The sequence below is a fragment of the Aquila chrysaetos genome, chromosome 8, assembly GCF_900496995.4.
Source record: "Aquila chrysaetos chrysaetos chromosome 8, bAquChr1.4, whole genome shotgun sequence".
In the NCBI taxonomy this organism is placed as follows: domain Eukaryota; kingdom Metazoa; phylum Chordata; class Aves; order Accipitriformes; family Accipitridae; genus Aquila; species Aquila chrysaetos.
In genome coordinates, this window is record NC_044011.1 from 14,585,941 (window position 1) to 15,739,373 (window position 1,153,433).

At 39.4% G+C, this 1,153,433-nt stretch overlaps 13 protein-coding genes and 4 long non-coding RNA genes across 52 annotated transcripts; 10 read left to right on the forward strand and 7 right to left on the reverse strand.

Moving 5' to 3' along the window:
* Positions 1-23,882: 23,882 nt before the first annotated feature.
* Positions 23,883-55,831, forward strand: AKAP12 (A-kinase anchoring protein 12). 2 transcript variants are annotated; one of them, XM_030021303.2, is made up of 5 exons: positions 23,883-24,207; positions 33,825-34,011; positions 45,918-49,726; positions 50,572-52,515; positions 53,164-55,831. In XM_030021303.2, exons 1-5 carry the CDS (start codon positions 24,070-24,072, stop codon positions 53,170-53,172), a joined length of 6,087 nt encoding a protein of 2,028 aa, XP_029877163.1. In that variant the 5' UTR covers positions 23,883-24,069; the 3' UTR covers positions 53,173-55,831. The 2 variants fall into 2 exon arrangements, with proteins under 2 accessions (XP_029877163.1, XP_029877164.1); XM_030021304.1 differs by lacking the exons at positions 23,883-24,207; positions 33,825-34,011 and adding an exon at positions 37,041-37,133.
* A 12,435-nt stretch (positions 55,832-68,266) lies between these two features.
* Positions 68,267-75,108, forward strand: LOC121233466 (translation initiation factor IF-2-like). Its single transcript, XM_041125108.1, has 2 exons — positions 68,267-68,786; positions 74,303-75,108. The coding sequence occupies exons 1-2, from the start codon at positions 68,281-68,283 to the stop codon at positions 74,412-74,414; spliced, it is 618 nt and encodes a 205-aa protein (XP_040981042.1). The 5' UTR covers positions 68,267-68,280; the 3' UTR covers positions 74,415-75,108.
* A 350-nt stretch (positions 75,109-75,458) lies between these two features.
* On the reverse strand, positions 75,459-84,899 carry ZBTB2 (zinc finger and BTB domain containing 2). Of its 3 annotated transcripts, none has more exons than XM_030021305.2 (3): positions 84,640-84,899; positions 80,472-80,655; positions 75,459-78,527 (listed from the first exon to the last, which is right to left on the reverse strand). In XM_030021305.2, the coding sequence occupies exons 2-3, from the start codon at positions 80,642-80,644 to the stop codon at positions 77,165-77,167; spliced, it is 1,536 nt and encodes a 511-aa protein (XP_029877165.1). In that variant the 5' UTR covers positions 80,645-80,655; positions 84,640-84,899; the 3' UTR covers positions 75,459-77,164. The 3 variants fall into 3 exon arrangements, with proteins under 3 accessions (XP_029877165.1, XP_040981041.1, XP_040981040.1); XM_041125107.1 differs by lacking the exon at positions 84,640-84,899 and adding an exon at positions 83,103-83,564; XM_041125106.1 differs by lacking the exon at positions 84,640-84,899 and adding an exon at positions 83,127-83,147.
* A 9,948-nt stretch (positions 84,900-94,847) lies between these two features.
* On the reverse strand, positions 94,848-116,986 carry RMND1 (required for meiotic nuclear division 1 homolog). 4 transcript variants are annotated; one of them, XM_041125154.1, is made up of 12 exons: positions 114,231-114,415; positions 113,254-113,771; positions 108,538-108,646; positions 105,521-105,596; positions 105,127-105,166; positions 101,560-101,660; positions 100,457-100,563; positions 98,317-98,381; positions 97,351-97,427; positions 96,076-96,196; positions 95,166-95,282; positions 94,848-94,917 (listed from the first exon to the last, which is right to left on the reverse strand). In XM_041125154.1, the coding sequence occupies exons 2-12, from the start codon at positions 113,755-113,757 to the stop codon at positions 94,885-94,887; spliced, it is 1,350 nt and encodes a 449-aa protein (XP_040981088.1). In that variant the 5' UTR covers positions 113,758-113,771; positions 114,231-114,415; the 3' UTR covers positions 94,848-94,884. The 4 variants fall into 4 exon arrangements, with proteins under 4 accessions (XP_040981088.1, XP_029877616.1, XP_029877617.1 ...); XM_030021756.2 differs by lacking the exon at positions 114,231-114,415 and adding an exon at positions 116,867-116,986 and having other exon boundaries at positions 94,848-95,282; XM_030021757.2 differs by having other exon boundaries at positions 94,848-95,282; positions 114,231-114,431.
* ARMT1 (acidic residue methyltransferase 1) lies at positions 116,898-123,577 on the forward strand. 2 transcript variants are annotated; one of them, XM_030021762.1, is made up of 5 exons: positions 116,898-116,983; positions 118,637-118,742; positions 119,254-119,540; positions 121,049-121,214; positions 122,186-123,577. In XM_030021762.1, the coding sequence occupies exons 3-5, from the start codon at positions 119,260-119,262 to the stop codon at positions 122,951-122,953; spliced, it is 1,215 nt and encodes a 404-aa protein (XP_029877622.1). In that variant the 5' UTR covers positions 116,898-116,983; positions 118,637-118,742; positions 119,254-119,259; the 3' UTR covers positions 122,954-123,577. The 2 variants fall into 2 exon arrangements, with proteins under 2 accessions (XP_029877622.1, XP_029877621.1); XM_030021761.1 differs by having other exon boundaries at positions 119,299-119,540.
* A 13,791-nt stretch (positions 123,578-137,368) lies between these two features.
* On the forward strand, positions 137,369-184,922 carry CCDC170 (coiled-coil domain containing 170). 3 transcript variants are annotated; one of them, XM_030023611.1, is made up of 11 exons: positions 137,369-137,469; positions 142,963-143,094; positions 146,406-146,662; positions 150,995-151,139; positions 152,942-153,127; positions 164,046-164,363; positions 172,858-173,058; positions 174,835-175,008; positions 176,186-176,428; positions 177,349-177,585; positions 183,766-184,922. In XM_030023611.1, exons 1-11 carry the CDS (start codon positions 137,377-137,379, stop codon positions 183,964-183,966), a joined length of 2,187 nt encoding a protein of 728 aa, XP_029879471.1. In that variant the 5' UTR covers positions 137,369-137,376; the 3' UTR covers positions 183,967-184,922. The 3 variants fall into 3 exon arrangements, with proteins under 3 accessions (XP_029879471.1, XP_029879474.1, XP_029879473.1); XM_030023614.2 differs by lacking the exon at positions 137,369-137,469 and adding an exon at positions 138,723-139,252; XM_030023613.2 differs by lacking the exons at positions 137,369-137,469; positions 142,963-143,094 and adding an exon at positions 145,006-145,260.
* Positions 184,923-190,501: 5,579 nt separating this feature from the next.
* LOC115344243 lies at positions 190,502-191,131 on the forward strand. Its single transcript, XR_003924485.2, has 2 exons — positions 190,502-190,652; positions 190,985-191,131. It is a non-coding gene; the product is annotated as an uncharacterized LOC115344243 (long non-coding RNA).
* A 42,854-nt stretch (positions 191,132-233,985) lies between these two features.
* Positions 233,986-396,736, forward strand: ESR1 (estrogen receptor 1). Of its 2 annotated transcripts, XM_030022700.2 has the most exons (10): positions 233,986-234,026; positions 235,070-235,129; positions 241,543-241,775; positions 275,968-276,472; positions 306,703-306,893; positions 320,753-320,869; positions 338,320-338,655; positions 364,348-364,486; positions 383,066-383,199; positions 389,838-390,025. In XM_030022700.2, exons 4-10 carry the CDS (start codon positions 276,045-276,047, stop codon positions 390,023-390,025), a joined length of 1,533 nt encoding a protein of 510 aa, XP_029878560.1. In that variant the 5' UTR covers positions 233,986-234,026; positions 235,070-235,129; positions 241,543-241,775; positions 275,968-276,044. The 2 variants fall into 2 exon arrangements, with proteins under 2 accessions (XP_029878560.1, XP_029878561.1); XM_030022701.1 differs by lacking the exons at positions 233,986-234,026; positions 235,070-235,129; positions 241,543-241,775 and adding exons at positions 241,988-242,039; positions 391,419-396,736 and having other exon boundaries at positions 389,838-390,021.
* Positions 271,984-274,230, reverse strand: LOC115344771. Its single transcript, XR_003924651.1, has 2 exons — positions 274,025-274,230; positions 271,984-272,083 (listed from the first exon to the last, which is right to left on the reverse strand). It is a non-coding gene; the product is annotated as an uncharacterized LOC115344771 (long non-coding RNA).
* An 8,353-nt stretch (positions 396,737-405,089) lies between the features above and the next one.
* SYNE1 (spectrin repeat containing nuclear envelope protein 1) lies at positions 405,090-725,269 on the reverse strand. Of its 19 annotated transcripts, XM_030022683.2 has the most exons (147): positions 725,083-725,269; positions 716,148-716,412; positions 667,417-667,478; positions 656,785-656,880; positions 654,857-654,940; positions 651,734-651,754; positions 651,360-651,452; positions 649,500-649,678; positions 647,302-647,498; positions 647,051-647,160; positions 641,869-641,916; positions 636,782-636,889; positions 635,852-635,989; positions 634,512-634,676; positions 631,283-631,395; positions 630,563-630,731; positions 626,790-626,886; positions 625,037-625,239; positions 621,107-621,271; positions 619,459-619,611; positions 618,904-619,047; positions 618,396-618,569; positions 616,509-616,667; positions 614,440-614,604; positions 613,715-613,849; positions 612,663-612,821; positions 612,211-612,419; positions 611,846-611,954; positions 609,850-610,014; positions 607,750-607,917; positions 605,723-605,899; positions 604,264-604,404; positions 603,069-603,229; positions 600,036-600,186; positions 596,468-596,695; positions 595,837-595,935; positions 593,921-594,108; positions 593,687-593,810; positions 592,554-592,720; positions 591,129-591,282; positions 590,209-590,837; positions 589,348-589,527; positions 586,322-586,472; positions 584,509-584,667; positions 583,577-583,759; positions 581,626-581,727; positions 579,659-579,862; positions 578,495-578,702; positions 577,658-577,770; positions 576,768-576,973; positions 575,557-575,712; positions 574,060-574,351; positions 573,187-573,359; positions 570,852-571,161; positions 568,050-568,214; positions 566,234-566,590; positions 562,149-562,285; positions 561,040-561,217; positions 558,856-559,038; positions 556,576-556,719; positions 556,087-556,242; positions 554,530-554,694; positions 553,207-553,379; positions 552,192-552,345; positions 551,905-552,048; positions 549,599-549,763; positions 547,946-548,263; positions 547,065-547,220; positions 546,198-546,368; positions 545,106-545,432; positions 543,639-543,791; positions 542,160-542,327; positions 540,962-541,138; positions 539,932-540,078; positions 538,517-538,642; positions 536,808-536,984; positions 534,739-535,004; positions 531,807-533,967; positions 531,078-531,415; positions 530,266-530,410; positions 529,041-529,259; positions 527,850-528,112; positions 526,064-526,229; positions 525,295-525,450; positions 524,929-525,081; positions 522,538-522,720; positions 520,893-521,030; positions 519,377-519,562; positions 516,211-516,333; positions 513,923-514,105; positions 512,490-512,633; positions 508,894-509,088; positions 507,678-507,818; positions 502,330-502,497; positions 501,395-501,556; positions 499,907-500,101; positions 496,596-496,769; positions 494,484-494,675; positions 489,933-490,067; positions 489,117-489,223; positions 487,553-487,703; positions 486,582-486,713; positions 486,264-486,419; positions 485,127-485,336; positions 483,489-483,590; positions 481,783-481,902; positions 479,753-479,953; positions 478,919-479,092; positions 478,341-478,472; positions 475,341-475,537; positions 474,233-474,365; positions 473,652-473,834; positions 472,244-472,393; positions 471,049-471,225; positions 468,331-468,486; positions 464,522-464,677; positions 463,609-463,779; positions 461,986-462,119; positions 460,354-460,558; positions 458,953-459,135; positions 457,804-457,950; positions 456,602-456,756; positions 456,091-456,238; positions 452,082-452,176; positions 450,839-451,073; positions 449,970-450,164; positions 449,387-449,512; positions 448,461-448,616; positions 446,343-446,501; positions 445,654-445,820; positions 438,349-438,511; positions 433,798-433,985; positions 431,487-431,637; positions 428,191-428,373; positions 427,629-427,766; positions 426,722-426,913; positions 424,915-425,248; positions 424,003-424,071; positions 421,872-422,014; positions 420,941-421,067; positions 419,590-419,801; positions 417,868-418,068; positions 417,396-417,524; positions 416,814-417,026; positions 415,720-415,812; positions 413,818-413,876; positions 405,090-406,889 (listed from the first exon to the last, which is right to left on the reverse strand). In XM_030022683.2, the coding sequence occupies exons 2-147, from the start codon at positions 716,209-716,211 to the stop codon at positions 406,649-406,651; spliced, it is 26,484 nt and encodes an 8,827-aa protein (XP_029878543.1). In that variant the 5' UTR covers positions 716,212-716,412; positions 725,083-725,269; the 3' UTR covers positions 405,090-406,648. The 19 variants fall into 19 exon arrangements, with proteins under 19 accessions (XP_029878543.1, XP_029878545.1, XP_029878541.1 ...); XM_030022685.2 differs by lacking the exons at positions 716,148-716,412; positions 725,083-725,269 and adding an exon at positions 670,002-670,095 and having other exon boundaries at positions 502,330-502,461; XM_030022681.2 differs by lacking the exons at positions 716,148-716,412; positions 725,083-725,269 and adding an exon at positions 670,002-670,095 and having other exon boundaries at positions 489,933-490,064.
* On the forward strand, positions 517,795-523,482 carry LOC115344772. The gene is made up of 2 exons (XR_003924652.2): positions 517,795-518,057; positions 522,291-523,482. It is a non-coding gene; the product is annotated as an uncharacterized LOC115344772 (long non-coding RNA).
* LOC121233484 lies at positions 568,083-569,843 on the forward strand. The gene is made up of 2 exons (XR_005933012.1): positions 568,083-568,166; positions 568,499-569,843. It is a non-coding gene; the product is annotated as an uncharacterized LOC121233484 (long non-coding RNA).
* Positions 725,270-742,660: 17,391 nt separating the features above from the next.
* Positions 742,661-767,840, forward strand: MYCT1 (MYC target 1). 3 transcript variants are annotated; one of them, XR_005933011.1, is made up of 3 exons: positions 742,661-742,910; positions 764,834-765,502; positions 767,046-767,840. XR_005933011.1 is itself a non-coding variant. In XM_030023357.2 (2 exons), the coding sequence occupies exons 1-2, from the start codon at positions 742,661-742,663 to the stop codon at positions 765,364-765,366; spliced, it is 783 nt and encodes a 260-aa protein (XP_029879217.2). In that variant the 3' UTR covers positions 765,367-767,840. The 3 variants fall into 3 exon arrangements, 2 of the variants coding, with proteins under 2 accessions (XP_029879217.2, XP_040981371.1); XM_030023357.2 differs by having other exon boundaries at positions 764,834-767,840; XM_041125437.1 differs by lacking the exon at positions 742,661-742,910 and adding an exon at positions 759,020-759,041 and having other exon boundaries at positions 764,834-767,840.
* Positions 767,841-781,495: 13,655 nt separating this feature from the next.
* On the forward strand, positions 781,496-788,590 carry LOC115345200 (vasoactive intestinal peptide). Of its 2 annotated transcripts, XM_030023621.2 has the most exons (7): positions 781,496-781,733; positions 782,193-782,314; positions 783,685-783,825; positions 784,210-784,314; positions 785,866-785,985; positions 786,656-786,764; positions 788,302-788,590. In XM_030023621.2, exons 2-7 carry the CDS (start codon positions 782,202-782,204, stop codon positions 788,308-788,310), a joined length of 597 nt encoding a protein of 198 aa, XP_029879481.1. In that variant the 5' UTR covers positions 781,496-781,733; positions 782,193-782,201; the 3' UTR covers positions 788,311-788,590. The 2 variants fall into 2 exon arrangements, with proteins under 2 accessions (XP_029879481.1, XP_029879482.1); XM_030023622.2 differs by lacking the exon at positions 784,210-784,314 and having other exon boundaries at positions 781,508-781,733.
* Positions 788,591-909,693: 121,103 nt separating this feature from the next.
* FBXO5 (F-box protein 5) lies at positions 909,694-919,232 on the reverse strand. 2 transcript variants are annotated; one of them, XM_030021896.1, is made up of 5 exons: positions 919,132-919,232; positions 913,817-914,553; positions 913,588-913,678; positions 912,210-912,371; positions 909,694-910,685 (listed from the first exon to the last, which is right to left on the reverse strand). In XM_030021896.1, the coding sequence occupies exons 2-5, from the start codon at positions 914,536-914,538 to the stop codon at positions 910,434-910,436; spliced, it is 1,227 nt and encodes a 408-aa protein (XP_029877756.1). In that variant the 5' UTR covers positions 914,539-914,553; positions 919,132-919,232; the 3' UTR covers positions 909,694-910,433. The 2 variants fall into 2 exon arrangements, with proteins under 2 accessions (XP_029877756.1, XP_029877757.1); XM_030021897.2 differs by lacking the exon at positions 919,132-919,232 and adding an exon at positions 916,453-916,572.
* Positions 917,987-935,785, reverse strand: MTRF1L (mitochondrial translation release factor 1 like). The gene is made up of 7 exons (XM_030021898.2): positions 935,247-935,785; positions 932,185-932,264; positions 930,797-930,980; positions 923,673-923,836; positions 922,602-922,719; positions 920,085-920,221; positions 917,987-919,632 (listed from the first exon to the last, which is right to left on the reverse strand). The coding sequence occupies exons 1-7, from the start codon at positions 935,548-935,550 to the stop codon at positions 919,417-919,419; spliced, it is 1,203 nt and encodes a 400-aa protein (XP_029877758.1). The 5' UTR covers positions 935,551-935,785; the 3' UTR covers positions 917,987-919,416.
* Positions 935,786-938,850: 3,065 nt separating this feature from the next.
* On the reverse strand, positions 938,851-1,015,071 carry RGS17 (regulator of G protein signaling 17). Of its 4 annotated transcripts, none has more exons than XM_030021900.2 (5): positions 1,014,836-1,015,071; positions 970,474-970,617; positions 948,003-948,092; positions 945,849-946,083; positions 938,851-942,361 (listed from the first exon to the last, which is right to left on the reverse strand). In XM_030021900.2, the coding sequence occupies exons 2-5, from the start codon at positions 970,590-970,592 to the stop codon at positions 942,173-942,175; spliced, it is 633 nt and encodes a 210-aa protein (XP_029877760.1). In that variant the 5' UTR covers positions 970,593-970,617; positions 1,014,836-1,015,071; the 3' UTR covers positions 938,851-942,172. The 4 variants fall into 4 exon arrangements, with proteins under 4 accessions (XP_029877760.1, XP_029877759.1, XP_029877762.1 ...); XM_030021899.2 differs by having other exon boundaries at positions 1,014,840-1,014,948; XM_030021902.2 differs by lacking the exon at positions 1,014,836-1,015,071 and adding an exon at positions 982,605-982,726.
* Positions 1,015,072-1,153,433: the final 138,362 nt, after the last annotated feature.

The window sequence follows — 1,153,433 nt, forward strand, 5'->3', positions numbered from 1 at the left end:
ATTTAAATTAAATATTGCTAACTAAGCCTAGGGATGCTACTGGTTTTAAACACGAAACCTGAAGACCTAAGAAAAGCCAGGCTTGCGGGACAGGTATCTTTATCCGATCAGCTGCAACATCTGGAAATAAAAGGATCTCAGCTCTGTAATTTGGCCTCTTCCTCAGCCGTATCAGCTGGAAAAACAAACCTTGCTCCTGACTAAGGCACCTCAGCTATACACTGTCCAGTGCAAAAGCTATCACTTGGTTTTACAGGCTGCAAAGTATCTAACATTTCCCACTGGGCGGGCTGGCAGGATCACTTCTTATCTCGCAAGAAACAAAGGAAGGAAGGACCTTTCTTCTGAAGACAGTTAATCGGTATTGATAGCAGGGACTTCACGCAAAGATGCGTGGTCAGGGAAGGGGGAGAACAAAGCAGAGGGCAGCACTCTCTCATCCTGTCTCAAAACTGACAGAAATGGGCAGAATTTCCCCCTCCATTTCTCCCCAGGCCAGCTGGAGTTTGCTGACAAACTGAGCATTTGTTTCACTTTGCCCAGTCAGGGTCAGGAGGAATGGCATGAGGGGATCTGTCAGTGGGCAGCTGCTCCATCTCCTGCTATATTTGGGCTCTAGGCACCAACCCCTATGTGGTTTAATGCTCTATACCTCCGCAGGACCACACTCACCCTTCAAGCAGGGGAGGAGAACTCCAAATGCTGGGATGTCATCTAATTTTCCCTCAAGCCTTCACAATCCTTTAACAATGCTGGCATTTCTGGAGCAGTTTAAATCTTATCCTCTCAGAGCACCTCACAAACAGTGTTTTGTTTGACAGTACATCTAAGACCAAAAAACCCCATATTCCCTTTTTGCTGTGGCAGCATGTAAGAACAAAAGGTAAAAGTGCTTTGCTTATGGCTGTGCAAGTCCATCACCAGCTGAGAATCAATAACGCCACCTCTTATTTAGCTCTACAACCAAATCTCCTGCCTCCACACAGCAAAGATAGGTGACCATCTCACTTACTTCAGTGAGAGCAAAGCTGCAACCAGGTCAGCTCTCTTCTTCCTTTCCAAGCCAGCGGTGCTTGCTTGCTTGCTTGCTGGATCGTGTGAAGTGATGAGCCTGTTCTGCATCATCTCAGGATATGAAAAAAATGGTTACGTTAGTGCTCTGTCATCTAAGGTAGCTATGCTGCCTGTACAAATCCACAGCATTCCCATCTACTGCTGTTAGCAGTATAGATCTCTGCAACATAGCCTCTGTAAAATACACACAATACCCTAATAAAACACAGGCATAGGTGTAAGTAGACACAAAGGACCATATTTTCAAAATGCAGGAATCTTGATTTGCACCAATAAAAGCCACAGGACACTGCATTTACAGGAAACTGTACATGCATAATTCATACCAGTGAATGTAAATGAATGCTTGCATATGTATATACCTGTTTGCATATGCCTTTACCAATACACTGGAGTAATCACTTGTCTATATATGCACATGCATCTTCAGATACGAGATTAGAACATGTCCCCTGGAGTCTCTACATATATTTCTGTTTCTTCTCCCTGCTCTCTCCATAATGCCTTATAAGAAGTCCTCATAAATCTCCACCTTTCTGCTGCCTTCTTTCCTCCCACTGCTCTTTTTATAACCAGTCTCACAGATCTTTATTATTCTTTGTGGCATTTCCTACACCGTTTTCTGCAGAGTGACCTCACACTTTGCTACTTTTAAATAAGTGTAGATGTGGTTATCACTTAATCTGCTGGTCCTGAGCCGTATTCTGACCACCGTGTGCTATTCCACCAGGACAAACCACCCCCACGCTTGGTGCCTACAGCTCCTAGAGAGCTTCCCTTGACTCAGGCTCCTTGAGTTTGACCCCCTTATGCGGGTAGGGCTGCAGCTAGAGGCATGAAGATGAGCAGGGGCATTGTAGGTCTGTGTGAGTCACAGTAACAGCGGCCTTAGGGACTGCAGGAGTGGTAAAGTCACTTTTGTGGTGCCTTCCCTTCATGCATCTCTGGCCAGAGATACAGATATGTTCTTTCATATTCTTTTTGTACATCCTTTAACATTAACTTGTGCTTGCTTTTAAATGCAAAAAGTCAAAAGAAACATATCTCATTATTGAAAAGGTTTTGTTTTGGGTAACGATCCATATTTCCATAGCAATGCAGCCAAATACAAGATAGGAATCTATTTAGTATTTTCTCAGCTTGGCTTTGTACTCCATTTAACAGGGCAATTTCAAACCTCAAGTTGTTGTAAACAACCCAAGCCGTGGTGGATCTGGCTGATAAGAGTGCTGCAGACCGATAGTACCGCAGGCTGTGAAAGGGAGTGGGTATGTCAGTGACTGCATCAGAGTATTCACAAGGGGTGAAGGACTCTGTACAATGGCTATCATCTTGTTATAATCTGCATATTGCAGACCTAGGGTAAATGTTGCCAGACTGTGGACACAATCCTCCTTTGCCAATAGCTGAGTGAAGGAAGAAATGACCCTCTGCTTTGCTCCAGGATTCTGGTGTGGTCTCTAACCAGAGACACCCGTGCCCTGGGTTCTTGAAGCCAGGCAGAACACGGACCAACAGCCATACAGTCATTACCTCCCTGCACCATCAGGTCACCTGGAAGCACAGACTTTATTCGGATCACATTTCTGTCAAATTAGTCAGAGCAGACTGTGTTTATGCTGGGTTTGGCTCTCCGTCAGCTCCTAGAGGCAATGTGCCATCCGGCAAAAAGCCCACTCGCCATCCCTTGGAGAAGCTTTTGGAGAAAGTGGAGCTGGCAGCGCCAACAGGCACCGCTTCGCTGCTCTGCACCATGAGACCGTTGGGTTTTTGGCCCAGCACCACGTGTCCTAAAACTAGGTTAACCGCCTGATGAAGCCGTGGCGTTAGGTCTCTGCTAGCCCAGCACAGTTTGACAGAAGCAGGTAGAGGGGTGCCCAGGGGTGGCAAGCCTCGGTGGGCCTCCCACCAGCCTGGAGGAGCTGGAGAGGACTTGGGCTGGGTGATGCATCTCCACTATTTTATCTTTTTATTCCCCCTGTATGTGCATACGTACACAGGTGCATGTGCGTGTGTGTGAGAATACAGGCAGAACGGGCACTGTAACAGCAGGGAAGAAGGCAGAATGATTTTCAGCCCTTAGGTGACTCCTCATCCACCAGCTTTTGGAAGTGGCCGAGCGCTCGTAGCTCCTCTTGACACAGAGTTTAAAGAAAGTTTTTACACAGCATGCTGCGTCCGCGGTGGTGGGTGGCTGTGATACAGGCTGAGGGAATGAAAGCCGAGGAAAACAAGGAAATCCTCTGGTCTCCAGTACAGATGCTGAGGAATGTGTACCATAAACCAAATCCAGATGGCCTGAATGATGAGTAAGCGCTATCTTTACCTCTTATCTTTCCAGCTTTGTGTTTCACCATCACGCTAAGTGCCCCCTATCTTTGCAACTAGCCTAATGATTACTTTCTCCAAAGGGTTTAAGTGTGATTCAGAAACAGAAAGGTGACTCCTCACACCAGATTGAGTTACCGGTCTGTGTCACACACACACACACACACTCACACCTTAGAAATGCGGCTGCCAGCATTGCTAGCAGGGGGTGAGCCCCTGGAGCTGCCTAGGGATGGGGGCACCCCAGAGCCACCGCAGCCACTGCCATGCCACCAGCCCACAAGTGCGTGCCCAGCACCCCTGCGGATCGAAAGCAGCCTCTGACTATAGGGATTATGGCCTGAATTTAAATTGTTTTCCTTCAGAACTATAGCTTTGTGGATTTTTTTTTTATATATAAAAATGTGACACTTTAAAATGCTATAAAAGAGTAACGCTTTTATGTAGAAATGTTAGACATCTTCACTACGCACATCAAAAAGCAGTACCGTGTCAAAGCCGAGCAGGTTGTGCGGAGAACTATTAAAGTGCCACCATTTCATGTACGTGCAGACAGTTAGTCAAGAGAGAGAAATTGGAAATGTCAGGAGGGATGAGTGATCCGGGCTGCTGGCACCCAGCAGAGCCCCAGCCACAGCCGCAATGTGGGTAGGGGAGGAAAGGAGTGTTTGCCACTGATTTGTCTGTACTAATGTAGTCCCCATGATGAATGTAAAATGAGAAAAACTGGAGATATTTGGACTAGGACATCACCTTGGCTCCCATAGCATAGCAGGTAGAAATGTTTCAGCGTAGCTAATATTTGTGAAACCTTTCAAAGACATTCACAAGATGCTAAATAGGTTTCTTAGCACTGCTCCCTCAGGATGCAATAACTTAGGCGTTTACAGGCTTTGTCACTCACACATGGCACCTCTGAGCAGCTGATCCCTGCTGCGATAACACTGTTGTCCTGCCAAGGGCCCAGATGTACCCCCCTCAAAAGGGAGGCTTACCTGGGCAGCATGGACATCCCCCCACCAGAGGACCCTGCATCCACCCAGACAAGCCCAGCCAGCCCAGAGAGTGCTCCCGCCTGTGTCTGGATTGAGGACTTCATCACTGGAAGTGCCCAAAGTCTGCGAGACCCATGGACGTGGCCCTCCTGTGCCCTGAGTGGAGGAATCCCCCACCCTCCCATCAGCAGCAGCTCCACGGCAGCTAGGGCATCCCTGCACGGATGTCACAGAGCTGCCAGAAATTCACGCCTCAGTGGTATATGGGGGTGGTCAGGTAGCCATAACTCTGCTTGGGGATATTGCCATCTATGGTGGCACTAGCAAAATACATATGGAGTTAATTATGTTTTGGAGAATGATATTTTCTAGCTACTTTATTTGAAAAATGTAACTTATCTGTATCCTCTCTCTCTTACACACACACTGCACACGTGTGTATACACTCACACGCACATACAAAGGCGATCTTTCCAGAACAGGGGAGAAAATAGGGCAGACTACATGAATAATGAAAATGATGGCATTCCCCAGGGCCATATTCTTATACAGCTGTGATCATGGTGCCTTCATTATGAAAGTATCACCTTCTGAATTCAGAAATTTTGAAACTCTTTCTTTGTAATTGAACTGCAGATTTATGTTTAAAGCAAATGTTACTGCTATTTCAATTGTAAAAATAGAGTCGTGTCATTAGGTTGGACTTTCATCCCTGAATCAGGGGGATCCCCACGTCTCCTGCTAAGAAGACTGCTGACTCTGTAGCACTCTTCTGTTACTCTCTCCTCTTGCTATCCTGTGATCCAGGAACCTGCTCTGCTGACAAGAGGAGACTGACAAGGCCAAGAGGCAGACATGCCACACGGCCCCTTCTCTGGATGAACAAAAATTCAGCTGAAGAAATATTTTATAAAGCTTCTCCTTCTTTTTTTTATTTCCAGTGGGGAGTACTGGCTGGTGTGGCAGCAGGGTTGCTCTGAGGTCAAGACGGAGAGATCAAAGGCAGATGCTCTGGGCTGTAGCTCCTGGCTGTCCTGTGGGTCTCCGGGATGCTGCCAGGAGCGGGGCAGGCCCCCAGGAAAGCTCCCGTGGAAGAAGAGGGGTGCGCCTGCCTTCCCGCGCTCCACTCAGGCACTCAGTACCAAATGGACTGTCCTTTCCCACCACTTGGTTGCAGTGAGAAGGGAGGAAGGAAAGGGATGTCACACAGGAATTTCATGTTTTGCCTGTGGTAGAGAATTAACCTTGCTTATTTGCTCCATAAACAGTGAGACTTCATTTCTTTGATGTAGTGGGCAGCTCCTAGGAAAGCAGTTGCCGCTGCTGGGAGGGACACTGCTCCTCTGAGCTTGGCCACCTTTTGTCCTGGGCATCACTGTGAGTAATACTGTGATGGTTTCAAAAGCAGCATGCAAATAATAACAGGAGCAGCAATGCATAACAGCGTAGGCTAACACAGGTGAGTATGTCTCACTCTGGGAATGAATTGCATCCAACCTAGAGATATCAGACTCCTCCTCGCTAAGAGTTCACGCTGCCAATAATGCTCTTAAGAGGGGAGTGATTATGGGTCCTGTGTCTCAGCCATGACACAGCTGTGAGTGAGCTAAAATCACACGCTAAATCAATTTAAGTAGATCAATGCTAACTTGTGTGAGCACATGCACTGGACTTCTGTATATACTGACATTTTTCCAATAGTAGTGCTTTGCCAGCACAGGAATATTTTAAATCCTTGGCAGCCATGTCTCTCTGTGTAAATGCAGCTTCACTACCAAAACTGCTTTGGTTTTGATTTTTTTTTTAAATGCTACAGTACATTGTGGGTAAACCCCCCCCACCGCCAAGATGAAGAAGCTACCACAGTAAATACAATGATCTGGCAGCGTGGCTTGTCTGTCTGAGATGCTTCTGCTGACACAGGGACGTTGATGTGGGTTCACAGCTTCTCACACCCCGGGCTGCCGCAGCCATCACCCTCGACGTCTGGAGGGCAGATGGAAATTTTGCAGGGCCAGATGCAGCTGAGCGTGAACACTGGGGATGAGATTGCTCCTTTACCAGTTTATAGGGACACTCCACATGGTAAGAGGGCTGGGGGCAGTGGCAGGGCACTGCACATCCCACACCTCCCTTAGCCTTCCCTTCTTGCTTCAGTAAATCCGGACCTGGCCACTGTACTGGCACCGTCAGAGTAGGTCGATGGCTCTGCCAGGGACTGTGTTTGCAGTGTGTAGAGGAGTCTTTGATTAGTACGGTGACCATCACAAGTGTGCCATGATGGGTATGCTTATGTCTGCAAGAAAGCTTGTATTAAAACAGGTATTTTAGCAAAAGTGAAATCAAACTCCAAGCCTAACTAACCAAAGCAGTTATATTGTTATGAAGCCCATGTGAAATCAGGTAAGAATGACTTATTTCCCTTCAGCTTAAACCAATGCCTACCTGAGTCTGGCCAAATCAAGTAAGTTTGGTTCAAATGAGTGATCACAGTGATTTTGCACTAGCTTGATTTAGTGGTTTCAGGTCAAACTGACAGTTAAATCAATGCAAGGTGTCAGTTAGGCACGAGAATATTATAATCATATACATGTAAGAAACAGAGGCAAATATTTTAGCTAGATAACATGGTCTGTGTAATAGGCTATATTGCAAAGTATAACAATTATTAGAGCTGAAGAGAAACATTTAATTGTAAATGGTGTTTTAATTTAAAAAAATCATGTAGCTCTGAAGAGGACCTTGTATGATGAAAAACTTGCTTATTTTTTCTCCAGTAGCATTTGTTAGTCTAATGAAAATGTACTTTCTCTACAATCCACAGTTTGCTTAAATTCTTAAGGCTGTCATGGCTATAAGAGAACAACTACTACATAGCACACAAGAGTATAATAATGTATATGGAATAATAGTATAAGAGACAAGCTAATAAAATTAAACTGACCCATAGGCAGATGTTTATGATCTGGAAAGGCAGGGCCGAAGGGTGTCTACAAAAACATATAATAATTCTCCTCAGACATCTCAAATATTGCCTGAAACTAGCTGTAGAAAGACTCATGTGCCCTTCATTCCCCTAGAATGTTTTCTCACCAGTTTTGCCACCTGATGGCCTCTTTCCCACCCTCTTCCAGAGCCAGGCAAGCTTTTCAAGAAGGTCCCAACATCCTGAAGGAGGTGGGAAACCCATAGGAGCTTCTCACAGGAAAACGTTCTTCTAGCATTTAGTTTGGAAAGGTCATCCTGAACTGTTTGCTTTCAGAACATATTTTAAAAGTGGGGAGATCCTGCTGTTAAAAACTGTCATTAAGTGCTGGTGATCTGAATTATGCGTACCCTAATACAGACAAGACAATTTATCCTTTCTCTTGGTGTACCAGATTTCTATTCCCCCTGCAAGATGCAGGCATTAAAAAAGAGTCTTTTTTTTTCTTCCCAGATCTCTAATACTGTTTCAGACAAGCTCTGTTAATCTCTTCTGAAGAGAATTTTTTTTTTTTTGTGAACTACAGGTGATTATATTGAAGTTTGTACAAAAGGTAACTCCCTCACACCAAGATGTAAAGCCTAACATTTCCAGCTTCACAAGATAGTCACGCTTTGCCTGGAATGCCAGATTTATCTCATGTAAGTCATATTTCAGATATCTTCAAACATCTCCCCTGCTTTGGTTAAGCTATTGACACATGTAATGCTTTTCTGCGTTTCTGGATTGCAGCAGAACATTCCTGAGTAGAGGAGGTGCCAGATTAAAAAGTCCATTTTAAAAAATACTTTATATTATTGGACTATTAAAAGTGAATGAATCCAACAGTTTAACTGCTATTTCATAATACTCTGTGTTTACTTTTTGTATTTTGCCTAGATTATGTAAACAGACATCAGGTTAGCTTTTATTTGTAGCTGAACTTTTTGCAGTCACTGCCAATTCTGGCTCCCTTGCGCCAACACTGTATGTCAGTGTGAGCATTTGCAAGCATAACAAAGGTTGTTAAAACCTAAACAGAATTAAATAAATTAAAAAAAAAAAAAAAAGGAAAAGAAAAGGAGAGAAATACATTTCCACTTTTTTTGTTGAAAGCTTATAACATATATGACACTAAATTTTACGTGGCGCTTCATTACCATGTTTGATTACACAAGACAGTAAGATCAGTAAGAAAGCCCCCAGAAACTAATGGTCACTCAAGAAAAATTATGCAGAGCAATATTTATTCTGTGCATTCAGAGTTTAATTTTCTGCTTTGGCTTCTGTAACAATAGGATCAGAGCTTATGAAAGGTTTTTTTTCTCTGAAAAATGGGTGGCATTATAAAATCAGAGCTCCTCCAGACACTAAACAAATCCTTGCATTGAAGGCTAACTGCATCTGTAGTATACCCACATTATCTCGTGTCTCTACTGTCTCCAGAGATCTCATCCCACATCATTGGAAATACTTAAAAAAAAAAATATTGATGATGTTTATAATGACCAGGGAGGGTAAATATCAAGAGCCTGACAATTTAAGAGGATTAAGATTGCTTTTGCAGAGACCCTACTGAACAATGCCTTTTATTCACATTACATATTTCAGCAGAGCATTATCATTTGCTGGAATTCCTGTTGGCTGCATATTCTTATCTAATGGAATGCTCCAAAGTATTTCCTCCCTGGATAGATACCATGGGACATTACACTGGGACATTACGCTGTAACTGAGGATGCCCCATGAAAAACAGGGTACTTAGCCATTCAGCCTTTCTCCATTTTACTTGCATCTTGCATCGGGTTTCAATAACCAATAACTAAAGTATTTGCTTCATGTGCTCAAGTGCAGAGCCATGGATTCTCCTTTTGAGTGTAGACATGCTGGCAAATTGGTGCAAACTGAGTAAAGATTTGCTGAATCCACACTGCTTTCCATCTCGTATAACCCAGTGGCTGAAAAATGAAGGGCTATCAAAATAAACATTTACATTAGCCCATCCATTACGTTCTGTTTAACGTCTTTGTAGGTGACATGGACAGTGCGATTGAGTGTACCCTCGGCAAGTTTGCCGACGACACTAAGCTGTGTGGTGTGGTCGACACGCTGGAGGGAAGGGATTCCGTCCAGAGGGACTTTGACAGGCTTGAGAGGTGGGCCCATGAGAACCTCATGAAGTTCAACAAGGCCAAGTGCAAGGTCCTGCACGTGGGTTGGGGCAATCCCAAGCACAAATGCAGGCGGGGCAATGAGCAGAATATTGAGAGCAGCCCTGCAGAGAAGGACTTGGGGGTGCTGTTGATGAGAAGTTAAACATGACCTGGCAATGCGCGTTTGCAGCCCAGAAAGCCAACTGTATCCTAGGTTGCATCAAAAGAAGTGTGGCCAGCAGGTTGAGGGAGGTGACTCTGCCCCTCTACTCTGCTCTCGTGAGACCCCACCTGGAGTACTGTGTTCAGCTCTGGGGGCCCCAGCATAAGAAGGACATGGACCTGTTGGAGCGAATCCAGAGGAGGGCCTCAAAGATGATCAGAGGGCTGGAGCACCTCTCCTATGAAGACAGGCTGAGAGTTGGGGTTGTTCAGCCTGGAGAAGAGAAGGCTCCGGGGAGACCTTACAGCAGCCTTCCAGTACCCAAAGGGGGCCTATAGGAAAGATGGGGAGGGACTTTTTACAAGGACATGTAGTGATAGGACAAGGGGCGATGGCTTTAGACTGAAAGAGGGTAGATTTAGATTAGGTGTAAGGAAGTTCTTCACTGTGAGGGTGGTGAGGCACTGGAACAGGTTGCCCAGAGAGGCTGCGGATGCCCCATCCCTGGAAGTGTTCACGGCCAGGCTGGATGGGGCTTTGAGCAGCCTGGTCTAGTGGAAGGTGTCCCTGTCCATGCTGGGGGGGGATTGGAACTAGATGATCTTTAAGGTCCCTTCCAACCCAAACCATTCTATGATTCTATGATTCTTTCACATGAGCAACTTCACTAGCTATACCATGGTTGTTAATCAGAAGAGCAGGGATATGCCTAATAGTTAGGTTCTTGGAATATTTGCTTTCAAACAGAAAATTTTGTAGTATTAAAAAAAAAAAATTCATAGAAGCTTTATTCTTTGAGAAAACTCCTCCTAAACCATATTAGTTTCTGGCCAAGGATAGACAAATGTCTCTGATACAGGATACCAGGAAAACTGGCAAGGGAGACATTGTACAACAATGTTTGGACCTGAACCATGATGACATTGAAAGTAAAACCAGCAAAGAGAAAATAATTTTTACTTCACAATTTGATGTGACCTTGTGTACCACGTTAGCAACACAATGTTCTCTCAGTTTGGATAAGAAAATTGTGTGTGATTCACAATGAAACATTCTGAGCATAGCTGTGCTCATTAGTCTCCATATTGATGGATCTGTCAACTCTTCCACTGTAAACATCGATGCTGAGGACCAGATCTGTGCTGCAAAACGCTGCTGCAGAACAAAACATCACCAAAAAGCAACACAGGCAGGGCTTGAGGGCGGTACTCCTCCTCTCTTTCCTAAAACTGTGTAAGTTAGTTCAGCTTTTTTTTAAGGTTATGCAAAGTAAAATAGAAAGGGAAAAAATAGCAAATTCAGGTACTAAAAAACATCTCAATGATTTTGAGTTGCTATGATCAAAGTTAATTTAAGGTATATTTAATAATGGGTTGCTTCATGACATGGACCATCATCTTTTGTAAAAAGTATCTGAAATGGTTTTATCGAGGCTGAGGCTCAGGCTGTCCTGTGCTTGAGAAAGGAGTCCATGAAGCGTAAGTGAAGGGTGATTTTTGGAAGACTGGGATTAAGTGTAACAGTATCTCTGGAATATCCCAACTAAGACCAGTTGCTGTTAGCTAACTGGTGAGAAATGTGAGTTAGAGTCCCCTTCAATGACCATTTCCCCTGGCAGCAAACCCAGTGAAACCACCCTGACCTTCCCTCTCCTGGACAGCAGTCCCCACCTCTGCTCCAGTCCACCACCCCACCAGTACCGTTTGCCACTGGCCAGGGGAACTGCTCAGTTTTTCCTAATGCAGATGGCCTCAGGGATCCACTTCACGTCACGGTCCCACCAGCGGAGGGGGAGCAGCAAACCATAACGTTGGGTGGCAGGCAGAAGAGGTCAGGGAAAAGGGAGAGGGGATGCTGTGCACGAGAGTGGTGCTGCAGAGAAACGTAACTTTGAAGCACAGCCCGAGAGCTGTGAACCTTTCTTCTCCCTTTCTCTAAAGCTCTCCACAGGCTCCAGGGCAGACCCCTGGCCTCCCGCAGAGGCAGGTACGCACCAGGCTCCACCGCTGGGCGAGAAGGGATTATTTCAGGAAGCTGAAATGTTTCCATCACTGGAGGTTGTCTTTGAGAACAGGATGGATGAGCAGCAGTCAAGAATAGCTCAGTTACAGCTGATCCTCCCATTGGCCAGAGAGGTGAAATTGATGATTTTATATGATTTTTTCCACTCCTATGATTCTGTGGTATAAGCAGGGCCATGGTTCAACTGGGGCCTTAGATCACATCCTCATTAACAAACACTGTACATATAGTTAACCATCTTACGCATCTCAGTCAGTGGTTTACATTTACTATTTCATGCAGTATTATCCTACATCTACAAAGTTATCAGACAACTGAACTTCTCTTATATCATAAAAATATCAGCTCTTTTAAAAGCTAGGGGCACTGCTTCCCCCCATAAAATTTCCCAGAGCTAAAAACCAAAAAAAAGGTATAGCTGAGTGCGATGCAGCGGGCAGATGCTCCCAAGCCTCACAAGGACAATACAAGAAACACAGTCATATGAGAATACTTTAATATTGAAAGTGTCACTGATGCTGTATTTAGTCCTGTGCTGGAGAATGGGAGCACAAGAGATGGGAATCCTTTCCCCAGCACCACCCTGCCTGCAGGGAATTTCTGCCTCTGCACCACCATGCACTCCTGGAAAAAAATATTCTTAGAGCTGATGGATGGGAAGCCCACAGCAGCTATGTAAAGGTAATTAACTCCTACAGCATTTCTGACCCTCAGAGGGGAAGAGACCTCTTGCCTTTAGGGGAATCTGCAGAAATATGGCTCTGGGCAGCCTCACATTGCCTTTTGGATTGATGCATACACACCATTTGTTTGAAAGGGGTCAGATAATCATGTGATAAACCCCCTGGGGCAGAGGAGCAATCTGACTATCTGTTTGACGCTGCAGCGTGGATGTCTAGACAGAAAAAAATTACTAATCGGCTGGCTTACACCCATGTCTCACATTACTTTTGGGTATGGCAGGTAGTCACATTATTACATGCTTTGGGTAAATGGCATAGATTTGAAATTAAGGTAATGCGCAAAGTAGTTCAATCAGATTTAGTGCTCACTGAAATAGAGATTAAAATGACAAAATCATAACATTAGATGGAGGGTGGTTAAAACCTTAGAAGATGTTCTCGCTTTTTCCATTGCCAGGTTTATTTCCTGACATCACAAAAACACAATCTGGGGTAGTTTCCAAATATATTTATTGTTTCTGGAAATCAGATTTAAAATATGCAGTAAGGGAGATAAAAAATAAGAGCAACACTTTATTCCTCAAGAAATCTGTCAGCCACTACTTAACACAGCTTAGCAAAAACATAACCTATGAAATAGAAAGCAAGTTCACAAGCATTCATCAAGATCTTTCCCCTGTAATAATCTGGTATGGAACAGTATCAATATCACACCGCTGAGCTAAACGGACTTTAGTCTGACCCAGCAGGACAGTGCCTCTGCTCTCATCACTTCTGACCTCTGAGTCACAAGTTGACAGAGGTTGGTCTTAACCTATAATTTTCGTCACACTGGTTGATCCCTGTCTATAGCTCTATGGGCGGTACGCAGTTGCACAGAGGCTCATAGGCATCTTTTGCAGGGCTCAGGCCATGCACAGACCACGTCTCTAATGTAAGCTGAGAGTCCTCTGGGAACGCTCCTGTCCCACAGCTGGCTTTTCTGGGAGCAGATTTAGGTCAGTACTGACTACTTTTCAGAGTAAACTTTGGTAAAGTCCACTTTAGTTTTGTTATCATGTAGTAGTGGCCGCATTAACCGCTCGTACTCTTAATGCAGCGGTTTGCAGGTTGCCAGATACAGCGGCCAAAGGGATTTACTGAACTTCTGCATTCCGCCACTTAAATCTGAGGACAGGTCTGAAAATCAGGAGGAGAGTTATACAAAATGACTGGTTTTAAGCTTTGCCACAGGGTTCATATTGTGCTGGAAAGATTTTTTTTATGCCACCATCACAGGATGAGTCTCAAACATGTACTGACAAATGCAGCGATGATTTATGACTGCTAATTCAAGAAGAAATAAGCTACAGGGTAGCATCCATGCTGGTACGAAGTCTTGCTTTCCTCAGAGGGCTGCTGCCATGCCTGGAGCATGCAGCACTTCTCTGCAGAAGAGGTATTGCTCTGAGATATCTCTGGTCCCCAAGTCACTCCCCTCCCCAGCCTCAGATGGAAGTTATTTACGAACCATTCGAACGCCAAAGTCCCCCTCTGCCTCCTAGTCTGGGCTTTTGCCAGCACCCGCTCCCCCATGGGGCCAGAGAAATGCGGCCGATGCTCCTCTCCACGGCCTGACAGACACACATGTGCTTTTTGAGTCCAAGACTATGTGTTTTGAGAGACCTTGACTCCTTCTAGGATAAACCCTGTGAGCTCCAATTTGTCTTGCTGGTCCTTGGAAGGATATCTTGAAATTGTTAATTGCATTTTTGGAAGGCCTGTCACCTTTAACAAGATGAGTATCTTCAGCTTGCCTAGCCTTGTAGCCAGAGTCAGGCCAGATAAAGAGGGACTAATTTCTGTCAGCATTATCTGCATCCCCTCCCTACCACCGCACACAGGCACAGGCTGAGTGAGGAGTCAGCCCACCGACCTGACGAAGGGCTATGGACACACAGGCGAGGCAACAACTCCTGATTTCGGCCTGAAAGGGCTTGTTGATACGACATCAGCACCAGCATAGGGTAAACCTCTTGTGATTATTTTGCATTCATTTTTCAAGCCAAACACGATATTTTTGAAAAATTCTGCTTCCTTTCCCTTCATTCCTTTATCCTCATTGCTACCTCTGGGCTCTCACTAATTTTCTTCACCTCCTTCCTGCCTGCCCTTTGCTTCCTCTGTCTTTGGAGTCCTTAACCGTCATCCCGACTTCTCCGCTGATTTCTGCCATTCCCCACTTCTTTGCCTCTCTTTCCTCCTTGCTTTCTCTTATAGCTTCCCCTTCTCAACTTCCCTTTCCTTCCCTGTTTGTGAGACGCACAAAGATTGATTTCCAGCTGAGTGAGGCATCCCACACAGGGAAGGTAAACCAGGGAAAGCTTTCTTCTGTTTTATCCTGAGTAGGTGCTCTCACTGCTGTAGACTATCACTACGGATGATAGTGCAACCTGTGACATGTAAAATGGCATATGGGAAGTCCAGTGGCCAAATGGAAAACTCTGGTTCACGTTGATCTTCAGTGCTTTGTGGTCACCTGCTGAGTACTACCATCTTCTTCCTGTTCTGATACGGTACATCTTCCTCAAACATCTTCCTCAGCAAATCCTCTTACTTTACCAGTCTGCTCTAAAATAAAGACTTTTTATAAAATTGTCTCCCCTTTGCTTTCACATTGCATTTCCTCAGCACTGTGTTATTTAGATCTGTACTGGGAAAAAAACTCTAGCTGTTCTGCATTCTGGCATCCAATTACTAATTCTGGTGGAGCTAGACATTTTTATAAACAGGACTGGACTATGGATGCTGTGCTTTGTTCAGGCTCCTTCATGACCTCTGGCATGCCACTCAGCCCATGTGCCTCGGACTCATCACATCAGGATTTTCAGACTTCCCTTTCTTACTTTTTATTTGAGGGAACCAGAGTTTTAAAAGACAAGGGGGGAATACAGTATTATTATTTTTATCCTTTGCCTGCCCCTCTGTTTTTCCTGCTGCCTAGCTTCCATGCAGCTGTTGAACATTTAAGAAAAACATGTCTCCCACTGAGCAAGTTCCCTACAAATGTGAATTGAGCTTCAGGCAAGAGGAAATGTGAGTCCTGAGGTCACTCTTGAAATCAAGCCCTCGCCTGGCTGCACATAATTCTGCTGTTGTGTTTTAAGGGTGATTTAGAAAAAAATATTATATATTTCCCACAAACAGCATAAAAAGAAACGAATGCTGGTGATCATGAGATGATCATATGATCTTTCAAATCTTGCTATGTTTTCCTGGTATTTTCAGTCGTGCTTTTTGAGTCTGCTGCTCAGATCCAAACAGAGAGGGGGAGGATGTGGGCTTACGGAGAGAAGACGACCCGCTGGTGCCAATCGGAGTTAATACTGGGAGGCCTCCGTGCACTCCACACCACTGGTTGGAGAAGACTGAACTTTTCTTTCCACTTAAAGACGCTGGAGCTACCCCTCCACCCCCCACCCCGTTCACTGGGGAGTAGTATTTCTGTCAGATATGAAAGCGGCTTCTAATCTGCTCTGACCTTCATGAGAAATTCAAGTCCAAATGTAGTAACATAGATGCTGACAGGTCAGCCTGAAGAATTTGAAGTGGGGGAGGCTTCCTTGCCCTCTTTCTTTCTGTCTTTCTCTCCTTCTTCCACTTGAAATCTTATCAAGGATCACTTCAAGTGCAGTGGCAGCCTGGCCAGCCTTAGGAATGACACCAGCTGTGTCATTGTCCCTGCTGTTACAATGGAGGCACAGAGAGCATTTGCTGGCTGGACCGATTACATGCTACTATTATAAATTCTTAAAGGTGGAGACCCATGAAGAAAAGCTTTTTACCTTTTCATGTCTTAAAACTGCAAAAGTTGATCTAAATTTTACATCTGTACGTGATGCTTTACAGAAAGACTTCTGTCTCCACCCCAGAGGCTCTCTGTTTTTTCTTTTCCAAGACTAATACACAGACCCACACAAAGGTTGTAGACAGTTCTCGCCGCTGCTGAAGGTTTCTGCCTTTCAGGTGTCTTAGTGCCCTCTTCTACAATGACTAAGACAAAACCTGGACTATAGAAATGATCTATGCTCGCTCTACTTCTTGCTTCCTTCCCGCATCAGTAATCTTTTTTATGTGCCTTGACAACAAAGGGGCTAAAAATGCTTTGAGCTCAAGTCCCAGGTCAGGAATTATTTAGAAGTCTGAAAGATGATGGTTATCTTTCTGGCTCTCTTCTGGTTATTTTTCTGGAAGTGAGCTTATTTTTGATCATGTTGACAGAAGGTTAAAAGCTTCTGGTTAAAAGTTTGGGTGCTGCTTTGTAGTTTGTCAGTCAAGCAACCAGCCTAAAATTTCTATTGATTGCTCACAACAAAAATTATAAATTATGAATAGCTAAGGCCTACTTACTGTTTGTATTACTGCAGAAACAGGCACGGCGAGTCACAGACAGACACCCCCCCCCCCCTCCATATTCGGCATTATATCGGGCAGAACAAAAGTGTTTTCCTTGCATCGGAGAATTTACAATCTCATTACAAAGCAGCGGAAACAGCAGATCTCACGGCTTCCCCCAATTCAGTGGCCTTGTGCACCGGTCCAGGAAAGGGAGGAGGGCATCACCCACCCAGGGACCACCCGACGGCCCTGCGTCCCCAGGCACGGGGGCTCGCCAGCGAAAGCCAGCCACTGACGGGGGACACGGGACCCCTCTGCACCTGGACCCCCCTGCCAGCCTGGGACTGACGGAAACCGTGCAGGCAGGGGGTCGGAGCAAAGGGGTGACACTCAGAGGCGAAACCTGATGTGTCTGCAATAGATACGGGTGGCCAGATGGAGAGACACAGGGAAATAAGGAAATAATGTTGCTGAGTAATCAGTAATCATAGGTCAGCCACATCGCTACCTAACTGCTGTCCCATTTTCTGTAGATGACATGTCAAAGGCATGATTTAATGAAGGTTTTGAAGGACGTTGCCTCCAGGCGTCAGGAGCAGCATAAGACAAAGCACAGAGGCTCCTGTTTGAAAACCTCAAAAGCAAATGAAGGAGGTGGGTAGCTGTGACCATCATCAATACTGAAAGACAGATTATAAATACGGTGGGGTTAGATGAGGAAGCCAAAGACAAGTACATCGTGCTTGATGGAGAGCCAGAGGAATGCTGCAAAGAGACAGATCAAGGTAACGGGCTAGGGAAATTATCCTTGCAGCATCATTCTGGGTGGGCAATAGCAGAGCAGGATGGTGCTTGCTCAGGCCAGAGGAAGAATGTGACAGTACTGAGACACAATCCTGGTGGGTCTCTGTGTTTCCTTTTAAATTTGTTTTCCTGCTCTGTTTGCTGGCGTTGTGATCCAAAAAACATTTTGCCATTTCCTACGTGTGGCTATAGAGGTTTCCCAGGTTGATGGACCCTGCTTGGGGAGTGCATCACGGGAGGAAGGATTACATGGCCTATGCAGCTTCCATACTGCAAATGTCTCCTGGCTCGGCCAGGAGCCACAGAACATGATGAGAAACTGCCAGGGGCGCAGGTAGTCTGGGGGGGGCGGGTAGGAGGGGTGCACAGAGCAGCTTCACATCCCACTTCCCATTGATGGGACGGGGCTCCTGAGAGGGGACGCGGCTGTGCGGGTGGGGGGCAGAGCCGGGTGCCTGTCGAGGCGGCAGCGGTGGTCTCCCCTCGGGACCTACAGCTTCCTCGTGGCCCCAAGCCTTCGGGAGGGGAGATGGGGAGACACAGGCTTGGCAGAGACTGCTGGGGTGACTGGCAAAGGGTGGGCATCTCGGGGCGACACCTGAGCTTGTGGAGGATGGGGGTCCCTCCGCAGTGGAGGCTGGAAACGTATTGCTGCCGGCAACAGAGGGAAGGTGTTTTCTTCACCTACTGATGTGCATGTACGGGGCAGCTGCTGGCAAGAGGCGGGGAGGAGAAAGAACTCACTTGAAGAAAGCCCTGAGCAACCTCATCTAAGGTTGAAGCTCACCCTGTTCTGAGCAAGAGTTTGGATTAGATGACCTCCTGAGGTCCCCTCCAACCTAAATTTATTCTCTGAGTCTGCTCCAGATTCAAATTTAATTTTCAGAGTGGTGTTTTAGCACCTGCTGCCTCTGAAGTCTGCCATTCTTGATAACATCAGTAATGCCAAGGCATTTCTAAACAGTCAGTGCTCTCTGTCCCAAGCCACAGGGATTTCCTCCTGAAGACAAAACAGCCTCGCTCACCTGCTGCAGGGACAATGGGGTAATGGCATTACAGGGACCTTCTGTGCCTCTTTATCTCTCTCCTCTGGGCATTCCTTCCTTGACGAGGAATTTCCTCAGAGCACTGCCTGAAAGGCTTTTTGGGTGAGATGCATTTATCTGTGCAGCAGATAAAACACTGCAGCAGAGGTCACATTCTTCCATCTTTGCCGCTGTCACTAAGCTCGCCTGTTAAGCTGGTGTCCATGCTGGCCATCTACTGCCCTTGCACCTGCACACCACACTATTTATTCTCCTATTACACTGCATGACTACCAAACTAACAGCATGAAAATAAACTACAGCCTGAGTGTAGCTTTCCCCTCCTTAGCAGGACAGCAGAGCACTTGGCATTATAGGGGAATGATGAAACGGAGTCCTTTGCATTTCTTCCTTCTCTGAAAAGAAAAGTCATATAGCATACGTCTTTTTTTCTTCTTTACAAAGCCAAATTTAGGGTTTTTTTCCCACTGAAGAAAAAAATTTCAGCCACTTTTAAGCTTGAACACCAAAACATTGCCTCCTGGAAATGCCAATATTTTGATATGGACAGATCAGGGGCTCTCCAGCAAACAGAGCTCTTACAGGGCTGAGACAGCATCATTTGGGCAGTGACCAGGCCATGCTGTGCATCTCTTCAGCCAAGCTCCCAATGGGATGGACCTTTGCAGTCTCTTGCCCTGTCCCACACCCCTGTGAAGAACTGCCCGTGAGCAGGTGACGACAGTTGGACTACTGAATCTTAACGTATTTGTCCAACACCTCCTGGGAAGAGCAGGGTAAGTGAGGAAGTGGTGAGGAGAGAAACTGTTCTACAAGCTGGGTCTGCCTCTCCTGAAACGGCTCCAGGATGTCCAACAGTGGTCTCTGGGTCCTGCAGTAATGTGCAGCTATGCACTGGATGACACACTATGCAACTGTATGGCCTTTACTGAAATAATCGTCAAATCCAAGACTGAAAGTCAATTTCTGCTACTAACATTATTTTTTAAATTGCACAGATATGTGTCTTTATCCATGAATAGGTCTTTTCTGATGCAGATCACCTCTGTGAACATATTGGATTTAGAAGTTCTGTTCGTTTTGTTTATCAGTGTGATTTTTCTGGGGTATGTTATCTCCTGCGAAGTAAAGAAAGGGTTTTCTAAATTTGCAAAATTTATTCCTTTCTCATTTTTTCTTCCTATGGCCTTATCAATGCTGCTTGCAAGCAAACTATTTTTACATGGCTATTTTTGTCATTTTCTTCCTTTTACACTCATCAGTATTTTGTTAGGCTGATACATATTGGCTCCTTAGGCATATGCATCTATTTCTAACAGTGTCCTGGGATTTCCTATCCCAGCTGGACAAAAGAGGGGGGAAAAAAGCTGAAGATAGCTGGTAAATACAGCTGAGGTGAAGTCAGAGCACTGTATTCTCTATGCAGGTCTAAGGTATGTTCCTGAGAGCTTCCCATTTCAAGAACACTTATATGATATGTTTCCACTCAGCTTTTATGCCAAAAATATCCCAGTGCAGCTCCGCCACTGATAAAAGCAGCAGGACTGTTCGTGTAAACAGGGCTTCAGGCAGCTGCCAGTGCTCCCAGTCACCGTCTTGCACAAACCTGTGAACAGCCGGCCTGGATCAGATACGGGGAGCCCCTGGCACACAGGCTGGGCAGGCAGCCCTGTTCTCCATCACAGATGCAGGGGACCAGCCCTGCCATCCCCACTTTGCCAGGCGCAGCCAGACCAGGCAGCAGCAACGAAGCTTGTGGTCCCTTGCAGGGACCGAGGGAGTCAAGGCTGCAAGGATCAGATGGCAGAAATCATGAACGGGGCAAAAGACGGCAGGAAAATAGTTCACCAACACAGGCTGAGACATGTAGTTCATCTCTTCTTTACAAATGCGTCAGCACCAGTAGCATCAATTATAAAAGCTTTTGGAAAAGTAGCAATTTTTAAAAGTAAGTAAATTATGCCCTGTCCACAGAGTCTGCATTTTAAATCTCATTATGAAAGTTACCCAGATTTCAGGGAAGTTTAAAGCAGTCATATGCTAGCTGCAGTGCTAAAAGATTGTCCTGCCATTCGGAAGGTTTGCGCTTGGACCTCTTAGTAGAGGTTTCCTTAAAGATGTTTCACTGGAAATAGGTCTAGGTAACATGCCAGTAGGGCTTTAATTTTTATCTTTTTGCCTTCCTTGGTTTCATCCTAAAAAGTGTGCATGCATGCTTCTGTCAATAGCTCGAATATTCTTGCCTCAGTGCTGACACTTGGTGACTTAGGAAGAGGATCATCTGAAGCATATGTGACTCCACTTCACTGGAAAGACTGTGAAGAGAAACAGACTTTGTGCCTGAAAAACACTTCGATATAGCAAGAGGCAGTTGCAGCGTTCAGGGCAAAGGGCTGGACAATAACCGCTCGAACACACAGGCAGAAGATAGAGAAGCACAGGCCGACACATGCCAGAGTCAGGCCTGTCATTCATTGCAATTCCTTCTGTACAGGTGGGTTACAGAGCATCGTGAAAGGCTAAAAGAGAACCGTCCGGCCTCTGGGCAACAGTAGAGATGTTGGATATGTCTCTTCAAGTCCGTATGCTATATTTACTCCAGGAAAGAAAACAAAAGCAGGTAAATAAATAACTGCAAAAGGAAAGGAGGCAGAAGCTGTGCCCATACTAGTGATTGAACATGGCTGGGACACTGGCCCATGACTGCCTGCACCACAAGTTTGCAGAGATGTGATGGTTCGGAGGGGGGAGAAGTTAGGCATGTACAGGCAAGCCATGCTGCGCTGCTCAACCTTAAAACTGGAAAGCAGTCCCCAGCACATTTTAATTCACTGTATAGGTGTAGCCAAAGAGTTCCAGCAGAAAGAAAGGAATCTGCATTCAGAAAATGACCAGTGGATGGGGATTGAGGGGGGTCTCGCTCAGCTGCAGTGTTTGCAGCAGCTGTGCTCTGAGACCCCTGGGCACGGAGCAGGTGGTGCTGGGCGCGCGCAAACAGACTAAAGAGCAAGTTTAGATGGGAGGAAGGAGTCTGTGTTCTAGCTGCTTGCAAAGAAAGCATTTTGTGGTCAATGAGCAGTAAAACGAGAAATGATATGGCACAGACCTTGAATTACATCACATTTCCCTTCTTGAGAAACTCCTTGGCAAATCCCTGATCTCCCCTCCCGCTGCAGGCGCCGTTCCTGGCTGCTCCGTCTGCCACTGAGCCCCACGGCTGGCCCTCCCCTCGCCAAAACCCAGGAGAGCTCTGTGTCTGCACCCAGGGTCCATGGCTGAAGGGGAACCCAAGATGGCCCTGCATGCAGCAGCTGGGCTGGCCTCAGCGCTCAGCGGCGCCTGGAAAGGAGCAGCTGAAGGCAAAGAGAAAAGCAGATTCAGCGGGGAATGGAGGTGGTGCTGGCTATTCCTCTACCAGAGATGTGGGCATCAAAGGATGACGGTCAGGAAAGGCTGGGAAAGGGCTCCTCGCTCCCCTGTCACGGGCGCTGGCTGATGCGTTATCCAGGAGCATTAGGTGGCTATGGGGAAGTTCTTCTGCAGAGGCTTCGTTAGACACTCCTGAAAGCTTAGACCTGTGGCTCTTCTCCCTGGAGGTGCTGGGCGCCTCAAGTGCTCTGTGTCTCTGGCCTCAAAGGCTGCAGGGAGGCCAGAGCATATTAGATATTGCTGCTGCAGCAAGGACCGGATCACTCTGCTCTTCGGTGTGCAGCTCCCCGGCAGCTCCGGCCTGGCAAAGCTTAGGGTTAACCACCACTTTCGGTGGGTTCCCTTTCCACCTCCCTGAACCGGGTGACCACACAACTGATTCTCACTCCCTTCTTACTTTTGCTGCTCTCTTGTAAAATAAGTGCCCCAATACTGACTTCCCAGAGACGAGGAACAAATAATGAAATATTAAGAAAACTGTTGAGCAGATAAGTGGCTTTAGGACAACGTGCTCCTGCTGCGACATACACACGCATGTATAAGAAAAAAGGCTGATCTGAAAATGAGCGAGACTAGGCAGAAAGGGGGAGACGTTGATTCCATCTGTGTGATCCACGACAGCAGTTTTGTTCTGCTGAACACCGACGACTCCGGTAGGTTCTCGTATTGGCGAAGGGGCGTTGCTGCAGGGGCTTTTTCAGTCATTGACTTGATATGGCTTGATTTTTTTAGGGAAAACATTGACCAGTGTGCAGACATCAGGCAATCTGTAGAATGGAATTTTAAAAGGATGCTTTTTTCTGAATGAACCGGTGTTCTGGTGGGTGAGGACCAGTTTAACTGTTCTGAAGGAAATTGTACATGCTTCTATAGCATATACTATGAAATCTTCAGATCGTACCTGGTTTTAACCATGAACCCCAGAGAGGCTGGATAGATTTATGTGTTTAGAAAAAAAGATTTTATACTGACGGTGAGGAACAGTGAATGGATCCGTTTGCTACCCATTTGGCACATTGTGGTCGGTTTATTTTAATGTGTGTGCTATTTCCCTGCTGATACTTTTGGGAAGTGCTGGATAAGAGCATGCCTACGTACACGTCGGTCCTGCTTTTGTGGCATGGGAAAAGCAGCTTTGTGCGTTCTGGGCTAGGAGAGAAACTACCGTGTTTGTTGCTTTACTTGCTTATGCCATGTCATCGGGCATGAATTAATAGATGGGAACCTGTCCTGCGTGACCAAAAAAAAGCAGGTTTGTTTTTTTTTTTTCCTCCAAAGTTGCCCAAGCCATAGGACCCTACTTTGCTGCATCAGCTGAAATCTGGACGTCCTTCTCGCAGACAGGCCCAGCGCGGCCGAGGTCTGCAAGCCCACGGCGCTGAAGGCTCGGAGCCCCGGCGCCGAACCCTCGGGACAGGAGCTGGCAGAAGTCCCCCGGGGGGGGGGGGCAAGGGCAGCGCGGCCGGGCGGGCGCAGCCCCCGGGCCGGAGCCCCCCCGAGGGTGCTGGCGGGCGGCGGCTGGCCCCGGCCCCGGCCCCGGCCCCGGTCCTAGTCCCGGTCCCGGCGAGGGGGCTGAAACGCTGAGTCAGCGCGGCGGTGCCGCCGGGGAGGGCCGGGGGCCGGGCGGCGCCCCCCAGCACCGGGGGTGCCCGCGAGGGGAGCGGCCCCCGGCCGACGGGGCGGCGGGCTGGGCGCTGCCCCCCTTGGCCGCTCCTTATCAGCCCGGTTTGATGCTGCAAGGCGTGTCCGGGGCTCTGCTCATGTGATGGAGCAAGAGGCAGGCGGGCGGGGGGACCAGGGGAGGAGGTGATTTTCCTCGCTGGCTCTCGCTCGCTCTTTTTTTTTTTTTTTCTTCTTCCCCTCTTTTTTTTCCTTTTTTTTTTTTCTTTTCCCTCTCCCCTCCTCTCGCTCCCTAAAGGAGTTTGCGGAGAGCCGGGCTCCTTCATTCCCGGCTGCGCCGCCGCCGCCCTCCGCCCACCGCCAGCCCCCCCTCCGCCCGCGGCTCCTCCGCACGGCCGCGGGGCAGCGCCATGGGCGCCGGCAGCTCCGCCGAGCCGCCCGCCCCGCAGGACGGGGACGGGGCCGCCGCCGGGACCCCCCGCACCCCCCCGGAGCTGCCGCCGGCAGAAGAAGCGGCGGCGCCCCGGCCGGCGGCGGAGCCCGCCAAGGTAAGGCAGGGGCGGCGGGGAGCCGGGAGGAGGGAAGGGGGGGGGCCGGGGGGAAACGCGGGGCGGCGGCTCCCGCCGCACCCCCGGCCCGGGGAAACTTTCCCGCCGCGGCGGCGGGCACCTGCCGCGGCCGACGACCACCACCCCCCCCCCCGGGCCGGGCGCGGAGCCGGGGCGCGGCGGTGGCCGCTGCGGGGCCGGGACTGCGCCATGGCCAGCGCCGCAGTCATAAAACTCCCGCCGGCGGCGGGGGGGGGGGGGGGGGGGAAAGGGCGGGGGCGGCAGCGGGGGGGGGGGCCGCCGCTTTTGTGTGCGGCCGTGGCGGGGGGGAGAAGGGCCGCACCCACCCGCGGCGGGGTCTGCGCCAAGAAACCTCCTGACTGCGGTCCTGCAGCCGGCTCGCAGCGGTACCCAGGGCTCCGCAGCCCCCCCCGCCCCCCCTCCTCTCCCGAGGGTGCAGGTGGGAGGCGCGTCGGGGCGCGGCCAGCCCGCCGGTTTTGCGGTGTCTTCAGCTGGGCGCCAGCCCCGGGGGTGGCGTGGGGGTGTCCCCGCACCCCGCTCCCCCAGCCCCAGGCTCACCTGAGCCGCAGCCCCCCGCCCCGGGTGGGCTGTAGCCGTGGCTTTCGTGCTCCCTGGTGTCATACCGATTTGGGGGGGGGGGAAGGGGAGTGACTGGCTAACTCTCAGCCAGTAGGGAGTAAAGGAGCTGTAGGTATGTGTTATTTTTAATAAAGCCGTTGAAGAATTGAAAGAAATTCTTTTAAAACATGTCTGGTGTTTAAAAATAGATTATGAATGAAGCCATTTATCCCTCTGGAATAGGCGCGTTTAGGGGATTCTGGGACTGAAAGGGAGGTTATGTGCATCTACGTGTTGACATAGCGTTGCTTTGGGGTTAGGCGTTAGTTTGTTAGGAGAGCAATAATACCACGTTATACCGAGATCCCCTTCTGTAGGCTCTTCAGAGTTTGGGTCCTCAGAGCAGGGACACTCAGAAGTTTCTGTAGCTGGTGCGTGGGTGTGTTAGAGCTTGAGAACTGGTTATGACTTTGTTTCTTTGACCTTGTGGTTCAGATTTAACTTTCAAGTTGAATTTCCCATAGTTCCTGGCTGCCACTAGACCTCCTTGTGCATGTTTTGACAGATTTGAAAACCACGTTGAGAATGAACTTTGAATTAACTGAGATTTATTTTATTTTCTTTTTAACCAAATAAGCATCAGGGATTGTTGTTGGTTAACAAAACGTTTAGCAGTTGTGTTGGGCAATCGTAGAATTCAGATGCTGAAATTTAGACGCGAGTAAATTTATAGGGGGCAAGCATTTGGCTACTGTGGTTGTTTAAAAATGAAGATAATGTGGCTTTGAAGAAGGGGCATAACATTCATAGCCCTATTTATCCAGTCATGGGAACTAAACCCAAAAAAAAGAGAATGCCATTAATGCTGTTCTCAAATATAGATTATTATTACTAATACTGTGTTTTATGTCTTTTATGCTTTAGGAAAAATGTTTTCTAATAGATTTTTACCTTGTAGAACCGTTAAAGGTGTGGGGAATTTCTGTTATCATTTTACTGCTGTAAGAACTTTTATTACTACTGTTCTTCTAAACCGGCTATTTTTGCCTTCCATTACACTAAATAAAAAGAGAAACAAATTTTTAATGAAGCTTGATCATACTTTTTTTGTATCTCGTTTAGTCCGTTCTTACTACAGTAAGGTAATTTCATGCAGATTTGTGACACGATTTTTCATCATTATTACTTTCAGCCCTTTGAATTTGAAAATTACCAGATCCTGCAATGCCCCAGGAGAAATCTGCCAAAGAGCTAATTTGTTTGCAGAAGGGGGACATTTTGAAGGATGGTCTTCTTTCTTGCATCTTTTCAAACTAAAACGCTTATCACAACCCCCTTCTTCTAGAAGAAAAACTTTGAAAACTGACTTTAATGGAATCCAACTTGAGTGAGCCTTGGCAAGTCAATCACAGACAAATTGTCTAGGCAACTAGTCCAACATAGGTTATAAAATCTCACAGCAGTTGTGCTTTTTTGTCACTTGAAATTCCTTGAAATATTTAATCAAGTTTCTTTCATGATATATTTGTATTTTGTACAAGCCAAAAAACCTCTTTGCCTTTTCTTCTAGAAAGGGCCAAATTTTTAGTCTTTAAGCTGTTCTGTGATTCATATGTGACTCTTTGGCCAGATACCAGCTTCTGAGGTGTCCCAGTTACTGGAAGGGGGAGGGCATGTTTCAGTGTTTCTCACTTCCACAGCCCAGGAGATGCGAGTGACCCTTTAAAAGCACTTGGTCTACAGTGCGAGAGATCCTAGGAGCCTTTGGGGGCTGGCTCACAAGCACCGCAGGTGAAATGCGGGCTCAGCGGGTTGGGACCTCGGCTGTGAGGACCTCACCCCATCCTTTCACAGGTTGCTGGTGAATTACACGTAAAGCAGCTTCAGAGTTTCCAGCCCAGCATGTTACTGGGACTTGAAAGTGGTGGGGGTTTTTACTGTAGCAGACAAGGCTTAAACCCTGGCAGTGGAGGAGCTGCTCCTGATCTTGCATAGGCACCCCGCTGCTGCAGGAAGCCCCTCTGCTGGGGAGGGTGCTGGAGGCACCCATCCCTTTGCATGCCTGAACTGGATTCATGGGATTTGTGAATCGACACCCAAAGTCCTGCTGAAATCAAGGGACAGGGTGTGGTCCCACAGAAGGCTGATCTGTCTGATGGGGTTATCTCCTTGCTGTTTGAGCAGCAATACTCTTTTCCCCTCCTTTTCTTCCTCCCCTATGCCTCTTCCCTGTCTTGCCCTGGATGATGCAGTCCCACCTCACACTGTGTCTGGTCCTCGCCTTGCCTTCCTGTAAGCAGGTTAAACTCACTAACCCTTCAGGAAACACTGGATATTTTTTTTTTTTTTTTTTCCAGGTCAGTTCCCCGATGTATTAGTGAGTTCATTTGACTCCTATGACGCCCAGGTGAGATGCAGACCCAGAGCCAGGACAAGGCAAGCATCTGCAGCAGGGCAGGAAGGGAAATGTAAAATACTTTCCCTGCTGGTGGCAGTGAGCTGGTAGACCCTGTCTGTTTGTGAAAGCTCCTTGTCAGACTGCCCTGAGCAGCACAGAGGCCTCGAAGCTTGGCCTGAGCAGGATTTAGCAGATTTCAATAATAATAGTGCTAGAAGTAGGAACGAGATCTTTTTTGCCTCACAGAGGAGACCAGACAAACCTCGGGCGTGCCAGACTGACAAAAGCTTTGAGGTGTCTGATGGGAATGGGTCCTGTGCTCCTGCCTCCTCCCTGGGGCACCTGCAGCTTGCCCTTGTCCACTTTTGGCACCGGGCGAGCTCCTTGAAGGAGCTAACCCCCTCCTAGAAAGCTGTTCAGCTTCTTTGGCAAGGTCATTCTCTGCTGATTTAGCAAGATGTATGGCTTCTGGGGCTTGGACAGCAGAAGCAGCAGGTGCAGGGGAGCGTGCAGGACCTTGTGACCGGGATTGGGCAGGGAGCTGGGTGACATTACTGTTGGTGGCAGCACATGGCGAGATTGGCTCGGGCACCTCCATCTTGTGAGCTCCTTCTCTGTTCGTGGCAGTGACACGCTTCCCGTTTGGATGCTGCGCATCAGGGAGAGCTGGAAAAAGATGCCAGCGCACTTCCCCTCGCAGCGGTGCCCTCCGAGGTCCCGTGGGGCGGAAAGCAGCTACGAGCCACGCGGGTGATGCAAGGAGAGCTGCGTCATCCTGCCGACATCTTGGCTAAAGCAATTGCGATCACCCCACCCCGCTTTTATTTTATTTAGAAGCTCAAGGTGCCAGTTTTAATACAGGTTTCTTTTTGTGGCCCTGCTGAAGGAGCAGAGCTGTGTTGGAACAGCTACCTGAAACAAAGTAGGGAAACTTTTAAAAGAGAGAATCCAGAAAAATACTGGCATGCTAATAAGCTATGCTTGCAGCAAAATCTAGGTTTGGCAGCGAGAATCTTTTATGGGAATTGATGGCTTTAAAATGTCGTGCGGTGAATTCCTGGCTTGCTGGCATGCAAGGGCCCCTGCTCAAGAGCAGTGAGTCGTTCAAATGGTGTTTTCAGGATGGTTCCCATTTCTGCATAGTAATTTGATTATGCTACCTGCGTTGTAATGAGAGCAAGTGTCTGCTAGACAGTAAATATTTGGAACTGTCTCTTCTAAAGAGGTTACCAGCTGAGATGTCAGAATGTCTTATTGTCCGAGTGCCTGACAAATAACAGCTGGGACAGACTTACATCTGCTGTTTAAACAACTGTGTTCGGGTGAGGGAGCTGAGTCAGCCTGAAAATACTACATTAGCAATGGTAAAACTAAGCTTAATCAAGTACCAGAAGGAAGTCTCTAGGCTGCGTCTCTAAGAGCTCCAGTTTGAGGGGTTTGGTCTGAATGATGAGGCTGCAGGGTTCTCCTGGTTCAGCAGGGTCCGATTCCCTTTACGTACTTCCCTTCCAACTGGGAAGGAAGAGACTGGTGTAGTTAGGTGGTGAGATTTGGAGGTCTGCCCATGCCTGTGGGGTGGCTGGGGAGAAAACATAAAAATGCTTAATTCAAAAAATGCACAATGGAAACTGGTGTCATGGATCCACCAAAAGTGTGAAATAACCCCCTAATGGATCCAACAAAAGTGTGAAATAACCCCCTAATCGTACAGGAGATGAGAGGAAGATGGTAGAGGGAGTGCCTGGGCACTTTGAAAGCCAAGGTAATTAGCTTGTGTTTGATGTGATAGAGGCTAACGAGATGCAAAGAGGAGTGTCCTTGAGAAGCCTTCTGGATGGAAATGCAAGCCCTGGTTGCAGTTACTGAAAGGGGAGTAACTTGCTTTGTGCTCCCTCCTTGTTCTACCTGATCCTTAGCGTCTGGGTGAGTTGTACCTATGTGAATGGTGAGGTTAGGTGGTGTCCGAGGACTGCTGTGCAGAAAGCGCTGAAAGGTGGGAGACCTGAGAAGGAGCTCGGGTTGGATCAGGCTTAAGGTGTGGAGCAGAATGACAGGTTGGGAGTAATGCTTCCTTCACAGGTTGCAAAAAGAGATCACCGAGATGATTTGGGAGCAAAATCTGTCAGGTTTGGTTTAGCCATGTGGATTTTGAAGGTAGTCGTCCATAACGAGGTGACACAACGAAGCCAGGCTGAGAGTTGGGACAGAAGAGGATAGATCTGAGGGACTGAAAGGTAAGGAGAAGGCTCTTGGCTTTGTCTGCAGGAGATGTTACCCAGAAATAAGGTACTGAAATTAAGTGTGCTGTTATGTGCCTTGTAGAGTAAGGGCCTTACGTTTTCTCCACCTGGAATTTGCAACGTCCCACAAACCTCTGATGCCTTAGCTAATGCAACACAAGACAAACTGCTGTGAACAAAGAGTTGGAATGACCTAAATGCAAGGTTTTTTCCAAATGTTGGTGTTTGAAGATCTTTTTAATGAAGCAGTGTGTGTTAAGAGCAGACCCCCTGAGCAGACCAACAGTGCTGCAAGCTTTCCCAAAGTTTCAACATTAAACTTCAGGAAAAATATCAGAGACCATTATGTTCGTTTGCTCAGTTGTTCAGACAGCTGGATCTGGCTATTTTAGTAATCTAATGTAGAATCAGTGTAGCAGGATTAACAGAATGAGGCAAAATTAACTCTGGTGTGTTTGGGCCTGGTGCGAGGAATCCCTGGAATGATTTGGGTCTGGTACGAGGAATGTTGGGAATGGTGGTGGTTGCTGCTGGGGGAAGAAGCTGGGTGCTGCTAGCCCCTCCAGGATAGCGCATGAATGAAGCGTGCGCTAACGTACAAGGAGAGATCGGGGACCTGCTGTTCATCCGTATCTCATGTAATTCTCTGTGTTAGTTTTCTTTATACTTTTTTAATTTTGTATGCATTTAGTGGGGTCCAATAGTTGCACCTAACGCTATACGCAAAATGGAGCAGAAGCTGCTGATGGTTAGAGTGACGTGGGCAACAAGCCCTGTGCATTTTAGTCTCATTAGCTGTGTGTCTGCCCTTTGCTTCCACCTTTGTGGTGGATATGAAGGAAATCTTTAAAAAAAATACATGTATGATGTATAGTAGTGGCATGACAGAAGTTGAAGTGTTGTTTCACTGATGGCCCTTTGTTTTGGGAATGAAGAAGCTGAAGGATCAGTGATCCGGATAACCAGTTCCCCTTGGTTTCTCCTGCATTTATGAGACAACACATTCATAAATTAATTAATAATCAAAGGAGAGGGATGAATGTGTGCCGCAGAAACCTGATAAATGTTGAGAAACCTGCCAACTGTAATGTCTTATTACCTGGAGATAAATACACAGAGCTGAATAACGAGATTCCTAATACTGTTAATTTTTTCTTTAAGGTTTTCACCCATCTCTTTAAACTGTGACTTTATATTTGTGTAAGCTTTACAGCTATTCGCAATGGAATTAAGACAACAGCTCACTAAATTAGCCATAATTGGACTAAACTGCGGGTTAAATCCCTTCAGAGAAATGAAGCAGTTAATGTGAGTGAAAATTGAAATTAGTTTCTTTTGAGGACTAATGCAGTGGGAGAGACCACTGACCCTCATAGAGAGCCTGAGCAACTTTTCTTAGAAGAGAAAGCTTTTTTTTTTAAAAAAAAAAACCAAAACTAATGATGCTATTGTGTCTCTGTTCATATTACAATCCCCCCAAAGATGCATATTTTCTTCTACTTTGCACGCATTTTAATTTGTGAAAAATACTATTGTTTTATTAGTTTTGATTATTCAATTACTTAAAGCAGAACACTTGATTTGAAAATCTAACTTTGCCTTCCTATGGCCAAGAATCTCATTAAACGCTTTCCCAAGAGACTGGGGTAAAAAGGTCCCTATTCCCTGGCAGGGTAGGGTTATACTGCAGGTCTGGTCAAATTTTGAAAATACTGAGGTTTTTCATGTATTTACATTTTCACTCAGTTGTGACTGATGGGTCCTGCTTTCAAAACTCAATTTATGTACAGAGTGAACAGGGATTGTAATTATACTAGCTGGTAATAAAAACTGCTTATAGTCTTACATGTAGTAATGTTTTTACATTTAATTCTGTTCTTTGTACTAGAAGATATCGCAGCATTTTAGAGATCCAAAGGGTTATCTGCTAGATCCAGTGACTTTTGAATTTTGGTCACAAGTCTTTGGGATGATATATAGTCACTGTTTTCCTGAATGCATGATGACTGTAGAAATAAATTCAGAGCTGGGGAAATGTTACCATAGTTAATATTTTGTCATAACATTCAGGGCTCAATTTGAAAAGGAGACGAATTGTACTGCATTGGGGTACCCAGTCCCTTTGTACCCTGATTCCTTGCAGAGTCCACACGTCCATATTAGACACTTCGGCAAATGGTAGACTTTACGTGTCTATACATGTATGTCTATATGTGTGACTCTAGCTTTAAAATGGTTTGCTGACTGGGGGAGGTTTGGAAAGAAAGGCAAGGAGATCTTTGAATAAGGTGAGGAGTGCTAAGATATTCAGTGCTGTTGCCTTTCTTGTGACTTCAAAGAATTGTTGGTGCTAATTCTGAGGGTGTCATCTTGAAATCCATCCATGGATTTGTCTTCAGATAGCCAAGTGCCCTTAGAGCCAGTAAAGTTAAGGTTGTTCTTGTGTTTGCAGGACTAGCAGTTGTCTTACAAGAAGGAATGAGTAAAATTTACTATTAAAAAAAAATTTGTCCTTTAATAAATCTGTATTGAAGAATCTGAAAGCTCTTTAAGAAGTAGGTTGTTATTTTCTGTGTCTATTTGTTGCTAGTCTTTAATCGGTTACTACCATTCAGTTAACGCTGTGTGCAACTGCAGAAGAGCTTCCCAGAGTGTACATGCCTTTGTTCGGTGGTGTGGCATTTTTATTCCTCCTGAGTTCCTGTGTTTTAGATTTATGAGGAGGATGATGTGAGAAGCGGGAATGTAATCTGAGTGTTGAGCCATTCCGTATTTCTTCTATTTAATATCTGGTCTCAGCATGTGAAAACTCTGAAGCCAAATTATTCCATCTGTGGTATTGGCAGTAGAGCCGAATGGGGTCTTTTTTCGTGAGGTGGATTATGTGGCTGTGAAAGGCAGCTTTGAGGAGCACAGCAATGCCAGGTGGAAACAATTTGGCTTAATTAAGGGCTTCTGAGCTGAAAACTGGCAACCCAAATGCGCGCTTCGTTGCCTGTGGAAGGGGGTGGGGGGGGGTAGGTGCTTCTCTCCGATCCCGCCTGGTGCATGAAAAGGGGGTTGAATGATAAGAGGAAAGCTGTTTGCCTGGCACTTTGTATGTTGATTGAAATTCCATTGCAGCGGGCTAATTGCTAATAAAAATAAATAAATGGATCTCCTCATTCAGAAGCTTCTTTTAGTGGGTTTTGGAAGAGAATCGTCAGGAATGTGGCACCTTTCTGATCCCAGTTTGGCGCTTCAAGCGTTTGGATGTTGCATTACACTGAAAGATGGGATGTATCTGTGGTTCTTTCGCTTAATTAACAGGGCTTTGATGGCAGTATTTGGGGAGTACAGCTGAGTAATAAGACAATGATATGTAATTAAGGTTTGCTGTTCTACCAGAGGAAATTTAAACCTACACTTCAGGAATAGAGATTTAAGACGTGGTTAATTAGCTGAAATGGCTTCTCTTGGAAGGTAATACAATCGGTTGGAAAGCTAGTTAATTAAACAAATAATTAAAGGGTAGGGAGGTATTCTTTTAATGATAACAACACATTTCATACTTCCAGAAGGATATTTTTATTTAAAAAGCATCTTACTTGTTATATGGCAAGCCAATACAAATTCTGAAAATAATTAACATGTATCAAAAGTGGAAGCTGAAAAAGAGATTTTTTTTTTTTACACATTAGCAAATCTAGAAAAAATATTTAAAGTATTATAGTGCAGAGTCTCAAAGAATTGCCAAGCTTTTTCCCCCCCTGTAAGAATAATCTCTGCCTAATAACTGAGGCCCAAAAATTCTAGTTTTAACCCCAGTTTCACTGGCTTTCCTCATGGGATTTATATATATATATATATATTTATATATATTCCGCTTTCTGTCTTGAATAGTTCAGTTTCTTTGAAGTTGTATTGTTTATGATGATAAGATAAGCACATCAGCAGAGGAGTGATACCAAAAGCTGTAATGTGGACAGGATTCATGCATACATCAGAGCAATTGTGTCAGACATTTTGAAGAATGAAAAACAGCTTTCCATCGGCTAGATTCGCGTTATCCTGGAGTTTTCCTTCATGCTAGAAACCAATTTCTGCACAAGGTTATAGGCTATTTTCTGTAAAACTTGCTGCTTCTGCATATTTCATGCAGGAGAACAATAAAATAAATAGTCCCAGATTATGTCTTGGGTTTTCTTCTCACAGAATTACTTTGATTTATTAAAGTTAATAATTTTGAAAAGGAGGAATACCGCACAGAAGTATTTGTTTCCCAAAATGCTTGCATGTATATATGCAAAATAAGAATGAAAGAACAATATCCTGTGGGGGAAAAAAACCTGGCCTAATACTGATCTTCCTTTTTTTTTTTTCTCTTTCTCCTTCCCTACCGTCCTTCAACCAATACGCAGATTTTAGATGCAAGTTTACCAGTACCTGATGTTAATGGAGACGCTTCGGAGCATGATGCCCCACCGCAGGAACTGCAGCAGCCAGGAGCTGTTACAGCACCTCAGGAGCTGGACGGGCAGCAGCCGGAGGTGGCTTCGCCCCACCAAGAACCACCCGGAGAGCAAGCAGAGGCTGCTGGAACAAATGGTAAGTAAAAACCTGTGTTCAATGGACAGAGCCTAGAGGCCTGCGTGCTAAATGGAGTGAGAAGTTGAAATGGGGCTCAACTAGCTGTCTCCTAGGGAACAGGTCATTATTCAAGTGATCTCTTGGTTGCTCAAGTGCTTCTTCTAGGGTGTTGTTTTGCTGGGACATGTTTTCTCTATAGCAGAGGTCCAATGACAAATGGGTTGTGGAGTGAAGCTGCCAGTGTTGGTGGTGGGGGATGCTACCCATTCCCCCTTAGGGTGGTCCTCCGCTCTCAGCGCACCCTGCGGTCACTCTGCTTGCCTGCTGTCAGTCTCTCGACCATTCACCTGAAGGAACAGCTCAGTTTCCGCTTCTTATGTTAGGAGTTTCTGCTGCGTAGGCCTGTCCCTTCCTTCATAGGGCAGAAATCCTTTTATGTTCATTCATTAGTGATATTAATGATAATAAACATATTTTGAACTCAGAGGAAGGGACAGGCCGCTGATCTGTTGGCTCTACCTTGATTAAAGTTCCCTTTCCTACTGCTTTTATTCCAATTTGCATTTTCACCACAAAACCTTCCTCATCGTAGGCACCCCTGTCTGCTCTGCCCTGGGAATCTCTTTCTTGCCTTGCGGCACAGTCAGAAACGTGCTGCTCCTTCTGCTCTGCAAGCTGGCAGCCCACCTCTCCCGCCCTCGTCAGCCTCTTGTTGCTGTCCCCTTTCCTCTGCTCCCCTTCGCAGCTGCGGGGTGAGAGATCCGCTTCGGCCATCACCCAGCACGCTGCCCTTTTTGGCAGAGGTGGCAAGGGGGAGGGAGTCAGAGCAGGCGACTGATGCTGGTGTGAGAGAGCAGGGGAGGGATGGGGAAAGGGTAGGATGGAGCACGTTCCTCAGTGCCAGCCTGTAGAGCAGCTTAAGGCATTTGTGTAGCCCTTGGTGTACTTTGGGCTTTGAATTCTAGTAAAGGCAATTCTTTGCCACGTCTTCAGATTAATTGCCGTAATGCTGTTAGCCCAATAGAAGGTTACTGTATTTTATGCTGAGCTTTTGTGCTCTTTTTTTTTTTTTAATCATATTGGTAGAGGCTTTTGACACTGTAAAAATGGGATGCAACGTTTTATCTTTCACTCATGATAAACACTGCTTCTCTTTAAAATTTTACTCTCAAGTGGATAGGGGTCGAGAGAGGATACTCATTAAACACAGTCATGAAGGAAGAGGAAATACCTGATGACTTGAAGTGGTGTCAGAAGATTTCATGTTGGTATTCAACTTCTGGATCAAGTAACAGAGGAGGCCTTTAAAGGGCATGAATTTCAAGTTGATAGTCAAAGATTATAGTTCTTGTTGAATAATTCTGGGTTGTAGCTTCAGTTGTACAGAAATTGCATTCCCAGGATGTGTAATGAAGAAGAGGTGAGAAGCTCCCTTTGAATGCAGACAGTTACATGTGACCAAATGCATGGTGTGTTGTGGATGTAGTTAGGATTAGGAATTTGTATGCGAGTAGACCGCCTGAAAAGTCTTTGCTTTCTTTGATAGTCATCTCTCATGTGGTTGTGTGATGTTGTTGTTTTAATTGGGATTCATTTTATGGTTGTCAGTGGAACCAAGCCTATGTGGTAGCATAATTTATGCGAAAGGGAAAATAATTCTACGGGTTTGCTCTCAAAGTAAAAAAGCCCTTTATGGAGGCGATGCAACATGTACTTTCTGGTAACAATAGCTGAAAATGACATCATCCATAGAGACAGATAAAACCTGACTGGTCAAGCATTGAAAAGATAGTTCTTCAAGTAAAGACTACATTCAGACATTCATAACTGTTTATATCCACCCTTCTGGACCTTATAGAGTCTGGTCCACATGCCTTTAGGCAGATGAATAAGGGTGGGGAAGAGGTATCTCTTAAACACTCTATGCAGGGGTATCTCTCCACATAGAGATATATATCATTTTAGCTCTACACTTTTTCACGTTCCCCACTCATTCTTTATTTCATCTTGTTTGCAAAGTCTATAAAATCAGAAATAAAGCATCATGATGCTGAGGACTGAGGCCAGCACGGGTAATTGCCTACAGTAAAGGAATGTTTATCACTGAAGGTTTTTTGGGTCGGGTGGTTTGTTCTTGTTGTCATTATTTGAATCTCACTTTCAGAAGACCATGTGAGAAATGATCCAGACTTGTCAAAGTTGCCACTATCAGATTGAATTAACTGGGAAGTCTGGTAAATTAACAGGGAAGTTGGTGCTGGCAATCAGAGCCACAGGCAAAGGCTGTGAACGGCTGGCCCAGGTATCTGTGTATCTTCAGCACTTTGGAGATACCCAACATAATCCACAGAAGTATCGTTGCTATAACGGGAGGTCACCTATGTCAGATACTGATCCTTTACATTTTATTTTATCATACTGCGTCCCTGTTTACTAGCAGTAAGAGCTGCTGGAGCATTACATCACTACACCGCAAGTATTGAGAGCGATACCTTTCTGAAACCCTGGACAGAAGAAGTTGCAACAATTTGTAATTGTTGTAGCCTTGTAGAGAATTCCAATTCAAAAACCCCAAGCCCGAAGTGGCTGTTAATAGGCAAAGGAGCAACTGTTTCAGTATGGAGAAACAAAAGTGTTTCAGATGGGTTTTTTGTTGTTGTTTATGAGGGGTAAACTACTTGGGGCTTTTAGCCGGCCTCTGTTGAGGTTTGGGCTGGATACCGTGTGGCAAACGCCTGGAGACGGCGTTACAGAAGCAGGACTGAAGCGGTCCCTCGCTGAGAGAGCGGCCGTTCCTTGCTGCAGAGCCGCAATCTCCTCTGTTCGTGGCGGGGGCGGGGGGGGGGACCCAATAAATACTTGCAGCGAAAGTTTCAAGACGGGTACTTCGAGGCGCAGTGATTTTAATTGCCAGCCGCCCGTGCCGCGGGGGGGGGGGAGAAGAGCCGGGCGGGCGAGGGGCGGGGCGGGGCGGGGCCGGGCACCACCCCGGGGCGGGGCCGGGCGGGGCGGGGCCAGGCGCCGCCCCCTCCCGCCCCGGCGTCCCCCGCCACGCACGTTGGAGGAATCTCAGACCGTGGGGAGGACGTTTCTCGTGATCAGCGTAAGGCCAGAAATGCTGGGGACCGTAACGATGACGGGTAAGGCGGCGTGGCGTGGCGAAGGTTAGCGCCCGGGTTTGGGTGCGTGACGTCTGGGGACGTCACGCTGCGTGGCGTGCCGTGGCGCGCGTGCCGGAGCGCGCCTTGCACTCTGCGAAGCAGTGTTTGACTTCACTGGAGATGTCCTGGCAGTGCGCGCAGCGGGGCTTCAACGGCCTGGCTTACAGACTTTTGTCACAGCCAGAACCGTTGCCGAGCGAAGGCTGCCGAAATTGTAAAACTTCGTGTCGCTTCGGTTGGACGTTTGATGCGGTGCTTGTATTAGAAGGCTTTTGTAAATTTGAGGAGGCTCACTAGGTTGTTTTCTGCAGTACCAGAATATGACATAGTATCTGAAATTGAGGAACAGAAGGAAAAGATGGTGACTGCGTTGCTGATGCTATTTTATGTTAGTCGAGCAATAAGGCAGTAAAATATCTTAAGAGCTAAACTTGAAGGAAAATGCAGAAGTTAGCATCGTTTATATGTTGTAAAAATATTTGCATGAAAGAAATGAAGCTGTTGCTCTATAGCTGTTTTAATTTTAATGAAGCAAAAGCCAGAGGAGATTAACACCGTGGCGGGGGGTGGGGTGGGGGTGCGTATACATGCATGGGTGGCAGCAAGGTCCCAGCCTGTGATACCGAAAACTCGACGCTGTGTGCACCGAATTATGTACATCTTATTTAAGAAAGTAGTGCATGAGCTACTGCAGTGCGAGAGCTAATACTGTAAACTAATTGAGCTGTCTGAAAAGAGAATAGTGTTTGGAGGAGCAAAGAATTAAAATGGAAAAAACATTATCTTGTGCCACTGGTTTTGTGCAAACTTGTGTCTTTCTCTGGGAAACAAAGTGGCATTATGAAATTTAAATAAACAAACCCCACTTTTTTTTTTCCCTAAAGATAACTAATTTGCATCAGAATTTCTCTCAGATTGATGATGTATGTCTTTAGCAATCTAGGAAATCTTTTTTATTTCATTGTATTAATAATTATTTACTTGCTTATATTTTATTTACTAGAGCTAGTGAATGAATTCAACAAATAGTGGGGTTTATTCATGCAAAATGCTTTAGCTTTACAATACATATTGACAACAAAGCCTGTAGAAGTCCGGCTCCGTTTGGAGCTGACCTGGGGGAGGACTGAACGTGATTTGAATCAGTTAGTAGGAGAGGAGATATCCTACCCCTGTTTACAATAGGGTTTTCAATAAACTTGATGTTTAATGAGCTTATCACATGCTGAGTCTTTTTCCTCAAGGGTTCTCTATTTTTTGTTTTTTATTTCCTTTTATTGTTAGTAATTAAAGGTTAAACTGTTTTTCAAAAGCAATCTCTTTATAAGGTTGCATAGTTTGATCGTTTGAGGTTTTCCTTATTTAATAGCTCTTGTGGAAACTTGGTTTTTCACTGCAGCACAACTGCTTCTATAGTGCGTTTTGCAAGAACAGCATCTAGCTTGTAGTACAAATCACCGTTTCTTTGAAGGGACAGAGTACCTCTCCGTATTGGTATGCGGGAGAGTCTTAAGCTATCGTGTCTAATTCGCCCAAGATGCAGCTACATCTCCTTTGTGGTGAGTTTGTCTATGATGTTTGTGTTACTCTGTATGCAGTCGTTCTGATAAAGAAAATTTTCAATCTGTTTCTCATTGTGCATCTTCATTAATCATTAGGGGTTCTCAAAAACATCCCGATGTTTACTGACCTGCATTGCTTATCCCATCCTTGTTCCTAGCGGAGCAGATTTTTTTGTGTGTTTGTTTTTTCCCCTCCCTCAAATACCCAAGTGCTAGTGTTGCATCTATCTTATGCTTGGTGAATACATTTTATTTTAAAAAGCGGAATCAATTCACTGAATGTGAGACATGGACAGCATGGGTAACCATAAAATTTCATAAATATTTGTAGCATGCCGGTTTGGTTCCCAAGCGGAACAGCTGGACTGGTTTGAGAGCAGTTTACTATTGTGAGGTCATTTAATGAAGAATCTTTAACTACAGTAACTGTATATCCAAGCCATGGGTAATGACCCTTCTGGTTTAAAGACAAACCAACCAACCAATTTTAGAACTTCACTGTTTTTTTATTTTTAGTGCTATTTCTTGAAACATTGAAATGAAAGAAGAAATATCTTAAAATCTTGAATGAATGAAATATATAACTTCCCTCGCTGGAATTTGAGAAGTTGGTCTCTAGGTTGGAGCGGACATGCACAGCTAAAGCAAAATCTTCTAAAAATAAAGGTTTGCGAGGAATGTTATAGCATCACAGCGGAAATGATTGTGCTTTCCTTTAAGTTAATTTCATATGAGATTATGTACAGTGTCCTTTTCTGGGGATGTTGCTTTTGCTTTCTGAAGGAGTTCTAAGTCATGGAAAATTACAGTTATTTTGCAACTTCTTCCTTTTTTTCCGTTTTTAAAAATGGACACAAAAGTATGTGAGACTTTAAACATAACTCTTCAGTTGCCACCCAAGTATGAGAGAACTGAAGAGTGAACTTAATGTTTGTTTCTAAAGCTTTGAAAGAACAACATGATTAGAAAGCTCATTAATTGCATGTATGCAGTGTGAAATTTAGCATGCAAAAATCTCTGTAAATCCTCCCTCATTATTTAATTATTCTGAAAGAACTCCCTCCCCACAATTAACATGGCGAGTCAGTCCTTAGAAATAATTGAGTGACTAGAATGGGGAAGGAAGTAGCATGTGCTTTCCATGAAAGAACTATTTGTACATTGAAGTGGAAACAAATATTGTGAATAGTGGGGAAAGGAGGGAAGAATTTGTGAAATATATTGTCGAGAAGCAGCAGTGTCAGACTTTAAACCTTGTAGTTAAAAAAAAAAAAAAAAAGTTGTTAGAAGGGTAACACCTGGACATATTTCTGTGTTATTTTGTTACTGCAAAGTGGGTGGTGTGTTTGTTTGATTTATTAAACTGAACCACCTGAAACTTGTGGTTAAATGAATCAGGATTTGTGGTATAATGTCCAGTTCTTACCCTCTGCAATGAAAACCTAAAAGCACAGCTTGCCTTTTTTTTTTTTTTCTTTTAATTGCTAAAGTATTCAATTTCACTGATAATTCCAAATGGCTATTTTATTCTAAATAAATCTGTTCAGGGCAAGTTTTCGTAGATACTGTAATTTCGATCTGTGTTTTGTTTTCTAATTACTGCTTCTCCATCCTTATCAGTTTTTACCCTTTCTTGACTTTGTCTTTAAATGTTTCTCATAATAATTAGAAGAATTGTGTAGTTAAGGAAAAACTGCATTTACAAATAAAAGCTTGGTGTATCATGGACACTCGGTTCAAATTATTTTTTTTAATTGCCTTGTCCTGTTTCCGTGTCATGTGAGTTTTAGAGCAGTAGGTGTTTTTTTACAAGTCCTATTCATAGCAAACCTAGGTACAACAGAAGCAAACGATTGTAAAATACCCCTTCAGCCTTATGGCTTTGTCATTCATTTACACTCATGGAAACCTACTGAGAATATTGTGTATGTGACCAAAAGGACGATTTGACCCTAAATACTTAAACGTTGAATAAATGAAAACAGCACAAAGTACTCTGGAGCCTTTCGATGGCCAGTGGAGTTTGCGAGGCGGGCGCTGTGTGTGTGTGACATCCATCTGAGAGATTGAGAATGTAGGGAATTCATGGAAAAAATCCAGTGCCGTGCTGCAAATCCTTAGGGGGAAAAGTCAACCAGCTCCAGATGTTGACATGGTTGACTGCGAGCACATGAAGTGCTGTGGATTTAACTCTTGCAGTTGGAGTGCTTTTTTTTTTCTTTTTTTTTTTTTAACTGTCTGGCAGCTACCAGGGGAGAAACACATTTTCACTTCTAGAGGCAGGTGAGATGGTGGGAGCAGCTGAGTTGCACTGCCAACAGTGTCTGTCAGCCTACTAAAGGAGAAGCGTTATTTTTTCATTTCATTTTTAATGGCATGAGACAGGAATTCAGTCATTCTGAAAATACTAATTTTCCAACATCTGATCAGTATACTTCTGATAAAACAGAAATAAATTCTTGCCTTGGACTAAGCTACCTATGAAATGGTGAAATCAAGCACTTCTGATTCCCTAAGACTGTCAATCTCATGTGTTTCTTTCATAATAAAAAAAACACTTGCAGTTATTAAAACACAAGCAGCACCTTGATTCAATTAAAAATGTTTGAAAGCTTAACTGGTACGTAAGCAGTTAAAATAGAATTTCAGCGTTAGTTCTTAGCCACAGTGGACTTAAGTAGCAAAGTGAATCAATTTTATGATATCACCTTTGATTTTTATCACTGCCTCTGGATATATTTTTATTGTATTGTTTTTCTTGACCAGCACATAGCTGGTGAAGTGCAGCCCTGCTCAGGACACACCTAAAGAAATTGTATTCATAGCAGTGTTTTACTAGATTTATTTTTCTTCCCCGGTAGGTATTTTGATGAGGCTTTCCTGTGTTTCTTAAAGATGCTTTCAAATTCAATGACTTAATTCAGAAAGTGCCAGTTGTCTTGCCAAAATACCTGTGGTAGTGACATACTACAGTACTCTTAACAACAATACCTTGTGTAAATGACTTCCAAGTCTCTCCAAGTGGAATTAGTCACTGTTTGCTTTGCATTCAGAAGTGTGCTAACAATGTTTGGGCACCAAGAATGTCATTAATAAAAATGTCATTAAAGAATCCGACTGCTAAATATAAAGTTCAGCGTGTACAGTTGACTTCTCGGGTCTTCTGTTTCTTTTGTGCCCCACTGGATATAAAAATGCTCTTTGGGGTATATCTTCTGAAAATATGACTTGCATATATATTGCACTGCAGGCTTGTCACACAACAGTGGCAGCCTGCTGGCAGCATGCAGGCAGATGTCCTGAATGGCATCTCTCTCCAAAAATGCTGAGGAAGGGCATCAGAAATTCAGTTTAAAAGACTATTCCAGGGATTTAAATGTGAAGGAAGTGGACAAAGTAGAGACTGGGAGCAACAGCAGCAGGTCACTTAACAGCTGACATCCAAGCTCTGTGTTACCTTGGGGATGAAATACCTTCTGGACAGGTTATATGGTTTTTTTTGTTGGTTTTTTTTTTGTGTGTGGAATTGAAGGGGTAGTGCTTGGACTAAGTCTACAAGTATACCTACCCTGTGCTATGAGGGAGTGATGGAAGTGTGACATGTGTAGCATAGTTGCAGCTTTTCAGATTGATATTAAAAGTACATGTTCAGTCAGTTAATATTTTTTTTTGTTAGTTTTCCTTTTGCAATTTATTCAATGAAGTATTGCAAGGTAGCATGTTTGCTGGACTCAGGAGGAAGACCTAATTACTGTCAGCCTGATTTAACAGTTTTGAAAGCTTATCACCGTGCCTCTAAACTCTGTCTTACCTATTTTTATGATTGCATTTGCTATCTTAATACATACCCATACCTGCAGATTTTGTAATAGTTACTCAGCTCTTTTCACCTGCAAAGCATTTTACAAAGACATAGTCTTTATCTTAGGGTGTTATGAACACATCATTTTATAAATAGAATAAGCAAAAATCCTTTGAATGCTTATCATGAATATGAAGAGATGCCTTTATACATTAGTCTTGCATCTTATCTCTGACTTTGAAAATAGAATACCTCATGCATTCATATTCTATATATTCCGCTCTTACAGTAATCCTGTTTACCTATAAAACCTTGAAACTCCTCTTAAACACTAAATTTGTGTTCTAGGAATAAATAAAAAAAGCAATGCAGCCTCAACTGCAACTAAAAACTTTCTACAATTTTTTTGAAACCTCAAGATTTTCAACATGGTAGGTCTGCGTTCGCCCACCAGTTGCCTGCGCGAGCCATGAGTGCCTTTTGGCTTCTCCTCTGCTCCTACTGCCTTCCAGCTCCTGATCTTTCCCACTTAGACCCAGCATTCCCCACTGGCTCTCAGCCCCATTTTTTGTTCTACCTTTATCTAAGCCATGTCAGATGGAGATGCATATTTCCGTATGTCTAAGGGTAAGCACATTGGCATTAATGCAGGACCGAGGAAGAACAGAAGGGAGACTCTACAGACCTTTTTTCCACCAGAGGCGTTAAAAGGTCTTGCTCATGAACAAGTTGTTATTTAATGTTAAATGATCAGTGTTTAAATTCATAGCTGGTTCAGCCACAAAAATTACTTTCAGCGTAGACAAACTGAAGAATGTATTGAAGTACCTGTTACTAAATAATTATAGAATACGTGATATGTACCCTAGTGTTTGAAGAAATGGCTCTAACTTTGTGAGCTCCCGTTAAGCCGTGATAAGCTTTCTGTTAAATTACATAGTTTGATAGAAATGACAAGGAATTTATTTCTGGACCTAGGAATAAATGAACACAGATACAAAAGCAGTTCCTTGCCTTTATCCTTGTATAGTTTCAGCACACAACTACATAATGTTTGATTCATAAGACTCCAAAAATAGTAATAAAATAAGCACATCAGTTTTTCTTTAGTAACCTTTTTAAAATGAAAAGTGAGTTCAAATGTGTTATTGCTGCTTCTAGTTGTGCTAACAATCTTATTTCCCTTCCCCACCCTGCCACAGCCTGAAGTGTTCTCACAGCAAGTTATTTTTGCTCATGGAGTGTTGTGGTGTTTGCAAGAGGTATATTACCAATGCAGTAATAATCCTGGCTTCTTCAGAAAAATGTCCATTTCTTCTTACCCTGCTCCCTCACAAATTACTCAGTTTGAACATCTGTGTTTTAAAATGTTCAGGGAGCTAGAGTGTTATCAGAGGTCAGACTTTTAAGTGAATTAGGAGTTAACAACTGAAGTAAATAATTTTAAACTGTTAGAGAAAAACAAAAAGCTTTGCCTATGTCAACTGAGAAACAACAACCAGTAGGCTGCTGATAGTGAATATAAACATAATTTGCCCTCTACGTAGCTATTAGAAGCCAGTATACTTGTAGAATTAGTTTTGCTTATTATTTAGTTATGTTTCAGCCTTACCTAGATTGCATTGTCTATGTGCTTATAAAGATGCAGTTCTTCCTAAAGGGGACCTAGGCAAGCAGAATCGAGGAAGCGTCTAGGCTGGAAGGGACCTCTAGAGATTAAGTGGTCCAGCCCCTGCACAAAGCAGGGCCAACTGCAGAGTTAGATCCAATTTAAAGATGGACCAAATAAAAACTAAATCACTTTGGGGAATTCAATGATGCATGTACTTTTGAAAGCTGTCTCCTGCATGTCTGTGGGCATTGAAGTAGCACGTGTACAACTTAAAAGAAAGGGGCCATGTCTTCTCCCAGGATGTGGCTGTTTAACATTGATTATTTTTTAAATTTTTTTAAATTTTATTTTGTCACCATAGCATTCCAACAAGTTTGGTCAGAGAGAAGAGTACACTCCCTCATGGCCTTGTACTTTCACCTGTTGCACAAAATCAAGGGTAAAGAACAACGTTAAACTGAAACCCTGGCAGTATTCAAGCCCAAGAATCTTTTGGTGTCTTGAACATGCTGTAGATTTTATCTTCACATGTTGTCCTGTTTGTCATCGTGCATGTTCATCACACAGTTATTACTATTATTAAAATTCTTATCATAGGCAACAGCAGTTTTACCTGCTCATTTTTGTGTTTAAATGACAGAACTTAAAGGCTTGGTGTCCTTGTTCCTTTTCCACCTTTGCCCTCCAAAGTTACTTATTTGGGGCACGGGGAGCTTGCAGTTTTGTGCTCTAAACTGGATGTGTGCTGGCTTCTTAACTGCTGCATTTCAGGGGGTTTAATTTATATGCCAGCCTGTGAATTTAGGCAGCTCATGGCCAGAGTGCAGGATAATACTTAAATTGTCCCAGCAAGACTGAGAGGGTGGTTGCTAGCGTCCTGAAGGAAAAACTCAAATGGTGCTCAAGAAAGAGATAAAGCAAACAAAGACTTGTGAGCAGTGGAGGGTAGGATTTTACCTGCTTGCATAGTAACAACCTCATTCATTTTAAGCAATGTGGAATTGCTGTAGATGAGGTTTCTGTCTGGCTGTAGTGGTGATGTGATGTATGGGAGAAGTCCAAGATTCATGGTCTTTAAAACAACTATGTTGTAATGTAACTGTTTTGGGGATTACAAGTTTTCAGAAAAACACGAAATTTCCCATGGGCATTTTCATATCTTACTATTCTTTTGGGACAGAGCTGTAAAATGAGCTTTTCTTTTCTTGTCATCGTTTTAGGTCACGCAGTTTTTTGTTTTGGGTTTTTTTTTTTCCTTTCCTTTTCCCTCAGAGGTCTCTCTCTGTGTGGAAAGGATACTGAGCTTTGCTTCAAGAATAATTACATATATTCTGTATATTCTTTGAGTAATGATAGGATAGAAATATTTTTTTTTCCTCACATAGTTTACCTTAAAGTAAAAAAAAAAACAAAACAAAAACAAAACCAACAAAAAAACCCAACAACAAACACCAACACCCCCCCCCCAAAAAAAAAAAACCAAAAACCCACCCAACCCCACACCTGCAAAAGAAGGAAAGAGAATGAGATAATATAAGCTTGAAAGGTACATTTGCAAATAAACTTTGGAAAGACCCATACGCTGATATGAGGAAGGAAAGGAATTATAGTAATCTTAGAACAAAAACTGGTCCTTAAAAAAGTTAATAGCACGTAGAAGAGGCACACATAATAGAACAAGTATGTTTAGGCAAGTTTGATAAAAATGAAAAAAAAGAAAAGTTATAGTGTAACATTACATTGAGAAGTAAACTAACTGGGGTTTTTTTTGTTGTTGTTTTAAACAGTTGGACAAACAGAACATTCCAGTGTAACTTTGAAGGAAGACACCGAAACTATGGAGACAAGTCCATCTGACTCAAGCACCAAGGATGGTGTAGTTGCTGAGAAAGAGGATGCTCATACAGTTCAACAGTTGCCGTCTTTGGAAGAAGACGCAGAAGACCACGCATCTGAGCCACAGTCTTATGATCTGGGGTTTAAAAAGGTTTTTAAATTTGTTGGGTTCAGATTCACAGTGAAGAAGGAAAAGACGGGAAAATCGGAACCAGTTCAACTGCTTACTGTAAAAAAGGAAACACAAGTCCCTGAAGGAGCTGATGATCAAAAAGAAGTCAGCTCAGAAGAAATAGTGATGCCTGAGGATGCACCCTCTGCAGAAGACAACACCAAAGACACAATGAAAAATGAAAAAACAGAAGATGAATCTCCTCAAACACCGGAAGCAAATGAGTCAGCTGCCTTAGCCACTGATACTGCATCGCCATTAAGAAAGTTTTTTACTCAGGGATGGACTGGATTTAGAAAAAAGAAGAGTTTTAGGAAACCTAAAGAAGATGAACTACAGTCTCCTACAAAAGAAGGGGAGCAAGACAAAGAGGGGGCAACATTAACAACTGAAACCAGTGAAAAGGAGGAGAAATCTGAGTTTGAGAAGCAAGATGAAGAGAGGAATGTGACAGCAGTAACTATTGAAGCACATGAGAAGGAGCAAACTGAAGGTGAAAAGCAGGAGTCAGAAAAGACTGTGGCAGCCACAGGAGTTGAAGCAAGTGAGAAGGAAGAGCTAATCAGGCATGATGAGCAGGGACAAAAGGAAGATGTAGCAGCAGCAGCAGAAAGTGTGAAGGAGAAAAAAGCTGAAGATGATCAAGAAAGGAAACTGGTGGAAGTCTCAGAAGATCTTGGTAAAAAGGAAGAAAAAACTGAAGAAGGAGAGAAGGAAAGTGAGGTGACAGAAAAACCACTACAAACAAGGTCAGTGGTATCTGTTGTCATTGATAGTGTGAATGGAGAATTGAAAACATCCTCAGAAGTCCTACCTGTGGGAGAAAAACTGGGGTCAACAGAGAAGTGTGAAGTAGATGACAGAACTGAAATACCCTCTGAAGAGAAACTTGAAGCAGGATCTTTGGCAATTGAAATTTCTAGTGAACAGCTTAAAAAATCTGAAGGAAGAGAAGAAGGAAGTAAACCTGCTCCACTGGGGAAAGAAACATTTGATGAAAAAACGGCGGAAGCAGAATTGAAAATGTCACCCACAGCAGAAGACATCACGCAAGGAGAAGCTCTGGAGAGAACCACAGAGAAGAAAGAAAGCGAAGAACATGAGCCAAAACTGACTCTGGGTGCTCCTGGATTGAAGTCCTTTTCTAATTCTGAACATTCGGTTGACACAGAGGATGATCAACAGTCAATCAAACCCACTGATGAAGGACTACAGGGAAAAACTGGCATAGTTATGACTGATGCTATCAAACCAGCTGAAATAACCACAGAAATAACTCCTGAAGAGGCAGCTGGAAAGAGGCCTCCAGAAGGTATCACAAATGAAGCTGAACTGCTGTCTTCTCAAGAAAAAAATAAACTACAAGGCAGCCCTTTGAAGAAACTCTTTACGGGTACTGGATTAAAAAAACTGTCTGGAAAGAAGCATAAAGGCAGAAGAGAAGAATCTAAGTTAGGGGAACATGGTGAACCAATGCAGCATTTATCAGATTCTGCAGATAGCCCAGAGGAACAAAAGGGGGAGAGTTCTGCTTCTTCTCCTGAGGAGATGAATGAAATTCCTTCTTTGGAAAAATCTGTAGATGGAATGCAGGTCACTGAAAATGAAGATGCTGCAATTTCAGACGTGGAGCGAAAAAGAGAAAGTGTGACACCCTGGGCTTCATTTAAAAAGATGGTAACTCCCAAGAAACGTGTCAGAAGACCTTCTGAAAGTGATAAAGAAGAAGAAACTGATAAGACAAAGAGTGTTGTGGTGTCTGCAACTGAAAACGCTGTTGATGAAAATCAGGGAGAATTAAAAGAAAATGGGATGGACCAGAAACCAGAGAAGACCATGGAAGAGCCCAAAAGAAAGGTTGACACCTCTGTGTCCTGGGAAGCTTTTATATGTGTAGGCTCCTCAAAGAAGAGAGCCAGGAAATCATCATCATCTGATGAAGAAACTGAACATAAGCTTGGTCAAGAAAGCCAAAAAATAGAAGAGCCTGGACAGAGCAAAGAAACGGCAACAGATGCAATTCTTACTAGTTCTCAGGAGAGCGATCCAGGACAAGGGAATTCTTCCCCAGAACAAGCTGGAAGCCCATCCGAAGGTGAAGGTATTTCAACATGGGAATCATTTAAAAGGTTAGTCACTCCAAGAAGGAGATCCAAAACCAGAATGGAAGAGAGAACTGAAGACTCTGTTGTGGGATCTAGCCTGGAGCATTCAACATCGGATGGTGAGCCTGGAAGAGACGAATCGTGGGTTCCATTTAGAAAACTGATGCCTGGGCGCAGGAAGAAGAAGTCAGATGGAAAGCCAGAACCAACTCATCTTAAACAAGCAAGAGAAGACATGGCAGAAACAACTGAAGAAGATTCAGATATACCAGCTGTTGTTCCTTTATCTGAATACGAAGCAGCAGAGCAGGAGAAAATTGAAGCCCAAAAAGCGAAAGATGCTGAAGCGATGAGAGAACAGACCTCAGTGGAAGAAAGAGCAGAAAAATTAGAGGAGACCCTAAGAATTGAGCAAGCACATGAAGGGCTGGTACATGCAGTTACTGTTACTGTTGTGGAAGGGGAAAGGGCAGTTACTAGTATTGAAGAAAGGTCACCATCTTGGATATCTGCTGCTCTGACAGAGTGCATTGAGCAGGTGAGAGAAGAGGAAGAGAAAGAAACTGAGAAAACGTTTGAATCGGATGTTATTGTGGAAGAAGCAGTGGTAGCTGCTAAGACAGTGCCAGAGACGAGAAAGGATGTAAGTGATGACACCACAGCAAGTGAGCTAGAGCTAACCTCAGAAGCAGTGACAGCTCTGGAGGAGACAGCAGAAGCTTCCTGCGCTGAAGAAACAATGGCAGTGTCCCTTGCTGAGGAGACAACTGAGATGGTTTCTGCTGTTTCACAGTTGTTAGAAACCCCAGATACTACAGAGGAAGTTACACCTGTACAAGAAGTAGAGGCCACTGAACAAAATTTGAAAGAATTAGACAAACAGACGCAAAAAGTTCTTCATGAAGTTGCTGAAAGAGTAAAGTCAGCAGATGTAGCACAGCTGGTTAGTGAAAGAACCATGACAGCAACTATAATTACAACAGTACAAGGAATGGAGTCAGAAGTGAAAGATGATGCTAAAGATGGGAACGTCGTAGGCCAGGAAACTGTTCTGCTTGAACAGTCCTTGGAAAAAGGAGAACACAAGGAGGATGGCCTCCAGCCCCAGGGAAGTGCAGGGAGCGTTCAAGGCCAAAATGGAGTTGAAGAGAGTGTTCTACACGAAGGTTCTGAGAGAAATGAAATATCTGCTGCAATAAAAGAAAGCACAGAAGGATGTGAAAATATGGGTGTATTGAGAGATGAAAGCCAGTGGCAGACATGTGAAGAAGCAGTTGTAGAAGACCGTGAAGAAATACCTGATGTGCAGAAGACAGTAGAGGAACCTTCATCACACGACAGAGAGTTTCACAGCATCAAAGCAGTGACTCCCAAGGAAGAGCCGTTTGCAAAGCAGGAGCCTTCAGAACAAGAGAAACTGCCCGCAACAGAGTTGACAGTAGATGAGACAAGAGATGAACATAAACCAGAAGTACAGATTGCAGTAAGTATTACATATAACACAAAGGTTGATTTGTCAAAGAAAAAAACCAGCAAGTTTTAGATATTATACCTAATTTAGAACCAGGTTGTGGCAATGTTACTGTCGAGGACCTTTCTTGTGCAGCCTAAGGCAACTGAAGTTCATTTCCAGTGAGACACATACACAGATGTCCAGACACAGCAGCCACTGAGGCTTCTGTGCAGAGTGAGGTAGATGCGATTCCTACAGAAATGGAGTGGGAGATGGTGTGCATGGATCCGAAGGCACTGAAACAATTGCCATTGTGGCTCCTGCACAGTGCAATGTGACTGAAGGTATTATATGAACACCTGAGATACATATGTGATCCATATGGTACCATACATAGTGGATGGTATCTTCAGTTGTAGGCAGAGATACAATTGTAGCTGAGGTGCCTCTGCAAAGGAAGGAAAGGAAATGACACCACTATCTCCAGCTTTAAACACGCAGGAGTTACTGTGGATGATGTATTCCTACCTTCTTCCCTACCCCTGCCCCCGCCTCCATCTTCCTGGCTTAGTCTTTGTTTCAAGTGCTGTCCGCTGTCCCTTGCTTTAGACTGCCCTTTATTTAATGAGCTGTGTGTCCTGAGAAGCTGAACACAAACTGTGTTGTGAACAAATCCTACACCTGTGTGAACACATCCTGTGTTGTGAACAACACCACAAACTAGTGGTGACCCACTAGTCTCAGTGTCATCACCTCATGCTCTTCCCATAACCCTCCTCCTTTTGGTCATTCCTTCTGGTGCTTTTTTACCCAGGACATTCCTGATGAGTCCCTGCTCGTACCCTTTTTCACAGGTCTGTTGCAATTCTCCGCAGGTGCAGGACAAGACAGAGGATGAAACTTCGTCCTTGGGGCTTACAGCTGAAGAGCCTGTGCAGCTTGAAGGAGGGGGCAAAACCCTTACTGTGGGACCAGAGTGCACAGAAGCAGTTGTCACTGTGGTCCCTGTTAAACCTGAAAGACAACATGAAATTCCTGACTTAGAAGAGCAAGCTTGTACTGAAGGAGTTCCTAGCGGGGCACCTGCCCACAGAGAGGAAGAGGAAGATGATGCTGTGCTCCTTGGAGTAAAAAGCACAGAAGTCACTGTTACTGAGGTTCCACTGCAGAATGAGGTTAAAATCTCTGCCCTTCCTTCAGAAACAATTGGCTCAGAAGGAGCAGCAGATGCTGAGCAGAGTGTGAGGGATGGGGCTGGCGAGCACATAACAGCAAAAGATTCTATGCCCATCCTAGAGCCACCATGCAGAGAAAAAACAAGTGAACCCCCCTCTCAGAGCGATGAAACTGAAGGTGGCAAAATGGAAGATGCTATGCTTGAAACTGAAACACACTTAGAGAGTGATACCACTGTCACTGAGGCTCCCACGCAGATTGAACCAGACAGCGTATCTAATTTAGCATCAACGTGCCCAGATATCACTGAAAATGGAAGCACTGTCCTTGCTGACTTAAGCCCTGAGAAATGTGAAACACCAAGCAGCTTAGCTGAAGAAGAGACTGTGGAGAAAGAACAAGAACTTGTAGAAACCTCAAACTGTCAAGACTTTCAGAAAGAAGATAACAAAAATGAGCAATTGATGGCAAGGGCCAAAGAAGTAGTTGAATCTGGAAAACGGGAAGCTGTGAGAGGTGATGAATGTTCAACTGCTGTCCAGCAAGAAGTTTTAACTGTGCGAGAGGAAGGCTCTGACTCAGCCCTCCTACAAGCTGAAAGCTTGGAGGCTCTGAAAATGCCTGTGCCTGTAGCAGCTGCAGCAGTTGAAGACCATGTAATGGCAGAAACCGTAACGCCTGCAGACACGACAGCCGAAACTTTACAGCCCTTGGCAACCACACCAGAGCAAACGGCTTCTCAAGAGGTTCCAGTTACTACTGTTGACCCTTCAGGCAGTGGGACTGCAGAGCTTGGTAGTGCAGAAGCACCTGAGTCTCAGGTACCTCCTGCTTCCATGAATGGAGTATCAGAGGAGCAAGAGAGGCCCCAGAGTGCAGGGCAACCTGAACAAAATGGTATTCCTCTAAGTGACAGTCTGTCTCTCACCCACACGGAATTTGAGGAGGATGTTGTTCAGTCTGTGACTATAGAGTCCCAGAGTACGAAAATTGTATTGAATGCCATCCAGACGGCTGTTCACAAACTTGCAGAAACAGAAGAGTCAGCTGCCTTTGAGTCAGAGCAGCGCATTAAGTCCATAGGGAAAAGCCCATCAGATACAAATGTACCTGAACTTCTGGAAAGTATGCAGGTGGATCATCAACTTCCATTAAAAGAGGAAGAGATAGGGAGTAAAGAACAAGAGCTTCAGCAATCAGGAATAGTGAAAACTGCTACTTTAACAAAGTCTGCAGAAATTCATGCAACTGTAGAAAAAACAAAAGATAGGCTGTTAACTTCCGAGATGCTGAAAGATGGACAAAGTCAGAATTCTTTAACAATTGTGACTAGCCCTGAAGATGTTTCAAGGGAAAGTGTGGGACTTCAGAAATCAACACTAGAACTAAGTGCTTCAGAAGATTCAACCAAAGACCCCCTAGACATACACCCACCAAAATTAAGGGAAAAAGAGGTTGGGCAGATTATGGAAATCCCAGACCAGCATACAGGTCAGCAAACATGCAGAGAAAGTGAGGAAGAACAACATCACCTGCCAGTGGAAGATGGGAAAACACAGACATGGGAGGATGACAGATGCAAAGAAGGAACATCTTGTGATAGTCCACAAAGCCAGAACTCAGTGGCTCCTGAGGCCTTGAATGTAAGTAGCATTTTTAGCCAGCAATTTCTTTCTTTTTCCAAAATAGTTTTGGGGGTGTCTAAAACTGTTGCGTCTCTAACTTTTTTTTATTCTGGTGAAAGGCAGCTGCTCCCTGGTTTAACCAACAGGCCACAGATTTTTTTTTTTTTTTTTCTCCTTGTCATTTTACTGCCTCTCTCTCTGGCTACTCAACACCTTATTTATTTTCTGTACAGCTACCCTCACTTTAATGGCCTTTGACTTGGCCTGTCATTCAGGGTGATATTTCTGGGAGGTAGAAAATGTAGTTTCCAGTTTTCCTAGATACACAGTCATATGGCATGTGTGTTAATGTATAGGATTTAATCCACAAACATGCTTCTTCTCCAGCAAAGCTCTTTTTAAAATCTTAAAGAATGTGAGTGAATCCTAAAGATGTGAGTGTTGCCTTCCCTGGTAAACCTGAAGTGCCTCATGTACCAAAGCTCTCTGCACTTCAGTGAAATCTGAATCAGAAATTATAGGTACAGTCTCTCCCTAGGATGTTTGCTGCACTTGCTTCACTAAGTCATGAGACCTTTATCTTCAAGAACTGCTTGGGAAAATAAGAGATTCTTGAGAGAGTAAGTTATCGTTAATAAAGCTTTTTTACTGTTGTCTTTCTTTCAGATGTGCTAAGCATCCATGTGGCATTTGGAGAGATGCCAGTCCTAGAGAACAACTGACAATCCTGTGATAGAACCAGGAGCTTTATTCACTACCCTTTATTCTTGGATGTTAACATCTGCTCTTTTGAAGACCTCACCTTTTTTGTCATTTCTATTAAAAAAACAATGCCTTTAACGTTGGCTATATCCACACGTGTTCCATTTGAAGGTCATTTGCCTCTGCCCCAAATATACCATTTAGACTGGAGATGCACAACTGAGCGAATGGACAGACCACTAAAATTTGTGCCACAATTATTGCTGTCCCCTCACTTAATGTGTGTCCTGTCTGTCCCATCTCCTAGAATCCCTTCACTCATCCCTGAACCCCCCTCCCAACTTTCTGCAGTCTCCCTTACCCCCCACATCTTCCGTAGCTGCCTTGATTTGACCTATGAGTGGCTGTAGATGCTGCTAGAATTGTGTGTGAGGGGGAAGAGGAGGGCTAACTGATGAGAACACATGAGACTTCTGGCTGAGTAGCAGATGTGTCTTTATCAAACAGCAGGAACTGGATCACGCACAAATTCTTGAACACGATGCTCAAGATTGCTGCCTTTCAGTCCCATTCAGGTATCTCTATCCATCCTTCAGTTGTATTTGTGCAGGCCTGATTTAGTCAGAAATTACTTCCACAGTGTAGCTTGCAAGGAGATTGAGAATACCCTTCTTCTGTTGTTCCAGACTTCAGGTCTCAGGACTGGACTGTAATGTGTTGAATATTTATATGTATGTCTTAAACCCAGTTCTGATTTTAATGTAGAGCTCTAATACTTCTGTACTATTTAGGCATACCCTTAAATGAATTTTGTAGAGTAGCCTGGAGAGGAAATTGATACCATTGGAGTGGAAATTGATAACATGTGGTTTCCTATTTATTGTTCCAGGTTTTTCCCCTTGTAAAATCTCTCAAAAACTTGGCTGTCTTGCTTTGAATATTTATATGTGTATCCTAAACCCAGTTCTGATTTTAATGTAGAGCTATGGTATTTCTAAAGACAAAAGGAGAGCCCTGACCTGTGTCAGATCCACCAATCACTTCTACTTGCAGTCCTCCCTGGTTTCTGAGAACCTTCCAGACTTACCATTTTACTGTCGTCTTGCTCGTGTAGCAGCCCCAGTGGTACCACAACCCTCAAATCACACCCTTCTCATTGCAGAGTCTGCTCATTTTTGGTCGCTGACCCTCTAACCCCAAGCCTTTCCCCACAGCTACACCATCTAACATCCTTCCTGCATAAAAGTTTCCTCCTTCCCAACCCCTGCCTGAACCTCTTTCCCACCACAGCATTTCCTGATATCCTCCCCGCTCCTATTGATTCCCTATCTTCCCTGAGGGGGGGAGTAGGAAGGAGGGTAAGGTCTTGGTGATGAATTCTGCCTTGGAGTGCAAAAAGCTGATGAGACCTTTGGGGTGCTGAGATGTTTAAAAACCTTCGTGTAAGGTGGATTGGACTGACAACAGCTGTAGACCAGAATGAGCAGAGTGATTTAAAGATGGAAAGAAGCCCCAAGACCTAGAGTCCTGGGATGCCTGTCCCCAACAGGAGTTGGTCCTCTCTTTTGTTGTTTACATTAAAATCAAACACGGGGTACAAGTCAGTACTTTCAGCTCTGATTTCTAAAGTGAAGGTTACAGATCGCACTTTGTAAAACCGATGCCCATCAAGTTGAACAATAGCTCACTATCCTACCTGTATAGTAATTTATTTTAAAATCAACTTTTAGTGTACAAATGCTCTTGTTATGGCAAGTGCTTGCCTCTCCTTGAGGCTGCACGCACAGCAAGCAATGTGACTGATTGCACTGGTGTGATTGCACCATCTGGTGCTGCCCTGTGTGGAAGCATCAAAAGATTTTTCCTTACCTCAGAGCAAATTATATAAATATTTAAAGCCGAACAATGTGGTTTCAAACAATCCAGTCTATCTCTGTCCATCGTTAGCGGCAGCTTTCCCCCTTAGCTTTGGGCAATTCCAACAACCTTGGTTGGTTTCCACAGGTTTAAGTTGGCTTGCAAGTTAATCATGCTTTTAACAACACCTTACAAGTGCAAACTTGGCTGAATTTGTACAAATTGTATACCTATGTACGTTAAGCCATATTGCAATAACTACAGCAGGTAAAATGAAATAACAGTAGCATGACCTGTGTAATCCTGATTCGTATGTTTGTAGCTCCAAAGCTGTTAATAATATGTAAAGTTAATTCTTGTCTGAACCTCATTTAAATAAAGCTAGCTTTACCACAATGTAAATTGTCTGTTGGTAGTAATTGGACAGGCAAGTGCTTTAATTTGCCTGTTTTCTCCATTAATCCAGGGCCTAGGTAAGCAATGCAACAAACTTAACTATAAAACAAATGCAAAAGCTTCTTCTTATAACTGACAGCTAAAACAATACTGCACCTGAAACCACGCTAATGGTGCAAGGAGTATGCCTCCACATAAAGATACTACTTTGTTCCGGCGTATTGCTTTGGCCTCTGAAACTCTCATTTGAGACTGTGACTTCTGGCTTGTGCTTAAAAGCTTGAAGCTTTCTCCAATCCAATGTATTGGGTTACCAAATTTGATTTTGTGTTTTTAAGGTAGATTTTCATTGATTAAATAAAATACAACTACAACTTTGTTCTAACGTGTGTATGTGGTGTTTTTTTCAGCTTGCTTAGTGTAAATTATTTTCTGATGGTTGCTTCATCTTCAGAGAGTTTGATTTGCTCCTGACAATTCATTTGTTGTTTACTGACGTTCCGCTTTTGATGTGAATTAGAGGAACCAATTACAGAATTAAACTGCGAGTTGGTTTTAAGTTTCTATAAAATATGCATACTTCAGAAGACTGTGAAGAAAAAACCCCCTCCATTAAATTCAAGGTAGATAACAGTATTCAGTGAGCCAGAATGAAAAATTAGTAAATTATGTGCCTTGCTGGTGTAACTGAAGTATAAAAAAAACCAACAAAGCAACAACATGAATGTCCACAAAAAATTTGGCATAGAGTAGTAGATTAAGGACCTTAGGCCCATAACTGATTTCTTTAGGCTGCCCCACTTCTGCGTAGCTGGGGTGTATTCCTCATGGCACTGAAAATCCAGAGGTGCTTGTGATTTATGTTCACAGACCTTGGACTTCAGACATGAAATTTTTCCAGCTGTCTATGTTCTATGGCTAAGGATGTTGAGCAGCATTTGTATCTCAAAAGACTTGCATAGATTCACATCTGAACTCATTTTGTAAAGCTATATGTTTACCTTCCTATCTCAGCTAAGATGCTAAATCCAGTATCTGCAAATACTTACCTGCACTGGTCACAGAAAACGCAGGGATGTCAAAACTGCAGGATGCCTGTCCCTCTTCCTGCTTTCATATTGCATCAGGGGGCTCATACTGCAGGCACCTGATCTCACTGTCCAGCTCTGGCATCCAGAGGTGTAGCTCAAACCAGCATCTTCCACTACAGTTTGTGCTGAGGGCACACAATCTCTGCCAGTCCTTTTGCAAGGTTTATGCATTTATACTACCCTGTTACTGGTTAACAGGAAGTCCCCAAACAGGCATTATAGCAGGGATTGGAGACCAAGCCTCTTGCATTCCAGGGAGGTTTGTGTGCCGTTTTCTCTTTTGTAAGGCTGTTTTATTGGCAATATCTCAAGTATCCTGCCTGTTAGCTCAAGCTATGGAAGGGGATCTGGCTTTCCCATTCAGATCCAGAGCATATGGGAGGCAGCTGTGCTCGTTGAGGAACCTGCACAGCTTGGCTACAGCAAGTGCCTGGGGATGGGCAGGCGGCTTGCCAAAGCACAGAGGATTCCTGAGATGGTCATGTCTGGATGCCGAACGCTGGATGTTTGACATTCACACTGTCACATGGGAGTGGAGCAGGCCTCAGGAGGCTGATGGCCATGCAGGGAAGGCCGTGGTTTGGAATGAGGAGCAATGTGGAGCAGAAGGCCAGTGGGATTGGCAGCACAGGGTTTGCAGTCCTGTTTTGGGGGAGATGGATGAGATGTGGTAAAAGAGGGTGAACATTTTAAGATGCTGCTAACAAGATGGAAGCTTAGCCATCACAATACTAATATCTAATTTAGGGCTGATGTAATTTCTAGTTGGACATTAAATTTAGTCTTTACAAAAGTAAGAATGAAAGCTAAGGGTGTAGTAAAGGCCTGTGTCTGTTCTGCTCCAACATCCTTTTGAAAAAAATAGTATCAACTCTTTAAAATAGGAAGAACAGTTTTAAGGAGTGTCTCCTATTCTTTCTTGAAAATTACATCTGTTTCCAGAGCTTGAGAAACTCACATATCTCAGTTCTTGGTGCAACAACTGATGATATGATGAAGTGAGGAAAGCAGAAGTCCAATACTCCATGGGAGCTGCTTCCTGGGGATGGTCTCTGTGTAAAGTCCTGTGGCACCTTGACCCTGCCCTCATCATCTAGCTTACAGATACGTCTCTGTCCCTTCTACAAAGGCACCAGACTAGAAAGAATAACCAGCAAGATGCCTTTTCCTCTAAGCAGCTAGACAGGAGGGAATTGTAAAAAATGGCAAGGCATTTACAAGCCAGCCGCTGTCCTGGAAGGCAGACATCCCAAGAAGCCTTCGGGAAGCAGCCTGACAGCAATTCCTGCCTCTTCCCCAGTGCAACTGTCCCCTTGTCACGGTCTTCTGTGGCCCCTTGGCCTTGCAGTGCTACAGCCTCCTTGCCCCTGCTTGAGCTGTCTGTCTCTCTGCTTAGCAAGCAGGTTCCTTGTGAACTTTTAAACTAATTTCTAGGAGTTTTTCAGCAGACAGTCTCAGGGTCAGCGTGACATAGTCAGAGGTGCCTGTCATTTCCCACAGAAATGTCTGTATGAAGCGGAAAACCTGACACACAACCGCCTGTACTAACACTTCTCCCTTTCACCTTTCCAGTGGTAGCCATGAGGCTCACAGACTAAAGACAGAGAGAGGTGATGCTCAGCCAGTATTTGAGAGTAGTTACCTGCGTAGTACATGCCCGGGGCTTCAGGGTGCCCAGATCCAAGGCAATCCAGCGTTCTGGGCCACGTCCATTCCATACAGCATCAGGAATGAGTGTGAGTTTTGCACACTTGTAACCACCTCTTGTGCCTGCTGAGACCCTCTGGCAAGACATCAAGGGAGGAGAGGAGGCTGACCGTGGGATTTGAATTTCACTTGCTTTTGTAGTTGAAGAAGTGGCCAAAAAAAGTAAAGTTTTCAAGGCTGGCTCACTACAGCAAAGGAGGCTGGAGGCTTAATTACAGCTCTGAGGGCAGGCTGTGCTTGGGGAAGATAGAGCAAGGGGGAAGTGTCAGCCAAACTGTTTGAGATGCTGACTGGCAAGGTAACCTTCCCACAGTCCCTGGCGGCAATGTGGGTGTTTGCTCAGAGGAAACTTTTCTTAGCCAAAATACATTTGGTTTTTTTTTTTTTCTCCCAGATGGTGTTTTCACTGGCATTTCATGAGAGCAATTAAGAATTACAAAGACAAGTATGACCTGCCCATTATTCTCAAGCTGATACGAACTCTTCTAAACTAGATTTGCTGAACAATCTTGAAAATAGCATTATTCTCTTTGGCATAAGTGTCCCTGCTGGGGAAATGCTTTTATTGGATTTTTGCATAATCTGTCTTGATCCTGCAATTGGATTCAGGCTCATACATCCTCTCTCCTCCCCACAGTAGAGCCAGTTAATGCCTTGCAGATGCAGGGCAGGAACCTGCATCAGTGTGAGTGGTGTGGCAAAGGCTGGGTGTATTGCTTACAGTTCTTCATACAAAAGTATATTTAATTTAAAAAAACCCAGGCAAACCCTTTAAGCCAGTATCGATATTGATAGGTAGAAGTAGGCTCATATTCACTGTGGCAGCATATTGACTATGTTGAAATTACTGTTTTCTTTCACTCATAACCAATAGCTGCTTATGGAAAGAACAGATACAATATTTCTTTCTGTAATAATTTCTTGATGTGTCTCAAGGGTCTGGACATTCCTGTTATTTATTAGTTATTTATTTTTCCAATAAAAGAGACATCATGTTTTGTTTTTGCTTTTCTATTAAGAGCTTGGGTCACTGGGGAGCATCAAACCTTACAATCTAAGCAGTAGAGATGATTTTGCTTAAAACCTCAAACACTCCTATTTTTGGTTGTGCCTAATGTACAGGAGCACAGTGATGATGTGCTATGGCAAACCAACCTGTGACACTTCTATATCATACTGTAGAAACAAGGAACCTTGGCACATCACTGAAAAATAATGTAATGCCTCTTGAATTTTGAGTTGTAAACTATGATGTAAGGTATTGATTAATTGTCCCCATGGAGTGGCAAGGTACAACTAGCAGGAAAGTGGCAGAGAGTGGTACTGACAACATGCAGGGAAGCAGAAGAGGACAGCTGGAAGACTGCAGGAGCAGGGGCAAACATGCATCATGGGATGTAAGATTGCTGTTACTGGAACCAAAACTTTATTATGACAAACTTGGCATTAGAAGAAAATCAGAGAGGCTCCACAATCTGTTGCAAAACCAGAAAAAGATTGAAATGAGTTGGAAAAAAGTGAGTGCTTTTATTGAACGTTAATTTGTGACCTGTTTGCGGCAACACAAGAAAGTAAAACAGCTCATCCAGAGCAGCTGGGGGAAGCAGGATGGCATGCAAAAAATGAGAGCTTCCTGGGGGCTGCAGACCCCACTCTGCACAGATCAGTGGGAAATGGAAGTGGTAAGGTGGGATCTTGTTTCTTTATTCCCTACCTTTTGTCCTGTAGCCAGGAAATACACTGTACTGGCTACGGAGCTTACGTTTTATGTGCTGGACTCTTACACTCTCTGTCCTCAAGCTAACTGCATTTTAACCCAATATACTTTTCCAGAACTTGAGCCTGCTGTGACCATAGGCTGCTCCTCCAGGCAGAAATGTTCTGAACCGCTCATTGCTATGCGCAAGCCCCCATCATTAAAAAAAAACACACCCACCTCCCCAAAACCCCACACAAAACAAAACAAAAAAACCCTGACAAACAACAGAAACCCCAAATGAAGTGAGTTCTATTTGAACATAGTGGAGAGAAAACTAGCTTTGTAACAAATAAAGAAGTCCATAAATAAATACTTCACTGCAGCAGATAAAGGCTTTATGGCCACAGTGGCATCTCTATGATGATGTCCTTTTTAAAGAATATGTTCATACATACATATGAACATTTGAAGTAAGAATACCTTCACTTTAAAGATAAGTTCCTATCTTTAAAGTAACACTTAGCAATGAACCAGAGATGCTGTGAAGCTAGTGCTTTCCCTTTCTGCAGGAGGAAAGGGGGGGGGTAAGATTTTTTAAAATTTGCTAAAACCAAAAAATAGGGAAGTATCTGGACAATTAATTATGATCTGCGAAGTGTAAAGTTCAGTGTAGCTCAGTTTCCCCCTCATTACCTATTTTCTTAATAGAAAGGGAGACACCAAAATGATCTAACTGGCTCTTACTCTAGATATAAGACACAGACCAAAGTTTAGAAGGTTATGTTTGAATTTTAAATGAAATAGACTGAAATATTAATGATTCTTCAGCTCAGAAGAGCTTAAAATAGACTGTTGCATGAGCACTGATGAGGTTAGCCTGTTTTAATGTTCCAGAGAAAAATCTACACTTCTTTTTGATTCTGTTGTGAACTTGAAATGTAAGAAAACTATGGGAACAGTGTCCCTAAAGGGAGAAGATACTCTGGGTTTTTAAGCAGAGAAAATTAAATAGAGGGGGTAGTAGTGCTGATGCTTGGAGAATTCACATTTCTCACCCCCCCCTTGGAAGGCGGCACTCTGAGCTGGAGGAGCAACTGGACATTTGTGTACTCTGTGTGTGTGCATATGTGTACACTCCCACTGGCGGGACATGCTCAGGTTCTCTCTCCTCTCTGGACCTGGGGACAGGGAACTGCAGCAGCCACACTGAAGCCCAAACAGTTACTTCCCCTTGGCCTTGCACTTCCCTTTCCGCCCCACTGAAGTTTCTCTGCCACCTGCTGACCAGCTCATGGCTCGTGGCAGCCCTGCCAGCAGAGTGCGGGGGACACAAAACACCCCCCTTGAGGCTCATTTCCCCTTCCCGACCTCTTTTCCTCACTCAGGGCCAGGGGGACCTGTCATGCCTGGGCATCCTAGGGGCTGCTCACTGAGGACGCTGTTCTTTGCTGCTCTCCAAAAATCTTCTTCTGCCTCCACTGTGTCTTCCTGCAGGAAGTGGATGCTCAGACCCAGAGAAATACTTCCCTTTCTCCACAATGGCAAAAATGTCAAGAACAGTGATGCATCCTGGAGTTTAGGAAACTGTCTGGCTCTGTGTCCCACCCTTCAGGACATCTATTCCCATATGTATTCCTATCTATCTATCTATCTATCTATCTATCATTACCTCAAAGTGCTTACGGTGGGAAAGCCAGATGCTCATCCGAGGTCCTCACACAGGCATTCCCATAGCACAGAGTGTGCTTGCCAAGATGCTGAGGACAAAGGCAGGTCAGTGGCAGTGAAACTGTTTCTCCTGCCTTCTGAATGGTTCAGTGACACCAAGGCACCAGCCTCGTCCTGGTCAGCCCTGAATGGCAGGTAGGACAGTATAAGGAAATTTTTTTCTCATCAGTGAAGACGTGAAAAGATCCCCCCACCTTATGTACCTGCCGCTGCAAGCCTCGGGACTTTGTGCTGTTGAGTGCTCTGCGGCCCACCCTGCAAAGGGCTCTGCTCTCTGGAGCAAGCCTGCTGCAAGGCAGGGCTGCGAGAGTCCTTTCTGCCCGCTTTGGCTTTGCAGTGCAGCCTCTCGGTAAGAGGATTGCTGTCACAGAGATGCTCTTTGGGCTGCTGTGCAGTGCCTGCCCCTGTGAAGGGCTGCCGGCCAGCCAGCCAGGACGCCTGGGTGGTTGCGCTGGTGTGACTGCACCATCTAGTGCTGTCTTCTGCAAACTCACCGCTTGTCTTAGAGCCAAAAGGAGGCGCAACTGGTTGCTCACCGGTCGACAGGGATTGCACCTCAAATGCGCGTAGAACCATACTTCCTGTTTCATAACGCCCCAAAAGCGGGAGAAATTGATGTGGCAAAGGCAGCAGCTTCTTCTAGCCACTGTCTTCCCTGTCAGGTGAGCTTCCATCCAGCTTGGACAGCCATTAGAGAGGAAGAAGCATGGCACAGCGCTGGCTTGCATCAGTGATACATGTGCACAAAATGCACGTGTGAAATAATAAGCTGCTTCAGTGGGCTCTGAAGGGAAAACGCAGGTTCAGTTCTAAATTGCTAGCTGTATTCAGTGCCAGTCTGAATCCAGTCGGGAAACGATAAGGCAACAGCAGAAATAAGGCCCAGACCCACAGCGGCTGCTCACTCTGCTCCTGCTCAGGTGCTGCCCTAAGGCACAGCTCCTGCGAAGGCCTGATGCGTGCGGAGAGCAGCGTCTTTCGGCTGCAGAAGGAGCGGCACGTACGCTGGATGCTGAGGCCAGAAAGAGATAAGGTCTGCTGCCTCTGCAGCCTTGCCGAAGTAACTGTTTGGTAGTTTCTGATAAGCCTGGAAGTCTTCAGAACTTATTGCAACAAGCCACAGGAAAGGTGTCGACCAGACTTCTGAGCTGGAAGGCACGAATATGCTAGCTTATCCCAAAAGGCGTTTGGAAGCACATCCATCAGCAGCTGGGCTGCTGAGTCTCTCCTGCTTCCTTGGGTGATAGAGGGGACACCTGCAGCGTGATGGAAAGGAAGCAGAGGGAGCATTGGAATCATTACCCTTAGCCAGGGTTAAGTGCTCCAAGAGGTCTTCCAGCATATGTTAACACATATACCAGTATATTCCACAAATGATAAAAAACAGAGGAGAGCCTCAGCTAAAGTAAATATAATGGAACAGAGCTAGCCTGTCTCTGCAAAAATGAGAAAGCAAAATGGGGAAACAGAGGAGCACACTCAGTCTCCACTGAGCATAAGTGGTTATGGAAAAAGTGTTTAGAAAAAGAGCAATCTCCAAGTGAATTAAATGTGCTAACACCTGTTTTACAGCAATTGGCTGAGTTTGCCTATCAACTCTTCATGATAGTCCTCTGGGATCCATACCCAGGGATGGTGGTGACACAATGCAACTTAAGAAAGTAATGACTACAGCAGAGGATTTTAGGGATGTGACCTCTGGGATACCCATATCTATCAGCACTGACCCTTGACCATGAATATGCAGGAAACCAAGGTCTGGGCTTGATCCTGTGGCAGTCCAAGCAGCTGCTACTTGCCCTGCTGAGGATTCAAGTACTGAGGTGGTGGTGGCAGTTAATGACCACTGCTTTATGACATTCCCCCTGGACACAGGAGCCCAAATGTAGATGGTAGATAAGGGCACTTAGTAAGGACAGCCTTCGCTTTTTGCAGAAAATTAGTTTCAATTGTAGGCGTCCATGGGCAAGTTGCTACCCACCGCTGGCCAGGGCTAAATTAATTCTGTCTAATGGACCAGCAGTCCACCCAACCTTACTCTTAAATCCTCATGATAGGTGCCTTTTAGGTACAGATTTACTGAAGGGTTGGTAAAGGGGTGGACCCATGGGAGAAATAGTAAACAAGGATGACCACCCCCTTTACTGCAGTTTGCCTTATATCGATGCACCCCATTAGCCTGTTACAAACAGATGCCACCTTAGCCCATAGCAAGCTAGTTAGCACTCCACATTGCAAGTTCCCTCCTGATGCCATCTATCCTCTTATTGAATTGACAAAACAGGTGAAAGAACAGGGAATCATTGGCAAGTCTCAGCCTCCTACACGTCTCCTGTATGGCCTCGAAAGAAGCCTAACGGCAAGTGGCAACTAACAGCACATTATGCAGGCCTGACCGCTGCTGCCAAACCACTCACTGAGGCTGTTCCCAATATAGCTGATATAGTCGGTCCTCTTAATGATGGATGGCAACTATCGATGTGAAAGATATGTTTTTTATGATCCCAGCACTGGAGGCAGATAAGATGAGCTTTGCTTTCATCTGGCAGGGACTCCAGTGTACATTTAGTCACCTATGGTAAGACTTAAACCATAGTCCCACCATACGTGTAGCTCATGCTACATTGGCTAAAGAGCTGGAAATGTGAAAAAATTTCCACAAGAGGTCACTGTGGGGCAGCGCGTCGGTGATTTCTTAAGAGGTGGCCGCTTCGCAGAACTTGTGTACAGGCTACGGACACTTGCTACAACACACCCACAGCCAACTCGGGTAGAGATATCACAAGAACAGAAACAAGGGCCCAGTCACGCATTCATCCTTTGGGGAGTCAGATGGATAGGTGGGAGAAAAACAGCCCCCGATGAGGTGCTACAACGAATCCAATAGTTACCCCTGCATCAGAATAAGAAAGGAGTTATGTGTCGCGCTAGGGACTTTAGGATCTCAGAGGGCACGTATTCTAGGGTTTAGTAGAATATACTTACCACTCCATAATTTACTAAAGAAAAATGCAATCTGGGAATGGATCCCACAACATAACAAGGCCCCCAGAGCTGTTAAAGAAAACTATAAATGTGTATCAGTCACTGGGACTCATCCACCCTACATGGCCCCTCTCACTATACATCCAGGTGGGAGAGAAGGGATATTGGTGGGGACTAGAGCAATAGGGGCTGCCTGGATCCATGCCACATTGCATCACTTTGGGCTCCAAATCGCAGCAGAATTTCATGTAAGAATGCAGTCATATATAACAATAAGACTACTATCAGAGAATTATGAAAAGAAACCCTAATTTTGAATAGAAAACCAGAGATTATGTCTTTACAGAAGGAGTGTGAAGCTGGGCAGTGGGGTCATCATGAGGGCAAATACACTTCCACTCCAGTAAAGCTTTTGGAAAATCCAAAAGAGCATGAGTGGTTTTTTTCCATGGTAAGCATGGAGTACCTCACTCCCAACGCTTTTTGTACTTCAGTGAAATCTGACTCAGAAAAGACAATAGGTATAGTCTCTCCCTAGGCTATTTACTGTACTTGCTTAACTGAGACCTTCGTTATCTCCATCTCTGAGACCTGCTTGGGAAAATAAGATGGTCTTGAGAGAGTAAGTTGTCATTAATAAAGCTTTTTTAATTGTCTTCTTTCTGTCAGATGTGCTGAGCATTCATGTGACATTTGGAGAGATGCCAGTCTTAGAGAACAACTGGCAAGGCTGTGGCAGAGCCAGGAGATTTATCCACAAGGCTTAACTTAGGGATGCTAACGCGCTCTTTTGAAGACATCACCTTTTTGTCATGATCATTAAAAAGCAATGCCTTTAATGGCCAGTATAGCTACACGTGTTCTACATGCAAAGGTCTGCACAACTGACCCAAGATCCTGGCAGATATCTCAACCCACTCCCCTCATGGCAGGCAGCAAGGACTCCCCCGCCTCCTTCTCCCCTTTCCTATGAGGAGACAGGGCCAGAAACAGGGGCATCTTCTGCACATGCTCTCCGGTGAAAGGGAAAACTGAAGCTGAAGTTAAGGAAGAAAAGACAGAGAAAGAAGGGGACATTTAGTGCTGCAATGCTTCAAATACTCGTTTGGTGTCATTCTAGCTGAACAGGCAGCATCCTGTGCCTGCACTCTCCACCAGTTTTTACGCAGACTTTGCAGCTTCCCCTTTCCTCCAGCAGCTCCTTCACAGCTTCCAGTGAGAAGCTCCTGCTTTGTTTCTCTCCCAGTCCTAACCCTAATCCTAAACCTATACCCTGGTTGCAAGCTGAGCCTTGTCCAAAACACCCAGCCCTGGCGCAAAGGTGAAAAACGCTTTGGGAGGGCAGAGTGTGGCCCCTCAGTCACATTTAGAAGACTGTTTCCGGGTTGCGGCTTTTCCCCATCAAAACTGCAGTCTGAGAGCGCTGGGGTTGTGGCCTTCTTGACAGGTCCAGTGTGGCTGGCTGCAGCACAAACCTTTGCCACAAACGGCCCTGTCACCTGGAGAGGCAGTGCCATTCCTGGACCTAACTGTCTCTGCAGCAGGTGCTAGACTTGCTCTAGTTATACCCTAGAGTCTCTCTTGGGTTTCTGAGTAGCTGGAGCAACTTGCTTGTATAATCTTAATACAATTCTAACTGCAGCATGATACCAAGAAATGCACTCTCTTGGTCCCATCAGATATTAAGGAAGGATTTTGCCACTCAGCTGGTAGGTTTTAAAGACAAACTGAGGAACTGCCCTCTTCTATAGTGCTTGCAAGCTGGCACTTCTGCAAAACTGCCTGCTTCACTTCAGCCAGAGCAATTCAATGCTATCCAGGAGACAGCTTACAGCCTGGAGTGTTACTCTTTTGCAAATGACCTCTCTCCCTTACGCTCAGTGGCAGACATCAGTGCTAAGTGCCAGTGGTATTGCATCCCTATTTCTCAGTTCTCAGAGCTATGTTTAATTGTGTTCCTTGATGGCAATAGGAAATAAACGTGCTCATTTCTCATGTAGGAGTCACTACTGAGGTGTGGCACTGCAAGTGAGTACTGCTACTGGCAGCTACGTGCCAGAGCAAATAAATTCTCTTGGCAGCAGCAGCTGCACTTGTTTCCTCTCACCACGCAAAACCTCAGCTCCTGTAAGCACTCTGGAGAAGACCGTCAGCAGGGCATGGCCAGAGGTGGAGTAAGCCATCACCTCACACTCCCTTGCAGGAGTATCAGAAGCAGGAAAATGTTTTATATGACATTGCAATACTAGGTGACATTCTCATGGGTCTACCAAGGACTTGTGCTGAGACACAAATACAGGTCTTGAGAACTTTTAATTTCTGTATGACAACTTCTTTCTGGAGCAGAATGCAACTCCTTTAGGAGCAAGAGGATCTCTCTCACAGTTTCTGAAGGGGGAAAAAGCATCAATACAACCGTCATCTCCAAATTGCTAGTACGCTCTTCTCTTTAAGACACAGATACAAATCCTGTGCCAAGAGATTTCTGACCGTCGAGCTACTGAGAACTGAAGGTGGTGCTCCCATTCTCTGGGGCAAGTATACTGTGCTTGGTAGCACCTTCTCTTGCCCAGCTGGCAGTGGCAAGGGGAAAGCACCAGCCCTAAGAGGAGCACTATCATCAGAGCACTGCTGCCCCTACGTTGGCAGAGCAGAAGCCATGTGTTCTCAATTCTGTCTGTGAAAGACATTGAAAGGCAGAAGCCCCTGCTTCCACTCTTGCTCTAAGATGGGGGCATGGTCTGACTGCATAGTGAAAAACTGTTGTCATTGCAAGCTGCCCAAGTGACATACGTGCCTTACAAAGTTATTGCAGCAACCTCTGCAATGTCAAAATCCTCTATAACTGTAAAAGACCTCGACGTTACTTCTGTGCCCTGTATGTTCCCACTCTCTTTAGAGCAAACAGTTATTAGAATGTAAAAAAACCCAAACCAAAACAAAAAACCAAACCCCACCCCAAAACAGGAAAGGTGGTGTCTTTAGAGGCATGGTCACAGTTTTACAGTTTAGGTGGCTGCTTCCTGAGTCTCTGCTTAGTTGTCTTTCAGACCCTAGACTCTCCCGGTTCAGCCCGAGCTGCTGTTTCACCACGCATCAGCTCTCCACTCCGCATGGCACAGCTCTGCATGCCGATGAAAGCTGATTCCAGATTTCTGCCGATTCCTTCAGCTGATTTTCGCATTTGTTTCGCTTTCAGCAGATGGAGCTCAGGAAAGACGCGTGGCATTGTGGCCCCTTGCTCTGGGACACACCTTTACCCACGGAGACTCCCCAGGGCAGCAATACTCTGGCCTGTGGGACAGGCCACACATTGCCCCAGTCGGTCCAGTTTCAAGTAAAACTGTGGTGTTACCAAACCCACTGGGAGGACTCCATTTCTGCTGCCCACGCCAGCAGCGGGCTTCGGGTGGGGCAAAGCCCACGAAGCTCCTCAGACACCCAGCACCGGGGCGGGGACGGCGACACGTCCCCGCCCTCACGCAACCTGCCACACCGGCGGGCGGCGGAAACCCGCCTCAGGCGGGACGGGGGCTGACGGCCTCCCGCCGCCGGCGCCCTGCCGCCCCGCGCATGCGCGGCCCTCACCGCCCCCTCCGCTGGCGCGCTGCCCCGGAGATGGCCGCCACGGCGCTGAGGGTCCTTTCCGCTCCCCCGCGGAGCCGCCCGGCCGCTGCGGGCCGGAGCCGCCCCCATCGGTCCCTACGGCTACTGCAGCGGCCCCACGCCCTGCCCTGCCCTGCCCTGCCCTGCCCTGCCCTGCCCGCGCGAAGTACCGAGCGCCGCCTGACGCCGCCGAGCCGTGAGTGCCAGCCTCCGGCGGGCCTGCGCGCCCGGCCCCGCCGCTGCCCGCCAGGGCCAACCCCCTGCGGCGGTCCTCGCTGCCCTGCCCGGGCGAGGGGAGGCCCCGCCGGCAGGTGGGACGCGCCGCCGGACCTCGGCGTTACTTGGGGTGCACTTGGCGGGCCCTGGCCTCTCGGAGCCGGGGTGGGGGCTGCTGCTCCGTCGCCACAGCTACGGGTGCTTGGCGTTGTGGGGAGGAGGAACGTGCTCGTTACGCCGACCTGGCGTGTGACGGGAGAGTGGTGCAGGGCGACGCTTGCACCCTTTGAGTCATACCTGTGGTATGTCTTTTTTTTAAACGCAGGTCCTACTACAGCTCTACCGAAAAATAATCAAGTAGGGCAGGAAAACTTTGAACTTTAATAAACTCGGCGAACGGGTGAAGTTTGTCGGAAGGTTCTTCTTCAGTTCTTGTACGCAAATCAGGGCTTGTCCTGGGTCTCTTTCCTGTATCAGTATTGCCAAAGATGTCTCACGTAAGCCTCAAGTTGAGATTTTAAAAAGAAAAATCTGCATAAGAGTGCAGTCATACAAAAGAATGAGATTATTATTGAACAATTATGACTCAGCATTCTGTGTACATGTCTCTGTGTGGAGGCTTGCGTGCCAGCAACTGGAGCAGTGGTGGTTTGGTGATGGGGCATCACCTTCCTTTCCTCAGCAGTGCATGCAAATCACATGCTTTGAGTGACTATTTCACTTCATGTCCTCCCAAGTACTGCTGTTGGGGTGGAAGGACCTGACCCAGAGTGTGTGTAGCCCTCCCTGTTTTCCAGGCTTTACCCTTTTGTGGGCAGTCGGGAAAGACCTGCTCCTGCTAAGGTGGGAAGCTCACGCTAGCAGTTTAACACCAGCACAGAGGCTGTGACCAGTGTCAATGCTCAGGGCTGCCCAAAAGCATGTGCTTGTCCTCGTCTAGGGCTGCACTTGCAGGGGCTGACTAACTGCGCCACCATGAAATTGACCCAGTTTGGAGTCAACTCCTTTTGAGGGGAAATGGTCTTGGTCAGTCCTGAATGGCAGATATGACAGTATAATACATATATATATATATAAAATAACATCTAATAATATTTAAAATTACGTATTTTCTCATCAGTGAAGACGTGAAAAGATCCCCCCACCTTATGTACCTGCCGCTGCAAGCCTCGGGACTTTGTGCTGTTGAGTGCTCTGCGGCCCACCCTGCAAAGGGCTCTGCTCTCTGGAGCAAGCCTGCTGCAAGGCAGGGCTGCGAGAGTCCTTTCTGCCCGCTTTGGCTTTGCAGTGCAGCCTCTCGGTAAGAGGATTGCTGTCACAGAGATGCTCTTTGGGCTGCTGTGCAGTGCCTGCCCCTGTGAAGGGCTGCCGGCCAGCCAGCCAGGACGCCTGGGTGGTTGCGCTGGTGTGACTGCACCATCTAGTGCTGTCTTCTGCAAACTCACCGCTTGTCTTAGAGCCAAAAGGAGGCGCAACTGGTTGCTCACCGGTCGACAGGGATTGCACCTCAAATGCGCGTAGAACCATACTTCCTGTTTCATAACGCCCCAAAAGCGGGAGAAATTGATGTGGCAAAGGCAGCAGCTTCTTCTAGCCACTGTCTTCCCTGTCAGGTGAGCTTCCATCCAGCTTGGACAGCCATTAGAGAGGAAGAAGCATGGCACAGCGCTGGCTTGCATCAGTGATGCATGTGCACAAAATGCACGTGTGAAATAATAAGCTGCTTCAGTGGGCTCTGAAGGGAAAACGCAGGTTCAGTTCTAAATTGCTAGCTGTATTCAGTGCCAGTCTGAATCCAGTCGGGAAACGATAAGGCAACAGCAGAAATAAGGCCCAGACCCACAGCGGCTGCTCACTCTGCTCCTGCTCAGGTGCTGCCCTAAGGCACAGCTCCTGCGAAGGCCTGATGCGTGCGGAGAGCAGCGTCTTTCGGCTGCAGAAGGAGCGGCACGTACGCTGGATGCTGAGGCCAGAAAGAGATAAGGTCTGCTGCCTCTGCAGCCTTGCCGAAGTAACTGTTTGGTAGTTTCTGATAAGCCTGGAAGTCTTCAGAACTTATTGCAACAAGCCACAGGAAAGGTGTCGACCAGACTTCTGAGCTGGAAGGCACGAATATGCTAGCTTATCCCAAAAGGCGTTTGGAAGCACATCCATCAGCAGCTGGGCTGCTGAGTCTCTCCTGCTTCCTTGGGTGATAGAGGGGACACCTGCAGCGTGATGCAGGAGGAAGGATAAGCACCCCACCCCTTAGCCAGGCAACTCTTTTGCTCATAAGCATGTGTGTTAGTGACTTCATGAGTTAATGAGCGTGTTTATTGTTGAAGCAATAAATCAGAGAATTGAGAATCTAGACTAGTTTGTCAAAAGGGGATTGAGCGTTTGTTTGATTTTTACCTAATGAGCTCATGAAATAAAGTTTGATTCACAGACTAGTACATTGCTCTGTGAATTTGAGAGACCCAAATGAACCATGACAATCCACAAAATAATTCACTGCTGAAACTGCAATTACACAATACAGTAGTAACAAAATGGAAAATGCTTCAACCATGTGGTTGAGAGATTAAGGAACAGGATTGAAGGAAACATGGATTTATCAGGAAGCTCCCTTAGTGTATTGGGTTTGCGTGGCAAGGTTTTGGTAGCGAGGGGGCTACAGGGGTGGCTTCTGTGAGAAGGTGCTAGAAGCTTCCCCTATGTCAGACAGAGCCAATGCCAGCCGGCTCCAAGACAGACCTGCTGCTGGCCAAGGCCAAGCCCATCAGTGATGGTGGTAGCATGTCTGCGATAACATATTTAAGAAGGGGCAGGGGGGAGAACAAATGGCAACTTCAGCTAGAGAGAGGAGTGAGAACATGTAAGAGAAAACAACCCTGCGGACACCAAAGTCAGTGCAGAAGGAGGGGGAGGAGGTGCTCCGGGTGCCGGAGCAGAGATTCCCCTGCAGCCCGTGGTGAAGACTGTGGTGAGGCAGGCTGTCCCCCTGCAGCCCAGGGAGGCCCGTGGTGGAGCAGATATCCACCTGCAGCCTGGGGAGGACCCCATGTTGGAGCAGGTGGGTGCCCGAAGGAGGCTGTGACCCTGCGGGAAGCCTGCGCTGGAGCAGGCTGCTGGCAGGACCTGTGGCCCTGTGGAGAGAGGAGCCCACGGAGCAAGTTTTCTGGCAGGACTTGTGACCCCGTGGGGGACCCATGCTGGAGCAGTCTGCGCCTGAAGGACTGCAGCCTGTGGAAGGGACCCACGCTGGAGCAGTTTGTGAAGAACTGCAGCGCGTGGGAAGGACTCATGCTGGAGAAGTTCACGGACTGTCTCCTGTGGGAGGGACCCCACACCCACACTGGAGCAGGGGGAGTGGGGAGCCCTGCCCCTGAGGAGGAAGGAGCGGCCCAGAATGTGTGATGAACTGACTGCAACCCCCCCATTCCCCATCACCCTGCGCTGCTGGGGGGGGGGAGGTAGAGAAAATTGGGAGTGGAGTTGAGCCTGGGAAGAAGGGAGGGGTGGGGGGAAGGTGTTATAAGATTTGCTTTTATTTCTCATTATCCTACTCTGATTTGATTGGTAATAAATTAAATTAATTTTCCCCAAGCTGAGTCTGTTTTGCCCGTGATGGTAATTGGTGAGTGATCTCTCCCTGTCCTTATCTTGACCCACGAGCCTTTTGTTTTATTTTCTCTCCCCTGTCTAGCTGAGTGGGGGAGTGATAGAGTGGCTTTGGTGGGCACCTGGCCTTCAGCCAGGGTCAACCCACCGCACTTAGAAAGCGTAGGGCCTGCTTCAAAACTGAGCCTGACACAGTCAGCAGATTGGAGAGAGGCTGTGGATCTGTGCTGAGGCACGCTGGAATGGTGGGGTACCTCCTCCACACTCTACAGAGCAGTACAGAAAGTGTACATTAGTGTTAACTTGCATTGTGTGGCTCTGCTTCTCTCTTCTCCGAGTAGATTTCCTAAGGTTCCGGGAAAGCTTTGCTTTTGGCCAAGGCAACAGACATGGACTGAATATGAGGAAGTCCTGCTGGCAGCTCCATTGGCACAAGGGCTGAAATACCGGCACTGCAAGGAGTGGCAACAGTTACTGACAGCTGCTCAGGGACCTGAGCTGAGCTCTGCATCTTGGTACACGTGATCTGTTCAAAAGCATGGATGCATGGACAGCATGGCAGCAAGGCTGTACTACAGAGGAAGTGTGCTTCATGGTTTTGGCTAAATTTCATTAAAATATGTCCTTTCTAATGGCAGGCTCGATAGAAGCCCATACTTAAGGACAGTCAGTTTCTCTTACTTGTAGAGATGATCATGGATCATTTGGCAAATATACATTAACGAAGCGTGCTGCAAAAGACTTCTTGCTTCTTTCTGCGTTTTGTTCTGGTTTTGGTACGAGTGGGATTTCATTGTCCGATGACAACAACAGGCATTTTTACAAACAAAACCAAATGAACAAAACAAGAGCTGTAGAAATGGAAACATACTGGCTCAGGTAGGACGAACAGCCAGCCTTTATCACCACTGGTAGTACATCTAGATTTCATTACGAAGGTACGCTGCTGTAACTAACAGCATAATACTTACAGTGTTGAAGTAGGAATGTTAAGTGGAATTTGTTTTCTTTAAGTAGCCTAGCTACTCCTGATCGTTCATAGCTATGAAGTATCTTGCCACATTAAAACATTTGTTGACTTTTAGGAAGCAATAAATAACGGAGTCAATGACAGAACTCCAAAATGAACTCTCCCTTAGTTGTGTTTACTTTTTAAGATTAAAAGGTGTGGAAATACAATCAAGGAAAAGTACTTAACCTGGTTAAGAATGAATCATTTTGCAATGTTGAAGAAGTTATTTAAAGCAAACAGAAAGAAATCTACTTTTTTTTTTTTTTCTTTTTTTCTTGTGACTGACTACCGCTTGTGACTGGAGCTATTATTTTATGGGATTTGGAGCTGAACAGCCAGAAAGCAGATTTTTTAAACATCAAGATAGCAACTTAAGGCCCTGCAGTGTAAACAGGAGCACAGTTTAAACTATTCAATGTTTGTAACACTAGTATCTTCTAAGAAATTCTCCCCCTGCAGAAGCAGAATGATTATCAGACCAGTGACCAAGAAGATACTTGATACAAAGCTGACAAAAAATATTGATTGATTGCAGAGGACTGCAAACTTCGCTTTCAGAAGTGATAATCATCTGTTCTTTCTATTGAGCAGATGATAGATTTGTAGGTGTTTGGTACTTCTGAAGTCAAGGCAGAGGTGTCTTGCCAAGTAACTTTGAAATTACTCCTTCGGAAATACACAGGGGCTGAAGGACCAGCCCACAGTCTTGAATGACAGCAGATTTTCACTGATTATTCAGTGGTTCCTGCAAAGCTGTCCTCTTTTGTTTGGTAGAAAATTCACAACTTCAGCAGGTGGGCAGACTGAATGAGTAATGAGCAACTCGGTCACAAATTTCTGAGTTAAAAGATAAAACCTGAAGTTATCTCTAGCTGTAATAATAATTCAGATGGGGTTTAACAAAGAAGCTTGAACAAAACTATAGTTGTGCTGTAATTACTCAAATTCTTGATGGAACCGTTAAAAACCCGAATATACTGTTCCACTGCTCAAGCAGTGAGAGGCAGTGAGTTTAACATCACTATGGAGCATCAGACAATAAAGGGTATTTCAAATAAACCATTATCATAGCTGAACACATATAAAAATAATCTCTTTATTGTGATTTTTTTTTTCTCTTTACCTGACAGTGGTATTTCTTAAGCATAAATATTAACATGAAAAAGTATCTCTGCTGAGCCTGCAATTTCATGTTTCTTGCAGCAGCAGTGCTGTCATAACCAACTTCTTCCCCGGCTGCTTGTTCCCTGCCCTACACTGCCCCTTCTTTCTGGGCAGTACACCAGCGTGCGAGGCCACACTGCCCACCAAATGAGGGACCTGACCAAGTGGAGTCACCGCTTCCCACCCTCTTCACCCTGGATGTTGCCAGCAGCAACACTGGCTTCAGTAAGCCTCCTTCCTTTGCCCTTGCACAATCCGTGAGTCGTCTGAAATGCTCTGCAGAGCTGAAATAGAGAACAGATTTGACAGAAAAATAGCATTTTTTAAGACTGGTTGTTTTTCAATGGGATCAGTTCAGTTGAGCCCATTCAACCTGTAACTAACTGAGCAAACACCATGTTCTCCAAACAGTGGAGAAGGAGAGGTGAGAGCAGGAATAAGGTAAGGACCCAGGGCTGTTGAATGTCTCAAAAAATGGTGCATCCGTGTGTACCCTTCTGATACAACCAGCCACCTGGGGAGTTGAGCTAAACTGTTGTACTCTGCACTGGAGCAGAGCTGGAGTGCTGTAAAAAAAGAGCATCTGACTAAGCAGTAACTAATAGCCGAGGCGGCAGCACCTTTAGCAGCTGTAGTCATTTTGGAAATGAACTTGTGACTATCCCCTAAACCACAGCTACCTCAATAGCCGACCTTACCCTGAATTAGGAAAGATTTATTCTTCTGTTTTCCTACTCTGAGAGCATTTCAGACTAAGTGAGATGAAATAAAAACACATTTAAAGAAATTATATTGGTAGATGAAGACTCTAAAGTAAAGTTTTAAAATGGGCAACACTAAAATAATTCTGTACGATGTCATCTTTTTTACCTCAAAACGCTTGTATACTTTGAAGTAAAATCAATTGATTTTAAATCTATTACTCTAATACAAGAGAGATAATAAACTCAACACCACTTACAATAAACTTTACAATAATTGTCACGTTATAATAAACTGGAAAAAATTAATATGCAGTGACTTTTTGTGCTAAATCCACTGTTTTAAGCTTTAGTGAGCTATTTGTTCATCTGTGTGATGGAGGTTTTAGTCCTATAGACAACACATCGCTTGGCTTTTAAACCAATTCAGTAAGAGCTCTTTCAGGAAGATCAAAAACCAACAACCTTTCACCTTCAACTCAATAAATCATATCCCATTTAATTCGGTTTTTATTCAATGAAATGATGTATAAAAACTTACAAATCTGAGAACTTAACTATACACAAAAAGATGATATTCAGTTTAAACGTATACACAGAGAAGAGCTGTGGTTTGTGACTTGCCCTCTCCCACCCCTCCCCCCAAAACACACACTGTCTCCATTTACGATGGGGCAATTATTCTGTCCGCTTATGCCTTCTGTTGGCCCAGTTATTGCTCGGTGGGCTTCATTGCTGCTGTCAGTTTAGGTTTTTAGGCTACCAGCAAAAAATCTGGGCATCTATATAAAATAATAAGAATCAACAACTTGATTTTTAACACAAAGATGCAGTGCTACCATCAGCAGTAACTAAAACTACAGAATTCACCCTTTCAATTTTTCCAGACTTTGTCTTGGCTTTGAAAATAATGGGACTCTCACAGAGCAGAATTTGCCAGCCAGCACTACAGATTCACTTCAAAACAACCATGATCCCCTGTTGCTAGAACGTCTCTGCACCACTTTTTCTTCCTCTTAACTCATGCCATTAGACCAAATGAAATCATGGACATTCCTTGCTTGAGTAAGGCAATAAAGCTTTTCTCTCTCCTTTCATCCAGAATGACTCAAACCTATAGCTAACACCACATGCATGTGCTGCACTAATGATGGTACAGTGCTCACCAGTATTGTCACTTCTCTAGTTTCCTTTGTAGCTTGGGTGCCAACACTTACCTATTAGCTTCTCTTCAACAGGCCAATAAAAATGCACACAGCTCAGGACGTTTTAAATTTGATTAAAAATAACCTGTGCAATGACTAGTTTTGTCAAACAACTAAAAGACTTTCTGGGCTGAATCTGAGAGTAGACGGCCAGTTACTTAAAAAGGATGTGTGCATTTATTTACCTGTACCAAATATACACACAAACACTTTCTATATATATATATATATAAATCTTTATACATATACAGTATTTTATATATATATAAAGATTGCCATCACATTATTATTACAGCTACTTAAGTCAAAATTTGACTAAGTAACTACTTTGCTTGACTTGATGCATCTGAAACAGATACCCAAAGGCATACTTGAAAGAAAACGTAAGGCTAAAAGAAACCCAACACCCTCAGCTCTTTTTAACTCAATGAACAGAGATTTTTGCATTTGTTGCAAAAAGTTCTGAGGGTTTTAAGTTATAACCTTAATCAGCTTGCATGTGGACTTCTAAAAAGCATGGTGTTTAATTTGCCAGATCTTCCCGAAATGCCTTTTACCAGGGAAAGTAATATACATATATATATATATATATATATATATTCTTTGCTTACCAAACTGATACTCTGTTTCTCATTACAGTCATCATTGTATCTAAATACACTTTTAAGCAATCTAAATTTTGTTTAAAATCTATTAAATTTGGATTAACTAATACTATCAACATAGTTAGCTGGATTATTTTTTCACACGTTCCTTTGTATTAAAATCAATTATGTTGTGGTTTGATGCAAGAGCTTTTTGTTTGTTTTGGTGGGAGAGGCAAAGTCCAATTTCCTAACGTGCCAGTACAGTTCTGGTTGCTGAAGACAAAGGGTGGGAAGAAGGCTGGTGGAAAAGATGGCAGGGGTAAGTGAGGTAAGAGGCGGGGGGAGGGAAAAATTGATTTAATAAAAAATGAGTAAAGAAATTTTAAAAAATTGATATAAGTTTCACATTCAGTCTAACAACACTGCTTCCTGCTCCTTTTTGATGGAGGCTAACACTGCATTATCAGTCTCTGTGGCTTCTGTGTCCCCACCACCTAGCAGAATGGAGCGATCTTCTTCTAGTGTAAAGACAGAGTTTTGATTTTGGCACGAATGTTTGACTACTTCATTGGGAGTTGAAAATGTTTTGTCACACAAGTTACATTTGTAGGGCTTGTTGGTCTGTACTAGCATGTTGTCCATTTGACTGCCTTCCTCAAAAGTACAGAGTTCCAGAGTCTGTTTGTCCACCATCGTGTACGTGTCCATGCTCTGGTTTAGGCACACGTGTCTGGCAGCCTGGTTAGCCCTACAAAAGCTTTTGTCACAAGTGCTGCACTTGAAGGGCTTGCCAGTGTGTATGTACATGTGCTCCCTCCAGTGGCTTTTCTGAATAAATTTGCGACCACAGATGGAACATTCGTATTTCCGTCTTTTTACTTCCCTCTCTTGGTCTGCCTGCTCCAAGTTGTCTATGTCTGCAATATCAGAAGGGGGCGGTGTCTCTGACTGCTGCTGCCCATCAATTATTGGGGAGTCTGAGATCTGCTGCAGCTCGCTGTCACTAATCATCCCTGCTTCAGGCACTTCCACGGCATCTTTATCAGCTGTGTTGTTACAGAGAGACAAAGAAATATTACTTTCTCCCTGCTGGCTAGACGTGAAGGGAACTCCCGTGTGGATCTGCAGGTGCTCACGCAAACTACTTCGCAAATTGAACCGGCGACCGCAGAGGTGGCAGGCATAGTATTTTGGGAAACTTCCGTTCCTTTTCATAATGCTTGGCTTGACATGTGCTATTGTGAGTGAGGCAGGCTGTTCATCTGAAGAAGATGCTTCCATGTTGGCCTCTTCTCCTGCAGGTGAATTATTACCAGCAGCAGATACCAATTCTGGAGATAAAGAAGATGGCAATGGGTCAGAAGTGGACATATTTGTCCGGGTCACTTGTGGCAGAGTTGTAGCTAACTGTGAGAGCTGTGAGCCTTCAGAAACCTGCTCTTGGTTCATCCGTGATGTCTGTGGCCTTGGTTCTCGCCCGAGTTTGTCAGTCGCTGATGTAACCTTAGTGGGATGTCTTATCTGGTGATCTGCGATCTGAATGCCATATAATGAAGATGCTAATGGAAAAACTTGATCCGGGTGAGAAAAAGTTCCCTGACTTGCAAGGCTGGCCTCTTGAATTAGTGGATATGCATGCAGAAACTTTATTCCCTGTTCTAGTCGAACTGGGTCAATGAGCTGCGGTGCCATCTTCCCAGTGTACATCAAATGCAAGAGATAACTGAAGATGTCTGGCTGTATGTCAGTTGCTTTCAAACGGACACATTCACTGAAAGGTGAAACAAAATGATCAATAAGAGATAAGGAAAATCTTTTTTACCAGATCTAGGTTATTCAAGCATTGATAAAAATCAGAGGCATCTACTTAAATTCAAAAGACAGAATCTGCAATGAATATAGAGAAACGCTTTAATGTGAAAGAGCTAATCTTATTGGCCACTTGAAAGATGACATTTTTTTCCTCAGGGAGGTAACTGGCTTGAAAGACAAAGCTGTCCCATTGCAATCTACACCCTTCTAAATTGCTGTTACATTACAGATTTGTTGTCACATGTTAATGTATTTTGTAAATTGCAAAGACATTTTTTCCCCTTTTTTGGTTGGATTCAAACCCATCTGTAGCTGAATTTAAACCTGCTAGCACCGGACTCTAAATTCACAATCCATTAAACTTTTCTGAGTACTTAGCCCTGAAAACACCTAAAACTCATCTGGCACTTGCCTGATTGGCTTCCATGTCTTACCACTGTCTACAGCTACAGTTCTGCAAATGTGTGGTATCACCTTGTCTCAACTGCATTACCATCCAGAAACCATGCAGGACAAGGTGTGAATCCCCTGAGGATCTGATGCAACAGGTGTAGCCTGAGCACATCTAACCAGTGCAGGCCAGGCTCCTTACAAAGCAGAACAGTAGCTTCTTTCCTTGAATAGGGAGGAAGAAACGGTAGCACCAGGGTACGCCTGGTCAGCCTAAGGCCAGTCCCTTGGTTAGAGTGCTCAATGAGGGGAGACGCTTTGGCTGTGATGCCCTCTTCAGCCTAACAGGACTGAAACCAACACCATCCTCTAGCTGAGAGCATGCCCTATGCATGAACCGTTAGGATACTCTGGACTGAAACACCCACCACTCCTCCGGTTGAAGTGGGATCTCTGTGCAGAAAGAGAGGCAAGGTTCACAGAAGAAGAAAGAAAATCAGGAACATCTTGGTTAGGCCAGTTAGCTACCAGGAAAGGATCTGGGATTCTAATAATTTTTCAGAGTTATTTGTAGCTCTTGTATTAAACAAACATTAAATAAGAGAAATCCAGAAATGGACATGACTGCACGCTGTGTTCTGAATGCTTTAACCACAGTAGGCTACCAAGCTGAGGAGGAAATTATAGCCAATTCTTCCATTTCTTAAGGTGCACCCTTCTTGAGCTCTCTCTCTGACTGCTTTTGAAGTCAGATATATTACTCAAAAGTAAACTTTGCAATGGTGTCTTTCAGAGATGACTGTGCGCTCTTGATGGAGCATCAAGACCGATACATCGGCCTGCAGTCCTGTCTCAGAAAGGCAAATGCACTTCTGTCCTTGATGTTTACTTTTGGCTAAGGACTCTTAAGAATTTCACTCACTCAATATAAACTTCTTGAGATAGTTCAAATAACTGGGAAAAAGAAAAGACAAAAAAATCTTTAAAAGTTTTACACTTTTTTTATCTTTTCAATGCCCTCCATGTAACGCTGCCCGCCAAAAAAAAAAAAAAGAAACAAAAACCCCCTTATACTTTGGTAAACTAAAAAAAACCAAAAAGAAACATATTAACCTCTTCTGTAAGTCCATTTCTCAAAATCTCCTAGCAAATACTTATTGGGTTGTATATAAGTTACAGAAATGTCAAGAATAGTGCCAAGACAGAGTAGAGGATAGTGAGTGGGGGAAGGAAAGTACAAGAGTGGAGATGGGATCCTTTAAGTATTCAATTCTAGGAATTCTATGCTTTTTTAAGGATAAAGAACTTGTGCTAAATTATAACATTAGTGTTAATGAATCACAGTTTAACGTGTTTTAAAGTAAGATTCTAGTTTGCAGGTAAGACTAGATTCCCATATTCCTTAGGTCATAGCAAGAAGCAAAAAGAACATTTTCAGGTTTCAAAGTGTTGCTGGACCTCCTTAGCTTAGCTAACTGAACAACATTTAAACAGTGAGCCTTTTTATAGTTACCTGGTTTGATGAACAAACAACATCTTGAAGTAGTTGGAGAAAGAAGCAAGGACCGATTTGTGTGCCTTGAAGTAGACATCACCAATGGCGACTGTGCAGTCACACAGGAAACCGAACTCTCTCTGAGCATTTAGTTGCTGCAGCAGAATAAGTCCATGGTTGGCCAAATCCATTTTTTTACACTCTGAAAAGCAAATGACTTCCATGTAAAACTTAACAGTAGGTGCACAGATGCAACAGTAGCTGTCTCTAAAGAGATATTTTCCTTTAATATCCATATGTCATGCTTTAGTAACACCTCTTAATCCCATGCTGATATCCTACATGTAGGCAAGGATCTCTGTTTCACGATGGGCAATGCAATTCACAAAGGTGCAAGTGATTTGCTAAGGCTTAAAGAGCAAAGGAGAGCCAGGACTAAAGAGTCCTGAAAAGGCATGGGGGACACACACGTGGATACAGAAAGATAAATAGCTAAAGGAGAGGAAGAAGTACTAATAAGTAGTAAAAACACCTATTTGTAATGGGAAGAACAAAGTATTTTAGCTGCCACTCGTCTGTTCAAACAGGAAAGATAAATCTCCCTTCTGATACCAGTCACCCTCACCTAAGTGGGTGAGAGAGACAAGAGCAGAACCCAACAGAAGGTAAGTTAGATACTTTGAACTTGAATTTTCAGTGCCTCTGTGTATCTTTTACCTAAAACTTATGTGTCCATCCAGCTGAATCCAAACCCAATATTAAATAATTAAGCATTTCTGATGGTTACACCCTCTCCTGGGAAATACCAGATACATACCTGAGCCTCCCCAGGCTGAAACAATGAATTAATTCTAGGCATTGGCAAGCCCTCTGGACTACCAGAACAGGAGGGGCCAATCCTTTCACCCAACAACTATTATTTATCAAGATCAGCTACAACAGCATTTTGTGAGAAGCCTGCGTGCTGGAGTGCCTCACGCTTGCCTAGCAAATCAAGAAACCCGAGGGGCGAGAGGTGCAGTTCCGTCCATCACTGGCCGTTGGCACAACGTAGGACAACTAACGGTGAAACGTGGCACCAACCTGAGGCCCCCTAAACCAGGGCCTAAACCTACACCCCCCCCCCCCCCACCCCGCATGATTCAAGGGCAGCCTCAGAAGCAAGAATTGATAACGCTGGGAAAAAAACAGTAAGGGAAACACATTAGGACAGTTGCATATGGTTGGATGGATGAATATGGGGCTAGTAAGATCAACAAGTGGGTACAGACTTAACCAAAACAAATAAAGCTTTGAGCAGAAAAAGTGAAAGTATGAAGTAACGTAGGTCTCTATGTAGCCATGTAAAACAGCAAGAAAAGTCAACAAAATTCCTGGGCACGTTATGCCCAGAACAGTGCAGATGCTCTACGAACAGAAAAGAAAGAGAAGGTGAAACCAGGAGAAGTGGATCAAAAGCAGTAAATTTATAAAAAGCCTTGGGTTTTTTCCCTCTGAAAATTCAACAGGCGGTTATCGAAATTTTCTGTAAGGTACAAATGGCTTGTTTCTTCTGTACAGTAAGAACGTGGCTTTTGGGGAAAGAGAATAAAAGTGTGTTCCACATATGCCAATATGTTTAGTCATTGGAGAAACAAATATTTCTACTTGCTGGACAGTGCAGAATGCCCTCGTATTTAAACCAATAACCAGGCTGACCAAATGCATTCCTTTGTATTCACATGAGATCAGAACTCGTTTGAGTCAGGGGTGTAAGGGCAAAGAAAGAAACACAACTTAAGATACAGTTGATTATTTTCTTACAGTTAATAAGAGAAAAAAAATCAGGTTTCAACTTTCTTCAGGTCCATCCTCTCCTAAGTTACTGTTTGGATAATTACGTTTGTACAAACAACGTGCTAAAATCTTCTCCCTCTCTCCAAAAGAGGGAATACTTGCTGTCAGCAGTAACAAAAATCACGTTGATGGCTATTTAATCCTGCAAGGTGCTCCATGCAGGTAGACTCTGTGATGTTATGGAAAACACGCTAGGTTTTTTTTTTTTTTTTGGTAGCTTTAATTTAGATTATTCTGTGTGCTACATTTTTTAATTCATCAGTGCAGAGTCTGGTTTGTACTTGGAGAGCAAAACTGGTCAGGCAGAGCTAACCATCGATGTGAGAGAACCCCAAGCCAGAAAGGCATTCTTTCCAGTTATTATCACCCCCAAGTTTGGTTAGCTTATAGTTTCAACCTTATCCAAGCAGCAGTCACTGTGCCAGTTGAAGCTGTTACCCTTCATCAGAGACCTGAATTAATCTTTTCACAAAATGATACGGCGTTCGTGCACGTGCACGACGCTACGTTTTTGTGTATATCTGAAAGATATTTAAATGCTTTGAACTCAAAGCACTAGAAGAATTACACTCTGAAGAAATTATAACGACAGAGGAAAAGAGTGAGGAAAGCACTGTGTCCCTCATATAGAGAGGGGTACGTTACAGGTATGCGTGCGTTCAGGAGCTTTACCCTTAGCTAAATAAGATGACGATTAACACCAGCAGGGCCGTATTTTAGTGTTGACCGACTGCGTACAATACATCCCGTGCCCTGACACCCTACAGGGGACAGTCCTTCCGTTGTAGGGTTGACAGGACTGGCCTGGCTCACCTTTACCACAACTTTTGAAATTACCTAATTTGCTCAACGGCGGGTGAAAAACCACGCGAGGCCGAGTCCTTTCGGAAAGCGTGCGTTTATTTCGGAGACCGCGAAGGGAAAAGCGGTGGGCGCAGGCCGAGGCCGAGGCGGTATCGCGCCGCGGAAGAGGAGGAATAGGCCGAGGAGGAAAAGGCCGCCCGCGACGGGGCAGGAGGCGGGAGCACGGCCCCGCAGCCGTTCGGGCGGGGGAAGCCGGCCGCCCTGACAGGAAACAGCTGCCGGCCCGCCCCAAGCACAGCCCGGCGCTTCCCGCTCTGCCCTCGGGCACCTCGGCGCACACCAAACCTCCCGCCGAGACCCCGCCGCTCCTTCCGCTCCGGCGGCAGAGGGGCGCCAGCCCGGCCCCCGGCTCCACACACGAACCACGGCCTGCCGGTGCCCGCGCCTCCGGGAGCCACCCCCGAGCCGGACGGGCCCCGCCCGGCTGCAACGGGCCCGCGCGCGCACCAGCGGGGGGGAAGGGGCGGGGGGGCGCGCGCCGCTCGGGCGCTCCCGCCGCCGCCTGCCGGCGCCGTAGCGCGCGGCGGGCGGGGGGGGGGGAAGGCGTGGCCTACCGCCCGCCCTCTCCCCCGCCCCCCTCGTCCCCGGAGTCACGCTCGGCCTCTGTGGCACAGGTGGCGGCGCCCTCCCATTGGCCGCCGGGGCGGAAGGCCGGGTGGCCGCGCGCCGCTCTCACTGGCTGCGCCCCGCCCCTCTCCCCCATCCCCACCCACCTCTCCCCCTCCTCCCTCCATCCCTCCCTCCCACCCCCCCACCCCCCCCGCGCACGCCACGCGCGCACGGACGGACGGAGACGGCGCGAGACGCAGCGCGAGCGGAGCCGCCAGGGCGCGCGAGACGGGAACCGCCGCCGCCGCCGCCGCCGCCAGGGCCGCCCAGCCTGCCGAGGAGAGACAGGCGGGGCCGCCCCCTCCCGCTCCGCGCGGCGCCCTCCTCCCCCGCCCTTCCCTGCGCCGGATGCCGCCCGAGGGGGGGGGGGCGCCCCGCTGCGGGCGGGAGGGAGGGCGGGCGCGCGGGCCCCAACCGGCCGAGCCGAGCCCGGCGCCGGGCGACACCGGCCCCCCCCCCCGCCCCCTCCCCCCTCCCTTCCTCCCTCCCTCCCTCTCTCCCCCGGCGCGGCCCGGCCCTCCCCTCCCCTCCCCTCGGCGCGGGCCCATCCCCCCCCCGGGCTGTGTCCCGGATGGAGCCGCCCGGCCCGGCCCGGCCCGGCCCGGCGGGGGTTTGTCAGGAGGCCAGGCAGCCCCAGCGGCGCCAGGCGCGGCCCTCCTCCTCCTCCGCGTCCCCCTCGGCCCGCCGCGGCGCGGCCGGACCCCGCGGCCGGGCGCCCCCTCGCACACAATGAGGAGGTAGGGCCGAGCAGGCCCCGCCGCGCCCGCCCGCCCGCCGCCGCCGCCTCAGCCCGGGCCGCGGCCGGTGCGGCGGGGCCGGGCGCACGTGCGGGCGGCGCCGGGATCCCCCGCGGGCGCGCGGCGCGGCCGGTGCTCACCTGAGGGGCGCGGGCCGCCGAGGCGCCTGGTGCCGCGCGGGCCGCCGCCGTCTCCGCGCCCAGCAGCAGCAGCAGCAACAACGGAGTCAGCGCGGCGGCGGCGGCGGCGGCGGCTTTTCCTGTCCGGTTACGTTAGGGTCACATGACCGAGAGCGGAGCACAGAGGCTGCAGCGAGGAGCCCCCGCCGGGGGGGAGGGGAGGCGGCGAGCGCTGTGGCGGCGGCAGCAGCAGCAGCAGCAGGAGCCACCCAGCCCCCGCCCGCCCCTCCCTCCCCCGCCCGCCGCGCGCAGCGCGGGCCGCACCGGCGGCACCGGGACCGGGACCGGCCTCGCCGCCGCCGCCTCGCTCCTGCCGGGCGCCCCCCGGCCGAAAGCCTCGCTCCCCGGCGGAGCGGGGCGCGGGTCCTGCGGCGGGCGCGCTGCCCCTTTAAAACTCCCGGGGTGGTGGTGGTGGGGGGGGCGGTGCAGCCCCCCGCACCCCCCCCCCCCCCCCCGCGCCTCTCGGGCTGCGGAATAACGGGCCGGGCCGCTGCCGGCTCCCCGGCGGGGCTGGGGCTGGGGCTGGGGCTGGGGCTGGGGCTGGGGTTGGGGTTGGGGCTGCGCTGCCCTGCCCTGCGCTGGCCGCCGCCTTCCCGGCGCCCTGCCCGCCCCGCCGCGGCGGCAGAGGCTGCCCGCCGGCAGCGCGCCCGGTGCCGCCGGGGGCGCCCGGCCTCGACGCCGGCGGGGTTGGCGGGGCGGCACCGGGTGGCTCCTGCCGGGCGGCGCTGCGCGACCGAGCGAGGCTGGGGGCGGCGGGCGCGGGGAGCCTTCGGGTCCTCCCGCCGCCACCACCCCCGCTCTCCCGGGGAGGAGTGGCGGGCGCAGGTGCGTCCCTCCGCTCCGCCACCCGCGGGCACCCGGCGGTGGGGGAGACGGGGACGAACCGGCGGGAGCGGAGCGGGGCGGGTGGGACGCGGTGTCCCGGGGCTCTCGAGCACGAAGTTTGCGAGCGGGAGTCCGCGTCCCCCCCCGGCTCCTCTCCCGGCGTCGGTTACAGCAAGGTCCGCCGGCCTCCGGTGCCCCGGCAGGCACGGGGAGGCGGCGGGGCCTCGGAGGGCCGGCCGGGTGAAGCTGTCCTGGGCGCGCGTCAGTTGAACCGGCAGGTGGGAGGTGACAAGTTCCCTTGTCAAAAAGAGCGGCTTCGGAGCGCGACAGTGGGAAGCTTGGGTTTGCTTTTGGTCCGTTCAGGCGGATGAGTTGTTCGAACTGGGTATTTTGAACTCACGCACGGCGGTCTTCCGTGAAAATCACATCCGCAGCTTTGCGTGGCGGCAGATTCAGTTGCGGTGGAGTGCGGAGGGAAGGCGGCTGTAGCCAGGCCTCGTTTTACCCAAATCTAAGGTGTGCTATAGAATTTGTGGGCGCATAAATAAATGCACCAAGGGACGCTGCGATACATGTAAAAGTTGTCGGTCTTGCAAAAGTTATTAGCTCGGAGTCGTTAGTGTGGAGCAGGGAGGCCGTCTTCTGCAAGAGGCCGGGAAGTCCCTGAAGAAATGGAAGGGTGAGCGAGCCCTGCGTTGGGCTTGAGCGTGGTTTCCCTGAGTCAGAGCATGGGTCCGGGCACGGCCCGGATCTGCACCTTGTTGTACGGTGACACTGCTAAGCGGAGCAGTGGCACGGACAAAACCGTTTTCAGAGAGAAACTGATGTTGTTGCAAACCTTGTGGGAGGATATTTGGTGAGCAATAGTTGAAGAGGGTTCCTTTGCACCCCCTGCCCCAGGGGCCTGCTCCTGCTATGTTAAATACACTTTCTGTTGTTTGTTAGGAACAGCATACACTACAATGCCCACGATTTGAGTTAGGCCCATATTATTATTACCTTTTTTAAGGTACTTAACTAAGCAAGCTTTTGGGGGGCTAGCTGTAGCTGGGATGATGTTTCCACAGTGATTAAGTAAGATGTGCTGTGGAAAAAAGGCCCAAACCCCTTTTATTTAGTGTCTTGACAGCAGGTGTGCTGATGGGGGTGTGAGGGGGAGGAGGAGTATGGTATCTGGTCTGGTTTGTAGGTGGACAGATGATTGCAGTCATCCCGGGCTATTGTTATTTGTACAGGATCTAAACTGGTCAAGGACTAGACCAGTTTTATGTGAGTCTGACTCTGCTGTCTCCCACTGAAGTTAACGGAAGTCTTGATAGACACAGCTTGCGTTTGTTTGCATGACATAGCTCATGAATATTCATTTATTTATACAAGTTAAGCTGCACTTGAAAACTAACTAGTTAAGTCCTAAAAAAAAAAAAACCAAACCACCAACCCCCAAACCCAACAACTTATTTTTAATTTTAGCAGAGCTGAAAGCTGATAGTCTGTTTGCTGCTCTTGCAGTATTTTGAATAAAGCAGCTGAACAGAACTGCGTCTTTAGGACCCGCCTCGAGTACCTGTGATGTGCTGAACTACAAGGGACGTGTTTTTAACAGCTCTCCGAGTTCTGCTATGTGAGTGCATGGCAGAAGTTCATAGAGCGTGTTTCACCAGTCTACTTGGCAAATTTTTTCCCTGTATGTTTCCCTTGCATTTCAGCTCTGCAAACTAAATACAAAGTAAAGAGAGTAGATGGCCATTTGAACTCAAGTCGCTTAGTAGTGATTTGTCTCATTCTCATGGAAGATGGTAAAAGTGATATAATTTTTAATTAAATTGAGTGGGCTACTTAGGAAAACCATCGTGTTTCTGGCAGGTATCTGGCAGGCCTTGTGGCCTGTTCTTTCTACTCTCTCTTGCACTTGAGTACTTCTGTGTTGGCATTTGTGTGCAATTCTCCTCTGTGCTATCTCTGAAACTGGAGAAAAATTAACTTAGTTACCTTTTTTTTATTAATAGCTCATAATCCAACTTTAAAGCACCTGTATTTGGACCGCAGTACTTCAATCCAGCCATAATGCAATTCTTAATTTAAAAGCTTCCTGTCTGATTCAATGCCCATTGAAATCTGTAGAAAGATTTCTGTGTTGAGTTTAATGCTGCCGAACTTCACACCTTTGGTGCTGACTTACACCTGAGACATGTCATCTGTGTTGCAGGGAGCGATAAGCAGTTCATCTGTTGCATCTTGGACACCGGACTTAAGATGTGAATCTAAAATTTTACTTCCATCTCATCTTTTGAGGTTTTTTTTTTAACAGTTACAATCCATGCAGCTGAAATTGTTACTAGAATTTATCCTTGGCTCATTAAGTGGTATTATTGTGCTTTTAGTTTCTCTATGCTGATCCCCCCCGCCCCGAGTTTCTTAAGGTACTTGTTTAGGATTGCTTTCCTAGTTTTATGACGTTTTAAAAGGACTGTTCAGACTGATTCAGATACTGCTACTCACCTGAGAGCTTTCTTAGTTGTGTTGCTGTTGATGATAGGATAAGTCCCTAGGTTTTTGGTTTTGCTTTGGTCTGCACATACCCAGATTAAAGGCAGAATTTTGTCTGGTAAGATCATATTTTGCATTGTAAATGAGCATACTGCTGATGATTTAAGTGTTAATAGGATGACGAAAGTGTCTGCTAATCTGAGTGAAAATTCACTTGAGCAGTGGGAGGAACTTGATCCAGACCCAAGTCCTATAAGTGTGTCTTTTCGGTAGCGTTCAGTTGAAATCTGGAGTGGAATAGCAGATTTTTTGTCATTATAGTCAAAACCTTAACAGCTCTAGCGACATTAATCAGGCTCAAACTGCTAAGATTTTTGATGAGTTTTCAAATTTCTCAGCGTTTTTGAAAAACAAAGAGAGCAGAGTCCCTGTTCTGAAGAGCTCTTTGCTCGCTGCTGTCTGCAGCACTGCTGACCCACTCCCCCAGGACCGTCGCTGGCTCTGCCGAAGCTCTGGGGATCTGGGAGTTGCATGTCCTAGGCAATGGGCGGGAACCCTTCCCTGGAGGTGTGGGGCACCGCTTCCACCTTGGTACAGCTGTAGTAAAACATGTGTTTATATCAATGCTGTAAATCTGTTTTATTAGCACAGCTGCCATTTCTAACACTTCCACTTCTGATTTATGTTGGTGAGAAGGCTTGGTGGGAAGCGCGACAGCTGCAGTAGCTTCTTGCTAGATGAGTAAATGTTGTACCTCTGATAGTCTCCAACCTTTTCATCTGGGCCTATGTTCTCCCTCCCTGTTAGACTTTTTCACACACTCGCTCCAAACCTCACTTGTATCGGAAGCACGAAGTAAAAGCGATCCCCAGGGAAAAACACGGACGTAAGGGTACAGCAGCAGTTGTGGAACGGCTCTGCTTTTCCCCTCCTTGGCTTCCTTGCCGTGGGGAGGCTGTTGGGGTGCACTCATGACAGGTGAGGGGTCAGCCCCCGAGGAGGTCTGAGCTTTCACGTTTTTGTGGCGAGTAGGTCAGTCTCGTTGTCTTAGAGGTGAGGGAGAACTATGGTGTGTAAGCCACTTTTTGCATAGGCTGATAAGGTGAAAAAATGAAGAAATAGACTTTGCCAATCTGTAGGCTAAGCTGTTTTTCTGGTATCGATATGTTAATTAGGACTTGTTTCTATACCCAGTGAACAAAGCTTTATCAACACCTAGTGAGTAGCTGCAATTTAGATGGGGGGGGGGGGGGGGGGGGGGGGCGGAATCCTTTTGTTAGTACAATATATGTCATCTGAGGAAATGGTTTAACTGTCTGTATAGAATTTTTCTTGTTGGGAGTCTCATCTCTGTCAGGAATTGTTAGTGTAACCGAACTGATACAGCTTCTGCAGCGCAGGTTAGCCCTCTACTTTCTGGCTTTGCCTTAGTCCCAGATTAACCTGTTACATGGGCTCTGCCTGCTTTTAACTGGAAAAGTTCAAACTTGACTTTGCATTCTTGGCTGGAGTGACGTTTTTAGTGGAGCATGACTATGAAGTTACAGTAATTGCATGGTTTGTTTTCCTTAGAAAAAAGGATTCAAACTGCAACTGTAGTGAGTGCATGTGCAGGTGAGGTATTCTGTAGGGAAAGGGGCTCTAAGTGAAATAGCGTTGATACTATGTTCACCTTGCTATGTAATATCATCCAAATGGTGACTTTAAGCTCATGAGCTACTTAATAAACAGTTTGAATAAATAGAGAGTTCATCAGCATTGACTCAAGCTTGGGGAAGTGTTTAAAAGTATTTGGGGGGAGGGGCCAATAGTAAATAGTGGCTACCATCGTTTAGTAGTCATATTTCACCAGTTTGGAAAATGTATTTCTTGCGTGGCTGGAGCTTGAAGATGGACGTAAAGGGGCAGACTGAACACAGAGAGAAACGGTGATAGTAGCTGTAGCTGCCATGCCTTCAACAGTTGAAAATAGAGTGAGGGAAAAAAAATGCTTGTCCTTGTTCTAAGTTTGTTTCATAAAGTTTGTTAAAAGAATCAGAAATGGGGGTGGTTGTCATGCTACGTGTGTGGGGAGAGGGGATTTTTTGTTCTGTTTCTCCAATGTGATTAGGTCTGTCCAACTCTTACTCTGTCAAAACCTTGGGAGGACCCCAGACTGTTGGAATTGCTTAGTTTTCTCACATTCAGCCGCCTGGGTTTTATGTGTAGTAGAGAGTATACAGGTGATGTCAAGAAGTATGTCACTGGCAGGCACTTGGGGGATTGGGAGAAACAGGCTACCTTATACAATGTGTAGCTACGGCAAAATAATTTTCTAAGGCTGACAAAGATCTTTGCTTTCCTGCTGATTGTAAAGAATTACAGTCTCTTAAAAATCCTTTTCTCAGCTGGGGCTATGATACATTTCAGGACACTTTTTCCCCCTCCTAGATAGTTAAGACAGACAGTTAAGCTTCCTTTTTGCCCCCCAAGACAATGAATGTTTTGGGCAGTGGTTTTGGCTTTTAAACCCCGTGCATATCACTTACTGTATCTGGCTACCTCAGACTCTGCATTTCTTTTTGGTAGTTGTCATGCTAGTATCATGAACCAGTCTGTAGACAAGGATAATAAGACTCCTGGCAGATGTTAAATGCCGTCCGGTGAAGGAAGGTAGTGCATGACAGATCAGTAGTTTCCAGCCTGCAGACTTTCCTTCGACTGTATCTTGATGGTCTGGGGAAAGTGACTGAGAAAAGTAAGCTGACAAGCTCAATACACCAGTGCCTTTTGCCGTTTCTAAATTGCTCTATGCAAGAAGGGTCTGTAACTTGGAAAAGGTTCACCACAACCATTATCAGTAGTACCAAGGACATCCATCTGTGCCTTGTCCTAATGTCTGGTACATTCCTTTATAAGGCAACTTTGTTGCTTACCTGTCAGTAAACTAACTTATTTAGGTGGGCACAAAGTATCTGGCTTTTTTCCCCCCTTACTAAAGTTTGAGCTGAAGTTCATTCAGTGCCCAGAACGAAGGTAGGACGGGGAAGGAGAGGCTCTTTCTTACCTGTATTAGTGTTTCTGTATTTTTGTTTCAGGTGGGTGCTTGAAGTTGGGGAGAATGCTGTCCTTCCCATCGAAGCTCCTATGTATTGGCTGGACTGAATATACATTATTTTTGCCAAGAGCTCTAGGGAGGTGTTGTGTATGTGCAGCTGCTCATCCAGCCAGTGGGGCTGATGTGCTGAACAGCACAATCGAGAACAGGGACTGATGCTGTAGTCAGTAGAGCTATTACCCCACAAAAGTGGGACTGGAAGTCAGGAGTCCCAACTCTCTCAGCATTCTTTGCTGTTTTACAAATAGTCTTATGACAACTTTCTAGCAGATCTGCCAAAGAAAATAATCTGTAAGTTGTCCTTTACCTCATCTGATGGAAGAAAGCACAGATAGAACCAGCCTGCACAGTTGGAATCCTTATAAAGGATAGTCTAACAAGGTTCCATATAAACAGAATTTTGCCCATCAGTCTTGATGGTTTTTAAAAAGGTTAAAATTTTAGAGTTCTGGATATACCAGGATTCCTCTCTGGTTGTCCTTGTATATTCAGTATTTATTGTTATTGCATCTTTCACCACGCTCCCCCCCCCCCCCCCCGCCCCCCCCCCTCCCGCCCCGTGACCCTTACTGGTTAGAATAGACCCATTTTTGTGAAGACTCGAACTGTGTGGTGAAGATGGTTCTTTTCAGTTACACTGTGAAGGTGTGCGGTGGGTGAGGCAGACGAAAGAGAGGTGTGTTCTCACGGCTAAGGCAGTTGTGTGTTGCTTCTAGAACTGGTCTCATCTTGCCTCTGCCATAAAACTTCCTCCTGGTCAGGCCATGCATATACTTGTACAGGGTCCCCAGAGATCTCCAGCTTGAAGCAGAAACGATGACTGCAGGCGGGGAGAGTTTCCCAAGTACTGTCTGGTTGCAGGAGGGGTCTGCTTTCTGTGTATATTGTGCTGTGAAAGTGCACGTTGGGTTCTTGGTGTGCTCAACTTTGCAGCTTGGTCTTGGTCCTCTATGTGTATACAGCGAGAATATTCTCACTTAGTAAGAGATTGTATGGTTAGTTGCTAAAACAAAAACCCCTCCTACTTTGATGCAGCTGCCAATGGGTACGTTGTGAAAAAGATAGATACGAAGTTTTAATGTAAAGTTAAGGCTTAACTGAAGCTGCAAAACTGTGAATAGCCACCTGTCCTGGTTTCGGCTGGGATGGAGTTAATTCTCTTTCTAGTAGCTGGTATAGTGCTGTGTTTTGGATTCAGTATGAGAAGAATGTTGATAACACACTGATGTTTTCATTGTTGCTAAGTCATGTTTAGACTAAGTCAAGGAATTTTCAGTTTCCCATGCCCAGCCAGCAAGAAGGCTGGAGGGGCACAAGAAGTGGGGAGGGGACACAGCCAGGGCAGCTGACCCAGACTGGCGAAAGGGTTATTCCATACCATGTGATGCCATGTCTAGTATATAAACTGGGGGGAGTTGGCCTGGGTGGATCGCTGCTTGGGAAGTAACCGGGCATCGGTCAGCAAGTGGTGAGCAATTGCGTTGTGCATCACCTGTTTTGTATATTCCAATTCTTTTGTTATTGTTATTGTCATTTTATTATTAGTTTCTTCCTTTCTGTTCTATTAAACTGTTCTTGTCTCAACTCCTGAGTTTTTACTTTTTTTTTGTTCCGATTCTCTCCCCCATCCCACTGGGTGGGGGGGGGGAAGTGAGTGAGCGGCTGTGTGGGGCTTAGTTGCTGGCTGGGGTTAAGCCACGACATCACCCAACACAGTAAATGGGGTTGGGGGCTTGGCGGGAAGAAGAGAGTGTGATTTTTATGGCTACAATTTTACGTGCTGATATAAACTGATTGAAGGTTTCAAAAGTAACCGTGCTTCTCTTGTTTTCAGGTGTTTGACTTCGGTAACTCTTAAATACAGAGAGTTCAAGACAGAACACTTGAGATAATTGAGCCTAGGCACTTTATGCTTTTAAAGAGCATCCAGGAGTCCTCAAATGACTTTGTTAAAACCACTTTTCCTGATAGATGCAGTTGGCCTGCAAATTTACATTTTAGCAATTTAGCTGAAATACTGAAACACTAAGCATGAGATGAATGGGAACTTATGTTCTTGAGCATACTACACTCAATTAGGGCAAAAAAGCACCTACTTGTCTAAAGGGGTGCAAAAACGTTTGCTACAAAAATTGCAATTAAAATGTAACCTAATTCTCTGTTACTGGACTTAAGTGGTGCGTGGCAAGTTTTTCTGCTGTGCAAAGAATCTGATGGACTATTTCCATAACCCTGTGTAAGGTGGGAGGTCGGTGCTGAGGAGCTGTTCCACAGTGTGCTCCTAGACTCTGTCACCAAGCTGTTCTGCTGACCAAGTCACTTTCCTGAGTGGGGCTGATGGTTCAGACCTTCTCAGCAGCCCGGAGAAGTGGTAGCTGAGCTGTTCCAGAACCAGGGTCTCCAGGTGTGACCTTTTCTGATTCCAAGGAACAAGCCTACTCTTAAGAGCAGCTGCTGCTGCTTAAGAGACTCCCATGGCACTGGTAACATAATTTATGGCAAAAGGATGGCTTTGTAGTCAGATGTTTTTCATAGCTCTGCCTGACTTTATTCCCCCATCATGTATGCATGTAATGTATTCAACAGGAGCCTAGTATCGCACTCGGAAATACTGTTTTCAGGTGAAGAGAGAGCAGTAAGCTACTGCAAATGTGGTTGCGATTCTAGCCTGAACTTAAGTCATCATGGCTTGCTAATGATGTTTCAGGAGCTTTTAACAAAATTCTTGGGTTATGTTCCTGAAGCAATACACTGGACTGACCTGACTTTGAAAAAGGTGATAAAATAGTGGCTGTATAGTAGTTCCTGAAAACACATTTAGAAAGAGAAGTTGCTGGGGAAAAAAAAAATCCCCTCATCCTCTCATAAGAGTAAGTGGTAACATTCTGGAGATAGCCATCTACAGACCTGTAGAGTAGGAATAGATTTAAAAAAAAAAAAAAGCAACCCACACTTTTACCTTAGAGGATAATTAAGACATCTCACCCTATGCTAATTCACTGCTTGCAACTTGTACTGATAAGAATCAGGTAAGATGATAAGGTGGACAGTCTAGTAATAGAGAAATTTTGTGACTCTTACATTAGTTTATCATTCTGCTACAGCTTCCTGTGACCTCAGATAAAGTTCAACTAGTTCCCCTTTCATATAAATACCTTCTAAATAAATGTATTCTTGTACAAGTATGTAAATACCCTTTTGTGATGGGGTAGAACATAACATTAAATATACCTGCTGGGTATATTAAAATCATGCCAGTAACTTGAGAAGAACACATAGTAGTGCTGTTTCCAAGCTTGGGACAGTGTCACAGCTATCCAAGAAGGAGCTGAGGAAAATTTCATCATCAGTCAGAAATGCACGAAGTAGCTAAGTACTCAGTGTCTTTTTAACTGTGAGGGCAACAAGGCAGTAGGGTCCTTCACCACGTACATACAGTCAGCACAGAAAGGATCCAGCCTTCTGTCCTTGCTTATTAAGAAGAAAAAGCTAAATCTCTGCGTGCATCCAGGCCTACTCACTAGAAAACTTCCCCTGCAAACATGTCATTAGTATCTCAGCTTTACACTACCACATCCATAGATTAAGACTTCTCTAACATCACTAGTACAGCAGTTGGGAATAATGTTCAGAGACAGATTTTTTTTTTTTTTTTTTTAATTTGAGTAGAAGATGTACATATTTATCAAGAGACACAATTCCTCTATTTTCCAGAAGCATAAGGTAGACAGGAATTTTCCAGGCCATGTGGTCTTTATGGTTTTGTCAGTTTTCTTCTTCCTCAGTTTCTTCTGTCATCAGAAAACTACCCTTGCAAGTTCAAACAGAACCTGTGGAATAGCAAACATGTTGATAGGAATTTTTATTTGATTTAATGATCCTTAAAACAGCTTACACTGTAAACGAGTAATCTGAAAAATAACTATAGCTGCAATTCACAAGTTACTTGCAAAGAACTGAAGACTAATCCACTTGTACAGTACATTAATAAAATAATCTTGATTCTCAAATTATGAGATATAAAAATTGAACTTGTTATTACATTTTCAGTGTGATAGTGGAAAAAAACCCCACCAACCTCTATGGTGATGAGTATTACTATCATCCACTCGAGGCGTAGAGTGTGCTTTTCATTCAGGTGATTTCGCATTAGGTCTGTCAGCTCCATGCAGTGCTGAAGCTTTTCATTCATTACCTGCAAGAGATTCCAAATATATGGCAAATCTGGATTCCGTAAGCGGAACAAGATCACTAAATAAAGGAACACAATCCACAGAAGGGTTCGCTGAGCAGAACTAGGGAGGTGTTAACACTTGTCTGCGAAAGAAAAGAACAGAAAGTCCTGTAAGGCAACATGTGCAAGCGACAGAAGTTTCAATATAAATGAGTCTCTTTTTTCAATAGGTTCACAAAAATAATTGAAATTTAGATAATGCATCTGCAGGTATTAAACTGCTGCTGGGTGCTATCTACTTATGAAAACAGGCACAAGAAAAAGAATTTGCAGCTTACTGGAATGCCTCAAAAGTAACTAAATATTGAAGGTTGCTGAACCACCAGAAAGAGGTAGTTTTTGTGCTCCTCATTCTGGTTCAGCAGCAAGCATTATGTCCCCCTTCAATGAACTGACCTGACTGGTCATGTCAGTAAGAAGACTGCTTCACATCTCAGTTTTTAACTTGTTTTCTTGCACACATTTCAGAACAAGAATTAAACATCCTCTTCTTACAACCATGTAACGCCTAATTTAGTGGCTCAGGAAATACACAATCCATTGATTTGAGGCAGGGTTGTTAACCTAAACTGGGTAAAACATGTGAGTGGGTTACGAACACATGGAAAAGGGGATATCGTATAGGATCCTATTATTCTTTAATCAGTTTCTACAATTAAAACAAGACATTCATGGAGCAGTCTGTAACCCTGCTGAGCCAAAGAAAGACAGCTGATCTGAGCGTGGAAAATTCTCCTAACAGTAAGACACATACCTTAACTCTGCGATTAATGTTAAGAAACTGACAAGTCTTGTCATAAAGCTCTTCCAGTTTTTCTCTATCCCAGTAGAAGTCAGGTGTTATTAGCAGGTCTGAACTCAGATTTATACGGTGCCTAAAAAGAATGGGTACTACAGTAGTCAAACTTACTTTTGGTGAATACAGGAGCAAATATTTACATAGCATTTAAAAGAAACAGGAAAATTTTCCTGTAATTTTAAGTAAAATATGAAAAGAATCTCCTTTCATAGTAAAAATACAATTGTAGTGATTGTTTAAAATCGGTCACATCTCCTGAAACTTTTCTGAGAATACTGTACTGTGGAACAGTTTTGAGCATAAATTACTTTTGCCTTATGGCAACACTGCCTCCTCGACTTGTCACCTTAACTTTTGATATCTGCAGAGAAGTCCTTGACTATGCTAGTAGCTCACTGAAGTGGTACGTGGATTAAAGTTACTGAGGAGCTCCTTAACAGCTTGTTTATATCTCAGAACTCTTAAGTGTGACTGGTACTGACACTGACATGGTGGGTATGTGAGCACAGCACACCTTGCTGAACCAGGCTATTGCCTCAACATTATAAAGGCTAAGAGCTAAAATCTCCTGCCCTCCACCTACTGCTCATATAAATCTTTGGACACTTAGAACATCATTGTTCATTACTGAACAGTCCTTCAAGTAGGGATATAAAATCCAATGTTTCAAATAGAAATTGCTTTTTTAATTTACCTCTTCACTGATTTTGAGGTTTTTTTGTAAAAGAGTGTGTAATGCTCTGTATTCTCAATGGCCAAATCTCACTTCAGAGGGGAAAAAAACTCATTAAATTCTTACAATGTAGCAGTGGTTTCTAAGTCAGGGGAAGAACAGAACTTACAGAAAAGTTTTACTAACTCTAGGCCGTAGTTAACAGTTCTACCTACCCCTGTCCTTCCTCCTGGGGTCCTCTGCACACTCTAGTATCTACTATAATTACTGGTTATGAGACCTGCGTTGCTGGACCCAGGGAGGGGAAAGGGTATGGAATTTGGGCATTTACAATATGCTGCTTAATGCCTGTCTATAGTTGAGATGCCGTAGTGAGTGGTGAGCCAGCGGGTCCTCTAACATAAACAGCACACGCAGTCTCCAGCCAAAAGAAGGTTGAAGGAATTCCCCCACCCCACCCCACTGTGTTTCGTGTGTATTCTGGTCTTTGTATTGCGCAGAACTTAATTTTCAAGTTCTGTGTAACACAATGTCTTGGGTGTAACCAAAAAAGTTACCTTAATGCGAAGAGTTCTCCAATTTTCTGCATTACATCTGCATGAGACAGTTTTACCTTCCTTCGTGACTTCAGTATCTGCAAAGTAACAAGTTGTTCACCGCTTGATCAAGTAGCATGTACTAGTACTTAAGAAGTCTGGAGTTTTACAGCCTGAAGTACGTCTATGAGTTAAAATCTGAATGCATATCATACTTATTAACATTTGAGTTTTGTTTGCTTAGTGCCTTGCTTATCTAGCTTTGTAAGAATATCACCATGCAACTCTTCATCCAGGTTTTTTCAATAAATCACTGAGTATGACATCAGTATCTGTACAAAATCCTGGAGCATTTTCTATGAATGATTTCCTGAACAAGAGATCATTTGTTTTTTCTTCCTACTATTGTTATTTTTAAGTCATGACAGTGTTCTTTTACCTTGCCACTACTTAGCCTTTTTATAGACTTTTTACTTACAACAAACAATGTATTACCATTTATTTCCTTCATAAAAAAATACTAAAAATTATGTTTTCTTTTTTGAACCCTAGGAATTTCATTTTTGTGTGACATCATATGCGCTTTGTACTTTAATTAAGTCTCATGAAAAACTGTGGTTTAAGTAACTCACCCAAACTCTTCATTATAGTCAAGTTAAAGCACATTACTTTCAGCCCAAGCTACCACACACTGTGGCAGGTTTTTAAATGCCGCTTGTCCTGTTACGTGTACACATTCAACAGTGGCAGGTGACAGTGGCACAACATGGGAAACATTCCAAGACAGAACCCCACTCCCAACCCTTTAAAGACTGACGATTTCTTGTCCCACCGCTTTGCGGATGTTCTGAGCTTCTCTACGTTGATGGCTTTACCATCAAACATTTTAAGCATTCAATTGCTTTTTGCATATCCTCAGCTGTATCTGGCCTGATCTTTTACAAAGCACAGGAGAAAAGGAGGGGAGAGGTAAAAACAAGACCTCACCTCAGGAATTGACTGGATAGATTCCACGAAGTTATCCAATAATGATTCCCAAATAGCCAGCTTTACTGCAACACAGAGGCGACAGAGCAGGACACTGTGAGACGTATATATGCTTTCTAGTAATCGTAACTTTAAATCTGCCAACATGCTGCTTCAAGACATGTTGATACATACAAACATTATTTGCAGCAAGTTACCGTTAGTATTATACCATCAATGTTCATACACCTACGGACAAATCTGGGTTGGGCACTGACACAACTCTGCATGCAGAGCCACCTTGAGCGCAGCTCTCTTCTCCAAATGATCAGTTCAGATCCAGGAGAGTTTTTGCTTCAGCTCAGAAGTTGTGTGAGTGCTCTACTGTATGTACGAAGCCTTTGCGAGCTACCTTCCAAGGAGACTGGAGATAACGAGCTGTGCTGGAGTCAGGCTGACTTCATGTGGTGCTGCTCAAGAGTCTCCACTGCATTTCTAGCACCCTGCAGAACTCTCATTCTCCATTTGTCCAGTATTTGATGCAGCACACTCAAAGCATGGAGAGTTAGCTTGCACAGACACACCACTTGTACTTGTTGAAGCTAAATTCAAACTTAAGCAATCTCCCATTTTGTTTTTAGGTGAATATACTGTTCACTGAAGATATAACTTCTCTTCTATGGAAGCTGTTCAGCACAGGCAATGGCAACACAAATTCTATGATGCCTCAGCTTGAGCCTGGAAAGATGTTTCTACAGGAAGATGACAAAAGTCACGCCTTTGTTCTTTAGTCCGCAGATTCCCCAACAAGAATGAAGTAACAACAGATCAAAAATTAACCCTATTTACTCCAAAGAATTAATCAGGGAAGATGTAATTGTCAAAATGAACTCTTTCATGGTAGTAACTGATAGTATCATATAGGCAGGACGCTGACAGTAAATCCAATGCCGAGCATCGTTCACACTCATCTTTTGAACACAGAGGCCTAATCCAAGTCAGTGACTTAAATGACATTTAATTTAGCCCCTGAAAAAAAGCCAATAGGCATTTCAGCTATTACCGATTATTTGACAGAGGTTGGTTTCTGCTGTGTCATAAATTTGACTTGGACTATACTTGCATCCTTCATTTTTATTAAACATTATTGAACTGTTTTCCTTTATGATGTGCATGTCTCCCACTAACATAAATTGGTACCAATTATGTCCTGGGAATAAATCGCTTGCTCCATTATATGTGGCACTGCGCTTCCATGCAGTGGCTTTATGAATAGGAAAACTACAGGGAACGAAAGGCTTTTTCCTCAATAGTTCTTCCTTTAACAGTCAAGAGCCATTTAGTTATGCTGTACTCTTCATCAAATTGTATATCACTTCAAAAACATGCATCCTGTTTCTTGATGTCTCTTCTGTTTGAAGGTGCAATTCCCCAAATACTACAGGAATCCTGTAATTTACCCTAAAAGCAGTAGGGGTAGACAGACCAGACGTCCTTTAAAGGTCTTTTTGAGGACGGCCTTACTGCTGCTAGCTTCTACTCCCACTTCCTACCTCATTCGAGGTCTGAAGCAGCAGAGAGGTGTATTTCCTCAAGCAGCAGCAGCACTGCTGAGCCTGACTTCTTCCCAGTGCCTCCTGCTGTCTCCTGCCATGGCTAATAAGCCTGGAAAACGTTATCTGTGACTCTGGTCTGCACCTTTGATACTGGTACACCTTCCCAGCTGGAAATCACTGCTCTACATTACTTCTTTAGCTGGCATCTAGCTTTTTTTGTTAGAGGAAATGATGTCAGGATGAATTACCTAAGATTACTGACAGGTTTCTAATACTGGACTCTACACTCGTTGCTATCCTAGAATAGTTCTCAAGGGTGGGGAACAGGATGCTCAGTAGAATGTGTATCTTTTGCAAAGTATGTTTCTTAATGTGCTTTGTTAATCTTTGGGATGATTTACATTGAATGAGGTAATTCAAATTCACAGAAAACAAGGTAAAAGCTTTGAAAACGAATCCACCCACTGAAGCACAATCAATCTTTACACAGTTTGCCTAAACCAGACACTGAGTCTTCTCCAACCTGTCACTGTACAGGTCCCACTTATAATGACATTTCACAAAATCTGTAGCATAGGCTGAAATTACAAACAATATTAACTTACCAGAAAGACAAAGGGCATTTGAAAAAGCAAATTTCTGCAGAACAACTTCATCACTATCCAGCTCAGAATTTAACAAGATTTCTCCTTTATGAAGCTTTGACTGACCTCTGTTAAAACAGGATTGAAGCATCTTCATTGACTAAGCCACCAGCAAAGGTTATTTATATAAAGCATACCATATCTATATGGACATCATCCCTGTCCTTACATTTTACTCATGTCCAACCTGACAATAACCAAAACAAATCACTGAAAATTAGTTCCTCAGTCTAAGACTAATATTATGACCAAATTTTCTAGGTTTAAATGAAACTGCAGCAAGAAATGATGGTAACTACAGCATTACTATATACACATAGATAGTTCAGAGTAAGCAGGATGCTGGCCTCTCTGCTGCTCACTATCTCCTGTATTATCCATTTCTGTTTTTCTTTTCTTCTTCTATCAACATCACTCCCTCCCTGCTATGATGTTACTTTCCCTGAACCCTCTATTGCATAGGGGGCCAGGAGCAAAGAAAAGGGGGCATGAGAGTTGTTTAATTTATCGTGTCAATCTCACTATGAAACTTGCATAAGCACAATGGAATATGTCTGGAATCACAAATTACACAACTGGATAGTACATGCAGTTTTCAAATGGCTAGGAAAAAAAAAACAAAAACGAAAACCTGTCCTCTTACCAGGTTACCTTAAATAAGCTCAACCTCATTAGCTCAGCTCCTAGTGTTACAGTGTCCTGTCTAGGAGTTGTTTTTTGGTGCTGCTGGAAAACTACAGATAATTTATATAATCATTTACTTGGAGAAATACTTCCATAGAGATCACGATGGTTTCTGTTCGGGATTGCTGAAGAACATAGTCAGTTGTGTGGGCATGGACCTTCATAATTTACAAAATCTACTGCATAACGAAGTCACAAAGGCCATTACTTGCAAGTTTAGCAATGCAGCAAAATTTGTCAATTTCAATTTACTGTTTTCTCCTTTATTTTACTCATTTGAAAAAAGAGTAAGGACAAGTATATTTTTACTAGTTGCTTTTGCTTGAATTTGTTTTAGGTATCTATTAGCTTTTATATAAAGAGTGCTTGAAGATACTTACTCTCCTATTCTATAGTTCATCTCTTCATTCTCCCAATGGACTAGTGCAACTTCATATGGCTGAATTTCATGCTGTTCTAACACTCGCATGACATTCTTCATCTAAGAAAAAGACAATTGCACACACAGGAACAGTTACCATGCAGTATACTATCACTCTACAAAGATCTCGCATATAATAGGTTGATGAATGCAACTTTCATGCTGAAGTTATTTAAGTAACAATGAACAGGTGGGCTAAGTAATGAAGTGATTATTAACACAGTTTACTTCTGAAGCTATCTGTAGCTGTGTGGAAGAATTTATGGCTATGAACAACTGCAAGGAATCTGTGAAGACTAAAATGTCACTTAATGTCTGCATATATAAAACAGGGTAAGGATTAACCACAGCAGCAGTAAAGACAGTGCGGATATATTCAGTATTAAACAATGTGCTGTACAAGATTTTGGCAGATGTCTGAGTGTGGGAATGAATCTTTAGGATAAGTACATCAGGTGGCTGTTTCTGCCGAAATTACTAGTTTGCTGCTAAAATCAATAGTTTTGTTTTGGCTACCAGAGGTTGAGTTATATTACAGAAATCCTTTATCACTACAGAAATCTGTAAAAATGGTTTCAGCTGCCCACATTCAACTCTGTAAACAGTTAAATGTGCAATTTTACTTGCAGAAGTAATCTCATTGTCATTTTATTCTCAAGCACACTAAAACCTGATGCAGGAAGAAAGAGCCCTTTTCTCTCACAAAACTTTCTCCTCTGACATCTGCCTTAGAAAGGAACAAGGATGAGGGATCCTACGTGCTACAAGGCTCCCCTCATAAAAATCATTCTGCAATTAGAACAAATTCTGAACTAAAAAACCCACTCACCTACAGGTTTTTAAAAGGCATTTAGCTACACAACAGCCAATAAAAAAAACCCAATACACTTTTGATGCCTAAATTCTTTAGAGGTAAATCTTCCACTAAGTGGACCACATACTTAAAACACTCTCTTCAAAATAACAGTTAACCTTTTAGTGCAAAACTGTATGCTAGTAAATAAAAAAATCTGTTGGATCACCTGCAAGAGGGATTTTCTTTGCAGTGCTAGCTTTCTTCATTGCTTTCAAGAATTTTGGTGAAAGTATCTATGTAAGACATGATAACATTTTTCACTAAAAAGCCCCCAACCCTACAGCTACAACTGCTTGTTTCATAATCCTGAATTTAGTATTAGCATGACTAGTACTTGCCATATATTCCAAGTCTTGTGGTAAAAAAGGGTATGAAAAATTATTTTCATTTTTTAAGCAAGGAATTGTCTGCTGTTAGGCCAGTCAGCTCAGCCAACCAGCTATGGTGTGTCCAGGGACAGTACAGCAAGGCAAATGCTGCTAAACAATGCCAGACGTAATAGCCAGTCCATAATGTAGCATGCCAGACTTCAAGAGTGTGTTCACTTGCATCCAAGTGCTCTAGCTGGCTTTGTGAAGTCATTAGTAATACAGTAATAATTATGTTGTTAATAGACTAACAGTCCCTTCCAGAACTACAACCAGCTCAGGCTTCCCAGGGCCAGTACAGAGCAAGATTTAACAAAGCTTTACAGACAATAGCCGATTCTGTGAAATTCATAGGTCTTGTAATGTGCATACTTCCAAAGTTCTTCCATTGCTCTGGATAATGAGAAACTGTATTTCAGTGGCAGCTTTCTTTTATGTAGTCAGAGTAATACAAAGGCTTCCACTGACTGATGTGAGTTTCTTCTAAGCCCAGACTAATTTTATGGAAGGGACTACCTGTGACACAGTAGATTTAATGAGAAGAGATGTTCTGGATTCACTAAATGCAAACTCTTGCCATTACAGGCAATCACGTCACACAATTTCCTTTTAAAAAAACAGATGAGACTCCACCTCAAAGCTAGTTTTGCTTTTTGCCCTTGCTATTTTTGGTGGTGAAGCTGTTGCACGACCTCCCTACTCAGGTACTTGAAAACGGTATTTAACATTTTAAATTTCTATTCATGATCAGTCTGTAGTTATTACTTCTTAAGTGTACATTAGTTTTAAATAGTTTTTCTTCTCCTAATAGTCATTCTGGAGTACTTTTAAAAAGCAATTTTGTCCATTCACAGTGATTCCCTACGTTCTGTTTTACTGAATTACTTTCAGTTTCTGTTCTACAGACCAGTTTGTTTTTTGTATGTTTGTTTGTTTCAGTTCATTAAACACGTGCATAAAAATACCTCCTCTATTTGAGCAAGTTGTTTGGAAGTTAAAACTTTTACTATGATTTCAATAAGCAGAAAGAGGCAGTCTTCCTCTTCTTTTATACATAAAGCTAGCAAGGGACCAACTAAAGTTACTAGTACTGACAAGAAAAACGTGGTATCAATTTTTCAAAGGTACTTAAGCATGTACAACAAAACCAGATTTTTCACAGTACTCCAGTGGGTAGTGATGCCCAACTCATAAAAATCAACAGGAGTTAGTCAGCTAGTCTTCAGTAATACCTGTGAATCAGTAGCGTAGTTACAGCCATAGCATCCTAAGTGTGCTACAGGCAAGGTTTGAAGGGAGAACTAGTATCTTTTTGTAGGCCAGCTGATATACTGAACCCCCCCAAACCAGACAGGAAATCAGGAACATTTCAGGTCTGAAACAGAAAAAGTGAACTTGAATCCAGAAATTGTTCACATCTGGAAACAACTGCTCTGTGTTTTCATTTACCTTGAAAAACCTCCTGTGATCTTCTGTGCATCTCAGACTCATCTATTTAATACACCATTTAATTTCACATACTCTGCCTACAGGTAAGATCGATACTTTTCCTCTGTATCTAGAATAGAGTTTTATTTAACTACAGTAATAAAAACCAATATATTATATTAAAAAAATTCAAATAACTATAAATTTATTCATAAAAATAGATATGCCTGTGGCATACCCCTCTTGGTCAGCAAAGAGCACCAAATTATCATAAGGGACATGTCATTCCAATATCAACGTATTTTAACAATTATACCAGCCAATAAAAATCTTCCTTCAGGAAAATTGCTAACTGGTAGAAACACAAAACAATACTAAAAAGTTGCTTACAAATTTTGTCTCTTTCAAAGTTATCCAAACATAAGTTTTGAATAGTTTTAACTTAAATAGAATAGAATAGAATGATCCTTTTCTTCTAACACATTTTCTGTTACATTAGTGCCTTTCAAACAACCATTCACAGATTGATTTTTCTGATCTACTTCAGGACGTAGAGCTGAAAGAATTTTCTTTTTGTCAATCTCACTAGATTAAGGTTTCAGATTTCTGGCTTTAAGCAGAAAATGTTATCCACTTTGTATGCTACACATATATTTGCTCATTTTGTGCAGAAAGTCAAGTTTCAAAGGTGATCTATCAGCAACCCACACACTTCAGGGCAGCAGGAGGCAAGCACCTGCACTCATTAGAAGATCAGTCCTTTTCCTTCATGGAAAGATCCAAGCTCCCAAACAACGCCCAAGCACGCTGAGCTTTGTGGGACTGACAAAACATCTGCTTATGAAGTCTTAACAAACAGTTTTGCTTTACTTACACTTTTCTCTTCCACATTCCAAAACACAACAGCCCCTTCCCTGTGAATTCAAGGAAAAACTGAAGTGTAATTATACTGTTTAAATGTATTTCAACGCAATACTCAAATTGTACAGTGGCAATTTTTGTCATTGTGAATCAAGAAACTTAATACTATCTTCACAAAACCTACATAATAGTTGCTTTTTAGCCATACTTTAGACAAAAAACATGAGAAAGTAAGTTATTTTTTAACCATTTAAATAATTCTGATTTTTTTTTTTAATGATTCTGATTGAACATTTATTCCTTGAGTTTCATGAGATAATATGATGCAACGATCTAGGAAGCTGCACTACTTCTGTCACACTGTTGCTATTAATACAATAATGTTTTGGGCATGATTTATAGCTTACCTGAAGAAAAAAATCATGCCAGGATCATCCTCTTTTGCAGATTTCTCAGTACCAATCACCAAAACGTTTGCAGCATCTAGTTTGAAATAAATGAAAAAAGTTGAAGAATTAGTCAAACTTCTACACGATAGCTATAAGCATATAATTCCAGTTTAACAGTTACATGCTAACACATCAGCCAGTCCCGTATTTTATTTTTCTGATGGAAATGCTTGTCAGGAAACAACGACAGTATCAAACTACACTGCTTCTCTGAAACATCACGCTCCAGAGAGACTCAGCCACTATGCTGAACTTCACTGGAATCTTTAGTTAATGAAATATAACAGTTTTGAAGAACAAAAGACTTAAGGGAAAACTGATGCAGGGCATAGTAAATAACCAGGAACAGATTATAGACATGGACACGTAAAGTGACTGAAGTTGCCCACAACTGCAGAGAAATTACCATTTAAATCTGCTTGCCCATAATATCTTTCTCTTTTCTATATAGCAAGGGACTGATCTGCACTCAAATTGCACTGACTGCTTTGACAGTCAGAAACTTGAAAGAGCATACCCCCAAGAAAGGAAAGGGTACACCTGCATCTTCCTTTTGGATCAGAATCATGCTTTTGAAACAAATCTTCCAGCCACCCTCATCTACCACGCTTCTGATGTGCACTGCAGAACAGTGTCAGAGTACACAAACTGCTTTTTTTTTTTTTTTTTTTGCATTAAATTAAAGTCAAAGAGGAGCTCCAAGAATGCACCTGTGGTACTCCAACCACTAACGGGCATTTGTTACAAAGGACCAGACTTGAGCTAGTGTAAGTAGAATGCCCCAAAACTTATAAAATGTGAATGCTGGGTTGTCAGAACAGCGTTTTGCTTTTTTCCCCTACAGGTCTGCTCCACTGTACTACTACTCGCTAATATAGATAAAGTTTTAGAAGTCCTGATGTGGTTTTAACAAAAAAAAGGTTACTTTCCAGCATGACTCATTTTGTTGAACTAGTGGAAGCTAGATCAGCAAAACCCCCTACTTCTACTATAAAGTGAGACTCTACAAAGAGGAATTTGCAGGGCCTAACACCTAAGCCTTAAAAAGTTCAACCCTGTGGTGGTGCAAAAAGATCACAAGTCAAGTGACAAGGCATCAGTTTCAGCCTGTGTACAAATTCCACTCTCTGCTTTACTGCTCAAGCCACAGAGGCCAGGTAGACTAAGGCAGCAGAGAGAGATGAATCGGATATACTTTTGCTAATACCCAAATTGAGACCACACGGATCTGTATGAACTCTTTAAAGACTTTTCTTTAACTTGCTATTCCAGTTCAGAAACACATGATTTGCTGAATCACTAGAGCAAGTTTTAGGTGTGAAGTTTGAGTTCACCACGGAAGAAACATTTGTTTGCATTTTCTCATTTGCCTTTTCAAATATCACCCTTATCTTTATCCACTCCAGCCAAAACATACACAATTGAAGAGAATCTGGTCCATTGTAAGTGGAGGTACAGGATCTACCTCTAAAATGTTTTTAAAGAGGTCAAAACCAAGAATAATGCTTAGGAAGAACACTACAAAGCAAAAAATCCACACAATAATTGCTGATTTAGATTTCTATGTGCTAATATTTTTTGATTTTCCAAGAGTCGATGTTTTGAGTTGGTAACCAACCACTGCTACATGTACAAGCCAACCACCAGAAGACATCAAATCTACTGGCACAATCCAACATCCTTTCATCATTACTTCCTCCAAACTTTTGATAAACAGTGTATTTATTGTGGGGAGTCAAAAACACACCATGAAGAAATGAAAGAACTGGGAAAACCCACACTCCCAGGGTAAAACACCAGCACCAGCAACATTTGCCTTACGATAATTCACAGTCGTGTTGGAGATTGTTTGTACAAAGTTTCTATCCCAAAGCTGTGAAACCAGTGTTGGTTTTAATACAAAGAAACTACAAAGGAACATGAAGCCTATACTCTACAGCACCTTGTCCTTCCATGTTCATCTTTCTGAGCAAGACAATCATAGTAAATCTCGTGTTTGAAAGAGACCCACTGGAGTATTGTTGCACTTGGATTACTAAGTGTTTGAGAGGCAGCCAGGTATTTGATAACCTCTACTGAAATGCTCATAAACGCTATCTGTCATTCTCTTAGCTTCATCTAATCTGTTCATTCAAAGAAAGAAAAAAAAAAAAAGCATTCTACTGCCAACATATGAAAATCACAGCTGTTCTAGGGCATAAGGTTCCTTAAGCTATAAAAAGCTCCATTTGTTTTTCTCTTGTAGTATACTGCAGCTATTTCCAAGCCATACTTTCCCAAGTCTTCAGAGATAACTGTATGGAAACCAGAAGCAATTACTTTGCTGAAGCCTAGCTAAGTGAAGCATTCAACAATTGCTAGCATATATTTGGCCCAATGAAAAAAAAGTATCAGCTGCATTCTCTTTACTAGAACTAGGCATTTATGTGTGTATCTTTTTCATTTCACTTAGTCAGCAAGATACTCTCTTGCATGCCTTCCTCTCCAACCCTCAGTGATTTACATTAATAGAAATGTGGGTATGGGAAGAAGATGCAACACTCCAAATTACAAAATTGTTTTGACAGCTGAAGCATTACGGTATCACATTACTGAAAGATTAATTAAAATAAAGAAAACTTTCAAAATTTTTTCAGTTAGCAAATTCCTATAGAAATTCTTTGTATCAGAAAATTTTCAAATTTACTTTTCCTGCATGCATCTAATTTTTCAATACTTTTAGTGTAATTGTAATTTTGGGAAAATTACCATAGGGTAACAGCAAGTGCTGGTTATATTGCTATTCTGAAAGGTTTAGTTGTGGCTTTTTTAGGCACATGGTATTTTAAAGCAAAGCAATATTTTTTATAGGCAGTATGATATATTCCAGGGTATTAACCAGAATAAGAATACATAAAGTTATAAAAATTATATACCTCACCCATATTTCATTTCCCAAAGTATAACATTGCTTTTAATACGTTTCAAAAATCTACCTCTAGGCAAACTTGTTATTTCAACATATCCATGTGAAGTCAGGTCATGACACAGATTACCAAGATGATATTCATCTGCTGTTGCAAAGGCTGTGCACTGCATCAGATTCTGTGCCAAAGGAATAAAGATTTGAGTTAGGGTAAGGCTGAAGCAAGATGTTCGTATGACAATTGTTTGCCTCAAATTTATCATGAGAGTGACATTTATTCTCTCTTTTCTATGATATCATTGCCATGCTGTCCACCTGGTGTACAAATACTAACGAGATTACTTGCTCACTGTTAAGTGGGAAAGCAAATCACAGACTGAGATCAAACCAGGTGACATAAGTAAGTCGCACCAAAAAACTCTGTGATAGAGCCACAAAGCGAACCCTTCTTCCCTGAATGCCAATCAAATGCTTTAACAGTAGAACCACACTTGCTACTGCTCTCCCATCCTACAGCTTATGACATACTCGGCTGACCGTTGAAATCAAAAGCAAGACACCCCCAATATCAGCTTTAACATCTATATTTTAAAGGTAAATGGAGTTCAACTATCCCAGCCTGCTTATCAAACAGAAGCTCTAACTGCAAACATCATGTTCTTCCATGCACAAAGCTCACTGCCCAGGTAACTCCCAGGGTATGAGCCACTGCAACACCGCAGCACAGAAAGTTGCAGATCTTCTGGGCCTGTTGTAGGTGCTGCAGATCTACAGTGTCCCCCTGAGCTGAATCTTGCACTAACAACATGGTCTCAACTGACACGACAGTTGAACAGTATAAAACAGCCAGAGTTTGTCTCACTATTCCACAATCTTAAATAACTAAAATGCCATATTCAAACAAATAACTGGAAAAATAATACTGAATTGCAATGAGACTGACTCGTGTGGCAAAGAAATCAGAAAATCATCTCTGTTAAGATTTTCTTGATGAATCAAACAAGTCACAGTAAACCGATTTACAAATTCTACTACTCATTTTAAGTGGATTTCTTTGTTCTGATACCATATGTGTCCCGTGATAATGTTTTTCAGTACAATGTAGCGGAAGATATCCAGAAAGCAATGTGTCTCATTACGGATCAGTCACTTCCCAGCTTTTTGTAACTAATACAAATGGGGATGTAACCAACAACAAATGAACAAAAGAACTGTACTCATCTGCAAGCATTTATACCCACACTATACTTCAACTTAAAATCCAAATTATATTCTTGCAGCACTCATATGCTATCAAACAGCAAGGCTTAAAAAGGTGTTGTACTCCTTGGGGGGCCTGTTACCAGTCATCAGAATCACAATCACACATTTAAACTTCTTTTCTTTTTTGATGTTAACATTCTGTTATCACTTCCAAAGCTATGCTTATACATCATCTTATTTCAGTGATCACTAACAGAAAATAAACTTTAAAAGTAATGACAATATTCAGTGTGCAATTTTGTAGGCATATTTCCACAACCATGCTACGAGGCTGAGTTAACAGTGGAACAGAACTGCATTTTCAATTTCCTTGCTGCAGTACCTTTGCAAAGTTGCATTATCATGATTTCATCTGAATAAATCCATTCTCAATCTCTAAACTGCCAATGCAAATTATATATTTCAGATTCTTCCAGAAAGCTCTGGTTATTACAAGTACACATGCTCTGCCATGAAACCCTTGTGTCAAGAGTTAAGGGAACAAATTCTTTTCTTCCAGCTAGTATATAATCTGAAAATCTCTACCCCGCTCTATGCTTCCCATAGTTTATTACTTGTGCTATTGTTCATTTCAAGGCAGATGCACTACAGGACAGACTTTCTGTCTTACTGCTGCAATTTTAGTTTCAACATAAAGACTTTACATTTAGTTAGAGCCAGAAGTTTTCTGCTAAGACTACATGCCTGAAATAGCATTTTGGATATGCACTAGTTTGTTTGGGTTTTTTTTACAATGTACTGTTTCACTTAAATTTTTACTAAAATCTTGTTTGATGGGGAACATTCGGATTGGGTGTAATTTGAGATTAAGACACCTAAAATACATGTGTCCACAGGCACTCTAGATGTCTAAGCTCCCATGATAGTTGGTGGAGATATAGCCAAAACATCTATACTCTAATGAGCAATTCAGCTAATCCTAAAACAGACACATTAACTGGCCGATCAACCTTTCTGCCATGCTTTCTGCTATGTCACTTTCACCTGCAAACTTCAAAAAACCAGAATACAAAATCTGTACTGGTGCTAGAAAGAAACTCCAGCTACTCACCACCCTCCTCCTTTCTGCCTACAGCCAGGGCTTCATTGGGATTCTATTCAGAGTACCACAACAGCTAGCCTTAGAAGTAGCCATCCTAAGTACCTCAACAACTCATTTTCCATGTCATCGCACCCCCAACAACTGTACAGGCTCATGGAACCATAATTCTCCTTAGCCCACCCCTTCCACTTCAAGCATACAAAAATTTTTAAGAAAGAAAACCTGTAGAATGAACTTAAATCCTCACGTCACCATAGGAATCAGTCTTTATCTTACGTGTAGTAAATACTACATCTTTACTTTAATTTCAAGCTTTTTCTATACTATATGGCTATAGCATTAAAAATTAGCTCAAAGGCTTTTCATGCAGTCAGACCTTAGGAGGTTAACTAAACTGACTAGGGGTACTACTCACTGATGGACTGACTAAACCAGTTAACTGCTTTCAAGTAACTCCTCCATCTATCCTGAAAAACTGGTCTTACAACCATTTATCACTGCTGCTGCTCAGCACTCTGCCTGTAAACAACACATGAAGACCAGTGCAGGGGAGGGGTGGGAAGGACCCACATGGACTGTTCTGCAAAAGAAAGGTGCCAACTGCCAGGCCCTCCCAGACAGAAAACACCAGAGATCCTCGGGGTTCATCTGAGAAACTTAGGAGTGGACCTAGAGCTACTGCCTCAAGGGGCAGACCAGGTAGGAGAGGACTCAGCGGCCTGCCCCCAGGTAACTGCCCTGGCAATAGGGCCTGCGTTACCAGAGGGCTGTTGGTTGCCTCCACATGGTGCAGGCAAGAGCAGCTTTTTCAGGACACCAGGATTTAGAGAAAACCAATGGCACGCTGAAAAAAAACCTTGAGGATTCTCCATTTGTGCTACTTCTGTTAGTTATCTTGCAGAAATTGGCCACATCTTTAAGTTATTTCTCTATACTACATATCTATAAGGAAATACACAAACAGGTAAAAAAAATGCTTATTGCAAAGTACTGTCAGCCTGCAGACAAGGTGGCAGCCTGTCCATACCCCTGTAGATGGGGCTACATATCTGACAAAACCATATGGGGTTTATTCAAAAATAGAAGATGTTTCTGTTAGGTCTGAGTTTGTGTGATTTCTGGCACAGCATTTGGCCATGTGGAAGCTTCCTCAGACAGTATATTATTATTTCAGTGTATCAGGAGTATTTTCTCCATTTCTTCACAATGGAAGAAAGTAAAAATAGCAGCGCATATTACTTGCATACACATATATGAACATGTCAAACAAAGAAACTGTTTGCATTCTATGCTGCCATCTAAAAGCCTTAAGAATCTAAAAAAATTGTCACTTCAATTCACCCAACAACAAAAAGAAGCAATCTCTGAATGTATTGTCATAGCATGAATAACAAGCTTGAAACATTACATGGTGTTTCAGGACTAATATTCTTCACTTTCTTTTTTCAAAGCAACAGGAAAATAAAAGTGGGAACTAAAGTGTCTGTAATGGAGCCTTTATGTTACATTAAAGCATACTCCTGCTCATCACACAAAATATTAAACAGAAGCTTAGAGACAAGAAGGCAAGCATTAAAACTTCTGTTTCTGTGCTCATGTTCATTAGATCATGTAATAGACATATGTGAAGGCAATGTGGAAGCTATTTCTGAAAGCACAATACTTGTTTCAGTCTCATCAATAATACTACTTTATTAACAATACCCTGGAACTCAGTGGTTGTAGCTTGAGGAGTAACACTTCTGACACCAGAATCTTCGTTGGAGATCTTATATTCAAGTATGCTTAAGGTCTGCCTTGGCTAGTACTAAGGCTTGCAAAGAACTATCTTAAGGAGAAACAGCCACAAGTATGCACTGTTTCACTTAATCATATCTCATTTTATCCAAAACAGTTTGTTGCTGCAATTACCCTGTAGACCTAGGAGTCTGGAGGTCAAGGTGCTATTTCTACACAAGGAATAATCTTCCTCAAGTAACACAGGCTACATCTGCACCTCTGTTTCCCATCTGAAACTTAATCTGAATATAAACTTTATATTATTTACATTCACCTTGATTTCTGCTTGAGTGAAGCCTTAAAACTGGGTAGAACTGGACAAGCAAGGATACCTAGGGAAAGTTAAATTATTCTGAAAGCTAGACTTTGTTTCTCAATATTAAATGTGATTTGAGAGCACTGGTTAAAGTTGTTAATAATGGATTTCATCTTTCCACTTATCTTCCCTCCACTTCTGTTCACACATTGCTAGTAAGTCTCTATTTTATCTTCAAAATACCAGACAAACTAGTTTCTATCAAGCTTGTTTCGGTTTGCAGAGCTCCAACCTCTCTGTGACTACACTAGGATAAATAATGAAATCCTCCTCACCAAAAAACCCCATGTTAATTTCATTAAAATGCTTATCTAAACCCAAATCAATCTAAATTAAATTGGTGAAGTTCCCTTAATGTTATACAGACTGTAAATTTTCTACTTTACCTCCATGTCTGACAGTAGTGGCTGGTTAGTTCTGGATGGCTGCTTGGTCCTTGGTGCCTTTGGTGGCCTCTTAACTGGCTGGTTACTGTGTTTTGGAATAATTTTACCAGCTGATACAACCGAGTAAAACCTTGAAGAGATGTTCCTAAGCTTTTTAATATGCTCTGTATTGAGCTTGTAGTTTTCCGTTGTCACCACACCAAAATATTTCCAGAATGGAAAAAAACCCTCCCCACTCTGATAGTAAACATTTTTTCCCAAAGCCGATACATTTCCTTGGAGCAACTGCCAATTCTTGACTTGCACACATCGGCTTGTCAAAAAAGAGGAAGCAGTTTTCAGAGCGTACAAATTCCAAGACTTTGCTGTTCTGTGAGCTGTTCTGTCAACTTCATTATCCAGCTTTGATAGTGGACGTCCAGTTTTATCGAAGCTTTGGCACTGGCAGATCGTTGTTAAAGCGTGGAAAGACCTAATCTGAAGGCGCGGAAGTTTCAGTCTCATTGCTTCCCTCAGAACTGTATTTAAAAGAAACAAAATCATCCATCAACCCTTTGGAAAGAAAGAATGTGATTTTCCCCTTATCTAAAAGGTGACCCGTACTCCTTTTGCATGTGTTAGTACTTTTAAGCACATAAACATTGGTGGGATTAAACAGCTTTTTTTCAACGCTATGGAAATACTCTAAGATCAAAACACATTATTGAGCTGTGTGCTTGCAACACATGGTGAAAAAGTAGAATTGGTTGCTATGTCAATATGTAAGCAGGCATCTTTTCCCTCTGTTGCTCATTCTGTGTAGCAGTCTGCACTCTCAGTAGAAATGAGATGAAATTTCATGGATGAAATTACTCATGAGCCAGCACACACACCTTGAAGAGGACATCAGACTCTGTGAAGCATTATTTTACACATAATAAAAACAACAATTAGATTACTATGGGGTTGTATGGGAATGTCACCTATGGAATACACACACTGATCAGCATCAGCTGAAACTGCTGTATTGCAAACAGCCAAGCACGGATCCAGCTCCGTTTATCTGTCTTGACTAGAGCGAGAGCCGAGTCAGTCAGGTTACGGTCTTGATCCTGCTAGTACATACTGGTGCAAGAGGGACCACAAGGCCTGCTTGCAGATCTACCTGTGCTGATGGAAACACGATACTGTCCTTGTTCTGTTATTCCAGACTAAGAGCAAGCTCATTATATTCATGCTACGTTGTATGAGCTGATCAAATAAACTTTAAAAGTATTGACAGGCAGTAGACTGAATACCTCAGTGGGTGTGTTTCACTTGCTGAAAAATTGCAGTGTCAAGTCCCTGCCCCCATTTGCTTTTATTAAGCAAGAACATTTCCCTCATGACACAAAATCCATCTTCAGCAAGTTATTAATAAAAAAAAAAGTCATTAAGTTGTATAGTTTGAAAAAACTGCCAATTTCAGACTATTTTTCAAAAACTGTGTAAAGAAGGATCTTCAATACCACCCATGCATTTAAGGTGATAGTTCAAATAAGCATTTTCTTGTGGGAACAAATCGCATGCCTACTGGAACAAGCCCTCCATCCTGACAAGGATACCTAGATGCTAGCACAATGCACACACAACTTGAAATAAAACAAACCTCACCCTGACATAACTTAACGCAAGGGGAGCACACTAATTCTGGTGAAAGCAGCACGCAATACTACAAAAAAAAAGACGACATTAAACACCTTTAGGCTATCACACAATAAGTAATTGATATTGGGCATAATTTTATATGCTCTTCACTTGTAGCTTTTTGCCCGATTTGTAAGCCTGTTATTTGCATACTTCTTACAATAAACTAACTATTATTTTCATTTTAAACTTGTCTTGTATTTAAAAAGCGACCCAGAAGACTCTGCCCAGGGCAAGGCACGTTTACCTTTTTAAAGGCCCGTTACCTCTGGATAATCAAGAGAGCTGAAAAACTCAGCAACTGCAACCCAAGGTAGTAGAGAGCCAGGGCAAGGGGAGAAGTCTCCGGAAGCGTGGGGTAACTGGCAGAAAGAGGCTCACAAAGGCCAGGCAGATCCGTATTTTCCTAGCCAACAAAACCTTGCCTCAAATCACGGTGGTCCCAGGGGTGATTTTTCAATCGTACGGGCTTACAGCAAGTTACAAGGAAGCAGTGATCCTAGAGACTAAATTCCATGGCGGAGCCTTAACGCCAGGTTTGCCGCAGCAGAGGCACCTAGCCAGGAAGCGCGGAACAGAGCGATCCCAGAAAGAAGCGGGACAACGAGCTACCACAGCAAGACAGCGGGCGCCATCTCCGAGCAGCAGAAACAAATCGACCCTTTATTTTCCAACGCCTCTTTAATACAAGACACGCTTTATTCACGCCCGTTGCCTTTCCGGCCGGCAGTCCAAGCTTACTGCGGCAGAGCCAGCAAGATGTACGAGTAAGCCGGGCCCACCCCGCCCCCGCCGGGTGCTGGGGGCCACGCCAGCAGGGCGCTGCTCTCCTGCGCCTCGCTGACGGCACACTCCGCTCCCGCCCAGCCCCCGCCCGGCCGCGGCGGGGCCCCTCGCCCTCCCTTCCCCTGAGGGAAACAATGGCGGCGGCAGCCCCGCCCCCGGGAGCGCCTCCTCAGGTATGCGCGGGGAGAGGGGAGCGGCCGCCCTCCCATTGGCTGTCTGCCGGGGAGGGCGGGAAACGGGCCGACGGGGGGCCAATCGGGCGGAGAAGGCGCCCCGCCTCCGCAGGAAGAACGAGGCCAGCTCCGCCCCCGCCCGAGGCGGCAGCCGAGGCGCTCGGGCCCCCGCCCGGCGGCGGCGCGCGGCTGTCGGGCGCCCCTGGCGGGCGCGCGGGGAGGCGCCACCGCCCGGCCCAGCGTCACCGCGCGGGGCGGGGGCCGGCCCCCCGCCCCCGTCCCGTAACGCTCGGCCTCCGCCGCGGCTGCGCCACCCCCGGGGAGCGCCCGGCGGAGCAGCCGCCGGCGGCAGTGCCCGAGTACGGGGGGGGGGGGTGTGTGGGGGGAGCAGCCCGGCAGCCTTCCTGCCCCGGCAGCCTTCCTGCCCCGGCTGCGGCAGGGGCAGTCCAGGGGCGGAGGAAGGGACGGGGCAGGGAATCGCCCCCCTCCCTCCCGCGGGCAGGGCTCTTCCTCACCCCTGAAACCACCTCCCCTCACTCGGCCTACGGCCCTGCCTCGGGGGGGGGGGGGGGGCGCGGGGCCCTCCCACTCGCGTCAGGGTCAGAGCCGGCGGGAAGGGCAGGAGAGGCCGCCCCGGCGTCCGTGCCGCCGTCCTTTCCGCCGGGGGGGGGGGGGGGTGCTACACAGCCCCCCCTCCCTCAGCAGAAGGTCCCGTCGCAGCTCCGACCGGCGGCGGGGAGCCCTCAAGGGCAGCCGCCCCGCCTCCCCTCCCCTCCCCCTCCGCCCGCCGCCGCCGCCGCCGCGGGAGGGGCGAGGCGGTTCCCGCCGCGCGCCAGCACTGACCTGGGGGAGGGGGCGAGCCGCTCTCCGCCGCGCGAGCCGCGGCCCCGCCCACCGCCCGCCGAGCTCCGCCAGGGCGCGCGGGCCGGCAGGCCCCGCCCGCCCGTCCGTCGCCGTGCCGCGCCGCGCGGCGGGCGCGGCTGACTCACCAATAACGTCCGGCTGCCTCGCCCCACTTCCGGGGGGCGGTCCGCCGGCTAGCGGGGGCGGAGCAAGATGGCGGCGGTAGCGGCGCTACCGGTCTCCCTGTCGGGCAGGTTTAAGGGGTCCGTGGCGGCCTGGCGCGCTGGTTGCCGGCAGCGGGGTGGGCGGGTGGCAGGAGAGAGCTGAGGGACCGGCTGGTGCCCCCCTCCCTCCCCGCCGCCGCTCCGGCCGGGGAGCGGCCGCCTCGGGGCGCCGGACCCCTCGGTCGGGGCCTCCGGCCTAGCGGCGGGCGCCGGGCGGGGCCGGCTCTCGGCCTACTCCTGCGGGCGGGGGCAGCGCCGTGGACGGTCAGGCTCGGCCGGGGGCGGCCTGGCCGGGAGGCGGCGCTGTGGGCGCTGCGTTGCCGACTCCGCGGGGGCGGGCGCCTCCCGGGGCCGGCGTTTCCTCGCCTCGGCCCCCTCTGTCCGCGGCGGTTGTCCGTGGCTGTTGCTGACGGGAATAGGCCTTAGAGGGTGCGAGCGGTGCCTGAGTTTTTCCCAGGTGTCCTTGGGTTCGCCGTTGGGCGGTGGGTAACGGCTCAGTTCCGAGTCCCTGAGAGCGGGGCTCCTGCCGGCGGGTTAGAGCCCTTCGGATCAAAGTCGTTCCTGGGGCCGGGTTCGGCTCTCCGCAGGGCAGATCGCGTCTTGCTCGTTGTCCTTCTCGCCTACCGACAGCGTCTGGGGAAGGTGTCAGTCAAGCACAGAGTGGAGAGCAAGTAGTGTGGATTTTCTCGTGGATACAAGATACGCTTTAAAAGAATCTCTGTGCTTTTAATTTTAAATTTCCTTGGGGGGGGGTCACATCTGGGTAACTGAGCAATTAGAGAATGCCTTTTAGCCTGGAATTAACTGCAGTTTTCACTCTTCTGGCAGGGCTGGTCATTTAGCATTTTCTTCCCTGAAAAGACTGCTGTTTATATTTTTCTTCAAAAGCAGACCTAAGAACCTGACCAATTTGAGATTTTTGTTTGGTTTTTATTGGTGTCCACTGTTTTAAAGGCACATAAAATCACTTTTAAGACTGTCGTGGTTCAACCCCAGCTGGCAACTAAGCACCACGCAGCTGCTTGCTCACTGCACCCTTCCCCCCCTCCGCCCTCGGTGGGATGGGGGAGAGAATTGGAAGGGTGAAAGTGAGAAAACTCATGGGTTGAGATAAGAACAGCGTAATAATTGAAATAAAATAGTAATAATAATAATAAATTGTAATGAAAAGGAAAATAACAAGAGAGAGAAATAAAACCCAAGACAAACAAGTGATGCAAATGAAAACAATCGCTCACCACCAACCAAATGATGCCCAGCCAGTCCCTGAGCAGCAGACCACCCACCCCCCCACTCCAACCTTCTCCCAGCTTTATATGCTGAGCGCATGACATCATATGGTCTGGAATATCCCTTGGGTCAGTTGGGGTCAGCTGTCCCAGCTGTGTCCCCTCCCAACTTCTTGTGCCCTCCCCCCCCCGCCTGCTTGCTGGTGGGGTGGGGTGGGGTGGGGTGAGGAGCAGAAGAGGCTTTGATGCTGTGTAAGCACTGCTCAGCAGTAACAAAAACATCCCTGAGCTATCAACACTGTTTTCAGCGCAAATCCAAAACACAGCCCCATGCCAGCTAATATGAAGAAAATTAACTCTATCCCAGCCAAAACCAGGACAAAGACCTTGCATTTATTTAAAAAAATAGAAGGTATTTCATCATTTTCTCTCAGTAATAACGTTTTGATTCTCTCCTTTTTAGATCCTTTGCATATTTTACAATTAAGGACAGACTGCCCCAAATCCTCACAAGAGTTATTGATACTCTGCATCGACATAAAAATGAATTCTTTGAAGAACATGGTGAGGTAAGAGTAAGATCTCTTTCTGCCTGAGATTTCCCCCCCCCCCAACCCTTGAGAGCCCTTCTCTGCCTTGTTTGTACTCGTTTCTTAGTACGCTCATTACCTGTCTGTCTTAATCTTTTCATCTGCTGTTTTTTTTTTTCTTTATCATCTCTTTCTTATAGCTATTTTTCATTAATTTTGTAACTCACCTTTCTGTCTAACCTTTTTCTGATCTATCTGTTCTGCAGCGGCTTCACTTTCTCAGGTTTTTGTGTTGATGCAGTGTTTAATAGACCATGGCATCTTCTGAACGTGGCAGTGTTTAAATACTCTGTTGCCCTCTAATAAGCAAAAAGTCCAATCTAAAAAGAAGTCCCGTGCGCCATTCATTTTAGAATGTTAGGTGTAAAATGAGTTTCATTCACGAAAATGTGTTTGGTTGAATCAAGCTCTGATTTGTCGGGGACTCGTATTTAGCAATTAAAACTTACCGCTTGCATCTTTCATGAAAAACTGATCTGTGTCTCTACAGGAATAAATGTTCAGAATAGGAACTTTTGTTCTCCACTTATTTCAGAAGGGTGTTGAAGCAGAGAAGAGAGCTATATCTTTCCTTTCCAAACTGCGGAATGAACTGCAAACAGACAAACCAGTGACCCCTTTAGAAGATGAGCTGCCTGATGCTGCACTGTGGAACCAATACCTAGACTACCAACGAAATTTATCAAATGGAAATGGAGAACCGAGTTGGTTTCAGTCCCCTTGGTTATATGTAGAGTGTTATATGTATCGAAGAATTCATGCAGCATTAGCACAGAAGTAAGTATTTACTAGCTTGGTATACCACTCTGCAAAACATTTTTCTTTCCGATTTTTATTTTAGGAGAAGGGAAGACAGCTGGGGAGTAAGATAAAGGAAAATCTTAAGCTTTTACCATATTCCTTTTCCCTCATCTCACACCTCAGATTTTAAATTAATCCTTTTTCTTCCATGCAGCAGAATTTGAAGTTTATTGGGTTTTTTTATGCTTCGGTTTCTGTGACTTGGTCTACACGAAAACTCTTAAGCTTGACTGTATAGCTTGACCTTGCAGACTAATGTGCATTGAGGTATGAAAGTTATTTAGCATTTCTAAAAGGTTTGTTAGTCTAGAATTATCTCTTAAGATATACGTTAGCATAAAACAAACACACAATGCGAGAGCCGCTAATCTGTTGCGCGTTCTAACTTGTTTTGCTGCTCGAAATCTGAAGTTACTGTTTGAGAACTGTTTCTTATAGCAGTAGACCCAGCTTAAGCAGCCCCTGTTGTTCATTCTACACCATTTTCTTAGTTACAGCAGTGTTTGCAGACCATATGTTGCATCGAACTTTGGGAGCTGATCCTGGTTAAAAATAACTTGGCAGGAAAAACTTGTGCTGGTACTGTGGAGAGGTGCCAGTACAATGTAATGGGGTAGGAATGAGCAGTCCAAGTTCCCACTGCTGCCAAAAAAAATTGAAAGCTCCATGTGTACTGGATTTGCCCTTAGTATTACAGAGATGCAAACACAGTAATGGGACTCTGTTTCTACTGGTATATTGCGTAATTTGAACTCTCGCAGCAAAAAATTCAAATATGAGATGGATCTGCTGGATTGCACTTAAAAAACTGAGCAGATACTTCTCATTAGTAAGCTTTAAGTTTCTTTATCTCCATTATTTAGCTGCTCTGAAGCATATGCTTGGATGGATGTTCAGTCATTTGTCAAAAGGTGTACGTGCAAATATGTCTCATAATAGATGAGTCTATATTTCTTATACGTTACAAGAACTGAATTGTTTTGTCATCTTTGTCATGCTAATTTTCTAAAGTCCTACTTAAAAACTTTCATAAGAATAACTTCATATCACTGTAAGAGACTTCGGTATGGGCAACACACTTCAGCACACACAAACACGCTTAAAATTGGGCCAGCAATTCACATCATTAGTTCGCTTGCACATTACAGTTTTAATTCTCTGTGTCTGAAGACTGGAGTTTAAAACTGTCACTGTATGTGCAGTTCCCAGAACTGTTGTGACTGAACACTTGTTTGCTTTCAGAATATATTGCTAGAAATAAAAGATGTCTTGTATACTGTCTCTTTCAGTGAGATACGATATCAGGCTGTTATTGAGATGTGTGAAAATATAGTATGACAAATGAGAAGTGGAAAATCTAACTAGGGCCCATAGTATGGCCTAAAAAAGCTGAGCTTCGAGCTTGCGTTTTCAGGTGTGTTTCATGTGCTGTCATGGAAAATGTGGCAAGTGTGCTGATATATTTGTTCTCCTTCTATTTTTAGCCCACCTATTGATAACTTTGATGTATTTAAGGAAGGAAAGGCTCAAAATTTCTTTGAATCCCAAGAAGCTGTTATTGCCTTATGCACTTATTTTCAGGAACTTCTTAAAAACATCAAGGACCTAGATGAAAAACAACTTCAGGAGGAACTTTTTAAGCTATTGCAGGTAAACTAGTAGTGCTTAACATAAGAATTTAAAATATCTCTCCTATGCAACAAAAAAACCCTTGAGGTTATAAAATCTGAACTTCGTATGGAAATTAAAAGATAGCTCTTTTGTTTGTAAAAATGCGGTGAAATCCTGACAGCCATACTGTATTGCTGCTACTCTGGAAATATTTAAGTTTTGGTTACTTGTATTAAATGTGACATTTTCATTATACTGAGGGTCTTTTCTGTGTATTTGAAAACGCAGCTTATTCTTCCTCAAAACGAGTATCTTTAAAGCATTGGAAGTCAAGTGCCAGATGGCCTTTTTATTATTTAACTATAAAATTATAAAACAGTTCATTTTATTGACACTCTAAACATTTTTAGACTTCTTTGGAAAAAAAGTTAGAAGTCAATCTGGGCCAGAAGTGGTTTAGAAGCTTTATAACTGCATTATTCTTGGAAAATAATGCCTTTGGGTAGAGTACAAAATATCACAGGATTACAAATAAGTCCATTAGCTGGCAACAGTGCACACCAGGTATTTGATGAATCTTTAAAAAGACCTCATTACTGTGTGCTTAAAATACAAGTTCTCTACTTGGCTGCATGTAATAAAAAAATAAACTTGCTTTTATTACTCCTTCTTCTGTGTTCCCACTGATATTTCCTGGAATTACAGTATGGAGAGTGTGTTTTAAGCTTTGTGATCAGTGTATTTATGTTGATCTAAATCTTCCATCTTTGTCACTTCTAATGCATGTTTCTGATGCCTGCATAAATACAGAGCATTGTTTGGTTTCTTCCACAAAATCTTGTCTATATTAAGGTTTCTGTACAAGAAGTTGAATTTTATTAAAGCTTGGAGGGAAATGTGGAGTTAAATGTCCCTAAAATAAGAACAAACAAAATCTTTAGTGTATGTGAAGTTTAGAATGTAACTACAGTGAGACTTAGCAAATGTTTTTTGTTTTTTCTTCCTTCTAGGTATCATTGTGGGGCAATAAGTGTGACCTTTCTTTTTCAGCTGGTGAAGACAGCTCTCAGAAATCTAGTCCTTTACAATCCCTGGAAAACATGATACCTTACATCTTAGTGAATGATATGGAAAAACTTTGGTCACTACTTGTAAACGCCAAAAAAAGAAAGACAGAAAAAAATAATGTTAGAGTTGACATAATCCTGGATAATGCTGGATTTGAACTTGTAAGTGATCTTGTGTTGGCTGACTTCCTGTTATCGTCAAAGCTAGCTGATGAAGTCCATTTTCATGGAAAAAGTATTCCATGGTATGTGTCAGATACCACAAAGCATGATTTTAACTGGACTATTAAACAACTGCAGTCGGCTAATCATATGTGGATGTCTAGATGTGGGATAAACTGGGAGGGCAATTTGAAAAAGGGAGTTTGGGTTTACCGTGATCACATGTTTTGGACTTTGCCGCATGACTTTTCCAGTATGGCTGAAGTTGCTCCTGACTTGTATGCTGATCTACAGAAGTCAAACTTGCTTCTTTTCAAAGGTGATCTAAACTATAGAAAATTAACAGGAGATAGAAAATGGGAATATACTGTTCCGTTTCATCAAGCCTTGAACAAGTTTCATCCTGCACCTCTCTGTAGCTTGAGAACACTGAAATCTGACACTCAGGCTGGCCTAAAACCTGGACAAGGTGAACAAATTCAGGCTTCTGAACCTGAATGGATGGTAAATGGAAAATATGGGGTAGTTCAGTTTGATGCTGCTCTCTAGTTAAATGGTTCCTAATATTCTGAAAGAGAGATTCAGTCTGAGTTTTAACTACTTTCTCTGTTCCATGCTTGGCTTCAGCAAAGATTCTTTCTTGTTTGCACTTTTTCCTCCCAAGTGATTTGTTGGTTTTGTTCCACAAAAGAGTTGTAATGTTGTGCAAAAGTTTACAAACTGTCTTTGTATACAAAAACCTATCTGCATTTCAATGTATTTTGTTTTTCTGATGTCCCATGTCAGGAGATGTTTAAGATGAATATTTAGTTGTCCATAATATTTTTTTCTTCATCAGTGGGTATGAGAGTTTATTGCTAACAAGTGAAAAATCTGCTTCAGAAACCATTTCCTCAGTCCCACATTAGCATATGTTTACTTATTTCAGGATTTGTGCTCCATGCCATGCATTGCATGAAACTTGATGTTTTAGAGAATGCACAAATTAATTCCAGATAGCTTCTTTGCAACCCATTGCACGATCGTATTTTAAAACTGTTGAAAATTGAGTTGACTTCTACCAAGACTTTATTATATAAATTGTTTTTTACTTGCTTCTTGTGTCCATGGACAAATAACTTTTGATGTTTTGAGTATCGTTCACTGTACATTAAAAGAAGAGTTCTTGCGTGATACCTTGCAAATACTAATTTAGAATTTGAAAATGAAATTTTAATTTTAAAATACAAGTGGATGTTGCTAGCCAGTTTGCCTGTAGGAGAGGAGTTGTCCCATCTGGTAGGAAGATGAGTGGGAGAACGGACAATCTCATTTTAAGAGTATGGAAAATACTTGTTTATCTAAGAACCTCTACCAAGAAAAAGCACACAACTCCCCCTCTCTTCCCCCCCCCCCCCCCCCCCCCCCCAACAAACCGGCCAACCCAACCAGTTACATTAATTGGATTTTAGATTTAATACAGATTTGAATTAAAGGTGGCCTGTCAGCAGTGTTGGTGGTTCAAGCACTGCTGCCTCTTTCCATTGTGATAATTCTCTTTATTTGTCAAATGTATTTGGTTTTTTTAAGAAGGATGCCATCATTTTCAGGGGGGAAATACAACCCCAGTTGCATTGTGAAGTATATGCTAGAGAAGCATACGCCATACAGGTTGCTGCTAACTGGAGTTGTTAGATGCCCATTTCTTCTCTTCTACCCTGGTCTCAAATTACTCAGATTTTTTTGAAAAATTTAGGGATAGTTTAGTGTTTTTTCAGAGTGAAGTGAAATGAAAGTGGGAATGCATTATCCATTTATAAAGGAAAAATTAAAAATAGATTCTCTCAAGTCTTAAAGTACTTCCCTGGTTTGAATTAGGGCCTTTGATAGGGGACTGATGTAATGCCAGTGATAGCCACAGGTTTGTTAGAAAATGGTGGCAGAATTACCCATAGAGTCTGACTGGGTTATGCTCTTGTCTAGGGCTGCTAAAATGAGATGAATTTGCCCCTGGTAGACAAGGTAGCTATGTTAGAGAGAACAAGAGTAGACAGTAGGGAAACTTCCTTTTCTATTTTACATACATTTTACACAGTGAAAAGGAGGGCACAAAAGCGGCCTTATCTGAGTACGTTCTGGAAATGGTGCTGCGGCAAGGGAATTAGAATGACTGTGTGGTAGAAAGTGGATTTAGAAAGACTTTTGCACTTACGGTTAACCTAAGACAAGGGTAAGCTTTGGCAGGCCTAAAGAAGTGGGAGGAGGAAGATGGGGCGGTATTTTGTACCTATTTCAGGCTTTGAAAATTAAGCTGGATTCTCCTTCTGGTCAGTGAAACCACTGGCAAAGCATGTCTTCTGAAGTGGAGAGAATCAGCTGGTGCTTATTCATAGAATCGTAGAATGGTTTGGGTTGGAAGGGGCCTTAAAGGTCATCTAGTTCCAACCCCCCTGCTATGGGCAGGGACACCTTCCACTAGACCATGTTGCTCAAAGCCCCATCCAACGTGGCCTTAAACACTGCCAGGGATGGGGCATCCGCAGCCTCTCTGGGCAACCTGTTCCAGTGCCTCACCACCCTCACAGTGAAGAACTGCTTCCTCACATCTAATCTAAATCTACCCTCTTTCAGTTTAAAGCCATCACCCCTTGTCCTATCACTACACGCACTTGTAAAAAGTCCCTCTCCAGCCCTTTTGTAGGCCCCCTTTAGGTACTGGAAGGCTGCTGTAAGGTCTCCCTGGAGCCTTCTCTTCTCCAGGCTGAACAACCCCAACTCTCTCAGCCTGTCTTCATAGGAGAGGTGCTCCAGCCCTCTGATCATCTTCAGGCCCTCCTCTGGACTTGCTCCAACAGGTCCATGTCCTTCTTATGCTGGGGGCCCCAGAGCTGAACACAGTACTCCAGGTGGGGTCTCACGAGAGCAGAGTAGAGGGGCAGAGTCAACCTCCCTCGACCTGCTGGTCACCCTTCTTTTGATACAGCCCAGGATATGGTTGGCTTTGTGGGCTGCAAGCGCACATTGCCAGGTCATGTTGAACTTCTCGTCAACAACACCCCCAACTCCTCCGCAGGGCTGCTCTCAATATTCTGTTCATACAACAAAGATCTGTACAGTGGATAAATATGCTCCCACTGCTGATGACTTTGATTATTTGTGTTTGTGTTCCTCTTACATCTTAAAGTATATTAATATTTTAAAGTTGCAAGATCAAGTATTCAAAAACTAAGATGCTAGGAATTTCAGGAGGCAATGTGATATTGTAAGTAGGGTTATACTTCTGAGACCTGGGTTTGGTCTTCTTATCTCCTTTGTATCTCTGGCTGAGTACTCCTAAAGGATGAATTTGTGCTCATCCTTAGGCACCTGATTAAACTGCATAAATTAGAAATCCAGTCCAAGAGAGCTGAAGGTCAGACTGCTGGAGGTCTCTGACTGGAGAGAGCTCAGGGGAACTCCAGCTTTGGTCCTTTGATCAAATACACATAAATGACATGATGAATTTAACTTGTTTCAAATGCACTTTGAAGCAACAACTTTGGGTCAAGAAGCACTTAGGGGATCAGGCCCAGGCAGCATGGGTTTATGAGAGGCAGATCCTGCTTGACCAACCTGATCTCCTTCTATGACCAGCTGACCCGCCTAGTGGATGAGGGAAAGGCTGTAGATGTTGTCTAGCTGGACTCAGCAAGGCCTTTGACACTGTCTCTCATGGCATAGTCCTTGAGAAGCTGGCATCTCATGGCTTAGACAAGTGTACTCTTTGCTGGGTGAAAAACTGGCTGGCTGGACAAGCCCAACGGGTTGTGGTGAATGGAGTTAAATCCAGTTGGTGGTGGGTCACAAGTGGTGTTCCCTAGGGGTCGGTGTTTGGGCCAGTTCTGTTTAATATCTTTATCAATGATCTGGACGAGGGGATCGAGTGCACCCTCAGCAAGTTTGCAGATGACACCAAGTTGGTCGGGAGTGTTGATCTGCTCGAGGATAGGAAGGCTCTACAGAGGGATCTGGACAGGCTGGATCGATGGGCCGAGGCCAGTTGTATGAGGTTCAACAAGGCCAAGTGCCATGTCCTGCTCTTGGGTCACAACAACCCCATACAGAGCTACAGGCTTGGGGAAGAGTGGCTGGAAAGCTGCCTGGTGGAAAAGCACCTGGGGGTGTTGGTCAACAGCCACCTGAATATGAGCCAGCAGTGTGCCCAGGTGGCCAAGAAGGCCAATGGCATCCTGGCTTGTGTCAGAAATCGTGTGGCCAGCAGGAGCAGGGAGGTGATTGTTCCCCTGTACTCGGCACTGGTGAGGCCGCACCTCGAGTGCTGTGTTCAGTTTTGGGCCCCTCACTACAGGAGAGACATTGAGGTGCTGGAGTGCATCCAAAGAGGAGCAACAAAGCTGGTGAAGGGCCTGGAGCACAAGTCTTATGAGGAGCAGCTGAGGGAACTGGGGTTGTTTATCCTGGAGAAAAGGAGCCTGAGGGAAGACCTTAACACTTTCTACAACTACCTGAAAGTAGGTTGTAGTGAGGTGCGGGTCGGTCTCTTCTCCCAAGTAACAAGCGACAGGACAAGAGGAAACGGCCTCAAGTTGCACCAGGGGAGGTTTAGGTTGGATATTAGGAAAAATTTCTTCACGGAAAGGGTTCTCAAGCACTGGAACAGGCTGCCCAGGGAAGTGGTTGAGTCACCATCCCTGCAGGTATTCAAAAAGCACATAGACAAGGCACTTCAGAACATGGTTTAGTGGGCATGGTTGATGGTTGGACTTGATGATCTTGAAGGTCTTTTCCAACCTAAATGATTCTATGATAAGAACAGAGGGATTGAAGTTGTAGAATACCTGCAGTGAAAACTTTCCACCTTGTTCAGAGAGGCAAAATGATTAGGGGAAGAAATCTGCTTTGCCTGTGGACAGATTGTTTGTAAGGTGCTGACTTAATGTGCTGGAGAGGTTAAAAAGTGTGTAATGGACTAGAAGAGAAAGGATTGTTTCACTTTTGAGGCCACCCTTTTAAGAATAGATTTGCCTCTTACATAGTCCTTACCCATGCTGAGAAACTTGGTTTCATTTTTCACTGGTTGTTAATGTGTCTCTCTGTGCCCATGTTGCTTTCAGGCTGTTACTTCTGGGAACTCACAATGCAAATCAGTGAAAATTAATATTCTGAAGTTATGATAAATATAATCCTACAAAGTGCTAAATCACTTAGGTGATGCAGCAATAATCATTCAGTATTACTGAATCGTCTCATTGGAGATTGTTGCATTAATATTTGTGAGGAAGTAGGGTGGTGATTTCATGAGTACTGTAAAACATGTAATTCTTAGATTAGCATTTGAATGGTAATGTAAGGCATGATGTCATGCTGGGGGAAAAAAAAATTAAATTAGTTCTGTTCTCCAGTTTAGTAAGTGAGCACTTTTCATCTTTTGCCTGTCACAAAGAGAAGTTTATATGGTAATATACAGTGTGACTACATAGTTACGTGAGGAAGGCACAGCTGTAACTTCCAAATCCTTAATTGCTTGACTTCTCTAGCTGTAATTGCAAAGTGCTGTCTGTAGACAAGACTGAATATGCAGCATAGTTTTCTGTTTATTGGTTGGCTATATTTTTGTAAAATTTGGATTGATTCTATGAAAAAAAAAAAGAGTGGTGCTGTAATGCCAGAGTTATATTCTTCCATGGCACACAGAATTAGTGAAGACAGATTCCGATGAGGCACTGTGCTCTGCTGTTGGGTTAGCTACAGTTTAGTTGAAAATAGAAAATGCTTTTGTAGATACTCAGCGTTAATTACTTGTGTATGAAATGGCAGCATGTGCCTAATGCATTTAGGTGGAATTTACTGTTACACGACATAAAGTGTATGTTATAGCCATGGCATATGCTGTAATATAGCATAATTTTTTTTCTTAAGTATTCAAGAAAGTTGTTTCTGTACATCTGTTACAACTGATTGCCCAAAATGCTTGTACAGCATAACTCAGGAGCTACTGATTTGTATACCCAAATTCTTGAGATTTTAATTTCATGTGCCACTTGAATATTTAGAGAAAACAAGGCCATTTTCAGTAATTCTGAGGACCACAACAGACCAACATCTTTTGATTTCTATTTTTTTTATACTACCTTTTGAGCAACTGTATTTGTAAATCAGTTTTTGATAGCGATGATGTTCATTTGTGATGAAACATGAGGAAAAGTAATGTCACAGGCACAGTGAAAGCCAGTACACGCATCTGTCTGAATACTTGATAATTCATTAGATAAGTTATATACAATAATTCCGTAGGTATATAAGGCTTCTTAGAAAAAAAACTGATGTGGAAAATAAGTTGATTGTATGACTGGAAACTGTTGCAAGAATATTGAAATAAATTATATGATTTTGTGCAAAAGTCAAACATCTTTATATTATTTCAGTGGCTGGGAAAGCCAGCTTAAAATAATTCAGGTCTTAGTTCCTGAAGTTTTTTTCTCTGAAACAGATTTTATGCAAAAAACAGTAAAGCATATTTATCCAATGAGGTTTTGAAAGATACAGATGCAAGAGATGGGTATCATAAAATGTTCCTCTTCATTGAGACAGGGCAGTATTAGGGAAGTTTCTACCTTGTTACTCTACCAATAATATTCTTGTTCAAATTTCAAAACCTTAAAAAGCATTGAGAATCTCTTAAAATGTATCTGGCAATTACTTATTAAGGTTGGTGCAGCTGATGGAGTCATTATCACGATCACTTCCCAAACTGATAGGTGCTCCATGTGTTCTCAGCGAAAATGGAAATATTTCCATAGTGTTACACTTGCTGTAACTAAAATATTTCCAAATCACTTTGTTTTACACACCTTACTGATGTCCCCTAAACCCTAAGTAACGTTGTTGAAATAGTTCCTTTAAAGTTCATAGTGTATTTGCATTCATGGTTGAACTACTTAACTACTGGTTGCATGTGAAGTGTCAGACAGCATAGGAAAAATGTTCACTCTATTGCATGAAAATTACCACATGAAATGTTTTTAATCTAAAAAACACTAAATCATGTCTAAAATACAAATTCCAAAATGTAGTTTTGTACAGAACTGTTAGTTTTTTTCATTATACAGTTTGTTTGCTTACAAGTCTTCTGTTTACCCAAAATTACAGAACAAAAGTTTGGGATGATTTTTATTTTAAGCAAAAATATAAGTTCAAAATCACTTAAGACTTACCTAAGGATTTTAAAATAAAACTGTGAAAATGTGCTGGTTAAAATGGTCTTTTTATTTCTTTCCAATATGGCAGCAGCAGAAAGCATGTGGGGAAAAAATTTCCTATACCATGGACTATTTATGTTTTCTTGTTTGGTTGTGTTGTTTTTTCCAAAACAGGTTTTCAAAACTTCTGTGAATTTTTATTCTAGCTGATACAGACAGATTTCTATTTCTGTCAGCCCTGGAAATAAAAAGGCCATTTAAATAAATTTACATAGATGAATTAATCCACATTCTGTCTCAGCTTTACAGTTGTGAATTCTGCAGATACATTGTGAGAAGGGTTTTTATTTACACTTCTTTTTGAGGTTTGGCTCATTTGGCTTTGTTTCCAATGGGAAAGAAATATGAAATGTCATATTATGATCATATACAATGAATAAACATATTCAGTACTGGTATGCTGCTTTTGTTTTATCACTTTTCAGTAAGCTAAATAATCATAGTCTTTCAAACTTCCCGTGAAGAAAAATTTTCATGCTTGTAAGAATTTCTTTTATCTTTCCTGGGATTCCACTTACTTCTTCCAAGTCTTTAATGAAGTAAAAGATTAAGAGCTGAGCAGACTAAGGTAAGCTATATCAAGGTATATATTATGGGCTTTTTCATTTCCTTCCTTAATGTTAACCGATTGATTACTCTCATACTATCATGGTAAAGCTGATGCTTTCTAAGTGACTATAATTGATAAAGGGCTTGACGATACAGTTAGTTGCATCTTTCAATGTGTAATCCACACTGAGTTTTGCCTGCAGCTGTGGTATTTCACTTGGGGATTAATTTTAAAGGACTTGGTTGTTAACCAAATGCAGAGATGCATCCAAATAGATGATAGAGGCAGAAGGCATCCAGGCTTCTATTCCGTGTATGGAAATGGCTGTACAGAAACCCTGTGTATTCAGTGCAATGCTGCTTAACACTGACACAAGGTACAGGAACATCTCCAGGCTCTCACCCCTGAAGTTCAGGCACCTGCAGGGAAAGGCTTGCTGCCCCCTTACCTCTTAACATACAGAATACTGTGCTGGAGGTAATCACATAGAGTTTTCTTGAAATAGTTGAGCAAGGCTCAATCTTTAAAATGCTTGTGTATACTACAATGCAGTAGAGAAGGACCTGCAAGCTGGTAAATCTGTGCTTTCCTTCAGCAGTGGTGTGTATAGAAAGGTTGTTCAGGAGTGCTTCCTCAAGCTGGCTGAAGGATCCCTTCACCTGCTCTTCCTTCCGTCCAGTGACACTTGTGTTACCTGCATAACGGCCGTATTTCGACCCAGGGAGTATGTGTACCCATGGCCGAAGGTTAGGGAATTAGGAGATGTAAAAAGTTCAAATTCCTCCAGGCAGAGAAGGGCCTACAACTTGCTGCGAGGGCTCTAGTATCTTTATGTGAACAAAAAGTATCACTATTTCTCTGTAATTGGCTGTGTTCTTGATTTCAAGCAATCCTGAATTAGAGCTACACTTGAATGCCTTTGGGATGTGTTTGACGTGCAGCTTTGACTGCGTCAGTGGTGTTGGATTTGCCCCTTAGCAGTTTTGCTGCTACTTTTCTGGATCGCGTTGGAGCATTAGCAGGAGCTAGTTGCCCAGTGCAAATCAGGGAGTTTCCATACATATGTGGAAACCTAAGTTCTATGTACAGAGTTTAGACTTTCTAAGACTTTATATCTGGTTTAATTTTCCCAAACTGAAAATGACCTAATATGTCAGCAGCAGCTTTCAAAGAAGAAACTCTTACATTTTCAAAGAATTCTTTTAAATTGTCCTGACTTTTTTTTTTTTTTTAACCATACTTGTGTTTCAATAGCTGCAAGTATCGTTTAATGAAATTTTTTACCTTTGCTTTCACTTAACATTGTGCACTTACTGCTGATGTCCTGAGCTGGAAAGCAGCTGTGCAATGTGTTTTGTTCTGTGTCCTGTCTCTCCTATGCCTCCATACATAAATATACAGAGATATGTTAGTCTGTGCATAAAGTATTTTTAACCAAATATTTGCTTACATGGACATTATCTTAGTACACCTCTTGTTTCTCCTTCACTAAAACATAGCTTGTATTTGGGACATAACGCTTGCATTTACAAGTAAAAAAGTTCAACTGTAATTTCCAAAACCTCAGAATATATTCTTTGAGAAGTGTAAATACAGTGTTTGTTACACCGTGAAGCTTTGCATTTTCATTATTGCTGTTTGCCTTGTGTTTCAGAATTAACTTTTTGTTTTCAGTCCATGGTTATTCTGCCCTTACAAGATAAGAAGGCGTCTAGTAATGCTATCATAAAAATGTTTGGTTACTGTTTTGTCATTCAAAGATTATTTAATATCTGCTCATGGGCAGGCTAAACTGTTTTATTGCCACATAGGAGATCTTTAGGAAAACGTCTCCAGAAGTGATTTCTTTTTCCCTGATGGTTCTGGGAAATGACTTGCTCAAACCTGAAGTATATGGGGAGGGTGGGAAATCATAGAATGAATCATAGAATGGTTTGGGTTGGAAGGGACTTTAAAGATCATCTAGTTCCAACCCCCCTGCCATGGGCAGGGACACCTTCCACTAGACCAGGTTGCTCAAAGCCCCATCCAACTTGGCCTTGAACAGATTCTGTGTTAAAATCTCACTTCTTTCCCAAGTACAATTAGCTCCCCCATAGGCATATTGCATTTTCACCACCCTGCTTTGTCCCACTGGGAGAGTCCAGGGTTGTAAAACCAGCTGGCTTATTTCCTTCAGAAGACATACTGACCCCACAAGATGTCTTCATCAGTTTAGCTGAGCTTTGCAAATTTACATGGGACGAGGACAGCATTAAACTCAATGTTTCAGGGGGAAAAAAAGGACTTCCATTTTGGTTAGGGAGACGAAGAGCTAGACTTAATCAGACTAGTTAATCCTTAAGCTTGTCCACTATCAGATTTACAATAGTAACTAGCATCAGACACAATTTACACACACACCTTAACCATATTAGTGATATTGTCTCTCCACTTTCCCGTATAAGCCTGTTTTTTCCTGATAATATAATTGCATTAATACCTTTTCCACCTTGAAGTCTGTAAACGTGTTATGAAATTACCTCCAGGGAGACAGTATCCCCCTTTGTAAACTGAAGTTGTATTTTCAAGCATATGTTTAGGATCTCTACATCAAATCGTCTGTCAATGGTCGTGAGCCAGACTTCTGCATCAGCTGACAAAAAAGAAATGGGAATTAGTCCTGTCTTGATTTCCTAATTGTTTTTTGAAGTAGTTAAGCTGAGGATAAGGCACTCCTCAACAAAACTTTCTCTACTACAGGATGTGATACTAGTGATTTGAGGGGGCGGAGGAGGAGTGCAGCTTAGTGTTGGGACATACACTGTCTTTTGGAGTTGATACCTTTTGGAAGGCAAGCAAATGAGAACCTTGGCAATTCATGCCCATGAATTTCATGCCAAGTATTTGTGAAAATGTGGCTGGTTTAGTTATTCTAGCTAAATTTGTAGGTAATAAAGTCCTGTGGACTCAATTTCCCCTGAATCTCTTTTGGAGAAATACATTTAATTTTCTTTTTTAATGTTTCTAGTGTACAATTCTTTTCTACCTCAGCTATAGCTGCTTTTAGGTTACAAGTTTCTGAAATGTGTATATGCATTCAGGAAATCATTTGGAATTTGTGTGCATGATAAAACACAAACACTTCACCTTCTCAGTATGGTGTTGATGTCGATGGCTTGAGGCTAATAACAAAGCTTTTTTTTAATAGTGTTAGTAAAAAAAGAAATTTTGTTTTCAAAACTAATATTAAATGTTTTAATTCAGTCTTTTAATCAATTGTTGTGATTTATTTAAATTATAAGACCTGTGAATGGTAGTATTAATGAAGCAAAACTTTCTTTTCCCCCTAGATTCTGTCCCATGGGTACCTGAAGACCTGGTAGTTTGCCTCACTTCCTGATGGGGCATTTGAAAACAAAACAAAATAAACCAAACCCAAAATCAAACGAACAACCAAACTTCAGTACAGATTGTAATAATACACAGAAGTGTACTGCAGGCTTTCCATACAGTTGGGGCATCTCAGTGTTCATTCTGTGCTTGGCTGTCTGTGTTTCACAATATTTGCAGGAAATTAAGCATTATTCTGACTTAACCTCTGCCAGATTTATTTGAGATTTGTCAAGGACTTGGAAAAAAAATGTTTAAGAAGTGTGTGTCTGCATGCTTAAATACTGTGATTGCACTTGGTTCTTTTGAAATCAGTTAAAAATTCAATGCCAAAAGATGCATTTTTTCATAGTGCTTTTGATTTTAATTAGTTAAAATATTTAAAAGCAATTCAAATAATAAAAATAAGATCTCACCTTTCATTAAGGAGTTAATCATTCCATTCTTAAGAATAGGTTTGGCTCCGAGGACTTTGTGAATTCTTTCTTGAAGAAATAGTGTTTTAGGGACCTCTTTCCTAGATCAGGTCTATTTATTACAATGTCCGTGCATCTGTATGGATCACTCTTGCAGTGTTCCTGCAGGCTCCAGTAAGCTGCTTTTTTTTTTTTTTGCCTTTTTTTTTTTTTTGCCTTTTTTTTTTTTTCCAAGTGGGGCTCTTATTTTATGTTACTCATTTCAGTTTTCTTTTTATTAAATTCTTGGAAGTCTGCAGACTGATTTGTTAGCAAAATACAGAGATTGATACAGAAATGTCATTTTAGCCTGTGGCATACTGAGCACTTTGAAAAGCAATCTAAGCTCATTTGTGTCACCTGCTAGGGAATTTCTGGTTCAAGTGTCCAGAAACATGGAACTGCTGGGGTACTTGGAACAATTGCTCTCCATCCATCCACGCCCCACAAGATACAAAGGATGTCTTTTTCATCGAGTGAGGGGTAAGGTATCCACATAATCACGTGACTTTTAGCTTTGAAATTATTCTGATACGTCCATTCTCATTTACTTAGAGAAAATTCAACTAGGAGCAGATATTTAGGAACCTGCAGAACTCTCTCAGTTGTTAGATTTTTGAGTGTACTGGCTCCTGGAATTGGGGTTTCATATCCCAGACCAGTTTTAGCATCTTTCCTCAACACTAAGCTCTTTCATGGAAGGGAAGAATTGTAGTAATTTTTTTATTATTATTTTCTGTTTTAAAAATTAGAGTGACTTTATTAAGCACATACATTCAAGAGATTCTACATCATTCTTTGCTCAGAAATGCTGAGAACATCCTGCCCGTGTATTTTCTGTAACACAACATGAAGAATCATATTCATGAAAATGATTCCTTGAAATTATTTTTAACTAAAAATCCTGAAGTAACGCTTCCTAAATCGTTACTTCCTGCCCCTGTTAAGGGAAAAGAAACATGGAGTCCTCTTGAGAACTACCTATAGTATTCAGCAAACAAGCCTAAAGCATTTTAAAGTGAGCACCCTGTAATAAGATATTTTTTTCTTAGTCAAATGGCTTGAAGAGTGGGTATTGCACACCCTCAAACGGCCCCCTTCTTTTTCAGAGTGTTATATGAAATTTCTGCCTTTCTTTATCCTTTTTTTCTTGCCTCTTGTTGTTACTCTCACTACAATTCAACAGATGCAGCGTTTTTTTTAAAGCCGAATGACTTTATAGATCTACAGTAAGATACAGCTGTATAAGCATTCTTTCCCCATCACCAAGGGTGTAGAAGTGGCTGAAGTATAGCTCTTGAACCAGCTGTGGCACTGCAGGACTAGCAATGGGGAAGTGTGCTCAAGCACATGCTTGAGAAAGTTAGGACAAAGTTTCACAATCATTTAATCCTGCATCTGCACGCTGCTCTGGTAGTGGGACAGATTAGGCTGTAGTCAAACGCTGGGCACATCCAGGATGATATTTTTGTCCAGATTTGCTGAGGACATTAAAACTTGTGCCAGGTATATGCTGGTTTTATGTAAGACCACCAGTACAAATCTAACCTGTCAAAAATACTTAATAGATTAGAATTGCAGAATGAGTTTACGCTAGATCAGCATTTTGCACCATGCAGCGGTAGCAGCTTTGATCCACCACATTTGAAATTATAAAAACTTTTGGTTGGGCTCCCTAGCCAGCAGCATAATATTTTAGGTACCTCACATAACAGAACAATCGCAGACATAGAAGAGGAAAAAAAAAAAAGGTCAGGAGCATTATCCTCACGAAAGTATTAAGGCTTTGTGTTAATTGAGATTTATATCACTTTGGGATAAATTTTGGCTCAGGAACCGAATGCAATTTAACTGGGAACTAGGGATTGCCTGGGCGTTTCTCTCTGAGCTGTATGGAGACAGCCTGGCCGCACTGTTCCCTTCTGGCCAAGGTCCCTGCTCTTCTCTGGCTGCTTTCTCGCCTGGCTCCTTTTGAGAGTTCAGCACCACAAAACTAGGGTCCCTCCTCCCAGGCAGCAGTCGCTGCGTTCAGGGGGTGTCTCCCTTCAGAGAGGGGAGATGCAGCTCGCATCTACCTTCTCTGCACCCCCGTCCGCTCTGTCAGCACTGGCTAATTTTGATTCAGACAGCCCTACTGGTTTCACTCCTCTACTACAGCAACAGTAAGAGCATTTGTGTAGACAATCCTCAAGAACAATGGTTTCCATTTTTATATCCCTCATGCGTCCTGTGTTGCTGTTAGCTCACCCTCCGCCTGTGAGGACAAACTGGGAACGTGCCACCAGGGAGCTGTCATCACCTCACACACTGATGGCGATTGCATCTTTCCCCAGACGCTCCTAGAGATGGAGTCTGGTGGTCCTGTCACTCCCGCCGCCCGGCCTCAGCCCCGCACGGGTCTCCCATTTCCCCTGATCTGTTCCCAGCACTTTAAGTGATTTTTCTCCTTTCCTTTATGAGTTTAGTGGCAGATTCCAGCCAAGCTATGGCACTGTCTAGCTCTGTGCTTTCGGTGATGTAGCTTTTTAAATAGGGTGATGATCCACACTGGCACCCCTCTGCTTGGGCAGGGGTCTTCTCTGTCCTTGGCAGCGGCAGTGAAATGGCATCAGGCACATAGAGAGGAGGACAGAAAAAAAGAAAAAATCAGTACTATCCCTAGCTTTTCCATTTTCTTCTCTGGAAAACTTGAATAAGTCAGTGTTCCTAGGAAAGATGAGATACTTTTTGACTTCTGAGTACAGAAATGGTGCAAGATCGCACCATCCCCAGGCACTGGGGCAGGCCTGATTAAGCAGCTCACAGGGTCCCCGAAGCAAACGATGTGCAGCACCGATACACCTGAGGGTTTAATTTTCTTTTACTGCTAGCTGCAGTTTCTCTCTTCCTGTGTTTATCTACTTTATTTCAGCTGGAGGCATTTTAGCAGTGATCAAGGCAGGCTGCTTTGCTTTCCCCGGGACTGCTGCGGGAGGTGCTCAGGGAGGAGAGAAGGAAGAGCATGCTGCTGTTTAAATTTCATCTGCTTGGCTTGCCTCTGTTTTGACTTTTTTGAGGAAAATGTTGAGGTAATTTTCTCAGGTTTATGAAGTTTTGGTGTGTAATGTCTTTTTGAAGTGGAAAAAACGTTTCTGTGAGCCTCCCCTTGTAAAGACTGTTCACCTTCAGGCACCGAGCACTGGGTCGTTCCTCGCCACCCCCCCCTCCGCCTGCCCTAACCAGGGGACCCCACTGCGACCCCCGCGCTGGCAGCCCCGCGGCCTGCCCGCCACGGCCCCGCCGCCCGGGCGGAGGAGGGCGCAGGCCGCGCCGCCCGCTTCGCGTTGCCGGGGGAACGGCGGCACGGCGGCGGCCGCCATGAGCGGCGCCAGGGCCGGCAGCGGCGCGTCCCGCGTGGCCTCCGCCGCCCCTCGGCTGGCTGACAGGGTCCGCAGCGCGGCGGCGGCGGAGGTACCGCGCCGCGGGGCGCCGGGGAGCGGCCCGGCCGGGCTCGGCCCCGTCTGCGGGCGCGGCGGTGGTTTCTGCGGGCGGGAAGCTGCGGCTCGCCCTGGCACCGCGTCCCCGGGGAAGAAGGAGGGGGAAGGCAGCCTCGGCGGCCGGGCCTGGAGGGCTGCCGTCGGCTGGGCCGGGCCGGGCCGGGCCGCTGCAAGGCGCCCGCGGGCTCCTGTGAGAGGCTGGCGTGCCCCGCCGTCCGGCACAGGGCAAAGCTGGGCGGTAGCAGGGGGACGGAGGGGAAGACAGAAAGGGTAGAGGGTTTGTTTTTTGTTTTGGTTTGGTTTTTTTTTTTTTTTTTCGGTTCCTATGTTAGAGAATAAAGCCCTCATTTTGGGCCCCTCCCCTCGGTCTTCAATAGCTTTCTGTCTGCTGTTTCTGTGGAGGGTGGCTGACATTGAGGCTGGTTGTAATCCCTTCCCCCTTGCAAGTTATCTCTTCAATTTTAAATTTAATTTTGCGTTTTTTTAAAAAAAAACAACCCAGCTTCTACAGCTGCAGAGCTGTACCCTGTGGTAGACTTGCACTTCAGTTGTAGCTCAGTGAACTTCAGCTGATCGTTATAGCTTATCTTTACAAATTCAAGGTCAAAAGTTTTTTCTTATTAAGTCTTGCAGAAGGGAGTGTCTTTCACAGAGTAGGAATTTATAGTTATCTAAGAATTTCTTCTTTGCATTTCTTCTTCCTTTGAAACTGGTTTGCTGGCTTTGATGTGAATTTAAAGGGGATGCTCAAAGATATTGCTTAGAAGGATCAAACTATTGTACTAAAGATATAGTAGAAAACTTGTAACGGTTTTGTATTCCAAAGGATAAACAATTTATTAGTGTGTGAACAGCTCAGTATCTCCTTAATAGTTGAACATCAATTTTGTAATTATGCTATATTATTCTGAGACAAAAAATGCAAAATGTTGGTTGTTTGTCATGGCAAAATCAACTGCCATTATATTAAATACAAATGTTTTGACCCGATTACAAAGTTTTTGTTATCACTGCTTAGTTACAGAGTTGGTGGTAACCTGCTCCGAATCCTACGGACCTGAAGTCAAATAGTTTGTGAATGTTACTTTTGTGACTCAGAAACACATTAGAAACTATGTATTTACGAAATGTGGGTTACAAATGGTAAATCGAACTACAGCACTGATCAGTCTTAATTGTGTATATACCAACACACTTAAATATATCTAAAATATTTGCCTCTCATTGACTGTAGTAGAGTAGGCATTGTAGGAAATTTGCAAGAGTGTTGGCATTGCACAATGGTCTGTTTTTTAAAATTTCTCATTTAAGCTATTCTCTTACAAGTTATTTAACTCTGTTCGCACTGATAAAGTAAAAACAGTAAAACAAGTGGTTTGCAAAAATCCCTGCATAAGCACTTAATTTTGTCACATTTTTCTCCTAAATTTTTTCTTAGCAACTACCCTTTTTATTATTTTGAGACTAAACACAGCACCTCCTTCTTGTTATTCATTTTGGATAAGCTGTGAGACACAAAGTGTCAGGGAAGATCCAAATTCCTTAATTTAGCCATACAGGCAAAGAATGAAGTCAAGCAAAGAACATTTTAAGTAGTTTTTACAGTAGGTGATGTGTCTCTGTAATTGCCTTGAGATGACTGCTGTCTTTCATCATATTAAATGCATTTATTATGTTTAGATGCAAAGTCACCTCATTCTAACAGAGAGGAAACTGAAATATGAAAATGCTTTAACTGCTGCTTGTAGTAGTAAAGGGTAAGACTAACATTTAAATTGTCATGAAACTTTCATTTGGGCCCATTAATCAAGCTTGAAATTGGCCTCTTCAGTGGATGAACACCACCAGAGTGTGATTTTTATCTTTCAGTAATACCTTTCAATGATTACTGCAAAGGGAGGAAGGTAGAGCTAAGCAGTACCCTGCTGAAAGGAATTTAGAAAATCTCTTTGGTAATTTATTTGAGCTGTTGGGAACACTTTACTTAGTTTTATGTGTTTCTGGAACAGTAATGCATAAAAACTCCACAAGCATATAACAACAACAACAACAAAAGAACTTTTCAGAATTGCACGCACAGACTGTGAGCAATGATTTGGGCCTAGTTACAGGCAGAAATGAGAGAGGGGAAAGAGGACTTCACTGGGTGGGAAGTGATCAAAAGTAATTGGGTGTTTGGCATTTTATAATGGGAAAGAGAAACTGACAGAACTGAAATGGTTTTGAAATGTTACTTGCAAATTTTGATTTATGTTAATAAAACATTATAATGCAAACATTTTGAGATCTCTGATAGGCAAATTGGGCAAAGTATTATCTAGAAAGAATTCAACTTTACCCAAAATATACATAAAAGATGGTTAATTTGTGAACAGTGTTTTTTTCCCCCCTGAGTGACTCTGATTCATTTTAGTCTGTTTTCGCATGCGTTAACAAAATCTGACTCGCTGTGTAATAGTGGCTAATGCTTCTCATGCTCATTGGTGTCTGTAGCTGCTGTGGCTATTCTGAAGCAATGAGCATGCTGGCTGGCTGGCTAGCTGCTGCTACCAAGAAAAATCTGCAATAGCCAATTGCTACCTGCCTTCCCTCCATTTGACTTGGAAATGAATCTCTAAAAACTGCCTGGTGCCTGATTTTCATGTAACTTACAGTTATATAAGATTTGCTTTTTATCCTGCAGATTTCATGAATAGAAAAATATTCTGAAACTTGTCTGTCTTTATGCTAGGATAGATAATTTTACAAAATAAAATAGAAATTTAATATTCCCTGCATGCTGAATTAGAATTTGTTTTCTTTTTAAATCAATTTATACAAGACAGTTTTGAAAATGGCTTTGTTAGAACATGTTTTGATTGTTTTAATTAGAAAATTAAGCTAGTTAGGTTGTGGATGGCAACAAACTTTTAATATTAGGTTTCTAGCTGTAGTTAGAATAGTTACAATAAAAACATAATGTTTAAGCTCCCTTTTCCAGCAGTTCAGCCCATACACAATGAATTCCTCTTGATCCCCGTTGTCCTGAAGGGCACCTTAGCCTCCCACAGATCCAATAGCAAGTTTGGGGGCTAACATTTCCTTGTGATTTCTGAGGGAGATAATATCAGAGTGTTGTATATAGAGCGTTGTAAATACAGGTTTAGCTTCTGTTTAGTATTTGAAGTGAAATGAAAACTTCATTTTCTTGCAGGCAAGTGGAAAGGGATCAAAAAAATTAACAATGTGAATAGGAGAAACACGCAAAAGCTGGACTATTTAGAGCTGATTGATAATATATTAAGGCTTCTCCTGTCTACTGCCTCTTACTCTTTTAACACTTCATTCATTCTATTCTTTTAACAGCAATCAGTGTAAACTACATAGTACTCATGAGACATTACAAATCTGAAATTTTCTGGAGACACAAGAGTACCACATCTGCATTACAAATTTTTCTCCTATAGTAGAGTCATGCCCAATTGATTTCATTGTTATAGGTATGATTAATGATCAGACTTGTGAATGGCTGCTGGCAAAACATAGAAAACTATTTACTTAAATATTAAAGCATGTACATTCCCTGCCAAAAGTATGATAATCATACCAACTTTCCTAGCATGGAGTCACCATGTATGATTAGCTTTGTATTTACTAAGGCACAGGAGGATGCAGGAATCTGCTTCTGTAAATCTCACTAAGACTGTAAATGGGTGAAATGGTAATTCCCATTGACTTTTGCACCTGGCTTCATTTAAACCTTTCTTAAATCCTTTTGGATGTGTATCTGCATCTTTAAAGTGCTCATAATTTTAGAATCTAGATTTGTATGACAAATGGAAGTTTCCGAAGTTCCAGATGTAAAGGGTTTTCTTATGTTGATTATTGCTGCTAAACAGGGGGGTTCTTTCTTCAGCTATGCTCTGAAATGTTTTTATTTCATCAGTTTTGAGATGCATTCCTTCTTTCTGTAGAGTCAGAATTGGTTTTGTTTGTTTAGGGAAGAAAAAAACCATACATCTATATAGTAATATAAATATTACAGCATATATAAATAACATACACGGTGATACGCTTTGCAAGTTCCAGCCATGGTTTTGGAGGCCTAATACATTACAGAATGAAAAAAACCCTCTCTACATCAAAGAATTTCATGTGATTGTACAATGTGAAACAAGTGGAATAAAGCAAAAATGAAGACAAAGTAGCAAAGAGATGGCACATGCCTTCCCTCACTCCCTCAGAATGGTGATAAAGTCTTGCGAAAATTAGCAGCTTTTTTATCTCAGAGATTGTGTGCTATGTTGTACATGGCTGTGAGCTGTACTACATGTATCAGTCTGGCCTGATGAGAGTGGCAACTCCTTTGTGAAAGAGCACAGCTGAGTGTCTTTGAGGGAGATGAATGTGATTGAACTTGATGAATCTAATGTGGTATGTACTAGAGTATTGAAGAAAGATTAAAGAAAAGAAATGACAATATTATAGAAACTAATCCAAGGTAATTTATCTTCTGCTATAGTCCAAACCAGTAGTTTTGCCTTATCCCCCAGGGATTTCTCTGTGCGTTTTTTGGTAGAGGCTTATTTTACTAGATGTTCACCTATTTAGAAAGCTATTCATTATTTTCTATTTAGAATGGGCAGGAGCTGAACTAAAAGAGTTGTACAAGTGGGGTGAAGGAGACTGCTAGAAGCTCAGAGCCAGTGCTTGCCATCTGTCAGAAGGGCTTGAAAAAGGGTGAAAGGAAGTCAGTATGGTGATTGCAGGGGATGAGAAAGCATCATTCAGAAAGCTGAAGTTATGTCCAAGTGACAGAGTTCAAAAGGACCTTTAGCCTTGGCAGATTAGAAGTAAAAGCACAAATGGGCAAGCCAAAAAGTGACTTTGAGGAGCAGGTAGGAGTGCCTGAGTAGGCATGGACTCTTCAACCTGGTAGAGAGACTGAAGGCGAGATATGATAGAAATCTGCAAAATCATGAATGGCACAGAGAAGATTGATAGCCATTGCTTTTTTTCACCATTTCTTCCAACATCAAAACGAGGGGGTGTGCAATGTAACTGAAGTCTAAAAACCAAAGTGCATAAGAGACACCTGAGGACTCCCTTTGTGTTAAAGTTTATGTGGGCTGAAGGAGTGACTGGATAAATTTGTAGAAGAGGGACCTTTTGGATGTTGCTAAATACATAGAAACTGCAGGAAATAACCTGAGCTGAAAATAGTGGGAGGCCATGGGATTGTTGAGAGGGAATATCTGACATGCTGATATATTTTAGTACTGATGTTTGTGGCTGAACTTGCAGATGAAAGTGGCAACCAGTAGAAAAGTAACTGTTTATCCTATTTTCAGTAAGGGTCAGTTACTCTGGGAATAACATATTTGGAATAAATGCCCTTGAGTAGCTTAATCAAACAAAAAAGCACTGAAGCAAAAATGTTTAAAAAATGTGATGTGTAGTGGTTTTTGTTTTCATGCTGTCTTCCCAGGAATCTCATGATCACGTTCTTCTGGATATTCCTATTGCTAGAGAGCAAATGAATCACTATCGAGCTGCAGCTGAAACTGCTCAAAGTGAACTTGCAGCACTTTCAGTGAAGTATGATTGTGCCCAGTCAGAGGTACATTTAAAAATACTTCCAAATCCTTCTCCAAACTTGAGCATTCTCTACAGTCCCTTTCTGCAGAGAATAGAAAGCTTGCACAAAGTCCAAAACCTCTTGCTTTTAATACAGAACTTTTGTTTCTTGTAACATTCTTCTTTTTAGAATTTCTGTACGATTTTTACTCTGCTTGCTTCTGTGTTCAAGAAGTGATTATGAGTTTATATTTGAAAGATTTGAAGCAGTCTAGCTTATCATCATCATCATCTAAATGCAACCTTTTTTAATTAAACCTGAAAGTTAGGATTTCTAAATTGTGGTTGTATAAAAGTTCTGATGTCTTCCTGTTGTGCTGGTGAGTTAAGATATAATTGCCCATTCTTACCCACTTATCCACTTTATTCAGGTTACAGCTCCACAAATTTGCTTTGCTTTCATCGCCAGTGAAGTTGCGTTTGAGCTAATGAGGTTGATTGTAACTAGAGAGGCTGCAGAACACACACACATCCTTTTCTGCTGCTTTGATGGTACTTCTCAGGACAGAGGATTTATTAGAGGGGATAATTTTTAGAATTTCTGTATTTTCACGTGTAATTTTTTTCTTTAACACATGAGTGACTAAGGTTGGTTTGATCCAATTCAGCAATGAGGGTAGTGGTCAGTTGTAAAATGGAGTTGAATTTGCCTTTAGGAGACATGAAATGCTTACATTTATTTACATACATAGATTTAGGTGTATATATTCATAAATATGTATAGATACATAAAGTGCAATAGAAACTTGTGAACATTCATCCAACTAGTTGTTTAAACACTTGTAAAATGTACAAATGTGTATTTCTATTGCACATTGTAAAGTGTTTTGTGATATACTTGCATAGCACTTGAACATTAAAAAAGGCTCTATCAATGAAATAAAATTTCTTTAATTGTGGATAGCTGAATAGGGGGAACAGCAAAAACATGTAATACTATAGGAGAATGAATTGTTAATACAATATCCAGCCAGAACTACAGGGATAAGTGTCCATCGGCTGAGCTTGAATTTGACCAGTTGATCCTGAAATTACTGCAGAGTTCCCCTACATTTAATGGCTATCCAGGATCAGTACTTTAAATTTCAATTTTAAAAAGCCATACAGAATCTCATGTTCTCATAGAAAGAATTTATTACTGGAAATGTTGAATGGCTTTATTGCCAGCATGACTGACTGATTTATAGATTCTTTCAGCACTGTGCTTGCAAAAGCAAAAGAATAGTCAAGAAAGCAGCTGTTCGTGCTCTTGTTAATAAAGACCTTCATGACCCAGCTGAGGTCAGAGCACTGTTCTGCTGAGTACTCTGCAAAACTCATGATATGGGATTATTCTTGCTTTTTCTGCTATTGGAACTGACCACAGAGACAATGGACAGAGGAAAAAATATCACATTTTGCAGATGGGGAGTTGAACCACAGAGAAATTTTAAGGTTATGAACACTTTAAGCTACCATAGCTTGGTCCAGCTGCCAAGCAAAGCAATCCTATTGTTCCTTCAGCTGCTCATTTCCTTCCCCACACTGCCCCATCCCTTGTGCTGGCACAGATATATGTGTAGTTTTACCATGCACTGTTTTGTTGGGGAACTGATGCAATTGAAAAATAAAGCCTTTCCTTCTGAGTTGTTTTTTAGCCAGATCAGTTTCCCAATCTTACTTCACCTTGTAGCCATGTAAGTGCTTCTGCTAGCACAGAGAAGAGGGTGGAGTGTGGAAATGAAGCCAGTGAACCCGGGAAAAGGCAGAGCTGCTTTTCTCAAAATCAGTGCGGCTTTATGTCAGCTCCAAAGTGTCTGATAAACCAGCGCTTGCAGGTGAAGCATAAGCTCGTCGGAGACTATGCTGCTGCTGGAAGAGTGATCCTCATACAGTGTTAGCCTTTTATCTGTGATGTGGCCAGCTCCCCTTCCTCTTCCTCTGTAGAAAGCGAATTCACTTCTATGAGCTGCGTTAGTTAAGTTGTTTGTGGAGGAGTCAGATAAATACCAGAGCCGGTGCGAGGGAGAGGACAGGCATGCGTGGCCGGGAGCAGGAGAAGCAGGCCCTCTCTTTTCCAAGGCAGTTGCCGTGCAGTCGGCTCACCAGCCTCCTGGAATTCCTCCGAGTAGCTTGGGTCTTGGTCACACTGGAAGCCTCTGGCAGAGCAGTAATTTCCTGATGTCCTGAATTGCAGCTTAATGTCTTAAATATTTATTGCCTCAAAACGTTTGCCACAAGTTAAAAGCCCTAGCACATGTCATAAAGAGCAGTTAATGTGGCTTAATTATTTGCCTATTAATTTTACGTAGTAGGAGATAAATGCTTTGGAATGCATCTTGCTGCTTATAATTGGAATTGTCAGGAAAGCTGGAACATGCCTTAACACTTCTTGTGACAAAAAAAATCCACTTTAAATTACTTGTTCCTTTTAACAAAATAAAACACACTGAAATTTTATGTGCCTGGTGTTGTCTGCCTCAAGCTCAGTCTTTTAGAGAAGCTTGTAGCAGAAATAATTCAAAGGAAACTGGTATTTTTAGTTAAAAGAGAGGGGAAAGTAAAGAAAAACAACTGAACTCCATGAACTGTTGGGAAGCTCTAGCATCATTTCTGGACCAGGTCCTTGACATTTGGCGGTGATGTGCCTTCTCCCACCCTTAAAAGTCTCTTTTGCTGTTTCTGTGTAAATCCAGCTACACTTGATTGGATTATCAGACCAAAAAATAACATCTTGCATAAGATGAGACGAGGTTGCCTACAGCACAACTCTCCAAAAATTTCTTTGCTTCTGAATATGCTGTAAATCATCAAAAGGCTCCACCCTCATACAACAGGATACTTTGCTGTCACAACTCCCTGCAGCTATAGAATATCTGTGGAATTGTGCACCAGAATTGAGGGCAGGGAGGAGGCAGGCAAAAAAGAGGGAATAGTGGTGTTAATAACTGTATTGTGATGCAGATGCATATGGGAGGTCAGCTAAGATTGCGCAGCAGAACTTAAGGTGAAGTTTTCCTAAATTCTGAATTTGTAAATAAATTTATCTTCCTGTAAGAGATTATCTTGAAAAGTTGTATTGCATTACACAACAGTAGCTTTTGTTTCTACAAATCTCTTCTATTGCTTTTTCCTAGTTATATGAAAATAAAGTTGTATCCCTCCACTCGGTCTTATAGTGACAGAAAACTCTGGGTCTTTTGTTCCAAAACGTGTTTCTTGTCACGTTACTAAACTTGTAGTGCAGTCACATATTTCAGCCTGGGCAAAGTTATTCTTCCTTTTTTAATGAATTTACTCCTTTTCTATCTATAGCTTCTTGAACTCAGGTCCAGAATGGTCTCTAAAGAAGCCTCTTTTCAAGAGCTGAAGGCTGAAGCTGAAAGTTACAAGGAAAACAATGCTAGACAGATGTGTCGTCTCCTCTCTTTGCAAACCCGAATTCAGGAGATGGAGGAAGAGGTGTGTGTGCTCACCACTTCTAAAAACCAGGCTGAGCTGACAGCTCAGGTGGCATTCAAGGAAAACTGGGAGCTGAAGGAGGAGCTTCATGAGCAAAATGCCAAACTTAAGTAAGATTCATGCGAGATGAGAATTTTTGTTTGGGATGACAGAATGATGCAGTTGTCAATGCAAAAAAATATTTTGGTGGACAGACTTATTGCAGATCTGAATTCTGTTACAATGCTTTGTACAGCCATTGTACCCGAGTGTGTGGAAGGTATTGACATTTGAATTTTGTTTTGAGTTGTTAGCCCATAAATGGGGTTTTGAGAGTCTTGTCCTTCAGAGGAGAAATGATGCTATGAGTCACCTTTGTGTGTAACCTCATTGTTTACAGAAAATGAGCACAGAGGGCTGTTTGTCTGAACACAGTAGAAATGATAGGTATGGTTTCCTCATTCAAGTATTTCCATGTATGGCACCGAGGCAAACTTCATGCCTTTCATAGCACGCTTGTGATGGGCAGTACCTGCAACTACAGTCTAGTGCTCTGATCTATCCTTATCACATGGCATCTTTTGCAGACATTTACCTGTCACTTGACATGCTGCATGGGCTGTGCAGTGGTGAGTGACTGTGCTGCTGCACCACTTGTCTCTTTTCCCCTCTTCTGTGTCACAGCTGGAACTGGAACAGTGTCAAGTGAAATTCAGTCTGTTAGGAGCAGTGTAATAAAGAAAATATGGTATAATTCCTAGTTAGTAGCATCCTGAAGGAAGCATGTTAATGTTTGGTTAATGTTTGTTCAGTTTTCAGTAATGTTAGCTTTCTCTGACTTTTCTTTGGCTTTCTTCTGGACATTGCTGTGGAGGGGAGTTTTGGTGGGTTTTTTTTTATGTTTTTTTTTTTAATGTGCATATTGATTGGATAAAACTTTTAATAAAAGATAGTGTCCTTAACTATACTGTTCTCAGCATAGTGTGTCAGACCACTGATCTGTCAGTTCTGCGTAACTGCTAATATTTCAGGTCTGTGGGATGGAGGCTAATAGCAATGTTGATCACAAGTAAAATTGATTGGTGTGAAAATATTCTGAACTTTAAAATTCCAAAATCAGTGTCAGTCATATTATATTAATAGGCACCTTGTAGACTTTTATAATGGATTTTTTCCCACCATTACAAGGCTAATATCCATGTCTCTCTCAATACTGTCTAGTTAAGAGCAAGGTGAGTGTTTACCAGATGTCTGTATTTCCCAAATCAGTATTTTGCACAGCTCTTCCAGGCTTTGTGCATTAGAAATGGATAATTAAGTTATTTTAAAATCTAGAGAAATCCATTGCAGGGCATTTGTCTATTACCAGCTGATTTCCCAGAAGGCCTGCCTGGAGAGTGTTAATGTTGATCACCAAAGATTTTGGATATGATCCAAATATAAGTGAGGAGATAGTTAAGCCAAGAAGTGTATTATGCATCCTAGCAACATAGAAAACATCAGCCTCTGACATAATGGTTGTTAAGATTCTTTAAAGTGCTACTTCTGGGGGAGAAAATAAAAGGAAAAAACCCCTCTTATCCTGTTTGCCTGACTCACTGGGAAAAAAACTGCCAAAATACTGTGTAACAATGTTAGTATGATACAATGATATGATCAATTTTATGTGGCATAAATCTGTACTGTGACTCCCAGTGCGGTCCTGGCTGCTCTGTTTTGCCCATGACACTTGTGTCAGCACTTCTGTTTGCATTGCTGCATGGTGACTGGGACCAGCGAACTGCTCCAAGAGAGAAGTGAGCAAAATAAAAAGCTTAATTTCTGGCTCTACCAATCCCAGGTCTGGTTCACTGTGCACCTGGAGTGTACCACTACAGTGCTGGCAAAAGGGAAGGGACAAAGGGAGGGTGTCTGCTCTTTTGGAAGGAACAAATGTGTTGGATTGTTCGTGAATCTACAGTGTATGTTTTCAAAGTTTTTTTTCTCATCCTCAGCTAATGGTTACCTGTGCCACTAAATACTAGTCAATGTATTGACTTAATGAGCTTTAGCTGCTTAGTCTGGCCACCTTAGTAGTACATGGCACATGATTAGTCCTAATTAGGTATTCAAGAAGGATTTTCACTGAAAACAACTAATAAAAGGGAAGAGCAAGCCAGTAGGCATGAAATGCACATTTACATTCTATACCTAGGGATGTAGTAAAAAATGTTTAATGAATTCTGTGATTGGCTTCCAAGATGTACACCTCTCCTATTGCAAATGCTGCTTTTCTACTCAACAGGTCTATTGCCAAGGTATTTTTAGAGCCTGAACTGTGAAAAGCTTTTTTTTTTTCCTCCTCCTTTTTCCTCCTCTTCTCTTTGCTCATTAGTTCTGAAGAGCTAGCAAAACTGTGCAAGAGCTGTGTTCTACTTTTTTGTATGTGATTGCCTATTTCCTAGGTGCTCACACCTTTATGGCCTTACTAGGTAATTGGGTTATTCACAGAGTTGTCAAGTATGTGCTTTGTACTTCAGATTGTTTATTTTTAGAAGCAGGCACAGGTTTGTGTGTGATGTGCCTTGATTTTTCAGAGCCACAGAACAGTTTGAGGGGTTGGTGGTCAATCTCATACAATATTCTAACATACAGGAATGCATGTATGACATGTCTGGAGCCTTATACCTTTTCATTTCTGACATACCCCTCCTCAGGACAGCAGTTTAGCGACCATCTCACAGTTTAGTTTTGCTGGGGCTATAGAGGAGATGAAGGTGCCCAGAGGTGAGGAAGCTGTGAGGCACTTGTTTTCTGAGGGCCAGTGCCTGCTGCAGAAGGCAGACCTCTTTTGGCTCATGGCGTGTGCTGTGCAATAGTACATAGAACTATCCTCATCCTGTCCAGAGCATTAATTAATATTTTCCATTCTCTGTTATTGTTCCTATCTCTTCCACTTCGCAGCATTGATAACAACTGCGCAGATCTCCTTCCTAAGGCAACATCTTGAAGTTTTTCATGGACCATCTCTTTTGCTTAGTGATTTATAACCATTTAACGTAGTGTATTTGCACTCACTGTGTGTTTCCTATAGGAATCTCATGCTGCTTTTTGATTATGGACTGATGCTCTGTTTCCTGTTTGATTGGCAACCTAGAGAGGAAGAGATCAGAAATGGAAAAGAATGAGTCCAGAAACGACTAGCATGCCGACATTAAAAACTGAGAGTAGTGCTATGCTTTGATAAGCAAATGAGTTTCAATAAAGTATTTGCTCTAGACAGCTGTTTGGTGATACCTTACATCTGGTTTTATTCTAGTGTTCAAATCCTTGTGAGGACCTTGCTTTAGAAAGTACCTTGTTTCTCAACTGAAAGCCTAATAGTTTTGTCTCTTGCACTCTACCACTGAGTACCTCTCTCATGGGTATTATCTGAGAGGTATTGGAGTTGATATTTGGATTACACTAATGGCCATTTTGAGCTTTTTTTGGTTGCCTATTTCTGTTAATCTCTTTCTTTGTAGTTTTTCAGAAGTGGTGCTCAGCGTTGCAACATCGTGAGCAAGATTTGAATCTATATGTTTGCTACCTATGCAGACTGTGGCAGTGCTTATTTGCTGGACTTGTCTTTGTCCCTGGCAACAGGAAGGATGTTACCACATTTATGCCAATGAGTTAAACTGACCGCTCTATTATTTGGTTGTTCATTCTTATAGAGTGTTTACAAACTGATACCTGCTGTTAAGGCTGATAATAGATGTTTTGTGTGGAATATGTATCCACATGATAGGCACCTTTTGAGAGTGATGAAACTGATGAAAAAAAGCTGCCTTTTCTTCATACTTTTGTGGTAGTCCCTTGATATTTTCTTTTTTAATTGATCCCTTTCATGGGTAGTGTTACACTGCAGAAGTCTGTATGTACAGCAAAGTAGTGTCTCCCATCTCTGTTTGCTTCTGCTGGTAAACTTCCCTTCACAGGTACTCTGGGTGTCCTACACTTCCATTAGTCCAGAAGGGCTTCTCTTTCCCCAGAGTTTGTTGATCAGCACTGTCATCTTTGTTAGAGAGGGGATATGAAGTGCTTTTAGCATATTTTTACTATAATTTCATCACTCTCTTCCCCCTTACTTTTTCTAAGCTTTTGCTTGCAGCCTCCATTTCTAGTATCTTGAGGGCACTGTTTATTGATGTCACCTGGTTCTTGTGTTTTACTGAAATCTTGTGCTGAGAATGAGATTGGGATCATAGAAGATCCTTTGAAGTGCTAATCAAAAGCAAAGATGAAGAAATGTTTACACATAAGGCAACAATGAAAGTTATATGTATTAAATAACAGATCTAGAGAATTATATGTAACTTTTAAAATGAATTTTGTGGTATGCAGAAGCTAGCAATAATCTTGGGATAATGTCTTTAGCCTAGAATTCTGTTTCAGAGAACATTCATCCTGATGTCTGTATTATTTTTTTTCTGTCTGATTAGTAAATATTTGAATGAGTGTGAAGAAAGCATGAGTCAAGCTTCTAAAATCAGCAGAAAGTATGAAGAGTTCCTTACAGAGCTTTCTGGATTCTTGGACACAAACATCAGAGAAAAAGAGAAACCACAAGAGCATTTAACATCAAAGGTGATTATGTGTAGGCAATGGTTTCTGTATAGTGATTTAACAGAAGAATATTTGGTTGTCAAAGAAATAAAGCAAGTGATGAAGACAGGAATCTTTGTGTTAAGTAATGATTTGCAGACAGTGCTATCATTTAAGACAGATTTCTCTTCCATATTGGGCTGATGTTCAAAGATGCTGAACACTAATAGACCTCAGTGAACTCAGTCTGCTCTTATCTGCATAAACATTTTATCAGCCTGTAGTTCCCAAGTACAGCCCTGGTTAGATAGTTGGTTGTAAGCTTTCCTGAAAACATTAACACTGGGAGTCACTAGGTGATGTGTAAACAGTACCACTAGATCTTAACATTTATTTTGAGCCAACATACCATTAAATAGAAACATCTGAAATGGCATACCCTAGAACAACCTTAACTATGCCCAGTAACAAAATGCTGTGAATAACTGTGTGGTGTTTTTCAGACTTAATCATAAAACTGTTATTTCTCTTCAGAATACTTCTGAAGTTCCAAGAACTAAGCTTCCATTTAGGAAAGGAAAATTGTTTGTATACTCTTTTAAACTTTATTGATGATGCTGAAGGGCAATTTATCCTAATTTTGTGCATTTTTCTCATGTTCTGCCTGGTCTTTGCTATCCCTATTTTTCCTCACTTGGGAGCATACTAGGTATTTTGGGAAATTATGTTTCATCATTTTCATATTATTATAAGAGTTCTGGCTATAAGGAATACTTAATAAATTAAGATTATCTAGGTACATATCACAGTGATTTCTTAAAGTCCTTGCCTTCATAATATTACAAGCACATTGAAACTGTAATAGATACTTTAAGAAAATTTGGCTAGTTGTTATTAGAGGCAAAGATGTTTGTATTAAGCTGTAACTCTTACATACTTTAAGTTAAGGAAGTAACTGAAGTTTAAAAAGGTATATATTGATGTCTTGTTTTAACAATGTAATAATAAATCTAGTTGGGAAATCTGATTTGTGCTGAAAACTGTGTGCATTACGAAAACTTAGCGACTCATTTTTCTGTTTGGGGTCATGGCATGTCTATTTAGCTTCTTTTCCACGTTAGGGTTTTGTTTAAGACAGAATTGACCTGGCTTAGTCCTAACAAACGTCTTGCCAGTAAGAGTCAGGGTACATTTTTTTTACCTTATGCACTCTTTGAAGTGCCCACATTCATCTGTTCCACTTCTTGGAAAAAGCGTAATGTACCAAAACGAGAATCCTCTTGGAAACGACTCCTTTTTCCAAGGTGTTGGCTGCTCAGAACAGCAGCCCACCAGGTATTTGGCCCTGCCCTTGAATATGCTTATGAGCTGTTACTAACTCAGCTCTTCCCCACACCTAAAAAGTTTCAAGCATAAAATGCAGCTTTCAGTTTCTTGTTCCAAATGAGAAGCATAAATCTTAACAAGCCAAACTGAAACGGTTTGTTTTTCACATGAAGTTAGCTATATGATCTGTTTTCATTTTCTGACCTGCTTCATGTCAAGCGCAGATATGCAGCAACAGTAGCTCTCCACTTGTTTAATAGATCATAGAGATTGTGTGGGAGTAAATCTGAACCACGTTACACTAAGGTGTGGGTTTCTAATGGGAATATGGTTCTCATTTTAATTGTCTTTCTACTCTTTATAGAAAGGAACAGTAGAATGCAATTATAAATCTGACCCAGGGGTCACCAGAAAAGCCATGCCTTTATTGGGATGATTAGGAGCAGGTATACTGGGATGAATATATGTCATTGTTAAGTGCTTTAAAAAAGTTACTAATATTTGAATTATTTCTCTAGGTGTCTGAAATATGTAAAGAAAATTTGACATTAAAAGACCAGGTTGCTGCTCTTCAAGAAGCTATCAGTGTCCATGAGATGGAGTCCAAAGCTAGTAGAGAAACTATCACAAGGCTTGTTTCAGAAGTGACCAAGGAGCAGAAAAAGGCAGCAGGATACTATCAAGACATGGAAAAATTTAGTAAGGTACATAATTGTATGACATGTATGTTTGTCTAGTTTTCAAATGTTTTCTCAAAATTTCAATTTTCAATAGGAGTTGTATGAGAAAAAAATGCTTCTGAAAGACTTTTGGTGATTAGGATCTTTCCTAAAAAGGACATTTCTCTAAGGTTATTCTCAACTTTCTGAAAGCTTCAGAACATATGGAGATTAAACAATCTTCCCCGCTCCTCTGGCATTCCTTTTTTCCTGAATAGAAGACCACCACCATACACTTTAAAGGATATAGTGTTCTGATTTGGTTGTAGGCAAAATACTTAGAAAATGAGAAATAGATGACAGTGTGCTCTGGAGAAGAAAGAATTTGTTGTAGGGAAGATAAATATTAAGTACCACAAGGGTCATAAATTTTACTTACTGCTGAAAATACTTCTTACAAAGCTGTGTAAACTTTTCTAAGACTCAAATGGGACTGAGAGAGAACCTGCACCAAAAACTTAAACAGGTCCTTTTTGAAAACATTTTGTTCGCATACTTTACTTCAAACACAGGTGTGTGAGTAAGAGCAGAGTGTAGTTTACTCACTAAGCAAGCCAGAATCAGGAGATGTTTGAAACCAAGATGAGGGCTTCATTTGTGACTTGTTTTGCAAGTGTGCTCTGACTGCCAAAACATTTCCAAAGTTGAGCTAGTTTTACGAAAAATACTTTCCTGTCATTATTGTGCATGTGCCAAATACATAATTTATTTAACCCATTTTACAGAAATGTCTTGCTAAATTATTAGCATTGCCTTTCAAATCAAGTGTGTGCCATCAGGGCTTATCTAGAGGCTGCAGACTCCTCCAGCGTTCTTTCAGTTTAGCTACTTAAATTTGCAGATACTGAGTAAATTTGTTAAGAAGGTTTTGTGTTCACAAAAGTGTATTAAGAAATTCAGTATTGAAAAAATAAGTAAAAAACCAGAAATGCTTTAAATCCACATATCTACAGGAGGATGTATGGCATTCCCTGTTCCCCTGATAGGTCTCTTATTAGGTTACAGGAAGGGCATCAGTGGTATGAAGTCAGTTTGACTTTGTCATATACTACGCTGCACAGTTTAAGCACATGAACAGAGTTGCACATGTTGTGACATTCCCCTGTGAAGATGAAAAGCAGAAATCCATACTGTTCCTGTGCCAGAAGACACACACATGGTGGTTTGTTTCTGGACTGTTTTCTGAGCTTTAATTAATGGAATTGCCTGTAGCAGAGTTTACCCAGCACAGACTGAGTACAAGTGACTTTTGTCTGTGTTTGCCTGAAGCTCCCAGGGCCAGACGTATTTGCTATCTTCTGTATTACAGATTGAGATGGTGACCTGTTTCCCCCAATTTTCTCTCAAAATTCTTCATGAGTGTATAGAGGCCATCACACTGTTCTGTCAGTCTTCTCCAGCAAGCCTCAGCTACAACACTGTTCCTTGCCACCCCTCTGAATTGCTGCCAGTTTTTCTTGCCAGGTAGTTCTTCATTCCTGCTCCTTGGAATTTCTATGAACTCCCTCTCTTGACCAGGTGTCTTTCTTCATGTCCCAGGAGGAGGCAGCTATCTTTCTAATGTTCAATTAAACAGATTGTAGATTCTGAAATTCTTGATGAAGAAAATGAAAGCCAGTTGGTTACATTTTAAGGTTAATATGTGAGAGTGATTCAGAATGTTCTTTAGTTTATTTGATGCTCAAGTATTTCTTGCAGTTAGCTGGTTTTCATTTGAGGACCATTAACAAGTGAATGATAATTTTATCTGTTCCCCTGTCAGCCTCACTGCATCACAATAGCAAACAGCAAACAACAGAAACTGACAGGGTCTCGGAACTAATATAAGTAACAAAAGCAAGCCACCATTTTGTTGTAATGTATTACTTTTCTTTTAGAATTCTGAACTTCTCACATTTCTGATCAAATATTGCAAGAGCTTGCTCCTGGAGTTCTGTAACTATTGTGCATATCTTTATTCTGGCAGTGCTGGATATCAAATTTGGATTTGATGGAAAATAACTTTTAAATACTGCCCAGATTTCTAGACTGAGAATCAGAATACCTGTTTGTTCTTTCTGTATGTCCAGACAGTGATTATTGATTATGATAATCATAATTACAGAACTGTAACATTCTTTGAGAATGTCTGTAGGTCCTTGAAAAATGTCTTATTTGCTCTAACCAAGTTTCTTTCTAGTATTTAATAAATTCCTATATGGCATTTATTTAAGGTATAGAAGAAGATGCATATATTCTTCTTCCAGATGAATTTGCCTTTTGTACAGCATTGCCATTGATGAACCACAAGAACCAGTAAACTGGTTTGTTCTGTGTCACATCTTCGCTGATGATTCAACCTGGAAATATTTGTGATTCCCTCTGAAGTGTTAATTAAAACACCTGTTTTGCAAAGATGTGCACCATGCAATGTCTTTAAAGAACATAATTAAAATTGCTTGATTGTATTTCAAATAATACAAATATATCTGCTGCAAACTGATGCAAAATTAACCAAGAAAATACTCTTCAGTATGCAATACTGACTTGTATTAAATTGTTATTAATGAATACAATTTATGTAAGTAGCATTTAATCAGTATAAATTTATTAAAATAATTGATTGTATGAAAACATAGTTAATTAAAATATAAACTTATTATTTAAGGAAATTGATTAAACTTGAGAAACATGCCTATGTTTTGAATACACCTAAATACTTTGTAGGAGACACAACCAAATGATTTTAGGTTTTTCTTGTCCCAATAGATACATGAAGTAATGAGTTTCTTAGAACCTGGATTTTTTTGTTTGTTTGTTTTGTTTTGTTTTGTTTATAAGATGTCAGTAAGAAAACACATATTAGGGACAGGTTTCGGGAAGCATCACAAATATTTCCAGGTTGAATTATAAGACAAGATGGGAGATAAGACGAAGCTAGTTCACAGTCCTTGTGGTATGACAGTGGTAACTGGAGTTGTGGCTGGTGTAAGAACTCATCTGGAAGATAACTGCATTCTGTTTTATACCTTATTATTACTGTTAATTTAATGTGGGGCTTTTTGTATATGTATGTGTAATTGACTTGGTATATTGAGACCCTGGTGCTGATTGAGGTGCCAGTATTAATAGAATCATAGAATCATTTAGGTTGGAAAAGACCTTTAAGATCATCAAGTCCAACCGTTAACCTCGTGCTGCCAAGTCCACCACTAAACCGTGTCCTTAAGTGTCACATCTACATGTCTTTTAAATACTGCCAGGGATGGTGACTCAACCACTTCCCTGGGCAGCCTGTTCCAGTGCTTGAGAACCCTTTCCGTGAAGAAATTTTTCCTAACATCCGATCTGAACCTCCCCTGGTGCAACTTGAGGCTGTTTCCTCTTGTTCTATCGCTTGTTACTTGGGAGAAGAGACCGACCCGCACCTCACTACAACAACCTCCTTTCAGGTAGTTGTAGAAAGTGTTAAGGTCTTCCCTCAGGCTCCTTTTCTCCAGGATAAACAACCCCAGTTCCCTCAGCTGCTTCTCATAAGACTTGTGCTCCAGGCCCTTCACCAGCTTTGTTGCTCCTCTTTGGATGCACTCCAGCACCTCAATGTCTCTCCTGTAGTGAGGGGCCCAAAACTGAACACAGAACTCGAGGTGCAGCCTCACCAGTGCCGAGCACAGGGGGACGATCACTTCCCCGGTCCTGCTGGCCACACTATTTCTGACACAAGCCAGGATGCCATTGGCCTTCTTGGCCACCTGGGCACACTGCTGGCTCATATTCAGGTGGCTGTTGACCAACACCCCCAGGTGCTTTTCCACCAGGCAGCTTTCCAGCCACTCTTCCCCAAGCCTGTAGCTCTGTATGGGGTTGTTGTGACCCAAGAGCAGGACATGGCACTTGGCCTTGTTGAACCTCATACAACTGGCCTCGGCCCATCGATCCAGCCTGTCCAGATCCCTCTGTAGAGCCTTCCTATCCTCGAGCAGATCAACACTCCCGACCAACTTGGTGTCATCTGCAAACTTGCTGAGGGTGCACTCGATCCCCTCGTCCAGATCATTGATAAAGATATTAAACAGAACTGGCCCAAACACCGAGCCCTGGGGAACACCACTTGTGACCCACCACCAACTGGATTTAACTCCATTCACCACAACCCGTTGGGCTCGTCCAGCCAGCCAGTTTTTCACCCAGTGAAGAGTACACCTGTCCAAGCTATGAGCAGCCAGTTTCTCCAGGAGAATGCTATGGGAAATGGTGTCCAAGGCTTTATTAAAGTCTAGGTAAACAACATCCACAGGCTTTCCTGCATCCACTAAGCAGGTCACCTTGTCATAGAAGGAGATCATGTTAGTCAAGCAGGACCTGCCTTTCATAAACCCATGCTGACTGGGCCTGATCACCTGCTTGTCCTGTACATGCTGCATGATGGCACTCAAGATGATCTGCTCCATAACCTTTGCCGGCACTGAGGTCAGACTGACAGGCCTGTAGTTCCCTGGATCCTCCTTCTGACCCTTCCTGTAGATGGACGTCGCATTTGGTAACCTCCAGTCCACTGGGAGCTGCCCTTTTAGCCAGGACTGCTGATAAATGAAGGAAAGTGGCTTGGTGAGCACTTCCACCAGATCCCTCAGTGGATGCCATCCGGCCCCATAGACTTGTGTGTGTTTAAGCAGTGTAGCAGGTCACTAACCATTTTCCCCTTGTATTATGGGGGCTTCATTCTGCTCCCCGTCCCTGTCTTCCAGCTCAGGGGGCTGCGTACCCTGAGAACAAGTGGTCTTACTATTAAAGACTGAGGCAAAGGCGGCCTCAGCCTTTTCCTCATCCTTTGTCACTGTTTCCCCTCTCATCCAATAATGGATTATGATGCAAGTTCAAATGCTCTTCTCTGGTCTAAAACCCCTCTCAAATTATTTAACCTAAATACTCTGCTCTTCAAAATAGTTGAAAGCCCCAAAGCCCAGAGTTTCCTCTAGAAGGGTAACAAGGGCCTAGGTTAACGCATGGCTGCTCCAAGAAATAAAAGGGAGGAGATGGTTGTGACAGGGGTTGTAGAGTGATAGATGTTGGTGGAGGACAGCAATTATGTAGGAATCTGCTATGTCAAGCCAAACAACTGTTGTCTAAGCTGTGTGAGTGGCCAGTAGCTGATGTGTGGGCAAGCATACAGAAATACTTTTGGCCATACATCCTCTCAGCTTCCATCAGTCTGGGACTTCCTGATTCAAAGGCTGCATCTCCATGTTAGCAGCTGATGCTGCTACTATATGATACAGTATGAATGTTTCACATAAAATCTCACGAAAGCCCTTTAGAAAATGGCCCTGTCATTATCAGTGAATTTTGACCAAAAATAATCAGAAATTCCTCCAGTTCTGTACATGGGACAGCTATATTGCCAACATCCAGGTAAGGCTCTGGACGCTGTCTCTGTGTGTCTGTTGCTGTTAAAGGTCTGAATTCTCCAGGCAGAGCCTCAGCTGTCTCATGAGATTTCAAGTCAGTGTCCACCTTCTTACAGTGTTGCATTTCTCTTTATCTCATTGGAAGTGAAAAACTGGTGTTTCATTTCTCTGCTAAGTTTTTTGCTTTTCCTGTAGCAAGTCTTCATTTTCATGTTTCCATAAATTCTTGATTGAACTTACTATAAAGTTCTAACTATTTTTAAATCTGAGAAATAACGTGTATTTACAGTAAGCATAACAATGTCATTGTTACTAAAATTGTCTTTGAATCTCTTCTCTTCTCAACAGTGGGTTCTTGACTCGACAGAAGTCAGTGAAACTTTTGTCACCAATTTAGGTGGGGTTGGGATTTCCCCTAAAATATCTTAGGTGCAAAGCTGATATCAAGTATGAAAATAGCTTTCATAAGAGTAATCTTTCTTACAGTTTTTCTGTGAAAATAATAATTTTGTTTGACATTTAAAAAAATTGCATGCAGCGGGCATAATTGATACAATATATTTTAATAACAGAACTTAAATATCATTGTAATTTTGATGGATAACTAATTAAGGAAGGGCTATAGAGGCTTGCCTAGTTGATTACCTCTTCTGTGAAAAATTTTACAACAGCTTACATTAAATCAGGAGAGAATGAGTTCTTCTAACATCTTTGCAGCTGTCCGTTGCTTTCGCCACGGCTGAGATAATTAATGGGGTTCAGGAGGAGTATGTCCGCATAGTTTGTCCATAGGGCTGCTGGGTAATACAGACTGTGTGATTAGGTGGCTGTGGTCTGTGCAGTCTGTGGGGATACCTCTCCATTTTAACCTGAACAGCAAATGATGATTCAGTTTCCTTTCCAGTGAGAAATTGTTTTAGGAGCTACTGCATGTGTAGGAACAGTGAAAGACAGAAATGAATGCCAATCGTTCCTGAAAGATTGTTAATTAAAGCTTCACAGCTCTTCAGAGGGCTCAGTGGAAAGGGAAGCCTTCATGCCATCCTCTCTTCTGCAGGTGTTTTGTGGGAAGACCTTTGCAGAGTTTCTGAAATTAAACGTTGCCAAACTTGCAAGCACCTGAGCTTGATTCCAACATGTAAATGGATAAGAAAATGTGGTTGGACACTTTTTAGTATTGGAAGCCCACAGGTTTTAAAAACTCATGTAAATAAAAATAAATTTGCTCACCAGTTTAAAATTGAACAAAGCCATTCCTAGAGCCAAAAATTTCAGTACAAAAAGAGAGTTTTTGTACATTCTTTGCTATTTTTTTTTTCTTTAGAAGTTAAGATGAAAGGTGGTGCTGGAGATAAAAATTGGTATTATCGTAACGTCATCTGCAAAGCCACAATAGTGGCTTTTTTAATAGGGTGTGGCATGCTTCTGTAATGTCATACATGCATTAGAGAAAAACCATTTTCACAGCCTGCTTTAATTTATTGGATTAGATGAAAGTAAAGATTTCATTTTTGTAGTGTATCGTTAGATAAATGAGCAATGAAATTTGTGTTTACTTACAACCATAATAAAATGCTACAGTGCTTTTGGGATGGGGACCTGTTGTATTTTCTCTGAATGTGCTTCAGTTGTGCTGGTGGGGTTGGTTGGGTTTTTTTTGTTTTGTTTTGTTTTTTGTTTGTTTGTTTGTTTTTTGTTTGTTTTGTTTTGTTTTTTGTTTGTTTGTTTGTTTGTTTTTGCTTTAGGAAGGGAGAACTAGAGGAGGTAATTTAAAGCTCTGGAAAACTGAGTTTGACCACCTGAATCACTCTGGAGTAGGTAGTGTCCACTCAGATGTTCTAAAGAAATTAAAAGTTGAAATAGATTAATTATTAGTTATAGTATGTAATCTGACACTTAAAAGTGCCTCAGAAATAGTGATTAATTTGACTAGTATCCACTTTTAAGAAAATGATTATTGGATGAACTGACAGACCAACAGACCTTATATGTGTATAGGACATGCTAGTTGAAATTTTGAGAAATATGAAAGAATACAGTATATTAAGGTAGATTTATCACAGCTTTAAAAAAATGCATAGTAGATATTGAGATCAACAGAGTGAGGATATGTATTATTACTTAAAAGACCTTCTCCCTTCTTGTTTCCTCTCTTTCATTTGTCTGCCTCTTTAATGTGATCATATCTCCCTCATTTTGTTTTGCAGTGTTAAATACAGCTCTTCTAGCCATTCCTTATAAAAGAGCCTTATAAAAATGGCTCTTTCTCTGCTTAAAAGACAGCAGTAATTTTCCCCACCTGTTACAGCTTGAACACATTTTCTGTAAACGCAGCTGAGCTAATATTGAACACATGATTTCTCATGAGGGAGGCCTTGCAGTTTTGTGCAATGGTCTGGGTAGTCTTACATCTTCTCTAGTCTGGTGCAGGTAGGGTGCCAGCAGGTGAGCGTGGGTAGACTGCGTCCCAGCCTGAGTGGGTAACTTTAAGTATGGCACTATGCCATATGAGCCCTTTTGCTCTGGTCTCAGATAGTTGAAGAACCTTTGGTGCTGCTTTCTACATCCACAGGTGAGCATTGCCGTGGTAGATCTGCATCTCTGGTGTCTAACACCCATGTCATTGACACGGTCTACCCCGGGTAAATCCACCTAATGTCTAATTCTGTTTTCTTTGAACATCAATTTTCATAATTATTCCTGTTTTCAAAATCGGTTGTGTGTCAGTGTTGGGTACCTTTTTTGACCCTACAAGCTGCACACTGAAACCTTCATATAATTCAGAGCCATGGGACATTAACCATAAGTGTTGAAGAGCCAAAGAGAAAACATGAACTGTTGCAGTTCTATCCTTTCAGTCTTCTGTGGTGGAAATTGTTTTATCCGCCTGCACTGATCACTTAGGCTCTTAGGGGTTTTCTTCTAGTTGGGATATCACCTTTACGCGTCACAGTCTCTGAATTTCCGGATACTGTTCAACGCTTAGGCTGACCTTGCTGCAGCTAGCCAGTGTAAACGCTCTCCATTCAAGAGAGGTTTCAAGGAGAATTGTTAAGAATTTTAATGTTTTGATGTTTATGGCTTTTCATTCTGTAAATTGCTTGTTATTTTTTTTTTTTAAATGTTTGGGCATCGACAGGCTTGCAGTTCCTTATTTTATACCTTGATCTTTTGATTCGACTGTGTTTGTTTGCAGATGTTCACAATTTGAAACAAGATTGTAATTAGGTAAGCTTCTGGTACTGGCAAACTACTTTTGCACTGCCTTTCTGAAAGGAAAAATACACACTGCTGAAAACTGTAATTGAAATAAACCATTCTTTATTCTTTGCTGTAATTACCATAATGTAATTCTGAGCACAGGTGGGAATTTTCTATTAATAGAACTTGTTTAGAATAAAAAAGAGAAAATAACAGGGAATCATGCCAACATTTGTTTCCAAGAGAGTTCTACAATTACTTTAGAAAGGGGTACTAACAAATAATTTCCTAAATGACAGGGTTTGTTTTGGTTTGTCTTCATTTATGTGTTTGCATGTTTGACGTTTGGAAGCTATTTAAAAATTTTAGTTTTTTTAGTATCGTAGGTTTCTATTTTATTTCCAAGGGTGCCTCCCAATCTCCTTTTTTGTCCATCCTCACTGCTGATCTACATAAATACTCCTGGATTTATTACATGATTGGCGTGTATTCTAATAATACAAATGACTTACTATGACTATGCAGCAAGCACACATAGACCCTGAGAGACCCCCAAGTGGTCACCGTATTCACAGCTGCTCTGGGAACAATTCTTTAACTCCAATGTACACAATCTTCATACCAATCCACTTACTGAGCCTCTGCTAAACAACTGAAATTTCCAGAGAAATTCAACCACTCTCTATAAATATGCCATCCTCTGGCATGATTTTGTCTTGTGTGATGTAATATTCTCTCCCATTTGTTCCTATCAATCAGATAATACCCTGAGGAATGAAGGCTTAGTCTTTGCTATACTTTTAGTTGGTTTCACTGCAAATTTTATTCTTGTATATGAGTGTGTAAGCACTCTTAATATTGGTATTGTGGGGAAAGGAAAGAGGTTCACAAGCTGACTGAATGAGAGAGGTGATTTTTTTTCTTTATGTTTAGATGGGTTATTTTTCTTTCATTTTTCTGTCATCATTTGCTTTTGTGTCATGGGTCAGGATACACAGTTCTGTCTGTCTGCTCTGCCCTGTTGGGTCAATATTTTATAAACAACAGATGTAGGTATATATGTACTAGCTATTTTTTCTTCTTTCCAAACCAAGTCTTGATTCATCAGAAGGTAAAGGGAAAATAACTTTTAAAAGCGCTGGTCTTAGAAAGGATCATGGGTGTCAGAGGCTGAATGAGAACCATGACAAAATGCCAAAGATATGAGGATGTCCCTGAGCAGTAAATTCTATGGGCTATTCACCAGGTAGCCTTATCTTACAGTACCCTGTCTCCCTACCAAAGACAACATTATCTTTGAGTGTATTACTTCTGAAATGCAAGGGACTGACTTCTTAAAAAAAACCAAAAACAAAACCAAAAAAAACTTACAAGGATACTAGATAGAACTGCTATTCCATTAGTCCTTCCCCAGTCATGCTTCTGCACACTGACAGCCCAGCTGAGCAGCAGATGGGGGCACTTGTAGGCTCTGTGGAAGGACGCATAGCTCTTCATTGACTTTCTTTTACTCCTCAGGCAAATTTGACCTTATGGTAATAGGAATTTTGCTTTCTTCAGAAAATGACGTAGCTCAGAATAATTCCCTTTTTGAAAATTTTTCTAAGTGGTTCGCAATCTAAAGATTTCTTCTTTGGGATGAAATTGGTATTTGAGCATTTGTACCTTCTTTTATGCTGTCTTAACGTCATCAACTTTTTCTGTTTGGCCCCTCACTCCCCATTTCTGTGTATAAATAATCTCAGGAATTTTTGTCACATTCAGGTAAATTGATCTCAGAGATCACCTCTAATTCTGCTCTTAACACTATATTCAAAGAGTTCATGTGTATTCTTTTGGTCAGCTCTGAACTGGTCAGGCAGTTGGACTAGATGATCGTTGTAGGTCCCTTCCAGCTGAAATACTTCATTCCATTCCATTCTTTCCCCTCTAAGGTGTGGTACTTTGGCTTTATTTGTGTTACATCTTGTTCACCGTTTGTTTTCTAAGTTGTATTATCTGAATGAAAAAATAAGATAGCAATAGTTTTACAATTAAAAATTGCTTTTTGTTTACCTGCAAATTTTATTCATGTATTACTTCTTGCAGCCCACTGCAAGAGGTTAGTCTATAGTGTGATTACAGCAGGCTTTGGGCTTTCACCAATTTCAGTGGGAGTTCTCCCATGAAGCCCTGATGTTGAGCCCATATGAGCAATATGGGTCCTAATTTCTCTATCTGCAGGACCTGCTTCTGAGTTATTCCCTGCTTTGTGTGTGGAGTGGAGGGGTTATAACAAATTTTAAAAGCCTGGTTTAATCTTTCATGTATTTTAGGATCTGGACAGTGCTATAACAGGGAGACAGAATTTGGAGATGGAAATTAGAAACCTCCAAGATAAACTGACTGCTAACCAGAAAGCTTTGGATGCCTCAAAGCAGGAACTGCACAATCTGAAGAAATCTTCCAGTGAGCTGGATAGAAGCTTGAAGAGCAGCAGAGAAGAGGTCAGGACTGCTCAGACCTCTTTAGTGGCTTTTAAAGAGCAAATTGCTACTCTACTCAGCGGTAGATCTGCAATAGTTAAACCTTCTGAGAAGGCCATTTTGGAGAGGATCCAAGAAATAAACTGCGAAGAGAAGAGTAAAGAAATAGTAAGTCAGCAACTACTGCACTTGCCCAATGTGTGTGTTTATTCTCTTTGGATCCTTTTTCATTTTATTAATCTGTTAGAATGTTGGTTCCTTCTGCTTAGGTTTTGAAATTATAGAAACCTTTAATTTTGTTGTCTATTGATTTGAGATAATAGGTGAAAAGCATCTATGTTTTATTAAGTAGGAAGAGGTCAGAAATGAAATTAATAATAGAAGCTGTTAACAAGAAAAGACATGGAATGGTCTTTCAGTTAAAACATTGAAATTTGGTTTTGGTTTTGCTTAGCAGACATCAGAAGTGGCCGTGTGGTTGCTATGATTTAGTAGAACATGTGAACAAGTATGGATTTGCTGCTACAGTAGTGACTTCAAGGACTGACTTGCTTCTCAAAGCAGACATAATTGATGAGTTGTCCCAGGAAATTTCCTTCTTTCCCTCCAACCTCAAAACCTGCACCTAAAAAAGAAAAAAGTATTTTTACACTTAGAGATAAACATTGTTGAAACTCTAACTGTTCACCATCCAGGAGAAAGGCAATAAGAAGGCAGCTGGGTATTCTAATCCTCTGGGTCAAGGTGTTTTGACTGGTAGTGTTTGCAAAGGTGTGTTTGCATGTACAGGTAGAGAAGGGACAGCTGAGGAGGAAGGTGAGCCAGAATACAGTCTGACCAATGTCGGTATCCCAACGCTGCACTGAAGTTTCTCACTTGCTTACATGGGCATATATTAATTTTGTCAGTGAGGACTACTGTATAATTAAAAGTCACACACTAAAGCAAAAGCTGTTTTCACTGAGCCACCGAAAAACAACTTCTGTGTCCTTGCCAGATTTTAAGATTCTAGCATCTCCTGCTGATGTAATAGGTTTTTATGTTAGCAAATATTTTTGTATTTTGTCCAAGATTGGAAATAGCTCTTGAAAATATCCTTGTGAATTTTGATTAAATATTTTGTTAAAAAACACAAACCAGCTCCCCTATACCTTAGTTTGAGAGTCAGTGTGCCAAATTTCAATTAAAACAAGCTTTGCAAAAATTATTAACATTTGAAAGTGATCCACCGAAGTGGAAGTGTGGCAGCAACTTTTTCATATAGAGGCACTTTACAGTTTTGCTATATGTCATGGAGTGTTGTTTCCATAAGCAAAATACTTTCAAATTGAAATCTAATGAGAATTTTATGTGCACGTGTGTTTGTACTGTTTAGTGTTTTGGCATACAGTACACTCTGTTGAGTGTTGATTATTTTGAGAACTGCTGAGAGAGGGAAATTTAGGTTGACTGTTAGCTATTGAGTAAAAAGGTTTTGCTCCTGGGAGTGCTTTCAGGGGACCTGCTGCTTTTCTAAGATTCAGTTGCGGCTAAGTCCATTTGTATAGTACATTGAGCAGCTGTTAGTCTCTTTGTGGATATACTACACTACATGTATAGTGTGTGCTACTTGTTTCAGTTCTTATTGTTCCTGATTTTATTCCTTAGTATTAGGTTTACATGCTGGGTTGCCCACTTGATCATCCTGCAGACTGGTAGTATCAGGGAAGATTCAAACTTAGTCTATATTTTGTTGCAGATATGAACTTTTCCAGCTGCTGGACGGGAATGTGGCTGGTTCTTCAAATAACAGTATTGATGTGAGAAGTTATGTTCTGTTAGAGAACTACTGTAAAATATACAATAATCAACTATTCTTTTTCTAAACAGCTGTGATTATTCTTATGTTAGAGGTAAAGAAACTCATGTTCAGAAAAACAGGTATTTTCCCATAACTATGTTAAAATTAATTTATTTGGATGCTGTGCTCTAACTTCCCTGCCCCACCCCCTGAAACACCTGTTGACTTTTGCAATGGAAAATAAAGTCCCTTTTTTGGGGGGGTGTCTGAGGATGGAGACAGATTTGTTTTTCAGTATTATTGCTATAAAAATTAAATATATGTGCTAAAAGGAAGCCTTTGTTACTAAGAGCAGGTATCAACTCCAATCTGTCACTGCCTAAATCTGTGCTTTGGAACTAAGATGCTGGTCTTACAGTTGCCAGCTTTTGTTGGTTTATTTTTATACAGTAGAGGAGCTATGTCAGGTATGTCTAGCATAGCATTCTGCCTCTGCTAGCAAATACAGCAATTGCTTACTATACTTCTAGCAATACTCCCCCAAAATGCTAGTTCTTTCTAAAAAAAAAAATAAATTGTGGCTCAGTTTTCTGAACCATAAAAATTAGCTTTAAATTTAATATTGCTTGGTGAATTTGGTCGTTGTAGTTGAATGATGAAGTTTGTAGATCATTGTATTTACTAAGTATGTTAAGGGATGAAGCTTTAATGTTTTACTGCTATGCCTCATTTGGAAAAATTTATTTGCATGGCCCCAAAGTGAACTATGTTATTAAAGCAGTGCTTTAATCTATTCTCAGAAGAGTTTCTGCGTTAAGATTGGGGGCTTTGAAATAACTAAGCTAAAATGCCAATATTATGTACCTGTGAAGCTGTTTCTAATAGAACACAGACTTTGTAATCAAAAAATTGTTTTACAGTGAACTGCTTTTCTTTCTGTAAATCAGAATTAAAAGAACATTTTCTAAGGTTGCATTTGTAAGGAATATACATGTTGGTATGTCTGTGTTGATCAGATTCCTATTGCATTTCTGGGTGAATTTCTTTCTAGGATTTGGATATAACATCAGTATTAGGATACGTATGCTTTACTATCAGTCAATCAGGAAAAAGGTTAATTGTCTTCAGATAGGATTTCTTACAGACCTCTCAGTGAACTGTCCAGCCTTAAGTAAAAGACCCACAAAAGTGAGTCATTAAACTTCTTGGCAGGGTAAATTAGCCTGTAGCGTTGCGGTGCCCTAGCTAGCTTGTTTCCAAACAGTCCCTTTGTGGCTGCAATCCAGCAGCAATGCCAGGACAGCTAGGGGTATGAATCCAGCAGCTGAGTACCTTGCTGCTGGAAATTAAAAATGTGCTAATGAATGCACTGACGTATGACAGGAGGAGGATTACTATTAGATCTTTCCTTTCCCTGAGTAAAGCTTGTTTCATTTCTGTCAGGACATTGCTGCAAGCAACTTGCCTTTGCAAATTAGATTAGTGGGACAAGGAAAAGACAACGCAAGAATTTGGGAGAAAGAGGACCCTCTCTGAGTGTTTTGATGCCTCCGCTGAACAGATTTTGGGTTTTCATTTTTAAATCATCACTACAGCTCCTCTGGGAGTTTTGTGTATGGGATTGTATACACTAGATGAACTGGCAAAATGTTCATCTTTACATCCAAGCCCAGTCAGCTATGTGTGGCTTACCTCTGCATATGCACCTGGCAAACAGAACTGTGAAAAGTTTAAATTTTAAAAGACCTGCAACTGCTATAGTCAGACTTTCTGTGAAATCTGAAATGCTTTTGAAGATTATGTCTCCTAATTATGGTGATTTTGGTATCTGAAGGGCATCTGAGTTAGTCATAGTCTGTATACCAGCCCTTAGCATTAACATTAGCAAAAATTGTAATTTCATTAAAAAAAAAAAAAATCACCGTATACTCTGACAATGTCCAGTGATATTCTATTGCAGGATTAAGAAACTGCTTTGAATCAGTGTCCTAATGATCTTTTCAGCAGTTATAGTAAGATGTGTATCATCTGAATATGTTTGCACAGCTCTTCAGTGTTTTTGTCATTTATTATTTGTAACATACCGGAGGGGTTCATGGGCACCTGGAGTCCAAGGCAAGCAAATGTTCTCAGTTCATACAGAGCTCAGCCCTGGTTACGAGGTCTCTGGGTTCAGATCCTTTCTGTTTGACAAGTTTTGTTGCAGATCTGTTGCAGCAAATTAAATTCATATGGCCAAAACTGTTTCTCTTGAATACCCACAGCAGATCTGATTGTAGATTATCTTAATTTTATCAGTTTTTGTCATTGCATATTGATATACAGACTCTTAAATGCCAAAATTGATTAGGCTCTACTACTGCTCCCATTAAAATCTCCTGCTGTTCTCGTTTCATAATGATTTTTATGGCAATGTCATAAATGCATATTAACTTTTAGGGATTTATCCACTTTATCCTTCAAACAAAAGAATTGAGTGGAAAATAATTTGGGAAATTAAAGGAAACATTGATAAAGGCAGAGTAATATATGTACTGACTTAGGGCTGACCAAGAAAACCCCAACCAACTAGAATGTGAGAAATTATTAGGAAAAAAGTTGAGAAGAAAATGAAAACCATAATTATGCCACTGTATAAATCCATGGCTGCTGCATTCTGAGTAGCACACACAGTTATGATCACTTCATTCAAAAAAAGGGCCCTCAAAAAGTACCGGAAGGGCCTTGAGAGTATCTAGAGGCTTCCATGCAAGGAAAGGCTCAACAGACAAGAACTTTCCAGCTTGGGATGGTGAGTGCAATGCAGTAAAGCAAAGTACAAGTCGTAAGTACCATGATAAGAGATGTGGCAGCTCTAATGCTTTTCAGCTGGTAGGGGTCTTAAAAAAAATATTGTAATAGGTGCATGTGTGCGTGTATGGTTACATATAAATCAGTGGAAGTTTAAGATAACATCTTACCAAACCAGAACAGTATAGCTTATTAGTTGTCAAGATAATACTAAGAAGATGAGAATATTTAGTTGTTATGTTGGAAAAGAGGAAAAAAAATTGCCACTGTGATGTGAAGGACCTTGTAACTTCATCCTACATGCTGCTTTTTTGCACTCATCCTAAGTCCACCATGTGCCTGTCTGTGACTTTTGGGCTGTTGAGGGAAATGTCCTACCGACTGCATAGCTGTAGCCTGCTTTCTGTTCTGATGTGGTGTGGGGCTGGGCCTGCTGCTTGCACATGCCCTCTTAGCACAAGAAGAAGTAAAAGCTTAGCGCAAGAGAAAAAATAAAGTTCAGGAAGATTTTAACTGAGGGTTATTTAGTTGCAGCAGTGATGAACCCTGCTGTCCCCAAGGTAGGAGGTGCCTCTGGAAATGAGTATTTGCAACTTCTTTTGACACAAGAAATAAAAGGTCTTCATTTGAAGTTATCAGCTAGCCACATTAAAACAAAAAGCAGGAATTGTTTTTTTGCAGGCTGGCTGATGAAGCTGCACAAGTCATTGGCACAGGAAATTGTGGAGGTCAGAACTGCAGGACCAAAAATGCAGCCTTTGTAGAGTTGCTGGGTAGAGGCATGGGTGGGTAATAAGGGTGCAACTATATTTTAGGAAACCCTTAAGTTGTTGATTGTCCCTAAGCCAAAGATGAAGGTTACTCCAGGACGCTCTGGAAGATAAAGCGACAACTTGGTGGTTTCGTGGTCTCACCTTCTGTGGTATGATCCCTCACCTTCTCCTGTTTATGGACCTTTGAAGCCTGTAAAAGCCCTACACAGCTGGACTGTGCCCAGCGCCGCTCTGCAGCCCGATAAAGGGGCTCTGCATTTCTCTGGCAGCAGTGCATCTCTGTGGGCACAAGTTACTGAAAGCTTTATTATTTTCATACTGAGTGATATGTGATGCAGAAAAGCATAAAATGTGTGTGGGGGGGTCTTGCAGTGTTATTATTGTTTAGTGTTTTCTGCCACTGTTAGGAGCAACAGTAATTTCTCAGTGTTTTTTTAGGCAGGCTGGGTGTGAACTATTGTTTGTATTCAATTGCAGTCTAAGTTGGAAACCTTTCCGTGCCATTAAAATTAATGGGAGTTTTGTGTGCTTATTGTTCATTTTATTAACAGGAGGCAAACAGATGCTTAAAATGAAGAGACTGTTTGGAGATGGGTGCCTGAACACTGACTTACAAATGCAACATAATTAATTATGTAACCAAATAATTATATGACAATAAGAAGAGGAGAGAGGGAAAGAGGGAAGCAAGCAACTTTTTGGATAGAACTGTCTTTCAGTATTTGGCAGTACTGTAATCAAATGCTTTCAAGCATTTAATTTATAAGTAGTTTACAACTTCCACTGTATGTAGGTGTTGCAAAGTTAACAGTGTAGAGCTAGAAGTGTTTTCAGAATTGTTAGTCTAATTTATTGTTATGAAATTCTATCCTTTTAGCCTTGGGCTTTGGCTGGATTACAGAAATTATTATTATCTTTTTTTTTTTTTTAGCAGAATCTTTTAGTTGAACACCCTTTAAGAGTTAATAATTTGGAAGCAGTCCTCTGAGACTTACTTATCCATATCACATTTGCAGAGAGGAAATTAGAAAGGCAAAAGCTCAGCTAGAACTCAATCTGGCCACTATTGTAAGAGACAACAAAAAATGTTTTTACAAATATGTTAACAATAAAAAGACAGCCAAGGAGAATATCTATCCTTTAATGGATACAGAAGGCAACACTGCCACCAGAGATGAGGAAAAGGCTTAATGCCTTCTTTGTCTCAGTCTTTAATAGAGAGACCAGTTATCCTCAGGATACTCTGCCCCCTGAGCTGGAAGGCAAGGACGAAGAGCAGAATATCTCCCCCTTAATCCAGGAGGAAACAGTTAGTGACCTGCTATGCCATCTGGACACTCACAAATCTATGGGACCAGATGGGATCCATCCGATAGTACTGAGGGAACTGGCAGATGTGCTTCCGAAGCCACTTTCCATCATTTATCAGCAATCCTGGTCAACGGGGGAGGTCCCAGAGGACTGGAGGCTTGCCAATGTGATGCCCATTTATAAGAAGGGTTGGAGGGAGGATCCGGGGAACTACAGACCTGTCAGTTTGACCTTGGTACTGGGGAAGATTATGGAACAGTTTGTCTTGATTGCGCTCACATGGCACGTGCAAGACAACCAGGGGATCAGGCCCAGTCAGCATGGGTTTATGAAAGGCAGGTCCTGCTTGACCAACCTGATCTCCTTCTATGACCAGCTGACCCGCCTAGTGGACGAGGGAAAGGCTGTGGATGTTGTCTAGCTGGACTTCAGCAAGGCCTTTGACACTGTCTCTCATGGCATAGTCCTTGAGAAGCTGGCATCTCATGGCTTAGACAAGCGTACTCTTTGCTGGGTGAAAAACTGGCTGGCTGGACGAGCCCAACGGGTTGTGGTGAATGGAGTTAAATCCAGTTGGTGGTGGGTCACAAGTGGTGTTCCCCAGGGCTCGGTGTTTGGGCCAGTTCTGTTTAATATCTTTATCAATGATCTGGACGAGGGGATCGAGTGCACCCTCAGCAAGTTTGCAGATGACACCAAGTTGGTCGGGAGTGTTGATCTGCTCGAGGATAGGAAGGCTCTACAGAGGGATCTGGACAGGCTGGATCGATGGGCCGAGGCCAGTTGTATGAGGTTCAACAAGGCCAAGTGCCGGGTCCTGCTCTTGGGTCACAACACCCCCATACAGAGCTACAGGCTTGGGGAAGAGTGGCTGGAAAGCTGCCTGGTGGAAAAGCACCTGGGGGTGTTGGTCAACAGCCACCTGAATATGAGCCAGCAGTGTGCCCAGGTGGCCAAGAAGGCCAATGGCATCCTGGCTTGTGTCAGAAATCGTGTGGCCAGCAGGAGCAGGGAGGTGATCGTCCCCCTGTACTCGGCACTGGTGAGGCCGCACCTTGAGTTCTGTGTTCAGTTTTGGGCCCCTCGCTACAGGAAAGACATTGAGGTGCTGGAACGTGTCCAGAGAGGGGCAACCAAATTGTTGAGGGGCCTGGAGCACAAGTCTCATGAGGAGCAGCTGAGGGAACTGGGGCTGTTTAGTGTAGAGAAGAGGAGGCTGAGGGGAGACCTTATCGCTCTCTACAACTACCTGAAGGGGGTTGTAGTGAGGTGGGTGCTGGTCTCTTCTGTCAGGTGGCTGGAGATAGGACGAGAGGAAATAGCCTCAAGTTGCAGCAAGGGAGGTTTAGGTTGGTTATTAGAAAAAATTTCTTCACTGAAAGGGTTGTCAAGCACTGGAACAGGCTGCCCAGGGAAGTGGTTGAGTCACCATCCCTGCAGGTATTCAAAAAGCACATAGACAAGGCTCTTCAGAACATGGTTTAGTGGGCAAGGTTGATGGTTGGACTCGATGATCTTGAAGGTCTTTTTCAACCTAAATGATTCTATGATTCTGTATCTACATTCTCACTTACATGCTGCATGTATTTTCTAAATCACTTGATCTATTTTTTTCCACTCAGCTCCTTGGTAGACTACTGATTTTTATTGGCTTATTTTAAAGAATGGTAGTTGACTGCCAGGTGTTGCTGGTTTGCTAACATCTTTGGAAAGTTTGTGTCTAAATTAGTTTGTACTAAGTTTTTATAGATGTTAGCCCCTTTTAGTTTACTTATCTTAAATACAGTTTCTGCTGTTCACTTTTGGGTGTCTCACATGTCACCATTTCTGCCATTTTCTCCTGGTGGTTACAGCAGATTTTTCTCTTTTTGTCCTTTAAATGTATATATATATTAAAGATAGGTATTTTACTCTCTTTTTAATAATTTGAGGATGCATCTTTCATATCTTTCTAACATTTCCATACTCACCTAACTCCATATGTTTCGTTGGTTTGTTTGCTCCCTAGATGGTATCTCAGCTTGAAAGCCAAATAGCTAAATTGACTGAAGCTTTGGAAAATCAGACCAGATTGTACCAAGAAGCTCTGGAGAGGAGCAGGAAAGCTGAAAAATGTTCTGAGACTTTCCAGGATCAACTGAAACACTTGGAAGAGGAATTACTGTCTGTAGATCTGATGCAAGATGGTTTGAAGCTTGAGAACCAAAAAGTAGGTGCATGCATTATTTTCTTTTGCATAAAAGTCACTAAAGACAGAGATACAGCTAATTATATTGCATTGATCAGCTGGAGTATTACTCACAGTACTGTAAGTAATGCAAATTAGCAAAGTCAGGCATCATGTAGGGAGTGCTAATATCTTTTCTTTGACCAACAATTTTAGTTGGAAAAAGTAGTTAAGCTTTTGAGTTCAAAATCCATTTAATGTGGAAAAAACCCCCAGATTAAAAGAAGTCTCTGTAAATACATCTGAGGTCCTTCAAGGATTCTCTGATCTCAAAGCTTTCTCTGATCTCTCGCTCTTTCTCTAATACATCATCTGGTCTGCAGTCTCTCAAGATCTTGCAGTCCTTGATTCTTTTATATCCTTAGACCATCATGGCTACCAGGATTTTTTTATTAATTGTATGAATGAACACACTGTTAGCCTATAACACATCTGCATACTAAGATTTTGAAACATGACATGGTACCTGGAAAGCTAAACCAGCCATCCAATACAGCTAAGAAAGACAAAGTTGTAGCATGTTAGCAGGCCAAGACCAATGCTTAGAAACTTGAATTTGCAAAGAATCAACAATTTGGCGCTGTCTGTTTTGCATTAATCTATGAGAGAATAACTTTTATGCATGAAGCATCCACCACATTGGGAGTAAACCACAAAATGGAGCTGTTCCTTCCCCTCTGCTTCCTCTGTGAAGAACATGTGGCCCTAGTTTCTTAATTTCTCTCTAGATTTTGCTGCAATAAAGAGATTTTTGTTGTGATTTTTTTCTGTTAATCAACAACTTCAGTGCTTTCTTCTGCTGGTTTTAATTTTTTGAACCAGAAGCATCATGAAACAAAAAGAGATTCTTGCTATGTTTTATCATCTTGGGCTCAAGCAACAGTTATGGAACTGTTTGGGTTTTTTTTTTCCCCCCTTTGTTGTTTCTTTGCAAAGATTATGACCTGCAACAGAAGTGAGAGAAAACAAAGGCAAACATAGTTCTTAGTGAGGAGGAGAGCTTTGGATTTTGCAAGAGAGGCTAATTGAGACTAGGGAACTAATGCAATTTTTAAAGAGCTAGCAGGATAGGACAAAAGAAGGAAAAAACAGATTAAATAATACTTGACATCTGTATGTGTTCACATCAGTAAACCAGATGGAGATGCAATGAAAATAGTCTTTAAAGCAATTTGTAAACCAATAACTGTTATCTCTAAAACTTGCTGTTCCAAAGAAGGGCAAAAGACTGACCATGTTAACATTCCTGCATCTCCTCAGACTACATTGGATCTTGCCCATGGCATCCCTGGTACCAGTTTTACCTGTTTTATTTCTTACAGCAATGGGCAATCACAGCACTTGAAAATAGTTGGGATGTAGCTGTCCTTTCTAACTTCTCCTTGTCAATGCATGGTCGTGTAAAGCAGCAGAGCCACAGACAGGAACTGGAGTCAGAAGCAGACACACATACCTAGTGCTCTTCTTCCTACAGAGGAGCAAAAACCAATCTCATCTTGCTAAGAAGATAAATGCAGTAGGTCCAGGGATTTATGAACAAAATAAATATTGACTAAAAAAGGACAAATGGAGAATTTGCAATTGTGTCAGGAGTGTGTACTGTAAAGGTACCCTTTCAATACATTATTTCTTGTGGATAGTGGACTTGGCTATATATAGTTGGTTGCTGGTGTAGGGGGAATTGCTTTTAAATTGTACTTTAGGACTTTTGATGAAGTTCTTTTATTCTTTTACCCACTTTTCCACATCTTATCTTAGTATCTGAAATTTCTGGAGCAACTTAATGAGAAGATGAAGTTGGATAGCCTAGCAGCAGAGGTTGGATTTGATATGAATGCGGATGCAATCGTAGCCCGGGTAGAGCAGTTGGTGAAACTGGAAGGTGATGCAGTGATTGAAAACAAGACTATGGCATATAGCCTAAGAAGGAAGGTAGGCAAAAAAGACATACCGTTACTGTTTGTTTCAAAGATAAACATTATGGCTATACTTCTGTAGTGGCTTGCTAAAGGCAGCAGATTGCAGCTTCGTGTATGTGCAAGGAATTTCAAAGATGTCCATTACATAAAAAGAAGATAGTAAACGTTTGCAAACTGTTCAAACTGACTGCAAATTAAAACAACTAAAATCACCAGTTGGTTAAATACATGATACTGCTTTTCACAACTTCTTAAATAAATGTATGAAGTTATGTATGTTTATATGTGTATATATGTCTACTTTTTAAATCTAAAAGGATCTGCTGGGAAGGGGGACATCTTACACAACCTTCTTTAGAAACTAGTAGGATGTTGGTTGTACTTCACCAAGAATTTCAACATTTCCAACAAGAACTGTGCTCCTTTAGGAGCAAATCTGTTCAAATTTGGTCAGACACCCCTCCATCATCCTGTTATAACAGAGTACAATCTTCTGGTTTTAGGATTATCAGAACAGTTCAGAGCTTAGAATTAGGTCTGTTTAAAACAACACTGTATTTTTTCTGGAAGCAACTGCCTCTCTATCAGGGAGTATAGTATGTATGTTAATATTCCTTAGATGTTCCAGAGTAAAGCCTGGCAGCTCAGCTCAGGTAAACTGAAAACAGGTAGCTCCCTGAGCACCAAAATTACAAAATGAAGCTGCTGGACCTTGTATTGGTGCAGTGAATGAAAGCTTTCTTATTTCTGTATATTGATTCTCCTTCTTGCACAATAGCTTTAATTAAATGATTAAAGATGGAAATATCTTAAACTACCACCACTGAAACCACTGTTTCCTTAATGAATCCCTCTTACCTCTTGCATTTGACCAGAGTCTTATACTTCAGACAATCTCAGATGTTACGAATGATGCACAAGTATTTATGTCCAAATTGGGTGCAGTCTATATGTAAATTCATTCTAAAAGGTAGTGCACAAATTCAGGGATGGAGAAGCACAAAGAATTGGTAATATAAAAGGTATCAGGTTAGTGTATATATGTTTATACTGCTTTAGAGGGTTTTCAAGAGAGGAATAGGACTTCAGGTTAAATACGCAACACAGGGATTAAATTTGCAAAACTGTCTGTGTAGTACCATTGTCTTTCACATATATTTTTTCAAATATCCTTGTGTTTGGAAAACTAGTTGAAGACTCAGAAAGAAAAACTTGAAAGCAAAGAGCTGCACATGAACCTTCTGCGACAGAAAATAACCCAGCTAGAAGAAGAGAAGCAAGTAAGGACCACCTTAGCTGTGGAGAGGGATGAGGCCAATCTTGCTGTCAGAAAGTTACATAAGATGATAGAGAGGTTACAGAAGCAGCTTGATCTGGCGAGGGAAATGAATACTGATCTTAAAGCCAAGCTGTCTGAAACCAATGAACTTAAGGTGAGTTAAAAGGTTACATTTGTGCTTCTCTCCAAAAAGGTTACATTTGTGCTTCTGTCCATTTTTCTATTCCAGTTGGATACAGCTGGAGTTCATTTACAATAAATGTGTTCATGGAGAATTGCTCAAATCCATCTAGGTGGGGAAAACAATTATAATATTACAATGTTTTGGGTATTTTGCAATTTGTCTGGATATACTAAGTAGCATCTGTAAAGCACAATGTAAATTTTCAGGCTACTGTAAGAAAAATATGATATATGCATCCCTTTCTTTCCTGTTGATATGGCTGTAATCTTGTATTTTCCTATACATTGCTCACAGAAGATCTATTCTGATAGGTATGGGGAAAAAAGCGGTTTTTTTCCACATAAAGCAGGCAAGATGCTGAATTTTCATTGTTCCTGTGTTTTATTACATTGCAGTAGTAATAAATTACCTGCTTTAACTCAGGTGAATACAGGTAGTGTGCAGTCATTGATAGCTTGCCACCGCTGGAAGAAAGGAAGAGGGATTTTATGTGAGTTTTTGTCCTGCGGCTGATGGAGTGAAATAGATAAGTAGGGGCATGCTCCAGCTGAACAATTTTTACCAACAAAACATTTGGCAACTCTTTTTCATACTATTTTTCCAGGGGCTAGCAGAAAGTGAACTCTCACTGTGGGTTTTTGTCTGTCCAGTTACCTCTTTTCACAAAACCTTTAGAGAATTAACTGTCTTTGAAACAAAAATCTTTTTGTTAATTGAGTTGAAATTAGCCAGCCTCCTGAACTTTTCAGTTCACATGTGCATGTAATTTCATCAAGAACCCATAAGAAACCACATTAAAGTGCTTACTCAAGATTACTCCTGATATTTTTTATTATTTGTTTGTGTTAGGTGAACAAGTATGACAAATTTAACATTTTATGTTATTGCAGATCAAAACTTTGGAGCAGAACAGAACGATAGAAGAACTCAGTAAGTCTCAAGGCAAATTGGAAAGAATGAAAGAAAAGGCTGAGAAACAACTTACCTCTGTCAAATCAGAACTCCTTTTAAAGGAGCATAAAGCTACTGAAGATAAAGAAAAAAACAAAACTATGTTAGAAGCAGTTACCAATGAGATGAAGGTGCTTGAAACAGCCCTTGCAGAATTAGCAAGAAGAGAGAGACAGGTATGTGTATAGGTATTTGAGAAGTGCTAGCTGTCACGTGGAATATAAGAATGTGATATAGGTGGAGCAGCTATCCAGCTGTGTTGAAAACTTTTGTGAACGTTATTAAACAAGGAAATTTTAGCTGACACTTGTGAGCCAGAGTAGCAGTTGTGATTCTGAGAGGCAAAGCTATTTTTCAAGTTATATATGCAAGAGAATGAATAATGAATACAGGCATTGTTTTCTTTGTTCATTGCAAAATATTATATCACCTTTTGGAGAAGTATAAAAATGCTTTAAAATCCTGGTATCTTTTTAAGGTATGTTTTCTCCATATATTTTAGGTATAAAACTTACCAACTTCTCCTCATCCATTTCCTTATGTTTCTCCTCATCCGTCTCTTGCACTTTCTCCTTGCCAATTGTATGAGATTCAACAAGGCTAAGTGATAGGACAAGAGGAAACAGCCTCAAGTTGCGCCAGGAGAGGTTTAGATTGGATATTAGGAAAAATTTCTTCACTGAAAGGGTTGTCAAACATTGGAACAGGCTGCCCAGGGAAGTGGTTGAGTCACCATCCCTGGAGGTATTTAAAAGATGTGTTGATGTGACCCTCAGGGACATGGTTTAGTGGTGGACTTGGCAGTGCTAGGTTTACAGTTGGACTTGATGTTCTTAAAGGTCTTTTCCAACCTAAATGATTCCCTAATTCTATGTTATCATGTATAGGCCATAAATTCAAAGAATGTTGGAAAAGATCAGAAAATAAAACCAAACCAAACCAAAACAGACTTAATATTGAATGTAACTGTTTTGGATCTATTTGTGACATATAACTTTGTTAAAGTTTAGGTTAGAAAATTTTTTGTGGTAACTCACCTTGAGGAGAGTGTAAGGAGTTTGTGGGAAACACATTAGTAAATGTGTTTCATTCTAATTTCAAATAACTGTGAAGTACCTGCATGTTGTGTTTTGTATGAACTTTATAGATGGCATAATTGTTGAAAGCTAGTGTGATGCTGCTTTAAAGTAGAAAAATGTGTAATTTTAAATTCCTTATTCCAACTGCTTAGAACTTTGTTAGTTTTCCCAGCTAAAATTTTTACGCTATATGTTGGCCTTAGCAATGACTCTGGATGAAGTTTAAGAATGCTGTTTCAAAAAAAGAGTCCAGAAAAATATTTTTTTTCCTCACATGGAGGAAAGACCAACAACCTGGGGATCTTTCTTCCTGGAAAGCTTTAGCACTGTTTTGTTTTATACTGAAGGTTAGAAATTTGTCAGGAAAATTTAATTTCTTTTTATGTCTCATGAGGAAACTAAGCATCCTGCACATAGAAGAAGGTATGACTTATATTCAGGAAATTATTACATGGAGTCATACATTGAGTACTTGCTAAAAACACACAAATGTTGAGTTTGTACTGTCCAAACGAAAGGCATTTCAAGCCACTTGAATACTGTTGCAGTATTCTTTGGCTGAATTTGAAGAACATGGGAAAAGTGAGGTAAGTGGGCTACGAAGTGCAGAATGGTCAAGGACAGCATAGCACTAGTTCTCAAGCTTTCTGGGTTAGTGAAAGAAAAATGTCAACTTATAATTCACCAGCATCCACAATCATCTGCATCACAGAAACATTTTGAATACATGCAGGTAGAACTATACTGCTAAACTAGGAGCAAAGCTGTTTGCAAAACCAATGCCTGGTACTTGTGCAGTGCTGATTAGCAGTAATGGCATTTTGAGAATATAAGAATTGCCAGTAATATTCATAGCATACTCTCGTGTATCTTACCAGTTTACTTAGCTAAAATCTGTCCTTAATATAAAGCTACTGTTGCTAAATCAGATAATTCATTCTAAACTCTCTCTCTCACTAATTAACACGTGAGGTTTTTTTCCTGACTTCTCTGGAACCATTACCCAAGGAGAATTCCTTCCTTATCCTCAATCCTGTGTAGTTTTTTGCCTGCTTCGGACTCACTTGTTTTTCCTTCTTGGGGAAGCTAAACAAGACCAGACTTCTCTCACTCTCTGTAAAAGGTAGCGAATGCAGATGTTAAATACTTCTCTGAGCATGTGTGTATATATTTAATCTGAATATAAGCACAGCCATGTCATCTGTGTCTGTATGCATGTCAAGAAAACTACTAGAAACTGAAATTGCTGTTACCTGAAGGAGTTGTTGATCTGGCCAGGTTGACAGCTTGTACATGCATTTGCATGTTTTCTTCAGGTGTACTCTGCTTTTCACTCACTATGTGTAATGTTAAATAACATCGTAATATTGCATGGCTATTTTCCATGCTGTCAAAATTAAAAGTATGCAGAACTGAACTACTGCCAACTGGTTAAGATATTGATTTGTCTTGTGATCATAAAAAAAAGGCAGAACATACCCAAGTGAAGTCAGAAATCAAGATCGGATTCCAATAATTTAAAATTAACTCATAATTGGGATTTAACACAGTGTTTCTGATTGTTCTTTGCTCTTTAGACTATTAATTCCTACTAAGTTTAAGAGGAAAATTTAGCTTTGGCATTTCAGTGTTTTGTTCCTTTTTTTTCTTTATTTCTTTTTTTTTTTCAGAGAATGCACAGAATCAAAGCATCTGAACTGTTAGAAGTGAAGTCCTGTAAGCAGGGTGTAATAACACTGCCAATCTGCTTTAGGATTAACAGTCAGCTTTGGTGGCTGTAGCAAATAACAGCAAATTGTGCATATTCTTGGGTAGACATATAAAACCATTTAAAAAAATGGTGCTCAAAGCATTATTAAATCATACTGCAGAGTAAAAGCCATACAGAGGTGAAGCTATATGTGAAGAGTCAAAAAAGTAGAGATTACTAGAATGGATATATAGTGGAGAATTAGTCGGATATATTGAAATTTCACAAGAGTAAGTGTAAGTTTACAGATATCCATACTGGATTTCTTCTGTCTGTGGGGTGAACAGAAAAACTTCCTGACTTCATATATCATTATTGCATATTTCTGAATATAAATAGCTATCAGCATAGCCGACATTCATTTTAATAAGACTAGATAAAGAGTATGCATAATGACTGATGAAAAAATGATGTTCACAGGGACTGATAACATCAGTATATGACCACTGCAGTCAACTACAGATTAAAATCTGAATATATTTTATTTTTATATCTATTTAACTCAAGTCCTTATTTGCAGTAGTACTTGGAGTAAGAATATAAATGTAAATGTTTTGGTTGAGTTTTTGGTGGTTTTGTTATAAGGATTTTTTCCAGTCCTGGTTTCCCCCCGCCCCCTTCTTTTCTTTCTATTGGAATAAGACCCCTTCTACTTTCCTGTAGGTACAGCATGAAAACAAAATGTAGTGGTTTTTACTTCTGCTCCCCCCTCCTAATAAATGCTCTCAATTTTATTAATTTCCTTTCTTTTACTTCAGATAATTTTACTCACTGGATGGAAGGTGCAAAGAAAATTTATCATGAGTGCTTACTGCTGTAGCAGACTTTTGGTTTTGAGTCTTTAGTGATGTTTATCTTTCTACTATTTCTCTCCTTTACTTCAAATTGTGTCTATCTTAGAAATATTAACTGCTATTGAAGAAAGCCTTAAATAGAGTTAGGTGGTACTTCTATTAGCTTCTAGTATTTCAGCAGAACTGTTGTGTTCTTCCTACCTCTGTTGCGTTGTTTTTAAAGCTGAAATATGTTTCTCATCTAATTTTTTTTTCTAGCTCTTACATGTTTTAGTGCAAGATTTTAAAAAGTTGTTCATAATGTGCTTACAGCACTGTATCCACTTAAGAGTATAAACATGCATCTTGCTCCATGTGAGACATGGAACAGCTTTCTAAAGGTCATCCAGTGTGTATTGTCTGTTGCTTTTGTTTGGAGTTTTTAAAATTCAGATTGATGTCCTCTGTTGGGGCATTTTTGCATCCAAGAGTGATGGTTCTTTTTGTCAGTTTATGTGGAGAATTTCTCTGTCGTCAACCCTTTTCCTGCGTTTTCACTGAACTACAGCTTTGTCTGCGCTGTACATTATATGCCACAATATAATAATCAGAAAAATTGTTTTTTGTCTAAGTGTTATTCCATTAAAGTGGAAAAAAATCCTCAATTTAAAATTCACATAAATGAATGGCTTAAAGGATTTCTTTTAAGGGCTCTATGTGCTTTCCAGTTTAGGTTATTTGCTGATGAAAATTATTGAATTCTTAACATAGCTATACTGAATGGACAATAAATATGACCTCCTTTTCCCATCAGAAATAAAGAGTGAGATGATTGTGTATACCTTTTAATTTTCATCTATTCCCTCTGGCAAAATCCTGCCGCACCAATAATCTGCATCAGTGCATCAAATTTATTTTGATTGCATTTGACACATGGTTGTATTGCAATTTTGTTTACTCACAGTTGCTGTAATTAAGTTGAACAGCATGCAATAGCAAAGATATGAGAACAAGAAATTTGGTGTAAAACGCAGACCCTGATGTGCTCCCATGGGATCAGCTGGGTTTGCTGTATAGACGTCTTGTGGGGGTTTAATTCATCCAAAGACTGGATCTTTGTAGAGGACTGCCTTGATCTTTTAACATAAAGTCTGTATGGAAACAAATTCCAGCTCTGCTGCCTGCTCATTCTGTCTGTGATCCAGATGTTTAAAAGAATATTTAGCTTCTGCTAAATTGTACTTGCCTAGCACACTGCCAGAGCCCCACATCAGTGACCTCCTGACTTGGTGTTGAAAAGAATATATGGGGACTTGGGCGTTTTTGGTGTTAAATTGTTCCTACGTTTCATCCAAGGCATTGCACTGCCTTGGTAAGACAAGATAGCTGGGACTGAATTCTTAAATCCTTCTGCCCTATACTGTCTTAGTTTCCATATTTGTTTTTCTGAACTGATGGCAGCTCCTTGGGGTTTGTTCTGGGATGAAACAAACTGTCTTTGGCAAAGTCTTGGAACTGAGACCTTGTTTTCAGAGTTTTTGCAGTTTGCATCACAGATGTTATAAGTGCTTTAGAGTTCTGCACAGTATTCTTGGGGGTGGACACGTATTTCGAGAGTGCTGTTATCTCCATTTCAGGAGCGCATTTATCTCCTCCTTACCATTAGCCGTCAGCATGATTGTTGGTGTGAGAGTGCTGCCACACCAGAGCACCAGTCTGGCTTCTTGATGGTTTTGACATTTCTGTGACACTTTGAGTCTCTGTCATGCTTGGGAATGGGGATCTTGATGTTCAAATAGATAGCAAGACAAGCATATTTTCTCAAATAGGAACATTTTCCTTTTTTAATTGTGTGTTAACGATAAGGGGTATTAAGACATTGGTCATTTGGGCTGTGTAATGCATTGTCCATTGAAGAGGCATTGAAGTTTGACTTATAATGATCTATATTGTGAGTTGAGAAGAGTAAATCAGCATTCATGTTCATCTGATCTTAAGTTTTTAATCTAGTTGCTGGCGGGGGCACTGGTGATGACAGTTACTTGTGGATATCTGCCCATTTGGAACTGCAGAGAGAAAGCTGGTTTCTTTAATTACTTTGCCAAATACTCTTCCTATGATATATTTTCAGCAGCTATGGACAGAAGAAAAACGAGCATTTCCCAGGCTGCATCTTGCATTTTGGCTGCATCCTGATTCCAAGTCAAAGTCAGACTGAAGGATGTGCCAAACCTCCACCTTTCTTCTAACTTCCTCCTTTCTGTTGTGGTTTCCACAAGAAAGTGCAGGGTAGAGGGGAGCAGTGGCAGGCAGTGGTCAGGAGCTTAAGGTCAGGACCAGCACCTTAGTCTGTGCTGTGGGATGCGCCCACCAGAGTTTCCAGTTGTCTGTATAGTTTGCAGTCATCTAGGTCAAATACAACTCCTCTTCCCGTGTTTTGCTCAGTTTTCCCTGTTGACTCAGCAGGGAAGATGTGCCTGTGAGGGATACTAAAGAACACTTGAAACTGTGTTTTGTTTTCAAGATCCTTAGCACCTCAGCTGTTTACATGTTTTGGTATTTGAGGTACACTCCAAAAGGCTGTTTCCATCCTCTTCAGCTCTCTGTATTGAGCAACAGCAGAAATTCCTACATTTTGCACTGCTAATACAAATCCTTGTGTTTTTATGTGTGCATATACGTATATGTTTTTCCAGGCATCTCCTTTGATTGGTATTTGATTTATTAGTAATTCCTTTCTGTTTGCTCTTGCAGCTGGCAGATTTCCGAGAGGTGGTATCACGGATGCTGGGCCTCAACATTGCCAGCTTGGCTCTTCCTGACTATGAAATTATTACACGTCTTGAAGGGTTGATTCACTCTCATCAGCACCACTGCTTCCCCTGTGTCTGCCTCAAAGACGTGGCAAGGGCACCAGAGGAACACTCACAAAGAAACATAGAGCTTCTTCACTGAAACACGTTTTTTAAGGAGACAGAACAAAGTAAAATTTTCCTTTTTGCTTCCCTACCTGCTAGTTGTGCATACAAAACAGACATTTCTGTTCCCTACTCTACAAATACCAACTTGGGCTGCTTTTTAGTGTTTCAGTAGGGAGACTGAGCCAAATGGATAGAGTAAAGCCAGCAAGCTAGAGATAGCAAACAGAAAATCCCTGGGCAGCATAATACTTCAGTTATGAAAATGATAGGCAATATGTGAACAATGTATAGCTCTTCAGTTGCAGAGGCATTGAAGGCATGGGCCACCAGAGGTCAGTTCATGGTTTTGGGAAGTGCTAATGACATGCTAATGAATGTCAGCTTCAGTGACATTCCTTGTGCTTTACCTCTGGGTGACAGGGATGAAATAAAGTGGGGGTTGTCCCGCTGCTGTTCCTCTTGCAAAATGGGACCTCTCTCTGCATTTTTACGCATAAGGACTTTAGCTTCAAGACAGTTAGCTGCAAGTTAGACAAAGGACTATCAATTTTGGAACAAGGGATTTTCTTCTGTTGTTTTCCTTAGTCTGCTCTTGTGCCAAAACAAAAAGTTACGCTTTTTCGGCAAAGGCTCTTTCACCGGGTGCAGTCATGTGTCTGACGTAGATAGATTTGATAAAATTGCATGCTGCTCCTGGTCATGATGCCTTGAAAATTTTTCTTCTAGCTGCTGTATTCCTTGGACAATTAATCCATAGGCCAAATAAGAGGCAGTTCTTCTGAGTTAATAAAGAGTTATTTTAAAATGCTTATCCACTACAGTAAATAGTTGAATTACTAAAGTCTTTATTTTCAGAAAAGCAATGTTGAGGTGTCCAGAACTACCTCTTAATCATAAAAGCTGCTTGTCTATCACCCTTTCTGAGTGTTAAACTTCATGATTTTTTTAAAGAAATTTGAACAATAAATCTGTTTTAATAGCACACTGAAACATGATTCTGTGTTTTTAGTTGTCTCTTCCCATTATGTATTTTGTGTGGATGTGTAGAACAGTAAAGAAGACTTACCTATTCATGTCTGACCATTTGTGGACTTTCTACAGTATCTCAGCAAATGATAACCCACTCACTAAAACTGAGCGCACACTTTTAAGAAAAATGAGACTTTTTCAAGTAAGTGTGGTAAATTTGGTATCTGGCTAGGGACTCGATAGGTTGCTTTTATTTCACTTGCCTCTGAAGAATCATTTCTCAGCAACTTGTTAGTAAAAAACTAACAAACACCCAAGCTTTTGCAAAATCAGTCATTTGAGGAGATATGGTAAATCATATATTCTTATGCTCCTGTGGCTACCTGGATTAAAATCAATTTCCTTTCTTGTTTTATAATGTAACATTGTTTTTCAGGTAAAGTTTAATAAATGCAATAAAGGAAAAAGCTAATATTAAATTATATAATCTTAGGAAAGCACGACAGTTTCAAAGTAAAGTAAAAGATTGAAATGTAAATATTCTTAGGCATGATATGTTTGTTTGGAATTTAGAGGGTGGAAAAGGACGTCATAATTTTCTAATTCTTCATCAGACAATACAAATAGTTTCAGCTTGTGTTTTGCTGGTTCTATAGACACTTCTGCTTGAGTTATTACTAAATGACAAAACCTGTTTTTTTCATCCATGTTAATAAAGATTGTACAAAGCATATTTTACCATATTTTGCAAGTTAAACCGCATTACAAAATTAGGTCCACTCAGCCCAGGTAGTACATTCATAACTTTAAGAAACAGTCTCTGAGAGTGCCAATCATAAAGTAAGTATGCATATTTGGCTGTGTTTTATGGTAGTGAGGTGATTTCCTAATGTCTGCCAGGAGACTTTAAAATCTGCCATGCTCAGCAGTCCTGTATCCTGCCGCCCCATGACCAGCCATGGCACCAACAGGGAAGTTCCAGCCCCACAGAAGCCACCAGCAAAGTTCTCCGAATAACTTCAGTGGAGGCAGGTTTTCACATGAAGTTGATAGCAAAGCTTAATTACTGTTTTGCATGTTAAGCCAACAGAAAGTAGAACAAAGGTTTTCTAATGCCCCCCCCCCCTTTTTTTTTTACACAGTGGATCTGTATTTTTTGAAATATTAATGCTAATGTTTATCAAGGAATATGACCTCTTAGCTGACTATTAATATTCCCTGTATTTGCTTTACTTTTGGAAGAGTACTGACATCTTTGTTCATTTAGCCAAAGCAAATAAATTAAAAAAAAAAGTAAAGTAGTAATTTGACATGAACAAAGTTCAGGTGATTTTTGACCCATGTGATTTAATTAACCCCTGAACAAAGTTTAAACTGACTTGCAATATTTTTTTAAGTTTTGTTTAATACAGCATTGAATTTAGTCTTCTGTTTGGAAAAAAAAATGAGAACAGGCTTATGAATGTTTTCAACATTTGTTTCAAATATTTTCTCCTTTTTTAAATCCAGATGCATTCAACACAAGACAGATCTGATAGAAACCTGAAAGTGTGTATTAAGGCTGTGTCAGCAGACACCCCTCTTTCAGTAGATTATTTTTACTAGGTTTGTATTAATAAAAGGTATGGGATTAAGAGTTTGCTTCTGTTCATAATTACTCTTTTATTGTGGTAAAAGATTCTTGATTTAACAACAGAATACATATTAAAAAAAAGTAATATGTGTGAAATCACAGGATGGTACAGTTAGAGAGCTAGATTTTTTTCTCCACATGCTAACTGAACCAACTCCAGTGAAGACAACTTCATTATTTCAGATTGGCAGTGTTAAAAAAAGGCAAAACTCAACAAATTAAATTGTTGCATTGTAGATATTGAAATGAAATAATTTACATTCCATAAACATTGTAATAATAAAATCACAATGCAAATAGAAAAATGAGTGTTATAATGTTATGAGAGTATTAAAATATACGCAACTGAATTTTTGCCTACACAGCATATTGTTGATAATACATTCTTTGAAACACAGTAGAACCATGCATTAGAACATTAAAGTAGTAGAAGCATGATTCCTCAAAGAAATTAATTGCAAAAGCATTTAAATGCTTTGCTGAATTAGAATTAGGAAGCATAAAGACAGAGCACATTGACTTCTGTTGCTCTAGAATTTATTATTACCGTTTAAAGCAGTTTGCTTGCTTTTCCACATTTTCTTTCTGTGGATATGTGCACCATCCACACTTTCCTAGGGCTGTTCAGTTACTGGATTATTTTGTACATTATGATGGTTCAGGGGAAGGGAAATATGGATGACCCAAGCCATAATAGATTTAAAAAAAAATAAAAATAAAGCAGGTGGAGAATCAGGCACATTTCTAGAGAAAAAAGGCTGCTGGATCATGTATTCTCCGAAACTTTTTCGTATGAAATAGAAGTATTTGTTAAGACTACAGATGCTGACCATTTCTCTTGACCATCAAAAAGAAAAAGGGGGAGGAATGGAACAAAATGAAGTTAAATTCTCTATGAATTTGGAGAAAAGGGATCTCTGATATTACCGAAACACAAAAACCAAAATTAGTTAACTATGTGGAAAATAAAAAAATGATAGTTTGCCAGAATAGAAATTGGAAAGAATGTTCAAACATAATCCTTTTCAAATGGAAGATTTCAGATTGCTTTGTTCTTCTGTCAAAACAAATATGAATCCTCTATAGCAATGCTTTTATTTCTGGAAGAAAAGGAGGATGAGTTTGTTAGACTGTACTCATAATTAGTCAGGAATAACTGAGTCAGAAATGAAAGAGCTACAAAACAAGACAATTTGCTTGAACAAAATAGATGACTTTTCTGACAGTTTTAAAGTCAGCTAATGAGCCACGAGACAAAGAGGAACACTCCTTTTCAGGAGGGAATAAATAAGACAGTTGAGATATGTTGTCTTATTTTTTTCCCTGTGATTACTTACACTTTTGGTAAGTAGGAGAAACAAGAAAAAGAAGATTGCAGTGTGAGCAAATGGGGTCCCAAACTGTTAACTTCCAAGAGGCCCCAGATAGAGAAACCAACTGTCAGACGGCATTTGGTAATGCTGGGGATGGGGCTGGAGAGCAGGAAGTCTAACCAAGGTGGGAGCTGAATAGGGTTAGGCCCCTGGATATGTGTATGTACTCGGGTGTTTTTATAAAGTGATGATTTGGGCTTTTTTTTTGGAAATGGAATGTGTGTTGCTTGGGGAAGATGTGTGCTTGGTTATAAACCAAACATTCAATTTACAATTAATACTATTTTTAAATAGGCCACTGAATGCAACTTAATCTGAAAAAAAGAACCTTGATCTACAAAATGTTCACGTTACCACACCTTAGTAGTGACAAATGCTCTTTAGGGCGCTGATTGGGAGGCTGGAGGGCAATCGTTCCTGCCAGGCGGTGCAGCCACCCTCTGCCCGCGCCCTGCAAGCAGCCTTGTGGGCAGCAGAGCCCACCGCCGAGGGCTGCCTGGGTCTGGGCAGCCCGCCTGGGTGTAATCACACTGGTGCGTGCCGCCTGTCTCCCCATCGGCCGCCAAGTCCCCTCCTCATGCGTGACCCTGGCTGGCCGGGATGCTGTACTGCTTGTCAGGCCATGTGCTGGGAGCTCTGATTACAAAACAAATATGCGGTGGCAGCTGTGGGACAACTGGAGGACCTTCCCCAGTGTTGCTATGAAGGCAGCAACATGCCAGCAGAGCTGACTCAGCCCTTTCCCCTTCTGGTCATGTTTTTGTACTGTGAGGAAGAGCACGACCACAGCGGCTCTGTGGGCTGTGGCGGGGTGTTAAGGAGAGCTTTGCAAATGGGGCTGTAAATCTGGGTGGATTGAAGAGCCACCTCTGGTCCCAACAGAGAGTGTCTGCAGTCTCTAACCTGCACTTTGATTGATGGCCAGATTCCTCTTGGGCTCAAGCTGGCCCAGTGAAGAAGTAAGAAGCACTAAGACAAGTATTTCAAAGCATTTCTTCTGTGTATCCTTCGTACTGCAGTAACCGTGTAAAAATATGCATTATAAAGTAGCAGTATAAATTGATATGGGCAGCCATTCTGGCTGGCTTCTTGCCCTTAGGGGTGATCAGAGACTCACAATTAACCCAACCTTCATCCCAAAGGACAAGCAGAAATACGGTACTGGCAGACAACTCTCAGACCTTTCCCTGAAATAATTTGTTGTTTTTTCTTAGCCTCCATGCGCTCTGTTAAATTTGCCGTCATTAACAATATTTTTCTCACCTTGATCTTTCACAGATCACTTAATCTGCTGCGAAATCTCTGTGGCCAGCCCTGTTCTTCATCCAGCGAGGTTTCCAGTCCATCGTTCCCTGCAGGGTTGTGTAGGGCTGCTAGAGATATCTGTCCACCCTCTTGCTCTTCTTCCACTTTCTGTCCCTCAGCCCTGGCAGCCTCCTCCTGCACTATGCACCTCACCTCTAGCCGGGGTGCGACTGGACCTTTGCAGCGTTGCGTGGGGTTCAGCAGACACCAAGATACAGTTCACTTTCTTGTGTAAGACTGTGGAGTCCTTTAGACTGCTGCAGACACCTGAAGATGCTTCATGCCCCTTTTAGGTGGTTTTATGGAGCTGCCGGGGTGGGTGCAGTAAGTATGCTCTTGTGTGGGGAGGAGAAAGAGCAGAAAGGTTTTGGTCAACCTGAAGGGATCCTATGAAATAGCAAGCCTATATCAGGCACAAGGGGACAGATATCTGCTGCTGGTTCATGGTAGGGGAGGTGGAGCTGCAAGAGGAAGGAATAATATGAGGGCAAAATGGTGGCAGCAGACAAACCAGACAGGTGCAGATGTTTGTGAAGCAGACTGCAATCATTTTTATAGCAGAAGTACTATGGTCATCAGTGCAGATGAAGGAATCCTGCAGGTTATGGCATAAAAGTCCCTTAGAGCTTTCCTTGGAGATCAGTCCAAGCCAGGCTGCACAGAAAAGTGCTAGACTAGTGCAGACTAGTGCTGAGATTATCACAATAATATCAATGTCTAATCATTTTGGTATTGTTTGGTATTAGAGACATTTAGAATAATACTTCTATGGTGTCACTTCAGCGTGTGACACCACTAGCTAGGTCTGGCTGTCTTTGAGAATATGAATTGAGAACAGTTGAACAGAGGATAGACAATAGTGTTGGGGAGTGTACAGCAGGAATGGAGAAATCGTGTGGCTCATATAACATTTAGGCATCCAAATCTCAGCATGTATTGATGACATTTAGCTGCCTGAGGGTTTGTGGAAGGAGGTGGGGCCAGAGAGTATTTAAGATGCATCTCACAAAGTCACAGAGCTAAAAGGGATTGATTCAAATGGCTAAATATATGCTTGAAGATGACTTCCCTTTTTTACTCTTAGTGACTCTTAACCTCAACAGTTCAATACAGCAGGCCATGGAGGGCATAGGAATCGAAAAAGAATAAATATTTGAAAAAGCAACCAGTAAACAGAGATGGATTTAGACTAATGACCTAACCAGAAAATAATGTCATGGGTTCAAAGCTCTGCAGACTAATTCTCTGGTGATAAATCTAACTGCAAGGCTTTATAAACTTCCCCTGACTTGTGGATGAGCTTCAGGATAGAAACAAGAGGAGCTAGTTGCCCTTGGAATTCTGCCCGTGATGTAGAGGTAAAAAGGGAAGCTGGAGCAGGAGGAAGGGCTGATGAAGTGCCTGAGGACTGCTGCCCAGCTGGTTTTCAAATGGAAGTAGGTAAGCTTCCCTTCACTCTCATGAAGCTCGACGAACGGCAGTGCCTGCGCCAGCAAGTGACAGAGATCCAAAATCCCCCCAGTTAGGATAACTGTTTTTTATAACAGCTTTTTTTATTCTTAAGCAGTGTGCTTTCAAATACTTCTAATATAGTTCTTTATAGCGGCTTCCTGGCCCGAAAGTCAAAGAAGAGATTGTATTTCTCAAAAAATATTCCCTCTGTGGTTTTCCTAAGAAATTCTTGACTGGTTTGGGAGTTTAGTTTATATATGTGTCTGTAGCACTAGTATCATTGCCGGTAATGTAATGTGATGCTTTGCTTTTATTTACAGGAGGAGTGAAGTCTTCCATGCCAGCTGACAGAATTTATTCATTTGAAAATTCAAGCCAAAATGGTTCAGTCCTTCCTAAGAACAAGACTAATGGAAAACCCATAATTTGCCTATATCCATAAATAAAAATCTGGCAATTTGGAGCAATTCAGGCCAGAGTAAAAAATGACCTTCTTTATAACAAGTGTTCCTGGCTGCTCTGGGCTGGAGCAAAGGGTGACACATCTCTCTGCTCCCAGTGCTCTTTCCACTAGAGACAAGTGGGAGTGGAAGGAATGGTCCGACTCAAAGTCACAAGGGAAAAGAGGCAGACTCGGGAAGGAGCTAGTTATGGAGGGTTTCACAGGGAAGGGAAGAGAAAGGAAGTTTCATGGGAGAGATACAGGAAAGGTGGGCTGTGAGAAAAAAAAAGCGAGAGGTGCGAGTAGCTGGGTAGGGAAGTGGGAATGAGCATTCGGGAGAGCTGAAGCTTGGGAAGCCAACAGTGGGTAGCAGTGAGGATGGGAGCAGTTCAGAGCTTTCTAGTCATAGACCAGGATGAAGGTCGGGGGGAAGCCAAGGGAGGGAGACTGAGCCTGAGACTGTTGGGTGCAGTAAGGGGAAAACCCAGGAATGGTATGAGAAAATCAGCATTCACATGTCTGAAAGAAGGAGAAAGAGTGGGAGGAAACAAGGTGACATAGGATGGAAAAAACTATGCAAAACAGTGTTTTGTTGTGCAGGGACTCTCTTGCTTTATGTGCATCACTGCGGTCTCTACAAGTGCCTTCTAGCAGTGATGCATGCCACCGGACTACTGTTTGGCAAGTGCTGTTTGCTTCCTTGTCCACCTCTCACAGGACTGTCTTGAGTCAAGTCTGTTTGCACGACCAGCACTACTCCCAGCATTTCACACCAGCAGGAGGCTGCAGTCTCTGTGAAGTTCTTCCACTGTGTTTATGTACATGTGTTCTGCATATGGGAAGGGCTTTAATATCTGGGTTTTGGAGGTGCAGAGAACGCAGAGTGGCTATTAAAGATCAGTTGGAGTTATGAGGGTGAATATCCTCTGAAACTCAGGGACACAACTTTGAAAACCAGATACAACCAAAACTAAAATAATCTGCTTCCTGCCTCTGGCAGACTTCAGCAATATTGTTAAAATGAGGGGGAAAAAAAGTATGAAGAAAAAGTTGGTTTGAAAATGGTCTAAATGCAAGGGTGAAGAATAAGTTTTTGAAATGTAGGAATTCCTAAGACAGAAATAATTCTGTTTCTCTCACCTAGCACTTTTCAGCTTCATGCTTACTGTAATGGCAACTGCTGTTTCATTTTGAGAAAGTGAGAAATCAATGGGAAATCCCTCCCATTTCTCACTGTCACCATCAGAAGCCTTTCATCCATTAATACTAAACAGATGACTAAGCTACAGTTTCACCTCATGGTAGCAGGGTGCTGTGGCTTGACTCGCCCCAGCAAGGCTTTCGGTCCCCGCCTGCCCTCCACTGCTTGGCCCTTGCAGGAGATGAGTCTCCCAAGGTAACAGCTAAAATACCAATGAATCTATTTGGAAAACTGCAAAATGTTCAGAAGGTGGCCTTTTCCATGAAGAAGAGTTATCATGAAGAAAAGTCACTTTTCCCATTGGCAGAGTTTCCGGCCCTTCCCTGTTCCAGTGGCAGGAGAAGGTGGGGAGAAGCGAGAGTAGAAGGACGTCACTTTTGACTTGTGGCTGGTGTTTTGGTGAGTTTGCCTAACTTTGGCTGGATAAAACACTTCATCGAAGGATCTCTGTTTGGTATGTTATTAAACTCAGAAGGTTGGAGGGACTGCAGCTTTGGATAGCAGCTGACAATCCTGTCTCTCCTCCATATGACAGAGAAATTTGTTTTATAGTTTCTAAACGAAACAGGATTTTTAAAGTATTTTCTATGTGTATTCAGTGAAAGATAATTATAGTTGTACCACCACAAAGACTCTACTGAACAAAACAAACTAGTAAATTTAATAAATTAATGCTTCTTACAGGAAGAAAAAATTGCTGGTGATTACCACACGTCCTTAATGGCATCAGTGGTGTAGTTCATACAATATATAATTACTGTTTGCACTGCTGTTTTGGAAAGGAACGTTTCATGAATGTCAAGTATTTTATTGTTCCATTTTACAAATCCCAGTGCTCTAGTAACTAGATATGTCCCCTTTGCCATCCCAAATCCTGCAAGTTTGCCAGCTATTTAGTTACAAAAATGTTTTATGACTTAGCACTTGTATAAATCAGATTCTGCAAAGCTCTGTGAATATCAGAATTACTTTACATTTTAGAATGTGTAAGAGTATGTTTGGGTTTTTTTTTATGTACTCTGGCCTTTATCTCTGTCATAGTTAAACGCCCAAAATACATTTGCAAGCTATTTTTTTGCCAGAGAAAAATGTATTTTTTTTATAATAGGAGGACGTTCCTGTCTGCTTTATGGTCCAAGGCTCCAGTTCTGGAAGGGTTAAGCACTGAAGTTTTTATTCTCTGTTTAAAAGGAAGGTAGTTACAGTTGCCCACCCACCTTTAGAAAGTTCTTTAAAATTTTCGTAGATGAAGCACTAGAGTATTGCGATTTTATATTTGGTTACATAAAAGACTCCCTATAATTTGTTGAATTTTTTCTTTAGAAAAATTTAGGAATATCATTCTATGTTATTTGCTTCTAGTTTTGCTTTTAGCTTACAATAAACTGTAATGACATTTATTTCTAGAGATGGATTGTGATTTTCACATCCCCCAAATTGCAATCTTTTAATGTTAAAAGAATCCTCGCTTAATCTGTTCTGAAAAGCCTCTTACAGATGACCACATACTTTCAGTGGCAAATTGAGCTACCTTGGAGAATAAATTTCTCAACACAGTGCACTTTAAATAAATATTTCACAAATAAGAATATGCCGGTCTTAGGATTGTAGTCAGAAGTTAACACTTCCTTGGTTTTACCACTCTGCTGTTTCTCAGCTAGGCACATGTTAGTGACCTCGTTATTCAATGTTAAATGGAAAAAGCTTTCTCATTATAACATTCATATGTTAACATGTGAGTGAAACGTGAGAATGTGTTCATATGATATCATGTGGGTGAAAAATTGCAGCAGCGGTGCAGCTGCCCAAACCTCTGCCATTCCTTCATGTGCTTTGGGGAGCTGGAATTGTGTTCCTGGAGAAGAATAAAGGTTTACAAGGGACTTGGGTATGACACTAACCAATATTTCCTTTTAACCACCTTGATTACTTTTTGAGAACCTACTGCAAGAGCAACTCTAACTAATGAACACCATGGTAATGCACTCCCTTAATCAGTGCCTATCCGGCAGACCTTAAGTGCAGGTTTAGCACCATTGCCCATATGTAAATTAAATTAACATTATAAAGAAAAGTGTCAGAATACAAAAATACTATGACGTGATGAACAGAAAATACACACTGTTGTCCACCAAATAATAGTAATATTGATGATGATAACAAAATGATAATGCTGACTTATTTCTAATAAACACCGGTCTTTACAAATGTTTTAACAATAACTTACTAATAGGTACAAATATAATTAGACTATATTAAATTGCAGTAAAATAAATCATTAATAATTACTTGTTATTTATTAATTATTAATAATAAGACTATGCTCTGACATAGTACTTTCTATGGCAGGATCTCAAAGTGCTTGACAAAGGACTGCTGGCCCATTGTTTCTGTCTTTACAGACAGAGAAACTACAACAACGTGAAGTAACTTGCTGAAAAATGCAGCAAAGTGCAAGGCAGACGGATCGCTGCATCCTCTGATTCTGTCCTGGTGCCGAGCCACACATCTGTGCTGCATCTGGACCTGACACTTCACTGCTTTTCCTGGCTTCCTTTTTCAGCTGCATTTCCCAATATGAAGTTATTACAGGGCACAGATCTTCCTGCAGTACAATAAAACTTTCAATTTAACAAGTGCTAAAGGAACTACATGTTTGCTTCACTGAAACAAGACGCATTTCTTGATGAAACATATGAAAAGCAGTTCAGCTCAGTTGCAGTCTGAATGCCATCACTTAAACTGCAGTCTGTTTGGTAGACCATGTAGCAAGGGGACTGGAATTATGCAGGGATTGCATTTAGCAATTTTAATATTGCTTTCACCCTCCCTTGTAAAATATCTGAATATCATTGTCACAAATCTTTGTAAATAATCTTAAATAGAGGGTGTTTATTGACATCAGTAGGCCCAGAAGAATTAGAAATATAAGCAGGAGATATGATAAAATCCAGTTTATAAAAAAAATGGTATTTATGTTTCTAAGAGAAGAAAACTGAAACAGGATTCACAGTTTAGTGAAAAGAGTTGTTTTTTTTTTTTTTTTTTGTCACAGGCAAGAAAGTTGGAGAACAAATGATAGACAAATATAATGTCTAAAAAAGCAAATATGTACTGGTGAGTTCCATACCATGTAAAAAGTGACTCAGTAAGCATTTGTAAGTGTAAAGAGTCTGCAATACATCTGAAACTAGTACAAGCTTATATAAGGAGTTATCAGATGAATACCAGGAAAAAAATTACAGGCATTCTTAAATCAGAAAATAGTCTTCAGAAAATTTTGGAAAGCTTCATATTTATAGGTGGAAGTGCCCTTGGGGAAAGCAGAAACAAATTTACATTTCATAGTGGAGTTTACAGGCAATGTCCAGCAAAGAAGGGGTTAATCCAGACAGCAATTAATGACCAGATGCTAATGGGTCAAGGAGCCCTGTATAAAAGAACCAGAAGAGGAGAGTGAGGGAATAAAAGCAAAATGCATTAGGGGAGATGAAAGGCAAGGGGACCCGATCTTCGGCGAGAAGGGAAAGATGCTCTGGGCTGTAAGGAGGGCAGCGCAGGTGAGCGCAGCCTTGCAGCGCAGGTGAGCCTTGCTCCCACGCCAGGATGTGGCCACTTCGGCAGCCAGTGCTACTGCATGACACGCTGGGAGCGAAGAGAAAACTCCCCTGTGTGGGACGGTCTTAGCTGGAGCAACCTGCTTATAACCTACATCAGGGGACTTTGAGTTTCTAATCAAGAGTAGTCAAAATATCAAAATCCCAAATCTTCTGATTACCTCAGAGCATACTTGGTTTTGTCTCTCCTGGAAGCTTATCGTAATTTTCCAGCTGGGCATGTTCCTTTTCACAGTTCCACATGAAAAACAACATAATTTTAATACATGAGCTCTGAAAAAAATGCAAAAGGCCCAACATCTTCCATTTAAAGAAGGGGTTACATCTTTCACCACAAAATATGCCTATAAAAAAAGGAAGAGTTGTAAAAGCCCCGAAGTATCAGCAAGCCGGAGGTAAGTGAATACTGGTTCCTCTAGGAAGGGCTGTGGGTGGGTGAGAACGGTTGGCCTGAGGGATCAGGACGCTGGTGGCTTAAAGGTGTGCAGTGAGGGAGTGGGACCAGGTTGCAAAGTGATGCTGGTGTAGAAGACCCACCCAAATTACTGAAGTCTCCACACGGATATAATGTCTATTCCTTACATACATCCAGTCACGTGATGGTCATTGTTTTCTAATATGTAACAATTCCCAGTCGTGAGACTGAGGTGTGTGCTTATCACATAGGATAAGGTGATGTTTGCCATATCAAACTCAGTTATAGTCAATTCACATGTAAAATCAACTATATGGTGGTTTATTATTCTTGAAATCCAGATGAAATGCCTGCTTGAAACAAAGGACATTTGTCAGTAATTTGTGGTGCCTTAAAATGCTTTCATCCTCCCACTGCAGGCAATTCATTTGGTAATATTCAATTCTTGTTTCTCTTCAAAAGACTAGTAGTAGAGGAATGGTAACAGCTTGCAAAAAGATTGGTAAAGAGCATACTGGTAGGCCAGTAACAAACAGGCAGAAAAGGAGGGGCTTATTTACCGAAATGGTCACTTGGCTGGGAAAATCTCTCACATGAATTCGTGGTAGTGGCTGTGATCAAGATGTGACAGGACTATCAGTGGGACAGATGTGTACACGCCTGGAGAGAATCTGATCATTCCTGTCACAAGAAGGAGACTGGAGTAGATGGATTTCATTTTTTTTCCATCCAGAATACATAATTATGTATTAGAGGTCTGTCTAAGGTTGGTGATATTTTAAAAAATATAAATAGCTACGGCAGTATTTTGCCATATTGTTTCTATCCTCAGCTTTGCAGTTAGAAGCTATGGTTCCATATTTTATTTATAGTTATTTTTAAAATCTTACCCATAACAGAGTAATACTTCAGCTTTTTAAAGAGCCCCCAAACAAGCTGACAAATTAAAAATGAAGGAAATTATATTCTAGCAATAAGTTAAATACTTTGGCTATTGTGGAATTTCTTATTTAACTGCTTCTAAGTGTTCTTTCCTCTGCTCAGAAGTCTAGGTAGTCCAAAATAAGTGAAATACAAAATCCCTTAAATTTTCAAGTGTGGTTTCTTTAACATATTACATTATATGTGTACTTGTACGTTTTAGTCTGTTACTAAATACTAGCAGGAAACTAAAAGAGGTACTTACTGCAGTTGTTATATTTTACTGGCTAGGCTAGCATGAAAAGCTATTGTGAAACAGGGAAACGTGCTACTAATGTAAGAAATAATGTAGGAAGATGAGTGCCGGTGCATAATACAATTTAGGAGTTGGCTGTGTAGGAAAAAGCCTGAGAACTCTTTTACCTGATATGTTTTCAGAGATGATGCACACATTTGTGGGAATATTCAGCTCCAATAAACCAGCTAACAGGTATGAAGTCAGCACGATGCTATTATTTAGGAAGCAGGCAGCAGCTGTCAGTGACACCATGCAAATTCAGAACAACTGATGGGAAAATACTGACAGTATAAATAAAGAACAGCCAAAGGAATCGGGAGACAAAACGCTACCGGTGCTGTTGCTCTCACGCAGTGAGACTTGGAGGCTGTTGCCTAACAGTCTCGTGTCGGTACTCCTGAGGATGCTCAGTCGGCGCTTCAAAAGGTTGCTGAACTAATTCAGTCAGTTGGTTGCTATCACAGAACTACAGGATCAACGTGTTTTACATGGTATATCAACTAGGCTGCTTTTTCCACTGCCATTTGGTTTAGATCATCTGTCGGATGCAAAGAAGCAAGTCCAGCATCATTAGCCAGCAGTGGCTGGCCACTTAGTGCATGTACCTCTGGAAAGAGCAACATCCTGAAGAACTGAAGGCATTCAATCCCAAGGATATCAGAATTTGCCCTGTTTAAGGCCAGGTGAGTTTAACCTGATGAAAACATTCAACCATGTTACGTATCAATGTAGGCACTGCAAAGCGTTCAGTTGTAGAGTCTTGTCCTTTGTGCTAAGAAATTAATTAATAAGGATAGCCCAGTTATTAGTGGAGTAGAAATTTTCTTTGAGTAGCCTGCATTTTTTAGTCCCTGTTGGAAATAGCCTATAGTACTGGGTTGTATTTATAGCGTTGGTATAAATTTTCTGAAGGCAATTATTGATTTAAATTTACTTTAATTTCATTGCTAGTAATTTAGCTAAGTACCAAGATAAAGAAACTTGATTCTAGCAATAACAACAACAAAAGGGTATTGAACTCAAACAGGGCCTGATATACTCTTAACCAATTAACGTTTTTATTCTGGGGCCAAGAAATACACATTTGCCTTTAACAGAATGACCGACAAAATTACTGTCAGTCAGCCAATCTGATAAAGGTCAACTATTGAAAACCCAGTCTGTCAGTACACAAACTAAGTGATGTGGGCAGTCATAAGTTCACTACTTGTTTTGAAAGGAAAATACGCTATTTTCATAGGTGCATCTGTTGTGCATCAATTACAAAACCTTTAATGAAATTTTATGGCAGAAATATTAATATCACCTTTCCTAGTGATACTTCTTGTTCATCGGGGGTTCTTTGGGTATCTTGACAGCACAGACTTGGTTTAAATAAAATGATATGTTTTAACCCCTTTAAAATGTTGTTTACTTTTACTTTAGTCAAACAACTCTTCCCAAGAGTTAAACTGACTGAATAAAACTGACTGGGGCAGAAAAGAGGAGTATGGAGACTATTCCTAAGACAGGCAATTATTTTATGTAGAGATTTACATTTCATGGTGTAGAAGAAAACTTTAACTACTTCTTGTTTACCTAAATTTGAAAAGCTTTTAGAGTGGTTTAACTCTCTATAGAGGACTGGCCTAGAAAACATCACTGTGGGATGATCGATAACTCCTCATGGCTGGTGCTTACCAAAGGAAAGGGCCAGTGCTGAGTGCCACAGGCGGGGGACAGTTGTTAGAGTAACTTTCCTAAGCGAGGAAGTTTGCGCAGGAATAACTTACCAGTACAAAGAAACTCCCTCATGTTCTTGGTTAGGAGTTGATTTATTTATCACGGTCTTGCTTATATCCCTTTTAAGAAAAGAATTAAAACAAAGTCATCCTCTAAATGTGATTGCCTGCGATGCGATACCATCAGCTGGACACATGTTTAACTCCAGAATCAGCTTGAATGGTTGCATCACCATGCTGATCTAAATCTCTCCATGCCATGTCTGCCCTGAGGGAGTATTTTGTGTCTGTTGCAGCATTCCTCATACCAGGGAACAAATAGTATTTCAAGATGTATGTAGCTCTTGCTTTTGTAGAAGTTTCAGGAACCCACAGCTCCCAGTAAAACTATCACGCAAACTAGAGGTTCTGTCTTAATAGGTAAATTATGTATTTATTCTTTTAACATCCATTTTTCTTTTATAAAGTACCAGAAATGTACATTCTTTATCTGAAAGAGTGAAGCTGCGCTCCCTGCTAAGCTGTGGGTGTCTTTAGCCATGTCTTTTTTCCTCTCGCTTTCCACAGTTCCGGCATCCGTTATCTGCAGTTGCTTCTCTTGTAAGGATTATTTTTTTTATATCCATGCTCTGCCTTTCAAATAAAAGCGAAAATCACTGTCATGATTTTACAGAGATGTTTAAGGATTGAAGATTTACTCTGTCTTTAAGATAGGATATAATCATCTTTTAATAGAGATGGGAATTTCATGTCTGGCTTCACAGAATAAATTATATAAATGCAGTGTGAAAGCACTGCACAATAATCCTCAGTAATAATGCTGAATATATGTGCTTACATGATTCCTGTAAATAAATATGATTACTGAAAATGCCTGCTAATTCTTCTATTGCTCAAATGGTGCCAGCTTCAGCAGCTTGAAAATACAAGTTTATTGTCATTTGTTAAATCCCGATTTTATGCTTGTTTTGTTTTCTACTTCTGTTCCCACATTAAGCTGGAGACCAACAGAAGTATTTCTGGTTTATCTGCTTGCTTGTGAGCAGAATCATCACTAATGTCAGCATTACTGTCTAGAAGATGTTGATACCTGTAGGCTGCCAAACAAGCAAGGTGGTATTTTTCCCATTTATATAGTGACACTGTGCTATGAATGCATACATGAATATATACGCACATATTGGCTGTACTTGTATACATATATGTGGCACTGAGAACAGTGTGTGGGAAGGTACAGTTTCATCTAAGGAGATGTCAGCTTCTCGAAAGTGGTTTGAGAGGAGTCAAGCTGGCAGTATTTTGGGGCCTAAAGCCTACAGTTTTAGCCAGCACATCAATCTCTTCGTTTCAACGTCCGAGGAGGAGACAGAGGACATGTTTGTCTGGCAGCTTGCTTTAGCCCAGTTTTCCACTGCCTGATAGACCTTTGGGGTTTTGTGCCATCTTTCTTCCTTTCTTTCCCATGTTTGTCCTTAGTGTCACCAAGGGCATGTGGGGAGAGAAGCTGAATGTGGGCACCCTGATTCCTGTCCCATGAGGACTCATCCCACGCGGCTGCGAAGGAAGGGCTTGGTCACCCTGGTCCACCTAGAAGAAGTTGGGTCCTCGGACTAATGCGTCTTCCCAATTGCAGTCGTATCTCCTGTGCCAACCCTGGAGTTTCAGGAACAAAAAATCCTGAAGTGAAAAAGAAAAAATAGCAACAGTGCAGAAGCTCCTAATGACACATTTTTTTAGCCCAATTTCTGATTTCCTTCTGAGTGCATGGGTGTGTGTAAGAGTGGTGATGGCTGTTGCACACTTTCCTGAATCTAGAAAGGGACAAGAAACAAACAATTTTGGCCAGGCCTCAGAAAATATTGTTGCCTGCTGATGGTATGGAGTATGGTCATTTACAAACCCTGGACTTCACTCCTGGTTTTCTGTTTCATGGCCCCCATATCTTTTGTGCCTATATTCTGAGCAGTTTTAAAATGTGTTTTCCATAGCTGACCTATACTTCAATGTAGTTAGATATGTTAGTCTTCAGTCAGGGTGCTGTTGTTGAAGAGCAGAAAGAACTACAGAAACAATCTGAAAGAGAAGAAACATAAAAAAGATACCGCTATACCATGTTTGTCTGTGTCCTGCCTACTTGGAGAATATGTATATGTATGTATATGTATATGTGTATGTATATGTATATGTATATGTGAAACCATAGAGCAGGAAGACTGATTATCAGCTGCCTGCATGGTGTAGTCACAGTTGAAATGAGTCGGGTCTGGATATGCTTACCCATGATGCAAAAAACCAATGAATTTGGGAAAGATTAGAGTTTGACAAATATGGCTATCAGCTGTGACTTGGGGCAAGGGGGATGAAAATTTCTGAAAACATTTGAGAAATGTGGTTTGAGGACTTTCCTACACTTTGAGGAAAATGAAGGTCACTCATAGTGAGGATGTGAAATCAACATATAATTGAAAGCATGCAGCAATTCTTTATGATTTAAGTTGGTTTGAATTGTGTGAATACAATTTCTGAGTCAGAAGTATCTAAGAGAAGAATAACTGCTCAGACAACAGAATCAGAAGAAATGGGACGATACTAAAATTGGAAAATGCGTTTTGTGTATTGAAACAGTTCATGACAATAGGGAGTCTGACAAGTGCTGACAGTGCTTCTCCAAGAAATGGATGGTTTTTAAGGTGGCTTTAGAAGTGATTACACAGTAGAGAGAAATCTGAGGTGGAGAAAATTTCTGAGGAGAAGGTGGCGATAGCTTTAAATCCAGTTTGATGCTATGGAACTGCACAAGTTTGATAAAAGATATGGAATACTTGAAATTATCTGATCCAAAAAATCTATTTAAAAAAAATTGGCCTGTGCTTTCTTGTTTTTTTTTTCTTTGTGTCTTTATATAAACAATATAAATATTTTTCTGTGTCCTTTTGTGTATCTAGTGCGAAGGCCTCAATTTGTGCACATCAAAGTGGTTTCTGTTAATTTCCGTAGGGTTATGCTGGGTAACACCAGCCAAATAGGAGGCCATAATTAATAGTTCTCTTTAAAGAACTCTTTTCTCATCTTTGTTCTGCATCACCTAACATGCACTTATTTTACGTCTCAATTCTATCTATTATAAAAATAAATGTAGATGATGCTTTCTTAACCCAAGTAAATTGAGGCTCTGACAGTAAGAAATTGTTTGTTTAGGGATCTTCAGATGCTGGAGAATTGGGATCCACACTGGTACGTGGCTCTTAGCCCACCCGGTAGCTTCAGGTATCTGTTCTTTGAAGCTTTTGGATGATAAAAGTGTACTCTTTGTGGAAGGACTTGGCAGAGGAAGAAGTTAAACTACAGATCTGCAACAATAATCTTGGGGTGGTGAGCCTAGTCTAAATAGTTTTCAGGAAAGAGTTAAAAAGTGGTGGAAGATATAATTTAGTTTTTCTTCCTCATCCCCTTCTGAACTTACCTTGCATTGAGCAGATATCAGATAATATTGTTATGAGGTGGAATAGCTATTTCCTGCTCTTTATCCTTTTGACAGATCTAAATCTAATGAAAATCTTTATTTTATTTTAATAAGGAAAGGAGGAACCGGAGTAAGGAATTAAAAATTTAACTTCAAAAACTTTGTAAAAGGGGCATTTACTAGGTCATTTGGGCCAACAGTAATGTCTTGATAACAGAAAAGTTTATCAACATATTACTGCAATAGCAAAGTTTCTATTAATTTTGTAAAACCATAGTAATTGTAGAGCTGTTTTTGTCCCCCATTAAAGCATTTCCCCTCCACAGTAGTTTTTCCTTGAAACAGTGAAAGGTTTAATGCATCCAGTTTTATGAGCTGATTTGGTGGTTGTCACCTATAACAGCTACATCTGTTGCTCAAGAGGAGCAAAATGAAACTACCAGACAGCAGAGAAGGCAGAAGCAAATTAGATTTTAGAAGACTATATCAATTTTTATCTCATTTGCACTTTGCAATACAGGTGTCGAAATCTGCTTCTTAACAAGTAACATTTAAAATCAGACTGTGTTCCTTTAAATTGCTTAAATAGGATCTGTGCTCCTTTTCTGCTTCACAGATCTCCTCTTTCTTAGAAGCAAACTTAAATTGCTTCAGGAAACAGGAGGCAGAAATGGAAACATCATGTGACAGCAGGGAAGGGCCCCACTGGCGGAGGACAGCTCATCCCTTCCAGGGTCTCCTTGCAGAAACCCCGTATTTCTTAGTGTTGGGAAGGCAAGGGGCAACAATGAGATATGTGTTTTCCAGTGGCATAGTAATTGTTGTAAACTGTTTCAGTCCACCTCTGCCAGCCACTGTATGTTCACTTCCAGTACATGGTTAGCTCTCAGTAAGATTTTTGTTTAACTCAAATAACTAATCCTGCCTCCCCCCACCCCCCCGTATGAAACTGTTTCTACACATGAAGATTTATAGTGCTGGGAATAAAAATCATCATCTGGACTTCATTAAAATTTTCCTGGCAAGTAATTAATGCTGAAAACATGTTTTGATGAAGCATCTCCAATAGCAGCAATGGTAAGTGAGTTAAAAGTAGCTAGCATTATAGAAATAGGTCTACATGGTCTCTTAAAGTTTCTGCTAGTTTTTCCAGCCCTCAGCAAATGGTGGTGCTAGTACCTCATTTTTCATTCACTGTGTTTCCTCATTTCATGGTCATATCAGCCTCTTGGTGACTGCCAATAAGCGGATCTCATCATAGCTGAAAATTCAGGAACATGTGCAAAGAAGCCACCCAAATGGGCAAGAAATTTGAATATTCTCTCTCCTGGCTTTAAAATGAGAAGACTGCAGGTATGAATCTGTCAAAGTAGGTAATTAATTTTTTGTTTGGTTTTTTTTCTAGTTTGATTCATATTGTTGTGACTTAATTGCATGTCTATATTTCTATGTATAGTAAGCTGATGTATGTTTTTCTGTGCTGCACCTATTGTGCATTTGTGTTCTAGACTTTGAGAGCAGGACTCTGTCTCAGCCTGCTTTTGGGAGAATTGGCTTCTGGAACAATAATCAGTACGATTATTGTCGGGTGCCCTTTTCCCAACGCAGCAATGACAGCCTATCTACTGTACTCCAAGCAAAATACATTGTGCACAGCTCCCTGTGAAGTTCCATGTTGCAGAAATGAAGAAATGCCCATTGGCATCAAAATAGTCTTTTACATTGTGCACTGGATTGGGGAAGTACTATGAGCTAACTTTGCCCTTAGTAATGCATAATAACTATTGTCTAGATTCAAAGTGTGTTTATTGAGTATATCAGAAAATTTCTACCAGCTACACGTTTAGGTTTGGAGAAATTTCCAGAAATTACTGATGACTTAGAACATTTAATGTAGTAGCAAGTGTACAACTACTGTGAATTTCACCCATTGAAAATCACAAGCTGGAAAAGCCGTTATGAGTTGTTTTGAGAGGCTCATGTTTTATCATCAGCTTGAAATTGTGCTTCTGGCTGTTAGTCAGTGGGCTGCCAAAATTCAAGTGTCTTGAAGTGTGGGAGCTACTGGATCTGCAGGGCAATAACGGGAAGGAGGTTATTTTACGGCTGATCTCCCTGCATATGTAGTGTGTTTCCCGATGATAAAGTGGTTGTATCAGCCCCACCTATTATTAAAGTTGCCTGACACTTCCCATTATGGACTTTGTTTTCAGATGCTTATAATGTAGTCAAACTATAACTGTCCGAGTTGAAATCTGACTTCTCCTTATGTTGGGGTGCATGACTAACACAAGTCTTTTGGAAAAATTCTAGCTGAAATGCTTGATGTAGAAATGAATCAAAATTAGTCCCCCAACTTTTTTTTTTTTACTAAGACCAGAGAAATTGTTTTGCACAGTGAAGATATTATCTTCTTTGTGGAACTCTAAATGTAGCTGTGGGATCTTTGATCTGCAGGTCATCGTTTCATGATCTCATTAGTGGGAGGAGAGTCAGTGTAGGCTTTGTATTAATGTAGAAAATGTGGACCCTGATGGATTTTTTCACGTATACTGTGTGGGCTGCCAAAGGTATTTTCAAGTCCTGCTTGGCCCTCATTAAAGGAAAATTTCTTGCCTGAGTGCATCTGTGCTTTCTGAGAGGAGACTTGACACTTGGAAGAGAAGTGGCCATTGGCTAAAGGACAGCTTTTATCTCTGTGAAATCAGCCCAAATCTGGCAAAGCTGTAAGCTGCTTAAAGAATGCATAATTCAAAAATGCTCATGCTTGCTAGATGTTTTCAGCGTTATTCCCTAAAGTTTATCTCTGTGTGCCCAGGCTGGGACAGTGCAGGGCTGAGCAGACCTCTGCTGTAACCGAAGTTCTGGAGTGCTGCTGGCTACGCTGGCTCTGGACATTACTATGAAGACCACGGGCTCTTTCTCTTCATTGCCTATGTTTTATAAAATGATAATCTAAAAATTATAAAATTGGAAAGAACAACAGAGGAGAGCCTGACCTTGGCCCAGGGACCAAGACAAGAGACTGGGACAAGGGATCTGGTTGTAGAAGACCATGAAATACAGGGACTGGAGGCTTATGGGGCAGTGGAAACTGGATATTGGGGTTACTTGACTGGGTAAAACCCCCAGGACTTAGCAGGCAGAATCAGCTGGACAAAGGGATTAGGGTAAGGAATGAGGAAGGGAGTTAAGGCGTAGATAGCCAGAGGCTGTTTTACAAGGCTTGAACAGAAGAAATGGGACTGGTGGGCCATATAGCCTAAGCAGGTGTTTCCTGCGGGAGGGACTGAAAAGGTGAAAAAAATGTTCCACTCTAGTGTCTATGAGAAGATGAACTCTGATATCAGACGGCTAAGCAGTAAAGACCAAAACTGGCTAAGAAAAGCAAAATGGGAAGAGTTATGCGTGAGGAAGCCCCAGCCTGAGAAAGTCTGTAAGAGAAGGGACAGAAGATGGTTTTGTGGTGGATCTGCAGTTCTGAGTTCATCACATGAATTGAGGGTGTCAGAAAGCAGCACATAATTGAGTTTTGCAAAAGGAAGGATATTAGTTTGTTTTTCAAACCAAAAAAACCCTGCACACAACATCCACTTTAAATGCATTAGCAATTCTGCAGTGTCAGAAACTCAGAATGAGTAGATTCCAGAGACAAAATGTCCTGTGCAGCCTTAATTCTGGGCTTGTTTATTTACATCCTGAAAATATTCTCGTTGCCTAACACATGCACAAAATAGGGGGATTGAATATTCTGTGAAAGTTCATGTCACAGTTCTTTTAAAGTTATCGTATGACCAACAGCAAAAGATTTTAATAAATATATCACACTGGGTGGTACTTTCGCTAGAGAATTACCAAATAGGACACCTATATTTAAAACAGGTGGAGGGGAGAAGGTGACAAAAAGCCTCTTGTTCTGAACTAAATATTATGTTGGATTTTAGAACAGACTATGAAAGAAACAATTTTTAAAACTGAGCTATTCGGTTGGAACCAAGAGGAAAATGAAGTTGATGTTAAGATGTATGCAGCAAAGTGGCAATGCAAATGTCTAAATGGAAGCAATAAAGACAACTGGTTCTAGCTTTGATGCTCCTTTACTTTGAATGTCTGACTTTGCAACTCTGATAATGTTCTTTTAATTCTTGTCTTGGAGGAAGTTAGTAGGTTTTCTCCAGAAGACAGTCCAGCAATGTTATAGTATGTATACAGAGTGGATGACAGTGGATCAGCACCCAAGAGTGAAACTGGCAGTCACTAAACTGTCCCTGTAGACACTACCTAAAGGTGTGTAAAAGCTGTGTATAGCTACCATGTGAATTTGAATGGTGTCTGATCAGTACTTTTTAACCACAAGATCAGTATTTAATTAAAGCACATTAAAATATGGAATATGGAAATATGGAATATGGTGCTTTTTTTTTTTCCTCACAATATTGTCAGGTGTGCATATAGTTTTATTTTACTTCTTGAATCTGCTTGGAAGAATGAAACATTTTGTGTATCTAATTTTTTACAAGTGTTTACCTAGATCTTTATTCTTATTGTTTGTTACTAGGTGGTTTACATCTGTTTCCATTAGAAGGTTTTGCCTAATTAATGAGCAGAAAATGAGCTCCCTGGCAGAACAAAATCCTCACATATTATAATATTCTTTACCTGATGCTGGCATCTTGCACCCAAAGGGAAGGTTCATGCTTTTAAAGTAAAGCACCTAACTTGGGTGCCTGTTAGGAATGGTCTCTGGTTGTCTGCTCAGTGGAAAGGGTTTAGTTTGTAGTTTAGGACCCACCGTTTTTCACTAATTATATAGGAACCTAAAATGAGACCTGCATTTCAAGAATAAAGTTACATTTAAAGTCAAAGTTTACCAGTGTAATATCTTTCGGTAGTCATGTGTTAGTATCTGGTGAGACAGTCTTGTTCACACTTATCACTGCAGAGCTGTCATGAGAAGGCCTTAATGATGAGCCTTGTTTTCATTAGATGCAGCAGCCAGTGCTCATATACTTTTGCTTGCGAAATCAGAGCAAATTCTGCCACAAATGGAAGGTGTGTGATTTTATAATTTATGAAGAAGTGCAATGGTTATAATTTGGAGAATATGCTGAAGCTTGAGTTGCCATTAGATCATGGTAATTGTAATGGTAAGCAGAGAGAAACAACAACCCCAAAATATGTTTTAATTGGAACAAAGTTGCGATTATGCCTATTCCCAAGAGCAAATTCTCTTTGCACTGTGCTGAGACCCCCTTGATGCACTTAGCAATTTGGAAATTTTGAATTCAGAATAAGGGCTTTAATTATGTTATTTCCGCAGTTTGTATGCCTTAAACAGACAGAATCAGCAAAAAGTGAATAGGCAAGTTTTAATTTTTTTCAAACCAAGTAACGTACAAATAAAGCCATATGACTACAAACAATAGCTCTTGTGTCCTGTTCCTGCTATTTGCAGGTCCATATATTAGTCCTTTGGCTAGCTACCAGAACTCATAAAATGCTTTTAGGCAGCTGTGTCCCATTAAAGCCACATGTTACATCAATAAGAAACCATAGATGTGCGGAGCTGACAGGGATTTTAGAAGATCAGTTACTTATCTCCATAGACTGGGAAAGGATCAAGCATGCCACCCTGGAAGATATTATAAGCCCTCAGGGGAGGAGATTCCAGATCTCTTTAGATAGAGGAGGGAAATGCCAGAATAGTCTATCAGACAGCTCTTCGTAATATCCAGTCCAAGTTACTTTGCAAATTTTCTTTCTCATGGTGGACATTGTAAGCTATTGATTACTGTCCTTTTATAGCGCTCTATTACTTAATGTAACATCGTTGTTGTATCTGTTCCCAGCCTCCGCTTCTTCAGAGAAAAGAAACCCAATTAGTACAGTCTTTTTTATCTTTTCATCACTTCTTCTGTTGAAATCCTCTAGTACTGTTAGAGTCCTCTGGATTCTGATTTGTCTACATTTTTCTTGAAATTGGATGAAACTAGTTCTGCATCGGAGAATCCATCAGTGACAAATATAGCAAATTATTGGCTTCTATGGATACATGGGATGCTTTGATTGCCTAGCCCAATAATCTCTGTCTTGTGTTTGTGCATTTGATTATATTCTATAACTTAGTACTTCATAATTTAGTTTTCCTTAATGTAAAATGAATATAGAACATAGAAATGAATATCTGCCCCTTGGCTGTGGTTTAAATAAAAGGAACTGTAGAACAAACAGGTCTGACTATTAAAAGAATCATCTTTTGTTAACAACATTTTCTTAGAAAATAGAATTATGCATCTGCAGGGAGGAACTTTGTTAACAGTGCCTCTTAAGAGGCACAAATTTCTCAGTTTTGTTCATGCTCTGAGATAAAAATGGGAAATAATTAAGTAGGTTAAGACTTATCACCCTGAAAATAGGTGAATTAGGGGGTATTTGACAGAAATCTGCAAAGTTGTGAGTGACATTGACTGTTTATCATTTCTTTCAGTACACCAAAGCTAACAGAAACCAGGTTCAAAACAAACAGAAGATTTTTTTTTTTTTTTTTTCTTCTTTTTTTTTTTTTTTTTTTTTTTTTTTTTTTTTTTAATGCAGCAGTTGATAGACTTTGGAAGTTCGTGTCAAAGCATGTTGTGGATAATTCATATGTGTGATAGTTTACATATATTCAAGGGCAAGTGGATAAGTATGTGGAAAAGATTATGTACATGGTTAATAAGTGGATAAACCAAGGTCAGTAAATGGATAAACCAGATCCATTTCAGGAAATACCCCAAGATGAGAATAGTTGCAGGGTAATAATGTGCTCAGAAGTAGCACATGTACTTGTTCCCTGAGCATCTGCTCCTGATCAATGCTGGAGATGAGACACTAGAAGAAACGGACCCTCTGTCTGAACCAATGGACCAGTTCCAATGCTGTCATACTACCAGAAACCAAAGCAGTTTCCTAACAACATTGCCTTTTCACCAAAGTTTGGAGGTAAATTTTTTTCTTTTTCACTTGAGAGAAATACTATCTCCCTTCCAGTGGGACCTCCATACATTATCTTGTCAGGCTTTTTTAGCCTTCTTCAGAGATATTGCAGGGTGAAAGTGTTTGGGCAAACTATAAGTGGCACAGAATGAAATCAAGTATATTAAATACCATTATGATTTAGTGGAACAGGAAAGAAAATGGTCCCTCCTTCAGAAATAGGGTTAGTATTGCAGTTTAAGTGCTAACAAGAAGTATACACTAAAAATTAAGAGAAACTAAAAAGGACAAACCCCCAAACATATCAGTTTATTCTGTGCAAGCTTTATTCAAACAAAGAACACCATTTCAGAGTTAGGTGTAGCTGTGATATACATATCACACATGTAGGTCCTAATCTGTTCTCCCAAATTTTCCCTGCAAAATACAGATACAATGACAAGGGAAGGGAAGGGAAAGAAGTTTCTGCTTGAATCAGAAAACTTAGAAAGATTCAAAACTGAAAAGAAAAATTAAATTAATGTTTCCCCCTTCACTAGTTAAGATCCTTTATAATCCGACAAGTGGCTGTATCTTTGTGTACAAATCACTTGTTGAAAAGTGAAACAATATTAAGATAAACTCTCTAAATGAAGGCCGGGAATTGAAACTATCTTCTTAAAAAACTCACCAAAAAACCCCCTTTACCTAGCAAATCATGTCTGGATGGCACACCAATGGAAGACATCAAATTTGCAGTGAGCTCAATGGCATGCACCATTACAAAAAAGAGACATCTGTGTTTCAGACCTTGGAAAACAGATGGCACTTTAAAGCATTTGTCTGTGCTTGTTAAGATTGTTCATGGGTATGGAGGAGTTGCATACAAAGTTTCTTTAAAAAAATCCAAAGAAACTAATTTTTTTTGTCAGTGAAAGCTCAGGTAGGGCAGTAAATCATTCAAAGGCACAGCCTTTTTTTCTGTCTGGCATGAAAGACTAACGGATTGGGCCTGCCATGCAGCACAAGGTAGAATATTCAGACAGAATTTGTGGAAAAGAGTATATTTTTAAATTCAGGACAGAAGGCAGAGCTCAGGATGGCTATTTCTTGGCAATCAGATAAGAGGAAGATTGTTCATGGTTATAGGGAGGTTGTGGGAGTTTTCAAATTTAGAACTTGAGGTCCTAGAAATAGCAAAGCTGCTCTACAGAGCTTCAGTGCAAGTTATATTTTAATCCTGCCTACAACAGCATTCAAACTATTTAAATTAATAATAAAAGTTGTTCCTAGGCCACTGTTTGGTTAAGGAGTAATGTAGTACTGTTTTGAACAAAACAAAAAGGTAAGAGATGAAAAACTATTTCAGATGGTTTTAAGTATCTTTAGGCATAGTTTCCATAGGTTTGATTGTTTTTAAGTGTTGGATTGTTTTAAGTGTTGGAAATCCCAGGACATTAGCTGAGGACTGCTTTGGAAGACTTCTTCAGAGTCAGGAATATTTCATTAATTCATAAAGATTATTCCTACATTTTCCTTTTAATTTCACGCCACACTTTATATTCATGCTTCTTTTCATGATGTTAAATATGTTTTCTTCCTTGGTACCATTTAAATTTCTGAAGACCACTGAAGTGGTCTTAAACATCACTTAGCCAAAATAGATTATGTGACCTTTTTATATCTTTCCTTGCAGGTCACCCATGCCAGCACCTTTTTTTTTTTTTTTTTTTTCTTCCACTGGGGACTTTTCCTTGTCAACATCTTTATGGCAAAATGGGTTCCCCCAAATTCATGTAATGTCTTGATGTCCCAAAGCTCGTAAGAGAATACTGTCCCACTGCAGATGTCTGCAATATAATGCAGCATTTCTTCAGTTTGTTGCTACGTGTTTCAAAAGATCGAATCCTTCCCCCTACAAGCTCACAGTTCATCAGACGAGCAATGTTTGAGCTGAACAGAAGGCAGCTCAGACCATGCAGTGAAAGCATCTCTTTACTATCTGCCTCTTGATTTAGCAATTCTTGGGTTAGCTAATTTCTTATAGGTGCCACAGTAGCATGGACTTTCAGTGGACATTATTCAGCTGGTCCAAAAGGTGTACTCTCACCAAGGTATTCCAATTATGCCTCAGTGGCCAGTTCTTCCCTCCTCCCATCCCTCTGTGTGCCAGGGCACCCCACGCCGGGTGCAGCCAGTGCTGTCAGGCACACGCTGTCCCCTCCAGAGGTAGTACAGGATGCTGTCCTGGTTTTTTTTTCTTTTTTCTTTTCCTCCTCTGTTGTTTTCACTGCGAACGTTGACGGAGTTTGTGGCGAGCAGGTGGTAACCATGGACAAGCTGGGCTGAATCATCTTTAAACCAAAGGCAAACGGAAGGTGACTGGAGAATTCAAGATATTTTTGCCAGCAAGAGGTTAGTATGTCAAGAGGTTAGGGCACGGCTCGTGGGTCCAATGATGAACACCACTATGCAGTGGGAAAACTGCAGTGTGCAATTGAGCTATGTCCATTCACACAGGGTTTAAAGAAAAATGGTTTTTTTATAAGGTTGGAAGGGCATTAATGCCATAATTAAGCAAGTATGCTGTCTTCTCCGTCTTGTGGATAAGTAAGACATGTCTTAAAAGTTACCCTATTACAGATTGCATTCTCTGTTCTTTGCAAACGTTAAATGGTCATAACAATGTAACTATAGACAACTTCACTGAATTTGGCAATGTTGCTATCCAGGTCAGCTGGAATTAATTTTTAAGTTATGATTTTTATAATACATCAAATGCCTTTCTCACTGTCACATAGTAATTCACTCCTTTCACTAATTTCATAATTGTTTTTTTGGAAAGAGTCATGGATTTCTGAAGAGCTTTTTCTTTTATAATTTAATACTGTTTGATTCACACAGCCTATTGCTAGCCAGTAAATATTTTTTTAGTATTTGTTCCATTTGTTGTTTAGCAATAAAGATAAATTTACAGAAAGATTGCCAGAAACACTCTCTTGCTTTTTTCCTTTTTTTGGAAAGGAGTACTTTACGTCTTTTTATTCTTTTTTTTTTTTTTTTTTCCAGTATCTCCCAAGAAATTAATAACTTTTTGAAAAGATTGGCAGCTCTTCTCTACAAGATAATTCTCAGAATTTGCTATGGGGTTCATTGTCTGCACTCATGTACAGATGTTATAAAATTTCCACTTACCTCCTACTTTCCAGCAGGCCTTTCTTTCTAATTGTACAACCAGAGAACCAAAGAGTCTGTGGTCTTGGGGAAAAAATGGTCCTGTGCTCTTGGGGAAGCTGAGATCCAGTGTGAGTTTTAGGATCGATGCAGCCAATTACTGCAGTGTCAGCTGCTTTGCTGGGTGCTGGGTAGAGGGTCGTTATCCCCGAGGTTGTAGCTAAAAGACCAGAAGCATATGTAGTGTATTCAGGGTGTTCAGATGGGGTGAGTTGAAGAGCAAGCTTGGCTACAATAGTGGACTCTTTAATACCAGGTGCTTAAGTATGGCTGGTGACAGAAGTTATGCAGAGTGGCTTGAACCTTTTTGGAGTCATTATTTTACAGGGTAAAGCCCCTCCAACCACAATTGACCTACATTCCTAGATACTTTGCATTGGCTTTCAATAAGGCTAAAGTACTAACATCTGTGAAGTGATCCAAATCTGTGTATAATGACCAATCTTTAAATCCCCTGCAAATGTTCTCCGAGACTTTACTTCCCCATCTCTGATGAATAGGTGTGATCAGGTCACTGTGATGTGCACGGATCACTGTGGAAATTCTCTGAGAAGTGGCAAGAAATGCCAAGTGTCTCTTGGAACTGCTCTGCTGCTACATTAGCAAGCCAAAGATTGCTTTGGCTGGCTCAAACAGTGCCCTAGGGTACAATCTATCAAGTGTTTATCTCTAATAGTTGTTGTTTAATGTTATCCTCAGTGACTAATGGATTTGAAAATTCTTTGTTGTTACCAGTTATGCAAGCATATCATTCTGCTTTTTCTTTTAAGCTGTTCTTTTCTTCCTAATTATCAATTTTATCATCTGCAATTACATTTGGAAAGCAAACAAAAAGAATGTCCTTAAATCTGGCAGTAACCCATAGGTTTTCCCCTGAAGTCTTCAACTTTTTTTAGCACTTCTCTGCACTTTCCTCTCCACACAATTAATTCTTTCCTCTTTGTCACTATCTTCTAGTGCTCCTGAGAGGAGCGGAAGGAAGGGGAGGAGCACAAAACCAGCACTGATTTTTTTTTTTTTTCCCATTTCAGCTCTTTCTCCTTTCCGCTTAATCTAAAATCCCGGCACATTTCTCACAGATGTTTGACCATTAGTTTAAAGTAAACAGAATTCTTTTCATCCCTTTCATTCTTCTTCCTTTTCCTCTTCCTGGTCCCTGTGTCACCCTTCTTTTTTTGATCACAGTGGAGAAAACTCTCATCTTTCATTTTTCTCAGGCCTGGGTGTCAACTTTGGTTTGGACATCCCTGCTGATGTGCAGTCTACCTCTGAATCACTAATTAAAATTAAATCCTTTAACTAAAATTAAATTAAAATTAATTAAAAATAATTAAGTATACTTAAATTAATCTCTAATCTTATCTAGGCTCTTATACTAGACAGTACTGCACACTTACTAGATTTTCAAGCAGATGATGGTTTGTGCTTTCTCCCCACTGAGGGCATCCCTCCCATGCAGGAGTTCCTTGTTCCCAGTGAAATCCAGAAAAGCGCTCTGCTGCAGTGCTTTGGGATCTGCCTTGAAAAGCCCTCTCCTCTGGGACATTAATCCAAATGTGACAGCAAGCAAGTGCTGACTCGCTGTCTGCATTGTCCAGGAATGAGAAGACAAAGCTTCTGGTGGGCATCATGGGTGCAAGGGGTCTGGGCTGTCTGTGTTGCCAAGGGGCCAGGATCATAGAATCATGGAATCACTAAGGTTGGAAAAGACCTTTAAGATCATCAAGTCCAACCGTTAACCTAATGCTACCAAGTCCACCACTAAACCATGTCCCTAAGCACCACGTCAACATGTCTTTTACATACTGCCAGGGATGGTGACTCAACCACTTCCCTGGGCAGCCTGTTCCAGTGCTTGAGAACCCTTTTGGTGAAGAAATTTTTCCTAATATCCAATGTAAACCTCCCCTGGTGCAACTTGAGGCTGTTTCCTCTTGTCCTGCCGCTTGTTACTTGGGAGAAGAGACCGACCCGCACCTCACTACAACAACCTCCTTTCAGGTAGTTGTAGAAAGTGTTAAGGTCTTCCCTCAGGCTCCTTTTCTCCAGGATAAACAACCCCAGTTCCCTCAGCTGCTTCTCATAAGACTTGTGCTCCAGGCCCTTCACCAGCTTTGTTGCTCCTCTTTGGATGCACTCCAGCACCTCAATGTCTCTCCTGTAGTGAGGGGCCCAAAACTGAACACAGAACTCGAGGTGCAGCCTCACCAGTGTCGAGCACAGGGGGACGATCACTTCCCCGGTCCTGCTGGCCACACTATTTCTGACACAAGCCAGGATGCCATTGGCCTTCTTGGCCACCTGGGCACACTGCTGGCTCATATTCAGGTGGCTGTTGACCAACACCCCCAGGTGCTTTTCCACCAGGCAGCTTTCCAGCCACTCTTCCCCAAGCCTGTAGCTCTGTATGGGGTTGTTGTGACCCAAGAGCAGGACATGGCACTTGGCCTTGTTGAACCTCATACAACTGGCCTCGGCCCATCGATGCAGCCTGTCCAGATCCCTCTGTAGAGCCTTCCTATCCTCGAGCAGATCAACACTCCCGACCAACTTGGTGTCATCTGCAAACTTGCTGAGGGTGCACTCGATCCCCCCGTCCAGATCATTGATAAAGATATTAAACAGAACTGGCCCAAACACCGAGCCCTGGGGAACACCACTTGTGACCCACCACCAACTGGATTTAACTCCATTCACCACAACCCGTTGGGCTCGTCCAGCCAGCCAGTTTTTCACCCAGTGAAGAGTACACGTGTCCAATCCATGAGCAGCCAGTTTCTCCAGGAGAATGCTATGGGAAATGGTGTCCAAGGCTTTATTAAAGTCTAGGTAAACAACATCCACAGGCTTTCCTGCATCCACTAAGCAGGTCACCTCGTCATAGAGGGAGATCATGTTAGTCAAGCAGGACCTGCCTTTCATAAACCCATGCTGACTGGGCCTGATCACCTGCTTGTCCTGTACATGCTGCATGATGGCACTCAAGATGATCTGCTCCATAATGATCCTGGATGTGCCAGGGATGGCCTCTGTCCTCAGTAAGTCTGCGGGTGAGGGGTGGCAGAGGGCTGGGAGGATTTGGGGATGCTGGTCTGCAGGGAGCAGGCAGACATATGAGCCCTGGAGGCAGAGGACAAGGAATTACTGCGTGTGCTTTGTCCCCTCTTGGATGGGGAAGGAGACAGCTCCGGTCAGGAGAGAAGTGCAAGGAGCGAAGTCTGGCCAATTCTCCAGACTGCTGATTCTGGAGAAAAATTGAGCAAGGGTATGGGTTGGAAGGAAATGAAGAGACAGTATTAGAAAGGTGAGAAAGAGGAGAACAAGCGGATGAGTGTCTTGAGAAGTGCAATTTGGGAATGAGTTTAAGATGGGTTGGGGAGGGACTGGAAGGAGGATAGGACTTCTGGCAAGTGGCAGACTTGGAGGGTGTGCTCTGTGGTGAGCTACCTCAGGCTTTTATTGTGGGTTACACAATATGGGAACTTTGTTAATTAAAAAAAAGGCAGTCATGTGATTACATTACGTTCCTCCCTTCTTTAAGATGAGCTTCTGTTCTTCATGAATGCAGAGATAAGTTAGAAAATTTTGCCCAAAATGTAAAAAAAAGTGAAGATAAGTAAAAAAAAAACCCTAAACAACACCCCCAAACATAGGCCATACCTTTTTTGAAATAAGACATGACTTCAGATATTTAGGATTAGCAGTCATGTGGAATGACACTTCTGTGGGAAAAACACCCAAAGACTGGGAACATGCAAGAATGAGGAGTTTGTTTTAAGGTAAGAAATATGCTTGAAGGGAAGGAAACAGGGCATAAGGACAGAGTTTGGTCGTCTAACTGTGTTTGCTGAGATGCATGCATCTTGCTCTTTGTTTAGCTCTTTGGCCTGTCTGACATAAAGTATGGTAGTACTGGAGAAAGGCTATTACTACTACACTAATTAAGATTTCAAAGGCAGTATTTCTAAATTCTGTATGAGTTAGATCACAAGGCTGGGCAGCTTGCTATCTGTAGAGTAACAGTTTGTCTAAATAAGTAAGTCAGGAGCTCTGAGTTTATGTCCCAGTAACTGCAGCCTGCCTGAACGCTATACCTGACTTTAACCCATAAGGTCACACTTAAAAAAATTTACATTAGGGCTGACTTAACAGTTCCCTTTTCTCCTGTTTCTCAGTTTTCCTGTGAGTTTAATTTTTAGCCCTTTCCTACCTTCTAGGTAACATTTAGCCATAGATTTCAGCGCAGATCTGCAATGGCAAAAGTGTATCACACTACTTGTTTTGCCAGTGCCAGAGTCCTGCAAAGGCAGGGCAGCTGCTGCAGGTACCACAGCCACCCGCCCATGACCGAGGGAATATCTGAGTGGGCAGAGGCTATTGCTGGAGGAGATCTTGCAGCTGGTGCTGACCAGGCTCACCTGGCTCTTTTGGCAGCCAAGGAGCAGCAAGGCTGGTTATTTAGGGCTCTAGTCAGACTCTCTGCCTTATCCCTCCCTCTCCCTGCACTTCTGCTCACACGCTTACCCTCCCTCTTGCAGAGCTCACTTGCCTGTGTTTCTGAGAAGCCTTCAGACAATTTTGTTACAGGGTTAGGTGTGAAAAGCAGATAACTGAATTTGAGGAAAAAAGATATAAATGAAAGGGCAATGTTATGTTTGAAGTGGCATGCCATCAAAGGATTCACTACCTGTGAGAGATTCCTATGTAAGGATAAATGTGTCAGCGTTGCTGTTGATTAAGTAAACTTGCCCGAGTTGTGCTTCATTGGATCAGTTTATCACTCAGCAGCCTGGTGGGATTGCTGCATGGACGGAGATGTGTAACAAACCCAGAGCAAGGTGGCTATTACGTTCATGTAGTGTGAATTAACCTATTAGTGTTTAATAAGCTTAATACACTGCCCCCCCGCCTTCAATTTGCCTTTATTTCAGACACAGAAGTACAAATGAAGAACAAGGATTGCTTCTTTTCCATCAGCAATGACTTCTTAGGACACAAGATTCAAAGAATGTTCTTGGCTTGCGTGTTAAAGAAGCATTCATTGCTTTGTTGCAGTGACCGCTTCTTACCGCTTAAAGAGTGCACAGTCCCACAAATTTAGAAATCAGTTTGCATGTCCTTGTAAATTTGTCAGTATGTTACAGTCTCAAAAATTGGGGTTTTTTGATTCATATTTTTATGGAATCTGAAAATGAGAAGATGGTATTTTTTTTTTTCAAAAAAAGAGCAATATTAAAAACTAAAAGCAGTTCCTTTTCTTATATCCTGTTTTATATATATGGATGTGTCAGATTTTTTTTCCCATTGTTACTAGAAAAAATGGTTTAAAGATATATTAAAATATAGAGTGCTTTTAAGGAGAAATTTGCTGTTAGTTTCTGCCAAATTGTTCTGCAAAGTAGGATTGAGAACAGGACAGAAGACTCTTGTTTTATTTATCTTTCTTGTTTCTCTCTTAGGTTTTGGGTTTTTTGTAGATTTTCTCAAGCGTATGTTTACTGAAAATACAGCATGTTAAGCTAGAGCTAAGAGGGAAGTCCTTGGTTTCCTGTTCTTTTTCCTTGAATAACCTTTCCCAAAGACATACACATATTCTGCCTGTGATTTACAGAAGCTGCATCTGGCTCAGGAAGCCTCCATAGATAAAAATAGCTGGAGATTGGCCAAGTATGGGGAGAAATGTCATGGGTGCTTACCTGTTCCTACTCTTCCCTAGACATCTGCTTATGGATGGTGTTGGAGACTTGCTACTGGGCAGTTGTCTGACCCAGCATGGCCTTCCCTATTTACTGCCTGATGGCCTTTATTTCTCTGAATACAGAGGACAGGGTTTGCTCTCCAGCACTGCTTCTAGAGGTGACTTACGTGTGAGGGTTGCTGCAATGGCATGTTCTCTTCCATCAGCAGTGACTGCTTAGCGCACAAGATTCAAGGAATGTCCTTGGCTTGTGTGTTAAAGAAGCATTCATTGCTTCGTTGCAGTGACTGCTTCCTACTGCTGGTGTCCAACTAGAAACCCACTGTCTTGGGAGCCAGACACCAAGGGGTGTGTGTGTAAGGCTCACTTGTTGGCAATTAATTTCATCTGATCTTCAAAGGGAAAATGAATTAAATAACTTCAGTCAGTAGCTATGATAGCTTTACTCTGTCAAGAGGAAGGGTATGACAGAAGTGTTTAACGGCATCATCTGACTGCCAGTATACCGGCCAAATCTAATCATTACAAATAGGGTTTGGCTCAAGCAATGAGAGCATACTCTTAGGAGTTTATTCTGCAGTCTTCAACTGGCTACAGAGAAGCCTGACCTCTTGTGCTTTTAGTTTTTCTCACCTGTGTCCCAAAGGTTCAGATATTGTTTGATACCCAGGGCACAGTGTGCTGGTCCTGTGGAAGCTACAGGTAGAGACTAAGAGCTTTATTTATGTTCATGGTTGCCTGTGCTAATGAACAGATGTGGTACAGCTGAAGCTGGCAATGCTGTGTTGTCTGAAGATTCACAAATGTGGATGTTTTCTGGTTCCTGGCGACTGATGCGCCTTTGGCTCCTCATCCCACTTAGGAGAAAGGTTGTTGCCTCAGCTGTGTTTCTAAGTGATGGTGTATATTTCCTCTTTTTCCTCACAGAAGTCACAGGAATCTCTGTGTTCAGGCATAGGGTGGAGTTTGGTTGTTTGGCTTGGCAAGTCACAGATTAATCTGTGTGCTGTGCATATGTGTGTGAGTGTGCATCACAGCTCATCCCCTTCATTTGAAGAGGACATAAGCAAGTAGTGAGAGGCAACAAAAATTTATCAGCTGGTCAAATTTACATTCAGCAAATATGAACAAGGTTTTGGAAGAAGAAGAGGAACAAGATGAAGGATGGGAGCTTTCCTTTTTCATTGTTTTCTCAGTTCCTTCATTGCAAACTCAGACGCTGCATTTTTTTCCCATGAATTCTCTTACTGTTCTTTATCTGCAGATGCTCTCTTCTCCTTTAACACCCTTCTTCTATAATATAAAAATAATAGAGCTGAAAAGGGTGTTGATCCGAAGTGGAAGAGGGAGTACCTGCCTCACACCAGTGCAAGGAGGCATGGGTTGCTGTTGAAAACTCAGCTGCCCCAGGAACAGAGAAAGGGCCCAGGTGGGTGAGGTGTCCGTCCTGCTGAGTATCCCAGCTGCTGCACCCATCCTGCCCTGACTGTAAGGGTAGAAGAGCTGTAGCACTACCAGTAATGCTGGGAAAGAAATACAAGAGTTTGGGGACTCCCATACAACCCATAAGTAGGCAAATAAATGTTTTATAAATGCCTATAGTTCTGTGACAATCAAAAGAATTAAATCCAAAGTTTTTTTCTGCTACGTGTTGAAGGCTATGCTATGTGTTAGAGGTTGTGCTGTGTGTTGGTGTATTTGTTTTGATCAAATTATTTTGGAACCTCAAACTATTGTTCATTTTAAACAGAACCTGTCCTCTAAATATTGATGCTGTAGAGGATTAAATAATGATAAGAATAATAGAGTAATAGAAATTTCTTTTGACCTAACTGTTCATATTAATGACTAGTAACAATTTCCTTTTCCTAAATATGCAAGCTGAGTCAAATGCGCTTTACTACTAACGTGCTGCTGTATTTCTGGAGTAATTTGTGTTTATTTTCTAACTCTGCAAGATAGGCTACTTCTGCAAGGATCACCTTCTTGATGTACATTGTTCTGGGTTAACTTCATGTGTGTTGGAATAGTGTGTGTGTAGTATGAAATGCTGTAATTCTGTGCCTCATTTACAGTCTCATTGTACCTAGAATTAGCTAGGTAGTACATTTAGAGAGGGGTGAAATTCATGGCAAAAAAGCCCATTGTACTTCTGAAAAAATATTTATAAAATTCATCCCATTTCCACCAATTTTTTTCCAGTTAAAATTAAAACATGAAAAAAATTATGAAAAATCATTAACTTTCTGTTTTGTTATTTTAAAGATAAAATGTTTTGATGTTTTGATAGAAAATCAGCTTTCATTCTGAAATTTCTATAATGATATTTAACAGTAAATGCTTTCCTTTTTCAAATATTTGACAGTAGCCACTTCCTTTCTGTCAAACAAAATGGTTTTTATAATCTGTTGATAGTTTCTTCTTGCACCCTAACATTTTCAGCATTTCCATGTGGTGGTCGTATTTAAATGAAAAGTTGGAAGAATGAGGGCAGAAGAGAGAAGGGATGTTACTTTTGCTTTTCTCTACATTTCTCCTGCCAAACATAGGCCGTACCTTTTCCATCTCTCTTGATCTTCCCTCTTCTCTTTCTTTTTTTTATTCACCTCAATCCCACAACAAATCTTAAAAAGAAATAATTATTTGTACAGATCTGTTTTCCCTTGACTTCACTAAGCCCTTTTCAAGCAGTAGCTACAAAATTGAAACTAACTCTGTTATTATATTGTGCTATTAATATAAAAGGGCAGGTAATCAAACGTGATGGTTATTTGAATTTCAGCAGAATAATACTTGTGTTAACAACAAACCTTGGTTTTCCCTTACTAATTCAGTGGCTTGTGTGGATTAGTATCCCTATTGTTTAACTGGGAATTCTGATGCCTACTTTAATTAAGATTTGTTATTATATCTCTTATAACATCTTTTTATCATTTTCTTATAATTTTTCAAACCTTTCATCTTTTAGGCTATAATTTCCTCTATTTGATCCCTCAGAACAGATGACTTTTCTATATTCTTTCTTCCTTTCTTGTGAGAAAATTAGAGGAAAAATATATTTGTTAATTGTATTTTGTTATGACAGCCAAAAAATGTATACTTTAATCATAATAAATAAGCCTTCAAATTTTTCCTGCTGTGTCTGAGGAAGAAATTTTTTAAGGTAAAAGATTAAGATCTAGTCTCTGCCAGTGATATTCTTTGCATATTCTTTGCAAATTGGCTTTGCTTAGGTTATCTGATAGATGTTAGAAAATTGCACAGTTGCATACGTTGGATTTTCCATGGGGGTCTTTCTGTAAAGCTCTTTAAATTCTTCACTAAAGATGAATAATCTGTGTGAGTGAGTAGCTTGCTTAGGATGCTTCTGCACTGTACGGGAAGTTGGGATTGCAGACTATGTTGATATATTTGAACTAATTTTAAACTGCTGGACCACATGCAGCCATGGTAGCACATAGCCTACTTGGAATTACATATCTAGTGTATATCCAGACCCCAGAGCAGATTTTGTAATTTGTGTTGAATGTCTTTTGTTACTGTGTCTACACTTCTATCAACACCTGACCTGAACAGTACTATTTTGAGCACGTCTACACAGCTGTAGTGACCATCAGGAAAACAGCTTTGCATAGGTAATAATATAAGAAACATAAAGACTACCAGAATACAGTAGCTTTTTAAAACATCCCTGTGAACTTTTATCTATTCCTTTTTTTCTCTCCTTACATTTTACCATCTTCCAAGATTTTTTGTTTATATATGTTTTCCAGCTGTACACATGCAACTTAATATCTGTGTTCTTTAATGTCTGCCAATTCCTTTATTCTATCTACCTGCAAATGTCTGAAAAATGTTCTTTTGATTAGAGGTGACCCATATTAACATGGAGGTATTGAAACAGCTGAAGTGGCCTCAACTTATTACTAGGCTGTCACTCATAACAGTATCTGGTTTTGGCAGAAGGTCAACAATGCAGGTTTGAGCTTCATGACTTCAGAGAGTTCCTAATATTAGAAAGACAGATGTACACAAAGATGGTAGAGAATTTAATGGAGGTGTATCATCTTTGTCTGAAATTTTAAACTAGTCTTTTTTCCTGCAATGTTATGCAGCTTTTTAGTAACACATTCTCTAATTTTTTGTTGTTGTTGTTGTTAAATATATTTTATTAATGGAGGAATTACCTGTTAAATCACAGATTTTGTGAATGTTAATGAAGCCCTAACTCTCTTCTGTAATGTGTATTTCCAGTGTAACATTTTGCGTGCTCAGCTTTGTAGACTTTCCCTCTGGTATCCCTTCCGAAGGTTGTATGTTTATAACTGTATGAAAACAAGATCTATTTAATATGATTGTGTACTCAAATTTTGAAGTACTAAAAATCACAAGTGTCTAGCATCTAACTCGGTAGGCCTCTGGGATTTTTTCATTAGTGATAAAGTGATTTCTAGATTCACTAAATCAGTTAGGACTGTATTTACTGCAACATCAGTTTAATGCTAGGAAAAGTTTTCACAGTTTATGCCTAGTCAAGTTTCTGTGGAAGGCAATGAAGTTGATTCTGGTTTGAATTAAATTCTTGCCACTAAGGAAAAAAATACGCTGTAGCTGGATACTTCAGAAGTGAAACCCATACAATGTAAATCTTGCTGATTCACCTACTTCATATACAATTGGCTAAAACCAATACATATTTCGGATTTGCTGTTAGGCACTCACAATCTTAGTGTTAGGGGGCAGAAGAACTTGTGTAAAGAGCTTCTGGGTACACTTGAGGCCATTGTAAAGCCCATTGAAGGAGAAGGAAATCTGCCTACTGACTTGAATGGACTTTGTCTCTCTTAATGCTCAACAGCTGTAACAAGGAAATTAATTTGTTTAACCTTTTGATTTAAACCATTTCTAATATTATGTTTCTAGGAATTAATTTGTTCATATAAATCCTGACCTTTCTTGAACAGATGGTGATAATGATGACAATGAGATTGGTATTGAATGGCATATGGGAAATGTGAGGCCCAAATAATATATTTGATTGCTGTTGATCAAGCAAGAACCTAATTTGATCACAAGGATGTTTTATTTGAATAAAACTATTGCAGCCTGAAGTTTTCTGTAGAAGTTTCAATGCTCTTGACCCTGATTAGGCTCTTAGATATGTAGTTGCTTGGTGCATACTCTTTCGATAATACTTTCCTGAACATAGGTTTTTAGGGCTGTATTAAAGGCTAAATTCCAGTTGTACAAATTCTAAATTGATTAGTAATATTAGGTGACAGAAAAGAAGTGGGTAAGGACGTTCCTTATTAAAGAGACTGAATTTGCATGAGTCATTACAGCAAAAGACCTCATGGAATTGCATAGTATCAAAATAACCCAAAGTTAAAGCCTCAGTTACATTTAAAATACTTATGGCATGTGCATCTTTTTAGGTTTTTTTAATTTGTTTATATTGAAAAATAACCTGGTAGCAATCTTAAAAAAATAATATGAATTGTAGATCTCTAGTCTTTGCAACAATTTGGTGGAACAGATTGTAGTTGTGACATACTGATGCCTGACACAGCAGGCAGAGGATAATACTATATAACCTGAAATTTCCCAGCTTTTTGCTATTTCTCTTAGCAGAAATACAAACTGCATAAACCTGGCTTGTCTGTTGAGAATACTAACTGAAAGGTGGTGGCAAAGCTATTGTCTTCGATGTGTGAAGTATTATTCTGTATGTAAACAGATTAAGAAATGTCTCTTATTTCCATTCTCTTTTTATTTACAGCACAAAATTACACAATTAGTGTTTGTGTTTCTATTAGGGATTGTTTTATCTGGTAGGGATGAGAATTTATAAAGAATTTTACAAGGAGAAAAAAGCCTTTAGTAGAACCAGTCATCCCTAGAGTAGGAGGGTAAGGTTTTACTATTCCATTAGAACAGATTGGATAATTTTTTTCCAGGAGGGAGGGGATATGATCTTTTAGTTTTAGATTGCTACTTGGTATCTTCAACCACAGAAGGTCACTAAATGGGTTTAAATTCTTACATGAGGATGGTGTTTTCCAGGAGAACAGTTTGTGAGTAACATATGTATGTTAGTGTTCAGATCAGATGTATCACCAGATACTAGTAAATTTGCAGAGATATGTGTGGTGAAATTAAATAAATTAGGGGGGCCATCTGTTACAGAGGATTATCTTTAGGTTCTTAAGGGACAATTTTAGCACCAGGATTACTACAGTTTGTTCAAACGGCTGTGGATTACAGTTATACACAGGAGAGATTAAAAAAGAGTGATATAATTTACTCCTGTTTTTATCTTAGTTAAGACTAAAATGTATAGTAGATTTTTGCTCTTTTTAAAAAAAAAACCAAAAAAACTCAAAAAACCAAACTCCTACCAGCTCTAAACTAAGTGCATAAGGAAGGATGGACTTGTTATTAATCTATTTCTGTATATTTGTACTGAAATTTCCCACTATATGGAAAACTGTCCCTTTAGGACATATGGGAACTTGGTGATAGCAGTAAGATTTACATTTTTTGGGGGTGGTGAAGAAAACTTGTTTGAGGATGTATTAGTATTGTGAATAGAAAAGAGTCTAAATACTGTGTTTAAAAATGGATGTGGAATGATCTGCTGGCGCTGCTATTTTGCTTGTTAAGTATTCTATTCATTTATCGGAAAATTAGTTCAATCTAGGCCTACCTCTGGGACATAAGTGAGCCCACAGCTTGAAAAAAATGACTTGGTTTCTTCTGGCTCAAGAATTAAGCTACCTACCAAGAAAGTAAAATAGGGATACATATTTCTAGTAACTTAAATTGGTAAAACTGTTCTGCACACTACTTTTAATAGTATTCTTTAACTATCTGTGAATTGATTTTTTTTGAAAATCATAATGTACTATCAGGGCAGGTCAACATATTAATGTTTGTCCCTAGTATACTTTCAATAGAAATGTTATAAAATAATAGATGTATATTGGACTGTATTTGAGAAAATAAGTTGCACATTGAAATGCAGTATTTGTCAAATTGCTCATCTGATGAATGCCTGTATAAGCAACGCACTACTAAGTGCCGGGTCCTGCTCTTGGGTCACAACAACCCCATGCAGAGCTACAGGCTTGGGGAAGAGTGGCTGGAAAGCTGCCCGGCAGAGAAAGACCTGGGGGTGCTGGTTGACAGCCGGCTGAATATGAGCCAGCAGTGTGCCCAGGTGGCCAAGAAGGCCAACGGCATCCTGGCTTGTGTCAGAAATCGTGTGGCCAGCAGGAGCAGGGAGGTGATTGTTCCCCTGTGCTCGACACTGGTGAGGCCGCACCTCGAGTACTGTGTTCAGTTTTGGGCCCCTCACTACAGGAAAGACATTGAGGTGCTGGAGTGCATCCAAAGAGGAGCAACCAAGCTGGTGAGGGGCCTGGAGCACAAGTCTTATGAGGAGCAGCTGAGGGAACTGGGGTTGTTTAGCCTGGAGAAAAGGAGGCTGAGGGGAGACCTTATCGCTCTCTGCAACTACCTGAAAGTAGGCTGTAGTGAGGTGCGGGTTGGTCTTCTCCCAAGTAACAAGTGATAGGACAAGAGGAAACAGCCTCAAGTTGCGCCAGGGGAGGTTCAGATCGGATGTTAGGAAAAATTTCTTCACGGAAAGGGTTCTCAAGCACTGGAACAGGCTGCCCAGGGAAGTGGTTGAGTCACCATCCCTGGAGGTATTTAAAAGATGTGTTGATGTGACCCTCAGGGACATGGTTTAGTGGTGGACTTGGCAGTGTTAGGTTTACAGTTGGACTCTCTGATCTTAAAGGTCTTTTCCAGCCTAAATAATTCTATGATTCTACATACATCAGTGTTAAGAAAAATGGGGGAAGCAGCCATGCAGAATAACACAGACCTGATGCCCTGTTTCCAGTGGTGTAAACAGATGTTCTACTCTGTTCCAACTATTTCTCATTCTGTATTAAACCCCAGGATTTATCGACACTCTCTCTGTTTTTACTCAAGTGTCTTTACTCTGTCTGGTAGATGGTGTACTTCCTCCTTGCCGTGCTTTTTACCCGCAAGGGTGCATTTCTTTCCGTACTTACCATTCCTCTAGCCGTTTGATTCACTGTCTTTGCCTGTAGGTTTGTTTTCCATATGATTACATTTCCATCCCATTGAGATATCTACGGTGGAATATTGTAGCATAGCCCCCACCCTGTGTGTTTTTCAGCTTTCATAATTTCAAACTGAAAAACAAAATGTGGGAAAATATGACACAAAATGTATAAAATAAGCCCTGTGTTCAGCCACAGAGGGGTTGCTGATACGATTTGCAGCATGTTTGGCGTGTGCAGCGAGAATACTCTGAGAAAGGTATTAGCACTTATCTAGGCCTTCCCTGAAATATGGTGAAGCATGCCATTTTTACATTTAAAATTGGTCCAATAGGTGATTTTTCACCCCGGCTTCTTAAATCAATGAACAAGATGTAGCTGAAGCCAATTTTCTTTAGCCATTCTTTTAAGAGCTATGACCGAATCCACTGTTTTGTGTACTTATTTCAGTGCCCCAGTATGTCTCTTACCATGATCAATGGGAAGCTTCTATTGGCTTCAGTTCTGCCACATTATCTGCAAAATGGCACAATTTAAGTGATGCAAAGCTTTTCCTAAGAACACAGTGATAAAAATTGTATACCTTGTAGAACATTTGGAGGTATGTAAATAGTAATATACACTATGGATCTCAAAATCTATTTTTTTTTTCTGGGAAAAAATAATAAGCTCCAAATATTTCAGGTTTAGTCATTCTGGAAAGATTTCCTTTATAGTTAAATAATCAATGGCAACCTCGAAATCAGGCTATATTTTATTGTTGTAGAGAACTTGCATTTGGTCACTAATTCATCTGTTCACCTTTTATCTTGGATTCTTTGAACCTTCTCTTTATTTATAATTGCAGATTTACAGTGCATGTTTTACTAGTGTATAGATCTGCAACCATATTTTTTACTTGTGAAAGAATTTAAAGCGATCTTCAAAATGTAAGTGTTTACAACTCTCCCAATTATCTTAACAGCATATGCTTTAAAAAAAAAATTGCTTCCTCTCTAGAAACAAACTACTAAAAACCTTAGCCTGAAGATGAAAATTGTTCCAGCAGTGGGAGTTTATTTTTAAACTGTAACAGATTTATTTTTAAATTTAATAAATCCTATTTTCTTTTAAGGTCTGGTAATTTCTTGAGATTTATTAGAGCAGTTACCAGGTTTAGTTACGTACAGACACGGACTAAGATTTATAGCAGAGAACATTTCCCGTGTGTCAAAAAGGTGGCTGATGCTGGGTTACGAGGTTCAAGGCATTGCCCGTTTTTCAGTACAGCCTAGGTTCCCATCTAAATTTATCACCTTTTGTTGCTAGGGGCATGTTATTGTGCCCGTGATACGTCTTTTCTTGTAAATGTGCTTCTGGTTCAGCTTCCTTGCTCCCGAGATTTTTCTATTTTGGTTCCCTGTGTCATGTGATCCCCCTGGCCAGTGAGAGCCCCGCAGAGGGAATGGCAACAGCCTGCTGGGATCAATGTAAGTCAGAAAAAACTCTTGGTTTTTTGCAGTTTCTGTCCCTCACACTTAATTTTAACTGCTGCTTTTACCCCGAACCTTTGCTGGGTGCACCTAGTAATACCTATGGAAATGCTTAGAAGTTAGTTTTTTTTTGTTTTGATTTATTTTTTACTCTTTCTAACGTTACTTTTCTTACTATGTTCCTTTTTTCCTGTCTCCTGCAGGGTAGTTGAGAAGCCTAAAAAGCAACAGAAAACAAACCAAATGCATTACAAGTGTTGCGTAAAGTATGTTTTAAGTTTAATAAGGAATATTTCAGGTGTAGTAATACTTTGTTTAATGTGTGCTGTAAACTGTGTCAAAAATCCTACACTGCAGTTGAGAAAGAATGATGTGACCCCCCCGCCCCCGTCCCTTAGCCAAAATCGATCATTTAGGTAGAAGGACAACAGTAAACAAAATGATCTGAAATCACATGCTGGTGCCTTGGCCAATTGGCTGAACATAAAGGTTAAAGGACTTAATTCAATTAAAGGGCAGTCATGTAGGTGAGGCAGTGCATAGTGCATAATTTTTCTGGTATGAATGAAGTGAAATACTGTATTTTGCTCTCAGCTGATGCTGAGCAATACTTACGCTATGTGATATTGAAATCGTGCGTTTGGTGAGATTTGTCATTTTATTGTAAAGGCTTTTCTTGGTGCAAGGTGAGAGTCTTGTCTTTCTATTTTTTAAGACAGGCTCTAAACTCAGTAGGTGAAATTTGCCTCATAATTACTACTGAGTAGTGGTTTTGTCTAATTTAACTATATATATATTTTTTTTCTTGGATAAATATGATTTTCCAAAAATCCTTCTCTCCCATAGTAGGATATAGGTATGTTTTACTTCTTTTCTATTGAATTGGATTTTTTGTTTTTTGTTTTGATTTGGTTTAGTTTTCTTGTATTTTTCTTTCTTCCAAATTACATGTGCTTTCTTTGGAGTTTACTTTTAAGTTTCAAAGACTTATTTTAAATTAGGATTCCTAAGTGATATGCCTTGATATCATATAAAAGTTTGAGAATGAGAGTTTGTGAAAAAGACATAACGAAATAAGCTGGAATCTCCTGATATCCCTTCATGCCCTGTAGCCCAGACCCCGTATTGCATCACTTGGAAGTGCAGAGGCCGTTACTGCGCATTTCTTTATTTTCTCTGTGTTGCTGATCTATACCCTAATGACCAGGCATTAGATGAAGGACTGTTTGAAAAATTTTTTTTTTTTCCCTCCCCTAAAAATCCATTTTGAACAGAGAAATTTCACTTAATTATTACACTGAAGTACAAAGAGCAGTGGTGACGTGTGTTAGTTTTTCAATCCAGTTCCTCTCATTGTCATAGGCGCTGAAAAAAAAATTATGATGTTCCACATTCTGTGTTGGTTGAATTGCTGCACCGTCAGAAGTGCAAGAGCATCTATGTGTAAATACCTGACTCAGAAACTGAAAACAATTAGAAAAAGCTGTCCTCGTTATGCAAACTGGATGAAACATAGGACCCAATCTTACAGACTTCTTTGTTTAAAAGTTTGCATTGTTGGGTTTGTTGATAAAGTGAAGCATGTGCAGGAGAGAAGCTTGTTTATACTGCTTTATAAAAAAATGTATTTCTTCATTGGATGATAAAGCAAGTACTAACCCAATGTTGCTTATTTGCGTTTGCTTCATGATTTTGCACAATACCGACATGCACATAATGGGAATTTTGAGACCTTGCCTCAGGGCTGGACTCCCTGTTGCTTCCCATAACTCAATGCTAAGGCTTGTGAACATGAGTCCCCAGCTTAAGAAATGTGCCCATCTCTGTGGTAACCAGAGACACTGCAACTGGTAAAATACAATGAGTTAGATTAGAGGGTCTGTGTTATTACTTCTTTTTTTTTTTTTTTTTTTTTTTTTTGCTTACTGGTTTATTTAGTTAACTTCATACGTGTTCATCTGTCGTCTTTGTTTGTGAAAAGGAACATAAAAAAATATTAAGAAAATGAAAAGAGGGAATAGAAAAAAGCTTTTTTTTACTGTGAGAGCAGTCAAACAGTGGCACACGTTGCCCAGAGAGGTTGTGGAGACTCTGTCCTTGGAGATACTCAGAACCCAACTGGACACAGCCCCGAGCGACCTGCTGTGGGTGACCCTGCCTGAGCAGGGGGTTGCGCTAGATGACGGGTACCCTGAGGTCCTTCCCAGCCGCAGAGGTCCTGTGAGTCTCTGAGAATCTCCCCCCCTCAATTTGGAGAGGTAGACAGCACTGTTAGTTTGGGGGGGGGATCAGAAGTCACGTGTGGATTTTAATCTTAGACTGTCACTCTCATATTTTAGACCTTATCATTTTCGCTGCCTCCGTTCGGTCATTAATCATTCATTTGGAGTGATGGCCGTGCATGTCTTGCTGGCACTGCCTAATGCATGCCCCCTGAGATGTCACTGACGAGCAAGCGGCTTGCGGGCAGCGAGCAGGGTTTCTCGTTCAGCTCTTCCTCGCAGCTATTCCAAGTGACTTCTGGCAGCGGTCTCTAATCCCATGTCTTTTGCGCTGCCTCCTCAGGCACCACAAGTGTAGCACAGCGGTGGGGGGAGACACCAATGGAAAGAGAATGAGAGAATTAAGAGGAAAATTAAGGAGAGTCCTGTGGGAAAAGCGTAAGCGGAAAGTGAAGGGACAGAGCCAACGTGGACTGGGTTCCTATGCGTGTCTTGCTGCTCTACTCGAGTCTCACCGTGGAATCTCCAGCAGCTGAGGAAGGGGTACAGGAGCTTGCAAAGGCCACGCCAGGGTGTGTGGAAGGAAGGGAGGAAGAAGCAAGCCTCACGGGAGCCCTTGGAGGCTATGGAAAAAAATTAAGCCCCAGTCCCATATATGGTATGTGGAGTTGTACTCTAGAGGCCTGGTGAGTGGTGCAGGGAAACATGAGATCATTTGGTAGTAAATGAAAGTACAAAAATAGTGAAAACAGAAGTTCAGATTTTTTTTTAATATATATATATATACATATAAACACAAAATGCACTTGCCAAACATTAAAGTGTAGAGAGTTCATTTAATACCTTTCACACTAACATACGAATATATGTTAAATACATTTTAAATAAAAATGGCAAAAGGTAGTAACTTGACTTGTGTCTAAGAAAGATGATTTTAAATCTTTCTGCCATAATGCTGTAGGTGATGATTTTGCTTAAATATTGTTTATCGTGATGAGAGGTGAATACTTGTCCTGAAAGCTATTGCCGACACAAAACCAAACAGGTACAACTGTGAATAAATTCAGACTGGAGCTGGAAATGCAGATGGGTTCAGCTTTCCAGGGGAGGGGGAGGCTAGGACATGTCCCTGTTTATAAGAGGCACAGTGAGTCGGCTGCAGGAGGTGAAGGCTCGGTAGTAAGGATTACACTCAGTGACTCAGAAGGCCATTTCCATTTCTGGCTAAATAGGTTAATTGGAATTTAAACACAGTACTTTTTCCTGAAGAAGACAGTTTAAAAATATGACCATATATTTTCTCACCAAATTATTCTTCCCCGCCCCCCTGTTTTGGAGGGCAACACTGCAGATGAATGTGGAGGAAATTTGTGCAGTGCTTTCTTGTAGATGGATATGAGCATTTGACTTTGCAAGAGTAAAATAATCCTCTTTATTAGTTTTAGGAAAAAATGCCACATTCCAAGGAGCCAGTAGCTGTGGCAGCTCAGTCTGGCAGCATTCAGCTGGTGCTTGGTAACTAGGCTGAGAAAGAAGAGAAAAGATTTTTAAATAAGTACCTGATATTAAACAATTTGCTAGCTCTACAAGTAATATTTATTTCTTTTGCTTTTTTGGTGGCTAGCATTTGTGTGTTATAGCTTTTGGAATTTGCAGTTCTCTCTAATCTGAAAAAAGTCCTTTTTCTTATCAGATGTTAAAAGTAATTTTATTTATAATTTCCCAGACCTATAATTTGGGTTGTCTCTGCTATTTGTTTTTTCTTTTTTAATTCTTTCTGTTGTTACCATTGCTTACTGCAGAAGGTAGATTAACAGACAAAAGGACAGAATTTTGTCAGTTCGCCTTTTAAGTATGTTCTAGAGTCTAAATTATAAAACTTGGTTATTTTTTTAAAGTGAAAATAATCTTTGGTTTTGAAAATATCTTTTTGTGGGATTTTTCTATATTTTTATTAATATGCAAATATAACTAATTGTTTTAGTGGAAAGTCCTAGAGGTAATAAAAATACCATTTGTCTTGTGTTCAATTATCTCAAAAAAATGGAATAGTTAAAGGAGAATAATCTACAAAGAAATAAGTCTGGAATTATGCAGATACGTTTCAAATATTTTGTTTTTTAAGAGTCCAATTACATTTCTATATAGAGCTACTAGTTTTGTGTGTATTCAGTTCTAAATAGCTTTCATTCACAATTTTTATGGCTTTCAATAGCACAGTTCTTACAGGTTAGATCTGCTAAGATAGCTTGTGGACTATTGTAACTGTCTATTCAGTCTTTAATGTCATCTATGGCAGCTAAATATAAACACTGTGAAGCCAAAATTGGCCAGTCTTGAATTTTGGCAATTTTTTCAAAGCACTTGGTTTGAAATCCAAACCAACAGAGAACTAGAATCTTCTTTAGATTTTGTTTGTTCTCTGAAAGTTTGTGGGTAACTTTAGTGTAACTGCTTATAATTTTGCCTTGTATGCTCTTGAAGTGCTGATAAACAGGTTGTGTCTTTACAAATAAGATAATTGAGATTTTGGTTTGCAGTGATACACTAGGAAGCATTTCATAGCCGTGTCTCATTTTATTGGCATCACCGATTTTGAGTTAATGGACTTGAATGATATTTGTGGGCTCATCTTGCTATATTGTTATAAATCAATAACCTGCTTATTCATTCCAAAATACCATTAATCTTAGACTGTGCTGCTGCCCAGTATGCAAATATATCTGCAACTGATGCCAAGCTGTGTCCCCACCTTCCCAAGAAATCACTCACTTTCTGCTTGTAATGACTACTTCTGGCTTTGTCTGAAGGGCACTTTCTGTACAGGCATTGATATCTTGCCTGGATGCTTTTGGATATGAAAGCAACCATGAACTCTTGATTTCATGTGGTCATTAGAGAGCTGATAGCACATTTCACAAAAGTAAGGGGTGATAATATTTTTGTCTTGGCCAATGCGACTGTTCTGTTTTGTCAACCTAAACTCTTCCTGTAACTTAAACTGGGCATATTTCTTACGGATTTGCTTCTTGTCCTGATCTGTCACATATGTCATTACGTCCTGTTAGGCAGCTGCTTTGCACCAAACGTGACTGCATTTCAGTGACATTTCTGTGTTATGTTGGTGTACTAGACACGCAAGAGCTTGCCCATGCGTACACATGCACACACTTTAAAGCAGGAGGACATCAAAGGCACCACTTAAATGAAATTTTGTAATTTTATGACATATGAATTGCATGAGTTCATAATGATTTCCTTAACACCTTGCTTTCTTGGGTAGTCTTCCTCTTAACAAAACATTTGCTGTTGCTTACTGGCACAGTTTTGTATGCAAAGTGTCCATCACAAACAATGAAAAAGTAAGTTACGGGAAAAAGGAAGGCTGGCACATATGTAACAGAAGATTACTTTCATAATTCCTTTTGGACTTTTGACAAAGAACTGTCTTCTTTAAAAAATATTGATTTGTTTTCTTCCTTTATTTCTTTTCTCTTGAAACCTAGCAACATGAAGGATGTACTTGTAGAAATGCCTTTAAAAATAAAACAGAAAAAGCTACAGAAAGCTGAGTCAAGAGAGACTCAAGGAAATTTATGAATTAGATGGTGAGTCAGTTATGATATTCTTTTTTTTTTAAAGGAGGAATAGGCACAAGCAACTAATCTTTCTTCTCTCAGGGATTAAACTGAGGCAAGTAAGACAAACCATTCAGCAAATTTGTTCTTTAGTAACTTAAATGATTGAAAACTAGACCAAACATTGGACAACTCATCATATTCAAGGTAAAATTTTTGTGCTGGGGAAATGTGTACATTATGAAGTGAGCTCATATCAGCTGCCTGGTGTTATACAACCCTTCAACCCAACCTGTTGCCATTGTAAATCAACCAGGGTCTTCTAGTTCTAGTAAGTGCTGGTCTGGTTTATGTCCTCTCACTTGGGTGTCAGGGTTGGGGTAGGACAATGCCCGCTGTGCCCTGCTCTCCTGGCATGGGCTTCCTGGTAGGTTTCCAGCCATTGGTGTCCATCCCTGGGAATGTCTGGCAGTGCTGCGGTGGGACAGTGAGGGCCTGATGTCCCAGGTGGCACATAATGCCAGGCACATGGTTTGAAACTGCCCAAAGAACCAGTCTTGTGTTCAGACCCTAATGTCCCCATGAGGGACATTTTTGTACACCCCAGCTGCTCTGCAAACCAAGGCAATGCAAGGTTTGGGGAAATCACTTCAAAACCTCACTACTGCTGTGAATAAAACCAATAACATAGGTACAGCTTATTTTTATTAACTAATTGCCTTCCCTGTAACAGCTAACTAACCTATCACTAATTTGTCTCAGCACTGGATCTGCTCTGGCAAGTCAAATAACTGCTTGCAAAAGACTGGACCTTCATACTTAAAGCTACCTCTGCTGTCACAGAAACATAATCAAAGGGAAAAGCAGACAGTCTGGATAAAAGTGGAACATTCTTTCTCTCTCAAAAATACTTTAAATCTAATTATGTGTCTAGTGATAGAAGTCTTGTGCATGTGACTGAATTACTGTTAGTTGCCTTGAAGGCTTCTTGCACGCAAAGCAACTCACCTCTCTTGATCTAAAGAGAAGCAGAAACATACAACGGCATTAAGCAGAAACTTATTTCTGCATAGGTAACACACTAGGACCTGCTTCTGCGTAGACACAAGTCATAGTGCATCTGCTACGTGCTGGTAAGTTTTTGCTTTAGTTTCATTTATTGAATCCAGCCTAAGTTGGATGGCTAACTCAGTACTGAGCTGTCATAGCAACCAGCTTGTGTAATTTGTTCACAGTGCTTATCCACATTTATCTTAAAGCCCCGTTAGGCTGTTTTTCCTCTTGTGGACAGGCTGATCTAGAGCTTCACCCCTCTGGCAGCTGAGAAGCTTGTAACTTCCATACCAAACTAGTTTGCAGTGCCAGCTTGCTTTCTTTGGCTTAAATACCTTTTAGGACTTGATGTTTATGCCTGATGTTGTATTTACAGAGAGTAGTCAGATTTCCTCTCATCTTTGGGTTTTTTTTAGTCTAAATAAGCCAAATTTTTAGCCATCATTTAATATACTCTTCAACCTCCAGATCTTTACTGAATTCCAGCTGCCATTTCATCACTTTATGTTGTGAAGTCCTTTTCCAACTCCTTGCAGTTGGCCCTCACCCTTACTACCCTAACATAGTATCATCAGCAAACTTAGTTACATCACTATTCACCCTCTTTTCCAGGTCTCTTCTTGAAATATTAAATAACAGGGGCACTAATAGAAAGACTTCTCTTGTGACCTCCCTCCACTGAAAAAACCTAACCATTAGTATTTGGTTTTGTGTCCTACCTTTCAGCCAATTATTTAGCGCCATGGGGCCTGTCTGTAGCATCTCAGTTTCTCTGAGAGCTCTTGGAGACAGAGCTTTTTGAATGACTTAATTTAATTTCTTTTCACATTTGTATTGACTCCAGAATAAAAATTCTTTTAAGGAAGCTCCCATGATGACACTTCTCCAAATATTGTATTTATGGATGCTCTCTAAAAGTGTTCCTTCTAGCAATTTCTGTTAATTTATCCAGTAGAGATGTCTGGCCACCTGTTCTCAGCTACCTTAGGTTTACTTCTACTCTTCCTCCTTTCCCAAATCCTTTTAAGATTTGACATCCCATTTTGTCTTTTTTCTGTCCTTTGATACTGAGAACTTCACCCTTGAATTCCTTTAAAACTCACCAGCTGGTCCTGGTGACTTCTTATTGTTCTCCCTGTGGATTTTTCTATAACCTGTTTTACTGACACTTTCAGACAGATCCTTCAGCAACCTCCCCTTAAGAAAGGTTCTGTTATTTGAATTTCTCTTAAGGTCCTTGCTATGAGCATGGATGCAAACCCTTCATTTAGTTTTTCTGTTATAGCCTTTTTTTCTCTCAGTGCTCTTTTACATCGTTATGTTTCAGACCTCTGGATACTCTGGCAAGCTTCCTGATCTTGATGTACTTAAAAAAAAAAAAAAAAAAAAAAAAAACCAACCAAGAAACAAAACCCAAAAAACAAACAAGACAAACCCACAAAAACCCTTGCAAGATATTTCTCAAACCTTTTTGGCTTGTCTTATTGCATTTTTACATTTAGTCTGGCAGAGTTTTATTTTCTTTTTTATTGTCCTCATTAAGACACCAACTTCAGTTTTTTTGAAGAGCTGCTTCAAATAGCCTCTTACATTGGTAGTTAGCTGTGTTGGTTTTCCATACGTTTGCTCTGCATCACTCAATATATTCTGTGCACTACCTATAAATATTTTGCTCTTCTATTTGTCCACTTGTTAGTTCCTTTATAGCAACTTCTCTATGCCTATGCAATTCTTACTTTTCCAATAAAGCAGTATTTTAGGGGATTTTTTTGGCTTTCCTTGCTCCTATGTAGATGCTTAATTTAATTTAAGGGTTCTATAACTGCTATTACAAATTGCGTCTTTGGTAGCAAAATTCCTACATATGGGGCTCTGTCAAATTATTTGCTTATCTTGTGGGTTATGCATAGGTTTTGTTTTACATTCATGCACAACCTTGATATTTACTTGATTGTATGGGAGCATTTTCTGTCTACCGACATGGTTCATCTTGTCTCTGAGGTTTTTTAGAATATATAGCCAGTCACCAGCCACAGCATAGTTGGAGAAATCAGTAATAGTAAAAGCATACTGTGTGTTCCCTTTCATGTTCCTCTCAGTGCAGGTTTGTTTTAATTCTCTAGCTTTTTAAGAGTACCATCAGTAAGTTTTCCCTCTTCCCCCTGCTTCCCCCCCACCAAATAGTGTCATGCAGCTGAATATCTACTAAGGATGTTTTTTTAACAGCTACATTTTGTTTCTTGCTTTTCATTCTAAATGTGTCTTCAGAAGTTGTGCTGTATCATGCATCTCCTGTGTTACCTTCTTTTTAATACATTAGGTTCTAAAATATACCAGCTAAATATGCCCTAGTGACTTTATTAATTGCTGATAGGTTACTAGCTCAGATGTTCCCCCTCCCCCCCCCCCCCCAACTGACAACATCTTTCTGATTTACGTGGTGACCAAGTTACTGAATCTGATATACTGGGATGGAGTTTCTGCATAGTTGAAGAGACTGTAGTCAAAATAGTCACCTTCTTGCACTTGCAGCCATCTTTAGGAGTTGGAAAAGCCTCAGCAAAGGTAGGCAGCTCTGAGCAGCAGTGCTGCTAAGGTTTTCACATCACCGTGTCTTGCAGTCTGTCATGTTGTTCTCCTCTTGGGTCTGATTGCTTTTGGCATCTGGATGCTGTACGGATTTGTGAGGGGAACCTCGGGGAACACATCTCTCTGCTGTAGCATTTGCCTTATGGACAATTCCCTCAGTACGAGCATAGGGCTTTTACAGTCCTGTTTTCAGAGCTTGTGTGGCTGAAAAGATCTGCCCTGAGCATCCTGGCTGACTTGCTGTGTAGCACAACCTATAGGAGCTCTTGGAGTTATTTTCTTTTCGAAATTTTAGAGAGTTTAGGAGAGCAACTCTTTGCTTCATTGTAAGATTACTTTCAATCAGTCTGGGCAAGCAGAGAGTAGTTTTCTGATGGGTAATTATCTGTACTGTTAAAAAGTGCCATTTATTTCTGGCCTTTATATGTGTTATCCCAGTAGATGGTGTGACAGTGACAAACAGAGGCAAATGTGACTCCTTCCTATTCCATTTTTCCCTACTGAGCTATATTACATGAGGATGACTCTAACCCTATGGGCACAGGGTGATATTGACAGCTCCTGTTCAGCCGTCTGCTAGTACTCCAAATCTTTGTCCATTGCTTCTGCTCAGGACAGAGCACTATGTCTAGCAAATGGCTTGCTTCTCCCCCAGTACATGCTTTTATGTTTAGTTATAATGGAAATGATGTTGTTTCCGTGAAGGGAAGTTATAAAACACTCCATGTTGTTTCTCTTCATTTAAAGTAGTATTTTTTTATTTATTATTCTTCCAAATATTGTATTTTTCTGCACATCTGGTCAGTAATGCTATTATTCTTGCATTCATGACCCTGAGGAAAATACAAAATAGTACAGCTGCCAAACAGAATCTACAAATTGCAGTAGGACATGCTTGGTTGTTGATGTTCCTCCAGTCACCATTGCATTTTTTAAAGTCTAATAAACACTTTTCTTTCATTTTAATATATGACAATTTGTTTTGTTTCATACTTTTACCTTATTCAAATTGTCAGACTATTGTAGCAAATGTCTTATAGTAGGCAAAATACATTACACAATACTATTGTTCTCATTGGTGAAATATCTTGTATTTATAGTTATTCAGTTAGAGAGGAATCACTGTATACTTACCTATAATATACTTATATAACCTTAACGGTTTATATTATTATATTAGTCTCTAATTCTTAATTGTAACCTTGATTTCCCAAACCGGAACAGACTTACTGAATGCTGCTGTGGGTTTTTTTGCATTACTTTTATTGAGAATACCAATGTTTCATTTTAAGAATTGTGTGATGCCAACATTAGGATTCTTTTTTGTTCCCTAAATATTTTAGAAAACTGCCTTCCTTGCCTGAAGTGCTGCCTTATTTTTGTGTCCCTTTGTTTCGATTATTAATTTTCTAGAACTCTTGAAATGATGTCTTACATCTGTTTTCACTTTACAAATATATTCTCTGCACATATTTAAGTTTGCCATAGTGGTTTGAGAATCTAAAGTTTTATTATCCCAGACTATTATTAAATTTATAATTTTTCACTTGTTCATCTTCTAAACCAAAGATGAACCAAATTTTATTTTCCTTTTTATTTTTTGAACTATGGTATTTTGATGAATTATAGCTTTTCCCAGCAGCCAGTAAAGTATGCTTAAAAAGTTTTCAAATACTGCTCATATTTTCTAGGCAAATGTTTGCTCTCAACTGATTTTAGTCCTTGTTGCTTTCGTATCTGTGAAACTGTCCCTTTAAAATTAGAAAGGGACTGTGTGTGTGTATATATATATATATGACTGATTTGGACTTGATGCTATTTTTACCTTGTTGCAGTCAAATTGTTATCATCAGTTGCATCTATGTGATTGTAAACTTTTTTGCTAAATGATTATCTCTTCTTCTTTTGTCAAATGATATGTAATTTCCCCATGTTGGATCCAGCAATTTTTGATTTGAGAAATTACGGTGTATGATTTTTAGGCTATGCAAAGATTCTTTAACATTGAAAACTCATAAGAAAGCCTCCTTTGCTAAGGATGGCTCACATTCTGTGTTTAGTTTCACTCTAGTCTTCTGCTGACCTTTTTTCTTCTTTCTTTAGATATTATTGCTCTTTGATTTGTTACTTTTCTTTCCTTGATTGTTAATTCCTCTGTCTTGCAAAATATATCATTAACTTTATTTGTAGTGTGCTTCATATATTTAATAACATACTTGAAGTTAAGAACATAAGAGCTTTTCTGGATCTAGGCCCTAGTCTCTGTTGCTTTCTTTTTTATGACCACTTTTATCTCGCTTTTCACTTTCTTATCACTCATTCTTCTTTTTATATTATTTCCTTACCTTGTCTACACATCCCACATCTCTCATGCAATTTCCTTTCTTGGCTGCTCTTCCCCCCAGCACTCCTTTTTCAGTCCTTTCCATCTGTCCCCATGGTTTATGGCTTTGAAGAATGACTTACATTATCAAAGTTACCATTCTTGGCACTATTTTCATTTACAGTGTCATATTAGTATTAAAATGGCCTACCTTGAGAAAATATCTGTACTTTTGAAGTGATATGTACATCTAGAAATATTAGGAATGCAATCATTAACACCCAATTTTTTTTCTTTTCCTTATTTCTAGTACAACTTTGGGGATATAATATTGGAATTAAGAAAACTCTGTGGATACAGTGAATGATAATGTTTTCGTGACATGTTCCCTTTCCCTTCATGGAACTGTTGATACTGCCATCCTAAAAAAGCAGTCAGTGGGGACATGAAGGAATACTATGGGTGAAATGAAGAGCTAATACAAAATGCATTCACTGTTCTGCATTGTCAGAGTTCATAGATTCTTGCAAATTCATTGAGACTCATGAACTCTAAGCCATGAACCTTGCCCCTATTTGGTAAATGAGAACATTGACATTATTTCCTACTTGATGACAGCTTCTTTTCATTCCATTTCTCCTTCTCTTCTTCCTCCCTTTCCTCTTGCTCCCCCATCCCTGCTTCTTCCCTCCCTTCCTCATAACAGAGCTGTTCTGTTCATACTAGAATGGCTGTTAAATTGAAATAGCAAAATAAGTCAGCTCTCTAAGTTACTTGCTAGGTTTGGAGGATGTTAGCCTGTTCTGGGAGTCCTTAATTAAAATAAAATATTAATAAAAGAACATGGTTGTTTGCTTTCAGCGATTTTCTTCACTTTTGCTTGGCAACGAGAACAGGAAAGTTGATTTTCCATTCTGTTGATGGTATGTATTTGAACCAACAACTTTGTTGTCTTAGTTGATCCAGATGTTTCAGCCTGTGAGGTAAAGAAACCTCCCCTGTCTGTGTTATGTTTTGTTTTGGTTTTGACCTGTGGGTCAGTTTATAAGGCAATGTGATGCAAAGCCTAAACAAGACACACAGGACTCCTCCATCCCAGTGAAGGATTTCTTGCAGTCTTCTGGCAAGCCTGTCCTTTCTGCAGAATGCAACATAGCAAATGCTCGTAAAGAGAACTTGAAGCAATGTTGCCCATCTTTGTAGCCTTCTTTTTCCTGGAAGCAGGGGCAAGTGGAGGAAGAATTCACCACCGACTCAGCTGAACTGCTCCCAGCGCTGCTGTAAAGTTCCCCTGGTGGGATGCACTCTGGCCTGGCTTAGGCTGGAGGGCGTATTCAGCTTTGCTGATGCAAGTTGTAATGCACGGGCTGAAGCATTGTTAGTTGTGTGTTTTCAGACTATTTCTCTCCAACAACACAAGGTTGCAGTTACCAGTCGCTGCCTCGTTCAGGAGGAAACTCTTTAGTCCCTTTGCTGATGAACTTTCTGCTGGCTGATAGTCACCACTTTTTCCCTCTTGCTTATTTCCTTCTCGTTGTCACCATCTGTTTTATTTTTCGCTCTCTGTCTTCTTTCCTCCAGGCTTTAGCCTCTGCGCTGCCCCTCCATTCTCACTGCACCTTCTCAGCTGGTGACACTGCTGAACAAGACTTCACTGTCTGCCCCGTGTGGTAGCTCTCTGCCTGCGTGCTGCTCCCTGATTCCTTCACGGATGGCCCTCGCTCCTCTCGACGACAGGGTCTGCTGAAGGCAAAGACCGTTTGGAGGTCTCCCTAGAGCCCGCAGCTACCAGCTCCATCACCTCTGCAACTGATGTGAGCGGCAGGAAGGTTTGCACATGTTGTCTTGAGCAGGGAGGAGAAACGTAGCCAGAATAGTGAAATGTTCAAACAGCTCAGTTTGAGAAAAAAGTCAGAAACTTCTTCAACGTCTTGAATGGATCAGGAAATTTTGATTAATTTCATGGTTCAAAGATGGTCTTGGTTGCAAAAGTGTTTTCAGACAGTACAAAGAAGTCGAAAGGAAAATTAAGCTAAATTTAACAGCCTTCAATTTCTCCACCTTATTCTTACTTCAAAGTAAGTCTAACTGCCACAAAGTCTGTGTTAAAGAAGTGAATCACAAAGCTGCAATTTTTATAAATACCTCTGAAGGAACTTTTTTTTTCTTTGGAGAACAGCTGCTTCCTTCTCTGAGTCTGAACAGGTATTGTGAAAGACTTAGGCTTCATTGTATAATGAATATATTCATATATATACACACATGTATATATATACGTATGTGTGTGTGTTAATTTAGGCAGGGCTAGCGCTAGGTGGCTGTGGTATGCCTTTAATTAATGAATATCGACAGATTTCTTGAAAACTTCATGCTGGTGGTGCTATAGTAATGTGAAGTCTTGTCTGAGTATTACTGGGCACAGCTGTTTGTCACAGACACATCTTTGAAGTTTTTATCATTATGTCTTCAGTTTATTTTTATCTTTATAAGGCTCTCTACTTTTTAAAAGATTTCTAGTTGTTTGGAAAACAGCTTCTATATCAAACTCCTCCTCGGATGAAAGCACCCTCTATACACCTTGTGAATTTCTTTTATTTCCAGCCATCCTTGCTTGGTTTTTTTTTCTTCCTCTCTTCTCTTGCCTGTTCGTTTGTCTGGGTACCCTTAGCAACATCTTTTACTAATGGAAAAATAGCAATGCTTTCTGTAGTCTCACTGTGATTGAATCAGAAACAGAATTTACTTCACAAAGCATTTAGGTTTTCAATCCCACTGTTCCTTCTATCATCCTGAACATTTAATATTGTGTATCAGGGAGATCTACAGATTCTTAATTTGTCTTTTTTATAGTTGTTATTGCAACCTTACCTGTAATTAAGGAGTGGAAAAACAGTCAACTGTGCATAGTAGGATCTCTGTCTCTGGATTGGATGAAGAAGTCTTCCCCTTTATATTTTGTAGAATTGCATATTATGGATTGCAATCTCCAGAGAAATCACTTTGCAGAGTTCCTCTATAGAGACAAAAGGGTCACACAATGAAAATTCACTGTTCTCTCATTTTGGTCCTGAGAATTCTTTGTAAGAATTGGAGTCTCAATTTTTGCATCAACTCCCTTAATTCTGGAGGCCAGGGGGTGCTATAGGTATATGCATTATAATCTATGTAGGTTTAGTAGTCAATATAGAGGGCTTGTGAAACCTGTTGTATTTTTTATTTTCTTGCTGTTCTGAATTCTGAGTGTTTAATTTCTTAAAGAAATTATTTTAGTGGCAGAAGGTGTGTGTATGTATGCATGTCCTGATTTGGCTTTAGGCAGGTCCTTGGATCTCTAGTACAATTTGTATGTATATGGATCTTATCTGAGTGAGGGAATGGATAAATGGGGCTCAGGCCTGGGAGTTCAGCCCTGGGAAATGATGAACCTTATACTGATCATACGATTTCTTTTGTTAAGGGGAGAGAACTTGCAGCATGGAATGAAATGGGAGAGAAATATTTTATTTCCCAGGTAAACCCCACATATATAAGTATATTAAAGAAAAAAATATATATGCTTATGTGTGTTTTTTACATTGTTTTCACAGTGGGGAGATCTCGAAAAAAATAATTTCCTTAATCAAATCTTTACTATTTGAAAATAAATTTTATTACATTTAAATATTAGGCAAGACTAATTTATTTGAATTACATGTTCTCAAAAGCAGTTAGTTAATCAAACACCTGTTATTCCTTTTCTCCTGCACTAACCATTCAGATGTGTAAGCAGCAAGGAAGTGTATGAGTCTAATCAGTTTTTTATAAAGTGATAATATAGTGTACATGAATGTTCGTATAGCCTGAGTGCAAAGGAGACTTCAGTAAATTCACACAGAGCCTATCATATCTGTTTTTGTTTGTGTGTTAGAGTCTCTGATGAACTAATAATTGATTAGACAGATGGTTTGTAGGTAGTAAGACCTGGGCCAAATTCTTTTCAAAACCACGTTTTCCCAGAAGTGGTTATCTGAGAATGCACAAATTAAGTCCTGGACCTTTAGGTTTTAATTACCCTTTTATCATAATTTCTGATTTCCTGTTCTAATATGCCACATTATTTTACTGACTGCTGGAAAGTAATACAACTGATTTGAAAAGGCAGCCATTAAAATAATAATTTCTTTATTTCCCATTGCCAACAGTGCAGGATTAAATGCATATATCGTTCCTGTCTTCAAGGTAGTAGACAAGCATGTTCTCCAGACATGTATAATGCCTGCTAGCTTTGTGTGCATACAGTTGTGCATGTATGTATGTATTTACACAGAGGTTTTTGCAATGTTTTGGTTTTGTTTTCCAAAGGTTCTTGACAGACTTGCATGTCTGTAATAAAAATAATAATTAGTTGCTAATATCCTTTCACATACTAAAATTAATTTACCTGTTTTAAAATGAATGGACTACAACCAGAAAGGCTATGGGCACAGCACATGAATGTTGACATTGCACAAAAAAAGTAAGGCAGTGGTTTCACACTATGAAGAGTTTGTTAGCAATACTGACTTCAGATATTCCTGCCCTCCTGCTGGTGATTCTCAGAGTTACCGTGCCACCCCTTCTGTAGAGCAGGCTCCACAGTCTACTGAACTGTACTGTAATCCCGATCAGGGAACAGAGCTAAAAAAGTGAGTTAAAGTTTGTGAAGTGTGTGCATGTGTTCATTTTAGTCTTGGATCAGAGAACCATGCAACCGACCAACAGTTCTGGTCCTACTGAAGTAGTGGCTTAGGTTTAGGAAGGAGCTACCAGAAAATGGAAGGCCAAGAACCCTGTAAATCAGAAAATAAGCATGAGGAAAAGGAAACACATTGTCAAAATCCCACCTTCTGCTCGGGGTCAGATGGGCAACCTAAAGGCCCATTGAAGACAGTGTGCCTCTCAGCACGTTGGAAAGTGCTGACCATGGCATTGCAGGTTTAAAATAGGTAGCAAGAATGATATGGTCAGTGTTGCATGCTGGGCTTGTAAGTCTAATACATGTATTTTCTTTGCATAAGGGTTTACCTTTAGTCTTCTTTTTTCTTTTTTAACCTTTCAAAGGAAAAACAAAGGCATGATACTTCGATAAGTAGAGTCCTAGGCTGATGACTGTAGCAATGACTGGAGAAATGGTTATGGAAGGGGTTTGTCATGAAGCCATTACCTAAGATTAGATAGATTTTCTCTCTTGATCTTTATAGAAATGATTTGTGTCTGACTTTGCTCGTTGTATTGGCATAAAAAGGGTTTCTAGTGTGCAAACCCTGACCTGTGATGATTGTGCATGTCCTTTTCCCCTGAATGCAAACAGTATTAGCTACATTCAGTGTCACAATTTAAGTGTCTTTAGTCTGAATGCAAGTTGCTTCTTATAGGTCCTTTGTTAGACAAAATATATTATTGTTATTATATCCAAAATGATTTTTCTTTGAAGGGTCAATTTTAAGTCACCACCAGATTATCTAAAAGCTGATGTTTTCTGTTATTGGTTACCATATGTATCTGAACATGGTATAAATGCATTACTTTCCTGGAGAACTGAACTGCCTCATCTGGGTATCTTAGTGTTTTGGGGGCTTTTTTTTCCTCCTGGTTTGACCCAGGAATAGAAGAGGGAAACTAGAGAGCGGTTTGAAATAAATTCTTTGTAGTTTTTTTCAACTCCAAGTCAAGAGGAAATTTTGAGGACATTTTTAAAGAATAGTGTGCCTGTTGTGGTTATTCTATATATATTGCTTGCCTTCCTCTTTCCATTTAATTTTGGAGTGCTGTTTTGTATGAGAATAAGGAAAGATTTTTTTTTTTTTTTTTTTTTGGTCATCCAATGTGATATTTAATGGCAGATATCACAACACTCCTTAGTCTGTTGGCACATGTTCCAGCACATTGCCTGGGAAACAATGTGTTTTCTCCATTGACATTAAAGTATTCTCTCAGCTGTGAAACTGTATTTTAGGAAATCAAAAGCAAAGTAAGCGTAGATGCTTATACTTGATGTCCTCAAGTAGCCACTTCTAAGGATTTAATTCTCAGCTCTCCCTGTGGGTTTTTAATGTGACTCTTTATTTTATGTCCTTTTGAGGCTGATGACAATTGTGGGGGATATTTAGATTTTCATACCTCTGCAAAGATGTTGAATCTAGGCATGCTATGCTTGCTGTTATAGAAGGGCTCTTCCACTCTGCAATATTTTTGAACCAAGTCATGCACTACATCTCTTATTGTGGACTATCTAACTATTTGCTCCATGCAGCAATAATTAAGGATATCTTTTATTTGGTCATTGTATTATATCCTGATACATTTTATTTACCTACATAGAGATAGCTAAAATCTGACATTATTATCACATTTTCTGCACATGTTGCCTCATGTCCCTAAGCAATCAGAAACTATGTCGTCATTCCAGTTGGTAGACTCAGACTCATCCCTTCCTGCTTAGGCCTGATATTTCCATCCCTGTAGCGTCTATGCTACTTTTTGAGGTACTTAGCTCATCTGTTTGTTTTGATTAGGCTCTCTTTACCATACAGAGGTACTCTATCTGTTTCTGATGGAGTTGGTTGCTCTACTTTTTCCTGTATATTTTGCATGCTAGCATCACGGGTGATTCACTAAGTTTCCGATACTCCCAGGATGTCCATGCCTTCATTTAGGGCTAGATATTGCAGTTCCATCATATTTCTTACGCCTTCCAGCATTCATGTGGAAGCACATGTACCAACTCTTTTATTCTCTTAGCACTCTGTTGAAAGTCACAGATTGTTTGCTGTTGCCTGCTTGACTGCTTCCATCCACTGATACTGATTGTGCTGAATTTTCTTATCTTCATCTGTAACAGACGTGTTACCTTGTATGGTGTAGTATCTTTTTCCATATTGGTCTTTTCTTACTTTTTTGTTTAAAAGCTTACTCATAATCTTCTTTCTTAGTTTTAAGCATCAGCAGCTTGTTTCCTGTTTTCTTCAGCTGAAGACTCCTTTTTGAAGGAAGCAGCCCTAATTGCTAATGAATCTGAATCTCGTTCTTTTAGCCATATTCTGAAGTAGGTATAAATCTTGGTAGTCCACCTCTCTTTCTGATTCTGAGCAGAATACTGTGAGCATTCAGGGAATGCCACCATTGAAATCCTGGTCCTCAACTTGTTTCATAGGAACTTATATTTTATCTCTGTCTCAGTTCAGCTATTCCTCTTTCTTAGGATCATGCATTATCTGCATTTTTCAGACAATATGAAAATATATATATGACATTCAATGAATTTAATCAGGTCAGAGATTAAAAATGGGTCAAAATGTGAGAAAAGTTCACCTGCTCTTAAAGCTGGTATTATCTTGGGCATTGTGATCTGGTGAAATGGCATTTCATCATATTGCATGTGGAAATTGATAAGGGGAAAAAGAAAGGATCAAATGCAGTTAATTTCTCAGGCACTTAAAGAGAATGATATTTAAGTGCATAAAAATATATGCGAGTGTTTCCTAACCACCCTGTGTCTCAGAAATACTGCTCTGAATTTCCATGGACCCCTGGCTTAGGAGACATGTTTTAAGAAAAAAACAAAACCAAAACAAAATCCTTCTCCCCCCGCCTCCTATGCTTTTCTAACATGCAGAGACAGCAAAACTCCAGTCACCTTTTTGTGTCTTGCAGGAAAGTGATAACATGCTATTCAGCATGGGTCTTCTTATTCTGAAATTATCTCTTCTTTTCCTACCTCTATAGGCTTAGAAACTTCTTGTTAGTAACATCATCCTATTGCTGCACCGATGTCTGAGATTTTACTACAGTTCACAAAGGATTATAATAACTTAGGAAAGAGAAGAAGCTGGCAAAGGGCCTGAAGGATAAAAGGAAAGCTTGCTACTCAGGCAAACAAGGTCAGAAGAACACCTACAGAGAGAAAATGGAATTACATTACCAAAAGCTAACTTGATTCCTCTTTAACTTCTCTTATTTCTTTAATTAATCTTGATCCATTTAAAATATAGAAATAAAAATACAACTCTCTTGCCTTTGATAAACTTTAGTAACCAAATAGTGACCGTAATCCTATCAAGTTTCTTCCCAATATTACCAGTACTGCCTACAGTCTATTCATCTTAATGCTTCATTACCTCCTGATGCACACTGACTGTCATCTTTTTTCATGACTCTTAGATGTCACATATGAAAATAATTTGCCCAAGCTTCTTTCTGACTTCCAGCCAGTTATACAACTAGGTATTCTGCATTGGTAGACGGAAAGATGGATATATTTTTAGCTCCATTTCCACCACTGTGTCTTACTCATGCAAATAACACCTGTGCATTCCTGGTTTTAGGGTAATCTGTAGGATTTGCTGAGTAATGGGGAGGAATCCATGTGGGTTCATTTTGTAAGAACCTGTGGGATAATGGAAAGTTTGCCGTGTGCTGCTGGGTGCCCTAAGGAGTTATCCCCCAGGAGGGGTATCTGTGGTCTGGCATTTTTCTCAATCCAATCCCTCTTTGCTTTCATTTAAGTGATGCAGTTACTTCCTATTTTCCAGGGAGAAGGTATAACTCTTCTACTAATCCTTATCCTTTACTCCTTTCCCCCTTTTTTATTGTGGGTGAGGAACATACTGCTGAATGCTTGGGAAAAAAGTAATGTGGAAGACAGTTATCAGACACAAGAAGAGAAATTTAGGACAGAGAATGGGAGAGAGAAGTAAAATATGGCTTGGGTCAGCATGGACATTTTAAAAGATGTCCAGACATCACGGTAGTGAATATAACATAAACACTTATCTAAATAAGTCAAAAAGGACAAGTAAGTGTGGATTTTGCCAGAGCTTTTGTGGGCTAGATCAGCCCTTTTAGTTGTGAGGTGTTTGTGCTCCTGTCCTATGGTATGTTCATGGCTGAGGAGCCCCCAGTTTGGATCTGTGTCTGTCCTGTTAGCTGTATAAAGGGAACGCTTATGATGGGTTGCCATTTTGCTTTCCTGTGCTCAAGGGCTCATATAGCTGTGTATTGTTATGCCCCTGATTTCACTTCTCTTAACTTAGCACTTGCCCTTGTTTAATTTTAATCATAGTGTTCAGCACTGTTTGCAAACATGAAGCAGTTATGTCTTCTGTCCTCTTGAATGTGAGAATGTCATTATGACCGTGGGTCACTTTGGGCTGCCTGTCACCTGTAGCTGTGGAAATGAGTTACTGTAATCAAGACTGGGTTTAGCTAGGCTCTCAGAAATTGAGTCTGTATTGAGCGATACTCTTGCTTTTGTGGCATTGTTTCTGCCCTTTATGATTGCATGCAAGTTTTGCAAAACTTTTTAGCTCCTGGTAATAATCACTTGGAAGTAGTTTGCAGCTTTTAAATGTTTCCGGAAGAATTTCTTTACACTTGCTTTAGAGAAGATTCTCTCCAGGAATTGGCTCAGGACCTTGTGCGAACATGTCTGGTTTCTACAAAATATTCAGCTAGAGGGAAGACTCTTCCTGTGCTCCAAGGTGAACAGTGGTTACAAGGGTATATCTGCAAGACTGAATTCTGTGGATGATACAGAGACTTCATGGCATGTTTCCCCTCTAGTTTGAGATTTCTCTGGTTTTGATAAACTAGTTAAAAATACATCATATAAGCTTGCTAATTCTTGCCCATATACTTGGCTTTTTAAAAATGCTGTTCTCCTATGTGTTTTCATCAATGGATGTAGAACGTTTCTGAACTACTTTTCTCACATATGTAAGATGCAGTCTGCTTAGACCTTGCTGTCCTATAATCCACGAGATCAAAGACATTTGATTTCATCTCTGAAACAGAAGTTAAGTAGTATATTAGGCTAAGCAAACAGTTTGATTCGAATGAACTCCAAGAACAAAAGAATGGCTACACTGGGTCAGATCAAATGTTTATGTAGCACGATGTCCTGTCTCCAGCAGTGGTAAAAGTGGATGCATATTTAAGGATATAAGAACAGAATCAATTTATGATAATATTTCCCCAAGAATACTCCTCCAGTATCCAGCAATTTGCAGCTCAGAGGCTTCCTGAGTTAGTGGCAGTATCTATCTTTTCCTATGTATCACTAGCAGTGTGAATAAGGGGTGACCTGGAAGACAAATAGGGTAACAAAGAGCTGGATTGCCAAGTTTTAGTGACTAGTAGTCAAGGAAGGTAGAAAATGGTAGAACCTCCTAATTTTGAAATGAAGGAAAACAAGTCAGTACACTGCTGCTCAAAACATGGTTGCAAGAGAAACAAGTCATGCTGTCAGACTAGACTTCTCTCTGTCTAAGCTTCATAACACCATTCTTAAAACAATTTGAAATGCTAGAGCTTTGCAAATAAGAATAATAGTATTGTTGTGGAAAGGGTGCTATAGGCAGACATCTGCAAGTAAGGTACATGTTATTTATTTATTTATTTATTTATTCTCCTGCCTTAATGAACCACACTCGTGAACTATGAGAATGAAGGTGGCCTCTTGTTTCAGAGGACGGAAGTTCCAGGGTCTCCCACGGCAATTTCTACCTCAGAGACTTTATTTGTCAGAGGCCAGTTAAGGTAGTACACTTGTGCCAATTATCTTTCTCTTAAGAGCCATGGATGGCTACCCTATTTCCATCTAAAACCATAAGGTCGACATTACTGTTAACAACAGTTATTACTACTGTGCTCCAGAATTCAGACGTTTATTTCCATTAAAGAAGCAGTTTCAAAATGGTGTTCACTGGTAAAAAAGACCCTTCCAAGTGATATTATACATAATGTTAATTCAGTGTTGTCATTGGGCAGAAGTATCTGCCAAAACCCATTGAAAGTGTTGAGTGAGAAAAAAGTATAGGCTTCAGTCTGTTTCGGACCAACAGTCATCTAATGCAGAAAACACAAAGCTTTCTGATCTCATTGCTCACTCAACAGCTCAAAATCTGTACAAATTCTTACTTTTCATTCCTCTTTTCGTCTCAGACTCTTGGCTCATATCCAAATATGTTGGCTGACTACCCTCCTTTATGAGGTCTACTTTTTATGCTTGTTAATATTTGTTTTCTCTTTTGGAAGCACTGGAAAAGGGTACATTATACAATGTATTTACTAAGGGTTTTTTACTTCAAATTTGCTGTCGCTTCAGACCAATATTCTTAGAGGTTGAAATTTATTTATTCTGTATGTAGGAGGTTCCTTTTACAAACCAGACTTGTGGTTAATAAGTGATTATCTATTACTTACCCCCTCCCTGCCCTGTCCAAATGAAAGTTAACATCCATTATTGTTAGAATATACGACTGGCAGAGCCATAGCAATTAGTTTGATAGCTAAGTCCTGAAATGATTTCTCAAATTTTGTAACAATTTCTGTCCTTACATTGATTTTAAAAAACATCTTTACAACATTCAGATTTCCTGCAACACACTGTGATAACAATATCCTACAACTAAATACTCCAAGACAGCTTTTCCAGTGGTGAAATCAAAGGTAAGCACAGGTGATTTACATCTACCTATTCCTAATTTGGACAGCTGCCCATTTTCCTATACGAAATAACTCATCTTATGGCTTTTTTTTTTTTAATTTATAACTCTACTGCTCCAGGGCATACCACTTTCTGCTTCATTGCTTTCCTGCAGTGGATCACCCACAGAACACTCTACTATGTTGTATTTTCTGCAAATTTGACTACACTAGGAAAGCTAACTGAAATAGTTGTCATCGTTCATTTCATTAAAGCTTTTTAATGGGTGATCTTCCCCACTTAATTCCTGCCCACCCTAGTAAAATTACCTTATTCTGATTTGGCTTAAATAACATGGGATTTTATCCTAGAACAACTGTTCTACATTTATTCTGAGTGGATAAATGTGTCTAAGGGGTTTTATTGTTTCTTTGGTTTTTGTTTTGGTTGTTTTTCCCCCTGAATTTGTACTTCAAATGGTAGTGGTGATGACGTATATTCAGTGAGTGCCAGCTGTTATACAAATTCCTCCCTTTTGCAGTTTTTCTAGAGAATGTTCTTTTTCTCATTCAAATGGACTACTTTTATAACCAAGATTACTAGTTCCTGAGTTGTTTCCTAGTCTTCATTTTAAGGTCTTAAAAAGTTCTAATTTAAGTTTGAAGCCAAACTACTACTGTCTTCAAAGGGATCAGAATGAATTAGCTTAAAGCAATGTGCTGTTTCACATATGCTTTCCATTCTCAACATTGACTTTTACCACTAGTCATAATGCTCTGTCATAAATGCTGATTCCAGGGGCACTGTAGCAGTAATACACTACTTTGGCTGCTGAAAGCATAAACTCTGGGCAAATTTTTGCATGTCTCAATTCTCTCTTAGTCATTGAGGTATCATTGTGACAATAATATTTTAGTATTGTCTTCAAAGTAAAAGCCTGCAAACCCTTCAGAGAGTTAGTGACATAGGCCAGGAAAGGAGTATGATAATCAATTTGCCTATCTACAGTGACTCATAGTGAAGGAGAAGCAAACATATTTGTAGAGAAGTTTGTTCAATCTGATTGCGAATGCTCTTTTAATCCCCTTTTCACTAGGCTTTAATTAGCATGCAAGAAACTCTTCATTCACCTAGATGTTTTGGAGTAGCAGCAGTATTTCTCCATGTAAAATTGTTTATTTGTACTGGACTGTACAATGATCCATCTGAGTAAATGAAAGTAGATAAGCCCTTAGTTTGTTCTCATATTATCTTTGTGGACCATACCAATGAACTAACTCAAAGTTAGCCTTCTCTAGAGTGGCTGCTTGCATCCATACCACATAGTGCTGGGACTCCTGCCACCCACGCGGCACTGAGGCACAATTCTTAATATATTTTATGTCCTGGATAATGAGAGTTGTACCAGTGCACCTGAGTGATAAGATGTGCATTTTTGTGCCTGATTGCAGGTGAACAAGATGCAAGTCCTTCTGGGTTCAGGGTAACAGTGCTGCTCTGGAAGGGGAAAACTAAACTGAGTATGTGTACATGCTGTCTATCTAAAGGGAACCCTACAACAAATGGGGCTGTCAGCTGTGCTTGTGTTTCCTGGGAAACAGCAGATTTTGCAGTCCTTGCCCTGAGCTAGTTGGACCACTCCAGCAGTGATTCCGGGAATGAGATTAGAAGTACTTCACTGCAGCCCATCAGGGAAGCAGGACCTTGAGCGTGAATCATAGAATAAGCCAAGCGAATGTTGTATCTGCACATTTATTATAATCTTATTCTGTGTCTCAGGAAACAATGGTTCTGGAAAGAGTATTGAGGGAACCAAGCAACCGTGATCTGCCTGTGCAATATTGTGACAAAAAGAGCTAATATAATCCTGGGATGTTGAAACAGGGAAACAGCATGAAGGATTGAGAAGAGGGCTCGAAGTATACCAGCACAGAAAATACTGTTTCATTTGTCTATGATTTTAGAAAATGTTGAAAAGTTGAAAAACAGAGACAAAAAATTACTTGAAATCTGGGAAGTCTAAGAGAGTGCAGGATCTCTGTTTTATCAAAGTTTCAAACCTTGATAACAGCTTTAAAGAGTTTTCACAGAAGCTTATGCACATGCTTAAAGATTTTGCTAAACTGTGTTCATAGTCATTACACAGTAGCAATACACCTTTCTTTTTTTCTGCACCCCTTCTTGTATTTATCAGATACCGATCTTTACAGGACATGATTTACTCTTGTGGATATGAATATTCCAATCAATCTTCCAACAGGGTAAGAGAGGAAGAGAGAACAGATGGAGTTTAAACAGTACAGCCAGATTTTAATTAGCAACTTTGAGTAACCACAATGCTACTAAATTATAATGAACTAGAAATGGATTTTATCTTGCAATATGTATATTTAGATGATGAAGTGGTATGGTTCTGTCTACATTAAGTTTTCTAAACATTCAATTCTTGTTCCCAAAGTACTATTGCTCCTGCTATCCTTAGACACACTAGGGAAGGCAAATGTCCAATATTTTTGATGTTGAATCACTTATTCCAACTAGGATGGTAGAAAATGTTATCTGAAATGGTTGCAGAGCTATTGAACTGCATGGTGGCTCCCAAAGTGGCTGAATGCTGTGGCAAGGGATGATGTCAGTGATTTGCAGTTTTTTAGAATTTCTTTTTTTTATATATTGAGAAAAGCCAATTATGATTAATAAGTTAAAATTGTGGCTGGAGTATAGGCAAAAGTTATTTTGTAACATTGCCAAACAACAAAGTGTTATTTTGAACTCAGTACTTTTTTTTTTTTTCTTTTTTCTTTTTTCCACTTGTGCATTCAGAATAAAGAATATTGTATATGGTAGTTGCCTGGGGCTCTTTCAGTGTACCGGGAGGATTCCTGTATGGAAAATGACTGCTGTTGCTAAGTAGCCACAAGAAGAAAATTGCACAATTGGAAAATATGTCTTAGGGGAAAATATTTTTTATTTTATTATTAAACCACTTAGAGTGGCTCTCAGACTATTTTGACTAATCCTACCACTTCTCAGTGTAGTTTCATATGGTTCAGCTGCAGATCCTCCAGTGAAATGCTGAGACAGATGACTGGGTTATAGTACAGTGGTATCTTCTCCTATGCTTTCATTTCTGTTTAACAGGAAGCATTTCTATTGATATTTACCACCTCTGAGCAGCAAAGATAAGATTGCAGAGTTGGCTGGCAGGAATATCTATTGAATAGTTTTTGGTTTTCAGAAGTTGTCTTTTTTCAGCTCCAAATTTCTTAGTTTTGTTAGAATTTCAGATCCTGCAAAATTACATTGTATGTAGTAGTGGCCTTTGAGTCATACACTTTATTGATGGATGATATTCAATGAGGAAACCCACATAGATCAAGAAAGTAGAAACCATTATCTCTTTTCTGTTTCAGCCTGCTCTGTTACTAAATCGGTATGTGTTGGACAAACCCTGCAACTTCCCTGTGTTGTATAACGAAAAATATTCCTGACATTTAGTGTTTATAAACAGTTCCAAGTACTGTTTAATGCTAGCATATAAATTGTACTGTGAGATTGAATGGGGTATTATGCACATACAGGATGTATACGAGATTGGGACATAGGGAAGTGAAAAATTTTGGTTGTGTCACGCACAAAAGGGTCATGCATGAAAGTTTTTTATGAATTACTGCAGCCTACTTTTAGTGAGGATAAGTAAACAAACTAACAGCAAGCTAGCCATTGTTTTTCAAAGTATTACAGTACTGGAGTACTGCTTTTATGATATATCAACCAAGGTCTGCAATTACATGTACAAATATAAAACTAAGGTAAGCTCTTAGTGATGTGGCAGATTTGCTTGAGAATTCCTTTGTTTTTATCGCTCACCAAAATATTAAAGTTATCCTGGTAGTTTAAGCATAAAAATAACCATTAGTTGAAAATTTGGCAGGAAGCTAGTCATTAGTGAGGGTAAATATTCTGGTGAAAAATAGTTTCTGTTTTTCAGTTGGAGAACTGTAATTCATTTAAATGCAATACCTTAACCCCTTTGCCCGGAAAATATGAGAACACTTTGTAATTGCCTTCCTATGTTTTGCACGGAAGAGTTGCATGTGTTAGTATCATTGTCATCTAGGACCATAACGAGAATGCGGAAACTCTTTGTTTGACCTCACACTTAGATATGTGTTCAAGGAAGGATGGGTCCAGAGAGGGTTATCAGAAGTATAAATCTTGTTTTGTATCTAATGATTTTGATCTAGTCATCTAATGAGCTTTTTTCCAGATGCTGTCTCTTTCACAGGCAGAAACTTTGCCTTAATGCTGGCAAGGGATGGCTATGTACCCTGTCCCCAGTAGGGTTCTGAGCTTGTTTTTCTCTCTTGGTGCTATGGACTCTCCATAGCATGTATACTTTGCATGAAGCTGTTTGAGCTTAAATAGACCCCAAGAGAAATCATTAGTCTTTATTCCTGAGGTTGCACATTGAAGTGTTCATCTAAAACTTATTTTGTGATCTTTATATGAAAGCAGACTTTGAGTAAAGCACAAATAGTTCTGGGAGCAGGACCAAAATGCAAGTTTTTATTTTCCCCAGTGAAATTTCTAACCACCAGGCTACAGTCTTGTTTCTACTCATACTTTCATCACTTAAAAATAAAATAAAATCAAATAAGCAACTAACTTTTGTTAAGCTTCCTTTTAGTGTATTGCTGTAAGTGTTAGACATGCTCAGAGCAATCCTTGCAAATTGTCCATAGAGAATTTTAATGCTGTTCTGCCTCTTTTTCATATCCCAGCCTGCCTTAGTCATGGAAATGGGCACCCAGCTGCGAAGGGAGGACAGCTTCAGTGTTGTACCAAAGGAGAAAAGCAATCATAGCCAGGACTTTCAGATAAAGCAGGGAGATAGATGTTTAATTACTCTAGATTCCTCTAGGGGTCTTCAGAGTTGGTTTGATGGGTCTTTTTGGATCCCAGTTTTGGACTTAATGAAGAAAAAGATAGGGACTGAGTGTTAAGTAGTTTTTCCAAAAAGACAATGACCCTTAGACCATGCAGTGAAGCTTCAAGAAACCAGATTCAGAACAAGCAAAAGGAGGTAATTTCTGACACAGTAGGGATTTGTGAGATTCCCTGACAAAGGTTGTTATGGATCCAAACAGTTTGTACAGGTTCAAGGGAGAATTAAAACAACGTGGAAGATAGTTCCATTGAGGTTTGTTGAATAGATAACTGGATTAGGCTCAGCAAATTCTGTGAGCAGAAAACAGAAGCTAGGAGAATATATAGGAGAAATATCATATTTACTTGTCCTGTTCTTTCTCTTCACTGAGCATCCATTTGTAGCCGCTGCTGCTGAAGACAGGATTACAGGGCTACAGGGATCCTGGGTCTGAGCCAATGTGGCTATTAGATATTTCACATCTCCTCCAGTCCACTTCCAGTCACCTCAGTCTGTTCCGTTTCAGCTAGTTGTGCTCTTGTAATTAGTTCTGCAGGCCCATTTAGACATTATTGAGTAAAGGTTTCAAAGTTAGGTATCAGTTTTCAACTAGTCAGCGTTTTACTTTTCCACAAAGCGCTACCTTTATATATCAGATATTCACATGCCTTCATATACTGAATTTGAATCATGTAAGGTTAGTAGATCTGAGCCTCCTTGGTGTCTCCAACACTATGCTTGTATTAATTTTGGAGAACTGGTAGAGTGATTAAACTTTCTTGTAGTTTGGTTTGAATATCAGATCTTTCAGTCAGTTGTAGACAATCAGGAAGTCTCCAAAGAAAATATGAATCAGTGTGAATAATTCAATGCAAAACATTGACAGTAGCCTGGAAAAGGAAAAGTAATGCTTTTATTCTGCCTTTGATTTGTGAAATGAAAAGTCCACAGAAGAGAGCTCTATGCCAAATTTCAATCTGAACATTATCAAAATTTGCTATTTTTAAAGTAAAATGTGTTGATAATACAAGAAGAATACAAGTTCTCTTTGGAAAGTTAATAGTCGATATATCTCTTTCAGAAACCAAAGCATTCTTGAAAATACTTAAGTGTTACTATCCTTTTTTTTTAAAGGTGGATAGGTACTATGATCAATTCATGTTTACAAAAGCTGTCTTTAATTTATATGGGGTAGAAGTTAAATATGAATAACATATTTGAAATTTATTTGTAGTTCCCTATAGGAAGTGGTAATAAAGCATATACTAGAAGAAAGACCTTAATGCCAAATGGAAACACAATCTACATTGCCTATATCAGTCTCTGAACACAGCAGGTCACACTTCACCTGAAAGATATACATAATGAAAGATATACGTAATGAAAGATAAAGGAAAGCCTTTTATCATGCTGGTAGAGAGATTCTTAAAGTGAGTGAACTTCTATAATAAATAACACTTTTGCCTACATTTATGGATAAGCTATACTGGCAAATTATTTTGACTCATCTTTTGCTGTTTGTTTTATAAATGTAAAAAGGGCATGAGTAGAAAATTTATAGCTTATGTCCCCCAAAACAGACCTCTTAGAGGTATACACACATATGTGTGTATAAATATGGGTCATTGTGCAACTACTGATATGAACATATATACACATACATATACACATGCATATATATACATATATACACACACACACACGTATATATATATATAAAACAATAGAAGCGCAATGACAGACACATAGCTGCTTCAGAGATCATAGGTCTCCTCTAACTACTTGGTTATATATGCCAGCCTCATGTAGTGCCTTGGGTATCCTAGAGTGACCCAAATGACATGAAATGGCTACATTTTAGCTACTGAATAGTGCTCAAAAGGACTGTTAAGTGTTAGGTATAACAGGTTGTTAACTGTATGGTTTGTATGGTTTTTTTTCATGGGTCTGAAGGAAATTCTGTAGTCCCAAAAGCAAGGACTACTAACTTGACCTGGTATTATACCCAGGGAAGGATACAATTTTGAAGTTTTTGCAAGAATATTTGGAAGTCAGTAAAACAAAGGTATTACAGATTGGCTTAACTATTACTTTAAGTAGTGCTGAGGAAGCCACACATGCAGGCTGGCTCTCCTCACTTATTTCTTCAGACTTCTTGTCAGTACAAGACAGTGATGTAACAAAGCCAAAAATTTGTAGATTCGGAAGTCTATCTTTGGCGTTATAAGGTGATCCAGAATTTTGAAGAAAAAAAAAATTTGTTTGTGAACATTTAGATATGGAAATCTAAGACTATTGAATAACATTTTAACATGTTCAAAGTGGTCTAAATCTGTTACACATACAAAAGTTTTGTGGTTACACATACAAAAATTTTGCAATGTTTTGTGACTCTGTTCACATCTAAAAGTGCTGACTTCTTCTGGTTTCCCTTAAAATGTGGGTTATTCAATTGATTAATTTTTCTATCAGCATTGTATGTAATTACCTAGTGACAGGCTGTCAATGGAGCAAGACCTGAGTATGTAGCTAGAATTAAAAAAGGAGTTCATGTGTAATTCAAAGATTCTGCAAAGCAAATGAGATGATGCAGGGACAGGCATTACTAGCCACTTAGCTGCAGATACACATCTTTCTGCTCATTTGAAGAGATGATAACTTTGATAGTGTTTTCAAGCCTTCAGCTTCTGGGAGATGATCAGGCCTCAATTCTGATCAAAATTAATGTTCCTACCATTTCTGTCTTGAAGGCAGTAACCTCTTCTTCTGGAGGCTGGTTTCTGTGATGCTACCTGTGCTTCCATATCTCTGAGATAAGATTATAATATCTAAAGTTTCATACTGGGATTGTTCATACTGTTCTCTTCTAATTGGTTCTTTCCACGTTATGTGTTTAAGAAATGTGAACCCGTGAAACTTTACCTGCGAAAATACTTCACACTTCAAGTTCGTCGTGTGGTAGTTTCAGTCAGGAAGGATGTCTTGATGAAGCTGCTTTGCCTTAGGAGAAAGGAAGCTGGTGACATGAAGCTATTAAGTAACTTACCTAAGATATGAAGTAAATGGCTCAGCTGCTTGGATCTCGTGCCCTCATATCTGTCCTGTGTAGGCCAGATGTATTGACTTGCAAACGCTATTGCAAGATCAGCATGTTTGGGTGTTTTTAGAAAGGCTGAAAAAAATAGTACTTTAGAAGGCTTTGGCTATTTTCAGGATTTTTGTAGAGTGCTAACTGAGCTTCAGGCCCTGTTTTACTTATTACAACATTTGTAGCTGTAAATTTCTTTTAAGTACTCAACTCCCTGTTGATGGTTTTTAACACACTTAGGTAGAAATAAATAACATACTATAGGATCAGGTAGTTGCTGCCTCTAAATCTTTTCTTGAAATATGATGGGCTTTGATAGAAAGCCTGTTTTATTTTTGCCAAATATGATTTAAAATTTGCTGTATCTATTAAAGGAAGAGAGCGTAAAGTGCAAATGGGTACATTTTGTGGCTGCTCTGTAAAATGAACAAGTTTATCTAGAATGTGTTTAAAATGGTAAGGATATTCTCTTTTCCTTCATGGACTTCCATCCACGAGAGTGAAAAAAGTCAAACGTTCTTGGATAGAGGTGTTATAGCATATCCCTAGCCTTTACTGACAATGTATGGGAGGTTAAAATAAATGACAGTTCCTTCAAAGCAGAAAAACTGAGCACTTGAAAAAATAAAAATCATTCAACTTTGCTGGAGTTCAGACATTGCTGCTACATGATCTTTTAGGGTGTGTTTTGCTTAGATTTGTAGAATGTAAGCAATCAATGAGAGATTCTCGTCACAAAATTAGTTGTTAATTCTGTCAGTGAGGCTCTGTAACAGCATTTGCTCCTGTATTTCCTCAGAATCAACATTTCAAAGCAGAAATAGGATAAAGTGATATTACCTACCAGTGGATTTTTTTTTTCTTTTAATAAGAAGGGTCATATTATGTTAACATAGCACTGTTGAAAATGTATTCCTGGATAATCCTATTAACTTTACAGGGATTATTTATTAATTGATTTAAGTGAGGACACAGTCATGCTCACCATGCAAATTTGTCAGTTACTTCTTAAGTTTATCTAAAGTCCCTTCACTTTTATCAAGGGCAGTTTTCTGCAGTTTGAATACCTCAGGTAAAATAAGTAACCATCTGCATTCAGCATACATTTCTGTTTTGTCACAGAGCAGAAGTAGATTTTTAATAGTGCTTTTATTTTTCACGTAAGAGTATGTTTTATGTTATTTGATCATGAACAATGAACAGCAAGTTAAAGAATACTACATGGGGAAGAGTGGGTTGAACTGCCTGGGAAAATAAGCTGTGTCTGAAATCGTGAAACAAGAATTTCCACCAGTAAAATTATATGCTGGATATTTTTGGAGCATGGATCCCACACAGTGAAGTTGGTGATATCTTTACAAGTCATCAGTGTTCAACATATATTGTGGACTGATAAGCAACCATTTTTGGGTATCGCCCAAAATACAACCTGACAACCATTGCAGTCTCTGAGTATACATAGCATCTACACTTGACTTAAAACTGCTGTAATATTGTTAAGCGTAGTGAAATTACATAATGTGAACGAGTTTAACTCATGTCTCATTTCTAAAACTGATAAAACTGATTTATGGTATAAGCTCAAGAAAAACACCTATTCAGGTAAATATCAGGTACGTGCCCTAAAATCCTTCTCTCAGTAAATATATTTCAGAACCACACACAGACATTCAGTGGATCAGTCTCTCAAAAATAGTTCACTGAAACATTTGTAAAAGAATACAAACTAACTTTCATCCAAACTAGAACTGTGAATACTGGAGGATAAAATTTTGCATGGAAAGAGTAACTTTTTCATCTGCTTCCAAATGATTTATTGATGTATACTATGGGTCAGGACCCAGACTACATAAGAAAAGACATTCTAGCAGTTTTTAATATCTAAAAGACTGAAATGTGGGGATTTTTGTTGGGGTACATTTTAGCGCACAAACTGTTATTTAGGTAGAATTAGAATGCTATGTAATACTCATTCTGTTATTTGGAATGCTAAAATATATTGCAGGGATTGCTGGTAAAAGCATAGAAGTGGTCCTCAGTGAGTAGTCAGGGGTATTATGCGTGTGCTTTCTGGGTAGCGCAGATTTTGCAGACTGGAGTTCATACGACATCTTTGGAGCTCTTTTGGTTAATAAGCAGTGACTGTATGATGGTGGAAAGCAAGGACAAGTATTTTTCTCCTTCAGTAGCAGATGCAGGCTTTCAATGGTAGTATGATAATGAATATTCTTATAATTTGATCTACTCATATTCAATCTTTCTCTGAAAAAACAGAAATATAGGCATACAGGAATTACTGCTATATTAGAGCAAAGTGTTGATCTGTCAGCTGTAGTATTTTGTTTCCAACAGCCTTTTAAATCCTATGTGGAACTACCTTTAACTCTGAAGAAAAAAATGTCTTAATATTCTTAATATTTTGGATGAACAATTTTTGATCTTTCTGTCACTCAACCTGTAATTTTTAGTTATTGAAATCAACAATATACTTTATTTCACTTTTTAAAATTGAATAGTAGATATTCTAGATATATTTCTCTTCTAGTGAAAAAAAATCAGGACTCAGTGTCACTGTGGAATTGAGTCAAATAATTTTAGTAGTAATTATGTATATTATTCTTTGTCAACGTTGGCCAATTAAAAATATTTAGACGTCCCATTTAAAAGTGGTTTACGTTGCTGCTTGTTTTTTTGCATAGAAATGTGGAAAAAAATGAACTGAACATCCTCATAAAAACTTGTGAAAAGCAAAATACTTCTTGATCCTTAAGGAGGGACCATCTTTTCTTTTACAAACATTGAATCTTTAGATAAACCAAAATTGTTTGTTAAGGACACCATAGTATAATACAGATAATAGAAAATAAATAAGCCCTGTAACAGGTGTATGTAATCCATGGTGTATTTGATTCAATTTCTTCATGACCAGTCTGAACGTGTGGTGGACAGATGGCCCTTTGGCAGTTTGAATCCTTTCTGCTTTGGCTTGTTCTCTTTGAGTTCACTTTTACATTAATCTAAGGGTTAGCTGCTGCTGAACAAGGCGGTCTCCCTCTTCACTCTGGCCATGTGCTCTTGCAGCTTCTCCAGAGCTGGCTCAAGAGCTGCACCGGTACGATACTTACCTTTCAGAAAACAACCAAAGCTTTTTGTTAATGTCAGTCTCCAGACAGGAAGCATGGAAAGAGGTGGGAATGCAAAGGCAGGAGGAGGGATACCACCACTTTCGTCAACAGTTCACTGCTAAATCACTTGCGCTGTATTGCAAAACTATTCTTTTTAAAACCCCGACAAGCATGAAAGATTGACTTTCCAGGCTGGCTTTCAGGAAGTTGAATTCCCTGAACACTGAAACAGGGATCTGTTTCCTCTGTGCCTTGCAAATGGTCCCTTGACCATTTCAGGTCAGAAGTGCCCAGTGACTCACTGTGCATGCTTAAGTCAGGCTGACACTGCTGGGAGTGAGGCATGCCCAGGCTTTAACAGTCTGCATTGCTCTTGAACTTTGGCACCTAACAAGCAGGTTGCAAACCAATCTTTTGGTTGAAACTTAAAAGCCAGGGGCTTTAGCTATCAACATAAATCAAATACACCCAAGATTATTCCCAGGCAGCTGGACCAATTGTCCTGGAATAGTTTGCATCAGTGCTAATAGCTTCCATGAAGTGGTGGATGGATGCAAACTAAATAATGAGAATGGTCCTGTATTTTTTTAATGTCTCAAGCTCAGGAATAGTTTGGAGTAGTGCTGTTTGGCACATGCCAAACCTATTCCAGGGAGTATTGCAACAGTTAATAGTACAACTGCAGAAAGTCTGCAGGTATGTCTTATTTTCACTAGAATAGAAGCAGCCTGGAGTTTCATCTACCTGTAGCTTACTAAAGGCAGTACTTCGCTGAGGAAGATGCTTTCAGCATCTTCTTTGTCACCTCTTTATTGCTCAGCAACCTCTGATAAGGGTGGCTGACACTGGCCTCTGCATGTTCACCTCCTTGTAGGGGTTCCAGCCTTCCTGGTTGCCATTAGCCATGTCAACACATTGGTTCTGGGCTGTAGGGTGTCACCAGTCCATATAGCTCTAATGATACCAGGACTATTTGTACTCAGGGGAGGAGAATCAATACAGTGGAGAGTCTACACTACTGAGCATTTTTGTTCCCTGTCAAGAGGCCTTCCAAGCATACCTATCCTATTTGAAGAAGTGTAGTAGAAAGAATCGTGCAATATTACTGCCTGAATTAGTTCATGTATTACAAAGTACAGAGACAGTAACTTGATATACAAAGCAATGTAACCATACTGGTGTTATGCCATCTGTGAGACAGGGGATGGTCATCCAGAGCATGGGACCATGCTAGCAGCACTCTTTCTTCACATTTCAGCGCTCAGACATGTAAAGATAGCTTGGGAGTCTATGTATCAGTTGACTTTACATAGTACAGATCTGCCTTTTCTCTCTGTTATGTTGCACAAGTGATGCATTGCTGAGGTTTTGATTATGGCAAGATCTCATTTAGGAATTATTAGGAATAACCCTATCCCTTAGTTACACAATAAGGACTCAAATTTCTTGATATTTTCCAGGAAAAAAAATTACTTAAAAAATTTAAATTAATTTACCACAAGTGTAAGAGTCTGTGATAGCAGTGTTTGCAGCTGTAACCTCACTGCCTTCGAAAAATGGTAACTAGTTAATACTAACTCTGGTTTTCCTATAGTTTCAAATCAAGTCAAATATCAATATTCTTATATTGGACATCTCTCATGCCAATGATTGCTGTTCATTCTTTCTGTTTTTCTCATTCATTACTAATAGCTAATAACTTTTTCTGTGGCTTATAGACCATTGTGCTAAATGAGTATGTGAAACTGTGTATTTCACACACCCTTAGGAATAGGAAACCTATTGCTCTCATGGGTTTCTGAACTTATAGGAAAGCCTGTATTGCAAAAGAACCATTGCATTAAATTATTGACTGCTCTGTTTCAGGAAGACCTCCATCTTGTTGCACAAAACAATGAAAATGGTGGAAGAACAAATAAAGATAGGGGAATGCTGAAATAATAAATAACTTTGACCTTTTTTTTTTCTTTTTTTTTTTTCTTTTCCTTTTTTTCTGTTGGCATCCAGTTACTTCCTTTGATCTTCCCTGCCTTAAACAAGCTAATATCTGCCAAGAGAGTGCAACTGTTACTGAATCACTAAGGTCCTATTTGTTCCGCTTGACAGATGACAATGCATTTTTGTCTTTCTTCAAAAGCATAGAAGTGACTTTGAAAGCTTTCACCAACCAGAAGCCGAGGTTTTTTCCTATCCTGCTTTCCCCCCCTTTTTTTTTTCTTGGGTGCGTTTTTTTTCTCATGTCCTTGAGACAGACTACTGCAGATGGTTGTGACACCATTTTCTGTTTGATGCTGGTTAGACAACACTGAAGTTGTATGATTTGGTTGTTGCTCATGATTGTTCTGGCAAGACCTGAAGTCTTCAGCAGCAGTAACATATATTGCTGCTTCAGTTACATTGTGGCTAGTTTGTGAGTGTCCTTTGCAATTGCCTACTTTGTAACTCCCTGATTTTTTGAACAACTGCTGTTGGCGCTCATTCTTTAGTTCTGTATAGGTTTTTTGTATTTGCAGTTGTTGAATTGTTTGATAGCTTGATCAAAAGGTTTTATATTTAGAGTTTAGAAAACAGACGTCAGTTTTATTAAACAATGTAACCTCATAATGGAAGCAAGAGATACATCTATATTTGAATTTTGTGAAGAAATGGAGAAGCTCTTTCTCTAAGGGTGCTATTGTCAGCCACTAGTATAAGCCTGGATATTTAAATCTGGGCTACTAAGTAAACATTCTTTGTTCTAAGTATACATTGTACCTAGCACAACAAGAACCTAATTTCTGATGGTGATCTTGGGTGCTCCTGAGTACAAAAAATAATCACTATAGAACTGAGTGTTTCGCATTGCTTTTTGGTTCAGATTCCATTGGCCATGCTTGTAGGTTTGTTAGGTCAGTTTTAAAATTGGACTTCTTCTCTGGAGTAAGGAGGATATGTTATATCACAGAAACAGAATTTTGGAAAGCTTGCAACTTATTCCCAAAGAATGAGATATAACCTCTGTGGCTGTTAATTTTGGGCTTCTCTGATGGTCGGAAATGATGGGTGTGTGAGGATCAGAGACTTAGGCCCTGATCCAGAAAAGCACTTAAACTAATTTTTAACTTAGTTCATCATGATCAGTTCTACTGAAGACAGTGACTGATTCATGTTATCATAGAAGATACAGTGCAACCTTATTTAGAACTATATATTTAATACAATCCCTATCATTTTTTTTCAAATAAAAAATGTAAAAGTATCGGAAAATGTCTTATAAGGATTCGTTTCAAGATCTTCCTGGTCCTGCATGTCTTCACTATAACTGTTACAGAAGAAGTTGCTAATTAGCTGCAAAATGCATCTTTTAATATAGATGGTACATTTCTGGTACTTAAATGGAATCATATCTTCTGAGGGAACCTTTTTACTGAGACTTCTCTTCTAGAAGGGCTGAATTTTTGTTAGAATTAAGAAATATTTTGTTAATTTGTGATTGAGAATTTTAAAAAGTATACCAGAACAGAAGACACAGCTCCCAGTTACAAAGGCCTGATAAATTATTCACTCATGACATCTTTCCCTACAACATCTACCACAGTTTTTCTATCTAGAACATTGAATTTGCTGTTTCACTCAGGGTCTGCACAGGATGACTGCAGCCAGTACCTTCCCTGCTGGACATGATAAATTTTATTGAACGTTTGCTGTCTGACTGCTTTTCTAGAGTATGTTCCAGATAGATGACCAGTGGCAGCAATGAGCCACTCAGATGTGGCTGTAGTTGTTGCTGGACCGGTGGTGGCAATAAAAAGCCAGTTCTTGACATCAAGGAGAGAATACAGAAAAACGTATAGCAACACTGATTAGTTCAACAACTGACATCCATTGTGGACTTTTCCTTTTGGACTTGAGGTTTGTGAGAATAGGCCCAGAGGTAAATTGACACACCTTCCTTGTGTGGCACTGGCAACAGTCCAATGGCTCTGGGATAATGTCTAATTGGGTAGAGAGAAGCTAAAGTACACAAAAGGACTTGATGTGCTGGCTGCAGATTATTCACAGATACATATAGCCGTGCTTGCAATAGCAGAGAAGATTGATTGTGGAATAACTAAAGCAAATCCAATTCTGTGAAGATGCCCAGAAAATGAGGGACTTCTGCTACCAGCAGCTGGTAGACAAGAACGGGATGCTGAAGCACCAAGACTTTTCCAAGCCATTTGGGTGAAGAGTTATCTTGGCCTCATGGTCACAGTAAGTATAACTTCTTGAGGTGATAGGTTTAGTCTCACCACAAGGACCTTTCAGTTGGAGGATCAGCTTCTAGGGAGGAAATATGAATGTGTGAGATGTTAAAACCGAACGTAATATATTTGAATACCATTACTGGAGAGAAATAGAGGGAAGAAACTAGATCATGCCATAATATTGATTCTACCCTGTCTTCTGGTTTGGGGTTAGGCTCTACCTTCTAAATGCTTGCACCTTGGACACTCTGGTCACTTTGCTGTACATGTCCCTGCATCATATGTATGTATGGAAAAACATTGATGGGGGAATTAGACCCATGGAATGACGTTTCAGTATGAGTCTTTTGATGAAGATGGTCATTTCCATCAAAAGAGGCAGCTGGTTTTGTTTTGTGGAAGCCACAAAAGATGGCTTAGTCTTGGTGGGTGTTCAAACATATGTGTGCCATTGATTACTGAGAACAGGTAGGTCCATTACTGGGGCAATGGGCAGCAAAGGTATTTTGGATAAGGACTGGAGCAGTTTACAGAAATGCTGAGAAGGTACAGTAAGGCTAATAGATTCCGCCCCCCCCGCCCAACTCAGATTATGATAAGGAACTGAGACTCTAATACATTGATCAGGCCAGTGAGTAGATGAATTGAGGGAAAGGGTAAATTTGTCCATGGAGATTCCTTAATTCCTATCTAATCTAGGGAAAATAGCAGACCAATTAAAAAAGGCAAATGACTTGATGAAAGAGCAGCAGAAGGGTTGAAATCATGAAATGGGATCTTGAAATCAGGCATCTGTAGTGAATGGGAAAATAGGCCATCGTTGAAGTAATTAATATCTTCTGAGTATTTTGTTGCAGATCTGTGTATTAGATGCATAGAATCATAAAATAAATTAGAAGGGATGTTAAGATGTCACCTAGTCCAAACCCCTGCTCAAAGAAGATATTTTTAGATTAGGTTGCTCAGGGACTTGTCCAATTGAGTATTGGACTCAAAGTTGAGTCTCATCCTCAAAGGACAGGGAGTTCCCAGCATCTCTGGACAGCCTGTTCCAGTATTTGACCACTCTCATGGTAAAAATTTATACTTAATATCTAATCTGAATTTCCCATAGTCCAACTTGTGTCCTATTGCCTCTTGGACTGTCGCTGTGCACCTCCAAGAAAAGTCTGGCTCTGTATTTTCTGTATTCTCTGATCAGATGGTTTTAGACAGCAATAAGGTCTCCCCGAGCCTTTTTTCCTACAATTTGAGCAGGCTCTGCTACCTGAGGCTGTCATATATCCTGACCAGCTTGGGGCCTCTGGACCCATTTCTTGTACTGGGAGACCCAAAAGGGAGTAAGGGTAACAGGAAGCCACACATTGATAGGCCTGATTTGAGGCCTCTTCTTTAAGTGTGGAGATTATAAAATGGCCAAGCACTTGTGGTTCTCTTTAGTTCTTCTGTTAGCAAATGTGTCTTGTGAAAAAAATGGAGCTGGACCTGTTTTAGGTATCAGTTGCAGTGTAACTTGAAACTAGAGCAAGAGATATGAAAAAAGTAGTCTTATAGTGCAGTATTTGAGAGGAGAGAGCTGAGAGAGTTTACCTGAGGAGAACATCATCATGCATATTTTGCATGCCCATGGGTGCACTTGCACAACAGCACCTGCATGCACACATTTAAACCTGAAGTCTGAGAGGCTCTTGTTGCTCAGTACACAGTCAAGAATTTGGCAGGAAAATGAGTCTTGAGAAATAATACTGTGAGTGAGGCCAATTAATTATGAAATATGACTGATTAGCAAGTGGAGCTGACATCCACTAAGCAAACTTGCTGAAACAATGGAAGATGCTGGGGGAAGGGGTGGGGCAAAGGCAGGGGGAAGAAAAATGTTTGTATGTGTTCCACATGCTCTACCATTCTTCCATGTCAAACCCATGATATTTTTTTAATTAATTCTGATATCTGGAAGATGTTTTTTCCACATAGATTCCTGTATTACTAACATTCAAATTGGTCTGTGTAGTTCAACAGAGGTACAAACCATCTTTTAAGTGATCTGAAGAGCTGTGTTATACTGTATATTATACTAATGGTACTTCATCAGTTTAAAGATCTACTCTTCTGTAGGGGTGGAGTACTGGAGTGTGTGCCAGTTAGCCTGAGATCACTCAGGGGGCCTTCAAGGTTAAACTAAATAAAGAATTTACAAGTGTGGAATACAGGTTTCACAGTTACAAGTTTATAATGGTATCTGAGAGGCTTCTTCATGCTTTCATGCCTTGAATCTCATAAACAAAACTTGTCAGTTTTGTTAATATTGCCACACAAATGGGATTAAGCATATGTCTCATTTCTGACCATTTTTGGGAGCCCAGACATGGTAATATTTGTTCATTTTGAAGATGTATCACCCTTAAGCCAATCTCAATAGATACAAAGTTGTCTTCCTTCTGAAGATTTTCAAAGTTTTCTTGCTAGGCTGTTTCCAGAATGCTAACTCATGGGGATCAGTCACTCCATTCAATTTGTCTTTGATATAAACAGAACAAATGAATATGAACATGGGATACTAAGCTCCAGTTTTGCATGTTGGAGCTCATTCTTGTTTTTAGATGAAACTAGATCCATGAAAAATAGTCTGTTAAGATGTTGTGTTTGTGATTAAGCAGGGAATGTTGCTTAATGTGAAATCACAGTACTGTTGCTTTTCTACCAGTGAATATCTTTGTTCAGAAGTGGTTAACCTTTTGTGTAGGAAAGTAGAGAAATGTCTTTTTTTCTTCTGTTTTGCTGCCTTTGCGAAAACATCTGCTAACTCTCTGAAACATCAGTATTTGCTAATAACTTTTGAGTTTGTCCAGAGTGCTCAGGTATTTTGGCCCATTTTATGTATGTAGTAAGTCATTTATTCTGAGTTGGGCACAATTATTTAGTCTTATCCTCTCCCATCTTTCTTAGGTACAAAAAACTGAAGAAATGCACAAGCCAGTTATATTACAGCATGCTTTCTACTCCTTTAGGAAAGGGTATGTTTCTACATATTGTTTTCTAATGCTGAATTGAAAAGGCAGATGGTGCCCCATTTTGGTGTCCGGAAATTCAGTCTGTACATCTGGGACTGAAATTCAGTTTTATAACTGACACAATAATCTGCATTTAAGCCCAGACTCTTACTCTGCCCCAGAAGAGTAATGAAAGGGGAAAACTTTCTGTATCTATACCAGTCTGGACGGTAGCATTTCGTTCACTCTTTTGGGAAGTTTTGTGCCCAGTCTAATCAGGACTAGGATCTGAGAGAGAAGAGAGCAGGCTTAGTCAGGAGAGAACTTTTAGAAATCTTAACTCTTAAAAACTTGCAATTTTTCAAGGACTGAAAAATTGGCCAAATGTGGATGGACTTTCAGAGGAATAGTAAAAGGCAGTTTTGTGACACAGTTTCAGCTCCCTGCCAGATTCAAAGTTCCTGCTCCAAACCCCTCATCTGCTACAGCAGAAAGGGTTTCTCATTTCAGAAAAGGGTTTCTAGAAATCTTTAAGGAGGGAAAAGCAAAAAAATTTCTTTCCAGTTGGTTCAGATACTTCCAAATTATTCTCTCTGAGCTCATCACTGACATGTAAAATTTCCACCTGAATGGCTAAAATCTGATAGTATCATAAATAGCTGTAAAGAAAGTCTTAAAATTTAAAGCATCAGAATACTTTACCAAAAGGCTATGCTGACATCCCAGCATAATTTTTCTCTTGATTACACAGCTAATTTCAAAGTATGTAACAGATCTTTTCACACAAAGTATAGGTAAAACTGAAGTTATATTTAAATGTTGTAACTTATTAAACATATGTGTGGAACAATTGTATTCCACAGTTCCCTGTTTGGAATAAGAACTATTTTGAGCAAATGTTCTCAGATTCTCTACTTGCATTTGACATGTGAAAGCAGAAGGTCCCCTTTCAACAGTAAAACCAACCTAAAACATAAATTTAGAATGAAAAATCTTGGGTCCAGCCTTTCAGTGCCATGGCTGGTTTTGGAAAATTATTTGGGGGTAGGGGAAAAAAAAGGTATACATCTTTGTATCAACTTATAAAACTTTAAATGTTAAAAACTCCCAATAACTTGGGTGAAGCACTTATCTCTACTAAGAGCCTAAGGAATTTTTAAACATACCTCTTGCTTTGCCTAGTGGTATCAAGGGCTTTAATTTTTTTTTTTTTTTTTTTTTTTTTCCCAGAGAAGATTTATAAAGCAGTGGGGTAGATGGTGCTGTTCTCCAGCTGTCTATCTTGAGGAGTTTCCTCACTGGACTAAACACAACATAATTTCTCTGTAATGTTACAGTGGAATCTTGGAAAAACATAATGTTCCTCCTGTTATGTGCAATAGATTCTTCTTTAATTGCAGCAGCTAAAAAAAGCTCCTATCTTTATAGCTGTGTAACCAAAGTGATGAAGTTTATGGTCTCTCACTGTCAGCAGGTTTATGGAAAATTTATAGTATATGTTCTAAGTTCTAAGTTTGCCATTTTTTGTTGGAATACTTACTAAAACTAGTGCTGAAAAAGCCCAAGATAGGATTAAGAGTTTTGCAATCTTTAAAGATTCCTATAATTTGAATAGTCTTTGTGTAGTGTTTTTACTTTCATCTCCTTTTCCCTCAAACTGTTATTTTATCTTGTCCAGAATCAAGAATCTGTTCAGGCCGTTTCTTCCTCCTTTTCTTTTTCTTTTTTTTTTTTCCTCCCTATAAACTGAACGTATTTTGTTACCATTCCCTGACTGACTTTCAGGACTTCTAGTTAACTGATGGCACTGGAAATCCCCAAACCTTCTTTTGGTTATTTATATAAGTTAGACTACTATATTTGTTTTTAGTTTTTAGCTGTTTTACAGTTTTGAAGTGAAAATATGTTCATGTTGTCTGTTATGGTAAGAATCCTGAATATGATTCAGTAACCTGCTGTTTGTAGCTGGTAAGGGTGTTGGACTGATGGTCCAGTTGAGCCAAACTGCACTATGCATGCCTCTGCTAGCTTAATCTGATCACTCTAGTCATTTGTTAACAGCAACAAAGAAAAAGAAGAAGAGAAAAAAGACAGAAATGTAAAAACTAGAAGCAAACTGTTCAATGAATTGAAATGAGCAGAATTTGCCTTTAGAAACATATCTAAATATTCTTCAGCTGTAAATGATGCTAATTTAATCACAGAGCCACAGATATGTGATTTAGTTTTAATGTTACTACATTTGGTATTTTATTAGTGTAATTTAGCGTAAATTCCTCGCTCTGGAAAATCTGAGTTGGGTACTGGAACTCTGACATATCTAGAAAAGGAAAATAGAAAGTTTGACATTTTAAAAAGGGGAACACAGGATTTCATCAGTCACTTCTATTCATTTAATCAATTCATTTCTTATTTCCAGCTCATGTCTGAATCCTCACTCTTTCAAAAACTCATTTCTTGACTCAGTCTCACTAAAAATCACAGTGTATGGAGATGCAATTTCTGCTTTGACCTTCCTTGCCAGCATGTCCGTAGTGCTCCTTAGCCACAGTGGCCTGTCCCCTCCTGTTTCTTCAGTATTCCTTAATTGCTATTCTCTTTCCTTCTTGTTTCTTCCCTATTTTAACATATGCATACATACCGTGTATGCATATATCTGGATGGATCAAAGCCAGCATTAACTTTATTTGTATATTCCCAAACTTCAGAAATATAGCAAAAACCCAATCTATATCTGACATAAATTTAGCAAATCTTCAGATTTTTGTAGAACCAGTTTCCCTCTATTTATTATGGGTGTCTGAGGAAGACTGGGATAGACGATTTTCTCCTGTAGAGTGTGCTTGGTAACTCCAAACCAGTTTTGGGCCTTCATTTAGGTGAGAGAAATACATAGGGCAGCTTGGCTGCAGTTGAATATACATTAGTGGAGAAATTACTAAATCTGAAAAGGTAGATTTACCATTGACTATTTTTTGAACACTTCTGTCTAGCTCTGGAAATGAAGATGCTGCAGCCAATTCATGTTTTTTTTAATTCTCTGTCGTACCTACACGTGATTTTTTAAAAAAATACACAGTGAATGCGGCAAGCCTTTCTGTATGAGATCTGCATATTTTTAAAAGCATACATGAAGTGGGATTTAGTGAAACCAAATTTTTGCATAAACTTCATGTCCAGTGGTAGTAAAAAGTACCAAATATTATATTCTGTACACATTTCCATATTGTGCTCGTAACATGTAAAACGTGACATCTAATAGATCAGAGTGATTAAACTGGGTGGTGGAGTAAGTCCTGGCCTTTAAGCACAGAGTTCAGGTTTTAGAAACTTAGCTCTCGTTTTTCTGGGGGGTGGCCCCATAAGCAGATGCATCTAATGCCATCTCTAAAGCAGGGTGAATTAGCAGCATGTGTTAATTTGGAGCAAGCAGGATAGTCATCACCATGCAGGACAAGAAAAATACCACCCTCTGATAATCTGTTGCATTTCATAGCTTTTTTATATCTAAAAATCCCATATATAATATGCAGAATCAAAACCTGATTTTTTGCAGTATACACAAATAAAAATTTCAACTTCTTCATGGGATTTGGCTTGACTAACCCCCCCACCTCACCCTCGCCCTTTCTTGCTCTCTCGCTCTTCTTCCACAGAAAAAGTAAGCCAAACCTTACAGGATGCTACCACAGGGATTCCAAGCCAGCCCCTAAGATCTTGTTGGTGGCACTCACATTTTTTTTCTTCTGAGATGTGTACCAGGCTGTGTGCTGCACGGATACTGCAGCTATCTATTGCTGAGCACTTTTAGGGGACAGGACTGTAACTTTCCACACTGGCAGTGTCTTTTAATGCTGTTTGCATATGGTGGAAATTTTAAGTATTTGTCTCTCTGAAAACACACAACCCTCCCAAAATAATTAAATGCGTTTTAAAAAACTGCATGCAAGGAGCACTGAGGTTGCACAGGACGTACTCAGAAGTCAACTGTCCGTGTGCACGCTTATATCTTCTGTCTTCTGCATAGCTATAATGCTGGAGCATATTATTGCATGTCAATATAGTAATTCTAACATAGCATACATGTTGGATAATGCTTTAAATAAAAAATTTAAAGTCCATTTTGTAAAACAGTATAGAAGTGGGTATTTCTTATGGCAGGCAGCTTTACTTTCATTCTCAGATTATGCAGTTTAATATGAGATAATGCTTTTTCTATGTATTGCCGAAGCTTGAAATGAAATCTATAAGAGTGACTGACCTTAAATCGTAACTGCCATTCATTTCAGTCTGTGTAGTCCAGCAGACTGGCTGCTGAGAGCTGTGCTTGCTTGCTGTTTTGTGATTCTCTGCAGATGCACATTTGCCCACTCTATGCAAACATGCACACACTCTTTTTTTTGTCTCACACTGTCTGGCATATTTTCAGAATAACTCTTCGAAGACTTTCTGAACTGCTGGGTATGATCGTCTGATTATTATTTTTTTAACTGGTAACATGTTTAGTCCAGTGTTGTTTAAACAAGCTTATCTCTTTGATCAAAGTCTACAATCTGAAATTTGAACAGGGTAGGGAGGGTGGCTGGGTGGGTGAGGAAATCTATCAAGTACATATTTACGTGCGTGCTGCTGTCTTAGCTGTGTGCCTGTGGAGGTAAAAATGTATATTGCTTCGGAATAATCTTGCATATATAAATAACTTTGGCTATTTTAGTAGAAGTTCTGAAAGCATAGTATTATTACTAAAATAAACCCAGTTTTAGTAAACTTTCCTTGAAGCTATTAGTGACCTGCATATTCAGTTTTTTGGTTTCTTGGGTTTTTTGAAGGTTATGCCGAATAACTGTGGAGTTGTTTAAGTATAGCATAGACTTTGCTAGTATTCAAAGCATACTAACTGGAGCCCATATATTAATGTGTTTAAGGTTGGCATTAGCCTATTTCACTGACTGAACCACAGACCACAGCAATAAAGCTAGAGAGCTTGAAACAGTTTCTGGAGGTTTTCATTTAGCTAGTTCAGGAGAACTGGTTTGTGCAAAGTTAAAATTATATGGAATGAGATTGCAAGATGAAGCATGCATGCCACACCTTTTCATTATGTTCTCCCTCTTCCCTTTTTTTTTTTTTTCTAAATATAACTTTGAGAGGCATTTCAGTTTATTTTAAAGCTGATCCTATTTGATTATTTTAGATTACTTGATTTTCTAGTCTGATTTCAAAATTCAAGTTTGTTGAGCTTTTGTTTGCAGGAGTAGGAAAAAGAATTTCCTGTATTCAATTCATGTGTCATGCAATCAAATAATTTTTTCCTAACTTTTAGGATCTTCCTGGGCAAAGTCTGAATGATGCTTTATTTCATCATTTTACAGCCTAAAAAGAAGCAGACAGAAATTTCTAGGCTAATCTAAAGCTTTTCCTTGCTTTTTAATGTTACCATTACACCCTAATAACTTCAAGTTTCTATTACTGATGGAACTATATTGTAAATCTTTTCTTCTACATAGATATCATACACGCGTTAAATTTGTTAGCTGGTTTTATTGACTGAGGCTTGTTACACACACACACATACACACACACACACAGAGGCGCACACGCTTGCACACGCACATTCTGCTTTGCCCTGTCTCAGTTACAGCACAGTCCTACTCAGGGTCATTACAATGTACACATTACATATTTCTAGCAAACATGAAAATGAATCAAACAAGAGGAGAGATAAGCACAGATAGATTGGAGCCTGCTGAGGAAATAAAAGGCAGTAATCTGCCTGACCACTGGACTACTCTTCCTGGTTGGATTTAAGCGTTCTTTCCCGTTAGTTGCCGTGGAGCGCTGGCTGCCCCGAAGTGAAAAATTAAACGACTAGTAAGAATGAAGTAACATTTAGTGGGACAATTATTTGGTATAACTCCAAAACTAATTGTTTCTGAAGTGATGTTTGAACCAACGTCGGCACAAGGCAAGAGCTCCTGGCTCACAGCCAGCACCTTGTAATGCATATTAGTGCAGATGAGGAGTTCCTAAAAGTTAGAGAGAGGGAGAGGGAGGGAGGGAGAGAGAGAGAGAATGTGCGTTTTCAGTGCTTGCTCTGCATTTATTTGTATCCTCCTCCTCGCCGAGATTAGAGGGATACCTGTGTAGTGCTGCTTTATAATGATTTCTGCTGAGCCTCAGAATAGGTTGTGGTATTTTTTTTAGGTGGACTGCCAGCTGCCGATCTCGCTGTTGACAGTAAAAGCAGATATGTTCCTTGCTCACTGCCATTAGCACTGACCATGACTCTTCACACCAAAACCTCTGGAGTTACCCTGCTGCACCAGATTCAAGGCACTGAACTGGAGACACTGAGCAGACCTCAGCTGAAGATTCCCCTGGAAAGATCGCTCAGCGACATGTACGTGGAGAGCAACAAGACAGGAGTTTTTAACTACCCTGAAGGGGCCACTTACGATTTTGGTACTACAGCTCCAGTGTACAGCTCTACTACTCTCAGTTATGCCCCTACTTCTGAATCTTTTGGGTCCAGCAGCCTGGCAGGATTTCACTCATTGAACAATGTCCCACCAAGCCCAGTGGTGTTCTTGCAAACAGCGCCTCAGCTCTCACCCTTCATCCATCATCATAGCCAACAGGTACCCTATTACCTTGAGAATGAACAGGGCAGCTTTGGGATGAGGGAAGCTGCTCCTCCGGCCTTCTACAGGTAAATGCTACAGATAATTTTTCTTTCTTCTTTAAGCAGACGAACAGAGAAAATTAGAATGTGGAAATAGGTATGCCCTAATCTTTTCTTTTTTGTGTAAAGGACCATGTGGTTTAATTGAATCATCCACGGTATCTAGACTATAAAAGAATACCGTAGAATAAAACAAAACTGTAATTCACAGCCCACTGTGACTGCAAGCTGTAAATTTTGAAAACTGTACATAAATGAGAAACAAACTGGATGATGAGCATAAATGTTTCCTGGGAAAACATGAAATCATGATTAAAGAACGGCAAACCACCTCCCTGTTGTAATATATTAGAATTACTGTCTGAAGTATACTAAAAAGACTTCCACTGTCACACTTCTGGAGGTGAGTGGTTGTTTGTTCAGCTCTTAGCTGGTAGTAAGAGTATTTTTCTCCTCTGGCTTCCTTTACAGTGTGAGAAGTGGCTTATATAGGAAGTAATTCAGAAGCACAATATCCTTCCTAATCAAACTGTTAAAGTTGACTCAGTGACAGTATTTCAGTCAGTAACCACCTTCATCAGCTATCCTAAGAGCTGTGTACATATTAACCTGCATTTTTCATTGGAGGGTGATATATATTAACCATAAATCTGGCATGTTGCATTTCAAAAGATAAGATTTTGGGGGTTTTTGTATTTTTGTCCCTGAATAGAAGGGTTATTGTTTTTGTCTGGAATAGAAAGATAAAAGTATCTTTGAAGGGGCGGGGGGGAGGGAATAATTTTCCTTGGTTTAAATATTTATTGTCAGTTGTGAAAACATTTATGTAATATTTGAAGTAAGTGATAGAAAGTGATAGAACTGTAGCTTCCAAGAAAATATAGTCATACACACCAAGACCCACAGTGGTAATGTGTGTGCAATGTTAATAGCATAATTTTGCATCAGCCTGTTATACTGGGCTTCAGTGAAGCAAAGTGAAGAGTTAGGTGTATTTTTTCTTCCCTAAACTCTGTCTGTATCTGTTTATTGGAGAGATACAGGTGAGTTTGCTAGAAATGGAATGCCTCTGAAAAAATAAAAGCAAGTTGTTTTTTCCCTGCTGAGGGTCAGACTCTGCCAGACTTACTTGCACAATATAACACGTTACTGTGAACTGCAACGTATGCTCTTAAAGACAGTTTAAGTCAGCCGACTAAATCTGGTAGCAGAATCTGGTCAAAAAACCCAGATGATAGTTCACTTTTTGCAAACGATTTATTAGTTTTGGGGAGCAGATGGAGTTAAGACTGGTGAAATGGTAGATAACAGTTATGTCAGACTGTCCAATACAGTGATCTGTTAACTGAATTGGTTCAAAGAAAATGCATTTTAGAGCAACCAAATACAATACCTCTAGGGAGACTGAATACATGTCAGAGCATAAAGATCTTGAATGATTACTAGTGACTTGAGAGTGAAACTGCACTTTGCATTAGATTAAAGGGTTTTTTTTACACGAATGTCCCATGCAAACCTATGGTGAAAAGTGTGTAAGTGACCTCAGATATGTAAACAGTGAAGTAGTGAGTTTGTGAAGTTGAAATACACAGACAGAAAATGTACTATAGTCGGGGTATTTTACTTGAGGAGGAATCAAAACCAAGAATCACCTGGAAATATAAGTTGAACTATGGAAATAATGTCCTTTTATTTTTAAACAGTGAATTGAGGTGAGACACTTCAAAATAAAATTAACGTACTTTATTAGTTTAACTACTGGAGCAAATGTTTAAGGCCAGTGCTGGATTCCCCATTTCCTGACACTTGTGATGAAGGATGGGCATCTCCCTTGAAGATGTGTTTTAGCCATATGCAGTTGATGAGGCTTAATGCAGCAGTAATTAGGTGAATTTATGATCTTGGATATGAAGGTGGTTTATCTACCTATGGTGTTATACAAGTGATTTAATGGCCCCTTCCAGCCATAATTCTGTAAAGCGCATCTTATGTGGTAATAAGAAATGTATATCAAAGTGCTTGCTGTGATTATCTTTTGTTAACAGGCATAGTACTGTTGGAATTAAATTGATAAAATCTTTGCCTTTTTTCCTTTTCATTTTTGCAAGATTGTATTTACAAAGTTATCATCCTCACAACATTAAATATTAGGTCTTTATTCTTGTGTTTTGGCACAAATCCAATCACCAATAGGCCGTTAAAAATAATTTGAATAGATGCTCAGTGTTTGGGAAATATTTATATATCTAATCATGGGGTTTAAGAACAAATTCTTTGAAAAATATTGTAATGCATGAATTTCCAATTTGCTTTATTCATTTGGCTAATCTCATTGGTTTCAACTGGGTTAGGGCAGAAAAGGGAGTATGGGGCAGTGTAATCTGGCAATGAATAAATTGATGCTGGAGATTGGAAGATGTCTAACTACCAAAATGGTGAGTTTCTGGAACAACCTATCACCAGGATTGGTAAAGGCAAAAATTCTCAAACCAAAGGCCCTAACAAAATTTAAAAAGGATCATGATCCGTTTATGATATGGCTGCCTGCTTCTATAGTAAGTAATGTAACCTAAGACCCAGAAGACTCCTCTGCAATTCTCATTTAACTTGCTGTGTGACAGAATTGTGCTGTTTGGCATGTAAGACAGAAATATTTGCATTGCATCATCCTGTTTTATTCTGGATTTGAGATGCAAATGCTACATTCAGTGATGCAAGTGGCTAGGACAATAGATAATCATTGTAGGTTGGAGCTGAAATTATATTTTGTTAATACTTGGATAAAATGTTAAAAATCTTCAGTCACAAAACTCAAAACTTACTGCATGTGATAAGGAAAACTTTTAATGTCATTTGATTTTGTTAATAAGTATTCAAAATCATGCTGCCTATAGACATGTGTAGCTACATGTGTATTAATTCTGAAGTTACATTTTATTTCTTTCAGATAATGTTTCCTTTTCCAAAAGGCTTTGTCTCTTATTGCAAAATAATGACAGGCTTCTATATCTCGCTGAAGAACGTAATGATACATAAAGAAAATAATGACTTTGTAAAGAATACAAAAACCATACCAATCTCCTCATTTCTGGAGTCTCCAAATCATGGGACATCAGAATTTGAGAAAAAAGAAGGGGCTTAATTAGTTCAAATTGTGTTGTCTTTAACTTGACCCCTTTTACGTCTGACTGTGTGGCTGTTTTTATAGGCAGCCAAACTAAAATACCTTTCCCTTATCTTACAATGTCTGTATCTTCCAGTAAAAGGAAGAAGACATAGCACCAGTTATGTTTTAAATTCTCTTCAAATCTCACTTATATTTTATTTTCTCGATCATTTTTATAGTAGGGTTTTTTTTTAATTATTAAATGCTGACTAGTAGTTGATTATTATTACAGGAAATCTTGTAGTCATGGATATTACAGTAAATTAATTGAAAGATTTCTTTTGTTCTTTACTACTGAATTTGAGTTCTGGTCTTTTCTTGGCAGGTTTTTGTTCATTCAGGGAAACATCAAGAAGCCTTTCAGTAGCTAATTTACCTCAGTAAATTCCTACAAGCAACAGCAAAGATGAATCCTTTTTGTTCTGCCAGTGTGTGATGTTCCTGTGTCATCCCACTGACTCTGCACTTCTCAGATCTGAAGTAAAATCGTGCCTGTATTTCAGGCTCTCTGTAGCCTGTGTTTGGTGCTGCTTCCAAATTTGGCCAAAAACCATGTAAAAGTGGACTGCACCTACCAGCTACCTGATGAGGGAGTTGTCTGGCAGTCTGTAGTGAGTGACAGAGGCAGGGCAAATCAGTGTACAAACAGAAATACTAGATGAAAAATCATTCATCGCTCCCTCACTTTTGGTGGCTAGTTTGTGAGTGTCTTCTAGTACCACAGGCTCTAGGTTTAGATTAATATAATAAAGTATTTATTTAGCTTTAGTCCCAATTATCATACTGAAATTGACTCTGAATAATTTTAAACCTGCTGTTCCAATCAATATGATCACAGCTTTAATTTTTAATGCTTGCTAAAATTGAGAAAGATCACAACTGTAGGTTGATCCCTCTTCTGCTGTAATTCATATATCCATCAGTCTGGAAAACAGTTACTTATCCTAATATGTGTTGGTTTTTTTACCTTGCCTGATTCATTATGAATCTTTCTAGCTGCTCATGTTGAGTTCTAAACAGGAAGGATTTTTTCAAATTTTAAAATTAAAAGAAAGTTACAATGAATGCAAAATGCAAAGACAATTTATCTTTTTTTTTATGTAGTATGAGGTATTCCAGAACATGGAGTACCATGTAATGTAGTGTTTTGTTTTTTGTTTTGTTTATTTTTCTCTAAAGCATCAATCTGTTCTCAGGGTCCTCTCTTGAACAGTTCAAGTGTTCAGGCAGTTTCTTGAACACTCAGAGCATTCCTGTTTTCAGAGCTTGTACTGATATGTCTGACAATTTTACAGCAATAGATGACTATAATGAAAGAGACAGGAAAGCATTGAGTTATCCCATTTCATGGAAATGTTGTAAAGATAAACGTGTTAAATGTTCTGAGATACTCACACATTACAATTATGAGGGACTTGTACAAACCAACTTTGCTGTTTCTGCAGCTCTTCTTAGAGAACGTACTGATGTGGATCCTGCTGCAAGTGTGCTTGCACCATAAAGTTGCCAACCCATATTGTTGAGGTGCCTCTACATGTGTTCTGTGCCTCCTTGTGCCCCTGAATAAGGCTGAGAAGCGGTGGAAAGGGGTAAAGGAGCTGTTATGCCTCCTCATTATCTTCCTTTCTGCCAAGGCATGGAGATGGATCTTACCTGCTCTCTCTGACCTTCCCTTTCAAAGTTTTCTTCTTACTGAAGAAAACTTTCTTCACTTCTGTATTTTTTGCATAAACCACAGACTCAGGAAGTGGTCCATATACCAAGTCCTTTACATGTGGATTTACAACTTGTGGCTAAAACCCATGGTTGTTCAGGCAGCTCATGTGGATGGGGTTCATCTGATTAAAGGTAAACACCTGGGTCTTTATTCAATTTTCCACTCCTTAGGCATCTGGTGCCGTTTGAGAGCCCATAAGATCAGATGGAGCTAGCAGATATGACACAGGACCTACTGTATAGCTATACCTTTCTGGAGTAGGAGGTGAGTGTCCGCGAGGGTCATCACCTAGAACACCTCAAATGGCGTGCGGCAGGGACAACAGCATCAAACATTCACATGGACTGCCGCCTTAGTCTGTGGGGACACAGAGAGAAAGAGGCACTGTGAACACACACATCGTCTCTTTCTAAGGTACCTGATTATAACAGACCAGGTGCATTAGGCTTTAAAAGTGCAAGTTTCTCTTTCTATAATATAAAAGATGGCTCAAGTGACTCATTCTAGTACCGATATCTACTGGATGAAGATGGATGCCCAGTGATGTCCAAAGTTATGTGAAATTAATCCCACCTGTACGTCTCCTGTTTCTAAAGAGTCAAAGTGGTCACCATCTGTAACGTCCCTTCAGCCAGACACTGAAATATGTCCCTTGAGAGGAAGACGGGGAATTGACTCTGTGTCATTGGCCTTGATCCCTCTTGGTCTGAGGCTATTGAAACAACAAACACTGCTGGCCGTATCTGCTCTGATAGGGAAAGCATTAGTTGCTGGCACCAGTTCCTTCAGCAATTGCAAAGTGAACATCAAATGCCAGCATTTTTTATTAAACCAACAAGAAAGGCCAACCAGAGCTAAGGCATAGCTCCAAACAAACACAGAGGAGAAGAGTCCTGCAACTGAAGTGCATCCAGTTCTTCTAAGAAATTGAGATTTGGTAAGTTTGGTAATTTGATATTGTTGACAATGAAACACTGAAACTAATCATGAGCTCCCTGGTCTGTCTGCAGGGAGTTTTCTGTTATCTATTCAGCCATCAGAACTGAAATTAGAGCAGAGATGCTGTTCTTCAACATTCTCATTTAAAGTGCTGCTTTCATTGCATTTATTACAGGTGCTGTTTGTAAAATTTGCTGTACAGAGGGAAGTCACATCTGAGGTCGTACACTATCCCTATGTATTTGGGTGGCCTTTCCAGTGAAGGTCATAATTTACCACAGCTCATTAGGAACCCTGATCAATGTGTCACTGGGCAAGGCATTTCTGCTTTTCTGCCGAGCTCAGATTCCAGTTTCTGGGAGGGTTCTTACATCATCTGACTCAAGATATTTCTTCTTCTGGTGCAAGACTATGAACGTGTGAGATACTGCTTGATGTATTTAACCTAGCACATACTCAGAGTGATACCTGTTAGAGACAAGAAGATCACAAATCTGCAGGATAATTTTCTTCTTTGACAAGATATTGATAACAATATTGGATTCAGGAGTGATCTGGGCATTTTATTTTAATCTTTTACTAGAAAAAGGAAATATGGTCCTCAGAAAACACAGAGCTTAAATATGACCGTCCTTACCATAAATCCTATTTGATAGATGTACATAACAATTGCAGTGGTTTTCCAACAATTGTAGTGACAGTTGTAACTTATGACACAACAGCCAGCATCTCTATAAATGAGAAAAGATGCCTTCCTTTTCCTCACTGCATGGAAGCCATTAGTAAAAGTAAAAAATAACAGTAAAGGTTGAAAGTCAGAAGTAACTAAAAGGACTTCTTAAACAAGCAGTTGGTGACTAATCGTGAACAGCCATGCATGTAACCACGTCTAGTGGGTGGAATTTCAGCCTACAATGACTGTTCAAGAGTGCAGTCCATCTCATATCAGACAACATGGCTGGAATATGTTGCATTCTGTTTCCACGTGCTGCTTCTCACAACGCTGCCAGCTCTCGAAACCTACCTACCCAGGACCCAGGCAGCAACATCTGTGCAGAGTAACTGTTGGATGCTACAGGGGACAGCCTTCTTCTCCCTTTGAGGATGACACACCAGTGAGCATCTAGGTAGCATTGGGCTGCATTTAATGCCCATGCATTTCACTTCCCATTTGTAAGCTATGTGAGTAAGTAGTGTATTTATCCATCTTGATCATCATATTCAAATAATGAAACTGCTTTTAATTGATTTTCTAGGGAAAAGCTGTATTTCTCCTTTGAAGATTTTTTTCAGTGTCTCATCAATCTGTGGTGCAAATGTCCAATTCGATTGCTACTTCCAGTCTTCCCTCCCTCTTATTTTATTCTTTGTTATCATGCAGAAACACTGCTTTGATGACCGCAGCATACTTCAGTACTGATTTGTGCTGCTAAGACATGACTATGGAAAACTTTCTAGGATGCTACAAAGGGGGTGTCAAAGCTAGGAAGAAATGGGAAGAGAAATTTGCTGCAACACAGGAAAAGTCTCAGCTCATGCTAGATAAAAATAGTTAGGAAGAGGCTGTGCGGAAAGCAGCAGCTGCAGAAGAAGACACAGCATAAAATTTAGACTCCAAATCTTAAATCACAGGACTGGGAAACTCATAATATGCTTTCCAGATAGCCCCCACTGCAGTTTTTACATAAAGTCCTGTTAAAATTGGAATATATACTGCCTACTGCTTTCTTTCTATTTCCCTTTTTGGTTTAGTTTTTTTTTTTTTTTTTTTTCACTTTAAATGTAATTCAGGTTTGTGAGACAAGATCTATTAACTCATAAATCCATGAAAAATAGTCCAGTCTTTAGAAACTTACTTTTTTTTCTTCTTCAAGTTGATCTGTAAACAGATGGAAGCTTAGAAGGTGCTAAGTCTAAAAATTGTCATTTAATTTTACTATTGAAAACAAGTACTGTAAAATCTGATCTTTGGCAAAACTAAAATGTCACATAATACCTTGTCATCTGTGTTTTTGGTTTATAAAGCTAGTAAGCATTCTTAAAATATTTTTTTTTGCTGAGCTATCTTGATCAAACAGTATCTAGTGATTATTCTGTAACTTGTATCAGCTGGTGTCTAAAGAAAGTTAATACAAATAAGTGTTCCCTACTTTGGTTATTAGTTACAACTTGAACTTGACAGTAAGATCCCTGTTTCAAATTACACATCACAGAATCCTTGTATCCAGGAAACCATAGTGGTGGCAAAGAATACTATGGTTGAGAGTGTGCACCAAATCTAGGTATCTTTGGGGAGCTAATATGTCAAAGAACAGCTTTGTCTGTTTGCTTCCATTTTGCAGTAAAATGATACCGCTCCCTCAGACAAATTGATAAACACAAGCAAAGAAAAAGGTGTATGTTGCCAATATATGAGCTGCTGTAGCACATTCATTACCTTGCAACAGGATTTTGGATTTTGGATTATTTAGAACGTATGGGTTGAAAAGTATTTATAGCTTTGTCTTGCCATGCTATGAGAAACGTAATCCTAATTTTCATCTACAGGGGTATCAATAAGAGATAAAGCTGGCAAATCCTGGAAATGGTGGTTCAGCTGAATATTAAATATCTGAGAGCATTCTAATTAGGTTCATGGAGAAAGGTAGTGAGATAGAAACCCATATAAAAAAACATAGCTGAAAGTTTTAATGGCAACAGTATCAGAACCAGTACAATTGTAAGAGGCATGTATTAAGAATCTGCCAGGCATATCTTCTTGATCCAAGCAATAAAAAACCACAACCAAAGTTGAAATAAATTTGATTCTGCAGAGAAATTTTTAAACACCCAGGAGCAAAACGCCACTTTATTTACGCAGTTCTAGTAACACTGCTTATTATTAAGTCTGCCTAGGTTCCTCTCTTTTTTGGTTACTTATGTTGTCCAGCTTTGGCTCATATTTTCAGTGTTAGATGGTTGTCTCAGGTAAATTTTTTTTTTTCCTAACATTTTGACAAAAAAGGGCTCAACTTTCTAAGCATCATGAAGGGAAAAGAAAATTTTGCTATACTCATGCACCTGCCCTCCCCTTTTTCATTGGACAGCCTAGACACCTTTGTATTATAGATATAGCTCTGATATTTGGTAGTGTGGGGATGCTGTCTAATCAGGGTTATTTTTGTTTGATTTTTCCCCAGAAAACCTACTCAAATTTAAACTACAAACTCTTGAAGCACCTCACTATTCACAGTGGGATTTTTTTTGCATTTGATAGCTAAATTATATGAAATTTAATGTGTCATGCATGCTCCATCCTCTCTCAGTGATTATATATTGACTTGATTGCAAAAGCCTCCTTCTCTGACAAAATGTGCGAGGTTACTTCATTGTGCAGCTGCCCGGCTTGCGAACAGGACTTTCTCTGCAATTACTACTGTGGGCTGAGGTGAGTTACTAGGAGATGAGAATCACAGAGTAATGTAAGTTTGAAGGGGCCTCTGGAGATTATCTGGTCAACACCCTGCTCAAAGCAAGGCTAACTTCAAAGTTAGATCAAGCTACTCAGGCCCTTATCCAGCTGAGTTTTGTAGATACCCGGGAACGGAGACTCCACGTCCACACAGGACAATCCGTTACAGTGCCGAGCCACTCTTGCTGTGAAAAACTTTTTCTTAATGTACAATCACAATATGCTTTGCCCAAAGTTGTGTCAGGTGTCTCTTGTCCTTTCACTGTGTGCCTCCAAGAAGAGTCTGGTTCTGTCTCCTTTGAAGTCTTCCATTATATAGTTGAAGACAAGAAAATCCTGCCTTAGCCTTCTCTTCAGAAGACCAACCAAATTCAGTTCTCTCAGCATCTTCTCATATGTCATTTGTTCCAGCCCCCTCCTCATCTTGGTGGCTGTCCACTGGACTTGCTCAGGTTTGTCAAAGACTGTCTTCAGCTTGGAAGCCCTGAACTGGAAGCAGTCTTGCAAGTGCCAAGAAAAGGGGAACAAGCTCTGCTCTCAGTCTCTTGTCTATGTTTATATTAGTACAGCCCAGGAGGTGTTTGGCTTTCCTTGCTGCCAGGGCACACTGCTGACTCCTGTTCAACTTGTGCACCAGCACCCACAGGTCATTCTCTGCAGAGCTGCTTTCCAGCCCCTTCTGTATTTTCTGCAGGGGATGATTCCATCCCAGGTGCATGGCTCTGCAGTTTCCAGTGCTGAACTTACATGAGATTCCTGTTGGGCCATTTCTCCAGCCTGTTGAGGTCCTTCTGATTGGCAGCTTTGCTTTGCAGCATATCCACAGCTCTGCTTCCCCCCTCCCCTTCAGTTTGGTATCAGTCATTAACTTGCTAGGGTTGTAATTTAATTTCTCCCTTCATCCCTGTTGTTAATGAAATATTCACCTCAGTATTGATTGAACAGGAATGCTACTAGTACCTGGCCAAATTTGAACTGCTGATAATAAACCGCTGAGACTAGCAGTCCAGCCATTTTACACCTACATTATAGTTCATCTGTACAGCCCATATCTCCCTACATTGGGAATGAGAAAAATGGTCTCTCTTCTGCTTTCACTGTCCTGCTTCGTCTGTGTTAGTTCTAAAGAGTTTGGCAAAAGTCACAGCAGCAAAATGCAGTAAAAACCTAAGCTTGCAGGATGGGAAGATGGGATGAGGAGTAAATAAAGGTGGTCTCGTCAAAGAACACAATGGGGCCAGTGAAGAAATCTGGTGGATCTGGTAAGACAGAAACTTTGAATCTCTGGTGAGGTGCTGTGGCAGGCTGTTGTGAACTGGCAACAACATGGATGAAGAAAAGAGGGAGTGCTCTAGTAGGAGAAATTAGATATTGTATAAGGACCTGGAAGAGTTTGGGGTGGACCAGAAAAAGAGTTGAAGGAGAAACTCCAGAAGACTGAGCTGGAGGTAATGAGTGGAATTTAATGCTACTTAAGGACTGAGACGTGGACTGGGGACAGGGGCTATGAACAGGACTGAAACAGAACAAGTGCTTGTTGCAGAGCATAGGGAAATAAAAAGGCTGACAGGGAGAAACAGGGAATATGAAACTGGGCCTGTGTAGAACTATCTTCCTCCCAACAGGTATGTGCAACTCTTGCATTTTATTCCTGTCTATTACAGATTTACCCAGAAGGTAATGGATTAGCTGGGCTGTGGGTTCATTCAGTAGCCCAAGTTGCAGAGGTCGATGTTGTAGATATGAGCTTCCATCACTCCTGAAACTCCAATTGCCACTCAGAAGGACTCAGTGAGATCCTGTTTTGGGTGTTGATTGTTTAATTTCTTTAAAGCCTTGGTATTTCTCATGCGTATAAAGTTATGTCAATAAGACTGTAACATCAGCCTTCCTAAAGCTGAAACATGCCAGAACTAAATTTGTGTGCATATATCTTTCTCTGACTCATGTCCTAACATGTGAAATGAAGATACTACTGCTTTTCCACACAGGACCCCTATAAATAAACATTCATTGGTGACTGTGAAGTGACCAACTGTTATAACAAAGAGTGCTATTGAAAATCACATGCGGAAAAACGACAAGAATGTTTTCAGAGCAGGCTTGAATAAGAAAGAAGACATGAGGCTACATGTGAGCAAGGGTGAAAACATCCAAAGTATTGAGTAGGTGTTCAGTCAGTGAGTATGATTTTGGGAACTAACAATTGTATTACTACATACAGTATCTGAAATGGAAAAAAAATCGTTTCCAGGCTTGTTAAACACGCATACCCAGCATTTTTCTCAGAAAAAATACAGCATAAATATATTTCCATTTCAGTCCTTATATGGAATTGTATGTTCAGCTACCTTGTATTTATTTATTTCATAGGTAGGTAAGGGATGACTGCACAGAAGCAAGGAGTTAATGTACCAGTTTTTCATGTTCTCTAATTTGCTTCTGACATGAGCTCTGAGACATGACCCTCAGTTCGTTGTATTCCTTACTTAAGATGAAGGATTTTGCTGGTTTCATTTCAGCAAAGTACTGAAGGTCTTACTCTTCAGAGGGAGAGGTGCATTTCAGTACAAAAATCAGTACATAAGCAACTGTTAAATGCTGTCTGTACCACTTTTTTTTCAAAACCATTTAAGAAAATTACCTAGGCCAAGACCGCCTTTTTAAGAAGATCTAAAATGTCGCTGTGTGGCTAGCACCAGCTTCTTTATTATTTATTAAATGGCAGCATTAGGTATTAATAGCTTCAAGCTGTTTTCATGTATGACCCATTTTCTGACTCAGACATGCCTTGTTTCCTCTCTCTCTAATTTACTTTATTGTCAACAAATGTGGATCTGTCTGGAAATGGCAAGCAACCTGAAAGCTTCATTGCATAAGAGACTGGCCCTGCTTCTGCGCTGTCCCTCCAGGTTGTTCCAGAACTAAAACCCAGGAGAGCAGAGCAAAATGAGTTGTCTTGTTTATTACAGGGGAGATTCGGTAAGAAATAAGCGAGAACAGGTCTCCAGTACCTCCATTTCATGACTTCTGATGAGAACCATGTTTAAGTCATGTAGCAGCCTAAAATGAATGGAGTGTGGAGGTGATCTTTGTAGGGTAGACTTGATACCAGATTACTTGGGGAAAGTCTCCTTGTCCCAGAGAAATTCCTCAGGTCTGTGTCTGCCAACAACTTGGTCCTTTTCTGATGACATCAAGGGGCAGATTTTAAAAAAGTAAGGACAAGGTTTGTGTCCTATGGCCAATTCTGAATCCCAGATTCAAAATCAGAATTTTCATTGCAACTTTATCTATCTGAGTGTGAGAGACATTCAAGACTGCTTTTGTGAGAACTGAGACTCCTTAAAAAGTGTAATGCTAGACATAAGATAGTCCAAGTAAAATATGCCAAGTAGAAATAAAAAAAAAGAAATATGGATCTAATGGAAAGGAAGTATTTCAGTGCTTAATAAATCTGAAATCACTAGCTTTACTGTACACGTCAGTCATCTCAGCATAGTCAAGGAATGGAGGTTTTATTTACTGCACACTGTGAATCATTATGTGAGAATCACTACAGAAATGTTTAGAACAGGTATTTCTGCAACTGGGAAATGAACAGAGTGTGCTGTCCAGGTTTTATGCTAAAATTGTCATGGGGAACAATTAATTGAAGCTACTTTTATTCCTTAGATTCCCATTTTGGTACAATCAGCAGTCTCAAGCTATTTTTTTTTGCCTGTTTAATCCTTGGATGTTCTGAGGATGTGAGGTGCTATGTTTCTACCATTAGACATGTGCGCAGCTGCTCTGTAGAAGGAAGGAGTCTTGTACAAGATGGTGCAGTAAAAAAGTTAATATATACTTGCAGTCAGAGGTTCTGAGGTAACTTTGAAGTTCAGTACAGATTCAGATACACAGAAGATCACATATTAATCCTCATATTGTTAGCTGAAGTCTGATACTGAACTGAATTAACACTCCATTAGAGTAATTCCTATTGAATATGATTTTGCATAGATCTGATTTATAAGACCATTTCAACCGTACTTCCTGACCAAATGAATTTGTAATGATGAGAGCATACTGCATCCATAAAAAATATTGAAATATTATGATTCATTAATTTAGCAATGCTACCTTATTACGTCCTTGTAGATACTGCAGAGTATTTCTGAGGGGAATTGGTGGATTTTTAAAGCAGAAATAAAATATTGCATTAGGAATCTTGCTGTTAAACTTGAAATTACCATTTTTAAATTATCATTTTATTTTTTTTTGTCAGGATAGTAACAGCAATTGCTTAAGCTCTTAGGACAGAACTTGAGCCAGTTCAATTTCTTGTCTGAGAATATGCCCTTTTGGTTTTTACATCTGCACATTTATATCAAGGAGTTTAGCTGAATTCCATCTGACAAGTTCAGAAAAATATCTCCTGTCTCCCTAAACAAAACAGAACCCAAACCATTTGTGAGAAGGTGCTTTGAATATGAATCAAATCTAAACCAAAACCTACCTTCAGGTACCTATTCATACATTGTAAGTTCAACAAAGAGTTGATGCCTGTTGTATCTGGTGGATATTTGTGGGTCTGCAGTGCTGCATCATATCAAGGGTGGGATGCTCTTTGTCTCTCTTTTCCTATGTCTTTTTCTCATCTCCTGACTCACTAGCATGTGCAGCAGCAAGCCTTCTCTTATGCACCATGATGCAGAGTTACGTGTACTTACCTTTTCAGAGCCTGCTGCTGTGCGTACACTTGCACTGCTGTTCAGTTCCTATGGAATGTGTGCTCCAGAGTGTGGAGCTGGAGAGGAGCTGAGCTCTTGGGTAGGAATGCAAAGGGTTCTCCACATTTTATCAGCAAGTGAAAAAAGGAATCAAGAAAATGTCTTGTGACAGTTCCCACTGGGATTTGTGGAGCAGTGCTGAGGCTGGAGAATGAAGACACAATAAAGAAATCTTCAGTCAGAATCTCTGCACTTGTTCTCTTATCTTTCCATTTTATGTGTTATATTTTCCAAGGTAACCTGGTTGAAACTGGTTTTGGATTCTGGATTTGGAAACAGACTGTTATGGGTTAGAATTATTTAGCTTGGTGATCTGTAAATCTATATAAATATGTATGTGAAATCAAGTGACTATGGTTTCAAGCAGGGATACTAATGCTACATGCTTGAATTAAAAAATAAGTACCTGAGATGCTAGATGGAGCCATATGAAGAAAGACAGTAGACTTTTAAAACTGTTATTGACATTTCAAAATATTTTTATTAAGGTTAGAACAAAATTAAAACCAAACCAGAAGTAAATCAAAGAATAGAGGCCTTTGGGCAATAATTCAAATATTGACCTATTTACCTTACAGGATACTTTTGATATACTTTTGAATACATGGGCTGTTTGAAACTCAAACAACCTGGTGTTGTGGCCTGACCTGCTGCTCATTCAGATCATTTTCTGGAAGAGTAATGTCTGAAATATAGAGTGTTGGCGACTTTGGGGACCTCTTTGGTGTGAGGAAATGCAAAATCTGTTAGGTTGTTTTGAAAAAAGATGAGTCGTAGCTGCTGGCTAATGCCATGAGGGGCTGAGTGGCTGTGAGTGGATCCTGCCAGCCTTCCCAGAGCAGCGGTGAGGAGGGATGTGCTGCAGTCAGCCGCCAGCCTCAGCCCCACAGAGCTGCTGCTTCCCTGGCGGGGCTTGGGCTGGACCACGGTGGATTAATAGGTTTGTCATGCCAAGCTCAGTGTAACATCCACTTCCAACGCTCAGCTGTATGCAACAGAGAATGTTTTGGCTAGAAATGAGTAAATAGATGCTTTTTCTGCCTTAGGTAGCCATTAAAGAATATTATGCAACAAATGGAACTTGAAACCTGGGTGGGGTTTTTTTTCACTTTCATTTATGAGAAGCGTGCATATCTGGAAAAGAAAAAAAAAGGTAAGATTCAGCAGGAGTTCCTTGTCTAGTACACTGGTATTATGTGTGTCTCATGTGGACAGGTAATAATATGCTTTTAAATGTCATGACGGAAGTGCAGTTGCTGTGTCCGTAATACTGTACATTTAATTCTGCGTGAGTTTGTCTAACTGATAGACTTTTTCCTTCCTTTGTAATTTATAGGGCAGGGAGTAATTACTGTCTACCAACAATAAAAGTGAGAAGATTAATGAGGTGCTATATCATGGCTCCTCTGAAGCATTTAAACTTATTTTCTGTTGCTGTGAGGAATGAGAAATGACACAAATAGATGACATGGACTTGCCAAAACAAAATGCAACTTCTTAATGTTTGAAACAAAATTACCACCAACACAAAAGGCAAGTGCATGGATTTCTCACAGACATAATTTCTCACACATTGCTGCATAAGTTACCCCCAAAATATGTCAACAAGCAGTTTTGCAAACACATATTATGTGCAGTTGGCTACATGAATGTATTTCCTACCTTTCATGAGCCATGTTCTCTATGCTTACTACTGATTGCCTAATCAGCATATGCAAATTTATCTGTGAACATTATTTGAATGAATAATTTAGCCACTTTGGGATAATTTAGACAATGTAGATATGTAAAACTTACTATTTACTGTTTGATCAGTACTGATGATTGAGACACCTGCACATGAAGACAGAAAGATCTGCAGTCTACAAGCAGAAAAGAGAAGATACAGAGGAATGAGGAAAAGAACAGTGCAGTTTTTCAGTCTGCTATTTTAATACTTTATACTGTTGTAATTTAACCATTAGTCTGATCAACTGAAAGCTTCCACTGCAAGAGTTTTTCCCCTGCCACATTTCTGGTCACAATTCCTGTGGCTGCATTAGTAAGCCCATGTGACTACACAGCTGGGATCCTTCCTTCTTCACCCTGCATTTTCTGGCCTCCTCCCTTGCTTCAGTTCTTGTGGACTGTGTGTTGAACAGCATTAATTTGCTACTCTGGGCCTAAGTGTCTATCGCCAGAAATGAAGGGAGCGCAAGACTGCCCAGTCTGGCAGCTGTTTGCAGTTACTACTTGGACATAAAGACAAACAACAGCCTTTGTAGCCTTTAACAGTAAATTTTCAGAAGTGATGTCTAGGGGTTACTTAGAGAGGTGCCGAGGACCCATGACTCTCCTTGAAGGGAAGGAGAGCTGTAGGATCTGAGAAATTTAAAATCAGTTTGAAAATCAGTTTGGCAGGGGTGTCTCAAATTGTATCCTCTATGTAACAATCAGTTCAGGTTCTATTTCTTAATAATGTTATTTGCTCTTTCTTACACTTTCAACTACATTTTTAGCATATGTAATTTTCTGTTTCTGGAGATCCTCTGTGACAAATGTAATAGATGATTTATATTTTATTTCACTGTGTGTCAACAGCGCATGGCCTTATAAAGCTAGCACACACCAAACAACTAGGCTACATGGCATTGCCAGACTTCACTGCTCTGTTTCAAACTCTAATGTGTCTATCACATAGTTTAGTGTTCACTAATATTCAAAGAATGAATGGGCATGCAAAGCTGAATTCAGCACTTTCCAGAGGACAAGTGTGAGTCAAGTACCTCAGCTGGAGCAATGTTTCCCCACAAACTATCCAGATTTTGTGAGGCATCATATTTCTGTGTATCTGACTTGCCTCTATTTTGACTGAAAGGACAAACTAAAGCATGCTACTTTGAGGTTTGCGTCATCCCTGCTAGGGTCCAGACCTCTCAAGACTGAAACTTGACATAATTTGTCATTAATTTTTTGTAACAGAGGAAGAAGAGTATATAACAAGGTACAAAGCATGTGTATTCTGTTGTCGTGACAGCACTAAAGTGCTGTGAACACTTTTAGCAGCCCAAATCTGCAGGTGGAATGTGGCCCTTCTTGTATGCAGTGACTGGTCGGTATGAAGTGTTTTCAGACCAGCTATTTGTTTGCCTTCTGTCATGCTTTTGCCACCTGTCCTTTGGTGGGTAACACTCAGCCATGTGCTTTTGTCCCATGTGCTACACTTGTTATGCTTTCAAGAGTATGACTTTTGAGTCATATTTGAATTTCTGGGATGCATATTCCTTGTACATGGGCATCAGCTAGGACTGGTGCCTTTGTCTTTTCAGCTGTCAATCACGTGTCACAGCACAACATGCGGTGTACCAGTCTTGGACTGGCTTTTGTCTGCTGCTGATACTGCAGGCTAGCCGTGGCCTGCAAGGAAGTTAATCTGCTCGTGTTACTGGGATTGTGTGGGTCCCATGTACTAGTAGTTTGGTTTGATGAAACTGGTCTAAGCCCAAATGGGTCCTTATGTTTAGGAACTCTTTTTTATTTTCACCGGGCTCTAGACTGTGCACTGTTACTGCAAGGACTGCAAAGGCTCTCTTCCTAGGGTTTACTGTTTTGGGGCAAGAAAAAGGAGCTGTGGATAAACCACATCTTCTGGGGCAAGTCCACAAGCTTTTTTACATGCAGGTGTCAGATTTTCCCAAGTGCCTAGTTCCTTCCCTGCTGCCCATATCCTGTCTTTGGGCTTGGCACCTCTGCGTAGTCTTTTTCTTGTATTCTTGCTAGCAACTGGCAGAGTGGCTTGTGGATGGCCTGGGTGGTAAACTCTTTGGGAAAAGCTTTTGTCTCTTCTCTCTGCTTTATACCAGTTGGTTCAAGAGGTCTGCATGCACTTTGATGAACTTAAAGGCACTACTTTAAGTAGTCTTTTATTTCACCAGGGTTTATTATCCTGTGGCCTAGAGCCCTCTGATTTCTTTGTTGGGACCATATGTGGCTGTACCAGTGTTTTGTTTCAAAAGTTTGCTTTCAAATGCAGCATACCCCTTAAAGTTACATCTTCAGTTTAAAATGTCATTTTAAAGAAAAATAGCCATTTGAAATGATAGATTGGTTTAGATTGGAATTTTGGAAACAACGTTATCTAAATTGTAATGTTGTGTTATACAATCTGCATTCCTATTTAATATATTTTTTTGAGGTTGGTGTAAAAGAGAACATTTATGTCTTTCAAGCATTTTTCTTTAAAAATGTCTTGTTTAATGGTGGTCATTGAAAGATTTTCCAAGGAATTTAATGAAGCTTTGGGTAATTGGTTAAACTGCAGTCTTAATGTGTGCATCTGAAATATTTGGATAGAGGGCTTGCCCAAGAAGAAAAGAAACACATGAACCCATAAAAGTCCTATAAAGGCACGCTAAAGGAAGATTTATGACTGTTTCCTGTATTTTTGCTGGCATTTACCTTTGAAATAGTCTGGAGGTAAGTTTAAGGATCTGACAGTACTTCCTGAAACACCCTTTTCTAAACTATTAAGTGCATTTAACCTTTTCTTTTCAGATAGTAGGATTGTGCTTGTTTATCTGAGTGTTAGAAAAGAAAAAAAATAAATAGCCTAATGACTGAGTAATTCTGAAGAAAGTTTGCTAGGAACAGTGAAACCTGGAGAAAAGACTTCTTCTGGATATGTTATATTCTTATATGAAAGGCTGAACTTCAGCTTTTTCACAAAAGCCGTATTTTAATTCTAAGACTCATGTAAGAAATGCAGTGGTACAACTTTTCAGCTTAGTCTTTGAGGCTTAGCATAACTTTAATGGAGACAAGGGCAACTAGATATTTCTAAAAGTGTGAAAACTGTGGAGGATATACACCAGAGACTGTCAGCTGAAGCCGGCCTTTTGGTTTTTTTTTTCATGCTTCCAGCTTTTCGAACATATTTTATTCTTCAGATTGTTTACACTAAAGTGAGATGCCCTGTGTCCAAGCTTCCAGAGTGTTTGCCTGCCAGGCCCTCCACTTTGACACACTTGTGGGCACAGCTGTTGCCACACTCAGGCCCCTGTTGCTTCTGTCCCCAGAGCCACATGGCCACACACCAACTTGGTATTGCTGCCAGAAAATCATATCTATGTGGTGCCTGGAGACACTTTGTCTATCAGCAGCTTTTTCATCAAATTTGGCACACTTTTAGATAGTGGATTAAGGTTTTTTCCTCAGGTGAGATGACTCTTCATACACCAGAGTCTGTGGGATTGCCTAACTGAATGCGAGAGCTGGTGTCAGAGGCAGATTGTGCCCAGGCAAAACTGTGAGCGGCAGGAGGTTGAAATGGGCAAAGAAACCCTGAGCAAGTTGATTGGTCATTATTTTGGATCCTGGGGAATTGGATCAAAATATTTATTTCACTTGATGTTGTTCCTTAAAGAGTAAGAGGATCATTGGGTGATCAGGGATTGCAGAGACACATCAAAAAAATAATTTGCAGAGATTTTACTCCAAAGATAAAATAGTACCATTAATTTTTAAATAAGCAAATGGTATCTGCCAGTTGTTAAAAGCAGCAGAGATCTGTAAATGGGCCACTTGAAATGTAAGTATGTAAGACAATGTTTTTCTAGTGCTGCTTACCACAACAGAATCTGAAACTTTAAATATTTCTCAAATTCACTAAGGGTCAGTGCAGTGCCCAGCCTTTGGGAAAGAGAAATCTAATGCACAAGCACAATAACTAGGGAATTACTAAGTAGGGAAAAGGGCTGCAGAATAAAAAATAATCTAAGGGGTAGAGAAGCTCATAAGCTAAATATAAGTCAACAGAGTAATCTTTTGCAGAAAAGGCAAATTTTATTCTGTGAGCAGAAAAAGAGATTAACAGATCAACATGCTGTTTTAGGAGAGACTGGCAAGGCCTCTTTCAGAGTTTTATGCCCACTAAGGGGCAAGCAAAGTCCTTATGAGAGCAGCAAGAGGATGGGAGGATGAGAGAGGAGACTGGAAGGAAGGCTAGAGGCTGAGAGGTGGCATAGCAGGACCCTTACAAAGGGAAAATATATACTAAGAGGGCAGCAGCTGGATTGTTCTCCAGGCTAACTGGAAATAGCTAAGAACAAATGAGCTTAATTTCCAGCAGAGAGGATTTAGGCTGGACATTAGGTAGTGAAGCAGCAAACAGACCACAGAGAGAGGCTTAATTACTGGAAATGTAAGGGCAAGTTAAAACAAGTTCCCGTGCGGCAGGTCTAGGTATATAGTCTCTTAGGTGATACTCTGTCCTTGCTTTACTGAATGCTAATATATAGTGATTGCAGAGTATGTAATTTCTGTAGGTCTGTTTATGGCACTTTCACATTGAGACTGCAAGGCAGTTTGACTACTGGTAGTTAGCAGCAACTTCAGCTTCTGCTTAACACTGCAGAACTGTACCTATGGATGTGTCTGTAGATTCTTTTTATTATATACATATTTATTTCTTTGTAAATGTGCATTGCAGGAAAAGAAATATTTTGGTGTTTGAATATCTTTCTTTCAAAACTTTTTAAAATCAGGATTTCTGCAAAATGAAAATCCACAGAAAATTTTTTTTCCTTGAAAACTAAAAAAGAGGAATTTTTATTTGCAGAATCTAGATTTCTATGCTGATTTCAATAGCCTTCCAAATATTAATAAGAGGACAGTGTTTTTTCTTATTTCAGAAGTGAAATTTTGGCAAGAAATATTACAGCATTTATCACATATTATAGCGTGCATGGCATCTCTCAATTGGTTCTTCAAAGATGTGTTTCTGGCCCCCATTTTATCTCATGGGCAAAGCATCCTGGCACACAGAACCTCAGGGCTCCAATGGGAGTGGTTACTGTGATGAAGGCTTGCCTTATAAGAGGTACAGTCCCAGTCCAGAGGAGAAAAGATGGAAGAGCAAATCATATAAGGCAAGGCCCTATACATAAATGAAATTTCATAACTTTGAAGGTATTATAAAAAAATATTTGTAGTGGTGGTTTTTTTTTGTTTGGTTGGTTTTTTTTGTTTTTTAAACTTTAAAATTTTTTAATTCTGTTTGGGCTGACTTGAAACATCATAGTTTTTCTTGTTGATAGTCCATAGCACTTACAGTAAGCACCACAGAATTTCAGAAATTTTAAGTTCAGCCTTGGTAAAAAATATAGAATTTTGTCCTTTTATGATTAATGAGTTACACATGGTCAATAAATGGCAATACTAAGGTCCCTCAATCCTTCTTTAGTTACAAATCTCAGTATGTGCTTGTGGAGCTGGTGGGGCAGGTCAAAGGAAAGTAGGACTATATATTAACAGGAGCTAAGTCATCATGGCAGACTGGGTTACAAGGGTACAGAGAGAGGCAGAAGAACAGAACCTTCCTGCCCAGGACACAAGGAAAATAAGTAGTGATGGAGAGAGAAGGAGAGCTTTGGATGAGGTGTCTGTGGGGAGTCTGGGCATGGGAGAAGTAGCCAGGCAGAGTCAAGCCAGGCACTGGAGGAGGCGACTTGGTCCTTTCTGGACAGGGAGACTGAGACTGGAAGGAAAAGCCCAAAGGTGGAGGTCAGTGTAAGAATGGAAGAAGAGGAGCTGGGTGGGTCAAGTGAGAGCACTTGACAAAGAACAGCGGTGGAAGGACAGAGCAGACATTCCCACTGACAGCAGTGGCAGCAGCTTCTCTGTATTTACCAGTTATTACTTCTTCTCCTAAACTAGAGTAGAATAAAGGACTTGTAGTGTCACTATTTGCAGCTGATAGCAGGTAGCACTCACATCTTTCCTCTGCTGCTCAGGAACGAGAGATCTGCCATTGCCTGCTGCATTAAGGCAAGTGAGAAGTGCATTAACTTGTCCCAGCCCTGCTCTCTGTGACTATAAATATGAGGCAGAAGGATAATATTTTTGTTTTTCTAGATGTCCTTTTTAGAACACGAGAAGTTACATGCAGAAAAAATGTTATTTGTAAACTTGAATTTTTAATAAGCCCAAATTAAGGTGACCTGTGCAAAGCTTATTTGGTCCCTTTGTTTCTCTGTGATTATTATTATAATAATTATTTTCATAATTATAAGGTAATCATAAGTGGACTGCTGTTTCAATATGTGAAAAGGATCGACTCTGGAACGTGTCATGCTCATACAATGAAATGTCTGTTGTAAATTCTCTACTCATTTCTCACAAAGACTGGTAACTAAAAAAAGGAATGAGGCAAAAATTTCAAGAAGTATTATGTGAAGGCAGCTGATTGCTGGCCTGAAGACCTAAATTCTGTCTAATTCTGCCACAAATGTTTCTATGAAGTTCAGAAATAATTTAAATCAAACTCCTCACAAGTAGTCTCATGTTGTATTGTAATTTTCTTTGTGCTGAATGGAAGTCCCTGCAGTCTGATTTATGTAAGTGTTTAACATTCACCCTTGCAATTGCAGACAAGGGAAGTAGCACTCTGAACATTCATATTTAATGGTGGGTACTTAAAAAACTCAGGTTGCACATAATTCAGTATATACTTTTAACCTTAATCTCTCTCAGCCTTATTTTTTTATACTTGCCACTCACAAAAGTATCGGAAGAATACATTCATTAGCACCTGTCAACTGCTAAAATGCTATAGTGGCATGGAAATACTGCAAAGAAATTAATTCTGATGCTATAGCTGAATTTAGATAGTGTGCTGACAGTAAGGCATCAGACACTGAACAGTCAGGAAAGAACTCTCTGAAGACAGAATAGCTACTCATCTAATAAATTCTTTTTATTCTACACACTGATGAGCTGTTGCCCTGTGAAAAGTGTGGTCATATAATTAAAGATAACACACACGTGCACACTAGGGATAAATGAAGGTTTCAGTTGCATTTGTAAGGTACAGTTCAGCCATGTGCTATATTTAAAATCTTAATCTTCTTTTAATGTATATTCATATAAAGCATGTGTGTAGGTGTTTCTGCATTCACCTTATATACAGAAAGGAATTATTAACTTTCTGTGCATAAGAAAAAAACCCAGAAAATTGCCATAGCTTCAGAACTGTTTGAATTCTTGGCTACACCATGAGGTACAGCTACACCACCACTCTTCCCTTAAGACTGATAGAAAGGACCCTGTAAGTGAGTTGTAGTTTAGATTCCAACAGCACTAAGAAATAGAATGAAACAGGACCAATTTCTAAGTATTTATTCCAAAGTTTTTTTTTGTACGAGTTTAAATTTCAGACCTGTTGAACTGACAAATAGATTGAGCTCTTTCCTTTTTTAAACCCACCCCCTATGCCCTGCCATCCCCCAAAAAAGCTTCCACATTTTTCAGAATGTTGGGCAAACTTCTATGTTGTCAAGGGAATCAGCTGCAAAATGATTAGCTCACATTTATAAACCATAGAAAACTGATCCCAGGAGTGGAAGTACGGGAGAGGGAAATATTGAAAACATCCAAATTCAGGTATCAAGCACGTGAATGGATGAGAAGCCTGGGCTCCCTTCCCCTCCCGCCAATAGAACCCCCAGGAAATATGGCTGGAGATTCCATGGACCGCACAGTGACTGTGCATAGACACACCTCTCTAGACTTTAATCCAGGCTGCAAATATTAGTGACAGATCTGAGGAAAAAAAATTAAATTTGTAAAAAATGAAATTTTAAGGGACTGAGATGTGCAAATTTATACTGACTTTAGCAAATAGCTTTAGAGGAGATTTTTCTTCACACATGGCATGGTTTAATTTTGGCACATACAAAAGTAGTATTTCAATCACTCATTTTAAAATTAACCAGAGTTAAAGATGAAGGAAGATGATAAAACTAATGCCAAAGGAAATGTTTTATTTCACGTTGAATAAGAAGTTTTGGTGACCTAAGAAGACATGCTTTTGTTTTCATGTTGACAGAGCCTGTCCTCAACACTACCATTTCTTTGTCAATATTGAGCTATTTTTCCTAAGTTATTTTACTCTAGTTACCAAATGAAATTGTATTTTATTCTAGTTCTAAAGAAAACATTCCAGTCTTCTGACGATAAAATACATTTTCTGATATGTTGTGAAATACTGTCAATATTTTAAGATTATTTTGTTGTTCAACTTTCATATAACTTCATTTATTTTAAGGTTTTTTTTCTTAAATTTCTCTCCTGTTAGTTATCTTCTTTTCTTTTTCCTGCACTGAGCCCTGTCCTGTTTTCAGCTGGTTTCCTTGCCATTTTTTTTCTTAGTTGGCCTTCACATATATATCCTGTTATTTTTAAAGTAGTTCTTCATATTGTCTCTCCTCGTTCCCTTATGTCAACTGTTTCTTCATCTTGTCCATTCACTACACTAGCTTAGGATCTTCTACACAGGTAGTCCTGTTAGGTGTCCCTGCACTCACCCTGAAGAAGAAGAGGAGATATGAGCCAAATCCATGAAATGAATGAGATGAAGTGACCAGAGGAGCATTTCTCCAGCATGAAGGTCTCCTCCTGTATTGTTGTCACAGGTGGCAAGGGAGCTGCTGGGCGGCTCTGCTCTGGTGGCCGCCTTGGTTGCACTCTGTATTTCCCTTGGTGGAAAACTTGTGAAGGCACAGGGAGCAGTGCAATGCTGCGGGAGAGGGAAGAGAAGGGGCTGGCCATGCAGTCAATATAGAAGTCTGAATTCCAGGCAGCTCATTCTCATCCTACAGTTTATTTTCACCCAGGAGTGTCAAACTTTCACAGCTGTGTTTACCCCATATAGAAATTGTGGATGAACTTAAATGTCGTGTTTAGTGAGGTAGGCACTAAGCTGGAAGTGACATCGTCATTGTCTAAGGGAAATGCTTATTACTCTCATTTTTGATGCTGCAGCCAGAAACATTAACTTGCTGATGATCAGGGAATAAACTGAGGATAGTGAAGCAAGAAAGGCCTGCATATATATTAGTTACCTAAACAAGGCCAGGGCATGGGTGCAAACATCAGCACAATGGCTCTCATGGCTCAATAGCTTCACACTCCCAGGCATGGTTTGGCCTGGCTGAGTAATCCCTCCCGGGGCATGGTTCAGGCAGAAGCTATGCAAGGGTCCTTCTCCCTTGGTAGCATAGACAAAACCGTCCTGTTTTGGGGAGGAAGAGAGGTTCGCTGTGTGAGTGAAACGTGCTCAGAGCCAGGAATTGGGAATCACTTGCAATCAGGCCCCAGGGTGAGCCCCAGCTGATCTTCATCATCGTGGAGGATCAGCCAAGGAGCGATGCCAGCTTCCAGTCCCGTTGCTGGAACCCACCCTCACTGCTGTAGCCCATCTTGTGCCAACACTGACTCAGTATGGGGCTACCTTTTGAGGTCCCATGTATTCTAAAATACCCTGTGATTCTGTTTGTTTGATATACAACTCCGTGCAAGATTTTCTCTCTCCACCCTCAAGCTGTATTTAGCTTAATTACCACCCTAGGCATTTTGGGATATTTGTTTTAAGCCAACATTTTCATTTGGATGGCATGTGATTTTTTTTTTTTTTTCAGATTCTTTGGAGCTACTTTCTGAGAGTACGGTTTTGAGGGACTTAATGTACTTAGCAATTTTCTGTTTATTTGTATACTTAGTCATTCCTACCACAGTACTTCTCCTTGAGATGTCTTTTAAGTATTTTTAAGCACTTAATTCTGTTCAAATAATCTTTCATAAATTTTTTGCCCCATATGGAATTTCGCATTGTAACAGCAAGTTAATTAATTTCATATTGAATAGCAGAATGGTGTTATAATAAGTAAGTCCAATGTGTGGAAAGGCATTCATGCTAGACCTTGACTGCATTTGAAATGGCCGTTGGTTTTGAGGCTTTTTACACTAGGAACTTCCATCCATTCTGGTAAGAAAGATTTAGCAGCTGCAGATTAAAGTTTCTTGTATGAAATCAAATTCAGAAAACTAGAATTTCTTAAGGTGTCTCCTTTAACTGTTTAAATAACTTTTCCCTTAAGCCCTCCTACCTATGAAATCTCTTTATTTCAGATAAAGCTGTGGTTATGGATAAATTGGGCCTTATGTCGCTGTTGGGTGGATTGTGGACTGTGGGTTATCCTAAATTCATCCTGCCTGCCAGTCAGATTACCATGATGTAAAAAACTGAGTTTACATTACAAAACTGTAATGCCCTCATGTACACATTTTTTTTACCTTACAGTCAATATGGGGTTAATGATCTCTTGGTTGATTCAGAGTTGCAGGTGATGAGTGAATGTTTAAAAGAAGAGTCTTGTTTGCTAACACATTTATTGAAGAGCAGACTCAGCACGACACAGGTGGCAAAACATGAAAGTGAGTGTGGAAGACAAGTTTGTCCTGCTCTGTAGGTTCCAAAACGCTTTCCATTTTATGTCTGCTGTGTTATTACATTTGGAAAAGAGCAGTAAATTCTGAGTATTTTTGCATTCTAATCTGTTCTGTTTTGGCGGGGGCCTTGGAGGGAGGGCTTTATCTGGGATTTTCTTTCTTTTTTGATTTGTGTTTCTCTTTGGTAAACATAGTTGACAAGAACTTTTGGTCTTTTTTTTGTGTGTTATTGTTTGCATAGATTACAAAGGAAAGTGTTGAAAAGGTTCTGCTGTTGTATTTTGAGAATGATGATCTTGCCAAAGTTATTAAAGTAGGGTTAGGTTGTTGCACTATGTTCTCCAGAAGGCTAACCCTTGAAACCTAACTGAAAACTGGATGAAAAGCAGACTTATTTTTTGTCAAGACACAGCATCAGTGGTCTGTGATGTGCACTAACTAGCAGCTGATTTCTGGATGAAATTTGAGATGTTATTTTGATTTAGCAAGCTCTGTGTTATCGGGATACTCTTTTCTCCAAAAGATTTCTTCCTCACCTCCTAGAGGTGAGGTACTAGAGTTTATTTATTACCAGCTTTCACTTCCACTGTATAAATGGAAAGGGGTGGCAGGTTGTTATTTCTGGGGAGGATGGGGCTAGGAGTATTTTAGTGTGCGTCCCACTGTGGTTCACAAGAGCCTGAATGTGATGACTCTACAAGGCCAGTTTGCAAAACCTTGCTCAAGTGGTGTCCTAGTGGCACCGATTTTGGGGGTGGGAAGCCAGCAAGGCCATCTTTAGATTCATTTTGCTTTGCGAAGGTCTGCGTTAACAGATTTATAGTGCTCTTTCAATGTAACGTGTCTGCGTGCACGAAGGCAATGGAGGACTAAGTCAAATATGAAATGCCTGGGCATTATGGGCGGGCGTGAGCAGTGGCATTGCTCCCCTGTCTGTCTGCGATCCCTTCCGTCTCGGATTCTGTGTGTGCTTACAGGGAGCAGGACGTTGTCTCATTCCTTCTGCCTGCAGCCTCCCTCTGAAAAAGTGGCCTCGTTGTGTGACTGAGGATGGACAGAACCTGTGGGACAGACTCCCCGCAAGCAGCATGGCAAAATATGTCTGTCTTTACTGCATCTTCCTTGGTAGTGTTTATGCATCTTATTTTCTTTGGAGTGTACGTTTTTAATGAGATTTCTTATCTGTTCTAGATAGAAAAAAAAAAAAAAAGCTTCCCTCCCCAGATATTTTTCAGTCATTTTTTATTATTCTTAAATATAATTTTAATAAAAATATATTTGTGAACCTAGTCTTGATCTGAGTAAAGATAAATATTCTGAAAAGATGAAAACTTAAATTATCTCGGCTGAGTGATGACTGATACTTTTTGGTATTTCTTTACTCTGTTTTGGTTTTACCTATTAGTTGAAGCGTTTTCCTTTGTATCCAACTAGGAAACTAGGATTGCTTTAGTAAGCGCGTGTGTGTGTGTGTGTGTGTGGTGTTGGAAAATTACTACACACCTGCAAATATATGTAGTTGTTTTGGAACTTGAAATTTTTTTCATTTGACTGTTTTTTAAAGTGCTTTTTCTAAAAGATAACTTAAAAATTAGACTTTATAAAATTGTAATTTATTTGTACTTCTTATTAATATGAAAATAATTTCGGGAACCTTATCTTGTATAACATGCATATTTGTAACATTTTTGAAAAAAATAAGATAAAAAATTATTAATATCTATCAGGTGGTCATGTATACCTAACAGACTAGTTTATCGCTGTTAAAATTATATTGACAGTTATTTGATTTCTTCCTGTTTTACTTCAAATATTTAAAACATTCTTGTAGTTATATACACCTAAAAGTCTATTTTTGAAACAAGCCATATTGTAGTTTAATTTAAAGTTATACTGAGGATGGATTAGGTGATCTAGCTGCAGGCAGGGGAGAATGGGATGGAGAAGACAAGAAACTACAGCTTTGATCAGTGCTCAGTAGAAAATAAAGAAGTCAATTAAATGAGGCACTGGGATGAAGCAAATTCAAAGGAAGTTTCAGAACCTGGAGAAGAGTAAAAAAAACTATCTAGGTTTGGTGGGCTGGAAAAGGTAGTTACATGAACAATGTATGCGTTTTATCCATAACAATTTATTAATGATATTGTTTTCACCTTTTAACATCTAAAATATGCAAGGAATTTTTTTTTCCCTGCCTAGTTTGTTAAACTTATGTTGTCAGAATTGTGACATTCTCCAGTTTTCCCATCTCACTAAAAAGCCAGAGTTGTGCCATGTCAGCACTTCACCATTTGAAGTTTCTTGGGTCTTGCACAAGTCTCAAGGAAACAAAAGTTATTTAAATAATTGTTCAAAATTAGCTGGTATATAAGGCTTGGTAAAGAACTTTGGGTTTAAAAAATGCAGTTTTCCTGAATTATGCCAGTAGCAGTTTCTGCCATCTAACATGGCAAATCCTCATGTTTCTCTAATAACTGATATTCATTCAAAGTTGTTCAATGAAAATATATCGTATTCAGGGACAGAAATTATATATAAAAAGTCTCAAGGGGATGGCTGGCAGCACGTGTGAGAGCGTCCAGGTGGCTTTGGCTGGCAGAAAGCTTTTGGGCATTGAGATGGACTGTGGCAGATGATGTCAGGGAAATTTGGCTAGATGGTAGTTGAACATACGTAGAGTAATCAGAAAGCTGCTGGGGAGTATTGGTTTGGAGTAGGGAGGTACTGTTGGTGCCAGATGCCTTGGTTCATCAAAACAAAGGAAGTTTTGCTGCCCTGAAGAAGGGAATAAGGTAAAATTAGGTATGTAGGAAGAAATCTGAAAGAGAGAGCCCCCAGTCTCCTAGGCTCAAACCCAGGATATGTTTGTTTGAGAAAATGTTGGGACTCTGGGGAGATAAGAGCCACTCATTTACTAACCAGCAATTAAAACATGCATGGTAAGTGGTTAATTACTGTAAACAGTAGGATTCTTCATGCTTTAGCTTGTCTGATGCTGTCACATCCAATTGCACTTGTCTGCTGGACAATTTGTAGTGCAGACTGTTACTGCAAAACATGTTTTGCAAGAGCTGTTTGCCTTCCAGGAGCAATCCCAGAGTTCATTGCTAGTTCCCTTGGTAATTTCACATCCTCTCATCTTCTTGAATATTGTTTACCATGCCTGCAGCAGCTACCCATAGTAACCTCTTACCAGATTCACTAGATGTGAATTCATTGTCATTTACACTATAGATTTGTTTGGTTTTCATTCAACAGCATACTGCACATGTGGGCCAGGTGTATGTTGAGTATGTCTAGTACATGTCCACTAACATGTACATTACTAGAACAAAAATTCTTTGTCAACAATTCTTAATATCTTCTGACTTTTCTTGTGCTAAAACCACTTCTTAATTTTTATGAAAGTGATGTTGTAATGAGAAGAGAGACTGGTTTATGCAGTATTATATCTTTGACAATGTAAGGAAAGTTTGCATCTCTAATTGGGGAAAAATACTTGAAAATTGCCTGGTTAATAATTCAAGTGACTTGCAAATTCAGATACAAACATTAAGTGATTTTTGCCTCAGATTCTGAAACTACCTTCTGATACTGCAGTCATGCTGAACCCTTTGGACAGGAGCAGGTACACAAAAAAAAATGCTGATTTTTTTTTTTATTATTCCTTTGTGATGTCTCGAGAAAAATGGATTAATTTATCAAATAGCTTTTTAATTTTTCAAGGTAAAATGCCTAACAATATCAGGTTGATTTCTGAGAAATTATTCTCTATCTTACTGGTTCTATACCTTTCCAACTAGAACAGGGCAGAGGGCGATGAAAGATTATTTTTTTTGTCCACCTGTCATTTCAAAACTAGATTTGCTCTTCTTTCTTACAATCTGCAGGAGTGGATGAGACTTAACCTCGCTGAAAGAATTATGCTTGTTTTTTTGCTATGAACAGGCCAAGCTCTGATAACAGGCGCCACAGCATCCGGGAGAGGATGTCCAGTACCAGTGATAAAGGGAGCCTGTCCATGGAGTCCACCAAGGAGACCCGGTACTGTGCTGTCTGCAACGACTACGCTTCAGGCTACCATTATGGGGTCTGGTCTTGTGAGGGCTGCAAAGCTTTTTTCAAAAGGAGTATTCAAGGTAATAAACTGTTCAAGTGAATCACTTTTACTCTTTACTCTTGAGGAAACTGTGAAGCTACTTCAGATTGCAGCCTGAGCTCAGGACAATGACATATATAGGGTTTTCCTTAGCAGCTGCTGTGCGCTCTCATACATTTTTAGCTCCGTGTTTGGTGAATGCTTCTAGCAGGTATATAATATGCTGTTATTCAGTCCAAGATTAATGAGGGAAAGAAAAGCTTCTGTATGCTCTCTTTGGTTTAGGTAAGTCTGACCATGGAGGCAGTGAGAAATCTAATTTAAAAATCCATATTGGATCAAGATGACCACTCTTTCAGGCTATGTATATCTCTTTTAAGATTAAGTTCTTATCAAAACCAATTTTTTTTTTTTTGAGAATTCCCTGTCAGATGAAGATTAATTCATGTCGATTGATTTATTATTCTTAATATAGTGCTCCATTAGCAAAATGATTCAATCCAAATCTCAGCTCCTTGAAGATGTGAGATGTCTTTTGAGAAGCAGTGTTGAAAAGGAATGTCTCCTTGATGAAATAGCATTTGTATCTGTCAGCAAAGCAGGGCTTTGAACTGTACTCAGAATTGTTTAGTTCTCAGTCTTGTCATGGCTAAAACCATACTGCGCAAGGTGTCCAGTGGAGTAAAGGGCACCTAAGAGAAACAGTGTTAATTACTGTGACCGAGATAATTCTTGATTTAAATGCCTGTCAGCCTCTGGAATGGAAACTTTTTTGCGTTGTTCAACATCTCCTAAACTGAGTAAGAAGCAAGTATGACTCTACTGAAAATATGGGCACTGTTCAGTATCTAAGTCTTATTCTGGAGGAGAAAATAAAACAGATTTCTTCCTTTCCAAACAGAAAACTAGTAAAGTACTATGCGTTAGTTTTTTAAATCTCCATGTGATATATAGGCACAAAAATTCCTTGCTCCTTTTTTGAAGTAAACACAGTGAGGAACAGTTTTCACCTCATATCACACGGTCTGATTATTGCCTGTTTTGTTGCATGACTACCACTGAGGTGAGTTCAATAAGACTTCCAGCATTCAGCTCAGAATTTTCCCTGCCTTAAAGAAAAAAGTGAAAAATTGGCTGTGGGGTTGACATTGATGAAATGATTTGAATGTCAGTGTTACTTGTATTTCTGCTTTTCCAGACTCATCAAAATGATTTTTAGAAAAGGTTACAGCCAGAGGTCAACAATAAGCAACACTGGAAGGAGAAAGAGTAAAATGCTTTTCTTTTAACATCAGAATCATTTACTTAAACTTGTGATGTAGGGAGAACAGCTCCCTTTTTTAAGTGTTTTTCGTTATTTTTTGTTTTGAGTTCCCCTGACCAAATCAGAATTATTCTTAAAATTTTGAAATTCTGTCCTTGTACTCGAACTGAACTAAGTCAGTAACAAAGTGAAAACTGAAATATTCTTAAGCAAAAATAAGAGTTAGTTATCAAGTAGTTGTACAGCACAGATCTTCAGCTTTTGACCATTATGGAGGAAGAAATGAATCTGACTGTTTCATTGAGTTCCATGGTTCTATGTCAGCCTTTGGGTGGTTTTGCCCTAGTCTCCACGTAGACAAATGTTGTGGTCCTCCACAATGTGTCTGTTATCCATTTGTGCTACAGTACATGCTAATTAGTAAATTTAGTTCTTACTACATTTGTATACTTAACATAATTTTTAAGTAAGTAAGCTTTAAAAATTAAAAAGCTTAAGTTTCCAGTGTCCTGTAAAATGCTTTTCTTGATCTTTAAGTCATGTTTGCTCTAATTTAAGGCAATTGCTTCTTGCCCTATCCCTTGTGGGGATGAAGAAGGCTTGTTACAACAACCTTTTACACAGTTGAAGACTGTTATCATATCTTTCCTCAGTCTTTTCTTTTTTAGACTAAACAAACCCACTTCTTTCAGTAGAACATGTTTTCTAGACTTCTGATCCTGTTTGTTAAACTCGTCTGTACTTTCTTCAGTTGATCCACCTCTTCTGTAGTTAACAGCTATCACAAAAGATGACATCCACTAATATCAAGAAAGTAATTCAAGAATATGAGTACTTTTGAGACAATTGTGATCACTTTATCACAGATGGTATGAAAAGTCCTCTAAAGAACTTTTAAAGTCATAGGTACCCAGTCTTGATGAACTAAAGGATTTTTTTAATTTCCTACTGGATCTGGAAAAGATCTCTACCTCAGCATTTATATGTTCTCGTTAGACATGTGTCCAATTTATGAAAATGACAGTAAATTTTAGATTGAGAATACATGAGAAAACATGCCATTTACCTTGCAGATGGTAATAATTTTAAATAGGTTGTGATCAGATATCTAGGAATGAATACTACTAATGTGTAGGTGTATGTATAGAAGAATATGTGGACTAAATATTATTATATTTGTATTGTATATATGATATGCATTCCTAAAAAAGGGACAAAAATTTCCTGGGAATCATGTGATTAAACTCTGTTGAGGTACACAGGACTTGCCTGTATTAACAAAGTAACACAGAATGCTTTCAGCAAAGATTTTTGTTGCTGCATATAGTGTGTTTTTCTTTAAATGTTTTGCTGTGCTGTATTTCTCAGTACATACATAGATGCAGAGATGGTTGGTCATTTTTAGACTTCTCGCCAGAGATTTCATAGCAGAATTGCTATAGTGAAGTTTGATGTTCTTAATGGACTGTAGTCAAACATTCTTAATAGAACCACAGGAAAAAGTGAGCACAGACATGACCAATGAACAATCTGTATGGGGTAATCCGTTTCCTCCCTGTGTATCTGTTATCCTCAGTGATATCTGAGATACCTATGCTTACTTGCATAAGTATATATTTAAATTTTGTGAAAACTCACATCTGCATTGGACCTTACCCGAGGTGGAGATGGATAGCTTTATTTTTTCCCAGGGGAGATGGAATGGTTCTGGAAATACTTTGTAAATTTTAAATGCTAAGTTCATTTTCTTTGCTGCCAAACAGTTAAAACTTAAAAGGCAACCTAAATTAGTAACTGTATCTCAATATGTGCAACTGCTCAATTTTGTTTAAACAACAGACGTTTGGTGGAAAATCTCAACTGCCTCCTGAAACTGCCCATGTCAGTCTATTTTGTTAGTTTTTGTCCCAAAAGTGATTTGGGACCTTGTTTTGAGAAAACTCTGTGCAGACTGATATTAATGCCTAATGTTTCATGGGAGAGGAAAATCATTTGACACCAAGAGCACTGTGTTGCCTGGTGATAGAAGAGTGCTTTATTCTTCGCCCAGTATATGTAACCTTCAGGAGTGTGCTTGGTCAACTGACTTGAATCCAGAAGCATAACAAGCAGTCACATCACAGCATTCTCTACTTCTCTACTAAAATATTTATGGATTTTAAGACCAAGAAGGGCCATTAGATCATTAAGTCTGATCTTCTCTCAAGATAAACTTTATATGCTGTCTGTGTACAAAGCCCGATAAGTTGATGGAGGTAAAACTTTTTGAAGATGCCCAGCCTTCATCTGTGGGGTCAAGAGCTTTCTTAAAATGATTGTTTATTCTAATGATTTTTCCTCCCATCTGCTAAAAAATTACCTTTCTAATTTGAATTACTTTGGCTTTTACGTCACTTCCACGAACCAGACTTAGTATCCAGTATCTCTCTCCTGTGGGAAGTTCTTATAACTTAAGTTGTTACAATCAAATCACCTCGATATTTGAAGTGAACTAAAATGTTTCAGTCTCCTGCTGTGTATATTTCTATCTTCTGAGTCCTTTTTCTTTGCACCTTTTCTAGTCCCCCCACATCCATAATAGCCTCTTTAAAATTTAGATGTCAGAACTGGATGAAGTATTACAACATCAGCCTTACAAGTGCCATTTACAAGTTAAAAATCCCCTTGTGACTCACACATTCTTTCTCCCTCCTTCTAATTCTCTTGGTATTTTGGATAACCACCAAAGGGTATGGGACAGGAAGGAATTGCTCTTACCATCTCTGGCAAGCATCCAACAAATGCCTACATATGGGGGGCTAAGAACCCCCAATGGGAGCACAAGGAATTCAGAACAAATGAGGGATAACTCCTTACACTGGAGGGTATCTTGATCTCAGAATTGCTGAAGTATTTTAGAACTCCCCAGTTCTATTTCCCTGCCTCCTTCATATACCCTTCTGATGTTTTTCAGGTGCACCTTCTCTGCTTTTTCTCACAGCTGTATACTCAGAAAAAAATCTGGGATATTTCACAAATATTCAGTTAAGAATTACTGCATGATGGGAGGCAGTACCAGTCCAGCAAGAACTGGCTGGCATCTGAGAATGGATGAATAGCCATGCTGAGGGATTTCAGAGGCCTGCCATTAAGGTCTTGATCACGGAGATATCATGGTCTCTGGAGTGCAGGAATTCTTGAAGCTGGGAAGTATTTTAGTTGTGTGGCTTGAACATGGATTTTATTTAACAGTTATGCCTTCTGACCATCAAGTAGGAGAGTTTTGGCAGTAGACTTTGAGTGTTATCAATTGTTTTAACTTCACAGCGATAGAGCTGTACTTTGTTGAAAGTATGTAGTTCGAACTTTAATGCTAGGAGTCGTGGTAATATATACATATTTTTGTCTGAGTTGGAGAGAAATTAACTGGTAAAACATGCCTAATAAGTGGGTGTTTAGGTAATGCTGCAGTGCAGCAATTGCAATATTGTTGATCTGGGAGGTTTCTGAGATCTTCCCTTTAACTTTCCATTATTTCTTCTGTTTTCATGGTATTTTTGTAATCTGTTTGATAACAGCTGCAAATGCTGCACAGATTCTGCAGCCAAGAAAACAGAAACTCCCTAATAAGACTGCTTGTGCACTGATTCTCTGATTGTCAGCAGAAAGAGCAAAACTACAAAACATGAACCTAAGTGAGACTAGCAGAGGTGATCACAGCCAATAAACAGGGGCCTGCAGACCGGTATATAGTCTCAGGGTGGAAAACACATGGTTCCAGTTTGAGAGGTAGCTAACTGTTGGAAGTTTGAAGGTTAGAAAATGTGTGTTTGGAAAGTCCACCAGGGTTTATCCATCATTGGGACTGCTCTAACAGCCTGTGGTCAGCCAGGTTCTTATTTTGATTTATTTTTGTGTTTTTAGTAGTTTTCCTCTAGAGCCCCTTGAGTTAAACACATGCTCTGATCGTTGTCCCCTAATGTGCATTTTTAATATCAGCAGTCTAATTGACAGTAATCTTGTTTCAGAAACTTGGATGTTATTGAAAGGCAAGAGTCAATACCTCTTTTTTCCTAGTAAGGCAATTTTGAATGTGATACTCTTCCAGTGATTTTGAAGTGCTGCATTCAGCATGAATGTGGCAGTGACTTAAGATGTTCGTATCCAAGATAATTCCTTATTTTTCATGGTCTAAGCAATTCATAGGGCTGCAGTGGACCTTGAACCCTAGTGCATCTGTCTGTCCTGTGACAGGATCAACTGTAGCCAATTACTTACATATGTTTATTGAACTGCTACTTAAAAACCTGTAGCCTGATCCAATGTTTCATTCTCTTTATCCCTGAAGGTTACTATGAAGTTTGAATCTGCCTTCCTGCAGGTTAAGCTCATCACATATTTTCCTGTCTATCATGCCACAGAAAAAAAGTTGTTCTCTTTCCTTCTGCAACAGCCTTTAAAGCTGGAAGATTGCTATCACAGTTTAAAAAAAGAAATTATTCTGTTTTACCTAACCTGAAGAAACAGTTTATTCAACCTTTTCTCATCGGTATTGTTTTCTAGACTTCTTATCTTCTAGTTGCTCTACTTTGGAGATTCTCCATTTTGTCCCATTTTCTTTTTTTCTTGAAGCATGATTTCCTTCTATATGATGCTTTATGAATACTGAACAGAGCAATAGGATTAACTTAAAAGCCAGCTGGTGGTATTTGTCTACATCCATCACACTGTAAGGTTTGCCTTATTTACAAAAACCTGACACTGTTCAGTCATAATCAGTGTGTGATGCATAATAAACCCAAGCATACTTTTCTAGAGGACAAACCACTTCTTTCCCATCTTGTTTTGTGCATCTGATTATTCCTGTTTTAATGTAGTGATTTGTTCTGGTCCTTACTTTTGTGCTGTTTTTTCCCATGTGCTATCTCCAGTTTGCCAAGATAATTTAGAATTCTTGTCCTGTAGACTCCTGCCATTTATTTCAGATTTATTTCTGTCTGACTAGCAGAGTAGTCTGGTCTTTTCTCTGCTCTTCTAACACGTATAAATGTCATCTACAAATGAATAACATTTAATAAAATAAATACTCTAGTCCATTGGCCATCAGTGAGGAAAATACAGTATAGAACTGGATCCAGGGCAGACACTATGGAGCCTCATTCAATATCGGCTTCCATTGTAACAGTGAATTCTGACAGTTTTCTGAAATAATCTAAACTATATTTTCATAGCTGACATATTAAATGTCACGCCAGGCAATGTTGAAAGCCTTTCTGAAGCTGGGCAACACACTTTACCAGAAAGTAGAGAACACTCACCGGTTGTTATCTGATTTTATAAATGGTCACTGGTTCTTCCTCTGCCAAGTCCAAAGCTTTTCCCACCTCCTAGACAAAATTCCTAGCCCTTAGAAGCTGTACTTAATGTATCCTGTATTATTAGCTTTAATGGTGTTTTACTTCCTTTGGAATATGATTATTGTGCCATATCAAGCAACAAAAAAAATTTAAGCATTTTTCTTGTTGCAAGTATTTAATGAATATTTCATTTGGAAACTCACATTATTTCTAGCTTAGGGCTGAGCCTGTTGGGGGGGGGGGGGGGGGGCAGTGGGGGGAAGAGCTTTACGTTTACAAATTGCAGGAGAACATATTTGTTTGTCCAGCAGGAAAGTGCTTAACTGTTCCACTTGGGTTTAGAGAGTGTGAAGGAAAATACATTTCTGTAACCTCATTTACCTCAAGTGGCTTTATTGATCTAAAGGGGCTCCATAAGTTTCACTCCCATGAACTTTCAGACTTTGTGTAGGTTGTCTTTTACAGTCACTTTTGAAAAGTGGAAATCGTACTAGAGAGAACTGTGTAAGATGACTAAAACGATAAATGTACTGGAAGTGCATGAAGTGATCTTTGACATAATTTATTTCCAAAAGGAGGCTATTAACAAACTTTATTGAAGTATGTGTACTAGTTCAGAGTTACTGTAAAAGAAGTAGTGTGGCAATTAACTGCTGGTATAATTTAGTAACAAATGTAATAAATATCTCATTGTCTGAATTCTTTGAATAAGATTATGTATTTCTTTCAAACATTTGATTTAATTTAGTCACAAATTGTTGAAATAGTTGGACTTCCTTTGTTATAAGCAACACAGTTATTCCCCACTCTCAGATGTGGCTAGAGATATGCAGGACAACAGACTAAGTTATTTTTGTTGATCCTTCTGATTACAAAATGGACGAATCTTAGAGCACAGATGATGTTAGGGTATAAGTGAGCAAACCAAGGAGCACAGATAGATATCAGTAAATAAAAGAAGAGCATAACTAGGTTTTATTTTACATGAGAAAGTAGTACATAGGCAGAAAAGGGGCTTTTTATCAAAATACTGATGTTAAAGATTAGTATAATAATTTAACAAACCAGGAGCTGACTGTACTGCAGTTTCAGTTTCACAGACTTCAATGCAGAAAACTCACTGTGCTTAGAAATGCCCACATCCACTGCATGCTCTCTGCAGTGACAATCCCGTGCCCTGCCATCACCCCAGTAAAATACAAATACCAGCACTTTCTTTACAGGCATAATATGAGGATAAATACATTACAGCTCCTTGCAAATTTTATGATACCAAGAATGACTCAGGTACCAAAGATTCAAATATAAAATACGACTAGCTAAACTTATTCAATAGGTCCCATCACAATCCAAAACCTGATGTTATACCTGGAATAAAAATGGAGTTATATTAATTTTCTTATTGCTAACAATTGATTGGATGTTAAGTGCATGAGTGATGTGCGATATTTTTAACTTTTTGGCCTCTTTATATTAGTTGTGGGAGTTTTCTGTAGTAGAATTCCACCCCTTCCCATTTTAGCTCATATAAACTGGGAAGCTAAAAACACAAGGCATTTCATTCAAAGTTTGTGGGAATAAGATAGCCATGTCTTGCCTACGACTCTCTCTGAAAATGCTCTTTGTCTTTGGAGGGATCATAATGAGATGATTGTGAGTAATACATTGTGGGAGTTTTTCCTTTAACACAGTTGTCGGTTTAATCATGTGCCAACGATTTAAAACAATTGTGATTTATCAGATAGGGAAACAGAAACTAGATGTCACACTCCTTGCCAGATTTTGTAGAGATTGGGATCTGGATTGGTGTCTTTTTTTATTTGTCATGAGGAAAAAAAAATACTTCCTATTTTGTTACCTTGTCTAAAATTAAAAAAAGGTGGGAATGGAAAGAGTAGATGAAACACCAATTGAAATTTTAGGACTAAGGTCAATAATAAAAACTTTGAAATTATCTGCTGGAGTAGAAGATATAATTTTGTATTTATATATCTATAAAATTAATAGTGTTTTACTTTTTGTATGTCACTCTTTCTCAATGTATATGTTCATACATTATTAAACCGGTGAGATGGCAGCAGGTTTGGTATCCTCATGCAATGCCCATTCTCATTCTTCTTTCTTCATTTTTCCTGTTAGCTGAAATAGTATATTGAAAGGTTAAAGGAAAGGTCGGTATCATAATCATTTGGCTTGAATTAACTGCTCATGTGAACAGTGCTATACCTATGTGAAGGCAAGAAGATTCCACTAGAAGGTGAACAGTCAGTGTGGGAGCTACATGACACAGCTGAAGGATGTAATACAGGGTATATAGATTTTAAGCTTTCCTTCTTTCTCATTCTTCAGTGGTTCGGTGATCTTTCTTTCTGAGGTATGCGTAGAAGGAGAACTTCCTCACTGGATGCAAAGGAAGTACGTTTTACAATCTAGGCCCTTTTCCTTACTGTCACATGTAGTAATGCCTTGCTAGTTTAAAAACAGAAAATGATTAATCTTCTCAGCAGCATTGGGTAGTTGCTAAGAGAACCCAAATTCCAAATCCAAAGACCTTATCTGAGGGTAATTAAGCTGTGAATTTGAGTGTCTGTGCTTATAAAGGAATTAGACATAACCACCTGTTCTTTTGTGAAACCTGTTAGGAAAGAGTGAGATTTTAAAATCAATCAGTGCAGTTTTATTGGGTCACTTTAACTTAACATTGGTATAACTTTTTATTTTACATTCAACATTTGTTCATATTGGGTTAGCATGTGCAATGTCCAGGTGCTATTTTTTTTTTCTTTTTGCTCTTTATGAAAACTTTCCACGTGCTGTTGAGGCTATTCTTTCCAAGGCTTTGTTTTTCATCTGCAGTATTCCTGCTTGTCACTTGCTTGGCACCTAAGGTGTAGATAAAGTCTATACTCTAGCCTTCCCTTCACCTACATATATGAAATTCTGCTAATTTCACTGTCAGAATAAGATCATACAAGGACCTGGTGCTTCCACAGGTAAAGGCTAACCTGGCAGATGCCTTATGCAATAGATAAAGAGTGGTTTAAGAAATATGTGTGACATGAAGATTGAAAATAAAAGAATAATTAAAGGAAAAGCACGTATTAGTAAAAGGATAATTATTACTGGCTTGCTTTGAAATGTATAATGAGTCAATTCAACTACATCAGTTTAGGTGTCATACAAAATTCACCTGACAACAATGTTCCTTTATTGGCTTTGTAGAATTGACATTAAGCATTCTTAAGCTGGCATGGCAACATGTTGGTTTCTTTAGTTAATTTTGTTGTACAACTTTCGTACTGCTTAAACTAATCATTCCCTCAGGTTAATCTTGATGGTTAGTGGAATATAATATGGCAACTGTTTGCACATTTATGAAAAAAAATATTTCTGTGTTGTGTTAATTGCTCTTGATATATTAATTTTCATCCTTGCTGGTCAAGGACAAAATGAACTCAGCTCTTCAAAGGTGCAATTCAGTGAAATACTCAAGCATGTGCTTAACTTTAACCATATATACTGTGCTGGGACTACTTTCTAGAAGTACACAGATGCTTAAATGTTCTGCTGAATGTAGTAACACTTAAATTTAAAGAAATATGGAGTATTTTGCTGACTGAAGCCCTCACAGATAAATCATCCACCCACTCTGAATGTATGCTGTTGCGTACACCACGGTTATTTTGAGAACCCTTAGATGGACAGTGATGAGTCTCTGAACATAAATACTAACCACATGACTCATGGTGACAAGAGAAAGTCAGACTGCATGTGCAGTAGGAAAAAGCTCTGATTATGATAGGCTGGGTTAGAATAAACTAAAAATCATCCACTCATCCTAATTTCAGCCATTATCTTCTTGTTGACACTTTGCTTCCTCATCCTCCCCCCCTCCACTGTTGGTTGTTATCATACAGATTGTCACATCTAAAATTAGCGCTTTGAGAAAAGAGCCAGATCTTTGTAGCCTGTTCTGGAAAGACCTTAGCATATAATAAAGTGCTATAAAACCACTTAATGTTATTTTTACTGTTTTAAAATGTACAATGTGTGAGATATCATAAGAAAAACAGACCACCCCTCCTCAAGCTCCTCCAATAGCTCCCTTAAACTCTTCCTCTGTAGCTCATGACAGTACTAGTCATATATACAGGGGGATTAAAACTAGGGGCTCTACCCTATTAAACTCACTGCCTTTAATTTTGTGCAGGTTATCTGATAATTTACTTACTTAACCCCCCCCCCCTCCAAAAACCACAATAAGACCATAAAGTCCAAGTGGCATGTGCTTCCCTTTACAAGTATCAGTGATCACTGATTACATTTTTTCCTCTCGGTATTCCTGTAATACCAACTATCCAAATGGCCTAATTAGCCTCTCTTTTAGCATGTATTACTCTTTTTAGATATCATGAAAATGAAGTGCAGGGCACCTGGGCGCCTGTTGATATGTCCCACTTTCATGTTGCTGATTCCCACCAGACGGATTGCTCAGAATCAACTTTGCCGAGAGATGAGCTTTAAGGATAAAACAAAAGGCAGAACAGTTAAAAGACAATTCACTTCACAGAAGAGTTATTGAGTTATACTCAATATATATTACATATATAACATAATTATACTATTTCATTGTAAAATAAAACTTGTCTTTGTGTGTTACCTATTACTTAGTTGTGTTGCTCTACCTTTTTCCCTTCCATGCCACTCCAAGCTAGACTGCCCTGGTCTGTGTCTGTGCCTTGCAAAGGAAACTTCCTTCCTCACTTCCTGTGACTGGATACTGGAAATCAGGTTCCTGTCTTCCTTCTTCCCTTTCTTTCTTTCTTTCTTCTTCCCTGATTAATCTGATAATAATTTCTGCTGTGTACTCTAATTATCAAACATTTTCTTCTTGTTGCTTTTCTAGTCTCCTGAAGGCATGTTAAACTAAACCAAAAATTATAAGAAATATTAAATGCATTATCTTATTCCTAGATTACAGCAAATATGAAGTCTAAATAATGACATTACTATGGAACTCATAATCTGAAGCATGTCCCTCACACACAGATCCTTCTTTTTTTTGCCTTCAAAACTTTACAGGTTTTATTCTATGAAGTCTGTCAAGCACTTTGAAAGAAGGGTGGATTGCATACGTTGCAGGTCATGCGCATGAAAGCAGACTAATTATGCTAACCTTTAAAGCGTATATTTAAGATAAAACTTTTCAATGTGAAAATATGATAATATTAATCATGTTAATTTCAGTAGGAACTGTAGATCTATCATAAATAGGATTATTTTATGTGCTATTCTACAAACCAAATGCCTATTCCCAAACGCTTACAGTTTGCATAAGGAAATCTAGGCTTAAAGGAAAAGAAAAAACTGTCACCTACATAAGCACTGTGAAAAAGGATGGCTGCCCTGCTGATACTGATACCACTTGATTTTTTATTTTTGCGTACTGTCATTTTTTTTTTTTTTTGAGAGTTGAACCTTATGAGCATCAGCCAGTCCAGCAAAGGTGGTAAGCACGTGTTCAGCTTTGACCTAAGTGGGAACATTTATCTGCTTATTTTACAGACAACTAAACGGTGTTCTGAATTTATTTGTGGAATTCAGAGCCTGTGCTTGCTGCCCTTGTCAATTTACCCTTTAACTTCACTAGGAGGAAGATCAGATACTTTGTCAAAGTCTTTCTTTGTTTTTTAAAAGAGTAATTAAAGTTTTCTGTCTTTCTCTCATGCTATTTCAGAGCTTGGCTTATAAAACAGGGCTGGTGATTGAGTTCAGGTGTTACAATCTTTTGCTGCTGTTTAGCGTGACCTACTAAAAGTGCATTTTCTTAGAAACATGGCTTTCCCTTTTTGCTTCTTTTCCCTGTAGATATTACATTTTTGTATGGTTGAGGCTGGTTTCTTTGACTCAATTTTTTTTTTTTTCCTTACATGTGAAATGTTTTGAATCAGATATAGAACAGTCTGTGTCCTACCAGAGGAACTGAAAATTAAAATGGTCTTTCATGCTGACGTTGAGGTAGTGTTTCTGTTTTACTTTTTTGCTTCAGTCCTGGTGCAAAGCCTGTGGATTCAGATTTTTCCAGTATTATACTGTTCTGACAAGTAGAGCTAAAAAATAATAATTCTGTCTATCTGAGACAGTGTGTAGTCAGCTGTCACCATATTAACAAGTTTACAGTTTGGCTGCTTATTTTGATTGGATCCCAGTTACGTAGCATTAGAAAGCAGATGTTCCTGGTGTAATCTGATAGTAATTTTTACTCTGTTTTCTAATTTCTAATCAAGGATAGATGATTTGATGAGACCAAGGCCTCTGTCAAACCTGCACCCTACTCAACCTTAAGCTGATCCCTTGACCTGAAAGAAAGAACAAACAGTTCTGCAGTAAAATTGTTTCATTGTGTGCTGTACCTTAGTTGTGTTTAGATGAATACAGAGAACCAAGGGGATCATTTTGGATAGTCTTTTTTGTCCTTGCTAAGCTTTATCTATGGTCAGAAAATAATTTTATAGCAGGTTTAAGCACACATTTTTAAGAGAAAATTGTAATAGAGGCTTGTTGGCAGTAACGATTATGGTAGGCTGAAAATGTTTGTAATGAGAATTGAGATGTAGAGGGTAATAAATGAGGAAGTGGAGCTCTGAAGGAAAAGGTACCAGTACCAAACTCAGTTGCAACACATGGTAATTTAAGAATTTGTCATGACAAAAGGTTTTTGCATAGATCAGTAGACGTGCAATTGGAATTAGAGACTGATTTATCCCTGAGGTACAATAAATCAATGGTTGTTCCTTCTTTTTTATGTTGTTGATGTTTGTTTCTTAAGTGCCCCAGATTGTGGTAGATATCAGAAAATGTTCTGTGCATAGGCCTTTTTAATTCTATAAACCTCTAACCATTTTGTGCAGTCTATTGGTTAAACATCAACACAGGCACATGGACCAGATGGCATTGTATTTCTCAGGCTAAAAGCAAGGAAGTTAAGGGGCTTGTTCATGCTAATCTATCCTCTTTTGTGATTGCTTTAATTGTTCGTTATTTTAATTATTCTACAGAAGTTGTAATTCGTGGTTTTAAGAGTAGTCTTAAAGAACTTGTGAATAAATGTATTGTGAATAGATGTTAGTTTCACTATCCGTATCAATACTTTTATGATAGGTTATGATGGTAAGTAACCCTGCCTTCTCCCCGAGATGTTAGATGCTGTACTAAATACTCAATGAAAATAAAAGTGTTATCGGCAGTTTTGTTATGTCTGTGTCTAACTGTGTCCTTACTTTCCCTCTGGTTTTACAGGGCACAATGACTACATGTGTCCTGCTACTAACCAGTGCACCATCGACAAGAACAGAAGAAAGAGTTGCCAGGCTTGCCGACTAAGAAAATGCTATGAAGTGGGAATGATGAAAGGTGGTATGTACACAGCAATCAACAAATCCTCATTGGTGTCTGCCTTCCTGTCTTTTAACTTCATTGGACAGCTGATATGGTTCCTAAAGGAGGAAGCAACTAGTTTTATTGAGCTGAAGAGTATTAAATCAAAGAGCGATTAAATAAAAAATAAAAAACTCCCAAATACCATGTTATTAATCTTACCGAAATCTGCACCAAAATTAATAGGAACATTGACTTCGATGGAGTTAGGATTCTTCTGTTAATATTTTTACTTCTTTTTTTTTTGGTCTTTCATGGTAGACTCCAGATCATGATGAATGAAACTTAACCCAAGATTTTGCAACATTTTGCAATTCAATGTCTCAGATCAGTACATATTCATTAAAATAAACTTCTGAATATGTAATACTTGTTCTGTGAATTCTGGAAGGGAAAGTCAATTCCTCTATTCCAGTACTGTACATGCATTTTATATGTGAATTAATTTCACCCAACAATATGAAAGTTTCAATTTATAAAAACTGAGATAAATGCCACTTTCTTGGAACATACTTACGTAATAGTGATGTCAGAAAAGAAGAATCAGACACTGAATGCTTAGGCTGAAGTGGAATACCACTAAATTACTTTATTTAGATACACAGTGTTTAACTTTTGGAGGCAAAATTAGAAATACATGACAATATCAAAAAATTGCTAAGGTGTGTTCTTAGATGGCAGAGTTCTTTTGTAACAGTTTTGGAACAATCATGATACCTGCCTTTCTCCTCTATGTTACAGTACCTTATGTTTGTCAAAAGCAGACAGTTAGTTAGTTATTTTTAATCCTTTTGAAAATGCCATGCTCCTACGAATTAAGAATATTTAAGAACAGGAAATCATAAAGTTTCATATTCGCTCTAAAGCAGAAGAAAACCTTGTTGTAGCCTGTAAATGTAAAAATTTCAGACTGCTTTTATTAATGAAAAGCAATCACTAGCTTTATTGAAACCTACCTCTATAGGAAAATTTAACAAACTAGTAAGTGGTCAGAAGAGAAAGGATTAGAACCCATGACTTATATGTGAAAGGGGCTAATTGTTAAATTACAGTTTGGTTCTCCCTTTCTCTGGCACACCTAATGCTTACTTATTCCACAAAAAATGTGGGGCTAGAGGGAGGAGTAGCTCATCATGTTTATCCTCCCTGCAGCAAAGGATTGTTTGCAAGTCCAGTCTGTGCAGTCAAGGTAGGCAAAGTCTGGAAGTCTTGGGAGAAAGAGTAAAGGGGAAAGAGTAATGGAAAACTAGTCTGTTGCTGCACTTTGAGGCTGAATCTGCATTTTTCTCAACTCAAGGATTAAGCAAGAGCTGAGACTGATTTTGTTAATCTCAGTTTTGGGATGCAAGCAGGAGGAAGGTGTCAAATCTCTTTTTAGTTCTAACACTTAAGACAGTAGATGATTTTCTTCATAAGATTTAGTTTATGGATCCAGAGTTTTCTTGTTTCTGTCTTAACATCCTGGTGTATATGGCTAGAAATCTTTAAAGTAAAATGTATATAGTTAGTATCACAGCCATGGTCCGGAGAAGTTAAAGTTTGAGATAAGGCAAACTAAAATCAGAAAATCCCATACATAAATTTGCCATGCAGATTTCACTTTGACCTTTGTACATATGGTAGATCATAGTTAAAATATATCATTATGTTTTATGTTGATGATATTACATCTTTCCTTTGGCACGTTTCCATCCATTTATACTCATACGTATTTAATTAATGTTCCACTGTACCAGTCTGATGTTTTTCATACCTCTTCTCTAAGATACATGATGTAATAGGTTTTTCACTGTTCCATACAGAATTGTTTCAATCACATAAAAATGGCACAGAATTCTCAGCTAGCATTCTGTAGATTAATGAAGTCTAAATAAAGGCTCCAATTTTGTCCAAATTTTATTTCTAATATAGATGTTCTGGAATTTTCATTTCATACAGTGGCCCTCACCTGACCAAAGTCCTGTGGATTTCATCCTTTCCTTTTACAATGCTGTAAGATTTCTATAGTCACTACAGCAACTGGTAGTTCAAAAATAGTCGATGTTGTATTTGTGTTTTTTTTTTTTTTTTTTTTTTTTTTAAGCTTAGCTCACAATTTACAAACAAGATCAGATGCATAAATTCTGCCTGCTCCTATGGGGCCACTAATAATGCACTGAAGTCCACCACTGGATCATAGGCAAGAGTTTAAGAATATTTATTTTATGAAGTCTGAGTAAGATTTCTCGAGATCCCTCAGTTGCAGGTTATAAATCTAGCATGCCTGCAGATGAAGTATACAAGAAAGGTAAATTTAATGTAGGATAAAGTAAAGCGTTCAATGTTCTGCTGAATTCATTACCTGTCCCGTATTGTCCACATAGCTGTGGGAGAAAGAAAACCTTTTCTTTAAGTAGTACCTGATAATTGTCACATTTCTCTCAGGTGAAGATAAAGATTAAGTAAATGTTCACGGTATGCCATCTGGTTAACTTCTAAAGTGTTAACTTTTAAATGTTTTTAAATATTTTTGGTTGTTTTTTTGTTTTCTCTAAGGAGATCTCTTAAGCTTTTCTGTTTTAATAGATCTCTTATAACAACACTTTCCTTCAACATACTTGAATCACGTAGTGCTGTGGTTAACTCACGGTCCACATTTTTCTCTAGTAATTTATAGTTCTCTTGATTGAATCTTTTAATTTAAATAATCTCCTTTTGTTCATATTGAAGGATTTGCCTTGTTTGAAGGCATTAATTTTATCATACATTTGAAAAATATTCAGTTGTGTCATGTCTCAATTGAGAGAGACACAATTTGCTTATGATGATGTACCTTTTAGACATAGTGGAAAACAGCCATAATCTTTCTTTTCTCTAAAGGTAATATCAGTTTTCCTTCTGCACTAAATTAGCTGAGGTTGCTTAATAAATTGTGAAAGCTGCTAATTTGTGCCTTTTATCCGTCATTTAACTTCTGGGCAATAGCTGATAGTAATTATTGAGTTTCAGTAAATATGGAGGAAGCTAGATAAAATCTTGATTAAATGCCTCCGGTTAATTTTAAACATAGGTTATAAGCTATGGTTGCTGAGGTTTTTCTCATAGGATGTCACTTAATGCAGCACAAAAAAGTTCATATATATTATTTTTAACAGAGTGGACACAACTGAAATATGGTTTTGGGGCTTCATTCAGAAAAAAATGCAGGCTTCAAGTAGCTCTTGAGCTATGCTGTAGGAACAGTTATTTATGAGTTTCTGTGGAAATTTTATCATTTTTTTTCCCCACTGTTCTTTCATCTTTTAAAAACTTCTTTCAGTACTGCAGAATTATTTTCTTTCTCTCCTCTTATGTTTGCAAGTGTTTCCTTCTGCATCTGTTACTGTGCTGCTGCTTCAAGAGACAATTAGACTGCCAGAATCTCTGCTGATGTAGTCAGAATCTGAGGCAGAATTTATAGCTGCTACATTTTGTCCAAATGCTTCACTCTCTCTTTCTGAATAAGTCAAAAAGACCTTAAAATTGTATTTATTTAGTCTGTGCACCCCTTTTGTATGTGAGGATAAAGCTGTCAGATTGAATAAGCTCCTTGTCACGTCCCTTTCTTCTGGTAGGGTAGCACGGAAGAGCCTTGTTTTTTTGTTTGTGAGCCACTGAAGCTTTCTTGAAGATTGTTTCTGTTCTGGTTTGGAGAAGTATATTCCAACTTACTATTTCACATGATGGGGAGTGCCAGCTTCCAAATGGAGTTTTTACAGCAGCTGCAATCTTGAAGCTCTAACCATATCTATGGTCCAGGTGATCTCTGCTCCAATACAGATCCAGTTTTCCATTTCTTCATTGTTTTAATGGCTTTCTGATGACTTGGCTCTGAAGGGTCTTATTCTTTGAAATCAAAAGCAGACTATTTTTATTGTTAGTTATTAATTATTTTTATAGTGTGTTAAATGCAAGGGGATTTCTAGTTACTAGCATGCTACATTCTTCCTCGCCTTTCATGTGTGACAAGGCAGATTTAACATCAAGTACTCAGTAGGATCAAAGCAACAGAGTGCCAGTGGACAAAAATTTGCCATAATGTTAAATGGTGGATCCTTAATGAAAAATCAGTTATTGACCTGGTAGCCCATTTTTAGCCACCCTAAGACCTACATAATTCTGATAATTGTCGAATGCTGATGGTTTCCCAACCTCAAGTTCTATGAAATGTGGCAATCAAGGATTTGAGTGCTCGTGTGTTAGATCCAGATGGAGATCATGTATACGACCAGGGGTTTTTACTGTCTTTGAACAGTCTAAAATTTCGTGTTGTAGAGAGAAGATTCTGAGTGCTGTTTCTAAGATTCTGAGTGTTGTTTCTTGTGATAAAGAAATTACAGCTTTACAGCACATTTGAAGCCTACAACCTTCAGTGTTGCCCTCACAAAGTATCTGAGAACCCTCCAGAGATTACTGTGGTACAGCCTAGGGAATAAAAGTCTGTGTTTGCCATAACAGTGTGCTATAACCACATGCCAGGTGCCTGTAGAAACGTTCATTAAATTCTAGAGATTGGAGTCCAGAGACTGGAGGCTTTCAGTTTTTCTCTTACATTCTCTTGAAATAGTTACCCACCTGTAACGACATGGGAATTCAGGCTGGTTCAGTGTGACAGTGTTGGTGAAGTTTAAGATAAATTTTTACAGGGAAAAGAAAAAAACATTTGGCAAATTTGACATCCTCCCAGAAAAGAACCTTGTTGAGTTTTGTCTTTAAATGGAGAGTGCTATGCTTCCTTGCTGAATGCTATATTTGTTCCTGCTAAAAGGCTAGAGAGTTATTAAAATCATTCTCAAAAGCAGAGGTAAATCGATTTCTGATGCAACCGCTGGAAGGGCTCCAGACATTCTAGTTTTCCATGTAATTATCTTTTAATGAATAATTATATTAAAAATAGAAATTAATGAATGAAGGAAGATGGATTAACAATGTAAAGCTATTTTGGTTTGTCTGAGGAGAACCTTTATGGTTATTTATTAGACATACTGTTCTGTACTCAGCCAAATAACTGTGTAGGTGGCGCCTGACAAATGTATGAGGGAATGTACATTTTTAAGATGTAATTGATGGGCTGAAAGCATGTACTTAAGCAGCATTTGAAGCAAAGTTTTGCAAGTTTAGAACAGCCTCCTGGAAAAGAAGATGGATTTGAAACCAGTTTTTTTAGTGAAAAGTTTCTTTTCCCCCTTTGCACACATGAAAAGTAGATTGCTGCCATTGAATTGTCCCAAAATGTAATATTCCACTGTTCTTCCCCCAAAATAAGAAAGAGAGACCATTGTTGTAAACACGTTTCGCAAAAATACTTTATCTTCCTACTCCACAGAATGATCTGAGCTAGAAGGAACTCCAGGAGGTCTCTTGTCAGGCCACCTGCTCAAAGCAGGTTCAACACTGAATTTAGTCAAGGGTTGTTTAAGACCTTTTACAGCCAGGTGGAAATGGGATAACCTGTCTTATGCTTATTTATATGCTATAGCTAGTTATGTAAAAAAACTTTAACACTGCAGAATTTTTGATGTTTTACTCCTGAACACTTGTTTGAGATTGTAAAGCTAATTATAGCTGCATATTTGTTTATATTTGGTTTTTTGGCCTATACATACTTAAAAATTCCTAATTAGGAATTATTTTAGTTGTGATATTACTTGGGAACAGATATAGCAATGAGATATTCCCCATTTAAATTGCTGATTAATTTGAAATGAAGTCTAAGATCCTTGCTGCGTCTCCACCTCTGTCTGTCACTTGTTCATACCACATGTACCTCGGGGTGTCACTGTGCATTCACTGGCTTTCAGCAAGCCTATGCAGGTCAGAACAGCTGTTGTCTTCTCCTTGCTGAGCTTGAGAAATTCCTAGAGTACTAGAGCTTCTGGTTCTTCGCTTGCTTAGGCATTTACAGTTCAAGTCTAGCACTATCAGTACTGATATATCAGGCCAAATAGCTTCAATATCCTAATTATCCAATTTCTAAAATGTAGTAGTTACAATGTCTTGCTGTCTGAGAATTATACTAATGGAGTCATACTCCTAAAACTACTTGGCTTTTCCAAATCATGATTGATGTATAGTTCCTGTAAAGGCTTTATTGTGACCCCTGAAATGTCTATGGCTTCACTGTAAATGTTGTCTAGAAATGGGGCTGTTGCTATACTTACTGTAGCCAAAACTTAGTATGATTTGCACAGGAGTGTCAGCACTGAAGGAGATTCAGCTGAATGATGGATTAATTGAACTTCTCTTGCTTCTCTTCTACATGTCCTCTGATGCTCTTTAAAACATGTGCTATGAATGCCAAAAATTGAATGCCAAAATACAGATTAGGATGAACCATGTCTTGCACCCTCATCTGTAATTAGCAGATCATTGGTTCTCAAACTGTGAATTATAAATAGTCATTAGAGACCCCAAATTACATTTGCCTGCTTGTTAACAGCATTTTTTGTCACCAGGTCTTTAAAAACTTTTACACGGAAGACCAGTTTTATGATCTGCATTGTAGCTGACAGGGATACTGGGTCTCTGTGATATGTAATGTGACTTGATCACGGAGCAAACCAGTGGCAGAGCTGGGAGTTGAACCAGAATATCTGAAGGCAAGCCCTAGGCCCTGCATCCTCCTCCTGTGGCTTCTCTCCCTGCCTCCCCCCACCCCTTTTAATAGAAGGTAGTCCTGATTATAGAGGAGAAAAAATCTCCAGCTTGGAAAAGGATGAGAGATATTTTTTGAAAAAAACAACCACATAAACAGACATACAGCATTCATCAACCACTCAGGAGTAGAAAAAATTGCAACATTCAGGTGCACAGACCAAACTCAAATCTGTTATTCATTTATACTACTGAGTGTCTAGATTTCCTTGTCAGAAACCAGGCTATTAAGCACTGTCACTTGAGGCAGGCCTGCCTGTTCAATATTAGACATTTAATTCTGATTAATTTTTTTTTTAAGATTTTAGACAATGTTTTTCATTTAAAGTAATTGTCAACCCACCTGGGTTTTCAGCACAATTTACATTTCTGTTTAATTTTCTAAAAGAGAAATGGATATGAAATAAGGGGGCTGATTGTCTGAATCATATTCAAAAGAAGTAATTTATTAAGCCTATAAAATTTGAATTTGGAAAGTGGTGTTACTTTCCTGTGACCAAATAATGTATTTATGTAGAGACAACCAAACAGAAAAGCTCTCAAAACCTCAAAGCTCCAAAATCACCTTGGGAGGACCATCATGCCAAGATACATTACAATATTAGGACCTACATTGCAGTCATAGCTTCAGCAGTCTCTATCTGTTACAAATCTATCAAGAATGTAATTACAGTCCTGACCTCTACTTATGTACAGCTTTTAGGGGAAGCTGTAGGATTTTATTTTATTTCCAATGAAGCATCAAAAAACTATTGAATTCAGCGCAGCTGTGCCTAATGAGCTCTATCTGCAAAGCAAAATTACTGTAAGAGGTCATTAGGAGACAGCTACCTTGCTTGCATCTACCTTTTAGACTCTAAAACCAGTTGTGCTTAGATGACACTCAGGTTTGTGCCCATAAGAGAACTGTTGGCTTGCTCACCCTGTTTTCCTTTTGCAATCACTTGCTTTTGCCAACAGCAGCAATGACACCAAAGTGAGTCTGGACTGAGTTGCAGAGTTCTTCTCAAGCAGTTTAGTAAATCCCTCCTGTATTAGGTTATTTGAGAGAGGCTTTTGGATTTCTAGCCTCTTCAACTCTCACTTCAGTTTCAGAAAGGTTCCCCTACTCCCCATATAAAGGGTTTCTGGCATAGAAAAATCTGGTTTCTTTCTTTGTGAATACTGGTATAAAGGATTTGTGTGGCTTCTCTGCCATGGCCTGTTCTTCTCTGCATGCTCCTTTAATACTCTGATCATCAACTGGGCTATAGACTCTCTGGCTTTCTGAAGGATGCCTTCTTACTTATAATCTCTTTTACTTACCACATACATTTAGTCTTTTATTCTCAAGCAGGGTTTGTTTTACAAAACACCAGATAATCCTTCTCTCCAGCAATTTTCAACATAATTCTGATGAGATAGATCAGTCTTGAAGAGTAACAAAATTGTTTAGAAGAGGCGGTGTTTCCAAGCACTATTGAAATACTCCTTGGACAAACTGACAAAATTCTAGGCTGTTAACGCTGCAAGGCTGTGCGTGTATATAGAAGTGTCAAATGTCTCTTATCATCTGGGGTCTGCTGACGAGGAGCAGAACTGTGGACAAAGAGACTCAGGTTCAAAGGTTGCTCCAGACTGGCAGGTTAGCTGGTAAACCATTTACCGATCACTGTTTCCAAAAACAGTCCCAGATCCATCTTTTTGTTGTCCTCTTAGGAAAAAAAACCAAAAGCCGTTCCTTCCTGCCATGTTTTTTTTTCCCCTCAGAATGCGGCCACAAACTGTTGATTGCACAGTTCCCACACCATCCTCACACTCACTATCCCCACTCTGACCTTTTTCCTCAAATTTAATTATGGGCCAAATGTCTTAATTTTGTAGTCCTGTTTAGCCTAGGTGTTGCAGCCTTCTCCTGTGCATAAGGCTGTCCTTTCCCATAATGTTCCCACCAGCCCTGTTCTGCACCTCTTTCTCCTAGGAGCCACAGCAGCTGTGTTGCTGAAATGGAAAGGAAGCAGTAAAAGGAAAAGTCTGCATTACTAGGAAGCCACAAATAGGGAGGAAAGTCTTCGAAGCTAAAAACTCATTTCTGAGCAAACAGTTTTTAAGTAGGAGCTTCTTCCCTGGGTTAAAAGTTACTTATTTTGCAAAATAGTTCCAGGAAGACGTGAACAACGCTAATACGAATGAGGAGCTATTGCTTACGTGCTTGCTGCCTAGAAACTCAGCTCTGGTTCTCCAGTTCTGGCACTTAGCTTGCCTTTATGTTTTGACTTGTCAAGTTTCCAAATCTACTTTGTTTCCACCAGTTCAAGTGCTTGAAATGCTATCCAAATGTCTGTCAAGTATAAAGCTAATTCGTAGCGTACTGACTATTGCGAGGATTTGCAGAGTGCTGCCCATGTACCGTTAGTGGTACAGCTCAGTTATGTGCCAATGACTTGAGCAGTAATTGCATTCTTGTGCCCATGGCTGGGGCAGTGACTGATGCTGTTATCGCCACCTGGCACTGGTAGTAATGGAAATATAGTGAACAGTAGTGAAACATTTTCAGTGTCACCAGTGGGGTTTCTAAGCAGTTAGGGGACAAAAAAAAGCCAGTTATTGTGATAGAGATTATTTTTGTCTATGATTTGAAATATTCTGGCTAATTAATATTTAGTCCAACAGCATGCTGTTTCTCTGATGATACTTTGACAAAAAGGGGGCACAGGATTTAACAGTTCATGGATTTGTTATTTCCCTGGACTTCCCCTCTAAACCTGCTGTCTTCTGGTAACCTAAGGAAGTAGAGAATGTAAAATGCAATTGGAGTGAATATAAGTTTTCCCTGCAGCAGTAGAAAACTACTGTGCCGTTACTCAAATTGTGACTGTATGTAAACACACCACTATTAAAACCATCTTCTGTTATTTCGTTAAAAAGCCTTTCTATTGTCACTGAATCACAATGTGGAAGCCAAGACTGCATCTACAGATAACCCGTTTGTTTGCATGCATCAGGGCTAGCACATGCTTGAAAAAAAAACAACACCTTTTTGTGTGCCTAAAGTTTTAGACCGAAATGTTTGTTAAGTAATACTTGCATACCAACATGAGATAGGTAAGGCTTACCAGTGGTGATTGAGGTGTTGCTTTTAATCTTCTTGCTTGCTCGCTGTGTGATTTTAAGTCTTCGTACATTGATTTTAATGTTTTGGGTTTTTGAGAAGTTAAAACAATTATGAATAAAAGAACCCTGAGATCTTCAGGTGAAAGACATTAACATGTCTTCTAATAACAGAGTACCTGAGATCTCATGGCTTTATCATGGCTACAACCTATAACCATGTCCTAGTTTCAGCTGGGATAGAGTTAACTGTCTTCCTAGTAGCTGGTACAGTGCTATGTTTTGAGTTCAGTATGCGAAGAATGTTGATAACACCGATGTTTTCAGTTGTTGCTAAGTAGTGTTTAGACTAAAGTCAAGGATTTTTCAGCTTCTCATGCCCAGCCAGCGAGAAAGCTGGAGGGGCACAAGAAGTTGGCACAGGACACAGCCAGGGCAGCTGACCCAAACTGGCCAACGGGGTATTCCATACCATGGGACGCCACATCTAGTGTATAAACTGGGGGGAGTGGGGGCGGGGAATCACCGCTCGGGGACTAGCTGGGTGTCGATCGGTGGGTGGCGAGCAATTGCACTGCGCATCATTTGTACATTCCAATCCTTTCATTATTGCTGTTGTCATTTTATTAGTCTTATCATTATCATTATTAGTTTCTTCTTTTCTGTTCTATTAAACCGTTCTTATCTCAACCTGCGGGTTTTGCTTCTTTTTCCCGATTTTCTCCCCCATCCCACTGGGTGGGGGGGGAGTGAGTGAGCGGCTGCATGGTGCTTAGTTGCTGGCTGGGGTTAAACCACGACAAACCAGTTACATGTTTTTCTACTCATATGATGTTTATGATTATATATGTTATGACAACTACAGAATCTACTAAAAGCAGAATTTTACTGTAGCTCAATGAAAAATTATATGAATTTTACTGTAGATTATAAGAAAAAAAAAAAAGCCCCAAATAAACAATACGCCCCTAATCTGTGTTTCTATAGAGAGAGACAAGTGACTAGTTCTTTCTGTCAAGGCATTGCCCATGAAAGGAGGTAAGGATTAGGAAGTTATTCTTTTAGTTCTTTAAAAATCTGTAGTGCAGTATAAACTCAGCAAGTGCAAGGAGAGGTTGCAGTTAAAATTTTTGGATGGAAAAGGCACATGGATATACTGACTGCTATATCCTAAAGCAAGTATTTTATGAAGATAGACTTATTTGTTTCAGTCATTGCATAACGAGAAAAGACAATATCATGACATCCTTCTGAAATGAGAAAGATACACTGGAAAAACAAGGTATTAGTAATTAACCTGAATGGAGTGTATCACCTCTGCAAGTGTATAAAATGATGAAAAATTATGGAGGCAGCAATTAGAATTACTTGCCAATCCAGTAATTATGTCCCGGTAATTAAATATATCCTAGAAGCATTAATTAATCCTATTCCCTATATCAGTTTGGTTGTCTTCCCCCCTTCAGATCTCCATCAATTCTCTTTCTGGCTGTTTCAGTTTTTCTTTGTATCTGTTCTGCTTTTCCTGTAAATTCTTAGGTGCTACAGCCCTATCTTCCAGGGCTAGAAGGAGAAGTGGCAGAGCAGTTACTTCAAAGCTGAGTATTAAAATAAGGAAGAGTAACAAGTATTTTTCTTCTTCTCCCTCATTTTCCTGCAAATATCAGCTCCTGAGTTGGAATGAGAGCTCTCACCAGTCACCTTTTCCCAAATATTTCCTCAGGAGGCAAAACAAAATCTTACTTAATTATACACATAGAAAGCTTATGGAATAACAGGTAAAATTCTTTGTTTATAAAATGTGAAATAAAACCTTGTATTCCCAATAGATGTTATATAGCAGTTTCTAGGACAAAATACTGTCTCATCCCACTGTATGGACCTAGAATTCTGAAGTCAAATGTGCCACCACTTCTGGTTGTGCAGCATGGGCTTCCTGCACCCATTCTGGAGATTGCTCTGCTCTTGCACCTTTATTGACAGAGAGTTAAAAAAAGGAATTGCTTCAGAAGTGAATATATTTTTGTGGTCCAGCTACAAAATGATAATGAACTTCTAGATTTCTTGAAAGAAGGTAGTGATTTTAAATTATCTTAGTTTCACGTTGCTGTAGTGTTCTTCTAAGATAAACAGCATTGGACTAAGCCAGTTTTACTGAAGGGGATATTCTGAGAAAAATACCGCAGCTGCAACAACCATATCACTTATCGCAAGACAAGAGATATTGTTCCTGCTTAAATTCACAATTTGTGTAATTGCATTCTGCCTACTTACGTTTTTCTATACAATAAAATAGGTATGTCCTCTCCCAAACTAGAACAGTGTTGTCAGGTGATTTGTGTGTGTCATGCAATGACAGCTACAATTAAATTGGTGGAAAATAAATCTCTGTGTATGATATGTACAGTCATAATGTATATTACTTAAGTATATTAATGGTTGATTAAAGCTGCAAAGTGGAATTCTCAAATGTTAGAAAATACAGAAATTATCGGTATGACCTACACTGAACCACCTTATTGTATGTTCTTATTAGTATCCTTTGCCCTCCAGAAAATTGCAAAACTTCATTTCTGTTGCCACTGTTAAATATGTATCGTGATACTCGTAACCATTTTTGCAGATTGTTTGCAAGGTGAAGCAGAGAGATGTATTTGAAACAGAAACTAAAGAAAGTCCAAAGATTTTAGGTTGTGGACATTCCTCAGGGCTGATGTCTCACCCTTTCTGAGGTGACCCAGGAGATCGCAGCTCAAGGAGACTTTGTGGTTGTGGGACTGGGCTCCACAGGTAAAGCGCCTGGAGCCTTCTCAATGATTGATGACCACTAATACAGATAGTCAAAAAATGATTTGCTGAAAATCTGTATACTAAAATGCGGTTAGAGGACTAGACCTCTGAAGACTTTTGGGATAGGTTTCATTCCAAAAATATTGGGGAATGGGGTTTTTTTCTGCATTTGCAGGTAAACAAGATAAGGTTAAACATACAATCGACCTGAGAGTTTTAACCTTCAAAGAAAGATACTCTTCGTAGAAAATAACTTTATTGTAGTTTTTGCTTGCAGCTACTGGAAAGTGGTTCAGAACTCCAGCAAAACTGAAATGGAACATGAAGAGATGGGTTAATAAATAGGCTGCAAGTGCATAGACTTTACAATGACAGGCAGATGCAGTTTCCATATTAATATCCACCCCTTGTGTGAACAAGCAGAGTGAATGCTGTGCATATGGGGGAAAGAGAGGATGAAGGTCTTTTGCATTTTTTGTATCATGTTAATGAAAATGGCACAGTAAGTATTCCAGATAGCAGGTGGGTGTTGCAAACAAGACAAAAAGCAATAGCTGTTCTGTTTAGGATTTCCAGAATACTGAACAATAGGAAGGACATAAAAATATCTTGGCTGTTTCACTTTTATCAAATAACCAGGGTTTTTTCAGCCTTAGTGCCAAGAAAAGTTTATTGGGTTTTATCAAATCTGTTCCTATTTATTGCAAATAATAAGCATTCTTTACTTGACAAATATTCCTACAAAATTTCTAATAATAAAGAAGTTGAAGAATATTATACAAAGGAGTTCATAGGAAATATATTTAAGTAGAATAGAATTTGAGTTTGTACATATATCTTTAAATCTAAAATGCATAATTCTGTGGCCAACACAGAGCAAAGCAAATTTTATACTACTTGTTCTCCTCCTCTTCTTCCTATAAATATTCTTGAGTATTTTATATAATACTGAAGATATAAAGGTATTTTGTTCTTAGCAATAGGTAGGAAGAAGCTGGCTGTTGGATGGCTGAGATTCAATGTTCATCCACTACATTCCTAATCTAGGATTTTTTTTTTAATAATCTGGAATTTATTTTTTGTTTTGTTTTAATCACACGTTAGAAAACACTAGTGAAGTATTTCATTTGGTTAACGTTGCCTCCACAGTCCATATGCAATTTTATTGATGATCAAGTTCTACTGACTGGAGTATATAATTACTCAGCAGTTTTGAAACCTGCTTCTGTATCCAAAATGACTGAATTTACATATAAAGCTTTATAAAACTGCCTTTGAAAATCTTGGCTCTTGTAGCTTTAAAACTTAAGTGGAAATTGTTTCAGAGCTTTTGCAAGATACATAGTACTTCCATTTTTGGTAGAATGTTGTTTTTCTTAACTTTTGGCAATTCAGGTTCCTTTATTGGCTGAACTGTGGAATCAAAATTAATGCATTTGTATATTTTAAAAAACTTACAGGATCATTGCACTTTTGGCAATGAAATTGTATCTTGATAGAGTTGTGTTTTTTTGGAATTAGTGACTGCATCACTATTATCTCTTTTTAACAGAGATAAAATTTGATTAAGCTGAAGGAGATTTGGAGGCACTTGCATTTTTCAGAGAGATACTAACTCTTATTTGGTCCAAGAAAATCAATAATAAAATCACTATGTTGCTTGTCCATCTAGGGGTTAGGTGAAGAGTTAGTAATAATTTCTATAAATCTCTGATGAGCATGATGCTTGTACAGAGTCAAAGACCTTGCTGTCTGTGATCATAAAAGCTGCTGATGTGATGCAGAAGGAATGCATACTCTTACTGACTTTTTTTTCAGATCTGGTCTCTACAAAATCCAGTCTAGGCTTACCATTCTTGGTTGGTTGATTAACTGATTTTTTTAAATCCCGAAATAAAAATGTAAAAATAAATTTGTGTGGGGCATGTCCTCCAAACTGGTTATGTTCAACTTTGCTCAATGCACCACGTTTTTTTCAAGGTGAAGTAAAGCCAGTGGGAAGCTTGCAGGCAAGTTAAAAATAAAACTAGTGCTCTTATTTAGAAACTAGTTGATTTGTAAGCACCTAAATGTGGTTACATTTGCCACCTTCCCTCTCTTATGTCAAATTCTCATCACATCCTTGTTTTACTTAAGAAAGCAAGCCTGGAATAAATAAAAAAGCAAAACCAAAAGAATCCTCTCTGATCGCCCAGTAATCTATGCTATGCAGACTTAAGCCAAAGGTGCCATATTTGTGTTTATTAACCCTTAATGGATTCTTTTCTCCATCAAATTTGACCTACAGCTTTCTAACATATACTAACTTCTAATGTATTCACACTTTCAGCTTTGTTTCTACATGGTGTGAAAGAGAACATCTTCTTGTCTATTCTGAAACTTGGACGGGGTAGTTTTGTTTGATACCGTCTTGCATTAGAGGTGTCACTGTTCGTACTTATTCATCTTCTTGCTACTTCTATTTTTGTAGTCTTGTATGTGGCGTGCAGGCCAAGCAGACGTAGTCAATTTAACTGTTTCTTGCACCAAACTTGTTTCACACTTCGGATTATCTTGTCTTTCTCTTATTCCTTTTTCATTTCTTTTATATCTCTTTTTAAAATGGGAAGAACAGAACTGCACACAGTATTCATTGTAGTGTGCCTCATGAGTTAATAAAATCTGTGATTTATGAAGTCACTCTGTCCTCCCTTCCTCTCCTAGTAATTTCTAGCCTTCTATTTACTTTCTAAACTAACTTATCTGATGTTTTTATAGTATTATTCTAACCCCAGGATCTTTTTTCTGAATTATGTCAGTTCTGAGTCCATCTATTTATGAGTATGTTGAACAGTACAGGCCCCAAGTATACTTTTAACTCTTCAAAAGAAAATTCCTAGATAAGCAGCTGTAGAATTTGGGATGTGAGGACATTAACAAATGCTTTAGTGTGTATGAACCGTGTAGTTTTGTTCACATGATTATGTCTGCATGTTTCACAGGGCAATTTTAATTAAAAAACGTCACATTGATATAAAGCATACAACAAATCTGTTACAGATAGAGCATGCATACTATTGAGTACTGCAATGAAGTAAGCTACCAATGAAAATAACTCCAGAATGACGTTTTGCCAAAATAAGTCTTTTTCTTAATAGCAGGAATCTCACCCTCCTCTCCTAAGTAAATACTCCTGTCCTAAATAGAAACAGTTTAGTGGTAGGAAAAATTGGTATTGCTGAAAGAAAAATGGGAGCAGCAATGCACTTGAGACTTTTGGCTTACAACTAGTTTAATGAATGGGAAAATGTAGAGAGATTAAGTAGTAAGAGTGATGAAAGATTTATTGAACTTGCTTTATCTGGAAAGATTAATAGAAGAGAATCAGGAAGCCTACTAGATTTTGAATGAATTGGATGTAAAGTGCTTAATCTTCAAGTACTAATTCAGTGAAAATATCACCATAGTCTAAGACAGAGGCAAACAGATCTAAGGATCCTCTCTGTTCCTTTGGGATTGGGAAAGGACACCTGCTGATATGATCCAACATTTATGTGAAGGAATATTGGATGTAAGATGAAGATGTTGCTAACAAAGACTAGGAACCTAAGGGTTTAAATTTTTGTGGTGTGGAAAAAGCTGACCAAAGATTGTGTTTCCCACTCCCCCATGCATCAGAAAGACCCGTATTGATCACTTGCAAGTGACAGCAGTTCTCAAACCTTTTTTGTTTTTTTAAAATTGTTTTCTCTGTTTCTTGAATAGGTTGCCTCCTTCTTTTCTATAGATACGTCTTCTTCTTTTGATTTTCAAACTGGGACTAGTGCTGCTTTTCCATATTGCATGAGAACTCCAGAACAAGCCCCATCATAAGCTGCCTTCCCCTCATAGCTCAATTCCTTGTGTGCTTTCCTTACTACTTGTTTGTCCCTCACCCCCATTTGATGATTGATTTAAGTTTTTAACTCGGCCTCAGAATGCCTGTGCCTCCTCCACTCAGAGCCAGACTTAATCTTCCCTTTATGGCTGGAGTCCACGTGGGTGTCATCATTATATTTTTCTTGTAACCTTTCACAAAGGGAGATTTTGTTCCACTTTAAGGTCTCATGTTGTTGTTCTAATTGGTATGGCTGACTTGATATTATCCCAAGGTTCAGGGTCATACAGTGCTAAGCACACTGCAGAAATGTGCAGTAATGACAAAGACAGTTTCTGTTGCAGTTATTACAGCCTTTTGACAGTATGTCTCCCACATTAGATTCTGAGGTTGCAATTATCTTTCCTTTTCTTAATTCCATTTATTGACTTATACGGCATTCTTTATTGCTGTGTAAGCTTATCTTATAATGGGAATTTGTTTGGATGGTTTTTATGTAATTATGAAGATCACAGGCTCAGTAATAGGATGATGTTTAGTTAAAACAATTGGTGAACTTGAGGAAAACTTTCTTGGATAGTTTTTGAAAGCTACTTCTGTGATCCATCTGGCCCAACCAAATCATTAAGTTATTGATCTTTTATAGAATAATAGTCTGCTACAGGTTGGGACATACATTGAAGTTTGTGCTGTAAAGAAATATTTATTTATTCCCAATTACTGACTTCCTTTTGTGGAGCTAAGGCAGCTATACAGTGTCACTAGTCTAGAGTCCTGTGTAAGCCCAAATGATCTGAATTTTAGGAAGGAGTGCACTATTCCTGACACTATACTTTTAAAAATAGTTTTGCTCTCCAACTACTGACGTAAGATTCCATATATAGAAAGAAGTCTTCAGAAAATAAATCAAGAGTTAATGCTACCTGGATCTATCAACAGCAGCTGCTGATTGGCTGAAGCTATGTGTATGTAATACATATGTTCAAGTAAAGGAGTTCATTATGTTCTTGTGTGCCTCTAGGAATCCGGAAAGACCGCAGAGGTGGGCGAATGATGAAACAAAAACGTCAAAGAGAGGAGCAGGATTCCAGGAATGGGGAGGCTTCTTCTACAGATCTGCGAGCTCCCACCCTTTGGACAAGTCCACTGGTCGTCAAACATAACAAGAAGAACAGTCCAGCCCTGTCCCTGACAGCAGAACAGATGGTCAGTGCCTTGCTGGAAGCTGAGCCACCCATAGTTTATTCTGAATATGACCCAAATAGACCATTCAACGAAGCCTCTATGATGACCCTGTTGACCAACCTTGCAGACAGAGAATTAGTGCACATGATCAACTGGGCAAAGAGAGTTCCAGGTAAGCAAAAAAAAGCCCCAGTGGACTATAAAAGCTTCTACATGACAAACCAATAGAAAAAAGACATACCAGTTTTCACACTACATATTCTAATTTCATGCAAATTGTTCACTTAAGTATAAATACATACAAAATCACAAATTTTATATTGATAAAAAACTATAGCGCAATGTAAGTGACTTTCTTCAAAAGATTTATTCCAGAAAAGATATTTCCCCACTTTATAGAATGTTGGACAGTTTTTTGATTGTAAATCCTTTTTTCCAGATAAAACCCAGCAAAATTAAAGATAAAAATAGATTACTCAAAGCCAAATCGAATCAATTTTATCTAATCAAGTTATGTTAATTACGTAGATCCCTTTTGAAAAAAAGGGTTGCTCTCATGTCTCTAATGTAAGCCATAAATTCAGCATCACTACTGAGCCTATAAGTATTAGTATTATTTATTTAATTGCCAGTTTATCTTTTTGACCATAAATTACAGATCTTTGGGTCTGAAAATAGAGCCAGAATAGTAATTTTTGTACAAATTTTTTTCCTACTGCAACTAGACATTTTTATCATTTTGGTGCATCATGGTTGCTGAGCTATGACCCCTCTTTTCTGAAAGGGAATTACAGAATTGTGGCAACTATGTAACATTTTTGGTGAATATATGTTACACATTCATTCATGTTGTTTAATTAATTTATATCAATGAAATGAGAGAGTAGTTTTGTAATTAAAGTTCTACAAGACTACTTTTCATAAGTTAACATTTGAATATTTATTCAAAATTTATTGCACATGCTGTACTTTTGGCTTTGTAAAAATACCAGCATACACGGTAATTTATAGTTTATAATTCACTGGGATTCTGATCTCTTAAATTTTTACTGGAGTCATTTATTTCATTAAAGTTACGTAGCTGCTTTATGAAGGGATGTTAGAGAACACTGCCACAGCTCTCACTCACATAGTGCATTACCTCAAAAGCATTACACCCAGGTTATGCCATTTTTCTGTTTTCCTTCATTTAAACTTGGCAAGACTCTTCCTGGTAAATCAATAACCCATAAAATCTGAGTCTTTTCCAGCCCTCATGGGTTCCCTTTTTACCACTTTTCACATGTCACTTTGTGGGCTCAAGCTATGATCAATGAGAACGTGTGTGTGTTTCATTTCTCATCATATCTTATAAGAAATCACCTGAGAATTTTATTCTTGACAAACTCACAGTGGTTAAGGCCTGATCCACAGTCTGTTCAAGTCAAGGGCGGGTTCTCCTGTTAATTTAGGTATGCTTTGGATCATGCCTTTACAAAATGCTTTTGAAAAATGAACATATGTCCACAGTGTTAAAACTATTCACTATCAGAACAGCTAGATTCAAATGACTTTTCTACTGATTTTGGAGGTATAATTAGTCCAAATCTGTTAAATCCATTAATTTGCCTTCAACATGAATATACCACATTTTAAATTCATTATGTTGTCCAACTGGAAACATTTGTCTTCTATGACATTTGATTTTGATAGTTAATGTAATTAATGAAAATGTGTTTAAACACAAAGCAACACTGTTAGGGAACTCAGATCTGTTTTTTATTCAAAAATCTCTCTAAAACTTGTCACAAGATGATTACAGCTGGTAAAGATAAAAAAACCTGCCTGGTTTACCAAATATATCTTTTATTTCCTAAGCAAGCTTCTGAAATTGGAAAATGAAGTGTATAAGGTTATCAACTATTTATGTATATCCAATGTATTTTACATTTAAATAAATGTGCCTGTCAAATGCCAAAATAGCTCCTAGGGAGAAACTAAGCCAAATGACTCTATGTATATGCATTAATAAGTACTCTAACAGGTGAGGTTTGATTTAAAACTGGTGAGCTTTGGTTAAAAAAAAAAAAACCAAATCCCTTGCCAGTCAGAGTTTGTTCTCTTAGGCACTGTACAAACAATCATACCAAAGGGAAGTCCTAAAGCAGGAGAGAGAATATGAATAGTTTGGGGATTCTGAAAGTGCTGGACACCTAGCTGGTTCTTGGTGTTGTGGCTTGGAGGACGGTATGCATGATCTAAAGCAGAAATTAAAGTATTTGAGCAAGTTGATTTAAAGGAATTCAGGCCCAATTTTTTATCTACCTCTCAAATTGGGTCCTCTGAGAGTAGGAATTTTGGAGCTAGGTGCTTAAATCTTTTTTTTTTTTTTTTTTTTTTTTTTTGGATCTCTCATTTGGTCCCTAGAAAAGGTTTGAGTGTTCTTAGTTGCTGACATTAAATCTTAAAGTACTGATCACTCCAAAGATAGGGCCTTTGCTTGGACTGTTTGCCTAAGTTTCCTTCTGCTGGAATGTACTGGCAATAAATGTACATTAAGAGAAATGTGTCTGGCAATGTAAGTCGTATTTTCACCTCCACCTTTGAATACTCCATTATTACTAGTAATTATGCAATACCGCTTAATTAGAGAGGATTTTCATATACTTTATGCATAAACAGTAGAACTGAATAACTTTTTTCTGTTAGGTGAAATATTTTGTGCAACAGCATTGTGGGATTCCACTCAGTTATTTTCTCAGCTAATTTACTAAGGTTTCAGGCTTCAGAATCAAGGGTAAAAACCATCTTTTTCTAAAAAGCCAGTGTGCTTTTTACCAGTAGAAAAAAGCAGTTGCAGGAAACAGCCTCTCCTGTGCACACCTCTCAAGCCTTGGAAGCATTGCACAAGTTCTTTTAGCTACATGCAGGCACTTAGTTGATGGAAAGCAAGGAGCAAAGTCAATACAAGTGACTGGGTTGAAAGCATTTTTGTTGAGGAAGGAAGAAATTGATATTAACAGAGCAGAAATGCAATGAATATACAGCTTACAAATAAGTGTAAGGAGTTTCAGAGACATGTTTGGAGTTTATTTTGCTGTGTAGGCTTTAAAGAAGAGGGAATGTGTCAAAGCAACTAGTAAAGACATTGGTTTGGTCAGCCAGTCTCTTTCTGATGATGTAAATAGATGGGCGTGGAAGAAGAAATTGCTAATTAGAAGGTGTACTGGATAGAAGTGAATTTATGTGACAAAAAGGAGTAAGTCCAAAATGAGGTGAATATCTTAGCAAACATGCCCTGATTGGGACAGTGAGAACTGGTCTAAATCTTTTATTGCAACTTGTTCAGCATTAGTTCAAACTTGCTTAAACTGACTCTGCAATCTTGGTGGTGTTAACAAATTGCTGGGGAAAAGAGAACTTGTAACAAATTCTTGTGCATGACCTTAAAGAATGATCTTCAATATTTAAGGATAGCATGATTGTTAGCTGAGGTCATAACAAAGTTCTCCCATGACAATGCAATTCATAATATGCCAAGCGCATAAAAGCTCGTTTTAATTTTTCTTTGAAACTTTGGCCACTGATACAAATGGGTCTGCCAGATTACATGAACAAAAATCTTGTACAGTGTCCTATGACGTATACAAAAAATTCAGCATGCCCCACAGGACTTGTTCTTTACATGGCCTAATGGGGATTTTGGCTTAAGTCCTCCCAGATGGCCGCTGTAAGGCACCAGTGGTGCCTTCTGATTACCCCAGCCAGCTGGAATAGCAAGCAGCTGCACGTAAGGCGGGTGCAAACAGATTGTCATGGGCTAGACTTTACATACACATGTAAGTTGAGCCTTTTACCATTTAATTGGGACAAATCACTAAAAATCACATGTAGGCAAGGTATCAGCATAGATGAATAAATGTTCTGCTCATTTCTGAATCACATATTCCTGAAAGATATGGCTTTCTCTTTTCTTCTTGGTTTACATTACATCTTGGGGATATAGTACCACCTTCAGTCTCATAGAACAAGGCATTTTAGTTTAGTGAATTTTCATCATGGTCTTAGATGCATTGAGCAAAACCATTATTTGCTTTTCTACAGAAATGCTGATAAGTCAAAGGAATTAACTTATTGTATTTCATTATTTACTTACTGTGTATATCATTTAATATCTATATTTGGAGTACTGTATTCTCTAAAGGAAGCTGGTATTTTCAATGTAATCATCAACATTTTTTTTGTGCAGAAGCTCTTGAGATGGTAAGAGACATTACAAGCTCATACAGTGAGCTCATGGTAAAGTGTGTAGCTTTAAGGAAATTTTGTTGCAAGGGTGAAATCTTTGGCACTGCTGCTACAATCTTGTATAACTATTTACTACCAGTACAGTAGCTGTACAACTTAATAGCCCTAAAATGGTACGCTGGGCATACAAGCTTTGAAGTTCTGAGATGATTCACGGTGCTGTACTTATTTTATGGCTTCATGAACCGAGGAGATAAACATTTTGGCACAGATTTTTTTATTTCAAAGCCACAGAAGTTGCTATTTTCTTAAGATATTGTTTTCCTATTTGACCTTCTAAACTGCTCTGTTTGTTAAATTAGGAACAGTGTGTAAAGAGGCCAACAATAGCCACAATTTTACACTGCACTTCAGTGACACCAAACCTTGGAAAAAAGAAAAAAAAAAATCAGCTTGCATTGGAAGGAAAGAAGTCTTATACAAGAGTGGTGTGTGTTAATAACCCTTTAGGTGCAGGACAGTTTACAGAGCTTCTAAGTATAGTGATCCTCCTGGCAATAATTTCCATTTAGCTTAAAAAAGTGAATGGCTTGCAATTCCTATAATAATTTTTAATAAACCTTCCAAAATATCTGCTTTATAGTCTCTTCTCCTTTGACTAATGGGCTTGCTGTGGAGATTTGTAAAATGTTATTAAAAAAATGACGCCTCTGCTCATCTGTTTAATCTGTTGAAGTGATACTCTAACTGTTCCCCTGACTTCATAGGGGGAAAAAAAGAGGAAGCAAATAGGTCTGTAAGCAAAAGAGAAATGGTAACAAGCATCTGGATCTTACTTTCTGGCTGCTTTTTGCTAATTTAATTTTTGTGAAGTTTCAATTCATTACCATGAACGTAAGCGATAAGAATCAATCCTTATAGTGAAATAAGGTAATCACTTACCATTTGAATTTGAGCATCAGACTGAGGTATCATGCAATAGCATGATTATGCAGAGCAGAAGAATTAAAACTGTTGAATATGAAATAAAAGCTTTCCATTCTTGTGTTTTCTTAGTCTGGGAAGCATCTTTAGTCTTTCATGTCTACATTGTGTAAAACCAAACTCCCCTTTCCATCCTCCTCCCGAGCTTCTGGATGCTGTATGAGACAAACCCACTCTTGCAAGTAGCTTTTATTTTTATTATCTATAGGATTGTCTTTTCATGCTTTTGAAGCACAGTGAGGTGTATTTTCTCCTGTAACGAAATTTAAATGAGAGAAAAGGACGAGACCATGTGACACAATGGTTTGCCAGTGAGAGACTGAGAGGAAGACATTGATTCTAAAGGACAGGGAGACATCTGACAGAGTTATGCACACCGGGAGCTTGTGTTGGACAGGGAAAAGCCAAAGCCAAGAAAGAACAGTTCAGCAGAAGTGCTTGGAAAGGAACATAAACCTTGGCTGCAGGTATCCATGGGAACAAAGATGCAGGCAGTGCTTTCACTAGTTGGAGACTGGAAGAAAATGATAGCAGGAGAAAAAAGGATCAGGGTCTGAATAACAACTGTGATACTGGAAAATTAAGAGGTATCCTAATACAATGGTTTTCAAACCCTAGGGAGTCCCTAGAGTTAGGGATATAGAAGTGGAGATAAATGCATCAGGACTAGGGTTAGCAAGCTGACCAGCATCAAGGAGACTCCAACTGGGAGGAAATGTAGAGACAACATGCAAGATGACCAGAGGAAGAAGATACTGGGAATCAGCCAGATGAGCCAACAGCTCAGCAGCTCGGTCCTGGGCTTCTTACTCATTCCTAGGGCTCCTGCTGGAGGACAGTAATTTGTTCAGGGGCTCTTTGAAGCAGAAGGGTCTGGCTGTTGTCTGTTCCCACTGCCACAGAAAGAGCCTTGGGATGTTGTCTACTAACTATCCCTGTCCCGTTTCCTCTTCCAAGCCATAGTCTTTGAGCTTCACGCCCCACTCTTTCCCCAGGAGTTTCCTGGCAGTGGCGTTATACAAGAACATATTCAAACTGGGTCACTTCATTTGCATAAATTTTCAATTGAGGGAAACAGAATTAGGAAAGGAAAAGTAGTTTGAGAACCACTTTGAATCTTTAAAGAATGTTTCAGTGAGCTCAGAAGTATATCCTTGAAGGTTTTCTAACACATATCTTGCAATATTTCATGATTTTTTTGTTTACTTTTACTAGATTTTTTTTACAAACTCTGAAAGCTAATTCTGTAGTTTTACACATTTTATTTCTTTGTCTGGAAGAAGAGATTCTGAAGAATAAGTCAGGTGTTGATGCTGTTATGCGAGTGCATCTGCTTGTATCCCTTTTAGTAATATTCTGTGGCCACAATTAAAAGCTCTACTTCATATGTGAGGTGATATTTCATTCAAAAGCATGATAAATGTCAGTAATACTTTCTAATATTACAAAAATCCAATGTTAGAGTAATTCATAGACAGTGCTATATTGTTCTCTCATTCACAGACGCAATTACTTTGCGTAGAGAAGTGACTGCCAAAAGCTATTGAATCAAGCATGTTATCCAACCTTCTAGCCTCCTTGAGTTTAGGAAAGCTGTAATAAGATATGAGTTTATAAACAGATATAGAATGAAAGTGACTGTCTTTTACTTATGTTGCATAACTGTAGTTCTCTGTGCGCAGGACCAAAAAAATGTCTGTGGCCTTTCTTTTAAGTAAATGAGTTTCTGTTAAGATGGAGGTGAATGTGTGTAACATGCTGTGAAAATTCACTTTTTTTTTTTTCCAGATAATGTGTGCTTCATATATTTAGAAAAAGGAAATATAGCTAACAACATTCTTCATAACATTTGTCCAATAAATCAATAATGGTTGGAACCCCAGTATTTCTTTTAAAATGCTATAATATTTGTTTTCTTAGAGGTGTCTTAGTTCCCTTCTTTGTTTGTGGAAGTGAATAGTTTGAAAAACACTACAGGCATCCAAAGCCATCTATTCATTAGCTCAGCACAATAATTGTGTTCTACTCTAGGTCATTTTTTTAAAACCAGCCTTCGTTAGAGTGGTGAATGTCAAATACACCTCTCCATCTAAATATCCCTGAATGGATTATGTGCTGTAATTTAAATTTAAATCTGAAGACAAACTTAGCCTGTAAATCTCTGTTTCTACAAGTATGCACATATCCAAATACGTTTATTAAGATCATGGAACTACTCCACATATGTAAACTTCCTTATGTACACAGTGGCTTTAAAATCAAGACCTAAATACTATTGCAAGGCTGACTGTTCAGAACCTTCCAGTTTAAGAAATATTTGAATTCCAAAATTTTGAATTTTGGGACTTCCCAACAAGCTGTCTCAAAGAACAAATATCTGCAGTACCCAAAATTGAATTCCTGTAAGTAATCTTGTTTACCTGTTTGTCTTATACTGGCAGATGAGAAATAACACCCAACAGGTAAGAAGGAGCCAACATTCTTTTAAGAAGAACTACTTACATATTGGAGTTCATTGGGCATTCAGAAACATACAAGTTCATTTGATAATAAATGTTTGAAGATGAAATTCTATTAGCCTTGGCAAACAAAGAGGCAAAAATGAGCATCTATGGTAATAATTTTTGTATTTTTAGCCAAAACTTAAGGAAATTAAATACTTAAACTGTAATATTTAATTTCTAAAAGAAATGTTCCTTTTATAAAAACATTTCCTGCTATTTTTCTTTAGCTGATAAGTAATTTACACTCTTGGATGAACATATCTATCTTAGAGTCTTCAGCTATGCTGAACCCTGGAGCTTTCCAAGAAACGCTTGTTAATTTCCACTCTAAGTAAACAGTAAGTAATGATCCTTCCTGATTTATTTATTTCTTAAAATAATTTACGAAAAGAATATGCGATTGTTGGAAAGCACTGATGCGATATGTATGTGCATGCACACATATCCATTGTTCCCTGTTCACATAATTCACATAAATTGGCCCTTTTTACTTGATGTTTAATAACTTCAGCCTAATTCTTTTAGTTTCTCTCCAGTACTACATCTCTGAGCACAATCAGCTGTAATTCCAGTTTAGAGGTTATTTTAATATCATCTGTATTAGTTTTCTGTTCAAGTGAGTCATTCACTAAAATCTCACATCGGATAAATAGGAGTTTTTAAGATACATAGAAATAATTAGGAAAGATTTATTACAGACTTCTTCTGGATAGGCTCTTACCATGTCTGTATGCTGCAATGGTGCATTATATGACACATCTGTTACGCAACTCATTTATTTTCTTTTATTATCTCTCCAGGAAATGAACTATGTGTGTAAAGAGTATGTTGTTTTGTCTGCGTGCTAGTTATGGACTGCTGCAAATTTAAGCTAGTGAAAGCAAGTTAAAGCATATCCCACAGTGGAATGGGGAATGAGAAATCTGCGATTGCCTTGTTCCTCTGGGAGTTTGTTCTCAGCTAAAAGTGCCCATAAGAAAATATTGCCTTCCCTCTTCCTTATGGAAAGTTTTATTCCTTCTAAGAAACATAGCTGTCCACCACAGTCCTCAGCGGGGAGATGGAGATGAATTATTTATCGCTGCAGTTAGCCTCTGGGTCTAGACCTAAAGCTTCTTAAGCCTCTTGAAAAGACAAGTCCTGGAAGCAGGAGGAAGGAATCAAGATCTTGTCTTTGACTCAGTGTCCTGCTCCCTTTCCGCACCTGAGACGGGCACTGCTCAGGATGTCGGGGGTACCCAGCGATTCTCCCACATATCTGGTATTCTTTGTGAGTAGGCTGACCTCAGAAAAAGAAAATGCACGTTGGCAGAAATGTCAGTGATTTTTGTCTCTGCAGCTTGAGATTTTTGGTTTGGAGTTTTTTCAGTTAATCCAGTAGGAAGTCATGAGACGCAGAATCAGGGCTAAGACACAGACAAGAGGAAAAGTACCATTCAAAATCTCACTTAGACTCTAGACAAAATGTGTTGTGTTCCCTGCCAAATTACATTCTGGGGTGTTTGAGGTGATTGAGAAAATTAAAATTCAAAAAATCTCATTTTACTTGATTCACAAAGATAGGCAATGTGGCATACTAGGTTAATTAGAAAATTTCCAGAGAATATTAAATCTTATCAATAGCCTAATAATGAAGCATCTTCTGCAACAGCTGCTGTCCCTCAGAAAACATGGCTGCAAATAAAGGAGTGGCTATACAGGCTGCTGGCAAGTGAGCCAAGTGTTTACTAAAACATTGAACAGTCTCTAACTGGGTATGTTCATTGTATTAGAAACAACTGACCAGCATAAAGCTAAAATTGTAATATTGCCATACTAATATAAATGAATATAGTAGTATTGCTTGTCTGACCTATTTGAGAAATCTCCATTGATTGCTACAAAGGTAGTATTTTTTATGAGTTTCACATTTGTAGGATGTACTTTGTGGGACTGTAGTTTCACAAGTATTTCTTCCAGTTGCAACGCCAGCTAGAGTGGTTCCTACCTTTGTGCTTCCCACTGCGTTGGGGCAGCTGTGCAATTAGCAGGATTGATCTGGGTTGAAAATAAACCTTTTGTGTGTGTGGTTTGGGTTGCCTATAACTTGTGTGAGTTCCCCAGTCCAGTTCATCGCAAAATAATTGAGCTAGTTGTAACGGGAGGGTGACAGTATACTGGGAATGAACAAGCAAGTATTAATATAAGCATGTTGGAAAGAAATGTTTCTGTATCTGTACTGTCAATAGTAACATACAGCTCTAACTCAAGCCTTTTTCGAATTTAATTTCTCTATATTTCCACTTCAACACAGAGGTCTTTTCCCATCTCTCCTGTACAAAGGGCAAGAATCTTCTAGTTACTGGCACCATTTACAGCCTTTATCCTGTTTGCTGAAGTAGATGTTGTAGAGCTTCTACTTTGCATATTTCTGCTTGATCTGTAATATGTTCTGTAATGCTCTGCCAGAGCTGTGAGGGGCTGGAGAGTCAAAGGGAAGGGGAAGCATGGTAATTTCCCCCTCACCCAAGATGCATCTTAGTTCATAGAAGGTCTTCAGTTTGCATCCATCCTCGGGGTACAAGAAACTTTACTTCCCAGAAGGCAAAGACTGGTTGTTCACTTACCCGTGCTATTTGGAAGATAGATGAACCTTGGGGCTTTCTTTTCGCTGAGTTACCTTGTGGTTGGTTGCCCTTTCTAGTGCATATTTTTTGGAAGTTGTTCTCCTGTCTTTGCCTTCCAGGAAGGCAGCAAATTCTTCCGGAAGTTCTTTGGGCTAAGTTTGCACTGTACAGGTAGTAGTGACCCGAAGCATGTGGCAGAATTTTTGGAATCAGCAGTTGATTTTTATTCTTCTTCTGCAGGGTGGGATTTTGCAAGCTCTGTGGAAAAGGAAAGCTCTAGTATATTTTATTCAGTGATGGTAGAATTAACCACTGGTATTAATTGGTTAATGCGTCACACATTTTAAAAGCAGTGTACATAGGCAGGTTCTCAGCTGACAGAGAAGAGCTGCCCATGACAACCTAGCATATTTATCAGTGCTACTTGTGACTTCATTTTTTTTTTTCCCAGTTGGTATTCATATAAACACAGTTATGGAGAATCATTGACTCTGATATGAATACCAAATGCACTTCCCCCCCAGGTATACACATAGAGTTATGTTCTTTTACACTGGGCCTTTTGGGAAGAATGTTGCTTTACCAGTGGTAAACGCTAATTTTGCTCCTGGATGTGCCAATGCCTCCCTGTGTTAGTTTTGTTTAACTCTCTTATAATGTGCCACAGTGTATCCATCCCTAAATTCTTATCTCAAGACTTTATCTGCTGCATGGGAAAGGTGTGAAGCATGCTAAATATCCCTGTTGTGAAACAAAAAAGCCCTAATTTGAAGATTCTTGGCCTACAGGTATAAATAGGAATTAAATCAGCTTTTTTTTAATATTACACTCGTTATGCTCCTGTTTTATGTCTCACCTGTATGTCTTTCTTCCCCAAAATGTGGCTTATATCTTGCAGAAGTTTTATATGCTACTTTATCTAGGTGTTACGCAAAGCTATCCTGAAAAGTGATCTTTGATACCACTAAGTATATCTAAGGAAAAATTAATTATAACTAAGCCTGAAATAATGTAGTATGTTAAAATATGTAGTTTATTTGAAATCAGTTATGTTTCTCAGCTCTCTTTCTTCTTTGTTTTTGTACCTTGTTCCACTCCATGCATTTTTTTTTTTTTTTTTTTAATGTGGCCACTTCTAATCAAGTGTTTGAGAAAGATCCTGACATTAGAATGAGACACCGCCAAGCAACATAAATACATTTCCCTTACTGTCTTATTTCAGCAGACTGTTCAGTCAGTGTGCTCTTTTCTTTAAACTCCAGATGAGGCTTTTTGTACCTTCTTTATCAGTAGTTGGGTTTCTGAGAGATTTTGGTAAAACTCCATCACTGCAGTCTGATGAATTCAGATCTGCTCTTCTTCAGCTGACAGTGAATAACTGTTACCAGATTTCCTAGGAGATATTTTATTTACAAGTAATGTTGTGGAGTAACTTTTAAGGGCTGATTTCAAGTAGGTGGGAGACAGGTATTAGCCTGTCAGAAACTGCTCTGAAAAAATTCATTAATGGGATGTCAGAAGTAGTTCAGTATAATGCCAATGAGCTGGTTTCCCCCTTCCTAATAAGCTGCCAGCTTGGCACTGTGTCTCTCGGCTTCCAAGTCTCTGAGCAGATTGATAACACTTGATGTTTATAGGGGTAGGACTTTACTTAAGTGTGTTTGTAGATGCCTATAAACATATATGAGCTGTAGAAGTATGTAACAAGAACCCAAGAACCTTCCGGATATCATCAAATGTGGGCAACATCATTTAGGTAGCAATCAAATGGTCTTTGTTGCCTCAGGGCTCCTACACCAAACACAGTTGTTCTGCCTCTGAGGACAGGAGCCTTTGGCCTGAAAAAGTCCTCTATATATGAACCAAATTGTGCCTTGAGGGCCAGTATGGTGATGCTATTCATAAAATGGTCTCCTAGTCTGTCTGAACTGTGTGAAGTGGCTCTATTTCCTGATCCAAGCTAAAGGTTTTATTCTCATCCATGAGGAGTTCTGTCAAACTCACATTCCGTATGCAGGTAAAAGAAAAAAGAAAAACAAACTAATCAAATTTTCTCTCTAAATGAGAAACATGAAATCTACTATTTCTTTACCCGTTTGAAAAAAATATCAAATTATAATTCCAGCAGAACTTGCTGAATTTTAAATTACACATTTTTCTTCTGATCTTTAATTTCTGCTGTTGTATTTATTATAAGATATTGCTGTGATTTTTTTAATGTAACAGAATTCCATGCAACTTTCCAGTCCTGACAAAGGATGACAAATAGGGTTTATAGGTTCACTTACTTTGGATGAGCTTGTACACTGTTCCAAAGCTTTTCCAGATGTCTCCATCAAAGTTGTGCGAATAATTAATTTCTTTGTTTTGTGGCAGACCCAAACAATAAAAAAAGAATCATTTTCACTTAATACAAAATGACATTTTTTGACATTTTTGCTTTTTCAGGTGAAATGAAACATTTTATTCAGTATGAAAGAATAGAGTTCATTAAGATTTCAAATATTTTAGTCACCTGTTTTAAATGAAGTGGAGACAATTTTGGAAAAAAGGGTCCTAGATTTCCTAGAAGTTTCGGTACCTTTCACAATGCTGAGTAGGAATAGGCGGCTGGTGGAGTGCTGAAAACTAAGATGAGGTAGCTGAGAGGGACACTCTGTTCTCCCTGATAGAAGCCAGCCTGGTTTTATTTGTTTATTTTCATTTTGTGAAATCTGACATGTTCTCCAGGGTGTTTTAAACTCATCAACCTGGCACTTTCCAATGTAAAATGCTCTGTCAGATGCTTCCAACCAGCTCTAGCTTCAGCATATGTCTCAGCGAGCAGTATAGGAGCTTGAGTACAAGGTGGTCGTTCTCCAGGTGCAACACTTGTGTTTTGTATGCACACCCAAGCCTGGTCCATGGAACATGCAACAGTTTCCTAAGGTTACCTGAGGCTTTGCAGTGCTGAAATGTGCCTTGGATCTGTTACCCATTGAAGGAGAGTGTGCAAGAAAAGGGGCTTAAGTGAATGATGTGTTTTCTGGAAACATGCTGTTTGCTAACTCACTAGGTTTCCCTGGACAAGAAAATGAATATAAACGGCCAGCTGCATTCCAGTGTCTTGCTTTCCCTGTAATGTATTCCTTTGCTCTGTCATATGATGACACTCCCACACAGCTGCTAAAATGCTCTTGTTGTTGTAGTGGTTAAAGGAAATTGCTGCAATTAATTTTGCTGTCTTTCTTCTCTTTGATGTGTCATTACAATTTCTTGGATAATTTTTAAGAGATTGGGTTCTGTTCAAAACCAGTCATTTAGGGGTGAAAAGAATAGGAGGGAAAATAAACGTTTGAGCCTTATGTATATATGCTTGTGTTTCTGTTTTGGTGTGGGTACCAGCCAATGTAATGAACATGAAACAATACATATACATACATAGTTTCCGTTACTCATGCACACAAGTGCAATAGACAAAAAAAAGACTTATCCAAAAGTGAACAATCTGAAGAAATAAAATGGATGCAGGTGCCTTAGTCAAACTAGTTTTATTTCCTAATGACTATAAAGAATGACCAGACCATGAACTCTGAGGTTATGCTTTATTTCTTGGGTACAGCACATTGTGTTCTGAGCAATTTCTATTTGTAGTCTTGAAGCAGTTTTAATCTTCCTGTTCACTACAGACTTGACAGTTTTTCCCTCTTTTCCTTGGGTTGCAAAATAATCCTCCTTTCTGCTAGTTCCAGATGCTGCTGCAATGAATGTTAATTGGTTCAGTGGTGAGTACAGTAGATCCTGGGATGGCATAGACAGTGAAGCAGAAAGCCTAGTGCTTTGTTCACTGGATTTTATGAATGAAAAAGGGCAGAGGGTAGCCCTCCCAAGTTCATCCCGTGAAAGTCATTGTAGTCAAAAAAAGTGTTAAATTCAAAAGGGACATTTCTCAAGCTTCCAGGCATGGGTGGAGATATAAATTGACATGGTGAACCTTTAATTCTTAAAGACTTAAACAAAATTATTGAAAATAATCAAAAGTATAAAACCAGGATTTTAGGGACATTCAGAAAGAATAGGGTTAATAATCATTAATTTCAGCTTCTAATTTCTTCAATAAAAAAATAATGTTAGTTTAGAAGTGTGGCTGAAGCTGATCATTGTTTGTGTTACCTTGCAAAGGTAATTTTATCTCTTTTCCAAAATGTTCTTGCGTGTGTTATGATGACCTTCAGGTCTTTCATGTAGCTCTCATACTTAATGGAACAAAAAAGATGAAAAATGGAACAATGGAGATATTTTTATACTCCATTTGTGGCAAAAATGTGGTGCAGAGATGTAGAAGTGTGCTGCCTCTGGTAGAGTAGGTCTCCAGGCTCACTTTAACCGAGTTTTGTTCACTTGCCACCCCTATCCTGCCACCCATATGACAGTTAGACCGTGCAACATACCTGCGTTGCCTTTGTTCACCCTGAGGTTTTTCAGAGCCCTCTTCCTCTAGCAAGGTCCGTCTCCCGGGGCCACAGCGGGCATCAGCGTGTGATGCTGCCCGAGCCAGCTGGGAGCGGGGCTGCAGAGCCCCGCGCGGAACACCGCCCGCCTTGCTGCTCTCGCTGATTCTGCTAAAGTCCTGCCCGATCCAAAGTGCCTTTGCCAACTCAAGTGCTTATGAAATTAGTAAAAGCATGTAGGTGCACTCTGTAAAAGAGGAAAACAACTGGGAAGTCACACAGTTTGATCTTTGGTTTTAAAATTCTCCCCTGGTAAGTGTGTATTGAAGTGATCACTTGAAACCTCACAGAGGCATGCTGGGGTAGTTTAAAAAGCTGTGAAAGACTCTACTTCAGTCTACTTCCTCCTCCTCCTCCTCGTCCTGCTTAAAAACTGTGATTGCTTAAAGAGATTGCTTCAAGAATGATTGCTTAAAGAGACCTTTTGCCTCAAGTGATTTTTCTTGACAGCCACAAAACCATCACTTATTTACACACGATTTGGGTTGTGACTGGAGCACAGCCTGGAACTTTAGTGAGGAGGTCAAACAAATGCTGAGAAACCTCATGCTCTCTTGGATGCAGCTGAACATACAAAAAAACCCCAAGCCATGCTGGACATGACCTCAAGTCTCGGGACAGGTTTACACAATACGTAAACCATCCGAGGTGGTTGGTGCTCCCTAGCTGCCTGTCGCTCAGCTTTCACGCTCCTCCTTCTTGCCGGGTTATTTCATCAGTTGGCTGAACACTTAAACCAGCAGAACAGACCAGAAGAGTAGCAGCCCTGGTGGGGCGGGGAGGGGGATGAGGGGGAAGAATGAGGTAGAGAGGACAGCTTGTATTTATGAGTGTGACTTTTGAGTTCGTAAAAGTCTGGCAAGAATGCTTAATCAGTACCATGAATGATTTTAGCTTGATCTGCTTTTGATGGAAAACATTTTGCATAGCAGTGACCTCTTACAAAAATGACAAATTAACCCCCCCCCCCCCTCCAAACCTACTTGCAATTGGCCTGAGTACTGGTATAAATATAACTTAATGCAATTAACTGTTGCAGAGACAATAAAGAAAAGATGTATTACTTCATACTGTGTAGTTTAGTCAGCAGCTAATAAATTTTGCATAGTATCCTTCCTCACCTGTGCAGGGAAAGATTCAGATGACACCCTTCAAAACAAAAGCCTTCACATGCAGCTGATGGTCTGTTCCTACACTTAAAATCACTGGGAAGGGCTGCCGTTGTCCATTCTCAGTATGCAGACAATGTCCTGTGCATTTATTTGCAAGCCTCAACTCCCTGAGAAATAGCAGAGCTCTCAGTGGTAAAACAACCATCAAGTAGCATCTTACTGTTGTCAAAGCTCAGCCTGAGTCTCAGACGTCTGGATCACAGTCCAGGGATGAATGATAATTAACTTGCTTTAAATAACTGCTATATAGTGCTGCAGGAATTTGGTGTGTAATAATGAATATTGCTTTTTGTTGGTCATTTAAAGTGCTTGGGTTTTGTACAGAAAATATACATATGTCTCCTTTCTTGCTTTATAAAAACAGTATGATAAATTTTCAGTAGCTAACTGGCAGGTAGACTTCACTAGCAATAATCTTATATGGTAGTTGTTGTTGTAATTATTATTAGTAGTAAGATTTGTTGTTATTTTAATAACTTTCAAAACTGCTTGTTTAGAGGGAAAAGCAAGCTTAGGCCTGGGATTTTTGTATATAGGCAGTTACCTTACCTAGATTAGTGAGTGTTTTAAAACCAATTAAGAACTAATGCTTGCTTAGTTCCCTTCATCCAGGTTTCCTCCTCACACTCTAAACAATTTCCCCTCCCAACTCTAACTTGGTAAGTCTTTCTCTCCTCTTTCTCTTTGAGATGAGTTCAGTTGCTTCTGGTTTTTTTTTTTTGGTTTTTTTTTTTTTTTTACCTTTTACTGATTTGCAAGAAAGAGAGCTTGCACTTGAGTTCAAGGAGACTTCTCCACCCCAAAGACTTTTGTGGCTGAAAGGACTAGAGAGTGTGCTGAGAGCCTGCCACATCTCCATCCTAATCCTGCCTCCTCCTGGATGGGGCACTTAACCTCCCTGTGTTCTGTCTATAAAATACATTTAATAATACTTAATGGCTTTACTGCCCTTTGAAAATGTAAAGTGCTATGTGAGTGCCAATTAGTTTTATTATGTTCCCTGATGGAAGGCCTCAACATATTTGTGTTAACTGGTACTGCTAATGCACTTTCTGGAATAATCTTTGCTTAACAAAGTGAAACACTTGCAAAATAAAAACTGTGTTTTAGTCAAGGCAGACACAGTGACACATGCAAGGAAAGTCAGGACATGAAAGCACTCAGCTTCACTGGGTATGTCTGTGCTGTGTGTCAGCCATAGGCTTGAGCTACAATGCAACCCAGCTTGTGTTCATTCCAAGATGCGTCTGTGCCAGGGAGAGCACAGCGAGGAAGAAACATCGAGCTTTGGACACACGGCCTGACCATCCACCAGCATAAGACAGATTTTCCCAGGCAATCAAATACTGTGGAATAACGTGCTCGGGCTGCTGTTCAGTGAGAACTTGCTGTCCCCCAAGCTCACAGGAGCACTCCAAAGCTCGGGGCTGGCTCCGAGGCTGGGCCTTCCCACCACCCCCCCGGGCCAGCACGTGGCCCATCTCCCCAGGAGCAGTGCCAGCCAAGCTGTGCTGTGCTGTGGACTTCCGATGCTCCTCTCGGGCAAGACAGCAGTATTTCATAAAAGTGTGGCAAGGGTTTGTCAGGAGAAGAGAATGTATGTCTGACCAGCGGCTATTATCTGTCGCTACCCTGAAGTGTTTCCACGGTCCTAAATCCAGATTGTGCTTGGTGCAAAGTATTGACTTTGAGTCAATCAACTTCCACTTGGCTAACTTCTTTACAAGCTCACTTTGGCATAGGAAATTTGAAAGACGACAGTATCTATTAGATCCGATGTATGCAGGGTACATTCAGTCGTAGTTTAGACTGGTGTCTGAAGAGGGAGACTGGTACCTGAAGAGGGAAGGAGAGATTCCTGCCCTGAATGAGGCATTGGCTATATGGACCAGGAGTGGCCTCAGGAGCAGTTTAGTCTCCTCATCCTGAAAAGATATGGACTGGACAGGCCTGAAAAAAAAAAAAAAAGTATGCACTTTTTGTGTAAGCAGAAAGTATTGAGTCAAGTCATGATAACTTTATGCATTCCTGGAAAACAGTTGAAACGGTTCCCATTTATCCGAGAAATGCATTTTGGAATTGTCACGGTGCAGCTTTTAGGTGGAAGCAGAACAGACCAGCTCCTAGAAATGGGATTTGAAATAAAAGCGACAAACGTGACATCCCTGCAGCATCCCATGCTGGGGACAGCATCAGGTGGGGAGTTTGGCTGGGGTGGTACACCAATCAAACTGTAAGACAGGTCTCCTAAGGTGAGCTCAGGGAGGACGGAAACCTCCCGCGGAGGAGAAGAGCAAAAGCTTGCTTGATCTTGACTTTCAGTACAAATACAGAATGTGAAAGCAGGGCCTCATGATCCTTCTGACTTTTTGGGTTTTGCCCAAAACCCCAAACATTCCTAACTCATATGTTTATGCCTGTAAATTGTAATTGTTATTTTTCAGAAAGAGGTTTAGAACCATTAGAGCTGAAAATGGCAAATGTGAAATAAAATTTTGAAAAAGAAATTAACAGTAATTAAGAGCAGATGCTGTTCTCTCTGATCTCATTTCATTTCTAACAGACTGTTTAGGCTTAGAGGAGACAGCGTATAAATTTGGATTGGTGTTCTGCTATATTATAATTATACAGGCAGTGAAAATAGAGAGTGCTGAAAGAGCAGACAAAGTATTTAGAGGCTCTTACAATTGTGCCACTTGCTCTGTGTTTGCCTTTCTGACTTTCCTCCCTGGAACTCAGCAAATTCTAGTTAAATTTTTTCTGACCTCACTTACAGAAACAAAAGTAATGACCCTTTAAAAAAAATTCAAATAATGAAACTACTTTTTTTTAGCAGAATATTTGGATTGAAAATATTGGATTTTAGACATTTTTGATCTTCAGCCTTCATAATAGGTCTTGATTTAAAACACTGGAGTTTTGTAAACAATTAAGCCAATATACCCATGTCGTACTTTAAGTGCCCTCAGGAGGGAAAACTTAATAAAGGTTTCTTATAATTTTGGTCTGAAGATCTGTGGAAAGAAGTAGCAATAAGTAGCATTATAGAAATAGCTGTGTGAATACTGAGACTCATGGAAAACAGTGTTTGTGATTCTCTGATGCCCTTATCCTTGGACTCTGGTTTGCCCTGCTGTTGCTGTGTACAGACAAGGCTATAGTCAAGGTGTGAGTTTTAGCCACTTTTTAGCTTTTAGCCACCTCTTAACTAAGAGGTTTCAGGGCTCAGCCTTAAGGGCTGAAGAGGCTGAGTGATCCATGCATATTCAGACCAACATGTCATCTTATGTGCTAGGTAGACATGTAGATGTGGTCTCACCTTTCTGCGTGAAGTGGAGATGTTGGGAACCGAGCTCCTGGCACTAGAGCAAGCACAGATTTTGCATCTTGATCAAACAGTGGTGACTGAGCTATTGGTCCTCCAATGTGCTTTAGGATAGGAGAAACAGGTGCTGCTTCTCCTCTTCCTAGTTGTTTCTTGAGAACAGAACTTGCTGTAGGAATTATTTTTCTGTTTGTCTGTTTTATCTACTTAGATATTTTTGTCTATATAAACCTCTCTTAATTTGGTTGCTTTATTGAATGGTTGCTAGCTATTAGGTTGCAGCACTCACCACTACTTCCCTGCTGTCTTTGCCAACCTAATTAGTGTTTTTTCCAAATGCGGCCTATTACATGACCGTTGCATAGCTGAGATAGATACTGTATTGAGTTGTAAATAACAGCCTTTTTCTGTGGTTGTTGCCCCTTTTCAAAACACCGCATTAAGACAGAAAAAAAATAGTGGTTCCTCTGTGCGAATTCAAGACACACGATGTGGGAATGTTCTGATTTCCCACAATGTTTTTTGTATAATATAGCATCCCAGATTTTTTGCTATAGGAGATATTAGAAAAATTCCTGTTGCTATCAAGTTAAAGGCTTTCCAGACAAGCAGGCAGGACGTTTAGGAAAGAGATAAGCTTTGAGTTCAATAGTTAGGCCTATGTTGTTCAGCATATTCATAAGTTAGCTGGAAAAAAAGGCACGAATAACAGTGATAAAAATGGGGATGACATTAAGTTGACTAAGGTCACGAAGACAAGGGCAGATTGAAAAACGGTGCGTAGTCTCACTGTCTCTGAAACAATATAGTTGAACTGGAAAATGGTCCAAGAAGGACAAGATGAGTTCAAAGGTGAACAGGATAACTTTCATGTGAGCAATGACTGAATATACTAAAAATGTTTGGAAAAGAGAAGATTAGCAGTGAGATGATGACCTAGGGAATGATGGTATCTTCCAATAAAATAACTAGATGCATTAAATGAAAGTAAGAGATTTTTATTCCAGAACAATAGGAGACTATTATTTTCCTAATGTTAACTCAGAGCGTGAAACTTCTTACTGGAGAGTACTATTTCCAGAGTATATAAAAAATCTGAAGTGGATTAAATGCCTAAATGGGTTCAAAAAGCATCTGGACAAATTTGGAGGAAAAAATGTTAGGGGACATTAAGCACGAAAAGACCATCTTTGCCTCTGGAAATCCCTGAGCCGCATACCATGGGAGCCTGAGAAAGCTTTCTGTAGAAGCATATGTTTGTCCTGCTGTACGTTTTGCCATAAGCATCTGGTATCAGTTGCTGTTGTAAATGGGATACTTTGGTAGATGGACCTTTGATATTGCTTTTAAAACTTTTTACTGCTTTTGCTTTACTTTCCTTCAAAGCACCTGGGGACAGAGTCATTCTTTATTGTATAAAGTTGTTTATTGTCTTGCAAAAATTAGCTGAAATTTATATTTCAGGTACCATGGTAATTAAGACATATGGTATAAACATATAGGATTACAGCTGGATCAGATGAAAAAAGAAGATTGCCTTATCATTTGTTGTGGGAAGAGGAATAGTCTGGACACCTTGTAGCTGTGTCTTAATATTAGTAGAAGCTGCAAAATGATGATAATTAAATGATCCCCAAATGATAGTAAGTATCCACTGGAGGACTTACGGTTGTAGGATTGAATCTGCAATGACACTGGATATTGGGTCTCAGAGAATGTTAATTGCTAGAGAAATTGTTTTTGATGAAATAGAAAGCTACTTAGTAGGTCAAAAGTCTCTAAGGCAAATTATAAGTTTATTAGTTTCAAAATATCTGATAGGTTAAATTTTTTATATATATATGTTGTTGTTGATTATTTCAGAGGACTGCGGGGTTCACAATGTGTGTTACAGTAGCAATAAATTAAAACCATCTGAGCTTTATGTTGTTCCTTACTGCAGCCCAACAATCTTGTCCATAAACCATTTCTCTGTTGCTGTCAGGGGTATATGTTTTACCTAATACTAATTCCAGCAGTCCTTGTGTTCTTTCATGGCAACCCTTCCCTTTTTGCAACTGCCCAAACTCCCAGTTTACAAAGAGATTTGCTCATACCTGTTGCAGATAGTTGCTGCCTTCCTTTTTTAGGATGGTCATACAGTTTTGGATTCCCAAGTCTAATGTCACCTCTAGAGAGTCATGCTTGCCAAGACAGGGCTTTTTATAGATTTTCCTCCATGGACCCACTGCTGCTTCAGGGTGTCTTATTGTCTGGAAGAGAGAGATTTTTATCATATTGTCACTGATGTGGCACATAGTGCTGTTTTATATTAGAAAGGATAATCAGCTTAATTTGAACATTATTGTTTTGTGTTCTACACATAACATAAATTTATTTGTCACCTACTCTTAGCTGAGTGCTCAGAAGACCTTTCTGGCTTTTCAGAAGTTCAGATTTCCATACTTATACAAGAGTTTGTGGAACAGTTATTGTGTTCTGTGTCGGCAATCACTCAAAAATACTGTTAATTTATCTGTATATGAAAAAGGGATGGTCCAGCTATGGCTTGTATTCTGTAAGTGTCTTTCTCCTGCCAAGCACATGATATATGAATAGCTTAATGGCAGTCTAGGTCTTGTAGGTTTTGGCCACACAAGGATTTTGATATGTCTTATAAGGTCATGCAATTGTTCAGTCTGGTGTATGGCATCAGATGTAGGTCATATCCATAAGCTGCAATTCATTAATTAATTTATTAACAGTGAAGGTTTTTATTTTTCCTTAAAGCACAGTAACCAAAAATTTAAAATTCAAAAATACTTCTTTCAAAACTTGCCAGCATTAAAAGAACCCTAATATTTGAGAATGCAGTGCACATCTACACATAATTTCAGCGACATTAAAATGCAGCATGTTCTGAGTGATGAAGTGACTAATGGTTTATTCATCATTTAATTTAACCTTCTGTAACATTACTCTGAATTAGTTTGCTTGAACAAGAGTATGTCTTAAAAATAATAATTAAAACTTGATTAATGTTTCTAATGATAGCAAATGCATGGAAACTTAGTAAGTTGCTTAGAAAATAACTACTTCTGTTGTTAACAATGGCCTCTCATTTGTAGTCTGACTTGGAGCAGGTTTAGCTTCCAGCATGGGCTTCTGTATGTTATGCCGTTACCTTTTGCAATGCTGTTCTCTTTTTCTTTAGATATTTACCCATTGCAGTCCTTTAGCCCCTTTAGCTTCACAAAGAGTAACTAAATTCCTCTTATTCCTCACTAGAGGGCATGTTTTTCAATGCTTTATTCATGTTGATGTTTCTTTATCATTCTGTCCAACTTCTCATCCCACTTGAAGACTAGTTACCAGATTCAGGTAACACAGAGGTAATTTAACTTCCTTACTCTCTCAGAGTTTCCCTGGCTTTTTATAAAGTTCATTGTCTTTATTAGATGTAACTTCCCACTGGAAGCTCAAACTGGGCTGATTTGTCTCCACCATTTCCAAGTCCTCTTCATAGCTGCTACTGTTTCCATCCTGTATATAAGCTTAACGTTCTTGGTTTTAAACATATGTCTGTATTTTTTATGATTAAGCTAGTGAGTGATTATATTGCTTACACCATCAACCTGCTTTTTGCATCATTTTCCACATGCCATTATGACATCTGAATCATGATTTCTGTTTTTTCCATGTCACCATCAAAAAAATTGTCTTGGGTAAAGAAGTAAATGGTATGGCATTCCTCTAGAAACACTTCAGTTCAGTTCAGGTCATTACCCTTTTGCCATTACATACTGAGATGTGGCATTGAAAATATTTTAATTCAGTTAATCTGTTGCATGTTTTTACAAAATCAAATGTCTCATAGAAGTCTGTTTCATCAAAACTATTATTTTTCTCAACTAAACTTATAATGTCACCTAAAAAGCCATCAAGGTAATTTGATCAGGTTTTTTTATGAATTACAGTTGATGTGGATTATTATATTAAAAACTTTTAAACCTCCATTAATCAGAGTTTGTGTTAGCTGTTTTGTTATAGAACCCAATGTAGATGTCAGGCTGACAGATCATTTAATGCTTTAAACTATGGACTCACAGTCAGTTTTCTTTTTTCATCCTAGTTTTTTGAAACTTCCTTAGCTTCACTGAAATCAGAGTTAATATTCCGTACCAATAATACTGTTGGCCAATCCTTTTAGGACTCTGTAATGCAAAGTACTCACATTTAGGTACTTTAAAAGATGTAGCATTCTTGGGCAGTATATTTCTATTCTCAGAGCAGGCTGACAAAATATCCCTCCTCTACAATACTAGTGAGCTAATGTATTAGGTTTCTTTCCTTCTTTCTCTTTAGTTTTTGTGCAGATTACTTAGCTTCAGTGCAATCTGAAATTTCATATGTGGGAATGGGGAAAAATAGAGCTACTAAAAAGATAGGGCTTAAAAAGTGTTTGAGAACAGGTGTAATAAAAATAGAGACCAAGACAGTGTGAACAAAGCAAAGCATTTTGGCATCCAGAATATTGTAGAATAAGCAGAGTTTTACAGAAAAGTGAATTGCCACAGTTGTAACAAGCTCAGTTTTTCTGCAACAATTGAAGCCATCTGCTGCAGAATAGCGTGTAGCCACGTGAAATGATGGCAATATAACTGACTTGTAATGCACTGATTGCAAACTTCAGACACCACATGGGGACTTGGGTCCCTGCATTGCTGTGGTACTCTTCAAGCATGGATAAAACCACTATATTATTATGTGTTGTCATACTAAGGCAATACTTAATAGGAAACATGGTGTTTGTTGTTTGTTCTCCATATATAGACAGCGGTTTCTTTCTGCCAATTTCATTCTTGAGTGCTGTAATCAATGCTTTGTAGTTAAGAATGTTGCTCTTAAGCTTCAGCTCTACTGTTTCAGGCTATTTGGTGACTCAGGCAAATGCCATTCCATCAGCCTGTGACGTCTGAAAGTCATTTTTGCATTTGCTAATAAAGGAAGAATACAGGAAAAGAAAACTTTTTTTTTTTACAGTAGTAACCACTTTCATAAAAATAGCAGGTACTACAACTGTCTAAATTCACTCCTAGTGATTCACAGATGAGTTGTTTTATTTCAGACATGTCAAAGCTGTTTCCTTTTTTTTGAGTGGTTCTTTATGAGTAGACTGATTAGCGCTCTCAGATGTTTTCATTAAAAATAATTATATCAACAACTGTTTTGCAGAACATAACAATATTTTCTAAGTTATTGTGAACTATATTTTGTTCCTTCTCTTCCTCTTTGTTATTTGAAAAATATATTTCATAGCACAACATTTAACTTTAAAAATATGAGCCCTTTTTATTTTTTCCCTTTTTTTTCAAGATAGTACTCAAGAGTATGTCAGGTGTATTCCTCGAAACTGACTCAGAATATACCTCTAGTGAGGACACAACACAGAAGCAAAATCACTGCCATTTATTGGGCTGGTAAGGTAGTTTACCCTGTAATTTGTAGTCTGAAGACCAATATGAATCAAATACAATTAAAAAAAACAAAGGAAGGTTGAATAATGTGTTTCACTCATATCACTGAGTAAAAGATAAATAAGATCTGTTTTAAGGGAACTTCTACACATTTCACTTTAGCAAGTTCATGCTAATTTTAAAGAATAAATTATGCTAGGATCTAATAAATTATATTATGCAATCTCCCCTTTGCTTATATCTTTGGATTGAACGTAACGTTCATGAAAAGTGAGAATCTCAAATAGAGAACAATACAACCTGTTCCATGAAATGCACACAGGAATGACCACTGTCATTATGCTTTCATACCTACCTTCATCATTATTCTTTCATATTCATATTTTAGTATTGCTATAAGCAACCTCTTCATTTTGCTTTCATTGTTTCTAGCGTTGTTTAAATATGGAGTAGGAGAGGTCACCTCCTTCCTGCAGGTGCTATAGTCCAATAGAAATATAAGCAAGCAGTTCATCACCGAATTCTGATCGTGTAGTGATCAGCATTTGCTCCCTAGTTTATTCAAAATGCTGTATTGTGTCCTCTTCCACAGAGATACAGCACTTGCAGTATGGTGAATTGTTCACGAGTCTGTAAAACAGCATTCCACCAGGAAACATGGCCTGGGGTTAGCTGATCAGAGCTATCATTTCATTTTATAACAGGCACTTTTCCATTTTCCCTCTGTCATGCCACGGGCAGCAAGGCGCTGGAGCAGACGGCGGCTGCCCCTTTCTGCAGCATGCGCCCGGCTTCCCAGGCCACTACAACAGGCGTGGGGATGGAGATGCTCACCTGGCTCTTGCCCTGCTCTTGGGGCAGGGGATGGGCAGTACACAACCAGGGGGCTAGAAAGTGCTGACAGTTCTGTAGGGTGGAGCCATGGTGGACGTAAGAATAGACAAAACTCAGCCCAAAATGTAAAGAGAACAAATGTCTGGTTTATTGCTTTTTCTTTTTGCTTATCCAGCTCCAATACACTTTTTAACCTGACTCTCTGAATAATGTTGTTCCACTTACAAAACTGGGGTGGTTTTACTGTCTCCTATTTATTCTTTCAGGATTTGTGGATTTAACACTCCATGATCAGGTCCATCTACTGGAATGTGCCTGGTTAGAGATACTGATGATTGGCTTAGTCTGGCGCTCCATGGAACACCCAGGAAAGCTTTTATTTGCACCTAACCTATTATTGGACAGGTCAGTCTGCATGTTGCTGTGAATTATTGAAGTTAATTTACTTCTACTGCAATGAGATTAATTTTTAGCTCCTAGTCATCTCACTGATACTACCATTTGACAGTACTTCATAAGTTAGAGCAGGGCTATAGTAGGTGAGACTGGAAAAGCGACTCTAGAAACCCTAGAAATGCTCTGGAATGTGATGCTGGTCATTTATTAGACAAGTAACACGTCTGAAATTTACCTGCTGCTGGAAATACTTTCAAAGGCAGCAAAAAAGTTCCCATATAATCTGTACTGTTTGTTGCAAAACTAATTTAAATTAAAATTAAATACTGAACCCTAATCACTTTAATTCAGATAATTATTTCTGCTTATTTAAAATCCTCTTAGTTATTCTTAGTTAGAATGGGTTTATCCAAGCAGCCAGCCAAAAGTTTGGAAGAAAATCCTGGTAGAGTCTCAACTGCCATCTTATTTATTTGTAGAGAATACATTAAGGTGTGGGTTTGGTTGGTTTTTTTTTTCCCCTCCTGAAAGCTGGAGTCAGATATGTAAAACACACACCTGCTTGCTGCCCTAAGCCTTTTTTAGCCAGTCTTGCTAATATGTTGTATGTGTTTCTAAGTGAGAGAGAAAAATATGTTTCTCTGCCATACAACAATATCCTGGATTTTAGCTGGCAGTCTTCACAAATAGAAGCAAGAAGGTTGATAGCTAGAATATATGTTAAAAAATCTACCTTAATGCAAGCTCAAGTTCTCTTTTTTCCCAGTCATGAAAAATTTCAGCCTTGGGAAAGAATGTTAAAAGAGAATAACCACTGAGCGGGGTTTTTGGCAAATGACTGGCAAATCTAGAAAAAGTGAGTTAGGATAGAGTCATCCTAGCTATTGGTAGTTCTCTTCAGTTGAAGACAACCGCCCACGTAGCAGAGTTGGCAGGAGAGAGATTATACGTGCACAGTAGTCACTTCAGTGCCGAGTCTGGCGTCTTGGTCTAAATTGAAGTGAAGGAAGAGCTGAACTGAGTAAGTGGCGAGGCAACTAGGAGCTGGGCAAGCTTCTGATCTCATCATGGAACTGCAGGGGCGGTGAGCTACAGCAGAGGCATGGCAACAAAAAGTCAAGGGCAGTGCCTTCAGCTACTGCAACCATTAGCTGGCTGAATGAATCAAAACTCTTATTAGCAGAAAAACATCTTTTGAGCAGCTTGCTCTGTTAACTGTGGGGTACTGAGTTTTCATGTTTGCATTTGTACACTGTCAATCCTTTGATTCCCCTGCCCTCTATTTGCAAAAAAATAGGGTTTACTTTTTGTATTTTAGTAAAATATAAATGATAATGCCTAACAGCAAAAAATGTAATATTTCATAGGAATAGAGAAGTATTTATTGCCTTGGGAAAAACCTTATTCCACCTGTGTAAGCACATGATCTGTGAGCTATGGAACTAGATATGTATAAAACACATTCTCATTTTGTGTACAGAAAATATCTGCTTGCCTAAATGAAAGTATAGCCTTCTCAAGAAAACACAACAGTTTTAAAATAATTCTTAGTGCACATCATAAGAAGTAAAATTTACTCCTGTAGGAAAGTAAGTACAGTATATTATTGAAAACTACTATAAGTTGCAATATAGCTTGCAAAGACCAACCCATCTGTTCCACGTTCCGTAATACAGGTTGTAAGAAAAAATTGAAAACTGAAAAGCAGAGCCAGAGTACCATTTTTCCTCCTCTTAGCTAAGAAAAACAGCTAGGAAAACATTTGAAACTTTGGTTTTCCTCAACTAAAAATCCCCATGCTCTGAATAAAATGGAGTCTGAGCAGTTTAAGCCAACTCTGCTGGATTAAAGAAAACAATTGCATGCAACTGGAACCACATTTTTTTACTTTAAGGCTCAAAACCCATTTAACTTCATAATCAAAACAGGCTCTTTGTTTTCTGACTTTCAAACATGACAGCTTCTAAAAATTTAGGTCTATTACATCTTCTCATTTTCAAATAATAAGAAACATGTTTCTAAGGCATCATATACTTGCCTCACTCTACTTGGTAGGGATATTTGCTGAAACTAAAATAATAAATTATTTGACTCTGGGGAGCAGTGATATGCTAATTAGTTAAAACCCTGTTGGTTTACTAGTTAATTAGTGCTAGCAATAGTTTGATGTGATAATTTGATTTAGGCAAGTTGCCTTTTGAGAATGTTATAGGGCAAAAGTGTATTGTTTGTCAGATTTGAGATGGCAGGACAGAGACTGATTCAAAGCCTGTTTAACTCAATGGAGTCCTTCCACTGCATCAAGTATTTGGGCAAATGCTACAAGAGTGCAAAAATTGTTTGATGTATTATTGTTGTTGATCTAAATAATGAAAGCATTTGATTGAATGGCTAAAATAATGGAAAAGATGGATGTTGTACAATTTCCTTTCATCTGTTCTTCACTCCTTACCCTTCAGCATGTTCTTTACAGGATACTCCTTTTCAGTGTTTTCATCCACAGCATTCTGTCCTGAACCCCCATCACACTTTCCCTGTTACCTGATCTATGGGGATAACAGCATCTGCGAATATTAATTTAGCTACTGTCTATAATCCAGAGTCACCAACTACAGATGGTAAAACCTAGATCTGCCTCTAACCTGTGTTTTTCTGGACTTACTGCAAATTCGGTATTGTTAATTTGTTCACCACATTTTGCATATGCCTCTACCTCTCTCTGATCATTCTGTGGCAGACAGCCTCTCTGATTTGCACATCCCTTTCATTTTTTACATTCAGTCTTCTCCTGTCTCTAACAGATTCTTTCTGTCTAGAATCTTGGAGATAGATAGTAATTTGTATACATCTCTACATAAAGCTCAGGTCACTTCAAGTTTTATTATGCAGCTTTTTTATCTTTTGGCTAGATAAATACAGTCTTTTCTTGTTCCTATCTGTCTGAAATGCCATAAAAATAACGTTCCAACTTTGCTCTTTTTTTGAACAAATCTGACTTTTCTTCTCCCAGCTCACTCCTCCTACTTGGGTCATATTAAACATGAGCTTGTCTTGTCTCTGAAGATCTTTTAGAGACTGTCTTTTCTCATTCTGTGAGAGTCAACTTGTTACATTTTCAAATAAATACCTCTATAATTTTGCAATGCAACAATTCACACTTGGAAGACTCCTTGAAAATATCTGTAAAGCAGCCCTTTGTTATTCATTTTAAGTTCCTTCTTAAAATTTTGCTTTGCCTAAAAGAAATATTATACAACAATTAAGCTGCCAGTATGTGTAGACTACTGCCTTCTGTATGGATGAATATCATCACATTATGCCTTTCTATTCTCACTCTGCCTTGTAATTAGATAGGGTATTCTGTGGGGTAATGCACCCTTTCTTATTCTGTTAATGCACTATCTAAACACTTCAGTCTTGGTTCAAAATCAGGACTTTTAGCAGTCTGCACATTACATATAACTAGTACATTTTTACAGTGTACAACTGATGCTATTAAAAAAGCTCAAATGAAAATAATTGTAGATTAGAAAAATAGGCCCAATCAGGAAATACAATGGCACACTCACAGTGCTTGCAATTAATGCACACTACCTGATACAATCAAAGAAAGCCCAGGATAAATGCAAATCTTTTATATTCTGTTTCTGAAAATTAATATCCTGTATAAGGCAAATCTAGAAGTAAAGGCTTAGGTCTCTAATGGGACAAACCAGATGTTTCCTGTCTGGAGGGTTCCCAAGAAACTAGACTTTAAAAATGTCGTTAGACCAGGGCTGAAATTTGTCAGGCCTGACGATAGGCTGTTTATAATTTTGAAGAAAATGTAACATTTCTTCAGGAATAAGGGAAGTCATATTTTATTATGTTTTACAGGATTTGTTATATTCAAATATCACGCAGATCAGAGGTTACTCAAATGTTTGAAACATAACTGTAAAGAAACTCATGGTAGAAATAGCTGATTTGCTAAGGTGGATGACTTCTCACCTGAAACATCCTCAGTATCAGCAAAATGGGAAACCTAGTGCTGCGTTTTAAAAAGGTGGGTGAAACTTCTGCCCAGTAAGCCTGGTGACCATTGTAAAGAAACTGAGGTTGAGGTGTGAATAAACATTCCATAGTGGTAAAGAGTCATCGTGCATTTCGTAAGGGGAAACCGTGTGCCATGAATACATTGGCATTCTTTGAAGAAATTAACAGGCAGGTGGATGAGGGAGATCTTGTTTGATTTCCAAAAAGTATTAAACAAGATCCAAATTTGATGTAGACAAATGTGAACTGTTGCATATAGGAGAAGAATAATCCTATTCTTCATAAATTGCATCCTAAGTTGATTTTACCATCTCACTGTTAACAGCATTCAGTTCTGTGGAACCAGCAGTTCTTTGCTTGCTAGCAGTCAAAAAGTAAATAGACTTCAGCTTTCCCCCCAAGAATCATTACAACAGGAAAAAGAAATAGTACAGATCATTGTTATTCCACTGTTTAAATCTGTGCTGCATCTGTGCTTGGAAAACCTTACCTTTCTGATTTTCCTTATCTTAACAGGAATATTGAAAAAACAGGAAAGGTACTCAGGGGGCTTACATAGGCAATCAAAGAGGGAGATGAGCTTTGGTACAAAGAATAACTGAATAGACTGACTTCTCTGCCTGTGGTGCTCAATAGAAGAAAGGAAACAAAACAGAGATGGTAGGAATTGCATAAAGTCATGAGCACATTGGGAAGATGCATGGCAATCCACAAGTTAATTTCTTTTCTGATCTAGCACTAGAAGTAATCACTTGAAATCAGAAGATGTAAATGCCTATAGGTTTAGCCCAGGGCTAAATATACCTTTGATATGAGCCAGTATGGCTGTTGTCATGTTACCTTCTAATGTTATTTTTTATCATAATTGCAAGAAATGTCTAGCAGCAAAAAATCAGTCTAGGAACTTATAAAATTTCAGTTAAATTTAGTCAGTATTTCCATGTTTCTACCAGGTTATTTCCTTCTTTCTATGGAGAAATCTAGTCTGCTGTTCATTTTTTTGTTTATTTGGAAACTCTTGTTCACTTCCTCTTCCAGTGCTTGATAGAGCTTTTTCATTCTTTCAGAAGAAGAATTTTGCCTTTACTGACTTTCATATTGAGCAATGACAGGAGGCCAAGGATCTCTTTAAACTGCAGCTAGCATGAATATCATAAAGACTTACAGTATTCACTGTAATTATTCAGCTGAATAATTTAATGTTTTCATGGCTTTGGTCTGAAAGTTTCTCACCACATCTGAAAAGAATCTTTAAGTTTTCTGTGCAGATAGTGCTTTCCAATGTTTTGATAGACAGAAGATTAGATACAATAGAAGAGCATCAGGATGAAATCTGAATATGTTTTGCTAGTCCCTCACCTTGTAAAATGTTTCAAATGCCTGAAGACATCACACTTCTCTGTCACTTGAGTAAATGCACAACATTCTTTTTTGGCACTGTGTAACTGTGGATGCATTAATTACCATTGACTTATTAGACAAATGGAGGCAAAGTGGTCACAGGTGCTTGATTCAGAATGCTCCATTAACGACCTGCTGCTCTTACTTATTTCAAAGGGAAAAAGCCCATAGACAACAAGTATATCCAAATCCGCACTTCAAAATAAATCTGAAAAACAATTGTACATCTCATTTTCTTCCCGTCCTTAATAGCAATAGATTCTGTGCTGGAAACCCAACTTACTTACACAATCATCCTGTCATCAGGCTACTTACCTGATAGAGCTGAATGGATCAACTTGTAAAGAGTTACGGAATCTCTTGAAATAATTAAATTTCTCTTTCATCTTTCACTTTATTGTTGGATTTTGAGATGTATTATTATACTGTAGGTCCCAGAGAATGAAAAAAATATTACAAGAGACAGAATTATATATCTTAAAACAATGCCAAATGAATGATTTCTCGTTATTATAAATCAGTCTTCACTGTGCCTTGGAGCAAAATTCAAAGACTACCTGATTTTGTAATTCAAACAACCTAAACGTAAATCAGGAGGACCCTTCCAGAGTTTGGTGAGGTGCTGGACAATGCTTAAAGTGATGAACTCTTAAAAAAAAAAAAAAAAAAAAAGAAAGAAAAACCCCTCTCATGATCTTTCCAATTTTCAGCTCTTAGAAAAAGAGGTTCCCTGTGTGGGTTTGTAGGCACAGAACAGAAGTTTTCAGAGAGAATGAAATAATTTCTGGATTCAAGAATGCCCCTACACAAATTCTAAGATTGCTTGTTCATCTAGTCACTCTGACCTTGGAACTCAGGCCCCAGTTCTAGGTCATGTTGAATTGTGATGCTGATCTTTCAAAAATTAAACTTTCTTTGCATTTCTGATATGAAGAGAATTTTGAAATATTTTTGGCTTTAAGGTGATTCATACTGAATGTAAATTAAACTGCAAAAGGCCTTCCTGTCAACAAGAATAAATTTTTCAGCCAATTATTGTAACTTTATTATTCCCAAATGGAGAGCCTTCATATAATTTTCTAATCTAAATCTCAAATGCGACAAAAAATAATCAGTGTTCTTAGAATTATTATAGCAACATTTTAGAGATTTTTCCCTGACATATTTATGGTTCCATTTCACATCATATTTTACCAAAGATAATTAGAAAGGTACCTAGTAGTTAATTGTCTGTATGTTTCAGACCTGATTCACCACTGCTGAAATGTATAGTGTACTCTTACTTTATCTGCCTAGGTAGATGATCCTTTGTTGATCTAGTCAGGAAAGACACTTAGTCATGACTACATGGCTGTAAGGGCAGAGTGATCAAGGGCATGGGAGCCCAGGTGGTCAATCCACTGGGGCGGCTGAGGAGAAAGGTCTTGAAGAGTGGACAGATCCTGCAGGTCACCAACTGGTTGCATAGCTGGTGTCAACAACAGGGATTCAACTTTTATGATCATGGAACCTGCTCTGAGGATCGAGGACGGCTAGGAAGAGATGGGATCAACCTCATCAAGTGGGACGAAAGCATAATTTCCACAGGCTGGCTAACCTGGTGAGGGAGCTTTAAACCAGGAATGACAGGGAAGGGAGATGATGACCCACAATCAAGTGAGGAAGGTGGTAGACTGGGCTGGCAAGAAAAGAGTTCAGGGGGGATGCAGATAGGAGAGAAGTTGTAATCAACACAACGTAGCAGTAGGAGACACCCCCTAAGCGTGTGTATGCACATAGATACAGAAGTGCCTACAGGACAGAGTGATGGGGAGAGCTACATACATTTTCTGGGAAATCAGTACAACTGGGTGCTCTCTGTGCCACCAATGCTCCCTCATGGCAAAGAAAGCCAATAGCCTCCTGGGCTGCATTAGGAAAAGCATTAGTGGCAGCTAGAGGTAGGTGATCCTTCCTCACTGCTCAGCCATGCTGAAGCAAATCTGAAGTGCTGTGTCCAGTTCTGAGCTCCCCAGTACAAGACAGAAATGTACATACTGGAGTGCGTCCAGCAAAGGGCCTTAAGGATGACTAATAGTCTGGAGCATCTCTCATACGAGGAGAGGCTGAGAAGACCCAGATCTGATCAATGTGTTTAAATATCTGATGGTGGGGGAAAGTAAAAAAGGCAGAGCAAGATTCTTCTCAGTCACAGGACAAGAGGTTGTGGAGTCTCAATCCTTGGAGATACTGAAAACACAACAAGATATGGTCCTGAGCAAGCTGCTGTAGGTGGCCCTGCTCTGAGCAGGGGCATTGAACTAGATGATCTCCAGACAGCCTACCCAACTTCAGCAATTCTGGTATTCTGTGAGTAACTGTGGCTGAAAACCACTTTAAACTAGATTTTTGGGGTTTTGTTTTGGTTTGGTTTGGTTTTTTTTAATTTATATCTGTCCTACTCTGTATTTATTGCAAATATTTGACAATGATGACTTTTAAATCTTGAACTTACTTTAAAACTTTTGAATACATTTTAGCCAGCAATTGATCCAAACCTCTGCTCTAACACGCTTATATCAAAAAAAGAAACAAAGGGCTCTTTATAGTACACTCCAGGAACAGCAAGATGTAATACTACCCATCGACGGCAGTCTATAAAGTTCTTCAGGGTGTGTCATTTGAAAGCCAGTGTTCAGAGAGAAATGGGATGAGTAAAAGATGTTGCTACCTCTGAATTACTTTGCTACCATCCTTAGTAATTAAGGCTCACAAACAAGTCAATTTAAAAAAAAAAAAGCACACAGAAAACAACACAACAGAACCACTAGAGAACAAGCCTTGTATCTTTAATTTCTCTGTTTCTGAAGCTCTCACCTTCACGCCCACCTACTGCTTACTGATTGGTGTGACCCTACAAGCCTAACTATTGTGATCAAATCAGCCATTTTTTAAAGCAAAATGCTATTTAACCTCATAAGTACTGACACAGAACAATAAATAAGCTAGGCATTTCTCTTCATCAGCAGGCCTTGCATTTGATAGTGTGGTTTAGTTCACTTGTAATAGTCTCTGCTTTTCTCTTTGCTTCCTGTTCTTTGGAGATTGCTGTTTTGCTCTAGAGCTTTGGTGGCTAATTTTTTTTCAGATTTTATTTTTTTTCTGCTTACTTTTCCTCTAACCTTTTCCACAATCTCCACAGTTACTGGTTAAATGCAGGATGGTCTGAAGTAAAATTTCACTGCTAATAACCATTTCCTCATCTTTTAATTATTGATAAAGCATAGCATTGTAGAAAAGGGGAAATCCTCAGTTAAAGTAGCCCTCCAATGCCTACCTGGAAGTCTTTAAGACATCCTAATGGATGGTCTTGATTTGGTCTTAAAACCTTGGAGATGGAGCTTTCCTGACACCCTGCTTCCTTAAGCTGTTCTAGTGCATCACTTTAAATAGGAGTAGAAAGCGTTTATCAATGTCTGTTAATAGAACTAATGTATATACAACACATTAATGTATATAAAAATCACCTCTTGTCTTGAAGACAGGCACCACCTATGCATAAAGCCTGCAATAATATTCTAATGGATAGAACATAAAAAAATGTTAAATAGTTTGACAATTCTTTAGCGCTTCAGAAATAGCAGAGGATATAATGGTTCTGCTCTGTCTTTTACCTATCCCCAGTCTTCCTGAATTTCCTCTCTTATTTGGCTTTATTTTAACATCTCTCATTTGTTGTGTGAATTAGCTACCACTTTTGGTTCAGAGCTAGCTCAAGGAGCAACCAAAAGAGACATCAGAAAAGATTAGCAAACCTTAGGATGGTGGACTGGTAGTTTTGTCAGTACTGGAAGAGGTAGGAATTACCTATTTGAGCCTCAGGCTCGATCCTCATTTTTGCTTTGTTGCCATAGAAGAGAGCGAGATGTGCTGCGTGGAAACTGCTGCTGTGCATGGGCAACCACTTTTTTCAACCTGTTTTGGGGAAGTGATGATGCCAACAGAGTAACTCAAAGGGCAGGTTATGTGAAAAGGTATAAACATAACTGCCCAGCTCAGCGGAGGAAAAGAGCGCCTTGCTCTTAGAGGTCCCTTCTGCTCCTGCCTCTTTTCCTCCCTCAAAACTATGTTTGGAACTGATATTTCAGTTTTATTTCTTATTTGACAAATGTTTGTTTCAAGAAACTCTTGAAGGGAAAAAAGCTTGATTCCATGTTGAATTATGCTAATTCCAGTCCAGTACTTCTCCAATTGCCCAGCTGTGAGTGATTCTCAGACTGTGATTCATGCATTGACACTAATGGCACATATTTTTGAGTAAGTAGCCAAAAATATTCGATTTGTTTAAACAACAATTACTGCAACAGTGTTGTAAATCAATTGAAAAAGATTTTAGTGAACTACCCCCCAGCCCCCGAAAAGAAACAAAAAACAGAAAGCAAAATTAATACTTCAAGGTAACTTTCTGAAAAATACACATGCTCTCACTTTAGGTTTCCTCACTCTGAATTTGTGTCATTGTCTCTGGATGGTTAGGCATTCTTCCTTGCCTATGCCATGACTGAATAAGCTAATGAATTAGAAATAAATCCTAACCAAATATAATAGAAGTATGAGAATGAGATGTAAGGAAGATAAAATGCCAAGAAGATATGCATTGAGAATGAATATACTATAATGAATAGAAAAGATTGTACTCCTTCCAAACCTTTCCCCAAAATACAATCCAAGCTTAAACCGATGAAGAGATTTTGAACTATGAGAAACTTAGGTTAACTTTTAAATTTTATTTTTGCTTCTCTATTTTATCTTCTGTGCCAGATTTATGCATAAACTGAAGCCAAAGGGCTGTAATATGGTGATGGAATTTTTTTACTGCTGCATTAGTACATCAAACCTTATTTGTATGATTTAAGGATTGCTTTTATTCTTCACTCAGGTGCTGACTGCATGTTTGGATTCTTGCTTAAAAAGCTCCACACCAGTAATAAATCCTTGCATCTAATTGTACCCTCTGAAACTAAACTCTTTCAGGAACTTCTCCAAGAATTTACTTTAGAAACAAAAATTTTGGTTGCAGATCATTTTGTCCAACCTGCTTCTTGAAGCAAGACCATTGCCAACACCAGCTTAGGCCAGCTGTGACTTTGTCTAGCTTTCTTGAAAGTCTCTAAGGATGGAGACCACAGCCTTTCTCAGTACCCATTTCAGGGTTGCGCCACCTTCCGACAATCCAGCCCGAACATTCCAAGCTGTAGTTTACAGCAGTTCCTTTTTGATTTACCATTCACTGGTGAGAAGACCTTGGTTTTACCCTGTTTGTAATGTCCCTTCAAGCAGTTGTAGACTGCAGTTTTGTCTGTCCCCTCCCCTGCATACTTTGCTTCCTTCTCACCAGACTGAACAGATCCAGTCACTCAACCCCTCCTTGCAGGCCATGTGCTGCTTGCCTCTGATCATCTCCACAGCAGGAGGAGGCATCCAACATCCTTCTTGAGCTGAGGGGGATGAAACTGGACACAGGCACAGCCTCAGCAGGACCAAGTAGAGGTGGGGGGAAAGTAATTTCTCTTGTTGCTCTGGACACATTCTTCCTAACATAATTTGTATGCAATTTGCCTTATCCACAAAGCGAGAATGCTTTTGGCTTGTATTTTATTTGGTTTCATTTTCCAGGAGGGCTGCTGCTCAGCCCAGTGTTTTTCCAACCTGTACTGATGCACAGGTTTATTTGGCCCTGGGTGCAGAATTTTGTACTTGTTGAACTTTGTGAGGCTTCTGTTGGTTTACTCCTCCAGGGTCCCTCTAGCACTGAGGTGGTTCTATGTAGTGTATCAACCTCCCTCCAGCCCCAGCTTAGTATCATCCACAAATTTGAAGATGAACCTTTTATCACCATCCAGATTATTGATAAATATATTAAACAGCATTGGCTTCAGAGTCAACCTCTGGAGTACTTACTACCTACCACAAACTAGGCATTGAGCCATTACTGCTACACTTGGGGTCTGGTGATCCAGCCTATCTAAGTGATAGATAGTAGCCTAATGAATACATTGACCAACTACTTCAGCACCTTGCAGTGAACCTCATTGGCTACAAAGATTGGAATTACTCTCCAGAGTAATTACTAATTCTCCAAGTAATTCCCTAACCTGTCAGTATGCTTCTGTTGGCTTTATCAGTGAAATATAACACACACAAAAAAGAAAAGCTGTTGAGTGTTTCAGTCTATTCTATTTAGTCAGTCACCAGGTTTTCTCTCCCATTTGTCATCTCTTCGTTCTCACTGAAATTCCATTTGTTGCTGCTATACTTGTAAAATCCCTTCTTGTTACCCTCTACTAGTTACACCCTCACTAGTTTCAGGTGTAAATGCTCAAACAGTGCTTTGGCACTCTTCCTTTGCTGCCTACTTTCATTTCTATTTATTATATCAACCTTGCCTTTTAGTTCATTAAGGGGCTCCTTGCATAGCCAAGTGGATCTTCTGTTGAAATACTTGGTCTTCCTCTACAATGGGATGGGCTTGTTCCTGAGCTCTCAATAAGTTTTCCTTAATACATTGTCTAGTTCCCTTGACACTTTTCCCCACCATGTCACCAAGAATAATCTGCCTAGTAATTCCCTAAATAAACTGCAGTCTGTTCTTCTGAAACCCAGAGTCATAGTTCCCTTGTTTGCATTCCCAGCCTACCTCTGGATCCTGACCTCAATCACATCTCATGGTTGCTGCAGCCAAATTTCCTACCTGTGGCCACATTCACGAACAATTTCTTATTGTTTGTGAGGAGCGGGTCAATACAGCATTGCCTTTGGTTGGCCGCTGTGCTGTTTGTATTGGGAAGTTATCATCAACACAGTCCAGAAACTCCCTGGATTACTTGCATAATGCTATGTTGACCTTCCAGACAATGATTGTAGTCTATCCTTATAGAAATCCTCCACAAGACTGTAGACCAGTGATTGGGAGACTTCAATGAGTTGTTTAGAGAAACATTTATCCACTTTATACTCTTGGTCAGACAGTTTGTAACAATCCCCACCCCACCCCCAGTCATCAGTGTTAATTTCTCCTCTGACCTATACACAGAGTCTCCTGACATATGTAGTTCTGGTTTTTTATGGTCTGTGCAATCAAGGTCTCCCTTTATGTAGAGCTCAAGTTCTTATCCTTTTCTTCCATACTTGTCCTTTCTAATCAAGTTGTACCCATCCATGACCATTATCCAATCATATGTGCTATCTGATCTGATCTGCACACTATCCTACCAAGCCTCTGTGTTTTCAGTCTCATCACAGCTGGCTGACTGACTTCCAGTTCTCCTTCTGTGTTAGAGCACAGGCATTTGAGTTAAGTCTGTGAATACCCTCCCTTCTAAATGGGGATATGAAAGTTGTCCCTGCAGCTTTCTCTCAATCATGCCTCCCCTGTTTCCTAACCTACCTTTGGGCTTATGAACACAAGACAAGCCTTGTTTAGAGGCTTCCTCACCAACTTACTAAGTCCATTTGTGAAGATGACCTTCCCTCTCCTAGTCTGGTGGATCCCATCTGTTCTTGGCACTACCTTGTCATCAAATGAAGTACTGTGATCAAAGAAGCCAGAGAGACAACAAATACATAGTCAGGCTTTGCTTTGATGGGTGCATCTGTGCCTAATTGGGCTTTTCCTTTTGAATGGAAAGTTTGATGAAAACATCCTGAGTCCCTGTTCCCCTCACCTAAACACTCTTCACTGGTAATGTTTACTTGTCTGTCGTTTGATCCTGTGTTTCTGTAAAAGACACTCCTGATATCTAGGGTTTTCCCAAGACTTAAATAAAATCTAGGTTCTTATTCCTACGTAGAGCGTTCAAGGAGGAGAGGACTGAGTTAGTAAAAGAGGACTGAGTCATGAATCACTTGTCACATACAAGTCCATGGGATGGGCTGCATCCAAGAGTGTTGGATGATGTCATTGCAAGGCTGTTCTCTATCATCTTTAAAAGGCTGTGGAGACCAGGAGAGGTCCTCAATTACTGGCGAAAGGCGTATGTTGCACCCACCTCCAAAAGAAGAAAGACAGTCTGGGAACTACAGGTTGGCCAGTCAGCATCACTTCTATCATGAGGAAAATCATAGAGCGAGTTCTCTTGGAAGTTGTTTATGTGAACAGGAAGGAGAAGATGGTGAGTGTGAATTAGCATAGATTTAGGGTATATTGTGCTTGACGAACCTAATTGCCTTCTATGATAAAATGACTAGGTCTCTTGTTAATGATTCACACTCTACGTTGATACTAGTTACAGTTGGAGTTCCTCAGGGGTCTATCCTAGGACATGTCCTGTTAAATGTTTTTGTCCATGACCTGGAGGAGGAGATGGAGCACACTGTCTTCAGATCTGCAGATGACACCAGAGTAGGGGGTGCAGTTGTTATGTTCAAGGGCAGAGCTGCCATACAGGTGGAACTAGACAGGCTGGAGGAATGGGCTGACAGGAACCTCATGAAATTCAGCCAGGAGAAATGCAAAGTCCTGCACCTGTGATGGACTTAAGCCACTGCTACTCTTCAAGCTGGGGCCTAACTAGCTGGGGAACAGCTCTGCTGGAAAGGACCTGGGATGCCGGTGAACAGCAATCTGTGCATGCGCCAGTACTGCAACATGACAGCAATGAAGGTCAACAGTATCTGGGGCTGTATCAGTGGTAGTGTAGGCAGTAGAGCAAGGGAAGTGATTATTCCACTTTTATCTGGTACTCATTAGACCATACCTGGAATACCACATCCAGCTTTGTGCCCCTCATTACAGGAAAGATATTAATAAACTTCAGTAAACCTAATGGAGAGCCACCAAGGTGGGAGCACATGCCTTGTGGCTGAGAGAAGTGGATTTGTTCAGCCTGGAGAAGAGATGGCTTTTGAGCATGCCTAACCTAAATTCTGCAAGGAGATTATCAAGGCTCTTTATTAAGATGCCCAATGGGAGGCTGAGAACAAGAGTCATAAATTGAAGCAGAGGAGGTTCTGACTGGATATAGGGGGGAAGAAAACACGATGATGAAAATAATTAAGCTGAGAGAGGTTGTGCAGTCTCCATCCTTGGAGGTTTTCAAGACCAGACTTGTATAAAGCCTTGAGTGAGCTGATCTGGCTTTGAGTGGGAGGTTGGACTAAACATATCCTGAGTTGCCTTCCAGCCTGGATGATGCTGTGATTCTGTAGACTCAGTGAAATTAATGCACATAGTACTTTTATGCAGTAACTTAAGACCTTTAATTCGCATGCTTTAACTTTCCTAAACATTTCCCAATAACCAAGCATTAAGGATTCTTCTGAGAATATACTCTGATGCTTTGCAGTAAACAAGCTTTTATTGTTTTGTTTTCAGTAAGCTGACAGTACACAGAGACAACAGCATGATGGTGGGATAAGGATAATTTTCAAAACTATTGCTTAATTTGTCCTCCAGGAAAGTTATCTAGGCCTTCCTAGACAGGCCTTCCTATCAACTGGGCATATAGCTGTGAAGATGTGATAATACTATCAGCTTATGTTAGAAAGTTAGAAGGCAATTCAGGAGAACTGGAGATTCCTGTTGCAGATAGATAGTTTTTGTTGGTTAACAAAGAAAATCAGTATCGTAGCCTAGATAATAACAAGATTTGATTAGAAGCCTGCAGTTCAAAGATACTAAGCTCCCGCAGTTCCCACTGATTTCAGTGGAGATGGATCTGCTGCCTAACTCTGAAAATAAAGCAGAAATTTCTAAATTGTTGCTTGCACACATGAATATCTAGAGCTAGGTATCTAACTTCATCTGAAGTACTTAACTCTACCTAAAGAGATACCCTTCTTTTTCTTATGGAATAGCCTAGTATTTCACATCAGCAGGTAGGAAAGCAAATGAGATTAGAAAGTATCTAGAATCTCTTAATTAATTTACATAATTTTTATTTATCATCTACCATACAAGTTCAGTTGGTGGGAAATAGACACACATGGAGGTTTAGGCACATGGACTATGTATGTATTGCAGGACTAGAGATTTTTGTCCAGAGGTTGTACTTGTCAGCAAAAGGATCTTGTTTGGAATATTGATCTTGTAAGCTACAGTCCATTGAACTATTTTTGTAAAAACTACTACCTGGGAATTATTCTTACTTGCTACCAAAATGTCTTTTCCATCTTATGAGTCTCCACAAAGCATTTTAAAAGGTCTCGTTTTACAAATAACTTACTATTTCTTTTTAAATTGTGGTCTCGGCTATGCAAATTTTGCAATTTGTTCAGACTGTGTAATATTTTGAATTGTTTTGAATACTGGCTGGCAGTAGTTTGATGTGTTTTAGGAAGCAAGTAAATGTCTTAGCTAGACATGAAGATGTGGGTTTTTTTAAAAACACGTCATTTGCCATATGATCCACTGAAACTTTTTCTTTCTGTGTAATCCTGGAATTATAAATACTTAAACTAAACTTTATTGGGGTACTATTTAAGCTAATGCAAAACTGTTAAAAGCTTTTAGTCCTCTGAAACTGTGCTTAACTCTCTATATACAAACTTGATCTTTCTCTAGTTACAGGCAAAAGTATTGTATCAGAAGCAGTGGAACTTGTCCCACTGTAAAAATTCATGTTTGTTTTACTTCCATAGGATTTAAATTTTAGCACACTGAACAGATTTTGAGGTAATAGTAATAGTTCATATTCTCATGCCTTGTTTTGAATGCCTGATTTTTGTTTGGTTTTTATTTGACAGTGGTGCTACTAAATACTACTTTGCCTTCCTTTATTTCATTGATGTCCAAACAGAGGAGGAATATACTTGGATCCAACCAGTTCAGTTTTTCAGCTTTATTTTGCCTAAGCAGGATTCATCAGGGCAGTAAGGTGGTTGTTGCTGAAGAGCTCTCTGCATCCAGCACTGAACAGTGTAACTGATTGGTCATCAAATCATTGAAAACTCCCCGTCTGAGTTCAGATTCAGCCTTCAGGCAAAAGAGACAGAACTGTGAATTTTAGTAAAGCCATGTTCAGATATACCAGGCTGAGATCAGTCCTTTAGTTCAGCTCATTGGTCAGGGCATTGTAAATGAGGGTGCAAAAGGCATCACACACTTTACGTGGAACATATAGCATTGAGTCTGCTTGCCTGCTAATCTTAAGACTTAGACTTTTGCCCATGACCTTTTACATTGCACTTGTTACCACTGTCTGTGGGAACCTAATATGTGAAATTATCAATGGTGCTGGTCATGCCCGAAAAGCTGCTATAGTTTAAACCACCATTTCTTCAGCAAAATTTTTAAAAGCCAGCAAAAGCCATAAAAGTTGCATTGCCAAATGTTGCAGCTTGTGACCGGGTGCCCGCCATGCAATGGAAATCAAGTTCTGAGTTAAGTGTTAGTGAAATGCATGGGGAGAATTAGGCACTTCTCAGGAGTGCTCAGCATGCAGCTGCCTGGTAGCCCATAGGGACCTGAGGTGAGAAGGAGCAACCCATCCTCCTTGTTAAACATATCTTTCCACTGTTTCCATTCCCAAGGCTGGATCATCTCTTTCTCACAGAAAAGTCAGAGGATGTGTGCTGTTGTAAAAGTGACTGGAAAGCTTGCTTAGGACCCCACGTTTTCAAATATTACTGTATTTTAACCAAGACCCTACTGGCTGTTTTAAGGGAGTATCTCTCATTTTGTTTTCTTGATATTGTCCTGCTTTGTTTAAATATCTCTGAAAGCAGATGAAATATCTTCTGTCATATGCTATAGTCACTGGCTCGTAGGCACTGGGCTAGGAAAACGGGGATGTAGATTTAAGTTCAAGCCCCAGATTTAACTGAATAGGGATTTGAACTTGAAAGGAGATCGGTGTACAAATGCTCACAGATACACTCTCTCCTTCTTTGACTCAGTTTTAGGTTTAGACATGATTGAGAACTGCAAAGAATTTGCTCAAGCTGTAGTCAAAAAGGAAGATAACTGTTTTGTCTGAGGGTCTGGTGTGGGTTTAGACAGTAGCTACAGGGTCTCAACAGCATGGCTGCATCAGGACTGAGGCAGAGGTGTCTGTACTGGTAGTCAGCATTGTTTTTGTCACAATGAGATTAGGAGAAGCTCAATCTGTGTTCACTTTACAAGTTACATCTGATCATTTGAAATTTCTTTTGTATTTTCCTGTGGCAATGATCTTCAAAATTTTGTTCATAAAAGCCATATCTAAAAATTAGTATATTTTTAAATGGCAGATCTGATCACTCAAGTCTTACATGTTAAAATTTCACTCAGGAAGTCCTAATAAAAATAAAGGAGGTAGTTTTTGGTAAAAAGTAGCAATGTAAATTATTTAAAATTCCATACCCAGAAAATCTGCAGACTAAATTTTCATTAAAAATAATTACAGTCTGCATTAATCCTTGAGCTGCAGGTTGGGTGTGCAAGATGAAAATTACTGAGTGGGAATACCTAGTGTTGTGAGCAGAGGGAGGTGGTTAATTGCCATTACTAATGAACACTTTGAGATTTCCCAAATTTTAGCTTTGTTTAATGCTGTAATGTAAAAAGTTATCTGCTTTGTGGAATGAAGTGATAGTTTTAATCAAAACTCAGTCATACAGACAAGATTTTGGCCTCATAAGTCCCTCCTGAGCTCATGAATAAGCTTATTCTTTAAGGAGACTTTAAGCTGATATAAGAAAAATGGGAGAAGTGTGTTGGAACACTACAGACTGCAAGGCCAGGTAGAAACAAGTACAAAACGTTAGGGAGGGATAAATGCAAAGAACTGGCACTATTTCAGTTAAAGGGAAAAAAAGGAAGAGGAAAGTAACACAAAGAGAACACACAAAAAAACCCCAATCAAAATGTACTTTTAAACAAATCTTTTCCTCAATGTAAAGCTTTGGTTGAGTCAATCTCCTAGGTTCCACCACAGTAATGCCTTGGTGATGAGTTTATGAAATTGACATTTTGGGGAGAATATAGTATTTAATTATTTATTCGTTTTATATGGGATACTGAGAACTGTGCTTTTGTAATCACACATACACCAAACGAGCATAAAGTAGAAAGTCATGTGCTAGCTAGTGAACCGATGAACTCAAACTGGAGGGGAGTGATCCAGGGGGATGAAAAGCTCATGCTGCCATCAGGTTAAAGCTGTGAATATCTCCCCCTTGATGGTATTCACACAGGAATCAAGGGAAATGTGTAGAGGGCATGGTGGAAATCTTTGACATGCTGCTGGCTACTGCTGCTCGGTTTCGCATGATGAACCTTCAAGGGGAGGAATTTGTGTGCCTTAAGTCCATCATCCTGCTCAATTCTGGTAAGTGGTGTGCTTTGCTGTCACTTGGGTAATTGTGGTTGCTTCTGCACGTGACTGAATGCTGCTTGTTGTCGCTAATGACGTTTTCATTTTGAGACAGCAGCAATCGAAAGGGGGCTGTCAACATAGATGCAGGCAGAACCGCCAAGCAGGGATGGAAGCAGGCAAACCTGTTCAGTGGTGTAGGTGGCACCCAGCAAATTAATGGAGTAAAGTAGTTGATTCACTGTGTACAGCTGATGTGAAGGGCGACCAGAGCAGTGTTTTGAACTAGGTGCTGGCAGCTCTTAAACCTCAGATTACAAGACACTGAAGTAGCTGGAGCCACGCTTAGGGCATCCAAAGGCAATGCTTAGTTGTAAATCTACACCTTCCTTTTTTGATGATGGCAAAATAAAGGGAAATAATGGCAAAAATGTGTCTGAGTTTATCAAGGTTTAGTTTATATCCAAATACAGGCATCTAAAACTGATGTCATCACCTTCCACTTCCTTCATAGTTGATAAGTATTTTTGGGCTGTAAATCTCATTCTGAAGTACACTTCAAAAATAAGTGACTAGATAACAAGTGTAGGTATGGATATAAATATGTAAAGTTAGCTCACTTGAATTCTGCATGAGATTATTGAAATAAGCAAATTCAAGTTGAGGCATGTGACAGAAAATTTCTGTTGCAGACCAGGAGATCGTTTTCTGTTTGAGATGAGAAAAAACTCCAGACAATTTATTTTTAAATGCAGAAATGAGGTCCCTGGCACTCTCACGGAAATGATAGAGGTCTAAAATAATAATGTAGGCACCAAAATCAGCATTTTAGACCCAATCTCCGCTAAGTTGTTACCTAATCACTAAAGATGCCAGAGTTTCCCAACCTTGAGAATTTACTCACTTGTTCTCCCCTTTTTCTGTTGGGTTTGAACTCGTAGATGGTATCAAACTTTAGACAAAACACATGTGGAGAGCTGTATGTCCTTTTTATCTGGTAGTCTAACATATCACTTGCCCAAGTTGCATGAAATATGAATTCAGGTAATTCCCACCAAAAGCTAACTCAAAATACAGCAGACTTTGCTTTATTGATCAGGCACTTCTTCCTTTATGGAAACTTGGACCTGGTCTATGCAAAAAAAAAAAAAAAAAATTCAAGCAAAATTATATATTTATACAATCAAATATAAAATATTTCATTTATGTTCTGTGAGATATTGATGTGGCTCAGGTTTTGTTCTGATCGTCACCAGTTACCAAAATGTGACATCTGAGGCAAGCACCTGACATATTAGGAATGAAAGGCTATTGTTTTTATCTTGAATGCCAGGGTATGACAATTGTAATTACTCTTTGACATTATATGTTCCTTTTATTGTCCTGGTAATTATAACAGAATATTTCTTAGAGATTAAAGTTCTTCCGAAAAGTGATGCTTCTCCAGTTTTTTAGCTAATAAGTTCAAATGTAGTTATTCTCTTAAATAAATCTACAATATGTAATTGGTTTATAGAAATATTGAATTAGAAAAAAAAAAAAATCGGAAGTTTGAATAAAACACATTAGATGTTCATGTCTTGAATGTGAAGACTTCAAGTCATGCTGCTGAGAGTTATTGTGCCACTACTGTGTTTAATATTTGATCCAGAAAACTATAGTTTTTATTTAGACAAAGCTCTGCCAGACATCACCAGCTATCCTTCATAAGCACGTCTTACTTCATTAATGGGATTTTTTGTTTCAAGCTTTCCCTAAGGAAAAATTGTGAAAAAAAAAAAAAAAGAAGCCAGTGAAGTCAGTAATGAGAGATGGACCACTGAGTGAGGCTAAGAGGTATTAGATCTTCATTCCTTCAAGGTTTATATTCAGCAGGTTCAAATCAGTGGTGGTCTGTGTGGTAGAAGGTCAGAGTTGTTCTGATGATCTGATGAGTGTTCTGAATTGGGGTGTGGATTTTGTTTTTACATTAAATGAAAGTTTATAGCTGCTCAGAAGTCTGGCATTTTTACGAGTCTTGACAATGATAGATCAGAGGGGATCGTTCGGGTTGAGCTGTTACGGGTTCGTAATGGATGCAATTTATACCATTGTTATGCAAAGTGTCATTTATTACTCTGGCTTGCATACTGCACTTACTGCAGTACACTGAGTACACTGTAAACTGAATGTGTATGTATATATGGCCGCAGAATGTATGTCTGTACTGCTTGTAATTGCCTTTATGCATAAAGGTAATTAATTTTACATTTCAGGTTTTGCATTCCTATAACCAACTAATTTTATAACTGTCTGAGCAGTTAACTACTAGGTGGTGGGAATGTAGACATGAGTTTCTGACTGTCAGACCCTTTAGATGCCCCAATTAGGAAACTAGACTGCATTACAGAAATAAGTAGCATACTTTGGGGTATGTGTAATAATTGTGTAAGTGTTCTTTGTCATAGATACTCTAAAAAGTCTTCTGGAGATGCTTTTCTTCACAGAATATAGCCAGCCTCCTTGGGCAAAGTGTTGGACGCACTTGAAATATTAGGTGCTCTGAAGCCCATGGAGTACATGATGTATGAGAAGAGGCTGAGAGAGCTGGGTTTGTTCCTCCTGGAAAAGGGAAGGCTAAGGGAAGGTCTAACCGCAGTCCTCAGATAGCTGATGAACAGGTTATGCAGAAGCCAGGGCCAGACTCTTCTCAGAGGTGCAAGAGGAAAGGACAAGCTGCATTGGAGACAAACCACAGCAAGGGGCATTCTGACTAGATGAACAGAACAAAAAATCTTCCCAGTAAGAGGTTAAGCACTGGAACAGGTTGGCCAGAAAGATGGTAGGGTCTCCATCCTCAGAGATACTCAAAACTCAGCTGGACAAAGCTCTAGGCAGCTTGTCCCAGCCCTGAAGTTACTGGTATTTGAGCAGGAGGTTGAACTAGATGACCTCCAAGCCTCCCTTAACCCGATTTTTTTCTGAGCTTGCACATGTAAATATACACAAAGAAACAGCAGATAAACACACAATGAATTTTTGGCCCTTTTGCTATTTGTATTATATATGCATACGATTAAATTAGCTGATCTCAAAATGATTTAAACAAGTGGGCTAATTAAACAAATTGGACTAATTATGCTACATTTTATATTTAAAAGCAGTCTGCATTTGCATTCTAAAGCTTTGTGTGGGTTTAATTCACTGAGTGTACACAAACATTTCTTTATTAAATCCTTGGACATCTGTTAGTCTCTTCACATGAGGTAGAGCAGTTTATTGCTTTTGTTGAACATTTATTTTCTCTTTTTTTTGCAACATCTTTCAAGGCTGTTTAATATCTTTACAATCCTTTTCCATGTGGTCTTGGGCAAAACGCAAGCGGTTTTTTTTTTAGTTTCACTCAGTGCATGTGGAAAAGATAGAAGGTTTTGTTTACAAAGCAAAATATACGTTTACTCTACTTCCAAATTTTTCCTGAGATATCAAGGCGACAGCATGTCTGTAACAAGGATGGCATCGTCTCTAGCTATATAACACACAAGACGGTGCCCCTCCAAAGCTCCAGCAATAAATCTTTTGACTAAAAACAAAATTGTATTTTTGAAAAACACGTTCAGCTCAATAATAAAGGGCTGTTTCTTAACACTGGAAAATAAGTATTAGAGACATGAAAGGGCAACATGGTGCCAGACGTTTTACTTTTAAGTGTATCTGAAAAGAGGAGTGGTGCTATGTAGCAAAGCAACAGGCTTTCATTTTGGAGATGAAGATGTAGGTCATGTCTGCCTTAGCAGCTGATTTACCTAATTAATTAGCTAGTTAGTCCATAGAGATGGAAAGATGTAGCTGATTTTATGCATCCTGCAGACCTCCTGATGCATCATTCCATGTGACTGTTTGTTATTCTTTTCTCCTGATTTTTTCAGCTCCTGTTAAATTGTGCTTTTTTTTAATTTATTTATTTTGGGGGCTGGATGATTACATGAGTGCATGGTACAGAGCTGAATTTGCTCATAGCTCAGCCTGGCTTGCTACAGATCCAGAGCAATGGGGCACGGTGGAAGAGGAAGAAGAGCCTTGGGTATTGTTTTGTGAGCCTGAACTCTAAATGTAAAGATATTTTAAACTGGGTTTATTGTGACAGAAAAGATGTAGAGGGCATTCTCCTCTACAGTAATATGCAAAAATATATCACTATATGTAGTGACATGTATAAAATTATATCCCTATATGCCAACAGCTGGCACGTTAGCACTGCAGTCCCCAAGGGACTCTGTTCTGTGCATAGCTTTGTGCTATGGGCACAGACAAATAGGCTTTACTAGTTAGCAGGGTGGTGCTTTCTCTGTTCTTGCTCCTATTATGTTTTACAATACCGACCTACAGAAAGAGCTGAAAAACCACCTGGTAGCTATTCAATTTAGGCTTGCTTTCAGCTTCAGAGCTTGGAAGGACCTTTGAGACTGTTAAATTTAATTTTGCTGAGACAATTTTCTGCACTCTTGTTCCAAAGCTCTGCTTGTGTGTGTATGTGTGTGATGGATAGCTGGCATTTCTTTTAGGGAAATTTCTGGTCATTGGCCTGGGTCAGGAGCAATCACTGGGGGGCAAGAAAGGAAAACCAAATGTCATTTTTCTTGGCAGTTATTGACTGGAAATTGCCTGAAGTCTTTAGATTTTGGGGGAGTGCTTTTTTGATTTATACTTTTTAATAGCTTCTGGACTAGACCTAGGCGAGAAACAACTCCTCTTAACAGTTTTTTTGTTTTCTTTTTCTGGTTTCAAAGTTATGAAGCTAAGGGGTACTGCTACAAGGGCACAGTAGCATCCTCTGGCTGAAGTAAGCTGCTCTGGAGGCACAGTGGGTTTATGAGGCTAATGTTTCCTTCTAATGGACTGTGATTTGTCAGTAATATTTAAGAATCTTGCCCCTACAGCTACCTGCTAAGCTATAAGGCCTGGTAGTGTCAGTAGGCATATGTGAGGGTAGTTAAGAGTCATTCAGCTGGAAAAAACCCAAGGAGCTCTTTCTCTTTGGTGAATTCATTTCAGTAAAAATAATAATAATCATAAAAAGCTTTGTCAGAAAAGAGGGCATTGTACTATCTATCTATATCAAATTTGAAGCAATATTCATTACCAAAATTAAGGGCTCTGACTGACAGTTTTCAGAAGTTGTGCTGTGTTTGAGTTATTCTTTTGCTTTTTTAAAAGCAGTCTCTCTCACTCGTGCTCTCTCTCAGAGACACTCATTCACAAATATTCACAAACACAAATTTGCATTTCTTTTTAGTACAGAAGACCCAAAGTCATAAAACCTACTTGTAGGTTACAAATCCAATGGTATAGCCCCCCAGGCTGCAAACAGTACAAACAAGCTAGAGTATGTCTGTGTACGTATGTGTGTGTGTCTTTTTTCCTTCGTATCACTAACTGTATTGCATATTGTGCTATATATGACACTTTAAAGAAAAACAAAATGAAAAGTAAGTCTAGAAACCAATTTTTTCCAAGGACAAAATCCAAATTTCTTCTTGTGTCTGTGAGCTGATGCAGAAGGGCCAAAGCACAGGATTTGTCAAGTAGCTTATAGACACAGGGCAGTGAACACACCATGATCAAGCCGGTTTGATTGTATTACCGTACATCCATCTTAAGCTTTTGCTGCCTCAGGACTGGATTAGAGTAATACGACCTGTTTAGAGTTATTGGCTCAAACCAGAAGATTAACTGGTGCCGAATGCAACAGCTGCCTTTTGGCAGCACCGTGCTGTTGTGACCTGACTCACATTGGCTGTGTGTTGTCGTCCAGAACAAATTCAAGATAAAACTGTGCAAAATAGTTTAGAATTTCCCATTTAGAAAGCTGATGTGCTTCATGCACCCCAAAATTACTACTGGCAAAAGCTCTTATGCCTGAGTTAGAGTGATTTATAGGAGATGTAGAGGGGCTGTTTGTTAGAGGGGAGGTTCAAAAGTTCCTTCTGGTCCAAAGCCTGAGGCTGCTCACTTCCAGCAGTAAGAAATGTAAGATGGCTGAATTTACACAGGTTGCTTTGGACATGGATTTTAAAGGAGAGTCGGGTTTGCAGGTGAAGCAGCACACCTTTCAAGACTCTTGCTTGGTTGGGAGGGTTTTTTTGAGGCGAGTGTGCGTAAACAAACCCCGATTTTGTTTACATGATTTGTGGTAACATATTATTCAGTTCTAGACTGACTAGCAAATCACCAAAAATCAAACATTAAACAGCAGAGAAAATGGCAAAAACTGCCAAAGGCCTGGGCTGGTCACTAAGTATTGCAGAGCTCTCAAGGGGCAACAGCATCTCCTCAAGGTTTCAGAGCCGAGGAAGAGGGGAGTGCAGCCTGAAGGTAGGTCCAGCTGCTGGCTGTGGGTGTCATCCACCACCTGGCCCAGACCTGGGATGGACCCAGGCAGCGAAGAGGCATCGTCTTCCTCCTCCTGCTTTGCCCACAGGGACCAAATCCAAGCTCCAGGGTCATTCAAAGCAGTGACCTGGCTGGCAAGCAGGAGGGTTAGCACACAGTCAGCTCCCGCGGTTTAACACAGCTGAAGAGGTCAGCCACGAGGCGTAACTTGGGCGAGTCTGACTCCATCAAAGTAATTTTTGTCTGTGGTTTGTTTGTTTTCTTTCCCCTTCCTACTCCAGGTGTGTACACTTTTCTTTCCAGCACCTTGAAATCTCTGGAAGAGAGAGACTATATCCACCGTGTTCTGGACAAAATCACAGACACTCTGATACACTTAATGGCTAAGTCGGGTCTTTCTCTGCAGCAGCAGCACAGGCGACTGGCTCAGCTCCTCCTCATCCTCTCTCACATCAGACACATGAGGTGAGAGCAAGCATGCAGTCAGCCCTCCTGCACCGGTCCCATGCAAGGGAAGTTTCACAAATGCACACACACGCTTTTCCTTCACAGGTGCAAACTGTGTAGAGCTGTTACAAAAACAAACAAACAGAAGTCAACTTTCCATAAGGATGTATGAAATGTGTGCAAAACAGTACATTGGATTATGGTGTGAAAGGAGTAAACTTTTTCACCATCTGTTTCTTCTAGTTTTCTTTTCCCTTGCTTCTTGTTTTGATAGCACTGTAAGCAGTATCTACTTGTAATGTTACGTGCATCTGGTATTCTGTTTGAAAAGTACCAAGCAGAACACTAACATAGCAGTAGCCTAGTTCTGCAAACTTTAGTTGTCTCCTATAAGATAAGGTTTAATAAAACTATCAATGTTATGTAGCCCCTTTTCACAAGTGGCTTGATTGCAAATCACTTTAGAAAAGAGATTAGGATCATTATGTGTATTTTATGAGTGAAGATAAATTCAGATCTACTGAATCCCAATCTAGAGGACTGTGCCCTTTGCTAATTAGAGGTGAGGTGTCTGAGGTGCTCTGTTAGCCACAGCAATGGTTCTCCCAAACGTAATTACCTCTTAAGGTAGCTGCTCAGTGGCTAGAGTGTTTACAACATGACAAGTCTATACAAAGATACAGTATAGATTTTATTTTTATGAAGGGACAAGAGATGTTGTTACAAGATTTTAATTTTCATTATTTCAGTTAATAAAATTACAATTAGGGTAAGCACAACATCATAGCTACTAAAGCTGAAACGTGCAGATTTTACCTCCTGGGCTGATATACAGGTCTTCAGGAAAAAGTCAAGGGGTGTGTTAGTGTGGGTTTTTTACTTGTGTCTTTTTGTGGAGTTTTTTTGTCTTCATGTTAATCATCCTTTTTTTTTCCCCAAGAAGAATTTGTACAATTATGGAAGTTCCAGATGCACAGTGAAGTTACTTATTGTCTCCATAGTTTTGTGAATGGATCCTATTACAAGTGAGCATTTACTAACAAAGTGGCTGAGGCTATTTTCTAGGAAAAGAATCTGATATTTTAGGCCTTATTATGGGAAAGCCAAGATTCATCTCATCCACTTATTCACAGTGCCTAAATTAGGAGTCCATGTGCTCTACGTTACCTTTCAGGCAAAGGAAAGCAAAAGAGCCACCTTTAGAAGGCACCTTGCTCATGGGCAGGCTGAAGTGTTCTTTGAAAGTGCCGCCTTCTGCTAACTGTAGCAGGAGTGTACAGCAACTGCACTGTTAAGTAAGTTAGTTGTTTTGTACAAGGTGGAACTTATATGAACCTAACAAATATTATTAGCCGATAGCTTTTTCTTCCTATATCATATTTGTAAAGTAACTGTTGTTTTGTTACAACCCACAGCAACAAAGGAATGGAGCACCTGTACAATATGAAGTGTAAAAACGTAGTTCCACTCTATGATCTCTTGCTGGAGATGCTGGACGCTCACCGACTGCATGCCCCAGCAGCCAGGAGTGCTGCACCAGTGGAAGAGGAGAACCGGAGCCAGATGACAACTGCATCAGCTTCATCTCATTCCTTGCAGTCTTTTTATATAAACGGCAAAGAAGAGGAGAATGTGCAGAATACAATATAAACAGAAGTCAGCATATACAATGGTATGAGAAACCCAGCAGCGTACTACCTAGCTCGTGCTTCATTTCATCTGTAGTGCCACCTAGGTAAACACTCCAATGACAACAGTCACCTGCATTTTCCATTTGAGTGTTTGTCAAGTGCTTGCCTAAATTGATTGCTTATCCTAAATGGAAGACATTTCATTGCTATGGACAGTCAGCAAGGATTGTCAGGCTAACTTGATTTAAAATTTGCAGTGTTTTTATTTAATTTTGCATGTAAATTGGGTAAGTCCTAATCTAAACCAAACATTCATTTTACTATAAATTAATAGGCCATACCACCCATGCATATTGGTATCTCCATGAGTGGTAGCCTTTGTTGATATTAACCTGAAATTCTGAGCTCGCTTAATCCTTTACTTGCTTGAAACTTTGAAGAAGTTTGGTAGAGATTCTGGGTTACCTTTTTTTTTTTTTTTTTTTGGGGGGGGGTGGGTGGTAAATGGAAACTTGGTTGGCATTTTAGTGTGCCACAGTGAAACCGTACTGTTAGTGACCGCCTTGGTAGTTTAGGAAGATTCCTGCCTCTCTTCTCCCTACAGTAGAAAGGAACCCCTGTGAGAATAATACTGTTTTACCTTGCTGGTTTACATCAGCAGACAACTCCCTCTCAAGATCATACTGACCAAACTTTTAGGTCCCCTTACCACATCCTCTAGCTGAATTGCATTGCGTGCATCCTATCTTGTCTGATCCTACAAAGCTAAATAGTTCTGTTGCTTGGCAGTGTGTAAATCAAGGGCAACATGGAAAACAGTGATAACATAGATAATTATTCTTAAATCAGACCAGATGATTAAAAAAATCATCAGGTCTTAAAAAACAAAACCAAAAACCAAAACCCAAACAAACAAACAAACAAAAGTCTGCACACACATACATGATCCAGCACTATTTTATAAAAACCCACCGCTGTTCTTTGCTTTGTTGTGCTACAAACCAAGGGGTGAGGATGCCAGTGCAAGACTGGCACAGCAGGGTGGGATGGTCCCATCCCACTTAGCAGAGTGTGGCCTAGCCATGCATGGGAGGGCTGGCATCACAGAGCAATAGGCTTTGCATTGCCTTGGCTTTCTTTGGCTCTCATTGGGGCATACTCAGAAATCACTGTTAAAAACCAGCTCACCTGTGACACCAGAACTGGGCAATGAGCCTCAGACATGGTGAAGACTCTGGGACTGAATGGCTGGGAAGATAAATCTGGCTTTCTCCATGCATGTGTGTAACTGTTTTTCATAAGGATGAGTCAGATTCTTCAGATCAACTGTAAATATACAAGAGGTCCACTGACATCAAGAGTTTCAGCAAGACATGAAGCAGAGACTGAAGAAATCCATACTATGAGCTATTCAAAGCAGGAGTTGGTGCTGCTCTTTGACTGCCTCTATGCTAGAAAATTAAACGTGTCAGGGAACGTTGCTGGGTACTGGAGTGCAATTATTACACATGCCAGGGATATTTTATTAGTCTAATGATAAACTTTGCCTGTGCTATCTGTACTTCTGGTTTACAGGTGCAGTTTGGGAGTTAGCACAGACCAGGGACTATTCCAAAAGCTGGTTGGAAGTGACCACCCTGCCAGTAAGGACGTTTCATAGTATGTGCGTGGGCTGCTCCAGAGCAGCTGGCCACAGTGCTAGAGAAGGGTTCAGGGATGCTTCTTTTACTGCTATAGTTGAAACCTTTATGTTAGACGATGTTGATTGGAATATCCTGTAGTAACTAAATATAGGAAATAGTGCAACTATTGCCATACAGGAGTGCCTATGTCTGATTACAGTCCCTGTCACTCAAGCAGAGTCTGTGCGCAGTGAGATCAAGTTACGTAGCAATTGTGAAGGCAGCAGGGCATAAGACAAGTTTGTGCTCCAAGTCAAGGATTCGATTCTTTTGTGAATGCACATAATGTTGTCTATAACAGTTTCATGTACATATCTGAGGATACACACAGTTTAAAAGTCTAAAGCTAGATGCTACTTATGGTTGAGAAGATTCCTCGAAAACCATGGAAGCCTAAACACGTGCAGCAGTCACTGTAAGTTAATAGGCCTTTTATTGATGCATATTATAGTGTGATTTTTTTCTGAATGTGCTGAAGGATTTGTCTTTTTGTGTATTCAGTAAGAGTGTGTGTGCGTGCATGTGTGTGTGCAAATTTGGTACCTAAGGGCTTTTGGAGGGCTCTTAAATGCCTTGAAAGAAAATGCACATTTTGTTTTGTTTAGTAGTTGGTTTTCAAATGTGTTAGAGAAATCATGAACGCCCTGAAATGAGTGCAGGCTAAGATCTGAATGGAGCACAGGAATCCCTGTTGTTACTTGTGTGCTTACACCATCATCATTCACTCGTAGCCCAGTGCGCATTAGAGCTGCTCTTTAAATACTGTATGTGGAACTTGGTGTTCTCTACGACAGCACACACAGATCAAGCTCATAAACTGCAAGGCAAATTGATTTAAATGAATGCCTCCCTTTCTACAGCCCAGAACAGTTCATTACATCGATTCAAGTGTAAATTTGGCCTAGAGGAAAAAAAAAATAGTTCGTGGAGAGCAATTCACAACAGAGGGTCAGATTCTGATGCTACTTACATAGGGCAAGTACCACTATACTCTACAGATTTTCCCGGTGAAGCTGGATAAGCATGATTTGAAGTGGTATGCAGCAGACAGAAGGGTATCATAACGTATCTTAGACCATAAGGAATAATCAGTCAGCTCACAATCTTAATTATGAATGCTTTCCTATGCTCAGCCCTTGCAAGGAAGTAATTTAGATTCAACCATGTTTAAATTCCTCCCATGTTTGTGGTGACAACAGTGAAGGGCACCCAAAAAGGAAAATCAGTGATTCCCAGTAATACATTCATTTACCTTGGAGCAGTTTCAGGATCTGTGTCATTAACTTGTTCATGAGATTTTAATTGAAGCAGCACCTTAATGAATATAGTAACCTTCCCCTAGTTATCTATAGAGATGATTGTCCACATATCAGACAGCTGAATGTAGCTATTCAATTGATTAAACAAAGTCTATGATACAAAAATGGCAACTTTTTTCATATGTAATTCTGAATTATGCTCTCGTGTATGCAAACAATTGTGCCTGACATTTCGTAATTGTTATTTCACAGGATGATATTTTATGTGTGTGTATATATATACATATATACTTTGTATTTGCAGCTGACAAACCAGTACTACCTGAATACCTGGTGCTGGATATTAAATAAAAATATACAGCATGTAAAAAAAAAAGGATTTGAAAGAAAACTATTCAAGGCAGCTAATTATGCTTTTACTAAAACATTCATAGTGATGTCTCTGGACAGCTAATGAAAGAATTATTTTATAATGTTTATACATGGATTTAAAAAAAAAAAAAAAAAAAAAAAAAACCACAATGTCAAAAAACCAAAAAAACCCCTAGAAACGTAGGCAATGTAATACCAGCACAAGCCAAACAGAAATAGACCAGATGAACTTGCTTTGCTTGAGAATATGGCTGTTACTGAATTATTACAAAAAGCTTGGGAGGCAGGAGAGGAGATAAGGTGATGTGTAGAACTTAGTAGTGTCTGAGTTTCCAACAATATGTGAAAGCTACTCTGGTTTTAGTGGTTCGAGCCATGTCTCAGTGTTGCAGAATTTGTCTCAGGTAAAACTCCTAGTTGGGGCAGTAGGATTTGTACTGGGGTAAAATAATTTAATGAGAGTTTCTTGGTGTGTTTTTGTGGTAAAATTGCTATTAAGTTTCAGTGACATCTCTTGATTTTTCTTCTGTACACTGAGGGGTTTAATAATTTAAAAATATAATTAAAGAAATAATCTGAACTGAGGTCACAAGGATATTGCAAGGGCTGTCAGCAGGTCACTGGACTTTAAATTGAAAAAAAAGAAAACCTAAACCACCACCTGCATCCAAGCCAGGGTTTGTATTGGAGCCTCCATCCATTCCAATTGATGCTGACTGATTCATTAAGAGTTGTGCCAAATGTTTAAAATGAAACAAACTATCAGCAAAGTAAAAATTCTGCCTCACTAGGGCCTTAGTCTTATCATAGGCTTTGGTAGGAACACAGCAAGCCTCTCTTGTGTATATAATATCCTGCTTTAAAATTAGAATGCAACCCAGCCTAAATCTAATGGGATTTTGTATATAAGGTATTCTCAGCTGAACTTATGTGAGGTGCATTTCTTACTTTGAATAAAGAGATGGCTATTTTCAATGCTATCTATAACCATAATATAGCTTTACAGATAGCAATTCAATACATGTAAAAAAAGGGTCATGTTAACGATGGTATTGTACTACAAACCAGTCTTTGCTGTCACCTGCAACTATAGCATAATCTCAAATTGATCTGATAATTTTAATTTAATATTTCCCTAATATTAATGTCCTACCCTTTCTACTTGCAATTCCCTTTCATCTCTCAAATGTAGATATCCTTATATCCTGAAAGTTGTTTTCAAAATGATTGTTGCCCATAAGGGTATTTGGTTTTGCACTGTGTTAAAAAAAAAAAAAAAAACTGAAAAAAAACTTTTGCATTCAAATGTGCCTAAACAAACAAACAAACAAAAAATTTAAAAAATGTATATGTTGCCATCTTGCAAATTAGTATGCTCTGTAGTCCTGTGTGCCTATAATCAGAAGACTGTTTCTCCAGAAAGCGCCCATCGGAAAATGAAGGGATAGACTGCTGGTCATGAGACTTGCATTAACAAGCCACTTTATGAATCACCTTATTGTATATACCATAAAACTAATGCTTTTGTATGCACTATGTAGTCTGTCAATGGAAAGTCCTTTCTTTGGTATAGGCTCAGCTGCCATAATGTATTTGTTCAAGTATTCTGTTCTTTCACTGATGCATATAAAATTATTGATGTCTGTCTTTGTTTTGGTGAGGTTTTTTTTCCTTTGTTTTACACTTAAAAAAGCTCTAAAAAAGTCTAAATGAAAAATATGGTATGCTACTTGATTGGTGCAAGATTTTTGTCAATGCATTTGATGTTGAAAATAAAGAATTAATGAGAGCACTTTGTTTCCTTAGTTATCTTTTGCATAGTTTTAAAAATATGCTTCTCTGCTTATTGTTTTCCAGTAGCCAGCGAAATGGCACACTATTTTTTAGAGAAACAGAATGTGCCTGTTTCTGTGCATCTAGGTGAAAACTGTTTCTTAATTAGTTTCTTCACCTTTCCCCAAATGCAACAGATAGTGGCCATATCTAGAGTCGACAATGTGTTAGGTCTAGTGCCTAGTATTCCTAATGACACCAGGGAAGTCACCTAAGTACTTAGTACTTTATATGCTTTAATGTGCTTAGTATTTTATATACTTTACATTCCTTTTTTGGCTTGTGAAACAGATTATGGTGTAAGAGACAGATTGTATGAAATTAGCCTTTTGTAGCTGACTGCCACTTACCATGAGTTAGCTAATATCAAGTAAAATAGCACTTCTTTCCCAAGTGAAAGCTAGTCCTCAGGAAAAAAAATTGTCTTGACTAAGCTGTCAGGAAAGGGTTGAAAAGAAATGAAAGATACTTTTATTGACATAAAACCACTTTGAACTTAACCCTATCCTGTAAAATACTCTCAAAATTATATTTGGTCTTTGCAAAGAATCAAACCAGTAATCTATAGCATCTACATACATATGTAGGTATTTCAATATTTGTCAATATATATCTATCAGTAATGTAGAGAGAATGTAGTCCCTATATTGATTTTTTTCATCTATTTTCTGTGCTGGTTCCGAGTGGGACTATTGGCTCATAGGTTCTTCTCTTTTCCTGCCCAAATATATACGTAAAAGCTCTTTGTTTTTATGTGATGTTTCACTGTACATAACTGATAAGAAAAAAATCGTATTATTATTACCTTAATTCTATGATCTCAATGATTAAGACAAGACATGCAATATACTTTGTCCATGTAAAACCTCACCCTATAGCTTGTCAAACAAGAAAGCAAATAACCTATTCAGACTCCAAAAGAAAGTTGGGGACTGTTGGGATTTGTAAGTGCCGAGCAGAACTGAACAATGGTTCCAAATCATATGACCATTTTGTAACATGCTTTCATGAGAAAGCCTGACTAAGAATTGCTACTTTGGCCACGAAGGGTGGAGCAGAGTAATATGAACTAATTGCACATGTGCATGTGCTCAAAATAATAAAATCATTTTCAATGGTGACTCAAAATTTGACAACATTCAATGGCTTTATACAATTTTTTATCCACAGGACCAAATGAGCACTGAGGTCAAATGCTCTTACGCTTCCTGGAGAACTGGCTTAAGATGACAGCTGCTACGTGTTACTGAACTCACAGGCTTAATCCAAAAAAGCAGCTGGACAGCAGAATACTCCTGAAAAATCAAAAAGACCTGAAACTCCTAAATTAACAAACAAACAGCTGAAGTCTGAGCATACTTACATCTGCAAAAATTGTAACAATTTGAATGGGCAAAGGATTGCTCAATACCTGAGATTAGGCAGTCTTTTGCCCATCTCTTTCTGGAGCACAACGCGACCACAGAGTATTATGGTACGGCTGAGCTGGGAAGGCACCTCTGTAGATTGTCTAGTCCAGTTCCTGGCTCAGAGCTGGGTCACCTACAGAACATTGCTCAGGGCCATGTCCAGTCGGGTTTTGAATAGCCACAAAAGGAGACTCTACTACCTCTCTGGGCAACCTGTTCCAGTGTTTGACCACTCTTACACTAAAAAATGTTTTCTTGTGCTCAGACGGAATTTCACGTGGTTTAATTTGTGCCTATTGCCTCTTGCCCTGTCAGTGGGCACAACTGAAAAGAGTCTGTCTCCCTCTTCTTCATTCCCTTCCATTATGTGTCTTCTGTGATGGGAGAAGGTGGATGAGATGTCACCTTGCACAGAACCCCAGAGGAGGAACCCACCAGGAAAAGGGCCTCTGCAGCCAGGCACTGGGCACATTTCCACAGCCAGGAGCCAGCTGGGACTCCAGCTTCATTCCCAATTTCTTACATCTGTTGGCTGAAGTAATTTGAGAAATATCTTTCTATTTCACTGCAGAGCTCTTGCAGCTGAAACTCCTGGCTCACCTTTAATGGGCCCATCACTCTCACTTCCCTCACTACATCCACATCGCCTTGCAGAGCAGCTGCCTGCTCCCTGGAGGGAGCCCATATACATGTACACAGCCGTATGCATTGAGCTCCCACCACCCCTCTGCTTTCTCTCTTTCCTAACATGTAAGTGATGCATGTCTTATTCCAGCATATTTTATTCCATTCAACTAATTAGAAAGCTATGACATAGTTAAGGCATCATCGAAGAACATATCTGACTGCTTTTACTTTTCTGTTAATTAAGGCAAACCCCTTGTTATGCAAGGACAACAGCTTCTTCATGGGCTAAAACTTGGTGTTCTCAGTCAGTGAGGCACCCGCCCTCTTTAGAAGCCTTGTGGCCATGCTTATTCTTCAAAATTAAATGATGGAATTTTTTCTTTTTTTATCCAAGTACTGCCACATTCAAAGCCCCATGAAGCAGCTGTTTCTTAGGCTGGAAAAGTCTTACATCTCTTTCTTTCCTTTGCATTACACTGCTTTCTCCACCACCCAGGCAGTGAAGAGGAGAGGAAAATCCAAACATGTAAAATAACACTCATCAGCAGGCTCACAGAGAAAGAATGCCCATGGAAGGGCGCTGAGTACATGTTTTTTTCTTATCCCCAGCCAGGCTCCAATTACGACCATTCACCATGGCATCCTGCAGACGCAGAGGCTCAAGTATAAAAATGTTCATGAAGGAAAATTGACCATCAAAGTAATAACATTTGGCACTTATCTCAGCAGTAGCAAGGCTAACTAGCTCTCATGTTCCTGTAAGATCTGTGTGTTGCAGTATTTAGGTGTCACTCTGCTAATGTCTTCATTTCTGCAGGCATAGAGGTGACATACAATTTATCTCCCATTGTTTTCCATTCCTACATATTTGCGCACCTCTCCAGTATGTTACCATTTTAAACAGCTGAAAAATGTGCATATGAGGAAAAGTTGTGCTTTCAAGATTATTTTTTTTTTGCCAGATTTTGCAACATATGCTTGGGACTGTAAGATGTTTTGCTCCTCTGCACACAAAGACTCAGTGCTTCTTTCTAAGACAGAAAGATTTGCTTCTTGTCAGATGTCTTTTTCATTTTCCACTCACCTCTTGAGAACCTGTGTCGTTCATGGAAAGCTGAAACAAGTATGTTATACTGTAGAGGTAAGGAAAAAGTGCTACCCGCTTTGCAGTGAGTCACAGCAGGGCACATAAAAGCTTAAAAGTTTAGGCATTTGTACAAAAGCGGAAAAGTTTGAGTACTAGTCTGCCTTTGCAGGATTATTTTTTGCTTATGTTAAATCTGAAAATAGGAAAAGAAACTTCAGGTCCAAAATGTCGTCTTTGTATCTATCTATCTATCTATCTATCTATCTATCTATCTCATCCAAAATGCTACAGGATCATACTTTCTTCCAGTATTTTTTTTCCCCTTGCCCCCATGGTCTGCACACCTGGCTGCACAATGATTCTAGTTTAGCAAAGGAGTCAAAATTGCAACCATGTGTTTTAACCTGCAGCCCAATGGTCACGCGAGCCTCTCAGACAATGTTTGAATTATTTATAAAGAGAATACTACAGGCATGAATGTCCCACTTCTTGGATAGGCTGGTGAGCACTTACATGAAAAAGTGGACTCTGGTAGCTTTCCTTCCAGCTGTTTTTTAAAACATCCTTTCTAAAAACAATGGAATGAAAAACCCCACAATTACATCAATAATAGCAGTCTCCCAGGAATTATGACGCGCCTGGAAATGCAAAGAGCCTGACCTGGGAAACCTTTGTGCAAACTACATCCGCATCTGCTTTATTCCTGACGCAGAAGAGCTCAGCGGCTCACCTCTCCTTCCCCAAGGCCACCTCTAATACAAGAAACAGACAATACTTTCCTAAAGTCTCTTCTCCCAAAAATTAAACATCCCATTGTTTTATGCAGGCTTAATTGTGATCAAATCCATTTGCTATGTCTCAGGTCTTTAAATAGATTTTTACTGAACCAAGCAGTTTTGACCAGTTCATTTTTTGAATGATATATTAAGTGGCACCAAACAATAGAAGTCACAGCTTTCAGTTCCTGTCTGCTTTTAGAGCAATCATTTAATATAATTCAGATTTCTATCATGTAACCAGGCCTTAGTCTATGACAAGTCTTCAGGGCTTAAGCTTGCAATTATTCATTTCCTTTTATCTTGTTTCACAGATCTGTATCTACTGCTTTTTGGGAAGGCAAATTAATTCTCTAAATCATTCCTATTTATTTCTTTACTGTGGAATATTGTTACAATATTCCACTGTTCTTAATATTATTAAAACAAGCATAACTTCTACTAAATATAGGTATCGCATCTATGTCCCTCTAGGTCTAACTATGGCCAGATAGTGCAACAACAATAGAATTCAGTTGGCTATAGTGCATTTCACAATATTGCTGCCAAGGTTAAAAACAGCCAGCCAGTACCTAGACTAGTTCCCTTGTGCAGGGAACTCTGTGAATATGACACACATTCTTCCCCCAAAGCCAAAAGACAAATGACCCCCTCCCTCCAGCTCCCCCCTGCCTCAACTTAAGCAAACACTGGTTTAGATGGATTCTGCAATTAACTGCTGCAAGGGTTGAACAATTCTATAGCCAGACCACCCAGCTTAAACAGAAACCTCACTATGGCTTTTCCTTTCCACAATCCATTGCTTTAAACATCAAATAAAATACAGGAAGTGCAAGTAAGTGAGAAGATCAATGCTCTCTTCTTCTCTTGCTTAAAAATCTGCATTTCTTCTCCTCAACTCTGCTCTTATTTCCTAGAATCCTCCTACATTTGCTGAATCCTGATAGCATCTGCAGTTTGAAGACTGTGAGCAACCAGTTTCTGTTAAGCCTTTGAACATGCACACAGATGCACTCAGATGCACATGATGATGATGAGCATGTTGAGAGATGCTATCAGTTGTAAACAGATTTCTCAACCATAAATAGCACAAGACTCTTGAGGGCCAGAGATGACTGTTCATAAGACAATCCTAGCAGTTTTGTCCTTCTTCAATAACCAGCTGCAGGAGAAAGTTCCAAGGAAGGAGAAAGCAAGACTGCAGATGTTCACAGCATTTGCAGCGGAGCTGGAAGGGTGGCAAACCAGTGGCAAGAACACATCGATCTGTTGCAGAATGAAGCTGTTATCCCTGCTGGAACAGGGTGGGGGATAGTCAATGGGTATCATCGTGCTCACAGCTGTGAGGAATAAGGGCACACTATTTCTGTCAACTTCAGATCATTTGTCAGACCTCTCTAAATAATACTTCAGATTTTGTAAAGCATGGTCCACAAACAGACAAAGTAAGTTCAGGGGAAATGGTGCTCATTATTTTGCACTATTATCATTAGTACCTTGATATTACCTCAGTCTGGAGTCGCTGAGCAACCAGTCTCCATTGTGCCTTTAAACACTCACTAGTTACGAGGCGACTACAGGCCAGTAAGCAGGGTTCAGAGTTGCAAGATGCCTCAAGCTGCAGGGATGATTACACCTCTACAACAGCTACTGCACCTACCTACAGTAGAAAATGGGGAAAAATATAATGCAGTAATGACTGGAGTTCCCCAAGATGCAGAGTCTACTTTCTCTATGCTTGAACACGTGCCTTCAACACAGACCTAGAGTTCTGCAGCTCCTGTACTGCCTCTCCTCATGCCTTGCAGCCAAGGCTCAAGGCATATTACCAGAAATCAGTTCCTCATATTTGCAGAGCCCAAGTAGGTGAGGTACTTCAGAAAGAGGGGAGATGACAGGTTGCAGGCTCAGCACAGAGGCAGGGCATTTCAGACTCTAACTTGTGCATTTCTTAAAAATGAAGAGGACACCCAAGTCCTCTGTGACAGCATCCCAACAAGGCTGAGGTAGACAGAGAGAGCAGTTTGACATTATCAGGATAAGAAAGATGTCCAGGTTGCAAAGCCAGCTAGTGCCACTGGCTGCAATGCTTGACAGCTTCCTGGGTGTGTTTTTTCCCTCTACAGTTGCCCCATTTAATTCATGCTGTGGCAATCAATGCATATGTTGATGTCTCATTAGGGTTTGCAACTCAAGCTAGACCTTCAAGTCACTGGTGCTCTTGGGATGGAGCTTGCTTTAACAGCATCCTGTGAAGTGCCTGACCATTTGTTTCCATTTTGACTTCTTTGTGCCAGTTTTTAGGATCAAGATCCAGTTCTGCAAGATCACATTTGAAGTCATAACGGAATTGGTTCAGGGCCTGGAAAGTCTTTTTGGAGGAGCCTATTGCTCAAACCACTTTAACGGGTCAGATGCTGATTTTATCCAGAGTTGAGATTGAAAGTCCCAAAAGTAAGAAATCTGAACTGGCACTCAAGGGATCCTCTAACCTGCTGGCACAAACTGGCTGTGATTTCCTTGAGACATCAGTTTAGACTGACATTCGTATCCTTGAAGGTATGGGAGATTCAGGATTGACAAACAGGCATTTTTCCTGCCTATGACATTTTCCTAACACGTGTCTATCACTGTCTGGGACTGCCTTATTCACAGGTATTGTAGAGAGTTTGCTCTTTACTGGGAGGATTGCTCTGTGTGAGCAGATCATTTGGGGTCAAAAGAACGTTCGCTATATCTAACTTCTCTTTCAAATTAACAGGCAATACATTAAAACTACAGTTAGCTCTATGGCTAGAGCTCAGAGCTTGAGGCTATGAACAGAAACAGTTTTACTTTGAAACGTCTGAAAGGAAGCAAGGCATAGCAGATGCACTCTGCCCTCCAGTTCATCAGCAAGGCAGAGGTGAGACAGAGCATGTCTGCCTTGGAGGTAATCATCAGCCAAAAATGCGCTGAAATCGAAAGGGCTACTGACACTTGATGATGTGACCTTCCAAATTCTTTACTTCCTTTAATTATCATCACTTCTTTCCCCCCTCAGCCCTAACTCTGTTTAAGGAATTAATTATGAAAAGTTCCTACGATTTCAGATCAGTTTTCCGCTGCCTATTTAACCAGTTTCACCTCCACTCCTCTAGCAGTTCATCACTTTCTCATACTTCCTAGTCTGAACATTTCAAGAGGTGAGAGAAAATAAAAGGGCACGACCATCATGAACAAGATGGAACCATTCCCCACCGCCACTTCATTTTAGTGACTACTCCTCAAAACTCCTCTGGGAGCTTGAGTGAGGTGTACAAATTCTGCTTTCCTTCTGCAGAAAGCATGCCGTTCTTCCTTAGGCATCATGGAAGTGGGGGAAGGCACTCAAACAACCAATGGAAGCAGGGGCTACAGAGTGGCAAAACAGCTGGCAAAATTCAAACGTCAGGTTGCAATTCAAAGCATGCCAGGTGCTACCCTGTATATTTTTGATAAAGTACTTTATCAATTGTATCTGACATAATTCAAACTGAAATCTCTTCCTTGCATGCCCCCCTCCCTCCTAACCAACTCCTTTCAAACCTCCCTGCCTCTCCCTCAGTTTTTAAATACTGTAAGAAATGAACACAAGTCTCACCTGTGACTTTTTGCCTGGTTCCTCCAACAGACTGCTCTTCCATAGGTTGATACTCACAGGCTATCTACTACCCTTTAGATAACATCTACTTCCATGAGATCACCAATAGTTGGCTGGAAAATAGGAGACAAAGTCAGGCTGAGATCCTTATTTCTCACTAAATTAGTTGTTTTACTCTTTACAGTGTTTGCTTTTAAAAGATAACAAAAATAGCTTTCAACAAAAAAGTAACCACCAAAACCAGGGACTGGCTGATGAAAAGATGTCTAAAGCATGCAGAGATCCAGACTAACATGTCTGAGCAAACTACCAAATTATTCACGTAGGTGCACTGATTAACATTGACTAAATTATGTCACCAAAGAGAATGATACCAGAAAAGAGAGGAGGGGTCAATTTTACAGAATTGGTCAGGCCTGTTGCAAGTAACAGCTCATCCTTGTACCCCAAAAATGCGTTCCTTATCTTTGTCTGCTCAGAATCAGTGATTATGGATACTAATCCAGCCTAGCATATCTTCTGAATACCAATGAAGGAAACTAAGCCTTGAAAAGAATACATACTTGTGTCAGTCCAAGTCTGGGTCTCCAACATTGAAGATACTTTGTTGACTTACAAAATCCCTTTCAGGAAAATGTTAACCTTACACTTACCTGGAAAAGAAGCTTTATTTTGGCTCCTCCAAATGCTGGAGTTCAGCTTGCGGTACTCTACCTCTGACCACCTTCCCCCCATACCAGTTCAAATGATGACATCCCAGAAAAGTAATCCTACATCACAGCAATTAATATGCTTTCATTTTCTTCTGGCTTTTTTATTTCTGTTATGTAGGTCAATATATTCTAAGTAAAAACATTTAACCCACAGGAAAAATTCACATTGTGTGTCATGGCTTGAAAAAACCTAAACTTATTAAAGAGCAGTAACTTAGAGCCATGCTCTGTATTTTTTCAAAATTGAAAAGAATTCTCTTTTGGTCGAGTTCTGATAAGCTGGCCAAAGTGTCTGCCACTGCTCAGACTGCAAGTTTTCTGCAGTATGCCTGTAAAATTTATGAGTTTTCAATTTGTTCTGTTTTTTCTGCTATTTATTCTTACATTTTGGGCATATTCCACTAGACTAACTATTGGTAAAGCATAAACATCAGTCTCAGTATTAAGCTGCTATGGAGAATACTAAGAAATTTCCAGTACACCCACAGGAAAAGATCTGCTTCAGTGTGGACTGGTACAATGTCAATTGCCAAAGGTTGCATGAGTGCAAACATAAACACACACAGAAACAACACATGGGTGAGAATGAACTTCAAGAAGCAGCTTGACAAAAAAACCCTGAAATGACCAATCATTAATTCAAAATACGGACAGCTTCAATATTAGCATAACTTCTAACGTGATACTTCCCCATGTATTTTACCATTTGTCAAGTTTTCCAGATCTCATTCAAACATATACCTAATACCGTTAATTTGTTACAGCATTTTAAAATTCTTTTTAGAAGTGCAGCATACGTACGTTTTCTAATTTTCTTATACCATACATATCTCATTCTAAACTTAGAGGTTTCCATATTTGTCATTAAAAAGCACGTAGACAAAATATTTTATGGTATCTATAATAAATGCAAAGAAATCAATACAAATAAAACTTGGCTTAGCAAACTGTACATACATAAATATGTTCTTTGTTTTTCGACTTGACATTCAACATTTTTCCTCATAAAACCTTTTATGATCTTATTTATTACATCCATTTTTTTAAACCTTAAAAAAAGTGCTTCTCAGATTTACACCTTGTGCATTCAAAGCAAAAGTTAGAACACCATGCCCAAAACAGAAACCACGGGGAATAATACATTGCCATACAAGATCCTTTAAAATTGTGTTACAAATGCTCTAAAATTTCTTTAGCATTGGTTATTTTGTATACTGTAGATACTGAGAGGGTATTTAACAAAGACTGGCTAATGGCTCATTTAGAGCAGCACACAGGAAAGGATCTACAGTATCAAGTCCTTGGCTATGCATAGTACAGGGCAACAACCTGGATATAAAGTGGCTAAAAGATCCAGAATGCTGGTCAGAAGGACATTTCCCTCACACACGTCACATCCTCCTTAGTACCCAGGATGCGAGTATTGAAACGAAGCTACTCAGGTAATATGTTGTGCAGTTTGATACTGATATACTGATGAGTTACTAGCTGAGTGCCAGCAGAGAATGATATGGACACAGTGGTGGCCACAGCAGGTAGCTAAAGGTGCCACACTGAATCCCGTCACTCTTTAAAACCATCCTGCCTCCCAGCTAGCACTCCAGCAAGGTCACCTGCTGTCTCACGGGTCTCCTTCATAATGGAGGTGGACCATTCATGTATTTTAGCATGGGGTGGAAAGAGCGGGCAAAGTTGTTGGCCATAGTACAGCTGTAGTCCTCCTCGGTCATCGGCACTAGGCAAGCCAGCCCGATCAGGAGCAGCAAGAGGAGCTGAAGTGGCAGAGCAGCTCTGAGGACTCTGAGGAAGAACGATGGGTGCCGCCATGCTGGCCCAGCCTCAGAAGGGGAGGAACCTGAGCCACCTCTTATGGACCTGAGAAAAGAGGACGGACAGGTGAATAGACTAAAACATTACTGCAGCAGAGGTTGCCCTCAGGCACTCAGCTTTCCCTAAAGGCTTGTTTACAATTTGTACACACTTTGATTGACAACTGCAAAGGTATTTTTCACTGAACATGCTGTTTCCCTAACACTCTTAAGAGACCCCATATTTCTAGACTGGGTAGGAAAACACCAAATGATCACGATAGAATGGGCTTTGTGACCCCACAGCCCCTTCGTCAATTATGGGAAAGACTCTCCACTTAAAGAACTGTGCTTTAGAGAAGGGGAAAATAAAAAGTGGGCCATACCTGTCACGTGTTCAGTGCACACTGTCTAAAAAGGAAGCCTCCTCATTTAAAATGGCAGTTGCATTTGGTTTGCAGAAGTTTCTACATTCATTTCTATGTATAGCATCCGCAAGGGTATAACGTGTTAAGATTCAGTTACATCAATCTTCAGTTAATTAATACACCAATATGCAGGCAATGGGGACTCATTTTCTACAAAGTACATTGTATTTTGAATCTTGCACTGAATCAGCAGTTAAAATCTATTTGCTCAGCTGACTTGACACCATCCCCTTCTAAGTGATTTTCTCCCTTGTGCCTATGGATCTGACTTGAAATGGCACGTATCTATTGCATGTCTATGGGAGAGGCAAGACCTAATGCAAACATTTCCAAAGGGACGCTTCAAATTAAGCACAAAAACCCAATCTACTTTTTAAATGAAGGATAGAGACATAGTTTTCACATTTTCCTTTTTGAGTGAAACTGTCAGAGCTCTAACATCCAGATGACAGGTTTTGAGCTAGGTGGACGACTGAAAGGAGTGATTATACAAGTTAAAATCTGATGGTCTCAGTGTGCTAATTAAATGGCATGGGAAAGTATTGTATTTTAGCACTAGCGAAAAATAAGAACTTGGAGCCTTCAAATAAATTTGCTTCAAGAACTCCTCCATTAAGACATTAGGTCATGAATTATGTCTTAGACATGTTGCTATAAAACATCCATGTGGCTGCTATGATTATGAAGCCCCAGAAAATCTATGGTTTGCTAGGGTTTAAGAGATAAAAACACTCATAAGGATGGCTTTAGTCTCAACTTGAAGGTGTGGGAGATCAGGCTTGCTGGCTGACGTAAAATGCTCCCCAATAAAGCAAGCAGGGGGGGATGGTTCCTTACTGTCTCCTTGCCTTCCCTTCGTCCTTTTGATCCTGTCTCCCAGATAAATCTGAATCTGTGTGAGAAAGCATGCAAAAACCAAAATATCACCTTCAAAACTATGCCAGGCTTGGCAAGGGTCCCCTTCCCACATGTTCAGAAAGTAATTCTTTCTATGCTTCAGTTTATTTTTATTGTCTTGTTCATATGTGTGTATCATCCCACTATGAAGACTTCAAGAAAGCCAGACAGATTTGGTAAAGTTTAGATGACCAACAGATACATAAAGACCCAGGTACGCTAAATAATTAACTTGACCTAAATATCCCAGGAAGGAGCGATGATCAAAACATTAGATCGCGTGTTGTTTGAATGCGTGTCATTGTAGCCCGGATGGAAAGCTGCTTATCGCATAATGTAAGATCGCATATTATAAAGAACATATTGAAAGGATATGGCACATTTAACAGCATCAGAGCATTCCATATTAAAGTTCAATTAGATCAGGACTTCTACTGTCCAAGAATGCCAAGACAGAAAGTTAATGGACTGAGGTAGGAACAAAGGGAACAAGGAGTGCTTAATTACTTTCCAAGCATTTGATTGCACAGTCTACCTATTTACAAGGCTCTCATTGTACAATGTTGTTAATCCCAATCAAAAAAGGCCACATTTCTGCAGTTGGTAACTGCTGTTTGATAATAAGCAAAGTCTGAATTTTCTTTATTGACTCAGAGTTACTCTGGGGCAACACTGGGTGTCACAAGGGGAATTTCCAAAAAATGGAATTAAAAGGGAGCAGGCAAAGTTAGCATCTAATTTTTCTTTTCTTTTCTTATGGCTTTAGCAGCACAATCCAGCACTTTCTGGTTTGTGTTTTACCAAAAAAAAAAAGAAGAAAAACAGTGGCATGTGTAAGCTGCATGGCTGATCTCAACAAGGAACATAAACATTTCTTCAAAAATGAAAACAGTTCATGGCAAAGTTTTTCAAAACACTGTTTCTGCAGTGAAGTAGGGTGTTGAAGAATAGTTTCTAATACTGCATGGAAACAATTAAACAAGCAAATAGTGAAACATTATGAAAACATCTTCAGAGGGGGAGTTCTAAAAAGTTCAAGTGCTGTACTGCCTGTGTTCATTGCAGGCATGCCTCTGTAATCTACATAATTGGCTGGAAAATGGAATGGCTCAGCTTAGAGTGTTTAATGGATTTGGTAAGGAGAGATGGTTAAAAATATACATTGTTAATAAAAAAGGCTCACTGTTCCTAAGGGCCAGAACTCCTGTTTACTCCAGCAGGAGAAGGGAAAGCTGAAGAAATATATGCCACTTTGGAGAAAAATGTAATTTCTTTTTCTTGAGCTTGCATCTTTAGCTGTCTGTCTTCTGACTGCTCTGTCATTTGTCACACTGGCCCCTGCTTGAGGAGGGAAGGAAGGAAGGCCATCTGCTACTCGCTCCATATGCAATTCCTACTAACTAAATAAAAGGGGGAGCACAGCTGCAGACCTGGTCAACAGTAACCTTTTTCATGTCAATCAATCTCATAAATTCACCTAAGAAGTGCGGGCAATGGTTATCCTTACTTTGGAAGTTTGTAATGTCAGTGAAATTGGAACTCTTTCCTAAGCATTTCAAGAGAGGAGAAGCTAATTTACCAGGCTATAGATTGGATGGGCCGTGAACTCTAATTTCAGCTCAGATGAATACCTTCTTTTAAAGATGACTGATTTTTTTTTTTTCCCCCAAGGAAAATATGGTTGAAGTAATCTATCTGTATTGCAGTAAACATCTTAAAGATTATAACAGAAGAATTTATCATTCAAGCGAAGCTGATAGGAATAAATAAAGCCAGTTTAATGAGGAAGTGACTAATGGAATGCAGACAACAGGCTTACATTGAAAGAGGCACTGCTGGGCTAGTAGAATGTTATTACTGGAGTTAATCAAGGATGAGTATTGATTTAATATCTTTATGAAAAGGCTATGGCACAAAATATAAGAACAGCAAATTTCATCTGTATGATGACAGAACTTGGAATTCTTTGCAAATACAAAATAGGATTGGCTTCTTGCACAGAAAAAAGTGGGTGAATCCAACAGGTTCAAGAAGTAGCTCGAGGAGTTTAAGATTTTAGTACATAAGGTAGAAATAAAAACTTCTACTATAAATTTGGAAGTTCACACTCTGAAGATAATGAAGAGAATCTTGAGCTGTTTGACACAGGATAGCCACAAACCAATAATGTGGCTTGTGAATAGCTGTGAAAAGGGACAAGAGAAATTTTAAAATATATTTCAGTTCAAGATTTCCAGAAGAGGAAAGGGGTTGTCTTAATGATGTTCTATAAGGCACTAGTCCACTCTCACCTAGAGCAGTTTGTGTCATTTTGGTTAACATACTTCTGGAAGACGAATTCAAACTTACACAAGGCTTAAAGGAGTCAAAAAAATTGCAGTTTCTCCTATGAAGAAATAAAGTCCTGAGCTTACCAACATAAAACCTGGGAGATACTAAAACTACCCTTTATAAGATAGTGCAGAACAGACAGAAAGAAGTTGTTAAAATAAAGGAAGGGATAAAGTTGGCACAAAACCAAATTACTACATCTAACCATGGATATATTCAAGGTGGAAATTATTGTATTTCCAGATAATCAGAGAAATTAAATTTGATAATGACCTTCTAATAGACTTTTTGTTACCACTGATTCTATTTTTTTTAAGATGGAGGCTGCTAGAGTTATGGAGGAAAAATATGATGCTCTGCCCACAAGAGCAGGCAATGACTCCTCTTGCTGGCCCAAGAGACGCTCTAGGAGTGACCTTGTTTGGCCATGTTCTGACTTCAGGTCTCTCCCTAGCTCTCAGCATCACATCACCCCAACCTCAGATTTGGCTTACCCTGTAAAGAAGATGAATATGTCCATTTCAAAGGCAGTTAAATATGAAGTTTAAGTAACAAGCTCTAAGTGAGAGTGCAGGAGATAACTGGGAGAAGAACCATGGCAAGCCAAGCCCAAAGCTTGTGTTTGAGCTACTGTATGGCGATGACTGCCATTTTGTGGCCAAAGGCACAGAGAGTCCTGTGGCCTGGTCTGCTCCAGGAACAGCAAGCTATCTTTAAAGATCCACTAGTCATTTGGGGAGGCTTCGGGAGAGCAGGAAATGGAGGTTGGCACTGTGGCACCAGGACTTGAATAGAGCCGCTCAAGAGAGACAATGTAAACACCCCTGAGGAAATTGAACCACTATTTTAATCTTATTAACATTTTTATCACTTCAAAAAAATCCACAGGCAGAGATCCAGGTGTGCATTTATGACAGCTATATTAAACTGATGAAGAAAGAAGAGTTGCTTCTTGGATTTTCTTTTCCCACTTAGCACACCTCTTGAATGAGCCTTTAGTTAAATCCACAATGTAACGTCTAGTTTAAGCTTGTACCTTGCTTAGCATCACACTATATATGCTTGTCTTTTTCCTGTGCTAATAGGGAAGGCAAAGTGATATCACACTTGTTATACACAAAACACAGCCCCTCTAATTTTTAAATGAACTTTCCTTCACAACCTCCTATGCGATAAACCTTTTAAAATTGACTTTAGTTCTCCTGTATACTAAACTCTAACAGGGTTTGCTGATCCAGTGCAAGATCAAACACAAAGTACTCTGATCAGAGGCATGTCAAAATATTAAAGAACACAGTGACAGCTTGTACTGCTTTATCAGTTAAAACCACATTATACATCAACCACAACCTGTCTGGCTTGCGCATTTGATTAAGTTTCCTATTCAGCAGTGACTCATTCGTATTCCATGCTTGTCTGAATGACAAATTGAATATTGTGTTGTACTGCTACAAGACGTGTTAATAAACAGTGCTGGAAAGACTTGATCTGAAAGATGCCGCACCAATGGTACTGCTGGAATAGAGGTTGATCTCAAAGCTGCAAAGCACTGCTAGCTGCTCTTTGAGCCAGCAGCTCGCACCTACAACCAGAAACCTTCTCAAAAGGTTGGCAGAAGTGGTCTGACTATACAGCAGAGCAGAAGAGTGCACACAGTATGCTTCTTGAGTACAACGTTGCTAGTGCAAGCATGCTGATCTGCCGAAGACATCCTCCATTCCTCCTAGCTGTTAATGGCTGCAGAGTAAAGCCCCACTCCTCCCTTTTCCCACTCCCTATAAGAAACAAAATGCCAAGCTTCATAGCAGACTGGAGTCGGAAAAATTAATTCTCTTTCTTCATCAGGCAGAAAGGTGGAGTGTACATATGTCACCTATTTTCTATTTGGTTTCCTTGTGTTTCAAAGAAAAAAAAAAAATCCCTAAAAATAAGGCAGCTTGTTAGTGCCAGTGGAAGCAGTGAAAGATACTCTACCTGTTCTATACGTTATGCTGTGTGGTTTTGCAACTACATCACAGTCACTAACTACAGATATAAAGCAAACTTTTTTTTTGAGAATTGTTTATGTAAATTTCTACATGGTAAGTAGTTTTGTTCTTTATTTCATTTATATTTGAGAATAATTTTGCTGAAAAAAGCCTTGATTTTGCTCATGAAAAAAAATAATACTCTTAAGGTATTTTTTGTCTGCTTGGTTATTGCTCAATCACTGTATTAAATCTAGTGTTGCCTTCTCTCCAACATCAAATCTTTCACTTTAACAGGACTTATTTTAAAAATGAATTAGTTAATTTTCAATATATAGAGAATAAATGAGATTTAGGACTCAGCTATAAGAACAAATGTATTTTCATCATACTTTGTGATTATTTTAGCTGTTGCAATGCCTAAGATGCCGAAATAGCAAAAGACATCTTCTTTATACATATTGGCCTGCTCATTTCCGTGTTGGGTTTTTTTTTTAACTTCATAACTCTAGAGGCTAGTGAACTGATCAGTGAAAGAGTGAAGGTACACACACCACACTGACAACAACAAAGAATGCATAAGCACTGTTAGCTGCAGAGATGACAGACTGCTGGAGACAAGGTGGAAAGCAAAAAGCTGTAGCTGCAAGCCTGCTCTCTACTGGTCAGACAGAGATGGGGCAGTGCTGCTCCCAGAGCAAACACCACATGGATGCAAGCACTGGGCAAGAGTCATGGCAATGTTAGCACGTTATAGCGCAGTCATCTTAGGAGGGGAGAGAAAATGACCCCAAATCTCAAACCCCTCAAATTCTGACTTTTAATTTTGAGTCTTAAGTACTGAAAACCCACAAACTGAACAAAACATTTCAGGGGAAAAAAAAAAAAAGAAAAAAAAAGGATGTTAGTATGTCTCATCCAGATCTGTGGGTTTTGTGAATTCTAGAATATGGTATTGACCTATTACCTGCCTTAATTTAATATCTAGAAGTAAAGAGGATGATAAAAAGTGTTTGCCATGAACCTACTGGCATTGCTGTTAAATCATGCCAAAATAAAATAATCATTAAATATCATGAGTGTAAACACACACTCACCCTGATCAGGCATATGAAAAATAAATGTTGATTACAGGCCATTCCTGGGAAGCAAAAGCCATAGATGTTCAAAGATTAGCCAGTATTGCTATTTAACAAAGAATTTGAAGTAATTGAGAGCCTCTTTTGCCAAACTATTAGCAAAAGGTAAGTTTTCACTTGTTTAAGTCCTGGTCACCTGACGGAGTCGGTGTGGACGGAAAGGAATCACGGCCAATTTCCATCATCCTCTTGGGGTTCTAGAACAGAGTGCGGAAACCAGGAGAATAAGGTACCTGCTATGTGGACTGCTGACAGAGGGTCCAGGCTGTGAGAGACTACATTTGCCCCGTGGCTGTTTGCAATGAACAGGGGGTAAAGAAAGAAGAATGTTCAGTCCAGGCAAATAAAGACAAGCTACTGATGAAACTAAATTAAAAGTGCAGCAAAGGAAACATAAAAAAAAAAAAAAAAATCAAATGAAGTGACCAATACCCATGAACCAAGGAAACTGGCTTTTCTTTGCATCTAGCTGAGTATGGAAATGATTGGAACATACACAGTGAACTCAAAAATAACAGTTTAGTCATTACATTTATGAACAGTAGCTCTGGATTAAAAAAAAAAATCACTAGAAATTTAGCTCAAATAATTTATAATATGAAATAGAAAAAATGTATTGAGTTGAATATGGGCAAATATAGATATTTCAAAATGCAAATGCAGCAAAATTAATATTCTCAAGGAAAAAAGGAAAAAATGTCCAAGGGCCTCCTTTGACGAGTCTGGCCTCTTGTCCACCCCCATGCCCCCCACAATTTTGAAGGCCAAATAACTGTAGGTGCATTCCTGCACTCACAACTATTTGCTGGAATATTTAATGCAGTTAGATAATTATAATTCTGATTGTATTTTTAGTATTAGTATTTATTTATTTAGCATCAGTATATCTGGCACTGAAATTCTAAACAACATCACTTCAGTCTCCAAAACTGTGGGTGCAAAAACCAGAAGTTTGAAAACCAGACTCCAAGGAACCATACAACTTAGCTATACATTATGGACAAAAATGAAAAAAAAGTAGTCACATACATAAACACTAACAAATTAGAGATAGACAAATGCTGATTAAAATGTTAAGATGAAACCTATTATAATTCTACATACTCTTTAGACAAAGATTTTATGGTAAAATACTTCTCCATTTCCTGTAATGGTCAGGCATCATCCAGTTACATCCGTGATATCAGAGCTTTTGCTAATTATTTAAGTTTAAATTTAAAAGATAAAAACATTGACCTCTGAAATAAAATGTTAAGGTCTATATTCTTTTATTCTTTCTCCTTTTGAAAAGCCAGTATTCCTTTACATTCTCACACTAGCATCTAAAAGGAAACTAGTGAATGTAAAAAAACAAAAAAAAAAAAAAATCAATTTCAAGAGCTGTAAAATTTATCAAGACAGAACCCGGAGGCTTTAAGAAAAGTGCAAATGGAATACAAAAATCAAAACCAACTTGATTGTTTTAAGAACTAAGGAAAAAAGCAAAGTAATCAACCAATAGAATTGCAGAAAAAGACAAAATAATTGCAGTTCCATTTTGGGCTCAGAGTATGGAAGTGTTAAGTACTAGGCATGTATTGCTATATATCTTGAATTTTGTGCCAGCGATGTAAATAGACAACTCCAGAGTTGCCATCATGGCCATTAATTAGGTCCTGTGCAACTAGCTGTTTTGAATAATGTTTTATGCCCTTCAGCTCTACTTAGCCATTCATCCAAAGTCTCAATAAGACCATCGGCAAGATTCATCAGAAACAACAAAAAAACCTTATTGAGATTCTTGACGAAGCGGCTCTGAAGAGAAGGCCAAACAGAAATGGAGGACTGATTATACCAGACAAGACCAGACTTTGGGTTGCTGCCATCACTAGAGCAAAATACAAGAGACACGACATGCCGTACCATGGTAAACCAACCACACTGACAGCCCTGCTTTTAGATAGTGTTTACCACTTCTGAGTTCATGCAGGATGGGATATGCAGCAGGGCTGGGGAAAGCAGCTGTGTTTTGCTCTTGGTTTATGTCATTTCCTTTCCTATCAAGTGACAAGGGGGCCTTCCAGCTGGCTAGAGCTACTGCAGACATCCAGAGTTCCCACCCAGGAGGTGGCAGAAAATGTACGACATGAAATTACCGTTCTCTGTCTGCTTGGAGTGCTTCTTCCAGATACAGGACTCACTGAGCCTGACGTGTCCAATTCATCAGCAGAGGACCATGAGGACAATTCCTAAAGTTCAGAAGGAATGGAGTTCAGAAATACAGCAACTAGCTGTTCAGGTAAACAAACTAAAAAAAGCCCGAGTGAAATCCCAGCAGAGTTATTTCCAAAACAAATAAAATAAAGTAGTTAAATTTTGTTACCAAATTATAAGACTAAGGCATTACATGTTTTCTCTGTTAGCCCTGATGGAAAAGAAAAGCAAACAGGTAGTTAAAACTTAATTGCTTAAGGTGACACATTTTCCGCCAAAGTCGATACAGGGAAAAAACCAGTTGCTCTTTATTGGCCTTTAATTACAAGGAGAGGTTGGTACCACCAAGATTTTACTTAAACAGGCAGAAATTCACTAGAAGGAGAGAAGAGCTGAGTTCTCATGCCTTACGTACTCTGCTAATCCAAGACTTTAAAAAAAGTTAACTAGAGGAGAACTTTGAAATCTTTACTTTATACCTGCCACTGTTGGCGAAGACATATGCATAACTTCCTCTCAAATACCCTGAGATACATAATTTGAAAAGTTTTGGAGTACAGCTCAAAGCTCAGAAGACACTATGAGAGATTTGTTAGCCTATTACAGAATTTATTTTATGCTTTTTTTCCCTCTCTCTTTGACAGAGGGAGCATTATCTTCCTTTCCAGTGACAACTGAGACACTATAATTTTCAGTGTGTATAATTTTCATGCAACTAGAATAATTATCTCATATACTTTGCCAGTTGACTGAATCAGTAATGGCAGGATAAACAAATCAAGATGTTCAATACTTATTGCTACACCAAGTAACAAAAAATTACTGGATTAAAAAACCCCACCATATGACAAAAGAGATGTTTACATCATGAAGTGTAAGATTACTTTATGTTATTCAAGATTACGTGTATACCATCTTGATAAGTATTGCAAACAACAGAAACAGTGCAGCCAACAGCACTGACCAGAGAAAGATAGTCAAAACAGTGGGAAATGTGTGCCCAACAAACAGCAAGGAATAAAAAGATGTGACTTACCAGTTGACTACTTGAAATGTCTAGAATTTTCTCTAGGTCTTTAATATGACGTGTGACCTCTTTCAAGAGGAGCTTCAGTCTGTTTCCAATGACATGCACCTTTTCTTTGGCTTCAAGACAGTCCTTGCCTTCAGCATTGACTAGCAATTGGCAGGACATATCTTGCAGTGACGCCACCTTCAGCTGAGACTCCAGTAGTTCACGTCTGATTTGCTGTTGCCAAGGCAAGCATCAGATTTTTTTTAATGCAAGTTTTTTTAAAAAAAAAAAAAAAAAAAAAAAAAGGAAAAAAGCTAGAACTCACAAAACTGGACATTTGAAATTAATGAGAAGCGATAAAAATTTCTAATCTGACAGGAAGACAGACAGCAGACTAGTGGTTGACTGAGATTTTAAATCATGAGTTATGCTACTAACGGAAGTGAGTAAGTAATGTTCACTACCAAAGTAAGGTTAGTTCCTGACATTGGTACACATGCAACGTACAATACTAACCCTCAAGAGAAAAATAAATCTGATTAGGTGTTTTTCTGATGATGTGTTTTGGGAGAGAAAGGGATGATTATAACCCTACCACCCTACCATTAGAAGTCTGTGATGATCCTGCAGGGTTTCTGAGTCCAGGTTTGGATTGATGGGCACAATCTCATTTTTCCTTCTGTCAATATTCTCTAACCAAAGCAGCAAACCATGGCTCATTTCATGGAAATCCTGAAAGTGATGAGTGATGATTTTAATAGCGTAGCAGAAAATTGCAGTCAAACTGAGGTTTTTAGTTTATGCGATGATAGGTACTACTGGCTAAATAACGTAACTTACAAGGAAGTGTAGAACAGTATATTAGAATACTATTCAAGAGATGACAAATTTAGAAAATCTTGGGCTGGAAATACATGCTTCGGGTAGTGCAGGTGAATCAGAAAACACATGCCGAAGCTGTATTTTGGCTTGCACAGGCAAGTTTCAGACTGAATAACAAGCACACCAGATAACGATATGGTTTACATTTTTTGTATGTGGGATGCTGACAATTTAAAATAAGTGCAATACAGACCTGGCACTGCATTAATGCATCCTGCAACGAGGAGCGCCACTCTTCGATCATATTGCATACGTGGTCCCAGTGCACATTCATCTGAGACAGGCGCTCTTGAAGCTTCTTGCTCTCTTCACTGTCAGACTGAGTGAACTCTGAGCTGCACAGATTGATGGATAAGATGATGGCTTTGCGGTTATCAATTGCTTTCTGCAGCTCCTTGATGATAAGACAAAGTGGGATGGGAGAAAGAAAGGATGGAAATCGGTAAAACATGACTTTCAGAAGAACCAAGTAGAGAAGGCAACACAAGAATGCAATGATTTGCCATCAGCAACTGCGGAGTGGTACCTTACTGTAACAGTCTCTTTACTCTGGATATGAGATTTCTGTGCTCACTCTGTGACTCTGCAAATGTTCACTCTTTAACATCTACTAAAATTTTACTGTAAGCATAAACAAGAACAAGCCAATTAAACTTGTAAAGTCTTAAAAGTCTGACGTCATAGTTGAATTTTAAAGATCTGGCTCATGCTTTGGATATTTTAAAGACAGAGCAGGCCCAAGGAAATTTAAAGAGATGTAGGACAGTTGTACTTTAGCTCACAATAAAACTTTTGCCCTCACTTCTCAGTTTTGCTGGTAAACATGAAAACCAACATGTTTTCAAGTGGAAAGTGCTGCCAACAGTATTTTAAAATAAAAGCTTTTACTGAGGGAAAAGAAAACATACAAAGAGTATAAACAACCTACTCCAATTTATAGAAGCAGGACATGTATAAAAACTCTGATTTGTTTACATTGGAAGCCACAAAAGAAACCCCATGTCTTTTGGTTTGGAGGGCACTAATGGGCTTTGCAAGAGTGGGTGAGATAAGAACTGGATTCTTGTGAAATGCCCCTTTTTCCACCTACTTTATAGCATTTACTTAAAAGCCCCATGTCACAATGACCTTTGTAGTGCTTATGGAAGCTATATTTGGATTATAGTGAAGATCAGCATTAATATGCTTTAGATGGATCGCTGTCGGAAACAGTCTTTGCTATCTGTCCACCTCATTCCCAGCATGGAGCACAGTACATTTTGACATTGGCTCCCCCATTTTTGTGCCCAAGCTGATAAGATGCTAGTAACTGAATGTGAAGTTGTGGACCATCACATTTGCAGATCTTTACAGCTGTAAAATATCCAGGAGAGATCACAAAGGCAGCATTCCAATCCGGATGCATCTGAGATGACAGAAGAAGAAATAGGAATGTTGCAAAGTGACACCAAATTTTTCCTATGTTGTACTGGTGACAGCAGTGTGTAGGCTACAACCCCTTTTGGGCACTCTCTCCTTCTTCCACACAAAGTAATATGCCCCAGTGAGGCATTTCTTTTAAAGTAGCTATTTTGTTACCAGTTTGACTAGAAGAGATTTGATTTAACTTGGCTTTTTTTTTTTTCCATCAGCTTGGCTGACATCAGGAATTACCTGTACATTCTGGAATTAAAGAATTACCACAGAATTACTATTCCAAAAATTCATTTGGATTATATAGTAAATGCCAGTGGTACATTTTTTGGCCAAAAGGTGATTCATAACATCACTTTCCCTGTTACTTCAGTTATCAGCAGTAGCCTGCTATGTACAGAACGGAGAAAACCAGCTGCACCTATTGACAACCTCTTCAACGTACCTGTTGCACTCAGGTCTGTTTACAATGTAACTCATGGAAAAGAGAACTAAAACTCACTTTCAGTTTTTTAATTCTGAGCTCAATAGTTTGTATGTCAGTGCTGAGATCAAGGCGGCGGAGCGTCTCCAGTTCCTCTTCAGTTTCTCCCAGCCAAGCCCAAATGCTATTAAGGTCAGAGTTAAACTGCTGCCATTGCTGAAGGTTTTGCTTCATCCTCAGCTCCTTGCTTAGAGCTTGAGCCTGAATTAATTCCCACCGGTCAATTACACCTGGAATGATAAACACGAAATTCAACAAAAGCAAAAAACCACCAGCCACACACAATTGCATCAGTTGAATCCCGTGCAGGACAAAATAATGCTCCATAAAACCCAAAAAACACTAGCCCACGAAACACCACACTGAAAACTAAGTTAGATTGAAGAATGTGATGTTGGACAGAAAGAATGAAGAATCTGGATGATTCCAGGCAGCAGGCAATGTTACCACTTTCTATTGTCAGACTTCTATGAACAGAATTAAGTTTATACATGCAGCTCTCTCAAACAGGTTATGCTGGTATAAAGACATCATAAATTAGCATAAATGAAAACTGGACAAGGAATCTGAATATGTCTAACTAGTCACATATTTATTATTATTTTCATTGGTATTTGTACCTACTGCAGTTTAACACACACACCTCACTACATTTGCCTAAGCTACTGCTGATGCATTGGATAAATACCTCCACTAAAAAGAAATAAATTAGAGGCTATTTCTTCTTGTTAGTTATCTTGAAATACTATGGCAGAAGGACAAGTTGTATCATTCCATCAACTTAAAAAAAAAATCAAAATAAAATCAACTGCATGGGTAGCATATCTTGCCAAGCTAAGAATGGAGACATTGCCTTTACAGTCTCTGGAGCAAATCCATGTTTTTACAATGCCATACCTCCTGTTCTACAGCTGATGTTTAAAATTAGTCAGGTGAATACTTCTACTCTATGAATATAGATTTCTGTACTGTAGATGGATAATATTAAAAGTGAAAGCTAATATTAGAAGAAATGAATGGTGACTTATGTGTTTTGTACAGCAATATAAGCAATCTTTTTTCATCAGAAAACATTCAACAAAAATGCATTGCATCCACAGTGACGTTCAGAATGGCTTAGGGTTGTGTCTCATGCTATGAAGGGGTTCTTCAAATGCACTTGTGTGCCTAATCTCTTTATAGGGCATATACAAGGAATACTTACTTTTCCTTACTATTCCTATTAAGAGATGTTAAACAGAACATGGTAACAGACACAGTCATGTAAATATGTATGTCAGTAAATAATTCCAAGTATTTATTCAGAAAAATTTTGTAAGTTTGTTACTTTTCACAACTGCTTTCCATGAAAGAACTAAATGTTACTTACCAGCTGTTTGTGTTTCAGTACTGTTCAGGTTAATAAGTCCAGATAATTTTTCTTCTTCCTCTTTCAGTTTATATCCAAGCCTTTTTACTGAGTCTATGCTTCCACTGCACTCCCCTAGTAGCTTCATCTGTGTTAACAAACACAAAATCCCCTCTCAATACACACTGTACAGGACTAATTGCATGGAAAATACAAATTACAATGCAACCTCCAAAATTTTCTAAAAGTAAGTCTAAGTGTGAGGATAAAAATCTATTACTTTAACAATCTGTCCTGATACTATGAAAGAAATTTATATGGAGACAATAAGGCTTAAAACATAAGTTCAGATTAAATAGAAATAACTCAGTGCCACTGTGCCAAATCGCGCTGGATGGTTTAGGTGTCATTTGTTCTAAATGTTAAGTGTGAAATATTACTATGCATCCAAGCAGCTAATCTTTTAATTCTGTCAGTAATAAAATTATTTGAATGAATTAGGGAGAGATTTTTCTTCCAGAAAACCTCTCTGAGAAAGCTTTTTAATCATGGATTCCATATAAGCAACCTTGCTTACATGATGCGTGTTTATAAATCATCAGCAAGATGAATACTGTGCATGAAACTATAAAACCTGCTTTTAAAAGCAGAGGAATTTTAAACAAGGATATCATCATTAGATGGATAAAAACACATGTGAGAAACTACTTTTGGACATCTGCAAAAATGTAACAGGAAAATAAATTCCTTAGAATCATGTTCCTGTAATCTTATGCTATTGTAAACACACTAATAACATAAACAACAATAGCATGTGTTTAAGGGTAGCAACCATATAAGTAAGTCTGAGGAACAGTAATATCTAATTGCTTTATTGAAACAGCTATATTGCTTTCAATAGCAAAGCTAAGCTTGGAGTGCTGATTCGACTTGTGGTCCAAAACACACGCACATATCCTTTGTAACTGGAATCCAGCTCTGGTCCTGTAGGTGTTTTGCTGCGGATGATGTTTTCTGTTTGCTGTATTTGGAAACGACTGGTGTCTAAGGCCTTGTCCAGCTGTCGGATATGTTCTTCCAGGGCACCAGGTTCTGCTGTACCAAAACAAAAAAAAGTGACTGTCACTCAAGTTTTCCCAAAGTTGTTTTTTAATCTTTTTCCCTGGCAGAATAAATATCAGGAATACTATCTAGATTAGACAGTAAAGGAGAAAAGTGACTCCAGCGGTATGAGTGGTACAATGTCAAAGCAAATTGATAACTAGTTACATTAGAGGATGTTAGCAACCTTCAGAGGACAGATGACCATACCAAGGAACATGCTTGCCATAAGCACACTATCAGAGAGTCCACAGTTTAAAGCAGGCTTGCAAACTATTCTGGAGTGCCTTTTTCCCTCAGAGAATTCCTCCCCTCTCTGAAGGGGAAAGTTCTTGGCAAAGCGTGCTCTAACCTCACTGATTTTGGAGAACTCCTTGCTCCCTTTCACAGACACTCTCAAATAAAACCTTCTATCCCAAACTCCTCATCCAAATCTGTGTTAAAATTTGATTTCTCCTCATTTCTCTTTGTATTACTTCTCTCCATTAAAAAATAGTGGAATTTCGATCTACATGAAAGGATCCTATCTGTATACAATTTTGAAGATTAAAAGCGGTATACAAACGCTAAGTGATATTGTTATATTCTCAAGGTCCATAGATGACTGGACATCTTGAAGGCCCACAGCAAGTAGTCCAGAAGTGATTTAGGCAACCACACTAAGCAGCAAAATTTATAGTAATTTTCCAATTAGGCATTTGACAAAAATTATGCTTAATATATCAGCAAGGTGGTATTATTCAACCAAGCCGTTTGGAACTCATACCAACATTTTTGAAGCAGGACAACTTGTATTTTCCTTATAGAGGTCAGGTGAATTCTGTGATATGAATTAGCTACAGCCAATTCTAATCCGAAGCAGGCTGCAGCCTAGAGAACCACATGAGATCCCCCTTATCCATATTCTATCACTGTGCCTGATTTCCATCTGTTTACAAAGGTAGTTTGAATTTATTCATAAAGACACAATTAAAAACATGCATAGAGAAGGGGAGCCTTCTGTCCACCTAATTACAGAAAATGGAGCCTCTTGGATGGTTAATCTTTTTTCATACAAAACACTGCCTCACCCCAAATGGACAGAACAGTGTTCAGTATTGCTTTTACCTCACTACTTTCAAAATTCTCACATGTCAGAAAATAGACGCATTTTTCTATATGTACTGCTATTATTTATACTCTTAATCAATCATGATATTATTTCACTGATTTGGGGAAAAATAAAAATGGACAGTGAAACTGAGGTCTGTGCCACAGATGCTGGGATTTTAAAGATTTCGTATTTCAAATATGCAACGAAGTCATTATTTCAAAAGAGAAAAAACTGTGAAATCATGAGAGAAGGTATTTGTAAGTGCATCTAATCCCTCCAAGAGAGTCATCTAACAAATGAAACAGTAGTTTTAATGTTGTGTAAAAATGCTACGTGAAAAAAAATTCATCTTCCAATCTAAAAGACCAAAATAAAGACACTGGACTACAGTACCTCACCTTGGCATTGTTATCACATGAAACAACAACTAACCTAGAAGTTTATATCTAGGTAATAATCCAAGCTGTGGCTGTGTTAAAAAAATAAGTGCAAACCCAAACAATTAGGTTTTGCTCTGTATCTTTTCCTTCTGCCTTAATCTTTGTAGAAACCACTCTTCTCTCAGCGACATAACAAAGTATTAAGTCCTGCTGAGGGACTCGAGAGAATAAAGACCAATCAGGGTAACCTACTGATCAGTTTAGTCTAGTTAGCTGAGGCAGGAGGGCCAATACTTCAAACATCATTGTTTTATCCATGCACTAATAATACCTTTAAGCGCAGTAGTAAAGCAAGATACTTCTACATTAACATGCCAATGCTGCCACGTAAGAAATCTTTATCTTGTAAGTTGTGAAAAGTATAGCAGATGCTAAGAGAAGAGGAAGAAGCTATGTTTGCGCACTGTGGTATTTGCATCTGGCTATGCTTAGTCTTTTTTGATGCCTACCAGAGATATTTTTGAGTGCGTTTTCTGTGAGTGTTACATAGGCCTCAAGAGTTTCAGGGATCTCTACATCTGAAAAAATAAAAGCACAGTCTAAATTGACAGCTCAGCAATGGCTGTCTCCTTACAGCAGGAGTCCTTTTCATGGGATGGAATATATAAACGGTTCCAATAGCAAACATCCTTTCTGGAGAAGGAAGAAAGATGAAGACTGAAACACGGGGAGCCTGCTACTAAGTCTCTTAATATCCAGGCAAACCTGACTCTTTTCAGAGCAATGACCTGGGAAGCAAAAGACAGCCACAAGATCAGAGTATAATATACCAGTATTTCTTCCCCCACAACTAGCTGTATTTGGGCACTTTCACTCAGTAAGATTTATTATGCAAAGCACACACACTTAGAAAGGATTTCCAGCTTCACTGGAGAGCAAGACCCAAGTTCGCACCTCAGGCTAAACACTCAGTTGCTGGAGTCTTGCCTGGGTAAGGACTGAGTTTAGGTTTACTTAAGCACTTGATGATTTTGTCTGCAGATCTCTCCCACAGCATTTCTTCATCAGTTTGTTCTGCACTTCTTGCCATATCCAGTATAATTTCTTCTAGTTAGAATAACTTATGATGCATTGCTGTTACAGATGACATATCCCATCTGGCGGGCCACAAGCATAGACACACAGCCAATTCCCTGTCATATCATATATGCCTTTGCAATTTTCCAAGGCTGTAGTCATCCAGGAATCTCCATCGCTGTGTCTAAGGCCAGAAGGCCACTGGGATCACTTAGGCAAAGCTATTTAAAATCTTCAGGGGCTATTTAAAATACTTTTCCATGAGCATCTTGGCCAAGCAATCACAAACATAACATTTGCTTCTTTTTACTAGGAGAAAACTGGACACACAATCGCTACCATACCTGCTATACCAGCTGCTCCTCTCAGGTAGAAGCCCTTCTCTTGTCCTCCGTCTTCTTCCTCAGAGTGCAGTGCCTGTGAAACGGCTGTCTCCAGGTCTCTGCTTAGGTCGTAGTCATGATCCCACTCCAGGGGAATGGAGTCCACGCTTGCAGGGGTATCTCGCCCTGATCGCTCGCTTCTCACCGGCTGGGAAAGAGGCAGCGAAAGGTTGGAAGAGGGGTGCGGGGAGAGAACGCTGTCCGCAGATTTGTCATGCCAGTGTATGTCAGAGAGATCTGCTGATTCATCCAGATCCACCTCCCTGTCAGAGAGGTCGTGTTCATCATCTGTCAGCTAGAAGCATAATGCAAACAGAACCGATCAATGAAACGTGCAGAGGCACTGCATGGTCAGCCTGGGTCAGTGAAATAAAGCAGCATTAGGCAACAGTCACACTGATGGGGTTTCCATTTTGCATTCTTTTGCACTTCCCCTTCATTATTTTAAGGTGCACTAAAAACCCAAAGCAACAAAAAAGTTCATAATGCCAGCTCATTTTAATTACTTAAGGCACCACACAGTCTCACGTCAAGCAAACGTCTCCAGACTTCTTACTGATGCCACTGCAATGCAGACATCAAGTTAAAGAAAACTCTGGAATCAAGTCATAGGAAGCATAAGTGACCTTTATCATGACTACTGCTCTCATTATATTCTTTCATATTCTGAAAAGTCTGGATTTTGTTCCTTTCCTTCAGTAGGACTTGAGCTGCAAAAAATCATTTTGCTCTCACTTATTCAGCTATGTGTTCAGTACTGGAGACAAATTTCTGTCTCTTCTGATGGGGACAATAACTTCATCGTTTTTTAGACAGAACTCAATAACCTGCCAATGATGCTATCTGACAGAGCAGGGAGATGTTCTTATTACCAGTACCACACTGCTACCCCTATCAATAAAGTTTTATAAATCTCCAATTTGCATGGATTTTCACGATGATTTACAAAAATTCCAGATCTGGTGAGTTTGCTCTCTGAACAGGACATAAATAGCATATGATGAAGGGAGGCAGATGGTCAGGGTTGTAACAAAATTAAACCACAGGATTTTTGGAAAGTTACAGAAGTTTCATGTTAGTTCATTTCAACAGCTTTCTCTCTCCTCATTCTCACACTTGTAAAATGGCAACAAACCAAACAAATATGTATGTATGTGTCCTCGTTTCAGCTGGGATGGAGTTAATTTTCTTCCTAGTAGCTGGTACAGTGCTGTGTTTTGGATTTAGTATGAGAATAAAGTTGGTAACACACTGATGTTTTAGTTGTTGCTAAGTAGCACTTATCCTAAGTCAAGGCTTTTTCAGTTTCCTATGCTCTGCCAGCGAGGAGGGGCACAAGAAGCTGGGAGGGAGCATGGCCGGGGCAGCTGACCCGAACTAGCCAAAGGGATATTCCATACCATGGGACATCATGCTCAGTATATAAACTAGGGGGAGTTGGCCAGTAGGTGCCAATCATTGCTCGGGCACTGGCTGGGCATCGGTCAGCGGGTGGTGAGCAATTGCATTGTGCATCACTTGTCTTTCTGGAGTTTTATTAGTCTCTTTTTTTGTTATCTTCCTTTTCATTGCAATTATTAATTATTATTATTATTATATTTTATTTCAATTATTAACTGTTCTTATCTCAACCCACAAGTTTTACTTTTTTTTCTTTTCTGATTCTGCTCCCCATCCCAGTGGGGTGGTGGGGAGGAGTAAGTGAGCAGCTGTGTGGTGCTTAGTTGCCAGCTAGGGTTAAACCATGACAGTATGTAAGTATACACACAGGAAGGCGGATGAGTTTCTTGTGATAGCGTTCCACACGTCCAAAGACCTCTTGACAGTAACGACGCAGCTCATCTAATTCTTCTTCAATGACAGCTGCATCCATGGGCTCGCTTTTCTCAATGAGTTGCTCACCCTGCACAATTATCTGCTCAATTTTGTTGTTGTTCAGTGAAATTTCTTGCTGGAAAGCCTGTATAAAAGAAAATCCCATGCTTTATCAATGAAATCAACATCACAACCACCTAAGTTATTAAGGATGCAAGTCTTAGAGTTTTTCAGCAAGAATGGTGTGGGTAACAAATGGGGATCATTCCAAATATTCTGGCATGAGCAACAATGAGCAATTAAATTTAGCATTCCACAGCCTTTCTAGCCAAAAACAGTGATACTTCATGGTTTACCATCTCATTCCTCACTTCTTGTATTTGGAAAGAAAGCTCTTCTCTAAACAAGCCATGCCCATGACCAAATGTCTAGAATGAACACAGATGCTAAAGCTAACACACTGGAATTTTGCATAACATGACATTTGATATTTTTCTCTCCAGGTAATGATTTTTCTGGTGCAGAAATGGTTGACAAATGTAGTAATTCTTAGGTGTCGGTAATGGAGACTTGACATTAATAATTTTTATTGATATTTCCTCTTTTGATTAGGGAATGGAGACTATCACACTTGTTTTTTTTCAAAATTTTTTGCAGCACAAAGATCTTCTGCTGTGACAGAAAAGTACGTATTGAAACCTGGCATAGCCCATAACTTCCGAGGCTGAATACTCAGCCTGCAAATACGTGACTGCATCAGGCTGCATTTTTGCATAATGTTTTTTAAATTCTTTTCCCACCATGAATGTTTTTATCCCTTCTCTCATCCCTCTTCCTGTTACCATTCAATCATTCTTTACCTTAAGTTGCTTTATCTTTGCTTGGACATCACACTCTGAGAAATGTTCAATGTTGGTCAGCTGCAGGTCCATCTCTGTTAGCCATACCAGGATGCTATCACGCGCTGTCTCAAACTCCTCACGCTGGCCAATAAAATGCTGGGGGGTGGAAAATGGAGTGGCATGAAATGACCAAACAACCCAAAACCCCCTGGCAATAGTGGTTCTCCAAAGAAATGGCTTCCATGCCCTTCAAACCTAACCTAAACTCAGTACCCCTTCTTTCATTTCCTACATGCTTTCTACAGTTCCCTTTTCAGTAGTATCATCTACAGCTGCAATTAGCTGACTTATGAAGGTTATCTTCTATGAAGGAGGTGGTGTTTGAGGTCTCCAAGCATTTCCCTACAGGCTTCATGCCTTGGTTACCTCAGACAAAGTGAGCTGATAAGCTCCCTCCTCTTCCAAAGGTAAAAATCCCCTGAAAAACACTGTGCAAATGCATTAAACTGGAAACTTCTGGACTACCCCTGATTCATAGGTATAGTAGTAAAACTGAAGGGCTTAAAAATGGAAAAAATACTTTTAGCCTGCGCAAGATGGAGGTAACTCTCTTTTGTAAGTTGTCCCATCTCTGGTTCCCCTCATGAACCATCTGCTTGAGGCTGCAGTCAGAGTCAGTGCGGTTCTCTCGGGCCAGACGGCGATACTGTTTATTGATCAGTTCCAGCTGAGTCAGACTTTCATGCACTTGTCTCTGGAAGGCCTAAAGCAATACAAACAAAAGACACCATCAGTTTTTTTAATTATTGAAATCAGGATACATATATAAGCGTCTCCCTTTATTTTGACCCTAATTCTACACTTTGACCTGTGTTAGCTGATAGATTTCACTATGGATGCGGACATCTCCTGAGGGCTATCTTATTGAGAGGCTGCCTTCTGATTACAATGAGCAATAAAAAAAGAAAAAATTTTACAAAACTGACATAGTTCACTGAATAAGAAATTGCAACATGAATACTCATTACAATGGCAAAATCAGCACAAAAAAATTAGACTCAACTTCTACTCAATCATATGCCTTTGTATTTGAGAACAGAAACACAAACAATGAATATGAAACTTTTTTTTTTTTAAATAATGAACAGAAGTCCAAGATTCCTGTGGCTTCATCAGATTTCCTTACACACGCTGAATTTGCTGAAGTGCAAACATTGAAGAGATTTGAGCAATTGTTTATTCTGAGTTTTACCAAAAATAGTAAATAATGGCACTGAAGGAATCATCTTATGTTCTGTATAGTGGTATACAAGTAAGTTTTGACTTAAAATTTTCATGGAAAGCAAATTTTGTGAACATCCATACCAACTTATGGCTGGGCAAGTGTCTGCACCATGTACTTTCAGTGCTTCTTCTACCGTTACAAAAGCCTCAGTCACCCAGCTGGGGAGCAGAAACAGTAGGTGACTTTACCCATGAGTTTCATGTTGTGACTAGCAATCACAAAGCAAGGTGGAGAAAGCACCTTGTAAGGAGCTGAGGGAATTAAACCCTTCAAGAAAAAAAAAAAAAAAAAAAAACAAAAAACCAAAAAAAAACCCCACCCTACTCATTTTTATGTTGTCACAGAAAGAGAAAAGCGATCAAAGGAAGACTTAAAAACATAGACTACACCAGCTCTCTTGAATACAAGTAGGTTGTGAGTCCCATTGTAGTTCTACAAACTTGCTCTCTGATAGTGCTCACAATGCAAATAAACAGTCAATCTCTCCCAAAACATCACCCTTACTAAGGACTGGAGAAGTGTGATAGCTAATATACTTCTGTACAGAAATTTTAATTAAAATTAGCTAACAAATGAGATTTCTGCATAAACAATCTATACTCTTCATATTGTACCAATCAAAGCTAAAACTGAAATAAGCACATTTCTGCTGTAATACCAGAGACAAAAGTAAAGACGCTGGTTTGAAAAAAGAAAAATTATAAAAGTCCATAGAATCCTCTCAATGTAACTATTCCTTTCAATAAATGGCCATCAAATTGGGTAGGGGACAACCAAAAAGGAGCAAATGTTCTTGCAACTGGAGCGAAATGCTCAGAACTGAAGTCACTTAAAATTGCACAAGGAGGCAATTCTCATATCAGAGGCACAAATCTGACTATATTTACCAGGACCAAGAAATCTAAAAGTGTGCAGTTGTTGTTTCACCTGTTACCAAGCCTTGTTCAGCAAAAGAACAGCTGTGTATTTGTCTTCCATTTTTTCAGCTCAGCTACACAAGAATTCATCTGTTGCATTCCTTCTTATAACCTCTTTTCATTGCTCCATAAACTACTGGAAAGGAAGGAGTTGGATTTTGTACAGTGAAGTCAGCGAGAGCTGTCTCTGACCTCTGTGCTCAGGAACTGAAATGTTCTTACATAGTCTGCTGGGCTCTTTTTTTTTTTAAATTCAACTGCAGATATGGAGGGGAAAATAAAATTGGAAAAAAAATGTCTAGTTAAAGCAGAAACCTGGCTGTTATACTGACTTCACAGTTGCTGAATTCCGCTGAATTTGAACACCACAACTTTTGTCACTTGCGTTCCTGCTTTTTGGTAGGTGTAGAAGCAGATGCTCAGAAAAAAAAGAAGAAAAAAAGAGAAGGAACCAAACTGCAAGGAAAGCAGGCTTCTGGAGAGGCTACTAAACCGTTCTCTTCACAGCTAGTTCCTGCTGACACTGTGCAGACAGTAAAAATTCCACAAGTCTGCAGGAGAGGGAAGGTCACCATCAAGGCTGAGGTTCAATGAAACAGACATTGGGCAAAGTCAGATGAGCTGTAAAAATCAAAGACAGCCAAGATATTTTTGGTACTGTTTCTCATACAGAGACTTGCCAAATTAGAGATTTAGATCCTGATCACTGAATAAAGGGACAATGGAAAGGAGGTCTGAGACAAAGTACTTGTGTCCAGGAAGCAAACATTTTTATACTATGGCAACCTACCTCACCATAATGACGTCTGGCAGTGTCTAACAACAAAACCTGGCCAGTACATTCAGAAATGTGAATGTTAGTTATAAAACTTGAATCAGAACTTCACAGTTTATGGTTTTGAATTAATTGTTAAACCAAAAAGTATTAACTGGTCTTAGATGTTATTTAAAATTTGCATTTCTTCTTCACAGCAAGTACTTGTCAGCACCTGACTGTTTACAGAATTGCCTAAACAATTTGTTCTCTTTCTTCAGAATTATTTTTCTCTCTCATCTTGATATACTCCTTGCAAATATGAAACTAAGCAAAAGATTTTCAGCTGTGACTAGCCATATGACACGTGTGTGTGTGCTTTACGCATGGGTATACACTCCATTGTAATTATAAGACAAGCCACCACATTGTAATAGACACAATGGAGTTACGTAACAAGCTCTTAAGCATTGACTGAAGTGACAGCTTGTCAGTCTTGAAGCATGCACTTAACTTTTAAGTCACGGGGGACACCATGTGGACATATAACAATACTTGCACAAACATGAATTTCAGGTATAAGGATCTAAAAATGGGGATATTGTACCTTGTGCGAAACAGGAAAAGAGTTCAGAGGGCTGGTTTCAGAGAGTTATGGAAAGAAGAGGAGGGATAAAATCAAAGCAAAATCTAAAACATGCAGCATGCATTTGAAGAGGTACTTGGTGAAGGGACATTTATGAACACTCTGGAGCACCTACTGACTGGGCATATTAAAAAGTTGCAGAAATTAAAAAGGTGAACTCCACTATATTAATACAGTGTGTCTCTGCTGAGTGACTTGTACATGGGAAGGAAGAACACCAGCTGGCAGCTGTAATGTGATCGGTAGATATTAAATTTCAACTATTATAAATCACCTCAAATTTCTTCAGTTCTTCCTTAGCAACCGTGTAAAGCACACCAGAGGAGCTTGGGAAAGCAGCTGTCCTCTCAGAGATTTTTAGCCAGTCTTCAAATCTAGAGTAGTCATCCAAAAACTTTTGCCATAGCCGCCATGTCTCTTCAATTCTGCAATAGATAATGGAAAAATTAGGGAATGCTCAGACTGAAGGCCAGCTAACCTACAGAACCTTAACTAATCATCTACAACTGCAAACTAGCACTGCACCAGACAATAACCAGCTCTTAATCTAACTCAGACAGCCAGGCTGATAAACAAACCACAGGGAAGGCTGGCTCATTCCAGACTGAGCTAGAATAAGATGATGGCAATTTTTTTTAATGCATCTAATTTTGGAATCTGACCACATGCTAAATAACTTCTGAAATACAGTCCCTGTGTAGGTACCTAAGCCAGTATTTTAGAGATTAGAAATTCCACACTACCTTCAACTACAGAACTTTTTCTTACAGAATGCTGAAGATGTTGCAGCATATATTTTAAAGATCTCAGTCAATATTCTGCGTTGCAAAGAGACATGAACACTTTTTTTTGCATTCACCAACAAGTGGTAAAATGCTATCTCTCAATATACACTGTAAACATGTTTTTATTTAAAGAACACAAAATTAGAAGTTACTCAAAGTTTAAAAAAACCAATTTGACTTCAACTGAATATGTAAGAATAGTGGCTGACTTTTGATCCTGAGATCAAATTGGCTTAATACTGAGACTATAAAATCCTACGAACTTCAACACCACTTGATTCAAAATAACAAGATCTTTTTTGGGACAAGTTGTATTACAGCAGAACTTTGTCTGGTTCTACATACAGAATACATCTTTCCCAAATCTTAGATGCACAGGTCTGATATGGACCTGATCCATGCAGAATTTATGTTTTGTTGATGATATGTTGTTTAACCTGAAGTTTGACATCCGGAAAGTTGCTTTTTAATATGAATAACTGTTTCTAGTACAATAAAGATCCTAAATACTGATAGCTCAGTTAACTTACTGGTACAAATCTACTAATAGCATAATGTGTACATTGCAAAAAAGTACAAGAGAGTTCAATGCATTGTTCCACATTAACTTAAAATAGTTCTGAGTTAATTTGCTGGACACAAAAGTATGAAGAGCCTGTATATTTTCAAGACAGACTGTGCTAAAGACAGAACTCATAAGCTGTATTTTTATATATATACTATACAAGAATTACCACTGCAATAGTATAAAATGACTTAAAGATAGCAATCTGTGGATATAGAGCAGCACAACTTAAAGGCAACTTTTTTTTGCATAAAATAAAGAAAACCTTTACTAAATACCTTAAGAATATACCACAAAACCAAAGATCATATAAAGTTCAATTCAGCATTTTAAAAAGTCATAAACTTCACCTAGAGTTCTTGATATGACTGTGTAAACATCACAGAAATCAGATTCATGACTTTAAAAGATACAGAAAAGATCTTCATAAATACAGGAGTTCAAACAGTTAAACATATCTTATTACCGGTCAGCACAGAGTACATAGCATTGGCACAATCTAACCTACATCATTATGGCTATCAAAATCACTCATGCTATCCTAGCTGGGAATAGAAAACAATGAATCTTCTGCACATCACGGGCATGCAGTGTACAGACGGTCTAAGCATGTGCAGTAAACCAGACCACAGCCAAGAAGCACGGGCGCCGTGGACGGCCCGCACTTGCTCCGCAAAGCTACGGTGGGCAGACGAGGAAATTACAGATGAGTGTTCAGTCCTAAAATTCTTCCAAATGAACAAAATCAGATGTAAGAGAAACTTCTGAGGAACATAAAGTGCATGAAAACCCTAACGCCTGGAATAACATTCCACCTATTTGATAACTAGTTTCCCTATCAGTCTCAGCAGTTCTAGGGTAAACTTAAGTGTTACAACTCTCCCTTTTAGGTCATGTTTTCTAAATCTCTTGGAGTCACTGCTATAATCTAAGCTTTCTCTAGATTCTCTCTCATCATTTCTATGAAGCGTGGGAAATAAAACATCATTCCATCAAAGGCCTTGTGAACAAGATTTGATAATTGATATCTGTACCTTGTATAAAGGCACATACAAACGCAACCCAAAATCTCTTTTTTTCCCCGCAGCATAACAGCTATTGGCTTTTATCCAGTGTATGAACTTTTTCTGACCCCTACACCCTTTTCTTCAGTACTGCAACCCTATAAACATACATCCCATCCTGTATTTTTGCCTGTGGAAGGAAATACTAATTTGTAGGTATTTTAGACTTACTTAAGTCGCCTTTCCATTGACATTGCACAAATGTTCCTCCACCTTCTGTCCAGATTGCGTGTAGCCTGCTGGATAGAGTCACACTCTGCTTCCGTGGCACAAGCATCACAGTCATGAAGCAGCACTTCACACAGATTGAGAACCGATGCCACTCCAGTGCTGTGTTTCTCTATGTCCCTCTGAAGTTCCTGTAGGTGAAGAAATTAATTCTTAAGAGAAATTGCAAAACATGCATAAATACAAATGCACTTCTCTTCTACTTATTAAAAAGAAAATTTAATAAGCTTGCAAACAGGAGAAAACCATCCAGTGAATACCTATTAAGAGACTGCATCTGCGCAAGTGGTGTTGCAATGTTATCAATGAGGCCGGGAGAACGCGGCAGCATGCACAGCTTTCCCAGGGACTATGAACACCAAACCGTCACCTGGGACAAACTGCCAGAGCTCTGCATGCTCAGCTGAGCATCTTTCACATACATTTAATCAACATCACCAATAAGTGGTGGAATTATTCCCAATCCTTTCCCATTATCACCGAGAATGTAAAGCAGAAGTTAGTAAGGGAAGTGTGACAAGAAAATATGTTCTTATCTACTGAGAGGGTTTAGTGGAGGAACGCTTTGTGAACCTACTCTTCCCCAGATGAGCTAGCTGCAAAGTGGCATGTTTGACATGGAGACCGGCAGCAACACATGTTGAACAGTGCATCTCTAGGAGGACATTTTTCTTCTATGTTGGTTTTTGCTGGGATAGAGTTAATTTTCTTCATAGTAGCTGGTGTGGGGCTGTGATTTGGATTTGTGCTGAAAACAGTGTTGGTAACTCAGGGATGTTTTCATTACTGCTGAGCAGTGCTTACACAGAGCCAAGGCCTTTGCTGCTTCTCAACCCACCCCACCAGCGAGCAGGCTGGAGGGGCACAAGGAGCTGGGAGGGGACACAGCCGGGACAGCTGACCCCAACTGACCCAAGGGATATCCCAGACCACACGACGTCATGCTCAGCCTATAAAGCTGGGGGAAGAAGAAGGAAGGGAGGGATGTTTGGAGTTATGGTGTCTGTCTTCCCAAGTACCCATTACGCGTGATGGAGCCCTGCTTTCCTGGAGATGGCTGAACACCTGCCTGCCCATGGGAAGTGGGGAATGAATTCCTTTGCTTGCGTGCGCGGCTTTTGCTTTACCTATTAAACTGTTTTTATCTCAACCCATGAGTTTTCTCACTTTTACCTTTCTAATTCTCTTCCCCACCCCACCAGAGGGGAGTGAGCAAGCAGCTGCATGGTGCTTACTTGCGGGCTGGGGTTAAAGCATGACATCTTCCTTCAGCTTTCCAATTCTATAGCATTTTCATTAGAAATGGAAAAGGAAAATTCAGAACATCTAAAGAAAATGCACTTACAGTGTCTTAGCACTTATTATATGTGATCAGTATTACTTCTCCTGACGGTTTCTTGGTTGCAACAGCTTGTTCTACGCTGATAATAACGTTTCATCTTGAAGCAACGTTTCAGCTTCACTTTTGAACTACAGGTTTAAGTTAAAACAAGCCACAAAAGTAACTGGCTATTGCTCTTGGATCGGTGCAAGGAAACAAAACCCTGTTTAACTCCTGCCTACATTTCCAATGAATCATCAGAATATTAAGATGGAAAAATCAGGAAGAACAGTAACAAAGCCAAGACAATATAATTCCAATAGTGACAAAGAAGTACTAATGTGACCACACCAAGAAGTGATAGATTGCCTCTAGAATACTATGTTCACTTCTGATTCAGATGAAGAAAAGAACTATTAGGACAATTAGAGGTGTGGAAGTTTATTTAGGAGAACAAGAACTTAGCAGCCTGAGGATGAGTAGAGATAAACTGCTCTTTATAATTTTGCTAGTGAAGTAAACTATAACATGCAAAGGGAAATAGTGTCAACATATTGTGTCTACGTACATTTAAAGTCTAACTAGAGGAACTTTTCTTACAACTAGCAATATGATGTTCTGAAAATGCCTTCCAGCAGGAAATGAGATCTAAACGTAGAATCTAAAAACCTCAGCAAATTTGAAATGGAGCAAGTTCAACTTGTATCAAGCATTTGATTTCGTTGTTTGTGATAACTGAGGTTGGACTCAGTGAAGTAATCTATTTCCTCTTCTCATCTATGAAACAGAAGGCTATTTTGTGAACATCTCCATGAGATCATCAAGTGGAAAATCACAATGTTTTCTTCCTCAGCACTGACCCTTTCACTTGCCTGGAAAACACTCTTTCATTGTGATGTCCAAGTGCTTATTCTTCTTTCTATCCATCCTGAAATGTCATATAACAGTGGATACTATAAACAGATACAATACTCTATGAAACACATACTCCAGACAGCTATGAGACTTGAGGTTAAGCAAGTTCAGGTAACACAATCTCCTCTCTGCTGTTTTGGAGTAGAGCAACAGTGAGAACTGCCAGTTGGTGGTCCTGAGGATTCCTAAGGATTAAACTTTTTTCATTCACCTACAGAACCTTTCTACAAGCAAAGTCTACACTGTTTTTTCTCCATAGCCTTATATTTCTTTCCCATATTTAAAAATTTTATTAGACAACATTTAGCCTTTGGGTTAGTTCAGAAAGGAGCATCACTTTTATGCACTGCTGTCACCCCCACACAGCTTTTTTTCCTTTACCAACCCAGAAGCGAACACCTTTTTTTCCACATTTCAAGTGGTAGCAGATTGAGAAAGTAAACAAACAAGTAATCCTTGAAATGCAGTTTGCGACCCTAGGAAAATACTGCAGTGAAGTTACCCTACCTTCCCCAGGATATCCAGCTTCAATTGTATCTTTAATTTCACTACAGAGACCAGCAATTTGCAAAGCTGATTCTTGGCTGAAGTAGATGCTGAGAAGTAGATAATGAAGTTACAGAAATAGGATTTGGTCCTCCTCTTTCACAGCATAATATTTTTAACGTAATTTTGTATATGAACAACTGGTAGCAGTACGAGCAGGGAAGATAACATGACCTCAGTGGAAGATCAAACATGGAAAAGAACGTAAGATCACTAACGGAAGAATAAAGAGGGATGAAATACTTGAGAAGGTGGTCAACATACTGGCATTCTGAGATGCGGTGGATAGTGATATAGCCTCTGACTGATAAAAATACTGGTTGCCATACACAGAAGGTGGGTGGGGTTTTTTTAATTATTATTATAACCATGGCTTGCAGTGTTATCAAATCAAATCATCATCAAGTTTCCAAGCATGGCATCCTCCCAGGATAAGATTCACCTCTATTTCTCCCCTTTGGAGTTCAAATTAAACCACTCACACTTCTACAGAATATCACTGCACACTGTCACTGTGTTGGGATCACCACAAGGACACAGCAGAAGACAGAAGTACCAGTCTCTGTGCCCAGAATAAGTACCATAAGAAGTGGTTGTAACAAACTGTGGGATGCCTCCATAGGGATGCTAGTAAAAAATCTCAGGTATCTACTTTGTTGATAGCAATGTTAAGTCCTGCCCAGCACTTTATTGTCTCAGAAACTCCACTCATTAGTGACGCCTGTGTGTTATAAGTTATTATCCCTATGTAAATTTCATATAGAATATTAATAAATAATTCTGCACAGCCATGTAGCAAATCAGCTGGGGAGTCAGCAAAAACTCTGAGCAAATTCTTGAGTCTCAGTCCCACACTCAGGTTAAAAGAGCAAAATGCCAGTTTGTACACTTCAGAAATTAATTATCCCCTAAACATTCTGGCACTCCTCTTCCCACGCATTTCTTTCTTCTCTGCAGAAACAAGTCAGGAGAGCATCTAACTCATCTCCAGTGAGGCACCAGAAAGGTTTTTTTGCCAATAAATAACTAACAGGAACACAACAGAACAACAGTCCTTCCCAGCAATATGCTTCGAGGTAAAACTGCACTGGGCAGTGAAGTGGAACAGGAAAGAGAAAATATAGTAAATCTTCTTAGGAGTAACATTAGTTGTAATGCCAAAAACTGGTTGACTTAACATTTTTCTGCCCATTGCAGTGTTGACAATTTGGTTCTAGCACTGCATAAAGGCTTTGTGTGCTATAAACCAACCAATTTTAACTTCACATGTACAGCTCATGCATCTTTGCGTGCAAAGTGATTCTCAAACAAGCTGCAAAATAAAACTAAGTTAGAAGGTTGCTAAAAAAGTCATTTTCAAGCATGTGCAAAATTTGCAAGGTCTAATAGGTGTCAGTTTTGCCTCTGGGAACAGACAATTCAAACAAACACAAACCACAAACCCCAAAGGAAAAACAATTGCAATAACTCGTTCAGGCTACATCTCTTGGTGCCTTACCTTTCTTGGAAAGGTCAATCAGCTCCTGGTGGATTCGATGTCAAAGCCAGCAGAAGGCTCTATAAGTGACACAGTAAGTACCACTTGCCTTGATATTTAAACACTTCTTTGCCTCATGCCCTCTCAGCATTGAGTCGGGTACAGGCAGCCCAAGGACACTCTACTTTGGTTCTCCCCATGCCGTCATGCACCTGATAAGCGTGTTGTATTTTACCTGCTGTTCATTTAGCTTCCTTTGTATCTCCTCAGAGTCACAAGTTTCATAGACGATAGGTTTGGACAGCTCTGACTCAATGTGGGCAAGCCAAGATCTCAGGCTACTCATGTTTTTATCCAGCTGCTGCACTGCAACGAGGGTCTCCTTCAACTTCTTTACCCTGTAAAGAAAAAGAAACAGCAGCATAAGAACACACTGAAGGAGAATTTCCACAGCATGTGTTTCAGGAAGTTTTCAGAGAAACTTAAGTTAGATGGCAAGTTCTGTTCTGAAGTCTTCCTTTATTATGTTACAGAAGTATCTTATATGTGCAAATGGTCCTGCATTCACACGGTCTGGTTAAGAAAAATTAAGAGCTTGCTAATGCCAGACAACATTTTCAAAGCTTCTGTACCTTTACCAGTTGAGTTAAACATTTGTTAAGAAAGGAATTTTTTTTTTTTTTTTAATGAACTCACACACACCAAAACCCCAAAACAATCTAAGTAATTTAGTTCTGTATTTGACCAACAGATGACAAAAGTTCTTAGACTACAAATAACTTATCCATTTAACCAGTACTGGTGTTGGAGTGCAGAGTGAACAGGTCTTTTTCACTCAGGTGATTTCTAAACATTGAACTACATATCATAGAATGGTTTGGGTTGGAAGGGACCTTTAAAGGTCATCTAGTCCAACCCCCCTGCCATGGGCAGGGACATCTTCAACTAGATCAGGTTGCTCGAAGCCCCGTCCAACCTGTCCTTGAATGTTTCCAGGGACAGGGCACCTACCACCTCTCTGGGCAACCTGTGCCAGTGTGATGGCTTGTCCTTGAATAAATACGTTTTAGAGAGAGAAATCCAGCTGAGAACTTAGTGAGAATTCCTGAATCCCAAGGGCTGCTTTAAGTTGTTCTTGGTCTTAATGGACTACTTCAGATTTAAATAGATGAAATTGGAATGTAACTGCATGGTGATTTCTAAGTAGTATTTTTCTTGAGACCCTGACCCTGCAACAGCAATGGCCAGGAAAAATTAAATAGTGGTGTTTTGCATTTTTTTTTTTATTCAAGGGAACATTAAGCTTAGAGAGTGAGAAAAATTTGATGAAACCTTCATCCTATCTTGATATTTTTTCCTTCAGACTGTTTCAATTGCAAAAATGTCTGTCAGTAATTCCCTCTTTCCTGTCCCCATGTTACAAAACATACATTAGTGGATTCTGAAATTGTTTCTAAGCTTTCTTCTTTTTTTTTTTCCCCTTTATGTAGTAATACAAACAATTTTGAGTAACATTCCCTTTTATGCTTCTATTGCTCTTCCACTTAAGCGTTTCAATATCAGAAAGCTTTAAGAGATGAGTGCAGCTGGCAATAGACTGACTAAACTGGGTTGAAAAATACAAGATTGCCAGATTCGTCAAACAAACAAAATGTCACCCGACTATCCTATAATTTAAACAGGGCAATTCATATTTTTTCCATAGTACTAACCAGCAAATTTATCAAGTGTTTCCATATTTAAAGCAGCAGTTGCAGCTGACCATTAAGACTCTAATATGGCTGTCCTTTTCTTACCGCAGAGAAATGCAGAGATCTTAACATCAACTTAAAAGTTAAATCTTTCAAATTTTTGTCTCTTTCTAGCCCTCTTTTTAGATCACAGATGGCCAAACTGTGGCTCTTTAGCACCAAACATGCTTAAGAACAGTATCTTCCTTGCCAGAGTCTCATGACCGACAGCTGAAGGGCTGTGATCTGAAAAAAATCTCAGTAATTGGAAAAAATCTGCGTAACCTGAAAATCTGGCCATGAAGGGACTGAAATGAACACAATCATGCTGAAAGACTGCTCCAGTCCCCATCATCAGGTTATCCTGAAACACAGCTATATATTTAGCTTTGGAGAGGTACTAGGAGAACAACCAATGTTTGGGGGACCATCTCCTTGTCACCTATGATCATACATACAGTGCTTTGTGGGTTTGAACCAACTGAAATTTGCTCATAGGGTGAGCAAGAAGGTTGGCTATCAGTCTTCTGGAACTCACATACAGCTTTTCTGTCTCTGATATTAATTAAGAGGAGTGAAACCATGCCCATTTTCTGCTTAGATTTTCAAGGCTGGATACCGCTGATCCTTTGCAGGCACACTGGAGTAGCAAAGGGAACAACGAGTCATGTCAGCCCTATGTAGAAGTAATGTCACTCTATCATTTGCAAGCCCAAGCTGTGGACCAGGCTTTTCTTGTTTGCAACTGTATAGTACCCTAACCTTGGTGCAGGATTTTATGTACATTTTGCCTGCAACATTTGATAAAGGGCCTGTCATTTAGAAAGTGCCCTGCTTGCCTCAGGCAGACTGCATGGGAGTACATCCCTGCCAGAGCAAAATACAACCCCAGCCCAAATAGAGCTATTTTCAGTCAAATGACCTAAGTTACTCAAGAGAGAAAGAGAAAAAAAGCACAACATACTAAAAGAACACTCCAACTAAAACCAAAACCTACTGCTAAACCTGCCCTCCCATCAAAATGTTGCAATTCAGTCCCTGCACCTAAATTCCAAAAGTTAAAAAAAAAAAAAAAAGAAAAATTAAAAAAAAGGACAACTCCCTGCCCCTCACTACATTCCCTGCCCCTCGCTACATTTACTGTTAACACTGTTCTTTTTTGTACTGAGTCTAACATAACAGGTTTGTTGCCCATGGTACAAATAGAAGCAAATGAACAAGTGCTTCTTGGAGTATGCTGGGTTTACTTTTTTTGACTGAACTGCAATACAGTGTTGTGCCTTTAGCCACTCTGCAAACATATCTGTGAACAAATAATAGATGTAATCCATCATGTCTAAGAGTTTTCCTTCAGAATTTTAGCAGGCAAGATGCCTACGCTCTTCACCTCACTGAATACTGTGACTGTGTACAAATAATTACATAATATGTGTCCAACAGAAATACCTCTCTTTTAAAAATATAACAGCTCAAAATCTTATCTTTCCATGCTAATGGCAGGGCCTGAAAGCTAATGAAACTAAAAGCTCTGCTTAGAGACAAAGGTCAAATTATAAACCATTCAAGTATGTGGGATCCCTAGTCAACTGTAATTTTGACCTTTTGAGATTTCATTTACAAGATTATGTTTAAACAGTTAATTAGTCTAATAATCACTTCATGCTTTTGTGGCAGCACTATGCATGTTTCTGCAAGCGAATTGAGATAACTTCTCTCCCTGATAATGAAGATTCCCCATTGAAATCAAAGGTTTGGACCCATGACATGGTTGTTTTAAAGGTTGTTTTTATATAACACACACACATCAGTCTTGTTAACATTTTACAAATACTTACGACTCTCAGAAAGGAAAATACTGCAGAATTCAATTGTTTGTTTTTATGGTTTATTGATGAAAACTCATGTGAAAATTTGAATGGGCTTATGATGTTTACGTTTACGTGTTCCAATTACTGTATCTCAGTTTCCCCAAGAAAGTAAAAACTTTTAAATGTCTATTTTACATTAAGAAAAGGCAGTGGGAGAACAACTTGGAGCTGAAATTAAGCATAAATACCATTAATTCAACTAGTACTAAATTAAACAGCCTTAGATTCCACTTAAACCTAAACAGGAAACAACCCTGTAAATACATAATGCATCATATAGAAGTCATGGCCACTGTGTTAGTCATTTAGACAGCTGGTTACTAATATTAAACTTTAAAAGCAACATGAAAAAGGTCAGTAAGAGCATGTTAGCTAAATCTGTACAAAGCCAGTAGAAAGCAGAAAAGTTTTGTTTTGTTTTGTTTTAAATCTACTTGGAACTGGAGACAAAGTTTCAAGAAACACTCTATGAAATAGTGAAAAATATTACACTATTAAAATCAGGCTTTTAAAAATAATCTTTTATGATTAAAAAAGATTTATTGTCCAAAGTACAGTACTACTGAGTACCAGGACACTAGTACCTCCAGTTATACTTGCTCTTCAGATCACAGTTTCCCTTTCAAAGAGTAAATTTCTAGAACTCTGAACAACAGCAAAACCTCTGGAAAAGATAATGTGAAGAGCGAAAAAGAGAAGCTGAATAAAAAATCCAAGATGGTGTAGGCTGAGTTCAAGTATTACATGCAGTTACAAAACAGTCATTAATATATACAGGACACACCAGCTTCAATAAGTTAAGTCTGAAATACTTTCTTTACAGGCTCTCTCCTTCTCTGCCTTTCACTTGTAGCCATGCCCCTTTGATGACACAAACAGTGAGCAGACAAATGCAAAGTCTGCTTTCTCGCATGTGTGTACATGTTCTTGTATTTAAAAACAGCACATGTTCTTGTATTTAAAAACAGCAGTAAAAACAGTCTACAGTTTCTTTCAGACAGCCAAGAGATTTTACTCGTACTTAGTCTGCATCAGTAACAAAAAATTATTCTGGGATCCAAAAATACCAGCTGTAAAACAAAGTATGCTGTTATCACTGTCAACTATTTTTAAACTGAGCAAACCCCAGTAATTTCTAGCTAAGGTAGTGATTTCTACATATCAATATTTCTATTAGTTTCCCAGCAAGCCAAGACTTCAGAAAGAACCATATAAATCAAAAGCAAACAAAAATAGCTGCCTGCCTTGTGATATCACAATTACAGTCTGGGAGATCTGAATCCACACTGCCGTCCTCCGCCATCCTCACAGCATGCAAGTCCTCTGCCACCACCATGAAATTTTCCAGCATTAAAAAGAAGAACTTCCACTCCAAAAGCCTGCAAACACTGTGCTTTGGGCGGGGGGAGGAAAGGGGACACACTTCTCTTTGCTGGTGAGTACTGTACAGAAAACGTTGCATGCCAAACAAATGTTAGCAGCCGTTGCTTGATAACATGAGACTGAATGGTGACAAGTGGTCATGTTTCTAAATAAAACTTGCATTCATCAACATGTGCCAGACTTGATCTCCAAGAATGTGGACCGTGAGTGCTAGGGGAGGGGATGAAAACACATACAACAAAGCCTTCTTTGCAAAGCCCGAGCAGTTGCAGCAATAGCACTGCTTCCTGGCTGTAAACATCTGTAATGTTTTTTGCACCAGGCTGACATATTAGAAAAATTCATCTGAAAGGATGAAAGTGTTCTAGAAGGACAGAAAGAGAAGTCTCTGATGCAGAGACACAGCTACCTTTCTGTAGCTGTCTCTTCTGCAGTTACAGACCTCCTCAGAATGGAGAGGCAAATAAAAAAGGTGGGTAAGAAAACAGATTGTGAGAGACAAAGAAAGAGGCTTTTACACGTGAATGGAGAAGTTCCATTGCGCAGCATAAAATCAGACTGGACGCGTATTGCCATACTATATTACTAAAGCATTTTCATAGAGCACTTTCTACTCGTTCACAGCTGTAGGAAGCAAACCACTAAGAAAAATTCTCTAGGCAAGGGATGACTGTAGCTTTGCAGAAAAGCACGCAGGCTATAATAATTTATTAATTCTGTCAGGGATCCAGAATATGAAAAGATGCATTTTATTCTCAACACCAGAACAATTAGTCTGCATTTACTAGCTGAGTGCAGCCAAAATCATGTTCTATGATACATTCCAAACTCCAAAATATCGTAACAGGAACACACCCTGATATATAACAACATATTCTAAAGAGCTTCTGGAGCTTTCTAAAAATTATCTTGGGGGTTGCAAACCCTTTTGTCCAGTGGGAATTAGACATCACAACAAGTACTTTGTACATACATTAATCAACAACTTGGGCTTTAACTGCTATCAGCCTAAGCTACAGCTGAACTAGCAAGATTTCCCCAACCTAGCATCAAACATCTCCACCATTTACTTCCCAACTTCAGCAATGCAACATTCAAACTTTGCAGTGGTTTTTTTTTCACTTCAGTAAGTACTAGAATGGAAAGGATTATATGTTTAATTGCATACTATAGTACTGAGCATGCTAGTTGAGAAGGCTAAGTTGAAATAAATAAATAAAATAAATACTGGAAATAAAAGTAAATAAATATTTTACATAATTTTGTTTAGAACTAGGATTTGACACCCTGCTTCTTGATAACAGAATGAGAAAGTGTAAGTGTGCAACATTGCAGTTTGTATCTCCCCACCCCAAGAATGATACAGAATCCTGAACCCTTACCTGCCCCTATAGAGGGCCCTAAACTCTAATACTGAACAGACAATACAGATCTTCTAAAGATATGTTTTGCATTTTCTGAATGCACTTTTCACTAGAAACTTCCTGAAGGTATTATTTGAACATTTGTCTGAGCAGGTGTTTCGAAAAAGAACACAAAAATACAGCAAATATACTTTATGTTCAACAACTAGTGATGTATCACATCCTCTGAAACCAGCAGGCTCCTCAACCGTAATGCACCACTTCCTGACTTAATTGGTCTGTAAGAAATATACAGTGTTCATTACTTTAAAATGAACCACTATAAAAGGAGCTGGAGCCATCAGAATGCTTCTGCTTGCATAAAATTTACTGCTCCCGTGCTTACAGATTTCAGAACAGGAATGCAGTAAAACCATATGAAAAATGAACGGATGAAGAAAGACGAAACTAAGCAAGCCCTTTTGCTACTAACAGGACTAAAGTATTACTAATTCATATGTCCTTGCATCACAGAACTGTAAAACATGAAGTATATGTACATTTTATGAAGCGCAAAATTGTGACAAAATTATTGTCAGCAATGGGAGGGAGCATGTAGCATGACTCAACAGAAAGTATTGGAACAAATAAACCAGTTTCTTCACATTTCAAACAACAATCCTGTCTTTCTTTAAGTTATGAAAATTGCTGTCATATTTTTGACCTTGAGTAAAAAGAATCTTTAATCCCAATGGGCATACATCTACCTGCAGTTACTCTTCCCCGTCAGTGAAAAAATAATCAGGCAGAAAAACTAAGACTTTGTTTTGGAACTGCTCTTCTCGAAATCCAAAACTATAAATGCACTCTTTTGATTCCTCTGCTAAGAATTTTTTAGAAAAACTACATTTTCACCCAGTTTTAAGCACTTATTTGAAGTAAAATGGTACTGGAGCAAGTCTCACTAAATCTGACTGCAACTGATCTATGTCGTTCTAGCAGACAATGTTTTGAATTGACTCTTCTTGAAGAAATGATATCAAGTACTGTAAAGTAAAACAGGAAGTTGAATTTCACAGAAATGTGTTGATGGTTAAGAATAAACTCATTTCAAAGTTAGTGCTGAAAAGGCAGACAATAACAAGATTTTAAATTCATGACGATCAGCATATTAATCTGTCCCATGCAGCACTTAGAAACAAAACAACTGTTTTACCTGGCTGCAATAAGATCTAGAAGATGTTGCCACCTGTCATTAATCTTGCCGAGTTTATACTCAATCTCTAATGCCTTACTCTCATGGCTGGCTTTAGCAAGTCGCTCTCCCATTTGCTGGAGCTGGATTTTGTTCTTCTGAGCTACAGCAATTTCCTCTTGATAATCCTGGACAATAAAGAGCAGTCAGAAGTCAGAGTACTTATTTTGAATACACTTTGCTCTGCACTACTAAAGGAACCATACAAAAATACAGTGAATGTTCTTTTTTTGGTGATTGGTACAGTGGAGAGACAACCTCTTAAATATTAGAGGTATAACCATGAACAACTTTATCAGAAGAATGGAAAAAAAAAAAACCAAACCCAAAACAAAACACAATGCCTTCTAAAATTGTAGCTGCTCTAGTTAAACTCACTACAGGCAATTCTGATTGGATATTTAATAAAGCATTCAGATGCCTTTGACTTTGCATTCACTTCATTTTCTGGTATCCTGGGAGGTCCTACCTCAGGAAAGACAGGAAAATGCTGCATAGCGAGAGAACATAAACCACAGAGTCTTACTGGAATTTACAAATATCAGTGTAAGGCAAAACCTCCATTTCAGCTAATTCAGTATCCTCTTTGCAACACAAAACAAGTAAGCAGTTAAAGAACAGTATGTAAGTGTACATGCCCTGCACTATACCTTTTTAAGTTTCTCAATCATTTCTTCTATGAGGATGTCGCCATTTTGAGAAACCTTACTTTCCATTTGTGTCAGCCACTCACAGAGCTCCTTGTTCTTCTCACTGAAGACAGCCCACTCATTCAGTCTCTCACTAACTTGTTGTCGACGTAAGGAGACCTTAAAACATTTGCGGAGAGTGAATAAAAACATAATAGTAGACGTATTTAAGAGATGCTTGAAACACTTTGTGCTTCGATGTGAACTCCTCTGGACATGCAAAAGTGTTCTAGCCACTTACTTGCCATTGAAACAAATTGGAGTTGTACTGCAAAAACTGTGTGTGACTCTCTGTGAGTTTAGAGGTAAGCGTTAATCTCAGGTTTCCTGTTAGCTACATCCTATGCGTAGACAGAGGCATCCAAGCGTTATGCTTAGTAGCCTGTCAATATCTTGTTTTATAATGCCTCTAACCCAAACGTTTCATTAGAAGATAAAAAATAAATTTTCTTACAATTTTTGCTCACTTATACAATGTTATAAAGTATATTAATAGTTTCTTTTTAGTCTAAGAGATTAAATAAAAAAAGAAGATATAAATGCTTGACCAAAGCAAAAAAAATAGATATGTACATAGCATAGGCCAAACTCCAAAAGACTGTAATTTGTTCATAAGCATGATTTGTAAGTAGAAAGCTAAATCAAAGATACGGTAAATTTTGCATAAACAATTTTCTGCATGAGTCCCAATACACTCATTTCATAGACAACTCTTTCTCCTGAATAGGCATGACACCTTGAGAGATCCAAAGGACTGAGGTGTGCCCTGACAAGAAAGAATAGGCTTAAAACATCAAGCAGGCAAATGCTGTAGTTCATACAGGAGGAAGGAAAACATTGCTATGTTTAAGAAATTGCTATAGCAGTGGTACCATCTCAGACTATGAATAGTAATAGACAAAGAAGGACATTGAAATCAAAATAGCAGCAGAGGGTGAGCAGCACAGTCATCTCTCCAGTGTCAGACCTTTGTACAACTACTTACTTCCTCCCCATTGTAATCTGCATTGTTTCTGAGTTTACATCAGCATTTCAGCTGAGAAGATGAAGACTGCATCTGCTTTTTCATAAACAGAAGTGATGCGTTCTTTAAGTACCTTGTTAGGTTTAACAGGGGCATACACATGATCTCACATTTCCTTTTTGCGGTTCTAAACTTGACGGCAGCTTTCCGGAAATAAGCAAAAGTTGAACAGAGTGTTGCACTAGGTTACATCCTGAAACATTCAGTATGCACAAAACTAAGACAAAACTTCTTTACTTGGCTCCCTCCTTTACCATAAACATACATGCAGTGACTACACTGTAGTTTAGATGTATCTACATTGACTCATTCAAATGCAACTAACTGATAACAAGTTCTGTGCTGTTAACTGTGAAGCATTTTTCCTACTTTGGGGATGTTTTTGAAGCCTTCACAGGTAAATTACATGAGGTAATCATTTCAAAGTTAGTCCCAGTATATCTGGACTGCAATCTCTGCTGAACCACAAAAATAACATTAAGATAATCTGAAAAGCTGGGTGAGGGAGACCCCATTACCTGGATTTCTAAGTGCAAAATGGAGGCTAGAAACACACTAATAGCATGATGCACCCAAAAAATCAAACAGTACTCGTCAGCTCATTTCGCAGCCAAGCAAGTCACCATCAGACTAAGAGAAATGCAGACACCAATGTCTGAAGAAGCAGAAGCTATCAGCAGAACTGAGGGTACAATACAGTAATGTTGAGCGGGGAGGAGACATCCTTTCTGAGCACAGCTCCTCCACCAAAGCACAGTAAACTGTATTACTTTTGTGTTTTACCCAGCCAGCCACAGCCCCACAGCACACAGTGTAACTTTTTTGTTGTTTTTTTCAAGGCTGCTTAAATATGACCTCATGGCCATGACAAAGTTCTAGAAACGCTAGCAGAAGGAAGCATTTCAATGGATGTTTTCCCTGATTCAGCAAGAGTTCAGGTCTGAATCTGAGTGTGCCTACATGCATCTTTTCTAAAAGCTGCCACTTGCACTCAATTTTTCTCCCAACACTTCAGTAGCCTGCATACTCACACCAGTGCTCAGTACTCTACTTGCCTGGTGGCACAGCTCCTCCCACTGTCTGTGCAGAAGCTCTATGCGCTCACTGAGGATTGAGATATCATCTGCACTGATATATATAGACAGGGTCTCCTTCAGCAGAGAGAGGTGTGTGAGGTCATCTGTCCATCCTTCAACAGCATTCTCTAACTCCTTAAAAGAAGTGCACAAGGAAAAAGGACCAGTTTGCTGACAAATAAAAATTTGAATGCGTTGATGAAGCATGAAGACAAGCATTGTCATCCCACTGAATTAAAGTCATATCTGAGCAGACCCACCATTTCAAGTGGACTGTTTCAGCCCTGTTTAAAAGAAAAAGAAAACACCAACCCCATATGTACTGGTATTTTCAGGGTTATGAGAGGTAACTCCCCAATAGAGAATGATACGTCAGTCTTGTAATAAGTAGTCACAAACTAATATACTACTCAAATCTCTCCAAAGTTCAAAGGTATTTGAAAATTCCAAGTATTGCTTTGGACTTCTCTGTATTGAAAATATTTTCAAGTTGTAATCCATTTCTAAATTGCAAAGAATATAGCACAAAAGTGTTATCTAAGATCCCCCACAGTAATCTCACCTCAAATAAAAAGCACTAAACCAACAGTTTAGATACCATGAGTTTAAATTTGAAGTTAGAATTTCTATAATTAAAACACACCACTATTTAGTGCTTCTACAGTACTTTTCAGATCCTGTTCTGATCTCACTTTGTTCAGATCTATATTTATCCTGCAGGATTTGCATTATAGTGAGATCACTCAGGTATTATGCTGTCCAAATGTTACATGGATAGTTTCTTGTCACAGGGATGGCCAACAGTTTGCACAGTCAGTAACGTGAAGCCTGTTAACAGTGGAAGAGGTTACTGCACAAAGGCAGGCAAAGATGATACAAGAGTCAACAGAGAACAAGTGCTTTACCTTGCAACGAATCTGCTCAGCGTGCAACTCATCATGGTGTTCTGGCAAAGGCTGAGAAAGGTTTTTTTTGAATGACCTTAGCTTCTCCAGGGAGTCTCCTATGCCCTTTTCGGATTTTTCCCAGTCCTGAAGGCAGAATGTTTATTAGACTTCAATTCAGATTTGGATTATACTTATATCAGTTGATTTGCCTAACTAACTACTAAACAGTGAAAACTTTTTCATAACAATAACATGCCCTGAAATCCCCCTCTAAATAATACTCATAGCCTCAGAGCTCGAGTCATATATACAACTGTGTCAAATTTTTTGTGTGTAGGTCTCTGCTGTTAGAAATACAAAAGCCAAAGCTTCCTGTTATTACTATGTTGTCTAGATCCAGCTCCATCCTTTCAGAAAGCCTCTCCCTGCCAAAATTATTTTCCACTTCCTTTCTTTAATGCCTGTATTAAACACGCCACTGTTCTCTGACAAAAGCTCAATTCAGGTGCATTAATCTCCAGAAAAAAAAGTGGTTGGGAATACCGCAAACTCAGGTCAGATTGAAGTACCTGCAGAAGTACAGAAGAAATCACACACTTACTTTCAGTAGTAAAGCAAGCTCTTTCTTTTGTTGCTCCAGTTGGGTGCTAACTATCTTCCAGCGCTCCTGAATTTCGGTAAGCTCTGTCTGGAGGGCTGCCTCAGCTCCACTGTCAGCAGAGAGCAGCAGTTGCTTCCCAGCTTCCACAGTGAGGATATAACTCCCTTGCTGCCTTAGGAGAACTTTTTCTTTAAGCTGAAAATATTAACAGTTTTCTGTCAGCTTTGCCTTTTTAGTTACAATTAGCAATTCAGTACAATTCATTCTTAAGCCCGTACTTGAATTGATTGCATACCTTGGTTTAAGCATGAGCTACTGCGCAAATGCTTTATCCTAACATTTTCACAATCATTTACTGCAGCAGACTGTTACAAAATTTCTCCAAGGAAACAGAGACATGAAAGACTTCTTTCTCCCCATATATAGCAGTATCTCAATTGCTCTTAAAGAGAAAAGTTCCCCTAGACCCTATTACGTTTATAAGCTTTATTATTATATGTATCTTCCACCCAAAAATCTTGACGACACTAAGCTGCTAGATACTGTTAACCTCACATGAAGATGGATTGTTTTTTTCAAGACAGTTTCAGTGTGATGTTAGCTACAAAGCAAAAATAGAAGCAAACAAGGCTCGAGAGAGAGGGCCCAGTAAGTTCTCCGCTGCGTGTTCTTTATGAACTCTAACTTCGTTTCCATCACACTGCTGCTTCTGAGGCTATGCCAGTTCCAAAGAAGAACTAACATCCAGTATTGCTTTCTGCAAAGCAGATAGTCTGAATCCAATACATTTTAAAAGAATGTTTTGAATGATGAAGGCTATAAAAAAGATGGGGATTTTTTTTCTCTTTCTTCAAATACACTGGACATACCTGCACTTCATCTAATAGCGCTCTGGCTTGCTGCAATGGGATAGGAGCATTGCCCAGCCCACTCACTGCCTGAAAAGATATTTCCACCAGCCACTTGCGCAGCTTCTCTGCCATCTCCCTGTAGCGTTGCCACTGATGAATCTGGCTGTCAATTATCCCCCTCCTCTGCTGTGCCCGGCGAATTACTCCTTGCCATTGATTACTTAGAAGAGTCAGCTTCAGATTAAATTCATCCCTATTATAAATAGATAAATAAGTAAAATACATAGTAACCTTCATACTTTGATTTATTTGTTTAACAAAATAAACTGAAGGGAAAGGGAAGATGTTTTCTGGCTGTCAGTTATGAAACACTAGGAGAAAAGCACTGAAGTCTCATGATAGCTGACTAAGGATGAGAGCTTCACACTTCATGTACTGGCAGGATCAAAGGGCTCCAATTATTGAGACCTTAAAACCCCCAAACCTTTAACACACAAAACTCTTCTACCTTCTCCCCAGAAATATACAAAGAAAACCCACAAGTTTTGCCAGTTTGGATTAGTCAAATTCATGGTAAATCATGGAGATTTCACAGTTCACCCTCAGATTTACTACTGACCTCAAAGCAGGCATAAGATAGACATAGCATTAATGAAATTCTCACATTCCAATAAACAGTTCATCCTAGGACCATGATACCCTTAGCAAAGTCAATGCATATGCACAAGTGTGAAGCCATTGGTGTTTCACTGATTCTCATTCATTTGATGAAAAGCGTTTAAAATAAAATCTCAGACAGCAATGAACTCCTATTCCATCCCATTTAGGTTGCAGGTCTTCTTAAATGGTAGTAGGGAATCCTCTTGGTAGAGGCAAATCACCAGCTGGCATAAATCAAGTGTAACTCACTAAATTTGTCACTGCAGGCTCCTTGGTGAAAGTGACATTTTGAAAGTACATCAAAATAGACATATACATAACATGCTTGATAATCCAAGACAAATCTTTGTCAGAGAAGCAGCCTCAAGGCTGTTGTATTCCCAAATGCATTCACACATTCACATACCCCATAGCATCCTAAAGAACACTGTCTTATTTAAGAACTGGCTAATTAATAACTTAACCACAGTGATAGTAACTCCTACCTCAGAAGAGCATGATCTGAACACTGACATCTGCTACTTTCTCTGTTCAGAAGTCCCCCACTAGTCTAAGTATTACTTCACATAACCACCAGCAGCAACAACACAGGAATGTCTACCTGTCATCCACCTGTCCTTGTTCTAGGAGGTGCTGCCCATCAGAGATAATCGAATGCAAAATCTGCTGGCGGCTGAACATCTCTGCCTGGAATAGCTGTTGTACAGGAGACAAGGATGTTAAAACAAGATCTTACGTTTTAATTCTATCTGTATGCACTGGTAAAAATGAATTTTTGTGTATTTAATCTCATTTCAAATTAATCCAATGGGAGTTTTGTCATGAACTTAAATAGAAACACATTTTAAAATCTCATTGTGGAGCTACTTCATGCTTCTAGTGATTATTATTAGTTCCTTGAGATTTAAAAAAAAGAAAAAAACCTATTAAAAAGCTAAATAATATGAATAGGAGCTAGGTTTTATGTTTCTGAGTACAATTGTGTGATTGGCACTATAATTTACAACAGAATCCAGATAGGGTATTTATTGCATGGACAGAAAGGTCACTGTTTATTTTCTGACATGTTTAAGAACATTATAGTCCTTTGCCTTGTTAAACTGAACTTATGCATAGATTGTGTGATACACAACTTTTAATACAATTTTACACTGCCAACAGAACTTTAAAAGAAATGGTCAGCCATGTGTAGGAGCTAGAAATTAATTCTCCACTTCCAGTTTTTTCCGATTTATTTTTCAATTTTCCCCATCAGTCACAATAAACTTTTACAATACTTTTAAAACTCCCTTATTACTTAAATATTACTTAAGACAAAAAATTACCTAAGTACTACTTAAGCAAAGATGACTTAAATATATCCTACTTAAATTTATTTTTAAAATCATCTTTTCATTTAGTAATGGACCACGTCTCTAGATGAAGTTGTTCAGGAATATTCTTATGTTGATGAAAATACACCCAGGCATCAGCTCAGGACTGGACCCACTCCATGTTCAAGAAGTTTTCAGAGAGATTTAAAGAGAAAGTATACTGGTACGAAGCTTGAGATTTTGGGTGCTTTTTCTTTTGCTAGCGATGGCATTTGCAGTTGATAGAAGTTCACCCTTACCTGAACTGAGAGCCACTGTTCCCCAAATCTGGATTACACCCCTGCTATATGGCTTCCCATGAGCTCAAATTGTGATGTACCAATTCCTGCATCTGCAACTGCCAGCAAAATACCCACTGGCACCTGCACAGTTAAATCTCTCAAGCACATTATATGTACCTTATGACTTCTAGGTGATGACTAATTTTTTAAAATCAGATTTTGCCTCTCTGAATCACTGAGTTAATTTTGAAAATGTTACCCAGGTCATAAATTTTCGCAGAGAAAGGAACAGTGTTGTCTAATTTCCTTGCAGAAGTATTTGACAGTGTTCTTTGAATACCTAGGCTCTTACGAACGACTGAGCCTGAACCAGAGGGAAACTAATTGCTCTATTATCTCATGAACAAAACCACAATACTGTGGGGTTGGGAATTTCAGAAAGCTGACCAAGAAAGCAGAAATTTTACTTCCTGTCATATCTACTTCTGTCAAGTTAGGGGGGCATGGGTGAAGCACAGGAGGCAAACAGCATCTACCAGCATTATTGACAGATTGAGAGTAAACAGAGCACAACTGGTTAAAAAACCCCACTGAAACCCAACAAAACCAACCCCCCCAAAAGTGACAATTTTAATATTTTTTTAAGAGGACAGGTGAAACAAAAGTTTATCAAGCATGAGGAACTCTGCTTAGAGTGGAGGTGTTCAAGCCCTACCCCAAAGCAGAGACATTTCTGTCAAATTCCACTGGCTCCCTGCATGTACACTGTCTCTGTACACAAGAGGAATACTCTGTTATGTGGGACCACTTGCCTCCCCAATTTCTTCTCATAGGTAGATCACTATGAATCACAGAAATAGGAATTCAAAGGAGGAGGAAAGGAGGGCAGATGTTGGAATGCACAATACCAGCACACTGGAAAAAACTTCAGTAATTGAGTTGGCAAGGAACTTCCCCTTCCCCTGCCAGCACTTTCTCAAATGCTTGTCTTGGTGCATTCCCACTGCACGGGAGTCCCAAGCAATGTACCAGGCTTGCAAATGGATATCTGGAGAATTGCACAAGAATGACTGCAAGATCTTCCTGACAGACTGATGCAGATGCCAGTGTTAGTGCATGATATTTGAAAAAGCCATCACCTCCATGTTGCTGGTTTGTAAAATTTCACTGGGAAGTTATTTCTAAATAAGGCCACTGAGGTAGCTAGCGTCCTCTTTGAATAAACACCAGCAAAATTATGAGTCAGCACTGGAAAGCTGGTAACAGAGCTGGCGGCATTTCAATATCCATTCTGGGAATGCATGTGGAAACAAAATATTTTCTCATTATCTTCAAAAATACAAAGCCAAACAATCTGGAAATTCATCTCAAGAAGTTTAGATTTGACCCTTTCATTTGCGAGGAGTGGAAAGAAAATTCTTCATAAGTATCAGGAGGCACTGCAAAGAACATTGAGTACTGAATACATATAGATTATATAAAATGCCAGAAAGCTTTAGGTAAAAAAAAGATATAGTTTACAACATTTAGAAAATCAGATATTAGTTGTCTAAATTCTGAGAGATGACTTCATAGCTGTAATAAAAACAGCTTCAACAGAGTGCCTGAGTAATACTCATCTGAGCTAACTGCTCAGACCAAGGTTTCAGGTGAGAATTAAGCTGAGATCTCACGACAATTGAATTCAAGAAGATTGTCGTTAACCCATTTCAAAAAATTGTACGTATGACTGGACGCAACAACAGTAGGAAATTATCCATTTAGTAATGATTTCTGGACATTCAAATCTCAAAGACCTGAGATGTCTCAACTTACAAAGACACTGTCCAGTTAATGCTGGCAGCACCAAGAGGACATGAAATGGATGACATTTGTAAAGGCAAAGGCAGTTAAGTGGTAAAGCAAATGTATGCTAAAGCAAGCAAAACCAGTTGTGATTACGTTCTGCTATCAGACATTCATCCAAACTCTGTGCTGTGAGATATAAGGCAAGAGCAGGGGGAAGACATGACTCTCCCTATGATCTGGCCTGAATCTCTGGGTAGGTCAGTTGAAAAAGTTGTGGGAACTGAAACTACTGTGGCCACATGGGAGCTTTGGTATGAAAATTGACTTGTCTTACTTGATCTTTACCAGGATTCTTGGCAATAACAATATGGGTGGAGAAAAAATGTGCAACACTTGACTTCACTGAAGAATCATAAAGGCATCCTTTAGTAAAAACTCTGAATCATTTTTTCCCTGCACCAAAAGCTGGGCTAGTTCTTGATTTGTTACAGACAAAGGACCCCAGCATACAGCAAAGATCAAATCAGTTTGTTCTCCAAGGAAATGTTACCAAATGGAGGTCCCATGACGAGTTATATAACTCGGTATTTGACAGAAAAGTCTTCCTTTAACATGCTCTTCAGATGCTGTATATGTTGGCAATTTAATAACAAACAAACAAAATCAGAATAAACTGAAAGAACAGAGATTTTGTCCAGTTAGGACTGAAGACAAAGGGCCAAACTGCATGAGAATAGTTAGGTTCTACAGGAAGACATTGGAACGGGCTGCCCAGGGAAGTGGTTCAGTCACCATCCCTGGAGATATTCAAAAAGCGAGTGGACAGGGTACTTCAGGACATGGTTTAGTGGGCTTGGTTAATGGTTGGACTCGATGATCTTGAAGGTCTTTTCCAACCTAATGATTCTATGATTCTATAAGACCAATAAAACCTTTGATTTTCTTCGTACAAACCAATCTGAAGTAGACTAAATGCAGGAGACAAGCAGTCATAAGCATACTGATACATTATACACAAATGCAGACAGATACTCAAGTCCTCCCCAAACTGGGTGTTACTGACATATTTGCATGCTTCTGTTTTTAAGTTAAGATATCTTCAGACAGTGCAGGCAAATGTAGTTCAATTCAAGGCATATTATTTTATTACTCCACAAAAGAATGTGCATTCCATTTATGTATAAATATTATGTGTTGTAGGTATGTATAAATACACATGATGACTTGCCTCATGTGCCCTCTGTTGCTCTAAAAGGCTCTGGTAATTTCCTGAAATCTCTGCCGCCAGCTTCTGCTCAGTCTGAACTAATAAATCCATCCAAGTCTCACATTTCTCCAAAAAGGTCTGCTGCTGCAGCAAGAAAGACTGCAGCTTACTGAAAGAAAGACAGATGCATTCAGGTAAGGTCTCCTCCTCTCACACACAGTGTTAAGAGTCTTGCAATAACTTTCCAGCAGAATTCCAAAACAGATGGTAACACTTTTCCCACTCAGCTGCCTCATTCAATTTATTTAGTCAATACTTTGAAAAGTGGCAGTCTTCCTCATTTCAAATTCTGTTCATCTGAGGCAAAACCAACATCTCAACTCACTGGCTTCGCTCTTTAGTTATAAGTACACCAAAGAAGAGGGGCTTTGGTTAATGAAATATCTAAAATGTTTTTTATATTCTGCAAAAGGTATACTTTCTAGTTGTTGTAATCTAAGAAAACTATAAAACAATTTTAAACTATCCCCACCTGAATCTCTCCGTAGTCTGAGATGAGATCAGAGACCAATGTCTGTTCAGGTTCTGCATCCTTTTGATTTCTTTATCATTCAGAGGAAGCCTGTAACCCAGCTCATTAAGACGGTCCAAATCCGGGGCCATGCTGCTGAACTTCAACATCTGACTCTGCAACAAACAATAACAGTGATAACTAGGATGTTCAGTAATTACACTATTACAGACTGCAAAACTACGAACTAGCACTCAGTTAAATTGGGAACGGTCTTGGTTGCCACCAAGTGGCAAGCAATCCCTATGCCAGGGAAAACTTCATTTCATTTTCAGCATCTGGTCCCAGAGCAGGAGAATATTTATGCTCATGTTTAAACATGCACAGAGAAGTAAACTCAAATTGCACTGAAGTATTTTGCTGAATTGGGGATTTACCACTCAGAGCTGCAAAAGTAGGCTAGTGTTTGAAACTATATGTATATATTGTCAGAAAAGTGAGCCTTTTTCCTTGTTTCTTAGCCTGAATGTTAGGCTGGCACATTCCCATTGAACTTATTCAACTTTTTATTTTTAGTTTTTTGTTTTGCAGTACAGAAATATCCAATTCACTACGTTAGGAAAATGTCCTGGTTTTTAGCATGCCCAAAGTGGAATTATGTGTATAACTAATCCTGATAGAAAAATAATTGAAGATTAAAATGACAAAACCAGCCCAGATGGCAAAGTTCATCAACTTCCTGTCAGGACCTCTGAAAGAAGGGGGGAAAAAAAAGCCCTCGCAAAAAGAAAGAGTGAAAGAGCTCAAATGGAGATCACACAGTACACAGTATGAATGTTTCTTCAGTATATGAGGATACCCAAAATGAATAGATAACTTCATCCCTAGACTAAATACCACTGAGACACAAATTGCATAAATTCAAAAAAAGTCGAGAGGAAACAAGATGAAGGAAATCTCCAAAAACTGCTAAAATTTCCATTCTCATTTTGATTTGATTTCTAAACAGTTTGGCTTTCCTTCTCTTCTTTATTCAGGGGCAAAGTAACACGGACAATCACGCCTTGACAGCCATTAAAACTCTAAATTCTCACTCTTACACTTTGTATGAGTGACAGTTCTTTAATTCGTACAGAATGCATGTATGATATTTGTGCATACCCTGTATTACAAATAACAAGGCCAACAGAAAAAATTCAACACTTTCTGGGTTTATTAGTCACCTTGAGTTCCTCCATTCTACTCCGTATTGCTGAGAGATCAGATAAGTGACTGGGATCCTGTCCCTTCAATATTTCTTCTGCTTCTGTTATCCAGGCCTCAAGGACTTGCAGGCTCTTGGCAAAGGTTTGATAGTCCAGCACTCCAGCCTTGAATAGAAACCCACAGTTTAAGAACTTTGGCCTGTAGCATCCATATTGATGTTACACTCCTGGTTATTCTCATTAGAGATCTGCAAACAGCCGTACAGGCTAGGAGCAATTGTAACTGCTGCTTTGCTCACAGACTGTGAAATTATTGGGGTTTTTTTTTAGGTTAGAACAGAGGATTTTTGATCATAGCAAAAAGGCAACACTTCAACAAAATGCAGAAATATCTCCTTGCCTTGAAATAGATAACCTTATCTACCTTTCTTTTATGAAACTAACTCCTCTGTTTAATTTATTGTCAGCAGAGAGAACCACTAGTTGCTATTATTGCAATTTTAAATTAAAAACTCCTCTTACGTTTTGTCTCCTCAGAGCACAGTGATGTTATAAGCACATTCTAGACAATGCTGGATTTCTTGGGTAAATCCTCTTGCCACCCAAACAGAACCCACTAACTTTGTTGCTTTCTCACCCATATACTTTCCTATGGAACACATTCTGCCACTTCTTTGTTGCTCTTTAGTTCCTGGTTACACAAGCAATTAGCATCATCTACTGAAGAGGGTTTGACACAAATGGTAGGTGTCAGTCTGGTCGCTAACATTAATAGGAACTGTAAAAATCAATTCTACACAATTATTCAGAACCTCTCATTTGTTTTACTGCTAAAGAACTAGCTGGGAAGAGAGGTTGTCTTCTGGGGAGCAGTAGCTCTGGATCCAGCTGTTAGCACTATTGCTGTCTGAAGAAAGCATGGTGCCCTTGGCATTCCAGATAGACACTTTCCTCCGTGAGGTCTGCTATCCTTTCCCCAGAATTTGGACCTTCTTATGCTGGACTTGAGTGTATTTTCTACTCTCAGCTTTGGCTTGCAGGGAAGTCTAGGAAATGCTGACGAACAGGTAACACCACCCTCTTTTCCCAGGCAGTTTTAGCTAATTTATGTGTTTTCAGGTACCACAGGATGATCAGATTCAAGGACTGAAAACACTCTCTACACACCTGAAGTACAGCCTGTTGCTTGCGGAGAGCCTGTTCCAGGGTTGACAGATTCTGGTTCAGAGAAAGGTGATCAGACTGTATGGCGGCTGCTGCTGAAGCCTCCACCTGGCTTTTTAGCTCTTCTCCCAGTTCTTGAAGAACAACCAGTGACTCCTGTGCTGTCTTCAAATCTGTGAGTACATCCTGTGGCAACAAATTGAATAAAGATACGAATAGTTAACCTGACACTCTACTGATGTCATCCTCCCCTGATTTAAAGGAGGAATGAAATGACCGAACTCCACCACTGTATAAAAACTTTACATTTACTACTGTATTTCAATGCCAAAGTGTCCACTCACACTGTATGAAAAGGAAGTGATGAGCAGAATAAAAAAAATGTGTCAAAGTACCTGTGCACAGAGGAACAGAAAAGAAGTGACTGCTCAGCTACCTCTGAGCAAGCCTGAGTTAATGATGAGGCAATACTTGTTGAAACAAACGTTTTGAATCTACTGACATGCTGGTCCTAAGCAGTGGCAGCCCTCACTGTGGGTTGATTCAGGTCTGACGAGACCTCCCTTTTTTTCCTGCTATGAATTACCGGGAGGGATGAAAAAATAACTTTTGTAAATGGCCTAACATAATGGTTAAAGAATGGGACATCAGGAAATGAAGAAATTATTTGAACTGAACAATTTGAATTGCCAATCCAGATGACTATGGCAGCAAATGCTCAAAAAGCTCATTAATGTATTAATTTTTCTCCTTGCAATTGTTTTGCTCACACTAAGACAACTAACTTTTTATGTCAATGACACTTAATGTTAACTTAAGCTCCAAAGAAGCAAAATGTAACCACAGATAGGAGATAAACTATCCTGCTGCCTTGAGATACACTCTTGAAAAAGGAAGAATCTCGAAGTTTCAGAGTGAATGGTGTCCTTCCATAATGAAGGATAAAGACATCCCCAGAACATACACGGTCTCTTTTCATTCAGAATTGAACAGCCTTGACTGGTGGGAATACAGTCAAAGGATCCTGCGTTCCTTTCTATTCTAAGGAACTCAATAGATTTGGTAGAGATATTTTCCCAAGCAAGAATCCCTTCCATAAGCAGGGACTTAATAATGAATCAAATTATATAAATTATCCACCTTCTCCAGGGAGATGACTTCAGATACAAGCTTCCGAAACAACGCCACAAGTAACGGAGGGATCACAGGAACAGTATGAGAAACTCATGAGATTTGGGTAGCAGACATAAAGCTGTCTCTCCTGTGCCTGAGATGCATCACTAAAAAGAAATGTGTTTGTATGCAAGTTTCCAATAGACCAAGTATAGAGTTTAGTAATGGAGAGCCTCTTGCGATTTTTAGCCCACAGAGCCGTGAAAAACTGCGAAGCTTAACTGAACATACATTGCAGTCCTGAATCCAAGTAGTAACTTCATCATCAGCAATGTCTTTGCCGGTGGCAGTCTTCAGGAGTTCATTGGCTTGGTCTTCCCGCTGACGGACAGTGGAAGAGCATTGCTGGTAACAGTCCTTGTACCTCTGCCACAGCTGAAGGAGGCCCTTACTGGCACGCAGCCGCTCTGCAATCTCCTGCAGAAGGTTGTTCCACCTGGTGAAGAGATTGGAGGAATGATCAAAGCCTTGGAGTCCACAAGAACTATCCCTGCCCTTCTTCCTCTCTGCCATTTCCCATGGCCTTTTGGCCTTTAAGAAATTTGGTAATAAGATCCAGACATTTGGGGAAAAAAACAAGGAATCCAAGATATATGCTGACAGGCTGTTCTGACCTGTCACAGCAGGTCTGATCTGTGATACATCCTGGATGCTGTATATTAATGCTTGAGGTCAGAGCTGGAGTGCACCTTGTGAAGTGAACCTCCTGCTATTTCCACTAAGCACACTTTGGTTCACTGCACAGAGCATCCACGACTGATGATGAACTACCAGTATGAGATTCCTGCAAGGTCCTAAGAGGTCCAAACCAGATGTAACCAAGAAACTATTTCTTCTGCTGTAATTTCCTCCCAAACCCTGACAGAATATTTAAAGTCATAAAGCTCTGCATAACTCCCTTCTAAAAAACTCCCAGACCTATTAAAACTCTTTATATTTTTATTATCCAAATAAATATCTAATTTATTAGATATTTAGAAAAATATAGAAAGATATAGAAAAATCTAAATACCTTTGAATTCTCAGCTCTAATGGCAACCAGAAATATGTACTTTCTCAAATGTGCTGGTATTTATCAAATTGCCTCATTATTTCTGTACTAAAGGAAATCACAATATTTTTCAATTATTATTATATTATAAAAATGGTGAAGTGAAAATTCTGTCAGTCATCATTGAAAATGTTAAATCCTACAGTATCTTTTTTGAAATGGGGCGAATAATCCCTTCTTCCACTTCTAGATTCTAGGACAGGATGGACCACAGATTAAAAGAAATTTGGCATGATTGTGTTTTCAAAAAAACGTCCAACTTCCACCAAACTAGTTTTTGCTTTTGTATCCTGCCTTTCTGTAGCTTCTCTGAGTAAACCCTTACACTAGTTCTGGCCTGGATTCAAAGCTGGGGAAGCTGTTTGCCAAGCTACTGGTGAAGGCTTAGACCTTCTTGCCTATCATTCCCTTCCTACAACTAGAAATAGCAACCTAAAATCTGGGGAACCTGGTGCATGCATAGCAAACAAAATTTTCAGACAGGATTCTCGCATTTTAAGTGCAGTATTATCTTCCAGCATGGTATTTATGAATCTTGGTTGGCAGCCATGCATGGAGCGAAACTACTGACAGTAATGTCCAAATACTTTGCTGGAGAAAATGATGTTTCATTTATCATTAGTAGTAAATGAGACAGTTCTGCTCCAGCCCTCGGCAAAATTAATAACCCTGCCCACCCTCACAAGCCCCCCAACCCTCCAAAACCATAAAATAATAAATCATAACAAAAATAGAAACGATGGACAACTGGGTCAATGGATAAATGCAAATTTACCACTGAGAGTAAAGTTCAATACACAGATGTTTTCTACCTCATATTCACTTCTTTCAAAGTGTTGGTAAGTGTTTCAGTCACTGGTGGGTGACATTCTTTCAACAATTGATTGGTCACAGAACCAAATTTCTGTAAGCTATTTTCTTGCTTTTCCAATTCATCTTGTAGGCTCTAAGACAAAATAATAATAATAAAAAGATACATGAGGTATTACAATCATATGATGTAGAAACATTTTGAAATAGTGTGTATCAATTACATCATGTACGTTATGAACGCAAAACTTGATTTCACATGTTTCATCTAAACAGAAGTGTGTTTAATATAAAGACTGTTGTTAGATTCATTTGATTCAATATCGTAGTGTAGGAAAAAGTAAGTTTTAACCTAATATGTTCACAAAATGTAAAAATCTTGTAAAAGAAATTATTCTATTCAATTATTATATTCTTATTCAATTATTCTTGCACAGGAGGAGTAAGTGCATGGAACTGCTTCATAAATAAAAAGTTAACTCATGGAAGAAAATAAATTAAATAACATTTTCCTGTTTAGAATGAGATGAAAAAAGTAACAGCATAAAAAAAACCTTTATTCTGAAAATAAGGTTCTTGCTCTTTCATTTATCAGTCTGAAGTACCGCTGGCACAGAAAATGCTCCTGTTTTTTTAAACCTTAAATATTTGTATGCGTATTGTTACAGTTTGAACAGGCCAGCAAATCTCAACCCGATTAAATAGTATAGTCGAAATCTTAATAAGCAAAAAAGTCATTTTCTGTACTTACTGGTTTACTGATGATTCCTCTCTGACACATAAAAAGTGAAAACCTAGAAAAGTGGCTGTTAAGTGTATTGATGGATGCTCTTTAAATCTTGGTTTGAAAAGTGCTGTTCATGCTTAGGGAATTTGGCTTCATATATGTCTGGACTTCAAATCACACAAAATATTTAAACAATAATGTAAACTTAAATTTGCTGGCAAATACCAACAACACAAGTTCTTGTTACTTTAAGCATCTGGAAATGTTTGCATAATTATTTTTTATTCCAAAGACAACAACTTTGTTTGAAATAAAAGGTTATTCTATGTAATAGAACAATAATTTTAATAATTTTAATTTAAGTATTTAAATTAATTTATTTCAATTAATATTAATTTATAATTTATAATTCTAGACAGGAGTCTCATATTTTACGCTTTTCTTACAGTGGAAATTCACTTGAACATGTGAGTGTCTTAGCTTTTGGAACATTATTTTCTTTATCTTCAATCTACTGCAACCACAGGGTTGGGGGCGGGGGGGCATTTAAAATGTGATCTCAACATGCACCAGTAGCTCAGAAGCATGATGAAGCAGAGTGAGAAACTTTAGTTTTAATGGTCAGTAGCATGATTTAAAAACTTTTAATGATGTGACAGTACAGCTCAAAATTTAAAGAGAAAACAACTAACACCATTTTATTTTTCTGCTAAATGAAAAATGCAATGGCTATTTGATAAAGTGTTCTTTTAATGTCATGTGATTTTACTGTGCCAGTATGTCTGTACTTCCATTTGTTATGAACCAAAACGTATAGTTATCTGCACCCATGCAATGAGAACAAAATTAATCCTTGAATCCATCCTTAGTATGTCAAGAGGCATGGTATTCTTTTCACCTGAAGGTTATCAACTTGGACTTTCACAGCTTCCAAAGAACCAGTAAGAAGATAAAACCGGGACAAAGAATATCTGGCTTCTGTCAGGTAACTATTCAGTTCTTCATAAGTCACTTTGTAAATGCTCCACTGATCAAGAACAGATTGCAGCAGCATCTTCAGTTGGCTAACCTAGGAGGAGGGAGGCAGAAAAAAAAAAAAAAAAGGTAAATGAAAAGCATTCAAGATATTTCAGTTTTCTTTAAATTATTTCCTTCCTTTTGATCTCAGATATTACTTGTTCTACATGCCTAATCTCACACCTGTTGGAGAACAAAGATTTTGCACAACCATCAGCTGGGCTTACACTGGGTATAGCATAAACTTCTGCTTGATTTTATGAAGCTATGATGGCAGGGACTGAGAACATATCAAGTCCATTCTAGTTTGGTCCAAAGCAGGATCAAGAGAAATTGCTTAAGACTATGAAACACATGTCCCTAAGGCAGGCAAATCACCCTATGAAAGTCAGCAGAGAGGCTAGCACTAACACACTGCATTCCTCCTGAGAAGGTGGACTGATGTTGATCAAGCTTTGGATGATGACAATTAATGTTGGTCTCTTACTTATTCTGCGAGACCTGTGTGCTTGAAAATGTTCCTTACAGATCATTTGGTACCTTTCCACTAAATATCAAGAAGCATCTAAAAAGCTTCAATTACAAGAATTAAAAGCATCCTTGAAATAGGAAATAATACACCCATTTTATGTGGAGTGTACACACAAACTTGGGGATGGATGGAAACTGGGACATAATTCAGAATCTCTTCCCCTACAATACAGAAGAAATCCACCAGCTGCAAACTGCTAATTCTCCCTCTCCTCTGTTCCCTATTCCTGGAACTATAATTTGCCCCTTGATGGTTCTTTTACCATGTGATCCAAATTGGCCCAGGAATGGTTAATTTCTTGCAGCGTATTCATAACAGCAGAAGAGACTTCTTCCTTCTTGTTCTGTATCAAAGAAAGACCACTCTGTTCTACATTTTCTACTTCTTTTTCCTTTGTTCTTATTGCTTCTTCTAATTCCTGAAAAGAAAAAGAAGATACCTGAGTCTGTTTGTTTGTTTAATTGGCTAGATAATGCCTTGAGATAGAAAAAATGCCCATAAGCTCCTTAGTTTAAAAAATGGGAGTCACACTTGCATACTCTGACTTTGTATTCTCAAGAGAATCATAACTTATCAGCAATTTTATATAATATTTTATGTTCCCTTTAAAGCATAGTTGTTTGTCTTTAATTTAACTAGAAGCATGTCCTCTAGATTAAACTTCTGTGTAATCTTCTGCTCTCATGTAAGAGTCCAAAACTCATTAAAAATAGGACACCAGTTTGAATACATGGGAAAATTTTTGTGTGTATTAGTTTGTCCTAGAACACTGACAGGGCTTTTTAATTAGTCCAAAGCTGGCTCAAGCTTCTGGAAAAAACTGAATTTTGCCACCCAAGGAAAAGGACAAAATGACTTCCTAGGGAAAGATGTCAATTTGCCATGCCTCCCCACATGAAGTGGAGTCTTTATTCCTTTGCCAGGTCCCAGCAAAGCCCCTCGCCTGAGGACAGTGAGCCTTCCCCTTTTCTAGATGACAAGTTCATTGGAGTCCAGCCAATGACAGCAAGCAACAGACTGCAGGAATTTTCCTTATTGCCTCCTCAAGGTTGCATGCCATTGGGAAGCATTAATGAGCTCAATAGCATTTTGCTCTGCTCAGCGTTCCCACACACTAACCCAAGAAAATGGGAAGAAAATAAACGGTTGGCGTGAAAACAAGTGAAGACGACAGGGCTGAGTACATGAGCACTGAGGCCATGACAACTTGTTAGTGGCTTGTTTTGCTGCTTCAGGCAAGTGCTGACTGTGTTGTTGACTTAAGATGACCCTAGATTGGCCGTGGAAATGCTGATTCAAAGTTTGCCAGTTTTATCACATTTTATCAACAAGTGAAGTGCGGAAGCTCTGGTATGTAACATTCGCTAGTCACAAAGCCTGTGATCTCCCTCATGCCTCAATAGCATGAGAATGAAGTTACAAAATGAAGGAGAGAGGACAAGAAGACTTGGTGAGCAATTGTGAGTCGTATAGCATGCTCCCATAAGCTCATTCGTAGCAAGGAAACTACCTATATCATTTCATGGCACTGTGCTGGGAGATCCAAGGGTCTCCTGCAATGTTCTGACTCATATGGAAGCTGTGGAGCTTCAGCTAGTGCAAACATTGAGTCTGAGCAGAGGAGGGAAGTATGGCTTCTAGCCTTCAGGCCAGCACAAATTTACCTGTCTGGAGATAAAGTAGTCAGCATGATATGGAAAGCAGACAGAGAGGTGAGAGCAATCTTGTGATGCCCCTACATTAATTAGTACATCTTGCGGTCTCAGGTTATATTTTAATTTTCTGCAACCATTTCCTTACTGAGCGGGATGGATCATCAGGGAAAGAAAACAACACACCAAAACTCCGGGCAAACTGAAAAGCCATGTCTTTCAATAAATTACTCTGCCTATAAATCCAAAAAAACCCCACAACACCAAGTGAACCATTGCCGTAACAGAATTTACATTTTAGGTAGTGGGGAGAGTATATAGAACAAAATTGTGCCCAGTCTTCGAAACGCTTTCTATTAACAGAATTTGTTGCTGCACACATACAACACACTTCTGTCTATATACATATATATGAGAGCATTTTTCCTGTACTGTTTATTCTTAGTTTTTTCTTCTCTATTATTTTACATTTCTTCAAACTTGTAGGCATGACCTTGTTCCAGACTACAGTCTTGGAATAATACATCTTTTTTTTTTACCAGCTGACAACAAAGCAAATACTTCTAAGTTGTACCTAGTAAATCTGACTTTTCAAAAAGTGGATTTTAACACTAAAAAAGGCATTTAAGTTTGTACAAGGTTGCTCCAAAATTCAGAATGTAAAATGGGCAAAAGTTTCAAACACCAAGAATAGCAAATATTTCTGGTTCTCTGTGAAAAGGCGTTTCTTATTCATCATTTTAAACTCATAACTGAATTAAAGACACATTACTGTTCCTGATCTGTGATGGGAAAAAATGGTTGCCTTCACTGATTAATATGACGCTAGGCAGCAACTAACATTGGTTAATAAGTAAACTGCAGCTTTTGTACTAGTTGAACTGGATACCTGGGAGTGTCTGATACAGTTATTTCTTAAACAATTTGTTTCTCTGCTGATCAAAGTCTTGTCATTCATAACTGACTCCCCAAGTGTATTTGCTAACTTCCCTGACCAAAAGGAACCATAAAGCTGATAAATCAGGTTCAGCTTTGAACTCCAGCCAAGCACAGCATGCTGATTATATCAGGCTATGCTAAATTACCCTTGCTTTAGTCGTATGGGTTTATTGTGCTGAAACCATAAAGATACCTGAATTGAAACTAAGCACTGCAACCAGTTTGAAAACTTAGGTCAAGAATTTCAGAAAAAAAACCTGACTTCTATCATATCTAGCCTAACCGACTATTTGCCTTTACAGAAACAAAGATGGGTTTAATACACTGAATATAGATTAAATTCTCTTATGCATTTCATTTGAATAGATTTCCAGCTGTTCTGTTTGTGAAGACTTAAAAGCTAGATCATATTCATCCCATTCATTAAATGCATGCAGGAAAGACAGCCACACCAAGATAAACACACTTCCTTACTCCGTTTTAAGGGGATGAGAACACCAAGATTTTGGGCATACAGTTGTCTTGACAGGGTTTAATTACACATTTGATCTGGTGTGAAATTTATTATTTGGTGTCTGGTAGAACAAAATATTTTTGAGCAAAAATTATCTAATGCTTGATACCATGTAGAGGCCTTGTTTATAAATTCAGAAATATTTGTTTTGCCTATACACCTATAAGCTTGAAGTCTAGCCTGACAGGTCCAGAAGCAAGCTTCTAACTATTTAAATACGTGCTATTCTGAGTAAGATACTCAGAGTCAGCTATGATACCCTATTCACTGCTGTGTAGTTCTTCTATGAATTTCACACACAAAACTGAGGTGGTTCTGAATGTATGTGCACTATGTATAGATGCGCTTTGCCTCATCCTGTCTTTGCCCATCGTAATCATGATTCTCCTTCAATCTTCTGAAAGCGAAAGGGAATCCAGCACTATTTACTTCTCTGGATAGTTCAATATTTGAAAAAAATTGATTCCTAACACATATTGAATAAAAGCATAAAACCTTCCTGGATTCTAGCATTTTTCTTTGAATAGTCATGTGGAAAAAGAATGAAAAAAAAAAAAAGGCAAGGGGCACGGAGGAAAGGTGTTGGTAAGGCAGAAAAACCAAGTTTCCAAATAGTCAAGCATGGTGTTCATGACATCAGGTTCCATAAGACTGGCTAAAGATGAATGGGAACATATTCCTTTGATGGCCTTCTAGTTCAGTACGCCTGGCATGCTTGGAAATGCCCATGCTTTAATACACAATGCAAAAAGAACAAGGACTTTGGTTGCTTTTAAATATCTTTGGGACATTATTGTTCCTTCCTCCTTTCTTATTGCTTGCACTTTAGGAAAGAAATCTCTACCTCACTGAATGAAAGAGGTGTTCTGTCACTGAATTTACTGATATGAAGATTTCATATGGCTTTATCAAGTGTTGTTTCTAACTGTTGGAAAGACAATATTGTTATTTATAAGGGGCCATTACCTGACAGTCTTTCAAAGCATTCTGTACTGAAGCCTGGTCTCCGATTTTCTGTTGTTGTTTCAGCTTCTTCTCTTGGGTTTCAAACCAAGATTTTAGGCACTGCACGTTATTTTCATATTCCGTCCAGGATTCCTGCAGACTTTCCAACAGCTGGATCTGCAAATAAATATGAGTATATATCTTCTCATACAATTACCTTTATTGTTGGGTCAATTAAATAAATCAGTGAAGACCAATGCTGATCAGTGCCTTCTCAGAATTTAATTCTTTCAGAATTTAAAAACAGTATATGCATTCAATTTTAAATATATCTGCTATTTGTAAAAAAGATCATAATAAAAAACATGCTTTATCCAGAAATAATTATATAGCTATAACATATTAAAATATTATGACACACTGAAAGAAGCTAACACTATACCAGAACATTTTTATAAAGTGGAATTCTTTTCAGAGATCAAGGACCTCAGGTTTTCCCAAATAAAACTAAGCATGCAAACATACATTTTATATTCCTTGCATATAACTGCAGGAAAGCAGATGAGGGTTTGTATTACCTCCTTTGTCAACTGACTGCTTTAAAGTTACTTAGATTTTTCTGATTGTTCTAGGCATTATTCAAAGGCAAATAAGATAGCACTTCTATTCTTAACAAAAAAAAAAAGAAAAAAAAAAAAGAAAAGAAATAACAAAGCAGAATTTGAAAGCAGCAGCATTGCCATAAAAAGCATTCACATTACTTAAGACAAACTCCACTCTAGGGAATGAGCCATCTTACTTTTAGTTAGAACTGGGGAAGGATGTGATGGTCAACAGCAGCCTTGGCCACAGTGACAATGAGAGAGTTGTGAGTGAAGTAAGGAAAGCAAGTAGCAGACTAAAGATCCTTAGAATAACAGACTTTGGTTTGTTCAGGTCCCATGGGAAGTTGTACTGAAGAACAAAGGAGTCCAGGAAGCTGGTTGATCTTCAAGGACAAATCCTCTAGTCACGAAAGCGACAAGTCCACAGCAAGTGGATTACAAAGAATGGGCCTACAAGCATGGTCTGGCCATGCAGCGCTGATGTTAGAAAAGCAAAATCTTGGCTGGAACTAACTAGTGAGGGACAGAAGCCCTTCTTGTTACTCTTCACAAGTACATCAGCAACTAATGGGAAACCACAGAATAGTCTGAGGTACACAGTGTCTTCTTTGCTCTGGTCTTACTGACAAGGTCTCCTCTCATGCCTCCCAGGTCTTCATGCCAATTAACAAATTTTGTCATACAGAGGTACTAGTCATGGTAGAGGAGGAAAGAGTTAGGGGCTACTTAAGTAAACTGGACATACAAAAGTCCATGGAACCAAACAGGATGTATCTGAAGGTGTCAATGCCATTTCAAGGTTGCCATCTACCACCTTTAAAAGGTCGTGATGGTTGGAGGAAGTTGCTGGTGACTGGCTTACCACAAATCCTGCCAGAAGCCATTTCCACACGCATAAAGAACAACAAGGAACAAGCATGGTCTTACCAAGGGCAATTTGTGCCTGGCCTAACTGATTGTTTCTGCTATGATGATATGACTGTCCCTGTGGACAAGTGAAGAGTAGTAGATACTGTTTACCTTGGCTTTTTCAAGACTTTTGATATGGTATCCCGTAGGGTAGCAAAACTGAGGAGACATGGGCTGGATGGGAGGTCTACAGATGAATGAACTGACCAGAGTCATCAGGCTTAAAGGTTAGTGGTAAATATTTCAACGTCTATCTGACAGTTATTTACAAGATGCATGTTCAGAGTCAGGCCTGGGGTTGATATTTCATACTGTCACTAATAAATTGAATGACATGATAGACTGTGCTTTCAGCAGATTCATAGATTACACTGATTTGGGAGAAGTAGTTGATACGCTGGTGAGTAGGGCTGCCATTCAGAGAAACCTCAACAAGATGAAGGAATAGGTTCATCAATCCTCGTGAAATTCAGCAGAGACAAATATACAGTCCTGCACCTGGGACAAAACAACCTCGTGCAACAACAGAGGCTGGTAGCAGGCTGGATAGAAGAAAAGGACCTAGGGGCTATGGTGGGCAATAACTTGAACATAATAAATCAGCAGTGTGCATTTGTGCTGATGAAGGCCAACCGCAGCCTGGGTTAGATTATTGAGAGTGCACCCAGTAGGTCAAGAGAAGCAGTTCTTTCCTTCTCTTGACACTTGTGACCCATTTTGGGCCCTCCAGTGCAAGGGAGAGATTGACTGAATGGGCATTAAGGTCGTTAGGGGGCTGGAGCACATGACATGCCAGGAGAGGCTGGCTTCATTCAGCCTGGGGAAAGAAGGCGCAGGAAGCATCTCACTGTGCTGTCCACTCCTTATGGGGAGGTATGGGGAAGATGGAGGCAGACTATTCTTGGAGATGTGCGGTAAAAGGAGAAGAGATAACGGTCATAGGTTGCAACAAGGGAAATTCTGATTGGGAGCAAGGCAAAAACTTGTCCCCCACAAAAGTGGTTAAGCACAGGAACGAGCTGTCCAGAGAAGTTGTGGAATCTGTCCTTGGAGATTTTCAAACTCAGCTAAGCAAGTCCCTGTGCAATCTGATCTAACTGTAAAGTTAGCTCTGTCTGAGCAGGAGGTTGGACTAGATGACCTGCAGAGGCTTCCAACCATTATAATCTTATAGTTCTATGTATTTTGAAAGTTTGCTACAGAGCAGTTAGGTTTTTTTCTTTACCTTTTCTGTTATCAGGCCTTGCAGGATCTGCCAACGTCTGTTCATTGCTCCGAGTTGTTCAGCAAAATCAGTTTTGTCGCTACGTTTACTTTCAACATCCTGGCTGCTAATTTGTAGCACTGATTGGTTCACAAAGTCTACTGTCAATTGTTTGCAATTTAAATCTATCTTGAAACCCTAGTAGAAAAGAACGGAATAAAAAACCCCAAACATAAGTACCATAATTTCTCACCTTCCTCCAAAGGAGAGGAAAAATGTTCACAAATTACAGCTTTACCACAATTTAGCTAAAAGGGTTTTTAGCAACTGGCCAGCAATTAAAAATATTGTTAATTTTTCCTAAATATTGAGAAATAAAGCAGCAACACACTGCCTTTGGAATAAATAATCTGCCGCCCCCCCGCAAAAAAAACAAACCCAAAAAACAAAAAACCCAACATCTGTAAACGTATTGATATTGGTCTCAAGGATCAGATTTAAGAAAAACTGGCTATATATTATTTTTTTCACTTTATTTAGTCTCACAATTTTTAATACAAAACCAGATAAGATGGAAAATATTCTTATACACAAAGAAGAATAATAGCCAAGAAGTAAAATGATTTTTCAGGAGGCTAGTGAAACAAATCTGACATTGAGAAGAAAGTCACTGTGTGTAGATCTATTACAAGAGTGATACTGATATAGTTAAAGAAGTGAAATTGTTATATCTATACTCCTTAATAGTTATCTCAATATATAGCATCTCACCTTTTTGCTTCAGATACCAATCAAAATTATCTTGGATCTGTAAACCACTGGCCACCTTCCATTCAAGAACAGGAAACACTTTGAGGAGAAGGTGATACTATGCAAAGTATTCATAAAACAACTTATATAATTTGCAAAGTGCTTTGTGGTTTTGGGTAAAAGACAGATCTAATAAGGTTTAATCATGCATATTGGTTTGGATTTACCTGGAAATTACGGTAAGCATATTAAAAATTATATTCCTGCCATAAACAAACAGCAGAGTAAAAGTAATTTGGGCTTCTTTTCCACAGTATCAAATATTAACCAATTATAACTTGTGTACAATTCTAACCACTCCATAACGTAAGGGTTTTTTTTCCTTAAATCACTTATACTTTACATATGTATATATATTGAATGGGGGTAATTCAAAAGGGAAATAAGTAACATTTCCACTCAGTACCTTGTACTTCTGGACGTAATCCTGAATGACTTTCTGCCCTACTACATTTCTTATGTTCTCTTCATCCTGCTGAATGACATTTTCCATCAGGGAAATCCAGCTCATAACTTCAGTGATAGCATGGCGAGAGGGAATTTTGTCCATCTGGAGCTGTAGAGATAACAGACTTAAAATGCATGTTGTGAAGAAAATGGACAAGAATTCCTTGCTTTGCATTACCATAGTACATTTCCTTTACCTGCTCTTATTATCATGTTATTCTACATTCATAACATATCACTGAAGTTTATAAAAAAAAAAAAGAAAGGTTTTAACAGGCGACACATTGTATAACTGCATGCATCCTTATAAGAAAATATTATATTAAAGGCTTTTTATTTCCACTCTTATTTGTACAAAGAAACTGGACAAACACAAAGATTCCATTTCTGACTTCCTAAAGGTTCTGCATTCTCATTCCAAAATTCTGTATTGGGCTTATGTAGAAGATCAACTGTAACCTACGCTTTTCCTGTCCTTGTAAATGGCTAATGAATAGACCCATGGAAAATAATTTTATACTACTCTTCTTGTGTGGTGATTTCTAAATGGGCTGATTTTGAGTAGCACCTGTTTTTTTCTTAAAAGACTCACTTTCAACATTTGATACAGTAGCGCTTGCTTACATTTAGTTACTCAGAAACGTTTTCTATGACATTTTTAGATAGACATATATATTCTGCATTACAAGACAATTCAGAGAACTACTGAATGACATTTTTTTTTTAATATAATAGACTCAGTTAACATGTGTTACCCTTCCTCTCTCCCCCTAAATCGCAATGATATTACTAACTCTGAGAGCATTCCAAGTTATAAACTGAAGTGATGGCTTACACTGATAACATGCTAGCAGCTAAATACTAAACCAACTTTTAGACCAGTATAATTCTTTAACTTCAGTATTATAGCATTAAACTCCCCCCTCAAAACTACACAACCAAAACCCTCCTGCTCCTACACACACTAGCAGGAACCTTGCACAATGTTTTTAGATTTATCTTGTCTTGCAACAGACTTGAACCCAGTCTATTCAATTTGAACAAAACCACCATCCAAACCTGGCAGGGCACAGGGATGTGAACTTCCTTTTTCCAAAAGACATACCAACATGTTGAAAAAACCCTCATCTGTTTGGTTAAAATTTAAGAAATGTAACTGTGAAAGTCTGAAATTAACATCAATTGGTGTTAGACAGTATGGGTACAGGATTTGGACATAAGTGTAAGCTTTCCCACATTAAAACAGGAGTAACTTTGTTCCTATCTTGCCTCACATGGATAAATTGAGCAGCTATCTCTCAAAGGCAGTGCCAACCATACGGTCTGAATTTTCTGGAATATGAGAGGCCATCACTGGCCTTCCTTACCTGGTGCAATTTCTCTTGTACTGCTGGGATTTGTGTGAGCAGCTCTGTCCACTGACTGTCAATGTGGGACAACCCTGCACGCAGTGCTGCTGTATCCACCTTCTTCAGCCTGAGGAGCTGGTTCCCAGTACTCAGGACAGAAGATTTCTGTGATGATTTAGCATCCACTTCTTTTGAAAACTCCTGTAAGCAGAACCATTTTTGTGGAAATAATCAACTATTTGTTTGTTGTACTTAAAGCTTTACCTCAGAAAACTAAGAGTATCCTCCCTTCCCTTTAAAAATGTGTACTTTAGTGTTTACCAGCTACACTTCAGACCAATTGAGAACAAAAATTGTTTACTGTCATAAAACCATTTTCTGTTTTCAGAATCATCAAGCTTTACAATCATTGCATATAGCAAAGGAGTACTTAATGTGCATACGTATCAGGTTTTTGAAGGACAGCTCACCTACGGAAGTGGATTTTTTTTTTGCATAGTCACTACTTCAACGATGAGAAAAAGTATAACCATATGATTGCTTGACTATTTATTTGTAATTGGAGAGAAAAAGGTGTCCTAGGTCCATGAATGACTTACCAAAAAGGAGTTCAGGTGGTCTCGGACTGTTTCCAGTTCCTGAGGAACTGTCAAAGACTGCTGGCTCCAAAACTCAAGTCGCTCCTTTGCAGATTGCAACCAATGTGTCAATTCATTTGATTCACTCTGATACCTGTAAAGATGTTTAAAGAAAACTAAAACAGTCATCGCTGCTTCTCACCTCCAACTGAGCAGTCTCTCCCCCAATTTTAAAAAAACATGATTTAATTTTAAAGACTGGCATGGTATGAGGAAGCTATTATTTTAGCCATTACACCCATAATTCCTAACAGTGCCTTTGTTTTGCCTCTTAAGAAAAACTAAGTTTAGTGAAGGACTAGTAACTGGGTTACAAATCTGTTTGGGCAAGCTGTAACAGCACCCCACCCCCCACACATAAACAGATTTTTGCTTTCCATTAGCAGGCTCAATCTTCCAAAAAGCTTTACCACAAGGTCTCTCAGAGCAGAAATTTAATTTTTTTTTTTCAGAAACTATGTCCATATCATTTCATATGCCAAGCAAGTAACGAGATGTCAGAATAAGAGTGTCTCCACATAACCTTTATACATACAAACCCTTTATGTATCTCTCTTGAAAGGCTAGTGAGCCAACAAACGAGGGATACTATGAATAATAGACAAAACTTGTATAGCACTTAGAGAATTCATTTCAAAAGTAGCATATAAACATATAGTAAAGGCAGCTAAAAGCTTCCTTCCATATATGCAATAGCACAGACCCACAAGAACCCAGCAGTGGTAATGCCCCTACAAAAACATGCTGAAGCTACTCATGCTACCTAGCAAAGCACACACCCTTTCTCATCAACCTGTATGCACATGGAGCTTCTAAATTAGTCATCTAAATAAGATATCTTCTGACTTCCTCCCACCAGCTGTTATCTGGTACATGTTTTATTGCAAATGAGAGAGTATGATAGCACTTCTATGGAAAAGAAGTAGGATATTGTAGAGTAGTCAAACCATCGTATGCATCTCAAAGTACTTTCTTTTAAATGTCGAATCTAATAGTTCTGAGTTCAGAATGACTTTGACCTGAACAGTGCAGGTGAAGAAGTTTATACTGTCCATTACATCAGCATTACCTTGTCCAGTGCTTCAGTATTGTCTCCAGCCTGTGAAGCTCCTTGGTAACCTTGCTGGTGTTACTTAACCAGTGTTCTCCTAGTTGGTTCAGTTGACTTTCAAGATCTGAACAGCTAACAGAGAAAAGGAGCCTTTTCCCATCATCTAGCACTTGGTATAATTTAGGTTGGTATTCAGTGAGGTTAGATCTCAGATGCTGTAATGACAGAGGAGATGGTTAGATAGCTCTGCAGGTCTCTGGTACCACACTTTCTCAACATTTAGTTTTCTTTTATTCTATTTTGTAGCATATCCAATGTCACCACGGCACATCACATTTTTTGCCCTCTGCTCCAGGTCTAGAACTCCCTGAGAACCATCATAGAGGTAACCTGCTCAAAATCTGAACATGCTGTCACAGAACCCCTCACTTCAATATGTCTATTGATACCTCCTTATGATGAACTCCTCCTTGGTGTAGATATTTTACACTTGAAAAGAATATTTTCAAAAGAATCTTCATGGAGCAACACCATTTCTGAGAGAAATTGATTAAAATGTCAGAACTTAGTCTACCATCTGCTGAAAACTTTACTTCAATGAAAGTTAAAGGTGTCCAATACCTATTTATTAACAGTGGCCACTCTTCAGCCCTTTCAATGCCTACCTTCAGCTCTCTGGTCATCCAACTCTTCTTTTACTGATCTACCCTCCTGCTATCCATGGCTACAAAAGAGATGATCACCCCACCTATCCAAATCCCTGAACACAGAAACCAATTGTTATGGCACAAGAAAGCAAAAAAGGTACTGAAAAGGAAAGGCTGTTGATACTCTTACTCTGAATCCAACCTGGAGCAGAGACAGATTTCATTTAAATGGTGACTTATGGATGGGTAAAGAATTTGTATATGTGGGCAAATCTACCTGCCAAATTCCACTATCGTTACACAAATAGTACGGATTTTAAAAAAATATGTATCTTTGACTAAGCTTGAGCACAAAATGTACATGCATTCCCATTTTTCAGTTCTGCTGAAACTAAAGTGTGCAAAACTACCAGTCTCATGGTGAGTACATAAAATTTCTATCACTCTTCTTATTTTCTCTTTCACATAAATAGAGCTCTAATAACAGAATATTATATGTGTGTGTGTCTATGTAGATACTTACGTACAACATATATACACAAATAAATATAACTCCTACAGAGTAGCATAAAAAATTCTAAGACAGTCATAAATTAATTATGATGGATTTTTAATCTAAATGTGGCCACAGGGAGAGAAAAAACAAAGTATTAAAAGTTATGCCACAGCAGAGTCTGAGAATCTGGATTTGAATCACCTAATTTATGTAACTGACAAGAGAAACAAAAGAGGAAAACTAATCTAGGGTCAGGACCAAAACAATCAATGCCTAGCATTAAACAAAACCAAAATAAAACCCACGCACAATAGATTGCTTAAGTTCTCCTCATACCATTGCAAAAGCAGAAAGCTGTCTGGTAAAAGAACAATATACATAAAAAATTCAGAGTAGACAAGAAGTCAACTTGCAAGAAAAATTTGGCAGACATTTTTCTGTAAAACCAAACAAGAAAACAAAAAAACCCCAACCAAAGTGTCTGGTGTATAATGAGACAAAACACTAGACCAGAAGTCTCATTTTGAGAACAGACTGAAAAAACAGGATGTGGTAGAAAACCTATATTTAAACTACTAGTTCTTGTTGCATTTGAGAAGGAAGGCAACTTGGGGAACCACTGGTTGTTCAGCCCCACCTTGCTCTCTGGAAAGATCATGGAGCACATCCTCTTGGAATCCATTTTCAAAGGACCAAAAGGTTATCAGGAATATTCAGCTTGGATTCACTAACTTGACAACATTTTATGACAAAATTACTGTCTCTGTTGATAAGACTGAATTCAGCATTGCCTTTGATACTCTCTCCCACAGGACCCTCCTCTGGAAGTGGAGAGAATGGGGACTGGATAAATGGACTGTTACATGGGTTGAAAACTAGCTGCATTACCAGTCTCAAACACTAGTGATCAAAGGCTTGATGTCTGGCTGGCAGACTGTAATGGGCAGAGTACTCCAGAGACTGTTGATATTTGAGCCCAAACATCTTTAACATCTTCATAATGGCATGGATGATGACAGAGAGCAGTCCCTCAGTAAATTTGTGGATGACACTAACATATGGAGAGTGGTTGAGACAAAAAAATGGCAGACCTAGTCCAGAGACACTTTGATAAACTTGAGGTTGGAGGCAGCAGAAACCTCAGGAGGCTCAACAAGAAGTGCAAATTCTGTGCCTTGGGCAGACTAACCCCATTTTCTCAGTACAGGCTAGGAAGGGAATGGCTAGTGTATTTAACCTGGCATCTTCCATAACCAAGACATCATGAATAAGGCAAGCCACAGCACTGGCCTACATTAGGACTGTGAACAACCGACTTCAGTTATTTTATAATCTTCATCTACATAGTGCTGATGAGGCCACATCTTGTGTATCTGATTCTGCTCTGTCCCCACCTCCCACCAAGTTCAAGAAGAAGGTAGTAGTCAGGGCTGGTGTAGAGCTATTAAGATGTTTAGGGACCTAGAGCACATGGCCTTTAAAAAGAGGCTGAGGGAGGTTTGCTTGGTTTAGATTCATAAACAGGAGGATAAGGGCCAGTCTAACAATGGGCTACACTATTTGGACTAGAATCAAAAAGATGACAGAGGTAAATGCTCCTCAGTAGTGCCACACAATATAAAAAAGACAATGGTGACAAGCTGAAAGTTGAAGATTTAGATTGGGCGTTATAGAAAACCTTTTCAGTAGGAGGTGGTGCAGCACTGCAACTGGTCCCCAGCTCGCCTGTGGGATCTCCATCTTCTGAGGTTTCCAAAGTCATTGCTGATGCAGCCCATGGCAACTGTCCTGCTTCAAGTGGGAGGCTGGACTAGATGACCTTCAGAGGTTCCTTTCATCCAACTTTTGCATAAAGAATGCCTAAAAAGCACCAACCTGAAAAAGTGTAATCCGGTCTGTAAGCCTGTCCTCCGTCTCTTCCACCAAACCAACAGTGGGGATGCTACCTTCAACGGACTCCAGCTGTCTGCTAAGTTCTTGGTAATCTTCATCCAGATGCATCCAGGTCTGCAAACACAAATTATCCATGTATATGGTGAATATTGAATCTGCATGTCTAGAAGTTTTATTACTTGCTTTCTCGATCTGAAATCCTATAGCTGCATAGTTGTGATTGTATAGAAATAACAGTACAAATGTCCAGTGAACCTATAATAAGACACCATCTCTGTGTCAAGCACAACTTTTAGTTAGAACACATGGATAAAGCTGTCATGTTCTCCTTGTCAGCTAAAGCTAAGTAGCTCTTCTAAATTTAGAGGAACACAGCTTGTGTCACCTAAAGGTCACAACAGCTAAATAGCAAAGATTACACATAGTCTATCAGTGTCTTGTGTGTATGACAAAAGGGACTGATGTCCATCAATTCTATCCAATCACAGGAAATCAACATTATAGAATAACCTGGTGGTTGATCACAATGGCAGTACAGAAAAGGCCACAGAAATTCTCACCTCTAGAATGTATTCCAGCTCCACACCTCGTTTATGAGCCAGCTTTAATACAGCTGAAGCTTGTGTCATTAGCTCTGAATGTGACCGAGTTTCCTTCAAGAGAGCAAAGCTACTCATCTTTCTAAAGAGTGTTTCTGTCAGGATCATGTGAGACTCCAACCCCTGAAAATATTCCTGAGAAATTTGGGTGTGAGGGAGAGGGTAAAGAGACAATAGAAAAGAGAAAGTGCAATTGTTACTCAATTCATTACCACTAAACCAACATTTTAAGACAACAGCAGTACAATCAAGTATCTGTAGACATAGAATCAGGTAAACTTTTCACTCCAACACACAATTTAAAAAGGACAACAGCCTTTTAAAGAAAGAAAGAGGTCATCCTTTCCCTGCAAATTGCATCCCAACTCTCATTCCATAAACAAAAATAGCTTAAATCAGATATACACCACCAAAAATTCTGCCTAATAAAAAAATGTGGAAAATTCTTCTTATAGTTTGTAGGTGCTATTAGCAAACACAAATTTCTCTTGGGAAAAATGGAGTGGTGGATGAAATTGCTATGTAGCATGACAGGACAAGAACAGGAACTTTTATTAGAACAAGGAAGAAGATGCAATTTGCCCCGGGGTCACCTTCAACAGAGCATTTGAAAATCATTCAGCCAGAACAGTTCATTGATTCCAATTTAAAATACAGTAAGTTTTAATATATCCTGATTTAATACTGGCCCACCATTCTGAAAAGCTCCTGAACCTTTAAGAACAGAAGGTTAGCAATTTGCTGTGTACAAGCTTACAGTCATGATTAGTCCAGAAATATGTCACAGTTTCTTACCTTATGTTTGTCAAGTAGCAATCGAACCTCTTCCTTAGAAGCAACAATCATTTTCTGGCCATCAGACATCTTTTCTTGGCCTGTTTCTACCAGGTCAGCCAGGTCCTGCAAAGCCCGTTCATACTGCCTCTTAAGAGCCAGATTCTGATTCAGGTCACTCCGTCTGGATCCAATGATCATCATGAGCTCATCATACTTATCCTTGGGGGCAAAGAGCAGCAATGATGATCCTTATTTCACACCTTACACGTCTTCCTAGAAGCAACCTTACTGTCCCTGTATTCTTCTGTGAATACTAGCAGAATAACATCTATTCCCTGCTCAAAAAGACTATGCAGATATACTGTCTTCATTGATAAATTAACAAGTCACGATTTAAAGAGAGAAAAAATTAAGCAAGACCTGCAACTCTTTCAAGTGCATACATTTGGCAACAAAGTTAGCAGAGTCCCAAAGGCTTGCTTTAAGTAGCAAAGGAGTAGGGTGATTGGGCTTAAGTCATCCAAAACCAGATTACTGTGTGGCTACTGCACACTGCAGATGCTGTTTACATTTGGCTTCTTATATGGCAGAGGGTTGGATGGACTCCATCATGGCTACAGACTATAGGCATCTCAAAGCCAGATGTTTCCCTCTCCAGTCCCAGTAGCTTACTGGTAGCAAGCAAGATACATACAACCTGTAAAAACCAAACCAGGCCTAGAATAGCAGTATACTTTATATAGAACAGTAAAGTCCAGAAAAAGTGCAGTGTGTACTTCACAGTGTGCCCATACGGCCAAATGACAAAGTGAACCAAAAGGAAAAATCTCATCCATTTCCATGTGTTATTACTCATCTTGCATACCTCAACCATGAAAATGAGGAAAAACCCACAGATGCTTTTCTTCACCTGAACAGGACTACCTTCTTGTTTTGGTTTTGAGAATTGTATTCTCAGAACATATGTCTGACTGTGAGGATAAGCCCATACTTTTGATCAAGACAAGACATCCAGAAACTAATAAACCAAACTATCTCTGTGAGCATCCAGTGTAACAGCAAAGTACCTACCCTCAGACTGCAGCTGGCTGTCCTAGCTTTAAAGAGAAAACTGTGAGAAATGCAACTGTCAAAAAAGCAAAAGGAAGGCTTTTCTAAAAACTGAAATCAAGGGCGGGGGAGGATATCTATACACATAATCTGACAGAAAAAAAAAAAAAAAAAGCGGGAGGCTCTAAGACCAAAAGGATAAAGAACTGGGCAAAAGACACATTTGCACAAACTTTTGTCATTCATTTTAAATCGAGATCACTGTTTTGTTGGCTTAATAAATTTATGGTCCAGTTTCATCTGTTTTCTTTGCTTCCAATTTATTACTATGTCATTATAAAGGGTAAAATTCAGTGATAAACCTTCTCCTTGATCCTTCCTCAAGCATTGCCCTGCCTCAGCACCAAACTGCTCACAGAGGAGTTTCAACAGCCTTATAGAAGTTCTGGATCAGTTACCCACATGTATCTACTTCAGAGAGCCTTAAGATAAAAGTCCTGCTACTTAGGTGTGTTCAAAACCAAATCTAACTGAAAGCATGCAGGAACATGACAGCTGTTCTAGTAAAAGCAGAACATTTCCAGTTTCAGGTCACACTTAGCTATCTATCTCCTTTCATCCCCCTCGGTGTTTTTTAATGACAGATGTGAGAACTAAACCCCAGATCATGAGACACTGGTGAGAACAGGGATCAACCTTCAGCAGACATTTACGTTTACATGCTTAACTTTATCTGTTTGAACAGGGAGTCAAGAAGAGCTGAAAGAAAACATGTTTTTCTGTGTTTTTATGATTAATACTGCTAATAATAGAGATGTTTGAAAATCTGAAAATGCAAAAGTAGAAAAACTAGGTGAATCAGAGAGAAAATATTCTTTTATACACACAGAAATGCTTTTAAATACACTTTCCTGAACTGCCTTATGGACAATAAAAAGGAGCATATTAATATCTTTGATCTCACCAGACAGATCTAGGATGGAACTTACGAACCATACCTGGATCTTAGACAGTTCTTGCACAGAAGATTGGTCAATTTGTAGCTTGTCTACACGCTTCTTTAATTCATTGATTCCAGCGTCTAGTTCCTTCAAACCTTCTTCTGCCTGCAGTATGACCTGTATTTGAAAATTACATCATTTAGTTTGAAGGTTTAATAACAATACTGTAGCTGCCATACATATTCTCTTTTCTGCCTGAAGTATTAATCAGTCCTTCAATCTGCTGAAATTTTAAAGGATACTGTAAAGAAAAAGTATTAATTCAAAGTTGGTAGAGCCTGGCTTGCTTCTTAAAGTTAAATACAATACAGCATTATTATTTTTCTAATAACAAGCTGTTTTAGTATCATACACTATTTTATACCAAACCTTGCTGTGAAGTTCCATGCTTTTAATTATATAGCACAGGCACAAAAGGACTATTATTTTTTCTAACACCTTCTAAAGCATTCTTTTTATTAACACTCATTCCTGTCATATCTGAGTACCAATCAAACAACCATCACAGCAGAAGACACGATAGTGAAGAGCTGTACATAGTTCCCTTTCAGGACCAGAACAGGGCCAAAATTACTGTCAAGGAAAAGGACCTGTACATGCCCTTTTGCACTTGGAAAACTACAACTTAAGAACACAGGTTGGTATTTGCAAGTGTATGCAGGTGATAACTTGACTTTTTTCAATGGAAGCTACAAGCTTTCCTAAGTCTTTCAACCTAGGAGTCTGCTGAAGTAATGCATGAAAGCTATAACAATTTTAAAAGCACAAAGAAGACTCCTGTAGTTAAAGTCCTTTGTTAAGGCCCTTTCTTGGAAACCGCCTATCCGAATATGCTTAAACTATATATGTGAGCAGAACTCCTGACTCCCAGTAATGCAGAAGATGCACAATACAGTCACTAAACTTAAACTTCATGCAGCTAAGTTACCTGGCTGTTTAAGGGCCTTATCTCTACCTCCCCAATCACATCTTAAACAAACAGCAATGCTTTTAAATTTGAATGTTTTATCAGCCAAGGTAGATGTTCAGAAACAAATCAATTCAGTTGCTTTTGTTACCACGTTTTTTTCCTATTTGGTTGTTAAATTAATGACACAGGAGATAAATTTTTGCCAGTCTTTTGCATCATGGAAGATAGAAAAGAAAGACACAGAATGCCAGCTCTCTTACTCATACAGAAGACTTAAAATTCCTTCAAAATTTGATTATCAGGTATATAAAAAGACCACTATTTCTGTTTAGCTGAAAGATAAGCCTCTTCGTTGCAGTCACCTGCTGGCACCAGACATCAGTAGCTCTTGGGTAACAAAAAACATCTGTAGAAAGTAGCCCTTAGCACACTTCATTCACTCTTCTCATTGGCAAAACAGAAACAAGGAAATGGTATATATTTTGTCATATTAATAATTAATTATTCATCAGTTCATTGAAGTTTTCTTTCTTTCAAATACTGCCCAGTGTATGCAAAACTAGGTCAGCTGGGGAGACAAGAAAGACACTTTGTGTCGGTTTGTTTTGTTTTGGTTTGTTTTTTTTAAATTTATAAACACTGTAGTACTCTCTTGGAAGAACTCATTTTCACATATTTTATGTGAACACATACATTCTCCCATAAAAAGCAACTGTTCTCCAGAATCTATTTATACTTTGAATAGAAACTTTACCTTTTCCCCCCTCCCCAAGTAATAGAGATTTGGTAATACCTGCATTTGTTCTGTTTCTGGTCTCTCAACTGCCTCTGCTAGTTTCTGTAGAACTAAATATTTGTTATCAGCCAGTGATGTAAACAGGAGCTTCAGATCATTCTACAGGAGACAGCAACAACAACAAATTGTAAGCAATCACAGCACAAACCAACTGAAAAATATTTCATGTTCTAAAAAGTTTAAAGCATTACACTGTTACAATGTCAGCACTAAGGCATAAAATCTATCCAAAATTGGAAGCATCACTATTAGACAATGCAAAACATTTAACATCGCTGAAAATCTGTAACTGGACATATATGAGCTAAAAGCTAAAGCAATCCCTCTTCAAAACATAACCTGTGAACACACTTCTGCTTCTGCCTTCTAATTTGATAATTAATTAGCAAGGGTCATTAGCTTCATTTAACAAAAATATGTTGTTCTTGTGAATGTATTTTATCCAACCACATTAACTTGTAAACAAGCAAGGTTTTACTTTTTAAGACAAGCTTTTTTCATTACAAACTTGAGCAAATATAACAAAGAAGTAAACAAGGCTTCAACACATTACAGGGCTAACTACACATTACAACTTTTAGAGTACCTTATCAGACTAGGCACACAAATATTAGTTAGCAATTTTGCTAATTTTAATTAAGTAATTGCTACAATTACTCTCTTTTTCATGCATTCATCCCAACAGAAAATTATCAGCACATTTTTCTAAGATTTTCAACATTATATAAGGGGTGCGTTACAGATTATTTTTTTTTCCATGCAGTAATCCTTTTAAATTCTAAATATCTCTGGTATATTAATAATGCACAGGATTCTAATTAATTTGTCTGCTTTCTTCAGCAAATGCAGGCCTTTCATTGAAAAATGTGGAAATTTTTTTCCTACCTACTGCAGAGGAAAGGTTATGGAGTTTGGAACAAAATGCTGTAGTAACGACCTATGGAACAATGATCCTAATCTAAAGACAACAGGAATCTATTTTCCATTTTTTTGGTTGTAATTTTTTTTTTTTTCATTAAAACTAAACCATACTGGAGGCTTTATATGGTAATAATAGGAGAGAAGGTAGACACCAAGTAAGAACTGAAAGCATTTCTGAATTCTGTTTGAAAAGATTTCTAAAAGCACACGGTTCTCCATTTTTTCTGCTTTGCTCACTACAAACAGCTTGAGATACAAGCTCTTAGAGAGTAATGGGATGGCTTAAAGATGGTCAGAAAGGTGGGAATCAGTGTTATGTTTTCTACCTTATCTCAGCTAATAAAAACAGTGTACTCTATCATTTGTCAAATTATAGAATGTATAGAGTGGAACTCTAAAGTTGCTTTTTCTCCTTTGAGAACAGTAGTCAACAACTTCCTTTTATGTAATGCCAGCAGGGTAAGAAAACATGGGATGAATGATCACTTTACAATAATTGGATGAGTTGCAGAAGGCTTCTAGCAGAGAGTTCAAATTTTGAATCATGATTTGGGTGCCAAGTTTTGCACAGCCTAAGGAGTTTGATTTTTCCATAAAATCCTGTGACAACCTTGTTCTTTTGATTTGGTACCAAAAATTCTCATTTCTTTGAGAATTGCACCCTTTATATCCCCATTTGATATGTACCCCTGTTCCTTCAGGTGGACATCATACCTTGAAAGTCACTATTTGCTGGAGTCGTCCTTTCATCTGATGGCATCTCTGGTTTACTGCTGACTCCAGTAAGGTCAGTCTTCTCAGGAGACAATCCAAAGTGTCTTCTATAATATCCCTATTATCACCATTCTCAGGAAATACCTGAGCAAATAAATTCTTGTTCTTATCCATTTCTTCTGTTACATCTTTGATTTCTTTGACAAGTGACTGATTTTATAGAAAACAAAACAAAGTGACAATCAGACATTCCATAAAGCAGGCAAACATATTGCCATAACCATTGTCTAATTTTGCAGCGATGCAGTGACTTTTTTACATTGTTAATATAGACACGCTAGACAAAGTTATGCAGCTACAGTATCTCTGACAGTAAGAATACCCCAGACTGCTCTGAGGAAAACAAGCCCTGAAACAAAATGATGTAGAATCATAGAGTCATAGAATGGTTTGGGTTGGAAGGGACCTTTAAAGGTCACCCAGTCCAACCACCCCTGCAATGAGCAGGGATGTCTTCAACTAGATCAGGTTGCTCAAAGACCCGTCCAACCTGACCTTGAGTGTTTCCAGGGATGGGGCATCTACCACCTCCCTGAGCAACCTGTTCTGGTGTTTCACCACCCTCAGCATAAAAAATTTCTTCCTCGCATCTAGTCTGAATCTACCCTCTTTTAGTTTAAAACCATTACCCCTTATCCTATCATCCCTCTCTCTCTCTTTCTCCCTCTCCCCTGCTCCCTCCCTTCCACACCGCTCCCCTCCCCTTCTTCCCCCTGCCCCATTTAATGTTGATGAATTTGTAGTGTTTCTATATCCCAGAGTATTCCTCCCTCTTTTTCACTTAATGTCAGTTTTAACAATGTAGTGGTTGCTAATGCTTAGCAAAGAAGTTAAACAGAAGAAAGACTCTATGCTTAATTCTCTTCTGACCAGGCAAAATTTGGGTCAAGTGCTGCTTTCTGCAACATTCTCCACACGGTCAATAAAGTTACTTCTACCACTAGAATACTGCAATTACATAGAGATTATGACAGTGACATGTCACTTATCCAGGATTTTAATATTTTCTTTCTAAACACTACACAAAATGTATCCTTACTGGCAATTTAAAGAAAGTCCTATTCATGGATTCCTTACCTCTTGCTTGCAGAGGTATGTTTCTGTTTCTTCCTCTGGCAACAGAGCTGTAGCAACAAAGACCTGTTCTTCCACACCATCTAGCCACAACGAGGTGGCTGTGACACCATTATACAGCTTCTGTTCAAGATGCAGGCTCTCCTCCACCCGTCCAGCCTGGGCAAAAGGAGCCAGAGAAGTCCAGAGCAGAAGTACAAGATACTCTTTCTAACATCTAATATTTGGGCAAGGGCTGGATTTCCAGGTGGGAGCTAGAGGAGTTTTCATTGTAAATGTGGCTCTGCTGGAGAATAGGTGTAAAGACAATTGAAATGTTACCTCAGATGACACATCTTCAAAGGCCTGATTCAGTTCAACCAACACTGGTGACACTGATTTGTCTTCATCCTGTCCTTCCTCCTTATACAAAGGCATTCCAGGTATCAGTCTGTTTGGTCTGCTACAAAGCTGCTGAGAGAGAAATACTAATTAGGATGCTTCTACCATATATAGGGCACAAAATTCAGCTATACAGATTCTACTGCTGACTGAGGATATCACCAAATAATGCTCACGGTCCTCCCACGACTGTTCCGTGTCGTGATTATCTTGAATAAGAGGTTGCTCAACAGGAGGTTCACTAGAAGTGCAGAATAATTACTTGTGGCCAGAATTAGCAATGACTTATTTTTACCAAAAAATTAATTAACTACTGTTGAATGAATACAAGATATTTAGAATTTTGGAAGCTGATTTTAATGTAGTGTTATATAAAGAATAGCGGGCCTGTGTCTATTAACAATAAAATGGAGGATGTATGTTAATAGAGATCTTGGTTTGTCCCCGGTTTAGTTGATTAATCCCTGTTTCTTTCAGTAAAAATTCTGTGGCTGAAATCACTTGCTTCTTTGTCACATACCCACTAAGGTCAAGAATTGAATGCAACCAATAAATTCAAACTGAAAATACCAGTTTTTTCCTCTATGTTGTCGCCAGAGTACTGGTCAATTCCAGAAGGATGATTTGTTACAGAATTATCGTGGGTTAGGTAAGTAGATCAGAATTTTGCCTGAGCCCTTTCTTCCTTTCTAGTTTATTCACCTGAATGGTAGTGCAGTTCAAATCACTTTGAACAAGAGCAGTGCTACTGCCAATATTTAATAGTTTTTAAAGATGCCATAAAAATAAATTGTTCCATATTCTTTGCATTAACTACATCACATCAATGCATCTGTTATGCACATACTGTATCTCATGTTGTGACAACTGCTTTCATAGAGAAAATGCAAAGAGAAATTAAAAATAGCTACCAGCTGTTCTTGTTCCAAAGTTTTCTGGAGCAGTCTCTGCTTGGTATTGAATTCCTGGTTCAGGCTTTCCCATTTCACCTTCATCTGTTCTTCAGGTGATGGCTTCTCACCTTCCAAGCCTAATTCCTCAGAGAGTGTATCTGGCTTCTCACTGAATGGGAAGATGCATAAAGGTTTAACAAATACAAAAGGTATTACTATATAACGTGTTTATTTCCTCTTTCAATTAGGAAATTCTACATTTAAATCAAGTGCTACTTTTTAAAGCTTTGACTTTTTTTTTTTTCAGATAGTAAGACAAGGCTGGTTTGTAACAGCTAGAAGTTCTTGCCTGATGGGATAAAATGTACTTTCTGAGAAACTGTTTAGAGCTGCAAGTTTCCATATTAAGTAAAAAAACCCAAATCAGACTGAATATATACTATATTGAAATGTAACCTTTAAAGAAGCTTTACTTCAAAGCATGAAATAATTAATAAAAAAAAAAAATTATCTGACTCCTTCCTCACCTCCTTTCTCAAAATGCCAGACATACCCTGATATTTCAATGCAGGACAAGTGTATGAGTTTAGCTTTGGTAAACAGTGAATGAAGTTCAGCATTTTGCGTTTGATTTTTTTGTTGGTTTCTATAGTATAACATCATGTGACAGAAGTAAGCCTCAGACAGAAGGAGATAAGTACTTTCTGGCATTATAATAAAAAAAACACATTGAATTAACACAAATGCTGAGGAAAAGAGGTTACTGAGTACAGTTTATATTCCTTATGCAAGAGTCTTGGTTCTGCTGTCCCATGAACTATGCTCATGTTCTAGACTTTGGCATGCTGGAGGAGCCACAAAGGTGCTCACTACTATTGAGATACCTCAAGGAAGTATTTTAACTGAAGGGTTGACTGCTCCTTGATTCTTAAACTGATAATGTTCACCCTTGTTTCCTCTTCCCAAGACCTTGCCCTTTCTGCTCCCTGAAGGTGTACATAGGCAGTAGTTTTCTTCTGCCTTCTCTACGGCAGAAGTCTCAGTCAGAGCCAAGGCTTTTACAGACATCTACTTCTACCCAAAATGGGCAAGTGTGCAAGAAAATACACACCAGAGATGAAATTTGAAATATACAAGGCTTCAAAAAGAAAAATATTTACTAACTGCAGGAAAAATAAAATTAAGCAATGAGTATCCCATCTGGGAAGATCTGGTATCAATGGCAGACTACAATGTTTTAGAGATCAGCTATGATTCACACACCAATGCTGGACCATAAAGCTATAGTAACTGATCACTGCTTGTCTAATGAATCCCGCCAGTTTGTAATTTTAGTGTGATGCTTGATAATAAGAATAAAAGGAATATCTAACTGCTGAAGATAATCTAATAGCACAAAACGGTTTGTGTAACTATATTATCAGACCCCTGAATTATAAACAAGGACTCCAGTATCTTAGGTGCTGTATAAAAATGATAAAACAAAAATTAGAGGATTATATGCAGAAGAGGGATGTAAACATAAGGATGACAAAGCCCAGTCAAAGAAATTCACTTTGCAGAAGACCAGATGAAAGCACACCTTATACATAGGCCTTCTGGAGCACCTTTCTGTGTTAGGATTTCTTCTCCACGGCATGCTACTGACCGAAGCAGATTCTTCTGCTCTTCTAGCTCTTGTTCCAGCTCCTAGAATAGCAAGTTACAAAACCAAAAACAAACCTCAGACAGAGTTTTTGCCTTGGAAGGATATATCTACATTGCATAACTGTCACGCAAAGATCATAGAATCATAGAATCATTTAGGTTGGAAAAGACCTTCAAGATCATTGAGTCCAACCATCATCCATGCCCACTAAACCATGTTCTGGAAAGATAGCTGAGCTATTTCTCATATGGCTTGCTTGAACACCAAAAGCAGTGCAAAATCTCCACCCAGGAATGCAGAAAAATTGGGTACATAAACCAGATTGTTGAACTAATTAACTAATGCAATGCAGTTGCTGGAACCTAACTTGGTGAGGATGTCTGTGTATCATGCAACACAGTATAAGTTGTAATGTGTGTATCTTTGTTTCTATAATGACAATGTTGACTGCTATTTTGAGCAAATACCATCTTCTCCTTAGAGTAACTTTAAGGGTTCATTCAATTTAATTTTACTAATGGACAATGGAAGTATAGAGTGATTAAGTGAGTTGACCATGGTCACCCAGGGTTTCTAGTCTGCCTGGCTCTTACAGATCTAAAATAGTGACCTCAGATGCATCATTACAAATGCACTGAGTAAGAAACAGTGTAAATATGAAAATTTCAGTGGAAATATTAAAAAGAATGGTTCATCTACAGTGTCAAGCACAATCTAAAGATGGGGGGAAAAGAAATGCAAAACACCAACTTTCTGTTGCTGCAGGGTACTCTGCTGTTGCTGTGAGCGAGTGGTTCTTGCTTGTGCCAGCCATTCTTGGACACTGGGGCTTTGTGAGGAAACAAAGTCCAGATCGCTCTCCTCCTTTTCTTGTAATGATCCCTGCTTTAAGAGAAAGAAATAAAGATTTTACAAAATCTCTTATATTGCTAGAGAGCTGGCAGGTCCAGCTCATCAACTTAAAAACACATGTAGTGCCACCTTTCACCTCTCAAGCTGCTGGCTCACATAAATTTTGAAGTGAGCAATGGCCTTAGATTTCTGACTTCTGCTGGTCATTGGTTACTAGCAAGAAAGCATCCCTAAAAATGTAAAAATAAACATGCACCACTGCACTTAGCAGAGTCAGAGACCAGAGACCATGGACTGATGTGTTTCTGAAGACCGTCGCGCTTCTCCTAAAAACCATCACTGATCTGTGATGAAGGGTGCAGATATAACTCACAATGCAGGGAATCAATTGGTTGTTTCTGCCAGATTTTTAGTCTAATTAAAGCCAATTTTTTGTCTAACTAAAAATGAGAGAATGCTAGTTGTCATTCTGGTCAAAATTTACTTATCAGTAAGTACATAACTCTATCTGTGGTTGGCAGAAACACAGTCAGTTAATAGCAGATTATATGATACGAACAGTAAAGACAATAAGAAAGACCAAACCACAGAATGTTATAACAGAACAGCAAAAGCAACAGTTCCTTCACTTCATACTTCTATCATTATGTTTTTCCGACATGAGTGATTAGACAGGCTTTCTGTGTAAACAAAGCAAAAAAGAGCAAATGCCTTAACAGTTCCAAAAAATGCTTTATCAACTTCTTGACTTTTGAAATCCATGTTGGCTGTAAATTTAAATTATTTTAGCAGCCAATGTATGCAAATGTAGGGATTTTAACACACTAGGCCTAATGTTAAAGACAGACTTGTAGGTCTGGCTACTTAGCTCTATCTACACACCTCTCTGGATTTATTTAATTTTACTTGCAGGCATGCAATGACTGTAGAGATAGTGCTGCTTTTTTTTTTTTTTTTTTTTTTTTTTTAATTTAAGCTTCTAGAGCTAAAGCTGGGGCTTAATTCCTCTTCCATTTTGTCTACATATCTCATTTTTGTAGGATTCATATTTTGCCTATTACTCAGCTCTTATTCTAAATAGACTAAGAGCACCAAACGGTTCAGGCATTACAGCAGGGTCTCCAAAACAAAAACATGTTCCACCTTCCAGAGAGCCTTTGTGTCAAATCAGGCAGGGACCAGCAGGGCCAAAGGTGGCTGAGGAAACCCCTCTTGCCTCAACTGGTGCTCCTTATACTAACAACTGGGATAGACCTCTGTGACCAGCGTCCCTGGCACCAGGCACTGAAACAGCAGTGTTTTGCTAAATAGTAGAAGTTAGGTGTAAGATTTCAATTTTGAGGGATGACAAGTATACTGGAGTTGAAAGAACTGATTAGTGTTAGAGGATATAAACTGTAAGAGGAGCAAAACAGGCAGGCAGGTACCTAGAGCTGGAAAGAACCATTAGCTCTTGCTCTATGAAATAGCTTTGTTTCACTAAGGATTCAGTCTGCAGGTAAACTGTGGTACTTTACTTTGTAGGAAAAAGTTTCTAGAAAAGCTGATGTGGTTGGAGTGTGAACAATGTCATTATAGGATATCAGATTAGGCAAAGAAAATATTATGTGATGGATAAAGAGGGTCTGGAATCTGAATTTTTCTACTAAAAATGAGAAAAAAGACAATCTCTGTAAACTGTAAAAAAAAAAAAACCAACTGCTTCATTTTATATGCTCTAGGGACAATAGCCGTTCGACTTGTGAATTCCTTTAGTGAATAGTAACTAGTTCTTCATTGCATTTGGGCAGACTGATTGATTTCAGTTAGATTTTGAGTCTCCTCTTCTCTGGGAAGAGGATTGAGAAGCTTCAGTTTTGGAGTTATACTAAGACAAATAAATAGTAGTCCCACAGTTCCTGCAACAGCAAATAGTGTAAAAGGGATTGTGGCATTTGTGGATGCATTGAGGTTTTGCAAATATGTTACTGTGCATACTTTTAAAATCAAAACCATTTGTGAACCAGATTTTATCATTCTTAAATCACAGAATATAAGTTTTAAAAAACACACTTGCATTCTCATTTGAATTCTGTCTGAAGGTACTGTATTACATTTCCTTTAAATAGCCAGGGAAATAAGTGCTTGAAGCTGTCATTCCCGGGGACTGTCCACTCCAGCACAGAAATAACTGGAAAATCCCTTAACAAAATGGTGACAAAAAATTGACTTTTCAAAGGATTCAGAATTGTACAAACTTATATCATGCATATTTGTCTTGTACAACTGAAGTCATTCCTCCCACAAATACACTTTGTAATAAAAATTAAAGAAGCACTATCTGTTTTTTTTTTTTACTGCAGAATCCATTTTACTTCTTTGTTTTATAAGTTGTCTATTTATTTTTATTGCCCCTAAGTCACAGAATTTAGTAGATAACAGTAATAAGGCAATGTTTTGTATATCTTTCAAAGTGCTTGAAAAATGCTACATTTGGAATCAATGTAGTCTGGAACTCTCCTGCTCCAGCATGTTTCTGATTAGTTTCACTGCTTTATTTTATGAATAAAGGAGTTGGTCTCCAAATCATTTTTTCTATATCATTAATCAATTAAAGTTAGAAGGAAAACTGAAATTGCTGCAAGGAAGTCACAGAATCTCACACTGGCTCCTAAAATCCTTGTGCCACAGGAATAACAGATACGCTGAAATACTGCTTTAACGAAAATATAGCTCATTCTTTACAATGCTCTTGGTCTTGCAGTGCAACTTGGGCGGATCCTTCCTTTTCTTAGTGCAGGTTGGTCTGTGCCTCTGGGCAACTACAAGGTTATCGGTACACCTACAGACATGTGTAAGTCTGAGTTTCTTACATGCATGAGCAACAGTGCTCTTAGCATGTAATGTATCTCAGGGTTAATAATGGCAGTGGATAAAGTTAGTGCTTTTTAGAGCATCTGATGCTCTGAGCTTCAGTCCATAAGAAATACTTTATGCCTGATTGTTTGAAAAAGGACATTATAGAATTTCTCATTTGAAAAAAAATTGCTCAATGAAAATTTGAAGATGTTATACTGCCTCTATCTATTTTCTTCCATGATTCATAACTGCAGTCCGAAAAAGGCTTGCAATTCATAAAGAAACTTAAGTCTTGCATGCATGCAGCATCTTAAATGAGTCATATTTTACATCTGGAAACTATTTTGTTGTTATTTTTAATATTAGAAATATTAGAAAAGCATCCAAAAATCTGTTTTAGAACTTCAAGTAAACTAAATCACACCACTGTATTTTAAAATGCAGCAAATTTTAAAATGCAGCATGAGTATTTTAAAATTAAGCAAAAAAGTCTGCGATGCCTTTTCACTTCACAAGTAATATATCAGAATATAGTATTATATGTCTACATGCTGTTGATAACAATTTTCATTTGCCTAATCATGAGGTTTAATATGCAAGAATAACATTAAAGTTACTTCATCTTAGAGGCAATAGGAATAAATACCTGGGTTTTTTCCTTCCCTGCCTTTTTTTTTTTTTTGGTGGTTGTTTTGGTGTTTTGGTTTTTTTGTTTTTGTTATTGGTTTTTTTTGTGACGCTACGGTAAGTTTTATAGTTATGCGGTTGCTTTGGTCTAAAAATAGTTCTTAGCACGTCAAATGACTTTTCAAGCTAACCTCTCAGTAGACTTTAATCCACATTACAAGCTAGAAATCTTTGAAGCTTATCATGTTTGCACAGCAAATCCCAGAAAAGAAGTAAAAGAAAAGGGAGGGAGGGAGTCACAACAGGGCAAGAAAATTCAAAACCAGTCAGTCACATTACATGGTTGGGTTTCTTGTATGTATTCGGTTCTTCACATGTTAGTTTAACCTAAAGAATGACCAAAACCAACCGTTAAATAAAATAAACTAGTGGCAATAAGCAGACTAATGTTGCTAGGAATAGAAACCTAGAACAAAACTGAGGTTAAATGTATCTTTGTTTATATAATATTTTGTTTAGTGTAATGATGCCACTAAGTATTAGCAATATTTAAAAATGTTTCATTATCTTGATGTTATCTGTTCATTGCATTGTGCACGCTGTATGGAGGAAACCATGTATTTAGGATTGTTCTTTTGTTGTGGGAGAGGTCCTGCCCCAGAGCACACACAATCTAAAGGGACTGGGAACAGGAACAGAGTATATCCAGACCAAGCTAATCATCGCTCTACTTTATTATTGTCCTTTCAGTGAAGATAGTGAGGTTAGGATTGTTTCACCACGAAGTGGTTAACTTGAAAATGATAAGCTAAAACTTGCTAGGCAGTTCTTTATTTTGGAGTGTAATTCCATTTACTATGTAAAGATGAATAGCTCAAACTAAATCAGTAAAATACTTTTAGTCATTTTCCTAGTTGCACAAAACTGCTATGAAATCCCGCAACCTCCTGCCCATCGTGAAGCCAGTTAGAAAGAGCCACTTACCTGAATGTTGATCTGTTTGTCGTGGAGCACTCTCTGCAGCTCCAGGAGACTGCCCTTGAGCGTCCTGAGCTTCACAGCCAGCTGCTCTGCCTCGTCCTTGGTGTGAGCCTTCCCCTCCATGAGCAAGTTCTCGTTGTGCACAGACAACTCTGACAAGGCTACCACCTTCTGCTCTATTTCAACCAGCATGTTCTGCAGCAGCAAAAACAAAGAACCAAATTCATACATTTTCCAGCATCTGTCACGCTTTCTGGCAAGACGGCCTGTGGCCTACCTCACCCGTCGCCAAGCTAAGGGCAGGTCAGGTTATCATTGCCTTGCCTTCCAGTCCCTTTCAGAGTCCTTTGGAATATGCTTGCAAATGTTTGTATTTGCCATTTCTGTTTGCAACCCTTTTCAAAACAGGAAATTAAAAAATTATTTGAAACAAAGGATTTGTTGTAGAGGAGATGCTCTTTATTTGCACATTAAAGGTAAGGGTGGCTGAGATGCTAGACTGACATCCATAATGACAAGAAATAGAGCACGCAGCTAGAGTTACTTCTTCTCTCTTCTTTCATGTACATTTAGTGAAATGCTTCCTACCTCCTCCTATGTGTTGCTCTGGCTGCTTTGATAAGCTTGTCTTCTCACTATTTGCTCTTTCTGATTGGTGCATGATGGACTTAAGGATTTCTCTATAATCCTCTTTAGTCTAAAGAGAGTCTTAGAGTGACAAATCTCTGGCATGTTTATTCTCAAAAGCTACTTTCCTGACGTTCCATTAACCATTCATGTATTACAGACATAGTGCATATTTTGATCTTCCAAACTCAAAGCTCATACAATTCTTGCTCAAAAACCTAGCCCGACATCAAATGTTTTTGTTTCCATAGCAACCATCAAGTATAAACTTAACAAATATTTCTCCTGAAGGAATGTGTGCAGGATAAGAAGGGCACAGTCTCTAAAAAGTGGAAAAAATGCAGGACTTTATATAAACTTACTGTATTGAGATTTTAAGAACCAGCAAAAGAACAGCAGGATTAACTTTTCCACAAAGTTAACTGTTCTTTTTAATTTTGAGCTTCCTACAGATTATATTTAAAAAAAATTACTGCTTTCTTTAAGTTCACAGGGTTTGTCTATATATAACAAACAGCTCCCAAAGACGGGTGATGAAAGAACACTTGAGACTGAGCACACTGAAAATTCCAATGATGAAGTCGTGTCAGTGGAAATTTAACTAGACGTTTAATTCATCGGACTTACATGAAACTTAACTCATTTATCCTAAAATAGTTGAGATCCTCATTCTTTAATATGAAAAGGGATCTTTTGTCCATCTGTCTCTTGTCTATCTTGTAATTCTAATTATAAAGATCATACAGTTCTAAGCTCTCATTTAAAAATGGAAATCTCAAAGATAATTTGAGAACCTGGATTATTATGACTGATCCAAGTCTTGTTAATAAAAGTATATGCAATTACTCCTATTGCAGCAAAATGTTTTTCGTCGGTTGTTTTGGTATTCTGGGGTGATTAATATTAAATTCATAAAAATAGTAACTACTGATGATTATACTTTACTGCTGAATGTGGGTAGGGATAACTCCTGAAGGAAACACAACACTGTCCCACTCACCACTGCTACTGCAAGTGTGTTCTTCAGCTGGAAAGGGAGGAGTAGGAAAGTACACTGCAGGTGTGTTCATACCTATCAAGTGAGCTGTTCAACAACTCTAGCTTGAGCCGAGCAAAAACAGTAAGTGAAGTGAATACAAGGCCTTTAAAGCAAAACAAAATGCCCTCTGAAAGTTGTAGAGCTTCCGATGTTCTTGCAGCCAGGATATCTTTTTTGCCTACCGCTGTGTTTATATGTGCTTTCTAAAGCATTGTTTTCAGTCTCTAATAAGAAATGAAGAACAAGCTATATTTTATTTCACAAATCATTGATGAAGCCAACTGAGCATATCTGAGGTGCTAAGGGGCTCAGAAACTTCTTCCCCACTAAAATGGTGGCTCGTCCCACTCAATAATGGTCTTAACATTAATGCTCCATATTTGCCTCTTCATTCAGATAAAGCTATATCCATCCTGTTCATCTAAACATTACAGGACAGATAATTTTACCTGACAGTCTACCAGCTGTGCTTCCATGTCCATAGGTTCCTCAGCAGTAACCAGAGCGGTGTCCAGCGTTGCTCGGGTATTGAGTAGCCAGTGGTCAAGCTCATCAGCTTCACAACGGTACCTTTGAAGAGCCTGCTCTTGCCGCTGTTCTTCCAGCTGCTCGTTCAGTTTTTCCTAGAAGTACAAATTATATTTTCCTTTCTAAAAGAAATAAACCATGACAGTCACTTTTAAACAATTTCCCTCTCTGTCTTGCACAATTTCTATATAGTATTTTAAAGCCCTAATAAGCCCTTTCATCCATAAGTTGGAAATCTTTACAAAATATTATTGCTTTCAATCGATGAGCAAGCTTTTCTGGTGACTGAAATTCTGTTTCAGTTCAGTCACTGTATTTCTACTTCCTTCAGTAGATCTCTGCTATTACAGCCTTCTAAAGGTGAGGTCTTTTCTGCCTCCTCTTGCTGCTCTCCTTTGGGTTTCCCCCACATTGACTCAGTTTGCTCAACTAGCACAGAACTGTTTGCTTAGGGGGACAGATGCATGGGGACAGAGAGCTGGCAGTTTGCTGCAGGGAAAAGAGAGCAGCTTTGCCATTTTTGGCAGCGGCAGGCTGTTAGATAGCCTTGTTGTCTCTCAAGAGAGGCATGAGAGGGGTATTTCAAGGACCCAACAGAGTACTGGTGCGCTTTGGTGTAGCCATTGTGGGTAAAGAGAAGACTGAAGAGCTGTCTACCTTGTCCGGCCTCTCGGAGGATCCGTGTGCTGAGGGGTGTGGAAGGACGTTAAGCTCCAATGGCTGCTGCAGCAACAGCATCGCAGCAACACGGACTCCCTGGCACCAAGCTGGAAAGCAGCTTGGCAGAAGAGGACCTGGGGGTCCTGATGGACACCATGTTGACCACAAGCCAGCAATGGGGCCTTGGGGCAAAGAAGGCTAATGGCATCCTGGGCTGCATTAGGAGGAGCGTTGCCAGCAGGTTGACAGAGATGATCCTTCCCCTCTACTTAACACTGGTGAATCCACAGCTGGAGTACTGTGTCCAGTTCTGCGCTCCCCAGTACAAAAGAGATACAGAGCTCTGGAGAGAGTAGAGGGATTTCAGGAATAAGGAGCAGATAGAATGGGATGGTCAGAGGATACGTAGATGCATCAGATAATGTGGAACCCGAGCATGCTGCAAATGGTATGGAACAAGAGGGGATTTTACTGGATCTGGCTGAGATGGAGTTAACCTCACTGCAGCCTCTACGGTGCTGTGCTTTGCAACTGTGGCTAAAACTGTGCTGGTAACATAGCAATGTTTTGGCTATTGCTGAACAGTGCTTGCACAGCATTAAGGCTTTCTTTCGAACGGCCCCTCACAAAGGCCAGTAGGCTGGGGGTGGGCAAAAGGTTGGGAGAGGACACAGCAGGACAGCTGACCTGAGCTGACCAAAGGGATATTCCATACCATATGAGATCATGCTCCGCAATAAAAGCTCAGGGGAAGGAGGGGGGGTGTGTGGAATTTGTGGTTATGGTGTTTGCCTTCCCAAGCAACTGTTAACACCTGCTGAGACCCTGCTTTCCAGGAAAGTGGCTAAACATCTGCCTGCTGATGGGGGAGTAGTGAATAAGTTCCTCATTTTCCTTTCCTTGCACGAACAGCTTTTCCTTACCCTGTTAAGCTGTCATTATCTCAATCCGTGAGTCTTTTTGCCTGCCTTCTATTTTTTCCTCATCCCACGGGAGAGGGGAGTGAGGGTGGGTGTTTGGCTGCTGGCCAGGGTCAACCTACCACACTTCTGTAAGGAAATTCAGACCTGTATGTGCAGGGCAAATCCCTCACACAGGGGAGTGTTCGCACAGCTTTTCTGAATGCTTAATTTTAATGAGAAATTAATAATTGCATGTTAGAATAATTTAAAGAATAACGATAGTTGTTAAGTGTCTCAAATAATCCAGAGCTGAACAGTTCTCAAGGTCTAGTTATTTAAATTAGGTGCACAGAAAGAACAATATTACTAATCCACACCCTCAACAGCAAAATGTTTTCATTACCTGTTCTATCCGTATTTCTACATTTATATCCCTGTAGTATCCTGGAAGATTTTATCTGTGAAACCAGATCTATAAAATGCACAGGTTAAATTACTGAATATTGTCTACATACCATACATATTTCTAAGCCAGGATTATTGGGGGATATTTATACTATTGTATCAAAGTAACTGTCAGAATCCTAACCATAGTTAAGAGTAGTATATTTGACTCATGCTTTATCTTGAAATTATTAGTTAGCATCTCCGTCTAAGTATGATCAAGGAGTTTGTAAGATCCTGTATGGGGTACAAGTTATAAACAGTAAGACCCCTATTCTACTTCCAGCCTCTTATATTTACGTAAGTCATTTTACTTCTGAGAAGGAAAAAACTAGTGCAATTTTTTAAGAATAACAAAGATATTTTCTAAGGACCTGTTCACTGTTTCAGGTAACTGCACAGAACTAATGCAGTCGATGCACCCTGTAACCCACGTAGATCCACAGAGCCAATTCTCACTCAGTCGATTGCTGCTGGAAATTATGAAGGCAGCAGTTGCTGTGTTTGTGAATTCACTGCTGCAGTTTTTAGCAGTACAGCAGTAAAGCTGCCCTGCAGTGTTCAAAGTAGCCATACCATAGCCAGCTTTAGTATGACAGCATTTTCTCACCTATATAATATACACAGCAACATTCTTACATGTAAAGGACTTTTTAAAAATCACCTTAGTATTAAAGGAGTTTTGGTAAAGCTGGTAGGCAAAGAAATAAAGGGGTGCATCTTCCATAATAAAAGGTTGTATGAAAATCACTGGGAAGATGAGCATAGACAACAATGCAACGGTTTGGAAGAGGTGTTATTTCTTCTTTTAAGCTTTCCTCCTTCTCTCGTTTCCCAGTTTGGACAGGTGACTCCTCAAAAGTTTACTGTAAATAATGTGACTTTTAATACCTGCGCTTCGTTAATTCTCCTGTGGAGAAAATGTCAAAGTGGATATTAAAAAAAAATAATTTATATATATATATAATATGACTCCTGTAGTGTGTTTCCAAGTTCCTTCTGGTTACTTATCACCTAGCATTAAGATGAGGGGCTTGCTAAAGAGGAACGATAATTTATTACTGAAAGGAATTGTGAGAAATGAGCAGAAGTGAAAATGACTTTTTAAATTATCAGCATTCAGCGGTGACTAGAGAACATTGTGGAATGTACAGGTCTACCAAAAGGGGCTCTCAAAATGTGGAATGTGATCCAAAAGACCCAATCCTAGAGGTTTTTTCTTATACCTCTAATAGTTGTCGTTTTCCTGATGCCTTCATTCGAATCGTGGCCATCCGTTCTGCCAAGACTGTGAGAGTGGACTGCAATGCCAGCTGATCGGCAGCTTCTGCATCCAGTGGTTCTGAAACCAGCTCCTGGGCTAATGATGTCTGAAGCTCAGTGATTTCTTCTTGTAACATTAAAATCTCATCCATCAAAGCCTATTTAGAAATGAGAGCAGAGAAAGTATTTGCTTCATTTGTCACTGAGAAGAAAGAATCTCAGGAGGCATAGGCTTAATATAAAATTCAAGATGACTGTCCCAAGGGAGCATGAGGAACACAGAGTAGTGTAATATGTCACTGCTAGTTTGGTAGAGTCAGAATTCAGGACTGAGTCCTGCTTTTAGATGCTTAAGCTAGGGTCATGCATCTGATAACTGAAATATGGATTTAATTACTTATCTTCAATTTCAAACATATCACAAGAAGGAATTATTTTGGAAATATTATACATACAGATTTATTCTTCCAACCAATTTTCTGCAGGGAATTCCAGTAGATACAGTGAAGATAATGAACAAGTGAGTGAGTGTGTGTTTGTAAGAGAAAAATAGGGGTATGAGTTAGCCTCCAGCCTGAAACCTACTAACTGGACAAAGAACATCCAGCAATATATGTAAACATCCAGATATCAACTCCATGGTGTAAAAGAAGTTCTTACTATCATTCTTATTCTATAAATCAGTTTCCAAGATACCCACAAAAGGATGTTGCCTTACCAATACCTTAGAGCAGATACTTTACTTTCCTGTCTGATAGTATACACACATTGGATGCACAAGACATCACACAGTGCTACAAAAGCCAAATGTTATCCTTTTCAGGTCATGGAGTTCCCACTGAAATGAGAACCGGCCCCACCAGATAGTTTCAAGCTATCACGTGGAAGGCTTAGATGATTACAACTTGAGCATATGTCAGATTGATTACTTGATAAAGTATTCTCTTATTATTGAGAGCATCGTTTCCCAAGACTTCCCTTGGGAGGGAATTTTTTGTGTGCTTTGCCTTGTCTGTTTTGTTTAACAAGGCGAAGATTGTATTTAGGTCAATTTACAATGCATCAGTATTGGTTATGATCTTAGTAAATTTGGAAACATTATAAATAGTCCTATATATGCTCATAGCACTTATGCCGAAGAACAGTATGTGTAGGTGTCACTGAACACAATCTTTGACAAAAGATTTTGCTGAAAATTTTGATTGGACACCCTGTTATGATCTATTCTACTTCTTAAAAAGGCTCCTTATCAAAAGAATCACCATTACACCATCTTTAGAACAGCAGGAAGTCCAAAAAGGCAAGACATACGGTTAACAGAGAAGGTTCATACAACTAATGGATGTTTTTGAGGCATCCAGCCATGAAGAATGCTACTATCTAAAAAAAGGGAACTAAAGGTATACAGGTAATGCATGTTCTCCCTCTATTTCTCACATATAAGTTTTTACCTGATGTTCAGCCATCTGGCTCTCCGGGCTTTTGGCTGGTTCCAGACTCTCATTTAGTTTGACCTCAATGGTCTCCATTTTTGTGGATATAGACTGGAGTGTGTCCTGATATTTCTGTTGACGCTCAAGAGCTTCATAGAGGGTGCGCTGCTTTTCACTGATCTGAAGAGGAATGGAAGGTATAAATTCTGTCCTCTGATACAGGATTTGCTCTTTCTTCTGCTTCATACGTCCCTAGGCTTACAAGACTAAAACCAAAAACTTGCAGCAATTTTTCAGAAGTATAAATTATAAAGCAAAACATCCATATTAAAGATATTTATCTGTTTAAACATCATCAGTCAAACTCTAGATTGTGACTGAAAAAAATGGACTTTAATAAGCAGGGAAAACCTAGGCACATTCTCATGCTTATTTTAGATTTTATGCACTCAAACATGCAGATGTGCACTATTTGCTAGATGCGTAATTCTTAATACCCCATAATAGCTACTGTGTCTCTGTAAAGAATTAAAACTTATACCATGTGATCAAAACTTTGATCATTTTCATACACCACTGAATGATTTTGCTGCATTACCATGTAGAAACTTGTTACGTTGACTCAGTATTTGGAGAAACTGGATTCTTAAGCCTTTTTTGCCAGCTCATCCAGCATGAGTGGATTCCCCTGTTAGGTTATGGAATATAGTCTGACAATAGCCAGTATTTCTGAAGGCAACTATCGGCCTTAATAACTTTTATCGTTTCTTTATAGAAGTCCATCCTGCACAGGCTTTCAAACAGAAAAAAGATAATATAATATCACAACTAACAATTCCTGTTATCACCTGAAAACCAAGAATTGCAGAGAAGAATATTAGCTGAACCAGTTCTTTGCATTTTATTCCTTACAAGCTAGCAGATTATTTTGAACCCTCCAGATGAAGACTTACCACATTTTTCAGTGTTTCCCAAGAACGCTGCAAATCATCCAATTTGGCACTAGCGGCCGATTCTAAGCCTGGTTCGTAAAACTCCTGGGTGGCTGAAGTGCTGGGTTGAATTTTAGCAGCTTCTGTCTGCAACTGTTCAGCAGATAAGGCTTGGTAATAAGCAATGTCCTACAAGCACGAAGCATATTATTGCACTTTCAAAATGAAAGATACTGCATATTATCCCCCCACATACTGCCCCATTGCATGTGTCCATTAAAATAAAACAAAACCCACAAAGCCAAAGCCACCAGGAAACCTCTGAGCAACACAGTAAATAAATATTTAATAGTAGTACACTTAGTATGGTTTGGAGCTTCACTGTGATGAAGATTGTGGATGCAGCTTGGAAGTGCAGGAGGCAACTGTGGACAGACATGGAAAGGCTGGGAGTGCTACAAGTGGGAGTGTTGTTCTAGCACCATCACAACTACACATGGGGAAAACCCATCACAACAGACAGTGGGTTCCGGTACTATAGGTGGCAAAGAATATCACCCTAATGAACACTAGCACAGAGAAGGCAACAGAAGAACCAAAAAGGAATATGCTGTAGGACTAGTCAATGATGTAAGAAAGAGTTTGAAGCACTAGCTTATAGTAAGACTTCGAACAAACAGGTACTCTCAATTAACTTATAAAAGATAGTGGGAAAAGGGACCAAAAGAACTAAGGAAACTGGGCAAATGTTCAAATTACCATTGAAAATTCAGGGTGGAACTGTTTCTCACCAGAACTTCTATACTTAGTGTATGGGCATTTCTTCAGCTATTGCAGGTGACAATTAAAAAGATCTACAGAAAATGTAAAATTAAGGAAACATGCACAGTATCTATATTTAAGTCAGGAAAGCAGACTTGATGACAAGGATTATTTAAAACTGAAATCATGTATAACAGTTACCACATCTATTTGGAAGGTGAGAAATGCTGCAACCTTCCTTCTTCTCACTCAGTAGCCCCGCTTAGTGAACTATGCTCCAGACGATGTGACACAGAAGCTGTTGTCCAGTTTCCTCAATCATTTTGAATTTGTAAATGCCCCAGTGAAAACTTTAAGACACAGTTTTGCTGCCAGCAAAATCAGTAAGAGATTTTCCACTGAATTCTGTTAGGTTGGACCAAATCTTCTTTCAGGCAGCTCTCAAGACTTATCACAATACTTGCATAAAAAGTTGCTCAAGATCTACTGAAAAGTGTACTTGGAAAATCCTCCTCCAATGATTGCAAATTTCTCAAATTTCTTCTTTCCTGACCCTGTATGATGAGGAGGAAAATTCAGCATGTCAAGCCATGTGACTGAGAGAAGACTAAGTGCCTTTCACTTGGCAGCTTACAGAACTGTGTCTACCAAATAGGCCACAGACCATTTGCTGTACAGCAAATGTAAGAGTGTAAATGTGTATAAATACAAATTCCCAAAGAATGGTGGTGAAGGGAGGCAAATCCAGTCGCTGGCCAGTCACAAGTGGTGTTCCCCAGGGCTCAGAATTGGGGCCAGTTCTCTTTAATATCTTTATCAATGATCTGGACAAGTGATCGAGTGCACCCTCAGCCAGTTTGCAGATGACACCAAGTTGGTCGGGAGTGTTGATCTGCTCGAGGATAGGAAGGCTCTACAGAGGGATCTGGACAGGCTGCATCGATGGGCCGAGGCCAATTGTATGACGTTCAACAAGGCCAAGTGCCGGGTCCTGCTCTTGGGTCACAACAACCCCATACAGAGCTACAGGCTTGGGGAAGAGTGGCTGGAAAGCTGCCTGGTGGAAAAGGACCTGGGGGTGCTGGTTGACAGCCGGCTGAATATGAGCCAGCAGTGTGCCCAGGTGGCCAAGAAGGCCAATGGCATCCTGGCTTGTGTCAGAAATCGTGTGGCCAGCAGGAGCAGGGAAGTGATCATCCCCCTGTTTGTCCCCTGATTTGGAGCAGAATCTTTATTTCCCAATGTCATTTCAGTATGTTATCTAACACAGTATGTGAACAAAACCAAACAAGCTCTGGAAGAGCATAGAAACCAGGTCACTCCCACCAAATTGTCCAAAAGTGTCAGATGAGGTACTTCTACAAAGGCAATAATTGGGAAACAGAATTTTTTTACTCTGACCACAAGTGATCTTCCCAAGTCACGGTGAAAAATTGCACCAGTGCAGGCAACTTCTCATTTTGCCTTGTCTGCAGCTACTCTCCAGCCCTTAGCTAGTCTCTCTCAAGGCAAATAGAAAAGTTGTGCTTCTGAGACTTCTTAATCATGGTTTCCAGAATAAAGGGCTTGCTTTTACAGAGAGGGAAAAGCAATCCCTTTCCCCATCTTTTCAACTACTCTCTGGAGTATACAACATGGCAGTTTCTTTTTGGCAGAGCTTTCACATGATGGTAGTGTGAATCCAGACGTTTTTACAAGTAACAGATTTTGTTGCCCCTGTAAAAGCCGTAATATCTCATGCCCACTTTTATGAAAAGTAGCCAATGAACAGTAGTCAAGCTTTGTTGTTAGGATGTAGGGTCAAAGGGTGTGTTTAGATTTCAAAAGACATTTAACAAGGGCTGTTGCACCCTAGATGAGTTTTCATAAGGGAAGGAGAAAGAATAATTAAGTAGGCTGTGTACAAGGAGATAGACATTTAACAGTGACCCAGCGCTGAAGGCTTGAAGCACAGGATCAGCTGTGGCCTCCAAGGCTTTGTGATAACACTTCAGCTTTTTCAGTTCAATTGCTCTGCATTGTGTATCTGGAAAACAAGTTTTAAAAAATGTGCAAAATTTTAATCAACTACATCTTTGGGTAAGTGTGAGAATTTTTAGCCCCAAAGGATTCTCATTCAGTACTGCAGCACAGATGAAGTTTCAGAACATGGTTTAGTGGGCATGGTTGATGGTTGAACTCGATGATCACGAAGATCTTTTCCAACCTAAATGATTCTATGATTCTAAGTGTCTGGTTTTGCTATACATCACAATAAACTGCATTAAAGAACTTTTAGCTATTACTGAAATATAATATACTATGAAATTCCTGAACCTTTTCAAAGTTAACATTTTTATAGTTCCCCCCTAATCCATTGTTTTTAGAGGAGTTTCAGTATGAAACAAACAACCTGGGCAACTGTTACCTTATAGCAGTGCTAGATCTGTTACTTTCTTGTATTTATGGTCTTTTTTTAATGTATTTCAATATGTAGAACCAGTCTTTCCACTAATACACAGTTGGCACTTGTTTTACATTTTCATTACTTGTTAGTAATGTAAAAATAGTGCATAGATGTCTGAATTCAGACTAGCTACATTTCACCATTAAGAAATGTTAAGAAACCCTGATGAAAGACTGTAGAGAGATTATTAGGGATGAATTTAACAACAGTCTTAACACCCACCTTTCCCGTCCCCAACCCGACTTCATAAGAGCTTTTAATTTTTTTCCAAAGACTAAATTAATGTAATTCTTTACTTTCTAGAGTTCCTGTTCACATGGGGGTTTTTTGTATTTTGCAGGTGATATTCCTGTGAGAAATTATTTCACTTAACACTGGCTACTTTTTAAAACAAAACATTTCCAAATTAGTTTTGCTGAGTCTTAGTGAATACAAAATATTTTTAACTTACATTTAAGCTCCTAATTCACTAATATCTAGAATTATTTTTTTTAAACCAACCTTCTTTCCTGAAGTCTCCCTGGGCATTCATCATGATCAGCACTGGCAGTTTCATAGCTTCTTTAGTTTTAATCTCATGTGAGTGTGAACCTAAGCATTTTGTAAGTAAACCACTGCATTTTGGAATGTTCTTCCACTTATTGCTTAGTCTGTGCAGTTCATTTCAACATTAACCACACTGAAGAAACCTTCGCCTATAAGTTTTTTAGACTATTATAACACCATCGATTTTATCTCTTTCAAAGATCTTCTGTTAAATGAAAGACATCATCTTTTTGTTCAATTTTGTCCTAGTAAATCACAGCTTCTAAAACTTACATTTTGGTGTCACAGCTCATAGTGCAACAGCATCTTCAATGGGTTTTCCTTACTACTTGAGTTACCGGAGCTGTTAGCCTGGTTTTACATTTTCAGAGAAATGTAATGAACTGACATCGGCTTTGTTTATTAGGAAGCAAGCTGCTCTTGGTCCTTTAACTTTTTCACTGATTAACACTGTCATAAGATTTTTGTGTTGAAATATATAGCTGCCTTTCTACTGTAAGTAAACTTTACTAGGAAATTTGTGATTATCTGAAATAACAGAACACTAGAAAAATCCTTCTCATTCACTACGTGACTTTTTTTATTATGCTGCTGAAGATTTTGTCACCATTCTTACTATCTTACCTTAGTATTCTTTCTCACGTCAGTTCATGAAAACAAATCATTTATATTTAGCAACTTCTATAGCACCATATGCATCTTTGAAATTAGTGGAAGGAATCAATGGGCATCTTGCTCAAACTTCTCTAATTCTACTCAGCAATGCAACACAACACACTCTACCCTTTAAGTCTGCAGTGGTCATTTTGGAAGCAGTCACAAATGCAAAATGAAACAACCAACCACAAAACCCACAACATGATGAATTCAGTGAGGTAGTGACTGCTCCTAAGGCTCGCTCCTAAACTTCTAAAGCTTAACATTTTACATGTGCCTTCATGGGTGTGAAGCTCAATGTGCTGGTTCATTGCTTGCATTTTAATCAATGCTGTTGTACACTCGTTCCTATTAGAAGTGTGAGAGGCCTCAGTTTTGATTTAAAATCTAACTTCAGTGATTTCACTGATCTGCCTCATTAGCACTTAAAATAGACTGTCATGGAAAGTATGGAATGAACAATACATGAAAAAAATACATGAAACTTAATACTTGAAATGGTATGAAGTGGAAAATATCAGACTGTGACTTCAATGTTACAATGCCAATGTACAGCAAGATAGATGTATATGGACATAATGCAATGTTTTATTATGGGGAGTACAAAATTGCATTTTTTCTCAGGATGCAAGTTTCCATTAAGTGCTACTGAGAAAATAAAACTTAGGTTATAAATAGAAAATAGAAGTGACATGGAAGAGCTTTGTAATTGTCATTTAAAATTTATTTTTTAAAATAGTGAATAGCTGTAACACCAGATTTATACATTTTAAACTCAGAAGTCAATATCTGTATCCATTTTGAACTAGAACCTGAAGGTTCAGTTAGGTTAGAGGTTAAAGACTCAGTTCCTTAGAGCTATGGGTAAATATTATTTCAGAGAATTAAATAAACCACCTGTGGAATGGAACCATGCATGTCTGAGATAAAAGCCGAATGAATGCCAAGAGGGAGGTACCTGGTTAACAGAAGCATCTGTATTAGCCACAGGTGAGGGAGAGCGACAGACGGGTGGAGAAGAAATCTCACTGTTGGTTCCCTCCTCCCCAGACTCCTCAGTGACAGGGGAGAGCAGCGTGTGACAGCGACCAGCAGTCATCTGCCACAGGAAAAGCAACCCCAGAGCACAGGAAGAAAGTCAGTTACCTCAACTTCAGTTTGACTTAGGTTGAGATCAAAACAAGAAAAACAACACATGGCCAGAATCACCATGACATTATTTAGTCATACTTTATGCTCTTACATTTACCAGTCTAAAATCTGGTTGAATTAATAGTCTCATTTACTTGTCATACTTCAGTATGAACATGCTCTCCTGTACCCTAATGAATTTAAAAGAAAATGTATAGCGAGCAGCTCAATCGTAACAAATTAGGGTTTGCCTAAGCGTCTTCTAATACAATCACTGCCACATATGGGAATACTATGGAGAGCTACAGAATGATGTAGTATTGGCCTCAGTATCCAGGCCTGGTTAGAACAAGGAACAGACTTGAAATATAAAATACACACAATCCAGTAGCAACATATTCTTCCTGCTTCCCCAACACTGTTACACAGTGATAAATCTGGAAATCCGCACTCTGTTTTCACTCAGACAAAAATCTCCATAGCATCAGCAGTTATATTTGTAATGAGACCCAATTAGAAACAAACAAAAGCAGAGTAATTCAAAGATGAGGCTTATGGCAATATTTAGCCAGCTTTCATTTCCAACACACTCATCTGAGAATATAGCAGCATATTGTCAATTATCACATCAACATTTTAAGACAAGAGCTTTAAAAATATGGTGTGTAAAACCTATACACTGCAACATGTTATGAAATAATATTTATTCTGTTTTTATCTTATTCCTGCAATTCAGTAGTTTCTTAGCATTTGCTCTTGCACGCTGACAGCTACGAAAAAGCACTATATTTGCATCTTATTACAGACAACTTCCGCCGGTATCTGTCTGTTAAATAACTGCATCCTTTATGAACAAGTCTTGAAAACCCATATAAAGCAAAATTGAGTAAGGGGAATCTGCAACTTGTTTGGTTTGCCACACTCCGGCCATTTCAAAAGCAAAACGTAGATGTGAGCTGCGGCAATCTGCTACACGGTAGTGTTGCAACGATGCGAAAGCAAGCAGCTCAGATAAACGGTACTGACACCAATGCATTCCTTACCATAACCACCGAGGGATGAGTGGGGTGTGCTGGGAGCAGGTCTGAATCCAGCTCCTCCATTCCGTCTGAAAGCCCCTCCACTTCTGTCACTGTCAGCAGCATGGTAGCATGTTTTGCTTTCATTGTCAGCATCTTGCACTTCGAATTCAAAGCAGCAATTTGCTCCTGGTATCCTTTGATCTTCTGAGCCAGCTCCTGAGGAAACATTTTTTTTCCCTAATGCAGAGGCAGCCAATAAAGGCCACAGGGCCAGCAGCATTTCGGCTTCCGTGGTGAAGGCAAGCTCTCTCCTCCAAGCCCAGCCAATAACATCCTAGCGCTGCCTCTCAGAAACCCCACATAAGCCTCTGCACTAGCTGACGAGCAGGATGTTGACAGTGGAGGGAACAAGTCAGGCTGCGTCTGGCTGCACAGCTAAACCACAGAGCCGAGAGCTTTGAAGCGAAGCCGGAAAAGTGCTGCAAAAGGCACTGTGTGCATGATAGTCACAGAGGGGAGGGAGGGAGGGAGGGAGACCTCACGCTTGCATCCAGCCTGAACCTGACACGACGTCTATAAGTGTCCAACCGCAGCAAAGGGGAACACCTCTCCCTCTTCCTGTCCTATTTTTTCCCCCATTCTATTTCCATTTGTCTGAGGAAGATGAAGCTTCTCCACACAGTGCATGCCATGGAAATGAGGTCATGTTGTGACCACAACTGTACAAAATGCCCCATTCAGATCTCGCCAGAAAGAAAGAATTGTTCAAACAATAACTCACAGGGTCTAACAAGATCAAATGTGATAGGAACAATCAGTCACATAATAAGATTAAATGCAGACTGGATCGCTTTTTCCCAGTGTTTGGATAAGCTATACTTTAATCTTCTTTTGGTTTTGTGTAAGTCTTCAGAGTTAAAAGCTGAGCTGCGCAGAGTACTAACTTTTCCTTAAAAAGAGCTGGGGAATCTGGCCTAAAGCAGAGTCTATTTTAAAATATTGGTTTTTATGGCTATGAAATGGTCTATCTGCATGGCCAAACACCATCGTAAGTTTAAGTTTAGTCAGAGAAGACGGAAATGAATAGCCTTCGAAACTGACTCGTCTTCTCTCCTACCCTGTACTGCTGCCCAGTTCAGTGTCCAGTTTTAACGCTTTCAATTAATACACTTAAAATAAAAAATGGTGGAAGATTCACATTTCTGCCAAAGCTATTGTTCCTGTCTCCCTAGAGGCTCAGTAACATGATAGAATTTTGATCTATAAAGTGAAAACAACATTTGTATAAGCTTGCCTGCTAAATCGGTGATTATTCATTCAAATACATATTTCTGCTTTATTTTTATAACTGCTTTTCTTTCTTCAACAAACACAAGTTTTCAAGGAAAAATAGCAACAGAAGTTGCAAGATCTAGCAGGTATATTCATAAATAATTACAATATCTTTTGAAAAGTAAATAAGATTACTGCTTCAGGCTGGTAAAATTAAAAGATTTTTTTGGTTGTATAACATTTTCAGGAAACCATTTCCTCAAAATCACAGTGCAGAACAGTCACAGCAAGAAATACAGAGTTAGAAATGGAAGCAGCACAAAGACTGAGAATGACACTTTACTGCCTGGGTTTCAGTGGTACCTGGTCACTGCCTGTCACTTTAGCAAAAAAAGGAGCTCTCTTGGAGCTCCAAGGCTTACCTTGGAGACTAAGCAATGTCTTGAGTGTAAAACATCAACTAGATCAATCAAAAACCAAACTGTAATCAAATCAAGCCATAACTTTAATGTCTAGCAGGTGGAATAGTTACCTGCTCTGTTTGGCAAGTACCAGTCATTCACTAATGCTCAATGAATGACATCTCTGGGGCTCAGTAGGAAATTATTGTCATTCAATATACTTAACTCCATCTATATTACTGAAATGCAATAATGTTTGTGGCATTAATGTCCAATGCACTGAGTATCTAACATACCTCTCTCAACTGGAAACAAAGAAAAGGAAAAGGAGGCAAAAATGTGATTGTGGAAAAAATAAAGCCGCTTATAAAAGCAATGTCCTATGAGGTACTGTATTGTCCATTAAAATAATTCACAAGTATGGAGATACTCTCCCACATTTTTATCGGAAAGAAACACAGTTCAGTAAACGTAGTTCTAGAATGTAACTAGTTACGTACATGCATAGTAATACAAGCTTCCTACAAATCAGGGTGTACTTTCCTGCTGCTTTCTTCCTCTTATTTTAATTCTAAATATAGCAATACAAATGTCCCTTTAAGTTCTTGTTCCTGCAGGCTTCAGCAAGGAATCTGGTAACTGATGTCTTCTTAAATTAATAACACAACTAACAAGCATCTTGACAGACTTGCTTTTTGAAGTAGTGTAATAATATAGGGTTTGGTATATCCCCTTTATGCTATGCTTTTCCACAGGTATTTAGCAGACAAAATATGAGCCAAAAATATGCATATCTCAGTCTTTCGAAACTCCTTATCCCTAAATGTGGAAAGCTTGCAAGTATGAAACCTGTCCACTCTGGTTGATCTCAACATGTGCAATAGAGTAAAGCTGCCGTCTTCCTGGAGATGTTTAGAAGGACTCCTAGCTACTGAGCTTGTTCAAATGTAGATGAAACTGAAGCTGCCCCATTTTTAATTCCTTCCCCTGCAGCATCATTCCTTCCTCCAGCAATATTACCCTGTATTGCTGAAGCCACTCTCCTGCATTTGCTGTTCCAGAACATTTGAACAGAGAATAGTAGCATTTTTAATTCAGTACTAAAAAACCAGTAGTGTTTCTTTTAGGCAACTTGCTCTGTGTTTATACTGACTTTTGTAACAACTGGATAGAAAATGAGCAACACGTATAACATTAGGTTATATTACATAATAGCACAGATAGCTTTAATTCAAAGGTAAAGAAATGGTGCCATCTGGTGCTAAAAGTGACACACAGAGATCAGTGGTGCATCGTCTATCCCAAGAAATACACAAGAGACAGGCGAAGGGGAAAGGGGCTCAAGAGCTCCCATGCCAGTACAGCGAGACGGCTGCACAGGGACTGTCCCAACTTATTCGAGTGCTGACGATCAATCAGTTTGAAGGCAGGACCTGTAACTCCACAGGGCAAAACTCTTCCCAAAAATTACTTTAAAAGAAGCCTTTGGAGTGCATGTTGCAGAGTTTTGCTCCAAATCTACTGTGGTTTTCCTGTGATTCAACTCTCTTGGTGTTCTTTTACAGAACAGTACTAGGATGGAAATGAGTAAGTACTTCAGGATATATCTATAAAAAATGATCACTGAACTAGCAGTGATCACCTGACTATCTGCTCACATTGACTTCCAGGACACTCCTACGTTAACTGTCCCTTAATTATGCAATGCTTTTGTTCGTCGTACTGTTGCCTTGAGATTAGCACACATTGAACTGAATAAACAAATGAAAACTCCATACTGTACCAATAGCATGAGTTTCCTATCTGGTATTAAGTCTATCTGTTCAACTAGCCTGGAGCAAGTCTGAGAAGCTACTCAGCTAATCTATGACGATTGCTTATGAAAAGTTTTTTGGGTCGATGAACTGCCATTGAGCCCATGTGTTTGCATTTTGGCTCTCCTACCTCATGACGTGAAATCTGGACCTGGAGTTCCTGAATGTTGCTGGTTGCTATTGGCTTGTCTTGGATCTCATGATGGGCACTCTCTATCATTTGCTGCAAATGTTTCATTTCTTGCTCGTATTGCTCATACTGAACCACTGCTTCCTAGAGAGGAAAAAAAAATATTGAGTGTCCACATGAAAATAAATATTTACTTAGTCCAAGCATGACTGATCTCCTTTCTGAAGTGGAGGAAACTTACATCTATCCGGCACTCACATCTGGATAAGCAAAGCAGGAATATAGTCAGGAAAAAGTTCCTTCAGAAATATTGTGAACTGCAATGAATTCAATGGTTTCATTTATTTAACTATTTCCAAAAAAACAGTTCACATAACATGGTGTTTTAGGTATCCAATATAAGGAACTAGAACTTCTGCTTCCAACAAGTACCTGCACCAAACATACCCACCAAAAGATAGTATTGCCTAATCTCATGGTTTTACTATAAAGCATTTTCATCTGCTTTTTCACTTCAAGCCTCCATTTATGAAGTGGAAAGACTATATAAGAAAGTTAGATTTTACAGAAAGTACAACTGGGAGAGAATTATGAAGATTGATGCAGATCATTATCCTACCAGCCTAGTATCAATTCTTTCTATCATAGATTCACCACCAGTTTGTCTAACCTGTTTTTAAAACATTTGAGTTTGACATTGTATCCTTCCTTGTACTTAAGTATCATTAAGCATCCTTAATGATCTAAAGTCTCTTCTGTTACCTAACTTGAAGCTCAGTAGTTGTATAGCTCACTATGTATTTTTCTATCACTAAATAGCAAGAAAGTAAAAGGTTATTCTCTTAATCTTTGGAAATACATTTTACATGTTCAATTATGAATTCAAACAATCAAACAAATCCTAGTTTTCTTGCATTTAGCAAAACTTGAAAATGCAAATTTAATAGATGCTGAATGACTCCAAAATCAGAAAGAACATATATATAAATTTTAAATAAAGAGAAAATAAAATAATTATTTTTATCCTAGAAAACTATTTAATTAAGCCAATAGTTTTTATGCAATCACTCTAAGCAGTTGATGTTATAATGACATATTAATTTCATTAACTGATTACATATATTATAAAATTAGCCTGCATACAATTGTATATTAGCTACTTGTCTAGTTAATCCTAACATCATTACGAAAAACATAGCAAGATAGAGGAGAGAACTGAGATGAGAGTCTGATTAAATCAACAGTTAACATGATCATGAATGTTAAAACCCCCAAAGACATGGAGTCAGAAAGGACTGAAACTTAGTGGGCATCTTCCTAGTGGTACTACATGGAAAAGAGGAATGCAGAGAGATAGGAAATTCTCTGTTTTCCTCACAATTTGTATGGCACTGCTCGAGTTTGAGTAATTTACGGGACGGGGTTACACTCGCCTGCATGATGTTGCACTGCTGAATGGCAGTATGCTGCAGGCGGCTGGCCTCCTCCTGGAGCCGGAGAGCACTGTGGCACATTGGCAGGCCGGTGACCACCTCTTCGGGAATCCTCAGGGCACTCTGGCAGACTTGTACGGCGTGAACTTTTGGCTTCAGCGACTCCATTTCAGACAACAGATGCTAGAAACAAAGTCAGTGCCACAGTAAGCCAGTTTTGCAGAACTCCCAGAGCGTTTCACGCAGCACAAGAAAAATACTGACGAGCTCAAGCACTAAACCAAACAAATTTGATTATCTATTTTCTAAATTGAATATAATCAGGACACACTTTGTCTGGAGTTGCTCATCCTGAAATGAGCATTCTTTTAAATATCAAAAAGCCCATATAATAGGAATAAAAATAATTCATTAAAAAGCCTAGTAGTACCTATTTCTAAGTGTCTAAGTATGAAAATATTTCTGTTAACATATTTGAAAAAAAATATCTTTACAAAATCCACAAATCAAAGCAGCATAGGAGTCATTTATGTATACACATATTTTAATGTTAAAATCTGAGTGAACTCCCTGCTGGGACACAGAAGCACATTTTCAAACCAGCAAATAAATCCCATTGTGTTCACAGCGTTCCTTTGAAAATACAAACCACAGCTGAAAATGTTGCTTAAAATTTAAACGGCAATCAAACAGAAAGAAACACAGCTACACAGAAATCCTTTCCTTTGAATAATCATGCGCTGGATGCCTTTGTTAATAGTCTCTGTTCCGTTCACAATGTCCATTCAAGCTGTCTGTTCATATGTATGAGAAGGGTCTAAGTGCAATGACTGGAGAATAGATTCGATCAGCATTCTTTTTATCTTCATTGGGTAGTTTAATGTATTCACAGATAGAAAAAGAAAAACAATTTAAAAAAAAAGAAAAAGGCAAAGTTGATGAAAAGGGCCTTAGCACATTAGAATAATATTTTAAGTTCAATAGGTATAAATCAGCTAGACAATGTGTATGGCAAATAGGGATAAAGAGACTGGTTGTCTCCCTTCCCCTATACCATGTGATGAAAGATAGCTAAATGGGTCTGAAGTGCATACTGACGTGAATATTGTGGTTTGCTCTTTATTTCTGTGCCCTCATGACTATTGGTGGATAAACTAACCAGAGATTTGGTATGACGACCTATTCCTCAGACATCACTGGTGTGGCCTTTCCTCTGGTAGGCCCCATACTGCTGGCAAAGGGTGCCTTTATTGTGCAATTGGCACCCAGAGGTACCCTGGGGGCTGCATGCCAGCCAAGAACTCTCCAAGACCCCCTCTCTGGTCTGGTGAAACAGGTGGGCAGGGGCTACAGCCCCCTTCTGTACAAAAGAAAGTCATACTGTGAGACCTGCTAGAGCCAGGACGAAGAATACACATCAACAGCAACGTAAAATCTGTATTCCTTTAGTCTTACGGCGGGTTATGTGTTTCACTTACACTCTTCAATGCCGTATTCTGAAATTTGGCTGCAAGTGCCTAGAATAAAGACTGCATATTTTAATCAAAAGGGAAAGCTCTGCAAATTTACCTTTCATCCATATGTTTTTCTGCAGATTTTAATCCTGAAGTGGACCTGCTGACATTTAGTTTTCACTGGCAGACTAAGACAGTTAGTTCTGCATATTAGCTTACAGCAAGAAACATTTCTTAAGCAACTCAGAAAGCTATAACTTGGGTTATTTTTCTTGTCATGAGACTGAGACCAAAAATAACAAATTGACAAATCTCTATAGTAGGCCAAGTGCAATACAGAAAGTAGCAATATCTTACAGAGGTAATTCAACTACAAAAATGTAACTAGGCTTAAGGAAAACTGAATTTTCTCTTAGCTTTCCAATTGACTATTGGGGGAGCTAGCAACACACTATCTCACTGCATGTCTATCTGTAAAATGGTGATAACAATCTAGACTTCCTTTTGAAGTACTTTAAGAACCTGTTGATGAAAAGCACTGGATAAGAACTGAGCTTTATTGTTAATATTAATATGGATTAAACTTGGGTTGGATGCACATTTCTCAGAATTGCATCAACCTAAGAACAGACTCAAAGGATTATATTTCAACCATTCCCTTTGAGGGAATGATTTTTCCCATTCCGTCTCTTATTCCCTTGGCAGTAATTTGGGGCTAGACTCTGAAAAAATGACCCACCTAAGAAACACCACAATCGTTCTCAACAAACATTCATTATTCTTTGTGTAAGCTGACACTACTCAAGTGCTTATTTTGAGGTCCTGGCCTTTTACCTGTCTGTGAGAAAGTTGCTCTTTCAAGCTCAAATGCCCAAGCTCTGGAGAGGTCAGTGTGGCTTGGGCTTGCTCCAGAGCAGCCTGCAGGGCTCTAAGCTCAACTTCAAATTTCTTCATGTCCTGTAACACAACAGATTCAGGGTTAAATAAGAAAAAAAGAAAAAAAAAATCACTATAAATATATCTGTCTGGATTTTGTGGCTACATCCCTTATATACAGTGCTAAAACTAATTCATAGTTTTAACAATGAATTTTAAATCTTTAAAATATTGGATAAAAATACCAGTCATATGACAGTCTAGAAAAAGAGGTCTCAAAGTGTGCTGGTTTTGACTGGGATAGAGTTAATTTTCTTCATAGTAGCTGGTATGGGGCTGTGATTTGGATTTGTGCTGAAAACAGTGTTGGTAACTCAGGGATGTTTTCGTTACTGCTGAGCAGTGCTTACACAGAGCCAAGGTCTTTGCTGCTTCTCACCCCACCCCACCAGCGAGCAGGCTGGGGGGGCACAAGGAGCTGGGAGGGGACACAGCCGGGACAGCTGACCCCAACTGACCCAAGGGATATCCCAGACCACACGATGTCATGCTCAGCCTATAAAGCTGGGGGAAGAAGAAGGAAGGGAGGGATGTTTGGAGTTACGGTGTCTGTCTTCCCAAGTACCCGTTACGCGTGATGAAGCCCTGCTTTCCTGGAGATGGCTGAACACCTGCCTGCCCATGGGATGTGGGGAATGAATCCCTTGGTTTGCTTTGCTTGCATGCATGGCTTTTGCTTTACCTATGAAACTGTCTTTATCTCAACCCGCGAGTTTTCTCACTTTTACCCTTCTGATTCTCTCCCTCATCCTACTGTGAGGGAGGTGAGTGAGCGGCTGGGTGGGGCTTAGTTGCAAGCTGGGGTTAAACCATGACACAAAGCCAGAGTTGTTATTTTAAGTACTTCCTCAATCTCAAATACAGCATGTACTCTATAAAGCTAATTTCATAACGTTTGAGGCCTAGATGTCCTCTAGTAATCTTCCTGTAATAAGACAGGACATAATTGTCTTATCTTTACAGGCCATTCTTAAAGGCCACTAACAGTGGAGTCCCACTTACCTCTACAGACAACATATTCCACTATGTCAGTACTCTTTTTTTGTAGAAAGTTTTTTCTGATGGTCTGACATAAAGTTATCTTTTGGTGTAATTTCAATCCTCTACTTACTATCCCGTTAACAACAGACATGAACAACAAATTATTTTTATTCTCTCTGAATACATCATATGTTAGGATAATCCTTTTTCATGCATCTTGTCTACAAATTCACACGCATATCACAATCATCACTACCCTCTGTTCCTTCTCCAGTTGGTCCACATCTTTTTTTCAACTGCAAAACTGGTCACAGCTGAAACCTCGCTAGTGACCAACAGGTAGAACAAAAGGACTTACTTCACATACCTTACAATTATATACTTTATTTTCTGCATGGCGTTTGGATTTTTAAAACAATGTGGCATTGTTCACTCATTTTTCCATGATCCACATTATTAAACTTAAGACCTTTAAACAGGGTGTGTCAAGCCAGTAGTTCCTCATTCAGAGGAGCATATGCCTGGTTCTTCCTGTCTAAAAGTAACAATTTGCCCCTGTCTCTGTTGACTAGCAGCTTAATTTTTTCAGGTAGTCCCAGCATATTTGGTGTTGTGTAAGCATCCCAAAAGCCATGATCTCTAAACCATCATCCAACTCATTAATGAAAATTTTGAATAGTACCAGATCCAAGGGAGAAGCCTGCAAAACCCTACTTGATGTAGCCCTCCTTTTGGGCTGTGAACCATCGACAACTACACACCAGGTAAGTTTTCTAGCCAGCTTTACACATACCTATTGTATTTTCAACCAGATAAGCTTATTAACTGTGTTAATAACAATATCATGTGAAATATTATTAAAGTCAAGATATATCACATATTGTACATTTATATAAAAGTCTATCTATTACTTTCACATTAAATTGGTTACTTTTGATATGATTTTTTTCCTTTGTAAATTTCTGTTGGCTTCTATTCATCTCCATGTTTTCTTATAACAATTTACAAATAGTTTATTCAACTGTTCCAGTATTTCTCTGAGAACTGAAGCTAGTAAGTTTCACTTCTACTATGCTTACTTGTACGTAAATCTCTGGTTTGTTCTATGAAAAATAAATTAAAAAATAATAAAAGCCTTCAGCTCATAAACTGCAGTTTACTGATTTGTGCTTTTGTAATGGAAAGAAGTCTTCTTCAAAACCTCTCTGTTACACTGTTATGGCTGCTGCAGCTGCAGCATTTCTCCTATGTCCTATAAATGTTGTAAAGTAAGAGTCAAATGTGGAGAAGGACCACTTTATCCTTAGCTGATAAGCCTATTCTCTTAGTTGTCTTTAAGTATTTTCCTATTTAGTAGTGTGTAATTGTAGCAGGTTACAGCAGAAGAACCCCTATAAATATACTAATTATACCATTCCAATATTAATTTTTTCCTGAATTATTGTATTAATTAAAAGAAAAAAAAGGTAAAATTTCTTGCCCTGAAGGTAAGAGCAGGTAGAAAAGACTTCTATGCTTTTCCCTGTGTCTTGCACCAGTTTACCATGCCCTCAGGCACTGCATAGGCATAACACACATTTACATTAACACTAAACCCATATGGAAGAGCTGCACTGAAATGTCAGGGACATGAAAAAGCATGTTCATTCTTTTCATGGCATTCCCTTGTAGAGGTAGGTCTTACGTTATGGCATTCTGATCTGGTCCACTACTGATCTGAATTAATAGATAGCAGGCTTTAGATATCTTTTAAGAGAAAAATAAAGGAAATGGCACTGTATAAGCACCAACACAGACGCTTTTCAAGTATCTAAACACAGGTGCTCAGTGCCAATTGAGACACACCATTATCCCCAATACATCCATCCAGAATGGGCAGATATGAGGAGCTGCAGGAATCTTGTCCCCATCTGGTATAGCACCTGAAGGCAGTATCTTAAACAGCACAAGATATCTAACTTTAGACAACACAATCATGCCCGTTATAGACCACAGATAATCTGCAGTGCTACATGTCTCAGAAACATGATGCACACACGACCCTAAGCTGTCAGCTAGCATTAGAAAAACTGCTTTCATATACCTTGGCAGCATCTTGGAGATTTGGTAGCCGCACTTTGATAACTTGCTGTAATTCCTCTGTCCGCCGCCCCAGTTCCAGCACTTGCTGTGACATTCCTTCAGTACAGTATACACTTGCCAGATACTCAATCCTCTCACTCATGGCCTCGAGATCACCATGAATCTCTCCGGACTCATCAAGCATAGTCTAGATGGAGATATGAACAAACTGAATGCCAGAGTTGATCTTCAGATTAAACATATCTTTAAGTATATTCCTGTTCTGCAAACTCCTCAATTAGTACACATCTGTAAGCATATGATTAAGTTCTACTGATTTCCTGTAAGGCTTCGGCAATATGCTTAGTTCTCAGCGTATGCTGAAGTGCTTCAGCTTATGGAGACTGGGAAACGGAAGAGTAAGTCATGAAGCTTCAGCAGCTGTACTTACCAACACATTCATTTTAGTGTTTTGCTATACACACTTGCCTGTAAAAATATAATATAGACAATCTGTGGATAGGATTTGTTCTGGAAGCCTGGTGTACCTAATAGGAAGCAGCAGAAAGCACTTGGGTGCCATAGTCATTAATGCTGCCTAAAAAATGGCTACCAAAGTGTTCTGTGGGATGGCATTGGTTAAGCCCGTATCCTCATTGCTTTTTGAACCAGGGAAAAAGCCATAGTAAAACCAAACCAGAAATGCTATCTCCCAGCTATCCTCAAGATAAATTGCCTGGAGGTTCCTATTCAGAATAAGAAAGCGTGACATACTGTGTTGTCCCAATGTAAGTGAATGCAGCTGACAATTAACTAATGTATATTTAAAAAACATAACTAATGCAGTCTTATTTTGGCATTAGTGAGACATGGTCATTTTACGATGCTTTGATTTGTTTCATGTGGTCATGTAACACTGGGCAAGCTTGAACGTTATCAAACTGCTCCACTGATACCACACTTACACATTGCACACACAGAAAAAATTGCACTGTCACAGGGACAGCAGATCACTCTGATGTGAGATGTTCAGGAAGAAACTGGAAGAAACTCATCCATTGGGTATCAGTCTGAGAACATTTGGTGTTAAACTCATCAGATGAGGACAAAGGCTATTCCAATTTAGTGTAAAGGAGAAAGAAAAAAAAAACCAAACGGAAAATAATGTTTGGTTAACTAAAATTCTAGAGGAATATTAGCTGCAATGAGGTACTCTGTGTGATAGAATCACAGCGTATAGACACAGTACTCAGTCAAAAGCTACTATGAATCCAATGTACTTGAGTAAACTTGGAGATCAACTTGGAATCACGTAGCTTTATTCAGCAATATATCTTAATTTCAGTCTTCAAAACATTTGTCCAAAACTAATTAATCATCTTTCAAGACTTGAGGAAACAGTAAAAGAAACCCAGCATTTTAAGACTTTTTTTCCTCAAGGAAAGGAGGCAAAAAAGGTGTAGGAAATAAAACTTCACTGCTTAGAAAATAACTTCTTTTATACACTGCCCTTTAATTTTCATAGCTCATATAATCACCTGGTAGGCTTTAAACTGATCACGAAGCTGAGAGGAAGAATTCCATGTTATACTACCGTGCACTAGGATATTTGCTTTCTCGATCCATTTCAATATGAACTCCAGCATTTCATTGTATTCTTCCAAGTGTGAAGCAGCCTGGATATAAAAGAAAAATCAACTTAAGCCTAAAATGTAATTCTGTACAGTTCTTCGAGAATGATAAAATTAATTTTATTTCTTTTACTGTTTTTAACTTGGGGAAAAGTTTTAACAACTTTTCCTTACTGTTGAATATAATTTAATTACTTCTGTATTTATGGAGTTAAAATAGGTCTACTTCAAGTAACAAGTATATCTATTTCAGGGAAAAAAAAGCACTATAGGAATGTAGGTCACACAGGGAGAGTGCATTGATGATCAAATATATCCCCACAGGGTACACTTCCTGCACATTTCAGCCTCACACATAAGTTCCAAAATACCTTCTTGCTCGGTTTGTGGCTCACTGCAAGCCTCCTTTACATCATTCCTTATTTTTCTTTGGGGATGACATGAAAAGGGACAAAATGACCTTTTTTTAAAACCTGCTTTGTCCACTCACTCTGCCATATTTCCAAAAAGAGAAATATTGCACTTATTTCAAAATCTCCACTTTCTGATTCATCCAATTTCTATTTAGCAAAGTACTCTTTAGTTCAAATTTTCTTCTCACTTAGCAGGAATAATTTCACTGATTTTCATGCATTTGTCCTGTATGAAGGATGGATCAAATCCTAGGTGACTGAACTGTATTTGCATGCAGTTTGCCTTACCTATCATTTTTTATGATAGGAAGTGGATTTCTTGGTGCTGAACAAAAATATCCTAATGGTTAAATCCCTTCTCCAAGTACCTTTGACTGAACTCTTACTTTGATAGTAATTTTCTGTCTCTTTTTGAAAACAATTTTTCAGAGGAAACTGAAGAGTACCATGAAATAGTTATCTTTTTCAAGCCTTACAGAAGCTTCTTTATGCATGCAGAAAAGAGAACTCATAATTTATCAGGGTATTGATGGCAGAACCATAGAAAATCCATTTCTTTGCTTTTAGCTAGACTTTTTTGGGATAACGATTAGCAAAAAAAATACATAAGAAAGAGTTTCAGGGACCTTGAACTGCAGGGTAAGCATCTTTATGAATGCTGAAACATTGCATAAACATTATGCATTATCAGGGTCAGTGTATCTAGGCTTTTCTATTGAATCTACAAATTATATTCACCATCTATAGATTGTGACTAGAGCAAAATAATTTTTTTTTTTTTTGTAATGCTGCAAATACAGGTAACAGTGATAAGAGAGAGTCCCTGAAAAGTACAATGAAATACTATTTCCTGGCATGCTACTGTTTGTGAGAAGGTCTCTAATCCTTTCAGGGCACCAGAGGAACCAACCAGCAGATGATTCATGAAAGAGGATGTTAAAGCAGCATCACAGAATTATTCCACGCTCCTGATCTGACCCGTCTGTGCCTCTCTTTGAGGTGTGATGCAAGCCCTGACTAACAATAGCCAGATGTGCCAAGGAATGCTCCTTCTTGCATAACTACAGGAAAATAAATGGGAAGTGTGTATGCTCCTTCTGCTTCTGAAAGGAAACAGCAGAAAGGATTTGAGATCATACCTGACTGAGCTTCGCTGCTCTGTACTCAGCCTGCCGTATGGTCTGTTGGTGCAATGCAGTGAGTTTCCCTATCCTGTTAGCCAGCTGCTTAGCCAGCAGTGCATTCTGCTCTGCGAAGTCCTGGACTGATGCATCCAATTCCAACAGCTTTATATTGCAGCTGTCCAACTCTTCACCGAGGATCTAGACAGAAAAGGAAGAAAATCAGTGATCCAGGAAATGTTAGCTTTCTAGTTGATTATTTCTAGTCCAACTTGCAACTTTATACGCTGTCCAAAGTCTCCATAGTTTGTTCCATTTTTATTCTGGCTGGAAACCAACAATACTTCTCTAAGCAGGAAAGCAGAACAGCAGGATGTTTGGTCATCTCTTAAATGTGTGTCACTACTCTTTCTTCTCTGACTTCCTGGCTGAAACAGATAACTGTTTTCCCTACCATAGGAAAAGACTGAGTCACTTCAGACTGACATTAACTGTTCTTGGCCATCTTTCTGTTTGTTTTTGAAATGAATAGTCAGCACACATTGCCATGACAAGGATTTTTATTTATTGGAAAGGGGTTTTGTTTTGTTGCTGTCTTAAAACACACCTTTACAAACCCAGAAATATGTAATTATTCATTAATACATTATGAAAACTTTTATTTTCATCTGAAACTTGCATTTGCATAGCTTGATCTTGACACAGGAGTAGTCTGGATCATGTTAGACTGTTTCAACAGAAACAGATTTTAAAATCAAATTTTCTTACCATAGTTACAAAGTTTCTGAAAAGTTTAAAAAGGAAACCTAAAAGGTTTTCCATGTTTCTTATAGACTGATAACACACTTATGCGCTACAGTTTCTTGGGGAGGGGGTATTGGGTTTTTTCTGTATTTGGTTTTTATACCCAAGCTGTTAACAATTCCTTGGTTTTGTAATATAAATATAATAAGTCTCATCAAACACTCTAGCCCCTTTCCAATTATTTTTAGAAATTTAAATTGCAATCATCAAACAAAAATTGATTCAGAACACTGCTGTAGCTACAGGTGTTTCAAGAAATTACTTCAAGCTCTTCAGGGCTGTCCTGGCAGACACACCATAGAGTGTAAGTTATGATCAATTGTTATGATAAACAAATATTATTCCATGAACTTAGTGACATAACTGTCTACATGTAGACATAAAGACAGATGTTGAACTACTCATCTAAAGACAAAGACACACATATTTCAGGCAGGCATAAATAAATGTCTCCACTATAGAAATGATGCAGAATTTATATGCTGCTTAAAAGTGAGGGAAGGATCCATTTGACTTGGGTTACAGGGATTTAAAACAGATTTTTATTTTATTTTTCACAATCAGTTTCAATGTTAATATAAAAATATTTACTGCTGTAATCAAAGCCAAGCCAATCGCAGGAGTATCAGCTGAGCACTGGCATAAATGCAGTTGAGGGAACATTACTAAATCTCCAGTGACAGAGAGTTTTTGTCTATGCAACACTGGAAAGCACATTTCACTGGCATTCTGCTTAATTACTGGAATCAAGGAGATGCACCAAATTTAACAGGATATATTTCAGTGACACCTGCTGCAAAGTAAATGCTATTTTGGAGCATACTGAGAGCAACTCATGAAAATAAACAGGTAATTTTTTACATACCAGACATGCCAAATCTTCTCCTATGCTTTGCTTACTTTCAGACAGTAACTTGGTCAAGTTTATCTTTGACTAGTTAAAAAACTAAACCAAAGCCCCCAAACTTCCACCTTCAACTAACCCTTCCCCCATCTTTCCACCCCCCAAAAGGCCCTACTCCCATATGATGATCTTAACTTAGACATTACACTCAGTACAGATGAGCTTTTCTGAGTGTGCAACATACCTAAGGTTAAGAAAACCCACAAAAAAAAAATCCAAGAGTCCTTTGCATTACCCTTAACCGCATCAGTAGCACTTTACCTCATTATTGCACCAAATGATACGAGATGGACTATTGGCTAAGTAAATTCTATTTTTTGCAAGTAAAAGTCTACTGTAAAGAATGGTCTTTTCAATACAGACTGGGTGAAGGAGCAGTTTGGGAGCCTCTTAGGCTTTCCCAAATTGCAGTCATACTCATTATTTAGAAGAAATAGCCTAACTTTGTCCATCTGACTTGCTTTTACTCTCAGCTACTTCCTCCAAGTCCTGTTACTCACTCAAGTCCCTGTATGGGCTAGTTTGCAAAGAATATAATTAAAAAATCTCATCAGTCAACCCTTATTTCTGTCCATTCTTCTGTTGAACTACATTAAAAAAATGTGTCATGTAAGTCTTCACAAATACAGCTTTGGTATGAAGTGAGCGTCCCAGTTCAGAAGAATTTATGGTGTAATCAAATCAGGGAAGCCTTGTCTTACCTTCTGTTCAAGTTTAGCTTGTGCTATATCGTTTGTTTTCTTTTTCAGTTTGGAAAGAATGGCATTTAGTTCATTTGCTATCCCCTGGATTTTCTGACCAAACTCTTGATTCAGTGTTTTGATCTGCTGAGTTTCTCTTTCTTTGGTTTGAATCTGTCAACAATAAGAATACAATTCAGTAACCAGAAATCTCTCCTTCCGAAAGGAAATTAACTTTCATTTAACTTACTTTAATTTGAACGAAGAAGGTAATAAAACTACTCTATGTTGTCATAGTTTGACCACACTTGGATACTGTATTTCACTAAGTTATAAAGTCTAAAGAAGGGCTATAGATCTGTAACACATTTATCTGCTATGCTTTACCTGATCCTGTACAGTTACAAGGGCCAGCCCAACTTCTGCTAGGTGAAGAGAGAGTTCAGAAGGCAAAATGGTATACAGCCCCAAGTACTTATTCTGTTGCTGTTCAGCCATTTTTTCAACAGCCTGGCGATGAGTAGTTACTTCACCAAGGAGAGACTAATGACAGAGAAACAGTATTGTTAAGAACAATGGGAAAAAACATGCCTCTATAAACTTAGCAAATGCAGATGTTACATGCAGCTTGCAACAAAGCTAATTGCTTTCAAATTTTTAATTAGTTCATTAAAAAGAATTTTATCTTCAGATTCCCTGGATTCTCGTTTATGACTGTCTGTCCAGTTCTCTGTTCCTGTGTGACCACACGTATATGGAATATGTCAAGTTTTCAACACCTCCAGTGAAATGAGATGATTTTATTTTGTTGCTTCCCTCCCCGCCCCAAACTGCCAAGATCAAAATGTCACATTCTGTCCATTCACATTCTACAGTTCCCCTATATTTTAGACGAGAGGAGAAAAATTACTAAACAATATGCTAGCATGTAAAATTGCATAAACACAAATACGTGAATATATCTTAAATATCTTTAAATTTAGGTATGACAGCCCATCAGCTACTTCATGCTTTATGAATTTGTCTAGCGGCTTACTCAAAAACTAATGAATATCGTCTAATCTGAATACACGGTGGTTTTGAGCTGATTAACACTCACCAGCAGATTACAATGAAGATAAATATTGTAATTTAGAAATTGACAGATTTGATATACCTGCAACTCCTGAAGTTGAGTATCCACTTCTGTATCAGGGCTTAATAAATATTCTTTTGTTTCCTGGATCCAGGACTTCACAATATTAATCTCTGCTTCAACCTCCTCACGCTCCTTCAGCTCCTGTTTCACCATCTTCACACCTTTTTTCACTTTCTGTTGCATACTTCAGAAACAAAGAAACAATAACTATTTGTGAAGAATTAAGCAAAGTCTAAAAGCTTTGCTTGTCAAAAAGTGAATAATAAAGATAGCAACTGATAGCCCCACATCCAGAGTAATAAAAAGTGGGGCAATGTTGCAACAGACTACCAAAGCAGCACACTTAAATTTCTCATGTTCATTCTTCAGTTCATTCCTTCTCATTAGCAGTTTTACATATTTTGACATCAAGCACATAATTCTTTTGAAGAAATGCAAATGTTTACAATACAGACACCTACATCTGAGCTCATCACCACAGACTGCCCTTATTGTCAGTGGGGGAAGCAAGCAATTCTAGGGCATGATTTAGGATGATTCATCATCATTCTAAAAGAAACTTCTAAAATAGGTCAAAAAACTGCATCTTAGACCTGCCTATTTCTCTCCACTAATTAGAGATCAAGAATTAACCATTTCAGATGCGGATATCTATAGTCTAAAATAAAGTGAGACAAATTCTACCCCTATTGATATGATTTGCATTGGCAGAATACCTAGGATAAGGCATGGATCAAACACCTGAACACCATTTTTGATCCAGGGACCTATTTCCACACTTTCACTAAGACAGAATTTCCACACTTTCCTTAAGAACTTGGATCTCCTGTAAAAAATAGAATCTTTTTCAGACGAGAGCTCTGTGAAAGATCTACAGGACTTCTTGTAGCTCTTATGTATGTGACATGGATAGTACTTTGATATTCCCATATTTGACTTATGTTTGTATAACATTTCATAGCTGAATCATGCCTTATTTACATGAGCGCGAGATCATCACAGACTCTACTTCTTAGAAACCAATTCTAAGTGAAGAATGGAATTGCAGAAGTGCTAATATCTACACATTTTCTACAGGGTTGCTATTCTACTGGAATCAGTTACACATGCACATAATGAAGTTTGCACAGGCTACGTGCAGGGTTTATAGATTATTAATTCTCTGTCTCTCTCCCTCTTCTCACTGTGGAGATCCAGTTAATGGCATCTTAGTGCAGTTATGAGGTGGATATGAGTCCTGAAACTTAGCCATAAAACTTCCTGGTTTACACATGACAGGGAAACATTTTAGATTTAGATAAACATTCATATAACCACAGATTGAAATGTTAAGGTATATTTCAGTTGCATATGCACTAAATTCCCCTGTAAATTTCATAGGATACCTACTTTTGGTACCTAAGTGCTTCCAACACAGGAAACAAAGTGATAAACTAATCCAAACTTAGGATACAAAAAGATAAAAGGTCACTCTTAATGGCAAGATGCAATGGAAGTGTTTAAAATCAGTTATAACTTCAATGTAATTTATAGAACTCTTACGTAACTTACTATTATTATGCAAGGCAAGAAGTACATATGCTAAAATGCATACTCCTGCTGATGGGAATAAAAAATGGTAAAAATGTATTTCAAAATTAATTAAAGATAATTTAAAATTAAAGCGACGCTTACTTTAAATATAACAACTCATATTTATTTTAAGCACGGTAATTGTTAATGATTACAAAAATGATACGTGCACTCTTATTAATGAATTGTAAGGTACCATTTTTCTAGTGAATCTTTTAAAATATTGCCTTACTTGTGGCATCGATCTTGCATTGCTTTGATTTCTTGCATGACTGGTAGTTCCTCCTGAGATGGAAGTTTTACTTCCACATCCTGAAGCATGCTGACAGTGTGCTGTTTGAGCAGGCCCAATGACGACAGCTGGTGCTCCACCTCTAGGAGGAAACTGCTGTGGTAATCCAGGAGTTCCAGGAGCTCTGTCTTGGATGCCTTTTCCACTGAACTTTCTGGTAAGCGACCTTGTAGCTGATCTATTGCTATGGTGGCTTTCTGAATCTATGGAAAGAGATGCAGTCTTGGCAATAATGAAATTAAAAAGAAACTATTACAACTGATACCAAAAGGTGCTAAACCCAGTGCTGTACATTCAGATGCTGTAAAACAGTTGTGGCATAGGGCTTGTGCAGCAGTCTCTATAGCAGATATAAATCGATGCTCCAATGTGCTAGATCTAGCTAGCTGGCACTAGCTCTTCACAGTGGACTAGGACTTGCTAAGGGATTTTTTTGTCAAGTGATAACTGGCTCCTCATGTTTTTTTAACATTTATTATTTTTATTGCAGTAAGACCAGAACTCTATACCAGGGCAGACCTGTATTTGACACAAGTCATACATTTAACAAAAAGATTATCCCCATTCCCAGAGAACCTGCAATCTGAGCATAAAATAATGGACAACAACAGAAAAAAAGAGTCAGGTAGGATATAAGGGAAAAAAGAGACACATGATTGGTGAGCATTGACAGGTTATAATATCACTGTATAAACTTAGAAATAGCAACTTCATACTCCTCAGGGGAAAAAACAAAAGCGGGGAAAAAAAAGGAAAAAAAGAAAAAAAGGGGAAAAAAAGGAAAAAAAAAAAAGAGGTTGACAATCTAGAATAGACCATCTGGGGAAGTGAAACATAGAGGAGAAGATTCTGAAGAAACACCAGAAACCAAAATAACTGTGTATTTACTATACTTAACCAAAATATCTCTGTATTTACTATACTTGTATGCATATAGAAGAACAGTGCAAACCTTGGAGGCAGTGTTTCTAAACCTACATCTTCCATAGCTGTTTTTTAATATAACCTGAGAAAAATCACTGTTATTCCTGCTATCAGCTTTCTCTACCATAAGATGATTAATAAGGCAGTATAATGAGTGAAAACATATGCACAGTTAACAAAGGAGGATTTACCAAGACCAGAAGTTACCTTATCATTAAAGCCCTTCCATTCTTGTACTGCCTCTTCCAAAATTTTCTCTTGTTCTTGGGCTACATTCCGGAGCCGTGTCCAGCGCTGCCAAACTGTTGTCATGGATCTACTTATAGTTGCCTTACTGGCATCATTGCTAACTTTTTCCAGCTGTGAAGCCTTTTCTTCTAGGGCTGTGATCTTCTCATGGAAAGAATTCACTACAGACACAAGAGTCTGAAAAAGCAAAAATAAGCACTGTTTTCCTCTTTTACAACACAACTCATAACTATTCAACACACTTGCAGGCAGATGAGCCACTTTCATCCACTGCAAACAAAGAGCAGGTTGCTGAGTGAGGTTGTTAGGTCTCACTGTATTTTTCATACGCAATATATTAGCTAAAGCTACTTGAAGGACGTGGTCCAAAATGCAACTCTATGGAGGCAGCAGAAATCTGGTGTAATCAGTTTTTCTTTCCCCTGCTAGCCCCTCAAAATGGATGGAAATGAGTATTCAGGACCCTTCTCATAGCAAAGACTGACTTCTATTAAAGTCTAAAAATGAAAGAAGCAATTCAGGTGTTTAAGCATACATTTATGTCATGTTTATCTTTACTGCCATTTTAGAGGTCCAAGCATATTAGGATGTTCTCATGAAGCTGGCAGACATGACATTACTCTTAGGGGAGATTCCTGCCTCCACAGAGACACAGCTGGACACCAGGCAGGATGTCTGAAGTGTCACTAACTGCCTATATTAAGGCAGCTGATTAGCACCCTAAATACTAGAGGAGAAAGTAATTCTTTTAAGTTACATTTCTTTCTTTTAGATTAAACAAGAGTTAATATTAAACTCCAACCCTTCCTGTCCTAGCAACACTATTCCATGTGATCTGAAGTAGATGGATGTTTCCATTGATCTGATTTTCTTGTAGGGTACACAGTTTGGGGGCTTATGCACCCAAGGCTTTTAGGAACCTCCTGGTTCCTTCCAGTTCTCTACAGTCATAGGCACATAGATAGACATTAAGCTGAAAAGTGATTAAAAACATCTCAGTCACCCCACAAATAAAATGCGTGTTCTGCACAACACAAAATACCTCTTGGTGTCCTACGACACAGTTAAGTGCTACAGGAAAAGATCTAAAAACTCAAATTCAGGTTGCACAGGTAGGGACCTACATAACGTACATTTATTTTCACTGAAGGAAAAGGATTACATATAATTTTCAGTACCTTACCTTATGTGTTAGCAATTTCTCTTCTGCTTCATGAGAAGAAGTAGCTTTAGCTACTGAGAATTCAGATAATTTTTTCTCAGCCTCATTCATCACTTCTATAACCTTCTGTCTTGCTGTCTGGTACTCCTGCCACTCAGAAGCACACCTTAAACAAATACAGTTCCAGAAAGAACAATTTAATGCAATACAAAACCATTTGAAAACCAGGAATATTGTTGCCCCTGGTTTTCAATGTAACTGCTTAGTTTTGCTGTTACACAGTATTTTCCAAGAAAAAGAAATATTATTGGGAAAGAGCATACACAGAAGCATATACTCCTGATTTTGAGCTGTACCTTAAAGACACAGCTGGGCATTTAATACCCTTTGTTTGACTTTTCCTCAGTGACTTTGCCTAGGTTGTGTTTTAAGACCAATCAAACTTTTGGAAACCAGAAAATTCAGGAATAATAAGTAACATAGTTATGCTGGTTAAAAAGGTATTTCCTTTTAGTTCAAAATGTCTGCTTCAATTTAATTTGTTTCTGCATAAGTCTTATGCCAGGTGAAATAAGGGACAATCATTCCCTATTCTTCTTCTCGGTGCTGTTCCAAGCTTTATATAATTTTATCATAGCTTCCTTAGGATCACACATCTAGTCAGTCAGTGGCAGAGGAGAAAACAGAATCCAAGAGCTCTGAATCCCAATATTCACTTCTCTCATCAGTAGCACAAACATTTTACAAAACTCTGATTAATGCTGTGATCTCTTTCTTTCATCACCAACAAGGTGATCTTAAAATGAAAGGAAAAAAAAAAAAGATTAATATACCTTTGCAACTGCTCTTGCTGGGTTTTGGCTTCTTGCTTTGTCCCTTTGGCCTTTTCCTCCAATGTAGCTACATTCTGCATCAGCTGCTCTCTTGCTGTGGCTTGGATAAAGGGCTCTATCTCAGACACAAGGCCCTGCAACTCCTTCATATGATTAGTGCACTGACTTTCTGTGCTGAAAAATTCAATGTGGTTCCTTAGGTTCTCCTCAGAGTTCTCAACATCAAGACCATTTCTTGCTAAAAGGAGAAATTCCTGAGCATCTTCAAGCCAGTCATTTGCTATCTGCACCACTTGGTAGTATCTTTGGCAGAGGCTATATAATTTATTCAAGGTAGCCTGAAATAAAAGGGAAAATTATACAGAGGGTCACAGACATAAAATTCACAGCAGCAACAAAAATATCCTCTGCTGAGAATGTGGATTTTGCCCATGCTTACTTTCTTTTCCCTTTATTATATCTAAAATACAGGTCCGGAGGGACTACATGGAAGTAGGTTTTGAGTGAGTTTGCACTTCTACATGCAGGTATAAACGCATATTAAGGAAGACTTTTCTCCCTTCCCCCCCAGTCATCCATGACAACAGGCCACAACCTACGTCATTAAAAAAACCCAAACAACAGGATTATTAAAATCAATCTTTTCATGATGATTACAAACATAAGGCCACAGAGAGATCTTTCTCAGCTTCATGAGAAAGAAACTAATGACACTTCGGGTGCACTAACCTGTCTCACGTGTATAGCTTCTTGAACTTCACCATCTAATTCTGTCAGCTCAGCAAGAGTGTTTTCCAGGTCAGCAGGTATCAACTCCTTTGCTTTCATATATCTCTCTTTCTCTTTATTGCTCAGTGCATTCATTATTCTCAGGCTTGACTGCACTTCTTCCTGATGTATCTGAACCTTTCGGATTTCTTCTTGGATGCTTCGCAGTTTGAGGTCCAAACTTAATGTTCCATTAAGTTCTGTTTTCACCCACCTCAACCAGTCGAGTGAGCGGCAGATTTCTGTCTGGAAGTCTATGCTTTGCACAAGTCTGTTCTCGCACTCCATCACGGTGTCACCAATGGCCGCATGCAAAGACTTTAGTTTCTCTTGCCAAGACTGAACTTGGTGATTTGTTGTCTCACGTGCAGATGAGTCAAGCTGAGGAGAAAGGGCTTCTAGATGTTCAGTTATTCGCTTCAGAATACTCCCCGAGTCTTGCAAGCTGCCCACCAGAGAATGGTATATTTTCAACTTTTCTTCTATTGGGAGCGTTTCTTCATTTACCTTAATCTGCTCCTTCTTCACTGTCTCTAGTTGTGCCTCAAACTGCATACACATTTTCTCATGCTCCTGGCATGCTTCTATCGTGTCTTCCAACAGGCTGATTTTCTGTTCTATTTGCCTTTTCAACTTGTGATACAGCGTGACAAGTTTTAACATCTCATCTGGTTGCCATGGCTGACCAGTGCTTCGAAAGGCCTCCTTCTTCTGGTTTAGTTCATCCACTGCTGCACCAAGGCTCACCACTTCACCTAAGAGATCTCTGTAGGCCTGCTGGAGTGACACAGCTTCTTTGGCTAAAACAGCACCTGGAGCTTTGGCCATGTTAATAAACTGATCTTCTAGCTCAGTCAGAGCTTTACTTGTCAACTCAATCAAAGAAGCATACTCTTTTCTGGCATAAATTGCTTCCTGAACCTTATATAATTTTTCTTTTGCCAGAGCAGTGACAATATTGAATTGCTGAGGGAGAATGTTAAGTTTTTCATCCAGATAAGAATGATCCACTTCATTAAGTGATGGTAGGATTTCTTGGCCATCTCTTTGCAGTGCAAGTAACAGATTTTCATATTCTGGAGATTGCTCAAGAATCTGTTGATATTTTGCCAGTTGGCTGTATAGTTCAGAGTTAGAATTCATTACATTGACTTCTGGGAATGTGACAATATCAGCTTGTTTTAGCCAATGGCAAGCTTTATCCAAGTCTTCTTTGAAATATTTCCTGGAAACTATATTTTTCTCCAGTTCTAACAATCTCTGGTTACACTTTTGTAAAACAGTGTCATACACATTCTGTAGTTCTTGCAGTTTACCTAACACTTCGCTCTTTTCTTGTTCTGTTGCTTCTTTCATTAAATCCCTTCCTTGAGCCCACAACCCTGTGACTTCATTTTGATAGGCCTTCAGGTTAGCCTGGGCATTCTTACAAGTCCTGATCTGTTTGTTCACATCTTCTGGCAACAGACAAATGTGTTCCGGAAACGTTACCTTCTTCTCATGCTGGTGAATTTGGTTTGTAGCCTGAAAGACTGCCATGAGAAACTGGGTCTTTTCAGACAGTGCTTTGTTCAGGTGCTTTCTCCTCTGGCCGACCAGATCGCTGAGACAATCTACATGGTGCTGTGCATCAGAAAGTGCTTTCTGCAGCTCCTGCCTTTCATTGAGCCCTAGGTTGGCCATCACCCTGTCAGCATCCTTCACAAGTGTCTTCAGAACAAGCTGTTTGGCTTCAAGCTCACTGCAAATGGTAAGATGATCCATGAGAAGACTCTGAGCCAAATCTGGAGGAGGACTTTGTTTAAGAGCCTCTGAGATACTGGGTTGCTGCTCCTCTGCCCATTCCATTAGTTCCTGAAATTTGGAATGCACCAAACTGAGTTCTTCTAAGGTTGAAACAGAAACTTGAATTTTCCTTTTGACAAGGTCCTCCAGCTGAGTCCAGCGTTGCTCAAAATGACCCAGTTGCTCCTTTACTAATTCTTTGTCATCAAGATTCAGATGTTCCATCATCTTCTGCTTCTGATCTTTCAAATCTTCCAGAGCAAATCTCCTTTCCTGTAGTGCCAGTGCCAATTTTTGCAAAGCTTCAAGGTGCACATTTGTACTTTCAGCATCAGATCTGTTATCAAAATGGACAGGGCAGAAATGGATTATTAGATACTCTCTCAGGACAGACTTTCAAAAGAGGTCAGGATGAATTATAAGCCCACTATATACTGAAATCAACATGATACAAATACCTACCGTTTTCAGATTCTTTTGAGGGTACCAGTCTTGAATGTTAATTTAAAAGTTTAACATTTTTATTCCTCTCCCTTTCATCTGCAATATGGTCATCAGGCTGACCATACAAATTAATATGAATACTAGAGCATACTGGTTATATTACACGTATGAACAACAACATGTACTGAGGTTGAAGTGAATCTTGTTCCATGACAGTGATAGCAGCAGTAATAGACTCTTACAATTTTATATACAGCTGGTGTGTTTATGCTATACAAAGCAGCTGCAATCATTTAGCAGCAGCAACTAAGCTTTAATGTAATAGTCTAATAAATACAATATCACAATGAAAAACACACATGAAACACAGTAAACACAAATGAAAGAGTTCAAACAAAATAGTCAAAATTCTTGAAATATCAGAAAATGCTATACCCTGAGATGGGATCAATCAGTACTTGCCTTAAAGACAAACACTGAAGATCTGGCTTCTCAAACTCTCTATTTCAATACAAGTATTTGACCTATAATTAATAAGGCAGGCTTGCTTTAATTAAGCATGGAAAAAGGGATTTTTTGTGGATCCAACTTAGGGACACTCTGTAAATAGCTCTTTCAGGGTATATGCACTAAGTCAGCTTTGCACATGCTACTCCTTTTTTACCTAGCCAGGTTGTCCCACTCCTTTGTGAGCTTTTCCAAGAAAACTTCAACTACATTCATGCGATCATGGTAATCTGCTGTCCTCTGCAGATCCTCCTCCCTCTGTATGAGCAAACTGTGTGCCTGAAGGCAGAGGTCCAGCCACTGGTTGCTCAGTTCTCCTATTTCCTTGTGTTCAGGTGATTCCTGTCCTTGGGTTAGTTTGTTCATCTTCTCAGTCACAGAGGTAAGAGCTGACTGTTTAGACTGCAACTTCTGACTGAATTCCTGAAAAAGATACAAGTCAAAACCAATATGGTGACACCTTCTCAAAATTATAAGATGGAATTTAGATAAAAACTCTGAAATAAATAAATTGTGTAAGGACTCATTATCTGCCGAGGCAAATGCTGCGCAGATTTAAATAGGAAGAAGTGCCTTCTCCCCTCCCCTAACCTCCCTTCTCATCTTCTCAGGTGAGGACAGGTTGGTTATAGATGTGAAAGCAAACCAGAGCAGCTTCCAAGTGCCAGTGATAAACAGAAATCATGATCAAGTCACACCTTGTTGTCCAGGCTTCTGTACTAGCACAGCTCCTACCATACACTAAAACACGCGAGATAGTCTGGGTGTCACGAGAATTCATTTTACCAGTATTGTTTCTAGATCATTTTTTCCTTTTCCTTTTTCATTAGAGACTGAAAATAAGAAGCAGAGTCCTTGAGTCAGTGAGCCCCCACATCCATACTTTGTTTTGTTCCTACTTCTATAATAGCAGCCATTATCACTATCATTATTGAAACAAAGAATGATTATATAGGTATGATTGCTATTGGAGCTTTAAATTCCAGTAAATAAGAGTCCATCTGCATACACATTTCTTACTGAATAAGAAGTCACAGAGAACCCCCAAAAAAGAATATACAATATACTGACAACTAAAACTAACCAAATATTTTTCAACACTTACTCACTGTCCAGGGTAAATATAATCTTTTCCCAAACTCTAGTTCCAATAACTGTAACTAAACAGCCATGCCCAGCTCCAGCACTTTCCTGGGATGATGCATTTTCACTGAGGGCTGGTAGGGGTTCTGCAGAAGAGATGTTACTGCCCAGCTCTGCCTCATTCCTCTTTGTGACTGCTTCAAATGGAGCTAGGCATCTTCCTTTACCAGGGCAAATTCAAGGAAAAAATACACATTGTGCCACATCTGACAGTACAGCAGGTGCCTGCCTTTCCTAATAATCCAAAGTTCCTGACTGAAATAGTGAAGAAATACAGACTCCTGCTTCTTCCTGGACTGTAATGATACCTAGTGTAACAGCTTTCAGTCCACATTGTGCTGAGGAATCTTCAAGGGCTATGACTTTGTTAAAACACTTGTGTAGAACAGACATGAAGAGGAAGTGCTGTTTACTTTTCACCTAACTCCTGGCATATCAGGAAAAGAATACAAGCGAAGTCTAGACCAAAAATGCAAACCCCAAGCATTTCATCATTTAATAAAGAAAAAAATCTGTTTTCCTATTTCTTCTTGTTACTTTACTGATGTTTGTGATGTGTGCAGAATAACCATAAAAATTCTCTCTTCTGCAATGAGTAAGAATGAGTGAAGATCTGAAGGCACTTCTCTCATTATTTAGGGTAAATTAAATTGGGTTCCTATCATACCTATTCTCCAGTAGTTTTCAGAGTCCAGCAACACTGAATAGTTTCCTAGACTAATTTTGAAATAGATCTAAATAATTTAGAAGTATTGAAATCAAAGAACTTAAGCACAAGTTGCAGATCTTATCTTCAGGTCCACTGTGATCAGCAATTAGCCTATTAAAAGTGAAGACAAATCAGAACAGTAGGCTTAAAATTGTCTACTGTTAAAAACACAAAGCCAGAAAAATATTAAAGTACAGTGTTTTGCTTTCTGTGTCACCCTGTAGCATCATTAAGGGAACACTTTGTCCTCTGTCTTCTCTGCTCTTACTTTGAATATATTACCAATTGTATGCAATATGTGCATATAATATGAATTATCAGCCAAAGGATGAACTTCTTCCTTACCTTCTGTTCTTAATCCAAAGTCTCCTTACCTTAACCTGGAGTACCATATTCTGGGCAATGTTCAGCTCCAACTCTGCCCGTCTCCTTTTCAAATTCTGTAGTTGCTGATCTGCATCCTGGAAATATATCCAGAGCTCAGCCTTCATTTGTTTGATCTCTTCCCAACCTTGAGCCAAATACTGTGAGTGCATTATCTGTTGCTCAATCTAGAAGAAAAGAAATGAAAAGGAGTAGGAATGCTTTAATGCATCTATTTTTGGAGAATGGAGGATGAATACCATTCTTCATCTGAGAACAATACTGTACTAAAGCAAATTTGTGCACTAGATTCTGAAGGGGCTAATAATATCCATAAAAAGAGTCTTAACCTTCAAAAGTCATAAAAATCAGACCTATCAAAGGAAAGCTGTGGAGAAAAAAAAAAAAAAGAATTATCGTTCACCCTTGAGAGAAGCAAGTATATTTATGAGTGTGTGTATTTCAAAGTGTTCTCGGTCTTCTGTTAAAGCTTAAATTAACTGTATAATTAAGTCTATTGCATGCTAAGAATATTGCTGGACTATGCCCTACATGCCTTCACAATGACCAAATAAAAGCTTAAACTAAACACTTTCATTTAATTTGCTTAGCCCAGTTATTTTGCTTACATGCCTTTAGTAAAATGCCAATAAGAAGAATGCTTACCGGATCTGAGCCCATCAGTCACCTTAAACCAATAGACACACAGCTTCTTTTGCTCCAAATACAGTAGCAGGGCACCTTTAAGGTTTAGACACTCAACCAGCTTAATATATCTCAGCACTGTACTGTCTGTGATCTCTTAAAAATGTTTCACTGCTTTATATATAAAAGGAGAATCTTATTCTGATGTTTGGGATGCTTTTTAGCTATTCAATATTTGGACTGCCATTTGTTTATGGATTACTTGGATTTATAGAATTTGCTTCTCTGGTATGGAATACTGTTACTATATATATTAGATTTTTACTCTTGGTAGAAGTAGTTTCAGAAGTTTGGTTGTGTGTGTACGTGAAACTAAGTTTTTCATGTTCACAACAACAGGAATGTTCATAATGTTTCTTTTCTAATAACTTATGTTTATAATTTTATTCTAAAACCAAGCATTAAGCTACTTTAAAATTTTAAATTGAGGTACACTTCTATAAATAAATATGCTGAAATAGATGCACTCTGATTTATGAAATGAATCATCATAAAAATATGATGATTATAATTAATATATTAGTATACCCTAATAAGAACATGAGTCTACTGTTGAATAAATAATAACAGCAAAATATGTCTAAGCTTTAATAAAATACAGAGAAGAACAGATTGAATTGTATTTTATGAAAACAAGTAATTTGGATCAGGTTTTCTTCCACAGAACGTTATTTGTGTGGCTTTAGACCAACATCTTGTAACATTGCCTAAGTACCTTTAACAACCTTTCTCATGTGTATTTGCATTACTACCAGGATGGCAATGTGTTGATTTAATAAAAAATAAAATAAAAAATAATAATAATAATAATAAAAAAAAACCAAAACCAAAACAAAAACAAAACCCCAAAACCAAACCAGAAAGAGAAAACTATTTCTAAAGGAAATACTTAAGATGAAAGTAAGAAGACATTTCTTTAAACCATTACCCAATATGACCTTTTCAAAAGAGGACAAATCAAGGCAGTTAAAGCTCTAAATAGGATTAAAAGCAGGTTGTTGTGGTTATCTCGTACCGTATGTTTTGTTTGTTGAATATCTGTTGCTGTACTCTTCACTGTGGCATCCGACAGATCACACATGGAGCACAGAAGATCCAGGTATGTATTGGCCTGCTCCTGCAGAGCCCGGAAATGTTTTACCTGAGGGAAGACAATCCTCAAATAAACTCTGAGAATGTGGAAATAATCTCTTATTTTATTACAATCTTGCATTTTAGAATTTTTACTTTAACTTATTATTTCCAAAAGATGAAACACAGAGATACACTATTTTATTAGGTAAGTCTGCTCTGTCATAGTTATGGAAAAGAGTAACTCTTAAAAACTTGATTATCATCCAATTATCAAAGCACTTAGTGACATATGCATTACCTAGATTATTTCTTTATAAATAAAGCATTGGATGGATACACACAGTTTCAACAAGGTGACTTACTTTCCCAAGGTGAATGGGAAGCAGGGCTTTATCCAATTATTAATGCGTCATGTCCCTATACCTATAAAATTCTCCAGTGTCTGACAGATCATGGGGAATCCAGCCCAGTGGCACAACACACTTTCCAACACATTCCGAAACCCTTCCAATGTCCCGAATATCTATGACTGCCAAGATCAGACAACATGATGCTGTTGAGGGTTCTTGCTCTCCACATTGCCCGTAGGAGCTCACCTCTCCCTATGAATTTTCCTCATCCCAAAAGAAAATGAGGACTCTGCTCTCCTCACCTGTGTGCTGCAGTTCTGCATGTCACTGGGAAGGTGCTGCCCTGCTGGCCCCACAGTCACCCCCCGCTCCCCCCGCCCCTGCAGAGCTGCCATCTGTAGTATTTCAAGGTCTCTACTAAGCCACATGGTGGATGAGGCAGTCCTGAATTCCAGCTTTTTTAGTAGGATACCAGTTTAATTTGAAATCAAGGTACAAATCCAATGTAAAATACATTAAGTTACTAAGAATAATCAAGAAGCAGGGAAACCATTCTTAATGGCTAATGTGGGCTAGAGGCAGTTCTATGCTCTCAGGCTGAAAAATTGTTTTAATTGCCCGCTAACAGACTCTGTGTCCATGGTACTATGAAACCAGGTCTCATATAGGAACATTAGTAGACAGATGGGCAGTTGGACAAGCAGAAAGACACAACCTCTCTGTTAAACACATCTGTGGAGTATCTGAGCAGTTTTATCTAATTAGCCAACTTTTTTCAGGTAACATATTTCTAAGCATTAAGCAGAGCTAGCAAAAGCCCTGTGTGATTTTTCACCTATGGTTATTTTTCACTCAAGATATTCCTTTCGGAGCTGGGAATAAACAATGAGGCTACACAGCCCTCTGAGAAGGTCACACAGAGTATCTAATTTCTATTAATATAAAGCTCTTGCCTGAACTCACCTTATTAAGGATAACTGAGCATTTTCAAGTGCTGAACTTTTACCTGTTTAACTGCATCTGCCAGGCTGAAAGGCAGCCAGGTAGTTGGCTTTAGCTCTGACTGCACCGTAGATAGCCAAGTCTGGCACTGTTGTAGGGTATCCTGATGATTAACATGCTTCTGGAGTTCATGTTCCAAACTCTGGTACACCTAAAATAAACATTTTGTAAGGTCATCACATTTTCAAACACCACTATTGGCTCTCTTCTCCCACCTTGAAAACTGCAAATAAAACAAATTATTAAAATTGTGGTTATTTTAGCCCTTGTACATAAAAGTACCAAGGGTTGAAAGCTCCTTAAGCTCTCACTGCATCTTGCTAATTTGTGGAGAAGATGGACAATATCTAAGGCAGAGCTTCTGGAAAGAAAAAATAAAGATGCAAATGAAGAGTATTGTCTCTTATTTCTGTATTCTTGTTCAACATTTTGCCAGTGACCTAGTATGAGGTTTTACCTACCTCTACAAATCTTACTGACTATGAAGTCTACTTGGGGGCAGGGGGGGTGGGGTGTCAGAGGGGGGTGTTTTGTTTGGGTTTTGGGGGGTTTGGGGGTTGTTGGGGTTTTTTTGGTTTGTTTTGGTTTTGGTTTTTTTTTAGACTATGCTGGCTTGATCTCCTAATTGGATTAACAGAATGACCCAGCTAGGCCTTCTTAACTGTATATTCTGGTTTTACTAAGAGAGATAGTATTTCCTAGCACATAATTAAGACCCTTTATGTACGTATGCAAACTACTGACACCAAGAGTGCAATTTGCTCCCTAGTTTTTTAAGTAGGAATAGTTCTAGTTTCTTTCCTGCAGTTGCTCAGAAGCTAGCATAACATGAAAGTAGTGAGGGTGTGGAGAGATTAACGTACGAACTGATAGGCAGCTAGTTTTACTGGCTGCAAGGCAACATTTGAATCACAAGGAATTCAACTCTAGCACAGTAATGATGAAATGCTACATTAGTTACCTGTAACCTCAATTTAGATGGAAACAGTAGAGAGAGTTAAATGGCATAAAAACATTTTTGAAACAGGACTTACTCTTTGGGCTGTGCTACATATGGCAGAATAGCTGTCCTTCGTCCCCTGAAGATGGCTTTGTATGTTTTGCTTAAATTTTGCTTGAAGATGTTCTGTGCATTGATTGATCAAGTAATCGCCTTTACTCTTAAGGCTGTTCAAACGATCTTCAAATCCTGCAATTTCTTCCATGATAGCCTAAGAAATAGATAAAATACTTTTGAAGAAATATTTTAAACTTAAAACATGTTCTGCATCACAGCTTTTTAAATCAGCTTCGCCCCCGCAACACACTTCGACTTCAGATTTGGAAAAAAGTTTTCAGACAACATGTATTGTTATAGTCAAGCTATTAGAGTGTATATTCATTCTAAAACCATTGTCAAAAGTCTGTGCATAGATATCCCACAGAAATATCAGTAGCACTCTCATAATGTGTAAACATTACATGGTTATGCCCCAGGACCACCCTTAATCTTCCTTTGTCACATGCTCTCCAGGGCTCCACCAACTTGTGTCTAGTAATGAGGATTAAATCTGATGCTGAATTGTACCTTATTCCATAAGCTCTTCCACTGTAGACAGTTCTTTCCATTGACTTTGGTGGAGCCAAATTTTTATCTAAGGAGGTTACTTAAACAGTATCACACCAATCACATTGAGTCAAAAGATTTCAATATGTGCCCTTGGGAACTCAGTTTCAGGGAGTGGTAGGGAGGGTTGGATTTTGCTTTCTTTTATCTTCCAGAAAGCATCAACTATCGAAGTGGTGAATGATTATCATTAATAGCAACCATAACAATACCTTGAATAAAGGCAATGGAGGAAATGTTACAAACTAATGGGGGGGGGGGGAATTGAAAATTAATTTTTTTTTTTTAATCCTTAAAAGTGCCAGAGCAAGAAATGCCTTAGCAGTAAAATGACCCTAATCTGCTTTTTGTGGCCTATTTCCTGGGACATTTCAGCAAAAACCTGACACACAATTCAGACCAGCGTACAACAAAGCACTTGTGCAGATGCAGTATCATCCAAAACCAGTGCTAACAACAAGGCAGATTTGTTAACTACATTAATGACACTGATGCTTATTTACATAGCAGTAAGAGGAATAAAACAGGTGAATGAAAAAACTAGAGCTCTGGAGTGGAGACAGAGAAGCAAAGAAGAAAAATTCTATTTTACCAGACAAAGGAAGTTTACCCAATAGCAAACCCACCTTGTGGTTAGCTAGTTGCTGAGTGATTACTTCAAGATTGTTACTCTCCATGAGGTCAGGGCTGACCAACCTGCTGGACATATGTAATAACCATTTCTCCCCTTCTTGCAAATCACTATTGTAATCCTCATGTTCTTTTACTCTCACCTCTAAGGTTTCAACGTATGCCTGCAGGTCCACAATAACCAAGATTAAATATTCAGGTAATTACAAGAATAAAAAAAAACCCACCCACCCACCCAACCAACCAAAAACAAACACCAAACCAAAAACCACCAAGAGTTTGAAAGCATAGTAAGAGAGTTATCTTCTAAATTTATATTCCTGTGAGGGACTCTCACATGATTAGACTGCTAAGGAAGACATCAAAGGGATTAGTTGTGTGAATAAACTCTGTGGTACTGAGCAGTACTTTCACTCCAGATGAAATGCCATACTTTGAAGACTGAGGAAAACACTGAGGATCTCCTTACTTTAAGAAAAGGAACATTGTCAACTTGACATTAAATTCACTTAAGAAGTTATTACATGCTCTCTGAGAGACTGCACATGACCTACCAAATGTTATGGTTGGGTCCCTGCTGCTTATAGCCTTTGCACGTACGTATTGCCTGTGATTGTGGTAGGCAAATTAAGAATGTACATATGGAGTTAAAATGTATTTATTCTTTTTAAGAAAGATTTTTCATAACCTTCTCTACATTTAAGTCATCAACATTACAAGTAGTGCAACAGATACCAGTTTTGTGGTACAGATCAGAGAAATGTCTGTAAATTAGAAATCAACTGTGAAAAAAAATAAAATCATCTGCTATTGGTGGATGGATTGGCAATTAAATGTACTTAGGTCAAACATGTACTAACATGGTTTGCAGAGCTTATCCTTGTTAGGAGTATAACCTATTAAAAGCTTTAGGAATAATCATACTTTAGGACACATTTAGAAGTATTAGATCTTTCAAAGTACTACAGACATGTGGACTAATGAATCAATGTTAATTAATAATGCCCTTGCTGAATTAAATTATATCTATCTTGCAGTTCATTTTCTCCAGCAACTTCCATTTAACAACTCAACTAGATTAAACAGGGTTTGTGCAAGATCTAGCAGAAACAAGAGACAAAATGGTATCATTTAAGGGCATCTGTCCTTTCAAGAAATAATGTATTTAGCAATCTATTCAAAGAAATTAAAAATAGTAGCAATAGTACAAACTAGTCACTGATATATTATTTCCCCTCAGTGCTACAAAGACTTCACCTGCCACACTCAAAATTCATTTCAGCTACTCTTGTTAGATGTATTTACGTAGAAATTCTTCCCATATTCAAGAATATTCCCCACCCCCAAGAAATTAAATCTAACTGGCTCTGTGTACAGGGTGTGACAGGACAACATGAAACAAACAGCAGCTTCTTAAAGAGGGGAAAAAATAAAGCAAATTGAAAGAACCTAGAGTTTTCTTCCCAACTTTTTACCTTAGTTGTGCTGCAGAGTTCCTGATAACTCCTCTGAAGGTCTTGAATGTTTTTCTTCAGAGTCATGTCATTCACCAGATCAAAAAGTGCTTCTCCCTTTTCAATCACTGATTTTATTGAAGGCTCATGGGACAGAACAGTCTGCTGTATGGACTACAACACAAGCAAGAATTAAAATAAGTCTACTGAACACTGAAGATCTATTTCACTAACTTCTCTTTGGTCTGAAGTACAGGCTTCTATCATGGTATATATCATCCTTTCCAGATGAGAAGAGCTTTGCTACCAGTACAGGACAATGTTTGTCAGCCATGCCCTGAGACAACAACTTTGCAGGCACCTAAAGGCAATTGCTCCTTTAGTGAGTGGCTAGTAGCATGGCTAATAATCTGGAGCTGGTGAAGGAAAGAGAGTTAATATGTGTCAAGGGGCAAGTGCTAGGGGTAAAACTTGCTCAGAGGAACAAATTCTGCAAATAGGTGGGAAAGTATCACCAAAGCCATCCCCTTAATGGGATAGTATGCAGACAAGTGTATACCACTGTACTCTCATGAGTATACTGATCTGCTATGTCAGTGTGCTCCAACAGCATGGCACATGCCAGCATCTATCAAATGATGGTGAGATACCAGCTCCCCAAATGTGTAGAAAGCAAGCACACAGCTATGACATATGACTTTGAGTACTGAAGCTGATGAGGGGTAGTGGGCAGTTTCAGAGAGAAAGCTTGGATGCTCTGCAGGTACTGCTCAGCAATAGCCAGAACGTTGGTTTGTTAGCAACACTTTTAGCCACAAATGTAAAGCACAGCGTTATATGGGTTGCTATGAGGAGATTTAGCTCCATCACAGCCAGACCCAGTACATATCTAATGAAACACCTGTAATCCTGGAGTATTTTACAAAAACATCATTAAGAGAAGCAATGGGGTTTGTTGTCAATTTTTTCTACTCATTTTTACAACTGGGAAAAAAAAAACAAACCAACCATGACTTCATTAAAATCCTAACTAAAAACAGAGGAGGCCATAGCAGCTGACTGTCTTAGATGTTAGTTGAGCTGGGATATCCAGCTTTAACCAGAAAGCTGATTAAGCCAATGCAAACAGAGGCAATGTCTGCAGTGAAGACCAACTGATTTCTATCCTTGCTTAAACAGCAGTAAACTCTGTTGATATCAATGGAATTACTCATATGTGTACTCATAAAAGAGTTTTGCTCCATAACAGGAAATTTTCAGATGCGGAAGCCTTATTAGGACATCTACATTTCAAATCCAGGTGCCCATTCTGTTTCATCAATGGAGGTACCATGCATGTTTTCACTTTGATGCTGATTTGGACATCCAGGCCAGAGACATCTCACACATCTATTGGGGAAACTTGAACAAACGCCTGGATCAGAGGATTTATTGCGAGTCACTAGGTCAAAATTGACTTGATAGTACAATGATATAACCCCTTTTTACCTTGTATTTCGTCAACTGGGCCTTCTTCTCATAGAGCTCGCTCTTTGGCTCCGCTGGAGCACGTAACATGGCTTGGTACTCTGTGACCCACTGAGTCTGTGTCTTGTACTTGTCTGAGAACTCCTTTGCCAGCTGAAGGCACTTCTCTGAAGTCATGTGCTCTTTCCTGATGGAGCCAGCCAGCTCTTCAAGCTGCTCCACATGATCTCCAATTTCTTTTCTTAACTGATCAACTTCATTTTCTTCCATGTACTTTATGGCTCGCTCCCCCTTCTCACGGGCGGATTTCAGTAAACTGTGCCCTATGTCCATATCACTCAGTAGCAGCTGTGAAGGAAGTGTTGGTTAACAGAAAACATATGCAAGCTCTCGCCTTTTTTTTTTTTTTCAGTCATTATAGTTCTATTATCAGTAAGAGGCTAACGAATTTTTTTTATTTATTTTGCTAAGGACACAGAAGGAATTGCTAGGGAAATTGAATGGACTTTCCATTAAAAAATTGCCCAGACTTAAGGTGTGGTAAACTAGAAGGAAGCAGAAAAAGCAAATACTTCTGTTCTGCACTGGGCTTGTGAAGATAAACACAGAAACTGAGGACTATCAGGAGCGGATTCATACTCCAAATTCTGAAATAGATGAAAGTTTTCCCTTAGTGTATTATGTTTAAGCTGCAGGACATAAGAAGAACCCATCTATAACTCTGAGATGAAATGTGAGTTTTACTACTGAGTTATTTCAATGAAGAGAAATAAGCACTTCTTGCCACAGTGCACACTGGTGTAAAATATACATGGCAGGATGCCTTGCAAGGGGAATTTATTTTAAGTTTTAACCTAAAGCAAAACACATACAAACATGCCTTATGGAAGGACAGGATTATATTATTTAGGACTATTGATAACCTTAAGAACCAAACTGTCATCTAATGTGTATATGACATGAGAACAGAAAGTTTTATACTGGGTGATCTTTATCCTATTAGCTTCTCTGGACAAGGTGAAGTCAGAATTTTGAGCAGCTATTAAGATGCGTGTTAAAATATAACCTCTTTTTGGTGAACAGAAACAAAAACTGCATTAAAGAAAGCTGTACCTCTAGTTTCTGCACTTTTTTCTCCATTGCTGTTTTATCAACCACGTCAAACTTGGTGATCACATTTCTGAAGTTCTTGTTAGTAGCTCCGTACCAATCTGTGTAAGCACTAAAAGCCAATTCTGACTCCTCCATACAGCGCATTTCTTCTTCCAGAAACTTTATTTGCTCCTTCAAACAAATATGGAGGGTAGGGGGAAGAAACAAGAACCACCCGGATGTTTATCATTGCTTTTGGCTAAAGATAGCAATAAATTGCTATTTATTAATAAAACCTGATGTACTAAGATTAAACACATAGGTTTCAAGTGCTTTCATATCTGGTGGATAATTCTCACTGGGGTCTTGTCAGGGTGTGCATATAGTAATCACTAATGTTAAAACTGAGTTAATACTAAACACTGAAAAGGTACTTACATTTTGAAATTTGAATTGTGACTTGTGATTATGGTACTATGAGACACTTACTACTTAAAGTGACCTGAACACTGTACCTTATCAATTCAAAATTTTCCTGTATCTATGTGTTTCAGGTAACCTGAAAACATTTCTCTAGAGGTCGTTCAGCATTCAAACATACTGAATTCTGAATTTCTCTCCTGCAACTGCCAAAAAAGACAGCAACAACATCTGATTAATACTGAATATTTTTGAAAGGGCATTATCCCAATTATGGTTCTCTAATACATTTAGTCCAATGAAATCTGCACGTATGTTTGTGTATATATATGAATATATGTGAATATTATATTACTGAGTCTACAGTAATGAATAAACTCCGATAAAGTCTAATTACGAAAGTCTGTTTATATTTGCTTCTTAACTGACAATTTATGATGTTACAATGAATTAATTTTCAGTACCTACCAAGACACGAAGAAGAAGAGTTTGGTAGCGAGATGTAAGCTGCGTAGCCTGGCTTCCCGTTCTACTTGCAGTGAGACTTTCCTCTAGTATTTGCTGAGCCAATACCCCAACTTCCTCCACATCATCTTTGTAGACCGTAATTTCTTCATGCCACTTCTGTGACAAAGACATTATCCAGCTTATATGACTGATTCAAACATCTTAAACACAACAGGAATTTATTTGTAACTAAGTCAGGAAATCATTGAAAAGGAAAACAAGTACATGGTTGTAAACATGGATTTACAACAGGAAAATGAAACAGAATCTGATGAAGGTTAATGTAATGAACATGCTGAAAGTTCTATCATACCATATGGACTGCATTTCGTTACAATAGAGTCAATAGTTTGTGCCCGCCCCCCAAATAATAATAGAAATGCAACCTGGAATTTCTATAGAATTTGCCTGAAGTTTTAAAGGTGACTGTAAAGCGTAACCTTGAATCTCTTCAAATCTGCTTCCTGTGTTTAGTCAGAACCATGTCTTCTCCTTGCAGTGACTAAAGGAGAATTATTACATCAACACAGCAGAGACTTCACAACACAGCTGGTCACATTTTACTGCTGTTACCACATTAACACTTTCCCACTCCAGGACCACAGGGCATACGAATTCCAAATCTCCCTATGAGATTTCAACACTGATATAGCCATACCTCTACCAGTAAAATGGGTGAAAGCTGGACCCAGAGGGCAGGAAGCTGTCTTGGATCCATCACTCTAGGCACCGCCTCAGAATAAATTGCAATGCTTCCTGTCATTTTCACAGTGCAACCAGGAACTGATGTGAAAACCTCACATGGTATTTTGTTTAAGGAATGCTTTAACTATATTCTTTACCTTCATTTGTTGAAGCTGCATCTCCTTTGTTGCTCTACCAGACTGCCTCCCAGTCCTGATAGCAACTTTCTCCTCTAGGTCTGTTAGCCAGTCATTAACCTTCTGAAATTTTTTCTCCATTAACCTCATCCGGCTCACAGTGGCATTTAATTGGCTTCTTGCTTCAGAAAGCCTGTGCTGATAAACTTGCCAGTCCTGCCGTAAGGATTCCAGGGCTCGGTCTTCTATCTGGGGAATGCCCCATGGAATCACCTCCTCTCTGGCATGGACAGCAGCATTCAGTAACGCTTGTCCTTCTGTACAGTGGACCTGCAGCTCCTGTAAAGGCAGAGGTATGGATACATACCCTACATTAACAGCTTTCATTCATACATAGCAAACAAAGTCCTGGTTGTACTTAAGACAAACTCACATTATCTAGACATTCCCTTTAGTTATCTATGTTTGAACACATATTACACTATCTCTAAGAACACCTATGATGGCATACTCATTTACAAAGCAAACCGAAGATCACTATTATTGACAAGTGAATTGGAGAAAATTATTGCCAAAGCATGCACTAAATTCTTTCTCCTCCTGCTAAGTTTATCATCAGTTCTGAAACATTAGCTGCCTGAGCTGGCATGAGATGGATGCAATCCATTCAGCACAGCCTTAAATTCAAAACTTCCCAGCTGTGGCAAGCAGATTGTAAGACTGATTCTAAAACTGAATCTGTTTAAAAACAAGGAACAAGGTGAGGCTTCAATCTTTTAAAATAAACAAACCTCTTTATTTTTACATATGTTTGAGATATCATTCTAAAATAATTCTCGATACCCTTTTCTGGACATGTGTGGCGTTTTCATGCTTATTAGAACTTGATTAGAAAGTATGAAGAGATTCAATATGATTAGAAAACATAACCAGGAAATTACCTTAACAAAATACAGTTGTGTGTCATCTTAGTTTATATTTGAGATATATATTCAGATTTTCAAAATGGATTCAGATTTTGTAAAGTAAACTATAATAACAAGACATAATAGATGCAGAATCCCTGATCAAACAAAGACCTTCTCAGTATCCTGAATAAAGTAATAAATATTTCATAACTCAAGTACAAACCTTTTGCTAATTCAACAACAGTTATGACAGTACTTTAAGGCAGCTTAAGATCATAACTGGGAAATTACTGAAGTGCTATAGGTTCACCCTTCACTGCTACTTAAGTGATCCAATAATCATTTTCCCACCTCACCATGGGAGCTAGCCTACATGACTGGAACTGCCTGAAAGTAGATGCATCTGCACTGAGAGCAATAAAAGATGAAAACCCAATGAAAAGAATACTTCTGATACTTTATGAAACACAGGAAAAAGAAGAGGTAGGCCAACATCTAAAACAAATTCAGTACTTGCAAGAAAACATTAGTATGCCTGGAGATTTCATTCAAGCCCTAAGACTTCTTTCTGGAAATGAGTGACAATGTTTTCACTGACTTTACTGGAACCACTTTGATCAGCAAAGTACTTACATATAATGTGATTCCAAGCTGTTCTCCAGACAAGAAAAAGGAGGCAATTTTTGTCTTGCAATTAATATTATTCTGTTATTTTACAAGTAGGATTTTTTTTTTTTTTTTACTTAGGGTGTCACACATTACGTACCTGTAATTCTCGGAGTGTTGCCTCCTGTTTCTGGGCATCACCATCAAGATGTGATAAACAGTCAAGTTTTTCCTGTTCCTTCTCCAGCCATACTTCAAAGGCCTTCAGATTTCTTTGGTACTCTTGATGTAAGTTAAGCAGTCCTTCAGCTTTTGTTACTGCCTCCTGCTTGTTAAAATATTTACATATATGTGTATATAACTTAGTGTATCACCAAACCAAGAAAACATAAAACCCAGACTTCCATCAAGGGGAAAAGTTTCTATCTGATGCTGAGCTTTCCTAGAATTCAAGAGTACTTGGATTCTGAGGATAATTTAATCAATTACAGGGGAAGAGGGGGCAAATGTGGGGATACACATACTTATCCTAGAAGATTCTTCATGTAAGTTTGCGACTTCTAGGATTTGAAGTTTTGATCTGGAATCACTTTTAAATAACACCTTAGTGTCTAATAACAAAAGACCTTCTTAATTTTTATACCAATTTAAATTAACTTTACTGAAGTGATTAGTAAGAGTTTAAGCTTAAAAATTGCACAATTTTCTTCTCATGATTTTTTTTTTCCAATAGAATAATAATCTTCTATTAAGAGTATCTAATATCTTTAGGTTTGAAGACTATCCAAGCCCTTTGCAAGACTAGTCTTTCTGAGCACAAGAAAAGTATACTACATGTAATTCACATCCTCTCAGAAATTATGGGAAGAGGGAATCAAGTTCAGATGGAGGCAGGACAGGCTGCATTCCAGGGCAGCAGGCTACATAAGAAAAACACTTTCATAAACAGCAGCCATGAACCTACTGTCTGCTTTACCTATTTCTGACAGGTCTGGGTAGTGGGAGGAAGGAAGAAAAGAGGAGTGTTATCAATCTTTTACAAGGCCTGTCCCTGCCCAGTAGTGGGAAGAAGGAAAGAGAGACTAGTTCTCTTGCCCTTTGACAACAGCTGCAGGGAATTACAGGTTTTTGCCTGCTCAGGCTTGGGTCACAAACCCTTGGGGAAGCATGTCAGGTTTTCCCATGACCAAAGGATTATTAAAGGATTTGATCATTCCTTACTTTCCAGCTATTAGCTTTGAACTTTGAATTTCTTTCTACGAGTTGAGTGTACTCTTGACACTTAACATCATCACCACAGTTGGGAGTGGGGAAAACCAAAGTCATATGGGGTATTAGGTTGGAAGAGAAAGAAGGGATGCTTCTTGTTACGTGAAGAAAGAGGTACAGAGCTTTTGCCTCTGTGAACTACCATCCATTTCTCACTCTTCCCATGCTGTTCCTCAAGCTGAGCCAATACAGGCAGTCTGTATAGCTTTGCACAAGAGAAAAAGGTAAAGATTAGAGGATCCCCATGCTAACAGGAATACTAGGTATTCAGTAGCACTTCCCAGGACTTGCTCATCTTTCTGGCAAACCTGAGTGAGTTTATTCACAGAAGGTCCAAAGAAAGACAGTGCACTGCATTCTTTGCAGTTGCAGAAGAGAGTACCACAAAACAGTGACACACTAATGTGTTTGAAAAACTGAATTTTGGCCCTTTCCACAAGACAAAGACATCATTGAGACAATAAAATTCACTTTTACTACACTGCTGTCATGAAGAAAATTTGCGTCTCTGAGCATACATAAAGCATTATTTACTTACCACAGAAGAATGTGGGTTAACAGGAGATAATCAGCTAGCTTTAAATGTATCACCAGGTCTTTTATTATTTCTTCTTTATCTTATATCTTACATTAAAATCCATCTTGATCGTTATCTGTCTATGCCCTAATCATTTCCAGATCTACAATATTAACACTTATCAGTAAATGTAGTACTTACCATACTGGGTCTTTTGACATTAGAGTCAGTTTACTTGCTAATAAGGTTTGTGTTCAATAGTAAGCTTCTGCAGTTGTCAACCATTTGTGAATTACCTGGTTGACTGGTTGCATTTATTGCAAAACATACATTTATGCAAATCACAGATTCAGAGCTGCTTCCAACTTTTCAGTCACAATGGGTAAAATCATATCTGTGCTGAAGCCAATATGATTTTTGACATGGAATTCCTCAGACTATTCACCTGATGATTTTTTCAGATTCAGATTTTTAGAACCTTTCTGAAAAGATCTGAAGCACAGTAGTACAGGAAGACAGATTGATAAATCACCCTAATAACCTTCTGTTACATTAAGTTACAGCTGTCTCCAAAACTTTTAATCCTCATTTAACTGTAAAATAAATGATCAATGAAAAGACTTTCTCTTTTTCCTTGTTGCCAACAAAACAAGAGGGAGCGCTATTAAGAAAAACTGTACCCTTGTTCTGTCTTTGAGGAACTTATACCGCTCCTGAAGGTCCTGGAGTTCAAGCTGAGTGACATAATGCTCAGCCATCCCACTTCCTTTCACTTCAATCGTCTCCAACAGGCTGCTGTGACTTAACACCTCTTCACTGAGTAGCTGCAAAACAGAAAGAGAAGAACATGTTTATGAATGGGCAGCATTAAAACAAGACCACAGATTAATCTTGCAGTTATTCAGCCTTTTTTGTTGCTTATAAGGTGATATGGGCTTGTTGCTCACTTGTTGTATAGCAAACACACCTTTGCTTTGCTGAGGGCAGCTGTTTTTTCCCTCAGTTCAGCATATTGCCTTTCAGAAGCATTCATACTTGCTTCTACTTTATCCATCCAGCTGGAAAACTGACGAACATCATCCTGGTAACTCGTCCATTTGGAGAGAGCTCCTTCCAGTTGACTGTAATTTAAAAATACATATTTGTTGTGATAGTGGAGGTTCTCACGCTATTTAAGCAGTGAGATATAGTCATATACAGTTATTCTAGACTCTGTTTATAAGAAAGATACATCACAAGCTAAGCAGTCTGAGACAGAGCTGTTAAAACCCTACAGGTTTTAACTAGGAACACTGTTTGGCTGATAAAGAGAAATTAAGTTTTCCAAACTTGGAATAGTAAGGATGTCCGTAAGTTACGTAGCTAGCTGACATGTTCTAGCTTTAGTAAATAAAACACAACTGAAAGCATAAGATCCAGAATCAGAAATATTCTGTCCCGATGCATATATTCAAATGTTGCTGCATTCTAATGTTTAATTACCTTTCTTGTTTTAAATTGAAATATTTGCAACTGGTGATACTCCACCAAAAAAGGCTGCATTTTTTCCCCTGTATTTCTTTATTCTGTCACTTTGAGCATCACTGTTGGACACTGTAATTACAGTACCTTCTGTGAAATGCTAGCAAGTGGAAAACCAGACAGGATCTTGACAGAGCAACCATTAATGTCCATAACAAGATCTTCTAATTTCCGAGAACAGTGCAAGGCATCAAGTGCAACTCGAAGTAAAATTTACAAGATTATGAACATGGAATCCACTTTTAAGAGTATATTGACAATAAGTGTTAACAAAGCTTAGGTCCCTCACAGTTTCCTCCCCTTTTTCTACTTCAAATGAATATGTCACTTAAGGCCTCTAGACCTGCAATGTTAGGCACATGCAGTCATTTTATGCAAATTCAATGCTTGTAATTAACTTTTCAAAAATTTTGACAATGCTTTGTTGCTAAGCATCATTCTGCACCTCATACCCTTTTTACCTCTTGCACTGGATACAAGCAGACAGAAGAGAAGCCCAGCTGTCCTTCAGGGTTTGCAACTGCCGTTCAATTGCTGGTACTCCCTCCAGAGAAGTATTTTGCAGAACAGATTCTCCTCTTGTCAGAACCATTTTCATTTGGATTTCTTTTTCTTGTTTCACTGCTAGCAGTCCCTAAAAAGTGAGCAGATATTATTTTACTTTTATCATTATCTGGGCAAGAATATACCAACTGGCTTTACTGGAAGATGAGCTGATCAAATTTAGCAGCTTGTACAAACAGTCAATTGGACGAGGGACAGCGGGGTTCACAGCTGGGCTTCACAAGGAAAAAGTGACTTTGAAAGGGTAGGTTTAGGCCATTAAAAAAAAAAATCTTAGTTAACAGGGAAGTTTTCATGGAATCTGTGCAAGTACTTACAGCATATCAGAGAAGGTACTGTTGGGTGGAAAAGCTGACATTCCAAAAGGAATGTCATTTAGATGGAAAACAGGAGGATTCATTCATAGGGAAAACAAGATGGGATGACAAAGCTCTTCTAAAGGGCTGAAATACAGTTCTACAGCTCTAGGATCTATTTGCAACACAAAGGTACCAACATATAAACTCAGCAGACTATCAGCAACCACAACTTAGAGACTTCAGCTCGTGGAGTTGCACAGTTGCAAACTAACAGCTTCTTAACACTATGCAAAGTCATGAAAAGCCTGAAAGCATGAACCTGAAAGATTCAACAAACAAAAGGCAAAACGTAATTTTAAATCTCTTGCTTTTTGACATATCCTTATAATTTTGTGGACTTGTCCATATTTTGGCCACGGCTCAAAATCCGAGACATCAATAATACAAAAAGTATTGTTTTCTGAGTACTGCTCCTCAATATCTTTTGTGCAGTGGTATCAATAGATGCTATTTTCTTAACTATAGTCACCATTTTTAAAGCAAACAAGTATAGGAAAAGCTGTTCCAAATCATTCATATCACCTGGATGATCCAGGAAATAACACATTAAACTAACAGGCGTGAATATCCTACTTCTTCCATTTAACCTTCAGCAGCCACACAACACCTTTTGAGTTTTTTAAGCATTTGTATATATGCAGTTTTCCATGTCATAAAGATCCTTATATCCTTCTTAGAGAAAACTTCTCATAATGAGCTCTTGCCTCTATAAAAAGAGTTATTTTTGAGTAAATTGAAAATCAGTGTCTGAATAACAACAGTCGTTACACTAATATGCAATGACTAATGTAAAGTATCCTATATTTGCATTCTTCTTGCAGATCTAAAAAGAGCAGGTTTTGGAGTCTGTTATTTCCATACCTCTAGCTTTAACATCCGGCTGTCCAGAACACTCTTGTCTGCAGTGGGATGACAGTAAGAATCCAGCATGTGAACTGCATCAGTCACCCAGTCCTGGAGGTCTTTGACACTGTGCGAGAACTGCTGGTGCTCTGTTACGACCCTATCCATTCTCGAAACCTTCTCCTGCAATTCATACAGCAATTAGCACCAGCAGCTGTTCAAAGGATAGCTTATTCCCCATACCTACTTGTGGACTTTGGAATGATTTTCATAAACCATACTCAGAAATTCTCTTCACACATTGATAATTACAAGTATACTTACTTCAGCATGGAATGAATTTTGCATACACACACATGAATGAGTTGTCCAAACATAATATACAAATGAAAATTTCAGAAATGCCTTTTTTTGTTTTCTAAATGTAAAGCTTCATCTAATTGTCTCCCCTCATCCAAAGTAGATGAGAGTTTTCTGGTTTCACTTTTTCTTAAACATCTGGTAAATCACACCTGAACTCCATTTCAGTGTTGCAACTGAAGATAACTTGTGAAATCTGTCAATGCACAAGCCTGTGAAGCTATGCCACTGCAGCAATGTTACTTTGCTGATACTTGGAAAAGACAGACCTGTTTTCCTCAATGACTCCCACTGGCATAACCATTCTTCTGAAAAATCACTGGCAGTCACACGACTCAAAAATAAATGCTCAAGTTACATTGCTAAAAGGCCTGAGGTGAACAGGAATCCAGAGCAGAGTGTATTTCACACAGTGACAGAGAACTAAAGTCAAGCCAGTGAAACAGGCTTAGGAAGTTACTGAGAGGGATCTTTCTCAAGCGTCCATGGCTATCCAAAGAATTTCAGGATTTCTTTCATAGGCTGGATCATATGTATCCTCCGCCTCAAATTCCTTCTTCTCATCCTGACATCTCCTACAAGTTCTGTCCACATAAGCCAATCTTAAGTAACTCATGCATCTTTCCCTTTCTCATTTTCCAGTCATGAAAATCTATTATTGCCATGCATACAATCATTTTCAGTAAGTCATACAGCTCTAGATATGCTTCATAATTTTTATTTCCACAGAAAAATTAGAAATTAACAAACTAGCAATTGCTCAAACATAAATACTTTCTGAATTGAATTGTTACCCTATAACACACTTCCTATATCCTAAGTTATTCTCATTACTGTAGTAACTATAAGCCTAATTCAATATCAAGCCTCCTCCAAGACAGGAACTTTGTCAAAAATAACAGTCCTAATACGAAGACCTTCAATGCTTGAAATAATCAAAATCAAACCTGATTATTGTATAATCAGGTGGGGTTTACTTTTTAATCAAAACACATTAAAAAAAAATAAATCACAATTTCATTTTACTGACTGTCCACGGAATTATCCAGGTCCTTACTTCCCACTTTTTAAAGCCAGTGTGAAAGACAAGATAGCTCAGACATACCACAGAGCAGACAAGCAAGACAACTGCAGTGTTTCACATTTCAGTCTTTCTGTTTTTTCCCCACATACATCAAATGAACTGCTTAAAAGCACATACACCAGGTGCATTACCTTTGTCAGATTGCTTAGCGTAAGATATTGAGAAGACAACTGAGACACTCTGCGCATAAAGCTTTTGCTGACAGCTTGCTCCTCCCACAGCTGCTGAGCTTTCTCTTTTAACCTGTTGAGCTGATGCTCGTGGCAGCTTACTTCCTCAAGGACAGACTGTAAAGCACAAGCACATTAATAATAAGAGTGGGTGCAAGAAAGCAGGAAATAGAGAAGCATGAAGGCCCCATGAAAAATAGAAGTGACTTATGGCAAGCTTGCTGAGAAAGGCACACCATACAGCTACAGCAATGAAGCAGCATGTCATAAGAAATGTGGAGACGCAAAACCTGATGGAACAGAATCATCAACAGCAATCCTTGAAAACAGTTTTCATCTTATTCAGAGGTCAGGATGCTAGAATGATCAAGCTTTTGTAAGGAATCAATGAGGCCAGGAGGATAGGACAGGAAAGTCTAACTGTGTTAAAAAGGCTTGTTAAGAAGTCACCTGTAACTTTTGCTGTTCTCTCCTCTTGGAAGGAAGATCATGGAGCCGACTGTTACTTCCTTGTACCATCTTCTCAGTTGTGGTCAGCCACTCCTGCAGAGGCTCAGCAGTTGCTTCAAAGTCCTTCATCTGGATCTTTAAGTTCTGGGAAGACATACACAATTCTATGAACAGTCCTACTGCACTGAGCATAACTATAATGCAGAACATGCAGATCAAGCACACAAAAAAGATGTACAATTGCAGTCAAATTTTACATAGTTCTTCAAATAAATTTCACCAGCTCTGCTCCTTCCCATCCCGCAAACAGACACTGAAAGAAAAGTCTGAGAGAGCACCTCTTTAAGAGGCAAAATTAAGGCAACAATGTAGGATATGTCTACACAGTTGAGCAGAGGCTGAAGCAAATTTCCTCTGAACTGAAAGCTTTAGAGATCTTATGAGCTTTGACTCAATGTAAGTGTCACACAGCTAAGGCAGTCTGAAGAAAGGCTAGTTTGGAATAAGAGTTACCTAACATCTGACTGCAGTCATTCATACTGACCCCTTGTCCTGGTTTTGGGTGGGATAGAGTTAATTTTCTTCCTAGTAGCTGGTACAGTGCTGTGTTTTGGATTTAATTTGAGAATAGTGTTGATAGCAACAACTAAAACATCAGTATGTTAAGTAGTGTTTATTGTAAGTCAAGGCTTTTTCAGTCTCCCATGCTCTGCCAGCGAGGAGGGGCACAAGAAGCTGGGAGGGAGCATGGCCAGGACAGCTGACCCGAACTAGCCAAAGGGGTATTCCATACCATAGGACGTCATGGTCAGTATATAAACTGGGGGGAGTTGGCCAGGAAGTGCTGATTGTTGCTCGGGCACTGGCTGGGCATCCATCAGTGGGTGGTGAGCAATTGCATTGTGCCTCACTTGTTTTTCTTGGGTTTTATTCCTCTCTTTTTTTTTTGTTATCTTCCTTTTCATTACTATTATTGTTATTATAATATTTTATTTTATTTCAATTGTTTATGTTATTTCAACTGTTCTTATCTCAACCCATGAGTTTTACGTTTTTTTGATTCTCCTCCCCATCCCACTCGGGGAGGGAGGGGGGAGGAGCGAGCGGCTGCATGATATAGTTGCCGGCACTCCTCCTTAAATGGGCTGCCACTATTCCTAGGTGATGTATGACTAAGTTCAACCCAATCCTGAGGATCATTTCTGATTATATTCTTTTTTAACGTAAAATTTTGGTTATAAAAACATGTGCATATAGGCATATGTAGGCATTCCTTCAGTGCCTGCATATTTTTTCTTGTAGGCTTATTCTGCATGATTAAAAAAAAAGAGCATCTGAAATAATTCACATGGAATAGAAACCTGAACAGCATAGTTCCTGTGCCCTAGTTATTTTTATTCAACCACCCCCCACCTGATTTAGTTTTCTTTTTAGCTATAGCCTTACCACTTAAATTAAACATCAGAATGAAAAACGAAGCCTATGAGACTGAAAAATGCTTGGCTCAAAAAGATTAACCTCTAAGAACATCCTCTTTCCATGGCAACCCTGACACGAAGAAAGGTAAGTCCTTGCTACCTGAGAATTTTCTTTGAAAGGCTTTCCTACGCAATGTATTAAATGTATTTAAACTTCTCCTCAGCTGGCTAGGCAGCATTGGTTTGAAACAGGAATGCCTAGGAACTTTAATTTTCCTAGGCTATGCAGGGAATTCCAGCTAAGACCTTTTGACCTTAAAACCTATGACCTTAAAAGAGATTATGTTTTTAAGATATTCCCCTTAGATGCTGGTTGAATTATGAGTTCTGAACAGAGAAAGACACTGGGGTTTATTTCAAAAGTTGCTCAAATAAATCATTACATTCCACCAGTTTGCAACGAGAGAGACAACATTCACCCACTGTACTGGGACTATTCAATCAGCAACAGTGTCAGAAATCTATGTTAAAAGAGTCCTTAAAAAAGAAAATGTGTTTTAATAATCCAGTACATTTGATGAGACTCATGTTAATGAATTTGACTAACTGCTGTCAAACTCTGAACAACACCCTTCTGCATGAAACACCCCACTTAAATCAAAGTGGAATCAGGTAGTAAGGATTAAGTAAACAAAAGTAAAATGTAAGTGGAAGACTGAGACTTCTTGAAAACAGCTATTTATTAGTTCTGTCATATCATAAACACTTACAGCTATATACAAAATCTAAACTGTGCTGTTTGAAATAAAAAGCAAAGAGGAAATTTAGATCCAATCTTTCCCCACTGTGACTGGTTCAATACCTCCAATGCAGATTCCTTCTGGTGAAGGGTGGTGATAAAATTTTTCCAATCTTCTTTAGCGGTAGCAGATTTGTCCCGGATAACTTTAGCCTTTTCCTTTGGTAAAATAGAGCACAGCAGTTCTCCTTTGGATGCAACCAGGTTTAGTTTTTGTTGCCCATTCTCACTTTCTGACAAGAATTCCTAAAAATAGTAATAAAAGAAGCTAATTGGTGAACTTTGGGTCCCAGCAAAGGTCAATGGCAAGCTCCCAGAAAATTTAACAGGGATAAGAGCTTATTGTTTCTGCTCAGTAACATGCTAATGCATTTTCCATTTTGATATCATTCATATTTATGGGATTTAGGGACAACAGAAGTGCCACACATCTAAATAATATATATATTAAGACTCTAGGATTACCTGTTAGTTCTGCATTTCCTGAAACAATTATTGGTCATTTAGTTGGGTATTACACTTCTTTAAATCTCCATGGTACAGAAAGCGGTAACAGTTTTATTTCAGGGAACCACTCTGAGCTGGGGCCCACTCTGAGGCACACAAAGCTGGAATTCCAATGGGCGCAGAGGGGTGTGGGCTGACACTTAGACCGTGAGCAACATCTAAGCTGTGTGATTTATCCCTCTGCATCCTTAATTTACCTTCCCTGTCTGAAAGTATTTTTCTTCACAGAAATCTTGCACAATGCTGGTGTGCAAGAAGCATATGGAAAAACACATGTGCAGGAATTATACAGAAATGTAAGGAAAGAGCCAGATTTTTAAATTCAGTGTATTGGGATAACATCTTATAACTTGTAATTATTAAAAGATCTTGTGAATATTTAGAACTCAAAGGAATTTAGCTGTCTTAAATACCAATATTTTAAACTGTTACTATCATGATTATGTGATACACAAATAGTTTTATATCCATAACCATAAGGTTACATGCATGTTCAGAAGTAACAGGCTTGATGATACAAAAATTACTAAGACAGATTCTGATTCTGTATTACACTAGAGGTCTCAGGAGAGAATGCAAAGGGTCTGTTAGCTTTGAGATACTTGGTTCAAGTTCCAGCTGTATCAAAATCAGAGATATAATTGCCTTGTGACTTAATGATGTCAAATGTGCTAACAGACAGAACATTAACTTTTAACAAAAATAAAATTTTAAGTTTATACAGGTTACCAAGGCATCTCTAGAAGTCCTAAGCAGTTACTCCATGTCAAAAAAAAGTTTATTTCATCTAAGGCAGTTTTCAGGGACAAGGAGAACAAAGTAAGGTCTTATGCTATGGAGGGGCTGTGGTGATAAAAGACAAAAAAAATCTTACCACTTTTGAAAAAAACAAACAAACCCTTGCTAAAACTCTTATATTTAATGTCAAAAACTACTAGGATTTTTCCCCTGATAGTTCCTCTAAACATATTCTCATTTTGGGGTAGTCAAAGATTTGATATATTAATACAGTATTGTTTACACTTTTAAGTAAAACATTTAAGCAAGGGAAAGTGAAATTGCCAAAATAAGGAGGAGGCGATTTGGGTTTTGGTATTTTCTGAGAAACTGATAGGAATTTCTTCTGTTATACTATCTAACTGAAGTTTTAATAGTCTCATTATGTAATTCTCCTTTTGCTATTTTCAGCTAAAATTAAAGTTATATTCTATTCATAAAAGTATTTCTTTCACTTGCTTTAATAAAATACACGTTTAATCGGCATTAATTTCCACAGAGTTGTTGGGGCTTGTTTTAGCTTGATGCGAAAAATACGCTTTTTAAATGCCTGCTCACACTGCATACATTTTAAGTCTGTTCTTGCACTATAAGGGCTCTATTTTCATATATGAGGAAGAATATTTACATAACTTTGAAATAATTCCAGGTACTAAGTCCTGATTCTGATATCATTCTGATTATACGGTACTCTCCTACTTTAAAAACATGTATTTTTCCTATTGTAAAAAAGAAATAAACAAGGAAATCTACTGTGGTAGAGACAATCTGTAGCACAAAAATTAACTACACAAACCAGACTAAAAAAGAAAAAAAGTGTTTATTTCCTTGCAATTAGTCACCTTTAGTGTTGACAATAACAACATTAACAAAAATTAGTAATTAACCAAACAATTCAATCTGAGCTTTATATGAAACTGACTGGGTCTCCCTTAGACTAATATTTTACTGCTCTAGAGTTACCTGTATTTTCTGCAGACTTGCTGAAGCTTCACTGATATTCTGAGGCACGTCAAAGCATTTGGCTGTGGTGACTCTTGCATTGACCAGCCACTGCTGGAAGTCCCTGAAAGCCGTCCGAAATCTTTGCTGCAAGATCTGCTCTTTGCTCTGACATCCTTTTGAAGCTTGCAGGCAGAGGCTGGGTTTATCACATCAGGGAAGCAGAAGAGAGCAAGGGAGGGAGGAAAGGCAGGACTCTGTTAGATGACAATGCTATTACTTAGTTCTCCGAAATACAATGGTAAGTTTAGGTTAACCTGGATTCCTCCCACCAAATTTAAGCACTTCACTGAGGCACCAGGAAATCCATTAGAAGCTTTCAGTTCCTTAAAAGCGAAGCATGTAAATTGGGACATAACTGTCACAGATACGACAGGTATAAGTGTTTCCAGAGAGTGACTCGGCGCACCTAGGCACAGTTTCTGCAAGCCCCTCTCTCTCTCTGGGCATGGAACTACAGTGATTACAATTCTAACTTTTGTGGCTCAGTTAAGTTCGTAATGTTAGAAGGGATCGATCTGGGTCATCACACCCTTCTTCTGCAGCTAGAGAAGCCAAAAGCTATAACCCCCTGCAAGAAACAACAGACTCTTGCGTCTGAAATGGAGGTGTCACGCTCCCAAGTAAATCAGCTAGGGTGACCTGAGAGAAAGCAAGAAAGCAAGCAAATACTAGCTCTCCTGTTTCAAGGAACCAGCTAGTCAAAGAAGAGTAAACTGAAGAACAAAATTAAGAAAAAGATCTTAAATAGCTGATACAGCTTGTTCCTCCTTCAGACAAATAAGCCATAGTGCTACCTCACAGTTTCTTACCAGGATTCCTCCTGTAATGGGTCAGGTGTGGATATACAGTAGTTTCAGATGCGTTTAGTGGCAGAGCCTGGCTTTTATAAAAAAAACCCAGATTGCTACTTTTTTACAACCTCTATTTACACCAAAATCAAAATAATGATTCTAATCATTGTATAGCTCTGTTTCTACTTCTAAAATTCTAATTAATCATTCCCTAAAAGACAGCTCACGCCCCCACACACATTGGATTGATTAACTATAAACAAGATGAACATGTACCTGTTATACTCCTTAATCAACCCCGAAACCTTTGAAGAATGAGTACTCAAATCTCTGGAAAATCTACAAAGATCATTTAACTGAGTTTTGATCTCATCTGTCATATGTTCAGACTTTACCAGAGCATCCAATGTTTCCTGTTAAAACAAAACAAATGAACAATATTGGTGAGTAAATTAAAAAATAAATAAATAAATCTTTTGAATCAAAATTTATCAGAATTTAAATTCAACTTCATTTATGATCCATGCACATTCACTTTCAAGAGTATTTTAGCAGTCAAACCCACAGAAGCTTGTTTGAAATTATGAGCTTCTAGAGACCAAATTTCTGGAAGCCTCAACTTTCTTAGCTCAAAATGTTCTCAAAGAACCATTTAAGATATAAATTTCATTTTAATAAATGAGCTATGGTATTGTCAGTTAGCTGTATACATATAAAAGTACACACAATTAGGGAATAGCAAATAATATATGTTTGTCTAAATGTAATTAGCCTGTTGGCTTGAGCTTAGCACGTTCAATAAAAACTGTTTTGAGCTGTATCCAAAAAATTAATTTACGCACAAGGCTTTTAACAGCTTCAACTCTTTCACAGAGGGCTTCATGATGTAAAAGTACAGCTGCTCACAATCCTGTGAGAGTAAATGGGTTACTGCCTGTCATTGCTGCACTGGAAAGACTCTTGCTTTGGAGACAGCTAAGCCAACAAAAAAAATGCTTTTGTTGGCTTATCTTACATCACTGGGAGAGGTGTGATAACCACTCCAACAAAAACAGTCCTTGTTGACGTCTACAGCACCTCCACTGCAGAATCCTGCCAGCTACTCCAGCATAATGAACAGTGCAGACTTGGCTCCTCATCTCACTAGAAACTAAATTCTTCGGGCATTCCTCTTAAACTACCAGGGAGAAAAGACAATCTTCTAGCTAGTTACATTTACGACGGCAGAGGTTCTGCAGCGCAGGCAGGCCAGAGTGTTTGGCACGCATAGATTAGTTTGGTTAAACCTAAGTGCCAATCTGGAAGAAATGTATGATATAAACTTAAGAAACAGGTCATATGAAAGTGAAGACAGATTTGAACAGGAGTGTGGAAGTGGGACAAGAAAGTCCTCAAATCATGTTTCTGAAGATATAAAAAAATGATGATTGAAAATATACATAGTAAACAGTTTCTAATAATCTATCAGCACAAAATTGAATGTTCAGGAAAGGTACAAATGGTGTACATGAAAATATATGCAGAAGGTTTACAAAATCTCACAATCTATGTTACGGAGATAAAAATGCTCACTGAGTAGACGTTTCACTGTAAAGTATTAACTAATTCTGCAATAAACAGATGTCCCTTTATGTAAGTCAAAAATAAAAAGAAACATTAGCAAGGGTCTAGCAAGCCAATTAAATCAACAGACTTGGTAAGAACAGCAAATGGCCAAAAGCCAGGGATTCAGCTTCTGCGTCTGCTGCCCACAAGGAACTTTGTGCTTGCTTCATATCCCTTTTCCTGAAAAAGTCTGCAGAACTGTGAAATCAATTTTTTAAGACCCATATCATGCATTTCTGAGCAAGTAAAAAAAAAAAAAAAAAAAAAAGAGAAAGAGATATTGCTGCTTTGTAGTATCTGAACTGCTAGGAAGAAAAAACACAACAATCCATTTTGAGAAGAATAAAACTACAAACATGCGTCGGCTGTGAATAACAGTGGTTTAGGTCATAACCACAGCTTGATTATATTAACATTACCGAAATCTGTCAGCATTTATAGATCACAGAGAAGCCCTGTAAAATTAAGTCTAGAGACATTTCAGATGTGTTATGTGTACAAACTTTCATGTGTTCTTGCGACTATGAAAAAATATTTTGCTACAGCAGATTTTCAGGACTCCTCTCATTTACATTATTCATGCTTGTATGGACTTTTTCTGCTTTAGGTTACTCATACACCAGAAATCTGTTCAAGTGTAATTAAAAGATACTTGAAATAGTCACACTGCCAGTTTGTTTCGGTGCCACATAAAGTAGCTTTTGAATTAAGTAATTATATGATAACAATGTTGCATAGAAAAAAATGTAAACTAACTACTTTTTCTTTATCTTACTTTATGTTAAACTACACACAGGCCTTTTTTTGAAAGCATTAGGAATAACACCACAATGGCCATTACTTAAACACAGGATGTCACAAATTGTGGAGGGCAGGAATCACCATAATGAAATACTAACAGCTTTTTTGGGGGTAAAGAAAACATGTCCTAAGAGTAGCACAGGGTTAGAATTGCCTGTTTTCAATGACGTTTTTTCAGTTGCAAATAACCTACCTCAATAACTACTAAAAGATCATTCTGATGACATAGAGCCTTAGGCATAACCTATTAACAAACAGGAACATTAACTTGCAAAACAGGGTACATTTAACTATGGCATTTTTCCATACAGAAACACTGATAGAACTGTGGCAGCCACTTGGATTTAATTTTGAATCTGACAATTACCAAAATAATTTGCTGAATTCCAAGTGCAGGATCTGTTGCTCTTATGTTGCACATAGCTAAAGGAACAGAGCTTGAGTATAACAGAATAACAGAATTAGCTTGCTAATTCCGAGAATTAGGAAATACGTTTTTAATTTGTGGCCTTGGCTTACATGGCTACAGAATCACTGTGAGACAATGGAAATGGAAAGCTGCAGTGCTATTTTTTGTTCACAATAAGACCTATCCCTGGGGTCCAGAAATGGAAGGATTACTGTCACATTTCCTCTAACTATAAGTAAAATTACATAGTAGGGTTGTGCATAGTAAGTCTCGAGATTCCTCTGCATTTTCCTCATTAGCCAATGTTTACAACTGCCTAATCTGAATAAAGTTTGTTACATAGAGCTACAGTACATACACAGTATATATACTATTAATAAAAGCAATATCCTTTGAATTTAGTACTTCTCCATTTGTAAATTAAAGATGTCTGGTAATTGTTGCTGTATGTTGGTGACAATTCCATGACTTCTTTTCCTTTTTAAAAACATAGAAACGTGGAAAACTTTGCATATTTGTACCATTATTTGCTCCAATGTATTGTCAGCTTTGCTACTCCTACAGATACATACTGGCACTCAAGCAAGCAGGTTCCATCAATCTGTGTCAGGGAATTTTGTGAAAGGGGAAGCCACAGAAATAACTTGGCACAGACACTGGAGGAAGAGATTTATAACCTCAGTTCAAAGAGAAGGTGTTCTGGGGTTTTTTTGAATACTTCTTCAGTCAAGGGGTCAGAAAGCAAACATCACATGCCTCTCTTCCTTTACTGAAAGTGATTTATTGCAACACTACCCTGAAAGGGACATACTCTGTATCTTTTCTTGACATCTGTGACTCTCAGTAGCTGAGATACATACAAACATGTATCTTGATTGATGCGAATGCATATATGTATATTTATATATAATGTATGTGTGTGATACATGAATGTGGATTTTTTTTGCCAGAAGACAATTGGGAACAGAAACCACCTCTCTATTTCTCTAAATTCCATTGCATTCCATAGCAAAGCAATTAGCAAGTATACTGGTTCTAGTATAACTTCTCTGAGTATCGGAGAAGATCTCAACGTGCGTAATGTGAAGGACGTTTCCAGAAATGGAATATCTAAGCTCAATACGCTCCTGACAAATTATAAGTAAGAAATGGCTCCAGCTGCTACTTGGCTTTTAGGAAATGCTTCACATTTCCCTGACCAAGCGCTACTCCAGCCTGAAACGCTGAGCAACTTGGAAGAGAAGTTCAGAGCTGGTGTGCTAGCTCCTTCACTTTCTCGGAGGCAAGCCCGGTTTTTAACATCCAAGACCCAGGCAGCATTCGCTAAGCCTTGTGCAGCAGAGGGGAGAAACGTGTTCCGTAAACGCCGCTCGCGGCGATTACAGTTACAAAAACAAGTTTGGAAAGTCGGGATTCCATAGAAATATTTTGCACAAATGCATTGTATCGTTTTCTACTTGACAGTCCCTCTCGACAGAAGCTTTCCGCCCCCGGTAACCGTACGTTCGCAACCGAAAAGCCGCTAGGAAAAGAGCCGTGACCTTACTTTCTCCCTGCGCCAGCTTTCCACGACCTCGCCGTCGGTGTGCCGGCCGTCGAGGGGGGCCAGGCTCCGCGACCAGCCGGCCAGCAGCCCGCCGAACCGCCGCGCGGCCTCCTCCAGCTGCTCCACCCGCCCCGCGAACTCCCGCTCCGACAGGGCCATCCGGCTCAGCGCATCCCGCAGGCTGCTTTGGCTCCGGAAGGCGTTCTCTTCCCACTCCTTCCAGTCCGACCGCAGGGCCTGCATCTCGGCCGCCAGCAGCTGGCACCCGCCGGCCGTCGTGCTGCGCTTCGCGGCGGGAGCCAGCGTCTCCACTCGGCCCAGGCGGCCCGCGCCGGTCTGGCGGGACTCTACCAGCTCCTGCAAGGCGACATGGCCGTGGTAACCCGCCGCGCTGCCGTCGCCGGCGGTGGGAAGGGGCGGGGGGGGACGGACGGGGGGACGGGGACCGGCAGCGGCTTCGGCGGCGGCGGCGGCAGCAGCAGCGCTTTTCGGGGCAGCCAGGCTGCGAGCAGCGAGCTGCCGGAGGGCGGGCGACAAAGCAAAGTCGGGTCAGAGGGCTTTACTTTGAACCAGCAGCCGTCCTGGCGCTTTCATACGCTTAGGGGAGAAAGCGCTCCTTTTGGAAACTGAAAATAGTGATCAGGTGAAGGTGCGGAAAATAGGAACTTTGTCGCGATCTTTTAGGTCAGGAACACTGGTGGCATGCGTAGCTACTCACGGCAGTTCTGAAAACACAACTGTGCTGCTCAGGAACAGCCTTTTACAGCCTACCCGTGATCTGTGATGTGCCATAATTGGTTGCACATGTCTTCTTTCTTTTTTGGTTTTTTTGGGGTTTGTTTTTTTTTCAGAAGTGAATTCTTTCTACAGTGTCCTATTTCAATCTCACACAGGCTACAAGGGAATTTGGGGAGTTTTCAGCTTAAGAAGCTGGAGAATATAAATATCATCCCAAACACTGCATGCCAGAGTAATGCTATTTGTTCTCTTGTTAGTCTTACGAGCTAAAAACTGCTACCTCCTCCCTTCCCTGTTTTATACATGGGGAGTTTGAGCACAAAGGAGACTAAAAACTACCCAAGAGTGTACAACAAATCTGTAATTTGATCTCGGGTACCCTGAATCCTCACCTAGTAGCCTGTTCCCTGGCCCACTCTCTCATGTTTAGGAGCAGAGTAAAATGCTGCTCACATGAGTATCTGAAAGAGTAAAATGCTGCTAACATGAGTATCTGAACGTAAACATCAGGCATGAGCAAAACATGCAGTCAGCCTGCTTTAATGTTGCATTCAGGAACACAGAACTTGCTTAGGCACTCAAATGCCTAGGAATGGATGCCAGGGTAAGGAGAGTATACACTGGGAGGCAACCCATACATTTCTACTGTGTTTGGGGAGAACAATCCTTGCATTGCTTTATGCATCTCCATTTCACGCTAATCAGGAAAGGTTGTTTCTGACTTTGATTCAGACAACTCTGCTCATGGAGAAAGCATGTGCAGGAATGAGGACAGAGCAGTATTCGTTAATCAGCTAAGCCACATCCTTCTGCGATGCCACTGGGCTTCTGCTCTTACAAATTGTTTCCATGTGTGCTGTGGCTAACTCAGGTCTGATTGTACTTTTACTCCATCAGTTTAACATGGGAAGGGAGGCAAAAATGGAACATAGCTTAGAAAGCTTGCTTTCAGCTCACTGAAACGTAATCACCATTTCAAATACACAAAGAGCAAGATCCCACAACTTTTTGGCTCTGACCTATTTTAGAGCATAGGGTGTGAATTGCAGATGAAATCAGCAAAGCTAACTTATCTTACATTGATTTTGGCCAGCTTTTTCTGTATGGTTGATGTATCTCCAGATGAATCTGACCAGCGGTGCAGCTCTTCCTTTGCAGAATGGAGCCAGTCTGTGAATTCATGCACAGCATCAAGGTATAGCAAATGATCCTTCACAATATCTTCCACTTTCCTCATTTTCTCCTATCATTCAGGTGAAAAAAAAAGACCATTAAAGTGCTTACATACTGTCCTGGCTTTAAGCATGCAGTGGCATAGAGCGCTGGTCTGACTCTATAGCGTCCATTTGAATGCTGAATAGAGCACAGCTTATAGCAGCAGAACACAGGACTACGCTGCACAAGGTTTGGTTTAGGTTGGTCCAGACAGGCATGTTCTGCTGGAGCAAAAGATGAAGAAGCCTTCTGAAAATGTATGCAAAAATGTACTTTAACACATCCTTTAACACAAAATGTATTGTTTAATAGATGTCAAAGCTGCAGCTGCGCAACTCTGGCACGCTTTTCCCAATACACCCTGGAGAGCGTCTTAGAGATCACCCATGAGTCTTCCCAGGGAGCAGCATGCTGCTGGAAACACAGCTCTTATTTAGAAGCACCAAGTCTCTATAAATGCTAAGCAGTGTCACAGAGATGTCCCATACGAAGAGCACAAAAGAGGACTTCTGCTGTTCAAAAGTGCAAAAGGTTCTTATGGGGCTGAGTCCTATTTTAACCATGACATCAGAAGTGGTGGCCGTCCCCAGCTACCTGCCTTGCAGCCCTGGAGGATGCTTTCCCTGACACAGACAAACAACAGCTTCGTGGCTCCATCTTAGGTTTTTAATGTAAGCTTCAAGTAGGGGCAGTTTACGTTACTACAAACAGGTGAAATAGTGTACTGGTCTAGATTTGCCTTTGGTTTGACTGAGTAGATTTGTTCGTATATTCTTGTGAGCTAACACTCAGGAATGTTTATCAAAACTAACCAAAAGTGAACTGAGCTAATCAAATGACTTTTTACTCCTGTGTGGATACCCTAGATCCAAGTGTCCTTAAATCAATTTCAAACTAAACCACTTACTTATGAACTGAACTCCAGTTATTTTTAATTTTTAATAACTCAACATTCAACTAATGCTTTTAAAGATTAAGTTAGATTAATAAACCCTACTGTTTCCTCCGAAAATAATCATTGTAATTTCTCGGAATCTGTTGACCAACTAGACAATGGATGGTTACCAGCTAAACAAAGACGACAAAGTAAATCCTCAAACTTTTCACATCTTAATGCATTTTATGCAAAAACAGAGTAAGAAAATGTCTACGTGTGCCTCACTCTAAACAAAATAGATAGCTCCCTAGGGAAGGAAAAGATCCCCCAAGAAAGGCAACCACGCACCTCTGTTTACTTTGCTCACACCAAAATATAGCACCAATAGAGGGGGAGAGTGGAGGCAAAGTGCAGCTTTGGTTGGTCTCTTCTGGTAGCAATGACTTCTACCAGTTCCTGTCAGTGCTGTTCTCTCCCAAGGGGAAGACTGCAAAACTGTCTTTCTTGCTTAAGAAATTAAATGTATTGATGTGTATTGATTTTAGGAGAACACTGCCATGCTCACTTATGATGCTCTTTTCACACAAGTTTAAAAGCATTGTATTTAGTCAGTGATCTTGGCTCCAGATTTAATGCCACTGAAAGAAGTGGAGTTATATGAGGATGAAACTGCACTGATTCTCTAGAAACCAGATTAATAGCTTACTATTTTCAGTAAAAAAAGAGAGCAAAAGTACATCATAAAACCAGAAGAGTGCATGACTTGATGGTAATTACAGACTAGATATATCTGAGATGGCTCTAATATCTATGGTCTATGTTTAAAGCAATAAAACAATGACAATAATAGTATATATTATCCCCCAAATTAAAAAAAAAAACAAATCCAAAACCAAGTTACATGATTCCACATAATGACTTTCCTTCATCAAGTTTAGTAAGAAAAATGCAGATTTTTACTAAAGAAGTAAATTCATATGCCCTAGATTTAACATTTTTCCTAAGACATGATTTGTTAGATCTTCCACTATTTTTTTTACTCTGGTACTATTTTTATATAGACTATATATTAATTACCTACAAGCCATCAGCACTATCTTCAATACATGAAAACCTGAATCACACTTCCATCAGATTACTGTAAATTTATATACAGTGTTTACTTCAGTCTCACATTAGCCTGTTATTACACGACCTCTTCGTGATGTAAACTTTCCCATTAGCTGAGAACGTGGCGATTGTAACTCAGAGCTAGTGTCACTCTCATGATCTGGTTGGCAGAAGGTCTCAGTGAGCTCATGTATCTTTCCTCAGAAACCAAAGAGAATACCTGTATAGCACATGCAGTGCTTAGTGGCTTGAAACACCACAAAATATGGGCATATATCTTTCTCACAATAGGATTTCTCTGTCTGACAATATGTTTTCTGCTCAGAGGGGCATTTCATTCTTCCCATTCTAGGGAAAAAAAAGAGTTCTAGGAATGAATATAAAAGAATTAGATGAAAATAAATCTGGAAGAATGTCAGAAATATTGTATAAATGAAACTAGGAATAAAATATATGCCCTCCACTTTTCAAAAACCATAACCATACCAATTTCAACTCCCAATACCTATTTTGCATTCAAGTGAATTTTAGTAAAGTATGTCCAACTTTTTTCTAGACTCAGTTGTAACAGTCAGTCCTTTAGTTACTGAAACATTATGAAAGTCAAAATTTTAGCCTCATATACAAAAGTTTAAACATTTTACTTACTTGAAATTGAGACCTTTGCCTTTATCTTACCTTGGCTACAGTTGTGATGTCATTAAACTGTGTTTTTAGTTCTTCTTGAGCTGCTTCTCCCAAAGAATCATCCTTTGTCTTTTCATACAGTTCCACAGCTTTTTCAATGAGTTGCTGTAAATCACCAGAGTGATCCTCTATCTCAGAAACAATAGCCTGGAAGTGGTCCAGCTGAGCAAACTTCTCCTTCAGACCAATCTGTGGTTCTAAAGGCTGTTCCACTTCGTGATCCAATTTCTCTAACCACTGTTCCAGCTGTTTTTTCCTTTCCAGATATTCATTCCACTTGCTAATGACAGACTCTAGGCAGCTTATGTTAAAAGAAACATATACAGTACAGATGAGAACTTTTGAAAGGTCTGAAAAAAAGTCTGCTTATACCTTAATTGTTACACTGTCTGTAGCCATGTATAATATGTTTAGAATATGCTTTTTCCTCCATCTTGCTTTAGTTTTCCATGTCAACTTACAGCCAAGCTATTTTAGAATTTCTGTGTTCTTTGGGCTACTGCATATAACCTGATACAACTGCTTCCCTGTTACAGGTTACGTGAGCAATCTGTCTGTCTCAGACTAATGAAAAACACATTTCAATGTCTGACCAGCAAAGTAAAATAGAGAGCATTACTGGAGTTCTTTATGATCAGAGTAATAAAATGTACAGCAGCCTGTGAAATTACTGACAATTAAGAGATATTCTGGCAAGTTTTGGAAGAAAAAATCCATTATAGATAGTCCCATTTACAATTTATAAGAAATACTTTCTTCCGTTATATATTGCTCCTCCTAGCAGATCACCAGATTGCTCTGGGATTTGTGTTGAGGAATGTCGTTCTCATTCCACTGGACTTTGTGATAGACATGAGTGTGGTAAGGATTTCATTCAAAATGTAATGGTCTAGCCTAATCTAAATATTTTTTAATGACAAAAATTGGGTGAAATTAGAGTGAGATCTTAAAGGCACCCCATGATAGTTTTCTACATGTAATTGTATAATAATTTTGGAATATGTAAGAAAGTGGTACCACTTTCAGTTGAAAAACTCCAATTCACCTATATCATGGCTCCCACCTTTGATAGTTTATATTTAGGACCCAGATACCCTAGCACTCAGATTATCTACAACACAGATCTTTGACCTTTCTGATGTGATCTGTGAGTTTTCTGATGCAAGGAAAACTTTGTTTTCATTAGAGAACTAAGGAAGTAGGATCATGGAGAAGTTCACCAAGGGCCCATTTCTATCTGGTAATGGCTGGGATGATGGAACAGGGAGTGCTTGTAAAACCCATAGATGAAAGCAACCAGGGAATGGCTGCAGCTAGCTGGATGGCAGGATTTAAATTTCAGATGTTGTTAAAAAAAATTTTAAAAAGATGGAATTTGATGATTAAAATAATGCATTACTTAGGAAGGAGAAATCAGATCTACAAATACAAAATTGGAGATAACTCCCTAGGCTTAGTACTGTGGAAAAGGGTTTGGAGATACCAGAAGATAAAGTTGTTAACAAAATTCAACAATATGATACTGTTGGAAATAAAGGAAAATCTCATTCTGGAGTGGATTAAGAAGAATGATGTATGAAGGAAATGGAAAGTATTGATACTCTTTTCAGAATTAATAAGGTATCAAATACAGTAAGAAGTAAGCCCACTTTCAGTTATTATCTTTTAAGCAAAATGTAGACAGAGTACTGAGTCTGCAATCTACGGAAAGAGGAACAAGGATGAAAGAGGTCCAGAAAGTATTAGTCCTGAGAAACTGAGAAACATCAGTCTGTCTAGAATAGAGATGATGGAGGCCTTCAAATACATAAAATGTTCTTACACAGGCAATAGGAAAACCTTTCCATTTGTACCAAGGTTAAGACAAGAAGAGATCAGCTTAGTTTGCAAGAAAGATTATTTGGAGTGGATATTAGGATTTTTTTACATTAAAAAATGTAAGGAAAGACAGAATTGAGAAACTTTCCTAGAGTTTTGTAAGGAAAAGGTAGATAAATACGTTAGATGTTCTTGGTCCTGCCCAAGTACAGGTCCAATAACCCAGAAAACCTTTTCTAGCTTTTTCTCTGTATCAATTTGTATGATTTCTATTTATTTTTAAATTATCATCAGTTACGATCTCATATGAAATTTGATTCATCCGATACGGCCAACTCATCTTTTTATAGAAGGATATAATTTTTTCAGGCAATTCTGCTTCTCTCTGATGTTACAACTTTCCCTTCACATACCAGTAATGAATGAATGGACTCCTACGTGCTGTAAGGTACCACTCCTTGTAAGCAAAGATGGCAGAGTCTGACCTGTGTTTTCCAGGGAGTTTTACCTCTGACAGTTCACTGAGGTGCTGATGATGTCATTCCATACGTCCTTCAGCTTCTGAAGCTCGGTTTGTATCACCTTTTGTCCTTCCTCATTGCTGCTTCTAAGTGCTTGTTCTCCTTTGCCAATGGCCATGTTCAGCTTAACTTCACCATCACCTTTGAGTAAGAGGATCTCCTGTGAGGTAAAATAAGTCAAAATATCAAATACAACTTGCTGAGGGGTGAAAGCTGTTCTTCTTTCAACAGTGGACACCGTCTTCTCTGAGCTCATTTATCCTTGACAGCCATGCCCAGTATGAATTCCTAGGCACCTTTTCTTGTAAGTGCCTGTCCCTTTCTATGGGCAATTGATCCAGAAGTCCTTCCCACAGCCATACAGGTATTTCACTCCATTGGTCATCCTAAAATATTGCTCACATTGCAATAGATAATGAGTAGGACAAGCACTGCACAGAAAGAGAGCACCACATAGCTAGAAGAAATCTCAAGAAAGCCCATAGCAGGATCTACACTGATGACCTTCCTAATAGATGTTTGTCTAACCTGTTAATGAAGACCTCCTGTGACAGATACATCACAGCCTCTCTGTGTCAATTATTCCAAGGCTTCCCCTCCATTAGAAAGCTCTTCTGGACCTGAATACACATTTCCATAGTTCACTTTTCCTTATTAAATGTAATACCTGGCACCTGTCTCCATTAATCTTCATCCTGTTTTTCATACTGCACCTCCCAATTTGTCAAGATCACCTTAAATTCTAATCTTCTCCTTCATAACCGTAGAAAGAATAAAATATAAAAATATTCCTTTTCCACTGATGTGGCCCGCACCGGTGTTAATCTTGATGCATGATCTCTAGTTGTACCCTTCTTTACCTGAATTTGTGTCAGTCGTCTCTCTAGTGTGGCTTTGCTGCCAACAGTGCTCTCTGATGACACCAGTTTATCTTGAACCTCTTTCACCCATGACCACATACTCTGTAATGCCTCCTCCAAAGTGAGGTGCTCTTGGAGTGCAAGCTGACATGTTCGCAGCTTCTCCTTGACAGTTTTGACCATGTTTTGGTAATTGGCGAGATGTTGAGAAGCCAGGCGCACTTCCCTCCCTGCATCATGGCCTTCTTCATTTAAAGTCTGTGCCATTTGGGACAGCTTATCAAAAGATTCCCTGAAAGAAAATAATGAGACTGAAAATCAGTTTTAGAAAACATGTGATATTTTTATAGCAACTAGCAGACTTACGAAGTTTGCTGACATAATCACCTACTCCACCAGTGATAAAGTTCATAGTTAACAGAAAAATTAGCTGGGAGAGACTGAAAGGAAATATAAGCAGTGTGTATTGATTAGTATCTTTACCTGCATACAGTGCCATTTCTTGCAGATTTTGGTGCTCAAAATGATCACACTGAAATCTTTGTCTTGCACCTTAAATTAAAAGCTAACTTAATTTTCTTTTCGGCTGTCAGACTTAGCAGTTCTATATGGACTGCTACCTTTTTGCACCTGCCAAAGCTTCTGAGAAGTTCATAGTCTTTGACAGGTGGGAAGGCATGATGGAAAGGTCAGGCCATTTGTCCAGGATTAGACACTGACTCTGGGGTTCAGTACAAGGGTCAGTAAAAGGGATTAAAACTCTGGGTTTATACAGCCTCTGTTAATCTCAATCTCCTGAATCACCCTTCCTGATACTCTGTGATTACAGGGAGTCTACATCAGACCGAAATGTCTTGCATCAGTCTCAAGGGGATAGGTAGTGACTGGGTGTTTCCTTTTAGCATGCTGTGAGGCTCGAACAACTGACTACTATTTCTGTTCTATCTTCACCAACCTAATAATAAACGAACAAACAAAAAAAAATTGAAAAACCACTGTGTACTAAAAAAGGCAATTACTTCATCATCTATTGGCTAAGTCTGGATTCTAGAAAGATTTCACAGCCAATGTGTCTTTATAAAAGTCGGCTATATGGGAAAGGGGATTCTGCTAACCTGGTTGGACCTGAGTGTTGCAGGACAGAAAGAAAGAAAATTTTAAAATGGATATAATGATAATTGTAATTTTTACTATTGCTTTTACAAGCAATATTTTTAAGATTTATTTTTTGAAAATTATATTTTTCAGTCTCCATTTATTAATGAAGTAAGATAAGCTTTTCTTAATGAGAAATGTATCAACATCAAATTTTGGAGTTGTCTTCAAATTCCAATTTCCGTAAAAGTGGAAATATCTGGATTCAGCCTCTTTTCACAGAGTATATTGCAACACCATTCTCTATCTTTTGCAAACACACTTTACCCCAACAATTTAGTTTCACTGCTGCTTTAGCAGAGGAAAAAGTGAGAGTATTTTAGGAAATGTATTTCATACTACCTTGAATTCAGTAACTCTTCCAGGAACTTTTCCACTTTCTGCACCTCCTTTTTCTTCTCAGGAATAAGCTGTTTGCTCTCTCCTAATGCTTCTGTGCTTATTCTTTCTTCCATGTCATGCATCCACAGGCCAAGTTTCTTGTGCTGATCTTCAAAGCTACAGAACAGATAAATACTCCCTTAAAAATATTTCTCAGGTGGAGTAAAGCTAGTAAGAAGCTAACTCAATTCTTTCAATATCCACAAGACCAGGAAAATAAAGCTAGGTATCAATTTCATGCTTCGAGAATAAGAGTTGTACACAAAACATAATTCCAGAGTGACTACTACTCTAAAAATATTCAGCAACTCTCTAAAAATGTTCAGCAAAATCATGGGAACTACAGTGAGAAAAGAAGCCTCCAAAATTTAAAGTGACAGTGCTTTTATTTATGACTACAGTCAATAAAGGCAGACCAAAGAAAGCTTTTTCCAAATCCTTATAATTATTTAGTCTAAGATTAAAGAATGGGTAAAAATGGGCTTTTACTCAGTATTGACTCTTACAACACCTGAAGTGTTGTACTTTCAATTTCTCCAACAGAATGTAAGTGGAATCTCGAGTGCTCAGAATTCAGCAAAACAAGTTCTGACCCTAAGTTTGAAAACCTTTCCTTACATGAAGGCACACCATCTCATCTTGCTGTTTTACCCTATACTGCTACACTATTTTTACTTTCAGTTAGCAACAGTTTTGGATCTAGTTATACCTAAATATGTTTGAACTCCCAAAATTCCAGCCCCAAGTAATAATTTAAGAGTGTTTTATTATTAGCTCCTTAGGAAATATGTCCATCTGGAATGGGACAGGACAGGTGCATGCTGTGTAAAGAGCATACTATCTTCAAACCCCAGGGCAGAACTTGAAAATTCATCACACCTTTTCCTTCCAGGAAATTGCAGATTACTGAGATCCCAACTGCTGATCCCAGACTGCATGAGCTACATAGATCTTCTGCATATATCCTGACCTTCCATTCTTTAACCAAATCAATACCCTTGGAGCAGGACCTACTGCTTTGTTTTTAGCAGACAACTTCATTTTCTCTTAAATATTTCCAAAGAAAAAAGCAAACAGGACTAGAGTAACTGGAAATAATTTCAAATTGTGCCCTGTAATTCTGCAGCCGAACAATTTCATGCAGTCCATCTGTGAGTACTGGTATTACTCACCTTCCCAGGTGTGAGGCACAAGTTTCCAGAGCCTTCTTATCATTCAGACACTGGTTGAGGAATTCCTGGAAGTTCTGGTTAGACTTTGCTATTTGCTCCTGAATATGGCTCACAACTGGTTTGGGTAAGCAAGCATACAAACTTTCTCCTTCCTTGCAGGCAGCATCTAACTTGTTCTGTCCCTCACTAACAGAATCCAGCACACTCTGTGTAATGAAAGAACACAGTTTAAATATGCAAGATTTAATAAATAAAGATAAGCAATATCTCTGTTAGAAGTAGTCAGATTTCCCCAACAAGATGTCTAGCCATGTCTAGCTATGGAAAAAATTCTAAGCAGATAGTTCAAGTAAAATTTTATTAAGTGGTGCTACAATTCACAGAGCTCAATTTTCCTATTTGATCCCAAGGTAGTCCTGTCTATCTCTGGGTAGTTTAGTCATGTCCTGAAGATGTTACACATTTCAGGAATTAGGGCTGTTTGCAGGAGGTGTCAGCTATTTGTATTCTGTCTCATCAAAAACGTACACAGATAAGCTTTGATATATCAGTGTTAATGTGAAAGATTGAATAAGAAATAGTGTAAGAAAAATTGGAAAAGGAAGAGAAAGAAGGCAAAAAAAGAGGAAAAAAAGATTAAAAATCAGAAACAAGAATAGGTTAGTTACACATAAACCTTCCAGAAATTAAATTCTAATATCTCAGAACAGGGGACACAGTTTCCACTGTATTCTCTCTACATTGCATATTGCTGTCTTGAACCATTCTTAAATTACCTTTTTGGAAACAAACCCAACAAATATGATAGCATCTACAGATTATTTTAGAGATATAATTGGATACATATAGTTAAATTGCCAATTACTATTTTTTTAATTTGTTCACTATACCTGCAAGTCGTGTAGCTTTGTCTCTATGTCTTTGCTGTCTCCAGACCTGCCAGATGATTCTTTTACTGCAGCCTTCACACCAGAAAACCATTCCTGGAATTCTTGCATAGAATCTTATTTAATAAAAAAGTATAGAGAAGAGAATATTTTTTTAAGCAGCATTATCCACAATACTATACAGCTGTCTTCCACAATTCTTTTATCCTTCAGGAACAGTGTGCAAAAGCTAGCAGGATGAGTCTCATTGCCTTCAATGACCTTGGGGACTGGGATTCATTTCACGAGAAGTTAGATGTTTCCACTGTAAACATCCAAATTTGAACAGTCACACTAGGCTCCCCTTTATAGTCAATGGGAAAAGACAGGCATTTTCAGTTGATGGTATGTCCCAATTTAACGTTAGATAATATCTAGAGTAATATCTTAATATATAAGATTAAAAATTGCCTACTTTTCTCCACTGAATATCCAGGGAGCCCAGGAAGTACTTCAGATGGGGACTTTTACATTATAAACATCTTCATTTGGTTATATACATCTCTTTATGGCAAATACACAAAGTATATGTATACAACAGAGATGTATACTGAGAGTGAAGAAAGGTGGAGCTGAGCTTGCCTTTCATGCATATTACGTGTTTAAAGTTGAATTCTGTTTTTGTAAAATGCTTTGTTTTGTAGCAGTTATCAAATGAACATTTGGTAACAGGACTTTTTGAAAGGCTCCACACAAAAATAAAGTTGTAATTGCAAGTGACATCATTGGAAACTCTGGCAGACTCCAGAATGATTCATGGCTGTGGGCTAACGGTTCATATTAACAAGCCTGAAGACTCACGTAGGAAATGTTTTTCCAAGGACTCTTGCATGCTGGCCTGTGTTCTGGAACAGAGCAGATTCACAGCTTCATACTTCTTTATTAATGAAGTGACAGTGCCACCAAGAGTTTCCAGCTCTACAGAATGGTATTTGCGACACAGGCTGTTGAGGTTCTCACGGGTTGAGTCAATGCTGCTCTGCTGAAGCTGAAGGTCTTTTTGTGTTTCCTGAAAATGTAGTTACAACACAAATATGACATTTGTAAAGACACAAAAGAGCCCCCTCTTTTCCTCAAGCATTCCTGCTCCTCCCATATGCTCTTTCCTCCTATGGTCTATTGCAAATCCTAGACACAATAAAGGGAAGAAGTACTGGATCATGTTTCCTGAATTTTCCAAGTGAGATGATCCTTGAAACTAAAGAGCCATCACAGAAATGTGAAAAATGCTGTTTCTCATGATTTACTACTCTATTAAAAAAAAATAAAAATTTCAAGGCATATTGAATAGCAATAGTTATTTTCAGCAAAGTCTGAAGGTACATGTGAGATGCAATGACACTGGGGATTTCTGAATGAAAGGGAGTTTTCATCTGACTAGAGAGGAACATTTGTTTGAAAATTAAATTTGATTGGCTAGTATATCAACATTAACATGCACTCACACTGAAAAAAATCTCCATGTGGTTTGTCACGTTATGTTGCATATAATTGTATGCAATCAAGAGAGCTCTAGGATGTAGACAAAAGAATTGCTGTATACAAGGACTGACGAGGACTTCTGAGGTAGAAGGTTGTGTTAAAATTGAGTTCAGTCCAGGGTCTTTTACTGTGATGAGTTATAAGTTCATAACATATTGCAAGGGAATCAATGGACTTGTAAACATGATGGAGTAATGACTGAAGAGTTCAATGTAACAAAACCAGTTCTTATCACAACAAAGACCATATTATTCATTATAATTTGCTAAAAGGTTTGTATAAAGTTAATAAATCAGAACTTTCATTCGTTGTTGGAACTTCTTAAAGAGTATCACTGTATTATTTGCTAATATTCTAGCAGCTGTGCAGGAGATACATATTTTTTATCAAATGAAAATTAAGTATAATGCTCAGCAAAACTCTGATAAAAAAACCAAAAATAACTGCATAAGAAAAAGCATATTCATTTTCTTCAGCACCGACCTTCACTTTATTTAGAGCTTCAGGATTCAGGTTATGTGCACAGCTTAACAGTGTCTCTTCCACTTTTGTTAACCAGTCTGTCATCTGATCAATAAACTTCTGTAACTGCATCTTCTGAGTACTGAAATCTTTCAGTGTCTCTTTTGCTGTCTCTGACATTTCTTTGGCATGTTCCAACTTCTGCCTCAATTCTGATTCTATAAACTAAAAGCAAAATGTTATGTATTAAAGCATTTAAATAAAACTTTTATTATGGTGAATGTTTTTTAAAAAAATGGAAGGTAAGAAAGTGACACACAATGATCATTTTGCTGTCTTTACATCCATAACTGAAGATACTTACATAAATAAAAAACGTCAGTCATTCAGGATTAAGTCTTAGATATACAGTAATTCAAAGAAGGGATACTAACTTATAAAAAACCAGACTGCAAACTGTTGAAGTTATTATCCACCTCTGAAAAATTAAACAGTTGATCTTTTTCCTTTACTAATTTGCCATATATACAGAACAAGACCTAAACACAACTAGCTCCATAAAAAGAAATATCAACTGGTGAGACTTAAGAGCACTGAGGCTTAAAGTATCTCAGTGTAAGGCAGATTAAAATTGAAGACAATACAAAAATAAGTTAGACTATTGCCCATTAACCTGTTCAAAGACAGCAATATGTGAAATTATAGTAGATGTCAGCTGTGCACATATTACTAATAAAAAGTAAATCAAATCAGTCATAATAGGGCGATGTTTATAAATGAACAATTACTGAAAATTCTATTAAGGAAATGTTTCTGTTCTTAGGATATGAGCTGATCATACTGTAGTTTACTTATTTAGCATTTGAATGTTGGCAAATAATTTGGGGATTTACGTTTAGTTTGTGAGGCTTTATTTTCAAATTTGCATTTATAGATCAACTACAATTTTTTATTGTAGGTAATTTTTAAATTTTTTATTGTATTTTTCATACTTAGATGGAAATAGGTGTGTGTTGGTTAACAGTGATATTCTGCAAGATAATTTGCTTTAAATTTTGCTCTATAAGTGGACAGATATTTATTATGAAACATATGATGAAACCTGAATTTTCTGAACCTCTCACATAAAGGAAACAATTTGGGAGAACATAAGCACTTCCATATAATTTGCACATCTTTATACTATAGGGTTCTTGACCGATATCTGATTAGTAATTTAGGCTTATGTGTATGGTCATGGCAAAATGTGGGCAAGGCTTGAGTGTTATATTAAGTTCCATTAAAATCTGATAAATGGTTTTGAAATAAATATCTATCGAGATACTTCCCTGCCTGTGGAAATTGCAGAAGTCAGCTTATCTTTTAAAACTTCTCACACTAAAAGTAATAATCTCACATAGCAATTTCCACTTGAAATCAAACATCCAAAATAGCGTACTTTGGTTTTGCATCTGCCCTAGAACATAAAAAATAAGGACCTAGCCAATAATGAAAGTTCGACAGCTCACTTTCAGTGGTTCGCATTTTACCCCTCTCTTGTAACAGCTAGTTCAGGGCACTAATTCTGGTCCACTGAAGAATTCTTTTGGTTTGATAAAGCAAATGAACATATTTTACTGCATTGTAATTCTTTCAAAGAGGCAACCTGTGTATGCATTCATATGATGTGGCTTAATGTTGTGCAGTGTAGAAAATATTATCTGTCTCATATCTGATCAGCTACCTTATAAGCTATTTACTCTATTTCGATTTAGTAAAAAATACTTTTACAACTTTAATGTTCAATTACTTTAGGGAATACTTTTTTTTTAGAAAAAAATCAAAGTTAAGTAAAGAAATATGAACAAAGAATAGTTATGAAACATATAAATAATGCTGTATCTGTCACCTTGAAAGAAAAAGGCAGTACAGGAGAGACAGAAATTTCAGGAGGAGTTTCTTCTTAGTTATTTGAGCACAGTCTGTGATTACCAATATCTTTATTTTACCTGGAGATCTGCAGGAGACTGTTGGCTATGGGTCAGTTCTTTGAGATCTGAAATTTTGGAACTAAGCTGCTCCAACTTCAGTTCTTTATCCTTGACTTCAGACTGTAAAAAAGATGTAGTCAAAGTTTCATACCAAAATACAAGAAGGTTTTAGACCTTCAAAAGGATGCTCCATCAATTGCAAAAATGAAAGATAATGTAAACAAAGTTTAGTAACCAGAGGGAAAACACTGTTGTTCTTTTAGTTTTCTTCTCTAAAAATCTCCCATCTCTTTTTCTTTATTAGACTCAGTTCAGAGGTTTTTTTTGACCCCTCCATTAGGACAACCATACACATTTTTAGCATTTAAAATACACTAACAGCTTTAGTTTCTTAAAACTGGCTGAATAAAAATGGGAATGTCATTGTTTACTTGACTGGAAAAATCTACTGTGGTTGTTAGGTTCCACTTAATGGCATGCACAGTATAACACATGTGCTCTCTGTTTTTTATTACAAGGAAGTGAGCTTTCAGAAAAAAATTACACACAGAAATAAATTTTAACCTCAAAAAGGAATTAAAAAATGCTGCTATATATGCACTGACATATCTGGACCTTTTATTTATTGTGGTCATAGAGATCCAAGTTATAAAGAAATATTCTACTTATTAAAAAAAATAATAGCAAAGTGAAAGAGAAAATCATAATTTGTATAATTGTAGTTCTGAAGTATTAGGCAAGTAATTGGTATGTGTATCCTATTACCCAAACTTACTTTTTTTAAAAAATTCAAAGAGATCACTCCAATTAAAACATTGGACAGTGGATTTCAGGATTAAATTGCTGCACTTAACATTTGCCCTGAATGGTAGAAGTTCAGGTGGCCCCAGAAGAATCCTCAGGGGGTATTTTGTGCTAGGAAGGATATAATATTAGGTGACTGATCAACAAAGTGACCACTGCTATAGACCATATAAAAGGTACACTGATTATTTCTGTCCATGCTCATCTATTTCTGATTGCTGAAAGCACAGGACCCTTCTGTCAGTGAAATGCCTTTCCTCTTGCCTTTGCAAAAGAGAGTGCAAAAAAAGTAGTATGGGCTATGCATTCTGTGATTGCAAATGTACAGCACAGTTGCTCATGTCTTCTGCTATTCTGGCCCTCCTGTGAATCAGGTACACCTGTGGTTTGGGTATTGGCTGCTCTTACTCCAAATCAGTTTTAATAGTGGTTAATTTAGGTGGTCTGATTGCTATATTAATCAGAACAACATTAGATAAAGCTTGTCCTGAGCAAAATACTGACTGAGCACCATTTCATATTCTATCATACTACTTGTATATGTTCACTGTGCATCTTCTTAAGGACATCATTTATTTCAAATGAAGTAGAATATAGCTCATTCTGTGGTTGATCTGCTGTGGATTTTAAGCCAATAGAGGCAGAATGCATCCTGAACTCTGGCTAGATTTCTAAAACAGTTTAACACTATCCAGAAAAGAAAGACATCGTCTTACTGAAAGAGTTAGAACCTGACATTAAAATTTGCCCTCCACTCCAGCATATCTGTTTTGCTGTCTGGAGAATCTATTTTCTTAGATGAGATTTCAGAAAGTACTAATTTTTTGCTTAACTTCAGCTGAAGTTGTCTAAAATTTCCATTGGTTTCTACTGGAACAGGGTTCAGTCCAATGCCATGCTTTCTGAAATTTTTGTGCTTGTAAGAACACATTGTCAAGTACTGCTAGAGCCAAAATAACTACGGAGCTTAGATTTGGTAAGAGATGTGCTGTTCTTGTTTCTGTCAGAAGCAAACAGCTTCAAAAAAGGACTGGAATGCTGGCAGCTACCCATTGGGTTGAACAGGGGACATGGTGGTCTACAACAGCACAGCTTTATCAATGTGCCTGATATCGCTTGAGATTTTGGCCCAGATCATTTCTATCACTGATTTACGGGTAAGTACCTGGAAGTCTTTCAGGAGGACCTCCATTCTCTGACTGTTACTCAAGTTGCTGATGCCTTCATTCAGTTGAGAAATGCACTTAATGCACCATCCATCCATTTCATCTCCAGTTTTCAGGATGTCATCCCACAGAGATACGCTTATCCTCAGCCGGTCGATGTTGTCTTCAATTCTTTCAGACACCTTTGAGGAGAAAAGAATGTATCAATACCACTCATAAATTCATTTTAGATTTCTTTATTTTGCAGCCAGTTGTAAGATAAGTGCATCAGAAATAATTAGCAAGCCTAGGCGAAATAATTTTCTTAAGAGTTAGGTCTAAGTTCTGAATTCTAATTTCAATTTAGTTACCCAGATCATAAAATGAACAAAAATATTATGTGACTTCTTCTAAAGATTTGTATATTTTTCACTGGGAAAGAGTTTTATGTTCAAATAAACTGTAACTTCAAAACCAGCTGCATTTATCTTTCTTATGTAATGTAGGAATTTGCTAATAAAGCAATATAAATATGAAAATGTAAAATATTAGCTTTTATATTATGTTTCTCTGCTATCATGTTGTCTTTCTCAACATACATCTTTTATGGTGTATCTTAGTACAATTTACTGCCTATTTATTTAGTCCAATTTACTTTAATAAAGTAATAGTGGCATACATTAGGTAAGAATTAAATCCAAATTTATACTCAGAAGTGCCACTGAGCAAATTTATACTAGTAACAATCATACATTGTTATAAGACATTGTTTTAAATCTATCAAATGGATGTCACAACTTTGTGTGTACAATGGATGCCAAATCCCTATGATTATATACTTCAAAGTAAACTTTACTAAACAATTGCACTTTAAGATCCTAAGAAAATACTAACACTGTAGCCTTAGCCCAACTTAAAAACTGTATTAAGTGTATAAATACCAGACTCTTACATCTAGCCATTTGTCCACCGTACAGTTCATATCTGTTTTCAGAGCAGTGGAGTCACAGTTATGCACTCTTTTCAATTCTGCTAATAAATGTTTTCCTTTATTGGTGAAATTATCCAGGTCTTTTTGTTTATCACTCAGATCATTCTTGGCAGCTTCATGCTGTGGACATAAATATTTGTTTGTTTAATGAAGCCTTGAAGAAAGAAAGAAGAATCCAGTTCTCTAGGCACCCACCCCTAGCCCTGTGGTATGTGTTATGCATTTGATAATTCTCACACAGTACACCATCTAATATTTAACTATGCCACAAAATACAGAGCAACTGACATGGTTTTCTCATGAGCATAATCAAATAGTATGACTGTTCTTATAAATAAAGCACACAAGTGGAAATAATAAATTCTGAATTTTCCCCACTTGGTAACCAGCTATCTTCAGGACTTAAGGCAATTTTTTTTTATTATTATTATTCTTTCTATTCTTCAGACTCTGCATGTCTAAAATTTAATTATAGGAACCCATCATTGACTAACTAGTATCTAAAATTAGTTCTGGAATTACAGCAGGTGAAACAGAGGGTGTTGCAAACAAAATTTAGAATTCTAAAACCTGTCACTCCTAGATACTCTGGAAAACAAAAGTACAGATGTGTTCAGAAAGGAATTAGAGAAAATCTTCAGGGCTCCTAAGTTTGCAATTCTAGGCATAGGGAAATCTTTCAAACACTGTCACTGAAGAGGTGACAACATACTGAGAAAGGATCAGAGTAAGCATCTCATACTTTTTTTCTGTAACAAGAAAGAAATCTTTCTTTTACAGATCAGCGTTGGAGATAAGCTACTAATCTGGACGCAGTATGGCCATGTGGCCATGCCTACCTTCTTATGGTAGGAGTTGTGCAAAATATTGCACTCCAACTCCTTCAGGCCTTGATTTGGCCACTGTTGTAGCAGGGACTTCTCCACAGTCCAAGGCTCACATTAAGGAGAGGAATCATATGGAAGTTACATGCATTTTTGTGTTAGACTGACGAGCTCTGTTCTGGCTTTCAGTTCTAGTTAAAATGTTTACTAAAAAGAGGCCATAAATACACACAGTTTAGAATGAGGTTTATACAGATCTGACTGAAGAATTTTTAATGAAGAACTCAATAGGCTTCCAAATGAAATTACCCTCTGAATGAACGGAAAGAATTTAACTCAGAATGTCTTTCCTGACAGGCTGATGGATAGCAGAATTTAGAATTTTAGAAATAAGATCCAGTGAAATAAATGGAATGCAGTGATCCAGATTCCTTATCTCTGCTCAATGGCCAGTATCAACATTGTACCCCATGGAATAAGTCATCTTAGGGAGAGACAGACATAAGAATTGCATACATCAGAAATGTGTGCAATTTGTTTTCTTTTGTTGACTTTTATCTATTAAAGAAATTACCCAACATGGAAAAACATTGAAGTATGTTGACTAGAAATATCCTCACATACTATGATAGGAATATATTCTCAAGGTATTTTATATGAAAAGCAGATAACTTATGCTTTCCATATAAATTAACATTTTGTCTTTATAGGTGTTAACATTATAAATAGCAACAATCAAATACACACTAATGGATCTCACCAAAATGCTGAAAGGACTATATTCTTTCCTCATCAGAGTCAGTACAATTTAAACCCTGAATGTCAGTGTGACAAGATTTGACAGTAAATTCAAGGAACTTTAAACACAGCTCAATGGCAACTTTTAAACAGAAAAATCCATCTAAATCAAAGATCATTTAAATCCCTCAAATGAAAATACAAGTAATTACCTTTGATAAAGTTCGCCTGACATCTTCATGATCCTTCCAAATGGATTTGATCACAGAAGCACTATCTGCACTGTCTATGACTTTCATTACTGTTGACTTCAAGCTCTGATATTCCTTCATCAGATCAATAAGAATGCAGGACTGCTCCTTTCTGTAACATGAAAAGGCTGCATTAGCACCATTTACTGTCATATTTCTGAAGGAAAAAGAATGCGATGTAGCGATTCACCATGGGAAAATCAGGATGCAGTGCTAAACGTGTTTTGGGCAGCCAAGGAAATATTAATATTTAGGTTTTACAAATCACTGTGGGTCCATACATCACAAAACATCTCACTGAAGAGACAGTATATGAATTGCCATCTCATATATATCAGATATCAAAGAAACTGACTTGAGCAAAAGAAAGACTGAAACTGGAATTCAAGCTTCTCACTTCCTACGTTTAGCATCTTACAGACTGGAAACCACACTATAATGATGCTGGCACTCACAGCTCCTTTTTTTTAAACTTTTTTTAACTTGTTTCTTCAACATGGAGTATTTTGGGGGGTAAAAAGAAGCAGAAGTAAAGACTAAAGCAATGCAACATAGGTCTGACTATTTTGTCCTCTAATTGTCAGATGCATGCTTTTGGGTCTAAAACATTACATTCAACTTACCTGTCATTCTACTGAAAACAGAATAACCTGCTGCTAAGAACAAGCTTAATATTTTTTTTCCACCCCCTCTCCAAAAAAAAGCCAATTTCTGCTCAGGCAAGGGACTGAACAAAAAAACCCTATTCAATCCATTCGTGGTGTTTATACTGAAGATGAGAAGGAATACTAATACTTTGGATATGTTTAGTTGTAGAACTGTGTTTGTCAGTGAAAGGAATTTGGGAAACATGACATTGCCAAGAAAGAGAGGCAATCGCTTTAGGAGCTGTCTCTTCTCTCAATGCTCCAAAGAGCTCTCCAAAATAATCAGGTTCAGGAGGGTCTAAAATTGTGTCTATATGAGAGAGAAAACAGTTCAAAATAGTTAAAATTAAATTAATAATTTAAACAAAAATTAATGTTATTTTTATGTTAGAAAGGAATCACAAGGTACCTGAGTGTCCTAGTTTCAGCTGGGATAGAGTTAATTGTCTTCCTAGTAGCTGGTACGGTGCTATGTTTTGAGTTCAGTATGTGAAGAATGTTGATAACACTGATGTTTTCAGTTGTTGCTAAGTAGTGTTTAGACTAAAGTCAAGGATTTTTCAGCTTCTCATGCCCAGCCAGCGAGAAAGCTGGAGGGGCACAAGAAGTTGGCACAGGACACAGCCAGGGCAGCTGACCCAAACTGGCCAACGGGGTATTCCATACCATGGGACGTCCCATCCAGTATAGGAACTGGGAAGTGGGGGCGGGGAATCACCCCTCGGGGACTAGCTGGGTGTCGGTCGGCGGGTGATGGGCAATTGCACTGCGCATCATTTGTACATTCCAATACTTTTATTATTGCTGTTGTCATTTTATTAGTGTTATCATTATCATTATTAGTTTCTTCTTTTCTGTTCTATTAAACCGTTCTTATCTCAACCCGCGGGTTTTGCTTCTTTTTCCCGATTTTCTCCCCCATCCCACTGGGTGGGGGGGGAAGTGAGTGAGCGGCTGCGTGGTGCTTAGTTGCTGGCTGGGGTTAAACCACGACACTGAGTATCTTTCAGGTTTAGGTATAAAGATGCCAACAGCTACCCCAGTATGTGAAAACTGGACAACTTATTTACCCTCAATAACGCATCTATAAGGCAGGGACAGCTATTTTACGTTTTCTTCACTACCCAGCTGGTACTGTCTAGCTTCTGACACATGTATGCGGAAATTACTTGGGGTATTATTAAGGACTTCTAGAGGTAAGAAAAATGGGTTGCAGCAACATCCAACATGAAATACAAGTTAGCAGCAGCGCTAAAGAAAAAGGAGCAATGGACATTTTTAAACAAAGCTATCCTTTTCTTCCACTTACTTCAGATTTATACGTCCCTTAAAAATGCACTGGAAAACCAGACTGAATTCAGCTGGAAAAAACCACCAGAAATGCAATTCATCTAGCTGTGCATATTTTCAAGAGTGAAATAATACACAGCTCTGGTTAAGGGGCAGCACGTTTACAAATATCTGTATGGTGTCAATTAAGAAAATAGAATAACAGTACAGTATATAAACCAAAGGGAAAAAAAATCATTTTTCAGCACAAATGAATTTTTTTTTTTAATCACCGTTCCAGTACACCAACCTAGCAGTTACATGGGGATCATCAAATTGCATATGTCCATTGAAGTATTAGCCAGGCTTAGAACTGTTTTGCTTCTGCACTTAGACAAAATTTATGTACATTGAGGATGATGTAATACTGAATGAATCTAGCACTTAGTTTTACCATGCAAATTTAAAAAGGAACATTTGAAGTTTTCTTTAAAGACAATGAAGAGGCACGTAAGACAAAGAAAAGGATAAGATGAAACTTTCCTTAGTTTCTTCAGTTCCTTTCTTTATCAACTTTCATTGGTATACAAAGCTGTCTTATATCACTGATTATACACTAATGATTGTTATGAGCCTGGTCCCTTGGGCAGACAGGAAGACTTAAATCTAGGAATAATTTAGGACCACTGAATATAGGGTTGTCACAAACACATATCCAATAGAGAAGGACAATACATGTTAGAAGGAGAGTATGCACTAGTTGGAGTGATAGTGAAATCTCAGTGGAGATTTTTTATCTTTCAGGAGAGCAAACAATAACATGCAACTAAAAGCACAGTATATCTGTAAGTAATGTCCTGAGGATCTATCTGTGGCCTTATAAACAGTATAATTACAAGTGGTACAAATACACTGGTTTATACTGTGTTTTGTCGTCTACTCAGTATTTAACATACAAGCCCTGGTTTTTATTTGGATTAATATGGCAAGAAGATACTAAATGGAAATAACTGGGTCTCTTTCCTCCACTAAAAGAACCCTCTCCTCACCTTAAGCCTAAGATCTACTTACTTTTCATGTATAACTTTCTTGGTATCCTCCCACAGAGATTCTAAGCAATTTATCTCTTTGTCGATCTCAGGAGCAAGTGTAATATCTTTTTGGGCTATCTGTTTTGCTTTGTCCATGAGCCACTGGAGTTCATGCTGGTGAGAATTCAATTCTTCATCTAACTGGTTAAAGATCCTCAATCTGCAAGTTAAAAGGCAGGTTTCAAATTTACTTATCTTCACTTTTTTGCAAGAGAAAAGAGGAGAAAGGAAGAATGAAACTTGCCGTTAGAGTTACTGTGCATAAAGTTCCCTTTTTCTAACATTTCCTACAGTATCTTCAGAAAACAAAGTGTTATCTGGATTTTTTTTCTGCTACAACTGGGCTCAGAATGTGATTTTTCTGATACATATACAGCTATACAATTATATATATATGCCTTCACCTCATACAGTGACTTGGAAATATAGTCAAATATTTAGATTAACAATTTATTATAGTAAGTGTTTTCAATTCCTTCAGCACATATACAGTCTTCAATTCTGTAAGAGTAGAGATAGTTATGTTATATGGGATTTCTAATAGCTGTTTGGAGCTTGGATTCATTCCGACAAAATAAATTTCTGAGACAAAGATTTTCTTGACTGTTCTTTCAATATAAAAGATTATCAGGACTTGCTAAGTGTTCTGCTCATGTTCTTCCTCCATCCAAATGGCTAACTTACAAAATTTTGTTAAGTAGGTATATGGACTCATAAATGCCTGGCAAGAAATAAGGTACCCAGGCAGAAAACTCATGCATGCCTCCAATGCATCATAAAAAGTCTAGAGACTGCAAGCAAATGAAGAAGTGCCAATCTCAAGCATTAATACTGTTTATACCTTTGCTGGAGGGCTTGTAGTGTTGCCTCCTTCAGGCCCTCCTTGTCAGCCTTTTCCTCAGTATCTTCAATATTCTTCAGTAACTGTTCTTTATGTTCCATGAAAGATCTTCGCAAGGCTCCAAGAGCTTCTGCCTCACTCTGTTTGGTTCCCAGCAGGTTTTGAACTGCCTCCAGTTCCAAGGACAGATTATCCACCACAGCCCTGCAGGAGGTCCTCTGCTCAGAAATGCTGTGTTTTAGATGATACTGGGCCTTAGTAAGGGAACCATCCAAACTGACAGCAGCAGATTCCAGCTTGTTAAGATCTTGAATAACATCATTGAGCTCCTTCTCCAGCAATCCAGATTTAGCTTTATCCATATTTCCTGTTTTCTCCACTGTCTGCCTCAGCCGGCGGAGCACTCCTGATGCAACACTATGGAGCTCCAGGAATACCCGCAGCTGATCCAGGGCCTCTTGCCTTTGGCTAGTGATTTGACTTGCCTCCTGGAAGATCTGAAAGCAATCTTCAGTCTTTCCCTGCAATATCTGCCGGTCCTCTGGGCAGCTGAAAGAACACAATTTATCTACATGTTCCTTCAGACTTTGTAATTGCTGTTTCTTACTTTCAACTTCCATTGAGTGGTTCTATGGGAAAGAAAGAAAATAGGGCTGGGTTTCTTCTTCCAATCAAAAGCTCAGAAAACATTTTAGTACTAAACTTATGAGTAAAACAAGTACTACTGCGGGCTTTTCAGTAAGAACAGTTCAGTGTTACAATTTTGCTTTAAACTGGTCAAATAATAGAAATCTGTATGTGACTGCAACAGTGTATCAGTTTTCAAACAAATAAATGACCTCATGCTAGTTTTAGATTAATATTTAGCTGAATGCACTGTACATTGTCTCTGTCTTTAATATTTACATCCAAAAGTTTACCTTATTGTGAAATGCAGCTAGTTGTTGATCAGCCGTGTTTATCTCTGAAGTGGCTTGTAGTTCAGCAAGAAACTGCTTAATCCAGTCTGAAAACCTGAGCAGGAGCTCATCAAACTGCCCATGCTCAGCAACAAGAGATTGAAGGAAGTTGATCCTATAGGATGTCAGATGTAAATATGAAAGCACTTGATGTAAATTAATCACTTCCCATAATCAAAACCACAGCTGACTGGACAGCATTAAAATCAATGCCAGGTGGAAGGAAAGAAGGAAACGTTAATTTATGTTACAAATGTGGTGACTGCTGTGCTGATTTCTTAACTGGGGAATAACATAACACTTGAAAGCACCAGTTTGGCACTTTCCTGTTTCCGCTGTTTTATTCATATCAACTGTTAGAAGTGCCCCAAACAATCAAGGTATGTTCTTTAACTTTTCTTCATGGAGGTAGTTCCAGCAAAGAGAATGATACTGATGGAAGATAAAGTTCAATTTTCGGACATAACAATTGTTTGCTTGATCTTCTGCAACTCTGCATGTCAGGTGAGAGTCTCATGAATTTAGGCAGGGGGTGAGTAACTGCATGCTCAACTTCCACTGAAGTAAGTGAGGGTCAAGTCTGCTTAGAGGAACACAATTCAAAGGAGAAATGTGTCCAGAGGAGTACTCAGCACCTAGCAGAACTAAGCTTCTAAACACTGACCTTAAAAAGGGCCGTGCATTTACCTTCCCATTTCCCTTAGGAATTTCTCTACGTAATTTTCAACATGAAATGCTATGTAGATCATTCATTATATTGTAAAAAAAGTCATATTGATAAAGCACCTAAAAGATTACGTCATTGACCAGGTTCTATTATCTAAGCTCCTTTACAAATAGTAAAATATGTATGTTCATCACCAAAACAATTGAAATCTAAATATATAACATACAATTCCAAAAACGGAGGCAGTGTTCCTGAGCCTAACATGAGCCAGCAGCCTAGCAATTGAGCATTTATAGTATTTATGGCAAATGAAAACTTCAGTGTGGGTTTAAAAAGACAAGAGCGTGGCTTTGCACAAGATAAAGCATATAACTGAAAAAATGAAGAGCTGATATTACAGGTTTTGAAAGTAACTTAGGAAGTTACTTGGGAAATCGTGACTGAGGATATGGAACATTATCTTCATTTCCTGCCCCACAGTCCTTCAAACAGAACTCTTCTATCAAAAAAAATAGGGAGAGATTATGCCAAAAAGCCAGCATGATAAATCTGTGGGAATCCCCACACCCCATTCCTGGGAGCTCAGGGTTCAATATGAATCTTTAACCTTTGTTTTCCTAGTGGTAACACTGTAAAAAACTATGTTTCAGAATTGGGATTCCTCATCTGGATATTGGTTACTCTCATTTAATATGTGAAAAACATTCAGACGCACAAACCTTTTATCAACAATTTGTGGTAAAGATTTCCACCTCTCATCCAGCTCTTCAAATTTTTCTTTTATTGTTTTCATACACTGTTCAGAAGCTGTTGGGAATAGTGACTCATTTAACTGTAGTAGGCTCGCATAGACTGAAGCACGGGACTCAATATCTGCTCGCAAATCCTGGTAAAACAATGAAACGTACAGTCTTTAGATTAAATATGGCATCATATTATGAAAAATAACGAAAAATAATAAAAAATCAGCTAGAGATTTCCAGTACAGCACTTTGAGACAATTGAGTGAGCACAGTTAAATCCTTGGAGGAATTGAGGTCTATTAGAACAAGGAGGTACTCAACACCTCTCAGACAACTGTAATTCAGTAAGGATTCATCAAAGTGTTGGGGTTTTTTTCTCGTTTCGGACAAAGTGCGACCTTTCCACACTATATGATGAAAGTGGCTAAAATCAAGACTAAGTTTTGCAACATATTTTGTGTGCAGCAATAGAATTGTGAGGAAATGTCACAAATGGGCCCAAGCAAAAAAAACAAAAACCCAAAATAATTTTCCTTCTCTTGAGTAATACTTAAAACTGAAATTATGGACTCATTAGCTTTATGCAGGGTGTAAAAGATGCTATGTTTGGCCAACTGCTTCATATTAATATAAAAACAAATGGCAAAAATTCCAAGGGAAGGCATACTTTAGAATAGGATGAAAGTCTTGTGTTTAAAAAAAATAATTGGAAATCAGACTTTCATTGTGAATTCAAAAACTCTGAGCATTTTGTCATCTGAGCAAATTTCCTCACGTGCAAAAAAAGGAAAGTAGCATTGTCTGACAAAGGAATTTCTCTACAGAAAGGATCTTCTGGCAAGCAGACCAACGTCCTTCCTTGGAAGATAACAGGATATACCACGCCATTATTTCTCTTGAGCTGGCATATTATATTTGCAAATAACATTCTTCCTGTCATTTTCTTGTCTTTGATAAATAACAACAGCAATGAAGTAATACTTTCCTGGGACATTTCCAAAGCCCAGAATCAAGTGACTTGTCAAACTACAGTTGAGCAAGTCCCTCCTTCAGAAGACACAGAAACAAACCAGGAAATGTAGTGGGACTATCTTTTAGTTGAAGCATACCTGCAATGACTGCAGTTCACCTTCCAGTTTAACTCTGTCAGCAGAAACATACTGCTCTGAAGGCCTGGCTGTAGCTTCACACCCCTCCAACCAGGTTAGGAAGGCAGACAGCTCCTTCTCCTGCCTAACAAAATCACAACGTAGAGTTATCAACTCAAGTCGTCCCTTCGGTCTCACACACTGACCGCAGGAATGTCACTGTGTCCATCGTAACAAACCTGAGAGTCTACTCACTTTTGCCACTGAGCCAGAAGAGTCTCTAATAAAGTCTGTTTCTCTTTAGCATTTTCTAGCACCTTCTCATATTTCTGCTGCAATGCTGTAACCTCCTGAGCAGCTGCTTCTTTGTTGGCCACCTTTCGGGCACAGGCTGAGAGAGAGGCCAGCATGTTGCTCAGTTTTTCCACAGTATGGCAAAGGTCCTAATGAACACGTAAAAGAAACAGAAGTCACATATATAAACAACAGAACTACAGTAACGACGGTGGGAAAAATTCTGTACTTCTACTCAAAGTTTGAAGCAATGCTACATCCACCAGATCATCAAGTCACTGCATAGCTTACATTTCACTCAGATCTATCCTAGATACATGTGTCCCAAGCATATCAGTCAATGAGCTCATAGTGGGGAAAGACTTTCCTAAGAACTATGTTAAAGAAAAAAAAGTCAGCAACAAAAGGGTCAGATCTTCTGAATGGGAATGCAACACTGCATGATCATATAAGACAAAGCTCCAAATTCCCTAACATCTGTCTAAAAGTTGCTCTAATTTTTACACATACAGTAAATACAAAAGCTCATTCCAACATGTGAGGACTGCCAGACTTGCAGCCCATGTCGTGACATAGGAGAGGTAGGGAACAGTTACTGTGAACTTCTGTCAGCATTAGCTAAAGGTCTTTTTCATAGAAATGGAATCTGATGTTGACTAGACTTTCCAGTGTTGCCAATTCTAGAGAGCTGGGAAACTTGTTCATATGAAAAGGATTGAAATGTAGTGCAATGAGTTAGAAAAGCACAAAATGAAATAGATTTAAGACTACTAAAGTTCCAACTCACAGGTGTGCAATAATAACAACAGTAGTAATGGTTATAACTACAGTCATGAAAGAAATCATATATAGGAGGAAATGTGAATTATACAGCAATAAGTTACTGACGTTTAAACTAAATAATAAAAAATAATTTCATATTAAGGCGTCATGGTCCTGTAGGCAAGACAATAGTTTACAGTAGTATACTCAGAATATTCGTAATTTTTAAAAGGCAATAACAATAATGATTACATGTGCTGTCTGAACAAATTCTCCATATGCAAAATATTTTTCCTCAACAAGTATCAAGCTTTTTGAAGCAGACAGGCCAGGTCTTCCTTGCGTACAGCCTTTGCAAGTAATTACCACTAAGTTCAGAAGAAATTATCTGTATTTTGCAGCAAGAAGAATATGACTAAAAGTTTTTACAATATTTTCTTAGAATGAAAGATCATGATTATTGTGGGAAGAACACATCACAAACTTATAAACACAGACAAAAATGCTACACCAAATTCCCTAAGATTTGGGATTTTTTGTAGTTTGAATACCAATCTGTTTATTTTCCTTTTGTAATGGACTGAACCAAATGTCCAAACCCCATGGAATTCTGGCATCACAGATAAAAGTTTGTCGGTTGAAACTCTGTCCAGTCTCTACATTGTTCAAGAAGAACCACTTCAAAGGAGATTTTTTTTTTTAAATCACAGAGTTCTCTATGCCAAGATGCAAGTTTCATGAAAGCTTTGAGGAAAAATGTCTAACAAACAGACATGGTTTTTATCTTCTATTTTTCATAATGGTTTAGATGCATAAAATTAAAACCAAGAACCTGAAGGATTAATTCATACTTTTAGGCTTTCCTTTCTCTAGAGTGGGGAAAAAACTCTCCAAGTCTGTCTGAAACAGTGAGAAGAAATAGCTGAGGAAGCCTGCTTAAGCCTTCCCTGGGGCTGCCCACCCCGCCAGGTAGCCCTTGCCTCCTCCTGCCTCCACCCTGGGCTGTGTGGCATCAGGCAGCCCCTGGTCCGGAGGTTACTGGCATTGCTGTGAGGTGGTCAGGGCGGCACCATTCCCCTGCGCTCGGTGGCAGGAATTGCTGGCCACATGCTCACCGTGCAATCCTGAAGTGCTGCATATGTTGCTGCTGCTGAAGAGCACGATGTGAGAGGCTCAGCTAGCTTAGCTTCAAATTCAGATACTGCCTGCTGCACCTATAAAAAAAGGCAAACCAGAGAGTCTAAAACCAGCAGGAAATACATAAATGATGCTTTAAAGAACATCTTTTAAATATTTAGTGCTAAGAGAATATTATATCCTAAGCTTTTGTAGGGCTGAGTGCCTTCTGAATATAAAAGATGTTAACTCTGCTCAGCTCCTTGTGACAGGGGCAATAATAACATTTAAATTATTTTCCTCATGACCTGCTAACAACCCAAGATTGAAGTTAAAGTGTTTATAAGAAGTATGGATGTAGTTTATTAGTGCAATATGCAGGAGAATCACTTAGGTTTTCTAAAAGATAGCATAATTTTGGGGTGTGGATGTTTCAGTGTCTTCCTGAACCTGCCTTTTAAGTCATTCAAAACACAAACTTATGTATAGAGGTCTTGCAATTACCTTACAAATCTAGTCATATATTCTAGTCCATCCTATTATAATATGCATTTTATATTCAGTTTTGGAAAAATAAAGAGTAATTCTATAAATTGCTGCAAACCATCCATTAGATTTTGCATTGTCTACCTGTTTAAGACTTTCTTCGTATTTCTGCTGTGCTGATGCATTCCCTGTGATTGTTCCTTCCAGTCTCTGTGCATGACCTCTTAGCTCTTCCCAGTACCTTTTAACCTGCGTCAGTTTAGCTTTAATATGTGCACATTCTCCAGAGGTAACGAACTGGGAAAAAGACTCGGATTCCTCTTCTAGTTTTGAGATGCCAGTTATTTTACCATCTATTTCTTTATTAATAACCTAAAATGTAAAGTAATAGTAAATAAAGAAGCACAATAGGTTTTTAATTATCAGAATAATATTTTTCTACTTCCTTCTTTTAACCTGAGCTACTAATATTCTTCATTAAAAAAGTAAATGAGAGTTCATCGACCACTTGAAATAACTAGTTACAAAAGTCTTCAATATTCCCTGTGAATTCCCTTTTTCATCTTGAAATTAGCACTGGAAAAGGTTTAAGAAACAGCCTGCCCTAAAAAACAGTGTTTATGAAGAGCAATTAGAATTGGCTGAGGTGCATATTTTCATAAGCAGACAAGAGGGTTCATATTTTAGCATCTCTTACTTCACAGCAAATTAATACACAATTCTCTTAAAGATTCAAAACAAATACAAGATGAAAAAAGTAAGTATATAACTGAAAATAACGTTGTTAAGGAGCTGAACCCTAACAGTTGATTATTTGTGTTTCATAAGTTTTCAAGCACTTACAAAACAAAACATGCTATGATTTGAAAACCAATAGAGATTGTTTTCATTTTCTAATTCAAAATTCTATGGTATAATAAAGAATAAATTTAATTAGATGATCAGATAAGGTGAGCATGCCCTCAGGCAGAAGAATAAATAACGAACCACATTACAGCATAAACAGGAAATCATGAAACAAGGGTGATAACAGCCTTTGATACTTTTCAGCTGTCTTCTACGTCAATTAGTAAAAGCATAAAGACAAACTAGCACTGGCTTTACATTCATCAGCTGCATGACAGCAACTGCCTCCTATTAATTTGCACTTGTTTTTATTGCAAATTAGGGGCAAACCTGGAAGCTACAACCTCCAAGCCAGTAACTTATGGTGTTTCACATTCAGTGGCTATTTATGCAGTAAGCATCAGTGAACTTGGAAATAAGATTTTTTTCACAACAGAATTCTTTTAATTTCTGCTGATGCAGCATGTCCATGGAGTTCTTCTCAAAAGCAGTGAAAAACACTCATTGGGAGGGAACTGAAAGAGCCAAGAGCGCTCTTTGAAATTGAAATAAGCAGTAGCATTCTTAGATATAAAAATGTTAATGAACGTATGTATATGAAATCAACTAAAAACTTTCCTGAAAATGCACTCTCAAAGGCATACAAAGTGTCCAACTTCTGCTATAACTGTGATTAAAAATATGGTATCTTTCTTGCCATTATAAAGCTCAGGAGTGGCTTACTGCAACATTCAGTCTAGAATTAGCAGGGTGATGGTACAGAAAAAAAATGTGGTGCTGTAATCACTTATAGTGTCTCTTTATGCAACATATTCTGAATTAATTCGGATTATAAAATATCTTTTTTGCATGAGAATACGGTGCTGAGGAAAAATACTGGATTTGCAGCCCTGAAGCTGAAATTATTTAACAATGCAGCAGATACAAATGAGGCAGCACTTTTTCACTCCCACGCTATTCTGTTAAACTCACTCAGTTACATCAAACAAGGTGGATAATTGAGGCCTTCAAACTCTCACTGAGTCTGTCACCAACAGTAACTACTTGTGATAACTGTCATTTTGTTCCACCAGGAATTTTGGAGAAATGCGTAGGTGAAAATCTGGCTTTGCTGAAGTCATTGGGATTTTGCAATCAATGTCACAAAAAGTAGAATATTACTACTACTATGTATGATAATTACATTCAGCTGACCCCAGGTTTTATCTGGTAAGCCAAAGATATTGGGGAACACACTATTGTTTATTCATTTGCCTCATGTTGCAATATTCCTTACTAATATGTTGTATTAGAAATTATGAACTAAGCATGCTGATTAGCATTGTGACACAGGGTAACTCATCAGGAAACTTACAACAAAATGTAACTAATTCTTCAAAACTGGGCACAAAGCAATGCTGCTGAAGAAGACCTCCAGCTATGTCCACGCATCGGAGGCCAGATGACTCATTTCACATATCATAGTTCATAAAGCTCATTTGTTCACCTGAGTTACAATAATGTAGCCTAGACCTTACCTGGAGGATTTTCTCTGCTTTATGTCTGTTCACTCAGACATTGATAAACATTACCTGCTGACCATTTTCTTTCTGTTGTGATGTTTAAATGAGGAAGAATGATGGTGGAATTTTCAGAAACTTACAATGCAGTGTAAAAATGACTGCTTATCTGCACATACAGCAAGGAACAGCCTTTCTGGGAAATTGGCTTGAATGGGCTAGTAGGGCTTAAGTAGGCTCCATTTAGACAGACAAAAACTGTCGCACTGTAATGCAATATTCATATCATTTGATGCACTTATTTTCTGTCTTAAACATTGGAATACTATCCACTAACTACTGAAAAGCACGACAGCATGACAATGTATGCCAGTGGAATAAGTGCACATACGTTATTTCACAAGGAAACTGCTCCTAATTGCTGTGGCAATGAAGCAAGAATTCAAGCATTGTTGTATTCTTCAATGATGAAATCAAGAGATTTTATTTATTTGGTGTATGTAAAGTTGTGATCAAATTAAGAACAGGAATATACGTTGATAAACTGTTTCTGTCACATGAAACAAGTGCCTTATGGGATGCTTAGGAAATACTTAGTGTCAATCCGGTCCATGACTGCAAGCAGTTGCACACCTGTGCACCTTCTGAAAAGCAAGTAGGTCACAGAATAAAGAAAATGGCAGTGTGCACTGCATATTGAAAAACTCTGTCCCCTTAGAAACAGGCGGTTTCAGAGAAGGTAGGTACATTTTCATTTGCGGGAGGATATGAAGTCAGTCCTTGAAATGCAATGCTTGGAGACAATATGCACCTCAGTCAGCAATAAGAAGCTAAACCACTAGGTATCTACAAGAATGTACACAGAATTTAAGACACTGTAAATACAATAGCAATAAATGGTATGTAGGTTTGCAAGCTACCAAGAGCAATAGTTTCTTTATTATTTTAGCATGAAAGATACATAAATCAAGTTATAACTTTAGCTTGCAAAGTTAAAATAAAATTCTATATCCACTAGTTGATCTATGTTTTAAAATAAAAAAGCTTTATACACCTTGTATTTATGTAGCTATTTTTTACACCAGTCAAAACTAATCAAAAAATAAAAGTATAAATTAAATAATATTTTTCACCATGTACACAAAGGCTCCATATATGTAAACTAAATACTAAAAGAGAAGACAGCCTGTAAGAATTTTCCTTGAGTTTATGTAATACCTTTCTGCTTGGTATATTCGTGTACAAAGTGTGCCATCATTACACCATGGTAGTTCTGAAATGTGAAAAATGTCTGTTCTCCCATTTGGCCTCTAGCAAAATGACAGAGAAATGGGCTTTTAATGCCAAACATAACAAGAACTGATCACCTTGATTTGGCTGATCTGTATGTCCAAAGGAGATGATGATGTTTCCAAATTTTCCAGTTCTTTTTCTTGTTCAGCTATCCAGATGGACAGAGCTTCAAAATTATTGCCAAAATGATCCCACTTGTTTTTCACCATTTCCATGCTTTTAATACTAAAATTAACCAAATTAATTAGAGAGAATAAACAGTTTAATATAATGAAGCTGCCCATACTCTCGCTAGAATAAAAATGTAGCTTATTCAATCTACAGGAGAGTAATTTAAAAAACTCCTGGTCTTAGAGGACCAAGTTGTGTGCCTAAATTCAAACTTGGTTCTCTCTTAGACTGTGCATCCAAAGTCAAACAATTATATTAGCCACAGTGGGGACACCAAGAGGTGAAACAGAGTACAGTTTCATTCATTAGCTGTACATCAAGAAACTCATCACAGCAGGAAGAGAAAGGAAACGTAACATAAATATGATTTCTGTTAAATAATATGGAATTATTTCAGATATCTAAAAATTAAGATAACTGAGTGCATAGATGTTAGTCATTTAGTCACTAGAACAGAATGATTAAAATCAGTGTATTGTGGATGTACATATATTCACCAATGCTTGACTGCTTTATTAAACTTGGTTTTTTTATAACAGCAATCTCCCCATCTTATAGGAAGTTTGTGTCCTCTGAGGCAATGATTTCATATCAAGCCAAAGAATCAACAACAGATATGACTCAACTACCTCAAAGTTAATAGATTTATAATCTTTGAAACATACATTATAGGTATGTTAGAGACATATTATGACTGATTCTTGTATATCTTGGACAGCAAACAAAGCAATGGGTTTTTTTGTCACAAGTAAGAAGTCTAAGGCCCTTATAAGGCTTAACAGCATTAACTTCCAGTATACAAGTTTCTGTGCCTTTCAAATCATTGTAAAGAAACCAGTGCTAATGTAGATCCTACACACAGCTTGCAAAACATGCATTTTCTATTTCACTGAAAATATTAAAATTTCATCAGAAAAGTTTGAATATTACAAAATTCCAAAATACATTTTCCTTTTAAATATAGCCTTAAAAACCATTCCATGTTAAAAAGTCTTTGTTGTAATTTCTTTCCCCCCCCCCCCCCCTTAACGCTAGAGGAAGCTTTAAGAAAAGATCTAGTCTAAAAATGTAAAAATTGGTCATTTTATTTTTTCTTATTTATTTTCAAAACGAAAAAAAAAAAAAAAATTAGCAATGTCAACAGCCATTTACCGATAAGAGTGTATTCAAATTCAAGTTATTTGTAGGAAAATAAAGTGCAATAATATTTCCCTCAAGTCCAGCCTAAGAAAATACAGCTGGAAATCAGAATCAAGGGACCAAATCAGTGGCACAACAGCTGAAAATCCTTTGCCTTTGTATCTGCCTGCCTTCTAGTTGCAAGAAAGCCACAGACTGTAAAGAATATAGTCCCAAATGCACTGCACAGCTATGCATGATCTCCTTGGAAAACAGACATGCTAAGTTTGCTCTGTAGCTGACTATAGAGAGCTGCTCAAGCTCTTCTTGCCCTTTCCTGTTCACTGGCATAGTATGTACCATATGTATTTGGAATACCTTCACTTTAAATTACTTGGCCAAGATTTTTATTGATGATGTGAGTTACAACATAACCCTTACACACTGATTATATGTTCTGTAGATCCACTATAGAGAGCTGTATATATTTGCATGTTTTGCAGAAGAGATTTATTTTTTTTATTATCTGTCACAGTACCACAGACATTCTGTATAATCCATACATTCAACTAAAACCTATTTCATATCTACATTGAAAGGGGATATCAATGATGGCTTTCATTTAAAAATAGATGACTATTAAAAAAGTGAATATTCATTGTTGGAAGGATGAATTTCTTGAATTGAGATATCACACTAGTTTTCTCTCTAATGTTGGAGAAAATTATGTATAAAGTAAAGTATTTAGTAAGATATGGTAGAATTTGACTGCAAATCGCTGTAATACTTCATATTGGAGAAAGTGTTATGTAAAAAAATTAGATCACCAATAATCAGAAAGTTACATCTGCTGCAGAGGTTAGTTATTCTGGTTTACAACTGTTCTTTTACATCAGGAGGAAAATGGCACCAAATTAAAGTCAAATTAGCATGCCAGTGGTCAATAGGGGAAAAAACCCAATGATGTGGGCATTGGCCTTTGCTCATATTCAGATGGAGATGGTGGTACCTGCTTAAACTTATACAGCAAATTATTCTACAAAGTAATTCCAGTAAGACAACATAGAACTGGCACATATATCCATGACTGTATGTATCAGATCCAATATACGCAAAATACTAATTTCATACACACATATAAATGTATGTGTATATAGATAAAATGAGAATAGCAACAGCTGAAGTTGAAGTTGAGTAACTTGAGTTCAATAACTGAGTTACTTGAGAAAAGGGATGAAATTTTTACAAATACAAAAAGCTACAAATGTTTACAGGATTTAACAACATTTTCTTGGAGTTTGAATTTTCAATTTTTAAACAAAATTTGGCAGATGTTGCCTTTGCTTTTTGCAGCAGCAGAAGCAGCTTTTGATATTGCCCATGAAATAAAATCTGAGTATTCAGCTACGATGAAGGCACTTCTTGACATTCCTATGGAGAAAGTAGAATACGAAAACCAAGGCAAATATGGTAAATGTGCTGTTCTCATACTTGCACTGAGATTTTTCTTACTAAGAGAGTCTAGTACCTCAAGAATGAGTATAATTATCCCTTCTTCACAAGACTGGAGCTTAAAGATAAGTGACAGGTTAAATGTAACTAACAGTGGGTTTATAAACTACATATTATTAAAAAAAAGATTTTGTTTATTTGCACACACTCTTTTGACATATTTGGTACTATAACCTTGTTACTATGCCATGGCAAGCTGTAAATGATGGAGCTGATGAGACAATACAAAATGCTGACAAGGTATTCTAGAAATCTGATACAATCTCATAGTGGAGAATAAATATTAGGACTTGTTAAGAACATACTCTTCTTCAAGAGTAACTTCCACTTTTTTCACTTGTTCTTGGATTGATTTTGCCTGCTGCTGAAGGGACTGCTTGTTCTTTGAACCAAGCTGTATCTCAGAAGAATTCTTCACCAGATTCTCAGCCTGCACTGCCATTGCTTCAGTCTGTTTAGAAAGTTCCTGTAAGGATGCAAGACGCATTAATACAACTATAAACAGTTTCACATATTTATATTATTATTAATGAAATATAAATATTATGAGTATTCTTCCTCAATGTTTGTGGTTGCAAAAAGTATCTGTGTCCTACATGTATATTTTGAATGTGTAAATACATAAAAACAATCTCTGAAGAATGTTACTTTCATGTAGCATTTAAGAAATGTTCATTTGAGCAACCTAGCTTGAATAAAATTCAGCAAGAGAAACTATATTTCCAAAAGTTTTTAACTCAACCAATCAAAATTTATTCTATAGCTCTTTAAGAAATTGAGGAAGATTATATGCATGTTTGCTTATCTTTATATCCCAGCCTTTACAGAGAGGATTTTGCAGTATCTCATAGCTTGTAATCTCACTTTGTTTAGCAACTTTTCTGTCACAAACATTAAACCCATACGCCAGAACAATGGATGCTGAGCAAAACCAAGATATTTATAATTTAGTATCAGATTAATCAAAGGGTAAAAACAGTGTGAAAAGCACAGCACTTTGGAAAGCCAATCACTACTATTACTTCTGTATTAGTAAATAAAATGGGCTGGGATAATTCTGTGTTATTAAGGGCAAGTGGCATGTTATGGCTTATGTCCATGTTGCAGAAGTCTCTCCTTTTTCTCCTCGGGGCTAAAAGAGTGCTAGTTGGCACAGTCCACATAAACTTGCCAAAGAGCACACTATTGATGTTGATATGCCAGTGCTTGACACTATTTAGCTTACTAGTATAGATGATTACTGAGCATAAAATGGGAAGTCCTCAAAATCATTTTAACTTCCATACATGTGCTTCAGATGCAGATTTTGAGCAATTCTTCATGATCTTTTCATAAAATTACTTTTTACCTCTAAACAGTTTATGCAGTCTCTAGTCTCTACATGCAATTTGCACTGGCATTAACGAGAAACTGTGCAAAGATTGAAGGCAATATGCTCACTACATGTGAACAAGCAAGGCAGAAAGATATCTCGGTTCCTATATTTCACACACTGAATACCTTTGTCTGATCCAGTTCTGAGGAGAGGCTCTCTAAACTGCTAAAGTTTAAGATACGTTCAAGTGCAGAACTTGCTTGATTGAGATATTTTACTACGGTTTCTTTGTCCCTTTCAAACTGCTCCCATTTATTTATTGTGACCTACAAAAACAAACAAACAAAGAAATCCAGAACAGGAACGCAAAGACAAAAAGATCAAAGAGGAGAAACAAAGAATTTCTTTGTAAGTTACTGAAGAAAGAAAAAAGGGAAAGACCTGACATAAAATAAATCAATTTCTCCTGAAATGACATCTACTCTACAGATGAAACTGTTCTGAACCCAATAAAAGAAAAGTTTTCCCTTGAATTTTCACTGATTCATACTGCACTGTGCAAAAAACCATTGCTCTCTAAGGCACCAGCAATATTTAAATCTTATATTTGAATGTCCTATAAGAAGTCTGAAGTAATAAATGCAGATGCTTATGCTTATGGTGACAGGTGTCAACAATATCTACAAGGATTTTCAAGTTCTGTAATGAAATAAATTACAGTAGAATGGTAGAAGAAAATCCCTACTCATAGGAAACTCACACATAGAAATCTATTTGTTCTTTTCTGATAATGTAGAATTTTGATTAACGTACAGCATTTAATTACCAGTCATGAGAATTATGACAGCATAAACAAATATTTTCTTGATTCTGAAGTAAAGCAAAGCCCAAGTTAAGGCTTTATATATGGGATTCCTTAGAAAATAATTGGTTTCAATAATAAATTTTTACATTAAGTAGTTATTTGAGCCCTATCAATCATGTTTTTCATCTTGTGTTTTATCATAGGAAATAGTTTTGATGACTTTAAACATTGCGTGGAATAGTGGACAACTGGATTACCATTCTGCTTAGACAAATGTAAAGCACAACCCAGACGTGGGCACAAGAAGCTATAAATTCTAATCCGAGTTCAGTCAGTGATTAGTTATACAACCTGGAGCAATCCATTTGATTTCTCTATGACTTTTTTCTTCTTTCTTTAAATTTAGCATGACAGCATGTATTACATACAGTAGTTGTAAGGATTATATTTGCACAACATCAGGTGTTATTAATCTAATATCCAGCCTAAGGACTCTCAATTAAAAGGCAATGTCATCTTTAGTAACCAGGGGAGACATCACATCTAAAATTTAATTCACAGATAAATTATTTAAAATATCTATTATAACTGAATAGTTGGGACTTTTAAACACTTCCAAACAAAATACTGTTTCTTTATTAATCAAGAGGTATCCAGCAGCTTCGAGAAATTTTCATGGAGGTACTGATCAGAAAAACCCCAAAGACCAAGATTCAGAGTTGAGAACGTAAACTCAGACTTTTTAGATTACAAAAATTGGGTTTTTACTAAGTTTAAAAAAAAAAAAAAAAAAAAAAAAAGAAAGCACGGGGGTTTATTTCTACTTGCAAAGGACCCACCTGCAGTTGCTCTTCACGTTTCTCCATAGTCTGCTGTATGTTCTCTAATGTTCCTTCCAACTTTTGTAAATCCTCCTGCATCGTGCTGGGAAGTCCACCTTCAATCTGCAACTGTTTAGCTTGGGAAATCTGTTGTTGCACATCTTGCCTCTTTGCACGGAGTCTCCTTGTCCTTTGCTAAAAGCATTCATCCAAAAGGAATAATTAGACTTTTTAGCTCCTTTGGGAAACTGGCACAATGAAACTGCTTTCTGCTTTTGCAGGGGTATGCAATGAGACTAACAAAGGGATAAACTGTGGCAAGTATTCCTAGAGTCTCATATACTCATCAAGTACATGCCTTGGCTTCCAAAACACTTATACACCTTTTGTGGTATACAAATGGGAGAGAAAGAGTGACAGTATGGCCATTTATCCAAAGCAATATTTCAGAAAGCAGAAGCCACAACAGTTGAGCAACTGCAGCAGTAGCCACAGGTGCATGTATTCCTCATGACTGGCTGGAAGCATCCAGGTCTGCTCTGCACTCTTTGAGGCACAGGCTGGAGCCTCAGACTGATCAAAGCAATATATCAGCCTTCATTAGAGAGCAGGAGGGGGACAGCCAAGTTGCATAATTCTTTCCTTGATGCATTTGGCTTTGTAGCACTATCAGAAACTCCTAAGACTATGTCCCTTCTCCTTTCCCAACATGCTTGACCCATTGCTGGCCTTGCTAGGTAAGCTCACATCTCCCTGCTGAATTCTACTCTGGGTACATTCAGGTCTTTGTCAAAGTCTTTTTTTATCTTAACAGACTCCATATAAAAAGAGGAAGAACAGTATGAGAACTCAAGGAGAAGTTAACTATTCCTACTACCTCTCCTATGATGGATAAGGAATGTAGAATAATAAAAGAACAAATATGAACCTTAACACATAGAGTAGCTTTTACAAACACCAAAGAGTTTAGATAAGACACAGGTAAGACATAGTAGTGCCTGGTCAGCAAGTAAGACATGTCTGGCCTTACAGAAATAGATGTTAATATAAACCACTTAGGTAATGCCCAAACATTGACAGTAAATTATTCTTATTAGCTTTGAGCAGGCCTCAAAGTTCATTTCCCATATTTGGCCTTAAAACCAACTGTTCTTGCTGTATGCAACCCATATGATTTATTATTACTGTAGCCTGTAGATGTTTTGATCTATTATCAGCGCATAAAAAGCCTCCTGTTCTACTCCTACAGAATGGAGGCCCATCTGTCACTGCAGTAGCTACCAAGAGGAGGAGATGAGGCTAGAGGTACACCTCACATCCAGCATTTAGACTTGGGACCACATCAAAGCTGCTGAAGTCAGTTAGGACAAGAGGAAATGCCTTCAAGTTGCACCAGGGAAGGTTTAGATTGGATATTAGAAAAAAATTCCTTTACTGAAAGGGTTGTCAGGCATTGGGACAGGCTGCCCAGGGAAGTGGTGGAGTCACCATCCCTGGAGGTATTCAAAAAATGCGTAGACAAGGCACTTCAGGACATGGTTTAGTGGGCATGGTGGTATTGGGTTGATGGTTGGACTTGATGATCTTAAAGGTCTTTTCCAACCTAAACGATTCTATGATTCTATAAGTCAAGAAATTTCCAAAACCAGGATTGGGCCTAATTTACCATGATCAAATCCGACACACAAACTTTAAAAAGGTCACAAGAGAGAGAGACTACGTATTTGCATAGTACACTTACCCAAAATTACAAGTAAATGAAGCTTGTTTTTCAGGTGTTCTGTGTCACAAAACCCCATGTAAAGTAAAAGGTTATTCAATAAAAGTTGAAAAACAAGCTTATCTTTGGGAATTAACATTTAAAAAATACTGAGTACTTTCTTCATTATAAGAAATCTATACTAGGCCATATGAGACTGTTGCCTTTAGAACTCTTTTAAGTTTAAATATAAAGAGTCATGCCAATGGACATAACAAAATTTTGTAATTACATAAATTCTACCTTAAAATTAAAAATTGGATATGGACATGAGTAATTGCCCTACCTGATGATGAAGTAGTAGCTGCTGAGCTTGTAATAAACTTTCTGTATCCAGGATCTTTTCAGCTTCTGCTTGGGCTTCTTTAGAGTTGCTGATTAACTCTTCAATTGCACTTTTAACTTCTTCTTTGTACTGGACACAGTCTCCAACAGTGCCTAAAGTCTTTTCAATCTACAATTACAGATAACTAAGTATTTAATGTTGAAAGGCGCATCTATATTTTAAGGGCACATTTGTATTTGGATTTTTTTTTTTTCAAAAAATATAATAAATTGTCTAAATTCAAACCATTTTTGTCTCCAGCATTCTTGACACCTTTAACTTCATATTGAAAGAGTGACTGTAGACTTAAAATGTGACAAGGAGACCTTTGTCTTGTTTACACATACTTCTTATTACATTGCCATATGGTAAATAGCTGTCTGCAACAGCCGCTTATTGGTGATCACTTAGGAAATATATGCTGTCCTCATCCTTGCAAGCTGACCCAGATTCCAAAACACCTACACTCCTCAACTCACAAAAAATCTTGCTACCTTTTGGTTCTTCTAGAGCAATGCCCTGGTGAATCACAAATATAATAAAATGCCCTGTTACCCTGGTTTTATGGACCACAACATGCATGTGGTGCAATATCCAGTATCAGTTTGCAGAATTTTATAAAGGAAAAGAGATATCTATTCAACATCAGAAAGTTCTTCCCTCTTTGCATGATTCAGCTAACTACTTCTAGCTGATTCTCAGTACAGGTTCTGTTCCTCAGACAGTTCCTGTGTTTTAAGGTTTTAATCATAAAGTATTCTAGAACTAAGAAACTCCTTTCTTTTCTTCCTCCCTTCCTTCCTTTCTTTCCAGTCTATATTCACTTTGGAGGGTCATTCAGATTCAAGCCATTCTCTTTTCTGTTATATAAATGTTTAATGTTTACTCTCCAAAAACCATTGCTGAACTCTGGAAATACCTAGTATCTGTCCTTGTCTAAACAGTCTCATCCATCTGATTAACAAGCTGTAAATTTAGCTGTAAAGAGTATTCAGACTTTTAAGAATTAGCAGTGTCTTAACTATAGCATAACATGCCATTTAGATTATGCTTTTAGGTTCAAAACAAGTTTAAATTCTAGCTTTTATTTTCTTTCTTCACCTTCATGAACTTGTGCTCCCCTTAGTTCCGACTTTTAGTGGAAACAAAAAGCGAAAGTTCTTTAACACACACACACACACACGCACACACACACACAAATAAAGATAGTATCTTAAATTATTTGCAGTCACTTGGAAATCAGAACATTGGTTGCCCCAAATTTCCATACACAGTTTTCACACCACAGAAGTTTAGAGAAGTTTCAGTAAATACATGGAACTTTTATACATTTAGAACATCTACAAGGCTTCAACAGGAATCAACATTAGCAATGGAATTTGAAGTCTGAACTCTTTCTCTATCCTGAACTTTTTTTCAGATTGATGTTATCTTTCTTTTTACAGTGAAAACTGTGAAGCAGTAAGTTCCCTGAGATCCCACAGAACTTAAGGGTTCAGTGGATTCTAAGAGGGTTTGCTTCTCATCAGTTAGAAACTTCCCATGATTTCAGCAGTTACAGTATCTCATTATCATTCAGACCTCAGAGAACTGCACCCTTTTCCTGCAAATTCAGTGCATGATAGACATTCTTTACGATTTGAAACTACCTCACAGTAGTTCCTTTATTATTTCAGCATAAAAGATACATAAATGAAGATTAAAGTCAAATTCCACATCCACTAGCTGATGTACATCCCAGTTTTGCCAATGTTCACTATGGGCTGATTTTAGAAAACTATCTTTTGCCTGTAAAAATACTGACATATTGATTCCAGAAACATTTACTATGATACTTTCCAAACCTGCAAAGGGAAAAGTTCCATTATAATAATGACAGTATTTTTTGCCTGCTACTTCTCAAGGCTTTGCTACGCAGCAAGTACAAATGAGTTTTTTGTTGCTGAATGCTTGCAGTTTAATTAAAAAAACACAGCAGGGAACTTATGCTTGTGAAGCCGTGATTGATGTAATTTCATGTGACACTGTAAATGGAGAGTTCTTGTGTCCTTCATACTGTACCTCAGCCAGAAAATCTAGGAGTCCCTTGAAGTCACTGGAAAGTTTACAAAGCTCATCCTCTGTCTTTTTGGCCTCCAAATCAGGACATACTGCGGTCAAAACAGCAAGTCTAGATTTCAGCCAGCTGTGATTTTCTCCTTGCTTGTTAATATGCTTCCTAATTTCCTATGGAAGAATCAAGATGTATTTTCTTCAAATAAACAAAATATATTAATGAGTGCCATTCATGGCATCACTTCAAAGATTAGTAGTGTAAACATACTACCTTTGTTCTGTTCTTCAAACACTAGAAATGTAGTATTTTTCTATTTGCATACCCTATCTGATTTTGTTCCAGTCAATGGCTAGATTTTTGCATTTCCTCTACAGACTTTACTACCACTTATTAGGCTGTTCTTTAATAAGTAGCAGTGGAGTACTTTTTCCATGCAAACTAACATTTTTACCTACAGATAGATAGATAGATGGTAGGTACCATGTGCGTATTTTCCATATATTGACCCAATTTCTTAGTTACCATTTAAATCTCAAATGCTGACTTTCTCAAACATAAAATTTCAGGTGGTATAAGATTTATATAGCTCTTTTTTCCGACTTTTTGCCCAATAGTTCATTTATACCTTTGTGCCAGTGCTGAGGAGAAGTTGCCAGCCGTGAAACTGCATGAGTAAATCAGACTTTTTGGAGCAGAAGCATCCATTAAGCTAAAATTCTATCTGCTTTATCAAGGTCATCCTAATTATGTTTCTGTGCAGTTAGCCTCACAACCTGCTCATGACTTTCACGCAAACTTCTACAGTATGTGACATTCCTATTTTTGCTCCTAGTATATGAAATAAAAAAAGAAATAAGGGTCAAGCTAGGTCTGAAGTGACTCAATAAATTATTGCCTAAAACTAATTTAACAAAACGACTCAATCTTCAACTATTCTACCACTTCTGTTACCAGTCACCAACGCAAAAGTGAGTGGTAGAATATCTTTGCCTCCCATGTTATACTATTGTAGAAGAGAATTTTTAATATAGAAGCTTTCCCTAAATGTAAGACAGTAACCTGATCCTTCAAAAACACCCAGTCCAGAAATACTGGCAGTCCTGGTTTCAGCTGGGATAGAGTTAACTGTCTTCCTAGTAGCTGGTACAGTGCTATGTTTTGAGTTCAGTATGAGAAGAATGTTGATAACACTGATGTTTTCAGTTGCTGCTAGTAGTGTTTAGACTAATGTCAAGGATTTTTCAGCTTCTCATGCCCAGCCAGCGAGAAAGCTGGAAGGGCACAAGAAGCTGGCACAGGACACAGCCAGGGCAGCTGACCCAGACTGGCCAACGGGGTATTCCATACCATGGGACGCCACATCTAGTGTATAAACTGGGGGGAGTGGGCGCGGGGAATTGCCACTTGGGGACTAGCTGGGTGTCGATCGGTGGGTGGTGAGCAATTGCACTGCGCATCATTTGTACATTCCAATCCTTTTATTATTGCTATTATCATTTTATTAGTGTTATCATTATCATTATTAGTTTCTTCTTTTCTGTTCTATTAAACCGTTCTTATCTCAACCCACGACTTTTACTTCTTTTTCCCGATTTTCTCCCCCATCCCACTGGGTGGGGGGGGAGTGAGTGAGCAGCTGCGTGGTGCTTAGTTGCTGGCTGGGGTTAAACCACGACACTGGCTTTTCTTTGCACAGCACTTTTAACTGTGCATGCAGCAGGATGAGGGGCAACTGTTTATTCTGTCTGCTTCTATATTTTGCATGTTCTGAATATACAGCTAAAGGGACCTGCCATTCTCTAAATTATTAAAAGTAGGAACTTCTGCCACACTTTGTTGCATGTGGAACTTTCTACTGGAAATCTTTTTAAGAATACCAGGAATCAGCAGAGCTACTATGGTCTCTACAGTAAAACAGTTGCACTACTTCAGAATACAATTTTATCCAGAGTCCCAGTAGCAACGACTGTAGCTTTGTTAGAATATAAGCCAAGAGCTCACCCCCACAGATGCTTCAAGTTGCTTGTATTGGGCAGTATCATTGACACTTTCCTTTATCTTCTTTAGCTCTCTTTCTGTTGACAAAATCCAATTTGCCAACTCAGAAAATCTGAAATAAAACATCACATAATGCAAAGCAAGGAAAAAAGTTAGACAAAAATTCCTACCACCAAACAGTAATCTCTTAAATTTAAGGCAAAAGTTACAAAATCCACCCAAACCCCCACTATATTTTGTGGAATTACTACAAAAAGTATAGCTAACAACACTGTAGTATTCTTTACATGGTACTGATCTATGATGACATTTAAAGGAGTGACCACACATAAGGCTCTACGAGACCCAGCTAGCAATTGAGCTGACACCTGTTCTTATAGCCCTTCCAGGTGTCCGAGTGCTCTGTTAACTTTACATATGTGCTGTCTATCTGGGATTTGAGCTCCTTCAGGATTCGTTGGCTGCTTTCCAAGGTAACCCTCACTGGATCAGAAACTGGCAGTTTTTGGCACAGTTCTTCAATCCGTTGTAGCCTTTTCGCACAAAGCTGGTAAGATCCCTTGTCACCAAAGAACAACTGATGGGAGACAAAGCAGAAAATTCAATAAAAATACAAAGTGGCAGAAATCACAAAGCATATCTACATATTTGTTATAAACTGTACTAAGCTCAAACCAAAATTTTTGTTAAAGGCCCCAAGGATTGATCCGATTTAGTTGTGCACAGAGAGTTTGGTGGCTTAAGAGTTGGTCAGACCTGTTTATTATTGAAATGGAAATGTATTTCTGTAAATGCCCACGTGGTGGCATATAATTCATACCATGTGTTCCTTGATCATCCTTTCATTGGCTTCTCTTGATAACACCTTGTTCTGTCGAGCTAGTTCAGCTTTGCATTCCTCCACTGTGACCAGGAACTTGCTTTTCTGTACTTCAATCTTCAAGTGGATCAAGTGATATGGGGCTTCTGTTTGAAGATCCTACATACCCACAGGTATGCAATAAACAAGCACAGAGATAAAAGACTACTCCCATTACCTCAGTGTGAAGTTACCACAAATAAATTATCTAAAAACTGCTAATACAGAAAATAAAGCATGCATATGCCTGAAGAGATGGGGGGTTCTCCATATTCATTTAAGTAAATAAAGCAACTCTGTTACCAATATCTCTTAGATATATCATAAGGTCATAAGTTTTTGGGGACCAGAATGTGTATGTATAAGGCACATTACAGAGACTTCTTGATTCTTGGCAATATATACCAAATATTTCCTGTATAAAACAATAAAGCAAACAATAATAATGAAGGTATATCCACAACTGCTTCCAGAGGTTCCTGTTTGCGTTCTAGTGAGAAACCACTCAACCATCACTCCAGCTGTGACCTGCAACATGCTGTAGCAAGCAAAAAATTCCATAGCTTATAAGCAATGTTTGTTCAGTTGGTAGAGCCTTTGGCAGAAGACACAATTTAAACTGATAGCCTGATCTCTTACAAATTTGGTTTATTAAGGTTGGGAAAGTAACTGCAATCATCCAACATCAGCATAAAGTAAGAAGCTAGCACCTATTCTCAAGAAATGTTCTTAACACAGGTATCATTATGGCTGTACATAAGAGGAGAAATTAAGGTTTCATAATTAATTTCTCACAATTCTTGACTTTTGACCACTTAACAGGGCTTTTTCGAGAGCATATTTGTAGGTGTAACTATATATAGTGTTGTAAAACTTTTTTTTCCCAATTGTACAGGAAGCCGAATAATACAGCTTTTTTATTTTGTTTTAATTTTTTTCAACACATAGGTCACACAGAAACATTCCAAAGTTAAGACTCATGATTTCCAGAGACATCATTCAATGTCACTAACCTTCCACTGCCTATGGAGTTTTCTCACAGCTTCCTGCAGGTTGTGTTGCTCTTGTTCTGGAAGGATGTCAGTAAGTTCATCACACGCTTTCAGAAAGGCATTTAGGACTCTCTGATCCAACTGGTTAAAGAATTCCTGAAGTTGAGGTGGAAAATGAAAAAGTGAGAGGATGAAGCTGGTTATTGATATGGTAACCTGCCAATATGAAGTTTCCTAACACGCTAAGTTCCCTAAGTTTCAAGGTTACTTCTGCTGCATTGAAGAATTGAAGTTTGAGCTAAGGAAGGAACTATTTCTAGCTGTTTAAAGTCCAGCAAATTAATTTCATCTCAGCCAGCACACTGAGATGGCATTTTAACAACAATACATTTTAAAGCTACACGCATAAGTAATGGTTATAATACAGACCCAGATATTAATCTGAAAAAAAAGCAGGGGACATGTGAGACTGGCAAAATGTAGTGTCCTCACTCCCAATGGTTATACTGGCAAAACCAACCCTAATTTCTAGGGGTTCTCTCTTCACCTTCTGGTTGCTTACATTCATCAACAAAAGGAGTGATCTTTCTTCCTTTTTGTTTTTAAATCTTAACATTAGTTTGATGTGATCTGTATAACTTCTATATGCAAAAGAAATTCACATCAATTTTAAAATTCATTAGGCTTTTCACTTGCATGTCATGCACTCAAAGATTTCCATGAGGAAGGTCAGAGAATTTACTCACGCTATGTTTCCTGAGAAGTTCTTCAGGATTTCCTTTTTCTTTTAAGCAACAATTGGCAATCTGTATTACTTTCTCCAGCTCTGCTCTAGATTCCTCAAATTTCTTCATCAAACGGCTATTTGCTTCTATGTTTTTTCTCCAGTCACCAGCTTTCCTGACCATATTCTGAGTTACAAGCAAAGAAAATGAGCTGGCACTTTGTCACTGATTTTTATTTGCTCTCTTTTACCATGATCTTACAAAAAATGCATGTCATTCTTTCAAATATGTGCTGTTAACAACTGCTTCTCCATTTCATGCTCCCATTTTCCCAAATTTTAATACTTATACTAAGGCTCATGCTAATGTCATCCTTCATTCAAATAAAAATGGGTAGCTATCTAATATAGAAGTCTCTGATACGTTTAGAATGCCTCTGCCATTTGGCTAGTGCTTCTTTCCTAAAGCCTGCTTTCAAATGTAAAGCACCTGGTGTGGCTAAAAGCTTGCCATTCCATTTTTCCTAGTAGCAGACTACCTCATCCTAACATGACTCTACATGAAGGTGGTTTGACCTATGGATCCAACCAGTTCCATGCTACAGGTCTTCTGACCTGGAGGAGGTTTGTACGATTATCACATTAGTAAGGCCAGATAATCAACCAGGTAGAAAGCCACTTAAAAGAAAGAATAGCAAATTTTGTGGTTTAGTTGCTACTCTGAAATCTTGTTTTGAAACCTTAGTCACAGCTCTTCATTATTCTGCTTTGTAGACTGTCCCAGTGCACTGCATTATCCAGTGGTTACAATTCCATAAGCAAGTAACAAAATTTGCCAGGAGAAATGAACATTTCACCAGTTCAACTGCAACAAGGTAATTCCAACACTGCTTACTAACCATACGCTTTACCATCCTCACAGATTACAAGCCCCAGTGTAGGGAATTGTAATGATTTTACCCAGTGAGTAATTTAATAAAATCTCTACATAAACACCTTGCTAAGCCTTTTTAAAGTTTCCTGATAAAAATTTTTGTATAATGGTAGAATCATGTAGGAATGTATTCTTTACATGAGAAAATGCCAGTTTCCAGATCCATAGATAATTTAACTCTGGGTATGCCACATTTTGTATGGTTATGCTATGTTTTATAGGTTTATTTTCTAACACAAAAAGAGATAAATTGCCATCCATCTTTATAGGAACAGAGTAATTAATGCTTAACGTGGTAAATTTATCAAGCTACAACTGTATCTGCTTCTGTTACTGTAAGGTAAACTCAAATAAGTGACTTCTAAATTGTAAAAGAAAACCCACTGATCTTTAAGTACAATCCACAAAATACAATATAAATTTTGAAATCCACCTCTGAGGGACAGCTCTTTACTGATAGGTGATTTTCTGTAGCTTAAAATTCAGTTTAGATAGTCTTGTACTGAACAATAGCACCCAACATCTGGAGATCTGACTCCAAGATAATGGTTAACTTCATGCTAGATTAGGGCTAGACTGGGCTGAGTAGCCCCCAAAATATCAATATGGCTAATAACAACATAGAGCTCTACAGATAACACATCTTTACATTAACAAATGCAAACATACTTGCAACTTTCTATATTCACAGTCCACTGCATTTTCTGAGGAAATACAAAGCCCAGCAATAGTAGCATTTGCAAGCAAAAGTTTCCATCTCCCATGCTTTGTGTGAAAGGGCAATGTATGGCATTATAGGAGCAAATAATTAGCCAAGATAACAAAGTCAGGAGAAACAAAAAACAGTGCAGCCCTAACAGGTGGATTTCAGGTTCCTCATTCCAAAGGAGCCTGAGGCGTGTGAAAGTTCTCCTTAAATCCCAGGTTCCCCTAAGGCAGGCTTACCTCTGAATAACTGCATGGAGAACATGACTGACAGTTCCCTGACCACTTATTACCAAATACAGACAAATCCTTAATTAATAACTTGACTCCAAAGAGGAGAGCTCTCTATGACAGTAGCTAGCTACAGAGTGATGAAATGGAGATACAGTAGGGTAGATCAGCTGCATATGAACAAGCTTTCAAAAATATGCACCAAGATATGACATAATTACCTGAAAAGTAATTTGAACTTGTGTAACTTTTTTCTGAAATGTTGACTGATGGAAATGCTGCAACACTTCACTTGAAGCCACACACTGCAGGATACTCTGACTATTTCTCTCAATCAGGGACAAATCTTTCTTGCAGTTTTCTTGATAAGCTACCAAATCCTGAAAGAAAAAAACATATATCCACCCTGGCCAGGAACAAAGGAGAGAAAAATTTGGCAAAATAACAGGAAGATATTTTTTGACAATAAGAACAAAAGGGATGAGGTCAAAGCATCACGACAAACAGACTACACATAATGTTATATGGAATAACGCAGACCACATAACTTTCTCCTTGTATGCCGAGTCCTGTACCCAAACAGAGCTCTAGCTTTCTATAAAAAAAGACACAGACATGTATCCAAGCCTTTCAGGTAGTTTTAGAGAATGCAGGTCAGTACATTATTCTTTTACGGGAAGTCTATCTTTATTGTATAATTGTAAGTAGGCAGCAGTGAAAACAATAGACATAAGAATGACAAATCTCAGTAGCAGGTTGAGATGTTAACCTTGCTTGCTTTTCAACAAATTAACCTTTCATGTCAGCTATTGGAATTCAGCTTTCATTACAAATGGCATTAAGTGATGAGAATTATACTTAAAAAAAAAAAAAAAAAAAAAAAAGAGAGGGAGAAGAAAAAACATGCATGAAGTTGCACAGGCTGAAAAAAAGGTTTAAAAAATCCTGTGGTGAGGAAACTGTTCTGCTATTGAAGGAACACTGCATTCCTCGGGACAAATCTCTGTTTACTCTCTGATCAGCAGAAACCAGCATCCTCCATTAAACTGAGCAGATTTTGGTTCCTTGGTTGGCAAATAACTGCAGAAGAAACATGTCTTTTTATTGTGACATTCTGGTGCAGGTTAACCTTCAGAAGCAGAGGAAAGGAGCAGTCTTATGAGCTGCTCCTTAACATGCAGGTTGGACACATGACTGAGCTGGTGTTCATAAACAGAAGTGGATTTACTTGGGAAGAAAAATGGATTCATTTGATTCAAGCTCACCAGACAATTTTTTACCCAAATGCAATCAAAGCTTGAAGGCACTGGAAGAGAACACCCTTCTCCCTGAATTATTGAGCCAATCTCCAGAGTCATTATAGGCTTGAACTAATTTTTTTTTTTATACATATAAACACACGCACATGCACAAAATTAAATCTCTTTGCTCCAATATTATTATTTTTTTGAAAGGGACTCTAAATGGCTTTGAGAGACTTCAGCTTCCCATAAAAAAAATCCATTTAATTATATTACCTGTCAAATCCGACTCTAATGAAATATGTACATCAACTTTGAGGGACAATTTCTAGGCTATATACCACACATACACAAGGATAAATGCCAATTCCTATGCAAGATCCTCATGTTTTCATTTACCTTTCCAAGTGACTTTCTGACTAGTTCTGAATTCTTCCAGAATGAAATGTTTATTGGTCAGGTAGAAAAGTTAATGTTCTACTACAATGGACTTCAAAGAAACAACTTCCAGACTTCTAAGAAACTTCCATAATTGTCCAAGAAAACCTAGGGTAGTTCCTGATCATGTTATTTCATCTGCTTAATAAAAAATCCAATGTATTTCTGATACTTCAGTCCAATTTCCACTAGATTAAAAAAAAAAAAAAGTTTCATATTTATTTCTTGGATTGAAACCACAGGCACTAGGAGGGAACACAAGTTTCAATCTTTGTATGTTTATGCCTAGCTGACTTTAGGATAGGCTGTGTTTGTTGCCTGAATATGAATAAACATTTGCTCAGCTTACCGAGTGCCATCCAAATTCTAGAAAGCTAATTGTAAATACTCAGAGTCAGCAAATGTTTATAAGATGTTTTTGAAACTTACTTGGGCTTTTTGTTTAAGAACAGTTGTAGGTTGTGCTTCAGGATCCAGGATAGAAATTATTTCATTGACTTTTTCAAGAGATTCATAAAAATGTGTGATTTGTTTCTCCAGTTCTTCCAGTGGAGACAGCAGATGCTGGCATTCATACAGCAGGGCACAGGAATACTCCTTAACCTTTGTCCATTTAAAGAAAAATAATTATTTTAAAAGTTGTCAAATTCAATAAATAGCAGTTTCCTCTGCATGTGGGTTTATATAGTTGCTATCTGCCACTTTTAAGACAGATCAATCCTGATCCTGTGCTACTTCTTAAAGAAAAGAATATTAAATTTAAGGATGGTAGTCTTGAAGTCTAAAGGAAGTAACATTTTCTCCACTCTGAATTCAACCTATTGTTATTATAACTATACACTTGCTCAAACGTTCATATCTGAGCATTTATGTTGGGGAGCGTACTACTTATTAGCTCAACAGTCAACAATGTGTAGTAGAAAAAGTATTCTGCAACCTTGCTCAGCTGCTCTTTGATCCTTGTCAAAGTTGCAAGCATTTCATTCACTTCCTCTTGGGAAACTTCTTTTGTAACAAGTTGCGCTGTTCTTGTAACTATTTTGTACTGAGCTTCCATTGCAGGCAATTTCTGCTTAATATTCTGAAACAAATGTTTCAAAAAATATTTCAACAACAGCATTCATACATTCACGGGAGATACAAGTCTGTTCTCAAGAGATAAAAGATATATACTCCAATTCTCAGTTGTTTTCACCACTGATTTTAGTGAATACTGGATCATATTTCAAATGCATGAAAACTGTGCCAAAGGGTATCAGTCAGCTAACCTGAAAAAGATTTTAAACTACACAGAAAGAAATATCCAGTGGGACAGTGGTTTGGAAACCACTCTGGAAATGTCACTCATAGAATACAGTGATTTATATTAGCTATAGCAGAAATCATACAAAAAAGCACCACTTGTATACTAAAATAATTTTATGCTCTCAGAATTAGTTAGAAGTTTCTCTCTTATAAAGGAGAAAGAAAGGAATGGAAGGAAGACACTTACTTCTAAATCTTGTACAAACATTTTGACATCAAGGAATGACATTTCTACAGGGACTGAAAATTTTCTATTGCTTCCATCAATAAAAGTTGTCAAATGGGCAACACCATCCAAGTATTCCTCCTTCATTTTGTCCAGTTCATCTGCTCGAGCATACTAAGAAAATGTAAAGTAAAAAGAAACAAACAAAAAAATAACCACCCTAAATGAGATATCTGGCAATTAAGTAATGACTTAAGAGATTAGCATTTTTTCAGTGCAATTGTTTGCTGGAAAAATTGTATTGAACAAAATAAATAAATAAAAAGGAAACTAATATTCTAAATTACACACTAATCATCTGCATTAGTTTCAATAGTGCTGACATTAAAAAGAACAACATTCATACAAGAGGTCAGACTTCTTCAAGTTTTGGATCATTTGGACAACACCAAACTCTCATCTATTTCTAACCTAGAATCAACATCTCAATTTCTCACTGACTACAGTACGAATTTTGAAAATTCAGCAAAGAGATTAGAACATGAAAAGCCTAGAAAAGCTGAAGGATAAGGGAAATTTCAGTAAAAGAACTGCTGGCTGGAGGAAGGGGAAATGCATGTCTTTGAAAGTGGAAAGAGTTTTATGACAGAAATTGTGAAAAGCCAGCGATAAAAACCATATAGCCAGCACATGAAAGAAGCTGCATAAGCAGGGGAAAAGACATTTACAACCTGGGCTTTCCTGTTTCCACAGTAAATCACCCTAAATATCATCAGCAAATAAAGCTTGAGAACATTCTAGTCAACAGTTTGGAAAAGTTACAATAAAAAGGGGGCAATCATTATTTGCTTTTCCATTTAACTTGACTGCAACAGAAATAATCATGCCAGTAAAGAAAATAGATGCAGCATCTTCAAACAGGCAACTGCTATTTAAAATCACTGGAAGGAGAAAATATCATTAGAAGTATATTGACTATATCAAAGATATTTTCTAACGTGCTTATGAAGTGTGAAATACTTCTGTGTAATTTTATCTCACATCTTCCCTTTGCTTTTTGAAGCACAAATATAGAAACAACACTTCTTTTCCAATCAGTTGACTCTCTCCATGAGATAGAGTAGTTTTTTCATTTACTATCACTGCATCCTTGCTCACAAGATAGAAGTAATGTCTAACTAATTTGTGCAAAACATTTAGTTAATTAACTTGCATTGTACCTGCTTATAGTTGCAGTACAGTAATTGAATGCAACTTTCATTAAAGGGTAATAAAAATATTCACTTTCACCATTTTCACTTTTTAGTTTTACAGAGCTTACAATAGCAATAGCTACTTAAACCCAATCATTTTCTTCAAAGAAAAGTAGAGAATATTCATAAATAATATTCACTGTAGCAAGACAGAAGACCATAAAGGAAAACTACAGCTTATACTAGCTGAAAGTGTCCAAAAGTAAAAATAAAAAGCTGTATAACCAAAAGATAAACAAAGGAAAAGTCCCAGTAAAATAAACTGCTGTCAGGGATTCATTTCTAATTTAAATAATGATGAATAGTTAGGCATTTTGCTAAGTTGTCCTATAGTCCTGCTAGCAGAGCAAATCTGTCTTGCTTGCATGGAAATGGCAAAGTAAATATTTAAATGTAACAACAGCAATAACACATACCTGCTTAACTTGCATAAACAATTCTCTCCATCTTCCATTTAGTAACAGAAGCTGCTGCTTAAGGTCTCTGGAAATGGTCTCATCACATGTCTCAATCAGAAAATTACCAGCATCATTCATGGCTGTGTGCTGTTGGATCCAATGAGGTAAGTGCCGGAAGAAATCCTGAAGAAGAAAATGAGAAAACCTTTCTGAAACCTTTTCATATAGTCTTTACCTTAAATTTAATTGCCAGCTAATGGCTTTATAAACCTCTTTGAACAGTTATCCTCTGAAGTTCTTCATATTGGATACACCATAATAGAATCTTAAAGTCTGTGAACATAACCTATGGAATTAAAAATTACCACCAGTTTACTTAGAGCTCATTTTACTCCAGTGAGTAGCTTCAGTTAAACTAATGGAACTCCTCCTTAAGAGAAAGCTCTGTAACTGAAAATGCTCCTAGGGCTCATCTAATTTCTCTTTTGTTTTGAAACAGTATGGGCTGGTAGTAACCTGGGCCATATACAGACTGTAGAGAGATTTGTCCCCTTCTGTGAACCATATGCAGATTTCCAGGGTCTGGCATCCCAGAAGACCTAAGACGACTGATTCTTTATCACTGCTTCCTCCTACCTCAGAGCAGGTGCGTGGGGAGGGGAAAGGGATGGTTGCCACTGATTTTGTTCCCCTGTTCCCGTGAGACAGCCTAAATAGCCCAGCCATAATGCCAAATGCTTCTGTGCATCTTGTAGGCAGGTACACATGCATAAATAGGCAGAGAAGACAAAGACCAGCTCCATCCCTTCCTTTTTGCTCTTCAAAGAGGGTGGTCAATTGTTCCCAAGGCAGGTATCTCCAGCACTATGACTACAGCTATATCGGTAAACAAAACAGGACTCAATCACCGTCCCATGATTGTCCACATCTTCTCTGACATGGTTTTGGCTTGTCCCTGCTACTCTTCTCCCAAACAGTACACAATTCAATGGATGGCATATGGCAAGGGCTGTTCCTGATAGACTGAATGATGAGGCCACCTTTCAGGGGAGAAAGAGTAGCCACAAGGATGCAAGCTTGGACCATGCCACTTGGTCCTCAGGACTAAGGAAGGGGCAATGACACATTTTATTTATGACTATCAATCTACCCTATAATTCCAAGACTGTTGATCTGACAGTGACAGTCCCATGCAATCCTTTGCTCAGGGATAGATGTGAAAAAGTCCTGTCCAACTATACTGTCAGTCATCCAAAGTTTCAGAGCTACAGTTCTGAAACTTCATAGTTTATACTTGTCAGAACTCATCCACATGTATAAACAGTTCTGATAAAACCGGAAAGAAAACGTCAAATGGGTATATACTGCTCAAATTTGTTGAAAAGAGAATTGAACAACATGCAGTGTTTTAAATTCCTAAAGATGAGATCAGCAGAGTACAGGTGCTCCATACTGATGTATCAGTGAATAAACATAATCATCTCAGTAAATTGTATGTGCAGTTTGAATCTTCTTCTACTCACAGTGGAGCACAACACTTGCTGAGTGCAAAGGCTATCCCCTGTGAGCACATCCAAAAGAAATTAGTTCTACCAAATCTGGCACTGGTCAGTTCTCCAATGGTCAAGCTTACTAGAGGACAAGAAGGAAAAAGCACATAGAATAAACTACTTGCATCCTTGCTCCTGCACATTTATTCCCACAAACCATTACCTTCCTCAGACCCTGCTGTGAAGTCTCTCCACTTCAGAAGCCAGCCTAAAGCATATGTAAAATTTGGACAAATTTGGAAGGTACTGTGAAGCACACCTCATTCTCAATTAAAATAATGCAGCTCTTTTTAAGGAAGTCCCCCCATGAGATCTACAAGCCCTCTGATACCTTTTGGATACAGCTGTTGGAGAAAGGTGTGGGAAAGTACAGTTACAACAGGGTTATGATGGGAAGTGCTTAAGAGGTACTGCAAGTAAATAAAGGAGTTGTAGAAGGAATGGTTCGTTCATTAATACATTTACTGTTAAATTTCTACTTTGCGGTAGAAAAATCCAAGTGCATACTGATCTTGTTTGCAAGATCTTCTGTGCTACAGGTTCACAACAAGGTTTCTGAAAACAGAAGCCAATGAGAAAGCCAACAAGCCACTTTCCTTTGCAAAAAGAACAGTGGTACTTGCTGCTCTTGAAATCATACAGAGGTAATGGAAAGAAGAAGAAAGCCTGACAGCATGGTAAGGGACTACAATGGTCTTTGCCTAGGATAGAATATGGTGGGTTTTAGTAATGCAGATAAGGTTTGCAAATGAGCATTGATGAAATCTTTGTATCATACTACTGATATGTTTGTGGTTTTACAGAACAAATATTTGGAAATGTTTAAAAAAGTTTTATGCCACATTCCAAGCAACAGTTACCATCTTTCACCTGGGATTCCAGATTCTTGTGCTGATGGCTGTGTGACTATTAATTGTACAAACCCGTATAAGTATTGCTTTTGGTTTTAATAACCAAATATTAAAACTGCAAAATCAGAACTATCCTTGGAAATATCTAAGTGAACATTATTGCTGTGGAGTGCTAGATTCAACATTAATAGTAGAAGTAACTTTTAAAATATGTATCTCAGTCTACAGGAGGATTATGTTACCTCCCAGTAATCTTTAACAGTTTTGAGCCAATGTAATTTTAAGAAGAAATTAGCATTTTGGGAAGAATAATGCTTTCATGTCTAAAGTTTTGAACAAGGCTTTTTGAAACTTGTCATATATCAGAATGGTAGGAAATACTTATTGGATTTAGGTTAGAAATCAGAAGCAAGTATATACTGTATTGATATGTTCAGATTTCTGCTTTGAAAATCGTTAAAGGTAAAGTTATAAAACTGATCAGAGAAGTAAATATTTTTATTTTACTCATATATATGGACATAAGAATATTTCATTTTAAACACTGCCAAGTTACTTAAATAAAACATACACAAGGAGCTAAGATCAACCTGATCAGCTGAGCTCATCCTTCCTGCTCAGTAATAATAACTGTTGGTATTTATATTATGCCAGACTATTGAATCATTTTCACAGGTTTACTTTTATTTAAAAAGTTTATTCCATTCTTTTACATCAATTTAAATTAACAAACTTCTACCAAAAATTATACTGTTCTTTCATGTAACATGAAATGCTCATTCCTGACCTGATGTCAGTTTGGCATCTTACAACCTATGAAAACCATACTTTGGTGTTAAGAGCTGTTAGGCTGCTACGTTGGGATTAGGTGAAAATGTCATACCATTAAAGGCAGTATTATTCAAGTCAATCTCCGTCATTACTGAAGTTTCACAAATGTAAATCTTAGTGCTTCAGTACTCTAATATTAGAACAGGAAAAAAAACAGACAGCAAAACTATCTTTATGACTGCAGGTCCCCAGAAGGAACTGTCTAAAAGATTTCTAAAACACCAGAGAAATGGAGTAATTACCCATCAAACATAACAACACATATTAATAATGTTGTCTTGTGAAGGCTACTAATATTGAAATCTGTCATCTATATGGTAGAAAAATCAGTGGAAAGAGTAATTTTCTTTAAGTGTTCATATGCAGCACATGACTATGTACTTTGGTGTTAAGAGCTGTATATGCCTTTGATGACTCATGTAACATTCCTATCTCTGAGAAATATTGCTGCCCTATCTATATTCATATCAAAGATGCCTCTAACCATGTTACCACAGATGATGCCTTCCTTCATTGTGTGTATATATGCATATGTCTGTACACACTATATGTGCAAACATTGAAACACCTATGATGAATGTAGACAGTATGCCAGAAACTGAAAAAATCTCTCCCTCTTGTATGACATTCTGTAAAATAACCTAAGCAAATGCAAAAACATATCCCACATTTCATAATTTACAAAATAACCAGATACATATGCTATTAGTCCGTACCTTTTTAGAATGTTCAGGCTCATTCAGCATTTTTTCAGCATCTTCCAGCCAAGCTTGTAGACCTGCCACAGTGCTGCTATATCTGTCCCAATTAGCAATTACTTCTTCCAACATGCTTCTTACACTTCTCACCTCTACTGAGAGGTTTCTCCACTGTGCTGTTGTTTCACTCATGAATTTCATCACATTCTCAACTTCTTCCACTGAGATACAGGAAAGACATTTATTATTTTGGCTCATTATTATTTCTGTTAAGCTTAATTTTGTATTATGCTTATCCATTCTCATGAGGGAATTATATTTTACTGCAACTTCTATTTCAGTAGGCTTTTATATACATATGCCTAGTTCACAGGCCAATTTTAGTGCAAAATTACAACTGAGAAATTAAACCTGTGAATTAAAGATGAAGGAAAGTACATAAAACGAGTGCTATGTTAAAACAGTCACACTGCATATTCAGTGTGGTGTTCATTTCTAATCTGCAATAAAAGAAATCAAGAGCGAAAGTTTCCTTAAAAACGCAGAAAATAATAGAGATGTGTAATGTAGAAACACATATTATGTCTGCATTGAAAAGTACTGAATGAAATTCTGATCTTCCTTCTACTGACTTTAAAACCAAACTGCTGCTAAATTTTGCCATTTAATTTTTAGTATTTTCCTCATGACAATAAAGGAACAAGTGTGTCCTCTTTCCAGAAGAAAAAAAAAAACAGAGAGAAGAGCAAGGACCCAAGCAAATCCTGAGACTTCATAAAACATGCAGAATACAGATAATTTAAAAAACATTTTTTAGCTAAGGTGTGCTCTAATTTGCACTGCTGTTTCTGAATTCATGTAAGTGAGTAGCTGCCACTTAGAAAAGAATTTGTTATTGGATTTTTTTAATAGCATTGAATAAATCTATTAATTTTATTCTTTGTAACAATACCTTGTAAAAAATGTTTACTTTTGTAAAATCTGAGTATCACCATCACCAACTTAAATTTCACAACAAAAAAAATATCCATTTTCTCTCCACATCTGCTAACCACTTCAGCAGCTGTGGCAATCCTCCACAGACATTATTATGTTATCTCCTCAGCAGAGATTAAAGTGATCTCATGTCTGTAACTATCTAGGTCAAATATTGACCTCATGCTCTCTCACTGAACTCAGCAGTGTTCAGGAATTACAGGAGGCAGCTGTTGAATCAGCTACCCATTTTTCTCATGTATATCCATACTTCAACTATCATTTGGGTTCCTCTCACAGGTTTTCACAGTTAATGAAGAATCTTCAATAAATCAGAGGATACTTTTGCTACTACAACTGTACTGGGACCAACTCTCTATTTGTCTTTTTCTAGTAAATGAAGCCAAGCCAGGGAGCATTTCCAGGCACCAGAACATGATCTTCCCTACTCCTAATTTAGTCTCTGGCACACTTTTGGCCCAATTCAACAACACTGAAACAATCCAGAAGTTAGCGTGGATCATGGACTTCTCTTATTAGGAAGTCTGAACATGACCACCCTCTTCTGGAGTTTAAGAAACCTTAACAGGAAGGCAGGCTTGCTCTGTACCAGGTGGCTTCATGCTAGAGAATACGCGAAATTGCTACCAGAGGCTGTAGCCTCTCCGGTGAACTGCAGCTGCTGTACAGCTCTGCTGCATGGAAGAAACAAAAATTAGGAGATCTTTTTAGAACATACTTATGTCTAAGGAGATTAAAATGGTGTCCCCATGATGAAAGAAACATAGGCATTTACCTGAACCATTTGCTTTGGCATACATTTCAGCTGCTCTTTTCAAGATCTGGTAAGTAACGTCATACTGCTCAAAGAACTTACTATTTTCAATAACAGACTGAAAAGAAAAAAAGATTACAACAGACAAAATAAAAGTAGATTTTAAGAATAATTTCCCTGAAATTACATCAGGACAGTGATGACAATTTTTAACTTCATTATTCCTCCATTCATTTTTTTGTCATTATAAAATAATATTTAAATTATCATCATTATAAAATAATATATAAATTTCACCTTTTCAAATTAATGGTACAGCAGACTCTGCCTTTACAAATACAGTTTATTTACTTTGTATATGGAAAGATTATTTAATATGTTCTTATTCTGCTAGTTGCTGACTTGCTGAAACTGACTAGCATATGATACTTTGCACGTGAAGAAACTGAGTAATTAATTTAAAAGTTATTTGATGGAAACTGTTTTACACTGAACTTTAACTGGAATAATTTTAATAAAAGAGAAAATTTCATCCATATAGGTCACCAGAAAAATCAAATCCAGTTAAACTTTAAAAATTGCTCCTGTATTAAGCCTTTGCAGAAAGGCAGGTTTCACATTAAGAGATGAAAAACATTTGACTTACCCTTCAGTTTTCCTTTACCTCCTTTCTAATTGGTAAAAATAAGATTAAGGAAACACTGCGCAAAGAGATTCTGTTTTTCCAAAGTGTGAGACAGCGCTTTGTCTTTGTGAGTGATGTTTTAGCCGTGTAATGTGTTATAGCACAATGAATAATTTATCTGGAAATATTTTGGTCACAAAGTTATGGCTCTTTATAATTTATGCCTCTTTATCCCTTATGGCAAATGACACTGATTTTTTTTTTATATGTCTTTCAGAAATGTTACTTCCTTTAAGTGTGATATGTAATTATATCTCTGTATTATGCAAGCATATTATATCTTGCATTACCACTGTTAAAAAAGGGAGAAAAACCTGCTTTTTTACAGGGCTTTTATATTGCCTTACCTAATGTACTTATCTAGAGTTTTCAAATGGTTTTGTAACTTATGCTGCCTTCCACGCCTCCTCAGTTACAGATCTACAAAATGAAGGCAAGTATATCTTGCATATGTCTACGCAAGCTTTGGAATGTCAGAATAGACAAAATTCTATGTGTACTAGTGCAATTTTGGTAAAACCAAGATTCAAATGAGGTCAAAGTTCAATGTACTTTGAAGAGGAGAATTCGATTTTGAGTATTCATCAACCCACATTATGTAACATGAAAAACAGTTTTAAGAATTAATCTGCCCGCCAGTATGTATCTAAAAATCTTCTATTTTGAAACCTTTTACATTTTCTATGTCAAATCACCACAGTTATCTAGTATGTAATTTAGAAATGTCTTTATAACCAAGGAACCTACAAGTCAAGGACAATCAGAATTTTTCTCTACTCTACTGTTTAAAAAAAAAAAAAATCTGGCATGTAGAAAGAACTACATGCTTTACCATGAATTATGTGACAAACACCTGACTTTCACTTTTGCCATACCCATACACATGGACATTTTACCCTGAACCAAAAACTGCAGAACTTCATATGAGAAAGTAAAAGACTGTATCAAATGACTTATATAATATTGATCTCAAAGGCAATCGGAAATATTTTCAAAAATTAAATATAGGTATTTTACTGATTAGTACTTTCTCCCATCTGACAAGATCCCTTAAAGAAAATATGTAGCTTTTCCCAAATACGTATAGTATACAGTGCTAAAAAAGTGCTAATACAGCAATGCCTAAACACAGTTCCGTGGGTTAAAATCCATGGATAACTGTACCCAGTATCTCCATTACAGCTGAGGCTTTGATACAGTATATTCTTCAGACTGATGGTGTATAATTTGTGCTGACCTTTACTTCGGGCATACGGCAGAGAGGTGAAAGAATACGGGATAAACTAACAAACACCACTTTCATTTTTAAGCTACAGTACAGTACATAAATATTCTCCAGGCATATGTTCTATCCAGATCCTAACTACGCATGTTCCTAGAATGCTGACATTGCTCAGTCTGCTTTGGCAGACAAACAAACTTACATTTTTATCTCCTACTAATATAAGTCAATGACTATACTGTACTGACTACAGCTTTCCTACGTAAGACTCCTAATTTACTGGAAGAGTAACACTTGGCTCTCAGTCCTAGAAAATTGCTCCTAGGTAAGCCAAAGCAAATAAAGTCTCTTTCCATCACTGGACACCTGGAAGGAGCCAGAAGTCAAGGCCATCAGGAATGAAACTAAGCTCTATTTATCTTCTTGTCCCAATTTCCTCATTCTGATGTGATGCAGTTTCATAAATGATGCAAGGAAGCATTTTCTTTCCCCTAATGACCATCTCAGCATTAGTGGTCTGAAGCACAAGAATAATTGAGGCAATTACAAAGTAACATACAAATTCACCACTTAATGTTCATTTTAAAGCAAAAAATAAGAAAGCGTATAAAATAATAATCCAAAAGTCAAGCTATCCACTTCCTCATTATTTGCCTTGTCACCTTGTAATAGTTTTTGTGACACTCTTAGAGAGCATACAAATGGACTATAACTCCTAGCTATTGCACAACACTCTAGCAAACTATGTTACTTTAAATAGCCATCTGAATTTTGCAAAGCTTCTCTAAAACAAGGCTTAACTCCTGAATTTTTATGTGTCCCTAACTGCTAAAGTTTAAACATAGAAAGCGAAAAGCGTGAACAGGTCTTCAATTCTCACTTTGTAGAGGAACTTTATCGAGCTTGAAGTTTTCTTCCAAAGGCATCGATAACTTTCTCCACACAATGTCCTGGCTCTGAACGGCTCTATAACTGTATGAATTCTTTCCAAACTGAATTTTCCTGTGCAATTTTCCTTGTATGGGTTAGATAGAAGGGGGGAAAAGAAGTATTTATCATAGCTCTGCTTTTGAAAGAATCCCTCACACCCTAATGTGGAAGTGCAGCAGTGGTACCATTCTACTACCAGCCACTTGGCACTGCAAGTGTGGATTTAACAAGACACAGCAGCATAAGAGTGAAAGGGAACATATCAACGAGCATTTATAAGTCAATAGCCTCTGTTTCTTAACATGATATATGGATGATGCAGAGCTGGATCAATCTCTTTCCCAAACAGAAATAAAGTAAATGGTTTAATATACTAATGCTGAGCAGAGGAAAAACTGTTCTTTAAAAGAATAAAATGACTCCCCTATCAGTATAGTAAGTTGAACAAGTACACAGAGGCAGCATAGCTTCTTTTTTTTTTTTTTCTTGATCTGGAAGACTTTAAAAAAAAACTACTGTGGGGTACTGCATGCCAAAAACATCCTCTATCTCTACACTTAATCTGTGTATAGTCACTATAAAGTGCACCTATGCAGTTGTAAAAGAAGATGAAATTAAGTTCTTCGGAATTGCTATCTAAGGTATGTAAAAATCTAGGATTTGGAACCTCCAGATATGCTTGGTAAGTTGATGGTCAGACAGTTAGCAGCTGGGACATTATTTCTGTTTTTGAAGAGATGGTGCAAAGAGAATAATTTTCATTTTTAGCCTTTTGACTAAAGTTCCTCCATGGGGAAGACAGATTCACCTCTGAAAACATATTCCATAAGAATGCAGTCATAAAGTTGATGACTGGCAAGGCTAATTTCTGTTTCTGTTCTTTTATTCATTTCTAGAACTCTTAAATATGACTGTTTCAAAAATAATTATAAGAAGAACACGACAACCCCAACTTACAATATAATTTTGAAGAAGTAGTTCCACCGACTCGCGCCTTCCATATTTGATAATCCATGATTTTAACTTTGATTCTGCAAGGACTAAGAGTGACAGTAGACGGTACTTCAGTTCCAGAAACTCCATCTTCAACAGATGGAGCTCAGATGAAGAGACAACAAAATTAAACCTATAAAATGAATCACACTGTAGCAAAATACAGCAATATTCATTTTTGCAGGAGAGACTGAAAGCTTTAGTGACATTTCAGATATTTTTCTAATCTTTCACCTAATTCAGAGTCTACAAACATTTAATTATGCATGATGATAATTCTGATAACTGCTCTTGAATAGCAAATTAATTAAATTTCTGTTTACTCATAGAAATCATCAGTTTACATCTGTTACTAAGTTTTGCAAAGTCATTTTTCTTTTCTTTTTCCACATGCATCTTGGCTGTTATTATATAACATTTCTTCCAGGGACAAGTAATAACAGAATCAATGTAAAAAAGTATTCCCTTCCCAAACCCTTAGCTTATTTTGATTTTTATCAATCTTTAAAGCATCATGCTTTTTGGTATATTTTTATGCATATTCTAGAAGGTTTTTCCTTCCAATTTTTTCATGCTTGCCACTGAGAAACATAACTAGACAGTGATGTCTACATGAACAGATTAAAAAGCAAACAGGTTCCCTTTCATTCACAGAGGGGTTTTATTTCAGATTGAAAGCCTTACCTCTCTGCCATATCCTCTAATTGGTCAGGTGGAACAGGCACTCCGTTAACAGACCTGGCCCCGTGGATCTCATGGAATGCCTTTTTGTGACCATCTATGTTTTTAAGCAGATCCTGATTTGATTTTAAGAAAGGGAGAGAGATTGAGAGAGTGGGGGGCGGGGGGGGGGGGGGAGAGAGAGGGGGGGAGAGAGAGAGACAAGGCTCACAGTAGGCTATCTAACTAATAAGCACAATTTTAAGCCTGCACTGATGACTCAATGTAGTTAACTATTTGATCATGCTCTCACATTTGCATGCAAGGTTAAGCACATCACAAAAGCATTTACATCAACTTGAACATTTACATAGGGAACCCCCTTATAAGATGCTCTGCTAAAGCTGTGTCTAACAATTATGTAAGATTTTAAAACAGAGCACACACTGCAAAGGTTTAACAAAACAAGAACTCTTAACTGTATTAAATAATCCCTGAAACGCAGTCTGCGAATACTCTAACATCACAACAGCATAATCTTGCTAAATTTACTCTTTACATCTTTATAACAGATACTAACCTTTATTATGTATAGATTCAAATTTTCAGCAACTATTCTGCTCTGCTATATATAGGCAGAAGATCCATAGCTCCTTATGTAAGTACGTATTTAATATTTAGTGAACTTTTCACTCTCTCAGCATCAAAAGATTTCAGGATCGCTCTCTCTATTTTACATGAACGAATGCAAAATATGGTACCCGACCTGTATTCCTGTGATAAGAATTGTACCGGCAAAAACCTTACAGCAGAGCACATTTCAACTGTAACTAAGCAACACTGCTTCAAACGGCTTCCTGGAGATTACATATTAAAATGAATGACTGGCAGTAGTCTTTGAATAGATAACGTAACAATAACACGTCAAGTCCCTGGCAGCTGAAGAGGACACAGAACAGTGGGTATTTTACTGCATAGAGGCAGCTCCTGGCACATAGTGCTCAGAAGCCTATTAGCAAAGGAAACCTTACAAAGGTCCCCCTTTCTCACCTGAGGGAACAAAATGCAGGCTTGTGCATTGATCACGGATATCTATTTATTCCTATGTGCTGAGGAAGGGTTCCTCCCCAGTCAACACCCAGTGTTTGCACAGCAGAAATTAACGGTAATTCACTGGCTCAGCTCACCAAATGTTCCCACCATCCCCATCAACCTGCCTATATTTTCATTGTTTTCCACTTCAGCCAACACCTTGTTGTGAAGAGAAACAAACTAGGCTTTCTCAGATGCAAGTGATGCACTGATTTTACCATGGTGAAAACCTCAGTGAAGGTATCCTGTGACTAACATACTCTCACATAAAGGAAAGACTTAGAACAAGTATCTCAGCTAGCTGCATTTGAGACCTTGCCAGACAAAAAGGGATGCCCCTAACATGCATTGGTAAGTCAAAATAAAACCCAGTAGTTTCAACTAACATCAATTGGAAGCCCATGAAAACTTTTATATAGTGTTCTCATGAGGTGCAATCCTGCTCTGCAAAATGACCATCAACAAGTACGTTGTTCTTAATTTCTGGATCTTGGTGGCAATATTAACTAAAATAAACTTAAAGTGCTTGCCTGATTCCATGAAGGTTTGTCTAAATAAGCTGGTACATTTATATTAGCTTCAAAATGGTCATAAGCTGTAAAGTTCACTAAAATAACCCATTGTCAGATGAGACAAAGATATAGAGAAAGTGATGATGTTATCTGAACAAACCCATAACAAACAAACCCCAACAACTTCCTAGGAAACAAGGACTGAAAAAAATACACTAATGCATTTCTGGTACTATCCAATAGCACATTAGGATTCATCAATGCAAATCTGAGCGACAAAACAAACTCCAGGAACAGATATAAATTGCACATGCTTCTCTTGAAGCTTTCTCCATCTCACTCCCATGGGAAAACTCCCCTGGCACAGACTAACCTAAATCAAAGTTTATTTGTTGGCATAGAAATTGCTCACCATGGCATTTCTGATGCAAAGAAAACACAGTTTAGGATAAACTCTTTTGTGTTTCTTATGAATGTATCAAAAGGAGGTCTATAGTGTTCACATTATAAGAACAAAAAAGTGTTTGACTTGCTTTTTTTTAAACAAATGTCAAATCTTACGAATCCTGAAACATTTGATGTTAACAAGAAGCTAATGAAATTTAGCATTACAAGAGACTAGACCTTGAAAGAAAACAGCATCTTCCTCATAGATTTTAATATTGTTTTGGTTAAATTTTATTAGCCACCATTTAAGTTAGAAGAGCTGCCACTGTTCTAATAAAGAGTAATCAGAAGACCCAACTGATCTTCCAGATAAACTACCATTGTCTGTCACAGCTGTTCCAAGATCACCATGAAAATTCTCAGCTTTTCATTATATGGCATTATTTTTAATAAAAAAGCCACACATATCTTAAACACAAAACATAACAAAACTACAATCAAGTTTTAAAATAGTAGCGATGGAGGAAAAAAAGCAATATAAAACTATACAGACTTACTGCTGCAAGTACATCCTTTCTCTACACTATCTTTTTCCTTTCTCCATCATATTTACTGGTTCAGTTTCTTTTATCATCTCACCAACAATTTCTGTCTGTATTTTTCTCATATATATTACGTAAATGCACAGACAAACCTCACAGTTTTGATTTTAAATGAGAACTTGGACTCAGCAAAGAATAATGGTAAAGTTATTTAAATTCATCTGGAAAAGTTTCCTGTTTACCACAGCAGAGGGGAATTCTTATGCTATTTGTCATCACAACACTATGAAAATTCACTTTATTCTATTTTTTCCCCAGTGCATATCACCTGCACTGACTATCAGCACACTTAGTACGTTTGCTCTTTCTTTCCTATTTCACCTACTAAGTTCATATTGGTTGAACAATGTACCCAGCTTGTGAGCTCTATATGGAATTTTTACCCAACAGAAATCCCAGAATAGGGGAACATTTAAAATATTGATACCTGATATCTTTCAGATAGAAGAAGCAGGAACATTCAAAAGCAATTTTTAATATTGCTTGTAAGATACACAGATATCACAGTTCAAGTCATCACTAGAAGACAGCTTTAGCTACCATCAGGATGACACTTCCCACGAAAACTATAAATAATAATCTTTCTTTGTATAGTAGGGATCATTTACAGCTTTGGAAACAATGACGTATAATGCACAGAATGAATGCATGTAGATCTACCTTGTGTTGTTCAAGCTTCCGGTGTATTGTATTTGCTGTTTCCTCATGAGCTTGGTGAATAGTTACTTCTTCCCTCAGAGCAGCCTCTGCTCTATAGAGCCAAGCACCTATGGTACCCAAAGGTGCAGGAAGAGATTTATCAAGGTGTATGTGCCAATCAAGTAGCTAGGAAATAAAAGTAAGAGGATTGAACTTCCTTGCTTGCTTAATTATACAAACTTGTATCTTGAGAAAAATCAGACTTTATGCTGTAAGACCAAAACCCCACATAATAGAGTATGTTTGAGACATAAACCTAGGTATATAACTTCACATTAGTTCTGAAATTATAGCATTCTCACAGGCAACAAAATCTCTCTAAGGATTCATTAATTCATGTATTTCCTTCCAGAATGGCAATTGAGTTACAAAACTGACCACATTTAAACTGGAAAAACTGACAAGCTAAAGATCTGGAATTTCATCAGTTAATAGGCACAGAAAGCGATGCGAGACCTTCTTCCACCCAATGTCATTTATTTCATGCTCTTGCATAAAATCTTTTTATCTCATTTTGAACATATTTTCCATGTGTAAAGTGCAAATGAGTCTCAAAGGACTGTTGAGTCAAGAATATAGCAGTAAAATACTGTGTCTTATTGCCAATCCCAGTTACAGGAGTGAAAAAATAATGAAAATTATGTCAAACCTCCAGAATATTTTTAAACAGATCCTCTGTTAAATATATGACATAAATAAAATCCATGAATATAGACTGAGTAATGATGATTTAAAACCTTCTTATTTGGGACAAACAATATAAGTCGCTTGGGATTTTTCCTTCAATTATTACAAAATTACTATCACAAATACTAATATTAATTTATTATCATTGCAACCAGGTCAAAAATAGCATTACAGCTTCATTTATTGATAAAGTATTCAGTATTACACAGATTTTTTTTTAAGTTGTATTAAAAAGCATTATATTAGAATTTCTCAGATAACTAGCAATTTACATTAAAACATTGCATTTTGAAGGGGCATTGTGCATACTTTGCTTTTTATCAACAATGTTTTGAACTTGGCTGAGCACTGTTAACACACTTTCAAATAAAGGGAAACCTCAAAGTATAGTCTTTTTCTTAAAGTTCATATTCTGTCTTTGAGCAATATTAAAGATGATAGTGCAGTAAACGTTCCCAAAACAAATGCAAAATAAATTAACAGTGCTAGAAACTTGGTCCATTTTTAGGTTCCTAATGCCTAATAAAATCAATAGCAAACAGGTGTCTTAATGATTTTAAATTCTCATCCTTCATTTAATAAAAAAATATATAGCATAATAATTTTCAACTTACCCTGGAAGAAACTCTGTCCCATGCTTGCTTCACCATAGCTTGATCAAGTGATAATTTACCATCTTTCCTTAATGACTGGGTTACAAGTTCAATCTGTTTCCTTTTTACCTCATATTGTACTCTGAAATGCTTAAAAGACTGCACAAAGAGAAAATCAAATCAATGTAGCAGAGGGTCAAAGAATTAAATTCTTCAACATTTATGGAGTACTACAACCTATGACAATTTTGTGCTGATAGAAATCCTAATCCTTCCCAAAGAGGAGTACAGCAGTAAACTTGTATATTTACACTGAAATGCATTTTATTAAAGGTTTTAATAGACTGTAGAACCCTCCAGGGAAATATAGGTAGGACTTTTTTATGTCCCTTCAGTTATTAGATGCCTGAACCCTATGTGAAAGGAAATAATAATTGATCAGATAACTACCAAATGGATTAAATGCTACTTGGGACAGACAGTGGCTGCTTTTAGAGAACAGCTGAGCTTCTGGAGAAAATTTAGGTAAAAATTTATATTGCTGATTTAGACATTAACCTTTGAGAGAAGGGTAAAAATGAAGTTCTAAGCCCTGTCCTCTCCACTTGTCACCTCAACCAGCCTTCAGTCATACCTCCCATCTGAGCTATATCACGCAGGATCTGGAAGGACTGTACAGACACATGCTCACTTCTAACTAGGACAGTCCTTCTTCACACTGCTAGAAAAAGCTCTGTGTTAGGCAAACCATCTGTGCACTGTTCTACGTAGCAAAGCTGGAGCTGACATTATAATTCCTCCACCAATAAAAGCCAAGACAGTCTGTGTCCTTATTTCTTTAAACTACAGTAAATTGACTTGCATATATACAGATTGCATAAAATACTGCAGTATGTTACACATAATGATGACAATACTGTCTTATCATACAAAATGTTCCCTACTGCTTACCTGGTATTTCTCCTGTAAGCTTGTTTCTGCCACCTGTGCTCGGGCTAAGTCTCTTTCAAATTGTTCTGCCCACACCTTTAGGTCTCTCAGCATCAGTCTGTCTTCCTTCTATGATTTAGTACAACCACACACACAAAAAACATTCCAGCCTATTAGTAGAGGTGTCAGATATAGCCCAGAAATTAACATCTCTCTAGCAAGTCAAGGTCACTAGTTGTAGTGACAGCCAATGGAACATCTGGGCCCAATTCTCTCATGACTTATCTTCATACAGTCTAACTGAAAAGCACTTCCTGAGTTTTAAGATGAGAACTCAGCATCTAGACATGAGTCTTACAGCGGTGAAATCATGACAATTTGGGACATTGCAGTGTCAGAGATATTACTTGCAGTTCTCATCTGATGTTAAACTAACACAAAGTACTTTAAATATACCGCAACAGCTAATTTTAGTCTTCCACATATTTGCAGAGTCAGTTTTCAGTAAAAGTTAATTGAGCTGAGACAGGAGAGGATTTTATCATCTTTTACCACCATTTTATTATCTGGTCTGCTATTGCTGAAAAAACAAGTTATTTTCTGAGTGACTTCAGGGCAATCCTTGACATCAAGCTCCAAGTTCAGAAGTTGGCAAAATATTTTGATAGAGAATGTTTTAACAAGGAAAATGAAAAGAAAACTGTATTCAGTTTCTTTTCCTTCCATGCCATTTTATGGCTTTGAAGAACAGCATATCTGTTTTACAGTTCTGCTTTAACACTTCAGTCTGTCATGGCACTGTTGCTTTGCAGGTCTGCAAAGTTCTCTGCAGAATTCAGTGACCTGGCAGTGAATAGAAAAATACTAACAGGAAATCTCAGGTCTGTAAGCATGTTATATGAGAAGGTTAGCAGACAACAGAAACTTTTTTGGTGCACTGTGTAAGCAGGCTAATCAAGTAGGATACAAATGTCTGTCTTGGATTTCCAACCAATGAACCATATGTGCTGTCTGTTAATCAGAAGCTACTCTTTGAAACCAAAGAAACCATATTACTGTACAATTTGTCAGAAACAGATCTATTACATAATGCGAACAAACGAAACACCACATCAAATGAATTAATCACCTAAAATGAGTAATTAAGTTTCAAGCATTACATGAGAGAAGAAAAACTGGACCATGTGATAAAAAAGAATAGCCACTGACTGTACTTAAGAACAAAGTACTTTCTTTTAAGAAAAGATCCTAACTTGGGAAAGGAGCCAATTATGGTTCCTTTCTTTGAAAGCTGCCTCAAATATGTAAAATATAACTTCTCTTCCTAATTTAAAAAATGTAGAGCTATTGCTTCACTTCAGCTGAGGAAAGGACAGCATCCTCCGACAGGAAACAAAACCTCCTTTGATGTATTTCTATCAATTCTCTTAACTGATCCTCTACTCAAAACAGGAGTGGTTGATTGGACAGAATTTGCACAACAGATTGTGCAAATATCATAGGTATTACATCTGTTAACTCGCTACGTAAATTCTTAGCTGGGTAGTCTCAGCAAGGTTGTTAGAGCAGCTGTACTGGAACAAAGTTCACTATAGCTCATGCTCCTGTCTTCTGACACTCGCCAAAAACTTGTATCTGAGAAACAGTACAGGACACATGCAACACTTCCTTGCTCCAGCTATTTGTAATGCTGGGATTTCCTTGACTGCACATAGTGTCCCAAGAAGCCAAAACTCCCAGTACTTCCAACTTCTCAAATAATTTAAATATAGGGAAGGAGAATAAAATTCCTACTCTTCTGGTCTGATAGTTGGCTCTGTGTGTGGAAAAATAACATCAAGATTCTTTGAGAAAAACAGCAAAGCCAGGACTACTCCCCTATGAGGAGAAGAATATAAGAGGAGAGAATTCTTTACTCATTCAGCCATCAAAAAAAGAATTTTGGTATTAAATGCACTCCATTCATTAGAAGTTATAACTTTAGTGAGACTGTTGAAATCTCTATTAGTATTTAGCTGTCAGCTACATAAAGGCAATACTAAACTATGCATCTTAACGGATTGAAAGTCCTATAACAACCCTACTAACTGAAACTTTAAGATATTCTTGAAGTCAGGAAGAGAATAAGTGTGTCACAATGCTGTGTATATTACTTCTAGTTCACACTATAAATTCAGTTTTGTAAAACACTGGCTTTTATTCTTCTATGGCTCACATTCTTACTGCTGAGGAGCACCTCCTTAAGGTAAATCTTTGTAAGAGCATCTGTGTGGCTGCAACTGTTCATACAGCAATGTGAGCAAAATAGGTATTTTGCAAGATTCTTGTCAACAGAGCTTAAAAATTTAATAATGGCTAAAACCTGGTCTGACCAAATCTTTTGAAATATAATATCACCAGGATCAAGAACACCTCTATGGTACCTGAAGGTAAAGAACACAGAAACAGCCGTGCCTCTCTTAAATCACATACCATTTCTCTGACATTAAGTGAAAAAATAAAGTTAACTGGTGGCATTGAGTCTTCTGTGATTCTTTTTTTTTTACTATTTAGTTTGACAATATTTTGTTTACTTTTTTTAATTGCAGAATATGTAGGTGTTGCAGTAACTACCTAACTGAATGCCATTAAAGACATTGAGCAACAATGCATGATAAGCATTTTATTTATTTATTCATATATTTTCACAGGTTTCCAGTTCAGTGCACCGCTTATCACCTGCAAACTTGGTTCAATGGTCCTTGGTTGATACAAAAACATTTTAAAGTCTCAGTTTGGGTAACTGACATAAAAGATTCACTTTCTTAGACACCAAGGCACCTGTCACCAACACCAGGTTGAATGAGCTATCATTCTTAAAACAAGATTTTAATTTTAAAACAAGACTTTCATTAGTGCCTAGTGGTTCTTACTCTTAGTAAAAAAGTATCAAAAGGATACTGTTACAGACATGTAAACTATTTTCTAAAGCCTGTACATCTGAAGTAACATACAGATCAGAACATAAACCATCAAAGCCACCTAGGACAATTATAACTATTTGTGCTTTCCCCAGTATGAGGATCATTGATCTTTGATCACATTTATTTCAGTTTATCTAAGCTACTGTGACTTATTCTGCATGCTACTTCCAAACAGCATTTTAAAGTATTAATTTATCCTGACACCATTCTATGAATATTCACTGATTTGCAGAGATGAACAGAACTGGAGCACTTAACTGCCAAAGAACATCAAAGAGGGTAATTAGAGAAAAGTGTTTATGAGTTCCAATATGATAAGGGGGTACAATTTAAATTTACAAAGAAAGTTTTCAGCCCAGACTCAGGGTCAAAACATTATTTTATTAACTGATATGCCAGAGTTAATTTGAGAATTACATAAAATACAGAATATTCTGGTGTTTGAAGAGCTAAAAATACACATCTGTGTTTCGTGAGAAATTTAATTATGGAATGGAAAAAAGAAGTACTTTGTTGTGTTCTCTAATATGTAATTATAAACCAGGTGAACCTTCAAATTCTCAGGCACAGCCAGGATAGAATTTTCAAATGTGAACTTTTAAATCTTAAAAAAATTAAGTCACCTGTTTTTCGGCTATGTTGAACTATTGTATTGCCTATGTGCTGAGAAAAGCAAGTCACTTTAAAAATGTTTATACATGAATTAAATTAATTATGCTATTCCTTTTGAAAACTCTGGCTTATATATATATATATGTTACTGGATGTATATCTGTATACATGTTACTGAAAAACGTTCACTGACAACAGTATCACAGATGCATGGTGAATGCTGAGCCAAGTATCATCTTCTGGGATGAGCTATTAATGCCTATATGTAAAAGTAGACAGTAAATCACTGGAAGAGCTCGGAAAGTTATTTTTGCAGCTGCTGCTCAGGAAATTCCTCTTATATTGAGGAACTCTGCTGGCATAAAGATGTTGGAGGTGACAGGATTATCTTCTGAATTACTTGCTCATCAGAGCACAAGAAGATAAAAACTTTACATCAGAAATACTTTGAAGAAGTGTGCTTCCACTGTAGTTAAATTTATACCAAGATAAAGAAATTGACAGAGCTTTTACCACTTCAAATCTTCACTAGTTTAAGCAGCAATGCACTGGGGTTGTGTAACGCTAAGAATGTACAACAATGTCCCATTAAAGCTGCCCAAACTTACTTGAATGGACTGAGAAGGTGGGAATAATTCTGCTGTCAGTATTAATCTTCACTTCAACACATATCACTAGTTAGATATACATAATACGAGATGAACCCTTGATCATACTTACCTGAAAATAACCTATTGCTCATATATTAAAAACAAAAAAAACACACACAAAAAAAATGGGTGTGGACAAGGTAGTTAACTGAATCAGGTCAAACTATAAACACTATTGACTGACTGCAGTGACACCTGTTATTTTTTTCATAATATATTCACTTCTGCAGTCTTCCAGTTTCACATCCGATTGTTCATTTCAAATACTCCATGTTAGATTTCTGAACTTCTCTCAGTTAGTACTAGAAAATTATAAGCATCTAAATGTCCAAGATGATTAAAAAAATGTATTTTTAAAAACATAATAATTTATGTGAAAAGGAGCAGTGCATATCATGCAATTACACATGAATGCTCTCTCCTTCCAACCCACAGTCCACGTACATCACTAACACAATCATATATACAATCTAGTATCTACTCTATAAACCTAAAGACATACAAAAATATCCATCTAAAATGAGATTAGATGAGTAGAAACATCGATCCATAATCTATTTTTTCATGGTTATATCTATACTTTAGAAAACCAAAAGCATAGTCTGAGATTTATTATAGGAAAGTTGACTTGCTTTTCTATAATATTTCTGTGAAATTATTTGCAAAATTAAGCATTAGGCTGTGAGGATCAGCTTATGTAAGAAAGTAGACTTAGACTCATTATGTTCACCTATTTGCTTTTTTGGAAAGATTAACGTAAGGCTAGCCAACCAATGTACATAAACCCACCCAAAATCTAAAGTAAAATAAGTGCAGGATAAAAACAGATAACAAGCATGAAAGGTCCAACTCAAGTAATTATTCTGGAGCATATTACCCTTACCTTAAATTTCATAAAAGAAATGACAAAAGTTGGGATTGCTTGAAGTTCCTAGCAATATGGAACAAATGGGAAAACAAGAAGAAGAAGGGGAAAAAAAAAAGATGCAAACAAAATAAAGCAAAGGAAGAAGAAAGTCCACAGAGAACAATAAAAGAGCCACATGTGTAAGAATACAAGATGTACTTAAAATATTATCAAGTTCATGTGTCTGTATCACATCTAGTGAAGTAGTTTTCACATTAGATCTGATTTCCAGATTACTAGTCAGTACGTGATTTATTTTATCTGGAAAAATAGTTACTTACCTTAGAGTAACTGTGATTCTTTGAGATGTGTTGACTACACAAGTTCACATATGTGCACAGCTGGTCCATGCATGAGATATTACATCCCTTTTAATTCTGGAAATGCCCATGCAAATAGCTGTTCCCTCTGAACCACAAGTAAGGGATAAGCTTCAATCTTTACTCCACTTCTTCCAATGCAAATTCCTTATAAACTGAGCATTGAATCAGGAGGGAAGATGAAGAGGAATTTGTGTGGACAACACATCTTGAGGAAACACAGTGGCAGCTGAGTTGGCTGGAGGGCAGGTGGAGAGGGTAGAAATCCTCCCCCCATCAGAAACCACCCAGACACACTCCACTCTGAAGTAAGATTCTTCTAACTAAATGTAGGCATCTGCAACTGAGAGAGATAGTCACTCTTTCAGTTCTTTTTGACAAATTAAAAAAAACAGTTGCATCTAGCACCGACTGCCCAACTCATCTCATTCTACAGCAGGCACTTAACACAAGTCAGTGCTTAGTTTTGGAAAACAAGAAATTAAGAGTACTCCAGGAGTTTAAGGGATAAGAGTCTTGCAAAGTTATTTCTCCCAGGTACCTGGATTCTACCATTCTGTGATACATATTTCCTTATACTAGACTTCAGGGGGAAGAGAGAAAGGCTAGGAATAAGGGAATTATAGCAGTCACAAAAATATAAAGCATGCCTGGATTTCTTCTTAATCAGCTACCAACAACATTTTATCTATCATTACCTAAGGGAAGGATTCATCTGAGTCAGTTTTAACTCTGTTGAAAAGCTATGCAACACGAAATTCTAGAAGACAGTTTATTTAGGGCACTATCTTAAGAAAGATGCCATCTGGAGAAGTGTCTATCTCTCGCTGATTACAGGTGGAGTGTAAGTACCTTGTGTTTAGATTCTTAAAGATGGATAAATCCTGTCCTTAATAAGTAAACTAACCAAATAATGCAAAACTCCTATGGAAAGCTTTATGATGGACATGGATACTCCAGGTCTGTAAGAGGGAAGAAGGAGGCAATAGATACTGTTCTACTTTGCACTGTTAGATACGGTGACCACAAGGGCATCCAATTCACTTACATGGTTTCCACAAAACACAAAAGACTATCTTAAAATGAACCAATCTTACATGTTTGGTCTGATCTTGCATATGTTTGTATACCTAGAACAGAACCTGTGGACAACACTTCTTGAAAAAGAGCAAATGAGTTTTCAATCTAAATGGATTATAAAGTCACACAAATATCTTGTATCTGATTCACTGCCAACTCTGTGCACTGAGAAAAAAAGTGCTCTCCCCTTTGCATTTTTTTCAGTCAATTAATTTAGCAAGGTGAATACCAGAATAACCATGGGTGCATAAAGGGATTAAAAAAAGGTATTTAAATGGCTTGTGTGGTCAAGAAAGTCAGTTGCCATACTGTGATTCCAAGCAGTTACTTCTACCAACAAAGATTTCCCCTAAATTTGCAAAGTGATAAGTTCATGAATGTTTTCTTAAGTACTAAAGAAAATAGTTCTTGCTCTTATAAACAGAATCCACTTTTCCATTTTTTTAAAGGAATTTAAATCTCCATTCTTGTATAATGCCATTTAGAAAAAAGCATTCCCCTTGCATTACAAGAAGACCTCTACTGTCACTGTTTCATTAAAAAGAAGTCTTAAATATATCAACTGTGCTCTTAAATAATATCACAGAATTGCAGAATCACAGAATGCTTGAGGTTGAAAGGGACCTCTGGAGGTCATCTGGTCCAACTGCCCTTCTCACGCAGGGCCACCTACAGCCAGCTGCCCAGGACCATGTCCAGGTGGCTTTTGTATATCTCCAAGGATGGAGACTCCACAACCTCTCTGGGCAACTTCTCCCAGTGCTCAGTCACTCTCACAGTGAAAAAGCATTTCCTGAAGTTCAGAGGGAACCTCCTGTGTTTCAGTTTGTGCCCACTGCCTCTGGTCCTGTCACTGGGCACCACTGACAAGAGCCTGGCTCTGTCCTCTTTGCACCCTCCCTTCAGGTATTTATACACATTGATAAGACCCCCTGAGCCTCCTCTTCCGCAAGTTGAACAGCCTCAGCTCTCTCAGCCTCTCTTCATAGAAGACATGCTCCAGTCCCTTCATCAGCCTTGTGGTCCTTCATTAGACTCTCTCCAATATGTCCAGGTCTCTTATACTGAGGACCCCAGAACTGGACACAGTGTTCCAAGTGTGTCGTCACCAGCTGGCAATCTCCCTTGAGCTGCTGGCAACAGTATCAGTTTGGATCTGCAGTTGTGATAGCCTTACTCAACCTGGTGATTTAAATGATCCTTTGTCTAATTTTCACCAACCCATATGCAATTAAGAATTTGGGCTAAAAGATGTGAAAGCACTCAGTGAAAAAAAACCTCCCCAGGATATTTTATTATGAAACATTCGATTGAGACTTTTCAATTTTCCCTTCAAATACTGTATAAATATGGAAAGCAATACTTGTGTCTGTATATTTTTAAACTGCATTGTTGGGTTTTCAGCACTAAAATCTGCCCATGAGTATCATATAATATGAATGACACTCTCATTTTGCCAAGGCTTATCTGGACATCTTGTTTCACCTAGGTATCCTGCAGTCAACAGGATCAACTGCATTAACTCCTGGCTTCTTTCCCCCTCTCCTACGGAACTGCGTAAACTAAGGTCCTAGCATTTGTTGGAATTTGTTTATGATAGTCTGCCAAACCTATCATTATGATTTTCTTGAGAACAGATCAAATATCTTAAAATGCAAGTTCAGAGTATGAGAAATTTTTTTATCTCTTGACAGATTCTCCCTGAAAAGTCGTTAAGTAAAGCAGCCGAGTGCAAAATAAGCTTCTCTTGGTGATATATGACAGAAATACAAAAGTTTATAGTAATAAAAGACAACGGGTGACAAAAGCTTAGCCATTTGAGAGCTTGTATCTATCCAGTCCCAAATAGATGAAAGCATTGTGCTGTTTTTTCTATGTATTTCACTGCTTCAGGGCCAGTGACTACTTGGGGTCCTGGACTTTTTGTGCATTGCTTACTGGCCTGGATCCATCCAGATCTCTTTCCTATCAACCTGTCACATGCCATGAGGTCATCATTTTGTACCACGACCAGGGGTGAGGGAACTGGAAGTTATGGTGGGCAGGACTAGGGAGCGAGGTGGACATAGGTGTCTGATAGGGATGGGAATTTCTCCAGAGATGGATTAGCAGAATTTGCATCAGAAAAAATTGAGGGCCCCATCACTATTCTTGACTGGAGACTCCACTGGAGAAGTGGAGTTTGTCTCAAACTGCCAGACATTCCATCATTGGTGTGAGAAGGAATATAGTTCTTCCCCAAGGAAATGAAGAACGATGACATTAGAAATCTAGTGCAACCTCAAACTCTTACTTTCTTCTCAAAGTCTGGGAATTACTAATTTCTGCAGTGTGACATGCAGGGGACCAGTGGTTCTACCAAAATTCACCCGGATTGCTACTGGAATATCTTAGCGATATCTAGGAAGAAGAAGTGGTCTTGAGCTAAGCATGTCAAACTAATGAATTTTTGTTGTTTCACTTCCTAGTAATTGACTAGGAATTCTGGAGACAACTCAGTAGTTTCCCTTTCACAGCTCATGTGCTGTCATCTCTGTGGGTATAGCCAGAGGCAGGCAGAGTGTGGAGTGGCTGAGCCCTGCATTCTCCTGCATCGTCTCTGCATAAATCTAGGGAGAAGATGGTGAGGCTGTTCCTCAAAAACCAACCCCAGCACAGGCAGCAGACCTGGTCGAGGCTGTTGGCAGCAGAAACTGCATTGCGTGCCATGGTATGGAGATGGAGGGACTGCCTTAGCCTGCCACAGGCCACATCATGAGGCTTCAGTGCTCACTCCCTCTGCTTCAGCAGCCCCATTGCTCAGTGGGATGCTGTGGCATGGGCAAACATATGTCCTCAGACCAATGTTGCAGCAAGGAAAATGAAAAATTCCAGTGTTCAGGCACTGGAATAGGACAGCAAAGCTACAGCTGCCATAGCCATAAGGAAGGAAATTCACTTGTTTCAAAGCCCTTCTATAGCTCTGTCAGGAATGCAAAGAAACACAAATAAAAAGTGCTTCCTCTTTCTCTCTTGCTGGGGCTGAGCAGATTGTCTCAGCAGTGTTTCCTGTGTTTGCCATAAAGAAAGCAAATTATCAGGATTAGGAAGTGAGTCATGATCACTTGACATCGCTGAGTATAGCCATTCTAGTGCAAAGCCGATGCACTAGAGCATACACACACACACACAAAAAAAAAAAAAAAAAAAAAAAAAGAAAGAAAAAGAAAAACCATGACTGAAAACAATTCCTTAGAGCAAATAGTCAAACATCACCGTGCAATAGAAAAGAAACCTGTGCCAAAATTGTAACTGCCTCCAGAGCCTAAAAGCCCAAAGACTATACCTAAGCATCTCTTGGACTATTCTTGTTCTTATCCAGAAAGCCAGTGTGCTAGAAACAGAAGTGATGCATTGCTTCAGGTAACAAATTATTGCAACCTCATTGGTGTTATGCTTGAAAACCTCTTAGGGAACTTTAGGATCCATTGGTTTGCTACTATCTACAGTAACTGTTTCTGTTCTTTTTGGGTCCTACTGCTGAAAATAGGAAAATCTCTGCAGGAACACCATTCTATTTTCTCCATCTACTAGTAAACAACTGCAACACTTGCTCCTTTATTCTCTGCTAATCTTTCTCAGTTTTCTTACTGTGCATTCTTTCCCCTTGAACTGCTCATCAAAAGGAAACATAATAAACTATAAGAACGCTATAAAATGTATTTATAAAGCCCCCCTCATGATAAAATGATTCGTATAGTTATGCAAGAGAAACTTACGTCATTCTCCTGCATGTCAGTCACTGTATGATGAGGATCAGGATAGTACTTCAAAAACTGGGCTACATAGGTCATGACAGACTTTTCATCTGGCTTGTCAACATCCACATCTAGACAAGTATAGAACACAGTAAATTAATTTTTAGCTGAATGGCGCATAATGCTGCTTAAGTACCTAAACACTATGAATTAGCACATCTGATTTAACCCATGCAAGTAGTTCAAAATTTTTTCAACTACACATTAGGTACCTTCTGGATCAAGGAGCCTTGGAATTCCTAGTTCTGCTTCTGCAAGTGTGAAGGCTTCTTCCAGATTTTCTCTATTTGACCTTCCCCTTACTTTCTCCATGTCCACTAAATCTGGGCGGATAGCATGAATAACAGAATGAAATGCAACACCACTCCTCCAACTTTGTCCAAAATCTTTGATTTCAATTCCAACTTGCCTAAAGAGTATGAAAGGGGAAAAAAAAGTGACTTGCAAGAACATCAGGACTAGATGAAATAGGGGAGGAGACAAGGTGCTCCATCCAGCGGCTACCCATCATTAAACCTAAACCACTTGCTGTTCCTGCAATGCTAATCGGGTCAACTACAGCTCCATCCATCCACTGAATAAATTCATTTCTGCCTATGAAGATCCAAGACTTTTTTGTCATATACATACTGTATTTGTCTCCAGTGGGTTTGCTAGTGGCAATAAGCCAATGGTATTTTGAACAAATGAAGTGCACCAAGGTTCTCAAGGTTCTTGTACAACACGCAGTCTGTGGATGTACACAGCTCCATTCACTATTCTCTCCCTCACTATAAACCACTTCATATCTCCCTCCATTATAACTACTGCAGTTCAGTTAGGTACATCAGTATCATAACAAAAAAAAAATAGACTGCATTAATCTGTTATCTTTTAAAATGAAAGCATGAACAGTATGAACAGTGACATCACTGCTGTTCAGGTGAAAATGTAACACACAAATTTCTTTATATTCTTACCAAAAGCATGAGAGATACTATAACTTCATACACCCAGGACACTTACGTGTCCATTAAAAAATGAACACAAATTATCAAGAAATAGTATTATACAATGAGAAAGTAATCAGAACTGAATCACACTCCTGACTGCTTCTTTTAAAAGTAATTCTGAAAGGTATGGCTGTCCATAGACTGCAAGACTTTTTTATGTTGTCTGAGCATGCAAACTTCATTTGAGGACACACTTAGACACTAAGGTAGTCATGTCATTGGGAGGTTCACAGCAACAGTAATTCTGAATGAAGGCTTCATTCAAAGCTCACTGTGATCAGTGAAACACTTTCACTGACTTTAATGAGCTAGCCCTTGCAAATTACAATGTGAAGCCAGTCTAGGCTGGTCTATCCTTCCTCTAGGCTTCTTTCAACACATTTCACCTACTCTTCCCAATAATGTTGACAGTTTCATTTACAAACCTCTTTGTATTTTGTTTGTTTACATGTCTGGAAATTGCAGCTGACCACTTTCAGTTGCCTGTCTTTTACTGACAACAGTGTAATAGGAAGAATGTCAAATTAGACTGTACTGCACTACAAATTACTGTATTCTACCTGTTTATTGGCAAATTGGGGAAAGCCTCTATCATTACAATTATATTTCTTTTCTCTGAGGCACCATTCCATAACTGGCCATTTCCCCTCCACATTTTGCACAATTGATCTCTTCAAAGAGCAGTGATTCCTTAATTTGAATAAATCAATTCATTTAATTCTTTTACATCTTTGATTTTTATTTTCTTACTGTGGAAGCTATCAAACTACTATTGTATCCCTGATCTAAATTATGCTTTTTTTTTTTAATGCCTTTTTGGAAGCAGAGCACACATGGGATAATTACACCAAATAAAGAAGAAGATTCTTAGGTTAACAAAAGATATCAAGAAATAACTGCAAAATAACTTGGACTAAAAAGAATGAAAATTCAGGGCAATTTTGGTATTAATATGTCCCTTGTATCACAAAACTGCAGAAGGATATTCATAATTTTTCATCACCTGCCTTTCAACAGCAAGTGCCAGAATTTAGTGCTCCTACAAGCTCTGTCACTGAGGAATGCTAAGTTGGTGTGGGACTTGCGTTGTCACATTGAGTGTTTTGGCAGCAGGACTAACACATTCATTCAGACATCTAATTCCCCTTTCAGTTCCTCATTCTGTCAAAGATAAACCCATTCATTATTCAGAAACTAAAAAATATGATTGCTTGTAAAATTAATGCAAATCATTATTTATTACTTGCTTGTTGTAAGGTGGTAACATTTAGCAGCCTCAGTTGTCAAAAAGAATATGATCACAGGGAAGTGCTATATAAATACAGAGCAAAAGGATAATCCCCGACCGAGAGAGTTTAGAATCTGAAGAAAAAGTAGGCACTTAATGTATAAATTCAGTTCATTTGTACGTTACTTACTTTGCTGCTGTGTACTGTATCCATTTTAACAAAGCCTTCCTGGCGCTTCCTTGGACCTTGGTTACCACCTTCCGTTTGCTTGGGGGACTTGCAGTTTCTGAACTGACAACACTCTCCACAGAAGAAGCGCTGCTAGACAACGACTGCAGCTGTGGGAGGTTGCTGGTAAGCTCTTCAATCTGTGGGGAAAAAATGTTAATGGACTGTTGGTAGATAATCTTAATTCTCACCAGTTTCTTAAATAATTTTCTAATACAACTGACAAAATAAAGTTGGGCAGAACCTATGATTAACATGCTGTGTTTTATTTAACTGTAGATTAAAGTAGCTTCAAAAATGCTAATGTATGTGCCCAGATGATGGTGTTAATTTCAGAAGTACAAGACATCTAGCAATCATTCACTTTCTTGACACCCCACAGCTTGAACAATATGCAAGGGTGTCATGTTATCTATTATGACAAATTACAGTTTAAATAGGAGACAATGCCTTACATTTAGCTTGAATTCAAATTATAAAACAATACACTAATTTCAGAGGAGGCTCATTCAATTAAAGAATGGAAGTGACCTCAATGATCTCATCTGGATAGTTCTTCATTTACCATTGTACTGTTTTGGCACAAATTCAATTGCAGTTTTGCTTAGAGGTACATTGTGAAGGAACAGTGAATGTACTGCAGGCAAAGTGTGTTAGTAGTGCTTGCCGAGGTTATATGACAGTTATTCGCATCATGGCTTTCATCAAATGAAAATCATTAACTTGACTCTTTTAAGGACATTAAGTTGACTAACAATTTGGCTCTTTAACTGGAAAAAGTTATATCCAGAGGATGTTGCATGATTGCCTGTGCTGTCTGCTTAGAAAACAAAGTTTTGTCACCTCGCAGAATGAGTCTGTCACAATGAGAACAACAGCTCTCATGCATTTCTGTTTTCATTCATGTTAAAATGATGTATCTGCCTATGACGACTAAAGAAAAGCTCAAAAACGACTCAAGTAAAACTGATGCAGAAAACTAGAGTTTCAGTAACTCTGAGAAGCATAATTTTCCCCATTCATCTCAATGAGCTATAAATGAAAATAAAAATGTTAACATCATTCTGGCTAACTTTTCTTCTGAAAAGGAGATCTGAACCATTAAGGTGTCACACTGGTTGGTGCTTAGGAGAAAGCATTCCTGAGACATGAAAGTTACACCATAAGAGAGCCAAAGCCAAAGAACTCCGTAAAGAAGAGCAAAAAAATCAGTTGGCTTTTTAATTGTTAGGCAGTGACTCATTTTGTTAACTCACATGGACAGGATTTAGAAAACCATTTTTCCCTCCCACCTAATTTCAACAGAATGCAAATGATTTCTCCTCTACAAATTCAAACCCCTCCCAATCTACACCATCCACAGCTAAAATTTGTCCTTGCAAATATCTGCATCTCCCAGTGAAATCAGCATGTTGACATGTATTGTGTGAAAATGATTACTGTCTGACATCAAGTGCACTGGAATTAGACATATAGCACAAACACCACTGAGGTTGATGAAGGTACTTTTAACAAGAATACACAATTCTATCCTTTTCTTTTGTTGCTCTGTTGTATTCTTCAGAGAAAGTGGAAGAATATGTTCCAATGATGAAGGAACTCCATTCTAGGCCCAGACCAATCTATTCCAAAGACAAGTATCTAATTTTACCCAATGTGAAGCACCCCTACCATCTACTGCTGCTTTCTTCAGGATCAGATCCTCAGCTAATTATAAAGTGACTTAGCTATGGTGAAAGACTGGAAGTACACCAGTTCATATGAAATGATGATCTGAACCATTATTTGAGCATCTATACTGAAGTATAAAAAATGTAGTACCTGAAAATATAAAATTATGGTCCACACCAAGCCAAGAACAATAGAAGGCCTGCCATCAGCAATATCCGTTGAGTTTATGTTGACAAGCTTAATCTATATATGAAAGAAAACATGTATCATTACCACACACAAGGAATGATAACAATTATGAAATGCATTTAAAATCAGTTTTATATTTTTAATGCATTTTTGCAATCAAATAACAAGTTCCTTAATTTAAAAAAATCATCGAATGGTGCAATTTTACTTTTTAGACAAATATAGATATAGGTAATGAAAGATTTTTAAAACCATTGCATGCTATTATTTGTAGAAAAAATATTTAATTTCAAGCAGAAAGAACAATAAAAGTTACATAGAACCATTGTACAAACCGGAGATCCTCTGTATATGGACTAGCATGAAAAACAAAGGGAAAAAGATGATACAAAAATAAGTTTTAAATGGTTAATTATTAGGTAAATGCATTAATTTAATTTTATAATGCAAAGAAAGCAATTTTTGGCACATCTTACAACATAATTAATAAGGAAAGCAAATTTAATACTCTAACAGATTTTAAATTATGGAGGGTTTTCTTGTTATAGTTCTAATAGAAAAGTGATTTTAAGAATAAACAAGAAAAGGAACAGGAGGGAAGAAAGCATAAAAGAAAGATAAGGGAAAAAAGAATGCCACAGTTCCCCAGTAGAGAGCCTTTTATTGTAAAGAATATTACCACCACTGATTAATGATCTCTTGCAAGACAAACCTGACTATAGTTCTTTTAAAATAAGAAAAGAGTTGGAAAAAATTAGTTGTCCAAGGTCACATTAAGTTTTTCAACAGAAACAGGAACAGATTACATGACTCTTAACCCCCAAATACTAATCTATAGTCTGAATAAAGTATCACCCTAAAATAAGTTTGTAAGATAAAAGGCAGTAAAGGAGGGGATAAAGAGTACATCATAAAGAATTTAACAGGTAGATAATGTTCCAGGAAATGGAATAAAACGGGTAGTATTAGAAAATTAGTAAATATGTTAATACTTATTTCCACAGCAAAACTAAGAGTCTGCCATCAATCATGATATAAATATGAAGGGCTGCTGAAGTGTTTGAGCACTGCAAGCTTGTTCATGGACAAAGGTTGTGGAAGAACCTTGGAGAATAGGTTAAAGAAAACCAGGAGAATGACTTTAGGTGACCTCATTTGTCTCCCCCAAACAAAGAAAAGACTGCAGTTCTCTGAATCAGCAGCTGGAAACCCACTAGATAATGTCAAGAGCAAAAAAAAATTGTTGTTCAGGGCTGTGAAGCTCTTTTTAGTATTAAAACTCCACAGGGTACTTGTGAAGAGACAGAGGAGAAATCCCACAGGTTATATTTCCAACCTTCTCTGCCAAGAAATCTGACAAAACTCTGGGAAAATTGACATTACTTGCTTCTCTACCAGCCAATAAAGAAAATTTTCTATTACCTACCTGAAGAAAAATATGCCAAGAGTCTCATTCGCTCAGCTGGACCAATTCCAACTAAAGCTTTTCTTTTCTAGAAATGAGGTTTTTCTTATATGTATTACAGATCAAAAGATTTACAGGGACTCGGCTAAAGCTTCTGATTAGGCTACTGTTCAGAGAAGCATAGCCTATCTAGTCTAGTTATTGTGTTATCTTTGTCTTATACTCCATTAAAATGGATCTAAAACTACAAAATAAACTTTTCAGAACCATGAAAAAAACCAGTTTGGTCCAGAATGATACCTGTTAATTGCCAGCTGCATTTTGCAGTAGAACAGGAGTATGTGCAGAAGTCTGTTTGGACAGTGAAAATAGGAAGTTGATTAAATGTGTAATAAACTTTACTTATGGGAAAGCCCATGGAGGAAGGAGACCCTGTCGGCACTCCCCAAAGCGCTGCACATCGCCACCTGTCTCCATTCGTTCACCTTTGAGTACAGACCAGGGACTGCACTCGGCTGCTCAAGAGGCATTTGTTGTCTTAACAGCACCCCCACCTCCTCTGGGAGGAAAAGGGTGACAGACTGGATAGATGTATTCTTCAGGCTGGAATCAACCTAGAGACCACCTGCTAATGCACACCAATCTACCTGACACACTGCGTATTCCCAACTCCCTCTAAAAGAAAATCTGGCATATTGATACAAAGTACATACAAAAATAACTGAGACAAGTCCAGACAAAAATACTCAGACATGAGAAGCAAAACCACAGTGCTCCATTTCTGGCAATCTATCTTGATCTTCAGCAGGGTCAGTAATCTCACTGCACTGCTCTATTGTTTCTGGGATCTAAGCTGGGTCAGTCAAAGTTCGGGTCACCCACTATGTTGTGAGATATAAACTAGGGAAGCATGGGTTTTTTGCTCTACACCTCAGCCTTGTCTTAAGTTACGCAGGTCTCACCAGAAAGCAGCTCTCTGTATCTAAGCCTCCACTCTCAGGCTGCATATGATATGGTTTGTATTAACAAATTCTACTACATTAAATACTGAAATTGTGAGCTAAAGCTGAATTTTTCTTTGGGAATACGTTTGTCTTTGCTTTGGTTATACGTTTTTCAATTAGAAAAATTTCTCTTATAGCTTTCTTTCTACAGGCATCTGCTGAGATTGTTTCCCATGTAACAGAAATATAATTAGGTCAAGATGCCATAGGGTTAGAAAGAGGGAAAGAATGCCAAAACCCAACAACTCCTGGTGTACAGCATTGTGGAGATGTAAAATTCGCCAAGTGTTATATCTGCATTGAGAAAAATGGAACTAAAATGCAGAAATTAGAAGAACAAAATATCCGCAATCTAATTATAAAAACAGATACAAGTCATTACAATACAGGGAGAAAAGTCAGGAAAAAAAGGTAGAATTAGAGTGCTTTTATTTGATATTCATACCTAGATAACGTTGAGCTTTTAGATTTTCTGTCTTGTTAAATTTATATTTTTTTTTTTTTTTAATTTCTAAAATGGCCACATCATTGACGTTACCAGAATCAATCCAGGAATTAAGTCTGAAATCCTGCCAAGCTAATAAGGGGTCACACTGTTCTACATTTTCATGTCTATACTTTCAGGGAGTAGAGTTTTGCATGTACAACCTAGTGAAGTCCATAAATCTATTCTTTTAATCATAAATGAATGCCTCTACTGAGCTGAAGATCATTGTTCTTTGCTGGGAACAGCAACAGGAAAGTAGGGAACATGAGGAGCTGAAAAGCACATTAAAAAAAAAAAAAAGAAAAAAAGAAGGACATCATCCTAGGTGATTCTAACTAAAAATTAATAAAGGAAAAGTTTTACCCTATACATTGCTACATATTAGTGTTGGATCTTGTCATTTTTACTTTACAGCAGCTTTTAGGCACTGTGTAGAAACTGAAGACTGCATACATAGCTCAAATTTTGGAGAATAAGAACAGGTAGGTGGATACAAATCATACATTTAAGGAAAGAAAGAAAAAAAGAAGGAAAAAGCAGGACTAAGTGCTACCAAACCTACCCGTCTTCCCTCTAGAAATTTAAGAGCTGTGCCAATGTTGGCAACCCAGTGAATTCTCTTCAGCTGACGTCCCTGCTCACAAGGCTGAAAGAGAAAGAACAGTGTAAACTCTAATGAGATTTATGCCAGTTTGCCACAAAAAATGAAGTTCCAGATTATTATAAATGCCTATGTACATACCATAGTCTGATTTACATGTAAAAATATTCCTCGGAACAGGCAAATTGTACCTTCGCATATACCAACAGGAAAGACTGACAGATATAGGGAATATAGATGTGATACTTCTATTATAAGAAAGTTATATATGTCTTAATAACCTCAGGATGCAAGCTGTTGGCTTCAGCCCATAAACTTCTCAAATCAGAGAACTAGTTTTCTTATGTAAAATAAACTACTACTATTTTTATACACACATACACGTATATATGTATTTGAAAGAGGGCAACATTCTCTCAGTAAAATATTTTTGCCCGCAAAGGAGAAGTCAAGGTGATTGTTATTTTTAAAAATCAGTCTGAAGTGAAGACATTTTACCTAGAGGATTTTTATCAATACTTTCTGATACATTCTTGGCGATTAAAAAACCCAACTATCACAAACCCTCATTGAACAATGAATTTCACTGGACTTCAGACATGTAGGCTAAAAAAAGACAGGATTATTTGAATAAAATCAAGAACATATCCTAGGCTTCTAATACTCTACAGTGGAATTAAATTACCCACTGAATCTTATATTCTAATGCAAATATACAACTACTATAATTTAAATTCATGTTCATAGAGTGACAAATGGATTTAACAAAGGCCTGCTACAGATTCTAAAATTCCTCTTGCAGTTACTACAGAATAACATATTATGGTATACATAACCTTTAAATTAACCAGACGTTATTCTGGTCCTGTAATATCTCTTGCCTTTCACTAATTAATATAGGCAGGATAAAATCCCGTGAATTTCATTATAACAGGTGTCATCATTAAAATTCTTTTCCTGTTTTACTACTTCTGTTTTGCCACAAGAGGGAGACTTTCTGTCTTAGACGAACAGACAGAAATAGGTGTATTTCAACAGAGCAGAAACACACCTGAAAGGATAGCTTTTTTACCATCTTACAGTAAAATCACTCTTGCAGTCTGAATTACTACCTAATTTTGGGTATCACCTGCAATCAAAACAGAGCTGAAATATGGAAAAAAGAGGCAAAAGTGTGGCACTTGCAAATTGCCTGCACGTGAGGGAACAGGTAACATCTGAATCCTAGAGCAAGTTGAATGACAGACTGTTGCTCTACTCCTTCAGGTGCTGCTACCCAATCTACGAGCTGGTTTGGAAAAAGTGAGAGCCCTTGGTCTAAACCCTTTCATTTTTCTTCCACATCACATGCACAAAACTAGCCTGGCTCCCAAAAGACAGCCTATTTGCCGTGTGCACATTGTGGCCCCTTGGCTGTGAAAAAGCCATTTGGCATCATTTAAGGTTCTTCACAGTAGCAAAGCAGCTGTCAAGGTAAATGGATATAACCCCAAGAAATTTGAGGGGCTCGCTTTTTTTTTTCAGAGAAAAAGATGTATATTTAACAAGAAAAGACTGTCATTATTTCTTCAAGGTGCATAGAAATAGCCAGCAGTTTAGACCTTGTTTGTGTCATAGTAGTAACACCCAGATGAACTACAAAGACTAATACAAATAAGCAATTTTTATGAACTACTAAGACAAAATTAATATAAAATACATAAAATCAAGAATGCCAGTCTGTAATAATCTTTTTTTAGTTTTGTTTTGTAACAAAATAGTCCACTCTGTGAATAAACTTACTTTGCTATGCAGCAGTCAGGTTTTTTACTGTATTCAAATATAGATAAATATTATCCTAGAGAAGTTATGCAGCTACCTTGTATGTTCAGATGGAAGGAAGTTCTTACCAGCTTCTGGCCTGAAAGAACCTCCAAAAGGGCAATTAGCATTACCCCATCTTTGATATCTTCAAACAGATCATTCACCAGCATGGGAGGATTGCGCTGAAAAGGAAGACGACTTCAGATATTATAAAGGCTCAAAAGCATTACATCCCACCTCCTTTCCTTTCGAACAGAAGCACAAAGAGTGGCTGGTCCCCTTCTTTATGTTTTATAATGTTTAATATTAATGTATCATTTAACCATTGCTTTGCCACCATATTCTTTAACTATTGAACATCTCTGGCGCAGGACTGTACTGCTAGATGCTTTCTGCCACTAATGATACAACGGAAAAACCTCCTGCTCCCTAAAACAAGAAAAGAAACACACCAACAACTGCCTATGAGTCTATAAAATATGCACAACTTACAGATGTACTATTACAGTCACATTTCAATCTATCAGTCTATTTTGCCTAGTGTTAAGTATGTCACAGAAATTTCACTCTCTCAGTTGAGCAATACAAGGAGCTGTATGAAGGAAAGATCCCTAAAGCAGTGTAGCTGGTTGAGCAATGCTGCTACTTTCTCACAGCTGACAGTTGTTACACTAAGCCGCTGAATTTTCTTTCCTCTCCTCCAGGCCTTCCAGGCTTCCAGTGTTGTTAGCACTGTGTCAGCTTCTACTTAAGACAAATTGCTTAGCATATGTCTTTACATTCGCAAACACAACAATGATAATACTGAAAAATATGTAAACAGATGATGTTTTTGGAATTTTGAATAACAAGGTCACATCATTAAACTCCATTTTCTTAAAAACATCCCAGTTTGTGGAACTATGGCTCTCAGCTTGTCAGTATTGCAATGATCACAAAATGTCTCTTAGAAACAAAAAGCTGAAACTTGGTCCAGCTGAAATAAATGAAATAAACACCCTCTAGATTCCATGAGCTTGTCAGCATTCATATACCCACTAATTAACATAATACTAATATTCATACTTGCTCATTCATTAAAATTACAATCAGACTACAAAATTCTTGAAATTACTTTAGGTTTAATAATTTACTTTTGGGGTACTTCTGAAAAAAAGATGCTTGTACAACAACTTGATCTATTACTTCTGTTCTGTAGAAACATAGATTTGAAAAGATGAACTTAACAAATGAAACATTGCTCTTTAAAAGGTAAAAATGCTACAACAAATCAGAAGAAAGCAAAGGTTTCTAGCTCCCAAAATCAAAACATCCTGCCTTCATTGTTCAGCTTGGATGAACTAATATTTCAATGAGACATAATTTTGGCATAAAGAGGAAAAAGAACTCCTCTGCTGAAAGCAGACTTCATCTGAGATTTGGCGTGCTCTAATAGCCACAATAATAAAGAGTCTATTTTCTCATGTATATAAAATAAAGCAGCATTACAACTCATTATGAGGGTATACTTAATCATAGTTCTTTTTTATTTCCTAGCAATGCAATAGATAATGGATCATGTTCTTCCTTAATATAACACCAAAGAAATCAATGGGGCAAACAGGTCACAGGAGATTAATTTGTCCCAGTCCTGCATGACAGACCGTTGACATAAATGCAATTAATTTTCCTCACCTTCTATGTTATAATTTCCTGTTTGAAGTTCGAAGCACCTTTGGTTTTATCAGTATGTGCTAAAATAATTCAGCAATAAAGACAAGAGGATTATATAGCAGCTGCCATCCTAATCCAACAGGAGGTAAAGGCCTAAAAAATCTCACCACCTACCTAAATGCCCCAGTAGTGAGGTTTGTCTCTTGAAATTCACTCTACAGTAATGAAGAGAGACAGGTTCTTATAGAGGGTAATTTAGGATACCCGTAGATTGAAGGGTAAGTAAGATTTACAGTGACCTGTAACCCTGATGCCCATAACATGCCTGTCGGATGACCTGTTTGAGCACAACACAGCTCCCTCCCAGCTTGAGCGGTTTGGCATCCTTAGTCTCAAATCAGGGTACAGGCCAGAATTTGCCTCATCCCAACATGAAGTAAAAAATGATCTGGCATTCATACGCAAACCAAGTCTGGGAAGCACCTCTGATTTCCACAGTGCATAGCTTCATACTGTAGATACAACCTCTGATCCCCTATGTCAAGCTCTTGCTCCGAACCACCCCTCACTGGTTGCTCCTCACTGACAGTAGTTACAAAAACCAGATTTGCACTCTAACTGAGGCATGGTACTATGGTAAGACAGTAAACATATCCCTGAAGTCATCATCCAAGTAAATTAACACCTATAGTACTTTCCTTTCGACATGAATTGAATATTGATTTGGGGAAAACTAGGGGAAGTATGAGAAAGCATTGAATAAGATGAGAAGCAACAAAGAAACCATCAAATGACTTACACCAAAGTTAATATAAGACCTGCTGCTCTGAAGTGTGAGAATCACAATTGTCCGTAAATTAGCAGGCTGAAATGTACTTTTTGTTGCTGGAAGGTTGCATAATTACAAACACTGCCAGTGTTTAGCAGCACACACCTTAACACCAATAAAACAGGAACAGAAGGCAGATACAACAGCTGTATCACAAGATCTCCTGTATGAGATTCCTCTAATATGGAAAACTAGTTAATTATACAGACTGCCAAAAATATTTTGCATATTACGTTTTACAGTACAATGTTTTTCATTACCCTGAAGATGTTAACACCTGATTACAAGGAAGTAAGACCCTCATTGTGTTTCATAAATATTTTTTTTTTACTACTCTGGGCAAATAGCATAGAATTTACCCTATTATGACCCCAGTCTCTCTCAGAAGTATGAAATGAGTTATATTAGTGGCATATATAGATAAATAGATTCCTCTTTTACATAAGGATTCCATAGATACCAATCTCATTCTCCATGTCGATACAATTCAGGAAGGTATACATATACTAGCTGATACTGAGAAGTTCATATACCCTTATTTATTGTATATGGACCATTGCACAGGATGGCTCAAGCTACTTGACTGTTTTTCCAGGCAGATCCTCTACTGATATTAACACATCTTCTGTTGGAATGGATAAATACCTACTCCTTGGCTGCATGTATAATGTCAAATGAAATGAAAGGAGAAAGTGAAGCTGTACACTGCTTACTTATTAGCCTGCAGAGAAGAAAGGGTTTTTTTTTAAAAAGCTGTATTCAGTTAAAATCTATTGAATACTTTTTATTCTAAAGACTGAACAGGATTTAACACCTATTCACTTAGTTGCCTTAATGCACTGCCAAAATACTAACTGTAAATCAGTAAAAGCAGGGAACGAAAACTAACTTAAAATTTTGTAATCTTGAAAATATTGAATGTACTCCAAATTTTGGCTTTTTGCATGTAAATATACAGCTCTAGCAATGCAATCAACAGCAATGATCCTAACACACTGTATTTTCAGTATTGGAAAGCCTGTGCAAAGAATTTAATGAAGGCATTTTTAAACCAGGAAAAAAGAACATTTAAAAAGTATATGAAGTAACCTCTCAGAATCCTGTAATATTAAAGAAAAGTTGCTGTTTATAAAGTTCTTGAACAAAATTCTTTGTGGGAACTCAGAAAATACTGCAATGAACAATTGGACATTAAGTCTGCAACTTGTCAGGTCTACACTAAAATTTCAGATGCCTTAGTATTTGATTTTGTTTTTTCCTAAGCTTCTTCAAGAAAGCAAAATAATGCTAATGATGTGCTACATAACGCATTGCACGTATTCTATTAAACACTCATTTATTGCTGTATGTGCAATCACAGTAGTGTAGTTTATAGTAACAATGACATTTCAAAACAGTCATGTCACAAAGAGGGAGGCACACTCAGTACAAATAAATTCATGTGCTCTGTAGGAGGAATATGAATTAATTGGGAATGAATCTTAAAGGTTAATGAACCAGATTTTTCCTGTATTAAATATTTATTTAAATAACTGTATTTAGATTTGATCACAAATGGAAATTGATGAGGAAATGCTTTGCTTGAACTTATTGCTCTTACAAACTTATCTAATTTGCTGCAGTGTTCAGGAAATATTCTGAATTATTTAAGGAACTGAACATCGGTACACATGAAAAGTATTTGACTGACAAGCCTCAAAAAAAGAGATTTATAATAGACCTGCAATCTCTAGACATTCCTCCCCTGACACAGTGAAATAAGTTCTGTAAAATCTAAACCTCAGCTATGGAACCAAAATGTATTTGCTAAGCTTCACTCTTCTATTCCAACACTTTTTCTTGCATTTCATCTCTCATCTGCATCTTTGCTACAGGAATCTTTTCCTCACACACTGTACTTAACTTTTGTAATGAATAAATCATACTATACAAACAACAGTATCTGCATCATAATGAATGCCAATGCAAACATTGGAAACTACCTTTGCTACATTAATTTTCAAATAATGTTTAAAAAACTGCTGAAAAATGTGTGAAAACCTATCCACACGCACAAACAAGAACAAATCTGTGTAAATACTGAATTTGTCTCTTCAGGGAAATACATGTGGGAATGGGAAGGAGAACATGAAATTTCAGAGTTTCTCTGTAAATAGCTGGTCCATTCCTCTGCCCCAATTTAATCCCTAAATCTTTAAGCACATAGGTTTTCATGTTCCTTGCTGTTAATGACTATTTTTATGTCTAAAGTCTAAGGGACTCAGCCCTAAGTTTTACATTATTAGTTTCGTCACAAAAATTAATTTAGCGTTCACTAACATTAGAAGTTACATGCAATAATAGTGAAAACATACAGTGGCTGCTGGAGCAGAAAACTGTCAGTCAGATTTTCCTCATCATGCAGTCAAGATGGACACTAGGTAAAATTTTTTCTGTGTCAGTGACTAAGATACTGGAAGCCTCTGTTTTCCCATTTGAAAAAGACAAAACAACACAGAATTACCTAGTTCATTGATGAAAATTGGTGAGGTTCTTGTATGAAGACCAAGTTACATTCTAAGAACAAACTACTATCGCTGACAGCACTGTGTGTGAGTTGTAAATCTTTATATACCCATTTCTTTTTCTTCCCTTCTTTGCTATAAAACATACCGTTTTGCAATTTCAAAAGCCTTAATGTAATGTTTAATGCCCAGGTTTAATTCAGCATTATGAAAACATTGCATAAGTATAATTAAAAAATTTTCACCCATTCTTAGCTTTATTTTTATTTGATATCCATCCTCTGCTTTTGTTTGTTGATGTGTGCATCCTTTTAATGGAAATACAAAATGAATAATAATTTCTTTCAGTATGTATTTGTTGTTTACTCTGTTTGGTGAGTTTACAGCAATACTTTGGTGGGTACAAATACTGAAGTTATCCCTACAACTGAGAACAAAGACGTTATTTGATTGGGTTAAACCAATTTACAGTCTGTGTTCCAAAGCTTTGAAACTACTGTTTCCCAACACTTTCACCAAAGATGACAAAGGCAATAAAAGGTGTACACATCTGATGTTTTACAAAGAGGCAGGTTTTTCATCTTTACTCATCTAATCCACTATCTAAAAAATTGGCATAGGCAATGAAATGAAACGCATATAAGTAATTGCTGTTCTGAATGGATTTAATATCTCCTTTTTGAAATATTTGGTGTAATGTTGTTTTGTGTTTTAAACTTTGACTTTGAAAAGATGCCTCAAAAGATACTTAGAAGCATACTCAAATTATTTCTATGTCTTTGAAGGCTGAGACTGAGAGGAGAGAGGTCCAGTTCTATAACCTTAGAGAAATATGAATAAGTAACATGCAATTAAAAAACTTCTTATCCTGTTACACGTGCATATCTGATTTATCATTAGTAGAACTGCACAGATGCACAAAAATTAAACTGGATGGCCAGAAGACAGATCACATTCATTTGGTAGATTGTGACCCAATTTCTGCAAGTAGGTGGCAGAGAAAAGAGAGTATTTCCAGTTGCTGAGTCTCACCAGATGCCCAAGTCAGAATCACAGAATGGATTCAGCTGGCATTAGGGAGACAGACAGCAGAGGGACAGATGCAGCCTAGTGCTAACAGCTGACCCAAAATGAAGCTGCATTATACTACCTGCTAGTTATCATACTTGCAGCTCTTTCCTCTGTGTTCTTCCCCTGTGGGACATTGCCCTATGGATAAGGGCACAGCTCGTGCTAGAGCTGTTTTACCCCAATCTTTCTTTGAGTTGTCCCATAATTAGCTGACGTCAAGTCTTTTACCCGTCTTCTGCTTGTGGTAGAACATACCTTTGAATTAGGAAACATAGTTTTAAAAAGGTAGCATCCTATTGTAAGAGCAACAGAGAATAAAAAATGTGTATTTCCCTCCTACTCCCTTTCATAAAGTTCAAATCATAGAATTATAGAAACATTTATGTTGGAAAAGACCTTTAAGATCATCAAGTCCAACTGTAAACCTAACACTGGCAAGTCTACCACTAAACCATGTCCCTAAGTGCCACATCCGCCTCTTTTAAATACCTCCAAGGATGGTGACTCAACCACGTCCCTGGACAGCCTGTTCCAGTGCTTGATAACCCTCTCAGTGAAGAAATTTCACCAGTATTCTCATTTTGTCTACATGTTTTGTTCATTCTTATTTGTTTGCACCTATATTCTCAAACCCGTTATTAACTTTTCAGTTAAAAAGCCAAAAATGATTTTTTCATCTACTTGATGGACTTAACTTAGTTATTGAATTGGTTTCTGTTTCAATTAGAGTGTGACTTTTTAGAAGAAAAGCATACACCAAGATTTGAAAGATTAGCAGTGAAGAATCTTTCACTCAGCAAACCCTGATAAACTATCACATCCTGCTTTATATTCTCAAATTATTAATTGTTCTTGGTTCTACCTAACACAATCAAATCAGTTCTGCATGTCCATTCCTTTCAAATCACTACCCTTCACAATGTCAGAAACTGCTCTTTTTTTAACCCTCCTTTGCTCTACTCAACCAAGACAGTATAAGGATGAAAACTCTACCTTAGTAAAGTTTCCTTTCCTTTGCAATCAGTAAACCCATCTTTCAAATTGCTGCAGTGAAACCCCATCAATCTTTGCGTAAGAAACTTTTTTTTTTTGATGTTTCATGCAGTTACTCACCAGCACTTTTTCAAAAACATTCAAACTCATTCATGATGGAACATTTCTCCAGGTAGCCATGATGTTAGAGTTACAGATACTTTAGTTATAGTTTTTAGTTTTTTTCTTATTTCCTCCTATTACTTTTTCCATTAATAATTTTACTAGATTAGTAAAAATATTAACTCTTAAACTTTCCTCCAAAAATTAAAGAATCCCGAAGTTTTACAAGAGTAGCCGAGAAACAGAGAGCCAATTTGAAGTGCAGTTACTGTTAATTTTGAATCCTGTATATGTTGAGTAAAATTCAGCACAGTAACTCTGGATTGCATTTTGGATTACATTGTAAACTGCAATCTGGCAACTGGCATATACATACACACAAAGTAAGGGAGCAGAAAAAGGCTACACCTTTGAAAGAAGTAACTCTGTAAAATCAGCTGTAATTATGTGGGTAACATATAAGTTCCTGTGGTGGGTTGAGCTGCTCTCTCACTCCCCCTTCTCAACAGGACAGGGGCAGTAAACAAGATGAAGCAGCTTGTTGGGTTGAGATAAAGACAGGGAAATCACTTACCAGTTGCTGTCACGGGCAAAACGGGCTCTCCTTGGGGAAAACTAATTTATTTCCAATTAAAATAGATTTGGATGGTGAGAAGGACAGACAAAATTGAAAACATTTTCCCCTCACCTACCCCTTTTTGCCCCAGTCTCAATTTCACTCCCAGCTCCTCCCTCCCCAAAGGCACAGGAGGACGAGGAATGGGGGTTGTGGTCAGTCCCTAACAGCTCCTCTCTGCCGCTGCTTCCTCCTCACACTCTTCCCCTGCTCCAGCATGGGGTCCCTCCCACGGGATACAGTCCTTCAGGAGAAACCTGCTCCTGCGTGGGGTTCTCTCCACAGGCCGCAGTTCTTGTCAGGAGCCTGCTCCAGCGTGGGCTCTCCAGGGCCTCAGGGGAGTCCCTGCTCGGCTGCCTGGGGCACGTCCTCCTGCTCTCCTCCTGCTCTCGCCTGGGCGTCTGCAGGCTGCTCTCACACTTTTTCCCTGGCTTCACACTGCCTGTGCAGCATTTTGCCCTTTCTCAAATACACTTTCCCGGAGGCACCACCAGCTTGGCTGAGGGGCTCAGCCATGTCCTGCAGTGGGCCCGCTGCAGCCGGCTGGAACCGGCCTCTCCTCACAGAGGCCGCCCTGCAGCCCCCTGTTATCAATACCCCAACACCTGCAGCCGGTCCGGTCCTACATCTTCCTCCATACTATTTAACCCCAGTGTAACTTCACTGGCTTTAACAGACACAGGCCAAATGCATGTACTGCTGTTTCTCTGCTATCGCTGAGAGGCCAGCGCTTCACGGTGTTCTTCGCTAGGTACCGTTTTGGCAGGTGCTCCACATTTTATTGGGTTTAAAGACGAGAGCAGAATGCAGACAATGCTGCCTAAAAGTGGGTCTCCTTCCGGGATTTTTCCTTGTCACATTTCAAAGACCTCCAGACATGGGGATCTTACAGCTTTCCTGTTTCTTTTGAAGTAATAAAACCCGCAACAATCTTTTACAAGAATCAAATAACCTAAATATCAAATTTCTGGGTTACAATTTGGAACACGAGTGTGTGGGGAGTCCTGCACATTTCACAGACCCATCAGTGTTTCCTACAGCTGTGATGAACTCAGAAAACGTATTTCCACACTTTCAAAAAACACAACTAACAAAGATTTAAAAGCTTAAGCTTTAAAAACTTAAAAATTTGAATGGCATGGGTCACTCCTTTTCTATTGAGTCTAATCTCTATGATCTATAAACAGTGCTTCTCCTGTGGCAGCGTAACAGCATAAATGGGAAGCAAAGCCAGCTAATCTATACATCTGACTTAGGCAGTGAGACAAACTTGCTGACAGCCATCGATAAAAGTATAATAGAAACAACTTGCCTGTTAAAGGGTGAATTAACACAAACCAATTACTACAGGGTAGCTCAGGTAGCTAAAAGTGAGGGCTGTGGCTGGTTAACTGCTTGGTTTGAATGTGAGTATGTGATTAGCCTTTATAATATTACACCCATTAAAGAAATATATGCCTAGATCACAGAAATAAAAAGGTTTACCAGAGCCCTCATGGCCCAAAGGAACGAGTACCACAGGTAGCATTCACAACTCTCAATCCAGAGCAAAATCTCTTAACGGAGCTGCCACCACAACTTTGCCTCTTCCCAAGGATTAGTCAGTTATTACTAGGAAATTGTATCATTACACACACACATACATATACCTAACAATATGTACACGTATCTGCTTGTCAATTATTATCAGATATTACTGATCAATTATTAATGACACAATACAATGAGAAAATAGAAGAACATGAAATAAGAGTTCTTTTTCTCCTCTGATACATGTTCACAGCCCTCTTTGTTAACACTTTAGCAAATACTGAATGCCCTTCCATCTCGGCTGGAGTAAATGGAACATACATAGAGTGCTTAATTTCTCTGCTGCATGGGGACCTTTTCCAAATTATTTCAAAGAGAACAGGGGGACAGACATCATTCTCAGTGAGGATCCACTGTCAAGAAGTCCTGAAGATAACCTTGTTCTTGCAGCTGAATTTTACAATGCCAGTGCAGTTCATTTCACAGTAAAGTCCTCAATTACATTCCTCAGTAATGTAAATAAATGCTGTTGCTCTTCCACACAGTCTCATTAGACCAAATCACATGATAGAGCATTATATGGGCTTCCTGTTTTGGTCTGTTCATTTTTGAGGGCATTATTAGCCAATTCCTTACACAGAAGCTAAAACAGTGCTGTTGAAAATTGAGCAAGGAATAGCTGCAAGTTCATTAATCTTCATGATTTAAAAACATGCATTTTAAAGAGCACCTCTGGTGTTTAAATATTTTAATTTACTGGACCAATTGATAACTATGGTTAGAGTTGTGCTGTGTGAAAACTCTGGGAAATGCTAAATTAAATCTCACTGCTTATGTTGTCAGATAAAGTTGGTACCAGTTGTAGCTTAATACTTTCAAAATTGTGTGTAAATCACTGTCTGTATTCTGCTAAAACCAAAATTGGAGTTTTAGGTTGTGGTAAGAAGAAGCAACAATAGTTTCATGATAAATCCCAAGATGTATCAGATAATTAATTTGGCACCGGATTCACAAAGCACTATTTATGTTTTTAACCAGTTCAGGATGCCTCTATCAAACTACACAACAACTGACTCAAGTTTTATTCAAATACACTGCATGTAATAAGGTTAATATTTCGGTTTCACAGAATGCAGTTTCAAATATTTCCTCTGGCTGAAATAGCAGCTACTGTGCTACCTTTCAGTTTTGGCCAAAGGAGCTGGGTGGTTGCCTGCAGATGCCACTCACACTGCTGCAGCTGACCACTATAATGCTAAAAAGGATTCATCCTCTATGGTGTACAGATAATGGGGATCTCTTTTTAAGTTTATGCTGTTCTCCTCAGACAATGTGATAAGTTCTATACTCCAGGGCCTGTATAGGCATAGATAAAAAGGTTTGATTTTTTAAAAAAATAAATTTCGAAGCCATATATTACCTTAGCCAGATGAGTATTGATCCATTTTGTGAAAGTCCTTTTCTGCACTGACTCTTGCTCATCTGAGAAAAAAAGGAAATCAGTTTGATTAGACATTGCTGATTACTTTTGGATTTACATGATGGAAGAATGGTATTCCCTATTGACAACAAATGCATTCTGCATTTGCCAGAAATGCCACTGTATTTCCTTGAGACAGTTAATTTTGCCTCTAACTACCCATAACAAAAACTTCATATTCTTACAATAATGCTCTGACACTTGACTGTTTGAAGAGTTTCACAGCAAAGTTCAAGTCTTAATGAATCAATGACCAGTAAGACACCATTTCAAATCTGAGTGCCAAAATTATTTTGACTTCTAAGTCCATACTATATTTACCCAAGGTCTGAGCACCTAGAACTTCTCTGTACATTTTAACTACAATCCATGTCTTTCACGGTCAAGTTGCTTTTATGCAGAAAGTCAGTTAGGGACTTAGAAAAAGTACTCTTAGCATGTATATTTGAAAATGTTTAGAATGTTGAATTAAAGATTTGAAATTGCATTATTAAGCTTATTGGTCCTCTGGGAGATCCGGCCAGGAAGGAGCCATTAGCTAGTCCAGGCAGTTTCTATACTGGTACTTACTACCTCCCTTAGTCCTGTCTTGAAGCACTTGCCTGATTTATAGTGAATTTCACTCATTCTCACATAGTCCCTCAGGGACTGTTGCCAGCTGCATAGACAAAAATAGCTCCTGAATGAGCTCCTCCAACTTCAGCAGCCAGGGTCATGGCTGCAGAGGGAAGAGAATCACAGCACCATAACCAATCCACAAAGTCCTGTCCCTTCCTTGTGGGGAATCAGTTTTAACACGTGGAATAATTTCACAACAGGGGCATTCAAGTATTTATGTTGGAGATTTTTCTTTCAAAAATAAAAGGAAATACCTGTCTCACTGAAAAACAAATCGTGTTATTATCATCATCAGTTCTGAATGAGCCCCTTCATTTCTCTACAGAAAATCCAAATAAATAAAATTGCTGTTAAATATTTACTTCCTATAAGAACACATGCATGTCCCAAAACCTGCAGATGGAAAATCTAATTTTAGTTACTGCCTTTGCTACTGACTTGTGCAGCACTGAATAGTGATTTGATCTCTTTCACATCTGTAAAATTAAAAGGGAATATTCTTTAATCCCCTTTAAAGTTCTGGAATAGATAACTACTAAGTTTGATGCACGACTAATAATAAGCTCCCTGATTTACACTCATGCAATGCTGTTCCACAATGAGCGTACATAAAGACACAAATTACCACACAAAATTCATCAGGCAAAATGTTATCTTAAGTGGAACAACAATGGCTCCCTGACCACGTACGAGCTCCCAAAAGTGTTTGTGCATTATAAGTCGGGGATATTTTCTTTACATAGAAATGATATCTCAACATACAAGAAATACCAGAGGGAAAAAAGATACATATCCTTTCCAGCATCTATTGCTAGATCAGCACACTTCATATCTAAGAAAATAATTTTGCGTTCTTTATTTTCCTTTTGTTTGATTTCATTTGGCAGGCTGTCTTATATAATTTTTAAAACATTCTTTACATTCTCAGAATCTACTTGTTGCACTGACAGGCAAGTTATGAAAAATATCACACAAAATACTGCACCATGCTTCATTCAACACTATTTTTGGCAGGGGGTGTCTTGATGTTATATGAGACAATTGTTTCTGCATTCTGGAAAACAGACTTCTCGCTGTATGGTTTCTAACCACAAACAAGGTGTTTCCCTTGTGACATACAGTAAATGTCAGCTGTGCTCTGACAAGAAATTACATGTACAGGTAGCCCAGTTAATTTCAATGGAAGTACTTGCACACCTGAATTGGGTTGTGTGTAAGTAGGTGTGGGGATGGAGATGGAGCACGGACAGAATCAGTCCAGCTCTGGCTTCATTCACACCTCTGTAACTTAAAATTCCCCAGCAACCCTGATACAACAACAGTATGCCAAAAGAAAAGAATTGGGCCTTTAGAAGTCAAATTTCTGATCAAAGAAATGAGTGAAAATGATTCCCTAATTTGTAGTTCCAGTGCAACTTGGCAATTTAAGAAACAGCCTTCTAACAACAACTGGAAATCAGAGAACCAGCTGCCAGCTTTTAAACATTTATCTGCAGAAGATATACTCAGTTTCAGTCATATCAACAAACAGCAGAAATAGCCTTTCAAGATAATCTGTTTCAAGGGAATATATGTGAGCAATATATTCTTTATGAGCCCAACAGCAACTACTAATAATAAAGTTTCTGGGTTGTAGCATTTATTTTGTATAGGCTTAAAAGGAACAGATTTTACCACTATAAAACCTATGTCTGAACATAACACAAGTACTGCATTGATTTTACAAATTCCATTATAAATATAGTTTTTACAAATTTCCCTGGAAGCAAATGTGTTATTTTCATTGAACTGATGTAATTTCTCTGCAGAGGTACTGTTTATCTATACCCACAAGACGCATGTGCCATACAGTTTCTCACGCTCTCCCCACTTGCAAGGACTGTCAGCTCCTTATTTGCACCACTTACCCTGCCGGTACTGAAAGAACCCAGGAAGCAGATTTAACGATGTAACATTTCTGCCACCAGCACCTTTGTAGCAAGCCATAAGCGCTGCTGCTGCTGCTGTTGCTGCTGCGGCTGCTACTCCTGCCTCGCGTAGTGTGCAGGGTTTCTTTAGAACACAGGCAGAAGTAATTTTTCAAGAGCAATCTGATTTTTTTTCCTTCACTGGAAATGCAGGCCTCTTACACAAATCCCTCCACCTGCTCTTACCGGAGAATTCACATGAAGCCAAACCTTAAAAACATCTTTATATATTCTTGTAGAGACACAACAGCCAGACAAAGCCAGCTGTATTGGAACTAGCAGTTCTGCTGGTCTCACTGCCATCATCCTTCTCCACTGTTTTCCTGTGGAAAGATTTTATTATCCGAGCACCAGCCAATCCGCTAGCGGAAGCCTCTGATGTCAAGAGCCTGAATAATTCATCCAGGGACTGGGACAACCCAACTACACTGCCGATATCCTAAAGCAGCAAGATGTGTGGCTGCAAAAAGCGATGCAGTCTTCTCACCAGTGCTTTTCTAACAATATACTGCTCAGTAAGCATAAAAATGGCTGAATGGCATAGCCCTTCTCTAGGTTGTCATACATACAAAGGAAAGCAGCTTTTAAAAGCAACCACTTGGGTTCATCACTGCATACTCTATTTAGATATGAATGTCCTTCAGCTTTGCAACTGAAACAGTGAAGTGGAAGAAATAGCAAGCAATGATTCTGAACAGACATGAATGCCACTTAGCTTTTAATAATATATTTGAACTGTTTTACAAGAAGGATGAACCATATGTAAGGATGCACAGAATTTTTGGAGTGCACCTAGATCAGCCTGAAACATACTCAAATTTCTGATAATATGCAGTAGTTTCTATTTCATTAAATCAGAGCACCAGAGCATTTGAACAGACTTTGTTTTGCTCTGGTAAAAAGAAGGCAGTTATGAAACACTATGTGTGGAGATGCACATGTTGCTCACCCACAGGGGCCAACAGAGTAGTACACACTATTGGAATGAGAACAAAAGGCCCACTTTTATTATGCCATTTCAGTAAACGTATTGTTATAGAGGCTGAATTCAAATTTCTGTTTTCGTAGAACACAATGTCTCTGACAAGATGATTCTGCATCTGAAAGAAACAGTGCAAGAAAGTTTTGATTTATTTAATCGAATGTCTTCCTTTAATTGGCTAGAAATATCTACATATTTTTGCAAACCTTTTCTCTACTAAAGCACCACCATCAGACTGCATTTTTAGTTTGATTAGGAAAAAAAGACAAATGTAATTGGATATATTTACTTAAAAACATTTAGAACAAATTATTTTGAAAGATGAACAAAACCAACCATGAATCTTCAGACAGTTATGAATATGCTGATGAAATATTCATCATGAATACATATTATAATGACTAGTATCATGCATATCATGTATATACATCAAGAGACAGAGAGTAGTGGCATGCTTTCTAGCAGAGGTTTTCTAGAAACAGGCTTCCTAAGCAGCACAGTCCCTGCCTGCTGGCTGTGGCAGCAGCCCCTCCTCAGCTGCAGAGCTCCATGTGCCACAGGTGCGTGGTATACAGGAGCAGATCCCACATCCAGCACCTCTTGCCTCAGGTGCGTGGCGACTGGATGGTGGGAAGGCGGCTGCAGCGCAGGGTTGCAAATACAGGGTTCTGCTGCAAGGTGACACGAGGAGTCGTCTCACGCACTGAGTGAGAGACACGACAGCGCCAAGTTCACACATGTCTAAGAAAAGCACCTTGATTGATTCTCAGTGACCTAATATTGTGGAGATCTGTTTTGTTTCTTACTTTATTGCAATTCAATTCCAGTTGCTCACAGCTCCTCATTTTCAGCCTCCTTGTTTTCTTTGGTTTTGATGGTTCTGTCCTAAAACCATCAAGGAGCTTTTTTGTTTTGTTTTGTTTTCCAGGTCTTTGGCACCTCTAGGAATACTGCTAAACCAACCTGGAAGTGCAGAAAAGTGTGCCAAACCAGCTGCAATGCTTCAAGATGTCACTTGAGAAGACAACACAGCACAGAAAGTGGCAAACAGCACCCCGCTAGGAAATTTTGTTTGGTCAGCAATATGGCATAAATTCTCTAAAGCTTTCAATAAGGTATCTTATATAGCAATTTCCATCTTCATTAAGGACATTCTTAACTTAAAACAGCTGTAGAAAAGCTTGCAGAGTCAAAGTAATAATATGGAGACTCTAATTATGAAAAGGAGCAATATTTTAAGCTACATAGTTTAATCAACACCTCCGTAACAGATGGATTACCCCATTCAGGAGTACTGCACAGAGGCAATGCAGGCTCATTTCTTTTCCTTTAAGTTTCCAGTTCATGTTTTTTATGGGACAATGCCAGGACAGTTTTGCTTTTTAAAAAACAACAAACAAAAAAAAAGCTTTGGTGGTAGCTCTAAGAAGAAACAAAGGATGAGGAAGCTATGGGCAGTGGGAGCAAAGTAAGAAAGAGGGAAAAATTGACTTCAGCAGCCACTGCAATGCAGTTGACAACAAGACTTAGCAGTGCTGATACAAAGAATACATATTTTTAAATGCCTCATGCATTTAGAACTTTTCCATTTTTTATATTTGAGGAGAAATACAGGATTTGTCAAAGTGTGGCTTTTAGATATAGGCCTCTACTGAATGCATTTTATCAGAGACAATAAGACAGTCCCACTAACAGATCTGTTATCTAAATTTCCAAACTTTGAGACCTAGGTGCACACATGAGCTGTAGCCTGCTCCAGCACTGAGCACCACTGCTCCCCATCAGTTTCTGCAGAAAGGAAATCCATGCACAAGGCCCAGAAGGCAACAAGTCATCCTTGGCCAAAACCCTACTAGGGAAAAGGATGGGGATTGGCTCTCTGGGGTTCGCACCAGCATACACCATTGTTCAAGCTAGAGGTAACCTTAGTACGGTGGTTTGGAGGCCAAAGGTTTTATGTCATTTGGAAGAGTGGAAGTAGACAAAAATCCCTGTGTACTGGTGGAATAGTTACAGGAAACTGAAGTGTGGAAAAGCAGCCTCACAGCTGCAGAAACACCGCCTGCTGTGCAGCGTGTTGCTGGACAGCAATTGGCACACTGCTAAGAACTTTCTGCTGTTACTATCTGTCTGAAATGTATTTACAAAATATATATTTTGATTTTACGCATTTCTTATTTATTCCCTTCATTTCTAAGACAGAGAAGGTGTCTATCCAGCCACTAGTTAGAATGACATACAGAGTGATTCAATTTATCACCCAAAGAAGCTTGCATTTTAAAAAAATACGTGAGTATAACAAAATACAAACCAAACAAATCAATGGCTCTTCTTTTGTTCTTAGTTAATTTATTCTTATACAAGCACATTCACTAGTCAGTCTCTCTGGAAGCACTTTATGTGGACTGTGCAAGCAGTTTAGATTTTTGAAACCTGGAAACCCAGCGCCAGAGAGTGTGTTTTAACTCGGGCTGTTGGCTCCATCTCACAGAAGCACTTAGGCTGTCACAGAATATGTTTATACTGCGGGAACTGGGGGACTTCCAGTCCTTAAACATAAGGTCATGCCCTGTTGTGCCCATATTCACACATGCACAGGTCAAATGTTTGTGCTGTATCTAGACACACATCATCCCCCACTTTCTGTGCTCTGGTTTCCACAGGAAGGAACAGACCATGAACAGAGCACAGTGCACTGAAATAATCTTGATCCTTAGAAGTCAGGACATAGTCTGGACATAACTACTGCCCATAGCTGCCCTTCATGTTGATCAGCAGGGCTTCCCTCAGCATTGGAGAAACTAATGAGGACAGTATGATTTCTGCAGTGGATTGGAAGATTTGCCCAAAATGTCATTTTTATGACTTTGTGCATCTTTCCCGTGCCCAGTCCTTGCAGCATACTTGCTCCTATTTTGTGGTTTGAGTAACTAAAAAAAAGAACCGTGATTAAATTTTTCTGCTCCATATTTTGCCTGGATGGGCTGCATTTTGTTCTTCTCCACATGTAGAAGCAGAATGTCTTCAGAACTAATTAATGAATGTATTTGCATTTTATGTTTATTCATTTCTGTTTGTGCTGCTGCACTACTATTATTCTCATCATCTCCACTAACTTAATGTGATGTTGTCTTAATCACCATGTGGCTGTAAATATATTACTTACTTTCATAGTATCTACACTCAACTGAATACAGTCAGAAATGAAAAGAACACCTATTAGAAAACTATTATGTCCTCATTTAATTCATTTTTAAAAGCAGTATTCTGAAGAAGATCTTAACTAAAATCAGGATACTCAACATTTGAGATGATTATGTGCAATTCACGCTTCTACAGGTGTCTGTTTATTTACCAGTCTGGCATGGGTGACAGCGAACTTAGTTTTCACATGCACATACCTTTTTCTGGACCAATACACATAGTGAAAACAGCTTGATACAACTGATCGGACTCAACTTGGCATTTGTTCTTTTAATTACTTATTTTCCTTAATTGTATACTTAAAGAGATGGTTTAGATGGTGACAAATCAGCTTGAAATCTAGAAAATCCAGTGAAGTTCATTAACAAGAATAACTATTATACATTAAACTCAAATTTCAATCCATCCACGCTAATAAATAGGCATACCAGTTTAAGAACAAATTTTTCATAAAGACTTAAAGATTTAAACATACCCTGATGAAGAATCATTCTGTTGCCTATAAACTCTGTATCTACTACAGTAGCATCTGCAATGACCATGATAAAAAAATGATCTAAACAAATATTTGTGGTTTTTTCAGTTCACTGCAGTTCTGCAGCTGGCATCATGTACCATTTACACATTTTGCAGCAATTCTTTCCATTGACGTGAAAAGCTTGTGCATAATAACCTTTGTGTGGTGTTGGTCCACTGCCCTAGAGGTTTTTATAAAGTCAGATTGAACAAAACATGTCTCACTGGAAAGAAATTAATTTTTAACGGAAGTCTTAAAGACAAGCAGTAGTCACACCAAATCATTTAAAGAAGGTCTTTAAAAATGTTGAAATCTATCCAGATCAGTACCAGTATGTCTACAAGTATCTTTGTGAGTTAGGGCTTTAAGTAGTCATTCTACAGTCAAGAAGGATACTTAACATGCAGTTATACAAAAACATGAGATCAGATTGAAGGTAGCGTATGTCTGAAAATTGAAAGCGTAGGCTCCAATTCCATCTTTTACTCACTGTATGGCACATACATGACCTCCTAAAACAATGGAAAGTTTTGTTTTCCTGAAGCCAACCATGTCTGGTGGGCAAATCACTGTAACAGTTGTCATTGATTTTAAGCAGATTTGCTAATATTATATGACATTAATAGGACAGTTGACAACATTAAGCACTACAACCTGGAAAGACTTTGTGCAAGAATGTTTGAATTTGAATGTTTAATGTTTCTATTTAATAAGGCACAGAAACTTAAATGCACTGCACCAAATGCACTGCATGGAGCAAATTTCTACTACCAATGGTAAGATTACTATTTTTCTATGCCTACAGTGAGTTCAACAGCCCAAAAGCAGTGGAGAAAATTTGCCTCAGACATAGAAAAGCTCAGAAGCTACTGAAATAAATCAAAACTAATGGAGGCATACTAGGCACGCGCTGTCCAAGAGACTAAATCAGGATGTAGCGGTGCAGCATCTGCAATTTATACATAAACCTGTGCAGAAAACCTAAATACACATAATGATTCTGTCTTACAGAAAAGACATTCTACAATTATATCTCAGTTCTGTTTATATCTAAGGTCAGTGAAATGACAAGGGTTTACTAAATGTTTAGAAAAACATAGAAAACTATTTATTCTGTGGAAAGTCTGGGCAGTTTTACTCTTGAGATTATTTTACTATAGTTACACATATTGTAGACATGAAGCTCTATGAAAGTCTACCTAAGGGAAAGAATGCAATTACTGTTTTTGAAAGCTTGGAGGCATGATAATTTTAAATACATTTAGAATTAAATTATGAATTCTTTACTCACATATTCAGTTACTTTGAACTCAATAGGTTTAGTATTAGAAGTAAATAAAAGGGCTAAGTACTTAAAGGGTGGCTACGAGAGGCTCTCTTCACAAGGAGCCACATGGAGAAGATAATGGGCAATGAGTACAAGTTGCACAGGGAGAGGTTTCATCCTGATATAAGAAATAAATTTTTTACAGTGAGAGCAATCATTCACTGGAACAACTTCCTCAAGGACATGGTAGAGTCCCCATCACTGGAGGTTTTCAAGAAGCAATTGAACAAAGTGCTAGATAATCTCATCTAGGCTCCCTTTCCCACACAAGGTTAGACCAGATGATCTTTTGAGGTCCCTTCTAGCCTAACCTGTTCTTTGGCTCTATGAGTTTATGAAAAACTGTTCTGTATTATTAGTAAGAAATGTGCTATGTTACTTAAAACAGTCATAAGAATTTCTCACTATATTTATGAAATTATACATGTGCTCAAATATCTTCCAACTCAGGTTCAAACCAGAACCTTACAAATTAATTACTCTTCCAAGTGTGAATTGTAATAAAACAAAATTACATATGAGCACATATAAGAACTCAGTTCTAGGGGAAATGATAACTCCTGTGTTTCATTGTTCCTAGAATTAAGAGAGAGAGAGAGGGGGGGGGGGGGGGAGAGAGAGAGAGGTCTAGCATATCCTGCTGAAACAAATTAATACTTAAAAAGTTCCAGAAACAGAATGACGGCTGGCATCTGTGGAGGTGCTGAAAAGATGTTAGGAGTGAAGAACTGGGTGCAAGATGTATGTGCACCCACCTTTCCAACAGGGGTCTTGTACAAATATAACATGGCCTTAGATCATATGGTTATTCCTCTCAGAGCCACAACCATTTGCTTTTTCTGAATGCCAGCCTTCACAAAAGACTTGAATCTACTTTGGCACATTCACGATGGTTTCATATCTTCATCTAATTTCCTTTGTTTTCCTAAGCGTCTCCAAACAGACAATCCCTCACTTAAAAAATGATACCACTGGTATCTTCTTTCTGAAGTAATACATGACAAATTCTGCCACTTTTACACTAAGCAGTACCTAACTCAGAGAGTTCTCCCACTATCTACCACTGAAACAACTCACAAAGCAAGTTACTGTGCAGGTAGAGAAGTCAAGAACAAGGCTACTTTGATGAAGAAGCTTCCTTAAATACTGATGTAAGTAGGATAAAAGGTCGGAGTTCCTCAAAGACTAAGTCTAAGTCTTTAATATGTTCAGCCATGATTTTGGCAGGAAAATCACAACAGTGCTTATAAAGTTTACCAGTGACTCATATTTGGGAAACACCATTCCAATGGAATCAGAGTATCTTAAAAATAAAAGAAAGTAAACTGACTGAAGACTGGAAACAGATTACTAAACAGCTCAAAATGCAAGGCTACATACTCAGGGAGTAACATGAATTTCTGCTGTGAGGTGGAAACTCACTATATAGAAACCAAACTAGAGGAAGACACACTTTTTTAGTTCTGCTACAGGAGTGATGTAAGCCACTAGTGTGACAAAAAGCAAATGGAATCTTATGCTGCTATCAGGTAAGATATAATCAGCTGAAGCGGAGAATAAAAAATATTGTCCCAGACACAATAAGCACACATATGGAGTATTTTACAGAATTCTGGCAACCCATGTTCAAAAAATGTGAGCATCTGGAATAGATACTGAGATTAATAGGCTGAAGAGCTGATGTGAGAGAAAACTAAAACTGTGTAGATTGCTTACTCTCAGAAAGACTGTAACTGCCCTCTGCAAATATTAGAGAAAGGAATGAGCACCAGAAAAGGAAAAACCTCTTTAAATTAAAAGCCATGCAAAAGCACCACAGCAGAAGGCTGTGATGGGATAGGGATACATTTGAGCTGAAGTTAGAGGAACATTTTCACCCTTAAGAACAATGCTCTGAAGCGATCTCCCAAGACTCCAACACCATTTTATTGGTGTGGTAGCCTACAAAGGCAGATAATAGATGAATTAGAAGACTTTTCCACTCCTATATTCTAATGTGTCCTGTACACCTACCACAAAAATACAAACTTCCAAAGGAGGTGGAATTATCTATGCAAAAGTAGCACTGCGAGTATGGGAGAAGTACACATTATGTCACTCTTCACTCTGTGGCTGAATCTGTCCCCCTGTACTGGGTACCACATGGCACAGGTACACCTACACTTTTCTGATGACAAAATGAGTCCTTTAAAGTAGGATTTTAGGCCCTTATCACACAGTGTCCCAGTTTACCCCAAAATCAATTGAACAGAAGAAAAGCAAAACCAAAACAAAACAAATTAAAAAAGCAGCATAATTATGGAAATGAAAAGTTAACATTGTTACTATGGAGTATTAACAATATTCTGTGCTAAAATGATACTAATATTACAATGTAATGTGAAGCATACAGATCTTGCTGGTGAAAATTATATTTGAAAACCAGAAGCTGAAAAATCTAGGCCCACTGCTGTTTAATATCATCTGCAGATTTTTATACTATTCACTGTAAATTAATTACTGCTTGAGTCTATCTGTGGGAATCAAATACCACAGATAAAATTATTTTTCTCTACATACTTAAAGACACATTCTGTAGATGTGAATTGGTAAAATTTAGTTGGTTTAAACTGAGCTACATCAACTGCTGTCAGCAGTATTTTACTGCACTCACGCAGAGACAAAAAATTATATTTCTGTACTTTAATGTGGAATAAAAATTGTGAAATCTTATGTATTTGTATAGGATTTGATATGAATAAACAATGAAAGACAAATAAACCACACTCAGAACTGTGAAGTGCTCAGTCCCTAGCTGAGTACTTTTTCCTCTCAAGTGTAGAAACTTAGGGTATCAATTTCATTATTAAGTACATCTTGGACAAAAGCAAGATTCCAGCTAACCTTGCAGAATCATAGAATCACAGAGGTTGGAAGGGACCTCTGGAAGTCATCTGGTCCAACTGCCCTTCTCACGCAGGGCCACCTACAGCCAGCTGCCCAGGACCATGTCCAGGTGGCTTTTGTATATCTCCAAGGATGGAGACTCCACAACCTCTCTGGGCAACTTCTCCCAGTGCTCAGTCACTCTCACAGTGAAAAAGCATTTCCTGAAGTTCAGAGGGAACCTCCTGTGTTTCAGTTTGTGCCCACTGCCTCTGGTCCTGTCACTGGGCACCACTGACAAGAGCCTGGCTCTGTCCTCTTTGCACCCTCCCTTCAGGTATTTATACACATTGATAAGACCCCCTGAGCCACCTCTTCCGCAAGTTGAACAGCCTCAGCTCTCTCGGCCTCTCTTCATAGAAGACATGTTCCAGCCCCTTCATCAGCCTTGAGGTCCTTCGTTAGACTCTCTCCAGTATGTCCATGTCTCTCTTGTACCAGACAGCCCAGAACTGGACACAGTGCTCCAGGGGTGGCCTCACCAGCACGGAGTAGAGGGGAAGGATCACCTCCCTTGACCTGCTGGCAATGCTTTGTCTAATGCAGCTGAGGCTATCATCAGCTTTCTTTGTAGCAATGGCATGTTGCAGGCTTATGTAGCTATTTAATATTCCAAGGCTTCATAAGCCTGACGAAATGGGGACTAAGTATCAGTTTCTTATGAGGGTTCTACCTGTGATCTCATAATCAATTCCTTTATTTTAGCAGGATTTTTAGTATGCTGTTCATAAATTCAGAGTATTCACCAATAATGCTAGTAAATATTTTTGTTTATAGTAACAAATCTACTGATAATCCTAATACTAATAAAAAGACTAGAACAAAGCAACAGAACAGCTCAAATTCAGTAAGAAACAAACACAGACATGGTAATAGGGTTAAAATAACACTAACTTTTTGACACCAAACAATATACCCTGCTATGTTGTACAATGAAAAAAAGCACACCACGTAGAAAGACAGACAGCTGTCCAACAAACACCAGGCAGCAATTTGAGATGTTAACTATCCGAAAGTGAGGGATTTTCAAGGAAGTCAAATTAGGCAATATCCTGAACATGAACTAAGGTTTCCCTGCAGCAACAGTTACGTTTGTGATCCTTATTCTTGCAGTCTCTGTGCTCTCAGTGTTACACGAACATCTTGGAAAAAAGTGCACTGCTTTGACTACCTAGTCTGATAAAGTCCATTCACCATCAATGAGTTCTTTTCATGAAAGCTGCATAGGATCAACCATTTAGAACTTCAACCACTGTCATGCTCAAGTTAAACATCCAAATACCCCACTGAAGACATCTAATTACCTGAACATTCACGGAGCCCTCAAAGTGATAAGAATTATTGCCTATTTTCAGTTCAGCCAGCCAAAGGTAAAAGAGGCTGCTAAAACTTCAAGACAAACTGGTGAGTTACAAAGTGAAGTTCTATTAGGATTTGTTTCAATGAAAACTTGATTCCTACTGACAATTTTATTATGGTAACTAAGGACTGTCAAGGCCTGGAAGGCTGTATAATTGCTCAGCCATGGAAAGATAAAGGGAACTAGTAAAGAAACTATCTGATAAAGAGCTACAAACAGTGAAGAAATATAAACAAGATTACGATTTACTGCAAGCAATGCTTTAACAAGCCAATGGAAATAAAATTATTTTTTGTCTATTCATCTACAAGCTATTTGTGATGCAAAGAGTCTTAATTTTAGATTGGCTGCTTCTTCACTTTTTTCTCAATGCATGAATGAATAAATAGGAACTTCAGAGTTATACATTTGGCAAGAAGCAGAGCTCTGGCTTTCTCTGCAAAAATCTATCTAATTTGTCCAAATTACAAGCCTTTTCAAATTCTCACATACCCTTGAATTTTAGCACTTAGAATCTCCAACAGCCCACCTTCGTAACCTTGACAAAGCACTAAGCAGACTGCACATATACTGTTCCCACAAACAGTGGCTGAACATGCTTCAGCTCAGGGAGTATGGGGCAAAAATCAATCTTTACTGCCCATAATTGCTTCAGCTCTAAGTAATCCCAGAAAGAAACTCTTCTGCGTGCTCAGCATCTATCCCCACTTTCCCTGCCATCCCCATGATGGCAGCTAGATGTAGCTCTCTGTATCAGACACAGAAGGGACAAAAGCTGGGTTAAAGGGAGGAATCTAAGGAGGAAAGAAGAAAAGTGTGAATTATCTAGAAAGCATGTAGCCAGAAGGTGAGAAAAAACTCTGACTGGCAGCTGGAAAAGTGAAAGAAACAGGCAGAATCTGCTCATGCTATAGAACATCTATCCTGGAACGTATGATGCTATTATCATTGCCAAGACAACTCACAGAAGTTATATATGCCAGATGTAATTGTGTCTTTACAAACTTTATTTTCTCCCCTTCTACACATGTGTTAAGATCAGTCTTTAATTGCACAACCACACAGGTTTTATCCAAATGCTGCCTACCATTTTTGGTGCATAAATGGAAAATGGTCAATAAATAAGTTGGGGTTTTTTGTATTGTTTACAATTTTGCCCTCCCCATCAGACCTAATGATTAAGCATGTGACTTTGCAGTTCTTGTACTATTTCTGTAACATTGCTTCTCTATGATACGAAAATCCTATGAAAAGTAATAGGGGTGGGGTGGGGATGAGGATGTGTAATTAAGTTCATTAAAAAACACACACAAAAAAAATCCCTAAAGCCCAACTCTTTTGAAGAGAAAAATGTAAAAGAAGACTGGTTAATAATGTTCATGAAAACAATTTCATCAGCTGAAAACAAATCTTAGGAATGATGGACTTGATCATACATCAAAATCAGAGCCTGTTCTCTGAATATCATTCCACCCCAAAATCCTAGGATGCAAGCTGATAATCAACAACTATGTATCTTCACTTACGGGTTTTATTCATTCGTGTACTATGCCAGTTTATTCAATGGAACTGCATTGATCTGAACAGAATGACTCTGGCATAAAACTGGACATTGTTCAAATTAAAATGTACCTGTCTAGGCATTGATTAGTATTTTTAAATGTGATTTGGCATGCTCCTGTAAAACACCACAGCAAGCAATTTGAAATAAAAAGTAGATCAAAACAGTATTGCCACTACTGTGTTTGCCTTAAACAGTCCTTTCTGTAGCAGCAAATCACAGACACCACCGTGCAGGTAACAGAATATTTGTAGCAACTGCATTACTTAAAAGGACAGAAAGGAAACCTCGGCCATCATGTTAGAATGATGAAGTCCCTAGTCTTGTTGTAGGGCAGCAGCAGTAGTGCCAATGCCCTGGGAGAGGGAAAGGAGCCTCCCGCCCACCTCTGCCCTTGCCAGCTCAGCAGAAATCGAGCTTAAGGAGTTCAGGGGGAGAGTCACACAGCAAAGTGTGGGGTTTCTGGGGAACACTGCCTTGAAGGGAAAGGCAGCGGTGGCCTGCAAGCAAATAATCCTCCTCATCCCTAACAGCCAGGGGCAAGCAAGACTTTACTTCAAGCATTTATGATACATGGGGACTGCCCTTTAGAGAGAAGTGAGATGCTAATTTTGTGTTGTGACAATTATTTTTTTAAAGGGTTACTAGGCTACTGTCTCTTATATCTGTTCCTTTTTTTTTTTTTTTTTTTTTGTAGCAATAAATGATTTTCTTAACCATTTACTTAAACATAACGATGATCTTGGTCATCACTCATGCCCTAATCCTGCACCATGCTAACTAATGAGAATTGTGCCAGTGAATGAAACAAGCATTTGTCATTGAGATTATACATCAGATTGGCAACCATTTCTCATGTGAAGTACAAACGTACACTTCTTTCATATCATTGTTTTATAGCATATGCATTTGTGAAGAGAAAATATTTCCCTGTCACACAAAAAGTTTTGCTATTACTGGGCCCTGCTGAATAAAATCCTGCACTTACCACCTGCTAGCATCAATTTTTCCTAGAAATAATATTTTTGCAAGAAGCCTGAAAATCGGAAGATATACTGGGTTCATCAAGTCCACAACTGGTCACAGGAAGAACTTCTTACTGTTCTCCTGTAGGAACCCAATTCTAATTAAACTGACTGCATCTTGATGTTGACAGATGCATTCTTCTGTATAAAAATAAGCAGAAAAAGGTATTTCCTCATAGGGCATTTCACATGTATTAGATAGCTGAAAAGATATTAAAATGGTATGAAAAAGAAGAGATGATAAGCATATTCAGAGCAGGTTGTTCAATAAACAAAACAGAATAAAAAACCCAACAACCATCACAACGAAAAGAAACGTCTCACAAAATGCATAAAGACAGTGACAACTCAAATTTCCCCAGGAACTATGATGTGACTAAACGCTGTTCACATTTAATATATTCCTTGTCAAACCCAGTAGTTCTTATTGATACTTTTAATCAGAAAAATTCTTCAAGGTTTCATCACAGCTTTTATATAAGTGAATGATTGCAGAGTATCTACAGGGGCATCTGAAACACAGTGAAGGAAAACCCCACTCCACTGAAGCAACAGATTGTCTTGCTAATGATAGTAATAGTGCCAGAACTTAATCCAGAGGTTTTATTAAAAAATCTAAAACTAAGGCACTAGCACACAGATAGCAACGTGCAACCTGAATACTTTACCCCACACGGGGGACCTTACGCATACGGAATCCATGTCTTGCATCACTTGCCCTGTAAGGAGAAGCTAAGGGACGGGGTCTGGTTCAGCCTGGGGCAGACATGGCTTCAGGAGGATCTAGCTGCAGCCCTCTAGCACCTATGGGGAGGCCAGTAAGAAGATGGAACTGGGTTCTTCAGCGACATGGTGGGAGGATGAGAGACAATGGGCAGAAGCTGAAACAAGAGATGTTGTTTCAGGAAAGGAAATGCTTTCTCACTCAGAGGACTGTCAGGCAGTGGGTCAGGCCACCCAGAGAGGCTGTGCAGTCTCTGTCCATGGAGATAAAGCCCTGAGCAACCTGGTCTGAGCTCACAGCTGACCCAGCTGTAAGCTGGAAATTGAACTACAGACCTCCTTCCAGCCTGAATTTTCCTATCATCCTATGGCACATATCCTCCAGAGAAAGAGATAATGAAAATCACACTTTGCAAATAACTAACAGGAGCAAAACCAAGTGAAGTTCATTCAGTAAACCAGACAGCTGCACAGTAACTGGAAAAACACATATAGAAATGCTTCTTTAAGGAGGCTTGCTCATCCCTTACTGGCATACATGTGCACGACAGAAAGCAGTTATGAGATTTTTCACTCGTCCATACAGAAAAGGAGAGTAGTCACAACTACACACATTTATAAAGTTTTCATTGAAAGTGCCATTTTGTTGAATCTCAGAAGTTTGAAATTCCTCAGGTCCATCTAATTTTCACCTAACGTAAGGTTCCAAAATAATCCTAATTAATACTCCCCACTGCCAGAAAAACCAGTGCTCAATCGCCAGCCCTGGAACAGATAAACCTGACAGGTACGTTTCAGAGCCCTTGACGTTTCACTGCTAGTAGTTAAGGAAGTAACATCAGTCTCAAGGAGCACCTGTAAGGTGCATGCATTTTGATTTGCCACAAATTGCCAGAAAAAAAATCTTTGTCTTGGTCCGGTTCATACTTAAGCAGAAAAATACAATAAGAATATATTTTCAAGGGAAAAAAAAAAAACCACAACACCTTTCCTTCAGCTCATTCACACCTTACATGAGACGAGCTTCAGGAGAAGCTCTGAAAGCTATAAATGCACGTGTATGTGCATTTTATAAGGCACTCTGTGGAACTATCTGCAACTAAGTGAGATAAACAATAAAGGCTACAAAACCATAAGCATAACAACTTATTGAAATGTTTCCTATTTTGTTGAACAGTTACACTGAACATTATACTGCTCTGGCTGTATTTATTCCAGCCTTTGGTCTGCCCTGATGCAACTCCCCTGCAGAGCAGGAAGGCAGAGTAATATGGAATTCACTGCACTTTTCTTTACAGAAAGAAAACGCTTAACAGACCTTCCAGACTCTAAATCCATTTTATTCTGCTGGAGCAGTACGAGAGTAGGTTCCCTTAAACCAAGGATCTGATCCAAAGATGAAGTCAAATCAATGCTGGCATAGTTTGTTATTTTTTTCAAACATCTTTATACTCCTGCTGTGCAAGTGTATGCTGATTGCTGTCGATCGCAATGACCAGGCAGCTAATTACAGGTTCAGAAGACATTAACAATCAGTATAATAACACCCATACATGTTCTAGTGGGCATAACATACTGTTTGTATCCATAAGCACAGAGACAGTAACCTCATGAACTAAGAGAGAGTATGGTAGGTAGAATATCCACATGCTGCAGGATTTCCATGCATCTGTGGGACCAGGAAAGAATGGAGTGCATGAATGTTCATCATGGAGGCAAAATTTCTTCCCCATTTCCTGCGAGCCCTCTAAATGTGAGCTGAATTACAAACTCAAACTCTGACTGCCACCTAAATTGCTGCCTTTCACAGGAAAAGTGTTACAGAAACTCATTGGATATAATCTGGTGGACCTGGTGGTCCTCCAACACACCAGACATAAGCACATATCCCAACTCATAAGGGGATGACAACTTGGCTGCATTAACTCCCTACTATCCCGAGCTTGGCTTCATTAGGAAAGAGCAAGGCTCAGAAAAGTCAGGATACCACCCAGCTGACTTCTCTTAGAATCATAGAATCATTTAGGTTGGAAAAGACCTTTAAGATCATCAAGGCCAACCATCAACCCAACACCACCATGCCCACTAAACCATGTCCTGAAGTGCCACATCTACACATTTTTTGAACACCTCCAGGGATGGTGACTCCACCACTTCCCTGGGCAGCCTGTTCCAATGCCTGACAATCCTTTCAAGTAAAGAAATTTTCTTCTATGTCCAACCTAAACCTTCCCTGGTGCAACTTGAGGCCATTTGCTCTCGTTCTATCACTAGTTACTTGATAGAAGAGACCAGTACCCACCTCACTACAATCTCCTTCCAGGTAGTTGTAGAGAGCGATAAGGTCTGCCCTCGGCCTCCTCTTTTCCAGACTAAACAACCCCAGTTCCCTCAGCTGGTCCTCATAAGACTTGTGCTCCAGGCTCCTCACCAACTTGGTTGCCCTTCTCTGGACATGTTCCAGCACTTCAATGTCTTTCCTGTAGTGAGGGGCCCAAAACTGAACACAGCACTCGAGGTGCGGCCTCACCAGTGCCGAGTACAGGGGAACAATCACTTGCCTAGTCCTGCTGGCCACACTATTTCTGATACAAGCCAGGATGCCGTTGGCCTTCTTGGCCACCTGGGCACACTGCTGGCTCATATTCAGCCAACTGTCGACCAGCACCCCCAGGTCCTTTTCCACCAGGCAGCTTTCCAGCCACTCTTCCCCAAGCCTGTAGTGTTGTGTGGGGTTGTTGTGACCCAAGTGCAGGACCCGGCACTTGGCCTTGTTGAACCTCATACAACTGGCCTCGGCCCATCGATCCAGCCTGTCCAGATCCCTCTGTAGAGCCTTCCTACCCTCGAGCAGATCAACACTCCCGCCCAACTTGGTGTCGTCTGGGTGATCAAGACTCCAGGAGTCTGGGACACATACGTTCAACTTAGTTACAAACATTACTGCAGACTCCATGTTTCTTGTCCTCTTTACAAGCTTCACTTTGTGCTCAGTAGAGTCAACAGAAAGTCTTTATTACTGTGTAATGTCATACTTCACCACACTCACTTAACATGAAAAATACTGTTACTGAATCACAAAAGTGGCAATGCTTTGTGAGAAGCATATATCTTCTAAGAAATAGCCAGAAATGTTCAACAGAGTCAGAATAAAAATGCTGATAAATCTACTGATACTAACTTCTATATGTACTTTATAACAGACTTTATCACTTACATCATTGTCGTGGTTTAACCCCAGCCAGCAACTAAGCACCATGCAGCTGCTCACTCACTCCCCCCCCCACCCAGTGGCATGAGGGAGAAAATCGGGAAAAAGAAGCAAAACCCGCAGGTTGAGATAAGAACGGTTTAATAGAACAGAAAAGAAGAAACTAATTATGATAATGATAACACTAATAAAATGACAACAGCAATAATAAAAGTATTGGAATATACAAATGATGCGCAGTGCAATTGCTCGCCACCCACCGATCGACACCCAGCTAGTCCCCGAGTGGTGATTCCCCGCCCCCACTCCCCCCAGTTTATACACTAGATGTGGCGTCCCATGGTATGGAATACCCCGTTGGCCAGTTTGGGTCAGCTGCCCTGGCTGTGTCCTGTGCCAACCTCTTGTGCCCCTCCAGCTTTCTCGCTGGCTGGGCATGAGAAGCTGAAAAATCCTTGACTTTAGTCTAAACACTACTTAGCAACAACTGAAAACATCAGGGTTATCAACATTCTTCACATACTGAACTCAAAACATAGCACCATACCAGCTACTAGGAAGACAGTTAACTCTATCCCAGCTGAAACTAGGACAATCATTTACTTTTAAATGAGAGGATAAAATTGTGGCTTGCAGTTAGCAGCAGGGTAAAAACACCTGAGTAAAACTTTATTAAAGCAATTCTTGAGAAAGCAATATCTTCTTTTGTTGTTGTTGTTGTTTTTCACTGTACCTAAGATGTTTCTTCCTTTTGTTTTCTTTTTTAGTTACCATACTATGGAAAAAAAAAAAAAAAGGGAATTTAAAAAAAGTTGGAAATCTAACCTATATATTGTCCTTGTTTTGTACAGCTATTTTTTTATTCATTACATTTAGCATATATCTCTTCCTCTTCTGTGTCATTCTTTCATGATATACCTGAGGCCACCTTCTAGAAAGCCTAAAAGTTCTTGGCCTGATTGTGATTTCACACTGAGCCATTCCACTGACATCATGTTGTGGTTTAACCCCAGCCAGCAACTAAGCACCATGCAGCCGCTCACTCACTCCTCCCCACCACTCAGTGGGATGGGGGAGAAAATCAGGAAAAGTAGTAAAACTTGTGTGTTGAGATAAGAATGGTTTAATAGAACAGAAAAGAAGAAACTAATAATGATAATAACACTAACAAAATGACAGCAGTAGTAATAAAAGGATTGGAATATACAAATGATGCGCAGTGCAATTGCTCACCACCCACCAATTGACACCCCGTTAGTCCCCGAGCGGCGATCCCCCGCCCCCACTCCCCCCAGTTCCTATACTAGATGGGACGTCCCATGGTATGGAATACCCCGTTGGCCAGTTTGGGTCAGCTGCCCTGGCTGTGTCCTGTGCCAACCTCTTGTGCCCCTCCAGCTTTCTCGCTGGCTGGGCATGAGAAGCTGAAAAATCCTTGACTTTAGTCTAAACACTACTTAGCAACAACTGAAAACATCAGGGTTATCAACATTCTTCGCATACTGAACTCAAAACATAGCACCGTACCAGCTACTAGGAAGACACCTAACTCTGTCCCAGCTGAAACCAGGACACATCATTAGCATTGCACAAGAGTAAATTAGAGAACAATGAAAAGCACACAAGATTTAAACTTTACCTTTTTTAATCAGTCTTTTTCTTTTGATACTCCCCAGGATTCTTCTATTGTATTCTCGAAATAGCAAAACAAAATTATCATGAGAACCCACACAGACACGAAGTATCTGAATTTCATAATCAGTAAGCAGAATCCCTGAGGCCCTTCAGAACTTATAAGAGCACTTGTCAGTTTTGTCTAAAGATAACACAATACTGAAAGGCACAACATGGGGATTGTGCTGTAGATCAGAATGTCACGATCATGATGATGAACTAACTCAGTGAAAGGTAACTGCAGTTCACCAAAAACTACCACCCCCAAACGTTTGCTTATTTTTAGTTTTAAATTAACTTTCAAAAACACACTAAGATGTGGGTTATTAGGCAAAGTATCTAACAGTTAAGATAGATTATAGTAAAGCTGCCTCCCGAATCTGAGCATGGACCCTGTAAGAAGTTGGAGCAGCAACTGTGGCTTCCAAAGGGTCACATCCCTTCTGTTCCCACAGCAGTAGCCACTACCCCGGCTCCACAGGGGAAGCAGCAGCTCTAGCTTGGGCTTTCAGGGCTCTGGCACAGGCAAAGTAGGCAGCACAGCGGTGACCTTGTTCCTGTCCAGCAACGTGCTGCCTTTACTTTACGTATGCCAGGTGCACTCCTGTTAAATGTATGACTTTCTCAAGAGGTGTTAAAGAAGCACCGTGCACACTGCTGGTGCAGAAGGATGCAATGGCGACAGCAAGGATAGTACAAGAGCTGAATTTCCTTTCCTGTTTAGAAATATAGCTGCATGGCCATATGCTGTAACTGAGATGCAACTGGGGTGCTGGCTCATGAACACAAGTGAACCTGATTTACAACACCGATAGGTATTTCCTACCGGGCTGCAGCAACTGATAAAAATCATACTTGTGACACAGGAACGACGTTTGCCTCTTACTATCCTTATAGAATGGGACAGATAGCTGGCATTTCTCTGTTAACATTTATTCAAACAAAAGAAAACGGAATTTGTTCAGATTTGTTTCAGGAAAAAAAGCAAGGTTTGTGCTGCCCTAAGAAGTCAGCTGCTCATTCTGCTTTGTGCATGTCCACTGGAGAGGAAGAAGAGGCCTCAGGCCATTTTGAACTAATAAATAAATATCTAAATATCTACATGATGTCAGAATAATAAAATATTTGTTTATGGTAATTCATATTATGCGGTATTATCAGCAGTTCATGTAATGAGTTTTCCTAATTTCAGTGTAAAGTTTTGATTTCTTCTATTACTTTTGCCAAGACAAGCTATTATTATAATATTTAGGTATTACTGACCAGCATGAAATCATACCCCAGAAAAAAATCCCATTAACAAAGAAATGTATTACTGGGTGAATTTCTCCCACCTCTACACTTCTAGGAGAACCCAGCCCTTTGCTACTTGCTTTTTACTTCCCGGTGTGGTTTCTAGCTGGTGAAACTGACCCTTCACTCGTGAAGGGAAGCCACATTCCAGATGAAGCACACAGCTCAAGTAATTAATTTTGAGTGACCTCTAGTAAATCCTCCTAGAAGCAATGAATTTGTAGCAGCACCCTGAGCAGGGGGCCCAGGGAGCACAGCGTGGAGAGAGCAGCCAACACCAAGGATGGTGCGAGCAGCTGGACCTGGCAGCAGAGCTTGCAAATTTGCCGGGCATCAGGGGAAGGTGGGAGCTGGCCCCCACAGGGATCAAACACTGTCAGCCTCCTCAAGGGAGGTCTGGCTGTGAAACAACTTCGAGACCTAAATTCCTTCCCACCGGTTCAGTGCTGTGTTTCACACCATGTTTAATGCAAACTCTTCCTGTATCAATTTGTTTACGATTTTCTCATGATGACAATGTTTGCATTCAAAGACTGCACCTCTTAATTTTGAATTATTCCTCTAGTCTGGCAAAGCAATATTCCTCGCCTGTGACACAGTAGAAAAATTAAATGCTGTCTGGTCAACAAACAAGCCCAAACATGTCTGCCACGGCATACAGAGCTCAAATACTTCACTCCACTGCTTAATGGGATGTAACATTCACAGCATTACAACAAACTGTTTAACGTGTTTTCAGCTCAATCTGCTTTTACATCCTTGGCATAGATGTTTGACTACTGATATTATTTCATACCAGGAAACTAGAAAAACAGAGACGGAAATGATTACGTGCTACAACCTAGTATCTTGATCTATGCCTCAAAAACTGATAGCTGCATACCACAGTATTTTCTAATTGTTTTGGCAAAGGAGTTATACTTCCTGAAAGACACTGAAGATTTAAAGTCCTTGATCCAAGTCCAAGAAGCATTTATTAACTTCAGCAGGTCGAACCTTGTGTCCTAATCTGGAGAGAACTTAATAGTGGAATGCTGTGAAAAATTCAGTTTCCCATTGCTACTCTAGGCTAGTCCAAACTTACTGATAAAGTTTACACTGACAAGAAGAGTACTAAAGAATGATTCTAAAGGCAAACATCTGCAGATATCCTGAAGACCCCCTTTCATTAGGGTTAAGAGAAAGGATTAGGCCCTTCAGGCTCTCAGCACATGAAGGACAACTCTGCCACCTCCAGAGTGTAAAATAAAACTACTGCACCAATACTTTTGTAGGTAACTGCTATTAAAGTATTAACACAATTAGTACAAAAACAATTAATGTAATTATTCAAGAAGTTTGAGTAAAAGCATCACCTGAGTGACCCATTGCAGAAAACATCTTATTCCCAAAGTCCATGGTTTATCATATCAGCCCCATTTACACATCGTGAGGCTAGATGAATATAACCACAAGCAGCCCGGAGCCAAAAGCGTGATGGAACAGCTCTGCCCAAGAATCAGCTCAAATGACAGCTTCCACAGAAAGGCTCACATTTCAGTTGCAAACTGAATGAGAGAAGTTTCTTAAATTCTCCCCTGCAGGGTCCACACCAGAGCCAGTTACATTCTCGGGATTAACTGAGATATCAGGATATGATAAGGACCGACTCCTCAAAATGGTGATTTTTTTTGTCGTTTGGTTTTGTTTTTTTTTTTAAATTATATTGAGATCTTTATCTTCTGGAGCCATACACCCCAGGCATCTAATTTTTAAGCCTTCCTCTTCAGCCATGAAGACCAAAAGATGATTTAATGTTTTATTTTAGTATTTTACTAATAACTGAATCCAAGAAGCATCAAGTATTATGAGAGCTGTCCACTCTTAAACAAAGGCTGAAAATGGTCTTTTAAGTACATGTTGATGATAGAGAACCTCAGACATTCCAGAGCCAAAAAAAAACCTGACACAAATATTAAGACGCTAAAGTGAACATCCCCCAAAGCAGGTCTAGTCCTTGCTCCAACTATAATTCTGTCTTTCACTACAATTTGTCTTTCAGTGCTTTGAAACTGAAAAAAACCACATTAAAATAAAACCATTATAGCTCACAACCAAAACCACTGAACTCTAACACAATGTCATTTCTAACACCTGCACAGTTCAGGATTCTTCACTGGTTAAATAAAAGTTTACAGCACTCACTGCCTCTGTCTAAAATACACACTGCCAACATCATCTTGTCGGGAAATTCCCATACATTTCAAGCTGAACCATCACAAATTAAAGGCAAATTGTGAAAAACATCTGAAACTGTAGGGGAAAAAAAAAAGACTACACCTCAGTCCACTCAAGTCACTGTTTTGCTTCTCAGTGCTTATACCTTGTTAAATATTTCACATATCTATCTTCCCCCTGCTCCTGAAAATTTAAATTGGGCAAAGAAATTAGGGTGCATGAATTACTGTATGGAAGATCTTTAAAATGATAATATGATCAAAGAGCAGAGCACTGATTCCTCCAAGTAGTATTTACATTACTTTAACTGAAATAGGTGAAAATAAATGTTGTGCTACTGTACCCCTTATCCTCAAGTTATTTCAATATAACTGAACTACCTGGGCGGTTCTGAGGGCATAAAGTGAATTATTCATAAAAAATCTTCATGCAACTGCTCTCAAGACTTTTCTCATTGTCACCTATATATCTTCCCAGATAGGGTACACCAGAGAGTAAGAATAAGCCTTCTGCACAATATAATGTTCTTCAAGAGCTGACTCCTCTCAAACTCTACCATTTGTCTTTATATTTCTGCTATGTCCTTACAGATTCTGTTATCCATGCAATGGGAAACGTTTGAGGTCCATAATCTGGTTCCATGTCAATCTAATTCTGGTTTTAAACAAGTGATCTCCCTTTGATTTAGGAAATGTAAGCAATCAAGCCACAGAGAAATAACCAAATTTGGGATTTTTGGACTATATCCACAGCTCAGAAAAAGAGGAATCTACCAAAAATACATACCATAGATTTAGGTTTTCTAAAGCTAGACAATTAAGTGTAAATGCAAGTGTGTTTTGAAAACTTTACATATTAAAAAAAATAAAATACAGGAACGTCTATGGATTTACACACTTGTATGAAGGGCGCTTGCCAATTTTTACTTGGACATGTTTAACAAAGATGATGAGGCCATTGGACTCATGCTTCGGGGAATATAAACCCTTTCAGAATCATTAAGTTAGGTTTTCTACACCAGCAGATCTGCAAGGAAGTGCTCTGCATGGAATGCAAAATCAGAAGCTGCCATTCAGATAAAATCACATTACTATTCCCTCTCCCCAGACGTGGCACCATAGGGATAGGGATATGGATGGGGGCAGGGCAGGGACAGGGAGAGAAGCGTGGCTGAGGAGTTCAGGCAAGAAGGGTTTAATTCTGTAACTTCTCCTGAGTGCTTTGCTGAGACCTTCCCGGAGCACGGGCCCAGCCAGGCATCATTACTGACTGATTCGAGCTGCAAGATAATCCTGTATGCAAAAGCCCCAGTCATTTCTAGGACACCAACTTACTGTATTATGCTCTTCAGTGGCCTTAATACAGTATGTTTAGCTCAGTAGAGTGCCTATATAAAAATCCCATTTCTAATTCTGATCAAGCATATTTATATTTTTAGGATGGATATTAGCATTATGCCCTAGCAATACAAACATTTGGTAGGTGCCATATGGACACAAAACACACAGTGCCTGCTCAAAGGGGCTGCCTCGATCTTTAACACATGAGTAGCCCCTCTGATACCATTAGCTGCATGCGCATAATGATAGAGACCAGCTCCTCAGCGCTCTACTCAAGTGAAATAGAGCAATGCTGACTTACCCTGACTGAGGTTATTTCCATCCTTCTATAAGTCTTTGCATTAGGTAAAAATATAATGTAATCCAACATTGGAAAAACAGGCACAAAATGAGGAGGGTAGAAAGCAAACACAAAAATGGATTTACAGTTGATTACCAGGAGTTACACAAATTACAGTTTGGTTTTTTTAAAATTTGTGTTTTAAATAACACTAAAGCCTAGATAATAAATATATAACATAGTATTTAAAAAAACACCACAACAACTGTTTTTGTCTATATCATTACAAATACTGCCTTCAAAGTAAATTTTAACAAGAGGCTTTGCTAACCTTTGAAAACATTCAGCATTCTTCCCAGACTTGGGCGAGGGAAAAGTTACTATGTTTAAGTTTATGTCATTTTTAAAAATCTAATTCAAAACTTCTGGATATCTGTTATCTCCCTGGGTCAGAAAATAGTAGAGCTTCACAACTTAAAAATATGTTAAAATAATTCTGAACAGCTAAACTGGGAAATATGAACAACTGAATGTGAAAAATTATCTATCTTGTGCTAGGTCTCAGCCAAGTTGGACAACATCTACAGATTTTGGGTGTGTACTCTTACAAAAACCAGAAAAAGAATAAACAAACAGATAGACACTTGCTGTGGCAATTAAAACTACTTAAGCTTTCACACAGAAATATGGAATGCAAAATGGTGGGTTTTAGTAGTTTCCAGTCTAAAAGCAAGCAGAGTCCTAACATGCTGTCACATCCTACCAAGGTCAAAACCAGTCTGCTTTCCTGATGAATCAATATAATACTGCATGAAGACAATCTGAGAGGCAGAGGATATTAGAACTTCAGTATTTTAATGCTAGTGCGGAGTGCCTGATGGGATATTTTGCAGGTACCTTCCTTTTCTATTATTAGAGAAGCACAGGAATCTCAGTGATGTCAAACAGGGCCGAAGGTGCACTTAATTTCTGAAAATGAGGCCACTTGTATTTAGGTACAGAAGTATGGACATAGCTCTAGGGATCCAAGTTAAAAATGTAGCCTTTAAAAAATAAACAGTGAGGTATATTACAAGTCAAAAGTATTACAGCTAGGCTAAGTAACCTTGAAATTATCCCCCATTTTAAGAATATGATTAACAGAACTGCATGTGTCCCTACAAAATAAACTGTTTGATTACAGTTCATCTTCATCCCCCACAGCAAATAACATTTTAGACAAGAATAATAAAACATGACAGTGTCTCTGCAAGTGCTCCTGGGTAATGTCCTTCAGCTTACATGCTCATGCATGTATACATGAATGCACAACTTAAATATATGTGTTCACACGCACACGTTAATTTGGGAAAGATATAACTATTTTAGTGACCATTTCAGTGTTAACAATACTTCATAGACAGAATTCCAGTACTGGGGCGGGGGGGGGAAGCCACCTTAAATCTCCATTTGAAAATGTAGTTTTCCGCATAAAGAATAAATAGGGAAACAGATAAATGCATAACGGTTCTTCATCAGCCTTTGTCAGGCTCTGCCTCAGCAGTCAGGTTCTACCAAAAAATGAGAACCAAAAGCCAGGATAAGCCTTATAAGCCAATGCCTGGGCTGTGAGCCTGAATAGAGGGTTTCCCCTAACATCAGCTGAGTCATCCCACCAGCTGTTCCAAGATGTTCAATTTGCCACTTGGCTGAAATGCTACTGCTTTTCCTTGTTGCTTGCTCCGGCCAACCTAGACCTGGTCCCTGCGCCCACTTACCCCCACCTGAAGTTTCTCCAGCTTGACCCACATTTTCTTTAGGGCCCTGCCCTGTTGTATGCACTCCCTTTCTGATCCCCAGTGCGGCTTCTGAATCTCAGAAATTTGCCAGCATGTCCTCAGTGGCAGGGTATCTCCATATGTCCTTAACTCCTGACCACAGTTCTGGGGTCCCACTTTTGAATAATTCCTATTGGAATCAAGTGCATACATCTTAATTGTATTTCTTGGCTATCTACTCTGTGACTGCTTTTTCGTATAGTAGCGATTTCTCCACCAATCTTATTAGAAGGCCTCCCTGAGAAAGACTTTCAATTATGACTATCACTATTATGATACAATTATATTTGTATATGGCTTGCTTGGTGGGGCTTGTGTCACCACACCTACATGTGTTATAAATATCCTTCATCTATAACTTAATGTAGACATAGATGAACTAAGATTTTCAGCTGAAACATCCTCTTTTGTCCTGATACAAAAAATTCCTTGTGTTCTCTTCTTGACTAATGCAATTACTTCTTTGCATTGGTTTCTGGATGCTGAGGTAGAAAAAGGTACCTCCAACAGTGCTGAAGAAGTATATGAGAAAAATATAAACTTAATTATTGCTTTGTCTGAAAGAATATTTCACTTCAAAATCTACTGACAAGAATTTAAAATTTGTAAATGATAATTTACAAATGAAAACTTGATTTGATAGTTTTAATTAAAGATTTGGATTAATTAATAACAGTTTGCTTCCTAGAGGAAATAACCCAGATTTCAAATTCCTCTGAAAAAATCACACTCTGTGTTGACAGTGTTATAAAGAAAATCTGGAGAAACTTAAATGACTCGGTAACAAGTCCAAAAAACCCAGAATATTAGAAAAGTGTTACCAAGGACCAGTGCTATACAAATAGCAATACATAGATTTGGGACCATAAATTACTGACATTACCTTTTCCAGATGTTTTTTATTAAACAGTTTGTTGATATTTACAATTTTTTAAAATGTAAATATGCAGAAACACTACCATTTATAGGTAATTCACAGTAAAGAATACTGCTCATCAGAGTAAGAATCTAACCTTTTATTATGGTGTTACTACTTAAAATAAACCCTCTTTGGATATTATGTAGGATCAGACTTAATAGATTCTGAGCTTAAATAGCTATTAAGTAACCAGCTATGACTTGGTCTGGGTGGTAGGACTCTCCTGTAGGATGCCCCACCTCCAGCTCTTGCAACAGCTGCCAAACCACCCACCCATCCCATCCTTCAGAAACCTTTTAAAGACCTCAGAGGTGCCCTAAAAGAGCAGCTCCTAAATTCTCATATGGGCCAGGACTAGGAGTTGTGAAAGATCTGTAGGACAGCCTCAAAAGTTTTCCCTAGGAGAGGCCCCTACCAGAAGGAGATCCATACACATGGACATGTGGCCAAGAGGGTCAGTGAAAGCCTTGTCAGATCCCAGGCATTATTTTCTACTAATGTACACCTTATTTAAAAAAAAAAAAAAAAAAAAAAACCAACAACAGAAAAAAAAGAAACAGTGATATTTATATTTTCACCTTTTTGGATAAATAATATGCTGGATTTTGCTGGATAAACAGTGTGCATGGGTCTTCTCACCAGCTGGATGATAAGCACATGCACTCTGCAGATCAAGGTAATGGAAGCATCCTGAAGACTAAGCCAGTCTTTCTATTTCAGGGCAGATCAGTAGCGCACCATGGCAGGCTGATTTGGCAAGGCCATGCAGGTCAAGCGGTCACCCTTATAAATAACTGCTGATTGAGTAGACACTGCTTCAAGCAGCCTGAGGAACTATGGCAATGAAACTACTGCAATAAAATCAGCTATGATACACTGAAGCACAAAAGAGGTACAGAGGTGAAAAAGGTAACTATAATTCAAAATTGTGGAGGAAGTGTACATTCTGCACTTTCAGCATTTCCAAAGCTTTCAAGGTGGAAAAAGTTCTCACTTTGAAGGAAGTTCTACAGCATTCTAGTTGCAGTAAAATGAAGACAGCATATTAGCCCCTCATGGCTACAACTAAGCTTCTCAGAAGAGACATTTAACTGCAGTCAGTTGGCTATAGTATAGAAATTATTTTTTTTTTCTTTGTTCTGCAGTACCACCCTTTTCTTCACACCATCTTAAAATACCAGAGACATTCTTTCTTCCCCTAAAGCCAATACATACGTCCATGCTTGGTCTATCTATTCACCTACCCAAACCCACCTTCCTTTTTGCATTTTGTTTCCACAGTCCATTGGGCTCTCTAATGGATGTGGCATGCAGCTACTAAAATAATTTTCTTCAGCAACCTCCTCGACAATGTGATTTCCGTAACCAATACCTTCTTTGGTATTCTTCTGCTATTTGAAAGAAAAATATTTTTTTTTAAAAAAACAAGGCTCTCCATAAATCTTTTAAATTGTCATTGGTTACTACACTGCCATTTATGGCAATCTCATCTTTCATATAGTTTATTTCTCTTGGTTTGCTTTGCTTTCAGACTGTTCTCCCTATCTCAAATGGCTGTCTTACCACACAGTATCAAGCAGTTGAGACTCTCAGGTTTGAAATCCCTTTTGAAATTACCTTTCCCTAAAGCTCACAAATATGAAGAATCTATACTATTCATTGGTTCAATAAAAATCTTGAAAGACAGTATCTTCTCCTGTATCTCCAGTCATCTGCTGTGTTTACAAACAGTTTGCAAATTCAGATTAGATTTGAGTGAAATCATTTTTTCATCTATAGCTCCTAACTGCATAGTTGATAGCACAAAGAATTGGATGAAGATGTTTCCAGATCATCTTTAGTGAAAAATCACAAAAACGCAAGCCTGTATATGAAGACTTTGCAATTTAGTTAAGACTAACTCTGACTATCATTTGAAAGTAAATACTGCCCACAGAAATGTTACCACGGTCACTGGACCCACGGGCTAGCTGATGCTGGAGCAGGTTGCTACTACACACTTAATTCCTCTCATTCCTCCATGTCGACGTTTGTCCAAACCTCAAAAGAACTTGTGACACCTCACCAGCTCCTCTTTTTTTTGCCAGGTGCCACTGATCTGAAGAACCTAATATCACCGACAGAGATGGCAGCATTTTTGTAACGCTCTAGTAATCTTTTCAGCTCTTTTTAGGTTTCAGAGAAAAGTTTCATACTGAGAACTTTAAAGCAGCTGTGAAACCTAAATTATATCAGGCTAATGTAAAAAAAATACAATTTAAAACCACATAGCATGCCATAAAATATTTTAAAAATACTATAAAAACTCAATAGCCCTATTAAATTATCTCGAAGCTTAATTTTGCCAATGCATATAAGAAAACAGGGTTCTGCAACAGGACAGAATTTGATATATTTAAACATAGGGGGAGAGAGGTCACAGAAGACAGTAATTTATGATCTCTTGAAGAAAGACCACCCACCCACACCACAATCTCCCAACAATAGGATAGTTTTGTTTTAACAGAAGCCAATATCCAGAATCGGTGGTGCTTAGGACAAAGGCAACTGAGTTATTCTCTGTCTGCAAGTTTTCACTAATACTGTATTTGCTCACAGCTTTCCTGGCTCCATCCAGTGTTCATTGTCTTTTGGTTTCATAAGCACTAAAAATAACCATCATCTGAAGAAGAACCTCCTTTCAAGAAAACAAACAAAATTCCAAACATAAATTCAACACAAGCATTATTTCCTTCTGATGTTTTTGTCATGATTTCAAGTTCTTCATGAAAACAACATATGGGTGGAGTACCGCGCAGACTGGAAAGGGCAGCTATGACCTCAGTTACAACTCTCATTAAAGCAGGAGAGGGGTCGGTGCCTTTTCTACAGTTAAGTGTTTACGATTTGTGAGGCTCTTTATGGGGTGTCACTTCCCAGTATTTTTGGTTTGGGGTTGGCTTTTTTTAAATGAAACGTCACTGCACATTACTATATGACAGAGATGCAGGATGAAAACAGAAGTGTGTTTATCCTGCTTATTTATCAATCATAATTATTACATAATAATTATAGAAAAGCAGGGAAATCTGCAACTACAGGTACTTCGCTTCTGCCCTCATGTCTTGTATTTGATGTACTCATAAGCAGGTCTTTACTGGTTTTACTCCACAAGTGTAAGAAACGCTGGTTTGCCTTTCAAGAAGGGATGTTGTAAAGATAAATGCCTTAAAAGCTTGGAGAAACTTAAACAACATAGTAGTGAGGAACATACAATTGCAATAAAATGCTATGAATTTGCTATGAATAGGTTGCTGTTACTTGTCAGCAGAGCTCTACTTCATAAAAAGGAATAAAAGGATGTTTCAATCGGTTTTAGTACTTAATTTAAACATAATATCATAGCACTTCTACATTTTCTGCGTTCAGGCTTTGCCAATAGATAATGAACTATGTACTCCATTAAGTACTCATTTCATATTTGGGATGTAGTAAAAATTTTGGGTTCAGCTAATAATTTCATCAACTAGACTTGAAACATCTGTATCTGTTGCTTTATTATGTATGTAAATGTATGCACACACACCTAGATTTACATATGAATTTGTTAGATCAAATCTCCAACTTTACGCTGCTTAACTTTTTAATTCCAGACTGAAGACCTAAACGTGGCCACCAGGAACCCAAGACTTGCTGAAAGAAGTGCACAGGAGCACAGTATTCCTATTAACAAAAATCAGTACAAAAATTAAGATGAGTGTATCACACTGCATATGCTATCCAAGCTTCAATATTCAAGCTGTCCCAAAACCTGATTAGCAGAGGGTAAACAAGTGAAGAGATCTGTTCCTGATTCCCATCCATACAAACTCCTGCCGACAAGCAGGAGTGCATGCAGCCCCTAAAATGCTGAACTCCACAACATGAAGTTATACTTTCAAATGCTTTCCCCTCCAGTATGGTTTCATTATATCTGGGCTCCACTAAGCCTATGTTGAGAGGTGCTGCCTTTGAACAGAGCAACTTCTGCTATTTCTGTAAATTTACCATGTTAGGTAACCTCGACTTGCTAAATGCGAACTCCTTATCAAAAGAGGTAAGAGGAACTTATTCATTTGGACAACTTCCTCCCTTCTATGTCCTTATGTGTTCCCTTTTTCATTTTCCCAGCACAGTCTTGTGTACTTTTTGTCCAGATTACCTGAGGCAGCATGCGCCCAACCTGCAACTACCTCTGAGCACAAGAAAAAACAGTGAAATGCATTGCTCACTGCCCAGTTCACAGTTCGAGGTCTGTCCCTTCATAGGCATCCAGCCCTTCACATCTATGAACACACACATTTACTTCAGTGTAAAGTTATTCAACCTGATAATATTTGCCAAATGGAGAAGAGATTCCTTGTGCCCTTCTCCACTCCACTTCTCATGTTTACGTGCTCACGAGTGACACACTGTCACTCAGGACTGAATTCTGAAATAATGTAGGTGATAGGGCAAGGTGATCACATATTCTCCTGGCTTCACAATTATGAATTATTTCAGCTTAGATCACAGTCTTATCTGGTGCATCTTGTGCTAGCTTCTCCAAAATGTCTGCCTCAGCCTTCACCAAACTACTTAGATTTTTCCTCAAGGACAGCACACCAGCTGCAAGCCCTGCATGTTTTTCTATACAGCAGTAAGAGGTTTATACTAGTACATTGACTATATTTTCAATCTGTATTTGAGTCTTAGTTGCAGAAAAATGTTTAGATGTATACATCTCTTAATTTTGATGCTAAAATGGGTGGAAAAAGGGAAACTAGAGAAATTAGATTATTAGATTATACATTATATCACTAGCCAACAACTTAATCTGATTTCGTGGTTACAGAGGCCTAGTGAACTTAAAAATCTTAAGCTTGGGATTCATTTGCCATAGTGACTTTTTCTCTTTAGCACTAGGTTTATCTCAGTCTCATTCTGGTGTTTTTTTCTTTGGTTTTGCTTGTTGTGTGTGTGGGAAAGGAGACAATTTTCCCTCCAAATAAAGCACAGCTTTTAAAGGGTAAATCTGCCAAAGCAGCTTATGTCCAGCATTGCTGGCAATCAGCCACCAATTCTGTCCAGTCACTGAGGAAAAAAATATTTCTGGAGAACAGATGATCAGCATCCTGTACCACTGGTTTGAGACAGAACGAAAGAGGTCATGTAAATGAAGCATATGGCTCTCAGTGACAAGCTATTGAGTTGTATCTTTAGATCTCAGCATCTCAGGATAAATGTTTCTGTGCCAGAATATAAACCTAGATGACAATGCCTGTAAATCTAGATGAAAACACCTAAATCCGAACCAATAATCACTGCACAGTCTAAATTATATGCAAATATCAGCTATTAACAAGCTTTTAATTCTTTCTTGTTCTGCAGCAAAAAGATAAAAAATGTTGAAATTTAGATAATACTAAAATAACTTGCTCTCATCCAAGTCAATTTTTAGTAAAAGATGTAATGAAATTGGAAGTTTTTAAAGTGTAAAGGAATCCAAGCCATAGGTTTTAGGAAAAGAGGCCAAAGAAAACCAGAAGGTAACAATTAACTAGTCTGAAACTAGTCCAATTACACAGACTCAGGGATTCAAATTATTTGGAAACTGAAGTAATGACCTAGAAAACAATGCCCCTTTATCAGGAAGGGAGAAGAAATGGAGGTACTTCTTTATAACAGACCAACGAACAGCTCTTGCTGTATAATTCAGAACTCGCCACCAGAGCAAGTGCAAGAGAATGCTGCAGGATCAAGGATGCACGACCCAGCATCCACCCATCACCCAGTAAACAGCAAACAGTCAAATCCTGATAGGGAGCAAGCAAGTAACAATGGTATAGACATTTTGATTGTACTCAGAACTAAATTTACTAATTTAGACAAAAGACTTCTCCTTTTTGACTGCAACGATTTTGAAACAGAATACTGAGACCATAGTCAGAAATCTAGGTTTGATTTCTCACTGGTGTAGGTCCTCAGAGGAATGCAAGTAGGACTTTTGCTAGCAGATATTGTACAGTGCCTCCACAATAAACTACTAGAATAAAACCAAACTTTAGGGCAAACATGCTCTTAGATGTTGATTGAGACTGAGACAGTTCACAACCAATAATACAGTTAAAACTCTTGCCATGTATTTTTTATGTTTAGAGATGTAAAGCAGCTTCTTTCTCCATTTACATTTTTCAAGGCAACGTCATTGATGTTCTTAATATCCAATTTCCCTTCCTCACTATTTTTTTTTCAACATTTCTACCTATCAGAAGGCTATCTGGGTTCCTTTTACTTTCATTTCACTTTTTCTTTCACTTCTATATGTATTCCTACATGTTAGTTTGTTCTGTTTCTTTGAAAACATTATTCATAGCTTTTTACCTAACTTCTAATTACAAGTTTATCTTGCTGGTAGATGCAAAGAAAGCATTAAAAGGTTTTTGTTTGTTTGTTTGTTTGTTTTTGGTGAAATGGGCTTTTTCTCTTTAAGGCCATTTAATCTTCCACTCAGCTCCGATTTCTGTGCTTTACACTTTCTCCTCTGGCAACAAGAAGTAGCTAAGTGTCCAGAATTTTGATCAATCGACTCCAATCTTTTCTTTCCCTACAAAGGAAGTTCAATGCAGATTTTCATGTAAATCTGTTTATATCTTTCTTTTGCATTACCTGTGACATTACCATAATTCAGCTTGATACTTTTAAACTTCATCATAAGCCTGTGAGAATAACCGGAGCTCCTTAACCACTGGCACTAATGTTATGTTAATTAACTACGTCACTGAACTCTGTAAGAGAAATGGCATAGATTGCAGATTTGGTCTCATTCAAAATACAGATCTGCTGGCAGTTTGCGTTTCGGTTGGAGAACAATCACTGTATTGTCATGCCTGTTGTTTTAAACAGCTGCATATTTATATTTATTATTTTATTTATATTACTATGAGGTTTGCCATTTTAACTATGCCAAGAATAAACTGACTCTTCAAATGTTCTGCTGAATGTCTAAGTTGCCATTTTTAAGCCAAATTTCAAGCTACTTCCTATTCCTGATGACACAGTTCCCACTATATTGGGCCTTCAATAGGAACAACCAGCTATTAATAATAAACAGAAATAGCTATTAGTAGCTACTGGTAGGTACATGTGCACCTGATTTCTATTGGTAGATAGATGTGCACCTGATTTCTAGATCCAAGCTGGTACTAGAGTTTTAGGAACTGATTTATTCTTCCTGACTGCAGTAAAGGCCACGTTGCATCCTACATTTTCATAGGAGTGGGTGACAATGAGACCTTCCTCTGTTCCAATTCCCATCTGGAAAGTGATACTAACTATCCTTGCCACCCTCACAGGTCAAAATGTGCTACTTCATTACGTATTTGCATACCTCTTTCAAAATCCAACAATGAAAAAAAAAATTCGAAAAAAATCCTTGACTACTTAAGAATTAGCACAATGACATACCATTATCTAATCTCATTCATAAATGTATGTAATTTCCTATTCAAACCTGAAGACTTCTAACTGATAAATATAAATATGAAGTATAATTTTTTTGTGCAGGGACAAGTTTCCCCAGGGAAGACAGGATTTAAATGTGTCCAAGATCTCAAATACAAACACACAGAGACAGTAAGCATGAACTATTAGTCTCTTAGAAACTAGATGTAAACACAACAATTAACTGTTCATGATTCCTTTTATTTATTCAAATCACTTCTGGCAGTTGGTCACACCTCCAGCTTTCTTAGTAACCACACAAATGAAAAGGCAGGCTCAGGATTATGAAAGAAGAATTATGCAACGAGGCTGTGTACAAGCTCACCAAAGCGTCCAAACAAAAGGCGATTCTGAAAAGCAAGACCAAGAAAGAAGATTATACAACTAAAGTCTTCTCCCTTCCACGACACATTGCGATGGAGAAGCAGCAGATTTTCTGCTCCTGAGACAGTCAGTCAGCCAGAAAAAAACCAAAATGAACTTCTGTCTCTTTGGGAAGCAGAAAGCAGAAGCTTCACAGTAAGATTCAGAGCCTTGTATTCAAAAAAGGTTTAATTTGAATCAAAAAGCAGCAATCCAATCTTTCATTATGGCTACTGGGTTTTGGTAGGATGGATATGTATTTTAGAAATGTAAACAAGGTTGTCACATGGCTTCACTTTTGTGGACATGGCACTAAAGAACAAAATCAGTAATTCCAGGATAGCCCACTGACTTTAGCTCAAAACTGCTGATAAATAAGTATCTAGGTTTAGAAATATTAACTATGTTGAGGGTACTAAATATATTTACAAATTTCTGATTTCTGAATGTTAATACCATTGCAGACTTTTTAATCCACTTTATTTGTAAGTTTATGGATCAGATTATAGAGTACTTAAATCTTTGAAGACAGACACCTAAGAGGTATAAAAAAAATACACATCATGCCTTTTTATGGCAATATCTATCTCTAGGTACCCAAATGCCTTTTCAAATCTTGTTCTTCCTGCATTGCACAACTTCAGTAATGCAAAGCAGCCAGAAATCCAGGTTAATTAGCCTTGTGTCCTGTCTAATCAGTCTCAAACCAGGGTATGATTATCCATGTTTTATTACTGCAACTCGCATCTGCTAACAAAGCTTTATGCCCAGAAGACTTCTGCTAACACGGCGGCTCGATCACATTTGCCTTTTCACGGATTTGTGATTGATCATTGGATAGTCTCAACTGTCTCTCCTGTCCACAAGCTTGACTTTCGGCTTCCTTAAGCATCCCCTCACCCCAGCACGGCCTGAGGTTCTCTGACAATGTGCTCCACTGGGGAAAAATGCCAGCTCAGCTGCAAAGCTCAGCAAAGGGTCCATTCCCAAACATTTCTCTCCTCATTTGGATGGGAGCACAAGCTTTGTGACTTCCATTAAAAGGTATTTCTTGTCCTCCTCACTGTAACAAGGTCCATCAGCTTCACCCATGTGTGAATGGAACAGCAGCATCCAGGCTGCAAAACAGCACTCAAGTACGTAGCCAATCCGACTAACAACAGAACGATTAGGCTGGTACAGTGACTGGCTTAGTAGCTCATAACTGTCGTAACTGGTGATGCTGATTCTCCATTCTCTCCTGAAAAACCAAGTAGTGTTTCTGGACTACCCAGTGGACCTAAACAGGTGGGGTTTTTTTTGTCGTTGTTATTAACACGAGTCAAGTAAGAGAGAAAATTCGGCTATTATCTGCAACTCTCTACCAAGCAAGTGTCAAGTTTGCAGTCTCAGTTCTGACTCAGTACCGGGAATGGCTGCGCCACTTGAACCTGGAAAAGCCTAAAGACATCTTGGCAAATGAGACAATAAAATAGAAACCCTGGCCAAAACAAACAGAATGAAGAGATGGGCCTTTACACAAGCTCAACAGTAATAATGATTTACTTTTATTTCCTCGGGAGAATGAAAGCACAATCCAAAACCTGAATTTACCACAAATAACCATAATTTCTTAGCAACAGTCAAGTCTGAAGACTGCAGTCTCCATTCCTAAGTGAGCTTTTTCCTTTCTTCTTTTTTTCATCTATTAGGCATTATAAGCAAGTAAATATTTTGCTTTGCTTTGCTACACTGGCTTGGCCTCATATCTTCTTGAATACTATGATCTTGTACATAAGGTGGGTTTTTTCCCTCCAAGACCGGAAAGCTAACAGTAATACTCTTCACCTACTACCGCTGTTACAGTTCATTCCCTTCACCTTATGGAAAGAAGATTTTTCCTTTGTTTTAATGAGCTTAAGATAAAGCCTTTACAGAACAGCTGCTGCATTCACAAGGTCTGGAAGTGAGCGGCTTTCTCACAATATCACCTTGAGTAAAGATGTACAGAAAGTCCACACCGACGTACGGTCCTTGCACTATATGGTCAGGAAGCTGTACCTCTCCAGGTATGCCAACGATAACCTCCAAGCAAGCTGGTGGAGGCATGACAGCCTATGCAGCTGGCCTATACAAATAAGGTGCAGAAAGCATAGGAATGGTATACCGCATTTGTACAGGCCTTCGGCATCTCTGTAAAGGGATGATGAAGTTTCCCTGGGAATTATACTCGAATAGCTAAAAAGAAACTCAGCGATGTGGGTAAATTAAATTGTAATTCTCTTTCTGCAGCAACAGCTACATAGATACAAGATGTTATTAAATGTTCCAGATGTACCTCCTATCAGGGTGAATACAATGACAGTCTTTAGCTTGGAGATTCATAGGTTTTGCAGGTTTGTGTCACAAGCCTAACTGCTATAAAGAGATTACATACATTCTCCATAGACACTTAAACCAATGTGCATCAGTGAGGGCATAATCCTCTTAAAAGTACTAAAGACTATGTAACAAATACTGAAATGTAATTACATAAAATCTAGTGAAATTACAGTAAAAGAAGCTTCACAGATTATGTCGCTTAATATATTAACGTTTATGTTCCATGTAATGAAACTCCAAACGACATTTCACAATGCTATACGTTAACAACGATGACTCCTCAGCAGGGAAAGCACGAAAGACAGATAAACCGGAGCGAGAGGGGGAGCAGGCTGAGGTGTGGGCTCTTGGCCTCAGGCAGGCTGCGCAGGGGCTGGGCTGGAGCCCAAAAGGAACCATCCTCACCGTGCACTAACTCGGCATTGCTCCTTCTTCCACGCTTACCTGGAGGTTACTTACCCTGAAACATCAGGATACTATTCTACTAGTTCCCTAACAGTTCCGACATTGAATTAAAATAATCACTGGGAACCCAAAATAAATGAGGATCTGGTTCCATGGACAGGGTGGAGACTAGCTTTTACAATTAGCCTTAGCTCCTTCACACACCCTCTGAAAAAAAACATTATGTGTGGACCGGCCCCAGATTAAAGTCTACTAACAAATGAGAAAAATAAAACATACACCCCCCAAAACAAGCAACCAAAATTTGAATATAAACATTAGTTGTGCAATTAAGTAATCAGTTATAACTTCCTGCGATATATTTCAAACATCTCTTCTTAGTTTTCCATGGAGAAATAAATTCCAAAGAGCTGGGGGGGGGGGGGGGGGGGTTGGGTTTTGGGTTTTTTTTTTTCTTTTTTTTTCTTTCTTTCTTCTTTTTCAAATAGACTATTGGATTCTTAATAGGTTGTTGACACTTCCCCCATAAGGCTCCATGTCATCTTAGATGAAAGACAGAACAAGTAGCCTGTTTTCTTGCACGCAGTAATAGACGATTCACTTGGATACATATGACTGCCATCTAAAAAACCTCAGTGTGAGTCTAAAATTAGAATTCTGTGATATGACTCACAAGGAGAAGCTTTGTGAGAGAAACTAGGATATTTTTAAGCAAATGAAGTCTAAACTGCAAAATAAAAACTGCATTCTAGAAATAGTCTGTGGAATAAATTACTAATAATTGTTAGGTGTTATTTTTCATCTGTGTGCTTTATCTGCCTGCAAGTATACCCTCTGAAGTATATTATCATCCTGATAATTAAAGGTGGTGAAGCTTCTGATTTCCACAAAAGGGCAAAACAGGATTACAGGAAAACAGTAGAACTTTCTCACCGAAATACTTTGCCTTTATACTACAGAAGCCTCTACATCAGTATACAAGCACGACCAGGAATAGTTCCTCTACAAAACTATTTTAATGCTTATTAATTAGTAACTAGGGACAAGAGACATGTCCTCCTGCAATGTTCAGTTCCTCTAGTATTAAAAACAACAGAGGTGGCATTCCAAAAGGGAGGGTTATTTACGATGATGACGATTTGCTATGGTCAAATTTAATAATACACCAAAATGTACAAGATATATTGTAGGAAGATACACAGCTGGGAGAAGATAAAGTTTAATTTTTCAAGCCTGCAGTATACACTAATATAAACAGGAAATTAATTATGCCACAAAACAGACAAATGACAAATGTCAAACCTGCATAGTAAAACCTGACATCATAATACTTTGAAGACATTCTGCTTCCTGATACCCCCAACCCAACGCTATTACTAAAATAACTGTCTGTCTAGCAGCCTGTCAGAAGAGAGGGGGTGCTCTCAAAAATACTCATCACTGTAATATTTTCCTTCTCAAAATCTTTATCTTCACTAAACCCTCAAAACTGACACATAATTGTTCCTATTTAGACTTCTTGAAATATCACCCCTTTCACACCAGTAACAAATGTGGCAGATGTTATTTTAAGATAGAGTCTTAACTGAAAACTGTTTTCGAGCATCGGATAGGGATTTATCACAACCAGTGTTAAACAGCTGTGGTGTGGATGCCTACATACGAGCTTGTCACACTAGACTGAGTGGAGCGGAGCTGCTGAAGACAGGTTCATATAAAACACAACTCGCCTAACATATTTTGAATATCCACTATATTTCAGAAGCACCATTTTTAACTACTGTCTTTAAAATGATCCAAGGAAGATTTGCCTCTTGCAATTGCCTCCTGCATTTTGTGTAATGAATCCTGTCCTCAGTGTTTTCATAGTAGCATATGAGAAGAATTTCAATTTTTGATCTGTGTTCCTCCAGAACCAAATGAAAGCAATCTTGGTGTGAGATACTACCATGTCAACCATTTTCTGTCCTAAATATATACTTTATCCCAGATGAAAATTGAAAAAAATATGTTGATTTTTCTTAAATAGCAACTCAAATGTAAATACATGTTTGTCATTTATACCACCTGTGTGATCTTTAGCGCTTTGTATCCTGGTTGACCATCAACCAACTGGAAAGAGGAGCACAGATTAGTTTACCAACCTGTGAAAACTGTGCTGTGATCACCAAAAGTGCAAGCAAGAAAAAAAAAAAGTAAGTAGGAATATGTTGATTTACATTACATTATTAATTCCGGGAGAAAAAGCAGTAGAAAAGTCTAAGCAATGAGGTGGCAATATTAAAATAAATTAAAAAAAAGTATTTTAGATCCCTAACTTGGAATTTGTTAACAAAGAAAAAAACTCTAAAAATAAAAAATAGGACCACACTTCACTAAAACAAATGCTGCATTGCACGGACTGCCCCAGGACTGTGTTCTCATTGAGGAGAACACAAAATAAAAGCTAACTGCAGTCAAAAAAAAAAAAAAAAAAAAAAAAAAGGTTCTTTTCACTGAGATACTTATTGCTCTATATGATGAAACATTCTAATACAACATAATACCTAGAACTCGGTGCATACTTTAGTCATTTGTGCTACTACTGAAATGTTTTGATTGTATCCTTTCCCCTATGTTTTTGCAATACCTGCAGGTAGCTCAGAACTTATCTTTGCCGGCAATGCATCAGATTATTACTATCAGTTACCCAGGTCAGAAGAAACCTGAACTGGATTCTCACAGGACTTGTCTCCACATGCATAAACCAGAATTAAATACTTCTACCAATGGTTATTTTACAGCTAGCCTTAGCAACTTTCCTTATCCAATGTTAACTAATATTTAACCTGAATATCCCTGGCTGCAGCCTAGGCCTTTCACTTGTTTTTGTTGTAACAAATGAAAACACTTGATCTCTTTTTCTTTTTTACTGTTTAATGATTTTCTTTTCAGCTATGATGTTTTTTCCAGCTGTCTTGACTTTCACACATAAATCTTATAATTTAATATTTTGTTCTGAAATAATATTAACTTACATTTTCTCACACCAAAAAAAAAAAAAAAAAAAAAAGAAATCCTGCTTGAATTCCTCCTGTTAAGTAACACGTGGGCTGTAGTGTTATTCAGATTCCCAATTCATCATTTAGATTTACTTGGCCTTCAGGTCATATACTCTACAGGTTCAATAAAGTCAAAGGAGTATATTTTCCCTTAACGCACTGCCAATGGGTAATGAATTGCCTTAGTTACAAGACTTGCTCACCTGAGACACTAATAATGTACACTGGCATCTTTTGCAACTCAAGAATCTTCTAAATGCAAGGCAGCTGCAGGAATTGAGCTGGGACATTTCAGAGCGTGAAAGATTGCAAAGAAAAGGCCGCAGCAGCAGGACTACCTGGAACCAGTATACACCAGCAAACTAGACAGAAGGAAGCCTTAACCAGGGTAGTATGTGTGATCTGGGGGTAAAACTCAACTGTGCAAGCTGTGCAGCATGCCCTTCCTGACCGAGCACACCTTTTCAATTTTGCTCACATTTACAAATGTGATCTTGCAGTTTGATTTTGCAGACGATAAAATGGTGAACAGTACTGAAAGTGGAGACCCTGCCACTTGCCTTTTTGCCAGGAGCTCATCTGACCTCTACAAACCAAGTTTCAGCTGGTTCAGGTCTAAGGTAAGAGGAGGAAGAGCACTAGTGGAAAGAAAGTTAGGAACATGCACGCAGTGAAGCAGGGTAGCTTTCAATAGCAAGTATCTGTTAAATCAGCTTAGCTTAATGTTAAACTGTGGCTCTTGGCACTGTTGACTTAGAGAGAAAACAACCAAAGGAAAATGCTGATGAAGGTACATATTAACAAAGTGCCTATCAGTTAACTAGGAAAAAAAAAAAAAACAAAACAAAAAAAACACCCCCACTGTTTGGTTAATGGCTACTGCTAGCATGGTATGGAAAAGAAATACTAGGATGTAAAAGGAAGAAAAAGAAGAGCCAAAACTTAAGGGGGAGAGGAGAGAGGGAAGTAAGGATGATCCAGAAGAAAATCAACCCCCAGCATTCTGTGAATAGTGCTAATATAAGGAAGGCATTAAAATCACAGATGATACTCAGTTGTAGGTAACTTTACATAAAACAAGGACTGGACTTTAAGCTAATTTGACCTGTGTGTATGGAAGCTTTTCAGGAGTGTATGAGTGCGACTAGAACTACGGCTCCTTTCCATTGTAGTGGGTCTTCATGAATGACCATATTGCTTGCTTTCCCACCATAGCTTTTCCTATGCAATGAAGTGTCTCTACAGGGAGCTTACAAAAGCCCAAAACACCCACAAGCCAAAATGAGTTTAAGAGCCTAATAAGAACAGTGGTGCAACCCAGAACCAAATAGAAGATTGAGAAGACATTTTTTATGCTTTCATATAATTTGTAGAGGGTTTTTTAAGGCAACAAAGTGATCGTCTTGCAACATTATATTGTTTAAATTGCTGTACTTTGTACACCCTAGAACTGGTTTTACTGAATGGGGTTAAAATGGATAACAGTCTCAAAATATCAGTGATACCAGAGCAACTTAAGTGGGGTGGCATATATGTTAGGATTGTAATGCAGACTGAATTTTTGTGACCCACTATAGATACAGACAAAAATGTCCTGCTTGACTAAATGGACCACCCAATAATGAAGACAATGCCACTCAGAAGAATCTCTACCCAGCACAGACAACTAAAGGAGAAACTGGAGGAAACAAATAGAGGGAGGGAAAAGCAGGAATGAGAAAAGCCTGCAGGACTAGTATGATACAGTGACTGTTCAACATCACCTCACAAGCCAGTAAGAGCAAGTCACATGCAGGACTGACAAGGTCCAGAAGAATGGGACACTTTTTTTTTTTTTTTTTTTTACTTTTTTTTTTTTTCCAAAACAGCATGAGCATGACTGCAGTTCGCTTGTAACTGTGTAGTACTTATGGAAAAGACTGAATTTCATGATGGCAGAGATTACAAAGACATAAGAGGTTTACTAGCTTGTTTTCCAGCACCTCTTGCTTTGATTTTTGCAGCTATTAAAAATGCTATAAGAATCTTTAGTGTATGACCAGCTATATCGTTAGCGAAACTTGCACTTCCTACAGGCTAAGGAGCAGTGCTTTTGTGCCAACTGGCATTTAATGCCCTGAGTAATCCAAGACTATCCCAGAAACGTAACTCAAATCGGTGGTGTACACCAGTTCTGCTCAGGTTTTGTGAGTGCTTTTATAATATGAAAAAGTAAACTAGGAAGCATAAGGTAGTGTAGAAAACCTTGAAATGTGCTAGCGAGGAATAAATTATGCAAAGACCATTACATGAAAGGATGTCATCAGTTCATTCTGTAGTACCATGAGGATGGGTTCCTCATGCTTAAATTCAGCAATGAAAAAAATCAGGTGTCATCTCTCTACTCTCTCGTCTCTCTCTGCAGCCAATGAGGAGAGATAGGCACTTCAAGAAAATTAATTACACCCTTCTTAAACACCTGCCTTAGGTTGCATTAGCTCCTGTAGTAGTCTCACCACCATTTAAGTACCTGAAAGCCCAACTTGCTTGACCCAGGCGGGATGGAGCTGGCAGCCCCTGAGCACCGAGCAGGGTAGCACCGTTGGAGCTAGTGCCGAGGGAAGGTTAAGCCGTAAGCCGAAGCTAGTGGAAAGATGCCACATGGGTATGTGTCTAGCAAAAGAGTGAGATAGAGGGCAACTATGACTTCTGTGGATTTATACCTACCTTTCCGATTATGATTAACCTTTCCTCAGAGACACCTCCTCTCTCTCCATTTAAAGTGGTAAGGCCACTTCTTTCTGCAACCTTTGCCTATTATATATGCTATAAAATTCCCAGAATTAAAATATAATAGGAAGGATTTTTGCTTCAAAACCATACACTTATTAATAAAAATTAAAGTGGCAAGGGATCATACTCCTTCTGGAGAGGCCTGTCTCTCTCCCTTGAGAGCAGACTGAGCTATAATGAATAGCCCTATGTCTCAATTTTTATTAGGATGACAGGGATGATGAAGTGAGAGATGGTAAATCTATTCTTGGTGCCCACCTCTGTCCTGTGCCCTGCCTGGCCTGGCCTAAAGGAGTAGATCCTCCATTCTTCTGGGCAGAGAGAGCAATACTGCAACAAGCCTTTGCCTGGGCACCATGGGATAAGACAGGTTGTATATACACTTGCGTACAAACCCACAGCCCAGCACACTGCACGTCTTTATGATTGTTTGTCCCAAGTGATACGCAGTCTTCTTCAAAAACTCTGTAACATTTACAGAGTGCATTGCAAATGTCATAATCACCAAAGGAAAGTGGCTGGAAACTTTTTTCTGTTAAAAAAAAAAAAAAAAAAACAACCCCAAACAATAAAAAACCAACACCAGAACCAACCTTGTTGCTCTCTGACAGTTTTTAGGAAAGCTGATTTAATTGCATTCACTTACAGTATGTACAGCAGAGATTTCAAAACTGGTGTTGAGAATCCCAGTGAAGAGTGCCACTTTTCTGGACTTTCCTACACTCTCTCACCACAAGCTTACTGAAAACCTGTGAGGTAAATGTGAGACAACAGTGCGGAGGAGGGAGCACAGCTTGCTTCACCTCTCTCCTTCAATGCCGACAAATTCCCATCACTGACATCTGTCCTGCAGCACTGTGACAGTGTCACACAAGAAGGACTCTCCTGCCTCAGCGCACAGCCAAGTACAAAAGCAGGTGTTCTAAAGCACAACTGCCGCTCGGCACTGACTGAGGATCCCCCAAACCATCTCCGTTCCTGTTACACCGCAAATACTGTCAGTTCCACCTTGAGCTATGCACCCAGTTCCAACCGCACAGATTCTGGGCTGCCATGCAAACATGCCAAGAAGTATGTCTGTGTTCCTATGTCCATACCTGCTCCTATTTCAGCTGACTATAATTTCTGAAAGGTAGAGCAACCTTCACTCAGAAGGGCTAAGGTAGTCGCAGTGCAGATTGCCTGCTCATCCATAATGCAGAACTACAGACTAAAAAAAGACTTAGGCTCCAAGCACTCCACTCTTGGCACAGGTGATTTATTGAAGTAGTGCTTCTACAGCTAAACTCAGATCCTAGCAATACCAGGCTGAACTGATTTCATCTGAGAAGCAAAGAATCCAGTTATAGGTATGACTTCAAACTAATACACAATGCCAAGTTTGCATTTAGTTCATACATTTTCTTCTAAAATGTCTTCACTTAATTATTTTTGCTTAATTTCCAAAAAGAAAAAAAATTCACAAACATATAGCAGACTGAACTATATATCAGATTACAACAGAGCAAGATACATAAAAATGAAAACCAATTATATAAAAAAAACGAAGTGCAAATAAACGGAACAGCCATTTTGTCAGCAACAGCTTTACAGATGTTTAGAAAGTTAGTACCTAACGGTCTGATAATTAATAGTCCACATGATTTGTAAATTCCTCATGTAGCATCCTCCTTACTCATTGCTTCAGAGTACCAGCCTGAATAATCCTCCCTCAACACAGCTCAGCTCCCTGATCCTTTCCTTTGCAATATGCCTCCCTAACCTTTGAGCACCTCTGCCATTTCTTGCATGCATTTCTTCATATTCTTCAGAAGGTCTCACAGTTTCATAATTATCTCATTTCTTGCTTCAAATCTCTTTTTTTTTCTGGAATCCTTATTAAGAACATGACTTCTTTTAAATATATAGTATACTGATAAATATAAATATATATATATACACACACACACGGTGTACTAAGACCCCTGCCTGGTCTGTGAGCAAGGTTGCCTCACTGTACCCTTGCACTCTCTCATTCGTTTGTGTCTACCTGGAGTGTCTTTTTCTAATGTTTAAACCACAAATTGTCTGGGCAGGGAACATTCCCTCACTCTATATTTGTGAGCACTTTGAACAACCGTTGTCCAAGATTGCAGCCTAAGAATTAGCAAACACAAATAAAAATAGCAAGGAAAAAAGATCATAACCATAAAAAAGGCTGAGAAACATCAAACAGAAGCATTTTGGAATTGGAGAAGTGCTGTAGCAGGTCTAAATAGGACAGACTCCGCATCTTTATTTATTCTTATATTTGTCTACTGAGGCTACATGAAAATTATGCATGCTAGTTGTAGCTGGTGGCTGGGAAGCTGAGTTCAGATATCCTGAACTGAAAAACAATAAATGGAAGGAAAACCCATGGGAAGATAAAGCTTCCAGATTTAGAAGATTCAGAAAGGGGTAGCAAGGGTTCTGTGCATACATGCTTTTGTTGAAGTCAGTGGAAGCTGGTGTGTTAAGAATGTAAGAGTTCAGGGATTTATGATCAAGTTTAAAAGTTAACAGGAGTGAAACCTACAGCAGCACTGACAATTTGTTTCTAGTCAATACCATAATTTGAACAAAAACATAGATTCTGAATGCAAGCTTTTAGCTGCAGCATTTAGGTGAATAACTTCTAAAAAAGACAAAAACTTCATTTAATAATGCTTTATTATAAGAACTTAAAACCACAACGAATACTCAATGAATATTGCAAAGACATCCTGGGATATGTTAGCTAAAAGGTCACCAACTTCAGCACTAATAATTAGCTCATTGACCTATGAATTCTTCAATGCTTAACGCTCTAATAAGGTACACTTCTCATTTGGAGACAGCAAGTATTGCTAAACTAATAAATACTAGTTTATCAGTAGGGCAGATCTACCTGTAGACTTCATAGCTGAGACAAGGATAGATGTAATTTCTATTCTCTTTTCTATGAGAAAACTGATGCGCAATCAGGTCACGTGGGGGAAACAGAACCAGAGTCTCATAATCTTCAATTCAGAGTCCCGTCCCATGGATCCACATTCATAGTATCAGCTGCTTTTAAACACCACTATTAATGCTACACCAAAGGACTCACATAATCAGAGCCCTTCAGATATACGACAAATATTTTCCAGTAGGTAAGTTTAGAACAGTTATTAAACTTCAGAAACAGCGTCCTGACTGTGTACTACAGCAAAAAATAGGAACCTCCATTTACGAATGGATGGCAGAGAGCGCCAGCCCGAGTCACTTACCTTGAAGTCGTTGCATGACATTGGCAATATCTCTAGATCTTGCCACTAGTCGGGATGAGGCCATGATCTCTTTGCAGCGAGTCCCCTTCCCCTGACAGAAGTCTCCCTCCAAGCTGCTGACCTCGGTGAGATGAGGATCTCAACGGCCTCCTTTTAGCGTCCGACCCTCAGCCCCGGCACAGCATGCCTGGGGAAGTCAGACGCCTCCGGCCCAACGCCAGCCCTCACAGGGCCAGGGAACAGCACTGGCAAGCAACCTCAGCGCCTGAGAAAGAAAGTACCAAAACTTAGAGGAAACGTTTACCAGCTCTGCAAAACTAGGAAATCTGAGTCTTAATAGCTATTTTAACATGTGAGGAGCAGGATATATTGCCCATAGCATACACCCCAGCCAGGGACACAATTTATGCTGAAAGCTTGCTTGGCAATCATCAGCGGAACGAAGCTGCAAAAACAAATCATTAAAAACAATTGGCAAGGCACCAGACATCAATGCTTTCCTGAGGATGCTCGTGGATGTTGTTTTAGAAATAACAATAATGTTATACATATTAAAAGTAATACTCTAATACTTCTTAACGTAACTAATATTAGGTATAAAGGAGGAATAACGAAACCACCTGTAAAATCCAAAAGCTGTACAAATCTCATTCTATTTCACCAAGCTAGAAAGGAGAATGTAATAGTAACTCATTGATCAGAATAATCCCTAATTCCACTGGTCTATGTGCTCTAATCTGAAATACTCAGATTCATATACTTTATTATTAAATAAAATTGTATTTACATTCACTTTTCTAGTGTATGATGATGCTGTATTTTGGGTCATTTAACATCAAAAGCTGTGAACTAGAACTGCTACATGAACTTAACACCATTGTAACTATAATAAGATCTACATGACTATAAATCTGGTCTAAAAAAGAAATCAAATTAGATTCTTCAGATAATGTTATAAATAACATCTTATCTTCTGAGGAACAAGTTCATGCTGTGTATATGTTCACCTGTTTCCCTGTTAAGAAAGAACACCAAGAATAATTGGATTCATACTACACACACTGGGTGCATCCCAAATTCAAGATGACATGCAGTTGATCAATATCACAAATACGAGTGGGTTTATTGGCACTGTGCATTTTCCTCTTTTCCTGGCCCCAAGGTCTGTCAGGGAACAGAGTCCAACATCAGGCAGACAAGCCTTTAGGCTGCACAGCTTTAGCATGCTGAACTGTCCCAAAGGAGCTGTGTCAACATGTAAGGGCTGCCAGCGGAAATCACATTTCAACATTTCCATTTCTGACTCTTCAATCACTGCCTGACCCAAGGAACTCCCTGCTTTCCCTCTTACTGCTGTTTTTATTGTATGTTTACCTTGTATTTTGGATACAGAAGCGCTGCTCAGGTCAGTAGACCAAGCTGGCTTTAAATTAGTGGAGCTGAGGGAAGCTTCAATGGATCAAGGTGCAGAACGGACTGTAAAGTCCACTCATGTGCACGGGCTGTGCTCTTACATGTCATGGCCAGACTGGTACCAATACCTACTCCAGCCACATTACTGCTATTTTTGCATATGTCTACACTTTACGCAAGACATCTGGACGCTCATATCTCTGCTCCCTTCCCTGCTCTCTCCTTCAGGGGCCCCCTCCCCCCTGCCGCCTACCCGGCTTTGCCCCTCACCCTTTTCTTGGGGTGCACAGAGACTGTGCATATCAGTCACCGTTTCCCAAACACGGAGAGGGACCCTGGCAGCTAGGAAGGCTCACCCTTGCGACAGCTAGGCGCGAAAAGATGCCGCCATCACATCTCTCAGCTGCAACACTGGCTGGGCCTGACGGTCCCCGGCATCGCTGAATCCCCACGCAGAGCATCTGCAAGCAGAGCTCTCTTCCACAGCTGACACCAAACAGTGCCTGACTTGGGGGATGGGGAGCAGGAGGAAGGTTTTCTGCTGCTCATGCCCACATATGTCAGCTTGGCGAACTTCGCTTCCTTTGCAATATTTAAAGGAAATATCAGGTTGTCTAACCCCATCCAAACCAGAAATATTTGTAACAAAGCAGGTTGAACGAAGCCTTGTTTCTGCAGCAGCGGCACTGCTAACATTTCAAGCAGTACTGTAAGTGAGGTAGAGTGACTTTTAATAGCAAGCTGCTAGACTAATTGTTGGGCAGAAATAAGGGGTATTAAAAATGCCTCGTCTGACTGGTTTTTGGCTAACAGCAGTAACGATATCAGAATATCAGCCCACTCACACCGTGACAGAGCTGGTGTAAATCAGCTATACACGAGCAGATTTAGAGGAGCTGTGGAAGATGCTGATCCAACTCCAAGTTAAAAGCAGCTGGGAAACTGTAACGAAGATGTATGTTCAATCCACTCTTAGAGCAGGCTGAGTCACTGTGCAGCGATAAATGGCAGACTTGCAATTAATAATTTATCTAGCTGATATTAAATTATATGCTGCATAAGAAGAATCTGCGGTTCTAAATATCACTCCTCATTCAAAAGCTCCTTTGCAAGCAGTGGGAATTAACTCATTTAAAGAGGACACTAAGTTAGTACAGGTGGGAAGGAAAGATTCTCGCGTGCACAGTCACCTCCACAAGCAGAAAACCACAGCTCAGAGCACAGTGAAGATATCAGCAGAATAGATGAAGCTTCATGCACCCTTCTCACCTGTCTTCAGCCAAAATCTAAAGCTCCATAGAACAAGAAAACCTACATACACAGTCAGCTATTCAATGTAATGCAGAGGGGAAATTTTTCCTGACTTCTACCAATAGTTAAAGCCTGCAACAAAAGATCTTTTTTCCTACTGAAAGATTATATTTTTCAGATTTGTGAACATTGAAATCTTATTTAAATATTCTCATAGCTGTTACACAAAATCATTTGTAATAAATGGAATGACTTTTTCATTTCAGTGCTAGACACAAAGGTGTCTCTTCAGATGGATATGTTTTCAAAATGCACAGGTTTTTAAAAAAAGCGTATGGCTTAAATCTCATAAGACTTAGCCTGAAATAAACCTGAAGGAATATATGACCTATTCCCTGCTTTAGCATTCAACAATTGATTTTTCATTATTATTAAATTTTTTTGTCTGAACATACAGGGAATGAATACACAAGAGTGAAATTGAATGTTTTTGCATATAAATTAGATAATTTTTTAAATTATATTTGCCACTTATCTGGATTTAATGGATAAAGTTACGCTGACACCATTTTCCTGTATTAATATCCTGGTACTCTGTTTTTAGATTAAAAGAGGAAACATGAACTTTTTATCTCATATAAAAACCATTAGGCCTATCAATCTGCTATAGTAATATGCAGTTTACAATTCTCTGGATTGTGTTGCTTCTCTCCTCAAATGCCAGAAAACTAGGATGTCTGTTGTAATGAAGAGGTAAGAAAAACAATACATCTATTATGGGTTAACTTTTTCCGGCTGCCCAGTGTAATTCTTATTTTTTCATTGTGCTCAGGAGTGCTTTGAATTATCTGCAAGTAAAAAAGAGACTGTATTTTCCTTCTATTGGTAAACCTAGAGTACCATTGGTAAACCTAGAGTTGTATTTTATCTTTTAGTTCTTAAGGTTTATAAAACATATTAAAGGAAAACAGACAGGCATGTCAGTAGCGCTGTTCCAGAAAACCAGAGACACCTGTGCTAGGTGCAGACAACATATAAGAAGGGCAACAACGGCTGAAGATAAACCCGTCCAAAGAAAGGGTAAAAAATTCTCTGACTGTCCTTCATATTGGCACAAATTGCAGATTCCCACTACACCAGCTTGATGCCACATATAGCAGCCTGGGGAAGTTTGCTACTGATGTAAAAGCATGGTTGTACCTGAAAATAGAGTTTTAGACCTCTATAATCTCCCATTACAGCAGCAATGGATAAAGAAACTCCAGACAAACAAGGATAAACACAGATAAATAAGATATTGATGAGAGCAAGAAAGATACAGGTGGCAGACGGTGAAAGGACTGTTTCTAATCTGGGACATATCAAAAAGAGATATTTGAGAGGACAAAAAACAGAGTAATACAATTGAAGGAACTCCTGCAGCTTGAAGTCATTTTCAAATGCTACCTGGATATAAGAAATACAGTGGAATAACTAAAGTAACTATAGCACATGAACTGAACAGAATCTCAGGAATGACAGAAATAAGGTCAAGTGCTGGAGTGCCATTATATGTTAACAAAGAGGCAGACTTCCGTGGTAAGTAATAGTGGTACAGAACTGATCAAGTAAAAAAACATTTCCAGGAAAGAATTTCTGAGCATGGTTTACCGCGGTAGTGCTAGAAGTCCACTTTGATCCACAGGTTCTGTTTCTGAAACTTAAGAGACCTTGGAAATGCTGCCAAAGCAATAGATGCTGCTGGAATTGATGTGATTCTATGAGACAGTGGTGACCCCGTCACTGCAGAATAAATGATTCACATAAAGGTAGGAACCAGAATTTTCTGGAGGTCATAACTGCATTTTTAAACATCAGATCATCACAGAAGCAGCTATTTTAGGTTGGGTTTTAGTTAGTAGTGGGGAAAAAAAAAAAAAGCTAATCATAGAAAACAGCTCTGACTAAGGAAGTGATTGATGTAGTCCATACTATTAGAAGAATAACCCAAAGCATATAAGCAGGTCAGGAGATGATCTAAAGAGACAGTGCTTAAAAAAATAAATAAAAGGGAAATCAGTTACAGAATTCAACTAGACTTAAGAGCACAGTGTCTCCCCTGTGAAGCAGGCTGGGGATTTCTTTAAGTCCAAGGTCCAGTAACTGTACACCTATGCAGGGCAGAATAAAACTGCTCCAGACATAATTGGAAAAGCCATCACTCAGTAGGCAGAAATAAAGGATGAGAAGTGAAGAGCTCTGCCATAGCATGTGCTGTCTACAGGGACAAAGAGTCACTTGCTGAAAGACCAGCTGAGTTAGACTAAGGAAGTAAAGGCAGCAAGCAAATGGTTCTTAGCCAGATAAGTAAAAACAAAGTAGAAAATAAGATCAAGGGGAGATTAATTTGCCTCAGTTAGTGTTATACTGATTTTTCCACTGAAGACAATTCTAATAGACAAAGGCACAACAGAAATGGAAATAGCACCATCTGAAATAAAATCAAAGTTAAAAATGGAAAAATGTGATAAAATTAACCCCAGAATACTGAAAAGTTGTAGCTGATGATTTGAGAATCCATTTGTAAACTTATTTGAATAAATCTGTCAAGCTGCAGGTAATGCCTACCAGATATATTAAAATTAGGAGCTAGAATGAAGAAGCGGGCTAGAGTGATCCAAAATGATTCTTATACTATCTTCAAAGAAAATGTGGTACCTCCTCACTGGTCTTCCAAAATCCAGGCCAACAGAAGAGTCCCTTTGGTAATCGTTACAGATGGTTGAATTGCAAATCTGTGGCTGTATGCTTAAGCCCAAGGTAGCACAAGCCAGTGCATACTGGAACTTTCCCAAGTCCAATGGGACATAACTGTGCACCACATAAGATCACGGAAAATGCAATTTTGGCTCTGAAAGGTGTTTTTGATAGTTGAATCCCAACACTGTCACTCTGTGCTTCCTTTCTCTACTCCATGGATTGCTTTTGAATAGAAAAAGGTGGAAGAAAAGACAGATTACAACCTTTGACAAAGAACACATTGAAACAGGAACACTGAAACAAGATGTTCTCACCAACTATCCAACCCCAAACTGACTTGATGTGCAGTAGTTACCTGGAGGTATTGAAATTTGTTTTTCTTGGGGAGCATGGGGAGGAAGAGAGAGAGAAGTTTGGATCCTTTCTGGAGCTCCGCATTATTTTGTTTCCTGTAGTCATGCACATGCCTATGTATGTATTTACATTTCAGCAAGTGAGCATTTTATTTTCTACTTTCTATTAGGTTTTGGGAGGATGGGCAAAAATCCAGTGGTGTGAAAGAGTTTCTTGTCTTGAAAGCTGTAATTCCATTTGAACAGAAAATGCGAAGTGTTCTAGGAGAAAATAGAAGGCAGAAACTTGCTATTTTTTTAGAAAAAATTGGCAGGGCATACATTGTTAGGTGTATTCAAAGAAAGGTCATTCACTGACTTTCTGATATGAAAAGTTAAATACAGTGCACACTACAGTTTAGTAATCCTGCTATTGAAATTCTGCAAAAATATATTATAGTTTATATAGATGTTGGTAATAGCAGGAGACTGGGATGAGTAGCTCATTACTTTCTACAAACACAGGATGTAATCCTTGCCTCAAAGGGCTTACTTACTATCTGCGCAGACAAAGACAGGCCAAGATTAAGATCAGAGGTCACAATACACAAGCAAATAGGACAGAGTGAAGCACAGATATAATGTGTAAGCTGGTTAATGGTAGCAGAGCCATTCTGATTTTTCTGTTTTAATACTGATATGGCATCTAGGGTTACTGTGGCGTAATATGACCTATAGCAGAAGGCTCTTGCAGAGGTACATCTGCAGGAGAAAAAAAAATGAAAGACCACTAAAATAGAAAACAGTGAAGCATCTCAGGAAAGGGTGGGTCAAACTGAGTCCGAGATAAGCAAGTAACCATCAAGTGTTTGGTATTTCTGCACATCTCCCAGGCAAGAAAGGTTAGCTGAAGTATAACTTGTGAGCAAGGGGCAGATACAGCTGCCATATGAATGGAAAAGCAGAAATACCTCTGCTTTCCCCATTAAATCTGTGCCTTTGAGTGAAAAAAAGGCAAAAGTTCCGTTGCTTCAGAGGTGTCCCACTGCTGTTGTTTTTGTGACCTACAAGGAGACAAAAATGCTCTAAAGTTTTGTCACTAGCCATGGTAATGAGGAAGTATGCAAATAACTGTTTATGTTTGATATACGTACTTTCCCAATAACTACGGCCGCTACTTGAAAAGAAATAACTTGAGCCACAACTGACTTCCTTTAACAAAGCATAACTGAGATGGGTTAATGTGGTGTCTGTCCGAAGGGTGAATGTATGTGTATGTCTCTTGGGGCTGGATCCCCGAAGCCCTGTAGACCCACAGCGATCACTCTCGCTACGCTGACCTTGGAAGTTCCCTGGGATTCATGCCTTGTTCATTGCCTCACCCAGCAAGACCCTCCTTGGGGCCAGGCACTCTTACCTTCTCCCCAAATGCATTTAAATACTAGCAGGGTGCTGCTCCTCCTTCCCTGTGTGCCTCTGCTCTCCCTGACCCAGTATCAAAGTGTTAGTTTCTTTGTGCAGTGTACTCACTGGCAGGCTGTGTAACTCAGCATGGCTCTAGTGAAGTTCACAGGAAGATGCTCCTAAGGTCCCCAAGTACAAAAAACAAAACAAAAAAATCCTCTGAGGTTTCTCATATTTAATAAAGTAATGCTGCATGAAGGTGTACAGTCATGATGAGATTCTTGTGTCTGTATTAAGTGCAGCAGTCCAAATCACTACTGGCAGTTATCACAATTACTTAATTTAAAGTAAAAATAAAATAAAATTTAAAAACCCACCTCAAAAGTATTTGGGTTCATCAGTTATTAATACCTATCCATTGGTATTTTAAACTTAGCAACAGAGAATTGCCATTGGCATATATAATCTCTGAAGGTAATATTAAACAAACAAATCAACCCAGACACTAGGAACAGGAATTGAAAGAACAGGAGGGAAGTGGAGAGACTATTACTTCTACTTTCACATCTAGCACAGTTTGCAGAGGTGAGAATTGAATCACTCCAACATTCAACACTATGCACATTCTGGAGAGCTGTTTTCTCCAGGGGAAACTGGTACTTTAAGGACTATGTTAAACACCCCATATGACAATGGATATGGACTCCTACCAGAAAAAAAAAGTGAGTAACTCTACAAATTTTAACACTATACCTCCTAAACCTGTTTCGTCATGTCATTCAGCACACAAAACTTAGTACAGCAAGCAAAAAAGTAATTGTTTACCAATTAAAATAACATAGCACCCTGATAGCCTCTGTCCGGTGGCAATATTTTAACATAGCTCATCAGCATTTATAGCTTGGGACCTGTTTAGGTGTTAAAGAGCACACAAGAATCACGAAAATAATTATCAGAGATCATAGAAAGCAGACAGTCCATCGTTAGTACTACTACAGGAAAGCGCGTGCCTGCGAAGAGTCTTTCAACAGTCTCGGCACTTGAAAAGTGCTGGCAAGCAGCCAGAAACACCCCATACTATTTCCCTACAATCCACGTAGGTATAAATCCCTCACAGTGATGAGCACTGGAGTTCCTCTCATCGTCACATGATTTACATAAGTATTCCTCACCAATTTGCAAAATCTGGTCTATTATAGCAGACTACTAATACAAGCACTCTTCCCCAGCACGAATACGGTTGAAAATATGGTTGTCAGAATCCTAGTAACAACCTCGTCTATCAGTATTTCAGCAGGTCTTACCTCTGGGGAGTTACCACACACAGCAGGACTCTATGCATCTTTGTTGCGGTGCACTCGTCCTTTTTGCATCATCACTGCCCACAACCCAGCCTGAAACTGGCGTCTTGGGAGCGCACACGAATAGTCACATCTTCCCAGATTAACTACGTTTTGGCCTGCAGCGTGTGACTGAGCATAAACCCGGGTATCTCTGCAACATGCACACGTGCACTTCAGGAGGCGAACCGCAGCCCTCCTCCGGGATTTCCTACCCCCGTACTCGGAACGGGCAAAACCTCAAATCCCCCCGGGAAAACGGGCAAACTCCGCAATCACGGCAGCGACTTTCGCATTAACCTCAAGATAGTTTGGCCTTGGGGGGGGGAGGAGGAGGAGGAGGAGGAGGAGGAGGAGGAGGAGGAGGAGGACGCGGCTGGGGTGGAGGGGGTGCAGCCGGGAGTGGGTCCCCTCATTCCTGGCCCCCCACCCCCGGCCCCGCGCCCTACCGCCTACCTGCGCCCGCGGTACCGCGCCGTACCGCGCTCCTGCGCTCCTCCGCGCCTCGGTGCGCCCGGCGCGGCTCCCTGGTTACCGAGCACAACACCCCCCCCCCGCCCCGCCCCGCGGCGAGGAAGCAGGTGCGGGGGTGGGCAGAGGGCGGCGGGGGGGGCGTGGGCGTGTGCCGTGCCCTTGCGGCGCGTCCCAGGCCGCGGCCGCGCTGTCCCTTCTCGCCTCCGCCTGGCTGTAACCGACCCCCCCCCGCCCCGAGCCGCGCCGCGCCGTGCCGTGCCGTGCCCCGGAGCCCGCTGTCCTTGCGCGCATCGCGGGGGGGCCGAGCCCCGCCCCGCCGCGGCTGCAGCAAGGCCGGGGCAGCTTGTCCGGGGGCGGCTGCTTTGGCCGCTCTGCCCGGGAACCGGGGGATGAGGCACCGGCCTCAGCCCCAAGCCTAAACATCCCCCCCACCCCGAAGTGCGCTCTGGCGAGCAGCCAAAATACTTCTGCAAATGACTGTATCGAGCTGTCGCCGCTAATTACTATTACTAGTCATATTACTATTATTATTGTTGCATGACATGGCGTTCTGTAGGGCATTACCTTCGGCGTAGGCTCCAGAGCATCATCGTGCATAAGGCAGGGAGCTGCACAAGCAAACTGGGACACCGGCACTTACGTAACAGCAGGAGGACAGAAATATTCGAAGGAGCTAGCAAGACGGTCTGCCACTTTGGGGCTCGAATCACACCAGCCATGCAACAGCGTTTACGCCACCGGTATAAAACGTGATTCTGCCTTTTCAAAAGATACTGCGCAAACCCTGAGACTTGGTTATGCTTTTTCCCTCCTTCGTTTTTATTGTTACAGTTGAGGCTAGCTTCATGCAGGAGGCAGAAGGATATTTTTCTGCTTAAGGGATGGATCATCTCTGGTCTGTATCACTGGGAAAGAAAAACACTCATATAGAGCTGAAATGGAGAAGTTGGGAAAATCAGTGCCAATACAGCTCTCAGTTTTCGTCTTTTCTGGCAGTGCTGCAGTGATTCTGCAACATTAGCATGCAGGGTGTTTACTGAGTGGATGGATGAAATCTGAGTTAGGCAGCAGAGATTACTCAGCATCATCCCTTCCTTTAGCGCTAGGCATGTTAACATTGGTGCTACCTTTGTGATAGGAGCACTTACACTTGTGGCACCTATCCCGACACAACACACAGTTACGGATCACACGCTTGGAGCCGGGATACTGTGTGGAAGCAGCAGACATATCAGGAGCTACAGCAAGGATTCTTATGAAACTGGGGGGTATGTATCTAGGTCACCTCCAGCGATCCACAAAAATTCTCTCTTCCTGAAAATGAGTGTAGCCAGGCATATTGGACCTGACATTTTCCTCCTCTTGACGGTTGTGGGTTTTTTGGTTTGGTTTGGGTTTTGTGCAGGAGGGGAACTGCAAAGCCTTTTTCATCCAGTGCTTTCTTACCTCTATTGTTTGTCCTGCTCCTTTGTTTTACTCCATGCCAGTTGCAGCATCAAAGGTGGCAAAGGAAGTAGATGCTGACATGCTTCTGAGTTTCCCCTTTCCACATACATCTTTTTGCTGAATAAATTCCTCACTTTGCCGTCTCTTTCAGAAAATGCCATTTTATTTTATCTTCCTAGGTTAAGAGTATGAGTATTAACATGAGAGACATCTTTGCTACAAAAGCTTAGACTTCATATAATACTACTACTATCATTTGAAGCAATTCAGCAAAGTACTTGCTAGTGTAAACTTCCTTCTTTCTCTAAATTGCAGCACTATATGATGCACTGTATGTTTTGAATGTTCAGCTAAAATGATTGAGGTATACCCTGCCTATCAGTTATGGCAGGAAACCGACTGAAAGCTTACTGATTTCTGTAAAGCTATTTTGAGTTTAATATGCAGGAAAAAAAGATATGGCTTATTTAAATCTCTTCCTCTCTGTATATTACACAAGAATATAATGTCACTCCAGCCTATTTGTTCTTATACCAAATAATCAACTCCAGCTGTGGACAGAGCTGGAGTCCACCTTGTATGAAAAATATATTCCAAACTAAGGTGGTAGCCATTGTAAGCTTCACTGCACTTACCCAGATTTTTTTGTTAGAAAAAAATTGTCTTCACCATCCTTGGGACAATGCACTACAATTTATCATCATTACTTTTCTTATTTTGCTTTTAATTGTTAAAAAATCACAAACTGAAACTGTTGCCACTATGGTGTTTGTAGATAGCCCTTCTGGAAGGAAAGGGGATTATATTTGCTAATATATAGCAGTTCTAGCAAGGGGCCACCTCACTTTCCATGCATGCTCTGTCATCATGACTGGGAATTTTTGGAAAGGAAAAGCTAGAAACATATTCAGATATTTTTATTCATTTTAAAGTAATGACATCCTTACTCTAAGCATATACTTGATTCCACTATGATTTCAAACATGCTTAAAGTTCAATGGTCATATTAAATGAGGATTCTTTGCTACATGTTGGCATTGTTTAAGGCGAGAAGTAAAAGACACGAAGAGTAGACACAGGAAAGACAGGAAGTACAGTAACGTAGGTAATTAGAGGCCCCTTGCTGTGTCCAAAGCAAATTATTTAGTGTGCAGCACACTTCCACGAGCACTCAGGTAAGAAGGCCTCAGCTAAGGACAGGTGGCAGCCAGAAGAACTGCCCTGATGGACAAGTCTAGCCAGGCCCTGAAGGATAGTGTCCCTCCTCTAACAAACCCAGCTTCAGGGTACTCGGGTAAAGCGTGACAAATGGCAAAGAAAGAAATACAGCCAGTATCACCAAGGCTGGCTCCGTGTAACGGATGGCACAGCACCCCTGAGGGCTGCTGCTTTTAGCTGAGACGTGAGTGAGGTCTTTGGCACTGAAGAATTCAGGGCACTCTTCCTCAGTAGAGAAATACTGCCTTTAGAGGAGGTAATGTTTCGGTTTGCCTTACTGTTGTATCTCGCTGTGCGTGGTCCAATTCTGGTCACCAGAAAGATCTAAACCAAGTGGAGACAATCCAGAGGACAGCTGCGAGAATGGCAGGAGGTCTAGAAGGCACTGAAATAGCTGTTTAATCTAGAGATTAGAAAGCGATGGGATGTTTAAAAGCATTCAAAACCATAAAGGAGCGCTACAAAAGGAAGGGAATAATTCCTTCTCAGTGTCCACAGTGCGTGGGACAAGAAGTAACGTGCCTACCTTGCAGCAGGTAAGATTGTCATATCGGAACCAAAAATTTTAGGAGGAAGTAAAGCTTTGTACCACATACTGTAAGGAGGAAGTGCAGTTTGAGTCACAGGAGATTTTAACGTACAGACTAGCCAAGCATCTTCCTGGAAAGCGTTTTTATTTTTGTGATACTTAGTCAGGGTGCAGAACAGGATATCTCTTTAGGTGTCTTGTTCTCTTCCGAGTCCATTTGCTGTGGCTCTGTGAATGTTGAGGCTGGTTTGAGCAACAGAGCATGCCCTTCTTTCTGCAGGTTTTGCAGCAAGCAGTAGTTGCCACTTCCTTCCTGTGCTAAACTGCCACACAGTATCGATGTGCAACCTTAAAACATTGCCACACACCTCCTGAGAGATGTGTGCAGTTCTACATCTCCTTTTCATGTACCGTATCAAGTATAAATTTATAAGCTGTATAACTGCATGAATTTTTCTACATAAAGGTTTTGTATATTATATGTAAACATACTTGTGTGTGTTTATGTTTTATATTTAAATGTAACAAAACTGGGGTGAACAAACTTTGACAATAAATTAAAGATACAAGTAGAAGCCAAAGAATAGATCCCCTCTAATATAAAATATACTGAATTACATGAAGTGTAGCAACAGACCATTCAACTTTCCTTGCATTGTGCTGAAATAAATGAAAGTAATGGGATGAGATTACACAAAAGCGAAGTGGGAGTAGAAAAAAAATTAGAAAAAAAAAATCATCTGTTAAACTAGTATATAATACCATGGTATACGATATGTTCTTGTAAGTGGAGTTATCAAACTTTTAACAGCTTAGAAATGCCTAAGTAGGATTTAAAGCTCTAAATGTACAGAATGAGCTCAGTCTAGCATATGGCAAGAGTCGAGCTAAAACAAATGGCATTTATTTCTAATGTTAGTCACCTCATTATTGTCAAGAAACTCATTATATGTATTTGAAATTCATTGTTGTGCCAATTTTTCCTCATTTATGCTTCATAAGTTACACTAAATTGGAAAACATTTCTAAAAACTCAAACTCCTAAACAAGAAAGAAAAGTGGGCACCCCAGTATTGTCTAAAATAGGACTAAAAGGTTATATTACTTAAAGGTGATAAGCAAGCAGAAGTACTACCAATCTCAAAATTATACACAGTCTGTTAGGAGCTGCCAAATCCAGTAGTTGAATAGCAGCAAGGCTTCCACAGCTCCACATCCCCAGATCCAGCCAGTAGCAAGGCTGAGTGTGTGCTCCCAGTAGGTGCACATACCATATACATACACATATACGCATGGCTGCAAGCACAGTTCAACAGGGACCAAAACCACAGCACTCGTGCAGACACTAATGACAGGACTGGCCTGATCCTGTTTCTCTCCTGGCTGATCAGGTTGAAAGCCTGTTAGCGGAAAGTATATGCAAATGCATATACATCCATAAAGTGTGGATCCCTCTGGCAGCTGACTTTAAACACTCAATGGGGCCATGCCTAGCCCCTGGATTCCAGTCTCCACGCCTGCCGGCACCTGGGCATGCCAGGTCCCGAGGCCTGAGCCACACACACGTACACACAGGCATGGACAAACGCACAAGGACACCCCATACTCCCCTCAAAGAGCTGGCTTTAGCCATTTAGTCTCTCCAGCAGCTGACCCCGGGCTCCCTATGGCAGATCTCAGGTTCCCCCCAGTAGCTGGGCTGGACCTCCTGACCCCTCCAGTAGCCAACTCTCAGACCCCTGGTCTTTCTAGTATTACAGACACTCCAGTATTTGACTCATTGGCCACTTATCCTGCTTTCTGGCTGATGGAGTTTGATGTTTGTTGGTGATTACACTCGTTGACATTCACACCCATGCACGCTATGCACCTTGTCCAGTGTCTCCAGGCGCTGGCAGCAGAGATGCCCCAGCCCCCGTGGCCCCTGATCCGCTCTGGTTGCTGCACACACAGGTGCACACAGAATAGGGAGCCCCTCACCCAGGAAAATAGTTAGAAATGGAGTTTAATGAGAAGCCAGGGCAGACCACACTGATCAGATGCAAGGAACGGCCAGACAAGCGTACTGACCAGCAGCCTGTTTACAGGACACATTTTATCCCCTTATCCCTTTAATTTCCCATGCTCTTCCACCCACCCTTGTGCCTCCAGGCTCCTGTCTGTCGTGGAGATGAGTCTTTAAACACATAACCTAACATTTTTTTTCATAACGCTTCAGCTTAGAAAAAGAAAAAAAAAATATATCGAACGTGATAAAAGTAACTTGTTTGACATGAACCAGTACTACAAAGCAAACATGATCGGATATTGCCACCGTGTGGACTCTATCAAAAAGGGCTTTCCTCTTGTTCTGGCCTAAAAAGATGCTGCAGGAACAGTCCAAGAAACTCTCAGCTACCAAAACTGAAGTTATTTGGAACTTCCTTACATTCTAATAGAGACAAGATATCTTTATCAGCTGTGCCTTTGAACAGCACCGGGCAGAATTTCAGCTGGCACCAATTTCAAGCAAACCTGGACAAATATCTTATCAGGAAAAGTCATAAAAACTTGGTGAATTAACCTTGTTATGTAACACTAGGCAGAATAATTCCATTTCTTTACTTGTTTGGAATTACATGTGTGAACAGAAAAATAATTTAGCTTAAAATATAAAGAAATTAAAATAATTGCTTCTCTGAAATACAATACTACAGGCAAACAGCAATTCATTGTGGTAAAAATATTAAACAAGACTGAAACCACAGAGGATGTCAGTGGTCACAGTAAAATGGACACTAAAGGAAAAGACTAACCTGGTAGGAAGAGAGGGCTTACAGGAATGTTGGGGACATCAGAAGACGCGGAGGTGTCTTGTAAGATCTAATCTGAAAGGATGTCTAAACAGAAATGAAGAACAGGGTGTTTAAGAAGGGGTGAGAAGCTTGGTGAGCCACCTGAGGCAGCCACAGCCCCTGACAGGAGCAAACCTGATGTTGCCAAGACATGAGAAGGAAGATGAAATCAGTCAGTACCCCTTGAGAAAGCATTATTTTTTTTTAAGAAGAATTGGGTTTTGAACCTCTCTGCTTTACTTCAGTTGTTCCAAGCAGTATATGGGTCTAGCGTAAGGCTTATCTCACTGATCCTACAATATCTACCTGGAGGAAACCCTGGTCCCATGATTTTTTGTGACCTGTAATCAACACATTTAGGATTCTTATCCACCGCTTTCATTACCTGACATTCGACTGACTGATAGTCAGTGACTATTCTCTGTCACTGTCATTATGCTTGCAGTTCCAAATCTATATTTGCTGACTTCTATACTGGTCTTGATACAAAATGTATCAAAAAGCTATTAAAAAAAATATTTAAAATATGTTAAATCTGTTAAATGTAAAATATGTAAAATATGTTAAATATTTTAAATGACAAGACATGTACCTCAGCCACTGTACACTATGTGTGAGTGAAAGAATTTATCCAAAGTCTTTCCTGACCTCACTTTGAATATATCTTAAATTCATTAGGTAGGAGAAGCATCTTGGTATTCATGAGAACTTCCACAGGCAGTAATCTGTCATCTCTATGCAATTAATCTTATCAGATATTATTTTCTACCTTTTGATGTTGACAGGTAGCACCAGAAGTTCTTCTGAACAATGTCAGGATTCTTCTATGAGACATCCATGCTTTTCATCATGATCATTTTCATTCAGGAGTGTGAAACTCTATGTCTTGTCAAATAACACATAATGAATAGGAAGCTTGGTGTTTTCTATGAAAAACTGAAGCATATAGAGACTTTTTTTTTCAGATGGTGTTGTTTAAAACTATATTACAACTTCTGTAAAAAAATGCTGATTTAAAAGAAGAATTTTAAGAAGGAAGAGTATAACAGAATACAGAGACAGTGAAAAATAATGGTACACAAATATCACATATGCAGAAACAGACAGGAATCTGAATAAGAACAAACACTTTTTGAATTGATAGATCAAATCTAAGAATAAAATTATAAGACTTCTAATTGGCCTGTAGAAAGGCCAAGCAATATTGAAAGAAAAAGTTAGCGTGCCTACAAAATATCTTTCTTCGCTTTCCAAAATTATATGTTACCCATCTCTTGGCTTTAGCTGTCTCTGTCTGCTGTTTCACGGTGCTGTGCTTTATCCTGAAGGTGGCTGCAATTCATGTGAGTCATTCATCCCTGCAACAGCTGAATATTTTTTCACTGTATGTCTCCCATGTTCAGCTGTGACTAGGAGTTAATTAGGCAGTTTCAAGACTACAGCTCTTCTGCACTGCAATGCTTACTTCAGGAAAATACTGTGCTACAATACAACAATACAGAATGTAGTTAAAATTCTTCACAATAATTATTCAGTAAATATGCTCCTCCACTAGGACAAAAAGTCCCCAGGGGAACTCTTTCTTGCTACCGCACTGCTTTGGGTGAGTATCTTTTCATGTCTAGAGTAAATAATTGCCAAATGACATGCTTGGGAGGACAAACAAGCTTTTGAAAAAGTGCTTCTCTTGACAAAAATCTCTCCTAACTGTGATTCTCTGACCTCCAAAAATGAAAATTTATAGCTGAAAAAGAAGCTCAGACAGCCCACTGGTGATATATATCCTTACAGTGTTTTCCTTTAAATTGCCAGTGTTTTTCTTTAAATTGCCAATAGCACCTTTTCTAAAACTGCTTCTCCATATTATGGGGAGCACCATGCACTTACTTTGATTTTGGTAGTGCTGTTCGCAGATGCCTGTCAGTCAGAGTCAAATCTACAGGATAAAAGCCCAGATGCTTCTAGCTCCTCAGTGCTTGTCTCTGGAGATTTCATAAATTGTGAGTTCTCCAGAGACAGGTTTTTTTGTTGTTTACACAGTTTTTACAAAAGGAGTTCAGAGCAAATATAAAATACTACCAGAACAGTGGCCTGATTTTGTGTTCAGGTTGTGTTGATGGGGATGACTATACCAGCCATCACTTCAACTAGCACCTCTGACTCTGAAGTGCAGCACCCCAGAAATAAAAGGGCAACCTGCTACAGAATTGCCTGGACCACCAATACTCTGCAGCACAGAGTTGCTACAGATTCATGTCCTCCGGACACAGAAAAGAGTTAGCAATACAGTCAGTGGTGGCTTACGCAAGTGGGAGCATAAGAGTTACATAGAGCTGACCATATCTGCCTTTTTCACTGAATTTTTTCTGGTCATTTTGTTTCTGCCCAGGCTTTGACAACTCCAGGCCACTCTGATTTTTCCATTCTTCAATGTTTCAATATTATAAGCCTCAGGGCTTCAGGTATAATGATGAAGCACCAAATGACACTGAGGCATTTTTAATTAATTTTGGGGGTCTATATAGCTTCCCCTGCCTAGCTCCAAAGCATTTTTGTTTTGCCTGTTTCTGGCAGAACATAGGGTTAAGTACAAGGCTCTGAAATTATGCTACACTTTTAACCACAAACTGGATAACGTGCCCAGTGGTGCAACAATCTTGAATCCTCTGTAGTCCCACAAATACTTCTGTTGATCCAGCTGAACCTGAACTCTGAGTCCTGAATGTAAGGCAGAGCCTACCAGGTTCTTCTGTTCTCCAATCTCCACCTTAATTTGCAGCTGTAGAGATGAGCCACCTGATAGTTTTCAGAGTAGACTAGGGAGGAGCCAGAGTTGATCCTCACTGAATCCTTGGAATTTCTGTTTTCTGTTGTCTTCTGATGAAAACCATGTTAGATGCTTCCCATCCCTCTTCTCTCATCTCAAAATTCCCAGCTCAGCTCCAGTCAGCTCAACCCATCCCGAGAAAAATCCAAACAGATTTCATTTTGTGCCTGAGGAGTAGGAATGTAAAGTCTGCCTGCTTAGTTTATTGACTGTTCTTCAAAAGAAGGCAGCAGTAAGGAATTAATCAGCCTGTCAGAGGGTATTTTTCTCTGATATTACCTGAAGATTAGATGTAGGTTGTCATCACCAAAGAAGAATCTTTCATAATATATTCCTGAGAGCTGGCAACACTCGTTTCAAAAGACGTGTGACTATCTTTGTCTCTACTATCTTTGTCTTCAGAACTGGAAAGTGGAAGCATTCTTGCTGACATTAATTACCCTATTACTGCTTCCTCTTACCATTTCTGATGGTTGTCTAGTTGATGAAATTGATGAAATCTCCATGGTATTGCCTATTTTTTTAATCTCAATCCATGCCCTATCATGACAGTCTTATGTATGCCTTAGGACTGTTCCCAGAGCTCTTTGGTTAAGATCAGGTGATCTTAATTGAAAGGGTCAGCAGTCATTTCTGGTGTATGCCCTTCTATTGCACATTTCAGTCTTACCTGATGCTTGCTTTCGTTGTTTGACTGGCCCATGTCAAGTAGTCATATTGTTGACTGCTTTACTTTTATAAGCTATACACTTTGCTTTTGTAAATTGTCTGTTCCCTTACATTTTCATCATCTCTCACCATTTTATTTCCTGATCTTTTTAACTGTTCAGATCACCACTGTAAGTCAATGAAATTCAATTTATTGATGCGGATTTCTGTATGCTAAAAATCTGCTTCAGAAGTCTTACATCTTAGAAGTGCTTGTCCCCCAGGTCTTTTCCAGAATGAATCAGGAGTTATTCTACTGAAAGTTTCATCAGTGTAAAACTGAAAGCATACATGAAAGCATACATGAAATCAGTACCAAGCTCCTTGTACTTAGTGGTAAATGATCCTCTACATCTGGAGTTTCTGCAGTCACTCTGTGCTTGGATGCCTGTGTCCACAACTCCTGGCCCTTACAGCTCAAGATTTATTCATCATACTCTCCATAATAGCAAGCCATCTGAGAGCAGTAAAAATTAATGACTTGCAATAGAAAATGGTTAAATTAATTATTCACCAGTTTCCAAAGGACCATAATTGCATTTCCATTCTCTGTGGAGCTCTCTCATTAACTTGCTGAGGGACTGGGGTGCTCAGCAGCGTGGAGGGTACAAGTACAGATGTTAGCGTGGGTGCTCGGGAGAGAGGGAGTAGTGGGGATTGTCAGGGGTGGCTTGAATGGCTATGTGGGTGAGGGCAAAGGTTTGGATGTTTTGTGGCTCTGAAGAGTATTGGGATGTCTAGATTTGCTGCAATAAGAAGGAAGGGATATGTGGAAGGAACAACTGCTGCGGTCTTTCTTCACAGTAAAATTTCTGTAGTTAGTTTGGGAGAGAAATTCTCTGGGATGCGTGGGTATGCTGAGGGAAATACAGCTTCCTTGACAGGGCACTTTTATCTTTTTCCCACTAAAAACTGTTCCAGTACCTGCTTTTGCTTTTGGCTACTTCTCTGCTTAAGCTGAGGTGCAACAGACAAAGAGCTTGCTGCCAGCATCTTGTCTTCACAGCAGTTGGTAATGGGCCTGCTCTAATGAACTGCAGCTTGACATGCAAGGCGAGGATGACAGACCTGCCAAATACGCACCTTGTGAAATGCCTTTAAACCTCAAATATTGCTCTCAGGGGAAGGGCAAAGAAAATCATCAAAGAAAATATATCAATGACTGGAGGTTTGGACTTTTGCTTTTCAGTATGATGTTTTCTTGCAGAGTACAGGAAACAATCATCTGCACAGCAAAGAAAAGCAAATCACCTAGTCTCACTGCAATTTGTTTGTACAGTGCTTAAGTACAACAGACTCATGATTGCCATATGAGATGCCTTGGGGAAACTATAATAAGAATAATAAATAATAACAAAACCAAGCAAGCTAAGTTGGCATACAGGACATTGCCCATGGACTTTGTAGAACCTTTACTTACAGTGTTATGAAGTAGTGTGGCACTCTGTACTTTTGTGGGTGATTTATCCTGGCTTTAGATACTTCAGAACATTCTGACATAATGTACACTTTAATTTTCCTTGGGCAAATCAAAAGTAGTGTAACAGAGAAATACAAGTCCAGCTAATTTCCTCATGAGTTGCATTCCAATCTTGTTGGATTTATAGGAATAAATGGATACTCTCTGACTACGGTGTGATCCTGTCAATCAGAGGAAGAGAAGATTAAACATTCATGACTACTGAAAGGCAATTTCCTTCAATTGTTCATCATGCATCCATTCTTAAACCTTTCCCATAGGATTTCCTCTTGCTCTAAACTTCAGAAAAGGTTTTGTTTTTCTAGAATTTTTTTTTATGGTACTAGTAAAGTGATGAAGGGGGTCATAATGATCAAATATTTGTTGTTGTTTTGCTTCGTGTTACTCATTTACCTATGGTGTGACTCAGAAAGCAGATTTTTACTGTCATAAGCCATTTGCCTAGAAAAATGAAAGAAGAATTTTCAATCTGTTTCAATCTATCAAACAAATGCAGTCATGAAAATTAAGCAGTATACCCACAGTAAATCTAACTAAATCAAACCAAAATGGTATCTGTGGTGGTGTATGATTCCACAAAGACTATTTTTTTGTGACTAGCCTGGTAGACCAGTTATAGGTCTGGAAAAAATAATGAAGTAATCCAGGTGTAATGCGTTAGACTGGGAACAATCCTGTTAGAAAGTGGCTCTGAATTATTTTTCTTAAGCATTGGAATCTATAGAAGAATATAGCTTTGGAAACAGCCTTACTAAAAACATATGGACAGTAAAGATTTTGTTCTTACCATCCTTCTATTCTCATTTTTGGAAGATATTTCAGATGTACAGGAGATATAAATACCCTCTAAATGCTTATCTGCCCATGCCGCACCTATTATGATATCTCAGTATGTGTAGGGATATTTTCATTAGCAGCAATGTGTTTGGATTAGGCTCTTATCTAACACACATAATGAAATGACAGCAGGGAACTATTTCTGCTAAAATGAATATAAAAATAGGTCCCAGAAACATACCCTGAATCCAGTATGCTATGTTTCTTGGTATGCCTAACTGTGTGATAAAATGAAGACCATGTCAGTGGTAAGTCCCAGTTTATGTCTCAGCAAAAGGATTACAGATAAGAGTCTCTGCCCATCTAGGGACAGCAACACTGCAGAGGTACTGAATATCCACACAGATCCACAAGTCCACATGCAAATGGTAGCATGCAGGAAGATTTTTTCCTGTTCTAAGGCAATGCCGCATGATGAGTCAAGTCCATTAAATTCCATGTGACAACTGTGAACATTATTTGTCAATGAAATGAAAAAATTTCAGACCACCCTAGGGAGTGGGAAAAATGGATTCCATTTCATTCCATCTTTTTAACAGCAGGAGAGAATACAACAGCAAGAGATTATTTTTCTGTCCAGCGCTGGTAGCTGGATGTAAAATTTACAGCTCAACTGTAGAGCTGTATCAGTTACTACAAAAACGTTAACATATGATTTTGTTGTCATAGTGAATTGCATTTGGGTGTTGTTTCTTTCTCTCCCCTTACACGGTCCCTTTCTTAATGGGCAGTAGAAAGAATAGGATGGTAATCGGAATTAAGGTAATGAGTCTACTGAATGTCATGCTTCAGCACTGCTGGTGTCAGAAGGTTCAGGGGAGCAGAACTGGATAGAAAGACTCTGAGGTGTATTTCCCTGTCCTTTTACCTCTAGCATCATAGCTGAAGACAAGGAAATACTGCACTCTGAAGAAATAATGGCAAATCTCTTTCCTAGATTGTAAATTTGTGCAAAACTGGCAAATTTGGCCATTGGATAAAAATTTTCCACCCTTTGGAAAGCATATTGGTGGATTTCATCTTCATCTGCTGAACGGGAGGTGGTTCACAGGATGCATTTGTAGGAGAACAGAGCGCCAGGAGGGATTTTTTGGCTTGTTGACTCCAGTTCTCTCCCCCTATGAGCAATGATATCATATAATCCTCTTCTTTAGTAATTTATCAAGCTTCAACTTGAATGTTGAAGCTAGGTGAGTTTATGCCTCTGTTTTACCCAATTAATTCCTTGTGAGGAAAGAAATCTTAGATAACAATAGTACCTTGTTTTCTTCTGTTCTGGGATGGTTACTCACAATTTAGTCTCCTGATAAAATAAAAGTTTGAGTTTGGGGTTTTCAAGTTAGAGTCCAAACTGCTAGCTCCACGTGGGCCACCACAAAATATCATGCAAGCTGTTAGATAAAAAAGAGTGAGAGAGGAAATTCCTGACTTTCTGTTAGCCCCAAAGAGCTCATCTTTGCCCCCTCCCCCTTTCACCTCCTTGTGTCCACAGGGGCGACCCACATTACCCTGGTGCACAGCTGGACCCTCACAAGCCCCATAACGCCAACTCTCAGCATCATACTCCCTGGCTATTACCTGGCTGCAGGAATACAGTGCAGAGATGCTAAAACTGGCTTTTGCCCACACGACTTACCACTATTGCTTGCAGCAGGACCCCCCGTCCCTTTTAATGTTAAGTATTTGAGATATACAAACCTGGCTCAAACAAAATTTTTTTCTCTCTGGCCTTAAGTTTAACCAGTGCTGAAATGCATTAACATAAAATACATATTGCTGTGTACCCTTTTTTAATTGTCTCACCCTCGCTTTCCCACACACGTGTAAATACACAAACACAGTCTTTAACATCACAAATATCATTAAAAAGATCAGTAATCTGAAAGTGTCTGGCTGGCAGAAAGGGAGGGCTCTCCTCTGCCTCTTTTTATGTCTCTCAGTCACCTTTCACTAGACTATATAAGACTTCCATGTTAGGGAAAAAATATGGTTTCAGAGCTTTAAGTTGAATATTGGATCTGAAATTTTTTTACATCTTCCAGTAACTAGAAAGTGTATTCACATTCTACCCAGTGACATTATCTTCCCAATCATGTAAGGGTACATAATTAGCAATAGCGACCTTCTTTTTACGTTATGTCCTTAGGATTTCACACGTCCCAAAAATATTGAATGTCTGAAATTCTCATGTGTTTCCTACCCACGATTCTTTCTCTGAAAAATCTGGAGAAAAATTAGTAACATCTAATACACTCCTGGAAACCAAAGTCTTTTCTGAGATGACGACATTAATGCAGTTATATTTCTTTTCATTCATAGCAGACATATCATATCAAAAGGTGTATTCTGACAGAGCCAGCATGTGAAGTAGGTTATTTAACCTGTAGCAGGTAAACTGAAGAAATCGGCTGTTTGATCTTGAAGAGGATTGATGTGAGTCATTATAGGCAGTAAAGTGAAGCTGTAGTTTCTCTATCTTTTGTCACATTATGAGCAGCATTTAAAATGGATAGTTTGATGGGAGACAGGAACATTTTTCATCACTGGTCAAAGAACAAAAATTCCTGAGTTTTTCTTCGTGCATCCGGAGAGCTGTAAAACTAACCAAGGACAAATATGAGGCTGCTGAAATATGAAACAATTAAAGGAAATCCCAGCCTAAATCATAATCTCCAGATGGAAAGTGTAAAAAAAAAGAAAACGTTTCACTGGCTGGTCATTCTACTCTTTTTCATTCTTTTTTTTTCAGTGAACTCTGCTTACATTTGAAATAAAAAGATTTTGTGGGTTCACGCAGGAGAATTCAGCAGATATACCTATGTTTCCTCAAGAAGTGCCAGTACCAGTAAGCAACTGAAAAACTGAAAATGAGTTTTCAGCAAGTTGCTTTAAAAATCTGACATGGTGTTCCTTTTTTGCTTTTAGTGACAGTGGTACGACCCTTCTGTCTGGCAGTGATTGACAGTAGCTAAGATCTGGGTTCAATCTGTAGGGCTTACTGACCATACTTAAACATCATCACCATGAGCCCTGGCCAGCTGAAAAAATGGTTTCAACTAAATTAATCTCTATGCACCCAGCAAAGTATCTCTCTACTCTAAGTGTTTTGTTAAACAGAAAACATCTAGCCATTCAGGGGTTTATTGGAGGGCAAAGAAAAATGTAACAGTCATAATATATCAATGGGGAAAGCATAAATGCCTCAGAGAAAGCAACTGCCTGCCCTCCCAGAGCAAGCTGGCCATGGTGCTAAGTCCTCTCCCCGTGGCTGTACATGGCTGAGGCAGCCGGCAACTCTTCACCTGCCGGGACTACCTTGTGTACCTACCGTTTGGTTGCCCAAAATATTCCTAATACATGATGATACCCATCACATTTATTTCCCCTGAAAGTTCTTCTCTTTCTTCAGGGTTAGGGCTGTTGTAAATTCAAAGCACCTCCCCTCATTTAATCAATACATTCAAAACCTTAAGGACAGAATTCAGTTCCTCTTTTCAAGGAGTAAAAGACTGCTCATTTCATTGGCATTGAACTCACTTACATCAGCAATGTGTTTGACAGCTCGTCCTCTACATACCACTGTCTCCCATCAGTCAGAAGTGACAGTGTGTTATACTTGCCAGTATAATGAACAGTGGTGAGCATTTTTATCCATGAGGCTACCTCAAGTTATGATGATTCTATTTGCAGGAAATGATACTTCTCAATACAGAAAAATGAAAGGACTAATGGGGTTACCAAGAAAATGAATTCTTGCAATACTCAGAAATAAAATGAACAGAAACAAAATTAGTCTAATATTTGAAATAATAAATTAATACAAGGTTTATGATGTACCAATCTGCTTTTGCTTTTTGTTGAAGATGACATTTTAATTATGACATCTCAGGATTTGATACACTGTACCTATTTTAGATGAGTTCTGTTGCAAAAACTTGCAATTCTTTCATTTTCTTGCAAGAGTAAATAGTGGAAAGAGAGTTTGAAACTGATCTGAGAGAGCCTCCTGCTTTGCAAGTCATTGTAAGCCCACATCATCTTGATTCATTTAAAACTTTATTTGCTGCAACTTGCAGCATTACAGGTGTATGGACCAGGTAACACTTTTGGTGGTCCAGCTTCTCTGATCTGCTGCTGTTGACAGTTGCCCATATCAGCTGTTTGTTTCTGAGGAAAATGAGAGAACTCCCACCTTGGAAAACCCTGTCCAGAGAGAAACTGTCACGCTGCTTCTCATTGCTGTTGACTTCCTCACAAAGCATTAAGGTTCATATTTAATACACTTGATAATATGGAAGATTTAATTATCTGTATAAGTGTCCATGTCTGAACTCAGCTGCTTTTCAACTGGATTAAAGTCAGTGTTTAATTCTGTTTTACAATGATTATCTCAATAGATGCATTCAGTAAACTAAAATCACTAAATTTCCTCATTTTATAGTTTACAATAATTCAGTTTTGTTGTATTTCCATCTACTCTCAGAGCACAAAACTAACCCCAGTCAAAGAATTCTTTAATTTGTATATTTTTAACATCTGCTCTGGTATCTGTGTCCCGAACAAACGAAATAATCCTTCTTATCAAGTTGTATCTTGTTCACAGACATCTGAAAATCAGATCTTTTTCATTCAGGTGCTTAAGTCAGTATTTGGATATGTCATTTTAAGCACCACTTTTGAAAGCCACCAGTCTTCCATTAACCATCAGGGTATCTTTACTCAGTACTTTTAAAAATCTGTTTCATGCAAAAAAGTCCCAAACAAAAAAAGATTCAACCTTAAAATTATGCCAGATCCAAATCTTAAGATTGGAATATTCCTAGATTTTGGAGAGTCCTGATATTCATTGTGAAAAATAGATGTAGCTGATTCTGTTCTTTTTAACAACGGGCAAAACAAAACCTCATACAACTCTTCAGAGAACAGAGTTTGACATTCTCAGCAGAATGTTTATGGACATCCATTATCTGCCATATATTTAAGAGGAAAATAGTTAAAATCAGGTCCTACAGAATTTATCACATAAATACAAAATCATATATTTTATTGATCCCCATACATTCTCCATTAATTCTGGGTCTGTGTCATTAAATATCTTGGCTATTTTCTTTTGTAGGGCTGTTATTATTGCTATTTGTTATATTTAGCAGCAGTACCTACAAATTCCAACAGGGAATTAACACTGCATTGTATTAAAACTGTCCAAACAATTAGCTCAAAGCCTGTTTGTGTTGCACGGAACTCATATTTTAGAATGGGGTGTGGAAAGGAAAAGAATTGGCAAAGGAAATTTGAAGTACACTCATTAAAATATTAATGCCAACAGTTACACTGTCAGGCCCAGCTAGTTCCTCAAACTAGCCAAGGAACAACGGCGAATACTTAACAATCCTCATACCCTAAGTTAATATACTAATGGAATGGTGTTTATCAAAAGCTTCCTGTCACATTCCTTCCTTGCTGAAAATTCCTACCAAATACAAGTGCTGTTGAATGTTTAAGGACAGTCTTCAACATAGAAAATCATTAAAGGAAAGAGAAAGGAATTTTCATCTCTCTATCTCTGGACATTTTGGGGTTCAAAAAGTTTCAGCGAAGGAGGAGATTTGGTATTGTTCTGAGTCAATTTGCTCTGGCTGAGGAAATGACGAGAAGGAAACTATTTCCTCGTCTGGGGAACCATGTGGTGTTCCAAGATAAGGCGAGCACTTGCTAATTCGAGTCCACAAGCAGGAAACGTGATACATCCATTTCCTTTCAGGCAAACAACACAGTTCCCTGGCAGCACAAAAGCATTGCTTCTACTGCTAAATCTCAAACATTCAGAAACCCATTGCTCCTCTGTGGACATACCATTCTATATTTGTTATTTGGATCTTATGGATAGAAACAGTACTTACTCTCCAATCACATGGCCACCAAAGTTTTGGGGTAAGGATTTTGTTTCTTTTTCTAGAGTATTGTTAAAGTAGCTGCTGAGATTTGCTGATGATTGCCTTAAAAAATACGCCTAGATACTTTCAAGCCTCATGTTGGAAGCAAAAGTAATTAATAGATTTTGTATTTCTTGCAGTGCAAAAGATTGTTTTCCAAATGTTTCCTTGACAAAGTTTTATCGTGTTTTTAAACTAATCAAGACAGCAGGATCTGCCAGGGCAGAATTGATTGTTTGACAAAATTCATTACTGAAGTCGGTTGAAAAGGTGTCTATTGACTTCAGTATGTTTTAGATCAGGTAGACATTCTCAACTGTTTAATGGATGTACCTACACGGAAGACATGATCTGTTTCATCTTCTGAAGAAAAAAGAGATAGCAAAAACTAAACGTGTTGCAACCTTTGGAATAAACTCTTACTCCTCCAGAATGAAAAATTATTTCTAATTTGTTGTGGTGCCTCATGATCAGATTTTCCTTGCTTTTTCCTCAATGTATGTTTTGATTATTATCCATTAAGACTGTTTTCTTTCACCCAAACCTGGGAATGGTTCATTAACTGAAATGTATGGAGTGTGAGGTGGAAGTATATGTTATACTGAAATTCCTTCAAGGTAATTGGATTCAGTGACTTGATCCTAAAGGGTTCTGTACAACCACTGTGGAGAACCTTTCCATCCAAAAAGCTCTATTGCTTGCTATGTTTAACATTAACATGTATTAGCATTTAGCATTAGAGTGAATCATATGATCTGGTTTTGTCTATTATGTTATCGCTATTAAGCAATGACCCCTCCAAGAATCTGTGCACTAACTTAAACTAAAAAATAATATGCATTAGCAAAATAGGACTTTTGTTGCATAGAAGTGCCTTGAGAAAAGAGTGGAAAATAACTATATGAGAAGATTTAAAGAAGTTCCTCCATTTCCTTAGCATAAGAAACAAGAATCTGTTGAATGCCATCCGCATGTTTCCTGCAGTGACACATATATTTTCCTACTGGGAGACCACGAGCAACTCACTTCATTTTTGTGTCTTGGGCTAAAGAGTAGGATAATGTTACTGAACGTCTTTGAGAAATACTTACAGATTAACTGAGGAAAAAATACTGTTATTACTGTTTCAGAGTCTCTTGTTGTCTGGAGGTTGTCTGCTGGACTCTGAAGAATAACTATCATTTTTGTAGAGTGGAACTACATGTAATTCTAAAATGGCTCTTTCAGAACAAAAATGAAAGTACTTTCATCAACATGTACTTTAAGAATCCTTGTGTAAAAGGTGCTGCCCCTTGTTACTGCAGATTTGCTTTCATTCTGAGGTAAATTATTGCTTTACTGTCATGGAAACATCCACAAGAAGCAGCAAAGTCATATGAAACTCTAAGAATTCATTAACCATACTGCTCAGACTGTGGGAAAGGTGTTCTCCATCTTCATGAAGAGTCAGAAAAAAGTACCTAAGAAGCGAACGTTTAAATTCCACAGCCTATTGCATGTAGCTGGCCCTGCTGGTACTGCTGTTACCCTGTCGTTCCGTTTAAAGTACTTCTCCAGGTGCACCAAGCCTGTCCTTCAATGTCAAGAGCTGCTTTTGACAACACAGAGCAGGGCATGCATGAGCTCTCTTACTGCTGTCAGGGCCAGCATCTCCTTTCACCAGCATTGCCCCCCTGGCTTGCCAGGGACTGCTGCTGTCCCCAGCCCTGATCACCTCCCATTTGCTTACGCTCTGACAGCAGATGGGCCTCACAGCTTGGGGTTTTGTGAGGAGCTTGAGTGGTCTTTCTTATTCTTCTGATAGTTTTTAGAAGAGTTAATAGCATTTCCTCTTCCTTTCCTGTAGGTGTATCATATTTGGTAGACTAGGGAGGGACGGTATATAGTCTGTGTCAGAAGACAATGGCTGACACAAGCTCACTGTGAGGAAACTTCACTTAAAATGATAGAAGTGTATTTTCTGACATCCTTGGAGATACATGACCTGAGGTGAAAATAAAACTGCACATGATAGATATAAATAACACGGAGTTCTTTATTAAATGAGAATGCAGTACTTGAAACTGATTTTTCAGGATATGGCTTACAGGCGCCTTTCACTGTTTTTCTAAGCCACCCACCATGTAGTGCTGTGAGCGTGAATACGTTACCAAGATGCAGATCCTCTTCCATGCCTGTGTGACTTCTCAGCGGCTCCCATGGACTCGGCCAAAGTGTAAAGTTCAAAATGTGTGCAAAGGTTTTCTGAGAGGAACCAACTTTTTGAGAAAAAAATAAATGCTGTAAAAATTGTTAAAGCAACTATTCATAATGATATTTAATCTCTCACATTTTTATAAGCCATCTATTGTCTAACAGCTGGTTCCTTACTCTGGAAAATATACAGGCATCCTGTTTTCTAAAGCTGTCCAGTTTCCAATTGTAACTTCACACAATAGCATCTTAGAAGTGACTCTAAGAATCTCAAAACAATGAACAAACTAAACTGTCCTCCACTTATTTATGTGTGAGCACATATAAATCTTTTTACAACTGCTCCAGGCTAGTGGAAGTGCACATGAATAAAGCTGTGTAGATAAAAACAAGATATATGCACCTTGATATAAGCCATGCTCCGTGGATTGCCTAAGTAGTCTAAATCCTCTCTCTATATTCATGCAAAGACTTAACAAATAATAATAATAATATTTAAAAAAAAAAAAATTAGCACACTTTTTTGCAAGCTCAGTGTAGAGTCAGTGACAGCCTGGAGAGTCGATAACATGCTTAGCTGCAGATCTTGCAGGAATTCTTCTTTTGAATTTAGTCTTCACCATCATCATTCTGCAGTATTTTTGAAATGCTAAATTATGCAGCAAACAGAAGCAGCAAACCAATAGTTTTGCTGGCCTAAAATCAATTCTGCTGGAAAAGAAATAAAAATGCAATATTAACCTCCTCTTCTGGTTTTAGATCATGAGTTTCATGATAGAGCTCCTGGCCCTGTCAGCAAATATCCTCTGTGTAATGTGTCACAAGCACAAAATTGGGATTCCAATTCTCACTTTGCTAGAGCTGTTCGCTACTACAGACATTGCGCGGTCTTTGTAGACGTATGTGCCTGTTTCAGACAAGTTGTCTGACCTACTCCAAGGATGCAGGAGCTCATCTCTTTCAGGTGCCAGCTTCTATGAAGCCGTGTTACCTCTGGTCACCCTACTTTGCAGTAGGATTCCATAGTACAGTAATTTGGCAGAGGCAGGAAGAGAAGCACTTAAAGCCAGCCTCTGCTGAACTTCAGCACCGTTGGTATCACATGGGAATGTAGACGGAGAATCTGGATTTATTTTTTTTTTTAATTGGTAGTTTCAGAAGGAGGTTTGGCAATAGCTGAGTGAGAAATTCAGGGTTTGGTACCCATCCATCAACTACTAATCTCATTTTTTATGTTTTAATATAGTCTTTATTGAGTTAATTTTGATTTGTAAGTTAACAGTGGAAGAAAAGATGTTTCCATTTTAATGAGGAGTGCATTTCTTGTAATTCCTAAAAGCATTTTCAGTTGCACACAATTAAATACAATAAATGGCTTCGAGACAATCCTATTTCTCCAGTGCAGATAGTAATATACTTTCAAATCAGGAAATTTAATTTAAATAGTACATTTGATCAATATGACAGCAGCAGAGAGAAAAAGTGTAAGCAGATATTAATCAACATAAACTCAGATCCCTAGACTATCCTTCAGTCTAGTTTTTCTCAACTATCTATTTAAAAATGCAACATTACAATTTAATACCTTAAAAACATTAAGGACAATTTTTCTTTTCCTGAATCAGAATCCAGGGTGGGTTTTGTCCAGTGTGTGGAAACAATGCCATGTATCTGCTGGCTTCCAGCATTTTAAGATTGCAAACTGCCTGGCACTAATACTTTAAATGTTATCACTTGACTTCATAAGCTACAAATGCACTCATGGTTTTAAATATAATGTCAAATTTTGCCTTGTTTCTCCCGCATCCCACTGATCTCCTCATTAAAATGTGTCTGCTTGCTTGAAAGAAGTCAGACTATATACTCTGCTGGAAAAGATGGTCCTTAGGCATGAACATATTCTGACGTCTGACACTGTGTTGTGATGTCATGTTAGTAGTGTAGTAATAAAGGTGGTTAAGGACTTTGTGTCATGCTTTTTATGAACTGAAATACTGCTTGTGAAGGGCAGCACTGACATGACCAGTAACACAGCTGTCAAACACAGGAAAGTCCAACCTAGACAGCCATGGGACCTGATTTCTCTTCCAGGATCCTTCATGGGTGGTAGCCATGGCAGAGTAGAAGCAAGAGCAGCAAATCCAGTCCAGTCCTTTGCAAGTGAGAAAAGAAACGTTTGGCTACCTGTGTGGTGGCCAGGTTAAGCCTGCTGGCTTCCATTCTGATGACTGTGTCAATGCATTTCCAGCATACCCACTGGGTGGTCTCTCCTCTTTCCCTTTGCTCCTCTTCACACACTTTGGACCCTTCCAGTCTAGCTTTAGCAGCAGCAAATAAAGACTCTGGGAGCTGCCTCAGCTGTCGTGCTGGAGATGTGGACACATAACAGCTCCAATTTGGAGCCAGCTGTGGAGCACTTGACAGCAGATGTGGCAGTGGTAGCTTCTACCAGGCTACTGCTCTTCCTAGTTTGATGGCTGGAAAAGACCAGCATAAACCCGAGTACCCCAGAGGGCCTTTGTCCTGGTAGACTGGGGATTGCTGATAGGGCAGAGGACTTCATTAAGCTGAAGATGCAATTCCTTTGCTGGCAGATAGGAGGAAGAGAAGGCATGACACAGAGCCACTTACAGATGCTTTACACCACTGGAGATTTCCTTCTTGGTAGAGAAAACCTTCAGGGTTGAAGTGGAACAAAGTAGGAGGAAAACATGACAAAAATAGAGCCTTGGGTTCAGGTGTAGTATCAACCTCAAGGATGTATTTCCTGAATTGCTATTTTTCTTCTTCTCTTCCATTCCCTTTTCTCCCTTTTCAAAATTTCACCCTAGCGTGCATATTCTTCCTGGTATTTTAATTTGCGACAGCCAGCCAAAATAGAGCAAGGTGACTGAAGACACTGCATCAACTGGAATTTTTTCTTGAAGTTGGTCTCTTTTTTGTCACTTCTCTGTGTTTTGGAAAACCCCAGTGATTTTAAAAGTGCAATACTTGGCAGTGTATCACACATCATAAGGAGCTCATAGCACAAGGAATAAATGCCTTCACTCTTTCTGCAGAGTCTTTGGGTTAGATCACTGGTGCCTGCAAAAGTTTGGAAGGGGGATGTGAACAAGTGAGCTTCTTTTTTTTGAAATGACTCTGCTGGAGACAAACAGCTTCAGCTTTACAGGCTCCTGTTGTTGGAAGCAGCCCCAATGGGAGAAGAGAGAGAGGGAGAGGCAAAACTCTTTCTTCCAACTTCATGATGCACTCCTCCTCTAGTATTTTAGGGAATAATTCCTTCCAGTGCTTATCCAAAGAAGTAGGACATTGTCGTCCTTCAGAAAACAGAGACTGAAAATGAGGATAGAGCCTTTTAGTGCGCAAATATGAGTATTGCCATGACCCAAAATACCACACTGTATTTTTGATGACTAAGTAAGCAGTTCTCCATTCGTACTACTACTGGGGACAATAAATGAAAATTGTATTCTGATGATAACTGACTTTTTGTCAATTTTGAATTTCTTTAACCTCATTGCATTTTTGCATTTAGTTAAAATAATATATAAACAATAGACAAAATTACCCAATAAGAAAAAAATTGAAAGCAAGCCAAATTCGTCAATACATAGTGAGAGAGAGGGAAAGGAGCAGAATGGTCCCAGCAAATGTTATCAGAGGAAGGGATGATCCATATTGATTCGGTGAAGTCAAACATATCTGAAAAAATATATCTGAGTTCTTTGGCCAGGAGGCTGTTTTAATACCTCTCCCATGTCACAGGTGGCCATATATATATAAGTATATAAAATGCAGTCTTCACACTGAATCTGCATCTCCCCCATCTGGCATACACTGACTATGTCTACACTGACAACTTTCCTGCTCAGACTTCCCAGAGTGCTTCATCATGCACTACCTTAACAAGTCTGTTTGCTTAACATATGAATTTCAGAGTCTGGCTTCTGGCTCCTTAGGGATACTGATCCATCACTCAAGACTTGCAATTCAGGGCTTTACCTCATGGTGTGTGGTGTTAAAGGAGTCAAATCACTGAGCAGACTTCTGTCCCCGTCATGATGGAGTTAATATGAGAGCCAATTGTATGTGAACAAATCCTCCTTCCAGCTCTCCACCTATCTTTTCCGTCCAAATACATGGCTCATACTTCCAGGTTTGTTATTATAGATTTTCTAGAGCTCTGCTAGTTCTTTATAGCTTGCCTAACCTTCCATCTTCTGACTAATATTTTCTCCTTTACTTATTCTTTACTATACTTATACTTTACTTTATTTATTCAAGCTGGAGCCTTTAAAAAAAGCAAAAGTTGTACATCTCCAAAGATAACTCTCCATGCCCTTAAGACCTTGTCTTTCATTCCCATTTCACAGCCAAGTATATCTACGGATGGTGGAAAAAGAGCTTGTTTTGAAGAGCATATAATCCAAATGCTTTCATGAATTGGTTTTAGTATGTCAGTGGCAAATGAATTTGGACAAGCTAATATAAAGGTAGTCTAATGCATAAAATAATACTTAGGAAGGAGGGATGCATTTCCTAGTTTAGTCAGAAAGCTCTCAGAATTGGCTGCATGAAATGGCTAGGAAAACTGGTGGAAAAATAGAGCCTTGGAGACTTTTTCTCTGTTTCTTAGCCCAGAAGATATTGATCAGATGGATTAATTAGAACATTATTCCTCTAAAATATGTGCAAAATGTTGTCTGCACTAGAAATTTCTACTTGTGTGAATGGTGTGAGTGCATAATACAAGGTATACTGCAGAAAGAGGTAGAATATTCTTATACCTCTTTGTGTCAGTCTGGTATGGACAGTCCACATCCTTGGGGCTGCAGATTTCCCCAATTCTATTAAATAACGCACCTGCAAGCATACCTGGTTTTTAGTGGCTGTGTAGCTGTGTTGAGTAAAGGCAACGGTGACATAAAGCCTCCTCCCATGTAAGGATCCTAACATGGAGTAAAATACATTGATTCTTCCCAAATTCACAAACTAGAATTGTTTTATTTTCCTATGGTCAACGTGAACTTAGGGCAGGCTAGATCCCCCAAAAGATGTTTGTGGGAATAAGCATGCTGGGAGGCAGATTTTTAGTTGGGTTGCTGGAAGATAAGACAGATGGTTCCTTCAGGTTTCAGGTCCCTATTTGAAAAATGGAGAAAACTTCCTTGTGCTGCTTTGTGGGAATATTGTCAAGAGAAAGAGGATGAGGTAAAATGTGATACAGAACCAGACAGAAAGCTGGTTCTGGTTTTGCAAATGCTTCTTGTAAACACACTCAGTTTTTTCAAGTACATTTATCTGAGGAGCACTTGTACAACACATATAAAATATGATACATTTCAACAACACTGTGAAAGACAAGGAGATCTTTATGGTAATCTTGAAATATTTCCCTCCTTATTACCAGTCTTAAATCTAGTGTACCTACAAGTTCTCCCTCCTGCTTCTCAGTGAAATGTTACATGATGCCACAAATTTAATAGTGAAGCCATATTTCCAGATTACTTAACCAAAGATTTCATTTGAATGAGTAACTTTTTTCATATTGCTGAAGAATAATTGCAATGTATCTGCATGGTGAATTTGCAGAAATCAGGACTGTGAAAATCCTACACAGCTCAGCAGAGTTTTTAGGACAGGGACCAGTTTTGGTTTTGTCTGTTACAAATGCCACACACTGGGACTTCAGTCAGACTCTGAGAACATAGTACACAGACAAAAACCAAAAAACGGCAACATCAGTAAAACTCAGCTTCACCTATATAGGACCTGAGACAGACTTTTTTTTTCACCTCTTGGAGAGGGCTGTAGGGTTGTGCATCCTCGCAGGCCCAGCAGCATCAAAGTAACTTTTGCTGCAAGGCTTCTGGAGCAACAGAGATTTCCCCATGGCAATCTCTTTTTTCCCCCTTCAGATGAGATACTGGTCCACATGAAAATCCTGTGATAGAGATGTAGAAAATGTCACATAACTAAATCACTTCTCAAGTGCTCAGGTGGTCAGAAGCTGATTTAAGTATTCCACGCAATTTTGATAACGATCATGGTAGCTAGAGGACTGCTGGGGCAAGGGACACCCACACATACCACCTTTCCTCTGCCTGAACCTGTTAAGATCTCTGCAAGGAGGAGGGTTATTGTCCTATCTACGAGGTCAAAGTCACCAGAAGATCTTCCCGTTTCCAGCTCCCCAACCACCGTGTGAGCTGACTTGGGATGTGTCACAAGGCAGCAGCAGAGCAGCCTGGGCCAGTGACTCAAACAGGACGCAGCTTCCATATAAATAGTGCTAATACTGAGACAAATGGCAACAAGGATGTGGTTTTAACTGAAGGAAGATAAAAGATAGCATGTGATGGTGAGGCATTAGCAATGGCAGCAACTGTGTTTGAACATCAGCCCTTCAGCGGCAACACGACAGCCCTGAATCTCATTCCTCTCTAACACTCAGGGTCCCTGGCTCCTCCTCTGAAGTCCTCCAGAACTATTCTTACACCAAATGAGAAATAAATCTATGACTTGTGAGGTAATTAAAAAGAAAGGCATTGCTCACCTTCCCCCTCTCAGCTTCAGGATACACCATGTTTCTGTTCCCCCTCAGCTGTGTTTGAGAAGGGCTGGTTTGTAAGCAGCTTTTCAATTGGATGTCTTATGCATGTGGCCGTACTGTTTGCTGGAGCGGCTGTGTCTGTGTGCTTCATTGTCTTCCAGGATTGCTACAGGGAGCCTGAAGCAGCCAGGCAAGAGATGCTGCACTGCACCTTCTAATGCTGCTTATGCTGGTGCCAAAGTATTGTAGGAAGCCACCACTTCCTCTGTGCTCCATCAAGGACAGGAGTCAAGGTCATATGTCAAACCTAAACGTACTCTGCCCACACTGATTTCTCCAGGAGACAGAACTGTGTCTTAGCCTTACACTGTATTTAATTTTCCAGATAGCTTTTGGAGCTACCATTTTGTATCAACTACTAGACTACTATTGTTTTGTATAAACCCTACATAAAAATTTATAACATAAATTGTATACTGTCTTCTCAAGGGGCAGAACAATCAAACTGTTCCAAATTTAATATGATTATGCTTATTTTGCTATCAGTTAAGTAAAAGATTTGACAAGCACGTGAAAGTTATCACTTCCAATACTGAAGCAAAGGGGATTATATCAATAGTCAGAGCTTACATTTAGGAAGATAATATGTAAATCCATTCCAAGATCTTATGCGCAGGCCTGTCAGAGAGATAAAAGTAGATATTAATGAGGGACCTATTTTTTTCCTTGCCCTTATTCTGGCAAGCCAAAAGAAAAGAGTGTTACTGTAGTTGGATGAAAGCAACAAACTAAGTCATGAAGAGGAGAGACCAGTCTTATTCTTGCACGCTATCTATTCAGAGCACGATTTCTTCCTTGTATATAAATTATTCTTTTAAAGTGAGTCTGTCATCCTCAGGCTGTGTTTTGTTGCATCCTAATTACTGCTTCTTTCCTGCTTTCCCCACCCCCCATACAACCACTGATTTATCAAATGCTTAACCATCTTTAGCAGGAAAGCCACAGATCTGAAGTAGTAGAAGAAAGAGGCAAAGTTTCTTCAGAGTATTATTTAAATATTAATCAAACACACAGCGCATACACTTTTTGGCAATTACACCTACTGTATTCACTGAGTATGTGGTGCTGCCCGTTGTCACATGAGCTGCTGGAGGCATCATTCTTTATTTTTCCACCAAATACAGGAATCTCATCTTTAGGAAATGAAGTATATTTCTTCTTCCAAGCACCACACCAATGAATGTGTAGGCATGTGAATGTGTCATGATAAAAAAAGGAGCTTAGTGCTGTGCTTTCTCCCCGGGACAAACTCCCTGTAGCTGCATACGCAGCTGCTAGAGCCTGGCAAGATTCATACTCATGAGTTAGTCTCAGCACATGGTAGGTGTAATCATTCTGCCTCAGTTCTTCTTGTAGAACCTGTTGAAGGAAAATGCTCTGTATTGATCCATAATATCCCATTTTACCATTGTAATTCATTTAACCAGGAGTCAAATATCTTTGTGACGCAAATGAGTGGCTGTGAGTGGTGCCATCTCCCTTATACAAAAGATTAATCTGAAGCACGGAGATGGAATGAGATGTCCACAATCACAAAAGAAGAGCACAAAGTAAAATCAAGACTCAAGACTGACCCTTTTGCCTTTGTAAGATTATCTTCATTTCATAACTTTATCCTTTTGTCTGGGAAGAAAAACAAAATCAGAAAAGACTATCAATAACAGTTAGTACAGACAACTTCATTTTTTCCTGCTTTTCAAGGTAGAAGCTTCACTTCCTATACAAACTTAAGAAAAGGTACTTATTCAGATTTTGAAGCCTATTGTGTAGTAGTTAAATTTGCACCAAGCAATCCTAAGTTGTTCTCCTAACATAATTTATTCCCCTTCTACCTGAGGAGACGTAAAAGAGACTTATGTGAGTTTGATTTTCATGTATTGAAAATGGGACAATAGTAACTTAAGTTTTATCTGTTAAATAACCTCAACCAAAACTCCATCAACAATAGAAATATATACAACATTGTTATGAAATAATGTCTAGGAAATTTTCAGCAGAATAATTAGGGGAGAAAAAAGTAGTCAGTTCAATGCAATGCAAAAACTTCTTTGGGCTCTGACACATGCTTGCAGAAGCAAACAGCCAGGGCAGTTTCTGCTTCTCAGCAGAAGCCTCTGCTTTGCTTCTCTGGCACCTTATTTGCAGAAGAAAATTAATTCCCTGTTTCAGACATTTGAATTCACAATCCAGCATCTTAACACAGACTTATGGCATATTTGACCATTAAACTGACATCTGTTAATTTTAAACCCTTTGCTTTAAAAAATTATGTTCTATTGATGCCATCTCTCAGTTATCCAGGGTAACGGAAGGATGAGCCAACCAAGCAGACACATAGCTTCTGTGGAAGGTGCATAAGTTACACAGGCAGAGTATAAATGAAGACGGAGACCATTGATGGCTCTATTGATTGAGAAGTGCAGGAGTCTCCAGGCAAGTAGGACCTGGACCAGCCTGGAGCAGACACAGCCTCCCAGGCACCGCTGGCTCGTGTGGGACAAGCACCAATGTCACACTTCACACTGAATCTCCAGCCTGGATCATCTGTCCTGGGTCATCAAGAGTTGGCTAATACTCCAGATCACTAATCGTCTCTGTCCTGGTTTCAGCTGGGATAGAGTTAACTGTCTTCCTAGTAGCTGGTACGGTGCTATGTTTTGAGTTCAGTATGCGAAGAATGTTGATAACCCTGATGTTTTCAGTTGCTGCTAGTAGTGTTTAGACTAAAGTCAAGGATTTTTCAGCTTCTCATGCCCAGCCAGCGAGAAAGCTGGAGGGGCACAAGAAGTTGGCACAGGACTCAGCCAGGGCAGCTGACCCAAACTGGCCAACGGGGTATTCCATACCATGGGACGTCACATCTAGTGTATAAACTGGGGGGAGCGGGGGCGGGGAGATTGCCGTTTGGGGACTAGCTGGGTGTCGATCAGCGGGTGGTGAGCAATTGCACTGCGCATCATTTGTACATTCCAATACTTTTATTATTGCTGTTGTCATTTTATTAGTGTTATCATTATCATAATTAGTTTCTTCTTTTCTGTTCTATTAAACCGTTCTTATCTCAACCCGCGGGTTTTGCTTCTTTTTCCCGATTTTCTCCCCCATCCCACTGTGGGGAGGGGAGTGAGTGAGCGGCTGCGTGGTGCTTAGTTGCTGGCTGGGGTTAAATCACGACAGTCTCACTTAGAAATGACACCAGTATTCACCAGCTTGTGTTTGCACAGATTCTTGTGAGTACAACGTAATTAGGTCTCCTAGCCCACATTGAAATGGATACTCACAGACGTATTTCATACAAGAGAAATCTCTGAAACTGATTGATGGTCACACAGGAAGTACTAGGAGAAAGCTCAAATTTCTGAACTGCAGTTAACTAACTGAAGAGTACAGTACTACCACATATGGACATCCTTCTGTATTCTCAAAATGTTCGCTGTTACACCTGTTCCCCAAGGAAGATAAATGTAGCAGATTTTTTCCGTTACTGGATGTAGCTCAGGTATTACTGCAGTGAAAATGTAGGAAAATCTGATTTAAATACAGATCCCTCTTCCTGCTCCTTGAATACTTGTTTATTGGGTACTTTAGATCAGTATTCAGCGAAGTTCACAAACAGCTCCTCTTCCTCCCATTCTTCCACTTTGTACAACTTTCTTAATTTTCACCTGAAGAAGACCCTAGTTTTAGCAATCTCAAAAAATAATGAGACTATAAAGAGAACACTAAACACTACTTCCATTGATGGCTATTTTTGAACAAGCAATACACAAGTTAGACCTGTCAGCAGAATACCCTGTGGCAGTATTTCAAAGGCAATATATTTCTGAGTGAGAAGAGAGTGTTTCTGAGAAACTTTACAGTTTTGGGCCCCAGTAGATTTCCTTCAGCTTGTGCCGAGACACTATGTTGTATGTATCTGTTTCATTCCTTTTGTCTATGCTAATACACGATGTACATTTAAAATGGAGGTGAGAGGGATGGAACTGGGAAGAGGAGATGGCTCCTCTCCTGGGAAGCAGCTGAGCAGGTTGCAGGGGGAGAGGGAGAGAGACTGCACAGCTGAGGGCAAGGAGCAGAAACAAGGTCCTGCCTCTCAGGTGACAGAAAGAGACACTTGAGACCCAGAGGCAAACATGCAGAGTTGCAGCACTTCTGAAAAGCACTGCATTGAGAACTTCTGTTTATAGGATGTACTGGGCAGGCTGAAATGCGGTCTTTATTTCTAGTATACCTAGTGTCTCAAGGTACTGATTGTGCCTCGTCACTCTGAGTTTTTTCTCTTTTAAAATGTTCTACTTTATATTCTGATAAAACTTGGACTTTCAGTACGAATACTTTGTGGCCTTTTGTGGGTTCTCACAGTAAGGACAAGCTCCACCTGAGGCTGTGTCTGGGTCAGGCAGGCTTTTCTCAGACCACAGACAACAGCATTGCTGTGGTGGGACTGAGGATGGTTTCAATGTATTCCTTACCCTACAGTCTTCCCAGCAACCTGAAAACCTCGTGCTTTGTTCTAACCCTGAATGTCCTCTGTTTTCTTAAATGTAGCATACATGCTCTGGTATTTCTTCCTTAATTTCAAGAATTTTAGGAAATCCTACTTAATTTTAAGATTTCACTCCAGTCACTAATGCTCTGTTCATACAAGAAATTATTTTATTCTCAGGCTCTGTGAAATAGTCTCATCAATTAAATAGTAACTATAATGCCCTATTGCACTGTGGCAAATTGTGATTTACTGTTTGATTTAGGTTCATGCAGAGGCTATAGCTTAGGCCTTATGCTCTGGTTTTGTGAGGTTGGTAAGAATGCCTTGCCAGAGGATTATTTGCTGCACACGTGGAAAAGATAAAAATTATATTACTGTCTTTGTAATGCATTAGGAATCATAATGAAACCATGTGGTAACAAAGTTTCTATCTCTGTCTGCATAAAGGAATCTTTACTTTGTTTTATATAGTTATGCCAAAGGCATTAAATTAAACATGCTGACATCTCTATCTTAGATGTTTCCGTTTATTACAATTACTCTTTATTTATCATTCCAGTAAAAATCAACTGCCAGTAATATCAAGGGAACATCATTAACTCTGAGTTGGCTTGTGGGATATCAAGATGGCATATTCTATTTGTCTGGCTTTTTATCACAACGAATTATGGTATTAGGAAACGAAGCAAATGTACTCTGGTGCATGGAGATCATTCTGGACTTCACTGTGGATGGCAAGAAATATGACTTTAAAAACAGACTTAGCCTCATGCTTCTCCATCAGCACAGTTATTTGCACAAAACTGTACAAGCTTTACTTCACTAAGCTTCTGAATACTTTTGCTGTGCCTCAGTCTACTTTCAAAGCCTCTGGAAAATGCTAGTCCTAAGTGTTTATGGCAATGTAATACAGAGTTTTTCTGAGTTTTGAGGTACTATTAACGTCTCTGTAATGTTTCCTTGGAATGTTTCTTGTTGTTTTTTTCTGACACCCTATTTTATTAGAATTAAGGTGGTTTATGTATTGTTCAGATTTCCAGCACAAATTTCCAGCAGAGGGCAATCTTGTTCCTAGGCAGGTTGCTCGTTGGTGAAGTTAACCCTCTAATAAAGAGCCGTCCCCTCTGCGTTTCAAACAGACAATTAATCCAAGGGCACAGACTGCATTTTTTTTTTTCCTTGCCATTTACCTAATAATTTTTCAGACGCTTCCGGAGCCTATTTGATTACCTGATCGAAGAAAGTATTAGAAACTGCACAAAATAACGTCAGTATGGACCTTGAGCTGTCATCTGTACCTTCTTTTTTCAAGACAGTATTAACTATATTACAACAACTCTTGACTGATACTGGGTTTTAAAACCTTTAATGGGGGTAGATGCACCACCTACATGGATTATCTATTGTAGTTCTTACCTGTCCTCACAGATAGAAATATTTTTTTTTTTATTTCCTTTGCTCTATTTTAAATCCAGTCTTTTTATTTTATCTGCACTGGACATAAAAACAACTGTTTAGTTATTAAGTGAAGTGGGAGAATTACTCTTTGTTGCTGCAGAAAAGAATCTTGCACTAGCACAAGCCGAATAAAACATCCCTCTAGCAAGCTGTGTCTGAATGCTGAGCACTGACATTTCTGGCAGCCTGTCTTACTTATTTTGTTTATTAGTTCTCACATCCTGCACAGTCTGCTTCTCCTTCACCTTTTTTTTTCCACAGATTCTGTTTTCCAGATGCCACCATCCTCCTCTGTTTGTTTTCTGGACGTCACAACTACCTGAACCACCTTGTGCTGTTGTAGCCTGTCACTGTCACTCTTTCCACAAGAGTCTTGTGTGACCTTTCTTAAACTTTTGCCATGACTAAGATCACAGCTGGTTGATATTACACAGCGATGGATTCGCCCACCCAACTGAATCATGGACTGCCTACAAATGATTAATGAGAGGCTGTTTTGCTAATACAATTAGTGACAAAAATCGGGAAGATAGTACTCTCAACACTTGTCAGATACAGACAAATTGCTTTTTTGAACTCAGCATGACGACAGCAGTACAGGATTTGGCTACTGATACCAGCCCAAGCTTTAAACAAAGTTTTCTTGGAGTCAGTAGAACCAGCATAAAATTTCAAGTAGTTCAAATCACTTCAAACCTTCTGTGGTGGGAAAAAGTGGTAAAAATGAGGCTGTGTTATAAATATCCTCTGATGACTTACCTGAACCTCACTTGAAACCTTAGACACCGAGACTCCCGTAAAGCAGTGTCTGAACCATTCTTACTAGTCAGGTTACTAGATTTGTCATTTGTAAAATGCAATTCATACTTTAATACACTAGCTGGTGCTCTACACTAAGATGTGCAATGTTCAGGTATCAATTCCCATACTGGTTTGTACAGTTTTTATACCAGCTTTTGTCACTGAGCTTTCATTTTGGGAAAAAAATATAGGGTGAGGCAGAGGCTGAGCTGGATCTTTCCATGTCTGAGATCAAAGCCTCTACCAGTTGTCAAGGCTTTTCAGTTTTGGGTCAAGGTAATGTGTGTGTGCACAAGTGTGTGTGCATGTAGGGGGAGGGATGCTCTACTAAGACAAGTTTTGAGTCACTGGCATATGACATCACTTAAAGGAAAGAGAGCTCACAAAAATGTGAGAAGGAAAGAATTAAAATGGAAATAAATTTAGAATTCTAGAATTTTGATTGAAATTATAAAAATAGGTCTTTTCCACTATACAACATGGTGGTATGTTCTGATACTTCTCATTGCTAATACAGCTGAAATCAGTGAGCTTGTGGCTGGAGCCCACATGGAATAAAGGTTGCATGTCAGGTACCCGATGCCTCATGCTATTTTTGGGCAGGTGGAAGAAAAGAAAACTGGTAAAATTACTCAGTTGCTTAAGTAAATGAACAGAATCTTGCTCTAACTTAATATGAGTAAAACATCTCCAGAGCAAGCTGAGTTTGAATGCTGAACAATGCCATTCTTGACTGACAAGCTACCTTACCACTTCTGATAACTTTAAGATAAAACTACTTAATTATTTTCCTTTTAATAAAGCAATAACAAAAAATTAACAGCTCTAAAACATAAAGATTGTAATATTTGAAAGTCACCCACTAAATCAAATCAAATGTGTAGGTATCATTTCACCCTATGGGTGTTTTCTGCCTCCTTGTGCTTAGCAATAGCATGAGCAGAACAGATGCTCGGAAAGCTAACTGGCTCTTTTTTAGCTTTATTAGCTATTATTGGCAAAGATGCAGTTCAAATTCAAGTCGTGCCTGACTAAGAGATGCTTTTCCACTTCTCTCTCCTTTGCATTTGTTACTTTATCCCATCTTCCCCTGTCCCGCCCTGGTTCTTGCTCTGAGATGCTCTCATTGAAGCTGCTACTTACATGATTTTGAAAGGTACTACTACCCCTTCATATACTTGGCCAGGTGAAAAGTTTACAAATGTATATATTTGTGAGCATGAGGCAAGGAAGATCTTGTGCCCACCTTAACTTTACACCTTGGGGAATTTATCAAAAGGCTATAGGAAAGATGCAAGTCCCAAGTATTTCCTAAGTTCAGGGAGTAAAATGTTGTTCCAGCCGAACCCAGGCAGAGCTGAGGGCAAGAGGGACATTCCTTGGGAAAATGAATCCTCAATGCAAACAAGTTTTGAATTCAAAGGGATGTCTTGCTATCTGATGTGGTCTATACACATGAAAGTAAAATGAAACCCTCACAGAAACAAGAGATTGACCTGAGTATGTCTGCAAGGATCCTGCTAAACTCCATGATAGAGGCAGGATCCTCCATCACAAAAAGCAAATCTATTTTATGAAGATTTTGGTTGATCCAGGGACTGACAAGTCTAGGTAGGGACCGTGTTGCTAATTTTTTGTGAGGTATACCCCAAGGTGAGGAGGGAGAGAACGTAGTCCACTTCTCAGAAGACTTACAGATTGGTATAAGCCCCCTTTGGTTGGCCTTGCTACTGATGTCCAGGCTGGATGGGAAGAACTTGTTTCAGGGCCATAACTAGGAAAAGCACCTTATCAGCCAGTCTATCATCTTTACTAAGAACATGTCCAAATTTCTTCTGTGTGGATTCTATAGAGTGTTAAGAACTCGCTAGAGGGTATCAACTTGATAGGATATACACTAACACTTCATATATACAGTTCCTGGAAAGTTATGAAAGCCTTAAAGAAAGCTGGAACAGCCAAGAAAAAGTTTTTCATAGCAGAGGAAATAATCCCCTGCACAAACCTGTAGCACTACATTTGCTTAACATTTTATGCAGCAATCAGAGAGGAGGGAATAGAGAGGCTTCAGAAGGAATTGCCTGATCTAGATAGATGTTGGGCTGACAGACACATGCTGGCTTGGTGTTCAGATCTGGGGGTAACATCCAGAAGTCAGGGGTGTTACTGTGGGTCCTGAACCTCCAGCCTTTTTTGCATAGACATATTGGAAGTACCATAGATAAGAAAGGTAAAGTAGCTAAGGTATTCAGTATCTTTGTCTCCTTATCCTTTTATTTCTGGTTTTGTACCTCAAAGTCTGTTGTGCATTGTTGAAAAAAACCTTTGCCCTTCACCTCAGCTGGTGTTAGAGGTGAGAGTGGAGAAAACTGACTGAGGTGGGATACCAAATCTTTTTGGTTATGGCACAATTAAATAAAGCAGGCAGTGTGAGCAGCCTGAGAAACATGCAGATCAAAACATATTTAGGGGACCAGCACCTGGGGAGTTATTGTTATTGGCAGCATCCTTACTTTATCTCCATGATAATGGAGATATGCACAGCTCTCAGGAAACCATGACATGCACAGCTTAGGAAACCATAAGGTACTATAATGGCTCCTTGGGAGACACTTTGTGTCAGTATTGCTCTGACCCTCCTGAAAGGCTAGTTCTGCCCTGGCACTGCCCAGATTAAGGAAGAGAAAAACAACTCTGTGAAAGCCAGCTGTTCCCCTACAATCCCAGGTGCAGCAAGTCCCACTCTGCCTTTGATCTTTTTCTCTGTTTGGTAGTGTTTTCTCCAATGTACCTCAGGGCTGTGATCGCTGGACGTTCTAAAAAGGAAATCAATGGGCATAGATTTACAATTCTTCAGCGTAACTTTCTAGAACTGAATTACGTTTCAGTGAAATTCATCCTCTGCAGGGAGTGAACAAAAAGCAAGTTGGGCTTATTAGTGTGACCCACAGTTCCCACTGAAGTCAGTGAGAGTCTGGGAATAGAAAGAATAAAGTGCCTGTAACCAATGGCTCTAGTGATATTTCTATAATAAGAACCAAAAGGATTAAATGTAGGTCCAAATGGAAATGGGAGCATTTGGGGTACTATACGGCAACTGCAATAGTCAGTGTAAACCCAGCTGAGTTTCCCCAGGGAATACTTTGACCCTCTATTTTTATGTTCATTTATAGGGGTAGCAAAATAGAAGAATCAAAGAAATGAAAGAAAATGAAGACATTATGAAGGGATAATTATTTGTGCTGTACCTCCAGCACAAGGGAACAGCACGTGGGAAGGACTGAAGAGGTGCACTCGATACTTTTGTCAATTCCCTCATCTGCTTTTAACAGTGTGAAATGCTGGTTTGATCGTGCAGGTGATGAAAATTATGGCTAGAGGGATGCAGGGACAAATCCTCACCATGGTGCATGGCAACCCCAGAGCCAGGTACACTTGTGCAGCTTGCTGTGCTTCTCTTTACACTCGAGCCCCACAGAGATGCCCTTCCCCTCCTCCCTGCTGGAGCTGAGAGCCCAAACAGGCGCAGGGATATCAGGTGGCTGCGCAGAGCCCTGTGCCTGGGAGTTCCCTTGGCAGTCTCAAAATACAATAAGGTAACTAGCATTCCAGCCAAGGTGTGAGCGAAATCAGCCTGAGAAAGGATTAGTTCTTGCTCCACTTTCCCATAGCCACGCAGGGACAGCAGCAGGGGTACTCACGCTGCAGCTCTAGTGTTGGGAAGTGCTGTCTTTAGGACACTCCCTGGGATTTACTCAACTGGAGGTGGCTAAGTCCTGGCTCTCCCTTCCACCTTTAGGAGTATGAGTAGGAACTTGCAGTAACAGTATGTATTAAATCCATTAAAATGGCATAATAGGCTATTCCTGACCAAAAGGGGCACCATAAGGCCTGTTGTGTCTCTGAAGATGTTTTATAAAGGGCAGAATCATGATGAGTTTGTCAGAAGGCTGCTTATGGTGGCAGAGCTCCGATCTGCAGCCAGGAGTTGCAGCACAGGATGCTGCCTGTGGGTTGTTACAAAAAGCAGACCAGACAATCACCCTTTGACTTAGCGTGCCCAGTCAAGAGTTTCTTAGTTGTAAAAATGAGGGCTTAAAGAAAAATTATATTTTAGGGTCAAGCCTAGTCCAGCTCTCAACAAAAGGACAGCAAAGCATTCCCAAAAGGGAGCAGTGCTCTGCAACAATTTCCCATGCTTTATCCTCTCCAGTCTTTGCCTTATTATCCCATTTGAAAAAGGTAATGGTTAGAAGCCTATCTGAAAGCCAAGGTTACAAGCAAGCAACAGTGGGATCGTATAGCCATCCAAAATATCAGTGGCTTAATTAGAGTGTAGATTTTCTGGGCCTCAGGGAACTTCAAGTCTATCCTGAAGAATGTAAGGTGAATAAACTTGGGTAGGAGATTCATGGTGACATCAGTAGTTCATGATAATGTTGGTCCTGTCTAGAACCACACCTGCAAAGACACGTGGGGTGAATATGCTGCCCCTCTGACAGGGTTTGATGGGAGCAGCAAGGGCTGGCTTCAAATGTAACGTTGCTTGCGGTCCCCACCCTGTAAAAATTTTATGCTAAACTTTCTGGTGCTCAAGGAGCTAATTTTCCCCAACTGCAAGTATGAATCACATAGCTAACAATTTTTTCACTGAAGGTAGAAAAATAAGAAGGTAGGTAAGGAAGGTAACAATAACTAATTCTTAAAGTGCAATTATACCAATAATCATTTAACTCTCCCCTGCTGGAAGGAAAGCAAATGTTTGCTTTCCCCCTCCTGCAGTGACCTGCCCTAAGTTTAAGCCTTGCTAGGCACTGAGGCCCGACTTTTTGAGCAAAGGTATCTGCTGGCGCGTAGTGGGGTGCCGTGCCTGGCAGCCATCCACTCCCCCCGCTGTGTGCCGGCTGCTCTCCGTAGCCGTCTCTTGGGCCACTTGCTCTCTTTGCCTCTCCAGCACCGGCTTTGGCTAATTCCCACAGCTCGGACTCAGTGTCATTATTTTGAGTTCTGGAAATGACTGTTTGTGCAGCACCATAAATTCAGGGGAAACTCTTTAAAGGCTGTTACCTTGCAAGAAAATTTTGAACCTAGTCTCATCTTGCCCTTTTTGGGCTCTAACATCTGCATCCCTGTCCTGGAGTTACTACCTTCTGTTACAGTGATCAGCTACGCACAGCGTTAGCTGGCCTGCGCTTCTGTATGCTATAGAAGTTACTCACCTTTCTCTATCTAATTAATACAATCTCCTTTTTAGCAGAAATGCTTCAGAAACATGATAACACAGCACAGACAGAATAAACATGTTTCAAGCTGTCCCATGGCTCTTTTTCACTTATTCCCTCTTCGTTTCACCAGTAGTCAACATAGTGTTCCTTCTTGTTTGAGATCCAATTCCTTCTTGAATTTTGAGGGGATCTATAAAGGTTTTGCATTCATTTCAGGCCTTATCCGGGATTACAAATGTATCTCCAAACTTTTTAGAACAGCAATAAAGCTGGTGCTTGGCTGCAACAGTAAGGGAAGTTTTCTGAAGTAACTGTCCTATTCTTAGAAATATACAAGGAAAAACTTATTCTTCCACACTGTGAAACCATGTGGGGGAGAAAACAATCCTAGCCACGCTCTTTTTTTTTTTTTTTTTTTAGATCTCTTAATTCTTGAAAGCATTTATAAAAGAACTAGAAATTTACATTTCTTAATGGCAGATTAATGCATCTTTAAATTAGGAATTGGGGATGGGAAATATTCAAGAGACTTAGTATCACTAATGCTTATCTCTGTCCATAATAATTTAGGATATAGTAATTTACATTAACTACTGTGAGGTTTTAAAGTATCTTTTACTCAGCAGTAAAAGGCTGAGACGTGTTCTTATGTTATAATAAATACAAGGCTTACTCCATTCAGAACACGGAAGAAGCTACATCACTGTTGTAATAGATGAGTTTGCAAACACGTACACATAGAACATAAAAGTCTATAAACAGAACAACAAGTCTGCATAAAACCACACCTCATATTGCCCACAGAAGCAAATGCTTGGCAGTTTTATAACACACCTTGGGGCTGGTGGGTGGCTGATTCTGGGAGACTAAAGACTTTTCCCTTGCATTGGTACAGAAACTGATATTAAATGCAAGCTACTTTCTGGATGTTGTTGAATTATGCAAATTAAAGAAAAAACACCATATAGTGAGAGCAACCTGAGCTGCTGTGTTTGTGTTGTAAAGTTGATGTATTACATCCAAAGATCTTAGGGTTTGTTCATCTTTTTAGGAGGCTGCCATCTTCAATTCATTTTCTGGCGGGAAAATCCTTCAGAGTTAATGAAATAACTTTGCTGTGTATTTTTGCTGTATTTCAGAGCAGATAACAATAGCCTTCACAGTGTCCATGGTGGTTGGACTGGTGATTGGAGGGATCATTTGGGCCTTGTTCACTTGCTTGTCCCGTCGCAGAGCTAGTGCCCACATTTCCCACGGGAGCTCCTCAGCCTTCAGCCGTCGGTCCAGACCCTCCTCCCACGGCCACACTACTGGCAGGACTGGATTTTACCGCAACAGCAGCTGCGAACGTCGGAGCAACCTCAGCCTCGCCAGCCTCACCTTCCAGCGGCAAGCCTCCTTAGAGCAAGCCAACTCTTTCCCCAGGAAGTCAAGCTTCCGTGCGTCCACCTTCCACCCTTTCCTGCAGTGTCCTCCCCTCCCCGTGGAGACGAACAGTCAGCTCATCACCCTCACTCCCACGAACACCACCACGACCCTTGTGGGAAGCACCACCAACAGCTTAAGTCGACCCGAATTCCACTGGTCTAACAACAGCCTCCGCATCTGCCATTCCACACAAACCCCCCCGCCCGCCTATGAAACCATCATAAAAGCTTTCCCAGACTCCTGAGCTAGGTCCCTGCTGCAAACACACACGTGCATTTCAGGAGGAACCTCAACCATCTCAACAATTTTCTGTGCGTGATGAAGATCTCTGAGAAGTCTCTGGCTGCCGTTGCTGAGGGGACATACATGCCAAGAGGCAGGTAGTGGCGGTTTCTTAGAGCACAATATCCCACCGTCCAAGGGATCACTTGTCTTTGCACTGCTGGCTCTAATTTACTGCTCTGCCATATGCTTGCATATTTATAGTGTTGTATCTTTAATTGTAACCATTGTATCTTTAGAGGAAAGAAAATGCTGCCACACAAAACCCAGATCATTTCTTGAAGAAACAGATCACATTAGGGATTACTGATATACACATTTCTGCAAATTTCACTATTCTGTTTCTTTTTAAAAAAAAAAAAAAAGTTCTGGTTTTACGTATTTTCCCAAGGATGTTAAATTTTCAGAGAACACCTTCCATTACCCACCTTCTTCCTATAACCACAGAAACCCTTCTGTCTGAGGAACCTTAGATGCAGACCTTGTAGAAGATTTAATGTCACAGTCCTGGCTGTGGTCAGAGGCATCCTGTTCTGCTGATTGTGGAGGATCTTAAAAGACTCCATGTCAGGGCTGCTTGTATAAAATTCCCCGCAGTGGGAGAAATGTTGAAGTATACGAAGCTTCATGCAAAGAGAAGTTTCAAACAACATATTAAATGCATGGTAACAATTATAAAGAATTTTCTGTCTGCAGCCAGCAGAACAGGTAGTCACATTTTAATACCTAGTAAGGCTGTATGGAGCAGAACTCCTCATGTTTCGTTTTTCTAGTTCTGGTTATCAAGATAAGCAGCATGAATGACAACTATATTTAATTAAGTTTCCTGTTTTGCTATGGGATTACTCATTTCCTTATTTCAAATTGTTTTTCTCAAATTGTACCAACATTTAATTCTTCCTGGCAAATTATTCACTGAAATCTTGTCTTCCACTAAAGCAAGATTTTAGACATCTATGGCTGAATAGGGATTGTACAATTAGTTGGAATACGAAGATAAAGATGGAATATTTAGTTGAGGTTAACACATATTCTTGACTCATACATGTATCATGTCAAGCTAACCCCTGGCTTAGTAGAGACTAATTGCACTGATGTGAGAAGTCCAGGATTTGGAAACAGCACAGGCAAATGGGGCCTGGTTTAAGTCTTATTGTATCCATTTACTGTTAAATATTTCATGTTCAAATAAAGGATAAAGAATTTCCACAAGCAGAGGAACAGTCCTAGTCCTCACACATAAGCCTTTTTATCCTAAAAGGGCTGGGCAACTACCAGCCACAGGACTCCTGATCCTGAGGGGGCTGGTCCTGTGCTCCTGTAGAGAGAACAAGTCCTCATCTGTCTTCTGGGAGGGACTAAGATTCAGCAGCTTTTGAGAATGGGCAAAATGCTTAACATCTTACTTTCCGGGCTTTTGGAGACTGGCAGCATGCATCCCTTCGCCGAGCTCAGCACCCCTCAGGAAGCACTGGCATTGGCCTCTGAACTGCAATCTTCCAGCCCAGTATTACCCCACTTGCAAATATTACTACAAACATTGAGCTTACAAGCGTTACTGTAAACCACAAGTATTCCGTATTGTAAAGGCAAATAATTTTGCATATATTTACTGACTGGCTTTTATTGTTTTATTTTTAGTGTGCAACAGTTTCCCTTCTGGAGAGATATATGTCATTGCTAGAAGAACAACAATTAACAGAGTTTACAAAGCATTTCACTGCAGACACTATGGGTTCTAGTACATCAAGGACTTGCTGATAAGACTGCAAAACTGCATTTGGCTTGTTGCAGGCTACAGACTTAAAACAATAGTCTTCTGGAGAAAGAAAGTTGTGTTATTTCATTCTTTAATAATATTTTTTTCATTTAGAGTCTTATTGAGTCTGATGAACTTCATTGCATGCACGAGTGTGTTCACAGTGTCCTATCTCTAGAACAGGTGATGCTGCCTATTCTAACGTGCCTACGAAAAGCAGAATTCAAGCTTGCTCCCTTTGCTTATTGAGTTTCATGGACTGTTTGAAGAGACAACCTGGCCTACAGTGTGTACCCAGCTGGCCAAAACTGCTTGTTCCTTGAGAGTGAAATCATTTTAGATGAGTAAATTTTTACTCCTGGATTGTAATGCACATTACTTTACAGTAGAACTTTCCACAGCATATTATTACTTGTATTACACTATATTTAGTAAACAATGTAGGAAAGGAAGCTTAAATGTACTGTATTTTTTTCCTCCTGAAATCTGTACTGGATATCAAAACATTTTTTTTATGTCCCCTGGATTAGGGAGATTAAAAACACAGATTGTTTGGTGCATAACCAGTATGGCTGTCAGATACCTAACTACTAGTTTAAACAATGTCTGAATTGAATGTTTTGCAAGCACTCTGGAAGCTTCAGAATGTGAAATAAAGTCAGATGTTATAATCTCAAGCTCATGTTTTTCCTTAAAGATAAATGTGTTGACTTGCATAAAAGATCCTTTAAAGGGAAGGGTATCATCTTTAATTATGCAAGCTGATATAGTTGGAGTGTGAATGAGGACCTGGTCCTTCCTCTGCTTCTGTGGGGAGACACCCCAAAGCTGAAGATGTTACATGAAGTCGGAGTTGGAATTTGCCATATGAGAACACCTTCTGAGGATTACAAGTGAGAATGTCTCTCACAAATAACAGTGCTTACAGATTTTAAATTCACTAGTTTCCAAGTACTTAGACTTCAATCCACAAGTGTTTGAGCAAATGCTTCCTTTAAGCAGATGAGCAATCACTATAAGGTTCATGCTTAAACGGACTCATGCACATTTTATTGCATTAGGACCAAAGCATATTGCACAGGATCAACCCCCAAACTGAACTGTGGGATTCAGGAATCATCGGGCATTTGATGTGCAAAAGATTATACTTGCTCATTGTAATGGTCTTTCCTAGCCTTTTATTTCAACTTAAAATACTGGAAAGAAGAGATGAATTAAAAACATGTATTACTGCAGGTTTCAAGATTTCAAAGCATTCACAAGCAATGGGTTAAGCTTCACAACAATTTTGCATGTAATACATTTTCACAGTGAGAGGCAGTGATTAAAAGGGTGATCCCAGAATCACACAGGGAGTGGTAGGCAGAGCTTTGGGGGACCTCCAGATACCCTGACACCTTGTCCTGAGGTGAGCAGAGCTACTTCTCCTCTTCAGAGAGAAACAGTATTCCGTTATTGTCCGTGTGCACAAAAAACGATTGCTCCAGTTCTGATTTCAAATAGAAAACAAAATGTGACAGCTCTCTGTCTGAGAACAGTTATGTTCCAGCATCTCTACAAAAGTAGCTCGTGCTATATTCCTTGAACTGTCCCCACTGAAGAACTGCTGATCACCTCTTCAGACAGCTACTGATTATCATACTCGAACACATCAAACATGCAGTATCTGTGCCAAATCAAATTTTTAAAGTTCACTTGTAATTTACCATGAAGTTTTTGAGTCATCTCAACATCCATTCCTAAGTATAAACTGAAAGCTACATTTACTGGAAATATCCTCTCAGAGGTGAAATGACACATGCCAGATCCCTGACCTATAGGCACTTGATAAAATTAGGTGATGTCTATGATGCAATACAGCTTCTGGAAAAAAAAGAAAGAAAACACTAATTGGAAATTTACCTCTGCCAAGTCCAGAGCAGATTAAGGAAAACAGCATTGATACAACTTCACAAAGCGGAGAACAAAATTCTAGAAACCAGCCTTACAAAGTGTTAGAAAACTCAGGTAAAATTCCTATATCTTCATTTGGGTCTCTTAATAAAGGTGAGTTTTCAAAAGGGTTGAGTGCTTGGAGTTTATGTATGACTTTGTGAGGAATTATTTATTTACCTTTTTGAATGCTGAAATGGATGACAAGACCCTAATCTCTTTTTCAGTGGAATATTAATAGCGACTATAATTGACTTGGTGTTTTTCATCCAGCTGGGCTAGACAGTTTTAAGAAATCTGCTGCAACAGTCAACAGGTGAACGCCAGCAGCTCTTTTTGAAGCACACAGGGCAACAAAGAGGAGACTTTTCCAGCTTGATTTTCTGCCTCACACTGTAGCAGCGGCAGCAGCAACTCCACCGAGGATCGCTGGCATCGCCATGCTAGGTGGGGGCTGTGCGTTATTCCCTGCTTTTGCCCTCGAACAGTTTGCAGCCTGAGGAAGAAACTTGAGAGAGAAGTCTGGTTTGCGTGTCTTGTTTCTGCTTTCACTTCTGTGGAAGCATTTGGGTCCCATCAGATTTCTGACGATGTTGCTTGCGTGAGGGTGGCAGTGTCTGATGGGCATGGACTGAATGGCAGAGCTATTTCAGTAAACGTGTTTCCTGTCTGCTTTCCTGGTGAGATTCTGCATCAGAGACCTGTTTTCATCTACTTAGCAGCAGAATCAAGTGATTGTGTGCTGAGGGCTGTGAAGCAGCAGTTGCACTATTTTAGAGCACGGAGTTCTTTTAAACAAGAGTAGCTTAATCATGAAAGGGATTACACACAGTGATGGGACTGAGCAGGAAATTGGATTTGCTGATGTAGGACATAACTGTCTGATGTGCCTGTGACTAGGAACAGTATGGAAAGGCACTGCACACAAAATTACTCCTATCTAGTTCAGGGCAGACTGGCATCCATATTGATCCTCTGTATTGTATGGCATCACATTGATGACATAGGAAACGTGATGCTCTTGTTCCAACTTAACAAGAGCACAAATCACAGCTGGCAGTAATTTGCATTTCTTTGGACACATGTGAAGAAGTTGCCGATGATTAGCTGTGCACTGAGATAGGATGAATCTTCAGCCCCTAGACTGACCAGTCAAGGGCTTGAGTTGAAGCACACTGCAGAGAGAGAAGGAGGAGACCCATTGTCTCCCTGTGCTCTGTTCCTGTGCTGTATATCCTGGTGATCTTTTAAAGTTATTTTTGTAGAAGGGAAGAATTCCCTTGAAACCTTTTCTAGAGGGATTGTACCTTTTGTTTTCTTCTCATTTAGTGCTTCTTTATTTAGTTCCATAGTAAGTTCCTTCTCTCTCTCTGTGTATAAGTATGATGATAAAAATACACAGGTCTTCACTCTGTCCCATTCTTTTGTTGTTCTGCCAAGTAACAGAGAAGATGACTTTGTTATCCAGAGAATCACTTTGAGGAATTGATTGGGTTGCGTGTGATAAGCTCTCCAGCAGTAGTTTGCCAGCATCAAAGCACTGATTTTTTTTTTTTCTTTTTTTTCTGTAATCCCTTGGGCAGATGTCATGGTGTTGTGGTTTAACCCCAGCCAGCAGCTCAGCCCCACACAGCCACTTGCTCACTCCCCCCTGGTGGGATGGGGGAGAGAATCAGAAGGGTAAAAGTGAGAAAACTCGCGGGTTGAGATAAAGACAGTTTCATAGGTAAAGCAACAGCCACGCATGCAAGCAAAGCAAACCAAGAGATTCATTCCCCACTTCCCATGGGCAGGCAGGTGTTCAGCCATCTCCAGGAAAGCAGGGCTCCATCTCGTGTAACGGGTACTTGGGAAGACAGACACCGTAACTCCAAACATCCCTCCCTTCCTTCTTCTTCCCACAGCTTTATAGGCTGAGCATGACGTCGTGTGGTCTGGGATATCCCTTGGGTCAGTTGGGGTCAGCTGTCCCGGCTGTGTCCCCTCCCAGCTCCTTGTGCCCCCCCAGCCTGCTCGCTGGTGGGGTGGGGTGAGAAGCAGCAAAGGCCTTGGCTCTGTGTAAGCACTGCTCAGCAGTAACGAAAACATCCCTGTGTTATCAACACTGTTTTCAGCACAAATCCAAAACATAGCCCCATACCAGCTACTATGAAGAAAATTAACTCTAGCCCAGCCAAACCTGGAACACATGGAAAGATACAGACATATTTTTGTCAGTACTAAATGACAGACACCATTTAGTAAAAATTGAATTGCCTTGCAAAATTCTTACAACTCTACAGTGCACTAATTCATGATGCAGATATTTTTGAACATTTTGGGTAACATAAAACTGACTCCTGTAAAAATTCCTGCATGCTCAAAAACATATTTTTGGGTTCTTGTATATACACTAAATAAAATCTTTCAAAGCATCTAAATACTTCTAGGCATTGAATCACTTCTGAAAAGGAAATTGAACATTAAATATGTTCTCACATCATGTAACCATGTTTGAAATGTATTATCTTAAAAAAAAATTAAGCTGTCTCTGAGACACCAAAGTTAAGCATTTTCAGCTTTTCATCTCTTCCATCAACCCAAGGAACCTGCTCTAGGCCAGAGATATCCCCGGTAAAACGAAAAATATAGAGGAGAGAAATGAGGACTGAGAAAGCTCAGTGAAGGTTAAGACAGGCTTCAACTAATCCAAAGAAGTTGGAGAACGGCAGATTTACCATGCTTGAAAGGGTCTCTCCTGATTCGGTCACCCCTAATCCCTAACAAAGCATATGCATCTGCTTGCCTTCTCACAGACATTTTATGCGTACTGAAGGCTAGACATCATCACATACATTTAAATGCATTTACTCGGTTCACGGAGGTATGAATAGGTGTTCCTGCTTCTTTCAAGGCACCTGTAAGACACTGAATGCCTAGGTGATTTAAAAGCTGCTTCCAGTGTTGGGCATGACAAAGATTTAAAAACAGACCAAGAATGTTTCAGACAATCTTGTTGAGCCTGACATTGTACTCAAAATCTGAGTCATTAGTGATCAAAAACTTTCAAGGCTAACTGTTTATTTATCAGTACAACAGAACAGTGAATCAAAAGAAAGTAAGAAATATACTGTATTATATATTGCTGTTCTTAGGGGTAGATTTGCAAATGGGGTGTGCTAGACATACAACTGAAGGCCTTGCTACACAAGGCAGCTTTGCTGCAATCCAGCAAAACAGGTTGTTCACACTTAACCCTTAACCTCCCAAATGCTCTGGCTGACCACTGATGATTTAATCTATATTGCTCTATTATTGACTGGAATGAGATTACTCATATATTTAATAACTGCTGAATCAAAATATAATTCCATAAACCACAACTTTCTGGTTTAAGAACTAGTTTAAGCCTAATTTAAGAGCAAAATTTGTATCTGCCAATTGATTTCTAATTGTTGAAAGTTTCCTCTCTCTGAAAACAGATGACTACTCTGCTCATCTCACCTGCCCAGTCACTCTTTGAGCATGGAAAATGTTCTGTGAGGATGTAAGGGTAATCCTTACATCCTGATGCAAACACATGAGGGGATGACAATGGAGGTCATGGTGAATCAGTGCTTGGCCATTCCTTTCTATTATTTGGTGTGAGAGCAGGGTTAGGAACTCCTGAATCACAGCTTTGAGTCTCGGCACTTCTGTTGTTCGACAAAGGTGGTTTTTGCATCATCTCATCTCTCTGGATGATGTGCTTATGAAGTACGATGACAGTGAGAAAGACTAAAGAGAAGTTTTTCTAGAGTGTCTCTCTCCTAAAAATCACTTCTGGGAACCATCTGGGGGGACATCTTAGAGGTGGCATTGGAAAGCAAAGCTGAGCAAAGACAGTTGTAGCATCAGATAGCCAGTCTCTCCTCTGGCTGTTGAGGCCAACATTACAGCGATCCTGCTTGTAATCAAGATTGTCTGAAGACAAACTGTCCCCAGCAGGACAATCTCTTATGGACTTATAAAAAGATTGTCTCTAATCTCTACTGCCTCTAGACAGCATGAGGAATTGCCAAAATGCGTTACATTCTGATAGATCCTGAGAGATCTCGCTTTGGGTTCAGCTTTGCCTGGAGCTGTCTGGAGGACGAGGCAGAAAGGAGTCTGGAATTGTTTTAGTGACTCCTGCTTTTGGCTTGTTTTCATATTCTTAAATTTGTACATGACATGCATTGCTGAGTGTCCTTGTAACCTTTTCACTATTAGGACACTTTTATTTGGGTATCCTTTACTGTGTGCACAAACTCAGCAAGCAGAATTGTATGCAACTGTACGAGTACACACAGTTATTTACTGGGTACTGCACATAGTAGGTAGCTAGGAGTAAAATATGACTACACTGAATATTAATAAGCTCTTCAGCTTTCCAAGTTGTCAGTCAAGTTGGGAGATGCGGCCCTTGCTGCTGCTTGGGAGAGGCTGATCCTTGACCTTACCCAATCACAGACACCTGGGCCACAAGTTGTGCTGAGGATGAGCTTTCTGAGCCAAAAAACTCTGGATGGAGCATTGTGCGTAAGGGAATAGGGGCCAAGACAGGGCTATGGATTCAGCTTCAGTTTATGCTACCCACTCTCCAAAAGCGTAGCTATACTATTTAACATATTTGTTCCAAGATCTGAGAGAAAGGTAAACCTCCTTGAGCCAACTGTTCTGTTACCCTTTCACTCTCAATGCTGTTGACCGCAGTGTTCAAAATGACAACACTCATTAAGTAACGTTAATAGACAAAGAAGTGCCCTTTGGATATGAACTTTTAATCATTCTGGAAAACTCCATGTGGATATTCTCCCACTGAGCTGATATTGCTAGAAGCAACCAGAGACCATCTCTCAAAACAAGAGCAAGGAAGAATACCTGAGACAGATGCACTTGGCTGCTCTTTCCACACCCAGTGTTGTGTGACATAATTTTCTATTGTGACAGTGTGTGATTCCACATCTATGAAATATTTTTCTATTAAACCAGAAAATGTCTCAGGTAAGAGAAAAAATTATCTGTGACTTGGAGAGATGGAATTGTACTTAAAGTTTGTACAAAATAATTATCTACTACCATGAAATAATAATAATAAAAATACCTCTAGTTACATGCTGGAGAAGAGTTATACTGTTATTTTTACTGTGAAGCTATCGATGTAACTGCATGATTGACATAGAGTCACCACGAGCAAGATTCAAATCTAGATGAATAATTTATAAATTCATGGTTTGTTACAATTTGAGCACAACGTTTAGCAAATTTCAAGGTGCTAAGTCCCACAGGTTAGGTTCAACAGTTAGCAACATTTTAATATTAACATTCAATAGAAATGAAAATACTGCATTAGTTGTTTTAGCACTGCTGTTGAATGTTTTGCTGGTTTCTGCAGAAAACACTTTCATTCATCTGTCGAATTCAAAAACCCAAACAAATTGCAGAATATAATTATACACATACATGATGACAGCACATACATGATGGCTATCAAAGGTGTTGCTGTGCCTATTAATCTCTTTCATCTTTGTGACGATCTTTGCCTCTCAAAATCCCTTAGAATCCTACTAGTATTGGATCTATTTATGTGTACTTAATAAAGTGGAATATATTGACTGTGGTGCTATGTTCACTGGAACATTCTTAACACTTCATGTGGGACAAAAAGGATAACGATCCATTGATGTATTGGCCAAGAAGCCAATTAAACAAAAGGTAGGAGTTTTTTGTTTGTTCCGGTGAACTGTGGAGTCGAACTAAATAATAAACTAGGTTGGAACCGCATATCTCCTGTCCATGACCACTACAAAAATTCTTCCATAACTGATATTGAAAACAGTTAAGTCCAAATTATGTGATTTGTTAAGGATGGTAAACTAACAGGTTGATGCTTTCTTCTATATGGCCTCTTCATGGAAACTAAATGTGAATATAGATTTTCACAGCCGTAATAACATACATTAGGCTTAGAGTAGTGCTAAGAGACAGCACGTTACACTATGCCCTCTATACACAGGGACAGTTTTAGAAAACCTCTCTCAGCTCTTTTTCCATGAAGACAATAGTGGTAATTACTTGAGACTGAAGCATTTTTAGCTTGTTTCTGCCATAGCTTATAGATGGTTGCTTTTTTCAGCTTGGTAAATAAAGAACTTGTGATGATTAGGTCAGTTCAAGGGATAAAGTTATCCTGGCATAATTAGCATCTTAAGATGTGCCTTCCAGCCTGACTGACGTGGGTTTTTCTATATCCTGAGATGATACGTCTGCTCTCACAAGCTTCCAGACAGTGCAATAGTAGCAATGTTCACTGCGGAACACAAAAGGAATTTGGCCATGCAGTCTAGAACCAGGATCTTGTACTATACACAGGGAAAAGGATCTATGCAAAATTGGAGAAGTATCCCAGTCCTTTCAGCACAGATGTTACAGTATACACCCCATGAAAAATTCCAACAATACAGTTACAATTGCATAAATGGACTAAATTCTCTGATATGTCATCATTTTTTTGCAGTCAGTACAGGAAGTCAGTAGGAAGGCAAAGGGACTTTTAACAGCTCGGCTGCATCTGGACATGTGCTCCTAGCCATTAGCATCATTGGTTTCTTGGATTCCAATAAACTTGCAGCCCAAGTCCATAAGGTGAGTGTCGACAGTGAATCAGAGTAAGGTGCACCAGGCACGTTCGCTCTCAGGCTTTTCCTTCTAACTTTTGAGCTCCACTGTGGCACTGTTGTATGGGTTTTACTTTTAACAGGTAATCTGAAGGGATTCTGGAGGTTATTTCCATTTTGTATTCCTTTTGTACAGGTAGAGGCAAAAGGACATCCATAGGTATCATACAGTACAGGTGACAGGCCCGAAAGCATGGGGAAAATGTAGGGATGATGGTTTGAAAGATTGTTCTTAATATCTGTTTACATATTAGGTATTAGCTTAGAGAAACTTACATATGTTGGAATATCATGAAAAATAAAGTGATTTTTCAAAGTTTTACCACAGAAAATCCATTTTTATGTAGACAAGTTGAATTATGTAGAAAACCTCAAAACTCTGCGAAGCAAAGTTAGCTGAAAAAGGGTGGGAATTTGAGTCTGAATGCTGTGGCATCTTAAAGACATACATTCTTGACATATACAGAGGCTTTTTAGTTTTGCAGAGAAGAGGAATGGGCTGGGGCAGCTGCGGGAGGAGAAACACATTTCTGGTGATGAATGTATCATCTGATCCTTTGCTGAATGTTGAAGATTATAACAGTGCTGGTAGGAATAGGACATATTTCAGATAGCTTGTTAAAAGTGAAGAATACCCAACATGACCAAACCGGAAACTACTCTGCTTCCTGACAAGCTTTGTATTACCCTGTGATTTTCTGGGGTTTAAGGTGAATGAAATTATTTAAACAAGTTAGGTGAAACATTAAAAGGAGATTGCTTTGAAAAAAACCCAGAAATGCTAAAGCTTCTGTTAAAGCTTGCATACTCATGGATCTTCCTGAGAAATGAGTGCAGAATACATGTGTCTGATATTGAGAGGGGGATGGCAGAAACATCACGTCCACACTAAAGAATGAGAAAGAATTTGGACTTGCACTTCTAGGGCAGCTGCATACCATGAACTAGATGCACATGAAGCAGTAGTTCAAGCACATACCAAACAGCATAAGCACCTGGAGAAAAAATGTCTATTGCAAACTGCTTTGGAGTCTTTGAGAGAAGCTGAGATTGCACTTTGGGGTGACGGAGCAGGGGGTATGAAAACATAGAACTAAACTACAAGCAATAGGATTTTTCATAGATGGCATCACAGACAAGAGAAAAGACCTTGAGAGCACCACTGGAGTCAGTAGCTCTCCTGCATGCCTTTTGCTCATCATGGTATTCACTGGGAAATTTTAATCGAGCATGTCTCTGTTAATGACATGTCAGGGTTACTGACATGTCAGGACATACTAATGCAAGAGGTGGACTCATGGGCATAATCCAAATGTTCCAATGATTTTGAAAACTGATTTTGAAAATTATTAACCCACACAGAGTCAAAATGCAAAGGTACCACCTGGAGCAGGAGGGATTTGTACAAGTGTTGTACATAGTAGGCATGTTTATTAATATAATTTACTTGATGCAGGAGTTTACTCCAGTTAATGACTCTGCTCTGAGGATCCACACTTGTGACCTGAAAGCAGGGCTCAAGGAGGGTCGGAGGGGAAATGAAGGCTCCCCTGTTCCACCTGTGTGACCCATTCCCAGCCTGGGAACCGAGGAGACAAGCACCCTTCTGCTGAATGTTACTGCTGCAGGAGGCAAGTCATGACTTTTCACTTGCAAAATATTTGTCTGTGTTTTATTCTGTTTACCATCACTTTTCCAAGTCTGCAGAACTAACTCAGGCTAAAGGTATCATGGAACGGGGACTGTGCTTTTGAAATAAAACTTACCTAAAAGAATGAACTGATAGTTTTCTCCTTATTTCTCCTGAGAAGCATTCAGAGATAGCTGCAAAGAGCATGAAGCTGGGACAAGTTTCAGTAAGTGATCCCATCCATTTTTTCCAACCAGGTGATATTCAGCAATATGAATGTTTATGGGAGAGTGGGACCCAGCAATGCAACAGGGTGCTGAGAGTAGAAGCTGGAGATTATGCTAATCATGCCATTAAAGAATTAGAGAAGGGCAGGTTATCTTATCACTTTTTATTTGTATTTTTTACTCTTCATACACAGTTTCTTGACAATTCTTCTGTTAGTTCTTTTGTGGAAGTTGGAAAAGCTGTTCTGCTAGCTGCTGAATGGTAGTGCTCCATCAATCTGCTCTATAAGCTCTAAAAACTCATGGATCAATGTGATACTGCTATGGGATCAAAGGCAGAGTTTCTCAACTCATCTACAGGAACATGAGCTGTAATGCACAAGGGAGATTCTGCAGACCCAATGATTCGTGAGGCAGAGCTTATGAGTCAGTAGAAGTTTCCTTTTCTGATAAAATACGCAAGTCCTAAACCAATATTTTTATTATTTTTCTTTTTTTTTCCAAAGTAAAACTATATTTCTATTGCTGATGTAATTTCTCTTTTTAAAATACAATTACATGATAAATCTGGCAAATGCTAAGCAGGTCCTCCATGGAACTAAACAGATTTCTCTCATCTAAGGATTTGGCTTTAAGAGTTTTTTTAGCCCATCAATTTCAGCACAGTTTTACATGCTAAAAATACTAATCAAATCTAAGTAACAAACCTAAAAACTCCCAAATCCTTTTCCCCCAGATGATGTAGCTATTTTAGGTAATACTTGGTTTATATATACATCACATAAGTTTGTATACAAATGGTGATGTAAACTTTCAGACAAGCTTCTGTTCTTCGCTCAGTCTTGTCTAATTGGTTTTCCATCATCCCCAAATATTGCCATTTTATGATTATAACCAGGTTTTTTTTGGTTAAGTGGAACATTAAAGAAAATAAAGCAAGAGTGAAGAGTAACCAAAATGTATGTGATAACATATAGACCAAAGATAAAAAGGTTCAGTAAATGTGGAGCTGCTATGCATCAGGATTCCTGCAGCAGCCACTGCAAAATACTTGACTTCCCAAGAGTTGCCTGTGTCTAATTATTATCCCAGAGAAGCTTCCAAGCACTATTTTTTTCCAAGTGACACTTTTCTAAAAGGGTAGAGTTTCTGTCAGTAGAAGACAGCAGGATTTACCATCCGGAAAGGGTCCGTCTGCCTAGATCTTAGAGGACTCACTTAGGACTCCTACAGAAAAGTGGCTTTTCTCCATCTGTCTGTTTATACAGATTTATTTTCTTTTTAATGACTTGCTCTTATCAAAATGTCTCCAGATGATGTGGAAACAATACTGTATATAAGCTACAGGAAAAAAAGAAATTGGAAAAGATAGAATTTGGATTGCCACCCCAAACCCTTCTCAGTCATCCCCCAAAAACCTCCCTCAATAAAAACTTTGCTGAGAAATGAGAAGAAGGACTAAGGAGAAAGGGAGAGGTAGCATGTCTTCTTCAGTTTATCTTGATTCGAGAGGAGGAGGCTGTGGTTGCAGCAGGGTGTTGAAGGGAAATGCAGACAATTGTTAGTGCAATTGAAAAGTGCTTGGGACATTGGAGTCAGTTCAAAGCTCCACTGGAGATTTCCTGGGTAAACAAGGGGAATCCACTTGATCTCCTTATGACTCAGTTTCTTGTCTATAGAATAGGGAAAATAGACGGTATTGTAAGACTAGGTGCACTAAAGATTGCCCAGATGATTACAGGGGCTATAGAGAGGGTTTTTTTCAGCAATACTGCTGCCCCTAGAGAGGTTCTGAGGCCATTTTAGCCGGCCCTACAGCATTTTACTCCCTTGTCCAGTCTAGTGTACTACCTGTGAAAAGGAAAACAAAGCTACAGCGAACCAGATTTACCAGGTATGGTAAATAAGTGGGTATGGTATGGTACAGTACGGTACGGCACGGCACAGTATGTTATGGTATGGTAAAAAAGTACTGATTTACCAGTGATTCTCAAATTTTCTTGGCAGTGCAGTGTATATACATTTCCTCACAGCATGCAGCCACCCATATAGCACATACATAGGAACTGACAACAGACTTGTTTTTCACATATCCCTCAGATCCAGCCGGCGGCTCCCCTCCTCCCTCCCAGGGACGGCAGCCCGCAGGACTCCTGCGACAGCCCCCTCCCCAGCCTGCGCTTGCCCAGGCATGCTGGAAGGAAACTTTTCCTTTCTTCTCCCGTTCCTGCTGCCGGCAACGTTTGGGCTTTCCCTGCAGCAGCTCCCTCGGTTTCTCCTCTTCTTTTTTCCTGCAAGAAGCGCTTGGGTGAAGTCCATTCAACTTTCCCGGGTCGTGCATACAGCACAACGCCTGGACGCCCTAGCTGGGCTGTTTCTGAGGGTGAGGGAAATACGGTGCTATTGATGCTCACCTCGCCATTCCGGAGCAGAATTGCTTCTTCGACCTCTAGTTATGTAGTAACAAGGGGAAAATTTCCTGAAATTAGACTACTGCAGGAACTCTGGTTTTAGTCACAGCTGTCATCCGAGAAACAAATTTCCAGGCATTTTTAATCTAATTCACTTAATTTTTATGTAACTGAATTACAAAATGTGATTAAGCATCACAGAATCTTCGGCATTGCGCCTGCCTAACCTTTAGTGAAACATGAAACAGAGAAACTTATTAGGAGTAAGAAGAAATGGTGAAATCGTCAGTATGGATTTGGTACAATCGCTACTTACTGAGTAGGAGGATTAGAGGCACAAAAGCTCGGGGGGGGGGGGGGGAGAGAAAAAGAAAAAAGAAATGAGCATAATGACCTTTTCATCTGAAATTCTTGCCGCGATTCTTTGGCAGGTATTTCAGAGCAGGCACTGAAAAGACACCGTGCGACACTGAAGACGTGCTTGCAGGAGCAGCCCAGCCCTGCCGGCCCGCCCGCGGGTCCCACGCCCACTTTGCCCGTGTTTCTTTCCCTGCTGCCCACAGACCTCTCCGAGGCAGGGAAAATTCGGAGGAGAAAATCCAAGGCTTGAAACTATCTGATTCCCCCTTGCTGTGGCAGTGACTCCAGCCCCGAGATTTGGGCTTGAGGCACGGCAGAAGGAAGAGTTGCCCCCCTTCCCGCTCACGGGGGTTTAACGTGGGCTCCAGCCGCGCTCCTGGCGCGCCAGCGCAGCGGGTGCCGGCGCTGGGATCAGCGGAACGGTTACAAGCACTTAGGGTGCGTGGATGCACCAAGCGCTGCTTGGAGGTGGGGGCTGATCCGTTTCCCACGAGCACACCCAGTTTAAACGAAAAAGCAAAGACTGGTAAACACCCCGCCGCCTGCTAAAAACAAGCTGAAGCCCGTAGAAAGATTTTGGGTTTTAAGACCAGCTCCCTGCCGCGCAGCCCCTGCGTGCTCAGCCGCTGCGGCTTCTGCGAGCGGCGGCCCGTCCGACGGCGAGTCCCGGGAGGGAAGCCCCGGGAGGGACCGGCTCGGCCTGAAAAACACCGGCGAAGAGCTAGGGAAAGGAGCAACCCCGGGGCCGAGGGGGGGCTCCGCAGGGAAGCACTCGGGGCGGGAGCGAAGGGCCCCCGGGGGTGCAGCCACCTCCCCTCCCGGGTGCGGGCAAGGGGTGGCGCGGTGCGGCGTGCCCCCCCCCCCCACCCGCAGCCCCCCGCCAGCCGCCTGCTCTTCTGCTTTGCCAGGCGGAATCACGCTGCCGACGGGGCCCTGCTCCCCGCAAAACTAACTCATTAATAGAAATCAAATAATGGCGGGGGGGAGGGGGGGGAAGAGGTAGGGTGCGCGGCTGCTCATGAGTTAAATATAAGTCTCTGACTGTCCTGAACAAAGCGACCGTCCCCTTGGGAAGGGTGACGTCTCCCCAGTAACGTGATTGCTTCTTCGGAAGCAGAAACGTGTAAACGCTATAAAACGCGGCGGCGCGGAGGGCAGCTCAGAGCGTGCGGCGAGACGGAGCTCTCCTCTTCTTCCTCCTCCTCCTCCGCCGCCGCCGCCGCCGCCGCCCCGGACAGCCGCGCAGCGGGGCAGGGCGCAGGCCCCCAGCAGCGCAGCCTTCCGCTCCGCTCCGCGCCCGCCCAGCCAGCCCCACCGACGGACTCGCGGCTCCGTGAGTAACTTTCCCTCCGCCGCAGCGGCACCTTCCCGGCGGATGAGGAGGGGGTCCCCTTCCCCCGCTCCCCGCTTCTCCCCTCCCGGACCGTCGGGTCGCGGAGAGCGGGTCTGAGCGCCCAGGGCAGCCGGGGAGGGAGCCTTCCTTTTTTACCGCTTAAAAAATAGAGGTGCATTTTTTCTGGAGGTCGCTAAGCCCCGGGCGCCGCTGCCCGCCCCTCACACCGGGCCGGGGGTGGCCTTGGGGGGTGCCAGCTCTCCCGGTATGCGGCCGGCAGCTCCCCCGCCACGGCCACGCCGCTGCCGGCGGCGCCTGCGGGGTGCGGGTTCGGGACCGGGTGGGGGTGCGGGTTCGGGAGCAGGTGCGGGGCCGGGGCCGGGTGCGGGGCAGTTGAAGCCCCGGTGCCCCAGCGCAGGGCCGGCGGGTGCGTGACGGCTGCCGCTCTTCCCTCCGCAGGTGGCGGCCATGGAGCACCGCGGCGCCTCCCCGCTCCTCCTGGCCCTCGCCCTCCTCAGCGCCCTCTGCTGGCGGGCGCGGGCGCTGCCCCCGCGGGGGGCCGCCTTCCCCCCCGTCCCGCGGTAAGGGCCGCGCTCGCTCCGCGCTCCGCTCCGCGCTCGTGTATGCAGGTGGGGTAGGGGATGCGCGTTCAGGTGTGCTGCGGGACGTGGTGCCTGGCCATCAAAACAGCCTCGGCCCCTCTCTATCGCCGAAGTTCAGCTGGGTGGACGCAGCTGCTAAAAAGCAGAGGCAGAAGCGATCTTATTAAAAATTCCTAAATCATGAACGAGGGGAGGCGGTCCGTGCGGACCGATGGGTAGTTTTTGTACTGCTGCACGCTTTGAGTTGCTCAGGTCGTTCTCAGCTGTCTAACTAAATTAAATCAGATGGCAGAAAGGTACGGTCTCCATTTAGGTAAGAGGAACATAAAGTGTAAGAAGACCAATGAAAGACGGTATAGCAAAACAGCATAGTGACAGATTTTCAAGAGGTGTGACTTGAGTTGGTTTATTTTACACAGCAACTTTACTTTTTTACCAGACACAAGTCTTGCGTGCCTCAGATACGTAAGTAGTTCTAACGGTTATAATGACGGTAAAATTGCAAGGACAATAGCCTATCCTAGTTTCAGTACGTGATTTTTGCACAACATCACACGCAGGGGTTTACTATAGCGATGGGAGCCCGTTGTCTGCCACAGAACACAAGAGCAGCTAGAAGAAACGCCTGATGCCGAACTACGGCTATGCAGTCAGATTGCCCTTGATGAAATATGACAGACACATCATAAGAAACAGCAGTTTACGAAAATGTGAAGTAGCTGTAAATCAGTTTGTACAAAGCGATTGCCGTGATACATTTTAAAAGGTGAAATGTGAACCTTTTTTAACTTGCAACTAGCAAATTAATTTAAACGTTAGAGAATAAAAACATGCAGAGATACATGACTGCACTTCATATTTAGTCTGAAGTTCTTGAGGGTGTATTTACTTTCTTTAGAGAACTGTTTCATACTGCATTTCAATGCACATTTTCAGTCTTAATTGGAAGGTAAGTACTTCACAGGAACTGTTTTCATTTTGCATGGGTGGAGGCTGGTAATTCCATCCATCGTTTACATAAAATAAAGTTGTTATGAAAATCTTCATGGTTGTCACTGGAGCTGTAGCTGCCATACATTATGCACTGTTCACTGGAATAAATTGTGTGCAATAACAACATGTATCTAGAAAATATGCATTAGAGAGAAGGATCTGTTCTGTCAATTTTACTCTATCACTGAGCATGGATTATACCTGAAAGTGATTTTTGTTCTATCCAGACTGCTTTAAAATGCCTTACAGATTAAAGCAGGTAGATGTGCGTTTTGACACAGACCAGAATGTAAGCTGCAGTGAAGTGTTGCATGTCCTCAGCTAACTGTACTTCACATGGTTTCCTTCTCCAACAGTCTGGGAAACAGAATGCCATTTGATGGAGCCAGTGAACCTGACCATGCCCACGGGTCATTAAAGTCTGAATCAGGCATTTTGCAGAACACACTACCTGAAAATGAGAAATTCTATTTTGATCTGTCCAGAATTATTGATAGGTGAGTTTCTTTATTATCATAAATACAAATGATGATGCACTACTTGAATTACGCCTAAAGATCAGTCACATTTTCAAACTGAGAAATAGGAAAGGAAGAATCAATTACAGAAAAAAACCACATGACCTCTGACTGAATACTTGTAGCAATAGGAATGTCTGCAGAAATGTTGATTGCGTTGCCATTATGGGATGATGAATTCATTCACTTCCCAGGAAGGGCTAAAAAGTATATTGTGAAAATCTGGAAGTTGTTTTATGAAATTAGCTTCATTTAACATGTAGAATAGATAAGTTAAGGAAAGCAGTATGTTTACAAAATGAACGTTATCAAAATGATATGAACCCAGGTTGTATTGTAGAGTTTATTTATTGTCCATTTCAGAAATGCAAGGCATGCTGATGGAATTTTCACCAGTGTCTACAGCCATCTTTTGGCTAAACTTGCTGTGAAGAGATATCTGCATTCGCTTATTAGAAAACGAGTTAGGTGAGGTGACACTTACATTAGGTAGAGTTTTTTCCTAGCTGGCTTCATTGGCAATTTTTTACCCTTCTGTACCTAAGTTCTCATTTTTGCAATTTAGAGATAATGAAAGAGAAACTGATATAATGATGGGGGACCTGAAAATCCTATATAAGAACTTAGTGGTATTTGTTACTAAATGAATACTTTACTATTTATTCCTGATACAGCTGTGAGGGGTAGAGCAACAGACACTGCACATAGCACTGATAATAAATACTGGCAATATTATAATAATTATCCCACCAATTTGCTAATTTTTGTCTCTGGTACTGTTTTTACTAGCTTGGCAGATGAATGGCACAAGTAAATACAAAATGATTGATTACTCAGTACTTACATAACAACAGGGAAACACTCAATGAAATTAAGAAATGATTGGTTTACAGTGAAAGCATAAAGGAATGGGTTTTTTCCTACTGTAGAACATATTGCCAGTTGTTTGGGAGATCTGTATTATAGAAAGATTCGAAAAAGACTGAGGCAAATCCGTAGACAAGGGATCTGGATGCAACTTCCAGATTGGGACGTTCATAAACTAATGGTCGCAGGATGCTGGGACCCATCACTGCATAGTTCCCTTGTTTTGATATCCCTAAGCAGCAGCTACTGGGCACTCTTGGGAACAGAATAGTAGAATACTTTGGTCTGACCCAATATGACAGTTCCTTCGAGTGCCTACTTCATATGCTGAAAAGCTGAGTAAAAATGAGGTCCTGCATTTATGTCAATGCTGCCTTTGTTCCAGAACATATAGTGCCAGTTTCTTGTATGCTATAAACTAACAGATCACTTAAAGCAGAACACACTGAGGCTTCCCAGGATTGTGCATGAAAAATAAGCCTCCAAGTCTGGATTTCACAAGGTGTGTTTTGTCTCCTGACACCTCTTTAGAACAAGCATGTGTAGCTATGTATGTGATGCTACACTCTTATTTTCCTTGGAGGCAGGCTCTGTCCTTTCTGAGTTTGGTATGAACAGTGACCAGCTCCTTTAAGACCTTCCTGTGACTTAAACCAGTCTGCACCTTGGCATTGTACTAATACATATTTACATAAATGATAGAAATCGGAATAAAGTCAGTTTATTAAAAAGAGTAGTAACCTGGGCTATGAGAACAGACAGGAGGGAGTCGTGGAATCCACACTCAGCCATTTAATCCTGCAGAATTCCTGGGACAGGGATGCTAGAAATCACTGAGTATGGATCCTGATTGCATGGGCCATGGCAAAGTTGAGCAAAAGAAACAAATCAGTGGAAGGTGTGCCCAAAAAGACTGAATAACGATCCTTATAATTTGATCCTTGTTACTAAAATACGTAGTAAGCAATAGAAGCAGTGGCTTCTTTTCAACAGAAGAAAGATCCAAAGTCATAGCTGAAAATGAAAGCTGAAATGAAAATTTGATTTTATTTATCTAATCAACATTGTAACTTTGTTTCACTCATTTAATGGTATCTTCTTTTAAACGGATATCGTCTGTAACTTTTTTCTTTGTAATTGTTGTATTGCCAGCTCCCAGGAGAGTCCTGTCAAACGCCACTCTGACGCTGTCTTCACTGACAACTACAGCCGCTTTCGAAAGCAAATGGCTGTGAAGAAATACTTAAACTCAGTTTTAACTGGAAAAAGAAGGTACTACAAGAAAGCAAATATATACTGTTTCCATACTTGTATGGTATTAAGACAGAAAAGATTTATACCTATGTATGTATACAGAGAGGACAAACAAAAGGCAATGAACATTATTGACTTTATAATGTAGTTTATAACATGGTTTTCAAGTACAGACAGCATTTTCTTCCAGACTGGAACAGACACTACAGTCAGATTAGAATAAAAGAATAAAGAGGACACAGCATCTGGCAATTTTAAAAAGCTTCTGACAGATTCTTAAAATGGTTTTATTTTGTAAAAAAGCCTCTTAAGGAAAAATCCACAGAGCTATGGAACACAAACAACAACTTTGTAAAGAAAATGCACTATTTTTGAAAATTTGCCTTAAGTAAACACATAAAATGAAAATTTAGAAGTCCCAGAAAGACCATATGTCCTAATCAGTATAGGTGAGAAGTGCCAGCATAGGTTTTTGTAGAGCTTATATTCTGTTTGTATATTCACTCATTTAGTCAGCTGCTTTTAAGTATCATGTCTCTTCTCCCATGAAACATGCTATTTCATGTGATTTATAACACTTTGGTGTAAGTTTAACAAAACATGCAATAGCTACAGTTAGAAGGCAGCTTTGCTTGCTTGTTTGCTTTTTCTTTTGAGAGCAATAAAACTTGTTTCTGATCCACCACAGCCAGGAAGAGCTAAACCCTGCTAAACTTCGAGATGAAGCAGAACTTCTTGAACCTTCCTTTTCAGAAAACTATGATGCTGTAGATGAGCTGCTGAGCCACCTCCCACTGGTATGCCCAGATTTTCTTTCCTCTTGCTATCTGTTACTTGACTGGACCCATAAAATGAGATTAATCATACATGAATTGTGGTCTATCAGAAAAGCAGAATCATCTAGGAAAGAGCCATGTTCTGTGAAACGCTGCATGTTTCTATAGGGATTGTGTCTGATTATAATAATCATTTTAATAACAATAATTGTTATCCCATGATTCCTGTTATTGAAAATTCCTAATTAAACGGCACTGTTAATAATGCACCTAACTCACTTGGGTGTTTCAACTTGTGTGCACTGTAGCATAAAACCAGAATTGACTCATTTTTAATTACAAAGATTATTATTTCTTCAGATAACAAACTCAAGGATATTTCTTTTAATTAAAAAAAAAAAATGCTGCACATTTTTTTTAGTATCTATTTCATTAGAAGGGAGTTGCTTCTAGAACTTAGAGGATCAGCAACCTGAACCCTAAGCGTGAAGAAAGCACTTGACTCTCGTCTAAGGTGTGCTGCAGAGGGATCGTCTGCCATGCAAATACTGCAGTTACTGTTTTCCATTTAGCTACTACTATTTTTCTAAAATCATTCACAAATATGTTTCTTTGTTCACTGAAATGTAAACCCTTATACATCACAGCACTTGCAGGTACATAAAATTGAAAGGGTAACGTAGAAGTGAATCGGGCTTGGTATTCTCAAAAGTGTATTATGAAATTGATGATAGGATGGGTTTTGGCATTCAGCTGTGTCTCAGCTACAAGTAAGAAAAAAGGCTACTCTTGAGGATAACACTTTTTTTGGGGGGGGGGGAGGCAGGGGGAGGATGAAAGAAAAGACATTTCTCCAAACTCTTGTTTCCTTCCAAGACTGAAAGGCAATGTTCTTTTCCTTTCCACGAATGTGGCAGTAGCCCTAAAGTTCCCAAAGATTAGAAAGGACATAAACTGCTTATGCCTCAAGGAACAAAACAATTTGTTAGTGATGGGATTCAGGAAAAAAATGTTCTTTCTGGACAAGATTATTGCAAAAATACCTGCTTCTGGATTTTGCACCTTCTAAAACTTCTGGCATTGACTAAGTGAGGGAAAGTAGCAGTGCAGCAGGTCACGGGTGTCTTCCTGGAAATATTTTCAGTCCTTTCCTTTATTGTGTGCTGTACTGATGTTCCAGATCTCCCTATAGGTGAATCGCGTACTCAGTATTGACTGTTACTGGTCATTTTATCACAGCGCCCAGTTGCTGATGTAGTGTGTATCAAGCAACCTGAATCTGTGTATGCATTTCAAGGATACAGTTGTTTTCAAAGTGAGCTGTTCTGGCTATAGGCCGACATGCCATAACATTTTTGCCTAATCCTCCAGCCTTGCCTGCTGGCTGTAATGCCCACCAAGCTCCTATGAATCACTCCATCTCATGCTTGTCAGTTCCAAGCACAGCAATTGTTTTATACCAAGTGTTACTTCTTGTCTGCTGTCTGCTTTTGTACACCTCAGGATACAACTGCTTATGAAAATGACTTTTAAAATGTATTTCTCCTTTGCTTTTCAGGACCTCTGAGGGACACCTGGTAAAGTCTATGACAAGAACAAGCTATTTTTGAGTTCCACATAGTATTTCAAAGAGATGACTTTAGTCATCAAACCAGAACAAATATGTTGTGAAGTGAAAGTTGTGATATATTTGTTTCTTATGTAATAAAAGTTGATATTTACATTGTAAATACTACTCTAGAGTTCTCTACTGAAAGCTGTACATATGGATGCCAGTTTAACTCATGAGAAGTCTGTGAGTCCATATGCTGTAAATCCTTTACTTCAATAAATTCATTTGAAAATGAGTGTGCAGCTGAAAAGAGCCCATCATTACTAATTAATTGGCTTATTTTAGATATGGTACAACATGAGATATGCCTGTATGATAATAGGGATGCACTTCCAGATAGTTAATAAACAAGTGTAAAAACATGAGGAAAAGTATGTGCAAAGTGTGTAAAACTGTATTACAAAGATCTCTGAAAGATACTGCCAGGTAAAGGGGAATGCTTTTCTAGCAGCTTACCAAGCAACTAGAGAAAGCGCAAAAAACATTAAAAGTATTTGACCTCTGACAGCATCTTTCCTTCCTGTTCACATTTTAAATATTTCACAATATACAAATTATATTAAGACCTTTGTTTTCAGTTGTGTTTTGGATGCTCTGGAGCTGACAAAGCACACAAAGAATGCTATCCCTTGATTCGTTTGATGCCTAAAGTCACTGGTCATTCTACGTTTAAATGTCTGTAGCTTTGATGATGAAACTATTCCTTATATATAAGATCTGAAGACACTTTACTATTTTTTCAGAATGACTGTCATTTACAGAATATGCACAAAATAAATCATTTTATTATCACATCAAACTATTACTGGTTTGAATCAGTGCTACAGGTACCTGGAACAGTAGAGGTCCCAGTAAGTGCTGCCTCTACTATAGTAGTAATAGAGGAAGATATTATTTTTTAACTGAGGTATACTATGTTGTATTAGAAAGACAAGCAAGTAAGCCTCCAGTCTGCATTTCTTTATATCATTGTGGCTTACTGTGGAGCTGGAAATTTGCAGCTGATTCACTGTTGCTGTGAATCAGAATCTGGTTGTATTTCATTAAAATTGTAGCTTTAACCTATTGGATCATTTTCTACAGAATTATTTACTCTTGTAAGGACTGATAGTTCCACTGCAGTAAGGAAAGTGTGTGGTACTGCATGCACAACATATGAAATGCATATTCATGCATGATACCAGCCATAACACTCCCATGACTCCCCTCCCACCTCCTAGAAAGAGATGAAATTTGAAGTAGAAAAACTTATCAGTCCTACTTACAGTTCAATTTGGAATTTCAAGTATATTTATATATCATACATATGCACACGTAGACAGTGATAAAACTGATTTACAAGTTTCACTTACAAGTTTACTGTTCTCATTTAGAAGGAAGCTTTAAAGATGATAAAATTTGAGATTTATGGAGACTAGTTCTCATAAATATGTAGCCTTCTGAATTGCAATTTTTTTGAATATTGGCAACTGCTTGTCAAAAGAAAACCAGCTTGCACAGATCAGATGCTATTATTGCTATTTCTATCTAGCCTTGACAGAATTTGATTTAGCCTAAGCCAATGACTGGTTCACAAAAGTTAGATGTAATTTTGAAGTCTTCTCTTGAAAAGTGGTCTTCTAATGGTGCTCCACTCTCAATTCCTATCTTATTATGAAAATTTGTGAAAAAAATAGGTGCAAAAGTCACTTTAGAAATATTTGAAGGATACTAACAGTCTGATGCTCTAGTATTTAATTGGAAATTTTCTTCAATGTCATTGGAACTTTGTTAGAATTTCTGTGATAAGTAATCTTAAAAAAAAAAAAAGTGAAAAAAATTAACCAGAAGCCAAGCTGCATGTGGTCTTCATACACAGAACTTTTTGTTTAAATATACATAATGTTCATTCACTCCATTTAAAGTAACAAAGATTGGAGTGAACAAACTTTTGACTCCACAAATCCAGAAATCTTTTTTTTTTCTAAATTTGCCTTTTTTAATTTATTTCCAGTTTACCGATAAGGCATCTGATGGAAGAGCTTGTCTTCCATGTCTAATGTTTAATGTCCCCAATATTTTGTTCTCCATAGAAAACTGCAGAACATTAGAACATGTGTTTTCTCTGTTACAATGGAGAGGGAGTGGGTTACAGAAAAAAGGGGTGCTTATTAGGAGATTATATATATATATATGTATTATAAAATATGAAATTAATACCTTCATTGTAATAACTAAAATAATACTGTGGTTGCTTCCTCAGAAGGTTAGCAAATAGAGACAGTCTAAAAGGCATGCTAAATTTTATGTACGTTTTAGAAAAACTTAGCACTGAAAGGAGAGACACTGATCTCCAGAGTAATATACCTGACTTGTTATTTGTGTTAAAGGATGGCTTTTAACTTGTCATAGCAACTTTTGACATTCTATAGGAGACATAAGGCCCAATTAATACGTTGAGACTAGTTAATTGTGGAAGATGTAACACTGATCACCTCAACTCCATGGGCAAGTGGTTATGGTAAGGTTAAATGGTAAAATTGAAGAGAAAATTGCAACGTTTCACTGAATAAGAGTAATTTTCAGTCTGTCAATGAGTCTTGACGCATGTCACCAACCTTACAACCCATCTGCAAAATGTCATAAGAGTGGAATCAAAGTGTTGTGTTAATTAGGAGAATGAAAGGGGCAGCTCCAAAGAGAGTATCAAGAGGTCTGCTAGGAGGAAAAGAAATACCTGGGAGAATCAGAAGAGCATCACTGGCAGAGAGAATGCAACCGCTCAGGAGGAAATAATACTACTGTGAAAGGTTATCGGGATATATGTTAAAGAAACATCTCACCATGTTTCTGCAGAATGTCATTTCTAACACAGGGTAGGGATACTTGCGATCGTGGAGGATAGAACTCATTATTTTTTTTTTTATTCAATGGGGTTTGCTTTTCAGACCTACCCAATGGAGCTCTTAAAGGGGCAGAATTGGCTTTAAGTGCATCTTTACCAGCACTGGAAGGGGATATTTTCTGATGCCGAATCCACAGAGAGGATGTGCATGCTTATGTGCATCTGTACAATCATCACCCACGCAAGAGCAGCACTCAGGATTGTGTATAAGACCATGAGAATTACAAAAGTTGACAAAACATTTTAAAATTTCAACCAGTAAAAACACAGTAAAAATTAATAAAACCCTAACAGCTCCTCTGATATTTTAAATGGGTTTGAGGTGCTATGAGTGTTTGTTCCACCTAAAAGTCTGAGACAAAATTTCTTTTTAAAAATATGAAAATGCGTAACTTTGATCCAAAGCATGGGTATAACTTCATCTATAGGGATACTGAATTCTCCTCAAAGACAGAGCTTTTGGGAGGAGTTGTATGTATACAGGAACAATTTATTTGCTTGCAAGGCATTAGGGAAAGGTAGATGGAAAAGGCTGTCCATTGCCTCTTGTGAAACTACCTATGCTTCCACTACCTCTTTTATTTTTCCTTATTTTCTCCCTCCCTCCTCCAGTTACTACAAGCTTCCCCACTTTTTGTTAATAGTCTCACCCTTGGCTTGCAAAGCTAGTGTATGAATGTATACCTATGTTTTTGAGAGGAACAGTTACAGCAGACCTTAAATTTATGGCGCAGCAATCTAATAACTGCCAGCCTTGGTTATGGAGATGAGTTCTGCAGAGAACCTGGCACAACCAGATTTGCAGGAGCAACCTGTCCTGCTCACAAAGAGCCCCTGACTTCCCACAGGAGATTTCCCATTTGGTTCGTGCCTGGCGCAGAAGGCTGACCTTTCCTTGGATACATCAAATAGAACGTGTGGCCTCCTGGGGCTAGCGCTGGCTTGGGCAACTACAATATTTTCAGCTTTTCTCGCTTCTGCTTTGGAACAGTCACAGACAAATTGCTTGCCAGGTTGACAAGCTGGTTTAGGATTAGAGGTAGGAAACTAGACACCGGGTCTTTTGTACCAATCTTTAAAAAAGTCCTAAGAATAATTTGATGCATCTTCTGCTTCTGAAGTAAACAAACAGGAAAAGTTTTACTTCGGTTTTATACACAGATACATGCAGGCCACTTAGTAGGGAGGGGAAAAAACAGCTTTCCCTTGTGAGGATAAGAATTTTCAATAACTTAATTGATTGTATGGGGTCTGGCTGAGACGGAGTTAATTCTCCCCATAGCAGCCCTCGTAGTGCTGTGCTCTGCATCAGTAGCTAGAAAGGTGTTGATAACACACCAGTGTTTTGGCTACTGCTGAACAGTGCTGGCACAGCATCAAGGTTGTCTCTCCAACATTTTTGCCTCCCCCTCAACGGCAGGCTGGGGCAGGGCAAGATCTTGGGAGGGGACATAACCAGGACAGCTGACCTAAACTAACCAAATAGATATTCCATACCATATGACATCAGATCAGATATAAAAGCTAAGTAAAGGGAGATGGAAGGGGGGCATTTTTGTGTCTTCTGGAGCAACCACTACGCGTACTGAAGCCCTGCTTCCCAGGAAGTGGCTAGACATTGCCTGCTGATGGGAAGTAGAGAATAACATCATTTGTTTTTCTTCACTTTTGCGCGCGACCTTTGCTTTCACTTTATTAAACTGTCCTTATCTTGACCCACAAGCTTTTCATTATATTTTCTCCCCCCCTGTCCAGCTGAGGAGGGGGAGTGATAGAGCAGCTTTGGTGGGCACCTGGTGCCCAGCCATGGTCAACCCACCACATTGATCAACACTTGTAAATAAAAATATGATTGTTTATTCAAAGATTAAGCTGAAAGTGATGTAAACCGTAATGGTACAGTGAAAAAGATAATTCTCTTATCTAAATAACAACATTGTCATGGTGAGGACAATATTTTCAGTAGAGCATGTTTTTGGGAAAGAATGGGGGTTGTTTCAATAATGAGGGGAAAAAAGGAGAAAAGAGTCCTTGTCTTTCCCCACTGAGTGAATTATTTTATACTAGATAGAGTTTTGCAGAGAGTAATATGCTTAAAAGAGTGTATGTGAGGTTGGTGTGTAAGATCCATTTTCTGGATCTTTTCTGGAACTGGCCTGGACATTTAGAAGCCCTGTTTCACATTTCAATGAGACCACAGCATCTAAGAGCCTAAGTTATTTCCAAACATGGGATATAAATGCTTTTAATATGTTGATCCTATTGCTTAATAGTTATCAAGTCAGAATTTGCTCTTAACCAACACATATCCTCTTTTTGGCATGGGGGGAAAGCAGAAAAGAAGCTAAAAACAGTCATTGTCTCCTATTGTTAGATGAGATGGATCAGTGAAGATCTTTCTACTCAAGAAATGTACACAAAGCTGCAATTTTTGCTGGTAGCGTATAAAGTAGCCAGGCTATTGACTGGGTAAGACAGAGACAGCATGATCTTTAGTTTTGCTTGTAAAATTACCTGATAGTGTTGCCACTTGGCCAAATGGTAGGAGGTATCAAGTTCTTGCACATCAGCTTTTTGATAGAGAAGAAATCATTTATATGGAGCCTGGGTGGCTCCTAGTTGTTTGCTTCTTTTATATACTATTGAACTGCTTTTTACTGGAAGTGGTCACAAGTATGTTTGACAGATGCCTTATCACCATTTGTTGCTATTCTAACACAGCTCTTCATCTTTGTATTTCAGCCAATCCTTCTTCCCATAATCACAGCCAGAACATCTGCACACTGTTTTAAGCAAGCAATTTTGCCTCTTATTAGGGAGTATAGAAAGCAAACTGCTGTATTCTAGGAAGAGTCTTCATGACAAAGCTAGGGATATATAATTTATGCAGAAAGACTGAATCTTGGTTAAAAAGTAAGAAGAGTTTGAAAACTTCTAGATCTGGTGCTGATGGTTTCAGTCCTGTCTGGTGATTCCTTCCAGAGCAGTGCATTGTGCTTCGCATTACAAAGCTGGTGCCAGAGCTCCAGTTTGAGAAGTGAAGCATATAGTAAGAAAGAAGAAACCAATAAATGCTGAGATAGAGCAGGTGAAGACTGTGTCTTCAAAAAAATACCTGGTGTTAAACCTAGTTTATATATGGCTTTTTGTTCCGTGTAGATTTCAGACTCTTGCTTTGAGAAGAAAGAAGGAGTCATCTCTTGCTGTCAGAGGACCTCACATCATGCAAGTCCATTCATTAACTGAACAAACTCCATCAGCAGCACAGCTGGGTTGTTTGTCCCCTAATTCTGCTGGTGCACAGCAGCTTCTGGGTCTAGTGGCTGTACTCATTGGGAACCTTCTTTCAACTGGCAGCCTAAATGTTTGACAGACACTTCACCAATCATTTGTTACCACCCTGGTGTCTTCATGGTAAGAGTACGAGTATCATTACTCTTCTCAGGGAGTTGTATTCCTGGATGTCTTTACATTTCCCTTCCAGCCTTTGCTTTGTTAGGCTAAAGAAACAAAGTCTGTCTTGTCTCATCTTGTAAATGACTCTCCACTTTTGAGACTGCTGGAGTTCCATGCCCCGTGGGGTCATGTTCCAGAGTGAGTTTAACACTCCTAAATCACAGTTTACCAGATGCAGCTTCACCTTTGAAATTACTAAATGACTCTGACTGTCTGTTCTTTATTGCAGTCATTTTGGAAAAGTGACTAGCGATTTTGAGGGCCTCTGTTTTGAGGGCCTTGGAAGAGCTGATTTTTTTAGTCTGGATAATTTTTTTTTTGTTGCTTCTCAAAGATTTCCAAGTTTCCAAAAGCTGAGGGAGCAGAATCACCAAGCACTTGAAATACAATACCTTTTTCGGTGTGGGTGGAGGGGGAGCCACTCAATCCGGTCTAAAATGCATGTAGAGAAAAACTGGATTCTTAAACAGGCAGATGCCCAGGTTATTAGGTGGTTTCACCTAGATCTCTGAATGCATCCTTTTACATGGCTATAGGCTGTATTTTTTAATCCAACTTCCTCAATCCTGCAGCCAAGGGAGATGACAAATGCATTCCTCACGCCACCAGCAGGGTGATGGCAGCAGCAGCCCTGGCCTTTTACTGGCTTTTGCCAGCCTAAGGAAGGGGAAAAGGAGGTCAGTTCACAGCAAAACCCTAGCAGGTTATTGAGGAGATTAGGATAAAGAGAGCTGTATGTCCTTTGACTTGCTCTGTGAGTAATGAGTGGTATAGCTTACACACTGGCCTGTCACCAGCATTAATTCTTCAAAAGGCAGAAGGAAGAGAGCTATGCAAGCACTCATTCATGTATTTATGTCATGTATATTAAAATACTATGCTAAAGTGTAGTGCCAGTAACAATGAGGGGCTGAGGGTCTCCTTTCATCAATAGCTAAAGGATTACAACAGAGATTACCTTCTGGATCATTAGTCTACTGCTGTGCAGGAATAAAGAAATCCAGCTGAGTGGACCACTTGGGTCATCGCTCTTTGATTTATGATTCATTCTCTGTTCAATACAGGTGAGAGTACAAGTGCTTAATGTACCCTACTTTCATAGAGAAGGGGCTTGATCCTGTAAAGATCAAATTTAATTGGGCATTGCACGTTCTGTAACTTTCAGGCTCCATTTAAATGTATTTACCCAAAGAATGGCTGATTCAAAATTTCATTTCCCTGCCCTTAGCCCAGTTGAATAGCTTTTGCACATTTACAATATCCTGAAGGGTTCTGGAATCATATATGGGATAATTAGGTTGCTTTTCGGCAATGGAACAAACAGAACTTCACCTGGTAAAGTCAAAATGACATTTCAATGGGACTTTTTCTTGGCTATTCTTTATAAATATGTTTGCAAGATCTGATTAATAAATAAGTGCATGGCCAATAGACAATTTGTCTCTGTAATAAGGACTAATCCATATAAATGTTCTATTTTATATTTCTAATTACATTACCACTTAACAATTCCCTGAGAGAAATCTATCAGAAATTCTGCTTCAAAGATGTACTGTGTTTTATACTAATTTTATGTTTGCTGAATGTTTAAACTTCAGTGTAAAAACAGCATGCTACATAATTACAATGCATACAGATTATTAAATTATTTTCTATTAAAAAGTGAAGAAATCAATGAAGGAGTACCTCTCCTGCCCCAGCTTTACTCTGTAGCTGCAACAGTAGGCCACAGTGGAAAAGATTATGTTTTCAAGGACTTCTGCACTGGTTCTGGTAAAATTTAAAGCAGATTTTAGGCTGCTGTAATCTAGGCTGTTTGATTACAGTTCGTAAGAGCTGTGCATCAATAGAGGAGCTCTGGCAGGCTCAGGAACTACAGTCTTCCAAATTCAGCCCACAACATACATAAAGACTTAAAGAGCTTTCTTTTTAGCTAGCTCTGCACCAGTTGAGGACTTCTTTATACTGTGGAATTCCCTGAGTACCCACTATTATTTTAGGCTTCTTTGTATTACTGGACATAAACAAGAATTGTTAAACATTTAGATATTTTTTCCAATTTCTACATTATCATCCTCGAAACAGAGGCTCGGCCATCTCTAATTTCCTGAGATTTTTGGCTCAAACACTGCAAAAAACTTCTGCTTTTTTAGTGCTTAGATGCTCTAGATACACACTACAAACCTTTTGGAGTAATTACCCAGATATGACATAACTAATAGGAAAAATTAATTCATTATTTTATTTTTGCTTTTTCAGCTGTTTCTTCTACTATGGCTTTTCAGAAATGTATTGATTAAAGCAATTCATTCAGACAATAGTTTTAAGTAAATTATACAAATATTAAGTTACCAAGAACAGTTTGTCTAGCTGTCATTTTTCCTTTGCATTCTGCAGCTAGATACAAGCTTAAACTGGAACATATTGCTAATGTTTTGCACAAGGAAACAAAATACAACCAAATAAAAGTAAATGGAAAAAGAGTTTATGCTCTATCTGTACTTGGTAGTGGTAGAAAGTTTCAAGGTGAACCATTCAAACACATGTACACAAACTCATATAGACTTCTTAAAGCTGGTTGCACTGTAACCTGGGCAAATGAATGTTTTCAGTCTTGTTTGCTTTTTGCTAGTATTGACTGCCAGCAAATAAGAACTCCAAGAGTCTAGATTTTGAAGAATGGCTCAAATAACTTGATTTGATTAGGAGACAATTTGTTTAATTAAAGATCCACTTATCTCCAGTCTCGAAAATATTTGGAGAATGTGTTGCAAGCAAAGTATTTTCCAGATACACCATTATCTTTCTTCTTTGATGAAGGACCCATCATGTCTATGACTTCTCTGAATTATTCTGGCTTAAAGGAGTGTTGTGGTTTAACCCCAGCCAGCAGCTCAGCCCCACACAGCCACTCGCTCACTCCCCCCTGGTGGGATGGGGGAGAGAATCAGAAGGGTAAAAGTGAGAAAACTCGCGGGTTGAGATAAAGACAGTTTCATAGGTAAAGCAAAAGCCACGCATGCAAGCAAAGCAAACCAAGGGATTCATTCCCCACTTCCCATGGGCAGGCAGGTGTTCAGCCATCTCCAGGAAAGCAGGGCTCCATCTCGTGTAACGGGTACTTGGGAAGACAGACACCGTAACTCCAAACATCCCTCCCTTCCTTCTTCTTCCCACAGCTTTATAGGCTGAGCATGACGTCGTGTGGTCTGAGATATCCCTTGGGTCAGTTGGGGTCAGCTGTCCCGGCTGTGTCCCCTCCCAGCTCCTTGTGCCCCCCCAGCCTGCTCGCTGGTGGGGTGGGGTGAGAAGCAGCAAAGACCTTGGCTCTGTGTAAGCACTGCTCAGCAGTAACGAAAACATCCCTGTGTTATCAACACTGTTTTCAGCACAAATCCAAAACATAGCCCCATACCAGCTACTATGAAGAAAATTAACTCTAGCCCAGCCAAAACCAGCACAAGGAGTAAACACTGCATTCACAGCCTGTCAAAGGCATGTGGTACCTCTCTGATGTTGAACAAATGTGAGCCCTTCTCCAGTCATACAATTGATCTACCCACATCTTGGGTGGAGGACACTGTTATGACTTATGGCAAAAATAATTGTGTGGAAGTGCATATAATTATGATGAAGGTTATGATTTCATGCATTTCCTGACACTTCATATTCCTGGTTAAATTTCTTTTAGTTATGGACATCTTCAAAGGATTTCCTTAATCCTATAGTTGTAAGTAGCTGTGCCTATAACTGTACGATGTAATCAAACCTACCACTTTTGTATTTGTTCATAGAGTCTTATACTAAGTACGCAATGTAGATACATTTAAAAAAGAGTAGCTTGGTGAATTGGATTTTTCTTTTTATTTATTTTTCTTTTAAATACAACTTCAAAATAAAAGGACAGCTTAAAGTTGATATAATTTCCTTCCGTAATTTCCATAATTTCCTTCCATAGTTTCCTTCCATTCCTTTTTATTCCATCAGGAATAAATACATAGAAAAAAGAAAGCTATTTAAACAAAAAGGATAATGCATGTGAGAGACAAGTTTGTGTAAATTAGCAAAGAATAAGTATAGATGAGAAACGAGATGAAGTTTCTAGCTACCATAGAGCTGAAATTCAGGAAGTAGAAAACTAGGAAGTCTACATTTTTAGGTAGAAAAATGGAACACATATTACCATTTTCAGTACTGCATGATAAATCAAATACCATTGGGAAAACATGCTTTGCTGCATGTTTATTAACTCACTCAGTGTACATAACAATACATGCATGTATATTCCCCCCCACACTTGCATACATAGCTGTTTTTCTAATTCTTGGCAGGTCCTGGACTTTACAGTGGAAATAGCAATCAGATGAAAACCCTGCAGTATAAAGCATAAACATAGTTAATCTAAACTTTGTTTCCTGCTACCTTCAGGTTCACTATATCATTGAAGTGGGTCACTATATCATTGGACTTCACCTTTCATTACTCTTTAGAAAATTACTTATAAAAAATGTACATTTTTTTCTGATTTTTTTGCCTTTGGGTTCCACAGGGAGGAATCCAACAATCGAGGTCTGGATTCTCTGTAGACTTCATAAGTCCTTGCAAGGTCACATTTAGTTGTTGGTAAACAAAGAATGTATGACTGGCTCTGTAGATCCACAAAAACTGAAGATATACCCTGACCACATATGATATTGCTCTTGTGAACCCAAAAAACCTCTGACACTTAGGAACTGGGAATAGATACGAAGATGGAATAGACCACTGATTTTACTGGTAAGCCAAAGAAAAGCCCAGATAAGGAGAAAAACTGAGGTGAATCCTGTTTAAGACAAAGAAAAATACTGTGGATCAGGACCCCAATGCGCCATTTTGATATGCTGAGAGTCTTCTGTAGAGTGCTATTCATGAATCATTTGCTAAACAATTGTATTGAATTAGTATATTAAAGAAAACAGACACCAGTCTTAGCCACACATTCTGCTTCTAATTGTATTCCCATTTGCATATCACAACTCCGTTGCAATTACACCATATATAAATAATACATTGCTCCAAGTAACACCTTTAAACATGAAATTTATGTCATAATATGACATGGTACGAGAAAAATAATATCCATATAGTATTTAATCATAGCCATCAGGTGTTAGGTTAATTGAAGTCCATTTGATAGAGCTCTCAGAGTTTCAATACATTTAATAGGAAAGAAAAGAATTATCAGGTGAGTCAGTCATCTTAAATTATTTCTCATTTACAGTAGTTTAGGATTTAGGACATGTTAATTAGTTTAGAATGAAAATTCCTGCCTAAGAGCTAGTTGTTACACACAGCCTCTGGCTGTACTGAAGTTCACAGTAAGTCCCTACCACAAGATGAGAAATTATTCTGTATTTGAAATGGCCTCTTGACCTAGAGAAAGATCCCAACCACGTGTTTCTGCGATGATTCACATGCATAATTCAGCAGTGATTAGTTGTACTGGTTTCCATACTCCTCAAGGAATAGGAAAGAAATAGAGAAATTAAGAGAGGAAATGTAATTAATGAGCAATGAGGACTGTTAAAAAGGTAGGTCTGATTGCAGCGAGCACCTGGGAAATCTATTAAGATCACAATTAACATGTTATTTCATCCAATCTGGAAGAGTTCAACTTGTTATAATGGCACTCCTGGACAAGGCATGATTTTACAGATGGTTTTATTACTTTAAATGTCAAGTTAAGCCCCCAAACCAAAGAAAAAAAAAATCTGAATGCCCTTTCCTCAGGTGTTTTTCTCAAATTTGGTTCCTACTGAATCTGAATCTTTTCAGAGCCCTCCAATATCTGCTAGCATGAAAATGCTGCTCAGCCACGCATACAGATGCCTCCTCTCCTGCTTGGCAGGGATTTTCTTAGCAGGCGGGCCGAGAATAAATATCACCATGGCATTCCCTTAGGAACATTGCATTAGTGTGCATTACGAGAGTTTAATGGAGACTGACTCAGATCACAAGGGCTGCTTGCCTCCTTTGAGATGATAAAGTACAAGAGTTGTACCCTTTCAAGGTGCAGAAGAAATTACTACAACTCAGTTTGCACATATAACATTATCTACCCATGATAATTCTTTGCAGGAACAGCTTTTATTGGATAAACTCATTTACTAAAATCCAATGCAAGAAGGTTTTCGTTAAAGTTTAATGTGAAACATGAAAAAAAATTAAAAAAAATATGGAGTGGCATGTGGTAGATTCCGCTTTTGCATTCTACAACCTGCTCTGTATTTCTTACATTTAAGATTGTGTTCAGAAAAAAGCAGAAGGTTGACTTTCATTTTCTGAAGCCTCTATTTAAGCCTTTAGCTCCATCTGAGACCTTCCCATTAGTCTCAAAGTGCAGGTCAATAATTTTTACACAGTACAAAGACATATTAAGGAACACATTTCTGTTCTATAGAGAATATATCTACTTTTGCTTCAGTCAGCCTAGAAAGAAGGGGAATTAACAAAGTGAAGAAGATCTATTCATTTTCTCTTACAACATATAGCATATAATTTGAAGGAACTTTATAGTATTCTCAATGAAAATCTTTGTTTAAAAGGTTAAAATATATGATGATGTTAAAATGCACTGATGATATTTTCCTTTGATAATCGAATGCATCAACCATTCTTGCTAACTATAGTCATTTATTCAGATTTCACTGGTATTTTTTACGCAATAAAAATGTGTTCTTACCTGCACCAGCATACTGGAAGAGGAAAGACAGAAAGTTTCAATCAAGCAAGCAACAGAAAAAAATCCCTCCACTTGACATCTGGCTCAGCGTTGGCAAGGAAATAAACATGTATTATAGAAATTTGGCTAAATAAAGCCACAGCTACAGCTGTTAAAAAACTCTGTGGAAACGATGTCTTTGAAAATTGTCAAATCTCTGTGGCCAGAATCCAGGAATTTTGTATTCTCACAAAATGCGCTTACATGATCCCAAAAGTTTCTTAGCTATTTCTGGTTCATACTTTAAGAAAAGCTGGAGTCTGAATGCTTTTCCATGTAAAGTGTAACAGTTGATCTATTAAAAGGTATTGTTTCTCCTTACAAACCTGGCTTCTCTTACTTTCTCAGTCCTTTTTTGTTGCAACAACTCTGCTACCAAGATTCTGCAGAAGAGTTAACCACTGTGGCATAAGTCAAGATATAAAATTAAATATTTAGTAAGATGCCTGTGGGCCAAACCTGAGATATTTACCTAGTTGAACTTCTGTAAAGTAGGACCAGGAACTTACAGGATGAAATACAGAGTTTAATGATCATTAAGCTGGACAGATATGGAAAGTCTACAGATAAACATTTCCCTTTCAGGTATCATATAGCTGTAGTTCAATATGTATTTTATAACAGTAACTTCGCTTGGTCATGCTCCTAGAAGGAGTATGACAGTTCTGAATACTGTTCTGCTATCTGAATACATTTGTAGCTCAACGGCTGCTACAGATGCAGGTTGTTGATGCACAGCGTTAATTGGTAAGTACTGGTAAAGAATAGAGAAAAAAATAAACTTGCATGAGCTGCCTAATAAAGCTGCATTTGCTTCTTGATGTGAGGGGGATTAAATAGGCAAGTACGGTAATGAAGGTGTCAGATGACTTAGAGAGCAGTCATGACTTTTACTGTTTACAGTCTATCAAAAACCACTGTTTCTGACTGTGTCTGATTAGTTTTCTTTCCAACTGTTGCCTTGCCACAGGAGGCTTCCTAGCACTCATTCTTTTTTTTTTTTCCTTGTCTCAATACTTTATTGCAATCAAAACTTTGGAACTCCGTTTTACGCTAGTTTAACACCAATGATTTCACAGGTATTATACCTGTGTGGAACTGCAGTTGTGCACCGGTGAGCTAAGCATACCATAGGCAAATTTTGAATTTATACTGTATGCACTTCATGACTGGGAGTAATGTGTTAGACCCTTGGCATAGCTTCCAGAGCTTCAGGATTTTTGATCTAATCCCTCTCTTATAAAGCTTGAAATAAGTTTTTATTACTCTTACTTTAAAAATTACAGGTATCAAGGGGCTCATGGAAAATTTCAGCTCCTTTTTCTGGCAGTCTTATACCATGTATTTTTTTTTTCCAGGGCAAGGCAACAAATTACAGTGAAAAGAGTCCAATTTTAAAGGACACAACACTAATATATATTCTTGAAGTAATGACCATGAGGTACATCTTTCTGGTATCACAAATACAAAATGGAGTTGTAGACATATAATGGCATTCAGCCTTTTAATGCATGGTCAGCTAGAGAAGGAACCATGACACCTCTACCTCTCCAACATCTGTCTCATAATTTGGAATAAGTAAACTTAAAATGTTGTAAAAACCATGATTACATTATTCATAACTAATTGCTTTTATAGATTCAGCATGCTGCTGGTGGTTACACTGTGAGTGGAAGGTATATTAAAAAGTCAAAGAACAAATAGGAGCAGCACTATTGATAGCTGAACTCTGGTATTTTATTTGATATGGGAAATCTGTGTCAGTTTCAGTTGGGAAAAAGGAATATATTTTAATATATTGAAATATACTGCTTCTCTCTCAGTTCCATAAGAACTGAGAATAAGTTAGGTGTATAAATGCCTCCTGGAATTTATATTTGATATAGGTTTTTTGTGTATATGTTTCAGGTGGGTGGAGTTTTTGTGGTTTAATATAAAGATGTTTATTACCTTAGTATAAAAATAACCTTCCATTCATAGAATCATAGAATTATAGAGTGGTTTGGGTTGGAAGGAACCTTTAAAGATCATCTAGTTCAACTCCCCTGCTTATTTATTCCTAGAATAGAAGGTTTCATAAGGTCATTCTTTTGCTTATTTACAAAATGAAGAAGGGTTTGAATATGGTTGGTGCCTATACCACAGCAGAACCCTGAAGAGGTGTTACTGTACCATCTTACATAAATTGTAAGATATGCAAAAGTATTTTGCTCTGAGTCACAGTCAGTTGTAACAAAACCCCAAAATAGCCTGTTGTAATCCTATTTCACATCATTAGACCTCCATTTTGTAATTGTACATCCTCTAGTATCTTCTGTCATGAGCTGTGCTTGCACAGAAAAGCTAGAAGAACCATTTGCATGGACATAAGATTTCCCTCTAAGCAAGTGTTACGGGCTAGTCATTAACAGTATGGAAGTGAATCTCATTAAACTTTATGCAAGAGGTATTGTTAATTCCAGTTGCCAGAAAACTATGTAAGAAGCTATCACCTCAAAGCATGAGAGATTTTTCTTGAAAGAAATCTGTTTATCAGAATGTTGGCTGAGCACATCATATATATAGGCATACAAACAAGGAAATGAATTATAATGTATAATGTATCTTAATCACAATCCAGTGAGCCTTATTTCATGGAAGACAAAACTGCAATTTGATTCCTTCAAAGGAGAAGAAATCTCAATCAAACACTATTGTTTGTGGTGACTGGCGGCACTTACTACAAAAGATTAGTGAGCTTGATGTAAACTGGTTCTTAGACTGATCACACGTTGCAAGGAGACGTGCTCATTGCCACGGCAGGGGCAGTGGTGGGGATAAGGCATCTTGTATGCACCCTGCCAGGGCTGAGTGTCTATAACGTTACTAACATTCTATCCTCAGCAGTGCAGGACCTCAACAACCTGTAATCCTGGTGAGTGTGTTTGACAGGGTGTGCTTTTATTATTTTCTGCAGATATTTACATATGCTTTTGAAAAAACAAAGAAGTGTGGTACAATGACAAAATCAAAGGCAGTCTGGGTTAGTCATACAATAAATCTGTGTTTCCTAGCTCCTTCTCTTACACCTTCATGACAGATACTCCTCACCATTAACTGTATAACCCGAAAAAATGGCAGAACATAATAGTAATAATAAGCATTGAGTTAACTTTATAACATTTAGTTACGTTGCTGATAATAATGATAATATTGCTAGATTCTCAATAAAAATAAAGTTCTCCTAAAAAGACTGACACCTCTTTCAGGAGAGGCCAAAGTATAGCTCGTAAGTCATCTGCAGATCCTGAACAATGACAGCCTGAGTCCTGCGCTCTGGTTTACTACGGGGAAGAAGCTGTGGTGAGGGAGCCACAGATGCTGCTGCTGTCCCCACAAGAGTGTTGGAGGTACTTTCTTTTCAGCTCTCTGAGGTCAGTGTTATAAGCTCGGTGACTCTCAAGTGCCTTGCAATGTCAGGATAGTTGATCATCATGCTCCCTTTTCCCAGCAAAGCACTGCTTTTCCTGAACACTACCAACCGTTGCGTGCCATTTTGTTGCAGCACATAAAGTGCCAACCAGATTTTTTTCTGCCGGAGGTTTAACATTTACTTTGAGTGTCATATGCTGAATGACTGATAATATTAATTAAAAACAAACAAGGAAATTATCAATTGACACTGAAAGTCTGATGCAAGATGATGCCTTTGCTGAAAACAAGCTAAAACAAATGGTGTCTTATGTTTTCCATCATAACAGGGAAAAACAAGTAAGGTACTAGATATAGTGAGGGTAAAATATTTTAAGTTTAAAATTGTCAACAGCAAGAATAATTATATACATATATAATGTGTAGATAACTGTGTACATATGATTATTTATACAATATAGGAAGTAAAAGTGAAATTAATAAGTATTACATAAAATCTTATATAAGTATTCAAAAGACTAATCATCAGGCAGTTAACACTGAATGAAACTGAAACAATGCCGGCAAATACTGAGCTCATTGTATTAATTCACTAGTTTTTAAATTTAGGGCTTAGTCCCAAAAATTCATTGATATCTGGGCCAGAAAGTGTGCGTAAGATGGTAGTCATTAAAAAAAAAAAAAAGGAAAAAAGAGAAAAAAAGCCATTTCCACTCTTGCCTGACCCTGAAGAAACCTAAAGACACCTAAAGCAATTCAAATTTTTACATTTCCTCAGATGTCTTAAGTTCTTGCTGCTGGAAGAGTCCAGAAGCCCCTTGAGGCGCAACACATTTGATACTTATGTCTCATCAATATCCGCAGAGCAAATGTGCTGCTGCCTATTGCATCTGGGTGTGTTGAGCCAGGGCTGTTCTCTGAACTCACCTGCACATCAGCATCCCACTTTTCCTCCTACAGCCTCAAGAAGTGGTGGAATTCCCCCTTTGCCCACAACCTAGGGGTGTGAGCACTTAGGGGTCCTCAGCTACTGCCAGAGCAGATTCGAATTCAGCTTTCTAGTAAATTGTGCTAACCAGAGGGAGGTGTGTGTTCAGGCAATGGCCAGGGAAAATGAACGTTCTTGAGCCTTCCCGTTGAAAATGCTTTGTTATAAATGGGCTAATAAAAACTTCAGGATGCCAGAGAAACAGCAAAAATGAACGAAGATAGGAGGAACATGGATTCTGGGTACCGCTACAAAGACTTTATTTCATGTGTTTTGAATTAAAATACGGACTCATTCAGTTTTGTAAGAAAGGGAATTTTACAGGCATCTATATTCTGGAATATAAGAAAAATAAAGAAAATAAATCCTAACAGTGTTCAGAAAAGTGTTCAATCTTTGAGATATCCCCCTGAAGCGGGATGGCCTAGATTAGGAAATGCTTTTGTCAGCACATGCAAGTTTTGCAGATGCTCTGTTGAGAGTCCTGCTGTGTACAGGGAGCACCGGCACTCACTTCTGGCAATTTTTTGGATGGCCATTTCCACGTAAAGGTGCTGAAGTCTTGTTTTTTCAACCAAAGAGCATCAGTGGAGGCAGAAGTCTTTCAGTACCCATCCAGTAGCGTGCCTCCCACAGGAAGGCTTTATTTAAAGCATGACAACATTACTTTTCTTTCCATGACTGCTTGTTAATGCTAGCACTTCTGCTGAAAGACTATTAGGAGCAAGGATTTAACAGAGATGTGACAGGTACTTCTCTGAAGTTGGAAGGCCAAGACTGCGGCAATCAGAACATCTTCAGCGCTCCATTGGGTGACCATTAGGGGACAATGACTTTCAGCCAGTCTGGATGTGAGTCAGTCTCAAACTGCGAATCCGAGGGAAACTGCACAATCAGTTACATTTTAAATCCGGAAGCAGTGAAAACTCTACTGCACAGCGTTGCCTGAGGAAGTAGTAAGAAGGCCTTAATTGACGTGAGGTTTTGTGAGAAGCTTGAAATTCACTTTTCTTAAAATCTGCCTATGTGGGAGTTTGACTTTTTTTTGGTCACCACCTCAGTGATGAATAATATGTTACTTATTAAAAAGAAAATCTCTGACGACTATTGAGATCTCTGAAAGGAACAGACACTTTTAATCAGAACTGGTTTAGACATGATACATAAAAATAGAGTAGAAAAAAATCTTCAGTCAAAACCTCTCTTCCTCCAGGTAGGTACGGGTATAAAACCATATTATATGACATGTAAGCTGCTAACAGAAGAGATAAAATTCTATACGCTATTAATCTTGTTATTATTAACCTTTTGGATAGTCATTGTTTCTCAAATCTAATCACATTTCATACTGATATTTTAGTGCATAGCTAAGGAGCTCAGAACACTTTAAAGATATTAATTAAATCTGATCCACCACACTCCTGGGAAGCAGAGCTAGAATCATTAAAATCATCTGATGGAGGAGGAGGAACTAAGCAGTAGAGAATATAAGTAAGTGACATATCTAACATCCCACAAAGCCAGAAATTAAATTCAATATCCTCAGTTGTCAATTCATTGTTGTAGCTGCTGGGAACCAGCCTTTTACATTTAAACATGTTAAAAGATCAAAAACGTGCACTGAAAAATCCAGCCCCCTCACTGCTTAAACTAGAGTTACCAGTGGACAGGTCCTGCAGAGCAGTATGTGGTGTCAACACACCAGAAAGGCATCCCACCACCCGGCTCCACTCCTCTAGCTGGAACAAAAGATAAAAATAAGCTGCAAAATGCCGATCCCTCAGAGTCGATGGCTGCAGCATGACTTGAAATGCAAGGCACCATCCACTTATTAAAATACTGAATTTAGCAGCTAATCCATAAGGATAGTTCATCATATACTCAGTGTACATTAAGGGAACACGGACTGCTTTCCATGTTTAAAGATGACTTGCAACAGTTACAGAAAACCCCTGATATTGATAAACTCTGAGTGGAAAGAGTTGTACAGTCATCTAATCAAAGCTCAATGGATTAAAATATGAAGTGTACATGATATTCACAATGAAAAATGAAATTCCTCAGCTCTAAGTTTTGGATATTTCAATTTCATTGAAAAACGTTCTTGTTTATGTTTTCTGTTCAAAACTACACTTTTAATAAACTAAGTTCAAATGCCTGCAATCAGAAGCAATTAAAATCCACCAGAAACGCCTTTTAAAAACTAAAACCAGTTTTACACCATTCTAGAATGGGATTCTGAATAAAATCTTTATTTTGATTTGTTTAATTGTTGTGTTTTAAATGAGAATTTTTTTCCAGTAAACCACACACAAAATGCTACACAGCATTTCAGATTTCAGTCTTTTAAAACTCATTTTTAACACACATTTTTCATAATCACATAGATTGTATTTTTATAATGCTTTTAAAAAAGACTTATCTTTTCCATTTTAAATTTTTTTTTTATTTTTTCTCGAAAATGTCAATGTTTCAAAGTTAATTTTTTTCTCAGGAATTTTTACTAGCACTTCTGAAGACACAAGAGCAGACTGAATTCAGTCAGTTCTAACTGGAATCAACCTTACAAGTGTAAGAAACTCTGAAGCTATTTGTAGCAGAAATATTCGATTTTTCCTTGGCTTTTATCTTTTCCTTTGCCATTTTCACTTGAAACTGCTTTTTGGTGTAACAGTTTTGTGGAAGAGGGGACTCGCTGTGCAGACTTTTTCACCTTGTCTGTTATTCAATATAAACAGAGCTAAGTGGTTATGCATTACAGGCCAGTTTTAACAGTTTTGTTATTTTTATTTCTGTTGACTGAAATGCCAATGCAACTTTTTTTTACATATTCAGAAGATCAGTTAGTAATATAAATCATTTAATGAATATTTCTGTGTTAATATTTTGTGGTCAAACATATAACTGGATTCTAAATATCTGATGGACCTTGATGTTTTATTAACCAAAGAAAACGACTTTACAGCTTTCTTCAGCAAAGTTGTTTCCAGCAAATTACAGGGTGCCATAGACAAGGGAGCAGAAACACTAAAAGGTTATGAATAATATTGAAAATAGAATACACGTTTGTGAGCTATACAGAAAGCACACCTGCATCACTAAAAGAGTAGGGCACAACACAGTATCTATGCATGCTAATAAAGACAGACATCAGTAGATGCTAGGTTTCCCACAGTTTCTTTCTGTAAGTCAGTGTAGTCCCCCCTGCTGAATGCACTGGGTAGTATACTAACTCATATTATCTGGGAAAACACACACTTCTTTTAACTCTCTCCCCTTAGCTGTTGTCCATGGGTTTGGTTTATAAAGAAAAAAGTAATATTCTCCATAGGGTGGGCCAACTGAGGAAAGCTAGAATAGGCTGAAGAGGACAGCAAATGTTATTTAACTCATTCACTTGAGAGCGCTAAAAAGATATAAACAAATTTCATTTGAAATCATCATAAAATATCAATGAATTATCTTTTGTCATAATCCTACAACAAATGACTCAGATACATTTCATCAAAGTATAAGATACTAGCAAACCAACTTAACGGTAGCAAACACCTGAGACCATGCAAATTACTTTGGAAAACACCACAATGATGATTTCAGACCAATGCTTACTGTTATCTCATTCCTTCATCAATGTATAACTCACCTCACTGAGCCTCATAACAGTGGCTTTCCTTTATGTCCCACTGAGACAATAAATAAACAAATAAATCATCAAACAAATAAACTTCAATATCATGGCTGACCCGATTTTGTTCTTGAATCTCTGTGCTCTTGAATCATAAATATCTTATGCTTTCTTAGTTCTTAGGAGCTGGAAATGTCTACAAATTTCTACATCTTGCTAGGTTAAAAAAAAATAAATCTGGGATGCAATTTATCTGAATCTTGTTCTATGTGAACTTTTATCAGCTCTAATTGCCTTTCTGCTTTGATGTACTCATAAAGTCTTTCAATGCTTCCATTCTCTTCCCTCCCACTTGGGAAAATATCCCAATCCTCAGAATCTGACCTTTGGCTTATTTCATGAAGACGAAAGCAGAGAATTTATTCAGGCTCAGAGCAATACTAACATCATTAACTAACTTCCCACTTTCTGTATATCCCTCAGTGGCTTCACAGAATACTTGATTGGCTTTTTGCTTGTGTATTTAAATGACAGAAGACCAGATTTTTGCTACTGAAGTATCTATTTCCTTTGATTATTTTATTGCATTTGTAGTTTTACCTTTTGTTGACATTTTTAAAATTATAAATTTTTAAATGCTCTTTTGTTTATCTGGCATTCTGCTTTGCAGACCAGGATTGGTAATTTCCAGCTCTCCTTCCGCTCCTCCTTCCAGTCTAGTTCTCCTTCCTCTTCAGCAGCTGTGGCAAAATGGTGACCCTCTGAAATTAGTGAGAGCTTTGGCTACTGATATTAACAGCACGAGGAAGGTGCCTTATATGGCCTTGAGATGGTACCTCACCTGAATGTGTCACCTCTGAGAAGCTAAATTTCATTCTACCATCTCTTAAGTCCCTCGGCTTCCCAGCAGTGTCTTTCCTGGGTTTCCCAGACACATTGCGACCTCAAGTGTTGTAGTGTCTTCTGAAGACATTTTCTGTGCCAATGTAAGCAGCAATTTCGGGCAATATGAACTCTGAGAGTTGAACTGAAACCCTTTAAATCACTTCACATAGGTTGGCAAACAGCAGTGGTAGTTTCTGTGATGGCCTCTCTGCAATGGGAACTGGTGTTAGTTTCACACCACATACTATAAACTGTCTCCCTGTTGCAGTCAATTTTAGTCTTTTTCCATTTTTGTTTCTATGACCACTCTAGTAGCTCACCTACTATGGCTGGCTTCCATATTTTACTTTTTTTTCAAAGAACCTGTTACTATGGCAATGATGTGCCCTTCCACAAAATACTATGATTTATCTGTTTTAGGCAGGGTAAAGCAGGAAATCCTTTCACCGTCTCCCAGGTCTGCAGACATATTTAGTTCTTTCTACATTATCCATGACGATTGAGCTGTGAGATAAAGATGTGGGTTTTTCTGTCTTAAAATGTTCCAACAGTTTTCTCTCCTTTATGTTTGATTTTTTAGCTTTGTTAGTATGGATTGGACAAATGGCTTTCTTTCCAAAGTCCAGGGGGTTGCTACACCGTAGGATGGTAGGGGAAGAGTCCTGAGATATCAGCCATGATTTTGACTGAAGGAGGAGTCGCTTACATCAATACCATCCCTGACCCGTATTTGACTAACCAATGCTTTGAAAGTTCCAGTGATGGGGATTCCACAGCTTCCCTGGGCAACGTCTGCTGGCACTCAAATATTCTAATGGATTGTTTCCCTGATATCCAACCTAAGCATTCTTTGCTTCAACTGAAGTATACTTTCTCATACCCTCCTCAGTAGATGTGGAGAGCAACTATTTGCAGTATTATCTGACTTTTCAAAATCAGCTTTTATATCTTATAGATTGTATTTCATAAATAGCTAGTATGTCATCCTTCAGTATTCTCCATACCAGGTCTCCTTGTTTTTCTGTCAATTATATTTTCAATATCTCTGACCATTCTTTTTGCTCCGGATTTTTTTTTGGTGGAGATTACAACTCCAATGTATCTTGAAGTGCAGAAAAAATAATCCACGTGAATTTTGGTAGATTTAAAAGACTACTTCACGCATTTTTCATAATGTATATTTTTACACTTATAATTTACTCCCTCTTATACTTCTCAATATCATGTGTTTTTTAAATTCAATCATTATAATATCCAGAGCTTTTTCTATATAATTGCTGCTTAATCTATTGACCCCCATGAAGCTACTAGAGCTGACTATTCCTATTTAATGTAGTGTTTGTACTTCTTAAATTACATGCTCTTAATTTCAAACCTTTCCTCCAATCTTCCAAGCTCATTTTTCATTATATTTTTATTTCCTTCCAAAGTGCTTGCAGCTCCTTTCCTTCACAGCTCCTTTCCTTCTAATCCTATTTGCAGTTAATAAGAAGATTTTCTATTCTGTCCTTTCAGTCATTAAGGAAAATACCCCACCCAATGTAGCTCTCCAATTAGTGGTGACATACTGACAATGCAACATCAGATAGTTTTTCCCATGTGCATGGAACTTTCCTGCTCCCAATGTTTTTGTCCATACTTGTATTTCCATAGTTTGTTTACAAGATTATCATGGGAGATGATGTTAAAGTCTTACCAACCAAAGTCAACAACTAGTGCTTTCCATATACCTCTTCCAGTTTCTGTCAGACAGAACTTTCCATGCCTCAGAGCAGATGAACACATCTGTAAGCAACATTTCTTCTTTTTCCCCCTCATATTTCCTTACCATAAATGGTACCTTCAAAATAAATTATTATAAGCAAATATTCCAGTATTGAATCACAGTGTCCAGTTATGTCATTTAATGCATAACTCTTATTTTGATCGAAAACATTTAGTTCCTCTTTTGCCCTCCATTGCTTTTTTCCTTCTATTCTTGCTTTGATCCTAGTACATCAGCTCCCCAATTTTAGTACACCTTTCTTTATGTCCATATTGCTTATAACGAGCCTGATGTTGTTTCTACTCTGAATAAAAGGATTTCAAAACCTGACATTCAGAAGCCTACACCACTTTCAGAATTCAAGAATATCTTCTCAACAGGAGTCCCAAATCCTGCTGCCTTGTACATGTTTTTGACCATATTTACATGTCCAACATGGAAATTCTAAGTATGGCTTGAAAATGTTGAAAGTAGTCTAACCTGTGACGTAAGAAATACATGAACTAATATGTTCTGGAGACAAGGCATAATCATCTGACACAATAGTTTTCAGACTGTTCTCTGCTCACATCTTTAGAGTGTCTCATTGTCCTGGTTTCAGCTGTGATGGAGTTAATTCTCTTTCTAGTAACTGGCGTAGTGTTATGTTTTGGATTCAGTATGAGAAGAATGTTGATAACACTCATGTTTTCAGTTGTTGCTGTCGTGTTTAGACTAAGTCCAGGATTTTTCAGCTTCTCATGCCCAGCCAGCAAGAAGGCTGGAGGGGCACAAGAAGCTGGGAGGGGACACAGCCAGGGCAGCTGACCCAAACTGGCCAAAGGGATATTCAGATATTCCATACCATGTGGTGTCATGCCCAGTATATAAACTGGGGGGAGTTGGCCTGGGGGGGATCGCTGCTCAGGAATTGACTGGGCATCGGTCAGGGAGTGGTGAGCAATTGCATTGTGCATCACTTGTTTTATGTATTCCAATTCTTTTATTATTATTATTATTATTGTCATATTATTATTATTGTCATGTTATTATTATCATGTTGTTATTATCATGTTGTTGTTGTTGTTATTATTTTTTTTTCTTCCTTTCTGTCCTATTAAACTGTCTTTATCTCAAGCCACAAGTTTTACTTTTTTTTCCAATTCTCTCCCCCATCCCACTGGGGGGGCGGGGAGTGGTTGTGTGGTGCTTAATTGTTGGCTGGGGTTAAACCATGACACTAGTAAACACACAAGAAGATTACATTTCCCACAGTGGGTTTTTTTTTTCTACATTAACTTTTCTTAATGACTTTGTAATGACTGTATGAAATTACTGTCCTGCAGGTGGTTTAAAGGCAATTTCTTTATATCATTTTAATGGCTCAGAACAGATGTACTTGCTAATCATCTTACCAGCTAGGTGCTGCTGTGATGCCTGTACACAACAGTGCTTTTGACCATGGTCTACTCTCCATTTCCAATTAACTCTGTGGGAACTTTTTTACTTAAGTATGAGCAGGATTGGGTCCTTTGCTTTTAAGTGGTCTAGAGAGAAGCGCGAATACCTTTTCACTGACAAAAATCAAGAGGAATGCATAAGTGTCCATCCCGTCATTGGTATCATTAGGAGATTGCCTTAATAATTTCTGGCTTTTAAATGAGGGATAGTATTGTTATTGCAAGGCAGAGATAATGTATAGTTACTCCTTTAACAGTTTTAAACTGTAGAAGGAAAAAACAACAGTGGCAGAAATTTGGCATAACCAGAACCATTACATGTAAGTTGTTTACACGGTTTACATGTTACTTGGTTCAAACAGGGGAAGGGATTTTCACTGAACCTTCTGCTATTCATGTTTTCCTACATGTTGGGGCTCAGCAGCTCCTTAATAATGCCTAAGGACAGCCGTGAGTCTTCCCAGACCATTACAACTTGGCAAGGGGTGTGCAAGTGGAGCTGGAGCTATTACAGTGAGAAAAATAAGAAGCTGAACACCACACTTGATTTTCTGAGGGGTAGGAAACAGAAAAATCAGTTTAAAAGACTAGACTTCTAAAACTTATTGATTACGATTTTAATTATTTGGTATAGATGTTAAAGGTCTTTTTCCTTAAAAGTCGAAGTTCCAAGATCCGAGTTTTTCTGGAAGATTTACGCCACAGTGGCCTATGCGTCAGAAACAGCAGATCAGAGGGCTGAAGTCTGTTCTTTACAGCAGCAGTTCAGTCCAGCCCAGGTCACCCTTTCCCATGGTGCTCTGGCTGCACATCAAAGTTCTGGTTTGGGGAAGAACAGTTCTGGAGGTGACTGCTCTCCTTCTGCATTCTGCTACTGGTAAAATTTCGGGGGTTCAAATGTTTGGCCTTTATAAAAAAAAAAGTCACAATGCTTTACAGGGTTTACATAAATATTTTAAGTGGGAAGTCCAAAGAAAATTTTAAAATGTTTTCAGAATTTAAAAGGTAGGTTTGAATTAATGGTAATGTTTGTGCTAGGCTCAAAGATATATGATAGACTGTTCATTCAGGTCTAAATGCAAGAGGGTTTCAGATTACAACGTTGATTCATGTACTGAAAGTCAATACTGGAAATACAGCAGTCTTACTCCAGTACTTTTTAATCAACAGTCATTTCCAAACAATTAAATAAATGACAAATACTATCTTATTTAATTTCTGTGATCCTATTCAAAAGGAAGTAAGCAGACAGCTATGGTCAAGTCTTCATCTCTTCCTAATACCGTAATAACAATGTGTTTAACTCAAACCAGCCACAGATATTCTAGAAGACTCAAAACAGAAGATGAGTTAGACTTGAAAGATTGAAAAATTCATGTGAATGGGATGTTAAAATCATGAAGTGTCTGGTATGTGGACAGGCTACACTTGGCCACCGCTACTGTTACCACTGTTACTGAGAAGGTGCACAGTCCTCTACAACACATCCGTTAAACCAGTCGTCTCGAAAGTGTGGGGGGTTGTGTACACCCCAGGGTGTGCGCAAGACAATCTATTGGGGTGCTGGAAGAAAATATTTTTTGTGCCATTAATAAGTAAGATAGAAGACTTTAAAAATTAAAAATAGTGTTTATTTCATCTTTGTCTTATCCTTTTTAAAATTTCTATTCTTGTGTATGATTTATAATGTGCATCACATACAGTACAGTAGTACATGCATATAATTTATAAATAAATAAATGTGGATATGTTGGGAGTGCGTACTCAGAAGTTTTTTCCTCGAACAAAAAAGTGTGGAAAGGACTGTATTAAAGGACTATTATGAATTCTAACCACAGGAATCTAAAGAACATTCAGTGCACTATTCATTCAACAAAAGAGTTACAGTAAATCCATGCCAGGCCTGTCCCCTGGAGCAGGAAATGTGCTTTTGTTATCTTGCTAATTCAGCGCTTGTCTCTATGGAAAGAATGAGAAACGTGAATTACATGCACATGCAAGGGAGTGGTTAGGCTTTGCTCAAATTACGGCTTATTGGCCCAACCATTATATTTTGAATATTTGGTCTACCTCAAAACCACCACTCAGACATGTAGAGCCTGGCCCAGCCCTTCACCCTCAATGTGGGAGACTTCAAAACTGGAAATATTGGTTTGCCAATGAATATTAAGTCCTGACGAGCTGTTTCAGCCTAATATAACAGCACATGAGTTCTTTTCCTTCCCTCTACTGCTGTGGGCCCTCCTGGGGATTGGCTCAGGCACAGACAGCTTTTACTCGGAGAGAGGGATAGAGCTCTCTAGAAGAGATTTGTATGGACCTGGGCTATCAGAAAACAATCATCATGGTGCCTAGCAGTCGTTGGTAATAAAGATAATAATTTAATTGTAATTGCCCCTATTGTGCTGTCTTTTATAATAAAACACAATATAGTAAAAGAGAATGAGATGAGGGAAAATCCTTGGCTAAAATAAGTACCTATAACCCAGTGTGGGGCAGAGGAAGTATTAAGAAAGGTTGATGGAAGGAAAAAGGCTGAACTGATTTGTTACTCAGTACTTAGAAGATGTTTAAACTCTGTTTTCCATATGCAACGTACACAGAATATTTGAAGATTTGTGTTCCCTTGTCTGAAAGACTCCAACTTCTCTCTCTACTGTCCCATCTGCAATTCCCGCCTGTTTGCATCCTTCACCATTGTCTCTGCAGTTAGGAACAAGCACTATAGCTGCAGGTTCTGACCTTGACAACTACACCAAGATATGCAGGAAAAGAATTGTTAAGATTAGGAGCCTTGTGTGATCTCAGGCTTCGATGATTTAAAGATGACAGCTAATCTCACTCCTGTCAGACGAGGACTCTGAGGGTTTCCAAAAGGACACAGACACCCAGGTTTGTCATTCACATGAGCTTAGGCTGTATTATGCAGCTTTTTTGACCACCATCTATTTGCTAAGTCCTTTAGAGATCCTACTAAAACTACAGAAATGCAATGTCCTGTTTAAATCATTGATATCAGAAAACTGAAGGACAAGCATTAAACTTTGACATCTACCTGATTGTTGTCAGTGTTTTGTTTTCTTTCAAGAGACAGGAAAATGTATTCCTTGGAAAACTATTATTCTAGCTATTGCTTTTGGTAAAGGAGCTTCAAAAGTGGAAAACATTTCAATGAACTTAATAAACACTTTAAATTTCTGGTTTGTTTCAGGGATTCTGAATGAGAGATGGTGCATCTACCATGGGATGCCAGACGATATCTTTCTTCAATTAGCCTGAAAAAAAAGATAATGTTCACAAACTAAACAACTCCTCAGTAGTAAAAAAAAAAAAATCTAAAATGCAATAATTCTAGACTCAGCACTGTGAAGTTGAGAGACAAAACTATTGTGATGACCTTAAGCAGAGGAAAGGTGTTTAATGAAGTGGGATGTATGTGTAGGAGGGGATTAATTGTAAATTCAGCATTTGGCTTTAGTTAAAGAAGCTGGATTTGAAGATTGTTTTTGTCAGAACTTCATACAAAAGAATTCATATCAGAGATTTATATTCATAGTGGATGAATTAGTTTATTTTAAACTCTCAGCCTGGAAATGTCACTGAAAAATAGATTAATCCAACACCATGATGTAATGCTATCAAACTGATCAGGAAGGAGGACACAAGAAATTGTTAATCATAGAATCATGGAATATTTCAGGTTGGAAAAGACCTTTAAGATCATCAAGGCCAACCATTAACGTAACACTGCCAAGTCCACCACTAAACCATGTCCTTAAGCGCCACATCTCCACGTCTTTTAAATACCTCCAGGGATGGCAACTCAACCACTTCCCTGGGCAGCCTGTTCCAGTGCTTGACAACCCTTTCAGTGAAGAAATTTTTCCTAATATCCAACCTAAACCTCCCCTGCCGCAACTTGAGGCCATTTCCTCTGGTCCTATCACTTGTTGCTTGGGAGAAGAGACCGACCCCCACCTCACTACAACCTCCTTTCAGATAGTTGTAGAGAGCGATAAGGTCTCCCCTGAGACTCCTTTTCTCCAGACTAAACCCCAGTTCCCTCAGCTGCTCCTTATAAGACCTGTGCTCCAGACCCCTCACCAGCTTCGTTGCTCTTCTTTGGACGTGCTCAAAGACCTCAATGACTTTCTTGTAGTGAGGTGCCCAAAACTGAACACAGTGCTCAAGGTGCGGCCTCACCAGTGCCGAGTACAGGGGGACGATCACTTCCCCGGTCCTGCTGGCCACACTATTTCTGACACAAGCCAGGATGCCGTTGGCCTTCTTGGCCACTTGGGCACACTGCTGGCTCATATTCAGGCGGCTGTCAACCAGCACCCCCCGGGTCCTTTTCTGCTGGGCAGCTTTCCAGCCACTCTTCCCCAAGCCTGTAGCGCTGCATGGGGTTGTTGTGACCCAAGAGCAGGACCCGGCACTTGGCCTTGTTGAACCTCATACAACTGGCCTCGGCCCATCGATGCAGCCTGTCCAGATCCCTCTGTAGAGCCTTCCTATCCTCGAGCAGATCAACACTCCCGACCAACTTGGTGTCATCTGCAAACTTGCTGAGGGTGCACTCGATCCCCCCGTCCAGATCATTGATAAAGACATTAAACAGAACTGGCCCTGAGGTTCAAATGCTGAGGTTCATAAAATCTGTTGGTTACTTTGTAGGAGAAAAGAGACAAATGAAAAGCAGCAGGAAAGAGAAAGGAGAAAAGAGAATTGTGAGGATGCAGACATAGAAACAGAAAGAGAGGAGAATGGAAGTATCACATCGGCGGGGACGTGGTGGGGGAAGTGTGAACATAAGCAAAAAATTAAAAGAATAAAATCAGATTAAATACCAGGAAGAAAGATAAAAGACCAAAGGAAGTTGTCCTAGAAAAGGATACAGTTTTGTAAAAAGCAGAAGGCATCAGATAATACGAGCAGCCATATGAGGTGGAAAAGCCATATATCTAATGAAATATTTGCATGAAAATGTCAGTAGAGGTACTCTGATTTAAACAAGATGAATGTGATTGGCAGATAGACTAGGCACTGGTTCTGTGCACAGCCTGGTACAATGGCAAAGGCCCATGAAGTGCACCTTGCTGAAGGGTGGAGCTGGCTGGCATGGTGCTGGTGAGGTGAACCTCCTGAGATGCCTGCTCCATCCCCAGGGCTTGCAGGCAGCCAGCTGGCACAAGTCATTAAGAATAGCAGGTTTTTTTCATTTCAGAGCAAAGATTATGACTCTCTGTGGTTAGGAATGAGTCTTGTGACTACACCACCTCCAGTTTTGATTATCACAGTTTCCTATGAGACACTGCCTAGCCATCTCCTGCTGCTGCAGAGCACAGCTGCCCACAACAGAGCTACGTTGCCAGACCAGCAAAAATCATCTTTGTAAGAATACCAGTTAGGCTACATTTGGTCCTTTACCTCTCTTCACAATCTAAAAGACATCCAAGGAGATGGAGAACATGGGAGCTTTACATTGCAAACACAGTTTTGAAAGGCAAGGCTTTCTGAGGATAAAATAGACATTTTCTGCAACGAATACACCCTTTTCCATCTCTTTTCATGCTATCCATGCAGCCTACGTGTATCCCATGCCATAGACTAGAGAACAGAATGGGTCTTGTTTTGAGCTAGTACAGCTGAATTTACTGCACCGCACCTGAGGTTGCAGATTGACTTTGCACTCCCCTCAGCTTATTCCTTGCATGGGACTGATAAAGGTAAAGCACAGCCCAGGGGTTTGTTTGTGGTCCTAAGCTGGAAAAGACACCCTAAAATCTTTGTATTAGACTTACCTTGTTATTATAGTGACCTATAATGGCCAAAGCAGGAACAGAGCTGGTGCTAGAACCCCTGCATCTGTATTCAGATGAGAATGTCACATATAATTTGACAAATTAGATAACAGTCAAGTCTTTTTTTCAGCAGAGAATGAAACTGACCCATGGTATTCACTTATTTCTTTGGGAGCTGTCCTAGAACTCAACCCCAATTAGAGCACTCAATTACTTGTGCATATAGTCTGCACTGAGGGCCTTACTTCTGTTCCAATATCATATTAAAGCTATTTTACACTACTTAAGGTCTACTTTCTGCTTTATGATGATACTGCTTCAATCATTCTGGGAAAGACTAGTTGTATAATTATAAATGATTGACGGGTAAACAAAACATTGGTCCAGAAAATATTTGTTGAGGTAAATTTTGTCTCCCAAAACTACTTCTATTTCTACCTTATAGTTTGCTTCATGAATCACAAGGTAAAGTGGTTAGAATTATTTTCCAAAGATGTAGATGAATATAGATGCAATATTAGTAAGATGTCAACCGAAAACAGCAAGATCTTTAAAATCACAACCACACTTGACTGAGCAACTACAAGCGTCATTTTAGTCACCCTAAAGCTTCTTATTTCAAAGCTGCAAAATAGACGTATTGACAGTTGCACAGGAATGAACTTTAAAGATACATAAAGGCAGCAGAGGTCAACCAAACTGAATAAATGTTAAAGCGCCAGAGGCTCAGGTGGAAGTGAAAGAAATTCAAGCGTTGCTGCTGTCCCTGAGACCAAGAGAAAGAATTAACAATACTCCAGATGCAGTGCCCTGAGGTCGGAGCAAAGGATTCCAAGCACTCTCTTGTCCCAGGAAAGGAAGAAAAGAGGTCAGCATTGCCCAGCTTCACCACTACTGCCCCAAGGGCAACCTCTGCACAATCTTAGCTAGAAATGGAAAGTCTCCAAAGCGTCTTCAAATCCTGCCAGACACAGTCTTTTTCCAAAGAAAGGGGAAAAGACTCTACTTTTACCCTTGTTTCCTCATCTCTTTGCAATTATTTGTACCTTTATACAAATTTAATAAGTGCATGTATATGTATATGTATGTGAAAAATATATACGAATCTGGAACACTGCTTTTGCCTTTAAAGCTTCTTGAGACATGAGAACCAAGCTGAGAGTTTCCACCTTCATTTCTGCTGACATCCTCCATGGACATCCTCAGAAACAGAGCTCAGGTCTGTGTCAAATATTTATCTATTTCCAAAAAACTTGCTTTTCACATCGAGTTCATTAACAGACAGGCTTCAGGGCATAAACCTGCATAATATTTTTGTATCGGTTCAGAGGAATTTGCCTCAAAGCTGAGTTGTGCTACTTGAGCTTGTTTTTCCCCCATCCCTTACTCTCTCCAGAAGCAGAGACAGCCCAGCATTTTGCAGTGCCCTCTCTGGAAAGAGAACCTGCTCCGGCAGCTGGCCCTGGAGCAAGTGCACAGCACACCTGCACACCCCATTTCCCACCTTCCACATGCTTCAACGCATGGCACCTGGGACTGCATGGGCCGCCTTTTGAAAGCTACACTCCTGAATGACATTTACTTGTGGGCAGGATCTGGCAAGTAAGAGATTGAAGTGGCAGATTTTTTCCTCAGCCTGTTGCACATAATGTTTTATTTTCACTTGTTCTGAAGTTGCTCATATGTTTCTTCCTTAGATAAAGCTACAAAGCCAGATGGTACAAATAAAATATATGATGAGACTGTCTGCCCTTGTGAGAAGAGATCGTATCCTAACGTTAGGAATTGCTAACGGTAAGCAGATGCATGAAGCTGCAGAAAAAGAGATGGATGCTTGGAGGGATCAAGTTCAGTGCAACACCCAAGGCACGGAGTTTCTAAGCAGCAAACAAAAGCGTCTTGGCATGTAAGACAGTCTCACTGAGCATGCTGAATGGCAGCATTAACATACGCGTGCTGTGCAATTGCAAGGCATGACCGCAATAAGAGTATGTCTGCACTGCAGCTGAAGGCATGACTGTAGCATGAGAAGAGCCCTGCCAAGCTAACCGCACAGATAACAGCGGTGCAAATGCTGTGGCACCACTTCCAGGATGGATTCGGAGAGCTTGCATCTGTATACTCTTTGCTAGCTTCCACTAAAGTCTCTGTGCCATGACACTGTTGTATTTCACACACGCACTAACTAGACTGAAAATAGCTGGTATGCCTTCTTATGCGGCACTCACATATCCCAGTTGCACAGTACACATACCTTAATGTAGCCATTAATTATGCTCAGTTGCATGTCCTTCCTGCAGTTTTGAATATTCACTACAACACTTACTTATTTCTAATAACTTATTAACACTGCACTTTCTACTTTTCATTTAATATTATTGAAAAGCTGTAACTTCTGTGGTTTATAGTCATCATTGCTTACAAAGCTCAGCTTAGCAAAGACTAGTTTGATATGTGAGGTTTCAAATCCTAAAAATGGTTGCTACTACTATTATTATAAATTAACTGTTCTTTTTCTTTACCTTCTGTGTTAGACTTATGATAAAGTCACCTGAGAAGGCAATATTGTAATGATGCATAGCAAGAGTTTGGGCTTAAAAACAGATTAGTGCGTTACAAATATATATATGAAGTAAAAGAAAGAGGGAATATCTTTGGCAACCCCTCCACTTTGGGATGTGCAGACTACTGCAAATTAGGTTATATCACAGGCATTTCTCATAGGGGAAATGCTGTTATAAAATGCTAGCTTCTACATTTTATTTTACTGTGTGTTCCCAGCTGTGCTAATGAGAGCCTTCAGCCTGTGTGCCTGTTTAACTCAATTTCCATTAAGTCATTGCCGTTCATCTTATGGTCCTACAGCACTCCAGAAATTTGTGAAAGTGTTCATTTAGATTTGAAAATGCCATAATTTCTCAGCCAGAGCCTTTTTAAGGGGAAACAGTCTTTTTATTTCTCTAAACATTTAGTTAGCTGTCCATGATTTGACTTCAGATGTCTTGCAATTACCAACAGCTGAACAAGAGTAGATAAGTACTTCTTCAGGTGCTGTCAGTAAGAGCACAGTGGGTGAAGGGTGGCTGGAACGTTAATTGGAAACCATTCTCTTCTTCTGAGTCAATTTTTTTGTTATCTAGTTACTCTGTTCTTCACTCTTCAATACCAATGTTCTACCACTGAAAATACTCCTCAGCTGACTGACCTGTGGGGAACTGTTGTTCTGTGGGCATTTGACAGGATGCTAACAATTTGATGCAGAAACAAATTTAGGAAATCTCTTAATTTAAGCACACGCCAAATAATTGTTACATCATAGTCATGTGAGAGCCTGGTCTGAGCCGTACAAGTATCCTCGCCTTCAGAACAAAACATGTTACGTGTGAATTTTATACTGTGCAGCTCAGAAAGAGACCCCTACAACCACTATGGGAAGGGCAGAACTCAGTCAAGTGTAGAAACGATACCTTGGGTCATTGTTTCCCTGATCATCCAGCCAATGTCACATGAGGATGTGAATACTTCAGTAGGCAGGAAGGTCCACTTCTGTAATGTAAAATTAAACAGTTTTGTAAATGAGGTAATGTAATTGTAGCAGAACAATCCAAGACTGTTTTTCAGATGAAGAAGTTGGGGAAAGTTGCACATATGTCAGCAATTGCAAGAGAATTGAAGTCAGACCATGGGCAGGTAACTAGATGGTAGGAGAGATGGAAAGACCCTTTTCTGTTAAAAAGTTTCTGTCTGGGAAATTATGGCATTTTCAAATCAAAATGAAAAGTGCATTTGGAACTATAAGATTTGTGTAAACATATCTGAGGCTTGTAGATTTTCTTATCCCTCGGCATCCTCCAGAGATACTCCTTCTCAAGGGTATCTTTATGGGAAGATAGAATTTAAACCTTTTTGTTATTCATGCTGTTTGCACTTCTTGCATTTTCCATTCTTATGACGCATCTTTCCCTCAAATCATCATATCCAGCTGTGTGTACTTGAACCATGAGATGTTACAGGCTAGTTTTAGGAGCTGCCGATTTCACACGATGAGTGTCTAACAATTTGAGATGAGTTACACATTCAGTAGTTTCTATTCTTGTTTTAAGAGGGTTGTTACTGCCCCTTTAGTAGGGCAGATACCAAGTTTACTAAAATTTCTGCTTTTGACCAATGTGTGAGGAATGTTGCCCCAGTATTCACTTCTTGTTTACGCAGACAGAGGAAGTGGAAGTAGAATGCAGCGTGAAGGATTCACACTGAAAAAAGATGGGCCGTTGACTTGTGAAAATGTTTAACCAAAGTATCTTTATTAAAATACAAGAATCTCATTTATAATTTCTTTCTAGTCAAGAAAAATATGAAAGATCAGTTTATTTATACAATAAATTAAAGCAGTAATAAACAGAAATACTTGCCAGTCATCTAGGGACTAAGACAACACTCCTTTAAGTATTTCAGTGGATCACAAGAGATACACTCTCATACAACTAATGCTCTGATGACACATTAATGGGGATGTTGTAAACATCTACAGAGAGCTCACAGATAACAGAGGTAGCTCTAAAGATATATAGAAACACAAAAGCTGCAAACATAAGCTTTGCTTGGAATATTAAGACAGTTTTTCACACGTACTATAAGGTTGTAAATATTTCCTGATGTCTCTAGCAAGTGAAATGAATTTGATAAATTTGTAAATAGATAAAACTTGAGACCACTATGCTATTCCATTAACATGAGGGGAAAGGTCACCAGCGTGCACCAGGTAAAGTGTAAGAGAGATAACAAAAAAATGGCAGTGCAATATGAACATTTATAAAGAATGATAAGTATAGTTAATACAACCTCAGAATGTAATGGGCTATACCATGGGGCTATAGCTGGATTATAGCTGTACCAGTGCTGTTGGAGGTTACATGCTGTTGGAGCTTTTGAGTGTTTTTATGGATAAATGTAAACTTTTACCCTCTGCAATGCCTGGTATTAGATGAATAAATTGTAGCACTGTGTACGTAATATTAATCTATTTAACATAAAATAACATTAGAAATAATTTCTCCTTCAGACAACATTGAAAAGTTACAAAGATCCTATAAAATGGGAGAAGCATCAGATATTAGGCTAGGTATTATCATAGAACAGTTCTCCTGAAATGTGGTTTTCCAACATACATTTTAGGTATACCAGGTAACTAGGAAATCAGCCTTATTCAGAGTAGACTGGACAATCTCAATAGCCAAATGAAAACAGAATTCACATGCAAGAGCATCACAAAGGAGTGTGGCTGTCCTGTCAGTGTACAGAACAGAACTCAGTAAAATGACAATTATTTTATTTCCATACTATGTTTGAAAAATACTTACTTAAGTCTATGAAATTTTAATAGTATTATTATTATTATCATGTTAACTACATTTAACATCTGATTTCTTTCTAATTTTTAGTCTGAAATGCTTCAATTTCTTTTCCCACCTCCTGTGCACATTGCAAGCACTCTTTTTACGTGATTTTCTCCTTACTAGCAATGAGATTGTCCTCGTTATGTTCAGAATATTCTGTCTTTTCAAAACTCTCTCTAAAAATATTTCTCCTAGAAATCCAAACCAGATCATTGTCTTTCACATTTTCTCATAATTTGTTTGATAAATTTATCATGGAAAGTAATGCAAAAATTCCACGAGCTTTCCTGGGAGTAAACTCAGACTTTTGTATGGCTGTGTCGTGAAGGACGGAGAGTTAAACTGGAAGAATTACAGGAATTCTACAGGAGCATAAATAGAACATATTTACTTTGTAAATGTGTTGGCTAGTTGTAAAAGTTCAGGAATTTTTTAGCTTGGGAATTATATCTGGGCATAATTTTCAAGGGGAAAACACTAGATTAGTCCATTCAAGCCTTCTGACACATGTAATTCCCCCTATCATTTCGGTACTATTCTATACTAAACTCTAACATGGAATTAAAATTAAAGCAGCAGTGTAAGAAAACAGAATGTTGTTTTAAAATGAATACATAAATTCAAGGTCAGTTTGGTTAGGGAAAGGAATGCTTTCCAGAAGAAAGGATGCGTCCTTCTCACTAAACCCCACAGAAATCTGATCCAGACACTAATACTCTTCTTGGTTACAACTGCCTTTGTCTGATGAATTAGGTCAGCTGGGCTACATCTAGGTAGAAAGGATCTACCCACACAGATCCAGTTGTGAGACTGAGATCTTTCTTGTAATAGAGATCATGAAGAGGTGCAACTATCACAGCAGTAGTGTTAGTGGCCTGCTCAGCCAAAGTGTCGTGTCTAGATACAGGCACCATATTTCAAGAGAGAAATGAATAAATACAAGGCCAAAAAATTAATTTATGAAGAATGACTGAGCAAATTAGATGTCAGATTAGAGACAAAGGGCCACTGTTCTGCTTTTCAGATGAGAGGGCGTTAGCTTTTCAGGCAGAGATAATCTTTTCTTCCAAGTCCACTATGTATAAAACCAGTTTAGTTTTGCTTTTGGAGGGATCCATACATTTCTATTACAGCATCTTGTCAAAAGGTTATTTAGGGCCACATTTTGCGACAGTCATAGCTTAGCCATAGGCCTAATTACCCATTCAACTACTCTCCACCTCTTTTTTCCAAAGCTATCCTGGGGTCTTTCATCTGCAACCAGTGGGTATAAAGACATCATAACTGTCCTCCACAGAGTGAAAATAGTAGGAATTCAGCTAATATTTTTCTTATAAATGGCAAGGAAATTCATTTCTAAAGCTCAAATTAAATAGAAGAATCAGTATAAATCACCTTTATCTTTGAGAAAAGAGTATGAGAGGTAAGAGTTAAGGAAAAAGTGCAAACACAAGTGACGAGATTTTCCCTTCCACCCTTTCAACATCAATGAATATTTTATTGAATTCTGGAAGGCATAAGGGAAGATTCTTTTTTTATGCTAAGGAAGGGAATTTTCAATGGGATTTTATATATTTATTCTAAGAGTAACATTAATTACAACTGGTTTATTTTCTAGTAAAATTTGTTAAAGGCTACAAAACCAGGTCCTCTTTACATTATAAAGTGAAGGTGACTATTCAAGGACTATTCTGTTCAGCTGCCTTACTGTTGAGGTACCTGGTCTGAAGGGGTCATATCTTTGCCAGTATAACTATCTTTTGCTAGTGTTAGTTCCAGTGAAATCAAAAGAAAGCGTTGGATAGCTCTAGCTGAGAACTAGATGAAAAGTTGTGTAGATTCTTGGAATCTACACAACTCAAGGATGCACAGCAGACCCGGGCCCTGACATTACCATTCTTTTAACTGTTACAATTTTAAAGATTCAAAAAAGAAAGATAAATATGCTAAGAGCACACTTTTTTTTCCTTTCCTTTTTTTTTTTTTTTTTTTTTTTTGAACCATCTGTATGCAGCCCCCCTCCAGGAAATGATTTAAAGCTTGTACTTTCAATCGTGCTGTTTATTTCCTTGAAACAACTGTTTGTTCTTGCACTAAATTCAACAAAGGCTCATGAGTCACTAACTTTGAAATTGATTGGGCTTTCTGGAGCAAGCCCCCTATGTATTTCTTCATTTGCTGAAAGGACACAGGCTCACAAGATTTTCAGTGCTTCTGGTAGCCCAGGGGAGAGCTCTCTAATTGGTGAGTGTACCAAAAAAAAAAAAAAAAAAAGATTCCCTTGTAAGAAACTTCTCTACAGATGCTATGCTTTATTCTTTTATCTGGGTTGAGCCTGTAAGCCGCTGAGCGCCTTTAATTCCCTACTGAAATCTGTGAGGGCTGCTAGAAGTTCTTCACCACCAATTTGTTTCAAAAGGAATTTGGGGAGCTTGGAACTTCAGAAGGCTGAGCCCTCATTGAACTGGTCAGCTGTGGTCCAGAGCAGAAGGTCCTCTCCTGGGGGAAACTGTCACTGCTCTAGTGCTGCAGACCACCTGATCAGGGTAAGGAAGTGGGTAAAGCCTTTTTTAACCAACTCAGGAAAGTCTCTGCATCACAGATCCTGGTTCTCATAGGGAATTTTAACTTCCTGACATCTGCTAAAAGAGAAACATCACACAATGAGGGCAGTCAGCAAGATTTCCAGATGGTAACTGGGAATAAATTCTTGATACAGGTACTGAATGGGCCAAACAGGTGACACACATCTGGCTCTGCTAGTCATTGATAAAGAAGAATCAGCTGGAGATGTGATAATCTATGACAGCCCTGTCTGTAGCAGACATGAAAGAATGAAGTTCAATATCATGAAGAAAGTGAGGAAGCAGAGTAGCAGACTACGGACCCTGGAGTTCAGGAGGGCAGATTTCAGCTTATTCAGAAAACTGAGAGGTGGGAGCACATGGGAGGCAGCTCTGAAGGACAAAGGATCTCAGAAAATCTAGAAGGTCTTAAGGACAGCATCCTCCAAGTGCAGGAATTGTCCATCAGGAAGACAAGCAGATGTACCAGGAGACTGCTTTGGCTCAGCAGGGAACTCATGACACGAGCTTCAGTGCAAAAAGGAGGTGAAAGCATGACAGGCTGTGGAGGATGAATTTAGGAACATTGGATGGCCATGTAGGAAAAAGTGTCAGAAAAGCCAAAGATGAACTGGAGATCAGAGCCTCAGGGGACATCAAAGGCAAAAAGAAGAGCTTCTAGCTTCTATCACTCTATTAGTGGTTAAAGGCTGAATGAGGAAAACGTGGGCCTGCAGGATGGTTGATTTAGTGACAGCAAAGATGAGGCTGAGGTACTCAGGGCTGTCTTTGCCTCACTCTTCACTGACTAAGCTTCTGTGCTCAGTGAAGGAGAACTACCAGCAGTGGATGTGGATTGTGTCAGGATTTACTTGCAAGAATTTGACCCATACAAGTCCATGGGAGCAAATGGACTTTATCCAAGGGTGCTGGTGATCTGGCCAATATCTCTGCAATGTCTGTCATCTTTGAAAGGTCATGGAGACAATGGGAAGAGTGGAAACCTTGATGAGGAGAGGAAGGAAAATGTTGCACCCATATTAAGAGAAAAAGCCAAAAGGACAAAACAGGGAACTAAAGGTTGGTCAGTCTTGGGAGATCATGGAGCAAGTCCTGTTAGAAGCCATTTCTGGGTACAGAAGACAAAACTGAGTGATTGGGTACAGTCAGCATGCATTTATGAAAAGTAAAGCATGCCTGACCAACCTGTCTTCTATGATAGAATCATTGGATTTGTGGACAAGGGGAACACAGGGTATGTAATTTATTTTGACTTTAGCTTTCAACAGTCTCCTATGGTACTCTTGTATCCAAGATAAGATATTCCAGTCTGGATGAATAGGCAATTAGATGGGTAAAAAACTGGTTGGATGATTGGTCTGAGAAGCTACTGGCTGAGCCAGTAACAAGAGGAGTACTGCAGGGTTTTATTTTGGGACCTGTCCTGTTTAACAACTTTATCATTGAGTTGAAGGAGGCAATGGAGTATACATTATCAAGACTGCAGACAACACCAGACTGGGGGGACCAGTTGATACACTCAAGGGGAGAGCTGCCTTCTGTGGGGACCTAGACAGTCTGTAGGAATAGGCAGATAAGAACATTATGAAATTCAACAAGGACAAGTGCGGGGTCCTACACCTGGGAAGGATGAGTCCTCTGCAACAATGCAGGCTAATGCTTGACTGAGGGGAGCAGCTTTGCTGAAGAGGCCCTGGGGTGTTAGCAGACAGGGAGCTGAGCATAAGCCAGCATTGTGCCCCGGCAGCAAAGACAGCCAACAACATCCTGGGCTGTGTGACCAGATGAATAACCAGGAGATGGAACAAAATGATCATCTATCTTTACTCAGCACTCCTTAGACTGCATCTACAGTATGATGTTCCATTTGGGCTCCCAAATACAGGAAAAACATGAAAACACTGGACTGGGTTTAGTGGACGGCCACTGAGATGGTCAGGGACTGGAGCACTCACCTTATGAGGAGAAGCTGAGGAACCAGGCTGGTTGATCTTCGGGCAGAGATGGCTTCAAGAGGACCTAACAGCAGGTCCCCAGCACCTCTGGGAAGGTCAGTAAGAAGGTGGAGCTGGGGTCTTTGAAGCAGGGCATGGTGGGAGGATGAGACAATGGATAGAAGCTGAAATGAAAGGTTCAAAGTGTGTACGAAAAAAATCGTTTCCCCCATAAGAGCAGTCAGGCACTGGACCAGGTTGCCCAAAATGTTTTGCTGACTCCATCCTTGGAGGTTTTCAAGATCCCACTGGATAAAGCCCTGAACAACTTCAGTTTGACCTCACAGCTGACCCTACTCTGAGCAGGATATTGGACTACAGACCTCCTGAGATCCCTTCCAGATTGAATTTTCCTGTGGTCCTAAAACTCCTCTTGGTTTTAGAGATCAACAACAGAATTCACCAGCTGCTGGGTAGAATCTGTTCTATACCTAAAATTCTGGGATAGGTGGGACAAAAAGTGTTTAATAGCCTTAGCTAAATATTAGAATCCTAAGTCATGTTATTCTTTTGGTTTTTGTTTTAAATTTGTCCTCAGAATAATTTTTATCTCAGGAGGGAAAAGAAGAAAGAGCACACTAATGACCTTTATGTTTTGAAAGAGGTGAGTAAAAAGTTATTAAACTGCAGTCAGGTAAAGCTCTTTGCACAGCCAGACAGGGAAATATTTACAGAGACTATAAGTTGGGCTTTGGGCAGGAAATGGTTTGGATTCATAAAAGCGGAAAAGCATTTAGCTAAATATTTACCTTGTATGCAGCTTGGAGTGGTCAAGTGAAAACAGAAGGTCTGTATATGACATTTGCAGATATCTCCAGATAATACTAAATATAGGCAGGAGTTTGCCTTTGGGGAAAGGGGCCTTTACGCTGACATAACATTACTTTTAGAATTTAGTTCTGACTCCTGCAACATATTTAATAGAAATGCTTTACATTAACAGAATATGAGACTCAGCTATGCGAACATAGTAATTTATACAACCATACAGTATATTTTAAAATAACACCATGACAGTTAATGAGAATTTCTGAAAAGACCAGGAAATATATTAACTCTTGAACTGGTGGAGGCCACTAAAATTAGGAAGAAACAGTTTTGCTGTAGTGTAGTAATATCTGAATACTAGTGTTCCTTTCCTGTCCTTTTTTTAAGCTATTTTTTCTGTTTGGACTATATGAAGATTGGAAGGGTACTCCGATAATCTGAGTTTCTAAGGGAAATTAATTTGCATTCAGTCAATAACTGAGATAATTATAAAACATACATTATGGCTAACTTCACAATCTTTAATGTGTTTACCCACAAAAAAACACCCTGTGATGAAAAAAGTATAGTTATGCCCCCTTACCAGTAAAAAACTGAGTCAGCAGGACTTGAAGACTTCATCTTGAATGGCATATAGGTGAATTTTTAAAGTGGTTTTGTAGGACTAAAATTAAACAAAATCCACTCAAATCCTTTAGGCCACTAAGCACCTTTATAAAATTGGCCAAACACTGAATATCTATGGCAATGCGTAGATAATGTTGACCTGCTAAATCAGCATTATAACTTAGCATTACAACCTAAGCTAGTACCGTAAATGCTCTGATCGTCCAAAATTTCGAACAAATTAAATGTCTTCCCAAATTCCTGGACAGGCTGAATATTGCTGGCTAGACAACAGCTCAGGGCACCCTCACAGAGGAGGATGCAAAAGATCACAAGATTTTTCTTGATCACACCCTTCCTTTCTACCGTTCACGGCTGAGATCGCTGATCAGCTGGGAAAGCACCTTGTCTCTGGGGCCTGAACCTGCTTCCTATAGATCCCCATCAGCTTTGGACCTTCTCCCAAACTCAGCCGCTGCTGACGTGCATCTCCTGCTGCTTGCTCATCGGTGGACGTGGGCTACTCCGTGACTTGGCTGCCTACGCAGAGGGCTCTGGAGCCATGTGCCCTGGTGCCAGCCGGGACACCCATGTGGGCTGTCAGCTCCAGCGCAGGAGCTGCAGGCTGCTTCACAACTGGGTCCTCCTCAAACTGCGAAGTAATTCTGATGCTCTGAAGCATATTTTTCAGCACAAACCTTTCTCTGGAAGGGCCTGGTTTTCCCTGCTGGCTTTAGGAGGAACGTGGTTATTTCATACAGGCCCCAACAGTGGGATTCAGTTCAAAACAACTAATTTATCTGACCACATTTATACGTCAAAAGGCCAGCTGGAGCCCAGCTCAGCTGCCCACGAATAGCCCTGCCCAGTACCATTTGATATGCCCTGTGGCATCCTATACAGACGCACAGGCCTGCCAAATAAATGCTGCAGGATTGAGGGAAGATTCGTACCTGTTGGATCACCAGAAGGAGGCCAGGACTTACATCTCAGAGTGCCTGTCATGGCACAAGGAGCTGGCATTTTGGCAGCTAAGCCAAGTCCACTGACTGGAAAAGGAGCAAGGGCATCTGACACTCACCTAGACTCCTGCCTCCAGATGCCAAATTTTAGTCCCACCTTAACCTCAAACTGGATTCCAGCCCATATTCTTAGATGGCTGAAGTGACATGAGAGGTTGGATTCAGTTGCCTAAAGAAAGGATTTGGTGCCATTTTAGGCACCGTGAGCTGTCTTGCATAGCTTCTACCTGCCACTGATGATCCAATTCAAATGGCACCAGAGCATCTCAAATGACACCAAGATCCCTATGTTTATTGAACTCCACCCAGGATGGCATCCAAGATCTAGATCTAATAAGCATCCAATGCTTTAAAAGAAGTAGGAAGGGAACCAGGATATTTGATGGATTTGAGGAAATCTGTGAGGAATGAGGGTGAAGAAGGGAAAGGAATGAAAGGAAGGAATTAGGATCTCAAATCTCAGGATTTTCAATGTTTATTTACAACAAACTTCCAAAGCTACTTAGATATACCTTGAAATTCCTGTTATTGGCAATCCTCATTTTCCTCTTTGACTTTCACAATGACTGTTAACTACTAGATAGATCTAACAGTGTCAACAGAGTACAGTTATTACACCTCAAGTTATCAGGAGTAAAGGTCTGCCACTCAGCAAGACAGCCTATACTCCAGTTTTTAGAAAAGACAATAATTTCTTGACTTATATGCTGAGTTGTAATTAATAACAATATAGCAGTGTTGACAGCAATCAAAAGAAAAAGGAATGAAAGCAATCCTTTTTAGCAGAATAATGTTTAATAATTTATTCTTTGAGATAGGTCTTTTTTATTCCTCTTCCTGATATTCCTTTGTGGATGTGCTGTAGATGCAGTAGTTGATTAACTGACAGTAAATCTAATTATGCAATACTTACAATGTCTAATTTACCTTTACTTTCAGCTAATTGGTCAATTAGTTTGATTTGGGGAATAATCAGTTTACAGTGCTGAGCACACAAATGGGATTTGGCAAAGGGAGGACAAAAGTACTGAGCAAATGGTTGTATACAGATTTATTCGTAACACTTCTGAAGAAACATTGTAGTGGCGCCTGCTAGATTTGAATCCTTAATTATTAAATATTAAACCAAGTGCTCAATATGTTAAAAACTTACTAAATTCTGCCACCCCCACAGCCCCCCGCTTTCCATATATTACGTAGGTGTTTGATAGAAAAACTGCTACAGGTCGAGTTTAATCAGGTAAGTATGCGAAGCCTATATAATTTTTTCATTTGTGGAACAGTCTGAAGCAATGTGGAGTTTACCTACTATTTTTACACTACAAAACAAATATGCAGAATACCTGAAAGTAGCTGAATCTTCAGTGAGTACAAGACCCTTAACAGAATTGGTTATCCAATTTATTTGATTGCACGCTAAACATACTCAGAGTTCCTACAAAGAGGCACTTATGACCATTAGCAAGAGCTCAATTTTCTGCTTTTTGCAAATTTTAGCTCTGTATAAATCCAGGGCAACTGAATATTTTTCTCTCTGTGATGCAGTTTTCCTCTTCCGCAATCCTTGCAGAATGAGGAACTGTAATTGCAACCTTTTAGGTTCAGGCAAATACTATTGCATGTTGCTGAAAGCCTCCCACTATCTAAAAAAGTTTAGTCAATTAATATTTTTATGGTTTATTGTACTGCTATTTACACCCCACTTTAAGGACTGGCATCATTGTATACATCATCATCATCATTATTATTATATTTAATAATTTAAGAAATTAGTCATTTCACCACTGACTTTGCAATCAGTTTTGGCACAGACACCTATTTTTCATAATCTAGCTGCTGGGTAATGACCTTGTAGAACTGCAATTTAGTAAAATAAAGAAACTCTGTATTAAGAGAAATATTTGAAGAGATCCTGACATTAATGCTCTGGACACTTCAAGCAAGTTTCCGGTGCTGTTTGAAGGTGATGACTGATTTCAGGAAACAGATAAAAAAACTTTTTCTCCTCTGAAAGGTATTCATGCACCAGCAGCACCACCCAGCAGTGGAGGCAGCCTGTCTTCCCCTGATGGTATATACTATATGTCATCATTAGTGGCTGGATAAATAAACTGCTCTGTTTTGGCAGCTCCAAAGTTCCTACAGCCTGATGGCAAAAGGAAAGTAGCCTGTCCTGTGTTATGTTAGAGGCGCATAGTATTTTATAAACAGTGTTTGGAGAGACAAGCAGCAGAAGTGTATAGCTACTGCTCTGTTTCCATCATATCAGTAATTTGAGACAATTAGACCATGAGCTGTATGTCATCAATTGTGTTATCTGCTGCAGTAAAATTTGATTAAAAAACTGCACTCAGATTACCAGTCTTTGCTGCAGGTTTTCTGCTGTTTACTTAAATGCTGCTTTTTTTAAAATTTTTTTTTTTTTTAATTTAGGAATGGTTTGAAAATTTCATTCTAATAACAAACCACTTGAACTTCAAAAGCCTGTCTCCCTAATGGCTTGACTGAATCCTTTTTAAGTAAGTGGGAGTCTTTCTAATCCTTTTAGTTGGGATTGGATCATATGTTAGGGTATATATTCTATTGCCTTCTTGTTTAACAGGTTAATATTCTTTTAAGAAATGTATATGGTCAATATTAACTGTTATGAATTCAGCAATAAAAAGGAATTTTTCATACAAGTCCTTCCATGTAGGATAAAGGGCAATGTTCTGTCAACTTATTCCTGAAAAGCAGCTACTGTTCTCCTATGAAGGATCTTTTCACTTGACAGAAATGATTGCATGTTTTTCGTTCCATAACATTCAAAGGTGAAAAAGAAGACTGTGTCCATTATCAGCCTTTCCAATGCAAACATATTAATACCACCTTTTTTATTTGTACCGATAATCAAGACACAAATGTAGATATTCATCATATCTAATAAAAATTCCAATCTTTTTCTTAGAGATGATCACAACATTGCTGTCCCCTACAGAATGATATATTATTAGTTTTTACATTTTATAGGACTGTTCTGCTAGGTGTTGACAGTCAGTGTACTAAATGTCGTTCAGAAGTATATAGAATAAAAAGACACTCCTCAGTCCCAGACAACACAGGTAAATTGATAAGCTAGTCAGCAAGGCTGGTAGTGATCTCAGTGCACCAATTCTTGCCTACTGAGGATTTGGGGATACTTTAAGACAGGGTATGTTATAAGGTATACTTTCTTATTGTTTTCTATAAAAATAAACAAAAGTGGTAACAACAACAAAAAAGAAGTGAAATAAGATGCAGAAAAAGTGATTATAAAAAGTCAATAAAAAATAGAATAGCCATGCTGCCATGTGATTAAATCAAATAGTGAGCCTACTGCCTTTTCCCATCATAGGAGCAGTGCTCACTAGCTGCATCTATGTTAACATTTTCCTTTGGAGCAGTAGTGCAATTCTGAAGCAAATCTTCCAGTCATCCTGACTTGATAGGCATCGGTTCAGTTCAGACAAGCTTTGGTGCACACAAACAAAATTCCTTTTCTGAAATCCACATATGAAGATTCACACCATCTACTTACCAAAGAGACACTACATTGGGAAGATTTATTCCAGCTCCATCCCCAACCCTAATGGAAACACAAAAGCCCTTGCATCTTGTGCAAGATGAATGATTGAGCTAAGGGATGTGGCCAAGTCTACCATTAAAGAACATCCCTTCTCAAACTCTCCATATGGTAGACATAAATTATATCTGATCTGTTTCTGCTGTGCTGAATTGCTTGCTAAGGTAAGCCTAAGAAATATCGTTATTCTACAGTGACCTACTTTCTGAGTAGTGAAAGGTCTTCTAGAATTTTATATTTCTTCCACAAGAAATAAGGAACTGAAATGAACTGTAGGAAAATGCATTTAATGAACTCAAAACAAGCTTCAGTTTATGGTTCCTCAAAAAAATGGGTGAGAATTCACAGGTGAAACGGCTTTATATTCTACCCAAACTCTTCTGCTTTTGTCCATCTCCATTTTCAGTAAAATGTCATTAAGACCTACATTTTTAAATAATATGTGGAATCCCCAAAGATGAGATGAATGAAATATAAAACTCTGTATCACCTGGCTGAATTACTCTTATTCAAGCCATAGGGAAGGATTTCAGGTTCCCTGTCTCTAGCATGGCTGCACATTCATGCAGTTTTTTTAGCTATAGTAAGAATTAAAAAACCCTGCAGTGAAGCTACTAACAGAAAAGGCATTCTGCATTTGCCACTCATTTGTCAGCAGTGCAATGCATCTGAAGTATAGCCACCATCTAAATGGACAACAAAAATGGATTAAAGGGTCCAAGTTCTATAAAATTATACCATGTCACCAGCACATCACCACTGTAATAAATACTGGACAGAATGATCTTGCAATTATTAGAGCCATATTTTTAGTGAACATATACACATGCTCCAGTTTGAAATCTGCTACTGCGGCTTTGACTCATGGCTATTATTACTTCTTTCCTTTCCTACTCTATGTGAGACAAACACAACAGAAATTCTGCTGTTCAATGCCTTATTTTAAATTACAAAGTAAGGTTTTCCTGTATTAAAAGATGTACCAGTTTAACTTACATTAACTGAAAAAATAACTTAGGTATGCACACATGAAGCCTGTATGGATACATGTATTTAAATTTCAGACTAGTTTACATAGATTAATTTTAAATAAAGGGATGAGCTAATGGACCTTCATATCTGTTGTGCTGTGACTAGATTAATATCCTTAAGAGCACTATCTTGTTTGAAGTCATGGCATATAGTCAAACCTTTATTTAGATTGACTCAACTCTGAATAGAGATGAGGAGTTGAAGTTATGTTTTAATAGCTTTTCTATGTCTCTGGCACATTTTCCTGCTTCTTGTAGACCTAACATTAACTACATATACTGAAGAACTCCAGATTTTTTATAGCAATGTCAAACGGAAACTACAAACATGATTTCTAGCTCCTGTCAGAAACCAAACGGCACCCAGCATGCACAGAGGGTAAAGGAGATGTGCCATGCTTTGAAGACCACAAAGTAATTTGCCACGTCCTTGCACATGGTCATGTTCTTGTTATGTGGTCCCAGTCTTGTGTTCGTTGAACTGGGGACTCAGACTAGACTTTCTTGAGATGCTTGCCCTTAAGTTGTCCTGCTCTATCGTTTTCCCTTTCCCTACACCAAATGCTAAAGCTGGTCTCCTGACCAGAAGCCTGATGCCTTTCTATGAGTTCCTCTGTGAGTGCTGGGAATTGCTATGAAAGGAGCACTCAGAGTCTACCTATTCCAAAGAAGGAGAGAGATACATGTTTTTTATTTCTCCAGAAGAAGTATTTGGGAAAAATTCAATGAGAGATTTTTTTTTTCCCTGCCTTCCAGAGATACTGCTCATAAGAGAATGGTCCAGCTTATTTTAGGTATTTATCCAGAAGTTCAGAGTTTGAGAAAGCCACCTTCGAGTTGAAAACTCAAGTCACTCATTACCTAATTTGCTGTAAGCCAATTGGTTGCAGTTAAAAAAAGTTTTCCATTACTTCTTCATCCAATACCATTTCCAGAGCTACTTGCTAATCTAATTGACAACAGTATAATGACTACAATAATCACCACATTTCACTCACCATGTTTCAACAGTTCAATTTTTATCTCATGGTTCCCTTTCTTTTTTCCCCTTGGGCTTATCTATTTTTTGACATGAGAACATCTGTGGTCTTCAATTTTTCTTGAAGAGACAATCTTCAATATTCATCTAGGTACAACAGTATGTCATATCTTTCAATCCACCAGCATCATTCCTTGTTCTGGCTGCTGAAAATAAACTCTTTAATGATCCAGTTCTTACTGGCTCACAATATATAGTCAGTCACTTCAGCGAAGCAATGATCTTTTCACCAAGATTAAAGTAGCTTGGCACAGACATCTTTTAGTGCATATATTCTAAGACACCATGAAAAAGTAATCAGGTATACACTTCACAGCTGGAATTATTAGCTATCTAAAACCTAATAGGTAAATTCAAGATGCATTAGGCATAATTTCTAAGGGATCTCAGCATCTTAGAGAGTCAGGCTATATGTTGGCTTATTTTTTGTTATTTAATATTGTCATTAAGTAACATTAGGAAACCAAAGATGGGGGTAGCATTGAAAGAAGCAGTCACAAGATCCAGGTTGTTTGTGCTTGCTATAGATTAGTTAGCTCTTCTGTTTTAATTCTGGTCAAGAAGCCTGCCAAAGAAAGAAAATGTTACCTGGGCTTTTTGTGACTCTAATGAACAGGATCAATTAGCAATTCAAGCTGCAAGGGTAAAGAAGAAATTCCTATTTAACCTCAAATAGATATTTCTTTTCCTGTTTTGTACAGGCTTGGGTTACAATTTGGCTTTTATTCCTCTCCATAGTTCCACGAGTTTTTGGAGCAAAGTCTCGTAAGTATGGTGCAGTAGCACTATATATTTAGCTTAGCTTTCTTTTTCCATGTAAAACATCAGACTACAAGGAAAATATAAGATCACTGCTGTTTTTTGGACAAGGATGTCAGTTATCTGCATTGCTTCCATCTTCCTCACTATCTGGTATTGAAAATGAGTCTGTGTTGTAGCAGGTTTCATTTCAGATAATAAGGGAAGTTAATAATTAGCTGGTGCTCCTGGATTCGCTGAATCCAACCTTTGTTAAGCAGCAGTTTCCTGTATATTAATAGATTTAAAATTATTCAGGAAATTGCTAGCAAATGACAGAGTCACTGAACATTATTTTAATGTCAAATGACTCAAATGATTCTGTTGGAGTCATCCAGAATGCAGAGGTCAGTGCTGCATTGCAGCATGGCAGTCGACGTGCCTCAGGAGCTGAGGACAGTCAACTCCAATCTGGAATAACTTATAACAGGAAAAGATAAAATGGACCACGGCAAGAAAATCTTCTTTAAAAAAGCTGTAATAATATCACGTTAGCATATCTTAAATGGTCTTTCAAATTCTGTCCAGGTTCAAGTGTGGTAGAGGAGTGATCTAACTGCTGCGTTTAAGGCCATACTTAAATCAGTTGGTGGAAAGGATTCCTCTCTTTCATAAGCAGACAGGCTTTTCTGTTTGAGTATTCATGTGTCTTCTTCATGTCCTACCATAAAGTAAAAATAAAAGAAAAAAAGATGGTTAGCCATCAAAGTAAATTATTGAGTGATACTAATAATATCAAAGGTTCTCCGCACAATGCTTATTCCCACAGACTTATCTAAAATGCAGCTTACGTTTCAAATTTACTGATTCATAGTAACTGAGGAATCAGTTTGCCAACTTCAATATGAGTTTTAATTCTGCTATATGAATTAACCACTAACTCTGAAGAAGTAGGAAATGTAACAGCCTAATTTAGCAACATGTGGATTTCATCTTCTGAAAAAACTAATCCACTGTGACTGTTTTGCAATGAAAAATAACATAAATAGGAACTCAGACAGTGAATACATAGATGTACCCAACTGTCCAAGTGATATCACCCATATTTCAAATCACTTTTCCTAAACTGGAAGAGAAATCACAGGCTTGTACAGAATAAGAAGCATATGCTTGTTGAGTCATATTTGACAAGGTAAAAACTATCGTCCTTTCGTTCATACATACTTATTAAAAGTGTCTTTCAAAATTTTTTACTTTACATAGATGATATCAGAAAAAGCTGCTTTTATGCAGCATATTTTTCTGAGATATCTGGCCATAGAATTTGGGTTGTGTGCATAGTTCAGCCTACATCATTTAAACGTAATAGCCAATTTGCTGATACCTTGAAAGTTTTTATCACTTTAGCAGATCACTTTCAACCGTACAGTTGCACCTGGATGATCATTACAAAGACATTACCATTGGCCTGAAACATAAACAAACAGAATCCCATAGGCTTGCATGAAAGGTAATAATTTACTTGTGGAACTGGGCAGTCTTCCTAAACCTGAAAGATAGATCCTAAATCCTGGCAATGCAGAGGAAATGATGTGATTTTTGTCCAGACTCATTGCTTTGTTCACAAGTGGAAGTTTTTTGTTACTCTAATGTCATTTATTAGTCTTAAGTTTGCCTTCAGAATAGGAGGTAAGTGAGAATGCAGTTGCCCCTTCTATGAAATACTGAAACACTATTTAGCTTTGTCTAAGATTCTGCCTAGCTTTAGAGACTCACTTTCAATGGTCTGTAACTAAATAAAATGCTTTTGTTGCAATGTATTATAACTATGTGATACCGTGGTACATTTACATACCATCGTTTTACATATTATTTATAATGTACTCTGGTAATCAATTTGAATTCTGCATTTTCCTTTGCTCTCCTCCCAGTTGTTTTGCATATTTAAAAATAAGCAGTGTGTATACTTCTCAAAACAGCTGCTGAACTTACAAAGACCAGGGCTACTACAATTGTAGCATCTTTTCATTCCAAGCAGATACTGTATGCAGAGTAGAAGGAAAACAGATTAAGTTACTGGAACATGTGCAAAAGATCTATTATACCCAGCATCTGTATCAGTATAAAAGAATACACTTGTTTAGATTTGCAGTTGGTGAAAAAAGGCATAACTGATGAGAATTCCTGTCTTGAACAATTTTCTTGTAGGTTGACTTTAGATATTCAGTTTGCTTGATTTCTTAAGCAACTGTTTTAAATACTACTTTTTTAGTATCAACTGCTGCTCACAGACCTGCGTGATCCCAACAGGACTGAAGCAACATGCCTAAAAGCCAAAAGGATACTGGGCAGGGAGACCTGTACCAGAGACTTACTATAGGATCCCTCAGGCAAGCTACTTGTGTTCAAGATTACCCAGTTGGAAGACTGAGCAGAACAAGAAAAGGGAGAAGGACCTCAATTAAATTCTGCATCTGAACTGAGCATTCAGCCTGTATATCACAAATACAAATCTCTGCATATTTTATTTTTTTTCCTCCAAATAGAACCAAATACAATCTATTTAAGTTGTTTCATTTGTGAATGGGCTTTATTGTAAGTTTGCCATGACATGTTCTTCCCCTTCCCCCCTTTTTTCAGTCAGAGGGATTCGAAAGAAAACTGTCTATACGTGGCAATCACAGAAAAAATACTGTTGCTTCAATTTCTTGGGAGCTGCAATGTTGCTTTAAGTCAGTGAAGCATTTCACAAGGCAGAATTTACATGACAAACAGCATTTGATCTTTCAAAGTCAAGATAAAAATATACATTATATAAAAATAGTACCATAAAATAGGTCTTGTATAAAAGATTGTAATTACTGGCCTAGGACAATATACTTGAAGATGCAATGTAGGCTAGGCTAAGATTCTTATTAAAAGTTGATGGCAGTTAATGGCCAGAATTCACATGTCTGTCCCATATTTCAGATATGTAAACTTTGTAGCTTTTGCATCAATGGGAAATATTGATCAAAGCAGAAAGCAATAAAAAACCCAGAGATGTGATAATCCATCTGAATACACTATATTCTTATATCTTAAATAGTATTTGAGGGAGGTACGATTTCTGTATAACTTTTATTTTGCATTTATGCTCTAACACTGCCTATAAAGCCCAATCCAGAGTAGAGACCAATGCAAACACTGATAACTATGTGTTGCCAAAAAAAAAAGTTAAAAAATCCAAAGCTAAACATTTTTATTTTTTCAGGTAAAGGAAATGCAACGAAAGACCCAATTAAGTAAGCAGTCTGCTCCAAAACGCTGAATGTTCACTACATTTTACTGAAGCTGCATCACATCAGGATTTTCCTCTGCTTATTCTCAGAAAACGCACCATCCCTCCTGTTCACTGTTCATGTTCTCAGAAAATGACAGGTCCCTCTCCCAACACTGCATGTCTAGCAAAGCACACTGACGGTGCTTGTTAAGAAACAAATCCTAGTACCTTCATATCGCAAGGACTCCAGAGGAACTTCAGACAGAGCTCCTTCACTGGGAGATTGCACTGAGGACCTGAGAGTTCCTGACTCTTCTTCCCTAGGAGAGCTTCCTCTCTTTGTCAATTATCATCTTTACTTATATATTTCTAATATTTTTCCCCTTACCATGGTCTTTAATTTTAAATTCTTTCTACTGAGGTCTTGCACTAACATTAAGAAGTCCAATAAAGTACAATTAATGTATAGAAGTCCTATAACACAAATCTGTCCCAGAGCTTTCTTTCACTGAAATTTTTCTTTCATTTAAAATTCCCTTGACTCCTGATAGGAAACTCTAAGAGGTGCCCTGATACTGCATCAATAAGAATTTTATAGAAACATTAAAACTGCCACAGTTGCATTTCAGAGTATGTGATTTCTGCTTGCTTTGTTACAGATCAAGTCAATCACGTTGTATATGAAACACAATCTATATTCTTAGTTTTCAGCATACCAGTAACCTTATGTGGTTGAATGCTATATAGTAATGTGGTTACGCTCGGCTTGCTGTTCAAACATTCTTTTAAACATCTGCTTCTCTGTGCAGGAGGAAAAATGATTATAAGCTTACAGCAAACAGGTATAGCATGTTAGGTATAATTAGCCAAGATACACAGCCTGAGCTCGATAGACCCCAGCAACAGCCACGTGAAAGGTAAAGAAAACTATCTTTCTTTTTTGGACACAGCTGACTACATTATTTACATCTTCAGATGTTTACAGGTGTTCTTACTGAGCAGTGTCACAGGCATCACTTGATAGAGACAAAGGCCTGAAAAGCAAGTGACAACTTGCATGATGTAGTTCACTGGATTCTCTTTTTTCCACCAAAACTTAGATTTTCTACAATGAAAGAATCAATTGGCAACATTTGGACAACCAAACTCATATGATTGTCAGTTGGTTAACCAGTATCTCTGCAAACAATACTCATTTTGGTCCTTTTACATAAATGAAAGATGAAAGATTGTCCTTCTGAGAAAAAAAAAATTAAAAAGAATTGTGAAATCTATAGAATGTACTTAGTGTCTGTGACAAGTGAGCTGAAAGACAAGAGTTTGTTAAGCCACACAACAGTGATTCTTTGAGGTCACCTGTCAGATCCTCCAGTAGGTATAGGCTGTGTCCGTATTGGTAAATAAAATAGAGCCAGAGAAAGCATTTAAGCATCAGATCTCTGATTGTCCATATGGCTTACTTCTTAAACTATTCTGCAGAATGTTTCTTTTCAGGACATACTTATGTGCCAAAGAATTCAAATGCTGTCAGTCTGTCTGCATGGTAAGGAAGGGCTGGACAAACTCTAAAGCCTGTACTCTTGATCTGGAAACCTTGTGTGAACTTTTCAAATTTGCCAGTGCAGCCTCTCAAATGCTAGACCCAAGAAATCCTCATGAGCTTGCTGGTGTGCTCTGTGAGGTGTCAAACCAGTGTTACGACCTGATGGGCCTCTATGTGCACACAACCTCGTAGACGTATAGGCAGTACTCTATGTCAGCTGTTTAAAAATAGTGGTTAACGTGGTTAACATTTTAGGGATTGCAAGGAACAACTGATAAATCAGATCAATTTATAAGTAAAGATAACACATTTTAAAAAAATTATTTCTGTATATTTATTTACTTTTTCATCGTTATCTCAACTTGACTTCAGTATAAGTATGAATGAATATATAAATTCTGAATAATAATTTCAGCTACTGTTAAGAACCCTGAAAACTAAGCTATACTTTACCCAGTGATTGCATTGATATATTAACCTAAAAGAAATGTTATCATTGCCAGGCATTCAAAGAATACTAAATATTAAAACACTGCCATAAATGAATAAATTCTAGTAACATGCTGTGTTATAAAAAGAACAGCTGGACTGAAAAAGAAAAATTATGTTTGAAGTACTTTCTTTTTTGATATTTCGAACATTTCATATCAGTATTACTTTCCTGTGGCATTTATCTGCAATGTGACTTTCATGCATGAGAATGAGAATGTAGGAGAATTTTGTGGTTCCATTTCTAGTTCACTTTCTATTCCAGCCCCAAACATTGCCTAAATACTTTACAGATTGGAGAAAAAGCAAAAAACATCACAGCATCTCCTAAACTTGCATCTTGTCTTTCCTCCACTGTAACAGTAAAAGATTTTGAGCTTTGGGGAATTGAATGAGCATCTAATTGAGACAAAGTTCAGAGGCATTCTGGCAGTAGTCCTTGTAGAAGTAAATTTCACCACAGAGCGCATACTTGGCTGCTCTGGCTGCTGCAGACGTGGGTCTCGGGATATCCCCAAACCAGGATCCAGGCTGTTATTGGCATGTTACAGATGGGATACTCGGTGTTTATGCTGCAGTTTAGGAACTACCAAAGGGCGCTTGCCAACCCCATCTTTTAGAGTGCTTTGCTGTAGGCAAGATCAAGAAGTCTTCATGAGTTGGAAGACAGAGCGGCTTCCTCGAGAGGTTACAGATCGCGAGAAGGAAACATTTCTCGCCCCTGTTCCTCTTGGAACCTTAGAGAGCAAAATCCAAGACTTTTACCTTAGCCTGAGAAAGGGAAGATGGAGAGCTTTTCCACATGACTACCCAGGCTGAGATTTCTTTTCCAGTATGTGCAGTCACAGAAGGAATGAGTGGGCCCTTTATTTGTTCTTTTGTACTGAGCTTTTCATGATAGAATCCCATCTTCAAAGAAGGTGATAAGAAAATGTACAGATATAATAAAACCAATTAAAAAGAAAAACGCATGTATGGTTTTAGCATATATTATTGTTCTCAAGTCAGCAACTTTTCATGCAGAAAATATTATCAGTTTTGAAGAAAAAGACTGAGTAGAGAGGATCACAAATTGATTTTAAATGGTTCCAAGAACAAAAGGTACTGGGTGGCTGGATGGATTTTTTTTTTTTAAAGCTTACTGTGAATCAGGCAAGATCAAAAAATAAGAAAGATCTAACTGAATGCAAAACACATACTGTGTTCACGAGATGAATCTTGAAATGAAATACAATCAAATTATCAGCTAGTAATGAAATAAAGAAAAGAAATATAGATCTGTGCCTGCTGTTCAGAATGCGAGAAATTGAATCATGACTGGGTTAGGTGAAACAAATATATCAAATTCCTCCAGAGGACCTTGCGTATAAACAGTTAAAGGAATGGCATGTGGAGAGTTCTACTGTACGTTTTGCTCGATGAAAGTAGCATAACATATGTTTACCATGATGCTATAATACCAAGTGCGATTTGTGAACTAGCTCAGTTTTTCTGACTTTGGGTACAGATAGCATACCTTTTTGGCTTGCAAGTGAAAGATTAAGAAACAGAAGCAGCATTTAACAATTAAAGGCCTTCAAGGGCTTCAAAATTCATTTGAACAGTCCCATTAACAACACCGAGAGTTTGCCTTTGATATGAAAGGATTGAGTCTAGAACATATGTATGGTAATAACACATCATTATCAACACATCAGCAAATTAAAAAAAGCACCCTTTAGGAACCAGCGTTCACCTGGGGTTTTCCAGGTGTTGAAAGCATTTGCTTTCATCAGAGGCCTGATGAAGTGCTAAACATCTGTAATTGTGGCTGAAGGAGGGTATCGCTATCTGAGAAAATCCAGGGCTGGAATTCAGCCACTCCTTCTTTGAAGGATCATACAGAGAAGTGTCACAGTTGCAGTTATGTGGGTTTTTTACGTCTTCCGTAAAGCATGCGTTAAGTGAGAGGTGCAACTTCAGTATCCTTGCTGCAGGTGACACAGCCCGATCACAGCAGGGGAGGAGCTGTGTGCAGCCAGCTCTGCTTCCCACCTCTCCTTCCCGCACTGCAACCCAACACAAGTGTGGCAATGACAGATACTTCCAATAAACCCAGTAACATTTGATTTCAGAGGCTCAAAACCAGTTTCTGTAAAGCAAAAATGTTGTTTATTATGTTACTGTATGTCTGCAGTCCATAAAGCAAAAGGATTAAAACAGCAAGGGGCTTCATACTCAGCCTGCACCCTAATCTTTCCTGGCCAATTTCTCTAAGCTTTGTCCATGCAGTTAACTTGCTTCCTTGCCTTTATGAGTCTGGTTGCAAACTCCTGCAGCCTTTCACTTGCTCTCAGTATCTGTCAGCATGTTTAAAACCCACTCACTCTCCCTTCTGCCTACCTCAGCATCTGTAACGTTTTAAAATTTGTTTTGATCCTAAATTCAGGGATGATGATGCTGCAGGCCACTGGCTTGTTTGGAAGCAAGTTATTCTGCTTCTGGGCCCCACTGTTCTCCAGTGCCACTCGAGGATAAATAGCAGATCACCTTTGTTCTTTGAAGGACCTGGTGTTTGCAGTGGTTTTGTTTCCTGTTGTTTTTGCACTAACAGCTTTGTCTGATTTAGCTCTGTGCATTCAGGTAGGATAATAGCGAGACAGTCTGAAGTCTGCATATTTATAAGAAATAAAGCAGATATATTCCTCATTCTGCAGAATATATAATAAAGCAAATAACTAATAAATGCCTAATGGCTTCTTGAGTTTCCAACCTTTGACATGGCTTGCTTACATTTTTATCCAAGTAGGAGGAAAACACTGAATGAAGATTCATTTTGAAAAGAGAGTTCATTCAGTTTGTATGGATCTCTGTTTTTCTGAAGTGTTCGTGTTCTTCAGAAAGCACATTTTCTATATCACTCACTAAGCAAATAAAATAAAGACTCTTGACCCCACACTGTTCTTCAGATGTGAAAAGGAAATGAAATCACACCTCCTCATTTTTTTGTAATTCAAATTCTTCCCCTGAGGGCAGAGCTTAGGGAGAAAAGGACCTACATACTCTCCTCTCTCCTACTGATGTTACACATAAATGAAAGAAGCTCTTTCATTAAAAGCCCACCCAGCATCCATGGAATTGTGTACATTGTTTTCTTTTTAGAAGTTTTGTTAGTATTTTTTGCAGTGATTTAATGTCACATTTTCTCAACAGTCCTACAAAGGAGGAGCTAGGAAATAAAATAAAATAAAATAAAATAAAATAAAATAAAATAAAATAGCTAAAATAGGAAAAAAATGATTTAATGATTTTTATTCTCTAGCAAGGAGAGGATCATTGCTCTGATTACTGCAACTATTCTTCTGGGTAAACAAATAATAGAGTTATCACCAAAAAGATCAGATGAAAATGTGTTAGCAACCTAACTGAGAAACAGCATCCAAGTCAGAAAGAGCCTTGGCATTAATTGTAACAGAAACAAGTCCAAGGCTGGTAAATTCCTATTGTGCCTTTCTTATAAGCTGGATCTGCAACTTCCCTCATGACTGATCTAACATGACACCTTGATGAAATAATATGAACTTTAAAGCAAAGGCCAAACCTTAGAGTACTGGCATGATTTTCTGTCCCAGTTGTCAAATCTTGGATGCCGAGAGAGAGCTTGTAGAAAAGTGTGCATAAAGATTTACAGGTCGCTTTTGTCTGTTAGAGTGTGAAATAAGATATTGAAGGATGAATTTTCTTGGGTTGTAGCATTTCTAATTAGAAATATAGAAATATAGAAATATTACATAGAAATATATGTAACAAATCATAACAATTAAAAAATTAGCAAGCAGACAGATGAACAAGCCATGCAACCTGAATGTGGTAAGCATTATAAGTAATCAACCACAAGCCAAGATTTCTGAAGTTGCCTAAGCTGCAGTAACAAGGCACCTTGTGATGGTCAATCACCCAAAGATGGACTGGACATCTACCCCAGGAAAGTGCTGATCAGGACATTTCCATAGTTGTATTTCCTGCCTAGATCTCAGACCTATCATTTGACGTTAAACTTGGCCTTGGCCAATGGTCTCTAGTCTGCTTTTTCTTCAGGTTAACAGTATTATACCTAAACTCCTAGCAGATAATGAAGAGACCAATTGCCACAGGAGCAGAAAAAAACCTCTAAAGACCAGTCTTGATAACCGTAGCTATACATTGGTGTAACTTGAGAGATTTCAGGGGAGTTCCTTTTAATTTCTATGACAGTAAATATAGATTCAAACTAATCAAATTCCTTCAGCAATATAATCCAGTGTATCTGAAGTCAGTGAAGGTATATGAAATTTGTGCTGGGTGAATATCTGACTTACTTTTTGTCTAGAGAAAACAAACAGTGTTTGTACCTTCCTATTCCAAAATGTTTCCTGAAAGTTTTCTGATAAAACCAAATGTTTTTGAGTTTTAAGCTTACTTGGTTATCAGGAAAGATAGAGAGTGAGAAACTGAATGTTCTATTGACAGATTAAAATAAACAGACAAGTGAAGTTAAGCTCTGTATATAGTAAATCTTCCTAGAAAAAACTTCTTTTGGGGGCACAGCTGAAGTTTTCCCCTCTGCTTACAAAGATGCAAACTCTTCATGAATACAAAGGAATCAAAATAGAGACATTCAAGACTTGGCTATATTAAAATGTAGATTAATGTAGCTTGATGAAATAGTTCTGGACTTTCTGCTTCATGGGGTGTTAACATACCCTTCTCCCAGCAAATTCGAAACTGGCAGCCTTGACATAGCTTTCTCCATGAGACTTAGGTGATGAGATGTATAATCTGCGAACTGCATGGTATGGGAAGCTATGACTTCCCACATACTTCTGTGTACCCATACAAACTCCCTTCCCCATATCACCTCTATTTCCCAGCATGGCAAGCCCTAGCTGGTAAGATGACAAGGAAGGTAGTAAGAAAGGGAAATCTGCCATAAAAGTTTTCAGGAAAAGCTTATGAAATTCAGAACTAGTTGTGGAAGGAAGTACTAAATTTTGGATAGATAAACTAATGCTTGCTGTTGTGATGCTTTCGGCGAGTGGCATCTTCTGTCCCGGGGTGCACATTTGGCCTCTCCATCTCTTAGAAATGAAAACAAGCAAAAAGAAAAGGCAGCTTATTTGGGAAGGGCTTCTTAAAATGAAAGAAATAACTTTTAAAGCTTTGGGGTTTTTTCTTTGGGAAAACAGAAAATCCCCAAAACTGACCTCTAGATTTGAAGGTACTTGGTTTCTTATTACGTTATACTACCCATTATATTAATTAATTTGCCATCTCTCATGGGCATAGAGGATATGAACTCAGAAAAGATGCTGAAAAGTAATTGCTTGCAGATATGTTGTCTGTACTGAAGAGCACAGATATCACAGCTGCTTCCCTCACTCTCCTTTTGTGCAGTTTCACAATGAGCTGATTAAAGGACATGAGGTAAATGTAGGATATAAACTGCAACTCATTTTGGTGAAACGTGCGGACTACAATTTAATGTGAAACATCAGCTGGTAAGGGAGACTGGCTGCTGGTGAAGAATGAACACCCAAGCTCTAACTCTACCTTCTACCTCACTAAGTGACTCAACAGCTACGAATACTAACTACAAGTTGACCTCTTATAGTAAATCCCTTTAACAACAGTAGAATTTATATCTAAAAATAAAGCATCGGTTTCTTCACTTTTCTAAAGTATGTTTCACTATCCATCCAATTTTATACAGGAGGAATTAAGTTGTTTGAATTAAGACCAGTATCTTCAAATATGTGTGCTGAAACTCTGTTAGCATCCAGTTGGAACAGCCACTGATAGGCACTGGCCCCATTTTCTGCTGCCTACAGTTAGATGAAAGGGTCTGTTATGAGACAGAAAAGCTGGAAGACTGAGGCCCAAGGCTAGCAAGATCCGTAGGTTCATAGACGTTGCAATTTTATTTCTCATGAAGCTCTAGATCGGCACTTCCCAAACACACTTTGCTCAGGTGCCTCCCTTAGAGGGAACGGGGACAGTAGCAGCCCCTCTGAGCTCTGTGCTTAGCTGCCCGCATGAGCAGGACATGTGCCTCCCGGCTGCTCCTCTAACAGATTTGATTCTGCATAGCTCTCTGGGATAGCTTTTGTTGCACTGGCCTCAGAGTTGCTGCACAATGAAGCAGTCTGCAGGACCAAGCTTATTCTTTCTTCTCAATATCTTGATTCCTCTGAAACCCTTTAGACAGGTTACTGTCTCTACTTACCAGTATTCACGGTTCAATATATTGAATTTCCCAGGACACTTGAAAGTCACTTTTTGCTTTTTTTCAAACAATTAATGATGCTTTATCACCAGAATAAACTGATGTATTTTAAGTGACTGTAACTGAATGGGTAGGATGTCTTTACACTCTATCTTTGAACCTGGAACTCAGCTCAAGTTTGTGAGACCATTGGCACGCAGATCAAAATGCACCTAATGGGACAATGTTCGTTTATATATAGAGAGAGATATCTCTCTGTGTGTGCTGTTTTATAGATGAATTTGCAAATGAAAGAATGAATTGGATTTGCTATCCTTGTTGTTACCTCAAATACTACAAAGGTGAACAATTTCATTATTTTCTTTTCCTTCCTGTACCACATGCTTTTTTCAGCCAAATTGAAACTGTTCCTTAACACAGTTTCTCCAGCTCAGGGGAGCTAAATGTACCAGGGGGAGAGGGCAGCTGGAACACCTTTGTATTCATCCTGTGCTATACTTAGACCTGTGAATCCCAGAGCAGCAGAAATCAGCTTAACTGGCCCAAGCCTTAGTGGGTCTATGGGTGGGACTGACACTGCCCACCCTGGACCTGGGTGTATTTCGTCTGTCCCTCGACCAGGCTAGCTTTTCTCCCCTACAAAGGACGAAAAGATAAAATAAAATATTTTAAATCCTCCATTTTAAAGATGAAGGAGCAATTGCTGGGAGAGCAGTCAGAGATGTGGCCTGGGCAAGGTACGAGCAGGGCAGGAGGGTGGGCTTGGCTGCGCTGGGCTGTGACACTTCTTTTTTGTCATTGAAAATGCTCTCACATTTGTTACAGACTTTTAGGTAAATCCCTTCAGCTAATTAGCTAATTAGCTAATTGATACAGTTTCTCAATAATTATTGTAAAAAGCCCTGGGGTAAAAATCTCTAGGTCATCATTTCAGGACCTAAGCATGTGTTTTCCTGAAACAGTGGATCTTAAGTATATACGTAGGGTATTTTTCCAGGTGAAGTTGGATGTAGACATGACTTTGAATGCTTTTGGGAATCAGAGATAAGAGGTCTATGAATAAGTTTATTTTTAAAATTAAATAAACAAACATATATAACTAATTAAATGTCTGGGAACTGTGACTACAGCAGTACTTAATTTTTTGTTGCCATTTTGAGGTTGTCTAAATAGACAATTAACAGGTTGTCCCCAAAATCTTAGTGAACTTCTCAGCATTCAGTTTTCATTTGATAATTATTTATGATTTTTGCGGAAGATTTTTTCCTGAAAGATATACAAATGTATCTCAGCTGTAAAAGCATGCTTGCTAGTTCAACTTATCTCTAGAGAAAATTTAAGATCTTCATGGTGACTTCTTCATGAATATGACAGAGCATTTTTGCATTAATTTCCCCTTACCCATTCTCCCTGCTGTCTTACAGGCTCAACACTATTTAGTCTTAGTATAAAAATAAGTTTCCACAGCTAAAAGTGACAAAGATATCAAGCTCTATCATACGACTTAAATTGCTTTAATTATTTTTTATCTTACATTGACATTTGTAGTATGCAATAACTATACAGTATTATTACTGGGGTAGTTTTTAAATTCATTCTTTTATAGAGGATGCCAAGTAAGTGTGTCACACCAGCTTGACACACGGAAAGGGTTATAAGAACCAGCCTGGAATAAAGACCAAGTCTGGAAAGGGATGATCTTTGCAAGGGTTTAATTTTCTTTCGGTGCTGGTAGGCTGTTATCAGTAGGTTGAGCATGTGTTGGTCAAAGAATCCTTGCCAGCCAATCCTTCTGCTGAGCTTAATATGTACACATAAACTTTCTGCCACATGTCATCAGCAGCAAAGGCCATAGTTAATTAGTGAGAGTTCAGTCCTAAAGACTGAGAAATATTGCCAGCTTCCTTGCATGCTTTCAATAAAACACCTTCTCACCTGCCAATACTGAGATGCTGTACTACAGTTTTTTAGGTGGACAAAACCTGTGTAGAGACAAACATCACAACAATATATTGGAATAAGAGAAATTTAGACCTCAGGACAACATCTACCCTAGCCCCATGCAGTTAAGCAGCATCACATCTCCACAGAGATTATACCTAACACAGTGCTTCACGGCAACTTTGGCAGAAGTCACTAATTCAGACTGTGCGACCAGTAAGTGTCCACACATGCCTTGCTGTCCATGGCAGGACTTCCATTAAATCCTTAGAAGACACGGGCTGAAGATCTGTGTGGAAGGACCTTTTGTGTCTTGCCAGAGACTCACCTCATTTAACCCACAGGGCTTTGATGTTTCCAGTTGAATTAATTCAGCTTTGCCACCATGCTCCCTGTTTTCAGTAAGCGGCTGTTTAAGGAACTGCCTGGAGCACAGGGTCCGGCAGGAAACGGGGTCGGCCGTCTCCAAGGTCCATGGGCAGAAACTCCCATACCGGCGGCTGGCTTCTAGCTCGCGAGGAAATAGTCAGTCTGCACAGTCTTGAATTGGTGTTTCGTGTTGGTGATCTTCCACACGTAAGAAGAATATCTGTGGGTAAATAGCTCTTGTACCCAAGTTTGTTCCATGGTTCCCTTAGTCACCCAGAAGTGGGAGCAGAGAAAGCTCCTCCCCAGACTGCCAGGTAAAGGACACACAAATACAGGGAGGGTGAAGCCACTTTGCTACATCTCTGTATACAGCCTGAATATTTGGGCTTTATGCTGGTGACATACAGGATATTCAGAAAAGCGGTTCTTTATTCTTTTTGCTCAAAAATAAGAAATCTGTAGGCCTATTCAAGAGCTTTCAGAGCATGAAGAGACTTCTGCACACAGTATAGTGGAGAAATCAAAGCTAAATGCAGGTAACAGAATTTGAAAAATTGCAATTAAGTTTATTTCTTGTATGCACAATAAAAGTTAGCTTACCCACTTTCTTCTTCTGTCATCACCTCCCTGCTTTCCAGCCCAGTCCTCAAGTTTCACTTTATCATTCATTTCTTTGCAGTCTGTTTCCAAGAATGTACTAATTATTTTGCAAGATGGATGTACCGGTGGAACACTGGACTGTGTGAAATGGGCTGTCAGCAAGGTACTGCTCTGAAACACTAGAGACAAAAATATCAAGGAAACAAACATACTCACATAGTAAATATGATTTTGAAATTAAATTAACAGAATTAGCAACTGAAAGGGATAGTCAAAATCAATATTACGGCCAATTTAATTCTTTTTTGGTTGACGGTTTAAGCTTTCTTTATCAAAGAAATTGCAAATTTGTGTCATAAAAAGGGGAGTTTTCTTGAAAAGTCACAGCTTTCTAACTTCAAATATTTGTAGGCTTTAAATTATCAGTGTTTCAACAAAAGTGCCTCCCCAAACATTTCAAAGAAAACAGTAAAGAAGAAGGAAAATAATGGAATAATTGCAGTTTTTAAAAATGAGAAAAAAATGCCTGGGATTCCAGTAGGTTCAAGAGCGTGTCCTACGGAAAGCGCATAGAGGCAGCACAACATACAACAGTGTGCTTGTGCAGCGAGCGTCCGCAGTGCCTCCCTGCAGGGCGCAGAGAAATTGTAGACATTGATGCTAATAGATAGGGGGCCTCTGGTTGCGTGAGGCTGCATTCGCTACAGCTGTTAGAGAGGTTCTCCGACTGCCCACCACCTCCTCCCCTCAACGGCAGCACACCGCCTCCGGGAACCAGCTCGCTTCTCTCCGTGCAGCTCTGCCGTAATTAGGTCCAGTACGCTACTGGAGAAGTCAAGTATATGACTTAATGTCTCTGACAGTTCAGATTAGGGTGGATATGTAACCTCGACTGAAAACCATATGCAGAAACAAAGGCAAAAGAGAAGAAAAAATAAAATAGCTTCTTACTCTTAAGAAAAATCCAACTCTGCCCAGCTTTGACAAGCATCAGTTTACATTTCTGTCGTAATACCTCTTTTAAATTGCTGCTCCAAATAAATAGCTTAACACTATATATAGAAAATTGGTGTACAACCGATCCACAAAAAGTTCTTCTCTTTTCCAACTTTACTGCAGTATTTTTCCTCACACATCTCTTTCACCAAAGATATTCCCTTTTCTAAATATCTGAGTTCACTGACTGTAATTTAAATATCTCCAATCCTCATTAATTTGCAGTTAGGAAATTAGGCCAGATCTGTATTCCTACTAATGTAAAAAAATTGCCTTCAGGAAAATCAAAAGAATTTTAATGACATTTCTTTACGTAAATAAAACAGTCATGCAGTTCTTTTTTCCTGTTCTATTTTCATTGTGCTGGTTAAAGAGTGGGAATATACCCTTATAATCGAGCATGATTTATATAATATGCTAATTCATAAGTGGTGGCTCATCAGCAGCAATGTGAACTTTGAGAACTCTGCAAAGAGTGCAATGAGGACAGGTTTTTCTTGTGGGCTTCCAGTGCACTCCACAAAGAACTGTGTTTTACAAGCATTTGCAGAGACGATGTGCTCCCTCAGCCACGCAAGGCTGGCTTTCTTGCCTGTGCAGACAGGAATAGGTCTAATAATCTTAAGGAGCTTTTTTAAGTTCACATTTATAGTTCTAGGACCTATGTATACTTGGTAGTAATGTTTTCATAATACCTCTTTTTCTGGTACACATGGAGAAGAAAAAAACGTTTCATTTTTTAGGAAAAAGAATGCTTTAAACACTAACTGAATATAGGATGGAAGGAGAGTTTTGTGCTGAGGACTCAGCAATTTCAGCTCAGTACTCAGTAGGCTACAGAATTACTGAGTAGCCTGAAGCCTCAACTCTTCATTTGTCAAAAGTGTATAGATGTCATTGCAAGAGAGTATAAAATGGCAAACAGCTTTTAGGCAACTGAATTCTGCCCCGGTCATGCAATTCAAAGGAGCATATGGAGCGATGCAGCTCGCACTAAGCTGGCCAGCTGGTGGCCAGCTGGATCGCTCTCTACACTCCACCGACCGCAGACTGGATCTGCATTGGCTGTAACAGGAATTTGGGTACATATAGACATCTTTTTAGAAGCTTTGATTGATGGGCCTTAATTCTTGAGGTTTTCCAGCCCTTTTTGATGTGCTAAAGTCAGGGAACCTGGCTTCCTCTCTCCTGTTTTCCTTATCTATGAATGAAGACAATAAGGACTACTGCAAATCAGTGTTGTGGTCTAGTTCAATTAATATTGAACTTCTCTCTATGGTAAGCAATTTGGGTAAATCTCATGTTCTCCTCTGCAAAAACATTCTTCATTGGAGGAATTGCCCTCAGTCTCCTACCCTGTAAATTAGTGTCTCAGTTGATGAGGAAAGGATGAGTTCTCCTTTCTGAGAATTAAGCATACTGCCTTCCCCACGCTGTACACAGACCTTTACATAAAGATTTTAAATTTTGCCAAACATTTTTTTCTATGAGGATCTTAAGTATCTTTACTACTGTAATGGGAATTATTTTTTTTTGTACTGAAATACAGTAATACTTCATACTTCAACTTCCCCTTCTCAGTTTTGTTTCAAAATGTTTTTCACATCTTTTCTGTTTAACAGCAATCATAATAATGAGAACCTTTTGATCTTCACAAACATTAGCCTTCCCTAGTTGCTTATCAATAGAAAGAATAGGAGGGAAAATTTATGGTTGTGTGAGTTATCCTAGAAAGAAATATGCCCAAGGAGTTATGATCAAGACAGAAAAACATCATAATGCCGTGTTGCCTGCGTTGGTATCTTGCTAGAAAATTAATATACCACAGTTGAGGTAATTACAGCATCTGTGCATGATCTATCAAGACACAGTGATTATAAAAAGCTGCTGTCTGGAAAATTCCCATCTTCTTATTCCTCCTCCAATTTGACTCCTAGTAGAAAGCTAAATAATTTACACAATTGGAAATTACCTTTTTTTAGCTTTCTTCTCAGCCAAGTACCATGTCAAGCGAGATGATTGGTCCTCAGCCCTCCAGATTAATCAAACTGCAGTGATCTCCAGGATGCCAAGTGGTGGATTCCAACTATCAGGAGATTCATCACTGCAAATTATGCACTTGCAAACAAAACAAAACAGGATGAAAACTAATGATTTAAGATATCCTTTCCTAAATGGATGTTTGAAAAAATAACAGCTTCATTCCCCTCCCCTTCATAAAGCAGTCCACAGTTTTTATAGTGTCATAGCAAGTGTCTGATGTTGGCTTGCTGTAACGTGCTTGTTTAGCATGTACTTGCTCTGGCCAAAGCACAGGAGTTTGACTCTGCTGGAACAAAATACACAGGTAAGCGAACACGATGCTTCAGCAGAATCTAAAAGCTTATGCTGGCCACACGGACCACTGTCCTCTTGTTAAAGCTGGGCCATTGTGCCACAGAGAATGGAACATCAGGACGTTAAAAAGATGGGATAACCTCTACTTTGTACAAGTATTACTAAGGGGGTTTAAAGGTTGTGGGAGGCCTAAATTCAAATTTGGGGAGCATATTTATTCCCCTTCCTTGCTCCTATTTACTCTCTGCTCTGAAACTCTTAGAAGTTAAAATGTTTCCCAGAGCAACCAATACTTGCAGTCACTTTAAACTGAGTAGAAAAAAACTAAAATTCTCCTGTGTCAGTGAGCACCAGCATTCTCATTCCCAAGTGTAATGAGAAAAATCCTGCTGTACATGCATACAGTTTTAATATTCACTCTGTCAGCTTAACTTTTGTTCCTCATGCTCAGCTTTGGATTCCAAGCTGACACTAGGAAGATACCAGTTTATCAAAATTTAGTTCAGATATTGCTGAATTACAGTTTCTGACTAATGATAAATGGACAAATCCGCTTCTTCCATGTGGCTCATGCACATGGATATATACAGACAAGTGTGTGAGATTAAACTTTTAAAATCAGTTCCCACCTAAACTAACATATAATGTGGAAAATTTCTGCCCCTAAGGAATGTGATACAGTTATAAGCAGTGGGAGGAAAGGAGTTGCATTGCAACAGCAGAAAAAGACATCTCAACTTTAACCTATAAGACTCACTATGCTTGTCACTGCAGAGATGTCAAATGGAGTAAAGCAACAGCAAATATATCTTAATATAGGAAATGCAAATGTGTAAGGATTATAAAGTTCTGCTTACCATATTAGGAAAAGCATCCTCCCCCCTCTAGATCTGTACTGCATTCAATGCTCTTGGGGAGTGTCAGGCAATTTGTAAATCCCAAATGATGTTAGGCATGAGGTAGGTGCTGCAGTGCTCAGCTTCAGCAAGATAGCAATGCTTCTAGGCAGAAAGAACAGCAGACTTTTCAGCATTTACACATATTTATAAATTAAAACTTAGGCACTACAGCGTACCCAAGCGTGCTAGGCAGAAGCTTGAAGTTCTATTAATTCTGTTAATATGGACAATTGTTCTTAACAGCTCCATTTATCTTAATATTTGCTTAAACCACTTCCATTTCTCTCTTTAAAACTGACAGGTTAGGTGATACAAGCAACATGTTTCAGGAAGAGTTTGTTAATACAAGATTGCATTTGGTGCTTAAGCCAAAAATCTGACAGCTACAGAAGAATACACAATTCCCCCCACACCCTCCACCCCTTTAAATAGAACTAATACATTCAAGTCCTTTATCCTCAGTGAGCCACATACTCATCCTCATGTTCATCCTCCATACAGTTTTTCAGACTACATGGCTGACCTAATGAGGGTGCAGTGGTCAGAGAACAACAGAGACACACAAAGCAATGAGTTTAAAAGTCTTTATAGATAAAACAGACTCAATGAGATGGTGACTGTGCATTCGAATTAATACAAGGCTGTCCATGCTGCACATGCATATGTGTATGTTGAGAGGCATTATCAGGCAGACTTCATCAACAGCTGAAGTGCTTGTCCTCTTCAATTGCTGAAGCTCTTCCAGCTTAGCCTGGTCAGGTGAAGAGACTGTTCACCAGAAAGGGGATTCAAAACTGAACCAAAAAATACTAATGTAGTTTTGTCAAACACAGGAAGACTGATGATATTACAAGTTACGTGATCTACCCTAGAGGCCAGGAAGAGTTTTCTACCTGGAGCACACCTTCTTCACTTTCATAAAAGACCTTTAAGACTAAAACCTCAGGAAAAAGGCTCAGAGGAAAAAAAAGTTCTTTCCTGTCTCTAAATGTGTAATTCAGGACAAAAAAAAATTATAGAGGGCTTCTTCAATGGTTGGACATCAAAGTTAAACTGAGTATATGATAAAAAATACAATTTGCCTGAGGCAAATGAAGGTGCCAAGCCATGGAGCAAACATTATGAGCAGTTCCCTTTTTGTCAGCTCACTGGAAAGTATTGTGTGAGCAAAGTTGCTTATTGAATTGTAACATGGTATGTGCACTCACCGTAACTATTCATTCTGCAAAATCATGTGTATTTTGGCCCAATAACTTTTGCCATCCAACAGAAAACTTCTAAAGTATTTATTATGCAAATGTGGGCCAGATGCTTCATTTATCAATAAATATGAAAAATATTAAAAACTAAGGAGTGTTTTTCTTAGAGCAAAGTTTTGTAGATATTTGAGGACATAGTGTGGTACCTACAATTTACACGAGATGCAAAACCTACAAGTTATTTTATTATACATCTTGATGAGAATTAAAAGAAATAGCCACATGATGGCAGCAGAATACACAACATGAAGAAGGGCCTAGTGCCCCTTTTCATGACCAAATAGGAGAATTGGAGGGAAAGGCAGGGTATTACCTTCAACCATTGTTTATAGGGAGTGTTCCCTACTTGCCTAGGTGGACACAGGAGCAGCACCAAGAAGAAAACTGTAACCATGAAGTTAAGAAACTACATTGTTTGACGTAGTAGTTCATCGAGGATATAGTTGTAGTTCATCAAGGACCAATAGATGTGAAAAGTGGAGTGTTTGCAAGCAAGAAATAGCATCTCCTAAACACCTTGGTAGACATCTGGTTGTAAAGGAGTGGGCTAATGAACCAAATGCTGCCCAGTTGTGAAAGACATCAGAGAGACATCTCAAAGTTCCCTAATCCTTATTGGTCCATCAAATAACAAATTCACATTATATGCTGTTGCATAACTAGGGTTACATGGGTTACTAGCGCATACACAAAGACTGCTAAAAAAATGACATTGAAAAAGACAGATTTTTCAGTTAAGGGACAGAAGAGACACTCAGATTTCTGGTCTCTTCTGGATGGAGATGCAGAAAGAAATATCTTAAATGCTATCATAAATGGATACACCTTATTCTATCATTGTTTATTGTTATATCTTTTCTTTTTCTTCTTTTTTCTGTCTATGCTCAGTAGCCTTAACTTTATTCCTTGTCCAGCTCCCACTATCTTGTTTCTTCTGGACCCTTAGTCAACATGTTTAATTGTCCCAGTCTCACTTCTGCAGGCCTATCCTTCTAGTGATAAGGAACCTCAGTTGTATTATTCATACACGGTAGCCTCATAACAAGAAATATCAATCCACCAACAGACATTTGGACGTTACAAAACTGTTTTGCTGGATTGGGATAGGTTCAGTGAGATATGGGATATCTGAAGTGCTTTCTCCCTCTCTTCTTGCCAGTCTTACCCTGTACCCTCTGCAACCCCCTCACCTCTAGCTCATCTGATCTTCCTGGGATGCCAGGAGCTTTTTCCCAGTAACTTCAGCCTTTGGTGGAGGCTGCCACACAAGGTGGCACTAGGGCTCTCTTTTTTTTCCCCCTTTGTATCTCCAAGATCTGAGCAACTCTGCCACCTAATAATCTTATCTGGTATCACCTGCCATTATAAATCACAACACTACTTCACGTTGTTCACCAGTCTTGTTTGCAGTTGCCCTCAGGTGCTGCATTGCCAATTATCATGAATTCGCAAGACAGCCTTGGGACATGGCAATTCCAAACAATCAGAAAGACAGAATTTGTTACACAATGAGCAAGCAAGGTGTCAAACTCTTTCCCATGGGATGCTTTGGAGGCTGAAAGCTTACATGGGTTAAATACACAACTGGCCAAATTAATGAAATAAAAAACTATCAAGACTATGAAATGCCAAGGCATTACCTGAGCTGCAGGTCACTGGAGAGAAGGGGACAGTCTGGAGAATAATCACTGTATGGTTACTCTGGTCTTATAATTTATTAAGTTCTTATTAGACAGTGTCAGAGAAAGAATATTGGACTAAGTGGACCTTTGGTCTAACTCTGTATGGGCATTCTTATTTTCTTATAGTCATGTAACATACTTGGGGTTTTTTTTTCCCTTTGAAACCCAACTTTTGAAACTTCTATGTTTGCTTTTTTTACTATAAGTTGTGGTAATTGAACAAAAAAAATCTTTAAAAGGACTCAGAAACCTAGAGGCCATGAAAAAATGTGAAGTTAGTGGGTTTTGTCTCCCGATTTTCTGGTAAAGCTCATAACTGGCACTGACGTTTTGTAATGAGAATCACCGGTATAGGACAATGGCTTAAGTGAGCAAGCAGGAAGAAAGAATTAAAAACAGTCTATGATTTGTTAACAGAAAATACTTTTTGTGTTTTAAAACATGTGAATCAACACACCAACTTAAATCTCTCTTATCTGAAAATGTAATGGTAAAGGGCATAAATCGGCAGCCCCGGTTTTCTCCCATACACAGCTTGCTTGCTTTTGCAGGCTCATGTGATTTAAAGGTCCCGCCTAGCTCACCAGATTTGAATATTTTCCTCCCTGCTAAAATTATCTTTGGAGTAGGAACTTCAGACAAAGAAAGTAGTGTGTACTTGGGGAACAGGGGCCAGGGGTTAAAGAATCAGAGATGGCAATCTAAAAAGCAATTGTTGACAGAATTTGTTCTGTACAGAATATATCTGACATTTCCCAAGGTACTAATGCGAGGGTGCTGTGGGTTGAGGCAGCTCAGTCCCACCCAGCCGCTCGCTCACTCCCCCCCCGCCCCCCGGTGGGGTGAGGGAGAAAATTAGAAGGGTGAAAGTGAGAAAACTCGTGGGTTGACATAAAGACAGTTTAATAGGTAAAGCAAAAGCTGCACATGCAAGCAAAGCAAACCAAGGGATTCATTCCCCACTTCCCATGGGCAGGCAGGTGTTCAGCCATCTCCAGGAAAGCAGGGCTCCATCATGCGTAACAGGTACTTGGGAAGACAGACACTGTAACCCCAAACATCCCTCTCTTCCTTCTTCTTCCCCCAGCTTTTATTGCAGAGCGCAACATCACATGGTCTGGAATATCCCTTTGGTCAGTTGGGGTCAGCTGTCCTGGCTGTGTCCCCTCCCAATTCCTTGTGCCCCCCCAGCCTGCTCGCTGGTGGGACAGAGTGAGAAGCAGAAAAGCCCTCGGCACTGTGCAAGCACTGTTCAACAATAACTAAAATATCCCTGTGTTATCAACACTGTTTTGGTCACAAGTCCAAAACATAGCCCCATACCAGCTGCTGTGAAGAAATTTAACTCTAGCCCAGCCATACCCAGTACAGAGGGACATCACTGTCAGTCTTAAGAGTGGTGGTTTTTTTTTCTCTTTTGTATTCTATAAAGACAGGTTTTCAGCAGTATGATTTTCTTTTTCATGGACTGGAGCTGAAGTAGAGATTGTTTTCTCTCTTTTTCCCCCACAGTATGTAGGTGGATGTTTCAGAAGTTTTATTAACCGGCTTCAGCAGTTCCAATGGAGTGAAAGCACCATGGATTCAAATGCTTATTGGGCCTGTTAAATTGCACTGTAAATCTCACAAAAGGTTGTATCAAATCTGGATGATATAAAGATGACTTATTGATGAGGCATATCTAACCCAATGTCTAAGAGTGCACCTAAGGTGAAAACACCAGGCTAAGATCTATTTTGCTGTATATATGAAATGTTTTATATATGACATAAATTTTGCTGCTAGTTAGAGCCGTCAATTAATTTCTCCATGAAAGATGAATAAATTTGGAACATCAATATATGCTAACAACACGCACATAGATTTCCATTAGAAAAATAAGTTAATTATTAAGGTCAACTCTGGGCTGTTTATGAATACAGCGGATATTGTCTCAATACCTGAATATTTTCTTTTAATAAGGGGCATTTTTGTCAAGAGGAAGATTATGAGTATATCCAATAAAGAAGAGTTCAGCTTGCTAATGCTTATAGTTTTCAAATGGTCTGTTCATATGTCTAAGTAGATAATTAATAAAAGATGAATAGCACAATATCAAAACACATCTGTGTTAGCTGCAGAAATATAATGAAGGCAATTTAGTAAGTTTCAGAACAAAACCCACAAATATTTTCTCAGTTCAAAAGACCCAACTGAATCTTCAATAAGATCTTCTTAACTCACTGCAGTGGTTTGCACATATGGTACTTTCTACCCACAAAACTTCTTAAAATGCTCCTTAGGGATATGGATTGTACTACAGGTGTATTTTTAAATGTCGTCATGAAAAACAGCTCATCAGTCAGCCAGAACAGTGAACAAAAGAGTCTTTAGTTCATGGAATGATCTAATCTTTAAGTGTCCTATTTGACAAGGGCACATAGGACTCTCTCTTTGGTTGTGAAAACATGTGAGCCCTTTATAAAGTCAAGGAAAAGCGATCAGTAACAGGGGTTGCCTGTGGTCATGGTGCAAACTAGTCATGGGCAACCTTGACAAGGGGTCCATTCCAGTTTCTGTAAAACTCAGTGAAAGAAAAATCCTTTTCTTACTCTTATAATGGTCTGAATAAAGTCTAGTGTTTGACTAGAGATCCACTGATTTTGGGTTTTTATTAAGAGTTTGATTTTTATCTGGCTTTTCAGCACTTGAAAAGCTTGCAGCAACATCATGTCTGTACAGAATAACCTACCAGTTATTTTGCAACTTTTGTCTCCAAATTGGTTCAGAAAATTGAAAAGGAGAGGGAAAGGTTCAAACAAATTTAATGTAGGTAGTAATCAGCACTCTAGGACTATATTAATTAGCTTAAAATATTTGTGTAAGAGTATAAGACACTGTATGTTATAAAGAATGTCTTGTGGGAATTAGTGTTCATCCTGAATCACAACACAAAAACAGAGAATTACACTATGAAATTCAGAGGTAGCATATTCAAAACCAATAAAAACGAATACTTTCTCATTATACCAATAATTGGACTGCATGACTTATTGCCAAAGGAAGCACTGAAGGAAAAAAATAACAGTGAGAGGTAAAAAGAAATTGTACATTTACACAGAGAGCAAAAATACCAGAGTTATAAATGTTATTGCTAAAAATGTATTCTGGAAGAGATATTAAAACATGCTTCAAGGCTCAAACCAATATCTCACTAATAAATAACATGATGAAACTTAATGTATGGGGGCTGATATTCTTCTGAAATAGCTAGAACAGCCCTCTGTTAAAAACTATAGATTAAAAAGACTTTAAATTTTACTAAGCATGGCAGTTATCAAATAAACAAATGTAAGAACTGTTTGGAAACCAGCTCATTGTTTCATAGTCACAGTTCTCCGTAGGTGTCATTTTGATATAGATTTCTCCAAGCTACAAGGAAAATAGAGGAGAGGGAAACATAGCAATCTGTGGGAGATAGATAGTCTAAGGTTAATCCAACTCTAGTTTTACTTATTTATGCATTTGGGGGGGTGGGTCTTGGGACTGGGTGGATGCCCTTTATAGAAATAGCTTGAGAGGCTCTGACTCACATTGTTGTTATGAGTCACAGTAACACTGGCAAGGACTACTAATTAGTTAACTATATTAATTCTATACAAAAACAATAGAAACATGATAAAATACCTTCATTAAAATAGCATAAGCATACAAATAATACTTCAATGCAAATGTGTTACCCTATGCAATCAAATAGCATAAACTGATTTTTAAAAAAAGGTCTCAGGTTGTTGTTTGCAATGAATGCAATCTGGTTGATGGGTCCTGATTTGGAGCTATTTAAGTTGGTAAATTGCCTTCTGGGTGTGAGAGGCCCCGTGGTTTTGTGCAAATACTTCTGAAATAAAATGGTTTGGACATTGTAAAGTACTTTTTGTGGTTGTTGTTTGCTTTTTCATTTAAAAATTAACCTAAAAATGTAACCATTTTCTCTTATTTTGTGAATAACTTGGAGAACTATGTACAGCAGGGAGTCCAGTGTAAGTTTTAATAAGGTGTAACATGATGAATGCATTTTCATTAGCTGGAGGTGAATTTAGAAACTCTTTAAAGAACATACAGTAACCCGAGAAAGAAAAAGTACCTGCAGTACCAGCAAATCATTCCTGCATAATCAGAGAAAGTTGGAATCATACTCAACCCACCTGCTCTCAGTCTTCAGGACTGCTAAAATGGCACCAAAATCCCCAGCTCCCTAAGCTTATAATTTACTTTCTCGTAAGTTTGTAGCTCAGTAGTCTTTAAAACTGTGGCCAGAACCTGATATTTAAACAAGGTCTGTTATATGAATACAAATATATATTATAGAAAGAAAGCTGGAACAATCTTGGATTCAGATTCACATTTTACTGACTCGTAAAGAACAAATAATATTAATTTAATCTTATTTCATGTTAACTATTTTTCAGCCTCATGGAAGGGCTATTAAAACCAGATTTAGATTGTAGCAGCCAGTGGAATATCTAACTGATCACTAAAAAAGTCAACATTAATTGCACAGCTAGTGCTTGAAAAGCAATTGGAAAGAACCTTTGAATAGTGACTGAGGCACGTCTGAATAAATGAGAAATTAACGAAAGTAATAAATATAATTTATTTTCCAATCTAACTACAAAAGGCAGAATTGCCAAACAGAATTTCTTAATTAGACTCATATTGGCCCTCCAGGCCAAAATACTTGAAACTGGAGGTGGGCTGAGAAAGCATCTGACTAGATGGCCTCTGCGGCCTCAGGTCAACAGGTTTGGCTTTAATTTATCAATTTATTTAAAATAAAAAGTTAATCCTTCCCAACCTGAGAAGATACAAAAATGTAGCACAATAAAAAATATTTAAAGCATTTCTTTCTTTCAAAATGCAAACTCTTCTATCATCTTCTATGCAATTAAATTCTCAGAATTACTTTCTTCACTCTATTTTTGCAGTTTCGGGCCTTTGAGATTCCCTGTGTTTCATATGACTGCAGGGACACCAAAATATAATCAAGAAAAGAGGTCCTTTCTGCTTCAAAACTTGAAGTTAGCTGTTTGGGGGTTTCCAATAGCTAGCTACCATGGCTGGTCAGATGGCTGGTCCATCCTCTAGAGCCTATGTTAGAACGTGCCATGAAACTGGCTGCTATGCACACATAACAAGGAGCTACTAGCAGAGAGACAAAATCAACCATCTGGAGAACGGAAGGGATGGTAAGGTAAGGGATGGCAAAGGAAATCAGTCAGCTGAAAATTATTCATTTTAGACACAAGCATAAAGATTTTAAAAAGTTTGCAGAGTAAGGATAGAATGTCAAACTGTTTGAAAAAATTAATAAAATTGCAGTATTCTAATATGATAACTGGAATTAGAAATGTGCAAACCCAGAACCCTGTCATGAGTACATCATTTGTATCGTGACTGTATTATGAACAACAGTGTTATCACTTGATTTGCAGAAGCTCGGACAGAAGGTTTCCTGCACAAGACTGTGCTCTGAGAATTTCTTGTGAGAACACATGCAGGCAAAGTGCTCCGTCTTCAGCTTTTTTTCCTTGATATTATTTTCAGTCATCAAAAGAGTAAGTAGAAATTGTATCTTATCCCTAGGTTAATAAACCAGGGAAGAAGAAGGAACAAATAAATTAAAATGAAGATTTGTAGAGACCATAAACTATGTATGAAAATATGGTCATAAAAGTGTTTTTCTGAATTTCAGACAACAAAGAGAAGTCAGTGAATGTCATAATCTGTTGGTGAAAAAGAATTTTCAAGATAATACCCTCAGCAAATTACTGACAGTAACTGAAAACTGATGAGCTGAAAAACCTGGGGAAGGGTTCCTTTAGACTGCGCCTCAGAATAAACTATATGCTTTTTTTCTTTAAGAACTCCAAGAATGATGGCACCTCATTGATGCACTGGCTGCTTACACAGTCCTGGAAGAGAAGCAGGGTATATTTTCTATCTCCCACTGCTGGATTCAAAGAAGTTGCTTGTAGTACAGACAACTTTCTCATACAGGTAACCTGCTTCGCAGCATGTCACAAAACTGCAGCTGTCACTAGCAAGCAGGAGACCCGGAGACAACTTAGAATAACTTGGAAAATAAGCATGTGAAATGCTATGGCTTTTTATCTCTTTTCACAAATAATGAACTTTGTAGCATGTGTGACAATATCCTAAATTGTTAGGTTTATATTGTTCCAATTATGAGAGGGAAAAGGATAGAGTAACTTTACCTCTAAAGCAAATGATGTTTGAGTGAGAAAATGAAAATAGAAATGAGTTTAAAACTATGATAATTTTTCTTAATGTAGCCTATCAAAAGATACACCTCTGGGAGAACAGAAGTTATTTGAAAATCCTGGGTTGAAATCAGGGAAGAGTTTAGGAAAAAAACCCACTTTTTTTCATAAATAAATATTGATAAATACAGTAAATAAACACACTGGAAATACATTTAGTATATTTTCTTTTCAAAGATGAACAAGTTTAGTAAACAAAGCAGGATCAAAAAACTCCAAAGAACAGGTAATATTTTATTTTAGGAAGAATGAACTCCCTACTATGTGCCATTTTGGAGGGGGAGGGTGCTGAAAAAACACAAACTAATAGTTGTTGATTTTTTGTTTCAATAGTAAATCAAACCCAAAATTTAGTAACTACCTACACATTTTGGAAGAGGCATTTCAATGATTAAATAACAGCCATCTGTGAAGGCTCTAAAGCTACCCTTTTGAGTGTTTGATTAACTCTCCACAGTCCTCAGTCAAGTTTATGACACTAATGCAAAATTAAGAAGACCCTTTTCTGTCCCAAAGAAAACTGCAGAAACTAGGGAAATTAAAAGGAACATAACAAGTAGTAAGAGGAAAAGATTAGTTTGGTACTTTGATTTATTATGCCACTTGTGGTTCCAAATGACCAGAGAATTTTTAAAATTGGTAAATTTGAATGAGTTGTTCCCTGGCCAGAACTCAATGAGTATTTTAATGCCAGTGAGAAAGAGAAATGTGCCAACAGAACTGAAGAAGAAGAAAGCAACATGAGTACAGATTAATTTAGGAGTGATATGCTCAGATTGCTGCAGGACGTAAATGTTACTTTTTCTGACAGAAGACAGAAAACAATCCAACTTTCACTTCCGGGCTGATGTAAGAGCAAAAGAAAATGCCTGTGATTTTCCAACTTAGGAAACATTCTGATCTGTAGAAAGCGACACAAATTTCCATAACTGAAGATACAAATCACTTTTACTGGATTTTGCAAAGTGCCTTCTTGGAGCTCTTTCAAAAATTCTACATTGCAGTAAACAAAAACGGGTGTGCTTTTTTTGTAAGCTGCAGCACCAATAAAGCCATTAACCCAGGGATGTATGTTCCTCCCCTATTCCTTGTTTTCTTCCTCCACTCCAATATCCTGATGTGTCCCATGTCTTCCACTGGAGTAAAGGTATTACCCTTAAGTCTGTACAGTGTTCTTGGATTTCCTCTACCTTTTCAAACTCTACCCTTGGCTTTTTAGAAGCACGCTCAATTTTCTTTGTGTCCTAACATTTTTCAGCTGCAGGCCTCCCCAAAACTTTTCCCCTTTCAGCCGAAGCCCTCCTGAACCACCCGCTCCCTCCTGAGTTTTCTGTCCGTACTTGGTCTGCCAGAAGGGCATCAGCAAAGCTTGCTGTGGTGAGGGTTGACAGGTTGTCTCATGTGAGTTAGTGTCTGGCTTTAGGTCCTCTTTTTCTCTGCATCTGGGCAGTCAGACAGAAGGGCTAATGTTGAGTTACAGCCATCTACTTTCACAAAAGTCAAAGGAATTGAATGGCTTTGAGATACCTAGACATGTTTAAGCATAGTTGAAAATGACCAAAAATGTGTTTAAAGGTTACTAGGGGAAGAGGGGGGACTGAATGCCAGTGAAACAGTATGTTCACACAAACCTAATTTCCTTAGGAAGCCAGGCTAAAAATGATGAGTAAATGACAACAGTATCTGGCCATCTGAATTTCGTATGTTCAACCACGTAATTCAAAGCTGTGGAAAGAGAGTTGAAGGGTTACTAATCCCAGAGCTATAGATTCGCTGCATTCAGCAAGGCAATTAGAACAGCTACCATGAAGAGGAAAAGTTTCATGCTCAGACATGAAACAGAGATTTGCTAAAAATTGATTAATGTCATACCCTTGTAGTATCAAAGATAGATGGCAAGCTTCTGGCTGCACTGTTTAAAAGCTTGCCAAAGAACATGCTTGCTGTCTACAGAGCAGCTACACTTTGTGCAGAATAAAACAAACAAACAAAAACCTTTTATAGCTGACACACAGGCTAATATGACAAATGCCTGCAAAATCATTCATACGATCTCTTCGTGGTTATTAGACATTGTACATTATTTTGTTGCTGTCTTGGGGTCCAGCAGTGTTGTGATGCAGATATCCTTTTGCTCTTCTCTGTTGGAGGCAGGAGGACCGTTCACCCACAGGGCTCTGTCCAGCATCTTATTGAGCACCCAACATGGCACTTTACATAACTTAAAGCAGAAAGAGATGAGTACACAAGGGTTGCTAACTGAATAAGGTAGATAAAAAATAGAACAAAGACAAAAGAGAAAAATGACAAGTTGAGAGAAAACTCAGTTTATTATTTCCTGTAACAACATTTAAACCAACACAAAGTGTTGATAGATCTCAGACCTCTTAGTTTAGTAATCCCCCGTAAGCAGAGAAAGCATGACATGGGAATGTGGCTCTTCAAAGCGAATAAGCCGGATTTTTCAGTGAAACAGCTAGCCCATATCTAAATAACTACATCTTTATATTTAGAAAATGTGTCCACCTTACAACTGAACTCAGACAGACTTACTTCTTAAAAGGTACCTCAGAAAAGAGTGAGCAGCCCAGAGACAGGGAGTGGATTAGCCAGACCATGGTTGCAGCTCCTTAGTCCCAATTCAGAAAGGTTGAGGAGTTTTTCAGTGCACACCAGTATACACTATGTGTCGTAATGTAAAAGTAATGCACTGAGAAATCAGAACTAGAAGACCAAACAAGCACTTCATATGTTGAACTATCACAGCGGCAGCTGATTTTATGTAAACTCATTGTATAATTATTGCCAATCAGTTATCAGCAAGCACAAGACTCAAGCAAGGGGACCCATTTTAGGAAGAATCATAAAACATTTTCTACAAACTAAGCTATGTTAAGATGTAGCTAGCTATAGCAAAAGATTCGCTTTTGTTATGACCCTTACAAAAGATGCAAATATATCTCAATATTTCTTTTTTCCATGTGAGAACAATATGTGTTTCCATATTTAGACTGAAAGTATCAAAAACCTATCAACTACCATGCTGGCAACATGAACCCTGTAAATGCAGTATGGTCATACAGTCTAACGGGGGTTATATATATATAAAAGGTCATTCTGAAAGCTCTGGTGATAAAAATTAGGCTATTTCTGAATTGAATAATGATTAAGAAAAAAAAAGTCCGTACCTTATATACATCTTTTGGCTTTGGAAGTAGACTATGAAGGTTTTGTCATATTTTATGATGGGCTACGTCATGGAAGAACCCACACAACATATATGAGCAGCAAGGCTATTTTCCTCCATATATTAAGGCTCCTAATTTTGGAATAAACCTCTGTTCCTTTATCGAACAGCAATATTTTAGAAACTCTGGAAAACTGTAGGTTTGGTGCTGAGGATGATCTTCCAAAGGCTGGGGCATAAAAGATTGTTGGACACCTTAAAATTGTCTCACCTTATGACATCCAAATTCAAACAAAAGTGAGGCCTTTGTATACCTAATCAGCAAGATACTTGCTCCTGTAGAGAAACAGACCTAATTTTAACTTAGCCCTTGTTTTGCCCAAGTTAATATTCTTATTTAAATAAGATTCTTTGCACAGAAAAGCTTGTTTCATGTATCTGCCTCTGCTTAATGATAGGAGATATGCTGTGTATTCAGCTAACAAAATGAAGTATTGTGCAAATTAACATCAAGGAAGTCCTCAAGTGAATTAGAGGGTGGACTGCATAATGAGAATCTGAGATCAAGGGCCTGAGCTGTAATGGTTCTCTTCTGAGGGCATATTTATGCTTCATCTGTGCAAAGCAGTAGAGAATGTTATGCTAGAATAAAAGGCTGTGATGCAGGAGAGGATCCTCACTGAGGAATCAGAGGACATTTTACCTATAATACACAGACCTACAGTTGCATGAAATAATGTGCCACAGAGAGATGGAAGAATAAGGCTGGAGATGGATGAGAAAATAGGAGCTGCACATACAAACTGGGCAGTTAGACTTCTCAGGACGAATCACATTAGATAACAGTCGTATCTACAGGACGTTTTTTAAAGTGTTTTTCAGTGCAAAGAACAGCTACAAAAAAACTCTGCAGTCACTGTCGTTCGAACACAAATGCAAATACTTCCAATGAGGAACGTATATAGCAAAGCAGACTGGTGCTGATTTTATTTCCTTTTAGGGTCTCCGGATATAACATGGGCAGATTAAGGGCTTGCTTATGTCCCATTCTGAGATTCTGCCACAAGCAAAATAATTTCCATGGTTTAGATGGCTCTCCTCAGCTAACAATGGAGTAAATTATAATTTTGAGGCAGGGCCGGCGCAGAATTATTCACCTCTACAGGTAGTTCAAGTATTTCACATTCTTTTTTACTAGTGATGTGTTTGCTTTAGTTTTTGTGACGTCAAATTTGAGTACTAAGGTAGCTGTCCAGGTGTTCATGCCAATTCCCCAGTTTTCAGCAATGAACTCATTATGTAAAATACTTTTTTCTTCTGGAAAACAATTCTGATTTTTATTTGGACTTGGGTGCATAAAAAGTCAAACTTAGAATAGAACAGCTTGATGATATCAAAAAGAAATATTCTCTTTGAGCTGAAAAGATATCTTTCAAGAAGCATTCCACTGGCGGTTGTGTTTTATTTTTTTATTTTTTAAAGGGGGCTTTTTATCATTTGCAAAGAAGATCATTTGCCAAGACTGTGGCATCTCTCCTTACTAAGGTCAGCAAAATCCATACTTCTACCACTTTACCATGATCTGAATCTTTAACAAGCTATTTCCACGAAACTGTGAGAGAGTGAGAGTTAGCAGGTGAAAACTCACTCCGGGGAGGAAAACAAGTCCATCAAGAACATGCCTGAGCAGAAGAGCAATAGCAGCACTTGGACATGGGCTGAGGGAGCACAGCAGGCACCAGAGCCATGACGGAGGGTGCAGAAAAGACACTCAGGGTGACAGGTACCAGGACCCAAGAGGTGTTAGAGCATGAGGTAGAGGGAGGACAACAGTGAGTCCTGCTTTGGCTGTGAAAGGGCACAAAGAAGCTAGCTTCTCCGCTTATTGCTGGTCTCATTACACCCCTGGGAAGCATATGTGCCCACACCCATGTCTACCAGCTTATGGACATCCTTGTGCTTTCTACTTCATAATAAAAGTGTCACAGAACACTTATGAAATAGGGACTCTCACTGTTTACAGACCTTGAGCGCAGAGCTCCTTGCATGCATAAACGTATTCGTTCCTATCCCCTTCCTCAACAAGAAACGGGCACTGAATCATTCTCATCCAAATGTCACGGAACTTCTCCTGGTTTAGGCTGCTGGCAGTGCAGCTCTCGGGGACAGTGTCCAGGGACACACAATTCTAATAAATTTGATGAAAATAACACTGCCACTTGATTGATGCAGACAGTGACAGCAGGTATCAGACTTATGGTCCATACAACTGCTTAGTGCAAGCTCAAATCCTCAAAGCTAAATACTATCAGATTAAAGAAAGAAATCCTGTGCTTTTGACTGTTTTTACTGTTCATTTTGGTTAAGTCTGAGTTTTCTTTTTTAAAACAATTTATTGCTGGGACTAAATAATATATGCAATCTCCTGCTGACAGATTCTATCTGTCTAGCTCCTCTGATATTGTGGAAAAAAACATGGAAGATGTGGGCATTTTGGTTGTAGCTGTAACGTATTACCAATTTTATTTTGGATATAACAATGGAGACTTAAACTTTTGTGAGCAACAAACTGTCACTAGGGCTTCTGGGTACTACCCAATACAATTAGTCCTAGGACTCTATATATAGACTTCTCTAAGCTGCAGAAAATCCTTTGACATTGTGTTAAAAAAATACCTGTCTGTTGGGAGCCAGCAGCGGCTGTCACATTCTTCCTACAAAGCTCTTCAGCAGAAAAGGGCTGAAACATTTTCAATCAATGCAAATCAGCCTGGTTACATGCAATGTGCAGCTGAAGACTTTCAGTGCTTTAGCAGTTTTTCCTGGGTTTTATACTTCGGGGTTTGTCAGTTTACACATCCATAGTCCTCTATAAGCCAATGTAAGTTACCCCCAAATCCCAGTGCTAGCCAGGAAGATCATTCATATCTTTCACTAGACTGTCAAACCCCTGATTAGTATTTATGGATGAACATGCAAAAAGTCTGTCTTTAGCATGCAGCTATCACTAGCTCTTGTTCCTCATAATAACCCACAGTATGTTAAGGCCCCAATAGGTTTTGGGGGAGGGCAACGGAAATAATTCCATAGATCAGAACCAAAACTGAACACATTTTGAATAAAATTTAGGCTGCGCATTTTCAAGCAGCCCGACCTCTTGATTCTTATGACAGTGTTTGGATGGGCTTTTCAAGGAATTTTGTCAAAGCTGGTAGCCAGGATGACACTTGCATGACTCTAAGGGTCTGAACTATCACACTGATTTCTAGGCAGCCAACCATAAGCTCTAGATAGGAGAGCTCTGAAGTGCTTTGGTAAATTGGGCCAGACTTCAGAGGTGTAGCAGCAACACTGTAACGTTTGACTGGTATTGATCCATAATGTTTTGAACATCCACTGTTCAAGTGTTTTTTCCTGGACTGTAAGATTTTGGGGATACAAACCTTCTGTTAATTCTGCATTCAAACAGCGGTGGGGAGTAGGCAAAGAGGAGCTAACTAATGAATTGGAGTAACCGGTGATGCTCCCTCTTTCTCCCTGGTAAATCTACGTCTAGAACTTCCTATTCTGTAACTCACTTTGAATCCTTTATAGTTATAACAGATTTCAAATAAAGAGGATTCTTCTCATTTGGTTTAAGAGAAATCCATCCAGCTCTGACACTTCATATATTTTTGGCTATCTACAGTATGAACATCTACGCCTGAGCTTCTGTCCTGAGCTTCTTTGATAATCATTGAAGAATTATATGCACTTCTAAGGTATCTTAAGCAGATTTTTAAAACAAGTCAGGTTCCCTGTAAATATATTTCTTCCCCGTGACTATAAAGGGATAACAAAGTGAATACCTCAGACAGATGTCAGCATTTTGGATACCTAATGCTAAGGAAAATGTCCACTCAGTCTGCCTCAGATTCTTATCTGCAAAATTGCTGCTTCACGTATTATGACTTATCTTGAAATGTTTGATCTTTTAAGCTTAGTGTTCTGCATTTCTCTTTACTGAATTGCATCCGATTTATTTAAATGATTTCCTTAATTTTCAAGATCTTTTTAAGTCTGCCCTCATACATGTTTACAGACCCTCACAGCTTGATGTCATTGGAAATTTAATAAGCACACTACACTATTTAATCATTGACTACCTACTCAATGATTCAAGTCACTAATGAGAACATTGATGAGAACCGGGCACGAGACTGATTTCTGCAGAACACTACTCAATACGTAATGCTAGCCAACAAAGAACCATTAATAACTACTAAACACAGTTTCCTAACTGTGTGTGTGTCTGCCTAATAGTAATTTCATTGAGACCTCACTTCCTCATTTTGTTTATGAAAATGTTACACGAAACAGTTAAAAAACAGTAGTGAGGTCAAGATATACAACATATACTATTCTGCATACTCAGTACTTCTTATCCACAGAGAAGGAAATTCAGAAGGTATGATATGTTCTTGAAAAACTTATATTAGTTGTTGCTCATCCTCTTGCTGGTTTTGGGGTGTTTACAAAATATAACTTTTCATATTTTTATTTTTGCAGAAACTTTAAGAAAATTAAACTTAAACACCTCTTAAAGAGAAACTTTATATTTGCCCTCTTTCCCTCAGGGGCTCAGCAGCACTATCTGTCTGAGTAGCCTTTCTAGACCTCTTTCTCATGGAAACAGACACTGAGGAGAAAAATAGAAAAGAAACTTTTTCTCTATCTCCAGATCTTGCCCTAATGTGAAGGTATACAGCATGAAAATAAAAAGCAATAATGTCAGTCTTGTCTAAAGATTGCTAGGTAAGCCTCATCACTAATGATTGGAAGATCATTTTTATTAGCTTCAGAAAATTTTAAAAAGTGTAATTTAATTCACTAGTCTCTACCCAGTTCTTCTCTTTTGCTGTCTGAGTTCTTGCCTCTTTACCAAAGGTCTCAGTTTTACTACACAAAACCACATATGGGTTATGCAAAGGAAGGTTTTCCATTTTATAAAGCCTAATAAGGTCCTGGTCATTGATCATTTTAAAGAAATATGTTTATATATACAATGGGATTGATTTTAATTCATTCTGGGAAGGCAGCATAAACTCTGAAAATTCACACCAAAGTCACTCTATAGTAAGATATGTAAGGTCCATGATGACTATTTCTCAACTAAATAAATTTAACTCTGTCCATTCTTTTTATAAATGAAATGAGTTTTGTCATTTAGGGTATTTTCAATACAGTTGTCTTTTTACTATTCATGGAATGGTAGTATCTTAACAACTGCAATGAAAAAATTTCTACTCTGATCTCTAAAAAATCCTCTATAGCACTGGGTGTTGTTCACAATGATTCTGTATGTAACAAATACTTTTAAAGTAATCTGAAATAGCTGTTTATAGAACATTTTCAAAAAGTTTTCAAGAGGCATCAGACACCATGAGGGTATGGGAGTGGTCAAGCACTGCAACAGCTTGCCCAGGGAGGCTGTGGATTCTCTGTTCTTGGAGAAGTTCAGACTGGACTTGGAGATGTTCAGACTGGACTCAGCTGAAGAGAGCCCTGAGCAATCTGCTTTCACTGGACCTGCCTTGAGCTAATCATAGTCAAATGAGAAGTAAAGAACATATTTTAAACAGTGAGGTCGACTAGCCAAACTTAGATTTGTTTCCGTCTCTTGATGTCTGAATACTACTGCAAAGGTATAATTTTGTCAACAAATGACTGATCTCAACAAACAAAACTGAATAATATTCTAGAGGTTGTGTTGTACTTAAAATTAAGATGAGTTCTTGGTTTCTTTTGCAGAAAACTATTTTTTCGTTAATCCTAATTTTCTGTTGAAGCAAACATAGCGCTGTATTCTGAAAGAATTGCCTTACACTTATTTCTTATTTTGTCTAATCAGTTGAAAGTATTTTGCATTTACATTTGTGTTTATTTTTCCATGTGAATTGTTACTTACAGAGACTAATATTGAACATTGTAATTTCTAGAAGTATACAGTTACTTCCATTTACAAGAAATATTGCAGAAATGTTGAATTATATTTCCTGAACATAAGGAAAAAACAAGCTATCATTTGAGTAATATTACATTTGAAGGAGAGAGGAAATAATACAGGAATAGCAGGAAATTTTGCACTGCCGTTTTTAAACCTCCAAATAATTTCCCATACCACTTGGAATCTACCTTATAACAAATGAAGTCACTTTTTATTATTCATCACTAAAAATTCTAGAGGGCTACTTTTGCTTCTTTTCATTTTTTTTTCCTTTGGTGTCATTATTTGTACTCCTGGGAAAAATAATTTGACATTCATGTCAAAAAATGAATATGGAACAATTTGACAGATCTCTCTGGGAAGATCAGAGGAGCTCCATTACAGGAAGACGACAGAGATAAGACAAAGACCAGAATTACTGACTGGTGGGAAAGAAAAGACAGGTGCTAATTACTCTGCAATTTCTTAGACTACACTTCATTTTGTATCTGAAAAGTAAAGCTATGTACTGATCCACATAATTTGTTAAATCAAGTGGAGTTTTTTCAAGATCTGATTACTTTAATGAGTGTGTGATTTCATTCACAGCTCCATCTACCTAACAAAGGGCAAGAAGATGATTAATTATCTACTGTCTAGAGGAGAAATCATGGTAAGTGACAAAATTCTGTGGTTTTTTTACCTTTCATGCAGGAGGCACATGTGAGAGATGATTTGCCTGTTCAGGTCAGCTCATAGGATTCTCCTTAACTAATTGCTGTTTCAACCTTGTTGGCTGACTAATTTCCTTCTTTTTTATGTGCCTGTGCCCATTAAATTTTGAAAGCAGCTATTGCCTCGCCTTGCACAAGCAGTATCTTGATCACAGGAAGTTGTTCCAAAAAGTTTGGGGAAATCAGGTGGTACCTGCAGTGAGTCACAAAGCTGCATAGGAAGTAAGTGGATTCTTCTTGTGTTAATTTATTTACACTGTGGAGTTTATAGTGGCTTATGACATCCCACTCAGCCTACAGGATATAGTGAAGATACTAACCTGAAGGCAGGGTACCCGGCAAACATCAAAAATAAGTGTCAGAATAGGCACTGCAGACTTTCAGTAGCTGGAAAACCTGACTGAAATGAACTGTTCGAAAAGGCCATTTTTCTGCCTGGGCTCTGAGAGACAGACAGACCCAAAACAGGAATGTTTCCCAGAGAACAGCATAGAGGTACATGCGTAGCAGCTGTGAGTCTATGTGTCTGTTGCCAGAGAGGTGCCATTTAGCTCTGACTATGAAATCAATTCCCTCTATTAGCAGCCTTAGCAGAAAGCTGGCTGCCCTCTCTTGAAGATAAATGCTCTCACCAGTTCAGCAGTCCCTGCAGGCAGCGTGAAAAGACCATGTACATGGGAGTTTCAAAGAAAACATAAGCAGAATTGTACTGTCTAGTTTCAGTGTGACCAGTGTTGCCTTGGTGATGGCCAGATAAACACAAGGAAAGAGTGTAACAGAGTACAATTTATCTGTCTGTCTTGCCAGAGATAGTTCCCAAATGCACATTTGCAAGCAAAGATTTACATAATTTTTACCAGCTCTTTCCAAAGTGCTTCTAACCAAGATGGGTCTCTGTAATGGCGAAAATACCTACTGCTTTTCAATCTTTTCCTCTTTCTCTTTCTGTAATTTTTCATAACTTCTTTACCTTAGTAGAAGTTAGAAAGGAAAAAGGACTTTCACCACCATTCCTACTTTTCATCAAATCTCACTCTAAAGATACTCTGCATGTTTATGAAGAAATTCATCAAAATAAAGAATTCCGTAAGTTCAAAAAAAGCAAACACAGAACAAAAATATAAGGTGTATGTCTTAATATGTCACATATAGTTAAGAGAATAAACGCTTAATTAAAATAGATCAGTGTTAGTAATCACAGCATAATAAAATCAGTCATTTTTCAAATGAAGCATTACTCATGATACAATGTATGATACATTTTAACATACAGAGTTAATTTACCTCTTTATAACTAAATGTTCATGTTTAGCAATTACAGAAATCAACAGATACTTACTTCACAACTATCAGTGTGAGCAAAACATACCCTCTGAGACAAGTTTATGTAAAATAGTAGACCTCTGTAACCAGTTCGAAGGCTGGTTCTTTAACTCCTGGAGAGCTAGGTTATGCTACGGAACAATTTCTGGAGAAACATTTTAGATCTTTCAATTTCAAAACAAAAGCCAAACTTAGATTTTGAGAAATAAACTATTATTTTAGTTAGTTATTGGATATTTTACAAAAGCTAATACTAAAAATCTGCAGTCTTTTCCTTCAGCTATATGAAAAATAACAGAGAGATTAAGATGTGGTCCTAGAAAGCAGGGAACAGGAAAAGTGTCACAAAAATGAGAGAGAAGGGGAATAATTTAAGTTGTAAAATAGTCAGGGATATCATCTGAACATCCCAGATGATGGGCAGAATCTTAGAGTGGACTTCTTCCCTCTAATTTTAGCCACATAAAAGTTAAGTACTAAGGCAAGTCATTCAGACTACCTCTATTCTCAATGAAGAGATACAGGCATATTGAAAAGATTTATCCTACTTGACTTTGATTCCATTATGGGATGAATTTGCTCTCTAAGCAATCTGACTTTCTTTTTTGTTAAAGGGGGTTGGCTAGATGAATAGCTTAAACTTTAACTAAATGAACAGCTCAAATAAGACGTCTAACTTTTAGATAAAGTCAGATGAAGGATGTCCCACTCACAGCTGAAACAACAATAAATAAACAACAATAAAGAACAAAATAAAGTAAGATGGTTTTCCTAAACAAATAATAAAAAAAAAATCCAAATAAGCAAATAATGAAGTATCAAACACTGAGCTGTTATGATCACTTTGTTCTGATCAGTAACATCTGTGTTAATAAGCAAATATTCCTTTTAAAATATAAAAAAAAAGAATGTAAATATCTGGTCTTTGAAAATTTGATACTATCTTTCAAAATTGGTCATTTAAAGGAAGTATTAACTGAATAATCAAGCTCACTAACATAGTTTTTTTCCATATAGATCCATTTGTAGTAAAAAGATTAAAAATATAATGAAATTAATACAACTAAACTAAATTTGCAGATTTGGCTCAGAGAATGAGTTCTGTAAAAATATAATAGGCTTTTAGCATATAGTTACTTCAGATAGACTGTGGATATATACAGAGAAATTATTTCTATCATACTACATTGGATATCACTTCTTGCTGAATATTCAGTCTCTGTTTAAGATTGACCCAGAGCTGACTGATTTCTCCATTCAAATTAAGTGTTGCAGATTCAAGACAGGACCACTTTGGATCTGTGCATGGAAATAAATATTAATTCAACAAATTTGCACAAGGATGCAACTCTGTTTTTTTCACTTTTGCAAAAGAAGCCATTTTACAGTCCTGCGATGCTGAGCAATGGCCATATTATGTAGCTTTACAGTCTGGACTTATCCAGTTTCTGTTCTAAATAGGACCTTATATTACATTTAACATTACCTGAATGTCTCAAACACATTTTAATTAATTTTTGCAGCATTCAGGTGGTATTAACAATTAATTCTTTTTCATGTGGAATTTCATCAAATCATATTAATTATCTACCTTGTCTTCTCTGTCATCCATATGGGAAAGCTTGGTCGTACTAATAAAAGAACTGGAAAACAGAGCAGAAATGACTGCTGAGAGGTTTCCTCCTCTGTTTCCCATTTCAGGACAGGATAAACAACGACTAAAGCAGGTGTTTATTTCCTGTGGTGCACCAAAATAAGGAAAAAAGGAAACAACTACAATGACAGAGCCAAACAAGCATTGCACTGACCAGATTATTGTAATTCGTTAACACATTAGTTAATATAGCCTGATTTTAAATGTATAATTTCCCACTGGTTATTTTAAAGTGTGGCCCAGCTAGTGGCCTGCAGGTTGGATCCAGTCTGTGAAATTTTCTTCAGCAGACTCAGGAAACCAAATTTTGGCAGCATATACATTACCTGTGCTTTCAAACAAGATAAGATGCTGTTGTCACCACTTCCTTTTAGAAAGCAGAAACTGCAAATAATGCTATGTCAGCACAGCCATGGTCAGCATGGAGTAGAAGCTGTCAGCACAAGGTCAGGCTCTAGTGGTTACGGAGCTTGAACTATTTGGAGGTATAAGACTACTGTGTGAGGCACTATTCAGAAAGATGGAGCAGATAAGGGCTTTATTTTTTATTTCATCAGTCAGCGGTAAAATTTATATGTTCCATAATTGGTATCATGTTTGGTGAAATCCTTCTCTGAGTTCTTGGATATGAAAGAGGGGTATCCATAAGTACTAACTGTTAGAATTTCTAATTCTTAACATACCATTTTTGACACCAGTGAAAAGAGTTCTACACTTGCCCAGAGCATATAATATCTGCAAAGCCTTTAGTAGTAGTGTGTACACTTGCTTGGTACAGGAATATATATGCATGTGTACTTGCAGTCTTGTGTTAACGTCCAGGGTCTCTGGTTTACTGGTATTGACTTGATCACAGCTATGCGTGGAATAAATGCCTGAGAATGTGAAGTTCTCCATAGACATTATTGCGAAGTGGGGACTATGGAATCAGTTGACAAAGACAACCTGCCACACACTTTCCCACATGAAAAGACCAGGGCAAATTCAGTAATATTTCACCCTACAAGCCTTAAATCCAATTGTACTTTAAAGTCTTAAGTAGTTAATAATCTGCTAGTCTCCTCCACAAACCTCAATTTCAGAGCCTGTTGTGAACATGAATCTTAAATTCTTTAACATTTCATGTTTACTGTCTGTCTTCATATCTGATTTCTCTAACACTGAAAAGCCTGAAAGACTGTTAAATTGCAGAGACAATGCTAAAACATGCATTACTACATAAGACGGAAATAGATCAGGGGAACTGGGCATAGATCAGGGGAATGGGGCATCACAGTTAACCTTACGCTGGAGAGAATTACAGTGAACATTCAGGACATGTCAGTTCTAAACACAGTTCCATGAGAACTTCTGTGGCTTGTGATCTGAATCTTCTCTCAATGTTAATACTGAATCTGTCAAAAGGGGGAACTTACAAGCATCAAATCTAGTCAATTAACTTAAAAAAAAAAACCCAAACCAACATAATAAGGCATACAGAAACATTTCTGAGAAGCATATAGCTGAAGAAACAAAAATTAAAAATTAGACTTTGTCAGGAGCATGAGAAGCAGTGAGCTAATCAGGGTCAGTAATTAAAACGCAAAAGAACTCAAGAGGGATAACAGCAGAAAAGCTACACAGATCTTTGCAAAGACATTCCTTACAGAGGAGAGCACAAATGCGTTCTACGTCATAGGTGTTCCATACAGAATTGTCCCAATTTACATGTAAATATAAGAGGTTTCAAAACAAAGTCATTTTAAAAATATTCCTATGAACTGGAAAAACCCTTTTTTCAGAGTTTAAAACATTTTTATAAACAATTCTTTGCCTTTAAGCAATTTGAGTGGGATCAGAAACAACTGGTTTTTTGTTCATTTGTTACTTTCCCCAGAATTCAATAGGACAATACATGTGGGCTTTTTCTATTACTATGCATACACTCACACAAATAAAAATAATTGTAAATATGCGAAAAGAAAATAAGCACAACAACAAGTCATGGTTCATTTTTTATAACCACTGCCCTGACAGAAGGAAGTGTCTTTACTTTAATGGTTAAGTATAAATATACACTTGATGGAAAAACTAAAATATAGAGAAGCGATGTGAGTTGCTCAAAGCAAAGCAGAAATTAGAAAGCAAGTATTCTTAGAGCCCATGGCTTCTAATCTCCTAGTCTAATTCCCAGTCACTCTTCCATCGAGAGTCACTGTTCTCATTTCAGAGAGATTTGGGTAAGTGCCTGTTTGTCCCCAGGATTAAAAAAAATTAGTTTTAAGAACCTCATATACACAATGGAAGTAAATCTGAAGAGGAAAAAGAACGTATAATGCTAAGGTTAACTCCAGAATAACAACAAAAAAACAGTAGTAATGATCTGTCTCACAATAATGTCTGCCATCCTTGAAAACATTATGCAGGGAAGTTAAGAGGGAATTCAAGGGAAGTGACTGATTGGTCGTGTTTATATCCTGGGTGAATAAAAGTGTTTTCCTTTCATGCACAAGCTATAACCGCTGTCTCTACCACAATTCCTGTTTTTTCCTCAGGTTGCTATTGGCTTATGTGAAAATCTACCAACCCAGTCCCGTAGCTATGGCTATAGAAAACACTGCCATCACTTTTAGCTTCTAATCAGAAAAGTTTTGTTACTCCAAATCACCCCTGAACCCTGCAGAATGCACCCTCCATTGCTTCAATGTACAACTTGTGAACTGAAGCTACCCTAGACCCCATGACAGCCAGTTGCTTTGTCACCTAGTACACTAGCAAATTCCTTGCAAGCAATCTGTGAAGCCTGAGCTACAACTGGGTTTTTAACTCCCTGGCAGGTGTGATCACAGAATTATGTTTTTATTATTTTAGGACATCATGGTATTTTGAATAGGTGTACTGAGAAAAGAGTATATGATAATACACATATGTATCAGATCTCATAATTATTCAAAAGTAGCCAAAATTCAGTCTCTGATTTAATCCACTGTTAAGCATATTCATTACATTTCTTTTTACTCAGTAATTAAGCTTCCCAAAAGCCTGAAGAAAGTGGTACTGTGGTAAGAACAAATTAAATCAGAACATTTGTAAGTTCTGATCCTTTTTTCATTAGAGGACTTGCCTTTAACCTGCTTATGTTTTAAGCTGTATTTCTTCACCATTTGACCATTTACAACTGTTGGAATAACTGTATTTTTTGCAAGTAAATGGAATACCAGCATATTGCATATTTTTTGTCTCGCTGCATCTCTGCTAGACCACAGCCACATTGCCGTATTTGTTTAAATTTTTGTAGGAAAACCTGTCCTAGTGCCAGAGATAAGTGTTACCATTTCAGTCTTTCTCCATGAAGATCTAAAAGCATTTATTAAATATTTTTGAACAAGGACTTAGCAGAGGCTGCTGCTGGGGTTTTCTCTTTTTCTCCCTTTACAAATCTCTGCTTTCCAACCACACCAACATCACTAGAGAGCTGGCATGTATCCCAGGAACTCTTCATCCCATGCTGGAGGAGTAAACAGAGGGCTGCATGGGGTGCAGACCTGCTCCTTCCTGCTGAATCCCATCCCAGCACACCACAGTTTTCCTAGGATTCCCCTGAATTTAAACACTACACTCCAGCACTTCCCAAAGCAGAAGGGATAGACCTCACTTTAAACAGATTGGAGGCAAAATAAGACCACTTCCACCCCTCTCTGTGATGGTGGAGAAGCTGTGAAAGTAGTGTTAGTGTGGAAACCAGGAGACTTCAACATAGTAGTACTAATAATTTGGAATCATTTGGTGTGTACATTTAGACACAGAATTCTGTTGTGGCACACTGTCTGTCACTGATCTCTACAAGATCCGTTTACATCCTCAGTCATTCAAATCCAAGTGGATTAGACAAAGCATTGCCAGCAGGTCGAGGGAGGTGATCATTCCTCTCTACTCAGCCCTAGTGAAGTCACACCTGTAGCGTCTCTCGACATGATGAAGAGAGTCCGATGAAGGGCCACAAAGGTGATGAAGGGACTGGAACATCTCTCCTATGAGGAATGGCTGAGAGAGCTGGGACTGCTCAGCCTGGAGAAGAGAAGGTTCAGGGGATCTCATCAATGTATATAAATACCTGAAGGAAAAGTCCAAAGAGCACAAAGCCAGGTCTTTTCAGTGATGCCCAGTGACAGAACCAGAGGCAATGGGCCCAAACTGAAATACAGGAAATTCTGTATAAACCTGTGAAAAAAATTTGTTGTAGTTTGATGGTGGTCTGACAGTGGCACAGGTTGCCCAGTGAGGTTGTGGAGTCTCCATCCTTGAAGATACTCAAACCCCAACTGGACACATCCCTGAGCGACCTGCTGTGGGTGACCCTGCCTGAGCAGGGGGCTGAACTGGACCATCTCCAGAGGTCCCTTCCCACCTCAGCCATTCTGTGATTCTTTGTAAAAGACAACACTTAATAAGCATAGCCCATTCGCAAGAAAATGATTATGGAAACTGTTATCATCTCTGGTGATTTAAGCATTTACTTTAATGAGACAACAACAATATTTGACAATTTGTGTCAAATTGTCAGAGGAAAGATGAAAGGTTAGTGCATAGAAGACACAAGGCTCAATTATAGCTAAAATCCCTGGTTGTAGCCAGGCTGTAACACCCTAGAGGGCAAGTTCAGACATGTATATAAGAGGAAATAATGGCAAACCATACCCATTATTTAACATTTTGGTGGGGCAGAATCCGAGCCTTCCAGGCTGTTCAGAGACTGGGAGAAAGGAAAAAGGAGAATTACCTGATGTCACCTACAAAGTAGCTTAAATAGCCATTTATATATGATCAGCCTGAATATGAAAGGCTAAGCTTTTTTCATTAGCTATTATTTTAAAATCTATTTTATAGAAGATATAAACCATTATGTCTGACATCTCATGTGCTCAAAAATCAGGTTTAAACAGTGGGCTGCTTCTGCATATGTGTGTGTTACTAAGACTCTATCTGATGCTTTTGCCTCTAGCATATGATGGTGACTTTCTGGCATTTTCTTCCAGCAATGGCAACACCACCACACAGCAGGACCTGGAGTTCAAAAAAAGATCCATTAAGAGGCATTGTCTGCAGCAACACCTGGCACCATTAACCCTCCTTCCTCATGCATGGTGATTCTGCAAAGACCCTGTCTTGAGGCATCTAATGCATTGAAGTGTTGAACACCAGTGATTATCTGATAGCAATCAAGACTGTGGAAATTCAGCTCCACAGTCACCAAACCCACCATATTCTTTATTTTAGAAACCCAGATCTTCTAACCTGTTCCTTGTCTGAAGAACTACCATTTGCTGACAGCAGTAACTGATGTGCCTGTGTGGGCTGAGGAAACTTCTTCCTGCCAATGAGTTAATAGTGGGTGGAAGACAAAAGTAAAAACAAGCTACAGCTATTCATAATTCTCAACACAGGAATTTCAAAAATAGGATTCTATATTTACCAACTTGGTCTTTTACATATGAAATGTTTGGGGTTTTTTTTTTTTTTTTTAGAAAAGAAACGTATGATTTAATACTTTAATCTTTGCCTAAGACCTTGAAATCTTCCATCCTCCTCTCTCCTATCTACTGTCACTACTAAAACAGTCGTTACCCCTGGGCATGCGTTAACAGCTCTGCAGTCCAGGAGTAGCATTTCCATTGGTTGTGTTGTATCACAAATGTACCTGTTACTTACTCCATTTTCTTCACTTGGTTTGATAAATTGTCATTTAATTACATTGGAATTCAAACAAAACACAGGCTGGAGCTGACTTTCGTGCATCCTTGGTTTGGTGTGCTGCCTCTGAAGAACAAATGGGTGTGAAGAGCAGTTAAAGTGATTTCATTTGCTGAGGGTGGTAGGTATGACATAACTATGTTACCAAGATGATGACTGAAAAAACTGGTACAACAGCATTTAGTTCTTATGCAGCTGTTCTTGCCAGCAGATCTCAAGCAGTTTGAAACGACTGATTTCCTTTACCAGAGACTAAACCGAAGCATGTAGAAAGACAGCGGCTTGCTTAAGGATACTGCAAGGCTGGTGGCAGGGGAGGGATAAGAATCCAGGTATTAAGCATCCCAAGCTGCTGCTGTCTTAAAAAATAAACTTACTTTTTTTTTTTTTTTAAGTTCAGAGGTACAAATATAACTATATAACTCCAGCAGAATAAGTAACAGAGCTATTCCTTTCTAGGCTCACCTTCACCTTGATAAAAAGTGTGTTTTAGTCTCTCCACCATGAATACGTACCTTTCCTAATTAACAAATCGTATGTATTCTTAACAAAATGTTCTGTCTTTCTATGTCTGGAATAGAACTTATCTACAGAAGAGAGCTGATAAAGCCTGTGTGTGTACAACATAAGCAACAAAGAGTAAATCTTTGTAAAGCTGAATGTTATTATAATGGATTGATTTCATGCAGAATGACTGAATGTAGAAAAATGATGAAATTTAGACAATAGGATTTGATTGTTATATTACAGAGAGGAGTGGGGTCACAGGCCAAACAGAAAAGAGCACTCTTGCCTGGATAATAAGGTGGGATTTGCGGAGAGACAGGGAGTGATTTGCAAACCACCAGTTACACACAATGAAGGCTGAAGGAGAAAAAGAAAAAAAACTGATCAAATTCAAAATTTCCTGGAATTTCAGCAACATAGAGGTCAGAAACAAATGCCAAGGGGTGAAGACCTTGGGGAAGGATTCCTTGGACAGAAATGGGCATAAAGCCAGTGAAAGGGGCTGTGCACAGTGAGGACAAAAGTGTGTCTAGCAACACAGTTGAGAACAAATATGTGAAGCTTGACTTGGAGGGGTTTCATGCAACTCCCATTGCCTTTCTGCCAACTATGGTGGCATCTGGTTCAGACCCAAGGGCAGCACACTATCGATGGGTGCATTTTAGAGAACCTCAGGGGCTGACAAGGAGCCCAGGTTTGATGAGTTCTCACACCATAAAGAAAGAAAAGTGCAGAGGATGGGTACTAGGCAAAGCTGTAAGTGGAATATACAGTGAGTGGTGACTGAAAGTTTGTGTAGATGCTTGCAGCTTGTCTGCTTTTTGGAGCTGGAGCCTTAGAGCCAAGAAGAAACAGAAGGAATGGGAAAAAGACTAAGTGTATTTGAATAACTTTAACGTAAATGGAAGATTAAAAAAGAAGAAGAATTAAACAAATGAGAAAAAACATCATTTTAATTTAACTAATTCTTCATTTGAAACAGGAGATAAAACAAATATCAATTATTCATAGGGAGCCACATCCATTGGCTTAGATTTCTTTTTTCAAAACTATTAATGAATATGGCTTTTACACATTTAAAATGTTTATTTAATGAAAATTAACCATGTGATGCATTAAGGGATGATTATTTAAAAATAGCAGCACTTTATGATGCAGAAAAAAGGCGGAATCTTAATAGCTGCTTTCATTTATATTTTATGTGCAAGAACCAGAGCATAAAAAAATAAGAACCTGACTTTAACTAAATCAAAGTTATTCAAAGAAACGATGCTTTCTATTTTTTTTAAAAACTTGCTCTCCTATGCTGAGAAAGTATTATCTACAGGTGAGAGCACGAGACTGCAAATTAAAACACGTGGCTGCTCTGTCACTTTATCACAGATTCACTCTGGCATAGGGAGAGATTTTATGGCAACTTCACCTTACCTTCTGTTGACTGTTAGCAGAACTGTGTGAGTTGACCTCCTGTGAAAAATCCAAAATTCTAACCTAGTATTTGTCTAAACACGGAGCTTCTGCTTGCATGGTGACTCACAGATGGACACAGCCCCAGAGCTTTGCAGTTCAAACTTTCACAGCATTCTACAGGGAGCTATGCAGAGAACAGTCAGGTGAGCCGAAGCATGGCCATGTCTGCACCTTGCCTTAGCAAGAGTTTTTAAAAAATGAAAAAAGTTGTGACGAAGGTTAGCCTGTAACTTCTCCAATCAGATCTGACAGCGTTACTGAAACTCTTTCCACTTGTAATGGCACATCTCAGAGAAAGCTGCTCTACCTCATGAAAAATTTCCTATTCTGACCCCAAAATAAATAATAATTATAACGGAAGGTCAGTAAATGATCCCCCTCTCCTGGTTTTGCCCATCTCTAATTCAATTATTTATTCTATATATTTTTTTAATGTAATAAATACGTTGCTAATTAAGCATCAATGAAACAGATATACAAGGAAAGTTCACTATACTGACTGCTCATGCGTTTAGACTGCGATGTCCTGGTGATGCAGGGATTATGTTCTTTTTATGGCACTTTGTAAGTTACTATGGACACTTACAGGGTTTACAGCAGAATAATGAACTGTATTACTTTCACTATTTTATTATCAGGTGATGAAATTTTTCTAAATTAACTAATATTCATGTAAAATGTTTCCTCCCAATTTTGTGTGAATCATGTTTACATGAAGAGATAAGCTTAAAATATAGCATGCAATCATGGTCAGACATATACCCTGCAAATTGAAAAGTGACAAGTATCCCCCCAACACACACTATATGTAACACAACAGACACAAACTTTTTTATTTGTTGTTGGTGCTCATGACAAAGAAGGAGAACTGAACCTATTTCCTATGCACTCACTGGGCTGCATTATCCATGGATCACATTTAAAGTGGAACTAATAATTTTAAAGTAGCTGTCATAACTGTGTGCACGTTGAATTCAGTGACATGCACCCAGGGATATGATTTGCAAGAAGCATCAAAGAAACCAATAGTTCATGGTTCAAAAATAGCTGGTCTTAGAGCTTCAATGGCTAAAACCCCTGACACCACTGAGCGAAAAGAAACAAGGTAAGAAAGCAGCTACATATAGAACTAACATTTATGCTTGACTAGAGGCAGTGGGGACGTAATAAAACTGGTTAGCTGATGAGAGACCCTACAGGAGTTTTTCGTAAAAACAGGAAAACAGCATTAAACTGACATTTACTCAGCAAGCCACCAACCAGAAGTGCTTGGGGGACCCCCTACACTGAAGCAAAATGCCAGAGCTGTATAATGATTAGACTTTGATGGATCCCACTGACGTCCCAAAGGCTGTTCTGTTTCTATTTTTTATTTCTTTCATCTGATCTTCATCCATAATTTGACAAACTATTTTTAAGTGTCTATTTTCCTTGTGATTTATATATTTCAGGCTCACCAAATTAATTCAATACTTCACCCGATCGCCGACTACACTTATCTCTTGTTTAACTGTTAAAGTGACACCATAATCTGAAACCTGGCCTGTTTAGAAGTAGTGACAAAATCTCATCACTTTAAAAGTAGTGACGAACATACTTCTGCAGCTGAGATCCCCCCCAATTTATGTGCCCCTAAAGTCACATTATACCACTGTTTTCTTCTACTCTCTGCCATTAAGCTCCAGTGACTGAAATATCATCCAGTCCCAGTTAAATCATAGGCAAGGCATAAACTTGAAAACTCCACCTGCACCATTACTACCTGAGGAAAAAGATGGCCTCTCACACAACCCAGGCCCAGCACACTAGAAAATATTGCTATGAGAAGTTTGAAGGGGTCTCAGAAATTCACCTCAGTGAATATACCTCAAAAGCAAAAGGAGACAAAGAGCACATATCTCAAATGCAGATGACCTCTGATTCAATGCTCACCACCACCATTATAAAGGTCTTTCTCTGTGGGATAGGGGAGCAGGGAGAAAAGCTTTTGTGCAGTCAATGTTTTTGCTGTATTGAAAGATGTGACCAGCTGAAGATGCCATTTATGAGGAAAGATTCTCAAGTATTTAGAGCATTGGTTCAAAGAAGAAAGGAATAAATTGTTGGAGTTTTTTATTTGCTCTGGATAGTGCAAGTGATGGGTTTAAATCGTAGCAGGAGAGATTTCTAATAGAATAGATAGTCTATGGGAACTGCAGCATCTCCATCATTTAAAGGATTACAAGAACAAACGTCTATCAGGAGCAGTTTAAGTGCAGGTGAGTCCACTTTGGGGACATGGATATAAACTAGGTGAATTTCTGTCGCCGTTATTTTTTAATTCCATACTGCAAAAAAACATTGTCAAAAACCCTCTGAATTCTCAGAAACAAAATTAATTTATGGGAATTCTAAGTTAACACAGAGGTGTAATCAGTGCGTTACACAGGTTTTTCTACATTAAAGAGCAGATTGAATTAATGAGTAGGTTTTATCTGTCTGCACGTGCACTTGGGGTAGGATCCAGCTGTTCAGACATAGTAATTTAATGCGTTTTCAGCTACTCCACAATACCCCACTTGCTGCCTAGCTGCTGCTACAGAACGACACATCTCTCCCATGGATCTGCCAGCCCCATGCACATCTGGGACACTTGATGGTGTCTCAGAGGGAACCCCCCGCAGAGGAGGAGCTGAGGGCTGGCACAGCCCCACGCAGGTACGCCCTGAGAGGCAGCTAGTACCCTTTGGCATGGCCTGGCACATCCTCCCATCCCTCTGACCGCTGCGTGAGAAGGACATGGTTCTCCTCAAGGCCCTGGGTGAGATATCCTGGAGCCTCACAGGTGGTACAAACACTTAAGTCCAGGCAAATGGATTGAGCTCCTAGGGTTTAATGCAGGACTGGAGCTATGAAATGCTGCCTGATACCTCTTGCTATACATATAACATATTCTGAAATCATGCTATTGCAACCTCCTCTGAAACCGTGCAATAAATTATACTTCAAACAATGACCAGCTCTGTTTTAAAACAATTTGGATATGATTTTCCCAACGCCTGTGCCACTACCATCATAGCTTTTTAGTGGCTTTAATTTCCTTTCTGATAGACTTCCACTTGCACAATACATCATTAGGAAATATTTGGTTGAAAAATGGGTTTTAAAACTGTAAAACCAGTGGTAAATTATTAAAGCTTAATAGGGATATGCTGAAGGAAACATATAACATGCAAAGAAAATAAGAAAAAAAAAATCAGCTGTAATTTCTGTAGGGAACCATGTATTCTGTGAGCTGCTATACCTATTAGTATTCGGAATCCTATTCTGTCTGCTAGTCAGGGGAGAGATGAGGAAAGGTGAGAGAGGCATACTCTGAGACAAATATATGAAAACTTTCTTTACTTTTTGTTAGAATAGCGTTTGAACTTACAGGTCGCTACCTACTAAGGTTAACAGAGATTTAACCCACTAACATTAAATATTAATGTTTTCTCTTTCTCTTGCATTTTAAATCAAAATTTAAAAATCTGTTTGTTCCCAGAAGCTAGCCAGAAACACTGGAAACCATCTTTAAAAAAATAAAATAATAAAGCAATTTTTATTAATTAACAGGAAAATCTTCAACATAATAGCTTTTGGATTCCTGTAACTTCCAGAATAAGAGCAGAGATAATTCTCACTGAGCTCCCACTGGCTTCTTTTGGAACTCTTTGTTATGATACTGCTGATTAACAACAGGACAAACAAAACTCTGTCAGTGGGGTTTTTTTTCATAATTACCTGATCCTGGCTGACTAAAAAACATGAAACAAATAATTAGTTAAGTTGTCCTTAAGAGAAAAATCTGAAGGTCTGTATCCGTACATATTTTTACTTTTTTATCAGTCAGAAGAAACAACTTCTACATCTTAAGTGGGAGTTTGAAAATATTAAGTCAAAAAAGAAATTGCAGCTCCTAGATTTAATTTTTCTTATCTCCTTTTTCATATGTTTTCAGTATTTTCTGAAACTGTCCTGAAGACATCAGGAATTTAAAATTTAACAAGAAGCTGATCCTGAGATTACATAATCAAAATTATACCTTTACTATTTCAGAGATTTACTAGACCTCTGTAAGTTGAAGACACAATGAAATCTCCTACAAGTGTAGGAGAAAGTTGAGTTTACGGGAAACAAGGACAAGTGGGTTAGCCACAGAATCATGTAGGTTAGAAGGGACCTCCAGAGCTCATCTACTTCAATTACTTACTCAAAGCAGGTCCAGTGAAAGCAGGCTTAATGCAACATGTCTGTATAAAGGGCAGCTATTTGAAAATGTTCAAGCCTTGCGGTCATTCTACAAAAATATACCTCTTTAAAATAAAGTGTTTATGAATAGTAAAGCAAGAACATATTTTAAATATAATGTAAAAAGTGTTTTATCTTCTTCAAGAGGTTAATTTTGTGCTGGAATGATCCAATGTACTCTGCAGAAGGAACATGAAGGCAACAAGCACAGGAAGTAATAATTGAAGATTAAAGCTTTTGTTACCTTGGGCGGGTTAGAATGCACTTGTGCAGGTTCCAGTAATATAATTATAATTGCACTGCATAAAGGTGTGAGAGCTGAAGGACCATTACATAGTACTCATTGTCATTTGAGATGATGGATAACAGGCAGTTAGCCTGTTTTAGCATCCTGTTTGAAGATTAAAGCTTGGATAATAAGAAATAACTTGTTTTCTTCCTATCATACACTGGTGAAACACAATAAAGCTTTAATAACCAGAGAAATGTTCAGAAACCATGGTGATGATCATGGTAAAAAAGATTAATAAACTAGCCAATTTGCTAAATTTCAGCTTCCAAACCTCAGCAAAACTGTAGGCATGAAGGGGCAAAGAGGAGTTTTCTAAGGGAAGGTCACATGATCACAAATTACCTGCTAGTTTGTGAATAACTTCAAGGTGCTGTTAAGGAAGCCATGCATCCATCAGAGAACTGAATTTACACCTCAGTAGAGTATTATAGACTTGCATTACATTTTGGAGTCAATGATGACTTCTACAATAGAAGGAAAGATGTTCATGTGGGTTTGTCCCACCTTTTTTGGCAAGATCCCATTTCTTAGCTGCACAACTGGTCTGAATGTTTTCTTTAATTGTAATTTGTAATTAATCCCTTTATGCTTCCTACATTGTCATACGTCTCAACAACATTAAATTTCAATTTGTTGACATCTGGTCCAGTCCAAATCAAATCAAAGATGTTTGACATTGCAGAGCTGTATTCAACAAGCTTTCAGACAAACAGCAGAGGTTGGACAGAATTTTTCAAACACTGCAACAGAACTCGCTCATCCTCAGTATACACTGAAAAATAGTGTGAGAATCAAGTATCAGAAAAGAAAGAATCAAGAGATAGAAAAGGACCTCTGGTTCTTTCCACTTTTAGGTAATTGTGAACTAGAATAATTCCACTGAAGTCAAGAGAATTGTGCTGGGAAAAAAAATAAAGAAATTACATTTTCTTACTTTGAACAAAAGTTGGTTGATTTTAAATATTTGGATGAGTATTCTTTATTATTCACAAATGCATCATTCTAGTTCCCTTATAATACAGATATAAATAAGCTTTCCCTAAACTTCACCTTTCTCCACACAAAACCTATCTACCTGAAATTTTGGCTTATGTAATGAATAAAACTTTCCTCAGGAAATCTGAAGCAGAGTCAGTAAAGCAACTTGGAAATAGGAGGTTTCAAAGTAGGAAATTATGTCATTTCTTGCAGATTGTCTTAGTTTCCTAAAAATCTAAAATAGATTGGGTGAGTAATTTTTAAGTCTGTAACTCATTAAAATGACCAAAACATTTGCTAGAGTTAGTGGGCATGGAGAAGAACTCTTTTCCTCAATCAGAAGTTATTTTGTTCATTGTGTCTTGATTCAAGCTTTATACGTAAATCTTTGGAGGCTTTATGAAATAGTGTTTTAGTCTCTAGAATGGAGAGATGAAAATAAAGGGAAAGGAGCTGTATAATGACCAACGTCATGGTAGGAGTCAAGAATTCCTGCATTATATTCCTGGCTCTGAAAACAGTTTGATGTGAGCTGTCAGCTAGTTATAAATTCTTGCGTCTGATTCTTCATTTTTGAGATGTAAATAAATAATAAGTTTGTGAGATTTAGTATGATTATACAGTGCTTTAAAACTCCTAAAGTTAATAAAAACTCAGGATGTATCCATCAAAGAATGTAACGAGAGATATAATTGCACAGACAAGGTAGAGAGAGTGCAGGATTTAGGTGGCATCAAAGATTTCATTCCTTCCAGTGCAGAGCTCCTGAGGAAAAACATCTGTTGTGATTTCAGTAACGTAACGGTCCCCTTCTGACTTTGCAGCCCCTTTTAGGCTATCCATGTCCACATCAACCAGAACACCATCCAGAATGACTTTTGGTCCCTTGCTGTATCCCTTGGGTTAGGTATTGCAAGGTAATCAAACACTAAAAGCTTTCCCCAGACAATTACGGAGGTTTAATAGGCAGCATCCAAGGGCTGCAGTAACAGCAGTTTTCTCGGATTGTCTTTATACAATATAATTTCACATGTAGTTTGAGCTCAGTTGTCATCATCCCCAAACTAGTGACTGCAGCACTTCACTCTGAAATATCTTTTCAGTATATGAGTTTACATTAGTCCACATTACACAAAACATTTGGTTTGGGGTGGTTTTGGGGTTTTTTTGGTTGAAGATTTCTATGCCAAATAATTAGCTCAGTAAATGTAAAGATATCTATGAGATGGAACTATGATAATGAAAACATCAGCCTAGTGCTAAATACCAGCAACAGAAAGACTTGTGTCCTCACAAAGGCCAACACCATTTATCAACATGTTTTAAAAAGTACGAACACGTACCACCGTCAGTTGGACATGGCTGGGTAATTGAAACAGAACCATCACTCCTTTCAGCAATACATCTGTTTCACCATCAAAAACAACTCACAAGAGGATGTTAACAATTTTCCCTCAGCACCCCAAAATGTGTGCAGTACTTCATAAACAGAAAGTGAACAACACCTGCAGCAGCAGCAAAGCTCGGGATCAGGCTGAGGAGGGAGGATGAGGACAGAAACGAGTTGATGAGTACTTACAACAGTGAGTTAGCAACATTAGCTATAACATTGAGTTGGCATATAACTATTTCTACAGAAAAGAAATATGAAGGAAAGAAAATGTGACTAAATCAAAAAGGTTTGGGAAGAAGAGTGGGGAAGAGTGCTGCTCTAGAGCCACTGTCATTTGGAGGTGCCACATGCCAAAGCCATGCAGCAGCCCTGTGTACCCCGGGCCTATTAAGTGCAGCTGCTATTCACTGGCCTCAGTTTCTAAAACCGAAATAAACAAATAAAAAAACATAACACAGACATACCTGGTAAGAAGCACTTCATGTGAGGGCCCTAATGGCAGCAAGCTGTGTGAGGTGCTTTCATGGGCTCTGAGCAGCCACAGGCACCTGCTGGCAGAAGGCCTGTGTCAGGACCAGAGCCTCTCCTCAGTCTATTTTTCACTATAAAAAACGTGCAGATATGATTCAATGATGTCATGCACCTCCTCACTCCCTCTCTCTACATGTTGAAGAAAGAAGCTCATCCTGTACTCTCCCACCTTCCTCTCCACCTCCGGGTGTTTTGAAAGAGCTGCCTGTCATATTTTAAAGCAGACCCCACCTTACGATGAATAACAGCATCTAATAAAATGCTAGGGCACCAAATCTTACTTCTGGCCATGAACCCTTGAGGCTACTGAGACCTCTGCAGTTTGCCTGCGGTGGAAGGGTGAGCGACTCAGCCAAGGTACCAGCTGCTGGGTCACGGGGTAAGGGAAGGGCAACCGTTTCCTACAGGTGCTCCAGGTGAGACCCTGATACCAAAGGTGGCCTCCTATAGAAATGTCCCCGCTGCCTTTGCTCCTCCAGTCACTGGAGGGAGTTACTTGCATAAGGGGAAAAGAGGAATGAAATAAGAAAGCAGTCCTGACAGCCTGCTTTTCTTCTCCAGCCTCCAGGCTTCTATTTTGGGCAGAATGGGCAAATCCGCTGCTTCTCCAGCTGCACAGCTCCCTGGAGCAGCAGGGAGGAGGATGGCTGGAAGCACAGCAGCCAGCTGCAACCTCTTGAGAAGAATCAGCTCTGAGTCACCACTCCATCATGCCGCACCATTATCACCACTTAGCACGCATGATGACCAACGCCTTCCACAAATGGCTAATAAATGGCTATTACTTCTATTTTGGCCTTTCCCTCTTCTTTTTATTGGGTCTGATTTCTCATGCCAGCACTTCATAAGCATCTTGAAAAGCAACATTCAAAGTGTCTTCTCCCAGGCTCTCACTTATACCTATTAAAAGAATTAAATTTCAGATGGTAGCCTGAAATTCATCAGCACCAGAGCCATATGCCAGCTGAGGGATGTCTCTCTGGGCCTGTGCTGGGGCACTGCTGGCTAGATTGCTAGGACTACCTGCATTATTTGAATAATGACTCCTTTGAGGAGAGACTGAAGAGACATGCAGGATTATCTTGGAGTCTAAATCCATTTTACATATCACCAGCTGGACTGTGCTGCTCTAAAAATTTTTTTCTCCTTGTACAGGCAGAAATGTTAGCTGTTAACAGTACAATAGTTGCAAAAAATACTCTGCAGGGGAATACCAGTTCTAAACACACTGTTATTAAGGAACCATCTCACAAAAATTTTCCACAGATTTGATGACAACTCCTTGCTGAATTATTCAAAGAGATAACACCTTAGCATATTTTTAAGAATATGTTCACATGTTTAAGAACATGTGTTCACTTGCTTTTCTTTTCTGCTTGAAAAAGGCCTGTTGCTTTCAATAATATTCTCAATATTTCAGCATCATCATTTAAAATGAATAATCAGTGTTGTTTTCTGAAAGAGCACTAAAAAGACAGAATCGATGTAATTTATTGTGATTTAGCCACAAATTTATTGCATGATTAGCGCTATGATGGGCTCAATTTAACATGACTATCATGGATCTAAATATATGCCTGCTGGGTTTTAAACTTGACAATGATAGCAACAAACACAACATAACCTGGCATTTACATCTTTGCAATGCACATGTTGGAGCTAATTCACCTCTCGCTCAATGATGAAATACTTTGATATTTACTGCAGTTATTCCAAAATTATGCTGGGAGAAATCACAAGAAAAACAGGCTGCAGAATCCTTCTCATATAACAGAAATTATCTATACACAATTTGGACTGGATCCTCATATGCTGTGAATCATGTAGATGTTTTGATTTACAACAGCTGAAAAACCTGTCCCACCAAACAAAAATTACAGCCTTCATCTGAGAGGTAAATCCCTGGGAAGCTTCAGCTGACATGGAATCTATGTGCTGTTTTCACATGCAGAGTCTGTGTATATCAGTCAAAATCTTTAGTTGCTGAATATTGCAGGTTATACTCAAGCACAGCTAATGCAAGAAGTTCAGTAAGTAGAGACATACTTTCAGCTCTCAGTCATCTCCTTTTCTTCCTAACCTGCAGCAGGGATTTCAGAAAAGAGGCTTTCTTTCCACTTCCTTGACATTGCTCAGGACTGGAAGCCTTTTCCCTCTGCCTTCCCACCATGGTACACAACCCTTTTTACCTCTCTGTTTCCTCATTCCAAGATAGGACAAACCGCTCTCTTTCCGTGTGCCTGGGGCAAAGCGGAACAGAGTCCCTTCCACTCAACGCAGTTGTCTGAGGATGTGTATCATTCCAGTGCTTTTCTTCCAGGACATTGATAGGGATCTGCATCTTTCCTGAGAGGTGGGTCAGATTTATACATATATGGTAATTTCTTCACTATATTTCCTTTTTAAGTTCCTACAATCCATCTATCTAGCAAGTAGGTATACTATCCCTTGGGGAACTACAGAAATTGCATACATTGCTTACAATATTAGAAATGTGCATAATGCATTTTTACTTCTCTCTTAAACAGGATTCAGTCACTGATAACAGGAATAGGATGAGGCAGCTCACCACAGACTGCCAGGAGATGTCTGGACACCCCAATCTGGCATTCTCTCCATTGCCTTGCTTCAATTCCAGAGATTTCCCTAAACTTTACCCCTTTGGTGAAAGATCTCAATGTGAACTGATTGTTATCCAGCAAATTCTCTCTCTGCCATAAATGTAGAGTGTGGGCCAAACTCCAACCACTTTAAAAATGTCGTAGTTTCAGTAAAGATCATTCTCTACTCTAAAAGCTCAACCAATGGTGTTACAGCAGTTTAGCTGGTCCACTGTGGCTGCCTCTATACAAGCAAATTACAGGTTACCTGAGAAGTTACCTGGGCACCACACTCTGTCTTGTAGTGTTAGAGCCGTGTCATTAGCCTGTACCAACAAACTTTTTCCCAAGTAATTCCTGGATGCTGTTCAAAAGTTAACACTGAATGGAGATTATCACAAAGAGGTCCTGTGCACATAGCCAATGTCTTCTGGAGGCTCAGGGGATTTATCAGCATAGACATGGGCTGTTCTGTACTAGTCAGCCTCATTTACTATAAACATTTCTGGACACTTTTATTTTGCCAGCTTAAACATGGATTATAACTGTGTGTATGTTCTTAGCCCACTCATACTGCAAAGCAGAAAAATTTACTCCGAACACCACTGGATGGCCTTTAAGCTAAGGTGCGTCATGAAAACCAGGACTAAGGTTGAGTCCTGGGACTGTTACCACACTTGGCAGATACCCAATACTTTCTTAAACTTCTGTAGTATACTCGTACATTTGATGCCTAAAATATAGCCTATTTTATGAATGCCTTGTATTGTAATATATATTGTTGTTATGGTGACTATTATTTCATGACAAATTAAGCACACACTCTAGTCAGAAAGCCTAAGCTGGGACAGTTAAAAGCTAAGAGCATGGTTCTGTTACATAAAGCTTGAAAAGTATCTTTTTTAAGTAAAGGCATGAGTATGCACATGTAGTCTCTGCAATTAATAAAATAGCAATGCCATCATGGACAACTGCATCAATAGATTAAACCACCCCCAACCTCATTGTAATTCAACACTGTAGGAGGAGAAGGTCATGGCTATATTCAGGGGTTAAAATTAAGAGGAAGATTCATTAACTTTGAATCCAACTCATCATGCCTGCAAGACTGTATACTGGGCAATGGCTTCACATTCTTAACAAGACACAAAGCACTAGAAACTGAAAGACTGTAGAAAATAACTTAAGTGAAGTAATATTTAAAACTAAACAGTATTGGCTGTAAAACAAGGTAGTAATTCAAGAAATATGTGTGTTTGAAAAAGCACTCAAATACGTCAATAAACAGATAAACTCAACTATATTTTCTCATGTTGAACTCTGATATCTTTCTCAAATAGCTTTTGGAAATTAATGATTATCAACAATATAGGAACACTGTACTGGAATTTAGTGTGAAATAGGAGTTGAAATCTTTATGCATGACAAATATTTAATGAAAGGTAAAAATCTTTGGTACTTACTTTATTTCAAGACCTTTTCTTTGCCTTTGTCCTCTTTAGCAGAGGACCCTTACTTTAGGTGTACATGAGAGTACTGGTATTGTTGTTGGCATCATGGAAACTGACAGAGTTACTGAGATTAGATCTGATTTTATATGCACTTATAGCAGTGCAAAGAAAAGAGCATAGATATAAAGATAGCCAAAAGTTGGATGGCTAGATTAATATGATAGCAAACTTGAAATCAGGGCCAAGTCTAATAGCAAGGATGTGGGATGGCACCGATGACACGAACTCTAAAGCTTTTTGCAGCTAACCTTGCAGCAGGAAGGAAAAAGCTCCAGTATCACTGAGTTAGTGTAACAGTTTCTGCAAGGTTGTATCCGTGAGAGTTTCCAAAAGGAAGGTCTACACAAGCATCTGCTGAAATCACCGAGTTCAAACTCTGCCCTGGCCAAGCATCAAGAACTGTACGTGCGTGTGCTTTCACCTGCTTGTTCTAAATCCCTTCAGACAGCAGGGGAGAAGACAGTTCTGTCCTCTCTGCTCTGATGTTAAAGCCCTGACTGGGCTTTTTTTTTACAAAGTGGGAAAGATGGTATGTGCACTAAGTATTTTAAAATAAAAAGTCTTTCAAAAGAGTAGTGTCCAGCTGCTTCAGAAGATAGGGTGGACACCGTGGTTCCACTGGTGTGAAGGTGTGTGGCTGCGCTTCCCTTGCTGCTGAGGAGAAAGCGGCTGGAGTGGGGAAGTGCTGCCATGGGTCTGTTCCTACCGCGCTGCCTGTGCCGGCAGTGGAAAGCGGCAGTGTTTCCTGCCAGCCTGCTCCCCTTTGCCTCAGGGTGGCCAGAAATGGGGGAGTACAAAGGTAGTTAAAATTTGCTTTTCAAGCTCGGCTCTTGTTTGCTCTGGACATGATCCAGTCCGAGAGGAGAACCAGGTCTTTTATCACTCTTGGTCTCTGGTAAGACTAACAAAAAGGGACGTTCAGTGTTCCTGCTGTGAACTTTGTGTGGTAGAGTGCTGCAAGATGAGAGCAGGAGAGTTGTGAATTCAGTGTCTGTATGTGTGAGTGATGGGATAGGAGCAAAACAGGGGGTGCACATGATACATGTGCTCATGGACGTCACTGGTGTCTTACTAGTGTAAAGAGTAAAACCAAGGGGCAATCCTGAACTCACCAGCATGCCTTCAGGACGGTGCTAACTCAGCTATGTGCCTGGGTTTGGATAGGACCTGTCATGCTTCCCGCTAGTTCAGAGCACGGGCGGAGAAGTCACAAGTCTGTCTGGAAAAATAAAAAGATAAAGTGTCTACAGACATGCCCTCATCACATACTCATAGTGAAGGCAAAAGAGCTACCTGAGGACTAGTTTTATAAGCAAAAAGAATCTCTTGGACAGTGACATACTAGTTAAGGAGGGATCAGACCTTGACTCAGGCCTCTTTTGAGTCATACTATGTTTAACATCACAAGCCTGCATGAGGTGGAAATTACACTGGCAGACGCACAGTAGCAAATACCAAACTTCTCAGTTGCAACTTTTATTCCATTTCATCATAATTTCTGCACTCTCCGGGGTGCAGAAAGGATTACCGAAACTTTTCTGCACTGTTGTAAATTAGTTTTTGTCCTTTGTAGTTGTTCCCCAGTGGTCATTGAGTAAGAGGACCTTGTGAGAGGTCGAGTTTGCTGACTCAGAAAGTCTTAGCTTGAAAGATAGCAAAATAATCTTGAAAGCATTTAAATTTGTCATCAGCATTGCAGGAATAAGGTGATAGAAATCAAGAATTATTAAGCAGAAGACTATATTAAAATTGCACAATGTTTTAAATCAACAAATTTAAAGTTACACAGAGCACATAAAGAAGACAAGAAAGTCTCATTAAAGCGTGTTCTCCACTCCCTGAACAAAATTCTATGATCTCTCAGATCTACCAAATGATATATTCTATGTTCCTTTCATGCTGTTTCAATTTTAGCATAAATAAAAATCCACTTGCTACTGCTACTCTGAACTCAAAATGAACTGGTGCTATCTGAGGTTTAATACAGAAATGATGATCATGCTTTTTCATCCTCCTCAGAGTTAACATTTATTACCTGCAAAACACATCCAGACTAGAAGGACACTGAAAATACAATCAGAGAAGTGTATTTTTTTATAGCAGTTTTGCAGCAGCTGCTATGGCAATACAGCAGCATCTCTAAAGCAAATTCATATAGAGGATATATAGTGCCATTGAGTGTTCTGAGTTTGCCAGCAGATGAAATCCATTTTTCAGTAACACAAACACTGGTTTAATTTACAAAGATTTATGGATCAATTTCTTGCCCACTGGCTGTGTATCGCAGTCCTGTATTGAGCTTCTTTCATGCCCTTAAGGGCAAGCTTAAGGAGAAGCCTTTTGGATCATGTTTCCTGCCATGTTAATTTTTAAAATGACGGAATCTCTTACTGGCTTTGAACAAGTCTTAAAAATCATAACCAAAACAGACGCTGACTTCTTTTCATTTCTAATCCTTCAAACTTCTACTACCGGGTATACAACTTGCTACCAGCAAACCATGATACTTGTGGTGGCCTAAAATGGAACACTCTGCTTTCATTTACACACCAGTTTAAAATATGAATTTTTTTAGCAGCTACCTTTTATCATACTGGATGAAACATTTCCCCAACTATTGTAAGCTGCATAATAAATAATAACTATGTACTTCCCCTGTAACACTAGGAGCTCAGATTACAACCTGAAAGCCAAATCACATTATTTCTATTTTGTATGTTCTTTACTAGAAACAAAGACATGGCATACATATTTTATTTTTCATTCTTTCACCATTTCCTGGCCACAAGTTTATACCACGGATGTGCTTTCAGCATAGTTCCCACAGAAATTTCTGTTAAATTCTAATAAAAATGGAAAATGGATTGAACACAGAGCTGGCATAATATTTCTCCTCTCCCTTTCTCTGAAGGGGTCTGAGGTAAGGGGGGTAAAGCAAAAAAAGAGGCTAAAATCACTTTCAGAAATGAAACTTATCAAATAAAAATCTATTCCTGTAGTTACCATTCATGTTTTTATGTATTTTAAAAGTATTAAGACAAATATTTGAAAATTATATTTTAATAAGGTTACAGATTAAAAATGTGTTTCAGTAAAATACACTTTAAATTATGGAAAAGGGAGCAAAAATATCAGTTTAAAAATCTGCAAATTAAAAATAAACTCACAACTTTAAAAAATTTCTATAATCTCCCTACATTTGACTAGCTCCTATGACAATAGTTTACAGAGAATAAAAAATAATATTTTATGTCTAACATTTTGTTTTAAAATTGAGTAAATTTTCTGTGGATAAGCACTGTAGTTACATATACAGATAAACTTGGAATAGGAGAATCCTTTAACATTATTCCTTGAAAAAAAATTAAGCTGTCTTATAATAGAGAATTTCTGTGCATATGGCAATGAAACATTCTGAAATATTTTTGAACTTAACAATTTTGTTTAATGATTTCTTTGAAAAAAAAACCCTACTAATTTAAAATCAAAGGAACAGAAATAAATAGTAATATAGCTAATGACTTATTCTTTTCAGCTTATAATCCTTGTAAACCCATATTAAATTACATACTTCATTTATTCAGGACAGATAGAAGAGGAAAAGCTATAGTTATCCTCTACCATGGTCTCCATAATTAACATTTTTTATCCTTTGGAAGCCTAATCCACAGGACAACTCACAGGCATTTCTTCCATTGATTTCATTTTTTTCACGTTGAGTGACAACCATTTCAGCCTGGTTAGCAGTGCTAAAAGTTTAACCTGGTTTTATATAGGAGCATAAACTTCTGTTTTCATCAGCTGCATAAGTAATGAAATGTATTGTAGACTTAGGAGGGCTGTACAAGTATACATCACTTACCTGCAGTAAGAAATTGCTTCAAAGGGTGAATTCTGTCTCACAAAGTAAAATAAGGATAGTTGTTACCTCTGATCTTCACTTGGTCTTAAAAGTGTTTGAGGCATGAGCTGAGCCTGGTCTTATAATTTCAGACAACCTCTTTAGTATATATATATATATATATATATATATATATATTTCCCATCAATAGAAGTAACCTGGTTTCAAATATTACCAAATTAAACCAGTAATCCGTCTTAAGTAGACAAGCCCTCACATTCCTAAAAGTTTCGTTGCTTTTTTGAGCACTAGGTATCATAAAATACAAAGTGTTTCTTGATTTACCACTTTAATTACTATGAAAAGCAGTATGGATAGAAGACATTAGCCCCGGAATGTGGAGTCAGAAAGTCCAGGCTGTATTTGTAACTGAACCACTGCCTGACCATGGACCAAGCGTTTCATATCTCCGTTGCTTTACATTTAAAATAGAGTAACACCATTCATCTCACTTGTGACGTTCTTTGCAACTTACAGGTAAGAAAATGACATGTGATTTAGGTATTCTTATGTCCTATTCTATGCTTGGTTTATGTTCCAATAAGTCAATATAATTCTAAAAACTATTTCCGAAAAATGTCATGTTGGTCATGCATTTGTTTGGCTTAATGTGAACACTCAGGAGGAAAAAGTTTCATGAAGGTCCAGTTACCAACTTCAAGAAAAGATCATGGAGTCCCTGAATACTATTTTTCTCACTTCATCCATTGGCAAAAAAATGAGCCTGCAGGTCAAAGAGCTACATCGTCCAGAAATCAAGTTGTTCTTAGTGCAAGAGTTACCATTAGCTGCCCTACAAGTCAGTGTTTTTCAATATTATTATTATTACTTAGTACATTGTAACAGTTTCTTTTTCTTTGACTATTTTCTGAAGAAGGAGCATATGGGCTCTAACTTCTTAAAACATGCACAACCAGTACCTTTGATTTTGATCACCAGAATTTAAGAAATTGATATGGAAAAGAATAATTACAGGCATTTAATTTGCTTCAGTGTCAACATGTGTGGATAGGAAATCTGAAAGCATTTTAACCACATTCCAGACCAGCACATAAGCATAAACCAACATACTGAATTACTGTCTGCTCCAGAAACTTTGTGAAAACCTTGCTGTAGTGAGGATAAAGCTGTTCTGTATGAACAATGAAAACATTGCTCTTGACTGAAACTCCAAGGGAAGAGAACTTTTCTTCTGTTGTGATATGCAAAACACAGCAAAAGAGTTGTCTTCATCTTGTTAAGAAAGTCACCCTTCAGGGTATAATCTAGTCACAAGAGTGCTGAGAACACTGAAGAACGTTATAAGTACTGACAAGAGAATAAATACTGTGAATATTAACATGCTGAGAGTATAAATAGAAATATTAAGAAGTGTACTCCTTATCTACTTCATGGCTAATTCATAGCAGAGTGGTGGGACTGTGGTAGTGGTGTAGGACACTAAGACATCTTGGTTTATGTATTTTACATTTGTATATCATGTACAAATACTGAGAATATAACTGCTATTTAACAGAGGTGAGGAGACCAGAACAAATATGAACTGCTTACTTTTCCAAAACTCTTTCTAAAATGTATGCAGTGAGACTGGAAGTCATGCAGTATTCTTACCTTTAACATATGACACCTTACACTTTTTTTTTTCCTTGCTTTTCCTACTACAGTATAACATCACAACTTATCACACAGCCATGGTGTGCCATAAAGAATGACAGGGACATGGAGCAACTCAGAAACTTTCTGGTTTTCATACTGGCACCCAGATTTTTTTCTAGGGATACATAAGTAAATGCATTGCAGAGAGTAAATGTATTATTGCGATGCCTGTTGGGAGTATTTTTAAGGCAACACAGAGCTTTTTAATTTAAAAACATTATGTGTATTTTTACAAGCAGCTGGTGTTTAAAGGATGTTTGTAAGCAAATTGCAATTGATGTCTTCTCTACTAATTTGGTATCCAGGGACAATCTTGAAAATTAGATCTACATATGACTAACGAAAATCTGTTGTACAATGTAATTAACTGAGCTGAGGTAGACCCTCATAAAATGACACTGAACATAAGAGGTAAGTCTCAGAGGTCTTGTGTCATCGTGTTTGCATAATGATTGACGCAGGGGCCAGCCGCCAGTGAAGCCCCTGGCCGGAGCCTTCATCACTGCGGTGAAGGGGCACCGCGCTCTCTGGGCGGGCCTACAGGCGACATGGGCGGAGAACGGGAGTTCAGGAGGTGGCAACCGGTGACACACCACCACAGCTGTACCCACCCTCAGTCTCGCGTGTGAAGCTATACCTCCTCCTGAACCACACAGGACTGTCGTCCGAGCCCCGTCCTTCTGCACAGCAGCCGAGGACCGCCTGAACTTCGTATGCCTACAGCAAATACTTTTGGTTAGAGCTGACCCCGGCCTTCACGATGCTCTCGGTGCGGGTCCAGCGTGGGCCGAGGAAGCCAGAGGAACTAGGCCATTTAATGCAACACCGGCGTTCACCATTACTATCCTGGTTTGGCTACAAGGTAGCATCCAACGTCCAGAGGCCTTTGCTCTTCAGCAAACGCACACACGCAACGTGGTGTGTTACCTACGGAAAGGCCGTAGTCCTACAGAGTCTGCCCCCCCCCGCCCCCAGGCCCTGCAGCCCCCCTGCTGACTTCCCCAACCCTTCCTCTGCTCCCCAGCGCAGCCCCTGCCACAGCATCAGCCTCCCTGCTCCCCCTTGCCAGGCACAGCTGCACCAGCCAAGGGCGGCAGCACTTCCCCAAAAGCTAGCCCAGCACTTAGGAGGCGGAAAATAGGGCGGAGGAGGGACAGGGTTCCCTCCCTTTCCCCAGCCGTGGCCCTGCTCAGCCAGGGGACACCCTCAGGGCTGGCCCTGGGGCCCTGGGCCGGCCCTGACACCGCGGCGGCGGCTGGCTGAGGGCTGTGGAGGGTTCGTCGTATCCCCCCAGCACGAAACCGAAACCTACGGAGTGGCCAGCAAACAAAGGGAATTGCATTTTATTTACATCTTAGTTTCTCAAAATACCTCCCAAGCCTTTGGCTTGTTTCAGTGCTATACTGAGGAACCGTGAGGGCAGTTCTGAATGCAAAGGGCAGAGCAATACTAAACCTTAAGGGACAAACCCTCAGCTGCTGAACCATCTCAGCGGTTATTACAAGAATGTCTATTCCTTCATTTGAACCTTGCAATCATTTCTGCATGTGCCAGCCAGCTCAAGTAGACCCTTGCTGCTTCTACTTTGTGCTCAGAATATCGGCACGATGGTTTTCCCTCTCCCCTTATGGTCCCCTGGACTCCTTCAGAGGATAAACCACTCCGACAAAATAACATTAAAATCGGGTGGACCTGACACGACAATTTGTTCATCCTCAGGTAAAGACTCACATTCCAGCAGTTGTCCACCTCTGTAACTGCTCATCCTGTGCTCCAAAGTTTAAATGTATTAGAGAGGGAATCTTTTCTATCACGGCAAGTGTATTCCAAAATCAAGCATCTATCACAGTAATTGCCCAATCCATCCTTGCATTCAGGTAATGGCATTGCAGCTCAAGACACCAGCTCCTCCTAACCACAGCAGAGGTGCTGTATGAGAAGTTGCCTTACATATTCATGCTATGCCTTTTAGGTATTTTGCAAGTCAGCACCATGGGCTTCTGCCAGAAGTTGCGTCCAGGTCAGGCCACAGCACTCACGCAGCTGAGGTCTTCACCGAACCTCAGCAGATCAGGAACACAATGTCCAATCCCAGGCAAAGCTCCGTTTGCTGAGGGCTTCATGAGATGTCTTGCACCCACTGCTTTGGAGCGGTGGCTTTGCTCTCCACTTGTCACTACAGGGGCACAAGGCAGGCAAAATAACTCTTATATTTTTAGGGCAGCCTTCACTCCTTGAAGAAGGCATGTGTGTTTAGCAGCAGGATAAAGCTTTTATGGAAGGCACCTGTATTTTTTTAAGTTTAGCAAATATGTACATATCCTACACAAATATGTTTGTAACAAATGTTAAAATCAGTAACTGAATTCAAGGTTTGGGTTTTGTTCTTTTAATTGCAGATTTAATGCAATTACCAGTGACAGTAGTAACGAGATGGATAGCTACTGTCAGTGGAGGTGGAGGAAATACGAGCGGAGCAAGAACGCAATGAATCCGGCTTCATGCAGTGTTTCAAGAGCACCATCTTGTGGTTTTCCCTTTCCAGAACATACTTATTTTTTAAAATCTCTATACTACAGCATAATTTCCTCAAAAGGGTTGTCAGCCCTTGGCTTTAGGAGTACGTATTTTGGGAGGTGGGGAGGGAATTCTTATCACAATCTTAATCTAGATTCCTTTTTTCGAACTCTGTGAGTGAGGGAAGTCTTCATATCTTTACCACTAAATATTCTGAGCTTTTTAAAGAGTGTTCACTGCCAGAACTTTGAGTTTTAAACTTTTTTGTCAAACAAACATTCAACATACTGAAACGTTGCTTCTTTGCGGTGGAGCCCTCGGCTAGTGACAGCATATCTGACACATGCTGCAGTTTTGCCACTAGTTAGAAATCAGCCTCCGAGGTGAACAGCTAGGCTGCGTGCTGTGCTAAGGCACCAGCAGTTGCAGAGTTGAAGTAAGAGGGCTTTTTTTCTGTTTTGGTTCTTCCATGTCCCACAGTCCTCAAAGCACAAAGGCTGCTGCTGCTGGCGGATAAATTACACTGCTAAGTGCATACAAACTTGTCCTTGTTTTTACAAGTGATTACATCATCAGATTAATCATCATTATCTGACAATTCTCTCCAGCTTCTTTGCTCGCTGCGGTGGGACAGCTGAGATTGCCCTTAAGGCTTTGCAGAAAGACATAAGCATCTCAAGCGGCTCCTTGGGTTTTTCAGGACAGCATCGTAAGTGCAAGAGAGAAGAGCTGCAAAATGTGGATATTTGATATTGATTTCAGAAACTCCTAAACCCCTGCCTCTGCCTGCCTCCCAGCTAGGGTCACGATGAAATTAAGGAATATTCTGGCTCCATAGCTGTTCAGGCCAGAGGGAACAGCTGCTAGCCATGGCAATTTACAGAGCAGAGAAACATCCCGCCCTTCCTCACCATGCAGAGCCATGCCTAGAGATAAGCAAGTAACTGGGAGAAATCTGTACTCCTGCACCAGCCAGACAGGGGACTCTGTCAGCCTGCAGGTATTTATCACCCTCTATAGATCTGGAAGGCGTATGTGATGTGGGTGAGCAGCTTATCACATTCCTGCAATGTCACTGGGGCTGCCAAGTGTTGAGTCTGAAAGTGGTTTTGACAACATAGGTGTAGTAATTCGGGACGACTCATCTCCATAGGGCAAGTGCTATGCTCTTGGGCTAGGTAAGACTCTCACATTGATTACATATCAAAGGCAGGTTCAAGATAGGCTCAGCACAGACATTAACAACAATCTGCATCTACTTTGTTCCCACCTTTGGCACATAAATCACTCTCCTCAGCACTGGTTGGGGCACTGCTAGTACTAACATCCAACACCCTCGCTCCCTGAGGAGTTGCTTTCTCTCTCAGCAGTACATGCCAGCATGCCTGGGTAGGGACAGATTGTCCACTGTTTTTTCTGCTGTACACCATTCACTGAAGCTATTTATGAGCAGACCAACAATCATGTGGCTTTCAGTAAGAAAGTTTTTATACAGGTCTGGTGCTCAGCATTGTTGGGCAAGGTTTCAATTGTCGGGCAAGACTACCATAAAGGAAGAAATAGCTGTGTGGCCACCGCAGACACCCGTGCTTCTCTTTAGAAATTTTGCATAAGAAAATTGTAAGCATTGGTAACAGGTCAAGGTCCTTAAGGAGCTGTCACCCACCTGTTGAAGGCTGCAATCTTGAATGACTGACTATTAACCCTAAAGCTGGTAGGCAAGGGTCTGAGAATCAGGATAAAACAGTTGGACAAGGGGAAAGAAACAGCCGTGATGATTTGCAGCGGACCCATTACAGCTTGGCCAAAGCTTCGTTAGAAGTCAAGTAATCTGACCTTTCCAGCAAGGTTTCAGGTAGAATGTAGTTGCGTCTTATCCCTCAGAAGTTAGTGAAAAATGTCTGTTTCTTCACATATTGTTCATCTCCAGTTGTGACCACTGAAGCCATGTAGTCCAATTTGTCCCTCAAATCTGGAGGTAACCAGGAATTTTCCTCAAAATTCTGCATGAGCAGATAAATTTCTACAGGAAATAAAACAAACAAACAACAAAAAAGCAGCTGTTCTTTACTGTCTTCCCATACAAATTGTTAGGCCTGCTAGGGAGTTGATAGTTCGCCTTAGTAAGCTGAAAACCTGAAAAGGTAAACCTCATAAGTTTGTAACATCCACATTCAGCTCCAAAAGACACATAAATTTTAATTCAAGGTGCATCATACTCTGCAACACCAGTCTGAGTGTGGATGCCTGTGCCACATTTCTCAAAATCAATGTACAAAAGGGCAGTTCTGTCCAGATCCCATTAAGATATCTGTGCTCTTCAGGACACAGGAATTTCAGCAGACACAGATGAAAATTTTGTAACAGTTTTGTTTAAAATACTTCTTATCTATCTGTGCTCAGCCTACAGCCCACTAACAGATTCACTGTGGTTGCAAGCATATCAAGCCCCTGACCATTGCTTTTTCCATCTCACAAATAATACTGGAGACACCAATACCTAGTAGTTGAGGGCTGTTACTTATACAAACATCATTCTTCTGGCCTGCAGGACTGGTTGGTAAAGGTGGTATGGGTCTAATTACCAGAATAAGGTATAATACGATGGAAGACTTCTACCTTTCATTCTCAGATCTTGAGCATATCCTTACGTGGACTTAAATACCCAAAAGATTTATGGAATGAAAGTTCTTGATATAACTCAGCCAGCCTCTTATTTTAAGTCTCAGATTTAGGTTAGGAGATTAAGTTCACCACATAAAAGCAGAGTGCTAGAGGTCCTGCGCAACTGTTTCTACCACTGCTGTCACAAAAGAATTGCCATGCAGCATAAAACTGCTGTCCCAGTTCAAGGAGCGGGACCTACAGTGCTACCTTCCCAGTCTGTTATTCGCTCATTAACAGGAAAACACAGCCAAATGCCAGACATTTCCAGAAAATTATCAGTCCTTTTCTTGAAAGCTTGCCTTTCTTTGCTGTGGAATCAGGAAGACTTTACTGACAGTGAGCTAGTTCTGCAACAGCAACATAAATTCAGCCAATAGAAAATTTTCCATTGAAGGGGTTGGTTCAGAAACTATCAACAGTTACTGCTAAGAGCCATTAGGTAAGCTGCAGGAATGCCGCATGAGAATGGATTCAGTATGTTTTACACGAAACCAGGAGATTTGCTCTTTGTTAAATCAACATTTTTAGAAGCACATACTAGAAAACTTGAGAAATGAGCATGAGAAGTAATCTTTTAAGATGATAAATAAAAAGTCCAGATCTGCCAATCAAGTTTCTGAGAACAGTAATTTATTTTCACATTTACAAGACAAAAATGAATAATATTTAAAGTAGTATTTACAAATATATACAAATATTAAAAATTTATCTTATTATTTATAAAAAACAGGCAAACAAAGTATTTTTTTAGCAGTATAGCCAAGATACCGCACTTTTTTTTTTTTTAAGTTGGAAAGGGTATCACCTCAGTTCAAGGAAAACCTGCAGTTTCTGAATGAAGAAATGAAAGAAGAGCAACAATTTAAGATCCATATAAGGTAAAGCATCAGAGAAATTTTTCACATTTTAAAATTAAGGCAAAGCCTTGAAAAAAAATATCATAAAATCTGGACTCCCTCATAATTTTATGTTAAAAGGGACTTCACTCACCTCACTGACATTCTCACTATAAATGCTTTTAAAAGACATTTGAACAAGAGTAAACATTTAAATAAAACAGTTTACCCATCTCCCTTCTGGCATTCAAGAATTGCTAGCATTAAACATGGAAGGCTACTGGCAAAAACTTTTTTGTTTTGTTCAATATTATTGTGGGGTGTTTTGAAGACTGGAAGACAACAGACAAATTGTCAGGACAATATTTAAAATGTTATTAGAATCCATATCCAGAATTTTCTTTTAAATTATAGATTAGTAAGACATTTTTGACTGGATATTTGTGATGATTCCTAGGAATTTCAACATGACCAAATAGTACAGAGGAATAATAAAGTTAACCTTTTTTTAAATACAGAATAGCAGAAAGCATTTTCTTGTTTGATTTTCTTTGAGGATAACTTCATACCCTAAAAAAAACTTTCGCTGGCACATCTAACAATCTCTATTGGGATGGATGGATCACAACCGCCGTAGATTCTGTTTGCTTTTCTTAGTCCCAGGAAGCGCCCCTAGCTTAGAGTTGGGTTTCACTGGTTTGCCACTCATACAGTCACTGGAGCTGTGGTACCCGCACATGCACTTTGTGCAAAAGTCAAAGCCACAACTTTCACGACTGCACATCGCCCTTTGTAGATAGGAGTCATACTTTGCAGGTGAGCCACAGCGATGGCAGACTTTAAGGCTTTCAGTGTTTCTCAAGGTCTTGGCAGCCTGTTGAAGAGTACGAAGAGAATCATGAGTGGAGGGTAAACACACAGACCAAACATTCCCTGATGTTATCTAATTGCCACAAAACATATTATAACTTCTCCTACTCTAGAGAGAAAAATTACAAATTTAGCCTAATTCTGGTTGTATCAGATTCTGATGGAGATTGAACAGGAATAATCAGTCTATAACTGCAGGTACTTTGGACTTGAATAGAGGTAACCAATTTAAAATTCTTTAAATTTTAAATTTAAAGGACAGACTAAATGCAAAGCAGTAAGAAAAACAGTCCTCCTGAATCCTCCAAACCTCATCCAAGGATGGTGATTTAGTTAACTTTAATTTCAAAAAAGAAAATAAATCTGAATTCCATTTAAATAATTAACATTTTTGAAAAGTGAGCAATGTGTCCAGAAATCTCAGCTGTGGGGCACTCAGCTTGAGACACCAAATGGAAGCAATTCCTACTTCTCTCCGATGAATGCATTTTTGACACAAAACCAGATCCACCATTCAAAATCATTCAGCATTAGAAAATCATAGACCTGTAGAACACCTTATATCACTCAATTGTGAAAATGTTTTTATAATCTACATGTGTGTGTGTAGACATACATATATGTTTATCAAGGAAAAAAAAATTTAGACTGCTACTTCACTGTACAGTCGAACTTTCAGATTCCTAATGCTATACAGTAGTGTTAGAGCAGCTTGATTGTACTTTCCAGTGCAATTATATCTTCTTCTCTTCTTGCACAAATTTGCAGAATAAGACTTTTGAGCTTGAGTATAAAAACTTTTTCTACTTAGGAAAAATCTGTTACTTATTAACTATGACTTTCAATAAACTTTTCTTAAAGTCTTATAAGACACTTGCAATGTAGATCTGCAGCTATACGTGGAAAAAAAAAAGCTTAAGAAAAATAAGAAGGTGAAGAGAAACTTAGGCTGTTGGCAGTTGTTGACAACTCCAAATGTTTGATGCATTACAAATAAGTAGTTAAAAGAAGTATAGAACGAACAGAAGAAATATTCATTTATTTAATTCTTAAGAAATAAGAACTACTTAAAGTCTTTGGCTTTTTTTTTTCCTTTTTTAAAAAAATTGTTTAAATTTTTTAAATTGTTGAAGCAAAATTGACAGGTTTTGTGGGATTGCTTATCTGGAAAACATGTGATTCATTATAAGCCTGTGGAAACTAGGATGAAATGACTAAACTTTTTCATGTCTGATTCAAGGCAAAATTTAAGCAAAAAAAATTTTGAAAAAATCACTAAGCCATTTTGAGGGTACCTAGACACCCGGGGGCGGGGGGGAGATGTAGAGCATCCCAGTGTATCAGTCGTCTCCACTTAGTTTCTGACATTGTCTTAAAATAGGCACAATAAGCAAAATCTGGCAGCCACACTAATAATAGTTACAAGCACTTCGAACTGGAGATACTACTTTCAGAAATATGCTTTACAAGCTGATCATGTGCCAGACAACATGTGAGAAATTAAAGATGAATGGAAATCACCAGTTACCTCAGAAAACTCCATGAGCCTGCTGTGATTCTTGGATGCTTTGGATCTGGTGCCTTTTTTGTTCAAGTTGGTTGGTGGGGTTGCTTTCTGAATGGAAGCTAAAGCCGCTCGGTAGAGAACATACTCCCTTGTTGCAGCATGCTCTGATGCCTTAGTGCCATTCTAATGAAAAGAAAAACAAGAAAATTTGAGAAGAGACTCATCCAATACCGACTTTTTGTTTAATAGAAGTTAACAACTTATTTTTGATCCTTCCTCCTGGCTAGAAGGTTTCAAATAATAAAGCTTCATACCAAGTAGTATGCTACTAATTTTACCTTAGCTTTCTCAGTCACTACCCTTATAAATGCGTAGAACAGACCCCTAGTTCAGACCATCAAAAGCAACCACCTTCTATTTTGTAATGCAACTTACTTTCTTATTAACACATAATTTAGGCAGAGTATGTAACCTAGTCACCGCAATGTTTTAAAGTACAAAGCTTTTTTTTCTAATTCTTTACGGTGAAGAGGGATGCTTGTAGTTTTCTTTCTGAGAAGTAAATTCCTCCCACCAATTTCCTAAGTTTGAGGTTCAGGTTAAAAAAAAGCATACAATGGCAGGAAGGAAATCAAACTTTATGGGATGGATGTTCAGTGGCGTCTAACTGTTTCATCTCAAGAGGCTAGCACCGTAAAATACTACATAAAATTCAAACTTGTCGACTACCTTATTCTGTGGTAGATCCTAAGCCTTGTTTCATTGCCTCTCCGTCTCTTAAGGAAGAAAAACATGCTTAGTGTTTTAAAAGAGTCCTGCCTTGGCAAAGTGCAATGCTACTGTGGTTGGATCTCGTATTTTTTATTTCATAGGACAAATAGGCATTAGGAATAGGTTGCAGTGCAAAAAGCTTTTCAGTTTTCTGTAGCCAGCACGTTGCACTTCAGAGACTGTTGCTAGAAAGTATAAGCAGAGAACGTGAGTTGCACACTCAGCTGAATGGTTTCTCTCAGTCTCTCTCCCTTCTGGATCAGTGGGGATGCCGAAGTAAGCAAGCCTCTGCTGAGAGCCTCTAGGGCTTGCCCAGCTGGCAGTGCTAGAACTGACCCTCCCCTTCCTGCCTTCCTCTCCAACACAGGACATGTGGAAGCTCTTAAGAACATCTGCATCACTCCTTGGGCAACCTTCTCAGTCAGCCTTCCTTGGGCTCCAAAGGCAGTGAAGTAACTAGCAACCCTTGAGACAGGGCATCCTAACAGGACAAACTCAGACACTCCAGTGACAATGCTTTCAATCTAAGAAGCTCTTCTGCAACGTCTCAAGGCTGAGAGGAATCCTGAAATAACAGAAAGACACTGCTGGTTTAGCCTTGAAATATATAACAAGTGCGGAAACTTACAGAAACGTTTCTCACTGCTTTACTATACATTTGGAAAATCCATTTATCTTCCTGCAGAATCTTCTGCCATGTTGTGCTGACTTTGGCAAAACTGCAATGACAGTACAAACATATCATTTACCACCTAGGAAAGGGAAAAACTTTTTAGCCCCATATCTAAGACATTCTTAAGCCATCTGATTAGGTTGTTTACTTTCCCAATGAAATACAATGAGATCAATATACTTACTTTATTAAATCCATCTCACCGAGATACCTTAAAATGTTGGCTAATATATGCTTCAGGTTCTTTTGGAAGAGTTCAGCAAGAATGTCTATTCTATCTAATCCCATTTTCTTTCCAATCAGGTTACAAAGTTCAAGCTTTCCCCTAAAAACAATTCTGTCTAGCGCAGCCCAAGACTTGAGATTTCTTTTACCACTTTTTTTCAAAGTTGAACAAATCATTTCTTCGTAATGGATTACCGGCAACAAATTCTTCTTTGAGAACTGTGCTTGGTTCTGGCTCTTCATGAGACAATGCTTTGGTGTGCCACAGAGATTCCCAGCCAAAGGTATACTGTCCTCATGTTCTGTTGCATCAGTGTATTGATTACTTAACATAGAGGAATAACCACTGTCCTCACTAAATTTACTGTTTTCCAGTGCCTCCATTTCATAGATACCTTCCTCAAGTCTCTGAGTTACTTGTTTGTTTTCTTTGTTATGTACAGGTCTTCCTTCATCTTCAAGATCTAGACTTCTAGTGGCCGCATGGTATGAGTCACTAAGTAGTATTTTCTGATGCTCTTCAGCACAGCTTTTACAAAAGCCTTCCTCATAATTCAAGGGGCAGGATTCTTCCAGTCTTGTCTTCTCCACAGCAGATTTCAGTGGTGCAAACCCAGCGTGAAGAGACGTACGGTCAAAATCACATTTCATTTTGAAAGACTGGTTAAGGTTTGATTTCATTATTCTGTTTGTATCCTGGAAAAAACAACAAAGACAGTATTGCAACACATATCACAAATTCTTTTCCTTATAAAGAACCGATTATGTCTTCTTTCTGCATTATGAATTTTAAGCTTACCTAACTCACCCTCTAGTGTCCAAACCACAGACAACTAGTGGAACTAAGGATTTGAACAGCCACACATTAAATCTACGTAAGGTTACCTCAAAATTAAAGCTTTATGCTGCATATAACTGGGGTGAGAAAACTGACTGGGTGATTTACTTTGTCACCATTCCACCAGTATAGATTACTTTTAAGCACACAATGTCTCCGCTTCCTGCCCTAAATGCAGCAATATACTCAGGACACTTGTGGTCCCTGCAAGGGACACCAGTGGCAGAGGGTCCGTGAGTGACAGCAGGACCGTACAGGGGTATAGCCAGGCCAGAGCAGCCTGAAGTTTGCATTTAAGGCCAGAGGCAATGCTGCTGATGCAGCCAGGTATCTGGCATTTTTAAAAGGGGAGGAGGCTGGGTGGCACAGGAAAAGCTTGAGTGCTCACATACATGTGTAAATCACAATGGAAATCCGCGACCCTCGCACAATGGTCAAAGTGAAATAAAGGTTACTTACAAGAGCGATTTTAAGAGGGTGGGAGGTCGATAGCTACTATAGGGAAATTGAGCTTTTCTTGCCCTGTTTCTTTCCCCTCCCCCCCCGCCAAGTGTGGTGCTATCGATATTAACCATTGCGGGGGGATGGGCGAGGGCTGAAGGAAGCCATCTCTGTCGTGTTAAATCTAAGGGGAAAACGATTTCCAACATGCTTTGCAATCCACAGGAAAAATAAGCTCCCCCATTTGAGCAGGTATTTTAAGGGATTTATGCACTTCCAGCAGTTTTGGAAAAAAGGATTAGAAAAAAGTGTTTCGTGAACGTTTCAGAGAAAAAGTCCCTTCTTCGTACCTACGTTTGGTGGAAGAAAGGAGCAAATACGCTGATGGCTTTGTACAGTGAGAGTTGGGGGCGAGATGCAAGCCCTCGCTAAGCCTCCTCCCCTTCCCCCCTCGCTTGCGCGCCGCCAGCGAGCAGAAGAGCTTTCGGACCGAAACCCTGCGGAATTGGGAAATGTCGTCGTCGTCCGCCCCCCCTTCCCCCCTCCCCGTGTTTCGGGGCGCCAGGGCCGGCCCCGACCCCCCGGCGGAGCGGGCTCAGCCGCGGGCCCCCGCCGCGCTGTCAGGCTGCTCCCGCCCAGCGCTCAAGATGGCCCGGGTCGGCAGCAGGTAGACCGGCTGCCGGCCCTGCCGAGCCCCGCGGCCGCGGGAACGGCACCCTGCGCTTGCGGGGGGGGGGGGGGGGTCTCCGCTTTCCCCTGCCTCAGAGGATTCCCCCTAAAATGATGGCGGCGGGGCGGGCAGGAGCGCGCCGGGGGGATGCCCCCCTCCGGCGGCGTGGCCCGGCGAGCGGGAGACAGCAGGCGCCTGCCCGCCCGCCGCTGCCCGCCGGCGGGAGCTGCGCTCCCCACCCCGGCTGGGGCCGGGACCGGCACCGGCACCGGGACCCGGCCCCGCTAGTACGCGGCGGGCAGCGGGGGGAGCCCCACACGCGGCTCGGTGGCGGGACCGGGCGCTCGGCGGCCGCCCATGCGCCGCCGTCCCGTCCCGCCGGCGGAATAGCCGCGGGGCGAGGCTGGGGAAGGGTGGCGGGTCCTGGGACCCCGTCCCGGGTCCGCCTGCCGCCCCTCGCAGCGCCGCCAGCACCTCCGGTCCCGCCACCACGTACGCCGGCAGCCCCGCGCCGTCCCGGCCACGGAGCCCTCACCGCGGACTCTCGCTACCCCGAACCGGCCCCGCCACAGAGCCCTCACCGCAGAGCCCCGCTGCCCCGGACCGGACCGGCCCTGCCACAGAGCCCCCCGCCGCCCGCGCTCACCTGCAGGGCTGCGCCGCCGCGGCCGCGGGCAGTGAGTGCGCGGCCGCCCTCGCCGGGTACTTTTAAAAACTTTGAATTTGGTATCCAAAACGGCGCCGGCCAATCGGACGCGGCCGGCGGGGCGACGCGGCCAATAGGGAGGCGGGCAGAAGGCGGGGGCCAATCCGAGGAGCCGCGGGCGGAACCGCCCCGGCTCGCATTTTCCCTCCTCGGCCGGCAACGAGCGAGATGAGTGGCGCAGAGGCGGCGCGCGCGCGCTCCGGGCGGGGCGGGGCGGGGCCGGGCCGGGCGGGGGGCGGAGCGCGGGAGACAGGGCTCGGGCAGGGGCGGGGCCGCCCGCGCCTCCCGCCCGGCCGGCCCTTCCTCCGGCACCCGAAGGGTCTCCGCGCCCTCTCCTAAGCGAACAACCGACTTCTGCGGCACGGGGGCGCGACACCGCTCTAAGCCCTGCCAGGCGCCCGACTACACCCGCCTTTGCTTTTATAAATGGACGCGCCTGGGATCTTCCCGTCATCCTCTCACGCTCCGAGGGCACACTCCAAGTGTGCAAAGCTCCTCTACCGGGGAAGGACTTCGTTAAGTCTGGCGGTGGGTCCTACATCTGCCTTCCTCCCCACGGAACAATTGTATTTATTTTAAAGTGTGATCAACGTTATTAGTAGCCGGCAGAGTGAGGAGGAGTGCTACGGGGAGCTAAGCAGACTGGGCGCCAGCGCGGGGATCCCGCCGCTGCTGAAAATGCGGTCTTCTCACAGCTCAGGGAGGTTGCGTTTGTAGTGAGACAGCAGACCTTGCATTAAAATGAACGTGGAGCAAGAAAGGGACTTCAAGTCTTTAGGCAGTAAAGCTTGCCATGACAGGCCAAGGAGGTACCCCTCAGGATAGTGAGGTCCACCCCATATGACGCTGTCATATGCCAGTTTTGGGATACCTCTGCCAGCCTCCTGCCAGAACCACAAGATATCTGGCTGTTCTCACACTGACCAGAGGCTAGCCGCTTGCAAGGCAACAACAGAGCTGGTGTCTGTTCAGGAGCCAGCCAGGAACAGGGCGGCTGCGAGCCAGGCAGGATCTGGCTAGCCAGGCCGCCAGCTGCAACATCAGGGAAGGTCTAGGGTGACAAAGACCTGAACGCTTATATAGGTTTCATGCAGGAGCCCAGTGCTTACACCTGGTTGATGGCCCTTATTTGTTTGGAGGAACATGAAGCTGAAGTTAGAGAGAAGGAATCGCAAACTCCATCCACCACTTGGTGTAAGATAGCCTGGCTTTAAGTGAAGTCAAGACGACTGTCACAAGTGCTCTGTAGTCTTCTGTTCACAGTACTGATCTGGCAGGAATCAAGACTTCACTCCTAGTTTCTGCTCTAATCGGTATCTAATTATTTTACATACAAAATGCATCAATGTTTATTTTTACTTTCTTATGTGCCAGCTGGGAGTTGTAAATCTGCTAGTTAATCTAGACCTAGGTCTCACACTTACCAACAGGAAATATGTACGCCTCACCTTATGCACACAGGCACTCCTACATCTGAAGTTAATGTATGCATCTTTAATTAAAATACTTGGAACTTAATCATAATTACCATGCAATATTTCCCAGAAAACAAAGCTGATAAAGGTATTAAATGAGTCTATGCATTGGTTCAAACCGGAGTCTCAAATGCATTGGTTCAAACTGCAGTCTCAAGTGTTAAAAAAGAAGATAGTAAACTGATAATAATAATAATTTGATTTTTATATAGGATGTTTAAATAATGCATTTCTATAAGCTATCTGTAGCAAATTTACTTTGTTCCTATTCTAATTTCTTATACTAATTTTAATTAGAAGTCTGAAAGTAAACACCCGTATATTCATGGTAACATTTTTCCTTAGGTTCCAATTTCTTATTTACTGGTATTTATATTTCGAATACATTCTGTGTGTGTATACACACATGCATAGGTACAATGCACGATGGGACAACGTGGCATGGAAACCGCAGCTTTTGTATTGCTAGATGTATTTGGGATTGTAAAACGTAGTCTAAAATAAAGGTTAAAAGTCTTCTTTGCCCACAGATATAAACATGTGCACATATATCAGTAGATTAGAAAGGCAAAAGTTTTACTTTGCTTTCACAGATCAAATGTTTTAATATGCTGTTAAATAACTAGACAAAAATAGTAAGATGCCGTTCATACCATGTAACGTTTAGGAAACCAATAAACTGGAGAGTCAATTAAAAAAAAGGAGAAACTGAACTGAAGTCAAATGGAGACTGAAATATCAGTCAAACAATATTGTAATGATTCTTTTCACTTTTGACTCAAGAACAGAAACATCCTCTTCAAAAACAATTCACATAGCTTGTCACTTGGCTTCCACAGCTTTTTTTTTTTTTTTTTTTGGAACAAGGGATATTCCTAAATAATTTTTTGTGTTTATTAATAAGGGCCACAAGACCATGAAAACATGAAGGAGATACACTTTGACTCCTTCTCCCATGCCACTTGTGATTAACAAATATGCAGATTAGTAGTGGAGTCATTTATTTATCACTTTCTTCCAATCACTCAAACAAAATAGGATTTTTTTGTTCTCTCAAGTAAGCTATCTGACACTGTACTGATGTTTAAACTGATGTTTTTAAATGAAAAATGGAACTAGAAATAGCTCATTTTTTAATGCATACCTTTCGAGAGTGGAGTATCAGTAGCTTCTCAGTGGAGAAAGTTAAAAACTGCAGTTACTCCTGGCCCAGTCAAATTTACTTTTTAAGTGGACTGCTGCAGCAATAATGTCTCATATGAAGGTAATAAAGTCTTTTACTCGGCAAGTAAGAAAACTGTTTATCAGTCATGAGGAAACAAGTTGTGGTGTCTTTCATGATCTGAAAAGCAGTTGCATTTTCCGGGTGGTGCTCCAAGAAACTCCTTTGCAGACAAATCTGTTGTAATGGGCTGACAAAGAGCAACGTTCAGGATAGATTCTTTTTTTCATTTTCTGAAATAATTTCCATTAAAGATTCATAATCAGCATATTCTTTCAGAGTTTGTATCATGTCATCTAGCATTTCTTCCCCTAGCATGAAACACTCAATACGATGCACTGATCGGCTTATCCTGTGGTCAGTAATCCGGTCCTGCGGAAAGTTGTATGTTCTGATCTTCTCCGACCTTCCTTTAGTCCCAATCTGTCAAACAAGAAGAATCAGTTTATCATCATCATCTTTTTATAAAAAGGATGAAATATTGATTAAGCATCTAAAGCAAAAGCTTTCTCTTCCTCCCATGATTATCCAAAATTTGTTATAGTTACATACTACTTAGACCAGTTCAGTAGTTGCAATAATTGTTCTCAAATATGTAAAAGAACAATTTCACTGCACCTTTTTCTAATACTATTCTGGTTCTTCATGCTGTAATCCAGTTTGTTTCACTAGATCTTTAGAATTTACATACTACTGAAATTTTGATTAATATGCGACATTTATTGCCGAAATAGAATGTAATTTTTTTGCCTCATATAAGTCCTTCCTGGGCTCCTGTTCCTCTATACTTCCATTTACTATTTGCAGTTCAACACAGGAGTTACCCTAAGAACATATGCTTGTACAGAGTTACATCTTTACTAAGTGAAACTTACTTGAATTTTTCGAACACTGTTTCTCTTTTTGGTTTCTTCTTCCAGTTTGGCCTTGTATAGTTTAGCACATAGCATTTGCATAGCCTTCTCTTTGTTTCTAATTTGAGATCTTTCTTGCTGACATTCAGACATGATGCCTGCCAAAAATATCATGACATTTAACACTTAACAGTAACACATACTAAAAGGGTTTTGCAATTTCTAGAAGATTTTTATTATGTTACAATAAGCTGTTTCTTTCTTCAATACATATTTTGAACTGGGATTGTAAAAGTCCAGGCTTATTAATGTCTAATGATAAATTTGGGGAGAGAAGTGCAGGCTGAGTTGTACAGGTGCTTTAAGACATAAGACAAGAAATTTAATTCGATATGCTGGATAACAAGTAGAATGTGAAATAAAAGATACGTAATGTGATCTGACTTACAGAAGACACCTTTAATACCTGTAATTTTCAGCCACAGTTCCAGGAAATTTAGGATTTAATGAGCAGTAAAATACACAAGAGAGTGAGTATCTAGAATACGATCAGAATATACAAAAGTGGGCACTATTTTCTTAAAAAAAAAAAAAGGTGTGGTTTCTCCCCCCAAAACATACAATTCAATTTAAGATGAGAAGTCAACAGCCTAAGAAAGGAATAGGGATTTATTTTAAGTAACTCTGGTAAGATTACAGTATGTTTTTATAAGAGTACATAGTATTACTTTAGGAAAGGCTTGTTTACAAACAACTTTTTGGATCGCAGTGAACATTTACAAAAACAGTTAGGATGAGAGAAATAGAAGTAAAAGGACAATTGTAAAGGAAGAGAGATCAAGAGGAATGAAGAAGGGAAAGGTGGAATAAGAAAAAGTCAGGAGATAAGTTGAGATATAAACCCTATGAACCATCTCTAGTGTATAACCACAAAAAAATTTGCAATACATTTTAAGATTTCTATAACAAACACTAATAACTGCCTTTAGCAAAAACTAAGATCATTTGCTGGGTTTAGTTTGTTTTTTTTTTTTTTCCAAACACGCAGCAATCCAAAATTTTTTGAACCTGGAGTATCTTTTTGTCACCATACCTTGAACAGAATTCCATTCTCTCCACTGTTCACTTTCTGCTTTACTGAGGTGATGCAACAAATGCAGAATGGATTCATGTCTTCAATAAATATGAAGAAATGGGTGGCAAAAATCCGGATACATGAAGATAAAGAGCACTCGGGATTACCCAGAGGCTGTAAAGCCTGACTAATGTTTGTGGTAGAGAAGAGGAAAAGTTAAAAAGCAATGAAAGGCAAGGCAGCTGTTGTGGATTGCTCAAAGGGAAGTAAAAAGCTTAGGAATGGCAATAAAAAAAAAAAAGATACGATAGCTAAAATCAGGTAGCATTTGAGGGTGTATCTTAACACTCCTACGTTTCCTAACATAAGTCCTGGCGATGGGCCTCCTAATTATGTGCGTAAACTATGGGAAAGGAGCCAGCAGATAAATGGAAGCTGGCATCCTAAGTAGACTCTGCAATTAAAAGCAACATTTTAATATGGAAATAGAGCAATCTCTTTTTTGGAGACTAGTCAAGAAAAAGCAAATCATCAGGTTTTAACCTACTCTGTTTTTCAGTTTCTTTTCCATTATTTGAAAGCTTAAATATAACTTTTTCACAGAAACTGATCTGGATGCTTGTCGTGGTTTAACCCCAGCCAGCAACCAAGCTGCACACAGTTGCTCACTCACCTCCCTCACAGTGGGATGGGGAAGAGAATCAGGAGGGTAAAAGTGAGAAAATTCGTGGGTTGACATAAAGACAGTTTAAAGACAGGTAAAGCAAGAGCCACACATGCAAGCAAAGCAAACCAAGGGATTCATTCCCCACTTCCCATGGGCAGGCAGGTGTTCAGCCATCTCCAGGAAAGCAGGGCTCCATCACATGTAACGGGTACTTGGGAAGACAGACACTGTAACTCCAAACATCCCTCCCTTCCTTCTTCTTCCCCCAGCTTTTATTGCAGAGCACAACATCACATGGTCTGGAATATCCCTTTGGTCAGTTGGGGTCAGCTGTCCTGGCTGTGTCCCCTCCCAATTCCTTGTACCCCCACAGCCTGCTCGCTGGTGGGGTGGGGTGAGGAGCAAAAAAGCCCTTGGCGCTGTGCAAGCACTGTTTAACAGTAACTAAAACATCCCTGTGTTATCAACACTGTTTTGGTCACAAATCCAAAACATAGCCCCATACCAGCTACTATGAAGAAAATTAACTCTAGCCCAGACAAAAACAGCACAACACTTTTGGAGTGTCATGCGTAATGGCAAAATGGACAGCTTACCCACTGAAGCCATTAGTCTTCACTATTACAAATTGGAGTGGGCACAAGATGGTGCATTTAGAGTACTATAAACACACATGAAAACTATATGAAAATCTACTCTACTGTTGTCCAGGATTGACAATAAAACCATTGTTTCAAAAGAAATTCTGACAGCAGTTTTGCAATGTAGAACTTGTACTAGGGAAAAAATGAAGCACCTGTTGGAATATGAACTATCCGTACAGCACTGTCTGTGGTATTGACGTGCTGGCCTCCAGCTCCACTAGCTCGCTTTGTTTCTATCCGTAGATCTTTTGGATTAATATGCAGCCTCATCTGTCATGGGAGACAGGAAAAAAAAAAAAAAGAAAAGAACACATTTATGTTGTTTCTTTCCAGACAGATAGAAAATAAACCAAGTATGCATATTTGACAAGGCACATTCAGGCAAGATCAAACTTTTTAAAGTTTATGAGTGGTAGCTCGCATCACTTATAACATATTCAAAAATCCTGTAGCCAGAATGGAATGTGACATGATGGAAGCCAGGAAATCACACAAATAGTAGCTTAAGGCATAACCATCCCTCAGCACTAATCTTCCCCCTCTTCCAAAAGCTCTGCACCCCCTCCCAACAGAGTTAACCAATATTTGAACTTGACAAGATGGTTTTTAGATAAAATGGAACAGATTCCCTTTGCTAGCTCTGGAATGGAACTATAGTCTCTGGGAGGAAGGAGCGAGACAACTTGGGGTGAGAATATGAAGGAGTAACATCTTTGACAATTTTCTAGGTCAACATGAAACAAAGATCAAAACAAAGCTTTAATTCTTAGCCAGTTGTTTTTAACCAAGCAAATATGGCGAGAATGAATTGGAAGGGGAAAGTGAGGACACGACAAAAATGGCGAAGAGGAGGTGCTAAAACAAATCTCTATGAGCTCTGCAAGCTAATTCAGTCTTTTGTTACTGTGTAACAAATGTAAAGTTTTACACAAAACACACAAGACACAGTCACAGAGAATTTTCAAATTACAGTGAAGTAGACAGCCAGTGACTTTCTTGAGATAGGATTATGAGGAAATCCAGAAATTCTTTACTTCACCCCCCTAGACAAAACTAAAAATAAACAAACAAAACAAACAAATATGACTTAGTTTAAAACTAAGATTAAAAAAAATAATTAAGAGAGAACAACAAGAGAGACAGAAAACACTTGGGTATCAGCAATATGGCATGTAAAAACGTTATTCATGGTAAAGTGTGTTATGCTAAAAGACAAATATTACCTCAGTGGGTTGGGGTAATATTGCAACAGTCATTGTGCTGGTGTGAATGCGTCCTTGTTTTTCTGTCTTTGGCACCCGCTGAACACGATGCACTCCTCCTTCAAATTTCATGTACTTGTAAGCCTCAAGACCTGCTATACTGGCAATTGCATGTCTTAGGCCACCTTAAATACAGAAGAAAAACAGTTCTAAAGCTGTAAGAAAAACTGTTGGTACTATGCTGTTATATTTCAAACACTGTATTTAGACATCATTGTCATTTGTCTCTTAAAATTGTGAATTTACTATTTAAATACTTAGGCAGAATTATACTGAAAATGCAAGAAAACTCTTAAAAACAAAGCCAGACATACACTCACACACTATCTCAAGTAAAGGACCGTCAAATTCTTTTTTATAGAGTCCAATTTTTTTTATATACATAAAAAGATTATCCATGAACCGTGTACATACATGTACACACACATGAAATCATAAACCACAGCAGAAGTCTAACATCAGTAGTAAGTTTACAAAAAGATCAAATTTTGAAAGCCACCTTCAGAAACTACATCAATATTTTTATTGGCAGTTCAGAACTTTATCATTCAATGGGAAAAACCCCAACTCTTTAACTAAAGGATGAGTATTATTAATATTCTTATCCATTCTCCTCTATGCACCCTACTCGTGTCTCATCTTTGCTCTTTCATTTCATTTTAATCTTTTGCTCCCTTGGAGCAAGCAGAACTCCAACTCCTGCCCCTCTTACCAATATATCCAGCAAAACACTTGATAGCAATGTACTAAAAACTAGCATTGAACAGCTTGGAACTTGGAAGTAAAGCCCAACACAATCATGGTTTTGTGACAGAAAGAGTTTGTTGCAATACTAGTTTATGGCATTCTTGCTCTTCCCTGTTTGCTAGTGTGCAAACCCTTCAGTTGTGCCAGTATAACTGTTTGTAGGATCAGAGAAGTGATGGCACTATAAATGAATGTAATTTTTCACCCATTTTGGCTTTTAATCCAGCTCAGTTCCCAGATCCCATTTTCAGCACAGTGGATGGTGTGCCAAGGGAATGATTAAAGAGGAGACAGGCAGCCTTGAAAGAGTATTGCCATTGAAGTCTTGCAACATGAAACCACAGCCAACAAAAAGAGGCGGCACATGCTTCTCAGAAATACTGTTTTGGGCTGTCTCTAGACCAAGGAAATAAACCATAGGGACAAGATAGCACCTTTTTAAAAAAGGAAAATGAAGACAACGTAGAATCTGAAAATGCCCTGCAGAGCAGGAAAATATCATCAGTCAGAACATAGGCCAGGTTTTTCACCTCCACGGAGAAGGTTTGCAAATGTTTTTATTCTACAGAAATTTAAGATTCCCTCAGAACTTTAGCAAAACATAATTCCTTTTACAGTCACGTTTGTGGAAAATAGCCTAAAGTGCCTCTTCCTTTCTCTTTCATCTCATTTTTGTCCTGACTTTTAAAATTTTTCTCCTACTTGTACAAATCTGTACCACTTTCATTCAAATGCACTGTTCAACATATCAATTCTGTAAGATAAATCCATCATGTTTAGAATAAATCTGACCATAAAGTACGCAGTTTAACAAATAAGAGTAACTGTCAAAATCTGCAGTTTAGATCAGTAAGTTTCATTCTAACAGGTAGCGTGAAATCTTTCTACTGCTACGCAAATGCTATTCAAATGAACAAAAGATTTCTTCTTTACTCTAAAAGAATCTTATATAACCTGAAATAATTAATGTAGTTGAGTAATAAAACTTACTTACTTTTTTACATATAAAAGCAAGTGCTAAAAAAAATCATAAGCAACTTCTGCACATGAGGAAGAAGCCAGGCAATGTCAGGAGTAAAAATAATGTGAATGTCCACAAGGCTACGGCCCTACTGACAAGTATTAATTATGTGATAAGCAGTTCATTGCAAAAGCTAATGTTCTGTCTTTTCTCCTTCACTTCTCCTGGCATTAATATATGTACCACAGGTACAGTCTGTCTATTTGAGCTGCAGCCACATCTGTGACACGTTCAGGAGAGTTTAAGTTTGTAGTGATAACAGCATGCCTGTGGCACCGCAGTGCTTAGCATGAGATGACCAAGAAACTGGTTCAAGAGACAGGTATTTAGGTCATACTGCTTCAAATCAACTATTACCAACACAGGTTTAATATGAAATGCAGCCAAATCCAATGAAATTTCAACAAACCCTTTACCCTGGCAGACACATTGTAGGCCTGTCTAATATGGTTATCTCTTACTAACTATATGCTTGCCCCTTTCAATTAAAATGTCCCTCTCTACCCTGAAAAATTATGTGCATGGAACAAGGGTATGAGTTTGCACTTATTTTTTATGTGGCATCTTATACCCAGACTGAAAGTCCCGTATCTGTGCGTCTGCCTGCCACTACAGGGTGAGAGGCAGTGGATAAATAATGACATGCGGGTCTGTGCTTTAACGTGCACGCTAAATCTTGAACATGCTATTTTTGCACAGTGGCGTCCCTTGGGGTAGCTCAATAAAGTCAGTTAAGAGTGGACTGAAACCAATTCTTAACTGCAGCTTTGTTTAACATTCACTTTGTTCACACATGCTCACATTAAGATTTCAGCCAAATTCTGGGGCTCTCTGAAATGAGGGAGTTTGACATTTTAATACAGGACTTGCTTTTGCTCATGCAGTCCATAAAAATGGAGTGTGGATGGGATGCAACAGCCTAGTGTCACCAGCAAGCATCCTTAACTCCATTCTTACCCAGCACGGCCCAGACACTTTGAACCTGAGGGACCAAACATGCCTTTCGGTGGCAGTGCCATCTATACTGCCCCTACCTCCCAATTGATTTCTAGCTCCTCAGTTTTGATAATACACGGTCACGCAAGTAGGATCAGAAAATACACTGCAAGAGGTTTACATAGGCTAGGGCTGCCTTTATTTTTCTCTAAATTTACATCCTACCTTCCTAAACATTCATTTCAGTGCACAGGCAAGCCCTCAGCAAGACAAAAAGAGTTTAAAATAAATATATATCCATTTAAACACTAGCAGTTTCAAAGAGAAAATACAGCTAGATATATACTAGGTTAATGTATTACTTCAATTTCCGATTTAAGGCATTAAAGAGAATGCCTCTGAGGGTGTGGGCTCCTTGTCCAAGGACTGAGCTTTCACCAAAAGGGCAGTCAAGCACAACTCTCTTTCTCTTCCAATCATAGGACTACAAGTTGAGTCAGACCTGACTTAAAACTATCCAAGGACAGAGAGCTTTTAAGCCAAATGAGCGGATTGATCCAATTAGCACTGTGGCCTCAAAATTGCTAGAGCTGAGAGAGAGAAAGAAGATACGGCTGGCAGCTGGCTGGAAGGTGGGAGAGCCCTTGTTTAAGCTGACTGTGAAATTGTAATCTGAAGGTAAAGTATGTGACTGCTGGAGTTTACCCCATCTAAGTCTTGCCTCAATGGAAAGGGCAACTCTCCTCTCCTCCTAGTATATGAAATAAAGGAGACCCAGACCCTTCCCCCATTCTCTTTATACCCATCTAACCTAGATCATGTTTATTCCACTTACTTAAAAAAAAAAAAAAAAAAAGTTAATAATTACTGTCAGCTTTGATGGCTGAACTGGCTCAGCTCCTGGCAAAGTGTTTGCCTAGTCATGAATGGGGATAAACATGACTTTCCCCTTTCAGCAACAAGCTGCACTGTAGCATGAAGCTTCTTCTTGTCCCTACCTTCATTTGAACTGTGCAAACAGTTTACTTGACAAATTATTTCTTGACCATAGAAAAAAGTTTATTAATAGTGAGAAATCTAGATAATAGACAATACTGAATTCAAGTGTGATTAAATTAAAAAAATATTTATTAATTGAATCAACAGCAGCCACTCTAGAAAGAGATTCTCATACTGTGAAAACCTGAGTTCATGTTCATCAACTTGAAATAAGTCACCTGCTAAGAACTCTAAAGTTATTTGAACATTTTACAGATACAATACTTTAAAATCAAATTCTATTAAAGATTCTAAGAACCCAGAAGCGTAAGTGAAATCCATAGTAAGTTAAATTGTACCTGCATATCTAAAAGGTGAAGACATGGTCTTCCCTTTTTTGAAGTGTGAATACCGACAACAAATCAAGCCTGTACCTAGATTTTCAAGTTCCCAGTTTGTGATGTCCAACTATTTCTTCCATGGAGTCCAATTTTTGAACCAGCTTTTAATCCCTCAATATGTAACAGTAAATCAAAAACTGTACTTATGCAAGAAGGGTCTTAGGGCACAGAAAGACCCTCATTAGAAGGGGAAAGTAGCTCACTGACATAAGAAGCTCAATTAGGAGAGTTGTGGATATTTATTTTTTGCGAATTTCTACATGGTTGAAACAGAAAGGGTTCAAGATACTTGAAAATATCATTGAGTCCAAAATATGGCATAAGTAAACAGAAGAAGTATTAGAAGATGCTTCACATTCCTCAAAGCTTGATAATATAATTGCAGAGAGATTTTTAAGTGTTGACTGAAAAAATATTAGAGTTTTTCTGACAGATTGCATATCCTAACATCCTAGCTTTTCTCATTTCTTCTTCAAAGTTTCACTAAAAAAGAAAAAAAACCACCGATGAAAGTATGAATACAGGTAAAGTTTCACAACCAATCTGAGCTAGAAGCAGTAAGCTGCACAAGTGTCCATCTACTGATCCATACGCCCTATGATATATACATTACCTCCACAGCAATACGTAAGCAAGCAAAACGTGCTAGCTTTACTCACAAAACCATGGATAACAGTAAGCCTGCAGATCTGTTAACACAGACAGACCTAGCAAATCTAGCCTGCTGAGAAACGTGTCTAGCAGTCTGCCAATCAAAACCCGAAATCCCTGCCACTGGTTGGGCATGTTTTGGATTGCAGTTTCACAGTTGGCTTAAGCTGACTGAACCTGTTGCTGCTGGAAGGAGTCCTGGTTTTCTCACTGCCACCACCAGTAGCCACACACTTCTGCCCCCACCACCCCCATTTCTCCTCTTCTCCGGTGCTGGATTACCTGAAAACTAATCGGGTGGGGGGATTGTGCTGTTTTTCATTTGGATTGACTTGGTGATGAGACTCTGCAAAGACACATAATCACAAGCGCCAATGCAAAGAAGTCAGCAGCAACAGAGACAGCAGCCTGATCTTTGTGAAACAACTTTACACAGTAACTAGGTTTAGCTTGAGTTAACTAACATGTGCCACTGCCTCAGTTTGTTGTGTAAACCTACCCATCCCCATCTTTGCAAAAACACCATTCCATGAGATGCAGTGAACCAACTTCATAGCTCATCATCACCAGAAGATCCAGTTTTTCCACCTCCTTGCATTCAGCCCCACATTGCTGCTTCTCTTATGGGAGCTCTAAGGCTCACGTGAACTGACTTAACACATTAACTAGGCAAAAAACTATCCCAGTCATAAAAAGCAGTCTTTGCCAGTTTAAGTGAAGGGACATCAAAACAGACAAGAAAAAAAAAAGTAAAAAGGTAGGACTGCTCAGACAGACAGAGAGGCAGCAAGGAAGAGGGGAGAAAGGAGAAACATCTCCTTTTACTGGCATCAAGTTGTTAAACTGATTACCTATGAAATTTTAGTTGAAGACTTTCATAAATAATTAGATCTCTTATCTTTCCTCTCAAAGTCTCAACAATTCCCCCACTTTGCTCATACACTAGCTGTTACAGATGAGCTGTATCCAAACATCCCACTTCCTTATGTAAATCCTCTGATGACATTATTTCAGATAAATTCAAGATGTTTTAGATTAAACCTCAAGAATAATTTTAATTATACTGATCCCTCTGCCAAGGGTTCCATAATAATAAACCTGCCACCAAATTGATCTATAAACACTAGAAACATTAAGTAACTAAGTAACATAGAAACATAGAATAGTTTGGGTTGGAAGGGACCTTTAAAAATCATCTAATCCAACCCCCCTGCCATGGGCAGGGACATCTTTCACTAGATCAGGTTGCTCAAAGCGCCATCCAGCCTGTTCTTCAACACTTCCAATGATGGGGCATCCACAACTTCTCTGGGCAACCTGTTCCAGTGCCTCACCACCCACATTGTAAAAAACTTCTTCCTTATATCTAATCTAAATCTACTCTCATACAGTCTAAAATTGTTGCTCCTTGTTCTGTAAGTAGAGGCCTTGGTAAAAAAATCAAAGCATTCATTTTCACACAGACTAATATGAAAAGAACTACTATTCTTTCAATAATGTTAAATTATTACAGAATTGTCTCCACTATTTTAGACTGCGGGTTTTGCAGACTGTGGGTTTTGCAGACTGCAAAAGTATTGCACTGGAGCCCTGGCTGCAGAAAACTCAAGAAAAATAAACTCAATAGCCAACATTTTCAAATTAAACACTGACTAGGACGCTCAGGGTACAGTTTCATAGGGAGCCAAGTCACTGCAACAGCTTCCTGCCACAGGAAGCCCAGGTCTCCTTCCTTTCTTTCCTGTGGCACCACCACCACCTCAGCACCAGCGCTAATACCTTTCCACAAAGACTCAGCTAGATAACCAAGGAAAAACTGATCAAGGGGGTTTTTTTGCTGAGTTAGCTCTCTTTCAGGTTAACAAGTTGCACCAGCTGACACAGGGTACGGTAAGTACTCGAGCTGATGTCAGGTGAGTTACAGGAGCGTGGATGGAGGACTCCAGTCCCAGCCTTCAGTAGAACAGTGTAACTTAAGTAGAACAGCATATCCAAATAAAAAGTATATGTAGTATGTATTTGTAAAAAAATAAAACTAAACCAACATATCTGCATCACTTTCTGAACTTTGTTCTGCCAAGTACTTAGTTTCATTTCTACTTTTTGAAAATACCGAAAGACAAGTTTTATCTTGTAGCACTTTAGTATTTTAATAGTACTTCTGAAGTGGAATTTCATTCTCAAATACAGAAGCTGAGGAAAATTGTACTCAGGCATTCAAACAATTCTCTGCTTCTAAAATTAAGTTAGTGCAAATTAGCTTCCTGTAGTCAGGAAATTCAAATATCATATGAATGAGTGTTTCAACTTAAATTAAAAAGTTACGAAGATTAAGTATTTTCATTACTGACCTATTTCACTGGGAAAGTATTCTAATATTTCAAATTTCCACCTTTTATAGGCAGCATATCGTTGATACATATCAAATATTTCCGAGGTGAACAGCATGGCTTCCTGCCCTCCAACTCCAGCAGTTACTTCCATGACAAGATCACTCTCGTCTGTTTCTTCCGAAGGAATCAAAAGCAACACTATCTGTGAATACAAAAACACCCAGCTAAGACTTCCCTGTGACACTCTTCTCCACAACTGAGATAGTATAAAATGCCAGACAAGTCTGTAATCGATTTAGGCTGCGTTCTCCTGCACTAGCCCCTCGGCTGCCCAGAGGACAGGCTTCTCATGCCTCTTGCAGTGAAGCAGCAGCAGCCAGGAAGAGGTGGGGGGGATGCTGCACTGCAGGAAGGCTCCTCGTGTCTGTTCAGTGGCAGGAGCTACACAGGTCTCTCTCTCAAGACCTACGAAACTTCACGGAAGTTTTCACCCATCGGGAGCACTGCGACGTTTGGCCACCACAGGATATATGCCAGTTCTTGCAAGACAACCGAGCATCTCCTTTCCCATCAGATTCCCTTTTAACCCAGTCTCAACTGCAGAGCTAAGAAGGTATGGATGTTCAGGAGGACAGTCCTTCAACAACAACTCAGCTGTATTACTCATTTATTCATTTAAAAAGGGAGAGCCAGCCTTATATTGATCTGTAGAAGAAAGATACACTAGAACCAAGAAACTATCACAGTTGTGCAGGCTGGATCAAAACTCTGGATGATTTGCAAATGCTTTTCAATCATCTTCCTTCACTAGCATTAGGTGATGTTTCTTCGCACAGACTTCTCCTCCTTCTTTTGGCAAAATCGTAAGTATTTACAAAAATATTTATAAAGTAACTGTTGTATTGTTGAAAGTATAAAGAATGTGACAATACCAGCTTCTACTTCACCAGTAACATTAAGAATATGTAACAGTTTGTTTATGTAAAGATCATTATTTTTGTTAAATAACATAGATACTATGTAGAACCTATATAAGGTAGCAGTTTAAAGTAGTTACATAGTATTAAACTATTTTTTTTCAACACCACTAATGTGTGTGATACTATACAAGTTTAATGTTTCTAAGAGATAAAAAAATGGACTTCCATAAAGGTATACCCAGACAAGACAAAGACGTATTGATTCAAACAATTTCAGACACAAGTAGACATGCACTTACAGGCTGTCTCTCTATCATCTGCATTTTTCATTTTCCTTAGATAACAGACGCTAGTTGAGGAATATAACTGCCACGGAGGGGAGGAGGAGAAGAGTTTATCGTATACATCTTATTTTGATGAGAAGACAAGCTGGCTTTGTTAATTTAAAAATGGCAAGGAAATAGAGGCTTTTAAAGGGGATCTAACCTGGTGTTTCAGTTCAGCTATCTCTTCTTCACAGGAGGTGATTTCCCTTTCTGCAAGCTTCTGGAAATCTTCGCTCTCATCTGGAATATTTGAGTATGGTTAATCCTCAGACTTATATCAGTGCCACTCTCAGAAAACCTTCTGAAAAATCACCATGTGAAGAACTTTACAAAAAAAAAAAAAAAAAGCCTACCACACAACCCCCCCCCCCAACACACTAAACCTGTCAGAAAACGAGATTAATAATATGATCTGTAACAAAGATACACAGTACATACTGAGTGTTTTCTGGTATTGTTCTAGGTATGAGATAGAGGAAAATCTGAAATGCAGCAAGTTCCACTTAAATGTAAAAAAACCCCAACCAAAAAAACAACAGTTGCAGTGCTGGTGGTCTGACAGTGGCACAGGTTGCCCAGAGAGGTTGTGGAGTCTCCATCCTTGAAGATACTCAAACCCCAACTGGACACATCCCTGAGCGACCTGCTGTGGGTGACCCTGCCTGAGCAGGGGGCTGGACTGGACCATCTCCAGAGGTCCCTTCCCACCTCAGCCATTCTGTGACTGTAAGAAATTACTTTCTCTATTTCAATGTCACGGAAACATCAAGGATTTAAAGAGCACAGCAGCCCCGCAACCGACACTCTTCATTAAAAGGACTACTACCCCTATCATTGTATGCAAAATTTAAAGATGGTAGTAGTAATTTCAAGTATTTTACCTCTGTCAATTTATTCCAGAACAGCTGCGAAACTTCTAACACATCACTAAAAACAAAGATACTTGACTGTTCAACACTAATGCTTTACAATCAAGACCTGTTTTTCTGTACTACAGCTTCGATATGTTAAAATGTTTCTTTTTTTTCTGGTCAATATCAAACTTCACACACACCCAAAAAAGTGCCTCTGATCTGCACTGATTCAGCTCACTTGCCCAGAAGAAAAAAATATTACCCCAAAAAGGAGCAAATGGTACACACGATGAAAAAGAGGGAACTGGGGCGGGCATTGGGACACATAACTGCACAGTCAGCAGCAAGAGAAGAAAAAGAAAGATGCTAAGACTTTTTTATTTTTCTGTGTACAGCAAGCTTTTAAATGTGTTCAGCTAAGATGGGAGGTGCACTCTTACAATAAAGCCACACCTTTTCAGCACTGTAACTGCATTTAGTCACTAGCACAATTTTAAATTCAACTTTTTGACTTTACAATTTAGGTTTAATATTGGTGACTTAAACCCCCCTCCAATCACTTCTGTAAGAAGGGAATTAAAAAGATAATCATGCGTAACTTGGTTTAAACAACAAGCATGCTTTACCTACAGCTGGCTAAGAGTATGCACGGTTGACTACCTGACTAACTGTAACTCTTGACACGTGTAAATTGATCATCTGCAACTATCTACATTTCTGTACAATAACTACTGACTGACTGGGGGCTAGTCATTAAGACCAACAGGAGGAAGGATAAGAAATAAGCAATTACAAATCTATTAGAGTCAAACCAGCTATTGATAATGCAATTAAGAAATAATCTAACAATTAATAGCAGTTCTGTACTTTAAGATGCAAATGTATTATAGACTCTAAAATCAGTTTAAAATAATATATACAAATATTTTTAAGGATGAACTACAGAAGTGCTCAAAGTTACTGACTAAGGCCTTCGATCACTTCACTTTGCTTAAGTTCTAAGCCTAGTTTTAATGCCACTGGCTTCTTCAGCAGGTTCTGAAAGGAGAAAGAAATCTTCCATTCCATTTCATTTGATTAGTTTGGATCAATGATTAGTTTGTTCAAAGGAGCCATTGCTCCTTCTTCAATCTGAAGTGGGAGAGAATGAATAGAAAAAAAAAAAAAGACCATTTGCTTTTAGACAGCGTTTGCTACCTCCATTAGTCAGAATAACTAACTATAGTTAACACTTTTAATTACCAGTATTTAGCAAAGTAGTAAGTATTAATCGATCTAGGGAACATTTCATGATCTAGTGAATGTTTACTGATCTTAAAGCACTCATTTTCTGCATTTTGGTTTCTAACTGCTATCAAAATGAAGTTTAATTCAGGGTAAAAAACATTCCATATTTGGCAAGACTAAAAGTGTGCAGGTACTAACACAATCCAAAGTTAAATCACAGCGTGGAGGCAGTGCAAACAGATGCTAAGGTCTATGACTTGACAGGCTGAGAGAGTTGGGGTTGTTCAGCCTGGAGAAGAGAAGGCTCCAGGGAGACCTTAGAGCAGCCTTCCAGTACCTAAAGGGGGGCTACAGGGAAGATGGGGAGGGACTTTTTACAAGGACTTGTAGTGATAGGACAAGGGGTGATGGCTTTAAACTGAAAGAGGGTAGATTCAGATTAGGTGTAAGTAAGTTCTTCACTGTGAGGGTGGTGAGGCACTGGAACAGGTTGCCCAGAGAGGCTGCGGATGCCCCGTCCCCGGCAGTGTTTAAGGCCACGTTGGATGGGGCTTTGAGCAACCTGGTCTAGCAGAAGGTGTCCCTGCCCATGGCAGGGGGGTTGGAACTAGGCGATATTTAAGGTGCCTTCCAACCCAAACCATTCAATGACTCCATGACTACTGAAGCGGATGCAGGCAGGCAGGTAGCCTGGTCTCTCTTGACAGCAAGAAAAAAAGCCACCAAAACCAGAATTATAAGTCTTCTATCCCTGATTAATTACCTTTATTTTATATGAAATAGATACCATCATGCTTCTGTTCCTTCAAGTATCAGCGGCTCCTACGCCTCAGCTCCCAGGCCCGAGGATGAGCCTCTCCCGCCCCGCCGACACTCACGTGTGCCCTGACCTCTGCCCCGGACTCCCCAGCCGACGCCTTTCGGACCCTGCCCGCGTGTCACCGCTCTCCCGCCACCGGGGCGCGCCCCCGCCCCCGGCACGTGCCGCGCCTCCCGCACACGCAGCCACCGCCCCCGCCCGCCCCCTTGGGGCGCTCCCCCAATCGCGTCGGCATATGCAAATCGGGCAGCCCCGCCCCGCCCCCCCCTCCCCAGCGCGCCAGGGGGCGCCGCGGCGGCCCGTCCCCGCCCCGCCCCGCACCTTGCCGCGCCAGCTCCCGCGTGTCGCGCAGCTCCCGCTCCTTCTCGCGCAGCCGCCGGACCCGCGCCGCCAGCTCCGGCGCCGCCTCGCCCCCGCCCTGCGCTCGCGCCTCCAGCAGGCGGCGTACGGAGGGGGCGGCGAACAGCTCGTCTAAGCCGGGCCGGGCGCTCAGTCCGCGGCGCGGCTGCAGCGGGCGCGGCCCCGCCGCGCCGCCCCCGACCGGCGCTGCTCGGAGGCTCCGAGGGGGCGGTGCGGCGGCCCGGCAGCCTCGCGCCGCGCGGAGAGCTCGCGAGAGCAGCCGCATGGCCGGCTGGGGCGGCAGCTCGCGCGCCCTTCTTTCGCCAGCCCTGTCCGCGCCGGAGACACCCGAACGCCCTTCCGGCAGCCGCCGAAGAGCCTCGGCCCGGACTTCGGGCGCGGTCGGAAGTTATCGGGGCTCCGCCGGCGGAAACGGACGAAGGGGTTCGGCCGCTTTCGGTTCGAGGGGCCGTGCCCTGTGGTGGGAGCGCTCTGATTGGCCAGCGCTGGCGGGGCGGGCCAAGGGGGTGGGGCCCGGCGGTAACGGGGCTCCGCCTGGCGTCCCCGCGCCCTGCGGCTGCCTGTGGGCCTCGGGCGGCCGGTGTGGGCACGGGAGGTGACATTTGGGTGGGGTTTTTTTTTTATTCGTTCTGACAGAAAAAATAAAATAAAAAGCGCCCAAGCCCCAAAAGGGCTCCTGGGGTAAGACCCCGCAGGCGTGCCAAGGTGTTCACTGGGGCGGTTTAGTGTCCTCCGACACTGCAGCCGGCCTGCAAGGCTGCTTACCTGGAAGGGGATGCGGAAAGTTTCAGTTGGGGGTTTGGATATCCAGGTTACCCCTACAGGTCTTGTCCTCTCACTCCAGAAGAAATTTTCAGAATTAAAATACCCGGGGGAGGAGGAGGAACCTGCAAATACTTGCGGAAGGACACCTCCACAGTAAAAGCAAGTGCAAAATTAAGCATTTAGAGGAAAAGCATTGTCAGAAGAAGAAAAAAGGGCAATTGAAAGAGCTTTTGTGTCAGAGATCAGTAGTGAGACGAAGGACTACCCACTTACAAAATACAGATCTGAGCACGGTGTCTTACATCAAAGTTCTAAACTGGAAGGCAGTGAAAATGCGGTCATGTAGTGAACGGGATGTGATGGGCATTGTGGGAATACCTGACAAATCCCCTCTGGTATGCAGTCGGTGGCATAGTAACCTTGGTTTAGATAACATCGTTAATGAGATTCTTGGCTAAACTCAAAACAGTTTGAAGAATATACTTTATTATAAAAATGTGCAACTATCCATAAAACTTTATTAGGCAGTATTTTATATTACAATCATTGGAGGAGTCAAAGTCGGGTCTTTGCTCTTCTTCCGTCCTTGTTCATGTGTTAACAGAACTAAGTAATAATACTTTACAACTAATTACACTGGTGGAATAACAATAACTTCCATATGATACATTAGTAAATTGTTATTTTCATGAATGTAATATCAAAAGCAAGAGTAATGCTTGCACACCTAAGTAGTTTTGGTAGTCAGAAGTGAAAACTTGGAAGTTTTGTTCCATTCTAGAAGTCCAAAGGCAATACGGTCAACGTGAGAATTTGTTATTTGGAATATTAAAGATTAAAATGAATGGTTGGATAAAAGCCTTTTCCTATGATTCTAAATGCACCGCTTTGAATAAGGTTTATTGGCAAAATACACTGTAGGAATAATTTATAAATAAAATCACACTCGAAGAGCGTTGTGGAGAACATCCAGTCTGCGCGGCTAGTCTGGTGCTGACAAACAGCCCAGGCTGTTGTTTATGAAATCTCACCCACCAAAAGCTTCCCTTGCACTCACTGCTGCCTGCCCATGAAGCTCCCTGAAGCCTTCTTTCAGAAGGGTGAGGGAAAAATTATCAAATTTGTGCATTTAATAGACCAAATATTTTGGTGTTCTGTAACAATGAAAGAAATTAAGAGTCTTAATGGCTGTGTGAACCCTGCTTGTGAGAGAAGTATGCAGAACTCAGGAAATTTAGAGTAAGGGGTGATGTAATGTAAGGCTTTTGAGAAGAAAAAAAGGTAGTGTGAGTCAATGACTGATGGTCAGCCTTTGAATCACTTGAATTGTATCCCTGTTTTAAGTCAGAAGGATGGATTGACACCGAGTGAGTTTATGGATGAAGGAAGGGGCAAAATCTGTCTTTTGGTATAACGTTAAAGTAATATGCAGACAATGTTAATGTCAGGTTTTTTCCAGCTGATTTTGGCACCATTATTGCTTTGTTCTTTCATCCCACAAACGTCACTTCTACTGCTGGCAGAAGTATTCAGGACCTGTGAGAATGGGGCTGATGTTCTGTCGCTGCAAACATACTCAGGGTATTGGTGAACACGACTGGACTTTTGTCACTGCAGCCATGTCCCAGGATGTGCTACAGTGCTACTCTTGGGTCTCTCCAAAAACAGCATTGCAGGTTGAGAAAAACCCTATTTTGAAGTTGGTAGTTGGACCTAGTTCAAATCAACTTGGAGCAGACATTGCAGCTGTCTGTCTACATGCAACCTTAATTTTTTGCTTTGTTAGATTTGATAAGGACTCAGGCTATCGTTGGCTGGGTTAACACTGCCAGGAGCAGGCTCACAGACATTGTAGAGGTGTGAACTTTACTCCTTGTGGTGTAGAGAGCCACTGAAGTTAAGAGACTTTCTTGTATCACCTTTGATTGCTTTTGAATTGGCGTTCTGGAATACTTATGCTAAATGGCTTTTGCAAGCACTTACTGCATACAGAAGCTGCTGGTTCCTGAGCGGGCTCACGGCGTGGTCAGTCCGGCAAGCTACTCCCAGCAAAAGAGCCCCCTGCCTGTTCTAGATACTGGATCCACAGGCAGATGCTCCTTGCGATTGAATTTACTGCCTAGGGGAGCAAGTTTGGGTGAGAGCTTAAACCCTGGCTGTTTAAGGTAGAATGTAGGTCTCCTCTATTTGCTTGGTTTAGACTACAGCCTAGCAGACACTTTAGCATGGTTTTAATTTAAAACAGAGCTATTACTAGCTTAAGTCTGGTTTGTGTCCACTCGGTTGCCCTGCGAATGGATTATGTGGACTCCACAGGTGCTCAAGCAAGTTGTTGATGGGCTGTGGACCTGGAAGCGCTGTGGCCACATTTCCACAGTACCATGCTGCGTGGACCCAGCTGGTTAACATGCAGCCCAGCCACCTGTGTCACTGACCTGTCTTTTCTCCATCGTACCTTTAGTCTCCTTCATACCATATGTGCCTTCAGTCTAATTTAAATGCTCTTGATACTGTCTGCGGGTTTTGTTTTATCCTGGGTATCCCAAACTACTTTCAGCTCAGTTATGTGAAAGTTGACTGTAAACAGCTAAGTTGAACACATGCATAATACAATATATATCCAGTTTCTTTGAAACCTAAAGGTCAGGAGTGTACACAAGTGCTCTGCTTATTTGTGGCTATTTGGCATTAGGCTCTATTTGACAGAAAAGATTAAACACTGGGCAAAAGTGACAAAAACATAACTCGCTTTCTGTAGTGCACTTGCTATATACATTCTCATGAAAAACTGAAATACAAGTTAAATACATACTTATTTTATTCCACGCTATAGAATAAGTGTATTTAGGCAGTTTTTCAAAGTGTATTGTACACTGCATGCACAATAAATCAGTTTAATAGCTTGACTGTTTTACAATTTGTGTTCAAAGAACTGTATGATAGGCAATGAGATCATGTTATGGCATGACTTGTTGTCCACTTGGACCAAATCCATTTTTTCATAAAAAAATTTGGGAAACCCAAACTGATAGATGAAATGTATATTAAACATTTTAATATGAGCATTTGCTCCAAGAAAGAAACTTCACATTATGTTCAATTTTTAAATCCCTCCAAATAGAGGATTTAAGACAAGAAATTTTGAACGTGATTTCATTGCAGTATTACACTGAAGATTGATGTAATATTTTTCAAAATGATGTAACAGTTTCCAAATACAGATTTTGGAATCTTATGCTAGAAATCAAGATAATATTTTAGGGCCTGCACATTTAGCTTTAAAACTGTCCTTGAAAGGATGACTTGTCTATGTTGACAAGAACTTCTACCTGTGTGAAATATCTTATAAAGATAGCTTACGACTAGCAGGTCACCATCAAATAGTAACACTAAGAATATTCAAGTCTACATTTGTAAAGACTTATGCATGCAGTTTTGTCTCTTACACATTGTTTAGATGTGTGGACTAAATGTATTGTGCCTTAAACACCAACAAACTTGAAATTACACTATGTAAATATATACATATATGATGCTGTATATGTTTAGTACCACAGTAAATATAACTGTAATCAAATGATACTAGACATATGTAGGACCATAGTTAAATTCCAATTAAGAAAAAAAGCCAGAAAAATTCATTTTTTCTAACAGTATTTCACAGTAGAAGGAGGCAGTCCTGTCTCACTGAATTTTCCCCCCTCAGGATTTGTAAACTTCATAGCTATTATTCTATCAGTATAATAATTGAATATTTTATTCATAATGGTAAGTAGCTAACCAACATGAATAAAGTTGTCATAACACAATAACACTTTCAGACAAAACAGGTATTTATTAAAAGAAACATTTATAAATATTTTGTCTTGCATTTTAAACTACATTTTCATAAATAACAATATTTAAAAGTGCTGAATATGGTAGGATAGTCAGCAACGCCACTGTAAACAGATTTGTTTTCCACTTTGCAGATTTTTGTTTAGATCCCATTTTGTCAAACACTACAACAGTTAAAATATTTGCATAGGGAATAGAGAATAGCCCTTTTAATCATCTCCTGAATTCTATATAAATTACAAAACCAAATGAGTTTAAGAAACAGTTCGTTAAATTGTTCGTATATATATATATATATATATCCAAAAAAAGCACACAGGTTTCAAGTAAAAAGAATGATTAAAAAATTCCCCAGACTTGCTATTTGAAGCATGTTCAATAAATTAAAAAAAATGAGAGGTAGTAAAACAAAGGAAAAATATAAGCCCCAGAAGATAAACTAAGACCTGCATCCTACCAGTTACTGTATAGCAGCAGACGTGCCTCGGCAGCCACGGCTGCAGCGAGAGCCGGCACCAGAGGCTGCCTGCAAGGAGGAACTGGGTGGTTGGAGCCAAGTGTGTTAGGGCTAGATTCCGCTCAAGGACACAACTGCCAGACCTTCCAGTCCCTTCAAAAGCAACAGGCTTATGCCATGTTTAGTCCTATGCAAGTGAGAAGAACCTTGCCTCTTAAGTCTTAGTACAAGACCAGAGTTGTCAGTATTAAATATATATATACACATACACACACATATATATATATTTAACAAGTATTCAAAGCCATTTCTTGGTATATCTTTAGCAGTTTGTGAGGGATGCTAACACTCATTTTACTTGTATATGGTAGGTATAAAGATGTGGGTTTTTTAAGTTCCAAGTCACTGTCTCTTTAAACATCAAAATGCATCCTAAAATTGGACATTTTTTGATAAAAAGGCCAAGCAAACACCTATTAAAAACACCATGGCAGCCAAGTGATGGGTGTACTGTGCTGCCTTAGCTCTGATTAAGGGCTCAGTACAGGATTCTTTACCCAGGAAAGACACCCATTGCATTTCTGTAGGCATTTTGCTTGGGTAAGGACTGTAGGTTTAGGAGCCCTTTAAGTTTGGTTTAATATTACTCTCTAAACCCCTTGTTTTCAAGGAGTTACTCAAAATCAATGAGGCTAGAAGCTAAGATAAGTCTTCTTTAACCCGCCACCTTGTAAAACATTACTTTGCTTAAAAACATTTTTTACTGGATTTAGCTTTCAAAAAAAAAAATCTTACAGGACAGATGCAATTCATCAAAATGTTCTAAAATGCTCTAAAATGCTACATGTAGGCAATCTTTTATTAAATTTCTTTATTAAAAAAACTAAATTATCAAGCTTTTTGTTTTTTTGTTTTTGTTTTTGTTTTTTTGCTGAAGTACATAACATTATACAACAGTGTTAGAACTGGTTAGCCAGTCTTTAATAAATCAATTACAGTATCTGACATCTGAAATGTACATTGAAAATCTTTGTTCTTTTAACAATTAAACAATATCAGCGCATAGATTGTGTCACCCAGATATGGATCCCTTTAAGTGGTTTGTGCTTTTTTTTCCTTTTTTTTTTTTTTTTTTTCTTTTTTGACATTGCAAACTCAGTAATGAAAATGCCACAGTTTTGGCAGTGAACAACCAGAGGAATCCTCCGCTTGATTTATTTCAAATAAACAGTGATAAATAGCTCTTTTTTTCTGTACAGAAATATTGGCTTCAAAAAGTCAGTGTATTGTACTCAGTAGAGGATGTTGAGTAATGCTACACCTTAAAAATTGGCTTTTTTCAGTTAGTGATGTTAAAAAATGCAAGCCTCTTTCTGGTTTGCTGCAATTGTTTCTATGTATCATAAGACTGTATTGCACAAAAAAAGTTCTTAAGTACAGATATAATTTATGTTATTGGATTAAATATTGCAACAACTAAGTGGTAAGTGAAGCGGTTTTACCTTGCACATGCAGTGTGAGGATACACAAGGAGACTGTTCATAAAACTACAAATACATCATTGCAATCTTGACTGCAGTAGGGTGAAAGGAGTGTGAAACAAATGTATTTTGGCAAATCCATTGTTCCCCTCCCATGCCATCTCAAGCAAGGAGGACCTTGGTAAAAATGTAGACAGAGACCATAATATGTATTTGTTTTCTTCACAGTAGCCTGAGTAGTGCTAAACTGTAGTTCTCCAGGAACCCAGCTCCAGATGTTATTAAACTACTTTTCTTCCATCCCACCCACCCCCAAAAAATCAAGTTATTTTGCTTGAAAATTAAAACTAAGTTTCAGAAGTAGAGCCTGTCATACTTTCAACAAGAGACTTATAAATCTGAGAGTTCAAAAACCTTGGAAAAGAGTCTCTGTGCATTAGGGTGTATATCTGGAGTTGGGCATCTTCATACATGTGAGGGCTGGGATCCAACAAGTTTCTGTTGATCACTTCTCTCACCCGGGAATCAAGACTAACCTGAAGAAGATGAGAACACACTAATTTTAAATAGTAATATTGGAAAGGCTGTTATATGTATCTTTATTTCCCAGGGCTCCATTGAACATGACAAGTTTATCAGTTTATTCAAGTAATGCTCTGTGCTTCTTTCAGAGCCACCAAATTACAGACCGATACAGTCAACTCTATTTCAGTTTTGACCTGGTCTCTGCATCCATCTTAAGATCTGTAAGATGAAATGCAGCTGTATAACAGAATAAATACAGTGCAACTAAATAAACCTCTGCAGTAACCCAGATTTCCCAAAATATGTTATTTTACATTAAAAAAAAATTTTTACATATTTAAAATTACTTCTCTGAAATGAATGCTGCATGACTGTCATTCAGAGAGCTGAAATGTTTTTTTCCTGACCATTTGTGGTTAAATCTTTAGAAGCTTTCTATTCAGCATTCTCATCTGGCTGCCCTACAGATTTTTTTCCCATTTTTTTCAGGCACTACACTTGTTACTCACAAATTACCCAGAGTTTTTTATAATTTCTATTGTGTTAATCTCCCCATTAATATTAACTATTTCAGATTAGTCCTTCTTTTTGAGACTCTTCAACATCTAGTAATTTATACTTTCAGGATATCATATGCCCATATTGAAGTTGTTAGCAAGTTTCAATTTTAGCTTCTCACTTACTTTCCATTTGTAATGAACTCCTGTGCCTAGACAGAAAAGGGCATATTATGCTTGGGATGAATGCACAGATGATTTTAGAATATCCTTTAGAAATTTGAAAGAATGTACAGCTTATCCACAAAATGCTGTAAAACCAGTAAAATTAATGCCTTCTGGATTAAATGAAATGGCAGTAGCAGGAAAGCCCACTGGGGCCAGCAAGGGTTTACTCAGCTAAGGAGAAAAAGGCTAAAACACTGAGTAGAGAAATACCAAGCATAGATCAGTTAAGCTACTATAATTTACACCAGGTTGCAATCTGACCCTACTACTCTGCAACCATATAAACAGTCATATTGTCCGAAGAATTGAGTTCAACCCTGGAAAGCTCCACGTACCAAGACACCTTGATATGTGAAGGATGCTACCTCAGAACATGTGTGGATGCGTGAGCTTGTGTATTGTTATATGTGGTGAAGCAAAATCTTTGAAATACAGGTGTACCAAGGAGTAAATATACGTTTTCATTGTATCTTCAGTACCAACTGTAGAATCTGGCATTGTCGGTTTGTTGGCATATGGGAGTATGTTACTGCCACAGCAGGCAAGCTCTTTCTCCTCCAATATTTGCTGTTACTTGGTTATCGGTCACAAGGCACAGCTACGATGCAGCCTAACTGCGAGTAAACTGTTGCCTATTCATGCTAGCAAACCGTACCTATTATTCAAGTACGCTGTCTCTGCAGAACATCCATTATGCCTGCTTAACGCACGCTCTCCGTCCAAGTGCTCCTTGCTACGCCTGCACGCAGCACCCCGGGGCGTTGGCATTCGCCTCCCCTACGGATGGGCAGCGGGTCTGCGTCAGCTGCCATGAGCGGCTTTCCCCCTTTCCCACCCTGGCGCTCCCCATCCCTTGTGCTGGCACGGCTCTCTGCGCAGCCCCGCAGCTCGCTGAGTTAAGGAATCGATCCGTCTGAAAGCGGCACTTCTTTTCTGGGCGGTTTTTCAACGCGGGCGTTTTTCTGGTAGGAGTCATTGTCTAACTAAGGTAGCTGTGCGAGCAGACCGGGTTGCGCAGCAGGAATGAACAGACCGGTGTGGCCGCTCAGCCAGTGACTACCTGCTTTTAGATGTAACAGTGTGCAGGGGTGTAGTGCTCTGGTAGTTTTGAGAAGCAGGGTTGCAGCCACGTGTCTTCAGAATTTATTTGAATAGGTTTCAATCCTAGACCATTGCATTTCTGTAGCACAGAAACGACACGCTAAGATTTAAGCAATTCTCCCCCTGACACACATGGACATGCACATATCAGCAAAAAAAGTTTGTGCAGTTAACTAATTGGTTCTTCATTATCAAATATAATAGCTGGGATAAAAAGCTCAAATTCGGCAGGATGGTGGGGTTTTGTGCCGTTGAATATAGTAAAAGCTAATTGCACTTATAGAATGAAAAAAATTTAATTATGGAACTACTAATTTACATCATAGTTTTTCAGTGACTCACTAAAGCCAGATGGCAAAACTAGCTGGAATTATTAAAGGTATTTCCTTGCTAAACAGATGAATACAAAGTGTCTGTTTATAATACTAAGGCCTTCTGCCTCAGTAACTTCATCACTGAACATGTGATGCTAAATACTTTAGCTCTTATGCCAGAAGATCACATCTGGAATGGGATGCCTGCATGAACAAGAACTTTTCAGCTCCTGTGCCGATCTAAAGCATTGCAAACAGTTCTTGTTTGCCTCAGATTTCCAGTTGCAGGAGCAACTGGATCGATGACATCTGCACACGTCCAGTGCATCAAGTTTGTGAGTAGTTTTGTTAAACCCTAAGTCAAATAGCATTTAGTTAGTTTGAATTTTAACTGCTGGTTGACCTTAGCTTAAAAAGACAACTGAGCATTTAGCACATACTTATGTACTAGAGATATTATAAGAAAACCTCATTATTAGCTTGCTGTACTGGCAGTTATCTCACTCCAAAGCAAAAGTATACACTATGGCACAAGAGAAGATAATGGAGCTATAAATTGCTGTGGGCTTCATTCATATGAATGAAGTTGCAAATTATTACTGAATGCAGTGCAGAAGTAAAATGTAGGAAGCAAGGTTCTTCACAGTGAGCATAAATTAGCATAACACCATTGAGTGGAAAGTCAGATGCAATGCACAGACAAGGCAAAGGAGCTAAAGGTACATGATGTGGCCTAAGAAAGGTTCTTCTATAGTGCTGATATATTTATATATCTCTCTATTCCAAAACATGGTGTGATAGGGGATACTTTTTCTTTAGTCCAGGTGAAGATAATTTCATAATTTGACTATTTCAGTTTCAGGGTTGATGCAAATCTTATATAATTTCCTAGATGTTCTCATACTTTTCATCAGAGAAAATACGTGGTCTCCATTCCTGGACTCCCACATAGGAATAACCAGTGCAAATTTGGATTTTCTCCCAGACAGCTGTTGCAGCAGATAAATCTATAATGATTCTGATTTAAATTCCTTAATTTGGGTGCCTTTTCTCCAGAAATTCATTTGCATTACTTACTTCCTCTCTCTGGCAGGCAGGTAGCATTACTGAAGAAGCATACCTATTTCTCAGCCTTCTCTTACTGGAGTTTCTTGAGTCTTATAGAGAGCTTTGAGTGTTCTGGCCAGTGATGCTAAATGGCCTGGCACCTGTGTCCCTTCCTTTCCTGATTTAATGTCCATACTAAGACTTTCATCTGACAAATCAGGCAGACCTTCAGAGCCCCATCTGGCAATCCAGGGTATAACATTTCTGCTCCAGAATAACAGAAAATGCAAACGTAATGTTTACAGCTTTACCTCTTTTGGTGATAGTATAGAAATGTAATCTTCATATATAAGTCTTGCTTTTTCTTCAATAACTTTCTTGTTCTGTTCCTTCTTTAGATCTTCACAGGCAAGCCAGAAAAGCAGGTTCTCCTCACTATACTCTGTTCGAAGAAACTCTCTGAAAAGGTTCCTCCCAGCTGGTGTTTTCATCATCTTGTCAAAATTCTGAGCCCAAGACAAAATTTCATCTGCAGTAGGATTTTGGCTGCAAAAGCAAAGTATCATTACAAATATGCATCTATTTTTGTAACAGTGTTTTCATACATTCATCCAAAAATTCTCCTTTCAACTGCACTGTAGTCCAGAGTGAAAACTGGAAGCAACAAGGCTTCAGCAGTGACAGGGGAATTTTGTTCACTCTCCACTTGTGCATTCATTATCTCAATAGCCCACTAAACGTGTTTAACGTTACGAGACATGCACTTGGCTTTCTACAAGTTTTCTACTAGTGTTGTTAGCCATCAGACTCAAAGACAAAATCCCACAACAGCACTGAATTCCTGCCTTTGCAGTTAAAGGAGATGTGATTTCAGGGAGCTGGCAAAAGACTCTTTTCCATGAGGGGTTTAGATGACACCTGATGTCCCTGCCTGCTTCTGATGGTGTTTGGCCAATCACTGGCTGCCACACGATTTGGTTCAGGAAGGACAAGAAAAACAAAAGGCTCTTGGCAGCCAAAAGCATACTAATGAGGCCCAACAAAATAGTAATTCAGAGAGCATTTAAATTAGCATATTTCTCTGTGCTTGTACCTAAGGGTTGCTAAGCTTCCCTCTGTTTGGTGCTATTGACCTGAATGATGATCTATTGGCATGAGATGTGACGGACATTGCTGGCAAAACTGGAGAGAGAAGAAATGGGAAAAAGTCCTTATTCCCATTTTCTGAAGGAAACTATTCGTGGATTGTAACAGTGGACACACTGGATAAGTGATCAGAAGACTAACTTGTGTCACTAATCCATTAATGTACTAATGAATAGCTTGAGAAGGTAAGACTCCAAGTTACTTAACAACAATTAAATATAGTTTCAAACTTAATTCTGAGCGCTCGCCCCCCCCCTCCCTGATAGGATCCAATACAAGAGCTTTACTAGCTGTTGTTAATAGCTTCCATGTAATCATGTTGCACAATAACTGACGTTTGTCTATATGATTTCCCTTCAAGTCCATTTATCAACTCCTACTCTGCATGCAAGGCAGACTGGATGATGGGAATATGTGATAGCTTTTCGGCAGTCCAAAAGATCTAATGAATGAGAAAGTGTTTAACATTTAAACTATCCAGCAAAGTAATTGTAATTTGATCCCAAAAGTATAAACATACAGATTTGAAGGTGAAAAGTCCTCTCTCTGAGGAGAGTGAAAGAACCTGCTGAGGTGGATGGAGCTGACAAGCAACCTGTGCTCCCTCATTTTCTATTGGGAAGCTTTCCTCACTACAGTATTTTGTGGAAATTTCTGACATTGTCCTCTCATAAATGACCTTGAGTAGCAATGAAGACAATGAGTAGTTTGGGTTGCTTTTACCATCAATCATATCCTCTTGAGGTAAGTTTTAATTTACTTTTTATGGGACTAGAGAACTCAAGGCTACTGATAGGTTATCATTTTTCCCAACACAATAAACATGGGCCCTAACTTTAGGCAGAATTTCAGATTTCCAATGTGTGTTAGCCTGTTTCTCAAGGTATGTGTTTCCTTGGTGAATTCCAGTGAAACCATAGTCCAAGCTGTTTTATGAAAGGTAGCCATGTTAAAAATCTGACTATGAAGTACACTTGGGCCCCGTTAGTTTTTCTTCTTGTCTCGATAAACAGAAGAAAATGATCCCACAGGTGGCAGAGGCTTCTTATAGAGACCCACAGATCTATGGAACCATCCATGTGCCTCCCATTCCTCCCCACCGTTCTCCCCCGCAAATAAGAAACTGTAAGTAAGCCTGGCTTATGAATGTCTCTGCTGGCTTTTCATTGTCTGGACAGATTTTGCTTCCTTTTCTATAGAATTTTTTGGAGGAAAAGTAATTAAAAGGACATTCCGGAAGCATAAAAACCAAGGCAATTCTTGATATTAGTTACAGGCAAATTAAAAACATTTCCTAGACAACAGTTTGACCAACTTACCATTCTTCTATGACTTGGATACTCTCCATTTTGGTCGTGTGTGTTGGCCTTCCTGCATTGTCTCCTCTATCTTCATTCCTAACAGTGAGGCTGCAATGTAGTACAACACTTTATTTTGTCTAGAGAAAGTTAATTTAAAACAATGACTATAGTAATGAAAACTTTTAAAATATATAAACCTATGTAAAACGTCATTTTTCACTCTTGTCCTTAACATTTTGGAGAGAAATTTTTGATAATGACTTCTCCCCTTAATTCTGATGAATATTAATTAACAGTTGCTATTACCATGTGTAATGTTTTACAGGCTCACAGTTTATCCACTGAAAGATGGACACAAACTTAGAGGCCACTTTTGGAGTGATTTCACTTAGTAAATTGAGCATATTAGTAACAATAAGGGTAGGGGGGATAAGAATATCTGAACCGGACATTGATGAGGCTTTGGTGCCCCACCAGTTCTGGATGGTTGTTTATTCTTTATGAACGTTCCCTTTTTTCTCTCCAGGATACGGTGGCAGTAGATGGCTCAGATACAGAACTTAGTGTGTGGCAGCTCCTTATGATTTCCTCCTCTGACTTAAATTTGTTTTTCATTCCAAAAAGTAAAACTTACTGGCCTCTCAACAGAGAGGCATCCATTACCCTCGTATTACCACAAGCAAGGAAAAGAAAGACTTCCTTTATGTAAGGATGTTTTTAATTGTTTTTCTTCTTCTTTTTTGAGGTGGTAACTAGCATCACTTATTTTTCTGTAAATATCTTTTTAATTGGATTTGCTTTAGTGGTAGCGACTTCCTCTGTGTGTGCTCTCTATGAATGTTCTGGAACATGGCCTTGCCAGCAAAAACAATTACTGGTAACTACTGAAATAAAGCACGTTTTGAATGGCGTAAGTATTCATATAGGAAACCTGGTTCCAATAATTAAACTTAAGAAGTGGAATGTAGTAAGGACATGGAGATTTCCCTTTATCACGTGTTCCCTATGTGTCCAATTGAAAGAAAACAAGTAACCAAGCAAAAAATCCCCCCCCTCCCAATCCTCATAGAGCTCATATTTTAATATTGAGTATTCACCGTACAGTGATGCTCTCAGTCATCCTAAGTGGCGATATACAAAAATATGTTGGTAGCATAAAGCTTCTCCCTCCCCCACTAATCTGAGTAACTTCTGCTCAGCTCTCTGAAGAAATCCCAGCTTTGAGAGATTTTTAGCACAAATAACCTTTCTTTCTAGCCCCTCTGCATTTATGAGTTTCTTCAACATTTTTTCAAGCGTTTGGCAGAGTTACCAGGTGATCTCAAATACTCTTCTGAAAACTGGAAGTTTAAGCTCCCAGGTAACGCAGAGCACATATTAAGACTTAAACATTACAAAGACGTACACTTTCAAACGAAGCTGTTTGATACTGGTTGCTCCTTCACTTACCTGCCAAGACCTTAGTTCAGGCCCTTGGTCCTGCTTCCCCTGTTACAGCGTAGGAATGCAGCTCCAGTGCTGCTAAGGTGTTAGGCTGTCATCAACTGCTGCAGGAGAAACAACACATCCTGAACTCTGGGGTTGGCAGGTAAAAAGCCTTTCCGTCTCCTCTGACCTGTTGCTTGTCAGTCTATAGCGGGAGCACCCAGGAAAGCCAATGGGAGTTCCGTATACAGGAGGAGAAAAAAAAGGGACCATCCACTTTCTGTCTTGTAATCTTTAAGTCCACACATGTAACTGCGTAGGGTCACCTTGCATCTGGCTGGAGCACAAAGTTGGGGTGAGGGAGAAACAGGGAAGGCACTAAGCTTCTCTCTCTCCCTCCCTCCCTCCCTCCTTTGCAGTCTGTAGGTAGAGCAGCATTTGTCTCCTCTCCTAGGTACAGAGAACTGAGTGTCCTTTGGTTCCATGGAAGAGTAACATCATGGAAGGAGGAAACAGCTTGTGAAGTTTGGGAATGTAACAGGATGTTCACCCGAGTCCATCCAAAAGAGATGAAGCTGCCTGTTTTCTTTCCTCCATCACATGAGCAGCAGCTAAGCTGTACTGAGATAATTTACTTGTCGGGCAGTAGACATCCAAGGTTTGGATGCAGAGTCTTACTGGAAGTAGAATGTGACTCATCTGAGAGCAGTTAATCTACACTGCTAATTTAATTTGATGTCTGGGATCAAATACTCTTTGTTTTTTTCATGCCAAATCTGTGCTAAACTTAGGAAAACCAACATGGGCTGATAAAGGTGGAATACAAGCAGTGAGTGGCGAGTCAGAAAGGGAAACAGGAAAACAAACAAGAAAGCCATGTTGACTTGATTGCACTTGTTTATCAAAGGAGTAATGGATAGGCCCTACGCATTTTGATTTTCTACAGGACTACATCTCAGTAAAAAGTTCAGATGGTGGGCCCAGAATGCAGCGTGCAGTTTTCTGGTATCTATACCACAGTGACAATGCAAGGTACACACTTGGCCCTAATTCCTTCATCTCACCACTCACAGCTGGAGTTCAATGGCTGAAGTTAGTCAGAGTTGCAAAACAGGGAAGACTCTAAAGAAAGAAGTGTTATACCTGGTTGGAACGATTTATCGAGTTTCGGTATTGTATTTAAAACTGTGCTAAATTTATAATACATCTTGGCCTAAATTCTGCATTATGTTTCTAGTAACAAACACTAGCACTACATTTCAACTTTTATTTATCTACATCTGTCAAGGCTGGAGTTCCATCAGATACATTACTTTTGATATGTTTTTCCTGTGAAAGAAACCATCATTTTTATACAGAAGTACATTCAATATAGACATGTTCTGTTTTCACTCAAGGAACTGGTTGATGTTCGCTTATAAAAAAAATTAAACATTTACACATTTGTGACTGCAAAGCTAATTTAAAAGCAGCCTTTAAATAACGCTGATCACAGTAACACATTGCTACCTTTTACCTCAAATTGACAGCACTGCATTGCTATGTTGTTATCTTCAGTTGAAAATACCCTATCTGTTCACATTTCTCTGTGGAATTCAAGCAGTCCTCAGCAGGAAAGGCACCCTGTATACCTGGAGTTGGTGTCCTTGATACATTATTCCATCATGGAAGCTAGCTGATTATGTCAGAAAAATTACGCTGTATAGTGTAAAACTAAACAGAGTAAAAGTTACAGGATAAAGATTACCAAAATGATCTTACTTAGTTAAGGCTTTAAGAAGAAGAAATTGCTGATACGCCTTATCAAAAAGTAGTTAAATGGAAGGGAGGTGTTCTAGAGAGACATCTGATGTAAGTTAACATATATGGTGCCATTATTATTTATTAGTTGGAGTACCTCCATCAGACATCTTTAAAATTTAGAGATGTAAAGTACCCATGATAAAAGCACAACAAAACTACTAATGCCTTAAAAAGAGAGAGTTTGGGGTGTCTAAAGGCTGAGTTTAAGTGGAAAGCACATGCACTGGTTTGTTTTCTGTTCCTATGGAAGGTTTGTTCTACCCACTTTTATGGTGATTTTATTGCTCTGGAGAATATGGTAAAAAGTACTTCAGTAAACCCAAGTGGCCTGAGCTTGATGTACCTTTCAAATATATTTTGGGTTCCTGACTAATACAAAAATGATAGTTTCTTTAACTACTGCAACAGTATTATTATAATTTCTGTTTGGAGTGCATTTCTATTTTGGAACTTCACAGACTTTGTAAGTAAAAATGTTAATGACCAGGGACTATTTGAAGAAGTATACAAATTGAACAAATTACCACATATAAGGTTAAACTAGTCAAGGTTCCTAGACGATGTGTGTTTGGAGGAACTACTGGGATTCAGAAAACCAATCTTTATTTATTTAGCTACTCTTATTCCACTGTTAATATTCATGTTCAGCAATTAAATAATTGTTCTGTTGAGTAATTACTTAGCATGGCACTGCTGCACGGTAAGGTAAAAAAGCCAAGCTAATTGCATAAAATTATCAAGAGAGTCAGACTAATTTAAGGGCAAAAATCTCACTGACTCTTCCTCCAGGTGTTTCCAGCTGGTGGTTTTAGCCTTTTTTTTTAAAGTTGCTTAGCATCCCTACTGCTGCACTTACCTTCTACTGCCATTAAGAAACTGAAAATCATTTAGAGCTTGGACCTGATCTTTCATTCTCTGTATATCCAGTAAACAAATAGTCTTTAATTGCTTCCCAAGGGTCAGATTCTCATGTACCAGTAGCCTAAATCTGGTGAATCAGTGAAATTACTCTTATCACTATGGCAAGAAAACTATGCCATTGTGACAGGTCCTAGGATTAATATTCTGCCCATGCATGGCTAACACCAGTTACTATTCACTCAGGTATTTTATCAGTTACGTGCATGATATACAGTATATCATCACAGTATTTTGCAATTATGTCTGGCTTTGAAGACAATGTGACAATTAAAGCCTCTTGCCTTAGTGGTGTTTTTTGTGCTGCCATGAAGATAAGGAGTAGAAATCAAACCGGGACACTGTGAACTACTTGGTAGGCTATTGGGTTGCCATTCAGGAGATCTGTGCTCAATTCCTACTTCTTGGCTGAAGTTTGTAGATGCTAGGCCCTGCAGAGCAACGATTACATTTTAGGCTGAACCTGTGTATGTCACACAGTAGGGCCACAAGCCCTCTAGCCAGCCCTGTAACACAAAAATCTTCCTTATTTCAGCCCAAACACCACATGAAGTCAGCTGCACATACATAATTTAAAGGCAGGATTTGCTTTTCAGATGAAAATCAATACTCAGTTAAGATCCTCTGGATAACAGATGTTCTGACATCTTTCTTTCACTGATCTCCCCTTTGAAAGAGTGTATCTCACTGGCACCACTCTTCACCCTATCCTACTCCTAGGAATTTTTATTATCATCGGCTCATGAGACAAAATGTTTTTAGGTCATAGGTCCAAAAGCCAAGAAGTATTTTTTGATGCTTGAGTCCAGCTTCCAGTGCAAGCAAGCTACAGGCAGGACTGCCATAACTTAAATAATGGTGATTTAGTAGATGTAGATTAAGTGAAGGCTTTCTTAAAAAAACCACAACTCCCCCCCCCCCGCCCCGAAAACGACAAGAGATCAAGATTTAATTGTGATTTTAAAATTCCACTGGTAGAAGATGTAAAATGGCCATTCACCTAGAATGTTGACAAACACAGGCTGAATTTTACCAAATAGATTCAGATAGGAAATATTTTTTCAAGGTTGTCTGGAGGAGGAAAAGCCATCCTTTAAACAAGCAAGTTAGTTAGTGCACTCATTCAGGATTTAAAACACCCTTCCTGTGGGACTGCGGTGGAGTAGATGTCTTTCAAGCTATTCTGCTGAAGCTATTCCACTTTGGTGAAAAGAATAGAATACTCATTACACAAGACAGAAACAGGAGACTCCTAACTTAATGGCAAATCATCCTGTAATAAAGACTCTTAAGCATTTTATATAAAGTACAATATTTTATACATCGAGAGGAGAGCCTGAAAACAGGAACATATGATTAGTGCATTTTTCCTGGAGTGAGGGGAAGGTGATTTTGAAAACTCTGAGACAAAGATGGGCACCAACCCTACATCTTTCACCAGCTGGGTAAATACCTTTACTCTTCAATACAAAGTGATTGTGCCCCTGCCTGTCTCTAAGCTCTTTGATTCCTTTACTTTTATTATAAGTGTCTGGCTTAAAACATGCTATATGAGCAGAAACGTATTTTTGCTGGTTTTAATTGGGATGCAGAAAAAGTGCGTGCCAGTATCTTTTTCATTCTTGATTGTGGTTCAGTCTGACCAGACTGTCTTCAATACTGTGGTTCAACAGTCAGTGACTGCAAAATCAATTGTTTGCGCAGCTCTGTTCACAAGTTCACTCCTACATGCTGAGGCAGGCTCTGCTAGAAGTCAGAGATGGACGTGGTCCGCGTATGCTGTATGATAATGCAACAGACACCTATACCAGCACTTTTTAATTTCTTTTATGAAAGCAGAGATAAAATTCTTTTCTGGCACCTTGTTTTTCTGACAGCTGGCATATTCAAGCCTGGTGGCAGCGAAAACTGATCAGGGCTGTGTTTGTTTATGAACAGAGCAGCATGATGGTTTTGCTATGCTGTACAAAGCAATAATAATGAAAAATAACTACAATATTATCATGATCCATTCATAAAGAACAATACAGCTATGTTAATCTCAAAATCACTGAGCGTCTAGTCAGTGATGCAATCTCCTATATCCCTTTGAATGGCACAAAAATATGCATCCATGAGAATGAAATGTTACATGAACAATACTACCCAAGGATAACTTTTTTTCTTTTTTTTAAGCTGAGCAAAGGGTAAAAAACCTGCTTCTATCAAAGTTCGGAAAAGAATTCACTTTTTGTTACGGTAAGTGAATAGTGTCCGGAGTAATTACTCTGAGAAAAACTAGAGCTAGAGTCTAGTCTGATTTTTATGAAGAAGTGATGCTTTGCACTAGATGTTTTCATAGGCTCAGATAAACTTGCATTATATCCATCAGGCCCATGGCTCTATTAGAGAGAAAGGGGATGCATCAGCCATCAAAACCATGCATTGTGGTCTCTTATCTCCACCCTCTGAGAATTTACCTCCTTGTAAGAACAGCAAGACAGACTAAAGCACTTAGACTGTTGTAGTAATACCAGCATATGCAAAGCATAGAAGTCCAGAGCGAACTTCAGCCAAATGCGTGGCACTAAGGAATTCTAGAGCGGAGGCTTACGTGGACCCCTGGAAGTCTGCGAGGCCAGCGTAAGTGATGTGCAGTTCCTCCACAGAAAGACGTGAAACAGTAAAAATTGCAAACTTGGTATTTCCATATGTCTGCATTGGTTGTCTGAGAGAAACTTTGGAGGGGAACGGTGGTCAAGAGCTTTTGGAGTCATTTACTTAAATTGATCAGAATCTAGTCTTAACTCAGTCAGCACAACACGATATTTTTTGTTCCAAAGAAGAAACAGAACAAAAAAATGTAAAACATATTTTTTTTAAATTAGTGTCCATCCTGGTTCTTTTGATGAGGTAAGATTTACAGATCTTCACTGAATTTATTAAAGAAATGTAGGATGTAAAATTTTATTCTGAAAACAAGGTAGAATTTTAGTGAAAAATAGCTATAACCTTCTCTGAGTAAAAAATGAATTGTCTTGTTCTTAGAACTAAATGATGGAGGTTGTGTTTAGTAGACTGATACAGCAAAGCGGTCTTTTGGGGAAAAGCCAACAATTACCATAAGGCTATAATCAGCCTACTTGGCAGTGTCCACTGAAACTATAAACTCCTTTCAAAAAGTCCAGGTACCTGTGGTGCTAAGTTTCATGAGTGCCAGAGTTACATTTGCCTTAGGTAAAAAGATGGGGCAAGAGACATGTATAATCCAAATTGTTTTTAAAAGAAAAAACCAAACAAGCATAGACTCCAGCTTGGATTCAGCTGTTTTAGAGTGAAAAAAATATGTGCTTGCAAGAATTTATAAACTTGCGGTCTGATCCTGCAAGCCTTACCTTATGTAAGAAAAAAACCCAAACAACTCTTTTGTTTTGTTTTGTTTTAAACAATGCAAGTATTTGCAAGGTTAGCATCCTGGACATTTCGTATTACAGCTAAACCCCCTCCAATATTTCAAAGCTTCAGATGGGGGAAGGAATGTGGAGTGACAAACCTCACAGCAATTTGCTCAGCTTACGCTGTGGTCTCATCATTTTGACCTGTAACCATAAAAGCCACAGTGATAACTGGCCTTTTTTTTTTTTCTCATAGGTCACAAAAAGTAAAATTAAAATGAAACAAATGATAAAAACAGATGCATTGTCTCTTTCAATGGCTAGAAAACATCCAATTTCTTCCCTTCCAATTTTCCTTGGTGGTATTTTTTCCCCTAGAGTCAGTTTGCTATATTGTAGCATGGTGTACTTCAGATTTTTTCGCTTTTTTCCATCTCTTTGTTTGAAGAGCATACAGCTGAGAAACAGTCTGTAACAGACGGTTGGGCACTTGTGTGTGCCATGAATGTGCTTTCAACTGAACAGCTTAGTGTCTGCTCAGGATCCAGTAATAGTAAATGCAGGCAGACTTCTGGCTCCCATATGTACCTTTCTGCATACCATAAATCCTGTGGGCCAAGGGGGAGCTCAAGGTGGAAATTTTCTGGTCTGATTTTTGCTACCTAGGGTGGGTGCAGAAGCTGTTTCACAGGCCCTTCCACTGGGGTTTTATAGAGAATGCAGCTGACTGGAATGGAGTTTGTGTTCCGCACAGGTTTGACAGTTTAATTTACTTCAGAATTGGATTTTCCACAAAATAGTGTTTGTGGAAAAGTTTAAGATTAATGAAGATTCATAATTTGTTTTCATGGTTTTAAAAATAATTATAATTACATTTTAAGAAGAAATAATCAGTTGTCTTCGTTTCATTCATTGTTAGTAACCATTATTCTAGCTAGTCTTTTGTAAGCATTTCTAGTTAATGTAATCAAATAATAGATTTAAATGAAATATTGTGCTTAACTTTAAAAGGCTCTTTAGAAAAATTACATTCTCTCATAGTAGATGTTTTTCCCAGTAAGCTTTCTGATTACAAGAAAAGAGATTTTCTTATAGGAAAACAGTTCATCAGGAAATACAGCAGCTATAACTCTTGACTTCATGATACCTGGAGTTTATTAGAACCTCATCTCTCAGAGTCCTGCAAAGAGTTAGCAGCCCACCTTTCACTCAGAATAACGCTTATACTAAGAACTGTGGAGAGAAGCTTGAAGAGCAATGCCTTACAGCATCAAAATCCTAAAGCCCAGCAAAATCTGCATTTGGTTTTTGGATTATTTTGAAGTATCCTCGCTTCCCTAAACCAGTCTGGAGATTTCTAGAAGAGTGGCATTGGCGGTATGTCTGCAGAGCGTGCGAACATAGGAATAAAGAGATGTGGTCAAACCCCCCTGTGCCTACACACAGGTAGCTTGGCCTGTTCGCTGCCGTGTTTCTGACACCTGTGCTGTAGCAGCAATCCAGGGTGGCTGAAGGAAGTACTGACAATTCCCCGTCTTTGTTCTGTAGTGCTGCTCTTGCAGTGCTATTTAGACTTTTCTATGTGAAGGAATAGCTTTTCTCCCTGTGAAATATTTGAGAGTTTAGAAGGAAATACACTTGAAAACACTATGGATGAGCAGGGTCCTACCTTTCTTCCTTGTGAAAACCTGGTCTAAGGTCTGTGAATTCTTTTGTTCAAAGGCTTATGATAACTCATCATTGTTCAGAGTTGTGAACTTCCCCGTGAAAAATACGAAACTTCTCAGTTCATCTGAGATTGTATGTTTCTGCCATACTTTGAAGCGGGGGGAGAGCAGGCTGAATTTCTTACTGCTTTTCAATTGCAGTGCTTTCTTAATACTGTGCTGGATTCAGCGTAATTGGTCAAAGTCATTACAGATTCAACTATAAACCATAAAAGAAAAAGGAGATTGGTGGAAATTAAGGTTTAAGATATCAGGAGCATCTCAGGCTATTAAGGTCTAGTCAGTTAAGACATTTAGCTCTGTCCTCCTAGTCTTACTTATGTTGTGCTACTTGCTCAGCTTGAGTAAAAGCAGAATTGAACCCAAGTGATCTAGTGCTTAAGAGTATAATCATCTCTCTGTTAATGGGAAGTCCTGGCCAAGATTTTGGAGTTTATGTAAGATCATTATATAAGGTTATTAAATTGCATCCCACATGCCACTGTGAAGGTAGATCATCCTTACTGAAATACAAATGCTAAGCTAAAGTAAGTCATAGAGGGATGTGCTCAGTAAAGCAAGTACCTAAAAAGGTTTTAGCAAATCTGCAGTGTTCCACTCTATTCCCTTTCCTGTATATTTAAAATGGCCTAGACCTAAAATCTGGTAACCTTTTCTGTTCATAAGGGACAGTCAGACTAACTGTCTCCTTTTAAAGCCGAGTTATATCTTCTGCTGTATTTCCCATAAAAGTTAAATTCAGTATACATTTGGCAGACAAGTGTTCAAGTTTGTCCAAACTCTGCATTTTCCTTTTGGACCCCATGAAGAATTTGAAAGCAAAGCCTTGTAGAATCAAAAATCCACATGTCAATACATCTTCCATTGTAGATTGCTATTTGCAATGTGATCTTTGATGTAATTTTTATATTGATTCTTTCTTCTTTTAGAAAATGTTCAAAAGTGGATTGGTAGTGGGAAAACTAACCTGCTGGAAACCCCCTGACAAAAGGGACATTCTCCTAAGATACCCACAAATATATCCAGAAATGTTTTGCAAACATTTAAGATCTTAGTTTAGTCTTCGCCAAGCTGAACACAGAATCACAGAAACACAGAATCACAGAATGGTTGAGGTTGGAAGGGACAGAGATAATCTTGTCCACCCTCCTGCTCAAGCAGAGCCACCTAGAGCAGGCTGCCTAGGACCGTGTCCAGATGGGTTTTGAATATCTCCAAGGATGGAGACTCACAGCCTCTCTGGGCAACCTGTGCCAGTGCTTGGTCACCCTCACAATAAAAAAGTGTTTCCTGATGTTCAGGGGGAACCTCCTGTACTTCAGTTTGTGCCCATTGCCTCTGGCCTTGTCACTGGGCACCACTGAAAAGAGCCTGGCCCAGAACTGGACACAGTACTCCAGGTGTGGCCACCAGTGCCACAACCTACACATTTAATACAATCATATTTAAAGAAAGACTTTGATTGAAGAATATATCTGGGGGCTAATTAAAAAAATGCAATGGTATATACACTTCAGGATGACTTCAGGGTAAAGGAGGGAAATGCTCTCAAGGTCAATGCAGGCTAAAATGTATGTGAAAGGAGACTGCTGCTTTTAATGGACAGCCTTGCTGAACTTGCTTTCCTCCTCTGTTCTTGTGTGACTGATTTAAACTACCTAGCTACAGATATTGCAGCTCAGCAGACATCCAAAGGCAGATGGAAACTACCAGTGTGCACCGCACTTGAACTTCTGAAATAAAGGACAGTATCTCCCTCAAACTTAGACTAGCACTGAGCAAAAGTTGCTACTTTGTGCAAGAGAGGAAAGAACTAGTGATTTAAAGCAATCTGACTTTCCTAACCTCTCCTTTTTCTCAGATATATTTTGTTCCTCTGAAAATCTGTAAGAAAATATGGATTTTCTACTGGATTCTACTTTAAAGAGATTATTTTACTTTTACATAATGATAGCCACACCAGAAGCTATTACAACTTTTGGAAACTTTTAGTCTTTTCTAGGATAAATTTTTGAGACTTCTGTTCTCAGATGTGCAATGTAATTTCTGTATAGGTAAGAAATCCACGGCTTGCCAAATTTTGCTTGCCGATGATTCCTAATGGAGTTACTCTAGCTTTGTTTTATTACTGTAGAGCTGGTTTCTGCTTTAGGCAAGATTCAACTCAAGGGTGTATTTCTCTTGTCAGGTCACCCAGCAGATCACTAGTCTGGCTGTCAGCTTCATTCCTTCCTTCAGAATAATATTACCCTTCATATTCCATCTTGTACAATGGATACATCTAATTACTAGACAACCCGCAGTGTCCTTACTCGTGGCTATAGCTATTCTGCAAGCAATTCCTTCATAGACTTGAGACAATTAAAAGTGGCAGTTGTCTAGTGTTCAAAGAAATAGAAATTGTATTCTTTGAAAGGGTAACTGGCTGAATACAAGCGCTCCAATCCACCAGCAAGCAAGCTTAATGGTCTCAATTAATTCTGATAAATGGGACTAGTCTCAGTTTCTGTAGTGGTTTTTTTTATTATTCTTGGTTTGCAGAGATGAAAATAGCAGCAACAGTAAAGAATTGAGCCTGATTAGGGTCACTCCTTTGATTCCATAGATTTAGTTGTAGTTTCCAAATGGGAATAGATGCCTGGGAACATTCATACTAAATTCACATTTTTTCCTTTTCATAAGATGTTGTAAAGTTCTTCAATTAAAGAGGGCTTTATGTATTTGTAAACTATAATTCCTACCATGATGCTTATGAACACTGTATTTTATGACATTAGCCTGGACTAAACTAGTTTACGCTTACCCACATTACAATCAAATAAGATGAGGGATCTTCCACTTAACATCTGTCCGGCTAACAAACAGGATTGAGAAATGCCATGCCAACCACTGTAAATTACAGGCATCTGTTCTGATGGATGTTAACTGCTGGTTTCCAGATTTTCTGTTAGACACGGCCCTGAGCTGGGAAGCATTTTCAACATGGATGTCAACAGGAACTGAAGATATCCATTGCTCCATAATGGGTACTCAGCACCTGCCAGTATCAGGCTCTCAATCAGCTACTTCAGAAGAGCCAGAGTTGCCATCTAGACAAATGTATGTGCTATGGAATTATTAAGGGTGACTAGACAAGACTCGCATCTCCTTTGCCTTTCTGCCTCACATAATGAATGTCTGACCCACTTTTCTAGTGAGACGATCTCCATTTTATAAGTGTTATCTTCTAGGGGTGCAGACTTATTTTCATGATACATTTTCTCATTTTTTTCTCTTAAAAGCGCTAGACATTTATTCCTGTTTTAACTGACATTTTAAACCGATTTGGAATGATACATGGTTAAAAAATAAACCTTTGTAAGATGGAAATTTTACTGCTAACAGATTTAAGTAGCCTATTTTTTTTCCCTTTTGGCTTGGAATTACAGACTGCATTTATTCTTGCAGATAAAATGGGCTGGGAGAGTTCTCTGGTCCTGAGGCTGACTGGCAGCACGTAGCCCCAGTCCATAAAGCCCATACCCAAAACAGGGTTTCTGCACCTGTTGCAGGTCATTGCCTGAGACTGTGCACTTTGGCACCGGCCAAAACTCTGCCAGGGAGTTAACACTTGCCAACAATTTAACTGTACAGCTGATTGCTTGAGCCCATATTAGACCCTGGCCCTGCTTAGTTTACTAGTATAGACACAGCCAGTGTGTTTAATTTGGATAACATTTTGTTGGTGGTGGTTTTGCATGTTAAATATTTAACTTTTTATTATACTCCACGATGAACAAAGTTTGGAGGATTGTGCCACCTTGGCACCTTTAAAATGATGCCATTTATCAACATGCCTTACTTCAGCTTATATTTCGATCTCAGATCCATTTGACCTTTCACACACTTCTCTATTTCTGTGGTTTTCCACAGACTCCTGAGTTAATGCATCTTTGTGTAAATACATAATTGTCGAATTTGCATATGGAAACAAAAAAGCAGCCCAAACCCTATCGGGGGAGATTTCAAAGGCTCCAAACTCCTAACAGCTGAAAATCACAGCGTAAACTGGACTCAGGCATCCTCAGCACTCCTGGTTTTTTGTTTTTTCTTTTTTCCACAGCAACAGTCAAGCTGTGTGCTGGTGACAGAAAATCTGTCATGACATTACGAATCTTCCTTCAGCCACTGTTCCGCAGACACCACGCTGAATAGCATTTTGGCACAGGCAGGTGGGAAACGGGCATGAGCGGCGAGGGAGAGCCAAGATGCTGATGCTCTGAAGCAATCCATCTCTTAAACAGCCTCCGAGGAGACATCAAGCTGCTTTACCCCAGTGGAGGTGATTCTGCCATTCCTTTCTCTTCCTCAAGAGTCCCTGAATACACTCTGTGTGCTGTGCCAGGGCAGAATCAAGATCATTTTCTAAAGTTAACTAGATTTAGTCTGCTGTCTCCTTCTAAGGAGCTACTGTCAGCATCTTATGTGCGGCTGAATTAGAATGAGCCTTGTGTAATCCCAAATCCCCTCTGAGCATGTATTTATTCTTCAATTTAGAAGGATTGCAGTTCTGATTTTTTTTATTCCAGTTTTCTTTACAGAATTGTTTGCTTGAAATACAACTATTTTCTGCAGTCAGACTGATGAGGGTTTCTTATCTTAGCAGTATTATACACATAGGAATCTATTCATTTGGTTTGTGAAGCTTTAGAAGCATTTATTAAAAATTTGCTAATATATTATGTTTATGTTCTACCCATTCTCTAACCTGCTTTTGATATCACAGATGGGTAAAAATGTCAGTAAACACATAAACCTCCACCTCTTCCTCACCTGAAATGAATTTTCAAAGTTTAAAATATTAAGGATAAAATCCTGATACTAGGAAAGCTCAGCCCAGAGAGCCCAGGGCTGGTTTTGATGATGCTAATGAGGATTCTACCATTGGCTTGTGATTAACGTTAACAGACCAGCTGCATAAGAAGCTATTGCTCCACTCTTCACATTAGACTTCTGTTTTATTATGGCGAGGAACAAGTTTACCTCATATCTTTGAAAATAGAAACATTTATCAGTTTACATGGAGTTACACTCACTTCACAGCATTAAAGTTTTTTTCGAACCAGAGTTCTTGGTTGAAAATTAATTTAAAATTATTTATATATGCTGAACGCCTATGTAGTGTCTTCTGTATATTTGCGCTTCCACCATGATTTCATGGTAGGCCAGCAGCACCTTAGTGACTACCCCTTTGCAGACACTTGCCAAAATAAACGCACTGTGTGGCTTACAGCTTTCTCCTAGAGAACTGCATGATTTTGATTTACTTTGCATGTCCCACAAAGCAATGAGCTGCACCAAAGCCGCTTCTGAGTGGCAAATGACCTGTGGAAACCCGTTGCTGCTGTGGGAGTTGGTGGGTCACAGTTCCTGCCCCCGCTCCAAGGCTGCGCAAGACCTTGTGCTTCCACAGGGCTTTGGAGGTAGCTGGCAGGGGACTGAGAAGAAGAAAGGAGGAAGATAAAAGGTGGTGGCTGAACTTGGATGTAGGGATTTCTGGGCCGCTTTTTGACGAGGGGAGATGAGATGTATTTGATTAATTAGAAGAGGGCTCCACGGTGACCGCGGCAGGCTCGCATGAGATTTAACAGGTTAACTTTAAGCTTCCTTGAGTTGTTTTTACATTAAGTTTTGCTTTTTGTAAATTTTATTCCTATAGTCCTTTTTGTTTGCCAGTAACAGTTCCTGCATTCGCATCTTACTCTTTAGAAGTAGATGCAGGAAAAATTATGGAGAAGCAGTTCGCTGCAGTTAGTATACCTGAGACCTCGTCTGGCATACCGTTGCACCTTGTGGCATCATTTATGTAGAAGAAATGCGCTGCCCTTTTTTGAACGGTAGTGTTTGACATCTGTTTCACAGGGAGGTGCAGGAAGCGGTCAAAGGTGCCTTTACTCAGCACCTCTGGGGCTCTGAGGTAAGCCATGTGTTGAATCACATCTGAGGTGTATTTGTGTTCTGGCTCGAGAAGAGAGCAGACTTCCAGGAATTATTAGGCTACCACTGACAATCTGGCCCAGTGTCACAGAAGGGCGCAAGCCCAGAGGTTGGCAAGTCAGGCTGTGATGCCCTGGGAGAGTTGTGTAAACAAGCATGCACAGAGCCACCTGTCCCCAGCCTGCCCTGAGGACCTAAACATCCATAAAACTCCAGAAAAATCACTTGCCTTGTCTGAATTATAAAGCAGAGAGAGCCTATTAAATGTCAAACCCATTAGGAAGACATGCTTCTCCCCTCTGATTTTTTTAACGTTAGAGATCATCCCTTTCTTTTGCTTTAAAGGGAAAAGAAATGCTTTACTTGGGTATTATTTAATAAGCACTGTTAACATAACTTACAAAAGTATGAAAAAATACTTGACAAGCTATTTATTTTTAGAGTGTCTTCTGCTTGTTTTTCCAAATGTTGAGAACTTAAATTTCCTATTTTAAGTAGCTCAGGGAATCCTGAGAGGCCCATTTCTGAGGACTAAGTATTTAAATCCTTACCCCACACTCACCCCATGGTGCATTCCAGTGACAACAGGAATGTCTGCCAGGCAGCTTTCTCTCATGGCCTCAGCACTGAGGGTATGTGGACTTAAAGACAAGGTAATTTAAGACTGAATTTCTAGAATATCACATTCGGTAGCTTGTGTGACAGGTCATATAAAGGATTTTATCCAGCTTTAAACTCCACCTGTCAGAAGAACTGGTGTTCCTTTCCTAAGAAGGCACCAGTGCTCCATATTGCACTGTGATGATACAGATGATACTGTCCCATAGATGCATAAAGCACGAGCTCCTGTGCTAGCTAAGCCCACTATCCCTCAGTATAAATTATTCTCCAGGAAAGAGAGAGGGAATGTTTTCATCTTTGACCTCTGCAACAGCAAGTGATAAAAACATAAGGAAGTCCTGTGATGTTTTAAAGTATAAAAAGGCTCAGAATGGAACATCTTTTCCCATTAAATATTTTTTAAAATATCACCTTCTATTTCAGTAGAGTACAGTATTCTGCACTAGAGTACAATAATTCCCGATGCACTTTTCCATACTTGATTTTCTCAGGTGTGATGTTTTGAAAAGGTAAAATGCAGAGACTTGAGTATATCTGTTTCAGATGTGTTGTCCTATGGGTTCAGGGAGGAAAAGAAGAATTAAAAAATTAAGTTTGTAAAAAAAATAAAATTAAAAGTAAAAAATGTTTTTCATAATGAGTGCTTTTGTTTCAAAGATAAAGATTTTCTTTTCCTGATGAAAGCTTTAACAAAATCCTGGAGCCTGGGTGACTCCTTTTGTACCAGCCCACCTCTAGTCTACTCCCAGTATAAAAGTTCTGCTGCAGACAGGCATGGGAAGCAAAATATGGATTTTGTTTTCCACAGATTTCACAACATGTGGCTATGATTTATTGCATTAAATTGGTTTTTTTTTTGTTTCTATCCTTTCTTTGCTTCCCTCTCCTCCAAACTTTCTACCATAGTTAAATAAGATAAAGCAGCCATGACTATGACCCCTGGGGATTATCTTGCGTAAAGTCATGCAAAGCTTAGACACAATTTTTCGATGACAAACTAACACTGAATACACCAGAAAAAAATTATTAATCTCAAAATACTAGAGAGGTGGGAAGGGCAAAAAAAAAATTGTTTTGGTTTGTTTTTTTCATTTAGAGTACCATGCACACTATCTGTTAGGAGAAGGAAAACGTTGAACTCCACAGAGAAAAAATATTAATATAATTTAAATTCATCCTTAGAACTGTATCTGTCATCTCGTATTCATGGCACAAGTGACAGAAATATCTTCTTGTAGGCCCAAGTCAACTGCTAAACCAATGCAAGGAAAATGTTCCCTTTAATAAAGAAAAATATTTGTGTAACAAGGTCATCAGGAAGAAGTTTCAGACGTAACTCACAGCAGTCATAGACAAGTTTAAAGAACTGGAGGAGAGATGTTTCTTGCCAAGAGCAATTCTTGTTTACTGCCAAGCTGGCAAATACCCTATCTTCCTTGGCATCTCTTGGGTGTGGGAAACTAGTCATGGAAGGGTCACAAGAAATCAAATGGCAAGCATAGCTTTTGTACAGGGCGCAGCTCAGAGCTGCTGGACATGAGTCCCTTTCCCTCTTCCACAAGAGTCTTCAGCAGTTGTTTTAATGGTTCCCTTTAAGGTAAAGGCCTTCCAGCTCACACATTTGAATCGAGCTACAGAACCAAGTGAAGTTGTGTGACCATCTTCACATATCCCCTGGAAGCCTTTTCACATCCCACAGACTCCAGTACTGCTAAGGTCTCTTGCAGGGCAGATGTTGGATGCCTTCTGAGCCTTCTGTGTGTGGTAAAAGGAGAGGGATTATCAGGCATCAGTGTCCCACAGCTTTAAAATTCACTGAGCACCTTATGACTCCTGCTCTAGGTGGGAGGCAAAAGAGGAAGCGAAATAAAATTGGCAGAATAGCCAACCTCCCTGTGCTACTGTCTTGAGAGTTTTTTGAAGAATGTGATTTACAAGTGTTTGCAAGAGAATGACTGGCTTCATATCTGCTCAAGAAGCTGGAGTAACGGATTGGTAATAAGGTTGGGGGGGTGAAATAGCAGGCTTCTACCCTTACCTCGCCAAGCTGAGCTCAAAACTGTAAAGCCATAGCACTAAACTCTAAATGTGCAGCTCTCTGGAGAAAGTGTAATTGAGGAAATTATAGACTGTCATGTTAGGAGGCTTACTCCAAATTTTGCAACTCTCAGGCTACCCGAGTCACTGAAATTACACCTAGTAAGGAAGCCTTTTCTTCTGTCCTCTATGGGAATGGTGTTTTGTGGAAGCTTAAGACACAGGGTGAGATTCAGTCCAGCACCTTCAGTACCTGACTGGTACTTATCTGTTAGATGCTTTAGTGAGACAGTCTTCCTGAAGTAAGCGCCTAAGGTCTGTGTCTGGTCAGTGGAGAGAGGAAAGTCCTATAGAAGATCTTCAGAGGCATATATCATCTGCCTCTGTGGCAAGTGGACAAGCTTTTCCTGTTGGGAACTTCAGAAGCACTTTATTTTCTCCACTGAGGAGGACTGCCTCCTTCACTACTGATGCTCAGGCACCAGTTTAGGGCTTAAGCTAGTTAGGCAACATCCTGACCATACCTATTACAATAAAATGGCCAACTTAAGGAGCCTGTCTATCTCCATCTTTTCCAATCTGAGCAAACCTTGGTTATCAGCCCTGCCTTGTCCTCGTAAACGGAGCAATTTACTGTCCTGACAATTACCAGTGTCAATAGATGTACCAGGTCTGGCTGGGATGGAGTTAATATTCTTCATAGCAGCCCATGGGTGCTGTGTTTTGGATCTGTGACCAAAACAGTGTTGATAACACATCAGTGTTTTAGCTGTTTCTGAACAGTGCTTGCACAGCATCAAGGATTTCTCTGTTTCTCATGCTGCCCTGTCAGCAAGCAGGCTGGGGGTGCACAAGGAGCTGGGAGGGGACACAGCCGGGACAGCTGACCCTGACTGACCCAAGGGATATTCCTTACCATAAGACATCATGCTCAGCAATACAAGCTGGGGAAGAAGGAGGAAGGAGGGAGGTTCAGAGCTGTACTGTCTGTCTTCCCAAGAAACCGTAAGGTGTCATGGAGCCCTGCTTTCCTGGAAATGGCTGAACACCTGCCTGCTGATGGGAATCAGTGAATGAATTCCTTACTTTGCTTTACTTGTGCACACAGCTTTGCTTTACCTATTAAACTATCTTTATCTCAATCCATGAGTTTTGTCACCTTCACCCTTCAGATTTTCTTCCCCATGTTGCTGGCCAGGAGTGAGCGAGCAGCTGCATGGGGCTGAGCTGCCTACCAGGGTTTTCCCACAACAAAGAAGTACTCCAAATATTTGATACCTTTAAGAAGGAATTATTAGAGAAAAAAAAAAAAGTTTGTAATAAGATGTACTGAATAATATTTTGATCTAACTTTTTGCTGTTAATAAGTCTCTATTAGGAAAGGTACTGTTTCCCCAAACAAAGGTGTGAATATTTGCCTATGCTGTTATGCAAACAGAAGACTTAATGCTTATTCTGATTTTAACACAGGGTGGAACAGAAGAAAACAAACATCACATGATACACAAAAGATATTTTTAGAATTCTAATGATTTGTTTGGATATATGATCTACTGAACTAATTCTTCAAACAGATAAAAGTGAAAGCTTCTTACTAAAAGCTGCACACACACACACACCCTCCCCCCCCATTTCTATGAATGATGAGGAAGTTGAGGCACTAAGAGGTTAGTGATATAAGAGCTGTCTTCAGTCACCCAGGCTGGTGGAAGAACAGAAGAAAATTCTCCTAATCTTGTTATTGACAGTTAAAGCATTGTCATCACCATTAATGAATCCAGCAACATTTCCAGACAGGTATCTCTTGATAGATTCACATTACTCAAATACAAAGACCTGTGGAACTAGGGAAAGCAAGTAATTACATTAGGTCCAGAGAATCTGTTACGATTAGGCTTTCCTGTTACAGAGAACTACCCTAGAGAATTCCCTACCTAGGATCCCCTATATAATGGGTGACTAGTAAAGTTTGTTACTTTTTTTTTTTTTTTTTAATTTTTTGGGTAGTTTTTTAGGGTACACAACTGAGGCAAGAACAGTAATCCGTACTCTACCTGGAGAGTTCAAATTTACCAAACAAATTTGGCACCGGAACCAATTACTTCATTTTAACTGAGATTCTGAAACATTTCATATTGCCTTTTTCAAAGTTTTTTCCCATCCCTCCTCTAATGGAGTTTCCACTATGGAATCACAGAAGATAGAGCTGGAAAAGACTTACTACATTATCTGCTCTACCTTTTTGATTTTAGAAAACACAAGTGATGTCACTATCCCCTTCGACCCATTCTTTGATTTAATCCTGAAAACTAGCTTAAATTGACAGGATTTCTCTGTGCTCAGTCTAATCTACTTTACCAAAAAAACCCCTCAACCCCCTAAAACCACCAAAAGACAGGATATTAACAGCAAAACCAATTACTAAAGCAGCTGAGGGGACATCCTACATTTTAAAGCAATAATTGCTTTAATTTAGATTTAATATGCATAAGCTGTTCAAATATATAATGGTATTGCATTCTGAGGAGTAGAGGCACTCCAAGGGTCACAAAGCTCATGAAAGCTTCAAAATAGAGTATAGTTGTCAAATTAGACTTCCTGACCTATAACACACTTAAAAAATAAAATCAGTTTTCTTTAAGTTTTAGAAATTAGACTGATACTCGTATGGCCATTCATGTTCCAGTATGCAAGGCAAAAGCCAACCCGAGCTGTACATGTAGTCATGGTGGATAATTCTGTGAAAACATCATCGCAGGGGTTGTTAAAAAGCAAGCAGAGTGCTAGGAATTAATAATAAAAAATCAAGAGCAAACACAAAACATGGTGCACCTATGTCTTGACTACTGCAACAGATCTAGTCACACATCTCAGACAGGACATAGTAGAATAGGAAAGGTACACAGAGAGACACAAGGTAGGTGGATAGATAGAAGAGAGTTAAGGATAAGCCATGGTCTGGGTCAGTTTTGTATCACAGAGATTAAAATAGAGAAGACTATGGAAGAAAAGACAGCTGAAGGGGGATATGAGAGAGCTCCATCATCCTGGGAACAATTATTCGCTGTTCTTCACAATCATAAGACCAAGGAGGCATCAGATGAAAGTAACTTCTCATAGGTTAAAAAAATAAAAGGGAGTAATAGTTCACAGAGTGCACAGGTCCGATGTAGAATTTATTGCTACAGGAAACTCTGGATGCCAAAAGTTTAGATGAGTTCAGGAAGTCGCTTCAGAAAATGGTTTGACAAGTTAATGAAAGAAAATTCCATCAAGGGCTATAAAACACACAGAAATAACCTCCGGGCCAGGAAGTCCCTAAGTTGCAGATTGCCAGTTGTGAGGAGTTTTGCTGTGGGTAGACTGAGGAGGTGCATGTCCACTTGTTTTATCCTTTCCCTCTGGCATCCGCTACAGGTCACTTCCTGAAATTGGATACTGAGCTAATGAACCTCTGGTCTGTAACAGTATAGCTAATCTTACATTGTGCCCTTGTCACAAAGCAGAGATAACAGTGGCAAAACATCCTCCCTTTCTTCCCATTTAATACACTTCCACCTCTTTGCTGTATGGCTTGAACACATTGCAAAGTAACTTCGTAAAAGCATGAGCTCTCGCTCATCCTTGCTCCAAATATCCTCTGCCTCCAGGTGAAACTGGAAGTAAGAGCCAAGGCAGGTCCACCCTGGTACTGCCTCCAGGATGTGGCATCTTGGAAAAAGCTGTCCCATTTGGTGCCTGGTACACACATGCTGGTATGTATTTTTAAATATATTGGGGGCAAATAGCCTCAGATTAGATTGGGTCCACATGGCTGATTCAAGTGAAAATAACACAGATACACAGAAGAATGGTCACTCCAAAAAGACTGAACTGTGTATGTAACAGGATGCACAGGCTTCGAACAGTACTGCATGTCAATTACTTCATATTTCAGCACTAACTGTGTTCATGAAAATAAGAAATAAAGACCTGATACCTCTCAAGACACTGAGAATTTAAAGCTCTTTCTGATACTGGTTTTAATTCTTTGACTTTCCAAGTGAACTCTTTGGTTAGGAAGAGACAAGCAGCCACAATTTTTGAGCCTATTTTCCACTAAAATTACTCCACACCAGTTAAAAGATAAAGTGGAATTTAAGGCTTGTGTTTTCAGATTTACAGAATATATATTATTCAACAACTAATTAGTAAACCAGGTCACCATATATTCACATTTATGACCATCTCCCTTTTACCCTCCTGAATGCAGAGAACTGCAATATCAAAAGTACAAGCAGAAAAAAAGAAGTTTTGAATGCAAATTATAAAATGTTCAGTATCAAGTCTCTCATTCACACATAGTAGTTTTACAACTGAAATTTCCTCATTTAGTTATGGTTTAAGTAGGGTAAATATAGCTTGAATTTACTATTCTCTCCTCTTCCCCCTCACAAGATGTCCAACCAAATCAGGGAATTGTTTAATCAAATTTTTAAGTGAAATGTTAAATTGTGCCTCTTGGCAGCAGTCCTCTCCCACAAGTTTGCATGTTCCCAGTGCTTGGCACTTTCCATTCTCATCATTTACCTGTGGTGGATATGGAACCGAATATACTACAGGACATACCATGAACAGCTGCAGCAACAGCACCAACAAAAGCAACATGTGTTGTTGGGCCTTTGGTTTCCAGGTGCTTGAGACACAGCTGATGTTCCTTCATTTTGTGACTGCTGCCTCTTTCTCATTTCAGCTACTTCAGTGCCCAAGTGGCTATAAGAACACAGACATAAGAGATGTACAGAATTACTACAGGCCGTCATAAAGTACATTCACATTTCTACAGCAATCTGATTCTACTGACTCTCACAGCTCATGGCAACAAAAGCACGTGGCCATCAACTGTGCTGGCCAAGTAATAGTTCTATTGTGTTAAAAGCAGTTTCCAGAAGACCGCATTTTAGTGACACGCTTATGCTACAGTGCCATTGAATCACGTCTATTCTTATCGCTTTGGCTGGACTAAAAGAACTGTTTATTACCCTTTTGAACAGCAAGCTACACAGCTTGTGTAGCACTTGGTAAAGACTGAGTTGTTCCTTACCATATGACTATCACGGCTCTTTCCATTGTACTAAAAATAGAGCGGGATGGTTATTCACTTTAAACATGAGCTAGAAACTGACCTTTTTTACTTTTTGACTTCTCTGGTCAATGCTGGACCGATGAAATTGATATAAGTGGTATTATATCACGGGCACTAATAGCTGTCTGTTAAGAGCCAAGATTTGCTACTTAAGAGTTATTCTCTGTAAATAAAGTGAATAATAAATACATATTTCCAAAATACTTTTCCAACTTTGGGGCTATTTTCTGGTCACAGAAGATTTTCTCTTGCTCATTGCCAGTCTTTCCTAGGTTTTATTAGGCCAAGATATTTTTCTTTCCAGTGACTTGCAATATGCAGCTGGAAATAATATTCCATGCATTACTTAGTTTTCAAAAGAAGTTAAAACATTTATTGCTAAGTTATGTTATTTAGGAAGGTTTATATGTCAGGATCCTTCCAATGGTTCACATCTTCTTTGTACAACAACCGTAAGTTTCCCAGAGTAATGGCTATTACAAGCATACATAAATTAGAATAAATTTAGTACTTTTGCCTTTGAAAAAGTACAACCAGATTACTGTGGGGAGGGGCTCGGTTTAAAACAGAAGCAGGTAGAAAATGGCCTGGAGTGAGTAGCACCGCTGTGCTCCACACCCCCAGGGCATCCTGCTGCAGCCAGGAGTGCTGGGAAAAGGCAGGCTCTGCTTCATTTGCCACCTGGATCCAGCATGCACAGACAACCGAGAGATGTGCTACTCTGTCTACATGCATTCAAGCAGCAGCTATGAGAGTTTGCGTTGACATGGTTGCTAAAACTCCTGAAGTTCTTCTTCTGCAATAGTGTCCTTATAGACAGTTTACACACAACAACATGTAGCAAGGATACTAAGCTTCAGTACTCAAACTCATGCTGCAAAACTCAAGGTTGGTGGTTATTTCAGCTTCTTGCATAGCTAACTTTTCCATGTACACTGTCACTGAGTAGAATCAAGTAATTTCTGAAGTGTTTGGTCAAATTAAACAATGAAGAACCATTTAACTACCGGTGGTGATGGCACCTGCTTATGCTATTGATATTACTTCCTATGGTTTATAGTTGCTGAACTCTTGCGGATCAGAACGACATACTAAAAAAACCCACACCATTTTTTTATCAAATGTTAACACATGTTGTTAGCAAGGGATACTTTGACATAATTGAAAAACTGCCCATATTTTTACGATAGATAGGAAGGAAAGGAAAATTGGTGCAGCATAATATGTAGCTCAAACAGTAAGTGACAGTATGGAGTCACTTTCTCCTAATCACAGTGCTGAACTTCTGCTGACTGCGCATGATGCAGTTAAATTATTTCATAGATAGCTGTGTCATGCTGTGAATGGTACTTGCTTCAGCAAGTGCAATGACTATGGTTAAAGGAATTAATTGTTTCCTGTAAGTAAGATAGAGATTCTAGAAACATTTGTGTAAAACCACAAAATTTATTTGTTTCAGAAACCAGTGAAATTACCGGTATTTTTTTATAGGGCTGGAATCTTGAAATGAAAACATCCCATGCATTCCACCTGTCACGCATTTCTTACACAATTTTAGCTATATGTATAAAATGTACTATGGCTAGAATCTGTTGCACTACAAATACAGGGGGGCAGGATGAAGGTTATCCATTCAGACATGATGATGACAGTTGGTGACTTTGCTGCAGTTTCACAATAACTTTAACACAGCACAAGCTGCCGCTGCCACTGAAATAAATGTCTCTCTCCCTTTTCTCCTGCACAGCTCACAGTCACTCATTTCCTCACTGGAGCTGTCCCCTTCTCTGTGCTGGCAGCAGCATTTGTGCAGGTACTGGGTGAACTGGACAAAAGAGTAGCCATGATTTAAAATTAATCCAGAAGGGGAAGGAAAAAAAAAAATGGTTCACATCCTTAACCCTGCTCAGCAAGCTCTACCACTGAAAATTCTCCAGCATTCACCCTTCAGTATGGACTGCTGTGACCAAATGTTTTGGAGTTTTGCAAGTCTGGCAATACACGGTAGCAACAGGAGTTGTGAGGAAACATGGGTCTTCATTGTAGAGCATTTCAGGAGGCATGGTTTCCTCCAAGGCTGCTCAGAGCCCACAGGCTAGCCAGTCTTTAGAGTGGGACTGCTTGCTTTGCTATGCTTGCACTCTGCTCTGGGGTATGGGGAGGGACATGACCCACCTCCTTCCTGACCGTGCATTATTTGGAGGAGGAAGAGGGCAGTCCTTGATTGCAGGTACACTTGTATTTATCTATTTAGGCTGTATCTGAAAGGAAAAAAAAAAAAGAAAGAAAAGAAAACTCCCTCCGCCCAAATCCTGTGTACTTACATGCAGGGATAGTTTGCATCCTAGCCCTAATACAGTATGTTTGGCTACTTGAGGATAAAACATTAATTATAATGCTAGGAAAGTGCTGCAAGGGGGTATATTTTGAAATGGGTTGATAACATGGATACTGTCTAGTGTGACTATCCTTACCTTCCAAATATAATGGGCAAAGATCTTACTGGCACAGTGGGACAGAGTTGTATTTAATCCATTTCAGATTCTGTCCTTTCCACAGCTGATGTTGGTGTTCACTCTGAACCTTGCTGTATCTGACAATGCAAAACTGTTATTTAGCTTGGCATGACTGGCATACTGATCAATAAAAGCACAAGGCTGAAAATCCAAGCAATGGGACGGTGTTCTTAGTGAATACATGAATGATGTTCATTCATCTGGCTTAACCACTGGCTTAAGTCAAAGTTAGGAGCCCTTTTCTTCTTGTGTTACATTCTCCTAGAAAGCTTCTAAGCTGAAGTCTATAAAAAATATGAAAAATCCATCCTGTGATGCAAAACAATATGTTTACTGAAGATGAAGTAGGATGGGTGGAGACTTTAGTTTCATGCTTGTTTTGATTGGATTTTGTGTTACATGTTGTATTTGCAAATACCAGATGTCATCTGCGCAAAACCGTAATTGATTCCATTAGATTATTTAGGATGCAGAAGCAGCAATATCTTAATTCTTGGCTATATTTAGAGACTGAACTGTAGACAGGGGGTTTATATTTGGTGCCTTGGTCCAAGGCACGAAAAGGAAATTCAGAATCTTTAATTCAGCAAGTCACTCTGATGAGATAAATTATTTTTCTTTAATTAAGTGTGAAAGTTGATACGTAACTGTGAGGGAGTAGAATATTGTGAATTGATATTGAGCAGACCTTCTAGGTTAGCGGTACAAATTGCACATACTGTCACCAAGATCTCAGTTTGCCTTTTAGCTTTTTCAATGTTTTCATTCTTCCTGAGACCCTCTAGCTTGGCAAAAATACTGGGTGGTGAAGGTTGGCCTTTGTTCAATGAAATAATTTTTCTCCTTGGTACTCTATATGATCTCTCAGACCATCACAACACAGGTATAAGTTTCTTCTGCCAGTTTTGCATCTGGTTCTTTCCCTCCATTTGGTGGCATGGTTTTACTAACAATGTTATGATTTCCATTTGTGCTGATAGGAAATAGGAATAGTATTCTAGTTTGCTTGACTCATTCTCTTGAAGGTGGGTAGGTATTATGGCCCTCTGAGCAATCCCATAATCACAAAGGATTTCATTTTGCAGAACACCTGCTGTCCCTACTCTGCAGCTGAGGAAAGGAACCCAAGGGTACAGCAACTGTTTACTATACAAGTTACGAGACAGGTAGCTCATATAAGCCGCAGAGCAAGAAAGTCTGTGCAACCCTGTGTGTATCTGCTGCGTGTTGCAGTGCTAGAGGAATATGAAAACTAAAAAACCCTTAGAAATCTGAAGTAAGGCTTCCTGTCAGTTTTGGAACCGATGGCACAAGGATCTATTTTTATGTGTAGACAGTGTAATTACCACTTATTCCACTGGGTACTCAGGGGTAATTATTACAGAAATCCCCTTGTGCACAAAGCAGTATCTTGGGAAGAGAGCTCAAAAAGGAATAACTGATGGAAAAATCACTTGGTTTATTACATTTATACCTGGACAGCCCTATAGAGTACTGACTACAGTCATTTCAAATTCCACAGAGTGCCTCTAGAAGATGAAAAGGTAATTTCTGAAGAGTTGCACCTCCCTGACTCTACCTCCTGCAGGACTTGTGCTAAGGTTTTAGAGTTTTGCCCAGAAATTCCCAAGGTGTTGGACATGGCACAAAAGACAGGCTGCATCATTTCAGTCATTTCAGTGGCTCTGTTGATGCCTATCCTCTGACAGAGCAAGAAGCAAGAGCAAGCTTTTTTCTTTCTTTACAGCCCCACAAATTATCTGAACTTTTGGCACTGTCCCATCCAGCCCTCTCTGCTCATTTTGGAGCTTCCCCTTGCACATGACCCTCCTGTAAGCATTTCTGTCCCCCTCTCAGGATTGAGAGGGCATTCTCTGGAGAAGCTCACATGCTAGGAAATCATACAACTGGAAACTCCATTAGGGATTGAGAATTTTTCATCCTATCTTCTGGAGCCATTCCCTAATGGCTTTTTTGAAAGACAGATATCACAGAAGGGTGCGGATAAACACACGCCATCATTTTATACAGCAAGGAAGTAGCATTTTGTCTTTTGTTGCAGGTAGGACACATAATGGCTTAGCTTTCAGGACAGACTTGGAGCAGAATCAGCTAGAGCAATCTTTTTTCAAACTTCTGCAATAGGCAAGAAAGATCACCTTGCATCAGAAAGGAGCAGTCAATGACTTAAGTATATTGAGGGTGATTTACTCTGCAGGCAAGAAACTTAGCCCTTAAAATACTTTCTTTTTTGGTGATCTATCACATCAGCTCTTCTGTCTTGCTTTGCTTCCTTTAAGTATGCTCTTCTGCATTGCTTTGGTCCTAATAAAGGACCAAAACTTCAACTGTGTAGCTTAGATAAATTCAAACCTTATACCACCTCATACCAGCCCCAAATGTGACTCTGTTGATCTCTTAACTGTACTTCATGTTTTCACTGCCTTAACTGGCATTCACTTGGTACATGGATTCCTAACAAGAATTGTTTTTAAGTTTAGGGAAGTTGAAAACCTTCAAGCCCTAAGCATTAAGATAAACACTATCCATTTAAGACCCCATTCAGGCTTCATTGTAAGAAATAAATGTACACTGAAGAAGGCTCTGTATACTGTGGATTCAAGACTTTCAACTATTGTTTTAGATTTTCCACACATTTGGAAAACCTCAACATTTATAAGAGCAGAGTTACATTAACACTTCCTTGAATTTTTTTAATAAGTTTTTTGGGCATAATTGGAGTGATCTTTACAGGATTTTGATTGGTTGCTTGGGTTTTAGTTTCCTAAAACAGTCAATGGGAAAGTGACAGAGATATCCCTGAAATACTATTTTTTTCAGAGGAGTTAGGTGCCTTACTGAATTTTTAATATATGACATCTTTTTAACTCCAAACACTAAGCAAAAATCCTCAGAGGATGCCATAATATGTTACTTCTAATGATCCGTGATACGCTATCTGTTTTAAAACCATAGTTTTTTTTAAGGACAGACTTACTAGAGTACTAGAACAGTGCAACACAGCTTGGATGCACCTGCCAGTTAAATAATCTCCCAGATGCACGTGCTGCTCTTGCAATGCAAAGACAGCCCTAATGCAACACTGATCTTTTATTTGTGCTGTCTTCATTCATCTAGAGGAGTGTCTTAAGGGTACCACAAGCTAAATGAAGACAGACCAAGAGATTTTATCAGATGTCTCTGAGCTGTAAAGATTTCCATACACCCCTCACAATGCGGAGTGAAATCAAGACAGCAGAACCATGGGCACCCTTTTAAGTGCTGCTAACCACTTACACAGTCTTCATAGAGCAATGGCATTCATAGTAGTCACTCTGCCCGAGAGAAAGCTTGACATAGGTATATTCTCTCTTTTGCCACTGAGTCCTGAAAGCCATTCCGTATCTCACAAATAAATTCATTTAAAGTAATAGAGAAGAATAAGTCTACCAGAAGAAGAAGTGTAATTGAGTTACCTTGGGCTCCGTTTACTTATTTCAATGTATTTGTAGTCTATTACAGAACAATTAGAAGCTATTGGCAACAATGGAACCTTAATTGCACCTTAATCGATTTAAATATAGCCTACATGGAAAATTTTAATTAATTGTATGGAAAGTTTGAAATGTTTGCATTTTTAAGAATTTGTGGTTTGGAAGGAAAGATCAATGCAAAATGCAATTTCTAAAAACTATTCTGGTTAAAAGTAGTCATGTCAGAAACTGAATTATAACTCCAAATTTTAACACATTTGCTTTTCTGTGTTCTTCAAAAACTATATTTTGCACCACGTCCAAGTTCTTAAAACTTGTGAAGAGTAAGAAGGTCTGAATCAAAACAGAAGTTGACCCAAGTGTTGGTGACTAGATTTTTGTATTGCATACATACTCCACGTTGATGTGTCATACAGGCCAGTGCACAGATTCTGTGTTCTATGTGCTGACTTCAGCCAATAAAGGGGATGCATATAGTATAGCTTTTAATTTTAAAAGCTTGGCTGCCTACATCAAGCTGTACGAACCATTGCTTTTAACTCTGATGATCCCATACTGATTACCAAGGTGGGAGAACTGTGGAGGGAATTTATTTCTCTTAAGTATCTTGAAGTGCCCAAGACACCCCACAGCCTCCATTCTGTCATTCTTCTTGTATAAATGGCAGACCACCTCTTGGTGGTAACTTTTGAAGTTGTAGGTTTTGAATACTTTTTGTCTCAGAGAACAGGTTATTGCACCTACTTAGTTTTTCTTTTGGGGAACTGACGACTTGAGTGTCTCCAGCAAAACATCTTGCTCTTCTATTAGTTACTGCAATTCAGCAACGAGTTTCAAGACATGTACACCTCTACCATACAGACATCTTCCTCCTGTCAGGTCTTCTGCTCTGGAGATGTTTGACTCTTTCTAAAGTCTTTCAGAGCAAGCCCTGAGAAGGTCATAAAGTGAACATTCTATCCATTTATAGAATAGGAAGAAAAAGAAATTGTGTGGACACTTGGCAGAAAGTGTTCAGACTTTAAGCGTTTTATTAGGATAGACGCTGCTATGTGAATATTCGTTTAAATTGAAACTGTGCAATTTGGCCAAACATTATAAAATCTTTGCCTTGTGTACAGTAATATTCTTTTTATGACTTTGCCAGACAGCTTCTGTCTCATAAAGGATGTCTGAGATTTCTTTTTATTATTTTATGGTGAACTTAGTATCCTGAGGAAGCCCTGCTTAAGTCTCTGCATCATCAAGTAGATATGCATTTGTACTTCTGAATCAGACATTACTGCTCAGTTACAAAACATTAAGCCTGACAGTAATGCATTATTGAAAAGTTTGAGATGCCTGCATGTGGTTTTTAAGGAGCTGTACTAAAATTATGATCAAGAGCACTCTACAGTCTTCAGGAACATTTTATAAAAAGCAAAATGTAAAACTCATCAGGAAACCTCTTATCTTTTTTAAGTGTATTGTTTTTATTTGTATGTGTTTGAAAAGCATCTGATAATCCCATTTTACACTACATCTACCTACCTATTTGTTGTGGCTCACATGGCTGCAGCTGACTTAGACACATGAAGCCACTACCCTTTAGGAAGTGAAAAGAAACTTTCCTCACAGGGGGGAAATACAGATCTTGAAATATTGTTGGAAAGAAGTGTTTGTTAAAGTCCATGACATTCCCCATAAAGAGGACACTAAGAAGACTCTTGAGAACACAGAGAGCTTTACTGCATGCATTAGCACTGTAATTTCTAAATAAATTTCCCTGTGCTCAAAGCCATTTATCTGTGTAAAAAGCCAGACGTCATTTGGGGCTTATGTGAACTGCACAGATTCTGCACAAATTTCAGCAGAAATTTAAGAAAATATCATAAGGTCAGCCAAGAATTTGTAGCTAACGTAGGGTAAAAAGATTTGCAAGTGTAATTCAAGTATCAAACAAGCTTCAATGTTGGTGAACTACTTTTTCTGCACATAAGACCATTCTGGAAAATTTTTATCTGCAGAAATGGCAGCATTTAATCAAATAAATGCACACAGCTTTTGTTTATGGTGCAGGTGCTACTACAGGCTGAAAAACAAAGGAAGGCATTAGGAAAATTGTTTTAGTGTGAGAACAGCTTTTGTGAAACCACTTTAGACATGGTTCTAGTCTTTGAAGTGACAGAATCTACATTCTTCACTGTAAAATGAAGACTTGCACCCTCTACTTCCAAGGCACTTTATTTTTTCAAATTCCTTCTGGAAATAGAAGTTGCAAATTTGGACAGAAGTAGCCTCAGAAAGGCGTCTTTAATATAGGCTTTTTGAAATAACTGGATATTTGGCCATCATGCTGATTTTAGTTTCACTGACTGACTTCTGAGGTATCCTCTGACAGGATTTCTGTGTGTTCCAGGCCTCCTTTCCTCAGCCACCCTCAAAAGTTAAAAAAAAAAAAAAAAAAAAAAAAAAAAAAAAAGTAGTATAATAAACAAAATCAAAGAGATTAGTATGGCAGGGAGAACGTATTTGGTTAACATGGTAAAACTGAGAGGGAGAGGAGCAGAAGGTGGCATGAGGTAGAAACAGGCTTAGGGTCTTTCTGGCTTGGATGCCTGGAACAGTGGGAGAAGGTTAATCTAAGCACTACATGTGGACACGCTTGATCTAAAAACAAGCTGCTTCCAACAAGACAGACAGGGGCAGGGATTGTCCAGGTACCATGCTCTGCTCATAGTATCTATGAACGTCATGACTGTAGAACTAAAGGAATATTTACCCTTGACATATAGTGGTCAGACTGGGCGCATAACCATCGGTAATGAATCTCTACTTCCCTCCCACAAGCTATGCTACTTCTGTTAAACTTGTAGCAAGCTCCTGATATTTCTGCTTGTCTAGTTAGTGCTAAAGCTTGCTGGTCTGAGGAAGGGAGAGGAGACCAGTGCCTACTCTGTGCAAAGGACGTGCTCTTTCCCACCATGCTGGCATTTGAATTGATAGCAGTTAAAGCCTTGATTCTCTCTAGTGCACTATGCTGTTGGCAAGGTTCTTGCTTCTTTGTTATTTCTGTGTTCATTTACCTTGCTGCTATCTCCAGATAACACATTTATCTTATCACTTCTGACTTCTTCCTTACTTATTCCTGACTTCAACCCTGTTAACTGAGGGTTTTCAAGAGTTTGCCTGGGATTTGTATGTCAGTGTATGACACTTTCTACTACTGCTCCAAAGTTGCCTTTGGTTTCCTCTCCTCCACTCTCACCCTAAGTCTGTAGCTGCTTTAAGTGACCTGCAGTCCATGGCAGCTTGGGGTTTTGGTTTCTTGCCTATGCTGTGGGTGGCCATCTGCTCACCTGCATAACAGGTTCAGATTTGTGGTGCTTTTACTCCTTAGCATTCCTATAATGAAGTCTGTGTCATGTCAAGCATTTCTCTATGTGTTCGGCTTTAATAGGCAGGTCTTTACCTACCAGTTTGTGCAGGGTTATAATTAGCACCTGATAAGGTACAAGGGATGATTCAGCATGACATAGGAGGGATCCCTGTCCATCCGTTCTTTATCCTCTGTCAATCTCTTGGTTATCTTTACTGCTGACAAGATCTTTCCATTGTTTTCTGACTATTGGTAAAGATAATTTGTGCTCACTGGTACCAGGACTGGTGCTATGCCATGGGTGCAGTAATATTGTTGCATATGATAAGAGCATAAAGCATCAAGTACTTTGAAAAGAACAAACCTAAGTATCTTCCAGATTGCCAGCTCAGTTTTGGGATGTGGTCTAATAGTCATTCATATAATTAAAAGCAAACAGGCTTGTTCTTGACTTCTTCCAGGTTTGTCTGCAATTTTCTTAGTATGTCTTTCTATTTAATTGCTATGTTTTTATCAGGGCTATACAGATCATTAATTTTCACTTTAGGCACATATATTAATCATTCCCTGGGTGGTTCTGCTGCCATGAACATTGTAGACTATAGCTTTAGGATGAAATTTACTACCCCCACCCAAATCTTTGCTACAAATTGCAAGCAAATGTTCCCCATGTTGAGTGTTTTTAATTTATGGAATCTTGAGCAACTTCCAAAATTACCAAGTTTCTCATAAGTTCTCATGCCAGTCTTCTTGTTGTGTAAGTCTGTTCCCTCTGTGCTCCTAGATGTTAGGTAAAAAAAGAGTAAGACAAAAAAAATGTCTTCCTTTTTTTCTGTTACTCGGTATCTGCTATTTCTGTGTTGCAGGCACTATTCTTGACATCAATGTCTTAGTCTCTTTCCATCTCCCCTTTCTCCTCCCCACATCATAACAAAGCTTTACTTTCATTTTCTCATCTCTTTACAAAAGCAGCTATTATTCTCATGCTTGGAGAAGGTGTATTGTCTGAAATCCCACATTTCCACTGGTCTGACTCTTTCACCCTACTTGCTCGTTCTGCATTAGACGCTGTTTTGTCTACCTGTTAGTCACATGTCCTGTGCAGCGACTCACTTTTCCATCTGCTGCTACCAAGCTTCATGTCCTTCGTGCTGTCACGTGAGAGGGTTCCCCACTTATAAAATGAATACGGCCCTTTTCTTCAGTAGCAGAATGGTTTGTGGAGGTGCTTTAGCGAGCACTGAGCACTGAGGCCACATGCTTCCTCAAAGCTTCATCACATCCCTGTAATTGGTGCTCTCCCCTTCCCAGGCTCCGTGTCCCTCACGGCTGGTTTTGAGACCCGGCTGGGGCTTCACCAGTGCGGAGAGAGGTGGGAGCTGCTGATCACAGCCACAAGCACAGGACAGTCATTGGGAGGAGCTGTCAAGGGCTTTTTTACCCCTTTCTGCTATTCAGCAAGTTACCAGGAAAAACAGGCATGAAATAAAAAGGGCAGCTAGCTGACAACAGTGGGCAAATGGGAAGACAATAAACAAATATGGAAGACAGAAAACATGGATTTACCTGACTAAATCTTGGGTTAGAACCATTTTGGAGCAAGAAATTAGAGTGGGTGTCAGAGAGGTGACAAGCTATGTGGCTTGAAAAGCTTCCATTTATTTTGGGCAAAAATATAAAAATTCTACCTAGATCTCATGGAAAAGTCAAGGCACGCCCCATGCCTAACACATCTCTGGGCAGTGGAAGCCACTGGTCTAGATGCTGAAGCTGTTTTCTTCTAACATTCTCTGACAGCAGGAAAAAGTATCACAGAGTTTTTAAAAATGATGCCACTGTGCTCTTCGAGCTTCGATTTGCATTCACCTGCAGCAACCCAGTGCAGTGGTACAGGATGCACTCAGCCGATAGCAGAGTGACAGACTTTCACGAGACTGTCTGCCTCCTCCTGATTTGCACCAGTGTCTTAGCTCAGCTCCCTTTCCATGGCCTCCTTTCCTTCCCACTGCAGAGGTCACTGGCTTTCCCTGGCTGAGATGTCTGTCAGCTCTGCTGCGAAACCAAAAACCTGCAGAGCAATACGGCAGGCAGATGTGTGGCTAATGCTGCTGCAGCAAGACTCGCTACGATTCATCTGTCAAAGCCACTAGGCAGCACAGGAAATAAAAAGAGATCTGTGGAGAAAAAGAAAAAGCAGACTTCCAGGTTAAACCCCCTTGCCATTACAAGAGATTTCTAGAACTTACTCGCTGTCTTTTCAGTGAGAGAAGGCAGGTTTTCTGCCCTTTCCCTTGTCCTTGTTTTATCCCTTGCCTTGCTGGACGAATTCCCATGTAGGAAGCTGCAGCCTCCTTTGTGTACCTCATCACTTGAGCGTGTACCTCATCACTTGAGCATCTACCTCAGCTGCCTGAATCCTCAGTAGCGACTTGTTTGTTAGCTTGCCTGGAAGAACGGGTTTCTCCAGAGCTACTCACAGGTCACTTTCCGACTACCGCAAATTTATGCGGCTGTTAGTACTTTGTAATGTCAGGGAGTGGACGCTTGTAGCAGAGTCTCTCTCCCCTAAACATAGAGGTATGATGCAAGTGTGCAGCAAAAGCAAGCCATAAATATCTAAATTATACGGAACATGCCTAACAGTCAAAGTGGTATCTCTAAGTTCATAGAGCTTCCCAAAATACCACACTGAGGAAGAGGCCTTGAGATGTTTTGACATTAGTGTGAGGAGTCCCTAAAGCTAGTTAGCATGTTGTGTGTTGGAAGGGATGTATGGAGGTTCAGAGAAAGAAAACAGAACCAGTTATGATTTCTTCTCCTCTCTTTTCTCCTCCCATGGTCATTTTTTAATGTGTCAGTTTTAAAAATGCAGATTTCCAACCATCCCAGTAAATAAATTTTTATAGCAAGCTGTGCATGTATTCTCTCATATTCACCAACAGAAGAAAATAAATTCTGTCTTCCTGCAGAATCTGACAGCTGTTGCACTATGGAAAACTTACATATTAAAAAACAATATAGCCATTTTTCTTCTTTCTTTTTTTTCTTTTTAACCCTATCAGGCATGTGAGTTAACTCTTTCAGCATTTCTACAAATGCTAAATACAAATTTGCATAGAAAGAATCCACTACTTTTCCTCCTGGGAGAAGATATTTTACTTTGGAGGACAGGCACCAATAATAAATAATATTCCAGAAGTTAATTTGTTCCCCCTTTTCTTTGTATGATGGTATACTTGAAGCAGTATGTGCTTAGGGAAGGCTGTAGTTCTATTGCATTTTTTTCAAAGCTTAAGAAGAGAAAAAGAATTGCAAATGATTTGCTTCCCAGAAAAGAACAAAATACATCCAAACGCAGAAAAACTTTTGAAGACCACTTATAAGTGAATTACAAAAAGTCTTACATAAAAGGTCTATTTTTAACACCTCATTTTTACAAAGTTTAAAGGATGGAACTTGAAACTACTCTCCCATAATATAAATGTCATGATTTTTCACAATCCAAGTCTATTTATTGTACCAATATTAAAAAATCTACTGCTAAGACACAAGGGACTGAAAACATGCTGTGAAAACTGGAAACCTTTGAAACCTCTGGAAACATGCAAATTTTGATATGAAAGTGTCGCGTCTAGTCAGATCTGTGCATTTACAAGCTCTCTGCTCTTATGCTGAGCATTAGCACAGATTTACAATCACCAGCTATGTTACTGTATTAAGGCATTAAAGCAGCTCTTCCACTTGAGTATGCAAGTGAACCCATTTAATTTAGATAAATAGATCCCTGAAGATCAGCAGATGAGACCTGTTGGAACACTGTCTCCACAGATTACTGAGTAAAGCTTGATGTGAATGTCTGGTCTATCACCTCCCTTCCTATAAAAGCTCTGCTCACTGGCAGTGCAGCCTGTATGATGTCCTTGTTCATCAGCATCCTTTTATCCAGTATTTCATAATGTTAAACAAAATTAGAGAGCTTTGCATAAAGAGCTACATTTCCTTTAGCCAGTGAAATATACTTAGGTAGTTTTCTTGCTGAATTTTATAAAAGTTATGTCTATAATGATAAGAGGACAAGGTAATGTTTTAATTTAAAAGAACTGTACAAGAGCTCTGGGCAGCCTGACAACTGTTATGTTAAAGGACAACATTAAGTGGATTAAAAAGAACTATGGGCACAGCACAGCTGGCCCAGCCAGCGATCCACAGCTCCACCTTCCCCACAATTTGCCCTCTCCCAGCCATTCAACTGTGTCATGACTTGGGCATTGACTTCTGTCCCAAACTCTCTTTGAAAGCAGGACCTTGCTGTGAGATCTGTAAGAGGATGGGGAATGAGGGAAGCTTGGGAACAAGTTTGGGTACAAGGCCAAATTGTACTGAGACCTCACACACCAATTCTTCCTGAGGACCTTCTCAGCGAGCTTTCACAGCAGCTCTTCCAGCAGGAGGGCTTTATACAAAGTCTGTGTTGGCCAGTAAATGTTAAGCTTGCAGACCAAATCTTCTCTCAGCAAGAGGTTTAGTAGGACCTCTCTCCTTCACTTGGCTGCTGTTTTTTTTTCCGTGCACTTGGGTTAATTTTTTGTCTTTGAGATTGTCTTTGAAAGTTTAACCTTTGGTTGAACTTGGATGACACACATGAAGTTAGTGGAGAGGGACAGACAAACAGATACAGCAAGGTCTCACAAGCATCATCAGCTTAGGAAACCAAAATGAAAAGTCAGAAACCAGATGAATGTGGAGAGCTTTGAGCAGTATAGCCTGGAATAGCCCACCACTGAATAATAAATTCCCATTCATTCAGCCACAGGTATGATCCAGGAGCTATCTTCAGTCATTGAGGCAAAGGGTGAAGGGTGTTGCTGGGGAAGGGTGTGGAAGGAGAAGAATAGCGCTCACTCTAGCCCAGCTACATTGAGTAAAGCAGAGCCAGACCCCACTGTGGTTTTATTTTGTGTATCGGGAGTATTTAGGCTAGATCCAGTCCCACCAATTGTGCAGCTTCATCACATGCTTTGAGGAGGGGAAAAAAGCTATGCAATAAAAGTAGAAAATATGATTGAAGCTACCAAGCTTCACAGCAGGCTAAGGAGGAGGCTTAATATTAGAAATGACTTCAGTCTTTTTTAAAAAAGGCAACAGTTAGAAAGAAGTTTTCTTTAGGCTTTTTTCTTTTAGTCCCATAAGACATAAAAATTCAAAATATTCCGGCTGAAGGGCCTTATCTAGCTCCCATTTTAGGTCAAAATTTTGATGTCTTGTTTTTATTTGCCTCAGTTGATTCTACTGAGGCAAAGGGTAGGGTATGTCATTCTCTAATACTTATATGTTATTAGAAATAAGTATTGAATCAGTTGCTTTAAAATCTCTACAGTAGTTATTTATAGTATCTTTTCTTCCAAACCCCTTAACAATAAAAGAATAATGAAGCTTTTCTGAGTGAGTAAACTGGAAATTAGGGCATAATGCTTGAAGCAAGCAGAGCTTGGTATGGACTAAGACATACCTTTCCTCTTATAAAAAACACAACATGTTCTGTATGATAGGACTTTCAAAAACATCCAGTGGTTGTAATATGCTTTGTCCACTGAACCAACTCTTAAAAACTTCTCTAATTTGAAGCAAAGTGAAGATGAAGCTCTCGCCCTGAAGAAGGTGAACATCTCTGAAACATTTTTACTCTTAAAACCTTCTTAGTTAGAAAAGATTTTGCGGCAGAATCTTTAAAAAATGCATAAATCACAGAAAAATGCATGGAATTAATTTTATTTACTGCAAACCTATCTGTGTTTTAAGTATTAGACATAAGGCTGCTAGATATGGGTAGTTTCTAAGGTTGCATGATGTGGATCAGAGATTCCTCTGACATTCCAGCTCTTTCACGAAACAAAAAACATTAAATTTGCTACAGCTAAAATCCTTAGCCTTTGAGGCAAAAGATGAATATTTAACAAAACTGTGCAGCCTCAGAGATCTATGATAGGTCTTTCCTTGTTGATACCTGAATGGCGTGCAACTAAGTGCAATGATAAATAAGAACAAAGGGACATTAAACACAATATTTCTCAATAAAAGAGACCACTGCTTTGTTTCAAGAGCTCTCAAACTAAATGATGCTTTCATGTTGTGTTTTATATTTGACTCATGCCTCTTGCAAAGTTCTGGCACATTCAGTGAATGCACAACTGAGAAAGCAAAACTCAGCATTTCTTCCCAGCACGCATGACACAAGTCAGCATGCCTAATGCCAGTCTGCCAGTCCTTGCTAGTTCTAATAAACATCTCTTGAAGTGGCTTCATTCCACATTATAAACAAGAAGAATAGAAAAATCCCAGCAGAGTTACCCAGTTATGCTTGGAGACAACTGATGGAGAATTGCCCTGTGCTGCACAGAGGAGCTCACAGATGTGGAACAAACGAGGCTGACGTGGCAGGCACCCGTGGCACCCGCAGAGCATGCAGGGGCAGAGGTCTCCAGGCTACCATTCCACTGGAGGCCACCTGAAGCCTCTTCTGAAGGGAGGGCAGCTAACAGAGAAGAAGAAAAGATATAACAGATATTAGCCCTAACAGGAATACTTTTCCCAGCAGCACTGCAGGTGTTATCTTTTCTGTTTGTTATTTAGCTGTCCTCTCATGGGGGAAAAGTCACCTTGAAAACCCTATTCCTGGTTCCCTGTTACTATCTGTTGCTTTTCTTTCTGAGATACTGTCAGCACTCCCAGCTCTATAGTAACTTGTGCATCAGCATTCAACATTGGATAACTGAGCATTCCATATATTTGCAGTTAATAATCCAGTCATCTTTTATTCCAGGGCTGTTTCGGACTGTTAGGAAGCATTCTTCTGTTCATTGACTTTCCTGAAGTTTGCAGAATCTTCCTAAGGGCATATTCCAACACAGCTTCTTCAGTTTTTCCACACTGAGCAGCCATACTTGGGTTATTTGCAGGGTGCTGCCTATGGTGGACTTTGAGTTCTGAATGCCATTCTACTTCTGGTCTAATTTTAAATGAGTTTTATGTTTGTCCTCATTCTCCACAGTATCAAAGTTCTGTTTATCATTCAAAACTTCAGGCAGGGGCACTTCCTTTGCCCATCAATAAACATGTTGCTAAGAGTTAATTCCGGATCTTTCAGTAGGCCAAGTGCTTTGCCTCACACTGTAGTCCTAGTCTGGTTTTGTACCTGGACTCACCTTCCTAAAATTACCTGTGAAAGCTAGACCAGTCGTTAACTCAATTTTTTCTTGCATGTAATATCTTATTAAAAACCACATTTTTTCTGGGGCTGATTTTTGTGCATTGCTCATATTTTGAACATAGCCTGGTGGTTAACCATCTCTACTCGAGTTAGCAAAAATAACGAAAACCAACAGATTCTTCAGTACCATTTACTTTCAGAAACATGAACGCTTCTGCCTGTCTTCTTTTTCAGATAGCACTGGCTCCTGCCAAAATGAAGGAACGTCTGCTTTTCCATTAACCTTCCCCTACTAGCCCCCAGTACAGGCTAAGAGAACTCCAGAAGCAATTCACACTGCAGGAGGAACATGGCAACATGAGGGAGATTTGTTTTTTCTGTTTGTATGTAAATACATCTGCCACCCTTCCCTCCCATGTGAAGGCAGTGCTTTTAATGACACACAAGCAGGGAGTGGTTAAAGGGACATTGCCAGGCAATTTTTTTCAGGTTGATTAATCATTACAGATATCTGAATGTAATTAAAAAAAGTGATGAGAACCTAGAAGTTGTGTACTCCACTGATACCATGTGCTCTGACACGAAAGCTAATTCAGCTGAACCAAAAAATGGCTTATGAAAAATTACACAGGTGATGTAGCCGGCCACTCTTGTTCAGGCTCTCATGAAGTTGTCAGGTATCTTACTCGTGATTTATTCATCCATAAACAAAACCCAAAACTTCCAAATAACCTGCTCTATGCTGAAACACTTGCGAATCGCTCAATAATATTCATAACTACGATTGCACTTTTTTCCCAGAAAAATAGACTCAAATTAAATGATGATGATGATAGCAGATAGTAGACAAAACTTTTCAGAGGTATTTTCAAGTTATATAGTTTAAAAAAGGCAAAAGATTCTGCAGAAACAGACAGTTGTGTCTTGCTGCAAATTACTGAATAACATTTAATCTGGTTCTGCCAAGGACTAATCAGTTTCCCTGTGACTGCTGGAAAACGGCATTTTTGCAACATTACAGGTTTCCAAGGGTGTGGTAGTGGTGGAAAGATTTTGCTGGTTATGTTCTAAGTTTCTGGTTGGGGGAATCCTCCCCCCCTTTCAGATTTGTTCAGTTCAACGTTAGACTGTTTCTGCCCCTGATGCCATGATTCATCAATTGCCCAAATTCTGGGAGCACTCACTATGCTCCTGTGATGCACTGTTTTGCCCTCGCTGCCTAAATCCCCTAATGTATCACTGAAGTCCCATTACTGGAAGTGCACCGTGGGAAACAGTGGGTAGAGAAGCTCTTGATGCAATGGGAAGGTGCTATTCTGCAATTAATACCTGAAATACTTTAATCGGAGTTATTTAAATGATACCTTGGTATTTCTAAATCAAAGTTCAGAAGTTTTGCAGAGTTATTTCAATCATTTGAGATGAATAGAAATATTTAAATAAGACAGATTTCCATTGGGTTGATATTCTCATTTTCGCCCAAGTTAATTTCTGTTTTAGAGCCAGAAGAGGGGCTGAAAAACTCCATTGGCACTTCTGTCAGCTTTGTGGTCTTTTCAAATTCAAATGAATCCAGAAGAACAATTTTGCTGGAGTGGGTCCTTTCCTACTCACATCACTTATTATTTTAACTGCCTATATTTAAACTATTATTTGTATTCATGAATTGCCACTTTAGTGACAAAAGGCCAAATTCTGATCTCCCTGTTTAGCAGTAAATGCGACTACTCCATTGACTCTATCGCAGGTGTTCTTCCTTTGCAGAGGTGTCGGTGAGCCTGGGTTTTCTTGCACAGATCAGGAATGCCAGCCACTCTGGCATTTCTAAAGACTCCTTCTCTGTGCCTACATACTTCTCATTCAGCAGTTCAAGACCGCAGTCTCCATTTCAGTCAGCCTTTTGGTAGGCTGAAGTAAATCAAGCTGGAGCTCGGTCAAGTAATTCGTAGCCACTACACTCCCCGTGTTCTTCCTCCTCCTTCCCCTCCCCATTCCTACTAGCAAATGTACACGCAAGATGAAGAAAAGAAGAATTTTAATCAATTTACGGGCGTTACAAGGGATTCCTGTAACAGTGACATTCATGTCTTCTTTCTGTCCTCAAGGCCCCATGAAAGGAGGGTAGTAACTCCCAGTTACCCGTGGAGGCTGATACAGTGATCTGTTGTCCTCTTGGTACGTCTAGGGCTTTAATGTCAGTAAGGCCTATGCAAAGGAGACTATTTTTATTGTTACGGTTTAAAGAGAACTTCTGCCACTACACTAAAAACCTGAGTATCTTCTATCTTTTTGTTCTATCGTTCCCTAAAATCCCCACCGAAGACTGGCTGCTTTAGTGAATTAGGTATCTAGGGGGTCTCTGTCCATTTTGTCGGTTCTGCTCCAGGATTATACATGGTGCATTCCCTCTCAAGGAGAGTTTGTTTTCTTCTAAATGAAGAATTATTCACCACAGCTTCCAAACATCATTTATTCAAACTCTCTTGAAATATATCGATTAGGATGTTCAAAGTGAGTGATTTGTAGCAATGAATAAATCCCCCCTGGGGAACAAAGGTGTCTGCTGAAGATGAGACTTGGAGAGTATCCCAATGCATTCTCAAGTGCGCAAGGAAAGATTAATTATATCTGCCCCCAAAAAGGCTGTAGCTAGAAAGCTGGAATTGCACAGGGAGACTGTAATCACTATTGTCCTGTTGTGCTCTAGGAGAAAAAAAAAAAAAAGAGGATTTGATTTGGTGCAATAAAAAGGTTTTGAAATCTCTCCAGCATCTCATTTCCTCTCCCTGGGAGTGCAGAAATTCCCACTCATCCTACATGTACTTGACTTTTTTGATACTGCTCTTATCATTGCACTTTTCCCACCTCCATGGGTACAGCTCCTGCTGCAATTATCACTACTATCTCAGTGCACCTCACCACCTCCTCTGCTAGTGAGGCAGTTGTGGTAGTAGCAGCAGTAAAAAAGGTCATGGGAGGTGCAGCAGCAGCAAAGAACACCCCCTTTTTTTTTTCTTGAAAATTTAGCCTAAAAAAGTGGAAGTGTTTACAAGCAGGGCTAATTTGTAATTGGCAAAGTAATTATTCTGTTAAGGTATTTCAACAGGAACATCAAGCTCTGCAACCGCGTGCACATACAGAGTTTTCTGTAGCCCTGCAATTAGCAGAACACAAGGTGCTTAGTGGGCATCACCATCACAAAGGCTATTCTATAGAGTAAAGGAAAATCTAGATTTTAAGCTTTTTTTCATCAAAATGGGAAAATGAGATACCGATGACTCCCATTTGCTGTGATATTTCCACTTTTTAACCACTGGCACTGTGTATGTTGATCTACTACTGCTATGTGCTGTAGAGGACATATTAATAAGTGCATATGCTTTCCACAGCCAGGGCATGAAGTAATCCCAATTTGGCCATGCTAGTTCCCCTTGCTGTCACAGCAAACAAAATCAGTAATGCTTTCTGCTCACTCTGAGATTTTTCTGGGAAAGAAGCTGCCTTATATAACATCACCTTAATTTTATGCCCTGGCTCCCCAGCTTACTTTTCTTCCTTGGGCTGTGCAAGTATCATACTTCTTTTGCACGGTATCCAACCAGTAGCTAGTTCCCATGTCAATCTAGAATAGGCCTGGTCAGGAGTTTTTCAATTAAACATTAATTAGAAAAGTCTATGTTTGTCAAAACCAAAACTGACTGCTGAAGAAATTGTTTTTGACAGATGTCCTCTTAAGAAAAAATTCTTTTAAAGAAAGTTTGGAAGTAGCCAAAGTATCTCACTGAAGTGGTTTTGTTTTGTTTTATTTTGTTTTGGTTTATATTAATGGAGGCCAGTTTTTCATTTAAAGAAACCTTTGGTTTGAAATTAATCAATTTATATTGGCAATTGAAATAAAGGAATTCCAAAACCCCAATGTTTTAATTAATCCAACCAAATTTCCACATTTTCTATTTAGGAAGGATTATTATGTTTGAGAGACTTTTTTTTCACTATTCAGGGCAGGAAGAGTTTTGAAAATGTTAGAGATGTTCATGGGTCAGGACAAATCTTTCTTTCTCTGCCTCTAGACTGGAACTGTTCAGGACTCTGTGTCAACTCATTCCCAGAGACCCCAGCAAGTTAAAAGTAAGAACACAATCCTTTTATGATAATATCAATTTCCCCACTTGCCTATAAACCACTAATTTTCTAGATTTAAAAGTTGTATTCTCCTCTGGAATCCAATTTATCTTGTTTTCAAGCAGTTGTGCTGAAAAAACCCTGAGTGCTTCCACATGAATAGGGAAAACTGCTGTGGTATGACTAAAAATGGGAAAACAATTCAGAGGAGAAATCAGAGCTCAAGTTATAGAATTTGTAAATAGTTGGTTGGGAAAAAAACAAAACAATATTTAGAGAATACATTGAGAGTTCTTCTTGTACCAAAACCATGTTTGCTTGCTTTTTATGATGTGAACAAATACCTTAAATTTGGCTGTAATTAACTGATTGCTACTGATTCAGTAGGGTATACCTGGTTATTTTACAGCAGAAAACAGTGTTCCCTCATAGCAAGTTATGTATTTAACTTAAAATAAATACTAACAAAAGCTTTTTAGGTTGCCAAAGCTTTTCCACTTAATGAAACAATTATACTTGAATGGCAGTAGTATGTACAAAGTCATTGGGTTGTACTCTTTTCTCTAAAGCAAATACATGGTAGCTAGAAGCAAGTTGGTTATTCTAAGTATAGAATCATAGAATCATTTAGGTTGGAAAAGACCTTCAAGATCATCGAGTCCAACCATCATCCATGCCCACTAAACCATGTTATGGAGTAAGAATATTTAGAAACTTTGACAGTTTAATCTCTTCTGTTACAGATATCTACGCTACCTCTCCTAATTATCTCATCCCCTTTTGACTACACCAGTAGGCAAGTAGATGATTGAACTGAAGGAATGGGATCCTCTGGGCATAATGGAGAAGAAAAGGTAGAGGTTCGCTCAGGCAAGTAGTGTCAAATAGTCAAGGAGTATGCAGAGAATTATAAAATTATGATATTATAATATCTGGTATTATAATAATTATAATATCTGAGGTTTAAGGTAAACCTGTGCAAAAAGAAATCTTATGTGTGAGAGCAATAAGTTGTCATATAATTACTCCTGTTCATGCCTACAGCAGTTGAGTGACCACAATCAAGTTTACTGACTATTATAATAAAGTATTTAGTTCTGATTACACCTCAGCACATGAACTGTCTGGAAGGTTTCCTCTCTGGACAACTGAGTGGGTCAGGGATGCAAAACTGAGGGATACACAGTGACTGCTGCCTGAAAAATTCTGCTTCAAAGATTAAGAAATTGCCCTGGTACTTCTTTCACAAGACAGGTATCTATTATTTGCATAGCTGCTTTCTAGGGTTGTTGAATCATAAATACATCTAGGAATTATTAGTCACCATTTACCATCCCTTTATTCTTATACTGGAAAAGCTATATAAACTGGTATTTTAAAATGACGAAGTGAATAGTGAACAGTAAGCTTTACATGAGCTGTTGGAGAAGAGGCATAATTTAAAGAGCAGCTGTAGCGTACATCAAAGAGTAATCATTTTAAGCAGTGCCCCAATAAAGCTGACTAGATGTATTTCTAGTTTAACTCCATCTTAGCTATTGTAAAGCCACAGTTTGTTTGGTAAGAAAGCAGTTTTATGCACTTGCACAAAATTTCCATCGGCCTCCAAGCGCCCAAGATATTAATCAAGTTCCCAAATAACCCTGAAAGGAAGACGAGTTTTAGTTTCCTATAACTGGTCACATAAACATAAAAGCAAGTGCATAAGGGTTTGGTGGGATTTTTTGCAGAGTTATACAGGAAACCACCAAGTGAATATTTAGAGCACAAGGTTTTCTTGAATCCCCCAGCTGTCCCCAGTTAGAACTGTAGATATATTTCATACTAGATACAGTCAAAGGGCTACTTTTTTTTTTTTGCTTTTTTTTCCTCTTCTCTTTTTATGAAGGGAGGAATGAGGGACAAAGTTCTTAACACAGAATGGATAGCCCTTGTGTTTTTTACTCCTATGAAGAATGAGGGAATGGTATAGGACTCGGATTTTTGCCTTATTTGCTTAATAGTCAAGAAGCTTGATACTGAGAATGGAGATGTCAAATTGCTGTAGAAGAAGCAGAAAAACAGTGACTATTTCTATCAAAAGCCAAGCAACAGCTTGGATACACTGTGTTTCCTAAATGAGTCAGGATTACTCCTGGGCAAACGCAGAGGAAGTTTACTCCTTGCTCAAGAGGATGACATAGGCCATGATGCAGGAGTTTGCAGGTGCTCACCTTGTTTTCCTTTACAAAAGCAGTTCTGTCAGCTGTTTCAGCTTTTTCTGCTCCCTTTCTCTGTGCTCCATCCTCCCTTACACTGCTTCATTGTTATTCAGTGAGTGCTTATGCTTCAGCCGCAGAGATATCTACTGTAGGGCTCTAGTGGCAGTTCGTAGCCACTTGGCAAAAAGAAAGATGGTTTATGCTCTATCATGTCAGGAAACTGTGATTTGAGTCAGTGAGGTTCATGTAGTTTTAACAGACTGACCTTAGATTTCAGGAATAATCTCAGTCTGGTTTCCTGCCGTAACTATGCCTTTCTAGTAGCTTAGCTCTGAAAGTCCATTAGTTCAAGTGAGTTTATGGAGGCTAAGCTAAGCTGCAGTCAAGAGAATAATACTTTGGTCTTCAGCACCAAGTCAAATTCTGTCACCAAAATGATATGAAAGAGATTCGAAGTTTTACATGCCATGCTAAATTGTGTGCACTGTTGCTTGCTCGAACACTGTCTTCAATGACAGCGGACATTAATCACTCTGGGAGCACACTTGCAGTTTACATGGGTTACTTTGATATGCTTGCTTTGGGAAAGGTAGCAGGACAAAGTTTAAAAAAAAAAACCACCAAAAACCCAAACCCAAATCCAGCAACAAACCTCAAATACCATAGCTTCTTGAAAAGCTGAATTTCTCTAAATCCAGAGTAACTAATCCATAATCTCCCAACTACCATTATACTAACCTAGATGTAAACTAAACATTAGCCTCCTTCAGATACAGAGGCTATTTTTATCAAATGGGGGCAATAAATTACTTTTTTGACGTGATACTCAAAACAGAAACCAAAGGAAATCAGAAACTGCAATAGATGGAGAAATTGAAGTAATATATAAACAGTTAATCATTCTTTAGACGTGCTTGGCAAATATTCCTGGTAAGAATGCTACCACTTTGGAAGATAACTTAATAGACAGACAGGACAGGAAAACCGGTTTGCTTCTAATGGCATTGCTATAGTGTAATGGGGCTGAGATGGCTATATTCAAGACAGATGCTATTATTTGTTCTAGTTTTATCATAAGTGACACTATGATATTTCCAAAATCAAGCCTGAAAGCCTGTTAAAAACATCTTGCTGGCTTGACTCATAACAAAATGTAGGGATTTTTTTTTTGAGTCCTGCTGAATGGAGAAGCTTTCAGAACACTCAGCCTGATGATCCCTAGCTTTTATGGCAAAGTACAAGGCAAACTTAGTGGTCTAGTGATATGCTTTTATCCCCTTTCTCTTTTAATGGTGTGTCCTTTTCCATCTAAGTTATTGCAGCAATGGATAGAAACGTTGCTTCCCCATTTATTCACTTTTTCCTGTTTCTATGCATTTGTGCCACTTTCATGGGAGGCTTAAAAAGCTGGTCAGTCTTAATCTCACAGAAAGATACTTGCATGCTTTTTAACTGAAGAAATTAGTTCTGTGCTTCAGGTACAATCCTGATAATTAAAGTTTAATTTAGCATAAACCCCTCTCTCTTATTGCACTTTGGTTTTAACAATGTTCCCTTACAGTAAGCCATTGTATTCCCCTAACAGACCACACCAATTCTCTATTTGATTTGTCTTTCAGTGTTCATCTTCACTGCTCTCTCATATCCTAAAATCTGACAGTGTATAAGCAAGACATTCCTTTCAGGAAAAAACAGCACTGCAGAGTTAATGTTTACATTAACTAATCAGAAAATCTGGTGATGGAGATGAGGACTCTTTCTCAGTGTGTTCAACTCTACATAGAAGGCAGCAGGCAATCCTGCTATGATTCACATCTGGCAGTGTGTCAGTAGATGAGCCAGAGGCATTTTAACAGCAAGTGTTCAGATTCCACTAAAGAACATAAGCTTTAAACTTTCTATGACAGCTATTCACCACAACTTTAATAAATAGTTAATAAAGGAAGTTCCACTCGTGCCCAAGTCAGGCACCATACCCAACTGATCAGAGAGAGTCAACAAACTGGAGAGGAAAGATGATCCAGTAGCTGAGGGCTACCCTAAAATTTAAGAAGCCTGACTAAATTGTTGCTTATTGTCTTTTAATAAGTTACTTTCAATAGGAGTTGGAGACTACAGGTTGTGAAATTATGTATCTCAGCTATTCATGTACCAAATAATTTTTTCATTCCATGAAACATATCTATAATTTTAAAATCTTTCCAGTTTCAATTGGATGACTCCAGACTTCTCACTTGTGTGTAGGTCACATCAAAGGGGATGTAACTGTTAGCAGATACAAAGCTAGGGGATGCAAGACATGCAGGTGTAAGTCCCTTTTCTGCTCCTTATGAACTTAAACCTTGCTTTCTAAATCTAGGTGGAAGAACAAGTGATTGACTATTGGATGAGCAGAAAGAAGTCATTTCTTTTTGACTAGACAGTCAAAAAGTTGGGCTTGGACTCAAGACACAGATTTTTAAGATTCTGAGGCACTTGGACAAGATGGTAATGAGACATACATAAGAAATGTAGATAACCAGAGAAAAACTTTAACTTGTAAAAATTTGCTATTTGCATTTCTCTAAGCTACTGTGCAGGGCCACAACAGTGGACCTGTCTGCATTAAGGGAGCCCTGTCTGGAATTACCAAAGGTGTTGTACATTATTTGTTTCAGTCCTATGATCACTTTGAAACAACAGCTTTCATATCCCATATATGACTCCTGTCATACTAGTAATTTCACGGACTAGGGGAACATACAGCCTCTTGTCTCTTCCACAGGTCTCTGGAACCGGGACCAACAGATAACTCAGAAACATTGAGTTTCCTAAATCCACCCACATTCTGCCTCCACCAGCATGGGTCCTGACCCCAGGAAGTAATTTCCTTACAGTCTTGTTTGACGTCCCCATGGCATTTGAAAGATTAAAAACCAATGGTGTCTTTTCAGAAAGCAACAATTGCAAAATTGTCTGACAGAACTGCCAGAAGAGCTCATCTGCACCCAGACCAAATGCTGTATCAGAAGAAACGCTTAGAAAAGGTCTGCCTTCAAGTGCGCTCTCCATCCAGGTTTGGTGAATATCTTCACCCAGGTTAAGTTTCAGGAGACTTGGTTATAGTATAAATAGAAAAAAAGAAAAGAGAGAGAAGCTATGGAGTAGAGGAGAACTGAATTTCCTAGTGATGGGTTTAGGATAACCACATAGCTGCAGAACTTCTGCGCAAGGATAAATACCTTTTAGGACGTCCAGTCAGGTCGAACATGCACTTAATAATAATTGCAGACCTTTGAAGAGAACTTGCCAGGCTATTTGTTGCATGTAAAATTTACTGTAGGTTTAGTCTTTGTTCCAGGTAGGCACCCAGACTTTGTTGGTTTTAATGTGCTCCCTAATTACATTTTTCCATTTGCCTGAACAACAGTTCATAAGTTGAACCACCTTTTTCAGCTTCTGATTCAGTTATTTGTTATATGTTAGTCCTATTGCATATGATCATATTTTTGTAAGGTAACAAAAAATATTAAACACAAGCATAACCCCTAAAGTTAAAACTGGAGCCCCATAAAACTAGAACACCAGAAGAAAAAAAATCACACAGTTCACATGGGCACTATTACCAAGATGAGGAAATGAGAAAGCCAGCCTGATGCTCCCTCTGCTTCTAGTCCATTGTGGGGAGCTCCAAGTTCCCCAGAGCTGGGCCCGCTCAGCTGGCTTGCAGGTACCAGGCCAGGCAACTCCGGCTGCAAAGAGGCAATGAGCCATTTGCTTTTAGAGTTGGAGGGGTTTTTGCCTCCTAGAAGGGAACAGCCTTGTGTAAAGTGCCTGGGCATCTGCAATACCTTGACAGGATGAGACACCTCAGAATGAATTCCTAAAGGCAGCACCCCAAGTATGAGGCTCCTTGGTCAATTTAAGTCCAAGCCATTGGTCCTTTGACTCCTGCTTTCTGGTGATGTGCTTCTACCATGTGGTAACCCAAATCAAGTAGGTGTTGTGGCAGAAAACTAACTGTAGAAACAAATGATGAGTTGTGAGATGGATTAACTCTCTGAGCTGATTCACTGTGGTCACTGACATGTGGCAAGGAGAGAGGAGCAGCAGTTCTGGCTTAGACTGGCTTAAGCTGCTGCACAACCAGGAGTGGAAGACCAGTGACCAAGAGAGTGCTTTACCCTGTCCCTTCCCAGGATTGAGAAACCCAGTCTGAACTGCAGAATGACTGAGATTTGCAGCCATGGCCCTCTCCTAGATTTAAGACCCGAGTTATCCCTTTTAAAAACACATTAAGGACTAGGCTATGCTTTGAAAAAGGAAACAGCAGATGTGCTTTCTTGCTTTTATTCAATATTGCAAAGATTAAATAATGTGGCTCCCACACTCTTCAGTGCTTAGAACAGGGCAGAAATCAAGGCATTCCTGCTCCAACGTGAACATTGTAACGGTGGGTACTTTATTGCCTCTCTGGCTAATTACTCTTTAATTGTTTGACGGGGTTTTAGGTAGGTTTTTTTGCAAAGCAGCACAGTGTCAACAGGAATAGTGGAGACCATTTCTCCCTTTGAATATCTTCAGGACACAAAACTTGTGATGGGGAAAGGAAGGTTTGAACTCCCTCAGATTCACAAGGGATGAACCCAGGTGTCTCACATCCTGGCCAGAGCTGTCCCTCCTGCTTTACCTTACGAAAGAAAAAGGGAGAAAATGGCAACAGTTTTGGTGAGGGCAGGAGGGCTGAAACAACCACAAAAGTTACTTCTGACCAGCCTCCTTCTCTGGCTGTGTTTTGGAATAACAGTTCGTTTGTGTCTTGTGTTTTGTGATGAGCTCAGCTCTTTTAGGAAATGAGAAGCACACTCTCAGCATGTCTCCTGGACCGAGCTCCTCTGGGATCTCTGGCAGAAAACATGTCCTGATGAGAGCTGGTTGTGACTTACTTAGCTGGAAGCAGTTCCAACCATGAGTAATAGGCACTCAAGGCACTTGACTGGGGAAATTTGGGTACCTAAGGGTGTGAGGGGAATGGGATATTGGGGGTTCTTAGATACAGAGGACTGAAAGCCAACTAAGTCCTAGTTTGGATGCCTAATCTCTGTAGCAGATTGGGGCCAAGGTGCATACAGCAGCTATTGTCATCCCAGTTTGAGTGAAGAAGATAAACTCTTCCTTGCCTATCTCTATGCTATGCCAGTTCAACCTATGCACAAATATCTCATCCTGGAACACTGCATGTAAAATGGAGCTGTAGGAAATATTTAAATTAAGTGAAATATTTTAATTACATTTTTTTGTTTCTCTTCTGTCTAAAAATTATGGTTTCCTCAAAAAGAATGACAATTAGTAATGTCTCTGTCCCTGAAAATATGGAAATCTTAGATTTGATCCCAGAATGTATATTCAGACATTATTGAAACAGCCATTTTCTGTTTACCAGAGGGTTGGTACTCGGGACACCAGTGTTGCCAATAACTATGCTACTGTAATATTTATGCATCTTCCATAAACAGAATTGCTCAAAAATAATATTAGGGAAATTTTGGATGGTGGCAAATGGCTTTTTTTAAAAACAATGAAACAAAATCAGTTTTTAAATTTTAAGGGTATTGACCAGGATACAATGAAATTTTGAATTATCTCTAACAGCAATAAAATCTTTGGGAGACTTGCAGTTGGCTCAATAGTACCTTTTTCCTTAGTACCTTAGTCCTGTAATAGAAAGCATGCTGCGGATAAGAAAGGCCTGCAGTAGATTTGCTGCATAAAGCAAATCGAGGAACGGCATGAGCTTTTATCAAAAGTTGTCTGCCTTCTTTCTCTTCATGTGCAGATCTCCAGATCCAAAGAAAGCACAGCTTTGGAAAAGTTGATCTCCCTTCTATTCCAGAAGGTCATCTGCTCTTACTTAGCCAGAGGTGTCTTACTTATTTTGAGTGTGGGGTAGGATCAGAAAGGAGGAGAGGGAGTAGAAATGTTACCTAATTGTTAGTTCTGATCTCCTATTATCTCCAGATCGAGGAAATTGAGTTGAATGGCACATAGTTTTGAGTGCCTCAGGAGGAAATTCTAGTTGCAGATAGCAAAGGAAAACCAAACCTGGTTTTTGTGGCTTTTTTTGGTTGTTGTTCTGATGTTGTCCATATGTCATTATTTATTACACATAAAGGAATTATTCTAATTTTTAACACTTTTTTTAAAGCAGGACTTGAGTAATATCTTTCCTAATATTCAGGCTGAACAAACATCTCCTTATAAAGACTGAATTTCTCAGATGCTACAAACATCATCTAATAATCAAAAGCTATTAGAAATCAGCTTTTATTTTAAAAATGTTACTATAATATATTTCTTTCATTCCCCTCAGTCCTTACTATAAAATTCTTCAGCATCTCCTCCTTCTTCTTCTAGCTCTTTAACGCTGGATTTCTTTCTCCCACAACATGTTTCCCTACTGCCTTAAGTCTACACTGGCACCCATGTAGTCAGTTTACTGTTGGTGAGATCTTGCACTTTTCAGCCTCTCACACACCAGTGGATGGCTTTCTTCTCCTTGATGTTGCACTGGCAATTTAAATTCATTGGATGGAGAGAAAATGTCTTTATCTCCTCTCCAAATTTTCCTTTCTGTTCTGTACTATAATCTTTCAAATCACTTTATTCCCAACCTTTTAACTTCAGTCACCAATGACTCCTCTCTCCTTCACTTACCATCTCATCTGTTGCAAAATACTGTTGTTCATTTTTCTGAGCTCTAAAATCCCTCTCTCTTTGCCATTTCCATAGCAAAAAGCCTCCCTCTGCTCCCTGACTTTTACTTTTCAGCATCCTACTCTCCTATTCCATACTTCCAAGATTGTATCACTGTAGTCATTTAATTCACCTTTTCTTCACTATTTTGCTTTTTTCTTCAGAAACTAGCATCCACACTCATGTTCTCGCTTCAGTACCCTTCATTGCTATCTACCATTACAATCTCCATGTCTATTATGCCTGTTTCTTGCCCTTTCACACTTCAAAGGTCCTTTTAACATTTCTGTGTTCTCTCAGTCTGTGCTGGTTATTAGTTCTGCTCTTGAGATTTGTTCCTTTTCCTGGAAGATCTGGATAGCCAATTCTGAGGTGTACACACTCTAAAATTTTCTGTAGACCATCCCTGTCAATAATTCAGTCTTCCTGCTCCCCAAGTTCAGCAGTTCTTGCCTCAGGATGTAAGCAGGGAAACAGCTGGAGAGCCAGGGGCAAAAGGCTCACAATGAATATAAATGTGGCATAAAAAGTTCTTTAGATCTTATGGAAGGCAATGAAACAATATTTAGCATCTCAATAGAAGATTCATCCCACTTAGTGAATAGGATAAACTTCTGTTCTCTGTGGAGCTGACTCAAGCACTTCCTCCTGCAGGGAAATTTTTTGTAGTTTTGTGGAAAGAACTAGTCAGAATTCAATTGAACTGCCTGCACGTTTGGTCACAAAGTAAGATTTTGCAGATTTTTCTGCTAGGGTGGAGGCCTGTGTTCATGTTCATCATTCCATTGTGTGGAAACATAGGAAGGAGTTTTGCCTTGCGATTATTGATTTGGACTAACATGTTTCCTCATTGGGATAGACCTGTGGGCAACTACTATGATACTTTTGTGGAGAATATTTTTTATTCCATCTTTCAGTATGCGGTACCACCAAGCACCTTAAGAAAGTATATGTCTGCTCTTACTGTCAGAAACCATCCCTGGCCACTGACCCTCTATACCACTGCAGATCTACTTCTAACCTTCCCGTTCTCACTAATATTCTGGAAAAAAGTTATAGACGCTTCTCAAAGACAATCTAAATGTCTCAAAGCTTCCTGAATTTTCTTTCACTGACTTCACCCTAACTTACAGCCTTAATGCTATAATTGTGCTATGACTGATGACTTCTGGAGAAAGACTGACAAAGGTTAGATATTCTTGCCAACAATACTGCATCTAAATCCACACACGAAATTTTGATTTTGGGGAGCTGCAGATTAGTTTAGAGTCCTAGCAAGAATAACCGTGTGCTGTGGAAACTTTCTGCCTTTGAGAAGCTTTGCTTACAAGGGGACAAAAACTACAGGTCCCTGCCAGCTGTAACCATGGCAAGTTCCCATGGGCCATCCATATCGCTGTCTTGTGAAAGAGTAGACAAGATTTCTTGTGCCTGTGTGTGGCATCGTGATAGCAGCAGGGCCAGGGAGGCTCAGGCACTTGGGCCTGGCTGGGATGTGGAGTGCCTGATGGAGTAACCATCCACTGGACACTCAAAAGATAAGCGCTTATCACCTGGGCATCCAGACTAGTGCAGTGTTGTCCCCACATGTTTGCTGGGGGTGTCTGAGCTCCAGACTGGCCTTTAACAAATGGTGTACGCATACCTACAACCTTGGGGTAGCTGCTTTTTCTCATCAGGGGACTGTTTTCTGAGACCCGTAGATAATACTCATGACACATGTTGCCTGCTGGCATGTCACCCATGCAACATCTTAGGAAGGAGATATGGATGGAAATGTTTTCAATGTGCTAATAGCACTGACCTTTATATTTCTATTACATATCACTCAGAAGCAGTGACAAGGCATTTGAAATCTGAAACAGTCTGGAAGCCAAATTTAGATGGTTTCTGAATGGCTTTATGTTTGTTTGAACAATGCAAATTTTTTTTAAATATAAAAAATGAACTGAGGTCATGTTATAATTGCTTTTGGGGGGGGGGGGGGCGCACAGCTGCCTGCTGATCACGAGGCATTTGGTCATTATTCAGCCAGCATAAGTTTGGGCACAGCCAAATTTTGTTTCCTCGAGAGGTCCCTGTCCTGAGATAGGGCTGAGTATTTTTCTCAGTGCATAGTAAGAGGCAGGATGATAGCAAGCAGAATAAAGGATATGGCATGCTTATGGTCAGTTCAAACCTCTTCTTGGGTGTAAAGACAACTTTTTAGATGTGAGTGCAAAACCCTCATAAAGCAGCATGACCTGTTTCCGTTCGAGTCTGCAAGTGGGTCAACAATACCGAGTTCATAACAGAACTGAACTCTAAGAATAATCATCAGCCAATCCATCCTAGTGGCCCAGATTCTTCATTTCCTTGACAAATGTTTAATTTTCTCTTATGATCTGACTTTTCTTTTGAAGGTAACTCATGCAGCAACAAATCAAAGCAATGACATTTTTGTTTGTCCTGTGCAATCTTATGTAGGTGAAGCAAAGCATTTGCATCACACAGTTGTTATGGCTGGAACCCTGCTCTTCTAGACTAATATCTAAGTGTCTACATTAATATTTTGTTTATTTATCTAGTCCTACAAGATGCCAAGATTGAGAAGCACTTATAAGTAACTTACAGAAGTTTCCTGAAAAAAGCCATTTTGTCTGAGAGGAGAAATTACACTGATACTGAAGCTTTCTTGTATCCAGATCAACATGGAAATTTATTTTGGTGATAGAGAAAAAAAAAAGACACTTTTAGCGCCCCCCCCCCCCCCCAACAATTTTATGTAGGTGAATCTTTACTTACACACATGATCTCATGTGTTTTGCTGCCACTATTCACAGCAAGGATCGCACTGCATCACAGCACTGAAACTCAAGCAGCACACTTCTAAGATTTCTTTAGGTGGCAGCTGCACCCTGAATACTTCTTAGCAAGGGATGCCTTTAGGTAAATGGGAGTGAGAGGATGCTCATGGAGTAGTCACGCAGCCTACTGCATTCCTACTCCAGGGAGCTCCACAGGTGAAGTTATGAAGGGAAAGGGCTGGAGGAGGCGTTCTGTGGTTGGAAGCAGTGCTGCTGCCATGGCATTTGAGCCCCCTTTCTTCACAAGGTACGAAGATTTTGCATTCTGAGGGTTCCCTCCATCTTCTGACGTCTGCTTGATCTAAAGAGCATTACTGGGACAAATACTTAAAGGGGAGGGAGATGAGTGTGTCAGGTGGGAAAATGGAAGGGAGGGAGACCAATTTAATACAGATGATTGCACAAGAACAAATGGGGAATAAGCTGTCTTTGAATGAATGTGGCTGGAAATGAGAAAAAGGTTTTCAACAGGAGCTCTGGAACAGCCTTTGAGTAAGAATAGATGTAAAAAAAAATAATAAAAAAATCTAGCTTTTAATATTAACTTGATCCAGAAAAGGAAGGAAAGGTAAGAACGGGCTGCTGGAAACAGCCAGAGATTGGGATGCAATTAGCCAGGGTGTTCCCTCCAGCCTATGTTCTTATTTTGCAATGTTCCTGAAACTACTACTAAGCCACCTGCTGGAATTGGCCATACTAATGAAAAGCAGGCTAATCCAGACTGCTGCTGAGCACACGCTGCCAGCCTGGTTCGATAGCAGTTGAGCTGCTTGGCACTGTGGTGGATACGCTCTGTACCTTAGAGGATAGGGCTGTAGCACAATTTAAAACAGTCTCTCACCTACATAGCTCAGGGTTTAACACAGGAAAAAAAAAAAAAAAAAAAAAAAAAAAGAAAGTCTGCTATATGAATAGTACCCAACTTGGGTTTAAAACATAAAATCGTGGTTTTAGGTGATGCCAGCTAGTACCTCACAGCACAGGGTGCAGTGGCATTCAGTCCCCTTGCTGTGTATGATCTCACTGTCCAGCAGAACAGCTTCTACTTAACAGAGCCTAAATAGAGCCTTGCAATCACGTTTGAAATATGACTGATGGCTAGCATTGCTTGTAAGAACAGTTTCTGCCACAGAAGTCCATTCAAGTTAATGGAAAAATGCCTTACACATTAATAGCAATTCAATTATTTGGAGTCTTAAAACCCCTATGAACCTTAAAACAACTGAATCCCATCTATAGCTGGGTCTGCAATAAATTAGGCTTTCAGACAAATTTAGTCTTCTTACACTGAAGTTCTTTTAGACTCTATTTACTTGAATTCAAAGAGATCTTCCCCCCCATCTTTACAGGGACATGTAATAACTTACTTCTTTTCATTAAGAAATAAACTACTTTGCATTTACTCGGGCCATCAGCATACTTCAGGGAAAATTTACTAGAGGAGTTGATTGGTGGGAACTTATGCCACAGCCCATGGATGTGTTCTCTCTCTGTGTTAAGTAGAAGGCAATTAATTCAAAGTATCTTAGGCTAAATTACAAAGAAATATATATAAGCACATATAAAGTATATGCTGATACAGACTGATTAAAGCATCTCGCCTAGACCAAGCTCTGATCAAGCCCAAGAATGCAGTGTTTTTAAAATTCAGAGTAATCTGTGGTTAGAAAAGGTATGCTGCATTCATTACTAGAATTAGGCATGAGTTGACTACTTAAGTCCACTCTCTGTTATTACCCGTAAAAACATTTTCTCGTGTGTATTACAACTGTGACCTTACAGGATCTTTTATGCATAGAATTTTTTTATACTTAATTTTGTAAAGCTAGGGCAGATGTTATTTGACTAGTTTTACTGTATTTTTACTGTATACTCATTTTATGAGAATGACAGATCTACAGGTAATGGTTTAATGGATCACAAAAATCCCAGACTGTTTTAAAGAACTGATGAGCTGAATATCAGGAGATATATGCAGAAAGTATCATGCTACCTACTATATGCTTCCATTTTCTCTTCTGATTTTTTAAATGTAGGGCTACATTGCTCAACCATCCAAAGTCTTCATGGTTTTGAAGTCTTTTGCTTACGGAGGATTTTTTTTCTAACATGGCCATAACTAATACTTTTCATATTGATATTCAGGTTACATATTCAAGGGAACAGTGTAATTATATTGTATGGATTTTTCTCTGGTCATTGTCAGAATGCCTAAGAATATTTGATCAGAAAGACTGACTTCTGATTCAACTGCAAATTCCCATTTTTGTCCTAGAGATTTTCTAGATATGGAGATTTTCTGGAGCTTAAGCTCTCTCTGATGTTTTATATATGAGCATTACTTTGGTAAAAGGGAAGCTGTCAAGTGAAGTAGGAGACAAGATTCTTAATGTTAAATTTTGACCCTTGAAATCAACAAGAATTTTGCCCCTTATATTTAATTTCTGCATCTGCCACTATTTTACTGTGTGATCCTGTAATCGCTTAATTGATATATATCTCTATTTCTTTTCTGTGAAATAGCAGTGCTGTTGTCCCAGTATGCAGAGGTGATGTGGTTGTTTGAAAAGTGAGCTCGTAGAAAAGATGGCATGATGGGACAATTATCTTAAAACACTTACTAGGTCTAAATCCCAGAAGTCTGGAAAGACAGTAAGAGCCTTTTCATAATGCGTTGTGCATTTGTTCTCAGTGCTTACTAAACTGTCTAGATTCTCAAGATAATAATAATATGAAGGATAGTCCCCTCCTCTCTTACTGTTTTGAATTTTCTTAAAAGTTCCTGAAATGCCACCTGCTTTTACACATTGTATGAAACCAGGTCACAGTATTTGTCACAGCATTATATGCCTGACCAAGAAAATTGCTCACTAGAAGTAAAGTCACACAAGGTATATAATTTTCCTATTATATCAGGCACATACAGATATGAGCCACTCCCCCTTCCTAAACTTTACACTTCCTTGCTGAATATGCTTGAACAATTCTCCCTCCTGTGATGTATGAAAGAAGTTAATATTGAACATAAATCATATGAACCTCATCCCACAGATTTGATAGAATATTAATAGTAATAAACACATGAAGGACTTGAATTAAGTCAGTATAATTAAAGCCATTCAATATGAGTTATGCTAAATACAGATTTTAAAAATATATATATTTGAGATTGGTATGAGATGGTTATATTAGTATTTTATATAAGATTAGCAATTTGATGGCTAAAGTTGATGGCTATATTGTCAATATAAATATGTTGACTTCTGTTAGTACACACAAGATTGTGATTGTAGAATAAACATGATAAAAATCAACATAATAAACATTAAATGTGTTAAAACCTGATAAATCTTGGTCTGAAATTAAAAATGGGGAATAGTTATTAAGCAGGTGTGTTTCTAACTGGATCCTTCAAGAATATGTTCTTTTATATGACTCGACCACCTTCCCCTCTATTGTGAAGGAAACAGAAGGAACCATAAAAATCGCTAATGCTATTGTCTGTAGGAGGCAAATATCAAGGGAGCAATAGAAGCCAACAAGGACAAATCACTGACTTAAGGTGATCTGGATCCATTGGTAAGTAAATCACAGCAAACATGGATTTACTTTGGTTGAATCTAATATCATATGCCTAAGAAGAAAGGATGCAGGCCAAAGTCAGAGGCTAGAGGCTATATCCTGAAGAAATGTGACGTGTCTGTACTGGAAAGCTAAGCAATTCCAGGGCTTGTTCTCTGGCTCTGAGGCCAAATGGCCAATTTAGTTATATTTGTATAATTATGACTGACCTGCTCTGGATAACAGGACAGCCTCATGCAAGCATTTTATTGGGAATGGTCCCTGGGCTGTGGTAACTTTCCAGCCAGGTCTGGGACCATTCTAACGATTTAGTGCATAGACGATCAAGTTCTGGTGCGCAAGCTCAGGCTTTTATTATTTTACAGAGACATAACCTGGGACTCTAACAAGAACTGAGAGTTGTGGCAAGTAAACGAAGTGCTCAGTGCAATCCTGCACCCAAAAGAGCTGTGCTACCTCAGCTACATAACGCTGAAATCTTAGACAGCCATGTGAAAGCCATGTTACTTCTGTATTTTTTACTGACTGCTATTGAAATGACAGTTGTGATGTCCTCAGATGAAGAGGGTTATTGATCAATTGAAACAGGTTTAAGAAGAGCTAAGACAACGGTTGAAGGAGTATGGAACATACTTCATGGTAAATGCCCTCAGAAGCCATTTAGCTTAAAAATAGAAAAATTTCAGGAGTGGATTTTTCAGTTTCTGAGTAGTCTATAACTGCAGGATACAAGATGACATACAGATAGTAGAGGTAAAATAAGGTCATTTTCTTGCACAGGGCTCAGTGCCGCTTTAACTATATTTTTTGAATGTCCAACCTTTGTCAGATATCTCTACCCTACATTGCAATTTGCAGTGCAGACATAGGCTTTGAGACAGATACTTGATACAGGATGGTCCTTCTGTGGAGAGAGCTCAGGACAATTCCAATAAACAGTCAGACTTCTGTATAGTGAAACACTGTATACTGCATCACTGACCAATGCCCAGTCCTACAGGACCTATCAGCTCAAAGCTGCCGCTTTCATAACTTCATCGTTTATGAAGTTGCTGCATTCACTGGGCAGAGGTATTCCCTCTAGCCTTTTCAAGATCCTTGCCACACGAGTACTTCATATTTTTGTCGTAGCTCTATGACTTGGTTTTACGTATCAAATAATCAGACATAGAATTTGATAACATCCTTGTCTATTCTGGTCAGCACAATGCTTACCATACAGCTGAGACTCTATTATTATTGTCTGGGTTTTTTACATTGTGAGAGTCAGTAAATGTTTATAAGAATATTTGGACACCTATAATATATATAATAGTGAAAAAATGCTGTGAATTAAGACTCTAGTTACCAGATTACCAGATATATCAAGCTGTATCAGTTAGATTATCAGACCATTATATGACAACTGCATTGCAACAAACTAGTTTAGAGTTAAGCATCAAAAGAATTTGTGAATATATTTTTAAACCATTATATCTGAAAGATAAAAAATAACTTCTGCGTCTCACTCCTCTCTTCCCAAACCCATCTTGAAAGCTATGAAGTATCTGATTAATATTTTAGGACTTTGTAATTTCTGAAGATGAGACTTGGAAATAAAAGTACCTTTTGGACACTGAGTAATTAGGACTATACTTCCCACCTACATTCATTAAAACAGGGCTACTTGTGAAGCCCTTGTACAGGAAGTTATTACTCACTGCTCTTGATTTTCATATGATGCAAATCATTTGAGAAAGCAGCATCTACACCACCCAAAGGTCTGGTGCAATGTGACTATCAGAGGGCGCATGCTGCCTGCAGTGCTGTCATAATAAGGTGGATTGGATAAGAAATTCCTTCAGAAGGTTGCTCTCATTACATAAACGATAAACAGTAACAATGGTATTAAAAATTTACTATACATTTCCCTCTGATTTAGGCTTTTAGGAGATCAGTGTGTATATGGTGATGCCAGCCGGCCAGGGGTACTGTGGAAAACGTGAGGACTTCCCGCAGCTCCTCGCCGCAGCGGTGACGTGCCTAGGACACATTGCCTCTTGGGGTGCCCAGTGTTTTGAGCTCTCTCGTGTGAAAGCTGTCTGAACTACAGTAGGCATGAAAGTGCTGTGCTAAGGATACCATGACAGCCTTCATCCATGATCCCTGTGCTTTAATTGCCTTATCTCATAGGATTATTTCACTGTAATTGACATGAGTTGCTGATAAATGAAGACATCGTTAGAGCACACCACAGCACAGCAAAACACAACACAGCAAAGCATAACACAGCAAACCAGCCCAAGCCATATTCAGCCTTCCTAAAACAGAGCAAGATCAAGTCTTGCTTGGACTTGCACTTAAGTAAAATTACAGAACAAGGTGGCATAATCAATTGTCTTTTACAGCGGGGAGCCATGACAGAGTGGCAGTCTCCCTTTAAGGCAGCATTACTCTGGCACAATCTCTGCTAGCCTGTACGTACAGAGTTAGGGCTAACTTAACTAGAGTGGTCCAGCTTGAGATCTCTCTCATATTTCAGCAAGCACAGAGCTGGCGTCACTGGAGAGAGCAGCCAAGCTGCTTTAAATGAAGCTGCTTTGGTAGCAGAAGCTGCATAGCTGTGTTAATGCATCACTCACAAATTTACTCTTTCTCACTGAAGAAACTAGGCTAGATATATAGTATTTTTGCATGGAGAAATATTATGCAGTGCAGATGCAGTGTTTAAGATGTCTGAGTGCCTTTAAGTAATACGTAATGCTTGGCTTCAGGATTTAAGATTTTATTAACCTTTTATTTCTATTCCACCTCCCTACCTGTAATTCCCCACAGACATTCTGTTTAGAAATTTACTGATCTCTAGAAACTTACTGCCATTTTCTTACAAAGTAAATAACAGGAAAATTTCGACTGTATGAAAGGTAAGAAGCATTTCATTCATATTTTATAAACAAGGAACTTAAACACAAAGCTATCACTCAAAACTCACAGGAAGATATGACAGAATCAATGTTAAATTGATTGCATTACTTTTATTCTTTTTTTGTTTTTTTTAATTTAAGCCCAGATTCATTAATATACCAGAACAGCACAAACGATTCAAGGCACACCCATCATTTAAATTAGTTTACATCTATTTTGCATCACTGGAGCAGTGCAAAACAGATGAAGCACGCTAGGGAATCAAGCCCCTGCGTTGCTTTGGAGGACCCACGTTTAGCCGAGGCCCAGGTTACACTGTGGCTGGGCAGGAGGAGCAGTGCAGACCCTGAGTTCATTTGTTTGTGTGCTTTAAAGCGTTCCCCGAAGTTCCTGCCACAGTCACACTGCATGGCTGCTTCCTTTGTGCGTGTTAGAGACAGCAGCAGTGCCAAGGGAAACCTTTCGAGAGCAGACACCCGACTTCGGGTCGAGACACAAAATCTTTGCAGAAAAGATCTCTCTGAATCGGTTAACTTGCCGGAGGATCAGAGACGTGCATGGAGGTCCCAATCTCAGACCCGCTGTAGCCAAGACCTGCAGAGGTGCCAAGCCGAAGGGCTGAGCTCCTTCGGAGGGTGCGGTAGCCCCCAGGAGTCAGCAGCAAAGCTACTCACACAAGCTTACTTACAGCCTGTATAGTTATAGCCATTAGCTATAACCATGACTAGATAAACTTAATTACAACTTAATCTATTCATTTGTTTTTATACCCTGTGCACAAGCTTTTAATTAATTAACAGTATGGAAAGTTTGATTGCATTATTTCATTATTAAGACTACTTAGGACAAAGAATAGGCCAACAGAAATGCTGTATTTCTTGAAGGATTTAGTTTTTAACTAATTTTTACTCAAGCCAATTAGCACATGAATTTTATGTTCTTAGAAAACTCATTCTGTATTCACAGAATAAGCACTACGAGTATGGTGAAGATATATTTTTGATTAAAAAAGCTGAAGCTGAGACCTTGGTAGACGAGCAAAATAAATCCCTGCCTGACATATTGGAGACACGATCAGGAGGGAGCTAATGGAACTGTGATGAACATCTCTGTAAGAGCTAATACTGTTTCACTTAGTACACTTCTAGCGTATTCGTAAGAATCTCCGTATGTTTCATACTTAAAGGCATGCGTGTGAAGCATACAAGTAAGAAAGTGCTATTTAAAAGATACTAGGGTTGTAAAATTTATTCAAGCTAATGTATTTTCTATGAAGGAAAGTTTATATACTATATATATATATATATGTATATGTTTTGCCACATATATATACACATATATGCCACTTATAAGTGGAAAATCATTCTCACATTTAGTTTGAGACTGGCTTAAGTCTGAGACTGGCTAACATCCCTCCTATCCTGTCTTCGTAACGATGCCACTCAGTCTCTTCTTCTTTTAGTCCTTTGGGAGGTGAGGATTACTTCATCTGAGGTTCCCAGTATTTTATTTTTTGTGAAGGATTTCACAACTCATGTGGGTTTCTACCATTTTGCACTTGTCCACGTTCTGCCGTGGATTGTGTTGCTCCAAGTTGTGCCTGCTGCTGAATTCAAACTGTGAGAACTTCGGGGTCTGTGGGTCCGGGTTGTGCTTTTGTAGTTCTCTGGTCTCTTACTCCTCTATTATTCTTGTGAGGAAATCAAAATGGGGCTACCGGTGAGATGAGGGAAGCTTTCTGTGATGCTGGTCTGATCAATACTAGTGCTCCTCAAGCATGATTCAAACTCAGGAGTAGTCTTGGGGAAAAAAACTGGTGTCACGGCTCCTTCCAGATCAGTCAGATTTTATGGGACATTTAAACTTTACTTTTGAAACTATGCATGTTGTTCAGTACGCACATCCTTATAATGAACGTTACACAGAACAACTGGAAGTGATGCTAATTCAAATGTACAGAGTTCATAGATATATGTCCCTCGACATACAGCTTGCATTTTGTATTTAGTGTACTTCTTAAAAGTGAAGAATTGCAGTTTGAGAATAAAACATTTCATCTTGTTTTCAGGGTAGGTAGAAAACTGGATTAGGATAGGGCATTTTTCACCAAGCTGTCAGTCAGGTTTCGATTCAAATCAATAGTGCAGGGAGTTAATTTTCAACAAACAGCTTTTCAGTAGCCTTCTTGAAATGAGTTCATGGGTTCAGGGCAATTCTTTGTGCACAAGTGTCCATGTTGCATAACAAGAAAAAGAATGACTATTCTTATCTGTAGATTTCAACATAAAGACCGAGGGCTGAATACAGCTTTACACCTCTAGGCAGACCTCTCAACTCAGTGATAGATAAAATGAAGGGACTTGAACTGCCAGCGCTGTATCTGCTCTGGTGTGAGAGGACACTCCTAGCACCTCGTACAGACACAGCGTGTGCTCCTTGTCACATACAAAAGCTAAGGAGCACCGAATGAAATTATCAGGCAGCAGGTTCATAGCAAACAAAAGGAAGTACTTCTTCACACAAATCATAATTAAATTGTGGCACTCATTGCCACAGAATGTGGTGGAGACTAAAGTATACACACATTAAAAAAAGGGAGTAGAGAAATTCAAGGGCGTATTAAATATGATGGTCTGGGAGCAAACTCCAGTTTAAGAAATCCCTGTACTACGGTTTGCTGGAACTTGAAAGGGTATACCAGGAAAAGATCGCTGTATACCAATCCTGCTTCTTACATTTTTCTCCCTTCAGCATCTGCTAATGACTATAGTCAGAGCCAGGATACTGGACTAGATGTTCAACTCACTGTAGCAATTTTTTTGATCATGTGCTTTTAATCAAATTATGTTCTTATTTTGGCTACTTAAAAGGATCTAAGACCCCAACGGAGAAAGACATTTAAATGTCTAACACTCATGTATTTTAGGGAGGTAAGTACTGGTGTGTATCATAGCCTTTGCGCCTTAGGCCGTAAACTTACTGGGGTGGGGCACATACACCTTTTATTAGGACTTTGCTTATTCTGAGTATGAACTCAAATAAAAATATGTATTTGGTAACTGTGATAACAGTGTGTAACACTGTTTCTCCATAAAGGTTAAATAATTTGTTTGCCCAAATGGCTGGTGCCACGGGAAAATTCCCTAGTGATTTACGTAAGGGTGATGACACTAGCATCCACTGATGTGAAAAAGAATTAACTTCCTTTATAGAACTGCCCGCATTTGCAATGCATGAATATTACATTTGTAGAAAGCTATTTATCACCTGTTACCCATAATAGTATTGCCAGACGATATGTAACTTCCTTACATTTACCTAGCATGGTATTTGAGATTTCATCCATTTTGCAAAAGCATCTGGCTGCAAACCTATGACACACGTTGGTGAAAATCCAGATACGGAAATGAAGAAACCAAACACCAAAAAACCCGAATTTTAGCCCTGCCAGTTCGAAGCCTGCCAGCGCGGGTGAGGTTTCCTTCTAAATCAACAAGACGCGGTGGCTATAAATTGTGCCATACAGGGTTGACAGCCGCGCAAGCGAGGCAACCTCAGCTTTCTTAATCGCGGGCGGTTTCATCCCGAGGCGAGGCGAGGAACCGCAGGAGCAGCACACCGCGGGGCTCGGCGGCTGGGCAGCGCTACAGCATCCCCCGCAGCACCGGGAAGCGGCGGCAGCCGGTGTTTCCCCGGGCGCAGGGAAGCCCCGCGCTGCTCGGGGCCGTGCCGGCGCTGCGCTCTCCCGCGCTGCTGCGCACCGGCGCCGGGGCCGGGGCCGGGGCCGGGGCCGGGAGCAGCCCCTGCCCCGCCGGCCGCGCCCGGCCACCTGCTCCGCCCGCCGCCCCACCGCCCCCGCCCGCATCCCGCCGACATTTCCAGGGGAGGGGCGGGACGGAGACCGGGGCAGAGGGATGGCGGTGCCGCAGGGTACGGCGGGCGGGGGAGGCTGGGTGCCGCCCGGGGGCCGCGGAGGGCGGTGCGGCCGGTGGCCCCGGCAGCGGGGTGGGGGCGGCCCCTGGCCCCGGCCCGGCCCGACCCGACCCGGCCCGGTAGGGGCGGCCGAGAACGGGGGCCGGGGGAAGGGAGGGATAGGAAAGCAACTCTCGATCTTAGAGCAACGACTCGTTCGCTCGCCCTCACCTTCCGCCGGCTGCTCGGATTAAAATAATCATAACAATAATTACAACACCTCGCCCCCCCCCCCCCCCAAGCGGGGCAGACCCGCGTTACAGGGAGGGGAAGGTCAAGAGGAAAGGCAGGAGCGCTGCCTTACCCGCGAGCTGGCGGCTGTCACACCGCCAGCCCGTGCCCCCGGCTTCCCCGGGGGCGGCCCGCTCCCTCCCCCTCCCCGGGCTGGGCAGCATCTCCCGGCGCGGCGGATGCCCGGCGGCATCACCCGGCGGGACCGCGGCACCCCAGACACAAACCGGGGCGGGGGGACGGGGGAAGGGGGCGGCGGGGGAGGGCACGGGCAGAGCCCGGCGGCACCTCTCCCCACCCCTTTGTGCATCGCGGGCAGGGAGACACACACACGGAGACACACACGCACACACACGCACCCCCCACCCTGCAGCCCCGGCGCCGCAGCCGCCCGTTGTTACACACGCACACACACACGCGCGCACACACACGCGCGCGCACACTGACACACAGCCGGTCCCCCCGGCAAATGCATTTTCTGTTGCACTCCACCGCCCTTCATCCATCCTCCCTCTCGTCTCCCTCCCTCCTCTTCCTATTCCTCCCCCCCCCCCCCCTTTGGTTGGTGGTTTTTTTGGTGTCCGTCCCGTCCCCCGTCCACCCGCCGTGCATCAGTATAAAGCAGACATTTTGATGCCGTTGAAGACGGTTCAGGCTTAACTAAAAGCGGAGCGCCTTACCCACCCCCGCCCGGCTGCGTGCAGTTGGCGCTGAGCGATCCCGCGAAGGGCTGGTGCGGCTCGTCCCTAGCGGAGCGGCTTTGCTGCCATCCGCCCAACTTCAGCACCTCAGCCGGCAGGGAGAGGGAGACGGCGGGCGGGCAGGCAGGCAGCTGGCAGGAGGAGAGGCAGGCAGCAGGCAGCAGGCAGGCAGGCAGGGAGGGAGGGAGGGAGGGAGGGAGGGAGGGCGGCGGAGAGGGAGGGAGGGTGCGAGGAGCGGCGCGGAGGCTCCGCACATGCGCTCTGCCACCGGCGGCGGAGCCCGGCGGCAGCGGGAGTTTCCCCGCTTGGCCCCGGCGGGTGAGTCAGGGCCCGCCCCGCCCCGGCCCGGGCTCCGCCGCCGGTCCCGGGGAGGCTCCCTGGGCGGTGCGGCGGGCCGGGCCGGGCCGGGGGGGTCCCGGGGGCTGTGAGAGCGGCGGGGGCCGGGGCCGCGGCCGGGGGCAGCGGTCCGCCCCGCGCCGGGCGGCGGAGCGGCGGCATCCGAGCCTCTGGGCTGGAAGGCTGCTGCGGCGGGAGCGATGCGCCGCGGTGGTAAAAAGAGAAGCACTAGCAGTGCTGGGCTCCTGCTTGGTTTTATTCTCGTCCCCACATAGGTGCGTCCAAATTGAAAAAAAGAAATAATAATAATAATAATAAAAAGGGTGTATAAACCACTACCCAGCTCTTCATTCTCCTCGTGCAGCCGAGAGAGAGGCAGGGATTTAGTGGCTGAGTAACTTTTTGATGTCGGGCACCTGAAGCAGGACGTCTAAATAAAGAACCAGCGCGGATCTGTTGGTTGCAACCGTGAGAATCAAGATCAGGGTGTTCTGAAAATCTGGCTGTGAATCCTGAATCCTGCCAGGTCTTGCCCGTTAGTTTGTCCCAGCTTTCCAAACACCAGTTTCCAAATTTTGGCTCAACAGAGAATGTTATTTAGCTTCCTCACTGCACCTTAAAAATCTGGAGCCTGATATGCCTCAAGGCAACAGCGCTGGAAAAACACATATTTGGCATCAGGATCCTGTCAAATCATGCCACGATTCCAGAAATGTTAATGTCTCAAGAGAGAACACATTGCTGCGCTTACCGCTCCACCAAAACAATCTGGCAAGACGGTACAAAAAGGCACAAGGCCGGATTAAGGTGGTACTGTGCCTCGCCAACAACCCGGATTGATTCGCTTCGCAAAACTGGTCTAGACACCTGTGTACCCCATCTAGATCCAAAAGTGGAGTGCTAGAAAAACTGTAGCCAAAACTGCACGTATGTTAATAGGGCTGAAATTAAGAGGTTTGGAAACAGTCCAGAAGGGCTAACTTGCATGAGAGCTGTAAGACCATAGGCACATCAAAAACATCTCGGCTCCCAGGAATCTGTATTCAAAACATAACTAATTTAATGACATGGCAGTCACAGTCATGGCTCTATGACTTACTTCTTGAATTCTGGGATAGAAGCCTCAAACTCTGAATCATAAGGACCAAAGTCAGTGTTAACCTCCCCGAAAGTCACTCCTCATGAAACCATCACTTTGATTTTCTTCTGATCTCCATCCTCGAGGAGGAGAAGTGTGAGAACTGGAAGTCATAACTCTGCTTGATAGCAAAGGTTATTGCCTAACCGAATACACTTGTATCACTGATTTTATATCACATTCTGTCCAAGAAAAATTTTTGCAGCCTGTCTCCTCTTTGTCTTATAGTTGCTCATACTTTATCACCTTTTCCCTGACAAACATCCCCCTCTGCTCTTTGTGTATCAACAGACTTCTCTTGAATTGTTCAGCCTATTTAAAATAATTAAACTAAGAGCAATTGATATTTAGCTTTTTTTATTTGTTTAAGACTTGAAGAGCTTGAGGGCCTGAAAAATTTTTTTTTCCAACTATCCCAAGTGTCCTAATAAACATGCTATCTACACGTGTAGCCTTGCCCTCAGAAAATCAGGCGATTTTTAGTTACATACCTAAATAAAGATGTAGGTGTAACTCCAAGTTAAACATCTGAGTGCATGGCAATATTCAGGTCTTTATGGAAATTTAGCTGACATTCCCTTTCTTTAGAAATAGTGCTCGGAAGAGCATTAAAAAGGATTAAAAGTATTTATGAAGTGTTAACAGTGTTTTTATTTGTTAATTGCAATGCTTAAAATAACTGCTTGGGTATCTTTCTACAGATTTAAAGAGCACCAGTTCCATTCTAAGGCCTCAATTCAGAAAAGCCTCCATGTTTAGGAAATAGTCTTAAGCTTGTTTAACTTCAAGCTCATATATTGGAGCTTATTGACTTCATACTGAAGACAGTAAGCCTTCAGTACCTGCTTAATATTAGGAAGACAGTTCTACTCTGACAAAAGCTACAAAACCGATCAAAGCAAATGTCTTCTCCTAAAGATTTAGTAGGTACGTAGAAAGTGTATACAGATGTTCAACCTAAAAGGGAGACTGAGTAATGGGAAGGAATGAAAGGAAATAATTTTATCCATATACCGGGGGGGAAAAAAAAAGAGATTTAAAATTTTTATAAGTTTGAAAAAGCTATGCTTAAAATGTTTAAATGAATAAAAATCTTCAGCTTTTTATGACTGTGTTAATGTTTCCCACAGCTCTGAACAAGCCCAGCCATTCCTATTTACCATAGTTTCCTGCACTGAAGCCATTCCTTGTTGTTGCTTGAACTCGTGTTTATAAATCCACTTCCTTTCAATAGCTGTTCAGCCACTCTGTTCTGACCACTGCCTAATCCGTGTGCCTATTTTAGAGCCCTGCAGTTGCATTCAATGGCTTTTTCTTCCAGGCCTTTCTATCCTCTCTCCCTGGTCCATGTGTCTTGTTCCATGCTTTTTTGCATTTCTTAACCCAAACAGTTTCCTTATTACCATGCATTCTTTTTTTTTTTTTAATTAAAACCTGTTGTCATTGTTTTTCCAATGAATTGTCACTGACTTTTGAGAAAAGAGAAATGGAAGGAGCAATGCATTATAAAAGGACTTGTGAAAATCTAGAACACTGTGTACGTGAGAAGGCTTTCTGGTACAAAGAGTCCATATAAATCTAATAAAATCATTTTTCTTCAACTCTGTGATCTTTAATGTCTGGATTCCTATTGACTTTAACGGACATGAAGTTAGGTTCCTTATTTTTCAGTAGTAAGTCTACATAATTATTAGTTGACTGTATCATTTCGGTCAACTTCATATCTTACCTGTAGAATACAAGACGTTTAAAATTTCTCATGGTCATGAACTCTTCAAGACTACCTTCTGTTAATAGCAGTCTCTGCCTATCTTCAACTTAAAAAAAACCAAAGGCTATCATTAAAACAAATCAATAGCCAAAGACTTCAAATTGATCAGAAAGTCATGATGTTCTTTCATGCCCCCAGCATTGCTTCAATGTGATACAAAATGAAATATTTGAAATGTGTTTGAGCCACTGATCATATATATATTTTTCTCTGTAAGCAACAGTATAGCCAAAGTTTAAAGACGCTTAGATTTGTAGCATCAGCTAGGCAATGGGTTAGAAAACTGTGCTGCAGTTACAGAGATGACTGTATATTTATGGTCTGCTTCATGTAAAATACTGCTTTGAGTCTTTCTTAGCTATGTCCCTGCAATACCATGTTTCTTTTACAGCCACGGCTGTTTATAACTATCAGGCTGTCTAATGCTATTTGACACTATTATGAAGAGTTTAAAGAATTAAACAGGCCTTTCTATGCTGCTATGCAGAAAACCATGAAAATTAGAAAAAAACCCAACCAGCCAACCACCAAACCCCCAACCTAACTCTTGCTCTTTGGCACAAAACAAATGAGTTGAAGAAGTGATCAACTTCAGTTGGCTATTTGGATGGAAAGCTGGCTTGCAAAACGTGATTAGAGCTACAGCATCTCAATGTTACAGAGATTTATTTTTGCAGTAGCAACAAATAGAACAAACACAGAGTCTATCTCTGAGAGTCCAGTTTCAGATTTCCCCAAGCGGCGTTTGTAATTTGGCTTGTTTATATGCAGAAACAAAGGCTTCAGAAGTCCCCTTATTAAAGAACTGCTCTTTGCAGATGGCAGTGCACTTGTAGCTCACTCAGAGCAAGACCCAGAGATAATGACATCTTGTTTTGCAGCTGTTTCTGTTAACTTTGGCTGAGCCATCAGTATTTCAAAGGCTGGTATTATGTGCCAACAGCCACCAAACCCCTAAAGTCTGTTGACTCAAATGAGAAGAAAAATGTCACTGGCACTAAACTGACGAAACCAGACTGAAGTCCAGCACTGGTGCTTGAGATAGCTTCCTGTGGGCTTGAGCTACCCTGGTGGTCTCTTGATCCTAGCTCAGTAATAAACTGGTATTATCATTTTACCATTTCACCAAATATATTCTTCCATCACAAGCTAGACAAAGATTCCTCACACTATTCCTAGAGCTAAATATATTTTATCCCCCTTGTTTAGCAGCTAGAATGAATAGATTTTAAGAGGTTTCATTGCACAGAAGTGGGCGATGGAGATTCACTTCAGTAACCAGGTGATCTGAGCGCTCTGCAGCGAAACACTTCTGGTCGTTAAGTGGAACTGAACAGAAAGGACCAGTAGACGGTAAGTAATTTTTTAAGGCTAGTAGTCATAAAAGCCACTTATATGTACCAAGAAATGACATTTGGATGGCAAAAAGTATGTAGTATTTTGAACATGCCTGCTTCTAGTGAATAATCCCAAGGTAACAGTAATTATCAAGATTAAGGTTCAACAATGAAATACTAATTTTTACTTAGCTTGCTGATCCATAAACTCTTTCATGTTTCTTTTTAATGATGACATCCCTGATTACCCTTAAAAGTCATACAACATATCATAAAGCCACTTCCCTAAAACTTTGTTTTGTCTCAGTAAAAAACAAGTAATAGCTTTAAAATTTGATCCTGAGTCAAGAAAGCCTTTTCTTGCTCTCAGTAAATGGGACTTAAATATAGACGTAGAGGTAATTCCATACTTAAAAAGTTGTATGAGAATAACACATACTTGATTTCTTTCTCAAGTGGGAGTTTGTATTTTCTATTGTGTTTTACACAGTTTATAATCTCATATAGTTTGCTGAAGGTAAAATGAAAGCACAGAGACCTGTGCTTTATGTATTCTGTTTCTACTTAGTTTATCTACTTCACGTTTCCATGAAAAACTTAATTAAGTTGAAGCTAAAGGTTGGAGTGCAAATAATAGTAGGTAAAAAGCCCCAAAGCCCCTCCCCCTCATAACACAACAGTGGCTATAAGAGTTTACATTGTGGAAATGCAAAATGGTATGGTTAGACTTAAAAGCCTCCAAGCATTTGAAATCAGAGAATACGGGTGAATACAAGCCCACCTCTTAACACAGGCAAATATTTCAGGTGGAGAATTGTACCTAAAAATAGAACAAGGTAGATGTGCTGGAATAAAATTGGGTATTTTATTTCATGAAAGAGTTTGGGTAGTATCTGTTCTCTATTATAAGTACAGGCAATGTGTTCAGTATAATGTGAAGAAATTAATTTTGTTTCTAGTAATTAAGTTAGCCCATTTCTTTTCCTTGTTATTTTTGAAATATATGTAATTCTTCTGCCAGAGTCGTTAGCAGCAACCAGACTTGGGATTGGAAGCACACATAAGCGTCCACCTGGAGTTTCTGAGAGAACCAACAAGAACTTTTTTCAAGGGAAAAAAAAACATGAAAGAGCATAACAGAGATTTCTGTTATGGAAATAAAAGGTAATGTTATCTCTTAAAAAGTTGCTTAAACTGTAGCTTTTGAAATTCATGTGTCTCTAATTCTGTATACTTCTGTCTATGCTCTGCAGCTGCTGGCAAGGTGGTGAGGGTCTGATCTGTGGCCGAGACCCTCCTTTTCCTCAGCAGCCTGCGAGGCAGGTTTTGCAGCTCTCAGCCTCAGAGGTTTGATTACAGAGCCGAAGGAGCAGGGTAAGCAGCTTCCCGTGCTACGAATGGTGTGCCACCCTCTCATCCACCCTCACTACGTTTGGCAGGAGTTTATGAACTCAGCCCAGAGCCTACCAGCATCAGAGAGGCAACTTTCCTGCCTGGCCCTGGTGCCAGTCACAGGCTGGTGCCAGAGGTTTGTATGTTCCCACACTCCCCAGAAACGTGCAGTAGCCTCAGTTCCAGGCAGCTGGGAAGCGTCCTCTGCTTGTCGCCTGCGGCTGCACCCCTTAGCCCACCGATGGGGATTCAGCTGTGGTCCTTCTTCTGCTGCCAACCTTGTTGGCTTCAGCAGTCACTGCCATATCCCCTGGCAAAGGCACGTCTCTGTCCTTGTTTCCCTCTTTGTCACCGCGTATGGAAGAATCCTCCCAAAGGCATATGGGTTTTAATGGCTAGGAATCAGCATCTGATAGTAATTTGAAGATTCCTTACCGCAAGCTAGTCACCTTTTTCCTGGGATCGGTGCCCACGACCTGTATGTACACTTCACACGTAGCAGCCGTTACGGCGAGTCCCAGAGCAGTGGTGGGAACACTCTGGGAGAAAAGCTTACGCGAATGAATCTCTATCCGTGCTCCCCTGTCCGACACAGCACAGCTGTCCTCCCCCTTGAAGCATCTGTTCTGGCTTTTGGGTGGATGAAGACTCCGGCGGAGGTGGTCTCACCTGGCTGCCCTTCCCCTCGCTCACCGAGAGATGGAAGCAGAGCACTCCCTCGGTGGTGCCAGCCCACTGCGCTCTACCTGTGCGCTCAGAGCCCTTCCGAGGGCGGGGAACGGCATGATTTAATGGTATGATTCAACACAGTAGATTACTCAGTATTCACAAACACGCTCCTCTTTAGAGGACGTTTCGTCTTTCTACCAGTATTTGTATTTGCACATAGACAACACCGTTCTCTGGTCGGTACTTGCTATTTCCTCCTTGCGATCTATTAAGCTGAAACTTTTTGCAGTAGAAGCGGTACACAGACACAGAGTCCACACGAGGTGACTTAGGTAAGTAATCACTAGCAGATGTAACCAAGAGAATAGGCAAATGTCACTAAATTGTCCTTGTGAATGATGCCTCCAGTATTCTGTAACTCATCCTTTTGTGGCATCCCTCTTCAAACCAACAATAAATGGAAATATGAACTTCATTCTTTGTCTGGTAAGCTCTTCTGCAAATACTTTCAGATAATTTAATATGTTTAAAGTACTTGACAATAAAGTCTGACAGAAGTGATTGGAGCTTTTTGCAAAATCGCAACAAATGGCCTTGAAACAGATTGCAAGGGATTATTTAGTCTGTTGCCCACAAGGAAATTTCAGGCCCTTCTTGGGTCATTTTCTTAACTAATTGCTTTTGGCTGTATCTGATCACTTGTCTGAATTTTTGAAAAAAGGTATCATGTCAGCATTTGTACATGATGTAAAAGCAATGAACTGGTTACTGCTCTAGTCAGAAAGCCTTAAATTTCTGTAATACAGAAGTAATACTTTCTGTTTGAAATTAACCCTCTAATAAAAGGTATGAAAGCAAAATCCATCCGTCCTTAATGACTTCATGATCTTAAGATACAACGCACAGGTTAGCTAGCCAACAATAGACTTCGTAGATGGGCATGGATTTGGCCTTGTGAGAGGCTCACAGGTAGAAAAGAAATTTGTTTTCCACCTGCTTGAGAGAGAATATTTTCAGCAAATTTAATCCCCCTCACAGAAGGCATATGCCATGTGCAAGTACCGTGGCTTTCATAGCAGTTACCCTCCAAAAAACCTTGGGCCTGTATTTTTTTGGTTGTTGCTCCTCCTCACCCACTTTTTTTTCTTCTTTTTGCTTTGACTGAGAATAACTGGCAGTAAAGCCAATACAAAGCAAGCTTTTGCCAAAGCTCCACTAAAATTACCATTTCACTTCAATTTAAGTCTTCTGCAGGAAAGTGGAAACTTAGTGGCAATTTCCTGATTTCTGAAATATTCTCCTGAAAATCCAGAGACAGTTTCCCTGTCAGATTTTCCCACATGATCAATTTAGCCCTTAGTCTGCAGACAAATGCCTTGGTCCAAACTCTGAGAGACCAGGACATCTGTCACCTCCATGTCCTTCTCACAGAACAATAGAATGATGTTGACCTGTGAGCGATATATGCAGCTGATCGGAGGACGGTGCTTCTCAACCTTTCCTATTAGAGACCATCTAAAATTTTTTGAAAACATCCCAGTGCCTGTGCAGTGTTGCTACACTCAGCTCAAAATTAGCATAAATTCTGAATGCTCTTATATAGCTTGCTTTTTCCCAATTTAGTTTCTTTTCTCAATTGCAGATGTTAGGGTATGTAGGATGTGTTCTGTTTCCGTTTTCCCCACAGTCATTTTATGAGGCAACCCCAAGCTGAGAAGCAGTGACATAGACCATGCTCTCTTCTCCTGGCATCACCATTGTAAGCTGCATCAAGTTCTGTCCAACAGCATCACTGATGCTTTGAGAGATTTGCAGCAGGTGAAAAATAGGGCAATGGGTGTAGGTCCAGCTATTTGCAAACCACTAATTTGAAAATATGCTGGTTTGTGCAAAAAGGCTTTTTTATGGCCCCATTTGGACTTGTTTAGCTTTTTGTTTCTGTTATTACTCTTGCAATCTTAATGACCTCTGACTTTATGACTCCTTTTGGAAGCCTGGAAACTGCACTTTAACTAACAAGAGAAGGTGGTGGTCCTTTATGTCAGCTATGTATCACTTTAAATGTAACCAAAGTCCTGAAGCAAAGGTGTAACAGCAACCATATCCAGGGACTTCTGCCAAATGGTGACAACTGTTAACAAGGCTGAGCAGAGCAGCGTGGCGGTTGGCTCCTATGCTTTTAGTCTTCATTCTTCATTTTCTTAGGACTATTTCATGTCCTAAACTTATAGTTCATTTAGAGGGTAAAAGGGAAAGGTATTTGCCTTACTTGCACAACTGAAAGCATTTACATTTGAGTGTGTCATAATGATGACATCAGTCCAAATTATAAGACAACCTGTAAATTTGTCACTCAACTAGGCACCGTGATTTAATGAGCTGAGCACGTGACTGGAAGCTAACAGGCTGCATGTAGTTACTATTCATATATGGTTATGATGTACCTGTCAAAACTCACTTCCCTATGTAGACTCCTGGATTAGTCTTCATTTATATAAAGACTTTTAGACTAGTCTATATTTATTTAAACATGATAAAGCAATTCCGAAGTTATACTCAGATGGCCACATAAGCTCATTATTTCATTTTTAGCCTCCCTCCCTCAAAAAAAATCCTGTATTTATTATCTTCTTCTGTTGCTCATTTTGAATTAACATGTCATCTCTCTTAAGCAAGACTCCATCTTTCTTTTCTAATGCATATGCCTACAGCACTATGAAAAAAAAAGGAAAGAGCTTGCCATTCTGTCAGTTTTTTAATATTTTACAGTCTGATAGATCTAATCCATAAACATGACTACAATAATATTGTACAAAGAAATGTGAACTCACACTCTTTGCTCAGGAAGAATCACTGTGAGTTCCTAAAATGAAATCAGCCAAACCCCTCTGTCCCTTTTCAAATTGTTGGCTAGAATCTAATCTAGGGCATATTACTGTAAATCCTGAGAAACTCTATTTAATTTAACACAATCCAGAATCATACTGTGGTAAATTAGGTGTGAATGTATCTTCTAAAATAAAAAGATAATTGATAATTGCTAGGAAATTTGTATCTGTATGAAGTCAAAACCTGCCCACCAAGTTTCTTCTTCTTCCCCTCCATGAAACCCAACATATTGTTAACTCTAGTTTGTCTCAAAACTAAGAAAGACAGCACCATAAACACGCTGTGGACAACACCACGGTTTGCATATATAAAAAAACAGCTTTTGAAGGTCAATAACTTGTTTGCTAAACCTGTCTGAAGCCTAATAATTCAATAAATGGCATGTAGCTGATATTGCCCGTTAAAATAATTTAGACACAACAAACCAGGGGAAATGGAGTCTTTTTGAGAAGAATGATATCATTGTTTTTAAGAGCGTTTCAATGCCTGTCAGAATCCAGAAGGCGACAGACCAGAACCTGAACAGCAAACTTAGCCTGAAAAATGAATGTTTAAAAATGGCACCCTTTAACCAAAAAGGCCTGTTCCCAAGATATAATCAGAGCTATAGTGGAGGCAAAGCATCTGGAAATTTAATCACGCTAAGGAACACTACAAAGAATTCCTACACACCACTTTATGAATCAAATCAAAGGGTGTAAAATGAAATAACATCAAAGCACCTGAAACTGTAGGGCCTCTGTTACCCTGACCAACTGTTATTTACAAGATACAGCAGTTCTCATGGCCGGTGTGATGCCGGAGGCAGGTAGATAAGATTGCCAACATTAAAAAGAATCCCTTTTCAGAAATGACTCATTATTTTGGCTCAACAACCTGAAACACCACAAAGCCTCTCATTTTTAGAGAGAAGGCAGGGAAGAGGAGTGGTCTGCTCATGAGTTTCTGAAAGGCCGGCCTTCTAGAAACATCTTATACTGGTCACTCTAACTCACTTACCATTTTATAAAAATCATGGTCACAGTTTAATCTCAATTATAACGTTATAAATGAAAAGAAATCCACCAAATTTAATAGAATGGATTGAGCAGTAGCGCTATGTTAATTTAGATCAGGGTAGGATTCACAGGACATTTTAAATCCTGTAAGCAGAAATATGAAAACTTTTCTTTTTCATATAAATCCCTCAGTGGATAAGGACCTAATCCAAGAAAGGGACCTTTGGTGTACAACCTTTTTTTTTAAAAAAAAAAACCACTAACACAACAAATAATCAAATCTTTTCTCTCTTAGTAGTGGATTTGTGATATTGTTAATAGTAAGAAAAGATGACTATAAGCATTGCCTGTGTATTTTAAAAATAATTTCTGCTCTGTTTGTCATAGAGTTACGTGCAGAAGCAGCCTGTAAGAGGCATACATAATCACTGGCCGTAGGAGAAAATAATACAAATGGTATTGCACATGCATGCACGGATACACAATGCCTTTGGTGCTGTGGGCTTTCTGAGAAAACATGTTGATGAAAAAAATCACTCAAGCAACCGGCCAGGCCATTTTTTAATAGCCCTTTATGAATTCAGATCTTGGATAAAGTTGTGCTTTCAGTTATACAAGCTCAGTCTGGAAGTCACTCACCAAATTCAGTTCTGCTTCACAACAGAGTAGATGAAGATGCAGTCCATTTTCCTTGGGATTGGGCAAGCCACCTTATCAGTCTGCTTTTGTGCCTGAGATCTGCTCTCCTTAGAAGCCAAGCTGCCTTCCAGACCTCTTCTGTTTATTGATAAACCCCATCTCCCCAGCTATGACCAGGCTTGACCTTGTCAGCGATTATCTTCTTCGACAGCATCTTTTAGAGGCTGTTAGACCATATGCTATTTTGGAACTTAATACAAGGAAATGTGTCTGACTTTTCTGGTGATGCTGGCAGCTAGAGTACCATTTGTAAGAATCTCTGCAGCACCAGATAATCTGCTTGTGCATACAGAAAGTGGCAGGGAAGTTTTTAATTACCAAATCTCTTAAGCTCTGGCAGCATCTATCAATTTGCTGTGAGCCAAAGGTAAGTCCAAATGTAGGAGTATATCAGAAAATCCTGATAGTGAAACCAAAGGCTATTGGATGTGATTCCTTTATAAAATATGTATGGAAAGTAAAATGGTGGCTCCAGCTAATTTTACTATTAAGTGAAGCCGGTGTTTCGTTCCTTACCCACTCAAAGCTCCCCTGGGCTTTGCTGTAGAATTATTGTGTTGGCATTGGAAATGGAGTTTGTGTTTCAAAGTAAATAAAAAGGGAAGGGCTGAGAACATCCAATTTAAGAGAATAATTACATGACCAGCACACAACAAATACAATTGTAGGAGTGGGAGAATTTTGCTGCTGACAAGGAAAAAAGGAGAGGAAAAAAACAGAGGAAAATGTGTAAAACGGCTTAAACTTTATCAACTCGAGCAATTTCTTAACCACATTTCCAAATAAACACATTCTGTTCCTTGAACATTTTGACACTGTACTTTTTCCCCCTCCCTCCAGAAGAAAGGAACATGAAGCTGAGGACCCAGCTTTGCTGCTGGCAGAGCGCTTAACACGTCTGTGTAAAGGAGCTACCAGCACAGACCATCAGGACAGACAGCTGTGCACATACACGCTTGTCTTATGGAGAAAGAGCTGTAATTACTGAAGTGGGAATACCCAGCGCTTACGAGTTCAGTGGTTAGTGGGGTTACCGAAACCAGCCAGAGCGCAGAGTGTGTAACTGGGGAAAGGGCTGTCTTATTTCACTTTAGGAACTGCGTAGCATCCCTGCTTTCTGACTAACAAAGACAATGCAATTTCAGTATAATTAGATGTTAGCCTAGATCCTATTTAAATGTTCCAGCATTCTTGGTAGAGATTTGTTAGTTAGTGCGGCAGTAAGATTATGTAAGTCTGATGTGGTAATGTGCATTATGTCCTTCTGGTCTCTGCATTGTCTTCACCTTATTGTGTGATGTTAGCCCTTGCACCCACAAAATTTCTGCAAGTCTGTAAACCGAACTGGCTATGCAAGCACTGTGTCAACTAATGGATTCACAGGGACATTGAAATCATGGGATGTATAGTAATTGACATCAGCAGAAGATTTGGACCTGAGGGTGCCTAAGTCTAAGTATTGGGATGGATGGCTAGAAATGCAGCTGCTGGGCTTTGTATCTGCATTGCTGCTGATGGCCCCCAAAATTAACTGATGCTCCAGAGTTTTCCCATCCTATGGATTACTGATCATTGTTTGTCCTTTACTAAAAAAATATAAACAATATCACTGTAAATTTCAGTAAATAATTCAAATTATTAGAAGATGTCCTTCACATTCATTGTTTTCTTTTCAGTGTATGATAATGATGCTTTCTACTGATAAGTCCACATTGTTAGTCATCCCTCATCTTGACCCCAGTGTTCATTACTGAACATTTACAGTGAATGAAAACTGGGTCTGGGGCTTGAAAATCTGTTTCAAAGAACAATATGTCAACAAACTAGAAGCCTTTCCAGTTCAATTATAAAGCTCATTTATTCAAACTTTTCTTTCCCAACAGGCAGTAAATAAGCATGTCTGGTTTTTTTTTTTTTGTAATATGCATTTACCTTTTTTGTTTATGTGAATATCACAACATCCCTCCTACACAGCATTCACATAACTTTTCTCTGTGGGGGAGGAACAGAGAGGAAATTTCACATGACAGACATTAGTCTTCTTTGTTTAGTCTTAATTTGGGAAAGTGCACAGATGCTGTGATGATTGGCACAGCATGAATAGGAAAGGACAACAGAGTAATTCTGCTTCTCGTGCCACCCTCTCACTCCCACAGAAGTCCATAGGGTCTAACTGAGGGCACAATTTGTCTGACATTTCCTAAAATGAACTTGGATCTTCCTCCTACTAGACTTCATTGGAGTAGGACTGTGACCTTAATTCTTCATAAGATGTGTTGTAAAGAAATGGGTACTGTTTCCACTTTAGAAACATTAAGGTAAGTTGCTCACCCAAGAATGCACAGGTAACATTCCTAACATCAAGATCAATAGGTGTGCTCAGTCCATTAAACCACAACATTTAGAGTTTTCCTTCAATCCCACTATTAATTTACAGTACATTTCAATTTGTGAAATCCTAAGCTCTCATATGTTGTGTTTGTGAAGAAAAAAAAAAAAGGAAAAAGAAAAAAAAAAGATGGTTTAAAAGGGTTGTATAAAGCAAAATAAATCCCTCCAGGCATACCTGGAGTACATCTTTTGCTAGATTTTAGCCACAGTAACTTTAGGAAAAAAGTAGATTCAATGCCTTCTTGTTTCAGTTTGGCTTTTATACCCTCATCCTCCTTCCATATACAGAGAGAAAAATGCCAATTGCTCTCTAACATGATAATGGCCTTCAAAATCCTGAGTGGAGCCATAGGGCCTCTGCCAACTTTATAATAAAAAATTGTAAAACCCAAGTCTTTGTGACCACATAGAGCACCTTGCACAATCTAACTCAAAATGTTTTATAACCCATTTAGGTTTAGTGTTGATGTCAGGTTTGCCATCTCATCTTGCTCTTCTTGGACCACGAAACTGAATACATGAGAGTCCTTTCAGTTTTGCTAATAGTTATGTTCCTATGCAATTTGCCACAAGGCATTCAACATTTAATAGCTTCATCCTGCAAGGCACAAATTGCCTTAAACTCTTGCAGTAATTTGAGGGAGTAAGGAGAGAAGCTGGGAAATAAACAGGGTTCAGTTTCTTTTTTATTAAAGCTGACTTCTTCTAAGCATTATATAGTGGATGCTGTATTCGATGTAGCCCTTGCTGTGCTTCTAGGGGTTGTTGGTGCTAGTAAATTGATCAGGCTTTAACACTATGAATTAGCGAAACAGTGAGGTGGGAGAAACATGCGCTCTCTGTTAAGGCCTTGTCCCTGAAAGAGCCCCACTACCTTCAGAAATCAAGCCAAAAAACAGACTGAGAAAAATGAGTGAAAGCAGCAGGAATTTAAAAAGCAAATGCTACATCAAAGGGACAGGAAGGAACTGCAATAACACTGCTGTGATTGCAACTGGGCACAGTCCCAGGAGCTTGGGGAACAAGCACCTCCAATAAACAGAGCTGTTTCTGTACCAAGTACTTACAAAGGATTGGTGAAACATGGAAATATGCTCGGTAGAGGTGACGAGCATGCTGGTATTTCATCTTCACAGGCGTTTACTCCTCAGTCATCAGCAAATACAAAGCCCAATAGGGACATACTTGCTGCCAGCATATGAGGTCTCTGTGAACCCCTGTAAAAGGATGCCCCCATGAAATCATACTCTGAGAGCTAACCAGGCAAAGGCATTCAGATGTGCCAACAGGCCCTGTGTAAGACCTCAAGAGTTTGAAATGGATTAGGGAAAAAAAAATGCATCAGGCCTTTTTGCACTTTATTTTAGCTTAATTCCTCCCAACTGAATGAAATGACAAATCCAAGGGTAGTCACATTGCCCGTACCACACCAAGGCAAATTACTAATTAGCTATTCATTCTCTGCTGAGTACCCCAAGAAAAGGAGAGTATTTAATTCTGAAAGTCACCATCCAGTCCTGCCTTGCACCCGGATGACCACAATGCAAATAACCACTGTGACTTGGCATAAGTTACTTGTCCCACTGTATGCATTCCCCAGTCTCAATTTGAGAAACAGAAGCACAGGAAGAAGTGCCTGCTTTTCTCTTTTATCCACTCGGTATGTGCCTTGGGATGTGGACCACTCCTAAGAAGCAAGAAAGGGGAGTGTCTGATGGCTCCCTGTGTGCCAACTTGTATGGCTGCCCAGCAGGAGCCATGGGCAAGCCCTCTCTGGATTTATGATGTGCACACTGAAGCCATGATTCTGCAAACAGTTATGCATATGCTTTATTTTATGCAAGTAGGCCATTTCATAAGTTTAATTTTACATATATGAGTGGACCATCTGTGTCTGTAAAGTTTAAAATTTGTAAAGGAGAAGGAAAACACAGAATTATTAAGGACCCCCCCCCCCCCAAAATAATGCTAAAGCCACCCCCTCCAGAATAATAATAAACAAAAAACAAACCCCCAAACCCAATACTCACTGGCATAAAAGGAAGCTTCAAATACTTTGGAAGGAACTGAACTGAACAGGAGGGCCATGCCTGCAATTTTCAGAAGAGCCGCAGAAGGACTAATTGCTAATTGACAACCATGTGGTAGGAACAGACTCACTGGTATGTGAGTGGTTGGAGTGCCGAATTGGAGCTGATATGGGATCCTTGCATGGCACAGCATATCTTGCAGAAAGGAAAGGGCAAAAAGAAGCTCAGTGTTGATCTTAAGCTTTTTATGTTCAAATTTCCCATCTGTGAAGGGGATGGCAGAACTTCCCTGCCTTACCAGAGGGAGCATGATAATGGAAGCCACGTATAAGCACTTAATGGGCTGAAAAATGAGGTTCTGTGACCCAAAGCACAGTGATGGTTTCAGATATTCCTTGTGTGGATACATATTTTCATGCCTTTGCAGCTATTTCATGATCGAATTAGAAAACAGAGGCAATAAAAGGCTTGCATGATTGCTTTCTGAATAGCCAGCAGATAAAAACTGATAAGGAACAAAAAGTGAGTTTTCCCATAGGAGCTCATTGAGCTAGCCTGTCTTCAGAAGCCTTGTTAGCCAAAGACATGAAGGAGTAATACAATACAACCCAAGACTACTGACCAGCCAAGAACCCAACATTCTCCTCTTTGATCTGTGCTCCGGATCTTTTATGTGCCATTTGGATATCAATCTACAGCACACCCCGTGCTTATTTGCTGTAGAATATGCAATGTACTGTGATTTGTGATGTTGATCAAAGAGATGCCTTGATTGGGATGATTAAAGTAGGAAAGCAGACCCATGTGTTTCTCTTTTGCACAAGTGCACACGAGGGACAGAAATTAATCAAAACAATGTTAGGAGCCGAGAAAACCTCATATCACCTACCCGCTTCGGTCTGCAGGACTGACTGTGAGCACAGAAAAGGCTCAGGAAAGAGAATATATGCCTTAGACCATTCAATTCTCATATCAGATGCAGAAAAAGACTTGCCACATGGACCATAATGAAGGCAGGAGGACCAGGTCAGTACCTCCAGGGAGGAATCCTGTTTTGGATTCCTTTGATGAAGAGGTGCACGATCAATCGCAGCATCTTTTAGGAAGCTATAATTATGGAAGAAAACTTTAGCTTTATGCATCTCCTAATGTGTTTGTTCTATAACTCTTGGAAGGAGACTTTTTTTTTTTTTTTAATATGTTTCTCCACATGGCTGTCTACCTTTTGTTGTATGATATCTTCCTGAGAGATTTGATATCAGAACAGAAGAAATGTTCTGCAAATTTTCCTTGATCTCCTACATTTCAGGGAGCTCCTTGACATTTTAATCTCTACTTTGCTTCACAGCAGCTAGTGAAGTTTTTAGGAGCTGAAAGTGACCTTCCCCATCACTAAGTTTACGTCTGAAAGCGCAAGATCTGTTGAAAGAACTGTATGTAAGCATCCCAGCTCCTTACAATCCTGTCTTACAACTCTATTTTACCTTTGTCTTTAAAGGAAAATGTGAAGTTAATTCGATTGTGGACACAACAGTCATAGTGAGAGCTATGAGTACTCGTGTTTCTGTCTGCAATCGGGGAGTACAACAGTGGCGTTCTGGGCTTCCGCACGCTGTGATTCCTGTAAGATGTGGGCAATCTGACAGACACTTGTGCAACTTATAGATGGTCTCTGAAATTCAGATGTTGTATCAGGGCAGAAAGACTGAAAGAAACACTGCTGGTCAAAGCAGCTAGCACTAATTTACTGGTTAACTGAAAATAGAGTGAGTGTATTGGGGCTTTTTAGCCACAGTAGTATTTTTTACTTGACACTTGCTGAGAGAGCTCAGGTGTCCTCCCCCTGCCTTTTCCTCCTGATCTACGCTTCTTCTCAACCCAGAGAAGAAACCAGCCTCTCCACAGGTGGGCATATAGGCTGTGTTTAGATGTAATTTGCAAGATGTTCTGCAGTGGCTCCTGTCCCCAGTGCTTACTCACATGTTCTTCGCATGAAAATGCAGGTGTGTGAGTACAGGTGGGACTTAATGATGCCTACCTCTTGCTCCAGTCCAGGGTGAAGCCAAGAAATGTATCTGGATCTGGGAAATGGGAGGCACTTCCGGATGCAGTGAGATGAATGTGACCATACAGAGCTATAAATTAATGATATCTAGCTGGACTGCAGTTCAGCGGCACAGGACCATGTAAATGTAAAGTAGTCATGCCAATTAATGTACTTTAATCTTTTACACATTGCTATCCCTTTTGATCCTAAGATCTCCAAATTCTTAAAGGAACTATGGAAGAGTCTCATGAATCTTATAAAGTAGCAGGAAGAATTAGGAAATATTAGAAGAAGTTAGGAAGTCAACATTTCTTGCATGCATAAAATGTATCATTGCACAAGTATTTCACAAGGCATTTTTATGGTTTTGGGTTTTTGATGGAAAAAAAACAAAACCAAGCTGTTCACAGCTGCATACAACTTATTATTTTTAAGCAAAAAATAGAAAGCTTAGATATAAATAAATCTGTTTCATCATCTATATTAAAATCACTCCGTTGTTTCTAATAACATACTATAGATCTAATTTCCCTCTATTAAAGCATAGATTAATGATTTTCAAGTACTTCAGAAAAAAATCTAAAATAACACTTTCATCTAGATTTTTCTACTGAGTACTGTGTTATTACTAGATTATAAACTGGGTAGAATAGTGAATTATCTTACTGTATCAATTTTGTGCCAACACAGTCACTGCTTAAAAATAAGAAAATGTATAAACCAGGCACGCACTTAGTCACATTAGATAAAATCTGCCTGAGAATAAACAGGTCATTATTTGCAGGTTCTGCTTAACAGCATGACTTTGAATAACAGATATATTTTTAAAAGTACTGTATGGAAATTTAACTAACGCACAATCCCCTTTGCTTTATTTATTTATTAAATGGCCTGTATTAACCAACAGGAATTTTCAGCTGTGTTTCGATCTTGCGGACAAGTTGAAAGTTTTTCCTAAATCTTATGGGATGTTTTTTCAATGAAATGTGAATCTTTAATAACATATTTTCAGAGGAACAAGAAATTTAGAAACTTCTGAACCTCTTAAATCATAAGCAAAACAAGACAGAGAGTGTAACCCTAATTCTATCTACTGCACAAAGGTAATGCTGTGTTATTGTATAAATTAAGAATTTAAAAAAAAAAAAAAAAAGCCTTGATTCCACAAAACATTCTAAAAGGTTAATATTGATTGTAACCTAATCATAGTGTCTACCTGTTGCAAGTTTGTTAATATTTTGCAAACCTGTCATTTAGAATGGAAAGAAAAATTCACAACTAGACCTTTTTCTCCCAGACATTTAATTTAATTTAATTTCATTTCATTTCATTCATTTATTTATTTATTTATTAATAGCATCCATTTTCTTTGACTGACCAGCAGAATTTCCTTTCAGGTTAATATATTCTGATTACAGTTTTCTTCTCCATTCCCACCATTTAATGGAACAGCCTTTTGGATATTCAGCAGAGACAATATTCCACAGCATGAGGCACGCACTTTTAAAATCAGATGGCTTGGAAAGCTCACTCATCCAAGCACGCTAATTGGTTGAACGGTCTTGAGTGCTTTATCACATTATTTCCAAGGGCTGCCCTAAATGCTAGGAAGCGAGCCATGGTTCCGGTGATTAGTGCCAGAAAACTGAATGTTAATTATTGCTGGGCTACATTAGTATAGTGACTGATTATCTGTAACAAATTTCAGAAATAGACTATTGAAAGAACTAATTAAAATCTAATTATTTATATTATGAATTTCTGATCAATTCAGTACAAAGGCTGATCACACATTCTTTTATAGTTGTTCAGAATAGCATGGAAAATTACCAGTTTACTATTAGATTTTACCAATGCAATAGAAAGATTGTGGTAATGACATTACATAGGATGGGAAAAAGAAATAAAAGTTTATCTGAAACAAGAATTTTTAGTCAACGGGCATTAATTTTGTTTCTGTAAAAGCAGAAATTTCAGAACATATTTACTTTTCACTTGCTGAAAGATCAAGCTTCTCTGAAGGTTGACTTGTTCTGAAAAAGCAATCTAAATACCTTTGCAAATTTCTTCCTTTTAAATTGAATTTTACCAAATTACCAAATTATTATTGCAAATTAGGATACGTATGATGCCAGGTATGTTCAAAAATCTAAGAATGTATCTGTTAATTTTTAATATGTATATGCTCTAAATTTGACTACCCACTCATATTACTTAAAATAGTTAGTGATGTAGATAAATGAGGTACACCTTACCTGGATTTGGCTGCTATTTTTGCATTGGCAAAGACTTTAAGTCACACTTACATCCTCTGCACTGTTAGATTTCTCTGTTTCATCATAGAGTCAGGTTTCTTATGGGGTATTAAACTTTCATTCCCAGTCCACCATTTCATTTTTAAGTGATTTTCAATATGGTTTGTGCACGGTAGTGGAATGATAGGAACTATAAAGGGTCAAATCCTAAAGCCTCTATCTGGGTGACAATCTTGTTCTGTTCCTTTACACTCCCACTAAACTCAATGGGTATTCACTAGCTAAAACTAAAAAAAAAATACACACCCCAAACCTCCACCCCGCAAACCAACAGTGTGAACAGTTTTTATTTGTAAAATACATTTATAAAACATACTTTTGAGTTTATTTATTAAGTCCTAAGAAAAAACCCACCACATAAAACACTGTGTCCTGGAGTTTGGACATCTCTGACCAAGTCTTATAACTTGGATGTCATAAACTCACCAGCTGACTAGCTGAAGCCAAGACCCCAACAGTAAAACAAGAATAATAAAAATGTAACAGTAAATCCCCTCCACGTAGCTAACTTCAGCCTTTCACACTAGTGTCCTTTGGGCAAGGGAGAAAAGTTAGACCCAGCACCATATCTTGAGACTTAATACATCCAGTACTTTAGGCACCTCACTGGAAAGCAGCTTCCAAAAGCAGGATCCTGTCAGAGATCAGCTCCCAGCCGCCCTTTCCAATCTGAAAGAGGCAGGCATCTTTTCTGATCTCAGTTGCGGCAGTATCAAAGATAAATGAGTGCCGGACAGAAATACTTCACACAAGCAAACCCTGTGCTTTATTTGTTAAATGCGTATACAAAATATCAATGCCCAAAACAAAGAGCAAAGAATGGAGATCTTGAAGGATGGGTTAATGCGCTTATAAAATGTCACACTGTTGAAAACGTGTTTGCTGAAGTCTTCACCACCTTTCATCTTTGTAGGAATTCAACCTGGACTGTGAAGTACAGCGGTATAATCCAAAACAGTAAATATATGGGACTTCTTGCAAAGGCTGCTTTGTTCATAGGTGCTCTCCTAGGAGCAAAGAGAGAGTAACCTGGCTCTCCGGACCACAAACCCAATTCACACCTATGTGTCAGTCACTTCCAACCAATGCAGGCTATTCATAGTGAGGAAGGAGATGAGGAAGAAGAAACACGTGGCAAATCTAATGGCTGTAATAATATCTTTTCAGGTGAATGAGAGTATCTCCAAACGGAGAGTTTGGGGAATCCCGTTTGAGGTTTTTACCTCTGAGCATTTTAAAAATGAACTGTATGACAGCCAGGCTCAAATACTGCTGGTAGTCCAAAAAGAGAGATGTATTTGATATCGGTTTACCTATAAAGTCATTGCAAACATAATCTTGGAGCCAAATTTCACAAATGTGACTATGTTTTAGCTAATTACAGTCACGACATATCTAGGGCTCTGTGCTGTCAAAGCACCTTGGCTATTGTCTAATTCATCAAGTAAACAGGCAAAGCACTTTCAGAATTTTTTATTTTTATCATAAAATACTGTTGCACTGAAACCAAAATGTCTTTAGAGATGCTGGCTTTCGTAACATATTCAATGGAAAAGTTCAGCATACAATCTCTGGTCTATTCTCAGGGGAAAGGAGAAAACTTGCATGAAAAAAGGAAGCTTTTTGATCATAAATGGAGGCACCGCTATGATTCCTTTTTTTGTAAATCTTCTGAAGGCTTTACTTTCATGATGATGTAGAATGCACAAAACTTGTGAAGCCTCAGAAATTTTGCAGTAAGGGAGACATGTTGGCTGGACTGAATGGCCTCCCTACAAATTCTGAGTCCTAAAACCTGTATGGAAGTTCATGAAAACAAGGACAGAAACACTGTCAGGTTACCTGAGCATGCTGAGTTGCTCTATGCAGCACAGCTATGCGCGACCTCACGAATACATGTTTAGTTTCTCTGTTCTCTGGACAGTTGCTTTATCAGAGAGTTCTCTGGTGAAGGGCAATGGGTAAAATAGCCCCACACTACCCTCTGTAAGGTGGTGGTGACACTGTAAAACCACAAGATTTAAAATCATCAGTGAAACTGTTTCTCTTTTGGCAATGTTATTCTCTCTCTGAAAGTCTTTCTGATAACGGTAGTAATACAATCAACGGTAACCACACTTTTTTATTTGTTCCTTTTCTTTATTTTCCTACCAGTTAATTAATCTGTCTTTTAACGCTAGATCTAATGAGGATATCAATGACAAGGACTCTTCTATGGTCTTCAGGCACTTTTTTCTGCAATGCTATCAAGTATACTCAAAATGTAAATCTAATGAATAAGAACTTCAGTGGGTGGCCTTTGCTGTTTTGTTACTCAGAAGCAGGACTAGAGAAGATCAACAAGTTACTTTCAAGCAGTTTTAATTCCTAGATGGAAGAAATAGAAACATTGCAGTGTACACCTGTCCAAGAGGAGATTTGATAACTATGAACACTGGTTTCTTACAGATAAGTAAAGAATATGGTTCTGCATCACAACAGACAAAGACATTTCTTCACAATGGTGACTTGAACCACATCGTAAAGTTTCAGTAAATAAAGTTCACAAGCTTTGCAGAGTTCTAAACTTTGACAAATAGATTAGTGACAAGCTACTGTTACTGAAGAATTAGACAATGCATGGGTAAACATTTGTTATTATGCTGAAGAACCTACTATTGGATTCACGGTGAAAAATATTAAAATTAATGCAATCAGGAAATATGAGTTAAAGATACAGGAATAACTACAGGTAACTGGATTCTAAATTGATTCATCTACCTGGATATACATAGAGGAATGAAGTTCATATTTATACTTAATGAAAAAGAAAGAAGTTAGCTTCTGGAAGAGAAAGTACGCAAATCCCCTGTCTTTTTTTAGACAAAAGCTTCTTTCTTAAAAAAATAAGTCTGCAAGCTAGAGGAATTCAAAAGGAAAAAAAAAAAGAAGGTTAGAAAATATTTCTGACCCTAGTTTAGATCTGAACAGTGGAAAAAAAGAATCTGAGATCAATATCAAATGATTTATTTTATAGATTGATAGCTAAAAAACATAGTATAAAAAGTTTTATTACTAACATTTCAAGCTTTAGTAAGCATTTGTTAAAAATTAAAATAAAATTAAATTATAAATAAGATATCCTTTATGTAAGATATTTTAAATTGCTTAGAAAAGAGCCATGGCATCAAGCTTACTAAATTTTCAGCTATTTTTTTACCCTAAAAATAAATATACTGAAACTAACACTAGTGCACAAAAATGCTGCAATGTCTTCAATCTGAATTTTCTGTTGAAAAAATCTTCTTGTGGAAAAATTTCACTCACTTTGCCTACTATTTCTGCCATGGAATTCTCAAAGCAAAGGAAATTCAAACTGAGATTTTCCAGTTATCTGGGTTACAGATTTTTCCTGACACAGACACCTACAAGCTTTTTCTGCTTAGCCCAATATTCTTGACAGAAAATACTAGCAAAATGTGTTTCCTTTTCTCTTACATGCCATTTGGCATTGTTTTTTTGCATCAAACTTCCACTGGAATGCAGGGTTGGATATTAGTTCCCAAGTGATATGGTATTTTCTGTTGTGATTAATTATTTTTTCCTTATAGTATGATTGTGAGTTTTGCCATGATTTCAGCAAAATAAATCACTTATGATCTAACTTATAGACTAAAGGTAAAACATGAGTTATTAGTACTAAATAACTCACTTGAACGTTTTATTCAGGTTAATCTTCCATTTATATTTACCAATGTTTGGACTAAGGAGGGTTTGATCAGGAAATATTAATGCCTTTGCAAAGAGAGATTGTATGCTTGTCTTTCTTTGAAACAAAAATAAAACTTAGCAGAAATAACAATTTTATGAAGGATTCTGTAGTGTTATGCACAAATAAGAAAGCGAAGACTGTCTCCATCTGCGAAGGCTGACATCCTCCTAAGGTGGAATGGAAAGAAATCGGTGTTGCACTGGTGATTAAGCAAAGAGCCCTCAGCCCACTCATATACACAAAGGAACCCAAATCTGTACAGTTTGGCACCTGGTGCAATTCACTGGATTCAGACCGCTGCAGAACAGAATTTAATATAATGGTTTCTATGTACTTGGTGTTGCCTAGAGTGAGTCAGATGGCCATTCCTATTTTCCACAGTGATGTACAGCAATTCATTTAGTAATTAGTGATAGTTACCCCATTACATCCCTGTCATATTTATGACTGTTAGAGACTTAAATTCCTTTGAGGATCAGAGTGTAAAGAACTTTTAAAAATAGGATTTAGCCTTTTAAATTGGTGTGACCTGCAATGATAAGAATAATGCCCAAGTATATTTAAAATAAAGATATATTTATTATACATTTATAAAGATATGAATTAGTGAATTGGCTTGTATGACTTCAGAATAATGACTATTGTGCAAGTGGATGGTTTATCAATGCAGCTTATATCAATCCATTGTGCCAAATGAATCATTCAATAGATTAGACTGAACAGTCACCTACTACCTTCAGAAGAGTGTTTAGTCGGTCTAAATGGGGCAAACACCAGAGCTTTCACTGCCAAGTACAGTGTAAGCACAAGATGGTATCATACAGCTGTAGATATGAAGACAGAAGTTAGGCTACAAATGTGTAGTATATAAATTAGAAGATGAAACACATTTTATTTGGTTCCATCTTTCCTTCTGTAACACAGTGCACTTTCTAACTAGACCCTAACCAATGCTAGTTGAGATACTTTGAAAGTCTTGTTGACTTAGCTGAGAAAACCACAGCATAATATTACCTTCCTGTCCTGGTTTCAGCTAGGATGGAGTTAATTCTCTTTCTAGTGGCTGGTATAGTGTTATGTTTTGGATTCAGTATGAGAAGAATGTTGATAACACTGATGTTTTCAGTTGTTGCTAAGTCGTGTTTAGACTAAGTCAAGGATTTTTCAGCTTCCTATGCGCAGTCAGCAAGAAGGCTGGAGGGGCACAAGAAGTTGGGAGGGGACACAGCCAGGGCAGCTGACCCAGACTGGCCAACGGGGTATTCCATACCATGGGACATCACATCTAGTGTATAAACTTGGGGGGGAGTTGGCCTGGAGGTATTGCTGTTTGGGAACTAACTGGGCATCAGTTGGCAAGTGGTGAGAAATTGCAGTGTGCATCACTTGTTTTGTATATTCCAATCCTTTTATTATTATTGTTATTTTATTATTGTTATTGTTATCATTATTAGTTTCTTCCTTTCTGTTCTATTAAATTGTTTTTATCTCAACCCACGAGTTTTACTTTTTTCCTTCTGATTCTCTCCCTCATTCCACTGGGTGGCAGGGAGTGAGTGAGCAGCTGCGTGGTGCTTAGTTGCTGGCTGGGGTTAAACCACAACACTTCCATAAGATGAAATACAATGTTTATACTGTAACTAATATAGTTTGAACTAGAACACGTATCTTTTATGGAGAAATTATCTTGATTTAAACATTTTCAGTGATGAATAATAGACTACAACTGCTCAGAGATTTTTTGATTCCTTCCTTTCTGCACATTTGTAAATTTTTCTAGCTGCTTCTTCACCCAGTCACCAAGATTTGCTATACCTCATTCTGTTGTTACAAATGTTTATTGCCAAAAATATTTATAAGGCATTATTATCAAATGCCTATAGGTAGTTTTACTCTGTGATAATATTACATGTCCTAAGTTTTCACCAATGTAGCAATATTCTCTCCTTGCACTGCCACTGCCAGAAACTGAGCACAGTGACTGTATTGCAACCACGTCTCTGCTAAAACCAGAGATATTATAACCTTTCTAGTTCTATTCCCTTTTCTCGGAAATTAACCAAAAAGTGGTATCTTTAATGTACTATGGGCCGCAAAAGAAAAGTATGATTGAAATCGTTTCAGAAACAATTTCCGTAAAGCACAGCTTCAGAAAATGCCCTTGACTTTTCTTGGAAATGAACAAATCCACAGAATAAGAAGGAGAAAGTTTAGCAAGGGGAGAGCAATGCATCTTTTGACCACGCAATGCCAGAGGCCAGCCAACTGGCTACAACCAGGCCGCCACATCAGCGGGCTCCTGCCTGGCTGGGCAGAGCCTCCCAAAGGAGCCCACCTCATCTCGACAGGACCAGGAGGGATACCTCCGCTCCCCACCACTGGGGAAGGGAGAGGAGGTGGCTGAGAACTTTCGTGAACTTTGGTGTTGGGGTCCTCGCTGGTCCATGGGCAATGTGTATCAGCGTACCAGTTGTGATCCAGTTTCTCTTCTCCCCACGCCCCCCCCCCCCAGGACAAGTCCAATCTATCCATCTCTTTTCCATACTCCTTTTCTCATTATTTAGTGTTATAGGCTGTCCTAGTATCAGCTGAGCTGTTTCTCACAGCTGCGCTCACAGTAGAGGGTAAGCTTATAGACCCCAATTACTCTAACGCAGTATGTTAGCCCTGCTCATGACAGCACTGTTCTGAAAGCTCATGTTTATTTGATTATCCTCCATAAACCCCAGATCATTTCTTAGAATTGCCAAGTCTGCAAGTATAGGTTATTTGCTTTATTGTCAGCTAAGTGAATTCTCATTTGGCCCCATTAGGTGCATATTTTAAGCTTGCTTGCAGCTTTCGGAGGCAGTCGAGCTCACTCTTAGTTTGTAATTCACTACACTATTGAGTTCACTTGGACTATTTATTAGTAATGGGTATATGTTTTCTACCAATTCACAGACAAAAGTGTTAATTTCATTAAGACTAAGATCCAGTTCCTGCAGAAGATTGTTAGAAACACACCCTTCCAGAGATAATTACCCATTGACATATGTCAAAATATAACAGGAAGTCCATCAAGTTTAATGAATTTAATGTTTACAGTGTTTATTTTATAGCCTAATTTAGTTTAATAAAATGTCTTCCAGAAAATGAAATATATTACATTGCCATCTACCGGTATAATCAAAACTTGTAATTTCCCCCCCCCCCTTTTTTTTTTTTTCATGAACCGCATTGATTAAACTGCTGACCTTTTTGATTAACTGAATCCAGCTTGAACTGTTCCATTATATTTTTGGGAACAGACTGACAGACATATCTGTAGGTGAATAATTTTTATTTACATTTTTGAAGTATTGGCACATCATTGTTTTTCTTCCAAATCTTTGGAATTTGCTTTTCTTCTAAGACTTACTGAAAAATCAGCATTTGTAGTTATCAAGGTTCTGGGCCAGCTCTTTAAAAACTTTTTTTTAAAGTGTACCATTCCAAAACAATTATAAATATAACTACCTGCTAAATGGCAAAAAGTCTCTTTCCAGAATTTCAGGCCGTTATCCTTGAGAATTAGAAACTTTTTTTTTTCTCATGTGACTCATATTGACCTAATTGCTATCAGCAGACAACCAAAGAAAATCTCGCAATAAGTTTATTTCACAACTGTGGAAAAAGAATTTTTTTTGAAGAAAACTGTCTCTTTTAAGTTGTTTTCTGAAATTAATTCTCACAAAAAGTGACATTAATGCCACCAGAATTATGAAGATGATAGCATATTTCCATAACTGAAACATCTAGTCACAGAAATAAGTGGAAACTTATCAGCTAAAAAGCAAAGATATGGTATTTTTTGTGGAAAAGAAAATCAAAACTAAGACATTGACTCAAGTATTTAACAAAACTCATGCAGAATTTAACACTAAACTGTGTAACACAACATATTCACAGGCATTAACAATTGCCACAGAAACATAAGGCTGCCTAGTTTGTCATCATCTAAAACCAAAATATTTAAGGCTAAAGCTACAGTTTCTTAGCCACAGTTGAGACAGATAGGATCAGCTGTACATCACATTTTTAACAACACTGAAAAGAGTGGTCCAGTGATAAAATACCCCTTAGAAACTATGTCATGATCACTTCTAACTGAGTATGTTTAAGTAACAGAATACGTCAGTTGAAACTATTTCACAGAGTGTTTATCATTTGTATTGCTCTGAAAATCTCTGCTATAAACACAGTGAAGATGCTCTTGAAATCCAGCCCAGGTTACCCAACAGTGGCACATCGAGATTGCTGACTGCTCTTTACATGGTCTCCTTCTGTTACTCTTAAATATTGGAAAGGTTTTTTGCTGGGTCACACAGAAGAGCCTCTTAGATGCTAGACCATGAAAACTAGCATAATTCGACAAGTACAAGATGCTTACTTGGCTCCTGAATCAATATTTGTAACAACCAGAACTTGCAAAGGTCTTATTTTCAGTCAGATGAAGAACTATTGTAGGGACTTACAAGTTACCTCTGTGTTAACCGTCACTTGCACAAACACATACACAGAACATCAAAGCTTTCCCGGTAATCCACAATGAAATCTTCTTAAGGATCATGACCAGTGTACTAGTCCGATTTCCTCTAAATCAGCAAATGTTATTTAGGAATTTTTAAATCTTATGTTAGAAGACAGAAAAGAATAGGAGGATCCCGACCAGATAACTAATAAAAATCATTAGTGACTCAAGCTGAGCACTTGATACTCACAGTCTGCCCTTTTAAAAGCAAGTTCCTTCAGTTTACGAAAATTCAGTTATGGTGCAGGTTCACACAATTATCTAAGTATGAAAATATGCAGATATGTACCCACTGGGATTCTCAAGAGAATAGGAGTTCAGTGCATAGAAGCTCTTGTGAATACCAACAGCAGCATATTTCCAAGGAAGGCCAGCACATTTCTTGTAAAATTTAGCTCTAACTGCTTAAGTGTCTTACAAAGCTGAGCAAAGCTACAACTAAAGCTGAGCAAAAATTATCTTCAAAAAGCATTAAAAGCCAATCTCTTGACTGAAGTGGTAAGTAGACTCAGCTGAAGCCACTTTAGATCTCATTCTGCACATACATTAACCCCTTTCCTGGTGGTGCAATACACTCTTAGGTGCTGCTGTTCTCACCATGCTTTGTTGTCTTTCATACAGCTAAATCAAATCTCTAAAAGATTTCAAAGGACATTTTTTTGGTTTGTGGTCCTTGATAGCCTTCGGTTACTTAACTAAAAAGCAATGAAGATTCCTGTCCATTGTATCCCTGAGAAAGAGTGAAATATTTCAGTCAATACAGCATTTCTGATTCTCTGAGAAAAAGAGAGGCATGGTTACAAAGCTTATTCTGCTCAATAAGATTTTTTGTTTTGTTTTTAAGAAATTACCAGTTTTCATCCGTAGATAGATCTGCATTCAAACTGTGAAGGAGCTGAGGTTCAAAATTTTCCCTCTCTCCCTTCTCTACTTCCCTCTCCCTTTTCTCATTAATTAATCACATTGGACATTGTGTTCAAAGGCGGATGGAATAAGGGTCTCCTAAAGTGCCTAGAATATCAGGCACTTTTCAGAACCATTAATCGACTACATCTTCAGTGGACTACTTAAGTGCTTTGACAAATGGGACTTGGCCCTGTGGAATGGGCAGTAGGCTTGATTATCATTATATCTTTAGACAGTTGTGCTCACAGATGCAACAAAATGTCACCGTGATCCCATTTAGGCACTCAGGATCAGGCAGAAGCAGGGTCAGCTTCTGAAAGTACCATATCTATTGAACGCCTCAGCTGCTACCTGCATTAGGACACAGAACCATGGACAAGTCATCCAGTTGTTTGTCATTCCTCACTACCCGTTTAGAGAGATGTTATCTGAAAAGTTCACTATTGCATGTACCTTTCACAATTATTTTGACCTTTAAAGATCTGGCTTCAGCAGCTGGTTCAGATTTGAAATTGAAGGTTTGGACCGGAGCACATATTGCTTTAACTGTTTCAAAACATGACCTTTATCCCACTCAAGCTATGTTCAGAGATGATGATGAGCAATTTGATCTTCGTTTTTTCTGAGCCAGGTACGTGGTGATGGCAGCCAAAATAAAGTGTTAAAAATAGGTAGCTATAGAAACCCATTTCATGGACACTCTTTCTTTTAGAGGTCTGATTAATAGAGAGTGTTATTAATAGAGAGTGTTATTAAAAAGGAGTTTGTTAACTGAAAAGGCATCAAATACAGGAAAGAATTAGGTGTTGTTACTTGGTTCTTGTAAATCCCTCCCCTTCCCTCCTGCTGACAGAGTGACTAGGGAAGTGAGGGAGTGAGGCAATACCAGAGCTAGGAAAGCTATTACAAGAAAAAAGCTCATCCTATGTGTACAGGTGGATTTTTCCTGCCTCTCCACAACAGCTTATATATTTCTGCTCTCTTTGACAGTTGCCATTGCTCCGTTCATGCTGTCCTTTACATGTCATTGTTACTACTCTGTTGCTTTGCCTCTCCTTGAATGTTGCTGCTGTAGGCAGCTGCCTTCACTGCCTGGGTGCTCCAGAAGGTCCTGGGAACAGGGACAGGATCGGTTGTTTGTACTCCCTTGTATCAGATGAAATAGGAAGGCTAGAGTTCAAACAACAACAACTTTAAAATGAGACCGTGACAGCGTAGATTAGGGCATTTGGTCAGCATTAGCTGGGAAAATGACAAAGCTGTCAAAAAAATGATCTAAAGTCCAGGTACGAGAGACTAGATTAGATCATAAAGTTTACACATGTAAGCAGCATGAGACCTAACATGAACACCAGTTATGTCAGATAGCTGTGCAGTATCAGGTTTGCTGTATTTACTTAAATAATAACTGAAAATATCAATACCTAGTTAGTATTAAGAAGCTCTACTGTAAGAGGTCTTTTTGCACGCAGACTGCAGCTTTGGGGTTGTGCATTCTTTTCCTTCTAGTTTTAATGACAGATGTTGAGTCTGTATTACCAGGGGCAGAAAATTACTATTGTTGAGAGAGGGACTAAACTTAGTTACCATTGCCTGGTGACGTGTAGCTGTATATTCCAGCTGTATATTCCTCTTCATTTCTATGTGTGTTTTTCCTACAACTGAACTCTACTCATGGCCTTATATTTTAAATCAGTTTTTCTGTTGAATAAATGTCAGGACAACATTGCATGTACATAAATATTTATTTAATGCATGTTTATTGAGTAAATACTATACCTAGAGTGGTGCTTCGGGAAACTAAGAGAATGTTTGAATTGTAGCTGTCACAATATTCCTTGCCCTATACTAAATGAGTTTACCATGCTATTAGAGTCATAGTGAAAATCAAAGAACAACCATCTAAGGCTAAGTATCCTTACAAGGAAAACAGTAAATTCAAGTTCCTATTGGCAACCCGAGTGATCAGAACACAGCTATAAATGATTCAGTCTTACCTTGTTTTCTGCATGAAACTTGAGCGGGTGTTGGGACACGTGCACGTGCGCACACATGCACACACACACTTCGAGCAGCTTCTTCAATCTCATATTCCTGAATCTCCCTGCACCAATTTTTATACACTAGGAGAACTGTCACTGTGCTAGAGTTGGAGCTGTCTCTTAGAGGAGCTGCTTTATGTACAACCCGCACACTCTGTCACAAAAACTACTGCCTGTTTTATGAGGAGACATGTCTAACCTTCTAAAGTAACAGTATACACAAATATTAAGATGAACGGAAATACAGAAAGGGAAGAAAATAAAGCAAGTGACTAGTATACATGAAAGCAGGCATAGTCTTCGGTGTCTATAGTCAGCCTGTGACTCACAAGATCTTACACGTAAATCTGGCTCTCCAGGAAGACTGCTGCACAACCTCATACAAACCACCTCCCACCTGAGCCCTAATGTCTGTTTCTTATCTTGCCTTTTCTTTGACTTGTCTATCCAGCCTGAGTTTTTTTGGGGAAGATCTGTTTACTGTTATGTGTTTGGACAACAGTCAGCACAATGGCATCATACTGGTAGTTTGGACTCAGTATACAAACAGTAATATGCTTCCACATTACCATACCCATTCTATTATTTAAAGCCTAGCATGTGCCTGAATTTAAAAACCCACATTTTCCAAGTAGTGTCTGAAACATAGTTGATATAACTCATATCCTCAGTGGATAAATCATGTATGCTTAGAAAATCCAGCTGGATCTTTAGCTGAATCTTTGCGCATCCAAATAACTTTTGGAATGTAACTTTCAGTACAGGAACACATGGGTATCAACTGGCCTCGGATATAGTTAAGCTGGAAATCAAAAGGCTTCCAATTTTAAAAGAATGAGTCTCACTCAAACTTCAAAAGAAGTTTTCTGATCAGATATTGGGGAAAATGGTTGGAGTTCTTTTACAACAGAAAATTCTGACATTATATAATGCCCCAAAGTTAATTCAGTGGCTGAGGAGGATGTGACCTTATGGGTATGATTAATCGCCATTTAATTGCCTAAAAGTCCATTATCTGATCTAAAATACTTATAGCTCTCCCTACAGTCAGTGGAGAAACTAGGGCATCTCCTGAAAGGCATTGTTTTTATTTTAGCCACCAATTTTAGGACTGAATGAGCATCTCTGCCTATCGCTTTCCATTGACTAGTGTGAGAGTCAGAACTAATTCAGACTAGGTGTCTACATATATATGTCTAAAATTAGGGGAGATGAACTGCCCTGAAGAGCCAGAACAGTGAAGGCTCAGCACCCAAATAATTAAGCTTTTCGTATGTGAAGAACAACACTTTCTGCAACACACAACCCTATAAACAAAGAAAAAAAAATCCAAAGACACTACTGTTCCGGTCCCACGTTTCTCTAAGCCTAGTATTCTGTTCCCTTGGTGGAGGAATGCTCCAGATAGGCGCAACGTATATTTTGTGTATAATTGTGTTACATGATGTCACAGAAGAATTGTCTTCAAAAATGTAGCTGATGATTATTATATACTTTGCATTATGAAGACTGACACAGGTAACCATTGCAGTGTTATCTATACCAGACTAAGATGCAAAGCTAATCTTTTTTACAGAACATTGTCTTCTATCATGGACAATTTTCTAATAGAATAGCCTGCAGCAGTAATTTCCATGAGTAAATTGTATTCCATGGAGATATGTTTCTGTAAACCACTTTTTCCTTCCTCTTTAAGAAAAATCAATTTTTCTTCCAAGGGTAGATTAATAAGCTATACCTGTTATAATGAATCCCTTTTACTGTTTCCCTTAGGGGCTTGAACACCTTCTAGAATGGTGTGAATTAAAGAGAGACCAAATACTTTCCTGCTCTCTCCATCTCCTGCTGTTTTCTTTTTCTTTGTTTTCCCTTTGCTTTCTTCTATCCACTTGTTTAGCTTCTGTTACTCTGGACCTCAAGTCTCCTTCTCCTTTTTTGCCACTGTGCCTGCATTTGTGGCCTCTGAATATCAACAACAATAAAAAAAGAACACAGAATAAAAGAATGGACTTCACTCAGGTGAAAATGCAAAATATATTTTACATCTCTTCCTTCTAATTCTGCTGTAAGAGCGTAGACTCACTTTATGATTAAAGTATGGCATATACAGTTTTATATATCTTTTGGTTACCATTCCACCTTGCTAGGTTTTGGCTTTAGATGTTTGATGGTGAGGCTTCCAGAAGACCTTTAAGATCAACCCATTCTGCATGGTATACCTTTTTTCAGATTAATCCACTTCTTGAGGTTATTATGAATGACTGTATTATATTATTTCCCTTTTTTCCCAGTTTACTATTTCTCAAAATTCTCATTTCTCCAGAGATTTAGTGAGATTTGAGACATGTTCAGAAAGCACTCTGACCTATAACTTTGTGTCTGTGGAGAAAATTGTAATATGCAGTAATAACTGATGTACTACAATTCTGAAGGTACAGTTTTATTCTATAAGTACATTAGCCAACTCGAAAACTTTTATGAGATCAGCAATAACCTGCACATTATTCTGGATGCTATATTCACAATGGTTTTACTGAAAGAAAAAGTAATAATAGATTCTCTTTCTTGTCTCCTTCTTTTGAGAATTTTTTTAACTTTACAGAAAAAAGATTGGACAAAAAGATGGATGACCTTTAATGAAAGTAATTTTAACACATCTCCTAGTTCTGTACTTTCCCATTTTCATTAGAGATCATTGGTTGATTGCCACAAGTAACCATAAACTTACATCTAACCCTATTGACCTAAGTGAACACATAGATCAACAGCCATTTCTGATACTGGTACTATTCTTTACCTGTATAGGGATGTCTCTATAACGTAGTATTCATATAGTTATTAAGTAACAGCGTTCATCTTCCAAAACCAGGGGTAGAAGTTATTTTAAAAAGGGCTTTTTGTACCCTAGTTTTGAGAACTTATTTTCTATTTAAGAGCTATTCATGAAATGTCTGAGAAACCATTTAGTCCTGGAATCAGTCATAGGAGATATGACTGGAAGGAACCTCAAGAGCTTGCTTATTCCACGCTGTCCCCAAGGGGGATCCCGAACTCATTCCTTACAGACATCTGCCTAGCCTGTTCTTAAGAGACCTCCAGTGACAGACATCCCACAATCAGGAAATCTACTCTGATGCTGAACTGTCCTTGCAATTAGAAGGCTTTCTCTTATGCTTAAGAATGATTTACTTTGCTCTAATTTCCACCCATTGCTTATTGTTCTAACTCAAATGCACAGGGAGAACAGTGCATTCCCTTCCTCTCCATAGCCTGCCTGTTTCTCACATAGGAGGGATAACATTACTTGTTTTTTTCTAGGTAATTAGCAACTCAAATGATGCTGTAGGAAATCTCTGGCTTTAGATAACGCATTGGTTTTTGATCATATACTTCTATTGCCCTCTACTGGGTTGGAGTGTGAGATTTAACAGAGCACTCATACCTAGGTCTGGTTAATAACCAGTCCCATATATATATTTATATATATACACACAGACACACACAAGCTACTGCAGTTCCTAAGATTGATCTTGGTCAATACTAAACAACAGAATAAATGTTATTTCTCTTCTGAATTATTCTATAATCTTGTATAGGGATGCATCTGAAACTATTAAGTGCTTAATTTATCTTCTTGCTGTTAACCTGAAAGTACTCTAAATATGTATTGAGAATCAAAACTATAGATGAACTTCTCCCCTTGAAGCTAGTTAATCTTGTGATTGACTGAGGCCAGTTTTTTAAACCACTTGTTATGATGGTGCAAAACAAAACTGAAGAAAATGTTAAGAATATTAGTAGTGAAGTGCATTGCCAGTAGCTAGGCCTTTACTTGGAGCAAGAAGAGAATCATTCTGTAAGAGGACTGACATCTCCTCTATCCATTTTACTGCAAAATAAAATAACTTCCTCCAAACTAACATCAGCTGATGTCTTGACCTATGGAGAGCTGGCTCCAGGCTGAAGCATATTTCTGTGTTTGGACAAAGGCACTTCCACAGTAATAACATTTTTATTTCACACAGTGACCCAAATGGATTGGGGTTTTTTTTGTTGTTGTTGTTGCAAAGAGCCCTTAATTGATTAGCTTGCTGGAGGCCTGATGGAAGACTAGTGACAGAATACTCTCAATGAAATATGTGCAGCCTTTAAAAGTACTTTCTTTAAAAACATCATGTGAAATGCATCCTAAACTGGTAGAGAACTTAATAGTAATCAGATCTGGAAATGTGTATTAAGTCTTTTTGTCTATCCTCTGTGAACAGATGACTGTCTCCTGTGCTTCACTTGAGGATATTTAATTTAGAGTAATTTTTGGTGACTCCATAAAAATAGTTTAATTTTACCACACCGAACTGCAGTTCATCCCCTTTAATGATTTTAATGAAAAGATAAATGTTTTATTGGCTAAATGAAACAAAACAAAACAAAAAAAACCCCAACCTGTGCTTCCTGCTTTTTACTTTTTCTAGTCCTGGAAGCTGGATGCAGGGAGGTTGAACTGTAGGATCCATTCAGGCTCATGGCTCAGCAGAAGAAATATTTCCAATGCCTCCATCAGCTGCACCTGTGCAAAGCCACATAAGGGACAGAGGTATCTCTGTGGACAGAGGTATCTCTGTGGACATGATTCACATGGGATAATCTTTATTGCTAGTGGCAATGTGTAAATTGGTAATAATCTAGCCTGTACCTTAGCTCTCAGGTTGAGTGTTCGGGGCTGACAGCTGTGGAGGACATCTTACTTGAGAATTTAGGCCTGCGATGTGGAAATAATTGAGTCACAACAATCTTCAACATATCAGAGTTACCAGGCTGCTTTTCAAAATGCCACTGCACTCAAAACGATTTGAGAGCAGGGATTTCCTCTGGGATTTTCTTTGATAATAAGTTTCATAGATTAACAGACCATGCATTTGATCTATGTTTCCAGATCCAGTATATATTTTCTTTTCTATAATTTCAGTCCAGTATATTTTCCATTACATTTTATTCAGTATGTAGCAGCTTTATACCTCAGAAAGGTATGTTATCTTAACACTACTGTTTCTCCCCGCCACATATTTCAGGAGAAAATGGAAAATACCATAATACGAAAGAGAGGCAGAAAAGTACTTCTGCAGATGATAAACTATTCTTAAACAGTGATACTCTTGATGTGTAGCCTGAAAATGTCAAAATGATTTAGTAAAAAAATGAATTTGTTAATCTTACTTGCCTTCTGTTTCTTAAAACTTTTGACCGCACATATGAGCTTTTCTATGCAGCCAGGTGTGAAACATGACTGGATATTGCGATCCAGAAGATAGAGATTTGAGGAAAGGAGTGATTACGCTCATATTGCAATGAAAACATGAGTCTGCAAAACTCTAACTTCTCTGCATTTCCCAATTATCTAGACAGGTAAAAAGATGAAGCTAGAGGGATTTTGCCCTTGTGTCCCTTCGTGTTCTTGCTCTGGGAGCAGGGAAGGGAGCTGGGAGTTGTCATGGCTATGCCCATAGGAGAGGATGAAGTGCTGCATCCCGAGCCTACTGAGGGGAAATGGTGCTGTCCTCTGCTTTTAGGAGCAATGTGATGGGATTGTACATTCAGTTCAGCTCGCCTTTGCTTAAACCCTCTAACTCACTTCTAGCTTCCTCTCCTCACATGATTATACGGGCATGAGGTTTGCCTAAATTTTACTCATAAGCCTCACCGACCTCTTTCTTTGCTAGAGTTCTTGTTCTGTCCTTTCCTGCCCACTGCCTCTTGCAATAAACCCAGCACCGTGCTGAGAGGGGCGGGAGCAAGCAGAGTATTGGTGTAGGTGGTGGTAGGCACAATCTCCGCCTTCCTCCTTCACGAAACAGTCTAGTGTCCCTAGCTGCAAACCGGGTGGCTTGCCAGTGTGACCTGAATATCCTGGGCACAACACAGAGAGACTTTTCCATGTGACTGACTTTGGGTACAAGTCTGAGACACACACTTGTGGGGCCTGAGGAACTAACAGCAATTCCCGCAGCATCACACCTTCCCAGGCAACACCTTTTCCCAGCACAGAAATTTTTAATATAAAAGATTTTTTTTTTTTTTTTTGAGCTACAGCTATTGCAGTGGCTGCTGACTGAGTTAAAATACTTTTCTGTCACTGAAGAAAAAATCTTTCTCTCTGAGAAATTTTAGGTTGTTATTGGACTTTATTAGCATAGAGCTGAAAAATGCGGCAGAAATTTGTTCCTTTATTATGTCTGAGCAGAATGAAATTCGTCTTCAGAGGTTCCACTTACCTGCACTTCCAGGCATCAGCACAAGAAGGCACTAAAACACTACAGTTCTTCATCCATCAGTCTAAAAGGCATGTTCGTTTCTGATGTTCCTCTAAAAAGACACACTGCACAAGTTAACACCAGCAAACGCTAAGCTGTTATTCAGTGCATCATGCTTTTAGTTCTCATTTACATTTGTGCATGCATCTATCATTGTGTTGCTGTGTTTGGGAGTACAGGTTTTCCATGTAGATGGATGAGAAAAGCCCAGCTGCAGGCAGCTGGTCCTGTCTGTACTTCCTCACCCGATGGAACAGACAAGTAGTTGGGTAATCTGATCAAAAGGAAAAAAAAAAAATTGATGCTGTGAAAATCAGAGCAATGGTATGGGGCCTGGAGAAGACACTGAGTAAAGGACATGATGGAGTGTTTCTTTTGTAATATATATATTATAAAGAAGTTTTAAAATGAAATACACTGAATAAAGTGAGGCAAAAAGAGGAGGCATATTTCAGTCTTGCTTACATTCATAGAATCACTTTGGATTTCTATTTATATAAACAGCATGAGAATATGGTCTTGAGATACTAATTTCTCCAGCAAGCACATCATCAGTCAATGCTTTACGTTATTATGCTCCCCATAAATCAAGAAGGGGCATAGCAAGATGGAAGCAAAGGAATGTATCTGCCAGAGTGTAATGGCATGAAAACAGTGACAGCACTTGATTCCATATTGCACTTGCTTTACTCTGATGCATGAGGGGTACAGGGCAGTGGAGAAAGAGTGATTTTGTGTTGTTTTGATGGCCACAATTTCCAAGTGCTAGCACTTCAAAGGGCAGCAATTGCTAAGGAGATCCCATCAAAGCAACCTCATTAACAGACAAGCCTGCAGAGAGCACCTCGGACATAAAGCTGGGGGCAAGCACAGACTAATTAGCTCAGAAGGAAAAGGAGGGGTGTGAGTAAAAGTCCAGCTTGTAACTTGCTACCAAGCTGGTGCTCAGGGGACGTGGGGATGAAATCAATCTCATCCTCCATCTAGTGCACTCAGTCCCAAGTGGCAAAAACTTTGAAGGACATTTGCTCACAGTTTTGAGGTTCCAGATACAAGAAATACTCTTAACATGTTGGATCCATTTCAGACCCATGTTCTTTCTGCATGGTCACTTCAAGAAAAGGTGACCCACCACATGAACCTGACAGGGAAAATGGTTCAAAGAGACGGGAGCTCTCAGTAGCACTTAGTTCAACATCTGTCCAGACAGTGTGTAGCAGTGTGAATTCTGCCAGAATAACTTATATAAGCAGGGAATGGGACCAGATGAAATCCAGAGGTCTCTTCAAGCATAAAGTATTCTATGAACTTGAAAAGTTATGCTAGATGCAGAAATTAATTTTTTCCAATCCTCTACAAAATCAGATAAAAATCTGATGTTTACTGAATGGACTACAAACCTGATAGGGTGTTGAATGGGAGCAAGGACAAGAGGTCAAAGACTGGGAGAAGGAGGAAAAGGACAGGACCTTCTTAAGCTGCCAATGTCCATTTGTTGTGTAACTGCACTATCAGAGGTCCAGCTGGAATTCCCATACTGGATCAGAAACTGTCATATTGGATCAGCCTTGTCCACCAAGTCCTTTGACTTTTTCTGAAGGTTGCCAGTACCCAGTGCTTCAGAAGACAGAGTATAATATACGCCTCCTTCTCACCATGGAGAAATCTGTTCCCTGGGAGATTTTGTCCTAACCTCTGACAATGACAGATTGATGGCAATAATCAGTTGCTAATTGTTGATATCAGCATGAAATATCAGGGCTTTCTTTCTCAAAACTTGTTCTGTTTGTATTTCTTTAACATGGATATTTTCATACTCCCTAGACAACTGCTTTCTCTTTCAAGGAGTATTTTTAAAGTTTTTAGTGTTTGGGGTTTTTTTAATCAATTGCCTTTTGGTTTTAGCAAAATAAGGCTTCCGACTTTTTAGCTGCTGAATACTGAATTCCTGAAGCAAATTGCCCAATCCATTGTGTCTTTCAGATATCTCTAGGCACATACATGTTTTCTGGATGATGTGTGCCTTTCTTATCTGCTCCTCCTCTGCCTTCTGTTAAGTTAGAGCATCATGTTCATAAACAACATAGTGATAATGTCTACGAAAACAGACATGTGACAACTTCATCTCTCTGACTAAAAAGAAGACTTTAAGAATGCCCATAGATATACTAGAGTTTCTTATCATGGACAGTCCCCAACAATATTGAGAATATTGAGATACATATATATATAAAAATATGTAATTAATATATGTAATTTCAATTCAGAGATTCTGTGAAAATCAGTGGTGCCACCAGCAGAGTGATATAATGCAAGCGGTAGACTTTATTTGGCAGTATTGTACACCAAGCCCAAATACTAAGGTATATGAATGCTTGAAGGAATATATGTTTCACACTAAACACATTTAAAACATATGTTCACTGACATCCAGCAAGTTATTTGATGCTTAGCTATATGTTAAGTACTAAAATTCACATATTGGAGATATTTTTTGAAAACTATCTGTAAATGCAATGATTACGTTTGTTTGTTTGTTTGTTTCTAAAGTAACTCAGGTCCTGAAAAGATGCCACAAAGTAGTCACAGAGAACCTTTTTGCCAATTAAAAATGTAGAAAGACCTTGAGCAGTAAGTAGCACACAAAAAAATACATCATCGTTAGGAAAAAAATAAGTGACACCAGCAACTTGTACATGTTGTGCCTACCATACTTGACCCACATAAATTTATAAAAGCTGTTGAATCAGGGGACTTAATTCTGATATGGAACTATATTCTTGTACTGCACCATTAAATCTGACTGGAAAATTACTGTTCAACTCAATAGGAATAGAAATGAGATTTCTGTAATTAAAATAGGGAAATGTAGTATTAATGGATCTATTAAAAAAAAGAATGAGTCCATGAAATAAGTCTAAATTGACTTGAACACATTTTGGACTTGAAAGCTTAAATGCTGGATGTAGCTCCTGTTGATGTTCAACAAATGCCAGCTTTTCTTTAGCCTGATGTTTAGACTGCCCAGCAATTGAGCAGTACCCACAACTTTCCCTCTGCAAAAGGCTATAAAGATCAAAAGACTCCTAGGAAAAAATGTATAACTTTAAATTATAAATATATAAGGATCAAAATAGCATAAAGGAGAAAGACCACATTTTATGTGTTCATTGTGTTCTACAAATCTTTACAGGGCAATAAAATAACCTCTTTTTTCTTTTTTTTTATTCTGGATAATTTATCCATGCAAGGTTACATGGAGAAAAGGACCTCAAAACAGAACCTGTTCATGCTGACCAGCTCAACTCCTACTCTGCCAAACTGAAAGGGACACTTGGCTATGACTGGAGAGTTAAGATATACTCCATCTTTTAGATAGATAGGTCTTCACTGGGTGACTGAGAAATAAAGCCTTGCAATTTGCAGAGACTTCTATCTTTAAGCGATATGTCAAGTTTAAATCCATAGCACACCTTTATTGTTTTGCTAAGTGTCTATTTTTGGTTTTTATTCCCTTTACCTTTTGTAGAGATCAGTGGTGTTTGTATTGTCTTTGAGCTCTCTGATTTCAAGTTCATAATCTTGTTTTTCATCCATGCAGCAAAAGGCAGTATTTGACTTGTGCCTCAGTAGCAGACTTCTGGCAGAAAAACAGGCTTATGATTTCATTGAAAGACCATTGCGGAGCTTGTGAGCTGAAGGCCAGTTCTTATTTTTGAAGGCATAGCTGAGAAACAGAAAGGAAGAGGCAGAAGATTAAAACAAAATGTGAAATTGCATTTATAGAACAATTTGTTCCTGGCCTGAAATCAGTGTGAATGCCCCTTCCTATAATAAGTTAAACAAATAAAGTAATTGCATAGAGCCTGAAGAGGTGATAATCTAGAAACTTGCAATGGGAGAGTCTAACAACACCAGGACCGTCCAGATTAAAAGTACTGAGAAGAATTTAATTTCAGACATTAATTTTCAGAGACATGATTGCCCTACGAGATTAGTAAGCAACTAAAGAGAAGATAATACCTCTAAGTGGCTGGTATGTTATAGTCTTTATAACACCCCAGAATACACTGGATTCTTCACAGAGAAAAGGAAGGTGAAATGATTATTGCTGTAAGAAGCTTCATCTCATTAAAGAGGACAAACAGAGAGAAGCATGGAGATTTGGGACTTTCATGCCTCTCCACAAACTGGTAAATCAGATAAACCAGTTTGACTACCCAAACCCCTGCCCTTGGACACAGCTCTGTGACCAAGAGTCAGAAGTCCCAGGTGTGTCTGTGTCGAGCTGATGGAGACTTTACAGACATTTGCAATATGTCAGTGCAGCCCGGACAAGGCACATCACTACTCAAGAGTGTTGCTGTGTTGTATTTCTTACCTTTCTGTTTTGGTTGATCAAAAAACCTAGATAAGAATACTTTTCTTCCAAAAGTAATGAGATCTTTTTGTCCTATGGTAGACAGAAATGAGATTTTGGTGTGAGCTTTCCCAAAATAACTCAAAAGGTGGTATATGCATAATAAAGACATGTCAATGACTTCTGTATTTCCACCCATAGCAATACTTCCTTCATTGGCACATGTAACCTTTTGAGATGTTTTATTTTTACTGTTGATTTTACAGGCACATAAGGAGATGTTAATCATAAGCACCACTTTGGTACTCTGGCTCACACAGCCATGAAATTCTTCAGAGTGGCATATTTTTAAGCATTTCTGGGGGAAAAAAATCTGCCTTGGAAAGAGCTGAGCACTCAACTCTGATACAAGAAAACGAGGGAAAATGCCACCTGTACTCTTGGCCTAACTAAAAGGTTTTTTTTTTTCTCAGTATAAAGTAGTCAAAGTAGCTTATCTTTGTCTAGCAATGAGTGTGCTATACATGGGAGAAAAATAGAGATAGTGAAGGTAAAAAGTTAGAGATGGGTAAAATGATCCTTATTTGTCTCTAGAATAGCAGATAATTTTCTGAATTATAGACTTAGCATATCACATGTATGAATGAAGCCTAAATGTCCTGATATGTCAAAGAATAGAGTTTCAAAACCCTAAAATAGTCTGTCCCATTTAGTAAAGACTACCTTGGAGGTATACAGTGACTTTACAAATGATCCTTCAGAGTACATAGAAAAAAGAAAAGAATTATACATCAAATAACTGTTCATTTTTGGCAAATCCTTCCATCAAAGGGTGGATGCTTCATTTTTTTCCAGAGAGAAGCTCAGATTTTAAGAGGTAACAAAAAGGTGCATTGATACAAAATTAACTATGGCTGTCTCAATTTTTAGAGCATGGCATGGGGTCTGGTTTTTTTTGAACCTCTATGAAGTTGTGAATAAACCCACAAGCCATAAACAAGAAGAAAAGCTGAAGGAAGCTAAAGAGCAGAGGTTTCTGAAGAGCAGCTTTGAGAATTTGCAACTTTGTGATTGCTCACAAAACAAAATAAAGCTTTAGAAACAGTTTAATGAGCTGTGGGAAAGTAATGCAGAATCATCTCAGGGAAAAATACCAGAAGGGGGATAACAAGCACAAAACTAAAAAGAAACAGAAATATTGTTTGTGATATCCTCTTTTAAAGCTGGGTGGTTGAACATCTTGCTGCGAGTGTAGCTTTTGAAGGAAAAGGTCCCCAGGTTTCAGGGCAACCCTATCTGATCTTCAGAGGAATATCTCACTAGAGGTGTTCCAGTGTTACTAGCTGGGTAACCTGGAATGATTTCAAGACTGATGATACAAACGAGAAGATAACATTTTCTTACTTCTGGATAAAGAAGAAGAGATACTGGGTTAAGCAGAAAAGCAACACAAGCAATGAATAGTGAGAAGAAAGATTTAGTGCAACCCTGATCCCTCCTTCTCATCCTTCTTCTGCATCTCTGGGTTTTGCGGGAGAACCAGTTTTCCAAAGCCAAGTGTGGAAGGAATGCCTGCAGAAAACAATTTTGATTGATGAGCTAACCGGTGCCTGCATCCCTCAGGTGGCCAGTGAGCATGGGGACGCGTGGCAGCTGGCAAGGCAGGCCACCGCAGGGTCACACGGTAAGGACAACGCGCCAACAAAGATGGGGTGTTGGGGCTGCAGGAACCAACCGGCCAGAGGCTGAGCTAAGTGAGCAGGACATGAGAAACTACCAAACCTGACGGAAGAAGCTGTCAGACATGGCAGGCAGCAGTGTGAGCAGCTGGCATGTGTTGCAGTGAGGGCGGTGGGGGGATGGCTGGATTTCGTGGATGGCTCAGGGGAGTTACATGAGAAGCAGCCAAACTCCACCTAGGAACTGAAGACCAGTGTTGGGGACCCATCAGAGAGCCGAGTCTTGCCTAGGAAACCATATCTCATGCCCATTCCTGATGGCAGCAGTATCTTCCCAACGATTTTCTAAAATAGGTATACTGCAGTATGAAGCCTCATATCATAAGACTAATAATAAAAAGACTATGTAAACATATATTTTTAAAAAACAGTGGATGAAATAAAATTTTTAATGACCATTTGTAGGAATGGGGAAATGGCTCACAGGGAGAGCCTTTGGAGTCTCTGCAGACAGAGATTCAAAATCTCCTCTGAAAATAGCATTGATCTTCATAGTTCAAGTTTATCTGTATCACAGACTTTACCATCACTGACAGTTCAGTAGGATGGGTAGATGGGGTTAAAGAAGGATGTAGGATTGCAGTGATAACGATAACCACGGGGTATCCACAGTCTACCCACAAGAAACTTTGCTCAGCTTCTAATACGTGGGTAATTAACTTCGGTCTGTATTATGTGGAACATTCCTCCTTCACTTTTTTCACGGCTATGTTTACTCAGTTTTGGAATATATTTTTTTAAGAAATGGCATTTTATTTTATGAAAAATAAAAGCTCTAAAACTTGGACTCTGTTGACTGGGAAATGATCCATTTTCAGTGATGAGTTTGAAGTACAAAAAGACTATTTCTTCCTGCCTTCGTTGTACTGCCCTGACCTCCAAAGTTTATTTCTTTCCTTATTTGCTTTTGAATACATTACAAAAATAATTTTCGGTGGCCTGAAATTGAAATGCAAGGTTTCAGTTCAAAGGAAAAGTTTAACTGAATATGACACACTTTAATAATATTTACTCTACCACTATAATTAATTTGTACTTGGCCTCCACCTCATCCTTTCCTCACATCAGCTTCTGCAGTGTAGACCTACGTTTCCTGGCGGAACTGTGCAGTGGTAAAACATATTAGAAAATCCTCTTCACTGCCAGGCTACTATGACCTATGTTTCTCCTGAAAGTGCAAAAGTGAAAACAATACTAAAGCAACTTGGGAAACTCAGTCCAGGGTTAAGCCTTGCCTGTGCTCATAGGAAAGGAAGGCCAAAAAGATCATAAGAAGAGGGGACAACCTGCAACAGATATGCCAAGAGCCAGAATGAGCATGCGTGGGAATCAGAGAGGCTATGCAAAGAAACGAGGGCTGGTAAGTATCCAGCACGTCACTCTGCAGTAGCAAACATCCCCCTGACAGTCATAATTTGCCGGTCTGCCCCAAACTGCGAGTACTGCCCTGGGACACGTGGCACCACCTGCAGTACCTGCTGCCCCCGCTGCTGGAATGGCTGGCCGAGGCCCTGCTCCAGGGCCATGCTCAGCCGTGGGTTCTGCAGTGGCTGCCATCCATCCTCAGAGCGAGCCAGCTCTGGCATCCACCGAAGCTGCCTGAAGATCTCTACTACCAGGAGCTGCTGAAAAGGAGCTTGAAATCCCCAAGATTGCTGCCTGGGCTCCGTTTCTGCTTGAATACTTGCATGGCCATCATACAGGATTTGTACCAGCTTTTCCTGCTTAGCCATGCAACTGTAGTAATCTCTGCCTGCGGACTTTTGTGCAGGCATGTGAATACATGTGTGCAGTACTGTTAGCACAATTTGATATGCTTCTGCCAACGTGAGGCAGGACCCACTGTATTACCCAAGCTGCTAAAGCTATGAGTCAGTCAAGTGGTTATGCCAGTAATACAAATACTTTCTAACCTAGCAGGTGTACATACACACATGTGCTTTACAAACAAAGACAGTATTATTTCCCTCATTTTTAAATGGGAAAAACAGGAGTAAAGACATGAATTTTGTTCAAAGTCATCCAGAGGTCCATGTATATCTTTTCTATATCCAAAAAGCTCCTGAAAGCTTTGCAAAAGTCTTAGGAGAAAAAATATATATATAAAAAAAAAATCCAAACAAAACTGTGTATGTCTCAGGAAGAAATAAACAAAAACCCTCTTACTGATGTAGCAGTGTTTTTTCTTTCTGCATATTACATGTCTTACATAGAATACGTACCTACACACATACATATATGTCGAAGCTTAAGTTTGAATCCTGTGGATCCTTCCAGTACTAGAGGCTGGTTACTCTATGTCCCAAAAGAAATCTGGAGTTTCTCCTTTTTAGTTATGCTGAGTCACTAAGTATCTGATTTTAAGCCAAAATAGATCCAGGTCTAAAATGTAATCTGTTTTATCCTCCTTTATTGGTAAATAGGGGTTCATCAGCCTGTCTACCACCTGAATTACACCTCAGTATAGCAGTTGAAGCAAAAAGATACATAAACTATAAATCTTTACTGCCATCACAGTCACTATAAATTGAGAAAAGAGCCAACAGCCCTGTAAGTAACACAACTGGTCACACTTAGCCAGAGCCTCCTAGTAGAGGAGCTCCAGCTGTTTTTTTCTGTTCAAGTTTTCACTGATTTTCCACACATCTGAGGGACCAGAAGATGTCACATAAAGCATATCCTACTGCTATGTGAAAAATTATAAGGTCCTACTGAAACCTTGGTATTTGGAAAACCATTTTAATTGGATGTTCAGGGAATGCTGCTCAACAGGCTCAACTGGGCCATTTGCTATTCAGCACATGAAGCAACTCCTGACCTTGAGTTGCAGGACTTGCTGACTGGTTATGCCTTAAGTACATGTGAGGTTATAATTCAAGTAGAGAAGGAGCAGCGGATGGTAACTGTGTCTGCATCCAGACAGCAAGCAAACAAATTACCCTGCTGATTCTGCCTTGCTTCTGACTGCAGTTATTTAGCTTTGCCAGCAGTCCAGCAGCAAGTTCATGAGATACTAGTTTCTATGCTTATGTTACTGTAAGCTGTCATTAAGTCAACACTTTTTGCTTCAGTAATGAGTGAGGGTCAAATTCATCCCTTAAATTTGAAAATGGCATTAAATTCAACACCAGTTTAATGAACACAGTTTACTCAGACAATAGAGCAGTGAACTCAGGAGTGCTGACTTCAGGTCTTGGGTTTCCTACTGATCTAAGGGCACATCATTTCACTTCTCTTGTCACTTTTGCCACTGAAAAACAGGAATAATGACACTGATCTCTGTAATAAAACACTCTGAGATCTCCTGATAAAAAGTCATGGAGGAAATTACTAGTTTTACCCTACGTATCTCTAGTTCAAATTACTCCCTTAATGTAGGTAAGCCATTTCGCGTTGCCATCTGTGACCTTTTGACTTTTACCCATTATCATCTGAAAGACACAAATAAATACTCAACTGTTGAAAAATAGTGTGTGGCACCCATCGAACAAGCAAAATAACCTGTTTTTGAAATCAAATACCTTCTGGTTTCAAGATTAGTTCCTTGACACTGGAGTACATCCCAGATGATTGATTGATTGTCAGAGGGGGCAAACACAATCTCATCATTATGCTAATAATGAAGTAATAGAATTTCAATGACTTTTTTTTGAGAAATGTCAGTGATTAATTAATTCTCTAGTCAGTATAATCACGTTGATAATCCTTTTGAAACCAATGTCACCATCACTTTCATACAGTTGTTCATAGAAACAGTAGTGGATGAAATAAAATGTCATACTGCATGTTCAATCACTCTGTTTCATCCTGAGGCCCCCCCTTCTCAGGGGCCTGTTTTTTTGTGAGCAGACAGATGCAGGATGACTGTGCCTTGGCCTGTAAGAGCAACAAGGCTTGACACTTCATATTTCAGAAGCCACAGGTGGCCTTTCTCTCACTGGGGATGTGATGATGAACAGCTTTCTGACCTCCATCAATGTGATGGTGAGAGCGCTGCCTTCCCACCATGTGCTGCCAGGTATGACTGGGGGGGGGCCTCAGGTCCTCAGTGAAACACACTGTCCTGCTTCACCACCCTCTCCCTGCCAAAGCGATCGAGGGAGATGTCCCCACAGGGAACCCAGAAAGACTGAGGAGAGGGATAATAAATCAACCAGCATCTACCCTGGGGAGCAGGGGTGGATACCAATCCTATCCATCCTCAGGTGTACACACCCTATTCAGACCACCTATATGCCTGATCCTGTTCATTCCAAAAAAAAAAAAAAAATCCCCAACCCCCAAAACCCAAACCAAGTATAAATGAAGGAGAGGGACAGTCTTCTGTTTTCAAACACAGGGAAGAGAATAGGAGTCCCCCCCTCACTCTCCCCTTGCACAGGCAGTGGGAGGCTGGGTTCACTTTGCTCAGCTGTCCTTGAAGCCTGCCTGAGCCCCATTTCCAATGAAAATGCCACAAGGACCTGTCTATGGCTCACTCCAAACTGGGGTAACTGCCAGTCACTCACCTCAACCCTGTGTCATGTAAAACTTCATGGAACTGCAACAGTCAAATATTTTATCTAGTGATGGTCTGATGTACGCTACATATTTGAAGAAATATTTGGAAGGAAGAATTTCCCACTCCCCAAACTCTCAAATAAATGCACCATTAAGCTATTATATTGACCATATCTCCTTGGCAGTGAGAGTCACCTTGAAGCTAAGAGGGTTGAATGCAATCACCCTTATGGCCCTACTATCAGTCCGCAAAGTGCTGCGGTGAAAGAAACATGCTGCTGCTGTGTACTGTACTTGCCCCATGAGATGTTGCCCAAGAGTGCTGTCCTCAAACTGACCGCCATGGAAATATGGGTGAAGAATGCCTCAGTTCATGGTGGGACCCAGGGGTTGAAAAGATGCCAAGATGTCAGCACTTCTGGCACAAAAAGATACAGATCTTAGGGTGCCTGGGAACTTTAGCACTGGCACTATGATGGTGCCACAGAATAGAGATATCAGGTGTGTGAGAGTTTTGAGTACTGCAAATTCAAATTCAGTGTTAAGATTCTGTCTAAACTCAATTTACATGTACAAATAGTCCTTTGGACCTGGGGCTTTGTCACTTCCTGCAGAGGTGGGAGTTGAACTCCTGACCTACAAGTACAGTATTCTCTTTCAGGTCTATTTTTGATGCCTGCTTGACAGATACAGGACATTATTTTCTGAAATAACCATTCAAAAGCCAGCAGTAATGCTTTTCATTCTAGAAAGCTGTATCTTTTGTATGCAGTAATACCAAGAAACTTTATACTCACTGACTCACTGTACCAGAGACAGGAATTGTTTAAGCTTCTTTCACATATTATTTTTCAGTGTGTAACAAGGTGGGTGGAAAAACTTCTTAGTCTTCCCTATTTGAAAAATACAATACATTGAAAAAAGGCACCTCACACCTTTTTTAGGATGTAGCTCTCTATACTTCATATGAAGTACTAGAAGACAGATAAGGAGATGTCAAGCAATATTAGGGTCAAGCAGAGAGCATGAGTCGTCATAATCTTGGTATGAAAACAAAATGAAGGAATAGCAATGGTGGTTGTGCAAAGCTGTTTAGGTAGCTAGTCTGTCTTTCTTCCTCTCTTTTCTTCAGAAAACCAAACAGTAAGTCCATTTAAAGAGGTAGTCCAGCTCCAGTAACAATCATGGTTCCTGCTCACACAGAAAGAAGCGGGAGACTCTCTCTTCCCTGTCACAATCAGAGTAACGATGTATCTTCAGGCTGGCTCACTTTTAGCTTTTTATGTGCTGTTATTATGATTAATTGTGTAGTCTGGATGTGCACAATATTCTATCTCAGATGTACAACTATTTGATGCAAAGTTACTCTGAAACATGTAGTTATCATCACTTTCATTAAGACATGCATAAATGTTTACAAGCTCTGGATGCGAAGTTTGGAACCAAGTCAACTAGCTACAGTTCTATTTCTATTCTTTACAGAAAGGTTTTTTTGAGTTATCAGACAACGGGGGTGGCTTTCATAGTTGTATTGGGGGCTTTAGATAAATGCAAATGTTTTAGACAACATCTTTCTCTTTTTCTTGGAGTTAAAAAATCTTCTGATGTGTGTGCTTAAATGTATGATCTACAATGGACCTCACTTGTTTAGGATCTGACATTAGGACACATCCTTACATCCAGAAATGAAGAGTGTCCAAAGCAAGATCATGCAACCGAGGCTGAAGAAAGTCTAGCTTCAGAGAGCGCATTGCATAGCTGAAGTTATATTTGGATAGTTTCTCTTTTGCTACTGCTCCTCTGTCTAAAGGAGTGTGCATCCTCTTTTTTCTTCTATCCTCTGAAGCCTGACACCATCTCGCTTGTCTCTGCAATGGAAATTACGCCCATGGAGGTGGAGAGAACCAATTCTATTACAAAGAGGTTTGTCATCAACTACAGCACCCAAAACATGAAATGAAGAGAAATGCATTATTTATCAGTGTGGCAAGCTTTGAGGCCTGAGAGAGTAGAAAATCATTAGGCATGAACTGGTATGAACCATCAAGTCACAAAGGCTGCAACTGCTGATGTTTAAGGGTAATCTGAAAGGATGTGAAGCCATGCTAATCTAGCTCCTGCCAGAATGTGAGTAACTGATGATAATACAGCAGAATTGGGCAGAAGTTGAAAGGTGATATCTTTAATGAAGCTTTAAAAATGTAAATGAAGATAAAAATATTTTTCTGTGACAGGTTTATTTCTAAAAGAACTTTTTGGTTTGGTTTGTTTGTTTAATTAAACAAACCAAAACAAAACCATGTTTTGGATATTCCATGGATGACTGCACTGAACTAAGACTGGAATTCATCAGTGGTGAAACACGACAGTTATTAGTTAATGGAGATAAATCAGACTCTTGTCAAAAATGGGGTCAAATTTCTATGAGACAAATAGGTACTGGATCTGAACACTGTGGATGTATGAGGCAAACAAGTTTCTCCTTTGGCCCAAAACCTCAGCTTTGTACTTTCCCTTGCATACAAATCATTGCCACCGTTTTAAAGCAGAAATATCTAGAGCTAGTCAGCTTGAGTGTGACATATAGGTATGAACAGATGTATGAAGTGCCATCCGAGATACTCAAGATGTCTGCACAGAGCTGCCAGATATGACCACAGGAAAACTAGGCTCTTATGAAGCAACATTCAGGCCAGGCATGGTATCCTAGGGTTTCTAAAAGGCACTAGAAGTCAGTAGCTAGAAAATTGAACTGTGTCCTTTGTATTCATATTTAGACATTGATCTTGCAAACGTTTATACACATGGATATATATAATTTCATTATCCTAAGAAGTCTCATTGATGCTAAGAAGAAAAAAAGACTGAAAACTTGAGGCCTTGTTTTCAGAATTGCTGAGCTTCCCATCAACAAGAAAAGTCAAACCAAAAAAAAGCCAACAACTGATGGCAATAAATTAAGAAAATTTAAAGAAGAAAAAAGATGTTTAAATGAAAATACCATATTTTTATCAGGCTGGACACAGGCTCTTGGTGAGTTTGTGAATCTGTTGGCTTTGGCAGTTGCCAGCTCAGTGCATTAAGATACATGCATCAAAACTGGGATAGGCATAAAAAGTGAATCTGGGGACTTCCCGCTAGTATCACAGTTTGTTATCCATTTCTTTGCCTCTGCCTGCATGAATTCTGTCATGCAGTGTCACATGTTCCTCAAGGAGACACCTTTGCTGTTGGGCAACACTTTGCCTCTCTTTATCCACTCCTCCTTCATCTTTCATGGAAATGAAACTGGAAAAAAGAATCTGTTCTCTTCTGCCCATCACTAGTATCCGGTGCTCGTTTTTTGAGGATTGATATACAAACTCTGATATGCTTAGGAAAACACAGCAACTCTGTTGTATTGCCCCACTGCAGTAGAAGTCCCTTAAACATATCCCAAAGGACCAACAAATGCCCTTGTAGAGGCCCTGCATTTCAAACCTCTACACTAGTTTTGGGTCTTTTTGTTTGCATCCTCATGCTAGTCCAGTTCTTTGCCAGTACCGGGACGGTACCTTACTTTTACCTCCTCGATTGAGACTGTAGACCCTATTGAACTGGCTGAAGAAATGCTAAGAAGAACAAAGAATACAGTTTAGAATGTTTTTTTCTCTTCTGATTCACCACTCCTGAAAAGGGGATCTTTCCATCTTCCTTTTCCCAGACCTGGTTTTGGATTTCTCAGTCTCCAAAGACTCTGACAGGGCACATCCTCAATTCCAGAGACAGGCAGTGTCTGCAGTGTCCAAGGAAAGCAATGGCAATGGAGATTGCTCAGCCTCTGGGAGTTACAGGAGACACTTTGGTAGATTAAAAAGTAGGGACAGTGTTGGCCAAGATAATTTATGAAAGTTTGCTTTTTTTAAGGTAGGCTTAAGTAACAGCAAAGTAAATCACAATCGACTCTGAAACATTTTTCTTCATGTTTTTTTTTCTAGACAGTATAAATGCTACCAAGCTGGTATGGTACCAGCTGTCCTCAAGGTGTTTTTTAAGATTTAAGAGCATTGAACATAAAGCCCAGTGGACTTCTGTACATTTTTCACCTTCAGTTTCAGTATGAATAATGACCTTTCTCTGCATTTTCATGCAACTACAGCAGACCCTTAACAGCTGTTCAAGACAGACCATGTGATGAGTAAGAAAACATCCAAAGAGGTTTGAATGCCATCATGTATAAAGAGGAACGAACGTATATGTGAAGCCTGTGATAAAAATATCCAGGTATTCAGCACTGAAAGGACTTTGTTGTGGAGTTATGTATGTGGCAAAAGACGTTTGAATCAGAACACTGTACAGAGTCTCTATGATGGGTGTTAATTTGACAAGATTGTAAAAATGTGAAAGGTCTACTCTTCGAGTAAAAAAAAAATAAATTATTGAAAGCAAGGTAGAAACCATAAAGATTTGACATTAACAATTGACACAAAAAGCCAGTGAGGAATATAGTAATTTTTGCAAGGGGTCTCTGTGCAGTTATTAAGTCTGGGAAACAACCAATTAAGATAGGTATTACAAGAAATTATAAAAGCCTGTAATAAAGGACTAGATAAATTTCAAAAGAATGGGGTTTAATGTGCATTTAAAGATAAATAAACTGTATTTAGCTTTGCTATTAGGAATTTAGTATCTTTTTAAAACTTTCTCAGTTGTCAAGCATAGAGAAAATGGTCTCCAAATGGTCTGCAATGGTGACCTAGGGGTAGATTGCAATGGCTGCAACCAGAAGAAATACATTCTATATAATAAGATACAGAAATATATACAATGCTAACTGATCTAATTGTGTGGTGGTTACTGAGTTAGAACTGATCTCACATCTGTGAGATACCACTCAGAAGTCAGTGATAAGCTACTACTGACTTCCACCAGGCAAGATACAGACTGCAGCATTCACAGATTTCTGGAGCTAAATCCTTGGAAAAGCTGGTATTTATTTACAGTGGCATGACAATACATTGAACACCCAAACTTTTTATCTCCCAGACTGACCCTTTAAGTCCAGGAGATTCTTGATAATCAGGAGAAGAGGTTATGATAAATACCTATGGCTTTGTTTGATTCTCCTTGACTAATAATCTTGAATTTGGAACGGGAGAACAAATCTGGTTTTAAATTATTTTTTAATTCCTTGCATTCTGTAGAGGTGAAGCTGCTAAACCTTGGGGATGTGCATGAGTAAGAGCATTGCAATGAGTGTTTTCTCTTTGTGTTTTCCATGAAGTAGGGAATCACCACAGTGTATTGTGTATCTGTCATACTACTGAACTGCTTCTTGTTCTCTGGGCTTTGCTGATGGCTCTCACAATTTTTTTTCTGTGGCCAGGGCAGATAAAAATATGCAGAGAACTATTTCTGGTCATTTTACTAGCAGTGCTGCACACCTCATTGCAAGAGAAGAGCAAACACATTGTACTTTTAGGAGTTTCTACACAATGCTTTCTTTTTATTTGGAATGTAGAATTAATCATAGAAGAAAAGTGCCACTAATCTTACAAAATGATTTGAGATTCCCTTCTCAACTCAGTCTCTTTCTCTTACCATGTTCTTTTATTCTGCAAAGACAGAATACCTGATTATCCTCATTTTGAATTGGCTATATTCTAGAGTTGAGAGGTCTGACTTGTATTGCTTGGGGTGGGACATATGGCACATTTGGGGAAGGAATACATTAAATCACCAACTGGCAAATACTTAATTGCTGGCACTATTAACTCAGTGATACAGTCAGGCATTATTCATGAGGGTTTCAGATTACCCAACTATAGGTTTCCAAAGCACCTCAAATGGTATCTCAACACCCCCCCCCCCCCCATTTCTTATGCATCTGATTCTATTTTATATAAATGTATAAAATAGCAAGTCTCAGTTCCCTGGGACAACACCAGGGAAACATGAAATTCAGCATTTGTTTTTGCAAATTCTTTATAGAGAGAGCCCAGTATGTCCTCTGGTAGCAAATTACCTATAAATGTTCAGATAATTTCCTTATTTTCTTTCTTTCTCTAAACACAAGAATATGACAAAGCAGCTCAATCTCATTAATGCAAATATATACTGAACATAATTATTTCTCCCACAATGCTGAACTCTGCAGAACCTCTGCAGCAAGTATTGCAAAGTAAGTAGATATTTTAGAGCGTACCACAGCCAAGAATTAGAGAGGGGCAAAACTATACCTGACAAATGAAGAGAACCAATTAAAACATAAGAGCTCATGATAAAATGTAATCCTAGAGATTCAAAGAACTAAAGATTAGATTAAACATTACCTCTCCTTTGATGGCATGTGAAGTACCCCCAGTGGTTAAGGAATGACAGATTGCAAAGGGTTGATGAATTTCCATGATCCCAATTCTAAACTAGCAGTAAGTCAGCTACTTTATAAGGGACAGAAAGCCATTAATTCAATGACTTAACATGCTGAAAAGAAAAAAAAATTCCAAAACATTTCCCCAGATCTGATGAAAACCAGCCTTTCTATCCTGTTTTTTCCCCTTTTGTTCAAACTTTCCTGCTGTCGAGATTTTTCTCAAGCTATGTGTTTTTGTTACAAGCTTTCAATGACTGTCTTTTGTGCATCTTTATCTCCCAATTATAATACATTTGGATGACAAAAAAACCAAAACACAACAAAAAAACCCCTGCCTGAAAGCAGTAGGTGTGTGGATTGCCCTTCACAAATGTACTGATTGATGCTAAAATGTCTTTTTACAGGCAGTACCATCTTAGACTTTCCACAGAGCAGAGCACATTAGTCTGATCAACTTGCTGTCAGATACTTGCTCAGCACAGCTATTAGTCTGATGCATCTTCATGGCTTTAGGCACACTAATGAAACAGTGGCAACCATTTAAAAGATGATCTGCCTCCCTCCATCATACTGGCTTTTATCAGGAGATTCCTGTTCCTGTAGCAGAAGGTAGTATTGCTATTTGCTCCAACTAATGAGGTTAAAGGAGAGGATATCATATAACAATATTAAGAGATCATTTTTTAAAATAATCTCTTGGACTTCTTGTCTGATGAGCTGAAATTAAAAGAAATGGGCTGTAATTTTGATCCAGTATGCCTTAGGATAATGTCTAGATGACTAAAAATAGATGCACTGTAGTTAGAATGCAAATTTCTGGCCCTGTTAATAACTGAATTGCTCAGCGTGCAAGTTATTGTTTAGGATTAATCTTTTAAGGTCTGAGTTTTCTAGATTTTACTTTGCATTTGCAGTAGATGGTTTCCATATACTTGTTTTAACAGACACAAGGGGCACATATCTATCATGAAGCAGAGGTCTTCGCTTTCACTACACAAACTCTGATCAAGAACATTTTGATCTACTTCTAGGGGACTACAAATTTTGGGAGGAATTTACAAAGTTACTGAGAAAGCAGATGAGCTTCACTATGCAAAAAACCTAAATTTACACACTTAAATTTAAATTTACATGTAAAAGTAAATTTACAAATTTACTTTTCCTGAAACAAATAGGGTCAGAAGGGGAAAAGGACTCTCTTCCAATAGCCTGTAAAAAGACAGACACAGATCCTATTTCTTTGCTCACCTCTGAACAAGGATGTAAATCCTAGTCTCATATCTTAGGAGAGCAATCTAACCATCATTGAAGGTGGATCATGCCTTTCCCTGAGTTTTCTTCTTCTAGTAGAATCATGTTGTATAAAATATTATTTGAGGTGGAGAGTGAGAATAGCTTAATCCAGGAAGAGAGGAAAAATGAACTAACTTAAATGAACGACCTAACTGTAAATGCTGTCTGTAACCTATTAAAAACAGAAAGGCACTGATGAACTGTGTTGATGCAAATGTGGAAGATATCATCAATATATGATGATCCAAAATTCTACATGCAGGAAGAATCGGATGGCTATTACTACTGGAGTAAAAGAAAAGAAATGCATTCAGTAGTACAGTCTGCAAGCCTTATACTTTGGGATGAACAAGAATGCCTGTTGCTGTCGTGGATGGAGTGACGCACTTCACTCGTAAGAGAGAAGTAGCAATATGTTTATTGATATAAAACAGCAATTTAACAAAGTTTGATAGTAAATGCAACAGTGGTTTAACAAGATTTGATGGCAAGGTTCACGATATTTACTGCATAGAGGAGAGAGTCAGACAAAACTGTCAGGGAGACGCTCCCTTTGAGTCACGAATTTCAGAATGGACCCCCTTGCTTTCTAAATTCTTTCTCAGAGAGGTGCCTAGGTGCAGCTGGATCCACTCCTAGTCCCAGACTTGGTCAACAGTTTATGTCTAAAGGATTATGTATATGCAATCAATCCTTTATATCATTTAAGATATCAAAGTTTAGCATGCAATTAATCACTTACCAAGAATCTGTTGCAGCAAGGACTCTCAACCTCGAGGAGTAACATTGAGAGGCATCCCTACTTAAGGGGAGATCCTGGCGTGCGGCCCACTGTCATGCAGGAGAGTCCAATGGGCCCTGGGCTGTCCACTAGTTATGGATTAAGATAATTGACTTATAGTCATATTTACATACTGACTACAGATGTTAGTTTCTTCCAAATTTGGCTTGAGTTGGACATTAACCAGCACTGTGGTTAGGTGGGCGCATTGTTCAAATTAGCTCTCGGCTATTGTGTTGTCATCTGTCTCCCCCAAATGCACATTGAGCTGGATGCAGCCACCATGACCAGATGTATCCATTACACCCACCACTGGTGGTTATCACTTGAGCCGGGTTACGGGAAATAAGGGTCAGGCTGGGGCCGGGGGGAGCACACCGCCACAATTGCAGAATGGAAGCTCAGCAGCTGCAAACAAGCATGGCAAGAACTGTGATGTGTTAGCCAAATGCAGGTCAAATGTCGGCCACCAAGAGGGTCCTGAAAGAGGCAAAGTACAATAATGGCAAAAGGCATTTGGCACTGTATTAAATGAACTTAATATGACTTATGCAAGGAAAGGGCGAAAATGTATGCTGTCTTGCTGAGACACATTAAAAAATAAATCCGTACTGCAGCAGAAGCAGCTAAGGTCTACAACAATGAAGAAGAGAACAGAGCAGTTAATAAGAGCAGTTAATAAAAGCAGTTTTAAAAAGTTTATCTTGTTTTTCCCAGGGGAACAAAAGCTGAGATTCAGTTGTGATTACTGTTTCAGAGCCTCATTCAGGGAGGGCAATTGGAGGTGAAGAGGAAAGGAAGGGAAATACAACAGCAGGGAAAGCATGTTTAATCCAAAGGAGAATGCTGAAATAACAGATTCATAAACTAGCTATGAATTAGTTCATGCTGGGACTTAGAACATTAGAAAAATATTCTATCAAAGAAATCAAAGTAATCAAAGTAATAGAATCTGAAATAAAAAAATTCCTCAGTTAAACCCTAGTATACCTTAAAATGCATTAATGGGGTTGAACTGTTCTCTCTTCACAAAGAAGCTACTCAACAAACTTGAATAAGCAAGGTAGGTTGCCCATATCTGCAGCACCGTCCGCAAACTCAGCTAGAACAGCTTCTTGAGTGGTTGCTGATTTAAAGCTTTGCAATGAACATTATTTTCAACTTTACTGAGGTAGTTTAACATTTCCTGGTTTAGCTTTCTGCGCTGCACAGCCAGGCTCCATTTGTAGCAAGGGACATGAACTAAGGGGTTTGCTAAGACAAGAAGCTATAGAAGTTCACTGTTAAAGGGCCTGCAACCTGAAAAAAATACTATTATTTGCTTCTTTTCATACTCATTTGCTTTACTTCGCAAGGGCACAAATGTAGAAGTCTGGCAGATTTGTAGATAACATCGGTCAAGTTAAAGTAACTATCTCAGCAATATATAGATCAGGAACAAGTAATTACAATTGTGATAATATAAGTGCTAGGTGTTTTCTAAAACAGCATTTCTGCAGGGCAACATGTTCAGTCACAGGGGGTCATCTGAGATCTGGCATCAGGGGAGAGGTTTGATGGAACTGTTACAAACTTTTTTAGGCTACAGAGTGATACACATCTCAATTAGCTGCTGATAATTGATGAACACAGAGGGTTGTATGGAAACCCAGGGGACGAATCTATCTATTGACGCAATTTTTGTCCTAATGTCTTCACAAGTGGTAGTTCAATGGTCCCTTTATTCCACGGTTCACTGCTGTTAGTAAAGGAGCTTCAATTGCCTTCTGAAGAACATCCTGATTTCTCGGTTGATCAATTGATTTGCTTTTCTCCCAGAGCAACTTTTTGTTTCCTAAGGTACCGTATGCATTCCATTATTTCATTGAGTCACTTTTGCTTTTGTTGCTGGTTGTGAGATCCATTTGTCGAACAAAACAGAGTAACTCAATTTTCTGCAGGTCATAGCTGTGGTGGTTTTTAATAAAGTCTTTTATTTAAGTTTCATGGCATGAGATAGCTGAAAGGTCAAGAACAACAAGGAAGACCTGCATTTCACTGACATTTAAAGCCATCCTAATTTTACATGGCTGTTAATTTCAAGGGGCTGTATCATTCTTCCTGAGGAGAGGAAACCACATAGGTCTTTCTCCTGTGAGTTATTACACATACAGTACTTGGCACAGTGTTGTAGCATTTTTGCACTGCAGTGGAAGAAAACTGATTGGATACTTTGCAACCAAAATGGGACTTGTTTAAATTCCTGTATTATGAGGAGTAAGCAGGGAAGAAAGGAGGATCTCTGTCCATGTTTGGCCGTACGGGATCCAGGACCACTTCCAAGGTCCCACGGCTAAGGTCCCATGGGCACTACACCAGCAGGACACCCAGGCATGGCTGAGCTCCCTTCCTCCACCTCCTCTTCTCCAAAAGGAATGGCAGGAGCACAGACAGCCCTGCGAGGAGCCAGGAGGTCTCCCAGTAGGCCAAGTCTGGATGTGGTCCCTGGGTCCGCTTCATGCCAGTAGCCTGGCAAATGAGTTTAAACCAGAATGTCTTAAAGGGCTGGTCAGCCCTGCTGTGAGGGGCCCTTGGGAAGCGAAAGGCAAGTTAGAGGCTTTTTGTTCTTCCTAAGAGTGGGCAGTAGGCAAGTCACTGAACAAGCTGCACCAGATGTAGGGAGTGAAGTCAGACCTGCTTGCCACACCTGCCTCTTGAGTCCTCTGTGAGCACAGCAACACAGAAACTGAAACGCAGACCATTTTTTTTATCATGTGTTGACTTCATATATTTTTTCAGCTATTCTTTAGCAATAGGTCTGGCAAAATAGGTAAGCATTTTTCTTCCTAGGTGAAGGTAACAGAAAAAGAGTAATCAAGCATCTTAAGAAATATGCTATTACTTCAGCAATTTAATTTAAGGGAAGGAAAGGGAGAAGAAGAGAACAGAGTTAGTTGTACAGTTCACTTTGATTACAGTGATAGTGGTTCTTCCCCAGGTTCATTCAATCTACTTTTCAAAATGACAAATGTGTATGTCCTCAGTCATGGGATCTGACCACCCCAGGCATGACACATCTTCTGAGACAGCTCTGGATTAACTTGATTTTAATTGCAGTAAAGTATTTACCAACCTTTGAAAATCAGATTCCATTTCACTTTGGAGCTGTTTTTATTTCAAAATAAAACCTTGCATATGCATAGATATTACTAGAGGCAGCATTATGATCATTTAATGAAGCTACATGATAATGTAGTGTAAGTGATACAGGAGGTGATGAGCACAAGGTCAGCTGTTTGCTTTTCTTATGATCATTTACTTTGGCAAGTGATTTGAATGGTTTAGGACCTGGAGGCTAGCTTGGATATCAGCCATGCATGTACTGAAGGAGGTCTAGGAAGATGCCTGTAACATTACCACAATGATAACATTGTTATTCTCAACAGGTCAGCAACTTTGCAGATTTTTCAGGCTTGTTGACATCTCTCAAAAAAATCATCTGTGCATTTAACACTGAACAATCCCATGCAGGATTTTCAAATTCCTTTCAGCAAAGAAGGAGAACAGAGTACACAGTGTGTTTATTTACTCTGCTAATTACACAAAAGCAACACTATATAATTTGAATCACTTTGTTCACAATTAAAGTTCTGTCACCTCTTCAGTGAAATGTGTCATGTCATCATACTATGCAACTAGCTAAGATGAAAAATAACAAAGCTTTATTCAGGGGAACTGTTTGGAGAGTTTAGATAGTTGGAATGTAGTTACCTAGCTTTTTGCTTACCAGGATGTGGAAGCCAGTAGGTCTACTATTGAACATTGTTTGGGATAATTCTAATTTCCCATGATGGAAAGCAGTTGTGATGCTTTGACAGCTTTGTTCTGAGCTCTGGCTTGAGGCTAAGGAGAAGCACTGAAATGAGCGATTTCTTCCCTGTGACTTCCCAGGGTGTTACGGAGCACCCCAAGGTGCTCCTCCAGTGCTCCAACCCGGGCATCTCCTGGCTGTGTTCCAGGATGAGAGCAGCTGCGTCCCCAACGTCCCCATGCCTTTGCCTCTGCGGCAGGACTCCTGGGCACCCCGGCAGACCGGAGGCCATGAGGATCTCCAGCATGGCCCGCTGGCCGAAGGGCCGTGGAGAACATCGTCCAGCCACCCTTCCTGTGTGAATACTGCCTTCTGCATTTAAAGCTCACCTGATTCCAGCGGGCGTTTGGCTCCGCACCAGCACACCTTTTTTACTCACCAGCGACAAGGTTTTCCTGCTGGTACACGTGTGGCTGGGACACAGTGGACAGATCGGTCCGAGGACAGCTGGGTTGCCCAGCCGTGGGCTCCACATGCGGGAGGGAGCCGCTCTCACTGGGAGAATCTTTGTTCTTAACGGAGAGGATTGCGTTTCACAGATTAGCCGTGCCTTAAAAAATACCAAGCAATGTGCTCCGTGCCAAAGCGAAGCCCGTGTTACCATTTGATAGCTTTCCGAGAAGGATTTGGCTGTATAAATGTCTGGTAAACACTACAGTTAATTAGATGCCTGCATCTGCACATTTAGTCAAATATGCAGTCAGATATTGATTCCAGCCACAAGACTCTCGTAAACAAAGTCATTGAAGATACGTGAAGTGTTTGGGTGAAGATCCTTATATAACAAGATTATCCAGCTGAAACCTCCAAAATTCTAAATTAGCAAGAAAATCAAAACAAGAAGTGAATTCCATCCAGACACCTACGACAAGATAAAATTTTTATTAAAAAGTAAAAGCTTTGCCCATTTGCCATCACTGCATATACAAACACAGTACAACTTCCTTCAGTATTATTAGATATGAACTGTATTTTCATGATCATTGTATGAGTTGGTGATGATGTCGTACCACCAAAGCTAGTCTCTGAAACACTTTTCAAAGTAGATTTTTACTGTTTATTTTGTAGTTGTTGGCAAAGGACAAAACACCTTTTTTTTCTAGAGTTTCTGTCCTGTTATTAAAGGATAAGAACAAAGTCAAATGCTAAACTTAGCATTACAGTTTGGCGTGCATGCAGTCTAACTTCTGTGTTTGCAAAAATTGAGGGTTGTACAAACTTGGGGTGTATAGCTATAGTGATCCTGTTGTGCCCACATATGTTGGCCACAGTCACAGCTGTGGTAACCTTTTCAAAATCTGACTCTTTTAGGATGTTCAAAGGGGACAGAGGCAGGAAATCATATTCAAGGTCAGATATTATTTAATGAGGGGCATAGAAAGTTATGTTTATAATATTCCCAAGACTTCACTATTATAATATATTTTCTTCTTCCTTAATTGAAATGTTGTTCAGTATCTTCTTTACTGCTTACAGAATGTTTAAAGATCTTTATCAGCAATACACTAATATTCTTAAATATACATTGCCTAGAGTTATTAGAAAACTGAAACATTGCTGCAGAAAAGATTTTTGCTGGAGTTAAAATGTTTATTTCATTTGAGTTTAGTTTCAATTCTTTCTAGTTTCTTATCCTTGAAAATGATGCAGAACTAAATATTACTATATGACTTTTTTTTTCTCATAGGTGTGTTCTTATGTATTGTGTACTAGACTTGAAAACTGTGGAATGAAGGTCCTATGTTTTGTAGCAGTGGTTGTCAAAGAACAATATAGGAACAGAAAAAGATAGTAGGGAAGCAAACAAGTAAGCTATCTGTCTCTAATTTTTCTAGGTCTTGTGGTGTGTTATTAAAATAAAACAACAGAAAACGATCTCTGCATTGTTGGGAGAAACTTGTTCCCTCCTTTATCCCATCAACTGTAAAGTATTTTTGTTTGTAAATGGGAAACTAAGTGAGTCCAAAGCTAAGTAAGAAGCAGTCTTGAACATTCTAACTGCTTTTCTGTAGTTTGCAGGCATCAATTTGAAATTTTTGGTATTAGCACCCTGAAGCATCAAGCTCATTCTGTCCAGGATCAGGGCTGGAGATGTCAGCTGCAGCTGATCACAAAGATGCCCAAATAAGCCAAATGGAGGACTGATGGAGATGAACAGATGAGTAATATGTGTAATTTAATATGTGTAAATTGTGTGATTGTTTTGGGTTTGTGTGGCGGGGTTTTGGTAGCTGGGGAGGGGCTGCAGGGGTGGCTTCTGTGAGAAGCTGCTAGAAACTTCCCCAGCTCCAAGTCGGACCTGCCTCCGGCCAAGGCTGAGCCCATCAGTGATGGTGGTAGTGCCTCTGCGATAACATAGTTAAGAAGGGGAAACCTGCAGCAGAGAAGGGACTGGAATGTGAAAGAAACCCCTATGCAGATAAAAAGGTCAGTGAAGAAGGAGGACGGGATGCCCCTGCAGCCCCTGGTGAGACGGCAGGCTGTCCCCCTGCAGCCCATGGAGGGGAGCGAGGGAGCAGATGCCCACCTGCAGCCTGGGGAGGAGCCCACGCCGGAGCAGGGCGATGCCCCCCAAGATGGCCGTGACTCCATGGGAAAGCCTGTGCTGGAGCAGTCTGTGCCTGAAGGACTGCGGCTGGCGGAAAGGACCCATGCTGGAGCAGTTTGTGAGGAACTGAAGCTGTGGGAAGAACTCATGCTGGAGAAGTTCATGGAGGACTGTCTCCCGTGGGAGGGACCCCATGCTGGAGCAGGGGAAGAGTGAGGAGTCCTCCCCTTCCTGAGGAGGATGGAGCGGCATAGACAATATGTGATGAACTGACCGCAACCCCCATTTAAGATTTGGTTTTACTTCCCATTATTCTTGTTTTGATTTGATTGGTAACAAATTAAATTGATTTTGTTTTTTCCCCAAGTCACGTCTGTCTTTTGCCCATGACCAGAAGTGGTGAGTGATCTCTCCCTTTCCTCGTCTCACCCATGCGCTTTTCTTTATATTTTCTCCTCCTCATCCCACCAGGGCCAGTGGGGGGAGGAGTGAGCAAGTGGCTGTGTGCTGCTTTATTGCCAGCTGGGCTTAAACCATGACAGTGATGAAAGGGGGGGTGGGGAGTGAAGGGGAGAAAGGAAGGAGGGTTCCACAAGTATATTTTAGCCTGTGTTCAGTCAGTGTTTTTTTGCATCAACCTCATGGTGGGAAATCTTTGACCCTTTCAGGTTACATGGCCATTGTACATGCAGTATACATGTGTCCCTTTTATTGTCCTTTCTCCTACCTGAAATCTTTTTCAGTGCAGACTGAAAAATCAAAAATGTGCAAGCAAACATGGACATCTCATGCTTTTGAAATTAAAAATAAAGTTAGTTCTTCTGCCACTAGTTAGCTTACAACAGATATTGAAAGGATATTTCAGTGTTATCCCACTAGATATAGACAGTTATATCAAGGTATTCAAAGTATTTGTGGGTGACTGGCCTGCCCTTTTAACCTTTCTAACCTGGCTGCATAACCATGACTAAGGAGGAGGCTGTTCCTGCTGTTACTGCTACTGACCCTCTGCCCACTCTCAAATTTTCCCTCATTGCTTCAATAAATGAGGACCAAAAGGAATTACTCTAGAGTTCCTCACATTACAGCTAATATACTTTTTCCCTTCTTCAAGGAAAAAAAACAACCATAAAAGTGATTTTATTGATTGCTGGTTATAAGCGTAGGTGGCCTCTTTTGCTGTTGTATTTGTGGTAGGTATTTATACAGTAACACCAGACAGATACACCATAAACAGAGTTGTAGCATCTTGGCTCACTGTAAGCCTGGAAATTGTAGACTGCATTCTTTCCTCTTAATCAGAATATTTCCCTGAGCATTAGTTGAAATGTTTCAAAACATATTATGCTCAACAATTACAGCGAAAAGTGACAAATATCTTTTTGCTGGAAAAAAGTTTGAAGGCACTGTTCAAAAATGGAAATGGAAAAAAAAATTAGAAAAAAAAAGATTAAAAAGTAACCCTAACCTGATACCAAGCTAACACTCTAAAGACATGTGACTACATTCCTGTATGCTGTGTTATTTCTTTATTTTCCAAAGTCTTTGGTGGGTTAAGGAATCCCTAAATTCTGTCACGATGAAAGGTATAGAACAGTACTGGGAGGGAAAGAATGGTGATAATAAAAATAATCAAGTTTAGCTCTTGGTCCAAGTATACCCTGTTTGTACTAGTGGATACTGGGATAGTTACAGCTCTATCAGCTTATTAATTCAGTGTTAGAAATGAATTTTTCAAATAGCTGTTTGTTCAAATAGTTTGTCAAATAGTTTATTCAAATAGTTTGTCCATATATTTAAGTCATCTCTGCTTTTAATCTGCATTTTTGTTTGCAACATGAAGCAGGAGAAGAAGCCAGAAACAGGTTCAAGTGTTTCAGAAGCATAGCTAAAACAGAAATTGGCTGTTCTAAGGATGAGGGACCAAGGTGACTGGTGCCCCTTGAAAACCTGCCTTCCTTCAGGATTTCTGCTCTCCTGCCACCAACTGGAGAGACCAGAGATGGGAGTGAGGAAGGGACTATTTGAGCAGCAGATCTATATGGCAGGAACACCAAATCCCCATCACCATGTTTCCAAAAGCATCACCATGTTTCCTGGCACACAGATTTGTCATGCTCGAAGACTTAATTTACTCTAAATTATCAGTTATACAGATCTCATTCACCTGTTCATCAGAGGAAAATAAAAATCATTGTCAGCTGGACAGGAGAGAATGGGTTCCTAAAGTGTCTAGAAAGTAAGGAGGAAAGCTTAAGCCATTCATAGCTTGTAAGACCAAACCAGAGGAGAGATTTAAAGACTGGCTAATAGCAAAGATAATTTTAGTATTTGTGAAGCCCTTCAAGAGGGCTGGGGAGAGATGGTGTAAATATGAAGGAAGAGGTGGAAACAGAGACCACTGATTTATCCTTTGTTATAGGAAGGGTCAAAAAGGCAAAGTCCATTTGTGCAAGGATGCCTGAGAAGCTGGCATAGGTAAAGCAGAAAGGAACAGAAGAAAACTCAGTAGTGCCAGCCATGTTGGCAATGAACTCTGTTTTTTTCTGTTAGAATTGAAAAGGCGCTTTGGTCCAATTCTTACAGTGAAAACTTCAAAATAATGCACAGCAATGCTGAAGGGATTTCATGTTGTATAGCAGCACAGGGAGAGGTCAGGAAAGGAGAAGTTCCCAAGAGCACCAATATGCTGGCTGAATTAAGTCAAGGAATTTTCTGATGATTTTTGCATTCCACTGGAAGAGGTTTACTTGTTGGTAGTGAACCTATTTAAAAGAATGTGTAATTCCCATGAGACCTTTGATGGCAGAGCTTTCACTGCTGCAGGATAGTAGAATAGCATGTGTTTTTGAGACTGGGAACACACAGCTGGGAAATAAAAGACTTGCATTTGCTTTCAAACTAGCCCACAGTCCAGATGGGGTTCAGTGTTTTTTCTTCTGGGGGTCAGACCTCTGTCTTTTACAGAAAATGATAATTTTGAGAGCTAATGGCTTCCTCATGATTCTGAATGAAAATATTTATTATCTTGATTCTGAAAGATTTCTTTGGAGAAGGGAGATATCTATTCAGATCTCTATGACCAATAGAGAAGACATAACAAAATAAAAGTCAACAGTTAAGGTTGAAAATCTGATGGACTGTCAGAAGCAGGAACTAATAGCATTTTAGAAGGAAGAGAGAGATGATGACTGCCATTTTACATGAGAATGTCTGACACTCATACCAGAGTGATTTTGAAATTCATAGTTGTTTCTGCTTGTCTTTATATGCTGCAATACATATTCCAGGTAAAAATAATAAACAAAGAGATAAAACAGAAAAGGTACTCTCTGAGACACTTTCTCATATTGAAAGCCCACACCATACACTCTTGAAACTGAGATAAATGATCAAACAACACCTTCCTGTGCTGCCTGTATAGGCTTATTTTTAACCCCTTCTAACTGATAGCAAGCAACACTGGTTACCCTTTGCTTGCTTAAAGGTCATCTTTCCCAACACATTCAAAGTTAAATGCATTTTGGTTCTTGTCACTGTCCTTCTCGATCAGCCACTAACAAAAGGAAGACCCAGGTGTGCTGAATAATAACCCTGGTCTTTCGTTGTTCACCCCCATTTCTGAAAACTTACCATCAAACCTATTGTTCACTTGTAACGTGCCTAAACAAGAAGCAATACCCACATCACAGAAAGAAAAGCAGGTGGACTACAGAGATATTTTTACTCCTGTGGTAGGAAATATTAATCATAAAAATGGAGGAATGGAAACCCTGAGGTTGCTTCAGTATGTTTTCAGGGCTGTTGGACCACAGACTGTGTGCCAGCTAATGGAAATGTCCCTTTCTAGCAGTGCAAAGTGAGAGTGCACTGTAGCTATATAGTGTTCAGGGGCTTATTTTTTTCATGTTTTTCTGTGCCATGCTAGCTTTATAGAACAATCTTAAGTGTTGCACAGTATTTTTCAGCTTGAATAATTTATACTTTTTGCAGTGAATCTAGTGCTAATAGCACATGGACATTGTCAAGGGACATTTTATCCTAATGCCTCCTTTTGTTTTATTCAGTAGGAAATTATTGTCCTGATATTCTCAATTACAGTAATTCGGAGAAAAATAACTGCAGCAAATACTGTTCTGTGGTATACAAAGAACATCAAGGCAGACATATGAATATGAGAACTTCAGCTGGCTGGTCCTGTGATTTCAATATTCTCAATATTCTTTCCCTTTCCTGCAGAAATAAGATGTTTGTGCCGTAGTTGGTTTTGCTGTTTATTTACTTCCCTTACCATCCTGTGCTTGCTGTGATACTCCCGGTTCAGAAAAGGTCTTTTTTTCTCTTATTCATATGAAGAGACAAAGCACTTTCTTCACCTGATATTTTCCCACTCTGGCAAGTTCATTTTTCCAGCTGTATTTTTTTGGTTCTCTATGCCTCTGTACTTCCCCTTTCCAGCTGCAGATATTTCTGGTTCCCGCTCCCAAGGCAGTCCAACCTATTAAGCACACATCCAGTTATTCTGCTGCTCTGACCACATAAATATAGGTTTTTTGGTCTTTCCCTGTCTGCAGGGGAGTGGGGGAAGGATGAAGGGAGGGAGAAATAGTGGAGAGGAAGGAAATTCAGCCTGTCTTTGCCCATGGGTTATCACGGAGGTCAGACGTAGAAACTCGTGCGTACTGAGAACTGCTGCCCAAGCTCCCCCGGCGTGGCTGCTTTGCTTTGCCCATCCTGCAGCAACTCCTTCCTCTGCTCCGCCTGTAGATCACTCTGTGGCTGGAAGCACAGCAGACAGCCCATAATTGTGTTTTCATGGGTACAAATTGCCTCTCTGACAATCTGTATCTTCACATAACCTTTACAAAAGCAGAGGCATAAAGGAGGAAAGGAGGCAGGAGGCTTTCAGGGCATATGAAGGGAGCGACAGGAGACGTACTGGAGTGGAGGGGCAGACTGAGGCAGATCAGAGGCTGTTACTGGCAGAAACAAGACCCATACATTAGAGATGCCACAGACACACAACTTCTAGTGCTGCTTAATTATGGCTGGCTCTTACTGGAAGCTCAGGTTGGGTTAAGGACATCAAAATATAGCAGTGCTTTCTGAATGTCTAACATTTCTGTCAGAGGGTGTACCTGTCCCTTATGTATTCCTTCTAGACATTTCCTGCTTCATTCCTGGTTCCTGGACCCTGTCCCCAGCTGATGACTTGTTTGTCCTATATGAGCTCTCCCTTTTCTTTATACCAGCAAAAGTCAGCAGCTCTGGGTAATACACCCCTGACCCCCTGGTCGTGCCCTGCTCCCCAAGTGTCTCTGCAGTTCTGTCCCAGTGACAGATCAGCCCCTTCTTCACCAGCACGGGGGGCAGTGTCCATGCCTCCTGCCGTGCATCTATCTGCTTTTATGGGCTATGGACAATGTCTTATGCGGAATTATTTTGAGATCATGTTTAAATTAAAAGCAGAGCTAATCACAATGTTTTTATTTAACCGTGAATGCAAAAATGCTTATGTCTAAATTAGCTTTATGTATCTGAAAGGTAAATATTGAATCACTTTGTTCTTCCAGTTCTGGAGTCCTATTCAAAATCCCAGTAAGCTGTATGGGAATTGTGTAAGGCCCCTGAGGAGGACAGAGAAGAGAAGAACATAATGCTAGGTCAAATGCAGACTACAGAATTTTCTGAGGTCTGTTTGAAGCTGTGGGAAATAGATCACATATTGATGATAATGAACAGCAGCCAAAAAAAGGCCTGTGAAAGAAACAAAATGATAAGCTTTTTATTTTGCCTTGGGCAAAACCTACCAAAAAGGGCTTTTTCTTTTTAGTTCAGAGGGAATAAAGTCACCAAAAAGATCAGATCATGATGGGACAGCACAAAAGCAGGCCCTGCATCAAATATGTAAAGGATCACATGAGCATGAGATTTCACCAACAGATACAAAATTAGATGTGGCAGAGCTGTAGGGCTAATATATATGAAAGTATATGCTACTTCTGTTTGACTGCCAATATTTTACATATATGCAGACAGCTGTCTCTCCCTTGAAAGTATTTCACAATCATCTGATGTGATTATATGCCACCTTCCAACTGAAGACCCTAAGTGCTTCTAAAACCTACTACTATTTTCTTTTGTGGAGGAAAAGAATGTGGGTTATTCAGTGTCACACCTCAAGACAGAGCAAGAAATTAGGAACAGAAAAGAACTCCAGTCCCTTTCTCCTAAACAGCAGGCAACATCACATGTATGTAATGGCAGTGCCACTGAAAGGCACCTGTCCTGTTCTGAACTGTAGTAGCTAAAAAGAAGACAGCACAATAACAAACAGTTCACTTTTACAACAGTTACTATTTTTTTTTTTTTTTTTGGCTGAGAATTCCTTGTTCTTTTCCTCTACATGGTATCTGGGCTAATAGCCCACTCACACAAAAGAAACTCTGAATTCCAGGGGTAGACAAAAAAATGACTTAGTGAAAAGGAATACTAATCTTACTAACGAAGAGTTACCCTCAAAAGAAAGTTAAAACAGCTGGTTCAGTGCTGCCTCCACATGAGAAGATTGTGTAGTGTTCACTCTGTTTTCATTGGGCTGACCTGTGGAGCCCTAATTGTTAAGAAAAAGGGCACTTAAAAGGAGAAAACATGTAGTCCTAAGAAACAAACTAAATAATCTGGCTTGGAGGTGAGCTATTCTGCATCAAAACAAGTGCACTCTACTGGATTAATATTCATTCTCAACTGACTCACATAATAAATTAATTCAAACTGTATTAAAGGTAACTTTATTCAACCCCTGTTCTTCTGCTATAGAAAATTTGTCCAGTCTGTTTCTCAAATAAGAAGTGATTTACACCTTGCATATTCATTGGGAACTGGGAACAGTGAGAGCTGGATGCATTAAGTAGTTCTCAGCTCCACCTAAGGGAAAAAGCCTCCCTACAGTGTACTGGTTTCTGTGGAGAAAGAAACTCTTGGGCACGTGGGCTTCAGAGGGGTCACCTGGGACTCTTGGAAGATGTCATGAAGCAAAACTACCCTTCAGGGTAGTTACAGACTTAGGCTCAGTCTTTTTCACTTAGGAGAGTAATTCACAGTCTAGTAGACATCATAGGGATAAATATAGTTTTTATCAGAATGATATTATTAAAGACATTATATTTCATTTACAAGCACCTGCCATTATTTATATTACTAGTTGTCTTTCCCACATGTAGAACAAAACACAGACTTCCAGACTGAATGGCATTTTTTGGCTTGCGAAAAATGCCAATAGAGGAGCAAGCGTGGCCTCCCTGAAGCGGATGGCATTATGCTACTTGCAAGCGATCAGCACTGCCCGTTCCCAGCGGGCGGGCAGCCCGACACATTCCTTTCCAAGGTACAAAACATTGCAATCTCTCCCCTGACCTGCGTAAGATTTAAGTAGCTGCAGATATGTTTTCTTAGCCTTCATAAGCAGCCACTGTCAGGGCCCTGAGGGCATTCCCTCCCCATCGCAGGGTTTGGCTGCCTGGGCTCAGGGCCAGCTTTAATACCGACGCTGTCAGGCCTTGAGAAGCTCAGCAGATACCTGCCCTGCCTTTGCTGAGGAGCTGCTTTTAAACTGGGGCTTCTGCGCTTGGTGTTTGCCTGAGCTGTGTCGCAGGTACGCCTGTGCCCACTCCTGTGCCTCCCTGACCTTCACCCACTGACCTGACTTTCCAGCTTGAGCTGGGACCTGCCTTGTCCCAGCGGACTTGCCCGGTAGTCTGGGCTCTCAGCAGAACCAGGTCACCCATACCCACCGAGCTCTGGTCTCCTTGCTCGGCTGCTGTGGGCTGTGCCTTGTTGGGACGGTGCTGCCCTGCTGCTCCCTGCCAGTCTATCGGAGCCAGAAGTGATGGTGGCCTCTTACAGAATCGTTTTTCTGAGATGGATATTGGGCCGTTACAAGCTCAGGACACATGTTCATACTCTTACCAAGAGGTCTGAGCATTTGGTCCTCACTTACAACACAGTTTAAATCCACTCCATGTTTTCTGCAAAATACTGTCCTTCTCCCTTCTTGGATGCCTCAAAGTTGCTATGGAGACACTTTAATTTTAAAGCACAAGTAAATTGTTTAGGAGAGCCACAGGTACATTAGCTTTATTTCTCTGTTGCCCAGGCACAATTCTGAGGGCATTACTGGCATAGATAGACTGACAGATAGATAGATAGATAGATAGATAGATGGATAGATAGATAGATGTTATGATGCCTGCCACCCTTGAATGACTTCTCTTATCTGTAATCCAGACTTGCTGAGTCTTTATGTGAATAACACTTGCAAGAAGAGGATAGATAGAAAATATGTGTTCAGGGTGAGGGGAAGACATTTGGGAACATACTGTCACTTCAGTAAATAATAAATTCAACAGGAAAAAAAGTAGCTTCCTAAATAGATGAGAGAGACTCTTTTCTTCAAGTGTTTCTGAATTTTTACTTGTAAGAAATTGACCTGAAGAATTGAGAAATTGTAAGACTGAGCTTGACCTACCCCTTTTTACTCACTGCTGAGGCAGTTTAAGAACATACTTATAACCAATGTAACCTTAAATACTAGATCAAATTCCTTGCTGTCTGTTCTAGGAGGAAACCATAGTAAGTCATACTTTTTTAAAGTAGAAATAAGACTTTATAATGTAGGATGCATTATTTCCTCACAAGAAAACACTTCAAAAAATTTTGGTTAATAAACTCTTAAAGTAATTATGACAAGTGGAGGGATAAGAGACAATAGCATGAGGCCATATCTGACTTTTATGTATTGCTGGGATGTGACTGAGTCATGCACTTGGATACAGCAAGGACTGAAAAACACTTCCAGGTCCATAGCATACCCAGATTTTTCCAGAAAGATCTAAAATTCGCTATTGAAAAAAGAAGAACAGACTCCAGGCTTAGCAAGAGCATTGTAACACAAAAGCATTGTAACTCTGTGAAAGAACCCTAATAATTTGTTTTATTTCTGTGCTTTATTATAGACAAGCTTGAATAATGAGTGCTGAACTACAAAATTAAACATAAGAGAAAATGTATTCCTTGACAGAACACTTTCCTTCCCAAAACACTAGATTCTTCTAGTAGCTAAAATGGCTACAGAGAGTTCTTCCAGAACATAGAGATTTAACCACTTTACTGCATAGTCAAGCCCAGGTCTCCATCACTCAGAGCAAACCTGGTGTGTGAGCTGCAGGGTACTATTAGATGTACACTATGGCCTTTTTCATTCAAATGATTGAAATGATTATTTTTACTAGGTTGGAAAACAATTGGACAGAGCAGTTCCTAAGGCTGAGTAATGGGGGCTATGAGCCAATGAAACATCTATTAAAAACTCAGAAGTTGCTGCAGTGACTCTCAGTTTTCCAGCTTTTAGTGGGGAGGTAAGGGAAAGAGAACTGAAATTAGATAAAAGAGAATTGATTGCTTTAGACTTCATGACTCTAAATGAAAGACCAGTTTGGGCTAGTGGCAAATTGATCAGCAGTACTTGGTTTTGTAATTATCAAGTTATCATGGGGATGAAAGGTTACAGGCAAATGCCACTGGATAGTAGATGTGTTTTGGATAACTACATCCGGAGGAAGATTTAAGAAGTGAATTGGTGATTGAAAGCAAATTACCCAGCGGTACTTCCACAGCACACACTTCTTAGCTACCGGCATCTTTTCTCAGGGGAAAAAGTGATAATACACTTCTCTGCTAGCTGGGTGAACAGGTGAGAGGGGATTGCAAGAGAAAAAGGAGAAAATGGGGTAGGAACTAGCCATTTGCTCTATTGCTAGACTTGTGGGAAACAAGTGCCAGGGTGTGACAGCGGTCTTGAAACTGGTTGGATTTTTAAATGCTATGGGATTTACCTCACTCCTTGAGGTCCAGTGCTGTGTGGCCCTTTCACACAGAGAGACCCCTCCTCTGAGAACAACAGAAGAGGCTCAAAGTCCTTCTGAGAGGGGCTGCACAGCGATGGCTCCCACAGCACGGAGCCAGAGCTAACACGTGCAGCCGCTCAGGAGGGCTCATTAGCTCTGGCTTGGCACCACGACAGCTGCAGTCATGAGCCATCGGCTGGCGTGGAGCCGAGCTGCAGCGCATCTACTGCTGTCCATGAGACAAACTCTTACAGGGGATGGGAAGTAAAATCTCACACTGGGGGAAATGCAGGCTTGGGGCAAATGGTGTGGGTGAGGGAGAAGAAAGCTCTTCCTCTCCTCCATCCTTTGACAGGAGACATGGCAGGAGGGGGTGTTGGGTGGTTGCATTAGGTGAGGTACACACGCAGTACCGCTCCTTCTGTTGCATGTCTGCTTTCTCTTGATGGCTCCATCAGCCAGACCCAACATGTGAACTGAAGGAGCTGGAAAGCAGCTAAATCAGCTGCTGGTGCTGTGGTAGAGAAACTGCAGCTACTGGGAGGATGGAGACCCGTCTAGCCCCTTTTGTCACCGCACTCCACCCCATCTAAATCTGTGGCTGGCTTGGACTGTGTCCTGCAACTTGCAGTTCTGTGTGGGGTCGTGTGTTCATTAATAACACGTTTGACATATGCGGCTTAAGAACTGCTCTGGTAAAATGTATTATTTGCAGGACAAATACTACCAGCTCTGCTGTGCACTGTCCTTACCCATTTGTAATTGTTATGCATGCTTTATCATGCTCAGGTGTTTATCTCAAGACGTGTGGGCAGTTCTGGAGAGGTGAACTAAATTTTATATAATTAAGCCAACAACATTTGCTGCTAGCCATGAAGGGTCATTATGTAATTGTAAAGGCTCTTATTAAAATACGGTGCATCAACTCCAAAACAAAATAATTGCTTTGGGGTTTGCTGCCGGCCTTGTTTTTTTGGGTTTTTTTGCCCTGTTGTATATAATTGGATAGTGTTACTTCAGAACATTGCTTATGCTAAGGCTATTTGTTTCTCTTCTTCAAGGGGTGCAAAATGATTCTGTCAAATAAAATTACCTTATTTTGCCGTAACTGGAAGTATCTTGCCAGTGAAATGTTATGATTTGTACTCCTGAGCTTTGTGATTTGATGTAGATGACCAGAAAGACCCATTCTAGGTCAATATGAAATAACAGATCTGTTTTTTTTGAGGATGTAATGCAAATGGATTGATGTTGTAAAATCTTTTCATAATCAAGACAATCTTTTTGTCTTGCTCCGTCTCACAAAAGTTTGTCCACTGATCTTCCTGCTCCAGTCAAATGGGGAACCAAGGGGAAGTATGTTATGTCAGTTCTTTTAAAGGCTATTTTTACTGACCCTGACCACTGCCAGATGGATTCCAAAACTTTGAAAATTTTCCCTTTTTCTGACCCAGAACACCTTGAAGAAGTTATGACTATTACAGAGGACAACTTCCTGCCCCAAAGCTGAATTAATGGAGAAACCAAATCAGCCAGAAAGACTGGAGTTTATATCGTGGAACTATTTCATTCTTATTTCACTGACACTAATGATCAGACAAAAAACATCCATGCTGAGCTCTTGAATGTTTCAGTACTTAATGCTTTGTTTGGAATTTGAACTTACAAGACACGGTGGCACAGGGGTGTCAGCAGACAACAGAACTTCTTAACTGGATCCTTGTGTCCTTTAGAGTCATCTAATTTGTGTAGGTTTTGTTTGCAGACATAAATGAGATCTAAAGACTAAAATACAAAGGGCTTGCATGAAAACAATTACAAGCATGCAACTTCCCTGGCTCTCGACTAAGTTTTCATTCAGGTTAGAGTATGAGTAACGGCTGCCACCTCAGCTCTCACACAGCAGTTCTTTATGCTAACAATTCACCATTTTCTATATTCCTGTAACCATACATTTTTCACTTTTATTTTAAGATAACACAAAAGCCATGGTACATCAGGGTGACCACTAAACAAAGGTCTGTGAAACTCCTAAGCCTTGATTTGAGTGGTTTGAAACCAGGCATCCAGCTCAGTTTCAAACACAATAGGCACAGTGTTTCTTAGTTTGTGCTGATATTTCTGACAGCTTGACTTACTTAGAAGAAACCTGGGTTTGCCAAGGAGGAGGGCAGAATGGGAAGAAGACACTATCACTGTGTAGCACCAAAGGACATTCTCATTCTCCTCTCTGATCTCCGTTGTGGAAGGTGGGCAGAGTTCAGCCCTGAGATGACCCTGGCAATTGAGAGGCCATGGACTCTCCTTGCAAAACTTTCTTCTAGGGGCAGGGCAAGGATCTTCAGAAACCACGTCATGGCTGTCCCCAAAATGTCTGCCTGCCTGCAGTAGATTCAGGGCTTTTAGGAGACTTTTGTATCCTCTGGCCATTTTAACAGACATAAACTTTTCCTTTGGCTATGTCCCAGAGCACTGCAGAAGCATGCACACCTCAGCCTAATGTTTTTACTGTTTAAGCTCTTACCTTTCCAACTACTTGAATGGCTTTATTCAGACCTCAACAAGTCTGCAACAGAAAGCAGACAAATAATTCCCAGAAAAGCTCATTTGACTTGCCATCCTTCCCCAGTCTTTTAGGGAGGGCTATATGAGCTAGCATCTCTTGTGCTAGCAGAAGTGAGCACTGGTTGAGTAACTACCTAACAGTGGATGGAGGAAAGTGAATGGTGTTTCCTGGATTTGTCAAATATAATGCAGTTCTTCAGAGAAGCTTTATCCAGTTCTTTTTCACTTGAAAACATTCCTTCTTCAACTCGCACTAAACAATAAACAGATGAAGAAAGCAAGCAGTTTTTCTTAGATGTCATTAATGACATCCCCTTGTTTTACCTTGTATTTTATTTGACTTTCTGCCTTCTCATACAACTTGGCCTTGAAATGTAAGGTTTTTGTTCAGTGAGACTATTATGATAAAGTAAATGCCTGAAGGAGTAAATAAGATAAAGATATCTAAATTCTATCTGATAGCCTGGCTTCATCTCACTCTGAGACTTAGACACCTCCAGTGAGCCCTTAGGTACCTGGGTAGCAGGTGAGAGATTGTGAGGAAGTGGAGGTATGTAATCCTACTTCTTGGTCATGGTGCTTTTGCAAAATTTCCTAGCACTGAACCTGGTTCCTGCTACAACCAGTTGGAGTCCCTGTAGGTTGCATCTGAGTTTGCAGAAAGACTAAGTTCTGCTTAGCTTCCCAGCATGCTTTCCTACCTTATTATCAGAATCTTAATAAAGAGTCTTGCAACATATGAGTTAATTAATTTCTCTCTTGATTCTCAGTCACTGAAGGTCAGACTCACCTAAGAGGAGGAACATTTGCAGAGAATATAACTGACTATTGTGGACAAAACATGCTGACCTTAACAAAGCAGACATGACAATGACATAAAGAAAGGCAGGTAATAAAGATAAAAATGAAGAGGTGAACTGTTTATAATCAACCATTTGAGGCTACAACACAAATAAAATAAATAAATGCAGCCTCTTTTGATATATTTAGGTAGTTCCTTTGTATGTTGTAGCACTTAGATGTAAAAGCACTCCACACAAAGTGTGCCTTAACAAAAGTATTTTCATACATTAACTTCATATAATAATTACAATTTGAAGTTATAATTGGAAAAAATAGTAAGTCAAAATTTCTATGCATTACACATATATAAGTGCATAAGACGATGTGATTTTCTTTTTAAGATATTAGACTATTAGTGCAATTGGTGATTCACAACAGAAATGAAATTGCCCTCTTTTGTTTTTTTCTCTTATCAACCAGCTCGAAAGAACTTTAATCTCCTATATGGGTAAACAAGAGAGCCCTTAAAGCTTTGAAATTTCCAGTTCTTTAAAGGTCCTTTCTGACCCAAACCGTTCTATGATTCTATGAAAACTGTTTCACAAGGTTCTGTTAATTCTTGCCAAAATACCGGGAGAGAAACTCATTGCTATAATTTGCTATCAACAACCCTATTTCTTCAATCAAGGATGGCAGACAGATTTTGACTACTCTTCAAAGTCCTGGTTAAAAAGGCAGGGTGACAACATGCCTAGTACTTTAGAAGAGGAGAAATTTCAGACGTTTCAAAACAATAGATCATCAAGTAGAAACAAAATACCAAATGAGTTCCTTCAAAAATTAGAGTGATTAATTAAGGTAGGCAATATCCTTTTTCTACATTATTCTTGGTAAACTTATCTGTTGGTGACTACTCTCTGCTTACTCTCCTAGCTTCAAGCAAATGCCAGCTCTGCCAGACCTGATTTACTTAAAAGTGCAGTCCATGAATTTCCACTGAATACTTAACAGTTCTTTTAAGATATGCAGTATTTCAGAGCTACAAAGTAGCTACAAATTTTTAACTTGACAAGGCCACAGTTTCACATTATTTGTCTTTTCCTGTACTTTGTATTAAGAAACTTTGACACAAGTATATCATTTTTCAGCAAAGTGGGACTAGAGCTCAGATACATCTTTTCTTACTTTCAGATAACTGAAACACTTCAGGTAATCTAGCATATATCTGGTGTTCAGGATTCAAAAGAAGCAGTTACACTTCTGCAAACTGCAGCAGGTTTTGACTATAAATCAGTGACTCTTGTCTGCCCTTCCTTGCTTTCATTAATATTTCATAAAGTTATGAAATTACTTTTATGCAGTTTCACATTGAACGTATGCAAGGGATAAATGTGACAAATCAGTCAGTGGCTCACAGCTAGAATAATGGAAACGGAGGGAATTCCTGAAATAGTAGTAGGTTGTTAGCCACAGACTGCACAGCTCTCACAGAACTCAGAAATTTTCAGAGAATATTCCTTGTGCAGTTTTTGCCTGGATACTTGGGAATATTGGGATTTATACATGGGCAAACTGTAAAATACTGCTGGGATAGTGGTAACTCTGAAGTTCAATGACTTCCCCCCCCCCCCCCCCCCCCCCCCCAAATTCTTAGCAGACTTTCAAAGCCCCTTAGTTGGCGTGCTGTACACTGAAGTCTTGTGCCAGAAAGAAACTGCGTGCAAACCTTTGAGACTGTAGTTAAAAGAACCAAAACGCTAATGATCACCCTGGGCAATGGCTAGCAGAACATACACAAATTCTAAGTTGTTCATAATGGCAAAAACTTTGCCCTTTGGAGAGTACGAGTTGGAGGGAATGAGAAAAAGAAATTGGTTTTTTTAAGAGTCTTCATTACATTTAAATTATTTTTCTTTGGAAACTGATTTCCCTTGCAGGCTCATTTTCAAGAGCAATATTGCAGTGATCTAAGTTGCCATAATAAGTTTTTCAGTTCATATTTGAAGAAGTTATGGATCTGAAAACCACTACAGAAGCTAACATTTTATACAGTGGAAAGGTAGAGAGGTGTATATAAAAGAACAACTTTTTTTTTTTTTTAAATCTGCAAAAAGTTGTCATTTCAATACTTGTAAGTGTTAACAGTAGTCATGAATATCACATGCAGATACCCTAGACCGTAGATTATAAGAGGCAGTGTGTTAGGAAAATGTCCAGTTCTATGCAGCTTTAATTGTATTTCACATTGATCTTTCTGTGTGATTTGGTGTAAAACACTTGAGCTCCTCCTGACTTCAAGCTGTACAGGAATTAGCTAATCAAATAAGTAATCTGCCCTGACCATTCCTCTGGCCTATTCAGTCTTCTTTTTGATCTTTTGTTACCTTTTAATAGGCCTCTTCACAGTTCTCCCCTCTAGAAGTCTTCTCCCAGTTAATGATGTTATTTAGCTTTAACATTTGGCATAAGAGGTATTGGACTTAAATACTCAGATAGTGTAGTAGCAGGTATTAAGATAGGATTTTCATAATTATTTGATTGAGTTGAACATCACTATTTTCAAGATTTCTGAGGTGGTATAAGTGCTTCAGGTTGTGTAATTTTACAATAAAACAAACTCTCAAAAATCAAAAACCTCTCTTATTTTGAAAGTAGATGTAAATTATGTAAGCAAAGATTTTGTGCATTATTGTCATTATTAGTATTGGTGCTTATTTAGAAACAAGACAGCCATGTAATATGAGCACAACCGACTGTCCATTTTCAGGCCTTTCCTGGCATTCACCAGTATTGTACTAATAAATTTATTTCTACTAAACCATAGGAAACAGGACAGGCCTTATCATACCTTTACAGTTAGGAGAAGGACCAAGCAGTTGGCTTGCTCAGGATCTCATAGGGAGTCTGTGACAAAAGTTAGCCACATATACATCCCTGATATTGCAGAGCAGTTCCTTAGCCATAAGCCAGTATTTTCCCTCTGTCACCTTCCTATAGAAGGACACCTTTTTTAATTAACCTTTCAAAACAATTTTGAATGTAAAGCATTTTGTGAGAATCATTAACCAGCTTTTTAGATCCACTGCTGCCCATCTGTGAAGAAGGAGACTTTAAAGGAATTTCACAGTGACGGATTATAGGTAGTTCATTTCCTAGCACATAGCCAATTTTTTGCTGTTGCTCTCTTGGGTTTTCATTGGATTTGAAACCTTGAAATACTGTCTAAAAAACAGATTGGCTAGGGGAAATAAAAACCCTCAGCTGGAGGTGCAAACCTGGTGAGAACTTAATTGAAATCAATAGAGAATTAAATGAAGGAAAAGATTATGGTAAAAAGAAAGTCTTCCAGTCTGACCAAAACCAAGAAAGAAATTCAGCCTTTCCTAATGGCATTCATTCTTGTACTTATGCTAGCTGTGAACCCTGAGCCTAAGATGTTTTCTCTGAGGATTGTATGCTTTTCAGCTATAGCAGAACATCCTAAGTGATGGCTTTGTTCTTATGCTAATGGTGGGGGCAACCTCCATATGGACTTGGTATTCAGCTTTCAAGCTTGCTTTCTGTTTTTTTTAAGCACCTTAATCTTGTGTCTAAAACATCAGAGGTTAGGGTCATTTCCACAGAAGCTGTTTTCCTGGTTAGTAATGATTGTGTACCTACATGGCATATGCAAAGCTGTACTGAAACCGGGATAAAGAATAAAACCTTTCCATGATTATGGTGTTCTGGTGGGTCCTTAACCATCCCTCACAATTACTTCTAAGTGATTTTAGATTTGCACAAAATGCGTCCATCCCTCATATTCCTTGTTATAACTAGGATATATTATTTTATGTTGGCTCCTCAGAGATTTCAGGTGCTATTTTGATAGTGAAAAAGAGAATTTAAACTGTTTCCCTACTGGTATTCAGGGAGTTTTGAGGACAGCAAGCTCCATGTTGCTCTGGTTACTGTGTTGCACATGCCAAGGCAATAATAATGAACGAGAAACTCCTGTTCATCAACATGCCTGTGGAGAGGTTTGGAAATGAATAAACATTCCATGTTTAAATTTACTTTTGAATTGGCAGGCAAGGAGAAAATATCTTGAAAGAGATTTAAAGCTAGAAACATGTAGATGAAAAGAACAGAAAATCTGGGAAAACCTGATGAAGTAAAACTAGCCGTTAGGATCATTTATACGGTTGGGCAACGCAGCCTTCGATCTGTTCTGTGCATTTTTAATAACTCTAGAATCCCTCTTCTTCCCTTTTGCAATCACCTATATAGCAGCACACCTGGTTTCACGAACACACCGAATCACAAAGACTATGACAGCCTGTTGCTCTAAAACAAGGGGTGCGTGTGAGAGGAAGGAGGGCTATGATGGCTTACAGGCAGTCACGCTGCTTGGCGCCACAAAGAGAAAGCAGCAGGATGAGCCGACACAGTGGCCTTACCTGGTACATGTGAGAATGGCATGAGCGTGAAGGATATGCCACTTACAAGCACTTGCTCTGGCCACACTGCAGTGATATGGACAGTCAGGACTGTCTTGAGCAATGGCCTGGTATCCCTGGGCTCACACTGGGACCCCAACCTGTACGTCAGCTACCGACGGTTATGGGGGAGAGCAGAGTGCACTAAAACACTTCATGAAGCTTTTAAGCTACCCACTCAGCCTAGACCAGAAGTGCCAGTAGTTTTTAGTGACAAATTGGTGGTTCAGCAGGCGTTCGTGGTAGGCAGGATACAGAGGTTGCTCTCCTTAACCTAAACTCCTGTAACATGCTTTTGCACAATGACACAAGTGAAAAAGAGGGCTGCTCTGACGGGCATGGGCTGCAGGCTACAGCGCACCCCACATTTGTGCTGGTGGTACTGACGGTCAGTGCAAAACGTGTGGGGAGGGAATCGGTCAGGAGAAGCGGAGCAAAAGGAAATCCATATTAGTTGTGAAATTTCTCTTTAAAGTAGAGAGGATCATTTCACAGTGAGGGACCTGAGGTGTAAGATTAACTGACTTCACCTTGAATGCCATGATTTATTTTTAAAAGATTACTGTGGAAAGACAAGTGACTGTTATGCTCATGGATGGGTCTAAGGGGATTCTAACTTTACTCATTCATAATGCTCTGTAGACTGGGAAATCGTGTTGCTCATCAAAACATTGTTAGGTATGACTGAGAGAAAAGACAGAGAAGATCACAGCACTCAGGCTGAACAGTGATGTGCGTGCAGGCACAGAGGACAGAATCATAAAGAGCTCATAAAACCCTATTACCTTTTCAACTGTTTCTCCCCCGTGGTTGTGCTTAGTTAGGATCTCAAGCCAGTAGATCAATGAAGACTTCCATCAACTTCAATAGACTCAGTGAAGTCCTGTATCTACTCAGTATGGATGGGCCAAGAAAATATTTGGAAGCAGTGTCTGCTTACTTAGAAATTACATCTTCTGTTCTGAGACCTGAAGATATAGGTTCTCGGTTTACTGCATGCTTTAGGTTTACAGGTGAATATATATAGTTTTAGATGATGTTAATAGAAATATCTGAAAAGGAATAGTATTTTTTTTAAATTTTCTCTGTCACAGATTTAACACCAATTAGTGTTTCAGAGTAAGGTTCTGGAATTCTATCTCGGAGAAGATTCCCAGAGATGCTAATAAATGCAGAGATGCTTTCTGTGGAGAAATTACTATAATATTTAGCATTGGAAATAGTGTTTCAATCTACAAAGGCAGGCATAACTTCAGTGAAACAGACATAAGGAACATCATGTCCCTTAAAGAAGGTTGCCTAATAATCCTCAGCAGTCAAAGTCAATAGAATTAAGAGCCAGAAAATCACCAGTGCCCAAATTAAGCCTCCTTGGTATGTGCATTGCTTTTGTGAATGATTGTGATTAAATATTTATGAAGTGACATGAGGAAAGCCTATTCTCTCTACTTGACTGAAAATGAGTCATTCCAACAGACTAACACTATCTGGCCCAAGCTTTTAAAGCATAAGAATCTAAGTTATGATAAAATAGAACACATTCAACCAGATAAAGATGTGATGTTCATAAAAAAAAAAAACCATTGGCAATGAAATGAAATGCTTGAGCTACAAGACAAATTAAGGCATAGGTACTATGGAGACATGCTTATCTGTAGGTCATATACTGAGGTCAGAATGTCATTTTTCATTGTTTAAAAATATGTGGGCTTGTTTGTATACACACTGACATAAAATTACCCTTTATTTGAATAGAGCCAGAATTTTCCTTGAATATTTATCCCTTATGGATGCAAATAAAAGTTTAAAAATATGATTCAAATGGAGTTCATATCAAGCAGAATCTGCTGACAGCTGAAAATAACAGAGATAAGAAAAGAGAACTACCCATTCCTTTTAACATTTATGTTTCTCCTGAATACAGCAGAATTCTGGAGATCATCATGTTATATCATTTTATTATGATTTGTACATTTTCAGTGCTCATAGAGGCAAGATAAATCAAGCTGACTTCATTTTAGGTTATTTTTTAAATGTTACTGAAATAAATCAGGAGAAAGAAAAACTTTTGTTTCCTGACTTCTTATTTTAAACTTCCGAAAGGGACAATTGTTTTCTTCCGTGCACTATGGAAAGTCATGCATGGTCCTATGCATTTTACTCTACCTAAATTTTACTTTCTGTGAAGATGTGAAATTTTCTTCTAACCTTACTTTTTTGTCTGAGTGTTTAGCTGGGATGTCCTTTAAATATTACCCTAGAAATTTATTTCAATTCATTCATCTACATCTGTTTGCTCTGGGAAATAAGAGACTAACTTTTAGTCATTTTGTAAAAGAAATACTGGCTAGGTATGTGTCAGATTTCATTTATTTTTAAACTTTGAAAAATTTTACCATATTTGAAAATCATTACATCAAACAAATATTTTAAAATATATGCTTAGTTACTTGGCTGAGCTCATAAATAAATGAGAAGTTTGACACTTCCAAAGAAATCATAAGAAATATGAACAGAAGTGACGTTGAGAGTTTGTTCAGCTCATTCAGCCTGTGCAAAGGCAAAGTCAGGTATACTTGTGTGTCCAGCAAAGGTGTTTTTCCAACCTGTTCTTAACAAGTTCTGAAGTGAGAACTTCAAAATTACTCCTTATTAAACTGTTCTAGAGTTTGGATATCCTTACTATTTGAAAATGTCCTGATGTCTTTTAAATCTGCTTTTCTGTAATTTAAGCCTATGCCTACTTTTGTGTTATGAAAAGTTCATTTTCTTCTTCTTTCTAGCTTCCACATATGTATCTGTAGAAAAGTCTCTTTTCTTCTTTCCTCAAGACTCAGTACAACCATTTCTTCCTTCTTTCTCCTTTGGACTTACTCTCCAGACTTGTAGTCATTATTCTTGCTCTCTTTCCATCTGGCTGGCATTCCTGAGCTGTTGCACCACAAACTAGATGTACATTAGGAGGACCTACTAATGGAGAACAGCAGAAGTTTCTTACTGACCGTGTCGTATGTCTGACATGCAGAGCTCCTGTTTATACACTTGAGAGATTGCCTTTTTTTATAGCAGCATAACATTAAGTCCTTCTCCAGTTATAGTCCATTGCAATGTCAATACCCATTTTGTATTTGTAGTCTTATCTTTCCTTAGGTCTTGTATTTCTCCTCATTGAAACTCCCACTACCCAGAGATAATTTTGATGCATATGTACGCCCTCCAATGTGCTTGTAATCATGTAGGCTGGTGCCCCCTGTAAATTTAGCAAGCAGTCTTGCTTCTGTCATTTGTGCCATTAATGGATGCCCAGTGCCAGAGTTTCTGAACTCTCCATTCTCCAGGAGCAAGGCATGAATAACAATCTCTTCCTTTCCAAGGAAAGTAGCCTTTGTATGGTCTGAAAGCCATTCTGTACCTCAGAATAGGTTACACTTTATGTTTCTGTGTTGTGTGGCTATTTGTGACCACCAGACCCTTCCTGTTCCTTTCAGGGGGGCCCTGCAGGGTCTTGGTGGGATGTGCAGATCACAAGATGGCAAACCCTGAGTGTCAGGCTGGAAGCCAGCATGATCAGTGTCTGCGGGCATCTTCTCTGCCTTGCATGGCTTGAGCAAAGGCACTGCTGAACCACTCCAGTGGTTGTAGTGGTGTTGGACATTTCAGCTACTGGTCTTCTGCCTTCTCTGTCACCAGGGTCCTTGAAAAGCAGAGAAGTGTGAGAGGAAACCTATTCTCACATGGATATTGTCAAGCCTAGAGAGGACTGGTTGTCAACTGCAGTGGTGGATGCAGTGTGGTGGTGGTTTAGGGGAGAAATCACACTGATTTCACACTGAACCTGTCTCTTGCTCATCAGATGAGGCCTGTGGGTGGATTCTGCTACAAGTGAGGGCAAGGGGGAAAAGACTGTGATGGCTGTGAGGATTGTTTCCTTCCTTTGCTATTCCAGAGCTGACTGGCCCCCTGTCAGTGTAGGAGATGCTATAGAAGAAAGACATGGTCCAGAACTGGAGGCCAGTGACCTCAGTCTCAGGTCAAGGACTGCATGCACTACATTTTTGGCTGTAGTCTCTTGTTTTGATATATGGCATGCATAAGTCTTATGACATATGTATTCTTGACATATGTCATCTCTAATGTATTCATTTTACCACATCACTAGGTCTTGTTCCCTCTTCTATCCTCCTGCATTTTAGCATATAATACAAGGAGGGATGCAGCTATAAATAAATTTTCCTTGTTTCTGTAGCTCCTCCACAATACAGGGAAGACAGCTGTCTTCTAGAGGGAACCAGGTTACCCTACCTCTTTCTGGTAATATTGTGATTGCATCCTCATATAAAGGAAAGGTCTGTTCTGCAGCTGAGTTTTTATTATGGGAGTGTGTTAGACGTAACATGAGACTGTGAGACTTTCAGGAGAACCGTACCGAAATGAGTGTACCAGAGTGTCAGAGCCAATGAACTTGTCTTCAAGTTTCAGCTATAGACACTGCAACTGAAGCAAAGCTTCTTTGTAAAACTTTCTGAAACTTCATACAGTTACTGAAATGTTGCCCATATGATTATGCTGAGAGTTAATTTAAAAGGCTCTTGAGTTTTAAAAAAATGCCTTGAGGTATGCCTCTTTTCTGTGACCACAAAAATACTGCCTGCAAAACCATGCCTAGATGAGCTATCTGGGCACCCAAACTGATCAAAATCAGTAAAAAGGTCTTTCTCATTAAGGAAGAGTTGTTGGAGGAATCAGTTGAATACACTGACAGAGAATCTGAGGAAATTAGTCCTGCATAGTGTACATTAGGCAATGAGAAGGCAGCTGGTAAGTAAGATACAACGGCATTTACACTGTTATTTGCATTGTTTCCCCATGTAACTAAAATAATACTTTGATTTGAAGAAGATTTCTAATCACCTAGTATAGTACTTATTGTAGCTCCTGTAGGAATCACATGCTCAAACCTCTTCCAATATTCTGGGTAGAATCAACAGCTTCACAGGGTGCTGTAGCATAAAATCCTATTTAACAAAAGCATTGCAGACTTGCACTACAGAAAAGATAAAAAAAGGAGTCCTAAAACCTGAGATGGAGACGCTCTGCAACACCCTGCAAATCCCCAAGCTATTGTTCACCCAGTGATCAGTATAGAAACCTCACAACTTATTAAGCCACAAGTGCTTTCAGAAGAAGATGCTCCCTTAGGTGTCTGAGTTCTAATCGATCTGGAGATGTTTCTTTCCTGTTTTTCTCCTTGGAAACTGAAATGCAGGTTTCAGCTGGTGGCCATTCTCATGAAAAGAAGTGCTGCAACAGTGGTATGCTTCTGCTTAAATGTGGATGAGGTATTTTCTTAGTCTCCAGTAATACTTCACTAGCTCCAAAAAAGCACCATGTCAGTTACATTTCTGCAGCATTACAGTAGTGCAAGATCAGACTATCTTTCTGTCCTTTAATCATCCATATACCAGAAAGCCTTTGTCTTATTGTCCTGGTTTCAGCTGGGATAGAGTTAACTGTCTTCCTAGTAGCTGGTACGGTGCTATGTTTTGAGTTCAGTATGCGAAGAATGTTGATAACACTGATGTTTTCAGTTGTTGCTAAGTAGTGTTTAGACTAAGGTAAAGGATTTTTCAGCTTCTCATGCCCAGCTGGAGGGGCACAAGAAGCTGGCACAGGACACAGCCAGGGCAGCTGACCCAAACTGGCCAACAGGGTATTCCATACCATGGGACGCCACATCTAGTGTATAAACTGGGGGGAGTGGGGGCGGGGGATCACCGCTTGGGGACTAGCTGGGTGTTGATCGGTGGGTGGTGAGCAATTGCACTGCACATCATTTGTACATTCCAATCCTTTTATTATTGCTGTTGTCATTTTATTAATGTTATCATTATCATTATTAGTTTCTTCTTTTCTGTTCTATTAAACCGTTCTTATCTCAACCCATGAGTTTTACTTCTTTTCCCGATATTCTCCCCCATCCCACTGGGTGGGGGGGGAGTGAGTGAGCGGTGCTTAGTTGCTGGCTGGGGTTAAACCACGACACTTATTTACAAGCTATGTGAGGTAAATATTTGAAAACCAGAGTAAAAATAAGGGTAAAAGAATTCTCTAGTAAGAGGATTTGAGGGGATAGAGACATTTAAGAAAATTTCAAATGGTATCTAAGGAACATTCCTGTAATGCTTTATGTCAAAATGCTAAAACTAAAAAGAAAACAGACCAATAGATACCTCAGTGAAACAAAGCAATGGCTTTCTGAATGAAAAAAAGTAATCATTACTACATGGCTGTTTATTAAAAGACATGGAACTAAAAGCCTCTTTGTGACTAAATCCCACTGCAGGTGTAAAAACAAACATATTTTTGGGTATTCATAAAAGAAATTTTATGAAAATCTGATTTTGTTTAATATACCACAATAAAAAAACCCACTGCCTAGTGTTAATACATAATTAGAAATGGCAGTGGTGTGTTTCCTTTTTATTGAAGGGCTTACTCTTGCAGAATTTTGTGTGAAGCTCTTAGCAACCATTAAATCTGAAATGGAATCAGTCAGCCTCTCTTCTGTCCCTGAGACGAGTCTTATCATATTTATCAAAAGCTGGAGCTGGATAAACGATTGAATAAATGAATGAAATTTGCATTCATATAGCAACTTTCTTCTGCATAAGGACAGCAAGAAAGTTAGAAAGTAAAAAAAAAAAACAAAACTCTTTTCAAATTAAAAATACTATCTTTGCTAAGCAGTGAGTGGTGACTGTTATTTATTATTTATTATTCCAGGAGGGGGAAGATAAGAACTCAGCTGAAAGAATCTGACTCAGAGAACATCCAATCAAAGAGTAGGGTTTATTATTTCTCATTCTGGAATGGAAAACAGCCTGTTAGCTGTGAAGTAGTCGTCTGTACTGCCAGCTAGCTTATATAGCCAGTACAAACGGGACATTTCCTCGGGTGAACTTTTGACCTGCTGTGGTTACTAGTCATCTCACTTTGAAACCCATTTATTTTTCGTAAGTTATGAAAAGAAGAGCAAGTCTCAGAAGGCTTAGGAGGAAAAACTAGTTCAGTCGCCTGTAGAGAGATTCACAGATTTGTGGTTCAATTGATCTGTTTAATGAGCATGCTGAAATGGTTTTCACAAACTACCCAAGGCTGGTCTGAATCTGGCTTCAGAAAGAGCCTGGATCTCGGAGGAGACATGGGGCTGCTCTCTGCTCTGGGCTCTAACCTGGGCACATTGCAGAGCTCCTGGAATGAAGCAGAAAGAAACCTCCAGAGAGGCTGCCAAATCTGCCAAACATAGTCTCTTTCTTCGTTAAAGTCTGTTCAAAATCATCCTTGTCCAAATTCTCCCCAAGGATACGGTGGTTTCTCTCTCAGCATCAGAGAAGAGCAGGTATAGACCATTCTCAAGAGGTACTCTGTCTCAACAGGGCTTAGATGTCCAAAAGACTAATCCACCCACATGTTCAAAGAGAAAGAGAAATTATTTAATAGAACAATTATATTACAGATTATTTGGATTAATTTCATTGAGTAACATAGATAAAAACTGCTGCTTACTACTGGATAGTTGTTTATAACAACTCTTATGCCCTTTCTTTGAATAAAAGCCTCTTGATTCATTCACAGGCCTAAGAAATTATAAAAATAGAAAAAATATTAGCAACGAGTACAACAAAGCAACAGACAATTGTTAAGAGGTATCACTGGAAAAGTATACATCTAAAAGAAAACATTTTTTCTTCTTATATGTACCAGCAACACCTGAAGTCTTGTTACTGATGTTCTGGAAAACACAGACATTTAAAAAATGCATATTTACTTTCTCTATTGGAAACTCTGTCCTCTCCTGGAAAGCAGCAGAATGATATACTTAGCAGTAAAGATGATATATTGAAATTTTACAGCATTAATTACATGCCAGCACATCAGTAACTACAGATTATATAAACCACCAATTATTAAATGTTTCTAAATGTACAATATCACGTACCTTGCACCTAATGGTACTATAAGAATTGGAAAAGTTCTTTATAGCACAAATATTGATTTTGAAACGTATCTGTGCATCATAAAAACATGAGAGCTCTGGAAAAAAGCCATTGTCATGCAAATTTTATTTGAGAGAGTAAATAGGAAAATCTGGTAATGTCAGACTATTTATTCATACACTGATGCTGTGAAAGGTCTTGAAAGGATTTGGATTTAATGAGAAGAGAATTCAAGATTAGGGATAATTAATGCCATGTAATTAACTGCAGCCTTCATGGGTTTGTAAAGTTTTTAAAGGCTTTGTTGAACTATTCCTGTATCATCTGTTATGAGATCACAAATTTGGCTGATAAAAACAGCTGTGATAATACGTAGACACAGGGTTCTGAAACTCACTAATCTTAATACCCTCTGGGTATAGCCAGGGAATTTAAGTTTTTTAAATGCTTTGTTCCAATCTGAAATAAAGCCAAATTCTGAAATTCCATTTGTGGAATGGAACTATCATTTTCTTCCTAGTTTTAGAATTTCAAACCTTGCCTTCTTTTAATGCGAGAAAAAGGAAGGTTCTTCTCGTGGAAAAATGAATAGGATACTTTCTTTCAAAACCTTCAATACATATAACTTTCCTGTCACTAGTATGGAAAACGTGCATGGGTACTTTTCAGCTAAGTTTTGTTTTGGGAGTTTTTTGAGTGCCTTTTAATTTCTGGACAAATTAGGATTTCTCCAAAGACCAGACTGTACTTCTATATTTGTGCAATTTATTGTTTTATGCAATGAGAAATCACACTGAAATTAATAGCTTTATTTCCATAATGAGTTTCTGCACAATAAGGGAGTGAAGAATCAAGCCTCTGACATTGCAGATGAATGGGAATTCTCCATATCTAAAAAGTTAACTAAGTTTGACATTCCCCACTTCTTTAGATCATCTAGATATCTTGGATTCTGGTCTTGTACTATATCAGATACATTCCCATTAAAGAGGTCCATATTTGCAAGACTGACAGAAGGAAGTCTAGAAAGAAATATATATATATTTATTAATTGGATAATACTATTAAAGAAAGATTTCATGTTAGTCTCTTCCTCTTTTCTGCTGCTTAAGAATGGAAATTTGGAAATACTAAGGCATGAGATGAGCAAGTATCACAACCTGCATTTCCTGTACAGCAAAATATAATGATTTAGACCTTTTACAGCTAGCTGATCATATTTAAAAGGCCCTATAAGCATTTACATGGAATTTCAATTCCTTTGAGCAAGTGACATGTAACACCGCATTCTCTCAGCCGAAGTTCAGATAGCTTTAGCCGGAGAATCACAGCAGAAGCTTTGTTGATTCTGTATCCCTCTGCAAGTGTCAGTGCTGTGGGCCTAAGACAATTGACTCCTGTAAAGCTCTGTCCCTAAACACTTGAAGTACAGCTTATTTTACTCCATGGGAAGATATGACATATCCACATACTTCTGAGCACATGATTTCTTTGGTTCTCATTGTCCCCAACATCTGTGTGACACTGTTTTGAAATGTCAGAGAAAGGATGGCATTAGTTTCCTACATGTGGTCAGCTTTGTCACTCTAAAAACTGGTATCTGGGCAGCTAAAGCATATTATCCACTAAAAAAGTAAATAATGATTATTTCCATGTCGATCACACCATGCTGCCAAGATGAAATTACTCATGTATTCTATGGAGTCCCCAGTTCAAGGGTAAAATATCACTAAGAGTAGAGTGAAAACTTTGCTGTTTCAGGATGAGGTGGCTTTGCACAGATGCTCAGTTTGGTACTGCAAAGTTACTGAAGTGTAAGGTTATGGTACAGCTGTACTATCATGTTCTGGAGTTAATTCCCAGTTAACAGTCACTCTGGTTCTTCCTCCGTCTCTTTCATAGGCTTTATATCTTAATCCTGGCATATTACATTGGTTTTGTAAGTAAAAGAATCACTTTTGCCTCATGTCTGAATAACTTTTTTATTTGCTCACACAGTTGGTTATAGTTCAGTGTGCTGTTACAGTTATTTCAGAGCTTGATGAGGGCTACTTAGCTGTTTCTTGTGTCCTTGTGGGAGCTTTTATTGGTTTATCTATTTTTAATTACCTCATGTGGCTTGTTAGCAGCAGTGAATCTTGTGGAAGAATAAAAATGAAGACAGAAGATCTGACACGGAAAGACATAATACTTAAAAGGTATAGCACTTACAAGCAAGTCAAAGGACCCATAAAAAAGCATTTTGGCTGGTAATAAGGGCAAGATGTATCTATATATAATGTCTGAAAGTGCAAGTTAAAAGAGCAGTTGCTGATGTTTAAAAATTAATAAATAAAAATAAATTAAATGACTTGCAGCCTCTAAGTGCATGTTTATTGAAGTTTCTTTTGGTAACACCACTGCTTATTTAGTATTTTACATTTGGTTGTCAGGATTATCTGTATGCCTTAGGAAAATCTTGGAAATACGCTCCTTTGAAACAAGATAATCAGAAATGATTTGGAATCACCTGAAAAAAGTTATTCCTACTTTGAAAGTAATAATGTTACTGCAATCAATACACTAAGTCTTCAGTTTCCATGGCTATAAACTCTCAGGGTGCTTACTGGATTTCCTGTGGCAGAGAGAATTTTTCAACAAAGAGTTAGCTAAACTTCAGAATAGCTTTTAAATCTAAGCATAATTTGATCTGTATATACTGCTCTTCTTCACATGTATTATTTTCTGAAGAGTGTTAATTCACTTAAAGAATACAGTAAATACATTCTCAAAACTGAAGGATGTAGAATAACTCAGAACATTAATCAATAACACAGTATTTTACTGTAAACTGGTAAATCTGAAGAAGGTGTTTTGTGTAACCCTTGAAGTAGTCCTTTAATCCCTTTACACCTCCTTTATCTAGTCTCTAATTTAAAACACAAACCAAAATATTATTCTCAAACCCATACCACTGGATAAACATAAAATCCAAAATATTATTCTCAAACCCATATCACTGGATAAACATAAATGTCATAAACCCAAAGATTTTTTAGCACCAGTATAACCTATGTAGGCCTAGACCCTGATAAAACAAATAAATTTCATCTCCACGCTTGTGAGAGCATAAGCTTTTAAATATGAGTTACCAAACCAGAAATCATTAAATTTCTGTAGAAACAATCCTGCCAAAAGTATTAAAGAGCTATCAGAAAAAGCAGAAGAGTAAAAGGGGCTGATGGCTTGCACTAAGAGTACGTCACAGTAGCCGTTGCAATAGTTGCAGAACTGACCGAGCTAATTTTAAAGAATATTCACTGCAGTCTGTTTTTTTTTTTTTTTTGGGGGGGGGGGGGGGCGGAATCTGTAAATGAAGAACATCATACTCAGTGTTGCTGATATAACTGGATGGTACAATGACAGGTTTGAATAATTTGGGCTTATGTCTGCTTGGACAGCCCAGCCTCCTCTTGACGTTCAGCAGATGCTGTAATCCTCCTTGCATTCACATGTGAACCTGTCCCTGCAACTCAGGATTTGTATCCCAGAACTTGGATTTTTGCCTTTTTGCAAAATCAGTCCAGCGCTCAAAACCTGAGACTTGATGCTCAGTATGTGCAGCATAAAGACAGAAAAGGATGCCCAGGCAGAAGCTTCTGCTGTATATCTTATGTTCATGTGAAAGTAGGTGTTGGAGGCCTCTCTTCTCTTTATAAATCAGTGTCTCCATCACGTCCCCATTCATGTGTCTTCCCTACGCATGCAAAAATGTTTCTTTCCTTCAGCCGTGGACAATTTTCACAGCTCTGCTGATTCTTTTCAATTGATTTCTCTCTACCTTAGCAACTATGGACAACTATTTCCTGCTATTGTACCTATTCAAGGTACCTGGAGAAATGTTGTCAGCTTCCAAAATCTCTCTGTTTGTGGACACTTGAGATCTTATCTTACCATTATGTAAAGCTGCTGAAGGACTCCAGAGAGATTTTAGGCTTGCTGCTGTCATAAACTTTACTGGAAGTTAGTAAACACTTCTTCCATGACTTGGACTTCCCTAGTTTGTCAAATTTATTTCTGATCCCACTTATGCTTTTCACATCCAAAACAACCCGGGAAAATCAATTCTTCTGTGTGATAATGCACATCATAAAAAATACTTCTTCCTGACTGTCTTAAATCTCTAACTTTGTATTGCCATCTGATTCCCTCAGCTCTTTGAGGTCAATAGTAATTTCTTATTTTCCTCCTTCATGTGAATTGTAATTTTATATGCTGTTATCTTATGCCCCCTCAACTATTTCATTTCTTAGATGAGGAACCTGTTCAATTTCATCTCGCAGAGAAGCCATTCTACACCTCTGATTATCTTTATTGAGCTTTTTTGTACTTTTCTCTTTCCACTGTAACTTTTTTAAATTGAGATGACCAGAACTTTTGGCAATATTCAGCTACAGATTTAATCCTATTTCATGTATTTCACAACAGCTGTTGTCTCATTTAACCTGTGTGAGAATTTTAAATTGAAAAGTTGTCATCTGATGACTAACTGTTCCATTAACAACTCATTTATATCAGCTGTCAGCACACAGAGGCATTAATATTAACAAGACAATGCCACGGATAGCTGTATTACAAGTGAAAATCAAGTGACCTGAGATCTGCTGAAGGATTTGTATTGGTGTATAGGTTTTACTTCCATACAGAACAAACACAGCGAATTCACAGCATTCAGGAGACCAGGCATGCACAGCTAGCAGGCTGTGGCTTTTGGGTGGAACTAATCAGACCCCCAAATCAATATTTTTTTGTGCTAATAGATTTTCAGTTGTTTTTCTTACCTAACTGCTAAGCTTCGCACAAAGCTATGTTATTATGATCAGGAAGGTAATAATAACTTGGGACAAGAGACGAAGAATAAAAGAAATTACCTAAGTCAATAACCCAACAAAATAGTATACCAGACAAATCAAAACCTAATCTCTTTTCGAATATGTTTGCAGTGCTTTGGTGCAGCAATTATTTAATTTTAACTGCAAGTAGCATCTGACACTGGACCTTTCTGAGAGACAAAATGAGACATTTTCCTAATGGCTATCATGAAGCACAAGAGACATAAGAAGTAATAGTACGTAGGCATAACATACAATCACACTGAAGTATTTCTGGCTTAAATGTATAGAAGGATTTTAGCTTAGACAAATAAATGGACTGTAAGACTGTGAGGGTTTAGGTCTGAGATGTTGGCCTGTTTTTCTACAGGAGCATGCGATCAAATTGTGGAACTCCCATGTAGCAGGATTTAGAGAATTTGCCATGTGGAGAGCCAAAGCATGGAGCTCAATGGGGGGTTAAGCTGCCTCTGGACCTGCTCACAGTGGAGTTTCCATTGAGTATCTCTGTTAATGTACCAAGTACTTCCAGATGACGTGGGAGAACTGGCATCTTGTTTCAGGTAAACAGTCACTTGCTTACAGACCTGACCAAGCCACTGAACCTGGAATATAACTTGAAAAGCAAATATATAATTTTTGATGAGATGTAAGTATAAATGAAGCAGATGAAAAGATCATGGATGAAAAAACAAATGGTGAAAGGTTGTGGAAACGGAAAGAGATGGCATCACGTGAAAACCCTACTTGCTGTATATACTCTTGCTTCGTAATATACATTTCCATGGTATCCATGGTCAACAGAAATGTAGTGTTTCCTTTTTAATGCACTTGCCAAATATAACTCTACAAATCACTGTGTGTTGAAATAGAAATGCTCGTTACATTTATGTGCATATTTTCTACTTCATTTTATAATGTGAATTGTATGCTTAGCATTCTTTAAATATAAATCAATTATCTTGACTGAGTTAATGTGACATTGCAGCATGCAACAGACAACTACTGTACAAGGGAAAACATTTTACAGTATGTTGTAAATATAACTACTCTGTGATGAAGATATCCATATCTCTAATTGGAGTAGGATAGCTTGTGCTTCATGTTAAAAAATAAAGCTAATGGGAAAAATAGTAAAACTACCCTAACTCCCACATACAAAATTTAAACGCAGGACTGAATAGACACAAAATGAATTCACAAAGCAACATTATAGTTTACTCCCAATGAACAATGCAGGTTTTTGTTTGTTTGTTTGGGTTTTTTTGAGAAAAACCAAACATATTACTGCATGGCATTTAATTAATAATGTAAATAAATGAGCATTATGCTCTCAGAAACACTGTTGCTCATAAGCCTTTCAACAGTTTCCAAAGCGTACTGGAATTCAGGATGTGAATTACATCTATGCTGGTGGAAGCAGTTTTATTTCTCTCTCTTGTACGTCTTGACAACCTACCAATAATATATACATTTGTTTCAGTTTGAAACACCTATTTTTGTTGTTTGTATTGGCCTGAAAGAATACTTTGTTGGGGTAAGCGAGAGCTCACAGCCTTTTAAACTGGGACAATGCTGAAGCTTTCATGCTTAGGCAGCTGGAGCCAAACACTTCAGTAGAAGCAGAAGAAACTGAGGTGAGTCCAACTCTGAAGCCAGTCATGCTGTGGGCAGGGGACTGAACCAGGTTACCTTCCAAACTAGGGTGTCCTGAGATTGTATGTTACCTTGCTCATTTTCAGGAGGCAAAGCTTTGGCCTCGTGGGTAATGTTACTTGAGAACGGGAGAGGCAAATTCCGATCTAAAGAAATGCCTTGATGCAGTGATAAATTCTGTATCAGTGACTGTAATATAGACTCTGAAACTGAGATATGAATACAGCAAGTAGGCAAAGGGTTGCTTTCATTCCACTTCCATCATTCTGGGACAGACTGCACAGCCATCAGAGAACCCATTGCCTTAAAAATGCTGAATGGATTGTTGATTGTGTTGATTATGTTGTCACTCAGTAAGATCAAGGATGATGGATTGTGTCCTTCAGTGACCTGAAGCTCTGACCTCATCAACTTTTTGTATTTCTGGACACCATGAGCAGCTGGGTGATGACATCTACAGGACAGATTGTTTATTAATGTCCATGCTAAGATACAGTTTTCAGGTGCTTTTAACTACCGCTGTACAGTAAGTAACTGATTTTTTATTTTTTTTTTTAATTCTGGCAACTGTTGGAAAAAATTGTCATTGAAAACTATTCATCCTGGGTTAAATAAAAGGTTTGGCCTCAAATTCAGGTCTTTAATGCTTTCAAAGAAGCAGCAGAACATTTCTTAATTTTTTTTACACTGAAATACTCATTTTGGGAGAGTAGACAGATTTTAAAAGAAAGTAGGTTCAGGAAGCAGAACACAGAAAAAGTGAGACACCTCGCTACCAAAAGGTCATCTGAAGGACCACAAAAAGTCTGGCTTTTCTAATCACTTCCTTTCTTTACTTTAAAGTCCCCTGTATCTTAAATTGGGCACAGCACATGACCAGGTCTTCATCAGTCTTAGTTAAATAGAGAAAAAATTATTTTTTTAAATCAATAAGATCAATTTGATCAATTTAATTAGTTTGATCAGAGTGGATTTTGTTTAAGAAAGCCTAAACACAATATTTTGATTCTTATTTTTATTTCAAATATTAAAAATCATCAACACGAATGAAATGCCCCAAAGAGCTTTCTGTTGCTGAATCTACTTTTTTTTTGTTTTCTGACAAGGCTGACAAAGAAAACCTTTTGTCTCCTTACAAAATTTTGTCTCCTTACAGACATTGCAATTTTTTTAATTTTCATGCCTGTTCTAAGCTGATGTTTTTGAGAAACTAGGAGCAAAGCACTGTTTTTCAGAATAAAGATTTGGGGGGGGGGGCAGAAGAGAAGGAATAAATTGGTTTTATTTATTTTAGATTCTTGCAGCCATTTTACTATACCACCTTGAGGGCTAAAAGTTTGCCGTCAACTTGTGGCTGGTAAACGTGGCTGGTTTTTACTAAGCTTTGCTTAGTTTGCTTGCTGCTAAGGGATGAACAGTCCTTGAAATGATTTCTCCTAACTGTGAGATGCACTATAAAGATGAAAGCAGGTATTGAACTGGGGGATTTACATGTCTCCTGCTATTGTTCCTCCTTTCTACTTTCCAGTTTCCTTTTCTGTCTGCCAGACAGAGCACAAAGCTCACAAAAGGGAGAGGGACAGGCTGGAGGAGACCAGGAATCCCTATCCCTCATTACAACTGATCTGTCGTTTTGAGTCTCAATACTACTTTGTTGTCAGTAAATAGATGAAAAACTATAGGGAAAAGTTTACTGTATCTTCTAGAAATGTTATTTCATAGAAATGGCAGTCCCCTATTTGCTAGCAGTTATTCTCTTAACTGAAGCGTGATCATAAAAGTTTTGATAAATGCTGTGAAAGACAAAGTCATTTTGTGTTGGAATTTCTGTCTAGTAAGGTTTAATACATTTTAATCTGCTATTATTTCCTACATTTTTAGCAGTAACACATGCAAAGTCAAACTTTCAAGAGTTAGAAGAAGCTAGAATGCAATTTCTCATGGATGCATGCAGTGCTTAGAGAATAAACCAGTGCTTTATAGGCAAAGACATTGCTGTGTAGTGAACCTCTGCCTTGACTAATGCAGAAAATGGAAGGGTGGTTGTCAATGAGATAGAGGGTTATCAGATATGTCTTAAGTTTGACAGCTAAATACTGTGCTGCAAACTGGTTTCTATGCTTGTTTCTGCCACACAAATCTGATGGTGATATTGAGCAGGTAATACAAATGACACCATTGAATGGTAGTCTTGATAGGTCACTAGTAAGTTGTGAATTTGCAGAGTATCTGGAAGCCTACGGATATGGTCAGTGAGATCTGTAATTGGAGCATATAAAATAAAATGTTAAGTTGCCTGAAAAGCCAGTCCTGCAGCATCTCAAATTGGTCATTCTAAATTAATGTGCACTTGTGATATTAGTGTCATTTTGCTATAGTCCCCCTCTGGAAGATGGGAACATGTAATACAACAATCAAACCCCAGAAGGGTTAATCTCATTTTTGAAGCATACAAATGCTGCATGGATGATCCTCAAAGAAAAACCAATGAATAAATTAGTAAGTCTGTATGCACAGCAGTATTTAAATAGCATGCAGTAAATAAGCAGTAGGGCTGCACCATGAACAAAGAGAAACAATGACAAGGTATCCACACTACACTGAGTGAGCCAGGGTGTCTGTAAAAAGCAAATATGGCCTCAAAACAGTGGTGTCTTGCATAAAGTGGGCAACTTATGACTGCACAGATAAATGTAGGAAATGCAAGCATGAAGTTGGAGTACATGACCTTTTAGTGTCTTAATATTCTTTTAATAAAGTTTTACTGCATGTAATTAAATATCTGTTTTAACAGAAAGATCAAGAAATTGATGGCAGATTGAGGTGGTACAAGCTGCATTTCCATTGGTAGTGGACCATAGTAAAAGAAATGATGAAGTTACAATTTTACCACAAAGGTCATATTTGAAACAGTTTAGGGACCATTTAATAAATTGCATGATCATTTTTAGTTATTTCTGCACTGACTCATGGACAAAGCTCAGGTATAGTGTAGTGTGATATATTAATTTACAACAATCTGCCATTAGGTACACTGTGATAAGGAATGTTACAGATGGGGTATAACTTTAGAATGGCCTTAATTGTTCATGAGTGAAAGCATTAGGCCAAAGAAGAAAACTCAAGCATAAATTTCAGGTTTTAACACAGGTTTCCCCTTCAGTCTTATAGCTCAAAGTTCTCATGTGTGACTGTCTAAAATTTTGCACCTGATATTCATTCAAAGACTCTGGTCATCTTCAGCATCTGTAGGTGAAACGGGTTTTCTTCAAAGGAACAATCTGACCAACGCAACTAACTTCAGTACATCTATTTAAAACTTAGTCCTTGACTTGTATATTCAGGTTTCACCACCTGTCTAACAACTTTAAGAAAATTAGAATTAAGCTGGCACTTTAAAATTATACAGAAGTGACATTTATACAAAATGTTGTTCATTGCAATTGTAATTACCACTCATTTCAATTCTTCAACAATTCCTTTGTCTTGCATTCCTTTCCCCTTTAAAGTCTTTGCTATGGTTGTGAGCAAATCGTTGAAGTAAATCTTTCTAATAAAGTCTGTTGAAATGCTATTGCAAATTTCATTGTTCTTAATGAGACACTGAGATCCTTTTGTTGAACGCATTCCCACTCGGGCTACTAGAGCACAGGCTCTATGTTTCTCTTGTGGACAGTAAGAAAGAATTAGTGATGAGCAATTCTTATTTTAATTAGCTGACAGGATCAGGTAGGAAGTGAGACTGTCCTTTTTGATAGGCACAAACTGTTCTTTTTGCTTTTCCAAATTTGGAAATGAGAAATTATAGAATATTCAAAAAAATGGTATAGAATATGAAGTGGGATAAAATAAATAAATCAATTCTTTAGAATATTATTCATGTTTTAAAACATACAGAAGAGAGTCCTTTTCATTGACCAATCAAAGCAATGGGTGGGGATAATAATTAGTAAGACATTTGTTGATTATTACTGACATTACTCGCCAGAAAATAAAGTTATTACATAAGTTTGTTAAATTTTTCTTCCATCTTTCTCAACCTTTCAATTGCTTGTTACATAGACTCAGAAAAGGAACCTATAATTGCTCAGAGAACAATTACAAGGATATTCCTTATGCATATCACAATGATTAAGAAAGGATGATCCCATTTGCACTCTTCATTACATGCATAATCCTGTATGCAGTGATGTCATTGATGAATTTCACTGCCCTCCATGGATTTTTCTTACTTTCCCCAAGGTGGTAGGAACAGAAGTAAAAATAGATAATCATCTACTGATACCCTGAAAGGCATTTGGACTGTTAAAGTTAGGTTTTTATGGCCATTTTTTTATGCCTTTGGGTACTTTCCCTGATCTCCAACTGCTGCTCCAGATTACCATACATCTCCTGGAGTTCCTGTGGTCACATCTGCTACTGTGGCAATCTAGCCAGAAGACGAATAGCACCTTCTCAGCTGGGAGTTGAAAATTTTCTGCTGGAAATATTTGGACGCTGGCACTTGTGATGCTCACAGTAAGACAGACACAGAGTAGACAATTTCTTATGTCACTTAAGATACCCATTCTTTCTGTCTGGACTTCTCAGCAAATAAGAAAACATGCTCACATCTCCCAGCCATGAAACAGTAGGGCTGTAAAATTTTCCTAGGGCAAGGTAATAGCTGCCTGTTCTTCAAAGAATTACTAGTCTGTTAGCTTTTATTTGGAAGTCAATGGTTTAATTTAAAATAAAATTCAAGTATTACAGCTGAAAAGTTGCTCCAGAAATTTAATCTAAAGAATATGTATGTCATTCTTTACAGAAGCTGTTCTGATGCAATTCAGCAAAGATTAGAGGCAAAAGTGCTTCACATTTGAATCTCTTTGGAAGATCTGTTCTGACAAATTATATATTACGCTAAATTGTCAAATTATGCCTCTTCACACACAGAGTATAGATCAGTATTTATCTGTATTGATCAGACATACTAAAGATTTAGAACTTGTCTAGTGCTAAAGAACTATAATACCTAACTTATCTTGGTTCAAAGGCATACAAAGCTTGACCTTTTAACTTTCAGGAGTGTTTAAGTTCAATATCCTGCAGCATAATGTCATTTTGGTGCGATAGTCACAGATGCTAGATGACCTTAATGCATGTATACTTGATTTGTAACTTTTAATAATCCATCTGAGTTTAACTTCTGTGCTTGATCACTGCAATTCTAATCAAAGTCAAACACTGAGGCTTTAAGAAAATTTTCTTGAAAAAGATACATTGAAGAAAGGTACATTTTTATGTAAAGTTCCTTACTGCTGCAGCTGCAACACAGATGGTGAAATAACCAAGGAACCATATGAAAAAAAGATTTTTAATTTTTTCCTTATTGGCAAGAAGAAGCAAATTCAATAGCTGGGATGGGAGTTTGCATAGCAAATCTATTCTCCAACAAGTAATGGAGGGAGAATTGCTTTTCTGCATTTGTATCTTGTAGCCATCTAAGGGATGCCTATAATAATTCCTATTTTAATACTAACCAGGCTACTTCTAGCTAATGATAATAATCTCATTCTGTACGAAAAAAAAATGTCCTAAAAGTATAAAATCCACAAGTGTGCTTGGTTTGCTTTAGGGTGTGTTGTTTCTCAGGAAGTTATAGGACCGGTGATTCAGATTTGGGGTGACATTGCAAAGGCTCCTGAGATAAAAGCTCCTGTAACGGCAGCCCTCTTTATTACTGATAGACTCTAGCAGTGCTTTGCTGCACTCACATGGGATGTGAGACCTACTGCTGATAAATCCGGGTTTTCTCTGGTTAGATAAATTCAGAGCAAAAGGTAGTTTGCATTAAGGGAGGCAGATATTTATGACGTTGGCCCTTATCCTACCATGATCTATGTGCACAGAGAAATCACCACTGAACATAACCAGACTTGCTGCTGGTAAACTTTGCCCATAAGTGGGCTCTGAAATCATACGAGGTTTTGATATTTGTCCAAGCATACTGAATACTTAGTATCATAAGGGCAGCAATTATAGAGGATTTTTCAACATAGAGGACATCCAGAAACACTGATCGTGATAAGGAGTACTTTTTGCCCCTTCTCCTCATTGTGCTAGAATTAATGGAGCTTTTCAATGGCTTTGCTATGAGTACAAGTGTTGTCAGAAAGGCTAATTTTAAAACAGGACCCTAAAAATCAGGAAATAACTGTATATTATTTTCTTTTTGTATATTTGATGTTAAGACATCTTCCTTCAGTAAGTTTCAGAGACCTATTTTTAATGAAAAATCAGAACAAATTTTAGTGGGATGCATGATCCACAGGGGATGATTACCTGCCTTGGACTGAGTCTAGTTATTTGCTCTTCTGTTTTTAAAGGAAGTTTGAAGGACCAATTTTTTCACTCTCTGAAGTTGTGAGAAGGACAAATTATTCCTGCTACAAATGATTGCTGTTGTATTCATTTATTTCTTTAGACTGTTTGATTGTAAAGCAGTCAGAATTTTCTCCAGGGACAATTACTAAAGAATCCCTTGGCTGAGGCATTTCTATTCCCTTCCTTCTTGTCTGCCTCTAGCAATCTGGAGCACAATTAAGAATAAAAGAATAATGTAAGCCCAGAGCTAAGGAATTTATTTTCAGGAACTTGGGGTTTTTTGGTTTGGTTTTTTTTTTTTTTTTTCTGAAGCGGTAGAAGTCATAGCTCCTTTTGAACGTGGAAACACTTGTCACCTAGGGAGAGAGGGAAACTTTATGAGGATGAGCCAGAAGATGAGGGAGATAGAAGCCTTAGCTAGAAAGTTTAATCTAAAAAGTAACAAAACCATGAACAGAGGCTAGCAAATCTTAGATGGACAAAAGATAAAACAGGAGCTGAGTGGAGACATCTGAAAACAGATTTCAGAGTGGTATTTACAATGCTGTACTAATAAACTGCTGCAGGCCTGCCTCCATGTAGATTTCAAACTATGATTTTGCAGGGGAGGAACTTGTATACTAAACCTAGTGTTAGGACAAAGAATGCCAGGGACCCTGGCTATGTAGCGTTTGTCGATGCAATAATTTGTACTTCTGTTTTCCTGTTGCCACAGTTACCTGCTCAGTTTCAACTGAAGTCAACCTACAAGGCTTTATTGGCTTTGGACTTAAACATCCCATTGCCCTTTGTCTGCCAAAGGGAACACAATGAAAATGTTCGATATCCCTTTTTGGTTTCTGTGTCACCACGGTGACCACAAACTGGCGCTTTGGGAGGATGTGTGCTCATGATGGCAGGCCTTGCTTACTCTAGCATTGGCCAAAACAATTCCCCAGGAACTGGCAATTTGAGAAGGCATGGCGAGCCCCCAGGGCACCGCAGAAAGGAAATGCAGAGCCTGTCTTAACGGAGGACATTAGATCAGAAAGGTCAGGAAGAAATGAATTAGCTATTGGTATAAACCATCGAGATTGTGAAGTGATAAGAAGCAGTCCATGTGGAGTTGTCAGGGTAAATCACATCAACATGACTAACTTCTTCCCTTGGTGGGATAGCTGCCCTAGTGCACAGAAGGAGGAACTTCAGAATCTATGTAAATTAATTCTAGTGTTTTCAGAGACCTAGGGAAAAACAGTCTACATGAAATCATCACAAACTTGGTGCTGATTGCAAAAGTCATTCATTGAGCAGTGCTTCAAAATCTTTTAGGGCATTTCAAATAGGGTCCTGTGCAAGAGTCTAACTGGTATTTTAAACAGTTAATTGAATTCCTGGGTGACACTGAACTGTGAGGTGACACCGAACTGTGAGGTGACACCGAATTCATAACTCAAGCTGAGTTTAAGAAACTGAAGAATTACCCTGCAGTCAGTAGTGGATATTCAGTAGTATTCAGTGGATAAAAGGTAAGGTGAAAATGCTATGCCTGAGGGAAACTGAATGCTCTTATGCAAAATCTATAATTAAGGAATAAGCAGAAATACTGCAGCTGGAGCTATAATAGTAGTATATGACCTGAATATGCATCAGTAATGAAATGGTAATGTGGAAGAAGTGTCCTTTTAGAATGCATAAAACACCAAGGGAATATCTAAGGCATAAACTGTAGTTATTCTCCTCTGCCAGTAATGATGCGGCCTGAAGCACTGAACTGTGGCCAATTTTAAGCAGTGTGGTCCACTCCTTATTTCAAAAAAAAAAAAAAAAGGGAAGGAATCAATGTGAAAACAATAAAAGTGGTCATAGGTCTTATTTAAAAAAAAAAAAAAAGCAAGAACTGCTTTATGAAATTAGAAAGGAGAGGCTGAGGTGGAAATATCACACTAATTATCCATGCTGGTAGACAACTGTTGGGCAGGTCCTCAGAAGGCAGGATGAAATGCAATTAACTTAAAGTAACAGAGATTTAGTTTATATATTAGGGAAAATATTTTAACTATAAAGAGGATTAACCAATGATACAAATCATCTAGAAAAGTCTGTGGTTCTGGTCACTAGCAGTCTTTATGAATAAGCTTTGCCACTGTTGGTGAGGGGGGATCTAAATGTGCTTCATCTCAGTCAGAGCAAAGGAGTTACTAAGGTGTCTTGCAGTTCTTTTTTAACTATCCATGTATTTCCTTGTATTTATATAAATAATGTATAAAAAATTTCTCTATCCAGTTCTAAATTTGTATTTATAAGACATGTTTGTGGGGGAACATAATCTTTCAGATTATATTCATTATTCTAAACAATATTTTGGCATTTAATTTTCAAGGGAAGATGCATCTTCCCAGTCTGTGTAAGTAAGAGGCATATATCTCTATTTCATTTGTTCTTTGTGTGGATTCAGGTTATTTCCGGTAGAGAGTTCCTCTAACAATATATGTGTGACAGAAGGATTTGGGGACTCATAAGACAACTCTCTCTCCTCTGACACAGCTTGCCAGGGAAATATGAACTGCACATTTTAAGTGCAGAAAATTCTCTGGTTTGTGTTGGATTGATGGATACATTCAACCCAAGTCTCTTTATCCAGTGGAGGGGTTTGCTGTTCTCAGAAGAAACAGAATGGCTTCTGTAAAATATGTTCTCCTAGAAGTCATGCTTCTAGAAGTCAGATATTACAAGATGAATATGAGTTAGGAGAGTGTATCAAAGCCCAGCCTAAATACAGATCGCAAAGTTTATTCAGCAAAATTACCAAGTGGAAAACAAATAGACACCTTGTCCATTGATGAAGACTCTCTCTAGGTGTGACAGCTCCCATGGGAGCTGCTTTCCAGCCAGTAGCACTACAGGTAGAGCCTGGTGACTGGCTGTTCCCATGTCTGGGGGTCCCTTGCAAATCTCAGAACTGAGAATCTGTATCTTGGCTGACCCCCAGCAATCCTGTCTTCCCAGGACCCCAAGTCCTTCATGTTTCATACCTTGTCATGCAGACAAGGGATTGCAGACTCTTGCCATGAGTAGTTAATTCTTGAGAGCAAAGACACAGATACAGTAGTGCTGCAGGTTTCCTGCATTACTCCTTTCCTCTGCTGCTGAGAGATTTGACTTCCTTACCCTTTCTCCTTCCCCGTTCTTATAGGGAATGACTGGGTTATAGTTCACTCTGGTTAATTACCTTATTAAGCTCTTTATTTCCAATATCTTACATGTGCATTGGCACAAGACTAAAGGCATGTACATAGCTAAACCTCATTCTCTCTAGAACATGGAAAGTCTTAAGTGTGATGCACGTAGAACAGCAGAAAAAATATTTCTCACCAGGGTGTAAGGACCTCAGTGTCAGCTCCTGGTGCCATTTGTCTCAGTCAAATGTTTTAAGGGCTGAGCACCTCTTGTCTGGTCACAAAATGGGTAGTACTGCAGACAGAAATTTTACTGTGGCTGTCTGGTCTTGCTTTAAATTTTTAGACATTAAAATAATGGACCAAATCTTTGTTGCTATCTTCTTACCAGCTTTGTTAGGTAACCAGATGTGCACCAGAACCACAAAAATTAGGTTCAGATTGGTTTTGGTGTTAAGTTAAAAAAAAACCAACAAACAGCTCTCATAAGACACTGGCTATCTATTTGCTCTGCTCAAAAATATATTTTTAAAATGCATTTTATGTGTAGAGAACAGCATATCTTTAATTTGACACTGGGTGTAACTTCTGGTTTAAACCAAGTCTTTAGCCTTTTTAGCAATCCTAAAAGCTGTTCTACCGCTTTAACTTTTCTGTAATTTGTAGGGTATCATGCGCCATTTTTCAACATATGTCATATTCTAAATAGGAGAACTGTAAAAAGGTTGAACCAAAGAGGTAATTATTTCAAGTACAAAAAGACAAATCCCCTCTCTCTCAACTTTTATGTGGTATGTCACATTGCATCACTCTGCCCTTTAGAGCTATTTCCAAGATGTTACCTCTTACACGTACCTCAAAGTTTCAGTTTCAGTGTGCCATAATGGCAGTCCAATTATTAAAGTCAAAACAGCAACTTCCATATTCTTAAAACCAAGCACAGACCCTCACCTTTTCGTTCTGTTGCATCTTCGTTAACCTGTTCCTGTGCCCCACCATATGCCACACTTTCCAACATTAACTCTAGAACTAATACATACAGAATCCTGAGTTTTAATCCAAGTTTATAGCTGCATAGCCAGGCCTGTACAGAAACTGGACTGGTAGTCTCTCTCACCTCCTTAACCCAGTTTCTTCCAAGTTTTGATGGCTTGACATTTCTAGCTTAATCATATGTCACTTTTCTGAAGCCTCCGACCTGAGCCCACTGCTGGATGTCTCTCTAAAGACTCCCATTGGTTTTAATGAGATGGAAACCCACTTCTTACACATATCAAATACAGACAATTCCAGCTTAGTGTCAGACTCCTCATTATAGACTCACAGTAGCTGCCATTTGTTATGAACCAAAGCTTATCTCAGGATGCTGTTTTAGCTGAGCAACTCAGATCAGAACTAGAATTGATATTGTGAAAAATCTTAGATATATTAAAAAATAACTACATCCCACTCATAATTAGTTTTATGGCAGTTGTTTTGAGCCTTAGGGTAAAGATATTCATGCACAATTTAAGCTGGCAGTCATGTAGAGACTAAAAAAATGAAGTTTTGAATATCTGAATTTCTGTCAGAGGTTTACTCACTTTGTAGACCCAGAGAAAACTTCTTCAGCAGGGATGTGTATCAACAGAAGGCTTCAAAGCTATTGGAGTTGTTCAAAACCCAACTGGACATGGTCCTGAGTGCCCTGCTTTAGCTTACTCACCTCTGAGCAGGGGAGCTGGACTAGATAGTCTGCAGAGATGCCTTCCCACCTCAGCCATCCTGTGACCCACTGTCAAGGCCACATCTGGTTGCTACGTGGCTTTAGGGAGAAGCAGGGGAAGCAGCTTTCGAGAGAGCTCTCTCTCCCAGCGCAGGTCCAACTTCTATTTTGGGCAGAGATCCAGGCAGTTTTTGCACGTCTGTGTTAGCTTGCCGAAACTTGGTCTCTATTCTTAGCCCTATTTATCTCAGGAAGATACCTCTAAATTTTAATTTATTTTTTTTTTTTAACAGAATTGGGACAAGGAACTCTAGTAGAGGGATATAGAAGCCAGGTGTTTCTGGTTGTTACTTTTTCTCTGGTAAATGACTAAAACCAGAATCACCAGTAGGTCATGTTCAGCGACTTGATACACTAGTGTAACGCTGCTGCAAAGAGTATACATTCTGATTGAGATTATTTTTCTCCACAAGAACTATGCACAGAATGATTTTTTTTCCTTCTCTCGCTCTAATTCTCTCCCACTCTTTTCCTGATTTATCATTTTGGTTTTACTCTAGTTTTTGCCTTCCAGTGCTGCAGTGGGAGTTGGACTAACACACAGCTGTTTTGTGGCAGTAGACGATGCACCTCAGATGTACATTCAGTTTGCATGTATATTGTTGGGCTGCAAATACCTAATGTAGCATATTGCCTGGGGAACACAGAGCATAATACTCAGAGATGAGAGATAGTGATTATGGTAAATTAGTTTTCTCTCTTTGGATTGTATCACTGTTTGCTCCTTTACAAAGAAGCAAGTCACCTTTTTTTTTTTCCTTATTAAAGCAAAACCAGTGTACAGTGTCTGCAAGAATGTGGTGCAAAGGGGAAGAGGATTTAAAAACCCCAAACAAAAATCCAAACCCCCCAAAACCAATCCCACTTCCTCTTTTGGCACTGTATAACTCTCAGTCTCCCTTTTGCTGCCTGCCTAGATACAAGGTGTGCTGTTAGCAGCAATGCATCCATCCCTTTCAACCATATGGGATAGCGGGTATTACTGCATGTGTGGGCACTGAGATTTCAGAAACACTCCCTGTCTGTGATTTCTTGCAGTCAGACTCACAGAGCGCAGTTGCTCCATAACACTAACGCTGGCTACAGGATTACAACAGTGCCACCTGTTAATCATACATTTTACCTCTGTGATGGTAGTATGAAGAGAAGAGCTGCTCTAAAAATTCTGGTTGTGTTACCAGATTTGTGTCCCAGATCATGGGATTTAGGAAATTACAAGCTTGATATCCTTTCATCTTTAAAGCATAATCTCTTTCACTGATTGAAATAAAAGCATTCTTAAGAGTGGCAATAGGAAGGAGAATCCAGAGGTACGTGTGTCTGTGTTTCCCCAGGTAACATCACGTGCAACAGGGAAAACCATTTAGTTTCCAGGATATGAGTTTTTAGGGATCATCTTTTCTAGCTTGCTTTAGCTTCATGGGGTGCATAACCTTTTTTGGTGGGGAAGATAACCAAAGTGTGAGAATTTCACCCGATTGTATTTCACAAAACTACACAAATGCAGGCACTGGAACCCTAAGCAGAAAAGTGAGTTATATTGAGATGCAGGAGAAAAATGACAAGCAAACATGGAAATTTGTTCTAAAGGATCTTCAAGCCCACATCACCTTCAAAATTGAAGCCTGCCAATCAGTCTAGACTCAAAACAGCCAAACAACTGCAATTTATTCTGATACATACAATCTGTAAACTTTCTAGCTCATTACCTCTAGTAAAAGAGCCTCAGCAACACAGGACAGATCAGATGCTGAGGGACTGACCCAGGAAGCAGGGTAGCATCCAGCACTGTTTGCTTGCTGAGATCTGTGCAACTCTGCCTGCACAATAAACAAGACCTGAAGTAGATATTTTGTCAAATTTTTTGACAGCTGTCAAATGCAATACCCAGAGACATTATGTGCTTTTAAAAATGTTACCAGGAGGCTGTAACGTTAAGAAAGCAAGAGAACATCTGAAAAAAATGAGAGACCTACTGTTTCTGAGCTTACTGTGAGCAAGTGGAACTAAATTGGCTGTCTCTAAAGGGACTCTGAGCTTATGAGGTTGTGCTCATTGGTGTGCATTATAAATATATGTGCTGTGCAACATAAATGCTGTGCAAACCCTCCACAGTAAAAAACTAGCACAGGTGGTGCTTTTCTCCACCAAATGTTCTGCTTCAGTGACCTAAGGCAGCAAACACAACCTTTCGAAAGTTCCACAGTGAGGTTAGAAACAAAGGTGGTGTCTCAGAGTAGATATTAGTATTGATTTTATCTCAAAGCTTTTCTCCTTTCATTCAGCTTCCTTATATGATACTGGTTTGTGTGTAACATATCCAGAATTTCTGATCTACTCTTCATTTTATGTATAACTAACAATAGATTTTCAGTTCAGTTGTTTGCAGTGTATTGATTATCTGAGGCAGGGTTAATTTAGTCTCCTGACTACCATTTCTGTTTGGGTAACTAAATTTCCAGTGCAACTTGAAGAAATGAGGCAATACATATATTTTTTCATAACTCTTGCACTGCGCTGCTGTGTGCAGTTAGAAAGGTGCTACACTACCCCGGCAGGTGCGGGGCTGCAGTTCAGCAACTGGCAAACGGATTAATTTTTAGACAGGAGAGCAGGTTGAGTGAACATGACAAGTGCTTTGAGACTGCCATAGACAAATCATCATCATCATAAACATTTAAAGAAGCAACTATGCTATAACTGTAATCCTGTGTCCTAGCTTCGTCATAGCTGTGCTTGCTAAAGAAGTTACCTTCCTCTCCTTGACTGGTGGGTGCTCTTCTCTCAGACCCACTACTAGGTCTACCCATGGGAAACACTCCCTAAAATACACCAAAATGAGCCAGATCAGCAGTGAAGAGTTAGACATGCAAACAATTTATTGTGAGCAGATTAGCACCATTCAGTTTAACACCACGTAGGTGGCCAGTTGGTGAGAAAGGCTGTCTCTAGCAGGGAGTTGAGAAGAACAGTTGGGGGCTGTAACTTCAGCAGCCACACCTGCAACTGGAAAATGTACATTTGCAAACTGGTAATTTTCCTGAGCTCTGTGTCAAAATTCCTTTATCACAGAGCAAATCAGAAATAACTTCCTTGAATCCAAATTTTTTAACACATTGTACCTGAGATCAGAATTGAGCCAGATGCATTCAGCAAGGAATTAGGGATTATCTTGAAGGTAATTTGTGTCCTATTACTGTGGAGTGCTTCAATGCAGTGTCATTTTTTAGAACTGAACTTGAGAATTAATGGTAATTTCACTTCTTTCTCTGTAAAACCAGCTTTGCCAGATTGCTGTGAGTGATTTGCATTTTGTCCTTCGTTCCATGAAAATCTAGTCAGCTCCACAGCAGCTCAGCACTCTAAAATTATTATTGCATAATATGCATGTATCATGCTGCACATGTCCACTCATTTACTGGAATGTGACAAGCTTAATAATGGCATGAACATAAACCTTGCCACATTGGATCAGAGTAACCACTCATCTAATACAGCTTCTCATTGCCAGCCGTACCCAGTAACAGATGTTTCAGGAGTTGTAAAAGTCCCAGGAGAGGCAATTACACAGAAAACATTCTCATGGCAAGGATATTTTCATTAGCTTTCTAAGAGCTGAGCCAGGCCCTCTCTCAGAGCTTGCCCTGTGGACACGTTGGGTGCTCCAGGCTGAGCACCCGCTCAGCCTGCATGGGAAAAGAGAGACGAGACTCGTGGTCTTTTGGGAGCACCAATCTCTGGCCCAGTTGTACACAGATCCTGGAGAATGTACGCCCGTACACTTGGTGTACAGCTGTAAACTGACTCTGGAGAGAGCATTAAAGGACAGCACTACGCTCAACCTGCCATACAGCTCACTTGTGCTAGTTCTCACATCTCCCAGCCAGGGCCCTACAGTTGCCTAAATTACACTGCAGTAAACACACTGCATCTGCATGGCTAGTCTGCTGGAGACATGTTAGAGGTAACCCCCATTTCCTTAACAATATGCCAAGTAAGGAGTGGATGGGTTATTTTGCAAAGGGTGTTTTTAGTTGAAAGCAGATTAAAAAGAAGTGGGAGGGGAGGGGCTAAGGCTTTGGTCAGAATGTAGCTCTGGGCAGCTCTGCTGAGGAGGCTAAGGATCATATTCAGTCACGGCAGCAGTGGGCAAGAAGGCTTAGAAATGTGCTGTCTACATCTGAGGTTCAGAGCCCATCTACAATAAATCAATACATGGTGGAGCAGGCAACATCTGTGGTTCGGTACTCAGTGACACAATGAGTTTAGATAAAAAAAAGTAAAATTCTGCTTTCACTTCTTGGCTATACAGTTTTGCCCAAAGATTGCCATGTAGGGAAAAATTGTCTTTCAGGAAGCTGACCTGAGGCAGTGCACACACTTTCCCATTTTTCTGCCAGATTACTCCAGTTTGCCTCCACAATCAGATTTGCTGATCTGAATAAGGAAATCAGAAAGCAAATTTTTCAACACTGATTATCATTTGGAGAAGCTTTCCTCATCAAAACACAGTCACTTTTGCACTAGATAAGCCATAAATGTATCAGTTATAGAAGACCTGAACTAGAGCTGTCCAAAGTCTGGAATTTCTGATCAGCAGAAAATGTTATTATTTCACAATATACTTGTGTATTAGAGTTTAAAATACTCCAACAAACAGGTTTTATGTGAAGTCACAAAAAAGTGAAGTATCAGTGTGGAGACCTAGGCAGTTTTCATGCCTGAAAGCCATAGTAACACTTGATGTGGGAAGGACATTGCAGGGACACCTGCAACCATAACAGTCCCAGGGTCTCCAGCATTTAGCAAGGAAACCAGACATTTCCATCAGACTCCTGTCCATGTTTCAATGATGTTTAGCTGAACCAAATACAAACTCTTAACTGGTATTTTTCAGGTGAAACTCAAGAGCAAGTAAAGAACATGCCCTTCATGTATAATCTTGAGGCTCTCAGAGCAGTGCTGCAAGCTGCTGCTTGGACAGCAGGATCTGGTTCCCCCAAAATTGGTGAAAGTCAGGAATTATTTGCCTGTTTTAACATTTGAAAAGAAAACTCATTGTTTAGCTAAAAAACATTCCATCCGGTACAATTTCTATTCCAGATGATAGTATTCAAATGGAGATCAAAGAACTGCTGTAGGAAAGGAGATGCACAGCCAGAGCAGGAGGAGCAAAACTGAAGGACAGTTACAAAAAAGAGGAAACTGGATTTCACACTCCAGACAAACAGGAAGACAAGTCGATGGTCTGCCAGGTTTGCAAAGAAAACAAAAATATTTAGTTTATAAAAGGATGGATCATGACCCTAACTGGTTTCTGAGGAAAGGCAATGGTAAAGACAAGTGAATAAACAAACTGGACTGGACAGACTTGACAAAAGAGAACTGAGGCAGCGAGTGTCTGAATCTGTGAGTGTAGTTGACTGCCAAAAATCTACTTGGGAAGGAATTCAGGAACACAGAACAACCAGCTGATAGATTTACAAAGAGAACAATTATAAGGTATTAAAACACCATAAAACCATTACCAAGGGAATGTCTGGGGAAAACAGAAGTTAAGGACAAATAAAGCTGTTGTTAATGAAACTATACAAGCTCCTTGATACTAGGAGGCTCCCTAAAAGCCTGAAAAAGGCTTGCAGCTCAGGTGATTCAGAAATATGAAGCAAGTTCTTTATGAAACAAACATGCTAAGAATAGTCAAACTCCAACAACTGACACAAATCCAAAATGCTCAGGAGTACTCCTGATGACAAAATGGCTCCAAGACACAGCTTTCTATGTGGCACTTCTGAAATGCTTCTCACTGTTTGGTAATGCTTTCAGAACCAAAGCAGGGCTCAGGAGCTCTGCTTTGTACTTCAAGGTTTTCCGCAGACTTCTGCTATGATATGACTGAGATGTTTATTCTGTCTTAGTGTTGTTTAAGTGGGGGTGACAACAAATCCTTTCTCCCAGCATCTACCTCTGTATTTAGGCTGTAACTTTCTTATAGGAAAGAAACACTCCAATATAAATCCCCGCTATTCCCATTTCTCTCCTGGCTGAAGCTGCTATTCTGTAGTGCTTAATTTCATGTTGGAAGATGATACTGGGAATCTGACTGCCATGAGTTACTTCTACTCACATCACTTGAAGGAGAATTTCAATTATACTGTATTTCTGCATGTTATAAACTGATAAGGTATGTACATCCCTCTTTACCAAAACTAGAGTTGTGGTTTCAAGCAAAATACTGATGTGTCAGTTTTTGTAAAAATCCTTTGTTCAGAAGAGTGCATAGACCATGTAATGTCAGTTATTTAATTAAGATTTGTCAAATAATGCTGTGAAATTTTACTTGTGTGCAAAAATCAGTTCATATGAAATTAATAGTGATAAAACCAAAAACTGAGTACAATCATTATAATGTGTCAAAGTTTTCTATTTTATAACATCCACAGTTAACAAACTCAGCCAAGTGAGGACATTTTGCTGCAAAATAGTAAATTCGAAAGAAAGCAGTAAGCACGCTGAATTGCATCTGTCCCAGCAGTAGGAAAAAAAAAGGACATTTGTCTATTTCAGCAAACAATTAAACTTTATTCAACTGAGGCATTAAAAGAACATACTAAAAAATCTTTAGCTGAAAAGTCATTTTATAGAAAAAGAAGTAGAAACAGCTGACAGGACACATTCTTTCTTTAACTAAGCTTTAAAAATGTGGGCATTGATAACACTAAAATAATTTAAGGTAGTAGAGCTGAAGCTACGGTATTGTCCCATTTGTTTCTTGCAGAATCACTTTTTGAAAAGCAGCGGAGTAATACAGGGTGTGTTTTAAAAAGGGTGCTCTACTGTGCTCCAGTTTAAGTATAAGCTGTCAATACTGAAGACTGGAATAGATCATTTTCACAGTACACAGTTCTCTTTCATTTTGAATCATATATGTTTGTATGTGTGTATTCATAACATTTAGATTCTAGTATTTTAACTGACAATTTCATGAATTTATTCAGTTAATTCAGTTAAGGTGACATCCTTAAAGACTATAAAAAATATAAAATGCTTTTGTCAAAAAAAGTGTAACACAATAAGCCATACTTAATGGTTTTCATTTATGAAGCAGGAGTTTTGGCTGAAAATGATTTCAGAATTTCAAATAATGGGGGAAGAAATGATGAGATAGTTATGGTTTGGTTAATTGCTTGAGTAATAGAAGGTTTATTCTACTTATTGGGAAGGACCATTTGTGAGAAACTGACATCTTGTAAGCAATTAAGTGAGGACTATACACTGTGATAAAGTCACAGCAGAGATTACTAACCAATTTTTGGAAGAACAGCAAACCCACTTCTTCAAAACAATGGCAAAGGCTTCTAAAGCCCAAAGTGAGGTGCACATATGTGGACGGACACACACACATATACAGATGAAAAGGGCAAAATCCTTCAATGGGGGACTCAAGTCTTTCACACAAGAACTATAAAAGCATTGGGCTTCAACCCATTAATTATAACTCCCCTTAGAATCTTTCTTTCCTCACGCTTTGTTGAAAGCTGTGGTTCAGAAATACTAAAATAATTAACAAACAGATCTGTGACTGAAATGTATTATGTTTTTTTGGGACTGCCTAAGACCAGGGGGACAGGGAGAGGTGTTCCTTAGTAACTTACTCTGATCATTAAGCTGTCAGATTACTTTGTCCTAGAATCACTGTTCTTTGCCATTTTCCATTTCAGCAGTAGGCATGGTAATATTCAGAAAGAGATTTTAAGCTTGATGATACTAAATCAAGACACACAGGAAGTTAATAAGCAATAATCTAGTCAGTACACATCAATTTAGCTAAATTACCTAGAGATGGCTTATCAAAAGAAGAGGGTCCTTTTTTTATGACAGCAAGTTACATAAAAGTGCTGCAAGCACTGGATGGAGAAGATCTGGAAGGCACATCTTTGAAACGTGATTGACTGGGACAGTGATCCGGACCCTGTTACAAAGAAATATTCCATTTAGTGTAGAATTTTTGCTTAATAATATGAGCGAAAAATGCAAGAGAGCTCCAAGTGTGCCTTTCATCAGACAGGCAGCTGTGACAGCTGGGAGAAAGACACATGTATATGAAGTGCAGTATTCACGGGCTTTCCTAGTTTCTTGAACAGCTGCTCAAATTACCAAATGCACAGAACTGAGTGCCTTTAGGTAATTGCACTTAGCACATGACACTGCTTTAAATCCCACCTCTTGAGCGCAGGGCACTGAGCATCAATTCATCTACATCTGCGCAGATCTGAGACACTTGCAATGTAGGCGAGTAGACTGCTGTCTTTCTTAGCCTCCATCCTTGTGTTTTATGGTATAGTGCTGCAAAACACTTAGCAATAATTTTTCCACTATGTCTACAAACGAAGGGATAATTCTGCGACATACAGTGACATACAGTTTAACAGTTTAATCTAAGAACTCTTGTACACAGGCTGTTTACATGCTTCAGATTGTAGAAAACAAAATTATTATAAAATTTAAATTACCCAACTAGGTAAGTTAAAAACCAGAATTTGGTAAGCAAGCATTCACACCAATGCTAGGCAAGGGTGGAGAGTTCATTAATGCTTTGTGGGTCCCTTTGTCTTTCTTGATTCTTTAATACAATCCTCCATAAAATGTTTCAGCTTACACTTTTTATGCTTATGTGCCTGACAGGCACAAAGCTTAGCACAATACATCTCAAACAGAGTTGAGATCTTTCACAACTCATTAGTTTCTTAAGCACATGTAATACAGGTATGCTTTTTCCCAGTTCTTCAGCGTGGGTTGTTAAATATTACTAACACAGTTATTTGCACTACTTGGGTTTTCACAGAACATAGTGCTTGACCCATTGAAGCAAGTGGCAATTCAGCATCTTCCTTTACTCCTTTTTAATCTTTCACATAGTTTTGTTAACTTTTGTTCACTAACAGCTCCTTTGTATCTGCTTTTCCTCAGCAAAATAATGTAGCTCTATAACTCTATATTTTCCTGATCAAGTGCCCTTTCCCTGACAGAGCTTCAAATTCTTCTTTTCATGATGCTTATGCAGGGTGTTTATTCAGGCAGTGCTGGCCTCTGCCTCCATTTGGAGCTAGCCAGAAAAAAAAGGTAGCACTTCTCAGCCAACACCCCAAACACTTTATTGTCATTAACCAAGCCAAAAACTAGGGGGTCAGTTTTACCCATTCTACTTAAGAGTTTTAGAGTAACCAAACTCAAACAACATCACGAACCTACAAAGGTTACTTTGCTTCTATCCTTCATGAAACAAATCTTAGAGGGATCTTGTAAATTAATGTAATAAAGTGTTTATTCAGCTCCCAGAATACCACTGATTGAGGATGAGATAAATTTTGTTGTAGTGAAAAGAATAAGGCAAATTAAGTCCATATGTTTTACAAGCACAAAAGCTGATCAATGGCAAATTCAGCTTCCTGGTACAAGGGTCATGACATTATGGGATAGAAAAGTGTCTCTCCTGGTAAAAGCAGATAGTAGTAAATTGCGTAAAGGGTAAGATGTGGCAAATGACTGTTTTAACGGATGTGAAAGAGTGAACTGTATCTTTGGGGCCACATTTCAGGGATTTGGAGACTCAAATCTGCCAGTGGGCATATGTCTTGTTGTAGAGCGGGACCCATTGAAGAATAAATCTGTTACTGGAGAAGGACAAGAATATATTTCGTTTACCATAATTTTTAAGAAATTGTATCCAGTTCAAAGAATCAGTTTAGATTATAGTCCATTTAGAATCTTTCCAGATGGGGAAGACTGAGGTTTTTTTGGGGCGTTGTTGTTTTTTTTATGTATCTGCTGTTGCTTATTTTTATGTATCTTTATCTCAAGTAAGGCAACACCTGCATTTCTTCTATTGGAGAGTTGTCTCTGGGAAGAATCTAGCTTTGAAACATCATGATGCAAAGAAGGATCTTCTGTTAGTTGTATTGACGTGGACAAAGGAAACTTCATCATGCTAACACAGTCACACTGGGAGAGATTACAATATCAGTGTCATGGCAGACTGGTGAGGATTTGCCTCTTCTCTAGAGCCTACGGGCCAGATGCTTGATTAGCATTCATCTGCTTTTGAAATGTCATGCTGTTTTAACTCAGAAAATACAATATGTGCTATACCCCAAGCGCTAACCTTACCTCACCCATTACATAATGAAACCTAATTACCTTCTTCCCATCTGCATGTTGAGGTATTGATTTCAAGTATTATAGAGGCGTCTGCATTGTGAGGAGGTAACTTTTCCACAGCAATAGAAGAAAGACACTGTGGGAACATAAAAGAAGCAACTGGAATTTAAAAATCTGCTACGCTATGCAGATCCAAGCCCTTCAGGATTTCCAGAATGCATTTTGATAGTGCTGGGTAGAGTGATGTCAAAAGGCAGAAAAGCCTTAACTAACAATTGATTTTTGAAATAGCTGATTTCACAGGACAGCACTAGGGAGGCAGCACACAATGCTACAGAAGCTTCTTTGTTCTTCATTCCCTGGCAGCTGAAAGAAGAAAGTCAAATGTATTCTCATACAATAACAAACAGATGGATCTTCACTGACAACCAGCGCCAAAGGAAAATCAATGGACTATTTTTATTGAAATTTCAAAATATATTAAATTGCATCCTCTTCATTCCCCCCCAGATTGTTTTTCCTATGGCAATCAGTAATACAAACAAGAATAATATTAGTAAAACCAGTCAAAATACAGAGAGTCTGTAAGACAGGCACTTTAATGATATTGTGCTGTCTTTTGCAGCAACAGAAGATCATGAGAGTTTACTAGATATAATTCTGGATTTATTTCAGGTTTCTTTATGTCTTGGTCCGAATATGAATTCTTGCACATATTGCAAAAATGTACTTAGAATCTGAACCGACAAGGACTCTGGGATCTGATTGCTGTTTATTTAATTTATCACAGTGTGTACAACAATGTTCCACAGGTATCTGAGAGACACACATGCACCAAGTCAAGCAAAAACCATAGAGCATTCAGATTATTCAAATTATTATTGTTATTACCCCTTACAGTAGGATGTGGTGAGTGCTCAAATTCTAGTAGAGAGTATTTACTAGTAATACTAATTTCAGAACCTTAAGAAAATGTCAGGACCACAGAAAAGAAATTACTAAGCCCATGCTATTTCTCGACAGCATCTTTTGACTGGAGAAGGCAGGAGGAAACTTGGAGAACCCACATGTTTATTTTCAGGTATTTGTGTTGTACTAATATGTTTGTAAGAAGAGCATTGGCATTGTAGTGGGATAGTATATGGTGTGGAAGAGAGCTATTTTCCTGAGAGAGGAGGATTTTCAGGAGAGGCAAAGACAGAATTTAAGAATTCTGATTTACATGGCTAACAGATATGAAGAATCCATTAGCTATACTGTGTTTTGCTGTAAAATGCTTATAGAGACCATAGGTTAGCTACATGGGCTAAAGGCTCCTCAACATTCTGCTGTGACCTATATCTCATTCGTGAAAAAAGAAAATCAAGTGCATTTTACTCATAAAAGATAAATTAGAAGAAATGAAAAACAAACAAACAAACAAACCTTTTTTTTCTTTTTGTAAGATAACTTTGGAGTTATTACTCAAAATTTGTCTCAGCTATTTAACACCATGATCTGAGCTAGTAGCTAGTTTCAAATCATTGGTTCACTTAAAATTGCACAAAAATTTCTGTTCTTTTTAAAAATACCTGGAAATAATAAAAAAATAAATTTGCGTTGTATTGATATTCATTATCTTTAAAAAGAAGGATGACTAAGCTTATTCTCTCAAGACTGAGACACAACCCACTTTTCATGTAGATGTGAAATACATGTTTACTGATTTTGTATGTAAAAGAACCTTCTGAGGTAATTTTAATGTTTATTCACAGGTGTTAATGCCAGGCTGGAGAGTTGACAATACTGCTGAAAATAATTCAATCACCTGGTTTTTCATCTTTAAGAAGCATTTTACAAAATACTTGTGTTCATATGAATAACAGAGAAGAGAGTAACATTTTTTTGTCTAATGAAACATTAATAGTGTAAAAAGTTCTTAGGGGAAAACATATGGATGTTCTATGCCGCCTTAGCGCTCTCTGTATGCAGTGAAAAAATATATGAAAACAAACTGGATGAAGTTTTGGTATCTAATTTAATTAAACTTAGATTAAGATCCAGGTTTATTATCTAAGATGAAGGTCTTTGTATTCCTAGAAAAATAAGAGCTATTTCTGTGGTCCTCAGAGAAGCCTTTTGAAACTTTTACCAGAAATGGACTCTAAATTAATATAGAATCATAGAATCATTTAGGTTGGAAAAGACCTTCAAGAGCATCGAGTCCAACCATCAACCATGCCCACTAAACCATGTCCTGAAGTACCCTGTCCACTCGCTTTTTGAATACCTCCAGGGATGGTGACTCAACCACTTCCCTGGGCAGCCTATTCCAATGTCTGACAACCCTCTCAGTAAAAAAATTTTTTCCTAATATCCGACCTAAATCTCCCTTGCTGCAACTTGAGGCCATTTCCTCTGGTCCTATCTCCAGCCACCTGACAGAAGAGACCAGCACCCACCTCACTACAACCCCCCTCCAGGTAGTTGTAGAGAGCGATAAGGTCTCCCCTCAGTCTCCTCTTCTCTAGACTAAACAGCCCCAGTTCCCACAGCTGCTCCTCATAAGACTTGTGCTCCAGGCCCCTCACCAGCTTTGTTGCCCTTCTTTGAACACGGTCCAGCAACTCAATGTCTTTCCTGTAGTGAGGGGCCCAAAACTGAACACAGTACTCGAGGTGCTGCCTCACCAGTGCCGAGTACAGGGGAAAAATCACCTCCCTGCTCCTGCTGGCCACCCTATTTCTGATACAGGCCAGGATGCCATTGGCCTTCTTGGCCACCTGGGCACACTGCTGGCTCATATTCAGGCAGCTGTCAACCAGCACCCCCAGGTCTTTTTCTGCCGGGCAGCTTTCCAGCCACTCTTCCCCAAGCCTGTAGCGCTGCATGGAGTTGTTGTGACCGAAGTGCAGGACCTGGCACTTGGCCTTGTTGAACCTCATACGATTGTCCTCAGCCCATCGATCCAGCCTGTCCAGATCTCTTTGTAGAGCCTCCCTACCCTCAAGGAGATCGACCCTGCCTCCCAACTTGGTGTTGTCTGCAAACTTGCTGAGGGTGCACTCGATCCCCTCATCCAAATCATCGGTAAAGATATTAAACAGAATGGGGCCCAACATCGAGCCCTGAGGAACACCACTTGTGACCCGCCACCAACTGGATTTCACCCCATTCACCATAACCCTCTGGGCTCGTCCAGCCAGCCAGTTTTTCACCCAGCGAAGAGTACGCTTATCCAAGCCATGAGACGCCAGTTTCTCAAGGAGTATGCCATGAGAGACAGTGTCAAAGGCCTTGCTGAAGTCAAGGAAGATAACATCCACAGCCTTTCCCTCATCCACTAGGCGGGTCACCTGGTCATAGAAGGAGATCAGGTTGATCAAGCAGGACCTGCCTTTTGTAAACCCATGCTGACTGGGCCTGAGCCCCTTCTTATCCTGGACTTGCCATGTGAGTGCTCTCAAGACAAACCGTTCCATAATCTTCCCCGGTACTGAGGTCAGGCTGACAGGCCTGTAGTTCCCCGGATCCTCCCTCCAACTCTTCTTATAAATGGGAGTCACATTGGCAAGCCTCCAGTCCTCTGGGACCTCCCCCATTGACCAGGATCGCTGATATATGATAGAGAGTGGCTTGGCAAGGACCTCTGCCAGTTCCCTAAGTACTCTTGGATGGATCCCATCAGGTCCCATAGATTTGTGAGTGTCCAGATGGCATAGTAGGTCACTAACTATTTCCTCCTGGATTAAGGGAGGTATGTTCTGCTCTTCATCCTTACCTTCCAGCTCAAGGGGTGGATTACCCTGAGGATAACTGGACTCACTATTAAAGACTGAGGCAAAGAAGGCATTAAGTATCTCGGCCTTTTCCTCATCTCTGGTTGCTACATTCCCTTCTGTATCTATTACAGGATAGATATTCTCCTTGGGATTCTTTTTACTGTTAACATATTTGTAAAAATATTTTTTGTTGTTCTTTACAATAGTGGCCGGATTTAGTTCTAGCTGAGCTTTTGCCTTTCTGATTTTCTCTCTGTATGATCTAACAAGATCCCTGTACTCCTCCCAAGTTGCCTGCGCTTTCTTCCAGACATGATAAACTCTCCTTTTTTTCTTGACTCCTACCAAAAGCTCCCCGTTCAGCCAGACCAGTCATTTTCCTTGGTGGTTCAACTTGCGGCACATGGGAATAGCCTGGTCCTGAGCCATTAAGATTTCCTTCTTAAAGAATGTGCATCCCTCCTGGACCCCTTTGCCCTTCAGGATCATCTCCCAAGGGACTCTCTCAACCAGTGCCTCAAAGAGGCCAAAGTTTGCCCTCCAGAAGTCCATAGCGGTGGTTTTGCTGACCACCTTCCTTGCCTCACCAAGAATTGAAAATTCTATCATTTCACGGTCGCTAAGCCCAAGACGGCCTTCAACCATCACACCTCCCAGCAGTCCTTCCCTGTTTGTAAACAACAGATCTAGCAAGGCTCCTCCCCTGGTTGGCTCACCCACCAGCTGTGTCAGGAAGTTATCTTCCACACACTCCAGGAACCTCCTCGATTGTTTACTCACTGCTGTGTTGTATTTCCAGCAGATGTCTGGAAAGTTAAAGTCCCCCATGAGGACAAGGGCACACGATTCTGAGACTACTGCCAGCTGCTTGTAGAATGATTCATCTGTCCCTTCAGCCTGGTCGGGTGGTCTATAACAGACTCCCAGCACAATATCTGTCTTATTGGCTTTCCCTCTCATCCTCACCCATAAGCACTCCACTTTGTCATCAGAATCGTGTAGCTCTGTACAGTCAAAACATTCCCTAACATAGAAGCCACCCCACCACCTCTTCTACCTTGCCTATCCCTTCTGAAGAGCTTATAGCTATCCATTGCAGCATTCCAGTCATGGGAGTTGTCCCACCATGTTTCCGTGATGGCGACTAAGTCATATCTATCCTGCTGCACAATGGCTTCCAGCTCCTGCTGTTTATTGCCCATGCTGCGTGCATTGGCATAGATGCATTTGAGCTGGATTATCAATATGTCAAGAAACTAATAGATAATGATTATTGCTGGGTCTCAATGCTGAGCAGGAGCAAGGCAGGTACATAGTACGGGATAAATTATGCCTCTAATTTAAGACAGGCTGGCTAGGTAACATTGATAGTGAGCTGGAGCAACTTGGCAGTATAATTAACTGGGAGTAACTTCATATTATAATGAAGAAAAAAGGGGAGAAAGGGGAAATGATTTGTTCAGGTTCACAGAGGAAGTTGGTAGTACAACCCAGAATTAAATGCAGATATCCTGTATTACAGTCTGCCTCTGTCACCAGAGCAGTGCTGCGCGTTTCATTTTCCTTCTCTGCTTGAAGAATAAACTCTCTTTAAAACCAAGGAACAAGCTGATTGCCCTAGTTTACTCAACAGTCAGCTTTAGCATGCAATTTTTTTCATGAACAGTCAAAAATTAGTTTCCCAAACGAAAAATTGCTTTTCCATACCTTTTCTGAGCTACCTTAAGGGAAGAGAAATGAGAAGAAGGCTTAGAAAATTGCTCTGACAGAAAAAGAAAAAAGGGTTATTTTAGGCAAATCAGAAAAGATGAGGCATATTGCTTGCTCGAGGCACAGTTCTGCTCTTGTGTGAGATGTTTACACAGGTAGTAGCAGAGTGGAAGCACAGAGGTGTTACGTTTGTGCCTTGTCGGGGCAGGGCAGGGTAGCTCAGAGCCCATAAATGCCCAGGAGGTCTATGGACATCTGCAGCTGGCACATACCTCTGGCTCCCGCATGCAGGAGGCCACGCTCAACATTAGGAGTCCATTTTCTCTAACCACGCTGACCCTGTTCCTGAGCACAGTACTGACAAAGATGAGATTTCTGTACCTTGCAGAAGAGTACAAAGCTAAGCTCTTTCTTTTGATGTGTTCCTCTCATGAAAAAAATGGTTGTGGGTTTTTTGTTTGTTTGTTTTTCCTATATTGGGCATTTTAAAACTTCTTTTTAAAATGTTTTTTGCTAGGCTGTGCTTTATCATGAGATTCAGACCACATATCTTGTTTTGAACACCATAGGGAAATTTCTTTAATTTACTGTATAAAGTGAAAGCTACCTTCTCTGCCCCTAGACAAGCAAATATCTTTTCAAAGCTATACATGAAAGAAGTTAAAAAAGTTGGCATATTTTTTTGGTAAAATCATCTAATGTCTTCAAAAGAGCACTGATGATTCCAGCTTGAAAAATATATTCTTTTCAGTGTCAACAAATGGCAATGGTTAGGCTAGGATCACAGTGGGCAAGTTAGGATGTGAGTAGGAAGACTCTCCAGGAACAATGGAGATGCAGGTCCCCAGGGAAAGGCTGTTACTTGCTTTTGTCATTCCAGTCTTTCACTGTAAAATGTGGATGTTTGCAGCCAGATCCAGGGACTTAGGATGAACTTAAAAACCTCTAGTGCTGGACATATAAGTAGGTATTGGAGCTTTATAATTTTGGATTCAGAAACCAAAATTCCAGTAATGTCCCATGGATTTAAAAAAAATAGCCCTTGCAAAGGTGGACTCAGGTGTTAAAGTCTAACAGAGGAGTTAGTTGGCTTACTACTCAAGTGGGCTCTGCAGCAGTCTTAGGATCTGTCAGCATAAAGGCTTCCAGCCAATATAACTGATTTTCCTGAAGATAGTCCTGTCCCAAGTGACCAATGCTGCTGTCTTCAAGAACATGCGTTAGATGAATGAAGATGGTTCATACAGATACACGGGTCTACATACATGTAATTTGTGTAAAAAGCATTTATTGAATATTTCAAACAATCATTTCCATAAATGGTTAACCAGTAGTTTAAAAAGTACTGTGATTGTTGTTCCTTGCAGCTAGAACTAGTGGTAGCTGAAAAGCTTGTGAAAGCTTTAGTCTGCGAGGCATTTCAAAACAGAGTGAGGAGCCGGCATTTCCTGTGCAATAGCTTTTCTGAAAAATCTTTGTATGGATCTTTCAGAGTGTGACACTTCATATGTAAATGTGAAATATTTATGTGAGCATGTAAAACAAGAAAATTAAAAATAAAAAGTTTTTATTTGTTCTCATTAAGTGTTCTGAAACAATCAGTCCCTGTTTAAAGTTTTGATTCTACCATAAAACCTGTCAGTAAAGATTTGGTCGGTTCTATCAGCTGTTTAAACTTTAATCATTGTCATGGTAATAAATTAAGAATCCACCTCAGTTCAAATATTTAAATAGTTCTTTTTTGTATACAGGATTTATCATAGCTACAAGAAAAAAAAAGTCAGTTTAAATAGTAATGATTTCCCAGAGGTTTATTTTCCTGCAATTTATGAGTCTTCTCATCCTTTGTTTTGTGTACCAAGCCTTCTGGTGTTCTGCAGCTGAAGCTGGAATGCACTTTATATGTGAATACTCTTGGCTGCTTTATGAGGTAGGGGTTTGGCACTGAGCTGAATGTAATCAACTTAGTCTAAATGTTTTATTAATCTGTCATGAAGAATCACTTTTAACTCTAGACAAGAATACACAATACTCTGTAGCATGACCTTTGTTTAAGGGGTCAGTTTGTACTTTGTTTAAAGGTTCAGTGAACTCAAACTAAGCTCAGTCCGGGTCAAGTCATGTGGCTTCTGGAAGGCAGGCAGGGCCATGGCTGGGAAGGGCCCTGGATTTCCAGGTAGAGGCAGGAAGGGACCCTATGCTGAATTGCTCCCAAGTAGAGTCTGGGAGTGAATAAACATAGCTGCCAGGTTCATGCTTGGGGAAGATCAAGTTGCCCCCATGGTCTTTCTAGTATTGGCAGCTGCAGTAGCTCCTATTCACTTATCAGTGCATCTCCAGAGGTATTTCAGCAATTGGAGCAGCTGCTTCCCCAGCTAGAAGGAGGGAGCCAAGGGAGATTCAAAATGGTTTTTAGGAACTTTAGTTCTGATTGCCAGAGGTGTTTGCAGATGACTAACCCACTGATAATTACTATGGACATCACTGCTTTTCTCAGCTTTAGCTGCAGATGAAAGAGAACAATTATTTTTGCAGAATGTTTATCCCGGACGGCCCAAATACATTTAGTTGTTGCATTATTTTTTTTCATCTGACTCAGAGAAATTGAGTTTGTAATAAAGCTATTTCCATAGTTTTTTAATTACCTTACCGTTACTGCATAAACCCACTGTACATTTTATGTAAAAAGATTAAATTGCAGATCAGACATCTAATACTTTTTTTATGATTTCAAATCAAGTAACCAAGGAAACAAAGGATGCTATTTACCTTTATAATCAGGAGGTTAATGGACATATTAGATTTTACTTCCCAAATAACTCCTGTAGATCTCCTGAGAGATAAAGACAGGCTGCAATTTAGTTGTTCCGTAGAGGCAGGACAGGGAGATAATCCTAGAACTGTGCATACCTTCCCAACACTTTCAGTCACAGGATATTCTCCTATATACTGAATCTTGACTGAAGATGATTTTCCCAACAGACTGTAGCTGTTCATCCCTGACTCGTCCCTTGCTTTTGGGGAGGAGAGTCCTGACAGACAGAGAAATGAATTAAAATTTCTGCCTGGAACTCCTAAGAGTGAAAAACGAGGATTTAAAAAGGGGAATGTGCTAAGGAAGACTGCTTAACATTGGTGCATAAGACATACAGGGGAACTAAACCATATTGAAGTAAGAATGATTAGGTCTGTACTTGACTGATATACCTGAGGCAACCAACTGCCCGCAGGGACTGTGCTGGTGTGTAATGTAAACCCAAGCAGGTGCAGAGTTATGATGTCTTTACACAATGACATTAACATTTCCCAGTTGCTCCTAAACATATTTCAGCGAGACATCTGAGGATCACATTTCTTTTTCATGGCAGTTCAAGTCATCCAGATCTTTCTCCTACTCTAACTCCAGCAAGCAAGGCCAGAACTTAGTCCTTATAGCCATGACTTTATACTTTGTACTGTTACACTTTGCATAATTTTTTTCCTCTAGCTGCCAAAATCAACCAATCTTCCAATATCAGATTGCAGTCCAGTGTGTTGGTTATGCTTCATATTGCCTTTTCTAGACTAAGCTACACCTACAGATAGTAGCCTCAGTCTGGTATTTTTTGCTGTCATTTATCAAGATGCTCCAGAGTTAAGTGACCTGCTTGTGTCTTTGTTGATAGGTTTAAAGATAATTTTTTGCTTCTGTAACAAGGTCTGCGGGCTTCCCCTCAGCCCTTTAATTACCCCTTTCTGGGCTTAGCGTTTCCCTCTTCTTCAGTTCTTTCATATTTCTCATTGTCACTAATTGCCCACTACACATCATGGTGGTAAATACAGTAATCTGCTCAGAGAATATATTTGTAGGTAAAATCAAATACATAAATTTTAAAATGTGTGACCAAAGAAGAAAAGTCAAAAGACATAGTTAGTCCAGGAAAGGGATCATAATATTTTTTCTAATATCCAAAAGGTTGTTACAAAGAAACAGAGGTCAGCTATTTATGTATAACAATGGGAGGACTGTAAACAACAGGCTTTGCAGAAATAAGGGGTTTAGATTTGAGATCAGGAGTCTTTCTAAGTCACTAACTATGAGCAATATTTTAAGGTCATCTTTGGGTAATTATGGTCACATAGTCCTAAGACCTGTTGTATAGATTCTATTAAAAAAATTTGACTTATACTTTGAGGTAGAGGTTATTTAGCTAACCTAATTTCTGGAGCTCTGTTCTGCTTGTATCTCACATGGAAATACAATAATTTCTCATTACTTAACCCTGCAAGCCAGTCTTCTTTTCTCTATTGCAATTTCTTTATGGAAAACTCAGGCAAAATAAACATTCATTTAATTTGGATCATAATTTGATCTTCTCTACAGAGGCTTTTTGTCCTTCAGAAATCAGTTATATGGAAAGATGTTAGCTCAACTATGGGCTTAGACATACCTATGAGGTTACAGCTGGAGAAAGCTGTAACTGTTCCTAAATCCCAAATAACTCCTAAATTTTCATTGCCCACTATTTATGGGATTCTAATGTCATTAAAACCTTTTTTGTTTAGTATACAATCTGGCATCTTCTTCTAACAACGATGATCCTCGGTGGGAAAATGTATTACTGTTTTGATAAGGTTTGAAAGATGTATTATCCAACAAGCCTGCTGCTTTGTATCTGGAGTTAGAATCAGGTTTGGTTCCCATCTTGTTCTAGTCTTTCCCACTTAGGCCAGAATTTGACAAAGATTTCAGCTGCACTGCCAACCTATCCAGGCCTCCCACCTTGTTCCCATTCTCTGTCACTCATTTTCATCTGCCTCTGGGGGAAGAAAAAAGAAAAAGGAGGAGATCATGGTTTCTGAAGATATTTTTGTTTTCTTGAAATGCCTCTTAACAAGTACATTGCCTGTCAATGAATAAATCATTCAGTCCTGCCTGCGGTCTACAGCTTTTTGTCCCTTAATTGCTAGTTTGCAGCTTGAAAATATGGTGGAATTGTAAGTAGATTTTTTTTTTTTAACTTTTCTGCCTTTTACAAATGTCAAATTGTACAAAACTAAAATAAAGTGTTTCAAAGCAAAAAAAAAAGATCCTTAGTTATCTTGCTACCCAGTGGACTTCCCAGTTGCTTTTCTGTTTAAATAAACCTGTTGTCTTACTCTAGAGAAATATGTATATGTAAAATGTGTGGCTGTGTATATATATGTGACAGAGTGGGTACAGGTAATTTGTTGGAAAATTAATGTCTTGCTTTGTGTTGACATACAGACAATTACTGTGGCCATTAACCAGGTTCTGGTAATCACATTAGTTTCAAACCTCAGTTTTTCCTATCGTCTTTCATCTAGCTCTCTTGCTTTTATCAGGCCCACTTTTTAGGCTAATTATTGCCATACATCTATTGCTTTGTTATTTCAAACAAGTAGGAAGAACCATGTCTGAACTAGAGATGGTAGGGACTGGAGATGGTTGTTGTGGATATTCAGATGGTCATGACTGACAGGAAGGTACGTGGCTTGATAATAACTTTGAGGGTACTTTATTTATTGTTTCTGTTTTTAACAATCTCACAGAATTCACAGCAGATGGTATACATTCTGAGTTCTGCCTCCCTCCCATCTGTGCCATAATCTCACTGATGGTATTTATAACACAACTTATTTTACATACATATCTATTTTCTAATGGGAGTCCAACAGCAAGACAGATTATCTTGCTTGGCAACCCACCTGTAGATACTTTGACTCATTGATTAAGGTAATAAACTTTATAAATATCCTAAATTTAAATGTACATTAAAATCTAAAAAAAATGAAAGTAGCATCTGAAGACATGTCAAAAGGAGCATCCAGTTAAATGCAGGAAAACCAAGCTGCATAAGTGGTAACATCCTTTCCTATCCACTGATTAATATTCCCTGGCATTTAGTAGAAGTGGAAAAGGAAAGAAAGCATGCAATTCCTCACCCTTTTGAATTACAATAGTGTTTCTTCAGCAGACATATTTTTGGCAGCAACTAGATAGCAGAACAGGAGAGCATTTCTTCCACAATAACATAAGAGAAAGAGTTAGTCTAGAAAATACTAGCATTTCAGCCTAATAAACCTCAAGCAGAAGTGAGCTAGAAGTAGGGGGGGGGGGGGGGGGGAAGAGAAGGTCGTCTTCTCTCCTAAGCTGTAGCTGTATGTGAAGTTTATAGTTAGAAGAACAGTTTGTTAACAAATCGTTTCAGAGACTGACATCCCAAGTGACACTGGCATGATCTTCATTTTGCGTGCAATGACATCCTAATTTAGTGTTCTGTTCATTTTTGCTTTGCTCTTTCTCACTGAAGAAGACGAAGGCAGCTCTGTTCCTGATGTTGTGTTTCCTGAGCTTTTTAACTGGAGCAAGGCCTGACCCTCCAGAGAATGCCATGACCAACGGGCTGAAGATTTGTACTTTATAAACAGATTAAAATAATCCAGCTAAAAGAAAAGCTGCAGAACAGCCCCATGTCCCAGGGATACCCTGTGGTTACAACACTCCTGAGGAAGCAGGAGCTACAGCCTTTAGTCCTTCCCAGGAGATGGGGTGAGGTAGACCTCCAGTGTCGTAGGTCTAACAGAGAGCAGGGCAGGCAGGAGAGCCCAGCCCCGCAGGTTTCATCCGGACCGGTGTGCTGTGAGAGTCCCAGCATGGCTACCACCACAGACAGAAGGCAACGGGTGGCTCTTTCTTACTAAGACGGGCCTGCCGAGTGCTCAAACTCTCTGCGCCTTGAGTGTGTGCAAAAAGCTGAGTGCAGATATTCAGATAACTTCACAGGTGAAGACTTCAGTGCTTCCAATGTTAAGCAAAAGGATGAAGCTTTTGGAAGTAGGGGCTTGAGCACCCAGAAGGCATCTGGCTAGGATTTAATTTCACAGTCATAAATGCTAAAACCTGACCTTTTAGGATAGTCTCTGTGGAAGTTTTCTGCCACTTGCTTCCTACCTACCAGTTAGCAAATATCTCCTATGTCACTCTCATTAAAAAGTGTGTTGGGTATTATGTCAGGTAACCTGAGCAGATCAAACTAAAAGTGCTTTAAAGTGGTGGTGTCCAAATTTGTTGGTATTAGTGTGACAATAATACCCTGTTATGTCAGGGTTGATTTGGACCTAAGTCTTATCAGCTAAAGTTGTTATGAAAACAGAACAAACTTAAAGTTTCTGATAGCAAAAATAGCAGTATTTTTTCAAATGAACTGGACAAAGTCTATTTTCACCTTTCTTCCTTTTTTTATTTTTTTCCAGATAGATGTTTTACAAAATTCAATTCAAAGGAAAAGAAAAAAAAAAATCTGTTCTATTGACTCAGTAACTTTAAATGTCACCCAAATGTCACTTTTAAAGTAGATGAGAACACTTCCCCAAATGAAATGAGTGACTCTAATGATATAAATCCCTTTGAAAATAGAAATTAGTGTCTTCACTTAGAATTCAATAGTAAGGACAGTGAAACAAAATAAATGTGTTTAAACCTATTTAGTGATGAAAAGAACACATATTGGCATATGGAAAGGTAAAGTGTTAGCATTCTTTCTTCAGGGACCTTTGTTTTTTTAGCTTAATTGTCACTCAGGTTGATATACCAGGTGTCTATCACTACAAATTGAGCTCTGTGATAAAGAATTGTTTGTGAAGGAATCATTTGGTTACTTTTCTCTATAAGATTTGATGAAAATGAGGCCAGTGACAAATGATTGCTTATTCAGGAGAGCAAAAATGAAGCTTTTATGAGGAATAAATAGGAAGGGTGAATTACCCCTACTAGGTAAGAAATAGAATAAGAAATCCTAGAAAGCAAAGGTTGTAGGGTATAAGGCTGTAAGTCAAACCAGAGTTTGAGATAATAAAAGAAACTTCATGTTTTTTTTAATAGATAAAATATTATGAAGTTGTAGTTCAGATAGGAGATCAAAAGGTATATATACTTCAGTTACATGAAGAGGAGTCCTCTGTAATAAGGACATGTTAACATTAAGGTTAAGTAAACAGAATTCAATTCTGTTATGTTAATGAAGTGAGAGTAACCAATAGACTACAGTACCTTGAAGTTATTGTGGATCATGTATTCTATATACTGTATACATGTAGCTAGTAATGAATATGCAAATTAGTGAGATGACTTTTCAGAGCTTTTCCCAAAAATGACACTGCATCACTTCCATTATTCCTCTTTTTCCTAACTTATTAAAACCTAGTTTTGTGAGTGCTAACTTTGATTATTTAATAAAGTTAGTTAATTTATGACTTGTTTGGTTTATTCAAATACACTTTCCTTTAATAACTATAACTGTATTTGTGCCTGTTGAGGGGATATAGCTAACTAAAGAAATCACTTAAACTTCATTAAATTGTTGAACATCGATTACTCATAATATGAAGAATAAATCTCAGCCAATCATCTTCCAAATCTGACAGTAATCATGCTATCCAAGATTACAAGGACAACTTACAATGCAGTTTTCTGAGAAAGATAACACTGAGAATAAGACAAATTTCACAGAAAGCTGTGGACCCTTGTTTCTGACATGCTTAAAATGAAACACTGTAGCACAGGCAATTACAGAAGAGAGGTCAGTTCTGAGAAGCAGTATCCACACTAGAGCGGTAGAAAAAGTTTGTAAGTGTAAACAAGCAAGTGTAATATACACCGGAGTCAAAACCTCAACAGCCATAAAAATAGACAAGCAAATGTTCCTAAATGTTTTCTTCTTTCAGATTCTTATCATTAGGAAGAATGTGAGGAAACATTACGTCTACCTCAAGGTGTCTGGGAAGCTTCGTGCAGGTAATTAAAGAGAGACGTGTGTGTCTAAAAAGGAAACAAAATTTCATAAACTGAACTGTAATAAACCAGTAGGAACACCTATTATCACCCGTTGAAACCAAACCTGATTTATGTATCCAAACTGCTCACCAGAATATGTAATTTAAAAAGGACTCCACCAGATCTGCTAGTGTCCTAAGTCTTTCTTCCAACAGGCATTTCAGGGTAAGCTGTGCAGCTTCAGCAGATGAAAACTTAGGAAAATAAACAAAGACAAGGAAGAATAACACAACATAGACAAAAACTTTACAGTTGTAAATGCTAGATTAACTTTTTAACATGATAGGGTTATTTTATGGATATTATTTATGTACATGATAGTTCCAAAGGCTTTTAAAAAAAAATCCCTCCTAGGGGTATTCTACAGAGACTGTGATAGTATTTGTACAGCTTCTTTTATCTATGAAAGCCCAATATTCTTTACAAGCAACGTAAGTGTTAGCTCACTATGGTAAGTAGATAATTATAGTCCTTCAGACTTGTAAACAAAGAATTGACTGGACAAGTAACTTGACAAGGTCATGAAAAAGGTCAGAGGCAAAAAAGGATTTTAAGAGAATCAGATCCTTGGCTGTTGGGTCTAGACAATGGACAGACCTTTAAAACATTAAGGAAAGGAAAACAAACAACAAATGTAGGAAAGTACATAAATAAGTATTAATAATATATGTTGGTTGGCACATGCCAAATTTTGTAATTAGGTCAGATTAAGATCTCAGTATTGTGAGTGACTGAGAAAGGACCCTTTTCAGTGCTTTGAGGAAATATTTGGGTAGATCAGAGAAGGAATAAAAATATAAGGAAAACTTAGATGTTGTCACCAGAGGTAATGTGGTTTTTAATTCTTATATTGTATTTCAGTTTAATTTAAGTCATCCCACAAAGAAATAAAACATGTAAAATTAACAGTGAAAACAGGAAGCTGTACAGCATAATGATGCTGAATAAAACACCATATATTGTGAAGTGTTTGTTATGTTTTTGTGCTTTTCTGGAAGTATGTGTTCAAAATAATTTCACCTGAATGGAGCAGGCCAAAGTGGGATGAGGGAAGCTTGACTATAGGTGGGAAAGCTCATTTTCTGACACTATTCAATGTGCTGAAGTCTTTTATCATTCTGCACTGGAATGAAACAAAGCCCTTTGCAATGTGTTCTCAAAAGCAGACTGTGTCAAAATGTCTCTCTCCAGATCAAAACATGCACTTTTGGGAAAGTGCACACCATGTACTTTCTTGCAGCTAGAGCTCTGTGCTGCAGGAAAGCCAGCTTCCAGTCCTTGCCCTCTCTGCCCCAAAGTGCAGGTTGTCATCTCAGGCTGTTCTGAGCCAGGGTGGGCAGGGGTCTCAACCCATTTCTCACATGCTCATGCAGAAGTAGGAGGATCACAGTAAGTAATTGCCTGAGAAAACATGTTTCACCGAACCAAATGTGGTGAAGCTTTGACACAGTATACTTTGGGAGAATGGCCCCCACCAGCCCCAGCCCCACGTCTGTGCTGGCGCTCTTGGTCTCAGCTATTAGCTTGTTTCTGAAAGAAGAGCTCTGCGCTGAAGGTCTCCAATGAGGCTTTAAGGCAAATACTCATTTTTGTTAGCTTTTTTTCTAGGAAGAAAGAAAAAAAGTCCTGTGTTTCTTTCTCATGGCAGGCCATCAGAATTGGTTTATTTTGTATTCACATAAATATCAGGTAAATAAAATGCCAGAACTGTTTTTCACCACAGAAATGTCCCTGCCTTAAGCCCACAGAGCACCAATAGAGAAAATTGCTACCCCCAGGGGCTTGGAACCGTTATGATTATATAGGAATATTTTAAATGACAATCCGTGACACCATCTATTCCAGTGGTGTCTGGAGGTGGCACTATCCAGTTTCTAGATCCACCAGAGGATCTTGGGGTCAGGTTTATTTCAGTGCTTATTCATCTTGTCTTATTTGGATTATTTGTTACCTGCAAGGGAGAGAGGACGCTAAATTGGTTCTTTTCAAATGGCCTTCCCTCCAATACGAGACAGACAAAGCTTGCCTTTAGCAAGACATAAAATTAGATTCTAGTTTTTGGATTATAAATATGACTACAGAGCCAGAAAAACTGGAGATACAATCCTAAATTTTGTTTGGCAACACCTTGCCTCATAACAGTTTTAGTAATTCTTCCCTAAAATCCCCTTTCCTCTCTAAAACCTAGATCGAGCATACACAGAGTCCCACTTTCTGTATCCACAGCCATGGGTACTTCTGTTCAGTCCAAGCCTCCAAGAGACACTAGTCTATCTTCTTCCTTTCCTTTATTGCAAGCAGAAATTTCAAGGCTTAGAAATTCGAGCAGGCTATATCCTGTAATATTTGCTATTCTGACTTTCCTCTCTGATCTTGGCTTCATCAGGAGGGGTTTCGCTCTGCAGTTCCTCCCCTCTTCCTCCTACATGTACTCCTCTGACAGCGTAGTAACCATTTTAAATCTCCTTTCCTCTCTTTGCAATTTTCACACATAAAATCTACATAGTGGTATTCTTCCTCCCCACCACATAATGTAGAAAATGTTGCTGACTGATTCTGATAGAGCCTGCCTCTCATTTTTGGATGTCAACATTTGCTCTCTTTTCCCCCTTTGCTCTGTTTTTAGTGGATTAAGCCCTCCTCTGATGTTCAGGGCATGTATAGCAAAACTCACCTATTTTGTCAAGATAGGCTGGGAAGTAACAAGTTGATCACATGATCTGGCAGACTTTTATGTGAAGGTGTTTAATATAAATAATAGTTTCATGGAAGTGCTATACACAGTTTGAAAATACAGAGATGAGGTGTAGGTAAACAATCTCTGTCCATGAACACTAGGACACTGGAATCTTCTGAAAAGATTATTCAGGTGCCAATGACTAGTACTGAGCCAATTTTCTGCTTAAGAAAAAAATTACCTTTTACAATCAAATGTATATACTCAAATATTTCTGACTTCATCAAAGTGTCTGTTTCTAGGAATAATAGTTATAATACCAAATGTTATTCTCAAGGCTAAACTAACGTGACTTTACTCACATGGGCTCTCCTTAACGTATTACAAATAAAATAATGAGACTTTAAAATCTGTACAAAAATTTTTGAGAGACTGGATGGAGTTAATGCCTCAAACACCCGTCATGATGGACAGAGACCGGGGCTTGCAGAGACCGGGGACTGGCCTTTGTGGTTGAGGGAAGGAATGGAATTTGCTTGCAAGGCTGCATAGCAATACTACATGTGAGGGACTGAAGGAGTTAATGTCTCAAACATTGTGGCGGGACAAGTTCTGCATAACCGGGAACCTGAACCACAGGTGAGAAGTTGAAGCCGGTCAGCAACAGGGCACGGAGGCCGTGCTGGAGGGTGCGCAGTTCCCTGTTCTGACATACTGAGCAGGGCAGCTCACCATGCATGGCCAAAGATCAAACAATTGTCACGCCTGCAGGGAGGGAGAAGCTACTCCCCAAAAGACCCCCAAGCCCACTGACCCATTTCCCGAAGGTTCTGAAACCACAAACTGTGCATGGCACCTAATTAGCCTAATGATTCAAGTGCCCGCCCAAAGGAGGGGCAAGGAGATTATAAAAGGACATGAATTGAAGCCCCCACGTCCATCTGTCCTCCAGAACTGGACCTCTAGACTGGCTGGACTGATGCTGGACCCAGGGCTGGTGAATTCTTTCTCTTTTGTCTTCTCTTTTTCTTTTTTTCCCCATAATCCCTACACCTCATACCTTTAAAACATAAAACCATTGACCAAGTCTGGGACTAGGAGCGGATCCAGCTGCCCCTGGGCTCCTCTCTGAGAAGGAGTCTAGAAAGCAAGGGTGTCCGCTCTGAACCTCCTGACCCAGCGGGAGGGGTCTCCTTATTTTCTTCCCTCAATTGATATATATGGTTAACACGTGTTACACGGTTTACTAACATAGTTTCATGCTAATTCTTGTTGTAAGAAACCCTGCCACCTACTGTTACGCCTTCCAAGTTCAGGCTGCTTCTGCCATAAATAAAACATTCAACTGATCATTTGGTGTCACTTCACCTTAACTTAGCCCTAGGGAATTCCGAACTCACCACAGCCCCTCCCTGGTCTGTCCAACACAGGTTGTGACGAAATTTTAATCTAAAAAATGTGTACAGTCACACTTTGAGCATGGAATAGTTGTTCTCGTGGGCTTGAGAGCTAAACTGTATGTGTGTACCTTTGAAGGATCAGGCCTCAACTTCTTAAATGCCCTATATATATTCCACAAATGTATGCAAGAGGCATGCAAGGCATCAAATGCAGCAGTTGAATCTCCAGGATATCATGTGGAGCAGTTTTCAAATCCCTAAAGTAGGAGATACATTTCAAATCTTCATTGAGTGTATTATTCATAGTGTATAGTAGTAAAACCACTGTGTTCCTGTCAGGACTAATGAAAACTACACATTTTTTTATTCTGACAAAAAAATAAAATATACTCTGTAATTCTGAAGTTTGGCTCATTACAGCTGTTGAACTTCAATTCTTCACAGAATGAAATGAAATATCAGGCAGTGCTATCGCAGAATAAAAGGTTGCTATGTGTCCTGGTTTTCATTCAATTATTGTCTTGTAAATCAACAGTCTAGGACAAGCAATGTCTGTTGGCTTCTGCCAGCTGGAAAAACAGCAAACGTTTTTCCTGCCAAAGAAGTTTTGCAGTCATGAGCAACATGAGATTGACTTTTTACCCTGGCCTTTGCAATATAACCAGCTGGTATCATTAAATCTTGGCCCTTATAACAGCAATCTTCTTACAGTAAGTTGGGGTTAACAATGAAAATTAGACAACCTATAATATTGTCATGCTATACTCTAAAAACCCTTAGGTTTTTAATTTTTACACTGTTGCTGTAATCAAATCAATAAAACTTTTTAAAGAATACTTGACTACTTAGTATGTTTTAATAAAGATAGCCATTAATTACTTTCTTTACACTATTGACACTTCATGAAATATCTAGGTTTGGTTGTTTTTTTTTTTATTTCTGCTGATACAAGATATTGATTCTTAGACATGATTAATTACCCTGCTTCCAGTGAAATCACAAGCAGCTCATTAAAGCTCTAGGTGTTGTATATTAACAAGTACAAATTTTGCAGTAGAAATTGCATTCTGCTAATCAAGACAATTAACAGACACTCTTTATACTCAAAGGAAGCCTTCCAGTAAAAATTATGCTGAAAATAATTAAGATGGTGGAATTTATTTGATCAAAAATTCATCAGTTCATCTGTAGTCCAGCATACGTTTGAAACCAAGTACACACTTGAAATAAATTAATTGGTATTTTCAATTTATACTTATCCTATTTTTGATGAGGAAATTTATGATGAACCTAAATACTTACCAGTACTAAAAGATGTTCCATTAAAAATTTCTTAGTAATATCTAAGTAACTGTATAAAAATTATTCCTATACTGTATTCCTTCAGCACATTTTCCTCCTAGAGAACCACCATCAAGTCGAAGATGCTCCACAGAACATAATGAACTACACTTTGGGCAGTTTTAGTAATTTGTTAACCATTAGTGTTACCTCGACTTTCATTCTTGCTGAAGAACATTCTTCTAATCAAAGGAATAATCTTTTTTTTTCTTAGATTAGATGAAACAGTATCAGATTCAAACAGGATGCCTATTACATCTTGAACAGCTGATACCATAAAAGACAAATCTCGCAAGAGTGGAGTAGAGCTCACAGCTCACGTTGCTGCCCTCGAACTATATTTTCAAATTTAGGAACCTTGTTAAGCTTACTCAGATTTCCCTGAAAAAGTGTTAAGAAAGACAAAGATATGAAAGTGAAACCAAGAAACTAACTGAATCCTCATTCTACTCCTTTGTTTAGGGCTGACTTGATAAAAGTGTGCAAGTTAACTTGCAGTAGCTCTGTTTTTCCCATGATTCACTTAAGATAGCACAAGGTAAAGGTGTAATAAGAAGCAGTATAGCACAGTTTGTAAAGACTGATTAATTTAGAAGTAAGTGTATTTATTTTCACATTCCCAGAGCTTCATGAAGACTGACAACTACTTACCTGATGTGCAGGTTGTCTCTAAGGGCTATTAACCCTTCCTATAAGTAGCTTTCAGTAACAGCCAGTGTGTCAAGTTCCCCGATAAAGAGAATTTAATCTGTCCTGAAGTATTGTTGGCAATAGACATTTCCAAATTAGATTTATCTGAAGATTTAGTATTTATTTTTTCAATTCAGTTTCAATTTTCAGCACCTACTTCTCTATATTCACTTATCGTTGCAACAAATGCCTTCCTTGCCTCAGTCTTTAATAGTAAGACTACTTGTTCTCAGGGTATGCAGCCCCCTGAGCTGGAAGACAGGGACAGGGAGCAGAATGAAGCCCCCATAATCCAAGAGGAAATGGTTAGTGACCTGCTACACCACTTAGACACACACAAGTGTACGGGGCTGGATGGAATCCACCCAAGAGTACTGAGGGAGCTGGTGGAATGCTCACCAAGCCACTTTCCTTCATTTAGCAGCAGTCCTGGCTAATCGGGGAGCTCCCAGTGGACTGGAGGTTAGCAAATGAGATGCCCATCTCCAAGAAAGGCTGGAAGGAGGATCTGGGGAACTACAGGCCTGTCAGTCTGACCTCAGTGCCAGGGAAGGTTATGGAGCAGATCATCTTGAGTGCCACCACACGGCATGTGCAGGACTACCAGGTGCTCAGGCCCATTCAGCAGGGGTTTATGAAAGGAGATCCTGCTTGACTGACCTGATCTCTTTCTATGACAAAGTGACCTGCTTAGTGGATGCAGGAAAGGCTGTGGATGTTGTCTGCCTAGACTTCAGTAAAGCCTTTGACATCATTTCCTACAGCATTCTCCTGGAGAAACTGGCTGCTCATGGCTTGGATGGGCATACTCTTCACTGGGTAAAAATCTGGCTGGATGGCCGGGCCCAAAGAGTTGTGGTGCATGGAGTTAAACCCAGTTGGTGGCCAGTCACAAGTGGTGTTCCCCAGCGCTCAGTATTGGGGCCAGTTCTGTTTAATGTCTTTATCAACGATCTGGACCAGGGGATCGAGTGCACCCTCAGCAAGCTTGCAGACAACACCAAGTTGGGCGGCAGGGTTGATCTGCTTGAGGGCAGGAAGGCTCTACAGAGGGGTCTGGACAGGCTGCATCAATGGGCGGAGGCCAGTTGTATGAGGTTCAACAAGGCCAAGTGCCGGGTCTGGCACTTGGGTCACAACAACCCCATGCAATGCTACAGGCTTGGGGAAGAGTGGCTGGAAAGCTGCCCAGCAGAAAAGGACCTGGGGGGTGCTGGTTGACAGCTGCCTGAATATGAGCCAGCAGTGTGCCCAGGTGGCCAAGAAGGCCAACGGCATCCTGGCTTGTGTCAGGAATCGTGTGGCCAGCAGGAGCAGGGAGGTGATTGTTCCCCTGTACTCGGCACTGGTGAGGCTGCACCTCGAGTACTGTGTTCAGTTTTGGGCCCCTCACTACAGGAAAGACATTGAGGTCTTTGAGCACGTCCAAAGAAGAGCAACGAAGCTGGTGAGGGGTCTGGAGCACA

What these genes read in the sequence shown, in the direction of transcription:
- AKAP12 (XM_030021303.2), top strand. Translation starts at nt 24,070, where the DNA reads ATGGGCGCCGGCAGCTCCGCCGAGCCGCCCGCCCCGCAGGACGGGGAC. An exon ending in CGGCGGCGGAGCCCGCCAAG is followed by an intron (nt 24,208 to 33,824) that starts GTAAGGCAGGGG and finishes ACCAATACGCAG; the next exon opens with ATTTTAGATGCAAGTTTACC. An exon ending in AGAGGCTGCTGGAACAAATG is followed by an intron (nt 34,012 to 45,917) that starts GTAAGTAAAAAC and finishes TGTTTTAAACAG; the next exon opens with TTGGACAAACAGAACATTCC.
- LOC121233466 (XM_041125108.1), top strand. Translation starts at nt 68,281, where the DNA reads ATGGCCGCCACGGCGCTGAGGGTCCTTTCCGCTCCCCCGCGGAGCCGC. An exon ending in CCCTTTGAGTCATACCTGTG is followed by an intron (nt 68,787 to 74,302) that starts GTATGTCTTTTT and finishes TGTTTCTTGCAG; the next exon opens with CAGCAGTGCTGTCATAACCA.
- ZBTB2 (XM_030021305.2), bottom strand. Translation starts at nt 80,644, where the DNA reads ATGGATTTGGCCAACCATGGACTTATTCTGCTGCAGCAACTAAATGCT. An exon ending in TTGTTTGTTCATCAAACCAG is followed by an intron (nt 78,528 to 80,471) that starts GTAACTATAAAA and finishes TTCACCTTTCAG; the next exon opens with TGAATGTGTCCGTTTGAAAG.
- RMND1 (XM_030021756.2), bottom strand. Translation starts at nt 113,757, where the DNA reads ATGAGACTGAAACTTCCGCGCCTTCAGATTAGGTCTTTCCACGCTTTA. An exon ending in CACTACTGTCAGACATGGAG is followed by an intron (nt 108,647 to 113,253) that starts GTAAAGTAGAAA and finishes CCTTTGGCACAG; the next exon opens with AATCTGATGCAGTGCACAGC. An exon ending in GGAGAACTCTTCGCATTAAG is followed by an intron (nt 96,197 to 97,350) that starts GTAACTTTTTTG and finishes CATTCTTTTTAG; the next exon opens with GCACCGTATAAATCTGAGTT.
- ARMT1 (XM_030021761.1), top strand. Translation starts at nt 116,934, where the DNA reads ATGGCGGCGGTAGCGGCGCTACCGGTCTCCCTGTCGGGCAGGTTTAAG. An exon ending in TCTTTGAAGAACATGGTGAG is followed by an intron (nt 118,743 to 119,298) that starts GTAAGAGTAAGA and finishes CACTTATTTCAG; the next exon opens with AAGGGTGTTGAAGCAGAGAA. An exon ending in CATGCAGCATTAGCACAGAA is followed by an intron (nt 119,541 to 121,048) that starts GTAAGTATTTAC and finishes TTCTATTTTTAG; the next exon opens with CCCACCTATTGATAACTTTG.
- CCDC170 (XM_030023611.1), top strand. Translation starts at nt 137,377, where the DNA reads ATGAGCGGCGCCAGGGCCGGCAGCGGCGCGTCCCGCGTGGCCTCCGCC. An exon ending in TGAAGCTTGAGAACCAAAAA is followed by an intron (nt 173,059 to 174,834) that starts GTAGGTGCATGC and finishes ATCTTATCTTAG; the next exon opens with TATCTGAAATTTCTGGAGCA. An exon ending in TAGCAAGAAGAGAGAGACAG is followed by an intron (nt 177,586 to 183,765) that starts GTATGTGTATAG and finishes TTGCTCTTGCAG; the next exon opens with CTGGCAGATTTCCGAGAGGT.
- ESR1 (XM_030022701.1), top strand. Translation starts at nt 276,045, where the DNA reads ATGACTCTTCACACCAAAACCTCTGGAGTTACCCTGCTGCACCAGATT. An exon ending in AGTGGGAATGATGAAAGGTG is followed by an intron (nt 320,870 to 338,319) that starts GTATGTACACAG and finishes GTGTGCCTCTAG; the next exon opens with GAATCCGGAAAGACCGCAGA. An exon ending in TCTCACATCAGACACATGAG is followed by an intron (nt 390,022 to 391,418) that starts GTGAGAGCAAGC and finishes TACAACCCACAG; the next exon opens with CAACAAAGGAATGGAGCACC.
- SYNE1 (XM_030022680.2), bottom strand. Translation starts at nt 670,080, where the DNA reads ATGGCTTGCTACAAAGGTGCTGGTGGCAGAAATGTTACATCGTTAAAT. An exon ending in ATTCCAGTTACAAAGGATAT is followed by an intron (nt 421,068 to 421,871) that starts GTGCGTGTGTTT and finishes TTGTTAACACAG; the next exon opens with ATGAAGCTACTAGGGGAGTG. An exon ending in GTCAGCAGTCCACATAGCAG is followed by an intron (nt 406,890 to 413,817) that starts GTACCTTATTCT and finishes CTCTTTTCTCAG; the next exon opens with GTCCATAAGAGGTGGCTCAG.
- MYCT1 (XM_030023357.2), top strand. Translation starts at nt 742,661, where the DNA reads ATGTGGTGTTCCAAGATAAGGCGAGCACTTGCTAATTCGAGTCCACAA. An exon ending in ATGGCCACCAAAGTTTTGGG is followed by an intron (nt 742,911 to 764,833) that starts GTAAGGATTTTG and finishes GCTGTATTTCAG; the next exon opens with AGCAGATAACAATAGCCTTC.
- LOC115345200 (XM_030023621.2), top strand. Translation starts at nt 782,202, where the DNA reads ATGGAGCACCGCGGCGCCTCCCCGCTCCTCCTGGCCCTCGCCCTCCTC. An exon ending in CTTATTAGAAAACGAGTTAG is followed by an intron (nt 784,315 to 785,865) that starts GTGAGGTGACAC and finishes TTGTATTGCCAG; the next exon opens with CTCCCAGGAGAGTCCTGTCA. An exon ending in GTTTTAACTGGAAAAAGAAG is followed by an intron (nt 785,986 to 786,655) that starts GTACTACAAGAA and finishes GATCCACCACAG; the next exon opens with CCAGGAAGAGCTAAACCCTG.
- FBXO5 (XM_030021896.1), bottom strand. Translation starts at nt 914,538, where the DNA reads ATGAAATCAAACCTTAACCAGTCTTTCAAAATGAAATGTGATTTTGAC. An exon ending in GGTGAGATGGATTTAATAAA is followed by an intron (nt 913,679 to 913,816) that starts GTAAGTATATTG and finishes CTGTCATTGCAG; the next exon opens with TTTTGCCAAAGTCAGCACAA. An exon ending in AAGCAGTGAGAAACGTTTCT is followed by an intron (nt 912,372 to 913,587) that starts GTAAGTTTCCGC and finishes TCTTTTCATTAG; the next exon opens with AATGGCACTAAGGCATCAGA.
- MTRF1L (XM_030021898.2), bottom strand. Translation starts at nt 935,550, where the DNA reads ATGCGGCTGCTCTCGCGAGCTCTCCGCGCGGCGCGAGGCTGCCGGGCC. An exon ending in ATACTTTCCCAGTGAAATAG is followed by an intron (nt 923,837 to 930,796) that starts GTCAGTAATGAA and finishes TCTGTATTTAAG; the next exon opens with GTGGCCTAAGACATGCAATT. An exon ending in GATAGTTCATATTCCAACAG is followed by an intron (nt 920,222 to 922,601) that starts GTGCTTCATTTT and finishes TATTTTTGGCAG; the next exon opens with GCATCATGTCTGAATGTCAG.
- RGS17 (XM_030021900.2), bottom strand. Translation starts at nt 970,592, where the DNA reads ATGAGAAAGAGGCAGCAGTCACAAAATGAAGGAACATCAGCTGTGTCT. An exon ending in ATCCAAGTCATAGAAGAATG is followed by an intron (nt 946,084 to 948,002) that starts GTAAGTTGGTCA and finishes TTGCTTTTGCAG; the next exon opens with CCAAAATCCTACTGCAGATG. An exon ending in CTATACTATCACCAAAAGAG is followed by an intron (nt 942,362 to 945,848) that starts GTAAAGCTGTAA and finishes CATCTTCTTCAG; the next exon opens with GTTAGTCTTGATTCCCGGGT.